Raw genomic sequence first — 1153433 nt, forward strand, 5'->3', positions numbered from 1 at the left:
AGCTGAATTATGGTCACCAGGACAGAATTTGGAGGGTGTTTGGGTTAATTTTTTTGCAAGCTCATATAAGGTCCTCCACCTCTAATCGTCTTTGGACCAGCATGATGATGATTTTTTGCCAGTCACTGGGGATGAATTTGTGAAAAATATTAGTTCTAAGTAACATCACTTGTAATTCATCCATATCTCTTCTGTCTGTCTGTCTGTCTGTCTATGTATATATTTCTCATGTGGTCAACAATATTCAGCCTACTTGGGGAGTAAAAAGAGTTGACATCATTTTCCCAAATACCTAGAAGATAAGTGAGGCAAAGTTAGCTGTGGATAAATAACAGAAATTGTGATAGGTTTCTTAACAGATTGTTGACTGATGACATGTTGATTTTTTCAAAGGGAGATAACAGTCCTTCTTTCTTTCTTTCTTTCTTTCTTTCTTTCTTTCTTTCTTTCTTTCTTTCTTTCTTTCTTTCTTTCTTTCTTTCTCCATAATAAATTGGCTCAGTTGTACAGTTCCTATGCAAAACCTGAAATTAAGAATTGCTTTTTTTAAAAAAAAACTGATTACAGAACAAGTTCATACAAGTAAATACACTTGTTTTCAGGACTTCAAGGGATAATTTTTTGCTTGAAAGAGTCTGCAATTTAATCCCTTGTTACATTCTTAGCAAGTCCATTTTCAAAGATCTTTGTCACTTTGGCTGTAATTTAACTTTTTTGATACTCTTTAAATAGGTGTGAAAGCTTTTCAGAGCTTGCCTTTATTCAAAAAAGTTCATCATTTCTGCCTGTAATTGAGTTCAGACTGGTTTTGTAAGTCTTCATATGATAAACTGTATACATTTTTGTTCTTATCTAACTTCCCAGCTTTTGATCAACAGCAGCTTGTGAAGGTACGTTCAAGGACTAACCGAATTTATTCAACAGATTATACATTAATTTCACTATTAGAACATAATATGAACAGATAATCCACAGAAATACATCAGAATTTTTTTGAAACTGAATTTAATTATAACCAGTAATGTGTGTCTGAGAATTATAATTATGAAGAGTCATGTTCGGTAAATCTGAAATGACAGATTATATTTCAAAGCCTTATTGCAAAGGAATTACAGCAGTAATTTATTAGTTGTAAATGTCTGATTATTGTGGCTTTGCTTTTTTTTAAAAAAATATGATCATAGTGTATTCTTGCTGGATTTAACAAGTTTAATCCTTCTGACATAAAAAGAGAGAGAGAGATTTTTGCAGGAAGTGACACTGTGTTAATTTGTTTATGAGACATTCGTTCAGAACAATCCATCTTTGTTTCAGAGTTTGCAAATATACTTTCTATAATAGAAATATACTTTGTTCAACTTATATTTAGTTTTTCCTGCAAAGTAATTAAGGAATATAGATTAGTCCAATAAATATCAAATTATCACTCAGTATTCCTAATGTTGTTTCCTATTTCTTGTCTTTTCTTGCCTAGCAATAACATATAGATAGAAGGCAGATTCCATTTCATTGACCATGAATCCTCTCCTATAACAGTAAAACAGGAAAAGCATTGGAGATTTTGCTATTTACCAGTCTTGGGCTGAAGTAACCAAGCCAGAAGTTATGAGCAAGTCTAATGAGGTGCAATCTTCAGTGGAGAATGTTTGCATGTTCAACTTAGGTAAGCATTAAAAACAAAAAACTTGCCACTAAGTCTGCTATTCTTTCATTTTCTAGTCATGGTCCCTTAATAGGTAGGCCATATTTTATCACAGAATAGCCCACCAAAGAAGGAAACATTAAAAGAAAGAGAAGTGCAGATCTAGAAGACTACCTGTTATACAAAATATTGCAGTGGATAAAAGATTTTGAAGAGGGTAAGCATTGATCCCAATATGTCCACACAATAGGAGATGGTTTTGCAATTGTCACGTATGTTTCTTCTGTGGTGCCTCACTGAACAGCAAGAAGCAGGAGTAATTGATCATTCCAGCAAGCGATGTATTTGCTTTTCACCTGTAGCACCTTCAAAGATGGGATATTCCTTCCACACTGATCTGTTGCCAAAGCCCACAGGTGCGCACGTCGTAAGCAACTAGGTCTGCCCCAGGTGTCAAAATTACTACAGGTAGTCCTCGACTTACGACCATTCATTTAGTGACTGAAGTTATAATGGGGCCAAAAAAAGTGACTTGTAACTCATCCTCACCCTTATGACCATTGCAGCATCATATGATAAAAATTCCGGTGCTTGGCAACTGGCATGCATTTACAACAGTTGTAGCATCTGGGGGCCACATGATCACCATTTGCAACCTTCCCAGCCAGGTTCCAAGAAGCAAAGTCAATGGGGGAAGCTGGATTCGCTTAACGACCACAGTGATTCACTTAATGAGGCAGCAAAAAAGGTAATAACATCAGATGTGACTCACTTAACAACCACCTCACTTAGCAACAGAAGTTCCAGTCCCGGTTGTGATTATAAGTCGAGGACTACCTGTAGCTATCATCCTATGCTAACTCTGTATTGATGGTGATAATAGAAAGATTGATCTGCAAATACCTAACCTTCCTTCCCTGAACAGGTATCATCTGCCCACCAAAAACTGCACAACCAAACTGATGCTGATTGGTTGGTACATTATAAATTATCCAAAAGGAACCTTTGACACTGCACATCCTCCAACACTTTAAAATTAAAACTAAATTCAATTTAAGAGAGGAGGATTAAACACACACGCACACGGACGTCGCTCCTGCAAACCATTTTTCCCCCTTAAATTAATCTTCAACGAAGTTGCCATTTTGGCCTTTCTGCTGAATGGAGATAATCAATCTTGACGCAAGGAGCAGAAACCTTTGTGAGGAAGTGGAATTAAAAGCAAGAATCCGAAAGCAGACACACAAAAGGAGATATGATCAGTATTTTACAAGGAACAATTAAGCTAATACTCAATTAGTTGCCATCCCCACCACCAAGTGACAGATCACAAAACAAAGAACAAGCCCCGGACAAGGTGTTCATTTTCTAATAAATGGGAGAGGCGAGGAATCATTTATTGGTGTTTTGGCCTCGGTCAGAGACTCGGGGTGACCCACAAAGCACGAGGCAATGGTGTTGGCTGAATGCCAACATTAACTGTACTTATTACACTCATCCCATGCATAACACATCCATCTCTGGCTCACCCCGACATCCCATTTATTCTAAGATCCATTTGTCATGTCTCCGATCACCAAAATGAATAGAAACTTCCTGGCATGATGGATAGTGGTCCTAATTAGGGCTAAAGACAAGATCTACACTCAAGTGTAGCTCTTTCTCCTCCCTCCCTCTCTCTCTCTCTCTCTCTCTCTTTCTCTTTCTTTTTCTCTTTTCATATAGAAGGATTGCCCAACTGAGTTTCTGACTAATGTCCTTCTGAAGTACTTGTACCCTGTAGATCAAACAATCATGAAAGAAAGAGTGTCCTCTGGCAAAGGCTGAAATCTCTCCTGGTTTCTTGAAAGTGTTCTCCTCCTGTGAAAGGGGCTTCTGGTTATGACCTTCTTCTCAGGGAGCTTTCAAACTTCTTTTTCATTTCTCTCACCAGTCTCTTCAAGTTTACTTTGATGGGTGTGATATTATTTTATTAGGGTGCAAACGCAGTAAGGGAAGGTTGGGGAGGAGGAGGAGGATGACAATGGTACAGCATGTGTGAATGTGTGTGTGTGAATGTGTGTGTGATTTAGCATCTTCTTGGAATCCGGCCTGTTGGCTGGTTCAAGATTCAGGATTATTATGAGAATCTAGAAATTAGAGAAGAATTATGGCAAGTGGGGAGGTGGCTCTACTCCTAACATTGCTCCGCATTGCCAGAACATGCACTCCACTTTGATTTAAACTTAGCTCTTAATGCAATCGAATTGCTGGGAACATATATCATGGAAGGGTTTTCTCATTGCTTCTTGAGAAGCAATCTAGTTGTCTTCTTGAAAACACTCAGAATTTTGGAAAGAGACTTCAAGGATAAGCACTATGGAGCCTTTTTTGGTTTCCAATATACAGAAAACTGAGATCCTTAAGAACATTTTGAAAGCAGCCCTGCTGCTTCTGCAAAGATAGATAATTTAATCTCCGTCATTGGCCTGTCTCTGTCAAAGAGAACAATGGATGGTCTATTCACAATTTATGACTATATAGAAATTAATATTAGTAAAAGGTGTCCATTTAGTGTCTCACCTTCAGTGCTAAAGGTGACAAAGATGATGGATGCCTCCCAGACAATGGATTTATCTTTAAAATGGGGTAATTACACACTGGATGCATGGGTGACATAATGACTTTGTGGTTTTATATTAATAAAAGAAAAAAATGTTCCTTCTCATAACTGAAAAAGTGGTCAACCAGGACATAGTACTCCTGATTCTGATTTCTGCTAACCACAGTAAAACAGCAACAGCAACAATGATTTTCTCTCTTCATAAAAGTTCATCTCGTGCTTCATTGCTGCAAGGCTTCTGAGGAACTGTTGTGCTGAGAAGTGGAAACTCAGAAATATTGCATTAAAAACCTACAAGATGGTCCCTTATTGCTGGGGCTATGAAGTATTCATAGGCTTGCAATGGCCCAACCCACCATGGTATGTAAAGCATCTTGAGATCACAATCCAATTACATATTCCAGTACAGTCCACCTCGCCCCAAAATTAAGCTGCCGTTGGATGCTCTGTGCACTCACTGTGGAACAATATTGGTATGTGAAGATGTTCACAAGGGTCAACATTTTCCAAAGGAAGAAATAATTATTCATAATGGGATCTTTAAGTGCTGCCTAAAACTGGGAGTAGTTCTTTCCAAGTGTTATTCTCACCAACTTCTCTTTAGCAAGATTTATTGAGCAGAAAGAGATGGGTTACAAGGATTACAGCAGCTGAAGTATTTGCCATTTTTAACTGATGTTTCCTGATATATATTAGAGTGGATTTTTTTTTTCCTTACAATCTTCCTGAGATTCGGTAAGAAAGCAGAACTTTTCACTATTTACAAAGAAGCTAAAAGTTGGCTGTTGATATAACAGCCCCCTGAACTTCTATCAGTCTGGAAATCAACTACTATAGTTGAGTTGAGTGGCAGAAAAATGCCATGGCTTTAGTACTTGCATCTCCCATTAAAACAGGACCTGGTTACGTCTTATATACATTTGCCAAGTTGGCAGATCCCAAATGATCTCTTTCACAAGATTTCATGCCAGTTTGGCATGATGGTGAAAGTTGCTTTGTCTCTTAAGGGTTCTTGGCCTGTTATGCAAGATTACTCACTGATTCTAGAAAAGATTGCTGATCACGTATGAAATGGATCATGGATTACAGCATTTTCTAGAAAGCCACTGTCAGAACATGATTTATTAAAAAAAAATCTAAATCCCTGGTCATTCAAAAAAATCTTTAAAGAGAAAAATATATAAATATCAATTTCCAAGAAAATTAGAAATCAGTAAAGCAGATCTATCCAACAGATATTAAATGATCAGTTGGTACAAACTTAAGATACTAATGCCATCAGTCTGAACTCAGCCCCCACCCCCAAAAAAGTGAGGTGCTTTTTGACACTCCGGAAAGTAAACCTAAAATGAACAATTTCAGATTGACTGGCAGTAATGCTAAGTTCGAGGAAGTCTGCTCTCAGTTCTGATTGAAGTGATATGTGTCATAAAACTTGTTTTCTTCAACAAAAAATACTAACAATATTGCATGAGGTTTGGTTTGTGCAGGGGGAAAGAAGAGACAGGGAAAAAAAAGATATTGCTAGGAAAAATTCAACCATATTAAGTCAAGAAAACCTATTGATTTAGATGAGACAATGCATACCAAATGAGTTTAAGCCAAATATTAATAGAAAGAGAATGCTGGGAAATAAATCTCTCCCTGTCCCTGACACTTTATGATGTATTTGTCCAATTGCAATCAAGACTCATCTCCACTCATCCCCAATGCACTGGATTTTAGCTCCAATTCCCCGGGAGACAAACCATTTCATTGGATACTGACAGTGATTAGCATGCCAAGGCTGCTCTTTCTATTTGCAGAAAGCTGATACCAAGACAATGTGCCAGTGGTTATAAGAAGTTCCAGAAGGAGAGGCGAGGGGATGTTTTTCCCCTAAAGCCATTACCATCTCATCAATGCCTTGTTGTTGTCCTAGCCACCTTTGAGGAAAGCTAATAAACTGTATTTATTCTGTTGCCATATGCTCCCAATACGTTGACCTACTTAATGGCATGTACCTGAGCTACAAATGAGTTGCCCTTCTTGGTGCCAAAATTAAGCACAAGAACCCACCTTGTGTTCTTTTGAAAAGGACTTAAAGGAAGCTACCTAGACAGGCTGAGCTGTGAACCCAGCTTGTCTTCTCTTTGGGTGGGGTGAGGTTGGGGGAATAATAACACAGATTTCATGTCAACTGATGCCGACACACAACAGGAAGAACCCTGAGCAACTGTAGAAGAACAGTATGACATTTCCGGGTACAAAACACTAGAAGTCCTTATAATACAAGTTGATGTTTATCATGCATAGTTGACCACATCCATAAAAAATGAGGGTGGCTTGGAGAAAGAAATGGGAAATGCTTTTTTTTTTAAATCACACTGGGAGAAAATGGCCAGAAAACAACTTGCAATAGCCAATTGAGGCTTGAATTGTTAGCATGCCCAGGTATAATAGGTTTATATTATATAATTTATATTATAACTCTCAGTTCTTATTTTGCGGAGGGAGGCAAATTGAAGTGGTTCCAGTTCCAGCCATGGATGGCTTGTTGCCTGATCTTTGCACGTCCAACTGTGTTTTTAGTGGCAAGAAAATGGAGCATGTATTCCTTTATTAATTCACTGTTGCTTTATTACAACCCATAGTTGGTAAAGGGAAATGAATGGAGCCTTAATAAGACACACTGTCCCATTTCTTGTCTTTCTTTTTCTTTTTTTGGTTCCAAGTACGGAAATAACCCACCACAGGACTCCAGAGCTCATTGGCAGCTTGGAAGCCAGCAGAGTGCAAATTCTATGCAAAAGGCAAAACATCTGGCATTCTCATTTATGCAGAACATGTACAGGGAGTAGAAATATATCTCCGTATGTGAAAAAGTAAAATGTCCCGACATCCTGTTCTTTGTACATTGTAACACAGGACATAAAGACATATTTATGCATGTACCCAACTTCCCTTCATTCATCAGTTCCCACAGAGATCTGTTGGATGACGGATACCCATTCACTTTCATTTAGACTCCACTGAATATAATAAAGAGACTAAGGAGGAGCTACCCAGTTGAAAGGGAAATTATGATCTTAACTTCCTTTTCGATCCATCTCACCAGAATTTAACTGAGTTGAATTTCTGAAGGCTAGATCAGTTATATGGACTCTTTTAATATTTCACATTACTTCTCACTAGTTGCTTGGAAGGTTTAAATCAGGTAGGATGGAGCTATGACTCCCTGAATTCCCAAGTGGCATAGGGAATTCTGGTGTTTTAGTCTCACCCTAATTGGAAGGCACCAGACTACAGAAAATGGGTTGTTCCACTTGGCAAGGCTGCAAGGGTGAACCAACAAGGCGGAGATGAAGTCTGTAGAATCAATGCTGGAGGAACTCTCAGCATCCAACTTCATGGCTGGTGCACAGATTCAAAGTAAAGCCTCCTTGATAGGCTGCAGTTTAATCTCTGCTGGAAAAGATCTTGCAAAAGGGACCTGCCACCTCCCTATGAAACAGGTTTCATTGTTGGCCTGCTTTTATAGTTAGGATTTTTTTCTTAACATTCAACTGAAATCCGCTTTCCTGTAATGGAAGACCATGATCTCATGTCCTGCACCCAACGTCTTTCATTCTGGATGTTTGGAATCACAGCATATGAGTTTTCAAAGGTTCCATGCTCTCCCATGGTTCAGGAGCTGCTGCCCAGAGCTGTTGGAAGGCAGCATACAGTGATGTTGATGACGGAGGAGGAGGAGGAGGGGGAGGAGGAGGAGATGATTACAAAATACGAAGACCTGCAAATAGAAGTAGAGCAACGGTGGCAAAAGAAAGCAAATATAGTACCAATAGCAATAGGAGCCTAGGGTGCAATTCCAAAACACCTGGAGCACCACTTGGACACCACCAGCATTGACAGGATCACCATCAGTCAATTGCAAAAGGCAGCTTTACTTGGAACAGCTCACATCCTGCAACGATAACTTTAACACCATCAAACAACAACATCTGCCTATCCCAGGTCCTTGGGAATGACTCGATAGGTGAATAAAAATGCCAAATCCAGTCTAAACAACTGACTGACTCTGCAACTAACCATAACAGCAATAATAAACTACTTAGTTTGAAGATGTTCTCTGGAAAGGTTGGTGCTATACCACTGGATTTTTAAAGGGATTTCTGTGCCACATTTCATATACAGATGGGACTTCCCTCCTTCCAGTCTTTCACGTTTTCTTGAATCATGGTATTAGAGCTGAACCCAAAGTTGATTTTTTTATACCAGCTTTAAAATGAAAGGATCAGGGTTTCACAGATAACTCACTCAGGTGTGAATTTGCTCCTGTCCACACCAGACGTTTGCTCCTGTTCCTAACTCCCCTTCCGTTTCTCAGGTGACTTACAAGAAAAGGCAGCATCATTTGGTGGAAAGGAAAACTGTTTCAGATCAGCTTGAAGAATGAGTTTGTGAGTCAGGTATCGTTAAGGTAGGTTCATCTCCTGGTGACTGGAAGGACAGATGGTGGCCAACTTTGCCTATTCCAAATAAAAGGGACAATTAAACGAAGTGAACCTCCCCAAATAGGGAGGCTTTCATGAGCAGCTTGTGGGTGGAACTGGATTGTGTTACTGAACTCAGAGATGACTTCTGAAGACACAAGTATTTATTGGCAAGCATGCTAATGTGGATAAAATCTATTAGATTATTGGAATAACAATCACTTTAGTCTTGTTACTGGAGGGATTACTTTGGGTCAATAGATGCATTTTGGATATGTACCAATTCTTCAGTGATTTAGAACCCTGTTCTGAAAAAAAATAAATGGGGGGGGGGGAGGAGGAAAATAAATCTTAGTGACAAGAATGCTCTCTGTGTCCAATGTCCCATTTCATCTGGCTGCCCACTGTCTCCATCTCTGCCATCATTAAATGTTATAAAATTCATCTTCCATAAACTAAAAGGGATTCTGTTAAACTGCTATAATGTACTGCTCTGGATTATAACTTGATACAAATTCAAGTTATTTGTATGTATTTCCAGCTGAAAACATCCTGTCTGGATTTCCAATATCGCCAGATTAAATCTTGCTAAGACATAATAGTACAGATGGTCAGGCCAAAAAAATTAGGCAAATATGAAAGAAAAGAATTATATTATACTCTTCTTGTGCAATGGAAAAAAAATATGATTTATCTTCCAAGGAGATTATAACCAGAGCTATTAGAACCAAGAAAATCTGATCTTGCAGGAGTGATCATCATTTTAGCTCAATTTTTTGTTTAGCCTTCTAAGCATGTGTCTCACTCAGCTAAAGGTTGAACAAGAAATTTAAAACCAGAGAAACAAGTGTGAACCTCACTTCCACTAAAGTTTAAAGTTTTAATAAGTCAAAGTTCATTGATTCAGATGTGGGAGCACAGACATCATTGTCTCTGTAACCTCCTGCAGGATTAATATAATACTTAGTAGACGGGGATATCCTTAAGAGCAGATGATTTGCTCTGAATGAATTAATCAAAAATCCATATGGATCAACATGGCCCTCTATCAGGATAGGTTCAGTAACTTTAGCAGTCATAAGCAGCATATGGTAGAAACAGACCTTTGCTAATGTTCGACCATACGCTTAGTGTGAAGGTTTTGGTTTCTGGTTACCTGTGTAGATGAATTTGTCCAATTAGTTTTTAAGCCAGCTATGTCCATGATCTTTCCTGCATGTTGAAGTGTGAAGTAACAGTGCTGTTATGTTTTGAAACTCAAAATGTTTTCTTCCACAGTTTATCACCAATTTCAACAGCTGATCTTAAGTCACCAGTAGGCGACGTGGCACCCGTGGGCATGTCTGCTGATGCATGTCCTAATTAAGCTTAGTCCTCTAATTAAAAAAAAAATGAAAATGGGAAACTGTCATGCTATAAAGCAAAATATTTGACTCTGGCACATAGACCTATAGGAACTTTTTTGTGTTGCGGGGAGGCAGATCATGTAATTCAGAGCCAGGGAAAAAAGGGGCAGGCAAATTGAACAGCTTCTGCACCAGGTATTGTTGGGACTTTTCACAATGTCTTTCAATCAGTCAATTAATCATTTAACCCTTTATCACACCTATAAGGTCAGCATTTGGGGGGTAAAAGTAAAACAGGAAAAATGAATGTACAGTATATAAAATTAAAAGAAAAGGAAATAAGTACAAATTTTGAGACCCAAGGAGAGATGGACATCTTTTGGACACAGTCTATCCATAGAAGCAGACAACATTACTGACAGTGTTGATATTGTAGTTACTAACTTCTGGCTCCATTTTTCAAAGATCTCCTTTAATGTTTCCGAAGTTGTAATGTTTTGTGTCATTTTGTAAGTCACCGTATTAATGGACATCAACAGCAGGCTTGTATTTTTTTTCCTTCTGCCTGAAAGCTTTAGTCCCCTCTAGTGTCCTGTTTCTAAAATCATAAAGTAACTTATCTTTGTTATGACTTACAATAGCTAGGATAGACAAAAATTAGTCTGTTTCCCATGAGAAGCTATTTATTTTTTATAGTTAATTCCAAAATCTTATAGTAAAAGTCAATATTCCAAATTTATCTGGATCCTTAATCCATTCATGTATGTTTCTTAGAGCAAAATCTTATTTAGCTTTTTCCTGTTTATTTCAAATTCTTTAAGTTCTTAAGCTTATAATTAATTTTTCTTTTGTTCAGAGTTGAAGATAAAACTCACCCGATTACTTTTCAAAGTTGTCATTCTGAAGGTCTCTAATAACTTTAAGATGGTTAAGAGGCAATTTCTGAAAGTGATTAGAAAGTGAGGTTTTCAAACATAGTGTCCTTTAAAAGGATCTGCCATGATTGCGAGAAAGATGGCTGATCCTGTCATCTCCTGGTGCTCAAACCTGCAAAAAACTGCTGTCTTGTGGTCTCCTTGTGGGGAGCAGCCATCTGGAGCACATGTGGGTGATCTCCTGTCCTCCCCTTATCTGGAGAGGTTCCGAAGAACCAGTCTATTCACCAGTTCCTTGGTCTTTTCTGCAGTCATCAGCTCTGGTTGATTTTTTTACCCCCTACCTGCAAGTCCCTGATAGTGGATACAGACATTCAGAATTGGGCAATGTGGAAGTATATATCCAAACAATGATTAGACAGAAGAAGTGACACATACGAGTTATATCTTCAGAACTTCTTCAGAACAGGATAAATAAAAAGTCATTCAGGATTTTCTGTAGAGGGACCAATGAAGGATCATGTGGCTCAAAGACTGTCCAGTGAGCCATCCCCACAAGGACACGTATCTTGATGAAGGGGAATATTTTTGTAGCACTGCAATAGGACAGCAGAGAAAAATGCATCCCACCTGGCACCTTTTCAGGACTGTGTTAAATGAGAGATAGGAGGTGGGTCCATATACACTGGAAAGACCCCACAGCTGCAACGGTCACATTCCAAAATATTGATGGGACCAAGTACCAGGAAGCAAAAACTGAAATTTGAAGTCATTGCATTATCATCACGAACTAAGAAAAAATAAGGATACTAAACAAAATTAAGCCCCGTGTGTTTAGTAAATGTTATCTTTCAGTTTATAGGAAAAATTGCAATTTGTTGGCAACTCTTTGAAAAGACTCGGGGGACCTGCACCCCAGCTGCATAGGACAACCTTGATTTTTAGACTGTTCAGGGAAAGGATAGCATGAAATACTGGTAGAAATGTAGTGAGTCTAATTAACTGAAACCAACCAGCTACCCAATTTCCCAAGAGGCTAAACGACATTCAGAAAGCACATTCATTTTCTGGAAAGATTAACCTCACCAGAGTCTGTTAGAATGGTATTTATCAACCATGCACTTTGATTTCAAAAGAGAATTGTGTTTGTGTGTGTTTGTTGAAAAGGTGGGGGGGGGGGAGATATTCAGTCCCCTTTGGGTTTGAGAAAAACATCTTTCCAGCTTATTCTCAAAGGCCTCCTGCAATGTCACATTTATATAACACGGATGAATCCCAACTTAATTAAACTGCCCAGGGACTAAGTGTCTGTGTCAATATAATATTTGGACAAGAGCGGGAGGGAGGGCTCCATTTACATGGGGGTGTCATTCTGCCAAGCATCTGCCTCCATCATCTCATCTGATTCGTAGGAACAAGCTACATTTTTGCATTTTGGAATTCAACAAAGATCACCCAGCTGCCAGTGTGCTATCAAAGCTTAAAGACCAAATAAGTGCTTGAATTCCCTCCAACTTCCTTTTTGTAGCCCTTATTGTTACTGACAATGGAGTCAGAGTCACAAAGGCAGCCGGATTGCAAATGTAACCATGCGCCAGGGCTTTGAACATCCTCAGCAGCTGTTGTAACAGGAGTTCTTCAAGCAAAAATGAGGACAGTAACAACAGAGAATATCTTTCCAAGCAGATGCATGCAAAATCTGACCCATTTCAGAGCCGGAGAATACATTTTTCATATTTTTCATGGCCTAATGTGAAAATTATATCCTGATGGGATATAATTTCTCTGAATCTAGAAAAAGAATTTGAATTTTTACCGATAAAGTGCTTCTGTACCTTATCTCTTGGGAGATGAGAAGAAGAATAAGCATAAGTAAGAGACAATGTGATGCAGGATTGTTTTCCATAGCTTTGGAAACAGGGATGGGCTATGCATTTGTTTTGGAACTCATGGGGCACTAGATAGAATTGGTTTATTTAGCTCAACTTCTGTTTAGCTCTGAGTGAAGATAGGAAGATGAATAGGTGGGAATGGGTGGTCTTCCTTCTCTGGTGATAGCATAGGAGAAAGTATTGCTCCTTTACTTGTTTGAAGAATTGATGAACCAGATGATTGATTGATTGATTGATTGATAGATAGATAGATAGATAGATAAAAAGTTTAGGATTGTATGCATAAAATCCTTCTACTCTAAATTGAAGAAGCAAGTCTTTATTATTATTAAGGTCTAATTCATACAAATGCAGTGATTCCCAGCTTTTAAGCAATTTGAAGAACCAAAGAAATTACTTGGATAAGTCTAGTAATTACCCAAACTCAAAATGCACAAATTGATGTTCAATATGACTCTCTAAAGCCTCTGGTTTGGCACTCAGAGCTCCAAGAACTTTTTGAAGAAAACTCTAATCTTTAATATGATAGATACATATTAAAGACTATAGCAGTGCAGTATCTTGAGTCTTATTTCCAAAAAGGTGGCTCAGACTCTACAGGAGTGCAAATAGCGCATCTGTCTGAAACTCCTTAAAGCAACTGCAGCTTCTGCAGATGAATTGCACAGCCCTATTAAGGAGCTGGCTGGGGGGGAATCATACTGACTATATTTAATTGGAATTAGATAAAGAAAATGAAATCCAGTTTATTTATCTATTTAAAGAACTTAAATACGAGGCTGCCTATCTCATGCAGTAATTCTAGGTGGCTCACAGCAACCAGGTCAGAATTTGATTTTTTTAAAATAATCATTTTTTTTTCATTCAGCGTTTTTTGATAGTCACAAATATCCTCCTCAAAGGCTAAGTGTGATTCTCAGCTCTGACTCAGTTATGTCCTTCATGACTAGACCTCTTGTTTTAAGTCAGAATCGCAGCAACCAGTAAATAATATGTATCTACAATGGACTATTCATTCACTGATAAAATACATCTATCATTACCAACTTTGTCTCCTCCTGTCCTTGGAACTAGAGGCTAAATGCTGTTTACACACACACACACACACACACACAACTATTATCCCAGCAGCCTCCTGTCAACTATCAAAATCAATCTCACTTTAGGCTCACCCTCTAGGGAAAACATTACCATCATTTCTCAGCCTTTTGGCTAAGATCAAGTGTGGTGTAAACATTATTGTTCCTGGTATGTTAAACAAATAAATACATAAACAGAAGCCAATGCATTATGTCCTGCCATACTTTTACACCTGTAGAACCATGTCGTCTGGGAGAGGTCAAGGAAAATGAAAATTATATTTTTAAAAATGGAAAGATATTCTTTTCCAGTAAACTTGGCTTCTTGACTTTGGAAATATGGCTTTGGTGAGTATCTGCTTCCCTACCAGGTCTTCCTTTTTTTCTCTTTTTAATATATGCTTTCTTCAAGTTGGGGGAGATCTGTATAGTCTTTCTACCAGGGAAGAGAGAGAATTTAGTCATTGTTAAACTTTGTATCTCAGGACAAGATGGGGACAAGCACAATTTCCAGGATCAGTCAAGGTTGCTTTGGATGCAAGAATGTGAAGGAAAAGTAGCTCCAAAGTATACATTAGGGTACACAATTAACCCATCCTTCACCTTCAATATACACACACTATCTGGGACCAGAGGAAAGCAATTTTTAAAAAATAATAACAAGCATACCGGGTAAGGAGCATGTATGGTGTGCAAATAACTTTTGTTTGCTTGCTTGCTTCTTAAAGGAACCCAACACATCATACCATCTGCCTATTGAACTATGGGAATATATCTAAATCCAGAAGAGAGTTTTCTATCATCAGTGCTTGGCATTAGGGACCACAGAAGCTCACATTATGGATCAGCATCTGACAGGTATAGTCTCCTTTTCTGGCTGTGATGTTCTTTTGTGTTGTCAGCAAGCCACACATATCAGCCAGGTTGAGTCTAACTATGGGTGGTTGGTCTGACTTTAAGAACAGCCCTGCAGTGGCATCCAATTCCGAGCAGGCTGATACCTTCTGGGCCTTTTCCATAGAGTGCTTATCCCCTTCAAACAGATTGTGCCTTAGCTCTATCAGCTTTCCCACATCTTGATTCCCAACAGGCATCCTGCCTTAATAATTTCCATGCCAGAGCATTGAACATCTTGCACTATTACAAAGGACATAGCCAAAATTAGAGCCAAGCCCTTCCAGAGATGACACCAATCCAGTTCCTCCATTGTTTGCACAATTTGGATAGGCCTTCCTGCAAGGCACGGGCTAATCCAATGGCATATCTCCCTAATGTTCTTCTTGCCATCCGTGCAGAAAGATAGAAGCTTGACCAGAGGCTTCTGCTACCCCAGTGGGGAAGACAAACCTTCCTAACTCAGAAGTCACTAAGCCACTCTGGACATGGTTTGGGTATGGGGAGCCAAGGAACAGAAACTATGCAAACAAGCTTCTGTAAAATACTTCTTTCCCCCAAAGAAACTGTGAGATCTGAGCCCCAAAGAAAATGGGATCAAAGCTCGGAAAATAAAGGAAGCATTTCAAAACAGGAAGAAGAACCTGGACTTTGAACGTTGCAGCAGCTATCGTAGCTCAAAATATGTTAATCTTAGAATCAAAGATTTTTGAGGTTGAATGGGATGTTTCTGGTCTCCATAGTGGGACAGACCTTCTGTGAAAAGGAATGTATTCCCAGTTCTCTGCAAAATCCAGAGGACTGCAGATTTGGCTGTATAACTGAGTTTCAATTCGCATCACGGTTTGGAGGTGGATACTGTAAGTTCTCGTTAAAATGTAAACCAAATAAAATTCTCTGTTTGCCCTGTTCCCAAGAAGCTAGTATACTTCCCCCATCCTATTCCATCTTTCCAACAATCCAACAAGGCAGGTAAGAGGGAAAGAAAGGAACCAATCCAAAAGAACCCCAAATGAGTAGGAAAGGAGTTTGAATCTTGGTTTCCCTAGACAGGCAGTTTCATCCTACATTGCACTGGGTATTAATGGTGTTCATCCCCCGCTCAACTCCTCATGCAACATTCAAAGGCAACACCAATTCTATAGGAGAGAATAAGAGACAATGATGAATGGAACAGAATGTTAAATATCTCGGCTATGGGGCTGGTGTAGATTCAACCTCACTTTCCTTACAGCCCTATAGTCATAAGATGCAGGTGGGCAATATATAGCCATGGGTCACAAGCATCTCCCATCCCCCTTCTAGAAGCCCTGGATCACCACCCTCCCCAAGATTTGGCTGTCAACTTTCCACAGCAAACCTGTAAGATCCACCTATCTTGGCATTGGCACCATAGAAGTATGTTACAGAAGGGAGGGAGGGGAAGTCAGAGGGAAGGGACTGAACATTTCAGCCTCATCTCATCTGGTGATGTCACTATTACTCTGCTCTACTATCTTTGGAAGCTGGACATAAACCCTCCCTCACTCCCAGCCAGCCACACACACAAACACACAAGCAACACTGCTTTAAGCTCTGTAATAAGGATCTTGGAAGAGGTTTGTCTTCTTTCCCCCAAATGCTTTTGTTATGAGGTGCTCACAAAAAGCTCCAGCATCTATAGAAGTACGGCTTAGAATAGAGTCTTCTGTGCCTTTTTAACACAGCGCTCATGCTAAATGCTCACTGAAGTAGGAATCATGACATTCCTGCAGGGAAACCAGGAGGATGGCTCAGGGGATGAAACGAAACAAGAGTTCAGATAGTAAAGGTGGACAGCAATGTCTGGCCACTAGATGGAGATATGGAATCATCCTCTTCTTCTTGCATGGTGCTCTTACACACAAACACACAGGCACAGGCACAGAGACATGAAACTATCATTGCCTTGAAAATTTGGGGCATTTCCAAAAGACAAAGGCTTGTATTTGGCTTAATTGAACTATTTCTTGTTTCAGCCTTACAAAATCACTTCTGTTGCAATATGTAAGGCTTGCAAAACTGAGGGATGCTTAAGAATGAGGGAGTACCACAGAAAACATCTAACTCCGCTAATGCTGAGATGACCGTGGAATAATTAAACCCATCACCCCAGACCAAGAAATCTCACTCAGTTATTCTTGTGATTAGCCACTTAAATTTGTGTGCAGCTAAAATAGCTCCCCCTTCCCCGGCAATAGGAACCGTGCGCATATTGGATGATGTGCAGAAATGCATTTCTAAACATTTTCAAGTACAAAGTGACCCAGGGCTGCATAGGCTATCACCAGAAGTTTGACTTCAGCTTGGAAAGAAATAATGAATGCAGCTTCTCTGGAATTAATCTTACATGTGCTTCTAGAATTGAAGGTTACACCAGGGCTAGTTTCCCATTTGTTTTCACAATCACTGTCATTAAGCTATCATTATCCAAAATGCACAATGCAATCACACCCAACACACAAAAACAGTGGGGCTTCAAACTGGGAAGAAAGAAGACTACTTAGGTTTTCATTTTATTTTTAAATTTGTATTTCTCTAGACTGAGCACACGTCCAGGATCTAGGCCTTAAACCCTGAAAGCTATTTGTGCTTTTTTTCCAGAAAGTTAAAATTAACGTTTTTACATCTGAATAAGGTGAAAAGAGATGAATAAGCAGGGAGAATTTGTTTATAAAGTAGGATCTTTAATGTGGCATACTCATTTTCTGCACTGACTGTCCTCACTGCTCACCACACATGGTCATCAGATATTCCAGAAGATTGGAACAAATCCTTGGATCCAAATTCCACTTAAGAAGATCTACCAATACTAATGGAACTTCAGTGATGACTAATTCAAGCTAGACATTTGGGATATGCTTTTTCTTTGTGGTACTAACTTGCTTCCCTCAAGTTAGACTTCTGAATAGTGGGATAAGTCATCTCTCATGCGGCCCATCCAGAACCCCAATCTTTTCTGCATTCCAAACTGAGAGTCATAGCTTTGCAAATGCTTTGACCAGTGAGGTTTATGGAAATTACAGAAATTTCTTTTCTGATTTCCCTTTCATCAGGTTGCTAGCTTAGGAAGCCAAGCAGAAAACTTGATGCACTTCTGTTACATGGTACTGGTAATTCCCTTTGGGACTTGTGCATCAACATTAACAAAAATAGATGAAGGAGATAGTTCATTTCCAGCAGAAAAGTCCCTTGGAAGCATTTTTGAGTTATTCAGGCAGGTTTCTAGAAACTTGACTTTTTGTGGGACGAGGAAGGAAATACATGATGGTCAAGATGGCACCAGACAGTTTCACCTGAGATGCGGTTTGCTTTAAAGAGGAAGGAAGACCCCTGTTAGATCATTCCAAGGTTCCGTCCCATTCAGCATCATGCTTAAACAAGGAAGAATTCTTCCTGATTCTTTGGCTTTGGGAAAAATCATCATGTAATCAGGACTCTCTGTGGATTTGTTCTACAGGAATCTGGTTTGTTTGTTTATTTAAGGGTATTGGCATGCCCTCCTTTACAATAAATATTAAGTAACAGTTGTGCTAATAAAACTTGGGACTGTATCCCTGTGAACGGAATTAGCCCCATTCTATGACTACTAACAATTTCTCAGCTACCACCAGGTGGCGCTTCATATTAATTGATATTTTCAAATTACTTCTGTAAAGAAAGGGAAGGAAATGAGAATCCTTTCCTACATTTCTGGGTTGAGCTTTTTTGTTTTTTTGGCCTTGGGTTGTATTTATTTTTCTTGTTTCTATTTCTTTCTTTCCCTTTCCCTCTTTTTTGGTACATTAAAGAGCCTAAAAATAAAGGAGGAGATTAAAATAAATATTTCTTCTGTGAATAATATATTTTCAGTGACAATGGTGGAGAAAGCATGACCCTGAAAGCCAGCTGTTTGGCCATAAGCCCTGAAAAATGCTACTGATCTCTCCTGCTTGTGGGCTTCCCAGAGGCAAAAGCAGGGGAAAAAAGATTCTAGGTGAGATGGCTATTTAGTCTATCTAGCAGGACTTTCTAACATTTTAATCATCTTACATATGTTCTGATTCTAACTTACGTCATCATGGAGTCCACAGTTTGGGTATGTGGTCATTATGGTCAAATTCTGCACAGTTTCCCCTCTCCTAAAGCTACTGGATCTGGGCTGCAAAAATCAAGAGGATCACTAGATGGCAGCAAAGAATTGTTTGTTACCAACTGGTGGTCACCCAGATTTGGCATAGCTCTGATAACTACCCCAACAACCATGATTCCTCTTCCTCTTCCTCCTTTCTTCTCTTTTTACATCTTCCATAAAATCTTAGAAAACACTGCTGTAACCCATGTATGGTAAACAAGACAGAGTTCCTTGTCAACTTTTATTTTGGTGTGCTACATGACCCACATACTTACTGTATTTCTGCACTTCTGCCAGAAGAAGAGGTTTCAATATTATTTCACCTGGGGATAATTGCAATATATATTCCTTTCATGCCAGGATGTGGTTTCTCATTCCAATGTGCTCATTACAACTTGTGAATACAACCCAGTATATTATTATTATTATTTGCAAGAATAAGCACCAGAAAGGGAACCCCAAGCCATTTTGCCCAATGAATTGTAAACTTCAATATTCCACTAAGAAGTGTTGAGCTGGCTGAGTGCCCAGCATATTACGTTCACTGCTGGTAGTGCCACAACCTCATGAAAATTTGACAGAAAAAAAAAGTTCAAAATAATTTAAGGGTCTCTTCTGCTTTTCCAAAGAAACTGACTACGATTGACATAAAATGTATTTACACATATTCAAGACTTCATAACACCTCTGTTTCCTGGAGCATGTCCCACCATCCAGTTGTTATCAACAAAGGATCACGGAATGTTCTCCCTGGAAAAGAGTATCTGTCACTTTCTTTTCTGATTTCTGCTTCCACATTGCTGAATTCATGGTGCAGATGGGAACAAAGCCTGAGCAAAAATAACTGGTGGCCTGTCATCAACTATCACTTAGAATGGATATCTTGGGGAGTGCTACCCATCAATCCATCATTCTCTATAATGAAACATGCTTCAGATTTTCAGCTTACACCAGAAAACAGAGCCATTGGCAGCTTTATGATATTACATCTTGTTTGGCTTACTAAATACCATCCTCCTGTACATAAGCCAGAACTGTTCCCAGCCTCCTTTTGATGTAATCTTGAAATGAGAACCTTTATTAGATGGGGAGAGTTTAAAACACAACAGGAAGCTGAAGACAGCATATTAGACATTTTAAAATACCTGTTAGCAGCAAGAACTGTGGAATGTACAGTTAAAGTCTGGTCAAGAATTATGAAGCGTTGGTTCTCACAATGACATGCCTTTCTGGTTTCATAATGCATTATGGTCTTAGACCAGTACAAAGATAGTGTTCTGTAAAATATACATAGTCTTTCTTAAAATGATAACAATGTAGGATAAGATAGGAGGGTAAAATTAAAATAAAATTGAAGTACATTTATCTATCTAACTAAACTCTGTAAGTACAATCTAAGATACAGCCTATACTAAATAAGAATATAGACATTAAGAATATATTAAGAATAAATTAAGTATATAATGTAAAACATAGGTATCTAAAATTACCACTATGATAGATAGATAGATAGATAGATAGATAGATAGATAGATAGATAGATAGATAGATAGAAAATTTAAATGGTTTACTATTACATGCAATACATTACAGAAATTAGCCCATCAGGGTCTGACGGATCTTCATTGCTGCAGCATAGAACCTTGCTACCTGCGCTGTGACGATAGAGTTGTCATCTATAAGCAGCAACTGAGTGTAGTCAGAATCTGTACGTCTGGTGTATTTACTAATCAGGGGTTCTATGAGTTTGGTACGAATGTCTTTATAAAAAAACGCAACGCAGAAGAACATTTATTTATCATATTTTTATCACTGCCCATCTCCCCCACATGGGGGACCCTGGGTGGTTCACAGCGGTCTATAGTTTCCACCTCTCCAGAGGCACAAGGACAAAGCCTTGCAGCCAGTGGTAACAATGGCATGCCTTGATAAGAGCAACCATATTGATTCCATAAATGTTGGAGTTTAATACTGAATTTTACAAATACCACCAAAGCAAAGGAAAAGGAGCTACCTGATCTACCTCTTTGAACTAATACGTTCCCTGAATGCTTTTAGATGGCCTTGATTCTTTGCATCCTTAAAGAAGCCAAAGATTTTGCCTCTACCTTGACTTATCGACACTTCTGCATTAGGATTTCTCTACAACTCGGGTATTTGGAATTAGGCATGGCTTTACTTTTCAACAGATACGGCAGACCCTGAGGTCTCAGAGAAGGCAATTTCATTTGTTTTAAAAGAATGAAGTCTTGGAAGGCAACCGCTCAAAACAGGAGCCAAAGGGTAACTTTAGCTATGTCCTACCAGTGGTATGACGTTCCTTCTATCCCAATCCGTTTGACCAATGTAGGTTTTGCATTTTTAAAAAGCACGAACTGTGTCATGCATAAACAATGTTCAGAATCCAAGAAATGATTCCCCCCCCCCATCAGACTTGATTCATACTGTAAGTTCTTACTTCTGCTGCTGCTTCCATTTGTTCCTCAGCTGCTTACCTTGGGGACAAGATAGAAAATGGGCTCATATCTCTGAACCTGGCTTTTCCAACAACATTTGAAGGGGGAAAAAAAACAGATGGGGAGCACATGATCTGGAAAGAGAAGCAGTGACAAAACTTTGCCCTTCCTTCAGCTTTCCCAGTAATGTTTATTGCAGCTGGGATGAAAATCTTACCAGTGGTTCTAATTCAATTTCTAGCCAAAACTGCTGCTATCACTCCTCTTCCTTCTTCCCCGAATCATCTGCATATATACCAGACATGCAGAAAGCCAAATGGTGATATAGATTATATTGATTTCACCTTCACCTCACTTTTTCTAGATGCTTAACGGTAAACGCAAATCAAATGGTGAAAGCAGCTAAAAGAATGGTTCAGCTGTCTCCAAAGACTTGACTCAAAGAGGAAGGTCTTGACTCTTCCCTAAAACTGGTGGGAATGACAGCTAAGCTCAACTCCTGAGTTAATGCATGCCATGGCTTGGGATAAGACTTTCTTGTACATATTTCATAAATGGTCCTTTGCAAAAAGGGTTTTTTTCAAGGGGGCCTCTGCTCTTGAGCTCAATGTCCAAACGAGACATTTGGGGCTTTAAAGGTTAAAACTAATGTCTAGAATTGTGTTCAGGAAACCATTTGTAGTGATGCAGGTCTTTTCACACAGGGATACTATGATCCTGGTCCTGTCCATGAGGGACTGACATCTGGTGGGATCCAGGAAGAGAGCCTTTTCTGACATGGCATCCACCCTCTGGAATGTCATCTTGCAGAAGGTCAGATTTGCCCCAACCCTGATGGCTTTTACAAGTGTCATGTTCGCCGTTTCAATGTCTTTGATACATCGTAACGTTTCGCATGTCATTAGCTGGATGCGTGTTTCATCTTTCATGGGAGGATGGGAGTAGTTATCTCTTGGCTGTGCTTTGGAATGTATTTGCTTTATCTGCTATGTTCAAGGTTACTTTCCCAGGCTAGCAGGTCTGACGATTGCTAGCATCTGGACCGGGCGGGGCTGTTGCCAGGGAGGCGGGATACGTTCGTACCGAGGGTTTTAAGTTTGTATTTGGCGCGCTTTTTGCTCATTCTCAGCTTTCTCTGTATTTGTCCTAAGATCCTTAATAAATCAGATTTCATTTAGCAACCTCTTGTGAGTCTGAGTATTTGGGGCTGGGCAATCATTACAACAAGGCCTTAATGACCTGGTTTTGCTGTCAAGCCTGGGGCCCTGATGGTGTGGGTGAGCCCATTTCTTGGTTGTGTTAACTGGGATGATTATTGGTGGTGTTGTAGGCTGGTTGCTCAGCTGCTACATATTTATGTTATTGATAATTTTATTTTTATTCCCTTTTTAATCGCTAGCCACCCAGAGCCATGTACTTGAGATGGGCAGCCAACAGTAGATTATGGATATTCTTCAAGCATTGTCTGTGCAGAATCAATTGCCATCAGTTGTGATCTGGATGTAACACATGGAAACCCACTGCCAAATTCTACTTTAAACTTACAGTAAGTTTAAAAGAACAAGGAATTGGTAACAGGAAAGTTTGTGCCTGGGCTTCTAGAGAGTTGCTGCCATTCAGAGTAGATAAAACCAAGCTGGAGGAAGTAGTAGCCAGGTTTAGGTGCTCAGAGTGGCTGAGGACAGAAAAGGGATTTGAATCCCCTCTTAACTGCGTGTTCCTCCACCACTTTCCTTTTATACAATCAGCAGACCTACACTTCCCTCCACCAAATGTCCAAGTTTTTGGCATGTGTCTAAACTTACCCATCCTTGCTGAGCATTTCTCTTTGTCTCTCTGTCTGTCTTTTTCCTTTAAGTTCATAATAGTTGGTTTCCTTCAAGCAGTGGAAAGATCCAGCTTGATAAACAGCTATGTCTGACATAGGATTAAATGCAATCTAAGATCTTGGATTTCACTGCTGCATCGTAGGATATCTGCTTGCTAGGGAACAGGCATATTTTGTTTAATTAAAATCACATGTCCAAATTCAAGCCAAGGAGAGAAGAGTTAAGAGAAAGATCTGGTTGTGTGATGCGTTCCGTACTCAACCGGCTTTCCTTAGGAAAACTGTTGGCTGTATTAGCTGACGAAACATGGGACCAAAAATGTAGAGAGGAGAACAAGTTGTTCATGTTTTTGAAGCTGACTTCCTGGCAATTCAAGCCAGGCAGATTGTTAAAGGCTGTATCTCCTTTCTCCAGATTCTTTCCCCTTAAGATGTGCATGGGTTTGAACCCAAACCATGTATCTCTCTCTTGTGCATGATAGTGCTATTTCATCTGCCTAATCAATGACATTTGATCATCTGAATTTGCTATTAGTATACAGGATGTGAAGGAGGAGGAGGAGGAGGAGGAGGAGGAGGAACAGCTGCCATTTGCCCTGGAAAAATGTTTTCAGCAGCATTGGATTTCCCATCTGAACACTTGCCATATTTCTGCCCCTCTTTCCCAGATGCTGACTAAAACCTCTCATAAAGCTGAAAAACTTGCGTGAGCTGGCTTCTGTTCCAGGCAAGTAGATCCAAGGACCAAATCAGAGAGAGTATGCCACTCATAGAAAAAATAGAGAACAGCTGCTTTTCTGAACAAATGAGTGCTTCTACATCTCGTGATCAAACAGTACAAGTTCTGTATGCGTGTGTGTGTTGTAACTAAGCAAGGAAAGAAAGTCCAGATGATGCAGAGTGACAAACCAGCTTTGGGCTTCATGAATAGTTGAGGAGAGCAAGAAGGCAAAATATAACTTCCCGTGGATATAATGATGATACCTTCAGCCATTATTCTGTGGGTCTTGGGTCTTAATAAAACACGTCAGAATTAGCAATATAAAAGCAAATGTTAGTGCTTCATAAAGGATAAGCCGAACCAGTTGCTATCTCACCAAGGTTAAGATGTCAGCATCACCTTAAGGATGGACACCCTGCTCAGGTTCCCAGACTTCTCTATTTCATCTTGTGCTCATCACAATATCTTCAGTTCAGAGACTTAACACACTTATTTTACAAATACAGAAAACATAGGCATGTTTTCTGTAGGTTATCTTGGTTGGGGTAGGGGAGTTTGGATCCTATCATATTTTATAAACCTGGATCATTCCCTCTTCCTCTTTTTTCCTAATTAAGGCATGAAGCATAATTGCACTTTATCTGGGTTTAGAGTGTCCATGTGAATAACAGGGTGCCTGCCTAACCCTAATCTTATTTGCTTCTGAAATCAAACATCGGGGGCATTACCCTCTTCTCATCTGGATCTTGGGTAGTCCATTCTCCTGGAGACCCCATACACATTCACCCATTTGTGCTCTCGTATGACTACAGACTTGCAAAACACACTTTAGCCTTGCAAGGAATGTGAACCTGCCCTGGGGTTGCCTTATGCTCCATGTGTTGTACAGACCTAGAAAGTGAGGATATTTTAATAAACCTTGGTTATTCTAGCCAAGAATAAATGTGTTATACAAACACAACCAACAAGCAGAGAGAGAATTGTCATCTTGCTTCTTGTACATGAGGAAATAGCAGCTGTTAAGGTTGGACCTCAGGGCCATTGTCCAAGACCCACAGCCTGGGAGGGAGTAAGAAGTTGTAGGTGATATGAGCAGCAGTAAACTAACCTGTATCAGTCCCTGATCTGATGTTAGCATATAGCATCCATGAGCACAGTCACTGCTTGTCATAACAACTTTTCCTTATTATTGTCATCATTGTCATCCTAGTAGAGGCAACCAGTTAAACAGAATGTGTGTGTGTGTGTGTGTACCTGGCCCCAATGAAACTATTAAGCCTAGGATTGGAAAGTACTCTGCAGACATATAATTTATAAACAAGAAACTTACATCCCTAATCCATAAATATGTTTATGTTCCTAGCCATTGCTGCCAGCACAAAGTGGGAAGGAGGACGATGAAAATCTTGGACTCAGGTCCTGTCTTTCAAAAAAGAGTTGCTTTCCATATGCAACAGATCCTTCCCTTCAAAATTTGCTCTTGGGTTTAATCAACTTCTATTACAAAAAAAAAAAAAAAGTTATATAATTATCTTCCAGCTGGACTGGATAAATCTCATTCTTTCACCCAAAGTTTGTGCCAAGGGAGTCCTGGAAAAACCCTTGCATTTGGGCTTGTTACCATTATGACTCATTCTGAAAAGCCACAAAGCTCTGTTCATTTCGTAAGTGCCTTGAGCTGGTTTTTATGTGCAAAGCAGGGGACAGTTCTTCCTTTCCTGTTCACTGCTGCATCTTTCAGATAGAGACTAGAACCCTGTCAATTGTGACTTGATAGGTCAAAGAGAACTTCCTTCCTTCCTTCCTTCCTTCCTTCCTTTCCTTCCTTCCTTCCTTCCTGATTTGTCCTTTTGTTCAAAAGCAACACCTCCAGATAGATTCCAAAGCCCCCTCCCCAATTGAAAAGAATAAAGATCTATCAAAATCCAATCTCTCAAGATGTTAATGTCTTTTTTGGGGGTGCAAACCCTGAAATGTTGAGAGATTTGGTGGTGAGAATGCTGAAATCTCAGAACATTTGATGAATTCATGATATGCCAAGCATTTTTTTTTAAGGATGCTTCTAATTTATTTATTTAGGCATCCTTCCTTTATGTAAAATTGTATCCTGGCCCCTGGGGCTTGAAAAATAAATCCTGCCAGTTTCTAATTAGGGCAATTATTATCCTGTTATGAATAAGGCAGCTCTTAGCAACCTTGGGGAAGCTCAAAAAACAAAGCAAATTCAGACCTCGTTAGCACTGGATGGGGGACAACCAGGAATTCACAGGGTCGGCAGCTAGACTGGGAGGTGAAAGAAAAACATCCCAGAAGGCGGCATCAGTGGCAAACTCTTTGCATATTGTTGGCAGTGTGTTGGCAGTACAGATATAAATATGACGTTATCCAGAGTCTCACTCCCTCTAGCTCCTCTGATTTTATGAAACTGGTCGCTGATCTTTTTTTGATGAGATTCTTCACCTGTTGGTGAACCCTTGAAAGAAGAGGACCGATGGTGATTAGCGGAGGTGAACGTTTTGCACCTGCGGAAACGGAGACAAGACGACACCGGTTTGTCAGAGGAGAAGTGCCTCCTCCACTCTAATGAATGGCAATTTGCATGCTGCTAGGAAGCACCACTGGTCAGAGGGAATTAGTTTTCCCATCTAAGACAGAGCACTCTTAAGTCCTTTGCTATTTCAATGGCTATCCGTTTGATTTTAATTAAAGCCCTGCCATGAATTATAAAAGAGCAGATCTTCAAAGTCATTAATTAAAGCCTCCTCCGTGTCTTTGTGCTAACATTATAATGACAGTGGGGACATGCGGGGAACCCATCAACATGGGAGGAGTACCAGCCAGGCCTAACAGAACTGTTTTTCCAACAGGCTCAACATGGTGTTTTTCATGGCTATCAATAAAGGCAGCTCTGCCATCTGGTATCCTGTCACCTAACACCTCTCTGGAATAAAGAGCATCCATGGCTATGAGAAAGAAAAAACTCAAACTTTCCTAGAGAAGCATTGCATTTATTAGGCTAAGTTTTACAAAACAGTTAGGCTTTGAAGCTCTTTATCGAGCAAGATGGTGAGAAGCCAGAAAGAGAGGGCAAGGGAGCAGGGGGTGCAAAATTTGTCTAATCTTGCTTTGCTTTTCATATTTTCACTTCATATTCTGCACTTGGTTATTTGTCTTTTTCTATTTATTATAGGTAAAAAAAGGCAATTTTAAAAAATGACAATACAGGTAGTCCTCGCTTAACTATCACAACTGGGACTGTGGGCATTAAGTGAACCACATGGTCGTTAAGCAAATCATGCGGTTCCCCATTGATTTTGTTTTTCAGAAGCCAGCCAGGAAGGTTGAAAATAGCAATCATGTGATGGTCATAAATGTGAACCAGTTGCCAAGCGCCCAAATTGTGATCACGTGACCATGAGGACGCTGCAATGGTCGTAAGTGTGAGCACTGGTTGTAAGTCAGTTTTTTAAGCAATGTCATAAATCTGAACCATCACTAAATGAATGGTTGTTAAGTGAGGACTACCTGTACATCTACATGGACATATGTATGAAGTCACCAAGAGATGAGTTCAACTCAAAGGAGATTTTGAATAGGCAAAATCTGGAGTTCAAGTATTCTTTAGTGAGAGCACTTCTACCCATTCCAATATGGATTTGAAGCAACCCAAATTAAACCACTGCTTTAATTTCCCAGAATCCTCTGGTGCATGGCACCATTAGAAGCATTGTGGGAAATTAAAATGGCAGCTCCGAGTCTTCCAGCTTCTTTTTAAAAGGGTGCCCTGGGTGACAGGCATATGTTATTTCAAGATAATGTGTCCTGATGGCAGATTACTCAGCCCATAATGCATCACAATTTGTTGTTGATTTAAGCAGATGTGGTCAGCTGGGGAATGTAAAGCATGTAGACTAACACAAAGTGACCCTGAGCATTGCGTGGCCTTTAAATCCAGATGTCAGCTCTTGGGAATAAAAACTATTTTCTATCGCTGATATAATCTTGATTTGCCCTTGCCCTCCTTTCTCCCCTACTGTCAAATGTTGATTGTAAGCTCTAGGGCATGTTCTTTACAAATAGTGAAACAATAATTAAAAAGTAAAATGGAGAGAATGCCAGAGCTTAAGAAGCAAAAAAAATAGAATAGTTTCATCAGCCGTTTTTTCCTCCTGAGAAATCTTCTCTAGCTGGACTTTAAGTTTTGTTGTACTGATGCCACAATAGGGAACACAATTCTATAAAGGTCAGGAGTTTTTCAGCCAGTCCAGTTCAAATGAGATGGTGATCTGGATAGTTTCCTGTGGAAGACACATAACAAACAATTAAATGCTGACTTTGTTAGCTCACTTGCCAAAGTCACACAACATAACTCAAAGATAAGGTGGTGAACTGAATCAACAAGCCACTAGGACAGCTTGACTTTGCAAATTAAGTAGCAGAACTGTAGAAGGAAGGAAGGAAGGAAGGAAGGAAGGAAGGAAGGAAGGAAGGAAGGAAGGAAGGAAGGAAGGAAGGAAGGAAGGAAGGAAGGAAGGAAGGAAGGAAGGAAGGAAGGAAGGAAGGAAGGAAGGAAGGAAGGAAGGAAGGAAGGAAGGAAGGAAGGAAGGAAGGAAGGAATTTCTTATTATAAATCTCAGCTTTGTTTTGCAAATTTCACTGTTCCAAACAAACCTCCCCACAATCTCTCATGAATCACGAATAATTTGAGTCCTGGGATACTAAGATATCCGAAGAAAAAGAAGTAGGTAAAAAAGCAGTGGAAACACTGTGCATGCCCCAGTTAAATATTAGGTGATCAGTATTTATTTAGACTGGAAGAGCACTTTCACCCATCAAGAATCCATGAGATTATTAAAAACAAGCAAAACTAATGGCAATTTCACATCAGATCAGATCCATCATGTTACATGCGTCTGTCTTCCTCCCACAGTCTTTTTCACCAAACGCCAGTTGGATACTCTTTCTTTGTGGAGCTCCAACACAACTGGCCATTATTCCCTGTTTATTGATGGGAGAAAAGAACCTTTCTTTCAGCATCCCATGACTGTTAAACTTAGATCTGTTGTTTCTTGGTGGATGAAATGAGCAAGGCCATGCCTTCTCCCCCAACTAGAAGTTGGTGGATTACGCTGGGGTCTCTCTCAAAACAGCTTCCTACCTTTAGCTAGCACTCATGGAGTTTCCATAGCCAACCAGTCACCAGTTGACAGATTCCATCCCCAAAATATATTAGACTTCTGGGACATGACTGTGATTAATCTCAGTGAAAGTCTTCATGCCATGAGTTTACAATTCATATCAGGGAGATGTGGTGAGGACATAACTCACCTTGTTGAAATACTTCATGTGACCTTTGAGGCCTTCTCTGGGACATCCAATGCTGGAAGTGGCTTCCTGGTTGATACCTCATTGGCATAGGCCACATCTACTATTATCACACATTTGCAAATCCATGGTTTGGTTAGTTGTGGTTTGTTAAATATAAGCTAAAAATGGTGGTGTTCACTCAATAAGACAAACCAGACAAATCACATTTATGGCTTAGCATAATAGGTCAATCCAGCCTTTCTGTTGGACTGCAGCATCTTCAGAGGTAGTCAAAACGGCAAGATGGTGGTCTCAGTACTTCAATCCCACCCATTTTGTACTTGTACACATACCAAGGGATGGGCTTGGATTCCGATGCAACATCTGCCATCTTGCCTTTTTTGACACTTACCCACCACAGATGTCACTGCACTCAGATAACCTCTGTGGGATCCTGAAAAGCAATCTTGATAAACAATACAAGAGCAGAAATACCCTGGATACCATTATACCTCCTGCTAAGTTATAGTGGTTTGCAATAAGAACAGCATCAATCCATACCTGTTGCTGCATAAACACTTGTCAGGGACTATCATCAGTCCCAGCTTCCCAACTTTTATAGCTCTTAAGTATAGCACACGCTAAATAAAAGTATTAATACATGCTATACACATTTGCAATCACGTATTTAGTGCAAAAAAGGTGAAGACTTTTTTCTTTTTGCCAACAAAACTAGGGATCCTTGGGAAATGTCTGTTCTACCCATGCTAGCATAAAATAAAAAAAATAAAAAAATAAAACAAATACTTCGAGCTGTTCATTAGCATGACGGGAAGCATGTAACTGGAAACCAGTTACCAAACAATCAAATGGGCCATTTAACCTGCTATCCCTTACCTTAATGCCTATTTCAAGACATCCAAGAATTTAAGGACACCCGAAACATATAGATCCACCCGCTCACCCAGTGGTTGATCCATTTGGTCTGTGATGGTTTAATGTGATCTGTTTCAAGTAAAAGGGGAAGAAAGGCCCCTCCGTAGTTTGGTGTTAGCCTAAAACTACTTCTAGTAGTTTCTAAGGGCCACAATTGAAAGATCACTTTACTTGATGAGTAGGCTCAGCCAGCTGCCTTATTTAATGTCCAACTTTAGAAACAGCAATTTTCTCCCTGACATTTGTTCATTACTGGTTAATCTTAATTAATGCAGTGCTTCTCTCTCTCGCTTTCTCTCTTGATTGCTGACTTGCCTTTAAGACAAAAGTTTGCGCAAGCTACCTTAAAAGTCCAAAAAAAAAAAAAAAAAAAAACAACCCAGCCAGACTAAGCCCACATCTGGTTTCTTCTTCCCTTCAGACTTCCTCTCGCAGTGGTTTAGGAGCCTCCGCATCTGGATGTTTGAAACATACAAAGAAATTGCTGGAGCAAGCAGAAGTAAAACCCTCTGAAGAAAGTTACAATGTGCTGATAAAAAACAAAGCAAAGGGGTTGTACAACTCCACTCTCTTCCCAAGGTATTCTTGACCACGAAGGACTACAAGGAAAGAATAAAAATTGGAGAAGAATGAAGATGCATATTTCCTTCAGTGTTGTGGACTGCATTTTAAAAATCCTCCTGATGCTGCTCTCCATTTTAAACACAGCTTCTGCACCTCCACCGCCAACGTTCAGGCTCCCAGAAGATGTAGCAGGCAGAGACCTCATTCCATCACCCATAATTAAGTTTCCAGGTGATATTTCCCCCAAAACGGACAAAGAACTGGCATTCGTAAGTTGATCTTGTTGTTGTTGTTGTTGAAATATTCTGCAGTGTCTATGCACAATCTGAGTCCATAGCTCGGTCCAAAGTTACAGACCAGAGAACAAAAATAGTTGGCAGACTGACTGATTTCCCAGTGTTAGGAAAGCAAGCTTTGTTTCTTTTTTGTAAAATATGTAAAGCCGAGTCAGAACACTGTATTTTTGAACAGCCCCACTATAGAGAGCCTACCGGGAGATTCTTCAGATTTCTGAGGCTTGAATAAACAAATCTGAAGCAAACTATACTGTTTTTTCAGCATGATCTGCAATTTCATTGTAAGTTTTTCTTTTTTCTTTTAAGTGTGTATAAAATATCAGCTTTAAAAAAGTTGGGACTTCCACCTGGATGATTTTCCTACTCTGTTTTTGAAGTATATATTACTTAAGCATAGACTGAGGGGCCAACTTACTATTTAAAGCTTCATTTTTTAGCCAACTTAATAACAAGTCTGAAAACAGATCTCAAAAGACAGTAATTGCCCCTTAGAGCTCTCCCAGGTTATGTTTGTAACCAAATCCACTGGGAGGGGGGGTATAAAATGTTATTTATTATAGTTAGGTTTTCTCATATGCCTATTCAGTGATTCTTTAAAGTTGATTTTCTAGAAAAGACGTCAGGAGGAAAACAATCCAGTTAGTTACACTGTGGTAGCCAAGAGAGGTTTACTCTGTGGTAAATCCCTCTGCTTTCCAATGAGCTTCCTCATGACATAACTTTGCAGCCAAGTTGCAGAATTCAAATCCTTGTCCCACTGGGTTAAATGACTCTAGACATAACTTGTAGCTTAAGAGCAGGCTCTATTAATCTGCCCTTGTAATTAAATTGCATTCAGCTGAACAGGATGGATTCTTAAATGTGGTTATAGGCATGTACCACTGGGAGCAGATAATCTGCAACTTTAGGGGCAAAAATGATTACTAAATGCTTTATGTTGAATTCCCCCTGCTTCTAACTGTATCATTGAATTTGGGTCTGTACTATTTTGAGGAGGGCAACCAACAAAAGTTGTCATATAGAAACTATATATTACTGATGTAGTTGAAGACCAACAGTTTCCCCTTGGTATGGTCATACTGGCAGGGAAATTGCAGTCTCAATGTAAGTTGGGCATAAGACTGGAAAAAGTTAAGAATGAAAGAATAAAAAGACAGAGTTGATGGGTGCTTCTGTCCTGCTCCTTCTGTCCTTTTTCCCTGGGTGCAGATTCAAAGCCTTTGACCTAGCTATTATTCCAGCCACAGAACATATCAGGGGGTCCTCAGGCTGTGGTCAAAAAGTCAATATGGCAGCCATGATGGGCTGACTGAAGCTCTGCCTGTTTTTTTTTATTTTTTATGTGCAGCATGTTGGCCACCATCTTAACTTTTTTGACCATACCCTGGGACACCTCTGTACCGTACATTGTTAAATAAAGCAAAAGTTACTTCGCCCATCCTAGTCTTGATACTGAGGTTACCTTCAGAGATGAAAGGATTATGACTTATTTAACATGGAACATATTGACTGCTTCTGGCTTGATTCACCATTCAGCTAATCAGGCCAATGGCAAAGGTAGAGTTAGGCAATTGTAGGGCTGGTCTTTGCTTTTGGACCATTGTTTTGAAACTTGTGTGTTTGTTTTTTCAACAAAAGAGGTAAATAGTTCATTTAGATCTCTTTTTCTTTTCTTTTTTCACAGATCTTTTGGTGTTGTTGTAAATGTTCATAATCTCAATCACCCACCATGCTAACATCTAGGTGGTTTAACCACAATTTGTTGAATAAGTCCAACCTGCTACATGGTGGCTTACTTGTCTTGCTTAAAGACCACCCTATGGAAATTAAATCTTTAATCACTCATTCATTCAGTGTATATGGCCACCCACTCATCAAGTGACTCTGGGTGGCTAACAAGCTAAAAGCACCAGAAAGATACATCCATAAAAAAAAAAGAAAAAGAAAGACAAGTTGTTTCTCATATCAGGTCAAATCTTGAAGCTTTAATTCTCTCTATCATAAGGTCAGTCTGGGGGTGAAAATTTAGGTCCCAAACCAACTTCCAGCAGGCTGGGAGGAGGAGAACCATAGCAAAGAACTGTTTATTTCAGTCTTCTCCAAGCTGGTGCCCTCTAGCTAGGGTGCCTTGGTTTCTAGGTCTTATTATCCTAGTGCATCTGGAAGCATCTTGGCCTAATTTCTTTTCCTGTAAGTCTATAGGAGGTCAAATAATGCAAGGGTAAAACCGCCTTTAGACTTTCTGGCAACAGCTTCAGAAGTTTTTTTAGAAAAAATCCAGGCAGAGAAGATTTTTTCCCCCCCATCTATCCTGTGGTCATTGCAGTATCTTGACCACCATTAGTAATGTTGCTGCAGTGCTGAAAAGGTCAACAGGAGGGATCATAAGTTGGAACTCATTTCCAGCAAAGTCAAAGATCCTGCTTAGAAAACAGTAGGCATGTAAGGTTAATGATAGAGAAGTACGATGAATAAACATGGAGTGGTGTCACTTCACAGACTTTTTTTCTCTTGCACACACTTTCATCCTAACTATAGAAATCAGGTCCCCTCAATGAAAATGATTGGCAGGAAATTCAAAACAAAAGGAATTCCATCATAAGAAATTTATGAAATCCCCTGCCACAAGATGTAATTCCCCTTTTTTGAAAAGTATCACCTTCAAGAAAGATGGCCCCATATTAGGAAAGCAAACATGGCATTTGCCCAGCTTCCAAGCTTAGCTGCTTCTCCTGAAAACAGAAATCCTGAAATATGACCACAAGTTCCAGGCCCCCATGAACAATTTGGCTGCTCATGAACACAACCATCAACCGTTGCTTCTTTACTTCTCTCTCTTCTATGAAATCTTGCCTTTCAGATGAACTAAAAACCTATTCCGTTTTCACTGTCCATCTTTTCTTCTCTCCAAAAGCAATACCTCAACAAGTATTATGGATGTCCCAAGGATAACTGCAACCTACTCGTCCTGAAAGATACTTTGAAGAAAATGCAGAAGTTCTTTGGGCTTCTTGAAACTGGAGAACTGGACCAAAACACTATAGAAACAATGAAAAAGCCCAGGTGTGGTAACCCGGATGTGGCCAATTATAATTTCTTCCCCAGGAAACCAAAATGGGAGAAAAACCTTGTCACATACAGGTAGGTACCAACTGGCACAATGTCTTCTTTAAATGGTTACCCTAAGAAAGGAGACATGTGCGTTCTAGTTGCATGCAACTGCCCAGCTGGAAAGCAATAGAAAAGTAAAGGGTCCTACTCTGACTTTTCACTCTTGTCAGAGTTTTCAGAAGAAGACAGCATCACTCATAGCATCAGGATTTATGTGATAGCCCATAAATCCCATAGGTCAACAGTGGGCCCTATGCAAGGGGTTGCCCTCATCAGGTGCCTAAAAGTAAGTACTCTCATGAAACTTTTCCTGGAATATCACAGCTGGAAAAAACTAGACCTCTTCAGCTTTTGCATGTTACACTGCTGTCATGAAGTGATGGTGATTGTAATGAAGAGAACATGAGATAGGCTTATCATCATCTTATCCTGTAGAGCTAGTCTGGTGTAGTGGTTAAGGCACCACTGGGTGCCTTAACTGGGTGATTGTGAGTTCTAGTCCTGCCTTAGTTATGGAGGTAGCTGGGTGACCTTGGGCCAGTCTCTCTCTCTCTCAGCCCTAGAAAGGAGGCAATGGCACACCACTTCTGAAATATTGCCAAGAAAACTGCAGGGACTTTTCCGGGCCTTGTCCAGGCAGTCACCAGGAGTCAAAAACTGACTTGAAGGCACCATTTTTCTTTCTTTCTTTCTTTCTTTCTTTCTTTCTTTCTTTCTTTCTTTCTTTCTTTCTTTCTTTCTTTCTTTCTTTCTTTCTTTCTGCATTTCATGTTTATTTCAGACCTGCAGGGTAGAAATATAGAAAGAGAGAGCTGTGGGCCTACAGCATGAGGACATAACCAGGGATCTGTGGACCACATTTGTCACTCATCCAAGCATTTTGGGTGGCCTCTAGATACAGCCAGTTTTCACCCAAGCTGAAATAATGTATTCATTATATTTAACCAGGTTTTGCTTATTTGTCTTGTGCCTTCAACTCACTATTGACTCTTGGCAACTGCCTGGATAAATCCTTGCACTTTTCTTGGCAAGATGTTCAGACGTGGTTTGCCATTGCCTTCTTCCTAGGGAAGAGAGAAAGTGACTGGCCCAAAGTGCCCCAGCTGCCTTCATGCCTGAGGCAGGACTAGAACTCACAGTCTCCTGGTTTCGAACCTGGTGCCTTAACACTACCAACTGGCTCTCTGTTTAACCAGTGGATGGAGCTTAATAACAAAAATGTGGTCAAAGAGAAAATAAACATGTCCACATTTTCTTCAGGACTCAACCTTACCTGGCTTTGACCTTATCCATTTGTTTATCATACCCACAAAACAACATGTAGCTCTAATCCAAAACAAGTTGTGCATTCTTGGTCTTAGATGAAACAAGCTGTATAGATGGGCTGTAGGTTTTTCCACTGGAAACTTCAGAGCCAAGGGGTACTCCATGCTTCAGAGAGCCAAGGTAATACTTCTATGAACTGTCCTTCATAAAAAGGGATGTCTTTCCATTTGAAAGACTGCTGCATCATTCCAGAACATCATCATTTTTAAGAGTAGAATGTCTCTTCCTTTTTTTTAAAAAAAAAACCTAAAACTTGCATTCCATTGAACTCCATGGAACAAAACACCACAGGCTCCAATGTGTCTGCCTTTCTCTTCTTAAAACTTTTGATTTGGCACTTCTAGCTGGAGATGATATTAACCCCACAGTCATGTTGTGTCTACAGAAACAAAGCAGAGCAGAAATTACAGTGTGATTAGGGCAGTACGTATTTGAAAAAGCTCTTCATAATCCATTGGTTGCATAAGGTTTAGGCAGAAGAAATATACTTTTTAATAAATTCCATCTCCGTTTCAGCTGCATCAATCATAGTTTAGGCATTTATACTCCTTTTCTGCACCTCGTTCAGATGACTCTGCTGGCCAACAATTATCAGTGGAACAAAAGCAAATCAAACTTATTTGGGAGTAAACCCAATGAAACATAGTTTCAAATAACCATTGAGTGTTAGCTTTACAAGGATTTTCTTTTGCTTTGTTGAAAAGAAGGTTAATTTTTAGGATGCACAAAGTTATTCCATGGTTACTGGTCTAGCTTTGCAGACCCTAGTGAATCCAGGATGATTCAGCAGATAAACTTGCAGGCACAGGCATCAGAGGATTAGAGAGTGAGAATGTTCACAAGAATGCAGGTTCCCCCACTTCCCCCACTGTCCCCCAAAAGAGAGAGATTAGAAGATGATTCGATTCCATTTACCATGTAGTCACCATAAAGACCTTTAAAAAAAAGGGAGGAGTGGGGGAGGAAGAAAAAGGAGAAGGAGAAGCTTTTGAAATTAATTCCCTTTCTGCATCTGCTGGTGCTATCTGCTGACTCTGGCCCAAATAAATTGCACCATTAAAAAAAATGGGTCTGTAGGCAGGATTAAGTGTGTGACTGGCTATGTTAGAAAGAGTTACTGAGAATTGTAATTCTGCAGTAGCAAAGTGGTTCCCCTTCTCTACTTGAACACAGGAGGCCAGATGAAATCATGTCTGCTGCCATCTAGCGGCCGTCCAGCTTTTTTGCAGCCCAGATCAGACAGACTTAGAGCTCTGTGTTATCCTGATGTACAGGCACAGGGCAGAGAAAGAGGAGCTGCATGTGGAGTCTTCACAGTATGTACACATGAAGGGCCGCCTCCTTGCATTCCAGAGGAGTGTTTCAACATGACTTGTACCAGTGTTAACATACAGCATTCCCCCAACACATCCTGAATATTTTGAAAATGGAATGCTTTGGTAATTAAAAGGGAAGAGATGGAAAGTATTAGGTGAACATTAAAACAGCCCATCCAGAGCAGAGCTTTATAAAGAGTGCCTGAGGTCAACTCTATCAGTGGTGGCAGATTTAGTTTATCCGACACTTCCTCTGTTGTGTCAGAGGCACATCGCCTGGACAAGGGGCTAAGTCCTGTATTAGACCCCAGAACATTGTGGAATGGGTCAGTTTAGTGAAATGTGTCAGAGTTAAGATGAGTGAAAGAGGGCTGCTCAAGGGACGGAGCAAAATTTCTCTCTCTGTACAAAATGGGAAAGCCCCCGGTGCAGAGGTGAGGGCTTCCCTGACAGTTCTTCCACATTATACAACTTCCTAATATCGTTGGGGTGATGCTTTGCAGGAATACGGACTAGCAACTCCCTTATCTCAAGGACAATGCCTTCTAATCCCACCTCTGGATCCTACCTGGATATTTTGGGATTGCAGTTTCCTGATTTCCTACTCAGTTTGGCCAACAGAAGAGCATTTTGGAAGGTCTAGCCCCAACATATCTGTCAGGGAGAAGACTAGGGCCAGCATCACAGCCATAACTGTGGATCTGCCAAGGTCAATACATTTGTATGGGGCCTCTTTGGTTTTATTGCTCTTCCCTGACATGGCCTCCTTTGGGGGAGGGGTGAGTTGCTCAATTCAGAAGGAAAAAAATGGAAATGAGCAGTACAAAGGACAAAAAGTTTCTGCTACCATCTTTCTCTGGCAAGTGCAATTACAAAAACAATGATAATGAAAAGCAGTAAAGTGTGTTTAGATTTGGGCCTCACATTGTTTCTTGCTGATGGCCTGTCCACCATCTCCCTGGCTGTTGTACCAGTGTATCATATTGGAAAGGGTAACATCACCAATAAATTGGCATTACTTTCCCCTTTCCATCAAAGCACCAAAGGCATGTAACTGAAATGCAGCTGTAATTAATACAGGCATAAGTATACCATCTTCCTACAATTATTTTCCTCTCTATGTTTGCCCTTGGTATCTTTGCTGATTATAATCATCATCATCAACATCATCTTCATTTTTTTTTTTCTTAAGGATTTTAGGCTATACCCCAGATCTGGATTCTGAAACGGTTGACGATGCATTTGCCCGAGCCTTCAAAGTTTGGAGTGATGTCACACCACTGAAATTCTCCCGAATTCATGATGGAGAAGCAGATATCATGATCAATTTTGGACGATGGGGTATGCAAATAATAATAATAATAATGTCCTTGGGAAGAAATAGGTGAATAAAAATATCAAATCCAGTCTAAACATCTGGTTGACAGTGTGACCAACCATAATAATGATAATAACAACAGCAACATCCTTGCTGCATCATTTCTTCTTTCTTTATAACCTCATGCATGACATTACTTTCCCATTAGTTTAAGGATTGGGCCACTAAATCAAAAAATTTAGGGGGCACTGGCTCCTCCTAACAGCATCCATAAAGTACATGACAACGAGTATTTGAAGCAGTCTGCATCATTTTGATTTTCCTTAGAATGGCCTTCTAAGTCAGTACCATAATATTACTGAAGTTGGATCGCTGGGGTCAAGAGAAATGATGATATAGGAGCCCTAGCAAAACAAAGAGAGAACCAAAAGCAGGAACCAAAAAAAAGGGGGGGGGGATCAGGAAGATGGAGTTCTGTGTAGATCCATGGTAGAAAATGAAATGGAGCTTATTTGGGAGAGATCTGAAAGCTCAGATGTTTAGAATTGACTTAGAACAGCTTACTTCATAATTCATGATTTGAGGAATGATGGAAAGCAACCCTCCTTTTCTTTGAACTGAACTGAAAAATAAAGAAGAGGAAGAGGAGATTAATTGATTTCTTTTCATGGTCAGAATTGTTAATTTTATGTTTAAAAGAGTATCAGTTCCTGACTCTGGTTTCTTGGTTGATTTTTGGCTTGGCTCTACCCCAGCGAATAAGTAACCCAGTGTAAAGCCCAACAGTGTCTGCCTGGTGTTTCTTTCAAATGGCTCCAAATCAAACCCAGGAGCCCTTGGATGATGTCAAAGAAGCCACAGGCAACATCAGGAACCATGCCAGTGGTGGAAAAGTGATGAATAAGAAGGTTATGCCCTTGCCAGGACCTCTCTTTTCAAAGGAAAAAAATCTGTAAAATAAGAGGAGAAAAGTGTTCTATGCCCAAGGAGAAAATGGAGACTTGCAACAAGTGGAGTCAAATGATGCATAGTTTTAATCACTGATGGTCACATGCAGGGATAGTGTTACTCAAACCTGGAAACCAGTAAGATCAAAATAAGGAAATTCCACATCTCTCAAGTGCTGCTCAAGATCTTGTGAAGTTCTCTTGTTTGTTGATTTCAGGACCTGCAGTCTGGATTAAAGGAACTTTTGTTGGATCCTTCAAAATCCAGTTTTTTTAGCCTGCCATTCTGCTAAAGAGCTCAAGAGTGCATGGATGTGTATATTGCTGATGTTTTCATGTACTTTGTGGTAGTAAACTTGAATTCTATTCAGCCCTCACACCAGTGGAATCCTCAGGTTTCACCCAACAGTGGGAATGACTCTTAAATTAGTAAATTAGTACTCCTGCACCAAAGATGTCATGATGCCAGTGTCTGATACCACTTTGCTTGTTTCCTCCTCCTGCAGAGCATGGTGATGGGTATCCTTTTGATGGGAAGGATGGCCTTCTGGCTCATGCCTTTGCTCCTGGACCAGGGGTTGGAGGTGATTCCCATTTTGATGATGATGAACTTTGGACTTTGGGTGAAGGCCAAGGTATGTCAGCCGTTTTAACTTCAGAATATCCTCAAGTATCATTGGTTGCTGCTGTTGTTTTTGTCCTGCTGATGGATCCTCTGTCCTCTCCTTTCAAGTGGTCAGGGTGAAATATGGCAATGCAGATGGAGAATTCTGCAAATTCCCCTTCCTGTTCAATGAGAAAGAGTACAACAGCTGCACTGATGCAGGACGCAACGATGGATTTCTGTGGTGTGCGACCAGCTACAACTTTGATGCAGATGGCAAATATGGATTCTGCCCCCATGAATGTAAGTTGAATGATGGCTGAGGGACCTCAGGTGGGGCTTTAAGAAGGCTGCTTTAATCTGGTATTGCATTGTGGCCCTCATGACAAGGTAGACATGAACCTTTTCATCTTCTCATCATTCATGCTGAAGTTGTTGATGGTCAGCTCATGTTAGTTTCCATAAGTTCATTTGATCTCTTAAAGGACCTGGTCCCAGAGTTTGTTGGGGGTGATTAAAATAAAGAGTAAGCATTGTGAAGAAGAGCTGCAAAACACCATTTAATTTAAAAGCTCAGGGAAATGATGATGTGACACCAGGGTGTCTGAACTGCAACAAAAAGGACAGAAAGTCAAGAAGCCATGAGGTAGCATGAAACAAGAGCTCCTGCCAAGTGGGAACCATCCAACTCCAAGCTCCAGCATTGTTACTGCAGCAATTTCTCCCTACCAGGCATTTATTAGCTCAGCTGTCAAAGAGAAACAATGTATTTATTTATTTATATTTCGAATTTTGTCACCGCTCAAAGAATGACTCTGGGCGGTTTACAATAAAACTGAAATAAATAAAGATTAAAATGCAATAAAAACAGTATTCTTCAATAAAAGCATAAATATAAAATCCAAGATAGAGATGGGCTATTCCAGGATTGGTACCCATGTACGTATTTATTTATTTTAATTTAATTTATATGCCGCCCATCTCACTGTATCAGTGACCCTAGGTGGCTTACAGATAAAAAGAGAATAAAAAAAGATACAAAAAGATACAAAGTTAAAAAGACGGAGAGAACATTCTCAAACCACTAGCCCCACCCTCCCCAAGGGCTGCACACAGCTATTGGATCCCCATGCTAGGTGGCACAGCCAGGTCTTAATGCATTTAACTTGACTGGGTTAAGGTCTTAACTCATACTGAATGTGGGGAATGCCCCATGTGTCTCAGCCTCGCTTACTTAACAGAGATACCATGAAGACAATATCATGGAAAGACTTTCAATTTCTAGGCTGAAGGGCTGGAGCAAAATGTTAACTGATAAACATTCCTAACATCTCTTGTGAAGACCTGAAGTCCTTATAAACCAATTAAATTATTCCTTTTTTTATGCAAGGAAGGAAAGTGGGGAGTGTCCTCTGCTTTTTTTTATTATTATTATTATTAAAAAGAGGGGTTTCCTTTTGATACAAATAGGACCAGGATTACATTTTTGCAATGAGTTCATAAAATTAGAAGATTGCAGACCGACTTGGCAGATATCAAGGGATTTGTGCATTTAACAAAGACCCCATTTCTGGAAACACTGGTGCTGGGATTTTGTAGGCAGACCAAGGGCTTTTGTCTGTGACGCAGTTTTTTGTCAGAATCATTGAATAACAACAAACTCACAGATGGTTCTTGTTAGACAAAGAGTGGCATTGTTCACATTATTATTCCAAAACATTGTTTTCTAAAAGCTGCCTAATAAATGCAGATGCTACAAGAGAAGAGAAGAGCAAGTCTTCTAAATATCAGTGTGTTAGGGTTCATTTCACTCAAAGGTCCCTAATCACCACTGCATTCCTTTTCTCCCAGTTGTATAGATTTATTGAAGCTGCAAAACTAAAAACTACCTTATGAAGTAACCTTTTATATAAAGTATTTCCTTCCTTCCTTTTCCTTCCCTTCCCTTCTTCATCAATTTATTCCCTTCCCTTTCCCTTTCCCTTTCCCTTTCCCTTTCCCTTTCCCTTCCCCTTCCCCTTCCCCTTCCCTTTTTAAAGAAATATCACAGGTAGATGTAACAATAAATCAGCCCCTCAGTCAGATCCTTTGTACTACGACACCCATCAGTCCCAGCTAGCATGGCTAATACTCATGGATGTTGGCATAGATTATTTGTCTTCCCTTGTATTATTGGTTCCATTTCTAGTGTCTCAGCTTTTACCCTTTGATTTGTGTTTTATAGGAAGGCAGGATAAAAGTGCCATCAACTGGTACATATGAAAACCAATAAGTGTGTTAAAATATTCTCCCCATGCTCCCTTTGACTAGGTCTAGAGAAGTGGATGTAAAAGCAGTGGGAACAGCAGCTGTGCTGAATGTAAATGCAGATATAGTGGCGTTATTGGGAGAAAACAACAAACAAGCCCTACCTCTCTATAAATCCCATAGATGCATACATACGGTACATCAGGGCTTCTCAACCTTGGCAACTTTAAGATGATGGCCAGGGAATTCTGGGAGTTGAAGTCCACATATCTTAAAGTTGCCAAGGTTGAGAAGCCCCGATATACGTACTTGAGAAAGTGTTTGTCTTGAAATTCACCAGGAATGATGGACTCTTACTTCATTGCTACTAATGTTTCCTTGCATACAGTATTTAGTTTTACATCTTGCAGCTGTGTGATGATCTACCTTTGAGTGTATTTCTGTGTCCACATACTTTGAAGGCAGAATTCAGCTTGGTAATGCTTGTTAAACAAGGAAAGGAGGAATACAGAAGAGTTTTCTTTCATGCATAAATATGCTGGGGAACATCCTAAAATCTTGCTGCCCTTGGAATGGCTAAACAGGAATATTCTGTGAACAAACCTTAAGACACTCTGTCCTTTTGGAAGTGGAACAACTGCCTTCCAGCATTTCCTCCCATTGAATAGAATAGATTCTCTTTTTAATTACTGTTATTATAGTACTCAAGTTTTCTCTGCTATCAAAGCTGCAGAAGCTGTTAAAGAGGATAGTGGGAAAAGAGAGGATTTGGAAGCTATTGGTGGCTGTGCTTACAAAACAGAAAAACCTTCTTTTGACATTGAGTCAATGATTATTTCCAGCAACACTGCATTAAGTTTCCATCTCCCCCCCCCAACACCCCAAATTGTCTGTGGTTAAGCTAATAAGATACGCTGTTAAAGGCCAAGTTTTCAGCCTGAAGCTGCTTACATAAGCAAGTGAATATGTCTAACTTAGCAGCCTCCAGTTCCCTTTTAGTTCTCCAAAGAAAAGCTGTTGTAAAGCAAGTCCTAGAACACAGGGCACGGTGTTGATACTGGCTACATTCAGACAAGCATTTTAACTAATATTGGTGGGATTGTCTACTGTATGAACAAGAATGTGGGAGGAAGGTGGAGGGAATCCATTCTCAGATCTCTACCCAGCCAGAAGAGTCAGTGAATGACATTTATTCCAACTTAACCAACTGCAAGGGGTTGTTGTAAAGAAAAACATGGGTGAGGGGGGTAGATGCAACACACTTGCTAGCTTCAGCTTTCTGAAGAAACAAGGTACAGGCTGGATGTTGGCTAGAGTAAGCAGACTCAGTGAAATCAGTGGGGCCAATTAGATCACCCAACTCCATCTAGACTCATGCTGCTTTATCCATCATGACCCAACCATCTCAGCTTTCAGATTCTGCCAAAACCACTGTCCTCCCTGCCCCCCCAAATCCCAAATTACCCAACACTGAATTTTGCAGCCCTGACATGATCCACCCTTTTCTCCTGCTTTCTATCAAATCCACATGGTTAGTATTGAATTACTGCTTTGAGGTAGGTTTCAGTACTACTACTAGGAAAAAAAAATCCATTTGAGAGCCATGTTTTGCTGTGAACAACAAGAAGGGTCATTTTATCATGCTTGGTGGATGTGTAAAAATGCTAGAAAATGTTGGGCTCGAATATATACAGTGATTCTGAGGATTGTAAAGAATAATATTCAATTGAAACCAGAACTTTTCTTCTTGGGACTGACAGACAAACTGTTAATAAAGAGCCACGGAACACTGTTTTTGTAGATGATCACTGAAGCGAGATTATTGTATGTACAAAGATGGAAAGATCTGGCAATGCCTACAACGGAGGAATGGATGGTGAAGATGACGGAACTTGTTGAAATGGCTAAATTTATTTGTTTGATTAGAGAAAAGACAATAACTACATTTTCAGTGACTGGAAACTCCTCACAGACTTTTTGCATAAAAAAAATGAACTTGTGATTTATGGTTTTGATGATTAGATAGGATAGATTATAGAAAGAAGGGAGTCATGATGTAACTTTAGAGAGAGAGGTTAAAATATAATTGTACTTATAACTGCTGTGATGAAGATCGGAAGCCACTTTCTTTATATCTCTTTATATAGTTTTTTTTAATTTTTCGCTACTTTTTTCTTTTTGCACTTTTAGCTTTTTCTTTTATTTCTCCCTTTTTATTTCTTCTTTTTCATTCTACTTTAGTTTGTATTAGTTCTTATTATTGTTCTTAACCCTTCAATAAAAATTATATATCTATCTATTTATAATTATGTATATTATATATTTATATTTATATTTAATATTTATATATATATATAATATACAGTATATAATTTTATTGAAGGGTTTAAGAACAATAATAAGAACTAATACAAACTAAAGAAGAATGAAAAAGAAGATACACACACACACATATATATATTTGAGAACCATGATTTGCTTTGCTTGTAAATCATATGTTAATCATGGAATATTCAAAACGAGATGCATTTCACAAAATGTCTCATCTCTAGCATCCGGTTGCAGAGCTGGAAAGGTGTTTACAAGGTTTTAATTGCATGTCTCTTATTCTGTAGCTCTTTTCACCATGGGTGGAAACTCTGATGGACAGCCCTGCAAATTCCCCTTCAGGTTTCAGGGGAAATCCTTTGACAGCTGCACAACAGAGGGAAGACAAGATGGGTATAGATGGTGTGGCACTACTGAAGATTATGACCGGGATAAGAAATTTGGGTTTTGTCCAGAAACAGGTAAGAGGAACTTTGCTACAATTTGCACTGGTTTGTTCTGATGAAATCTGTCTACCACTCCTTTCTTCAGTGGCATTAGATACAAATGACATGGTTCCCGAAATAATAGTAATAATTCATAATAATAGCATTAGCATCTGAGAGCCAGAATTTGATACTCCATACCAGGGTTTCTCCACCAGGGTTCCGTGGCACCCTCAGGTTCCACGAGGGGTCACTAAGGGTTCCCTGGGAGATCATGATTTATTTAAGAAATTATTTCAAATTTGGGCAACTTCACGTGAAAGAGGTAAGTTTCATTCTTTATTTCCAGTTTAAGAACACTGCTAATGCATCTATACAGTCCTACACAGGAAATGAATATAATGATTTTGTAACTTCTGGCCTGTATCTGAGCCTGACTGGGCAGGGGTTCCCCAAGGCCTGAAAAATATTTCAAGGGTTCCTCCAGGGTCAAAAGGTTGAGAAAGGCTGGTCCATACTGTTAACTACTCCTGCTTTTATGTTTTTGTTTTTGTTTTTTTTCTATGCAGCAATGTCTACAGTTGGTGGAAACTCTGAAGGAGAACCGTGTGTTTTTCCTTTTACATTCCTCGGGAATAAATATGATGCCTGTACTACTTCTGGACGTCAAGATGGGAAGATGTGGTGCTCTACCACTAGCAACTATGATGAAGACCGCAAATGGGGATTTTGTCCAGATCAAGGTAGAGATTTTTCTCCTCCTCTTCCCCCTGCTTGTAAATATACAGTATTTATACCACTTCTCCAAGGTATCAAAACATTGATCAGGAACGCACCACAGTTTTAATGGAGCAAAATAGAGCAAAGGACAAAGATTCAAAAACAGCTCTTTCCAAATAATCCACTCTTGCTCCCCTTTCAATGTTTTCTTATGTTTCAAAGCCTGCAAAACAGATTAAAGTTTTAGACTGCATCTCAACATGTCCTTGGTGAATCAAAACATTTCATTTACAAGCTTCCTCCATTCTCAGAACTATAATTCAGGTCATTGAATGTCTAGAGATGATTGCAACAAAACAAAAAAACCCTAAGAAACTCACAAATGAGTCAACCGTGCAGTTAACAGTAAATCATTCCTTCTCATTAAGTTTCCTAACAGCTGGATCTGGGAAGTTTGAATGTGGTTGAAAAGATGAGTTTAGATTCCACATGCCTTTCAACTTTGTAGCTGTTCGTATTTTATTCAGTATACTTTATGAAACCAGCTTTTGTCACTTCTAAACCATAGTTTATGGCTTGGCACAAGTTATGAACAGAGCCAGCTATGGCTTATTCAGCAAAATATGGCTTAACACAGTATTTGGATCAAAAATTGTTTAGTGGTTACAATGTCAGGCTGTATTCAAGAGATTTTTTTTTAGTGGTTCAGGTTGGCTTGGTTGAAAACAAACCAGGAGGAAAGGGTTTGGTCAGGGTGACAAGATCCTGAGGATCTGGCATTCAGTCAAAGATCAGAACTAATTCTATTGATGTACAACCATACACATGCATGATGCTTTCTCCAAGTTTCACATGCAGTTGTATGAATGAGTTCAGTATTTCTTATGGACTTCAATTCAATATGCATAGATCAGAGGCAAGAATAGTCTTAATATTTCTCCTGTACCCTTCATATCTATTGGGGGAAAGATGGCTGAAACCTTAGAAATAGCGAACTGAAATTCTGATACTGATGTATAGTTCCTTCTCTGCTGGATACATCTGCATCATTAGAATATCATGCATTCAATCCTGCAGTGATCTCTGCTGAGCAGATAGAACATTTAGAAATGATCTACAGCCAAACGCCACAGCCAATTGTTCAGAACAGGTTATACCTTCTCTCCCAGATGCCTTCAAGTCCCTAGGGGCTGCTTTGTAAAAGTGGTCAGATTGACTTCCCAGACAGATATTTGGACAATACCATCAAGCAGCCATAAAACCTGACTTACTTTCTTTCAGGCTACAGTCTTTTCTTGGTTGCTGCTCATGAATTTGGCCATGCAATGGGACTAGAACATTCTGAAGATCCTGGCGCACTCATGGCCCCCATCTACACCTATACCAAGCACTTTCGTCTTTCTCATGATGACATTCAAGGAATCCAGGAACTTTATGGTGATGTTTCCAGTTGTTCAAAACATACCTGAAATATTTGATCCCGTAGCGTTACCATTCTTGGCGCTGAAGCTTTTCTAGATGAACCTAAAATGGTAGAATGACACTTATGGCACACTTGACGAAAATTGGGTGCCCTGCCCTCTTTCCTCTCCTTTTCTATGTTATCAGACACTTATTTTTTTGTTCTACCAGGAAAAAAAATAGTGGAATGAAGGATTACTGATTTTGCTTCTCTTTTCTAAGACTTCTAAGCTTACAACAAGAATGTCCATGTTATTATTGACTTTTTCCTGATTTGCAGGTGGTTCTACTGAAGTTGGACCAGGACCAAGTCCAACACTTGGACCAGTCACTCCAGAGCTTTGTGGCCAAGACATTGTCTTTGATGCAGTTGCTCAAGTCAGAGGGGAGATCTTTTTCTTCAAAGACCGGTGAGAAGGGGACAGAGAAGGTTTTATTCAGTAAAATTATTTTAATCCTGAAATTAAAATATCATCTGAGGATTTTGATAGTGTGACATTCACATGCTTAAGTGTGCAAACGTGTTCTAATAGCAGATTTGAGGCTCTGCTCTGAGGACCCCTGATGGTGTGATATTTATCAAGGGTTCTTCATTGAGAAGATCATGACCACAAGACAAATTTCCTTGGAAGCCAGTTTCCACTAGATACAATGTGCATCCTCAGTGATACTGGGGCAAGCTCTGATATATGATGGACCACAGAGATGAAAAGTGCACTTCAACATAGAAAGAATTGTGTTTTTGAATGCTACCTACTTTGTGTGACTTTGTGCCCTGGATCCTCATTTTTCCTCACCATCTGCTGCAGCCACATCAGCCCAATCCCTATCATAGGCTGAATCTATGTATCATACTAAGCCATGATGTGATTGGTTGATTTGTGGCTTGGCATGGTGGCTGAACCTATCTGTTATGTGTAAACACATCCCTCATAGCTTATTCAACCATCCTTGGTTCAAAGCATGCTAGGTTTACAGAATGTGTAAATCAAGCAATGGAACAACCTTTATGAAGGTGTTTGATTTCTTCTTAGCTCCTTCCTCGTACCTGGATATGCAATGGTGTTTATTTAGGGAATCATCTTGGGATACATTTGAATGTCAGAACTACATATGTGAGAACCACAGCATGGTTTAATCAGCACCTTCACTCCTGGCCCAGTGAAAATCTGTGAGATAGACCCACATAGTCACCTCTGCCCACAAGGTTGTCCGTTAGCTAAGACGACAGCAGTGAATGCACAAAGGAGGAGTGTTAGCCCTGTGAGGTAGTCCCAACAAGAAACACCACCAGGAGTACCAGCTCTATTTTTATTGTAAGGTGACATGAACAGAATCTTGCAAGACTGGAAATATTTCTCCCCTCCTCTCCTTTTACTTTCCAGAAAACTAGGGAGGGTCCCTTCTGAAATGCTTCCCATGCCCTCCCCCCTTCTGTGGGCTGAGACATCTTTTATAAACTTTTATAAAGTTGTCCAGTCTGCAGCTCTCCCTCTTGCCTCCCAATGTCATTCCCACAAACCATTACAAGGAGCCATGCTTTGTATGACCACAGCTGGGTTTCACAATGTGTTTAATTCTCTAATGAAAGACCTAGTAGTTGTGTTTGTGCAACAGGCTAAGCTTGTTTACTATTAACCTTGGTTATTTGGGAGAACAGTTTAGTTTCTGATTCAGGGTAGCAGTGTAACATGCACGCTGGGTAACTGGTTACGTTAAACAACCAAGTTCAATGTGTGAATCTGACCGATGTGTTGAAAATGTCAGCTGAGGTCATGTCACTGTTGCCAGCTATAAACCTGCTCCTTTTTCACCCAACTGGAGAGCCAGCTCTCATTTGAAAAGAAAAAAAAAAAGATGCAACTAAAAAGCCTAATCTAACAAGCCATTTGCTCAACTTCTATCAAATTGCAGCCATGTCATATTATACAGCTTTCCCGTACTTGTTGCTTGTGAAACAGGCCAGCTGGTTTTCAGTTATTAGTTTTGGGGTTCTTTAAACAAAATTGACTGCCCATCAAACAGAGATAGAGGGAGAAAAAACACACAGTAACGCTTTTATTAACATCCTGTCCCATCATCTCCTAAATACTGCCACTGAAATCAAACCACAGTCATTTTTTTAATGTTCATAAATCGAAAGAGGATACTGCCTATACAGCTTCTAAATTACTCCTTTCATTCCTCTGATGAACAGTTTTAATGCTCCAAGTTTCATTTACAGCCAAGCTGTTTGATCGATGATTATTAGATCTGATCTTTTTAGTTGCTACAATCATAATCTTCCAGAGTAATGTGTCCAATACAAATGTTGGCATTTGCCAAATGCATATCCATCTGTTCAGTGTACAGCAAAGGAGATGGCTGAAAGAGTTTAAGTGCCTTGTAAATGAGTTTATTTGCTGAGATAATTGAAGCACCCACTATTCTGTCTCCCTCTTTTTGTTCTTTGGTAAGAATTAATGTGAGTACTAGAGAAAATTGTTATAAATGGTTAAGGTCTGGACATAACACATTAAGAAATTCATGGGGCAAAAAAGTTTTAAAAAACACCCAATAAAAGATTGAGTGCATTAAATAATAACAGCAACAACAACAAAACCCTATACTTTAATAATTACATGTTTATGTTACTAGTAGAATGTAAGTACTGTTGCGTATGTGCCTGCATTTGTGTGTGTACACATGAGTGCATTTTGCTCAGTTTGATTAAGAAGCACATCTGCCAATAAAGTTGCTCTTGATTTTTTGGCCTAGATTCATCTGGAGAACAGCAAACCAACAGAGCCGTCCGATGGGACCTCTTCTTGTTGCTACTTTCTGGTCTGATGTTCCAGAAAAAATAGATGCTGTCTACGAGGCCCCTCAGGAAGAGAAGGCAGTATTTTTTTCAGGTAGGGTTGGCCTGAAGTCATTTAAACACACACAAACACACATGCATGCACTTCTGTAAAGCCAGCTGCTCCAGTCAGATGTTCTTCAGAAGGTCCGGCCTACAAGTTTCAGAATTTGCAGCCAGCAAGATGTCCTAACATGGAAAGGCCTATCCAGTGGCACATTGTTGCTTAGTCCATTGTACTTTATATTAGGAATGGGGAAGAAATTCATTTATTTAGTTGTTGTTGTTGTTCAGTCATTAAGTCACTCTCCGTGACCCCACGGACCACAGCACGCCAGGCCTTCCTGTCCTCCACTGTCTCCTGGAGTTTGCTCAAATTCATGTTCATCGCATTGGTGGTGCTATCTAGCCATCTCACTTATTTAGTACTTCAGTACAAATTTGCATTCAACTGCAAATTTCCATTTTTGAAGGAGCTCAAGGACCAGAACGGGGCATATTTTCAGTAAGCAACCCCTCTCCCAAATTTTTGAGAAAAATCTGTATAAAAGGTTGGGTAGGTTTTCTTCATTAAGCAACATGGTGGACAAAAAAGTGAAACAGGCCCAAAATTGCATTCACATTTGAGTGCAAACTTTTTATACGAAAACAGACTTCTTATGTATCTTAGTATGACATGAGATGGACCAAGCTTTCAAACACCCCAAATGACAAATGGAATAAAAATGAAATTTTCATTTCATCTATTCCTAGACTATGTATTTTCATGCAGCTATGCTGGTTGATCTGGGAAATGGTTTTCAGTAGTTGCATCAGCAGAAGAAAAAAAAATAATGAATAGCAAACCCTTTTGCTCCCATCTACTACATGACAACACACAAACAACACAGAAGAGCGAAGAAGAATAAAATGAGTGTGGGTACAGTGAAATTTATTTAAAGGGAAGAAAAAGGTCTGGAAATGAATTCTTCATAGCTGAGTGGCATTTAAATCGTTACCACGTATCGTATTACATGATAAACTGGATATAGCCTAAACACTTCATTTTTCTGAATCCATCCTTTGTAACCTCACGTCCTGGGGTTTTTAGAAGGAACAAAGATTCAAAAATTGTTTGCTAAAGAAATTCAGTTAGTCTTCTGAGGTTCTTCTACTACATTCTCAAATAACGTTCCAGTATTTTTAGCATAACATTCAGCCCGAAGGAAAAATTTGTTGTCTCCCCATCAATTGTTCCAATTCTTTGCCTGCTTATAAAGAATTTTGAATCTGGAAGTTTTGGGGAATGAGCATGTCAGTTAAGAAAGCACAAATTCCTGTCTCAGATACCACAAAATTTAAAACTAAATCATGCATGATCCATAATTAAGTCTTAAAGTTTTCCTCATGCTAACAGGCTTTAAAATGGTTCTCCAAGATCTCAGTCAAAAATACTTTTTTCCTCCACAATGCTTGAATGCTTAACTTTTCAGCAACACAGGTCATATTCCAGGAGTTGGTGCAGGCTATTTATTATTATTTCTATATAATCAGCTCCAGAACAATGGCAAAATATCCTTATTTCTTCATGGCAATGCCTTGTGACAGTGGAGAGCCAATATGAAGCCACATCAGAGTAAAGGCACTGAGAAGTCAATTCAGAGAAAAGGCATTCTGAAGCACAATCTGAACAAGGCTTCCTGTCATCCTTTATTCTGATCCACAGCCACTCTTTGCACAAAAGAGGTAACAACAGGAAGAAACAAACTAAGCAGGAGAATGGTTTCATACGTTATACACAATTTTTCACACACATACACAATTTTTAAGAGGGGGAAAAGTTTTGAAATGGACTTTTTGGTCTGTCCTAATTTACTTCCCCAATTTGCTTAATTTAGCTTAACTGCAAAGAAATTCAAGAACCTCTGAATGAGACAACCCTTTCTCCTTCCTGTTAATCTCAAGGGAGATCGTGAGAACTTGATGCTTTATTTTCCTAGGAAATGAATACTGGGTTTATTCAGCCAGCACCTTGGAAAGAGGTTATCCAAAGAGACTTACCAGTCTTGGTCTGCCTCCTGATGTGCAACGTGTCAATGCTGCATTTAACTGGAGCAAAAACAAGAAGACTTATATTTTTGCAGGGGACAAATTTTGGAGGTAAGGAGTCACTGCAACCCCAATGCCCAGATACCGCAGCACTAGGAAGTTAGGAACATTGGATTTCAGAGTGATTTTTGATGGAAAACACAAGAAGGAATAACATTAGTTGAGATCAGAGATACTTAAAAAAAAATTGGCTACATTTGAAAGCTATTTAGAATATCCATCTGATTCAAACTACAGAGTGTAGGTTACAGAGACTAGCCAAAATGGAACATCTATTGCTTTGTTTTTAACTATTAAATACTTAGGATCTAACATCCTGAAATTTCTACAACCAGAAATTTGGATGCAAGATGATAAGTCCAGTTGGGACCTTTCCCATGTGATTCTTCACTTCTGAAAAGCTTGTTCCAAGCAAGGAGATATACTGATGAGACTTGGCATCACGTTCATCCATAGCTAGTTTGTTTTGGGTTTAGCGTGATGGGTGAGACCAGCCCACTGTTTGTGTAAACCATGGTTAGTAGACTAGCATTATAGTTTAGTTAACAAATAGTGGTTAAACAATCTCTTGGCACAGGTGTGAGCAATTGTAGACTCAGAATCCAAATTTCACATACACACACACCCATAGCACAATTGCTCTGCCAAAATTCAGGGCAAAATGCGACAGAATTTTGATATTGTGACCTTGGACCCTTTTTCAGGCTTTGGAGTGGTTTTAAGGATGGGAAAGGTAGCAGTTTCCCACTCCTACATTCATTAGCCCCCTCCCATAGGCCAGAAAATCTGGCCATATCCTTCTAGTGACATCAAACCTTTCAACCTTGTTTGGAACTCCAGCATTTCTCTGTCCTCTAAAACAGCTTATTCTTTTCATCAAACTCCTATGTCCTGTTGAATCACACCTCTGGAACTTCAAGCTATTATAATTTACTCTGATTGACAGCAATACACAGTGTTTAAATCCCAAACTGGTGCCCTTCGCATGCCTTGGACCATTATTTATTTATGTGCTTGTTTCTTTAATTCATTGATTTCTAGCATTTATACTTCACCACACTTACACATCTCTAGGTGGTTCCCAATCAAATCATAACAAAAGCCATAAACATCATTAAAACTCTCATAAAACATCAGTAACATTTGACGTAGTCCACTGCTGAAGAAAAGGGGGAATGCCTGTCTCCAAGGGTCTGAAAAGCCATGTTTTAACAGCTTTCTGAATGGTGATTTAAGTCATGGCTAGCTGGATCAAAAGTCATAGGTCCCTCCAGAAATGAGAAATGTAGGACTTGCCCGATGCACATCGAAAGCACTGTTTTGGGAAAGGATTGCTTAGATGAACTCTATACAAGACAGATTCATATATTCTTAACACCTTTTTTTTGTGTCCAAGTAAGTGAGGAAGGAACATATGTTTTGGGTTCATATGTATTTTACAGATACAACGAAGTAAAGAAGAAAATGGACCCTGGTTTCCCTAAATTAATTGCAGATGCTTGGAATGGTGTCCCAGACAATTTAGACGCTGTGCTGGATGTGAGCGGAAGTGGTAAGCTGCCATTTTGTTTTCTAAGATTTTTTTTTTGCTGGGGGGAGATTGATTACTTCAGCTTGCTGCTGCATGACTTCTTGGAGACACTGCCTACTGCGGTGGTCACTGAATTGGCCAACAGCTTGGCAATCCGCCTGCCGCCACAGTAAATTTCTCTCTTCGGTTAAAATCTCCCACTGCTCTAAGGAAATTTAGGAAGGATGACCTTTTTTGAACTTTCCTGGGCTGTCTGAATAACTCGTCTCCAGCAGAGTAATCTTAACCCCTTTTTAATGCAGCACAGACTCTGGCTAAGGAATCCTGCATTTCTTGGTAGACCAGTGAGGAAAGACCCTTTGAACTAAATCCTCTAAATGGCTGAGAAGTTTTCATAGTCAAAATTCAAGCTTTTAACCCTAGGCCCATCTCTTCCTTTTAAAAAGGCATGCTTAAAAAGAAGAAGGGAAGGAAAAAATCTTTCCAGTAACATTCTTACAGGCCTTTTAGAAGAATAGCCTTCCTGCGGCCAATGCTATAGAGTTGCAGTGGGCCAATTCTGCCTTAGGCAGGAAAGCCAGCTGGGTGACCTTGGGCCAATCCCTCTGTCTCAGCCCAAGAGCCAATCAGGTGCGATAGGAGAGTTCTAGTCCCACTTTAGGCACAAAAGCAGGCTGGGTGACCTTGGGCCGGTCCCTCCCTCTCAACCCAACTCGGTGCAATGTAGACTAGCCTCCTCGTGGTGCACCCCAGGCAACGTGACTTGTCACGGCTAAAGAGTCTACACATCTGGCTACTGGACCTCACAAGGATTTCCCAGCAAGAAAAAGCAGCATGAACACCGAACTGCTATGCCATACGATTTAAAAAAAAATAAAAATGGGCCAATTCCTCTAAGCCCCCATTTATGGATTAGGCATTGGGTAGGAGACAGCTTAGCCATCAATCATAGGAAAAAAGCTTTCCTCTTTTTCCTGGGGCACAAGTACAAAAGGTACAGCTTATCAATATACCTTTTGTGGCCTCTAAAGCCCATTTTCAGAATGGATTGGGACAAAACCTTGGGCCTTTTTGGTGGGCAAGGGACTTTAGAGGAATTGGGAGTGATGGTTAGAGGGCCAAATGGATATTTTGAACCATGCTGGTGCTCCTGAACAAGATGCCCCAAATAGTCCCACTTGTGAAGAGTGGCTTTCCACAAGCCACGAAAAACTTGATGTAGCCTTTGAAATGATGGTAATTTGCAGCCCATCCTGGAGATAAGAGGTAGAGGTCTGAAAGGAGTGGGGCAGGGATTTTAGGGTGAGGAAAAGAGTGGAGAGTGGAGGAATGGCCTCCTTAAACTTCTTTGGGGAAAATGAAACTCCATGGGCCAGATGGAGATTCAAGAGGATTCACACAGTTCAGACAGCACACTACCTTATATTTCACTTCAGTGGAGTTGGGTAGTTGAAGGTTCAGCATTTTGGGAACCCAGACATCAACTTACCTCAATCTGTGAATCATGGCATCATGGTAAGCCATACCATGGTTTATTTTTGGGGACCTGTAAACACAACAATTACTTATCTGGGTTCCCTATGTTGTATGAACCCAACCACTGAACTGACTCCCAGGTTATGTTGGCACCTGCTCTAGGAGGTCCCAGAACTGTGAGTTTATCTTAGTTCATTAAGACTTGTTTTCTTTTTACAGGCCACAGCTACTTTTTCAAGGACTGGTACTATCTGAAACTGGAAGATCAAAGCTTAAAGATTGTGAAAGTTGGCAATGTGAAATCAGACTGGCTGGGTTGCTGAGCAAAGAGACCTCTTCCTAACCAACCATTTATATATGTCTTGATGTGTAAAAGTCCTATGTCTTACCCACCATTAGAAATAGAGCTATATGCTAATTCAGGGGCTTGTCTGGTACTAGCCCAACTCATTAAATAACACTACTTGATAGAACTGTTTCATCTGATAAAGCACATTGCCTTGGAAGCAAGCTCCATCAAATCAGAGGATTTCCTTCTGAGTTGATGCTTTTAGAACTCAGAGTTCCAAGAACACTAGATCTTAAGTTTCTTCTCCTTTCATTTCATAATTTAAGCTATTTGGACCTGGTATTATTGTTCAGTTTTCCAGGTTTGCAGGCTACTGCTAAGACACAGTAGCAATCTTGTTGTTCCCATTTTTGAAACTAGTCTTTACTAAGAAGAAGGCAGATATCAAAATACATACAAAATCTCACTCAACATAGAAAGCTAGCATGACAGAAAGTTGGTGGCTTCAAAATTGATTCCCAACATGCTACTCTTTTAAATTTAGATAGTAGAAAAGTGGAGGGTTTAGATTCCTACAGCCTGAAGGAATACAGTCTGGCAGCACACAAAAAATCTGTTCTTCAGGGGAACTCAGATTAGACATGAAATGAAATTATACCCGCAACCCCAATCTTAAAATGTTCCAAATACCGTATCAAAAACTCCAAACAGAGTGTTCCGAAAACACTTCACTCCTTGCAACCTGAAACTCAACTTTCAGCATCAGAACCTTATTTTGACTTTGGCCTCTGAACTTTCCACATTTCGTTGGGGGGTCTGATCAGTTTCAGTTCAGATTCGCCCAAAAGGGGCCTGCTTTTTCCAGGAATAGCTTTAAGTTCTGCCATTCCCATTTCTTTGACAGAAAGGCTGACACAGAGGCACAGGCTGCCTGGGGATATTGTGTTAAGCACTGAAACATGGTGGAGTCGTGGGAAGAAACTTGTATAAGTATTGTTTTAAAGTACTCTTTTTTAAATAAATAAATAAATAAAATAAAAGGAATACCTTTACTTAAAACTAGCCATTTGCTTCATGCACTTTAAGATCTACCAGATCTTAAAAGAAACACAGATGGAATGACCCCGACGTTCGAAGTGAACATGCTATAAGAAATGCCAAGTTTGAATGTTTCACATGTTTTATTATTCTCCTCTTTAATGTATCGAGATGGCTTCCTCTTCCTTCCTCTTTCACCCCCTGTTGTCCACCCCCTTTTTCACTGTTAGATTTAAAGCATCAGGCAATGCAAACCTTCCACTGTATGACCTGATGGAAGGATTATGTTCATACAAAGGATTTTTAAGAGAAAAATGAAAAGTGTACATATCAAAAGTCAGTGTTACCAATAAAGAAGGAAAACCAATCTGTGGTGTGTGGCCAGTTTCTTAAATGAGTCGAGACAGACTTGTAAAGGCTAGCTAGTACTCTGAGTGCTAGAATTACGTGTACAAATTCAGGTTGCAGATGAAACAAATAGGAAGGGGGAGAAGAACAGCCTGGACTAATTCTAGAAGACGTCTAGGCTAGTATTTTCCTGTATGGGATTTGGTTCTGCATGTTGGAATGAACAACCTTACAATCCTCACCAGCATTCTGAAGTTTTTCTGAGTGTGTGCCTTTGAGTCCGTGTTGACTCCTGGCAACTGCCTGGACAAGTCCCTGCAGTTTTTTTGGCAGGATTTTGGAAGTAGTTTGCCCTTGCCTCCTTCCTAGGGCTGAGAGAGAGGGACTGGCCCAAGGTCACCCAGCCGGCTTTGTGCCTAAGGCAGGACTAGAAGTCACAGTCTCCCGGTTTCTAGCCTAGTGTCTTCACCTCAACACCAAACTGGCTCTCTTTCTGAAGTTGGGGCCAGTGAATGAATGGTCTACAGCACTGGCAAAACCTTGATCGCATGAGATGTGATTGGCTCAAGGTGGGACAGAATGTCTCAATCAACAGGATAACAAAACAAAACAAAAAAATTGCAACCAGCCAGGAGATGACTAGGAGATGTTTGCTGGTTACTGAATGGATAGCAGCTGCTGGTATGGATGCAGATCCTCATATCAATTGTCTGTAATCATGCACTTCAACAGTGCTGACATGCCTTTCCTCCATTCAGCATCCATAAGGACTGACTTTCCTCTCTTTCATTGTTCTGCAGGAATTGAGGTTGTTCCCAATGAGTTGGCTCACTTGCCATCTCTATTTGTAGCCTAGGTATAGTTTTCCTGCCTCAATGCAAATTTTCCACAGTGCTATTCCTGTGAACCATTGCAGAAATTGAAGTGTGCAATGATGGTGTGGAGGGAGGGTGGACGAGTTGTCACAGCTGTTTATTTAAAGCCGCCTTCCAAGGTGCATACTGGCCATACCTTCTGCTGACTATCAGTGGGATACTGGAATTGCAATGGGTCAATCTGTTTCTTGTTTGATGTCTTGATTTAGAATGGAAGAACGTTCCTCCTCCTCCTCCTCCATCATCATTTATGCGCTGCTATAAGTGTGTAAGAAGATTAGAAATCTTATCTGATTACTTTCATAGCTCATTACTAGAAAACTAACCAGCCCTTCTCCTGTGTGTCTCTCAGTCTCAGCACTCCCAAAGGGTGTAGGTTCAGCTCCCCAGTATTTAGGAAGTTGGTAAAAGCACATCTCTTTTGCCAAGTTTTTAATTGTTAATTATTCTAATGACTGATGTTAACATTGGCTATGATTTTATTTATGTTAATTATCTTTCATTTATAACGTGCATTAATATTTTATTGCTATAAGCTTGAATTTTGGAATAAATCAAAAGGCGAGATATCCATTCAATAATAAATAAAAATAATTAAAAATTGATCCAAATAATCCAATTCATTAATTTGGAAATAGTTGGAGGACTCTTGGTCAGGACCACCCAGACCAAGAGCTGAATGCAGCATAGTTTTCCAGTCCTCGGGCCAAAATTCTTCCCAACGGGTAATACTTCTCTACTTTTTCTTCATGCCAGCCAAGATAAAGCATGCGTATCAGAGCAGGATAGAGAAGCCAAGCCGACAATCAACCTTCCTACCCTCCTCCTCCCAGAAAGTCAATAAAATGGGGCATTGTTTCCAAGAATTCTCTTAACAGCTTGTCATTGTCCAATACCATGCCTCAAGATGTGTCTCCAGAGGGAAGGAAATGGGCTCATTCCAGACGATGACTAACCTGTTTGGCTATAAAGATCCTATTGCTGGAGCCAACACAAACCTCAACTTTGAAAGAGTAATTAATGGTAATAATGCACTGGCCGGGAATTCACATCTTGCTAACTTATGTGGCTCCCTCCTTTAGCAAAGCAGGCATTTTAAATCTCTTGGATTGTCACAGTAGGTACTGTATGTCCTCCAGTTTCCATGCTGTGAGGCTGATTGCATAGCTTTGCCCACACAGAAATTAACAAGGACAAAGGCCACACAGTGCAATGCGCAGTGTCACAAATTCATGAGTCTGACTGCACCCACTTTTACTTACGGTTCACAATTCATCCCATATCTAGCTACAAAAGTATATAAAACTCTGGTAACTTTGCGAAGGCTAAATACGCTAGGCAATTTCAGCTGTGGAATTATGGATTATTTTTCAGATATTTTCTGAACTCTCCCAATCATCACCTACCACTTCTTGGGGATGCTTGAATTTGGATTCCTGCTCTGAGCAATTGTCCCTATCAGTTTTAGGATTCTGCAATTCTATGTGTGTCTTACAATATTTGATATCAAGTATAGAAGGCTTGATGTCATGTTTCCAAACTTGCCTTCCTTAATCTAGGAGCTTGCAGAAGAGAGGAAAACTACAACTCCCAGAATTCTCAAGTTGTTTTTAGACCAGCCTGACATCCTATTATCCCACTGTTTGTGCTCAGCTCACTGCCCAACGAAGTAAAATGAACAAACAGTGTCATCTGCAGGACTGATGAAAGATTGCAGCTTTGCTTTCTGGCAACACATGTGATTTGTTGTCACTATATAGGGCAGTGTTTCTCAACCTTGGGAACTCAAGATATGTGGATTTCAGCTCTCAGAATTTCCCAGCTTGGACTGATGTTTATACAAGATCTCTCTGTGGTTTGAACAGTCACACAGGGATTAGAATGTTGCTCTTTCAAATCCTTGTCCTTCCCACTTTGGAAGTGTGAGTTTCTCATTGCTAGGAAAAATACCAGATATTCATTTGGTGATAGATAGGTAAGGAGATAATATTTTCCCCCAAAATAATACATTGGACTAAAAAAACAATATATTGACTATTTTATAGAGGTATTTTAAACAGTTTTCTAAATAATAATACATAATGTGAGTTAAAATTGTCACAATACTATAATTTACAATTTAATTTAAACGATTTGCAATAAAGCAATTGAAGTAAGTCACTTCTACTCTACAATCTCAACAGAAAATGGTATTTGGCACATTCTATGTCTAAATGTTATTATTTAATTGCTAAGATTGAAGATATTCCCTCTCAAGATTTTCAAATGGCTGTTGCTTTCCCCCCAATCCCTAGTTAGTTGGAAATCTGCTCAAGACTCCCTTTTAATTCTTTAAGCTTCTTTTTTTTCCCCTGTTAAATTGGGATGGGTGGGGGTCTGGGGTCTGGCTATGACTAATTGAGAAAGAAACATTGAGGTTGCAATTGGCAGTTCAATTATGGTATTGAGTCAGAGTGAATCAATGGTGTAAAAAAAAAAAGTAGCCCAAAGAACTTGTGATGTTTCAGTCTACTTATGATAAGATTTTCCATCCACTGCAGTAAATGGGCTTTTGTATATGTTCAGAAATCTGAAGACATGTAACCCTGAGTCTCTCCATCAATTTAACATGATAAAAAGGATACATAATTAAATCTTTGGGAAACAAATACTGAAGGTATTTAGTGAATGGGATGTAGATTAAATGAAATGGAAATTTAGTCAAGTCACATTTAGTTTTTCTGACCTGGTTCCATCCACTTCTTTTCCTGTTCACTCCTCCTTTTTGGAATATGGCCTCCAGAGTATCTGAGGGATGCATGAAACAGGTCATGCCTATGAGGTCTAGATTCTGCCAAAGCAAGGCTTGGGTAGCACCCTGGACAGCACCTCTCATTTTCAGAGGTGGGCTTCCAGGAGCGAAGCTCCACTGTTGCTCCAGCAAGGCAAACTCAGAGCTGAAAGGAATCTTGTCCTACCTCTGTTGGGACAACTGGCCATTTAAGGTCTTTTTCCTTCCCATGTTAAAGGACTTAGAAGGATGAACTTCTTTGGCTATTACTTTCAATGCACCCATCAGGACACTGGGGCATTCGCTAGCACTGTGTATATGGTCTTTTCTAATACATCTAACAATCAAAAGGAACAGTATCCAATGCTTAACACTGAAAGGCAAAGATCTGGTGGGCCAAACTGATTTTGAACTGCCATCTTCAAGCTATTCATCCCTTTGCTTATGAATCAAGATGGCCAGGGAATAGTGGAGGCAGAGTCCCTGCGTTCACAGGCCGGACCAGTTCAGTTATAAGCCCAGTAGCTGCATTCATGCAACCACCTAAATCTGGTTAATTTTGACCTTACTTCATTTTTCTATGGCTTAGTCTGTTGGGTTAAACCGCTGAGCTGTCGATCGGAAGGTCGGCGGTTCGAAACCGCGTGGCGGGTTGAGCTCCCATTGTTAATCCCAGCTCCTGCTCACCTAGCAGTTCGAAAACATGCAAATGTGAGTAGATCAATAGGTACCGCTTCGGCGGGAAGGTAAAGGCGTTCCGAGTCGTCATGCTGGCCACATGACCCGGAAGTGTCTATGACAACGCCGGCTCCAAGGCTTAGAAACGGAGATGAGCACCGACCCCTAGAGTCGGACACGACTGGACTTTACGTCAAGGGAAACCTTTACCTTTACCTTTAGTCTGTTGGGCAGAACCAATGGATTCATTTAGGACTCCATGTAAAGTGCAAAGCTAGATAGAGACACACCCACAGTGGGCTGATGCTGTCATCCAAATGACAAAAGCAGCAGCTCAACATCATAGGACCAGCTTTGCCCTTTCATGACATACATGTCACAATGGTGCAGTGATGCTTTCTTCATGTGCTTCCCCTTGAGCCCACATGGACATCTTTGGCTGGAAACCAATTCATTTCTCTCTCCACCTCATCCTCCTCCCCCCATGCCACCTCTTATCAAAAGCTGGTGACCATCAATACTGTTTGTTCTTCTGATGTTCCTGTACTTGTGGCCTTTGGCGGTTAACTGAGAAAAAACAGTACAGTACAGTAAGTGTCACCTCCGCTGTGGTACATGCCACTTCAACTGTTTGGGGCTGCACACCTCTATTTGCAATCGTAACTGGTGGAGCAGCAACACCAGCAGGATATAATTACAGTATCACGTGGGAATGTTATTGACTTGACAAAAATGCTCCATGTGTCCATAGCTAATACTGTGACCTTGTGAGTAGCACCATGAGTAAAACATTTCCCTTGCACACATTTTCTTGCACCAGTTTTCCTTGCAGGATTGAGGCAAGCTGGCAGCAAAGAGTTACATTTTTACAATCCAGATATAGAGCAGCCCTTAAACAAAGATGAATGGGCTCTAATTTGGTGAGCATTGTTATTTATTACTTACGTTCTTTTGGCTGATTTAATTACTGAGCATTATTTTTTGTTAAAAAAATAACCTTGCTGTTTTATGTTTTATGTTTTTGCTCTTGGGGGGCTTTTTAAAGGTTCTTGTTGTGTGCTGAAATGCAGAAAATAAATGTTATATTAATAACACAGGGGCATTTCTTAGTCCCTGCCACCAGGAATCTTAAGGCGCAGCTGCTGCAATTGCAAACTAATCTTGGGGGGGGGGGGGGGGGGAAGGCCTATGCGGCTGGAACCGCTATTTTTAGCCCTGAAGCATGACCTGCTTGAGTCGGCAGAGAAGCCAGTGCCCTGAGAACGTGGGCAACCTTGTTCCACTTCCTTTTCCGTTCACACCTAAGTTTCAGGTTTCCAGAGTTCCGAGTCGAGTTGTGATCGTTCGCAGCGGCTCAAATCCGAAGAGGAAGCTGTTGCTGTTTTCGGTTGCCATCCTCTCGTTCTCCGCTCCTATAAAGGCCTCCTAGCTGCACTGTAAAACTCCAGAGGAGGGATTGCAGGCAGAGGAATAATGCATTCCTTTGCTCCCATCTCAAAATCCGAAGGAGACTAGCGGCACCTTTCCCGATTAACGCTTTGTCCCCAAAGGCGCAAACGTTGTCGAGCTGCGGCTCCCGGCCTCAGATGCATGGAGTTCATGGCTACATGGGGTTCTAGAGATCATCTAGGCAAGCCCCTTGCTTGGTCTAGGGTTTAAACTGTGGCGAGGAAGGGAAAGGGAAGACCCCTTCGGGGTTCGCATTTTGCAACCCACATTTGCTCGCCCCGCCTTCGATGCGCTCCAAAGATTGACGCCCTTTCTCCCTTTGGTGCCTTCCAGCCATGCCCGCGGATTAAGATCCTCGTCGCCCAGGAAAACCCGCCCGAAAGGCAGAGAAGCGGGGGCCGGACTTCAGCGCTCCTCCACCTTTACCTTTCCGCCCCCACCTCTGGCCTGGGTCAGGTCGAGGTGTGCCGCGCATGCGCCCTGGAGCCAGGGAGGGGCGCTCGCCGCTCTGTCTGCGCCTCTTTCAGCGCCCGATGACTCTGTGCACGGGAGCGGCTTCGGTGGCGACGCTGGAAAGCGCCTCTGTAGCCGGCGACATGGTGCAGCTGCCCTCGCCGCCGGAGCAGCAGCAGCGGCTCTTCCTTCTGCCCAGGCAGCAGTCGCTGGCCTCCCCCTTGGTGCTCAACCCCTTCGTGCAAGAGACGCGTTTGGACGCCAAGGACAAATCCTGGGTAGTGAGAAACGGAGGGACGGGCGGGAAGAGAGCTTGGCCAGCTCCGTAAACAAACCCGGCTGGGTGTGGACGTGAAAAGGGGAAAGGGATCGGGGGGGGGGGGCGGGGGGCGGACGGGAGGAGTTGCAGCCCGTGCCCCACTGGAGCAAGGAGCAAGGACCGAGGGAGGGCCAAAGAAATAAAGGCACTTCCTATTCATTTCATCCCGTTTGATTCCTCCCAGCATTAGAAGTTCCGCTGAAAGGTGGCAGACATGAAATCCGGCCTCTGTAAACGTGTGGGGCGGCCGGGGGGCTTCTCTTCCCAGTTCGTTGATCGTGGCTTGTTTGGGTGCCCTGAAGTCTTGGAGCGCCCCCCCCACGGAGAAAAACCCGGACGGCTCAGCGTCTCCTTTAAGCCCGAACAGCTGTGGGGGTCTTCCTGCGTTCCACCTGCCTTGGCCCTCAGGGGAACTTCCTGGAAACGAAGGGAAACCGGCGTCCCGGGACTTCCAAGAAGTTGATCCGGAGCGCAAGGCGAGGTTCCCTCTCGGGGTTCCGAGCTCCGTAGGTGGGATTTGCACCCCGCGATGTTTTATTGTTGATCTGCATCTGGGCGTGGTGAAATTTTGTTGGGGAAGATGGATGGGAGGGAGTCCTGGGAGAGACAGACATTCGTGGCTTACCGTTCCTTTTTCACCACTTCGAATTGGGATGGTTGGTTCCTTTTCGGGTGGAAAAGCTTTTAATGCTCCAGTACAAGAAATACACAGTGGAAGCTGCGCGGGGCAGCGTTACTCTCTCACTTGGGAGGGCCTCTTCTCTGCATAGAAGAGGCCCTCCCAATTGCTGGGGAGACTTTGCTCTCCAGCCTTCTCTAGAACATAGAGATGGATGGGGTTCTAGAGCTCATGTAGTCTAGCCCCTTGCTTGAGCTAGGGTTTACAGGGGAGAGTGCAGCCCCAGCATCTTTAAAAGAGGAGGCTTTAGTGCACCTGGTGTGGAAAGACAACGATGGTCAAAGACCACAATCAAGTTTACCTTCCGAGTATGATGCCATAACAGTTCCCAAGGCATTTTCAAGGTGTCTGGTTCTTCCCTGTAGAAAATTCTCCTGAAATTTAGCTGAAATTACTTTGTCTGTTTGGTCCCTGGTCTAAGTCTGCTCTGTTGCCCTTGGGCAGAACAACTTTGCAGATATTTACGTATTACATTTGTAGGCTGCCCAGCTCCCAGGGACTCTGGGTGGATAGAGCCTGCTCAGATCTTAGTTGTCTTTTCTCCTGATTTTGTTCAGCCTGCCTTTCTATTTTTCTTTTCAGTCCTGCCTCGCAGGATTTGATTTCCACTTTTGTAGTGGGATATGGCAACTTTCCATTTGCAAGGTGTTTGCATCTTCAGAGACATGGCCCTTATGCAAGAACCTGCCAAGAAGCTTTGCTAGAATTTGGTCAAATATTCTGTTTGTTTATTTATTTTTTAATAAACTCAAAGGCAGAATCTAACAAAGATAGACTGCTTCAGCATGTGGAGGTTCCATATAGTGATTATGATTAATAGCCTTTGATCGGTCTTACTGCTGACTTGCTCCAGTCTCTAAAAATCAAAGAAAACAAGCTGGTTAAGGCAAGTATCCTTTCTGCAGCTTGTTCATGATGGAATTATGAGGAGGGCTGCACCTGTTGGACTTGTGCCTGAGGAATTAGTACAGCCTTTTTATCTCCAAAGAGCATTCCCCTGCTGCCCACTGTTCTTGCAATGCCATTATGCAATAAGCTTCTTTTCATACCATTTTACAGATACGGAAATGAATGTAGGAAATGGTCTTGTTTTGCTGAAGGAAGTGCAGGAGGGGAATGGAATTTGGATGCTTAGAGCAAGCTCTGAATTCAGTATTCATCATCTTCATGTTATTTTTAAAGATTCTGATAGAATAAGCAGATTTATAGTAAACTTAACTGTATAGCCTGCTCAGTGGTTGTCCCTAATCCTAGATCGCGCTCTGTTCTTGATATTTATCTGGGCTTACCTTCCACATCGCTGAATTGCAAGTGTTCTTCAGACTTCCCCTTTTGCAAATATTTATATTCAAGGACAGGATGTTGCTAGTAGCAAACAGAACTCATTAAATGAGAATTGCAGTGGAAACCCCTCTGCCTTTTCTAGCTCCTTTAAAGCAACTCATTCCGTATGCAAGTCACACATCAAACCCTGGATTGTGTTTTAGTTTTAATTAGTTGATATGGATAGTGCTGCGTCAGTTGAGTTGACAGCGGAGATTTACTGGCTTCTAATCTCTGCAGTACAGGATTTCCCATCTCTTGTATTGAGATCATCTTATATGAAGCTATACAAATACTGGCCTTTGCCAGTGTTTCCAGAAGTAGATGTCGTATCTTTTCTTTCATTTCCTTTAAATGTGATTCTAAACTTTGTCGGAATAACAGCTCTGCATAAATTCCAGCAGGGAAGTTGTTGAAAGTAAAGCATGGATGAGAATACAATGAATGCTTAGCAGCGGTTCAGCATTAAGCCAGGAGTTGGATAGTGATGTGTAATGTCCCCTTGGTCGGTCAGTTGATGAAAGTATAAGGAATGCCAATGATGGTGTGAGGCCTGTGTTGGTTGGGGGTGTGAATGTGCTTGTGCTTCTCTATAAGATAACGCCACATTATTAGCCAAGAATGCAAATAATTGTCAGGAAATGGTTCCTAGATTGGAGTACAGCTCTGAAATTTAATTTATCCAAGAATGAGGCAGTTTTGTTTGACAGGGAAAATGGAGCAAATAACTGTAGATTATACATAAAAGGCAAAGAACAAAAACAACCCTAGAGCAATTAGATGGATATGTATACTTATGTAGAAAGCTGTTGGGAAAAGGAAAAATGTTAAGACATATAAATGCTGGTCAAAGGGTGGGGTGGGCAGTATGTGGTGTGTTGTAAGGCATGAAAGCTAGTGGAAAGAAATGAAGATGGCTATACAGGTTTTGTTGTTTATTCGTTTAGTTGCCTCCGACTCTTCGTGACTTCATGGACCAGCCCACGCCAGAGCTTCCTGTCGGTCGTCAACACCCCCAGCTCCCCCAGGGACGAGTCCGTCACCTCTAGAATATCATCCATTCACCTTGCCCTTGGTCGGCCCCTCTTCCTTTTGCCCTCCACTCTCCCTAGCATCAGCATCTTCTCCAGGGTGTCCTGTCTTCTCATTATGCGGCCAAAGTATTTCAGTTTTGCCTTTAATATCATTCCCTCAAGTGAGCAGTCTGGCTTTATTTCCTGGAGGATGGACTGGTCTGATCTTCTTGCAGTCCAAGGCACTCTCAGAATTTTCCTCCAACACCACAGTTCAAAAGCATCGATCTTCCTTCTCTCAGCCTTCCTTATGGTCCAGCTCTCGCAGCCATATGTTACTACGGGGAACACCATTGCTTTAACTATGCGGACCTTTGTTGTCAGTGTGATGTCTCTGCTCTTAACTATTTTATCAAGATTGGTCATTGGTCTTCTCCCAAGGATTAAGCATCTTCTGATTTCCTGACTGCAGTCAACATCTGCAGTAATTTTCGCACCTAGAAATACAAAGTCTTTCACTGCCTCTGTGTTTTCTCCCTCTATTTGCCAGTTATCAATCAAGCTGGTTGCCATAATCTTGGTTTTTTTGAGGTTTAGCTGCAGGCCAGTTTTTGCACTTTCTTCTTTCACCTTCATCATAAAGCTCCTCAGTTCCTCTTCGCTTTCAGCCATCAAAGTGGTATCATCCGCATATCTGAGATTGTTAATGTTTCTTCCAGTGATTTTAACTCCAGCCTTGGATTCCTCAAGCCCAGCTTGTCGCACGATGTGTTCTGTGTACAAGTTGAATAGGTAGGGTGAGAGTATACAGCCCTGCCGTATATACCTTCTATACAGGTAGTCCTCACTTAATGACCACAATTGAGACCAGAATTTTGGTTGCTAAGCGAAGAGGCCATTAAGCAAATCTGATCTGATTTTATGACCTTTTTGCAGTGGTCATTAAGTGAGTCACTGCAGTCATTACGTGAACCACATGGTTGTTAAGCAAATCACATGGTTCCCCATTGATTTTGCTTGCTGGAAGCCAGCTGGGAAGGTCGAAAATGGCAATCATATGACCACAGGATGCTGCGATGGTCATAAATGCAAACTGGTTGCCAAATGCCCAAATCATGATCATGTGACTGTGGAGGTGCTGTGACGGTTATAAGTGTGAGCACTGGTTGTAAGTCAGGTTTTTCAGCACCGTCTTAAGTCTGAACCATCAGTAAACAAATGGTCATTAAGTGAGGACTACCTATATGTAGAAGCATACATCTGCTCATTTTGCAAGACAAACAGAGAGTAAGTTTTCCCACTTTTCATCCACGCCTGCAAAAGGAATAGTTTGTGCTGGAAATAGGATGAGGGACAGCAGACACGGTCTCCTCTAATGCTGGTGCTAATGCTGGGGGTACAGATTGGGATTTAGCCAAAACAACAATTTACAGGTACTGGGGAGAGGTGGGAGGCTTGGAAGGAAACCTGATTTCAACCCTTTGATGTAGGCCAGGTCAGGAAACAGACCACAAGAGATATTAGAACTCTATTATACTGGTATAGCTATAATAACAGAACCTTGAAAGCCTGCCAGAGTTTCTGGTTCCTTCTGTCTTTATACCAAAGAGACTCAAGGCTGGCCAGTCTTGAGTTTCTTTCTTGCTCCCTCCCATCTCTCTGGGCCAGGCTGATGTTCCTGTAATGGCTGCTGCCTGCCTTCTTCAGGGCTACCTCTGTGCTCTTCTATAGCCAGTGTTTGCAAAGACATTCACCCTACCCTATACAAGAGTCTTAGAAGAAAATATGGGGAGTCAACTCCCATCCCTCCAAAAGTCCATGCAAATGCTGCTAGTTTTGTTGGTAAAATTAGCTATGCATTGCTGGGTCAACTCAAAAATACAGTTGGGTAGTTTTAAAGCAGAGATTCAATTCTCCTCTTGAATTTGTAGTTTTCCTTTCCATGTTTCCTGGTTTGTGACTCTTCTTAGAGAGCAAGTATAACCTGATATTCTAAGAAAGGAAGTCCACATTCTTGATTGCTTTAAGATTAGTCTTTGCCGCTTTCTCCCAGAAGGCTTTAAACTCTTAAAATCTTGCCTGCCCCCCCGCCACAAAGTCATTGGACCAAGTTAAATACCTCACATTGAAGAGACAGAGAAGAAAAAATCTGTTTAATAAATAAATCCAAAGGGAGGGGTGGTTCCTCTTGTATTTATTTATTTAACAGTACAGACTGAAAATTGCTAGTGTTTTTTGTCTCCTTGCTTGCTTATAAAGGAGACCTTACTGTAGGCCAAGGATGGACAATTTGTGCCCCTTCATCTTCTTTTTAAGTTTTTTTTTTTTTTTAAATTTTTGGCAGCTCCAGTACCCTGTTTCACTGAATCACTGAAATTTACAAGCACAATTACCCAACATTGGCAGCCTGGTTTTCTTCTATGTTGAGGCAGGAAATTTAGAAAGGCTAAGCCCCAAATGAGACCCAGTTTGGTATACTGTAGTGGTAAAGGCACCAGGCTAGAAACTGGGAGGCTGTGAGTTCTAGTCCTGCCTTAGGCACAAAGCCAGCTGGGTGATCTTAGGCCAGTCACTCTTTCTCAGCCCTAGGAAGCAGGCAATGGCAAACCACTTCCAAAAAACCTTGCCAAGAAAACTGCAGGGACTTGTCCAGGCAGTCTCCAAAAATCAGACATGACTGAACAGATAAAAAAAAAATGTCTCCAATAGGCTTAATACAGGTTTGTTTTTAAGAGGAAAAAGAAAAAAAGAAATCAAACACCCCCATTGACAGTCTGTAATAAAAGGAGAAATTCCAGTCCTTTCCCTAATGGAGCTCATCATCCACACTGGCATCCTCCCTCTCCCCAATTTTAATGCAGCCACCAGGTCTCCAAAGTTGTTCAGCAGTGGCTAAAAATACCACTTGATATGTGAGTTCTAGCTTCTTAGCCTGGCAGATGGAATTTTAAAGAAAACTCCCTGCAGGTGACTGGGTAACAACCAGATGAGTTATCTGATTTACAACCAGGTAACAATGCATAAAGAGCTTTCCAGCACAAGTGTAATGGTATGTGGGAATGACCTTGGGAGACAGGAAGAAGAGCTGCAGGCTAGACAACGGTAAGATAAGAGGCTGCTGAGCCCACAGAAGGAATGGAAATGTGGCAAATGTCTCAGAAGGGACACTCCCTAGTTTCTGGACTGTAAAGGTGATGGGGGAGAAATGTACTTTCAGACTTGCAAGATTCTACTAATGTAACCTTGTAACATAGTTAGAGTTAGTACTCCTGGGTGTGTTACTTGTCTGGACTACCTTGCAAGGCTGACAGCAAGAACCATTTGGCTAGCAGTGTCTTATGACCAATACAGGTAGACCTCACTTAAAGACCACAATTGGGCCCGGAATTTTGGTTGCTAAGCGAAGTGGCCATTCATTAAGTGAATCTGACCTGATTTTACTACCTTTTTTGTGGTGGCCATTAAGTGAATCACCTTGGAGATTAAGCAAACAACATGGTCATTAAGTGAATGACATGGTTCCCCATTGATTTTTGCTTGCCAGAAGCTGGCCGGAAAGGTAGAAAATGGTGACCACGGGATGCTGTGATGGTCATAAATGTGAACCGGTTGCCAAGCACCCAAATCATGATCATGTGACCGTGGCGATGCTGCAACAGTCATAAGTGTGAGTTGGTCATACGTCAGTTTTTCCAGCACCATCGTAAAATCCAAACTGTCACTAAACAAATGGTTGTTAAGTAAGGACTACTTGTAAATGCCACTTCCATTCTACAAGAATTATGCTAGATGTCATGGCTGATCTTATCTCCATCTTTCCTCCAGTTGCAAGGTTTGTTCATTTGTAATTTAGGAATTGCCACATGGCTGATCCTCTGTGGCTTAATTCCTGTAACTCCTTGGATGTTCCTTTTTGCATTGTGGGGACTTGAGCATGATAAGTTCATGTCTTAAAGGAAAGGGAAGGACCTGTTTCAAGAATCCTGTAATCGCTGGGCCGTTGTGAATTGCAAGTTAATATTCATCTGCCTATTGGGGAAGTGCTAGAACTAGATATAAATCTGAGGTTTAAGTTGCATTATGTGCTGATGAATGAAAACCCAATTCCAAGCAGTTTTGCTTCCCCAGTTATAGCAGTGTTTCTCAGGCTCATCAACGTTCAGATGGGTTAGGCTGACCATACCCCCTTGAGACAAAAACGGAACATTGGGATGGCAAACCAGGGCAGGGCTGGGCGACGGGCTGGATCGGCAGGCAGGAACTTCTCCGGTTTTCTCAGGCTGGGAATCTTTGGATTCCTCCGTTTGCAAGAGGCAAGGCTGGGCTGGAGAGTCTAGTGAACAGTTGTCCCCGACCAGCTGTTTCTCCTCTGGCTGTGCTTTTACGTTCTTTTCTTCCCGCCCTTTGATCACCACCTATCAGCTGATCCTGTTTTTTCCTTTTTAGGTTTCCCACCGGGCTGAGCTCTGTGGCTTTTTTCCCTCCGTTTCTGCTGAGCTCCCCTTCCTTCCACTAAAAAGTCAGACTGCATTCTGACCCGTTTGCGGGAACTTTCAAATTTTTAAGTAAGGTTTTTAAGAAAACGGGACAAAATGGACATCTATGTTAAAACGATGGGATGGTCTAGAAATGTTTAAAAAATGGGACTGGCCCATTCAAAACGGGACACATGGTCAGCCTAAGATGGGTGGACTTCAACTGAGTTGAAGTCCACCCATCTGAATGTTGATGAGCTTGAAAAACACTGAGTTATAGGATGCCCATACTTGCTTAAAGGAACGGTGCAGAAAAATATGGCTGGGTCAAAACCAGCCATGAGCAAGTGGGTGTCCTGTTCTGAAAATTCCTTCTGGTCACTGGCAGGAGCGATGCAATTCAAAGACTGTTTCTTTTTTACTCCTCAGAAACGGTACTTTCTTGCAGTGACTTGGTGGTCTTCTCAGTTTTCGAACAAGCCCTTTGGCATCTTTCAGTCCTCCAGCCTTATATCTGAAGTTTGTTTTGTTGGCGTTGGGCAGATCTGAAAGCTTCCCAGGCAGAAGAACATTTCACAACTTCCCTCATGAGCAATCTGCATTCTGCTTAATAGTATAATCAGAGGCATGTCATTTTTGAAGGAAGAAAAAAAACCCTGCTGTTTTAGCTGCAGGTTATAAATAGAGGTAGTAGACCTTGCAAGGGTGCTAATTGTTCTTTTTTGTGATCTGGCACAGAAGTGAAGCTTTAGCCTACCCTTCCCTTTGCAGTGTACCTGTTTTGTGGGAAGAAAACAGTATGATTTAATTTACTATTAAAAAAAAAAGATAACCCTTCCTATCTTGGGTCATCTCCACCCATACCTGATATTTTTCAACCTGAAAGTAAGGAACACCAGGTCCTCTTCTAAATGTTCAAATTGCCATTGTGGCCTCTTCATTTAGCCCAACTTCGAACTTAACTTTTGATATTCAGTCCCCTACGAATCACTGACGACATTTCAGAGAATATTTTCTTTCTTCCCTCCCCTTCCTCCGCCTCCTTAAAAAGATTTGTGATGAATTAGCAGCACATTTCTACAACCTACTGTCTGTCTTAACCATTGCTGAAAAGTCAGGATACTTTAAAATTAATATTTAACTGTTTCTGACATCTGCCAAGTTAAACCCCGTTCTGAAACAAAGCAGCCTGCTATTTAAGAATGAAAGGTTTCTGAAATTTACATTAAACCTGCCCTGCCCCTTTCTGGCAGAAGCATCAAATTACTGTTATCAGGACATTATTTTCTACCTCTCTCTGCAGTTGGTTAATGGATTAAGTCCTAACCCTGAGACATTAAAAGTTACTTAAGTTTTCAAAGTTTTTGCCCAACCTTATTTATTTGTTTATTTGTTTATTCAACAAATTTATATGGCCACCAAACTCATAGCGACTTATTTACTGTATTTAGCATTTATGGATTGGCTGATTGTACAAAGCGCCGTTGCATCTATGATAAATCTCTCCTTCATGAATTCCTGAAATCCCTGGTTTTAAAGCTAGTGACAATCACTGAATCTTGTTGCAAGGAGTTCCATCTGTGCTGAGTTTTGAGTTATAATAATTAACTTTCTTGTGCAAGTCATCTTTTGGTGTTGCATCACCAGCATTCAGATGTGATGTGATCAGAGGACTGTGCATATCACCACTTCCTGAACTTAGTTCTTGTTCTGTCACACCATCACAGGAACATCACTTTTTAGGAAAAACAAACCAGGCCTGTTGCTTTGTATTTGAACTGCTCTTGAGAAAAATATGTGTTTAGAAATACTTGGTGGTCAACGATTTCCTCTTATTCAACTGAATTGACGCCTCTTAGCCCAGAGGCATTGCTTAAAAGATGAGCTTGCACAAAACACTTAACCAGTGGAACGCCCAGAAACTTCATTTGTATAACATGCAAAGCTTGTTAACTTTAACTTTGGCTATTTTATGATTCAGTGTAAATATCAACCTAGAATTCATTTTAATCCACTAGACAAGTTGAAACAAGTTCTGTGAAGACAGAGTATGTCCCAAATGGGATATTAGGAAAATGGCTGGACCTGAGAATCTCTCTTGTGTTTGAACGATGCCTCAACAGACTTTGTAGCCAGTGATGCCATCCTACAGGGACGTGTTGGGTACGGACTCTTTTTCTCTGGGGAACAGATGTCAAGTCTGAGTAAATGTGCTGACTGGATCTTGCTGAAGGAAACAAACGACATGAAAAAGTGAAGCTGCCCTTTTGTCTGAAGAGAAACCAAATCTGGTGGTTTGCCCCAGCCTTGAACTCAGCCTTTGGAAGTACAGAGTACACAGTGTTATTGGAAATATTGACCTTGCTGGGCCAGATGATAGCAAAAAATGGGGCTCTGAGAAGAGAAATCCTTTTCCTGACTTTCTCTGTGCAAGAGAAGACAGAGAACAGCTTATTCCTACATGGACCCCACTGAGAAAGAGTTTCCAGTGTAGGACAACACTTGCCTTGGCCTTAACACACAGCATATTGACTAGTTTTCCCACTCCTGTACTGTGGGTTCTGTCCAAATTTGGCACCCATGCAACTCGGGTGCAGTGTATCCTTCTGAAAATGCCTTAGTCACATCTGGGTCTAAATCTGATACTAAGGCAAACTCAAGTTTCTCCATGTTGCAAAAATCAAGTAACTGAGTTAGTTAACCTGCATCTTATCACTAGATGGGCTGGAAATGATACGATTGAGATTATTCCCTGATGCACATTGTCAAACATAAGTCATGAATCCCAGAAGTTGTCCAGATGTTTTCTTAACTTTGTCACTTCTTTTCCAGGCTTTCTTGTTGGGCCTTATTCTCCTCCCTCTGCGTGGTGTGGGCCTACTGCTGCTTTTGTTAATGGCATGGCCTTTTGCGGTTCTAGCGACATCCTGCATCCCTGAAAAAGGCACGGTGCCACTTCAAGGATGGAAAAGGTAACATGGTTATGGGAACTATCTAAAGACTTCTCTTTTGCTTTTAATGGAGGCATCGCCTAGGTATGAAACAGCACAGAATGTGCAGTGGTTAAGGTAACTGCCACATGGATTATTTATTATCAGCAATATACTCCTTAGTTTTCATTCTGCCTTGAAATGAAATTTGGTTCTACAGAAAACACCTCCTGTTTGTGTTTGTACATATAGCTTAGGAACCAAACAGTGCTCCGTTTGGTTCCTAAGCTATATGTACAAACACAGATAACAAAAGAAATCTGTCCTACAGATAACAAAAGAAATCTGTCCAAATTCCAACAGTGCCTACTCCAGAGTAGAACTGGATTAAAAGCTCTCACAAATTTGCAATGTTGGTCTTAATTTTTTCCTGTTTATAGCAAGCAGAACTCAAAGCTTGCAATGTCCTATTTTTGTCCGTTGGGTTTTGAAAGATGAGTGCATCCATAAGACTCTACACTTTCTTTTTTTAAGATTGAAAGATGTGTGTTTCAATGCTAGCTGACATGCACCATTATGGTACCAAAGTACAATCTTGAGTACAGGACTCAAGTTTCCCTATATAACATTCCTTCCAGGAGGGCTTTCACTGTTGCAAATGGAAAACTAAATGTAGAAAAATGAATCTTCTGCCTGGATAATAAAATTACAGCTGGGAGGAAGAAGCAGAGATATGTCCTAAGCTTGTAAGTTCTTCCTACCTTCTGAGGTTTGAGATTTCCTGCTTCAGCAACCCCCAACATGACTTGAATTGGCCCGACAGGCATAATGAATAGAGAACATAACTTTCTCACTGAGTTTAACAATAGTTATTTTCTACCCAATGCTGCTGGACCATGATTGCCCAATATGTTTATCTGGCTAGCAGAGCATGGCAGCTCCCATCACATAATGGTGAAGAGATTGAGTGACCCATTTGATGCTTCCTCTGTGGGGTGGGCAGACTGAGTCATTGTTCATTGCTTAGCCTCCTGCTGGTTTCTTTGGCTGTGTCAGCTTAAAAAATATATTTTCTTGCCCAGTCTTGTAACAGAAGGCTAATATTGACTTTATTGTTTGCCCTGAATTTTATTGCCTTGTTTTACAGTTGTATTTACAATTGTGCAGTTTTCATAATTGCATAGCTTTATGGGTTTGTTTGGGTTGTGTTTTTTTTTTTGGGAGGGGGGTTTATAGTATGGTAGGCTGTCCCCCCTCCCATTAAAAGGGCCAGAAGTAAATAAATAAACACAAATAAATAATTATGACTAATACTGATTCAACTGGGTGGGGATTGCAATGATGCAAGTCCAGCATATGTAAAGGATTTGCTTTGTACAAATGGAGAGAGGGATCCTGTCTGGAGCCAACTCTTATATATCTGAGAAAATATGCAAATGCTTTGGGTGTGTGTGTACACACACACACACACACTGTATATATATGGGTGTGCATGCATGCATACTTTTGAGTCAGTGTTGACTCCTGGTGACTGCCTGGAATAATCCCTGCAGTTTTCTTGGCAAGGTTTTTTGGAAGTAGTTTGCCATTGCCTCCTTCCTAGGGCTGAGAGAGAGTGACTGGCCCATGGCCACCCAACCAGCTTTCATGCCCAAGGTTGGACTAGAGCTCACAGTCCCCTGGTTTCTAGCTTGATGCTTTAACTATTACACCAAACTGGCTTTGGGTTGCATATGCTCACCTTTAATTATGGACAAAGCTTTGACAGTCTAGTAGTATTTGACCATCCTTGGAAAACATACATTTTCAATCAGGCTTATGAGGCAGGAAGAGATACAAATAGTAGGGATGTGAAAATGTTCACTGGTGGGACCACACTGGTGAGAGTGCAACATTTCTTCTCCTTGGAAGGCTACACTGGCCTCTTCCAAGGCCCTCCTTGGTTGTGTTCACGTACAGTTTGCACCAACAAAGCAAAGCAGCTCTGCAGAAACACACAATGTGCAGAGCTCCATGGACAGCCTTGGAAGTGACCATGCGGCCTTCCGAAGGACGTGGCTGCTTTAGCAGTTTGGGCAGGGTGCTTCACGTAAGCTCAGATGCTTTCTGAAACCCTTCTTCTGCATTGCTTTGCAAGGCCTTATTCAGCTCAGCATCCTGGGGCATGGGGACATAAGGGAGAGCATGAGATATTGGTGTGGTAAAGGGCAGTGGGACTTAGTGCAACGTATCAACAGCTGAGAATGGAGAAAGTCGGTCTTGAAAACCTGATGGGCAAGAATAGTTTATGCTGCAAATTGAGCAATTCAGGATTCTCTGGGACTTCTTTTCTTTTAAGCTGGGGAAGAAATTTTTTGCCTGTTTGATTGCATTACTGCTTACACCACTATTTTGCATGTTTCCCACCTCAGAATTGGTCTGCAAAGCTGTTCTTATTCCAGGAGTTAGAATAACCATAGCTGTCTATCCCTTCAGGTTTACAGTAGCCATTTGTTTCCAAAAAAGACAGTGACAGGGATGGAGGGAGGGAAGGAGAAAGTAGGAAAAGGAAGGAAGGAAGCTGGAGAGAGAGAGGAGAGGAAGGAGAGGAGAAGAGAGGGGAAGGGAAGGGAAGGGAAGGGAAGGGAATGGAGGGAACAAGTTTAGTAACATATGCCATTTTTTTTTGACATTGCCTAAAATTGGGTGTGAGTCTTTCCAAGCGTGGTTCTTGTCAACTTCTCTTTAGCAAGATGTATTGAGCAGAAAAAAATGAGATTACAAGAATTCCACCAACTAAATGACAATATTGGTAGAATTTTTACTTTTCTCTTTTTTACTTTCAATACTTGGAGCTTTTAAAATAATACTATGTTAGCAATTCTTGAATCATATTATAGAAATATGGCTTAGGAACAAGTAAAGCAACACGTGTCTTTTTGTTTCTGTGCAAGGAGAGTATCCAACATCGCCCTCATCATCCTTGGCCGTGCCTTGTTCTTTGTGATGGGCTTCCAAGTCAAAGGCAAAGGCAAAGTCGCCAGTCCTCAAGAGGCACCAATCTTAGTGGCAGCCCCACACTCAAGCTTCTTTGATGGCATCATTTGTGTCCTGGCAGGCTTGCCATCTGTGGTATCCAGGGAAGAAAATCTCCTGGCACCCATTCTTGGCAGTAGGTGTCTTGGCAAAACTCAGACACGTGAACACCTTTTCTACCACCCTTTCTCTTCCCAGCTGATTTATTTGCAACTATCTATTTTCAACAGGGATCCTTGATGCACTCCAGCCTGTTGTGGTCTCCCGAACTGACCCAGATTCACGGAAGCACACTATCCATGAAATCACTAGGCGGGCAACCTCAGGAGAAGAATGGCCTCAGGTTCAGCCTCCCATTTCTTTAGTTCAGCCATTTTTAAAACTCTCGAGACCTTTGGAAAGTTTCAGGGGAAGGAAGGTTCATTTTACTGCTGAAAGGCCGAGCTGCCTTTAGAAGAGATGGTTTGTGAGTTGTTTCAGATCCTCAGTGGCTGGGTTTAGCTGAATCTGCCCATTTGGGTTTCTCCAGTGTTGCATTTCCTTTATGCATTTGGGTTCCTTCCATCCCGTTTGCAAAATAGGACAAGTTTGGCTAAGTCCTTGCATGAAAAAAAGAATTGGACATTGCTGATCATTTGCATTGTCAGCTATCAAGGTAGTGTCATAAGCATAGCCCAGCTTGATGTCTCTTCCTCCAATTCTAAATCCAGCTTCCTTCAATATTTATTCAACAAAAGGTGAAATAAATGAGAATATGCAGCCTTGTCACTCTCCTTGGCCAAGTGAAGCCAGTCTGTTTCACCGTATTCTGTCCAGACTGTGGCTTCATGCCTAGTCTAAGTTGAAGACAGATATTCCTGGAGAGCATCTATCTAAGGAGTCCCTGAGTTGACGCTGACTTGATGGTGCTTAATCAGTTGCTCAACCACCGTCTGTTGAAAAAGCTATGATAAGTTCAGACATTGTGCTAAGCCAAAAACAAACAAATCACTGTATCCTTAGCGTTGTGCACAAATTCAGCCACATTAGTGTAAAGTAAATGGGGCTAATTCTAGTTTATTACCCGAATCACAGATGTGTATAAATTCAGCTGATATGTCTAAGTATGCCCACCAAAGTCAGGACTCTGTTATGCCTGCCAGTTAAAAATGCCATTTCTTTTCAAGAGGGTATAAGATATAATGGGAATTGTAGCTTAATACATTTGGACATTATTAGTTAGGAGAAATTTGGAGTCTTCTTAATGTCTGTAGCTGAAAACAGCCTGATTTTAGAGTGCCCTCTGGTGGTAAAAAAGGATTTTACTGGACTGTCCCAGTGTTTAAACTTTTTGATGGATGGATGGATGGATATAATTAAAAAGGCCCTTTGTATATATTTGCAATAAGAACATAAAACCAATGTTACTATAGTCAACATTAACAGCCTGTTTGAAAACTATGTATTTTAGTATCTTTTTAAAAGCTGCCCCAAAGCTTTTTCTAGAAACTCAGGGCTCCTAGAGAAAAAAATATCTTGACCACTGTGGGTGAATCTCCTTGGATGATCTGAGCAATGGTGGGATGGGTGGGATCAGATGGAATGGGTCACCTCAGGTAACCTAGATCCAAGTGGGCTACCAAGAGTAGAAAATGGGATCAGGATGTTAAAGATCCAGGTTAGATCTTGGCTTATACATGTAAAAGAACCAGATAACAGGTGAGGGCACACACCCTGTTGTCATCTGGTGTTTTCCAATGTCTTTTAAAGGAGAGCAGAGCCTATGTCAATGTTAAAGGGTTTGGTTTGGAGAGAAAGGAAACTTCCATCAAATCTTGGAAGGCAGGCAGGAAACAGAGATGAGTAAACTGCAGGTAGCCAGATCTCAAGGGACTCCAAGTTCCTTCATTCCTAGCAAATATAGCCACTGGCAAGAGATGATATCTCAAGTCCAATCCCTTGATTTGCAGTTGTCCATCTTCTGGAAGATCTAGAAATGTATGACAGCATAGCTAGAACTAAACAAACAAACATTCGAAGTAGGTTATGGTTTAGTCTGTACCAGAAATTCCAGGAATCAAATGTCTTCCCATAGGATTAATCAGGGTATCTTCCTCAATTTGCCATTTCAGAAAGACATTTTCCACTATTTTGTGAAAGAATAGTTCAGGCCTGAAGCAGGAACTGCCAAATTTGCAGAAGAATTGAACATTAATGATATTTCTGTGTTTCTGATTTTCTTCCTTTTTTTTTTTTATCCTGAATTCCAGATACTGATTTTCCCAGAAGGCACCTGTACAAACCGGTCATGTTTGATCACTTTTAAACAAGGTGAGGAAGGCTTTGCTGCATGACTTATTTTTGAAAACCAGAAGGAACAGTTAAGTATGTATGTCAGACATTTCAAAGCGACTCATTATGGATGCCATGGGGGAAATAAAATAAAATGAGGGACTTGGTCAAATCAAAACTGGCATTTTTTGTGAGCTTTTGGGAACTTTTGCCATGTTTCTTCTATTTTGTGGTAGGAAGGTATTATTTACTTTCTGTGAGTACTAGAGTCCCAAACTAGAGATACAGGCACCTTCAAAGAAATTGCTTCTATTTTCAGGAGCTTTTATTCCTGCTGTTCCTGTTCAGCCTGTTCTTCTTCGATACCCCAACAAGTTGGTAAGTTTTGAATTTAGAAAGAAAGAGGTTCGGTCTTGAAACTCCTCTGCATACTTCGGTGCCCAGGAAATTAGCTCAGATGTAAATGAGACAAGATGAAACGTGAAGTTCAGTTGAGAAATTGTGCTTGCCCCTTTCATATGAAAGAATGATTACCCTTCAGTGCTTGTGAGGACATTAGATGGAAGCATTTCTTTCCATCAGGCTGGCTGGGTGGCACAATCCTAGTGCCACTGAAACACCAGGTTCTGATGCAAGGGAGCTGTGGACAGGGACTGCTGTGGCTCAGGGTGTCCTTGAAATGTGTACCGTTTTCCACTAAATTTATTTCAAAGGACAAGAGAATTTCAGAGAAATTCTCTTGGGGAAGTGTGGGGTTGGGTTCTTGACTTACTTAATGATAGGTAAAGGTAAAGGTTTCCCTTGACATTAAGTCCAGTCGTGTCTGACTCTAGGGGGTGGTGCTCATCTCCATTTCAAAGCCGAAGAGCCGGCATTTGTCCATAGACACTTCCTCCATGGTCACGTGGCCGGCATGACTAAACGGAACGCCGTTACCTGCCCGCCGAAGCGGTACCTATTAATCGACTCCCATTTGCATGTTTTCGGACGGCTAGGTCGGCAGGAGCTGGGACTAGCAACGGGAGCTCACCCCATCACACGGATTTGAACCGCCGACCTTCCAATCGGCAAGCTCAGCAGCTCAGCGGTTTAACCTGCAGCGCCACCGCGTTCCTTTTTTTACTTAATGATACATTGGTCAAAAGTGTGTGTGTGCGCGCACACGTGTGTGAGAATATCTTATCTTTCATTCTGCCATTCCTTCCCCAGTGACTTCTAATCTCCCTGACTTCTGACATTAAAATTCAATCACAAATGAATAGAATAGAATAAATTTTTATTGTCATTTCACTATACACCAAAGTGTACATTAAAATGAACTTTAATTGCAATTGGCTCGAGCAATAAAATAAGAATACCATAATTAATGTAATATGTAATATATATTCTTATGTCTGTCTGTATGTATGTATATCCCATTTACCCATTCCACTCCTCTAATCTTGATCCCTAATAAATATCATAATGACCACATCAGGAGGGAACTCCTCCTGGGGAGGTGGGGAGTCAGAAGCAATGCAACTGTTATTGCTAAGAGAGAGTCCTGTCTTTAAAAAGCGGTTAGAGAGTTTCTTTGTCCCCTGGAACAATTCAGCAAAATTGCCCACCCAATCTTTCTGCCCTTAGGTTTGGTGGAGATCTTTAAAAGCTCTTTGTGGCTAGCTTTATTCAAAACAAACAACCACACCTTCCTTCTCTGCACAGCCTCTAGCCTGCTACAGAAGAATCTTTACTTCCCAGTCTTGATTCATTTTGTGAATTCTTATTTTCTAAAACATTATCTCTCTTTTTCCCTTTAATTTAATTCCTCCAGGATACTGTGACATGGACCTGGCAGGGATACAGCTTGTAAGTGAACTCCGATGGACATAAATGTACTTTCTACAGACTTATTTATGTCAGGCTGGGTCAGTTTAATACAACAGTTTTGAGCTTTATTGTCTTTCAAAAATTGTAACTTATACCACATAAAAGGATTTACAGTAGCAGCTGGAGATAATGATGGTGGTGGTGATCACCATCATCACCACCATCATCATCTGGTATAGTTGTTAAAATGCTGGACTAGGAGTTGGGAGACCTTAGGCTATATAGTCCTGGCTCAGGCATGGAAGTTGTTAGAGAGACTACCCCAGTCCTATACTGGGAAATCAAGAAAACCTATATCTCCCAATTGGCAGTGGACCAGCACGGTAGATTATGGGCCATAACCTTAAGAGGTGAGAGCCAGTTTGGTCTACTGGTTAAGCTTTTGGGCTAGAAACCAGGAGTCAGTGAGTTCTAGTTCCTCCTTAGGCACGAAAGCCGGCTGGGTGACCTTGGGCCAGTCCCTCCCTCTCAGCCCAAGAGCAAATCAGGCGTGGTAGGAGAGTTCTAGTTCCTCCTTAGGCACGAAAGCCGGCTGGATGACCTTGGGCCAGTCCCTCTCTCTCAGCCCAACTCAATGCAATGTAGACTAGCCTCCTCGTGGTGCACCCTGGGCAACGTGACTTGTCACGGCTAAAGAGTCTACACATTTGGCTGCTGGACCTCACAAGGATTTCCCAGCAAGAAAAAGCAGCATGAACACCAAACTGCTATGCCATACGACTAAAAAAAAACCCAGAACCTTAATTGGTCTTCATTCTGCAGTGAATTGATTTAGGGGGATGATGGTTACCATCACTATCTCAATTTGCTGAGTTCACTCAACACATACATTCAAAATTATATTGTGATTTGATATATGGAAGGGGGAGGTGTCAGTGTCAACTGTAACTTTGCCCCTGCATATGGATTGGACTACAGCTCCTTTGAGATGAGGAGGTTAGCAGTAACAAAAGTCTACTTCACAGGACAGTTGTACACAGAAATAGATATGGAGATGTCAGTTAAAGATAAAGGAGTTGGGTTACATGTAACTTTTAAAACTATGGGTTAGCTTGATTTCAAAACTGAAGCCTCTGAGGAATTAATCTGAGTGCTGAATGCTTCAGAGCAACCTTTTAAATATTTTAATTCTTTTCCAGCAAACAGGCATTAGTACTGACTTTGTGCCAGGTCTTTACCAAAGTTGAAGTGGAGGTAAGAAGAAAAGAAAGGTGGTTGCTCAGTCTGGTTAAGCAGAATAAATTGTGTCCATTTCTTGCTTGTTGCTTTGCTTTCTTGAAGAAGACCTCTACCTTCTTGCAGGCAGTTCAGTATGAGCTGATTTGCTTTGTAACTAGTGCAGTGCAAAGCTTCAGGCCCAAAATTCTGCTCTGATTTGATATCAGCATGCTAAGACCTCTGGCTACTTTAGGATGTGTGGACTTCAACTCCCAGAATTCCCCAGCCAGCATGTTGCCAAGTTTGAAAAACACTGATCTAGAGTAAGTCCTTAGCCCTCCGCCAAAGTTCAAATGCATTAGAGGAGAGCTGGCTAGCATTTTGCCAACATATTTGGTCTCCTCCAGGGCCTGTATTTCGGATGGCCAAATATTGAGCATGGACAATTGCAAATGGGGAAGATTACTACTTCTGTGCACATCTGGTTTAGCAAACACTTTCATATCAACAGATGGGCTCAGTTGAGAAGAAAACATGGACCTGAACTATTATTAAACAAACATCCTTGGGCATGCTTTTCAACAACAAATGTCTCCCTTGGTACCTCTCAGCTGGTGACTGATTTCATTTTTTTAAAAAGATGATTTTGATTTTTATAAAAGTGAGGGTACCTGGCATCAGCCTCTAGCATCAGCCTGATTTCTGTTTGTAATTTCACAATAGCACCTTTTTCCCCCCTCATAATTTTTATTAAAGATTTTAATTGCAATAGTAAAAGCAAACTATACTCAGAAAATAGAAAAACGTGAGGGAGGGAGGGAGGGAGGAAGGAAGGAAGGAAGGAAGGAAGGAAGGAAGGAAGGAAGGAAGGAAGGAAGGAAGGAAGGAAGGAAGGAAGAAGGAAGCACCTTTTTGGTCTGTTTCAAGCTTCACTAATCAATTAGAAGATATTTTCAGAGCATGGTGCAAAATAAAACATCATTTTTTTTTAAAAAGCAGGTTTTCCTTTATTAAGGATATAGCCCCCTCTAGTGGCAGACTGCTTATCTTTCCTGGCTGAGAAGTTAATTAAAAAGCTGCAAACATTCTTGGCTCATTGTGCACTTTTTCCTGAGGCTGCCCTTATTTTTCAGTTTCTTCCTGTTCATGTCCCATCTGAGGCAGAAAAGAAAGACCCAGTCCTTTTTGCTAACAGAGTCCGTAACAAAATGGCAAGGTCAGTGTTTGTGGGGGAATATTTCTTAATTTGCAATGGGGATGCGTGCATAGGCTGCTTGCATCTTGGCTCCAAATATCTAAAGGCACACTGGGTGGGTGGAAAGACTTTATTTTTGCAGCTTGGATCTGGTAACTTTAACACAGACATTCTCTCTATTTCTCTCTCTCTCTCATTTGCCATGTGCATGTAAAGCATTTTTAGATTGTGGGAAATTACAACTTAATGGACTTTGTTGTCCTTTTGTTTCCAGAAATAATTTTTTCTCCTACTGTCCAAAGCAGTGTTTCTCAACCTTGGCCACTTTCAGCTGTGTGGACTTCAACTCCCAGAATTCCCCAGCCAGCAAGGGGAATTCTGGGAGTTGAAGTCCACACAGCTGAAAGTGGCCAAGGTTGACAAACGCTGGCATAGCCACTTAGCATGCCTTCATCTTTTTAAGCTCAAACTGATAATGCCACAGCTTTCCCAGGAGATGAAAGACAGTTAGAGAAAAGTCAGCCTGCCATTTTCCACCAGGATCCCAGACTCTGCACTGGATCAAGAACAGGCAGCAGAATTAGTGGGTATGGCCAGATATGGTGCCCATTTCCCAGAAGGCAGGTGGTCACTTGAGTCCCCAAGGGAATTTCTTGACACCACATGGATGTCCTTTTTTTCCCCCCTTGGAGCAATTCAGAATATTTCCTGTAAGCTGCAATGTCACTGATTTCTATTTATAGCCAGAGAAAGTTCACCTTTAAACAGTAGATGATAGAAACCAGATCCCAGGCCAGGGATGCATGACCATCAGCTTTTTCTTCGGTCCCTCAGTCTCTGTGATCAAGCAGAAAGATCCTAGGACCACTTCAGGCAACATCCCATTCAAGTCCTCCAGATGCTGAGGAATGACGAGATGCGGGGGTTGGGGTAACCATTTTTCAGTGAGATTAAAAATTGCAACCAGAGTCCTGAATGCAACTATTCCTGTAGAGCAGTGTTTCTCAACCTTGGCAACTTTAAGATATGTGGACTTCAACTCCCAGAATTCCCCAGCCAGCATGGCTGGCTGGGGAATTCTGGGAGTTGAAGGCCACACAACTGAAAGTTGCCAAGGTTGAGAAACAGTGGGCCAAACACTAAGATCGGCAGTCATCCAGCAAAGCTGATTGGAAAGAGATTTAGAACAAACCAAAGAAAGTACTCCATTCACCTACCCTATAATTAACCTATGAACTCTTTACCACAAGATAAGGTTAATTTGGAGATTCAGTGTTACCTGAGGTTGAGGACACCATATGTCAAAACGCCAGTTAGAGAATAGCAGCAGGAAAGGGATTTGTCTCCATCTCCTGCTTGGGAGCTTTCCAGAGACATCTGGTTGGCCTCAGTGAAAAACAAAATGTTGGATTGGGATGAGCCTTGGCCTCATCCAAAAGAATTGAGTTTTATTTCCTTAAGAGGCAAGATATTTCTTGAAAAGACCAAAGTCATGATGACATTTAACACATCTTTAGTACACTCTTTTCCCTGCATAGCCTTGCAATTTCTATATAGGTAGTCCTTGACTTATGACTATTCATTTTATGATGGTCTGAAATGATGACAGCCTTGAAATGGGTGTTTTACAACCTGTAAAGCACTTCCGAGCATCACAAAATGTTGCACTGTCCCCCCACAGTCACATGACTGTATTTTGGGTGCTTGGCAACTAGCTCACATTTACAATTGGTTGCAGCATCCCGTGGTCATGTTATCATGTTTTGCAACTTTTTTGCCATTTTCCAGCAAAAAATGCCCATTGGGGGGAGCTGGATTTGCTTACGACCACCGTGAAAAATGGTCATAAAATCAGGTCTGGTCATGTGGTAACTCAACTTACAAGCTCAATGACTTACAGTGGAAATTCCGGGCCCAATTGTGATTGTAAGTCGAGGACTACCACCTGTTATCCTCATTAAATCTGCTTTTTATTTGGATTTTGTCAAAATATTCCCCGCTGCAGTTTTCCAGGTATTGCTCCATTTTCACCTCCCTTAGTCAGGTTGGCTGGGGCAACTGCGTCCTTTTGGGCAGCTGAGCAGCATCCCTGCCCGTGGCTTAAAACAGCCCCTCCTAAGTTTAGTGTTGAACTGATTTTGTGTATGTGTCTTTTAATCGCAGCGCTTTGGAAGTGCCTGTCACAGATCACACTTACGAAGATTGTCGGCTCATGATTTCAGCAGGGCAGTTAACTCTTCCCATGGAGGCTGGTTTGGTCGAATTCACAAAAATCAGCAAGAAACTGAAGTAAGTGGGGTTCTGAGGCTTTTCCCCTTCTTCTACCAGATACTTATCAGCCCGAAGAGAGTTTGGTTGTACTAAATGCAAGTGTGAAAAGTGGAAGTGCAAAAGAAAGTTCAGGCGGCTTCAGCAGGGCAGGTGCACGTGGCTGCCCACTAAGGTCTCCTTAGCTCAAACAAGGATTTTCCTAAGCTTGTTTGGAATAAGAAAAGGGACAACTCCTTTAAGTGGCTGCTGGCAGATATGGGAAGGACATACACATGAACATCAGAACTTCCTTGCAGGCTTCAGGTGACAGTAGCGCACATCCTGTCATTCCTCAGCATCTGGAGGACTAGAACTGGGGGTTGCCTGCAGTGGTCCTAGCATCTTTCTGCGTGATCATAGAGCGTTGAGGGGCCCAAGGAAGAGCTGATGGTCATGCATCCCCAGCCTGGGATCTGGTTTCTAGTGTCTACTGTTTAAAGGTGAACTTTCTCTGGCTATAAATAGAAATCAGTGACACTGCAGCTTACAGGAAATGTGAGTAGGGTACAGAGAAGACTCCTAGGCAGGCTCAGCTGTGGACTTCTTACAGGGTGTGGTAGGCATCCTCCCCAAATGGTTGCATGGTCATCAAACAGCTTCCAGTGGGCATGGCCAGATTAAGTGCCCATTTCCCACAAGTGGGTGGTCACTTGAGTCCCCAAGGAAATTTCTTGATACCCCATGGATGTCCCTTCCCTCCCCCACCCCACCTGGAGCAAGTGTATACAAAGCTTTGGACAGCAGTGACCCACTTCATCTTTGCTTTTGGCTCTGCTGTCTTTTGCTGTTCCTTTCAATGCCACTGGGGCTTCCGTGGGATCCAGAAGGAGTTTTGGAGACTGGGATGAGGCTGAAGACCAACACTTTGCTTCCAGCAGTTCAGATTCCTATGTAAAAGAAAGACATTAAGATCCAATAAGACAGGGAGTCTGGCAAACATTGAGGGTGGGGTTTCCAGGCACAACAGTTTCAAAGCCACTGAAAATATAAGTCTTTGAAAATAAGTCTGTGCATCATATATATCTGGTCAGAAGCTTTCTTTTGCCCCTTCATGTATGTAACCCATCAAGAGACCCAAGTGTCTGAAGGAGTGTTTCTTATTGTGACAACCCTTAGAACAGTGTTTCTCAACCTTGGCCACTTGAAGAGGTGTGGACTTCAACTCCCAGAATTCCCTAGCCAGCAATTCAATGCTGGCTGGGGAATTCTGGGAGTTGAAGTCCACACCTCTTCAAGTGGCCAAGGTTGAGAAACACTGCCATAGAGCCAGGTCTCCTGATGTGCTGATCCATCACATAAACCTTAATTGCTTCCCAATTAATTAACTGCCTGGCTTCTAGCCCTGAGTTCCCCTTGAAAAGCGGTGGCTGCTCATTTTACCCCTTCCCTTCCCCCCTCCCCCTCCTTTGGATAGTCTCAGATGGGACAGCATCCGTGAGCAGCTGGATCAATTTGCAATGATCGCCAGCGTGTCCAAAGGGGGTCGGATCGGGATCGAGGAGTTTGCGAACTATCTGAAGCTGCCCATCTCCGATGTCCTGCAGGAGCTGTTTACTCTTTTCGACAGAGTAAGTATCATGTTTGTTCCCCCAAGGGCTGGAAAGAATTGTCGTGCTTGCAGAAATGAAGCTTGTGACTTTGAAATCTCCACAGAGGGAGGGATGGAGGGAGGAGAGAGAGAGAGAAAGAGAGAAAGAGAGAGATTGTGTGTGTATAAAGAAAAGGGAATTTTCACATGCAATGTACAACAGATGAGAAATGCTGCTGCAGCGAGTTGGGGGTGAGGGCAAAGATTCGTAGAAGAAAAGCTGACAGAGAGAGAAAAGATTCAGGAGGGAGGAAGGATCAGGGCTGCCCAAAAAGACTCCCCTGGTCCAAGTTTGCAAAAGGAAAATTCCACCCTCGCTCAGCTTGGGCGAGGCCCTGAGCCCACAATAGATTCCAGCTGTGGAAAATGACGTGTGCGGACATGAAGGGCTGCAATTTCCCTTGGCAGCGAATCTGTTCCTGCAGAGCACGCCCAGCTCTGCTCTCTTCAGACACACTCGGAGCTTCTGAAAGACGCTGCAGGTTCTGGGACTCTCCACCATGTTCCTCGCTCAGGCTCTATTAGATGCCGCCACTGGTGGAGGAGGTGGTGGTGGAGGAGGAGGAGGTGGTGGAGGTGGTGGTCCTGGAGGAGCTCTCCTGAAGACCTTGGGAGGTGGTGGAGGTGCTGGAGGTGCCCTTATACGAGGCCTTGGTGGACTCCTGTCAGGAGGAGGAGGTGGTGGTGGAGGAGGAGGAGGAGGAGGAGGAGGAGGTGGAAGAGCTGGTGGTGGCAGCAGTGGCGGCAGCAAAGCCAGCAACGTTATGGGGCTTCTTGGCGGGCTTGTGAATATCATCAGTGAAGCAGCGGCTCAGTACAAACCAGAGCCCCCCCCAGCCCCCCGCAGCCATTTCGCCAACGTGGAAGCCAATGAAAGCGAGGAGCTGCGCCAGTTCCGACGACTCTTTGCCCAACTGGCTGGCGACGATATGGAAGTGTGTCCCTCTGAGCTGATGAATATCCTCAACAAGGTGATGGCCCGGCACCAGGACCTGCAGTCCGAAGGCTTTAGCCTGGACACTTGCCGAAGCATGGTGGCCGTCATGGACAGCGACGCCACAGGCAAGCTGGACTTCTATCAGTTTAGGTACCTGTGGAACAACATCAAGAAGTGGCAGTGTGCCTTCAAGCAGTACGCCAGCTCGGCAGGGAGGATCGAGATGGGGAACCTGCCTGCAGCTTTCAAGGCCGCAGGGTTTAACCTCCATGAGCAACTCTACGCCCTGATGATCCGTCGCTATGCCGACGACGACGGCAGCATGGACTTCAACAACTTCATCAGCTGCCTGGTCCGTCTGGATGGCATGTTCCGTGCCTTCAAATCTCTGGACCGGGGTGGTGATGGGAAAGTCCAGATGAACATCGAAGAGTGGTTACAGCTCACCATGTACTCTTAAAACCGCAAGTGGTGGGAAGACGAAGCAGTGGCTTGCTCCACCTTGGACCATCTCTCCTACCATATAGGGGGTTTGGGGGAGGAGGGACAGATGAGAAGTAAAATTACTTCTGCCAACACTCAAAATAAACTTTCTTGCTAACAGCGAGTGCCTTTTGGCTGATAGCACCTTTGGGATATTGAGGTTAGCCGATGCATGCATTTTCTAGGAGTACGTGCTTATTGCTTGAAGGAAGCTTAGGTTTTGTTTTGCTTTCTGCTTGCCTGAATTGTACAACAGTCTGGGGTTGCAAGCTCATGTTAGGAATGTTGGAAGCACATTGGAAGCTGTGGATTATTTCATAGGAAGCTGGGGGGGGGAGGAGTGGAATTCCAGTATTTTGTTGCAAAACAAAATGTAGCCTGCTGTCTTTAAGCTAATATAATGCCTACACGGTGCAATAGGAAGCAACTGTCGCTCTCATTAACCTAATTTTTTCCCCTTTCTGCTTCACCAGACCATGTTTTGCTCTTCTTCCCTTACTTGATCTCCAACGTTGTTCTCACCTCGTCCTCCTAAATGGACATTTTGGGATTCTAAGCCCTGAATACTCAATGGTCTTGTTAATCTAGTTCTTCTTGTTCTTTTTTTTTTAAAGTCTAATCTGCTTTAGTTTACAGATGTATTTATTGTTGAACATCTCTGGAATCCCAGTTATGCCAGGAACTCTGTTGTCTTCCAGTCATGGAAGGACCCTCAGGATCCTAAACTCATTCCTGAAGTAATAAGATTAGGTTCTCCCATCCTGTTGCCCTCCAGATATGTATATCTGTTACCATCATACTCAGCAATGGTCACATGGGGTGATGGAAGTAGCAATCTGAGAGATTTGGAAAACAGCTAGTTGTGGAAGCATGGAAACACAGCCAGAAGGAGACAGCATCTGTGGCCTCTGGTTTAGCATTTTCTCATTGCTTTTCCTGAGAGCTGGTTTGAAGCAGAAAGGGATAATGACAAAAATAGATCTTTACTAACTAGTTCTTAAACATCTGTCCTTTGTAAAGAGGAGAAAATAAACTTGGATCATAACAAAAGGAGAATACTGTTAATTGTTTGATTGTTTTGTAGGCTGTTTTGCCAAGGGTGGCAGGGAGCGACATACTTTGCGTTGTGGAATGCTATAACTTTCCTTTTTTAAAAGAATGCCAAAGGATTTGCAAAGGAATCCCGCTTTATATCTGTGGGTTGTGCTACATAAGACCCTTTGCTGCAAGTGGAAAAATCTGCTCCTGGACTAAAGCCTATCAGTTGGTTATTTATTTTTTGCCCTGGACAACCACTTCAGATGTGACTGTCCTTACTGTGACCTGAATTGGCCCAAAGATGACATCTCTGCCTCTTCTGGGACACATCCCAACCTTTCCCTGAGTAGATCTTGCAGACCTCCAAAATGTGCTTGTTCCTTCTCAATGATTTTGATTGGTTTTGTGCCTCACATTATGCCATAATGTCGGTTTTGTTTGGGCTATGCCCATTGTGGTTGAGCGTTTTGTGCGAACTGGCCTTGATGGCTTCTTGATTCAGTTCTAGTCTGAAAAAAATTCTAGTTGATGATACGGGAGCCAGCATCTCCAAACCAGCTCAGAGGAAGAGGTCATATTCTCACTGTTTGCTCCATGACAGTGGTTGCAGCTCTGTCCTGTCCTTGGCCAAAAGTCTCAAAGGCTAATTTGCTGTTCCATAAAAGTTCCTTGTCTCAGTTGAGGAACCCAGCTGGGCAACCTTCTAGATTGTGGACAGCCAGATTCTGCAACTGTAGGCCTTGTTAAGACTCTGAGTGCCCAGGATTATTGTTAAAAACCCCTCCTCATCTCCTGGTTCTCCCTATATACTATGACCGTGTCATTCTCTCTGTCATACCTACATACGTAGATACAGTACACATCTTTATTATGGTCACTGACCAGAGTACAGCAGTCAACAGTGGATGAAACAAAGTAAAACAGTTTGGGACTAGATCATGGATGTGACCAAAGTGGGTCGGGTTTTACAAACAGTGTAACAATATTTTGGCCACATGCATAGAAATGGAATCATACTGGATAATAACAACTATATAGAGAATCAATTGATATTCTCTGGGTTCTTTATTTAATGAGAAGTAATAAGATAGGCCCTTGCGTCCTTATAGAAATACAGGGTAGCAGGTGACAGACTATGGTTTTGATTGACCCTTCTCCACAAGGGCAGGTCCTTAGTTCATATGAGTACTTGTTTTTGTAACTGCCCTCAAGAACTGCCATAGGGAGTGTATTAAAGCTTGTTCAGGTTGGGGAGTTTAGGGATAGTGATATGGTATAGATATCTTGCTGGCCTAAAGAAAGGGGCTCAGCTGCCCAGGAAAACATTCCTGGGTGGGGCAGATGGATCCAGTCAGGCTTCTAGATCTCAGACACATTGCTTGAGTGCAATGAATGCTGAGTCATCGTCCATCATTAAAAGGTCTCCCTCAGGCAGCACTTCTCAACCTTGGCAACTGGAAGACGTGTGGACTTCAACTCCCAGAATCCCATGCTGGCTGGGGAATTCTGGGAGTTGAAGTCCACACATCTTCAAGTTGCCAAGGTTGAGAAGCACTGCCCTAAGGACTCTTGAAATTAATGGCACAGCAGCTAGGAGGGTCTGAAGAAACCCAAACTGTTGAGATAGCTGTTTGAGTCCTGTTTTAACTGATCATTTTTACTGCCTTAAATCTGATGGTGTCAAATGTTGACTCTTATGTTGGTTTGGGCCATTTATGTTTCATCCTTTAAAAAAAATAAAGATGATCTTATAAGGGTGGGGCAACCAAAGGGAGGGGGGATAAAGATCACCCAGTGCATTTGCTGCAAATGAAGTTGCCCATTTAGAGGGATGGTTTGGCCAAGGAATAAGTTCAACCTTTCTTTGCCAAGTTTCCCAGGCAGATCTTTCTCAGGGGAAAAAACAATTCAAATACTACTTTGTTATTGCCCATCCCTGATCTAAGTACAGAAATGCACACATATTTTTGTGTTTTTTTTCTCTCTCTCTCCTGCATATTCCTTTGAAAGCAAAACAATGTCTCCCTTGAGTCAAGCTCTACTCTTGATCACTTTATGGACTTGTTTCTTGGCAACGGGAGGAAGATGCCTCCCACTGTTTTTGGCTAAGATGTTTTCTGACTAACCACTCTCCTTTGCAGTTCTGAGACTTCTGAGTGGTATCCTATCCAAGTAATCACCAGGTCTGACCTTATCCTGGCTTTTTGGGATCAGCCGAGGACAGCCAGGTGCTGCTGTCCACTGTGTCAGCAGAGCTGCTGCTGATCTCCGTAGATGAAAATAAGCACCACATGCAAATGTATGCAGCAAAGTCCCAGTGCCCGTCCCTCCCCTTCAAGGCAAGCTTTGGAGAGGAAGGAATGTCACATGGAGCAAAGAAAGTGGGTGGATGGGAACCCTGAACAAGTTGCTTCCTTTCCAAAGGAGAGTCAACAATTTGCCCTGGCAGATTAAGGGACATCAAAAACCCCTGGTTTCCTGGGGATCTTTTTTAAAGAAACATCTTGAAGGCTTTCTGGATATTCATTTAAGCATTATAAACATTTGCCACAACCTCTTTTCCATTCCAGAGACTTTTGGCATTTTTTATTTGTTTTTAACCAAGTCTTTGCAACTGTTCAGAGCAAAAAAAAAACAAAACCTCTTGATTTAGAGTGTAAAGAGAAACGGAGGTTCCCTGGCAGCTCAAGTGTGCATCTGGGGCTCCCTTTTTCTAACTGGTTTGCAGGTCCAGGGAATTGTGACATGCTCATAAATTCTGGATGTTCATGAAAACGGACTTGGGGTTCATTTAAGTTTTAGGAAGGGGGCTTTAGACAGTTGCCCCGAAGAGTTTCTGGGCTTACCTCTCTCCTGTTATTCAAATATGCAGTGCCATTCCCAGGAAAAGGCCTGGCAGTTAAGGTGGGGGGGGGGGTCTCCTCCCTCATTTCTGGTTTGTATAATGGATTGGAATTGCAGGCAGGAAAGAAAGGAGGACCTGGGAGGGTGTCCCAGTCCACATTTTGCCTGGGCAAGATTCCCTAACTTACCAGCACCCTTATAAGGATGTTTCAGGCTGGTGTTTTTGTTTGCATTCTGCGGTTCAGTTCAGAAAAGGAACCAAATCGAACCAAATTCCAGACCTGTGCTGCTGGAAAAGTTAACAAAACTTTATTTTTGTTAAAGCAAAGGTGGTATTGTCTCTTTGCTCCTTTCTTTCTTCCCGCAGAAGTGATTCTTCCTGCGTTCAAGAGGGAAAATAAAAGTTTTCATGTGCTGTTCCCAGTTAGTGCTGCATTCCATTCTCCTTTGCTAGGGCTTAAAGATTGGAATGTGGCCCATCTCCCTAAGGCTGGTATGCAAGAATATAAGCTTAACCCTCTCAGTGCTGCAGCTGGCAGCCTCAGACATGGTGCTATCTCTTGGGCATGAATGCAAAGCCAGGAGGGTTTTTAAATGGGGCCACTCTGAAGTGAAACGCTGTACAAAATCCACAACATCAAATTTCTTCCCCAAAGTTCTCCCAACTAATATTAAGAGGCCGGGGAAGTCGTCAAAGGGAGAAGGCTGGGCTAGCAATACAAACGTATGCATTTCTTTATTATATGTGTCAAAAGTTTATATCTGCTGGGCTTTTGGAAAGTAGGGATCTCAAGGCAGATCCCACAGATCTGGAGCAGAGTGAGGAAGGTAGTTAGAGATGGATTAGGAGAGCCAGATTCAAGCCTCCACAGTATGACAGAGCTTTACTAGATAAGTTTAGGCTCTTATCGGCCTGAAGCAAAACTTCCTAGGGTTGTGGTTTGGGGAATACAAAGAAGGGCAGATATTACATTGTGCGGAGAAAAGAAGTGGCCAATTAAAAGGTGCTGTTAAAAGTTGGCTTAAAAGACAAGTGTTGGCATGTTTTAACATGCCTGGATGCTTAAATTTGATTCCTAGCTAGTTCCTCAAACATTGTGAAGTGCGGGAACTCTCCATTGCTGAGATACGTCTAGGAAGAAAATGTTAGAGTGCTGGAAAGCGTTTGGCCCAAGAGATCAGGAAAAACACCCACCAGGCATTTCTATAAAAATAAATGTATTTACAGAAAGCACAGAAACATATACAGTTTCATATCCAGATATCCTGGATAGGCACAAAAGCTTTACAAGCTCATACACATACACACACAGAGCTGCTGCTGCTGCTGCTGCTGCTGCTGGGCTAAAAAGGAAACTAAAACCTTTCTGGTGGCAAGCTTCCCCTTAGGCAATGAGCAGCTTTATCTTATTTGGTCATTCTTTTCACACCCCAAACTGAGGATACTTAAGTTTGACCTGTTCGCCCTGCCAGAGTGATTTGTTACCATAGTAACTTAATTCCTCTACAGCCTAATTTCTTGCAGAAAAAACAAATACCCACAGAAAACTTGCTTTCTTGTTGGAATGGGTGCTTTGATGGGCATGAACCCTATGGGTGTGGGAAAGAGGCATTGTTGTTGACTTTACTCAACATTCAGATATGATTGGATGTTCTATCAGATTTTCCGCTTGGGGTTGAAGAACATACAAATTTGGTTGGTCGGGGTACACATCCCTCAACTTTGGTCCAAAGAGGAAACTGTTGGGAACTTGCCATGGGAGTTTAGTCATACTCATTGTGCAGACAAGTCAGATGACTCTTTCCTAGGTCCTATAAAATCTCTCAATTCAGACTTTTTGCAGCTACCTAAGGATCTGTTTTCACTGTGTTGTTGTTGTTGTTGTTACTGTTGTTATCATCATCAGCATCTTATATCCCATCTTTATTGTGCACAACTTAGTGCTCTCACCACCTATTTTCTACACAATGATAACTCTGTGAGGTGGTTCTGCCTGGACCTTCTTCAGATGCCCATGAGTCACACTGAATAGTGAATCAGTCAGAATGATACAGTTTATCTTTCCTTAAGTTCTCAGTGTAGAGATATGTATGTTCCATTACATCATGTCTCCATATAAGATCTGACTTGCATATACATCTGCTGAGTCCTGGTAAGGATGACACCAGCCACGTACGGCAAGGAAAATGGATACAGCCTGAATTGGAGAAAGACACTGATTGTATTCAGCCTTCAGCTACACAATTGTTATATTATCATGATATTCTATAACGTATATTGCTATTGTGAGGTTTGAGCCTCCTTCTGACTCTGAAAACAAAACTTATTCAGAGTCAGAAGGGGAAAATGAAACTCATCAGAAGGGACTTGGAGAAGCTGATCCTCAGCAGAGTGGGAGAATTTGCAAACATGGATTGGACAAACTCTGGAGGGGGATTTGAATCCTCCAATCAGCGCTTGAGACAGGAGAGCTGAGAAGCATGCGATTCAGAAGGCAGCTCAATTGGCTGCAGGAGAGAAAAGGCGCGGAAGGGATCTCTTTAAAAGGCAGGTGCGCGAGGAGCAAGCTGCCAGAGACAACCAATCCTCTGAGCTCACAGCACTTTCAGAAGAGTGCTTACCAGCATCAGAAGCCTTGGCTGTAGCCAGTGTGGAACCAGCACCAGCGCCTTCTGCCATCGCGGACCCGTCTTCTGCACAAGCCACTCCAGTTGAGCCTCTCCTTGCTGTCCCTGCTGAGAACAGTCTCGCGTTCAGCTCCAAGCCTCGTTGCATAGCTTCAGTGTGATCCAGGTGTGCTCCCAGATTCAAGCCTTGCTTAGACTCTCCAGTCCAGTCCAGCCTTGCTTCTAGTCCTCAGCTTTGCCTAGACTCTCCAGTCCAGCCCAGCTTAGCCTCCAGAGCCAAGACTTGCCTAGAGGTTCCAGTCCAGTCCTACCTAGCCTCCACGCTTCAGTCTGGTCCTATCTGTGTGCCAGTCCACAGAACTTTGCCTCCAGCTTCTGCCTTGCCATGCACCCTAGCTTCACCAAGTCTGATAGCTTTGATCAGAGAGTTAGCCAAATTCTGCCTTGCTGTTCTGCCACAGCCTGATCCTGCAGCCTTGCCTGTTTATCCATCATAGCCTGGGTGGTCTTGAGTGAAATTGCTTGCCTTATTTATTCACCAGGACTTTACTGTTGTAAATAGTTGCTTTAAATAAAGAGTTTAATAACAATTCTGTCTGGCCACCTCATAGTCTGAACAGGACAATTATGTTTGGAATTTTCTTCGTTGTCCACAGCAGCCTTTCTCAACCTTTTGACCCTGGAGGAACCCTTGAAATATTTTTTCAGGCCTGGGGGAACCCCTGTACATTCAGGCTCAAAGATAGGCCAGAAGTTACAAAAGTATTACATTCGTTTCAGGTGTAGGCCTGTATAGATGCATTAACAGTGTTCTTAAACTAAAAATAAAGAATGAAACTTACATCTTCAATGTGAAGTTGCCCAAATTTGAAATAATTTTTTAAATAAATCGTGATCTCCCAGGGAACTGCGAGTGACCTCTCACAGAACCCGAGGGTCCCATGGAACCCTGATTGAGAAACCCTTGTCCACAGCCTTCAGGATTATTATGGTTAATATATCAATAAGCATTTGAATATTTCAACTGCATGTAGTTTTGCTTAATTGCAGTAGGGTATTTGAAATGGGACTGTTCACAAGCTTGCCTGGAAAAGTAAGGTTGAGTAGTCAGGTGTCATCTCTCTGTTGCAGTTCCAGGAGTCAAGATAAATAGTGGAGGCATTTAAGGCAGCTGGAAACCTTCAGCCAGCTAAAAATGGCTCAACAGGGGAATAGAAGCAAGCCAGGATGCGATGGGATTTAAGTGGAGAGAGTTATTTGTGGGAGGGGTGTACAAACCACACACCTACAGAAATCTACCATGTCAGCATCACTGAGCAACTTCAACAAAACTTGCTGTTGTCTCGTGTTTCTTTCAGAATGGAGATGGTTCCATAGATTTCCGAGAATATGTGATTGGCTTGTCAGTCCTATGTAATCCTGCCAATACGGAGCAGACCATTCAAATGGCATTTCAGGTAAGTCCTCTGATGGAGGACCCAAGAGGCAGCTCAGGTCTGCGATTATAGGTAGAGCATTTCTGTGGGTGGGAAGATGCTGTGCAGAGCCCAGGCACCAGTAATACACTACTGTAATATGCTCTACATGGGGCTGCCCTTGAAGAGCATCTGGAAGCTTCAGCTGGTGCAGAATGCAACGGCGCGGGCAATTAGGTGTGCTTCCAGAACAGCACATGTCACACCTCTGCTCCACGAGCTGCAATTCAAGGTGCTGTTTTTCACCTTTAAAGCCCTTCATGGCATGGGGCCAGGTTGTTTGAGGGACCTCCTCTCCCCAATTATATTTGCCCATCCCATTAGATCTGGCAGAGAAGGTATGCTTCAGGTCATGTCTGCTATGGACATACACTTGGCAGGTCCCAGGAGGCGGGCTTTCTCTGCCATGGTGCCCGCCTTGTGGAACATTCTCTGAAATCAGGTTAGCTCCATCCCTCTTAATGTTTTGGAAGTCCCTCAAGACCTGGCTATGTCATCAGGCTTGGGGCTCCCAAGGGACCAGGGGACCTTCTAAGATGGCCCCATCATTGCAGTTAATATTCACTCTCTCCTGTGCCTTTGGTTTTTTTTATATTTTAACAATGATTGTTTTATATTTTAACAATGATTGTTTTATATTTTAATAATGATTGTTCTATATTTTTAATAATGATTGGTTTTTTAATACATTTATTGCTTTATCTAATTGTTGTACGCTGCCCAGAGTCACTTTTTTGTGAGATGGGCAACCATATAAATTTAATAAATAAATATAAATAAATAAATAAATATAATCCCTGGGAAACATGCTATGAGGACGAGGACAGCCATGTTAGTCTATAGTAGTTAAAACTCAGAAGGGGGTGGTAGTGCCTTTATCAAGTTTTTAGACTAACAAGCACAAGCTTTCATTAGCTAAAGCTCATTATGTGAAAACTTCAAAAAAATGGGTGCCTTTTATATTCCCTTCTCACCCCTATGGGGGGTCTGTGTCTTCCTCAACCTCGGGTCCTCCATCAGAGGCCCGGGAATTTGAGGGTTCTGCGAAGTATTTTGGCTGTTCCTAGCACTGCACTCTTCTGGACGGAGAGTGCAGATGTTGTTCCTGGGATCTGCTGGAGCCCCTCCCAGCTTGGGAGTCACAGCCCCAAGTGCCCCTATCACCACTGGGACCACTTTGGCCTTTGCTTTCCATATAGTCTCTAGTTCCTCCTTCAGGCCCTGGTACTTCTCCATATATACATAATGTCTGAAAAGGAATCATCAGATTCTTTCTGATCTCTGGGAGGGAATGCCATGATTTGGGGTGGCATTAGCTGTTCTTCTGAAAGTGGGATTATTTGGTTCTGAAGTGGCGAGCAGTTCATTTCAGAGAAGGTGTTCCTTGTGGGATCGAAGTCTTCCACCACCCCAAGATGAAGAGCAGAACTTTCAGAAGGGGTGGACAGAATACCATCCATCTGATGGCTTTAAAAGAAACCTGGGAAATGCTCTCCGTGCATTTGAAGATTGACTTAGAGATGTGTCAAAGCTGAGCATTATCCTCCTTGCCAACAGACCAGTCAATCCCTCTTTGTTTTCAGCTTTTTGACATTGATGAAGATGGCAGCATAACAGAAGATGAATTTGCCCTAATTATCCGTTCATCGCTAGGGCTTCCTAACCTTGATGTTTCAAACCTCTTCAAGGAGATTGATGCTGACAACTCTAACAAACTCTCCTATGGTAAGGTAGCCAAGTGGGAATTAAGGAAAACAAGATTCAGGGATATAGCTGGGAGGAGACTTTGGGGCATGATGTAATGGTATGTGGGAAAGACCTTGGGAGACTGGGCAAAGAGATGCTGCCGAGGGAGCGGTCAGATAAGAGGGAGCATAGCCCGCAGCTGGATAGTGGGCAGGGCAAGAGGCTCAGAAGAGACCCTCCCTTGTTTCTCGGGCTGTAAAGGAGATGGGGGGAGAGTTGCACTTTCAGACTTGCAAGATTCTGTCAATGTAGCTTTACAATAAAGTAGAATTAGCTTATCTGGTTGTGTTTCCTGTCTGGTTTACCCCGTGAGGCCAACATGTAAGTTGCCCTCTCCTGGGTTAGTGCGACCTCAGACCAGTCCCTGTGTTTGAAATAATATTGTTTATTCCTTTATTTTTAGAAGAGTTCAAGGATTTTGCTGAGAAACATCCTGAATATGCCAAGCTGTTTACAACGTATCTTGAGCTGCAACGATGCCAGATATTTACAGAGGCAGAATTCAGTTCCGGCGAAGGCACACCTACAACCCCAACTTGTATATCTTCTTCTGAAACAACTCCAGTCCCAAGGAACAAAGTCTGTCCTCTACTAACTGAAGAGGAGCATTCAAATATTTCAGATAAAAAAGAAGACTGAATCTGGAAAGCCTAATAAATATTAATTTAATCTGCAGAAGGATGCATTTTATTAAATCCAAATCTTGGCGGGATTTTTTTAACCATACAGAGTAAAGCAAAACCTTGCTTTAGGGACTTATGTATTCATGTATGTCAAGAACTATTTTTTGGTAAATAAATTGTATTTATTTGTATTGCATTCATGGCAATTCTGTTGCAGAAAAAGAGTTTGTGTTGAGATGAAACTGGAGGAGGAAACCTGTGATAGTTGATGGTACCCCAAATTCAGAAGGGGTCTGACCAACACATTTCATTCAGAGGCATCAACTTTTGTGAGCTGCAACTTATGCTTCTGAACAACATTTGCTAGAAAACATTTTTGCAAGCCCCATTTTCTCAGCCTTCAGCTGAGCTCGATTCCTGTGCAGTTTGCTTGGCCGTGTTATGCAAGTCATTTGCTGCTCCCATCCTCTTATTTATCAATCAATCAATCAACCAATCTTCCTAGTTTAGCCAGCAGCTATGAGATCTCCTGGTGTAAAGTACTAAACCAGGACCTATCCTGCTTATCTTCTGAAACCAGCCAAGATTAGTTCTAGCACCCCTCTAAGACTCTGCAGATTCATTTATCATGCAAAGCTATTTAAAACAAGAAACAATCAATTAGCCAATAAATCTCCACTGGCTGAGTCATAAACCCCTGCTTTCTGCAACTTTCTGCAACCTGCAAAGGGAAAGCAAAGAATGCATGTTGCATCCTGATATTGGTGTAATTAATGTGGCCCAGAAGATTCTCTTCCTTGAGTCAGAAGCTTTTAGCCCCAGTGTCACGATGAGAACGAAGTATTCTGCATCGATCATGAGGGATCTGATTTAATTATCTCAGATCATCAGCCTGAATGCTTAAGAGACGTAAGGCACCATTGCCCCCTCGTGGCCATTTAATGGATATTGTGCTGTCAGTTTCCCAAAGAGAAAAAAAGTATCAGTGGATGTGCACTGTTAGAAGACCTGAAAGACCAGGTCAGGGATACATCATCATGGAGGAAATCTAAGTGGTTGCAAAGAGTCGTAAACGACTTGATGGCACAAAATCAGATGTGCACAGGGCAGACAATCCATCTTGAGATCAATCTTGCCTAAGGAGATTCATTGCTCCACCTCCTCTTCTTTGAGACGGAGAAGGGAGGCTGGACACCTCAGCCATCCCACTCAGCTTCTGCATTTGTGATTGCTCCTGTTACCGAGCAAAATAGCTGCTTGGCTGATTAAAATTGGGACCGTCCGCTCTGCTTTGCAGAGTTGCTTCGAAGCGCCTTTCCAAAGGCCTGTGCTGCTATCAAAAGTTCCCTTGTTTGATTCCAGAAGGGCCCCAAACACTGGACATGCAGCATCTCCAACCCAATCCCATTGAAGACAGCTGCCAGCCTGTTTGGGATTGGAAAGTGGTGTGCCCTTTGCCAAAAAGGTGGCAATTAAGAAGGTAATTCAGCCTGGGACTCCGATTACTGGCACTTTCTTTTCAGCAATCCTAAATCAAGTTCACAATTAGAAGAGACCCCAGGGGGTTGTGTGTCTGTGGGAATTGTCCAGTCCCCCCCATCCCTACCCCCACTGCTTGTAGCAGCTGCAGTTCACTGCAAATACCCTTTCAGTGTGTGATCAGCAAAGATCCTTTTCTTTACCCACTGATGCAAAGCTATGTCTTCCCCATTTTATCCTTGCATCTTTGAGATGTCTGTACGTCAATACAGAACTTCCTTCAATGGCTCATTTCTCGGCCCAGAATTTTAATGTATCAAAATCAGTTTTGAGGCAGGATTTTCACTGAGTTGCCTGAGTAGAAATAGGCAACTGCTGTCTGAGTGACTGCTACAGAAATACAGTATAAGGTACACCTGCCTTCTACACTCTGTTCTATGTTGTTTATTCAGAGATTGAATAGCTTGGGCCTTGTGGGTCTCCAAGCAAGACCTCCATCTAGGATGGTGATGAAGCACAAGTCCTTCAATTGCACCAGCTAAGGAGACCTCAAAGTTCAGTATTGCTTAGGCCATATTATTACCATCAAACCAAAAGGACTGCAAGATCTGCTTGATCAAGTAGGACTATTCCTATATTCTTCTATTACAGGTTAGTTAACAACCCCTAACAAAGGCAAACCACATCTTAACATGATGTCTGAACAAGGAAGACGTTCTCTACTTCATTGTATTGAAACTTCTCATTTCTTAGATTAGCTACATTTGCAAGTAATCTTCCAACTTTTTTTTTGCTTATCAGTCCATCTTAATCTAACGTAAACCAAGATTTCTTTGGCTCAATTGTCCTATCCCCCAATCCTCTGTATTTCAAAAAAAGGATAGTATCTTGGCTCCATGTCAGCCCTAGGGACAGAGTTGTCCACCTGAATCCTATAAACCATCTCAACTCCTTAATTCAATTGCATTCCCATTATTTTGCCACAGCCCCCACCAATGAGCATAAATCTTTGAGGACCAAGGAGTCTGTTTAGAAATAATCCAATAGCGCCTATTAAAATATTGGTCATAGACGGAGTTGCCAAATGACTGACTCATCATAACCTTGGATGGGGACTTCCAGCTTCTTTCTCAGCCTTGATGGGCTTAATTCAATCAACCTGAGAAGACCACTTTACTTGCTGCTCTCCAAGAGACGAATACGACTGGCATGATGACATTTTGAGGAGGAGAGCATCTGGGTGTTGCCAGCCAATACAACAAATCTTTCTGTATTTCAAAGGTGGGCAGCATCTCACCTTCTACTCAATTTTGAAAGCAAGAGTACAGTTCAGACCACTGGAAACAGCATAGGTGCCTTCCCTGTTTCAGAGAAAGAGTGGGTCTGAAAGTGAACATGAGAAAGATGAGGAGCAGGAGATGTCAAAAAGGAGAGGGAAGAGGTGTCCTTGTCCACTTTTGGCTCTGCCTCTTTCCACCTGTTGCTTCATCCACACCCATGACTGGCATAGAGTCCCCAGTGAGTTATCCCAATGGAATGTGGTTCTTGGCCAAAAAGGAGATTTCTTCCACTGTGGACTTTTGTCTTTTCACTTTCATCCAGAACTTTACTACCCAATCAATCATCCCTCTTGTTGCCTTGATTCCAACACAGACACACACAGAGACACCTGAAATTGCCATATCACCCTCAATCTCATATTGTTTGGCTTGGCTTTGTTCCAACTCTCTATATTTTGCATTAATAACTTGATTCTTTCATACTAGTGATTTTTGCTGTTCACCAGCAAAAGATTTTCAAACCCCCAGAAGGTTCCATCTTTCCTTCCTTTTTGCTTTGGGGATTTATAACTGCCTCTCAGTGCCCAGGTCCTGCTCCATCTTGAATGTCCTTCACATTCCTTCACAAAATCCACTGCTTGAAATGGTCTCTGGGACAATATCCTGATCTCTTTTCTCGATTGGAGGAGTAGATAGTAAGTAGACTTGCTGTATCTGAGCTGCAAAATCCCAAGAGACCACAAGATGGCAGTAAAGAGGAGCAGAACATTCTAGCACTTCCAAGGCATCCACCTTGCGTTTGCATCTCAGGTATGGCAACCTTAGTAATAAGGACTGATTGGTAGCACTTGCAATAGACCACCTTGGGCTTTAAAATTTTGTGTGTAGGAATGGAAGAAAACTTGGAGGGAACCAGAAGTGCATTGAACTCCCTCAAAGAGAATATTTGTAGCTCAGGGTTGAACTGTGGAGTTCTTGGTGCTCTCTGAGCCTTGTTGTTTTCTTGCAGACATTTCATTGCCAGACTAGGCAACTTCTTCAGTACGAAAAGGGAGTGGGGTTTGCAAACCCCCAATCTGGCAATGAAACATCTGCAAGAAAACAACAAGGCTCAGAGAGCACCAAGGACTCCACAATTGAAGCCTCTTCCAGTTTTTTTTTAATGGATGTGTATCTCTGACCTGGGTGGGTCAGAAGGAATGTACAAACATAGGTTGGGTGTACATGACATAAGTGACCAGGCAAAATGAGGTTGGACCATTTTTGGGAACCCAACTATTCTCTGAACCAAGCTATCACTGCCCATTGTAACTAGTGTGCATCCACCAGCTGTGTTTTGTAAACCAGGGTTCAGGGGTTAGAAAAGATCTAACCCCAGCCTTTTCTGAATTGACACCTGTCCTCCAATTTCCATTTTATTTTATTTATTTTCTATCCTGCCTTTATTATTTTTATAAATAATTCAAGGTGGTGAACATCCCTAACACTCCCTCCTCCTCCTATTTTCCCCACAACAACATCCCTGTGAGGTGAGTTGGGCTGAGAGAGAATGACTGGCCCAAGGTCACCCAGCTGGCTTTCATGCCTAAGGCGGGACTAGAACTCTCATACCATGACTGATTGGCTCTTGGGCTGAGAGGGAGGGACTGGCCCAAGGTCACCCGGCTGACTTTCATGCCTAAGGCGGGACTAGAACTCTCCTACTATGCCTGATTGGCTCTTGGGCTGAGAGAGAGGGACTGGCCCAAGGTCACCCAGCCGGCTTTCATGCCTAAGGCGGGACTAGAACTCTCCTACTATGCCTGATTGGCTCTTGGGCTGAGAGAGAGGGACTGGCCCAAGGTCACCCAGCTGGCTTTCATGCCTGAGGCAGGACTAGAACTCTCCTACCATGCCTGATTGGCTCTTGGGCTGAGAGAGAGGGACTGGCCCAAGGTCACCCAGCCGGCTTTCATGCCTAAGGCAGGACTAGAACTCTCCTACTATGCCTGATTAGCTCTTGGGCTAAGAGAGAGGGACTGGCCCAAGGTCACCCAGCTGGCTTTCGTGCCTAAGGAGGAACTAGAACTCTCAGTCTCCTGGTTTCTTTTTCTATGAAAAGGGCTTCTTTATATTTCTACCCACTCTTGAAGCTTCTACAGGGGTGTTTTTCAAACTTGGCAACTTTAAGATGTGTGGTCTTCAGTTCTCAGAATTCACCAGCCAGCATTCTGGGAGTCCAAGTCCACACATCTTAAAAGTTGCCAAGTTTGAAAAAGCACTGCTCTAAAATGTCTTTTCCTGAATGTCAATTTATGATTAACCAAATTTACTGTTTGGTTCCTATTTTTCTACTCCACATGATGGAGAACCTATGACAGACTTCTACCTCACTTTTCAGAGTGCCAGGCTGCGCTCTCTGGTTGCTGAGCTGGCCTGAAAAACTCACTCAAGTTTTCCTTTGGCATTTCATGGAAGGGAGGGACACCAAGTGTCCCCAAGAAGATGAGAAGCCAGAGAGACAATCAGCACACAGACAAAACAACAAGAACAAAAGGCCATTTTATTCCCATGAAACGAAAGAACAGCTTTAAAAATGCTGGGGAAACATTCAGTCCAGCTATAAAATGAAGGACAAAGGAACAGAATGTGAGAAATTACCTCAAATGTAGTTTGCCAATGGATGTGCATGTTGAATTTAAAAAAAACAAAAACAGACGATAGGAAACTCAGGGAAGCTATGCAGCATTCTGAGTCTCTCCCATTCGTCCATCAAGAGCCCCGTCATTCAGCTAAGACGTGGATGAGAGCAAACGTCCTCAAGCCACAAACTTCATCATCAGCCAAGGGAAATGTTTTTCATTATGGACACATTTACAAGATGACACCAACTGTTTTAAAGGAAAAGTTATGCCAAAGAGGGTGTGCTGAAAATAACCCATGTTCCCCCATCTTCAAAAACTTGCTGTCATGCCTTAATAGCTCCCTTCTGTTGATTTCTGCAGCACACAAAGGAAAGGGTAACGTTCGTAACTTGCAGCCAACTTGCCTTTTTGCAGATAACTCGGATCTCCGGGATTTGTCAGCACTATATCTCCCCGCTCACCCTAATTCAGGAAAAAGTCAAGCGCTCAACTGCTCCCACTTACATATCTCTGAGTAGGTCTGGAAAAGGCTTAGTTTTAAAAGCACTCATTGACTATTAAACCCAGTTCTGATTAGTGGACTTAAAGAAAGGAATTATGCTGCTTAAAAAGGTGCAAAAAAGAGCATTCAAAGTGATTTGGGGGCTGGAATAGATTCCTTATTAGGTAAGACTGCAGGAATTGGGGATTTTAAATTGGGAATGAAAAGGGGTGATGGGAGAGGCCATAGGAATATGTAACATAATGCACAACATAGATACCAAGGAGAGAGGTTTTTTTCCTTCTCCTCTTACAGGTTTAGAACTCAAGGTGAGACACTGAAATGCAATCCAAAGCTGACAGCATCCGTGTCTTTACTTTACACACCATTTACACACTTATTTACACAATTTTTGTCTTGCCCAATTCCAAAGAATGGTGGAATTTGCTGACAAGGGGGTTGAGATCTTGATGGCTGGTCTGGAGGGGACTGATAAGGGGACTGGATAGATTCATGGAAGATTCTGTAGCTGCTAATACTGATAGATGTTGACTCCCTCCTGAATCATAAGCATGTGTTTTCAATATTGGTCATGGGGAAGCAACCATGGAAAGCTTCTTACTCTCCATTCCATGCTCATGAGCCCCCCAAATGTATCCTGTGGACCTCAGAAGACAGACTAGAAGGCCTACAGAATAATCCAGCAAGGGGCTTCTTAATTTATATAGTGCAACACAGTTTAACCATTACACTTTTTGCCATTTTTGTTCTTCTGCAGGGGTGTCCACAGAGGGCTTAAGGAAGTCAGAACAGTAGCTACAACCATGAGATTGAAGCCCACCCATTAAAAAAGGTGGGTCTTTGGTCGTAACTGCCAGCTTGAATTTTTTAAGCCTCTCCCTGTAGAGACTCTTGATCTTCAGCTAAAGAGTAAAGACTATACCTGATTTAAAACCCTGGACGGGCGATATTGGTTCTCTGTCTACATATGAACCAGTTTTCTATCAATATTTAGGCAAGTCTAATCAGCATTAGTCCACATGCTCAACATCTGATTTATTGTTCCTGAAGTTTCTGTGTCACATAAGTCTATTTCATTATGTATTTTGTTTTTTTTTTCTCATTTTTTATTTCATGGCTTTTTTTCCCCCATTGTTAATATATGTTCAGATATTATGAGTGGGGGGAAAAATGGAAAAAAAAATGTGTTGAACTTTCTTATTCAATTCAGAAAGTCAGTTCAATTTGGAAATTCAATCAAGTTTCAGTCAAATCTCCGAAGTTTTGCATAGCCCATACTCCACTGCAGATGTTTGCAAGGAAGTTCGTATTCCTTGGCACTGATCTCAGTTCTGTCCAGCTCCAAATAATAAATATAATGAATAAATAATAATAATAGTAAATATATTAAATAAATAAATACAATATAAAAATATATTAAATAAATAAATGAATGAATAATGAATAAAATGAATAAAGGAAGGAGTTAAGGAGTATCTGAAAATTCTATTTCTACTGATTTTCGTTTTGGCACAAATGGGAAAAATTCCACCCCAAGGGAACATTATTTCTTATCACGTGCTATTTGTATCAAATGAAGGGGGTCTTGTTCATTTTAAAGCTCCTTCTAACTCTTAAGAATCAGTGTTTGAACAGCTGCCACCTTTCTAGCCAAAAGCTAGTTGATTTTATCACTCATGGCATTTAATGTTTGCGAAGCAAGGCAGCAGGTCTTGTTAGATTAAAATGATTTCTTGGACCTGTTTCCCTGTTGGGATTTTACTTAGTCTTTCAGCCTTCAAGCATCCAAAATTATAGAAGCATTTTCAGTAATTTCAACCTCTTCCATCAGAGTAAGTATGGTGCAGAGTCAGAAAACACAAAGGGAATGTTGCAGATTGATATGGAAATGGTAGTTGTTGAGTTTTGGGATGCTTCTGTAGAGACTTCCAAATATTTCATCAAAATGTTCTTGAGGAGAACAAATAAACCATTTGGGTAGGAAGAGAAAAAAACAAGCTGTGAGTTGGCTAAGAGATTAACAGGGTCTCTCTCTCTCTCTCCCCACCCCCCTTGCAATTGTGTTCTGTTTTGCAGTCATGCCTCTACAGTCTTAAATTATCAATCCCTCCTAGGCAGTTGAAGATGAATCATAATAATCCACATCCAAATTGTGACCAGCCTGAAACACTGAGAACAAAGAGCTAATAATCATTGCTATGCCTTGAGCTTTTATAGGTCCTGGAAAAATAACAACAACAACAACAAAAACATCCCATGGATGTCAATGGAACATAAAATAAATCACTAACACCCCCTGTGGATCACCCAGGTTGGTTTGCTGGAAGTCCAGGGAACCTTTGCAACATCTAGCATTGCCCACCTAGTAAAGCATGGTGACTTAACTTGGTGGACAATGCTAGATGCCACAGATTTGGTGGGGCCTCCCTCCCACCTTCAGTATTGACAGTGAAGCAGGGGATGTAGCAGTCACTGCTGCTATTATCAGAGGGGACAGTAATTCTCACACAAGGTCCTCACAGTTCCAAGAGAGTACCACTTTCCAAAAGCCACTATTACGTTAGCGCTTCAGAGATGGAGTCTTGGTTCCTGTGATGCTTTGTATACAGTACTCCTTAATTAAACCATATGGCTGCGAGAGCTGGACCATAAGGAAGGCTGAGCGAAGGAAGATCGATGCTTTTGAACTGTGGTGTTGGAGGAAAATTCTGAGAGTGCCTTGGACTGCAAGAAGATCCAACCAGTCCATCCTCCAGGAAATAAAGCCAGACTGCTCACTTGAGGGAATGATATTAAAGGCAAAACTGAAATACTTTGGCCACATAATGAGAAGACAGGACACCCTGGAGAAGATGCTGATGCTAGGGAGAGTGGAAGGCAAAAGGAAGAGGGGCCGACCAAGGGCAAGGTGGATGGATGATATTCTAGAGGTGATGGACTCATCCCTGGGGGAGCTGGGGGTGTTGACGACTGACAGGAAGCTCTGGCGTGGGCTGGTCCATGAAGTCACGAAGAGTCGGAAGCGACTAAATGAATAAACATCAACAACAAAGGAGCACTCAGCATCCAACAGGGCTTCCAACCCATGATTGGTGTCACCAACTGGAATTTAGTTTCTGAAATAACAGATACTGATTTGACTGCCTGGAGAGCAGGTAGACAGAGGCATCTGATAGCAATTAGGACATTCCTCCTTCAGCAAAGGATCGTTACCTTGTCGTGGTGCTGGAGCTTGAGCACCTCAATGATGCCATGAGCTAAACCGTGAAGGGCCACCCAAGACGGGAAGGTTATGACAGAGAGGTCAGACTAAATGCGATCCCTGGGGAAGGTAATGGCAACCCACCTCAGTATTCTTGCCGTGAAAACTAAATGGATCAGTACAACCAGAGATATGTCGGTATACCATCGGAAGATGAGACCCCCAGGTCGGAAGATGGTCAAAATGCTACTGGGGAGGAACAGAGGATGAGCTCAACTAGCCCCAGACGTGATGACGCAGCTAGCTCAAAGCCGAAAGGACGGCTAGCGGCCGACGGTGCTGGTGGTGAACGGCGAATCCGATGTTCTAAGGATCAACACACCATCGGAACCTGGAATGTAAGATCTATGAGCCAGGGCAAATTGGATGTGGTTATTGGTGAGATGTCAAGATTAAAGATAGACATTCTGGGCGTCAGTGAACTGAAATGGACTGGAATGGGCCACTTCACATCAAATGACCATCAGATCTACTACTGCGGACAAGAGGACCACAGAAGAAATGGAGTAGCCTTCATAATTAATAGTAAAGTGGCTAAAGCAGTGCTTGGATACAACCCAAAAAACGACAGAATGATCTCAATTCGAATTCAGGGCAAGCCATCTAACATCACAGTGATCCAAATATACGCCCCAACCACAAATGCTGAAGAAGCTGAAGTAGAGCAGTTCTATGAGGATCTGCAGCACCTACTGGACAACACACCTAAAAGAGATGTTATTTTCATCACAGGAGACTGGAATGCTAAGGTGGGCAGTCAAATGACACCTCGAATTACAGGTAAGTATGGCCTGGGAGAACAAAACGAAGCAGGACACAGGCTGATAGAATTTTGCCAAGACAATTCACTCTGCATAACAAACACTCTCTTCCAACAACCTAAGAGACGGCTTTATACATGGACTTCACCAGATGGACAACACCGAAATCAGATTGACTACATCCTTTGCAGCCAAAGGTGGCGGACATCTGTACAGTCGGTAAAAACAAGGCCTGGAGCTGACTGTAGTTCAGATCACGAACTTCTTCTTGCACAATTTAGGATCAGACTAAAGAGATTAGGGAAGACCCACAGATCAGCTAGATATGAGCTCACTAATATTCCTAAGGAATATGCAGTGGAGGTGAAGAATCGATTTAAGGGACTGGACTTAGTAGATAGGGTCCCGGAAGAACTCTGGACAGAAGTTGGCAGCATTGTTCAGGAGGCGGCAACAAAATACATCCCAAAGAAAGAGAAAACCAAGAAGGCAAAATGGCTGTCTGCTGAGACACTAGAAGTAGCCCAAGAAAGAAGGAAAGCAAAAGGCAACAGTGATAAGGGGAGATATGCCCAATTCAATGCAAAATTCCAGAGGTTAGCCAGAAGAGATAAGGAATTATTTTTAAACAAGCAATGCGCGGAAGTGGAAGAAGACAATAGAATAGGAAGGACAAGAGACCTCTTCCAGAAAATTAGAAACATTGGAGGTAAATTCCAGGCAAAAATGGGCATGATCAAAAACAAAGATGGCAAGGACCTAACAGAAGAAGAAGAGATCAAGAAAAGGTGGCAAGAATATACAGAAAACCTGTATAGGAAGGATAACAATATCGGGGATAGCTTTGACGGTGTGGTCGGTGAGCTAGAGCCAGACATCCTGAAGAGTGAGGTTGAGTGGGCCTTAAGAAGCATTGCTAATAACAAGGCAGCAGGAGACGACGGCATCCCAGCTGAACTGTTCAAAATCTTGCAAGATGATGCTGTCAAGGTAATGCATGCTATATGCCAGCAAATTTGGAAAACACAAGAATGGCCATCAGACTGGAAAAAATCAACTTATATCCCCATACCAAAAAAGGGAAACACTAAAGAATGTTCAAACTATCGAACAGTGGCACTGATTTCACATGCCAGTAAGGTAATGCTCAAGATCCTGCAAGGTAGACTTCAGCAGTTCATGGAGCGAGAATTGCCAGATGTACAAGCTGGGTTTAGAAAAGGCAGAGGAACTAGAGACCAAATTGCCAATATCCGCTGGATAATGGAAAAAGCCAGGGAGTTTCAGAAAAACATCTATTTCTGTTTTATTGACTATTCTAAAGCCTTTGACTGTGTGGACCAGAACAAATTGTGGCAAGTTCTTAGTGGTATGGGGATACCAAGTCATCTTGTATGCCTCCTGAAGAATCTGTATAACGACCAAGTAGCAACAGTAAGAACAGACCACGGAACAACAGACTGGTTTAAGATTGGGAAAGGAGTACGGCAGGGCTGTATACTCTCACCCTACCTATTCAACTTGTATGCAGAACACATCATGCGACAAGCTGGCCTTGAGGAATCCAAGGCTGGAGTTAAAATCTCTGGAAGAAACATTAACAATCTCAGATATGCAGATGATACCACTTTGATGGCTGAAAGTGAAGAGGAACTGAGGAGCCTTATGATGAAGGTGAAAGAAGAAAGTGCAAAAGCTGGTTTGCAGCTAAACCTCAAAAAAACCAAGATTATGGCAACCAGCTTGATTGATAACTGGCAAATAGAGGGAGAAAATGTAGAAGCAGTGAAAGACTTTGTATTCCTAGGTGCAAAGATTACTGCAGATGCTGACTGCAGTCAGGAAATCAGAAGACGCTTAATCCTTGGAAGAAGAGCAATGACAAATCTCGATAAAATAGTTAAGAGCAGAGACATCACACTGACAACAAAGGCCCGCATAGTTAAAGCAATGGTGTTCCCTGTAGTAACATATGGCTGCGAGAGCTGGACCATAAGGAAGGCTGAGAGAAGGAAGATCGATGCTTTTGAACTGTGGTGTTGGAGGAAAATTCTGAGAGTGCCTTGGACTGCAAGAAGATCCAACCAGTCCATCCTCCAGGAAATAAAGCCAGACTGCTCACTTGAGGGAATGATATTAAAGGCAAAACTGAAATACTTTGGCCACATAATGAGAAGACAGGACACCCTGGAGAAGATGCTGATGCTAGGGAGAGTGGAAGGCAAAAGGAAGAGGGGCCGACCAAGGGCAAGATGGATGGATGATATTCTAGAGGTGACGGACTCGTCCCTGGGGGAGCTGGGGGTGTTGACAACCGACAGGAAGCTCTGGCGTGGGCTGGTCCATGAAGTCACGAAGAGTCGGAAGCGACTAAACGAATAAACAACAACAGGACATTCCTCTTTAGTGCTTGTTACCCCCTTCCCAAATAGGGGACCAATTCCCTGGGACAAATGCCCCATTATTTCTTGGGCGACCCTTGGAGTCCTTGGGCGTGCCCTGCTTCATCCTGTCTTGAGAGTTTGGAATCCAGGGCCCTTCTTTCCTAGAATGATGGCAATTTCCTTCTGATTTATTCCTGCGGAAGTTTTTAACCTTTCCACCAGGTTTCTTCATTCAGGCTTCTCCTTTTTCCAGAGTTGCGAAGCTGTTTTCCTGCAAATCTTGAAAATTATATGGCTAGAAAGTCTTCTTCAGGTTTGGATGCATGGCACATTCAGCCATGATTTAACTTAAGCATGGTTTGTTGACTAAGCCACAATAGCCTGAGTTCCCACATCACATTAGGCCATGTTTTTATTTGAACCAGGTTTTGTTAAGTAAGCCCTAATAGGCCACTTTCAACATCATCCTAAGCACAGTGGTTGCATTCAGATAACTAAGCTAAAACCATGGGATGAGTAGCAACAAGGTTAACATCTAATCACTGTTGCAAAAATGGAAAAAATGGCCTTCACCCCATGAATGAACTGTTTCAGTGTGCTCTACATGTGGCTGCTCTTGACCATTCAAAAGCTCCAGCTGTTATAGGATGCAGCAGCATAGGCAGTTATGAGCATTATATGGCATGCCCATGTGACACAACTGCTCTGTGAACTGCATTGGTTCCTAGCTGGCTTCCAGGAACAACTCAAGGTCCTGGATGCCACCTATGAAGCCTGATTGCCACCTGACTATTTGAGGGACCACCTATCTCCAGTAATTTTTGCCTGCCCTGTAAGATTGGGGAAAGTGGGGGTTTTCCAGGTCCCCTCAATTAAACAGTGTCATCTGTCAGGACTTAGGACATGCCTTCTCTGTCATGGTCCCTGCCTCTGGAATAGCATAATCCCAGAGATTGGTGTGACTCCCACCCACTTAAAAAGACCTGGCTATTCTCCCAGGCTATGTCTCAGGGTGGGTGCAAAATTTTCTCCTGTAAGATTTTGTCCTGTTTTGTATGATCCCCCCTCCCCACACCCAATGCATATCATCTGTTATTTTATTTTACTGTCCTGGCTTTTTCTTATGTAAAGTGCCCAGAGTTGGTTGAAGTTGGGTGCTCAATAAATAAATGTAAATAAATAAATAAATAAACAAACAAACAGACTGATGTAACTGTTGTCAAACCTGATTAGGTGCAATGTGGTCCTGACAGATTCAAGATTAAGCCTCCTTTGGGGTGGGGGGTGGGGGTGGGGGTGGGAGGAAATCCAATTGAGGACTTTTTTCGTACCTTGAGGGGGCAGCTGATGTTACATTTACCAGCCTGCTCTACTCTCCCATCCAGAAGCTCGGGAAGGAGAACAAGGGAGAGAGGGAGATTCACAACTGAAAGAAAGCGAGGGGAAAAGTCAGTGAAGTTTTCCCTTCTTTCTTCTTTTCATGCCTTGGAAATCAGAAGGACCAGCCTTAGGGGGAAGCAGGGAAGAGAACTGGCTGCTCCAGGCTAAAACCTTCTTTGGAAGAGCTTTGCTGCAGGGCAGGACATCTGTGAAGCTTCTATCAATCCAGTAATTCAATCATGGAGAGAGGTTTAAAACGCTTCTCCAGTGCCTTGCCTACAGTTTCTCCGGTGTCCTGAAGACCAGCACCTTTCAGAAAGGACCTTGACCATCCCTCTCCCTTTTGCCTCTCCCATCTCCAACTGGGGAATGGACCATCTCTCCTTGGGGAGAATCAACATCTCCTGAAAGAGTGGATCAGGCTACTGGTGAGTCTTTCTAAAGACCTCTCTTTGGTGTGGGAAAGGTAAGTGGGGCTGGGACCAGGGTGTGATATTAGGTGTGTGGCTGGTGATGCCAGCAACGATGTGCTCAGTAAGAACAGGCAGAAGAGATCAGACAGTTACAGGGACCACAGACAATGTGTGCATGAGTCTGTGTGTGTTTGCATGGAATTGTGTGCTTCTGATGAACTCTTTTCAGCTCACAGCCAGCTGGACTGTCAACATTTCTACCAAAATGACCTTAGTCATAAAGCATGTTCTGATCCCTTAGACATTTCTGGATTGTACGCATGTTTGCAGTTGCTAGAGACACCTTAGCTCCCCCGTCCCCAACCGATCCACAGGGAAAGAGATTTAAATCAGCTTTAGATGGGTTTGCTTCAAATTGAAACCTGGGAAAGATCCTAAATCACTCTTGGATCACAGCAAAACATAGATATAGGAATGAAAAGATTTATGCACAGCCTGCCATGCCTGGAACTATGTTATGCTTGAGCGCTGAACATAGTAATCGTCCAGTGAGGCAAAATCAGTGCTACTCAGATAACTATTCAGTCTTAAAAAAAAAACATTTTTAGTGGGAGAAAAACATGTTTTACATGCTGTCATTAAATCTGATGATTAAAAACAGAAAAGGAAAAACAGTTCTGATTACTAAACTGACTTTAAGAAATGCAGGAATAGACTCTTTAAAAATGTATCTGTGAAGCTGGTTTTATTATTTTGCTGTTTCTTGTCCCTTGACCCAGGTGAATCTGAGCCATTTGGGTTCAGGTATGCATCCCTTGCATTGTTTTCTCAGCTGTATATATAAAACACACGCAAATGGCAGTTTACAGCTCAGACTGGGCATTAGTGCATTACGGAATTACATTCTAGCTATTTTGTGAATTTCTGCAAGACAGAATTTGTCCAGGAGAGAACGGAATAGCTCCAAAATACATTGCAGGCTGGCATGATTAATTCCAGAAGGTTTAAAACCGTATATTATATAATATCATTGGATATCATTGGATTATGAATCCAATGATATTAATTTTGGTATACAAATATCCCACTGAAAGGGAAATCCCTACTGCTCTTGGGCCAAAGTGGAGTTTTCACCTTCTCCAGTTCTAGAGAAGTTATGTTCTCCAGTTGCCTTCCCAAAGATTCCGGTTCTGGTACTTCTAAAATCTTGGCAGCTTCATTTTCCCTGTTTGTGCACTTCCTCAATTCTCTTTTTATTGCGCCTACGGACGGAAGGCATTCGAGAGCAAACTCCACAGCCCAGAACAGTAAGCATGCCAGTCTGTAGGTCCGTCCTGTAAAGCACGCGCGATTCTGTTGGAAAGGGTGAGTTTTAGAGCGCCAGGAGACGTACATTCAGGATCCAAGAAATAATCGTGGGCTTGGGAGAGCCGCCCCAGAGTTTTACCCTCGGCCGCTGTTCGAAACGGAACCTTTGGGGGGATCCCTTTTTAAGGCCATGCCTCGCTGGCGGGTGCCCAGCGCCTTCTTCTAGGGCCACCGAACCACCGCGCGCCGAAGTTCACCGTCCTGAAGACCCAGCGCCACGGGGACGCGTGGGTGTCGCTTGAGTCCGCCACACTTGCTCCCTCGGCCAGGGGCGCAGGGAGTCCACGGCCGAGGTTGGAGCGCTCGGGGGAGAGCGGCGTGGTCGGGGGGCGGGTTGGCCCAGGAAAGCGGCGCCGCCACCTCCTCCATCCAAGGCGAAGGGACTGTTCCCCGGGAGGCGGCGGCGGCGGCCGTGGAAAGGGTCCGCTGCCCCGGCGAAGAGGAGAAGCGCGGAAGAAGGGTGACCGCCCCCCCCCCCCCCGCCGCTCTTGGCCTTGGGTGGAAAGAAGCGACCGACCTGGGAAGCCCCCCGGGGGCGGGCGGGGGGTCGCGGGCGGGGCGGGCGCTCCTCTGGCCCGAAGGTTCTGCCGGCCGAGCGCCCTCCTCCCCTCCGCGGCGCGTCTTTGCGCTGCGCTCTTGGAGAGCTTCTCCGGCGCGGCAGCTCCGCGCTCCTGGCCCGCCCGCCTCCGCTGAGCTGCTCTCTCTTTTTCTCCCCCTGCGGCCGCCCGCACCTCCACAGCGAGGATGATCAAGCCTCTGGTCCAGCCCGAGGAGCGCAGCGCGGCGGGGGCGCCTTCTCCGCTGCCGCCGCCTGCCAAGAAAGACGTGGAACTCCTCCTGGTGAAGGAGCAGAACGGGGTCCAGTACGCCAGCAGCCACCTCCTGGAGCGCGGCGGTCCCAGGTACAGCCCGGCCGGCGCCCCGCTGCCGGAGCGCGAGACTTGGGGCAAGAAGATCGACTTTCTCCTCTCCGTGGTGGGCTTTTCTGTGGATCTGGCCAACGTCTGGCGGTTCCCTTACCTCTGCTACAAAAACGGAGGAGGTAAGCCAGAGACGACCCCGGGCTGAGCGCCCCCGGGATGGGGACCTGGTTTGCTGCCCCCCCCTCCAAACCCGTCAGTACGCGGGGATTACAGTCCCACCTAGAGGGCACTCAGTGGGGAAGACGGAGGGAAGGATGAATGAAGCCGTCAGGCTTCCCTTTGGCACTTGGCGTTCTTGGTTTAGGGGGAGGGTGGTGGTGTTGGCACACCTGGCTTCAGAACCCACTCTCCTTGGGAGGCCTTGAACAAAGTCACAGTTTCCATCTGTGGCTTCTCTGCTACAGAAAGCTGGGCTGAAGGGCCAGAGATGGCATCCTGGTTTGAAGGAGCCTTGCTGGCAAGAGGAGAAATCCACATGGAATTCTCCTTTTAGTCTGCAAGACCTCTAACTCACTCACCTATCTCACCTGGATAGATTTAAAAGTGGAGGGAGTGGTTACTTCAGATTTCCTTCCTGGCTTCTTTTGCAAATGTGAAAACAAGGCTCACATCAAAGGCAATCTTGTACACTTCCTGGCATGGCCGGCTAGACACCTCCAGGAGGCATTCATGCATTTCCTGTTCAGAGATGCTGACAAACTGCCACTAAGCATGGAAGCTCCAATGGTTGCCTCTCAACCTCTTCCCTCCCATGTAGGTCTCCTAGTACACCTTTTTTTTCCTGTAAAGCTGATGGCAGCTCATGCCACCTTTTCAGTAGTCTTCTCTTCTCCTTTGGTGGCCACAGAAGCAACCAAGTTTTTCTGCATGTTTGCTCCAAAACATTGAGCTGTGTTCAAACTGGTTTTCTCCCAGGGAAGCAGATGGAGGATTGTGACCCTAAATGCTTTCAGATTGCAATCTGGCAACAATTCTGTGAATGTGCTGAACTTTGTGGACTCTGCTTAAAGGCACCTCCTCCCTGTCTCCTGTGGCGAGAATACTGTAGTTATCTTTTCTGGAAGCACAAGGTTAATTGGGGCCATGCCTGGGCATATCCACTCCAGAAAATGAGCTAGAGCAAGTTCCATCCTGTGCCATCCAGATGTGTTACAATTACAATTCTCAGGTTTTCCAGCCAGAAGGGCTAAACATTTGGGACCTTTGGAAATTGTTGAGTTGGGAAATGTTGGGCTACAGCAATGAACTGGGATAACACACACACATCCCCTCGCCCAGTTCTAGGTAGTAGAGCAACCAGTTTTGTTTTCAAGTGCACAACCCTCTTGGACAATAAAGGGTGGCATAAAAAATTAGGGAATGACATTATGGTTAAGAAGAAACTGGACTTAGCTAGTTTTACTACAGCTGTAGTAGAAGAATGAGGGATGTAGTTCACCACAATGCTTTGAGAGAGTCCTATGTTCTCCAGAGAGGGCGTGAAAAACTCCAGTCTGAAATCCTGGAGTTTTAGTAAATTTTATTTACTAGTCTGGCAAATACAGACTAAGTGGACTGGTGGGTTGTAGTACAGCTTCCTATGTTCCTTCCTGTGTTCCCATTGATTATGAATCTCATGTGCACTCACATTACGCCTGGCCCTTCTCAATAGGCTTGTCCCTACCAAGGAGTTCACAAGTTGTTTGCTGCTCCTTGAATTGGCCCAGAACAATGCTGGCATAAAGTCTGCTGTCCCCATTGCTAAATCTGACCTTCCTTCTTCTGCATCTGTTCCCAATCACTGCCAAATGGTCTGGTCTGGGTTTAGGGAGGAACCACTTGTTTATAGACAAGGTGATGGGTTGTTTCCCCTGGCTTTGCAGGCAGCCCCTTTTGTGGTGTCACCAGTAAGTGGGGAGAACATCCACCAATCCAGGTTTGGAAGGAAAAATAGGGTTGGTTTGACTTTGGGATTCTGCCTGGGCTTTTCTGAGTTGGTCCTCCCACACTCTACTTGGGCACCTCCCAATTAAAATAAATTGAAATAGAGGAGCATATGGGAAGACACCAGAACAAAAGTGGCTACAGAGATGAGGGAGGCAGAAGCTGCCATGATTGTGCAACTTGTCAAATCCTGGAGGGAGGGAGGGAGGGAGGGAAACTAACTCCTGAGCAACCAAGTATCTTACTTCAGAGGATGGGAAGAAATGATTGAAACTGATACACCTAGGGGTAAATAAGCACCAATTGTCTTCTTTTCATCTCCTATCCTTTTCTAGATGTAGCAGTGTGGGAAAGTGGGTCTCTGCGTCCAACCATTTCACAGTACTTTTCATAAGGAATTGCATTAATACATTCCATCTTCTCCAAATAAAATAGTGGATGTCTCTCTGCTCTGCTCTGCTCTACCCTGAAACTTGGAGAGAAGTTGGCTGCTAAAATAGGTGGGGAAGGTGATGGGTATGAAAGGAGATCAGGCAACAAAGTGCTAATGGAGAAAGCAGATCCTGAGAGCTCGCAACTAGAAGAAGGTCTGAGTCCATGCCTTCCAATTCACTGAGAGGGGTGCACCCTCTGATCACATTGACTTCTAGTCACTTGACCTCACCTCCAAGATAAGTGTGATAAACCATTATACAGTTTTAAAGTTCTACTGAAATCTTGTCAGCTTGAACAGAGAAATGTATTTGGGGACCGCTTTGTAATAACTCAAGGTTGTTTCAGAAATGGTCTGGAAATGAGAGCAACAGACTCATGCTCAAGGGCAAAGATGAGGTTCCCTGGAAAACCACGAGCAGAGACAGGGCCAATCTCTAGGGGACTGAACCTACTGTTGACAAACTCTCTTCCACAAGCTAACTGGAGGAACTCCATCTGCAGGCCTTGTTGGGCACCTGCCAGGCCCATCTTGGTGGAACAGAGAGTTTGGCAAACAGATGGAGGATTGTCATGTTCCCATTCTAATGTCTGGTTAACATTGTAACGTTTCACATGTCATTCTCTGTTCCGTATCCCTTCACCCGGGATTTTTCCATTCTGTTGCACTCCCTTGTTTTGAGAACTTGGAATGCATGTTTGGGTTTGCGCTCCTGTTCAAGGTTACGTTCCCAGGCGCGTCTAACGGCATTCAGCACCTGGGAGGGGGAGCGCCCTGACGGGCAAAGGGGCGGGACCTGCCCACAAGCAAGGCTTTTAAGTTTGTATTTGGCGCGCTTTTGCTCATTCTCAGCTTTCTCTGTATTTGCATACTATTCCTTTAATAAATCAGTTATCTTTAAGCCCGAGCTTGTGAGACTGAGTATTTGGGTTTAGGCAATCATTACATAAAGCTGAGAATCATTTTTCCATTTTCCGCTGGCCCCATCCAATCCTTGGATAAGAGGGAACGCCAGCGATGACCGAACCTCAACTTCGCGTATGTGAGGGAGGCGAAGAGGAGCGGGAGGTGGCCAAAAGCCGGCCAGCGCTAACCTCGAGAGCGCAAAGAGCAGCACGTCGGGAGTTGCGAGATACCCAATTGGACGAGCTGCTGACATCCATACAGGAGAGTCTCAGGAGTGAACAGAGATCTGTTATGGAAAGAACCACGGGGAGGGGGTCTCCCCAATTGGCCTGGGAGCACGAAGTCCCCTTGTCACCGAAGGTGGTGATAACCAACCAACCCCCGGAGGAGCCGGTCACTCCGGCCCGTATGAGGGCATTGGAAGATAAAATGGATTTAATAGTGACGATCCTCAAGGATCTACCCAGAGAGGATCAGCCCAGAGTGGCAGAGCCCACCCCGGAGGATTGGGAGGAAGAGCCGTCACAGTACCCCAGGCACAGCACCCTGTCGACCCGGGGGAGAAGTAAGACTCGATCAGCCCATCAAAGGGGAGAGCGAGAGGCAAGACCCCCTAGGGATCGACCACTTGTGGGGGCTCGGCGTACGCTGTCATTCGCGGCACCGCCACAGCCAGCTGAGCCGGTAAGAACCTTCCCACCATTTGGAGTGAAGTTTGATGGGGATCCCGCAACGCTCTCCTTCTTTATTACGAATGCCAAGCATTATATAGAAGATTGGGGTCGGAACTTTCAGTCTGAACATGGCAAGGTCAATTTCATTGCCAACAAGCTGAGAGGAAGGGCAGCGGATTGGTATGTGCAACTATGCCAAGCTGAGGCAACTGAGTTAGAGGACTTCGATGAATTCTTGTGGGCACTCAAGGAGCATTTCGAAGACCCCCTAGCCCAAGAAACGGCCAAAAATGACCTGCGCAAACTCTACCAAGGGTCCCTCTCAGTTGCTAAATATGCGTTGGAGTTTAAAGCTTTAGCAGGAAAAGTGGAAGACTGGTCTGAGCCAACAATCATCGAATTGTTCAAGCAGGGGCTAGAACCCGAAATCCTTCGATGGGCGCTAGGCAGAGACGATCCCAAAACGTTATATGGGTGGATTCAGTTGGCGGGAAGCGCAGAAAATGCCCTACGAACCTACGCCCACACCAAAGAGCTTAGACAAACACGTCTTGCTAGAGGAGCGCGCACATCTGGACTTGCCAGCCGCCCCAAACCGAAAACCTGGGAAGAGGAGAGGGAGCAACGGTTCTCCAAGGGTCAGTGCCTCAGATGTGGGAAAGACGGGCATCGAGCCACGTCGTGCCCGAGACGCCGTCCTGAGGAACGACAGACGAAACCCACGGTAAAGATGCCTGCTCCTGCTCCACCGCGAAAACTGAAGGCGGCCCTCGCAGAACTGGACCCCCCCGACCTATCCTTCGGAGAAGAGGAGGAAGAGTTGCAATTCGAGCAGCCGGCGGGAAAAGCCTACCACCTGCCCTGAAGGGCGCCCTAGTTCTTCAGCCGCTTTGACTTCACTCTTAAATTTATACCAGGCAAGAAAAACTTTTTGGCTGATGCACTCTCACGTAGACCCCAAGATGCTGGCCCAGGGCCAACGGTCCAAGGCACCGTCTGGACCGACAAACAATTAAGTCTGGCAGCGGTGACTCGCAGCCAGACCCGAGCACAATCGACTCCGCCTCCAGCCGCTCCGCCGTCCAGCGGCTCGCCTCCCTTGTCAATTCCCTCCGGTTTGCAACAACAGTTGCTCTCCCACCTTAAAACTGATACTTGGTTACAAACCAACAGACACATGTTAACTTTCACCGATGATCTTGCCTGGCGCAACGATCGTCTCTATGTACCCGAAGCAATGCGAAAAACCATACTCCAGCGCTGCCACGATGACAAACTAGCGGGGCATTTCGGCTACGTAAAAACTTTGCACCTCGTTCGCCGCCAATTCTGGTGGCCCACTTTACTCAAGGACTTAAAGGAATATGTCACTGCGTGCCCTGTATGTGCGGCGATCAAGCGCAAACCGGGCAAGCCCCAGGGTCTCCTTCAACCCGTGGCCACTCCGTCTGTCCCTTGGCAAGATATCTCCATGGATTTTATCGTTGATCTACCCCCTAGTCAACGCAAAACTGTCATTTGGGTCGTCAAAGACTTTTTCTCCAAACAAGCCCACTTTATCCCATGCGCTTCTATCCCCACCGCACAACAGCTGGCACGCCTCTTCCTCATCCACGTGTACCGCCTCCACGGTATCCCCGCCCGTTTGGTGAGTGACAGAGGCACACAATTTACGTCACAATTTTGGCGGGCATTTTTAAAACTTTTGGGTACGAAACAATCACTTTCTACTGCTTGGCATCCGGAAACGGACGGATCTACAGAGGCGGTTAATTCTACATTAGAACAATACCTCAGAGCTTTTGTTAACTACCAACAAGACAACTGGGTCGATCTACTCCCATTTGCTGAGGTCGCTTACAACAATTCCATTCATCAAACCACTGGTCAGGTTCCCTTTAAAACAGTTTTTGGACGTGACTTTGTTCCTATTCCTGAACTTCCTCATCCTCAACCACTCCCAGCCACCCTCGCTGGCTGGGCAGACTCTCTCAAAGACTCATGGTCTAATATTCTACTCGCTCTCCACCATGCCCAAGCTACCTATAAACGCCATGCTGATGCCAAGCGTTCCCCAGAACCATCCTTTGCAGTCGGGGATAAAGTCTACTTATCAACTAAATTTATCAAGTCCCCACAACCCTCTAAAAAACTTGGTCCTAAATTTGTCGGTCCTTTTCCAATTGTTGCTCAGCTCAACCCTGTTACGTTTAAACTTGACTTACCTCACAACCTTAAACGTTTACATCCTGTTTTCCATTGTAGCTTACTCAAACCCTGCCTGTCATCGGACCGTTGGCATCCGCAACCCACTCCTCCACCTCCCCTCATGATAGACAACCAGCAGCACTTCGAGGTGGCATCTATTCTCGATTCCAGACGCCAGCGCTCTACTCTACAATACCTCGTTCGCTGGAAACATTTCCCTCATCCTGAATGGGTTGCTGCTCCGGACGTGCATTCTCCTCGTCTCGTAGCCCAATTTCACTCTGCCTATCCTGACAAGCCAGCTCCCTGATTTCTTTTGGAGGGGCAATATGTCATGTTCCCATTCTAATGTCTGGTTAACATTGTAACGTTTCACATGTCATTCTCTGTTCCGTATCCCTTCACCCGGGATTTTTCCATTCTGTTGCACTCCCTTGTTTTGAGAACTTGGAATGCATGTTTGGGTTTGCGCTCCTGTTCAAGGTTACGTTCCCAGGCGCGTCTAACGGCATTCAGCACCTGGGAGGGGGAGCGCCCTGACGGGCAAAGGGGCGGGACCTGCCCACAAGCAAGGCTTTTAAGTTTGTATTTGGCGCGCTTTTGCTCATTCTCAGCTTTCTCTGTATTTGCATACTATTCCTTTAATAAATCAGTTATCTTTAAGCCCGAGCTTGTGAGACTGAGTATTTGGGTTTAGGCAATCATTACAAGGATGCTTGGCAAGACCAGAGAAGGACAGGGGTAGAAGCAGAGTTCCAGAGAAAATTAGGCAGCACAAAATGCTTCTATTTTATGATGCTTGGATGGCCTAGTTGCCTGGTGATAATTGAACATATGCGATAAGGAACATTGATTTCAAATGAAACAGAGCACAGATTTGAGAGATTGGTTGTGGGCTCTGCAAACTTTTGCAAAATGCAGAGGCATAGTGACTGATTATCTGTGCAAACCTTGAAACCAAACCTAAAAATGCAGTTGTTGTTTTTTCCCCCTGTACCCAGAAAAAAATATGTGTGTCCTCAAAAGTGGGTTGGCAGCCTTAGAGCTGTAGAGGTCTCCTGGTGATGGTTCTTGAGAAAACTGGACTTGTCTGTGATGTTTTGCCAGATGCAAAGCATCTGGTGAATCTCCTATTATTTAACTGGTGTCTGTGGATGGACATTGATTGCTGCCTCTGAACATGACTCTCATGTAGTTGAGGTCTGACATGCAGATATATAAATGGACTCTTGTGAAGCAATGTTGCATTTGAAGTCAAACCAGACAGGGAAACTTGCTCCCGGATTCAGCATCAGTAGACAAGGCATAGTGTAATGATGTGATCAAGAAAGCAATTCATGAACCCAGCCTCAAGTGAGTTAGTGAGATACTGAGGCTGCTCCTTTGTGGAGCTAGATATCTAGGAGTAGATCCCTTTGAACTGAAGGTGACTTACTCCTTATTTAAGAATCACCAGGCTGTGTTTTATAAGAATTGCTGGGTAGTCTACTGTGTCCTGAAAGCTTTCCTGGAAAAAAAAAAATCACAGCACCAGAGATAGATAAAACTTTGCCTTCTTACACTCCAGATTACAGGAGAGAGCAGCTCACAATATTCCCACCCAAAGCCTGTTGAAAACGACAGGTTTTGATAGACTTTCTCAACCCCATAATGCAGGGGCCATCTGGTTTTCAGGGGAAATGCTATTCCAAAGAAGGGGGACAGGAGCTGAAAAAGTCTGCCTCCAGTGTCCCTGAAGTTGGCAATCTCTAAGTGAACAGACCTTAAGGGAGTCCTTCCAAATCTTATCAGATGGGCAGAACCTACTGAGATAAGGTGGTCCTGAAGATATTCAGGACTTAGGCCAAGAAGGACTTTAAGGGCTTGATTTGTAAAATACTGATTGTAGGGAAAATAAGTTATCTTTGACTCCTTCCCTCCCTCCCTCCTCTAGTTTACATTCTTAGGCTCTTTTGGTAGTTTCTACTCCAACAACTCATCAGATCAGCCTTTGCATATCGTTTTTTGGACTCAACCAAGGATGCCTAGGTTTCACCATTTGCTGTGATGACAGCTTTGAATAAAATCACTCAACATCATGGTAGCCCTGTTGGGCTCTTCAGAACAAGTAGAGATTAATAGATGACAAAGAAGCACATTAAATGTGTAAGAACTCTGCTTAGCTTCTGAGCCCAGACAAGGTTAAGCAAAAGCCACTCACGGAGACTCTACACTATCTATCTATATCTATATCTATTACTACTACTGTTGTTGTTAGCCTGAATCAATCCACTCCAGGAAGAAGGTCTTTTCATGGACTGTAATCTACTACATTGGTCCAGTTGATGTTTTTTGGGCTTCCCAGGACTGAGAGAGAGTGACTGGCTCAAAGTCATCTAGCTAGCTTCCATGCAAATGGGGGGACTAGAACCTGGATCTCCCCACTTCTAGTTCAGCTTCTTAATTACTATACCACTCAGGTTCTCCTCTATGTCTATTTCTTATACCTGTATCTATATCTATATCATGTATCACACACATCCAATTTTCATAGTATCTGATGCAAATATATTAAGTATGCATAGTCAACACAAATGTTTCCTGCAGCCACCTAATGGTAGTACACACTGCTATAAGCCAAAGGAATGTATGGTGTGAGGAAGAGAAGGAGAATCATCAGCCTCCAATAAGTTTGTTTTGTTTTATTTTATAAAACAGCTTTTTCCTGATCTGGAATCCTTCAGGTGTGGAATCACAACTGCTAGAGAATTTCAGTGGTCTTCTCACTCTCTGTGTGCAAGGTGTATGTAATGGGCTGTGAGAATAACCTTGGGAGTGTATGTGTACATGTATACCTAATGTATGCATGTACATCTTCAGACCACAAGGTGGAGCACTGAAACTTTTGCAAAAATAAATATTTTATAAACCCAACTATTGAAAAGTCCAAGTTAACAGTTGCTGTATTAAAAGAGATGTCGAAGATAATGAAGAGGTTATTTTACAACTAGGAGAGAAAAATGACAGCTTAGAACCAATGCATTTAAACTTCAGCTTCCCAAAATAAACAATGTATAGATCATAATTATAAGCAGGTCCTACATCACTTGTAAACCACTCACTGCTGAGGGTTCAGTCTTGCCTGGAACTGGCTTAATGTACAATATAGAGATAACCACTGTTGTTTGTTTGTGGCTTAGTTTATATATGAACCTTATTCATATTCCTGTGGTTAAAAAAACATGGCTTAGCCAGAAGGTGGGAATCCATAATGTTTCTTAAGAGCTGATTTCTAAGATTTGGGCAGATGTTCAGCCATAGCTGAAGGCTATGAAATCTTGAAAGCTGTCTCTTCTCCCTTGGGGGGGTGGGGGGGTGGAATATGCATTCAAACTGGAGAAGGAACAAATACATTTCTGTGTTCTCTTTTTGGAGGTCCCCAAGCACTCCTCCAAAATGTCGAGGTGGGGGTGAAAACTCTCTCTTCTTGCACAGTTTTGCTTTTTCAGGTTAGACCTCATACATGAATGCTTTGATGTCCAATCACAATCACATGGTTTGGAAAAAACAAGAGGAGGAAGTGCTCCAGGAAAGCATATGAAGGAGATTGTAGGATCAAAGCAAAGCAGCTGGATGTAATTTGCATCTTTGCAAGACCTTTTACTAATGGGGAGAATGGAGGGGGGGAGCTGTTGAGGGAGAATTAAGGAAGGGAAATAGGATATTGAAGTAATTGCGCTTCTCTCTACGCCCTCTAAGAGACATGTAGGCAGATGTCTGAAGATCCCAGTTTGGACACTGAAAGGCACTTTGAAGCTATGAGATATGGAATGACACACATCCATTAGACTCTGGGCTTGCAATGGAACATACTCCAGTTCTCCATCAAATCTAGCTAGGATTGTGCTGAACTTCTTTACTGCACACTGAACTCTACTCTTCCAATTAAAAGAAACTCAACTTTTGAATTTTATCTACTTATGCATTCCTTTTTTTAAAGCAAAAGAAAACATTGGAGAAATCTAATAGATAGAGTATCTTCTTCTTCATATTAGCGAAGAAGGGGCCCAGGACTGCAATTCGTCTTTCATGGAACAATCCTCTTTTCAGCAATTTGCAACCTCCCTGCTTCTTATCCTTCAATTACATCTCAAGAGAAAAGCTTGAAAGAGGCTGCATCCAGGGCCTTTAGAAAAACTTGGAAACATGGGCAGCTTCTTGAGTGGAAGATAATCTATCCAAGAACAAAGACCAAATGAACCCTCTGGAGATCAGCAAATGCAGACGTTTATTTGAAGATCAAGCAAGAGCAGGTGATCTTTTGGGGGTCCATTATTGTTGAGGCTTCCTTCTGTCCCCTGCAAATGCCCTGACTCCTTCAAATTTGATACAAGAGGAATTATTAATTTTTCTTTACTTGATACTTTCCCAAATTGGAAAGCAAATAATAATAATGATAACAACAACAGTAGGGTTGGTGCCTTTGGAAAGGGGTGGGAGTGCTCATATCTGCTCCTTTCCCCTCCAAAAGTATACCCAGAGTATTTTTTGTAGACATTCAGAAGAAATGAGACACGTTTGCCTAAGTCTGCCTCTCTTTCAAGTTGAGCTAATTTCTGGTAACTTCATGAACATGTCTATGTAGTTTCCTTGGCAAAAATATGGAAGTGGTTTGCTACTGACTTCTTTCAGGAAGGTGTTTTGTTTTGGTTTTTTAGTTTCCCAGGCTGGTCCATAGAGTTGGAACATCTTGGGGGTCTCCCATCAAAAGACTAACCTGGTGTGACCCTGCTTAGTTTTGTGAGATCAACCAAGGCCAGCTGAATGCTGCCTCTGAAGATTTAGCCTGTGATTTAGTTTCTTTCTTGAGCTCCAGGTGGAAAAGATGGCTCCCTCTGAATAGAAGGCAGAAAGGAGTTTTAAAAGATAGCAGTTTTCCAACAAATAAATAAAGAAACCATAGTGGCTATCAATTTTCCATTGATATCTCAGAGTGTTCATCTGAGTCTTCCTTCCTTTGACTTTTTTGACCACACCCTGGGAACACCCTCCATCCTTCCCTTCCTTCCTTCCTTCCTTCCTTCCTTCCTTCCACTGTGGGCATATGAACTCCACAGACAAATGAATGAAATCTGCCCACATTTATTTCCTTTGATCTTGAACATCTCCCATTAGCTCCAGTTACACTTTGATATTTAAATTAGCTGGATCCTGATGGGGGAATGCATTTATTTTCCCAGGGAAGCTCCTATTTCTGAGGTGAATTTACTCAGTTCAGTTCTGGAGCTATCACTCCAATGCAGCTGTACAGTTACACACACACACACACACACACACACACAGAGTGTATCAAAATCCATATCCTACAACCTGCCAGTGAAATACTGCTCATTTAATTGAATTTTGTCTGACTGTACAAAGCTTAGCATACATGCCACTAAATAATCAGAAAAAGACAACATTGAGTTTGTACCTGGGGGTGAGGAGAAGTGGGAAACAAGGACAATCTGGGCTGAAACTGGAGCATCTTGGGCTGACTTGTAGCATCCTGAACTTTTGGTGCTATTGCTTAAGGGCATACCTGGGGAAGGTGGCATGTTTTCCATTGACAGTCACATCCAATCCATCTGCAGAGAATGCCTAAAGTCTGCTGATGGCTTGCTCCAGGTCATTGTCCTCAGCCAACCTGGGGGATGTGACCTGCATCCACAAAAAGGGCCACCGTTCGTCCGTTCACCCCCATGTTACTAGTTCCTGCTGCTCTAGTATTTTTGGCAATAAGGCATTTTTGCCTGTCTCCATTGATAAACCAATGGAAATGACAGTTAATGGGCAAGGGGCTTTTTCAGCCCCTCTGATCTGAAGAACAGCAGAAGTTCCTGCTGAGTCCACTACTTGGATGTTCTAACCTCTTTCTTTCTTTCAATAGCACATACTGAAATACTAACAGCAGAAATACCTTGAGAGAGAAGATTGCCAAAGCCTCTCTTTTGGGGATGGGGAATGATGAAGAGCCCAGGTCTAGGAAGAATGAATGGTGGTACTCTAAATTCCCTTCCTTTCTATATTTCTGCACCAGTTGCCTCTTCCTGATCCAAGACTACTTAAAAAACAACCAAAAAACAACAACAACCCCCAACCCCCAACCAAGTTCTTTGATGCAATCCTCCATTGAAAAAGAATTCAACAAATAAGAATGTAAGCCAGCAGTTGTTTCATCTATGTTTCTCTTTCTCTTTCCAGGTGCCTTCTTAATCCCTTACATCCTCTTCCTCATCATTGCAGGAATGCCTTTGTTTTATATGGAACTTGCTTTAGGCCAGTATAATAGAGAAGGGGCTGCCACGGTATGGAAAATCTGTCCATTGTTTAAAGGTAAATCCTAAGTGTTCAACCTATCTGTTGGGTGATCTTGGATACTGAGGATGTTTCATCTATCACTCAGTGGCTCTGTCAGGGTACACGGAACTCTGAGCATTTATTTATGTATCCACACACACATACATACATACATACATACAAACATACATACAATTTATACAGCCACCCATTTCAGAGCAATGACTCAAGGCAGCATACAAGAGGTTAAAACCAGGCCAGGCCACAAAAAAATTGAGCAGTCAGTGATCTGCATGACCAAACTCTGGGTTGAGAAAAGTCATTCTCGATTTACTGTGAAAAGCAGCAATGAAACCAATCCACCAACCAACCAGCAGAGCTCAACTATCATCCCTGCTCAAACCCCTGAGGGAACAGCCAGACTTTTAGCAACTTACAAAAGGCTGGATGGCCATCTGAAACTCTGGAGTAAAGAAGTCCTCTGGAGATCCCCAATTTGTTCCACTACTCACTGTTTACTTTATCTGTCCACTCCCTTTTTCTTCCTCTCCCCCTCCCTCTTTGGAGGAAGATGAGAGTAGGTGCAGAGACCTCTGCCCCCTAGTCATCTGTGAAAGGCACATTGAGCAATGTGGGAAAAAATCCATCGTCCATTGAGTAAGTTTGTCTCCTGATTATATGATAGATGCAGTACATCCCTGTAATTTTCCTGGCACAACATGGACATAGCTTGTCACTGCTTTTTCTGGGATGGTTTTAGACTCCCATCTTAGCCAACAACCTTGATGTTTCCTGGCAGTTTCTCATCTAGGTACTAACCAACTCTGGCCCTGCTGGACTTTTCAAGATCTCCTAAGATCATCTGGGTGCTGTCACCTAGCTAGCTGATCAACACTGAGCCTCATATTAATTTGTATGATGTTATATGAATTTTTTTCTCCAAATTAATACTTTACATCATTGTGGTTTTCAAGGCCCCTGAATTGGCTAATTTTAGTTTGATTTCTAATTCAGTATTATTATTATTATCATCATCATCATCATCATCATCATCATCATCATCAAGTAAAGTGGTATGCATGGGGAGGGTGGAGGGGAGTCAAAATTGGCCAGGTGGTGGATGGAATACTGTGTCATCATGATGCCCCATCCAACCACCTTGCTGATTTTGACACCCCACCCCTCCTCCTATGGCTGCTGCTGAAACAAGTTTCTAAGTGGATTCAGGAAACAAACATGAGGTACCACAATATTGGTTTTAAATGCTAATGTGTGAAATCTGGAACTTGGTGATAAAGATATAGTCATCCTATTTGACACTGAGAAAGGAGTCATCCCACAATCACTATGGAAGTGGTGGTGGTGGTGATGATGATGATGATGATGATTTATTAAATGTATATGCTAGCTGACTCCCAGTGACCACAAATTTGATCTGAGTATCAAATTTAATTCCTTGGATCATTCCCAGCTACCCTAAATAGCAGACTGTGTCCAACATTAATAGGCTAAAACCTTATTTCTGAAAAGGTGACACTGGATCCATTGCTGAATAATTCATACCAAGGGTGTTATCTAAGTCTGTTTGTACACACTCTGATTTATATAGGGACAATTATTATCAAATTTATCACATTTCTTCACCGCGCATCTCGACAAACGACTCTGGGCGATTATTATTTAGCACTTATTAATCACACTTTAATATTGTCAAAAAGTCTACTTTGGTGGTCCCAGTTTAACACTTTGGTTTTATTAAATTACTATTCTTGTTTCTGTTTTGTGTTCATGGTTTGTTTTCTTCTTAATAGAGATGCCTCACAGGATTGGCCCTGGTACTACAGGGTAAATGTCAAATCAAACAGCTGTTGAATCCATTCTTGAGATTTGTAGAAAGTTTGGGAATAGTTATAGTCATTTATAACAGATGTTATTTAAACATTAGTTGAATTGTTTCCTGATCAGAATCAGCTAATTTCTTTCTCATGAGCTATTTGCTCATTTTTGGAGATTCCTACCCCACCTTTTAAAACAAGTCTGGGTGACAAAAATACAGTAGCAACAATGGAATAAATAACTTAAAAAAAAACAGACAGACAAGTAATATGATAAAAGCTGAAACCTATGGAGCAGTAGAGAAGGAACAGATGAGAAGTCCAGGGGGGGAGAAAAGGTAGTTGCTTGGCCCTAACAGGAAATCAAGGTTCAGTCCTTGGACCTTCAGGTAGTTCTGGAAAAATGCTTACCTCATAGCCAAGAAAGTTGTTGGCAAATCAATATCCAAAATTCTAGAATAGATGGATTAATAATTTATTCAGCATAAGATAAATGTCTTACAGCCTACCACCTTCCTCTCCTCTCCTCTCCTCTCCTCTCCTCTCCTCTCCTCTCCTCTCCAATAAAACTAATGCATTCCAAACACTTAAGCATTTGACAATGCTGACTTGTCTCTTCCAGTGTCCCCCTAAATTTTCTCCCTTGCCAAAGAGCCTTCTGCTTTTCTTCTAATGTTTTGGATTCTTTGAAAATTCTCTTGGTGGTATCTCTGAGCTCATTTTATTGCAGGATGATAGGAAGCTTGGTTTTATTTTTTGTTTCACGTCCCTTGGCCATTTTGTAGGCTTGCTTATTTTCTATGCTTCCCAGTTGAAAAAGTCCCCTGACCCACTGATGTCTTCCCTTGAGGCTGAAGTGTGGGAAACCAGAGAGGTAGAAGTCCACCAGAAAGGTTATTGTACAATGAAAGGCAGAGCATTCAGACATACATGCTTGTTGGCCACCTTCTAGTTAAGGTAATGGCTCTTCCACAGCTGCCACATTCGAGAACATCACCAGAATGTTCTTCTGCTTAAAAAAAAGAAAAGAAAATGGAAAATAATTTACTTTCTGTGAAATTTAATAAAATGGTTGTAAATGGATGTAGAAGAAAGCGTTGGCCCAAGTCTTATTGGACCAAGATGTAGCTGGTTAACTTATCAAATCTTTATGGCCCAAACCCACCTACTTAGAATGCCAGATTCTTGACTCTTCCACATTAACAAACACCCTACAACAACTATCCTGTTCCTTACACCAAACTTTGTGTCAGATTTGTGCCTTGTGCCAGAGAGCAGTGATGCCTCTTTCTAACCTTTGTGAATGAGATGATCCCAATGCAGTGCAGTGACCATCTTCATGTGTAATCTGTTTTTCCTTTGTCTTCAGGTGTGGGCTATGCTGTGATCCTCATAGCACTATACGTTGGTTTCTACTACAATGTTATTATTGCCTGGTCTCTGTATTACCTGTTTGCCTCCTTCTCTCTGGGGGAGCTTCCCTGGACTCATTGCAGTAATCCTTGGAATACCCCCAACTGCACAGACCCTAAAGTCAATACCTCCGTATTTGTCAATGTTAGCTCCAAGCTCAAGAATACGCCTGCTGCTGAATTTTACGAGTAAGTGTGGGGCTTCTCAGGGCGTTTCCCTTCTGGGGTGTAATATTTGCAGAGGCTGTGTTTTCTAGCAGAAAGATGTTAGTTCTTTTCTGGAGAATGACTATAAGCTCCCTGGTAGCTTAGGTGAGGAGCTGATCTAGTCCAGCCATCTGTTGATTGTGGTAAACCAGCTATTTCTGGGAAGTCTTGAAGTTGCCCTTCTAGACTGTTGCTGCCCCATCAGAGATACTCTTCAGCATACTTCCGGTGAATTTGGTAAATCTATACCATCATGGCTAATTACAAACTGAGGTTTGGAATACTGATATTGAGGTTTGGAATACTAATAGGAATAGAACCAAAATGATCCCTATGAGAAATGAGACCATGAGACCAGAATACTTGAAGATGTTAGAGAGACTGACTAGAATACCCCTCCCACAAAAACCCTTTTAAGAACCACAGGAGAAGTTCATACCATAAATTGAAAGTTGAGGGTCCATTTGTGATTGAGTCTGTTTCCCCATCCCACCAACCCTCCAAAACATCGTAACATCAGAATACGTAGTCCTTTCTTTCCTTTCATCTTCTGGTCAAAATGAGGTGATACAAGATGATTTGGGATATTGGTTGTTTAAAGGAGTGAGCAATTGCTGCTTCTATCTAATTGAAGTCCATCCATCCATCATCCATCCATTTTATATCCTATTTTATACTCATGTTATTTCCTCCAGGAGCTCAAGGAAGTATTCATAGCACCGCCTCCCCAGTTTGAGAAATTTTTGAGAAGGGTGTCTGTTTTATGATTTTTAAAGATCATAAAAGCAATAGGAAAAATATTACAAAAATGCCTATTACGTGTTCCATATAGTCTGACAACGCCGTAACTATTATCACGGTGCTCTTGAAAGTTTATGGATTTGGGATACAGAGCTCTCTTCCCAGTGTCATGACCATGGCTAAAATAGTCTGCTGATGCATATTAGCATTGTTTGTTTGTTTGTTTATTTCTCACATTTCGACACCGCCCATCCCACAAGCGACACTGGGCTGGTCCTCCCAACACACTGAGATTTCCTCAACTGGAACCGTGTCTCATTCCAAACGAGACAAATGGATTTTTGTTGTTGCTGTTGCTCTTGTATATAAACAGGCCTTCCTGTAACTATTGGTATCACGGTCAGGGAAGGGTTGATCATGCATTTCTGAGATTCAGTAAATGTTTCAGCTTTTTAATGGTTGGATGTCTTCCAGTCTTTTATTAAATAGTCCAGAACACTGCACAGTGCAAAACAGCAAGTTTCTGCCTATTGAAAAAATGAAGCATGAATAAGTAGGTGCTTATTATTTTATCTAGATAGTAATTATGGGAAGGGAGGAGGAGTAAAAGTGGAATGTTTCCTCTTCTTCCCTCTAAAATTGAACAGACATTAATAGAAGAATGAAGTCTGAAGAAGGTTGAGACTGTTCTTATCTAGCACCACTGGAAGATGGATTGATTTGTTTCTTTTTCTTTTCTTTTAATAAGGTCTGTTCGTTTAATTGTATGTTCTGTTTCTTGAATTAATTCTCTTTTCATTAAATAAAGAAACACTTAAATTTCAAAGCTGGCTGTCAGTTCACAACTTTTAGCCCTTTCTTTACTCAGCATTTCAATTACTATAAAGGATAATGTAAATTATCAATGCAAAAAAGCCTGCAGTTAAAAATACCCAGATTTGGGGGACAGTCAAGCTGGTGGATAGCTTCATTTTTTCAGCTGCCTAGTAAAGCAAGAGTGCCCAGCATTTTGGGGGCCAAAGGCTAGCCATGGGCCTTCAGAATTGAGTTCAAATTATAGTTCTGAAATCAAAGCAAAAACTCTTTTTTTGCTTCCATTTCCATTTCCACTTAATTAAAATCAGATATAGCCCTATGAACACCCTTTAATCATGTATTTATGTTATCTTTTTGTCAATTAAAAACTGAACTGCTGAGCTTGCCGATCGGAAGGTCGGCAGTTTGAATCCGTGTGACGGGGTGAGCTCCTGTTGCTAGTCCCAGCTCCTGCCAACCTAGCCGTTCGAAAACATGCCAATGGGAGTAGATTAATAGGTACCACTTCAGCGGGCAGGTAATGGTGTTCTGTTTAGTCATGCCAGCCACATGGCCACGGAAGTGTCTACAGACAAACGCCGGCTCTTCGGCTTTGAAACAGAGATGAGCACCGCCCCTAGAGTCGGACACGACTGGACTTAATGTCAAGGGAAACCTTTACCTTTACCTAACAACTTTTGGGATCTTAATTTGTGACATTGAGGTAGCCTTGGGCCTCATGTTCTGCATTTTACTTTTGGAGATGTTTTCATCAGTGCATAGATTGGGGGGGGCTGGTCAGGTAAAATTGAATATAAAGCTAATCTGTCATGTTCACTGATTCAGTGTAGTTTATACATCATAATGTTTCACATGCCATGGCGCTGACGCGCGTTTCTGTTTGGGAGGGAGCTGCTGTGAGATCTTGTACCAAGTTCTGTTTGTGAAATCAGTACAATGGAATGTGTTTGGGTTATGTTATCTGTTCAAGGCCTTTTCCCGCAGACCATCAGAAACTGTTAGGAGCACCTGGAATTGTGAACTTGAGAAGACTCTGCGGGGGGAGGGATTTCAATTGCACCGAGGGTTTTTAGTTTGAATTTGGTGCGCTTTCATCATTCTCCGCTTTCTCTGTGATCCTGCATACTGTTCTTTAATAAATCAGATATCTTTGAATTCCTGCTCATGAGTCTGATGGTATTTTAGAATAGGCAACCATTACATAATCCAAGCTCCATCTTCCATTCTTGGAGATGGAGGGAGTATTGCAGGAGAGGGATTTCTTAATCACTGTGTCTCTGTATGTATGCGTTGCGACAGAGAATCAGTGTGATGGCAAAGGTTCCTCATCCTACCTAATTTAGCCTCCCTCTGGATTATTATGTTTAGGAAAAGTAAAATATAGTAGGATGCCCAAAGAATCATCACCCACATAACAGACAGCATGGCTCAGATGGTCCTTAGCTAAAAGGGTTATCTTAAGGCAGGAGTGAGCTACCAGAATCCTCTGCAGAATTCCATAGACGTGGTTTGGAAGAGATTTGTTGACCTCATCTACCTAACTCTTGTGACTTCCCGCACTTCCATTAAATCCCAAGGGGAGACATCATAATGAAATGCTCCCGGGTGTAACACAAAGCAACCCCAGAAGTAGCATCTACCATTGCCTGCAGCTGTAAAGTCAGTTCAGATACTCCACCAAGAGATGTCCAAAAGAAGACCTCAACAAAATAGAAAATCTTTCACAGAGGGAAAAAAAAAAGGTTGAGAACCTTCAGAACAAATGTATTTATATCTTCGGATGCATTTGGTGTGTTTACACAGGTTTCTTTGCCCTTACGTCATTACTGGTTTGGTTTCTTTATTTTTTGTTTGCTTTACTTTTTCTTTTTCTTCATGACAATGCTTTGTTTATTTGCAATGCTTTGTTGATCCCTTTTGTAAATAAAAATCTAGAAAATAGGAGAGAGATTGCAAGGAGAGAGAGGAAGCTGCCCTACAGAAGAAGTGGCATATCAGGGAGGAACAGGGGTTGGTCATTCAGCCCTACCCACCTAGTGGTGCTCCATAGATTACTTGGTGCCTAACAGCCCTCAACAAAAGAAGCATTACCCCACACTGTCCTAGGATGAGGATGTTACTCTGAAGTATTTTCACCTCAAGGTCTGACCTTGCTAAGCAGTTGACTGTGATCTGTAGGCCTCTGTCTTCTCTGTTTTGGAGCAGGGTGTCTAGGCTTATTGTTTCTGGCTCCATCCTAAAGACCATGATGAAAAAAACAAAGGAGGCCCAACCCATTAAGGCACGTCATGTTCTTTTAAATTCTGCTTCCTGTTTAGGCTTCATTTCCTTTTAACTGAGCCCTAAAGAGTATGCTTTCAATATTGCTCACAAAGGAGGACTAGAGCCCACAGTGGGGAGCAGGCAAATGACCCTGCCCCTTTTTCCACCTCTAGTAACAAAATATTGCTTATCAAGTCCGCTGAGTCTCAAAACGATTCAGATGCATTCCTGAAGTAACCCTGTTATGTTCCTAGAGATGCTGGAGGATTTTGTCTAACTTTAAGAGATCCTCTTATGCAATACCACCCAAAAAAACCTATTTGGGGTGGAGGGGTCCTCTGCTCAGGTCCCCTCTGAAGGATTTGAGTCATGGTGCACTGGCCAGGAATGGGAGCTTCTCAGTAGCAGTGTCCATATCTGTCTTTTTTTTTTTTTTTTGGCAGTGGTAAGGGAGCAAAATAGGTGGTTTCATTGTTTTTCCTGAAGAATTAGTAAAAAAAAATACTTAATTTTACTACAGTCAGTGTCCAAAGTGAAATGCAATTTTAAACTGTTAGAATAAAATAAACTTTCCAAAAAAAAAAACTTTTAAAACAATAAGACCACAGAAGACATCTAAAAGACATACTTTAGCAAGATACTAAAACTATCAAGCAAATTGCTAACTACTAAAATCCAGAAGCAGTAAAATACTTCACTTTCTACTTCATGGTTACTATATTTTTAAGACACATGCAGTAAGTAATAGCCCTAGGAAGATAAGCATGAATATATGAATGAACATTTGTTTGCTATCATCGATTGTTACTTAGCATTGTAAAATCATAAAATGGCAGTCTTAAAATTCTGCCGAAGGGTCTATAAATTTCTAAACAAGGGAGAATATGTTATCCAGCAGTGAAGAGCAGTAGTGATAGAGTAGAATTTAACTAATCTTCTGGAGGTCATCTCTGAGGTGACTGGTAAGAGGGAAATAATAAAACCAGGATTTAGTTTGCTGTATCTTATGGTTTAAAAAATTGTAACCAATTGAATAAAGGAGATAGCAAAAAAAAAAAAAAAAAGATAGATGCTTTGCTTTGATTTCTTCCAAAAGACAAGGTCATATACATGTCCGGGTGTGCCTTTAAATTGCAATATTGTTTTTTTGTTTTTTCTCTAAACCATTCTGGGTTTCTTCAGGAAGAAGAATGGATGTGATTTAATTTAGGCTTCTCAATCTAATACATAGACTGGAATGATTATCTTCCCAAATGTGTAATTATTCTTCACACGGTTAATCTTCAGGTTGTATATTTGAATTTGGGACTGAAAACAGACAGACTTGGGGTTGGGGGCAGGGCAGGTGCTGACTTTAAATCTGAATGTGAATGCATTTTTTTTAAATTGCAACGTGAAACAAACAGGATGGAAAAAGCCTCTGAGAAACTGACATGGCTGAAATCAGGTCGTATTTGTGTGACAGAACCACCGCTGTCCTATTCAGATCTTAATTAGACAAATCCTTCCTGAGACCAGCAACTATTTTCGAACAGGAGTTCTTGAATATGGAGCCAGCACCATGTTTGAGAGGGATCTTGTTAACATGACCTTTGGTAGGTCATGCTTAACCTCCTTAACTGAAGAGGGTGCCTGTGGCAGAAGGCCACAGAAACTATGCAGTAGTTTTGACTTGTCTTGCCTTAAGAGTTCAGCATCAAGCAAACTGTATAGATATCTTAGTGGGAAAGACCACAATTCATTGGATTTAACACTGATGGTAAACTTCGTAGCTGTCATGAGTAAGGACAGTAGCGTCTAGATAACTGTGTAGCACACCCTGAGCAATTTGGAGAGTGAAACGTTTCTGGGGAGAATTCCTCCTTTCTGGGGACTTTGTGACTAGTTCCCAAAACAATGGAACGATATATTACTTCCTGCTCTCTTGTCTCCTGTTTCTCCCAGATAGTGAAGGCCTGATTCTGAAAGTGAGTTCACTCATCTTAGCAAAAGTAGGTGGTGTTTCCACAGGAGAACAGGGAAAGGCAACCAGGTTCTCCGCCATACAAGATGATCTAACGCTTGCTCGTCTGTCTTTCTTCGGATAGGCAGCGAGTGTTGCAACTTAGCCGTGGGATTCAGGAAATTGGCCAGCCCCGATGGCAGCTTGTGCTGTGCCTCTTGGTGGTAGTGATAGTCCTGTTCTTCAGCCTGTGGAAAGGTGTGAAGACTTCTGGAAAGGTAGGACAATGTTTTTAATTTAAAACTTTAATGTACTGGCTTGATTCCATTTGGATATCCAGAGCGGTATATAACTATGATATTGTATAATACCAATGACTGGTATGTTCCTAATAGAATAATTTTAAGATTACTAGATCAGGGCTGCCGAAGTCCAGATGACCACTCAGTGGTGGTAGAATGTTCTTAACAGCCATGTAGTGGAGATCAGGGCTTTTGTATCCCAGATAGGGTAGCCCTACACCAGATACTATTCAAAGGGTAGAAATGGTGTGTTATATCAGATATAATGCAATATGTTATCAATTATGGAAGATAATTTTTTGAAGCTGTGGAGACTCCCATGTCATCAATATTAGGCAAGATAAAACGAATAATCTGGTTCAAGAGGTAACAGCTTCCTATGTTCCTGATAGATACTTGCATTTTTAATCAACGTTTTACTGTTGACAGATGGATCCTTTTGTTTTAATGTGTTGATCTTATAGGTTGTATGGATAACTGCTACATTGCCTTACGTTGTACTATCTGTGCTATTAATCCATGGGCTCACTTTACCTGGTGCCTATGAAGGAATCAAAGCATATCTCAACATTGATTTTGGAAGACTGAAAGAAGCCACAGTAAGTGCTCCATACTTTCAGTTTTTAAATTCACATTGCAGAGATGATTGCAGTCAAGATCCTCATAAAGAGACAAAATGTTCAAAGGATGTTAACTTATTATTATAAAAATATAGAAAACCCAGCTTGTTTTAAATATACCTTATTTGTATTTCTTTGTTTGATTTCCCAGCAAAGTATGTCAGAAGTAACCAGGACAGTGTGCATTAAAATACGAACCTCTTCAATTCTCCTGTTCAGTTAATAATCTCTCAGCCAACTTATTATCTTCAGTTACTTAATGTTATTAAGAGAATGATGGCCAATAATATCTTGAATGGACAGGTGCCCATTCAATGGGTGGAACAAAGGGGCCAAGTGAAGAAACATACATCGCAATATTGCAATGCAAATTCTGCTCCTTAAGTTCTTGCATGCAATGCTGTAATGCAAGTATGAAAGGGGGGGCTTGCATTGTGACAATGTCACATCTTGTCGTTGTGGCATCATTGTGGTTAGGAATGGACATTTATGCTTGAATGATCTGAACTAAACAATCTGTAATGGATTCTTCCCTCTGAAACCCCCCACCCCCATTGCAAAGAGTTATATTTTTAGTGAATCTCCAGCAGAGAATGAATGATAGCTGAGCAGATGTCTAATGTTTGAAATTAAATGTGTTCTTCACAAAAGGAGGAGCAGTTGCTTCTCAAATAAAGCCTGCAGTGTCAGGAAGAGTGAATGGCTTTGTGCCATTGTTCTCCAGAAGGAGCTTCCTGCAAACATCTTGGTGTCTGTGGATTTTCTCCAATTGTTTTCTCTTCCTTAGACTATAAATCTGTAATTTATTATGTGTAAGCACGAATCATACACCAGGCCTGTGCCAGAGCAACGTTCGTAGCAAGGCGACACTGAAGCTTAGAAGGGAGGCTGACTGGCTGGCTGGCACTTCTTGTAAAAATATTTAGTTAACTAGAAATAGTTTGGGACAGTGACCCTGGGCAGTAAGACTCACTGGTGAAGTCAATACTGCAGAGTAAAGAGTTCAGGATGCATAGTTTTGGTGTAAGTCATCATCAGAGAAGGTTTCTTCACAGGGTTGATCTAAAGATTCAGACTGCATAGGGTAAAGATGAAAAAATAATATGATATTTTTGTTACTGAGAATGGACAAATGTTGTTGTATGGACTACACAAGCATTAGACTTCTCTCTGAATATGGGATAATTAGCCAAATCCAATGTATGTTAAAGCAATCCTGACATTGATTTATGCCTTTGTTAGGCTTATGCCCTGCCATTCTTCAAGAGCTTAAGGGACCTTCCATGGAGTTGAGCTGAGAGAAGATGGCCCAAAGTCATTTAATCAGTTTCACTCCATCAGTGAAAGAAGCTTGACTGTAGCTTTTGAAATTTCTGAATATTGCTACATCCTTGTCCATTTGTCCTGGATCTTAAGGAACGAACACCTTAAAAATACATTCACAATTTTCTTTATGTAGGTATGGATTGATGCTGCTACACAGATATTTTACTCCTTGGGAGCTGGGTTTGGTGTCCTCATTGCCTTTGCAAGCTACAATGAATTTCACAACAACTGTTACAGGTAAGTTGTGCTGACTTGACTTGTCTGTGCATATCTTTCATCTTTTTTATCGTTTTTTTAAAGCTATTTTCATACACGTAGACATTAAATAGGGAATCAGCATGCATCAATCCAGTCGCAAGGTACTCATTTTTGAAATTACAGTGTTTTTATAATTAGCAGGTACTGTAATGATTGCCTATTCAAAATCACCATCAGACTCACACAGGGCTTTCATGGATACCTGATTTAATAATGAAGAGTATGCAGGATCACAAGCAAAGCTGAGGATAGGAAAAGTGCGGGATGTCTCCCAATAAAGCCCCAAGCAACCTCCTCCCAAAGTCAGTACAATTCCATGCCCTGCAGGTGCCCCTAACAGTTCCTGCCGGTCTGCGGGAAACGTCCTTGACCAGGCAAGATAACCCAACGTGTATTCCTCATTCTTCACTCCTCACATTGCATCGCAGCCCGGCACAAGGAACAGGAGCAGCCCCCTCCCGTACAGCAACTCGTGTCAGCCCCGTGGCATGGGAACCCGTTACGAAGTTTTTCAGGAACATTGGAACAGTAACCATGATGGGCTCCTGTTATATGTACAGAGATGCACATAAGTGTATATATATTTATACCACTTTTTGATTTATACAGGCAGATTATAGTTCCAACAATGAGAAAAAGAATCCTAGTACTAACTCACTTAAAATCCAAAGTGATATTAAACAATGGAAAAGTAACAAAAGTAGCTTCACTGGAGTTTAGTTGCCAAGCTAAAAGATTAGAAGGTCAGGATAAATATCAAGGTCTTTCTTTAGCATAGGAGGGGATTAAATCTGGCATCAGGTGAGTCTCTTTGGCGGGAACATTTTAAAATTAAGGCTCAGCATTTGCCTCCAGCCCAGTTTGTGATCATGAGAAGGTCTGGAGAACCTTCATGTATCTTAGAAATCGCCCACTTGCATTAATCATGGAACAGAGTGTCATTGAAGATGAGCAGCTGTGGCCAAGCTGCCCTGTCCAAGGGTGGACTTGTTCTTCATGCATTTTCAAAGTAATACCCTGTTGAACTTGGCCCTCCAATTTCTCAAAGGTTTTTTTCTCCAACAACTCTTCTTCTCTTCTGCCTTATTTAGAGTTGCTTTAGAAGTTCTTTGGCTTTTCTTCTGAACAGACTTAATTGTTGCACAGTGACGGAAGGACTCTTCTTGGTGTTCGTTTATTTGTTTATTTGTTTTCAGTTCCACAACCCTCCATCACTTTTTACCTTTCCTACCCACAGTTTCTGGTCCTAAAAAAACCCTTGGGAGGGTCTGTCTCACAACATCTTTCCTTGGGATTTCATGGAAGTATAGGAAGACAGGAAGACTGCAGACTACCAAAGGATTGATTAGACACATTCCTTTTCACTCATCCCCTAACTATGAGATATAGAAGAACACTTGGTTCCACCAAAACTTTGTACCCCAAAACTCTCTTGGGGGGGGAAGGATCATAAGCCATTTCTTTTCCATCATATTAAAAGAGAATCTGGGGAAAAAGTTTAGACATTTGGGGTGGGGTGGGGATACAGAACTGCCTCAATCATTCATTCAAGTAAGTATTTTCATCATTGTGTCTATTCCCTTGTGTGACCAGCCCCTTCATCTGCTATGCAGAATTTAATTTAAAGAAAACAAAATCCATGTTTTGGTTTTAGCATCCCAGTAGTTTGCTTTTGATCAGAATTTGGTTTAGGGTCACTTTAGATTTGCATCATGTAGTAGGCGTGACACCTCTAATCACACATGCTTATCCAAATGACAATCATCTGCCTTTTGAATTAGATTACCATTAATTGTAGCCAATCGCTAGGAAGCAAGCCTTTGAAAAAAGGAGAGAGAAATGAAACATGTCCAGCATAATTGCTTTTATCCTGTAATCTGAGTAAATTTACCATGGAACATTTTAAAAGGAAAAGAAAACACACGTGCAAAATGAAAAGCCAACTCCACCCTGGATCTGTTGGAGGAAGGATGACTTCCTCCTGAGGCAGTAGCCTCAATTGTGTTAACTTGTTTGGTGATCATTAAATGTGCCTTCTGGCATTTTGCTAGTGTTTCTCTTTCTCTGCCAGACAGAGTAATTTGCTCTTTCTGAAATATTCATTTCTCTTTAACCCTTGAAAACAATGTTTGCTTTTGAAACAAGCCCAAATATTTGGTCTTTATTTATTTAATTAAACAGAACAGGAGAAAAAGAAAAAAATAAAAACAACAACAACAACATATATAGGTTTCTCGTACATGTGTACATGTATATAAAATATTACCCAACAATTTTCTTAAAGGATGGCTGTGTTGCATTATAATCATCCATGCTTAATCTATTTCTGTAAGCAACTAATTTCTAATTTATTTATTTATTTATTTATATTTCAAATTTCCATCACCGCCCATCTCTCCCGAAAAGGGGACTCTGGGCAGTTAGGCAAGTAACATCAGGTCTTCAATCCCCACTGAATAAATGTGGCCATAAATGCTGTATCTTTTTCCAATATCGAAGGACAGGTCTCTTAGCAATAAGAAATGATACTATCCAAATATCAATTTCCATCTACTAAGCAAAGTTGGTGGGATGTTCCCACAGTCACAGTTAGGATTATCAACCAGCCCCCATTTATGTTTCCAATATCGGCACCTGCCATGATTAGTTTGAATCCGATTAAGCGCAGTCCAGTTTTTCCTTGGGAGATCAAAGCCATAGGGGCGTTGTGCTGGATCAGACACTAAATTAAACAGACCTGGGTTAAAAGTTGCCCACTCCTGGCGCCATGCTGTCTCAATGACAGAGTCTTCTCTGACTAATTGCTGTCCAAATTTCCATGGCTGTGATTGTGGGAACGTCCTGCAAACTTCACATCTCATCGCGATGGAATGCCCCCTCAGAAGGTTTCCTGGCTCCCTGCAAGAACTGCATCATTTTGAGGGGACTGCTGTCCAATGGCTAAACAATCTAGATATTCGGCCATAGGCTTAATTACTTTAGTAACTGCTCATACATGACTTAATTTATTCATAATTCTATTCATCGTTTGCACTGTGTATTTTTGAAATAATTTATTGTCCCAATGTCATATATTTTATACACTTTTATATATTGTTTTTGTGATTTTATGCAACAATGCTGCATTCTGCTATGCCATACGAAATAAATAAACAAAATCTACTAAGTAGATTTGTTAAATCAGCCATAATCTAGATCTGTTGAAATGTTTGAGAGAGACATTGATGGTTTCCCTTTGTCTAGACAAAACAGGACTCTCCAATTCCTTCTTCCATTCAGTCTTACAAATTAGCAAATTAACTTCATTTATCTATAACAGCATTTATAAAGATTAATTGTGTGTTTTTTTATCTCATAAGATTTAGTGATCACTTCTAATCATTTAGGTATCTCTGAAGTTGAAGATGCCACTGGTCCAGATCAAGATATTGGTAGATGTAGTTGTAAACTCTGCCAGCAGACAAGTGATATTTATCCTTTAACATAAGAAATGATAAAAAATTAATCATTATTATCCATTAATTCATCTAAAGTATAAATTCCAGCATCCTTTCAAATCTTCCATATAGCAGAGAGAAAGAGTGAGATCAATCTGGATTGCCTGATAGCATCGATTTAGCGAGAAAAAAAGGATCAAAATGCCATTTTCCAAAAATAGAATAGCCCAATTTTCAAATCTATGTAGCAGTAATAGGAGGTGTATACAATCAATTATATTCCGAGCCACAAACGATCCAATGAAGTAAAAGTGGTATATGTGAGTATTTCAAAAGGGCCCAGGAAGGAGAATATATACTAAATGAAGCTGTCCAAAATACGTTACTAATCCAAAGTTGTACATAATGATATAATTCAAGGCTTTTGGAAACCAAAGCCCCCCATCTAAGTGACAGATGCATCTTTTTTCAAAGATACCTTCTTCGGAATTGAAGAACCCCATACAAATTTATGGAACATTGTATTGAAGCAAGTGCAATTTGATTCTTATTTGAAAAGAGAAGAAGAACTTGACTGTTGACACCATGGAAAACCTATTAATAGTATTAAGCAAAGCAATATCCAATGGAGTGTGTAGTAAATGAAGAGCCTTAAGGTAGATCCAGATGCACTTTAAGAATGTATAGGAGTTTAGGGAGAATGTAAACTGGTAGAGCATCTTCTTTCTATGAAGCAGGACCAAGATTCGATCTCTGGTACCCCAAGAAAGAGTGCTTCAGCTTGTCATCATTAAACCAGACTTTCCCCATCTGTTGTTGTGACTGCAATTCTCACAATTCCAATCCTACTTTTATTTCTGATTCCACCCTTCCTCCAAGGAGCTCTGGACTGTCTTCTTCCAGGGCCAGTTCTCACAAACACAGTGAGGTTGTTGTTTCATTCGGAAGATGCAAAGGAGTAGAATGCAATGGCAAATGTTTGGAGAGCAGAGCCCAACCTTTCTCTCTAATGTAGTCCATTTCTCCCCAGTGTAGTGGAAGATGTAGAATTGCTAGTGTATTGAAGTAGAAGACAGCAGCCCATCTGTCAATATCCATATCCAAACTTTGGAAGGCACCATTTATTCAGACAACAAAATATTTTGAGTCAACTCAATTCTAAATTGCTGATGAACCTAGTTAATCCAAGATCACTTTTTTTTAAATGAATCAGTGCTTTGAATTCAGATTTCCTAGGTCTTGGATCAAACATAATATCTTATCTGAGATCTCAGAGCCATTTCTCACTTGACTCGATCACAGCCCTTGCTTCTTCTTCAGCTCAGTGCTTTGAATATTGCTTGACAAACTAATCCAGAACTGAAATCCTATCATATGTGATGTCATAAATATCAAGTTGGTCCCCAAAAGTCTAGATAAAGGTTGGGAGAAAAAGAGAGAAATGTACAGTATACCAGATTGATTTATTTCAGTTTTGCGTCTGGGTCTACAAAAAAATGGCGCTGAGCCCAGCTCTTTTCTTTAAAAATATTAAGAATGCCTTTTCTTTATTATCCTCTTTCTTTTCTCAACTTTTGGTTTCTCTAGGGATGCACTGATGACAAGCACAATCAACTGCGTCACCAGCTTCATCTCTGGCTTTGCAATTTTTTCTATCTTGGGCTACATGGCTCATGTATACAAAGTCAGCATTAAAGATGTGGCCACTGAAGGTAAGACGGTTTCTTTCATACAGCCTCATCTCCCTCAATGAACAGTTTTCCATTTAAAATCCTTAATTATCCATCACTCATCGATTCTTCTCTTCGTATAACAAGAGTGCCTAGTTAAACAAACCAGACGCACCAACAAACATCAAAGAGATGCCTGTCTTCTGATTTAAATTTCTGAGAATCTTGCTTATGGTTCTACTCTGAGTTTCCTTTTTAAAAAAAAATCCTATTCTAAATTGTGTTTAAAGAGATGTTTCAGTGTAGTGATGACTTATGATGGGTGGAGCATAGTGACCCCTATTGACCAATCACAAGTATTACAACAAATGATATGCATATTCAACAAGAGAGATGATGGCAAGGAGAAAAGATGGTGTGGAATGGTTAAGCACCTTGCCTTAAGTTTATAAAATCAGAAAACCCATGTTTTAATTTCCTTGTTTCTTAGGAGCTGGGCTAGTTTTCATTCTTTATCCAGAAGCTATCTCAACACTCAATGGATCAACTTTTTGGGCAGTTGTGTTTTTTATAATGCTACTTACCCTGGGCATAGACAGCTCTGTGAGTATTTTATTTATTTATTTATTTATTTTTCAAACTTCTATTATCGTCCATCTCCCCCAAAAGAGGGGGACTCTGGGCGGTTTACAATAAAAGTATTCCCTGTTCTCTTCCTTTTCCTCTTGGTAACATTTCAATACTAAAAGATTTTAATTCTAGTATGATACTGTATATATCTAAAGAGGCGAGGGGGCAAGGTCTGCAGGGTGTGGCTAAGGTGGTGTGGTTGAAATTCCATCTGTTGTGTGTGTGTGTGTGTGTGTGTGTGTGTGCAATTCACATAAAAAACAGGCAGAGCTTCTATCACACCACTGAGACTGTGATCTTGACTGTTTTGACCACATCCTGCAGACATCCCTGTAAAAAGCAATTATTCCTGCTAACTCATCTCTATTTCCCACTTTCCAGATCTTATTCCTTGCTGCTCCTAAAGGTTCCCTATAAGACTGTGATAACTCCAATAAGTTTTAAAAACTTATTTCACTAGAAAAAAACCCTGAAGATTGCAAAAGTGGAGTTGAAGATTTTGCTGTACCTTCTATAGTGATGCTGCATTAACACCTGATTACTCGGAGTTTTCTTTTTTTAACAAAACACATCTCCCCTCCTCTGCAACAAAAAATAAAATGTTTGAGATTAGCCAGTGATTAGAAAGATCTTCCAGGTCAAGGGAAAGCTATTTTAGAAAAGACGTTACACTTTACAACTGCCTCCTTTAAAATGCAGGGACACAGCCTACACTCAAGGAGGCACGGCTAATCTCTCCTAATCATGGTGCCAGTCCAACTTGGAATGATTAACCACTAAACTGGTCTCTGGGCAGCATACAACCTATAGTCAAAACAATATCACAGCCATCTGAACTCTTTAAAAAAAATAAAAAACAAAATAAATAAGTTAAATAAAAACAAAACCATGGGAGAACTTCCATCTAAACACAATACAACCATCGGGCAGGCTCCCCATGGGATTCCCAAGGTTGCTGGAAGAACCATGTTTTCCGCTTTATACTGACAGGTAAGGTAGGAAATTCCCCAAGTGCACCCAGAATGCCATCCAGATCCACCAAGTGCCTGGACTGACATGTGTACATTGCTTTCTCTTTCATCCTCCAAGATTTTGTTCTTGCTGAAAGTGAATGGTGATCATCTCATGCAAGGATAAACATTGTTCAATCTGTAAAGTTAATGCTCATGGATGATCATTAGCTTTGAAGACATCTTTGTCTTTGAAGAGTAGACAAATTTAGATTGTGTAATTAGGAATGGAAACTTCCATATTTAGAAGAAGAATATGCTAGTCATTTCTCCAACACCTGGTAAATAATTTCCTTTTTGCTGGTTTTGAAATACTCCACAGGCCATCCTTGGTACTCTTACTAGCCAGTGTTAGAACTGAATTACCCACTAGGTGGATGTTGGTTTGTTCCAGCCAACTCTTTCTTAAATGGCCAACTTTTGATGACATGTCTACCTTCTCCTCTTTCTCCCAAACTTAGATGGGTGGCATGGAAGCTGTCATTACTGGTTTGGCAGATGATTTTCAAATCCTGAAGAGAAATAGAAAGATGTTCACACTTTTTGTCTGTATTGGCACTTTTCTGCTTGCTCTCTTCTGCATAACCAATGTAAGTGCACCATTTGGAAGTGGTTCTTTTGCAAATAAAATAAAATGCAATGTAGATGGAGGTGTGTTAGGTATGCAGGCTGGTTTAACTAAAGACCTTTATAGTTTGGGAGCAGATGACTTCAAGAACCGTCTTGTGGAACCATGGGGTTCTAGGGTGAAAGCTGTACAAGAATGGGGTCAAGGTACAGGAAGGCAGATTCCAACTGAATGTTAGGGAAAGCTTCCTAAGACTAAGAGTTTCCTAAGAGTGGAAACAGTGACCCAGAGACATGGTGGGCTCCTTAGATGTGTTCAAGCACAGATTAGACAGCCTTCTGTCAGGGATGCTTTAATTTGGCTGCCTGCACTGAGCAGAGGATTAGACTTGATGCCCTAAGTGGCTCCTTGCAAGTCAAAGATTCAAGGTTTCCACCATTATTTGGCCCCTGTAAAGCTGTGAAGTTCTCTTAAAACTCTGCAGTAAATGGTCTTTTTTAGCCTAATGCATATCTATTCAAGCACTTGCACTGGTTTTCCACTTGGGCTGGTTCATTCAGATGCATCTGTGCTTCACGTACAAATAAGTTACATCATGTAGAAGAATGGCTTCAGTGAAACAGAAAGAAGAAATCAAATAGATATTTGCTTGTTTTTTTAAATACTATATAGAACTATGTTTTAAAAAAAGGGACAGAATCAGAACCACAGGATGAGCATAGAACAGTTTGGCCACTTTATGAAGCTGGTGTGAAGCTGACTCTTCCTACAACATTCTTCTTGCTGATGCTCAAAACGTTCTTATACCATAATGTGGTATGAAAATCATCCCATCATCTAGATTTTCTCCATGGAGCTCTCCAAGAGGGCAGCAAGGGAGGGGAGCAAATAAACACACATGGGTTGCAATGTCTCAGTTCAAGCCACTTGACTTATATGCTTGCATGCAACATCAAGAAGCAAGTATGAAAAGCCAGGGTTTGTCATGCACATTTGTGCCATGGACATTTCATCATTTCAAACCACTGTGAATGCTTATGCCCCTCCCTATGTAAATGTTTTTCTCCTTTCTTCCCCGTCTATCACTGTGGCTATCTATTACCTATCTAGCCTGTGTTTTATGTTGAATGTTCTTACCTTGTAGGAACTGATTTGCTTGTAGCTTAACTATTTTATTTTCATTATGTTTTATGTATATAGCCTCCTTAAGTTTTACCATAGGACTGTGTGATACAAATAGATTGAATGATTCTATAAATAAACCTCTCTTCCTCCTTGTGCATTTGGTAAATGTGGGTACGCAATGGTGGTGGTGGGGTCTCTTTAAACTCACCTCTTGTGTGTTGCTGTCTCTGGATCACTTTCTCAGTTCCTGGCAAAATCTTTCTTGTTCTTGCTGCTTATGTCCTTGTTTTTATAGCAAGGGATAAAGATATATGATATGCAGGTTTAAAAAGTAAACAATTAAAAAGTGAAAAACCCATCTGGGTCACAAAGCTGGGGTGGAATGAGAGGAATAACACAAGACAGAACCACAGTTTGATTTAAAGGTAAGTCCTTCTTGTGCGCTAATGCTCCCATCATGGGAGAAAAAGATCCATAGGGACTGTTTTATATTACATCTGTCTTTACTAATATTCATTCAAACTTTGCTAGTGTTGAAAATGGCCATTTACTCATTTCAGGAGCTGAGCAAATTAAGTTCTAACTCACTCAAGCCTTGAGCATTCAACCATGTTCCTGAAATTATATTTATTTTACAAGCTGTTTCTCTCTCATCCTTTAGGGGGGAATCTACATACTTACCCTGCTGGACACATTTGCTGCTGGAACCTCCATCTTGTTTGCAGTTTTAGTGGAAGCTATTGGTGTTTCCTGGTTTTATGGTGAGTGATTAGAATAGCAAGATTAGTTCTTTTATTTGATGACTGCAGACAGACAGTGAGTATGCCCAAAAGCTGGGTTTAAACTGCACCCAGGGTCTTCATTAAGGGAGGAATCCTGCAGAAAATTTGCCCCAGGACACTCTCCCTCACAGGGAAGCTCCATCTGAAGTGTGGTTGGGGATTTGTAAATTCACATGGATTGATGGATTTCATTTGAAGCAATTGAACAGACCAGTTAAAATATAACTGCACACATTCCCAGTTCCTGTGCCACTGACTTCAATGGAGGAAGAGTAATGGAGGAAAAAAATACATTGAATGAAGGTGAAATGAGGAGAATTTCCTGAAGGGAGATGGGGCTGAAAGGGACTTTCTGCTCTGGAACTTCTCAAAGACCTTCATCTCTGACTGCAGATGTGTGGGTGAAGGCTCATATGAACAAAAACATCTCTTCCCAAACAAAAGCATTTCTGTTTGTAGAAACACATCAAGAAGGGCTCATCTTCACAGCACATTCTTCTTTATTTTACTTTTAGTTTTAGGGAGGTATTACCATTCAACATCTGAGAATAATCTTTTGCCTTCTGCACGGCTCCTATATGTCAACAGCCACTGGACAAAAACATAGACCACTGTTATAAAAGAGACATTGGGAGATTAATCCACACAGAGGCAGACATAACTTTCCTGATGTGTCCATGATCATAACACAAGCCACCCAAGGCCTGGTCTCCTTCTGCAAATTGAAATACATGCACTTGGATAACCTAGACTGTAGAGGTTGTATTCATTATGACTGTGATTTGCAGGGTTTACAAAATGCAGCTAGGCAAACCTGAGGGAAATAGCATCTTAATCACTCATGTCCCTGCCAAGCTGTGAGTGACAAAAGCCTGTGACTAGCAACCTCAGAGGCTGGGAGCACAGATTTCATGAGACCTTCAATTATGCTGTTCCCATCTTGTTGAATAAATGCCTGTAATTGCAGGGCATCAGAGACTCGGCTAGAAAAGGTAGTTTCAGTTCTTTCCCTCAACCAGATGCTTAGCTGACAGCTTGTTTGGAATCTCCAGGGGCACTTCAGATCCTACAACTTAAACCTGACTCACCTAGTGTAGCAAGGAGGCCTTCTGGGAAGTATAATTCCACTGGCTGTGTCCTGTATTGACCATCCAATGCTACCAGGAACCTGTATTTGCACAGCAACAGGTGTAGGTGCCCAACGCTTCCATAAACCTGTACTTGATGAGGCAACTTGGTTCTCTTGCCAGCAACATCCATTTGAAAATGGGGCACCAGAAACAGCAGAAGCCAGACATCTCTGTGAAAGAATTCCAAAATGGTGTGATGGCAATAAATTCTACCTGTGAACATTCATATACAAAGAAAAAACTGGTGCTTTGGCTAGACTGGGAAGTTGAAAAAGACACCCCAGCAGGATGCAGTGACAAACCATTTCCATATTCTCTGTGAAGGCATCAACACTCAAACTCAACTTGAGGGAATCTTTCACTTGTTGGGGGTGTACTTAACAAATTTTGGAAGTTTACTTTTTAAAATCATGCTTGGGCATATTATGTGTCACCTCATCAGGGGTCTGTCAATTTTACTTTTTGGACTTTTTCCCTGGGAAAAATCACATAGGAAGTGGCAGTGATCCTAGGCCCTTAAATTAACAGGATGGCCTTAGGATGATGCATAGTGCTATGTGGTCAACCACATATTTTTACATCACATCATCAATGAGGGCATGCAAAGCCAGTTGATACTGTATGCTGTGTTTTCTTGATGCGACTTGAAATAACCAAGATATGATTTCTGTTTCTTTCTTCACTATTGTGGTCAATCTTCAGGTGTGGACAGATTCAGCGAAGATATCCAGCGAATGATGGGTTTCAAACCAGGCATCTACTGGCGATTGTGCTGGAAATTTGTGAGCCCTGCTTTTTTACTGGTATGACACTTCATTGTTCCTTAGAAATGTTTTTTTCCCCCCCAAATGTCAGGTAAAGTGACTCTGAAGGCAGTCCATATTTGAATGGGAACATTAGGAAAATTACATTGAAATTCAAAGCAGTTTGCCAAGAAAAATTATTTCAGATTCTGTCTTTTGTTGGAAATCCTTAGACCCAGGTTTGGTATTGCACTACTGCTGGATTTCCTACAGAGAACAGAGGCATGGAATAAATCCATGATGTGTGGACTTCAGATGTGCTCCAGATGTGTGGACTTCAGATCCCATAATTATCCACCCACCATAATCATTGCTAAGAATTCTAGGAACTGGAGGTTGCCCAGAGTACAGAAAGCTGGATAGGATGGCTTTCAATCAATTCTATTTTTTTCCATTTTTTAAAGAGGCAATAATTGATGCATAAATGCATCATATATTCATAACTGAAACTTCAGCAGTTATAAATATAGCAATAGAAATGCGCAAAATAGACTGTTCTGGTTTTTTGAGAATTAATTAATTAATTATCATTTTCCTGCTTTCTCCATTTCTAACTTTGGTTTGTCTATTCCTGTCACAGTTTCAGAACTATTCTTTTTAAGCTTGCACTAACATTGTTTTTAGGGACATTCCTTCAAATATTGCATTATTCTTTGTTATATTCTCTAATATACAGTTCTGGCAAAGAACGTCCCATAATACACTGCATTTTTGTACAATATTGTCATGAATGGATACTTTTTTGTTCATATTCTCTAATATAGGTTACTTTTCATTGGGAAATGATGCTGAAATATTCAGGGAAATGCATTCAAATATTGGTCTGAAAATGTGAAATGAAGTAATTTCAGATTTTTCTGTCATCCCAAGATAGCAGCAGTGGTGAAGGGAATTTAGACGTATGGGAATAATTCTAAAGGCCGACTTTGGAAGTCCATAGAAATGTATGATTTAGTAGAGGGTCTGAATTCCCAAACATCTTCATTTTAATGCCTATTTATAGCTGATGGTTCCCTAATTCCAGGTGACCTCAAGATGTTTGTAGGCTTCAACTCCACAGTCCCTTATCCAGCATGGCCACTGCTGAAAATTCTAGAAACTGAAATGTAGATGCCTGGAGAATACCAGGATTCCAAACAGGAGTATTTTTGATAGCCCTTACATCTTTAAAATTATACAAGCATCCTGATCAGATGTCATTTTCAATGCACCTGGTAAGAAGTTGGGGAAGAAGAGTGCACAAAAGATATGCTTACTTCATTGATAAATATGGGGCTGTTCCAAGTCAACCTGTCTCTTCCAATAGCATATTATTTTTACCTCTATTTATATTATTTATTATTGTATTTTACTCTCTGTATTTATGGTCATGGTTGTAATCAATTGTTGTAAACTGCCCAGAGTCCCCCGATGGGAGAGATGGGCAGGGATAAATTAGATAGATAGATAGATAGATAGATAGATAGATAGATAGATAGATAGATAGATAGATAGATAGATAGAGGCAGACAGATGATAGATAGAGAGATAGAGATGAGAGATAGAGAGATGATAGAAAGAAAGAGGATGGATGGATGGATGGATGGATGGATGGATGGATGGATAGATAGATAGATAGAGGCAGACAGATGATAGAGAGATAGAGATGAGAGATAGAGAGATGATAGAAAGAAAGAGAGGATGGATGGATGGATGGATGGATGGATGGATGGATGGATGGATAGATAGATAGATAGATAGATAGATAGAGGCAGACAGATGATAGATAGAGAGATAGAGATGAGAGATAGAGAGATGATAGAAAGAGAGGATGGATGGATGGATGGATGGATGGATGGATGGATGGATGGATAGATAGATAGATAGATAAGATGCTGCATCATTGCATTTGAGGCAACAGTGCATTCAGGAATATTCCCAATGGATGAGAATACTGGAAACATATGGAATCAGGTTTTTGTCTTCACCTTTGCTCATGAACAGTCCATGATGCTCCCAAGAAAAAAGTAGTAGATTCAGCTAAGCTCCTCTTCATATTAATGTAATCCCAGTCCATTGCCTCTCTGGAACAATTCACTAAAAATAAAGTCACATATTCCAGGGTAACCTAATTGAAAATTTCAGTTTTTATCACATTATAATGGAGATGCAAGATGTCATTAAAAAGAGAGAGAGCCTTGCTAGAGAAACGATCAGTTCCTGATAAAACCTTTTCTTCCACAGTTAACATATTTAACTTGATGTTTGAGTGATGGGTCAAATAACTAACATTACAGGCAAATCAAAACCCTTTGGGCCTTTCTGTGCAACATAATTACACTTGGCACTCAATATTAAATGTGAGGGGTTGGTCTCCTGTCCAGTGTTGTGACTTGTTTTCATTTCAAGTAGATGGAAATGCTGTGATAAAGTACAGAAGCTGGGCTTGCTTGCAGAATCCACTAGAGTTCTGAAAGTGAAAAGCTGTTTGAATTTGGGAATAAGATCCAGGTTCTAAAACAATAGGAAGGAGCATGCATTGGGCTGTCTTTGGTATGTCATCATGATATCCATTTGTATGTCAGTTCTGTAAAGGAACATATATTGCACTCTGGCATTTTTAAAGTGGAAGTGTTTAAAGGAAGGATAGTCTGTGTGTGACTTCCAGCCCCATTTTATGTCCCAGTAAAATCCTTTCAAGATTTTGATTGACTATGTATCATAAGTTGCTGTTGACTCCTGGTGACCACATAGATAGATTTTCTCCATGACAATCTGTACCTAACTTGGTCATTCAGGTGCTTTCAAGATTGTGCTGCTGAAATTTGGGGTCAATTTATGAATTTTCAGTGCTGAGTTTTTCAAGGAGAAAGGTTGGTAAGATTAAGGATTAAAATTAAATTTGCCCTTCTGTGATGTCACTGCTTGGCCACTGCTGCCCTCAGAAGTCTTCATACCAATATTAGGGTTGACTACCATCTCTCTCTCTCTCAATCTCTCTCTCTTTCTCTTTCTCTCTCTCTTCTATCATCACCTCAACCATTAAATAGTTCTTCCACCCCATCTAGGCAAAAATGTTGGCTTCTTTCTTACGTGCAACAAGAATTTGATATAAATAGCCTTCTCCTTCCATCTCAGCATAAACCTGTGATTCAAAGGGAGTTACTTTGTTTACCTCCTCCTCCTCCTCCTTTTTTTTCTTATAGTTTGTAGTCTTAGTGAGTGTCATCAATTCCAAACCTTTGACCTACGACCAATATACCTATCCCTCCTGGGCCAATTCTGTTGGATGGGTCATTGCCTCATCTTCCATGATACTTGTGCCTGCATACATCCTCTACAAATTACTGAAGACACCAGGGACCTTTCAACAAGTGAGTGGTCGAGCGATGAAATGTCATGGAAATGTTCTTTGTGAAATGAAAATTGCCAGCGTTAAGCTAAGAGTTTGCTTTCTTTAATTCCACAAATGCTTCATAGATAGGTGACCTTTTGGAAACCGCATTAAAGTAATTTTGCATTTCAAGAAAGGATTTGGAACTCTTCTGTATTTCCTCTTCTGGACATTTGGAAGCTAAGCCACCCCAGGTCTATGAAGGGACAAAGTAGACATGAGGCAGAAAATCAAAATTTGCATTTCCCAATGGCATTCCCTAGCATCCACACAATCGCAGGGGTTCAGATTAAATTAAGGAAGTGGCCTTTGGGGGCATGACACTTCTCATTATCCCAGAGCCTTGCAGCCTACAGGAACCCATATTTATTACCGTGCACAAGAAAGAGGAGGAGGAGGAGGAGGAGGAGGAGGAGGAGGAGGAGGAGGAGGAGGAGGAGGAGGAGGAGGAGGAGGAGGAGTGTCATCTTCTACCCTTCCTCTCCTCTCCTCTCCTCTCCTCTCCAGATTCATTGGGAAAAATAAAGATTTGGGGAGCAACAGCATCCTTGCTCTGAGAATATCCAGACTCTTTTCAAAGTTAAACAAACCACTGAGTGAACACTGCCTGGGGGATGGAGTGAAGTGAAAGAAAGAATGCGGAGAAAGAGAAGCTGAGAGGGAAAGGAACTTGGGGGTAAAGGTGGAGCACCCAGAAATGTTTGTGAACTTTCCTTAAGGACCCTCATCCAGGGTCTTCCCAGCCTTGGGTGCAACATGCATTGCTTCCTTGCACACAGGAACACGTTCCATATACAGTGCCATTGCTCTGGTTTCAAATTGCTGTTCTGAATCTGGCATCTGCTAAACTGATGATAGTGGAATAGAATATAGGTAACTATTATAGTGCCCACACATAACACTCACTAGACTAAAAGAACCTTCAAAAAAATTGTGAGTTTGGGATTCCTTTCAAGGAAACCAGAGGCCAAGATTAAGCCCCACCCTGCTGCTTAATATAGTTGATTAAATTAGCAGTCCTACAAAGCTGGTCTCAACTTTGGAGTGACAGGAGAACTAATTATTTATTTGTCCTTTAGATACATGTTCTGCTTTTCCTTCAGGTCTCAAGTTGGTGTACATGTTGCCCTCTTTTAGTTTATCCTCACCTGTGAGATAATTGAGCTGACTGGCCAAACATCTATGGCTGAATATGGATTTAAACCTCAGTCTGTCCCAAATCCAACCACTTTACCACTATACCACACTGGTATTCTTATTTGGCTGTACAGTTCTGGAGGAGATGGGTTGAACAATCTCCCTAAGAATTGTACAGGTAGTCCTCACTTAACAAGTTTTGTGCTGGTTCAGACTTACGACGGTGCTGAAAACACTGATGACCGGCCATCACACTTATAATCGTTGCAGCATCCCTGTGGTCATGTGATCACAAATTGGGCACTTGGCAACCAGTTTGCATTTATGACCATTGCAGCATCCCATGGTCACCTGATCTCCATTTTCGACCTTCCTGCCTGGCGTCTGGCAAACAAAATCAATGGGGAAACACATGATTCGCTTTAATGACCATGTGGTTCACTTAACAACCACTGCAAATAAGGTTGTAGAATTGGGTTAGATTTGCTTAATGACTGCTTTGCTTAGCAACCAAGCTTCCGGTCCCAATTTCGGTCATTAAGCAAGGACTATCTGCATAGGGTTACCTATCCCAATGTGGCTTCCACCAGATGTGGACTGGTGACAAATCACATAATTTATAGTTTGGAGCTTGTACCCCAAAGGCACCAAGAGGGTGGCAGATTGGAGAAGGTTCTAAATTCACATACTGGCCTTCATTTTTGCAGAACAGTTGTTTCTATGGTAAAAACCTGCATCCCATTGTCCTACATTACAATTGCTCTGCACTCCCCCCACCCCAATTACCAGTTCGAGTTTGCCCAGAATTAAGATTTGTGATGATAATAATTTTCTTGTCACTGCCATTGGAAAATCTGTCTCTCTCAGCATTTAGAAACCCATAAAATGCAAAAGAAAACAGTTCCTGCCTTTTGTTCTGTTTCAAGTTTTCAGTAAGATGTCAAGTCAGCTCCCCTTTTGAGTTTCAGATTCAAACATACTCCATTATAAAACAGATTAAAATTATGGAAGATGTTTTTTTTTTTTTTTTTAATCTGTGACTGTCTCCTGCTATTTCTTGAGCTGCCCTGATGGCCTGGTACATTCATGCTCAGCTCCAAATTCTGTGCAATCTTAAATTGTTTACTCTGATATTATCTAAACTGGGATTTATTGTTTCTTTTAGGAAGTATAGATGTGTGAGGCAGTGGTGTAAATGGCTGGGTGAGAAGACCTACAGGTCTTCTTCCTTTATGCAAATAGATTTGGGGCCAGAAGGGAAACATCAGATTGCATCATAATGGCTGAAAGATTCCTGAGTAGTTATCTTTTTGGGAGGGGGGGAATCATATATTTTCTGGGGTTGTGCTTTATGTGTAAAGCACTTTCCCTCCTTGCTCTCAAGGAAGATGAAAGTTGCTGCCTCCGAATGGAGCTCATCCACCACCAGATATCCCTTAGTCTATATAGCATTCCTTCCATCGTGAATGTGCAGGGTTAAATTTCCTTAAAATGCCTTTTTTGCCCCCTTCTGCTTCCTGTTAGAAACTCGCCTACTGCATCACGCCAGAGAACGAGGAGCACCTAGTTGGTCAAGGAAATGTGAGACAATTTAAGGTTGGTGTCCCCTTGCCTGTTTTCTCGGCTTCTAAATTCTGCAGAGTATAAACCTGGGGTGGTGGTGGTGGTGGTGGAATATTCACGTGATCTTTTGATTTTCAGCCATGTACAATGTACAATGCGAAGCTTATGAGGGCCCCCCAAATTTGCATTCCCCCTGGAGACCACGACCAAACTGTAATGCTTACTATGACAGAAGGGGGATGTTGCTAACCATATGGCTGGAGAGAAACCTCTGTAATTTTTTTAAAAAAATTAAATTCCAATGGAATTGATTTTAGTTTTGGCCTTGGCCTCAGCTATTAATTTTGAGGGCATGGTCTCAGGTGCACTATTCAAACAACTTTGCCCAGACCAAGTTGTGCACCCTTGCTGTAGAGGATGCACCAAGGATTTAATTTAGGGTGGCTTGTATATCCTTGTTGCAAATATTTGTGGATACCTTTTCTCTGCTTCCTTTGGATTGCTGTCGAGAAAGGTAAGCCAATTCCATAAATCTCACCTGTTTGCTGCTCTGCTGTATTGAACTGGGCTGGTATAAAATAAACAAACAAATCAAATACATTCGTTTTAAACTCACAGAAGTATTAGTAACAATGTTTTTCAGCTAAATTCTGATTTTTCCTGCTTCTCCTTGCAGCTTCAACACTGGATATCCATATGATACCTGTGACATTTGACAGAAAGAACCAATACATTGTAAAACACAGTTGGGAACACCGGAGAAATCAATGGTGAAACTCTGGGTCATCCTTGGTTGTAACTGGCTAGCTGTCTGGCTGATTCAGACGATCATTTCCAAATTTCTGTGGGTGAAGATTCACCTTCCTCTCTAACACTTAATGGCTCATGTTCTTTTTCCCAGATGAACTTTCTTGATGGCTTGATTTTTTAATTCTTTTTTTAATTTAATAATAATAATAATAATAATAATGCAAAATTAATTTTCAACAAGCTAAAGTTGCTGCTGGTCAAAAAGGACCACATTTGCTTGTGCCAGCAGCAAAAACTGGAGATGTCTACCTTTACTCAAAGGCCATTTTACTGGGAGCAGAGAGAGAGAACAAGCAAGAAGATGCTTTGGAATTTTCAAAAAAAAAGAAAAGAAGTGGTTTTATTTATTCAAGGGGGAAAACGATAGAAAGGGTTGCTTATGGAGTTGCATGAGGAAGCGCACACAGACATGGTCAACAACTGATTATGCAATCATCAAGCTGGTGGGGCCATCCTGGATGCTAGCCCAATTCTGGTTTGGTAGGGAAATCCAGAGTAAGGTCTCCTATGGACAAACTGTCCCATTGTGCTTCAAAGTCTCTGGCAAGGGCATTGATGTAGGAAGATTTCCAATCCACTCTCAAACTCCATTCAACCATCAAGATATTTCTTCTGTTACTCAAGCAGATGGTGGCTTCCTTGTGTAGATTAGACAACATCGATCAGATACCAGATATGATGCTTTTCTTAACAAAGGCCTGCGATGGAATTCAATTCCAAACTCTTGCAGCTTGCAAGGGCTGAGTGATAAAAACGAATAAATAAAAGGGTTCAGAGCAGTCCGATCCTCTAGCTATGCTTTCTTCATTATTTGTGCCAAATAAAGAATCCACAAAATGGATTTTTTTTTTATAATAGACACATGCTAAGATGCACTGTTCAATCTGGTACCATAACAATATTTTGGTATTTCATGCTATCAAGTAGTATAGCTAAGTTCTAATTAATTTTTAAAGGAGCTGGGAAGACTGATGTTAGCATGTAGCATTTTTCAATGGGTGATAATTAGAGGAAGGGCAAATCTAAAACCAGAGCTTTTTTTTTTAAGTTTAATGAGGAGCATTTTCCACAGTAGCATGTATCTTTCATAGATAATGTTCTCTCTTCCCCCCTCCTCTCCCCTCCCCTCCCCCAAAACCTAGTTGCTAGAGTGCTAGGTGTGAAAGAAGTGGACAGGTTGATGGTTTGCCCATCTCTGGAAGGGTTAAGAAATCTCTGACAGCCACTTTTCAAACTTCAAAAGAGTATTCCAAAGAACAAATGATCTAGACTTATCACAGAAAAGAATTCTAACCCTTTCTTCTATCTGACATAGCTTTTTATACATGGGGGATTTGTTGGTTCCCCTGTTTATCAGATGTGCATTTATGGAAATATTTACTATATAACACCATCACCATCCTGTGTTCAGAAGTGGTACAATCAAGGTACAGTTTTCCCTTCTGCCTCCCCTCCAAGCTAGGTTTTTATCTCTCAGTTTAATCTACCTCACAGGGAAGTTGTGAGGCTAAAACCTCTCTCTAATCTCTTTTGTGGATGGTCTGCATGAAAAACATATTGTATGAAATGAAATCATCCAGAAAGAACCTTCCTAGATTCCTTTTTTGGCACTGCTTCAAAGTACTTTAAGAGACAGGCTGAACTGATGGTTCTCAAATCTCCTCCTTTACAGGTGGAGGATGAAATGTCCATCTCTGAAGTTCTCCCGTTCTTCTGGTTCTATTTGGCAGCTAAGCACGAAGCTGTATTTTTTTATGTAATCCACTTCTTTTTTAATCTGTCAAATTGGCACCTGTATAAAATACTTCTGCTTTTTTGACAATTGCTTTAAGATCATCACCACCCAATTTCACCCCTGTTGTTTACACATCTCATCCTTCTTTGCTGCCTTTCTCATGATCCTTCTTGGCCTACCAGGTACAAGCTCTGAGGAGTCTACCTCGAAAAGTTCCTGCTTCATTTTTCAACTCTTTCAAGTAGGCACTCTTGGGATATATGTATGCTTTAAAGTGAGACCATGCTTTCGGCAATTATATGCCATGGTGGGGGGACCTTTGGCTGTCTGAAGGCCAGGAGAATAGTTTGCTCCACCACTATTATTACTTCTGTATATCTGTTTTGTAAAGTTTTTTTTTTTTAATCAGTCTCTGGATCTTGAATTCAGATGACCCCAATGTGCCTTAACATCATAATAGCCTGCTCAGCATTGGCATGATATCCATATCTAATTAAGCTAAGTATCAATGGTTTCTAATAAAGGGTATGTGTGAAGAACAAAAAGTCACATTCAGAAACACCGAAGATATTGGCCTTCATTTAGGTATATCTACAGTAATGCACTCTTTGCAGAGTTCCTAAAATTTATTACTTTTTATGATAGTCTTTCCCAATTTGGGCTACTCTGCAGTCAACTAACTCCCCACATTCTCAGCAATGGCTGGAGAATTCTGGGAGTTGAAGTCCTCACCTCTGGAGGACCCCTAGATTGAAGAAAGCTGCTTTAGATGAAGGACGAACAAATGTGACCTTCGAATTCTTGTTGGATCACAATTACTATCGTTCCACTAGACTGTGTGTATCAAATTAGAATTCAGTGACATTTGAGGGTCCACTAATTGTCTCTCCCTGCTGAAAGAGCTCTGATTCAAAGGACCATTAAACATTCTTTCACCTAACTACTGTGCAGAAAGAGAAAGGAACTCACATCTACATCACTGAAGTTCAGTGATGGGCTGCTCATAATATAAAAACCACCGTTTCATAAACAATAACATGGCTGTAAGCTGCCATTTTGTTCTCTGGCACCAAGAAATCCCAAAACTCCCAAACCCAAGTCTTTATGGGATACAAAAGATCGTTTTCCATGTTGCAGCATGGAAAGTAAAAAAGGCAGAGGACAGTGACTGAATTCAGATCCATCCTTTCCCAGTCCCAACATGGAGTTGCTTTCAATGAACAATCCCCCTTTTGAAAGCAAGAGGCCTCATCAGTGGGCTGAATTGCCCAACAACGTGTGTCCTCCAACTACTTTGCCTGAAAGTAAAGATTAAGCTCATCAGTGGCTTTAGCTATGAAGAAATATCTAGAGAAGTGTTCTTGCTATGTGAAATCTGCTTCCATGCTTTACATCTGAATTTACAGGAAAGCCTTTTGATTAACTGCTGTGAAAAGCAGGATATAGGATAGATTAAACTTTTGCACAGACCTCCCCCAGCCCTAAGGGTCTTCTTCAAATGGCTTCTTGTGTATCCTTTTCAGCAACAAATGCAAAGCCTTACCCAACCCTTCCCTCCTTTATTTTGTCACAGGACAAAAACTTTCACAAAAATCCTTCCTCTCACTCAAATGTTCTTTCAACACTAAGAAACGTCATAACCACTAGTTGTTTTTAATATACTCTGTTCTTCAGTTCCAAAGTCGGTTGGTAGAAGAAGGGGTGCCCAAATCCTTCTCCAATGGAGGCATGTTGCTAGATGCATTGTTCTTTGGAAGTTTATCAGTGGTAAACCTCTGTATAAAAAGTTGTTTTTCCCACTCTGTCTCAGTAGAAACTTTTTCAAGGTTGCCTTACAGAGAGAGCTTAATCATTAGCATATCTTTGGTTAATGCCAACTATTCCTTTTTGCTTGGTTTGTAATGCCTTTTTTATAACCAAAGGGTAAGTAAGGGTATGTCTCTGTATATCAATCTTTTTAAAGTCTGATTTCTTTTTTTTTATTTTTTCATAAAATGGGGGGAAATGTATATTGTAAAACAAACAAAAATGTGTTTACACTACTCGAGTTCCAATTAAAGTCTGTCCCTTCTTTCTAAATTAATCCTGTTGGGTTAAATTTAGTTTGGATGGATGGGTTGCCTTTTGACTCTCTGCGTAGTGTAACGAAAGGAGAATAACTTGTTTGCATTGACAGCACTGTGCAATGTTCTCCAAAGCTGCCTTAATCAGATAGATAGTCTTGTGTGGTTGTATGCGATAATCTCAAGAAACCCAAGAAGTATTTTTCTGTGTATGTGTATTGTAGAAAATTGTTTGTAGTCATAAAATGGGTGGAGAGAATGCAAGTGCCATTCTGATCTAGTTTTCCATCGACATGCACAAAATACATGGAAGGCTGTGATTCTCCATGAACCAATCCAAAGGAGCTCAATCTGCAGGCAACAAATTGGCAGAGTTTGCTCTTCATTTTAAGTAGAAGGGCATTGTAGATTTTCACCTTGTCGGACAGCGAGATTTGGAACTAGATTCGTTGGAAATAAAAGAGGACCATGAAGATGAAAGTTTGCAGGTGGAACTTGCAAATCAGGGTAAACAAGAGCTTGCAGAACCAGAGATTTTTCTTGCAATAGCCTCTGATTTCTTTTACAAAGCATGGAATAAACCTTAGTTCAAATAGAAGGTGGTTAGGAGCTCACACACCACTAAAAAATGCAATCTTAGCAAGGTGTAGCCACGTGTCTTCAATTCATACTTTCTTCTATTGACTTTGGTTCTCTGCAGATGATGCAGTAACACGTTCCTTTTATAAATCCATCCCTATTCATTTTGGTTGCCTGAAAGTAGCATTTTATTACTTCCCACCATCACCACCACCACCACCACCACAGCCTCTCCCCTCAACACATGGAAACCTCCTTTCCAAAGTATATAACCAGGAATAGCTTCTTTTCTTTGTCATTATGGACATTAAGTGTGATGCTTGCACCGGTTGAGTGTATCCAGGATGTCAGTCATGTTTCTGAGTATCAAAATAGTCTTTTTTCCCCCCACTTTCCCTTGTCCTGTGGATCCTCAGAGATAAATGGGTTTTGTTTTGCTTTGTTTTCAAGCTGTGCTCTGTAAATACTATGTCTCAAAGTCTTCTTTAAGTTTACATAGAAATATGCACTATGAAGAAATATATATATATATAATAATAATAATAAAGAATATCTTCTGTATCAATAAACTCTGCAAGTTGTCCTTTCGTTGGTTTCTTTAAATAGCAATTGATGTTCTTGCATGTACAAGTGAAAGCAAATTGTCACACTCTGGGCTAAAACGATGATTTGTTTGTTATGAGCAGGATAAGAGCAGGTCTCAGGCATACCCATTCTATGCTTTTCCACATGATCCTCCTTTTTCCTTCTGTCCCCATCAAGCAGTGTTCCTAAGGTTGCAATGCTCCCCCACTTATTTGAGAGTAACCTTTTTCCTTCATATCTTTACCTTAGTAGGCATTTCTTAGAAGAGGAAGGAAGGAAGGAAGGAAGGAAGGAAGGAAGGAAGGAAGGAAGGAAGGAAGGAAGGAAGGAAGGAGGTTATATGGGTCTTTTGGATAGATTAGGGAAGTCTGTTGAAGTGGGAATAGCTGTTAATTCATTAAAAAGACTTTTTAATGAATTAACACGCTCACCATTCTCACAAAAATCCTTTGCAGATGATAGCCATGCTTATCTATGCTATCAAAACCTTCCTTGGAATTCCCTAGCTTTCTTCCCTTAAGAAATCCCTTCTGTTTCTCTACCTTATTCTCAGAATATCTGAAGATGTTTTTGAGCTGTTTCATAGCTGGAACTGATAGTTCTTTTTTTTTTTTTTTTCTTTCCCCACTTCTTTCCATCAGCCTTCTTAGCTCTTCATCCTTCCTCCTCTGGGAAAAACAAAGAGCCACAAGAGAGTTTTCTTTCAATTTTTTCTTCCCTGGTGTGATATGGAAGTCATAAAGGCTGCAGGCCACTGGAGAGATTAAAATAAAGACAGGCCATTCACACAAATCTTCACCATTCCATAACGAAATGTATTTTCACAGAATTCCCCATTGCCTTAAAAAAAAACAAAAAAAAAACAGCCCAAAATGAAATTCTCTTTCATCAAATTGAATAACAATTGCTGGAAAGAATGAAGAAAAAATTTTCTATTTAGCACTAATTTTGACGGAACTGGTTAATGACAGCACAAGGCATTCTTAATCTCTCTTGAGCGAATGACTGTAGAATGCTGTACTATAGATTCTAAGGGAGTGGGGAACATAACCAATACATATAGAAGAGAGAGGGAAAAAATTGCAGGCACAAATAACAGCGACTGTCAATAACTTTGTCATTCTAAGCATTGCATTACGTCAATAGTGGCCTCAAAAGGACTTGTTCCAAGCCCCGACAATCTTACCCATCTGTTTTTAACTAATTTTGGAAAACATCAGCAGCAGGGGGGTACAGATTCATACACTGAATGTGATCAGATGGGGTAGGAATATAGTAAATGTTGTTAGAAACCGTACTTAAATTCCAGCTTTCTGTATCACATATATAGATAGTTTTTTTTCATTCTGAAAGTTCAGAATGAGCAGTTTTGATTCACACCGTTCACTGAAATGCTTTGGTTTCTTCAGTGATGCTTTTCTTCCTGGAAATGATTAATGAAAGAAAGCTGAGTATTGCCAGTTTGATGTATGATCCAATGCATGAAAAGGCCCAAAGGTTTGGGGAATAGAAGATAAAATCTCATTCAAATAGAGCTCAACTCCTGGTGACCTGGTGGATGCATCGCTGCAGTTTTCTTGGAAGTGATTGGCTGTTGCCTTTTCCTGTGGCATTTTTCAGCTCTCGTGTGATAAATGCATTCAATAAATAAAGAGATCTGACTTGGCTGACAATGAGCATTTAAACTTCGAATGATGCAATTAATATTTTGCCTTTTCTGCTCTGGGCCATCTGTTATTCTTAAAGGCCTCTGCTGTTTATGCTTCTTCAACAGCTTTACTGTTTTCAGCAATTGGCCTGAGAGCTGCTAAGCGAATTAGCAAGCACAAACTGAACAGACAACCAAGCCATCCCCCACCCACCATCTCACAATCTGGGAACTGCATTTACAACCAGAACCTCATACTACAGTGACAGGGTGGATGACCACATCAACCCATTCATTCTGAGAAAGAGCAAACCACAACTATACCCATCCAGAAAACAAGAACCCCCACAAAGTTAGTAGGTCCCTTCCAACTTCATGGGTACGATAGTCTTGTAGAGTTTTCTTGCAATCTATTACCAAAGCGTCTAATAATCTGGCTGAATTCAAGGAGTTGAGAACTTGGAAAACTTTGTTTGTTTCCAAAGTTTGGAGTAAGAACTCCAAAGGAACAGACCAGTTTTCCAATTACATTAGGAGAAGATCAGGAGAAGTCTGGAAGCAACTATATATTATACACTTATGTATCTACATTCCTAGAACATTATTTTAAACACCAAGTCAGCTCAGGCATTCAAGACAAGGTGTGTAGTTCTTGGACATTCAGCTTTCTTCCAAAGTCTCAAACACAGCAACAGAGGATCAGAGAACTGGGGAGGGGGGGGGGGTAGTAGGAGAGAGGATCAAGTGGATCTTAGTGAGTTAGGTCCTTCCCAGGCAAAATGACATAACTGGCTGATCTTCAAGAACTTCTGAGGAATCCCAACGTCATGATATAATGATATTTGGGAATGACCTTGGGAGAGAGAAAGAAGAGCCTCAGACTGGATAATCAGCATGTAAAATGTTTATCAGTCCACAGAAGGAGATGGGGTATGAGAAGCATTTCAGAAGGGACCCTCCCTAGTTTTGCCCAAATTTGAAATATTTTTTTAAAATAAATCATGATCTCACAGGGAACCCATAGTGACCTCTCGCAGAACCCTAAGGGTCAATGGAACCCTGGTTGAGAAACCCTGCTCTAATACTACATATAGCAGCAGAATGTGCAAGCACTAAAGATCTTTCTGCCAGCCTTTTGAAACTAGACTAGAGTTACTACAAAAGCCCATTGGAATATGCTACGGATTCCTATCCCTATTTCTCAAAATTCGCAATATTTTTTTTTTCTCAGTGGCAACTGAAACCAAAAGACATTTTTGTTGTTGTTGCTGCTGCAAATTACTTTTGACACTTGATACATTGTGGACATCTTCATGAGACCTGGTTTTGAGACACTTTACTTTTCCAGCAAGTTCTACTTAATTTTATTTTTTTAAAAAAGGTGCAGGGTTTCATGACAAGTAGATATATCAGCGAAGAACATTTCAAAATTGAAACCCCAAACTCTCATGTTTTCAAGAAAAGCCTAGATGATACTTTGCTTTAGAGTTCTTTCATTAGTTAATGAATGCAGAATACATGGCCTAAAATATCATTTTTAGCAGTGTGATCCTGTTAAATCATTGGCATGCAGCAATTGCACGAGGCCGTTCTTTTCAATTCTCTATAGTTTAGGGTTGTATCTCCTGGAAATTCATCATCAAAGTGATCTTTCATAGGTTAAGCTGGACTTCCTTTCAAATTGTATGTTTTATTTGGAAAAATGGAGATATAGAAGTCCTCATGCACAACAAACTAGGTAATTAAAATCACATGTTCAGAATGGTCTTAATGTTTAGATTTTGACAGAGATACTTGACAAGTGAGTCAACAGTAAGACACCCTATTAACAACATATGAAACCTCATTTCAACATGTTCTAGCACCCTTGATTCAAGATTTTTCTCATTAAAATCCCAAATGATTCTAATTACTGAGAAGAACAGGATATAAAAGGCTTGTGGTAGGGGAATCAGAGAGTTCAACTGAATAATCTTTTATTACTACCAACAGTTACAACTGTATAGAAATAAACCTTATAAAAGGTTCACTCATCACTTAAAATACATGCCAAGCATATTATTAGTATCATTCTCATCATTTAGAATTTTAATGCTGTTCTTTGGAATTAAAAAAACCTCCCCATTTACAGTGTTGAACAATGAAACAAAATTGGTAATAATAAAGCAATCTTCTTAGGCTCAAAATCTAGAAGATTGAAAAGGAAAGGAAACGGAAGTGGAAAAAGGATTAGGAGAAAAAAGTAAAAATTAAACTCAGACAATAGCAATTAATTACAATGTTTGTGCAATGATTTGTTGGAAAACAAACAGTTCAAAAAGAAGAGCCAACTATTTCCAGATTCTCAGAAGAGCAAACTGGGAAGTGCTGTTTTTCATTTTCCTCCTTAAGCCTGACTAATGGAATAGCTACCAGCAGTTGACCTTGGAAGAAATGTGCTGCCTGATATTGTTGGTGGGGTCTGCTTTCTCCCTTCTTGCAGCTTAATTAAACGACTCTTGCTACTAACAATCCATAAGGTGGGCGGTCATATAAATTATTTTAACAAACATCACTGCAACCATTATTTATATACTTAAATACAGCTTTTCTCAACTTTTTGACCCTGGAGGAACCCTTGAAATATTTTTTCATGGAACCCCTGCACATTCCATATTCCTCAGGGAACCCCTGCACATTCAGGCTGAATTATAGGCCAGAAGTTACAAAATTATTATATTCGTTTCATGTATAGGCCTGTATATATGTCCCTAAACTAAAAATAAAGAAACTTGCCTCTTTAATGTGAAGTTGCCCGAATCTGAAATATTTTTTTAAATAAATTGTGATCTCCTAGGGAACCCCTAGTGACCTCTCATAAAACTCGAAGGTTCCATGGAGCCCTGGTTGAGAAACCTTGCCTAAGTACATTAAACAGTGAAGAAGGTATTACTTGTCACTGTCTCACTCCCTGCTCATTGCTAAGCCATTTACTAAGCTTTCAATTTATTCTTACACATGGTTTCCTTTTGTCCTGCACATTCAGTGACAAAATTTTAACTTCATATTTATGGTAAACAGTCCACAATTCAAGCTGATTTCCTTTAGCATAACCTTCCTCTAAATCAGCCAGTGTAAAGCCAACTGTATCAGCAGACTCTGTCCTTCTGATGGAAGCAGCATCATGGCATCACACCACAACCTGTGGCCTTTGGGAGCATGCTTAGACATTTGAAGAGAAAAATCTGGTCTACACAACACCTGCCTGGCAAAACCCCACCCATACTTCCCAACTGTTGCTCATTGCCACCTCTTTTATCCTTTCAATCAGGCGTAGAAGCAATGGGTGGAAATTATAGGGCAGTAGATTCTTGCTGACCATTAGTGGAAGCAACGTGACTATAATTGCTGCTTAACAAGAGAACAAGCTGCTGCAAGAAATGAAGAGCTCTAATTTGCTTAGTGGATTTAATGAGAAACCCATTGCTCTCAAGAATGCTGCAGCTGAATGCTTCATGCAGATACCGCATTGGCCAGAGATCTGGTCTAAATGATCTTCAGAGTCTTTTCTAACCCCACAATTCTGTGTTGAGCTGCATGCAAGATATGAGTCTCCTCTCCTTCCATTGTGCACAATAGAAGCCCTGGAAATAAAACCCTCTCATGCCCCTCATCTAATGTTTCCCAACTAAGCCTCAATAAGAACACTGGGATGCATAATGTTAAAGAAGGCTTCTGACACCGTCATAACCTCTCGGGCACTGAAGCGGATCTAAGAATACTTTGCTTAAGTTGGTGGCACCAAGTTGGCTGGACCTGACCCCTCTTGCTAAGAGGGCATGCTGGAGTAAAATGACATGGAGTTTCTTAGAATAATAATGTTCAAAGGGGCCATGGAGGTCAACCCCCTGTTCAGCAGAGGAAGCAAAATTAAAGCCTCCTCAAGTGGAAGCTGCCTACCTTCACTTGAGGACATTTAAGGAAAGGGAACTCACCAGCACTCTAGGATCCAGAGAGGTTTCAGAGAATGTGTTTGACCTTGGCTATGGTAAATGCTGAACCAAATACTGAGTTAGAAAGCATTGGTGGTGTGTGTGTTTCAGAAGAAACTGATGGATGGAATTAGTTCCCCGTAACATGCCAAGGTCTACTGCTGAAAAGGCCAGCTAGGTTTTGATAGTCCCTCCACTGCAGCTGTTCTTGTAAAGGCACTACCTTCGTTGCCTCCAGCGTATTTCTCTTATTTAACCAGGCTTTATGGGCACAATGTAAATGTTGATTTTATTATGTGGCCTATTTGTCTTCACAGGAGGTGAATGTCAGGCAAGCTTTATTAATAAAAAAGGACACAAACAAAACACAGGGTGGCATCTTCCTTCCTTCCTTCCTTCCTTCCTTCCTTCCTTCCTTCCTTCCTTCCTTCCTTCCTTCCTTCTTTCTTTCTTTCCACCCAAAAGGAATAGAAAAATAGTATGACACTCCATCATAAGATAAATGCACACTTTCTCTAAAGAATATCTCTTCTTTAACTATATATGTATGTATGTATACACACACACACACACATAGTAATTAAAAAAAAGATTTTAAGAAAATATCAGTAGAACTCTTTTGGGCAAAATGTAGGGTTCTTGTACTTAGTCAGTGGCCAAGGTTCATAGGTGCCTAGAACAACCCACAATGATGTCACATGCATCATGACAACATTGTCCAATAACATCATGATATTCATACTATCACTTGTGTCCCCTCTATAGATTCCCAGGGCAGGAGAGCATGTGAGTGTCCATATTTCTGTAATGATACGTGAGAAAAATCTTGAGAGACGGGGTGAAGAGTTGCTGCCTAGGGAATGGTCAGATAAGAGGGGGCATAGCCTGAAGCTGCATTCTGGGCAGGGCAAGAGGCTCAGAAGGGACCCTCCTGAGCTTCTCAGGCTGTAAAAGAGACGGCGGGAGATTTGTACTTTCAGACTTGCAAGATTCTGTTTATGTAGCCTTACAATAAAGTACAATTAGCTCATCTGGTCATGTTTCCTGTCTGGTCTACCTTGGAAGGCTGACACTTTCATTGTATAATTATCCCTCTAGAGGTTTCCTTCCTCGCTGGCTTCCCACATTTCTGTTAAATCCCATAAAAACCCAGATTTTTCAGATAAAGGACTGGGGGCAGCAAAGGAGGCAGTAGAAAGATGGAAAAAGGGGAACAGAAAAAGACTATACCTTCTAGCCCTCTCATCACCAAAAAAGAGAAGGGGCAGAAAATACTTAAACCATTCTGAAGCCTCCTGAGAATGAGTAGTAAAACCAAAACCAATTTTACAGTGGAAAAAAAAATCAAGAAATTGGACGGCAGATTCCAGCATAGTATTAATTTCAAACCCACATGGATACACACACACACACACACACACACACACAAACACAAATGTGTTTTTTTGCTGCTTGATGGTATCATTAAAGAGTTGGGGGAAGACAAGCCCTATCAAACAGAATGCAACAGCATATTAAGGCCTTCTGGAATCTAAATATAATTTGTCTTTACAGTCGACAAGAGACATGAGAAGACCTGACATTTTGATGTTTTCTCTGTCCAATTTCATTCTTTTTTGGCAATTCCTCTCTCCCGCTGACCAGCCTGCCATTATCAGATGCTAAGAAAGGTCGAGCTCACAAAATTCTTTCAAATTTAGTTAAACAATAAAAGTCAGGAAAGCGATCGCCAACCTCAGCATAATTGTTGTGGCTTTGGAAGAGCTTAATCCAATTCAAGGCAAGAAAGGAGTGTTTGTATCGCAAACTCATTCAGACAATACCGAGGCTAATCTAATTGGCAAGATGTTAATCTGTCTGGTTCCTGAGCTAAAAGCAACTTTGGTCAAAGAAAACCTTACAATCTAATCCAATTTGAATATTTTAAGACTATATAAAAACAGTCTTCAAAGGGCACCTTTGCTGAGAATAGCAATTGTGGCAAATGTAGATTTTCATGAAACACTTTTTCTTCAACTCTGGGTGTTTGATTGAAAATAATGGTACGTCAAGGGAAACCTTTACCTTTACCCTAATACAAGGAGTTTAGAATCCTCCCTCCCTTTCCTGCCTTTACATCAAAAACTACAAAAGTAGAATTACAACAAATTTCACCCAAAGCATAATTTGTTACCACCTTGAAGATTTCACACAGAAGTCTTCTGGTATTTGGACAAGACTGATGGCATTTTTCATGACAGAAGGAAGGTCAAAACTTTGCAAATCCTACCTTCTTCTTAAAGTAACCAAAATGTAGATAGCCAGTTTGGTGCAGTGGTTAATGCACCAGGTTAGAAAGCAGAAGACCCTGAGTTCTAGTCCTGCCTTAGGACTTGGTCAGCTGGGTGACTTTGGGCCAGCCCCTCTCTCTCAGCCTTAGAAAGAGGGCAACGGCAAACCACTTCCAAAAATGTTGCCAAAAAATTTGCAAGTATTTGTCTAGGCAGTTGCCAGAAGTCAAGACTGACTTGAAGTAAACTCCCCACCCCCAGAAAGTACAGGTAGTCCTTGTTTAGAGACTGCCTCATTCAGCAACCATTCACAGTTATGACAGTGATGAAAAAGTACCTTTACAACCAATCCTTACAGCTGAAACCTTGGTGGGTCTATAGAACAAAGGAAAGCTGAACCAAGATCATAAGCACAGTTGTGGTTTCACTTAGCAACCACTTTGCTTAAAGACCAAGTTCCAGTCCCAATTGTGGTTGCTAAATGAGGACTACCTGTAATAATGGTTTGGAGGAATGCCTTTCCCTGAAAAGCTTTAAGGCCCCCTAGAAATGTTGGTAAGATTGCCATTTATCAAGGTCCTGTGGGGTTCCTAAGTTGCAACTCTTTTTGTTTTGTTTTTACTTTCTGGGGAAAAAATTCCCCAATAATTTCAAAACTTCCCACAGAACAATCTCATTGCCTGTCATTTTGCAACTAAAATTTTCTGTCTCATTGCAAGCTACCATGAGATCATGATGGAACCTCAAAAAATGGAATCTTGATGGTAGAGTCTCTGGCACATCCACAGAGGGGAAGGGGGCAATTGCAGCTTTTTGTTTGATTGTTCCATACATTTCTAACCATCCCACCATCTCAGTTCCCTGACCATTACTCATGGGTAAGGCAACCCTCAAAATTTTTGTATGTTTTAGTTTTCACAGTTGGCTCATCCATGGATAATTCACAGATTATCCATTTTTCATGGTATTTTGGTTAAAATTTGAGGGTCATCATATCTGTGGGTGGGCTTATCCGCAAGTATATACAGGATATAAGGATACTTTTTAAAAGGATCACTATATATACTTGTGGATAAGCCCATCCGCGAATAAACTGAACCCAATTTTGGGGGTGCATTTTGGCACCTAAAATTCTCAGCTTATTTGTGAATATGTATGATATATAAACCTGTTACAACTGTTAACGTAAATGGAATAATATATAAAAAGAAACCCACCACCCAATAGCATAATAAAAATAAAACCCAGTAGCAATTACAACAGAAGCAATTACTGTATTAATTATTAAAACTTAGGGGATGGGTTCTAGTCTTCAGGATAAATGTGCTCCATCTTGACCTGCTTCAGGAGAAACCTGTATCTCTTCCCATAATATTTCTCAATCCCTTTATATTGTTCTCCTTTCTTCTACATCCCTTAGCCTTGCCAAGCATAATAGTTTGTTTTTTCCTAGTCCAACAAATAATTATGGCACATGAAATCATAACAAAACAAGCAATAAAACAATTTCCGATATTTGTAAAAAGGTTTCTTAAGACGCCTGGGAAAGTAAGAACTGCCTTTCCCTGATGTAGGTGGTTTTCCTTTCCAGGAACACCAGTGGCTGGCAAGTATTCTGCATCAGCTCCAGGGCTGGAATCTGGCAGGTTGTAGAGTCTCTAAATCTTCTCTCTATCCTGAGAGGCCTCCCCCACACAAAGGAATTTTCCTTGATCCCTTTCCAACATCAGTTTTCCAGCACTGAAGAAACAATGGGCCTTGAATATCTCTATGAAAAAAAAAGTGTTGGTGATCAGACTCTATCTTCTTCATACAGAGGAGGAGGAGGAGGAGGAGGAGGAGGAGGAGGAGAAGTTGTTGTCTGGAAATGCCCACTTCCTTAAACATAAGACTAACCCAAGAGTGACAAGAGAGTCAGAGAATCCTAGATTGGCATTGTTCTGGGTCATGTGACAAAAGGAGAGGGCTTAGAACGGAGGGGTTGGCCATATGCAAAGCCACTGCAAAACTGCATCTCCCATTGGAATGCATTGGGGGAATTTCTCTAAATCTTTTCCTCTGCTGTCCTTGATTTGATCTAGTCCATTTTTCAACTTCATCTGTGTTTTGCCAGCATGTCACCCCACACCAAATTTAATCCCATTCTGCTCATCTTTAGGAGGGTTATGCTGATGGACATTCAAAGTTATAAGCCCCTTTTCAATATGTCTTTCCATTATTCTCCCTCTTTAGAAAGAATAACAGGGAAGGGAAATCATCCAGAGCATAGCGTCTGGAATTCTTTCTAACTCCATTGTCAGAAGAAGCCATTGAGGGATCTGCATTTTCTTAAGTGTAACAAAGTGGCATGTTGCATCCATGTCTGCATGTGTCTTTCTGCTTTTGCCTTGTGTTGTATCTGTGTGCTTTTGTGTGCACTGGCTTCGTACACTCCAGGAGGGAGGATAGGGAGCTACAAGCAGAGAACTTGACAATATGCCAAGTTATTGCCCAACTACCTCTCCTATAGAAATGCATGCAGTGTAGGTATCCACTCAACTCTCGCTGATGGGTGGGCATCCAGTGTCCTGTTCAAAACCTCAAGCCAGGGAGGTTCCATCACTGTTCTTTTAACACTAATGCCATTCTTCACAAAGTTAATGCAATTCACCAGAGGGCATTCACACATCCATTAACCAAAAGTTAACAGAAGGATAAGTAGCTTGATTCAGTCTCTCTATGGCCCCATTCAACCCTTACATTCTGTGATTTATTTTTTAAAGCTTACAGTGGCTTGTATTGGTTGGTTTCTCAGAAATTCCTTAAACATAAAAATATCCATAGCATAATATTTAATGTGGAAGCACAAAAGGTGCTATATATAACATTTTCCTATCTTATTTCATTAATTATAAGTGATACTGTGGGCTAAAAGTAGATGTTAGACAGCATTAAATGCCTGTGGGCCAATATAATCAAGATGTTATTTTCCCCAAGTTGCTTACATGCATGTTTGTATTATGAAAGGCCCTTGCGGTCTTTTTCCAAGCAAGCTGTCCAAAAGATCAGATTAGCTCATTACTTAATAATGAAAAAAAAATATCCATCAGTCTTTGCTTCTGAATCTTCAACCACATATATAGCAAACTATGGAGTTTGTTGAAGGTTTACATTTGTTTACTGCCAAGTGGGAAAATTCCCCTGAAATAGCCAGAATGCATGTGCAAATTTCCTGGCTTCCATCACTAGAAAGGAATCCCAAGAGAGAGAAAACTCCTTCCATGTGGCTTTTGGGGACTGGGTAATCTAACAGCCAAGGAGGCTACAGAGATATGGTAAAAAAACATATTGGACAATTTATTAATTGTGTATTATTTAAAACATTTAAGATGGTATGGGAATGGGAATGGGAATGGGAATAGGTCCAGGTCCAGGTCCAGGTCCAGATCTTTAAAAGAATCAATCTTTAAGAGAGTCTATCTGTCTGTCTGTCTGTCTGTCTATCTATCTATCTATCTATCCCCACCACCCTACCACCCTGAGAGACTAAGTTGTAATAGCAGCTGAGCTAGGTCAAAATGGTCTATCCAGTGCAAGAGTTTAGAACAAAGACTTAACAACTTGCACCTGTGGTCATCTGCTGAAAATCTCTGCATTTTACCCATGAGCCTTTGACTGCCATTTTTTTTTCCTGGAAAGGCAGGGTGGGGAGAAAGGTACGTTTTTTATTAGATTGAATGAGGATGATTTGGAAAAAAAAATGTCCAGAAAAAGATTCATCACATTGCCTGGAACCTGCACACTTCTGGTTAAAGGAGTTTTCCATAAGATATACTTTATCAACTCTTCTTTAGCCTCAGGCAGAAGAATTGGGTTTCCCCCTCTCCCAATCAAATTAGAGACATAATTTTAAAAGCCAGGATCATAATGCTGTATTAACAAATGCAATAAAAGCATACGATAAGATTTACAAAGAGTCATAAAATTGTACAAAACCAGATAGATGGGAAAACAGTAATGAACACCAGATCCTTGGCTTGCCTTTCAATGAAATTCATCTCAAGGTGGCCAAGACAGACAGTTCCCTCATTTATGGGCAATGGTAACAAAGTTGAAAGTTTTTTCTGATGTATTGACCACAGCAACTTTCTTCAACCTGATGTACTCTGAGTTTTCAAGGACTTCAGTTCCCATAATTCCCATAATTGCATTGTGACTATGCCTATAGAGTTGATGGGAGTTGTTGGTCAAGACTTCTAAGGAGCAGCTAATAGGTTGGGAAGATTCATTTGGACTGTTTGGACAGTTGGGAGTTGGGAGATAACTTACCATTGCCCTTTGAGGTCCATGATGAAAGAAGGAAAGGATAGAAATGAATGCAGACGAGAAAAAGAAATATATATGTCTGCATGGTACAGTTTGCTGGTATGAAAGAATCGCAAGATATATCTTTTATATTGTACCTTTTGAGACCCCTGGCTCATGGTCAATGTGAAGACTTCCCAGAGGAACAGAAGAGCTGGTTTAAATGGCTTGATACAGTATTGTCCTTCTGATGCTTTATGTTCCACTAATTTATCACCCACTAGAGAAAAAGTTAGCACCGACATTCATTATCCCTGGACTTAACATATGATCTGATCCAGTTCTGATGCTTCAGATGCACAATGAGTCAAAGGCCATTCATTTCAGAGAATGAGGCCATGGAATGGAAAACAAGACTCCATTCAGTCACTGTCCATGGTCCAGAGGGCCAGGCTACACTGTAAGCAAATTTGCAAAAGTTATCTTAATGTTACCCTCTCAGATCTGATTATATCCTCACTCAAAACATATGGGGCTGCTTTATACCATATCTGACCATTGATCTAGCCAGATCCCTGTTCTACATTCACAGGAGATCGTTTACTCTAGGTCAGCCTTTCTCAACTTTTTGATCCTGGAGGAACCCTTGAAATATTTTCCAGGCCTCAGGGAACCCCTGCACATTCAGGCTCAAAGATAGGCCAGAAGTTACAAAATTATTCTATTTGTTTCATAAGTAGGCCTGTATATACGTATTAGCAGTGCCCTTAAACTGAAAATAACAAATGAAACTTACCTCTTTAATGTGAAGTTGCCCAAATTTGAAATAATTTTTAAATAAATCATGATCTCCCAGGGAACCCCTAGGGACCTCTCACAGAACCCAAGGGTGCCACAGAACCCTGGTGGAGAAACCCTGCTCTAGGTTTTCAGACAATTGTTTTTCTCTGTCCTGCTAGCAATGTAACCTGATGCCTTTTTCATGGCAAGGATATGACCAGCTGTTTTTGTTTTTTTTAAGAAACTTGCTCTGAAATTTAGCAGTCTGTCCCTTACTCCTGACACAACCGTCACTGGTCAGTTTGCACTTTAAGACCAGCTCACCCCATGCTTACTGAAGATGCCACAGTGAAACAGAAGAATTGTATCCTGTTCTTACCCTTGCTCTGATCTGGCTTCACTCTTCGTGCCCTTACTCTGATTTGATTTCAAGATAGTAGCATCAGAGTGAGGGCAGATGAAGGAAGAAAGCTTCTTGTCTGAAGTAGAAGAAAAGAAGGAGAAGGAAAGGAAGATGAGGTTTGCTTGCTTTTGGCTTATCATATGAGAACATTGTGGTTTGTAAACCATGGTTTAAGGCTCAGCATGTCATGTGAACCCAGTCCATTGGTTTTAAAATGAGCTATAGTTAAACAAACCATGGTATAGTACAATGTGTGGACTCAGGCTGTGAGGTTTGTAAACCATAAACTTACTTTAGGGCTAAGTCTTATGTCTGAACCAAATTGTTGTGATTCACTGAACAATTCATGGTTATAAATGCACAGATGAGGGTGGCATGTGAACTGAATCAGTGTTTACGGTGTTAAACGGGTACAGCAGATTTAACATTTTACAGCTAAAGCTGGATGAAATGCAGTTAAATGAAGAGCATCTTGTTCTAGAACTGCAGAGAGACGTGTATAACATAATTATACAGGGCTAGCTCTCTCTACAGCACCTGGTAGTTCTGTTCTTTAAATACAGGTCTGATGCTCTTTCAGGAAAAACAAAACAAAACGCTAAAGCTACATTGCTAAGAAGCCCATGTAAGCCTTGAAAATTGTTTTGGAAAGTCTGAGTCAAATAATATGGAGGGACATGATCCTGTGGAAACCAGGTGTCCTAGCTCTCCTGAAATTCAGGCCAAAATGGCCATAGAGGAGAGGACCCAGCAGCCAGAGAGGAGACCATGTGCCCTCAACAGCCTAAAGGGGCTCATAGAAGCTAGGCAGATCCTTTCCCCTGAGTGTCTACTTTGTTGATGAAGTGTATTAGATGATACCCACACCCAAAACTGTGTCAGGGAAGAGAAAACATACCTATTTTCAAACTAGAAAGGAAAAAAGAATTTTAAAAATCTCGGCTCTGGGGTGGTAATGAGATGAGGGCAAGGTCATGAGGACATGGCATTTAAAAAATGGTTAGAAGGACACCTGGATACCCCCCCCCTCTAGTTTATGATAATGTTAACAGATTATTGTTGACTTTATAGGCCATAAAATGTGATTCATTGTGTTGAATCTCCAGACTTTTCTACATGGGCCTTCAGCTACCCTGTGGATTCATTCTTTCACCAGGCATGGTTTTCTAGGAAGCAACAATAATTAGAATATCATTCCAGTGTCTGATTTGCCCACTCCAATCTTCTGAAGCCATCTCAGGTGTCTCTTTTCACTGAAAAACAACAGCTAAAGACATTGGCAGAAGCCTCCAGGTAACAGAGCATCCATCAGAGAACGCTGTCCAAAAGCAACTAATCAAATTGTGTGAAAGTTAAGCTTCTTGCTGGCCGGTCACGTCTTCCTCCTTTATGGTGTCAGTCCCTTGTTCAGTGCACACTGCAATGCTGTGTTCTTGAAACCTCGTGTGAATGAGGAATTGCATTAGTGGCAACTGCAAAACCCACCTCTGGTGCAATAAAAACTCAGCTAAAGACTTGCAAAGGCTCTTCAAATAACGAGCTCTATGGGATCCACCAGCAGGGCCAACAATAACAAAAATAATGGTGACAAAACCCCAAAAGAAATCTGTCCAGACTAAGCCAAGATCTTCCACAAATAGGTCAGAGAAACCCAAGCTGTGCTCATATATTATGCTGTGATGTCATTTATGTGATTTTGACTTAACCCGTTATCTGAACCTGGCCCCAGTTGTCTATAAACGATGGTTGATGGTTTTGAATATTGTGCAGACTCCACTAGTGGTGGTTCATTTGATCTTGTTGATTTCTTCATCTATGTACAAGCAAAACCCTAGAACAGCACAGTGAATGCAATTGGCCACTTTTTTGGTTTCTGTTTTTCTTTTAAATAGTTTTAATTTTGCGCTGGTTTTAATTATTATTAGCTGTCCTGAGAGATGCACGCAACTAAAAGGTTGCTATATCTATCTACCAGTTCGGGTCATGTTTATTAAAAACAATAGCTGTCATTAAAAAGGAGAAACCTAAATAAGGACCATGATGTTGTATAACAGAATGATGAAGCTATTTTTCCGCAGTGAATGTTTAACACAACACAAACACGCACACGCTACTGTGACACTTATCATGTGAGAAACTTAAAGTTTTCTTCAACAGTCATATACTCTTCCCAACTGCCACAGTGGTCAAAGGGCAGGTGAAAAGAGGTTAGGATCTGGGAAAATGATGCTAAGGAAGAGATCAATATTGTGCCTTCATTTTCAGTAGGGAGAGAGGAACTTTGTGAATTTATCTTTTTGATAAAGATAAATTCTTTGGAAACCCAGCTGTAGCAGGAAGAGAATGACACACAGAAACAAATTTAGCCCTTCTTACTTTCTCCACTGTGACAATGGCAGGGAGAGTGGCATTGTCTGAACAGGATTTAAGAATTATTAGAAATAACTTCCTCCCCAGAAGTGAAGGTTGAATCAACAGATACTGAGTTCTAAGAACGGAGAAGTTTGGATGATGCCTGAATAATAGATTGAATCAAAGGAGTTATAAATTTGGCCATTTTTTCCTGCCTGTTTTTACCCTTTTTTTTTTTTTTCATTTAGTAAAATGTGCTGAAGGAATCCAAAAATATGGAAAGAAAATCCCTACAGCAGACCAGATCAACAAAGGTTTGAGTCCAATCTACAGCTTATACTCTTCAAAATAATACATAAGGGGTGTGAAACGTCTTTGGCTGCACCCGAAGTTGCTAGACAACTTCCACACAGATACAGGTGAGGACCACTCTCAGTAGAGTGGACAGAAAATACAGCAAAGCTGGCATATTAATAGAAGGGAAGTAATGTTACTATCTAAAAAAAATAGGAGAACGAGAATCAGGCAAAATCCGATTCAACGTGTTGGTTTGAGAAGGACTTGTGATCCAGTTTAGTTCAGTTTTCCAGTTTGATTCAGAAAATTCATTGGGTTCAGTGTGGACCTCTGGGACCCATTCAATCACTTCCTTTAGGGCATCTGAACTGAGCTGGAAAATCATTTCTGTTTAAATGCAGATGTCTTCCTTCCAAATCGTCTGAATGGTTTTGGAGGCCTCCAACGTGACCTTGTGATTCTACTCAAGAGCTTTCAAATGCCCCTGTTAAACAAAACACATGCACAAAATAAAATCCTTGCAATCAGAATCTCTAAAACGGATGGGGTGGGTAACCTTTTGGCATCCAGAAGTCACACTAACACATTTTGGGACCCCAAGAACCATGGGAGGATGGCTATATCATGCATGTGAGTGGAGACCAGCTGTAATGATTGCCCCAGCCCCAAATACTCAGACTCACAAGAGGATGCTAAATGAAATCTGATTTATTAGAGTACTAAAAGCAAATACAGAGAAAGCTGAGAATGAGCAAAAGCGCGCCAAATACAAACTTAAACCCTTGCTTCAAACGTATCCCGCCTCCCTCATAACAGCCCCGCCCGGCACAGGTGCTAGCAATCGTCAGAGCTGCTAGCCTGGGAAAGTAACCTTGAGCGCAGTAGATAACACAAACACATTCCAAAGCAAAGCCAAAATATAATCGTTCCCATCCTCCCTAGACAAATGCAACACGCATCCAACTAATGACATGCGAAACGTTACGATGCATCAAATACATTGAAACGGCGCACATGACATACCGCCCTCCCAAAATACCCCTAGGGACCTGGTTTCGAGGGATAAGCGGAGTGGAAATGGGCCACTAGAACCGGGGAAGCTACATCTGATGCAGCGACCCACTCAGGATGAGGGAAATGCTTCCAACGAACTAAATATTGCAAAGTATTGCGAAGGCGTCTAGAGTCCAAAATTTCTTTAACTTCAAAGTGTTGCTGACCATCAATCATGATGGGGGTGGGAGGTGGAGGTTGCCGATGCCAGCGATCAGAAGGAATAGTCGGTTTGAGTAAGCTGCAATGAAAAACAGGGTGTAAGCGTTTCAGGTTATGAGGCAAATCAAGTTTAAAAGTCACAGGGTTGATCTGAGCTACAATTGGGAAAGGACCCACAAACTTAGGTGCAAGTTTCTTGGAAGGTTGCGATGACTTGATAAACTTGGTAGAAAGGTACACTGAGTCCCCCACTTGGAATGCAGGTTGGGGGGCCCGCTTCCGATCAGCATACAATTTATAATCCGCTTGAGCATCAGCCAATGCAGTTTGAATCATTGGCCAAGAGTCAGCCAGTTGTGTTGACCAATCATCTGTAGTGACCGCACCTGCAGGAGGTTGTGGGAGATCAGTGATAGGGACAAAGTCTTTACCCAGAGCCACCCGAAACGGGGTCTGTCCAGTGCTTTGATGCACTGCATTGTTGTAAGCCACTTCAGCAAATGGTAGAAGGTCTACCCAATTGTCCTGCTGATAATTCACAAAAGCGCGCAGGTACTGCTCTAGAGTGGAGTTAACCGCCTCAGTGGCCCCGTCCGTTTGAGGATGCCAAGCCGTGGAGAGGGCTTGCTTCGTGCCTAACAGCTTGAGAAACGCCCGCCAAAACTGAGAGGTAAATTGTGTACCTCTGTCAGAAATTAAGCGGGAGGGACATCCGTGTAGCCTGTACACGTGTACAAGGAATAGGCGGGCTAATTGACGCGCTGACGGAATGGACACGCAGGGAATAAAGTGGGCTTGTTTGGAGAAATAATCTTTGACCACCCAAATGACCGTTTTGCGTTGGCTGGGTGGTAGCTCTACAATAAAATCCATGGAGATTTCTTCCCAAGGGGAAGAGGGGGCTGCTACCGGCTGCAACAGCCCCTGGGGCTTGCCCACCTTGCGCTTGGACATTGCGCAAACAGTGCAGGAAGCAATGTAGTCTTTGACATCTTTACGTAATGTGGGCCACCAGAATTGCCTCCGAACGAGGTGCAAGGTTTTTACAAACCCGAAGTGACCCGCGAGTTTGTCATCGTGTGAACGTGTTAACACGTCTTTTCGGAGGCTTTCAGGAACGTAGAGGCGGTCGGACTTCCAAGCGAAGCCTCTGTCAAAAGTAACATTGTCTTTATTCGCAAGCAACCAAGTATCGGTTTTTAATTCTTTTAAAAACTTTTGTTGCAATTGGGAGGGAATTGACAAAGAGCTTGGCTGAGCAGCGCTTGTGGTGGGCGGTTGTTGCGCGCGCGTTTGGCTACGCGTCACAGCTTGCATGCCCAATTGGGGCGCCGACCATAGGGTGCTCACCACATCTGGCGCCGACCCAGAGTCTTGAGGTTGCCTTGACAAGGCATCAGCCAAGAAGTTCTTTTTCCCTGGAATAAATTTGAACTGAAAATTGAATCGGTTGAAAAATTGAGCCCAACGAACCTGTTTAGGGCTCAGTTTTCGAGGGGTACTAAGTGCCTCCAAGTTTTTATGATCAGTCCATACCTCAAAGGGGTGATTAGCCCCTTCCAACAGATGCCGCCAAGCCTCTAATGCAGCTTTCACTGCAAATGCCTCCTTTTCCCAAACATGCCAACGCCTCTCAGTTTCGGAGAACTTGCGGGATAAATACGCACAGGGCTTGAGGCATCCTGCCTCGTCTTTTTGCATCAACAATGCGCCAATAGAATAATCGGAGGCATCAGCCTGTACAACAAAAGGCTTTGAAGGATCAGGGTGTTGTAAAATGGGCTCTTTGACGAAAGCTGCTTTCAGCCGCTCAAACGCCGTTTGACAAGCAGGCGTCCACCTCAACAACGCTCCGGGATTCTTGACTCGCCTAGTATCTCCCACCCCTTTCGTTCGAAGCAGGTCCGTTAGGGGCAAGGCAATCTCAGCGAACCCCCTTATGAATAATCTGTAATAGTTGCTGAACCCCAAGAAACTTTGAAGTTGCCTGCGGGTACGGGGACTCTCCCAGTCCAGGATAGCCTGTACCTTGGCAGGGTCCATTTCTATACCTTTATCAGAAATCCTATACCCCAAGTAGTCAATTTGGGTCTGATGAAAGGCACATTTGGATAGCTTTGCATACAATTCAGCAGATCTGAGTTTACACAAGACTTTCTTTACCAGAGCTACATGCTCTTTCATGGTTTCCGTATAAATCAATACATCATCCAAATACACCAGTACACCTTTAAACAGATGTTCATGCAAAACTTCATTGATTAATTGCATAAATACCCCAGGGGCCCCAGCCAACCCAAACGGCAACACCTTATACTGGAAGGCTCCCAACGGGCAATTGAATGCAGTTTTCCACTCATCACCCTCCTTGATTCGTACACGATAGTAGGCTTCTCTTAAATCCAGTTTAGAGAAAATCTTGCCCTTGGCCAGATGTGACAACATGTCCTTTATCAATGGCAAGGGATATTTGTTGGAAATTGAGACGGCATTTAATCCGCGGAAATCCGTACAAAGTCTCAATGTCCCATCCTTTTTTGGGCGGAAAAGAACCGGCGCCCCCACGGGTGAATTCGCCGGCTCAATGAATCCGCGCGCCAAATTTTTGTCCACAAATTCCCTCAACAAAGTCAGTTCCTTTTGCGTCATGGAATAAATTTTTGGTTTAGGCAATTGAGTGTTGGGCAGCAGTTCTATGGCACAGTCCGTCTTTCGATGGGGGGGCAACTGGTCAGCTTCCTTTTCACCGAATACATCAGCAAACATCCTGTACTCGGCCGGCAAGCCCTCCAGAGGAGAGGCCGGGTAAGGCGGAGTCGCAGCTGCCGCAACCCCCACCATCTCCTCTGGGGCTTCCTTCCCCTCTGCCGCTTGATAAAACCCATCCCTAAATGTGATGGTCCGGTAGACCCAGTTTATTTGGGGGTTTTGCTGCACCAACCATGGTACCCCCAACACCACCAATGGGCCCCCTACGGGAGCCACGACAAAAGACAACCCTTCCTGGTGACTGCCCAGTTGCAAGGCTACCCGCCCTGTAAAGTGGGTGACCGGTTTGCCCCCTGCCATGGACCCATCCAATTGAGTAAATGCGATGGGTCTTTGTAGGGGAAAAGTGGGGAGCTCCAAAGCCGCCACCACGTCGGGGTGCATCAGACACCGGGAACACCCCGAATCAATCATGGCCCATACTTCCACCGTCTTGACTTGTGAACCCAATTTCAATTTCACCATGAGTATGCGGTAAGTGCCACTCACCGCTGGAGGCTCGCGCCCGTCTTCTACCACCTGCCCAACGGCGCCCTTTAGAGCAGGTGGCTGGCGTTTCCCGCCGGTTGCGGGATTTCGGTCTCCCCTTCAATTTCGTAGAACATCACATCGTCTCCCTCGGTCTCAGCTACCGCAGCTTTCTGTTTCCTCGGCAACGCAGGGGACTTCGCCGGCGGTTTTCCGGGCCGTTCCTCCACCTTTGCCTTCGGGCATGCTGCCACTCAATGCCCCTCCTTACCGCATCTCAGGCACAATCCTTTGGCATACCGCTTCTCACGCTCCTCGTCCCAGGGTCGCTGTCCCGGTTTTCCCCCGGTGGTCGATGTGCGGCTGGGCTTCATCTCCCGCCCCGACTTGACGGTCTTCCGCTGGGCAAAGACCTCTTGGGCATGTTCAGCCCTTCCTGCTAGCAGGATCCACTCATACAGCGTGTATGGGTCGTCCCTCCCCAGGGACCAGCGCAGCACCTCGGTATTCAAGCCATCTTTGAAGAGCTCGATAATGGTTGCTTGGGACCAGTCATCCACCTTCCCAGCTAGCGCTTTAAACTCCAAAGCATAATCGGCCACTGATCGGAACCCCTGCTTGAGTTCCTTCAGGGCTCGCTTTGCTCTCTCCTTTGCTAAGGGGTCCTCGAAGTGTTGCTTCAACGCCCAGAGGAACTCCTCGAGATTTTCCAGTTCAGGCGCTTCCGACTGGCACATCTGGACATACCAGTCTGCCGCCCTCCCCTTCAGTTTGGTGGCAATGGTGATGATTCTTGCCTTCTCCGATTGGAAAACCCCCCCCCCCATTCTTCCATATAAGCTTTCGCATTAGTCAGGAAGAACGAGAGTTTGGTCGGGTCCCCATCGAACTTGACAGGGAAGTCTCGCATACCGCCTCCCGCCGGACTGCGCCCCACCACCGGGGCTGCAGCGGCTGGTGCTTCCCTGACTCGGAGCGGCACGGGGCCCCGGGGCGATCGCCCGGGCGCTGCTGCGATTTCCATCTGGACCGACTGGTCCCCTTCGCGCCTCCGCACCATCCGTCGCCGTTCCGGGGTCAGCCCCTGGGAGGAAGGGGTTGAATGCCTCTGGCTGGATTCTTCCCGGAGCTCTCGCATCGAGGTTACATCCAAGCTCAGCTGTTTCAGAATAGCCTCCAACGAATCCATTTTTGACTCCAGCACTCTGATTCGATCCGGAGTGGGTGAGCCCTCCGTTGGCTGCACCTGCACCACGTTGGGGGATAAAGGGTATCTCTGCCTCCAGGATGGGCCCCCCGCTGCTGTGGCATCTCCTCGGGTCTCATCCCAGGTGAGCAGCTCACCCGGAGAATTCACGGTGGTCTCCGGGGCCGTTTTCAGCCCCCCGGCTTCGCTCTCCGACCCGGAGCTCGCCTCCTCTCTGATGGCGGACAGCTCCCCTCCTTGGGACGGTCGGCCGGACGGCCTCACGGTCGAGTCCGGTTCCCCTTCCTCCATCATCACGATTTCGGGCTCGGTCATCGCGGGCTCTCTCCCTCACAAGTTAGACGCTTGTCTTCCTTGGACAGGGGCCAGCGGAGTTAGGAACTGAGATTCTCAGCTTTATGTAATGATTGCCCCAGCCCCAAATACTCAGACTCACAAGAGGATGCTAAATGAAATCTGATTTATTAGAGTACTAAAAGCAAATACAGAGAAAGCTGAGAATGAGCAAAAGCGCGCCAAATACAAACTTAAACCCTTGCTTCAAACGTATCCCGCCTCCCTCATAACAGCCCCGCCCGGCACAGGTGCTAGCAATCGTCAGAGCTGCTAGCCTGGGAAAGTAACCTTGAGCGCAGTAGATAACACAAACACATTCCAAAGCAAAGCCAAAATATAATCGTTCCCATCCTCCCTAGACAAATGCAACACGCATCCAACTAATGACATGCGAAACGTTACGATGCATCAAATACATTGAAACGGCGCACATGACACCAGCCTTCGGAAGCAATTTGTTTTTCAATATTCGTTTTTCTTTAAACAATGCCGCCACTGATGTTTTGCAGTGATGATCAGCTTCCCGAGACTTCAAATAAGCTGGGGCCACATATAGCTCTTTGTGTGCCAAACTGCTAATTCCAGGTTGATTTAACTACAGCCCTGAATGACTGGAGACTGAACTCAGAACACTTGTAGTTTTTTAACATTGTTTGTGAACCTGAATAATATAGACAGTATTTTACAAGGGATCCTGGAACTAGTGTTAAGTTGGCTTCACTCAGCTACATCTCATCTTTTCTTTTTATGTTAGAAAACTTGAAGGCTGATAGCTCGGCTGGTTTCTTTACCCTTGAGGGACAGACAAACAACTAAAGAACTTTCTTTTTAATACAATGTAATGACATTATAAATGTGTTTACTGCATTACCCTCAAGAGCATTGTAGGAAATTACTTTTTAGTTTCTAATTAGAATTTTAGGCTTCTCTTCAGAGGATAATGTCTGTATCCCAACTTGTTCTCTGGATTGGCACCAAACACCACTTTGGATGGTAGTATTTTTTTTTCTTTCTTTTTCTTTCCTTTGTTATGATTTCTGAGCCTTTAGGAAGAGACCTCTAGTAATAAATACATGCCCAAATATAGGATTGCCATGTTCGCACAAAAGAGTTACTAAAAAGTTGGGTCAAGTATGTTCAGAATAGCCAATCACTTTGGCCATTTTCTCAGCAACTGGATTCCGTCAAGGTGTAATGGTGGAGTCTAGCCATTCCGCCATAACAAAGCTATTCTGAAAAAAATTAGGATGGAGTCTAAAACTTTGCTTGGGGGTGGTTTGGGACTTTACATTGACTGTTGCTTGGAAGCCCCCCTTCCAAAGAATCACTTGACTGAAGCAGCTAAATAAATCTAAAGGATCCCACTGTTAACCAGCAAGCTTTCATTGGTGCCTTCCCAGCAGCATTGATACATATTTATTTTATTCAGTTGGGGTGTCGCCTGACTCCAGAATGACTCTGGATGGCTCACAATATTACCGTGTGTGTGTGTGTTTGTGTGTGCCCCTTCAAGTCGGCCTTGACTCCTGGTAACTGCTTGGACTAGCCTCTGCAGTTTTCTTGGCAAGGTTTTTTGGAAGTAGTTTGATTCCTGGGGCTGAGAAAGAGGGACTGGCCCAAAGTCACCCAACTGGTTTTATGCCTTAGGCAGGACTAGAGCTCATGGTCTCCCAACTTCTAATCTCAGGCCTTTAACCATTACACTGAACTTGCCTTTCCCTCCTTCCTAGGTCTGAGACAGAGTGACTGGCCCAAGGCGGGCTGGCTATGTGCCTAAGGCAAGACTAGAACCTGTGGTTGCCTGATGCCTTATAGAAATACAATATAAATAAGAAGAAGGTAAATAAGAACAACCTAGGAAATAAGAACAAGATGGTGAATCTGGCTGACAATACAGAAAACATATACAGCGGCATCTAACGAGGGGCTCTAAGCCCCATAGCCCAGAATCTGGGAGAACAGCCAGGTCTCTAAAGCCCTCCAGAATGTGATAATGCTGGGAGCCACCCATGTCTCAGGGGGACCTGCATTCCAGAGGGCAGGAACAACATATCCTTCTTTTGAGCATTAACTGGTGCTTGCTTACTTCCCATAAGAAGCTGTCCCATGGAAATTTTAGGTCCTCATAAGACTCCAGATTGGCATCAAGAATATATATCATTTTCAGTCTTTTCACCACTGAAGAATTTTAGAGAAAGACCTGCACCCACCAAACCAAGGGACCTGGAAACCCTTGGGACTTGCCCCCAAGCCCCTTCCTGATTGTCAGGGGAATCTGTGTGGGGGGAGGGGTTCAAAAAGTCAACCATGTTGACTGTTTTTATGTGCATGTGTCACAGATAAAAAAAGGAACAGGGCCACCAACAGTTTTTTTTAACTCCAGCCTGCAGGTGTACCTGATTCTGTGCAGTAAAATTATTTCACTTAAATGCAATGAGCATCATATTTTGTTGTCTATTTAACTGTCAGGCTTTTTCCTGATGATTTTAAAATGAGAGCACAGATCAGTGTGCTGAAAATGAGATGGTCATGCAGGCCAAATTCAGGCAAGGAACTGGGGTAGGCACCAAGCACTACCCTTTTACCAAGGCAAGATAAGTGGATTAACATATTGTGCAACCCTGTGGCTGGGAGGCTGGAGCCCTGGAGAAGCCATTGAATTCATTGTATTCTGTAAATTGTGTTACTCTTGCTGTTTATTGGTATTGGGTGTTGAGTACTCTGTCCACTGTATGTTGCTTAAGGTAAAGGTAAAGGTTTCCCTTGACATTAAGTCCATTCGTGTCCGACTCTAGGGGGCGGTGCTCATCTCCGTTTCAAAGCCGAAGAGCCGGCGTTTGTCCGTAGACACTTCCGTGGTCATGTGGCCGGCATGACTAAATGGAACACCGTTACCTGCCCGCTGAAGCGGTACCTATTGATCTATTCACATTGGCATGTTTTCGAACTGCTAGGTCGGCAGGAGCTGGGACTAGCAACGGGAGTTCACCCCATCACACGGATTCGAACCGCTGACCTTCCGATCGGCAAGCTCAGCAGCTCAGCGGTTTAACCCGCAGCTTAGGGATTATTTATTTATTTATTTGGCTTTATTGGCCGCCCAACTCCAGTTAGAGTTAGACTGAAGTAGAATCAAAGGCTGCTAAAAGAAGTGAATAGCTCACGTTGCATGCTTTTTTGTCACAGAAATTCTTTTGCTGAAGTATCAGCTCAATACTTCCATGACTGTCAGAGTCCTTAGCTTAGGTTTTAATCTGACATTTACCTGCTGCCGGTAAGCTCCCTCAAGTTCAAAAGGAGTTACTTCTGTTTATTATTTATTATTTTATTTATTTTAATTTTATAGGTGATATAGATAGATAGATAGATAGATAGATAGATAGATAGATAGATAGATAGATAGATAGATAGATCTATAGCCATTCAGAGTCCTTATACGTGAGATGGGTGGTAGAGAAATTTAATAATAAATAAAAAAAATAGATGATATAGATAGATATAGATGTTATAGATATAGATATACTGTAGATAGATGTAGATGTGGGCTGGCTTTCAAACAAGGATTATAATCACTTCAAAATAGCCCTTTCTTTGTTATCACAAGAGTTACACAAACTAGTACTTAACAAAGCAAAGCAAAACAAATACAGGCTGAAATGCTGGTAATTGGCTAGAGGAACTTTTAAATGGCACACTTAAACAAATGTTTCTGAAGTGATCATTAAAATGTCAAAACTCTGTAGTAACTGTGGACAAGTATTGACTTTTTTTTTAAATGCCAGGCACTTGTTAGCTAGCATCAGGAAGATGGGAACAGGGGAAGCTAAATGGCTTTTTAAAAAAATAAAGCAGGAATTGTTGATTACTTTAAAACGAGCAAGTTGCTTTCTGCAAAATGATCAAACAGGCAGGCACACCCAAACACAGACACAGAGATGATATACTAAAACCCCAAATCCAGCACTATTTTTACTGAAGCCAGATATTTTTTAAGTAAGGATAAATTTTGGTCATTTGAATGTAGGCTTCTTCAGGCATTCATGCTAGCAACCTGCAAAGGATCATAGGTTCAGAGGCAAAAATGTTCTAGCCTCCGGTCCCTGTGTTGAGCAGAAATTTCAAACTACGTTTTAAAACACTTTTTCTTTCTTTCTTTGGAGCTGAGACCTGTGTTACCCCATGCAGAGAAGCACATCAGGATCTAACTGTCACAGTAGTTGAGATCCAATGCACATTAGTATGAAAAGTGTAAATCAGATCCGTCTGTAACTGAATTCAGATTCCTTAAGCAATTCTGTGTTTTTTTGTGTGTGTGTGTGCTTTGTCATCTATTCATTCAAAAGTGAGAGCTGGAAACTAAACATCCATGGAGAAGAACATTTTCTGATTGGCCCTTTTATAACTGATAAATGATGTGGATATGACTTTACATGTTCGATAACCCTCCTCAGAAAATCCTTGATCCCACAAAGGCAGAGCCCACTATCTGGGTAAACTTTCTCCATGTATTCTGATTATTGATGCCAACAAATTTTCTTTCTGGGGCTAGTAACAAAATTGTCTACCATTTGAGTTCATGGTACAGAATGTCAACAGTGACCAAGCCACCTTCTGGTTCTCTAAAAATAGCTGACCTCTTGAAGCTTTTCCCCAAAGGCAGAGTTAAATCACAGACAGAATAATATTAATCAGGCACATCGTTTCAAGACTCCTTTATATTGTTTCTGGATTTCTTACTATAACCTCATACAGTAAATCACAATAATCATAGTTAAAAAGCAAATGCTTGATATTTTAAATAAATGACACATAAGTCAATAGGAAAGGATTAAATGCCAACATACCCCCAAGGTAGGCAAATGTCATGTAATGTCAGAAAGAAAGAGTTCAGATATGAACCAAAATGGTTAGTATTGTCTGAAAATGCCCTTGGGTTGGTGAGTTGAATGCATTTACGGAAATAAATGTACCTGTTGCAACTTTTCTGCTCCTGAAATAAATGGAAAACAATAGATACGAGATGAAGAAGAAATGAAAATCATATTTAATTTAAGCAGGAATGTTATTTTGATACATTCTAGACAGCACCTTCACTTGCCCCTCCGCCAAACCAGAATTACTCACTGAAAATATTATTTATCACAAATAGCTGGATGCCATGCATTGTACAAAAGCACTGAAAAGATACCATTCTCAGTGTTGGGTGCACAAGAAAACCAACATGATAAGAGTCTTGGCTGATCTTTTACAGGGATGGATGCTTTGAGTTGAGTTATTTAAGAATATGTATGATGCCCCCTTCAGCCTCTGTTGGTTAATCTAGTCGTTTCAAATGGACCATTAAAAATCAGGGTTGAGATCCTTTGAGATTTGGATTAAATCATTGGATTGGCTGTCTCTAAAATGATTGTCAAGTTGATTTTTTTTTCCTCCCAACTGAACTGGTTTTCCAAACTGGAACTGAATTAATCAGTATACTGCTACTTTCTGCTAAAGTAGTAGGTAGGTAGGTAGGTAGGTAGGTAGATAAATTGATTGATTGATTGATTGATTTCTACCATTCTACTTAAAATGATTCTGAATAGCTATGTGCTTTTATTTTCAACTTTGCATTTTTGGGAGCGGGGAGGTGGCACCCTCTTCAAAGATTACAATAATTTTCCAAATGCTTTGCAGCCTTCCCCAAACTGGGATCCTTTAAAGGCATTGCACTCCTTCTCCAGGATCCCAAGCTGGCCTATTTAATGCTTGCTTTTGATATTTCCAGTGCAATAAAGTAAATCTTCCTCTGACACACAGTGCTTTGTGGTAGCCAGACATAAAACTATTGCCTTAAATATGCTGACTAATTATAATTAAGCATCCATTGCTGATTTGTTTTTCAGGGCCACCCAATTGCAACATGGCCTTGTATGCTAGAGAAAAAGCTGACCATTAAAAGGAGGAAGAAATTTGTGTAAAAGTTACGATGCAGTTTCAAGGGTTCAATGGCCTCCATTTTCACAATAAATATGTCAAAAAAGACCTCATGCCTAACTAATTAAAAAGAAGGAAATAACCAGCTGAGTAAGAGAGCAGCTAAGCCAGAGGGGAAGGAATAAAAAGTAGAAATTAAACATAGGCAATAGAAAAGACAGCTAACAAGTTTCAGGAGCACAAAACTCAGTAGTGTGTGTGTGGGTAGATATAAATGAGATAGAGATAGAGATAGAGATAGAAATATGAAACCACATGAAACAAATATCACTTGTGATGTTTTTTACTTATTTTGCACCTTTCCCCAGAAATTTTCATCCCACACAAGCCAACAACATGTATTGCTTTGAAGAAATAGGAATTAAGGATGACCCACATTCCAGCTAAATAACATCTATTCCCAACTGTCTAGCAGTGGCACAAGATGTGGAGAACTGCTGTTGATTTTCAGCATCCATTAGAAAGTAACCAGCTGTCATCTGAGATTTATACTGAGCCTTATACCCCCACAATCCCCATTTGCAACTAAAAAGAGAAACAGGTTTAGGTGGGAGAGACTTTAGAGAGAAATTGTGTTTAAGGTAACAATCCTTAGACCATGGAGGGCAAGGGAGAATGTTGAATGTGACAGATAGTTGATTCTAACTAAGGAGGGTTCCTCATTGATCAGTTGGAAGGCCTACCATGATGCCCATCATACAAATTTGGGGTGGGAGAAAATTGAAGACGGTCTTAGAGTTGGTGGCTCCAATGCTTTAATATCCCATCTAATATCCCATCTAATATTCCATCAACTTTTTGGATGAAAGGACAATCAAATAATAAAACCAAGTGTTGATAGGAAGAGATCACAGTTTACTGTAGCTCATGTCCAGTTTTGAGGGATGCTGGAAGCTGTTGTTCAGCAGCACCTAGAGAGTCACAAGTTGACTTCTGCTGGTAGATCATTACAGGCTGAATGAGACCAGGATCCAAAGAAATTATATAACTAGTTCTACATCTCCAAGATGATGCTATAGTTTTTATGTATCTTATTCCCGTCTCCAAACATTTCCAGAAGAGCTATTCTTTTACACAAGTATTGTACACAGCTTCCTATTGCCCCTTAGAAGAAAGAAAGGGAATGGGATGTAATTTTGAATGTGGTCTGGATAGCATATGTCTCACTCAGTAGGAAGTTGGTATATAATGTTGGATAATGAACCAGCTGTGATCCAGTTTGAATCATTGGTTCAATTCTGATTGTCAATTCAATCCCATATGAGTCATCCATTTGACTTGGAAAATCAAGTTGATTTGATTCATCTTGGAGACTCACACTGTTGAATTGGATTAATTTGTTTTGAAATAATTCAATGATTTGATCCAAATTGTCAATCCAGTTTGGAAAATTTATTTTATTCAGAAATTCAGCCAAACCCTGTTCTAACTGAATCTTCAGATCAAAGTTTCACACTGCCCTAGAACATAAAATGTATTATTACATTTTTCCTGTATTGAATAATATGCAAACAAAATGATCCAGACTTTCATTGTGTACGCTTTATGCTCATGTCACATGCTTTATGGTTCTCAGTAGAAATAACTGGGAAGTGTTATACCAGTTATTCCAACTGGAAATTGGAATTCCAAATCCTGACATGCCTATTAACCCAGAAGATTTCTGTCCAAATTACAAATTTAGTGTCTTTGGTTCACAGAGAGCTCTTGCCCCATTTCAAGTGCTTTCAGTGCAGAGTATATCTTAGATTGCCTTTGGCTGGATTTTGACCTTTTTCAGATTGTTCAGCAAAATAAGAATTTGTTACCAAGAAGTAATCTATTTTGCCTAAAGCATGTCATCCAAACCTGATTCCTTTGAGGCTTTCTGTTTGGCAGCCAGAGAAATGTGCACTTCTGGGGCTCGGTGACCTTTGTTCCAAGGCAGATGAGGTCTTTTAAGCCCATCCTGGTGTTCTACCAGACCGAACAAGTATCATTGTGACCCACTGTGGATAAGCAGCCACTGACTTCTCTTTGATTACAGTAAAGTGACATAATGGGAATCCAAGCAATTTCTTCTAATTTGGGTTCTGGCTGTGCAAAATAAACGCTCTGCCCAAGGAAAAGATAGCATGACTAGGACACTTCTCTCCCCCTCTAATTCTTGAAAATGAAAACCCTGAAGTTTTGTGGATGCTATGCAAACTTCTCCATACCTTATTATAGGAAGATACAGAATGTGTGAAAGACTGCAGGACAAGGAGGGGTGGGGGGAAGCAACTGAGACCCCATCCTCTGCATTTCTGCTTGTTTGCTTGCTTGTGTTGCATCAGGTAACCCAACATGAAGCACTTCAGTCCCCAGAGGCTGAAGTTGCTTTATTTGGGTAGATAGTCAGAGGATTGAGATCAAAAAGTGATCACCAAAGTTTGGTTGACTGGCTTGGAAGACTACACCCTTATGGGCTTCAACAACCTTCTTGTCAACTAAGGCAAAGAATCTTTAATGCACATTGTAGGTTCCCTGATTGTCTGCACCATCTCACCTCTGAATATACCAAGGAACTTTACTGTGGCATGACCATGGTGGAGAATGTTCTGGGCAAAGCTCTCTCTCTCTCTCTCTCTCTCTCTCTCTCTCTCTCTCTCTCTCTCTCTCTCTCTCTCCTATCTACCTATCTTTTATTGGGCACTTGCTTCTGAATAAAAAGGTAGGGGGTAATTTGAAGTGATCTGCTGCTCAGGAAGAGCCCCAGTTTAAATTATAAACTATAAAACGGCTCCCTGTAATAGGGGTTGCATTGTTTGATTGAAATAATGATTTCATGCAGCGATCAGGGAAATCTAAACAGGCAATTTCTTTGTACTAGTGCAACTATTTAGTAACACTCATGAGCTATTTGCCATGTTTTATCATTCCTTGAAGGTAATCCTACATGATTGACTTCTGCCATTCTTTCCTAACAGTACAGGTAGTCCTCATTTAGTGACCACAAGTGGGTCCAGCAACTCCATTGCTAAGGAAAGCAGTTGGTAAGTGGGAAATCAAGTGATCACAATGGTGCTCTTCTTTTCCCCACTCCCCCTGCCCTTTGGAATGCTCACCCTGGCAGTGCTGGGATAATGAACAAGAAGGGAATTATTTACATCCATTGGAGAGGGAGGGATTACAAGAGAGTAAGCAGGCACACAATGGGGAATACATATGAAAAGCAATGTGCTGGCACCTGCAGCCATGAGTGCGCTATGAAAATAGCCCAATATATTCCCCATTACTCTCTTGTAATCCCTTCCTCTCCAATCTCTCTGCTCTGTGGGGAGTGGGGAGAAAGAAACAGGTCAGGCACAGGATGTGTGCTGACTATAATGACAATCACGTGACTGAGGGATGCTGTGAAGGTCATAAATGTGGGCATTGGTCATGAGGTTATTTTTTCAGCACTGTCATAACTTCAAATGGTCGCTGAATCAGGCAGTTGGTAAGCGAGGACTACCTTATTGTTCTCAGGACCCTCTAAATATTAAAACTGAGAGAAGGTGCAAAAAGTAGCAGTGGAGATAGTCAGAGGATGGGAAACTGAGTTTTATCAAGAGACACCGAGATACTGAGCTTGCTTAGCCTTCCCCTCCCCCCAAAAAAAAATGAGTGAGAGAGAATGTGACAGCATATTTGAACTATCTGATAAGTTGTTGAAGAGGTCTTGTGCTATTGTCCCAAAGAGAATGACATGACGTAAATATCTTATGTTACAGGGAAGTTTTTTTTGTTTATTCGTTTAGTCGCTTCCGACTCTTCGTGACTTCATGGACCAGCCCACGCCAGAGCTTCCTGTCGGTCGTCAACACCCCCAGCTCCCCCAGGGACGAGTCCGTCACCTCTAGAATATCATCCATCCATCTTGCCCTTGGTCGGCCCCTCTTCCTTTTGCCTTCCACTCTCCCTACCATCAGCATCTTCTCCAGGGTGTCCTGTCTTCTCATTATGTGGCCAAAGTATTTCAGTTTTGCCTTTAATATCATTCCCTCAAGTGAGCAGTCTGGCTTTATTTCCTGGAGGATGGACTGGTTTGATCTTCTTGCAGTCCAAGGCACTCTCAGAATTTTCCTCCAACACCACAGTTCAAAAGCATCGATCTTCCTTCGCTCAGCCTTCCTTATGGTCCAGCTCTCGCAGCCATATGTTACTACAGGGAACACCATTGCTTTAACTATGCGGGCCTTTGTTGTCAGTGTGATGTCTCTGCTCTTAACTATTTTATCGAGATTTGTCATTGCTCTTCTTCCAAGGATTAAGCGTCTTCTGATTTCCTGACTGCAGTCAGCATCTGCAGTAATCTTTGCACCTAGGAATACAAAGTCTTTCACTGCTTCTACATTTTCTCCCTCTATTTGCCAGTTATCAATCAAGCTGGTTGCCATAATCTTGGTTTTTTTGAGGTTTAGCTGCAAGCCAGCTTTTGCACTTTCTTCTTTCACCTTCATCATAAGGCTCCTCAGTTCCTCTTCACTTTCAGCCATCAAGGTGGTATCATCTGCATATCTGAGATTGTTAATGTTTCTTCCAGAGATTTTAACTCCAGCCTTGGATTCCTCAAGGCCAGCTTGTCGCATGATGTGTTCTGCATACAAGTTGAATAGGTAGGGTGAGAGTATACAGCCCTGCCGTACTCCTTTCCCAATCTTAAACCAGTCTGTTGTTCCGTGGTCTGTTCTTACTGTTGCTACTTGGTCGTTATACAGATTCTTCAGGAGGCAGACAAGATGACTTGGTATCCCCATACCACTAAGAACTTGCCACAATTTGTTATGGTCCACACAGTCAAAGGCTTTAGAATAGTCAATAAAACAGAAATAGATGTTTTTCTGAAACTCCCTGGCTTTTTCCATTATCCAGCGGATATTGGCAATTTGGTCTCTAGTTCCTCTGCCTTTTCTAAAGCCAGCTTGTACATCTGGCAATTCTCGCTCCATGAACTGCTGAAGTCTACCTTGCAGGATCTTGAGCATTACCTTACTGGCATGTGAAATGAGTGCCACTGTTCGATAGTTTGAACATTCTTTAGTGTTTCCCTTTTTTGGTATGGGGATATAAGTAGTTTCTGGTTAAATGTTAAAAAGAACTTCATACTGATATAAGAGATTCAACCGTGGAACCAACTGTGGAGAAAGATGGTAAAATTCCCTACTGTGAATGGTAACGAAGGCTGGACAGTCATCTGCCAGAGATTATTTAATCTTGATTTCTGTATTCATCAGGGGGGTGGACTCAGTTTCCTAAATGATTCTATAACTAACGATCCAGCCCTCAGTTTTCCAATCTTGTATCTCTGCTGCCATCTTGTGACACAAGGACACAGTAAGCACTTGGTTATTCAACAGCTATCTTTGATCAACAGACCCTCCTTTTTCTGAAGTGTGCTTCTGTCTCTTTGTCTTGCCCAGTATGGAAGGATTTTGAGAACCAAAAAGCAGTCTGCATGTCCAATTTCTATTCCAGCTGAATCCAGAATGGGCATAAAGAGTTGCTATAGAGAAATCCCAATGCACACTATTTATCCATTGAAAGACAGTGGCATTATTAGGGCAGGATTTCGATGCAGACATCCATGGACTCATTTAGGAGAAGGGCCTCTAAGATTAGCAGGATTGGCTTCCCATATTTTGAAATAAATGAAATATTGTACATAATTCTCCATCTCCAAGACTCACTGGCCCTGTTGCCCACAACTTATTTAACCCAGTTAGACACTAACCCAGTCATATCTTCTTAGCTGTGATCCCAAGTATGCTTTTTGACCTTTGGGGTTAAAAAAAAAAGTTTTGTGAATCGAAAGCACATTCTAAACACATTCTCCAGGGAGTGCCTAGGCTCCAGAGTAGATGAAGCAGAAATGCTTCTCAAGAGTGCTAGCACATCATTGCATTCCTGTTCATGGAAAAAGCCTGATTTTTGGGGGGTGGGGGCGGGGAGAGACTTACTCACAAACATGAAAAACTTCCTAGCATGGAGGCCAGAATGTTAGTCAAAGCCTGTGATGTGCTTATTGAATGATGTGTTTCATTCAGACTGGTTGGGTTCCTTGGCTGCTATGTATGTTGCTGCTGTCCTGTCCTGTCCTGTCCTGTCCTTCTTTCTCATTTTCTTAAATGTAATTCAACCCCTGCAGTGCTCAGCTTGGCTTTACACATATTAATGATGCTCCAAGTTCAACTGCACTCTCTAATTAGTGTCAGCTTGAAAACCACCAGGGTCTGAAGTGACAAACGAACCAGTACAGAATGCGATTGTGCAAAGCATTCAAAAGAGGTGTCTCACAAAGCATGTGAAAACAAATGGAGCATCTCCCTTCAAAGCATAAAACCTGCCACATCCTTTGAAAGCTTGTCTTGCTCCTTTGAGCCCTGTCCACAGCTGTTTCCATGGGGCATATTCACACACAGCAGCTTTGCTTCACTGGTGGCTCCAGCAGAAGTGTGTGCAGAGCCTGAGGAGTCTGCAAAAACCACAACTGCTTTAGTGCTTCAAAGAAAAGTTCTTCATTTGCACTAATACCCTTTGCAAACCACCTCTTTCTAAGGCTTTGCACAACCTTAGTGCCAGAGTAGTGCTTGGGAGCAGACTGATACAGTCCTGCTCTGAAGGGAGTTTCAGTTAAGACTTACTTCCAAGTAACCAAACATGGGATGATGGTGTTAGTATTCAAATCCTCCATCTATTCCCTTTTGTTCTGTCTCCTCTATTTTACAATTTTGATTTTTTTTTCCATATTGTTTCTTGCTTGTATTTCTTCAGTGGTCTCTCAAGTTGTGCCCAAGCATAAATTTTTCCTGCTCACCTTGGGACTTCATAAATCTTCCTTGCAATTTTTGTTGTTGTTACCACTGCTTCTTTCTTGGTAAAAGCAGCGGCCTCATTTCTGCCCATATATCACGTTAACAATTTCACAGGCATCGAATACGTCTTTTCCCCAAAGAACTGATATACGTTTCGTGTATTCTTTCCATCAGCCCCAAATTGGTTTCCTGTATGGAGTGACAAAGTAAATCTCCAGGGAGGTACATTATTCCTGAAGCATACCATAATTTCCACTCCTCAGCATGGTTCGTCCAAGTCCCAGAACAAGAAAGGTAAAACATAAAACCCTTCTCAAGTTGAACCGCATTCCTGGGGACTTCCTGGGCATAAGCATGTGGTTTTCTTGACAAGAAAAGGAATGATTGAAGAGAAAGCTTTGAATTGGGGCCAAACACCTCCTTTGGCTCTGCATTGTCATATCTTCACCCCAGTTCTAACCTCTATAGCTGCTATCAATTTATCTTTTCTTTGTTTTGCAAGATTCAGTGTCCTTTGAGAAATCCTCATCTCTTACAAGATCTGTCCTTCTCTACTGTCATGTACTGTAATGATATGTGAAAATGGCCTTGGGAGACAGAAGGGAAAACTGAAGACTAGAGAATGGTCAGATAGGAGGTGGCTGAGTCTGCAGAAGGAATGGGAATGTGGCAAATGTCTCAGAAGGGACCCTCCCTAGTTTCTTAGATTGTAAAGGTGAAGGGGGAGAGGGGAAGAGCTTTCAGACTTGCATGATTCTGTTAATGTAACCTTGCAATAAAGATAGACCTAGTACTCCTGGGTGTGCTTCTGTCTGGACTACCTCACAAGGCTGATATGTACAAATATATCCGTTCCTATGACTTAGTTTTTCAAGCTTTGTTCTTCACATTTCCTCCAGTCCTTGTGTGGAAGCCACCTATACATTTAAATGAATGTAGATGTTCTCACTGAAGAAGCTTCAGTCTAGTTTAGGCTTTTATAACGCAGGCGGGCAGATTCTAAATACAATCAATTCTCATTACTTGTGGTAGTCACGTTCTATAAAGTCACTGTGAATATCGAGTTAGTGAATACTGAAACCTCAGCTGGGAACATGCTTGTTGGGTGACTCAAATTTTCCGCCACTCTGCATGTCTGCGGATGACCGCGAAAGCACTGTATTGATTTTGGGGTTACAAATAAATTTTAACAAGTAGCCAAATCCACAAAGACAGAATCCATGAATAATGAGAGTCAACTGTAGATCCCAGATAATCCCAGGGCAGTTAAAGCTCAGTTTGAAAAATATTACACCAGGAAAGCAGGCTTATGGTGCCCATTGTCTCAGCTACATGACGATGAGCTCCATGCCATGTGTGTGCAGCAGCTTCCTGGACTCATTCTATGTCGGGGTTCGAAAAGGAAGGCACGGTGTTTGCTTTTTATACCTCCTCAGCACCTAAGGTATTTCCGTTCTATTTCCCAGCATCTAGCCAGTTGCAGAAGAAACCAGAGCTAAAGCAAATGATGAGAAAGAGAGATCGGTTAGAGTCCTGAAACAGTTCAGTCAGGACTCTAACAGGAGAAGAACAGCCAACTAATGTGAAGGTTCCTACAACATGATTTCTTCATACCATTATTTTCTGCAGCTCCATTACAGTTTTATTTAATGCAAAGGAATCAGTGGCTTTCTTGATATCATTGGACGACAGCTTCCACCTCCCTAAATCATACCTGGGGAATAGGAATCCAGTGGTATCTGGAGGTTCACAGTTTCCCCATTTCAGATTTACCTTTGTTTTTCTGCCTGCTCTTGTATTAGCTTTATACTGAATGCCATCCCAAAATCTGTTGCAAGGAAGGATGGTATAGGTAGCTTTTTAGAAAATAAATCTCCAAATAGGGAATACTTCTGAAATATATATATATATATATATATACACACACACACACACACATACACACACACATACATACACACACACATATATCTCCCTCCCTCCCTCCCTCCCTCCCTCCCTCCCTCTTTCCTTCCTTCCTTCCTTCCTTCCTTCCTTCCTTCCTTCCTTCCTTCCTTCCTTCCTTCCTTCCTAGGTTAGTACTTGGAGGGGAGACATAAGGGAATTCTACAGCTTTGGGTTAGATAAGGAAGTCAAAAAGGCTTTTTGAAAGACAGCAGTGCCAAAGCACTTCTGGACTGCTGCCAAGGAAACTCTACAATGTGTCCAGAGTCACCAAGAGCTGACCCCAAGTTGACAGAGTCTTTACCTTTTTCCAGCCTAAGTTCTATGGAAGCTCCTATTGTAGATAGGCCCATTATTAATGAAAGGAAACCTGGCATTATGTGCTCTTAGAAAAGGTGTTCTAAAAGTTGATTCAGCTTTAAAGCAGTAGATGTCACTCTAGACCTTCCCTTGCTGGAAAGCTAAATCTCTCCCTCTCCCTCTCCCTCTCTTTCTCTCCTAGAATTGCATGACTTGATCTCTCTCTGCTTGCCTTTCTCAAGTTCTCAAATAGTATGGAAATCTTCTCTGAAGACCCCATGGAATAGAGAAATAAGGCGATGGCTTCCTAGCGCCTTCACGTATGCATGCTACTCCTGGGCCGCAGTTCTGTTTAACGACCACGGCTTGAATCCTCTTCAGATCAAATTGCCAAAGTGGTCTTGAATCAGATTTGGTCCTTTTGAATAGATGGAGACCATTAAAGCCAACCCCTAGTCAGCACAGTGGTGCAGATTGAAGTGTCCCAGACAAACAGCTGTGTACCCTCTACTTAAACACATCTGGTGGAGAGGAACCCTCCACCATTTGGGAATTAATCAATGAACTGCTCTTACTTCAAGAATTATGCAGAGAGGGCATGCTACGGGTCCCGTCTGCAAGAGAATTCCATCTGGCGGGGTCCAGGAGGCGGGCTTTCTCAGCAACGGCTCCCGCCCTTTGGAATATCCTTCCCCTGGAAGTGAGGCTGGCCCCCTCCCTCCTGACTTTAGAAAACAATTAAAGAGCTGGTTTTGTCATCATGCCTGGGGCAGGAGGGAGAATAGTCACCTTTGGGGATGGCTAGTTCCCTAGGTTGGCCCTATCCATTGGGTTCCTATCATATTTATATTTTATTAGGTATTATATTTATTCTATTGTTTTATAGGGTTTTTATCTATGTTTTATTGTAAACCACCCAGAGTCCCTTTTCTGGGGAGATGGGCAGTGATAAATTTGATAAACAAATAAATAAAATAAATAAAATTTCACCCCCCCTAATATTTCATTAGAATCTGCCTTCCTGTAGCTTAAGTTCACTGATCTATGTAGTGTTCTGCACTCTGGAAGGAGAGAAAATTGGTCCTGATTTTCTTCTCTGCAGTATTTCAGGTTTTAGAAAAATGTTATTCCACCCTCCCTCAGTCATCTTTTCTCAGAGTTAATCATATCCAGTTCTTCCAATCTTTCCTAAGTTTGAGGCCCCTGATCACCTTGGTAGCTCTTCTCTGAACTTGTTCCAGTTCCTCTGACTCCTTCTAAATGCAAGGGACTCAAAACTGATGATATATATAACCTTCTATTCCTATTGAAGTGATCATCTCCATAAGATAAGTCCTGAAAATAAGTAGGGCTGGAGAAGAGGCAGGGGTGTCTGTTGGGCATGGTCAAAAAAGTCAAGATGACAGCTAAGGCGGTGTGATTGAAGCTCTGCTTCAATGTGACTTCCACTGACTTTTTTAACCATACCTTGCAGGCCCCCTGGGAAGAAGAGAATAAACTATCACTGTAGTTATCAGTTTTGATAATATCCTTCAAACCTGCAAGAAGAACTGAGCCTAAATTTGATAGTCTCCTTTAATAATATATTTGATTTATTACTAGTGACTCTCAGCATGCAAATATATTCAAAGAAAGCAGGCATTGCATGTTGTTTTAGGGTTTTTTTTTTAAAAATTACACTCTTTTAAAGAGAGGGATACTTCTATCCAGCTCTTTGTAAGATGATTGCAATGGCAAATGGGAATTACAGGCTAGACAGAGCTCGACAGGGTTGCATGACAAAACCTTGATAAAACCCAGCATTCAATAGGAATGATTTTGAGTGCGACCTATGTCAGCTTATCAAGGATATGAAAGTGAAGCAAATTACACTAAGAAATTATGCCAAAAAGCAACAAAACAATTAGAAGACCCTGGGAAAGAAACAAAAAGGTGGCATTCTCTCCAGAATGGTGCATTGAAAATCTGTATAAATTAGTGCTTTTGCAAAAAAAAAAATGCAAATTAAAACACCGCCTAGCCCATTCTGCTTCCTGGAACTTGCCCTGCCTGTTCTGAAATGTGTCCTCTGTTCACCTTTTAAAGGAGAGGTGTAGCCCTCAGTGTGAAATTGTTATATACTTTAAGATGTCTGAATGTTATAATCTCATCTAAAATTCAACGAGCTGAAGAAAGTTAAGCAAAGCTAATATATACAGAACTTGAAAAAAAGATGTGCAATTAGAGCTGGGAAAAGTGAAGTAGGTGAAAGCGCTAAGCTATGTGAAATTTAACAAGGGGAAAAATGAAGATGGGGCTAACAGCCCATTCTTTTAGGAGTGGGCTTCCACTGGTTCTCAGACTGAGTATTTTATCTTTTGTAAATTGCATGAAGCAGACTTTCAGTGCCAAATGCAAATGGAAGGTGTTGCCTTTCTCAACTATTGTTTGGCAAGAGAGGCAACATGAAAAGTAGCATATTAGTGCCAAGAAACTGCAGAGGGAAATACTTTGCAAGCAACAGGTTTATGGAAAGGCAACCTCACATCATGAATGTAACACTTTAATGTAAATTAGTTTCCCAAGCTGTAATGGTACAAGGGAAAGACCTTGGGAGACTGGGCAAAGAGTTGCTGCCTAGGGAACAGTCAGATAAGAGGGAGCATAGCCCGCAGCTGCATAATGGACGGAGAAAGAGGCTCAGAAGAGACCCTCCCTAGTTTTTCAGGCTGTAAAGGAGACGGTGGGAAAATTGTACTTTCAGACTTGCAAGATTCTGTCAATGTAGCCTTACAATAAAGTAGAATTAGCTTATATGGCTGTGTTTCCTGTCTGGTCTACCTGGTAAGGTTGACACAAGCACACAGTGAGTGCTAACAGGGAAGGGAAAAAATATGGAGATGTGGAGATATTGTAAACGGGTATGTGATCCACACAATGCATCTATTACTATCAATCGTTCTTTCTTTCTCTCTCATACACACACACAACACAAAAACAGCTCGGTCAGAACCCAGTGTGGCAAGCAAACAATTCTATGCCAGTTCTGAGCTAAGGCTTAGAAGTGATGGCTTTCCTAAAGTCACTGAAGGATCTGTGAATCGTAGCTCCATCATTTCAACAATGTAGCCATGTCATGCTGGCCTCCTAAGCCTATTGCTGGCTTAGGAGGCCAGCAAGCCCATTTGGGCTATTGATCCCAAATGGTAGTTGTGAAGGCTCCAGGCAATTCTCATCAAGTCTAAGTTTTCTAAAGTTTAAAATTTCTAAAGTCTAGCACAGGGGATAATATCTGGATTGGGATGAACTTGTGGCAGTTCAGTGACTGAGAAGTGCCTGTCATTGCCTTTCTAAGGTCAACAAACACTGGGGGGAAGGGAGAGCAGAAAAACTGTCCTTTCAGAATGTTTGCCAAAAAAACCATTGCAAACGTACATTTCTGCAAACTGAGCCTTGACAGATACAAATGAAAAAAAAAAGAAAAAAGTGGTCATTACATTACATTAACCATTCCAGTTAGACAGTTTTGCAGTGGAAGGGCTTTCACGACAATATTTGAAAAATAAATACATAAATCAAAGACTTTTATGAGTCCTTTATTGCTTATAAAGGAAAACGGTATACATTCTGAGCGTGTGTGCGCAAAGAGTTGTTTGCACTGCAATTTGTATGGGCTTCTTCCTAGCCCATCCCATCCCACCCCATTGATCCTGGAGATCCAGTCTGTTTTCTCTTGCAGGTCTAGCTGAACTCAAGAAAGCTAAGCAATCCAGATTTGGTTATACATGGATGAGATCTGACAAGGAAATTCCAGGCTAGTCTGCAAGATGAGGAAGTCAAAAATGCATTGCTGAAGGTAATGACAAACGGCTTCTATCTTATCGTGATGAGAATTACATGAGGGCATTCCTGAAGTCTCCAGGAACTCGATCTGAAGGAGGCTTTGCCTGGGGAACTAAGAGACAACAACAGAACATCTTCTAATTATCACCTCCGTATATGGTGATAATGTATGCGGTCTGTTCAAGTTGGCGATGCTGTCCTTAGAGTGAAATGGCTCAAAAAGAGAATATGGGCTCCCAAGAAATGCTACTGTTCTTTTCATTTTCCTAATTCATCCATTCAGAGGCAGCTATGCACTGAATCTCAGTGCTGCCTTATTCAGCAGCAAGACCTAAAGTGAAGCTCTATTTGGCCAGATCTCAGTCAACCTCTCTGTACAACTGGGGACAAGCCAGAATAAATAGTCTTGGCAACAAGCATTCTGAATGAACTGACACTTCCTGTTTCACAGGACCAGCCCCGCGCTGGATGTGATAATCTACAGGAGATCCGAAAATGAACAGTTGAAATGAGATCTGATTTATTGTGAATAAAGGGAAAGTTTAAAAGTGCAGGGTTAATATCTGGTTGCAAAGCCTTTTTCTCTCATCTTTCCTTCCTTCCTTCCTTCCTTCCTTCCTTCCTTCCTTCCTTCCTTCCTTCCTTCCTTCCTTCCTTCCTTCCTTCCTTCCTTCCTTCCTTCCTTTAAAAAGTTTATTTACAATATATTTGGAGAACAAGCATCAAGCTTTCATTTCTTCCAAAACAGGGGACACTCAGGCCAAAGGGTGCAAAAATGTTATGGAAGAGGATTGCATGTGCCCAAATCCCACATAATACCTACATTTATTTATATCAAATCATGAAAGCCCTTCTAGCTGAGGTAGAAATAAGATTTGCAAAGGGAACTTACTGGTGCTGTTAATAATCTGGGGTTGTTGTTTTTTTTGTTTTTTTTTGGAAAATCAGTTTGTTCTGATGTGTTAGGGAGCACTGAATTTATTGAGGCACTTGTTTAAATGATTTCTACATTTTTATGCAAAAGGAAACATTTTCTTGGGTTTTTCTACTTGTTACGAGCAAAATGCGACATTTTGCAAATGGTCACTTTGTGATTATGACATATATTATAACTTCTGTTGTTGTGATCAAGTTGTAGACATTAGTTCAGCTCACATGGAGCTGACAGGCAATTTATTCAGGCTGCAGAAAACAGTGAAAGAACACAGGGTTCATCAAGGAATCCTTTTGGGTTTATCTGAAACCTACATCTCTACTGCTCATTCATCCATTCAAGACTGAACACTTTAATCCCAAAGAGATTCACAGGCACCTATGAATTTATTCCCACCAACTGTAGCTGGAAGCAATTCATTTAAGTTCTATCTCCACCAACCTTTTGCTGTAGCCAGTTCAAACGTTGGATTTCTTTCCAATAATTAAGCACAGGCACATGACGACTCTGGTCTCCATTGGCTTTGGTAATTCAGCAACTGATTAAACAGCTGCCTATAATTCCCAATAAATCTATCTCCTTATTTAATATTTGAAAATATCAAAGCTTGGGCTTCTAAGGTGTTTGGAGAAAGGAAGAATTATCTTCAAAGGCCAACAATTCCAGTTTTATCCATTACTGTAGCTGTGCACTAATTTCCAGACCACTCTTTCTCCCATTTTCCCTCCCTGAATATTTTTCAAAAGATACTTTTTCCACTGTGATCTGGATAATTTATATTTAGCGCTAAATAGCATGAGGAAATTTGGAAACATTTTGACACAGTACTTTAGTTCAGTTAATGACCTACATCAATTCCCCCAACTGCTTTAAAAAGGTTGTGTGTGTGTGTGTGTGAGAAAAGCACCTACCAAGGCACTTCTGTATTGAAAGGATTTGCCAGGACGTCACCATTGCCTGGGGACGCCCGAGGGGGCTCCTTTCATGTCCCTGTTATTTTCCCACTGAAGGGGTACCTATTCATCTACTTGCATTTGCATGCTTTCAAACTGCTAAGTTAGCAGGAGCTGGAACAAATTGTTGGGAGCTCACTCCATCATGCAGCTCGCACTCTTGGGTTTTGAACTGACGAGCTGCTGACTGTAATGGTCCTCTGACTCAGCGTCTTAACCACTGAGCCACCGCGGCCCCCTATTAAAAAGATGACCAGATAAATAACTATCAGCTTACATCCCATCACTGAGGTGGCTCTCTACTCCTCAGTTCAAAGAAATTTTACCAGATGCATGTATCGAGGACATGAATTTTTGCATCTGTTTTAATTCTTGAACGTGCAATGTTGCAATGTCTTGGATGCTAAGGTAGGATAAGTGTTTATTCCAAATTACTGTACATTGTGCTGTTAACAATAAAGCTAAAATGTGGATCTGGGCTTAATCCCTTCAAATCAAACAAAATCAGTGATGTTGGAAAAGCACATTATTATTATTATTATTATTATTATTATTATTATTATTACTATTACTATTATTATTGTTAGCAGCCTAAAGAGGCCCCCATGAATTACACGAATTTAAATTAAGAATTTTTAATATCTCCACCTTTTATCTTTTATCTTATATTTATATTAAAGAAATACTGTTTTTATTGTATTTTAATCTGTATTTATTTTTAGTTTTATTGTAAACCACCCAGAGTCGCTCTTTGAGTGAGGTGGGCAGTGATGAAATTCGAAATATAAACAAACAAATAAATATTATTTTATTATTATTATATACACAACAACGTGAAATCACAGTTGCCAGTTCTTTAGCTGGTGTTGGCCCTCATTTGCATCGAGGTCTTCCCAAGAACCAAGGAGGTTGTAATGCATTGGCGTAGTATATGTGTGGATCCAAGCGGTGTGGCCTTTTGTAACGGACAGATGGAAATGTTGTCAATGTGCAGATTTTCTAAGTTGTTATTATTATTATTATTATTGAAAATAATAATAGCACAGCTTCCCAAACAGCTAGTGGAAGCAAAATCAAATGCAAGCAACACATGTTCAAAATGCATTAAATGCTCTATAAGTGAGGGAGAATAAGCCTGTCTTTGCCCAGCACAGAAACATTTCATGGTCTTGTTGTTCCAGAAATGGCACCAATGGCTTCCCTCTCTCTGGCCATTACTCATTTTATCTCAGACCACAGTCCTAAGCGAGTATTTGAGGTCCTGCTAAACACATCAGATCTTAAAACCTATAGATAAAGGACCCAGAATTCAAACTGGGCTTGGAAATAAGCTGGAAACTTCCTTGATGGTGGGATGATCTATACCACTACTGACCCGGCTGGAGAATTGGGTTGATTCCAAATTGCAACTATCCTTGAGTGGGTTTGCAAAGAGAATTTTAAAAGCTGCTGTGCATTTAAACCAGCAGCAAACAAGAAACAGCTACGGTACTGTTGAATGCACCACAAGCTACGTTCTCCATTTATCAAGTATCCCAAAGCAAGGTTCAAACATTTCTTTGCCTCAAGGTAAAACTGAAATGGGATGCGGAAGCTATTTAAGGACCTCTAAGTATGGAATTTAATGTATATTAAATGAGTTAAAAGCTCATTCCAAACCTGAAACATGGTTTCCTCAAATCTAACTTTGAAGCATGGTAGCAATTTCCTTTTGGTGCTCTAGAGCCTTGGAAGAGCTCAACATTAAAAATCAAAGTCCCTTTTGGTCCATATAGTGCAGTCCAAATGCTGTTGTATTGTTATTTTCCACTTCAATTGCAGAAAGAACATTAGAAGCAAGGGAATGTAAAATAAGCCAGAAAGTGGATTTGCAAGAATGGTTCCAGGAAGAAACTTTGGAGCTGTCTGTTGAGTGGCTGAATGATTATTAATTGCCCATCCAGCCTCTGTTGTCAGCACTAAGTCCCCCCGTGTGGGGGAGATGGGCGGTGATAACGTTTGATAAATAAATAAATTAATTAACAAACAAGCAGGTGCTTTTTTCATTAAATAGCAACAAACTCGCAATCCTGTCTTTTCCTGGGGGGAAAAAATGGTTCAAGTACAATAGATGTCAGCCCTTTAAGATAGTCCAGACATAAAACCAAAACCATGAGTATTGTCCTGATTACCAGGAAACACACTGAGGCGAGGACTTGGTCTCTAATATTTATTAGTAGTACTTAACAAGAATCCTAACAAACTGAGAAAGCGTGGGAAAACCCAGCCATATAAACCCCAAAGGTTAAGGCGGTCCCGATCTGTGTCTCTTTGAATGGCTGAACAGTTCCTCAGTGCTACGCATGCGCTTGACAGTCTGGGTGAGAGCCCCCTGCTGGCCATCCTCACTCATGACAAGTATTAACACTGTCTTTATTGTAAAGTTACAGTAACAGAACCTTGCAAGTCTGAAAATGCTTCCTCTGTCCCCTGCCTTTACATTCCCAAGAACTAGGGAGCATCCCTTCTGAGATGGTTTCTGAACCTGCTTTGGGCTCAGATATCTCTGATCAGACCGTCGTCTAGGCTGCGGCTCTTCCTCCCGTCTCCCAAGGCTGTTCTCACAGTCCATTACATTGGAGATGTTACTTAACTGCAGAAAATAAAAGCTGAGATTTGATAGAGGATGAAAAGAACCCCATTGGGAGAGCAAAAAGGCCAGCTTTGGGTGGCACCTTGCTTCCAATTCCCTTCCAACTGGAGTCGCAATGAAACTTGGAGTTCTCAGATTTTTTTTTTTAATTTATTTGAGTGGCATCAAAAAAAGCTCCAAGAAAATGTCGGGAACCACAAAAGGATCATCCCTGCCATGAGAAAGACCAGAACTGCATTTCTCATGAAATGTTTTCCCGAGGTCATGCCAAACTTTTGCCCATGACCATGGGCTTGGAACCACTCCACCACTTCCTGCAGGCTGTACTGCTGGGGTTCGTATTCCAGCTCCCTTCTAGCTTTAGCTAAGCTGAAAAAATGGGTCACACCAGTTTTGTAAACCTCAGTGCGAGTGAGCAGGGGCGGAAAGTTGTACAGGCGTCCCACCACAAAATGGACCAGTTCTATAAAAAATGCGAAGTAGTAAACAAGAGACAGAGGGAGGCGGCGAGTGGGAAAGGTATAGCCTAAGCCTTCCACCAAAGGGCGGAAGAATTCAAAATTATTGACTGGCCTTCCATCAGAAATGAAATAAGATTGGCCAGCAGCTATATGCTCTTTGGTGGCATCCAGAGCCTCTGCTGCTAAAATGTGAGCTTGCACCAGGTTATCTACATGCACAAAGTCCACCAGGCTGCTAGGATCCCCATGCACACACCAGAACCATCCCTGTTCAATGTAGTTGACAATCCTCGGAAGATGCCTCTGCTCTCCTGGTCCATAAATGCCAGCAGGTCTTAAGGAACAGGTCCTCAATATTCCCTGACCCTCCCTTAGGACCGTCCCATTGGCCTCCAGAACTTTCATTTCAGCCAAAGCTTTGGTCCTTGAATAATGGTCAGGGTGAAGATGGAGGGGTAGATAAGGCCAAGATTCATCTCCATTTTCAATTACCTGACCCCCAAACACTACATTGTATGTGCTTGTGTAAACCAGTTTTGAGATTCCAGTTTTCCTGCAAGTTTCAATAATGTTCTCTGTTCCCTTGATGTTCACCTCTTCTATACGTTTTTGGTTTAGCTGATCCTGGCCAGACATCCCATAGGAGGCAATATGGAACACACAGGATATGCCTTGGAGTGCTCTTTCCACTTCATTGAGGTCACAGACATCACCCTGCACGAATCTCATGCCTTTAGGCATCTCTTGGGTGGGCTTAAAAACATCAAACAGGATCACATCCACTTTGTTCTTGGCTAGGGCAGAACCAAGCCTGGAATATAACAAGCAGCACAGGTTGAGACAGAAATTATAAAACAAAAGGTACTTTACATCAGGAACTATTTAACTGTGAAGGCTTTCAGACAGCTGAACCATTTGTATTACTCAAGGTGCTGAGGAGAAGAATGAAGGTTGCAACTTTCAGGCAGTAGATCAATCAACTAAAGCTTCAGTTGATTAAATGAGCAGGGCTGGCATGTTACTCTGATAAAGACCAAAATTGTAGATGTAGTTCTCATTTTTCAAATTCCTTCACACACACACACAGACTCATATACATGGAGGGCAGCTCTTGTTTAATTAAATTCCCTCTCCCCTCTTCCTCTCTCTCTCTCTGTAGACTCCTAAGAAACCAGAGATAATGCCAAGAAAACAAATGAGTGGATCATAGAACAAATCAGGGTTCTCACTCAGGGTACAAATGGCCAACTCAAATTACCATATTTTGGACACATGATGTGAAGAACCAGCTCCCTTAAGAAGTCCATATGATGGGACAGGTGGAAGGAGAAAGAAGATGACTAGCAGAAGGTGGACAAAACTGATCACAGTGGTGATGGGTGCACCATTGGGGGCCAGACTGGGGACATAAATAAAAAAACATTGCCCTGAAGGAGGTCTATGTGGTTGCTAAGAAATGTGCGAAGAGCTTACCCAGACGATGGTGCACAACCAATGCCATGTATGTGTATGTCCACATGTATGTCCACATACATTTGTTCGCTGCCCAGAGTCACCTGGAGGAGATGGACGGCCAAGGGAATTAAAATAAATAAATATGTGTGTGCCTGCGTGTGTACAGGACTGTACAAATATGACCCCGTTTTGATGCCTAAATACAATCTTCCAAAGGTTGCAATTACAAATGATGCAATTTGCTCTAAAAAGAGCGGGGGGGTGGGGGGGGAATTCTTCATAGAACAAGTACTAACCGAAACCCAAAATATCCACTTCCACCCGTAATGAGGACAGCTTCCTTGCTGAGATTTGCTCTTTCCATATCTTCGTTTCTTCCACAATCTTAAGCTAACACATTTCTAAATCAAGAGAAAGGTTGATATAACTTATTTCATCACTGGATGTGGTAGCCCACTCATAGTTTACATAGTTTAACGTTGCCTGACTGCACTGGGTAAAAACCCACCAAATGCCTTTCCGAGTTCACGCAACATACCAGCCCTACATTGTGTTTTGCATTTTATTTTATGTTTAAGTTCTTTGAATCCAAAGCACCTCTCCCTCCACAGATTGCAGCTCAGCCTCTTTCTTTATTTCAAACTGTCTCATGGAAGCTTTAGTGGTCTTTCTGTGGCTTTGGATTCTGGATGCTGGCTGGGGAATTCTGGGAGTTGAAATCCACATGGCTTAAAGTTGCCAAGGTTGAGAAACACTGACTTAGAGAGAACAGACCAATCACCACCTCTCTCGTAATGTCCTACCTCACAGGGTTGTTGTGAGATTAAAATGAGTGGGGAGAAAGAACCACATGTATTGCGTTAGCTCTTTCAAGGAAGGCAAGAGATAACTCTAGCAAATAAGAGTTAATAGATGTGTGTGTGTGCATGCGTCCATGCGCCATCCCAACTACATCCACGCACACAGATTTCTTTTATGTTTAATTTCACCCCTACATCACAAGACCTGAAAATCCAAACAAGATAACACAGTAATAAACAGCCAATCCCATAGCAAAAATCTGCAGTGGCTGCAGATAAATCCAGAAATCCAAAGCCACAGCAAGACCATTTTTCATGGTGCTTGAATGAAGCTAAAACAAGTCTTTCCTTTCGGTCATTTGGGGAGAAATTTTACAAAATGGGAGGCCAATGCCAAAACACCTCTTGCCTTAAATTCTGGCTTCAGCTGACCCCTCCAAAATCGTTAAGTGGACTGGGATCCAATTGAGGATCAAATTTAGGTTTACGCAAAATCTGAGATTTTGCGTAAACCTAAATGCATGAATGTATCTCTGGTGCAAGGGAAGGCATTCTGCACAAGCTTCAGAACATTCTTGCTTAATGATTCACATTATAGCCAAACTGTTCTGCCCTTGGCCTCATAATTCAAATTTCATGAAACCAATGAGTCTCTAGAACAAATCAAAACCTGGGAATAGGTATTCAAAGCAGACTTTCCTAAATGTGGAAAGTCTAGCCAGCTTTCTTCAGCTAGATGCTGTCCAGATAGGGCAAGCTGCATCTCCCCTTATTCTCCACAAGCAGGATGTTTTGGGGATGATGGAAGGTGTAGTCCCACACATCTGGGGAAACTGGTTTGGGGGAAACATATTCTAGGCCAGAGGGAGCCAGACTGGTGCCCTGAAAATGTTTTGAAATGACCCCAACCTGGACAATCCTTGCTGGAGCCAAGTCCCGAACATCTGGACAGCATCGGGTTCCTGGCCATCTGCATCAGCCCACCAGACGCCACCCTTATCTCTCCAGCCCACCAATCAGTACCAGCCACAACTTGCTTACCTTTTGGACACCGGGGGTGATGGGACCTGTAGTCCAAGTCCATCTGGAGGTGCGGGGGGTGGGGCTTATCGCTGGCTTTGAAGCCTGCTCCCAGAATACCGACCCGCCTTCTGCTTGTGCAGCAGGCTGGGGATAATAGGTGTTGCAGTCGGCCGCGTTTGGGGAAACCACAGCGCCGGCCAGCAACTCCGCCTCCCGAGCTTCTCTTTAGGCTTCCCGTGGGATGTTCCCGCCCCATCTCCCCATCATCTGAAAGAGGCGGGTCGTTTCGCTCGCCCCATGTTACGCACCTCCAGGCACGCAGGTTGCGTAATGTCCCTCCTGTTTGCGCGGCATCCAAAGCCCGTCCGCCTCCGGCGCCGCGAGTCTGGGGTTAAAGCCGTCGGGGAAAGAAATTTCGCTCCGCGCGCCGGACTCCGTTTCTTCGCGAGTCGGTTTTAGGACCTGGAGGGTTCCGACCAGGCGCCTTCCACCCGCTGAGTTCCGCACAAGATGTCAGAGCGCGCAGAGCAAGCAGCCGTACGGCAGAGGGCTGCGCTCGCGCCCCATCGCGTTCGCCGAGCGTGCTGCGTTTGCTCCGCTCCTGGGTTCAAAGCCCGGGGCGTCCTTTTGCAATCTTGAGTTGCAATCCTAAAGTTGTCTTCCTTCCATCTGCGCCCGTTTCAAACGGGCTGCCCAGCTGGGCTGACTTTCCGAACACCCCCACCCCAGTCTTCCGTTGGCCACTAATTCTGCCGCTGGGCTTACACATTGCACTTAGCTGAGATTAGTTTGAACGTGGTTTATTGGATAGCAGGATTGGATTCGGACCAGTGGAGCCCTAAACTATGGGTTACCAACCCCCCTGTCTGGGTTCACACAGGAAGGTTCTCCAAAGTAGTCAGTGTTGACCATCAAGGGTCAATGGGACTATCCAAGCCGTTGATGTTGTTGTTATTTGTACTACTACTAGTTAGAGTAGTATTTATTAATTTTTTTTCTTACAATAAATGTTGGGGGTCTATGAAACTTCATGAAGGGGTCCATGAGCTGAAGAGTTTGGGGACCCCTGCCTTAAACCCAAACCAATCAAAGCACTTGATAAGTTTAGCACAGTGTGGAAACTCACCCTGTGAATTGCGAAGGCATTTGAAAGGAGCCAGATACATCTCACTGAAATGGTTGCATCATATCTTGCAGGATTTTTTCCCCTCCCCGTTGCCTTAAAAATTCAGGCACCCCAAGTGGCATGGAGCTGAAGACCTATTCCCTGAATTTGGGAAAGAAAACAATGTCACCTTTGCAAAGTTGGCTTTTGGCCTACCCAAAAACACGAATCACAAAGTAATTCAGGCAAAAGTGTTTTTTTCGGGGGGTGGGGGTGGGGAGTCAGTTCTTATAGGCTACAGCAGCCTTTCTCAACTTTTTGACCCTGGGGGAGACCTTGGAATATTTTTCAGGCCTCGGGGAACCCCTGCACATATAGGCCAGAAGTTACAAAATCATTATAATGGCTTTATGTGTAGGCCTGTCTATATGCATTAACAATGTTCTTAAACTAAAAATAAAGAATGAAACTTACCTCTTTAATGTGAAGTTGCCTGAATTTCAAATAATTTTAAAATAAATCATGATCTCCCAGGGAACCCCTAGGGACCTCTCACGGAACCTGAGCGTGCCACGGAACCCTGGTGGAGGAACCCTGGGCTACAGAAACAAATGATGCACACATTCAGTATATGTGATACGTCATAAAGCAATTAAACAACAGAAGACATTGATTACATGTGAGAATTGAACAATAGAAAACATTGATTCTGGATAACATTTCACAAGTGGCAAATTTACAAATGACATCACTCCCTTTCCCAGCCCGGTTTGTATCTTTTAAAACTGGCGAGTGTATTCAAGGATCTTTAGAATACACTCCCTATTGTTTAGTTGCTGAAAAGGCAGGTTCTCATATGCCAAAAGAAATGGGTTTGGCCCAGAAGAAAAACATGTTTTCCTAAAGTTAGAAAAGAGGCCTAGACTGTCAACCTGTTGTTTATTCATTCAGTCGCTTCCGACTCTTCGTGACTTCATGGACCAGCCTACGCCAGAGCTTCCTGTCGGTCGTCAACACCCCCAGCTCCCCCAGGGACGAGTCCGTCACCTCTAGAATACCATCCATCCACCTTGCCCTTGGTCGGCCCCTCTTCCTTTTGCCCTCCACTCTCCCCAGCATCAGCATCTTCTCCAGGGTGTCCTGTCTTCTCATTATGTGGCCAAAGTACTTCAGTTTTGCCTTTAATACCATTCCCTCAAGTGAGCAAGACTGTCATCTTAGAAAGGATAATATCACCTTTCAAAAATGCTAATAATGAATCCTAAAATTCCAGGAAACACCCCCAACCCATCTCCTATTCTGAATCTTCTGCTGATCAGTCTCACCAGGGGCCATCATTCTGGAACCAGGAAAGAAGGAACTGTCTATTTTCCAGTCCCTTTTTTCCTACCTTTGCAAATTCAATAAGTTTGCTTAGGAGTAGATGATTATGATTCTACAGCTCCTCATCGTCTTCAGCTGGCAGAGTCAGGGTCTGGTGGGAGGCAATGAGAAGCCTGGGAGTCAATGACCAAGGTATCTGGAGGACATCAGGTTAAAGGAAGAGGGCTCTATCCCCTGTTCTTTTCCATAACTTCTTGCCATAGATGGCGATATTGCACCAATGAGTTCAACTTGTTATTATTATTTTTTAAATCAGCTACTGTAGAGCAGTGTTTCTCAACCTTGGCAAGCTTAAGGTATGTGAATTTCAACTCCCAGAATTGGCTGGGAAATTCTGGGAGTTGAAGTCCACAAATCGGAATGTCGCCAAGGTTGAGAAACACTGATCTAGAACTCTGTACCTTGAGGACAAAGCACCAAGGAATGAAACGAAACTAGTTCTTTACTTTGTATGCTTAAAGTTACTGTCCTTTGCAATAAATCATAAATAATTTTTCCTGGTCTGAAAGAACCATTCTGCCCCTCAAAGTGGAACAGGCACTGTTTTAAAAGGAGAAGGTGATCTACACTTTGTTTTCTAATGTCATAACTTCATGCTTGTGTTGTATCTTGAGAGCTTCCTCCATTTTTTCCCTCCCTCCACCCCATCCCCTCTCCTGAAACTTCTGTTGATCATCCTCATCAGGGGATACAGCACCTCTGCCACCCAGTTCGGGAACCATGAGAGAAGGAGCAGTTTTTATTTTTCAGTCCCTTTCTTTCTAACTTTGCAAATTTGCACTGGTTTTCCTGAGAAAAGCCGCAGAGTTTATGGACTTTCTGTCATGTTCATCGCTCCAATGTTCTGAATACATCGTAACGTTTCGCATGTCACTTTCCTGATACGTGTTTGCAGAGTGGGGATTTCCAGCCGTGCCAGGCTGTAATCTCCTTACTGTAACTGTGGAATGTATGTTTGGGTTATGGCATGTGTTCAAGGTTACGTTCTCAGGCCGATGTGGTCAACGGTTGCTAACACCTGGGAGGGGGTGGTTGCTAAGCGGGAGCGAGGGCGGAACCGGGTTGGAAGCGAGGGTTTTTAGTTTGTATTTGGCACGCTTTTGCCCATTCTCAGCTTTCTTTGTATTTGCACACTATTCTTTCAGTAAATCAGTTTTCATTAAGAACCCACTTGTGAGGCTGAGTATGTCAGAAGAGGCAACCATTACACTTTCCTTATGGGTAAACCATGTCATACACACACCCCTGCCCATTTTTGTTTGTTTGTTTGTTTACTGTTTTCTGTATTTTCCCAACTTTAGAATATCCTTCTGCAATGTGATGTGATGATTTTGACTTCTAAAACATCTCTTTCAGCTCCACCATTTTTTTTAAAGAAAGGAATCTTTTCCCCCTGATCCCATTTAGCTGTTTTCCTTGGCCTTTTTAATGATCTCTTTTCCAGTCATTCCCTGTCTTACCATCCTTGGCCTACCTGTTGTTCCATAAATCAGTTTAATGTAGGAAGGTGTCATGTTCACTGTTTCAATGTGCACTGTACATCGTACTGTTTCACATGCCATGGCGCTGATGTGCATTTCTGTTTGGGAGGGAGCTGCTGTGAAACCTTGTGCCAAGCTCTGTATCTGTGTTCATTTCAATGGAATGTGTTTGGGTTATGTGCTCTGCTCAAGGACTTTTCCCGCGGACCATCAGAAGCCGTTAGGAGCACCTGGGATTGTGAGCTTGGGAAGATTCTATGGGGGGAGGGATCTCGTTTGTACCGCGGGTTTTTAGTTTGCATTTGGTGCGCTTTTTTCATTCTCAGCTTTCTCTGTGATCCTGCATACTATTCTTTAATAAGTCAAATATCTTTGTGATCCTGCTCATGGGTCTGATGGTGTTTTAGAATAGGCAATCATTACAGAAGGGAGCAAACACATAAAACCAGTTCAGTAGGTTGGTGACTCTCACATTTCAGAACCATTTTATTTCCTTCCTTCCTTCCTTCCTTCCTTCCTTCCTTCCTTCCTTCCTTCCTTCCTTCCTTCCTTCCTTCCTTTTAATGCTCTGTGACCAAGAATTGTACTTCTAGGCTCTAAAACTGGGCCCTTAGCAGCAAGTGTCATGATTTATTTATTTTTTATCAAATTTTGCCAGCGCCCATCTCCCCCCAAAGGGGGGACTCTAAAATGTAGAAAAGTTCTCAGCTTTGTATTTCCTTGAAAACCATCCAGACCTTCTTTCAGGTACCTGAGACAGCCCATAGCCACTACCTCTGTCCTTGATGATTTTTCTTTATAAATTCCTACTTTATGAATAAAAATACTGTTCTTACACATTGGATGGATCACCACATATCCCATCAGCCTTGTTTTGTCACTTCAAGATGATTGACGTTTCTGTGGGATCCAAAGGGAGAACTTCACAGCTTTTGAATTGAGTAGGAACTGAGAAAAAGATGGTGCTGCTAAAATCTGGGAGATGCATACATGACAAGACCCACCCATTAGAACAGGGGAGAAAGAAGCAAATTAATGTTTGGCATTGTATAGGTAGTTGATATTTGGGCATTTTCTGGCAGGAATATACACTTCAGACTTGCAAGATCTTCCTTCTTCTCATTCCATCTCTGAGCCAGCTGCAAAACTGTGCTGAACTAATTAATCTATTGACTTTCACAAGGAATGAAAGGCAGACATCCAAAAGTATTAAACATCTGTTGTGTTACTACATGTAACAGGATTGTAACCATCCAGCATGAGCCTGGAAGTTGCTGTTGTAAACCACTGGGAGTGGGAAACATTTGTTAGCCTCCTGCAAATTACTCAGAAAGCTTCTGGTAAGAATCCAATCAACCTTTCATTTAATCCAGTTTTACACCAGGTTTATGAAAACCCACCTGAACACAGATGTGGTAAATGGAATAGATTCATGCTTTCCTGTGTCATGAAGGTGGAACAACCTAATGATAATGACTTCATTTTGCTCACACTTTTCACTTAATCAAGGTTAGTATAGTAAGAATGGAGGCAGGAAATGAGTGAACTTTCTGGATTGTCCCAAAATAAGACTGGCTCATTCCCCCCACCCATTTTCAAGAAAGGATATTACACAGAGTCTATTTTACAAAATATATGACATATAGACTATATTTTACAAAATATATTAAATGTGGGCACTCACAGTCAATAACATATGGTTTGGATGATTATGTAACATCAAGTCATTGTTGACTTTAGCAACCACATAAATAGATTTTCTCCATGATGATCCATCCCCAACTGGTCTTTCAGGTCTTCCAATGGTGAATAACATATGGGTCACAGATATATTACAGTTTAGTTCCAGTACCAAGAAAAAAAAAAAGGCTAGACGATGTTTATTTATTTATTTGTCAAATTTCTCTGCTGCCCATCTCGTATACGACGACTCTGGGCGGCTTACAGATAATAAAATAACGATCAGTAAAAACACTACAATATAAAATCAATGCAAGTATAAATATACAGTACATAAAAACAAATACAAGTATAAAAATACATAAGCATAAAGTATAAAATTCAACATGGCAGTAGGATCTTCTGCTTGGCACGATCACGGTGCCAGCCACCCCCATGAATGGCTATACTCCATCCCATCCCAAGCAAAGTGGCATAACCAAGTCTTCACCCCCTTCTGGAAGACTGGGAGAGTGGGGGCCTGTCTTACTTCCAGAGGGTAAGCTGTTCCAAAGGATATTTGACACAGCTTACAGGGTGTTTTTTTTTTAAAGAGTCACAAATGACTTTTTTTTTATGTTAGCTGAATTATACTTGTACCCATGCACAACATAGCAAGGTAAATCAAATCAAATCCAAATTTATTTACTGTCCAAGGCCAAAGTTGCAAAGTAAATTTATTGCAAAACAGAAGAAATAGGTGGAGCAAGAGAATAAAAGAGAGAATGTACAGGAGGGAGAATGTAATTCACTATATTTTCTGCATTCCTGAGACAGTAGTAACAGACCTCCATCTGGCAGATTCAGAACCCTGAAAAAAATTTTTAGACCTCATAAAGTATTGCAAAGTTTAAAAGGGGAAAAAAAAAGCTTACTTTCTACACAAGCCTTTGAATCCATGAATGAAGCAAGCTGGGCATAATTTGAGCATTAATGCCTGATATTTGTCAGGTATCTTAAATCGTTGCAGTATTTGCTCTGGGTCCGCATTGGAGACCATTGTTTATCCTGGTGCACCAAGCAATAATAAGTACCTCATAAGAAGGAGGTGGGCCTTCTCTGCAGTGGCACCTGCCCTCTGGAACATTCTGCCCCTGGAGGTGAGATAGACCCCTTTGCTCCCGGCCTTCTGGAAGAACTTGAAAACCTGGTTCTGCTGCCTCTCTTGGGGTGGGAGGAGCACCAGTTCACCTTGGGGGTGGCTAGTGTCATAGATCTCTCCCCAACGAATAAGATCTTCACCGCTTGGATTTTATATCTATCTTATTTTTATTTATAGGTCTATTTATATTGTAATTTATATGTTTTAATTCTGATTTTATTGTAAACCGCCCAGAGTCCCCTTTTGGGAGAGATGGGCGGTGATAGAAATTTGAAGAATAAATAAATAAAACAATATTTCCTTCCTTCCTCCTTTCCATCAGAAAATTTAGAAAGTCACCTTCAGGACAACTCTATAGGTGAATACTCAAAAGTGTAGTGGGGATTATTCTCAACTAATTGGTTATAAATCCAATACTCACTCATCTGAGAGCTTAATACTAGGTAGGTATGGAATTGTACTCTCAAGATTTGATAGGCCTCTGCCTGGGATGTTTTACAGTCTTCAGCTCTTCTGATGATGAATTAGAAAATTCTGGCAGGAATCCTTTAGCTGTTTGAAGGTGGAAGAGGTATTATCTTTGAGCACTTGCAAAGAAATTAATTTCCCCCCATCTCTCTTCCTTGTTGCCGGTCCAGGTTTTTCTGTAACATCAAATCCATATGGAAGTAATTTGTTGAGATGGATAGATTTCTTTGATCTCTGTGCATTGTGGATGTTTAATCCTTTTTGTGTCTCCACCTAGAAATTACCCTACTGGATTTGCTTAAGAGGGCTGTCTAGGCTAGCCGCATGCTGGAGAGGGGGGCAAGCACTGTCTTTGATCTTTGAGTAGCATGTCAGAGGCTTCCCTGTGGAAAAAGAATGGGGTCTTGACAGAAACTAATCTGTTTTATTTTCATTTACATTTAACTAGGGTTCAGTTCAATAAATCAGCTTTGTAGTGCTGTTTCCCATGTACAGTCTTTAATTTCCCTACTTTTGTGGCATTGAAATTATAGTGCAATGGCCATTTCTGGAGGGGCTGTAAGATTTTGTTGCTCTTGTTAACATGAGGATGTGAAGGTAACTAGGCCTTCAACTGTCCATCAGATCTGTATCTTATACTTCTTGTAGACTTACTTTTCATGAGTTTATCTTGCCCCCTTTGAAAGCCATCAGATAACATTCCATGATGGAGAATTCCAGATGTTACTTACGTGCTGGGCAACGGAGGAGTTTCTTTTTCTCCATTATGAACTTCCTGCTAATCAACTTTAGAGGATGACCTATCAAGCTTGCCACATTCTTCCCATATGGAATAAAACTGAAAGCTAAGAATCATGTGGAATATGTGAAATAAAACCTTCTGGACCAATTGAAAGACTACCTTCCAACCTTGACAAGGACAACCAAAGCACTCTTGCCAGCACAACATCATGCATTTCCCACAAGCTGAGAGAACATGAGTTCTTGAATGTTCACATCTTTGATTACAACAGTCCCTTACGCCAAATCTTTAATTTTGCCAAGATAAATATCCTGATTAGGGAGGATAAATAATCATGCCCACTGCTTGAACTTCAGGTAGGTAGACAGGTTTTTAAACATAGTTAATAGGGTGAGGTTCTTACTTATTTTGCGTAGAGTTTTTAAAATATAGAGTGTCAGTGTCATGCTGTTCAAAGAATCTAGCAAAAATCAAACAAATGTAATATGCAGATAACAAATAATTAATGAACAGCAGACTGATGAGAAAAATTAAATTGCTAGTCCAATTATCTAGCTTGCTGGTTATGTAACATTCTTTCCACCCTATGCAGGTTAAAAAAAATCTCCCAGAGGGTTCTTAAGAATGATAAAAGACCCAGAATGGCATTGTCATGCTATGTGGGAAAGCCCTTGGGCGACTGGGGCAGGACACACTCCCAAGGGAATGGTCAGATAAGAGACGGCTTAGCCCACAACTGGATAGTGGGTGGGGCAAGAGGCTCAGAAGGGACCCTCCCTAGTTTCTCAGGCTGTAAAGGAGACTGGGGAGGGTGGGGGGAGAGGACTGTACATTTGCAAGATTGATGTCAGTCTTACTAGTTAGACTAGATAGGAAACACGACCAGGTGAGCTAATTCTATGTTATTGTAAAGTTACATTAACAGAATCTTGCATATTTATGCTACAAGTTAGTACCATGGTTAGATCCAAATACACCTACATTAATCAGACAAAATCCAGTTGATTAGCTGATTTGATTTGGAAACATTGAATCAATTTTGTCACTTGGGTTCTGGACCAATTTGTAAAAAGCCATTTCTGCAGTGTACAGAAGTGTTTGAACCTGCCAAGACTGTTCCATTAAAGCAGTTTTATTAACTAGTCATATATACTGGGTGTTTTTTAGGGCTACCAGATCTGGCCTGCAAATATCTGGTCATTCCAGATTTAGCAGCCCTGATCTGGTAGCCCTAGTTATTTTCTGTTTATTCTACTTCTGTTTATCTTCCCCCCACCTCCCAAGGGGAGTAATGTTATAACCACTGCTTTCAAAATATTTTTGAGCAAAGTGGTCATGCTTCTTTTGTGAGAGGCAATGGTGAAATAAGAAAGGACTTACAATACTGGTCTTCTACCATACCTTCTTTTTTAAAATTAGAAGCTTAATCTTCTGGGAGATCATCTAGTCAAATCTTGTTACTGGTGTAATGGGAAAGGGAGGCAGTGGACAAGCATGTTGATCTACTTTCCAGAAATGTCTCCTCTGTCCTTGTTAGAAGGACTTAAGTCTTGGGGCAAGGGAAAAAAAAAATCTGTGATTAGTATATTGAGTGGAATGCTGCTCAGAATACCAGTTTGGCCAACTTTCTCAATTTTCATTATTGCGTTCTTGCTTGAAAAATGCAAATTCAGAGGATTATTCCATTTACTAGTCAATGCTTCTGGACTGTGCCTATCTTGAAAGTCATGTCTGATCCCATGGACTAGCATCTTTGGCCTTTTGGTCAGCAACAAATGAAGGACATTGAACATTTGTGTCCTATAAGCCCTCTACTATGAGACAATAACATAAAAATGTGTTGATAAATTCATGGATTCAGAAGCTGAATGTATAACTTGTTTGCTAGGGGCTGTACACCTCTATGTCAGCAATCAAATGGCATTTTTTTTTAACTTAGTCTTTTAACTTTAGGACGTAGACTATTTACTACACTTTCAATATATAACATTTTCTGTTTTTTATTGTTATTTCTCCTTTCTTTATACTATGTTTTAAATCTTATGAGTATTCTATATTTGATTGGGTTAAGATCTGTGGTTACTAATTATATGCACTTCTATTTAGGCTAGCATCTAAAATGATGTTATTGTCTCATTAAAAGGAATAGAGTAGGGGAGAACTCAAAAGATATATAGCACATGCACAACGGCTGTCTTTCTCTCTTGTAGCTCTGGTTGAGGAACCCTGGCATGAAGTATGGACACATTGGAAGCAAGGGTGATTTACAAGGACAAAACAGTATGAAAAGGTATAATGAGTGGTATTGGGGTAAAACAGTTTTAGTTCGAATTCCTTTTCTTTGTCTCTTCTCTTCTGCCTTTAATTTCTTTTGCTTTCTACTTCTTACTCTTCTCTGTTTTTTGTCTAACATGGTACATTCTGAAAGGGGATTGCATGATAGATACTGTATGTTTCTGCTTTCTCCAGGTTCCAGCATCTCAGTCAGCCTCTTCCCAGCTTCACCCAAGTCTTCTGACTCCAGATTTGGAGATGGGACTGTAACAATGGTAAAGAAATGGGAGGTATGCACAAATTTAAAATGGTCAAGCCTATGGTGGATTTCAGTAATGCTGCTGGTTCTCGGGAAGCAGGGAGCATATTCCAAGGAGGAGGGCAAGATAAAAGGAGACAGTCCAGAATTGGAATGTGGGAAAACTAAGAGGTTCAGAATAGCCCACCCTAAAGCCTTCCCAGCTTATTTTCCCTGAGGTTAGGTATGGTAGCTTCAGTCTGGCAAGATTCTGTCTATATGGGGCAAGCAAATAAAGAACTGAAGTTTGGCTGATGGATTCTCTGAAGTTCTTGGGCTGGGCCTGACATGCCAAAGCTCAGACCAGTGTTTCTCAACCTCAGCAACTTTGAGATGGATGGAGTTCAACTCCCGGAATTCCCCAGCCATGGCTGGGGAATTCTGGGAGTTGAAATCCACCCATCTTAAATTTGCTGAGGTTGAGAAACATTGGCTTAGATTATTAAATCATAAAAGCTAACTTAACTGGATTTTGTTATTAGAGCAGTTTAGTCTGGGCTGCCTGCTGATTTTTTTTTTAAAAAGCTGTTTTTATTCTTTTTAGTTTTGTGCACTGCCCAAAGTCCAGTGAAGTTGGGCAGCCAATAAATTTAATAACAACAACAACAACAACAACAACAACCATCAGTCAATTGCAAAAGGCAGCTTTGCTTGGAACAGCTCCTGCGACAATACCTTTAATAGTATTAAACAACAACATCTGCCTAACCCAGGTGCTTGGGAAGGACTCAATAGGTGGACAAAAATGCCAAATACAGTTGAAACACCTGGCTGACTGTGCAATCAAACCATCATAAGTGTAAGAATAACAAGGGATGTTTCAACTGTAGCTCAGAAATGCAATTTCCTCTGAGAATAATACAGGAGATATTCTGGACAATTTCACCTTCCAAGTTTCAACACCATTCCCACCTCATTATTTTTTTAAAAAAATATCTCCTCCCTTCATGTATATTTCAGGCAGATTGTGACATTAGGTTTCTAGCCACCAGATCTTGTTGCATGAATACAAAAGACACAGTTCCTGCCATATAACTAAACACAATCTATTAATCTGAGGACCAAAAACCTTCCCTTTAACATGAAAGTATTTTCCTCACTTTCTTAGAGGCCACTCTGAAACACTTTTTTTTAAAACTCTGCTGCAAAAAAGGTTTTCTTGAATGAAGAACTCTAAGGGAAACTTCATGATAAAGCATGACATTAGAAAATGATGGCTAGAATCTTCTAGTCATCAAAGATCTGTGATGAAAAGACATTTTTAAAAGATTTTTTAATCTCGACTTTATTATTTTTATAAATAACTCAAGGCAGGGAACATACCAAATACTCCTTCCTCCTCCTATTTTCCCCATAACAACAACCCTGTGAAGTGAGTTGGACTGAGAGAGAGGGACTGGCCCAAGGTCACACAGCTGGCTTTCATGCCTAAGGCAGGACTAGAACTCTCCTACCACGCCTGATTGGCTCTTGGGCTGAGAGAGAGGGACTGGCCAAAGGTCACCCAGCTGGCTTTCATGCTTAGGGACTAGAACTCACAGTCTCCTGGTTTCTAGCCTGGGGCCTTAACCACTAGACCAAACTGTCTGTCTCCCTCTTTTTTTCCAATAGTATTTTTCCCTCAACAGTTTCTGAAAAAAAGTTAATTCCTATGGCAAAATAGTAGCCAAGAACTAAAACACAAGTATGTTGATGTTCCTGGAAAACCAAAGTCATTCTCCTGTCTTTTTAACATGATGTTCACCAGCTAAGGAAGGGAACAGCCTGTAATTTAGAGTCATTGTTCGGTCATCTACATCAACTAATGGGGATATACCGCAGAGAGTTAAGGCTGCCACGAGAAACCAGATAAGAGATAACAGATTTACTGCTCTGGAAGAATGCCTACATGTTTCCAAATCATGGTGGCTTTTTATTTCCAGATAAAACAGTTATTACAAAGATCTCATCCCAAAGGAAAGAAAACTTGTAGTATTCTGCATGGACTGGTCACCACATGAGAAGGAGCAGAGCATGTAAGACAAGGAAGTGTAACTAGAGCCCCAGAACCACATAGGTCCTCCCTTGAGCTCATCAGAAGTTGTTGCCAAACATTTCATGTGGTTGAATGTAATGTTAATTAATTTTAGGTTTAATTGAAAGCAATTTTATTTTTGCTTGCCCCTGTCTACTTCTTAGCCCTCACCACCCCCACTTTTCTGTAAGTATCCCTTGGCATGTCGTTCAAAGGATTCCCAAAAGGTTGTGCATCTAAGAAATATATCCGTAGGCTTGATTGTTCACAGAAATGAACTTCTGTATTATCTACTGAAAATCGATTGTCCATGCAGATTAAGAGTTCATTTATACTGACCTTCATATATTGTCTGATTTCTGTGTTTCCTCTTCCTTTAGAGAAAGAGCAAGTAGGACTGGCAAAGTAGAGCTGAATGTTATGACCTTATTGTCTGAATGGTTGTCTTTCTGGTGCTGGGGCTGACACCCCTGAAAGAAGCCTATCTGTTCTTTGTGTCCATCATCAGAGGCCTGTACAGCTTTTCCTGCCATCTTATACATGGGAGGTGATCCACAGGTGATGGAGTTTGAGAGAAAGAGGTCAGGATTTTGGGGTTTCGTTAAGAACTAACCACAGTCTGAAATTTCATCATAAACAGGATGAAAGGTGCTTTTGAGAAATCAGATGGTCAAAAAACTGAAAGTGACATGCTCGTCCAGCTTGGAGAAGGCCTTTGGGTATTTAGCTTGTCAAAATCTGGATTTGAATCCATAGGTATATACATCTCATATGATCCTGAGCCATTTCAAATTGCCTTTAGGCTAAGCTAAAGTACTGAGATCGCCATGGTTGGCCTGATGGATAATCTTTGTTATCATGCATGAATTGGGTGCATGAATTGTCTCATTTTTTCTCAGCCTCTCAGCAACTTTCAATACCATCAGTTATGGTAATCTCCTGTTTTGAAGCTGGTTTTGTTTTCATTTTTTTTTTCTGTTTCTCAAGTAGATTCAGATCATGTTGCTTGGAGACAGTCCTTCCTTAGAACAAAAGCTCTTATGTGGTGCCTATCAGAGCTCCATTCTGCCTCCACTGCTTTTAAATATCTGTATATCAAACTGCTAAGAGAAATCATGAGTTGATTTGAAACTGAATGGTATCAGTATATTACCTATATCTATCTCCCAGTAACAATTTTAGGTAAAGGGTATCTCCCCTGAATGCTGGCCTGCAGTTAGCAGTGGCTTCAACTGAATCCAGACAACATGCTATCCACTCAGATAGCAGATCTAGACCTTGTTCGTGGGTTACACTATCCCAGAACATGTGGGTGTGCTTCTGGATTGAGATGTCCCCAATTTCTCCGTCTGAAACAATGGGCAGAGAGCAACTTCAGTTAGCAATTTTGTTTGATGCAACAACTGTATCCTTCTGGAAGAACAACACCTTGTGCAGCGTCACCAGTTTTGGCTCCTTCCACCTGATCTGCCTTCTCTACACTGAATACATGTTCTACCTGGTGGAGCATTGGATGGCTGAAGCCACAGGGGAGATGCCCATGGCCATGATGGGAGAGGTGAAAGCCAGTTATGGCCTGCCTTCAGCCCTGCAAGGAGCCACCCAAAACCCATATGGGGCTTGGTGCCAGGAAACAACGTTCTCTTTCTTGCTCTTGTGGGGCTGCTGCTGGGTGGGTTCCAACTTGAGTAGGAGACATTCCCCGCTGAAATTTCAGCTCATGCAAAATCTTAATCCTAACCTTTCTGTTGCCACTGGGTTGAGTTTTCTTTTTGAGTTGAACCTTCTCAAGTCCGTTTCTCTTTGTTGCCTTTGGAAAAGGTCCTACAAACACACGTTTTATAGAGCCAGGTTGGAAGTATTGATTGCAACTGTTGATTTTAATTATGTTTGGACACAGTCTTCAATTGTTTTTAACACCTCTGGTTTTCATTTTGGCTTTACGCTTTATTGTAAAACCTGAGGGACCTCGATACTTGGTGGTAGGGTTAGCTCAGTAAATGAAGAAAGGGGGAAAAAAATCCTGTGATTGATTTTCATTTACTGGCATGTTTCTCAGATTTGGTGAACAGATACGGTGTAGCATGTTCCATCTTTTTGCAGAGAGTAGCTCAGCTTACTGAATTTATTTTTTACCAGTAAGGCAAGAATTTTGCTCAGTTTCTTTTTCACAAGAATTTTCCAATATTCAGGAAGTTCTTCATAAACATGGTGGGGAAATATCACTGTTGAAATAAAGCGGGGAGTGCTAGCCTCTGTGAAGCCCAAAACTGACCAATTGATAGAATTCCATCTTTACAGCAGGTTTAAGGAGGGGGCTGAAACAAAGTGTTCAGGTGGTACAAATAATGCTTGGCTGGCTTCTTTTTGAGGTTGACATCCAGAGGAGATAAACAACATAGGAATAGGAATAACATATTTACCTAGCACAAGACCAAAAAAACCCATTTTTTTTAAAGTTTTCCTAATGACAGGGAAACAAAAACAAAAACAGGGCTTTTAAATTGCTTTGTTCCTGTTGTATTCTGCCATTTTAATCTAGCTTAATCTAGCTTAATTATTTGATATCTCATTGCAAGATATCCTGATAATGACATTGAAAGGCAGGGTGCAATTTAGGAAAAAAAGGAGTCAATGGCCTTAATATTTGTACTTGCAGACATCTGACATGCATGAAGCTCCTTTCCCGTGCAGGCTTCAGGATGGGCCAATCATTTTGATTGCATCTGTGCTCCAGAAACCCCTTTGGCCTTTGTGAAGGAACACAGATTTAACCCTCCTTCACTTGGTTATCTTCTGTGTGACCTCAGAGCTGGAGTTTTTTTTTTTTTTTCTTGAGCTGGTAAGACAGCGTCAGTCCAATACGTATGACCCATTGTTTTGAATTATCCAAGGTAACTGAAGCTGCCAGTTGCATCATAAAAGCAGAGATCTGAGATGGAGAACCATTATTCTAGCAGTTCACGAAAACAGTAATTCCTCTTTAGAAAGAAGTCAAGCAGCTCCTTGAGGAACACAGATGTCTATCACTGCTCTTGAATGAGTTATTTTCCTGCAAATTCACCCATGTCATTTTTACTGAATAATGATGCACAGCCTTGGAACAAAGATAGGAAGTCCAGCCAAAATTGTGGGGATATGTTATTTATCTCCTCTGGATGTCACCCTTGAAAAGAAGCCAGCCAAGCATTATTTGTACCACCTGAACACTTTGTTTCAGCCCCCTCCTTAAACTTTCTATAAAGATGGAATTCTATCAGTTGGTCAGTTTGGGGCTTCATAGAGGCTAGCAATCCCAGCACTGACACCACTTTTATTCTACATCAGCCCTCTCTATCACAATGTCTTCATGGAGCTTTGGGCAATTCCATTTTCTCTAGCCAGAGAAGCATTTTTTTTACCTCACTTATTCATACACATACTTATCATGAGTACCACACTAAAGACAAGGGTACATCTCAATTGTTCAAAAATAGCAGACTTGCCCACTGAGGTTCAGCATGAATAAGGCATTTCCTGAGCTTCTGTTTGACATAACATTGATTGTTTTGTTAGTGGGCTCAATTTCTTCTTTCTCTAGGATTTGACTTATTACAGGCATTTTTTTTTTTTTTTTTTGGCCATTCAATCATGTCCAGTCCTCGGCAACTACCTGGACTAGTCCCTGCAGTTTTCTTGGCAAGATTTCAGAAGTGGTTTGCCATTGCCTTCCTCCTAGGGTTGAGAGAGAGGGACTGGCCCAAGCTGGCTTTCATGCCTAAGTTGGAACTAGAACTCACAGTCTCCTGGTTTCTAGCCCATTGCCTTAACCACTAGACCAGTACTTGCTAGCAAATGCCTGTCTAGGTCAACATTCTTCCAGTGGTACCCAACAGCTGCTTCTAGGAAACAGCATAGGTGACTATGGATAAAAAGGCATTGTCTCTCCCTATGTCTTCCCATGAATTGGGTACTCAATGGGCTGACTCCCTTTGAACCAGATCATCATTGTAGGTCTAATACTGTTGCCAGAATTAAAATATTGGGGGAAATAGATGATTGGAATTTGAACAGAAAAATGTAGACATGTAGAGGAAGATACAAAACAAGGAAGCCACCTAACCAGGTCTGGATACCAGCTACCAAAGATAAGAATGGCCGTGCAAGAGGTCACAAGGAAACAATCCATCAAGAACAGACTAGGTTTGGAATGACAACTACCAAAGATAAGAAAGGGTCATGCAACAGATCATGTAATAGTCAATGAAAAGCAGAGATGACTTTGAAAGGAAAGCTGGCAAGGGATTAAAAGAAAAGCTTTAAGGGACTTCATTTTGAGAGACCTCACCATTCCTGCAAGTTGCCTTTGGATTTTGGCATCTCATCTGACCCAGCCCTCTTGACCAATTTGCAGTGGGGAAAATGTGAGTAAAGATGTGCATCCACTCTTAAGCCAGCTGAATCCAGTGAAGCTTTTGTAGGTTAAAGAGACTCATTGTGTGCTGTGTGCCTTTCATTTCTACATAAGATCTTGAACTCTCCTATCTCCATTTAAAGTTTATGATTGTATTCACTAAGAAATGCTCCCCCCACCCCGCCCACCCTGCCTGGCTATCTGCTATGAGGGCAGAAGGCATGTGTGCCTCAGTGGGGTGTCTGAAAGTAAAAGGAAATAAATGAAGTGCAAATGGAAGAACTCAACAGAAGTAGCCCACAGTAGACTTAGCCTCCATGGGTGCGTTTAATCCATTTTTCAAACTGTCCAGTGTAGAGACTCGGATTGTATTTCAAGTTAATGCTTAAATTTAGTGCTATGTGAAGGATTCTTTTCCTATTTTTCTCCCTTGTCACCCCCCCAACCCCCCCAACCCCCCATAATCAGCCACTTTCTTGGGATGACCTGGGAATTCTAGAACCATGTGAGATGTGGGAAAAATGAAGTCTGCACATTCTCCATAGCACAGGTACTTTTGCAAAGCCACTTACCCCAGGGCTAAAACGGGATGTTTGGGTATCGCCCATCCAAACGGTTATGCTTTGGAGCATCCTGGTCTGTGCTAATTAAGTTCCTCAGCTACAGCTTGGAACCAGCTGATGAAAGAGAAGCATCTCTACTCATTAAGTCAGCACAGTTGGAAGGCTGAACATCAAAGAGGAGCAGATAAGCTCTGGAGTATAGTGGAAAGCATACAGCATATCTCTCTGTCTCTCTCCTTTTCCTTAAGTGCACTGACTTTAAACATGTAAATTATGTAACCCGTACAATTTCCAGTAGGACAAAACTTGCTGCTTCTCGCTCGGTCTTGGCTCTGTCAAACATTACCCAAGCCTGCTTGCTGACTCTCTCTCTCTTAGTACGTGTGTGTGTGTGTGTCCCTCTGAAGGTGGAGCCTTCTTGCAATAAAGGAAAAAAACAAAACAAAGAATAAGGTGAGAGCAAATATCTAAAGTCCCCCCCACCCCCCCACCGCCCCCGGGTCTGGCAAGCCAGCAGTTCAGATAAAACCACTCCAGACATAGAATCTGAAATCCTTAAGGATTGCTGCCTTGCCGCCTGTCAAGTCCTTCACAAATTCCACCTCCTCCTTTGAGACATAAGACACGCTATGCCTGTGCCGTGAATAGTCCTAGGAAGTTTTTATACCTTTTGTAAGACTGTTCTCTTCTTTCCTTTTCCTTTTTTAGCACCTGCCTGAGCAGCCCTGCCTTTCTTCTACCTGTCACCATGTTCGTGCACTGGGCTGAAGTTGACAATTCCCTTCTCATCTATACTGGAGCCACCATGCTCTGTGGTGGGGCAATATTTTATCGCGCCAAGAAGAACCGAATGGAAAAAGCAACCCCTTTGTGCTGCAGCCTCCTGTTTCTTTTGACTTTGGAAATCCTGTGCTTTTCCACCCTGAGAAGCTCTCTGGCCTTGGCTTTATTCTCCCTGGCGTGCCTCACGTTTTGCTTTTGCACTCCTGCGCGAGCCTTGTTGCCTGTGGATCGTAAAGCCGTGCTCATCACAGGTAAGGGAGAGAAATCCGTTCAGTTTTTGAAATGGTGTATCCACCCAACTTCTTGAGAGAAAATGCGAAGTTTCCATTTACTCAGTTTGCTCTGAAATAACTCTGCCAAGGGCTTGGCTTTCCCTTGGCTGACATCTTTTCCTTTATTAAGGTTAGTTTATCTACTCTACCTGGTTCTGAAATACCGCCCACACACACACATCAAATTGAAATCTTACGATACTTTGGGCTTCCTATGCGTGTGGCAAGGTCCAGATGGACTTCTGTGTAAAGATGCTTTGGGATGTAGGAGTTGTAAACTGTGAAGTAACTTATGATCTCAGGCTGTTACCTGGCCTTTTCTCCTTTTTTCTTTCCATGCTAAAAGGGAACAGGCAGCATATTATTAAGCCTCTCTTTATAAAAGTTAATGAGTGTCGTTTGCCACATCTTAAATGTGGCTTTAAATAGCTAATGATAAATGGTGACAGACTGAGTCCAAGAATGTATGGTGGTGGGTGTGGCTAGCACCTTGACACAAATTGCTTAATTGCTGGCACAGCAGCTTGCCAAGAACAGCATGTCACAATACTTTGGTCCAGGCTGGCTGGAGAGAGAAAGAAAATCCATCAATGGGCTCTGAAAATAATAGTAATTCTCTCTCTCTCTCTCCCCCCACCACCACAGAGAGAGAGAGAGAGAGAGAGAATAAGAGAAAGAGATAAACTAAGACCATAGTAGGCTTGATCATCTCTGCTTATGTACCTTTGTGCTTCATGTTTTCCTTTTGGTGCTGTGCTGAAAGATTGGGCATACGGCTCTCTCTTTAGATTTAAGATTTTGTCCATTTGCCACTAGAAACGGTAAACATGGCTGTTTGGGTGACGAGGGTTGGAGGAGGGCTGACTTGTCCCTAGCAAAAGTCCTCAAGTCCACTTTTTTAAAAAGGAAATGGTCCTGTTCTGCTCCCATGTTCCTGTTGCTGCCTCTCCCTCCAGCAGCTTCTGTGGTGTAGGATAAAAGTCCTGCAGAACTTCATGGATCTGATTTGATGGGGTGATTTGATCAAATCACCTTCAGACTGAATCACTCCAGGAAAGATTTTCACTGCCCAGTTTTCCGTGCAAGGCAGGGTAATCCTCACTATTCCTGTCCTTCCTTTCTTCCACATTTCATTGGAAGGACAGGAATAGTGAGGATTACCCTGCCTTGCACGGAAAACTGGGCAGTGAAAATCTTTCCTGGAGTGATTCAGTCTGAAGGTGATATGATCAAATCACCCCATCAAATCAGATCCATGAAGTTCTGCAGGACTTTTATCCACCAGTCCACAGCAGCCATACTATGTTGGTTTGGCTTATTCTGATCTGATCTATCTATCTATCTATCTATCTATCTATCTATCTATCTATCTATCTATCTATCTATCTATCTCAAAAAGGGACCATTCATTCATTCATTCATTCATTCATTCATTCTCTCTGACTTTTGACTGAAAGCAAATCCTCAAAGCAGCTGTCACTAGGTTTGAAAAACTGAAAAGTGAAAATGGAAATGAAAATCCATTTTAAAAGAGGTATGTTTTGCTGTTTGTTTAAATGCCAAGAATAGAGGGAATGGGGGAAAGATGAGTCAAAAAGCAGGTAGGACTAGATGGTGGACAGGACTTACCTCAACTCTATAGATGTAGAGTGATGTAGCGATCAAGGTTGTGGACTGGAACCAAGGAGGCCAAGGTTCAAGCCTTCATTCACCCAGTCGCTACCTCTCAGCCCAGCCTACGTCAGAGGTTACATAGGAGAATTAAATGATACCTGCCACTTCTGAGCACTCTAAGGAAAAGATATAATTATAATAAATGCATACTCCATAAACAAATGCAGGAAAGAGGCAGTCACAGAAAGCTTTTAGCTTATAGGGAAGTTTATTATGGGAAAAGTATGTATTTTCTGAGGCAAGGGGGAAAAAGGGGATTGCTGTAAGACAAAATTGGAGCACGTTCTATTTATTCCTTCCTTAAAGCTAGCATTATGAATCTATCACATTTCTTTGCAGGTCTCTGATTCCAAACAGTTTGCTCCAACAAGTCGGAAGACTCTTTGAGATAAAAATAGATAGACAGATAAATAGATAGATAGATTTATATTTATATTCTTAATGGCTTCTTTTTAGGAAGTGACACTGGAATCGGCCATGAGCTCGCAAAGTATCTTGACCGTTTAGGATTTACTGTATTTGCCAGCGTTTTAAATGCCGAAGGACCTGGTGCAAAAATGCTGAAGGAAACCTGCTCAGAGAGACTTTCCGTCCTGCAACTGGATATCACTAGTTCAGCGCAAATAAAGGATGCTTATCTTGAAATAAGACCGAAGTTGCAAAATGCAGGTATCTTTGGGTTTGCACATATCCACCCCTTTGTTATCTTCATTCTTGCTGAAGTGACATTTTGCAAAGATCCAGGAATGAGGTGTGTTGATATTGGCCTGAGAATCCAAGTCATCTTTCAAAATCAGAGGCTGACATCAACATTTACCTCTTTTGACTAGCTGATGGAATGAATGAAATTAAGATAAAAGATCTACATTAACTCAGTGGCATGAGATCAACTCAATGATGGTGGTTACAGCTTGGATAATTGCCCGCTGCTGACCGTTGTCCAGTATCTGCAGCTTAGATATTGAGAAACCTTATAGCCACCTGCTGATGTCCAGCAAATATTGTCAAATATCAACACTGCAACATCCTAATGCTGCTATTAAACAACAATGGTCTGCCTAAACATGATCAACCCTAATATTCAGACATGAGGTTTTGGGTAGAGATCTAATTTATGTTTTTCCCTTTCTTCCATCTCAGATACCCTCTGTTGTTTACAAGTATTTTCGTTATGTCTGTTCACACCCCTTTGCGTCCAGTGGGGTTATTGCTTATTAAAGGTGCTTAAGTCTAGCAGACTCATTCCCTTTTCCTTTAATCTACAAATAACCATTAGCCTATTGAAAAATCTGAAATTGCTGCTTCTCAGGAACTCATGTCTTATTTTGTCCTGACATATTTGCTTTAAAAGGTAGGAAAAAGGGAAGAGTTTGGTGAGATATATACTGTATGGAAAGCATAGAAGGAAGGAACTAATCTGGAAGAAGAGCCAGTGTAGTGTTGTGGTGAAGACACCAGGCTAGAAACTGGGGGACTGTGAGTTCTAGTCCTCCCTTAGTCACAAAGCCAGCTGGGTGACCTTGGGCCAGTCACTCTCTCCCAGCCCTAGGAAGGAGGCAATGGCAAACCACTTCTGAAAAAACCTTGCCAAGAAAACTGCAGGGACTTGTCCAGGCAGTATCTGAGAATTGGATACAATTGAATGGTTAAAAAAAAAAAAAAATGGAAGAAGGGTCTGATTCCTTCCTGCAGCAGGAATGCCATTAATTCACTTGTTTGCACTTCCTTTCTTTCTCCCTGCCAGACCTTTGGGGTGTTATCAACAATGCAGGAATATTGGGGTTTGTAGCTGATGGCGAATTGCTTCCCATGAGTTCTTACAAGCAGTGCATGGATGTAAATTTCTTCGGCCCTGTTGAATTATCCAAAACGTTCTTACCGTTGCTTCGGAAATCCAAGGGAAGGCTTATTAACATCTCAAGTATGGCAGGTGAGTTATGCTAGTGTGTTTCTGCAATTTGTAAATTTACAGACTGCCACTTGGGTTTGATTCTTCTCCGTGACCTGCCACATTTCTGACACATTAGGGCTGCCGTATGGGAGGAGGCTTCCAAATTAATCATGAATCTAGGGATAAGACTGCAGAAAATAGCCTATATGTCAACGCTAAACAGTTGAACTATCTAACATTCAGGGAAGATTTAGTTTGGCAAGTTTGGGATAGGGCACTATCTCATTTCTAATCTAGAAGTATTTATAGCCGAGTCAAGGCCAAAAATGCAGGAAAAGGGAGCATGTGGACATACCCATTTGTGTGTGTGTGTGTGTGTTTTGCCACTACATAAACTTTCATTTATCTTTTGAAATTTGTACTTCTCTCAGTATTGCAATGGAGTTTGGCTATGGCAAAAAATAATATTAGAAAAAGGCCTGCATAGTCCTTCACATATCCATGAAAATAATGTGCAAAAAATGCATTTTATTAGAGTAGCATTGCTTGAAAAAACAATTTCCCATGGATTCTAATAGACACAATGCAGCCATTTTACCAAATATATCGATTAAAATGAGACCTCCTCTCCTATGCTTAACAGGAATGTATATTAAATCCCATCTTCAGAAAGTCCCAAATGGAAGATTGGATAATACAATGTAATATAATGTCATATTCTTATTTTATCTATCTATCTATCTATCTATCTATCTATCTATCTATCTATCTATCAAATTTTATTGCTGCCCATCTCCCCCACAGAGGAGGGACTCTGGGTGGTTTGCAACAAAACAAAATTTAAAATTCAATGTTCTTATAAGTACAATAAATGGAAGTGTATAAATATAAATAGACAATAAAATACAATATGCAATAAAATCCATATGGCTAAGGTTGTATCTCAGTCTGTGAGTGTAAAAGGCCCTTCTAGAGCGCTAGCCATCCCCACAAATGGTTGTTCCCCTTCCCACTCCAGGCATGATGACAAAACCAGGTTTTTAGTTCTTTATGGAAGTCCAGGAGTGAGGTGTCCTGTCTCACCTCTGGGGGAAGGATGTTCCAGAGGGCAGGAGCTACTGCAGAGAAGGCCTGCTTCCTAGACCCTGCCAAACAAAGTTCTCTTACAGAGGGGGTCCGCAGCATGCCCTCTCTGCATGATCGGGTGGGACGGGTTGATGTAACGGGGAAGAGGCGGTCTCTCAGGTAGCCTGGCCCCATGCCATGTAGGGCTTTAAAGGTGATAACCATCACCTTGAATTGGACCCGGAAGCAAACTGGCACCCAGTGCAGCTTGTGCAGCAAAGGTGTTACATATGCTGACCTTGGGGCGCCTACAATCACCCGTGCAGCTGCATTTTGTATCAGCTGTAGCTTCCGGATATTCTCCAAGGGTAGCCCCATGTACAGTGCATTACAGTAGTCTATATGGCAGATGACCAGGGCATGAGTGACCATTTGAAGGGCCTCTCAATCGAGGAAAGGTCATAATTGGTGCACAACACAGAGCTGCTCAAAGGCCCTTCCGGCCACGGCTGCCACCTGCTCTTTGAGCAGGAGCCGTGAGTCCAGGAGGACCCCCAAGTTAAGCACCATGTCTGTTTGGGGCAGTGCAACCCCATCCAGAACCAGAGATGTTAATGTCCCGGATATGGAAAAGCCCTTAACCCACAGCCACTCTGTCTTACCAGGGTTCAGCTGAAGCCTGTTGTTTCCTCATCCAGGCCCCCACAGCCCCCAGGCACCTGGAAAGTTATTTTCTGCACTATAAGAGGTATTTCTTACAAGAGGAACATGGATTGCTTTAGGCTCCTTCATCTGGTAGCTAACGAGTTTTTATTCTGCTGGAAGATTTTCAGATTCCCTTTCTGACAGTCAGGGTTTATGAAAATGAGGCAATAGCAAACTTACTTTTTAAAAAAACATCCCCTCCTTTCCACTCCTTTGGGCTCTGCTTCCAACATGGCAGGCATCCAACTGCAATTCAAATGCCACATGCATTTTTCAGTTCCAGCAGATGAAAAAAAAAAATCTGGTTTGTCAGGAGTGTCGACATCACTTAGGGGTTACAAAAAGTGGTGGAGGAAAAGAACAACCATCATAGACAACTGTAAATGATCAGACTGATAAGCTGTAAATCGGCAAAGTCCCCTAGCTGTCCAAAACACTGACTAACTTCTTGAGGCATGAAGCAGCTGATTTCACAATACTATTGTGCCTGATTCACGAAGAGATTCATGGCTGATGTTCACAGTATATAAACGGAGTCACCGTTTCCTCCAGAACCTTCATTCTTGTGTATGGCATCTTCCCTTCTCCATCCCAACCATTTGTTGTAGGACTTAGTTTGTAAGCACTAAGAACACACAAGATGTACACCGCACTAAAACGTAGACAGGACCAGGGAAAGCCCTACATTTGATTTAATAAAGTTAATGTTCATCCGGTAAATTCAAGACAGGTAGTCCTCGCTCAATGACCACAATTAGCACTGGAATTTTGGTTGCTAAGTGAATAGGTCATTAAGCAAATCTGACCCGATCTTACAACCTTTTTTGTGGCGGTCATTAAACGAATCACCACGGGTGTTAAGCAAACCATGTGGTTGTTAAGCAGATCACCTGGTTCCCCATTGGTTTTGCTTGCCAGAAGCCGGCTGGGAAGGTAGAAAATGGCAGTCACGTGACCACGTGACACTGCAACAGTCATAAATGTGAACTGGTTGCCAAGTGCCCAAATCACAATCATGTGACCGTGGGGATTCTGCAATGGTCATAAGTGTGAGGACCAGTCATAAGTTTGAGGACCTGTCAAAAGTCGGTTTTTTCAGCACCGTCGTAAGTTTGAACCATCACTAAACAAATGGTTGTCAAGCAAGGACTACCTGTAATTCCCCATTGGTTGTATATCCACCTCCTTCTATCTCTCTTAAAAAGGCAGCTGGGTGGCCATTTTTTGAGGTGACACCCAAGGCTTGTAGGGACAACATATGGCTCTAGTGTCTCAGCTTAAGCACCCCTGATTTACATTTTGCTCATGTTTGTAGCACTTTTGGTGCCTTTCCTTGTCTATCCTTTCTCATCCTTTCTATGAGGAAATATGTGTTTAGGTAATTGCCCCATTAAACCTATATACAGCTTTTGCAATAACCATTTGGAGATATTGGCTCCACTGGTGATAAAACCCTTATTTTATAGGCAAATAACATTTTGCACACAGCATCATTGCTCTTTGGTCAAACAGAAGCATGGTGCCCAACCTTTTCACTCTTGAGTGCACTTGAGTGCACAGTAATGTCTCCAAATCAGCTTGACCTCAAAACAGATAACCAAGTTAAAGGTGAAGGACCTCAGTTTGACTCCACTCTACAAGGAATAAATCATTGGAAAAACTGGCTGGTAAACATGGACTCCTTCCTTTCACTGGATGTTGCTTTTAGGGAAGGGAGCAACTTTCACCCTGGAAGTTTTGCCTACCTTTTATAAATCAATGTTTCTCACACTTATTTCCAACACTTCAAGAGGTTGAAGCTAATGCCTTTGGCAGATATTCTTCAACTTTCATTCACATTTCCCCCAGTTTAGTGCTAGAATGTGAAAAGGTAAACACAGTCTACGTGCATCACCATTTTGTAGATGCAACTTGTATGGAATAACTCATATTAATATAATGAGTAACTTCAAAGTCTCTTGGAGATTGGAAGTGGTACCCCCATTTATGTAGGTTATGTAAAGAAAGAGCTGATGGAAAAAGGGAATTTCAGAAAAAGTGATACAATACTCAAGGGCTTTTTTTTCCCTCAGTGTCCCAATCAAGGTATCTCAGTAGCTTTACCATCAAGCCGGGAGGAAGGGAGTGAGGGAGGTTTTCCTGGTAAACCAGGGCAAAAACAAGGCCAGAGGTCCTTGGGAACCAGAGTTTTCCTGAGGTTACTTTCCTAGGGCTACTGTAGAAGTTTATTTATTTACTTCTTCAGATTGGTTTATATGTACTTCAGTCACAACCAGCTCTGACTGGCTCACACTTCCAATCAGAGCAACCAAGGTTAAAATAATGACATGATGAAAGATAACCATCAAATTTAATGTGATGCAAAATCACATCGTACCAGGGAAAAAACAAATCCAAGCCAAAGGAAATCAGTGGCCTTTCTTCAGGAGGGAACTCATTGATATCAGCCCCCAAGGGCCTTTGGGAAGAGCCACATTTTAATGGCTTTCCTGAACCTAACAAGGTGGATGCCAGTTTCGGAGCGTGGGGGTAAGAGTCTAGAAAGAGGGAAGGGAATAAAATGCTCAGCCATGGGAATGTAAAGAAATCTTTCAAAGCCAACAAAAATGTGAGAAGGGGAAATCAACTGTAGCAGCTGGTACAATCTGGACTTTGTTGACAGCCTGCATTTGACTGTTAACTCTAATGGCATAAAATGTAAGAGAGGAATCATTTTCCCCAGTGGTGATTTTCTTCTTAAACTCTGTGCTAACACGATGGCTGTTTTTCTTATCCTTTTTCCAATATCCTTTAAGAAGAAGAAGGAAACACCCACACCCACACACACACAAGCATTTCAGAGCTATATTTAGCCAGCAAGAACATAGACCTTTGTCTCGTTTGCTGCTAAGAAACTTGTGTTTAACTTCAGCTTAAGTTTAAGCCTTTAGTTCTCCTTTTGTGAGTCAGTGTTTTGATTTCTCTCACAGGAGGAATACCAATGCCTCGATTTGCTGCCTATGGAGCGTCCAAAGCAGCCTTGTCCATGTTTTCTGGAGTCATAAGGCAGGAGCTATCAAAATGGGGCATTAAAGTTGCTGTTCTTCATCCATCAGCCTTCAAATCATGTAAGTCATGATATTTCACGGCGCATTTCCCCAAATTCACCAGACAAGAAATCTCCATAGAAACCAAGGTTCTCAATGCAAAATCAGACATTGGCCATCAGTCATCTGTTTTATCCCTAGCAAAGGCTAGAACCCGGTTTTGCTTTTTAAGATCCTAGATACAATGTGTCTCAACCATAAGGTGCAAAGTGCACTATTTCTAAGAGTTTGCAAATTGTCTTTTTCAAGGGAAGGCTTTAATTATTTATTCTTTCATGGCCCAGGTTGACCAACAGCTCTGTATCCATAAATGCCTCTGGAAACTTTCTCTGATGAGTTTCCCTGGGAAAGTGTTTTTATAGAGAAGTTAGTTGCCTAATCTGACATCATATAGCTGAGATGACACTTTGTTTTCTCTGGGAAGATGATTTAGGGGCTTTTAACTTGAACCCCAGAATCCTCCTTCACAGATGTGTTCCAATCTGTGGAAGAAGCCTGAATTGAACAGGCTTTTCTGCCACCTTCTTTGTATTTGTTCTTATTGAATTCTTGGAGGAGTAACTTCTGAGGTAAAATCAAAGAGGCTAGACATTCCAAAAACGAATTTGTTGGTTTTCTAGCAATTGGAGGGAATCCTGAAGACTGGATTAAGGAAGAACAGACTCTTCTGGAGACACTAACGCCAGATGTGAAGAAAGATTATGGTGAGGATTACATCCATAACCTGAGGAGTTTCTTTAGTCAGATGAATTCAGTCTGCTCACCAGATCTCTCACCAGTGTTCTCTGATGTTCTACATGCTTTATTGGCTGAGCATCCAAAAGGTTTATACACTCCAGGCAAGAATAGTTACTTATACCTTCTCATGTTCTGCTGTACTCCTCTCTGGTTTTATGATTTTTTCATGAGCAAAATAATAAATATCCCTTGCATGCCTTATGCTCTCAGAACAGCAAAGACCAAAAACAGTTCCTAAGTTGAGCAGGAAGTCCATGTATCCTTTGAAATTGAAGAAAGTAGTCCGCCACATTTTTGATGATTCGTGATCTTTATTTGATAAGTTATTGTTCAGCTAATTATGTGAGATAAGACATGCGTAAATAATACAGAGATCTGGAGATAGATATAAATATAAGCATAGATTTAGGGTGGTACAGAAAGGGAGTTTTAACATTATAATAGCTCTGTACATTTCGTCTTTCTTTTGAGTAGCTTTTCCTGGAATTTTCCATTGTATTTTATGGCAGTGCTGAAGAAAGTCTTCTCTTTCCCAAACATTCATATTAATTTTTCTTACCTTTTGTTTGCCCCAATCAAATCAATACACATTTTGTGGCCATCATGTACACTATATTCTTTTTTCCCATGATCTTGCTCAGGAGTTTATAAAAGAAAAATAAAATCACGCTTACCTGAAGACCTCCTCCTGAAAACTATAGGGGAAGAATTGAACTGTGTCTATGCCTCTAACTCTCTAATTACGTCAAATCTTTCTTACTCAGCAAAATATAGGAATCCCTATTGCTTTTATAGGAGAATGCCTCTAGGCTATGTTTAGGATCTCAGAACCATATGAAGCTTTAAGAAGTGGAATCTGTAGGTTCTATTGTACTGCCTCAACCATATACTGAATGTGATCCCTGATAGGGCGAGACCACCATATTATTAATCCAAGCAGTAAATAGAAGCAACAGCCAAAACACTTTTTAAAAAAAATATATGAAGTTAATTATTTTTAAAAAGAGATCTCCATTGTGCCAAAATGGCCAGTCTGGGAAATGGAGAGACTATCTGGTTCAACCCTATACACGACTGTTAAGTATTTCTACTAGAAATGTATAAAGGAACTCTGAATGCAAAATTTTCAAGTTGAGCTTCTTCATTTGGTTGACATATCCACCACTTGGCTGTCAGTGGGAAGATCTACCTCACCAATTTGGGAATTCCATAGTCTCCTGGTTCATCTTAGGTTAGATTTATCCAGGCCAAGCCAGAAAATGGCTTGGTCAGGTTTGTGACAGTTTCCAGATACAATTTGAAAAATGGATTTGCGACATCCTGTTGCATCCTAGGAAATAACAGTGTGTTTGTCCTTTGTGCCATTTCATGCTTGATGCTGCCGCCCGGGGTCAACTTGACATGAGCTGAACAGAAGGTACAACTGACGTCTGACCAGGTTCTTAAATTACTTGATGGAATGGTCAGACCAGAAACGAGGAAACCTAAGAGATCATAAGTTTGTCATTAACAGTAATAGTCAAAGGTTGCACTGTGCCTGGGTGGGTCCCAAGAGTTCCAAGCCAAGCAGGAGGTAAGAAAAAGACATAAGCACGCCTGTTTTGCAGAAAGTTGCTAGCATAAATTGTCTCCTGCATAGTAGATTTAAGGAGATGCATGCCATTCTTTCTTAAAGTATCATTGTTTTAGACTGCCAATCAGATTTTTGTGAGAAGAGTTAACAGGCCAGCTTGTGATGGCATCCATGTGTTGCTGCCCAACTTGCCTCCACCTCCTCCTGTATTTATTAATCTATTTATTGCAGCCCCTGGAATCCCTGAGGTCATGTGGCTGAAGTCTGGTGGAAATGCTTAAATTTTGGTGATGTGATTTCCCACAGATTTCTGAGCCAAAAAAAAGAGGCAGGATAAACTGTTGGGCATACTTTTCACATCTTATATGAGAGGAAGGAAGGAAGGAAGGAAGGAAGGAAGGAAGGAAGGAAGGAAGGAAGGAAGGAAGGAAGGAAGGAAGGAAGGAAGGAAGGAAGGAAGGAAGGGAGGGAGGGAGGGAGATGAGAGGGAGGGAGGGAGGGAGGGAGGGAGATGAGAGGGAGGGAGATGAGAGGGAGGGAGGGAGATGAGAGGGAGGGAGGGAGATGAAAGGGAGGGAAGGAGGAAGATGGGAGGGAGGGAGGGAGAGAGATGAGAGGAAGGAAGGGAGGGAGGGAGGGATAGCTCAGCCTCTTGTATAATGTTACATCATTAGCCTATCCCATATAATTTCTAGCTGCTGGGCGAAAAAAAAAAAGCAGCATCCCACTCACCCCCATTGAAAAAAAGTTCCCCATTCTATCTTCCTGAGCACTGAGTTTAAGCAAAATTATTGACAGGCTGTGATATTCCAGCATTCATTACTCAAGGATGCTTGGTCAGAGATGACTCATCAGGATTCCACACCCTGCTGGCCAGGTACAGGGAGGAAAAAGATTAGTCATGAAAAGAAGCAAAGAACGAAACAGGACTTTGGAGAAAGGGCAGAGAGAGAATCTGGGAGTGAATATTGACTTTGTAATCTATCTGGGACACTTCCCACTTCAGATACCCATGGGAGTGTGACAGCTGTCAGGTGAAAATTTCTTGTGGGCCCTACTCTGTCCAAATATTGTACAATACATGTAAATAAGTATTATACAGTTTCAAGAGCTTTCCAAACTTGTTCGAAGAATTTCTTGAGATTAATGTGGCTGCTCTGTTAACCCAGAGGGTCAGTTAACCCTCTGTCAACCCAGGTTAATGATTGAGAAGGTTGCGTGCCAGCTAGCTAGATTTGGTGCACCTCTTCTGCCATCCGGCCATTGAGGCACACCCACTTGTTTAGGTTGTGCCAAATATTCTGAAGCTTCTATGGAAACAGAAGATGTAGAAGAAAAGCATAACGCCCCTGTAACAAGTGTTCTCTTGATTCATACGATAATAAACATTTATTTATTACATTTTATCTTGATCTCTAGCTTCTTGAGAGATGAGAGCAAACAATACAGTCCTTTGCCTACCAACCTATGATTTAAACCATGGAACACAAAAGGGAAGAGAAACGGGGAGAGACAAATGGGCATGGAAGAAGGGGAATCAAGTTGGATTTTAAGCAGGGTGGGGCATAGAAAACCGTCCAATTCTCACTGTTGACCATCCTGGATTGGGTTGCTGGGACTTGCAGTTCCATCATCTTTTGGGGCACATTCTCTATACCTGTTCCATAATTTGGAAAGTCCCAAAATCCATAATATCCTACTTTTTCTCCAGGAGCTCATGATGTCGTATGTTGCACCTTCAACAGTCCTATGAAAGAGGTTGGGCTAAGAGAAAATGATTGGTCCAATGCCACCTAGGAAGCTTCCTTGGCTGTGTGGGGACTTGAATTTAGGTCTCCCTGTTCCTAGTCCAACACCTTCACCACCTCAACACCCAGGCTCTTGGGCTGAGCATCTATGGCTAAAGGAGCATTTGAACCTGGCTCTATCCATACCTAGTCCAGTACGTCAACTACTACGTTAACTGAAGTGAATCAAGTTGAGGAAAGCACCAGGTTCAGGAAGGCTGGTCTGGACTTGTCTTCAGCTGAGAAGACGTTAATACAGCTGAGAGATAGGTTGGGTCGTCTAAAATATTTTAATATGCTTTCGACCATCAAAAACAAGAATTATGAATCATAATTAAAGATGTCACATATTTAAGGAAATAAACTCCATAACTTTCATTGAAAGCTGTGGTTTTGGTGAGAAACATCTCTCTTATTAATTTTTAATTAAATAATATCTCAAGGGAGCGTAAACAAAGGAGAGCAGTTACTATATAATTATTGCATTTTTTAAAAAAAATGGATGTAGAAATGTGTGAACCTGCAGTTTACCTTACTTGTGTGCTGTGCTGAGATGTATGAAACAGAAGCACGTAGGGTAAAATTAAATCATCATATTCAGGCATTTTTCTTTTCTTTTTTAAATTCCTGATCACAGGAGATCTTGTTCAGATTCATGCACAATTGATTTTCAAGGATCAGATGCAGCTGAAAATATGAAGGGTAGGTAGCATTTGAAAATGGTTTACATGAACGAGATCAATGAAGTCACAGAAACGGAATGGAGCTAAAGAAAGGGAACTTAGGCCACCTTGACCTGATATGTGATATAGATGAGTATATTAAAATACAGGCCATCGTGTACTTATGGTGCCAGCATGGATCAGCAAAGAAGACTGCCTTCTGATGAAATAAATAACATAAAAATCCACATATTAGCAGGCTTTGGAAAGTTCACCAAGTGTTGCCTATAATAGCTGTGGAGAGATCCATATTTGAAGGAAAACTTCATCTTTTCTTAGGTCACATCCATAGCTGACGTGCAATGATGTGGGTGGGGAAGTGTTGGGTTTAAGTTGTTCCCAACAGATGCTGCTTGCATGCCAACATGCACTCCAAATAACATTCTTCCCTTTTTACCCAGTTTGCAGTCCCATTTTCTATATCTTTCATGCCTTCTTTGGAATCATAAGTTCAGAAACCTTGTTTTGTTTACCATCCAAACATTAAAATGTCCAGATAAAGAGAACTGTGCGTAAGAGGACTAGGAAACATTTCACCAACTCTGTATAACTAAGCGTTCGTTTTCATTTTTATTTTTTTCTTAATTTCCTTGATTTTAACATAGGGTTTCCCCAGTTTGACATGAATTGTGCCACCAGCGCAATTAGAAGCAGGAAAGTTAGATGAGGCAATTGTGACACCGTCCAGGTTGAACAAACCTTGTCACAAACCTTCACTGGTTGAAACACACAACACTCTATGTTAACTGGAAACAAGGCTTTCAAAAATAAGATGGATGAGCGTGGCCTAAAGACATACTTCACGTATACTGTGCAGAGAGGCAAAAGGGACTTATGACAGCCCTCCATTTGGCCTAATGAATGGCCCTATTTAACCCCCCCAGCAGAGGCAATGGAAGAAAAGAGATGTGGTGAATGTGCAATATTGCACATTTAGTGGCACCATTTGTTAGATTGCTCTGCCTGAAGTGAGTGAGCTCATCTCAGAAGACCCTGCAGCAATGAAGCATTTGTTTCAAGGGCATCCTTGGGGAACCTTGTAGTTTTGAGACTACTGCCCCATAAATTAGAGACAACTTAGCTTTCAGGCTAATAAAGAGCAATCTTGGGAGCCAAACATATCTGGTGCTTGTTGGTTCCTTTGGTCAGCCATGAAATGGAAACCTGACTATAGAACAGACCATTAGATGTCAACAATAGACTATCAGTTCAGACATCACTTTCCTGTGGAGAAGCTGTATTTGCCCTCCTGTACAGACATAAAGTTGCCCCCTGTGTCCAGAGAGGGTCATGTTATTAGAGCTAACATTTATTTGAATTTCCAGAATCATCTCCATCAACATCAAACCCTGATTTAGAACAACTTCCTTGGGTGGAGATGAAAAAGAGAGAATTTTGTGATAGGATCATAGTAGTGGCATTGTCACCTAAAGACTCCAGAAATTCCTTAATGTGTAAGGTAAGTTGCACCAGAAGAAATATGGGGAGAGTCCTGATTAAGTGTCAGAGTAGAATTAAGTCCAATCCTCAGCCTGGATTGTGGTTTAAGATACTTTTCTTCCACTGTTTCTCCACTCATTTGCCATTTTTACAACTTGGTTAACAAGAAAAACAGGGTACACTGGATTGGTATGGTGTATAACTTGGCCTGAAGTATCATCTCATTTGATTCTTATGAAACAATATAGTGGATAACCACCTCTGGATTTGCAGAAATCAAGTCAAGGGAGAGGTGCAAAAAGATAGGTTACCTTTTACTAAGGTGAGAATTCTGATGCTACTTTCCAGTAATACTTGCTCTTTGTTGCAGTTCTTGCTGCTGTTATCTAAGAGCCCAACAGAAAATTAATCAATTTTCTAGTCTTGGAACCACCAAGAAAAAAATGTCGCATTTATGCATCTTTGATGCCATATCTGACATTCTGTGCTTTGTTGATCAGGAAATGATACCATTTCATTGTTCCATAGGGATTACCCTAATTTTTGTTCACACCAGCAAGGGAAGAAAAAAAGAAAGTTCTAAGCAGAAGAAACTGTAATGCAGCTCCTACATGATTTAGGATTACTGTGACTAAAGCAGAAGGATAGGAACAGCTACTTAATCTAGACTCATCCAAGATTTGGGTGCTTTCAGAAAAGAACAACCTACCTAAATAATGAGTGTGTAGAATCTCTCCACCACAGGATCCTGAAACTCATAAGAAAAATTCCCAAGATGGGATACTGTACGTTATTATTTCCCTCCATCATCAGGCAGAGGAATGACCAGTATCCAAATAGAAAGTGGAATTCTTTCACAATACCTGCCAATTATAGAAGACTCATGGAAATATCCATTAGGGGACGTGTCTTCCTTCTGTTTCAAATCAGTTCCGGAGCACTTTCTTGTTGCAAAAGCCCCACACAGCCACAAGACATGACCATACCAGGCATCAGGGTCAACCACAGCAGGCCCATCATCTTGAGCATCACCCTAGATGGCTTCCCAGCAATTATTTTGCAAAGGTTGGTGAAACAAAATCACATGAAAAACCAAAGAACTGCTTGAGCAATTCACAAAATGATCAGCTTTTCCCATCAGAGGTAGTTTCACAAATTCACTTTGGAGCCAAATACTCAGCGACTGTTGTTTTCTCCCCATTTTTCATCATATTCCTGAGTGTTAATGCACTTATTTATTTATTTGTTTGTTTGTTAAATTTATATCATTTATTTGCTAAAGCTCACAGGCCTTAGAAGAAGAGAGATAGAGAGGGAGAGGGAGAGGCCCTACTATGAGGTCATTTATTGGCAAACATTTTGGGTTTAGAGCCACACTATGTCTCCCCCACTTTTGTTGTCTCCAGGAGTTGTGTTGGACAAGCCAGATCCCAAAACATTCATTTGCCAGTGAGAAAACCAGAAAATTTCTCCCTACTAATCGTTCTAATAGCTCTTCCTCCCTAGTTATTCTTACCACCCCAATTTACTGTTGATTTCTTTCCAAACAAAGTCCTGGACTGTGGCCCCCCACCATTTTTATATTCTTAAAAGACTGCTGTCATGAGTGCCGTTGAGCTGAAGTCATCAGCGCAATGGCACACATGACAATAGCAAGGAAACAGGAGAAGGGGCTCAAGATAAGTAGCCATCAACTCACAACGACTAACGGCCAACAAACAATAACTAAACGGATCACGGAGCACACCCGAGCCATCAGCGCCAATACAACGGGGATCGCCCAGCTGACAGCAATCACCGGATGAATAGAAAACCCGATGATGGGCGATCCCGGAACGCCAGCGGGGCCTCACAACCCCTCACCCACCGGCAGGGCAACGTATTGGACAAAGGGGGGTGACGTGACCGCGAGTGAGGGGGCGCTGACCGGCGCGGGGTATTTAAACCCCGCACCGGCGCGCTCCTGTCACTCTCAGCTTTTTTCTTCCGACGCTGTAACTGCGCTGTGAATAAACCAGAGCCTGATCCATCGAACCAGTGTCTGAGTATTATTCAGAGGCAGGCAGCGCATGACAACTGCTGGGTCCTATGTTGTCCCAGAAGCATTCCTGGAAATAGAGATGATTCCAGAATCTGATGCTTTGCACCATAATATTCCTTTGGGAATGAAAGGAACTGCAATTTAAGAAAGAGATGGTTGTTTTTTCAGGATCCAGAGGAACCATGTAGGTCTGGCAAGTGCTTCCTGTTCTATGGCCAAAAGGTACTTTGGATCCTGTGGCAATGTGTATGTAGCACCTACTCTGTTTTATTTTTTAATATCTTTAATTTTTGTAACAAAACCATCTTTAATCTTAAAAAACAAAATTTTAAAAAATTAAAAATACAAACTAAAAATACAAACTAAGAAGGAAAAGAAAAAAAAAAGTCTATCTTATATTTTATACTTATCAATAGCCAGTGGTTTACCAATTACTGTAATAAACACAATACAAGATATCATTGCAGGACATCACAAAATCTTGGCCATAATAACACATAGTTCTGCACCCTTTGATTGGTAGAAAAGATTGCCTTTTCCAAAATAGATGGATTACACATTTCTGACAACCATTTCTTGACATCTGGAATAATACCACTTTCCCCATTTCTTTATATAATTCTTTGTGCCTCTTTGCAACTCCTTATCAAATGGATCTCTTCCCAGAATCATTCTGCAGCTGCAGAGGGCACCTTCATGATCCAAGGAAAAGATGCTGCCGCTTTAACTAGATGTAGACATCTACCTTATTGCATCAGAGTGCCTTTGAATCCAAAGTGTTGGAATAACCGTGAATGACCCAGAACTGAAAGAATTGGTGGTCTTAAATCCAGTTGTTCACTCTTCATTTTCACCGTGAAAAGTATTGTAGATAGGGGTTGAGAAGCAGAAAAGGGAGGTTTTTTTTAAAAAAAAGCAACAACAACACACACAAACACAACTTTGATGGCACTTCATTTTCCACTGTACAGAGTAATTACAGTCTCTGTCAGACAAGAGTGAATTTACCAGCTCAGGGAGACATGAAAAGTTAAAGGGGCTCTTGAAAATTACGAAGTGAGCAGCATAGAAATGAGATGCTTTCCTCTCTGACTGATTGTCTCTTCCTATTTGGGAAGATGAGTGGTTAAAAACACTGAAAATGGCACTTGGGAGGGCTTGTAAACAGAAGGCATCTGGGTTTCTTCACACTTCCTGGAGTCTGTACTTCTTCGTCATGGGCAAACTGTCTTCATCTCTGGAGAAGGGGAAAAAAAAATCAGACACATGGGTAATAAGGAGAGCACATATGGTCAGTGGGAAATATATCTTAACTCAGGCTGACATCAAACGTTTCTGCATTCTGATTCAATGTGATGGAAGCAACATCCTTTTTAAAAAAAAAAATGTGTTTTTCAAGAAAGAAAATTGGTTCTCCAAAATTCTCTGGGTGGGTTGCAGAATTCTGCCACTCCCTTTAATTACAAGGTGGATGAAAAGTCAACCCTCTCGCCAGTGGCTTACACCCGCCCCTGGATTCCCTTCAACTGAATCCCAAGGAAAGCCATCAGGGAGGATCTTCTGCTGTGGGACTGTTTCAGAAGTGATGGAGAGATCGGTAACATGTAAACCCCTACAAACCACTCATTACAATACAATGAACTCAAAACCATCAACAAAAGAAACTCTAAGATATCTCCCAAACGAGGTAGAAAACAAGATTCTCTCTCTCTCTCTCTTCCCACAGGAAAGCAATTCTAGAAGGCAACTTTTTTCAACAGACAAGTACTCAGGCTAACAACTAACCATCTCTGCTTCAATGCTTTCCTGTACTGCATGCTTTCTGGTTGCATTTACAGGTAGTCCTCATTTAATGACCACAATTGACCAGAACTTCGACCCAATTTTACAACCTTTCTTGAGGCCATCCTTAAGTGAATCATTGTAGTCGTTAAGCAAACCATATGGTTGTTAAGCGAATCACACAGTTCCCCATTGATTTTGCTTGCCAGAAGCTGGCCAGGAAGGTTGAAAATGGCAATCGTGGGACCACAGGATGCTCCGACAGTCATAAATGCAAATCGGTTTGCCAAGTGCCCAAATCGTGATCATGTGACCGCAGGGATGCTGTGACGGGCCTAAATGTAAGCACCGGTTGTAAGTCGGTTTTTCAGCACTGTCATAAGTCTGAACCATTACTAAATGAATGGTCATTAAGTGAGGACTACCTGTATTGTGACTGTTGTGTGTGCAGAACTCTCCCCCTTAAAAATCTTTGCCTCTGCTCTGCATACAGCCATGGTTCTAGAGTTCCTCCTTGGAATAAAAGGGATGCCTATGAAAACAGTTCAAAGGTGAAAGTTATCTAGAAGGCTACTAGACAAGGATTCTAACCTTTTATTTTTAAATGAGTTAAACGGGAAATGAACCTCTAATTGTGATCTAGAGAAATCATCTAAGCTTATGTAGGTTTGAAAGAATAAAGTCTTAACAGTTTGAAAGAATAAAGCTTAACAGTTTGAAAGAATAAAGTCACAAGTTTGAACAGCAAATACCTGCTGATGAATTTTCTGCGTGCTTTTCAGATACATAAAGCAGCATTTAGGGTCTTCCTAAGAGATTCAACAGGCTTTTCCCCCCTCCATTAAGTCAGGATTTTGTTTTGTCTTGAAACTGTAGGTAGGGAGCCATATGGTTGGTTGAACTGCTTCTTGGATAAGCCAACTCTATTGCTTGGCAGAGAGAGATAAATAAAAGTAAAGACTTGGAAAACAGTGATGTATTTGCTACACAGATCTGCACTGTAGGATTTGTTGCCCTGGCATTGACCTATGGTTCTACCTGGCCTAGATCCATATCCAAGCTAGTTCAATGGCAAACAAGTCCTTTCATTCACAGGAAGACAGCCAAGAACACACAGCAATAATCACCCACCAGAAAGGTACGCAACTGATAAATGTAGCACATAGGCTACTACAACCTAATTAACATGGGGCTGCCTTTGAAGATCACCAATGATGATACCTACCTTGGTAAGCAGATGACCAAGGTCATTCAGTATCTCCTGCCCTCCACCATGCCAGATCAAGGCTCTTTTGTCTTTGAACAACTGTGAAGAAATGTACAGTACACCTGGCCTTGAGAATAGGGCATGAATGAATGAATGAATGAATGAATGAATGAATGAATGAATGAATGAATGAATGAATGAATTGGTAAGGTGGGACTTTCAGAAAAGTTTACTCAGTGCTGAGGAAGACATGAGTGTGGAAAAAAAAAACTCCAAGTAACCCCATTTTGATTTTGTTTGGTATCAGGTGGGGTAGGGAGAAACTCTTAACAGGCTTTCAAAACTCTACTGTTCTACCATGCAACAATGAAGAACATTCCTGGAATCCCGGCCATGTCTGTTTCTTGACCTGGCCTGCCTCAAAGGGCTGGCAACCACAGACGCTGAAATCCTTCCCCTGTTCATCTGGAATCTAACTTGTTCATCTACCCTTAGAGGCACTGCTTTTGGCAATGTTGTCATGAGATTAAACAAGAATAAAATGCATTTCCTTTTGAATCTCAACAGCCAAATGGATGTTAAGATTCAGTGACATCTATGAGGGAGGAAAATAAAGCCTTGTCACTGGTGAGTTCCTCAAGTTGAGTAGTGCATCAGGGCCACCCAGAGGCACTTCTTCCAGCATCATTTGCACTGCCTGAGCCATCATCTCTGCTTGCCCATTAGACTGCAGATAAGCAGGACTGGAAGCCCTGAGCTTTATGCCAGACTTATGAGTAAACACCTGCATGGTTTGGCTTGCAAAACAGATTTGGTCACAAATAATCTCAACAGGAATCCCATGTCATGCAATTCAAGAATTTCATTTGGCAATAATCACAGCCAAGAACTTATCTTCCAAGTCTAGTATTTTTGGGTACTTGGTATAATCATCAGCCACAAGAAGAAATGAATGTTCTCTTAATTCAAAGATATTTGCAGCTACTTTCATCCTGCCTTGACATGCCAGGGGAAACTGCAACATCTCTTTCCTGGGGCCTAAGGGACTATTATTTTATATTACCTAAGCATTAGCCCATTATCTATGCACAGCTGATCCTTAGCCAGCCAGTGTGGTCAAAGCTCAGGTTTCAGTAAGGTCAGCCTGCAAGATGACGTGAGTTTTGAAGGCTTGCAAAACTGGATTTTCATTAGTGCATTACTGCAATCACTTTAGCTGATGTTTAGCTGGTATCAGAGCAGCACAGTAGTCTTCACTTAACGACACTAATTGGGACTGGAAACTCCATCGTTGAGCTATGTGGTCATAATTCCAAAAACCACATGACTGCACTGCTTAGCAACAGCAGTTCTGGCAGCCTCAGTTGCTGTTGTTAAGCGAGGACCTCATGTGACTGCGACTGGCAACTTCCTGCTGGCTTCCCCATTGACCTTGCTTGTTGGAAGCTAGCAGGGAAGGTTGCAAATTGCAATTGCATAACCGTGGGGACACTGCAGCGGCCATAAGTATGAGGACTGTTTGTAACTCCCACTCATTCAGCGCTGTTGTAAGTTCAAATGGTCACTGTATGAATGGTCATTAAACAAGGACCCCCTGTAAAAAGTAAACTATAAATAGCCCTTTGATTTGATGGTACATCCTCTTTCATAGCTAATGCATGGCACAATCATGCATTCTTTGATAGTCCAGCATGCACAAACAAATGTATATCACATAAAACTCCAAATCAGCTTCTCACCTGCCTACTGTACAACCATCTGTAACCACTCTTTCTGGTTTAATACATATCCCAGCAAGCTCTATGAGGTTCACCAAGGGATGCTTCTTTCTAACATCCCTGGTAGTGATTTTGCTGTCTGCCAAGGAAGAACATTAGCCTCATAAACAATTCAGTTCAGAGGTTTGTTCAAAGCATCTTCTAACTACATATTTGAACCGGAGTGTTGGGCAGACTTAACAATTAGGCCAGATGAAGTTATTACTGACTTTCCAATCTGGTAGCCTCCAAATATGTTGGATTAGAAGTCTCACCGACACGACCAAGTCATTAATGGCCAGATATAGGCAGGTGGTTAAGGAAGAGAGAGTTTAAAGGGATAAAGGATGTAAGGAATTAAAATTAATGTAATGAGGGGGCTAAGGGGAGAAAGTAATTTAAATAGGTCCAGTCCTGATCTCTTACCCACTTCACATGCACTAAAATGCTTCTGATATAAAAGAAACTATCATTACATTCTTTCTTTTTCTTTTGATCCAGTCCTAATTTACAGCACACCTGCACACAAACACACAGATAAATGTCACAGTTGCCAAATCTAATAAAACACTGAGGTGTATTGTGAAATTTCTGAACAAAGAACTACCTCCTGCTAATTGCCTTGATTGTGAGACAAGCAGTGCTTGTTCATGAAGAAGAGAATAAAATATGGCATTAATAGCCACCCGTGAAAAATAGCAAGTGATTAATCTTTAACTCAGGTGTGAACTGAAGAAAAGTTCAACCAGGTTGCAATTTATTAAAACTGCATCAGAGTGTGTTTTGTTTCAACACATTAATTGCCTCCATTTGCAGCCAAATTCATTGTTTCTTCTCAGCTATTTGTTGTCACATGGAGGACATGCAGTAGTTGCAAAAATTATGGCACAGTGTGGAGATTATTGAGCACGCTGACCTTTTTTCAGGATGGTCTCATTATGAAGATGGTCTCATTATTGAGTTGACAGAAGATAATGTTTGGCTTTCTGAGCTTCATGATAACTATGGTTGACTCTTTGCCCAATCTACCATTACCCTAACAGGGATGTGTATATATGAGAATCAGTTCTTATATCTTCTTTTTCCAAGAAAACATTTGGGAACAGAGTTTGTGCCAGCACAACGCTGTAGGATACAGATTATGCTTCCTGGTTTTCATTTTTGTTGCTCCCACTCATACCTTTTCTCCAGGAGCTTGAGATGACATGTTTAGTAGTCCAATCTAATCCCCACAGAACAACCCCATGAAGTAACTTGGGAAAAGGGAAAAGGACTGGCTCCAAGCCACCCAGTTTGTTTGCATATCTGACGTGGGTTTGAGGTTAGAACTCTGATCCTAGTCCAGGTCCTTAACCAATATACAACACTAATTCTATAAAGTTTCAGTTTGTTGGCATCCTGAAGCTTTGTGACTCTGAAACCAGTAGAAGGCTAATTTATAGCACACATATGCACAAACACACACACAAATGTCACAGTTGCCCAATCTAATGAAACACTGAGGTGTACTGTGAAATTTCTGAACAAAGAAGTACCTCCTGTTAATTGCTTGCTCCCTGTTTGTGAGACAAGGAGTGCTTGTTCAGGAAGAAGACAATAAAATATGGCATTAATAGCCACCCATGAAAAATAGCAAGTGATTCATTTTAATTTTGTACTCTAGATAACAGCAAGTGATTAATCTGGTACCCTGGGTAACACATATTTGTCCAAGGTGATCCACACTTCAATCATTTCTCACCTAGACTACAGGAATGCCCTCAGCAAGGATCTACCCTTGAAGACTGTCCAGAAACTGCCACTGGTATAAAATGGACCAACAAGATTTCTGTCTAGTGTAAGCATGGTTGACCACGTTACAGTAGTTCTGCTTCAGCTGCAGTAGATTCCAGTTTTGCTTCGGGATCTTGTTTGAGATACTGGTTCTCAGCTACATGCTTCTAACCTTTGTATAAATCTATTAAACAGTTGTACCTAACTCACTATATTGTAAATCATTTTCATCACTATGTTAAATCTTGTTCAGATCCCACCACCCACAGAATAAAAATAAAAGAGAAGAAAATCTATTCAGGAATAAGAGATAAGGTAGTTTTGGTGGTGGAAATGTTCATGTAAATCCTTATTTAAAAACTAAAAAACATTGGGACACCCAGGAGAAACTGTCTTACTTCTTGCAGGGAACGAACCTTCATATCACTAGCAAGAACTGCAATTTTTATATCAACGGCCATTTTGAAGAGGACAGATTACCTAGAACAGATTGGTATCCTCTGTAGGGGTGACAGTTTATTATGAGTACTGTATGTCCTGCTGTTTTCTCTGTATTGGTTTTATAGTTTTTTGATATGGTCAGATGACTAATCAATAACATTTCATGGTGGTGGTGGTGGTGGTGGTGCTATCTGTGGCATCCACTCACTCAGGCTCCAGTTTCATTGGTTTTCAGTGAGCTATAACATGAGATTAAGAACAGGATAGATTCTCCTTAAATGAGGCTTGTTATAGTTTTGTATGGGATTCTATGAGAAGGGCATACAGTACATGCAAATATATGTACTTGTGTGTGTCTCTGTGTGTAAATAAAAACTTAAGAGTAAGATAGTGGTGAGACTTTTGCAGAACAAACGGTTTCTTCATATCTTTGTAAGGAAAAAAGTTATGCAATTGCTTTTATGCGGCATTTCAAACATGAGAAGTCTGTTTGCCAGGCTTTCTCCATACTTCCTCTTGCATGAAAACACAATCTTTAATCATCTGAAGGAAAGATAAACACACTTTATTTATTTGTTTTTAATCTCTTGGCATTATTGTTATGTGAACTGGCGTTCTTCCCAAAGCATGTGAGGAAACCACCCTTGATTTCAGTGATATCGGTCGTAATTTAATCCTTTGTGAGCCCTAAGTAAGTACATACATAAAAACAGGGTAAAGTTCGATCACACAGCCATCACAAGGAACAAATAACTACTGCTTGTCACTATTTCATAGAGGATTATGTTTACTTATAATAACTTAAATACATTTTCTAGTGTTTAAGAAAACAAATATATTAGAAGACCTTTAGGATGAGCATACAAGAGGGCACTATTTTATATTTTATAAACTGGGACAGAATTTCACATAACTGCTCAGAAAGTTTTAAAATGCAGAGTTCATGGCTTTTGAACTTTTATCATAAAATGAAGGTTTAGCATTGTACAAGCTAAAGAATGAGTGAATATTAAAAATAGGGAAGAGGAGAGGAGAGGAGAGGAGACTTGATAAAAGCTGCCATCTTGACAGTAAATCGGCTTTTCTACCTGAAAATATTGTTAAAACAATGATAAGAACAAAAAATAAGGAGAAAACAAGTCAGCTCAGTTGGTTTAAGGGTGATCTTATTAATTCTGACTAAGGTTAAGTATAAAGGACATTTGGATTGCTACCAAAAAAAACAAAAACTCTCTAAACAGCCTTGCTTAAAAGCTCACTCCATGTGCTTCAAGAATGTGTAGAGAAGGGAACCTAACACATGTTCCCAGTCTCTGCTGAAGTTTTTCTCAATCTCAGCAACTTTATGTTGTATGGACTTCTACTCCCAGAATTCCCCAGCCAGCATGGCTGGCTAGGGAATTCTGGGAGTTGAAGTCCATACATTTTAAAATTGCTGAGATTGAGAAACATTGGTTTACTGCTTCCCACTTTGAGGCCTTGGTTGATGACATATAGATTTCCTTTTGCAGAAGCTTGTTCAGCTAACTCTCGCTCAAAATGAAACCACAGCCAGGCTAAGGGACTGCCAATGGGGTGCTTGCTGCCTTTGGGCCCCAGCCTATTGCCTCCCCACTGCCACATTACATTTTCTTTTAATTTTGTAAAGAGCCAAATTTCCAAATCAAGCAAGAAGTGGATTCAGACCACCGAATCAAACATAATGCCTTCAAATGGACTTGGGTGGCTTCTCTGTATGTGCAGAACCCCTTTTCCTTCTAATCCATTTGGAAATTCAAATGGAATCAGTTTAATGATCTGATTTGGACACTGTGTCAAGAGGGAGGAAAGAATGGAAGAGGGACTATACAAGATTTTGAGAGCAAAGTCAGCAAGGAAAGATTTCAGGTCCTCTCTGAGATAGTGAGAAGAAGGATTGATGGAAGGAACCCATAATAATTAACAGTAAGACAATAAATGCTTCCCGTCTAAAACTATTATCATACATTGTGAATTGCAATGGATATATATATATATATATATTTAATCTTATACTCAGCTTTGGATGAAAAGTTAAATAATCTTATGCTTGGAGAACAGACATCCTAAATGGAAATCAACGCTGATAGATTTTTTACTTTTCTCTATTTTCAATGCTTTAGGCTGTTAAAATAATAGAATGTTAATGATTTTTAATCATATTATATAAACGTTACTGCACTGAAATATGCAGTGAAATAATACGATGTATCAAGATTTTAAAGGGTTAAAAAAAAAGAAAATGAATGCTTCCACTCTTCCATTTCCTCTTTCTGGCCTGGAAACCAGAACCAGCCTTCCTTCTTGTTGAACAAAGAATTTAAGCAAAGGATAAGGATGCAAAGGCTGGATTTTACATAGACTCATTTGCCAGGGACTCCCCCAATCATTCAATCTTTTTTAAAAAGTCTCTGTTCATCACCTAGAACCTTGATTAAACCATTCAAGGTTTTAATTGGTCAGTCTGAATTGCCCTCTTTGGAAAGCCACACCCACAACATGATCTCCCCTTAAAATTCCCTAGTTTTAGAAAACTTGCTTTGTATTCAAACAGCCAGCAAAGAGAAAAGGCCTGATTCAGGTGTAGACATCCTCAAAGATTAAGGTTTGCTGACTTTAGTTACCTAAATCTCTCCTTTCTCTTCCTTTAAAACGTAAGTTGAGTTAACGTCATTGTTTTGTTTTCTTTGAAACAATAAGTTTATTTAAGTCTGTATTTAATTCTCGTTTTCAAAAGTAACTTATTGTTTCTCATTAATTATTGTATTTTATATGCAAAAATAAAAGAAAAAGAGGAAAAAGGAAAAAAGGAAAAAAAAACTCATAAAACTTTAAAATTCTGACATGCTAACCAACATTGTGGGGTTATGTGTGTGTAATGTGTGAATATCTAGATCTATCTATATGCATTTTTTAAACATTTAAGACACTTTACTTAACAGTTTGGGGAAAGGGAAATTAAACATATATCTTAGTACGTGAAATTTCTGAAGACTCTTCTAATCAATATTACCTACAATAAAATGCTTGCTCAGATAGAGAAAGGGAGCCAAGTTTTTTCTGTCAATTTCCACACCATTGGTGTATTATGCAAGAGAATATGGGCATCTGCAAAACCAGAGCATCTTCCAGAACACAATTAATATGTGAAATCATTTCTCTCCAAGTGGAGTACTATGGTGCAGGATCACATGATATGAATTAATGGTGCATGTTGATCACCAATGAACCCATCTGTTTAGTCTTTTTGCCCAGCTTGCATGAATGGTTTTAGCCAAGCGTCAGACTGCTGGGTGTACATGCTTATCAGAAGATTAACGGAAAGCTCCAGAAAATGGGTCTGCTGTTGCATTTGCAAAGCCTTATTACCTATGGTTAACTGAACCATAATTTTCCCAGTCAGGCAGTATGAAGATTCAGTCTAACGGCAATTTGACTGACTCTGAATTAGCTCAGTGCTCTGAACAGGCAGTTTGAATTGCTAAATAGAATTAGATGAATTGATTCTGATCAGCTTCTGAATCAATTCAGAGGGCCTTGGACATTTCTGCGCTTGGTACTTTTTCATGAATTGATTTGCAAATCTGAATGAAATCCATCTGATTTGATGAATCTTTTCAAATACCCAGATTTATTAGATCAATTTTTCAAATCAGGGAGACAGTTCTAAGCAGAATTATCCCCATTCCCTGGATTCACAGGATTGCTACCAGGTCAGAGTTTAACAATAAGGGAAGAGTTCACACAAACAGCCAGATTCAAATCTGCTGGGTGAGTCAATATGTAGGCAAACTTTGGACCTGAATTCCCATGGATCCAAACTTAGTTGCATCATTATAATTAGTCCCATGAGTCATGACAGTCCATTTATTTCTAAAATATACCAAAAAAAAAGGGGTGGGGGCTGAAACCTACTTACCTATAGGCAGATAGAGAAACTCTCCGGCTGTCACTCACTCTCAATTGCTCATGGCAGTAGAGAAATGAAGCAAAAAGGATGGGATTGGATGGGGAAAAAATGGATTTTCTGCCCCCTCCCAACAACAGTCTTGCATCCAAAATATTAGTGGGCAAGAAGCATGATTCATGAAATAGTCTAGAAAAACAGGCTCAAATTCCTGGAGGTGGTGAGCAGACTTAACCCGGAATATTATTATTGTGGTCAAAAAGGATCATGAAATAAATAATTTCCCAAACCTTTAAGTAAACTCCAGAAAGGGAATAGCAAAATGAGAGCGCAAATCTAGGTGCTTCAAGGAGTAGAACCTATTATTTGCAAGACGGTTGTTGGATTTGACATCATTTTATATATATTGACTGGGTGATAATAAACTTTAGTCCCGGTTTAATCATTGAGAAAGAATGTCAATAGTGTGATCTAAATTCCAACTCTGTGGTATCAGACTGAAATAATCTCCTTTGTCCAAGGACAGCCATCTGAAATCAGCAACGGAATATCCTGGGGAATATGCTGTTCTACCAATGTCCAAGCAGTGATCAGGTGCTCAGACAATTGGTTCTTTTAGATCCAGAGACAATAAGCACACCAGTGGATAAAGATTTTAAGCTTTACTATTAACTTAAGCAAACGGATTTAAACCGAAACACAGTTTAGGCTGATTAAACAGAAGCATAAAGAGCATAGCATAAAGAAAGAAAAATCATAACATACCAAGCAAGTTGAAACTCCATCTCCCTTAGGCTGTCAGGAGCTCCTTAATAAGGACAGCGGAGATACCCCAGGATGGCTCAATTCCCACAGCACCCAGCACTCAGGTCTGTGCAGCAGCTCCTAAACTCAAAAAACAATCCTAAGAGTTTTATCAAAGTCTGGCCGTAAGACCTCGTGACCCTGTTTCCATGGTACCGAGGCTGCAGGATCTGACCTTGATGGGATAGTTCCCAGGCTCTGAAGCACCTGTTTCCAAGAGCCTGGGAGGCTATACAGATAAGCTAGTGCTTAACAAAAACAGTCTTGGGGTTTTCTCTTATCTCCCCCTCCCCCATTCCAAACAGAAATAAAAAACAGGCCAGCTAAACATTTGTATAACTCAAAATAAACTCTAAGCTTCTTTGTGTGAAGGAGAAAATCAAAATATGTCACTTAAACTCCTTGAAATAACAATGGTCTTCAACACTGCCACTACATACGCTAAGAAAGCATAGTACATTATAACATGCATTCAGCCTGAAGTTTGCTATAAATGTATGTAGACTTAAAATAAGAGCAGATGTCTATTTCATTCTCAGCCTACTTTGATATACTTTTTCCTTGTTCTTTACAAACATAGCATTGAGATAACTTCTCCTTGGTTAAAACATGCCACAATCAATAGCCTTTTCCTACTAATTTTAACATCTTCTTCCATGTGGATTTCCAATTTGTGTGCTTTTTTTTTAAACAAAACAAAACCAAACCATGATGTTAAAAAAAAGAGAAGTAAAGTCACCTTTGAGTTGAGTCCAACTCCTGCATGAACAAATCCATGTAGCTTTCTTGGCAATAATAGAGAAGTATATTTTCTTCTTTTTTTTAACTACCCTTGGAATTTCCTGCCTGTATTTAGAAAAGAGGGAGAGAGACATAAAGAAAGAGAGAGAGGAAAAAGAACAGAAGGTAAATTATGCAGGATAACTGGTTCCTTCTACAGTCCTTTAGGCACATTGTTGTTTCTGGCAGTTATTTCATCAGTCATTAGATCAAGGCAAGGGAATTTGGACAGCCATAACCCATTAAGAGAAAAAAATGCACACAGAATGAAAGAATTAATCGTAACACATGCCTACATACTACCTGAAGCCAAGGTGCTGAATGAGTTCTGTAAATATTTAAAGATTCCCCACCCCCTGCCAAAAAAGTGACAAGAATGGAAATTCTGCATACACCCAAGGATGTGGTGTGTAGAACAGTAAAACTTTGCAGGGCCGGATAAATGTCTAATCTGTTCTGGAAATGAGAGAACATTGGGAAGCCCTTAAGCAGGAATTAGAGAGAAGAACATCACTTCCATGTGCTTGATCTTGGACCATACATAAATTTTGATTGATGGATTGAACACTTCCATGAAACACTTAGTATTCTGAGAGTAATTTTCTCTAAATATGGAATCCATGACCGTAGCCCATTTGCAGAAATCAGTCTGCCATGAATAAGATGATGATGATGATGATGATGATGATGATGATGATGATGATGATGAATCAGTCGTGGTTGGTGTTCTTGGTACCTTACAAAAAAAAATCTGAAAAAGTACTTGGATACAATAGGAATGGACAGAATCTCAACTCATCAATTACAAAAAGTTGTATTACATGAACTTTATGACATATGCATTACAGCACCTATATCCATCTACCTCTGTCTTTGTCTCTGTCTCTATCAATCAACGATGTCTTTAACCATCCTAGATCTTTCGGAAGGTACCAAATCCAGTCAGAACAAACTAGTAGACTGTGATGATGATGATGATGATGATGATGATGATCATCATCATCATCATCATCATCACCATCACCATCATCTGCCAAGTTAAGATGGCAGAGAAATCTCCCAGGATTTATCCATACAGCAACCCTATCCGTTATTTTAAAAATATTTTTATACTGCTTTTCACTACAAATTACCATTTCAAAAACTCAGAACTCAAACTAGACAAAAATTAACGTCTTAATAAAACAAATTAACATACTAGCATGAATATAAAGGGAAAGAAAAAGAAACACAATAACCTTATAAGGTGGGTGAAAGATTCCCTGGCTCCTTGTTGGCTGAGTATGAACGTGAAGCCTCTCCTCAAGCAAGCTATGATTCTACAATACTGATGCCCAACCTTCTTTCCAAGCCATCTTGAACCAAGGACATGCTTTGCAACTCACTTTGGAAGCACTTTCTAACTGCCTGCTTCCTGAGACTTCAAAGCAGGGGTTGCCATTCTGTTGTTCTCTCATTACACAGAGAAAGGAGAACGATGGGTGGGTTCTATACTCCCTGCTCATCTAAAGAGGCTCCTGAGTGTCAGTGTATGACATTTTTGCTGGTTCAAGGGATGCCAGAGTCTATCAATACTTTATTACAGTCACAGACCAGAATTATGAATAAAATACAAATTTGTACAAATACAAATAAAAATGCATTAAAATGAAATAAAACAAAACATGATAATATTAACGGTGGGACCATCAGTGGGCAATCAAAGCCTGCCTAATTTTACAGACAGCATGACAAAATTCAGCCATGTTCAACAAAACTGAATTATACTGATCAGATAGCAACAATTGTACATAAAAAAAGATCAGAATTCCCCGAGTATTTTATCCAATGGGGAGTTATAAAATGGGTCCGTGATCGATCGATTGATTGAGATGCCAGAGTGTTGTTATTTTGAGCATATGTTGAATTGTATTGAGTGAGGCAGCCCATGAACTCTAGCAGTCCCCCAATCCGTTTTGATCAGTCTGTTTACCCTGGAGTGAAGGATCATGTTCCTGGGGTTTTACAGCCCTTTAACAGCAGGAACGCAGTGACATTCAGAAGAACCCCTGGAGACTTTCCCCCTTTCTTCTAGTGATCCTGGTAAACATTGTGGAGAGGAAACAGCTTCCTTGCTTCCTCCTAACAAAGGGGCATATGGGAGGCTATGAATGATTGCATGCTCCTTGATCTCCACATCAGGCCCCCCAAAATGCCCACTTGTACTATGGAAGGAAACGTATAAATATCTACTGTGGTTCCTTGGAGGCCTATGTGCTGTTAACAATATAATTAATATTCATGTTATAGAGCTTTTTTTTAAAAAAAATAGCTGAATTACTAGGAGCATGCAAGTATTATTATCAAGAGTGCAAGAGGAGGAGTGAGACAGTTTAAACCTTCTCTCCCCAGCCACATTCTTTGTACAACCTGGCCTCTCTATGTAGCAATTAAAATTAGGAGGAGGCGGGGGGGCGGGGGAACTTACCTTCCATTGATGCCAATTGGACTTTTCTCCCTTAACTCAAATTGCTGCATTTAATGGGGCACAGCTGTTGATTTTTCCATGTCTGGGGAGAGATGGTTTAATTAAAGCTTCCCTTGCATTGTACAATTCACACACTTGCCTGCACACCTGGTATTTAAATTTTAAAATCCATGCCACAATGGCTGATTATATTAAAGTAATGTGTAGGTAGGCAATTGGAAAATAAACAAAGACATTTTTTTAAAAAATCAAGCATTTATTCATGCAATGGCTACATCCACAAGATCAAGTTGGCTAGGTTGGGCACTATGCTCAGGTGCACCCTTCTCCCAATGGAGTGGCAGTAGATGACCAGGGATGTGCCAGTCAAACAGGAAGCAACTTCCTTGGCCAACTTTAGAAGAAGGCAGAGATAATGTTGGCAAAGGAATGCAACAACTGTTAGCAGATAAAAGAGACAGGAAATGACATCTCAGCCCTGGGAAAGGGGGAACGTGATTCAAAATAATCCCATCTTAATGGTGTAAGAGGGAACAGAGAATAACTCTGGCAGGCTTTGACGAACCTGTTGTTACATCCTACAACAATAAAGTTCCACTGGTCCTTGTAGTGGCTGTTTCCTGACCTGGCCTGCCTTGAGGAATTGACATAGACTGCCACATACCTGTTGGAAGGCTGATGCATTTTTCTTTCATTTGGAAAAAAGAAAAATCTGAGGGGGTGGGGGGTGGTGAATGTAAGTAAGTATATCTCCATTTCTTTTTGGCTGTGGGTCAGTGGAAAGGAAAAGGAAGCAAAGCAGTGCTAATGGTGACCCAGTCCCATGAGTTACTGGGGGGGATTAACTCAACCACAAACCATCCTGATCTGTTTAGGGTTACATTCATCTCTCTCTCTGACTCCACTGCTGATAGAAAATTCTCCTTGGCTGGGAGAAGGAGAAGCTTAACTTGGCAAGGCCAGTGAAGAAAATTCATTGTACACTGGGACTGAAGCTATTTCAAAATGTTGATTCGTTTCTGGCAAGTAAGGCTGCTACCTTCATCTTACATCTGCTGAGATTCAACCCAGCACTTTTCCCTTCTGCCTCTTCCATGGCCTACCTGAAGCCCTGCTTTACCCTTCCCATGGTCTGTGGAAAGTGGTGGCTGGCTATTTACATTTTCAGCATTTTTGTCCTGGGAAACTTGAGTTTCTCATATATCCCTCACTGTTGACTATGTAGCAAGTTTGCCCAAGCCTTAATCCACTTTTAATCCCACTAAGCATATTGTGCAAACATAAATAGCATGCCACTGATTTGCATTTTTCACTGCCAAAAGGAGTGATGCACACCACAAATACTCCCATTTGGCAGATCAGGCCATTTTGCTTAGGAAGAACCTTGTGAGGGATTTCTCTGAGATCTTGGGATAACCAGCTCTGCTGTGGGCCTTCATCTGGTTTCTTGATGCAAGAACATTTTTTTTGTCTATTGCCTTCAGCTTCCTATACAAGATTTTAACCTCACAATCTCTTCCATATCCTCTGAATGGGTTTTCCCACTAAGTAGTTAAATATGAGAAATAAGACTAGTTTGGCTCATCCCTAAAGTAACAACAAATCCTTTGGATTCTTGTGTGTGTGAATATTTATGACTCACTTTCAGAGACATTATAGACTTGATGCTATATACAGTATAAGGGTCTACCATCTTGCAGGGTTTCTTTCAGTTAAGGGTATCTCTGAAGAAGAGAAAGAATAGTCACCAACAGCTGCAAGACAATGTAACAAAATTTATCAGAGCATAACCATCCACAGAAATTATTGCAATGGTTATTTACAAGATTTGTTCAGCCCCATTAAATCCTGTATTACCTTGCTTGCACAAAATACATTATTTTACTATCATTAATGTACAGAAACTGTAGTTGCCATTCTATCAACCCCTTTGCTTCTCTGAGAAACGCTTAAATATCTTACTGAGCTAAATGCAGTAAAGCAAAGTGTCAGTCTGGATTTTGATTCATGTCAGATGCATTTTGTACCACAAGGAGATTGGGTGAGCTGCAGTATATAGATATGCCACTCACACATGTAATGATCCCATAAATCTGGAGGAAAATATCAGAAAGATTAGATTTCACAAATTGATGATGATAAGTCTCAGCAGCAGCCATATTTCCTACAATTATCTCTCATCCTTGCACATCAAGTTGGGAATGAAAATAGTGCTTTCGCTGCCATTTCTTCCTCTCCCCTTTAAGTTGTGTCTCTTTTCATTTGTGGACTTGTGGTTATTTTTATTAAAGGGAGGTAGGATTCCCACTCCACATTCATAGAACCATTTCAGTTTCCCACGAAGAGTGCTGGAGTAAATATTTGCTGTGGAGGGATTTTCTGCCAGCCTTCTGTCCATCTATCTCCCTATCCATCCACTGATCCATACACACACACACACCCACACACCTATAAGGGCTTGTCAAAAACCCACGAATCTGTTGATGCAGATGGGAAGAACCCAAAATGTCAAAATTTGTAAGTAGGAGAAGGCGTTTCCAAAAATCATATCAGCCCAACCTGGAGGCATTTACCTGGTTTGCTCTAGAAGGTCTGAGTGTGCTTCCTAGCATCTTTTGCAGTTGAATGTTAGGCTTGGTACCTTTGTGCCACTGAATTAGATTTGCCACATTTCTTTTCTTTTTGAAAGCAGCCTGGTTTTTATCACTTACAAAGAAGCAATCACAGAATGGTCTCCTCCTTGCTGAGAATAACAAGAAAGCTGAGGATTTGGGGAACTTGTGGTTGGACATCAACTATCAGCCTGGGACAGGTACAGGGTCCAGTGGTTAAGACTAAATGCAAGGAATCTTCCAATAAAATCCTTCACTTGCACCCCATACGTTTGGAGAGTCTCTGAGCTTCAGTCTGGCAGACAAGGTAAGGCTTTCAGGCCCAACATTCCTGATCTCTCCTAGACTTTTGACTTAGCAGTTTTCTAAGAACTCAAATACCTGCCCAGAAAATGTAGGAAGGAAATGCTGAGTGACTATGGCCGCTTCACATCTTTGAACTGCAGATCTAGCAATCTTCACAGTCTAAGATACAGCCATTCTCAACTCCAACTATTTTAAAAGGAGAGAGAGAGAAAGACTGACCTATCTGCTCAAGACAGCAATGATTGTTCTTTTTCGCTTTGGTTTTACTGTGCTGTAGTTTTATGCTAACTTCTAAAGCATCTTGAAGGCTGTGTAACCTGTAGCTCTCAGTCAGCCAGGAAAAGAAAAACCACAAGCGTTAAAAATTGCTAAGAATGAAAGAAACTACCAATCAATCAGTTAAAGGTAGTTGTAGAAACCTAGGTTCTTTGGTTCTGCAGAAATGTACATTTTAACATCCCACTGCAGTAGTGAATCAGTTCATAATCATTTCCATTTAGAACAGAAGATGCAGCTCTTCACCTCTGAACAAAAAGAAGGCTGAAAAGTTGGTCTCTTGCATCAGCTACCATTAAACAATTTGCTGTCCCCAGAAACTGCCCTGTCAAAGGAATTCCTTCCAGAACCAAAGCAGAACATCAATTTGGTGAAGCTGCCAAAATGTAACAAGTGAAATTATGGTGACATCTGCTGGTCATTAATTTTCTTCTCTCATCTTGAGAACAAATTTCACCACCGGTCTATAGGAGCGAGAAGGCAAAGCCAGCAAAGAAAGAAGCCCAAATCACATTTTAGAATTAAAGCATTGCTCTAGTCCAGGGTTCCTCAGCCAGGGTTCTGTGGCACCTTCGGGTTCTGCGAGAGGTCCCTAGGGTTCCCTGGGATATCACGATTTATTTAAAAAATTATTTCAGATTCGGGCAACTTCACATTAAAGAGGTACGTTTCATTCTTTATTTTCAGTTTAAGAACACTGTTGATGCATCTGTACAGGCCTACCCAAGAAACAAATTTTGTAACGTCTGGCCTATCTTTGAGCCTGAATGTGCAGGGGGTCCCCGAGGCCTGAAAAATATCTCAAGGGTTCCTCCAGGGTCAAAGGGTTGAGAAAGGCTGCTCTATGCCTTTTCCTTGTATGCAAGCTTTCATCGCTGACTCCTGCTTCAGCTAGCGCAAGAGAAAATGCTGTTGGACTACCTACTCAGAATGCTGTCCTCCCCTGGCTATGGCCAGATTTACTGTAGATCTTATTTTGAAATAATCCCACCAGCATCTTCTATGGATAGTTTGGTTGTTTGTTTATTTAATTTATCCCTGCCCATCTCCTCCCATCCGGGGACTCTGGGTGGTTTACAATCAAATAGTCAATTAAAACAGAGAACATCCAATACAAACACAATATATAAATATATTATTGCTCTTAAGAAATATAAATATAAAAATAAGAGCAAGATTAAGAATGCAAAAGTTCATACAGGGTGCAATATATTGTACGATTTTGCACTGTTTCTATTCAATGATTTTTTTTTTTTTCCCATGGCAGGTAGGTAGAAGAGATACTCTCAAGCTGTGTTCCTACAGTAGGTTTAACTGGGTTAGTTAAAAATCAAGTCACTGCAGTTGTATGGCTTGCAAAGCTTGGTTAGTATTTGATGGCTCAGCCCATGGTACACACTCAACCTGTTTGGTTATTTAGGTTCAAATCCAGAAAATGAGGTTATTTAGTAGGAGTTTTAGGTTGTCTAAGGGTCAGAGAAAGTACAATTCCATCTTAGAACACTTTCTCATATTACCCTCTGCCGTTTTTGGTAATGTCAACCATGTCTTAATTTTTTATGGTGGTACTGAACTCAAGAAGGTTACAAGCACACACACCCCGCCCCCCCATCAGACTCCAGGCCTTGGCATGTAGCTGACAGTGCTCTCTTCTAATCCTGGACCTGAGAAAGCCAGCACTCACTCCATCCAGGCCTCCTTCTCCTTGGCCAGTATGGAAACAAAACCCATGCAGATAGAAACAACCATTTTAAATGCAATCATTTCTTCCCTTTGAGAAGAAGCAATCCAGGCCCAACAGAAGATGCCAGCTCAAATAATGAGACAGGAAGACATTACTGGACTTTCTGTTGGTGTCCTATGCAACTTATTCAGATCTTCTGTGGTCCCTCCTGTAAACTCCAACTGAATTGTAGTGATATATTATTTGTGAAAGAAGATGAAGAACTGAAAAGTGCATCTTTGATGGATCCAACAGAATGTGCTGCTCCATTTCATCTTCCAGGGATGACTAGAAGGTTTCATTAAGTGTCTAAGCAAAAGAAGGGTTTGTTCCAAAATAAATCCATGAAAATGAAATTTGTTAAAATAACTTAATCTATAGCATTCTATATATACCTGGGGCTCTATTGGAAAATATGTCTAAATCTCAATCTAATTTAGTCGGCGTTTTCACACAACATGCTCAACTGGTCAAACTAAGTTTGGTTCATTTTAATTTGGGTTCATCTGTTGTGCAAAATCAGACTGTTGGGTTAATTTAGAATTCAATGTATTATGTAAATGCAGAAAATAAATTAAGGGAGTAATCAGATTAAGTATATCATGCAGTAAAAAGATAAAAACCTACCTGAGTTAAGCTAAACACGTGGTGACTTTATGGGTACTATCTTCTCCTGTTCCCCACCCCATCAATTTTTCAATCTAGCTGATAGCTCTACAATTTTCTGGTAGTCTCCCAATCCTTCCCACCATTTTAGCTTTTTTTGAGATACCATCTTAGGTGCTGACCCCGCTACTCAACCTTTGCCAAGAGAAAGCCAACCTGCTCAATTCACAGTGTAACTTCCTTTCTGTTTGAAGTCCAAGTTTTAAAGACCATCTCTATTTGACCTGCCCAAATCTTTCTTCTTTCATCTTGTGTATATGCTTCACAGGTTGGGGAAAATGCAGCCTGCTTATTGCTCTTCTGGCCAAAAGATGGGGTTGTTGTTCACAGCACTGTATCTTTGTCCAAAAAGATTCTTTTCAAATATGAAAAGAAGTCCCTCTTGAATGGATACAATTATGGAGGAGGATAATGGAAGGAGGATCAAAAATCAACTTCATCTAGAATCTCCTTGTTTAGAGATGATACAGAAGGGGCATGGGAATGAAGTTGTAATTCTGCCTTTTGGCATAAACACTGCTTCACTTCGCATTAAATCAATTTTTTTTTTTAAAAAAATACAGTTTCGAGGTACATGTAAAAAATTGCCAGGAAACAGAATTTCTCAGTTGTGCTGGAGCATTCATTGACCACCCCAGGGCATTCTGCGTGGAGGTTTTTACCAGCTTTTTGCTCATTCATATAGTAAGGAAGGAATACATTCCAGGCTTCCAGGGCCCACTTTATTTTCTTAAAGAAACAAAACCCTAAAATCTCAAATTCTTCCAGCACTTGGATGCAAACTGTTCAGGGCAAAGGAATACCTGAAGGAATGAAGGGAGACAGAGAGTTGGCAAGTGAATGATAACCAGAGTAAGCCAAAGCTGAACAGCCAAACAAGTATTTTTATTGGGTTTCACTAAGAGGTAAATAAAAGCAAGCTGTGTTTCTACAAAGAGAAAGGAGAATATGCCTGCACGCAAAAATGTGTGTCTTAGTAGAAGTGTGTTTAATAGCGAAAATTATATTCAAAATGCCCTTTATTTAAATGACTTCAAAATATGTATAATATGAGAGATGCATATTAAAAGGTAGCTCGAATAGCCTTTTTTGGCTTGTTTTAAATTGTGAATTGTTCAGAAAATGGGATGAAAACAAAGTTGGGGGTGGGAAAAAACGGTTTCATCTCTGCTTAAATCTTATACAGGTGCAGAAAAAAGAACAAGAGCTGTTGATTGTATAGAATCACAAAGTGGTTTTGCTACCAAGAATTTCCTCTATTAAAGGTAAAGGACACCTATTCTTTTAGGTTCTTTTCATTCTTAAAATCAAGGTAAACTAGACAGAGAAATACTGTTTTAGGCATATAAGCTGTTCTAGGCATGTGTATTTCATCAGCATATTACAATCCATTTATCAGAATTTTGTTTTTCATAGAGTTCTGTTGAGCATTTTAAGAGAAGAAGTTATCTGCAAATTTTGCAAATCCAGAACTATCTTTTGAGGGTGGGAATGATGTAGATCAGTGTTTTTCAAACTTGGCCACTTTAAGATGAGCGGATGTCAACCCCCAGAAATCTGCAGCCAGCTAGCTGTGGAATTCTGGAAGTTGATGTTCACTCATCTTAAAGTTGCCGAGTTTGAAAAATACTGATGTAGACACTAAAAGGCTGAACTAGGATTCTTACTCTGTATGATGTCACAAATTAGAAATATAGAAGATAATGATATGGCTGTATTTTGCAGGGGTTTTGTGTGGATTACAATCAGGTAAAGCATGTATTAACTCTAGAAAAAAATTACACGTATCTGAAACATTTCATGCAACCGTGAAATAAAAGCAAAGGTGGTATGAGATGCATTTATACAATTAGTTTAACTATCTATTTCACTCTGCAGGAAGAAGGGAGGGAAAAAAACCCATCATGAATATTAAGGATTATTTTGGAAGAATTTGTTACAAAGGTCCCCAAGAAAAAATAGACTTAGGGACTTTAACAGAAATCTTTCAGCATCACATCCGCGCTGTGCCCTTTGAAAATCTCAGTCTACACTGTGGTGAAACCATTCAGTTGGATTTAGAACTTACTTATGACAAAATCGTGAAGCACAATCGTGGCGGATGGTGCATGGAGAACAACCAGCTTCTATTCTGGGCCCTCCAGACAATGGGCTACAAAAGTAGTCTTTTAGGAGCATGTGTTTATGACCCTGAGCAAAATGCCTACCATAAAGATTTCACTCATCTCCTGATCAAAGTAGTTCTTGAGGGTAAAATCTATATTGTAGATGGAGGGTTTGGGGTTGCTTATCAGATGTGGCAACCAATGGAACTGATTTCTGGGAAGAACCAGCCTCAGACCCCAGGCGTCTTTTGCTTCACAGAGAAGAATGGAGTGTGGTACTTTCACAAATTAAAGCACAAGAAATTCAAGATGGATTCTGATAACAGAACTCTCTGCTGTGACCCTGTGAAAAACATGGCCTATAAAAATGTTTACTCATTTACCTTGCAACCAAGGACAATAGATGATTTCCGGCCCTCCTGTTTACAACTCCAAATGGATCCAAGTTCTATTTTTTTAAAGAAATCCATCTGTAGTCTCCAGACTCCTGATGGATTTCTAGCTTTGATTGGGTGGATGCTGACTGAAACCAAATATAATTATAAGGACAACAGGGATCTAGTGGAAAGCACCATCCTTACTGATGAAGAAGTGCAGGAAATCCTGAAGGAGCGATTCAAGATTCAGTTGGACAAAAAGTTTGTCCCTTGTAACACGGGCTCAGTATCAATGTTTTAATTCAGATGACAAAGGTTAACTCACTCGACAGATGTCAACCACTCGGTTCATCTTAAAAAGCAACTGAAATGAAATTTCAAAGCAAATTTGGAGAATCCTGCATCGTTAAATGATCCAAGGAAAGTTATGAGAACACTTTAGAGAAGAAGATGCTGTGTTTTCTTGGGCAGACTCAGGGCAATTTAGAGGGCAAGTGAAATATTTCAGAAAGTTGAAGTTGCTTGGTGTAGGGTTTCCCATGGGGAGATAGAAGTCTACCTTAAATAGGAAAAGGGATAAGAAAAGGATTTTGTAAGGCTATCCGTCTGATTTTTGACTGGGTCCTATATATCTCTAGCTTCAGCTTGATGGTAAGACTTTAAATTTGTATCTTTTTAGTCCTTTATATCTCCCTATACATCTTGGAGACTAGGTGGTACCTCTTCCATACCGAATATGGCATTCACTATATGATAATAATGTGATCTCTCGCTTTCTCTCTCTCTCTTTCTCCCCATTCTTAAATGGCATTTCATTCTGCCATAATTATTTGGGACTATCCACAATAGAGGGAAAAATTCCTCCTGCTCTAAACACAGCACCAGGTTTTTCACTTTGGGACAGCCACCAAATGCAGTAGCTGCAAGCCATGATTGAGTGACTAAGCATATTACCTTTCGAAAGAGCAGTCCTGGGAATTTTGGCATTACAAATCCCTAGCTGATGAGAGAGAGAAAGACAAACCATAGCCAGCCAGACAATAAATGAGGTGGACCAGGAGAATTTAGAATGATGGACCAATCTGGTTTACAGCTGGAACACAAAATATACCCCACAGGAACCACAACCAGAGTGTGTGGTTTCAAAAATATGGAGTTCTTCTCTCATTTGGGGGTTTGAAAGGGGCAAAACAGGCATCTTGACATGCAGATATTTTGCATCAAAAATGGAGATACTGTTTGTGGCTAGTGCATCTGTCCGGCTGAGTGATGCCCTGTGGAAGCATGGAGTGCCTTTATCTGCTTTGACTCATTTACCAACTGTGACCTTATCTGGCCAGAGACAGCCTTGAAGCAGTCATTCACACTCTGTTAACTTCCTGGTTGGACTATGGCAATGCACTAGATATGGGACTCCCTTTGGAAATGGTTTAGAAACACCAGGTAGTTCAAAATAGAGGGGCCAAATGGCTCACTGGGATGGGCTGATATAAACATATTGTGACTGTCTGCCAGTCCATTTCTGGACCTAATTCAAAAGGCTGCTTTTGACCTTTAAAGGCCTAAATGCCTAGATCAATTTATCTGAAGATTTCTCCTGTATGTACTGGTAGTCCTTGACTTATGACCATTTGTTTAATGACAGTGCAAAGTTATGACGGTGTTGGAATGGGTGCTTTAGAGCCTGTCAAGCACTTCTGAGTGTCGCAAAGTGTCACACCAAACCCTGGGGTCACATGATTGCATTTTGGGCACTTGGCGACAGGTTCTCATTTATGACCAGTTGTAGCATCCCATGGTCACGTGATCATGTTTTGCAACTTTTTTGCCATGTTCCAGCAAAAAACAGCCATTGTGGAAGCTGGATTTGCCTAACAACCACCATAAAAATGGTCATAAAATTGGGTCCAGACACGTGGTGACTCAACTTATGACTGCAACGACTTACAATGGAAATTCTGGTCCCAATTGTGATCATAAGTCAAGGACTACTTGTAACTACTCAGATCTTTAAGATCTTCTAATGAGGCCCTCCAAAGAAAGTGAAAGTGGACAAGGGGAAGAGCTTTTTCTGTGGTGGCATCCCATTGATGGAATTCCTTCCCCAGAGATGCTCATCTGGCACTCATATTGGCATCATTTCAGCACCAGGTAAAGGCCTTTCTATTTTCCCAGGCTTTTTAATTGACTTGTGATTGTATTTTAATTCTTACTTTCTGAATGATCACGGTGCTGCTGCCTATTTTTTGTGGTGTTATTACAGTGCACCCATCACCACTGTAACTGAGTCCATCCACCCTGCTGCTGGTTGTCCCCTTCTCTTTCCTTCCACCTTTCCCAGCATTAGAGCCTTCTCCAGCAAGCTGGGTCTTCCCATAACATGTCCAAAGTAGGATAATTTGAGCCTGGTCATTTGTGCCTTGAGTGCGAACTCTGGGTTGAAGTAGCCTTGATAGTTCTCCCAATTAAATAGTTTTCTGCCTCTGAGTCTGAATTCAGTATATGTTTTAAAAATCTGACTCCTTTTAAAAGGAATCTGAATGTTTGCTTGCAAGCAATGAAGCTGTTAAGTTTCAAAGGGTCTGGTGCAAAGCTCCTATGAGAATACTGCACACAGCAGGGAACATTGAGAATAGCAGTCCTCAAAGACAGTGACAATTTAAACTGCTAAATAATGCCTTCAAGAGGTACGATTCTCACTATAGTCTTTGCATCAAATGGCAAATTGAAAATCGCTTCTCATTTTCCAATTACCCTGCAAATTCTAATCTTAACTGAGTTAGAGCATATTGGTTTATTGCTTTATATCTTGTCGGGAGCCACCTTGAGACCTCAAAAGGGTCAAAAAGAGTGCTATAAGAAACCAAGAAGTGAAACTACAATCTCTCTCTCTCTCTCTCTCTTTTCCTCTTATTCTCTGTAATCAAGATTTACTTGAATGGATCAAGTCACAAGTCACAGTCTAAAAAGGGGGGGGGGGAATGGTGTGCCTAGTAAGTTTGTACTTCTGTATCTCAAATGCCTCTTGTTACAGGTTGGAGCAATGCTGTAATCGTAAAACTAAATTTCTTTTGGAAACTCTGAAGGATCTTAGTTTCCTGTCTTCAGAGAGAATGAAGTTGCCCTCCTCCCTAACCTTCCTAAAAACCGGGGGTCTCACCCATTTCTTAGTAATGGGTTTGGAGTGGTGTGCCAGGGGCAGCATTCCCCAAAATTCGATAGAATCAGGACAAACCCTAAATAACTGAATTTGAACTTTAATTAAACAGTGTTGCATCTGATCACTGATTAAGTTTACTCTTCTCTCACATTAAACGGTTGTAATTCCATGGCAAGTTTTTTTACCTTTATTTATGTTATTTATGTTGTATTTTATTCTGTGTATTTTATGGTTATTGTTTTTATTCGATCGTTGTAAACCGCCCAGAGTCCCCTGACGGGAGGAGATGGGCGGGGACAAATTGGATAAATGAATAAATAAATAAATAAAAGTTTTGGAGATGGCTTGGGGACACACACAGTGCTCTGAAAGGGCTCCAGGTACTACAGTATATAGAATCTCTGGAGCTTGTATCCAGAGAAAATTGTATCTCTCCAGCTCACTCCATCTTCTTATCTTTGTCTTTCTTTTCTTTTGGCATCAGGCTGTCATGTGGCCGATTGGAGCATTAGCATTCTGAGCTGTTAAGATTCAGTTGCAGTTTTAACCAAACAATAAGTATGAGTTCATTTGAATCTCATTCCCATTTAAACAGTGAAAAATTGGTTTTAGTCCTTCTGTTAATCAGCCTTTCTGTATTATTATGTTTCTTTTCTCATTGTACTGAATTATACTCCTTCCTTCCTTCCTATCTACCTACACAAAGGTCCAAAGACTGTTAATAAACCTGAACTGAACTATACAGCTGGTTGGTTAAGCCACCAATGGTAAGAAAGAATAGGTGGGCAAGAGATCCACAGGAAACTCTTAGATCAAGTTCTTTCACTTCATCTAAGGAACTTAGGCAACTTAAAAAATGGTTGTCCTCAACTCTACGAAGCAGTTCATTCTAAAGAAAAGAAGATTGAGGGGAGGCATAAGTAGCCAGCTACAGAAAAGACTGTCATAGGGAAGATGGTTGGGAACTATTCTCCATTGTCATGGAGAACTAGGACCAGAAATAATGGATTGCAGTTGCAGCTATCTAGATCTTGTTTAAATATAAGGGAAAACATCCAAAGATCTGTACAATAGTGGAACTGTCTACCTTGTGGTCCCTTCTAAATCCACCATTTTAAGGTATTACTTAGGTTCCTGCACAGTGATTCCCCAAATGTCTCCCAGAGATATTCATCAAAAGAATTCAATTCCATGCCATACCACCAACTTTTTGTGATGTGGTCTTAGAAGTAGATGCTGATGCATGTAATGCACTCAACAAGGTATTCAGATCTTGGTCTCGATGTTTTATCTATTCTACTTAGAAGCAACCTACTTCATTGGATTCCTTCCCACTCCTATGTCAATCAAAATATATAACTTTCATTATATAAAGAGAATCCTTTATGAATTTGTCTGAATCCCTCTGAAAGCCACCTGAACCAATGGCTAGTGTTGTGTCTTCCATAAATCGTGATTACAGCCAAGTGGTCTTTGGCGACATGCTTCTGTGCTTCATCTCTGGACTTTTTTAAACTTCTTTCCACTGACACCTTCCAAATCCCTCCTCCTCCAGTTTCCTCTTCTTTCTGGGATATAAACTAGGAGATGCCCTGAATTGCCCTGGTTTGTTTGATACCTCCACCACCCAATCATCCGAGATGGAATTTCCAACACGGGGTAGCAATGAGTTGGAGAAAATTCCCAGAGAGAAATTCAATATAATTTTGGAGGGCAAGCTTGTTCCCATTAACATTAAAGGATTATATAGTATCTGCTGCGCAAATGACATTGTGCAGCACTATAAAATTACAACATGTTTCACCTTCTGCTTAATCTTTCATTTAATCAGTTGCAATAAAATTAAAAAATCTGCTGAAACTGGAAGTATTCCATGAGCACAGGACAACTGCACAATATCATGATATTTATTGGCATTGACCACTAGGGAAAGCATAAAAATAACTAAAACATCTTGGATGGTAAAGTTAGAAGTATTTAAATACTGAACCATGGAAGAACTGACATTTTGAATGTTATGAAATCACAGAATATCAATGCTGGGGAACAGGTAGTTCTCCAGAAAGTTTGAATTAGAGTTCTGAACTTCCTCAGACAGTTTGATCAAAGCTAAGAGGTGTGGGGAATTATATTTCATCCACATTTGACAAGCCACAAGCCCGTAGTGTTATGAAATAAACATGGGGAAACCTCCACTAGACATCTTACAGGATCAGCTTTTGAATTTAAGTTAGCTGCCCAAAGCTTCATTCATACCAAACACCACAGTCCTAAACATTTAGCAGGACCTGTGCACTGAAACATCACATCTTCTTGTTTTCTTCCCATTTTCGGAACGTTATGTAGTTATTGCAAAGGGAATCTCTTAATTATCTCATTTCAATTCAGATTTGCTGGATGCACAGAGTTTATAAAGGCCGTGTTTAATAAAGTGAGCAGGGAGTGAAAATCCCCTGTAAATCCTTAATGTGGGGGGGGGGCAAAGAACAATATGAATTTAATTACGAGTGCCAAATATTTGCAAAAACTTTGTGTCCAATCTCCATTTATTTCTTTTTACACACACACACACACATATATGAGTGTGTGTGTGTGTGTAACACATGTGAGTTAATTGTAACAAAGCCACTTCAAGCAACAGTATAGTGTGTGTGTGTGTGTGTTAATGCTAAGTTGTTAAGGTAATGCTTGAAATTCTCCAAGCTTTTATCCATCCTACTTCAACTGCTGTTTACAGTGTGGCAAGGTTGTAATGCAGAAAGACCATTTCAGTGGCTGTTAAATTGGGCACAGTTGGGGTCAAATTCACTTCCATGGAAACTGAACCTTAAAATCCAGTTTCTGCAATGAAAGTAAGGATCAAGAATGACAAACAGACATAGTTCAATTGTATAAAGGAAATAGAAGAGCATCAATAGAAGAGTCCATTGGAGTTGGGCAGTTTATAAATTCATCTAAACAAACAAACAAAGTGTTATTTCAAAATTTCCATAGGATTGAAACACAAAAGTCTGGAGGTGTTCAAGTTGTGATTTCCAGGATTTATCTAGAAAAAGAAAAATCTGCTTGGTATGGAAGTCCTAATCCCAATAAAAACTCATTTAGCAAAAGTAGATGTTCATACACTTGACAACCAGGCTGCTTACAGATTTGGAATTCGCATGGAATTAATAACAGCAGTGTTATTCATAAGAATAACAACAACAAAAATTTAGGATCTGAGCAACTCTCTCCCACTTCCAATCACTCAATTCCCCATTTTTATTTCATTAAGGCCTTCCAGTGAATTCAAAGCATCCAACAGGGTAACAGCTGACAAATCAGTGTTTTAAAAGGGGGATGGACTATTTCACAGAGGATGGGGCCACCAAAGGCTATTAACCATTATACCTGCTTACTGTACCTTGCCTTGCCAATCCCAGCTCTTGCTTGCAAGCTTGCATCTTCCCCTCCTCTTCCTTCGAAAAGCATGCTTTGGAAGAAAAATCTATTCTCCCAGCAATGAGTAAGAAAAAGGCAATTCAGACCATGCGTTTTCCAGCAATAACCATCAATAAGTCACATTCTAATTGAAAAACTTTGGGGGAGGGGGCTTAGGAGAAAATTATGCCCTATAATCATTAACCTTATTTGGCAATTGGTAATACTCTAGGGTCAGATTCTGAGCAATTGATTCTGTTGCCTTTAATTAGCTCTGGAAAACTCAGGAAGATAATGTATCAAGCTTCTCTGACAGTAATAAGATTTTCCTTCTTGGGTTAGAGTCTTTATCTTTGCATGTGTCATCCATCTTCCTTTTAGAAGGGAAATTCCATCCATGTCACATGAATAGAAGACTGGACATTTTGCTACTTACATTTCATATAATTGAGTTCCATGCCTTATTCCAATGAGCTGTCCAATATTTTATTTGATTTTAACTGACAGCATAGTTACTTGAAACCTAGCATTTTTTAAAAGCAACAATATAGAGAAGATGAGCATGTACATATTTGTTGACAACAATGCAACTGAATTCACAGATTGCTTAACAATGCTAGTTCTAAACCTCTGTTCTGGGGTTTGCCAATGGTCTACAAATGGACTACAAAGTTGTGGGAAAAATTAATATGAACTGTAGCTTAACTTAAAGACAATGGAAAGATGAGTAAATTCTTAGGTAAGATTCCCTTTTTCTTACTTATGTTTATTAAGAGTTTTTCCATCCAATAAAAGAGCTCGTTTGGTCTAGTGGTTAAGGCACCAGGCTAGAAACCAGATCGTGAGTTCTAGTCCCGCCTTAGGCACGAAAGCCGGCTGGGTGACCTTGGGCCAGTCCCTCCCTCTCAGCACAAGAGCCAATCAGGCGTGGTATGAGAGTTCTAGTCCCGCCTTAGGCACGAAAGCCGGCTGGGTGACCTTGGGCCAGTCCCTCCCTCTCAGCACAAGAGCCAATCAGGCGTGGTAGGAGAGTTCTAGTCCCGCCTTAGGCACGAAAGCCAGCTGGGTGACTTTGGGCCAGTCACTCTCTCTCAGCACAAGAGCCAATCAGGTGTGGTATGAGAGTTCTAGTCCCGCCTTAGGCACGAAAGCCGGCTGGGTGACCTTGGGCCAGTCCCTCTCTCTCAGCATAAGAGCCAATCAGGTGTGGTAGGAGAGTTCTAGTCCCGCCTTAGGCATGAAAGCCGGCTGGGTGACTTTGGGCCAGTCACTCTCTCTCAGCACAAGAGCCAATCAGGTGTGGTATGAGAGTTCTAGTCCCGTCTTAGGCATGAAAGCCGACTGGGTGACCTTGGGCCAGTCCCTCTCTCTCAGCCCAAGAGCCAATCAGGTGTGGTATGAGAGTTCTAGTCCCGCCTTAGGCATGAAAGCCGGCTGGGTGACTTTGGGCCAGTCACTCTCTCTCAGCCCAAGAGCCAATCAGGTGTGGTATGAGAGTTCTAGTCCCGCCTTAGGCATGAAAGCCGGCTGGGTGACCTTGGGCCAGTCCCTCCCTCTCAGCCCAACTCATCTCACAGGGTGGTTGTTGTGGGGAAAATAGGAGGAAGGAGTATTTTGTATGTTTGCTGCCTTGAGTTATTGATAAAAATAATAAAAGTGGGACAAAAAATTTAAAAAAAAAGAAAAAAGGAAAGAAAGAAAAAGAAAACAAAACAAAACAGTGCAAGAAATGAAAAAAGAACTTAAGAAATAAGATTCCCAATGTGATTAATTGTAGAAAGGAACACACAAGGAAAATAATGTGTTGGTCCAGATGAAGTTGGGCAGCTTGACTCTGCTCTTCCAAACACCTGGAGCTGCTGTTTGGAAAATTTACTTCTGGAAATTCCTAGAACAGCACGACCCAGCAGGTTCAGCGTCATTTGGATGGAAATTCTCTCTTCCTGAATTAACAGATTTTGCACATTCCTAATTGGACAACCTGTTGTGCTCTGGGAAGTGGGTGGCTTTGGGAGCTGTGGCCACAGCAGATCTGGAGGACAACATGTTGGTGAAGACTGAGCGGGCCCTTTATGGAGGTCCTCTCTGCTACCCTAGTTTACAATCAACTGATGGAGAGACTACTGTGGAAATAATATATATCCCTAATTCTGTGTAGCGAGCCTCTTCTATTTGAGATATACACAAACACACACATCACCTGTAACGGAATATTATTATTATTTATTTGTAAGTCGTAACAGGCCCATTTGGCTGATGCATTAGAAGAACCAATAAAGAAGGGATTTCTTCAGAAAAGAGGCTACAGTGAGTGGGATTTTCTTTCCTTGCCTGTAGCCTCTTCTTTTGGGCGGGCAGGGGCTATAATTTTCCTCAACAAAAATAGTGTTAAGGCACCTGAAAACTTCTTCAGAAATTAAAAATGCCCATCACTTATGAATGCATTGTTCAAGATGAGCCAGATAAACAAATTCTTCCATTCTCTTTCTTAACAAGGAACTACTTCCCTGCTCTTTACTGGCATCTATTTACATCTGCTTTCGTGCTCCTCAAAGTCCATGCACAGGGAACGGAGGATGTATAACATCCATTACGTCTTGAAACAAAGGACCAGTCCCAGAGATTCAGCAATTTAGGAAGTTTACATGGCATTACAAATTTCTGTTCCTTCAGGGATACACAAATTATCTGACATTAATCCTGGGGTTTTAAAAACACTTTCTTCACTTTGCTAGGCCTTCTGTCACTGCTTTCATCCTCCGTAGGATCTTGCAGGACGTGACTTTTTTCTCTCTTCTTTAGGAATTTCTTCCCAATGGTTCCCACTAAGGTTTCATACCTGCAAAAAACATTGTAAACATAAGGGAAACATTCAAGCCTGATTATAGCCTTTGGGAATGCCCCAGAATGAATCTTAAGATCCTCTTCTAAAGCAACTTTCTCCAGTCTGGTACCTCCCAAAATATACTGACTTCAACTCCCAGATTCCATTTTTGTTTTTCATTTTCTTTTACTCTAATGACAGAGAGTGAAGACAAGGCTGGGATCTCCATTTCAGCCTCTCCCAGCCCACCACTGTCCCATCAGTTCAAATGGGCAGATCTTCAATCAGTTTAGTTTTACAAAAGCCTACTTTTTTGCCCTTACATATTTTTAAAAAGCCAACACAGAGAAAAGGGAGGTTTATGAAATGAAAACAGGACACAGAGCAGCAATGAAAGGAGAGCGCAAGTTTCAGCACCTCCAAGGGATAAAAAAGCTTCCTTCCACAATAAAGAACTCTGGAGTATGGCATGCCTTGATAGCCAAAAGGAGATGAGATCAATCTTGCAAGTGCCTATTGAAAACGATTCATCACAATAGCTAAGCCAACCTTTCCTAACTTGGTGTGATTGAACTAGAGCATGGCGTAAAGGGCCTTACAATTTTTCCAACAAATTTGTGAGCAATTCTGGATGGGTAATTTCTCCAACTTTTTCAGAGGAGGGCTGTAAAGTATGTGGGAAAGATCTTGGGAAATGGGGCAAAGACATGCTGACAGGGAATGGTCAGATAAGAGCCAGCTGAGCCCGCAACTGCATAATGGGTGGGGAAAGAGGCTCAGAAGGGAATCCTCCCTAGTTTCTCAGGCTGTAAAGGAGATGGCGGGAGAACTGTACTTTCAGACTTGCAAGATTGACGTCAGCCTTCTCAGGCAGACCAAGCAGGAAGCACGACCAGATAAGCTAATTCTACTTTATTGTAACGCGACATTAACAGAATCTTGCAAATTCCAGAAAATTCACAATTCTAGAGAACATTAAGCTGCTTAATGGAACCTCTGTTTTAAGGAGCAAGACACTACCCAATATTGATGATCAAGTCACTTGATGTGGTACATCTGGCTATCCTCCAAACACCCTCTGAAAATCTTGCCCCACCTACTTCTGCGATACAGCCCTACCATCCCATTAAATGCAGTCCCTGTCAAAACTTGCCTCCCCAATGTAACAGATCTCAGATTTAAGATCAGGTTTCTCTAGTTAGATCTAAGGAAGTTTTCCGAAAGAGTGTGATACTAGTATGCACTAATCAAGAGTAACATTTTTCACCGAAGATATCCAGCTTTTAATTTAAAATCCATCCTTCTGCCTCTGGCTGCAGCATCCTGTTTCGCACACAGCCAGAGCCAAATGCGTTAAAAGATTTTGAAATTATTTCTCTAGGAACACCTATAAATATTTCCTCTAAGGTTTTTGTTGGCTATAAACCCAATTGAAAAAAAGAAAGTATTGGGGCCAATGTCTGACTGAGGTAGCCTGGAGAAAGCAAAGCATTTTTATTCGTTTTTTTTTTAAAAAATAACTCATCAGGTCAAAAGCTTATTTCTGTTATAAAATACTCTCTTTCAAAACAAGTGTTTTGAACATCAAATGCCTGGCCATTTGGGAGTCTTTCATTTTAGAATGGGGAGGGGGGGAACACGTCTTGTCAATGTGATCTGGGTTATAATGGAGAAGAGTTACCTTCTAGCCATTTCTTCGTCTGATACATCAGCTTCCATCGCGTTCTTTTCTTCTTCAGCGTCTTCCATCTTGTACCTTGAGTTCATCTGGATCATTAACTTCTGAAAATGAAAAACCGGAATATCATTTTAAGTTTTTACACTCCTTGAAAAACAGTCAAAGAGACAGATTTGGCAAGAATGAGAGAGATGAATGGACAAGGAACGGTAGACGTTATGTCGCCCAATACTTTCTTTCCAGCTGAAAGACTTGGGGCCAAGTCTGATATCACACTGACCATTACAGAATATTATTATGGCTAAGTGGTTAATTGTAGCATTTTCCTTTGTGGCTTGCGGCCCACTAATGCCACCCACCCCAATAAGGATGCCGCAAAAGTATGATTCAAAGTGTCATAATAAATACGTTAACCTTGATGGATCGAGATGAAAACAGCTCTCAAGAGATTTTTTCATAGAGGAACTAAAGACCAAAGCTTCTTATCACACTCTGTTTGTTAACCAGTCAATCCATGGCGGAATATAATGCACTAACAGTCACTATTCAGAGGTAATGCTGTAATCCAGCTCTCCTATTAAATTCTCACTGGACCAAAGAACAGTTCTGGAGACATCTCATGCAGTGTCCAAACCCAGAAGGTGGTTAATTCAGGAACCGGGTTCAAGCATGTTGTGTGAATGGAGCTGGTCTGGAGGAGCTTCTTCTGAGCCACACATAAGTGTTCCCTCCTCTTATACCTAGTGAATTCATTAGAACCAAAAGGAACATCGATCCATCCACAACCTTGTGAAGGAGTATGGAGATGGCCTTGAAGAAGATGTTCAACAGCCATTAGGTAAACATCCGTTTAGCCCTGGAAGGGAGGAGGGAGTGAGAACAAAACTCAAGATTGTTCCACCTTGATTCTTTTTGGTATGAGAGGGGGAAAGAGAGAATCTCCATCAGGTTTCAAGAGTCTGGCATTATACCCTGCAACAATACAGAGGACCTCCAATACTCTCTGTGGAATCTGTTTCCTGACATGGCCTACCTTGAAGGGCTGACATCTCTCCCTCCAGCCCATTTACAGGTAGTCCTCACTTAACAACCATTTGTTTAGTGACAGATCAGACTTACAGCGGTGCTGAAAAAGCCAACTGATGACTGATCCTCACACGTACAGCCGTTGCCGCATCCCCCAAGTCATGCGATTGCGATTTTGGCGCTTTGCAACTGGTTTGCATTTATGACCGTTGCAGCGTCCCTTGGTCATGTGATCGCCATTTTTGACCTCCCCAGCCAGCTTCTGGCAAGCAAAATCAACGGGGAACCGCATGATTCACTTAACAACCACTTGGTCCACTTAATGCCTGAGACGATTCGCTTAACGACCACCACAAAAGGTCGTAGAATTGGGTCAGATTCCCTTAATGGCTGCTTTGCTTAGCAACTAAAATTGTGGTTGTTAAGCAAGAACTACTTGTATGTCGTGCAAAACATTTCAAATTCAAATCAAGTTGCCCTAACCTTACTAGAACTGTTCAGAGCAAAAACACCTCCAGGACATTGTGAGTGACTCAACACTTCCAGTAAAATTGGAGCAGCTCTTCTGAACTCAGAAGATGCCATTGTAAGAGTCTGTGCACTGATAACACACAACACTTCACGTATATTTTCTCAGCTACCTGTATGAATGCAGGGTCACATCTGTATTTCGGGTTGGGAGAAAGGAACAAGGTTCAGGAAAAGCGTGTCCTGTCTAAGGCTTCTTAACTGGCTGTGAGATCCTGATTACACAATTCCTTTTGCCTGAAAACCAAATACATGCTAAACCTGGTTTTATTTTGTTGGCCTGCAAAGCCCTGGCTGTTGGACCCAAGCTTTGAGTCCGCCTGGGCTAAGCTTTGTTTTCCCAAATTGTTATACTGTGTTTTTCGGGTTTATTGTCCCATACTCAAAATCTAGAAATGAAGGGCCAAGTTATCTGAATCTGGTTTGAACTGAATCAGGGATTTCACAGATCTTTTTGAACCAAGGATGCGATGTTTCTTTACTTAGCCACATTTGTAAGCCAGGTCCCAAGAGGATGAAAGGATGCTCCAGATCAGAATACCTCGACTTCAGGATTGAACCCTTTAAAAGACATCCTTCCATACAGAAGGTCTTCACACATCACAAAGCTTCTCTCCTCTATTATAAGGCTCCTATAAAGAAATCATTGTTTTAAAGAGGGGATCGAACAAGCAAGTCGAGCTTAGCCAACATCTTGGCAGGAAGTAAGAAAGCTACAGCTTGCTCTCCAATTTCAGAGGGCAATTCTGCTTTTTATCTTCCCATCTGCTCCCATTCGGGCAAAGACCACAATGCAGCAAACTTACTCTTTTTCTTTCAGTTCTGGCAGATCCAGAAACCAATGTTCCTCGCTGATTATTTTCTTTTCCTCCTCCTCAAGTTGCTTTTTGGTTTCCGAATCCAAGCCCCTTTGCATGAACTGAAAGACAAGACACAAAGGGACAGTTTTTGTGGGGTTTTATTATTACTGCTCACTGCTATTATGGATCCGTGGAATAGAGAGGTGGCATACAGTGACGTCCTAAAGCTGCCACACTGACTGTCCGTTTTTCCAAAGAAATCCCGGCCCTGTCACACCTGTTTGGAGAAGAAGCAAAAGTCAAAAGGAAGGGGGAACATGCTGTTATGAAGGATGCCAGTTAAAGGCAAGGAATCTCTTACACGTTCAATTGAAATTCTTGGTGGATTTTTTCCCCCCAAAAAAATATCCAGTTAACAGTTGCCGTAATCACCTTTAAAAAAATAAGCATGCAAAATCCTTGCAATAAAAATACATAGCTACTGATTTGAACAGCTGCAAGGCAAGGGAAAATAAATTACAAATGAAGATTTGTCGGTGCTTCCAGGAGTGAGCCTAATCTGGGGCAGGGAGAAGACAGCAGATCAAGCTGTGAAAAAGGAAATGCTGTTTTCCTAACTGCTCCCATCCAGGTGTCATGCAACAGAAGCAGCATGGAGGGCAGTATTTCCTTTTTCACAGTTTGATCTGCTGTCTCCTCCCTGCCCCAGATAAGGTTCGCTCAATCCCAGATTAGGCCCCGGATTAGGCACAATGTGCCATTTCAAGGGAATGGAGCCATGGGTGAGTAATCAGCTTCAGGAGGACTATGCCAGAAATGAGCAGGAGGCTGCTGCTCATTTTCATATCATTTGCATACTGGTTGGAGTGAAAAACAGTCATTTCTGCTGTGCCAAAAGTTACCCTACCAAGGAAAAACAGGGAGTTTGCTCTTGATGCACAGATATATAAGGTGCTGCCTTTCCCAAATCACCAGAGTAATCTGGAAAATATCGACAGTCATGGCATTCAATGTTAGCAAATACCAAAGTTTAACTATTGGCTACGTAAAGTCTTTGCTCTGATTACAGTCCTCAGTCAACGACCACAATAGGGACCAGAAAATTGGCTGTTAAGCAGTGTGGTCATTAAGCGAGCGACCAGACCCGAGTTTACAACCACTTCTGCAATGGTTAAGTGAATCCAGCTTCCCCAATGGACTTTTTTTTGCCAGAAATTGGCAAAAATGGTCACAAATCACGATCAAGTGATTGCAGGATGCTGCAACGGGTCATAAATGCAAGCTGGCTGCCAAGTGCCCAAATTGTGAACACGTGATTGTGGGGGTGGTGTGACAGTTTGTGATGGTCGTGTGAGTACAGGTTGCAAAGCACTTTTCCCAAGGCTGTTGTAACTTTGGACTGTTGTTAAACAAACAGTAGTTAAGTGAGGACTACCTGTAAGCGGAATCTCCCTGAATTTGACCTCCAGTTCTGAGAGAGAGGTGCAATGTCTCCGGGTCCCCTTTTTCCATGCTAGGCAGTTTGATATATCTCCATCTTCTCTCCTCTTACCCATTTTTGCTCCAAGCCAGAAAGCTCAAACATTGCATTTCTCAGGTGTCTTGAACTACAGCTCCCCTGTATTCTTTTCTATACTTGCAGACTTGATGGGAAATACCCCAAAACAGGTAGAAAGAGTTTCTTCCCCACCCTCCATCTTAACCATGCCCATTTTCAGCCTCTGAATTAGTGGCACCAAGAATATAAGGGACATGTCTGAATAAGGGGAGACCCCTTTTGAACACCCTTTCATTGCTTTTGCTAGAAGGATAAAACCCAAACTTGGAGCAACCACAGAATCCGATGGCCACGTGTTGCTAGAATGGTCTTATTTTTTTTTACTTCCCTTTTAGTGAAGGGATGAGCACCGGTTTGGTGTCGTGGTGAAGGCACCAGGCTAGAAACCAGGAGACTGTGAGTTCTAGTCCCGCCTTAGGCATGAAGCCGGCTGGGTGACCTTGGGCCAGACCCTCTCTCTCAGCCCTAGGAAGGAGGCAATGGCAAACCACTTCCGAAAAACCTGGCCAAGGAAACTGCAGGGATTGTCCAGGCAGTCGCCAGGAGTTAACACTGACTCAAAGGCACACACACATACATTTTAGTGAATGTGCTTCACAGGACTGAAGAATTCTGTATCCAGTGTCTCCTAGCAAGCACTTAACCAGAACAGGCTCAAGTGACAGCTGTGCCAAACAAGGTTAAGTTAACACAAATGCATTTTAACTCATGCTGGATTGTAGTGAAATCAATGGTAATAAAAATAAGAAATGAACTGGGATTGCTGAAAAAGGGCTGTGTTTCTGGTTGATGTTCATGACTTAGAAACATCAGTTAGGAAGTACCCTGGGTCTTCAAAGATTGGGCAACTAGGTTTCAGCCTTCCTTGTAGAAACTGCTTGTAGCTTTACACACACACACCACCCGTAAAGAAGTCCCTTCTTCAAAGTGTTGGAATTCGTATTTGCCAGGGATGTCTAGTCTCTCTCTCTCTCTCTCTCAGCAAGCTTTGCAGAGGAGGATTTGGGAAGATAGCAGAATGTAGCCCCAAGTGCAAGCCAGTTTCTTGATCTTGTCTAATGTCCCACAGAGGGACCTGTTTTCCACTTTGATGCAATTCTGGATATGTGTGTGTTTGGGATGGGGTGGGGGCCAGATCATGTAGCTAGCAAATAGGTTGCTGGTTGTTTCTTGTAATACATCTTGCTCAGACAGAAGTCCCACAAGCCTGGAATGAGACAGCTAATCTTTGCTATGTCCAAATAAAATTTTAAAAGGCATGCATAGGAAGAATGTTTCAATGAACTGCAAGTCTCCGAGGGATGCTCTGAAATGTATTTAAATATAGCCATCACTGAGCCTGAGAGAAGAACGTATCAACAGAGGCCCCATATGTCTGGCATACATACAGACATGGGCTGCCATCGCCTTCTTTTGGTATTTATTTAGACATACATTTATTTCACAGATGTCACTGCTTGTTTCAAAAGGCTCAGCACGACTGACAGTGCAACAGAAATAAAACCATCATAAAGAATAATCACATACATACAGACATAGTTACAGAAGCAGCCCAGCTTGTAACCTATGCAGGTTACCCTCAACATACTATTTCTTAAGTAGCTGGGCTGATGCATTCTGAATTAACTTGTAGCTTCCATGTTGCCTTCAAAAGCAGTCCTATTTAAAGCACATTGTGGTACTCTACTGACTAATGAAGTTGGGTGGCCTATAAATCAATGAAACAAACAAACAAAGATGGTGAGGGCATAAGCTGTAAGGGCTTCCTGGTCCAAAAAGGCCAGCAACAAAGCTGGGTGAAGCCCTCCTTGTCACCACCTCCACCTGTTTGTCTAGCAGTAGCCCAGAGTCCAGGAGGATCTCCAAATCACAGAGCTGGTACTTCAGGGGGAGTGTGACTCAGAGTTGAGATCAATCATCTACAACCAGCAACTCCATCTTGTAGGGATTTCATTGGAGCCTGTTTGGACTCATCCAGTCTTGCATAGCCTACACACACACATGCTGGGTCAGGATCTCTACCAGGGTGACATACCACCTTGTGTTTCATCAGCATAGAGATGATTATGTGTCAAGTCAGTGTTGACTCTTAGTAACCACATAGACCTTCTCCAGGATGAACTGCCTCCAATCTGGCCTTCTAGGTCTTCTAACTCTGTACCTACCAGTGCTGTAATTAAGTGCTGGTCATCTTCTTCTCCTCTTTCTATCTTTCCTAGCCTTATAGACTCCCTCAAACTGACAAATGACTTCTCTCAGTGGTGTCACATAGATATTAAATAGCATAGTTGAAAAAGCTGAGTTCTGTGGGATACGCAGTGGAGGGTCCATTTCTTCCGCTGTCTTCCCAAGAGCATTAACAAAAACCGTCTACTCAGGGAAGAGTGACAGCATCTTTGCAATATTTTCAACTTCCCAATCTACTCTATGCCCCTGGAAATCCTTGGGAGACCACCACCCAAGATGCTACCACTTGTTGAGAACCTTAACCTAAATTTCCAGAAATATGCTTATTTGTGAGTCACGCTGAGTGCTCTGATTGCTTTCAGAAAGCCTGCACTTTCTGAACAAAGGCACATTAGCCATTAAACAGAGACTTGTTTGAAGCTTACTGTATTACCCACAGGGGGCTTCTGGGAGCTATGAAGCAGAGTGTCCTCAAGCTTTATTTATAGGAGAGAGCTCCGAACTTGGCATGGGAAGTCAGAGCTAGCTCTTTTCTTTAGCCTCAGAGGACATTTTCCCCTGATCCTTTGAGGAGGGCCAAAAGCAGGGATGGTGGTAGTCACAACGAGGATCTCTTGTACCCAACAGCCCTTCTTGGCCCACTATTGATCGGCGCAGTATCTATTTTGTTTCAGCTGCTGAGATAAAGCACTTCCACCTGGAGACATTGTAGGAGGAGAGCCATGATACCCCGATAGCCCAAAATCAGAAGAGATCTGGCAGCTCCTTTTCCAATTAATGAACTTTATTTAAAGGCATAGGCTTTTGGGAACTACAGGTAGTCCTTGTTTAACGACCACAGTTGGGACTGGAATTTCAGTTGCTAAGTGAAGTGGTCATTAAGCAAATCTGACCTGATTTTATGACCTTTTTTGCAACAGCCATTAAGCAAATCACCATGGTCATTAAGTGAATCATGCAGTTCCCCGTTGATTTTGCTTGCCAGAAGCTGGCTGGGAAGGTAGAAAACGGCAATCACTGGATGCTGCGATGGTCATAAATGTGAACTGGTTGCCAAGCACCCAGATCGTGATCACGTGACTGCGGGGATGCTGTGATGTAAGTGTGAGGGCTGGTCATAAGTCAGTTTTTTCAGCATTGTCGTAAGTCCGAACCATCACTAAACAAATGCTTGTTAAGCGAGGACTACCTGTACAGCTTACTTCATCAGATGTGTGCATCTGTGGTTCCCAAAAGCTTATGCTTATGAATGAAATGTGTTAATCTGAAAAGGTGCTAGCAGATTTCTTCTGATTTTCCCCCTGGGACAGACACTCTTGAGAAACACACACACAGACACAAACAAGCAGGGGATGATGGGAAAGTGCATACGATACTTGGGGGGGGGGGTTCAGAGACCTCAAAGAACAGAAGCAATATTGCCATGCAAGCTTTCAAGTTAAAGCCCCTGATGTCAACAAAATGACAGCATGACTTGGCCTGGGGAAACATTGATCCCAGCTACCCTGAAGACCCATTGATGCAACAGAGTTAAATTCACTTCCATCGAGGAAGGATTAGGGTTGCAATCCCGAGTAAATCCCCCTGAGAGTGCTAATTTTGAGCACTGCTCTGCAGGAGACGGCCTCTCAACCTTTTGTCCACCACCCTCGGAACGTTCTGCAGAAAACCCCTTTTAAATCGCTCTCCGGTATACGGCAAACCTCCAAACAAAGCAACCACTCCGGGGCTGGGAAGGAAGAGCAAGATAAGTAAATGGCAGGCTTTTATTTTTGTTTGTTTTTCTTAAATCCTGCTTGGCCTTTTTTCTCCCCCCCCCCCCTTTTAACTTAACGGCAGCCTCAAAGATGGAGATAAAAAGTAATGGCATCGACATAAACTTGAAGCAAACAAACCGTGAAGGCCCGGCTATATTGCTTTATAAATATTTAACGAATATTTATATTTTTAAAAATTAATGGCAATCCGGCTCAGATGTTCTTCTCTGAAAAACGGAGGAATCATCAATCACCAGCGTTGCGTTCTTCGACTGAATTATGTGTTACATTATAGAACAGGAGCGGAGCTCATTAGGCACTGAGCCAAGACTAATTCTGCTTTGGACTCAACACCAGATTCACCAATTCATGGGTGACTGCTGGGTCAGCCTTTTATTAACACACCCCACTCCCGCTGCCCCCCAATAGCACCACAGCTATATTGATGAGCTGGGAAAGAGGAGAATGACAGGCATATTTACACTGTCACAAGATCCAGCCATTAGCAGCCAATGAAAAATTCCTACCAACGGAAGGATACCCTCCAGTTTGCAGACTGCCAACAAACTAAAAAAAAAAAAAATGCAATTAAGAAAAAAGAAACTGCTTATAATTCTTGGAATGTTGACCCTTTCCTCCTGCTATGGGTCATTCTAAATCCAGAACTAACCTCCTGTTTCCACACATGACTGTGCCATAGATATTCAGAAGGTCTGAGTATGTTGCTGGGAAACCTTCAGAAGGGTTTCTGGATCGTGTCTACCAAGAAGGAAAGGGGAAATTTCCTGGGGCGGAATCAGACTAGGTGAGGTTAGATGAAGAGGGAGGGAAGAAGTGATACAGATCATGACATCACAGCAAAAAAGGTGACTTGCATCATTTCTGCCTTGATGTCATGACACATGTGGCTTATTTGTAATGTCATGGTAGCTTCTCGTGACACCTACACAAATTTCTAGTATTTCCAGTTTAAAGGAAACAGAAAATAGAAAGACACTTCCTGAGACTGCAGGTATGTAGTTCATGTTTCTGCAGATCATATAAAAACAAAAAAAATAATTAGCGCAACATGCTAGGTTAAATTTAAACTGGGGGGAGGGGCTTAAGACATGATGTAAAGCCAGCCTAAAGGTAAAGGTTTCCCTTGACATTAAGTCCAGTCGTGTCCGACTCTAGGGGGCAGTGCTCATCTCCGTTTCAAAGCCGAAGAGCCGGCGTTTGTCCGTAGACACTTCCGTGGTCATGTGGCTGGCATGACTACATGGAACGCCGTTACCTGCCCGCCGAAGCGGTACCTATTAATCTGCTCACATTGGCATGTTTTCAAACTGCTAGGTTGGCAGGAGCTGGGACTAGCAACGGGAGCTCACCCCGTCACGCGGATTCGAACCGCCGACCTTCCGATCGGCAAGCTCAGCAGCTCAGCAGTTTAACCCGCAGCGCCACCGCATCCCTTGGTTGATTTATGGTTGAATGCACAGTCAACTGAACATGAGTCTATTTGCTAACCATATTGTACAAATACCACCTTCCAGTCCAAATCATGAGAACGCGAAGTATAATTCTGCCTCTTCTCCAATGGCTTCCAAGCTGTGGGGCTGGGCATCTAGAAGGGTGTGTTCTGAACTGTCAGGGAGGGACAGGATTTAGAAAGCGGCAATACCTTGTTCCCTCATTGGTCAAACTCTAGGTACATAGATGAATGTAAAGTGGAGGTGGTCTGCAAAAACTAAAAATTGTAGCATGGGACTCTTCTCTTCTGGGTTCCAGCTGGACATACACTCTTCCTGGATGTTCTAATCACCCACATTGCTATGCAGGAAACACCCAGCTTTAAAATATGCTTTTCACCACCTCAACCTTCTACTCTTTGCTCCCATCTACCTTAATATCCCTCCGTCCTGCCATCTTGAGGTCTGTCCCCTTCTTCCAAGTGACTTTACACAACAAAGGACCATCTGAGAAAAACAAAGAGCTTAAAGCTCTAAATGCAAACCCATTTCTTCTGATCTCCTACGAATCCTCAAAAGTGCATTTTATGAAATTCACAGAAGTGGATTCTGGGCCCGTTTGTTTCTTTGGCCTAACTCTGTAACGGAGACTCAAAAGCAAAACGAAACAAAAAACAAACATGAAGACCGTAATAATTCAAGACAGCGGTGTCTTAGCTGGCCCGGCTATGTAATTTTCATGCTTTTTTGAACTGGAAGTCGCCAAAAGCCATTCTGGCAAATTGAAGGACCACGTGAATGTACTACACAAACGAACAAGAAGTGAATGGAAAAGCATGAAGTGTGAGATTTCCAAAGGGACAGAGAAGCGAAGGATTTTCCCAGCAAAAACCTAGCCGAGACAAACAAAAGATCCAATCTAGCAGAGTTTCCAACTACTTTGGGGAAAACAGCTCAGCCCAAATCCCTTTGGATTGTCTGTGCACTTTTTAAAACCAATCTGCAGTGCTTAAGCCAGTGTTTTTCAACCTTGGCTACTTTAAGATGTGTGGACTTCCACTCCCAGAATTCCCCAGCCAGCATGGTTGGCTGAGGAATTCTGGGCGTCCTTTGAGGGTGCAAAGAATAAAAAAGTTAAGCAGGCGGGCTTAAGCACCTGCACCCTCCCTCCTGCAAATGTATGAGACAACTGCAGGCTTGCAAGCATGCACAGAGTGCTCTCCTTTCACCCGTAAGAAACCCAGGCGAGCAGAAGCTGATCTGTGCTGGAAGGGGAAGGTCGCATTCCGGTGGAAACTTTCCTTTTCTACCAGCATTTTTGCCGAGGATCCACGGTCCACTTCCTTAAAGACAAGACAATTAAAAAGCAGCATTTCTAGGTCTGAGCATGCGCAGAGGGCCTGTTTCGCCAAGGCGAAGGACTTCGCCACGCATTCAGCCCGAAGCGCCTCGGCTCCTTTCGAACTGTCTGCGAGGCCCTTCGGCTTTCCTCCCGCCCACGTCCGAAGCTGTTCGGCAGCTTTCGGCTCAACGACTCTCAGCTCCAATTGGGCGGCTCTTCCCCGTTCGTCGCGAGTCGAAGCCACTCGGCTCGCCTTCTCCTACCTCCGGAAACCGTTCGGGAAGAGTCGCGGTGGCCCCCCCCTTTTCCGAACCCCTTCGCCTGATCTCGCATGCACAGGCCCTTCAGAGGTCTCCTACCTTCATGCGGAGAAGGTTCTTGGACAGTTTGCTCTTCACGTCCCGGGCCATGGCGACGCCAAGCCGGAGACTCCCAAACCACAGGGCCTTTTACGGTTTCCGTTGCTTATCGGGCCGCGATCCCACGTCGTGAAACCGCCACCTTGTGGTGGTGGCTGAGCATGCGCGGTGGCACACGCATGCTCAGTGGTACCCGATGAAGCCGCCCCTGGCTCATGCCCTTACTGCTTCCCTCTTTACGTAAAGCGTGAACGAGGCTATTTTTAAAGGCATGTAAAATGCAGAAGAATCAAGTGAAAAATGTTCCTTGAGGGGTTTGCAAGAAAGTTTGCAAGAAGGAGAGGCAGAACAGGCACGTATGGAGCACACTCGGTATCTCCAAGTGATGCTGCCAAATGCATGTCCTTTCTTATTAGCTGTAAACAGAACATAATAAATGCGTTTATGTGTCAGATGAAATTATCTGTTTAATACAATACTCCCTTCCCCGCCCCCCCCCCAAAATATCCACCCGATGCCCACAGGAAGGATCCATGTAGGGTATATAGTCACTGATCTTCTTTCTGTATGTCCCAACCACTTGTCATACTGCTGCTACATATGGAGGATCTATCTAGCTGTCATGGATAATAGTAATTCAGAAACTAAATAAAAAGACTCCCCCCCCCCCTTGGAGTCAGATGCATTAGGAGCGCTCTAGATGGGATGAATGCTATTAAACACTAATAAAGCAGAATTTTATTTCTTTAAACAGCTTGTATAAATTCACAATGCAAGTGCCTGATTATGCCCTTAATAGGAGACAACCTAAGGCACCGCCTTATCTCCAGAGAACTTTCAATTTTATTCAGCTGTTGATTTAGGGAACACATCATAGAAATTGACATGAAATGATCAGAAAAGAAACACCGAAGTACAGTATGTTGATGCATCAAATGTTCTGCAACGTTTCAAAGTTATGTTTGGGATAGAAGGGTGAGTTACTGAATTATCCTTGGAGTAGGTTCCCCCCCACCCCCCCACCCACACAAAAAACCCCCAGCCCTTGCAGGTTTCTTTCTATCTGGGACTGCCCTTGATCCAGGCAAATGACTTTGATACCAGACTTCAACTATTTAGTGATAATAATTAGTAACACATTGAGAACAAATAGTTGCAAAAATCTGAAGAATATCTGATTGGGAAATGATGCTGTGAATAACAAATCAGCATTTAATCAGTCCAGGCTTACCACTGGATGAGCTAATTGCTGTAAGAGAAAGTTAGGCAACTAACCGTAGTACAGATCCAGAAAGGTTCCACTGTCCTTGCAGAAGCTGAATTTAGCAATTCACTCTCAAGTTACAGGGCAATAACCTTGGCCAAAGTTTGGAAGACTGCGGTCCCAGACATCTGGTTTGTCCCCAAAATAGGCTTCACCTGATTCAGAAAAGACCCAGTGGGTCTGCATTTCTAAAGAGATTAGTGGATGGAAGAGGAAGAAGGGGTATTTTGGAATAAATGAATTGTTCACATATTAGCCATAAAGGTGAAGATTTGTAGTGCTTCATCTCAAGATGGGGAAGGGGGTAGCAGTGAGGAAAGGGGGGCACTGCAAAATTCCAGATGCGCCAGACGGTGTTCTGATGCCTATCCCAGACGGGTTATGAATTGTGGTTTCCAAGTTGCCCGCAGCTCACCCATACATACCTTTTCTTCTACGTGAAGCTGCAGACATGAAAAACGATGGCTTGGCGTCCGTTCCTTGCAGGCTAGCGCATCCTCTGTACTGAACGAATGTTCCCTATGGCGAGTCAGACAGCCACACATGTCCAGGGTGCACGCTGCATTTCCATCTGAACTATTAAACACCTGGATCAGTTGCACGTTTCACATCACAGTGACACTGTTTCCCCCGTTAGGGCTTTGGACCTGCTCAAAGCCCATGTCGAGTTACAATCATTTCTCCTGAACAGCTTACAGAGTTCTAAAAAAGGTGTATTGGGGAAAAAGGTCTGGTCTCTTAGTGGAATCTAAAATGTGTTTCTAATTAATAGGTATAGAAACTTGGGGGGAGGGTTCCTCTTAAATTCATGGCTCGTGCTTGAGGAGAAAGTGGCCGCTGTGGCTAGAAAGGCCTTTGCACAAATCCGTCTTGTGTGCCGATTGAACCCATTCCTGGATCGGGGGGCCCTGTTCATGGTCACTCGGATTTAGTCACGTCCTGGTTGGACTCCTGCAATGTGCTCTACATGGGTCTGCCCTTGAAGAGCATTCAGAGGTTGAAACTGGTCCAGAATGCAGTGGCCCAGGCAGTTTGGGGGCCACCACAAAACACCCAGGTGACATCTCTCCTCTGCAAGCTGTTTTGGGTCCCAGTGGTCTTCTAGGGGCAATGCAAGGTACTGATTGTCACCTACAAAGACCCCCATGGCATAGGGCCAGGTTATTTGTGGGACCGCCTGTCTGATCCCACCAGATCCAACAGGGTAGAGATGCTTGGAATGCCTTCCTTGAAGCAATACCACCTAGATCAGGGTTTCTCAACCTTGGCAGCTTGAAGATGTGCGGACTTCAACTCCCAGAATTCCCCAGCCAGCATGAAGAAGACAGGAGCCATGTCTTTCTTGCTGCATCACCAGCCCTATGGAACACCATTCTCACCAAGATTTAAATGGTCCCGACTCTGTTCCAAAAAGCTTTAAAAACTTGGCTATTGCTTCAGGCATTGAGCTGGAATGTTAGGCGAGGCTGGCTGTACAGTTGTAGGATGTAAGTATTTTTGAGGATCTCAGCTGCATTGTAATAGCATTATTTTGGGGGTTATGTTTATTTGAATTTTGGGGTTTGATTGTTATGGCTTTAATTATTGTTAGCTACCCAGAATTAGACATGCAAAAATCACAGTCCTCATCCAGTAACAGGATGGATGGATGGATGGATGGATGGATGGATGGATGGATGGATGGACGGACGGACTTTGTTACATTTCTTTCCTTGTTTCCTCCTCCTTTTTCCCCTTCCTTTCGTCAAACACTCCTTTTCAAATTTAGAGTGTAAATTCCACTTCTTTCTTTCTGTTTTGTTTCAGCCAATCTGGAAGCATTCAGGCCATTTGGGGATATTGTGAAAGTAATAATCCCAAGCAATATGAAAAGAAAAAAAAAATCACAATCTGTTTCAGAGGTTTGCCCTCTCTGGTGCTGTTCCAGCATTTCTAGACATTCTTCTACCTGGGAATCCCAGGCTGGGGGAAAGGCAGCAGATTTCTGACCTTAACATTGAGGACAATCCAGCAATCCAGCCACCAGGTTTGCAATTTCTAAAGTGACTACCCTGCACCTGTCACTTTAATAAACATTGGTGCTGCAGGCTTATTTCAGAGTGATGGAACCTTCTAAAGTTTATGGGTTATTTTAAGTATTTCCCCCCCACCCTTCCCCTGAAGCATAGAGGCTGATTGATTAAATTGTCATTTTTTTCCTGTCTCTCTCTCTTTTTTTAGTGGCTTTTTTTTTAACCATGGTGGCTGAAATATATATCATATCCTGGTATTTTTAACTATGCAATTTGTTTAAAGAGACAGCTTTTGTGAAAGAAAGCCAACTGGGAATATTTAACTGGGGGAATGTAAGGCAAAAAGGCAACCCAATCCAAGCTCTAAATAAAAGAGCTTTCTTTATGTCTTTGCTGTTATCGAATGGTCATCCAGATATGTGCAACCAAGATCTGGTAGTCTTTAACCATCTCAATTATATTCACATTTTCTGATGGAATGTGCGGGTGGCCTTGGGGAACAGAGGGAATAGATGCCACAGTAAAAGGAAAGGGAGTCCAGGGGAGGGTGACAATCTAAAGAAGAAACTTAGGAAAGACCCTCCCTGACCACTCAAGTGATAAATAGGGAGGGTGGGAGATTTGTACTTTCAGACTTGCAAGATTCTGTCAATGTAGCCTTACAATAAAGTAGAATTAGCTCATCTCATCATGTTTCCTGTCTGGTCTACCTAGTAAGGCTGACATCAATCTTGCAAGCCTGAAAGTACAATCCCCCCCACCCTTTACAACCCAAGAAACTAGGGAGGATCCCTTCTGAGCCTCTTTCTCCACCCATTATACAGCTGTGGGCTATGCCCTCTCTTATCTGACCATTCCCAAGGAGCATCTCCTGGGTCTGTCTCCCAAAGTCTTTCTCACATGCCATTACATCTGTCCTGTATCTTCCCTATGTTCTACCTGGTCATTTCACATCATTGAGAAATGAAGAAGCAAAAGGGGAAACCTTCATCTAGTTGTGTTTCCTGTTTGGTTTACCTGGAAGGGCTGACACATCCCTGGCACCCAAAGTGAAGAAGATTATGAATATCTTCTGCAAATGAGAGATACTTGCCTTCAGTGGGCGCATTGTCCACCCAGTGAAATCCAAAATTTCTGGAGTTTGAAGCCCATCTTCCAAATTAAACTATCCCCTACAAATGACCTTCTGTGAAAACTCCTGGAGGAAGATAGGTTCCGTGCCCAATCACTATACAGTGACAAGGGCAATGCATACATTAAATAGATAAACAAATGGGTTTGTGCATGTGAAAGAATTCAAGATGGCAACTTCAGTTGAAAGGTGGCAGCTGCCCTCTTGATTTTTTTGACCCACCTCTGAATTGCACCAACCCTTGGAGTTTTCCTGTCACTAGGGGCAACCACAAGCAACTGAGATGTTGCTGTTTGGTGGGCCAGAACCTAAACTCCCTTTCCATTTAATTTTATCTCTCTTCCACATCACCCTTTCCCCACTTTTGTTTAGTCTGGTTTCCATCAGCATGTTCTCCTAATCCTTTCTGCTTCTAGAGACTGTGTTCCTTTCTTACCATTAGGAGCAGGTTTGAGTTTGTTCTTCCCTAAGGATTATTTTGAAGATGCATAGAAGGAAGTGGGCAAAGAGTATTTCTGTGAGCTGTGTACATCTGTAAATGACTCCCTTGCCCCCCAAACTGGACAAGTCCAGGTTTGGAATGAATGCTGGTTCCTACTGCAAGAGAAACATGTGATACAGACATATAAAGCTAAAATAAATGAGAAATGGAGTTTGTAGAACCTTAGAGTTGGAGGAGACCGAGGAAGTCTTCCAATCTAACTCTCCCTTTAAATGTTGGAAGACTGCTCTCATGTTTCCTTCTAGCCTTCTCTTCTTTAGGCAAAAGAAACCCAATTATTTTAACCCATTCTTCAAAAGATTTAGCCTCCAAACCCCTCATCATCTTGTAATAGATTTACCTTCTATGAATGCTTGTTCATAATGGCTTGTCTGTCATTATAAATGGACATTCTAAATAGATAGATAGATCTGTTTATTATATTTTATAGCCTTTCTTTTTTGGGGGGACAAAGCAACTCAGCATTCAAATCAAATCAAATCACCTTATTTCTTTCAATGACCAAGTCAAACATTCATAGTTCTGTCTGGTTCTCAGTGTTATCCATACAGTAACCCTCATTGAGTTTCATAGCTGTGCTGGGTTTGTTACTGATTTTCCGCAGGGTAAGTCCATAGACCTCTTCAGACATGGGTTCCAAATCTGCCCAGACAGTGTACTGAACCCTGCTGCTTCCTTATATATCCCCTGAAGCTGCCTCAACTAGATCAGTAGCAAGTAGATCAGTAGCAAGTAGTGCCCCAGCCTCACACAGTAGACAACCAGCAACACTGTATGCAATCTGCACTATACAGTATATTTGGCATCATGCCAGCTTCCTGCATTACACATGTTTAAGAAACAGGAAACACCTGTAGAAAAAGACAGATTGTGGCATAATGAAAAGCATTTTTTGTTTATACACACACACACACACACACACATCCTCTTTAAAACTTTTAATTTTATTAAAAGTTTTAAAGAGAACATAAAAACTAATACAAACTAATACAGAATTAGTTTTAAATATTTTAAAATACATATAATTAATATTTAATATCTGTATATTTTAAAATATTTTTAAAATTATTTTTAATATTGTGAGCAGCCCAGAGTCACATATGTGAGATAGATGGCCGTATAAATCTACTAAATAAATACACAAATAAAGCAACACTCTTTGACAGGGACTGCTCAGCTTGGATCTGAAGCCATGTCTGATAATGCCCCCAAACTGTAATTCCTCCATCATCCTGACTGTGTGCAATACCTATTGATGGAACAGTCATCAGTGCATATTCAAAAGCACAGGGAGTACCCCAGAAGGTGTTAAAAGTTTAATTAAGTTGCCTGAGCTATTTTACCAAGGCACAGATTCTTCCTGGTTTCTAAGCTTCTATTGAAAAAAAAAAATGATTGGATGTTGCACTACACAGCTTTACTAAATGTGAAAACTACCACAGCGAGACTGTGTGATGGATCACGGTTTAGATCTGACATGGCAATCCTGTAGCAGCTAACGCTTGGTTAGTAAGCAGGTCTGGAAATTGCAGCCAGAGTCTGTTTTTGGGGGGGAGGGTGTTTACTCTTTAAAAGAGGCAATTTCTAATAACCTTAGTGGGATTTCCTCCTGAACGTATTAGTGATTGAATTGCCATAGAGAACAAAACTAAGTCAAGGTTAGCCTTCATCAAGCAGTGACAAAACACTCCTCTGTTCTTTCTGGATGATAGTAAATATGTTGCTGCAAAAACTGATGGAAAGAGGGGGGAAAAGTATGAATTAATTGATGTTGGAATGTTAGATGCCTATTTATTGCTATTAGGTTTTGGTGGTCTGTTGTCTTGAGTTTTTAACCTTGTTAGCCACCCTGTGTTGCTAAGTTGTGAGATGGATAGCTGTAGAAATTGGTGAAAATAAATAAAAAAATAAAATATTGCATGCTCTCCTTCTCAATAGAACAATGCCCCAGTGATGGTTCCCTGTGCATGCAACTGAGAGCAGATTGTTAGGAGGATGTGCAACAAGACAAAATGAACACAAAAATCCTGCAAGAGCAATCTGTTAAAATGAATATACGGGAAGATATCCAAATAGGTTCCAACAGATTTAATTCACGTGTGATTCTGTAATGGCCAGATAAGAGACATCTCAGCCCACAGAAGGAATGGGGTATAGTAAGCATCTCAGAACAGACCCTCCCTAGTTCCCTGGAAAGTAAAGGCAGAGGGAGAGACATGTGCTTTCAGACTTGCAAGATTCTGTTACTGCAACCTTACAATAAAGGTGGTGTTAGTACTTATGGGTTTGACTTCTTGTCTGGACTAGCTTGAAGGGCTGGCAAACATCACCTAATGTCACTATTGCCATTCATAAAGACATTCTTTGCAGGGCCTCCAACTGGATTTCTTGTATTTAAATATTCAGAGACACGTAGAAACAAATGTGTGTCTCTTGACTTATACAGTTCATCTTCTGAACTAAAATCTTTAGATCCTCCCCTCCCTCTCACTCTGCTTAATTCAAAGTCTAACTGGCGAGGGGGGGGGGATGAATTCCAGAAGAATCAAGATGGGACAGATTGCACCTTATTCTCCAAATTATTACAGTGATTGCAATGAAGTTATTGTTTGTTCCTTGCAGGTTTAAAAAAAACAGAGCGAGAGGACTTAAGAAATTTCTTATGATTAGCAGCAACAAATGGCCATGATAATTAAAAAAGACTCTTCTGCAGTATTGCAATTCATTGTTTAGGCTGTCATATCAGCTTCCAAATCCCAGCGGGAAGTGTGAAAAATGACTCTGCCAATGTCAGACAAATGTAATATACCAGAAAAGAAGACCATTTTGCCTAATACAGAATTTTGACAGAGCCAGGCTGATTAACACTTAATTGGATTATATTAAATGCAACTTAACATGAAAAATAAAATTAAAATAATTGCCTTATGAGTAACAGAGCCTCTCCTACTAATATACATGATTTTTCCCTATTATTATTATTATTATTAGTGCTGTTCTGCTGCTGCTGACTGTGGAGCGAACTTCTATAGACATGAACACACATGGCTTTTGAGGAGTTTCCTCAAAACTTCAGGACAAGGACCAATAAAATCAAACCAATGTTTGATTTACTTACACTTCCATCTCAACTGAAGTTAAATTATTTAAATGCAGTTAAATTAATTCTATCCATAGGTTGATTTTCCTCTTCTACCTCATTAAAAATGAATAGCTTTGCACCCATTTTTGGATGGGCTCTGGAGACCTCAGATGGCCCTGCAATTAAATAGCAAAGAGGTGTTGTGCTCACATGAGGTCCAAGGCATTTCTTCCAAACCACTTTGGAGGTGTGCATGGTCCTAGGTTTTCCTCCTAACTAAACAACAGCCAGATTGGAAGTGAAACAGATATAGAATCTAATCACAGTCCAAGAGTTAGCAAAAGAGTTACACTCATAAGAGGATTCAAGAGATAAACAGAATAAGAGTTCAAAACAGGTTCAGGTTCAAGCAGTTGTGCTAAGAAACTGGGCCAAGGTTCTGGCAGCTGGTCACAAACCAAGTCAATATAAGGGCCATCTCCGCTTGGCTGGCTTATATCCCAAGCTCCTAACTTTGCAATAAACTAGGTGGATTGCATTGCCTCTTTTCATGTCTCTGATCTATTTAAGAATAATATCAATCCCTGAGTTATTCCCAAGGAACCTGGCCCTGCAGACTTAGGCTTTAATGCCCTTTCTCCTTTATCCCTCAACCACTCTTGCAGACTTGTATGAAGTCCTGATTGGGATCTAAGAAGGACTTCATATATGAGAGGCCAGTTCTTCTGTGCTTGTCTTGCTAATTGTTCTCTGGTGGCCCCCAGTCCCTATCCAACTTTGCTGTTCCTTTATTCATTGAAAATCCAGATAACATGCATATGGTTCGTGGATAATGACATTCAAACTTTAGAAGGAACCACATTCAGGAAGGGTATCCATCATTAAAATATAGCAGTTATTGCACTTTATATTCATTAGATTTGTCAATGCAACAAGTCCAAAATTTTAGTTCAGAGGATTGATTTGCCAGTACACATGGAAGGTGTCAACCAAAGCTAATGTGTAAAACTAATCAAGCCAAAGTACTGCAGGACATGGCGGAGTTCCTTGGGAATGATCTACCATCATAAATTCCATATTGCACATCATTTTAAAATAATTGACATGAACAATGCCCATTCTTCATTGCATTAAAATATGTACAGATCCATTGATTTGGCATGGAGCTACGCCATCAGTAGTAGCAAACATTAATTTCCCACTCATTGTAATCTGCCACTCTCAGCCTACTGTTCAATTCCTGTGCAGAAAGTGCACAGTCGTACAGTGAAAAGGAAAGAGACCAAAGAAAGAAGGGATTTCAACAGTCTTTTCAAGATATCCGCAAATGTGTTGGCTCCGTTTTGCAGAAACATTCAGTCTAGGCCTAAATGTACCCAGACTAGTTCATTTTGTCACTCACAGATAATGAAGGTAATTGGGACAAAATCCATTAAGCCAATGGCACAAGTCCCAGTTTTTCAATGGAGGCCAAGTCTGTCCTTTTGCTATACTGTATGGTCACCTTTGTGTTTCTCCCTCCTCAGCTCAAAGAGAGATTTGCACATTGCAACACTGCTAACCCACATGCTCCTAAATTGGAAAAGCAGCAGTAAAGTTTGGGCACATTTGATTAAGAAGAAAAAAAGTAATTAAGGACACTTTTTAATTTTATTCTCAAGAGAGAATAGTAATTCCAAAATGGGTTTAAAAAGATGAGAAAGATTTTATAATATTCCAATAAGTTGGCTCTATTTTCTCTACCCACGCACCCTCAAATCTGTGAACTGCATCAGAAGAAATTTTGGTAGGTGAATATACTGAGAAAGCATCTCACATGTTGGGTTTCTACCTGGGAGACAGGCAGCATACTGTATATGCTTAATAAATTATTATTTAACCATATTAACACAGATACATTGAGATAGGAACCCAGCACAGCAGATGGCAAGGCTGATTTGGCTGATCTTAAAAAAGGGAACTATGAGGGGTCGGACTTGATTAAGATTGGATGAGACAGCATCAGAAACTTCCAGGCTAAACTGGGAAGTTGAAAAAAAAATCCCAGGAGAAATCAATGGAAAATTCTACTGTTATCAAAAAAAGATTGTGTGAACATGGACATATAGTCATCAGGAGGTCAACTTGTATTGAGGGAATATTTACCTTAAGATAGTGGTGTACAAAGTCTTAGATGCTGCCCCTTAATATGCAAAGGACATTGGACATAACATTTTTTAAAACAAATAATGATCTACATATACAAATGTGAACCTTCTGAGATAGACCAGGTCAGGAAACAGACATGGCAAGCACTACTGGAAGTCTTTTATTACAGAGTATAGTAACAGATTCTTGAAAGCCTGCCAGACTTTCCCACTGCCCCCTCTTATACCATACAGAATCAAGATGGGATTATCTTGAGCCTCTTTCCCACACTGCATTCCTTTCCAAGGATGAGATGTTGTCATGTTCCCGTTCCGATGTTTATGGTTCCTCGTAACGTTTCACATGTCATATCTGCAGTTGCGTGCCTGCCTGGCCACGCTGGTAAATTTCCTTTGTGCTGACTTGTGATCTTCTGGAATGTATGTTTGGGTTATCTCTGCTGTTCAAGGTTACTTTCTCAGGCCGATTCTAACGGTTGCTAGCATCTGGGGTGGGTGGTTGCTATGCTAGCCTGAGGGGAGGGTTCGCAACGGGAGCAAGGCTTTTTAAGTTTGTATTTGGCGCGCTTTTGCTCATTCTCAGCTTTCTTCGTACTTTGCATACTATTCATTCAATAAATTAGTTTTCTCTAGTAATTACTGATGAGACTCCTTTTATTGGAATAGGCAATCATTACATAAAGCTGAGAATCTTTAATATCAGTCTGCTAGCATCCATCCAGTTTCCTGTGAGGAGTTTAATTAGCGATGACTGAAACTGCCCCAACCTCAACCACCGGCTCGGAGGAAAGTCAGCTCTCCAGAGGTGGGGAACAAGAGCCCATGGGACCGCGGAGAGAGGGGACTCTCACGCCAGGGTCGGATGACCTCTCCGAGGCAACGGATTCCAGTTGCGATACGGAGAAGGCAGTGAAGTCAGTGGTAGTCAAGAAGACGGAGGGACCCTTGTATGGGTCGCCACAAGCCCCAGCCAAGCCGGTGTATTCCTCGCTGTTTCCGACCGTGCAGATCACCAAAAGGACGAGAGCAGTGACACCAACGGAGATGGAGACGGAGAAATCCCAGCAGCTGGAGGCGAGGATGAAATCCATAGAGGATTTGTTGGCAAAGTTAACCTTTACCAGGGACACTCAGAAAAAGGAAAAGACGGGAGGTGAAGAAGGTAGTGACTCTCCTGACACCTCCGCATCCCCAACCCCCCTCCCCCAGTAGACAAACAGGGAAAGCAACAGAAATATTGGGGGGGAGGGCCCCCGCCGAGCAGGCCTCCAAAGAAAGCCTCCTTACCTTCCCCAAGTAGGGAGCAGAAGGAGAGAGGACGGAGCCAGAAGGGGGGGGGGAGACATGTGAAACTTCGACTGGCAGAGGCTCAAGAAATAGCGCCAGAGGTGCAGGAGGAAGAGCCACCACAGCCACGAAAGGCTAAGCACAAAAAGAGACACGATAGCCCAACCCGGGTCCGATATCGAGACTTTAATGTGAAGTTTAATGGGAATCCTACAAAGCTGTCATTTTTTTTGACTAATGCACACAGCTATATGGAAGAGTTTGGGAGCGTGTTTCATTCTGAGCGGGCTAAGATTAATGCTGTCGCGACCCAACTAGAGGAGAGGGCAGCAGACTGGTTCGTGAGACTGGTTGACATGGACGCTTTGGAGTTGGATTGCTTTGATGATTTCATGTGGGCAATGAAAATGCATTTTGGTGATCCTCTAGCTGAGGAAAAAGCAAAGGTAGCCCTAAGGGAGTTGGTTCAAGGCTCCAGATCAGTCTCGGATTATGCGCTGGAGTTTCAAGCACTCTCCGGCAAAGAGGAGGATTGGTCTGCCACCACCCTTGTAGAGATGTTCAAAGATGGACTAAGACCAGATATCCTACGATGGGCAGTTGTACGGGACGACCCAGCAATGCTGTATGAGTGGATACAATTGGCTGCGAAGGTTGAACAAGCCCAAGCTAAGTATACTCAAACTAAAAGAGGTCCCAAACAACAAGCGATGGGGAAACCTACAAGGCCAGCAGCTACTGCTAGCAAACCAGTGAGACGGTCGTGGCAAGAAGAAAAAGAAAGCCGTTTTGCCAAAGGATTGTGCCTGCGGTGTGGTAAGGAGGGGCACCTGGCAGCTGCATGTCCCCGCAGGAAACCAGAGGAACGGAGAGACAGATTGGGGGGGAAATCACCAGTGGCACCGAGGAAGCTGAAAGCGACAGTAGCAGAGCTGGTGGAGGATGTGGACTTGTTTTATGGTGGGCAAGACGAAAAAGAAGCCTCCCAACCGACGGAAAACTCCAGCCACCTGCTCTAAAAAGCGCCAAAGAGCAGGTGGAAGAAGAGGGGCACGATCATGTCTCGGTGAGTGGAAATTTCCCAACGTTAACCGTGAGACTTAAGCTCGGTTCCCCTACAAAAACTGTGGAACTATGGGCTATGATTGATTCTGGATGCTCACGTTCCTTAATGCATCCTGATGTAGTAGCTGCTTTGGAGTTACCCACCTTCCCGTTGAAACGTCCCATGATTTTCACCCAATTGGATGGATCTATATCGGGGGGAAAACCAGTCACCCAGTCTACAGCGTTAGTGGCTTTGCAACTGGGTAGCCACTGGGAAAAGTTGCCCTTTGTAGTTGCACCGGTGGGTGGTCCCTTGGTCATTCTGGGGATGCCTTGGTTTGTTCAACAGAACCCTAGTATAAACTGGGTACACCGAACTGTTACTTTTGCAGATGGGTTCTATAAAGCCCCTCCTGGGGATGATGAGGAGGAGGATACCAATGTGGGGAGGGCAGCAGTGTCAACGCTGCATACCCTCGCTGTACCATTGGAAGGGCTACCGGACCAATACCAGGACTTTGCTGATGTGTTTGGGGAGAAGGAGGCAGATCGGCTGCCGCCTCATCGGAAAACTGACTGTGCCATTGAAATTCTTCCCAATGCCAAGTTGCCCAGACCAAAGGTATATGCAATGACCCCAAAGGAATTGGCTACTCTTCGTGAATTCATAGACAAAAACTTACAGCGGGGCTTCATAGAACCAGCCAATTCACCAGTGGGTGCTCCAGTACTCTTTAGATCAAAGAAAGACGGAACTTTAAGACTATGCACGGATTTCCGTGGGTTAAACGCAGTCTCCCTATTAAACAAATCTCCCCTCCCGGTCATCAAGGAAATGTTAGCCCACTTGGCGGGGGGGAAAATCTTCTCTAAATTGGACTTAAGGGAGGCGTATTATCGCATTCGCATTCGGGGGGGGGGGGGATGAATGGAAAACAGCTTTTAATTGTGCATTTGGGGCTTTTCAGTATAAAGTGTTACCGTTTGGATTGGCTGGGGCACCTGGGGTTTTTATGCAATTGATAAATGAGGTCTTGCACGACCACTTGTTCAATGGGGTTTTGGTTTATTTAGATGATGTGTTAATATATTCAAAAACCATGAGGGAACATGTGCAATTGGTTAGGCAAGTGTTAACCAAATTGAGAAATGCTGAATTGTATGCCAAGCTATCCAAATGTGCATTTCATCAAACACAAATTGATTATTTGGGGTATAGGATTTCAGATAAAGGCATTGAAATGGATCCTGCCAAAATTGAGGCTATTTTAGTATGGGAGCCCCCACGCACACGCAAACAACTACAATCTTTCCTCGGATTTGCGAATTTCTATTGTCCATTTTTAGAAAAATTTGCTGAGATTGCCTTACCCCTAACTGAATTACTCAAAACAAAGGGTGTGGGAGACACCCTCAAATCAAAGAATCCAGGGGCACTCCTAAAATGGACGCCGGCTTGTCAACAGGCGTTTGACCAACTCAAGCGACTGTTTACCTCTGAACCAATCTTGCAACACCCTGATCCTGACAGACCATTTGTGGTGCAAGTCGATGCCTCAGACTTTTCTATTGGTGCCCTCTTATTGCAAGGCGATGAGCAAGGACAATTAAAGCCTTGTGCTTATCTGTCACGTAAATTCTCTGAGACAGAGAGACACTGGCATGTTTGGGAGAAGGAGGCTTTTGAGGTGAAAGCCACTTTGGAGAATTGGAGGCATCTATTGGAGGGGGCGGCACACCCTTTTGAAGTGTGGACTGATCATAAAAACTTGGAGTCCCTTACTGCCTCTCGTAAGCTCAGCCCTAAGCAAGTGCGATGGGCTCAGTACTTCAGCCGCTTTGATTTTAAACTCAGATTCATTCCGGGAAAGAAAAACTTTTTAGCTGATGCACTGTCACGCCAACCCCAGGATTCAGGAACAGCCCCAGATGTGGTGGGAACCCTCTGGACAGATTCCCAAATGGCACTAGCAGCAGTCACTCGCAGTCAGACGCGAGCGCAGCAACCTGACACTCCTGCCGGTCCTAGCGCGATACATGTATCCGTTCCTGCAGATTTGCAACAAAGGTTTCTGGCAGAGTTGAAATCGGATACTTGGTTGCAAAACAATCAGAGCGAGGTTACTTTGAAGCAAGGTTTGGCATGGAAAGATGATCGCCTCTATGTGCCTGTAACCTTGCACAAAACCGTGCTATTCAGGTCTCATGACGATAAAACAGCTGGGCATTTTGGCTTTACAAAAACTATTCATCTAGTGTGTCGACAGTTCTGGTGGCCAACCCTCCGGCGAGATGTAAAAGCCTATGTCAAGTCTTGCCCTGTCTGTGCTACTGCAAAACAAAAAGGGGGGAAACCCCAGGGCTTTGTGCAGCCAGTGGCCAATCCCTCCCACCCCTGGGAGGAAATCTCTATGGATTTTATTGTGGATCTACCTCCTAGCCAGAGAAAGACTGTCATTTGGGTTGTTAAGGATTTTTTCTCGAAGCAAGCTCATTTCATCCCGTGTGCGTCTCTACCATCTGCACAACAGCTGGCACGCCTCTTTCTAGTTCACGTGTACAGATTACATGGTAGCCCCGCCCGCTTGGTGACCGACAGAGGAACACAATTTACTTCACGCTTTTGGCGGGAATTTATGAAACTATTGGGCACTAAACAGGCGCTATCCATGGCTTTTCATCCCCAAACGGATGGAAATACTGAGGCGGTTAATGCCACGTTGGAGCAATATTTACGTGCTTTTGTTAATTATCAACAAGACAACTGGGTAGACCTCCTGCCATTTGCTGAAGTTGCTTACAATAATGCTGTGCATCAAAGTACTGGGGCGGTGCCCTTTCATAGTGTATTCGGCCATGACTTTGTCCCTATTCCTGAATTGCCTCCACTGTCTACTTTGCCCACCTCCCTGACCGATTGGGCCTCACAACTGGCAGATTCCTGGCCAAAACTACAGCAAGCTTTAGCCGATGCTCAAGCCACTTATCAATGACATGCCAACGAAAAAAGGGCACCACAACCTCTTTTTCAAATAGGGGATAGAGTATACCTTTCCACCAAATACATCAAATCCCCTCAACCATCCAAAAAACTGGCGCCCAAGTTCATAGGTCCATTTCCTATTGTTGCTCAGATTAATCCTGTTACCTTTAAGTTGGACTTACCTCACAATCTCAAGCGCTTACACCCTGTTTTTCATTGCAGTTTGCTTAAACCATTCGTGGAGTCTACCCATTGGCATCCTGAGCCGCCTGCACCTCCCCCCATAATGATTGATGGTCAACAACATTTCGAAGTCAAGGAAATACTAGACTCTAGACGTTTCCATTCCACTCTGCAATATCTCATTCGCTGGAAGCCTTTCTCTCATCCAGAGTGGGTCCCTGCACAACATGTGCGCTCTCCCCACTTGGTTGCTCAGTTTCATGCTGCTTACCCTGATAAACCTGCGCCTTAACAATTAAGTTTTTTTCTTTGTGGGGGGGTGGTATGTCATGTTCCCGTTGCGATGTTTATGGTTCCTCGTAACGTTTCACATGTCATATCTGCAGTTGCGTGCCTGCCTGGCCACGCTGGTAAATTTCCTTTGTGCTGACTTGTGATCTTCTGGAATGTATGTTTGGGTTATCTCTGCCGTTCAAGGTTACTTTCTCAGGCCGATTCTAACGGTTGCTAGCATCTGGGGTGGGTGGTTGCTATGCTAGCCTGAGGGGAGGGTTCGCAACGGGAGCAAGGCTTTTTAAGTTTGTATTTGGCGCGCTTTTGCTCATTCTCAGCTTTCTTCGTACTTTGCATACTATTCATTCAATAAATTAGTTTTCTCTAGTAACTACTGATGAGACTCCTTTTATTGGAATAGGCAATCATTACAGATGTCATGGATTGTCTCTTCTATCTGCTATCATAAGGTCTTGCCAGCTCCATCTCTGTTTTCCTCTACAGTTAACTTCACATAAACCAATGGGATTTATTTTATTTAGAACGATTGCTTCACAAGCCCATACTTTTTCAGCATTACCCTTTACATATGTTTGGACCACAGCTCTTATCACTCAGCCAGCTTGTATTCACAGTCTAACACATCTCATTGAGAAATGCTAGAAATATCAGTAATTTTATAGGACTTTGCCTGAGTGCTCTTTGAGTAACTTTAAACTGGGTTGCTCTAACTATGACTGAGTCTGAAGCAGGATCCTCACTAGTGACTTGTAGTTTCTAGAGTCATCGAATCACTGTGCTATAATAACACTAATTATTATGGTCTTTATATTGCCTCAGCAATGACTGGCTGGTGCCAGGAGGCTCTATAAGTCACTAATGGGAATGTGTCCAACCTCATGGGTATCTGAGAATCCTAATGAATCAATGAGTTGAATGGGAATGTTAATTGTGTTCTTCTTGTATTGTTCCTGGACACTGGGTTAGCAACACCACACTGCTATTGCTCTGGGCTGCATTAAAGAATCCATGGACTGAAGATAAGAGCATTGTCTTACTCCTCAGGGCCATGAGATACAGCTATCTGCCTTGGCTGGTACAGGAGTGCGGTTTAAGTCTGTATTGCAATAAAACTACTTGTCTGCTAGTCCTGATCTGTCCTTGGTCCTGAATACTCAGCTTCCAAACACAACTAGAACTTTTTCTGCTCCTAAAACAATCTGCAGTGAATCTGCACTTTGACAGTGATAAACATCATAAAGTAATTCAGATGGTGATCAGAATACAATAAGAGGGTGAATGAACTGATCAATGAATAAGCAATCTGATAAATATGTTATTGTACATGTTGGCTGGGGATGATGGACACACATATGTAACTTTTGAGATCCTGGCAGCCCTATATAGTAACATTCACAGCACCTGATAGTGTGTTCCCCATAAAGAGCAAAACATGCATCTCTGAATTTTTCATTCCTTTTTACATAACAAATGCATCTCTAACAACATAATGAATTTCCATATAAAAGTTTCTCTCCAGAAGAATAATTTTTACTGGTATGAAATACCTTCCTAGTATTTGTCAGGTTTTAATTTCAGCTTAAATAAATAACATATGGCAGCAGGCTGGAAGAAAGATAAAAGGTGAATTTCATATTCTTAATGGAAATAATAACTGCTTTAGTCAAAACCAAATTTCCAATTAGTTTTGGTGAAACAATATTATGCCTCTTTGTTATAGGCACGATAGCTCATTTTGAAACCTCATTTTGATAATATATAAATATTTCCAGAACTGTTGTCTGCTAAGGAAGAATCACAGTTACTGGTTTTGCTATTATGTGTTGAGGGTTCATCTGGAGTGAAAAAATATATTCTTAAATTATTTGGCTGTATTTTAAACAATAAAAGAAAAGAACGAGGAATCAATTTAAAATCATTGTTCAGTTGAGATGTCTTTCTGGAAACACTTTATATTAAATTATTGGTTAAAGACTATAAGATGCGGTCTGCCAGCAAAACTGCTTTCTAAATTATTACTCTTCATTCTTCAGAAAAATGACAAATCTGTATTGTTTTCTTCTTCAAGATACTCATTTGATTTATTCTGTATAAATATGTGCAAAGAAGAGGAAGGAGAAGTAAAATGGTAAAGTGCTTAAATAGGGTTCAAGGTTATTTATTTATTTATTTTACAGTTTTGAGGGAGGGAGGGAGGGAGGGAGGAAAGATGATCTTTGCTAGACCTTCTTTGTGATTAGTATGTTTGCTTGCATCTGTCACCCATTATCAAAGGGTAAAATATTGATGAGATATTAAAAGGAATCTTATTATGCAGTACATTGTATCATGTATAAAAGGGGAAAATACTTACACCTGTTCGTTCCACACAATAAATTCATTGTTACAAAGCAGCTTAAAGTAACACATGCTAGACCTTGATCAAAGGCCATTCTGCCTCATTCAGTCAAACTCATTGAACACTGGCACCTTTCAGCTTTGGATGGGAAAGAACTCCAAAGGCATTAATAATTACTGTGGGTGAGAATGGTGAGCAATTGTTAACAGAGATCCCAAAATCATCTGGGCCTTTGGAAGTGATTTTTTTTTTAAGTGGCAATTCAGCATGTAGAGTCAGTTGAAGTTTTTGAGATCCCCAAGGAAATGGTCTGCAAGATAACTCCTATTGACTGAGTGGGGTAGGAACTGGGAGTTTTTTGTCAGGGTCATAGCATGGAGAAAACAAGGAAATTCCTTTTCTTTTTCCTGTGATGCTGAAGTTACTTAAACTTCATCTTCTTGCACTGCTGTAGTGTGCATGATATTGGAACCCAACCATCATATCCAATTTGGACTTTGTCAGTTTGTGGAGGGCTCCAATTGCATTTTTATATATTGTTCCTGAGGTTATGAATGCAAAAAGACTTCTACCATGGACTTTCTTGGGATGGATCATTGTTGTCCAAATTCCACTCAATTTTATATCAGCATACAAAAATCTATGTGGCACTCATCTTAAAAATCTGCCAGGCAGGCAGGCAGGCAGGCAGGCAGGCAGGCAGGCAGGCAGGCAGGCAGGCAGGCAGGCAGGCATATCATAGGCAGCAGAGGGAATGGAGTTAATCATGGTAGAACAAGAATTTTAATAAAACTATATAGCAAGGTGATGGGGAACTCAAGTGAATTTAAAGAAGGGAAACAGTGTGATAAATCAAAGGAAAAAAAGAAAATGACATTCATAAATAGATTTATCTGATTAAAAAAACCTACATGCTACAGCTTTTGCTGCCTGTGCATCTGTGTTTTGTACTTGCTGAAAATCAATTCAGATACACAGCTGGGCAAACAGTGAGGAAAGTAAATCTGAATATGTCTACAAATATATTTTAAAAATCACATTTCAGCTTGTCTCTGTTTGCATCTCACTTGTTCTGCCTTTGAATGTTCTTGCAAATAAAACTTCATGGAAAAGTTCCAGGCTGGTAGCCAAGGTTCCTACTGCACTTGCTTGGGATGGGACGATTAAAAAAAAAAAAATACAGTGGAAAAGAAGGAGTAATGGTAGTAGTTTATCCAACAAGCAGAGGACTAAGTCTGTAAGGGTAGAGAGATTTATATAGCAACAAGTCCTGCTGAATCAGATGGTTTGAAAGGCTGTCTAAACAAAGAGCATGCTGAAATGCACTCTCCAATTTTCTGAAAGTTTTCTTGCCTGCAAAGTTGCTCCCCTCCCTCTCTTCCAACACTGGGGAACAACAAAGGACAGTGCAAGACAGAATTGTAGAGTTTGAAGAGACCACAAAGACAATCAAATCTAATCCTTGGCAGTGTGCGGGAAAACCAATTAAACTATCCTCAAGAGGTGGATGTCCAGCCTCTTTAAAAAATTCCAGAGAAGGAGAACCCACAACCTCCATTGTGAAGGAAGATTCTGCTGTTGTACATAAATTTTCTCCTTATATTTAAATAAAATCTAGGTAGCTGCCATGTACATCCATTATTTCTTGTTCTAGTTTCTCCGGCCATGAAAAAGTCAGAATCGGTTGAAGTTGGGTGGCATCCAAATTGAATAAATAAAGAAAAATAAATATAGTTCTTATATTCTTGTAGCTTCCTTTTAGGTACCTGAATATTTCTATCATATCTCCCATAAGTCTTCTTTTCTTCAGACTGAGTATTCCAGGTTTCTCCAGTCTGTCCTCATAAGCCAGGTTCTCAAGTCCCTGTATCATCTTTATTGTCCTCCCCTGAACCCTCTCTAACTCATCAACATCCTTCTGAAGCATGGTGCCCAAAACTGTTCACAATATTCCAGGTACTCACACAGATCCCTTGGCAAGAACTGGATACTACCTATGACACCCAGGGTTTTAGCAAGATGGCCATTTCAAATCCCAAATAACCATCTCCTTGCCTTCTTTCTCCCCCTCTCTCTGGCAACCTTTCCTCCAAGTTCTACCAGCCTTCAACCTGCAGAATGCCTTGGCTGCTCAGATCTGTAAAGCCCCTCCCCCCTTTCAGAACTTATTGTTCCTAAAAGAAATCTCTGAGTTTGGAAAACATTGTGGAATCCTCCCCATCATAGAGAAAAAAAAATATTTTAACTAGCTCTTAGCAAGGGAGAGCATTTCATTCTGTGGTTCTTAACATTTGCCCAGCTTGCTTTGCATTGCATTTGCTTCATTCACACAACCAATCTATCAATGCATGATGCAACAAGGGAGCTTCTTTTCAGAAGCTGGGCTGGCTTGTTCCAGAGCCCGATATTGTTGTTTGTTGTTTATTCGTTCAGTCGCTTCCGACTCTTCGTGAATTCATGGACCAGCCCATGCCAGAGCTTCCTGTTGGTCATCAACACCCCCAGCTCCACCAGGGACGAGTCTGTCACCTCTAGAATATCATCTATCCATCTTGCCCTTGGTTGGCCCCTCTTCCTTTTGCCTTCCACTTTCCCTAGCATCACCATCTTCTCCAGGATGTCCTGTCTTTTCATTATGTGGCCAAAGTATTTCAGTTTTGCCTTTAATATCATTCCCTCAAGTGAGCAGTCTGGCTTTACTTCCTGGAGTATGGACTGGTTTGATCTTCTTGCAGTCCAAGGCACTCTCAGAATTTTCCTCCAACACCACAGTTCAAAAGCACCGATCTTCCTTCTCTCAGCCTTCCTTGTGGTCCAGCTCTCGCAGCCATATGTTACTACAGGGAACACCATTGTTTTAACTATGTGGACCTTTGTTGTCAGTGCGATGTCTCTGCTCTTAACTATTTTATCGAGATTTGTCATTGCTCTTCTCCCAAGGATTAAGCGTCTTCTGATTTCCTGACTGCAGTCAGCATCTGCAGTAATCTTTGCACTAGAAATACAAAGTCTTTCACTGCCTCTACGTTTTCTCCCTCTATTTGCCAGTTATCAATCCAGCTGGTTGCCATAATCTTGGTTTTTTTCAGGTTTAGCTGCAGGCCAGTTTTTGCACTTTCTTCTTTCACCTTCATCATAAGGCTCCTCAGTTCCCCTTCGCTTTCAGCCATCAAAGTGGTATCATCTGCATATCTGAGATTGTTAATGTTTGCCCAATATTGATTAGGGCTAAAAGGGACTGAGTGGTCCAAGGTCACCAAGCTGGCTTCTGTGGCTAAGAGAGGATGAAAATCTGGATCTCCCTGTACCTAGTCATCTTAACTACTACCATTCTGGGTTTCACAGTTCCCATTTATATTATATTAAAATCAATCAATCAATGTGCCACTGTTACCTATTGGTGCAAAGGAGCCTGAAGCCCAGGTCTTAATGTCTACAGTACATGCAGTTTGCACAAAGGTTTTTTTCAGGAATCAAGTTTTATTAACAGAAATGGTAATTTGCATCTTGTACCCTGGTAGCTATGGAGATGGAAGGGGGAAAAAGTGAGTTGTTTGTTTTTGAAGACTGATGAGTATAAAGAAAAGTGGTGCAGGGCTGTTCAGAAGAAGAACTGAATTTAGAGCAACTGTATATTTCAAGACATGTCATTTGCTTTGTGCTTGAGGATCATCCCTCTCGTTGAGTATTTAGGATGGTCATCTTCTCTTTAATCTCCTTTTTGAGCCAGAGTAGCAGCTAATAAATGCTGTTGGTGCCTACAGGATTGCTCACCAGGGAAAAGTAATCACCATGTTGAGAAGTACTTTCTCATTATGGGTAATGGGATGATGAGCTAAAAAAAATTATGTCAGGCACTTGTGTCTAAAAGCTCTCAGCCTGAATACGCTTTTATAATTTAGAGATAATGCCAGCAAAAGAAATAATAAATTTAGCAAAATGGCAGTTACTTCCTAAATGACATCATCAGAGGTGCTTCCATATGGACAGTAGCACAAAAAGCACGGAGAAATCAGATTATCATTATTACTACTACTATTATTAGTTGCATGAAGTTGGTTTCTACCAAAATAGGGAATTTAATTGTTTAATTGGACACATCAATCAATTAAAGCAAACAAGCTAATAAGCAGCACACTTAACAAGGCAAATGATGTTGGTAATCATTTTTCCACAATAAGAGTTACTCTAACTCAGCCCATCATGTCACTTGTGGTAGCTTATGGAGGGAAAACAAAGGTGGATATGAACTGGTGATGTTGCTACAGGCGGCCTGTGTACAAATCTAATTTCTACTGAAAGGCGGACTTCTAGGTTTACTGAATTAATTGACAGATGCAGTTAAAAAAAAAAAAGCTTTGCTCCACTAAAAGGCAACTCAATTAATCAGGCAATGAATTCCCGCCACATTCTCTCCTTGAAGTTCCCATCTGAGGAAAACTGAACAGAACAGCAGTTTTTGTTGCGATAGATTATCTTGAGGGGCTTATGGGAGAAAAAATAATGGCAGCTGCCAATCAGTAGTGTTTGACAGAAAGACCTTTACATGAACTTAGTTTCTACTGAAGTGAGAATGGCCATGATTCATTGCTTAATCAATTCACTTATTAAAAAGATACGACTATGAAGCAGCACCATTCTTTAGTCCCTCAGTGGAACAATTCTACTTCAGATGAGTTCACACATCACACTTAAACTTGAAGCAGTTCCTGACTTATGGATCCAGATCAACAAACCATATTGGGACTAAACTTGTGTGGCTGGTGAGCTGCCATGATGGACCTAGGCTGACGCAGTTAGTCTCAAAGTTAGGATTTCCCAGCTCCATGCTCAGAGTCACATAGACATTGAGAAGCTCCTTGCCTAATTAACATACCTGTGAGCAGGCACATCTGCCTTTAAGTAAAGATATATAATGGGAAATCTATTAGGCAATGGAGGAGTCTGTTGGTGTTGTCTTTGTGCTGTGTAGACTGTAGGGGTTGTGTGAACTCAGGTGCAATCAGAGAGATCCAGATCCCTGGAGGAACGAAGGATCTGCATTTGAGGACCTGGCAAGAACTATCAGGACCAGAAAGGGAGATGTGCAGAGCGGTCTGACCGGTGGAAAGCACTGCAGCATTTGGAAAGGATAGACTGGGAGGCAGTGAGGAAACTCTGGGTGGTGAACAATCATAAAATCAGTTAAAACCAAATACAAACATAATACATACATACATACATACATTCCCTTCTCACCCCCATGGGTGGTGCGTGTCTTCCTCAACCTTGGGTCCTCCATCAGAGGCCTGGGAATTTGAGGGTTCTGCACAGTATTTTGGCTGTTCCCAGCACTGCACTCTTCTGGATGGAGAGCTCTGATGCTGCTCCTGGGATCTGCTGGAGCCACTCTCCCACCTTGGGGGTCACAGCACTGAGTGCCCCTACCACCTCTGGGACCACTTTACTTTCCACGTCCTCTCTAGTTCGAGACAAGAGAGCCTAGAATGAATAAATGAATAAATATGGAGAAAAATGATAACCATAAATATCAATATAACCAGGAAACAGGGCCCTTACCCACTCAGGACCCCAGGCCTGGGCACACAACCAGGTCTTCAAGGCCTTACAAAAGGCCAACAGGATCAGTCTTGGTGTTCTCTGAGCTTGTTTTGTTGCTTGCAAGTAAACAACCAAGCTCAGAGAGCACCAAGGACTCTACAGTTCAACCCTGAGCTCCAGATATTCTCTTCCATGAAGAAAACTTAATCAAGATGTTGGAATTCCAACAGCTCCCTGCTTCGTTCTTCCTCTCCAGGCTAAAAGCAACCCCTGATGTGAAAGTACTACATGTACAGTAGTTGTCAAATGGAGGGAGAGATAAGAATCACTTGCATGATTCAGGGAGAAAGTGAATGAGATAATTAGACTGTAACAATGGAATTGTATAGAAATATATAGCATCTCAAGCTAAGGCCACTGGATGTATTAGAAATCAGCACCAATTATTTACTCAGAAAGCAGTTTAACAATGAACATCACTGTAGGTTGGAGAAGAACCGTGTATGGCCTAGGTAAGGTCCTGTCCCTTTCACTAACCTCCAACAATATGAAGGCTTAGTTTACAAATTATGAGAATTACTGTCCTAACAGTCAGAAATCACGCTGAGACAAGGAGTAGGTCTCTAGTGTTTATTACTGCTACATAAGACAGAAAATCCTAACAAGCTGAAGAAGCGTGGGAAAAACCCAGACAGATAAACCCCAAAGGTTAAGGCGGGTCTGATCTGTGTCTCTTTGAATGGCTGCTTAATTCCTCAGTACTACGCATGCGTTTTCCCCCCTGGATAGGGGCCCCTTCCAGCTCGCCATCAGTACTCATGACAATTACTTTTCTCCAAACTACCCAACTCCATTTTAGCTAGGTGTTACGTGAACCCTGGGAAGACTTGCAATAAAATAAAATAATAAAATTAAAAAAAAAAAAAATGGTGGCAACCAGCTGGTGAGTTCTGGGAGGAGGGTAACTCCTGAATTGCTTTATTTTCAGTCCCCTCCAAACTCATTCTCCCAACTTCTCATTCACAAATGGCATGTGAAATTATGTGATTTCAGCAACATCCAACTCCAAATCAAACGTCATCGTTAAATCTAAGAATAGCAGTACCACATTAGCCAAATGGAGAAGCAGAAATGGGTAATTATTGGGGAGAAAATATCTTCTTCTTTTCAAGTTGGTGTAGAATAACTGTGAGCTATCAGTGATGCCTTATGTTGTTGTTGTTGTTATTATTATAATACTATCCACAGCAAGGACATTTTATAGAGAAGGCACTCTTACAATCAAAACTAGGCAATCCTTCCATAGAAGGGAATCAGAAATATTTTCTGGTAAAAAGCATATGAAATTCTTGCATATGCATATTGTTATCATATACACTGCCCCATTTATAAGGACAACAAACTCTAAGTGGGGCTGTTCTGAGTCTCTTTCTCACATTTTCTACTTTCCCAGGACAGAATAACTCTTTGGCCTCTTCCATTTCTATCTCAAGGGAAGAACTCATTTCCTCTGCATTATGTAAGGCAACAAAAATGTTTGTAAAGGGCCCTTTTATCAATAAGGAGAATAGGAGGATATTGTGTCATTCTCCAGAGTTTGAGCAGTTTGTGGGTGTGAGGGTGTCAATGTTAAGAATAGTTCTGTCTACCCATGGTAAACAGGGGCCATTACCTCTTTCAAGTTTTTGTTTCCTTTAGGATCCTGAAGTATGGAAAGGCTATTTTGATTCTCCTCCTCCCTCTCCAGTGTTATTCAGGCAGACAAATATGGAGACTTGTATAAATTATTGATTGCATGAATTAAAATGTTTAACAAGCACTTGGCTCATAATTCTCTGAGTTCTCGGCAAAATGTTTCCCTCTAAAAAACTTGATCTTAATCAGAGTAAATAGAACTGATAGCATAAACAAAACAATAAGAAATATATAGCCACCCAAGAATGATCAATGAAAAATCATGTGTGTGTTGGGGGCCAGGGGGTTGTAGGAGGTTAAATAACTCACAAAATGGTGCATGGAAAAGAAGGAATCATTGCAAATATGCAGACTTTGCCCACAGTCTCCTAGATGCAATATTGATTTTAAAGATTAACAATATTTCCAGAGCTTGTGGTTGTCAAAAAATTAAGCCAGATGTCCAACTATTCAACTATACAAGTCAAATAAAGCCTCAAATTAACATCCGAGTCAAAATAAATGCCCCCTTTGTTGCTTTTTAATCCCGTTAAAAGCTCTGAGGAGCTTTGCGATGCTCAACACCAATCTGCAGTCAACAGACAAATGAAGCCCAGGTTGGATTAATGGATTTTGTTCCTCCATTAGGAATAGAAAGGTTTGTGTTTATGTAATGGGGGGTGTTCCTCTCTTCTTTTAATAACCCAACAGATCTGGTTATTGGAGTGGAAAGAACAGAAATACAACATATACATTAGGAGTAGGAAAGGGGAAGAGGTTAACCCACCCATTTAATATTCAAGAAGGAATAGATGTGGCAATCAAAATATGAGAAGTTGTTTTCCTGCTAAAAGAAGAGATTTATTAACATGTGGAAGGAGATGATCATTGGAAAACATGGAACGGACGGATGGGAGAGGGAGAAAAAGGAGTTTCTAGGTACAGCTACCTAGCAAAATGTGCAGGCTTATGATACTACCCTGGACATATTTTGGAAGAACTTCTACTGTATTAGAATGCTTTTTTGCCCTCACTTGTTCTCATTGTTTAATTGTGAAAAATGAAAATAAGCTATTGTTATATAGGGGCCTTAATTTTTTAGTAGTTTCTCTACCCATTTTCCTATTAGTTGTGTTAAAAATGTGTTATAATTTGTACTATTCTCCTGGACATTCCAAAATTCACTTTCTGTCCATACTTCTAATTTTTAATATACTGCTTTCATTAATATATACATATTGACCACACACCTTTTCTTAATAGATATACTTCAGTATGTCTTCTACTGGGGAAACGTGTATCACGAATCCAGAGAAGTACACATTTCAGAAGATAACTAAGTTTTAGCTGGTCATGTACTTTGAGAGTGTACAACTAAGTTTGCATTTAGAAGGGAAGTAATTATTTTTCTCCCCATGCCTATGTTCAAGGTCTCATGTAGAACTGAAGCATACTAGAACATTTTTGAAAGAACAGCAGGGAAACTACAAAGGGATCCATGCCACATTCGTTCTAAATGGTAGAACGTAAGCCAGATTCAGAATTAAATTGGGGTGGAAAGATCTGATGACCACTCTCCCAAATAAAGGTTTAGCTCCATCATTAATTAAAGTGGGGGAGCTTTGTTCTGCTTTATCTCTGTTTACTCTTGCTTCATCTAATTCAGCCCACAGATAAATTGTTAGAAGCTGCACAACTGCAATAAACATCCCTGCTGTTCCTCTTAGCGCAGCAAGAGTAATATATTTCAGTGATTGGAGCACTCAGAACTTTGGGGAAATAGAAATTGCCAGGTGTCTTCATGTTTGAAGGATGGGAAGGAGGGAATACAATATAAGCTGGCCACGGATAATGCCCAAACAAAGAAGAACTTGCAACCGGGTCACATTATTACCAACGTCCTTTTGACTGCTTGAAAGCAGTTGCAAAGCTAGACATAAATGAAAGCCAGGAAGCTTTTGACAAGACATAAAAAGAAAAAAAAAATGCAACTGGGAAAAAAAGAAGACATATCAAACATAAGTACTGTCCTCAAAATGCCAGGGGAGAGTCCTAATTGATTTGAATATCCCTTGACTCAAATATTCTAATTGCATGGGTCTGCACTCCTTTGTCTGTGTGCTAATCTAACAGAGCTAGGCTGGCTATTAATCTTCTTAATGGAAGTAGTTCACCTGCTGCAGATTAGGCATTTGGACACAAAATTGTTAGCACGTCCAGGAAATTACTTTTCTGGTCTAGCTAACTTTGAGAAAGCTAGCAAGAGGTGATGTATTCACAGAGTGGAAGAGGTGAAGCAGGTTTAGCTTTTGGCAAACGGAGGCTCTGTCAGGACCCTGGAGAGTTCCCTGTGGTTGAGTCCAGATGACCTCAGTTTAAGTCTACTATGGTTCCAACTTTTGTCTGTGGCCAACCAAAGACTTAACAAAGCTGGAAAGGCTGGGAGATAGTTTAGTTCTGCCCCTAATTCCTGCATCACTGAGTGCAACATTTCTAACCTTGGCAACTTCTGGACGTGTAGACCCTGACTCCCAGAATTCCCAGAAGTGATTATCATGGAGTGAAGGGCTAAGGGATGGCAAGTGATGCTGTGTGTGTCATGATGTGATTACACAAGTGAAACCAATTATGTCATGTGTATCAATCCCTTCCTAATGTTATGACACAAATTATTATAGAGAGCCATAGAGACAAGAACATGGACAAAAAAGATGCTTTAAGCCTGGGAATCAGAAGACATTAGGGAGAAATTAAGTTGGCTCCACCCTAACTCCCTGGATATAATATTCCTGGGGTATATGAGTAAGAGAAGGGAAAATGCAGTCAGGCTTTCAAGATTGATGTCTGCCCTTTGAGGTAGGCCAGACCAGGAAACAGACTGCACAGATTTGACTAGAACTCTCTAGGGCAGCCTTTCTCAACTTTTTGACCTTGGAGGAACCCTTGAAATATTTTCCAGGCCTTGGAGAACCCCTGCCCATTCAGGTTCAAATGTAGGCCAGAAGTTACAAAATCATTATAATGGTTTTATTTGTAGGCCTGTCTATATGCATTAACAATGTTCTTAAACTAAAAATAAAGAATGAAACTTACCTCTTTAATGTGAAGTTGCCTGAATTTAATTTTTTTTTTAAATAAATTGTGATCTCCCAGGGAAACTCCTAGTGACCTCTGGTGGAACCTGAGGGTGCCATGGAACCCTGGTTGAGAAACGCTGGTCTAGGGTATAGTAACAGTACCTTGAAAGCTTGACTATTTATTTCCTTTCTTCCCCCTTATAGCCCACGGAGTTAGGGTGCAGCCAGTTTGAGTTTTCTCCTCCACAGAACACAGCTAACATCTCACTTCAGAAATTAAGTATCTGCAACACCTCCAGCCCCATTCTTCTCCTGATATTTCAGCCTCATAACAAACTTGTAATGTTGGTGGGCATACTACCTCTTTGTCTTCGTCTATGCATGTAACAACTGCAGGACACATAAATTTAACAGATTCTCTCCCCCCCTTTTTTTTGCTCCTCTCCCAGTGAGAAAAATATACAGTATAATCTTACATTACATTCTGTTACATTCAATCTGGAGAATAAATGTAGTTTGGTCAGGGGGTTTAAATTTGTTTTTGGAAGGGGGCAATGAAATCATAATCAAGAAATGACAGATCTTTGCAATTTTATTTCTTTCAACATAGTCATGACCACAGTTGGATTGTGTCAGAATAGTTTGTTTACTCCTTATTTTGGAGACAGTTTAACACCTAATCAGCAAGATGGGATTTCATTGTTTCTTTTTAAAATTTAGAAATGGAAGCTGAACATTGGAGTAACAGGGGTATAACTTTACTGCACTTCTGCACTGCCACTAACACCAAATATGGGAAGCTGTTGACGAACCTTGAATGAAAACAATTAACAAAAAACAAAAAAGGGAAAAAACCTTTACAAAATCTTAATTTTCATGCAAGTCTTTGCTTTGATGGCAGGATCACTTCAGAAAGCCATGGAAATAAATTAACAGTGGGTGGGATTGTTTCTGAAGACTGCTTGGAAGCCAGTGCTGAATGAATCTGAAAGCAAGGCATAGTGAGATACAAAACAGACTTTGAGTGTTTTTAATAAGTCAGCATGAGAGACAGCAAAAGGTTGCAATGTGAAATGCTTTTGTTTAAGCTTCTGGCCACCTTGTTCTATTTCCCTTCCCCACTGCTTTATTTATCCCCATAACGATCCGTGAGCCTTCCATAGCTCTAATGCAGTGTTTCTCAACCTTGGTGAGTTTAAGATGGGTGGATTTCAACTCCCAGATTTCCCTAGCCAGCAGCTGACTGGGGAATTCTGGGAGATGAAGTCCACCCATCTTAACTCGCCAAGGTTGAGAAACACTGCTCTAATGTATGCTAGTGTGTCACTGAATTAGTCTGATTCCTCTCCCATTCATGAACTCCAATCCACTGTTAAATGAAAGATGGCAACATCATTCCTATTCAGTTGATAATCATGCCTACTGTATAATCCATCTACTATGCACTGCACATTAGGCTGAGGACACAAGGAACATTAGGTCCGGTGGTGTCTTCAGGGCAGGTATGTGGGGTCACATCGGCAAAAGCAGTGTCATGCCATTGTGACAAAAGACCCACCACTTTTCTATCTGTGCTGTGATGTCATGTGCATGTCTCCAAGGGGGTGGAACATGCAGAATAATGCTGCTTTCATCATTCTGAAGCTGCTGATTATGTTGCACATCTGAAGCTACGTTCCTCTCACATTCCTCCTGTTGTCCTCCTAGGACAAGAATCTGCACTCATTTTTGAGACAAAGGTTCCACCTGGCTTTGGAGAGGCATCATCCAAACTTCCCTTAGGTTCTTTTCAATTCAATTTCTGCACATACATTTGATTCATACAATTTGTGACAAGTTCAGAAGGGCTGTAGGAACTCTCCTAAAGGTTAGGGAGGCCAGGCAACAGAAGTGTCAGTTTTCTTAGCAACTGGCCATACTAACTGACAATTGTGGCTTCATATAACTGGAGGAAACCTGGTTGGGGAAAGCTGTGGTCCTGGTCCAATATTCCCTCCCCGTTTGCTATCATGAAAAGAAAGAACAATCAGAGTTGCATTCCGATATAGGTTTCATGTTTAGAACATGAGTTAAGGATGCTAATTCCAAATACCCACCCTTGAATGTCTGCAGGTATTAATATGAGATCACAAGATTTGCATGCCATATTTGAACCCAGCCTGTGCCATTCATTCTTTCTTCATTTTGAATGTACATTTTTCTTTTGGCAAACTACTAAGAAGAGGAGGTAGTTGTTCTCCTTAAGCTCTTCAAGCTGTGGGTACTCTGAGGTTACCACCTGCTAACAAGAGGGAATGGATTGTGTTGTGCACAGCCTGTTCATTTGTAAAACCCACCATTAGTCAGATTCAAGATAGGTCCTCACTGGGGAAAACCAGCATCTCCAGCTGACAAGATCCCTCACGTTCCTGGAGAGACTTGAAATGGATGAAACAGTCAATAGTGTCAGTTTCAATTTCCCCACCATCTGACCAAGGCTCAAGCGATTAGCATCTACCACAGTGTCCTCCCTCCCAGAAATGAAAATTATTTTTCTCTTAAATAAAACATTACAGGAAGTTGCTGGTTATCTGATGTTATGCTCCAGGGTTGTAATTTGGAAGCTTTTGCTCTTCCCAGGTGCTGGAAGCCCCCGTGGGTTATAGAGAGATAAATTAGTAGATGTTGAATGCAGGGATTTAGAAATGATTACAGTTAAAGCATGAGTCACTTGTGCTGATATACATTTTTTTCAAAAGTAGCTGAGGGAAAGCCCTGGGATTTGTTTGTTTGTCTGTTTTGCTTGTTTCTCTCCATTGCGATTTAATTAGCCATTGCATAAAACTCTTTTGATCAGCCTTAACTAATTGGATGCCTCTCCCAGCCGACAGTGGGACCTCTTAAACCAAAGAGATTCCCTTCTCCAAAACTGATTCTAAATTAAAGATTGGTTGGGAGAAGTATATTCTCCAGAGCTTGTTGAACTACCAGCGATTTAATTAGCCATTGCATAAATGGGTGAGAGATACTGAGAGTTAGAATTCACCATCCTTTGGTTCCTTCAGAGATTCTCATTCTTGTATTAAGATACGCTGGCTAGGTGAAACTTCAAACAAACTCCTCCTTTGGATTTTCTTACCTGTTATATGGTACAGGAAAAGGCTCTGAGTTGATGCTAAAATTTCATGATTCATCCCCATGTCCAGAAGATAGCACATGCATTAGGTGTACAAGGTGGAAAGGGTCTGCAGCAGACTGAGGAGAACCACACAACGTACTGTACTGCTCTAAAGCCTTTAAATTCCCAACAGCCATTGCTTTAGAAAATGGACTATCTACAGAACTAGGTGTTGATTACAAAGGCAAGAATCCTGCCTTCAAACGAATGCAAATCAAACTCTGTTTTTCCTATAGTAAAATTTCTTAGCCACCCAACTGTCCACTGGATGTCACTATTAAGTCAAGCAAAGACGGGCACTTCTTTTGTCCCCTGCCACACACAGTTTAAGAAGAAAGCCAACTATTTTTCCTGCCTAGATGAGCTGCCTAAATATTATGCTTCTGTGCAGGTGGAAGAGGGGAGCTCCCCAAGAAATTGTAGATATCATTCAACACCTTTTAAAATTAAGCAGGACTGGAATGACTTAAAACAGAACTGCTGGTCCAAGGGACAAAACTGATCTAGATCAACCAAATATGAGACTGAGCAGATGGCAGGGCAACTGATGCAGATTGATTGATTGATGGGGCGACAACTACAACTTCCCACAAATGGGAACTGGCTGCACTGGCTGAGGCTGCTGAGAGCTAAAATCCAATAGATCTGGAGGACAGACACCGAAAAGCAAACCCTCTTTTACCTTGCTCCTTGTTTCTCTTGTTCTTCCAATACTCTCATCTCACATAACCCTGGGACATTATCAGTGTGCCCACATTTTATTGTCACCTAAACAGTGTTGTTAGTGCAGGAAGACCTTCTCATTTATCCACTGATGTCAAGATGTCAATTTCCACTGATTTGTGGAAGGTTACTGCAATCCAAAACGCTCAAGCTTTAGTCATCTTTGGGATTTATTGGTTGGCTCCAAAAGCATTTTCCTGATTATTTGTAACAGATAGAGTTTAAAAGAGAATTTTGTTCATTAAAAGTAAGGTGAGCTTAAGGAAACAAAGCAACCAACTTAGAAGAACTGTGCCTGGGGAAATGTTGAAAAAACCCACAGTGGTCCAGGATGAAGGGAAAACATGGAGAGTTCATGAATAGGTTCAGCTGCTAAAACAAGACTGGTAAGAACTGTTTAAGCTAGGAGCACACAACTGTTGTTGGCTTGAGGTCTCCTCTAACAGACCAGTTTGGGGGGATTTTTAGGATTTTAAGGATGGATTGGTGACTTAAGTCTTCAGGGACCCATTCTACCACTTAGCATCCCTATTCCAAAAACTGGGGGGGGAAAGGGGGGGATTTTTGGTCCCACCCAATTTGGAAGGCTCTGCGGACTACACAAGTGATGCACTTCGTACTTGTTGCACCTCTGATTTAAGCAATCGTCTTTTGTCCTGAAAACCTTCCTTCTTCTGTAAGGATAATCCAGCCTTGTGAGGAAGGAAATTCTATAAAGTTAGTTAAAGGCTTTGGGGTCAGTAACTGAACCTTGAGAAAAGCTAGTGTCTTCATACTTAATTCAGACCCTTGGGATAAGAATAATAATCAGAGCAACCAAAAAGGGAGAGGATTACATGCTTTATTTCACTGAATAAGAATTTCCTCCAAGGTTGAAATCTTTGGCAGAGGAGTTCCTTTGTTATTTCAAATAAGTAACTTAGTTAAATACTGAGCAGGCTTACTAGTTAAAACATTTGTTGGGCTTGCACATTTGTGGTTTTGTTTGCACCCCTACTTAAACCCTAGCCAAATAAAGGTTTAAAAGTGACATAGAAGCAGCGTGCAGCTTGGCAGTTTTGCATTAGAACTCCCGTTAACTGCTTCCCAGTTGCAATTATTGTTACTCAGGCTGTGAACAGATAGTGAACAAATTGTAATGAAAGCTGACTTCAGCTCAGATCTAAAGCCGCCTTCAGTTGTGTGAGTCTTCAGTTAGATGAGAAGAGACATTAGCTCATTATTTTTTAAAATAGCAAAACTTGATTAAAAACATTCAGCCTACTTTCAGGAAAGGAGATTGCTTTCATGCCCCACTAATTTTATGCTTCTGTTAAAACATTACGACCACCAAGATCATCAAGGAAGGAGAGAATAGGAAGTTCTCAACAGTGCTCTCCAGACAGAGATCAGTTCCAAGGTTTATCATCAACATGGTCAAATCCCCCCAATTTCATTTTCAAAATGGTTGCTATTTTGGATGCTACGTACTTACAATGAGTCTGTCATGTTCTGAGGATCTCTTGAAAAAAAGCGTAATACTCTGCTTGTCTGCAGAGTCATCATACGGAGAGTGTAATTACCAAAATCTTAGCAAGTCCTTATAAAATAGATTCACTATGGAGGAGGAATGAAGTGAATAAGAGAGCAAGAGAGAGAATATTAAAAAAAGAAAAGAAAAAATCAGTCAGTTAATAGGCACTGCATTATTATGTTCCTTCTGGGGAAGGTGGCAGCTCCTAGGTGACCTTGGTTGATCTCCAAAAGCTAAGATGTACTCTATATTACATAACAACAACATCCCAAGGGAAATCAGTGGCAAAGTACTTCTGTAATGTTGCCAAGGAGGTCACATGGATGTATCCATGAAATCACCAAGAGCAAGTGCAACTTGAAGAAGACCCTGGATTGCTTGCTGCATTGACATTGGGGAATCTTGGGATTCCAAGAACTTCCATTCTGCAGGCAGGAAGGGAAGCCATTGCTTTTTGATGTCTTTTAGGTGGGCAGACTAAAAACATGACTGGGACTGTCTCGTTGATGGTTCATTGTCTCGTGCCTATAACACAAGCTTTTTTTTTTTTGCATAAGTGCTATTCAGTACTTTAATTTATTGCTTTAGTTAAATTTGATTTTCTGGTTAAATTATGCTTTTATTAACAGTTTTAACCTATTGCTTGGAACTGTAAGTTTTAATTGCAAAGTGCTTCCAGATTTTTTTAATGGGAAATGGCATAGAAATGTGTGTGTGTATGTACAGTATATAAAATAATATGGAAGAATTCTCCACAGTAATGTGTGTGCATAAACTAGGCAGAATTCAACCATATTATTTCTCTATTTTGTCCTGTAGGATAAATAACAGCTTGGAAGAAAGGGAGGATGTAACTCAATTGGAGAAAAGGTGAAAAATAATGGGTTAAGAATGAAATTGCATGGTTTTTAAAGGTCCAAGAAACATCAGTATGGGTTATGTCATCACAAATATCTTGACATCTTGCCTATGCTGATCCTAAAACATCTTAGGATCTTAAAATTACAGAAAGAAGGAAAAGAAAAAAGGAAACAAGATTCAATGATTACTGGGGAAGACACATACTCTCTGAATTTCAGACATGCAAACATGGGTGTCAAAAAGTTAGTGTTAAGTCTTTGGAAATTAAAAACAATGATATTTGCCTTTTATCATCCAATGTGTTTTGATGCTTGCCAGAGGCATCCATGTGGTAGTGTCCTAACTGCCAGGAAACATGCTGAGACAAGGAACTGGTCTCTAATGTTTTATTGCTTGTACATAACAGGAATCCTAACAAACTGAAGAAGCTGGAAAAACCCAGCCATATAAACCCCAAAGGTTAAGGCGGTCCCGATCTGTGTCTCTTTGAATGGCTACCTAATTCCTCAGTGCTACACATGCGCTTAACAGTCTGGATGGGAGCCCCCTGCTCGCCATCCTTACTCATGACAGGTAGGGGATGGGGTCGCAAACTGCAAAATGAACTCTGCCTCTTTTGTACATGCATTGTGACATCATACAGACACACACATGCAAAAGGTGTGGAGCTGTGGACATCATACCATGATGTTTAATTTGTCATTTTGATGAAAATTTTGATCCTGCAGATACTACTGATATCAGCATTGGACAATCACTGGCAAGATTTGGCGAATGTTTGCTAATTTAGAAGATTTTCCTACTCAAGTTTTGACAAAATCAAAGCTGGCAAATGCTATCTCCAAAGAAAGCGTACAGACATGTCCCTTCCTTTTGAGGTTCACAGGTCTCATTAACTCTCAGATGCTTCAGAATTTCAACCTGCAATCTGAAAATCTCACCCCTCTCTGCAAAGCTCTTTCAGCTCCATCATTGCTTTTTCTCATGGGCAGCCTTGAAAAAAATCCCTGCACCCTTTCTTTTGATTCACCCCAATATTGATTCAGCTCTGCTGCTCCAAAAATCAAAATCCTTATTTTCATTTTGGATGGGGGAAAAAAAAATCTGAAGCAAAACAAGGCAAACTGCTTACAAAGTCATCTCATACAACAACACAGCAGGTACAATTTCTTTCCTTGTGCCAATTAACTTGCCTCAACATCTACACTTTGGAAAAAAAGACTGGGGTTATTGGTGAAACTCCTGTTCCCTCTTTGCTAGTACAAAAGTAATTGGCCCCTTCTTCCCAGAAAAGAAAGAAAGAGGAAGGAGACCAGGAATCACATAGATATGCAAAGAAGCACACTTATAATATCTAAACCCAGTCAGGAGCTTTTAAAGAGTTCTTAAATAAGTACTATATATATATATTTACTAGCTTGGCAGCTGACGTGTGTTTGTAAGTGCAGGACGCCACAGGGATAAAATGAGACACAGCAGAGGGCTATTGAACACTATAAATTTTCACAGCAAGCCAACAGAAAATTATTTAGCGCTGGATGGAAGCTCTAATTTCAGCAAGTTCAGAAAATGCAGCATTTTCTTATCCAGTGGATGGGCTTTCCTCTTGGAGTCAAATTCATTCCTGAGTGAGTGCAGAATGGATGTCCCCCAGTGCAAAAAGAAATCACCTTCTCGGCTGCATGCTCTAGCCTAGGAACCAATGTTCTGGTGAGGGAGGAAATGGTTCAAAATCTCTTATCATTGTAACAGAAACTAGGCCACCCTGAGCTTTAGACATCACATGGGGGCTGACATGTATTTTTGCTAGCACTTGGGCCTGGGAAAAGAGAGTTAACCCTTTCTGCAATAGATGTTGTTACATCCCCCAGCACCTGAAGATTACTGCTGATCCTGCACTTCCAATGAAGTAGCTTTGAATTAAGCCTTGGCTAAATCCTCACTCCAAACTATAAACTTGACTCCCTCTTTGATGTATTGTTCACCCTATGAATGTTAATGGAGGTCAGGCTCCCCATTCAGAAAAAAAAAATGATGCTCACTCTTTAAGAATCCCGCTGAACTTTGTGAGATGGAAACATGAAATGAAAGGTTAACGCTGGGCATTTTCCTTTTTGAATCCCAATGAAGAAATGTGTACTTTAGGAAACAAACAAATAGCTTTTTCCATTGCACTGGGAAAATCTTCTGAAAGCCGATTTGTTAACATTAGCAGTGGTTGTTCCCATTAGTCTTCCTATTGCAAAAAATATTGTCCCTCTTTAGGAATAAAGTATTATTTCCTTATCTGACAGGTGAGGAACCCACGGTTCTTCAGATGTTGCTGGGATATGGATGTTGGACACTGTTGTTCAGCAGCTGCTGGAGAATCATGAGTTCTCCTGCTTCTGCCTTAAATGAAGCATTCCCTGCCATCACCACTGTTGTTATGGTCCTTCAAGTCAACCCTGATGCCTGGGTTCTTCCAGGATCAAGTCCTCACAGTTTTCTTGGCAGTATTTTCAGAATTAGCTTGCCAATACCTTCCTCCTAAGACTGGGAGATAGAGTGACTGGCCCAAAGTCACCCAGCTGGCTTCTATGCCTGAGGCAGGGCTAGAACTCACAATCTCCTGGCTTCTAATCCTTGTTTGTTTGTTTGTTTGTTTGTTTGACTTGTATAGCCGCCCATCTCAGCAAGTAACTGAGCAGCTTATAGCAATAAAAACTATAAAATAATTAAAATTCCTTAACAGCTAACCATGCTGGCTCTCACCTCCACCAAACCCATCAACTGGTTTGACCATTAGGTCATCCCTAATCCAATTAGATACTTATTCTTTGCATCAGAATTTACTTTCCCATACACACTGCTCAATAATGACCAGCTAGGTAGCAACATCTAATTGAACTTTTGATCTCAAAAAGTTGATCAAGGCAAGGCTAGGTTGGTACTTAGATGAGAAATCTCAGGGCTGTATTATAGAAAAAAGGTGCTGGAAAACCACTTCTATGTTTTTTGCCAAAGAAAAATTGGATGTGCCCATGTAGTTACCATGAGTTTAGCTCAACTGAGACTACCTTTATTTCCTCAGTAAGAATGATAGATACATCTTTCTTATGCATTTCCAGATATTCTGTTTTATGTCTTTTTACTACACAGATACGAATGCAAAGGATGGGTATGAGTTTTGTCTGATTCTTGCACTGATTAGATCACATTTCTGAATGAGTAGGATGAAAAGAACTTTTATAAAAGCATTTAACTATGGTAAAAAGAAAAAACAATAGATCTATTCATCAAGGCAGAATGCTTTACATGTTTAACTTTTACAGCTCCAGGAACATTGTGCGTTCTAAATGTAGTCTATCTTGTTGATAGTGTTCATTTTCTTCTTGAATTTGGCCAATGTAGTTGGATGAAAATTTCATTTAACTAGTTATTGTGGGGTTTTTTTTCCTTCTAAAAACTGATAAAATGGATAGTTTCTTCATTGGTTAAAAACATTATTTAAAGAATGGCTGCATTTATCTAGCCATTCATCCATCTCTGTGTGTTTATGTTTATGTGTGGGAAATAGAATGCATAGTGGTTTTGCTGAGAAGTTCACAGCATTTAATTCCTCTTTTCGTTACCTATTCTATTAATTCTCAGAATATTCTTTGCAATACTGAAAGTCCAGCTTTCTTACATTCTTCTCAGCTGTCCACAGACTGTAGCTTTCACCACAACAAATACAGTCCCCCAAAGAAATCTGATATAACTGTACGTCCCTTTAATCTTGACTTTCAAGTGCTTCTGGATCTCCAAGTGAGATCCATATCTACAAAGTTGGTGGGCAAAAATACTTGGTTTATTTTAAACTTGGGTATTAACTGGAAGAATAATTATAATTTTGGGTGTGCAGATTCTGATAGATGCCCCTCTTGTCCTTCTATGTTCGTTCATTTGCTATCCAGGAACGAACACAATTGTTACAGAGTTAAACCATGAATTTCTTCATGCCACGTCTGCACTCTGTAAATAGATTAATCTGTTCTTAATAATAGGAACATGTTCTCTCCTATGTCTTATTCCTGATGCCAAGCATTAATAACCCTGCAGTTGTTGTCTCATTAATTAAAGAATTCAGCACCAATTCCCCCTTGCCATGTGCCAATTGCACCCTTATTCTTTTCTGCTGCTTAACAGGGCAGCCTTGTGTAAAAGAAGGCTATTCTCTTGAACCTTTCCCAGCTGTTTGCAAGTAGGAATTTGGGCAGGTGCATCATATTCTGCAGGGAGGAAGAGGAGAAAGGCCAGAAGAAGACAGTAAGAGCATTCCTTTGGAGGAGCCTGTGGTGCATTTTGGAACGGCTCACAGCACCGCTCCTGGCTGCAGGTCCCATTTGCTCCTCTTCTAACCAAGTTCCACAACATGTTGAATTTTCTCTTGGAACTATTTAATTGTTACTTCCAACGTTAGGATAGGATTCTAAGCCTGAAGATTGCCAGAAATTCAGACTGTATAAATTCTGCAGTGAACACTCTATACTGAACAGGCTTTCTAAGTCTTCCCCAAATCCATTTTGCTGCCCCAGCCTCCTGGAAAGAAAGAAAGAAAGGAAGGAAGAAAGGAAGGAAGAAAGGAAGAAAGGAAGGAAGGAAGAAAGGAAGAAAGGAAGAAAGGAAGAAAGGAAGAAAGAAAGAAAGGAAGAAAGAAAAAGTGGGGGGGGATGGTGGCACAATATCTACTGAAATAAAAGCTAAAATAGTTTATTGAGGCTCTTGGCAGGCTGAACGCACCTAAAGTGGCTTTAAACCCTTCTCTCCATTCTCTAATCAAGCAACAACACTTTTTTTTTTAAGGGAGAGCTAATATTTTCTGGCCTGGCTCCTTTGGCATCATTACAATTTCAGCCCCTAGAAGTTTAGAAGAAATGGAGGGGTGGGGGGGACTTTGCAGTCCAACATTGAGAAAAAAAAGCTGCCCATTCATACCCCAATTTGTTTTCCTGATGAAGGACAAGATGGTGCCTCCTACTTCTCCATTCCACATGCAGAAGCCAACCAGGGTGGTGACTAAGTTAGTGCTGGCACCACATCTGAAAACTGTATATACATCAACAATAGTGGAAAGATTTTTTTTCCTTGCTTACGTTGGTGAAGGCCTATTCCCCAATCAGCAATGTATTCAAAACCAGGGCCACAGGCATAGTGCTGTCTGGTTTGCGAGGCCTGAGATGAAGGCCTTTTTGCTTGCTTTCAAAGTCATGGCCCATTGACCACCACAGGTGGGACTACTCAGTGGGACAGTCAGGAAACAAGCAAATGTCCAGCTGGTCCCACAACCAGTTCAGGAGGCTGAAAAGATCAAGCAGGAGATATGAAGCAGAGAGCTTCTTCCATTTCCGTTAAGCAGTCACTGCCTGGATTAGCTGCCTCACACTTCCTAATGAGAAGGCCAGTTCTGAGTCGCTGGGAGGGCTGCAGGAATCATCCCTGTGCCTCAGAAATGTGCTTCAAAATGCATGTCAACTGAAGGTCATCTCCCACATATTCCCTTCTTGCTCTACTGGGCATGCCACTGGTTCAGGACCACTCATATCTACTCTACAGTAGAAAGTTTTGAGCAGCTGTGATTTCATGGTTGGCTCATGGTGGGGGTGACCTGAGTCATTTGTTTATTTATTTTATATTTATTTTGGTGCCCCTTTTTTGTCCATTTTGATTACATGAAATACCTTCAGTCATTTTATAGAACTCAGGGGGGAAATTTTGTTTTAGTAAAGGGACGTTCTTTAGTGTGCAGAGGGAAATCTGAGGGGAAAAAGTTCCATTTATGCTGTTCATTGGTTTAAGCCACAAGAGGATTCTGTTGCAGTTTCTCCTAGTGAGAAACAGCCTTTTCCCCAACTTGATGGAGTGTGTTTTACCAAGGAAATAAGCAGATTCATAAAATCCACTATATGAGTTATGTTTCACCTCGTTTGGCTTAATGGGTTGTGTGAACCTAGACACGCAGTTTGTTCAATAAACCACAAACAAAGTAAAGGAAGGGTTGACCACTCAGGGAGCTGGTGATTCAGTGGAAAATTTCAGTGGGTTCGGATGCATGAAAAGATGAAGTCTGCCAGGGTCACCATACTGCAGGAGAGACTGGTAAATTTGGGATGTTTTGAAATGTCATGTTCTCCATTTCAATGTTCTGTAGACATCGTAACGTTTCACATGTCACTCTTCTAATCCGTGTTTCCCTCTTGGAAATTTCCAGCCCTGCGTGGCTGTAATCTCTGGAATGCATGTTTGGGTTGGTGACTCTATTCAAGGTTACTTTCCCAGGCCGGTGTATGACGATGGATGGCATCTGGGATGGGGTGGTTGCTACGAGGAGGCACGGGGCAGAGTTGGCTTGAAGCAACAGTATTTGATTTGTATTTCACGCGCTTTTGGTTTATTCTCAGCTTTGTCTGTATCTGCATACTATTCCTTAATAAATCAGTTATCTTAAAGCTCGGGCTTGTGAGACTGAGTATATTGGAGTAGGCAACCATTACATGAAATTTGAAACCATGCAGGTCCATCAAAGGCAGTTAAGCATTCCTGACCTCAAAATATCTGATTTCTTCTCTCAAATATGTGATCCTGGGGTACACATCCTGACATTTAGCAACTGTTTTTGGAAAGGTTGTCCTTTCATTTTCATAGCAATGAGACCATGGTGCATAACTCTGCATTTGTAACCAGCGGCAATGAAAAAGCAGTCAGGAAACCAGAAAATGGAAATATAGATCCAAGGGATGAAAGAGAAAGAAATTTAGAGAGAACCTGTGATGTTATTTTGATGCCACCCAACAATCCATTGTTAGGGAAGAAGATATTCTGAGAAGAAAGTTCTTTCGATATATACTGTATGAAAATCTGGGCTCAACATAACTTGAATATGTGTATTAATCAATTTGTTGTTTATTCGTTTAGTCACTTCCGACTCTTCGTGAATTCATGGACCAGCCCACGCCAGAGCTTCCTGTCGGTCGTCAACACCCCCAGCTCCCCCAGGGACGAGTCCGTCACCTCTAGAATATCATCCATCCATCTTGCCCTTGGTCGGCCCCTCTTCCTTTTGCCTTCCACTCTCCCTACCATCAGCATCTTCTCCAGGGTGTCCTGTCTTCTCATTATGTGGCCAAAGTATTTCAGTTTTGCCTTTAATATCATTCCCTCAAGTGAGCAGTCTGGCTTTATTTCCTGGAGGATGGACTGGTTGGATCTTCTTGCAGTCCAAGGCACTCTCAGAATTTTCCTCCAACACCACAGTTCAAAAGCATCTATCTTCCTTCGCTCAGCCTTCCTTATGGTCCAGCTCTCGCAGCCATACGTTACTACAGGGAACACCATTGCTTTAACTATGCGGGCCTTTGTTGTCAGTGTGATGTCTCTGCTCTTAACTATTTTATCGAGATTTGTCATTGCTCTTCTTCCAAGGATTAAGCGTCTTCTGATTTCCTGACTGCAGTCAGCATCTGCAGTAATCTTTGCACCTAGGAATACAAAGTCTTTCACTGCTTCTACATTTTCTCCCTCTATTTGCCAGTTATCAATCAAGCTGGTTGCCATAATCTTGGTTTTTTTGAGGTTTAGCTGCAAACCAGCTTTTGCACTTTCTTCTTTCACCTTCATCATAAGGCTCCTCAGTTCCTCTTCACTTTCAGCCATCAAGGTGGTATCATCTGCATATCTGAGATTGTTAATGTTTCTTCCAGAGATTTTAACTCCAGCCTTGGATTCCTCAAGGCCAGCTTGTCGCATGATGTGTTCTGCATACAAGTTCAATAGGTAGGGTGAGAGTATACAGCCCTGCCGTACTCCTTTCCCAATCTTAAACCAGTCTGTTGTTCCGTGGTCTGTTCTTACTGTTGCTACTTGGTCGTTATACAGATTCTTCAGGAGGCATACAAGATGACTTGGTATCCCCATACCACTAAGAACTTGCCACAATTTGTTATGGTCCACACAGTCAAAGGCTTTAGAATAGTCAATAAAACAGAAATAGATGTTTTTCTGAAACTCCCTGGCTTTTTCCATTATCCAGCGGATATTGGCAATTTGGTCTCTAGTTCCTCTGCCTTTTCTAAACCCAGCTTGTACATCTGGCAATTCTCGCTCCATGAACTGCTGAAGTCTACCTTGCAGGATCTTGAGCATTACCTTACTGGCATGTGAAATGAGTGCCACTGTTCGATAGTTTGAACATTCTTTAGTGTTTCCCTTTTTTGGTATGGGGATATAAGTTGATTTTTTCCAGTCTGATGGCCATTCTTGTGTTTTCCAAATTTGCTGGCATATAGCATGCATTACCTTGACAGCATCATCTTGCAAGATTTTGAACAGTTCAGCTGGGATGCCGTCGTCTCCTGTTGCCTTGTTATTAGCAATGCTTCTTAAGGCCCACTCAACCTCACTCTTCAGGATGTCTGGCTCTAGCTCACCGACCACACCGTCAAAGCTATCCCCAATATTGTTATCCTTCCTATACAGGTTTTCTGTATATTCTTGCCACCTTTTCTTGATCTCTTCTTCTTCTGTTAGGTCCTTGCCATCTTTGTTTTTGATCATACCCATTTTTGCCTGGAATTTACCTCCAATGTTTCTAATTTTCTGGAAGAGGTCTCTTGTCCTTCCTATTCTATCGTCTTCTTCCACTTCCGCGCATTGCTTGTTTAAAAATAATTGCTTATCTCTTCTGGCTAACCTCTGGAATTTTGCATTTAATTGGGCATATCTCCCCCTATCACTGTTGCCTTTGCTTTCCTTCTTTCTTGGGCTACTTCTAGTGTCTCAGCAGACAGCCATTTTGCCTTCTTGGTTTTCTCTTTCTTTGGGATGTATTTTGTTGCCACCTCCTGAACAATGCTGCCAACTTCTGTCCAGAGTTCTTCCGGGACCCTATCTACTAAGTCCAGTCCCTTAAATCTATTCTTCACCTCCACTGCATATTCCTTAGGAATATTAGTGAGCTCATATCTAGCTGATCTGTGGGTCTTCCCTAATCTCTTTAGTCTGATCCTAAATTGTGCAAGAAGAAGTTCGTGATCTGAACTACAGTCAGCTCCAGGCCTTGTTTTTACCGACTGTACAGATGTCCGCCACCTTTGGCTGCAAAGGATGTAATCAATCTGATTTCAGTGTTGTCCATCTGGTGAAGTCCATGTATAAAGCCGTCTCTTAGGTTGTTGGAAGAGAGTGTTTGTTATGCAGAGTGAATTGTCTTGGCAAAATTCTATCAGCCTGTGTCCTGCTTCGTTTTGTTCTCCCAGGCCATACTTACCTGTAATTCGAGGTGTCATTTGACTGCCCACCTTAGCATTCCAGTCTCCTGTGATGAAAATAACATCTCTTTTAGGCGTGTTGTCCAGTAGGCGCTGCAGATCCTCATAGAACTGCTCTACTTCAGCTTCTTCAGCATTTGTGGTTGGGGCGTATATTTGGATCACTGTGATGTTAGATGGCTTGCCCTGAATTCGAATTGAGATCATTCTGTCGTTTTTTGGGTTGTATCCAAGCACTGCTTTAGCCACTTTACTATTAATTATGAAGGCTACTCCATTTCTTCTGTGGTCCTCTTGTCCGCAGTAGTAGATCTGGTGGTCATTTGATGTGAAGTGGCCCATTCCAGTCCATTTCAGTTCACTGATGCCCAGAATGTCTATCTTTAATCTTGACATCTCACCAATAACCACATCCAATTTGCCCTGGCTCATAGATCTTACATTCCAGGTTCCGATGGTGTGTTGATCCTTAGAACATCGGATTCGCCGTTCACCACCAGCACCGTCGGCCGCTAGCCGTCCTTCCGGCTTTGAGCTAGCTGCGTCATCACGTCTGGGGCTAGTTGAGCTCATCCTCTGTTCCTCCCCAGTAGCATTTTGACCATCTTCCGACCTGGGGGTCTCATCTTCCGATGGTATACCGACATATCTCTGGTTGTAGTATTAATCAATAGTTGCATCATTTAGGTTAATCCAGAAGTGTATAATTTTTATTGTCATCAATGATCAGTCATTGTAACAAACAGAAATACAGGGACATTACAATGTGTAATTCAGAAAGGTGTGTCCATATCAACCCTTCCCAGAGCTAAGAATGGAGAGTCCTCAGCTACATGGTTGTGCTTGGAATACGGTGTACACTTTTAGTCAGCAAATCTCAGAATATTATGGAACTGGAAAACTGTGCAGAAGTGAACAAGCAGAGGGCTTGAACTGAAGCCCTTCAAAGATAAATTACAATGCTGGGGGCTTCTTTAACTTAGAAAGAAGGGAGCTTATTTTACTGCACCTTGGCAATAAGTCTAGATGTTGTTGCCCTTACGTAGTTTAACACAGGGTAGTTTCATGGTAGTGACTGGCAGATTCCTTGGAGTCCTTTATACTCCCATCCTACCACAATGTATTGGGGAACTCTAGGTACTCCCTCCAGCTTCATTCCACAACCCTCCTCTACCCCACCAGCCAGTCACCCAGCGTTTTTGGACTGTAGCACCTCCAAGAGATCAATCAAGTTTCCAAGAAGGGATCAAGTTGGGATAGAGTTCACATGAAGATGAGGAATTCTTGTGTGCATCATCTTTTCCTTGCCCCACTTGTCAGATCCTGGGGGGAGATCAATTGTCCTAGAGCACGTAAGCTAAAATAAAATAAAATAATTTATAATTGTCCATTGGGATGGCGTTTTCATAGAGGATGACAAAACTCCTTGGTAGTAGTTTATTCCAGACCGACAAAGATTCAAGAGACAGTTGTGTGAACAACCAGCTGATTAGGCCTTTGACATGATTTGGGTTCCCCTTGATGAGAGGCTTCACACCATGCAGACAAAACAGTTCTCTTGATCATAGCAAAGAGGTAATTTGATTTGCCTTAACAAGGCACTTCTTGTCATGCCCAACACTTTTAACAGCCAGAAAATGCTCCTGAAATAATGTGCTTGCTTCATTTAATGTTTAGATGGGGAAACATATTTTAGCAAATGCACTTCAGGTGTGTCTGGTGGTGGGGGAGGCTTGATCACAAAAACCCCACCTCACAAGAGCATTGGTCAGCTCTGCCATCTATGAATGCCAGTATGTACCAAACCTGAAATGAAGACTCTGAAGTATTTCCAGTCAAAAAGGAGAATGTTGTCTTCATGCACAGTTGGAAGCAATCCCAATAAACTTGATAATTGAGTTATATTTTAGAGCTAAGGGATTGTTTAACTATTATTTGCTGATTGAACTCAACTTGCCAAGTTTAAACATCGTACTGTGAGCTATGGTTTACAAACCACAAAACCGGGGTTCTAACAGGAGGCTCTGCAGTGGTGGCCACCAGCTTCAAAATGGTGGCTGGGAGCAGGCGATCAAAGCCCTGCCCCTTTTTAATGTGCGTCACATGCATTGCAGGCATATGAAAAGGGGCGGGGCTTTCCTCGCCCAGTTGCAGCTTCCATTTTGAAGCCAGTGACTGTCATTGTGGATGTCCCTGATTCTAAAAACCCACCAGACCTATTTCTAATTATATGATGGCTGAGCTTGCTATGGGAACTCAGTAAATGAGGAAACCTCTGTTTTGAAGAGCAGCACAGCAATATTCCAAATACATAAATAAATAAATGTGTCAATAGTAATTGGGTTGTAAATGTGTTTTCCTTGAAGAATGCTCTTTAATGAATTTTAACTGTGCACTAGCTCTGCCTTCAGCAAAGGATCGTCACCTTGTCGTGGTGCTGGAGCTTGAGCACCTCAATGATGCCATGAGCTAAACCGTGAAGGGCCACCCAAGACGGGAAGGTCATGACAGAGAGGTCAGACTAAATGCGATCCCTGGGGAAGGTAATGGCAACCCACCCCAGTATTCTTGCCATGAAAACTAAATGGATCAGTACAACCAGAGATATGTCGGTATACCATCGGAAAATGAGACCCCCAGGTCGGAAGATGGTCAAAATGCTACTGGGGAGGAACAGAGGATGAGTTCAACTAGCCCCAGACGTGATGACACAGCTAGCTCAAAGCCGAAAGGATGGCTAGCAGCCGATGGTGCTGGTGAACGGCGAAACTGATGTTCTAAGGATCAACACACCATTGGAACCTGGAATGTAAGATCTATGAGCCAGGGCAAATTGGATGTGGTTATTGGTGAGATGTCAAGATTAAAGATAGACATTTTGGGCGTCAGTGAACTGAAATGGAGTGGATTGGGCTACTTCACATCAAATGACCACCAGATCTACTACTGTGGACAAGAGGACCCAGAAGAATTGGAGTAGCCTTCATAATTAATAGTAAAGTGGCTAAAGCAGTGCTTGGATACAATCCAAAAAACGATAGAATGATCTCAATTCAAATTCAGGGCAAGCCATCTAACATCACAGTGTTCCAAATATACGCCCCAACCACAGATGCTGAAGAAGCTGAAGTAGAGCAGTTCTATGAGGATCTGCAGCACCTACTGGACAACACGCCTAAAAGAGATGTTATTTTCATCACCGGAGACTGGAATGCTAAGGTGGGCAGTCAAATGACACCTGGAATTACAGGTAAGCATGGCCTGGGAAAACAAAATGAAGCAGGACATAGGCTGATAGAATTTTGCCAAGACAACTCACTCTGCATAACAAACACTCTCTTCCAACAACCTAAGAGACGGCTTTATACATGGACTTCACCAGACGGACAACACCGAAATCAGATTGACTACATCCTTTGCAGCCAAAGGTGGCAGACATCTATACAGTCGGTAAAAACAAGACCTGGAGCTGACTGTAGTTCAGATCATGAACTTCTTCTTGCACAATTTAGGATCAGACTAAAGAGATTAGGGAAGACCCACAGATCAGCTAGATATGAGCTCACTAATATTCCTAAGGAATATGCAGTGGAGGTGAAGAATAGATTTAAGGGACTGGACTTAGTAGATAGGGTCCCGGAAGAACTCTGGACAGAGGTTTGCAACATTGTTCAGGAGGTGGCAACAAAATACATCCCAAAGAAAGAGAAAACCAAGAAGGCAAAATGGCTGTCTGCTGAGACACTAGAAGTAGCCCAAGAAAGAAGGAAAGCAAAAGGCAACAGTGATAGGGGGAGATATGCCCAATTAAATGCAAAATTCCAGAGGTTAGCCAGAAGAGATAAGCAATTATTTTTAAACAAGCAATGCGCGAAAGTGGAAGAAGACAATAGAATAGGAAGGACAAGAGACCTCTTCCAAAAAATTAGAAACATTGGAGGTAAATTCCAGGCCAAAATGGGTATGATCAAAAACAAAGATGGCAAGGACCTAACAGAAGAAGAAGAGATCAAGAAAAGGTGGCAAGAATATACAGAAGACCTGTATAGGAAGGATAACAATATCGGGGATAGCTTTGATGGTGTGATCAGTGAGCTAGAGCCAGACATCCTGAAGAGTGAGGTTGAATGGGCCTTAAGAAGCATCACTAATAACAAGGCAGCAGGAGACGACAGCATCCCAGCTGAACTGTTCAAAATCTTGCGAGATGATGCTGTCAAGGTAATGCATGCTATATGCCAGCAAATTTGGAAAACACAAGAATGGCCATCAGATTGGAAAAAATCAACTTATATCCCCATACCAAAAAAGGGAAACACTAAAGAATGTTCAAACTATCAACCAGTGGCACTCATTTCACATGGCAGTAAGGTAATGCTCAAGATCCTGCAAGGTAGACTTCAGCAATTCATGGAGCAAGAATTGCCAGATGTACAAGCTGGGTTTAGAAAAGGCAGAGGAACTAGGGACCAAATTGCCAATATCCGCTGGGTAATGGAAAAAGCCTGGGAGTTTCAGAAAAAACATCTATTTCTGTTTTATTGACTATTCTAAAGCCTTTGACTGTGTGGACCATAACAAATTGTGGCAAGTTCTTAGTGGTATGGGGATACCAAGTCATCTTGTCTGCCTCCTGAAGAATCTGTATAACGACCAAATAGCAACAGTAAGAACAGACCACAGAACAACGGACTGGTTTAAGATTGGGAAAGGAGTACGGCAGGGCTGTATACCCTCAGCCTACCTATTCAACTTGTACGCAGAACATATCATGCGACGTGCTGGGCTTGAGGAATCCAAGGCTGGAGTTAAAATCACTGGAAGAAACATTAACAATCTCAGATATGCAGATGATACCACTTTGATGGCTGAAAGTGAAGAGGAACTGAGGAGCCTTATGATGAAGGTGAAAGAAGAAAGTGCAAAAGCTGGCTTGCAGCTAAACCTCAAAAAAACCAAGATTATGGCAACCAGCTTGATTGATAACTGGCAAATAGAGGGAGAAAATAGAAGCAGTGAAAGACTTTGTATTTCTAGGTGCAAAGATTACTGCAGATGCTGACTGCAGTCAGGAAATCAGAAGACGCTTAATCCTTGGGAGAAGAGCAATGACAAATCTCGATAAAATAGTTAAGAGCAGAGACATCACACCGACAACAAAGGTCCGCATAGTTAAAGCAATGGTATTCCCAGTAGTAACATATGGCTGCGAGAGCTGGATCATAAGGAAGGCTGAGAGAAGGAAGATCGATGCTTTTGAACTGTGATGTTGGAGGAAAATTCTGAGAGTGCCTTGGACTGCAAGAAGATCAAACCAGTCCATCCTCCAGGAAATAAAGCCAGACTGCTCACTTGAGGGAATGATATTAAAGGCCAAACTGAAATACTTTGGCCACATAATGAGAAGACAGGACACCCTGGAGAAGATGCTGATGCTAGGGAGAGTGGAAGGCAAAAGGAAGAGGGGCCAACCAAGGGCAAGGTGGACGGATGATATTCTAGAGGGGACGGACTCGTCCCTGGGGGAGCTGGGGGTGTTACGACCGACAGGAAGCTCTGGCGTGGGCTGGTCCATGAAGTCACGAAGAGTCGGAAGCGACTGAATGAATAAACAACAACAAAACTAGCTCTGCACTTCTGGAAGAATAAGGGTTTTAAACATGAATGGGACTTCCTTCTGCTTCTTCTGTTCTTTTTAAGCTAAGCCTTAGCAAATAGTGATTAGAAAAAAGAAAAAAAAAGAAAGAATAACCATTCTAGCTAATATATCATCAAACCAAAATGTCTCTGGTGTGTACAGTTATTATTTTGCATGATACAAGGCCGAAGAATCTATGGGATTCCTGGAATGCTATTAAATGCAATATTGTCCTGGAGGTAGTGGGAAAGGATTTAATAATGACTAGCAGAGTAAATTGGCTTAAAACAATACCCTGAAATTATAGGCTGAAAGTCTTTTCTTGAGGGAAAAAAAAGTAAAATAAAAAAAAAACATGGATGATTGCTGTATATGCTGCATTTAAATTAATTTACATGCTCCACTAAAGAATCTGCTCTGAGCAGCTTAAGTGCATGGCATGATTTTGCTTTCCAGCTCAGGGTGGGGGTTAAGCACAGCTTAAACAGAACAGAATTTTATGAAGAGAATATTCCATTTGAAGCATTTTTCTGCAACACCAATGTGGACTTTCTTAGTTTCTGATGAATGGCCAGTTTGAACAGGGCAGAAAGAGACTCTTTTCCTAGGCTTGATGTCTCAGCTATTCAACATCTGCATGAAACATCTGCAGAAGCAACACGGTTACAGGTAGCCCTCAACTTACGACCACAATCGGGACCAGAACTTCCACGGGTAAGCCAGGCAGCTGTTAAGTGAGTCACACCCGATTTCATGACTTTTTTTGCCATGGCCATTAAGTGAATCACCACAGTTGTTAAGTGAACTACGTGGTCATTAAGCAAATCTGGCTTCTCCCATTGACTTTGCTTGTCGGAAGCTGGCTGGGAAGGTTGCAAATGGTGATCGTGTGACCCTGGGACATTGCAACCATTGTAAATACATCCTGGTTGTCAAGCATCTGAATTTTGGTCAAGTAACCACAGGGACACTGCAATGGTCATAAGTGAGAGGTTGCAAGTCACTGTTTTGGGGGCTGTTGTAACTTTGAATGGTCACTAAACAAGGACTACCTGTATATATCCATAGGGAGATGGTTCCAAAAGTGTAAGGCCACCACAGGACTTGATATGTCATCACTTTTGCAGGTAAATGAGAATGAAGAGTTTCAGAAGCTGAGCTTAATGCTCAAGGGACGATTAGGATTACCTGACCCCATAGTGTAATCTGACTGATCACTAGGGGAAGCAGATGCTTTTATAGTCCATTGATACAGTAGGCAACACATTATAATAATCTAAACTGGAGATCAAGCATTTTCTCCCGTGGAGAGGACATTGGATCTTTTCCAAGAACCAGGAAGAAAAGAAGAATATTGCATCCTAGAAATAAACAAATAAAAGTATATCTAATTTTATATCACCATCTCACCATTCATACTTCCATCCCTGTCCCCAGCATCCCCTTGTTCTACATGTCATGTTAAGATGCTGGACAGTGATGATGTACTCTGGCTGGGGACCTTGGCATGAACTCCAACCTTATCCATGAATGCTCCCTGGGGCCTCTGGGACAAAGCACAATCTCTTCGGTTAGTCTATCTCACAGAATATAAACCTTAATACCTACCTACCTACCTACCTACATGCTTCATAAACAGCACTTTAGAATCTAGAACCTGGAGCTATGACACAATATTTAGGCTATCAATCATTCACAAAGAAGAGCTTCAATTCTCTGTGACCATCACGGATTCCTCAAACTCATTGGCTGGACCATATTTGCAGGATGCTTTTATGAAGACAACCGTTCCATGCCAGAGCAGCAACCTACAATTATATGGTGCTCCTACCTGCCAAAGGGAAATTCAAAACCAGCCCATAAGAAATATTGCATTAGTCGCCCATTTCAGCAGTTAGAATGGGCAGCAACTAACCATGGGTTTTTATTTCACATTCATTGACTCATCAGAGAAGGAAATGTAGAGTTACAGTCCAGCCACAGACTTGGCCATTTAATCCAATCTAATGAGATGAGGTTGAGTTGACTGGGGACTTTGATCTAATTCTGATTTCCTTGGCCTAAGTACTGCTTCCTGAACTGTCTTCGGAGAATTCTTTCTCAGTTGGCCAGTAATGGTCTGTACAAACTAGCTTGAAATTAAATTCTTTCCCTTTAATTTTCCACTTCCATTTTCAGATGGTGAATTTGGATATGTCTCATATTTCTCTGGCATATTCTTAGATTGAAAAATGTTTCAAATGAGGTTTTAGGGGTTGGAAGAAGCAGTGAATTAGCTGCATCTACTTTTCAAATGAAGAGAACACTTATCCATAAACAGGAAGTCCCTCTCTCCCTATTTCTGTCTGTTTTATAAAAAAACAGAGCTCGAGTACCACTGTAATAAACACCTCCCTGGACCTCACAGCTCCTCTCTGGAATGCCTGCCCCAATTTGGGGAAGACAGATTAATCCCACTCCAGTTACAATGGTGGGCACTAACTATGTTGGGAATTCACTAACTATACACTATGTGGAAATGTACTCAGGAATTTAATACATCCTTCTAAAAGCAAATGCAGCCATGAATGGCAAAGGTACAGTACTTGTCAGGATAAGGTCTACACCAAATAGTGAAATGAATTAATAGGATTCTTCTTCCTCCTCCTCCTCCTCCTCTCCCTCTCCCTGCCTGCCAAAATTTTTTGCCCACCACTGAGTTTCACAGATCAATCAATTACATCTGCCTATTTTGGCTGTTTCACTTTTTCTTTTCCTGCCAAACGGGTTAGAGTTGGGGTTATCAATTGATGGCTGACAGTAACGTCTGTGAATGTATGTACCCATGTTGGAATTACAACAAGGATATGGCAGCAATCAATGGCATCTGCAGAGATTTTAACCCAAGTTCAAGAGCCATAAATACAGAGACAATACCCTCATCTAACAAAAGGTTGCTCAGTTGGTTGTTTCTTGTTGAGGACTGCATTGAAATAACTCTTCTGACCTCCATAGTGAGGCCAGCCTGAATATTTGCACATACCTGAAGCACACAGTTTAGCATAAGAACCAAAACCAACTCCTGTGATTTCTGCAAATTTAACCTTTCCATGGAAACTTGGGGGCACTGTCTGAAGAATAGTCTATAAAGAGACTTGAATATTTTCCATTTATCAATCAATGAGTTTGATTCCCTTGGCTGCTTCTTGGCCATGAATCATGTTGTTTTACCCTTGTGCGAAGACAGACAGGAACAAGCTCATTCGGCTAACGGCAGCTTTCAAGGGAACTTTTCCATGTTCCTGAAGAAAGACTAAAATGCACACGAGTTTTTAAATGTCACCTAATGTACTGTAAAGCTTAATTTAAAGCAAGACAGCTTAAAAGCTTTATGGATTTGATTGATGAACCACCCCAATCGTATTGATGGCTGATGGCTTTTTTTCAGAACTTGTTATCCCTGCTTGGTATTGTTAACAAAGAAGTTTGGAACAATAATATATTTTACTAAAAAGTGTTTGGCTATTATACTGCTCTGCATGGATGTTAAACAACAATGCACAGGATTTTGCACAAAACACATTCTCAAGGGAATAAATTAATGGTGCTGATGGTTCCCCTTCCCCCAGTGAGATTTATTTTAAATGCACCCAAAATTAAATGCCTTCAATACCCAAAAGGCCATGCCTCTTCAAAGGCCCAGCATTTAACCACAGATATTAGCTAAGTTTAGACTTCACCCTTAGCTGTAATGTGGTTTCTTTGATTCCTGATACATAAGATATGGTTTATGGCTGTAATGGTATGTGGGAATGACCTTGGGAGATAGGGCAACAAGACACAACCAAGGGGACAGTCAGATAAAAGGCAGCTGAGCCCACAGCAGGAATGTGGTTGGGGCAAGAGGTTTCTTGGGCTGTAAAGGGGATGGCGGGGAGGAGATATACTTTCTGACTTGCAAGATTCTGTTAATGTAGCCTTACAATAAAATAGAATGAGCTCATCTGGTTGTGTTTCCTGTCTGGCCTACCTCATAACGTTGACAATGGCTTAGCGTGTAGTGCAAATTCAGACAATTATGGTTGATCCAATAAATAATGGTTAAGAAAACCATGACTTAGCATGATGAACAGGCATTTGTATCTGAAAACACAATCAGCAAATGGGAGATCCTGTTACAGGCATATCAAATAAATGGAATCTTAAGGCATCATGTAAACATTCGGAAAGAGGAGTCCAAAGCATTCAGAAATTCTTCTCTTAATGATCTCACCAATAAAGGAGAAATGTTATCTCAGATTCTGTACTCTAATCCCTAATTCTTGGTATTAAAATCCGTTATAATTTTTGTGAATCTTGCTTTCTTGATCCTGCTCTGCAGTTAAGGGGCATGACACATCTGATGTCCAAAGACTGAAAAAGAAAATATTGTAACTGTAATTATATTGACTGCAGTGACATATAATGTGTACAACAAAACTATGTGCTGCATCAAGAAATGAAAGGAAATAGGAGTTATTGCAGTGGAAAGCAGGTCTTATCTAGTAAATTATCCTGTTTTTCCAACCATTTTGGCTTAGCGACAGTTTTCAGCCCATCAGGGAAAGGTAGTTGCTGCTGCCTTGCTATACTAGATTGAATGGGAGAAAATTATACTTTGAGAATAGGAAAATCAACTACCTTATGCATTGCCCAATAAAATCTTTTGAAAACCCATCATGAGAAGAAACAAGGCCCTCTAAAGTAAAACTGTGGTGACATGAGATACTTAATAGGCATTTTTACATTCAAGAAATTAAATATAATTCACAACCTATATGATTCATTCACTGAAAATTAAATGAATTGCAAATTTGGATATGGCATGAGCTTACCGTTTGTATTAATATAAAGGTTCCACAGAGCATTATGATATCAAAGCTGATTGAGATATTGTACTGTATAAATTAAAACAGATGCTTCAAATCTGGTGCCAATTTTAGATTGGTTTAGACAATGTTGCATTACCACTGATGGTCACATTTCTGAATTTCATGATGGCTGGTAGCCATCATTATATACTAAGGCAGTGTATTTTGTAAGGCAGTGACATGCTGAGTGGAACATATATTATCTGTTTCTAAACCTGTTTCCATTACATTTTTCTAAGTGATCTTATATTTCACTCTTGTCTATTTCTCTTTTTGTCAGAAAAAGTGTCTGCTCACAACTTTTGTGCTCAGCATCCACCAAAACTAGCCGTCTATTTCTTGTCTGACCTTGATATGGTTGATGCTTAGACTAGATTTCTTTTTGTTGACCTAGGTGCAATTTATTCTAAGCTGAACAGTTGCCCAGGACTCAAGCTAGTTAGGATGAAAGGCAAAGAATTCCTTCTAAGAACTAGGCTTACATCAGGGAAGACACTTTGCCATCTTTTCTCAGAGTGCTGGTCCTGATTTGTGAGAAGTTTCTAAGCTCTTAAGCTGAACTTTTCCCATCTTCTGCTACTTGATGACCCAGTTTTAACTGGAGATGGAAAGGATTAAAACATGTTCCTCTGAGATGCAAATTATCCATTTTAGCCTCCTTGACAGTTAGAGATATACAGAAATCTGTCTAATGTTAGATAAATTATCTTGAGTGTCAGAAAATAGACACTATGTCTAAAACTAAGATAAATAACTATAAAGACATAAGTACTAGGATTTATAAAACACTATCAGAATGTAAAGCTTATGCTAACTTATATTGAGTCTAATACTTGCTGAAGCCCTATTAGGGTTTGTTGGGATTATAACAGCTGTGATCCAACCAAGTACAACAAAGAAATAGCAAAATAAAACACAGAAGGGTATGTGTATATTTAAAAGGAAAAATATGTGCAGCTGCTGCTGCATTATGGTCTCCTGGCTCTAAAGTTCATCCAGTTTCTAAGCTGTTTATATGTTTTCCTTTACTGAGGAGAAGCTATTTGTAGAGGTCCATTCCAACGACCAAAAAGATACTGCTTTCTCCAGTGTAGTGTTACTCCCAAATTGTTGAATTCTTTTCCTTTAGATCTGCCATTAGTCCTCTCCTTTTGGTTTTTAGAAAATATGCTGAGACACCTCTCCTTAAATTGGCCTTCTAAAATGCTTTTAGTGTTTTGCTATATTTTCATAGATTTCAGAGATGGTTTTAGTTTGCTGAATGTTGTTTTTTTATGGTTGCCATGAGAGCTCTGTATTAATCTATGACATCCCATGCATCAAATGAATTGGATTGTAACCTGTGAAACCTTTATGCCCTTCTAACCATATATATTTATAACTTTATCAGTTTGTCAAGATGTTACGAGAGCTTTCCATGTTCTTGTTTCTTTCCTCCTTTTCTTTTTTCTGGGTACTGTCTTGGGGTCCCTTTTTCAGAAAGGCTGCATAGCAATGAATCTGGAAAAATAATAAATAAAATTTAAGGTAGGGCAAGTGCCCAGAACTCACCACTACTACTCTTTTATAAGTGTGTTTACCTTTATGCCCATACAAATTAAATGGAGGACGCATTTTCCCCTGCTCCCCAACAAATTAATCATCTAGAAATTTTGAGGAACAGAGTTGGAAATTTAGGATGAAAGAGACTCGAGGGAAGCCATGATCTGAATGCAAGAGGAGATATCAAGTCTTTGCTACTCTTAATGAATAAAGCTTTTTGCTGGCTCCTATATATTCTGCAGAAAAGGAGCTTCTGTGAAAATGTGTCAACTGAATACATCATAATGGTGCCTTTCTACTAACAAATGAGCCATTTTTCAAGGTGTGTGTGATAAATCTATAGACAGGTTGAGCTCATCCTGCCTTGCTAGAGTCAATGAAGCACATGACAAAAGTTAATTAGAGTGTCGTTGCCTGGGACAGAAATGTCTATTGAGAACTTTCCATGGCTCATGGCAGTTCAACCAAACGGTTACCCACAATGGTTTTTATGATTAATAAATGCATTGCACAGTAATTATAGACTTTTTACACACAGCTCAGATTCATCTCCGAAGCTATTTAAAAGATGGCACTGCTCTGAGAAAGACATTGAACAACATCTGCAGTGTTTTAGTGGAAGATGTGGGTACCAATAAAACGATTTGTTAGGCTTATAAATAATGATGTGGCTGATTTGGAATGCCTAGTGGTGCTCATTTTCAGTGGCACATCCTGATGCCAGCCATGCTCAAGGCATTTGGCTAGCTGGAATTTACAAGAAGCAAGTTGTGATTTCGAAATTAAGACATGATACTCTGCATCTTCTGGGTTGCTTTTTGGATTCTTTCCACTCATCTTGCAACCGTTTCATAGTTTGTCTTCCCTAAAAGGATAATACAGGAGACAACCCATTTTATTTCACCCCTCTGTGAGGTGGATCATAGGGAGGGTATCATGATGAGCCCATGACCAGGCAGGCAGCTTTGTGGATTAGTGAGGACATAAATCTTGGACTCTAGAATAATCCAATACTTTCTATTCTTTCAGCAGTGATCATAAAATATTAGAGTACCATACCTTGTTTTGGGTAGGTATTTGCATTTATTGTCCCTCCAAGATATCCATCCCATCTCTTCTTAAATACCTCCAGTGAAGAAAGAACTACCGCTTCATATGGAAGTCTTTTCTGAAAGGTCTCTAAGATTCAGCTGAAATTCTTACCTTCTTTCAACCAGCTTTCGTCCCCTTTTTGTCTCATACAACAGGAGAGCAGAGATAATAACCAACAGATCTCTCTTTCTCTCATAAACCGAGTTCTGACATGATGTTAAGCTGCAGTACAAAAAATGCACCCTGCTGGCATTGCTTTGGTGCCCCTTAGGGCTCCACAAAGTGGCTGGGGCAAACACACCAATCCATTATTTTTAGTATTTGGGGAGTGGGTTACTGGACAGGATGGATGTCTTACGATTTGTAGGCCGTCAAGGCATTATTTATTTATTCATTTTAAAAAATGTATATGGCCACCCAACTCACTCACGGTGAGTCTGTGGGCAGCATACAGAAATAAAACCCAGAATACAAAACCCACTATACCCCCACTCCCCGGCGACAGAAGTACATTCAAACAAACCACTTGATGGGCTCTGCATCAACCTGGGATCCCCAGGCCCACTGGAAAAACCATGTCTTCAGGGCCTTTTGGAAGAGTATTAAGGTGGGGGCCAATCTTATCTCTGCAGGGATGATCTTCCACAGGGAGGGAACCACCACAGAGAAGGACCTTTTTCTCGGTCCCACTAAATGGACCTCCTTAATGGGGGGGACCCGTAACATGCCCTGCCTCCCCGACCTGGTGGGTCAGGTAGATGTAACTGGGGGATGGTGGTCCTTCAAGTAACCAGGCCCCAAGCCATGTAGGGCTTTAAAGGTGATAACCAACACTTTGAATTGGACCCAGAAGCAAATTGGCAACCAATGCAATATCTATTTCATGCCCTCAGACTCCTGGAACCCTCCTCAGAATAGGACCTGGCTTTATCCCCTTTGGGACTGTGGCCCTTGAAATGTGCCTTGCAAAACCTCTGGTGGAAGCTGCAGGCCCATGTGTTAATCCAAGGTCTATCAAACCGTGGTAAGCCAAAATGGCCTGCTATGCACCTAACACAATGAGTAATAATGAGGGACCTTGCATGCCATACTCAGCCAAGCCCCATCAAGCCACAGGACGTTGCAATGCACTGTGTGAGACAGGTTATTGTCTTAGTGCACACAAACACACACACACTCCTTTCTGTAAGCCTCTTTTGTGAGGGAGGGGGTTTAGTTTCCTTTCTGTAAAACAGCTGCTCTCATCTGTACCTGGGTAGAAATAGGCTGTTTGGGGGACCATTTAATTGTTCCCTCTTCTGATTTTTGCCAAGTTGACTACTTTCTCAATCTGCTTTTTTCACTCAGAGGGAGAAAGAAATTTGCCCGCGAAACAAAAGCTTGGAGAAGGATCAGGGATTTTTTTTTTTTCAAAGGACCAAATTTCTCTTCTCCATCTGCCCTTCCTTCAATCAGATGTAGCCTGTTGAAATAGCTGTAGGGTTAAAAACTGCAAAGAAAAAAAGAACATTCTCCGTAGCATGAATGCCATGTCACAAAGATATGTATGGGAACGAAGTATAGCCTGGCACCAATTCATATGTCCCTTGGTTGTTCCAGTCGTATTATCACAAGGAAGCACAATGAGCTTCGAATTTGCTTATTCCAATCACAATTGTTGAGTGAAGTGTGTGTGAAGTGTGTGCATTATGAAGGTTAAGAAAACATTGACAGTCTGAGATGAATACACAAAATAGCCAAACAGGCAATCAGTAAACAAATTAAGCAATAATATAGTCAAATGCTTGTTTGACGCGACCTTCCCCCTTTAAAGAGGATATTCCTGCTGGGAAATATGGGCAATGATTGCCAAGAAACTCTGGCATCAGTGCCACCCACTGTGTCCGTGATATCATGTTGCCAACTCTTTTTTTCTGGCAAGCTCCTCACCCAGTATGAAACAGACCTGTTGAATTTGGACTGATGCAGAGGGATGGAAGGAAAACAAACAGCCCAAACAGAACATCCTTGCACTCTAGAAATAAATGAGCATGGGAAAAAGAGAAATGGATTCATTTATATTTTCCTGTAACGCTTCTCAGTGCATTTGCATTACTTATAAATCCACCAAGCTTTGCAATGAAAAATAACCCATCAGCAAACCCAGTTCGTAAACAGGGAGCAGAAACTGTCAGCTGACACATCCCACCTCAAAATGCCTATGGGAGTTGTAATCTTGGAAGATGAAAATCCAAGTATATTTGCAGGGGATTGCACAGACAATTATGAAAGAGTTTCTGAATTATGTTCCCAACCTGGCATGTACAACATGCAGTGCTTGGCTATGCGAGGGCAATTCTGTTCATGTAATTACTGATGTAAAATCCACGTTCTGTTTTTAAATAGAAGCTTATAATGCAATGAGCTTTACACCACTGGATTTTCTCAGAAAAAAAACAAAACAAAACTCCAGGACAAATTCCAGGTTGCATCCTTTTCATTCTTGCAAAAAAAAAAAAAACATTGTCTCATTGTGTTAAAGTCCAAACCATCTGTTATCTATCGAGCCCCCAAGTCCTTTGTGGTGGAGTGTGGCTGTTGGATAAAAAATGGACAGCAGAAAGGAACAATGTGTCCTTATGCCAAAGGCATTCAGATCTAATCCTCATCTATTCTTAACTATTCTTGACCAATGCTAACCTTGGGACTGGTTCTAAGTAACTCGGAACAACCATTAACATATGCAAGACAGAGATATAAAAATGGTCACCATAAATTCTGCTGGAATCAGATCTGGTTGTTCTGATCCCACAAACACAGTGGCAGGAATATGAACATCACATCAGCTGTCATTTATCTTCCCTTGCTTAAAAATCTGCAAAGCAGTAGGTTTAAAAAAAATACACAGGTGAAAGCTATGCGTAAAAAGTGGCAGCTACGTTTTAAAAGAGAACTTAAATCAAGGGAGTTTGCATCTTAGAAGCCTGCATTTGGGAAATCAAATAATTAAAGCAAGATAATTTATACACACACACACACACACACACACACACACACTTACATACAGTCTATATTGGTCATTTATATTAACTTAAGTTAATTAGGGGAAAATGCATAGAGACTCCATATGTTATCAGATTTTGAAAATGTGAACGGTTACTTAAAAACAATTAAATCTGTAGGGGGAAAAGTAAAACTAGCTGAGTTACTGAACTATGAATATGTCAGCCCCAATAGGTAGACTAGATCGTGAAGTCAACCTCACAGGAAGGGTATAACTGTACATTCTGATCCCTACCTCCACCAATAACATCACTGGAATGATGCAAAGATTCTCACAGTCTTTATGGGTGGAAGGGGCTTAAAACAAGACTTTTAAGGGTTTTTTGAGCAACTGGAAGTTGAAATCTCCCTCTTTTGTAGGAAACCATCCCTAAAGCATTCAGAATATGCTTCCCAAATGTTGTGGTCACATTGCAGAGTACGTGTGGAGAGTCTCAGCAGATGTGCATGGAGTAGAGTCAGAACTGTGAAAGCTTGCTCCCAGACCAGTATTAAAATTTTACAGTCAGTCACCTAACTTTTTTTTCTACCTTTGCTATTAAAACTTGAAAACCTCCTGACTTGATTAATGAACAGATTTTTCAACCATAATAATAATAATAATAATAATAATAATAATAATAATAATAATAATAATTTAAACTTGTATGCCACCTGATATATTCCTTAACTACTTATAAAGAGGCCATGTATGGATTGAAGAAAGTTTTGAATAGGTTCAACAGAATAGCAATCATACTATGGCTGGGAGGTGGACTATTTTCCCCATCCATAGGTTGTTTGTACATTAGCAGCTCTTGGCAAGATCTTCTAATACGTACAATTCAAATACAAGTCTCCAAAAGACAGTTTGCTTGTGTCATAGCAATTTAGGTATAAGGTATTTGATGCATCAGAAAGACTAATGCACCCTGTATGTGTATCAGGGTGTGCAAAGCTTTCAACTGAAGACTTGATTCTAAGGATATTGATTTGAAACTCTGAACTGGATTGTCATTTTCAATTCTAGTATAGTAATAGAATAACTCTATATAATGGCCCAAGACCACCTTGCATATATCTTTATGTAATTGCAACATATTTGAAATGCAACAGAAATATCATGAAATATAATCTCCCATTTATCACAGAGAGAAAGCCCTTTAAAATGTTCTACAAGCCTGAACACAACATTTGCTTACTATCAGGACACTTGTGAGCTAAAAGGAAAGAAATATAGCAAGCTTCTGAGCAGCCAGGAGCAGTAGAAATTTAAAAAAAGTACCACTGAAATGAACCGGAACACTCAAGTGAATAAGTTGTCTTTGAATTGATTCAAACGATTTAGATGTTTCTGCACATACAGTAGGCCCAAATGTTTTTCCCCCTTACTTGAATCAAATCAGCTCCATATGACAATTCTATTTAAATGTTCAAATCAAAGTTGATCAATTTTCCCAATCAAGTGAATGACTGAGATGAGATTAGAGAAGATTCATATATTCCTAATGTGTGTGCACACCTATGTCATTCAAATATTATCTCATGTTGTTATAAACCATTATCAAATAAAGATATTTCTTCTACAGCTATTTCATCTACAAAAGCACAGAAGAAGAGAAAAACAGTCAACATAAGACTAGAAAAAAGCAGAAGGGGTGAAAAAGGAAGGAAGAGGAGACTTTTTACTGAGCTATGATAAGAAAGAGAGCCACTGTGGTGTAGTGGTTAAGGCATCAGGCTAGAAACCAGGAGACTGAGAGTTCTAGTCCTGCCTTAGACACCAAGCCAGCTGGGTGACCTTGGGCCAGTCCCTCTCCTCAGCCCTAGGAAGGAGGCAAGGGCAAACCACTTCTGAAAAACCTTGCCAAGAAAACTGCAGGGATTTGTCCAGGCAGTCTCTGAGAATCAGACACGATTGAACAGATTTTTAAAAATGATAAGAAAGATTAAACGCAGTTGCCCATCCACTGGAATTCTAGCAAACAAGAGATTAAAGAGGTTAGAGAGTGCAAGAAGTGAGCTCATGGCTATTAAACTGGCCAAAAAAAAGGGAAGTAGAAATGAGACAGTTAGCAAAAGATTGGAACTGCCCCTCCTCCCCACTTTTATCATCAATGGAACAGCAAAAGATGAGTTACAGAAGGACTCAATCCATGGACTGACTCTTGATGCTGAAAAAAAGATCCTGATATAGATAAAGCAACAATGCAGAAGAAATATGGACAAGGTTCCACTGGGATTTTAGTCATAGTGTTGTACAGAGACTGTCCCCAATACTGTTTCTTTATCCATCAGTCACTTCAGAGTTTCCCAGCAATACTAATGACCGCCTTCCAAATGCAACCCGAGGGATTATTCATCACTGAATTCTCTGCTTTGTCCAATCCCGGATAATGATGTCCTTCCATCCAATTATTGATACAAGACCAAAAAGCCCCGTAAAGTGCATATCAAGTCTGTTCTTGTGCCTTAACACTTCAGCGACTCCAAAGAAATTTTGCTGGCTTTCATCCATCAGGGCCTGCATATTCACAGCAGTGAGGCCCATTATCAGATTGGGAAGGGGGAGAAACACTCTCAGGGTGATCAGTGGTTTTCAAGATCAATGACTTTCTACCTGAGCAAACTTCTAAGTTTCCCTTTGTGATTGATACGTTCATTGCACTCAGGGCCTAAATCATTCTGGGCTGCAGAAAATAAGGTGATATTAATGGGTTAGATAAATGTATATAATACAAACTTTTGATTGCAGTAAATAACCAATAAGGGGAGTCTTGCACCCTGGATAGTCACTGATAGGGCTAGAAGACACTTTAGGACTCATTACACCCTACCAGAGGCAGAAATTATATTTTTGTTAATAAAAGTCAAAAGAATGTAAGAAAGGTTCTGGAGAATCTGTCTGAACAAGCAGGAAGCACGCCAAGATGAGGAATAGGTCTCTAGTGTTTTATTACTGCTACATTAGACAGGAAATCCTAACAAACTGAAGAAGCGTGGGAAAAATCGAGAAAGATAAACCCCAAAGGTTAAGGCGGGTCTGATCTGTGTCTCTTTGAATGGCTGCTTAACTCCTCAGCACTACGCATGCGTTTTTTCCCCCTGGATAGGGGCCCCCTCCTGCTCACCATCCGTGCTCATGACAGAATCCCTTGAAAAGGCTATTTAGTCTGGTAGGGACCATCCAAATGCCTCCAAGGAAGCCCCACAAAAACATTGCTGAGTAAGAACAATCATGCACCAACGTGTCTCCTTTGCTAGGAATTGGAGTGATCTGAAGGTCAAATTATGGTGATATCCTCACTAACGATGGTTGGCCAGGACAACTAAAACAATGCTAGGCATGCATCTGTCCATCTTGGTTGTATCTGGTAAGAATAAGTCTGCCCTCACCAGGGTATTCCTGGCTGGGATATTTTTGTTCCTGATATTTTATATGTAGAAAACTCATCCACATGTCCTTCAGCAGAAGTCTTGATCTTCTCAGGAGGATTTGAGATGAGGCATGGTTTATTCAACATATTTTTAACTATGTTTATGATAATGACATTGATGATTAAAACTCTCATTTTTATTTGCATTTATTTTCATACCTTTCCTTTATTATTCCACAGAACTTTTAAAATGTTGACTAGAATTCTTGAGTCATTTGAAAAGTTTCACAGGTACTTCCTTACATTCGGAGTCCTTCCTGAAAAGCTGCTAACAGCAGTATAATTGTCAGGCATAAAATGAGTCACAATTAGAATAATCTGCCTTAGCCTTAGTAAGCTCTCTGATTGCATGTTTTTCTCTCTCTTATGAATGAGTGATGAGGCAAGACGTTCATATAGAGCTTGAGGGAACAAAGGAAAGGTCCATAACCTCCTTCTATTGTTGTTCTTCAACAACAGGCTCTCAAAGGTGACCTTCTGATGATTAAGAAAGTTGCATGTAGCTCATATGCACTGATAGTCCTTTCCCCCATGGATTTTGCTTAATGCAATTTTAAAGCAATTCAAATGGTTAGTGTCAAGTTTTGCAACAAAACTTCTGTTTGTGTGTCAGTTGATTCCATTATGTGTGATGTTAGCATTACAAAAGAGAAAGAAAAACTCCTTTTCTTTTCTCCCTACTATCACCATCAACTCTTTGATCATGGAAACCACTGGGTATCCTTCCTCAACTTACTGCTCCTGTAATTCCCAGTCAGCAGGAATATTTCCCCACCTGGCAGTTGCCCAAATAAAATATCAAGAATTCTTCCCTATGCGGCCAAAGTATTGACCCATTAGCTGATTAGCATCAGGAAAGCCTGATGTCAGTATTTTATTGGCTAAACTTTAAAAATAAGTTTCCTAATTTTCTTTAAGGCAATATTAAGTCTTTGGGGGAGAGGGATGGCCTTCCTCCCTCCCTGTCCTTCCTCCTGTCTGTCCTTCCTTCCTCCTGTCCGTCCTTCCTTCCTTCCTTCCTTCCTTCCTTCCTTCCTTCTCATATCAGTCTAGGAATTTGTATGCACCTACCACAATACATCTTCAGCAAAGGATCGTTACCTTGTCGTAGTGCTGGACCTTGAGCACCTCAATGATGCCATGAGCTAAACGGTGAAGGGCCACCCAAGACGGGAAGGTCATGACAGAGAGGTCAGACTAAATGCGATCCCTGGGGAAGGTAATGGCAACCCACCCCAGTATTCTTGCCATGAAAACTAAATGGATCAGTACAACCAGAGATATGTCGGTATACCATCGGAAGATGAGACCCCCAGGTCGGAAGATGGTCAAAATGCTACTGGGGAGGAACAGAGGATGAGTTCAACTAGCCCCAGACGTGATGACGCAGCTATCTCAAAGCCAAAAGGACGGCTAGCGGCCGACGGTGCTGGTGGTGAACGGCGAATCCGATGTTCTAAGGATCAACACACCATTGGAACCTGGAATGTAAGATCTATGAGCCAGGGCAAATTGGATGTGGTTATTGGTGAGATGTCAAGATTAAAGATAGACATTCTGGGCGTCAGTGAACTGAAATGGACTGGAATGGGCCACTTCACATCAAATGACCACCAGATCTACTACTGTGGACAAGAGGACCACAGAAGAAATGGAGTAGCCTTCATAATTAATAGTAAAGTGGCTAAAGCAGTGCTTGGATACAATCCAAAAAACGACAGAATGATCTCAATTCGAATTCAGGGCAAGCCATCTAACATCACAGTGATCCAAATATATGCCCCAACCACAAATGCTGAAGAAGCTGAAGTAGAGCAGTTCTATGAGTATCTGCAGCACCTACTGGACAACACACCTAAAAAAGATGTTATTTTCATCACAGGAGACTGGAATGCTAAGGTGGGCAGTCAAATGACACCTGGAATTACAGGTAAGTATGGCCTGGGAGAACAAAACGAAGCAGGACACAGGCTGATAGAATTTTGCCAAGACAATTCACTCTGCATAACAAACACTCTCTTCCAACAACCTAAGAGACGGCTTTATACATGAACTTCACCAGACGGACAACACCGAAATCAGATTGACTACATCCTTTGCAGCCAAAGGTGGTGGACATCTGTACAGTCGGTAAAAACAAGACCTGGAGCTGACTGTAGTTCAGATCACGAACATCTTCTTGCACAATTTAGGATCAGACTAAAGAGATTAGGGAAGACCCACAGATCAGCTAGATATGAGCTCACTAATATTCCTAAGGAATATGCAGTGGAGGTGAAGAATAGATTTAAGGGACTGGACTTAGTAGATAGGGTCCCGGAAGAACTCTGGACAGAAGTTGGCAGCATTGTTCAGGAGGCGGCAACAAAATACATCCCAAAGAAAGAGAAAACCAAGAAGGCAAAATGGCTGTCTGCTGAGACACTAGAAGTAGCCCAAGAAAGAAGGAAAGCAAAAGGCAACAGTGATAGGGGGAGATATGCCCAATTAAATGCAACATTCCAGAGGTTAGCCAGAAGAGATAAGGAATTATTTTTAAACAAGCAATGCGCGGAAGTGGAAGACGACAATAGAATAGGAAGGACAAGAGACCTCTTCCAGAAAATTAGAAACATTGGAGGTAAATTCCAGGCCAAAATGCGTATGATCAAAAACAAAGATGGCAAGGACCTAACAGAAGAAGAAGAGATCAAGAAAAGGTGGCAAGAATATACAGAAGACCTGTATAGGAAGGATAACAATATCGGGGATAGCTTTGACGGTGTGGTCAGTGAGCTAGAGCCAGACATCCTGAAGAGTGAGGTTGAGTGGGCCTTAAGAAGCATTGCTAATAAGAAGGCAGCAGGAGATGATGGCATCCCAGCTGAACTGTTCAAAATCTTGCAAGATGATGCTGTCAAGGTAATGCATGCTATATGCCAGCAAATTTGGAAAACACAAGAATGGCCATCAGATTGGAAAAAATCAACTTATATCCCCATACCAAAAAAGGGAAACACTAAAGAATGTTCAAACTATCAACCAGTGGCACTCATTTCACATGCCAGTAAGGTAATGCTCAAGATCCTTCAAGGTAGACTTCAGCAGTTCATGGAGCGAGAATTGCCAGATGTACAAGCTGGGTTTAGAAAAGGCAGAGGAACTAGAGACCGAATTGCCAATATCCGCTGGATAATGGAAAAAGCCTGGGAGTTTCAGAAAAACATCTATTTCTGTTTTATTGACTATTCTAAAGCCTTTGACTGTGTGGACCATAACAAATTGTGGCAAGTTCTTAGTGGTATGGGGATACCAAGTCATCTTGTCTGCCTCCTGAAGAATCTGTATAACGACCAAGTAGCAACAGTAAGAACAGACCACAGAACAACGGACTGGTTTAAGATTGGGAAAGGAGTACGGCAGGGCTGTATACTCTCACCCTACCTATTCAACTTGTATGCAGAACACATCATGCGACAAGCTGGCCTTGAGGAATCCAAGGCTGGAGTTAAAATCTCTGGAAGAAACATTAACAATCTCAGATATGCAGATGATACCACTTTGATGGCTGAAAGTGAAGAGGAACTGAGGAGCCTTATGATGGTGAAAGAAGAACGTGCAAAAGCTGGCTTGCAGCTAAACCTCAAAAAAACCAAGATTATGGCAACCAGCTTGATTGATAACTGGCAAATAGATGGAGATAATGTAGAAGCAGTGAAAGACTTTGTATTCCTAGGTGCAAAGATTACTGCAGATGCTGACTGCAGTCAGGAAATCAGAAGACGCTTAATCCTTGGGAGAAGAGCAATGACAAATCTCGATAAAATAGTTAAGAGCAGAGACATCACACTGACAACAAAGGCCCGCATAGTTAAAGCAATGGTGTTCCCCGTAGTAACGTATGGCTGTGAGAGCTGGACCATAAGGAAGGCTGAGAGAAGGAAGATGGATGCTTTTGAACTGTGGTGTTGGAGGAAAATTCTGAGAGTGCCTTGGACTGCAAGAAGATCAAACCAGTCCATCCTCCAGGAAATTAAGCCAGACTGCTCACTTGAGGGAATGATATTAAAGGCAAAATTGAAATACTTTGGCCACATAATGAGAAGACAGGACACCCTGGAGAAGATGCTGATGCTAGGGAGAGTGGAGGGCAAAAGGAAGAGGGGCCGACCAAGGGCAAGATGGATGGATGATATTCTAGAGGTGACGAACTCGTCCCTGGGGGAGCTGGGGGTGTCGACGGCTGACAGGAAGCTCTGGTGTGGGCTGGTCCATGAAGTCACGAAGAGTCGGAAGCGACTAAACGAATAAACAACAACAACAAACACAATACATAACAGCAGAAATGCACTGCTTACCGTTGACTTGATACACAACACTGCAAAACATAAAAATGTCATTAAATGAAAAATTTAAAACTGATACCATAATTGGTTCCTTTTTTTCTTAAGGTGCCATGGGACTCTGATTGTTATTCATTAGAAAAGACATTAAGATAAATTTTTAAAATAAACTTGGCATTCTAAATTGCTTTGTTCAGTATTTTATGGCTGTTTCAATATTTTTAGAATTGTTTTGCTAGTTGTACTAATTGTATCTAAGTTTTTGACAGCGAATTGCCATGGTGGCTTCTTCTCAGAGAGATGATTTAAAATAATAATAAATGGGCATTTGAAGGCTAAAACTAAATAATCATAAGGGTTATGCTAATTTCTGCTTTCATCATGAACTAAAGTTGGAATATAATTATAGATAAGAATTCTCTGTAACTTCATCAGATCCCTGGATCTTTGGCTGGGGGGCTAAACTCATCTCTTGGAACAAGGGAGATCATAAATGCCTGTAGACCAGTTTTATTGGAAAGGGGGAAAACTATACCTGGACCATTGGTCTAATGTAAACCCCATCTGATGATTCTTCCTCATCCTCACTGCCAATGACAGGGTGTTAACTGCCTTTGGTGGCCAAAGTGCAGAAAAGATAAACATGGCAGTGGTTTTATTGTTATTTATTGGTTGGTGGTTGGTTTGTCTTCACTAAAAGCGTTTAGTTTAGCTTTAATTTGTCTTTTAATCTTGTCAGCTGTCAGGGGCTGGGTTGATCCCAGTAGACATTTGAAAAATTAACCAACAAATAAATAATAGAGATGGCAAAATTTATTGCAACTGGAATAAGCCAAGAGAAGCAAGAATGTAAATATGCAACATTGCACATAGTTATCAGAGAGTGAGTTCAGCTGGTCTTCTGGGAAAACCCTTTTATGGAAGATCACATGACATTCATTTGTAGTTCATCAGCATATTTATCTGTCTAGACCAGTACTGTCTACTCTGGAATTAATTACAGTCTCATAAGAGTGATCCTCCCATCATCTGCAATCTGAGACTTTTAACCAGATTAGCTGCCTCTTGAATCTCAGATTTTCTGGAGGCAAAATAGGTTGATACATTGCCTTCCCTTCAGCTGTTATTCCATACTGATGTCCTTCACACAGCAACCACTCTATCTTGGCCAATGTGGATTAGTGTCAGTCTTCCCAGGTGGACCAGACAGGAAACACAACCAGATGAGCTAATTCTATTTTATTGTAAGGCTACATTTAGCAGAATCTTGCAAGTCCGAAAGCACAAATCTCTCACTGTCTCCTTTACAGCCTTGGAAACTAGGTAGAGTCCCTTCTGAATTTCTTTTTATGCCCATTATGCAACTGCAGTCTCCCCCATTCTTTTATCTGATCATTCCCTAGGCAGCATCTCTTTCCCCCAACTCCCAACATCATTTGCAAACACCATTATAACCATGCAGGTCAGCATCACTATTTTGCACAGCTTATTCTTTCTGAGTATAATCCACATGACAGGGTGAGCTCCCGTTGCTAGTCCCTGCTCCTGCCAACCTAGCAGTTCGAAAACATGCAAATGCAAGTAGATTAATAGGCACCGCTTTGGCGGGCAGGTAACGGCGTTCCGTGTAGTCATGCCAGCCACATGGCTGCGGAAGTGTCTACGGACAAATGCCGGCTCTTCGGCTTTGAAACAGAGATGGGCACTGCCCCTAGAGTTGGACAAGACTGGACTTAATGTCAAGGGAAACCTTTACCTTTACCTATTCTTTCTGAACTTGGGTGTTGGAGAAGTTTCCTGAAAATACCATGGAGAGCATCAGTGCATCCTTACCCCTCATTTTGGGGGCTGTATATAGGACAGAAAATGTCAGCCTTCCCAGGTAGACTAGACAGGAAATACGACCAGATGAACTAATTCTCTTTTATTGTAAGGACCACATTAACAGAATCTTGCAAGTCTGAAAGTACAGTTCTCCCACTGTACTTTACAGCACAAGAAACTAGGGACAGTCCCTTCTGAGCCTCTTTCTCCTCTCATTATGCAGCTATGGGCTATGTTCTCTCTTACCTGACCATTCCTTAGGCAGCATCTCTTCACCCATCTCCCAAGGCCTTTCCCACATACCCTTACAATTAGACAATGTTCAGTCTGTTGAACTAAGATGTCACTTCTCCTTTGGAGATGATTCCAGATCATTTGCTACTTTTTTTTCTTTGTAAGCTGATACCTTTTGATGTGCCTTCATTATCCAGAGCAGAGTCATACTGGATGAGATCACATGAAGGAACAGCTTCCATTTATCTGTATTATGGGAAAGTATTCCCTGTAATGGTCTTCCCCCATCATTAAGATGCAAGTTCCCCACAGTAGTGAATGTGAAATTCTTCCCTTCCCCTTCTCCACTTTCCCTTTCCTACCCTACCCTTTTTCTTCCTTTGCTTGAAAAAATGGGAACTATTTCTTGCACACAGAGAGAAATACCACATGTTTCTTCTATCTGAGTATTCTACCTCCAGAAAATCATGTGTTAAAATGATATACAGGTGCTTTTCCAGACTAAGAGTAATACATTAAAAGAATAGTCAAGAAAATGCAGAAGGCTTGGGAAAACACAGAAGCATAGTGGAATTCTATGATCAGTAAGAGTAGTGCAATAGAAAAATATCATATTGACAAGAAAAATAGAAAATGTACAAAATCTCTATGTAATAGCCTTATTCTGAAAAAAAAAAAAAAAAGAAACAGTGCAGTAAGAGATATACTTCCTGAACAGGCTGGAACAAGAAACTGGTTGCAAATATTATCATTGGATTGATTATCCTTTGGATCAGTCTGTGCAGATGTTCGTACATTAAGTCAACATGCCAACAGTAAGAATTCAGCTTTGTCAAGTTCCCTGGGTTTTTAAATGGGGAACCCAGCATGCAATTGTGGGTAAATTGTACATGACATGAAAGCATGATTTTTGGGTCCCACTTTGCAAATATTTGATCATTGTTGTTTTTTGGGGGGGGGGATATTCTGGATATTTGCAGCCAGAACAACCAAGTTGATGTAAAAAAACCACCCAAAAATAAAGTATCAGTTTCCATGTATCTCTCTGAAATACTGAAATGATGGTAGGGGAGACTGTCAAAAGACACTTCATGAATTGAAGATGTAATTTGAAAGCGATTTTGATAACATAAAACAATATAAATGTCAGGGCAATGTTGTTTTTCCTAAAGGTCAAAAGAAGCAACAAACAAACCTATCTGAACGTGATACCTTTCATTGTATCAGTTCAGAAATGTTGCCATTGCACCCAAGTAGCTACCTGTTCCAATTCTGCAATGGACAGGTTAGATTTGCAAGAGGTGGAAAGCAGGAGGATAAGACAGAAGTCAAGATGTACACAACTGCAAGCCAAAAGCCGATGGAAGAAATGCCAGCAATTAAATCCATTTTTGCCATTCTGGTAATTTGAATAAGCAGGTCCTTGGAGGCAAGATGACTATCTGGAACCCCAGCCTGTGGTTCTTCAACCCCATAGTCTCTTGGGACAGAGAGGCTGACACTTTACTGATTGCCTACAAAGAAGTCTATAGTGTGTGTGAGTAAAGGCTTGGAATTAATATCCTCCTCACAAGAGTGGGAGGAGTCTCTTCATATAGTCAAGATGTTGTGTTCCTAGGAAGCAGAAGGATCCTGGGAGGATTACCTTCTACACTTAGGAGGTTCCTGGGAGATTACTTTTGGTTGAAGCAGTCAGTGGTGGAACAATGTTGTGGACCATTCCCTCGGTCCCTTTGGTCTCCATAAAACTTTGATGATTGATCCCTGGTTTGTTTCTTGAGTCTGTCATGGACTCTGTCCCTGATTATAGCCTATTAAGATGTTTAATGCCTGAATCAGGCTATGATTCCTGAATCCTATGCCAACAGATAGACAGATTGCCTCCTAAAAATGTCTGTGTTCTGTGCATTTTTTTTCCTTTCTAAGGAAAAAATATAAACCAATTCAGAAATATCATACAATGTACAGAATTATTATTGTGGATGTATTTCTCCCTCCGAAAAGGATTGCTCTAATTAAACAAGGAGAGATTATCAAACTTTGTCTAGAGCTGATAAAAACCTGCTACAAATTAAAATGGCATGTAAAAGCTAATCTATCACAAACTGGAAAAAAAAAAAAAGCTAATGTATTTTCCATTTAAAATGTTTTTGTCCTTCATGCAACTTCTCCAATTTGCCATCACTACCATCAAATGAAGCATCCTAAATTGATGGGGCTATTTTGAACAAAAGATTTTATGCTGGACCATTGTATTAAAAAATAACTTCTGGAATTGCCTTTATTCAGCTGAGAAGCAATACCCAAGTTATGGCTGGAATCTGTTCCCACTCAGCTTTTTGGGAAAAAGCAATTTTCTAAGGGGCAGCTCAAAGCTAGCTCTACAATTAGGCAGAGGGAGGTGAGGACAGGAGCATCTCTCTTGGCAGGGAACAGAGATGACAAGCCGGAAAACAACATTCTTCATTTTGTAAGCTAGTCTCCTGAACTCCAGTATGAGGAAGGATGCTAGCCTGTTCCAATGCTGGTTTAATTGGACAGAATGGGACTTCATCTTCTCCTTTGCCTCAAGCAACCAAAATTTTTGTGGACATCTAGTTGATCACCTCAGTTGGTCTCAGCAGATATTCTCACACCTTCTCCTTTCTTCCTTTCTCTTTTTTGGATGTTGGTGCATTTAGGCTGGAAGGTGGTCTTCCACTGAACCCTACCTTTCTCAAACAAGGCATTTGTTCAAAACCATCATTTCCTGGGAAGCAAGAATGCTGCAGCCTATTCAGAGAGTGGCGCAAAAGTTTACATTCGCATTAAAAACAAGCAAAAGCTTTGAAAAGCTTTATTTAATGCCCATCCAGGGCCCTAAAGATCTCAAGGACAGCAGGGAGATTTCCAGATTAGGCCATTTCCAGATTCTTTCGCCCAACATCTTTTGCCAAATCGCTCCAATGTCAGCACGATTCAGTCCACGGCAGGATTTATTGAGCAGCAATCACCATTGCAGATGCATTATAGACATTGCTTTCCATGTGCTCTACACATGTTAAATTGTTGGAGCAATCAGGCCCTTGTCAATAGAGTCTAAGAACAGAAATCCTCTAAAGTAAATATTCACTCTTTAAAATAAATTTCAGAGGGGTTAATTGTTGTACTTGTTGGCTTATCAACAGCAAAGAATAAAACCTTAGGGCATATATCCATTTGGTATTTAGGCAAATATTCACTACTGTGTTCAATGTAATAACTCTTGGGAGTTGGGACAGAAGGCACCATTATAAAATACCAACATGGAATTGAAACCTTTCAAAAAAATTTTTTTTTTATCTAGACCACAAATTCACAGTCCTGCTCCCCTCTCACCAAATCTTGAGCGTAGCTGCCCCCAGATATCTTCCAATATATAATTTAATGTGGAAAAAGGAGAGAATGATTAAATACATGACTGGAGAGTCTCTGTTAACTACTTCTTTTTAATTATGTTAACAGTGAATGAAATCAAAACAAATTTAAGCGTTGATAGAATGCAAGGGTGGGCCGCTTGCCAGCCCTAAGTTTCATGAAGCCTATGATGCTCCTTTTTGCAACTCTCAGAACCCCTGCTGATCCCTGATAGTTTAAAACTGAGGGCATTTTGAGGTGAGAAACTTGTGTAAGCACTAAAACAGGCATAAAGTTTCCTTTGAGTGGAAGGAATTCAAGCTCAGCTCTTGAGCGAGTCAGAGGAGGAGATCCTGATCATGTGGATTAGACTGTAAGAGTTCTTTGCTTTCCAAGGACTGGACACACCACAGCATAGCTGAGCTATACACAATATATATGGCAGAAAACATTGCTGCCTACAAGACAGGATACTTGGCAATGGTGATACTTTATTATAGCACGTATCTTCCCCAACAACATGCCCTCCCCAACAACAGACTGTTGCTCTCCACCCTTCTAGAACTTGCAAGGAGATGTTGCCATGTGAACATGTCTTTAACACTCAGTCCTTCAATACTTAGTTCAGGCAAAAGTCTGCAAAGTAGCATACAATTTTTACCTCCTTCCAAAAGTTCTTATGCTAGTTGGGTTGAGGTCCTTCCTCAGGGTGGTTGTTCCTCTTCTAGTTGCTATCAAGCTCCTGGCAGAGCTCCAAGCAGGACTCCCACCAGGCTATGCTGCTCACCATAGCTTGTGGTCCTGGCAGTTGACTGAGAGTCCTGTTGCCTGCTTGTAATAGTTGCCAGTCTCTAGATGTAGCTCTGCTTCCCCATCTGCATGCTGTTTCTTAATCTCCTTTTCCCCTGCACAGCTCCCCACTCTGCCTTAGCATTTGCTTTTGTAAGCTAAGGGCTGGGGTGGGGTGAGGCTGCCTCTGAATGTCAGCATGTCCTTGAAAACACCAGGGTGTGGCTCAATTATTTCAGGCAGCTGGAATGCCAGCTTGGATGCTTGTGAGTGATGCTGTGAGTGAGTGAGTGAATAAATGAATGAATGAATGAGGGAAATGGGGTGGGAAGTGTTTCTGCCTGGCTGTAGCTACTTTTCCCAAGCACAGACAGCAATCCCCACTTCACTCCCTCACACGGACTAGGAAGCTGGAAAAAAAAAAGACATAAGGTAATGGCAAGAAAACTACATGGATACATCCATGAAGTCACCAGGAGGTGAGCTGATCTCAAACAACATTTATTTTTACCTTTTTGTGAAAGTGCCACTGTGTCCACAGCGTATGGCACTTATTCTGTCCTCCCAAAGCAGCTGCTATTTTAACTTCTCATAATGTCCCCATTATGGGACACTCCAGGTCGCTGTAGGAAATTAAAATGATGTCTCTCACACAGTTCTGTTTAGAGCACAGCTGGCCTCTGACTAACTGCTGCCCAAAATCTATCTTGCACTTTCTCAGAAGCATCTTCCTCATCTTCTCAGCAAGCCTGAACATTTCTTTCCAATTTCTCTTTTCAATGTTTCGAGCTGATTTGCTAGTTGGAGATGGTGGAAGGGGTTACTACCGATTTCATAACACGTCTTTCTGTTATGCTCAGTCTTCCCTAGCTGATCACTTCCCAATCTGAATGAGCCCAATAGAAGAATCTTCTTCACAATGTCCTTCTTAAGCTTTAACCAGACTTGGAGGCTACAGTAGGTCTGTAAACCCCCAGACAAATGATCATATGATGAAAAACATGGCATTCACACACCCACCTTCACTACTTCGTAACTCAGTACAGGAACATCACACCACATCCCCAAAGTTAACTTTGTGTTTCAAAGAAATGGCATACACCAAATGTTCTTTCATCTCTTTGCATGACCTTCTTTAAAAAAAATGCAGGAGACTTTTTCTGCGCGGCAGAAAACATAGCTGCCTACAAGACAGGATATTTGGCAATGGGTTTACTCAGCACTGGTGCTGGATGCTTTTTGGAGTCCAGCTGTTAAGAATGGGCGTCTTGTACAGTATAATGGTAGAGAAGTGGATGTAAATGGGAGAAAAGAATAGAGAATTAATGTGTGAACAGTAAGAAATTAATCTGTACAGGAAAAAAAGCCGAGTGTGCCTCTGCTTATATTCCATGTAAACCAATTTCCTGTTGGCAGGTATACAATGGTGTTGTCTGTTTATTTATCAGCCGAATGGGATAGATTTCTTCAATCCTGGCTTCTCAGTGCCAGCAAGATTTTGGCAGACTCTCTTGCTCCAATAAAGGAAGTGTCCATTTGTCTGTGGTTTACTGTAAGAAGACCATTATGAAAAGTGTTCAGTTGATTCACCAGAATATTGCATTCTTGTTAAATTTCCACTTTCAGGAGTAAAGTTGTTGGAGGGGGAGGGGGGAAGACCCACACAGGGAGGTAAAGCTGTACCCTTCCTTAGTAAATAGAGTGCATAGTGTGTGTGTTTATGGTAATTACGTCTTTGTGCTGGCAAGGGAGAGAATGCCATTAATGGAAAAAGGTTTCTCACAGCCTGGTCTTTTGATAGGCTTTGTAGGGTGGTACAATAGTAACAAAACAACACAGTGCAGCAATTGCTGCAGAGGAACATTAACTTTTTTTCCAATGCACTTATCTTAACTGATCCCATTGTATTTGGTTATTACAGCTTATGGTATCCAATATATTAGGCAGCTCCCCTACTGAGATATAAATGACACTAACAATTTCTCCAGTTCTCTGCATCTTTCTACCCATAGGATTAGCCAATGCATATTATTATTATTATTATTATTATTATTATTATTATTATTATTATTATTATTGCTTTTTTCAAGGTCATCGTTTTTTATTCCAGTGTTGCTCACCAAGTGTCATCAAAGCTTTTGATTCATTTGGGAATTCATTATTATATGTTGCCAAGTAGGAGAAGTAACTTCTTATTCCAGCCCAGAGTTAATCAGGGTTCCAAATCCCTCATTCAACCAGGAAGCTCAGTGAGATGTTCTGCCATGCTCCAAGAAGGACATGGGAGAAGCTTTCTGAATATTTCATCAGGGAGGAATGAACAGGGATGAGAGATTATGAGACAGTATTTTCTGGAGAACAAGGAAGGGGAAGCTACCATTCCCTGAAGGAATAATCCCATAAGACAATATCATAGAATGTAATGCTGTGGCTGGCTTTGCTTGGAGCATGCAGCATATAAATGCAATAAATAAAATAATTCCCAGATCTGGTGTCACACCACACATCACCAAGATGTTCTTGAAAAGTGAAGCATGGTGGAAAAACCTTCAGCCCACTTCATTTGAACTGTAAATATAACATAAGCTCTCATTCTCAAACGGCTTTTACCCCATTTTATACTGGCCCCATATTTCCAGGGAGGGAGGAGGACTCTAGATGTGCCTGAGCGCAACAACACATACATACGTACATACTGTATATATACTGTTGTGCTCAACCATGAAATTCTCAATTATTGCTCTCTTCACCACTGTTAAACTGGAAGCATTATTAATTTTTTTGGGACAGGGAAAAGATATTTATTCTTTTTCATGTGGTCCTTAAGCTTACAAATCGTTCACCCCACATATTTTCATTTCTTTCACACAGGTGGTAGAGAAGAGCTTCCCTAGCTGGTTGATTTTGTATGGGCTCAGAAGCTAAGCAGGGTGGAACCTGATTAGTACATGGATGAGAGACCAACAAGAGGCCTGTAGACTGGACTGGGAAAGGGAAAAAAAATATCCTGGAAGAAGGAAATGAAAAACCAGTTCTACACTGTTGGCAGGAACACTGCATAGCTGTATCCATGTAGTCATGAGAAGTTAAGCTCAACTTGGGTGACCTTATCCTTTTAGCAGAAAAAAGGGAATGCAGTAGAACTGTGGATGAAAAACAGTTTGGAGAAGTAAGTTCACTTGAACTGTTAATGCTTCTGTAGGAGAAAGATGTTCAGAGACAGAGAACAGCTATAACATGGATATTTTGTAGACTTGGGAGAAAATTAAATAATTTGCACTACATTGGAATTAACCATTTCAGAAGCCGCCTTATTTGGTTCACTCCTGAATGATCTCATACTCTCTAACGCTGCCATAATGCTTACTGAAAATCAGAATGTATTTTAGGCTAGCTTAACAGTCCAATGAAAGGCCAGATTTAATTAGTTTAATACTCCCCTTTCTCAATTACCATTAAAGGGAAGTGATAGCACAAGCTTTCATCCATTTTTGCTTTTGCAAATGAACTATCCTTCAGCATTTGATAGTCCAGCAGCTCTTTCAGCTTCTCCAGTATTGCGAACCCTATTTTGGAGCATGGGCACGTTTGAGGAACAACCCATACCCCAGACTATAGAAATGCTTTAATGGAAAGGAAAAGGGAAGAAAGAAACTAGCCAAGTAGTTAACTGATACAATTGTTCTTCAGTCACATGAGGAAACAGTATGTAACCTGTTTGTAGCCAGAGATGAATGCCCGACAATCCAATAGATCCAGAACAAATCATTATGTTTTCAAATAAGGAGAGATGGTGATTTGGGGAAAGGAGAAAATGTCTTTGGGCCTTAGAGAATGACACACTCAAGTCCAATTAAGAGGGTTCTTCAATAAAATGTTTCATTGCAGGGCACCCCCTTTGATTTCCCACTCATACAAGTTTTCTAGCCCCTCTTCCCCCACACACACCCAAGTGGCCTTTGGGTGCTTTGCCTTTTAAAATCTTCCTTTTGGGGGATGGGGGGATGGAAATAAAGAGTTTCTTTCCTTTCTCCCCATCTTTCTCCTTCTTCTCTAATACAATATTCTGCTACTAGAGCATGTCATCACTGTATATTTTGTCTGTGTATTTTGCTGCACTAAACATGTGGATGTTACTCAGAATCTACTGGGAATAGAGGAAATAAGGAGAACTCCAGGTCAGCTATGCTCCATTTAGTCACTCCATTCCATGTCTAGAAAGTAGGGCTAGAAAAGGGGTCTGGCCATCACCCTAGACAACTACCCCCTGTTAGTGTAAATAATACTTGATAGGATGGATTAGTTATCTTCCTCATCTGACGTGTCATCTGCTGTGGCTTCTCATCCTTCTCCACCACCACAAGTCTGAATCAGCTACCCTGCTTCTTCAGGCTTCCTTGATTTATATGTTACCTGCATTTTGCTTGTGGATGGCACCCTTAGGCTACAGGAGGATCAACTCAGATACCCAAGGTTACTATCGTGTCTAGGATAACCACCCATATTGTTGGTCAAGTATAATTTTGGTAGCAACTCCTATCATTCACAAACATTGGATTTGGTATCAAATATTTCACAATTAAGGATTTGGAGCCAATGGGTCCTTAAATCTATTCTAAACCCTGAATAAGCAGCTCAGAAGCATCTGAGCAGAATCTGATCATATGGGTGAATTAGTGGCCTTATTTTGCTCAATAGTAGGGCTGATCCTGTGCAGGCAAACAAGTACATAGACAGTTGATTTGCCTCCATTGCAAAGGACCAGTAAGACAACTAGATACTTGGTGGACTATGCTGACATAAATTGCTTAGGCAAAAAAGAGATTGGACATCCCAGATATATTTTTTGAAGCCACCAAATGACACCCATGTGAAGTCACTGAAAACAGAGACAGAGATGTAGAAAGTTGGTTGCAGATATCCTCCCCTGCCATTCCACCCCACCCCAATCCTGTTTATCACAAACATGGTAACCTCCCAGCATGACTCAGGCTACTTCTCCAGAATCTCTAGCGCTCTGTGTTGTGTGTTAGCAGAAGTAGTTTTCTATACAAGGGCAGAAGCAGAAGAAAAATCACAAGCATTTTGCCACTCATCTGCTGCAGCAGTTCTCTTCCCAAGGTATCTGTTGAAGAGCAGGTTGAATCGAAGGTGTTTTCCGTGGTCTTAGCCAAAAAAAGTTCAAAGGCTTGTGCAGTTGGTGGGCAATGCAAAATGCATGGGCAGCTTGATGTTTTATTTATGAAGCTTCCTTTAAAATGGTGCCCATGGCTGTGATAATTGTGCCCAATTGCTATGCATGGCAAATACAGCCATTTGTGATTTCCTTGCCTATTTGTGATGTGATGCTCCCCAGCTGAGCCTCAGGCTGGAGGTACATCATCCAAGTTGTTGTTTTTCCAAGGAAGTGCATCATGGCATATTTCTCTACCTTGACACTCAATCTTATGCAACTCTGGGAGCAGAGTTGTCGGTGGGACAATAATTCTCTCACACAATAACTCTCTCACTCTCACAATATTTGTCTCACTTTCAACTGGAGGTGAGGGGAGCATCCACACTGCCATTTACATCCAACCTAGCCTTTGCCTACATTACATATTCAGGCTAGCCTACTTTTGTGTGTGTTTCAATCTTCACAGCTGCTCTTGTTTTTGCAGCCTGATACCACATATTTATATAATATCATCTTAATGCTATTTTGGGATGCCATTCCATCCAGTGAAAGGGCAGGGGAGAAAGACTGTTTGCTGAATATTTGAAAACTGTCAACAATATCTCCCCTTAATCTTCTTTTCATCAAGCAAATTCATGCAGCCTTTCCCTCATATGACTTGTTTCATTAGCTCCATCAGTATCTTGGGACCCTTTGACACTTGTCAATACCATTCTGGAATTGGGGCACTACCAGGAATAAATCACAGCCAACAAAGGACAAACTTTTTTCCCCCTCTATGAAACATATGTTGAGGTTTTCTCAGAAAAGATTGCCACATAGGTCCTTCTTATCTCTTTTCCCCAAACTGAGTTTTGTTGAACCTTCCTGCCTCCAGCCATGCCAGGGAAAACCTCCTAAAAAAGGAAAAGTTATTTTCCACAAAACCAGTCTGCTAATTTTCCTTTGCTTGTCTTGCAACTGAAGGTGGGTACATATAAAGAAGCAGCTACCATATTTGTTTGCTGAATGGTTTGAAGTATCAGCATGTGTGAGTGAGAGAGAAAGAAAGGCTGAGTTCAAATGGAGAACTAAGCTATCTTGGAGACTGTTTGGTTTCACATTATAAAGTATGATTTATGACTTAGCAGGTTTGTGAACCCAGCCAGTGGTGGCTTATTCAACAAACCAAGGTAAAAATAAAAACAAAAACTTTGGCATAGAATGATAGATGAACCCAGCCAAAGAGAGGGAAAAAAAGAATCTTTGATGAAATTGGTCCATCTAGAATCCTGTAGGCTTATAGCGAACAGGACAAAAAATGGCATGGTTGTTCTCAAAACTTATTTTTTTCCTCCCCTTTAAACTTCTGTAACCAATCAAAGCAAATATTTGCAGCTCAGGGTTGAACTGTGGAGTCCCTGGTGCTCTCCGAGCCTTGTTGTTTTCCTGCAGACATTTCATTGCCAGATGAAGCAACATCTTCAGTGCAAAGGAGAAGCACTGAAGATGTTGCCTAGTCTGGCAATGAAACATCTGCAAGAAAACAACAAGGCTCAGAGAGCACCAGGGACTCCACAAACTTCTGTAAGTGTATATAAAACCACATTTAATCATGGAAAATTTTGTGCAGAAAAATGTGTAGATTAGGAAAGTGGAAAGCCAATTTCTTGTATTGCCCATTACCATGCCATCTTCATCTAGTCTCTTGGCCCACTTACAAAAAGACTGCTTACTTCTGGCCTTCTGGACTTTTGGCCAGGGTTCCTGGGTTTGAGCTAATAGTTTCCCTGGACCCAGGCATTTCATTTTCATCTTGTGGAACCCTCATAGGTAGATAGGAAAGATGTGTCAGGCTCGGAGGAAAGGAATCTAAGAAATGGAAGATTCTTAAGAATGGGTGGCTTTGAAACAATGGAAGTTGGAAGGCTGTGGGTTCACTTTGGAGAAGTCTAAATCAGAAACAGAGGAAAGTGCTAGAAAGAGCCAAGGAAGAAAACAACAGTGGGGAAAGTTCTTCTGAAAAGAAATAAGGAAGAAGAAATCAACAAGGTACATATTGTTAGATAGGATGGGCAAGGATGCAGATCAAGAATTCACCTTGATTTGAAAGAATCAGTCAAGCTTCTGGTTCAAAAAATTCTAGTAGCTGCTCAATTGCCATGGGTCTCTGTAATTGAAACAAACCTGGCCTATGGAGTCCTTAGTGGTCTCTGAGCTTGGTTGTTGGCTTGCAGTTGTTTCATTCTGGTAGATGTTGCCTAGTCAGGCAACAAAATGTCTGCAACCAAACAACCAAGCTCAGAGAACATTAAGGACTCCACAGTTCAACCCTGAGCTACAGATATTCTCTTCCGTTGAAACCTGGCCTAATTTAGATGACAAGTATTTAAGAAGTTTCACCAAACTGATCTCACTCCTGTGTGTTACTGTGCCTGCCTGCAGTTCCACATAACATATTTTAATGGTTTCTTTGTCCCTGTTGCCTGCATCGGTAATCATACACAGCACCCACAGGGTAGATGTGACCCTTTCTTGACCCATCACACAGAGGAGAGGAGCAGGCTCTGATTCTGCCCATAAAGCCAATCTCTCCCACCTAATAGCACACAATTTGCAGCCATCATAAAAAAAAAGGAAATAAAAGAAATATGCCACCAAATGTATTGTGTGGTTATATAATTCAGAGTTCAGAAGGTTTCAGGGTGTGCACACCTCCATCCCATTCAGCTGAATTGCTTGGAGAAGCCAATATTTCATGCCAAATTACCAATAAATGGATTTTAGGGGGAACACCTGCACACACATAAATGCATAAACACAGATCAAAGCAAAAGGAAACATCTCTCATTGTTCTTGGAGAATTATGCGTCATGGGCCCATAAAACACTAGAGGACAAACATTTCAAACTATCCAAAGGGATCTTGATGGGAATGCTTGCTTGCTTTTTTATATGCAATGCTCTCAACCATCTTTATGGGTTTGTGTGTCAAGTCACTTTGGACTCTGCATCTGGCCACCATCCTTGAGTAGTTACAGCCATCCCTATGATATCTTCCTTACTATTAATAAAAGGGATGCATTGTTGGTACCACAGCTGTTGAACAAACCATTTCCAAAAATACCTTTCATGCAGTCCATAAAGAAGCTGTGGGACTCCCATTTTTTGTGGGTGGTTGGGATAGACTCCCCTTTCTGGGATGTCAAATCTTTACAAAACATCTACAATAAACTATAGAGCCTTTGTTGGGGAATAACACATCTCTGAATACATGGACACCATGTTTTTCATCCCCCAAAAGCAGGTAATATGGGAATAAGGGGTGATGCTAGTCAGCCCAATCAAAAACATTGCTTTACCAGCCTAATGTTAAAAACAGTAGGTGCAAAATTATTATAGTACAGCAATGCTCTTGCATATACCTTGGCACTAGTACTGCAGAAATCAGGGAGAGAACAATTATACTGGGGCCTATTAAACCTTCAGTGAAAGAAAAGGAAGAAAATTGAGTCAGAAAGTTCATGGTTTCTTTGCCAGTATGCTGATGCTCAAAGTATGGGAAGTGAACAAGGTGGACCTGAACTTTTATTACAGGAAGGCAAATACAATTTAACAGGTATAATTGGGATGGGATGGGATGGGATGGGATGAATCTTGCGATTGGACTATAGGGCTTGAAGGATAGAATTTGTCCATGAAGTCTTCCAAAAGCAACCTGCAGACCTTCTGAAGTGAAGTTACAGTTATGCGGGACTTTAATTGCACCGATGTCTCTAGGGAGGCAAGCTCTGTCAAGCATGGTCCTTCAAGAACATTCTTGACTTGCCTTGCTAGTAACTTTTTCCTTCTGAAGGAGGCTCAAGAGGATCATTTCTCTTTCACTTGACCCCAACCAATAAGGAAAACTTGTCAGACAAAAGAGAAACAGTCGGAATTATGGTGGACAGTGAGTAGGTACTGCTTTTTTGGGGGGGGGGGGGGATATTAAGGGAAATTAAAAGTGACCATAGTCAAATATGTAGCTTGGAGTTTAAGATAGCTAATTTTAATCCAATTAGAGGAATGATTGGCAGGATTCAGTAACAGGAGAAGCTCATTGTAGAATAGTGGGACTTTCTAAAAAAGGAGACACAGTAAGGACATTCACAATCTCAATGAATAAAAACCAGAAGAGAACAGAAGAAGCCCATGTGGCTGCACAAAATGCTTTGTTGTGACCTGGAAACAAAAAGTGGGGAAGGTCACCAAGGAAGAATAGAGATAGATGACCCAAAACTCTAACGATAGTGTTAGAAAGCCCTGAATGAACTGAGGATGGAAAAGTTGCTCTGAACATTTAAAAGGTTTCTTTTCAGATGCGTTCAGTATAAAAGGAATGGGGGGAAAACAAGAAAAGAAAACTCTTATACTAGCTGCTCAGTGAATGCTGCAAAATAATTATGGGTAACAAAGGAAAGTTGGAATGACTCAACTCCTTTTTCAGCCATCTCTGAAAATTGTGCTGAAGATGAAGGACCAGGATTGAAGCTTGTGACTGAAAGAAACATGGGTGAGGAATGCCTATTAACTCTGAATGAATTTAAATCTCAAGGGCGAGATGAATTTCATTCTGGAGGGCTGAAGAAGCTGCCTGGCTGAAACTTTATATACTATCTCTGAGAAGTATTAGAAAACTGTTCAAGCAGCAGATGATGGAAAGAGATAGGGGTGTCTGCACAACCATCCAACCAAAAGGGTGGGGCTTTGATTGCAGTGTTGTGGCCACCAGTCTGACTCTTTCTCACACACCCTGCAGACCCCCCAGCAGGACAGCAAGGGGAGCCCAAAAGGGTTCTCCTAAATTGCATCAGTTTGCACCCCTAAACTAACAGATTAGGAAGACGTTCAACGGCTCCCTTCCAAGTGTCCTGTGACAGTTGTGACCAGCATATAGACTTTTGGTTAATCAAGTTCAGATCCATGTTAACTGCATCTTGGGAAACTGGAGGAAACCCAGGCCACAAAGGTGAGTTCCATTCTTCAGTGAGTTGTCTAGGATGATTACTAAATGAAGGGAAAGCAGAATATGATCTGTGGTTTCTCTGCCGTTCTGTCTCTTATTTTAACAGCTAGCTGTGATATATATATATATATATATATATATATATATATATATATATATATATATATATATAATCTCCTCTGTGTATTAAAATCAAGGGAGATCAATGCTATTCATGCACAGGCCCTCTGGCAATGTGAAAATGAATGTAAAAATTTCCAACTCTGCACTGACCAGACACATTCAATCTCTCCCTACCTAGTACAAACAATGCCATCCAGCAATTTGCATCTAATTCCAGAAATGGGGTTGGGGGAAGGGAGAGAGCAGCAGCAGCAACAGGCAGCCCATAAGATCAACTCTCAGTGTGGAAGCTGAAGCAGTATGCCTGGTGTTTACAGACATGAAATGTGGAGCAAAGCAGAATCTATAGCCAGCAAGGAGAGGTAAATGGATTAATGTTGGAATTGCACTGGTTGTAAGGAGGACATTCAGATGTGCATTTCTGCAATGGAGTGGCACAACAGAAGGCAATACCTTCTGCTTGGAAATGTAGAATTTAGGAGCATTTCATATCGAAATATGAACAGCTGCATTCCCAAGACACTGTACTTCAGCTTTGGCTTCAGGGGTGTCCTCAGAGTGTGGTCAAAAAAAGTCAAGATGGCAGCCACAATGGTGCAGTTGAAGCTCTGCCACATAAAAAAATAGGCAGAACTTCAGTTGCAGCATCCTGGCCACCATCTTGAATGTTTTGATCATACCTTGTGGACACCACTACAAGACTTTGATTGCTTACAATTTGTTGTAAGGAGTCTGAAGGGCAACCAGATAACATACATGGAGAGACACACTGTGTATAAATAGCTAAGGAGTGTCCTGCAATATTGCTTTTGTTATTTCATTCAAGCAGTACCATCCATGTTCACCAGCAGGCAGGTAACCTTGCTTCTCCAGATGTTGCAAAGCTACAAGTCCTTGCATCCTTTATGTTGGCTGAGGCTGCTGCCAACTGTAATTGATCACCATCTGGAGGGACACAGGTATCCTAAGAATAGGACTGACATGTTCCTACCTCTAGGATTTTATAGCCTAAACTGAAACAATTCCAGTTGCAAAACCTTGGATGTGATTTCTAGAGTCTTTCTCAAAAATCCTGATGAATTTTTATGGGGGAGAGAGGGCACATAATTAAATGTAAGAGAAGTAATCATCTTATGCATATTGAATAAATTTAAATTAAATCAAATTTAGTTTGGGTTCTGACTGTACTCACTTCTTTAAACTTATCCCACCTACTCATACTTTGATTATGGTTCTTGGTCCCCCCTCCATCCTAAATGTATGCACCTTTGATTTTGGGTAAAGAATGTATGTGTCATGAGTACTGATGGTGAGCAGGAGGGGGCCCCCATCTAGGGTGGAAAACGCATGTGTAGTACTGAGGAATTAAGCAGCCATTCAGAGAGACACAGATCAGACCCACCTTAGCTTTCGGGGTTTATCTGTCTGGGTTTTTCCCATGCTTCTTCAGTTTGTTAGGATTCTGTTAATGTAGCAGTAATAAACATTAGAGACCTACTCCTCGTCTCAGCGTGATTTCTGACTGTTAGGACAGTATGTGTGTGTGTGTGGGGGGGGGGAGGTCTTTCCCACTTAAATATCTCCCAGTCTCTCTGATTTTCACCCTACCTGATGCTGAATAGAAAGAAGAAGAGACAGACAGTAGACATGCCACCAGTGACCCCATTGTCCATCTTAGCCCAATTCAACCCCAAGGAAAAGCAATGTCTGCAAAATGAGAAGCAAGAAAACAAGAGAGAGAGAGAAAAGGCAAGATGGAGAGAGAGAGAGAGAGAGAGAGATGATAGATAGATAACAGATAACAGATGGAAATGCAACCTTCTGCAGAAAAAAGAAAACACTGTATTGGTATAAACTCTTCACAATGCATAATGGGACTTTGGACTTTTGTAGGAAGTGGCATTAACTTACAAAGAAATCCCCACTTCCATCTGTATAATATTGGAGGATGATATGTTAGAACACCAGATAGGCTCTATGAAATGGCCCCAAAGCAGAGGAGTGAATGAAAGCTGATAGAGCAGGTATTCAGTGAAACTCACAGTCCTTCCTTGTAAGAGAACAGGACATGTTATTTTCTACAGCAAAACACTGGTTCTCTCCCATTACGATTTTGTACGAAGTGTGAAGAGTTTTGTCATTCCTTGGACTGACAGGATTGTTTTCCATTAGGACAGTGAGGTTGGCATACCTGCCTATTTCTGACACCTTATGAATAAACATATGTTCAAGTTTACAATAAGTCCTTGTGAATCTCTATTCATCTCTATGGAATAACTCACATTTTTATGTGATGGAACAAGCCCATGTTCCAGAAGTCAAATCTGTTGGTTTTCAAAGCCATTTCACTTGACATCACCTAAATTCCCCCACCCCAGAGTTTAAGAAGAGTTAAGCAACCAACGAATGCTTACTCTTCTCTAAAAATCCTTAACAAGTAATTCAAAACTGTCCTCCAAAATAAGAATTGGAGGTTGTTCCTTTGTTTTCTAAAGTCGCAACCCTCTTCCTGCCAGAGGCACTGGTTTAACAGTCATACCATCCAGCTCCTAAATCCCAGGGCACCATGTGACAAAAATAACTGTGGCCAAATATTTTCATCCATACCATTTTCCAAGTTCTGATTGTTTACACTTCCCTCTTTCTCTAGAGATGGCTTAAGGGCAATATTGAGTCTGATGCGATGGAATGGCTACACAGCAGTCACATAATCATGACTGACTCCAATTAATGTAGGCAAAATGGCCGAAGCCTACAAGAAGGATTTGAAAGAAAGGAATTTGGAAAATATATATATATTAGTAGCACTGGAATAATGTGAAGAGCATCCCTGGTTTGAATCTTGTCTCCGCATAATTTTTCTAAATGGCCATAGAAAAGACATCTTGATCTCCCCTGATTTGGGAAGAATACAAAACCTATGCAAAAATGATCAAATTGTTTAGTTCAATACAGGTGCTGTTGTTTCAGAAATGCTGCTATTAAGATCCAGTGTTTATGTACAGCTTCCTTTCAGTCAGTTATTTGCATGTATTTTCCCCTCCTTATGAGTAGATAGCAATCATCTAGTCAGAGACCTTCCAACAGGCATCACCTTCTGTCCATGGGGATGACATACAAGATCCTGAGAGTTGGGTAGGAAACAAGGAACAGTTACAAAGATATCCAGCCCTCTAGCTGTCGTGCCATGATCCAGATATTCTTTTGGAGCACTGAGTCTGCAAAATCTGACCTTTCTGAATGTTCTTTGAGAAGATTCTAGACTCCAGGCCAAGCTGAACACTGGTTTGCATTGGTCAGAAACAAGGAAACCGAGAGTGATGTTAGTACACCAGCTTCAGTTGGATAAAGTCACTTCAGATCAGAGATGATCTTCAGCATTCAGAAGCAAATAGGGGCCCAGAAAGGCTCCCCACATTGCATATCTGATTCTTCAGAGAAGGAGGAGGAGGAGGAGGAGGAGAATATTCCCACCAAGGAGCATTTTTGATATGACTGGACTAAACATCATGTTTTTTGTCCATTTCCAGTCCACTATTGACCTCAGGCCCTGATACTGAACTGAGAGACAAACTGATCAGTCGAATAATTCCCCCTGATTTCAGATATATGTTAAAGAGAAAGAGTGGGATTAGAGGGAACTCTGCACTTTTTGTTAAGCAGGAGTTATACAGCACCACCTTTGGAATCCATCTTGAAGACAAGGGTGCATAACAGAACAATGTTCCCAAGGTGTGTTGCAAAGAAACAGTTCAAAAGCATACCACCACTGGGGACCTGAGAAGCTCTTGAGATGACTAGGAGAACCAATGTGGATAAATGCTTCTTCTGCTCTGTTTAGCAACAAGCAATGGGAGTGCTCTGAATAAGGATGTAGGAGCCCCCCTGTGGGGCCTGAATACCAAGCAAATCTTCATCCTGCTTTTAACACCTTTAGACTTCTGCTTCAGAGAGAATATAGATTCCCCCCCCCTGCTCTAGAAAATATTATCTTTTTAATTTGATTTGTGGGAGGTGGGGAAGGGGGGACAGTGTCACATCCCAATATGCTATAGACAGAGAAACATATTTTGCTTGATAACATATTGACTTTTAAACATTGGCATGCAAAGCTTTTAGCAAGTGCCAAAGTTCAGAGATGGATGCTTACATTAAAAAAAAAAAAAGCCACAACATCAACAACAGTGATCTGAAGGAAACTGTCGATCATCTCAACTGAATAATGAATAGCTGGGGGTGGGGTGGGGGGGTGCTTCCGAGCGGCATCAGAAGCTAGTTGTCTTGCAGAACTCAAGGCAAAGTGTACATGCTAGAGATGGACGAATGGGTCTCTTTCTGCTCTGGGTCAGTTTCATACATATTTAATCATAGCTCCATTCTACCAATCTCCATTTTCAGGGGGGTTGGGGGGAAGACACAGAAATGGGATTTATTTTCACATGAAGGCAATTTCCACTAACATATACATTTGGTCTGCAATTTTCTGAAACATACTAGTTTGAAGGCACTGCTTTCCTGGACATCTGCAGATATATTCTGTGTGCCATCTGCCAGATTCTTTCTGTTTCTCCTTCTCTTGAACAGGGCAGGAGAGCTGCACACCACTATGCCCGAATGAGGGGTTGGGGACGTGCTATGAGAACAGTGGTTACCATGAGAGCATCCATAACAAGCTACAGCGGTGTCAAAATGGTAACACAAGGGCCGTGACGTTGCAGAAAGGCCGTGATTATGCACCTGTCGTCGTTAGCCTCTCCTTATCCATCTGTGGGTGCTGGAGGGGTCAGTAGAGTTTCTCAGTTTATAAATGGGCTGCAGGGTGGTGTGGTCAGCCAAAACCTCAAAAAGTTAGATGGAGCAGAAAATCAACCAGAGGGCACAATGGGAAGTGTCAACAGATGTGGATGTTGTGTTGTGAATCATAAATTTATTCTTTAAAGGGGAAGAATAATTTTAAGGGACTGAATGCTTTTTCTCTTCCCTACCTCCACTTTTTGATAACACGTTGCTTGATGAAAAGTTTTGGGTAACTCAAATACTTCCATACTGTTTTGTCTTTTGGTGAGCCCTAATAACTATGAGTTTTATTTGCATTTTTCCCCCCATGGACCAACATGGCTTATATTGCTTTTTAGATATGTTTTTACAAAAAGGCTAAGATTTTTAATCTCAATAGGGATTTTATTATACAACCTAGTGATTACCGTGGAGGTTATTTTAAAGTAGGGGTGTTTAGAATTACAGCCGATTCTACCTCAGTGAATAGAGTTTCAACAAACAGCTAAACACAATAGCTGACTTTTGAGCCATGCTTTGACCACAGAAGATAGATAGTTCTACCCTATTTATAGCCCACTATTTAAGTCTTTACAGCTTTACCCCTCTGCCAGATGATCCGTTTGTGTAGGATAAAATATCTTGACCTATGATGCGGTTACTGTAAACACTGAGAAAAGAATACAAGACATTATGCCTGCCCTCTTTCCTTTAGGTCTGCAACTAAACTGCTCAATATAATGCCTATTGTAATCAAGGAGGAAAAGGAATGGGTCCAGAGAGATATTTCTAAAATTCTGCCAGTATAAAAAAGAGCAAGCATCAAACACCTGTCAAAATGGATATCCTAGCGAGAGGTAAAATTGCCATATTCCTAGAGGCACCTGCTTTTCTGCCTCTGTACTGTTGCTCTGGGGCAAACATATCCTGCCTTATCCCAACCACCCAAACAGAGTTGGCTACTGTTGCCTACCATAACTGCTGTTGGATTCTGGAGGATTCTGGAGGATGACTGCTGTACATGGCAGCCAAAGGTTAACATTTTTGTGGTTTTTTTGGTGCCCTTTAGTGGTCATCTGGATTTCTGCAGCCCAGATACCCACTGTTATATAACTAACAGTATAGTCCTGACTGCTGGTATAGTCTGCCTTGCTAGGTAGTCCAGACAGGAAGCATGCCCAGATGAACCAATTCTACTTTATTGTAAGGTTACATTAACAGAATCTTGCAGATCTGAAAGTACATTTCTCCCGCATTGCCTTTATGGCCCAAGAAACTAGGGAGGGTCCCTTCTGAGATGTTTACCGTGCCCACATTCCTTCTGCGGGCTCAGCTGCCTCTTATCTGACCATTCCCTGGCTGCGGCTCTTTCCCATGTCTCCCAAGGTCATTCCCACTTATCATTACAGCTATAGGGATGGTAAATAAGAAATAATGAGTATTGAAAGGTATAATTGAGTAATCATTGTGGTATGAATGAATACGTAAGCAGCCATGATAAGAAAACAGAGAGCTGTCAGTCATTGAGTTAATTGTCTGGCTTGAACCCAGACAGAGGAGGCAAGGGGTGGTGGAAGGAGGCTCAGAGGCCATGACCAGAGTGCCCACTTAATCCTGAAATTCACAGCTCAAAATCTCTCCTTTACCCCACCACCTAAGCAGCAAACAACTTTTGAAGGTGGACAGACGCAGAGAGTTAAAGTCTCAGAAAATGGTAAGTAGGTAAAGGGGGAGAAAGAGAGAGAGAGAAAAAACATAAACAACTTAAGTATAAAATATAAAAAAAAAAAAAAACAGGGAACATCTAGTATTCATATTCCCACAGCACATGTTTTGAACACAAATATCTTAATATCCTGACTATACCCATAAGATACTGAGATAAGATATTGATGTCTCTCAACATCGACCCAAACAAATTAACTTTAATCAGTTGCTGTCTTGTAGTGCAGGCACTGACAGCCTCTAGAAAGAAAATGTTACATCTCTCTCTCTCTCTTTTGAGATCTATTAATGATGTTTAGAGATCACTGATTTGTTATTTTATTTAGAGATCTAGTTTTCTCTTGGTGGGCATGATGGAAGTAAAAATGAAGTCCCCTTTGAGCAGAGCTCAGCTCCTTGAAATCAGCAATACTCAGCAACAATACCGAAGTGGTTTGCCATTTCCTTCTTTAGGGACTTTTGGACTTTTCTAAACCTGCCAATCTCATCCAGAATCCTGAGCTTTGTTGATAGTCTCCCATCCAAGTATTAACCAAACCTGGCTTTGCTTAGCTTTTTAGCATTAGCCAACACCAGCTGGTGCTCTCCTCATATAAACTGTTTTGTGTTTTTGTATTAAAATGATGTATGCCACAAAGAGAGGAGGAAATATATCCAGCTGCTGACATGGGAAAAAGGTGGTGGTGGTGGTGGTGGTGGTGGGGAATGCGTGGATTCGGTTGGCAGCAAGGTAAGTCCATGGGTTATACAGCTGTGTGGTGAATTTAGCATGTTGCGTGGAAGACAGAGATAGACAAGGAGGAGAGGAATGCTATTCTTGGAATCCAGCTGAGACTTATGACCCTTTGGGGGTTCAAGCATGTAGCATATTAATTTGCATTGACTCAGAAAGGTGAATCCAGATTCTCTGCTTTCTCTCTTTGGACAAGGCAAACACACATTCCAGCATTTAAAAGCTTAAAAGCGTTGCCTATTCCTATGTAGAACCTGAATTCAGTACTTGGCAAGGAAAACAACTGAGTTCCAATGCAACGCAATGCAACGCAACACACACAAATATACACACACACATGCAGTGTGTGTGTGTATGTATGTGTGTGTGTGTATACACACACACACATCATGCTGTTCACTTTCAAGGTACAGCATGAAAAAAGAATGAAACAGTTAATGTAAAAGAGATAAAAAGAAAAGGAGACATAGCTAAAACTGGTTTACATGACTACTTTTCATTCTTCTTCACCATATCTTCCCTTCCTTACACAACAGCCTTGCTTCTATCACATCCATACATTACTAAACAAAGAAAAAAAAACCTTGATATCATAATAAGCACTTGTGGGTGGGTTCATACGTCACACTAAAGCAAAAGCAAGCAAGCACCACATTATGGCTGAGTCTAATGTAGAGCCTATTTCTTTTTGCAGAGGGCTAGAAGCACTTTTGATATTTTCCTTCTTGAAACAGAAGGGGGCAGATGCATCACTGAGACTGTGGACACAGACCTACAAAAGAAACATGAAGTTGTAGATGCAAACTTAGAAATAATTGAGAACATGAAAATAGGGATCTGCTACTTTTTATCCTAATGAGCATGTCTGTTCTATCTGCCCTCCAGATGTTAATGGTTGATGGGCACCTTCAAGTTCTCACCCTCCCCTCAAATTCTCCCTTCTTTGGGTTCTTGATGCTTCAACCAGATTGGATTTGCCTGCAAATGGAGAAGACAGCTTGAAAGAGAAGAAAGACAGTCCCATTCTCCGAGAGTCCTTCAAACAGAATACGGGGCTTTGCAAAAACATAGACGACATTCACTCAGGGCACTTGACTTAGTTCCTGAAGTAAAATATTTTCTGGATGTGCATGGTAAACTCACTGGGGTTATACACAGAAAAAAACCTTTTTAAATGGCACCTCCTTTTTCCCCATAAGTAGATTGTTCCCCACTTCTCCTGCTCACCTTTGTTGTTGTTTATTCGTTTAGTCGCTTCCGACTCTTCGTGACTTCATGGACCAGCCCACGCCAGAGCTTCCTGTCGGTCGTCAATACCCCCAGCTCCCCCAGGGACGAGTCCGTCACCTCTAGAATATCATCCATCCATCTTGCCCTTGGTCGGCCCCTCTTCCTTTTGCCTTCCACTCTCCCTACCATCAGCATCTTCTCCAGGGTGTCCTGTCTTCTCATTATGTGGCCAAAGTATTTCAGTTTTGCCTTTAATATCATTCCCTCAAGTGAGCAGTCTGGCTTTATTTCCTGGAGGATGGACTGGTTGGATCTTCTTGCAGTCCAAGGCACTCTCAGAATTTTCCTCCAACACCACAGTTCAAAAGCATCGATCTTCCTTCGCTCAGCCTTCCTTATGGTCCAGCTCTCGCAGCCATATGTTACTACAGGGAACACCATTGCTTTAACTATGCGGGCCTTTGTTGTCAGTGTGATGTCTCTGCTCTTAACTATTTTATTGAGATTTGTCATTGCTCTTCTTCCAAGGATTAAGCGTCTTCTGATTTCCTGACTGCAGTCAGCATCTGCAGTAATCTTTGCACCTAGGAATACAAAGTCTTTCACTGCTTCTACATTTTCTCCCTCTATTTGCCAGTTATCAATCAAGCTGGTTGCCATAATCTTGGTTTTTTTGAGGTTTAGCTGCAAACCAGCTTTTGCACTTTCTTCTTTCACCTTCATCATAAGGCTCCTCAGTTCCTCTTCACTTTCAGCCATCAAGGTGGTATCATCTGCATATCTGAGATTGTTAATGTTTCTTCCAGAGATTTTAACTCCAACCTTGGATTCCTCAAGGCCAGCTTGTCGCATGATGTGTTCTGCATACAAGTTGAATAGGTAGGGTGAGAGTATACAGCCCTGCCGTACTCCTTTCCCAATCTTAAACCAGTCTGTTGTTCCGTGGTCTGTTCTTACTGTTGCTACTTGGTCGTTATACAGATTCTTCAGGAGGCAGACAAGATGACTTGGTATCCCCATACCACTAAGAACTTGCCACAATTTGTTATGGTCCACACAGTCAAAGGCTTTAGAATAGTCAATAAAACAGAAATAGATGTTTTTCTGAAACTCCCTGGCTTTTTCCATTATCCAGCGGATATTGGCAATTTGGTCTTTAGTTCCTCTGCCTTTTCTAAACCCAGCTTGTACATCTGGCAATTCTCGCTCCATGAACTGCTGAAGTCTACCTTGCAGGATCTTGAGCATTACCTTACTGGCATGTGAAATGAGTGCCACTGTTCGATAGTTTGAACATTCTTTAGTGTTTCCCTTTTTTGGTATGGGGATATAAGTTGATTTTTTCCAGTCTGATGGCCATTCTTGTGTTTTCCAAATTTGCTGGCATATAGCATGCATTACCTTGACAGCATCATATCGCAAGATTTTGAACAGTTCAGCTGGGATGCCATCATCTCCTGTTGCCTTGTTATTAGCAATGCTTCTTAAGGCCCACTCAACCTCACTCTTCAGGATGTCTGGCTCTAGCTCACCGACCACACCGTCAAAGCTATCCCCGATATTGTTATCCTTCCTATACAGGTTTTCTGTATATTCTTGCCACCTTTTCTTGATCTCTTCTTCTTCTGTTAGGTCCTTGCCATCTTTGTTTTGGATCATACCCATTTTTGCCTGGAATTTACCTCCAATGTTTCTAATTTTCTGGAAGAGGTCTCTTGTCCTTCCTATTCTATTGTCTTCTTCCACTTCCACGCATTGCTTGTTTAAAAATAATTCCTTGTCTCTTCTGGCTAACCTCTGGAATTTTGCATTTAATTGGGCATATCTCCCCCTATCGCCGTTGCCTTTTGCTTTCCTTCTTTCTTGTGCTACTTCTAGTGTCTCAGCAGACAGCCATTTTGCCTTCTTGGTTTTCTCTTTCTTTGGGATGTATTTTGTTGCCGCCTCCTGAACAATGCTGCCAACTTCTGTCCAGAGTTCTTCCGGGACCCTATCTACTAAGTCCAGTCCCTTAAATCTATTCTTCACCTCCACTGCATATTCCTTAGGAATATTAGTGAGCTCATATCTAGCTGATCTGTGGGTCTTCCCTAATCTCTTTAGTCTGATCCTAAATTGTGCAAGAAGAAGTGCGTGATCTGAACTACAGTCAGCTCCAGGCCTTGTTTTTACCGACTGTACAGATGTCCGCCACCTTTGGCTGCAAAGGATGTAATCAATCTGATTTCGGTGTTGTCCATCTGGTGAAGTCCATGTATAAAGCCGTCTCTTAGGTTGTTGGAAGAGAGTGTTTGTTATGCAGAGTGAATTGTCTTGGCAAAATTCTATCAGCCTGTGTCCTGCTTCGTTTTGTTCTCCCAGGCCATACTTACCTGTAATTCGAGGTGTCATTTGACTGCCCACCTTAGCATTCCAGTCTCCTGTGATGAAAATAACATCTCTTTTAGGCGTGTTGTCCAGTAGGTGCTGCAGGTCCTCATAGAACTGCTCTACTTCAGCTTCTTCAGCATTTGTGGTTGGGGCGTATATTTGGATCACTGTGATGTTAGATGGCTTGCCCTGAATTCGAATTGAGATCATTCTGTCATTTTTTGGGTTGTATCCAAGCACTGCTTTAGCCACCTTACTATTAATTATGAAGGCTACTCCATTTCTTCTGTGGTCCTCTTGTCCGCAGTAGTAGATCTGGTGGTCATTTGATGTGAAGTGGCCCATTCCAGTCCATTTCAGTTCACTGATGCCCAGAATGTCTATCTTTAATCTTGACATCTCACCAATAACCACATCCAATTTGCCCTGGCTCATAGATCTTACATTCCAGGTTCCAATGGTGTGTTGATCCTTAGAACATCGGATTCGCCGTTCACCACCAGCACCGTCGGCCGCTAGCCTTCCTTCCGGCTTTGAGCTAGCTGCGTCATCACGTCTGGGGCTAGTTGAGCTCATCCTCTGTTCCTCCCCAGTAGCATTTTGACCATCTTCCGACCTGGGGGTCTCATCTTCCGATGGTATACCGACATATCTCTGGTTGTACTGATCCATTTAGTTTTCACGGCAAGAATACTGGGGTGGGCTGCCATCACCTTCCCCAGGGATCGCATTTAGTCTGACCTCTCTGTCATGACCTTCCCGTCTTGGGTGGCCCTTCACGGTTTAGCTCATGGCATCATTGAGGTGCTCAAGCTCCAGCACCACGACAAGGTAACGATCCTTTGCTGAAGCCTGCTCACCTAATCTAGTCTTATCCAGCTAACATTGTAGTAGAAGCCACCATAACATCATTGTGCAAATGATATGAATTACGTAATTCATCACAACTACTGAAATTATCTAATTTGTATTATTTGTGTAATGAAGTCACAATGTGTGTGATGTCACTCCTTCCTGGGATATATCTTTGCCTACTAACTGTACTTTTAATTGCCTACTAACTGTACTAGATATTGGTGTCCTTTGGATGTTAAAAAGGCCATACAAAGAGCAAGGATATTGTATACCCCAAGAAGGAAAGGAAGACAGAGGTTCAAATCCATGGTATTGTGAGGTATACTACTCCTAAATATCTGGATGAAAAAAAAAAAAATCAAGTCTCCTTTAAACTCAATGCCAGGGGACTTCATAGATATATCCGTGTAGTTTCCTTGACATCAATACTAAAACAATTTTCTGTATTCCCAGTGGGAGACAACGGTGGTGGTGGGGAGTTTGAGATCACGCATGCAAGATCCAATAAGTTTGCTTCTGAAAAGGTTGATGTCCAATGCACTAGGAATTTGCTGACTCTTTCCTTTTCAATTTTGAACACAGCAGTTCTCAGTCTCTGCTAATGCCTATTTTTTTGTGTTGGATGTCCAGTGAATTAATTTTCACAAGCTGCTTTTCATCTGCTATTCCAATGCTTTCTCTGTTTTCTTTCTTGTTAAAAAAAACCAAAAAGGTAAAGGCTGTTTTTTTGACTATGTGGACACAGCCATGGACTTTTATCTGCTGCAGTACTGAAATGATTTGAAATTGCCTTTTTCCAGGATGTATTTCTTTTCAACTTCCCAGTTCAGTTTATGACCATGGCATTCCCTGGAGGTCTCCCATCCAAGAACTAACCAGATCTGATCCTGTTTAGCTTCTGAGCCCAGACAAGATTAGCCAGGGGCTGCTGAGACAAAGCAAATGAAGAGAAGCTTTCTCAGTGATACAGTTCGACATGTGAAATGTTGCAGCAGCATTATGGCGACCATTGCACATAAATCAATCCCTCCATTCTTTCCTTGCAAAAATTCTTCCATACCCACATTATTCCCTTAGCAAAATAAAATTTGGACAATGAAAGTAGCTATGAAAAAAAAAAAAAAACCCAGACATACTGTAAGTCGCTTAACATATTGGGATCATAGATTGACTTTGGTGCCATATTTGGACTATGTACAGCTTCATGGCATGTGTCTAGTACCTCCACAGCATTGACTGTTTCAAATTGCATCCCTGATCCTGCAGGTTTTCCTGGAGCAAAATCTGCTCGCATATTTATTCCCAGCAGCAATTTGGGGCTTGCTGAGCAGGATGCATCCTTGGTGAGTTCACAGAAAGCACATTTCAGCAGAAGGCTTTTATCTCATGGTTTGGATGTGATACTTGTTATAGGCAGCATTCCCCTTCCTGCTGTTTGCTGGGATAATGTCCCATTTTCCCCTATGTCTTCTGTGCATAACCCATGTTTTTTAGAGTCAATTTCTTGTTGCTGGTGCAGGTTTCCCCCTCGACATGAGTGACTCCACCAGATCAGGATTATGTTACAGCGTGTGTATATGTGTGTATATATAGACTCTACCTCTGGAATCTATCGACACAGCTTACTCTATTGCATGTTTGAGGTGCCAAATGATTTGCAATGAGAGCAGCAGAGGTTGAGGCAACACTACCAGCCAGGAACAACTTGTAAAATTACTATTGCGTTCTAAAACAGGAGAGGAAAAACTTTCTAATGGCTTAAACGCAGCTCACATCTTTGCCTACCTTTTTTCTCCCCAAAACCTAGGTCTTAGTCTGAGCCATCTTAAAGCATATGGTGAAATGTCAGCTTCAAAAGTTCGATCTGGATGTTGCATTCAAGCCACAAGACCTTTCAAGGAGAATTAGTAGGAGCAGTTCAGAGAAACTGGGGATGATAAGCTACATTGTGGGAGAGAGAAATCATTCATAGTATTTGGAAACTCATGCAATTTGTTCAGTCTGAACCACAATTGGTGTCAAGGCTCAAGTACAAGAGAGGGCAATGGTGGAGTCCTTGGTGCTCTCTGAGCCTTGTTGTTTTCTTGCAGATGTTTCATAGCAGGCTAGGCAACATCTTCAGGGAGAACAGGGAGTTGGCCTTGCTCTCTGTTTATATACTGTATATATAAACACTGAAGGTGTTGCCTAGCCTGCTATGAAATGTCTGCAAGAAAACAAAAAGGCTCAGAGAGCACCAAGGACTCCACAGTTCAACCCTGAGCTACACATTTTTGCTTAGAGGGTAATGGGTCTTGAGATCCATCCCAGGCTGCAGTGCAACCCTATTACCTTTATAAAAATTGAGGTTAAATTGTAGATAATACTTGAAGCTGTCCAGGAGAACTTACTTCCTTGTATCTACATATCAGATGGTGTTACTTATTGTCAGTAAACATTAGTAACCTCAATCCAAGTAGTTAATTAAGATTGTGCTTCCCCTAAATAATTGGTGTGGGATTTGAGGGTACTCCTGGACTCATGGCAAGCCTTTACCTTAACTAATTTAACTTAACTAAACTAACTAGTTTAACTTAACTAGCTTAAGTAGTGCTAGTCGTGACACCACTTAGATCAGGAGGCTCAAGATGATAGTGATTCCTATCCTGATCACTTCTTGAACAACTGTAATGCACTCTAAATGGGGCTGCCTTTGTAGATAGGGCAGAAACTGCAGCTGATCCAGAATGCAGTGCAGAGATTGCTGGTAACTCCCTGCCTCCCGCAGAATAACACTTCTGGGCCCAATTCAAAGTGCAGATTATCACCTTTGAAGTCCTTTACATTGTAACTCAGGGTTACATCAATCACCATCTTGCCAGAATTGAACCTGTCCATCTAGTTGAAACATCTAGAAAGGGCCTGCTAAGAATCCCATTCGCAGAATCTTGGAGGTGAGCTAAACAGTTGACCTTCTCTATTATATCCCCATGCTTTGGCATGTGCTTCCTCTGGTGTTACCTCTGGCCCTTTCCTTCTTTCCAATTCAGGAGGCCCTTAAAACCACACTATTCCAATGCGTACCTGGCTCGAACAAATGGATTGAGAGTGCTCATCTTGGGTTTGATTTTTTGGTTATGGATTATAGCCTTATTCTGCTTTGTTGTTCCTTGCTCAGAGTCTCAGCTGATTGGGGTGGCTTACAAATTATGTCAATAAATAAATAAATACATAAGTCAGTGTTGTCCAGATGATATGAGATGTAGTGAAACTAATTAGAACCATAATCAATGAGTAAATTCCCTTCTCAAGAGCTAAAAGTTTGTGCTTGTGCAGTTAAATTAGCTGTTGTCATCTGAATAAGAGATTCCCTGTGCTATGTCATTTCTCCAGAACTTTCAAGGAAAGAATTTCCCAAAACTTAGGCAAGACAGAGAGACTGTTGGAAGAAGCAAAACAAGATAACCATTAGGGATATATTTCAAAGATAAAAGGAAAGCTAGTGGAAGTCCACTTTGGCCATCCTAGTTAACAGGATTCTTGAGGAATGTAGGCCCCATTTCTTCACAACTTGTAGTCCTGCCATGGCTAATTATGAACTTAGCAGACTCACAGGAGTGTTTCGTTACTCCTTGGACAATTTGGAGAAATTTGCCCAAGGAAGAGAAATTTAAAAGGCCATTGGCTCACAGGTTTTGGGCTGCAGAACATGCTTTAGGCACAGATAGGAATAAGCTTATGCAGTAATAAGGTAACAGTTCAACTACTCTGTTAGGGTAGCTTTGTCTTTATACTTGGCTAACAAAGCAGTATTTTTTCTGCAATCCAACCTCTCCCAACAAATGTCAGGGCTTTCATTCTGGACCAGACATTCCAACTCAGGTCCTGCTTTTTAAGGTATCAGCCTGATCCTGAGGCTTAGCTATGATTTGAGAATAACCGTTCTAGTGCTTCTGACCTCCAAGCATAATAGTATGTGGGAATGACATTGGGAGATGTGGGGAAGAGATGCTGCTTAGGAACAGTCAGATAAGTGGACAGGAGAGCCCACAGCTATATCATGGGTGGAGCAAGAGGCTCAGGAGGGACCCTCCCGAGCTTCTCAGGCTGTAAAGGAGACCGTGGGAGATCTGTACTTTCAGACTTGCAAGATTCTGTCAATGTAGCCTTACAAAAAAGTAGAATTTGTGCATCTGGTCATGTTTCCTGTCTGGTCTACCTAGGAAGGCTGACGCCAGGCTTTTTGTGAGGAGCTAAAGGCCTTTGCCATGAGGCTGGCTGAAAGATGAAATTAGTAAGCACTGATTTAAGCAAACTCGCCTGAACAAAACAAGGTTATTGACAATGAGCGGAATAGAAATTAATGGATCTTAGACTTCTAAACACTCATCTCTTGTAGGCCTGATGTAATTTCACACTTGTCTAAGATGCATTCGTTTCTCAGTTCTAATCAAAATTATTCTGAGTGGCACGTTATGAACGGTCGTGGAAAAAAGGCAATAATTGCTCTTTAGAGCAGGTGCATTACAAGGTTAGAAGGAGCACCACAACAAACCAACCTTAAGCATCAACTAGCCCACACAGTTACCATCTAACTAAAATTCAGCACCTATCCTCTAAAGCAGCAAACCGCATTATAAAACAACATATGCACTTAGAAAGGCGTTGGCCTTAGTTCCATTCAGCAACTCAATCCCTTATTTTAAAAAATGCCCCACTCCATCCCAACCGTTTGGATCTACTTATGTTGCATTTTTCCCTGATAGAGTTTACAATAATCACCCTTATTTGCAGGAGTGGATTGCCTTGCCCAGGTTGCCATGACAGTTTATTGGTCAATTTCTCAGTGCAAATATTGAGGGCAGCTGCTAAAGTTGGGTGCCTCTATCAGCAACAGGTGTTAAGTGACTAATAGGGTTTCCACTTCTATTTTATAGATGCAGCCTTGAGATCCTAAGTCAGGCAATCATTTTATTTAACACCTTGTAAATAAGCTAGAATGAAATGTGGAATGGAAATGAATACGTATTCTTCCCCTGTTCGGTCCTTTCCTTGTATTCAATCTAGAAATCAAGACTTTCACTGAAAAATCAGCTCGATGATGATGATGAGATTTGCAGAGTTGTGCATTGCTTTTAAAAATTTTTTAAAAGAGATCCCTTGCAAGGCACAAGGGCCTGGAAAAGATGCAGCTGCTTTAATGTGTAGCATTATAGAAACAGTTCCTTTGAAAAGCTGCTATGCCGAAGGATTTCTTCCAACTGAATTTTGAAGTATGCACAGCCCTATTAAAGGACTGAGGAAGACTTCTAGTCCTACCTTGGGCCAAAGCCACCTGGGTGACTTTGGGCCGGTACTGACTCTCTTTCTCAGCCCTAGCAGACTTGTCCAGGTAGTCCCCAGGAGTCAAGACTGACTTGAAGGCCCACAAAAAGTCATGTCAAATTTTTGTGTATTAAAAAAAATAAAAATCTCCAGGTCACTTTGTGAGCACTCAACAGTATCTGACTAACAGTTCCAGCTGGAAACAGATGGTTGAAAGTTGTCATTGTAATATTTCTTAGTTATCTCTTCCAACAAAACCAGAAAGCACTTGAATAATGTATCTAGATGAATGTCAGAACATAGACGGGAACCGTGCTGATTAGACCAATATTCTTCCTTATGGGTAGGAAGCACTCCAGATATTTCTGGACAACTCACAACTTCCCTCCTACAGTGGACCTTGTATTGTGACCTTGCATCATATGCTCTATTGCAACAATACCTACTGCCCTGAAAGCATGCATTTGTACTAATTTGTTTGTTTGTTTGTTTGTTTATTTTAAGATGAGATGATGTCCCAGTCCTATTTTTCTAATTCAGTGTCTAATGACTATGGAATCTAGGAGAAAGGAAAGGTTAGTTTGGACATGGGAAAGAAGCAAGGTTATTTTTAAATGTTAAAAGCCTTTGCTTGCTGAGAAATATAAGTAAATCAATCAGAATGGAGCTGGTGGGTAGAAGGATTAAATGGGCAATAAAATGGATACATGACTGACCTCCCATAGAAGAGTGAGCTGATAATGAGATAAGTAAATCTTATAATGATAATAAGGATATAATTATGGTAAAGTTCAAACTACTAAGCACACACTTTGAACCTCGGCAGATATAAAATTTCAGGATAGTTTGGCAGCAAATGATTATTTTTCATGCCCCTCTCTATGAGCCTTGATTAGTGGAAATGTGTGTGCATGTTAAACTTTATCTCTCATTTATGGTGAAGAATGTAGACAGGTGTTTTTTACAAGGCTTCATTTCAAGGTGGAGGAGGCTGGTGAGGAATGGAGAGACCCTTGACAGGACTTGATTCTTTTCCTGATGTTTAGCCTTGAAAAGTCAAGTGCCCTTCAACTCCTGCTCAACTCCTAATGACTTCATGGATATGCCCATAGAATTCACTGGGCAAGAATAGAGAAGTACATGGTGATTTCCTTCTTCTAGCTAGTTGATTTCCCAAGCTAACCTACAACCCTGGGCTTTCCTAAAGTTCCCCATCTGAGAACACACCTACCTACTCAATACATCTGTCTGACATCTGTCTTACCCAAGATCAGCTAAGTGCTGCTGGTAAAGATGAAAAAGTCTCAAAATAATGTGGTCATAATCAAGTAATCAAATGGCCCCCTCTCTCCTGGTGTTTCAGAAATTGTGATAGAATGTGAGGGTGACCTTGGAAGATGAGGAGAAGAGATGCTGCCTAGGGAAAGATCAGATAAGTGAGAAAGGAGTCCACAACAGTGTAATGGCCAAAAGAAGAAACTTAGGAAGGGCCCACCCTACCAACTCAGATGGTAAATAGGGAGGGAGGGAGATTTGTACTTTCAGACTCGCAAGATTCTGTCAATGTAGCCTTACAATAAAGTAGAATTAGCTCATCTAGTCATGTTTCCTGTCCAGTTGACCTGGGAGGGCTGACAGAAAGTTGGTGAAGATTTGGTGACGGCATCAAGCTTTGGGGATGGGGGCTGCTGTGAACTATCCTCCCAGATGATGAACTGGCTTATTGTATTAAACGTTGAGTCCTGATTTTATATGGGTATTTACAATGAATGGCTTTAGGGTTCAGTTTGATTATTTATCTGTTTCTTTTTCATCCCAAATGATGGATTTGGGCCCCTCGGAGTCCACTGACTGGAGCAGCTTATAAACCCTGCTGATAATTAATTAATGAAATAAATAAATAACTAGACCTTCAACCCTAGTAACAATATTTTCTATTAACCAATATTTGCAGACTGTCTTCCTAGGCAACATCATGTGTAACACATTTCAGTCATTAAGGCAGGAGTCAACAGGACTTCTGTTAGGAGAGAGATTGAAGGCTGGAAATCTCTATTCAGGTAGGATTACATCCAGCTGAGGCCAGAGAGGGTGAAAGCTTGTTTTTCATAATTCTATATTGCTGTTCTTTCTCCCCTTTTCTGTCACCAAATGCAGAAGTTAAAAGAATGAGTTGCTAAATTGAGTTTTCATATTGCAATCAGTTGATGATACTAGTCCTAGAATTGATTTCTCACCACCCACTTCTCCTGTGGCAAAGAGTGAGCCTGCTTTTTGACAGATCCAGACACTTAAGGACTCCCTTTGACTTCAATCCCTACCTGCTATTTATGCTTATAAATCAGAAGGTAGGCTTAATGTTTTAGTGTTTGATAAGTTTCCTGCTACGATTGGTTGCAGCATTAGCAAAATTGTCCTCCTGTTGATTGCCAATGCAGATGTAAAGGCTGTTTTGGAGAAGAAGGCAAAAAAAAAAAGGGGGGGGGGAGGAAAGATGAAAAGTATAGCTTGTGTTTTAAGGAAGGCTAATTTTCAAGAGATAATGGAAGTGTTTAGGAAGGGGAAAACAGCGAATAAAGAATGGGAGTTGTATTTCAGCAAAATGACAGGTACATGATTGAATAAAATAAAAGCAAATGTGGCAGATGACACAAGGTCTGGGTAGATGCAGTTGATTTTTTTTTTCTTTCTTTCCTTTTTTTTTTAAATAACATGCAAACATAGCCCAGAAAATGGGCCATCTAAATAGCTGTCAATCCAAAAGAAGTTTAAAGAGGTAAAAACAATAATAAGTGTAAATGTTATCTTCAAATCAAATTGCTGATTGAGGAGATTCCCCTTTTTTCCTTCACAACCGTCTTACGCAGAATTATGCACATAAACTATGCACATCATTATGGCTAGCTGCATGCAGGTCAGGCTGTAATGTACGCAAATTAATGCTTGGATGAATAATCTTCAATGAAGCAGTGTGACTGGCGTGCACAATCACCTGGAACTTATACGAGCAAATTAGGTCTTGCCTTAATCATGTTGCCATGTCAAGGGAGGCTCATCCATCATGACCAGATTTACCAACTTTTGACTGACTTAAAAAAAAGGGGGGGGTGCTACCTTAAGCTGGAGCATCTCATCTACAATGATGCCTAAAATATGTGAAATATTAATTTGCAGGAGGATGACTAGAACCTGTATGATAGGCATTTCTACAATCATACACTCTAGGATTGGATTATTTATGAACTTTCTGTGACATCACAGAAGATTAGCCAATGGCTGGAGAAGCTAGAGGAAGTAATAGAGCTATATTGTTATCAGCTTATTATGTATCAGTTTGTTGTTGTTCAGCTCATACTAATATTTACTGCCCATGCTTTTCCTTCTAAAATTCTTGCTTTTTATTTTCACAACCTTATGGATTTCTCTCAGTCAGGAAGCTTCCCGTCAAAGGCCCCGCCTATGAACCTCCAGGCCTGCTGCTGACTTTCCCCCATCTTTGTTGTTATACTGCACAGATGTCTCCAAAGAGACAATGTGTGAAGACGCAGATGACAGAGATGTGTTGAAAAGAAACTTAGACAGAAATAAGTCTTCTGCTTAACTTATTTCCACAGAAACAAAAAGGGTTGAGCAGAGAAGTAATGAGTCCCAGTTTTTATCTCTGCTTCTGAACTGAGGGGAGTGGGAGGAATAAATGTCAAAGGGAACAGGTCTGTTTCATTTGTCAGTTGCTCCAGGAGGTGTGACTTTGGACAGGGTTCCTCAACCTTGGCAACTCTAAGCTGTGCGGACTTCAACTCCCAGAATTCTAATGAAGATGCATATGAAAATCATATATGATCTTGTCTTCCTTTGTCTAGGGCAGCCTTTCTCAACCTTTGACCCTGGAGGAGCCCTTGAAATATTTTCCGGGCCTTGGAGAACCCCTTGCCCATTCAGGTTCAAATATAGGCCAGAAGTTACAAAGTTATTATATTTTTTTCATGCATAGGCCTGTATAGATGCACGAACAGTGTTCTTAAACTAAAAATAAAGAATTAAACTTACCTCTTTAATGTGAAGTTGCCTGAATTTGAAATATTTTTTTAAATAAATCACGATCTCCCAGGGAACCCCTAGTGATCTCTCACAGAACCCTAGGGCTCCACAGAACCTTGGTTGAGAAACCCTGGCCTAGGGCATCATTGTCCATTAGTAATAAAGTTTTGTTATATCCTCATAGGACTGTCTTTTGCTAGGAGAAATAAATAGCCTTTTATTCTGATTTAAGTTAATGGTGACCCCAGCCAGTATTAAAAAAAAAAAATCCTAGTCACTGAAATGACCAAAATCCTAAAGTCACCACATATTGCTACTTAGCATCACTGTCACCATCATGGGGTAGAATGATTGTCTGCAGCAGTAAGCATGCTTAGATACGAAAATTGTTGAATGCATAATTATATATCTGATTTTATTTATTATACTGGATTTCCATTCCAAAGCCTTAGTAAAGATTTGATTTGGCTAGAAAATAAATATCCCAAGTTCAGGTTTCCATGGCTTGGTTCTAACACCTTGGAAGACTTTCATTTTAAAGTACATTTGTGACCTTTTCTGATACATTTCCATACATGTATTTATTTTCAGCCCAACTTCATTAAGTACTTGATTTTTTTTTTTTTAAAAACCCTGAACTATACATAAATGAGCCACTCTTTAGACTGTTCTCTGTTTTGCATTTTGCTGGAGGAGATCTCTCCTATGACCTATGAAATATTTATTGGCACACTAATGCATTAGCCTGGCCCTACCTCTTCAAAGGAAATGTTTTTTTGGCTCAGGTCTCAAGAGACTGGTCTGTGAAGCAGGCAAACTAGTAAGTTACTTATTGTGTCATTAATATATTGGCCATGCCACCTTCTCAACTGGAGATCACTTGTATTAAGGAAACATTGAAATCCATGTCAACTTTGGAGCAACCTAGCCTCAAATGATATATGGCTTCCCCCCCTTTCTTCTTCTATTTTTTTTCCCCACTTAGGAGAATGGTGAATTAGGCTACTGATATTATAAAATGAAAAGGTTTGGGACATATATTGAACAAGTACTGTAAAATATCAGCTTTAATAGTTAAAGAGATGATTCAGAGAACAAATAATTCATCAACTGGAATCTGTAATGAAATGTGTTGTTTTAATTGTTACTGATTATAGAAACAATGTTTATCAAGGTTTGGTTTAGAATAAGAGATTAATGTATTAATATTTGTGTTCATATCTGTGTTGGAAAAGGTCAGAAGTCACTTCTTTGTATTTCTTCTTAATTAGTTCTGCACTTTGTCTGTTTTTTAATCTTTCCTAGACTTTGTATTTTATCTGTATTTTGGAACTCAATTTTTTTTTAAAATGTGTTGTCTTATTGGCAGCATTAAAGGGAGGCTTAGAACTCCATTATTAATTCAGTTTTTACTGTTAAAAAGAAAAATAGCAGAACTACTATGGGGTTGTAGTTGAAGAGGGTCACATGCTATTCTAAATCAGAAAAGGCTTTGGGGGATTTATGCCCTCAACCTCCCAGAAAGAAACAGATTAATCCGGTCCCATTTATCATCTAAAAGAAAAAAGAAAAAATGAAGCTTCAGTCTTTGTTTTCCTCTTCCTTTACCATTTCTTCTTCCTTTCATATCCTGTTTGTGCAATGTAGCAGTATTCAGTATTTTTATTCGGTATGTGCGTATATCTATAAGTGAGACTATCTAAGTGAGAGAGACAGTTTGGTCAAGTGGTCAAGGCACCAGCCTTGAAACCAGGAGACCGTGAGTTCTAGTCCTGCCTTGGGCACAAAGCCAGCTGGGTGACCTTGAGCCAGTCACTCCCTCTCAGCCCTGGGAAGGAGGCAATGGCAAACCACTTCTGAGAATCTTTGAGAGTCTAGTGGTTAAGGCTCCTGACTAGAAACCAGGAGACTGAGAGTTCTAGTCCCACTTTAGGCATGAAAGCCGGCTGGGTGACCATGGGCCAGTCCCTCTCTCTCAGCCCATGATGTCAGGCTTGGGTGAGAAGCCAGTTGGTCAGCTCCTGTCACAACCAATGGATCAACATTTGGTTGATCCAAAAAGTGGACCCTGTACCCATGGAAAAACACTAAGAAGAAAAAAAGAAAAGTGTATATCTAAGTGTAGTACAAGACCTATTCTTGTAGGTCTTGTGCAGCGGTGAACAACTGTACAATACTGACAACCAACAGTTTCTTCTTAGATGAGTCTCCCCTTTCCCTTACCTCTAAGTTTCTTTACCAGAATAGGAATGGGTGACCCTAAGCCTTGAGTCACATGCCATGAATGTATGCCTTCTCTGAAGTTATGTGCTGCTAACTACTTGTTGATGTCTTCCAAAACTTCTTCCAACATATACATTCAAATTCTCAGCAGAAGCTTCTCCCATTTTAGGACAGGTTTATGATATTCACCCACTAAAATCAGGAAAATGGCCCAGGGCAGGGGAAGGAGAAAGAGAGAAAAAGGCAGCCTCTCTCGTGGGCATGATGCTGTGGCTCCAGCTGCCATCCTAATGACTAGAGAAGAAATAACTGAGGCACAGCGGCGATGCTCTCCCCGAAGTGTGAAGTCAACGTTCACTTCTACATCTTTAACCATCTCACAGATGGGCAAGAAATCAGAGGGAGTCTGATTGCACATTTTCTGATGAAAGCTAAAGGTTAAAAGAGTAGTGAGGTAGGGTAAAAAGGTAGGCCCTGCCTCAGTTTTGCTGGCCCTGAGCAGTAATTTATGAAAGGTCTTACACTTTATTTGAATTTGAGCAGAAGCTTCCATGTGACCAGAAACCTCCATAATTCCTGACAATGCCAAGAGATGTTCGGATGAACTTAAGTAGACATTACCTTCAGACCTTGGTCCTAAATCCAGAAATAAGCATAGGAGCAAGAGGGGACTGGGAGGGCTCACGTGGTCTTTTTCTGCATGTCTTTGCACCATTTCTCTCTCTCTTGTGTCCTCTAGCTTCAGTGTGAACTATCTTGGGTGTATTTAAAAGGCATTGCAGAACATGATGCTGCTCCTAACACTGAGATCTGGGTTGCAGAACGATATGGGTAATAAAAAAGAGGCAATCCAGTGGTCAAAAGTTATGAGACTATGTAACCCTCCAAAGGTTGGCCTAACTATACATTGTTCATTGTCTGAAAGCCCTTGGGACTATATGGTTCAATGCTCAACTGCATCTTCCTTTCAGAAATACTTTTTAATGATGGAGAGCATAAATTATTTTAAGGTAATTTTTTGTCAGCTCGAACTCATGACAAGGATAAATGTTAGCAATGTCTTTTTAAGTGCAATGAATTAATGATCACATCTCCTCTCGTTCCATTGCCAAGTTTAAGATGTTAAAATAAGTGGATACTTCCTTTGTTGGGTTTTAGGAGTTCCTGTTTAGGGAGTCATGATAATCCCCATGCTGGGCTGAAAAACAATTTGCATTTTTGCAGGCAGTGCATTGAAGTATATATACAAGCTTTACAGCTCTAATGGGTACCCAGAAATAATGCTGGCAAAAGCCCATTTGTTAGAAAAGTTTCAAAAAAGCATTCCACCACCTCATCACCCCTCAAGCAGCAAAAAATAAGCAGTGGAACAGCATGAAACACAGGATTCTATCCTGCCAGCCAGCCTGTTAAAGTGAAAATTACACTGTTGAGCATGCATAAAAATGTAATTTTCTGCAAGAATCATGAAAATTCTCTTAGAAGAAATCATGTTTTTTTCAAATCTTCCCTGCAGCTGAGTTTTAGAAATAAACCAATGGGAAATACACATTCATGGTTTGCAACTTGCTCTGAAGTTGTTCGCAACCTTCTCTGATATACCCAGTATCAAAGTTCCAAAGAATAAATACTTCTTTGTATAAAAGAAATATAGGCTAAGGGACTCCATCCTTTGTTCATTCATGCTATGCCTATTACAGAATAGTTTACAAGATATAGTCTGGAGACCACACAAAAACTGCAAGTGATATTTATTTATTTATTTAAATGTATTGGCTGCCTAACTCTAGTGGACTCTGGGTGGCCCACAAAAGTTTAAAAAGACATAAAAACAGCTAAAGATATTAAATCAAGAGGGAGCCCAGACTAAAAGGCTCTAATAACAAAATCCACAAAACAACACAGGCGCCATTGAACAAATCACAAATATCAACCCCAGTCCTGGGGCCAAAACCAGGTTTTCAAAGCTTTCCAGAACCCTAGGAGAGAGGGCACCATCCTTATCTATGGATATGTGAGAAAATATTCAGATATCACCAAATCTCATGTTTTTGGCACTTGCACCCAAAATCTTAGGAGACTGCATCTGAGAATACCAAAATCTCAAAAGAGGTTAGCAGTTTATTTTTTTATTTTTTATTTTTTTAATGTTTAATGCTGGGGTCCTGGGATTGGTGAACTCCAGGTTCATATTATAAACCACTGGCTTCCATGATGCTTCTCAAAAGTTTTTCATGATGATATAATGATCATGAGAAAGAAAAGGATAGACTATGAAAAAGTTCACATTTCTTTTTGTTTCCATTCTAAACAGCCTGAGCTTGAGTGACATCCCAGATTCCATATAGTCCAGCTTAAGGTGTACCTAAGAAATAAATGCATGGGAGTAGACAAATTTCATTGGGGGGGGGGGAGATGGGTGAATACAGACACACACACCTACACACTCGCAAACCCACACATATATTTGTAACACCTCAAATTGATATCATAACCCAGTTCTGCATCAAGTGAATTTCAGTGTTAATTGGTTGGTTCCTACAGAATATATGTGTTGCCACTGTATCTTTCTGAGAACAAATTGTTTACCTATGTAATGAAACCATAGGAAAATTGGAGCTAATATAATAATAGCTATTATATTATTTCCATATGTTAGTGTGATGGCAAGGTTTAGTTTAGAAAGTGCTGCTGTGATTTTTTCTAAACTGTGCTTCAGATAATATGTATAAATGAATATATGTATGTGTGTGTGTGTGTACATATATATATATACGTATATATGTATATACGTTCATACGTACATACATACATATATAAGACCTTAAAATGACAATAATTTAAGACATTAAAAACCAAGAGGATTAAAAATATAGATTAAAAGTAATAAACCCTTGGGAGATATAGAGGATAAACTGTCTGGGGGCATTAGGAGCTCATAATTAAATCCTTAATAATTAAATTAAGGAACAACTGACAGCAAATAAATTGAAGAGTGGAGGAGGCATTTACATAGAAGGTATCCTCTTTACATTTAGAATTATGGACCACTGAGTTGCTGAATATAAATAGATTGTCTGAACCAAATTCATGTATCTTTTGCACACGAAGAATTCATTGACACATCACATTAAGCCAACTTGTGACCTGTGTGCTATTTGATTTTGGCTTAGCATGCTATTCAGAACCAGCCATTATAGTGAACCATGGTTTATGCCTTAGCATGCTATGAATACACAAGGCATAGCTTAGCATGTTATGTGAAACTAACAAGACTCATGTCTGATTTTATCCCAAGCTTTTGGGCAATCTAAAGCTGTAGAGTGAGAAAGAAAGCTTTTAGCTGTACATGTCCTTAAATCACCAGTCATTCCTATTCTCTCTAACCATCCCTGTTGTGTAGGTGTGTAGCCTTCAACTGCAATCTTTTTATATTTCCTAAAAATGAAACTTAATGGGGCAATGGATTTACTTTTAAGGAGACATTGAACCCAATTGTTCCAGGACCAACTTATGACTTCAAACAATCCAATTGACCCATATTTAAAATGAGAAAGTAAGATGGGGATAGAGGTGTGGTGGGAAGAGCTTATGTTTAGACCGATACCACTGGAAAATACCTAGGACACTGATGAATGAGTTAGATTCTGTTTGGTGGGCAGGCTGCAGTGATAAATCCCCTTGGCTTTTTCAGGGATACTTTTGGTACAATAAACCTCATTGTTCTCGCTAATGCATGGTTCTAAGAATAGGATTAATTAGCTTTCACTGCACCACAGCCAGGAAGGTTGTGTTCATTTTCATTAGTGTTGACCTGAACTCATCTCCAAGCCCACATTGTTATAATCATTAATGATGCACTAGAGAGGTATTACTATTAGCATGATAGAAAAGGCAGTAGCCAGCTTGTTTAGGACTAAGGTTTATTAAACCATCAAGGAACAGAGAGAATTGTTTGGCATTTTTACCTGGCCAGTGACTTATTTTGCTATTTCATATTTCTTCTTGTCTACCTAGCTTAGAATCCTTCCTTCCTTCCTTCCTTCCTTCCTTCCTTCCTTCCTTCCTTCCTTCCTTCCTTCCAGCTGAATAGGTTTTCAATTCAGTTTGTTAATTTGTTTTCAATACCCTCTGAGATTCCGTGGCTGAAGATGAACTTGATTCTGAGGTTCCCCACTCCTGGTCTTAACTACTGTGCCACAGTGGCTCCAGATGTTGAAATCCACTCAAAGTATTCACATTTCTTGCTATCTAGAAGAACTCCACATCTTGGTAATTTATGCCAATGACAGACAGTCAGGATAGACTCAGCTAATGGTATCAGCTTGGGAAGGCCCATTTACAAGACCCGAAAGTGGTGTTAAAGCCCACTTCTGCAATTGCAAATCAGGACTGTGTTGACTGGCCCTTCCCTTCTTCTAATAATTTGACAAGCAAGAGTGTTAGGTCACCTTTAATCAATGGATTGTTTGTTCTCTGACCTTAATTATAAGGGACAATAAGAATGTATACAGTATGTGGCAGATGATAATAGACCAATGGCTTTAAAAAAATCTATTTTTAAAATATGAGCTAATATATCCTTTTGCCCATTTATTGAATTTAGTCCTTAATTATGCCATAGCGAAAGGGCTACTGCATATTAAAAATGCTTTTATCACTCTATTCAGAGTAGCTAATAATTAACAAAGGAAGCATAAGCAAAAATATGATTGGTTTCTTAAAACCAGCCTTGTTTCTCTGGAAACACAGTCCTAAGGGCCTGTTGTTTTTTTCCCCGAATATACATATTAATTAGCTTCACTATGTGAAGTGTTCATCCATTTATATGTTAAGGATACAAGGACAGTTTCCAGGAAGGGAGGGGCTGAAATTATTCCTAAATTCTTAGTGCACTTCTTTGGGGTGGGGGTAGGGGGATGGTATGTTGCTACTGGTCACTCTTATAGCCCCTCCTTTTTACTATTGTTTACATACTCATTTTCCTTGATGAAGATCTCTTTCTCTTTCTGGGCTAGCCAATCAGAGATCAGGTACTAATCAAGATGACATACAACACTACCTGTTGTATCCAGCCTGTTGCATTTGGCAGCCACTGCAAATGAAGAAAGATAGCATCTGAACAGACTGTTTTCCATCTCACTCATATCATTCCAGCCAACTGAATGTGCCACCAAGCCAAAAGAAATGCAATTTCAGGAACTGTTTTAGGTGGTGAGCCTCATGAGAACAAGATGAAGTCAGCCATGCAGAGGGCCAACAAGGCAGGGATGCCTCATTTTGTCTTGCAGGGCAGTAATGAGATGTTCAGACAATTAGGGAACACCAAACTTATACAGTTCTACTGTAAGAATAGCTGCCTCTAAGGGTACAGGAAACCCCACTTACTACTTTGCTTACTCTTCCATTCCTCCCCTCCACCAAATCTACAGTGTCTTCCTTAGAAAATAAAGTTCCTGATTAAACAGAGGTCAATTGTTTTTAAAATGAAGGGCCCATGAGCTTTTATTAACATTTGCAACTGGAGGAATTCAGGCATATGACATATATTATCCAGAGTGGCCAAGATTGTTAGTGTTCTAGTATCTATTGTTTACTAGAAGAAGCATTGATTGATTCATGCTTAGCAAGTTCTTTGAAGAGGCGGAGCATTATGGAAACTCTCAATATCCTTACAGTGGTTGCCTTTTATTAAAAAGTAGTTAAGCGTTCAGTCTGAGGTGGCAATGTTAAACATAAGGCTGTGCATATGTTCTCAGCTCCCAGATGCTTTAAATATGATAGTGTAGTCCTTTGGGAAAAGCCAGTGCTCAATTAATATGTCCTATCTATTGAGGTTTTATTTGGTTTTATTGATGCTCTTTCTTCTTTGTAAATGAACTAAGTTTTACGTTTATGCCTTTTGCTCAAATTAATTCCTAGAAAATGCTTATTGCCAACAGGTTGCAAGGAACATCAGACAAGCCTTGTTGGCTCCTGCATCAAAGCTTTTCTAGAATGTCTCTAGTTTTCTTTGGTGGCAGAAAAAGCTTCTGTTTTTTAATTTCATTCTTGGGGTGCTTAGAATTTTGGTTTCTAAAGCCTGCTTCACTGCAGAGTGCCAGAGATTGCTGCAACTGTTGTTATGTTTAGTTGTTTGTCTCTTCATAACTCTGAAAGCTCTATGGTAGCCCATATTGGTAGCTCCATAGGATACTTTTCCCCAAATGCCTGAAAAGCAATAGAGCTGTGGAGAGAAAGTTGTATAATAAAAGCCAGGTCACCTCACATATATATATATATTTTTTTACTAAGATAAATGAGAAACCTGCATCCCATTTACCAGATTTTCCTTAAAATGTCCTTGTCCTTGGGGGAAAGAAAACATGAAAACAAGTTATTTTCCATCAAATTAAATAAGAATTGTCAGCAAAACTTCAGAAGATTCAGAAGACATCTGAAGCTGAAAAAGCAGGCTATTTTAAATTAAGGGGAATGAAAAATCTTAGCTTGTATGAAGACTGCTCTAAAAAGTAACTCAGTCTTAGTCCTCTCCTTTTCTGAGACATCAAGAATGCTCCATGGAGCAGCTATTGATGTGAAGTAGAAACAACAAGAAACCAACCAAAATATGTGGGGCAGGAAATGAAGTTTCAGGTTGTATCTTCCAGCAGCACCAAACCAGATAGGGGTATATTTGAATGTGTATGTGAGTGTGATGAATGTTATGGAAATAAATGCAGCACATAAACTTTCCAGCTATTTGCATTTCTGTAAAACTAATATAAATCACTGAGGTGGGAAGAGATCTTCAAAGTGTATCTGAAACAAATGGCAAAAGAAAATGGGGTGAAAACTGTGGTCACTGAGGAAAAAAACCCACCTTATTTTCGATTCTAATTATTAAAATTTCTCTCTCTCGACAAGTGAAATGAACATAGTCATTCATGCATAGTGGAAAAGTCAAATTGTCTGTGAATTAAATCAAAATAAAAAAAGGGAAACTATAAAATGAAGTGTTCAGATCCACTACGAAAGGAGCCATCCTTTTGCAGTTGACATTTTGCAGTAGTCCTGGAGACATATGTTTTATCTTTCTGGGTGAATCATGCTCACAAAACAATGTGAAAATAATAGAAATTATTTGTTGCTTTTAAACAAACATGATCAATCCTGGATGGCTGGAACAGTTGGGTGAAGACAAATGAAAATGCAGAAAATTAAAACAGCATGAAAAGTGAATGCAAAATTTCCCAGCTTAAAAACTTCTTGTAATACACAGCCAGTTTTTACAAAGTGTGTTGGTCTTAAAAGCTTTTTATTTTAAAAGTGCATTTAAACCCAGGCATATATTTAAAAAGACATGGAGTATCTCCAAAGGTCCTTTAGATAGTAATATCAACACATCAGGAAAAAAAATGTACTGTAAATAATTGGCATCTGTCTGATGGATTTGGCCTTAACTTGCTAATCAGAAAGTTGCCGAAATTAAAGAAAGGGAAATGGATATGTATTCTCCCCTGCTGTCCTTGAGTAATTTTATTTATCTATCTATCTATCTATCTATCTATCTATCTATCTATCTATCTATCTATCTATCTATCTATCTATCTATCTGATTTCTATAGCCACCCATCTCAACAAGTGACTCTGGCAGCTTATGTAATTGTGCATAAATGTGGTTTTCATGGCCTTTAAGGAGAGAAATACTAATTCTTCCCTTGGGTGGCAAAGTTTTCACATCTGCCCGGAAAGGATAATGATATATTCTAGGCTAGAAAGAGAGACTTAGCAGGATGCATTCATATTTTAAACATTTCATAGATGGAAAAGGAAGAGGCACTAGCATCCTTTGTAGATGTGAACTCACTGACATAGTTCAGTTAGGACAAATCCATAGATCCTCTTATTTCAATACCTTGAAATGAGTCAGTGAGAGGTTAGTGTGTCCTAGGAACTCCAAAAATATGTTAATTAAGTGAGTCAGCTAAACACAAGAGGATTACATTTAGCTCTAAACCCATCCTAGGCTTTGCAAAGGGTTAAGCTAACTTCCCGTTTATCAGCTGGGTTGTGCAAACTGCTGACCATGGTCTTAAATAATCCTGATCACTTTCAAGTTCATTATGAAATTTTAGAGAATTGCTGGGAAAACAGATGCCCTCTAGCCATTTTTGGTTTCCCTTTTTAACCCTCTTCCAGTACAATCTCCCTCCAGTCATACAGGAGGTGAAAAATAAGCATAAAGTATAAGATAGGAGGTAGACAATCCCCTTTGTCCCTGGCTGCAGTGACGACAACCCTGAACATACCACTGTGGATTTTTCATGCATTTTTTGGGGGTGGGGGGGTGGGGAGAGGTGGTGGCTTGGGGAAGGGAAAAAAGGGAACTGTAGAACAGAGAGAACCAACCACCTCCAACTGTATGCTGCCAGCAGACCGGGAGAAGAGCTAACTGGGTCATTCATGTCATAAGAACCAGGTCAGCATCTAGGTATTATTCTTTGCATACAAGCCAGAGTTCAAAAAGAGGTGCTTTGTGTAGAAAGATTCAATGCTGAACTCCAGGAAGGGTCAAACTCATCCTTAAAAGCATGGGGAAATCTTTGTGGACCGTATAGTGTAGGACCACTGCAAAGCCAATTCTTTATGCCAAGATGACAAACTGGTGCAATAATGTCAATGGACAGGTAAATATGAAAAGCTGGGAACAGTTTGTGCCTTCACAGATTTCATAGATTGGACAGCATTTAGGCAAGAATGAAGCAGGTTTTGGTTTCCCCTTATTGCAGACACAAGATTTCTCTCTCTCTTCACCATATGGGAGGAAGTAAAAATGTTCACAAGAAAAGGGAGTCTAGTAGGAGAAATGCACTGCTTTCTGGATAACATCATACAGTGCATTAGGGGCACTTTAGTGTAGCTTATTTCTATGATCTGTTCTGGAACACCCACATATGCCGAACAATCTTGGTAGAGAAAGATACAGTGGCTCAGGCAAATCCCAGTTAATTGGCAATCCTTGAGGTGACATTCCTTTTTTTTCCCCCCACAGACAGTCACTGTTATGAAAATACTTAAAGCCTTTGTGAACTGAAACAGTTTTTCCACCTCCCTACATCTATCAGGTCCCGCTCTAATCCTGTTGACCATTGCAATTACAAAAGGACTTGGAGGTTTTTTTCTTAATTGTAAGTCACATTTAAATGTCATCTTGTCAGCTTCTGGGGTGTGTTCCTTCTGTGGACTCAGAAATCAAGCACTTGCACGCCAAACAGATGGTGTGAAGTCAATCCTTTTGAAAATAACAGAGGCAGCCTCTCCACACAATTCTTATGAACAAAAAAATATATATATACATATTTTTTTCCCAATGAAGCAAACACCAGATGTATTTTGTTTGCAAGAGAATTTATAAAGCAGGTGCTAATCACAGAGAGCATAGCTTGCTACTGATTCTTTTTTATATTAAAAAAAGACTTTATACAAATTGTCCATTAATTGCAACCAGATCTCCAGAGTTAAGCCCTCTTCTTGAAATGAAAGGGATTCACATTAAATATTTTGCAATTATCTGCCAAAACAGACGCTTGCTTGACAGAGCCAAGGACCATATCACTGTCTGTGCCTTCCTCTCTTTCTTTATTTCTCTGGGTTTGTATTTTTGCATTTGAATGTGTATGAGTGTGTGTGTGTGTGTGTGTGTGTGTGAGAGAGAGAGAGAGAGAGAGAAACAGAAGCTTTGCTCATAAAGTTGTAGTTGTGAGTTTGGTGTGAGATTAGTGTCTCTATGATAAAATGCCATTGCTGGATGCTTTGTCACTGAAAGCATTTCCAGTTTGTTTCTTTGAATGGAGAATGGAGTTTCAAAGCAGTTAGCCCACCAGAATAACATGGTATCTGAGGCTTGACACTTTCTTGTTAGGAACCCCCAGCCAATTCACACAACAACTTAGTGATTAGAGATGGGGGGGGGGGGAGAGAGAAAGAAGGTTTCTCTCTCTCTCTCTCTCTCTCTCTCTCTCTCTCTCTCTCTCTCATCTTCTCCTCTATCTCTCCATTCACAGAGATACATCCTGCTGCCTTTGACTCAGCCAGCCTTTCCTGTGTCTTCTTTTGTTTCATTTTCCAACTGCCTTCTTCACACCCAGCCAACTCCATATCCATAGTAGATCAGAAGACAGTCCAGCCTCCTAATCAATTTCAGTTGCCTTTTAAAATGGCTTCCAAAGAGTTGCGAGGCACATAGTCTGAAAGCATCGTTGTCCTTACAGGAAGATGACAACATTCTGAACAGATCTGCTTTACACAGATCTACTCCCATGACTTTGGTCTTCAAACAGCAGTAATAGTGACTTTTGGAGAAGACAAAACAGTCATGCGCTACTGTTGCTTCTCAAGAACTAGTGTTAGTTCCGATGAATCCCAATGGGATGAAACCAGTCACATGGTGCCTCATTAGTTCAATGATTCTCATGGTTACATTTACTCATAATCACAACCATGTCTTTCTTCCTTCATATTTTTATCACCTTGCCCTTCAGAGGCAAGGTGATAAATTAGATTTAGAACCATTTCTTTGCAGCTAAGCTCTCCCCATCAGCAAACTCTCCCAGGTTGTGGAAATCATGTGTCAGATGATTCACTGACCCATTCCAGCACCCGCAATCAAAATTAAGTCTTAGGGAATGAACGGGGTTACCCTTGATATTCGGCCTTTGTGCAGGGGTTGGCTCCCTGGGACCCCCAAAGGAGTGCCACATGTATATGATCTGCTCACTCCTGTTCACAGTGGTATTGACCTGATTGCAGCCCTTAAAAAAAAATTTTTTTGGCTTTTGACTCCATGGTTACGTGCTGCTGAACCTACCCACAAGGAATGCTGACCGAGTTAGTAGCTGCCAATAAAGCATGATATGAGGACCAAAGCAGTAAGTCCATTTGCAAGGAATAGTGGAGATGAACGTGCCCAGCTGTGCTAGGTGTTCAGCTCTGCTTTGTTTATCCATCTCACAAGGAATAGCTTCTCCCTTCTCATTTCTAGGCCAGGATCTACCTTGATTATATGTCTGCATAAAAATGGAAGGTGCTCCCTAAATTCCTGGAGAGAAAATGATAGCTTTATACAGGTATTTATTTCTCCCTCAACAACTACTGATTTAGCAATGCATTCTTCTAAAATCCTCATTTGTGGGGCCCATTTTATATTAACTTTTTAGCATAGATGATTTGAAACCTATGAATATTCATGCTGTCTAATTTGCTTGCTCCTATTAGAATTATATCTCAACTTCTCTCTCTCTCTCTCTCTCCCCCTCTGTGTTTGTTTTATCCCTGTGTTTCTTTATGGTGCACAGTTTCCTCCCTCCCTTTTCTTCATGTAGCTCCTATTTTGAGAGCCTCTACTTTGCAATCCAAAATTGCTGCATCTTTGCTGAGCTGCCTTCATCATGTTTGTAAATGTTTTCTTGGTTCCACAGGCAATTTGTTTGTCCTAGCACCTCTCCAGATAAAGAAAATCTTCTTTTGCAAGATTAACTGATGCTACCTGTGAAGGTATGTGAATATATGACTTGCAGCTGATTTCTATGCATTAAAAATAGGACTGGTTCCCATGGACATGAAAAGCATCCCTATGTGTGTTTACCAGGGATTGAGACTCACCTATGGCACTGACTCCCTCAAAGAAGTGTAAAGGACTATCATTTAGCATGTTTCCTCTCCTTTTAATGAATAAAGAAGCCCAGGCAGTTTCTGCATTTGATGAGCAGATGTATTTATCAACATCTGTAACCATTTTTTGGAAGGAAGGAAGGAAGGAAGGAAGGAAGGAAGGAAGGAAGGAAGGAAGGAAGGAAGGAAGGAAGGAAAGCACTCACAACACACAACACACCCACAACATTTAGTCTGAAACACAGTGCTACCCAGTGTGGATATGTTTTTACTATTTTGAAGGCAGTGAAAAACCACTGATCAAAGAACTCAACAAAAATTTCAGTTCTGCCATAAATATACAAATGGAATGGAGACAAATCTATTGGTACATTTGCACAAAGGCCAGTGTAGGAAGATTTCCTTTTCTTTCCTTCAGATGGCTGTTTTTCTTATTTTCCAGTCTTTAGTCCTTCCCTCCATTGTAAGGAACAGGAAATGGAATAGTGTTTTCTGGCCTGGTCTTTGTCGTTTGCATCCAGGAGCAGCCTACATAATCTCAGTTCCTGAGTTGTGAATGTGTGTGTGTGTGTGTGTTGTTTCATACACATACTGGTCCCTTATCAGCCCTTTGAGATAGTCCTGGCAGGGAACCAAAAGTATGACTATGAACACTATCTTGATGGTTAGGTTACAATAAATGAATCTTGCAAGACTGAAAGTATTTCCCCCCTCCTTTCCTTTTACTTTCCAGAGAACTAGGGAGGATCCCTTCTGAGATGTTTTATATACCCCAATTCCTTCTGTGGGCTGAGATATCTCCTGTCTGACCCTCATCTAGGTTATTCTTACAGCCCATTACATCCCTTTCACATCTGGTGCTGAGAATCAGGATCAACATGGCTTCCTCTTCTGATAATTATGTGCTGGAACAGATATAAGTCAGACTGGTGTGATTGTTCCATTGTAGTCTGTAGGCAGAATCTGATGAAACCCCCAAAGCCACAGCATCATGTTGGGCATTGGCTGTTTATCGGCTTCCCATTGGCCAATGGAAAGGCCCCAGCTAACCCATTGTCCTAACCTGGAGTGCCCAGGAAGAGTAATTAGCAGTGGTTTAACTCCTTGACCATTGTTACTGTGCATTGGAAAAGGCAACCCAACTGCACTTGGAAGCACCAGGAAGAAAAGATGGAGGTTGTTATTGTTTTTTCAAGTGCCTGAATGACAACAGGAGAGATCAGTGTTTCTCAGCCTTGGCAATTTTAAGATGTGTGGACTTCAACTCCCAGAATTCAGTCTGAAGAAGGAATTCATAGGTGATTTAATCCATTCAATGATTCAGTTTGGATTTCCAAACAGAATTGCCACATTCAATCAAAGCTTTGAACTGAATCAGTCTCCTACAAGTCACTGGGATCAAGCCCAGTTCAAAGATCACACAAGTTTTCATTTACGTGCAAGCACTTTTTTCCCCCTCCAAATGAGTTTGAAAGTTTGAGTGGCTTCAGTTTGATTTTCCAAATTGAATCAAGACAGAGGATCAGACTGACTTTGAAAATTGATTCAGAAAATCAAAGTGGAACAGGGTTGATTTTCATTTCCCTAGTAATCAAGTGATAGCAGAGTGCTGAGGAAAGTGCTTACCCATTTCCTAGTAGCAAGCCATTTTTCAGACAATTGGCTTCTTTCCTTGATATGCAAAAGCAGAATTACACAGATGAGAGGAATGCACAGTTTGACTTAGTCACGGAATTTTGCTGTCCTTCATGCAGAATCCAGCTGTCCTGTGAATACAACCTATGAAAAACAAAGCAGGAGGAGCAGAAGATAGGAAAAAGTTTAAAGCACTGCATCACACAGAGTGGAGGTCGAGCTACAGAATCTTCCCTGCCTGATTTCTGGCACTACATTTTCTGAAGATGCAATAGAGTTAAGTATGTATACAATGACTTACATTCTAGGCCAGCAGTAGGCTAGCTCTCACTGCTCAATACAGGAACAATTTACCATTGAAAAAAGCAGACAGACAAAACCTCTTTTCCTTTCTATTAAATGTCCTCCTGAACAGTCAGATTTTGATTAATATCCAACAACAGTAAATCCCTACAGGGCATCAGCTTGGAAATATTGATGCTTGGATTTTTTTAATTTTTAAATAGCACTGACTTGATTCAACCTCTTTAATTAATACAGTATGTACAAGCATGGGAGATTTCATCAAACCTGACTAACTTTATATGCTGCATTATTACAGGGACTGTAAAAGCAGCTGAAGGCTCTTGTAATCAAGAAGAGATCACCCAGTTCTTGGGTGAATCTGGGACCTGAATAATATCCAGCTATTCAAATGCATCACTCTGCATTTTAGGTCTGGTTCAAAATGAAAGCATGCTGCCTAATGGAAATGTTCTTAAGCCATCAGAGACCTGGGGTTCACTGGGCGCTGAGAATAGAAATGCTGTTCTTCCAAGGTGCTTGTCATGGAAGTCTTGGTAAATCAAATGGGGAAGAAGGCATGCAAAAACTGCTTTTGTCACAGGGAGAGAAACCAACATTAGCTTCAGCCTCCATGCAAGAAAGCCTTCCCCCCCCCCACTCTCTCTTTCAAAAACAGAAGAATCTAGTTGATATGATTCATCTACAACTTCTACCCAATGCAATTTCTGTAGACATTTGCAAAGTCTACTTGAAAGAAAACAAACTCTTCATTTCAAATCTGCTCTTTGGAAGGCCTTGCCCCAACCCCCCTTTTTCTGGTTTGTCCTCTTGTCCTCATCCAGCATGATGACAGAAGCTTTGTTTCCCCCCTTCCCCCTTGTATGTGCTTAATCAAATGGTAAGATTTAGGATTGGCTTCAAAATGAAATTCACAAATGAACCGTCACTGAAAAATTGTTCAGCCAAGATGAGTAACCCTTGATTGAAGTCAAAAGACACATTACAGCTCAGTGGGCATTCCAACCCAACAGCTCCATAACTTCCATAACTGCTTAAACCTTTGGGTCTTCTTTTTCCCATACATCAGCAGACTTCATGCACACATGTCCTCATACTATCAGGTGTAGAAATTGAGATAGGTAAACAACCATCCAGCCAGGCTCATCACAATTAGCACTTGCTGCTAATGATGCAGTCCTTCAAGATGGGCTTCCAGAGTGAGTATGGCTGAATCGCTGAATGGCCAGCTGCTCTGTATAAGAGCTCAGATGGTTTTGACTCATTGTTGAAACAACAACTCTTTCTCTTTGTGAATTAGCAACATGTAATATCCGTGATGCAACTCTTTAGTATGCACTTTTCCAGTTAATGAGGAAGGCTCTTACATCCTTCTGCTTTTCCTAATTCTAGTAGCAAGCCTTAGGCCGTTTCCTCCCCAATAACGTATGACGTTCTAGAGTCATCCAACCGTCACTGGGCCAAAATACTAGTAATGAGGACAGGTTTTACATCATTTCAATAATGGAATAACAACAGCTTCAAAAGGAGGACTAGGAGTAGAAGCATTCCAGGAAAAAACAAGAGCCAAAGGTTTAAACAATTATGGAGCCCTCCCCAAATTCTCCAAGGAGTATCCCTCCTCTATTTCTAAAGGAAGAATGATAAAATGGATATGCAGTTCCTTAAGAAGTTGACTTTCAAAGTGAATCCTGTTCTCTTATGGCCAATCACAAAATTTCCCCCTTAACACACAAGTACATTTGTCAGGGCTTCATACTACATATAATTATTAAACTGTCTCTCCCACTTTGTATTCCCAACTGGACACAAGAAGGTAAAACTAATAGATTTAGTGAAGATCATTAGATGGCTGTAGCAAATGAAGTCCTTTATTTAGTCCTGGGTTTAGCAACCCAGAATCCTCTATTCTGTATATGGTAGTCCATGGATTTGAATTTTGAATGGCCTTCTCCTGTCCTTTTGAGTAGCTACAACCATGGAGCTGCTCATTTTCCAGCCCTTAATGTTTTCTGCCATCTGCCCTCACCAGTTTCAAAAGTATACCAAGTGCAAAAGTTGTCTATCCTTTGGTTATACCACAGCTTGGCTTTTGGAATATATTTTAATGGAGGACAACTTTGAAAAGTGCCTGGAAGCCTCTATTTGCTCTAAATGTGGCAGCCAGATGGCTGGTGCTGTCCAGACAGCTTAAAAAGTGAGGGGACAATTTGAAAAGATCCTTGTTTTCCTATTCACTGGACACATCAATGCCGTCAAAACTGCTTTTCCTTATGAATTGCCCCACCGTCTTATTAGGAGAGGCTGCTTAACTGTGTAACTGTTACGAATCATCTTTTTAGACTAGCTAGACCATTACACATTAATGATTTTAGTGTTGCTGGTTTAAATGATCTTATTTGCATCCTTTGTTTTCAGATTGAAAAATGAACTAATAGTCTTGTTAATTATCATACCAGGAATTTAATCAAGTTGGAGCTGAATGAAGATTTCTCACTAGAGAGCCAAACCCAGAGCTGAAAGTGATACAACACAGGAGGTGAATCCCTTGCCTCATTAGCTCATTCAGCTATATGGTCATCTGAATTCAGCGACATAGTTGACCTTTGTGTACAAGGAGGAAGGCCTGGCTAGGAGTTCACATTTCGAACAAGCTGTTAGAAGAACATCTTGCATGTCCTCCACATTTCCTTCTAGATGGTAGTTTCTATCCTCCCTGAAACTGAATAAGACTTACAAAAATATCTAAGATTCATCTGCCCTTGCAAAACGCCAAGCTGCAGTTCATGAATGGGATGTATATTTCCACTGAGAATTCAAGTCATGTATTCTGGAAGAAAATCATTGTCCAACAGACTTCTTTTATATCAACACATTAGCTCCCTCTCAGTATTCTAAAAGGAGCAAAGAGGGTAAGATGAAACAAATAAATAGCTTATTGAAGCAAGAAGCTTTCTGCCCAACTATCCCCCCACCCCAGCTTTTTGTTAACTTTCCGTTTGTACATCCCCAATATCCCTTTACATTAAATTAAAATGGGCATTCATATGGAACAGATTTAAGTTCTTGTTCTCTTGATCGCAGTTACAGGGTGACATTATTTTATTGCCTCTGTCAAACCTTGTCCCTAATTTATACCACTATATGAGGCTGTCTCTTGAGTGCATAGAGGCTAAATTATGGTTTTAATTGTCAAAATAGCTCCTACTCTAAAGTAAACAATTGAAAGCTTACTGCTCAAACACATTTGGAAGCTGGCCAGTAGTCCAATGATTTCATTAGAGAAGCTGATCTTTCATATACTATAACTAGGAACCATGATAAATAGGCCCTTAGGTTTTTCAAATGGATAAAGTAGCTGATTAACCAATGATCCATGGGACCCAATGTTTTGGACACTAATTGGCACTATTCTGTAGATAGATAGATAGATAGATAGATAGATAGATAGATAGATAGATAGATAGATACAGACAGACAGACAGACAGACAGACAGACATAGAAGTATTACGCTTTCCTAACTCGTAACAGGTGAATTAATTCTATCTTATTTCAATCTGGAGTTCTTCCTTCCATCTCAGTGTTTCTCAACGTGGGCAACTTCTAAATATGCAAACTTTCATTCCAGAGCTCCCCAGTCAGCACGGCCATTACGAAAAAGACCTAGGAGTAGAGTTGACCCACATGGAAGTTGTCAGGTTTAGGAGAGACTTTGTTCTACACAAAGCTAAAATACTTTAAAAATGCATTTATTTATGAAACAGGGCACCATTCTTTACTGTTTTGCAGACTATGTGTTCACAATTGCTACAAATGGAGAGTCCTGCTACATGATGGCATATGTTGCCAACCAATGATTATATACAACAATAAGCATCCTTCCAGTAGATGTTTCTGGGGGGAGAGGGGGAGAAATAGGCTTATCCCATGGACCAATGGGTTCAGATAGATTTCATTCCACACCCCAATGCTTTTCAGTCCTGTTATGGGATTCATCCTTTCCCCCTTACTCTTTCTTGTTACCAGCCGTTCCTGCAGCAGAAGGTAAGGAAAAACAAGCTGGACTGCCTTCTTCCCATTTCTTCCTTCCTTATTTTTTTTTAATGTTTTTGATCACCCAGCCATTCTGAGCAATGGACACAATAAAAACAAAAACAGTGAGATGAAGGGGAAACAATAATTCAAAACATAAAAGAAGTCACAATAAAATATAGTGGTAAAACCAGTTAAACTGTTGAAATGCTTGTCCTTTTCAAGCCTTTTCCATTTTATACCATGTTCTTTAGATCATATTCCTGAAGGCAAGGCATGAATCATTTAATGTGAGTACAATGTTAAAACCAGCCATCCCCTATCTGCTGCCCTAAATGTGTCAGATCACAACTCATGTCATCCCCAATCAGCAGGGCCATCGTGACTTTTGGCTAAGAGGGGCAATTAGGTTAGAGCACCACATAAATGATTTCACAGCCCAGACTTTTTAAGAACTCAGTTCTCAAAGCCCTCCACTTGGATGGAAGTCTTCTCCCACATTCACTTGAAACTCACTCTTGCTGTCCTGTTTCAAAAGAAAATTGCAGATTTTGAAGATTTTGTGAAACAAATTCCTTTATCCATATTATCTACCTCCTTTATCAGTAAAATACAGCCTAAATAGACATTACAATTATAGCACTTTCTGGGGACCCGAGGTTGAGGAAGACACAGACCACCCATCGCAGTGAGAAAGAACACACACACACACACACTGAATACACATCTTAGAATAATCTAATTCTCTGTTTCAGTTCCTTCACATCTCTTTCTATGTCTCTTTGTCTGAAAAGAAGTACTCTTCAGGTGGGGTGAGGTGGACCTCTAAACAATATGCTTGATTGTCCCATCAAACAGACTTTATAAAAAGATCTATTTGCATGACTGGGTTGCATGTTTTTCATAAAGACACACACACAAAGACACACACACACATATATTCACACACACGAACACACACACACAGAGTATATATCAATCAATCACACTAAGAGAAAGAAATCCAGATTGTCTCCATATTTAAACAGGGTCCTTGTAAATGCAAAGAATGCAGCTGTGAAAATAAAGCATTATTAAGATTATAAAATCTTTCTTTTTTTCTTTTTATCCCATACAGAACTTGCTGAATCTTTTCTTGCATACTTTAAATTGTTGACTAGCTTGCAAAACAAGCTAACAAGAACTCCAGGAAGTTTTGGGAGATGGTATTAAGCTGTCCCTCCACAAATAAAATCCTTCAAGTGGTCATGTAATCTACCCTTAAGCCCCCAAAGAAAGGTAACTTGGGCCTAAACTGTCACTAACGGATGTTTTTGTATTAATTTTAGTAACTGACCCCATTCCATGCACAATGGAATATTAACAGTATTGCAGAACGTTCTCTTGAGTGGATTCATAACTAATTCATTAAAAAATAAAATAAAAGAGATCAACCTACAATTAATTAACTAGGCATCAGTATAATGTCCTACAATTTCTCTGGCTTTTATTCCAGTAATTGAGGATTGACTTTTCAGTCTTATCATTTGGATGACCAGTTCTTCTGAGGCTGGGATCTGCAGAGAGAGCACCTCAAGACTTTATCTCACTCCGATGGACTCCTAATTCCTTGAACAAAGCCTCTTCTGGAGAAGTAAGGGAGTTACAGTGGAGCAACGGTGGCAACTTTGGGGATGTCCTGCAGGAGAATTGACCTACCAGGCTCCCTTGATCAAGAGAACCTAATCTTCCATCCTTGCAGAATCTAGTTGTTGGAGCTCTTATATCTGGGATCATCATCTCCTCTTTGGTCTGTGGAATAAGTCTATTTTCATTGCGTCCCTTAACTGGGTCAGGTTCATATATCACAGTTCATATATCACCTGATGTCTTTAACTATGTTTTATTGGATAAGTGGGTTCACACATCATGGAAAGCCCTAAATTATGGACTACCAACTAGAAGGTCTAGGTCCAGATGTCACAGTCAGACAAATACTGTGACTGGCAAATCACAATGGCTGAATTTAACAGAAAGCTGAGCCAAAACCAAACAAGCAACATTATGGTAAATGGGTGGTAAATCCATCTAGGAAGAAGAGAACAAGAGATGAAGTAGCTCAGCTGTTCGTTTATATTGGATGGTTTTCTGGATGCAGAACAGTCTTGAATAGTCAAGGTTGGCCATGTGCAATACAGCCAAAGTGGACAAACATCATTGTATACCCTTTTCATCATTCATCACTTATTTTTAAATGTTCATTACTTGTCACACCAACACTCCTTAGTTTTGGTAGGTCTGGAGAGAGGCAAAGCATGATCTAATTAGAATTTGCGAATAATGGACTTATAGAACTAATCCATGCCCTCTTCATCATTGGGCAGTGAGCTGTGTGTCTCCTTTAGAAGAAAGAAAAGCTTGTATTTCACTTTTCCTGTTTGTGGGAACTGTGTCATCCTGTGGGAATAGATCTAAGTTATTTTTCTTCATAGCTGAAAGATTCCTATTTGCTACACTACCGCCTTTGGCTGATCAACGGTTTAAAGGCTGACAAAGCAGATTGTCTATGTTTGCTTGCGCAATTGTGCAGTTGTTTTTAGATATATTGTAATGTGTTTTGCTTGTGGTTCATTGTATTTTATCAGGAGGGACATTAAGGCTTTAACATTTTGGAGTACTAGCTTTAAGATAGATGTATGTGAAGATCCGTCACATTTAATTATCTCCTCCATCAAATTCAGTAAGTGGTCTATTAAGAGAGAAATGACTGGTTGATATACTCATTAGAAAGGGAAGATTTCATGGTACAACAAAGAAGGAAAAAATATCTATTTCTGACTCAGCCTGGACTAAAAAGGCAGGAAGGAGATAAAAACAAAACAAAACAAACAAAAACCCTACCCCCCAAAAAAAAACCCCTCAACACAATGTTTAAATAACAATGCTATTTTTATTATTTTGTTAAGGACAGCCTATGGAGGTCTGAAAATGTTTATATTGACAGAGAAAACCAGGGAAGACTCCCTCTTGTTATGCAAAGGAAACCCAGTTGTGTAAATGATAGGACTGAATAACCCATTTAAGACAAAGGAAGTAAGAATTTCTTCATAGCATCATCCAGTCTGTGGAATTTGTGGCTAAAAACTGTTATGATAGGTATTATACAAGATGTCTGTGACCAATCAGGATGTATCAGCCACTCTCACTCATGCTGTGAGGCCACACTTCAGCGTTATCTAAATAAATAAATAAATATTAAACCCCAGTTTAAGGGGAAGTGTGTCCTAGACAAAATAAAGAATAAGCTAGCATAGCAGGGTAAGGAAGGCGGGTGGGGCAGAGTAGACAAGGAGATGGAGAACCACCTCCCCAGTTTTCCTTCTGCTAAGGCTTGTATGACCATAATGACATCCATCCAAGAGATACACTTTTAAGACTTCAAATTTTGAAAGATGTAGATTAGGAATTGCAGAAGGAGAAGCAGTCAATAATGTTAAATTGCTCAAGATCTGACTCTTAATATAACACAAGTCTAGGAAAAAAAAGTCTCTCCTACCAATACGTTGGGATATTTTTCTTTTTCAACAGAAAGAGGAAGCAGTTACCTTTGGATTTCTTTTCATTATTTCTCATACAACCCTTCAGAACACACACACACACACACACACAGGTCAAAAGGAAGAAGAAAAGCAGCCAAACACTCAAGATGGGATGAGGTCCAATAAAAGTCTTTTAGAGAAGAACTTCAAGCAACACCATTTCTTTCCTCTGATTCTTTCCTCTTATAAATAATGTTCAAAGAACTCTTGCTTGAGGTAGGCAGTGGGAAGCTTCTCTACACATTAAAGGGAAATTAGCATTGATTGAATTAAAGATTAAGACTGTTAGAAGTAAAAGGAAGGAATATAATGTTGGTTTATTTGATCAAGGTTAAAATAAGACTTTTTTTTTTCTCGCAATGTTCTGGCAACCCTTTATGGACTTGTTGCTGACACCAGGATTGAAAAGTTGATGTTTTATGGATTTGCTCATAGGTAAGTGAATGGACCATGGGATGAAGAGATATCTGTTTAACCTTGTAGGGGATGAAAAGTTATTAAATCTGTTTATATTTGTTGTGATGAAGGTTGGAAGTCACTTCTTTATATATTTCTTTTCTTTTCCTTTCTTTTTCTTTTTTCCTGCATTTTTAGTCTTTCTTTCCATTCTCTTCTCTTTCTCTAAGTTTAGTTTGTATTAGTTTTTACTATTGTAATTAGTATAATAGTACTAATCTTAATAAAAATTGGAGGAGGAGGAGGAGGGGGAGGAGATCGGAAGCTGCTTCTTCAGAAACTTTTTCTTTTTCTTTATTTCTTTTTCACTTTCTTATTACTTTTCTTTATTCTTCCTTAATTCATACTTCATACTCTTTTTAATTCTGTTGAACAACTTCTTCAATAAAAAATATTTAAAAAGAAGAAGATGGGTTCTGACTGAATCCGCAGTTACAGTTAGCATCAAAAATGGTGGACTCCCCTTCTTCTTGGGTGTTCAAGGAGAAAGTGGAGAACCATATATCAGAAAAGGTCTAGCCTGGATTTCTGTACTGAGCAGAGAAATGGATTTCATCACCTCAGTTTTGTTGTTTATTCGTTCAGTTGCTTCCGACTCTTCGTGACTTCCTGGACCAGCCCATGCCAGAGCTTCCTGTCGGTCGTCGCCACCCCCAGCTCCCCCAAGGATGAGTCCGTCACTTCTAGAATATCATCCATCCATCTTGCCCTTGGTCGGCCCCTCTTCCTTTTGCCTTCCACTTTCCCCAGCATCATCATCTTCTCCAGGGTGTCCTGTCTTCTCATTATGTGGCCAAAGTATTTTAATTTTGCCTTTAATATTGTTCCCTCAAGTGAGCAGTCTGGCTTTATTTCCTGGAGAATGGACTGGTTTGATCTTCTTGCAGTCCAAGGCACTCTCAGAATTTTCCTCTACCACCACAGTTCAAAAGCATCAATCTTCCTTCTCTCAGCCTTCCTTATGGTCCAGCTCTCACAGCCATATGTTACTACTGGGAATACCATTGCTTTAACTATGCAGACCTTTGTTGTCAGTGTAATGTCTCTGCTCTTAACTATTTTATCAAGATTTGTCATTGCTCTTCTCCCAAGGATTAAATGTCCTCTGATTTCCTGACTGCAGTCAGCATCTGCAGTAATCTTTGCACCTAGAAATAGAAGGTCTTTCACTGCCTCTACATTTTCTCCTTCTAATCACCTCAGTGACCCCTTCCAAATTTTAAGAATCCATGATGGGGTTTAGGCTGCTCATGTCAATAGCATAAAGCAATCATGTTGTATTTGACATCAAGCACAGGGAGCTGTACCCAGTCAATAAGGACCATTTCTTGGTTTAATTTTGGCTAAAACAGTGAGTCTTTGCAAGAAAAGAATTCTACCAGCTTCCTTTTCGTAGCCCAAGTCTCACATGACTTGGGAAGTTTGAGAAAAATCAAAATGGCTGCCTCAAGTACCACTCCATAGATTGGGAGATTATTGTCTTATAGAAAGCTCATTTTACTGGGAGCTTCCACATGGGAACACAAAACCAGTTCAAAGACAGTGATGGATTTCCAGTGATCTTCCCTTCATTTGTCAGATGAATTGATTTATTTCTGGCTCTGTTGAGATGTATTTGAAACCACATTAAACCCATTCTTCTGAGTCGTTCTGCATGAGGGTGTGTATTTTAATTGAAAGTGGCATATTCTGAACTAAACAGATTGAATTAGCAGTGACACAGGAGAACATTTCACAAAACAACTGCTTTGTGAAATTAGTCATCGGTTTCACACAGTTTTGGCTGTATCACTGTTTCTGTGTCAGCCTTCCAACAAGATGGCTTTCTTTCCCCTAAAATTCTTCCTTTCTAGGAATACTACCTTAAGATTACATTTAAATATAAATTTAGGTCTTTTCCCCATCCCCCTCTTCACTTTTGTTTGGGAAAATAGGAATGAATATCTATACACAACAATGCATTTGGCTGTAAATATTTACCCCCATTGAGGCACGGTGTCTTAGATAAGAGAATACAGATTTTGAAATCCCAGCCTGGTTACAGGTGTTGAAACAATCTGTGCAGGAAACTGCAACATGATATGTGCTAGTTATATATAGCTAATCAGTGAGGAAAGAAGGCAAAACAGTGATGCCCTTTCATTGGGCAAGACTTGTTGATGCAGTTTTTCCAGGCTTACTCTCCATACTTATTTCTAATCAACATACAAAATAAGCATTCTTGCTCTTGTTTGTTAATTTCCTGAAAACAAATATTTTGTCTTCCCCCTTAATTCTCTGGGACCTGTTTTGAAGCTGCCTGCAATTAGATTAAGCTATCTGTAAAAGAGAAGATGTCCTGGCATTGACCCATCCAGATGAAGGAAGGGAGATCAAGGAGACTGGCAAATTCACTCCTCCCTCCAGGTATCAAAGCTGTTGGGATCCATGATGTAACATAATGATAATATGAGTAATAATGGTGAGAAAATGTAGGGATTTGCCAGGTGAAAATGCTTCATTGGAAGCATGCATGATCATTATGGAAGATGGTGTTCTCTGCAGATTGGATAATTTTCTTTTCATTTCTTGTCTTAGCATGTATGGAGCTCAGACATGAATTACATGGGTTCTTGGTGTTCTCTGAGCTTGGTTGTTTTCCTGCAGATGTCCTCAACCCAGTTAATGTTTCAGAAAATCAGAAACCCAAGTAAAGAACTCATAGGCAGAAATGCCGAGAGAGAGAGAGAGAGAGAGAGAGAGAGAGACAGACAGACAGACAGACAGACAAACAGACAAACAGACAGACAGACAGATCTTTGGTTAACATTTAAAGAAGGTTGCTTGGTAATTAGATCAAAACAGACCCTGGAGGTACTATCGTTCAGAAGGTTCTGCTCTTGACCACTACACTGTAAGCCAAACTCATCAGTGTTTATGATCATTATCCAACTGTTTGAGCTATGCTGTATCTGGACCATGCATTCCACATTTCCTGTAAGAGTTTCTGTTGCTTTCTTAAGCAGAATGATGGACCTACTAACTCTATGCCAAAAGTTGCATGTCTTGGCCTACTTACTCGAGTGATGCTGCAAAGAGATCCATTCCCTTTTGAAGTGGCAATTGGATGCAACTGGAAAAGGGTGAGAAATAAAATACAGTGCCAACCAGGCACAACAATTTTGACAGATGGCCAGACTGTGCCTACAATAGAAGGCCATGCTAAGTTCATCCAACAGATGCAAAAAGATCAATGTACGTGTGATATGAGAAAGACAGTTTGATATAGTGGTTATGGCATCAGGCTAGAAGCCAGGAGACCATGAGTTCTAGTCCTGCCTTAGGCATGAAGCCAGCTGGGTGACCTTGGGCCAGTCCCTCTCTCTCAGCCCTAGGAAGGAGGCAATGGCAAACCACTTCTGGAAAACCTTGCCAAGAAAACTACAGGGACTAGTCCCGGCAGTCTCTGAGAATCTGACACAAATGAATGGATTAAAAAAAAAGTGTGATATAGAAACAGCATATATGCCTCTCTGTGTATGTAGAGCATCATCATCTCTGTTTGAAAAGCACAATTAAAATAAATTCAGAACACATATGCAGAGAGCTCTGTTCTGCCAAGGAAGAGGTAACAATTATACCTGATTTTTCTGTTGCAGTTTTTGGTTCTGGACCAATTTGTGAGTAGCCAAGCCATTCACTAATAGAAGAGACGGAAAGGCCTCACACTCTGCTTATCTGAAGGGTGCCAGTGCATTGACTAACCCTAATGACATTTTTAGGTACCAGTGCATTGAAATATGGCAACATCCATTTCTATAAACATATCCTGCTAAACTTAAATGTCAGGAACAGTATGTGTCCTTGTAATCAAAACTGGCTCAATTAGAGAATGACTGCAATTTGTTTTGATGAATTAAATATTTGGCCAACTGAATGGCCCCAGGAAGGTTGTGAGATACAACTGAAGAAATCAGAGTAACAGGTGTAGGATAGGGTGAGTTTTCTCTGTTCTAACACACTTGTCTTTCATGCATTCCTCTTTGAAAAAGCACATTGCAATGAATCCAGCTGGATAAGAAATAACTTTTAAGTATGTATATGCACATGTTTGCTAAATTGACAAAGCTGAAAAAAATCCAGGTTTTTTTGACATATAATTGGCATCTTTAAATCTAAAGAGGAAGGGAAAGTATGGTTCAAGATCACATGGAAAATCTAACTAAGTGTCAAAGTTGTTGGAAAGTCTACTAAATAATATAATTACATAATTATTGCTGCTTTCTTGGGCTTGCCTGGCAGATACAGACAGAATGTATGCTTTGAAGAACAGATGGGCCTCATATGAGAAACAAGATTTCTTTCCAGAACTAGCTCATATTCTATAAATTATTCTTCTAGGAAGATCATTAGAACCAAGATATTGAATTAAATGGAATATCAAATGGATCCAATGGATGGTTGGGTGCAAACATCATGGACAACATTGAAATAGTACTGAACTTCAATGCAGTTGATGCACAGCTGTTGGGTTGTTGTTGTTGTTGTTATTGTTATTATTATTGAATGGAAATGATAGGGATCAAATTTCAGCCTGAGTTATTTTACTAATTGAGGGAAGATCCTCTCATTTTACACACAACTAGACTGGATGCTGGTTCTTCATTCAACCATAGAGAGCCACAGAAATGACCGTGGAGAAACTATGAAAAGGCAATTACCAAAGCATGTACAAAAACATGTTTTAAGCCCAGGAAACAAAGAAAACCTTATTTATTACTTATTTATTTCTCAAATTTATACTACCACCCATCTCCCCCTGAAGAGGGACTCTGAGGCGAACTTCACCTTAACTCCCTGGAGTATAAGAGGAAGGGAAGGGAAAACGAAGTCCGACTTTCAAGTTTCTGTTACTATAGCCTGTATCAATAAAATATAGTTCCAGTCAAACATGTGGAATCACTCCCAAGGTCTGGCATACCTCAAAGGCCTGATATCAGCCCTGATAATGGGATAGCATTTCCACTACATGTGAAGGTTGCACATCAGCTTAAGGAAGACAGGATAAGAGATTAAGGGTATAAGGCAAGTCCTGAAATACACTGTGTGGTTTCCTAATCTCATTTGGCCCCCAAAGTTCCAGTGGGAAGAATACATTCTTTGGCTAAATTCAGTTTACCACCTTTATAGCAACTTTTTAAGATACATACATGTATACCTAGATCTAGGAAGCAAGAACTACGTAGTTTTCAGCAAGGTATCTTTAAAGGTAATTGTTTATTTGTTCAGTCGCTTCCGACTCTTCGTGACTTCATGGACCAGCCCACGCCAGAGCTTCCTGTCGGTCATCAACACCCCCAGCTCCCCCAGGGACGAGTCCGTCACCTCTAGAATATCATCCATCCATCTTGCCCTTGGTCGGCCCCTCTTCCTTTTGCCTTCCGCTCTCCCTAGCATCAGCATCTTCTCCAGGGTATCTGGAATGGTAGTCTAGAGTAAAATCAAAATCTTGGAAACTGTAAGAAGAATTTACAGCCCTCAGTGGTGGTGAGTTCATGAAGGCAGAGTCTCTTTGAGTGATTGGAAATTCTTCTTAGGTTTCTTGCAACCCGGGCTAAGCGGCCATTTAGAAGATCAGCTGTGAATGGACTTCGAAGGACTGATTTCTCCACTCTCCCTTTCATCCCCTTTCTCAACCTCCCCACAACCTCTCACCTATATTATGACCCAGTTTCTATGGAACAATCCCATCATACTCATATCAGCATGGAAGATCTGCCTCTTTTTCTTTTATCTCCAATTCCAAAATATCACAAAGAACTACCAGAGTGATGAAGTTCATGGCAGAAAACCAGACAAGCTAAGAGCGCTGAAATCAAGGAACACAGACTTTGATCAACAGAAAGCCATCTGGGTGTGAGCAATTGCATGTTTGAGAACCTTTTTAGAACATTTATCCAACCAGGCATGAAAAGGGCTGTAATGTTGTAGGACATGGATTCTGAGATAGGCAATCTCCAGAACAATCTATGAGCCAGAATATCTCACAGCAGCCAAAACTCTTAAACCTCCCATAGGCTGCTGCTGAAGATCGTGGTGTAAGGACTTATGGCCGATTTAGGAAGCAGCCAACTTCCAAGCGCCAGCTTCAAACTTCATACGCCACGAAATGTTAAATATTGAAGGCAGTTTTTTGGCAAGCTTTTGCCAGTTTGGAACTGTAGCAATTGCTCTTTAGCTGACAGTTTGGAGCTAAGATGATTAACAATTAAGAACAGACATGACAGCTCGTTGCAGTCTGTTGTTTGTTTCTGAGCATTGAGAGCACATATTCCCCCACACAGGCACTTGTTGTAGGACAGTGGAAGTTTGCTACAAATTACCATTATGACTAGCAAAAGACTAGAGCTGGGAGGTTGCTAGAACTGGGAGGAGACAGAGAAAGGGGCTTCCTATCAGAGAAGGCATTATGGCCCTCATGTTTTCATCCATTGTATTCTATCATGCCCTAGCCAGACCTACACTCCTAGAAGTCCAGTTCTGGAGAAGGCAAAGGTCCAAAAAGTCAATGGAAAGATGAGGACAGAATGATTGGGATGGGGAGGAGAACTTCCAGAACTGGCAAGGATTGAAAGAAGCAGAAGACTTAGCAGGAGACATTCCAGGAGTCTCATTCCAGTTCAGAAGACAAAGTCCATTCTAAAAAAACCCCCAATGCAGTTGGAAATCACAGCCTAGCTCTTACACATTTGCACACATGGATGCACACACACACATACACCATCAACTGAAGATCATATTTCGTGCATCCAAGAACTGGACTCTAATCCACCAAAATGCCATGAGATATCAATGACTCTTTAATAGGTCAGAAGACTCTTTCCTGTATTTGGTGTAGCAGATTGAAGAAAGCTCTCTCTCTGAAAACTACGTCAGTATATTATTCCTCCCCTCACCAATATAATTAAGCAAATAGGTTCTGCAACAGAATTAGTAGCATACAACACTCCTCTGTTTATGCCCTCTTGTGCCCTTTTTCAGGAAGCTCCATTCCATTTATTCCATTCCATTCCCCAGTCTTTTTCCTTTTTGTCCTGTCCAATAATAAAGGTGCTTAGGCCTCACCTGGCCTCACTTGTTCTGTTTTCCCCTTGCTCTGTGCAAATGTTGACATTCCTCCTGCTTTTATCTCTTGCTATTACAGGGGTGATGCTTAGCTGGGCAGTGGCACCTAGCTAATCTTGGCTGCAGGCTAGACCCAGAACTTGAAAAAAATATGATGGAAGAAGAAAAGGCCTACCCATGGGTTTTATTACCAAGAAGCTGAATGAAGCTACTAGGAACAGAGTTCCACTGGACAAAGTCTATTGTATAGAGATGATATCAGTGCCCACACCCTGAGAAATAAATTCACTATTACTATAGATGGTCTTAGAGTCAATAGTCCCTAGTTCCTGCGTGAACATACACTTTCACTCAATCATATTAGAGAGAGATTCCCTTCCTTCCTTCTTCTCCCTCTTTATACTCTACTCTCCTTTTTGTCTTTAGAAAGTAAAAACCAGAATTAGACCATAACATGCTTCTCTCTTATAATGAATAGCATGGGATTCCACCTTAATCCTCCCCTCCGTTCAACTGTATGTGCTTTTCTGCATTGTCCCATTGGATCTTTGTGGGATTGGGACATGCATCTTGTTGCTTAGTCCCCGTAATGGTCATCCTCTACCCATTGTCCATATAACATTTGTTTATAGAGTATTCTAATACAACTGATGTAAAGGTTTTGTTAGAGAACGTGGTTAAAGTTAATGAGCTGGGGCTGTAAAGCTGTAGGCCCTTTTTAGGATCACATGGCTAGGTTGGTAATTCAAAAATGACCACTAGCTGCCCAGAGTCATTGTATGTGAGATGGGCGGTAGGGAAATATGACACACACATACATACATACATACATACATTGAAATGTGCTCAGTTCCCCTGGTGGATAGAGATCTGTTAGGAGCAAGGAAGGCTTGGAATAGACTAGCTAAATCTTTGGACTACAAATCTTGCCACAAACCATGGGGTATGCCACATATAAAATGAATCCACTGGTATGAAATTGTCTTTGATCATCCTGCTTTAGTTCTGGAGCCCATTACTCAAGCGATCAGTGGCTTCCCCCCCAAGTGACTGTGTCGTAATTAAGCACCATTAAAACTTAATGCTTGGGCTTTAACTGCTGCTTTCTGGAATTGCTACCTTACAACCATAATGATGTGGGAGGCCATGACACTAAATAAACTATTATTAAGTCCCTGATGTGGAAACTAACTTGCTAACTATCTCTCTCATTCTGTTGTTAGGGAGTGTTTACTAAATAACTTAGACAAGAATATTGCAAGGAAAATTTGGACAGCTTTTCACTTCCTGTACCACCTTTATTCACAAGGCCCTTCACCTTATGTGTGCTGGACTCAAGGAAACAAGTTGGACATCTGTGTGGGGCAACCATCTCTTTTCAATCTTTTTTTTTTAAAAATCTGTTCAATCGAGTCCTATTCTTGGAGACTGCCTGGACAAGTCCCTGAAGTTTTCTTGGCAAGGTTTTTCAGAAGTGGTTTGCCCTTGCCTCCTTCCTAAGGCTGAGAGAGAGTGAGTGGCCCAAGGTCACCCAGCTGGCTTTGTGCCCAAGGCAGGACTAGAACTCACAGTCTCCTGGTTTCTAATCTGATGCCTTAACCACTACACCAAACTCTCCTTTCAATTTATAGTCACATGCTATATTAATCTGCTCCAAGGCCCCTTTTTTCCCCTTCCAATGCTCCAGTGAACACTGGGGAGCTCGGAGACAAGCTCAATTATCATTACCATGAGGACTGTCCCCAGACATTATGTGAAATTTAAAAAGTCTCTCTGTCCCTTCAAAGCACATTAGAATATCACTGCAAAGTGAATTGACTAATATGTCCATGCAGCCCTGTTTTTAACATGTCCTGCAAGTCAAATCTGATACAAGATTTTTAGGAGTTCCAAAGTGATTTGGTTCTCAACTCCGAAGGCCCTCCAAGCCTTCCTGGTTCTCCTCCGTTTGAAGGGCCTCAGACAGAGCAACCACGTACCCAGCCGGTCTTGCCTCATCAAACCCCTGCCTCAAGCCTGCTTTGGAAAATTGGTGATGGGTGGGTAGAATATCCAGCGGAGCTGCTGATCAAGCCCAAAGAATGTAAGGAGCAAGGTTTAATCTGCTATACAAATTGATCTTTAAAAAAAACACCTTATTGCATAAAAATGAGTTTCAAATTGATCAGGCAGTAGATCAGAACAGATAGGGAGAGGAAGAATGAGTGATACAAAGAATATTATCTACCCATTCATCTTATCTACCCCCTTAGCAACCTTCTTACTACCTACAGATACATGGGCGCACACACAGCAGATGGCATCATTTTAAAAGACTCATTCTCCCTGCTGTGAATTATTAAAAAAAAGAAAAAGACGCATTTTCCTTCAGAATGATTGATTTTTCTCCTATGCAAATTTAATCAATTTTTCAGTTAAAACCCATACAACTAATTGATTAAGATTTCACTCAGTGACAGACACGTTAAGGAGTCCCACTTGGCATGCAAAGGCACACAGATGGGTACCTAGCTTAGGTATCAGGAGCATTAGATTGCAACCCTATACACGTTTCCTCTGAAATAAGACAGATTATGCACAATGGTACTTATGCTCAATAATTTCTTTATTAAAAGCATTTTTCCGAGGCTCAAGCAAGTTATTTTCACCCATAAATAAAGCAACTGAATTGATTATATAGTCAATGAACAATACAGCAAAACAGAGAAACGTGTACCTGGTCCTAATTGCAGGAACCTGCTGCACCAGAAGGTTAAAAAAAAAAAAAAGCTGGAGTATTTTATTTTATTGATTTGATTTTTATATCGCTGCAATCATACAACTCTTGGCAAAGTACTGCAATTTTAGCAGTCCTTGTTGTTGTTTATTTGTTTAGTCGCTTCCGACTCTTCGTGACTTCATGGGCCAGCCCACGCCAGAGCTTCCTGTCGGTCGTCAACACCCCCAGCTCCCCCAGGGACGGGTCCGTCACCTCTAGAATATCATCCACCCACCTTGCCCTTGGTCGGACCCTCTTCCTTTTGCCTTCCACTCTCCCTAGCATCAGCATCTTCTCCAGGGTGTCCTGTCTTCTCATTATGTGGCCAAAGTATTTCAGTTTTGTCTTTAATATCTTTCCCTCAAGTGAGCAGTCTGGCTTAATTTCCTGGAGGAAGCAGTCCTTGAGGTTACTATATAAAGGTGATGCTTCTATAGTTCTGTTTGGGACAAAGTGGCTATATATCTTGCACCACAGAAAGCAGTCCTCCATCTAAAGGTTTGTTGGGGAACAGCCACCTGTTTGATGGCACACTCCATTTAAAAAGACATCCAGCTGAATTCTGGGTTGAAGAAAAAGCAACAAAAGAAGGGAGAAGCTTGGAAATTGTCCACCAACATTTAACCGCTGGGTAGCAGACTGGGTGGGATTCAAGTCACCTCATCATACTTTCTGTCCTTTGATGAGATTTCAATATAGTTCAAGAGTAGAGCATGGAATAGGAGACCAAGTAGCAACAGTAAGAACAGACCATGGAACAACGGACTGGTTTAAGATTGGGAAAGGAGTACGGCAGGGCTGTATCCTCTCAGCCTACCTATTCAACTTGTGCGCAGAACACATCATGTGACATGCTGGGCTTGAGGAATCCAAGGCTGGGTTTAAAATCGCTGGAAGAAACATTAACAATCTCAGATATGCAGATGATACCACCTTGATGGCTGAAAGTGAAGAGGAACTGAGGAGCCTTATGATGAAGGTGAAAGAAGAAAGTGCAGAAGCTGGGTTGCAGTTAAGCCTCAAAAAAACCAAGATTATGTTTGATAACTGGCAAATGGATGGAGAAAACGTAGAGGCAGTGACAGACTTCGTATTTCTAGGCACAAAGATTAGGGCAGATGCTGACTGCAGTCAGGAAATCAGAAGACGTTTAATCCTTGGGAGAAGAGCAGTGACAAATCTTGATAAAATAGTTAAGAGCAGAGACATCACACTGACAACAAAGGTCCACATAGTTAAAGCAATGGTATTCCCAGTAGGAACATATGGCTGCAAGAGCTGGACCATAAGGAAGGCTGAGAGAAGGAAGATAGATGCTTTTGAACTGTGGTGTTGGAGGAAAATTCTGAGAGTGCCTTGGACTGCAAGAAGATCAAATCAGTCCATCCTCCAGGAAATAAAGCCAGACTGCTGACTTGAGGGAACGATATTAAAGGCAAAACTGAAATACTTTGGCCACATAATGAGAAGACAGGACACCCTGGAGAAGATGCTGATGCTAGGGAGAGTGGAGGGCAAAAGGAAGAGGGGCCAACCAAGGGCAAAATGGATGGATGATACTCTAGAGGTGACAGACTCTTCCCTGGGGGAGCTGGGGGTGGTGACAACTGACAGGAAGCTCTGGCGTGGGCTGGTCCATGAAGTCACGAAGAGTCAGAAGCAACTGAATGAATAAACAACAAGAGCATGGAAAAGTTTCTGGTTCAGCCCCCGTGTTTCCTAAATCTGAAGAAATACTATACTGAATCTTGGGGAATCTTTTTCAAACCAACAACATCTGGAGTACTGTCAGTCTGGCACATGTCAAAGCAACTGCTGGTGCCTTTTTAATCTAATAATTATAGTTATTTACTGTATATTCCTTGCGTTTAAAACAGGTTAATTTGGAAGACTAATGTGTTTTCTAATGGACATCCTTGGTTACCTCTCCTGGTGGTCATCTCATTTTTGTTAGGCGAAACTGACAGCTTGATGGTGGACTCTTCTTTGCTGGGGTGTCTTTAAACATAGTCCAAACAGCCATCTTTCAAGGCTGTTGCATTTTGCAGGAACAAAGCCGACTAGCCAGCCCGGAGTAAAGGTTAAGATATAAGATAACGGACTAGGACTGTGGGACCTCTGACTCAACTCTATCTTCAGTCACAGAAAATCAATAGGTTACTTTGGGGTAGTTCCTTTCAACCCTTCCTACCTCACATGGGATTGTTGTAGACAGAAAATGAGAAGACCTATTATATTGACCACCTTGATGTTCTGGAAGAGAGGTGGGATCAAAATCTGGCAAACGAACGATTAAAGCTAAATACGTAATATCCAACGTCTTTTCCAACCCTAAAACTTTATGATTCATTTTTATTAAAATTCAACCAATCATTTGGTTCCTCCAGATATCTTGAGTCGGCTTTTCTTTTCCCAACTCATAAAAATAATCCGTGGCTTGACTCATTTCTGCTCGATCATTAAGACATTTTTGTTTCAGAGGCATAACCTCCTTAAAATTGCTTGCTTCGTCTCTACTTGGGGATCACATCCACGAAAAATAGGGAATTGTGATTGCAGTATAGATGCAGCTTTTTAGCATATGCTAATGTACATGTCATTGTTGCTTAAACAGTTCTTCTTGTGCAGCAGTTGTAGTGAACACACACGAGACATCTCCACAGTGACTAACTCTGTGTACAAAGCAAGGCACGCTCAACAGATGATGACAGAACTTTCATTTCAGAGTGTTAGAGACCGTTCCCAGTCAAATGTGCTGCAGTGCTGGAATGAGGCCAGCCAGGCGTGAAAATTTTTTTCATGACAGAAGAAACAGATCTTTAAAGGATTTCCTCATAGAATAAAGCAGGTAGGATCTTGCACATAAGATTTCAGGCACCTTCTTTCTGAGCCCATTTGGCAACCTGAAGGGTGATGAAATTCCAGGAGGTGTCTTTCTGCAATGCCACCCTAACCAGTGGACATAGATTTAATTCCAATTGCCCATTCTTCTTTTGTGTTTATACAGCGAGGATGGACAACAGTTTTTCTGCCAAGGGTCATATTAAAGAGCGGTGCCTGTTAGGGGAGTCTGTACTCAGAAGTGGGCTGTAGGACCATTGAGTCTTTCTGACACATCCCTTTTACTCTTCCTGACAGCCCCTTTCCGCTCTTCGAAGCAACGAAGTTACCAGGAAAGGGATAGCTCTCTTTTTCCTGAGCTGCGATGTGGTCACTAGCAGAGGTTATAATGTGGAAAAAGGGCTTGTCTATGTTACATGACAAACTTTTGTTTCTTGGAACAAGGTGCATAGAAGCCAAGTGTAGGATCTCTTCTGGATGGTCTGCTTGTCTCTCATAGCTGTTAAAAATGAACATTAAACCAATGAAGAGCGATATCTGTACCTCTTTATTATGTCAAAATATGCATTAAAAAAAATTCTACCATTTGCAGGAGATATTTGCATTGAATTCTCCCTCTAAAAAAGGGATACATTCGCCAAGAGATTTTTATGGATGGGCTTATCATTAGCAGCAACACAGTTTCCTTCCTCTTCCTCTTCTTTTTTCACAAGGATTTTTTTCCCTGCTACAACTGCAATTGATTATCACCTGAAATATATTTGAGTGCAGGTGTCTAAGATGTCACTGTAAGGATGCCCATTTTCTCGGGATTAGGTCCTATGAGAATTGCTTCAGAGCAGAAATGCATAAGAGGATCTCATTCTGGCCCAAAAAGGGGGTAGAGGTTTCTTGGGACTTGTATTCAAACCAGGTGATGACCATGTTCCTAAAATGCTTCTGATTTGCATGAATAAACAGCAACACAGGCTAAATTTGTGGCAAAAGTTCTATTGCACTCATGATTTTAAGAGATGTACCCGAACATCCCACTGCATGAAGTATTAAAGCTGGCAAGCTGAAATTATCCCCAAAGGAAATCCCCACCACCGCTTTGGAACTATGCCTCAGATCAAAACTCAAAATACACTTGGCTCTGATCCCTGCTAACTGGTGTCCTCCAAAGACAACTGAGCAGTTACAAATGGTGCTTTACATTCAAGTCACCGAAGGGAAATATTTTACAGTTTTTGTTCCATTATTATACCCAACAATGTTGTGGGATAGGCTAATATGTCATTATTCATATTAGTGTTAGTAATCATCATCATTATCCTGGTTAAACAAAAACAACCTCCTCTCCAATTTTACAGCTGCACTGTCAGCTGCAACAGATATCATTTATTTATTTTTTTGCCTATAAAACTTTTGTGCCATCCCTGCCCACCAAACCGCCCCCTTCCTTCATCTCACCAGCTGAGGACAAATGAAGTCACCAATGTGAATACATGGGAAACCTGGTTGTCCTTCCCCCATACGAAGGGCACATGAAGCTGAGCATGGGAAAACCATGGGCTACCACTGTGCCAGGAATGTCTTCCACAGCATCATATGCAGAATTTCAAAGCAGAGTTGAGAGTAAAGGTATAAAGGAGACAAACTGAACTCAGTCTGACTCACAGTAGGGTGACACCAAAAATGTCTCCTGCAATTTCTTTAACAATTCTCCAAAAAGCATTCCAAAGAGAAGGAAATCCCGGTGGTGAAATAGAGGGTCCTTGGTTGTACATATGAGTATTGACAACAGAGTATATATTTGGATGTCCTATTTTTCTTCTGTATGAGAAATTCTGATGTTGTTTCAATGAATCCCACAAGGGAATCCCAGCTGAAGACAGCATAAAGACTCTTACCAATCAGCTTTTTCAAATCAAGAAGGATGGGCCGTCAGGGCAGCTGCAGTTTTTACCATCTTGCAATGAGAAAGCAAGCTCAGGAGCACCACCTCCCCAAATTCTAAAGCTACCCGAGAAAATGGAAGAAAAACAGAAGGCCCTTTTGCCTGAAATCCAAATATGAAACTTCATTCTCTTTTAGCTAGAAGAGAAGTAAGAGCTGGGATTGCATGGCATGCTAGTTTGTAGTTTAATGTGGTGGACACATCTAACCAGTGTGATCAGCGTGTTGTGTGATTCTAGATAATGGAGCTAATTCAGTCAACTTTGCTTCATTTCTTCCTATGTTACACCACAGTATGAACAAAGCCAATACATTTTTGGCTTGTTCCTTCCTTGGCTGGAAAGAAATGTTCCTACATTTTGAAACACCTGTTTTGTATTAAGTTAGGACCTTCCTGAGCAAAGGCTGATTCTCTGCAGATCTTAATGCATGAATCTCAAAAGTCCATTAATGATTTAGCAGGCCGAGGTGAAGCGACTGAAATATTACGCCAATGTTAGAGGCACAGCATATAACAAGGTTACTTTCCAAAGGGACTAGGTGTGGTAGTCAGAAGAAAAGAAGACTTACTTGCATCCAGGAGTCACATTATGGAGTGGAAGGGAAGATATCTGAGTGATGGCAACCAAGAAGGCAACCAGAGAGAGGTATTTTGGACTGCACCCGGAGCAACACTGGGCTTGGGCATGAAAGATGCACCATTTATTGCTGTTTTGCTTATTTGCAGTTATGTCTGAAGGCAAAAGTTAGACTTTGTATGGACAAGTATAACAAAATATTGGACTCATAATACAGTATTATGGTTATATAAGTATATTAGAAATATATACGTACCTGAGTAATAATTGCAATAGGTAAGTACTGTATATATACTGTAGAATTGTATCTGTGTACTGTTATAATGACATATTATGCTATGTTTTTTTTTTCTTTCTTCCTTTGTTGCATTTTTTTCACTTTTTGGTTGAAGCGCTCTGTTTTTTTCCCCTTTGACAATGTATGTATTTCTATCACCATCAGCTTTGTGTTGTGTCTTTTCTTTTTCTTTTTTTCTTTTTTGTTATTTTAAAAGCAATAAAAATAATAAAAAAAATGTCTGAACGCAAAAGCAACTTGGAGATAAAACATTCTTGAGCTGAGACGTCTTTGGAAATGGAAGAAAAAGGGATGGGAAGTGCAAGGGAGAAAATCCTTTAAAAAAATATTGGATGAGATTAAGTGGCTTATCTATAGAAAGTCATCTCATGGGCTTTTATGGAGCAAAGTATATGACCATGTTTCAGGAGAATGTTTTATTTTTGTCAACATACTCATACATGCATGCTCACATACCCCCTAAGAGATGCGAGCTTAACATAGAAGCTTGGAGGTGATAGATGCTGGCAGATGTTCCATCTAGGTAATCTATTGTTGTGACAATAATGAAACAGTGGGATGATTGCTTACATTTGTTTGCCCTGCCTTGTCTTCCAAGCAGCTCAACAAGTTGTTAGATAGCTCTTTCCCACTGTACCCTAAGAACAACTTGTGAAGTAGGCTAGATCCTTCTCTTCTAAATGTGCCAATTTCCAATACCAGGTTGGCTGATCTGGGAATGGAGTTGAAACATTTAGAAGTTGTCCAAGTTGGGAAGCACCAGGCTGTTTTATTTATTGTAATTCATTAAAAACAATGATTATTTTTCTTTATGAAAAACTGAGCTAGACTGAAAGGCAGCGTGTAGTTCAAGGATATTCTTGGGGACAGAGTTAAGAGCTTTCATGGACTTGCAGTTAGTCTTCACACCCTCCCCAGATAAACTGGGTTTACAGATATGTTAAGACCATCCATTTGGTGCAGCTTTAGCAGAATGTTTCAAACCATGATTAAACAAAGTTTGCCTAAGCTTATATCTCCTACCATGGAATAGGCTCGCATAGTGAGCCAGTAGCATGAAAATATTTCTTTAATCCATTTATAAGCCACCTCAGTCACTGAAGCAACTATAGGCAGCATGCAATAAGTGAATAAACAAGAGAAATGGAATAATAATGGCATCAATATTGGACACCACGGGGGTGGGGGGGAAAACAGCCCCCTCAATAAATCAACCACTGAAGAGCAAAGCTATTTTCCCAGGAAGGGAAAGGCTAACCAAGACTAACAGATCTCTGAAGTTATGTGTGGCATGCTGAAAAGTGCTGATCATTTGCAGCTGAGACTTGGGTGGATCTTGGAATTCAGGTCTGCTGATTCGGAAGCTGATCCCTTTTTTCCAGAGTTCTTTTATATGATTTCACAGGCTGGAATAAGCAGGTCACTGAGTGGGGCTTTCAACAATACAAGAGAGTCACGGTGTAGAGCTATAGTGTTGGATGGAGTTGTGTGATTTAGGGAAGGGACATTGCTAGGACTCCAAAACTAGAACAACAGAATGTTGGACGCTGCAAAGGTTTGTTTGCAAAGACAGAGAAGGTATAAGGAACTAGAAGCACAGATTGGGTCACCTGACCTGGCTGAGCTGAAAAGATACGATTCTGAAGAGCTAATAAACCTTGGTTGGTTGGTTTTAGTCTAATATATGTATCCTTGGCTATTATTTTACTGATTTTAGCTAGATCCGGTAAATTGTACCTCTGCTAGGCATTCCTAGCATAAAGCAAAAAGGAATGCATTTATTGTGTGCTTTCTAACTAATAGTTTCAACATCTTACATTGGTGAACTTTGTGGCATTTCAGTCTCTTGCAAGGCAAGAAAAAAGCAGGCCTAAAGGAATGTTCTAACCCCCCAAATAACCAAGGAGTAGAGAAAAATGACATTACAAAAGATTGTACCCACTGTGTCAGCCATCGTTTCCACATAATAAATTAATAAAAGATGATGTTGGAGCCTAGAGAACGAAGCCAACAGCTTTTACTCTGCCTTGGCTGTTTTGTGTCTGAAAAAAACAACAGCAGATAAGTGGCCCTTGGTTGTTTAAAGGGCAGATAAGTTGGCCCTTCGTTGTTTAATGAGTTTTACTTGGAATAATGAATGTTCACACAAGGCATCCTGAAACATTGACAACAAAACATCCTTTTATTTTGTGCCATCATTATGATTCTGCCTCCCTGTCCTCCCATCTCTTAATTATAAAAGCTCAACTTTTGGCTACAAGTTCATCAGAAAGGGCTATTAATTGTATTTATGTGTGATGGAACGTGAGGGCGACCTTAGAGAACAGGGAAGAGATGCTGCCTAGGGAACGATCAGATGAAAGGAAAGGGAGTCCGAGGAAGGGTGATGGTCTAAAGAAGAAACTTAGGAAAGACCCTCACTGACCATTCCAACAGTAAATAGTGAAGAAGGGAGATTTGTACTTTCAGACTTGCAAGATTCTGTCGATGTAGCCTTACAATAAAGTAGAATTAGCTCATCCAGTCGTGTCGTGTCTGGTCTACCTGGAAGGGTAACATCAATCTTGCAAGTCTGAAAGTACAAATCTCCCTCCTTCCCTATTTATCACTGGAGTGGTCAGGGAGGGTCTTTCCTAAGATTCTTCTTTAGACAGTCACCCTCCCTCGGACTCCCTTTCCTTTCATCTGATCGTTCCTGAGGCGGCATCTCTTCCCTCTGTTCTCCAAGGCCGCCTTCACATTCCATTACCCCAATGGAGAACACCTGGCTGTGATGGCTACAGAAATGCTAAAGTATCCATCACCAAGCTGATATCCTCCAAGGGTTTGGGGACTATCATTCATGACTGTGCCAGCTGTGAACTCTGTGACTTATAACCTAAGTACATCTGGTGAATAGCGGGGTACAAAAGAACCTATAGAGATGCTGCACCTGCACAGAAACACTGGAGTTCAAATGAATCTTTTCTGTTAATTTCCTTTCCTTCTCCTACCAATGGAATAACACAACATACTGTATGCAAAGCAGTCTCTTGAAATTACCTTGTCCTCTTGGGTATTGAACAGAAATGCTACAAAGGAATTGCTTTCATGGTAGGTATACCAAACAAAACATTGCAAGATCCCACTGGAATTAAGTTAATCCTGATTTATTGCTTATTGAGGACTTTGGAGCTGGCATTCAGATTTCTCCCCTTTCCCAAGAGTGTCCTCATAATAATCCTTGCAGGTGGGACAATTAAGATGTTGATTTGGCCTTAGGCTTAGTCACTGAGCTTCACGGTTCCCTTAATAGACTACCACAAAGTTTTGAATGGAAGATAAAGTCTAGATGATACCCACATTATGTCTCAACTTCAGTCACTGATAGACCTTTGCCTCATATTAGATGGAAGACTTCAATAAGCTATTGGACTTACGGGAGTGTGAATCATTTCAGGACCTTTTTGGGACCCTAGAAGGCTGTGATGTGAGCAGAACATTTCTTCTTTCTTTTCACTACCTCAGTGTAAGTTTTGTTTCCATTGGCTTTGATTTGTTAGCATTCATAGCTCAGTAGCTAGGGAAATCTGTAGAGCTAAAATAATTATTGCCATTATATATTAATTGATTAGGTGGTTGTCTTGGAGAAAACATACACCTGATCATTTCAATACTGAAATATACTTTGGGACCCCTCTTCCCACCCCTCCAATATGTAGGGGCCTGGAACAATAGCCTTCACCTCACGTCCCCTTTAAAAAAGGCATGGATTGATTTAATTTAGAAAATTATTTGGATATGATGCTTTCAGTCAAATTACTGAACTGATCCAGTTTAAACTGGAGTTCCAAATCGATAGAAAAAAAAGAACCTTTTTAAAAAAATCAAATCAGGGTAATAATTATGAATTGAATTTGCGAAGCTGCCTTGAACTGGAGTTTCAATCAAATCACTTTTCAGACAAATTTCGAATAAAACTTCAGTCAATTCTACTGTATATACAGTTGTAGTTCCTTCAAGAGGGACCCTCTGATTTTTAGCCTACTGTTGCCCCAAAGAAATCGAGGTAATATGCAGCACTTCTTTCTATAATTTTTTTGATAGGTTGATTAGATTAAAAGATAATGACTGGCTGCATTGAGCCTGACCACTTTGCCTAATCATGGTTTATTAAAAAAGGAAGAAACAATTGGTTGGATTCACATATCACAACAAGACAAAATCAAGATAATCACAGTGTATGTCTTAACACAGTCTATGAACACAACCAGTCATTGATTAACTCATAGTCACCAGTGCATGGATGTTTGAAAGCACAACTTCCCTGCTCCCAATCCATGTGTGCAGACATTATACCACACTTCCTCTTGCACTGTTTGCCCCCTATGAGCAGCAGTCACATTTCTTTCTGTATGACACTATTTCCAGGTTCCTTAAATGCCATTCAATCTAGCAGCGCTTAGGCATGTATTGCCAGACTGGCATTTTCTTTCCTTATGAGAGTTTCTTTGAGTTTCTCCTGAGTCGCCGATACATTTTACTTTTCATTTTATTGCTATAACTTGATTGCTCACACTGATTTGTGAGGCGAACGCGCCTGTGTGATAAAATGTGATTAATATTGTTTTAAATTCAGCTTCTGCAGGAATCGATCCTCTGTTCTGCCTCTCACAATCAATCTTTCTCCTTCTGAGCTAAACTTGGGCATTTATTTATTTATTTATTTACCCACCCACCCACAGGGCCTGGCTTTACATTTGACCAGAGTTTCTCAGACCGGGTTCTGTGGCACCCTCGGGTTCTGCGAGAGGTCAGTAGGGGTTCCCTGGGAGATCACGTTTTATTTTAAAAACATTTTCAAATTCAGGCAACTTCACATTAAAGAGGTAAGTTTCATTCTTTATTTTCAGTTTAAGAACACTGTTAATGCATCTATACAGGCCTACCCATGAAACGAATATAATAATTTTGTAACATCTGGCCTATCTTTGAGCCTGAATGAGCAGGGGTTCCCCGAGGCCAGAAAAATATTTCAAGGGTTCCTCCAGGGTCAAAAGGTTGAAAAAGGTCTTTTGACTGAGAAGTCTGTGATGGGATTGGGGCTGTCTTTATTTAAAGGATTATATAAGGGGGCCCCCAGCCTTCCTCCCACCACTAACATAAATGCTACAGGAGATGTCCTTTCTTGATGCTATTCCACCAATATACATGAGGATTTATCCGTTGCAAGGGGATGTCTTCTCCAAGAGATTTCCAGTCTATAATTTGGTGTAGAGGGAACTGTTCAAGGAGTGAGCGCATGCTTTGCATACAGAAACTGGCTGTTATAAACCCTGGCAATGATTCTTTCCCAGCATTTGCTCTGTATCCGAGTCCATATTTATGAAAGATATGCTGACAGTGGCAGTGGAGAATGCAAATATTGTTGGCCTCCTTTTCCTCCTGAACCTTGGATAAAGAGGTTGATTCTCCCAACTTCCCATGAAGAGACTGGAAAATATGCATGCAGGGAAACTATTAACAACACGGCAGAGTTTATTTCTGCTGAGCTTGCTCTGACTGGCTCTTCATTTTGTCAGTGGGCTCAGCTGCATTGATTTGGCTCAGCAGACCATGCCTCCATGTTTTGTTTTGTTTTTTTAACTTTTGGGGTCCCAGCTTGCCACACAGCTAGTTGGAAAAACTGTGTTTAGAACTCATCCAACTCTTCTGGACTTTTGACAGCCTCCTGAGATAATGCAAAATTATTGAGGAAAGTTTCCCCTTGTTGGTTGCCTGATGTCAGCAACTGGAGAGGCGGCTGGAAACCTAGGCATCTGCATGGTAACAACAGTAATTGAAACGAGAGCAATCCAAGGTCAGGAACAGCAGTAGAAACTTAAAGCCCATGGCTGGAAGAGATTGAAGCCTGGGTATAGCTGCCCCGGGCAGAGTAGATAGTTATTCAAGCAAACTCTGAGACTGAAGCACAGACGTGCTTTTAAATTGGTTCCCCTTCGGACATAAAATCAGGCAATTGCTCCAAAAGTCAAAAAAAGAAAACCAACAACTTCCAAGCAGAAGTATGCCAGCTGGGCCATGAAATGTGGCAGGGCAGAGCTTCGTTAGGCAAGGAAGGTGATTTTGTCACAGTTATGAAATCCTCTGTTTCTACCCATCTTTTCCCCAGTAGTTTCTGATATCTGCTGATATCAAATCTAGTTTATTGCTTTGATCAAAGATTTCCTCTTGGCCTTTTGGCTAAGATCAAGTATAGTACCTGTTGATACCATCTCTCACTCCAGTTCAGGCCAATAAGAACTTGTGAAAGAGTCTCTCTTGCAGCATGGTTGTGTAGCCCTTAGCTTTTGGTATGTCTTCAGCTGCAGCCATATTTAGATGCTTGCCTCCATACTCAAATTTTGGCCAATGGCCATCTCAAAGTTTCTTTAAATTATCAGTAGTTAAGCATGGGATAAGGTTCTCAAAAGCACAAGAAAAGACCAGTTTTGCAAATGTTTGAGGCTGTGCCTTCAGGAAAAAAGATGGATCTAGAATCCCAGGAGCAAATGGTGGTTCTTATTTTGAGACATCCCAGAATAACCAGGATAAGCTCCTTTTAGCTTGAGGCAAATGAATTTGTAGCTCCAGAGGCTTCTTAATCGTTTATCTAACATGAGTAGAGCAAATATTCCCCAGAGCAGAATTAAGTCATCTTGCATATCATTCCAGGATAATTGAATTTCCTTCTTCGACCTAGACCAAAGATAGGTCTCACCAGTCACTGAGGAATGATAGTTCTCTATAATTACAATGGGAAGAGACAAAATAAACAGTTGTTATGTAATACTTTAAAAACTGTTAGATATTGATATATAATCAAGGGTGAAGCTTGCTTTGGCAAGTCCCTTGCTTCCAATTCTCCCTCTTTGGCCTACAACTCTGAAACAGTGGAAATCAGAATGGAACAGAAGCCAATTCTCTGACCTTGACTCTATGGCTTAGGATAACCAGGAGTCCTATTTTACCAAAGACATTCCTCTCAGTCTACTTTGAAGATGAAGCAAAAATGAAGAGTAGAAGCCTTGAGGTTGCTCATCAGAAGTTAATACTGGAATGGTAGGCACCTAGTTCATTAGATCATTGTCTTCTCCATTATGAGGAGAATCTCTTCTTTTCATTGCTACATTTATAAAAAAATGTATAAATTACCCTAGACAGATGTGTAGCCTTGTTCATCATCTTTTATGGCCATGCATATGCGACTATTCTAAATTCCTTCCAACCTCCTGGGCTGCATCCAGTCCCTATCAGTTCATTGTTTTATCAGTTCAGCAGATTGAATCATGTGACACATGTATGTCAGCTGAACAATTGCTGACTCAGGGCATATTCTGGAGACCAGCTCCCATGTGATAGCATCATAATCAAAGATAGTAAACCACCCCAATCTTTCCAGCTGGTAATGAAAACCAGAAATCATGAACAATGTAGAATTGTATCTTAACACAGACCAGCATTTAAACAACAACAGCAACTGAGATGAAAATTGAATAACAAGAAATCAAGTTGGCATACTTGCTGATGTTCTTTACATACAACCGCAACCAACTTTATTACAATCAAGGACCAGAACAGAATTAAAGTGTAATGGAATTAGACATAAAATGACACACTGTATACAATAAAAGTGTGATAATATCCAGAACATTGTCAACTACCTAAGTCAAATCATAATCCTTGAAACTAGAAGACACCATTTAGGAACTATAGACATGACCTGGGGATTTCTAGCAGCTAAACGAATTGGATATAACATTCTTCGGAATACCTAGACTGGTTCATCATAGAACTGGCAATATAGGGCAGAAATAAAGTTTGTTGACGATCTTTACATATATTATAAAAAAGAAACCAACTTCTTCCAAATAGTCTTGTGATATATCTCTATATTCTGTTTTTTTTTTCTCCTGCTACAGCAGCATACCATTCTTTTCCATATCAACTTAAATAAATATAATTCCCTTTTCTACATTGCATCAATGTTTTGTTATATCCATTCTGGTAATAGCATTTGAATGAATTATCTAGGGATAATTATCTAGGGATAATTATCTAGGAATAATTAAGGGTTATCTAGACCCCTTTCAGTCAGGTTTCAGGCCTGGCTATGGGACAGAAACGGCATTGGTCGCACTTATGGATGATCTCTGGTGGGAGCCGGATGGAGGCAGTGCATCCATCCTTGCTCTTCTTGACCTCTCAGCAGCTTTTGATACCATCGACCATGGTATCCTTCTGGACCGGCTCAGGGAGTTGGGGGTGGGTGGCATAGTTCTGCGCTGGTTCACCTCCTTCCTCCAGGGCCAGTCCCAATCAGTGGTGATAGGGAGCGAGAGATCCACTCCGTGGCCCTACTTTGTAGGGTTCCACAGGACTCGGTTCTGTCTCCACTCCTCTTTAACATCTACATGAAACCACTGGGCAAGATCATCCATCACCATGGGATGAGGTATCATCAATATGCAGATAATACTCAATTACACAGTACATCTCCGTCCCAGGTGAAGTAAGTGATGCCGTGACCAACCTCTCTGAGTGTCTGGGGGCTATGGGGGTCTGGATGGGGGACAACAAGCTTTGGCTGAACCCTGGTAAGATGGAGTGGCTGTGGATTAATGGCTCCTTGGCCTCTGGGAAATTGTCATCTTTAGTTCTGGATGGGGTTGCATTGCCCCAGACAGATCTGGTGCATAACTTGGGGGTCCTCCTGGACTTACAGCTCCTGCTCGAAGAGCAGGTGGCAGCTGTGGCCAGGAGGGCCTTTGCACAACTTTGTATTATGTGCCAGTTACACCCCTTCCTGGAACAAGAGGCCCTTCAAACAGTCACTCATGCCCTGGTTATCTCCCATGTAGACTACTGTAATGCGCTCTACATGGGGCTACCCTTGAAGACTATCCGGAAGCTACAGCTGGTCCAGAAGGCAGCTGCGTGGGTAGTTCTAGGTGCCACAAGGGTGGCATGTGTAACACCTTTACTGCACGAGCTGCACGGGGTTCCAGTCTGCTTCTGGGTCCAATTCAAGGTGTTGGTTATCACCTTTAAAGCCCTACATGGCATGGGGCCAGGCTACCTGAGGGACCGTCTCATCCCCATCACATCAACCTGTCCCACCGGGGCATGCAGAGAGGGCATGCTGCGGATCCCATCTGTTAAAGAGTTCCATCTGGCGGGGTCATGGAAGTGTGCCTTCTCTGTGGCAGCGCCTGCCCTCTGGACCATTCTCCCTCCGGAGTTGAGGCAGGCCCCCTCGCTCCTGGACTTCTGCAAAAAATTAAAAATCTGGCTTTGTCATCATGCCTTGGGCAGGAAAGAGAATAGTTCCTCTTGGGGATGGCTAGCTCCTTAGAATGGATGGTCTCTGGTGGGAGCCGGATGGAGGCAGTGCATCCATCCTTGCTCTTCTTGACCTCTCAGCAGCTTTTGATAGCATCGACCATGGTATCCTTCTGGACCGACTCAGGAAGTTGTGGGTGGGTGGCACTGTTTTGCTTGTGGACAAAGAGAGAACTTTAGCCATCTGGATTCTATTAGATTTTAATATATTTATATTTTATTCCTTATTGATATTATTGTATAGTATTTATATTACTGGGACGCGGTGGCGCTGCGGGTTAAACCGCTGAGCTGTCGATCGGAAGGTCGGCGGTTCGAAACCGCGCGGCGGGGTGAGCTCCCGTTGTTAATCCCAGCTCCTGCTCACCTAGCAGTTCGAAAACATGCAAATGTGAGTAGATCAATAGGTACCGCTTCGGCGGGAAGGTAACGGCGTTCCGAGTCGTCATGCTGGCCACATGACCCGGAAGTGTCTACGGACAACGCCGGCTCCAAGGCTTAGAAACGGAGATGAGCACCGCCCCCTAGAGTCGGATTCGACTGGACTTTACGTCAAGGGAAACCTTTACTTTACCTTATTTATATTATATTGTGGTTTTTATTGTGAACTGCCCAGAGTCCCTTCTTGTGGGGCAGATGGGTGGTGATAAATTTAATAAATAGATCAATTAAATAAATAAATAAATAAAATTGTGTGTGTGTGTGTGTGTATTTGAATGGATGAATTATGAGTTGCAGAATCCCACCTCATCTTGCTTTGCAAATATTACATGCCGCTACGTTCACGGAAAAGATGGAGCTGATTCCAGAGTTTGGGTGAACTTCCACAGCATTCATTCATTCCTGAAGGATTATCTTAATAGCTAAGGTTAATGGTGTTTCTAATAAGTTTTCTTCACAAATACCTGCTTGCCCCAGTAAAATCTGCATACTTGGCTGATTTGAAATTATTACTGCCTTTAAACTTGCTAGCAAGTTGCTATTCTTGGAGAAATGTCAATATTAGAGTCTCAAAATAACAGAGGCGAGGGGATTGTAATGTGATTCTTGAGTTAGACACTGACTACAAATGCATTGAGCCACTTGAAGATACTTTTGATGTCCATCCCACCCCTTTTGCTAATTCAGGCAAGAAAAGAAAAGAAATATTCTCAGCGGCTCTGTAAAAGAGCTAAAAAGTGGAATAATTGACCATGTCATATGCAAGCTCACCCAGTTCACAGTACTGACATTTGGGTTTGTGAGTTAAAGGTGAATGAACATTGCTGTTTCCAATCTCTGTCAATCTATTTAATTCTGTTCTATTTGTATCTCTCTCTCTCTCTCTCTCTCTCTCTCTCTCTCTCTCTCTCTCTCTCTTGACATTGTATTATTTAAAGTCTCCTGCAAGTCAAGTCCAATTTGATTCCAGGTTACTTCTTGGACACATCCATACACTCCATGTTGCTTTCTTGGCAACAGTATAGAAATGGTTTTTCACTGGCCTCTTCCAGAATGTTTTCTAGACTTCTTAATCTAGTGGCCTCTCATCAGAGGACTAGCCAAGTCCTTTCCACCCCTTTCAAGATCAACCAAGATCAACTAAATGCTATTATGTTGTGTAGTCAGCATAGCAGTGTTGAGTCTTCAAATGCAATCTTTAATCTAAAAATGCACTTTCAAAATGCATTTTGGTAACTGCATTGCATTTGGAGAAGAAGAGCTCCAGTGAATATTTAAGGTCCATTTTTCACATAACTGCAAGTTGTGAGGACATTAGTATTGTAAGATCCCCTTCCCACAATTAATACTTTGGTGGATGGGGAATTCTTGAAAACTGAATTGCTCAGATTCTTGGATATTGCTTTCCGCTATTTGACAAAGAATCTTTTATTGCAATTCTTTCTAATAAGGTGTGTCATTTTTTACTTTGTTGACTTCTGAATCAGAATCGACTTATAGCCACCACACAGACAAGTCCCCGAAGACTTCTTGGGAACATTTTCAGAAGTGGTTTGCCATTGTCGTCTTCTGATAGCAGCTATCTTCTTTTCTAAACTGTATTATTCTTTAACATTTTTCAATCAATTCTTCCATTGTTTTCAGTAGAGCTAAATTAAATATGGCAATGTTAGATCCAACATACAATCCTCAACAGAAGGGTTCCAGCAATATATAAGAACAATACGATAAAGATACAAGGAACTTCAAAGAAAGAAGGAAAAAAAGAAATAAACACCAGGGAAACCAGATAGTATTGTTTTATGTCAATTGTGGAGGAATATTCAAGCATGTGAGAAAATGCATTAACCCAAAGATGAGGAATCTCCCCCCACCCCCACCCACAATCCTTATGTTGTGTCAGAAGTAACTATTGGAAATTGCATGCTGTAGGTGGAACTAATATAGGCTGAAATAGCCACAGCCTGAAAATTAAGTTCTCAACCCTCTTCTTATGGCAGACCTATGCAAGCACTGTTCTGGTCAGTGCGAACACTTGTCACCAAGCAACAGGAGAAGCATGGGTACAGCCAAACAATGTCATTTCTTGGTGACTTCAGAATCTGCTCTTTGAGGGTTTCCCTATTTCTTTGAGGTGCCGAGTCTCATTTCCTTTCATCATGCAGGTGATAGGAGCATGCTACTACTGCCTATCCCATTGTGGGGATGTGGGTAGGTGTACTTGCCTACACAGAGAATTGAGTTTCATGCACTAGAATAGCAAGTGTGTGGTTCAATGGAATGGATGAATCCACTTGCAGCTTTCACAAGCAGTGAAGAAGGCGGCAAACCTATTTATCATGTGTGGTTCTGTGGATTGGGCATTCGTGGGGCCTGAGCGTTGTAGCTATTCTGGTCATGCACACACAAGCTATATCCAGAAAAACATCTCAGCTGTTTTATGTGCTGGACAGCAGAGGGAATCTTTTCATGCTGTTGGTAGGGCCTGTATATTACATGGACAGTGACTTGAGAAGCATGAAAGCAATTGAACTGGACACCCTGGTTTTGAGCTGTGCTGCTCCAGCTGGGGGCTGTCAATCCAGAACCAAAGAACAAATGCGGGGCTGATAAAGATATTGACTGATGTGGTTGGAACAGGAAGCCCTTATAGTCTTTCCTGCTAATGAAACAATTTATGGCTAAGCAAGGACCCAGTCAAAGTGTGACATGCTTTTGAGTGGCCCAGTGAGCTTTGCAGCTTCATCCAGGCTAGACCAAAATAATTCAGAGCATGCACATTTAGAGCTGATGTGCCTGGTGGTCTTTGTATGGGAGTGGCAAACTCCCTGTGGTTTGCTCCCCAATTCAAAGAATGAACATTTATTCCTGATATCTTGCCTCTTTGTGTCTAGATCACAATCTGCTCACTTGGTTATATTGCATAAGAGGGGCTGACTCTGAGCTGAGAAAGAAATGGGAGTATCTCAAAACTGCAATGATGAGCAGGTGGATATGTCATGGGCCTTCCGATCCAGGAAAAAAAAGGATAGTTAGCCCTTTGATTTTGCATTTGGGGGAGGGGAGGTTCAGATGGCTGTCAGAGACCCTGTCTGAATGAATGCACTAATAAATGAGTGCTAGACAACAACAGAGTTTGGGCTTATTCTGTTTTCAAGATTTTGTATATTAATCTGTTGCCTTTTTGACAAGCAAGCTAATCAATGAGACTCCTTTTCTTCTGGCCTGTATTTTGTTCCTGGGGCTTAACATAATGTAGTAGTTAAGACTACTACAGTCTACAAAATTACTGAGGTCCTGGCTGTGCAGCAATGCAGATTCAAAGAGAAAAGTGAAATTCGCATCACAAGTCAGCACATATGGAGCACCTACAACAGCTGTATCTTTTCCAAGGTGTGCATGGATATTCCTGGAGCTGATGTGCCATCCTAGAAAAAGACATGTTTGGTTTAAAGTATCCCCGGCAGGTGTTATGTGTACCCTGAATCATATTTTGCTTTCCAGATTCACTTTACCCCACAGTTGTTCTAGAGGTCATATTGGCTTGGCATACAGGTAATGCTAAACTAAGGATTTTTAACCATGATTTGCTGATCAGACCATAATACCCTGATTTACATATAATACTTAGTTTCAGTGGACAGATTTGCTCTAAGACATAAAGGGATTGCTTGGGCTAGGCTTAGTGCAATGTGTGAATCCAACAATTCACACTTATTTTGGAATAAATTGTCACAGAGATTGTGATGTGCGGTTGAGTTTAGAAGGGGAATATCACATAGATGGTAGAACCCAGCAATTTTGGCTGGGCTGGGGGGAAAGTAAGCTAAGCAGGTGGGTTCTCATTAGTATTTGGATGGGAGCCCAGCAGAGAATCCCAAGGATACAGGGTTATTGTCACTAAGAAAACAGCATGGTCATGAAATAACTAGGAACTGATTTCAGTTCTAAGAAGTATTTTCCCCTTCTTACCCAACAGCAGTGGGATTGTTGTTGAGTAAGAAAGGGAAAATGTTTGGGGTTGAGGAGGGAAGGGTTAAAATCCATTATACAGAGTGCTCATATTAGAGAAGGGTCTGCAATGATTTTGAAATAAAATATAGTTTTCTCAGCTGCAATTCCTACTTGTTGTAAGATGACATTGGTTTGGTTTGCAGGTTGTGACATATAGGATAGAAATAAATATGTACAAAGCACTGTCTTAACATTCCAGATTCTGTATTCTACATCCCGACCTGCTGCATGGGATTTGGTCCAGTGGGCAAAACATTTCTGTTCTTCAATGAAATGGACTTTTGCAAACTGTCACCCAGGATCACTGCTCTGAAAGACAAAGTCCACCCCTAACTCTGAGCAGTTAATAACTTCTATGGCCCTAGGTTGGATTTTTTTCCCCCATCAAGTCAAATTGATCTGTCCTCCCTTTAATTTGTAAGATGAAGTGCAAGCCCAGTCAGGATTTCTGGTGTCCACGGAAGGTCTTTGATGTGTCAGACTTCCAAACACTTTGGAAGTAACCAAAGACCATGGTGGCCATGGCTTTGATTTATTCAAAATAAAGCACTCCCAATTAACATTTTCGTAAAGAAAATGCGATGTGAGGAGTTACAATGCCCTCAAGTGCAAATCTGGAGCGGGGGAAGAGAACTCTGCCTGCCTTCCCGAAATGTGCGATTTCATAAGCAGCTACTTCTTCCCTTCCAATGGAGCCTTTCTTAAAGCATTGCATTTGGCAAGGGGAACATGCCCAAGATGTGTGATGCAAAAAGCAGGAACACTTGTGAAGAAAGCATCCTTGTAAAGCTATTGGTTCTGGTCATCAGCCTTTATCCAATGCTTTGGTGGTGATGTTTCTCCTCTATTTGGGAAGTTGGCGAGCTCTCAAGACCGTCTCCCTCTCCCTCTCTCTCTCCCTCTCCTCAAAGGCTGTTCCACAGCGAAAATATGCTCAGTGCAGCTGAGTGCATGCAGAAAAAGCCCTCCGATTTCTTCTAGGCTAACACAATGCAGCACAACATTCAACTTACGATTGCCTTCTTCCTGTCCCAGGTAAGGGATCTGCTTCTTGTGATTTGGTCCTTGAAACTGTACATGTATTTCTCTATCATTTCCACTCTTTTTTTGTTTTTTTTTTGGTGGGGGGATTCCTCTCTCTCTTTTTTGCATTTGGCTCTTTGGAAGTGACTGATTTCTCAGAGACTGCACATTGACTAGAAACACTGTGCAGTGGATGTGAGAAAAGAATAACAGGTATAAATGCGCACACACACATTTATATATATATTGCAGCTGTGAGTGTAGATGTGTGTGTATGTGCAGGCAGAGGCGAATTGTATTTTATTCACATATTTACAGGACTGTAGCAGACTCCTGAAGGTGCCTGGGTAGCAGCAGTGAAGATTTTCAGCTGCTCTATATGCTTCAACTTTGATTTGCTCCTTCTTTCCGTGTCTTCTGCCGGGATCTGTTACAAGCAGTTTCTCATCTTGCCCAGCCCTCCCTTTAAAGAAATGAAAAACGGGGAAGATTTAACCGGAAAAGAAAAGAAAAGAAAAGGAATGAGGGCTAGCATTGCTACTGTATTTCTCCTAGTTCTCCCAAATCCTTAGTGGATTTGCAAAATCAAGCTTTAGTCTGTATCCTTCCCCCATTTCTTCTCAACTATAATAAATCCTCCCCCTTTCCAGAAAGGCAACAAAAGGGGTGGGGGGAGACACCCAGCCTTTCAAAACCGAGAGGCTGTGATATCCTGCTGTTGCTGTCTATCAAAAGCAGAGGAACGAGCAAGGCTCCAACTTCTGAATTCCCTGTTGGCTTCTTTCCATCTCCCTTCTCTGAACATTCCTACAGATTTAATTTTTGAAGGTGTTGTGCTGCACTTCAGGGTGATTTGTTGTGGTCTGGCATCATGCTCTTTGAGCTAATTTTCCTCGCCTTGCCTGCTTCTCTTAGGAGGTTAAACTATTCAATTATGGTCTTGTTCCATTCCAGGGGAGGATACTCTGGGTAGAAAAATAAGCTAATTCCTTTTTAGGTTTGGGGATTTGACTTGCTTTTGGTTTAACCCTTGAGGTTAGAATCACCAGAAAAAGCTGCCTCCCACCAATTGGACTGTGTGTCCAACTAGCCCAGCTTTTATGTTGCATTATGCTCCAATGTCCTAAGCTGGGAGAGGGATTTCCCCCCACCCCACCACTGCACCTCTTGCTATCTGATCCTTTTAGCTAGACATGCTAATGTTTAACCTGGAACTTTCAGTATGCAGAGCACATGTTCTCGTGCTACACTACGGTCCCTTCTTGGACAAGGGGATGCCCCTGCCTAACTTCTTTCTGTTCTCTCCATTTATGGTATATCAAAGCAGTCACAAAACACTGTCTGTTCTGTTGCTTTTATTGTACCTGTGCTGCATTCCTGCTTCTAAGGGATTCTAATACATGATCTACAGGCAGAATAATGTGGACGCAAAGTAATGCAGGATCCTCATCAGTCCAGGAGGCAATTTCAAAAGACCCATTCTCTGGAGTTTTCTTGAGGACAGAATTGGGCACGTTTGAGAGACACCATAGCCACGTTGTCAGGCCTGGGATGGGGACTGAAGGCTCAGTTTTCTTAGTTGTATCCAGTATGATGAAGAATTTTCAGAATGGGGTAGACTGGAGTCTTGGCAGATAGTGGAGCAGTCAATGGTTTCAGCAAAACTGCCAACCATTTGTGGTGGGGACTTTACTGCAGTGTCTTCATGTTCAAATGATGGAGTTGTGCAAATTGGCTGTTAGATACATACAGTGATGTTCAGGGCTAGGGAGGCAATATTTCTTCATTCCTTATGCAACCTGATTAGGAATCCTAACCAGAATGACTTGGAGAGCTTCACTGTTAAGATAACCTCAGCTTTTAAAGGTTATGGTCTAATGTAAGGCTAAGCAATAACCTAATTTGCTTAGTTTGGGTTTAGTACATTATTCAAACCCACCTATTGTGATTTCTAAACCATAGCTTACAGTTCAGGACTCCAGCTGTGTTTTATGGAAGAAACTGTGATTAAACAAACCATGACTTAGTGGGATGTGTGCACCGAATGACAGAATGGATTTGCTCTGCCAAGTGGGTACACTTGAAGTCATCTTAAAGCAATGAAACTGCTATTGGTTTGTCACACACTTTTATCTGGAGAATTGTTCCTTTTAGGGTTTTGATAGTTTGACCCTCCAAGATGAAAGAAAAGGAAAAAGGTTTTAATCTAAGATTCTGTATTTCACACTATTCCTTTGGTCCTCTCTGAAACTTCTTCAGTGGCCTTAGGCAAGTCACTACATCTCAGCTTGACCAATCTAGTAGGGTGGTTGTAAAGACCAGTTTGAGTACCTTTGAAGAAGGGTAAGCAGGTTCCACAGGCAGCATTGAAGGGGAAAATCCTGCGCTGAGTCATTTCCTATTTCCTATTGGTTGATTCAAGTTTCTACTCTTGAGCCAACAATTCCTATGGAAAATTAAAATGAAAGAAAGCCCATTCACTTTTTCCTTCCCCATATTTCATGGCATTTATGAAAAGATCCCCATTGTCATCTCTTAAATGTCACTGATTAGGAAATTGAATCATGTGGCTTTATAAGTTCTAACTTCATTTAGGATGTTACCCCCAAAACATATTTTACGGTGGGAAATTAACATGGAACAGCTGAACAAGCGAACTCTGATTATGTGCCAACATGTCTGGGCAGGAAGGAACATGGCTCACACCCTGCAGTAGGAAGTTACTCCCCTTCTGTTAGAAAGCAATGACAGTCTGCTTTCAATGTTGCACTTCAGCAAGTCTTATTATGTGGTAGAAATATTGGGAGAAGGAGTCATTGATGAGAATCTGGGCAACAGCCGCTGAGCTGGAAGGGGAAGGGTGGCTGTTGCAGAAGCTACTCTGATCGATTGTATTAGCTGGCTTTCAATAACTTTCATGCTGCAGGGACTGGAAACTGTAAGGAATGGGTGAAGTTACTTGCACCAAGCTGTCCAGCAAGGATCTTGTTTGTAACATGTTGTGGCAGCAATATTTTTTCCATTCTCAGCAGCATTCACATTTCATGTGAAATGGCAAATATTGGTCTTAATTAATTGATGGATAAGGCTTCAGTTGCCATAATGCCTCCTGGAGGAAAACATCATTCAAGTACCTGTCAACATCTTACATTTGGGGGTTACAGTAATTAAGGGGAAACATAGTATCTTACACATAGGCATGCTCTGTTAGAGGTCTAAATCTAGATCTACAGAGATTAGCTGAATGGTGTAGAAATTTTGTTTTGAGTTTTACTTTTCCCAACCCGCTGCCAGACCCTTCTTTGCTGTTTCTGCTTCTAAGACTGAGACAGTTGAGGCTGATGTGTATTGAAGAGCTCTGTGTCTGGACACCTTCTCACATTACATACATATACAGGTTATAACATGCACACACAGAGGCAACAGTGGCAGATTATGGTTAGGCTGTGTTTCTTCTTGCTGTGGTTTTGGAGTGGCACCCATATCTGGTGTGCACACTCTTTTCAGCGGTGGGTTTTCCCTATTTGCAAAAAAAGAGAGTATATATGGCCGTGCACAAGTTAGGACTCTACCATCCCCACCACCTTCCCTTGTGAGGTCAAATCAGTTCAAACACAACTTTCCACCCCTGCCCTTTTTGCTACATGGCTCTCCTTTCTCAAATCTCCAAGATATGCTTAGTTGGGCTGTCAAGAGGCTTACAAGGTACTGTAGAAATCCCAAAAGCAGAGAAGCAACAGAGGTGGTGTTTCTTTTGGCTAAGAGGCACAGGATGAGAAATGAAGTGGACCCTCCAAATTGCCCAACAGTGTCTGCCCCTGATTCCTGGCATGTCACCATCAGCCTGCAATAAGCTCTGAGCAAACATGTGGAGAAGATAGGATCTACAGCAGCAGACATGGAGAATTTATCTATTTATTTATCTATTTAATTTGTCCCCGCCCATCTCCTCCCATCTGGGGACTCTGGGTGGTTTACAATAAAATAATCAATTAAAACAACGAACATACGATATAAATATGATATATACTGTAAATATATCATTGCTCTTAATAAATAAAGATAAAAGTAAGAGTAAAGATAAGAATAAGAATGAAGTCCAAGTGGCAGAAGAATCCAATACAGCCCATATGTGGGAGGAGAGGTCTGCCAGCCACCCCCATGTGGAGCTACTTCCCTCTCTGCCCCAAGCAAGGCAGCAGAACCAGGTCTTCAGACTCCTCCAAAAGGCCAGGAGTGATGGGGCTAATCTTACCTCCGGGGGCAGCATGTTCCACATGGCAGAAGCTACTGCATAGAAGGCCCGCCTCCTGGACCCCGCCAAATGGAGTTGTCTTAAAGACGGGGTCCGCAGCATGCCCTCTCTGCATGATCGGGTGGGACGGGCTGATGAAGCGGGGAAGAGGCAGTCCCTCAGGTAACCAAGTCCCATGCCATGTAGGGCTTTAAAGGTGATAACCAACACCTTGAATTGGACCTGGAAGCAGACTGGCACCCAATGCAGCTCTCAAAGCAAAGGTTTTATATGGGCCGTCTTTGGGCCCCCCAAAACTGTTTGCGCAGCTGCATTCTGGACCAGCTGAAGCTTCCAGATACTTTTCAAGGGTAGCCCCATGTAAAGCGCATTGCAATAGTCTATGTGGGAGATAACAAGGGCACGAGTGACTGTTCGAAGGGCCTCCCAATCCAGGAAAGGGCGTAACTGGTGCACCGCACGAAGCTGTGCAAAGACCCTCCTGGCCACAGCTGCCACCTGTTCTTCAAGCAGGAGCCGTGAGTCCAGGAGGACCCCCAGATTATGCACTGGGTCTGTCTGGGGCAGTGCAACCCCATCCAGAGCCAAAGATGACAAAGTCCCAGATACGGAAGAGCCATTAATCCACAGCCACTCCATCTTTCCAGGGTTCAGCCAAAGCCTGTTGTTCCCCATCCAGACTCCTTCAGCCTCTAGGCACCAAGAGAGTCACAGCATCACTTACTTCACCTGGGATGAAGATGTACAACCTGTCATAGTTTGGGGGCATGACCAATCCATCATTGGTTGGCAACCATGGCATTTAAGCTTTTGAAGCTCGTTCCCCATGTGAAATCAGTGCCTGGCTTCAAATGTTACATTCAGCCATGGCTGGGTTTTAGCCATGGTTAACTGAGTAGCCATAGCTTGGCTGGGTCCACACATTGCACCAAACCATAATATCATTTGTTTAGGTTTTGTCCAATGTGATATATGGAACCCGACACTGTGGTTTGCAAGCTAGCATTCATAGCTTTCAGGACATTGGGGAAACCCAACCAATTGCCAGTAAATAAAAATGAATAATTATTTAGTTAATAATGCCTTTTAGAATACAGAAATAATATATCGAGCTTTAACTGCAGAGGGGAATAATGCTAAGAATGATGTACTCTGAAGGGTTTTTTTTACAAAGAAATACAATGAATTATAAAACACACATACACAGATATACCTATAAACCACCAACTTTTAAAATATTTCTCCAGAAGAGGGCTCCCTGCACAGCTTGAAAATTAGAAAGCCGTGGAAAGAATGGCTGAAGCTACGTAGGACAAGAGAAGGGAACAGGTATTCCTGCAATCTAAATCACTTGGAAAACTGAACAGAGATTCTCTCCTTCCAGTTTGGCTTCTTCTTGTTCATGCCAGCCTAGGAGATGATTTGTAGCTGTCACAAAGATGTCTGTGCAAGGAACAAGCATGTTAACAGCTTGTAGACATATCCATGTAAAAAATAAAAGGAACAGAAATGGTGAATATCATGGTGAATATCATCTGAATGACCTTTGTGCCCAGGGACTCAGTGGTGTTATTTTTGAATGGGAAAATCTGGATAGAAAAGTTTATTGGGTGGCTGAAAATGAATATCCCCAAACCAGCAGAAAGTCTGTGGATTGTGTTGCTGGGTCTGCCCAGTGAATCTGCATGCAAAGAATCTGCTTTGGAAAACACTTTGATGCCCAAGGCTGCAGTGATCCAACGATGGATCTACCCTTACATGTCCTCACAGTGCTGTGGAGTTTTCAGTGGTCACTGCATGCTGAGAAAATTAACTTCAGAAGCAGTGAAGATGGACTGTGTTGCCTTTGCAGCTGTGGGCCAGATGGTTCCCTTAGAGTGGCATTTCATCACCTCAGCAACTTCAAGAGGTGTGGACTTCAACTCCCAGAATTCCCTGGCCAGCATCCTGGCTGGGGAATTCTGGGAGTTGAAGTCCACACCTCTTAAAGCTGCTGAGGTTGAGAAACACTGCCCTAATTATATGTACTGTAGAACTCCGTGTATCAGTAATGTACCAGAAACTTCATTATATCAGGGATTATTTGATCCTCTCCCTAACTGTCCCTTGAGGCAGTGTGGATGTTGCTAATCACTTCTGTGATAGGAGAAGATTGTGCAGATATTTTAGCCTTGTAATATTTTGCAAACTTCCATTCATTTTCTCAAGCTTTGAAAAATCTGTTATAGGTAATTTTTCTGTACCCTTGAACAGTGGGTGTTTTCCATCTTTACCTCAGCACACAGGCACACAGACACAATTCTGGTGAGGGGATGAACTGTTGGCTAGACTATTTTAGCACTTATTCATTGGTGAGCTGGAGAGAGTGTTGGTTGGCTGAAGGGGGAAGGAGACGATCCTTGAAGAACATGTTCCTGGTGTGAAAATGCTGCAGATAGTTTTGGTGCTGAAACTGGTAGCAATGCAGACAGGGCCACAATTAAGCACTGTTTAGACTAGTATGATTCAGAGCTGCATGTTGAACATCAAACTTTGCCTTTGCTTAAGAATGTTAACACCAAGTAAGCAATATAGTTTCTAGATCTCTAACTCTGGCTGTCTTGGCAGAGATGCCAAGTGTTGATGGACAAGCCTTCTTGGGTTGTGGAATTTTTAAAACATTTAGCATTTTATTTTTTTTAAAAAAAATTAACCTGGATTTGGATAGACAGCCCTTCAGCTTGACAAGGCATTCGAAGAGAAGGCTGTATTTTTTGAAGCGGGATATAACTGTTCTAATCAAGCATCCTGAGATTCCCAACTCTTACATTCTGCAAATTCTTAGGAGTATGAAGATGGACTTGAGAAAAGGGTTTCTGCAAAAACTCCAAACTCAGGGAGGGTGCTAAACTAGCTTCCTAGTGACCTGGTGAGCATTGTGTGCAGAATTGAACCCAGACAGCAGGATTATAAATATTGGGCCCCGACTGATTCTTTTTTTTTAATAGTAAGTTTATTAAACATTACGATTAAAAGGATAAAAACTAAAGCAAACTAAGAAAAAGAAAAAGAAAAAATAGTGCAGAAAACAAAAAAGGAAGAAAAATAGAAAAGGAAGAAAAAATAATATAGTAAAGCGAAGGAATATATAAAGGAATGACTTCCCCCTTCATCACAACAAGTATAAAGTTTTATAGCCCCTGATCAATTCTGTTTAGCTGTTGAAAGAACATATAGCAGACTCACCCAGTGAACCCAAAGGGGCGATGGTGGTATCTTTGTGATGGAATGGTCCTATTTAGAAAGAAACATCTAGACACAATAAGCAATCCATTTCTAAGAGCTTAGCAGCAGCAATGAAATAGTTAAAAATTAAAAAAAAAAAGTTTCAATGTTTGCCAAATTAGTACTGTCTTAAGCAGCAGGCTTTATCCCCCTTATAATTAGTAGAAGCCAAGCCCATTATTAAATAGCAGCTGAATGGAAATGGCCTTAATCTGGGGGTCCTCTCTGTTTTCCCCCACGAATCCTTTTCTCTCCAGCACTCAGACAGGTGTAACTCTGTTCAGGACATGGGGCGTATTGAACAGTAATCTGCTTTGCCCTTCTTTGCAGCCTCTGGGCCAGTCAGAACCCTTTCCTGTGCATCTGTTGTTCCTCATCAGCTGACAGAACAGATCATTTGGCTTCAGATGCTCACAACCGTGTTTTGGTCGGAGTTGGATGTGCTCAACTTCCCATTAGGTCTGAGTTTGGATCCAACAGCTTTACGATGCGTTGGCAGCTTTCCTCCTGACCTTCCCTGCTGCTGTCTCCACTAGGACAAAGCATTAAAACAAGCAAACAAACAAACAAACCAGAACGGTTTCATGCAAAACACGAAGGCAACTCCCAGTAATGCAGCAAAGACTAAGCAAGCTCTCTCCACAGAGTTCACAGGAGTTTGGATTCTGCTTTGATCTTGAAAGCAAGCCTGTGTTTGTGGCTAGTGGTCTGCCAAAAATTACTCCTGTGTTTTTGATTGCTATCCTTCAAAACAAAAGAAAAAGAAACCAATTTCCATGCTTCTCTCTCTCTCGGTGTCTCTGTCTCTTTTAAGCAAAATGTTGCTGAAATTCTCATAGGTCCCATTTGAAATCCGTGCAATTTCCGCAGTGATGAGTCACAGAGATATTATATAGTAGACTCCTCTCTGCCCTAGACTGTAGTCTCCTGGGCTTTCAATGCTTCAGTTTAATCCCAGAAGGAGACATAAGGAGATGCAGGTAGTCCTTGCTTAATGACCATTCATTTAGTGATGGTTCAGACTTACAGTGGTGCTAAAACCCCCACTTATGACCAGTCCTCACACTTACAACCATTGCAGCATCCCACAGTCATGTGACCTCCATTTTTTACCTTCCCAGCCGGCTTCCAGCATGCAAAATCAATGGGGAACCACATGATTCGCTTAACAACCTCATGATTCACTTAGCAACCATGTGATTCACTTAACAACCCCTGCAAAAATGGTCATAAAATCAGGTTGGATTTGCTTAATGACCACATTGCTTAGAGACCTAAATTCTGGTCCCAATTGTGGTTGTTAAGCAAGGACTACCTGTAAGTCCTCCCACATTTTCCCCCTGTTCAGAAGTACAGGCCAAGGAGGCTGCATAGTAATATGTAACAGAACAATATGTATCCTCCATCTCTTGACAATAATCAAGCCATTGAGAAATACCGCCTAACGAAGTTTTAAAGAAATTCTAAAGTATCCTGAAAATGAGCAGAAAAACTGAAGCTTCCTTTGGGACAAATGTAAGATCTATTTGAGCACAACATTGATCACCACAGTTACATCCATGGAATACCACTGAAAACAACACTCTGGGTGAATAAGAAGTGTCCAAGAAGATGGAAGTAGATTGGAGCTATTGGAAAAATGTCAGCCTTGAGAAACCATAGGGTATGGAAAGTGTGAATGTAGGAATTAGCCTCATAGCATGGCAATCAATACCAAATACCAATATTGCCTAACCCAGAGGGAGACAGTCTTTTGGGATCAATAGATTCACTTGAAATGTTGAGATAGTGTCATGGCCAGTGGCATCCATGAGGGAAGGGGGATGTCAAAAAAGGCAAGATGGGTCCTCCCATGAAATGAAGGGTCAGAGTTCCATTTCAAATGGAGGGAGTCACTGCATGAGCAAGGCTTTCTGTGCATATTTGAATGAAGAGCTAAAGCTGGGAACAGGAAGCAACTTATCCCCATCCCTTTCATGTTTGATTTATTCTAGGTCACCCTTCCTTAACTTGGTGCCCTATAGGTATGCTGGGACTTCAACTCCCTCTGTCCATGGTGGGTGGGGATTCTGGGAGCTGGAAACCAAGGGGCACCAGTTTAAGAAACTAGTTGATCAGCTAGTTGATCCCCAGTTAGGGGTTTTGGAATTCAGAAAATTGGAATGTGGGAATCATCTCAGCTCAGGTCTACAAGGGATACAGATCCCTATGGTTGAATATTCCTCCTTTTTTGCTCCTGAACTTTAATAATTATGCTTGGTCCCTTTAAGGCCTTCAAATCTCATCCATTTAGTACAATAGCAAAGTTCTGAAATCAAGTAATCTCACTTTTTCCTTCCAGAAGTTGTAGCAGCTTCCCAGGGGAGAACAGAGCTCTGGAAAACAGCTTTGCTGATCCTGTTTGAATACATGGATGCTTTGCCCTCCAGGCATCTCAGCAGACAAGTTTTCCTGCTTCTGAGTATTTCTACACTCCTGCTTTGTAAGGAGTATTCTACTAATTTCCCCAGAGATGAGCCCTATGTATTCCCCTTGGGAGCAGATTTTACTGAGTAGGGCAATCAAAGCTACGAGAATTAGCAACCTTTAGAATCAAAACAAGTATACTTGGATCTACAGAAGTTGAAGGCACATTGCTTCTGAAAGAATGAAAAGTCATAAGCTAATGGAAATCTAGCATTCTTGCACAGAATTTCATCTGGGTCTGGGACAGGATGTTGTTTCCATGTCTTGTCCCTGGTCAGTCAACCTTCAACAGAAGTTCAGATGGTTCTCCTTCTCCAGGTAGTAGGAAAATAAAGCAAAAAACAGTGACAGGGTCTGTGCAGTCTGCCTTTGTTGACATTCAACATACCTTCCTCCATTGACATTTCTTGCCCAAGAAGAGCCCATCCACCCCCATCCCACAGTCTCAAAATTTGGCTTGATAAATAGGCTTTCAGCTCAGGTTTCTAGCCCTGGTGGCAACAAGATTCAAGGCTGGTGGGTGGGATTCTGTCTCAATATTATCATAGTCATAGTAATTTCTTCTGCATTGTTTTTTTTTCCTGCCTCCACACTGGAAGAACCTACCATCCACGGGATCCTCATTCTTTTCCTGAGTATAGGGCAGAAACCAATGGGTAAAACTTCACAGAGGGAGATCCAAATCTGAAATAATGAGGACTTTCCTGCCCATGAGAGCTATAAAGCAGTCGAGCATCCTGCATCCTGAAGTTGTAGGTGTTCCATCACTGAAGGTTTTCAAGCAAATGTTAGACAGCCATTTGTCTGGGATGATATAAGGATACCTGCCCTCTGTAGAGGTTAGATTAGAAGACTTTCAAGGTCCCTTTCGGTCCTATGATTCTATCTGTCCATGTGACTCATGCATTGGGTATCTGTCCATCTCTTTTATTCCTTTGGAAATTTCTTTGTCCTATGCAGATGTGATGATGTTACATATGGCAGTAGGTCAGGGCATGGCATGTGAGCTTTCAAAGGGGGACTGTGTATATCCTTGGAGCCTAGATATTTTTGAGGGCCCAGAGGTCGCATTATTGGTCTATAATAATCTTCCATCTCCCGGATCTCATGTAGATATTGGAGAACAAGCAAGCTCTAATTTATCTAGCATACTTGCTAGGACTTTCTCCACCATGGAATGATTAAACATACAAGCAGAAGAAGCCTGTAACTGGCTTGAGCTGTGACTCATAGATTACAGCTTGTTTGTTGAAACACCAATTCTTTGCCTGCATGCTCCAAATTCTACTGGTGCATTAGAATGAGCAATGAGTGAGCATTCATGATACATGATCAAACTCTTCCCACCCACAACCTGGCATGTTCCATATTGAACAGTAGCTCTCCAGATTCTCAATATGTGCTCTGGTGCCCTTCTGAGATATGCCATAGATAGAACTTTGCTTCTGAGCCATGGGCATGGCACCTGCAAAACTTAAATGTAGACCTTGTAATATATAGCTTTACTCCCACATACCTCATCACTGGACGCCCAGTTGGAACGATTTGACACCATGCCTACTGGAGGCACTGTGACATCTGCCTGCTTGAAAATATGGTGCGGTGGGGAAAAAAAAAAAAATAAGCTTTTGGAAAGGTGGAAGGAAAGAGTGAAGTGAAATTGCTGTGTGACTAGGGCATGGTTTCCCAGGCTGGCATTTATATCTCTGTGGGGTTAGACTGTTGGATGTGGTGTTTCGAACAGGTGGCATTTTTATCTCTAGAAAGCATGGGCCATAACTGATGAACTGATTTGGACTGGTGGATGATGCTTTGAACTCCATAAATTGTGTCTTGTGCATATGAAGAACCTCATTAACCTGCTGCAGACTGGCTCAGTGTCCTGTATTCCAGCTTGCCCCAAGCTGAGGTCTTATAACTAACAAACATGTTGCTTTTCTTTGGCACGAAAAGAGGTTTCCTATTGTGTGAACAGGACTATTAGCACAGTGTCCAATTAAGATTCGGTTGGCTTTCGGAAGGGGTCTTTTAAGAGACAAATGCTCAGGTGTTTTTCTTTTCCTTTTTTCCAGTAGTGCACTGATGTCAGGACTGTTCACTTGATCGCTTCTGCTGTTTCCTTCCCTGAAAGAAAACAGGAAGCAGTTGATCATGTATTTTTGCTCACTGCATTTTCTGATGTGCAGGTAGAGTTTGGAACATGCAAAAAACTTGTGTTTCAATAAAGAAGCTGTAAGCTATGACGGACTCATCCTTGGGGGAGCTGGGGGTGGTGACGACCGACAGGAAGCTCTGGCGTGGGCTGGTCCATGAAGTCACGAAGAGTCGGAAGCGACTGAACGAATAAACAACAACAAAGCTATGAGTCACAGCCCAAGCCAGTTATAGGCCTCTTGTCCTTGTGAGTGTTACTGATCACCCATGGTGAAGCAAGGCTGTGCCTCACCTTCCCTCCCATTTTGCAAAAGATGGTAACAGGTGGGCCACATCCCTTCTCTATCAGGAAGAAATGGCACAAGCTACAGAACCATATATTTGTACAACGGTGTGATAAAGTTGTTTAACACATGACTTTGTTTCCCAAACTTTGAGAAGCCCCGGCATGTAAACTAGTTGGTGAACTTCTAGAACTGCAAATCAAAGTAGCATGGAGCAGATATTTGCACCTGGGCTTCTCAGTTTTGTTTTTTCAGTGGTAATTAATTAATGCACAAGTATCCAATATTCTAATCATATTTACATAATACAGTGCCCATTAATAAACATTATTTAAGCATTTTTACATAATGCGCCTTTTAATATCCACTAAAATGATCGTCAATGCTCGCTCTCTTTATAGTAAAACATTGAAAATAATGCAAGTTGAGAAATTGATTTTACGTTTTCTTCTTCCTACGCTTCAGAAAGGAATGAAGCTATAAACAAAATTGTTTTGACCTGCTCATTTTAATACTGTATTAAACAAATATTCCTCTTCGTGCAATTTAGAATGGACTCTGTTGTTTTTTTTTCCTTTCTCACAGTTTAAGCTTTTAGCCAATTTTGACAACTTGTTTTATATGCCATATTCCACGGTGGTTTTCCAATTGCTTTTAAAGGGCAAGGTGATAATGTAGGCCCTCTGTATGGGGGGCAGATAGATTTTTCTGATCTTTACAGTATAAGCAAATATGTCTGTGTGTTTGGTCTATTTTCTTCATGTGCAGAGGTAACCAAGATTATGATCACAGTTATCCTTCTAGGAATTTATTGAGAGTTGAGAGTTTTCCCCTCTTTCTTTTTTTGAAATGTGGGAGGACTTGTAACTCCCTCAGAACTTATGCATTCTATGTCCTATCACTCAATCTGGGAAATGTTCTTGCTCTGGGGTGATGGAATGTCATTAGCAGAGTGCATTAACCTAGACAGCTTCCTATATTTGGACTTCTGTTCCCAGAATTCTTAGTTGTAGCTATTTTGTTGTTTATTTGTTTAGTCGCTTCCGACTCTTCGTGACTTCATGGACCAGCCCACGCCAGAGCTTCCTGTCGGTCGTAACACCCCCAGCTCCCCCAGGGACGAGTCCGTCCCCTCTAGAATATCATCCGTCCACCTTGCCCTTGGTTGGCCCCTCTTCCTTTTGCCCTCCACTCTCCCTAGCATCAGCATCTTCTCCAGGGTGTCCTGTCTTCTCATTATGTGGCCAAAGTATTTCAGTTTTGCCTTTAATACCATTCCCTCAAGTGAGCAGTCTGGCTTTATTTCCTGGAGGATGGACTGGTTTGATCTTCTTGCAGTCCAAGGCACTCTCAGAATTTCCCTCCAACACCACAGTTCAAAAGCATCCATCTTCCTTCGCTCAGCCTTCCTTATGGTCCAGCTAGTCGTAGCGATATTGGCTAGGAAATCTAGGAGTTGACATCCACACCTATAGAAGTTCCCCAAGTTGGGGAACACTGGTGTTTAGGAATGACACATATCATCTAGCATCTTCCCAGGTGATTACTGCATAGAGGGAGAAACATTTTTTGATAAGAGAACAAATATGAAGTGGGTTGACTTCATGCGGATTACATTAAGTGTCATCAGCGCAAAAACTCTCTCGCCTACCCCCTTCCAGTCAGCCTTTTGAGGTAGACCAGATCAGGAAAAAGAACCACATGATCAACTAGAACTCACTTTATTGCTATATAATGACAAAGTAACTCACAAATTCTTTCTCCCAGCTTAAAGGGAAACAGGGTACGGCAATCTTGATTTTTTCCTCTCCTGTCTATCTGGGCTACGCTAATGTTTGTGCAAGTGTGAAAGGCCCCCTGTGCGAGTGATTTCTGACCCTTTGGGGGGGACGCCGCTTTCGCAATGTTTTCTTGGCAGACTATGGCGGAGTGGTTTACCATTGCCTTCCCCAGTCATCACCGTCCCCAGCAAGCTGGGTCCTCATTTTACCAGCCTTGGAAGGATGGAAGGCTGAGTCGACCTGAGCCGGCTGCCTGAGAGAGGATCCAGCTTCCGCTGGGATCGAACTCGGGTCGTGGGGAGAGTTTTGGTTGCAATACTGCCACCCACCACTCTGTGCCTCACGAGGCTCACGCTAATGTTTACAGCAAGGCTTTTGTATGTTGGACTTTCAGACCATGCCCGGTAATTATTACTTTCAAGAGGGAGGCTACAATACAGTGGCAGACAACATGCCTTGCATGAAGAAAGTCTGAGGTTCCATCATGGATGACTGAAGATAGGGCTGGAAAAAAATCTGAACCCCTAGATGTTTGTTTACCAGTATGAGTGATCTATCTCACTCTGAGAACCCTTTTATTTTTTAGATTTTTTAAATCCCGCCTTTATTATTTGTATACATAACTCAAGGCGGGGAACATACCCAACACTCCTTCCTCCTATTTTCCCCACAACAGCAACACCCAGCGGGTTTTCATGCCACTTCCTACCTTAATAGAGATAGCTCATGTCCAAGAAGATATTTATCTGCAGTCACTCAGTTCTGAAACTGGGCCCCGTATTAGCAATTGGATGGTATTAGATGGCACCAGACCCCATGTGAGTCAAAGACCTGTTTTTTTTTTAATTGTTTTCTATGTGTCAGAGTTTAAGTCTGTCTAAAGCAGGGGTTTTCAAACTTTTTAAGGCCATGGAACCTGTCTGTCCATCCATCCATCCATCCATCCCAGAACCCCTTTCCACTGTGCCTTGGTGACTAAAGGGGGGAAAAAAAATCTCTGCAAGGGACTAAGAACTTCTCCACAAGGGATTAAGCCTTAGGGACTATCTTATTATTCTTTTTTTTAATCACTTGTGGAGGTTTCTCTGCAAGGAACTAAGGGGAGGGGAAAACACTCTTTCAGAGGACTAAGAGGGAAATACCCCCTCTCTATAAGAGAATAATCCCACTTCGCTGTAATATTTGCACCACAAAGATCTGTTTAAGGTACTGAAAAGGCAACCATCTCATGACAGTAATATATAGAGCTTGGTTCTTGCTGATGTAGCTACTGAACTTAGTATCTCTTTTCATGTGCTGACAGTGGAGCCTGAACAAGGAGATGAAAACTGAATATATTGAAAACTGCAAAACAAATTGAAGAATTAGCTTTTCTTTTTCTTTTTTTCCCTTTCAATCTCCATTTTGTTGTTGTTGTTGACTTGCTATTTAGAGGACAGGGGGAGAAATGTGTCATCTTGTACTTGATGATATATAAAGGGCAGTAAGAATAGTTAATGGTTTCTGACATTTGGGATTAACCCCAATGGCTTAAAATAAAACACTTTGGGATTGCCATGCTGCCGATTCTGATCTAAGGAGCTACCAATGTTTGTTCTTCTTTAGCTTCATGAGTCTCTGTGTTCCTGACCTGAGACCTTCTGTCAGCCACCATAAGGGGCAAGTACCCTTCTGTAAAGTGGGTAGTGTCATCACATAACTGGGGGAAAAACAAGGCAAATGCATTGAGGAGACCTTAAGGTAGATACGGGAACTACAAATATAAGAGAGAAAATCAACCAGGGATGGAGAACCGTCTTCCTTCAGTCTGAGTTGTCCAAGACAAAATATTGGGTTCCCCTGGAAATAAATTTTATGGCAAGGCAGCCAATTAAGCTTACAGAGAAGACAACAGTGAGTTGGTTGGCAGGTGAGTATGGTCATCATTATCATTAGGCAGAATGAAGCTACCACCAGATATGGTTCTCTGGATATATTTAGGAGTCCACCACCCCACCACACCCTAACCTGTCTCATAAAGAACTGAAGAACTGGGTGTGGCATAAAATCTTCCTAACCCAATCTGATCTACCAGCCTTCAGTTGGTAGTCCCATCAGTTTCCTTACAGCTTGTGGAATGAGCAAGCCAGTCTGGAGAACGGTAGAAATGTTCTTGTGGTGGGACCATCTCCCTGCCCCAGAGATGAGAAAGAACATGAAACAGAGTAAAAGAAGTAATGAAAAGTAGAGGACCAAAGACCTGTATGATCAACTCATTCCCCTGAGCAGAAAGAAACTCTTGGATTTAAGGCTTTAAAAGACAGCTCCTGGAGGCCAGTTCTCAGCATTTTGTAATTTTTTTTCCTTTATTTCTAAAAAAGCAGTTAGAAGCACAGGTGGAAGCACAATTTAAAATACTCTAGCAGAGAATCAAAATGTTATTTCTTTCTTTATACAGTATTTATTCTGCTTTTTTTCAATATTGACAACGATCTCCAGCTGCTGTTGCAGCCCCAGTCTCAGTTTTCTGATGGGTTCATATATCACTGTATACAGTATCACTAAACCATAATGTTTGGCTTTGACTTATCATGTGATATGAACAATCTATAAACCATGGTTAATTGGTAGCATGATGTATAAGCCCCCGTGTTGTTGAGTTTTGTAAGGCATCTCCAGCTATTTCCTAGTCACTGTAGTTTATTTTACACATGAAGGAGTTACTTGCTTGCCTTGTTAATGCTATCAAGGCAATCCCCAATATTAGCCTCTTCTCATTAAAACTCCCAGTCTTGTAATAACGCTGTATATCTAAAAATACAATTATAATCCAATAAGAATAAGGCATCCTTTTTGGTTGGATTGTATTAATACATATTAACCAGGTTGATATTTCTATGGTCCTTCCAACACAAAAATTGTGCAAAATTACAAAGGAAGAGACTGGAATGGCATGTGGGAATGACCCTGGCGACAGGAGGAAGATCCACAGACTAGACAATGGTCAGACAAGTAGCAGCTGAGTCTGCAGAAGGAATGGGGGTGTGGCAAACATCTCAGAAGGGACCCTCCCTAGTTTCTTGGACTGCAGATGTGAGGGGGATGTACTTTTAGACTTGCAAGATTGATATCAGCCTTGTGAGGCAGTCCAGACAAGAAGCACACCCATAAGTACTAGCTCTAAATTTATTGTAAGTTTACATTAACAGAATCTTGCAAGTCTGAAAGTATATCTCCACCCCGTCATCCCCTTTAGAGCCCAAGAAATTAGGGAGGGTCCCTTCTGAGATGTTTGCCAGGCCCCTATTAAGTCTGTGGGCTCAGCTGCCACTTGTCTGACTATTGTCTAGTCTGTGGCTCTTCCACCTGTCCCCAAGGTCATTCCCACATACCACTGCAGAAAACCCTATCTGCAGGCTCTTGACCGCAGATTATTTCTGTGACCAATCAACAGAGATGTAATTGTTTTTTGCATGGATGTTCATCCCAACATGGTGGTTCTTTGGCATGCAGAAATAAAAAGGTCCCTGTTGCAGCTGTTTGGAAGGGCTAAGGAAGAAGGGTGAACAGAAACAAGAGAAGATAATTGGAGAATAAGAAGAATAATTATTATCATGCAGCATTAGATCTTAGAATCTGCTTGTCTACCTGCTGGCTATTTGGATGATGCTCTCTCACCTAACTGGCTGCGGAGTGAGGGCTCCTTGGGAGAATACCTAGTGGCCACATTAAGAAGCATCCAGAATCAGCTCTCTGCATCTACATATGTCTGCATTAGTGGCAAATGGTACAATAATTCTGTAAAAATTGACAGGAGCAAGAGCCAGTGTGGTGTAGTAGTTAAGGCACCAGGCTAGAAACTGGGAGATGGTGAGTTCTAGCCCTGCCTTAGGCACAAAGCCAGTTGGGTGACCTTGGGCCAGTCCCTCTCCTCAGCCCTAGGAAGGAGGCAATGGCAAACCACTTCCAAAAAACCTTGCCAAGAAAACTGCAGGGACTTGTCCATGTAGTCTCCAGGGTTCAAAAAGTGACTAGAAATATGCATGAGTATCCAGGCACATTAAGAGAAGAAGTCAGAGCTAAATAGTTGGTCAGAACATAGCTTTGAAAGTTCCTTTGCTTTGAACCAGGCGTTGTTGAAACATCCCTCTGAGGAAGTTTTGCAAAGTAAAGTGACATCCTGCTCTAGGTGCTGCATTGGAACTGCTGCATGACATTGAATTGGCCACCTCCATGACCTTTGATCATCTTCTGTGTGTGTGAAGAAGACATTTCTAGCAAAGAATTTGGGTAAAGCTAAGTGACCATCCCAACTTTTGATGGGCTGTTGAAATTACAGTTGAGGTGGCTTTACAAAATGAAGCAATGCTACTTTGCACTGCCCCATTATATGACAACAGCCACCACTCTGGTGGAACACAAATAGTTCTAGACTGAATCAAGAAAAACATTCCGCAGTAAGCAAACAGAACTTCTGTGGATACCCAGTGGACATCAAATACTAAAAATTGCCTGGCTAAGTTGATAAATTGGGGGGGGGGGGGGAGAGAGAGTCTTGCTTGTGGGAACTAGATCATTCTGCTGCATTTCTCAAGGTTGTTAGTTTTGTCCAGCACTGAGTGGAGTTAAACAAACCTTTGCCATCAAATCTTGTGACTTAAGAAACAATTAATGTACTGTTGCAGCATCTCCACTATTTACTCCTAACTCTCATGATTCATCTGGGACTGCTGGAGTTTAAGTGCCAATAAAGGAATAAGAACACAGAAGAGTTCAAATATCTTCAACTTTATATTGCCAAGAAATATTGGAATATTGCTTAGCTACATTAATTGCTGTTGTGTATCACATAGTTTGCACTACAAAGAGCCATGTTTCTTGGAGTTGCAGAAAACTTCACGTAATTGCTGGAGGGTTTTCTGTTCCCACTATCTAGGTTTTTTTTTCTTTAACCTTCTCAAGGATTTTTGTTTCAAAAAAGTAGGTATTTCTGAGAAATGCCTGCGTTCCATTAGCTGGAGTTGTGTCACTAATCACTCAAGAGCTTCTCAAGACCACCCCCAAGTTGTTTTCCAGACCTGATATTCATCCAACATTTCAGATGAACTTCTGCCTTTTTCAGCTACAATCACATGAAGAATGAAGTTTTGAATGCATGTACTTGCTCCTGAAAATGCTGGTCTCTTTCCTTCCTGTATATATGCTTCCTCAACATTTTCTCCAAAGAATCTGCAGTATAAATAGTAAACAGAATCTAATCAGAAGGCACAGGAATTAAGGAGAAAAGCTAGCTGGATTTCAATATATGAAGGAAGGATCTCACATTTAGTTATTTTTATAATGTAGTAAGAATATAGCACCTCCCCCCCCACAGACTTATATTTAATTAACACAGTGTGATCTTGCTTTCTGGCCCAGTGGATTTATAAGGTGGCTTACACCTGTTTTCATAAACCGCCAGGTATCTGCCATGTTAATTATGACTTACAATAATGTGGATATTTTTGAAATGATTCTCATAATTGGGAAACAGGATGACTGTGGAACCAATTCAAGCTTATGGTACAGAAATGACCAAGGGTATATTTTGAGGATTGGATAAGATTTGCAGTCTACTCATTCATGCTCTTCCTTAGAAACAAGTCTGTTGTGACAAAAGTCTTTGTTTCGTCTCCCCTCTAAGTTTCAGCTAACATTATTTTCTAACTATTAGTGTTCCTCAATTGAATGTGCTGTATTTTGATGCCACCTAGGAGGCATAATTGTATAAGGCCCCATCTTATTTTAACTGGAATGTTCCCCTCTGGCCTTGGGAAAGGATGAGAAATTGTATCTTGGAAACTCAGCAGATTGCGGGTTTTGGTGGCTTTTGTATTCTTTGGTTCCCTCTAGAGTTCTTGTACTTGGCTGCCTGCTCTTAACGCTGTCATTTTGTAATGTTCCTAAATTGCAGCTGGGTGACCAGCTAGGCATTTCAGACACTTCTTCCTCCTTGGACTAATAAACATGAAAGGTTAGTGAACTGGGTCTGATTGGAAAGTTCGAATCCCTTTGGGCATTTGATCTGAGTCCCCTTTCTGGGAGAGATGGGTGGTGATAGAAATTTGAAGAATAAATAAATAAAATGATTCAATCTACATGTTTGAATCAATTAAGAAAATGGATCCAATTTGGATATTTAAATTGAGCCAGTGAAACACAGGTCAGTGAATTGGGTCTGGCTGGAAAGTCTGAATCCCTTTGGACATCTGATTTGATTAAGTTTACATGTTTGAATTAATTGAGAGAATGGATCCAATCTGGATATTCAAATTGAGCCAATGAAACAGGCATGGGTGAGCAGAAAACATCCAAATGGATTGAAAAAAGATTTGAATGCAGTTGATCTGACACTGTGAATCAGTTCAAGTCAACTGGTGCACTGAACAGTCTCACAGACCTGGTAAACATGTTTCTCAGCCCCTGTTAAAACTGGGTCTTGTGGTTCTTTAAAGGTAGCCTTATTGCAGCATGTGTGTTTGTAGAGTGTTACAAGGACTAATGCATTGCAATCTTGACCTCCACTTCATCAGAGACATGAAGTGTTAAATTACAAACACATAGTTGTAGCAGTGCAAAACAGTAGTTCCTGAATTAAAGGTTGCAAGGCATGTTTGAAAGATGTTTAGAAGCTACAGTAAGTATAATTTCAACTCTTATTCATATTGCAAATGTACCCTTTGGGACAAACTTAGTCTGAAAATTGCAGGTAAATAATTGGGGGTGGGGGGGGGAGCCATGCGCAAGCCAGTTAGAGTCCATTTGGTTCTTAGATCTGGCTATGCCCAATTCACAGGTTATGGCCAATCTTATTTTCACACCATTTAAGTTATTGCAAGAGAAATTCTGAGTGCCCAAACTTGTTAAACAATGGCATAGTCAATCAAAATATTTCTCAGTTTCAGTTTAGTCCAGATGCATTAACAGCATCTAAAACCCCCAAACTGGCAGCATTACAACGTGTTTTGGATTATTTGAAGTCTAAAGGTGTTTATGTTTTAAATAAAGAGTATCATTTGAGGAACCACAGGTAACTTTAGGTGTCCCTGTCCACGCTTTACATCTGATTCTGAAAGAGATACAGGCAAGATGCATTTCCATCACTTGGAATGTAACTTCTAGATTCCCTTTAGGGAATGGAAGACTGAAGATCAAGTCTTTGGGCTTATATTAAGCAATTGAACAAGGCAATCCCAAAAGACAAGTACGAGGGTAGCAATTTACCTGTGGCATTTAACCAAAAATAAGAACTGTTGCAGGTAAATTGTGATGGATGGCATGTAGAGCTTGGAAACAGCATCGCTTACAAATTGGGGACTTTCAGCCTGGAAAGGTGGGACAGAGTTATTTCAAAGAAAGAGGTGAAATTAATTAAATAAATCCCAGCCTCCCACTGGGTTTCCTGAAAACCATTTCCATTGCCACTTTCCTTTTCCATTAAATTGGATGAGGAGATGGTGGAGAAAAATCTTGAATTACAACTTGCTGCAATGGATCAATTGCTAATCAGAAGCAACTTTGGAGAAGTTTAAGCCTGATCTGATAAGAAAAGGAGGCTGGTTACAGATGCTGGCTGGGTCCTTATATCCAAATAAGCTATGAAGAGATTTGATTGATTTGGACTTAACATAATATATGAACCCAGCTATTGCAGTTTATCTAACAAGCCATGGTTAGTGATACCATAACTTAGAAGAATGTAACAGTCCCTGTTTTGGGCTCTTCCCATTTTTCTATTCCATATGCTTTATATGGAGCTAGTACAATTCCAAGGAGCATATCTGTGCTTTTAAGGGAAAACGTACATTTCCAGCATTTCCCATAATAGGTTATCCTAAATTGCACCCTTCTGAATTTCTGCCAACAGAACAGGACAGTCTAATGTTTATGGAAGTGGGCATCACACCAAATTGCTTGTGCTCTATTTTTACCCTTGAACATTGTAATGCCAATAATTTTATCAACACATTTTTTTTTCCCAAGGCAAATGCTGCTGCTTTGAAATTGCAATTGATTTCTCAGTTTGTCTTCTCCCCTATTCCTACCCCACCCTAAGATTTCAACAAACATAGTCATCTTTTCCAGTGGGATCCTTCATACTGCCTCAACCCCTGGCAGCATGGATAATTTGAGGCTGATGGTGTCATGTGCAAAAAATGTACCAGGGGTTGTCTGTTTCTCATAACATGGCACAGCAAAATCCCCGAAACTTGCCAGCTAACTAATGTTTGGAATACCAGTTCCAAGGGAGGCGGCCTGCAGTATAAACTAAGAATAGTTTGCAGGGGAACCTGAAGTAGAGTTTATTGTTTGTGTTTGTTCTAAAACAGCAACATTCCCCCAGGCTGTAGGAAACAGCTGCCCATTTAAAACTTTTATGTCTTCTGGTGAGAGAAGATTTTTGACTATGGGGTGTGCATGGGTGTGTATATTTTGTTAATAGAGGCTAGGCTGCACAACGTTTCAAAGGGATGCTTTGTTTTTGTGATTCTTGAGTGAAGCACCCCTTCAAAGAGGCTTTGTGAAAAGGAGCTTGCTTTTAAAGGCTGAAGCAAAACTGTCACTTTCTTCCAAGCCACATTCCTCCAAAGATCTCTGTCTGTTCTTTGGTGTGCAGATGCCTCTTCCAGTTACTGAAAGAGTAGAGTAGGAGGCCATCAGAGGGACAGGCATCACCCCTGGGATGTGGAGCACCTCATCCAAGCAAATCACAGCTACCTTGCCCAGGCCCAATGCAAACCAACTGCCCAGTGGAAGTAGAGGGACCACACTGTGTAGGAGAGAAGTGTAATGGTATGTGGGAAAGGCCATGGGAGACAGGGTGAAGAGATGCTGCCTAGGGAATGGTCACATAAGAGAGGGCATAGCCCACAGCTGGATAGTGGGCGGGACAAGAGGCTCAGAAGGGACCCTCCCTAGTTTCTCAGGCTGTAAAGGAGACAGGGGAGATTTGCACTTTCAGACTTGCAAGATTCTGTCAATGTAGCCTTACAATAAAGTGGAATTAGCTCATCTGTTGTGTTTCCTGTCTGGTCTACCTCCTAAGGCTGACATTAAGTTAGACTTGTACTGGTCTCTACCTTATACAGCTTTGGCAGAATGCTTGCATTTCCCGTCAAACACCGCTCATGAGAAAGCTCTGTTTTTCCACCTCTGGCAGTGGAATCCAGAGGATTCATGTGCTGATAGGTTCTGGAAGATGACTGCGGTTGAGGGACAATGAAATGGATGGTTTCATGCAGAAAGAAGCATCCCACCCATCAAAAATGAAGTGGTTAAAGAAAGCAGATTTGGGATAATGATGCAATTTAGAACCAATGTTTTCTGTGCAGAAGACACTAGGTTTAATTTGGAGTTCTTGGGCACTGAGAAAGGTGTCTATCGGAGTTCGGTGTCAGCCCAAATTTGAGTTCAGTATGGACAGTGGCTCAACATATGATAGCTTCAAAAGCTGATATTAGAGTGTAGAAGATATATAGGAAATATAAATGGCTGTGTATTGTATATATTATCCAAACATTATCTAAAGTTAATTAGATTGTTTTTAAAAATTGGCACTCTTATATTTATCTTTTTCTGCCATTCCATTGTTTCATTGCCAAACTGTATCTCACCCTCTGTCTTTGCTTCCTACTGAAAGTACACTGCTGCTTGTCTTAATCCAGCCAAGATATATCTTTCATGCATCTAGTATAGAGCAGTTAGCAGAATGTCATTACCTGCAGGGAAATTTTTAACATTAACATTTTGTTCTTGCTCAATAAACTGAGTATATTGATGACATTAGCTCATTAATACATGTACAAGAAAATAGGTGTAGAATGAGATTCCAGTGTCCCTTTAAGCTTTCATCTTGTGCATGATTTACTTCAGATTATAGTCATTAAGGCTTACTTATTCTTGGAATGTGCCAGAAATTGTGGTCATGTAAAAGATTGTGAAAGAAAGAAATATTCATGTTTATGTCATATTTTTAGAACAGCAAAGAGAGAGGAAGGAAGGAAGGAAGGAAGGAAGGAAGGAAGGAAGGAAGGAAGGAAGGAAGGAAGGAAGGAAGGAATCCCCTCCACAATGCAGATTGGCAAATGCCATTAATTCTTCCCAGGATCCTTCTTGAAACAAAGATGTTGGGTTTCAGGGCCATTAAAAATTAAGTTGGGTACCAATGGCTGTTCCAAGTTCTCTGCCTCATTTGTGCACAAAGAAATTGATCTCTTCAGGGTAAGAAGAAACTTTCCAACAATTTTTCAAGGGCAGAACTTCTCCTGTGGTGACAGATGAGCAGTATAATCCAGGAAGACCCTGGGAAGAATTCTCTCCAGATGTCAGAAGATGGGGAGGCTGCAAGCCCATTAGAGACAGGATTTTTAAAGGAAGTAAGACACTTGCATCCATCCCTGGTCATCTCGAAGAGGTGCAAAATCTCCATACTCCATCTATGAGAAATTGTCTTCTCCTCTGAAGTCCTTTTGAGCACAATTTTTCTTTCATTAAATTGAATAAGAGCTGGGAGAAAGAAAATGCAAGAGAACTTGTCTACCCAGCACAAAAAGGTCCTTTTTTGTTTTTGCTTTTTTATAAAGCAAAGCAATTACCATTCAATTCAATTAAAGCAGATTTCTTTGGTTCTGTTTACACAAGGCAACCCAAACAGTCAAAGCTTGGCTGATCCAACATTAGGATAGTCAATTCTATTCTAAAGCCAAATCCATTCCAGCCTAGTGGGTGGGCAATAGGCTTCTCGGGGCTCCCATCAGATTCAGTGTGTGAGAAATTATTTAAAATTAGCTTCAGCCAGGCCTAAATGTGAGCTGGCATTGTGAGAATCTCCACAGGCCAGCTGTGGTTCGAATGTGGCATCAGCTTGACTCTTCCTTTGCCCTGTCTTATCTCAGACGCAATTTTGCACTTCTCATAGCAGACCCAAGGTTTAGCAGGCAGAAGGAGGTTTTATCTGGTGGAATACAATTTTAGTCATGGCAAGTGGTCTAGCTTAAAGCTGTGCAAATTACCAAAAAGCCTTCTGCTCTATTGGGTTGAGTTGAGGGTGTGGTAGCATTCCAAAGTGTTTGTGGTATTTAGCTGGCTTCCCTTGAAATTGCTCAAATGTTCCACCTGGGCTGAATCCTCTTGGTTTGGTTTTGCATTCTGCTTTGGTTTTAATTGTTTATTTGCTTATTCTAATAACTTTTTTTTATCCTGTCTTTCTCCACCTAAAAGGTCATCAAAGCAGCTAATGAAATTTAAAATGTCAAGTAAAAAATGATCCAAGCAATTAAAGCAGCAGAGTAAAATGCATGTGGACTACAAATTACTGTTAAGCTGTATTGGGCTCGGTCTTTTAGAAGTTTTGTATGTGTGTCTTCAGTTTTAATTTTTAGGAAGCTGCGCTGGGCATGTGAATGGTCACATTCTTTCTGTGTGTGATGTGAAAAAGAACATGTATAATATGCAAAATAAAACTGAAGCTTGGAGCAGAGGACATCTAAGCAATGGTCAGAGTTATATACTTAATGGCCTTTCCACACTTGCACCTAAATCACAGATCACAAATACGGCCTGGCAACATCTCTTCTTCAGCTGTGTCCCCATGACATTGCCTTCTTCTCATCCTTGGCCTATGAAGGAGACAGCCTTAAGTGGTCCTTAGAAGTACCAACGCTAAAGTCATGTTTCCCCCCTTATTCTGATACTGATTCTGTATAAAATCTATGGAAAGAAACCAAGAGACTGACAGAGACAATAGAGGCAGGAAAGGGAACAGCAGTGGAGACAAGAAGTTTCATGTCAGCATGATGTTCTTCCAGTTCAAGGATGAGCAGAAGTCACATCAATTCTACAGTGGGAAAAGGCCCTTAGGCTGTAAATCAACCCAACTGGCCTTGACTAAGCTTAGAAAACAACCTGGCCTCCTGCTTCTAAAATGTGAAATTCAGGTGCCTCATAGTTTTGCTTCTGAGATGTCCTCCTTGAGCACATTTAGTGGCTATAGAGTTCAGAGATAATGCTAAGTTTTTCAAATCAAGCTGACTTATCTGCCTCACAGAACCTACCTCTCAAACCCACTTGAAGTAAGGACAGTTGAATGGAATAGGGCCTGTTCCTGAAGAGACTCATGTGCAATTGTTTTATTAATGTGCCCATTTTGACCTGTTGGTGACTCTAGAGGCTAAGCCGGTAAGGTTGGTGAAATGGATGATAAAATCAAGTCCTAGATCTTGGGGTAATGCAATAGTTGAAGATTCCCAACTATCACTTTAAGATGTTAATTTCATGAAAGGAGAAAAAATTGGTATGAACTATGTGGAGCTGGGAGGAGAGAGATGGTGTAAAAAGACTGTAATCTCATTTCTGATCCTGAAACAAAACTATGAATTCTATTGACTTTAAGATGCCCTTCCATCAGTTTCTTTTGGCCAATCCCCATCAGCAGATCTTGAAGATCTTCTTAAAAAAAATAAGTCCTCTGAAGGTTTTGGTGGAACACTTTCTGAAAGTATAGTTTGGAAATAGTTTGGGATCCTTACTTTATGACTAAAGTTATAAGTATGTAATACAGCTCTAACAAGCTGTGGATGTGTGTGTTTTTTTTAAAAAAAACACCAAAGTGGCATGTCCTAATTTAGACCTAATTTTAATTCCTGTAACACTACTTATAATAATGTCTAAAGTCCTCAATATTAATTTGACTGGAAAGATTCCAGAAGGACTTTCAATTTTTTTCTCATTAAAAACATTATAGATGTCTTAATTAAGCTCTGTTATTAATAGTAATGTTGCTCAATTTAAGCTTACACATTTGAAGATGCTGTTACCTCCAGCATGATTTGCTAGATGTGCACTGCCACGCAAGGGTGCACACCACAGTTTTGAATGCCGCCAGATCTTCATTGGTCCTATCTCTGTGAAGGACTGGAAGATCATCTAAACTTTCCATTGATTTAATTCAGGAGAAGGGGGGAATTGAGTTGGGCTAACCAATCTTACTATTTATTACTGTGGATGCTTGTTTGCTCTTCATTCAAAGTTGGAATTACCCACTTTGCTATCATTTTCCTAGGGTTTTTGGGGGGTGGGGGACTAGGAGTCATTATAATCACTGGTCTTTCTTCCCACTCCTCTTTCTACTTATCTCATCTCTTTAGGACAAATCTCCCAAATGGTCTAGTTGAGGTTGCTGTTTCTCTCCTTTGACCTCCTCGCCCTTGTCTGTTGTTCCTTGACAAGATCCTGGCATGGGTAAATAGATATCAACAGTAGAAACACAAAGAATTGGCAGATTCACTGGTAGATCCTGTGCTTGAGCATAGCAGCCCTTGTGAATTTTCCAAAATAATTAGGATTCCTTTCCTTTCTTGGAAATACTGCAGTTCCTCAAAAGTTTATTTGCCTCATCCCTATTCCATTCCCCCAAAGTTGCAATTCTGGGGCTGTGACTTCCAGAAATGATTCTCAGTTGCCTCCATAGAAACTTTACCACCATAGCCACACAATGCACACCTTTTAGTATTCCTTGAAGGCCCCACTTCTTTGCTCCTTCACTCAGCTCAACAGTTTCCAGGGCGAGGTTTCTCAAAACAGTGTCGGGGAACAGGAGAACTATATGCCACTTCTTGCTGTTCAGAAAGGCTTGTTGGACTGTGAGTTCCAAATTACTTGTGAAGGAAAATGCTTTGTCTGCTTTGTTTGCACGCTCCTTACAGCATTTTTTTTTGTTTGTTTTTTCCATGTATTTCCTTCATGCATCTCCTGTAGCTTTTTTGTAGTGCTGAAATTTGGAGCTGGGACGGAAGAAAAGGCTTTTAAAGAAACCAGCTGCAGTCATTTGTTGCCCTCACCCACTTGTTCCATTTTACATCAAAAACCAAACCTTTGCACACCTCAGCTGGAGACTCTGGAGGGGCACAGTTGGTCAGAAGGGTCAATTATGGGCTACATGGAGAGTCTGACTTGGCATAATGTAGCCTCCAACATTCCCATCTTTTGAAAATGTTCATGATGTCCGATGCCAACAGAGTCTCAGAAGAGCAACTGAAAGGCAAGCCTTATATTTGTCAAATAAAATAAAATCAATGTTTAATATCCCTTTGGTGCTGGTATTCAGCCTAAAGGCAATTTATTAAACAGATCTACTGGCTGCCCGTATGCAGCAATCAACATTTCTAATTCAGTTGAATATTAAAGTTAGTAATAGTAAGAATGTTTTAACTATCAGACCAATTTCTCACGGAGGGATGTGTAGTGTAAGACTGGGGGAATCCAGGTTCAGGTTCATCTTCAGACATGGAAGCTCACAAGGTGACTTTGGGTCTCTTTCTTTCTCAGCCCAGGCTACTTTACTAAGTTGTTGTAGAGATAAAAATGAATGGACAACCCCATATAGGTTATAGTCAGTGCCTGTAGAAAAGGTGGGATGTAACTCAGACCTAATAATAATGCACTTTATCACAAGTTGGGAATCTTTAGGCAGAACCTGGCTGAACATTTGCTGAGCTTACCTTTGCTTAGCCTTGCCCGACCTCATGTCCTCCAGATGTGTTAGACTTCAACTTCTGCAATCTACCATTCATCATTGGTGACTATGGGCATCAATAGCCATCTATCCACCAACTGAACACTTGCTGATTAGGATGGGGGACTCTGTCACGTTCATTTCAACTAGCTACATGATGGGCCCATTTTCATATCAACTGCATTTTTAAAATTTCTTTATTATTTTAATGATCACACAGTAATCATATGCATTCTTGTCCCTGTCTGTCTTTGCGTCTATCTCATAAATAGGGGTAAAAATCAGCTAGGCAATCTGGGATTGACAGATTAGCAAGCCCTTCCCCCTAAATGAATGTATTTCTGTGTACATTTCCCCTAATATACACATGTTCATATGCACTTTGAAAGTTTGAAATTAAATAGCCTGTTTACATGCTTATTGCAGAATTAAGTACGTTTGCTTCAAGAAACAAACTGAATGAATTTCTCAGCCAAGTCGTTCCATCAGGCTCCATGACATGAGATGTCTGATTCTTTGAAGCCTTTATAGGAATGGATAGACTCCCTCCCTCTTTTCAATTGCCCTTATGTGAAATCTAGCAGTTACTTTGTTCTTCACTGAGCCTTTAAAATAATCATAAAAAGCAAACAATGCCAACCCAAGTTCTGATTATCGGATGCTACTCCCAGTTAATGTTCATCTGCATCAAAGCCTAAGTAGATCAGAAGGAAATGCGCCAGTGCATTTTTATGTGCTACATAAACTGCATGCTATGTAGATGACATCTGTCACATGGACATTCAAGGTGCTTAACCCATGAGAGTGAAGTATGAGGTGCTTTTATGATGGGGAACAGGCAGCTGATTTGTGGAACAGAAGGAACAGTCTAACAAGAATTGATCAGAATGCACCTTTTCATCATGGTAGGTAGCTTAACTGTAAAATGAGTACCCTGTCCCTACGGTACTTAAAAATAGAGACGTGCAGGAAAAGTGGTTTCATAGGAAGAAAAGGCACATTATTGAGCAATTAATGTTTCAGACAGCAAAGCGTTCTTCAAAAGGCACAGGTTTTTGCATGTGTAATAGTACGCTATAGAGAGTAGCTGGGTGTGAAGTTTAAAAGGCACATTATGATTTATTAATAATTGGTTTAGAAGTAGTGCCATCCCTTTATCAGTCTGCAGCTTTGGAAAACAAGGGTGCACTCTTTTTTCTTTTTAATTGAGCATAATGTTGCAGATGATTCCAGAACATCTGGCTGCAATTCTTAGTAGCAGCTGTTTAGTTCCTGAAATATCAGCTGAACATGATTGTGTTCATTGGTGATGGTGGATTATGTTATTTTGGATGTCTCTTTAGGTAAAGGGTGTATGCCAGGCTGATAAACAACAATATTGAGGAGATAAGCATAAATTCATCAAGTATTTTTAAAAATCCTTTGTTATGTAACAGGAAGGGCTAGCTGACCTGAAAGGTCTCCTCATTCTGTGCTTCTAATAGGAATTTCAAACCTCATGATTCAAGAGGACAGTCTGTAAAAAGAAAAAAGAAAAAGAAATCCCATAGCTGAATCATAATCTCTCTGTCTTGCTGCCCTTCCTTCATCCCAAGTGAATACTTTTGATTGGTTGCAATTAGCCAGAGTTACATCTGCAGCCCATTCCCTCAAATTGGTGGGTCAATCAAGCCCGTTCTTGCATCAGAAGCAGGAAATTACATCCCACATGTGTATACCACATTTCTACTTGTGTTCACGAGAGATACAAATCATATCTAGAAAATGCTGAACAGCTGAGTTAAGTCAAGCTCCTACTGGCTTATTCGGTGTGCAAAGGAATTGGCAACAGTGGCAGATTGTATAATGAAATAGAAGTTATTCATACCCATTGAGAAAGACTGTAGCACACTGGTGAATGGCAGAATTCTTCGGTTTGCTCCAACAAATCTACTTAAGTTCCTTCTGATCCCAGCTACTGGGAGAAGGACTTTAGAGGGATGGGCAAAAACTTCAATAACAGGTCAAGAAATGTCCTGTGTTCAAGTAAATGGCATTATACAACTGTTACCTCCTTTGTTGTTCTTTGACTGTACAATTTTCTACTCCTGCAAATGGGTAAGGAAGGGAGAAGAACGTGTTAAGTCAAATCCAAGCTGGTATAAACTTCTACCACTGACTGAAACATGAGCTGAGAACCTCCAGACCCAGCATTCACTTCCCATATAATGTCTGCCATATGTTACAATGGCTCTACCCACCCCTCACAACAAGTGCTGGAATACAGTTCTCAGAATATTGTGCAGAGAGGGAAGCTCCCTCCGTGGTCCTTACTCCAAGTGGGTTTCACCCTGCAAGGAAGGTTTGTCCCTGCCCTGTGTGTGAACACAAATAAGGAGACCCTACAAGCTTAATGAAATACCCAGCCACTCCTGAGATGCATTCTAATGACCATTTTAATTTGCACATTGCCCACTTGGGCATCAATGGTAGAGGATTATTCAGGGAAACAGCAAGAAAGGAGCTCCAAATATCCAACGTTGCTCTAAGGTTGCCGGAAGTTACAGCCATTGCCTGTCCTCAGGCCTGATCTGGTGATGACTTCCTATAGGTTTTGGCAGAGCCAAACTGTAGCGGTTAACGTTCTGGGCTAGAAACTGGGAGACTATGAGTTCTAGTCTTCACACAGACGTTAGCTGGGTGGGTTTGGGCCAGTCATTCTTTCCTAGCCCAACCCACCTCACAGGGCTGTCATTGCAGGGAAAGAGAAGAAGGGAACGTTATATATAGTGCCTTGAGTTGTCCAAAATAAAGGCAGACTATAATTCTAAGGAATATATATTTTATTTTATTTTATTTATTATTCAAATTTTGCTACCACCCATCTCCCCCAAAAGAGGGACTCTGGGCGGTTTACAATAAAATTAAAGCTATAATAATAAACAGTTAAAATCCTATAAGAATAAAACAATTTACAAATATAAAATACAATATAAATCAGTGTAAAATCCGAGAGGCTAGAAAATTCTAATCAGGTGGGAAGGGCTCTAAGGCGCGGCCCATCCCCATGAACAGCTGCCCACCTTCCCGCCCCGCGTGAGACGGCAGAACCAAGGTCAGAAGGGAAGGGGCCTGCCTCACCTCTGGGGGCAAGATGTTCCAAAGGGCGGGGGCCACCGCAGAGAAGGCTTGCCTCCTGGCCCCCACCAGATGAAATTCTCTTACAGATAGGGTCTTTAACATGCCCTGTCTGCCTGATCAGGTGTGAGGGGGGGGTCCATGTTGTGGGAATGAGAGAGTCCCTCAGGTAGCCTGGCCCCATGCCATGTAGGCTTTAAAGGTGATAACCAACACCTTGAATTGGACCGGGAAGCAGACTGGCACCATTTTAATTAGACATCGGATGTAAAATATTTAGCCACAATAAACCCTCTTCGGTCCTGAGGGAATGTGGGTGGTGATCAGCAAAGACAAAGTTCCAATAAGAAAGGAGTTTAACTGCTAGAATAAATTGGGAACAGCCTAATAGATCATGGTGCTCCCCATCAGCCCAGCACCATGGGTGAGGACTCCTTTCACTTGGTTTTACAAGGTAAGGAACGTTTGGGAGGAGAGAACTCAGAGTGAAGGTGACTACTGAAAAGTCACATTTTGCCCATTTCATGTCCCTCTCAAGGAGAAGGGACTCTCAGCAGGCCCTCTCCAAAATGACCAAATCAGATGGTTGGCCTGATTAAAATGTCCTGGATTGCAAATTTGTCCCCCAAAGGAGACAGTTGAACAGTTTGTTTCTCACTGCTAGCTGTCCTTCCATTTTTAGTTAGGAGTGGAAGACTGCCATGTTAATACAGTTCCAAGTGATGTGCACTGTAGCAGGTAGAAGACCAAACCTAATACAGGTAGTCCTCACTTAATGACCATTTGCTTAGTGATGGTTCAGACTTACGATGGGACTGAAAAAAACTACTTACAATCTATTGTTGCTCTTACAACTGTCACAGCATCCCCATGGTCACATGATCGTGACTCAGGCTTTGGCAACTGGTTTGCATTTACAACCATCGCAGCATCCCACGGTCACTTGATCGCCATTTGCAACCTTCCCAGCTGGCTTCTGGCAAGCAAATTCAATGGGGAACCACATGATTTGCTTAATGGCCATGCAATTCACTTAATGGCCATGGTGATTCACTTAATGACTGCTGCACAAAAGATCATAAAATCAGGTAGGATTTGCTTAATGACCACATTGCTTAGTGACTGAAATTCTGGTCCCCATTGTGGTCGTTAAACGAGGACTAGCTGTATATACCACAGCATGTACTGTATAAGCTTAGAGGTTTGATGGAGCTCCATCCCAGCTACCATAGCAGTAAAGGAAGGAGGGCAGGTATCCTAGATTGCAGTTTCCATTCTACAACTGAATGCCCCCCACCCTACAGGGTATCAAGTCCACAATGCACTACAAGCACCAAAAGGTTCATGGACTTGAAAGAAAAGACAGATTGAGGTCTGTGAGTCTTGATAGGTAAAGGTAAAGGTTTCCCTTGACGTAAAGTCCAGTCGAGTCCGACTCTAGGGGGCGGTGCTCATCTCCGTTTCTAAGCCTTGGAGCCAGCGTTGTCCATAGGACACTTCCGGGTCATGTGGCCAGCATGACTCACAGAACGCCGTTACCTTCCCGCCGAAGCGGTACCAATTAATCTACTCACATTTGCATGTTTTCGAACTGCTTGGTGTGCAGGAGCTGGAATTAACAACGGGAGCTCACCCCGCCGCGCGGTTTCGAACCGCCGACCTTCCGATCGACAGCTCAGCGGTTTAACCCGCAGCGCCACCGCGTGAGTCTTGATACATAAACCAAAAAAAAGAGTGTATCTTGTGACTGCACGAACTGGTACAGAAGGCAGGCTATGAACTGCAACATGGTCATGTTTTAGATTTCATGTGAGGTGAGAAGACTCCTACTATGAAAGCATGGATCCAAAGAAGTTAGTTTACAAACCTAGTATCCAAGTACTCTTCTCTCTCTCTCTCTCTCTTTTTTTTTTGAGGTTTCTTTCTGATGATGATTAAAAGTCACTTCCCTGGCACTCAAATCCAAGGACACTGTGCATCTAAACACATTTGTCCTATGGTTCCTTGGATGCACAGATGCATTTTCTTATATATTCTGGACATATTTAACAAAACCTTCTCTCTCTCTCTCTCTCTCTCTCTCTCTCTCTCTCTCTCTCCTGTCTCTCTGTTAATTACTGTGAAATGATGCTTTAATACATTTATCTGGAGCCCCACTCCCAGCAGACTACCTGCCATAGATTTAAAAGCTCTGTGCTGCAGAACGTTGAAGTGTAAATATTTTTTATATGGTGGTGGGTGGCAGAAGGAATATGCAAACCAATATTAAGCAACATTAATTTCACACTATAAATACATTAGGTGTTCATTTTATATAGCAGAGGGGTGAGAACTACAAGAAGGTCACTGGCATCTAATTAACTCTAAAAGAAATCCACACAGGTCCTGTGCAGTCCTTTCTTAGATAACGTAGCAAAAATCAGCTGTCTGGTTCTTAGGGAGGTGGGGAGCTGCTGTTGGGTATTGCTATGCATTGTTCCTAGTTTATAATGACTGCATTCATGCATCATATTACACCATTCTGTGATTTGTTTTATCTTGCCTTAGGGTGAGCCCATTATAGTTTATTCCATAACCATGGTTAGACTAATCATGACTTAACTCATCAGCGAATGACTTGCAGCCCAGGACAATGATGAGCAACTGTACTCTTTTGGTGTTAATATCTCCAGAGCTTCCTCTGACCTCAGTTCTCCTGGGAAACACTCAGAAGCTGTAATGCAAGCCTTCTAATTAGCTTAATGAAGTTAAAACTAAAGAAAACCTTCTTAACCCCATCCAAGGTGTCCTCCTCCAGAAACTTCTTGTTCCACATATTTTGCATCATACATCTTATGCACTTTCCGAAAGATGCTAAATGCAGTAGCTCTTAGTCATTTCCACTGAATACAGCCAATGTGTGCAGGTAGTTTTGTATGGGGAGGGGGATGTTTTTCATTTTATTAAAACAACCAAAATGAAATCCAGTATGTGCCTTCTGAGGAAGTCATGGAAATAAGATGGGGCCTCTTCCTGGTTTGAGTAAATAAGCTAGCAGATTTTGTTAATGTTTCCTACTACAGATTAAGGTTGCTATGGTAACTAATCATTTTGGCCCGGTTAAGAGGTTGAATTTAATTGTCTCCTTTTCACGTGTTAATGGTTGCAGCACCTGGGGGGAGGAACCTGCCCGGACTTGTTTTTGTGTCTGTTTCCTTACTGTGCAGACATGTAGAGAGTCAAGCTGCTCTCACTGAGAGCCCAAGTCTTTTAAATATGTTTTGCTTTCATTTTGCTTTCTGTAAATAAATTATTTTTATAGAAATGCCTGGTGTGTGACTTTTCTGATCTCTCCTGGGCCAAAGGCTTTCCCAGCAATCTGCCAACAGATTTGCAGTGCAATCCTCCAACACTTTAGGTAGAACATCTTTGGACCTACCTGCAGGCAATACAAGGGAAGCCTGAGATCCACAGCTTTGTCTTCAGTCTTCCGCTTTCTGACCCTTTCCTACATCAGGCACTTGAGATGACTACTTCATTCTGCATTAAGAGTAGGACCATCCCTGGCCAGAAATCCAACTCATTCTCCTCTCTTATGGTGATTGCCTATTTTTAAAGCAAGAACTATTTGCCTGATAAACATTTCAATTAACTTGACCTTGTGAGAATTCCAGGTGTAAATAGGGTATGATTGATGTCAAGGATTAGCATGGCCAACATCTGCTCATCAGCAGGTGTCCAGTGCATGTACCTCCATCTGTCTTCTCTTCTGGTCCTTCTTACTTCATGTACCTTTTGCCTGACCTCTCCAAGTATGAAAAGAAAGATGAGAAGAAATGGAAGGTCCACTTCACTCATGGTCTTTCTTTATGCTACTATATGCATCTGTGGGTGTCACATGGGCACAAATACAGCTGGAAGTTGTGCACATAAACATCACAAAATGATGGAAGAAGCAGGTACCTGATCAGTCTGTTGAGGACCAAATGTTTAATCCTTTCTAGCATGCTTGTTGTATAACCCACCTGCATGTTCTCCTTCAAATCATTCACATATTCTTTTTTGTCCTTTTCTTTTCTTCTGTTTGATCTGTATACTGACTTTCTCCACTTCTGGCCAGCAGAAGAAAATGTTCTTCTTTGCCTTTCCTTTGACTAACTGCTGGTTTTACATTTTAATCTCAGTTGCCTTCTGGCCCCCACTTGCTAAGAACTTGTTAAAGTGCCGAAACAAGTGATGTCCTTACCGGTTTGGCTGTTTGATCCAGCTTTTGCAAAATTGTCCATCTATTAGGATTGACTGGATATAAATGGATTTGTCTCAGTAAGATAGTAAATTTACCATCACTCAGCAAATCTAATTTTACTTGCCACAGATGGAAAATAAAAGTAAAGAGGAATTATAGCAAGTGAAGGCTAAATCATGGCTTTCAGCTTGCTCACTCCTCTTCTGAAATGTATAAAACTGAAAGTGTTCATGAGCATGACAGGCTCATTCTAAGGAGATAAACAATTTGGCTGTGTTACTTTGCACAGCTCCAACTGCTTTCTCACTGAAAGAGCCTTCTGTGAATTTTGTATGCATACAAAAAAATCCTCTTCTTGCTATTGGACATGCCAGAAAAGAAGTTGGAGTGACGTGGAACATCTCAATGAGATGATTTGTGTCCCTCCACAGCATCGCCTCAACACAAATCACAACTGCTTTGCAGGGGCCTAGTAAAATCACAAATCAAGTTTGTGAAGCAACTCAGCTTGATCATGTGGAATATTCTTTATGTTATATCATTGATTTTTGATATAACATAAAGAATATTTTGATTTATGTTATATACCATTGATAGGGCATTGAAAAGGCCCTATCTTAATGGTAGAACTCATGCTTTGGATAGAAAAGTTGCCAGCTTTAATTCCTACTATAGACTTTGTGTGAGAGTGGATGTGTTTGTGTGTGTGTGTGTGTGTGTGTGTACGCAGAGATTGCAGTGTGCGACCAAGAACATCAGAGCACAAAGCATAGCATTAATGCATGGATTCTGCTTGTGCCCATCATTCTCCACTCAGATAATTCACACAAACCTATACAACTCTACATTTGAGGACAATGTGTCTAGACAAAGAACATACTGTATATGTATGCATATCTCTAGAGATAGCTGCATTAAGCAAGCCAACTTTATTTATTTAATTGATTCAATTTAGGCATCGCCTAGCTCCAGCTGACTCTGGGTGGTTGACAATAGACTACCATAATGACCAATACAAACTAAAACAAGATGGGATCTGGGTGCACTGCACAGACAAAAACAAAAATGACAGATACATCCGACAAGAGGCCCATCCATCTCAAAGCAGAGAACATTTGGGGCCAGCTTTGTACTTTAGGAGACGTTGAATGCCACTTTCTATGTTCTATGGAGATTTGCAAAAAAAACTAAGTGCATTTAGGGAAAAAATAGTTTTCTTCACTTGTGCATGTATCTGTAATTCATGAAAACTTTGACAAAATAGAACAAAGCAATGACAGCTCCAGATCTTCTCAGATCAGTTGAACAATGGAAGGAATATATATGGAAGGATGGTCCACTGGGTAGGACTTTCTGAAAGAACAGTGAAAGAATAAATAGTATACATGGAGGAGGAACTGGGAAGGAGGAAAAGGGACATGTAATGGCTTATGGACAAAGGAAAATACAGTGGGGGGTAGGAAAGGAAGAATGGAAGAAATAATAGCAGGAACAAAATGGTTGAACTACATTTATATGAAAGAAGCTTATGACGATGTTACTCATAGTTCAATCAGAAACAGTCCTCTATTTTATCCTCAGAACAATTCAATGAGGTTGTTTGGCAGGGATAGGAGGTAGTTGGCATGAAGACATCCAATCAGCTTCATCAATCACCAGTTCTAGACCCAACACTGCATCTGCTTGCTGAGACACGGTAGTTAATCAAGTGACATTCTAAAACCCTTTTTGAAAGGGTCAACTTTGATCTTCTGTCTGCTGTTTCTGTCAATTGGGTCCTATGCCAGGATATCACTCTGAGAATTCTAAGTAGCAGATGTGTACATCTGCAGGTTTTGAGCCCTTGAGAACCGTAACATTTGATACCTTCCTTTTTATGGAATCATTGTTTCAGTTGTGTCTGATAAAAACTAATGGGGTAATTTAAGTGAGATTTTATTACAGAAGGAACTCTAGTCTTACCTGTTGTATCTGCATAAAGGCCCAAGGTAACTTGTGATTTGTCATTTGGGGAGATGGAAATGAAGGCTCTGACAGTTGCTGAGAGCTTAACCCTCTTACCTGAGGGAGGCAAAAAAAATGGAGGACTCTGAGTGTTTTGCCTTTGAAAACTCTGTTTGGCTTGCTGCATTGTTAATCAACTGCACAATTCCTCCTTCCTTCCTTCCTTCCTTCCTTCCTTCCTTCCTTCCTTCCTTCCTTCCTTCCTTCCTTCCTTCCTTCCTTTGTCTGAACCATGGCTATATGGTCTGTCTCTACTTTGAATGGATAACTCCAGAGAGATAGAAAAACAAAATGTGTTTCATGGGATTTCATAGACTTCAAAAACACTGATCGCTTTTAGAAGGGTGGATCCCTAGAAAGTTAATATACAAACAAGATCAGAAAGCTTCAGATTTCTGTGAGGCAAGAGTTATGAACTGTGTGCAAGCTTCAGCTGAAAAGCTGTCTCTTCTCTTGCTGTCTGAGAAAGCTATAAATAAAGAAAAGATGAATGAGTAGTTTCAGCTCTTCCATCTATGTATAAAAGCTAGGAGAACGAATATTTACTGGTCTCTAGTGAATATCCAATTTACTTAGTGATACCAGTGCCATCAAAGCAAATGACAGGAAGAAATTAATTATTTGAAGCAGGAATGGAAATACTGTCTATGGAGGAGTATCAGCATCAAGAGTGTGCATCCATAAACCTACATATGATGTCCTAGGGGGGACTAGGACTCCCCCAGAAGGACAAATGTCCTCAATCGGCAAATATAATATAATATAATTAATATAATATTTCACATACAGTTCTGCAAGCTATGATAGACCATTCCTTCTGGAAATATTGTATAGAAAATAGTATGGCTGCTTTGGAGATTCATGGGGATGGAAATTTGGGAGGGATGATATGACATTGGGTACCCCATCTCCGGAAGGCCATAAAACAGCTCATGTCACAGCAACGATTCCTGGGAGGATCATTCTGAAGATATCTCCAAATCTGATGATCTTCTAGAAATATAAATAGAATGGGATCTGTTAGGGCACAGATTTTTTTTTTTTAAATGCAGATTAAAAACAGGATAGGATAAATTAAATGCAGACCATTCACAAAAGGGAAATGGCAAAGAAATTTGCAAATTAATTCCTATTATCTTCTGTTCTACCCCTGATTTGCCCAGTCCGTTGAGAAGAATACAAGCCAGTTGGCTAAAATAAGCAAATATTCACCATTATACTTAGAAGTCCTTGTTTGTTTTGGCAACTTCAGTGGTCAACACTGAAAGCAAATTTGCAATGTTAAATTTGCACTGCCTTCAAAGGTGCTCTTGCTTATTAAATCAACATACAGAGGCAGGCGTGTCCTGTAAAAATGTATATGTATTTATTCATGAGAAAGTGGCTTCATTCCAGTACTGCCTTAGATTACACCATATAAATGTTTTATTAGTGGCAGATTAATACTGTACATGGTGCCCTGACAAGAATTGTTTCAGGTGATCTGAACAAGTGTATGAAAATGCATGGAAATTACTCAAAGAAGTATGCAGTGAATAATTAAACAGCCAAATGTATGCCAAGTAGAGCATATAAACCGCCCAGAGTCCCCCGATGGGGCGGATGGGCTGTGATATAAATTTAAATAATAATAATAATATAATAATAATAATAATAATAATAAACAGTATCGCAAGTAAATTGTGGCAAGTTCTTAGTGGTATGGGGATACCAAGTCATCTTGTCTGCCTCCTGAAGAATCTGTATAACGACCAAGTAGCAACAGTAAGAACAGACCACGGAACAACGGACTGGTTTAAGATTGGGAAAGGAGTACGGCAGGGCTGTATCCTCTCACCCTACCTATTCAACTTGTACGCAGAACACATCATGCGACATGCTGGGCTTGAGGAATCCAGGGCTGGAGTTAAAATCTCTGGAAGAAACGTTAACAATCTCAGATATGCAGATGATACCACTTTGATGGCTGAAAGCGAAGAGGAACTGAGGAGCCTTATGATCAAGGTGAAAGAAGAAAGTGCAAAAGCTGGCTTGCAGCTAAACCTCAAAAAAACCAAGATTATGGCAACCAGCTTGATTGAGAACTGGCAAATAGAGGGAGAAAATGTAGAAGCAGTGAAAGACTTTGTATTCCTAAGTGCAAAGATTACTGCAGATGCTGACTGCAGTCAGGAAATCAGAAGATGCTTAATCCTTGGGAGAAGAGCAATGACAAATCTCGATAAAAGAGTTAAGAGCAGAGACATCACACTGACAACAAAGGTCCGCATAGTTAAAGCAATGGTGTTCCCCGTAGTAACATATGTCTGCGAGAGCTGGACCATAAGGAAGGCTGAGAGAAGGAAGATCGATGCTTTTGAACTGTGGTGTGGGAGGAAAATTCTGGGAGTGCCTTGGACTGCAAGAAGATCAAACCAGTCCATCCTCCAGGAAATAAAGCCAGACTGCTCACTTGAGGGAATGGTATTAAAGGCAAAACTGAAATACTTTGGCCACATAATGAGAAGACAGGACACCCTGGAGAAGATGCTGATGCTAGGGAGAGTGGAGGGCAAAAGGAAGAGGGGCCGACCAAGGGCAAGATGGATGGATGATATTCTAGAGGTGACGGACTTGTCCCTGGGGGAGCTGGGGGTTTGACGACTGACAGGAAGCTCTGGCGTGGGCTGGTCCATGAAGTCACGAAGAGTCGGAAGAGACTGAATGAATAAACAACAAAATCTCAAGTAAAGCACCAAAAAGAGTGTCTCGCCCAAAAGGCCTTTAAGGACAGATGCAAACAGAAACGCCAAGTGTTGCATGAGAAATGTGAGGGGGTTGGAGAATTACAGTACAAGGGGGAGAAATGGAATTATGGTATATGTAATCTTTCTCTCAAGATAGTGAACATTGAAGGAGAGCTGAAACAGCATCAGCTAACCAGGAAGTGTATCTTTAAAATGACTGGGTTGGCTGTAGATTCAGCCACACAGCAGTGTCATTGAAAGCAATGGACCCTGAGTTCACGTCTAATGTATCATGCTGAATTCTGTGGGAAAGATGAGTAAATCAGGGAGAATTGTCTTTCTGCTCCACTTTCACAGGACAATTCTGAAAAATATATGGCTTAAGCCAGCCTTTCTCAGCCTTTTGACCCTGGAGGAACCCTTGAAATATTTTTCTGGCCTCAGGGAACCCCTGCACATTCTGGCTCAAATAGAGGCCAGAAGTTACAAAATCATTACGTTTGTTTCATGGGTAGGCCTGTATAGATGCATTAACAGTCTTCTTAAACTGAAAATAAAGAATGAAACTTACCTCTTTAATGTGAAGTTGCCCAAATTTGAAATATGTTTTAAAATAAATCGTGATCTCCCAGGGAACCCCTAGTGACCTCTCGTGGAACCCGAGGGTGCCATGGAGCCCTGGTGGAGAAACCCTGGGTTAGGTAGATCTTGGCAACTTTTAAGCAGGCTGTCTGAGAGAGAATTGGGTTAGTTTCTGTTACCAGTAAATAGGTGGATACAGGAATGGGGTTTTTTCCCTTCTTCTTTTCTTTCAGAAATATAAAACCAGCCAAAAAACCCAACTCTGGTGGCATTCCCTTTTCAGACAAAATTGCTCAGTGGGAGCAAGACTATGTCCTGAATTGGGGAGAAGGTGAAATTTGGTCTCTTTCTACATGTGTTCACTGAATTCTGCATGTCTAAATGTTGGTGATCAAAGAAAAGGGAATACAAAATGTGCGCATTAGGGCAAAGCATACGGAAAACGTCAATATTTGAGGATTTTTTTTTAAAAAAAGGCTGCACAAAAGTGCAAGCAACTTTTCCTGCTGGGATGTTCTTGCCAAAAAATTAATGGGGAAATGGGGCTAAGTGGAAATGAGAACAGAGCAAGAAACAAATGGATGGATTAGTCTGTCTATATAGGACTAACAGGGTTAGACCGAAGGCACAAAGTGTGCATGGAATCCATCTGAAAATCCTCACAACTGAGATGGTCTTTCAGAATTCTTGTCACGCTCCATTTCAAGGAAGACACACTAATGATGGTCGGCTACTCTCTGTAGCTGATGCTTTCATAATTATGGGATGTTGAGGTTCTGATACAGCTTTTCATGGAATGCCCACGGAAGTGACCCTGTTAAATGTGGGAAATTCAGAATGGAAAATGTTTATGGGAACATCCATGAGACAGATCATCTCTTGGCATATCCTGAGATGAGTGCATCTTTTGTCGACACCTGACAGCATAGTTATGTGGGTGGGTGTGAATGTGTGCAGGCATGGGGATGGTGTGGGGAAACCATTTTTGCCCTTTGTAGGCATGCTTCCCCAGCTTTTGTCATTGTATGCTAATTAATTCAAGGACAGTGTTTTATAGATGTGGTAGGAAAGACCTAGAGTGTGATATAATTCTAAGCTTGGGGACCTGACATTCTCTGCTCTTGATTTAATTAGTGGGGCCGTAAAATAGAATTAATTAATTGTTTCCTTCCTGCTCTTCCCTCCCTCAGGTTTTGAATTCCTTACGCAAAGCTTTGATACTGAAAGAGATTGAGTTTTCTAAAGGCCTTAATTTGAACATGGGTTCATGTTTTTGAGAAGCCTGAGAATGTTCTAATTAAAGAGGAGCATTTGAGCATGCACAAAGTCTCACTTCTCTTGCACATGTGTAAAGACTTCAGCTTCAAAAATAAAATTTCTGGGAACAGATCCAGGAATAAAAGTAATCCCTTCTTTCTTTACGAACAATCTATTCTGGCTGAAGATAATGTTTGACAGGCAGAACTTTGAGTTTGCATCATACAGCTGTTGCAAACTAAACAGTGGCCATAAGAAAGTTACCTCCAGCCTAGTTTGAACTAAAACATAGTGAATGGCTTCCAAGAGTAACTTACTGTAAATCATAGGATTCCTGTAAGGTACAAATATAATAGAATACTTACATGTTCTTTGTTTGATGTCTGACCTACCTCTTAATCCAGAATGCAACTGCCCAGAGTCCCTCCAGTGGGAGGAGATGGGCAGTGGCAAATCTGACAGATAGATAGATAAATAAATACATAAAATTTGTATTTATTTATGTATTTACATGTTTCTATGCCTCTACAATCATATGACTCTGGGTGGCTCATAAATAAATAATATATTTACACTAAATGAATTCAGAATCCCGCTCCTATCTGCCCCCACCCTTCCCAATCCAGATCTTAGATCACTGAAATTATTATTTTATTTATTTTATTTATCAATCAAATTTATCACCGCCCATCTCCCAAAAGGGACTCTGGGCAGTTGACAATACAACATAAATAAAACTATAAAACTATAAAACACTATAATACATAATACAATAAATATAATAAAAACCTCGATGGCTGAAAGTTCTTCATGATTTGCGGGCAGAGCTGGGTCCTTCTAAGGAACTAACCATCCCCAGGAATGGCTACTCTCCCTCCCGCCCCAGGCATAATTACGGAACCAGGTCTTCAGCTGTTTCCTAAAGTTATCATCAACTGCATCCATTAGTACTAGCAACTGTATAGCCTGCTGTCTTCCTTTAAAGCTTTTCCTTCCTTAAGGGGCAGAGAATGGGAAACGATCAGTCTGGCACTGAACTTTTTTTGCGTAACTAAATCAAACACATGGAGAACACAAAGTGCACAATGCAAGACAGGGTGGTCACAAGTTTGCCAATTTCTCTCCAGTAAAGGACAAGATACATACAAATCAAAAGTGGCTGATGAGTTTAGCATCTCTTTTTCCCCCAAAGGTGGGAATGCAAGCCAACAATTGCATTCTTAATTTTGGCAGGTGGTTTATTGCTGTTCTTCTTTCTACAAATGCACTTTCCTCCAGCAGAATTCTGGATTTATTTAGAGGACTCACTTGCTGATGGAGAGAGAAAGAAAGGTGTCTGTAAGATGGAGAGGCAAAAAAAAAAAGTACATGATCTTACTGGTGTCTGATAATATTCCATTAGTTGCTTGTAGTGGGAGTTAAAGGAACTTTTAGAGGAAACTGCCAATTAGAGCAGCTGCTAGTGAGCTTTTAAATATATAGGAGAGAGAAGGAGAAACTTTGCACTGGGGGCTGTTTCTTAAAATATTTTTTGCAGTTTGCAACAGAGCCAATTTTTAATGGGTTGGTTGGTTGGTGTTAAGGCAATGTGAAAGGTCTTATCCCTAGCTTCAAAGCGGTGGGAATTAGTGATGGAGAAGTTTGTGATCTGGATTACAGGACTGGGTCTGGACAATATGTCAAAAGGATTGACATCACTGCTGTCAATTTTTAATGCAGGAATAGGGATAACTTTGATAGCATTTGTGGTGAAGCAGTAGCCCAATTTTAATTTTATTTTTATATATAGGCAGCCTACTTTTACTGCAGGGGTGTCATTCCTGGAGAGTGCAGTTTATATGAAGAATTCAGAGCACCTCTCTCATATCCCCTTCACCAGTAATCCTGAAGGGGTATATCTTCACTCTGTCAGAATGCCATAGCAGACCTACCTTCCATTTTTTTAATCACACTTGTATGGATCCATCAGAGTTTAATCTAAGGCCAGGGTAGTCTATTCAGGGGTGTAGTCTGTCTGGTATTAGTTTTGACAGGCCTAAAAATAAAAAAATAAAAAATCAGTCACTGAGTATTTCTCTTCCCCATTCCTACACTCATAAATCTGGAGTGAACTGGTGAAGGATCTTCCAGTGTATTGTTTATATCACTGACCTTTTGAGAATCTACTTAAGACCAGTGATGAAGCCCAGACATGGGGATGAGATTTCCTTCCTTCCTTTTTTGCGTCAATTGAGTTGGACACTTTGCACACAGAACTCAAATCCATCAGCAGAATAGATGTTCTCGCACGCTGAGAATGAAAGGAAACTGCCCTTAGCTTCCACAGGAAAATTTTCATGTGAACTCAGTTCTCAATGTCTTTCTGGTTTTGACAGACAGATGCATCTCTGTGATCCCGGTGCTTTTAAGCAGGGACAGAAGCCATTTGTTTCCTGACACAATCCACTTAAAATAACTTTGCCAACATCTGAAGCCATAAACACATTTGTCTGGAAGAGTCCAAAAGATGGATGTCTTTCCAAGCCCCCTGGTAACTTTCACTTGTAAGGCACTTGAAATTGTGAATATAACCAAACCAAACCAAGCAAACAAAAAATAAACACACACACAAAAAAAAAAAAAAAAACCCAAGAAACCATTTACACTAACATTGGCCTTCACTGGCACAACTGGAGGAGGGCAGGAAGAAGATGGGGGGGGGGGGGGAGAATCAGCCACATTTAGGTTTTTCTAGATGAATGACTGCAGTCAGGGTACATTAATTTTGCTGCTAAAATACCTTGACAGCACCCTCTCTTGTGAGCAGGTGGAAATCAAAGTCAACACAATGAATGTTTCTCTGATGGGGAAGATTAGTAGCCTATCACACATGTATTTTGTGTCCTGACCTCAGGAGAATCACCATTGATCTTTGTCTATACAATCCTGGCTCTTAGCAGAGGGATAATGTAGCCAACACCTCCTTGCCTCTTGCATTCACCTCCATTTAGCCTGTTCCTCAAGAAAGAAGCCATGGTATGCGTAATGCCATCAAATCAGAAATGAGAACTCAAATAGTTGAAGGATTGTCCATTAAAAATATCCTATATATTGTAAACTACCCTAGCAAGGGACGCGGTGGCGCTGCGGGTTAAACCGCTGAGCTGTCGATCGGAAGGTCGGCGGTTCGAAACCGCGCAGCGGGGTGAGCTCCCGTTGCTCGTCCCAGCTTCTGCACACCAAGCAGTTCGAAAACATGCAAATGTGAGTAGATTAATTGGTACCGCTTCGGCGGGAAGGTAACGGCGTTCCGTGAGTCATGCTGGCCACATGACCCGGAAGTGTCCTATGGACAACGCCGGCTCCAAGGCTTTGAAACGGAGATGAGCACTGCCCCCTAGAGTCGGACACGACTGGACTTTACGTCAAGGGAAACCTTTACCTTTACCTTTTACCCTAGCAAGGAGAAATCTGGACTACAGTACTTCTTCTTGACAAGTATCTTTAGATATGTAGGCAATTCTATTACTATTCAGAGCACTTAGGCCCATGAATTGCAACTGACAATCTCAATGAAGCAGTCTAGGAAAGATTTACCATCTCAACAACGATTAAGTCTTTCACAGCTTGATTTCTACCCTGCTCACATCAGATTTCTGCATCTTTTCACAAAGCCTCAGTGGTGTCCTGCTCAGATATGAATGGGACTTCTTCCACAATTATAGACTGTTTCTTGGTAGCTATCCAGGACAGTCATAAGAACTGATGAAGATGGATAGGGAGTGACAAGCGTTGCCATTAATATTAATCTTGGAAGCCTGGTCAGAAGAGAAATCCTTAGTGAAATATCTGCCAAACTTTGAGGGAAGCTGCAAAGGTTTTGATATCATAAAGAAGACTTCTCTTTCTTTAGATAGCCATAAGAGCCCACATGACCTGAGGACATGCTCTAAAACGTTTTGATCTAAGTATTTCTGTTCCTCAGCTTTTGAACTCTTCTCTTGATACAGTCAATTTTTTTTTCTCTCTCTCTCTCTGCACCTTTTTAAAAAAATCTTGCCCAGAGCTACTTATATAATTCATAAAAATCAGCTTCCACTAGCAATCCAACCAGTATTGCTTCTGCGTTCCCCTCCCTATGATGTTTTTCTCCAGTAGTCTATGGCCTATTGTTACAGACCTAGATATATTTCATGTGTTTCACTAGACAAGGTATTAGAAACACTGTAAGTCTGCTCATGTAATTGCTTTGATTGCTTCAATGATGGCTTGTGGGAAAATCAGGCAGGTATAATGTACTCTATTCCTTATCTTTATAACAATGGCTATTATTCTCCTGTTTCTCCAGTTCAGAGGACAGCTGACTCAGGATTCTGAAGCTCCAGAGACAATGATAGCCTTGGCAAACTGTATGGTGCTAAGCCTATTGTTACAGTGACTCTCCATTTGACTGTGTCTTCTGAGAAAAGGCAAACAATTGCTTTAAACAAGGTTCAGAGTAGAAAGTCTAGGTGCCAGTCTAAGATGGTGGTATTAATATAGAGTTACCTTCTGCAGTGACCTTTACTGAGTCCATCTAGTCTAGTGTTGTCATCACTGACTCCAGAGCCAGGACTATATTCCCAGCATTACTTGGAGATGTATGGATCTGAAGCTGGGATGGTTGGCATGCACAGCAAGTGTTTCTCCATTGAGCTAGAGCCCTGCATTCTAAGTGGAGGGATTTGTTTTCCACAAATAGAAGGTAACCCTGGTTGTCCATGTGCATTGCGATTGTCCCTCCTGGAGGGATTAAAGTAAAGAAGCAAACACAGATCCACACTCTGCACCAGTCTCAAGGCAGCTTTGGACTCTGCATTGCCATGATGTCAGCAATTTTGGACAGCTAACCTAATGGAGGTCTGGATCAGCTGAACTGTAGTTGACACTGTTTCAAGGTTTGGGCAGTTGGTTTGGTTTTTGGTTTGGTTCGGCTCAGTTTCCAACTGGGGAGAACTCTTGCCTCATCTCCCCTCTGTTCTCCTAGGTTAAGCTGTCATTGCAACTTGGAATTCTAGTTTACCAGCTTTGCAGCTCCTCCTCAGTAGCCCATTCAAAATCAGATGGAGTGAAATTGACACATAGGGTCAATTTCCCCTTCTCCTTGGCAAAGTACCAAAGTACTTGGTTGTTTTTCCTGTCCCTTCTTTTTTCTTTCCTTTTGACATGGAGTGGTGGGGTGGGAAAAGGTTTGATGAGAAATTAGACTTAAGCAGCTAGAGGCAAAGGAATGATTTCCCTCCTTGTTCTCAGCAGTTTATTTATTTATTTTCTATCCTACCTTTATTATTATTTTTTTAATAAATAACTCAAGGTGGAGAACATACCAAATACTCCTTCCTCCTCCTATTTTCCCCACAACAACCACCCTGTGAGGTGAGTTGGGCTGAGATACAGGGACTGGCCCAAGGTCACCCAGCTGGCTTTCATGCCTAAGGCGGGACTAGAACTCACAGACTCCTGGTTTCTAGCCCAGCACCTTAACCACTAGACCAAACTTGCTCTCTGGTTCAAGTCCTCATAAGTGAAGATGACGTGGGATTGCCTTCAAATTTCTTCTGAAGGTTTGGGCGGGGGGGACAGTGGAAGTAACTTTTATCTCAAGTTCTCTGGCTTCCTTCTGACTTTTCTCCAAGTTGTGATGTATATGGAGGCATTGGGATGTGCATGCTAGTTGCACTCCTAATGTCCTTAGGTATACCTAGCCCTGCACCTCAAGATCTGAAAGGAAGCTTTACTCACATGAACAAAATAAAAATTATCCACACCTTCCCTAGAGAATTCATAAATTCTGCTTTATCAGTTCAGGTGCTTAGACACAGTGAAGATGCTTGGGAAATGGCTGGGTCAGGCTTCATTCTCCCTTTTGTTTTTTGTCTCTCATATTTTCCCAGTAGGCCTATGTATCAACCTACCTACTTACTACATAAAATGCTGACATGGGTAGCAGTCCCTGTGTCTGACAGATCATTTTCAGCACAAAGATATGTTCTAATGAATGGGGGTGAGGGAAAAACCCAGCGTGTTTGCTTTCAGTGAGAAATTCCATGAGATTTTCTTTGGCAGACTGTGTCCAGGCTTAAAGGTTAGGGAGAAGAGGTTAATTGAAAAAAAACTGTTTAGCATAATCAGATTTTTTTTATACATATCACCAAGTTCCTGTGTTTGCTTCTGACAAATGCTGTCACTGCTGATTGATTAAATGCAGGGTATGGTGATACATTTCAATCACCACTTATTGGTCCTATGGTTAATGCAAGTAAAGATAGTTCCTTGGCACTTAAACTGCCTATTGAATTCTCTGTAAACATCACTCCATAGTCATCCTGAGCCCCAAGGTTCCTCCTGACATTACACCACCCTAAAGAAGGTATTTGGAGCATATCTGATTATATGGTGAATAGTTACACAAATCTACCTTTGATATGATTTATTACAGCCTGGTTCCAAGATGTGTGTATAAGAGTGCTCAGCTATTTACAAATGACAATTTTCTAGATGTCTGGCTCAGCTGCCAGAGCTACTAATCGGCCAGTAGGCCATGATGAGAGACTAGAATGAGGCAGTGTTTGAACATAAACAATAGTTTGGTCCCATCCAGGTCTAATGCACCCCTTCTAATAATGCGACAGAGAGACTTCTGGAGAACAAATGATGAACTGAACAGTGGAATGAAAAGCCAGCGAGTAGACCAGCTCTTTAATAATTCCTCCTCAGACAAGGAGAGGACTTGAGATCACCCACAAGAGCTCCATACAGTAGCTCCTCATGAGGAAATCACAAGACAGCAGTCTCCAGCCAGTTTATTGCTCTGGGAGACAAGGAAATAGCCATCATTTACTCAAATCTTGGTCAGCGCCTTCAAAAAGGATACTGGGTTTGCATGCTACCTTTTCTAATCACTTTTGGATATTGAATGTTAACTGCTTTTCAGCTTTTAGGAACCTTTGGATCAACAAGTTTTACAGCGCCGGGTGAGTTTCCTTCAATCCTTGGTGAAAGAAGTTTTAAATACAAGTTTAAGGACTTTTAAAAAAATGTCTTTTGGAATAAACAGCAGAAGGGTGATTAGAACTTTGATTTTGGAAACATGCATGGTTTTTTCTGACACTTTCTGAAATAAATCCTGCTGTTAAGCCAACTGTGGTGAGATTCCCAACTGGTAGATCCTGGGATGGAATGGTATTTGAAGTACTAAAAAATAAAACTTTTCCCACCTTCACCCCTTAAGCTGGAGTGCTGCTTCCATATGTAGTGGAGGATATACCTCCATTTTCAATGGATAAGATTTTTATGGCACATTACAAACATCCCTTGAGCAGCGTGTATGTGCGGACAGGTGTGTATATGCAATCTTTAGCTCAGAAGGTAAAAGATTTGTATCACTGTCAATTTATTGGCTGCAGTTTTGGGTTTTTTTTCTTCTGATTTTTGCAATTTTTAAGCTATGGTGTTTTCATTATTTCAACTGTGATTTTTAATTTTGGTTTGATTATTATTTTGTATCATGAATGTTTTCGTGCTGGTTTATGGGATTGGAACCTGCTGAAAGTCTTTTGATTGTGGTTGGGAAGAAATGGAAGAGATGCAAAATAAAATAAAATAACATTTGAGCGATGAAGTGTTTGGAAGGGGCAATGCAAACGCTGCAGAGGAATGTGTGTCCAGTGCTGACTTGTTCTCATTTACTGAAAGGGTTTCACACATCACTTCTGAGAGAGAGAAATTAAAAAGCAAAGGCACTAAGAGTTTATCGGAGAAAAGTAATGGAAAAGCTTACATGTTGCCTGAAACAAATGCTGAACTTTGTTTTAAAAAGTATCAGTAATCAAGGCAATCTTGAGGGAAGGGATAAAGTCGAATTGCTTTCTAGGGCAACTGCCCTATCACAATAGGAACTCTATCTTCACACTTTGTGTGTGTGTGATGTTCACAAAGTATCAATGACATACATTGACTGTACTTGGTGCCTGGTGACAATGTATGTGAAATCCACAACTATAATCCTCTTAAGTCAATTGGATCAGGCATTACAGCTCTTGCATTTGTGCTTAGAATAAAGACAATTTGTTTAATTGCCTCTCCTCACTTGGAGAAACATATGCATGGGGTGTTGTGACTAAAGAAAACAAGGAAGCGTTTTCTGACATCTGCCTTAAGCTCATTGACCTAATTATGAGTCCCTTCCATTCACAAGCGGTCAGAGATTCATCTCTCAAACCTTGTGAACAGCCTAGCTGAGAAAATTCTGGGGGTTGTCCTTGTTAGATTCTACCAAGTTTCTAAAGCTTTACCCACTCATTTCTTTTTCCTCCAAAAACTATCTGTAATCCACTCAGTCATTTTTTTCTTCTTCTTTCTGAATGTTTTATCTCTGTCTCCCTTTAAATTTTGACCCCATGTTTCATTACAGGAGTGTTGCTCTCATACTGGCTAGAGGATCAACTCTTATTAAGACTAGTGGGAGCAACCACATAAATTCGATTAGTACCAATGGGAGTTACTCCTATACAACTTTCATGGATCAATGAGGTCTTTGTAGCAGATTCTGATATACTGTTATTTATGGAGGGTCTTGGGGGAGGGGTTTTTTCTATGTTTAACATTCTTCTTGGAATGGTGAAGAATCTACACCAGAATCTGAAGTTCTATTTCTAAACGCACTGAAGTCTTTCATGATTTTATATTCCAGGGATGGATATTGGGAGTGCAGGGACATTGCTCCTGAGAATACTCACTATTCAGCTATTTAATTGGAGACTGTTTATCTTGGAAAACTGCTTTACCTGCAGTTCTGGGGTGCTGCTCTGGCCTCCTAGAAAAGCCCAATGCTCAGTCATAAATATTGACAAGGGCATTACGGTTCAGTAAAACATCCTACTTATTAGCTAATACACCCATTTAGTTAAAGCATTTATATCCTGCTGGTCCTACAGAGCTCCTAATGTGGATTGAATGAAACATAGTTGACCTGTAGTGTCTACATGTAACAAAGGATTCAGGCAGCCTGTATATCCAGGTAAGAGAACAAAGACAGGCAAAATGAAAGTGGTCAGTAGAATAAAATTTTAGATTTGAAAACTAAAATCCTAGGAGGGAAGGTTGAAGGGACTGGATAGGTTTTGCCCAAAGAAGAAAAGACTGAGATGTAGCAGTGGTATGTGTGAGAGAGAAAGATATAGATAAAAGCCTTTTTAAAAATCAGAAAAAATTAAGTGCTGGGGAATGAAGAATTCTGCCATTCTAAGAAGTAGGACAAGAAATGTCAAGCTATCAGAGAGCAGAATTTTTTTTCTGAACATAGAATGACATTTTTAACAATAAGATGATGAGAATAGTTAACATGTGGGATTATTAAATGTGTGAACTGTATCGAATGGGGAAGAAGTCTAGTTTGTTCTTACTTTGAGACAGGTTTATTTATTTTATTTATTTATCTAATTTATCCCCGCCCATCTCCTCCCGTCGGAGGCCTCTGGGAGGTTTACAACAATCGATTAAAACTCTAAAAGTTAGAGGAGAGCTGTGCCAATCATTGGGGGCCAGAACTCAGAAAGAGTCTGGTAGTTATCTGATGAAGGTTGTTGTAGCTCATGAAAGCTTGTGCCTTTTAATAATTTATGATAGACAGAAAAAGTGCTACCAGTCTGCTCCTGATTTTTAATACAAGTGTGCATGCATACAGGTGTACAAGAAGTATGCATGCATATATGTGTGAGAGAAACATCAGAATACACTTTTTTGGGGGGGAGATACATCTTTTAAAAAATGTCAATTACTTGGGGCAACTTGTTAAGTGGAAAATGATGAAAAGTCATCTGTACTGTAAAACAGTCTTATTTTTCTGTTTCATTCCTAGCTCAGATCAAACAGACTGTTTAATCAGCTTTCTTTGCTGGGGCAATTACCTGTCATTCAAAACAGGTGACAATGGTGGAATTAAAGTTGATGGAGGGAGTGACAAGAATATTTTGGCTGGGAGTCCAAAAGAGAACAATGTGTTATTACTTATCAAAATAGGATAAGTAGTAATATACTGTTCATAGCCCAGTGTTTTTTAGCTGTGTGAAAACAAAGACAAAGAGACTTGGCTTTCAGGAATATCATTCATAACCTCAAGACACCTTAGCTAAAAATATCATGGAACTCAATAATTTCCTTGGATGGGATAAAAGATCAGAAGAGGATTAGGGTTTGCAAATGACAATTTTCTATAGTGGAATGAAAAGCCGGCGAGTAGACCAGCTCTTTAATAATTCCTCCTCAGACAAGGAGAGGACTTGAGATCACCCACAAGAGCTCCATACAGTAGCTCCTCATGAGGAAGTCATGAGAAAAGATTCCTCCTCAGAGGAGGACAATCAGAAATGAGTAGCTCCAGATCAAAGACACGAACTGTAAGGACATCTCTATTAGCATAGAAAACTAACTTAAGCTCTGTATACTGACCGTGTCACTCTGTTGACCCCCTCCAGTTTTAGAATGAGCTTTTCTCAGTCCTTTGTGAAGGTCTAGTTTCAGTGATAGTACCTGATTTACATAGTCCTCCAAGGATCAGCAAAAGAGATCCAGAGTTTAGCCTGTCAGCTTGCATTAATTTTGTTTTACATTGTTTTGCATGTATTGCACTACGGATATAAATTGCCATGTATTAAATTTCGGCATACTATTTTATATTTCAGTAGGGCTGGAGAGAACATCACGGAGTTTGACATTTAGTATGAACCAACCAATTCCGTAGTCCTAAGAAAGCAAACAGTGTGTTTTTATAAGCTATATTTTTTTATATTTATATTTTAACCTCTCTGGTATATACTCTGATTTCTGTTCAGATTGCATAAATCTTCTGAGTTCCGATATCAACAATGGAAATATATGGCTTCCCAAATATAAAGGACCCTTCTTACCCTCTCAATTTTCCATAGCTATTCTCTTGCTGCTGCTGCTGCTGCTGCTGCTGCTAAGGATTTCCCATACTATGCCCTGAGGATTTCACATACTATCTGAGAGAGAACGCCCTCCCCCTCAAAAAAAAAGCACAAAAGAGGCTTCTAAAAGCTTGTTTAGCACATTCAATTCTTACAGGGATAGCTTGCGTCTTCCTCATATGCAATTCTTCCTCCCCAAAGAGAACTTCTTCTGAATCATAATATCAACAAGATGAAACCGAAGAGGACATTTTGCCAAGAATTCTCCTTACTAAGTAAAAAGTTTCAGATAGGACTCCAAGAAGTGCCATCTCGAGGGACTGTTGCAGTGGGCCTTTGAAATTAGAATGGTCCATTAGAGCCATTTTGAACCTAATATGGAACTGTGGTGTTTTCTTGATGCACATTGGAGCAGCCCTGAGTTTCAGAAAAGAGAGACACCTTGTTTTCAAAGCAATGATTATCTGGTTCTATTATATAAAAGATAACACTCCTTATTCCATTCCTTTTCTTGCTGAGATATTAATCAGTACCTAATCTCTCTTTCATTCCTTTTTTTTAAAAAAAAATCTGAAATGAATTTCTGCATGTAATTTAATTTGTCATTACCACTCCCCCCCCACCCAAGCGTGGTTAGGCAGTTGGGCTCTTGGACGCTCACAATCAAGATATAATGATGATAGCCTCATCCCCTTTTGGTTGTTTGTTCCAGAAAATACTAATCACAGGAATTAATCAGACATTAACATACAAATGTGCTTATTCTGTTTCTTCACTGGATGATTAGGCAGCCCTCAAGCCTTGGAGGAACCGCTTCATTTTTTATGAGAATGCAAAGCCTTGTTAATGAGGACAAGATGCAGAAGAGACAGGAACTTGAAAAGAGAGCTTCCAGCTAGTAGAGAACTGGGCACTTATGCTGACCTTTCTCTTATTTTAATCTGCAGTCATTCAGCTGCAATTCAAGTTTAGAACTGGACTTTGATATCCTTAGAGATCTCTACATGAGCTAGGATTCTGCTTTATTAGGATCCTGGATTATACACAGAGATGTTCTCGTGTTCTGGCTAAAACAAGGGTATCTCCTGTATGTACCACCATCTGAATATGTGGACATTGGGGGAAGAAAGGGTGAACCAGTATGGGCATCCTTGTTGTCTTTCTATTTGAGGCCTCCATACAGTATGTTGACCTTAATTCCTGAACAAAGCTAGGTTAGGTTCCAGACTCAGCCATGATGACTGCAATCCACAACTGGGTCCATGCATTACATTAAGCCATACTGTAGTTTGTTTCATTTTGGTTTATCATGTTACGTAAATAACATAAGCCAAAATGAACTATTGAGGTCTCTAAACTACAGTCTATGTTTGGTGTCACAGCTGAACATATGGTTTTTTTTTAACAGATTATGCATAAAGCAAAAATGGCTTAGCACAATATGTGAATCCCCGCTATTGGGTTTAATTTGGCACAGGTGAATAATTTGGGCCTAATTTTGTTAGGGGTTCCCTAACCACTTATGTCTCTGGATTTCACCTATGTGCTTCTAGATTGATCTCTTCCTTGTAAAGTTGGTCAAAGAATCAAGGTTTTTATTTTTATTTTTTTCAGTATCCTTCTGCTGAGAAGAAAATAGTGGAAAAGATAGGGACTCGTGCTACCCCAGAATTAAAATAAGGCTCATCAAGTCACATAGTAAATTATGCTTTGTTTTCCCCACTACTTTTATTAATTTTATATATGTGGGTATTCAATTGTTTACTTATTTATTTATTTGCAGTTTTCTAAATAATCCTCTGAGAGCCAGTTTGGTGTAATGGTTAAGGCATCAGGCTAGAAACCAAGAGACCGTGAGTTCTAGTCCTGCCTTAGGCACAAAGTCAGCTGGGTGACCTTGGGCCAGTCACTCCCTCTCAGCCCTAGGAAAGAGACAATGGAAAACCACTTCTGAAAAACCTTGCCAACAAAACTGCAGGGACTCATCCAGGCAGTTTCTGAGAATCGGACATGATTGAATGGAATCATCATCATCATCATCATCATTGTCATCCTCTCGTTTTATTTTCAGTGTGCCTCTTGTAATGATAAAAATTATTCAAATTTGATACATGGCTAAAAGATGCATTAAGTAAGTTTCTAGGCAAATCCCCATTTGTCATAAGAAGTAGGATATATCAGGTCCAAGGTGGTTCCTTAAGAAGCACTAAGGTTTTTAATTGACAAACAAATATATGTATGTATGTATGTATGCAAGGCATATGCTACCAGGCACTTGATTCCTCACAAGTCTTAAATGACAAGGCTAATGAAGTGCCCCAATATTTCATTAAATTTTGAGTAACACATTTTTAATAATCTGCTACCTGAATGAACGCACTTCCCCATATTTCTTGACAAGCAAGAGTAGCCATGGCAACCTCCACAATTAATTTTCTCCTGCAGGGGAGACTTTGAAGCCCTCCTGAAACCCAAAATCAGAGAGCAAAAGCTGCATAAGAGTGAGTGACATGGACATGGGGTGGGTGAGTGGAGGAAAGACCTTCTCCTCCTTCCTTTGCAGGAAGAGAAACCTCCATGATCAAATGCAAGATTGTGTGTGCATGTGATGTGAATGAATGAATGCATGCATTTGATGGGTTGTCTTTTCCTCAGACAAAAACAGCAAGCAAATCTCACTCATTTCCTCTCTGGGGATCCAGTCAAGAGGCTCAATCTTAAAGCCCTTTTTACTGTTCTCAGTGTACACCCATGAGAACAGAAAGCTTGATCATTGTCCTATGTCCTATCAGTCTCCAAGTTTTTTCCCTTATCATTGATGTCCAACAAAAACAGTTATGAACACAAATGTAGAGAATTAAAGCCAGAGGTGTGGAGGGGGTCAACCAAATAATAGAACAGAGTGGGCTGCCATGAATTTTTCAAATACAGAAAATCCAGATCAAAGATGCTGGTAAGTGAAGGACAGAATTCCCCACAGTGGTGTAAGGCTCTTACCTCAGTATTACTTTTAGAACTGAAATGCAGTTCACTGAGAAAGTATTCATTGGAAAGGCTGAAAGACAGGATGGCTCCAGAATTCTCATTTGAATGCCACCCTGGGTTCAGGAATGTCTGAATCTTACATTAAGTACATCATCCCTTAAAAAAAAATCTGAATATACAGTGTGTTTATCCACATTTTTCTTCCTACCCTATGTTGAACTCTTTATGAAACACTGTGAAAAAAATGAGTAGACATGACTTGAAATATACTTGCATGAGGTAAAGTATCTCTCTGGACAGTGTTGTTGTTATTTTTTTGTTTACCAAACACAGGAATACATGAATTCATCAACAAAACAGTGACAAAGGACGGAGCTGAGACAATACATAGAACAATAGTAAAATTGCCTTCCCCCCCCTTTCTTTTGTCTAAGTCCTCCACATTCCAATCTCCAATTCTTCCTGTAAATGAAAATGGATCGATGACACCATTATTTTTAATTGCTATTGTTAGAATATTATGATCCTCCTATGAATTTGCTGAACACTGTTTTTATCCATGTTAGCTAGTGGCCAGGAAATTCATCTCCTGAAGAGCAAGTAAGGTGATACTTATAAAGAGAAGACTGAAATGAGAAAATTTATAATCTAAATTGGCAATTGCAAAATCCCAGCAACCAGGTTGAGAAAGTTTTAAATCCCTGATCATCATATTGCAGTAACAATAATAATGGTGCAATAAAAAACAGTTTTACTACAATTTAACCCTATCCATGTTTTTGCCCACTCCTTGTGTGTGGGTGGGTGGATGTAGATGTGGGTTAGTTTGTGTGTGTGTGTGTGTGTGTATGTGTGCATGCATAAATTTCTGGCTTAAAATGGTTCATCTCTGTAATATCATTTTCCAGTGATCTATTTTAAGAACAAGCTGAAGAAGTCATCATTACAACTGTGTTTCCAGCTGATTACTCCCCCAGTCTTGTAAAAGGCAAGATCTGTCTCCATTGATTAGATGTTGCTGACATCTGCTCTTACAGATATGTACTGAATGGCCATGGAATATTAAAATGCCTTGGAAATAAAGGAGATCATTTGTGATCTTGACAGGTGAAGCTGAGGGAGAAATTTGAGCAACTGGATAGCCTTTCGCATTATGGAAGTAAGAACCCAGCAGAGAAAAGCAGATTGTGCTTTAGCTAAATAAATTGAAAGCTAGGCAGTCACCCAAGTTCTGTAAAACTTTAAGCATGAAACCAAAGAAGGTATAAGGAACTTTCCAATAAAGTACTTTGAGATAACATGATGGGTCCACCCCCTTGAACTGAGGGGAAAAAAAAGTTTTTCTCAAAAGGTAGCAATACAATTTCTAGGATGCATGGAATATTTTCAGTTTATTGTTTGTTTGCTTGCTTCTGATGAGGGGCGAGGGGAGGTGTATTTTAACAAGGAATCCCATGCCCTGAATAATAGAAATTTTGCCACAATGAAATAGCAGTGGAAATAAGCAATACGTTCAGATGTGCTTATGAAGCAAAGAGAATTTTGTGCTCATACACAGACGTAAAGTCATTTTTTTGCTTGGAGGTGCATCCAGATTAACATTTGAATGGTCCTATTTCTCATGCTGCAGCTTTTAAATAATTTGATCTGCTGCAGTAGGCCTTAAGGAATCCTCTAGAAATGGACTGAATGATAGACTGTTACATAATTATGTAGAGAATTGATATGGATGATGATGATGATGTTGATATCAGTAATAATCCATCCATAGCTTATCTCAGATCACATTAGCATCTGAAAGACAGATGTTGACGATAAACTGAGGGTCAGAATAAGTGGTTTATCATAAACTCCAAAGATTATAACTAAGATCATATTAATAGAAAGATAAACAGTAAGATGTCTCCTCCTTCTTTCTTTCTTTCTTTCTTTCTTTCTTTCTTTCTTTCTTTCTTTCTTTCTTTTCTTTCTTTTTCTCTTTCTTTCTTTCATTTTGAGCCTTATTAGTCCACATCCCTACTTGTTCTTTAAAACTTTCATAGTTAACAAACAGATTCCATTAACAAAGTATTAAAAATATTAGAAAAACAAATATTAGCCCCTTTCTTTGGAGGATAAAAGAGTATAAGATTCAATGGGTAAAACGATAAAATGCCTCAAGAATGTGAGATTTGCCTCCTCTTTCCAACAGTCCTACCATTCCTCTCATATACCTGTGGAATCACTAGATGCCCTGAAGTTGTAAGAGTATTCCTTGGGGAAAAAATACATTGGTTGAAAAATACATTTGCCTCCTTCATCATTACCTGCGTGGAGGATGTTCTTCCCCAAAGATTTGTTCACAATAAAAGTTAAAGCATTGCCATTTTTCTTTATTTCCATTTTTCAAAAGCTAATGTTTGCCATTCCCCCCACCAAAAGTAGAGCCATGTTCCAAAAGAACAATTTAGAGAAAAATACTAAATGGCCCTGAGTAAGTGCTGTTAATGTGTTTTGAATTTATTCTTAGTGCTTAGAATGGTTTTCTCCTTTAAAACCTGTTACTTACTTCTAAGCCATTCCGACTGATAAGTACACCAGAGAGATTTGTGATTTAAATGCTCTAGAATAATGTTTTTAAAGGTCAGTTTCAAGGCAGTACTTCACTACGATAGTAGGCATGTTGGAAAAGAGAGAAAATATACTTTACAAACATTTCAGATCTTTAAAGGGAGATTATGCATGCCTCATAACATATTTAGAGTTGTTCTGGTAAATTAGACCATCTTGTCTATAGTAAAGGTAAAGGTTTCCCTTGACATGAAGTCCAGTCGTGTCTGACTCTAGGGGGCGGTGCTCATCTCCGTTTCAAAGCCAAAGAGCCGGCGTTTGCCCGTAGACACTTCCTCCGTGGTCATGTGGCCGGCATGACTACACGAAACGCCGTTACCTGCCTGCCGAAGCGGTACCTATTAATCTACTCACATTTCCATGTTTTCGAACGGCTAGGTTGGCAGGAGCTGGGACTAGCAATGGGAGCTCACCCCGTCACGTGGATTCGAACCACCAACCTTCCGATCAGCAAGCTCAGCAGTTTAACCCGCAGCGCCACCGCATCCCTATCTTGTCTGTAACACCTCTTAAATTGGAAGCTGGATTTCAAGATGATTCCCTCTAATACTGGACTTGGGAAGCATGTGTGAGATATTTCCGTCTAAAACAATTCCTCCCCTGGATTTTGCAGAACTTAGTAACATTTTAATATGAAAGTCAGGAGACCATCTCCAAATCTATTTCCATAACAAGGGGGGGAAATTAAGATGTGCAAATCCGCAGAGAAAGGGAGAAATAGGAGGCAGCCAAATGTGAGGAAATGAAGGAACTGTTTGATCCAACTATCCACTCTTTTGTTCGCTTCATGAAAAGAGAAGGAAGAAAAAGCATGGCAGGGAAGAAGTGGAGAAGAAGGTGCTATGAAGCTGGAATAGTGACCTGGAGAGAGGACCTCATAGCAATACCTGGATGCAAATAGGAACTCTAAAACTTCTAAGCCAGGATCCAAATCATTGCACTGAATCATTGCGTTAAACTCAGGAAGAGTCTGTAGCAGCACCTTGTCAGAGTAACACATTTTATCAAAATAATAAAGTTCTATATACAAGAGAAGGCACAATAAGCTTTCATGAGCTATGTGCCTTGTAATAACATCTGTTAGTTGGAAAAGGTGCTACCAGACACCTCCTAGTTTTTGGCTACCATAAGCTAACACATTTCTCCTGCTACAATTTCTGTTGTATCACACTCTGAATTTGGAGTTGGGATAGGAGGGAACCTCAGTTTTAAAATCATATGTAAAGTACCTATGATTCAGTTACGTTAGTTAAGAAGTTAATGATCCTCTAAAACTGACCTCAACCCCCAGTTATTAGATGCACATGGACATAGAAGGGGGGCGGGGGAGCAGAGAGAGAATATGAAATGGGTGTTCCATTGCTTTCATCCAGAACATTTTTTTTCTCAATTTCCCAGTTAGCGTATAGCCCTGTAGTCTCCCATCCCATTAGTAAGTATGTCTGATGATGATGACGGTGATTTTAAATCAGTCAAACACATACAAGCATATGCATGAAATACTTTCCAACTGGAGAACAGGAAGCTTAATTAGAGGAAAATTCTGAAAAAGCCTGTTTCAACCTATTCATACCAGCTGTCAGCACTTCCAGGTAGACCAGACAGGAAACACGACTAGATGAGCTAATTCTACTTTATTGTAAGGCTAAATTGACAGAATCTTGCAAGTCAGAAAGTACAAATCTCCCTCCTTCCCTATTTATCGCTGGAGTGGTCAACTTAGAGTCTTTCCTAAGGTTCTTCTTTAGACCGTTACCCCCTCTCTCGGACTCCCTTTCCTTTTATCTGATCATTCCTTAGGCGGCATCTCTTCTTTCTCCTCCCCAAGGTCACCCTCACATTCCATCACACCAGCTTTGCCTCTTAAGTCCTCCATGTTGCTGAAATGGACGAGGAAGGAAGCCTACAGGCAGGTTCTTCTTGAACCCAATAGAAATCTTTACAAGATCTGAGACATAGTTTTATCAGAGTTCTAGATCATGCAGACACTTTAATTGCTACTTAAGGGGCTCACATTGAGGGTGCTGAGGATGGGTATAGTGTGGTGAAGGCCTTCAGAACAAAAACCAGGCCAGCATCACTGTCTTTCTTACATATGCAAAGCATCAGAATAGCCCCATTAAAGGTCTTTAGAAAAAATCTGGCATGTATGTATGTATGTCTGTGTGTATGTATGTATGTGCATGTATGTATATACACACACACAAACACACACACAAACATATATATATATATATATATATATATATATATATATATATATATATATATAATATCCTCTTGTGTATCTCTTTCAAAACATGTTGAAACTGGGAAATGTTAGCTGATGTGGGAAATATTATGTGGATGTTGAAAGCAAGCTTGTTGTTGTTTATTCATTTAGTCGCTTCCGACTCTTCGTGACTTCATGGACCAGCCCACGCCAGAGCTTCCTGTCAGTCGTCAACACCCCCAGCTCCCCAGGGACGAGTCCATCACCTCTAGAATATCATCCATCCACCTTGCCCTTGGTTGGCCCCTCTTCCTTTTGCCCTCCACTCTCCCTAGCATCAGCATCTTCAATGACACTGCTGTGTGGCTGAATCTACAGCCAACCCAGTCATTTTAAAGATAAACTTCCTGGTTAGCTGATGCTGTTTCAGCTCTCCTTCAATGTTCACTATCTTGAGAGAAAGATTACATATACCATAATTCCATTCTCCCCCTTGTACTGTAATTCTCCAACCCCCTCACATTTCTCATGCAACACTTGGCGTTTCTGTTTGCATCTGTCCTTAAAGGCCTTTTGGGCGAGACACTCTTTTTGGTGATTTACTTGAGATTTTGTTGTTTATTCATTCAGTCTCTTCCGACTCTTCGTGACTTCATGGACCAGCCCACGCCAGAACTTCCTGTCAGTCGTCAACACCCCCAGCTCCCCCAGGGACGAGTCCGTCACCTCTAGAATATCATCCATCCACCTTGCCCTTGGTCGGCCCCTCTTCCTTTTGCCCTCCACTCTCCCTAGCATCAGCATCTTCTCCAGGGTGTCCTGTCTTCTCATTATGTGGCCAAAGTATTTCAGTTTTGCCTTTAATACCATTCCCTCAAGTGAGCAGTCTGGCTTTATTTCCTGGAGGATGGACTGATTTGATCTTCTTGCAGTCCAAGGCACTCCCAGAATTTTCCTCCCACACCACAGTTCAAAAGCATCGATCTTCCTTCTCTCAGCCTTCCTTATGGTCCAGCTCTCGCAGCCATATGTTACTACAGGGAACACCATTGCTTTAACTATGCGGACCTTTGTTGTCAGTGTGAGGTCTCTGCTCTTAACTCTTTTATCGAGATTTGTCATTGCTCTTCTCCCAAGGATTAAGCGTCTTCTGATTTCCTGACTGCAGTCAGCATCTGCAGTAATCTTTGCACCTAGGAATACAAAGTCTTTCACTGCTTCTACATTTTCTCCCTCTATTTGCCAGTTCTCAATCAAGCTGGTTGCCATAATCTTGGTTTTTTTGAGGTTTAGCTGCAAGCCAGCTTTTGCACTTTCTTCTTTCACCTTCATCATAAGGCTCCTCAGTTCCTCTTCGCTTTCAGCCATCAAAGTGGTATCATCTGCATATCTGAGATTGTTAATGTTTCTTCCAGAGATTTTAACTCCAGCCTTGGATTCCTCAAGCCCAGCATGTCGCATGATGTGTTCTGCGTACAAGTTGAATAGGTAGGGTGAGAGTATACAGCCCTGCCGTACTCCTTTCCCAATCTTAAACCAGTCCGTTCTTCCGTGGTCTGTTCTTACTGTTGCTACTTGGTCGTTATACAGATTCTTCAGGAGGCAGACAAGATGACTTGGTATCCCCATACCACTAAGAACTTGCCACAATTTGTTATGGTCCACTTGCCACAATTGTTATGAAAGCAAGCTTAGACATTCAAAATTCAATTAGTCCTCTTTTTAAAAAAAGAATGTCGACGTGTATTAATTTTACAAGTACTTTGCTGGGGTGTGAGTGTGTGTGTATATTATGAGTGTGTGTACGTATGTGATTCAGTTTGAGTAGGTATAATGTGATGCACATGGAGACAATTAAAAAAAGAGCAGTTTTGCATAAACACTGACAGAATCTAAACCTACCTTTAACTACCCAGGATAAAGATATTGGAGTTATAGAAGGTAATTCAGTGAAGATGACAATTTAGTGAGCAGCAGCTGTAGGAAAAGGATTGAAAATAAAGCTGCCAACATTAGAATGTCTTTATAGAAATCTGGAATACCTCTGTACCTGGACTATGTTTTCTGTTCTGGTTCTTGCATTTGAAAACAAATGCAATAATGCTCAAAAATGCTCAGAAAAGGGCAATAAAAATGATCAGAAGACCAGGACTTATCCATTCAATCTGATTAGGAGGAAATTAAGACAGAAAGAAAAGAAAAAAGAAAAAAGAAGAAAAATCCTTCTTCTCCTACCCTGTAGAATTCAAGATATGGTAATGGCCAGTAACTTGGATGGTTTAAAAACAGAATTGGACAGATATGTGAAGGTCAGGTCTATTAAGAGCTAAATAGCAGTTTCAGGGGAATATTGATGGAAAAGGTGTATGTCTCCATTTCCTCCTTGCAAGGCATCTGTTGGCCATCACGAGAAATAAAATGTTGGGCTAAAATAGGTCTTGGTTTAGATCCAGCAGTGGATTCTTGGGCATGTGAGAAGCTGAGACTGGGGGGAATGTTAATATTATTAGGAAAGTTAATATTATCAGGAGTAACTGGTATGCTTAATGTACAATTGAAACCAGAGATATTTCTTTTGGGACTAATGGATAAACAATTGGAAAAATCATATAGAACTTTGTTTTCATATGTGATAACTGCATCAAGACTTTTATATGGTCAAAGGTGGAAAGGCTCAATATTACCTATAATGGAAGAAAGGATGGTAAAATTGATGGAGTTGGCTGAGGTGGCGAAATTGACACTTTCATTAGAGAAAAGACACAGACTAATTATATGGCAAACTGGAAGCCCCCTTTGGCCTTTTTGTGTGAAACGGAAAAGAATGAAATTATGATATACGGATTTGATCTTCCTCCTCCTCCTCCTCCTTCGTATTTTCCTGCTATCACAGGGTCTGCTTTTAGGATCCTGAAATGCCACTTTGCCTGATCATCTGCATCCTCAGGGCGCAGACCCTCGATTTGCATGTCCTTATTGATGGTGTCTTGCCATCTCTGTTTTGGTTGCCCACATGGCCACTGGCCATCGATTTTAAGATGGTAAACTATTTTGGCAACAGTGGAAGTTTCCGCTCTAAGGACATGTCCATACCACTGAAGCCAGTAGTATGGACATGTCCTTTCTCTCATCTTCTCTGTAATTAATGACACGCCTAGTCGTTGTCAGATGGCATCATCTGTGATGTGATCGAGCAGGGAGATGCCCAATATCCAACAGAGCATACGCATTTCCATAACATGGAGGCAGCTCTCTATGCCCTTTGTTGTTGCCCAACACTTGGTTCCATACAATGCCACAGGGCAAACAATCGTCTGTTATATGGATTTGATGATGAATAATATTAGTTGACCATAGAAAAAATGGATGCTATTTTGTAACCTTAGAGTAAGAGTTTAATGTACGTTTCACTTACACCTATTGTAAAAGTAGTCAGGAGTTAATCCTTTTTCTATTTCTGTTTTCTCCTCTTTCTTTTTTTTTTCAGCACTTCTCTTTCTCTTTATTAGTTTCTGTTAGATTTTATCTCTTTGTTTTAAAATTTAATAGTTATTTTATATATATATATATGAATGAATGAATGAATGACTGGTATGTACATGAAAGTAGTGGGAGTAGATTTTTTTACCTGAATGAAGAGATCCTCTGAGAACCATTTTGGCAAGTTGTTGCTTTGCTTATTGGAAAGATCAATATTTGGTTCCACAAGGTGATAACAGATGAAACTACACCCCTGCCTCTTCAGAAATACAAATTGAATTACTTTCCATTTGCATATTAAAGGATGTTGTGACTAATGAAAAAGCAGCCTGCCAAAGACTGACTACCTTAAGTAACCAAAAGGAAAATGTGACAATAAACTGATGTGAGTCTCTCCAAGCACAGTTACTTTGTGCAGTTCAATACATTTATGGGGGGGGGAGCATTTTTCATGCTCTGTGAGAGCCAATATGGTATGTGGCACTCTTCCCTAAAACCCCTAGGTGGAAATGGAAATGATGAGAGTTGTAGTCTAATGCATCTGAACAGGAGAAAGCATTTCTCAGCAGAACTTAAGGATTGACCAAATATGTCCTTCTGAACTCAGCTTGAAGGAGTCCAGAATTGTGATAAGTTCCTCTTCCAATCTTCCCCTGCCCCTACAGGCTTCCCAAAATTTGCCATAAGTGTCACCTAACCCTAACCCCTTTGACTTCATGCATATGACTAATTTTATTCCAGTTTGTAGCATAGGCCTAAGACTTGATTCAATAAGGTCTTATTCAGTCCGTATTATTCAATGTGTTAATTCAGTTTTAAATTAATATTTAGTACACAGCTATCAAGTATATTAGAGAAGATGTGTTTTAAGTCCAATGCTACAAAGGGAGCTTTTTAGAGAGAGAGGAAGCAAAAGAGAATGCTAACAGGAACTGGTTTTCTTAGAATTATGGATCAGTAAATTTCTAGTTGCATTCTGTCTTGGCTGTACCATCTGTCAACAGTTAAGGTGACGCAGGGGTCATTTCTCTGAATATGTAAGCTATTTTAAATATTTATTTTTAGAATATAGTCACCTCACTTTCCCAGACAGCTAAAACGCATGTTTTAATGTATTTTATTTACCTGAAAGAAATTCTACTTTTTTCCCCCAAATAATTTAAATTTAAAATGAGACGGGTGTTTCAAATCTGCTGAAAATACATAATGGAGGTGGAGGGCTTTTTCCATCTAAACTTCCTGGTTGGGTTGGTGTTATTTTAAATTCAAGCATGTCTTGAATTCAAGCAGGTTCTGGTTTGTTTTTTGAATCAGTTTGAACTGTTAGATCAAATGAAATCAATTTTCTGAACTGAACTGACAATTCCAACCAGATTTTGCCCAACTTGTACTAGATTGATTAAGGAAAAAGAAAACAGTTTGGTGTCTGCAAGATGAATTAGCTTTACACTGAGTCACTTCAAGTGTTGTTTCTCTTGTTGGAAAGTTGGGGCACCATCATTTTTGTGAATTGGCTGGCTGGCTGGCTGGCTAATTTATCTATTTATTTGCTTCTTTATTATCCAATTTGTATGGTCATCCATCTAGCCAAGAAACTCTGTGGAGTGAACAAACAAACAAAAAGGATTACATTAAAACAAACCCACTAGAACCACATTGAGGTTCAGTAAAAACAAAGGTTAGCCAAAGATTAACATTTAACCCAATATTGTCTACTCTTAATCACAATAGCGATCCAAAATCTGGAAGCCGTTCTTGGCCTTGCTACCTGACGTCTTGTGAGCTGGAGATTCTGGGAACTGAATTTGTGTGTGTCTCTCTGTGTGTGTGTGTGCTTCTATAGGAGCTACAGTCTTTCTTTTGTCATAGCATTCATTGCCTGAAAATTGTCCCCCTCCCCTTGATCAAACACTGGGGAACTCCCACCACAAATATCCAGACTCTGAATGCTGCTTGGTTTGGGAGGCAACCACAGAGATGACCTTGGAGAAAGTACGCAGTGACAGTTACAAAAACTTGCTTTAAACTTGGGAAAAATGGGCTCTGCCCTAACTCCCTGGGGAAGAGGAGGGAAAGGAAAACACAGTCAAGCTTGCAAGATTCTGTTATAGCCATTTTGATTGATTGATTGATTATGTACCATCAAGTCATTTTTGACTCCTAGTGACCACGTAGATAAATTTTCCCCATGACAATCTGTCCCTAACCTGGTCTTTGAGGTCTCCCAATGGTGCCCCCATTGCTGCTGTAACTGAGTCCATCCACCTTGCGGCTGGTCGTCCTCTTCTCTTTCCTTTCCTTCCCCAACTTCAGAGCCTTGTTATAGCCTAGATCAGTAAAATAGAGTTCCACTCAAACTTGTTCAGTCTGTTTCTTGACCTGGACTATTTTGAAGAACTGACAGTTTCACTCTGGAAGATGGAGGCATTCTGAATTGGACCTGGGGTGAAGTTCATGTAACTTCAGAACAAATCTTTCCAAGAGCAGTGAGTAAGGTATAAAACATAGACCTTTTTCTTTTTTCTTTTGGTCAAGTGAGAAGCTTTTAGGCTGTCCTAGAGTCTTAAAAAATATTCCAATGGAAGCGTTTAATGTTTTTTTCCCCCTTCGATACAAAACAGTCTAGAATTACAGCAACTCACCTAAGTATGCTGCCTTAAATGAGGTGGATGGGGATTTTTTCTGGGTTTTTGGCAAAGAGTCTTTATTTGGGAAGCATATTCTACTTGCTTAATTTCCAAGTTTGTTCCTTTTGCTGCTTTGCAAACCTTTGTTTTGCCTGTTAACACAGCCCCCCACCCCTCTAAATTCTTCTTAATAAAATCATGAGATTTGGCTTCCTGTTCACTTAATGGTTCCTGCATGAATTCTAACTGCAACTTGAACTAGAAAAGGAGATAAAGGAATAAAATAATGTACAATTTCCGACCACATTATGGTAACTGAATAACGTATACTTCAGGAAGAAAAGTAATTTAGACTACATTGCAACAAATGCCATATTTCAAAATGGAAACCATCCATCATAGATTCAAAGAATTGTTAGTGTTCTAAGGAATGCACTTAGAAATTCTTGTAAGAAGTACATTAAAACAAACCGATTAACTTAATTTTGGGACAAATTGTAATCAATTGTAAGTGACAGTTACACATAGCTTTTCCTCTTGTTTCCCCGTGTAAAGGATAGGATTCATAATTACAGACAGTATGCTGTCATAACGTAAGATGAAAAGTAACTGTTTTTCAGAAGCGTCTTTTCTTCAAAAGTGTTACCAAATGCATCTGGTTTTGGGTTTTTGGTTTTTTTTTGCCTCTTCTGGGTTGAATTACAGCTTCACCACAATTTTGACAGTCGAAAAATCCAAAGCATGTAAGTGGCAGTAAACAATAAGAGGAAAGGACCCATTTACATCTGCATTTAGCATTCTGGTGCTGAAAAATATGGAAATTTGCTAAGAAAGTTACTGGACATTTTTCTTTGTGAGTTTCCCCCCTCATGGATAATTCAGATAATTTCATGTATATTTCATACTTTCAGATGAAGACTGACTTTTAAAAAGGACTACTGTTTGTCTTCTGTATACTTACAGTTATATCTATGTCTATACATAGACATATCATCTATATCTAATCTACAGTCTATATCAGTGTTTTTCAAACTTGACAACTTCCCCATGCTGACTGGGGAATTCTGGGAGTTGGTCCACAGATCTTAAAGTTGCCAAGGTTGAGAAACAATGGTCTATATCTAGCAATGAAAAAGTGAAGGAAGAATGCAAGTCTCTCCCCTCTTGGGGTGGGGGGAGATGGGCGGTGGCAACATTTGAAAAATAAGTAAATAAAATAAAGTTTGGTGGCATTTCTGAAACTAATGATAAAAGGCATGGAACACAGGTTAAGGTGTTGGACTAGGACAAGAAAGATCCCATGTCAAGTCCATCCTTAGCTCCTTCTTCAGCCATGGAAGTGCCTTAGGTGACTTTGGGCAATCTCTGAATTTTATTTATTTATTTATTTATTTATTTATCTAACTATCTAACTATCTAACTATCTATCTATCTATCTATCTATCTATCTATCTATCTATCCATCTATCTATCTATCTATCCATCCATCCATCCATCCATTGATCCATCCATCCATCTATCCATCCAATTTCTGCCACTGCCCATCTCCCCCCAAAAAGGGGGAATCTTGTTGCTGTGGGAGAAAATTGGAGGAGAGATTGCTCTGTACTCAGTCCTGGAATGGTGGAATGTAATTCTAAAACTTAAATAAATAATTTGAAATCTAATATATCATTTCTTAGATGTTCTTCAGTGGAACTGCCATAGTAGAAGAGATCTTAGAAGATAGAAAAGTTGCATATATCTTAAATGAATCGAGCTACAGTACTTAGAGGAAATATGCTTGGAAGGAAACTTGGGGATAATATTGATGTTGGATGAAGGGCTGAATACTTCCAAGTCCATGAGATGGCAGATGGCAGAAGGTGCAAAAATGTCCACCCAAGAGCTCAGAACAGGAAGATTACCTAAGACTAAAGTTCTCCTTGTAAGCAAAGATTCCTCAAGAGTAAGTTGCATTTGAACATTATGGGTTCTGAAAGTCCAGGTTTCAAATGGCCGTAGTTGCTGGAACAATTTTGTCTTCATTTCACAGGTTTGTGGCTTAACTATGACATTTTTGCTTTGTTGTGATTCAGCCGCAAACTGTCATGTGCTGCCTACCGCTGAGTAAAACACAGACACTGTTTCAGGGAAATCAGGTTCAGGTTTATTTCAGCATAGTGCTGGTTCAGAAAAAAGCTGAGAGTGAAGGGAGCGCGCCGGTGCGGGGTTTAAATACCCCGCGCCGGTCAGCGCCCCCTCACTTTGGGTTGCGTCACCCCCCCCTTTGTCCTGCATGCTTCTGTGCTGGTAGGTGAAGGGTTGCGGGGCCCCTGCTGGTGCCCCGGGATTGCCCATAATCGGTTTCTTCCTTCGGCCAGTGATTGCTGTCAGCTGGGCGATCTCCGTTGCGCTTTGCTGACAGCTTCAGGTGTGCCTCGTGATCCACCCTGTCTTTGTCTTTCCTTCTTCCTCTTTTGTGTCTTGATGGCTGAATCATCCGGCCGGGGTCTGTGTCTGTTGTTGTGCGAGCTTTGCTTATCTTAAGTCCCTTCCCCTGCTTCCTAGGTATTGTCATGTGTGCCGTTGTGCTGATGTCTTCAGCTCAACGGCACTCATGACACAAACTTTAGCTATAAATATTTCAACCAACCAATCCATCAATTGATAGATAGAATTTTCATTTTCCTAACTTTGTTGCATTTGCTTTTGCATCGAAAGCTGACAAGCCTGTTGAAAACTTAGAATGAGCATTTTGACAGTTAAGTCTTGTTCATGTTTATTTAGGATAGATTCAGTGTTTTGAGAGAACTGAACAGCTGAAACACATGTTGCAAGAAGGAATGTAGGTATGGTAGATACAATAGGATAATTTTCTGAATGGGCATTTGAAACTTCATGGATTTCCTACCAGTTGCCATGATTTGCTCTCTTCTGGGGGGAAAAAAGGGTTCTGAAACCTTCAAAGTGATACTATCAATTTTAATACCTGGTGCAAATGCTCCAATTTCATTCCTTGTCAAGATCAGCCCCAGTGATCTGGGGATACAGCTACATGGAAGAATTTTAATTGGAGGCATCCACAGATACAATTGTCATTGTGAATACCAGCTTGACTTATTAGAAATAAAAGATTAGGCAACATTACAGTATATCAATACTTACCTGGTGCCTCTGTGTTTAAAGACAGTATGCCTCTAATTCTACTTTTTTATCTTGCCTTTCTTCTATGGATCTTCATGTGACATATGAAAAATTCCAGCCAGATAGCAACTAAAGCCAATCTTGCTTAAATTTAGCACCACCACTGAACTTTGGATCACCCTCTGAGAACAGAGATATTGGGATGCAACAGGAGGTGTTGTGAGCTTCCAAAAGCTATCCAGCTGAGGATGGTCATTAATAAATACTGAAATCAGTGGTCCTAATGTAAAACACTGAGATGGTTTGGAACACACATTGTGTATTACCCTACTGAAACTATGGGGGCAGTTGTGAAGATCGAAGAGCATGCCAGTTAAGAACCCCACTGTCCGTTACTTTGAAAGAAAGAACTCAGTGAGGATGGGGATAACATTCCTTCATTCATCCTTTTACAACCTGGAGAAAATAGAGGAGCATTTTTTCCCCCTTTCTCTCTCCTCTTTCTCACCTCCTGATGCTATATGGAAATGGATCCTTGCAATGTACTTTGTAATTATGTATGAAGAAGCAAATGGACTCTCTGGCACATCAAACCTTCCTTTTCTAAATATCCCATTCAATTATCACCTATTGTAGGGCTTCTTTTTGTGTATGGAATTGTTCAGAAAAAGAGTAGGTCGAAGGACTGTAGATTAACTGATTCAATTCTATATCAGTGCATGCTGAATTGTAATTCTCCCCATATCTACTTTGTTCATCTTCTGCATTTTACAACACAGCTAAAGAACCATGATGCCATAAATAAATCAGCCCCATTAGTCTCATCCAAGAGATATCCCAAGGGAGATAGTTTAAATTGCTTGCTCAAAGCCCAAATAAATCATAAAATCATTGACATGGAAGAGGCCATTGAGGCCACTGGATCCAGCCTTCTGCTCAGAGCAGGAATCACAATTAAACCATCCCCACCATATGGTTGCACTCTTGACCAATGTCAGGCCCAGCCCAAGAATGACAAAGAATCACTCCAGCCAAACTTCAGTTCTTTATTTGCTCCCACTGTATAGACAGAATCTTGCCAGACTGAAGCTACTCTACCTAATCTGAAGGGAAATAACATGGGTGGGTCTAAGGCAGGGCCTCTGAACCTCTTTGTCTTCCCACATTCCAGCTCCAGACTGTGTTTTCTCTTATCTTGCTCCCTGCCTTGGAATGTGCTCCCTCCTTCTTGAGAACCAGCAGTGTTACTGAAGTCCATCACATCCGATAAGAGTGGGTCTTGTCATCTTCTTTACAAAAGCCACTTAAATGAAAAGTAAAGTTTTTACTCTGTAAACATCTCCATGTCTGGAAGAACTGCTGAAACCACAATTGTACCCATGAAGCCAAGAAACATTCTTCCTGTTGGTTTGGTCAGATCCATCCGGGTTCTTTGGTTTAGAGTTCATAATTAGTGACCAAGGACATTAATAAAAGAGATCAGCCTTGCTATTCTATGCTTTGGAGAGTGTTTAAAAAACCAAATGCCCTTTCTGAGTGAAAATGCAGAGGGTTCAGCTGTACGAAGCTGCAGAGTCACCAAGAAAGTCTGTCTGCAACTACAAACTCATTTGCATTCCCAGAACCATAAGAAACCTTGATGTCAAGCGGCAATCAGAATCATTTGCATAAACAGGGCAATTGTGGGAACAGCTGGCCAGTTGTGCATGGACAATTATCCAAATCACCCATCCTGCAATTGCCATAATAAGCCTTTCATTTGCAGTCCTCCAGCTTAAAAATACCAGCTTCTCATTTTGTGCATCGGAATGCCATTTCTGAGAATAATGGCGAATAACGAGTTGTGGCTCTTTGGGTTATTTTTAAGACATGTTCTGTGGTGGTGTATTCTCTGTGGGAAATTGCCGAGATCGTTGATCTTGTGGAGGCCAATCCATAGGAAGTTCTGTTGGGGCAATTGTTGCCATGTCCCACAAGGAGGTAACTTTCGAAGTATGGCATATTTGAGGACCTCTTTGGAGAGAGACTGAGATGCACAGGACTGTTGGGGGCAATTCATACGATATGCTGGTGGCCCAATTGTCAACACACTCCATAAGTAGGAATGGCGTTTTTGCTTCTATTGTTGCTTTTCAAGAAAAGCTTCCCATTCACAAGTGATGTAGAAAATCTGTAGAGGGAGGTGAGGTCAGAATGCATGGCTCTGCATTACCTACTACGTTCATATGATACGCATATACTGAACACTGAACTTGATCAGGCATCAACATATGACATTACATCACTGTGATTTTTCATCTTAAAGTGTGATCGGCCCTCCTCTATTTCTGCAGAAATGAATGCCTAATATTTAGTGGCTGAGTACAGCCATTTACTTAAATAGCTGGTGTCAGTTGTGTGCTTTGTCCCTGAGATAAATGGAAAAGTCTCATAAGGAGACCAGCTTTTGAGGTTATGAACTGGCCCTTCTGTGCACTTAGAGAGAGAAAATCCCTTGCTAAATAACTCTTCAGAAAATAAAGTCTTTGACTTTTGGCAGGGAAAAGTGAGTCTGAATGGGAATGAAGCGACACAAACAAAGAGGGGGAAATGACAGTGCCTGGTACCTGGAAAGATTACATAATTTTTGCAGACTGCTTTTGACAACTGTCAGACTGCTGAGCAATGGAACAGCTTTTACTGTTATCCTAACAGAACCAGAGCCTGATGGGTGTTCAGACGCTCACTTTTAGTGACAATATTCTTTTAATCTTGTATTAAAATGGAAGGAATATTCACCTACTGATAACAGTTTTGATTTTGTCCCACTTGAAGATAAATTCATAAACAAGGATCCAACACAAAGTTTTGGATGGGGCTCTCAAAGCTGTTTCAAACGTTGTTATGAATTGTAATATGTTTGAATTGTTCCTTACTCAAAGTGTCACTGAAATGATGAATGTCACAGAGCCTTATGATGAAGGTGAAAGAAGAAAGTGCAAAAGCTGGATTGCGGTTAAACCTCAAAAAAACCAAGGTTATGGCAACCAGCTTGATTGATAACTGGCAAATAGAGGGAGAAAACGTAGAGGCAGTGAAAGACTTTGTATTCCTAGGTGCGAAGATTACTGCAGATGCTGACTGCAGTCGGGAAATCAGAAGACGCTTAATCCTTGGGAGAAGAGCAATGACAAATCTTGATAAAAGAGTTAAGAGCAGAGACATCACACTGACAACAAAGGCCCGCATAGTTAAAGCAATGGTGTTCCCCGTAGTAACGTATGGCTGCGAGAGCTGGACCATAAGGAAGGCTGAGCGAAGGAAGATCGATGCTTTTGAACTGTGGTGTTGGAGGAAAATTCTGAGAGTGCCTTGGACTGCAAGAAGATCAAACCAGTCCATCTTCCAGGAAATAAAGCCAGACTGCTCACTTGAGGGAATGATATTAAAGGCAAAACCGAAGTACTTTGGCCACGTAATGAGAAGACAGGACGCCCTGGAGAAGATGCTGATGCTAGGGAAAGTGGAAGGCAGTGACGGACTCGTCCCTGGGGGAGCTGGGGGTGTTGACGACTGACAGGAAGCTCTGGCATGGGCTGGTCCATGAAGTCACGAAGAGTCAGAAGCGACTAAATGAATAAACAACAAAAACCACCACTGACCTCCCATTCCTATGAAGCTGGCTTTGTCTAGATCCTAGACTATGATTTAAACAGACTTACCCACTATAACACTGAAATTGAGGAATGCATCATTAACAATTAATGGGATTTTCTAAAGAACTCTTATCTTCCTCCCACCACCAACTGACATGTTCCAGATAAAGATACCAGTTTACAACAATTTGCAAAGCTATCATCAGATCCCTGCAGGTGGTGTTTTAATGGTGTCAGCCAAGGGCCAGCCAACACTCGTCTGCTCTTAGTAGTAGAGTGCATAGTTTGCCTGCACACAGAACTGAATGAGAGTTATTTATTTAAGCATCACATTATTTTATATGTCATTCCTAAGACTCTAGACAGGTCATAATAAAATCACCAACCACCATCCAAACAAAATACCATTAGAAACATCCAATAAAATAAAAATAAAAGCAATTATGTGGGCCTCTTCAGCAATTCACCCATAATTTGGTAGATTCCACTATATTGCATCCTCTGCCCAAAGGCCCAGGAAAACAGCATAGTCTTAGGTGCCTTTCAAAAGGACAACAAGGAGGGGGCCATACTTAACTTGGAGTCCTGCTTCCTGGCAGTTACTCCTCACGGGAAGACAAATCCTCAGCCTGCTCTCTTGGCCTCCATGAAGCGGATGTTCAGATTCTCCCTGGATCAGACAGTTTCAGAGAAAAGGAACAAAGACCCAAACCATTATTTAGGTGCAAAGTGTATCTCATACTGTGGGTGCCTGGATGGAACAGCCATTTAAACTACTGCTAGCATGAGAATCACAAGAAGACTTCTAGCCGGACATGCCTTTAACTCCCTTGGTTAATTTATTTAGGTGCAAAATGTAAGCAAGCTTATTTGTATCGGAAGCATGAACTAATAAAATTGGGGACCACAACAAAATTGTGGACTCTGCTCTACAATTCCCAGCTTCTGGAGTTTACAACAATTTTCTGTCTCCCTCTTTCATTTTTCTTTCCTCACTTGCAGTTGTGCCTCCTTGTTTCATGTTACAATTTTTTGTCACCAAACCTGTCATTTGCTTCTTATTTCCTCTGAATCCCATCTTGGGGATGGCTTCTCTCCCTCCCACTTACAAACAAACAAACAAACAAATAAATAAATGGGACTAGCCTCTAAAACAGCAAGCCTGTTCTTTAGTCCACCAGCCTAGATATGTACCTGGCAAGAAAAATGGTTAGACATAAACAATAAATTGTTGTCTCTGCATTAATGCTAACCTGAATTCCAGACAAGCCATCTCTTTTTATTATTTATTAGATTGGGAGACCACCTGCCTCCAGAATGACTCTGCGGAGCTTATAATTAAACAATGGAAAGCAATTTTAAAAAGCTTCTTTGTGTGCAGACAAACCACTCACCTATACACAATGGACAGTCTTCCCAAGCATCCCATCCTATTTCATTTTATTTTATTGATTAGTCGAATTGACCTTATCAATACAGGCACCCTACCCTAAGCCTGGGGAAAGAGCCAAGTTTTTAAGGCCTTCTGGAACATCACTGGGGTGAGAGCTACTCTGAACTTTTACCCCCCTCGTGAAGAAGGTGAGTGTGCCACAGAAACTCTGTTAATTGGCTGGAAGAAAAAGCAGCTAGTCCGAGATTTGCAACAACAAAACTCTATCTATTAACTCCAGTGAGTGCCTGTCATGTAGAGCCAGCAGCGAGCGAGCGAGCGAGCAAGATGTGAGGAACTGCATTTGCCTCAAAAGAGTTTATCAGTGAGGCACAGGTAGTGTTTCAAACTTGACAGCAGGTACTTATTAATAATGCTATATTCCCACCCCTTCCTGCCACCATCCGCTTCTCCCGCCCCTGGTAAAATGTTAACTTTTCAAGTCTTTTAAAATGCCATCCAGAGACTTAATGGGTTTTCAGTTTCTGAAAAGGGAAGGGGAGCTTGTTTTTAAATTAGCCAGTTTTGGCACTTTTCTTCTGAGCCCAGGGCGTCTCTTTGCAAATCCAGACTTTTCAAAAAGCCATTTGGGGATATAGTGGTTGGCAGAATTAACACCTTGCTGCCAACGGATTTGTCCTTGGTTAATTTTAATATTGCTTCATGCATACTGCTCAGGTTGATCGAAGGAGCTTTTACAATCCGATGCCATTGTCTGCGAAACTTTCTCCCACTCTTTGAATTGGTTCATTGTCAGTTATGGATGGGGAAACCGCATGCATGAAGTGGCCATGAAGCCCAATTCAGAACAGGATATTGTAGCATCATGCCAGCTTGTAGGTACTAATGACTGGTGTGCTTCCCAGCCATCAGTATAATATGTCACGATGCTTCTCTTTCATGCAATGTATTTCCACAAGTGCATGGAGAACAACCGTGATCAAATCTGCCTGTTTTCCATTTGTAAGCCACCTGGTAGGCACTATCAGCCCCAAGCAGGCCTAGCTATGCCTTTGGATAGTTTGAAAAAGGCATTTCATATGGCAGCTGCTGGGAGGCAGCAGCCAGATTTTGGCAGAAAGATCTGTATGATTTGCTGCCTGCATCTCTACATCTGAACTAACCTGATGCAGAGTGGATAAGGTTCCATAGGAACATTGCGTTTCTGAAGAAAAAGTCAACAAATGGTGCTTGCTCTTGATCTTCAGCGATGAAAATACCTCCAGGCAGCCCTGGCAGAGGACTGTAGTCATCTAATCACATGGGGGCTGCATGATTCCAATATAATAAGTCATAGAACAAGATGAAACATTTCAAGAGACAGATAAGACCAGCAATTGGGAGGGTGAGAAATTAAACCCCTAGGCAAATCACCAACACAGCTATCAATGTGAAATGGAGTTGAAAAATCTTTAGGGAAGTAGTCTAGCTACTGTCCAGGAAAAAGCAGAGTAATGGCAGCCAAAGATGACTCTAAGAAACTTTGGGAAGCTTTGTCCCATTTGTGAGTTGGGTATAGATCCTTTTAATGTTGGGTTCAACCCCATATTTAGTCAACAGAGTTATTAAAGTCAACTATTTTGAGTTATTCTGTCAACTGTTAATGGTAAAGGCATTCTCAAGTCAGGAGAATCTGCTCTCTATTGTCCCTTGACTAGATGGACAGTTTGTTTCTCAATCTATCATTTGATGATCTTTTCTAAGAGGTAGGCTTTTTCCATGCTACTGTCATGGTCACTTTGAATGACCTTAAGCTAAGATCTTTCCCAAAATCTTGTAGAAGACTTTTAAGGGAAGATGACAGAGAAACAAACTGTCCATCTAGTCAAGGGACAATAGAGAGCAGATTCTCCTGACTTGAGAATGCCTTTACCATTAACAGTTGACAGAATAACTCAAAATAGTTGACTTTAATAACTCTGTTGACTAAATATGGGGTTGAACCCAACATTAAAAGGATCTATACCCAACTCACAAATGGGACAAAGCTTCCCAAAGTTTCTTAGAGTCTGCTACTTTCTGAATGAAGGGCACTTGCTGAGCATCTATGTGCTGTGGCCTCTTTTCATGCTCAGGAGCAGCAGTCCCTATTCTCTGCTTAGCATTTCTTTCCAACTATCTCCTGCTCAGGAAGTAAAAACATTATCTCATTCCAAAGTGAGCCAAGAGGAATTCCTATAGGGGCCATTTCTAACCACTACAATCTTTGACAATGCGACGCTCCCCCAGCCTAGACGAGGGCCTGGAGGATCTTCCTCCTCATCTGATGAGTCCCTGAATTGGCTTCTGGTATGAGAGTTGATTCATTTCTGCAGTGACAATGTGCTGAGCTGAAGGTTTAGTAGCCTGAGACAGCTCCTTTCCATTAATTTGGTCCTAAAGAATTTTTTTTGAAAAATTGTGCCTGCTTCCGTAATGGGCTTCTTCCTTCCACAAAGAAATTAATGTAATCTAACCATTTTGAAATGGCTGATAATGAAATTGAACATGGGGTATCATAACTTGGAAGAAGTGATTAAGAGATACAGTTTCATTTTCAGTGATTACCAGGAAAGGGGAAAGATATATTTCATAATGGATTTTGAGTAATTTTCCTGTTAGTTCCAGGATGAATGGAACTTGACAGCTGATGTGATCTTGTTAAGATGCAGGTGACTTGGCATTCTCTTCCTCCTCCTCCCTCTCTGCTCCTTCTCCTTCTCCTTGTAATAGGCTGTGGGTTTTTTTTCCCTTACTACCAGATTTAGTTGATTTAAGAAGTGACCTCTGTTCCACTTTGGCCCCAAACAGTTTTTTAACATTTTAACTTAGTATATTGCTAGCCTTGGGAGAAGGAAGCAGATTGCCAGGGGTTCCGATATAATATTAATTTATTAATGAATGCAAATGAAGTCATGCTGCAAAAGACATAGACAGATGGTTCCTTCTCTTACCTATGCCATGGAGTCAGGAAATGTGATCAGGAGGCAGGATGTGAAATGCCCTTTAAATGATGGAAGGCTTGGAACTAGCTTAAGGGATGTTGAAGTTGTCATAGGTATTTGGACACAGGCAGAATCAATGATTGGTAAAGGCCCACATGCGAATTGTGAGCCCCAAGCTGCTGCCTCCATAAAAAGGCTTGTTTAAAAGCCCCCAAGTTACTTGTCTTTTTTTTTTCTTTTTCTTTTTTGGGTGCTTTGTAAGTCAAATGAGCAAACAGAAGTGAAAATTGGCTTACCCAGTTTAATTCAGTCCCGGAACCATGTATATTTTGGAATAAACCGTTGAGAAGTTCTTTTGAATAACTGCAGTCTGTTTAAGATTTGCTTTGAGGACCAAACTTCTAGCGGTCGTATTATTTTAACGGGCTAGTTCTTACTGTCTGGATAATGCTTCCTTGTCTTACTCATGTTCAATCTGTGCACACCAAAAGAAAAGAAAAAGAAAAGCAATATGATTTTCCATCGATTTTCCTCCAGAGCATATCAGGCATTGGACAGCCATGAAACACTATGCTGAATGTTGGAACTTTTGATCTCTCTCTTTTTTTTCTCCATAGGATGCTATTTCATTTGCCTTGCTGCTGTTTCTCCTCCTCTTGTTTAGTAAAATGAGTTGGAGATGACATTTCTGTCAATAGACTGCAGTGTCCCAGATGATTTAGTGTCTGCTGTTTTACACACACATGAAGTTTTCCTGTCTCGCCCTGAAGAATTAGTAAAGGCAGAGGGAAGGGCTGTTGTTGTCCTTTAAGTAGATCACTATTTGTAGTGAAGCAGCCATCGTCAGTACAAATTAAATGTCTGTGTGGAACATTCCCCCCCACCCCAGCTAGCAAACTAAGCCTAACCCTTGGGTTTTCTGAATGGTGTTTCTTGTTTAAAAGGTGAGGTTTATAGTTTGCAAGTAGTCAACAGCCCATAACATGAGACCATGTGGGTCAGAAAAAAAGCAACGTGCTTGCTTCTCTTCAAGGAAATTAATGCATGCTTGCACATTTCTTGGCTATGCAAAACACCTGAACTGGTGTGCTCAAATGGGTTGAACTCATGGGTCCTGGAGAGTTGCTTTGGTTCAGTTAGTTAACTAGCTTCGGGTGCAAATAGTTTTACTCTGATGGGTGGTACAACAGCAAGAATTGAAAATAGTTTTTAACTGAAACAACATATCTTTGGTTCTGGGATACGCATGCTCCTGAATGAAGTCCTCAGGGAAAAATATGTGTCTGTGTCTGTGTCTGTCTCTATATATGGTTTCCTGATTGGCTGCAGACCACGTTTTGAGAAATGCTGCTGTAAACTCTGAACTGGCTTCACACTAAGCAAAACTAAACAAAAAGAAATACATGTGGGTGATTAGGAAGATCTAAGAATTAGAGTGGCTGTATGAAACCTGTCAGTATAATTTATGAGAGGATGCATCTATGTCTTCTACTGAGAAGCAGTAGGGTGCACAAAAGCAAATGAGATCTGATTTGATAAAAGTGTGGGTGCACTGGGCAAAAGTCTCATTGAAACAGTGCAAAGGCATCCAATTAACTTGGTGGTTGACCTGGAAGATTTGATTTGAAAGAATGGCTTGATCAAATGGCCTTTGAATTGAAACTCTGAAGATCACGTAAACCTAACTGGCACTAAGGGTATGTGTGCCATTTGTTTTAAGTGACATAGAATAGCAGATAAAGCTGAACTCTTGCTGGTTCAGTTCCTAAGGGTGGGTGTGTGTTTGTGTGTGTGTAGCCAGTATAAGGGGAGATGCCCAGCTCTGTGTCCCTATTGCCAATCTCTAGCATTGTTAACCATAATGATAAAGTATTTGAAGACAGGACGAAAAGTTCTTGAAGAACGTAGGAGAGAACTTTAGGTAAAATAAACTATGCTAGGTTATAGAGATAAAGAATTCCATGTTGATGTTGAATAAGGCATTTCTGTACCTTTCCTTATATCCATAAATACTATGTGAGTTTCATAATACTGACACACCCTACAGGGTTGTTCTTAACATATGAGTCTGTAGTTGGATACTTTTTCACTGAGTTTATCATTTTAAGTAGCTCAATATGGGGTAAGTCAGGAAGAAGAGGGAAAAGGAATGCAACCATCAACCTTATCTTCCAAATGCTCAAATAATTTTCTTGAAGGAAACATTTTAGCCAGCCAGCTCTTAAATCTATTTTATCCTTCCTGTCCAGACAGGTTTGGCAAATAGTGTTTTTGTGTTCTTTGCTTCTCTGTATTGGACAGCTTCAAACACATTTTTTTTTTACACTTTTTAGTGGGTGCCATTTTTCACCAGCTTCCTCCTCTCACCCCTCCCTTGATTCTTCTCTTCCTCTTGGGACCTGCTGAAATGGAAACCACTTTCTTCATTAGGGAAAAATTCTAGGATCCTCTCTGTCCCTGTTGTGAAGGTCAAGTTGAACAAATGAAATACTTGAAAAAGCTGTTCTGACTTTAGCGAAAATGAATGTTGGAAGCTCTTAAGTAATTTGGCATGCGTAAGTATTCCTACTTACCTTCCATGGCCATGGGGATGGGAAAAGTATAATAATAAAGACAGCCAATAATCTCTATTAGTTTACTAGAGCTTGATGACCTCATGGATTTGTTCATCTAACTTTCTTGGCAACAGTACAGATGTGGTTTGCCTTTGCGTTCTTCTAAGATATTTTTTTTCTAATCTCCATTCCTCCTTGTTTGGTCTACCATTGACATGCTAATCATATCCAGCCCTGTTTAGCTTTCAAGCTCAAATAAGGTCACCTAGGTGCCACCAGTAAAGGCAACTAAAATAGAAAGGATGGCAGCTGAAGGCATTATTCAGATCCAGGTAGATGGTGGTGGATTTAAGATGGTCTGATAATGAAGTCTTCTGAATACCCAGGACTTAAGCAGCTGCCTAACTCCTGGCATTGAGCTTGAAGTCAGTTCTCTATTGTCATCCATTACAGCTGGGTGAAGAACTTCTGGACCTCCAGATAAGATTGAACTCCAATTCCCATCAGTCCCAGCTGGTCTGGTGGGTGGAAATAACAGGAGTTGGGTTCTCCATCTTTGACATACTGGCTATTCTTATGGACAATTGGTACAAATCAACCCATAACCTATGGGGCATTCCTCAGTGAGATTGCTCTGGCTCAGTCCGGAGGCCATGATCCTAAGGCTGCCTTATCCTGTTCTTCTGCAACCACTGTGAAAACAAAAGACTTCTGGTTGACAAATGTTTCTCCCCGCTTTCCATTTGAAAACCTCAGCATGCAGAGATTGCAGTGTGGTCAAATTTTGGTGGGAATTGAAGCAGAAGGTCTCTGAGTAGCATCCCTATGCCTCAAATGGTTCTTGAAATCAGCCTCAGAGTGCCAGCTTGGGACTAATTCAGGATTTGGGAAGAAGACAAAGCAGATTTGCCTTCCAAAGCCATCTTGCCCCTGCTCCCATCCTTAACAAACACACACACACACACACACACACACTCACCATCCAGACCAAAGGAAGTCTGAAAAATGTCAGCTGCACCCCTTTCCACAATGTCACTGCATAGGTCAACCTGCTCTAAAATCTAATTCTTTTGCTTCAGTCTTCTGCCCTGTCCAAATGATTAGCATTAAGCAAGGTCTGGCGACACTTCCACTGGAAGCTTTGAGGAAGGTTGCATTGTTTAACAATAGCTTCCACCCGTATCCAGATCGGAGAGGTTTTCTGTTAATTCCAAGCAGAAGAGAGAACTTGCAAGGCTTGGTGATGCTGAACAATCAACACAGTTAATTTGAGGGTCCGAGATCCGTTCCATGGCTGCCCAGAGCTGCAGTGCAGACAGTACATTGTAATTCAGACTGGAAGTGCTGTTACTTTTCATCCAAGAGTTTCATCTCGGGGGCAGGGGGAAAAGAAAAACCCAGCAGGTGTTATTCCATTCCTTTTGCCTTCATTGTCATTTTGTCTATGCAACTGGGACACTGGGTGTCTGTGATTCTTGCCTTTGTTAACGTTCCATTCCTGTTTGTCAATCAAAGTGAAGTACATGACAGCCATTTAAAACTCACAGGGAAATCCCATAATGGAAACAAAAGGCAATCAGGAGAAGAACACTGGAATCTGATTCCATTCTTTGTTATATCGGCATCTTGAAGGAAAGAACGCTGGCCAATAAGTAGTTCACGCTCTACTAAAGGAATTAGTAAAAAGCAAAAGTCAGCCTGAAGTGCTTCGCTGCATGTTTGGTTTTTATTGTATCTGTATTCTTCATAAGGGAATGTAAATCAGTCCAGATCTAACTGGAATTCAAGAACTGAGATTCAAAGATGGCAAGGAGTGGAATCTGACCAGCTCTGTTTTCTCAAAGAGTCCAGCTTGCTCAAACACCAAGAAGCAAGGGTAGACATCACTAGGGATTGAGAGTGACACATTTCCTCCTCCTCCTCCTCCTCCTCCTCCTCCTCCTCCTCCTCCTTCCCCTTCCCCTTTTTCTTCTTCCTAGCATTTTGGATCCTGAAATGCCACTTTGCCCAATCATCTGCATCCTCCGGGTGCAGGGCCTTGATTTGCATGTCCTTACTGATGGAGTCTTGCCATCTCTATTTTGGTTGTCCATGTGGTCACCGGCCATTGATTTGACACATTTCCTTATACTAGGCCAATTCACTCATTGACTCATTGTGCTCTTGCTTATTCTGAACAACGTCAAGTAGAAGCTTACCTATCATTTCCTGCTGGATCTTCTTAATTGTAGATGCTGGGGGTTGAACCTAGGAACTTCAGCATCTGGTATATATGAGCAGTCACTGAATTATATGTTTTGACATTAGCTCCCTCAGCAAGCTGGGGACCTCCATTCCCAGATTCCTTAATGTGTTAAATTTATTTTAGTCATTTTTTAAAAAAAAATTGAAATCCAAGTCTCCATCCAGACAATGTCCTGACTCTGACCCTCTTAGCTTCAGCAAAATCGATTGGACCATAAGCTTTAAAATATATTCTCATTCAAGGCTGATTGGTTCCTTGAGCCTTTGGAAATTTATTTCCCTACCACCAAGGCAGCTGGTTCTATCTCTAATATTTTTTCAGCCAGAATTTGTCTCCCCATGCATCAAAGATATAAGAACATTGACTGAAGGTGGCTTGTCCAATCAAAGGATATGACTAAAGTAATAACTTTGATAACTTTTTAGATACGTTAATGTGAACCTAATGTCATCTTTCTTTTTGGTATTGTGAGGGGTTTGGAGAAAGGATGTACTGTAGTTGGAGGCTGACAGTACAGAAGAGATTTTGCATACTTCATCATGTTTTTGAAAGGAATATGAAATGAGAGTCACAGTAATGTCATGGAAACAGATCTCCTTCTCTCCTTCTCTCCTTCTTTCAGAGCTCATGCTATTTCAGTAATGATTTGCCATTCATTCCTTTTCAAATCCACTTCTTTTTACCAGCAAGATGCTAGTTTTCTGACATCCCAGTTCTTCACTTCTGCAGTCATCACAATCCTTCCTGGCTGGAATGCCTTCATAAAGCCAAAGCAGAGGAGGATGGAATGTCCTGGTTTCATGCTGCAATGCTGTGGGTGAAAAGTAACAAAAGCAATTATCTTTGATTAGCAAAGTTGATTTTTGGTGGTTGCTTTGCCAAAATCTTTGCTGGATTCTTATGTATGAAGGTTTCACGTGGGAATGAGTATATGATAAAACCTAATAACTTTATTTCTCTCTCTCTCTCTCTCTCTGGAACTTCTAAAGGAAGCCTTGACTTGGTAGCAAAATGTCAGCCATAACTGCCCTATGCTTCTGAAGTGTGGCTCCTAATTCTATAAGATGACATGGTGCCATCCCTAGGGAGGCTGTACAAGGAGAAAAGAAAAGAAGAAAAAAGATGGCCAATTGTGATTTGACGGAGAACTCTTAGTGAAAAGACATTTTTTTTAAAACCTGAAGTAGTACGAGTCTTTTTTTAAAAAAAAAGATTAAAATTTAAAGACCTTGGCTTCTGTGTTTGTATAACATTGTCTGACTCTATACCACTTAAAGATTGAAGCAGTAGAAAAGCTGCATAAATAAAGTCTAATCCTAGAATGCTAGTAGACAGCATCAAATAAAATCCCAAAGTTACTCGGGGATCTCTCTACTGTTTTCTGAGTGAATGGAGGAGATAAAGTAGGGATCCTGTGTCACCCTTTTTTCTACTTCCTTATCTACAGTCAATGCCAAAACATATGTATTGTATTGAGTTTTAGTTTGCCAGAAGCTTTACTTTTTTTTTTTTTTGTAAGCAGTCAAGGACAGAAATTCTCACCCACAGAGCAGGAGTATAGAGAAGAAGGAAAGGGAGAGCCCTGAATTGTGAGCTACATGATTCTGACCACTCTGTTGTTGCCCCTTAGTAAAGGTAAAGGTTTCCCTTGACGTAAAGTCCAGTCGAATCCGACTCTAGGGGGCGGTGCTCATCTCCGTTTCTAAGCCTTGGAGCCAGCGTTGTCATAGACACTTCCGGGTCATGTGGTCAGCATGACTCGGAACGCCGTTACCTTCCTGCCGAAGCGGTACCTATTAATCTACTCACATTTGCATGTTTTCGAACTGCTAGGTTGGCAGGAGCTGGGACTAGCAACGGGAGCTCACCCCATCACGCGGATTCGAACCGCCGACCTTCCGATCGGCAAGCTCAGCAGCTCAGCGGCTTAACCCGCAGCGCAAGGTTACATTAACAGAATCTTGCAAGTCTTAACACAGCTCCATTCTTTCTGTGGTGTGGGCTGAGATGTCTCTAATCTGACTGTTGCCCTGGCTGCAGATCTTCCCCCTCTCATCTCTAAAGGATATTCTAACAGAACATTATAGCTGCAGGAAAAGCTAAGTTGTGGCATACTTTCTTCAGCTGCATGGATTTTTCTTTTTCTTTCACTCTGTTCTGGCCACCAAGTCGGGAAAAAAAAGTATATTGGTACTTTTCAGCTTCTTCACTATGGAGCAGGGTGTTTCCAGACCCCTCATTTCATATGCTCCTTTATTTATTTAATACAATCTTATTTCCAAGGTAGAAAAGAATGGTTTCCCACATCCAAACAGCTCAGCTGGATCAATGTAATCCCACCAGGATCGTTGTTTTCCAGAGCTGCCAACCAGATATCTCCAGGAAAAGCCACAAGACCACCATCAGGCAATCAGCAACAGTATAGGGTCCTCTGAAGATGGAGGATCCTTTTAAGATCAGGCCTCTCTTTCTCCAAAAAGGGCTACCATCCCCTTCTCAAGTAGTTGTAGAGGAATTAAAATGGTGGCCAGATTACTGACATTTATACTCTGGGTTTTGAAGAGATACCATTCTGGCTGAGTACCAAGTGTCTTTGGTACTACTAACTGAAGACGCCAAATGAGTGGAATAGGCAATTTGGTATCCACCAGGACTTATTAGATTCAATTCCTGTGGTCCAGGCCAGCATACTTAGTGACAAAGGTTGTGATAGTTGTCCAAACTTCAAGAGAACACTAACTTGCTAATCCCTAGCAAAGAACAGTTGGCTGTACTCCAGAACCTCATTTTGTTCAACTTTTCTATACTGTATAGAAATCTTTTCACAGCTACACATCATCTATTCTCCTTTGACTATTATTATTCTCTTTTTCTCACAGTCAGCCAGATGTTTAGACTGGATTTGGCATTTTTATCCACTATCAAGTCCTTCCCAAGGACCTGGGATAGGCAGATGCCGTTTGATGGCATTAAAGGTATCATCGCAGGATGAAAGCTGTTCCAAGTAAAGGTGTCTTTTGCAATTGATTGATGGTGATTTTGTCAATGCCAGCGGTGTTCAAGTGGTGCTCAGATGGTTTGGCATTGCACCCAAGGAACCTATTACTATTGGTACTATCTTTGTTTTCTTTTGCCACAGTCACTGCCGTCGTCGTCGTCATCATCATCATCACCATCATCATCCTAGCTTTCTCCATGCCTAGCAGTTGATGAAGTGGGAACACACGCAGATAACTTTTATCATTAAGCATGATACAGACCAAACGGTGCTGACAACGCTTAAATCTTCAAGTCTCCAAATGTGCCCTGGTTCTAATTCTGGCCACTCATCATGCTATTGTTTTGTTGAAGCAGCAGCTGTGTAGCCACCATCCTGACAAAGTGAACCATCTTCATTTCTATATGTTGTTTTTTCTGCAATATGTGATGAGCCTTTAGCTTAGGAGCACAAGTCCCTCAGACAGAGCAAGATTAACACTATTGTCTGTAATAGAGTGAAATGCCTGAAATTTCCCAAGGCTTAAATGGCAATGCTTAAGAGTAATTAGCTGGTGCAAAAGAGAGAGAGGGAGGGAGGGAGGGAGGGAGGGAGAGAGAGAGAGAGAGAGAGAGAGAGAGAGAGAGATCAGACAGATTGGCCATCTGATTGCGTCTATCTAGTGGCCACTCTGGAATTTGTAGGATTTGTCAGTGTGGCAGAAAACTGTTGACTTTTGTCTTGAAATTATGGCAATCATGAGCGCTGTCTTGGCATACATACATCTTGGTTGTGTTGACAAAGTGTTTTGTGTATATGAGCTACATAAAAACATTCATTTCTATGCCCATTTATCTCCTGCCTTTCTAGCACCGGCACATAAATCCACATATCTGAGCTAGGGGAGTAGTTATATTCTTGTGGAAGAAATCAAAATCTGTGCAATTCAGTTTCTTCCAATCTCTTATTTCTCCAGAATCAAATTTGGGCTGGTCCATTTCTGCATCAGTTTCAGATTCATCTAACAAGAAAAAAAAAACAAGACAGGGCATTTCCACACAACTTGTTTTTTTAAACTGAGAAACTATCAGTTTAGTTTTTCTCTTTGCCTTAACTCAGGAAGAGTCTGGTAGCACCTTTTCTGACTAAGAACTTTTATTAAAAGGCAGAAGTTTCAGAAGTTTTGTGAGCCACAGCTTTGCCTTCTGGCCTTTCAATTACCACTTCTCAGATATTCCCAATCCTGGGACACAGCATCTTCAGCCAGCAGATTAAAAAGAGAGACTGTTCCAAGGTAGCTGTTTTCTCTGGAGTGGACTGTGGGGAGTTTTTCAGTCATTTACCTGCAGCCCCATTGAATTATGAGCTGTTGAATTCCATGGCACATTTTAAACAATCTCTATTTGGTATGCACAATACAATTGTGTAGTCAGTGGCCACAGCAGGCAATGACAACACCAGTGGAGAAGTGAATAGGGAAAACCACTCAAAATAAGTGACTAATTAATCATATTCTTGATTCTAATAACATACTGTCTCTGCTGGCAAATTTGTATGTCTTCAATCTCACAGCCAGTGCTAAAATGCTAGTTGTTTGCCAAACCCCCCATGGTTTACCTATTGACTTTACAACAGAGAAAGGGGGGGGGGAGTTCCATTCTTCCTAGGAAACTTGATTATAGAAGTTATTACTATTGTTCCTGTTGGCACACTGGATTCAGATCAATGTTTTCCTCTTGAAGGGATTGGGAGGGCATGATGATTGACCAATCTTTTTCTGTCCTCATAGATAATTAGCAGTCCAGAAAGCATTATTTTCCCAAGTGGATAATAATAACTTTTTAAAAAACTGCCAGTCCAGCAAGTCATTTCACCTTATTATGCATCTGTTATGATTTTGTGCTTCAGCTTTCAAAAGCTTTTAGGCTCAACCCCCTCCTTTGGTGAAATCAGAGATCCAAACACAGTGAGAGATGCAGAGAGAACATCAGAAAACCCTCTAGGTTCAAGCCAAGGGCTCATCTAAGCAGTTCTGTGGACAACCAGGTACATTGTGGAAACACACATGCATGGACAAAAGAGTGATAGCTCTCCAAATTTCAGTCTTCAGCAGCCACTGTTTCAGATAGGCTGCCTATGATTCATCAGGGTAAAACTAAGACCACCAAGGCCAGTGACATTTGAGAGCCCCATTCTCCATGAATTTGTCCAGTCCCATTTTAAAATCATAAATCTATTGGTTACCATCACTATCTCGGATGGCGATTTGGAGGTGTTGGTCCAGGACCTCCCCACATTTTATTTGAAAAGATGACCCTGAGTTCTGCTGTGGTGAGTCTCTGAGAAAGTCCTACCTTGCAGGAAAGTAGAGATACAACCTCCTTAGTTCATCAACTTTCTGTCCTATGCAAGCCAATGCAAGGAAAAACAAGGCACTTATAAGTCTGAGAGCTTTATTGCCATGTTGTAAATCTTTCAACAGTGACTGGTAATAAGTAATTTGGCAAAGAGCAATTAAGACTTGGTAAGTTCAAAGAGTTTCTTCTTGCCCTGTAGCATGAACAATCCACAAGCTGCTAGCAAGAGATATTCAGAGCAGAGATATGAGAGTAGCCTGGAGCTGTCCAAAAGTCTGGGGTCAAAGAGTTCCATAAACCATCCAAGAGTTAAGCCAAGGGTCCAAATACAGGGCAAGGAACAAGAGGGACTTGGAGCAGGATGCCACAAGAATGGAGGTCTGAAGGACACCAGTTGTTTCCAATGAAGGGGACAGAGCATGGAGGTTGCCCTTACATAGCCTGAGTTGCGGAAATGACTTAATTAGGACAGTAATTGCCCTCTTTTTTGAGGAACCATGCAGATTATTTCTGTACTGCCCTCCTTAGATGTCAACTTGGCATCTGTTGGGACCTGCCCCCTCATTATCTGAGACTGCCCCCATCTGCTGCTATATTCTGTAGGAACTACTTTAGCTGTGTGATTACTTGCCAGCTCTCCAGGTTGACAGTTCATCACATCTACCTCTTCAGCCTCCAAATCTGAGTCAAAAGAGTCCTTAACACAATCTCCAGAGTCAACTTTTCTTCTTTCTCATAAGCATATATGTTATTCATTCTTCCTCAATGCCAATATTCCATTGCTGTGATGGAGCTCGGAGCTGAGGGAGTAGAGAGCGCATTCCAGGCAGATAAGCATTCTCACAGCTTGCACAGCTTGGAGAGTATGGGAGGGCCGAGGAAGAAAGGTAGACTGGCACCGCCCTAGATTCCCAAGGGTATTTTTCCCTGTAGCTCAGTTAAAGAATCTTTAGTCTGGCAAGATTCTGTGTATGGTAGAAGCAATAAAGGACTAGAATTGCAACTTCGACTCAGCATTGTTTCTTCACCAATTATCCTGACAATTGCCAAAGGTTTAATGTTGAAGATTTACTACTACTACTACTACTACTACTACTACTACTACTACTATTGGAAGTTCATCACATTAAGAACAGATTTCATATTGAGTAGCTACTCTAAAAAAGTAACACAGTCCAGTTGAAACCAAAATACTTCTGGGTAATATACCATGTCCATTGATCCATTAGCCCTGCCTCATCTTCCTACCCATATTTATGCTATTTATTATTTCTTCTTTTAGATTGATCAGTTGAGCATGAAAGAACAGCTGTTTTTATTTTTAAAGAATAGAAATATGCCATCCAGTAATGAATCCACATTATTCATGTGGTATTTCAGTACAACATCAAGGTTTGTGTAACCCAACACACAGAAATAATGTGGTGAAAATCTGCTTGGAAGGTGTTTCTGTTATCTTGTATGTGATCCAAACTCTCCTCCAAGTCACAGAAAACTTCTGTGATTCCTGCTTTGGAGCATTGCAGGGGAGGGGTAGATTTTGATTTTGCTAAACCTCACATGCCAGCTTATTTGTACTGGGGAAGGGGGTAACCATGATTTCTTCTGCAACTCAAGTGTTTCAGTCCAGGAATAAAAATCAGTGAATTGCACTTAGTTAAAACCATAATACCACAATTACCATTTGCTTTTAAGGCAAAGAGTGGTTCAATATTCTGGCCAAAGAGACTTTCATACAATGATTTTAGGGAATTTACTTGGGAAGTGGGGAGGAATAAAAGGGGATGAAATTTTTAAAAAATGACTAAAGCAGCCATTTCAGATGTAAAAAGAAGCAAGCAAGCAAGCAAGCAAGCAAGCAAACTCATGAGAAGTAATTGTTAATTCTCCCTACCATCAACTAACAGGAACACTTAACGTTTTTTTGATTAATCCCATCCCTGGGGAGTTGGGTAGAACATTTGCATTAAATTACACCCTCATTTCCCAAGCCTCTCTGGCCCTTCTTATACCCTCTGCTGCCAGTCCTCTTGAGTTTGGCACAAGCTCACTCATCTCACAGCTAATATAGCTGTTGCTTGCCAGGCACATTAGTATAGGGTGCAACATGAGGCTGCATGGCAATAAGGATGAATCCAGCCCCCAGCCACTCTCTTTTCATTCAAATGATTGAGACAAGGTCAAAGAGCTTGAGATGTTTCAGCCAGGAGATCTGGCAGGACATGGGGGTGGGGGGAGAAGAGAGTGGGCAAGTCCAATCTGAAATAGAAACAGCTGCTACCATGGGGAAGAGAATCCAGAATAGAGTTACTGAGTCCTAGGATTTTAATAATGGATTCTGCTGACTTCCACTGCTACTTGGTATGATTACAGCATTGTAACCATCAGTCTAGCCTGCCATCCAGGAGGGTTTTTTTTCAACAGGAATCATAGTTGATTGAATTTTTCTCCTTGGCATATGGCTTGATGCCAGGCTTAGTCTATAGGAGAGTGGCTTTGTAAACCCCATCAACTTCTCCAAAGCAGGAAGGAACAGACATGCAAGTGAAACTACTTTCATAGAGGAGGTTTCAACCAAGCAGAAGGAAGGAGGAGACATCTGGGGAGGAAAGTAAAAGGGTAAAGGTGAGCAGAAGTGAATCTTGTGCATGCCCTCTCCATATCCCAGAGGACCTTGGAGAGGATGATTAAAGTGATATTAAACGTCACATTGCCAGCAGTATCCACTCCTTAAAAATCATGCATGCATGATCTATATCCTCAGGGTTGTGATGTGTTCTACCACAGCTTGGGGCAGCTCCTAGTTTCTTCCTCAGCTTGCGTCTGGTAAACCATGATTATGCGCCGGTTTAATGTGTGAACCCAGAGTATTGTAGTTTATTCAATTAGCCATTGTTAAGTAAGCAATCCTTTAAATCAGTGCATGAAGGCAGTCCCTGATGAATCCAAAGATAAATGGGAACAACTTGAATCTGATCTTCTTATTCCAAATTTATGCTATTTATTATTTCTTCTTTTAGATTGATCAGTTGAGCATGAAAGAACAGCTGTTTATTTATTTATTTTTAAAGAATAGAAATACGCCATCCAGTAATTAATCCACATTATTGATGCAGTATTTCAGTACGACATCAAGGTTTGTGTAACCCAACACACAGTTTATACAAAATCTCCTGTTGCTTCAGGAAGAAAGATTTAGAAAAGAACTTGTCTGATGTATGGGAAGAAAAGGATTAAAATGTTTGTTACTTTTAGTCCTTTTATTAAAAACCTGTTTCTCACTTGAAGTGAACCTTGATGACTGAATGTATTTTTCCTACTGAACCTGCTTCAAGATCATTTTGCACCATTCTTCATTTCTATCTTGCAGGATTCTTTCTTCTCCTGGGCTCAAATGTTCTTGGAACATCAAGTAGATTAAACAATGTGAAGGCACATTTGCCTGCTTGGAATATTTTGTAAAGGAGAAGGCAGGAACTTGCAAAGTTTACCTGGACTGTCTATAAGAAGTGCTTCATATGTGCAAAGGACAGCTCATCTACATTTATTTATTTATTTAATATCCTGCCTTTATTATGTTTAGAAACAACTCAAGGCAGCGAACATACAAAATACTCCTTCCTGTTCCTATTTTCCCCACAACAACCACCCTGTGAGGTGAGTTGGGCTGGGGGAGAGTGGCTGGCCCAAGGTCACCCAGCCGGCTTTCATGCCTGAGGCGGGACTAGAACTCTCCTACTATGCCTGATTGGCTCTTGGGCTGAGAGAGAGTGACTAGCCCAAGGTCACCCAGCTGGCTTTCATGCCTAAGGTAGGACTAGAACTCACAGACTCCTGATTTCTAACCCAGCACCTTAACCACTAGACCAAACTGGTGCTCGCTCGCTCTCTCTCTCCATAAGCAAAAGCCAGTTCAGTTTTTGGCTTCTGATTCATTCTACAGCCCTTCATCTCTGAAATCATACCATGCATTAATATTCAACTGTCAAGGCTTCCTGTGTTTGATCCTTTAAGCTCATTAATCCTTTTGGCCCCTTCCAAGTTTCTACAAGGCAGAAAAACAAAAAAATTTGACACTCATGAGTATAGAAATGGATAAACCTTAACTCCATGTATGTAATTAAATACCACAGAAAAAAACAGGAATGTGAAAAAGTGTGTTTATTACATGCAATTCCCTGTTTATAAAATGAAAAGATTTCAGTGGACTCTAAAGGGATAGATCATCATGGAGAAAATTTACGGTTACTAGGAATCAGAAACCACTTCCTGGCACATAATCAATTAATCAATTTAGAGGGAAGCTATGTAGATTCAGATGGAGCTTTAAGAATTCTGTTTATTTTTTATTATTTTTTATTTTTAAATTATTATTATCATCACATTGTTTGATGCTATCTTGCTTGGAGCAAGTTAATTTAGACATACTGCAATTGACAAAAGCATTAATTTCTGGTAAAGGCTACATTAATAAAAGGATAGTATTCCAAACTGGGTAATTATAGCTTATCTGTGGACTGTGCAGAGAGAGACAGAAGACATCTGACCAGATGTAACTTCTGAGAAGTGACTCAAAATAGATACAAAGGAATCACCTCTAAATTCAAGGTATGCTGAACCACTACTGTGGTTCCTATAGAATTAGATACTTGAGTGTGCTCTTTCAAATGACCCTTTCATGTTTGCTATTGGCCCAAAGCTAATCCTTCTTTTCTGGATCAATTGTGTTTTCCCTTCCCTTTGTAGCATATTATTTGAGGATTCTATTAATAAAGGTAATAAACTGGAGGCAAGCAATTCTATTATTTTCATGATTTATCAGATTAAAACAAGGAATGTTTTCAGTTAAATAAACCAGTGGAAACTGATGGAAGGAAGAAGGCAAGTCATCTGTCTAGAGATTTCTTCAAGTAGCTTCTTTGCCAACTCATGCAATCTTAGAGGAAATGGACTAAGGGGAATCTGCACAAAATGGTGCTGTGTGTCCTTGCCTTAACAGGCCAACAGCTCCTGTGGTCCAACCAGCTACCTCTGTTTTCCTACAAAATGTTTTGAGCTGTTAAATGCTGAAAGAGGGCCTCTTGTTCCTCTTGTTCCTTTTCACACCTCCAAAGGGAGTGGGGCAAGAAGAAGACAAAGAAGTCTTGTATCTCCAAATTTAGTAGGCTTTCTTGGACCTTCTTATCAAGACAAGCTACCTTCTTACCAGGATAAGCTACCTATGCAATCAGTTTAGCTTCCTAAATTCAAAGGGATCTCTCTCTGTCTCCTTTACTACAAGCAGTTCTATTTATGCATCTGCATCTGTATGTATTTATACACTGATTGTAGACTGATCACTTCTACCAAGGACCCAAGTTGGTTTATAATGATTAAAGCTACAGTCAAAATCTAATCTAGATAACCCAGTTGTATGTCCTTGGACAGTCCAGCTTTTTTCATTCTTTTCCTCCCCTCCTCTTAAATTAATGATGTCTCACCGACTTTAAGTTCACTCATGATTTTTTTTACCCCTTCTTGCTCTGTCTCTAAATAGCATAAGTGAGGCCAAGCTGGTGACACTGCAATTTGAGGAAAGGAGTCTTGAAACTGAAAATAGTCTACAATTTTCTTCCTGATTTGATAGATCAGCCCATGATCTTCTCTACTTACTCTTCTTTCAACCAGCAATTCTGTAACAGCTCTCTGTGTGTGTGTGTGTGTGTGTGTGTGTGTGCATGCACAAAATAGCATCATTTCAGGCTGGTAATATACCAAAATAAAACTATAGGAACCGCAGCATCAAACGGTAAACCTCTTCAAGGGAAAAAAAAGCAATCAGTTTCAGATTTCTAATTTTATCTCTGCTTGATTCCTTCCCTTGACCAATTTTATTTCTTGTCCAAAAAGCATGATGGGCACATTTGGGACTTGGCTTTGGGCCATTCACTATATTTGAAAAACCCTTGTCAGGCTGAGCTGAAAGGGTAACATGCAAATGCTTCTTGCTGTTGCTTTGAAAATCTGCGTTTGAACAAACCCTCTAGATGTAACAAGAAGGGTGATTATATGGCTGGTGAAAACATGATTTCATAGAAATCATCTCCAGAGTATTTATTTGTTTGTTTGTTTAATCAAATTTATACACCGCCCATCTCACTATATAAGCGACTATATAAGTGACAAATAGTTGGCAAATCTATTGAAGGATGGTATCTCAATGGCTTTTGATCCCAATAGCTAAATCTTGGGAGGTAGGCTCTCCATGCTGAACCAGATCTATAGTCAACTTCATGATAATATTTTGTCTGGGGTTTGATCCCATGACAGTGCTGGAAAAGTGAGCTCCTAATTTCTATTTGCTGTCAACATCACTCTGTCCTGTTGCCTTCCCATTTGTGGGGGAAAATTGACTTCCAGGTACAAAAGCTAAGCAACCAAGGATGTCCCTCTTCTTCATTGTCTTTTTCAGATTCCTGGTTATGTCCATCTGGGGGGCTAAATCATTGGAATCCAGGATATTGGACTTGCACATACAGGAGCTACAGTGTGAGGATTGTGTTTAACTGAGTCATGTTTGGTAAAGGAGAGATAAGTTAGCAAAAGTCAAAGAACCTTTTCTTAGAAACATAAAACCACCTCTTGCATAGAACTTCATACAAGCCTTCAAACACTTGGAGGAAGGCATATTAGTTATGGACTTCCTAGGCCAGTCTCATGTCATAGAACCACTTATCCTGCACGGCTAAGCCAATCCTTTTTAAAGCCAATGTCCTTCATCTTGTGTCAGTGAATCCCCTTTAATTAGTTGCAAATTCTTCAAAGTACTACTTTTGTCTATTCTGAAACTGCTGCCCATCAGTATGATTGGACAGTATGTGACGTATTTATCATAACTACCATTGTGATTGTTAGTAGCATCTTAAACTTTTCCGTTCAGCTCTTCTATAAATATAAGCAAAGCAGATAGCAAAGGAGGAAAATGTGGAAGAGACAGAAAGGAGAAGTCTTCTCTCAGGTCCTCTCTGTGGGTTGTCTTCTCTTCCTCCAGGATAGTTTAATAAAACCAGTATCAAATCAATGGCAGCCTTTCAAATGTAATATGTCTAGTTTGTTGAGGTTTGGGCTGTTCAAATCCCAGAGTTTTTGAGTAGATATATACACTGCACTAATCCATGCTTGGCTTAATTATAGTTTACTGAATAAATCACAGTTTGCTGGGATTGCATAACCCATTGAGCCATAAATCAAGCTCTACAAATCACAGAGACCGATTGTCACAGCATGTTGAACCAAAACCAAATCATTCCTACTTTAATTATTTGATATACCAAGCATAACATATGAACCTAGTCTTCGAGGTCCCAAACTGTGGGGGAGAAATGCTTATTCTCAATGGCAAAATATGATGATGAAAACTCTTCCTGCTTCAGGAAATACAAGCTCTATTTGATTTATTTGCTGTCCCTCTCTAAAGATTCACTCCCCTTCTCTGGTGTTTTATACTCTACTACCAGTCTACATTAAGGGTATTGGCTTAACTATTTATTCCCTGAGTGCTTCTCATTTGACGTGGCTGAGATCAATTATTCAGCTGAAAGAACTTTCTGCCTGACAAAGTTTTCCCTTGACACTTGTAACCAAAGCATGCCCACACACACACACGCACAAGACCTGTGGAAGATTGATTCCGTCTGCATTCCACAGAGTTTGCATTCCAGCTGCTGGTCCCTAACCAATATTCGAAGTGCATTAATGACTTCCAGCTCCTTTATAAGTAACAATATTCTGGAAAAAGAGACTATGTTGCCTAGAGAACCAGTGTGCGCAATTTGTAATCCTCCAAATAAGAACAGCTGCACAAATCATAGATGGGCATGCAGTCTGGAAACAGGAGAAATAAAACTGTGCTAGAATGAGGCAGATAAAGCAGTAAACAAGTTATAAATCACCAACCCTCTTAATCTGAAAGGAGCATGACCTCAAAAATGTAGCTCTGTTCAGGTGTGTGGCCAGTCAGCACACTGAGGGGCTGATGCCAGCTGGTCCCACCCCAGACTTCCAGAGGTTCTCCGGACTTTTATATAGACTTCCCATACATAGGTTTTGTATGCAGGATTTGTACATGGAATATTCCAGATGCACCCTGTTTATGAAAAAAGCTTCTCCGCATAGAGTTCTGCAGTGTGTGCATTTTATACAGAGCTTGGGATGAGTCATATGAGTCAGGAGGAGACTCATTAGATCAGTGTTTCTCAACCTTGGCAACTTTAAGATGAGCGGACTTCAACTCCCAGAATTCCCCAGCCAGCCATGCTGGCTGGGAATTCCGGGAGTTGAAGTCCGCTCATCTTAAAGTTGCCAAGGTTGAGAAACACTGCATTAGACAACAGTAATCCCCTGCCAAGTTGGTTGATTCAGTAGGGTAAGGTTCTTGATGGTTCATGTTTTCTTCTCCAGGAGATGGATTAATTTTAGGACATTATAGATGTGTGACGCATAATAGCCTGGATTTTAGAGATCCAAGAGAATCTGAAAGCTGCCTTTTCTGGTTTTATGCAACTGCTTTCCCCCACTTGCCTATTAATCTGTTCTGTTTTCTTAAGTTTTCAGTCACATCTGATCGTTTTTTATGACTTGTCCTTTTGCCTTAGTGGCTTGCCTTATTTTGCTTTTTATCACATCAACTCTCCTTAATTGCTTTAATACTGCAGCCCTTATTTTCATTTTATAATCATACTCCTCTGCCTGACTCTCCAATAAGTTGATGTCTGTCGCACCCAGATTTCTCATCCAACCAATAATAGGAAGGTAAATGATCAAATGAAAAACACGGTTCTCTGCCAAGCTATGGGATCTGTTGGGATCCTGGGCCAGAATCTACAACTATTTTGAAAAAATGAAAAGGATTGCTAGATCATAAACAAGATTGTCATTTTTTAGGCCCTAATTTTCTCAGGTACCCCTTCAAAATGTCCAGAAATGTCTTGGGAATCCCTCAGTTCTCAGGAGCTTTCAGTGATAAGGTCAGAACTCTCATAAGATTTATCCTTCTGTAAGATGTTTGCTATATGTTCATGATCTCTTGTGATCTCATCAAAGACAATTAGCTTCTTGTCTTGTGAGGTATCTGTAAAAGTTATTTCATTTTATTTATGAAGCCAATTTAGTGGCCTGCTAGAACCACTAAAATGGAGCAGAGCTTAACACAGCTTAGAAGCTGGACTCAGAAAAAGAAAACTATCTTAGATAGCTTTAATGAGCATGTCAGAGAAACACAGGTTATGGATCTTACACACTCAGCCCTCCCAAGCATAAAGAATCACACACTTAGACGGATTAGGTTAAGAAGTAAAAGAATTTCTTACTGATTTTATTTTTGCTTGTGTTACATCCATCTTGGTGGAAAAGATGAGGTTCATTTGTTCTTCTTTTCTTTCTAAATACTTAGTTTTGCCCTAAACTCTCAGCCCTTTTTTCTGCCAAGAGCTGCGTGGAAGAAAGGGGCATTCCAGGCCCACCACATGGTGCCCAGAATGGAGGAGAGCAGCACACATCCATGTGCTCGCTTCTGGTGGAAAAGAAGGAAGAGGGAAAGAGGAAGTGGGAGTGGTAACAAACAGCTTCCTCAGAGTTGCATTGTGGGACAACTCAATTTACATGCTAATTCACATGCTAATGAGGCATGCTGGATTTGCCAGAACTTCCAACAATTTAGAGGAGATCAGAATCACTTTATCAGAGAACTGATGACTCCTGGTTTAAAGGATATGCCCTATCAGCCAGACAACCATTTCTGTTCCTACCTTTCCTCTGTTTTCTTTTTTTCTCTGTGTTCCCTTCCTCCTTTCTTTCTTTTTCTCTATTACTTCAGTCTTTGCTTCAGTACCAGTCCAAGATCTTGTTAAATGAACCATTAAAAAAATAATAATTATCATCAGGGCTGTTATTTGCCTGAATAACATTTTTGTGTAAAAGATTGGTATGGGTTTTAGTGATGCTCATCATTAGCTCTCTGCAAATCTCACAAATATTTTTCAGACCCAGTCATCACGTCACTTATTTGCATACACCTTTCTTCAGCTGCTCTTTTTCTTCACACATTAGAGGGAGAAAAGAGACATCTCGTATTCAGAAACACGAAGTACAAAGATGAAATTTAACAAATGCATTACACCTTTCTGCAAGCTTCTCACTACCATCAGGAAGAACACTTGATAAATGATAGCTTTCAGTTTCTACCACTCTTGAAGTGCAGCTAAGAAGTCTGTGATTTGCCATGTCATTAACATCTACACTTCTTTTTGGACAGCTAAAGAACATCAGATTAATGCAATTTAAAGTTTCGTTTAAAAAAAATCGATAGAAGGAAAGTCCCTCGGAGGATGAACATTTTCCCCCCCTTTCCTTTTTCAAATTTATTTATCTTACCCAGTGCCTGTCTTTTAAGATATCTTAGTTCCTTTCCTAGACTTGGTGTTCTGAAACTTTTATTGTAGCTACTATTCCCCAAAGAAAGGAACTTTGTGGCAGATTCATATTTCACTGTGTTCAAAATATGCACTTAGCGGGGCCGCTTAAGAATTGTACTGCAGAAGCTCTGGTGTGGCTGGCCATTTAACATTTCTCTGCGCGCCATAAAAATGTCAGGCACAGTTTCTGCCAAGATGGGAGGGTGGAGGAATGTAGACTGCAGTCCATCACTGCAGAATGAAAAAAGACACCTGAAAGGAATATGCAAAGATGTGGTGCTACCCGATTATATGAGCTGGCTTACTGCTTTTGAAATCCTATTGCTGTCAAGAAATTTTATCTCTGGTGTGACGAGATTATTCAGTTTCAACTTTTAGCTACAGCCAATGATGGAATGTTCTGGTAGCTCCAGTTTAGCAACACCTGGTGAGCTGCATGATCTCTGCCCCAGCCGCCAGGATCCTGTGAAATAAGAGGTATTACGTACTCAATTGTATAGAAGATCCTCTAGGCCCAGAACTCCATGCCCTGGTCTTCTACTGAGGTTCTGAGGAATAGCCACATATTGAAGATGGGACAAACCAAATCAATCATACATAGTTGGCTGAATCTGAGGTCAAGTTTCTGTGACTCTCCAGATGTTTCTGACCCTACAGCTGGGGTAATTGTGAAAAATACTAGGAATGTCTTCAGGCCCAATGATTCTTCTGCAGAAGTCAGGAATGGATCACCTGGCCCCCTCAGGGCAGACCTCTCTTTTTCTGTGGTAGTCCCTGGTGGCCATCTCAAGATCATACTGCCTGAAATCAGTGGTCCATTTTCTGCAGGCATCTGAAGGCAGGGCCAGATGATGACAAGGGTATTGTGATGTCATGGTGCAAGTGCCAAGTCTTATATACTTTCATCAGATTTTGGGACTGAAGTATGTAGTGGCAGCATTTGTGTGATGAAGCTGCCATGCATGTCATAATTTTGGCATCATTTGTCTTGTTTTGGATGCTGCTGCCATTTTTTATTTCAGAAATCGCATATCATATGGCCCTTTATTTGAACAAAACAGTTCAGCTGAAATCTGCATATATGAGTCTGATTGGGGTAAACTGTAGGAGTAATACAGAAATATGATTTGCATTTTTAAATTCGTTTTCTTACTTAATTTGTTTCTTTTATTCTATTTTTTTATATGTGGTCTTATTAATGTTCTGTGTTTTATATTCTGTACTTTGATATGGTCTAACAGCTAATCAATAATCATAAACTTCTACTACAGAAAGACAACTAAATAGGTGCATTAAGAAATGCTTTAAACTGCCTCCTTAAATGTGATAAAAATAAACCAAAAATCCAGATCCAGCCCCTCCACAGATGCTGGTACATCACCACCCTATTCGTGGTGGCCTCTGGAAGCTGAGAAATGAAAAAAGGAAAACCAATTCTTGCTTCCCAAATAATTTATATTTAACATGAGAGGATCATCTCAGATGTGTTGAAAACATGGTAGTGGATGCTACTTGAATTTAAATAGTGAGGGAGCGGTCTTAAATAGTCTTATCAGGAGACAACACCTGAGCTGAGAACTTAAACAGTGCCACACCTGCTTATTCCTTGGATGGGAGATCACCAGGGCATTCCAGGCTTTTGGCTAGAATGAGAAGTCAAGACAAACCATAGGAGAAAGCAGTGGCCAACAACTTTTTCATGGCCAACAAAACCACATGACTGCATCTTAGTAGTCGTCAGGAGCTAAGCTTGACATGAAAACATCTTTACCCATTCTATTATTGAATTGAGAATCATCTTCCCTAAGTAATCATAATAATTTTACAGGGATGGACCCCAGCTTCAAAATAGTTACTTACTACTTGTCTAGCTTTTTTTTTTTTTTTTTATCACTACAGCCTTAGCAAGAAGTGCTTGAAAACAATGGCAACTCAAGTCGAAGCTCTGGGCTCTCAACAACCATCCCCTCTTTTCATTTCAAATTTTTGCTTTCAAGTAGAGTCCCTGCTGTGTTTGTAATAATAGACCATGCCTTTCCTGATTTAATATTAGTCAGACCCTTGGTTTAATTGGGGTGCTTTGCAGTGTCTTTGATTGCAATAATATGAAGCTTTGCATAAGCCTAGTTGTTCCGATGATGGCTTGCAACTTAAATTGCATTCAACAAAATGTGGTGCATATGACTATAGGGACAGGGAAAAAAGCCCACATTTTTTTCCTGAACCTGAGGCACATGTTTTCAAATGATAAGCCATGTTCCTTCTTTTGTTTCTGAATCAAACAATATATTTTGGAGGGAGGAAAGGTGGGGGAAAACAGAAAAGAAAAAGGATTTACAGTGACTGCAAATCTCGGGGAGATTCATCCAAGAGAATAGCTGTGCCACAATTAACTCAGGATGAAGAGTGGCTTTATACAGAGCATCTCAGATGTGAAAACACACACACACACAAAACAGAAAGAGAGAGACTTTTACAGTCCTTGACTGGAAAGCAGAGCCATTAAAAATAATACACAGGCTAAATTGACTTGGGTAGTTGCAGAATTCAAGCAAATCCACTACCTCAGCTAGCCAAAAGCCCACTTATATTTTGGCATATTGTGTTAAAATCATGGTTTATTCAATAAAGTATGATTAAACAATTATGTTTAACATTGCATAAACACAATGATGGGCAATATCTGTGGAGCCTTTTATATGTATCTCCTATTCCAATATTCCTCTTACTTCCCATTGGGGCTGGCTTCACAGACCATGCTGAACCCAAGAGTGGCTTGCTTGTGTCCAACTTAGCTTACTGTTGAACTCCTCAAAGCTTTCACGTTTTGTCTCCTGGAAGCCATTGTAGATTGGTAATCTTCATGGCTTACTGTGTTGCATGAATCCAGTGAATTGGGTAAACAACCATGGTATAACTTGTGTAAATATTGTCTGGCTTTCCAATTATTTTGACAACCTAGACTTGGGGCAATATATGCATCCCACCTACCCTGAAGGGGAAATCGGCTATGAAAATTTCCTGGGATGGAATTCCTGACTCTTTCGCAGATGCTGGATTCACAGAACACAGTAAGCTAAAATATGTTTGGATAGCTTATGGTTCAAGGTGCAAACCCAGGGAGTTCAGTAAAGCATGGTTCTCTTAACCCTGGTAAGAGTTGGGTTTGCTTGTTGTATGAATTCAGTCTTGGTGCCCTGTCCTATTTGTGTACAGTTGAGTTCAGCTGTAGATTTCAACTCACTGGGGGTGGGGGGAGAAGAGGAAGAGGAAGAGGAAGAGGAAAAAGAAGGGCCATAGACCAGAGTTACAGATAAAAGCACATTAAAATAAAAATGAATAAAAACAAAGCAGGATAAAAATATATTAGAGAAGAAAGCATAAAAGCTTTGGACAGGATAAGCTCCTATTGAACCAGACTCCCCCAAGCTGGACTCCTGGCCTTTAGGGACTGAATTCCAATTGGCTGGAGCTCTGATTCAATAAGAAACTAAGGTTTCTTCCCAGCCCCTCTCTGTTGGTCATGCTCTAGCCATTTCTCTGATGTGAGGAGCAATTTATAAAGGCCCAGTTATCTTTTTGGCTTCTAGAACAGAATCTTCATATGACCCTTCTCTGGCTTTTAATACTTGCAGGTTGATAGGAGAAACAGAAGGGTTAAAGTTCAATCATTTGCAGGCAAAGAATCTATGTTCTCAGCCCCTGGAACTAGATGAAAAGTCCACGGAGCCTGCTGGGTGGACTCTCCTCTTCCCCCCAGATTATGCTCCTAAATCTATGCAAGGAGGGGCTGAAATGCTGGTCCCCTTCTATTTTATGCCCCACTCACCCTTTTAGCAGGCTTTAGGGGTTGCAAATAGAATTTCAGGGTGCATTCCCCTGTTTGGTACTTGTGGTGCATTTGCAATGCAAAATCATTTTGGTTAGATGGGATTAGCAGCTGTTAAGGTGTGCGAGAGTGGGTGGGGGTGTGCAATTAATGGCTTTCAGCAACAATACATTGGATGGGATAAATACATGTTTTAGCTACGCTTAACTGCATAATGTCATGCCATATACAACCACAAAGGCTTGGTTGTTTTTAAACAAAACTGTTTTATAATAAGGGGTGGGGGGAAGAATAATAAAAAAATACTCATTTCCCACTTTCAAGCAGAGCCTTCTCCTTTTCCAAATTGTTTTGGTGCCGAGGCTGCTGGAGAGCACAAAATGAAAGAAATGCTTCAGTAATTTTAAATTGCTGTCTGCATGTGTGTGTGTAATATATAAACACTTTTTAAATTACTGGATATTCTTGCATTCCAGACGTATTTCAATCCTTTTCTTGGTTATCAGCTAAACTGAACAATCCCCATTCCACCCCCATCCCCACCCCAGTATTATAGAGTGTTAAAATTATCTGATTCATTCACTCACTGGGTAAGAAAAAGGTAATTTAGCTAGAGCAAAAATCACAGACTATCTATTGGAAGCTTCTTCTTTTTCTGCATTTTATCCCAAAAGGCACCCAGTGAAGACTACCAATGAGAAAATTAGAAAGTTTATTTCACCTATTCAGGTAGGCAATCTAAAAAGACATGACACACAGGGAAAGGCTATGGGGGAGGAAGACAAAAAAAAAAGCAAGCTCAAGTAATTATAAATAAAATTAAATAAATAAATAAATAAAATGCATGCTCTTCCTTCATCTCTTCCTTTCTAATGCCATGCTTAACTTGGAATGAAAAAGCCAAATAATAGTGCTCACAACACTAAACTGTAATTAATAATGATAGAATATCTACCTTCTTTTCCGCTTCTTTATATCCAATACTCTAAGGTATCTAAAGAATAGAACATTAAGAATTTAAGTCTCGCTCTGAGTGAGATGGGTGGTGAATAAATTTGATATGTTTAGTCTAGTGGTTAAGGCAACGGGCTAGAAACCAGGAGACTGTGAGTTCTAGTCCCACCTGAGGCATGACAGCCGGCTGGGTGACCTTGAGCCAGTCCCTCTCTCAGCCCAAGAGCCAATCAGGCATAGTAGGAGAGTTCAAGTCCCGCCTTAGGCATGAAAGCCAGCTGGGTGACCTTGGGCCAGTCCCTCTCTCAGCCCAAGAGCCAATCAGGAATGGTATGAGAGTTCTAGTCCCGCCTTAGGCATGAAAGCCAGCTGGGTGACCTTGGGCCAGTCCCTCTTTCTCAGCCCAGCCCACCTCACAGGGTTGTTGTTGTGGGGAAAAGAGGAGGAGGAAGGAATATTTGGTATGTTCCCTGCCTTGAGTTATTTATAAAAATAATAAAGGCAGGATACAAAATAGATTAACATAAATAAATAAATGAAATAAATAAAAATATTATGTAAATATCATTGTACTGAAAACAACTTAACATATCAAGATTTATACTAACACAATAAAAAGGGAAAAAATAATAAAAGGAAGGAAGGAAAAATACAAGCTCAGACACTACATTGTAAAGCTGTAGCTATTATTGCTACTAGCTGGAACCAATAACAATTCAGGGAAGTTGATGAGTGGAATCACTGTTGGCTAGATGATGTTGGGGAAACCCTGAAGCAGCTGGGTTTTCAGCTAACTATGGAATCACCCTCCTTCTCTTGTTCTTCTTTTGGCTTGGGAGTAATTAGAGGAAACCACAAGATTCTTCTCTCCTGCCCCTCAAGTAAACTACAAAACTGGCTTAAGCAACTTCCATTCCCCCCACCCCACCCCACCCCACCCCACCCCAAGCTAACTATACAATCAACTTTTACTTGCCAGGAATCTTGGTAAATGTTTCCATCTTCTCTTGAGAGCCTTTGATGCAATCAGCCCCTTTGAATTCACAGCAGCGAGGCCAGAGAACTGCCTTGAGTCAATGATCTCAACATTCAAGGCAGGCTTCACAATGCTGGCTTGTAAGCGCTATGGCCAGAAGGTGTGGGACTATCAACAGCTTGCCTTTCAGAGTCTGCATCCAGCTAAGCTCTGGACTGAAGCCAGGCTTTATACATGGGGGAAAGAACCCAGAAAGGTCAGTTAATGCAGTGCTACTTTAAACCAGGCAGCAAAATCTTATCATATTGGTTCTTTTCCAAATTTACCAGTTTCTACTCCAGAGTGCTGGTTAGAAGTCTATATGTACTGGATTTTGCTGAGAATGTTACCATTATCCAACCAACATACAGTAATACCAGTGTGGACAAGGTATTTATTTATTTATTTGTTTGTTTGTCACATTTCTGCAATACCCATCTCATAAGTGACTCTGGGCAGTTTACAATTCAGTTAAAATAAGAAGAGATTAAAATCATAGAAACTAGTACATCATAAAAATATAAATATAAAATATAGAAAATATTTAAAATTTATATCAAATATAAATTTATATATATATATATATATATATATATATATATATATATATACACACACACATACATACATACATACATACACATATATACATACATACACATACATACATACATACATACTCTGCTTTTGTGTTAGAAACATCTGGGCATCCTATAATAAGAAGGAGGAAATCCTGAAATGGAGGCTCCAACTGGAAAATGCAAGTCCCTTATTTGTCCTCTTGGCTACTTGTTGTGAGCAAGTTCAGTAATGGCACTGATAAGAAAGTCCTGTCAAATATTGGGGATAGGAGGTGCTTGTTTCATGACTGGAAAACTGCAGTTTTTCTTGCATCTACTTCCCACCCCTGTCGTCCTGGAAACTTCAATTCTTGATCTGGGAAAAAGGACAATTCAGATATTTGTCACCATAAAGATCTCTAGGTGTTTGTGGTTGCTATTTAGGTAGCTGTAACAAGAAAAAATAGATGACTGGCTCCTCTTTTAATGATGGATTTGACGAGTAGAATTAAAGATGGGAAAGAAACCCAGTTTGTTGGTGGCTTGCAATGATATATATATATATCAGGTGACACTTTTAGGTAGTAGCTGTTTCTTCTGGGGAATGCAATTTATTTGGCAAGAAATACGTTTGTGGAGAAAAAATACATCATTATACACTGTACTATAGCTACTGCTTAGTTTCTATGAAATACATGACAAAGGTTTACTGATAGTTAAAACGTGTTTTGATATTTCAGTCATCTTCCAGCAATGGCAGAAATTATATTGGAGTGAGGAATAGCTACCCCCGCCCTCACCCCAGAGGATTTCCAAAGGAAACTGAATTTTCATCTTTTTGATGGACCCCCAGGAGGAATGTCAGAAACTGGTTGTCCTTATTTTTCTCAACCATAGGGAACGGTTGGCATATTTCTGCATCAGCCTATACATTTGAAAAAGAAATCTGAGATAGATAGATAGATAGATAGATAGATAGATAGATAGATAGATAGATAGATAGATATTAGTATTGTGAACATTTTCTCATAAACCAGCAGCCACATTGCTGGTCATGGTTGGGAATGTAGTTCTAATAATCAATTTCCTAATTCTGTATGATGCATATTTTAAAGTAATGTTTTCCTGGGGTGCATGAATTTTATATGAATGTCTCCCTTATTCTCTGTGGTTTTGTGCATCATTACCTTAATATACATATCTAGGTCATTTTTTTTTTTCACTTGCAAACCCCATTGCAGTTTTCTGAACACTGCAGAATTTGGCAAACAAGTACCTAATGGTTCACATATTCACTGAAGAGGAATACTAAAATGCCATTTTAATTTCCCACAAGGATCTAAGGGAATGTTATGGGAGAAGCTCAAATGGCAGCTAAGATCATTACTTGGTCCAGGTAAAAGTGAGGGAGACCTGAACAATGGCCTTGGCATTTTTTCACCTATTCAAAGGTAACTAGCACAGAAAAGGGTTCAGCAATCGAACACCAGCAACAGATCTGATTCCACCCTTCCTTCCAAATTACTATTGTTTTATTGGGTTTTTAATATGGCTGTTTCATTCTCTTGCAGGGCTGCTTTTTTGGGGGGGGGCTGTCTGAAATTTATCATATTATTTTTCTCATCTTCTATAGATTGCTCATCTTCTAAGGACAATTGTGCAAGATGTACCCCTGTTGTTGTTTATTCGTTTAGTCGCTTCCGACTCTTTGTGACTTCATGGACCAGCCCACGCCAGAGCTTCCTGTCGGTCGTCACCACCCCCAGCTCCCCCAGGGACAAGTCTGTCACATCTAGGATATCAACCATCCATCTTGTCCTTGGTTGGCCCCTCTTCCTTTTGCCCTCCACTCTCCCTAGCATCAGCATCTTCTCCAGGGTGTCCTGTCTTCTCATTATGTGGCCAAAGTATTTCAGTTTTGCCTTTAATATCATTCCCTCAAGTGAGCAGTCTGGCTTTATTTCCTGGAGGATGGACTGGTTGGATCTTCTTGCAGTCCAAGGCACTCTCAGAATTTTCCTCCAACACCACAGTTCAAAAGCATAGATGTACCCCTACATTTTTAAATAAGGGCATTAAACTGATTTTGATTTTTAAAGTCCATTTCCAAAGTGTTGGATTCCATCTGAATGTTCTGTGTGCTTTATACAGAATCATTTAAAATTGACAGTTATCCAATTAATGTGAATTATTTAGCTGTTTTCTGAGCCAAGGTAAAGCATTCACAATTAATAAGAATCATTTTTTTCCCCATCAGAGCATCTTTAACATTCTTTCAAATACATAAGCTTTTACTTTTCACTGCAAAATCTTTTGTAAGACTTCTTAATGCCTTTGTGATCGACAGCAATGCTTTTGTGCATAAAAGCTGACTTCAGAGGTGTGGAGATACGTTTTGCAGGGGGGAGTGGGTCCTATTATTCTTATTTTGATAAAATCAAATAATTATACATGATCATGGACTCAGGTCTTGGTACCGCAATATCTGTAATCTAATTAATTTATGGTAGATATAATGTACCATATATAATGTGCTTTTTAAAAAAAATAAAAATAAACCATGCCTGTCAAATGTTCATCTTTACTGGTTAGCTACTTCTAATTCTAAGAAGCTTTATTCCTTCAAAAAGGTCATTTTTGATGTAATGTGTTAGCTGAATTAAGTAGTCCCCATTAAAGATTGTGTTAATCTGTTTAGTTGAACCTCCTCTTCCTCCTTCTGTAAAAAAAAAAGTGCATTGGTTTAAAGGGGAAGAAAGGAAGGGAAAGAAGCATTCTGAAGATGCCCTCAAATGCTAAACTGCTAAAGATCCCTTAATGATTTGTATCCTGTTTTGCCCACCCCAAAGACAAGAATTATTTCATCTTTAGACCAGTGTTTCTCAATCTTGGCAACATTAAGATCTGTGGACCTCAACTCCCAGAATTCCCCAGCCAGCATGGCTGGCTGGAGAATTCTGGGAGTTGAAGTCCACACTTCTGAAAACTGCCAAGATTGAGAAACACTGCTGTAGACTAAGGTTCACAAGAAGAAGTGCATTTCAAGAAGACTGTATGCAAAGAATACGGCTATAAGGTATGTGAAAGTCTTGGGTTTTTCCGTTGTAGCAGCAGGGAGTGCCACTTCAGTAAGTACAGCAGCAAATGTCGCTTAAAGGGGTTGAAATATTTTTTTAGATAGCTAGTTTTTTGTTTCAGGACTGGGATGTTGAAATAAATGAAAGTCCTTGTTTTTTCCAAGGCTGCAATTATATGAATGGTAATAAAATACAGTTAATGTCCTCCTCTGCCATAAAAGAGGAAATGGATAGATAGGCTTCATAAAAGAAGAGTTTGTGTATAGGCATGTGTTTTAGATGCACTGTGTGGAAGGGATGCTTGGATAAATTTCACTCTTTCACTTTTGCAGCTAGGGCAGTGTAACATTAAACAATTGAAACACTTCAGCTGTCCGTTAGTACTTGAGTCTAGTTTTGTTATCCAAATAAGGCCTTAATGGTAATAGACGCCTACAATAGTCTCTTCGTTATGAATATATTTCCAGCAAGGTAATACCAGTAATTTGCATCTAATCATTTTGTGATAGAGTGCAAATTAACTCGTGAGCCAACATAGTTATTTTCAAAGATTATTCAGCATGATTTTTATTCATCTGCAGATTTTTAAAGGCTGAAATTCAGTGACATCTTTATAACATGGTAAATTTTTCTTGAATTTTGATGGTATACAGTGGGAATATATCATTAGAAGATTTATTTTAAGAATCCACACAGACAGTTCAATTTAATCCTTCAGAATGGTCCAAAGACAGGAAAAAAAAACCTTCCTCTGTTTCACAGGAACTAAAACTGCTAACTATATCGTCTTATGACTACAGAAACCATGATGCAGTGATTAAAATATGTGCATTGAAAATGCTTAGGCGATTGCAGGTGAAAAGAGGTGGATCAAAGATAAGGAAGGATAAAGCTGTCCATTTCAAAGGCAGAATGTGAGGCATCTCTGATGGCGGTGGGGTCTATTCCATGGTGCTGTCATTGAACTAAACGATCACGGTCCCACAAGAATCAGAAGTTTTTGGTGGTAGAACCTGAAGCTGAAGCCTATTTGAGACTTTGATCCACACCTATGTCAAATTGTCCCACAGATTAAATTCTAAAGCTAAAAGATCCATAAAAAACATGAGAGTTCCATGTCTCGCAGTGTGTTAGTCTGTTTTCTCCAAGTGGTTTCCTATTTTTCTAATTCCAGAAACAAAACACTGCATCGGTTTCTCCTTTGTACATGACCTCCCTCTGGTGTTTGGCTTTTCTTTAATCATCGCTCAGTGCAATAAGTTTGTGTTGCTTTAAGCCTGGCCAAAAATGTCCTGTTGGCAGATGGTTTTGTGCACTGCTGCAGCGCTGCTTAAGACAATTTGGAGGCCTGAAATGATACTTAAGTCATGAGTAGAAAACCTAATTGCCACCCATATGTGCTGAGAAACTTGAAACTTTGAAATGAAATTAGCAGTCTGGAGCTTATGGCTTTATGATCTAATGCCCCTGAAGGTGATAAATAATTGAGAAGAGTTACAGTGGAACAAGTTGAGAAAATGATTTCTAAACCTGAAATTGCCCAATCTATTTTGATGACATTGAGACCAGCTAGTTGGAAATTAATTTTATGTTCTGCGCAGGAGGTTGTTTTAGAAGCTAAAACTCTACTTTTAAGAAAACCTCAGCACACTTTTGGGGCAGGAGGCAGAGGGGGTGGAGAGACGGGATTAACAGCTTCTCTCCAACTCTCTCCAATTAAGGCTTTTCTGTTTTGACACCTACAAGATGGGAATAAATGAAGTTGTGTATCCTGTTTTGTCAACATGCTTATCTTTGGTGGTAGGAAAGTTGACTTTCTATTACGTCTGCAGCTGTTAAAACTTGTGATTTGGAGGGCAACATTTTGGTCATGCTTAAAGTGATAGAGTGTCAGCACCAGTTTTGGGTTTTGAGAAAGCTTCAGCCATGCTGTAATTGGCTCACCATCTCCTCACTATTGCCTGTTTTCTTCCATCAGCAGGAGGTAGCCTGGAATCCTGAAGATATTTTTTAAGTATCATTCACACTATTCTAAGCACTGACTATGTGTTAGGATGGATATAGGAGTCCATAATGTCAAACACCTACTTGCCTTTGCCCGTCCTATAATTTGTAGAAAGCTAATGATGCAAGATACAGCAACAGTTCAGTATGGAGAACAGAAGGATCCTTATGTGCCTTTGTAGGACCTTCTGTTCCCTGAACTATCTTCCTGTCACTCAGGAATCAGAGGGGCCACCATGAGTTTTGGGAGTCCTGATTTCTGCCAGGAGAAGTTTGACTTGATGGGGTCTGATGGGATTTGAGGTCTTTCATGCACTATGAGCTGAATAGGCTATGAGTTCCCCCTTCCCCACATTAGTTTATTGGTTTGGTTTGGTTTGGTTTGGTTTTAGAGGAGATACAGCAAAACATCTCCCTACCCAGAGCTTCCAGATACATTGGGATCGAAACTCCCACAAGCCCACAGCCAGCATTGCCTTTATGGTGACTCACACTAGTTAGAAATCTGAAGTGTTACTGTTCCAACATATCTGAAAGGTGGCAGGGTGAGGGAGCCTGCAATGAAGAATGTTTTATTGCATTCTATTACATTCACCTCTTGCGCAGGCTGAATCAACTAAGCGAAGGTTATAGATTCAAGAGTATTGTTGCTGCGGTTCTTTGTAAAGACAAGTTTGTGCTTTTTGGGGCCATAAACTTTCCAAAGCAAAGACTTTTAAGGAGACAAGTAGCCATTTAGTTTTAATAAAGCTTTTTTTTTCCCACAAGGAAGAAAAGGAATGAATGAGGAGCTTGGTGTTTTAAAAAGTTAATTAATGTTAATAATAAAAAAGTCCAGTGTGAGACTGAGTATGACAACTGATTTAATTTCTAGGATGGAAGAAAGCATTGAAAATTGCATGGCTAACAGAAAAACTTCAATTTTATCTGAGGGCTGGGCCAGCATCCTGTAATTATTCCCAAGAGAAGTAAAGATATGTTTAGTTGCTGAGCTGAACTTATCATACAGTTCTCCACCTGGGTTCTGTGGCACCCTCGGGTTCCGCGAGAGGTCCCTAGGGGTTCCCTGGGAGATCACAATTTATTTTTTAAAAAAATTCAAATTCAGGGAACTTCTCATTAAAGAGGCAAGTTTCACTCTTTATTTGTAGTTTAAGAACACTGTTCATGCATACAGACAGGCCTACCCATGAAACAAAGATAATAATTTTGTAACTTCTGGCCTATCTTTGAGCCTGAATGTGCAGAGGTTCCCTGAGGCCTAAAAACATTTCTTTTGACCTCCAGGGTCAAAAGGTTGAGAAAGGCTGATCTACAGAGTAATATATGAGCTATTATTTGGGTTTATTTCATCCCTTGATCTCCCCCCTTAGTAACATTTATCTGGCTCTGTGCAAAATATAGTTAAAAAGTTTAGTTTCCTCCAGATGCTCTTCTAGTTTTCCTTTCTAGTACCATGTCTAGATTGTTTCCATTCATAGCATGTGCACACACACACACATGCACACACACAAGTATGCATGCACACACACATGCACACTTGGGCATATATAAACGTGTTGCTTATTAGCATAGTTTTTGTGTAGTGTTTTACCATGTGCAGATAGTCTCATCTTCTCAATAAAATGCTTCATGAGAAAAACAAACAGATAATTCTTTACAGAATTAGGTGTTTAATCACACCAATATTTTTCCCTGTCAGTTTTATCAACACACTGTTGATGTAAGCCTCCAGAATAGGTGCAAATGAATTGAAGGAACCAAAAACCATGTCTGCCTGATGCTTTGTGAAAGCTGGAAAACAGAACAATGGAGAATTCTCAGTCCACTGACTCTTGCCAAGCTCTTTACAGTGGATCACTGTCAAAATAGATTCTCACAGATTCATAGTAGGTGGGTCTATTGAAATGAGCAAAAGACTAGATTACTGAAACTTAGAAACTGGATGTTTGTACCCTGGCCTTAATTTAACAGTGAGTACATTAGGGTGGGATGTCCCCAATGCCCTTGATCTTCTTTCTAACAGAGACCCAGATTAACGGAGAGGATGCTAATTGTTTATTTGATTATACAACATCCTTGCTCTGCAATATTTTGGAAATGTGTCCAATTTCATTCCCAGGGTTAAGAATTCTATCACAGTTCCGCTTCAGAAATCCAACTGGTTGTTCAAGTCATGCAAAACCAAAAACCAAATAAAGACATTTTTTTCCTCAGCTTCCTTGGATTCTTCTCCTCAGTTTCTATTGTGTTATCCACATTTTATGGTAGGTCTTTAAGTGTGGTAGTTATGGATGGAATGTGATGACCTGCAGGATAGGACAGGAAACCAAATTAGTCTGTATAAGCTTAAGTCAGCATTTTATGGAAGGCGTGAAACTTGTGAACTTTCTCCTTTTTTCTAGTTGATCACTAGAACAGAAGGGCAGATTTTGGTTCACACCATTAAGAATGAGAAATGTGTCCATCTGTTAAGTATGAGCTTGCCAAAGTGTCTTCTCATTAACTGCTCTTCGCCTCTGGTTTACATTCCTATTTAGCTGTCTCATCATATCTGCAGCAAAAGCTTCTATAGCCTTCAGTTGTAGACTAGATAACCCCAGACTCAGTTCCAGTGAAAGGAATGGAGTTATGTCAGCCATAGTTTATTGGTATAGTTAACCACAGATGAACTGCAATCGTTGATGATACCTTGTGGAAATTTATGTAGTTCTTGCTTCTTTGGCCTTGACCAACTGAGTGGGGCCTGATGGGGGAACAGACTACTATGTTGGGCTTTTCAGGAAATTCCCTTCCCGGTTTTAGCCTTCTGTCCCTTTGTCAGGCACTCACACCCTGACAAGGCAGACCAGCCATTCCCTACAAACACTGGCCCAAACTGTACTTAACGTTCACCTTCAAATTCACCTCCAGCATAAGGAAAACATTTTATTTTCAGTCCTCTTCAACACAAAGATCTTTTGAATGATGGCAGAAACTGAAGAAATTACAGCTTAAGCCAACAAAATAATACTTTTTTTGTTTCTTCTGAAGCATGCATTTCCTTCTTCCTCTTGAAATCTGAGCAATAAAAGTGATCGAAGTAGAAAACGTTGCTTTCTCCAGTGTTGGATTAGTCACGTTTTATGGTAGTCTGTGGAGTAGGGATTAGGCCCAAATGAGTATTTCTACTACAGTGGATTCCACTGTTTAGTATTTCCTTTGCTGCTAATCTCCAGATACGTTTGTTGGCTGGAAAGGGACAAGCTGTAAGTAAGTAGGAGAGCTTTATGTGTGCATGGCTCAGACTGAAACGGTAGGATCTTCACTGAAACTGAAGTGAAGCTCCCTCTTTTTTCTTACAATAATGTCTGTCTCCAATATTACCAGCCTTCCAGAAGAAGTTGGAGACCAAGCGTCTTCAGAGAACTTTGGGGGATCTGATGCCATGTATTTGCTTTGGGAAGTTTTAATGCATTTGTGTTGTTGCTGTTGCTGTTGTTGTTGTGTTTGGATTGTTATCATGAGCTGCCAAGAGTATGATTGCAGTGGGATAGAAATTTGATTAGCAAATAAATCATTAAATAACTGGAAGTCAGCAAAATAGGAGCCCAACAATAATTACTCCTTTTGTGGGTTTTAAAAAGTGACTCTACAAATTCCAGGAGACCAGGATGACATTATAGTTGCCTGTAGCTTCCAGAATCAAAGACCAAAGGCATCATATGCCAGCTGTTAGGGAGCAACAGTGGTGTTGTATGTATGTATATATTTAAAACCTTTATAACTCATTTACTTAGGTAGTTCATAACTTCAGTAGAAATACCAAAACAGAAAACAGCTCCTTAAAGTGGTGGGTCTCACTAACTTCTTAAGGGCCTCCCTTGGGAGAGGTCTGAAAAGCCTACGAACAGATACTGAAAAGGTCTTCTCCATAATCACACCATATCCAGAGTACATCAATACTCAGCATGTATTTTCTAGCTGGTGGGATGCAGGCCACAGTAAGCTGGTTTGCAAGAAAGTCTCTAGTTTAGCACTCTTAGCCTGCACATTCTTGGGTTGTGCCTCTGGCACATCGGTGAAAATGTATCAGAACTGACCAATACAGTCTTTACTTCAGGAGAGAATACTATAAGAGGCATTGGTGTGACTAAGATTGTTATTCCAGTCTATACATTCTCTATGTTATTAAAAAAGTTTCAAGACCTACTCCAACCAAATGGATTTCACCTTCCTGCCCTTTTACATGCTTCATGCATGTTTCTAATCGCACCACTGTGCAGCTGAGAGTGCTGTAAAAATTAAGCCTTTGGTGTGAGCCAGCAAAGTTGTTCTAATGTTTTTAGTTCCTCCAGTTATTTGCGCTGCAGTGTCTATAACCTCTAGCCCGCCAAGCCAATCATCAGGGATTCTGGAAGATGTCAACCAGAACTTTAACTGCACCAATTCTACACTGACAGGCAACTGCCCTCCAGAGTTTCAGCCATGAATTTCTCTGGCCCTTCATGAAAATCAAATGTTCTTCCATTGAACGACATTGCACAGTACTTGTTCCCACTCAGCTTCATTGGCTAGTGCTGGAGAAAAAGGGAAAGAAATGATAGGGCTGAGTGAGGTACCTCCATTTTGTGCTGCAGAGGTGACCCTGTCTTCTCCATCAAGACATAGTGGTGCATTAGAGGACTAATGTGAAGTTAGGTATCCGAGGAGCTTCACTTTGCTCCTTTGAAGCAAGGGGACCATGTTGCTTTGCAAAGCAGCTTCAGAGGGGTGCTTTGCTTGAAGCATCAACAAACTACCTTTCAAAGCTTTGCAAAGCCTTATGGTGCTAGGTGCTGGCAGCCTATCATGACTAATTTGGGTTATCTTTCTGAGATGTGCATCATCTGCAATTAATCCCATGAACTCAGCTTGGCCTTTTCTGAAAGGTCCCCCCACCCCACCCTGTGCACACCTGTTGTTGTTAAAACTGTATGTCCACAAATTGAAAGTTCATATTCTGGGAAATTAGTGTGGGATCTGAACTCCTCTAACGGTGGCTGACCAAGAAGACATTTCCCCTGCATATTTTGGCCAGTGGAATATCTTCAGAGATACCCATTTGATATAATTTGTCACCTGCCCAGCAGAGGAAATGTCTCTGTCTTTCTTTCTTTCAGTTCATGCGAAATGCATTTTTATGCCCCGAGGCAATACCCTGCAAATTTAAACAGGATGGGACCACTTTTAATCTCCCAAAGGTGGAATCCAACCATTTGCTCAAGCTGGCATCAGAGGTGAACAAGCAGACATGAAAAATCCTCTTTCTTTGTTTTTTCAGGTGCTGCTCCCTGCATTCACAGAAGATTTAGAATGCATTCCTGGATTCCAGCAAAAGGTTTTTCATATTGAACATTTGTCTGCATTCACAGTGGGCCAGCCAATTCTGAATTGTAAGATATCTTTTTTCATCTCTCTCTCTCTCTCTCTCTCTCTCTCTCTTTCTTTCTCTTTCTCTTTCTCTCTCTGTTTTGCTTTCTTGCACACGAAAAATTGTAACAACTGCAGTCTGGGTGTTCCTATCATATCTGGAATGTTTCAACAATTCACTATCCTTGTAACAAGAGCTCCTCTGTGGTTTCTACCTGAATTATATAGTAGAGTGACAGCTTTTTAATTTTTAAGAAACTTTTCCTAATTCTGTATTCATGCAAACATTGACCTGTTCTGTGGCTTCAGCTTTCTGTGTGTATTGAAAAGCGTGTGTACTTCAATCTTTGGCTGCCTTGAATATCAACATGGACTTGGGGAATAAACTTGTGCCCTTCAAGCCGTGGGGTGGCTTGAATTCAATTATCTGTTTCATTCTGGTGGTGCAGAATCATGGCGGAAGATCTTGATTTAGAGTGGGTTGAAATCTGAACATATGCTATTTCTAGTGTGCATTGAACTTTGGAATTTGGCCCCAAATCTTCTCTTTAGAGCTGCAGTGTTTGTAGTATGGACAAAGTGGATAGCCAAAGACTCATTTCAATAAGGCAGGTGTCAAATTAAAATGTTGGCGCTGATGTACTGTGCATTGTGAACTTGGCAGGCAGATGAGTGGAGACCAAATGGTCCATGAAGCCTTAACCCTGCTTTCTGCACTTGTGATGTTTCGTCCAGGTACTAAGGAAATCTGAAAAGGACATTGTGTTTGCTGTTTTGTGAGGGGCTTTCATGGATGAATAAATTCTCAAAGACCAGAAAAGCCTTGGATTTGAGGAGTAGACTTTCTTAACTAGCATGACTTGAAAAACCTTCTCAAGAGGGTCTTGCAACAGAAAGAAGACATCGTTGACAGTGGTTTTCTTTTATTCCCCTAGGTAAACTATGGACTATTAAACATTCTTGAGCCTTAAGTGCTAAAGGGTCTGCGGTCTATTGGAAAAAGCTATGGGTCTGAATTTGTGTCTCTTGTGGTCAACATTTCTGATTCCTAAACTAATCGTTCTCTGTTCTTGAGATGTGTTTAGCAAGCTTTCTGCAACTGTGAGCAGTTGCTAGGGGATGAACTATCTCTCATCTGACATTTTCTCTCTGTATTTCATATACGTCATCTCTAGGACTGAAGCCACAGTGCAAAGCTCACTGAATTTTCTATATTCCCCCGTTGGTGTGATGTAGAGTGCGTATACACTTAAGGATATTGTGGGTTGCAAGTAATACTCCACATATTACATATTACTTGACTTCCCAAAGACAGCTTCCTAATGTGAGTTACAACTTTCCCTGTTTTCTACTGATCTCTGCAAATCCCTTGTTTCCTAAGAGAACAAGTTCTTGGTGTTTGAATATGGCTCATGAAGAATAACACCTTCCGAGTCACACATATTGGAGCCTTCTGCCTGTATTTTATTATACTTGTTTCAGAAAACAAGGTCCCTGCTTTACCAAAATAATGTGTTCCAAAGTGAATTTGTCCTGTCCTCTTCTAAAAAGGCACATTTAGTTTCAAAAAAATGCATCCTTGAAATCCAATATTCCCCAGACCAAGTGTTGGCTGTTATCTTTGGAAAGCAAAATTTCTAAAAAGCATATTATCTAAGTCATGTTTAATTCTGTAGCCCTAAAGCCTGCAAAGGATATCTGATTTCCTTGGAAAGTTTAGGATTTTAATGTCAAAGCCTTAGATCTGCAGTGTTTTGAAACCATAGAAACCACTCAAGAGGGTGCTGAGATGTTTCTATACACTTTTTCTCTTTCTCAGAGAGATTACAAACTTGCAGAGTGGGAAGTGCAAAGGAGAAGCGCTCTAGATGAATTGTCTTCCCAGCCTAGCACTTTTCCATGTGAAGAGTGCCACCAAGGCTTCTAATGAAACCCTGTTTGCATTCTCAAGCAGATCTTAGAAGATTAGATAAGTAGATTTATTGAGCAGGATTAGAAAAATATAGATATGAATAAAATTTCTAACAATACCCAGGAATTCTGCCAGCTATATACTGTATGTTAGTTCCAGTGTTTCAGTCGTGGACCTTTTCCTTCACCTTTTTGAGTCAATATCCATTTAGCTGCTCATTTCCCAGCTTTGCAGTTTTTTGCAATCTGCCTATTTACAAAACAGTCTTCTCTGATATGAGAATCAACAATTCCCACCACAACACTTTCAACCCTTAAAAACCATTTGGACAGAATAATATCTCAATATATGGTTTGAAACTTAGGTTCCAGTTTTTCCAATTTACTATCAAGCTAGTCTTCTGTTATAAGCCAATTTAACAGTTTTGCCTTTCATAGTTTTTTTCAATATTCTGGAGACCTCAAGAGCAAAGATAGGGAATCTCAAAACACTCCAGTTGTTTTTGGATTCCGACATATATCAGTGCCAGGCTGCATGATGGCTCAGAATTATTGTGAGTTGGAGTTCAGCCACATCTTGAAGGCATCAGACCTCAGCTTCCACCCCGAAGGGGGAAATAAATAAATAAAATCAATTAACGTCATGAGAGCATCTTTCAGGTTTTTAATAACCCATCTGTTTGATTGTTAATAGTGTTTTTAGTTTGCCTTTCTCCTTTAGTTTTAGTTTGCTTTTCATTTGCAGTTGGCATGCAAAGAAGCACGGTGTGTTACAATAAAAATGTAAAAGACAATTAAAAAGCAAGGTACATGCTTTTCAATACAATGCTTCGAAATTCCTGGATTTTAAATAAGATTTAATCTGGTATTGAATGTGTGTCTGTGTAGCATTAGCATTCCAGACAGAAGTAGCTATGAAGGCCTCCCTGAAGCTATGCTTGTTGTCTCTCACAGTAGGTGCTGCCCCTGAGGTTCTGCTGAGCTGTGTGTGCTATTGTCTTTATGCAGTCATAACCATGGAACAATTGCCAGTAGTTACTAATGTTTGTTTCTCCTATTCTCTGTTTTCCTGCTTAGCTTGGAAATCAGAATACGGCTGATTCCATCAGTGTCCTCTGAATTCATACTGGTGCTAAGGAAACCCAAGAAAATTATCTGAAATTCACAGCCTGGTGGGTACTTTGGAGATGCTCCTTCAGAATAGGAATAACAAGAGAAAGGACAGTCTAAAAGACCTTAAAAGGAAGAGATGACCATGTTTAGGAAGGAGTAAAAGAAGAATTCACAATAGAAATGCGGTATCTAGTTGAGAGTTCAAATAGGCATTGGTTAAGATTGGATGGTCTGAAAGAAAAGAAATGATGGTGTCAGGAAAGAGACACCACAAGAACCTCAAGAACTCTATTTTATTGTTGCAGGGTATAATAACAGAAGCTTGAAAGAAATTCTCTGTCTCCCCCTTTTACGGTATATGCAACATAATCAAGGTGGGGCAAACTTGACTTTCTTTCTCACACCCTTCCAGGGCTAAGCTGGCATTACCCAAACAGGTGTACCAAGACCACCATCAAGCTCCTCAATAATGTCTTTGGAAAGTCATTATCCCCAGTGTTTGTCTTTTGTCATTGGTCACATCAGAGGACTCTGAAGTTTAAACATCTCTAGCTTGTTGTGCTGATTTTTTTTTCCTTTCTTGCTGTTTTACCAATAGAGAAGGAACCTGCTGTTTCAGCCACATTTGATTATGCAATTTGTGATGACCCAGCAAACTGCACTGGAGTGAAACTGGAACAATAATTAAGGCACAGTTATTGATATTAATTTGAGAGCAAAGGGAGGACAAACTGCTGTTCGTTGCCTCTGTCTAAGAAATGAAATGAGACAGGTACAATCATCATTAGGTGGGAACAAAATGTTCAACGGCAGTGTACTGGCATCCCCAGAATACTGAACTATTGAATCCGATCAGAAGTTGTTGGTCCCACCAAAGATGTTTTGAAGAATGTGGTTGCATGAGGCTCTAGGGGTTCCTTATTTATTTATTTATTATTTATTTATTTACTGTGTTTCATTTATTTCACTCTGTGATTGAAATAACAGTTGCCCTATATTAGGAAGAGAAAATAATTATATCTGCATTTCCACATTTATGAATATTTATCTGAATGGGAAAACAGCTGTCCTCCCTTGTCGATTGATTAACCAAATAGGTTAAGTCCATGCTATAATGATTTGAACCTGATGGGTAGAGTAAGCACTCTGATAAAAAACTAGAACATGGTTCATCGCTGAAGTGCCCCCAAATCTGAGGTTTTTAAGCAGTCTCATCAATATTTTTTTATTGTCTGTTTGACTACCCTGAGCCCTTTTTTTAATGTTGCCATTACTCAAAGACAATGTAATTTAGCAGTTCTATGCAGCCCACCATGATTATGTAAATTAATGGAGCAAATATGCAAAGCAAGTCGAACAGAGATTGCTTTTGTGGTCTTCAGTAAACCATGTACTTTTAATTCTTGGCTGAAAATGAAATAAAAATATCATATTTTGCTGAAGTAAAACTGAGAATCTCTTTCCCCCACCTTGATTATTGAAGATGGTAAGCAGGGCCATGATGCATATTCCGTTGCTCCCGCCAGTAATTAAATGTAGAGAACACAAGGGTTTTTGTTTTCTTTTTTCCTTTTACTTATTTAGCAGTTAGCTGTAAAAGTTGTCTTCATTGTACATGAAACTTGCAAAGGGAAGAAAGCAGACAAAATGAAAAGGCATTTGCATCCCCACCCCCCACAAGCACCTTTATCTCCATTCAGGCTGGGACATAGTCATTCCATCCAGTCAACAAAATTTAAGTGCTTCCTACTGAGAAATTAAAAAACAAAAAATGGGAGAGTGAGGATGGGGTGAGAATAAATATTGCTATGTCTACGTTAGTGATGGAGAAGGCTTGAGTTGCATGACAATTTTTTTTTCATTCTCCAAACCAGGATGGTTCTATTAATGCGACAAGAGTTCAGGGAATACTTGAATCTCTGTTAAATATTGCTGGATTCTTTTTCTAACAACCAAATCAGTGCAGGAATGAAGTACAGTAATGGCCATACAATAAAACGTTGAAACAATCGAGTCTGCTAAAGAGGCAGGGAAAGTCAATTTGGTGTAGGGATTAAAGGTACTGGATTAGAAACTGGGAGTTAATGAGTTCTAGTCCTGCCTTAGGCATGGAAGACATCTGGGTGACCTTGGGCCAGTCTCTCTCAGCCCCAGGAAGAAGGAAAGGGCAAAACACTTCCAAAAATGCTGCCAAGAAAATCGCATGGACGCATCCAGGCAGTTGGCTGGAGTCAAAAGTGACTTGAAGGCACCCTCCACCCCCCACAAAAAAAATATTACATATTAATACTTGGGGTATTAACAAGTCAAAACTAATCCTGTCTTTTGACATTCTTTTGGACTAAGTCAGACAAGAAGCACCACTATGAGTAGTAACTACTGTGAGGTGACATGAACAGAATCTTACAAGACTGAATCAAAATAAATGTGTTTCTCTGAAAGTAACAAAATTCTGCTACATTATGTGTAAGGTTCACCCACAAAATGGTGGCCAACAGCTATTGATATTAGGGGATAATTTTGCTTGTTTTATAGAATGTATTTTATTGGTCAATGACCAAAATAAAGTTTCTGTCTGTCTATGAGACTGAAATTATTTCTCCCCTCCTCTGGAAAACTAGGGAGGGTCCCTTCTGAAATGCTTCCCACATTCTATCTCCTCCTGTGGACTGAGATATCTTTTTACATGCCGGTTGTCCAGTCTGCAACTCTTCCTCCCATCTCCCAAGGTCATTCCCAGGTACCACTACGTGGACAGAGCAGCTGTTGATTTTTCAGTCCAGAAGTACATTTCATGATAGGGGAGTAATATGGAAAAAGGTCTTTTCCAGAATGCTTATGGAGTAGCCTCAGCAAATATGGGAATCATTAGTGCCAAGTGAGAGAGAATTACAACTGAGTCAAGATGGCGTGACCCATTTCTGTATCCCAGCTTTTGACTATGTTACCTTCTTCTCTCCCCCATGAAATTATCCTGCAGTCTTGAGAGAATATCACATGGGAAGAAAAAATAGGGCAGAACAGACAAATATGTGTAACAACAGCTGAAAATGTTGCTGTGCTTAGTTCCACTTGTGTGTGTGTGTGTGTGTGTTTTGCCTCCCAGTTTCTTTCCTCTTTTGTGAATGATGTCTTTATCTTCTGATCAATGTCTCAATAGGCTGTTCTTCTCTCCCTCATTCTCTGTTAGGCAGTTCAGCAGGACTTCATCAAATACATAGGAAAAATCCTTGCAGCCAATTTCTCACTTTTTGACCTGAGCTGAAATCTTTGGCCGTCAGCTAATATCGTTCTTCTCACTTTCATAAAATCACCAAATCTTCATACACAGTATTCTGTTTAGGAGACCAGTGTTTTGAATCATATCCTCTCAAGCTTTTTATGGCTGTTAGTGCAGGGAGATGCAAATCTAGATTGCAAGTCTTCATCCCTTTCTACATTTCAACTAATAATTGGTGGATTTTAAAAATAGATGTTTGAAGTGCATGTTTAAGCAATGTTTACATATCTATTTTATATGTCAATTTGATGAGAGGTGTGAAACCCATCACATATATACCAAGGACTTTGCTTTCATATTTGCAAAAATTGAATTGCTCATACATAGAAAAGAGTTACATCTATCCATTGATTTTCTTTAAATATATCTAAGGTACTTTAAAAGTGAAAATTCTCCTACACGATGCTATGATAACGATCATCACATATTATTACATTACCATAAGTTATAATGACAATAAAAAATTGAAATATTACTGTTTGTTTATCTTTAAAAACACACATGCAATGTGTTGTTAAACGGAATTTGTTTTAAAGACTCCCTTGCAGAAAACAATACTCTGCATTTTTTTCCTATCAAGTCTTATTCACTTGGATGTAAGAATATTTCTTTAAAAGAAAAGAGAAATTTGGGGAAAATTGTCAGGGTGGGAATGTACTGCTCATAAATACATCTTTACTTTTTTTATCAGAGTTCCAACACCATGCTGTTTATTGTTTCTCCCAAATGATAAAGGTCTGTTCTATCAAATATATGGATAGGCATTCAGTTGAAGCCACAGTAATGATGTCATGATTTACATCACGCCAAATGGTGTGATGATGTAAACAATGCAAATTGTGCATGTCAATAAATTTGCATCATTCCACATGCAACGTCACTTGCTCTCTTGGCTCCCAGTAGATACCCATTTACTGATTGATTTGATTTTGGCACTGCCCAGCTCCAGAGTGACTCATGACCATGAGCATTATGGTCCCCAGAGATGCATTTCAGATAAAGCACAAACATTAAATTTAAAAAATAGATAGATGATAGATGATAGATGATACTAGATACTACTATAGATACTAGATACTACTATAGATACTAGATACTATAAGGAGAAATTAATAGCTAACTAATATATCAATAAAAGAACAAATGGTTCTTGTGGCACATCTATAGAGTGTGAAATTTACAAAACGTTTAGTATGAAAGAATCTATTCATCAAAATAAAATGCATGCAGATAGGAAGATGCACAGCACTTTTATAAAAGATGGTAGTGTGTGAAAAGACTTATCTATAACATCAGTATCTTGGAGATAAATTTACATTTTACTTGACAGGTGCCAGCCAGTACCTCTGGATGGGTATGAGCCTCAAACTCGTCGACTAAAATCTAGGAAGAGTTTCATGGCAAGAACAAACACTCTTGAGGGCACACAAGAGCAGAACCGAATTGGAAGATGGAGGAGAGAAATCGCTGACCAAGGAATAGTCCCAGAGGAGAATATGGCTGAGGGATTTGACCTCCTTTATGTCATTTGGAGGACTCTGAATAGGTTGAGGGTTGGAGTGCCTTAGTGTAAGACTAATATGCTCAAGTGGGGGTTGCTGATGGATAATAACATGTTGTGTGAATGTGGAGAGTTACAGAATTTGGCCCACCTGCTGACCTGAAAATGATTGTTTTTGGCCAGTGACAGAGCCAAGAAGGTGGCGTCATACTGGCAGCTTAAGGTTTGATCTGGATACGGAAAAAGAAGAAGGTGCCAGCCATCACTGAGATGGGCAAACTGTGTGCTAACAGTATGCTGACTGGTGAGGCAAATCTTGCCAAGAGGGCTGCTCTGTAGCTAAGCTGGCTATCCTGGGTCCATTGGCTTTCTGGCTTCACCCAGAATGCAAATCCATTATTTGTTTATTTATCTGAAAGATTGATATCCTCCTCACCTGGGAGCTCAAAAGCAGCATGCAGAATAAGTAATCCTTCCTCTAATTTTATCTCCATAACAATAGCCCTTTGAAGGAAGTTGGGCTGAGATAGAGTGACTGGCCAAGTCCAATTAGTGAACTTCCAAGGCTGAGACTGGAATTGAATCTGGGTTCCCCTGGCCCTGTCCAGCTCCATGACCATCATATAATGTTCCTTGTCCAGAAGAAACTGTTATGAGTTAGGTTTAGGTTTGGGATTGGCTTGGAGCATGGAGCCCACCATTGCTGCCTTCTTATGGTATAGCACGTTGGGCAAAGTCAGACAATCATGGTTAATCCTAGTTGAACAAACCATTGCTCAGCACAGTATGTGAATCAACCCAAGTGACTACTTCAGAGTAGATCCTGCAGGATGCTGTTCTGTAGCTTCCAGAACCTCCTCAATCTATATGTTTCAGGAGCACCTCAACAGCCCTTGTTCATGCAGCTTATTATGTGGAAGGAGGATCATGTTACATTAATCAAGTTTTATTTTTAGCATGCCCGAGTTGCAATTTGGGGATTTTTTTTTAAACTGACAATGACTCAAATGCTACACATGAAAAATGAAGGCAATTAAAGAAAAGCATTGGGATGGTGTGTCCTGCATAGTAAGGCAGGAAGTATGTTGCCAGCGATTTAAATATCCAAACAAAGACAGTTGTGACCCTGCCTTGGAAAGCTTTAATTTTGATGTTAATTAATGGCTGGCCCCACCTGTCATTTGCCTGATGGATTGCATTTTCCAACCTTGCAGTTCTTCAGGTTACGGTGGGTGGTTGGGCCTGCTTTGGCTGCCCATCAGCAGCTTCTTGAGTTTGCTGGATATGAATGAAGAATTTCCATCCCTTTGGCTCAGCCTTTCCTAACTGGAAGTAAATTAAATCCTCTACATGAGGATTTATTAACTGATTAATCACAGATGCCAAAAGATGTCTCTGCCACATTCTGACACATAAGATAAAAACTAATACACACTAATATGAAGTGCGAAAAAGAAAAGAAGAAAGAAATCGAAGAGAAAGATAAAAGTGCAAGAAAGGGGAAAAAAAGAAAAGAAAAAGAGAAAAGAAAGAAAAAGGGATATAAAGAAGTGGCTTCCGGTCTTCTTTACAGCAGTTATAAGTACAATTATAAATTTACCTCTTACTCTATCGTTACAACATCGTTCTCTTCTTTCTATAATCTATCCTGTCTAATCATCACATAAATCGTGAGTTCATTTTTTTTCTGTTTCATGCAAAAAGCCCATAAGGGGTTTCCAGTCAGCAATAAACATAGATGTTGTCTTTTCTCTGATCAAAGAAGTCAATTTAGCCATCTCTGCCACATTCTTCCGACAGAGTTGCACTTTCAGTTAGCGTGCCAGTAGGGTCCTCTGAAAGCACCCATTACTAGAGCAACCTGCCTGGGAAAATGCAGATTGAGTAAACAAGGGGAATGCAAAGCTGGCATAGCAAAGCACATTCCCTTATGGCTGCCCATTCGCGCATAACAAATGTTCATAAGACCAAGGCAGAAGCGAAGCTGATCCCTTCTGCTCTGAATGAGATAATAACTTTCCACTGTTCTTCTACCATCCCAAACAGCTTGTTTTATTTACAGTGGGGATCTTCTCTCTTGTAACCAAGGGCCCGAATTTCCACAGGGTCTCGTTGGCTTTGAAACCCAGAGGAGAGAACCTCCCACCCCCAAAACTGGTGGTAAAGTTTCTCTGAAATCTGCAAAAGGGATGCATTATTGAGGAAGCTACAGGCATGTGGTGGCCACAGCCAACTTCCACAAATGTTCAGCAAAACTGATATATTAACTGGGATATATAATGTGGCAGATCTGGCACAATATCCAAGTACCACTATTTAAAAATAACCAAGTGATTGAGCATCTTTAGAAGACAATACCCAAGTAAGGTCACGGTATTCATTCATTCATTCATTCATTCATTCATTCATTCATTCAATTTATATAGCTGTCCATCTCACATATGTGACTCTGGGCAGCTCACACACTTAAAAACAGAAAACAATAAATAGTTGCAAATAAACAACTAAAATGAAAAGCCTTAAAGACCAATTAAAACAGTTAAAACTTAATTAGTGGGAGCATACTGTCAATGCGATGGCTACCAATAAAACCAACTAACAGGCTCCATACCACCACTGGATCCCCAGGCATGTCTTGAGAGCTTTCCAAAAGGCTAGCAGGGCCAGGGCCAGCCTAACCAGTATGACTGGCTCTGATCCTGTATGAAACATGACATATGTCAGTGCTACCCAGAAAGTAGCACTGAGTCCCCCTTTGGGGGAGATGGGCGGTGACAGAAATTTGAAATACAGATAAATAAATAAATAATATTTACAGTAGAGGTTCTCACTGGAGATTTATTTTATGGGATGACTGCTTCAATGCCTGTTTTGATGCCACTTTAATTTTGCTTTTGTCTCTCTTGTTGATTTTAGGCTGCTCGTATTGTAGATTTGTCTTCTTGAATTGATGGGTGTTGTCTGGTCATTAGTGCTTTGTTGCAAATTCATGGGCTGTACGCTGCAGCCAGGTGGTTTTTGAAAGAGCAAGTAGACTTGATTAATATGCATAGGAATGTCAAATCGTAAGGTTAAGGACTGCCCAAGCCATTATAAACCAGCATGAAGAAAAGCAAATTTTAGCATATCTGGCCAATGCTAATTGACACAAGATAGTTTACAAGTTAAAATAGGTACCAAAAAGCAAAATTAATTGAGGCTGTGGGCATTCTCTTTAGTGGCTGATGTTATGAACTCAAAAACTTGAAACTAGTGCCTTTCTTTTGCTTTCCCTAAGGAATCTTGTCTAGTTTTGTCCAAGTGTATTCATTCCATGTGGTGCAACCAGTTTCAACCCGGAACTCATTATTTTTAAATAATTCTTGATGAAACAGAATTGTTAGCTACTTGTTGATCTTGGAAAGGTAGGTTCTAATAGCTTCTAGATGGGTATTTAATCATTCAGAGCAAGTGATTTCTGAAATGGATGCTGAGGGTAATTGCTTGGAAACCCTGCTTGGCCACTGGCAGAATCCAAACCCATCACTTAATGGGTACTTGGCTTAATACAACAGGGCTTTTCTTCCATTCAAATGACCTGCTCCAAGGGAGTTTTTGATGTCATAGAAAAATTAGGGTTTTGAATCTAGTTCTCCTAGAAGAGACTCCTTGTCCAGCTTGTTGTCACTTCTAAGCACAACCAGGTAAAGTCTACAAGACCCTTTTTCCTATAGAAACTTCATGGTTTCACATCTCCAGAAGCCTGGCTGCTGGGCCTTGCATGGTCCACAAAACAAGCTTTTGCGTACGATCAAAGCTGGTGGAGAGTGTGCTTCGTAACCTGCAGGTGTCAAACGGTTGCTTTTCTAGAGGTATGTGTCTGTTATTAAACAGGACCCTGGGGAGAAAATGAATTCGAAGCTCAGCTTTGATCTTTGTGCATATACTTTTAATGTTAACATTTAAAGGACATTTTAGATCAGAGGAGAGCTATTATACTGAACGGGGTGAGAAAATTAATTGGTGGTTCATCTGCAGGACCAAAACTATGTCTAGATGGGAAGCCAGCTGCAAATATTTGCATTTCATAATTTCTAGTGCTGCTGACGGAGCCACCTGCCTTGTGGGGGAGGACAAAACAAAAATCCCCAAAAGCAACTACCCTCACAACTGGTTTCACACATGTAACACTTGCATAGGCACATATTGCCCTGCATTAGCAAATCATTTTATATCTTTCTGTTCCATCTAATGCGTGTTCCCAATTCTTTTATTCGTTTCTGCAAAAATGCTGAATGCTGAATGAACAGGCTTGTCTCCATAACTTGACAATAGCAAGGTAACAATCACAACAACAACAACAACAATTTAACTACCAAAATTAGACTTGCTGTTGTTTATTCGTTTAGTCGCTTCCGACTCTTCGTGACTTCATGGACCAGCCCACGCCAGAGCTTCCTGTCAGTCGTCGACACCCCCAGCTCCCCCAGGGATGAGTCTGTCACCTCTAGAATATCATCCATCCACCTTGCCCTTGGTCGGCCCCTCTTCCTTTTGCCCTCCACTCTCCCCAGCATTATCATCTTCTCCAGGGTGTCCTGTCTTCTCATTATGTGGCCAAAGTACTTCAGTTTTGCCTTTAATACCATTCCCTCAAGTGAGCAGTCTGGCTTTATCTTCTTGCAGTCCAAGGCACTCTCAGGATTCTCCTCCAACACCACAGTTCAAAAGCATCCATCTTCCTTCGCTCAGCCTTCCTTATGGTCCAGCTCTCGCAGCCATATGTTACTACGGGGAACACCATTGCTTTAACTATGCGGACCTTTGTTGTCGGTGTGATGTCTCTGCTCTTAACTATTTTATCGAGATTGGTCATTGCTCTTCTCCCAAGGATTAAGCGTCTTCTGATTTCCTGACTGCAATCAGCATCTGCAGTAATCTTCGCACCTAGAAATACAAAGTCTGTCACTGCTTCTACATTTTCTCCCTCTATTTGCCAATTATCAATCAAGCTGGTTGCCATAATCTTGGTTTTTTTGAGGTTTAGCTGCAAGCCAGCTTTTGCACTTTCTTCTTTTACCTTCATCATAAGGCTCCTCAGTTCCTCTTCGCTTTCAGCCATCAAAGTGGTATCATCTGCATATCTGAGATTGTTAATGTTTCTTCCAGTGATTTTAACTCCAGCCTTGGATTCCTCAAGCCCAGCTTGTCGCATGATGTGTTCTGCATACAAGTTGAATAGGTAGGCTGAGAGTATACAGCCCTGCCATACTCCTTTCCCAATCTTAAACCAGTCCATTGTTCCGTGGTCTGTTCTTACTGTTGCTACTTGGTCGTTATACAGATTCTTCAGGAGGCAGACAAGATGACTTGGTATCCCCATACCACTAAGAACTTGCCACAGTTTGTTATTGTCCACACAGTCAAAGGCTTTAGAATAGTCAATAAAACAGAAATAGATGTTTTTGTGAAACTCCCTGGCTTTTTCCATTATCCAGTGGATATTGGCAATTTGGTCCCACGTTCCTCTGCCTTTTCTAAACCCAGCTTGTACATCTGGCAATTCTCGCTCCATGAATTGCTGAAGTCTACCTTGCAGGATCTTGAGCATTACCTTACTGGCATGTGAAATGAGTGCCACTGTTCGATAGTTTGAACATTCTTTAGTGTTTCCCTTTTTTGGTATGGGGATATAAGTTGATTTTTTCCAATCTGATGGCCATTCTTGTGTTTTCCAAATTTACTGGTATATAGCGTGCATTACCTTGACAGCATCATCTTGCAAGATTTTGAACAGTTCAGCTGGGATGCCATCATCTCCTGCTGCCTTGTTATTAGCAATGCTTCTTAAGGCCGATTCAACTTCACTCTTCAGGATGTCTGGCTCTAGCTCACTGACCACACTGTCAAAGCTATCCCCGATATTGTTATCCTTCCTATAGAAGGTCTTCTGTATATTCTTGCCACCTTTTCTTGATCTCTTCTTCTTCTGTTAGGTCTTTGCCATCTTTGTTTTTGATCATACCCATTTTTGCCTGGAATTTACCTCCAATGTTTCTAATTTTCTGGAAGAGGTCTCTTGTCCTTCCTATTCTATTGTCTTCTTCCACTTCCACGCATTGCTTGTTTAAAAATAATTCCTTATCTCTTCTGGCTAACCTCTGGAATTTTGCATTTAATTGGGCATATCTCCCCCTATCACTGTTGCCTTTTGCTTTCCTTCTTTCTTGGGCTACTTCTAGTGTCTCAGCAGACAGCCATTTTGCCTTCTTGGTTTTCTCTTTCTTTGGGACGTATTTTGTTGCCACCTCCTGAACAATGTTGCGAACTTCTGTCCATAGTTCTTCCGGGACCCTATCTACTAAGTCCAGTCCCTTAAATCTATTCTTCACCTCCACTGCATATTCCTTAGGAATATTAGTGAGCTCATATCTAGCTGATCTGTGGGTCTTCCCTAATCTCTTTAGTCTGATCCTAAATTGTGCAAGGAGAAGTTCCTGATCGGAACTACAGTCAGCTCCAGGTCTTGTTTTTACCGACTGTATAGATGTCTGCCACCTTTGGCTGCAAAGGATGTAGTCAATCTGATTTCGGTGTTGTCCATCTGGTGAAGTCCATGTATAAAGCCGTCTCTTAGGTTGTTGGAAGAGAGTGTTTGTTATGCAGAGTGAGTTGTCTTGGCAAAATTCTATCAGCCTATGTCCTGCTTCGTTTTGTTCTCCCAGGCCATGTTTACCTGTAATTCCAGGTGTCATCTGACTGCCCACCTTAGCATTCCAGTCTCCTGTGATGAAAATAACATCTCTTTTAGGCGTGTTGTCCAGTAGGTGCTGCAGATCCTCATAGAACCGCTCTACTTCAGCTTCTTCAGCATCTGTGGTTGGGCCGTATATTTGGATCACTGTGATGTTAGATGGCTTGCCCTGAATTCGAATTGAGATCATTCTGTCATTTTTTGGATTGTATCCAAGCACTGCTTTAGCCACTTTACTATTAATTAGGAAGGCTACTCCATTTCTTCTGTGGTCCTCTTATCCACAGTAGTAGATCTGGTGGTCATTTGATGTGAAGTGGCCCATTCCAGTCCATTTCAGTTCACTGACGCCCAAATTGTCTATCTTTAATCTTGACCTCTCGCCAATAACCACATCCAATTTGCCCTGGCTCGTAGATCTTACATTCCAGGTTCCAATGGTTGATCCTTAGAACATCGGATTTGCCGTTCACTGCCAGCACTGTCGGCCGCTAGCCGTCCTTTCGGCTTTGAGCTAGCTGCGTCATCACGTCTGGGGCTAGTTGAGCTCATCCTCTGTTCCTCCCCAGTAGCATTTTGACCATCTTCCGACCTGGGGGTCTCATCTTCCGATGGTATACCGACATATCTCTGGTTGTACTGATCCATTTAGTTTTCACGGCAAGAATACTGGGGTGGGTTGCCATTACCTTCCCCAGGGATCACATTTAGTCTGACCTCTCTGTCATGACCTTCCTGTCTTGGGTGATTTGGGGCAATTCAGCTGGCCAGCTTTAGAATTTAGGATTAAAATTCCTGCCTTGTAGATGAAAGGCTTCTGCAGAATTTATACCTGTGTTTAGTCAATGTGAACAGATTTGTAAAATGGGCTTCTTTCCTATATAAATTTGCACGTGCATCAGCAATTTTTCCCATGAGTGCTGCAAGTATCTCGCCCTATCCATCTAGTCCTCATTTTGCATCTGGCTCCAGGTGGTGGATCTTAGACTTAGTGTTCCCAGAAGCTAGTAGTCTTCCCACCCCAACAATAAAATGGTAGCACTATCCTCTAGGTAGTGCTGCAAAGTTTGATTTCCTGACAGCCTTTGGCATAGCCTTCTTTTGTCTGAGAATTATTTAATCACCGTGCAAAAGAATGGGACATAAAAGATTATGCAGCCTCCATTAGCCCCAAGTGAAGGCGTGCTAAGCATAAATAATAAGAATGGTTCTGCCTATCTGCATCAGGTTTTATAATTGTTTGGAGAATGGGGAAATCAAAATATAAAACAAATGTGTCAGCATCATCTGTTACTGTTTTTGTTGGGAGCTTTTTATTTAAGCAAAACATACCCTCTCCAATGTAACCTGTGAGTAAATAAAGGTGATATGTTGGGGAGAACATGCTCTATTAATTCTTGGTTATGAATTTAGTTCACTGAACAGAAGCAAATAGCTTTATTTCAGGTTGTTCTCTGGTGCCAGGGACCAGCCTAGTTTGCCAATCCTGTGAAAGCTTTGGTTGGTGGACATCAGCCAGCTGCTCTTTTCATGCTCTAAATCAATGGCCAACTGCTCACAATTAGGTGTGTCAGGTGCTCGGTGCCCTGCAAAAAAGTTTACACGGAGCCCTGAAAAAAAGTTTACATTAATTATATTTTCGAAAGAGATGTCTGATGGGAATGCGCGCGCACACACACACACACACAGTACATACATACACATACACACACACACAAATCTCCCCCCTTTTTTGTACACAGTCAAAACCTGGAATGTTCTCAATGAGAATAGATGGACAGCTTAAGACCGAGTCCTACCCGAATCGGTTTTGAACCGGCTCATTCTGGTGGTGCCCTGATATCTTCTTCTGAATATTCTCACTCGGTCCGACGGAAAGAAAAGTGACATTTATTTATTTATTTATTTATTTATCAAATTTATCACTGCCCATCTCCCAAAAGGGACTCTGGGCGGTTTACAATAAAAGATAGATAAAAATATAAAACTATAAAACCCTATAATACAGATACAATAAATATAATAAAAACCTCGATGGTTAAAAGTTCTTTATGAAAGTTCTTTATGATTTGCGGGCAGAGCTGGGTCCTTCTAAGGAACTAACCATCCCCAGGAATGGCTACTCTCCCTCCCGCCCCAGGCATAATCGCAGAACCAGGTCTTTAGCTGTTTCCTATAGTCCAGGAGGGAGGGAGCTAATCTCACTTTCGGGGGAAGGATATTCCAAAGGGCGTGTCTTTTCCCCAAAGACATTGCAAAGGAGCACCTTCCTTGGGGTCTGTCAGATGGGAAACATGAAGAGCCAGATGTCTCTGGTGAGAAGTAGGGAAAGGGGGGAAAAATTGCTCTTTCGGTAGCATCTGCTGCTATCTGTCAGCTCAAAGGCATCACCCTGCAAAATTTAAAGCAGTGTGGGAAGAGGCGGTAAAGCAGAACGTCCTTTTATAAGAGAGGAAGACTTTAGAAAAATGAATGATTTTAACACAGAGTAAGTCCATTCACAGGTTTGTTCTCTTCCATTTCCCCATCAGTCCATACCTTTTTAAAGTCAGAAATCTGCACACATAACCTTTAATGCATTTTCTTACAAAATATGCGTTTCAAAACCAACTTTTTCTCAAGCTAAGCATTTCTAATTTTCCCCTTAGCCTGAATGTTTAAATGAACCTTTCTACATTTCTCAAGCAGTTTTGTTCAGCTTGAACAAAAGCGAAGTCCCAATAATAACTGTTCTGATTTGCTTTCAACCCAAAGGTCAGCTCAAGCCACTTAGCTTTGAAGAACATTGGAACCTTTTATGTACTGTACATGGGTGGTGGGCTGGAGGTTTTCAAGCAGAGGCTTGAATGACCATTTATTGAGGATGTTTTATGGTTTAGCTCTAGATATTTTAGTGAAGAATGAGGAAGATGATCTTGGCAGAGATATGCAGGAACCACTACCTAGGAAAAAGTGGTTTCCACTACCTAGGAAAAAGCCTCCCCAATTTACTGTACTGTAAGAAGGAGTACAGCACAATTAGACTTGCAAAGGTCTGCTATTATAGCCAATCTTAATAAAAGTAGGTTTATCCTTCCCATGGAGTGAATTTTCTAGTCTGGCCTATCTGATGCGGCTTTGGATCCCCCAAAAGCAACTTCAACTTTGTGAGTTTCTTTCCAAAGGGCATATAAAAATCTTAGGAAATGGGTTGGTATCTATCTGAGAAAATAACTCTCATTGAAGAAAGAGGATTTAAAAAAAAAGAAAAAAAGAATGAATTCCACTCTACCATTATAATCATAACTGTTCCTGAAACTGAAAAACTATTGCAAGAGATATGATCCTCATAGAACTCATCCTGGAGATCTCTAGATGATTTGGTTTCTATCCTACTGACGTGATTAATATGAAAAAAAAAACATATTTTTTTTCCACAGTGAACTGAATTGAGACTAGGTGGAAGCCTATTTTGATCCCTGTGAAATCAATAGGCTCTTAGATATATTCCACTGGGATATAAGGCAGCTCTAATCCAATCCCATTTCTTGAAAGGATACCTCAGACACATTATGCTCAAGTCTAAGATAATGAACAGCACATCTGTATGCCTAAATTTGTAAGCAGGTTTTACTGATATATTCCCTGTTCTTATCGTATAGTTTTCTTGCAAAGTGTTTTTTCTCTCCATTTTTTTTTCCTTCACAATAATCTCATATTTGATAAAGGGAGATATATTGAGACACATAAAACTTCTTATCATTTCCTGATACCAGTCAAGTGATATATCAAGTTATTATATTCTTCTATTTCACATCATAGGCCTTAGACTAAGACTGCAGACTTACCCAGGAGTAAATGAGTCATACTGAGAAGAACTATTTCGATAGACTATAACACCTCTCCTATTCTCCCTAGGGCTGTCCTGAAATTTCCCAGCCATTTTTGGGTCAAGAACATTTATTTCATTTTCTCAATCTTATAGCAAGACAAACCGACTACTTGGCAGAATTTCCTCTCGCTCCATTTCAGCATTATTTGTAGCATCTGTTGCTTTGCCCCTGCAGTGCCCTGAAACAATGTTAGATATTGGGGATGGTGCAAAATGGTGGCCAAGCCATTTACACAACCATTGCTTGCAGTGGCAGGAAAAACAGCTCCTTAGGGGAGGGAGGGAGATGCATGCTTTTCCCATGTAGAAATGATGATTCCCATCTATGAGAAATTGTTGAATAATTTTTCTTATACCAGGAGCAATAGTGGAAGAAGGCAACTGCCCTCTTGTGTGGTTAGGGAGCTAGGCCTATGCATCTGATTATGCATGGTGTGTTATCAAATGCTGGCCATATTATTTAGGATACTTTCTGCGGAGCTGGTGATGTAGTGATTCAAAAAATGATCTGTGAGCTTAATTCAGACCTCATTTCAGCTACAAATTGACTGGCTGGCTTTAGGCCAGTTTCCATCTTTCCATGTTTAGCTTCTGCAACCATACATTGGGGATAAGATACTGTATTAGTTTCCACCACTTTTCTGAAGTTTACTGATATTTTGCACCTTCAGGATTACAGAATACATTTCTACTTGAGCCCATGTGAAGAAGGACACTTACCTTCCCTCTTCTCCTATCCTCCCAAGGTACAACTATTTAACATTTCTGAAGCATTGTTAAAACAGAAGAGAGCAATCACTTTGATTTACTATTCTTTTTGTGTGAAAATAAATTAAAGTTATAAACAAACCAAGGAGAATAATTTTGGAACTTTATACCTGCCATGAAATTGCAACGTGAATCAGGATTTGTCTCAATGCCAAAATGGTGATAAAAAGGCCCCAAAGATGACAATTTATTGTCCAGTTTAAAGGATAAATGACAAATGCAGTCTGGAGCTAGGTTTAATAGGTTTAATGACACTGTTGTAATTCTGTCTTGGATTTTTGCCCAGAGAACGTGCACTTTTGGAACCTTTTAAATTCTAGTATTAGATTGTAATCTCACTATCATACATCAGTTCCTGTTGCTATCCTGATCCAATCCAAGTGAAGAAATATGGCATGAAGTAGTTCAACCTCATACAGAAAATACAATGAAATCCCAATTTTAAAATGTTAAGCGTTTTTATTTGCCCATGCTTCCTCTCATGTATGGATAAAAGACGTGCAAAAAGGATCAATCTTTGGAGATACTCAGATTTCAGCAGAGGATTCCTTTAAATCTGACAAAATTTCCAACTGTTCCCTGCATACAATGGATAGTTATTCTATACCGTTCCACAAGAAAATTCTGAAATGCCTAACTTTCATGAAGTCATCAGTTGCTACATAGTCTGACACCTGGCTATTCAAGTAACAAAAATATAAAGATTATTTCAGTGTGAGGAACTGCAGAGTTGGACCAGTTGAAGCTTCTCTTGTTTGACCTCATGCCCGAATAAGTAGGGCTGAGACCGCCTTCAAAAGATAGCTTGTATGAATAACTCCTCTGGTTTCTTAAAGGAAATTAGCAGATACATCTTACATTATCAAGAACTGTGGGATACACAGACGGGCTGGACAACTAATGAGGATCAAATGTGTCTTCTGGGAAGGAGGTTTTATAAGCTTTCAAAAAAGAGTCTACAGGCAACACAAGGACTAGTGGAAAATGGTGAATTGCGTGGGCACAAAGGATGAAGTATTCATTCTGTGCCTGCAGAATTCTGAAATATTGTTTGGCTGTTGATCACCATATTAAAAGAAGAAGCTGCTGATTCCAAGGTTATCCATCAAAACCAGTATCTCTAACAGCATTTTTTTTTTCCTGGAATCCAAGTTTTGGTCTTTCCCATAATTCGCTACTTGATCCATTTACTTGGAGATGGCAAGGACTGAACCTGAAAATCTTGCCATGCAATGTGTGAATGAAGAAACATATCTGTCTCCCTTTATCACACATTCGTATTTCTTTTTTATTATTATTCACATATGATACTCATGAAGAACTTTGCAAATGTTGTCTCTGTCAGAAGAGAGAGAACCCAAAACACATTTCTCTTTCAGCCATCTGCACAAAGAAAATTCAGGAAGAACAGCTCTTTTCAGCATAGAAAAGACCATGTTGTACCTGCCAGACAAGTACTTGTTAAAGATGAGGAGCTGTCAGAAAATAAAGAGATGGCAATTTCTACTGTGGTGCCACAAATCCGTAAAACTAGACTTTTAAAAATGAATTACTCCGAGTCCTTTGCATCATTGGAAAACCAGTTTCTTACCTTTTTTTTTTTTTAGAAAAGAAAGCTCACACACCTTCTGTCATGAAGATACAGACGTCTGCAAATTTTAGCAAGTTTTTATAAACAAAAAAACCAACCAACTAGACTGAATAACCATCCAGCCCTAAACGCAGGTGCTCTCTGCTACAATTGCAGAATAGAGTTTTTCAAAAAGATAACATAGGATCAAGCTCACAACCACTGTGTTTTTAATCCGTGTGAGTTCTCTTGCACTCTAAACTGGGGTTTCCAGCACTCTTCTTTCTGTGCTGAAGTCTCTCCTGTCTTTTGTAAATGCTTATGGTCATATAATATTTTCTTTAACATTCTGTGAGATAGACGATAGATAGATAGATAGATAGATAGATAGATAGATAGATAGATAGATAGATAGATTCAGATTAGTATATTATGTTATATAATATAATTTCAATATAGTCAGATTATACACACACACATGCACACACAAATATGCACATGCAATCTATATACATATATTCCGAATGTCAAAGAAAAAGAAGAAAAGAAAACCCCCCTCTGTTTTGACCCCTGTTCTGAAGTTTCTTAGATTTGCTTCTAAATGACACTAACAGTCCCATTTCTTTACACTTTCACCTTTGAAGAATTTGCTACAGTTGCCTATCTTCTAATTAAGCCTGAACTTAATTCCTCTTTTCCTTTTCTTGGTACTTTCCTACACGTAACTACTTATCATTATTGGAAATTCAACAATTCTTCATTTTGATCTTCAAGCAGCTCCTTGAAATGCTGTTATCTACTTGCTCCATCTCATCCCTAACTGGCCTTCTTACTCCTCTTTCTTCCATAATGTAACTTCTTAAATTTCGTCTTCTCTTGCTGGGCATCCAAGAAGACTGCTGGTCCTGGGTCCTTTCTTTGGTCTATATAAAAAGGGAGTCTGTGTTCTGCTTATTTTGTATGCAATGTATTGCAAGGTTAAGCTCTTCAAAAATACATGCAGGCATACATACAGTATGAGAAAGTAGGGAGGGATTCTGGAATGTGTGTGAATTTCTGGACCCGTGAAAGATTACTCTGTTAGGAGGTCTGAGTTTTTCAACTTTGTTGAGGATATTTGCATGGAAGTGACTATAAATAAGCATTTTTTTTTCTCTGTGTGTCACTCTCTCTCTCTTCCCCTCCACCCTTAGAATTTGAACCTCTTGATGTTTGTGTTTAAATATATCCTTTGGCCTAAACTGATAAATTCTAAGCTGCATCTGTTCATACTTAGATTTAACTTTCTTTCTTTAGGTAGCATTCCATCATAATTAAAGAACTGTATCCTTTCCTCAAGAAATTAACCAAGGATCTGTGGTTTTAAAAAAGAGGGAAGGGGGTTAGGGTGCAGGGAAGCAATTGGAGGAAAAAAATGCCAACTATTTGTTTCAATGGGTTACTTCTCTTCAGTTCTTGCAGGAAAATGGGTAATCATCGCACTTTTATGCATTCTGAAAATTCCAAGAGACTAAATTGTAGTGTGACAGGTAAACAAGCTGCTGAGTTCTATTTCACAGAAGACATTTTTGTATAATGAGAGGCTTAGCATAAACCATGTATGTATTTCCATTTAATGTCAGTAACAGTTGAAATATTTAAGTAGTGACAAATTATCAGAACCAGCAGAAATCGCAAGCTATTGTGGTGGAGAATCAATGGATTATTGAGCCCAAATAATATGGCACTTGGCTAGTGGGATAACTCAATATTACAGCAGTACAATGCATGAAATCCAACAGTCAAAAAAAGATGCATCTGTGTAAATGATCTACATAAATCCCTCAAACATGTACTCCACTATTTTGGCACTATTTTGGCACAATCCTAGAATGAGGTCACTGGCCCTCGGGGTCAGTAGGTGTGGCTGAACCTATACAGTCTATTGGTTCTGTTGATTTGTGATTGATGAGTCTGCTTTTACCCTGGCTGCTCTTTCTCTGTGTGTTATTTTTCTGTTTCTATATTCTCTTTTACATTATTAGCTGTTCCGAGTCATGAATTTGAGATGGGCAGCCATATAAATTGAATGAATGAATGAATGAATGAATGAATGAATGAATGAATGAAGTATCTGAAGAACATGTACATTGTTTGAAGACCTGATCAAAGGTCTAATTAATCCAGAAGTGAAAAAAGTACAACCATTCTGATTTTGCTGAAGTGCAACTCTTAATATCTTTCATCATTAGCCATCTGGTTGGATCTGCAGGAAGGTGTATTTCAGCAATATCTGGAGGTCCCTGGCTTCCATAGCTATACATGGATTTGAAGTGTGATTTTGCAGCTCTCCAGGCTATTGTGCCATACATACTTCACCTGGAGCCTAGCTGAGAAAACAGGTGATAAACCTAAAGTCTCCTTCAGGTTGAGTTTGACTATAGGACACTGCATGGGCACGGGCATAAATTATCTTAGCCATAATATAGATGTGGTTCCCCAGGCCATTTTTCAGGATGCTTTTGTCAACTTTCCAGTCCAGCTTACAGCTTTAGAATTCCTTGGAGATCTTCCATCTAACCCTGCTTAGCTTCTGATTCCAGACAAGGGTGACATAGGCATTAAATCTTGAAATGAGAATAATCTTCTCCTGTTGAGGAAGAAATAACAACAATAATATCCTGTTGTTATTATTTGTTGTTATTTGTATCTTCTTCTAAGTGGGTCTACATGAGTAGGTAATGTTCTTTAGATTGAGGTGGAAATACTTGTCCACCACTGACTTCAGGGTTTTGCCAATAATTGTCTCAATTTTTAAAGTAGAAAAGAACTATAAAAATTATTTTTGTCATAAATATAAGTTTGGGATGCCTGTAGCAAGATCATAATTTTTCTGGCTGTTTGGCACTGACTGTAAGCATAAAAATTTCAAATGACCTATAGTTATATTCTCATTATTACTTACTCAGCAGAGAAATTAGAGTCGTAGCTTACTAAAGTTGGCATAATGGTATTTATTATCTCATGCTGCTTTAGAAAGGATTCCTTGTAGCTTAATTGTATCTCTGCTTTTTCCCTCATTTCTTATACTGCAAGAGAGAGATTAAATATCAGGTGAAAAAAAATTTTTTTTTAATTATTCATAAGAAAAAAAATAACTTTTTTTTCTTAAACATGACAAATAGGTTGAGGGGAAAAAATGTTCTTAGGGATGCTAGGATTATTTTAATTGGATTAAAAATAAAATAAAATGCTTACTGTAAACAGATCTTGACAGATGTCATGGCTCAAAACCCTTGTGATTAATTCTCAGTTTAATGCCATTTCTCCAGATTTGCTTTGCAATTCACATGGAACAAGCAAGATGCTCTGCTTTTATTTGTTGTTGTTTTTAATGTCCAAGTTAAATTGGCACTGCACAAAATCATTATCTACTAGTAATACTCATACTAATTAATAAACTGTAAATAATGCCTATGCTATTAATAATACTTTTATTACTACTAGCCTGTCCACCAACTGGCATATGAATAAGCATGGGCAGAATTTAATTCATTTGTGTTTTAAGTATTTATCATAAACTGCTATGGATATGGACTTCAAACAATTCAGTGTGGAAGAAGATGGACAACTTTGACCATCCTAACACATCAGGATGAGGCACAATGCAGATTCAGTTGTGATCCGAGTAGACTCTGGCCATCTTGGGCCTTATTTCTGAGACTGTACATATCATCATAGATTTGGCAAGAATAAGATATAATTATAATAACAAGATATGGCAATAATAAGATAAGGTATAATCATTTGCAAAAATAGAGATTTCCCAAACAGTCCAAGTATCATTGGAAGACATTTTTCCCAATGACTTTCACTTGCATTCAGAAGCTATTAAAAATTAGTTCCCCACCTCACAGGTGGTAGCCCTTCTTAATTAACATAAAGAACATAAGCCATGACCTCCTGCATCTACCCCCTGGACAGTCTGTTCTCACAATGTCTGTTCTCACAATGGCCAACCAGCTGCCCAAGGAAGCCCACCAGACTCCCAACTGATGGTCTTCAGAGGCAGCCCCACTGCCATCAAGGCTAAGACCCACTGATCCCCAGGACTTCCATGAATTGGTCCAACCTTTTTTGGAAGCCAGCTAAACTGGTAGTCAACACCACACCATGTAGTAGCAAATTCCAAAGTTGAATTGTGTGTTGTGTAAAAAAAAAAAATCATTTTGTCTGTTCTGGTTCTTCTGTCCTGATTACCCTAACTTCTGAGCCTTGGGTTATATATCCTATTTCTCCCCCTGCACAAGGACTAAGTCTTTCCTTAGCTAAAGCAGGACCTGTCGCATTAATGCTACCTTGCATCTCCTAACCCAGTGTTTCTCAAACTTGGTAACTTTAAGATGTGTGGACTTCAACTCCCAGAATTCCCCAGCCATTCCCCTTGCTGGCTGGGGAATTCTGGGAGTTGAAGTTCACACGTCTTAAAGCTGCCAAACCTGAAAAACACTGCCCCAACCTATTCTGCTGCCCTCAGTGAACAACCAGTATTAAGATAACATTCAGAAAACTTGGAGGAGAAAAATGTCCTGTTCTGTCTTCCTTCTCCTCCAGTAACAACCTGCTCATAGCCCAAAAACACGTTTAGAAGCCATCTAGGAGTGATCAGCAGGTTGCTTGAGTGAATACAACAATTGGATAATCTTCTGAAGTGAAAAGTGAAATTAACTGCTGGGTTTTGTAATGTCGGCCAATTACAGTGATATGCATGATCTTAACTCTAATAAATATCCACTGGTTATAAAGCGCCAAATCCTGTTAATAATACAGTGACCTTTTTAAAGGAGAGTGAGTGCTTTGTGTTATATTACTCTATTAATGGGCTAATTGCTGACTGTTGCTCTTAGCTAGGCAGCCCCTTCTAGCATTGCAAAGCAGGGGGAAGGAGCTATTTCCCCCTCGGATGGTGTTATCGATTGGTGTTATATTCGGGATCCTCAGGAACTGCATAGACAAGGTAATATGCTGGCTACAATTAACACTGGTGCTGCAGAAAGCGAACATATTAAGGCAGGGTTTCTCAACCAGGGTTCCACGGCAGACTTGGGTTCCGTGAGAGGTCACTATGGGAGATCACGATTTATTTAAAAAAATATTTCAAATCTGGGCAACTTCACCTTCAAGAGGTAAGTTTCATTCTTTATTTTCAGCTTAAGAACCCTGTTAATGCATCTATACAGGCCTACCCATGAAACGAATGTAATAATTTTGTAACTGCTGGCCTCTATTTGAGCCTGAATGTGCAGGGGTTCCCCGAGGGCTGAAAAATATTTCAAGGCTTCCTCCAGGGTCAAAAGGTTGAGAAAGTCTGTATTAAGGAAAGAAGCTAGCCAAATATTAGCCCCCGAGTGACCACAGGGCCTTAAAATCCAAAGTACTCCTTCTGGAGACTCCATTCCAATCCTTCTCAAACTTCTAAAAAAAAAGAAAAATCAGCATTTCAGAACCGTTGCACATGCTATGCTCTTCTTGGGATATTATCTCCCCTTTTATTCCATCATTACCTATAAAAAATTATTTTTTGCCACTTCCAGGCCGTAAACTTGCAGCCTTCTGCAACTTTCTCCTTGTTAAAAATCAGGAGTCTGGTTGCACCTTTTCTGATGAACTTGCTTTAGCAAAAGGTGTAAACATTTGTGAGAGGCAGCTCACAAAAAAGTATGCCTTATAATAAAATTAGTGAGTCAGCAAAGGTTCTTCTAGACTGCTCCTGGTTTTTATTTTTATTTTTTATTAATATTACCATAGAGAAATAGGGCTTTCCCCTTACAACTTCTTTTTGTGAGTGAATGGTCCTGTTTTGAATTCAGACTTGGAGAATGGGTACGGTACTAATAATAGCAAACGGGATACGCCTGTATGCATTTATTCAAGTGTGCTGCCTGCAGAAGGCTCAGAATTCACTGCTACCTCTAATTTAAAAGTTTTGGAATGCAAGGAGTTGGTAAGAAAGGGTGCTGAGAATTTTGTAGAGCAATTGTGGCTTAAGGCTCAGTGCCGTGGATTTTAACTACAGTAATAAATGGATAAGCTTTGTAAGGAATCTTTAGATATTTACCCACTTAGGGATGTCAGAAAACCGCCTTCGGAAATCTTTGTGTCTCTCTTGCAACTGGTAGCCTATGACAGAAGAAATAGCAAGTTGCTGCTTTTTTTTCTTCAGAGTGGTGGGAGAATCTGGCTGCATTTCTGGATTTTTCTTTTCGACTGCCCCCTTTCTCTGGTATTGCTGATTGTACTCCAAAAATATTTATATCTATTTTAGCTGCTGAGAGACAGATGGCCATTTCACTGGCCTTCTCTTCCCTTCACTCTTCTGCCAATTCCAGTCTGGTAGGATTCTCCCCTGCAAATGGTGTGTGAGGGGGTAATATTTGTAGCCATTTCCTTTCCCACGTGGGTGGATGCCAAATGTTGATCATTAAAACTTTTCCTAGCCTCTCTCCAAGGATTCCTACAGTGTAAAACAGATCTGAATATAGGCCTGGGTTTGTACAGCAATTCCCTGGTAAAGAAGCCAAACCCTTTTTGAAATAATTCCTTGGCATAAAAAGGGCTCAGTTCTTGTTCAGAGGTGGGAAGAGGTAGCAGCTGACTGACTTCCAATTCTGAGAAGTGAATTAGAGCTTCCCATCACATTTGAAATGCATTCTTCTTCGTTTTTATAAGGCAGTTCGACTTTTCAATAAATTAGATGCTGGTGTCGTATGCATGGGTATAAGAAAGAGACAGCGAGAGATGGATCCCAGCACACTTAATTTGCAACCTGCCTCCTTTGAATTGCAAATTAAGAAGAGGATCACAGTGTACTTCCATGTCTACTTCAAGTCTACAACTGCTTTTTAAGCTGCTTAGCCAAGTATTTCCCTTTCCATGCTACACCTTCTTAGACATGTGGCAACTATATTATCATGTTGTAACTAGGGCCATCTCAAGGCCAACAAAGCAGAAGATTTCTTGAAGAATTAAGATTTCTTCAGGGCCACTTTCCTTTGTCATTTCCTTCATTAATTCAAAATATCTTTTAAACATTGCTAGGGCTGGAAGGCAGGGTGTGTTCTCTAATCCAAGAGTCTGGTAGTGCTTTTTCCAACTAACACATTTTATTGAAAGGCTTAAGCTTGTATAAGCTGTAGTTCACATCATCAGATGCGTAGAGGGACTGGATTGATGTAGGGTGTACATTAGGGTGAGGTGGATGGGAAAAGAGGGGGAGAGAAGGTGAGAGAAGATAGGTTGGGTATGCAGATGCAAGTTGCTTTTCAGTCTGAAGTCAGTGAAGATGTTCTTCTCTGTCTTTATTTATTTATTTGTTAAATTTATACACCACCCCTCTCACTGTAAAAGTAACTCTGGGAGGCTTACAAATAGAAAATCATAAAAACAATTATAAAAATAATACAAGAAATACAAGAAGGTAAAGGAGAAAAACTAAAAGGTGGAGAGGGCATCATCAAACCTCCAACCACCCCCAGGGCTGCCTACCACTCTTGGATCCCCAAGCTAGTTTGCAGAGCCAGGTCTTGACGCTCTTCCAGAAGGCCAGAAGAGTGGGGGCCAACCTCACCCCGAGGGGCAAGATGCTCCACAGGATGGGGCAATGGCAGAAAAGGCTCTAGTCCTAGACCCCACCAGTCAAAATTCTTTAGCTGATGGGGTACATAACATGCCCTTCCTGCTGGACTGGGTGGGATGGGTTGATGTGATTGGGATGAGATATTCCTCAGGTAACCTGGGCCCATGCCATGAAGGGCTTTAAAGGTGATAACCAACAGCTTGAATTGGACCTGGAAGCACACTATCACCCAATGCAGCTCACACAGCACAGGTGTTACATGTGCAGCCCTAGAGATACCTATAACTGCCCGTGCCACCTCATTGCTCACCGGCTGCAGCTTCCAGATACTTTTCAAGGGTAGCCCCATGTAGAGCTCATTGCAGTAGCCCATACAAGAGATGACCAGAACACCCTTTGTTAGTTTTCCAAGAAAGTATCATAGAAGCTACATAAACATTTTGATTTCTTCCATTTCAGCCCAGTGTTTTTAAACTGTGGCACAACTTGTAAACATTTGCATTTTGCTTTTTATGGAATTGACCATGCATTCATACTTGCCACATTCTATGGTTACAGGATGGGCAACACTAGGTTTGTTTCAAACAAATTGACTTCTATTGTCTCAGCAGGACAGATGGCAACTTAATGCTTACTTTCTCCCAATATGTTCATGCTGAAACTGTATCCTCCATCAGAGCTAATGGTTAAAAAAAAAAAGGAATACCAGCTAAGGTTTTCACCTTAGAAAGTGCAAAAGCTGGCTTGCAGCTAAACCTCAAAAAAACCAAGATTATGGCAACCAGCCTGATTGATAACTGGCAAATAGAGGGAGAAAATGTAGAAGCAGTGAAAGACTTTATATTTCTAGGTGTGAAGATTACTGCAGATGCTGACTGCAGTCAGGAAATCAGAAGACGCTTAATCCTTGGGAGAAGAGCAATGACAAATCTCGATAAAATAGTTAAGAGCAGAGACATCACACTGACAACAAAGGTCCGCATAGTTAAAGCAATGGTATTCCCTATAGTAACATATGGCTGCGAGAGCTGGACCATAAGGAAGGCTGAGAGAAGGAAGATGGATGCTTTTGAACTGTGGTGTTGGAGGAAAATTCTGAGAGTGCCTTGGACTGCAAGAAGATCAAACCAGTCCATCCTCCAGGAAATAAAGCCAGACTGCTCACTTGAGGGAATGATATTAAAGGCAAAACTGAGATACTTTGGCCACATAATGAGAAGACAGGACAGCCTGGAGAAGATGCTGATGCTAGGGAGAGTGGAGGGCAAAAGGAAGAGGGGCCAACCAAGGGCAAGGTGGATGGATGATATTCTAGAGGTGACGGACTCATCCCTGGGGGAGCTGGGGGTGTTGACGACCAACAGGAAGCTCTGGTGCAGGCTGGTCCATGAAGTCACGCAGAGTCGGAAGCGACTGAATGAATAAAGAACAAAACAACAACAATACCAGCTAAACAATGCCTTTTGTGTGGTTTTCTTTTCTGTTTGTTTAACAGACATCTCATTTATAGAATGTTCCCTATTCTTTGTTTGGTTTGACTAATTGGACACAGGGCTAATAACACCAAGCCCTTGCAAATACTTGCTAATTAACTTTGACACAGGCTGTTTATGAATTGCCTTTATATAGCAAATGCAAGATGCCCAACAACTCCAATAATGCATTTCTGTCCTAACCTGAGCATCAAATGCTTGTTTCTGTGCAGGATAGAGCTACAGACTAGTACACATCCCAGCCTTGAGTGGTAGAGGTGCAGTTCCTTAAAGCAGGGTCTTCTGCAAAGTCAAGGCCAAAGGTATGATCTCCTATTGCTAATTTTAATCCCACCCAAAGTCCAGTCAGCCAAGAAACAGGTAGGAGCTACAGAATCTGATCAGATATTTTCAGGTGTTCCCTAAGTCTCTGCAATTTCTATTATCTGGAAGAGTGAGGGCAGGCAATCGTGATCCGTATGTAGACACACTTCCCCCAACATCCCGAGATGTCACTACTGAATTTTGGCATCCAATGATTGGGTGTTAGCGGCATGATTTCTCGGCCACTTTGGATGAGAATGGTTCTCTGTAGGAGGACTTAAAGTCCCCTGGAGGAAAAAAGTTGGCTAAAACACTCTAGCCATGCTCTTTCCATCATGTCAAAGTGGTAGCAGATCTCCTCCTGTAGTCTTCTAGACAGTCAGGAGGGGCTGACTTGTGGTCTCTGCCTCCTCAAATGTTGTCTACACCTGTTTTTACTTTACAGATCCTCTAATATCAGAGGCATGTGCTACTGATTATCAGTTGCATGGAAGCCTATAAAAGATAGCTATCGTTTTCAAATGTATCTCATGAATTTCCTGCTGGTGTCTGCTTTACCACTCCAAGAATCAGGATGCTTTGGTCTAACCAATCAGAGTTCCCCTAAGAATCATGGGTGTTATCAGTAGATCAATTTCAGTAACTTCTTTTTCCCTAAATTACAAGGTCTTCCCCTAGAATTGTTGACTTTTCCCTTAGATGTGTTTAGAGCCTTGGATGGAAACTAAACAAATCTTTTACATGTGTAATTGTATCAGCTGCATTCATTACAGTAATGTCCTCAGTTCCATCTTGGGCATCTCTACTTGAAGATTTTTCATAGCCACATTAGGAAAGACAATTTCAGGAGAGTTCAAGATAAAGGTAATCTGTTCTTGGCTTGATACATCAATGGTATGACTTGCTTTAGTGCAACTTCTTATGCTTTGTTTCAAATCTCCTTGAATTTAGGCTTGCCTCTTCTTATTTGCATCATCCTCAACAGTAATAAAACTTTTGCTGCTGGCACAAGAATTAAGCAATTATGTTAGTACAGCATAAACCAAATCAAGCTCAATCTGCCCCTTGTTGGCTGTTCTCTGTCAGACAGAAGAGGAAGTGGCTTGAAAATAGAACTGAAGTCTCAGGATCAGTTGGAAATAAGCAACTCACCATGGAGAGTTGGAAAGTTGCAGTGAGCTTAGTCACTTCTTCTTTTTCTCCCTGATAGCCTTTCAACTCAATGCTGGAACATCTCTAGTTTTCTCTGTTTGTGACAAAGAAGGAAGTTGTATGCATGGTGAAATCTTTGTTGGCATTGCTAAACCGTAGCTTGTCCTAATGCCTTGTGTTACACTTTCTGAAAACTTGTTGGTTTGGTATTGTGCACAGTGTGCGCACACACACACACATACAGGACTAGATGGAATATGAGTTGGTAGTTTGTGGTTCAGCATCTTTTGGGAACGGAGCTTTTGACTTAGCACATAAGATCTTCATGTTCAACTATAATGTGATGTATTTGTTTGGGCTTGGCATGTTACGGGAACAGAATAATTTTGTTAACCCGAGTTTAGAATTTAGCATGTTGTAGAAAAGCATCCACTTTTTAGTTTATTGTTTTATCCCTGTTACATTATTACTTCCTTAAACCAAAAGTTGTTAGCTATCTAGGTACTGTCTGATGGAAATACAGTATGGCCTTGAATATATCATAAACAAGTAACCAAATGGATTTTGTTGCTACGGTTTTCCCTTTTACTTTGCTGAACTCCAGTGGAATTGGTTCTTTCTATCTTGGCTTTATTGTTTTCTGCTTTTGAAGAATATATTCACAGATCAGTCCGTAATGTTACCCTAATGGTATTCAAGCTTGCCTTCTTCCTTAAAACACATTACTTGGTTGTCATTCACTGTTCAGCTTTGTGAAGCATGTGTCCTGCATTTAGGGGAACAAAAGTAAGAGCCAAATCCTGCTTAATCCTGCTCTCTGACATTGCATAGAGTTCAGTACACACCTCCATTTTAGAAACTGACTAGAATTGGTGCAGTAATTATAACTACTGCCTTTAGATTGCTCATCTCTGGATATTTCACTTTGATCTACTGTTTAAGCAATATGTTTCTTCAAAAGGACAAGTCAAGCTACTCGGTAATTATTTCTACACATAATAAGAGTCACTTAAAACTTCAAAGGCACAGGAAATGTTTCTTTTAGTTACTGAATGCAACAAAGCAAACACTGAAAAATCTATTTTTGTGAGCCTGGAAAAAGCTTTCATATGTAAGCAAGATACAGAAGTCCCCTTAGCTTCAGGCAACTTACCACCTGAGTCAAGCAAGAGAATGTGACCCCCTAATTTCCATGTGCAGAAAATTTATCTTGTTGGCTGCTGCATCTTATACCAAAAGCAATGTGGGGGAGAGGCATCTGATCAAGCACCCAGTCATTGGGAGTGAGGACGCATATGAATTTAATTAATTAATACATCATCATCATCATCATCATCATCATCATCATCTACACATTATTGAAAAAAAGGGAATGACCCCTTCAGTAAAGAAAAGAAATGGTCATGTTGACTTTGTACAAGCCAATATGCCTATTGTGGGTAGTTCTAGAAACAATTGCAAAGATTTAAACAAGCATATGATACATATCACCATAGTGGCAAAGAGAGTGAGCAGGGAATTGGTGGGCCTCCCAACTCATCCTAATAGCTAAAAGCTAACTGTTGGCCCAAAACCTCTTAAGGCTGTTCCTCTTCCATCTCAATACTTTTATTTCTTCAAAGTGACTTTGAATATTCCTTAATTAAAAAAAAAAAGATTTTACTAGGCAGTGTCTTCTTGTAAAGTCGAATCTTGGTTGAACAGAATGCAAGCTTCTCTTCTTTCTTGAAATGCTTGACTTGTTCTTGACCCAGTGTGCAGCTGTATGGAGCTGTCCTTTTAACTAAAAGCAAACTGATTTAAAAAAAAAAATTAATCGTATGGCATAGCAGTTCGGTGTTCATGCTGCTTTTCTTGCTGGGAAATCCTTGTGAAGTCCAGCAGCCAGATGTGTAGACTCTTTAGCTGTGACAAGTCACGTTGCCCAGGGTGCACCACACGGAGGCTAGTCTACATTGCACCGAGTTGGGCTGAGAGAGAGTGACTGGCCCAAGGTCCTCCAGCCGGCTTTCATGTCTAAGATGGGACTAGAACTCACAGACTCCTGGTTTCTAGCCCAGCACCTTAACCACTAGACCAAAGTGGCTCTCAAACTGAAATTGATTGGAGCTTATGGAATAATTAAGAAAACTGTTTCTGGATGACCAAGACTGTAACTAGTAACTCGGTGAGGAAATTGGTCTTTGTCTTGGTGAGGTTCATCATACCATGAAGGCAAGATGATTCTCCTTCATGAGCCTCTTTGTATAATTCCTGGTATCTCATCTAACAATTCCAGTAGCCAGAAGAGGACACATTGCTTCATAGAGAAGGGGTGCTCTGTACAAACCATCTGCACCTCTACCCAAGCTATATCTTGTCCTTATTTGGTCTGTCATATAGTCCTCAATCCTGTATATGCTTATTGAAAGGCAATCCCCCCTACTGCAGGAGCTGTTTCTCCATACTATGAGATGTAGGTTATAAGTAAGTGTAGGACTGATTCCAGAATAAAATATAGATGAGTGATTTTATGATTTGTGACGCATTTATGGTGCTCCATTATTGCTTTGCCTTCTGTAAGAGGTGGCTTGTTGCCAAAAAAGATATAAACTGATCCCACTTTTAGCAACATTTTCTGTCTGCTGCAGGCAGCAACGTTTAAATGTAAAAGAAATAGTAAAGTGATATGTAGGAATATGAGTGCACAGTGGCTTATTAGAAAATATTTTAATTGTAGTGCTGTATAAGCTTAGGAGCCTCAGTGAGGATTCACAGTTAACTGAGGTTAGCTGTTTTCAGAAACTAAGTGGGGTTGGCCTTAGTCTATATATGGATGGGAAACCACCTGAGAATTCCAGGAGATGGTAGGTAGGTAGGTAGATCCCAGAAGAAATCAATTGCAAATCACTTCCATATCAAGAAAACCACATGATTTGTGGTCACTAGGAGTTGGGCTTGTCTTGAGGGGGTCTTTATCCTGTTAAGTCATAAGAAGAGTTTTGCTGGATGAGACCAATGGCTCATCAAATCCAGCTTTCCTCTTCCATTCCAGCCAGATGGTTGTTGGAAGCCTGTAAGGAACTGATGTTGTCCTTTCCCCATCAACTACAACGTACAGTTTATTGTGACAGTCTTTGATGAAATGTATATAATCACTGATATTTCATATAATCATCATGACAAACAGCCCTTAATTGTCATACAATGAAAAAAGCATTGGAAGCAAACTCATGAGATCATTGAGAGGAACTTGACTGTACTGGTCACTTGTAATCTATTGATTGATTTCTTCCTGTGCTTCAATTGTTTTCCCCCTGCCATCCTTCAGAATCGCTACATAAAGTTTGGGGGGGCATAGATTTTCTTTAAATCTCCTTGCCCTTTCTTATACAGAGAAACTGGATTGCATACTAATGTGTAAGAAGGAAAGTCTTGTTTCTCTATGTATTGAAAGAGATACCAATATTTAACAGGCAGTCTTCACCTGCATAAGGTTTGTTTGTACAAGATATCCATCAATTGGAAAATAGCTTCTGCCCCCACTATTCTCTTCCTTCAAGAATTTATACTCATGGGCATTCCGCAGAATTGATGCCTATGCCTGGTTTAAGAATAAAGCTGAAATGAATCTGAGAATGGGTGGGGGGACTTAAATGTTTTATGTTTAAATGTAAGGTTAATGTTTAACTTTAATTTCCTTTTTTGAATGCATCCAAAATTCTCAGTTACGCTTGTTTGCTTGTTTTTTTTTTAATTTTTACTTTTTAAAAAATTTATAAACTTTACGAAGTTTTGAAGTCCTCTCATTCAGCACGACACTGATGTGAATGAGATGTTCATTGGGGAGGGGAGGGTCTCTGTGCCCATGTAGTGAGTTATAACTGCCAAAATGTCTTGGAACTCTCAACTTTTCTACTTGGCCAATTCGAGCTGATGGTGTATCAAATTTGGACTTTTTGCTATTGTTGTATGAGCCATCAACTAGGAAGGCACCACGGAGACCACCAAATTTATCCTTGTGGGCACGAATCCAATTTAACGTTGCTAAACTTTCCTCCTTCCTTCCTTCCTTCCTTCCTTCCTTCCTTCCTTCCTTCCTTCCTTCCTTCCTCAAATTTAATTACTGCCCATCTCCCCCAAAAGAGGGACTCTGGGCAGTTTACAATAAAATCAAACTACGATCATAAACGTTAAATTTATATATTAAAATGAAAGGTTGCATTTCACACTGGTTCCAAGTTTGGTGCCCTCACAGATCTTCCAAGTTTTTATTATACTGTCCACTTCTTTGATCCCAGCCAGCATGATACCTCCCCTTTCCCCAGGAGGTTTCTTCTTCTTGCTTGTTTGAAAAGGATACATGGGTTAGGAAGAATCACCTGGAATGGAGCCAGGTGGCATGTAATTTTATTAAGGTTGGTCACACAGTCAGCCAGATGTTTAGACTGGATTTGGCATTTTTATCCACCTATCAAGTTCTTCCCAAGGCAGATGTTGCTGTTTGATGGTGTTAAAGGTATCATTGCAGGATGTAAGCTGTTCCAAGTAAGCTGCCTACTGTTACTGTTACTGTTACTGTTATTTAGCAGCTTCTGTGAAGACAATGGAAACTGTCTTGGGTTGTCAAGCTTGCTGTATGCCCAAGAGTGACTGTTAGAATGGGATTTATTTAATTGTTCCCCCCTCCTCAAAAGAAAGGTCAGAAATTATTTATAATGATATTAAGAGCAGGTATTTTGATATTCTGGGTGTTTTTTCAGTTAAAAAAAAATTAAAATACATCTGGTCTAGCTTCTGACTGTTTGCCCAAACCTATTAGGGTTTGTTTGCAAAGAATACAATATTTTACTGTATTTCAGTCCTAAGATGTCACAGTTCAGGTACAGGGCTACAAATTTAAACACAGTTCTGAGGAATCTTTCTCCTCTCTCTCCTTCTTCTTCTTCTTCTTCTTCTTCTTCTTCTTCTTCTTCTTCTTCTTCATCATCATCATCAATCATCCTATCTGTTCATCTGTTCACTAGCTGGGAGATACACACACACACATACAGATTTCTGCTCTGTCCTTGTGTTACTTAAAAATGCCAATGTTGAGTACGCTGAAAATATAAGCTTGTTTTAACTTGAGCAAACATCATCCTTTAAGAGAGAGAGAAAGAGGGAGAAAGAAATGGATGGTTAAACTCTTTGATACCCTTCATCATGACAGATTCATTAACAGCTCAAGTCATTGATGCAGATGTTTTCATTCCATCTCATGGTGAAATCTTACGTTAACTAGAAGTGCAGTCTACAGTGCTTTCTTGTGGCTCCTTTAACAGTGTAATTACTGTATAGCTTTTATTCGCTGTATTTATTTTTTTTTAAAGAAAATTCATAATTGCAGATTTGATTTCTGAAGTTTGCCTTTTGGAGTCTGGCAGGGTTTGTTGCCATGTACTGTGCATAACAATAGAAAAAGGGGTTTGCTTTTTGTTTTTAATTGATTCAATAGTCAGATCTGTTCTTTCCATGTGATCTTAAATATGCAGGAAAGAGAATGGTATACAAACATGGAATCCAGAAACTGCCTTCTATCCCAAAATCACTGGCTTATGACTAGATTATGTATTTATTTATTTATATTTCAAATTTCTATCACTGCCCATCTCTCCCAAAACTCCATGCATTGTTGGTACATCTGCAAAGGGAAGGATGTTGCATGCCTACACTCTGGCTTCTCAGTCAAAACAGGAACTTTGTACAGGATTCTCCCCTTTGTATACATTGTCCCCATGGATAGATGGTAAAGACAGCACAAATGGAACAATGGAGCCTAGCTGGTTCAAATCACATGAAGCTTAATAAAATGAATGAGAAATGTGATATTCCCAAAGACAATATTATTCCTACCACTGGAATAATACAAGCATATTGATGCCTGTAAGACTGAAAGCAGTGTTTTTCAAACTTAGCAACTCTAAGATGTGTGGACTTCAACTCCCAGAATTCCCCAGCCAGACTTCTGGTAATTGAAGTCCACACACCTTAAAGTTGCCAAGTTTGAAAAACACTGACTTTAAAGCATCCTGTTCTGTGCCCCTTCTTTTCCTTTGCTTGGAATACAATAAAGGCTGTAGAGTCCTTGGTGCTCTCTGAGCTTGGTTGTTTGCTTGGGGAAGTTTCATTATTTATTTATTTATTTCCTTATTTATTTATTTTCTATCCCACCTTTATTATTTTTATAAATAACTCAAGGCGGCAAACATGCCTAATACTCCTTCCTCCTCCTATTTTCCCCACAACACCAACCCTGTGAGGTGAGTTGGGCTGAGAGAGAGGGACTGGCCCAAGGTCACCCAGCTGGCTTTCATGCCCAAGGCAGGACTAGAACTCACAGCCTCCTGGTTTCTAGCCTGTTGCCTTAACCACTAACCCCACACTCACCAACACTGATGATGTTACCTAGTCGGGTCATGAAACGTCTGCAAGCAAAAACCAAGCTCAGAGAGCACCAAGGATTCCGCAGTTCAACCTTGAGCTACAGATATTCTCTTCTATTGGAACAATAATGGCTGTTTATGGAGATCTGTCCTTCCTTCCCATTGCATTAGTGAATTCTTTACAATAGGGAAAAGAACATTGGGATAGCTGGAAGAAGTAGCTATCCAGTTATTCTCTGCAATGGCAGGCAGAATCTTATTTCTCCCTACATTCATACAACTTTCTCTTTTCCCTACATCTGCACTGCATATAGAGTAGAACTGTATCCACACACACTTGCATACATCTGGGGTATCTGCAGCAGAAGCAAGTGCCATCATATTCATCTTGGCATCAACAGGCAAATGATACCATTTAGGCAATTTGTGACATCAACACAACTTAAACCGGATGCCTCTGAACAGTCATCATGTTAATTATCCCATTGCAGATCAGAGCAGGAGGTTTTTGTTCAAGAGATTCCCACTTCGAAGCATTTTGCACACTTCTAGTTTTATTTTGTTTTATTTATTTTAGAAAAATTATCTGGAAAATAACAAATGTTGGTGGCTTCTTTAGGTATTTTTTTTTTAAATGCAAAGGGGAGCTTGCAATGTTGCCTTCCTTGAATGAGGACAGAAGATATAAATGCATGGGCAGATCTTCCATTTAATAACTGACAATGGACATTTTTTCCTCTCTTCCAAAATATTCTTAGCAACAAAGGTTAAGGAGGGCCAAGTGCTGTGATTTTCATGTTCTTGAAATGCACATGAATTCTAACTATTTCCAGATGGGTTTCAGCAGTTACACAAAATATTGGCCAGACAGATTCCCATCCATTGCATATATTTCCACACATTAGTTGCCACCCCTGGGAATTCAGCACTTTCTTATTTCCAGGAGTGGATATGAAAGCAGAATTGATATGACCTGGCCTTCAAGGTACCCTGATACTTTTTAAATTGCTAAACAGCAAAGGAAAAAAAGCTACTGAGGTGTTGTGCTAGGTGATTCTCTGTCCATTGAATCTTTACTTGCTGTAATCATTGGCATCTCTTGTTACATCAAGAACTGGCATATCTCTGGGACTGATTCAGAGTTAAGCCCCTGTTGCTACATAGATGGTTGGAGAGTTTTTACCCCACAGGACATGATGTAGTTATTCCATTGTTGTAGGGTAAAGGTAAAGGTTTCCCTGGACATTAAGTCCAGTCATGTCCAACTCTAGGGGGCGGTGCCCATCTCCGTTTCAAAGCCGAAGAGCCGGCGTTTGTCCGAAGACACTTCCATGGTCATGTGTCTGGCATGACTAAACAGAAGGCTGTTACCTGCCCGCCGAAGCAGTAACTATTAATCTACTCACATTTGCATGTTTTTGAACTGCTAGGTTGGCAGGAGCTGGGACTAGCAGTGGGAGCTCACCCCGTCACGCGGATTCGAACCGCCGACCTTCCGATCGGCAAGCTCAGCAGCTCAGCGGTTTAACCCGCAGCGCCACCACATCCCTGTGCCATTGTTGTAACCTCCTCAATATACTTTGTGAATCCTCTCTTTTGGCTCCATATGCAGGAAATAGTTGTGCATTACTTAGGTGGAGAGGTGAAAAATCTATTTTCGAATGAGATGAGAGAAAAGAAAGAGGAATAATAAAACAGAGGGACTCTGTTTTCTTCCTGCCTTTAAGTGAGGTCCTAGAGAATCCAAAATTCACTACAGTTCAACACACCTTCTTTCCAAACGAAGATGCCAATTCATGCTCAGCAAGTTGAGCGTGTTCCTCTCAGATAAGTCAATAGAATAATACCAGTGAGGGAGGGGGAAGCACATGCAGACTTGCAAGATTGACGTTAGCCTAACAAGGTAGACCAGACCAAGAAACCAAGGCCATATAGGTCATGACCACTTTGACTGTAACAGCTATAGCAACAAAATCTTGCAAGCCTAGATGTGCTTCCTCCTACCTCACTTCATGTAAACAAGGGAGGGGCTTGTCTGAGACCTTTCTCAAGTTACTTTCTTGGCCTGGGCTTGCTTCTCTGCTGCCTTGGTAGCAGCTCTTCCTCCTGTCCTTCAAGGCCATTCCCTCCTCCCTCTACCGACCTGGAAGATGATAAGGCTTGCAGCTCCTTCAGCCTCTGCACAAAGTCACTGCTATCGTGGTTCTCCTTCCAGACCAACCTGACTTGCCATCAGGTACTTGAAGGTGCTTGGGGCAACTACTCTGGGTCGCCAGCAAAATCCTCATGGTGCCAGCAAAATCCTCATGTGGCTGGGTTGAAATGTGGGATGCAGAGGTCTGAGAGGGCAGTGCTCCAGCCCCTTCATCCCAGCACTTTGGCAGGGGCTTCCTCCATGACGTGGTGGGATGAGGTCCGCGGCAGGTGGATCAGCACAACCAATGCGTGTTTAGCTGCTGTGGACATGCTGGCAATACAGGGCATGCTGCAACAGGGAGAGCAAGTGAGGGACTTCCACAAAGCTGCAGAGGAAAGGAAGGAAACAAAAGACCCCATCCAAAAAAAACCCCTTTGGGAATTTTGCTTGTGGTCATTCACTTGTCTGGGCAAGACAAACAGGAAGGAACCTTCTGGGCAATTTATGAATCCAATTACAGGTAGTCCTTGACTTTCGACCATTAGTTTAGCAACTGTTTGAAGTTACAACAGTGCTGAAAAAAGTGATTTATGACCGGTCCTCACACTTACAACCATTGCAATGTCCCTGCAGTCATGTGATCAAAATCCAGGTACTTGGCAACTGGCATGTATTTACAATGGTTGCAACATCCCAGGGTCACTTGATCGCCATTTGCAACCTTCCCAGTCAGCTTCTGACCTGCAAAGGGGAAGCTGGATTCACTTAATGACCACATGATTCAATTAACAACGGCAATGATTCGTTTAACAGCCACAGCAAAAAAGGTTGTAAAATCGGGCAGGGCTCACATAAAAAGTGCCTCTCTTAGCAACAGAAGTTCTGGTCCCAATTGTGGTCGTAAGTCGAGGATTACCTGTATCTGACTCTCATGCAGCATGGTCACACTGGGTCTGTTAATGATCACATCTTACATAATTCAAACCCCATTCAGGTTACTGAGCCCATGCTTTGCATGCTGAATATTGTATAAGTCTCTTGCATCTCCAGACGTGTGCAATAAGATTTAGGAAAGAGCTATGTTTTCAGTCCTAACATCCATATATATGATTGCATGTATGCATGCAGGTATTTCTTGCAAGTCAGTGCAAAAGGTCTATTTCCTCCTGAATTAATTGGTGATGGCAGAGGAGTCTCAGAAAATGCAAAGCAATAACTGTTTTATCACCCCACCCCCCAGCAGTGAAGTGTTGAACATTGAAAGAGCACATGTGCTTTTTCTTTTTCAAGGGCATGGTGTTGCATTGATGGCATTTTTTTTTTTGGTCCCAATACAGGGCAAAAGTTGAGAGAGAAGTTAGTGCAACATATGATAAAACCATGGCAAATTCTTCTCAGGTCATTCAATTTTCTGGGGTCATTCACTGAAACAGAATGGTTCAGGAATAAGCAAAGCAAAGTTTGATTTTATGCAGTACATCCTAAATGCATGGATGTTTTGGCTTTTCTTTTTATCCCCAGGAGGTGATGAAGGGCATTTGCTTAAAGGAGGTGTAAAAGCAAGAATTAGACAAAACGATCACTGAAGAATAGAGATTGGCTAGATAAAATGAAACCAGATTGCTCCCTGGAAGCATTTCTAAGGAAGCTAAAGCTGAAATAGTTTAAAAATGCAAAGACAAGAATCACTGGAGAAAACCCTGATGCTTTGAAAAACTGAAGGCAATAGAAGAAAAAGGCTGACAAAAGATAAGGTGGCTAGATACTAGGACTGATGATATAAGTCTGAGCTTACAAGAGCTAAAAAAAAAACTATTATTGTTAGAGAATCCCAGTGCAATGATGTCCATTGGGTCATGAAGAGATGGAAGAGTCAGCCACAAATGTTCAGTGCATTCCCTTCTTGAGATATGTTTTCTAGGGAAATTTAATTAAAATATGTATAACGAATTATGCTGAGTCAGATGAAAGATCCACAAACTAAGCCTGGGCAGATATTTGATTCAGGGATCTGCTTTGAAAGTGGTTCAGTCAAACCTCCAAAGTAAATTGGAAAATTGCTTCAGATCATTAGCTGCTTCCTGATCACTCTGGATAACTTGCATGCTTCTGTTACATGCACAGAAATATCTTTTTCTGAATCGGTTTGAGATCTTAATGGAATCAACCTAATTTCAATTCTAAGTCCCAGTCAGATCAGACTGATTTTTCTGAACTGAATCAACAATTTGGAGATGGGGATGCCAGATTGTCACTGGTCTACTACAGTCTATAAGAAGACAGTAGTGTATCATTTTTATTTTAATAGGGATTTCCCCCCCCCTTAAATATAGGCTGCATGGAAAAATGAAGCTAGGACAATCTGGTTTCAAATCTACTTTTCTGCTTAGCATTATCCATGCACAATACTTGGCCTCAGTTGATGCAGAATCTCTGAAGTCCCCATGGCAGCGTATTATCTTTGACTTTGGCCTAAAGCAGAAATTAGACACATCAGTCTTGGATTTAGAAGATTAGCTGGTTGAGTTGTCACATGCTAGAGGATAACAATATCATTAAAAAGAAAAGTTCTATTAAAGCTTTGGCACAGCAGAGCTGATTCCAAAAAAGCACCTATCTATTATGAATAAAGTTGAGCAATCCATTAAATATGGTTTGAAAAAGAATGAAAGTAGCTTCTTCTGGAACAGGACAATCTCTGACTTGTTGGCACTTGCTTGAAATTCTCTTACTTCTTAATTAAAATCATGAATCCTTTCTTTTCTTTGTATCTCTCATGCAAATATGTTTTCCAACTGGAGTATGAAGAATCAAATTAGTTATAGAAAATAAATCCTTCATTTTGAGAAAAGGGAAGGAGTCTTCATTGTGACTGATGAGATACATATGAGGATAAGATTTAAGGAAGAGCTGACAGAATAGGGTGTCCTCAGCGAAGAGGAGAAGGTGAAAGTTTGAAATATTGTAAAGGAATGACTCAATTTGCTTGATCCATTGCCCAACATATTGGCGTTAGATTAGAAGCAGGAAGTTAAACTGAATGGTCCAGTCAGAAGTACTCAAATCTAAGCCCTGCTCTGCTTAATGGGACTTCTTCCAGCTTCAAACTAATGATTAAAATGGATAAGATCTAATGGGAAGAGACATTCTAATATACAGTAGATCTAAGGGTTGCAATTGACACAGATTCTATATTATAAGTTAAATAGATGGAACAAAATGTCTTGAGGATCTTAAAGGTAAAGGTAAAGGTTTCCCTTGACGTAAAGTCCAGTCGTGTCCAACTCTAGGGGGCGGTGCTCATCTCCGTTTCTAAGCCTTGGAGCCGGCGTTGTCATAGACACTTCCGGGTCATGTGGCCAGCATGATGACTCGGAACGCCGTTACCTTCCCGCCGAAGTGGTACCTATTGATCTACTCACATTTGCATGTTTTCGAACTGCTAGGTGAGCAGGAGCTGGGATTAACAACGGGAGCTCACCCCGCCGTGCGGTTTCGAACCGCCGACCTTCCGATCGGCAGCTCAGCGGTTTAACCCGCAGTGCCACCACATCCCTCCTTGAGGATCTTAGATACAGGATAATCCAAAAGTCCCCAGGATAGGCACCTTCCAGATACATGTACTTCCATGTTGTCAACAGTGGCCATGTTCTCATGTTACAACAGAAGTTCCTTCAAGTTATAAACTGATCTCCTGGAATACTCTTCCTGCAGCATCCAGAAAATCAGGTTTGGTATGAAACACAGAGAAGAAAGTCACTTCTAAATCCGCTATGAGACAGTAAGAATCCACCTCATGCAGTTAGTCTCTGATAAAATAGTAACCAGGGCTAGCAAAGTTATCTTCTTCACTATTTAATCTTCTGCATAATGCAAAGTGTACTTCTAATATTGCTTAGACCAAGTGAAGAAATGCTAGTCCAACCTGTTTCCAGAGTACCAAATTCAAGAAGATAGATGCCAAAAGCCCAACAAATAGAAAGGAGGTCCCCCAACATGACTTTGCAATAATTATGTTTGATCTGATGTGTTTTGGAGTTTGCTTATTCTTGCACATGCAACCCCCATTTTTCCACTGTGGCCTTCTGCCCCCCCATTGTAAACTTCATTCAGATGCAAAGTGTAGAGGGGGCAGGGAAGAATTCACATTCTTTTTTCCATGAAGATGATTCAGGTGTGGGTGTTACTCATCCTTTCCTTTTTCAAAAGCCCTATTTCCTGTTCTAGAAAAATATAAAAAGCTACATATGTGATTGCTATAACAGATGGCAGCATTCTTTATCAAACACCTCTATTCTTTTTTTTGGGGGGGGGGTTGGCTTTTGTGTGTGTTTGTTTCATTAATCACCTACAGACTTAGCTCTTGGGTTCTGTCAAAACAACTGTACTGGCATAGCTATTTTAGTGGAACAAGTCTGCAAGCTAACCAGCATCATCCAGGGACTGCTCTGTGGAGGATTTTAAAAAGTCAGTTAAATAACAAGTACAAAGTAGGCTGATTGTGTGTTATGTTGCCCTCTATTTATGAGTTTTAAACAATGCCTTTCACTTTGAATGCCCTCAAGGCAGTTTATGACAATCAATGAGATAAAAATCTGCAGTGCAAAATTATCTAGGAGAAAAAATAGGTGATTCAAAGAAACTCAGATACTTAAAGCATGATGAAATGCACCAATGCTTTTAGACCAGGGTTTCTTAACCAGGATTCTGTGGCACCCTAGGATTCCACAAGAGGTCACTAGAGGTTCCCTGGGAGATCATGATTTATTTATTTTTTTTAAAGAATGTTTAGGCATCTATACAGGCCTACATATGAAACAAATATAATGATTTTGTAACTTCTGGCCTGTATTGGAGCCTGAATGTGAAGGGGTTCCCCCACACCTGAAAATATTTCAAGGGTTCCTCCAGGGTCAAAAGATTGAGAAAGGTTCTCTTAGACCTCAAAAGATAAAAAAGATGTTGCCAGGTGAAGCTTTTCTGGGAAGAGAATGCCACAATTTGGGTAACATGGGTAGGGGAATCCCTCTTTCTCCATTTACTTAAATCTGGGTGGTATTATCAAAAACCTTCATAAGACAGACACAGACCACTGATTCACCTACCTTTGTATTAGCTAATCAGGAGCAAACAACCTAATGCATTCAATAGTATTTTATTATTTTATTTTATTTTATTTTGTTTTGTTTATCACCTTTCAAAGTTAAATGCAGGGAGGAAGCATTTTATCTTGCATAACTAAACTATGGGTGACGGTCTTCTCTGTGGTGATATATTTGAATGGTTTTAAAAGGGGAGCAAGACAATCTCTACAATTTTTCACTAGTGGTTGCTAAAACCAGGATATCAGTGCTGTTCATTTCCCCAGGAGCAGAAGTAAATAAAATGCACATCCCTTATCAACTGAACCTTCCTATAATTTTTCATACACTTTCAAAATATTTTAAAAACGGCACTGAATGTGTGACATATGCGACATATTTTTGTAAAGGGGCCATAAGCTTACAATAATGCCTGTTAAAAGGTTGGTCATCAAATGGTTTGGAAATGGGTTATAAGCATATTGGTTGTCAACAATTAAAAAACCTAATTCCAGTGGCATCTTACCCCCTTTAGCACGTTATTGATTCCCTTAAAAAAAAAAAAGAGTCCATTGACTGAAACATTGAATAATGTTTCATTTGATTTCCAAGTCCTTCTCCTGGAGGACTTTCAGTTTGCCACAAAAGCTGGATTTATAGAGTGAAATAAAATCTGATACAGATTAAATGTTTGGTATTGCTTATATCTTGTCTTCCCTGAAATGCCTGTCTCTTCACACTTCAGAGATTTTCTTGGACTTAAATTCTCTAGAGCAGATTAGGTATTATTTTATCTAGTTCCATAGTATATAAGATTGTATTTCTTTCTTCCAGGAGGGTGGGCTCTACTCTGGGGAAACTTGGAATTTTGATAACTCTTATTCAAGCAAAAAGTGAGCCTCATAGTATATTTCATTTGCTCATTGGTCAAATCCATTTCAGAGGACTATCTCAGCTGGGGTTTTGTTCTGTTTTTCCTTTTGATTGTGTATCAGCAAGATGCCATTGGCTCTTAGCGACCACATAGATAGATTTTCCTTTTGGATATAAGTAACTTCACTTCCCTGCTTTGGAGAGAAACAGTTAGCAATGTGGTTGACTTTTCAAATTGGCTAAATATTTGAAATAGGTAAGGTAAGATTTTATTGTAAACCACCCAGAGTTCTGGGGAGATGGGCGGTGATAAATTTGATTAATAAATAAATAAAATAAAATAAAATAAATAAATCAGAAACATGACGTCCAGCAGATGTGGATGAGACATTATCAGAAAGAGAGAGAGATGATAGATAGATGATCTAGTCCAATTCGATATGGTATTATTGTATTTCAAGAGGAATACAATAATAATAATAATAATAATAATAATAATAATAATAATAATAATACAATCATATATAAGTAACAGTATGTCATTCCTGCATCAGGCAGTGGATAAAATGTTGACCATTGAGACTGAGGCTTCCAGGGGCCACAGCCAAAGCTTTCAGGGCCCACATGAGACACAGGCTGCGTATTCATAGTATAACAAGTAGAAAACTAGTTTTTTAGTAAACAACTTCCAGGACTTTCATCAATAAACACTCCAGACATCTGGTATTTCATCTTTTCTTCCCAGCACCAATTGTTGCTTTAACTCTCATCCAGTGCAGCCTTGCATCAAAGAAGAGTATCTTAAATGTACCTTGATTATAGCCAGGTTTTTATTTCTTCAGTTTCATAATATTTTGAAAGCACCCAGGCCACTTTAAACAAAACAGGGCTTTCGAAGTTGAATATAAATGCTAGAGAAATGCATAATTTGGTGGAAGTAAATGTAGGGGAAATGTTGGCTTTCAAAAGGCACTTGATGTTGCCTGATATCTACTGACAATTTCTATTAATGGGAGATAAAATCAATAAATAGCAAGCATTTATTCCAGGGTGATCTCAGAAATGATTTGTTCAGTTGCATGTCACAAATAGACAAACAGTCATGCTGTGAAACAGCTGCCAACAGCTGAATTTTAAAGTGTTTTCCCTTCTCTGAAAGTCTGTTTTGCTAAGCAGGGATTAAATGTTACATCCAGGTCTTCTTAATTAAGCCTAGGAATTATGTAGAGTCTCAGCATCACAGCATTGGAGCAAATTATTTTAAGAGTACACTCTCCAGATTCCCAATTCACATCCAGCTGTGTGTTTTTTGTTTTTTTTAATCAGTTTCTTTCAACTGTTGGACCTCAGTGAAATGGCAACTTATTGTTGTCTTGGCCCTTCCAAATTGTGGTTTTGTTAATTCTTGTTGAACTGGGTCAGCATATATGACTGTCAAGGCCTTTTGCTAGACTAGCTTGAGGCATAGTTCAGAGATAAAACATACTTTGATGGTCACTCCATTCAGCCATTGTCCATTCCAGGTGCTGGACCAGATTACCTTTCAACTTCTGCTGCTTGAAGCAAGCATCCCTCTGTGTCTAATGGTAGGGCCAGATTGGGCTATAAAGCTGCCTTGAATGTACATATATTGTAATAATATAAAATCACTGCAGTATGAAAGATCAAATGCAGGGATTTGATCATATCTATTGTTACGCTTATAGCCATGCATGGCGATTTACAGTATAACAATCAAATCAAAAATTTTTATTACGATCATAGATCAGAAAAACAGTACAACAATAAACAGCACTAAACTACAGCAAGTAAGAGCAATTAAAACAACATCACTAAAACAGCACAACAATAAATAAGAATAAAAGCAGCCATAAAATCTAGACGAACCATTGTACAAAGTCACAAAAGCTGCACAATTAAGAAGAGAAAGCTTGTTTCAACTGGAGGAATGGATGGTGAAGATGATGGAACTTGCTGAGATGGCCAAACTGACAGCTTTAATTAGAGATAAGACACTGTCTAAGTTTAATGCTGATTGGAATCCTGTTACTGACTTTTTGCATGAAACAGAAAAAAATGAAATTATGATGTATGGGTTTGATGATTAGGAAAAAAACATAGATTATAGTAAGAATGTAAGCAATGGTGTAACCATAGAGTAAGAGGTTAATTTACATATATATACTTATAACTGCTGTAAAAGAAAATCGGAAGTCATTTCTTTATATTGCCTCAATGAAAGTAAGACAAAACGGGTTAAAGAAGTGATTAGCCTTGTTTTAAATATTACTTTTAAGTTGATATATCTTAATAAATTGTTAGGGGACATAAATACTGTGTGTGTCTGTGTGTGTGTGTATGTGTGTGTATAACTTATTAATGGCCATTGACTGAATAAATATTATTGATTGATTGACAGTATTCCCCTTTGTGCATGAACAAAATCATGTAGTATAAATACATGCTATGTGAGAACCGACTGTAGTTACAGCTGGGTCATCCATGGTTAAAGGTGTTGCGCGAACACAGCCACGGTGGCTCAAACAGAAGACCGTCTCAATTCAGAGCTTAAACTTCCTTGTGTCAAACTCGCTCATTCATTTGACAAATGCAACAAAGGAAAAGTCGCATTAAGTACCCCAAAGTGGCCTTTTGCCTGAAGCAGTGCATTTGGAAGGGGTGAGCCAAAAGTTGAAGTGATGGCCATGTCCGCTGGTCCAAATATTTGCACTAGGGGTATAACTCACAGTGCAGACTCTGCACATCTTTAGGATGTTGCCTCATTAATAACGTTATGGGTTTTTAAAAAAAATCTGGATTTAGTTTCATTCTTCACTTCATTGGCTTTAAAGTGTGTTAAATTGGCAGACGATATGTCTGAAAAGATGTGAATAAAATAACATTGCAAACTAGGAGGTTGGTTTTTTTTAGCTTTATTAATAAAGATCAGTAAGATAATGTTCCCGGAATGAAGAAGAAACATAGATGTAATGGGGCTTGCCATACTTTCAAGAGATAAAAAATGAATGTTGAGCAATCATACTTGTATTAAAATATGTTTGTTTTCTTCTCACCTTCAGCAGCATAAATGAATTTGAATCTTAAATGAGCTAATAAACCTTCAGTTCAAGACGCCTTTCCTAAAATTATCATGCATTAATGGTCAACAGCCTTAAATACAAGCTATGAAAAGCTAGAAGGTAATAACTGAAATACATACCAAACCATTATCTAACAGAGCATAAAATTAATTTCATTTTTCCCTACTCCATGTTTTATACTTACAATAAAATCTTTATGTACCCAACAGTCAATAAATTATAACTATTTTCTTTAAAATGTGACATGATAGAAAAGAGAAGGTTAGGATGACACCCCCCCAAAAAAACATTAAAATTTCAGGGATGATGACCATTCAGTTGGCTTCTGAAGATTTAAATCCACCTGGAAGGAACTTTTGGAAAGGGATAGCCATTTTCACTGTTTAGTTGAAATTCTCTGTAGCCTATTTAAACTTGTTTATTTTCAGGATCAAACCACTAGAGGAAGGCATATTTTCTTTGTTAATTTCCTTGTAACGTCTTCATCCAAGAATAGTAGGAAAGAATACTAGTGGGAGGAGGAGGATATGAATTTTTATAAGGATGTCATATAGAACACGGTGCTGATATGAATTTGGGATGCCAAATTCATATGATCAAGGCATCCATGCAGGGGAGGTGCCAATTAATGGAAGTTCAGCCCCTTTTGTAGATGCATTGTGGCATCACATCCAAATTTGAAAGGGGCAGAGCTTGTGGCATGGTGCCACAATGCTCCTTTCATTACTTTAACAAAAGTGTTGGGTCCTGTGGATCTTCTGACTACTGATGCTGAAAACCCCATGACCAATTTGGGATGGGCTTTTATTGTTATTGTTCTGCAGTTGGTTGATATTGGGTTGACAGCTCTATCTGAACAAGAGCAGAATGGCTCTAAGAAGAAAAAAATATATATATTTCTGTTCTACAAATACTGTTAATCAGGGTCTGGATCTGCACATTCCTCTAGCCGTAATCTAATTTGATTTGGGCTGAATGTTATATATCGTGAGAGAATGTGGAAAGGCTGGGAACGAATAGAAGAAAGACATAAGCAAGCCACAGATAAAAGGTGAATCAGTGGACGTAAACAGCAACTCAACCCAAATGGAAAAAGTATCTCAAAATATTCCAAGAGACTCCATCTTGTTTACTTCATTATAAGGGAGTCTTATTATAAGGGAAATTCTTATTATAACTTGCAAGATTCTGCATTTACCTTTGACTAGCATTAAAGATCCCTTACTGAAATCTGTGTAGTTCTTGCTTCCTTGATCTTCCCCAGTTAGGTGGGGCTTGATATATGCAAACCCAGCAATTGTAGCTTATGCAACATACAATTATCAAAACTTTTGTTGTTGTTGTTAATGCAATGCGTGAATCCAGCCAATACACAGAATATGATATGAACTGCTGAAGATCTGGTTTTCTTCGTTCCTGCAGGAATTTTGTTGCCTACTAATTCTGCTGCAGAAGCAAATCCGTGATGATTGCAAAATCTGCTTTTCTGTCTCCAATCGACTGGGTCAGTTAAACCTGACCTAGAATGAGAGGGATGTACAATTGCATTATGGTCTTGATGCTCAAATTACATTGTCATCTTGATTTATGAATGCAATTTGTCTATGCTTATGCAGGTTGTATGCCTAAACCCCTGAACATTTAATTGATGAAGATACATTAGATCATCAGTACTTCTTATTTATTCATTACTTTATATAGCTGCTCTCCCCCTTAAAAATGGAAGAACTTCTTAAAATCACCCCTTTACCATTGTTTAGGCCTCTCCCCACCCCCACCCCCATTATTTCATGCATGCATATTTTCATGCTGCCTTTTTATCTGTAGGTTCTCTGACTATTTATACAATACCTTGTGGAACGATGGGCTGATTTCAAAAAGAACTAGTTAGGACCCTTGGTATCTACAGCTTGGTATCTGCCTCCCTTCTATACAATTTCACTACTAACCTATTTCTATATCATGGGTTTGTTGGAAAAAAACATTTTGTCCAATTCAGGTTGGAAGTTTGAGTTATATGAGACACATGTAGTTTGAACTACCCCCCTCTCGTCTTTATTGTACACCAGCTTTCTTTGATAAACTGATTCACAACTTCCTCCTTCCCCTCTTCCTCAGATAGATATTCATGTTTCAAGATGTGTTAAGGGTTGTGGGATTTAAAATAGGATTTGTTTCAGAGACAAACCTTGAAACTGGGCAAAATATTCCCCAAGCTATTTACTGAACTGTAGGAAGTGATAAGCTATGCTTTTATCCTGATACTTCCTTATCCCACCTGGTTTCCAGTGATCCAGTCACACATTTTCTAGTAATGCTGGATATCTGGATGTCTTAGGCTGATCTACAGTTCCTCAGATGGTTGGTCCATATCACTTGGTTTCATTCTCTCTGGATTCTGGGATTTCCTAGACCCACACATTGTGCCTCTGGAAATGCTGAATATAAACTGCTCCTGCAAAGAAACTGCTTTCAACGTTTCCTTACAGAATTTGATATTTGCAGCTACAAGAAACCAAACAATAATGCCTCAGAACGTGAACTAACAAAATTCAGAATCCTTGACAAGAAATTGTCAGAAGAACCTTTGTTCATCCTTGCGTCTCACCTTTTGGTGCCTATAACTGGTATTGCTCTGTGCTCTGAACCAGCTGTCAGCCCCACTAGCTAGATCAAACCAAGAAAGCAACTCCCCAAGAAGTCTAAAACAACTTTTATTGTGATTGGCTATAATAACAGCATCTTGCAATTCTGATTGTGCTGTACCGCTTCCTCCTCCTTATGCTCCAGTGAATCAGAGAGGCATCTGTCTGAGCTTCTTCCAGATGCGTCTCGTTCAGTCTTGTTGCAGTGGACTGAAAAAATGGTTCCTCCTCTTTTGACTAGTTAATAGCTCTTGCATAGGTTCATCACTGTCATCTTCCTTACTCTCTAGAAGAGTGGTGATAAAGATTAAATAAGGGTTACCATAACTATGATAGAAGGCAAGCGTTTCAGGTGCAAAGGTTCAGACTCAGGTCTAGCATCTCCAAATGGGACCAGTGGCCTGTTGTGGGCTAAGGAAGCTGAGACCGTCCTGAGATGTTGTCCCTCAAGAGCAAACTCATTTATTTACTTGATTGCTTGCTTTAATCTTCATGCTGCAGCTGACATAGGACTTGTGGGTTCTCTAAGAGATCAATGCCTTGCAAATTCCAAGATATGTAACCTTCTAAGAAATAGGGTTTTTTTTAATCTCTCTCATATGCGCGCACACACACACCCCTCCCTATTTCTGAGATTCTTACCAGGTTTTTGTTTCCAGCCAAGCAACACCTTGATAAGGCAAATACCATCACCTCGTTGTGGTGAGGCACAGCTGCCTCCTCTTGGCCACATCATAACTGATCACGCAAATATTCCTCACTCCAGCCATCAGAGCTGCTCTGCAGTTCTCTTTATCTCTGAAATAAATTTCAGAAGCTAATTCCCCTTCATCAAATCCAGGATAAAAAGGCAAGATAGGTTTTATGACTGGTCCCACAGGGGTCATTTTGGGAGAAAGGTGCAACCCTATTTCCTATTCTGTTAATATTAGAACATTAGAAAGCCACCTATGGGATCTAAGTCATTTTTATTTTCCTCAAGGATCCTGACTGGCTGTTCTGCTTGGATTTTCATTTCTTCCCCACTCCCCTTGTCTATATCTGTATAATCGATATTATAAGAAAAAAAAATCCTCATGGTAAGATTTCTGCAAGTGTAAAACAGTCTACCCATGGAGGTTGTGGATTCTCCATCTCTGGAGGTTTTCAGAAGAGGGTGGACAGCAATCTTTTGTGGATGGCTTAACTGGTTTTCCTGCAGGGTGCTGGACTAGGAGGTCTTTTTGTCCGTCCAGCTCAGGAGATTCAGGAGATAGTTCACTATTTAAATTATTCCTGGCAGTATAAGCTGAAGGAGCAAAAGATCTGCCTTACCAGGTAGGCCAGACAGGAAACATGACCAGGTAAGCTAATTCTACTTTATTGTAAAGCTACATTAACAGAATCTTGCAAGTCTGAAAGTACAACTCTCCCACTGTCTCCTTTACAGCCTGAGAAACTAGGGAGGGTCCCTTCTGAGCCTCTTGCCCCGCCCACTATCCAGTTTTGGGCTATGCAATCTCTTATCTGACCATTCCCTTGGCAGTGTCTCCTGGCCCAGTCTCCCAAGCTCTTTCTCACATACCATTACAAGACCACTGCACTCAGCTTGTTGGTTATTCTGAACTGCATGTTTTTGTTTTTGGTGGGGGGTGGTGAGCTCTGACACCATATCCCACTCTTGATGTTTGAGATGTATTGACCCTGCAGCCCATATACATGAAATAGGGCTGAGCATATTTTGTATGCTGTTGTTTTGTGCGATAGGCAAATTCATTTCCATTGTTTTGGCCAAAGTGTGGAAAGAAACCCTTTGAAACCCCTCTAGAACTTTAATAATGCATTATTATAAAATGATGATTAAGTCTGTCCTCAGTAGGCCTTTCACTGGTCTTATCAAAGCTCCTTTGGCATCCATCATAACTGGATGGTTCTTGATTAGAAGGAACCCCCAAACTGTATTTCTCTGTGTGTAATATTTCTTTGGGAACACAGCCTAATGGAGAAAAAGGAATCATGTGTTCAGCTACAAGCAGCATATTTCCCTTTTGTTTCCTCGTTAAATGTGTGTTGATGTGGCTTGAGTGGAACGGAGAGCAGAAACCCTTTAATTTACATGTTCTCCAACATAAATCTTGTTTTACATAACAGTCCTAGCCGGACCTTGCCAAATTAATGTTCCTGTTCCAAAATAATTCACCATGTAATTCAGTTTAACGTAAATTTTGTTTTGTGCAAGGCCTTTTCTGAGTCCAAAAATACTTAACTAAATTAAAATGGTACAAACCAGCTTGTGATGAATGAAGAGAAGTGGTGCTTTAGAAGGAGCTGAAAAGGTAGTTAAATGAAAACATTCAACCCTGCAGGCAGAGGAGAGAAACAAAGCTGAAGCATCAAGTTTTTAAAAAAGCTTGGAGGGGCAGCAGTGACATATTAGACTGGGGGGAGAAATGCTATTCTGCTTGAAGAGAAGGTGGTACTTCTAAAGATGTATCAAATGTTTATTGAATTCCTGGAAAGTATAAGCAGGACTCCAGCCATTCTTCCCACTCACAATGTTAACATGCCTTTTTGAAAATTTAGAAAGCCTTCCTCCCTCCTCCCTCCCCCTCTATCTTCCTTCCTTCCTTCCTTCCTTCCTTCCTTCCTTCCTTCCTCTTCCCTCCCTCCCAACAGCTTTCTGTACTTCATTGCTCTGGGGGCTTTCTCTTCCCACTGGCATTACCCAGTCACCTTTGCTTAAGAATCCATTTTGTTTTGCAAAAAAGCACCAGAACCAGAAGCTTGGGGGATGTCAGCAATGTCATGATTGCAGAGGAATGAAAGTCCAGTTCTTAATAAGTTTCTTTCATTGGTTATGTCTGACTTCACACCAGACGTGGCAAAGGTTTTGTTGCTCCAGAAACTCTACCCTGCACTCAAAGACAGCAGAAGCTTCACAGACTCAACATGGCTGGATAAGTTGCTTTATTGTAGACAAGAAAGATGTCACAATATTTGCAGAAGATCTGCCTGGTGCAGAACACAGGAATGATGTACACACAGACACTCATATACACACCTTCCTACTTATATGCATATGTACAGTCCCAGGATTTAAATTCTAGCCTTTTCATCTTTCCCTTTTTCAGCCAGTGGATTTTCAGCTTTTATCTTTGTCCTTATTTTAAGGAAAGATAGAGGAATTTGGAGGGATTGGACTCACTGATCTATAAGTGAAAATCATCAGAAAGTGGCCACATGAGGGCTGGAGGTCAAAAGAAACTCATGAGAAGATCTTTCAAATGGGCCAAAATGATCTGTCATTATAACTCTAGCGTTTACCCACCACAATCCACAATCTGGGTGGATGGATTTTACTAAGGGAATGAACTCCAGGCACTTAGTAGTCCATTTTCTACAGGGAAATCTTTGTCTCCAACTTTTCATGCATATAAACATAAAAAGGTACTGCTGAGCTCCAGGGGAAATAATTTAATATATATTTGTGGCAGCTCTGAGCCACAGTGGCTCCTGATTCAGGGGAATTCCCTAGTGAAACTTGCCTCCATTCCCCATTTAAACAGCCTTTAAATGACTTTGTCAAGAAACATTGGAAGAGTATTACTAAAAAGTCTTTGAGTATATGATGTTGGTTGTGCAGCCCTCAGAGGCCCTCGCTGGAACCCTTCCAATAGTTGCTGAGAGTCCAAACTGTTTAAAGTCCTTCATTTTCTCATTCTTTCCTCTCCTCTTCCTTGCAAGGTTGCAAAGACTTGTATGATTAGCTCAGCAAACCTTGGAGACCGGCTCATGTGTCAATAAATTCTTCTCTAAAAGAGCTTAGGAATCCATTGGCTTGTTTCTGACCTATTGATTTTCTTCCGCCTTGGATTAGCCTTGCTTGCACCTCTTCCTCTTTCCAGAAATACAATTAATAACTTATCAAGTTATTTTATTATTTGCTTGCTTGCTTGTTTCAATTTATATGGCCACCCATCTCATTTTCTTAGCCAGGATTGGAACACTTGCTGAGCTACAATTCCTAGCATCCCTCACCATTGGGTTTACCAACATCTAGAGGGCTGGGAATCCCATCTCTTTATCAGAGTTACTACCCTAGACAGAGTTTACAGATTGATGGTGGGTAGAGTGGGGTTGCAGATGACTGTTCTTCAGCTCTCACACCTCTGCTCCAATACTTCCCTGGTTCTGGGGAAAAGGAATTAAATTTTATTTTGGAGACATTCTCTTTTTGTCTGCAAGAATTCACTGAGTGCATTTTCTGATATCTGATACTCTTACCTAATTATTCTCAGCTTCCTTTCTGACACTTTTCTGCTCAGAAGTGGGAGGTGTGAATGTATACAGCAGTTGTATCTTAGCCATCAACCACACTCACCATTTCCTGACACTTTTACAGACAGCACTAGCAAGGGGGAATCACAGCTACCTGATTTCCCAGTAGGTGTGATCCTACCATTCTGTAAATCACATGAACTATATCAACAAAGGTATGTAGCTGGATTGACAAACGCAAGCTGTTGACCTCAGGTCTTGGCTTAGTCTTGTTAAGGCACATTGCCTCTGCTTGGATTCTGCTAGAATACTTTTCCATGTCAAAGTATTGGCACAACTGTGTCCGTATCTCAAAAATAAATAAAACAAAATAAAACAATCTTGTACCTGATATATAAGTGGTAAAATACATTTGTTCTGTTATAATGAATGGGAAAAGGTTTGGCCTGCTAGAGCATCACCTTCCTACAAATGATGCAACTTATTACAATCTGTATCAGTTGCCTCCACATATTACATAATTCATGTTATTTGCAAAAGATCTGAATGCATGCCCACCTGTATGTATGATCCCACTTGGAAGGCGGGAAGCTAATTTGAAATCCTCCCTGCCTCACACACTGCTCATACAGATCAGGAATTAGGTAGGTACAAGAGAATGTGGAGAAACAGTATTGACAGAAGAAGGAGGAGGTGGAGGAGCAGAGCAACAGCAGCAGGACTATTGTAAAGTAACTAAGAAAAGCCACGTTCAAATAACTGCTTGATAATGCAGCTCACCTGGTGACTTCAGGATACTTTCTTTCTACCCAACTAACCTCACAGAGTTGTTGTCCGGAAATACAATTAGGCCTTGAACTCAGAGGACAAGAAGGATCAAAGATTTCAAATAATAAAAGAAGAAGCAGGCATACTCGGAAACATCCAAAGGAATGGAGAAATCATCCTGAGAATGCAGTAGTTAAACAAAGGCTTCTGTCGTGGGGAAAGAAAGCTTTCAAGAACCTTGGAGGAAGACCCAATCATGGCATTAGTCTAAATCAGGTCAAAAGCTCCTGCGTCTACCCACCAGTTCTTCCCTTCTGTGGTCTTTCGCAGGCTGTCCTGATTCCTTTGTTAGGAGTCTTTTCCTCCCTTGCATACAGGCTTGCAGATCTCAAGGACAGCCTTTGATCTAATCTTGCTATTTTGGCTTGCAATTCCTAGTGTATTATCCCTGTATGCTTTTCGGTCAGGCATGATTGAGGTTAAAGCCCTCAACACAAATGATAACTAGGAGGCTGATACTAAGAAGTAGCTATTGGCTGTGACATCAAAGGCTGAAGTTCCCCACTGGGTCACAGGGGGAATTGTAGTAAAAGACGATTCTTTCATTTTGCCTGATTCTAATAGCATTTTAAAGAGTTTTGAAAGGTATCCCCATTTTTCATGTCTTAGCACTATTTATTTCTACTTTTCTCTATGTGCCTTGTCTGGGCGTGGAGTCTATTGTGCCCTTCTGTTCAGAAGAAGATCAGTGATACATGAGAAGTTTCGAATAGTTCAATGCTGTATTTTAGGGCCAGAACCGGATATAAAAGATAAGACAGCTTTAAGAGTTGGAGAAAGGTTGTTCTTTCCCCCCATCCCCTCTTTAAAACATTGCAGAGAAATTTAAAAAAAATCTTGCTGTCTTTCCTTGCAGTTAGTGTTATAATATCAGAAGAGAGAAGGGAACTGTGATGTTTGGTTTAGAATGAGGTTTGGCAATGAGATTGCACCAGTGTGCTCATATTAATCTGCAGATTGGCCATTTCACCACACATCTGTTTGCCGTACTGTCTCTTCTGCACCACACAAATAGACGGGCATTCAGAACAGTATATATAGCAAGAATGGGTAATCTGCACCCCCTCAGCTCCATTATGTATATTGCAAACCTCTTTCCTTCCTTCACTACCATGAGATATGGTGCTGGCTGCCAGATTGGCTGGCTTCAAAAAGGGGTTGGACCAATTCATAGAAGGTATGGGAACCAATGATTCTTAGCCTTGACGGCAATGTAACTACTTCTGAAGGTGATCTGCTAGAAGACTAGTGGGCTTCTTTGTTGTCCACTGTGAGAACAGACTGCTGGACTAGATGGGCCAGTGGTCCAAGTCCCTCCCTCCCTCCCTCCCTCCCTCCCTCCCATCCATCCATCCATCCATCCATCCATCCATCCTTGCTTTGTTAAACAAGGCAGTTTTTACAATTCAGAACAAGTGCTTGCATTTTTTCTTTATGTAGGTCCAGTCATAAAGGCAATGGGGTAAAAGTCCTATTGATTAAATAGAGCCTGAAAAGATGCTTATCTGTTTATAGCTGTCTTTGAAAGGTGATTTGGTCTCCCTGGCCTTTATTCTTTAAAGCTAATAAGCAGTTTTTATTCTCTTTAAAAAAATGAACAGAAATGGTACCTTTATGTTCCTCAACATTTTCTTTTGTGTTCCACAGCATCTCTCTTTGATCAATGCTCTTAAAAGTTAAGCATCAGCACTAAAAATAAGGACTCATTCTTGAAGAATAAGGAGGAGGTGGGTAGGTAAAAAAGGACAAACGCTTCTATAGTATTTGGCAAATCATTTATGGCTGATTGATACCATTTTCCCCCTCTTTGCAAGAACACACTGACATTTTATACTTTCCTACAGGCAATATCTTTTATGGGATAATTGCTGTAGGCAGAATGTAATGAGCTGGTAACTTTTTCTGTTGAATTCTCTGTATGTGTGTCTGGCTCTGGGGTAAGCCCCTTTCTGTGTTTGTTTGTTAAAACATGTTCCTTTCCCCACACCCAAGCTCAGAAGTTCAGGAAAGGTGGAAGTTTTGTTTCAAGCCTTCCAAATTGTGTCTGGGTGAAAAAAGAAGAAGGAACATGGACTTACAGAGATCAATTTAAAACCTTCTTAGAAAATGACATAGAGGAGGGTCAGCTCTGCATCGTTGATTGGTTTTAAAAAGAGTACAGATTGAGCACAGTCAGAACTCAGAGCTTTTACTCAAGCAATAAAAGTTTATTTTATTTCTTATTCTCCTGCCTAATGGCTGCTATTACTCTGAAACTATTCTGCTATTTTGTAGTCAATAAAAAGGCCAAAGAGGTGGCTTTCCTCCCTGCATACTGTGTTTAAAAAAATCAAAACAAAACAAAACAGAAGCACTTACTAAATCACTGCAGAAGTAGAACTTTCCAGGTCTCTTTCAGTGGGCAAACAGCTGGACTTCCATTGGAACAAGAGGCAGAATTAGCACAAACTTAACCCAAGGGCACAACTTCTGTGAAATGTCTCCTCTTTGAAAAATGTGTGGGATTTTGCACTAGCTTGGGATTTGCACATGCTTGCTTTTTAACAGTGGGAGTTTGACCTAGAAAGATTGAAGCCAAGTAGAAGGGTTAGCTTGGATCTCAGTAGGTTCTGGGAATAAAACAAGGAGAGTTGAACATCTGGGCAGTGCCAATGAAAGATGGACAAATCTGCCAGTGTTAGTTTCTCTTTGTGTGTGTGTGTGTGTGTGTGTGTGTGTGTAATCTTAAGATCAGCTCATCTTTTTTCTGAACTGCTTGAGAGGTTGGTTGGTTGGTTGGTTGGTTGGTTGGTTGGTTGGTTGGTTAGTTATTTATTTATTTATTTATTTATTTATTTATTTATTTATTTTTGGATGAATATATGATTTTTTAAAGATTTTTTTTTATCCTGCCTTTATTATTTTTATAAATAACTCAAGGCAGGGAACATACCTAATGCTTCTTCCTCCTCCTGTTTTCCCCACAACAACAACCCAGTGAGGTGAGTTGGGCTGAGAGGGAGGGACTGGCCCAAAGCCACCCAGCCAGCTTTTATGCCTCAGGCGGGACTAGAACTCACAGACTCCTGGTTTCTATCCCAGCACCTTAACCACTAGACCAAACTGGCTCTTCAGTATCACACTGCTCCTTTTATAGAAGTCTATATTGAATGGATTCATAAAGCACCAACAATGGTATCTAACTTGCCAGGTCTGGGCAGCTAAAGATCTACTGTACCTTCTCTCATGTGAAGATTCAGGTGAAGGTGGAAGTGGCTTAGATAATCTCAAGAGATACTTATCTTGGTTCTGATACTTATCTTGGTTCCCCACCATTTTCCCAGGCAGATGAGTGGTGAGCAGACATAATCTTTTGTGTTATGGCACCCCGATCCTGGAAAGTTCTCTCTAGTGACATTCTTGAAAAAACAGATTTAGTATCTCTTTCAGTCATCAGCTCAAAAACTAGATCAACAACTCTGTAAAACTTTCACATTTGTTTTTCTGCTGCTATTACACTTGAATGATGCAATTTCATGATGCACACAGTACTTTACTATGTTTCTATAAGGCTACTGTATATTACTTTTAATGTGTTATTGTTTAACTAGGAAGGCCTTATGGACCAAAGAAGAAAACTATATAGTTAACTAAGGACTTAATAATGAACATATACCTGAATGTTATCTGATGGCTATATAGATAACTGGGCATTTTCTGGGCTATGATTAAGAAGCACAACGTAATTGCAAGTGTTTTTAATGCTTGAGAAATCCTCTCCAACCTGTCCAAGACACAGATACATAAAATTGCTGGTTGGAACACAAAATGTTTAGCCAGCAAGTGAACTTCAGTCAACTTTCCGTGTTACAGTTGGAACTATTAAGTGTAGAAAGATCCGCAGAGAGTAACAATTGAGAGACACAATGGAGGCACAGACCGTAATGGAATAAAGCTATAAAGACAATTTAACTATGGATATAATAATAGGCATCTAACTAAATGGCATCATTATCTTTCTCTTCTGTGGTTTCTTTCTCTATGGAGAGTCACCAGGTTGGCAACTAAAAGTTATGCAAATAATAAGCAGAGATAGTTCCCTGCCTGTCTAGTTTTGTACACCTTTTAGAATACGGAAGAGGCAAATAAGCATAGATACATGACTTGAATGGCAAACAAAAGGACCTTAAAAGCAGTTGTCCTCTGTACACTGCTTTTTTTAACTTCAGTAAAGAGAGCATTAATTGCCATTAATCATTCTGAACCCAGAAAAACCAGAGTTAGATGCATTTAATTTCTGTTCTTCAGAAGAAAATGCAAAGCAGAATAACTTTGGATGGAGGAAGGAGAAAACTGTCTTGCTAGAATTCTGCTGATTTTCGTAACAAAAATCCCAGCTAGGCATTTTAATTGCTTCTTATGACAATTCTGTTTTGTGGACTTCCCAGTCTTCCTGAACAATAATCCTCAGGCATCTTAACAAACATAGGCCATAGATCAGGGTGCTTAAAGGTTTAAGGAACTGACATCAGGAGGATCATTGATATATTAGTTGGGATTTGCTTGTATTCTGCAGTCAAAAGGAGAAAGCAACGGGAAGAACAGTCAACTGGTACAGAAGACTTTTAATATCAGCAGGCCCCATACCCAGGTCTATGTATCTGTGACTTGTATAAAAAGATCTTCAAGTCAACTGCACTACTTGAGCAGTTAAAAAGCATCTAGCCCTGGAGCTGTTACAGAATTCCTTCTACTTCTCTTTCCTACTTAAAAGAAGAAAAGCTGGATAAATGTTCTGAAGTTTTGCCCATGCTAAGAAACTTGTATCATTTCAAAGAATCCACATAGTGGAATAGGCTTCATAAGTGCTCCAGGTATGGAGTTGGAGAACAAATCTTACTAGACACCAGATGATCGATGCAGAGGGAAGATGTCCAAGGGTTATTTGAATATGGTGCCAGATCTTTGATCATATATCAAAACCTAAGAGTGAAAATAAGCTACTACCTGGGTAAAGATTCTAATCAGTTCCTCATCCCACAAATGTTTAGAGGTAGTCCTCAAACTTATGACCATCACAGTGTCCCTGCGGTCACGTAATCAAAATTCAGGTGCTTGGCAAGCAGCTCACACTTATGAAGGTTGCAGCATCCCAGGGTCACATGATCGCCATTTGCAACCTTCCCAGCTAGCTTCCGACAAGCAAATTCAATGGGGGAAGCCGGATCCACTTAATGACTGCAGTGATTTGCTTATTGACTGTGGGGATTCACTTAATGACCACAGCATAAAAGGTCATAAAATTGAGCATGGCTCACTTAACAACTGCCTCACTTAGCAATGGAAGTTCCAGTCCCAGTTGTGGTCGTAAGTCAAGGACTATCTGTACAGTTTACTAAAGAGCAACCCCAATTGTAGCTTTAGTTAAATGTGGAGATTATCCTCATTCTGCTACTCTGCCAGCATTTGTCTGTGTGCCATTCTGCTACTACAGTGACTGTTAACAGCTAGTCATCTATGCAAAACCTTAACTTCAGAAATACTCCTTGCCCAATAGAAGTCTGTGACAGATTTAGAGCGCAAAGTACTCACCTCAGAGATAAGTTTGTAGGAATACAAACTTGTCCATCACTGGAGAATAAGGACTAATATTTCTCCAGGTGGCGCTGCGGGTTAAACCGCTGAGCTGTCGATCGGAAGGTCGGCGGTTCGAAACCGCGCGGCGGGGTGAGCTCCCGTTGCTCGTCCCAGCTTCTGCACACCAAGCAGTTCGAAAACATGCAAATGTGAGTAGATTAATTGGTACCGCTTCGGCGGGAAGGTAACGGTGTTCCGTGAGTCATACTGGCCACATGACCCGGAAGTGTCCTATGGACAACGCCGGCTCCAAGGCTTTGAAACGGAGATGAGCACCGCCCCCTAGAGTCGGACACGACTGGACTTTACGTCAAGGGAAACCTTTACCTTTACCTTACCTGACTTCATTTTGTATATTTTTCATCATCATTTTGTAGTAGAAAACTGCAAATCATCAAACTTTTCTCTCTTCTTCTAGGTGCTTGAGGATCCTTCTTTTTTGTAATTCACACATTTTGAAAAAATGTACTGTAGGTGTATCTATCATTGGGGGGAAAAAAATTCAATGAAACCAGAGAATTAAAACTGCAGAATATTGCATGTGCTGCAGTTCTGGTTTTGGCTCTGTTCGCACATAGTGGCTTACTTAACTAGGGTTTATTCAACCCAAGATTCTGGGTTTATAAGGCACAATGAACCATTAACTAACCATGCATTCTGCTTTCACACAATACGTAGACTGAAATTTGCCAGGGTAGTTTTTGCTTTGGTACATTGTGTGAACTCTCTTTTAAAATTGGTGATACTCCTAGCCAACATGTGATTCCAAAGGAGGGGATTCAGGGCAGAATAGGAGTGATAGGTACTTGAAGAAAATCCAATCACCCACCCCTTAGTATAACTTATTCCTTTCTTATCCTACAATACAACTCATTTGGTGTGACCTACTGTATGTATAAACCTGAGCAACTTCTTCATTCCACGCATGCCTGTCTCTGCTCCCTGTTTATTCCATGTTCTGCTGACAGCTTTTAAGAATCTATATGCAGAAGTGTCATGGCATGGAGTAATTATTCCATGTACTGTTTCACACAAAGGACTAGAATTAGAGGCCATGGGCATAAGTGAACGAGCAGGGCTTTGGAGCAAAGTGGGGATTTCCAAGTATCAGAGGGCACCTGCTCAGTCATGTGTACATTTGCAGTGTGGTGTGAATTTTTATTAGAATGTGGTTAAATTGTTCTAATAAGCCATTTATTGGGAGCAACATGTCTTGCTACATTCTACCTTTCACCAAAGTCATCGGTGAAGTCTTAGGAAGGGATGGGTATTGTAGGTTAAGCTGAAGGAGGCAAACCTAGAACACTGCAGCTATTCAGGACCATGGCCAGCAGCCATGGGTACAGGGAGATGCCTGCTTGGAGAGCAGCTGTTGTTAAGGTAGAAGATGCTGTCCTGGTATTCACCTGGCCTTGAGATTCTCCACAGTAGTTTCATCTCCATAGAGCTTGGCTCCTATGGGAGGGTGGTGAGGTATCTTAGTTAAGAATGCTGCTCAGGGTTTTCTAGACTGAAGATGGTCCAACCCACATCTTAGGGGGTGGACATCGTGCATCAGTACTGCTGTCAGAACTCACCAACCATTTCCTGTGTCTTAAGATCATTATTAAAGATCATTATTAAAAATGATCTTAAGATCATTATTAAAAGTATTCCTGACATACACCAAGCAGAAGGCGTTCTTCTCCTGGATCTCCCACCAAACTAGGCAATCTTCTCCAAATCCTTATTTCTTCTTTCATGCTGGAAGATCAAAGTTAGTAAGAAATTCCAATTCATCCTTACCAGCATCCACAACACTCCTTATAATTATGGAATATATCTTTCACTGCCACCCTATGTGGCACAAAAAGATTCTTTGTGTCGCCCTAGCTTGGGACACTGGGTGTGAACTAGTCTGGATATTCTACTTCATTTTCCTTCCTTTCAAGTGATGACCAGGAAAGTAGTTTCAGACATCTTTGATCTAGGGATCTTATAACCAAAATCAAGATCAAGCAAAATGTTGACAATGACTCATTCCAAGCACCTTCCCACAGCTGTTGAATGGAAGGAAAATATTGCCAGGCATTTATGAATAATTAAAAGGGAAGTGATGCCTCTCAAAAAAAGGGGGGGATGGATGGGTAAAATAAATTAACAGTGATCTTATTAATTGATGAAAAAGCAAAACCTAAATGAACTAGCTGAATGCTTGTAAATTATTCATCCAGGCCTGCTGTTTACTAAAAAAAAAACGTATTTAGGGTGAGTTAGTCCAATAGCCATGGAAAGAATAGAATATTTGGGATATCAGTGCTATAAATTCTGGAGGAACTGTGTTATATTTAAGAAGGTCTTGTTAAAGAAAGAAAAATATCACTTTGCAGTGCCCAATTTAAAATGAAATCCATGCAGCTTTAATGAAAAGTGTTAGATGCTTAGTGCAATGTTGAGTTATACATAATTAATTTATTTCAAAAATGCTTTGGGAAAAGTTATGAGAGTTACAAGAGAGGAACCGTTTAGCAAACCTCTGCTTCCCTGAGGTGTCTTTGGGGAATGAGGTCTGCTTGTAATATGCAAGAAACAATTGTACTAAGTAGAAGCTGTTTTACGTTCTACATCAAGTTGATAAAAAGAGATCCTTGCTACGGAGCACAAGATTTGTGAAAAGTGTGCAGTTGCATGCAAGAGTATGGAACTGTGATTTTTTTGCAAGTTAAAAGAGGTGGGCAAAAAGAAGTCAGAATGGACTGGTGAGTAAACATGGGCAAAAATGCCATGGATCAAAATGAAGGAAGATTGTAGCTCCATGGTAGAGACACTGTTCTGTGTATGAAAGACCCCAAGTTGAGTCTCCAAGTAGAGCTGGAATAAGACTTGCCTGTATCTCTTCTACATGAACCTAGGTTAAGCAAAGTGTGGCTCAGTTGTTTGAAAGAAAAATGTTGCTATCCTCATGCAGTGGTTGTTGGAACTGACCAACATATGCCAGATGAGAAGGTGGCAAGGCTAGATAGGCGCTAACTCTTACTTTAGACATAGGCACAAATATGCTTTAATTCAACCCTGTTAATGGCCATTTAACTGGTGATGATCAGCATGGGCTCCTTGTAATATACTGTAATTGTATAAGACAATCTAATCAAATGGAGTCATGCGGTCTATATCAATACTGTATGCCTGCTGGTGTATAGGTGACATGCTAATGAGTTTGGGCCAGCAGGATGCTGTATCTGGTTTACTTAAACACAAATTGGAATTGGCCGTAAGGCATTTATGCTGAAATGATAAATTGCTTGTAGCTCTTCTTTTCCCCTCTTAGAAGAAATATTTGGCAGTTGGGTTGGGCAGTTGTGGTGCAATTTTAAACTAATTTAGTAGCATCTAGCCCAAGGAGCATTTGGGCTCCCACATTTGGAGCCCCAGCACTGAAGATAATGTCCTAACTGGGACTAAATGAGTCTAGACAATCTTATAGTTAGCAGTGATTAATAACTGGAGGTGCCGTCAAAGGTCTGCTTGTTTGCTTATTTGTCTTTGTTTTTCAGTACAACCTTTTCAAAGTTAATTGGACAATTTACCAGGAGCTCTGTAATGTAGATTAATGTTTACATTTAGTAAGCAAGTGGATTCAGAACTGACAAATATATCAAATGCAGAATTTAGTCTGCAGTTCTATTTCATGGCCTAGATTCTCCCATAGTGGGACAGGGACTGATCCTTCTGTAAGCAGATGAGATGTTCGGAGGTATGGAGAAGCAATGCTCCTTTTGTTGGAGAATAGAGCCATGCCTTTCCAGCCTGCTTTGAATCTCTTAAGTTATCTCCTTGACATCAAGGGAGCTAAGGAACCCTGTCCCCTAATCAGTGAAAAAGCAAGATTCAATTGCTAGTGTTCCGTACTTTCTGAAGATGGAAGGAAAAGTTCCACCTTCTCCTTAACCTCAGGTGAGAAGATATTGTGAGTCAGTGCTGCTCTAGGAGTATTTATGACATCTTGTGGAATTTGCTGGCACATTGTATGGATTTAGTTTAGATGGATGGTTATGTGGAATCTGGGTAGTCAGCTGCATATCTCTTACTGGAGAATGATAATAGGAAATGCAATTTAACTCATGCCTTGTTCATGGTTTTCCCAAGGGCATCCAATTGGCCATGCAGAGAAAGTGATGCTATTTGGACCAATTCAGCAGGGCTCTTAGGCAGAGTGCAGATCCATCAGCAGCTTTTAGTCACAATAGTTAAATGGACACTCCATGGCCAGAGGCTGTACACTCCTGAGTTCCAGATGCTGAAGACAGAGGATTGTTAGCTGCATGCTGCTTTTTTATAATGTTTGTAAAGTTAAATGGGCAAAGAAACCTATCACACCAATTGCCTCCTGCCATGCTTTCTCTCCTTGAAGTCATTGGAAGAAGACTAATATCTCACCTTAATTATTTGCTGATACCCCATGTTAGCCAATTTGGGATCTTTTTGATACTAAGTTAAAATGTTCCTGTGAATAATTGACCAGCCTCTTTTGTCAAGCCTAATTAAAAAAAAAGGATATTTGATATATATGTGCATGCATGTACATGCATTAAATTGGAGCTATCCATTGGAGCATTGCCATAACACTTACATGCACATAGACTATGACATATGGACATTGTCATGAAACAATCACCTTTTTATAAGCCTTTTTTTTTTAATCCACTCAGTTGTGTCCAATTCTCAGAGACTGACTGGACAAGTCCCTGCACTTTTCTTGGCAAGGTTTTTCAGAAGTGGTTTGCCATTGCCTCCTTCCTAGGGCTGAGAGAGAGTGACTGGCCCAAGGTCACCCAGCTGGCTTTGTGCCTAAGGCAGGACTAGAACTCACTGTCTCCCATTTGTAGCCTGAAGCCTTAACCACTACACCAAACTGGCTCTCTCATAAGCCTTAGCTTATGCAAGGCTGATTATGTTTCTATGAGCTGTAAGGGAGTTTGCAACAATACCTTAATCCTTTTTTGAGCCTGGCTGAACGTTGAAAGATTGTCAGTATTTCACCAAAGCTGCCAAAAATGCTGCCCAAGACATAACCAATAACCATGTTGTCAATTGTTATTGAAAAGTATGTATCAACGTCATTACTCATTTGGCTTCAGCCTAATGCATACTAGTCAATGAATTGTGGATGTGATGAGCCATCAAATCAACTCAGAGTTGGATATGATAATGTCTGCCTTTATCTTGGTATCATCTTCTAGTACAAAGCTGGTGGGGCGAGGGGAGGAAACCAATCAGCAAGAAGTACAGTTCATCCCTTCTCCCCCCCAAAATATGGAAAGGAACCTATCTATACCTTTATTTGTGACTGAAGTGCTTTAATAACTTTAAGGTTATATTTAAAAATCTGAGAATCATAAAGAAATACTCAGAGAAAATTCTGAAGCAGTTCTGAAATGCAGTGCTCATCATGATTTCAGTTCTTTAATTTTCCTAGTCAGAAGCCAACAGAAGGCAACTCCACAGATTTCAAGCTACCTTTCAGGAAACTATTGTGTTTTGTGCCCACCAATTTTAGAGTGCCTTTTGGTTCAGCCCTACTATTTTTTAAATACAATTCTGGGGGAGGAGGAGGAAGAGAAGGACAGGGAGGGGGGAGAGACACCTTTACTTGTATACATCAAGTTACTTCATATTTACTGAGGATAAAGCTATCCTCTAATCATTGTTCCTTTGAAAGTTCTTGCCCGTTCAAGTCATCTCATTAGCAGGCATTTTTTCAAGTGGTCAAAGGGCAAAGTCATGACTTGTTTTGAGATCACAGATATGAATTAATTATGCATTTCTCCTCCTCCTCCCCCACACCAAATAATTCTCTCTGCAAGTCAACATTTATTATGTGGATACTACTATCATGTACATTTAGCCAGAAGCAAAATGCCGCCCAAATGAGAAATGTAACAGTACAGAGACACACTGTCACTTGCTAATGTTTGGAAAAATGGCAAAAGCTGAGGAAGATGGTAAGAGAGAGGGAGTTCTTGTTATTCATGCTTTACAAAAGGTTTATAACCATGAGCAAAGACAAGCCAAGTCTGATTAGTATCTTATCTTTTTAAGCTACCTGAGGGATGATCATCATTAAGATTGTTCCAATGCAGAAGAAAGAAGCTATTATTCAAACAGCTCTGTGTGATGAAATGCTGGTGGAAGGCAGGTAAAGTCTTACCCATCAACGAGGTCAAAGAAGTTACTTTTAGAGGAGGGCAGGCAGAGTTGCCGTCACCTTTGAGGGCACTTCAGGGTTTAGAAGAGCCTCCTTAGATGAGAATGAAGTGCAAAGAAATAAGTTCCCTATGAAGCTATCTTGGGCCTCCTATCTTCATTATGTTAGTGAGTTAGAGGCAGTAAGATCCAGAAAAAGAAAGAAAAAAGAAATAGTAGTAGTTTGTTGGGGGGTGGAAGGGGACAGGGAAAAAAAAGGATCCCATATTTTAGAAGCATTTCCTTTCCTACCCACCCCTTTCCCCATCCCTTTTCGATCTAGGCTATCACATAGATTCTTGTAATTTGCTCCCTGGAGACTCATCCAGGCTGTCCTTGATAGCAACCTCAGGGTGAAAGTACCATCTCACACATCTTTCTGTCTTCTATTATCAGCTGTCAGCCTTCCCAGGTGGACCAGACACGAAACACAACCAGATGAGCTAGTTCTACTTTATTGTAAAGCTACGTTGATGGAATCTTGCAAGTCTGAAAGTACGATTTATCCTCCCCACCCCCAGCCCCCAATCTCCTTCACAGCTCAGGAAACAAGGGAGGGTCCCTTCTGAGCTTCTTTCTTTCCCATTATGCAGCTGTGAGCTATGCCCCCTCTTATCTGACCATTCCCTAGGCAGCATCTCTTCACCCCATCTCTCAACATCTTTTTCACATACCATTACATCAGCTCACTGAAGTTTTTGACTGAAGTGACTTTGTATTTTGGTCCTCCTGATTGTCACTGACTTTTAAACTCATGATTTTTATTTATTTGGTTGGCTGGCTGGCTGGTTAGTTACAGCATATAATTCAGAGACTGCCTGATTCCACATGACTTTGAGCAGCTTACAACTTACCAGCAAGAAAGAACATAGAAGGAAACCATGTACCAACCTTACTCCAAAGCCAAAGGAGAATAGGCAGACTTTTATTGATTTTCTGAACATCATCATGATTTGAGCCATATGGATCTCTGAGGGGAAGCTGTTCAGATGCAGGCACCACAACAGAGAAGGCATGCTTCCAAGTTCCCAATAGATGATATTGTTTAATCAAGGTGATATGAAATTTATGTTTGGGGTGGGGGGAGAGAGACAAGTAGAAATTGGAGGGCACTGAAATGTTCATTCATCCTTAGAAGTCCATCCTCCTTTTCAGGGTTTTGACATCACATTGCCAAAAGGCTTAATTTAGCAACATTAATCACAGCATTAAAAAAAAAATCCTTGACAACTTCTAGCTTTATTAGTCAGACAATCCTTGTGTGTGTGTGTGTGTGTGTGTGTGTGTGTACATGTGTTGGGTATAGGTAGACACATTTCCATTTCCTTTTCAGTTTTTCTGACTGACAACTCTTCCTTGCCCCCTCAGTGGATCTTTTGTTAGAAATGCAAAAAAAACCTTTTCTTTGTCAGGGACTATCAAAGGCTATGTTTGATGAGAATAGAAGCCTTGTTGGGAATGACTCTGGATGGAAAGATTACATGGCACAGCTATAATGGTATTGTTCTCAGCAGTTGCACTTGTCTGATCCTAGGGTAGGTGTCAATATTCAAACAAAAGTTATACCTTTTAGGAGCTATTAACCGTCATTCCAATAGAGTCAGAACTAGATAGCTACAATGCAGGGGGTGGGGGGGAACACCAACAACTCAGCTTTCTTAGCTTCATGGAAAATATTAGAACAAATGGATGGATGGAATTTGAACCCAAGGAAAAATATGGACTTGCACAGATGGGTGAAAAAAAAGGAAACTGGATACCGGCTACCAGAGATAAGAATGGCCATGCAAGAGGTCACAAGGAAACAATCCATCAAGGTTTAGAACAGCAGCTTCCAAAAATAAGAATGTCCACACAGCAGATTATGTAATGGTTGATGACAGGGAGAGATGATATGGAAGGAAAGTGTTGGCAAGAGGTTAAAAGGAAAATGGTAAGAAACTTCATTCTGGAAGACCCCCAGTTTGGGCATGCAACTATCATCTGCAGCATGGTTTTTCAACCAGGGTTCCATGAGAGGCCACTAGGGGTTCCCTGGGAGATGATGATTTATTTTAAAAATTATTTGAAATTTAGGCAACTTCACATTAAAGAGGTAAGTTTCATTCTTTATTTTTTGTCTAAGAACACTGTTCATGCATAGATACAGGCCTACCCATGAAATGAATAGAATAATTGTGTAACTTCTGGCCTATATTTGAGCCTGAATGTGCAGGGGTTCCCTGAGGCCTGAAAAATATTTCAAGGGTTAAAAAGTTGAGAAAGGCTGATCTACAGAGTGTTCTTCTCTTCCCTAAAGTTTTGTAGTGCAGCAAGTGAGTATGAGTGGTGTGTGTAATGCTTAAGCAATTGTGATTAATGCAGCTTTTGTAGGCTAACTGGGACTCTCTAGGTGTGATGTGTTCCCTTGAGCATTTAATTACTGCATAGATGCTGATCTCCTGCATCTTCATTGAAAGTGTTTGTGAATGTAACTAAGACACACACACACACACACAAACACACTGACCAAGACTGTGCTCCACAAAGCCTCAGCCACTCATATCTAGTCTTTGAATTAAGTAAAATGGCAGAAAGCATATGTGCCTCAGCAAGGTGTCTGACATTGTAACACGGTGACTGTTCTGTGCAAGTCCAGGGATTTAGTTAGTTATTATTAGAAAAAGCATTTTATTAGCCATTGTTGACCTTATTAAATATTAATCAATATTATTTGGCTGATGAAAATTAGCATGATGTATCTGTTAATGAGGAACCAGTGGAATATTAATGATGGGCTAAAGCAGACAGATCTGGAGCTCATAGCAAATGTATGGCTGTATAACCATCTGTTCTATTTATTTGTTTATTTATTTATTCATTCATTCATTCAATTTCTATAGCTGCCCATCTCAACAAGTGACTCTGAGCAGCTTATATGAGCCACCTTCCAAGTTGGTCACTGTAAAATATCAAAAGAACTAATGGCTTAGTCAAGACAGTAGTAATCCCTAAATTAGCTGAGACACATCAGGATAAATTGAAGTAGGCCAACCAAAATGAGTCCTTCTTAAAACTGGGATGGGGGTGGAAGGGGACATCTAGAAGTCACCACAAGTTCTTGATACCCGGTGGCCTGATGTTCCGCGTAATAGACTAAAAAACCAGATCTGAACCAATGTTGGTTCAAACACCTCTCTGAGTTCATAAGACCCTTTTGCATCCCTATAAATCTTCCTGCTCACTGCTATGATGGATCCCAGAGCACTCAAAGAGTTTATGTAACCCTGATTTGCAACTAGTTCCCCACCCCCAAAACCCTGTAGAGCTATGGTTAGTCTAGAGAATGGCATGTTAGCATCCCCCCAAACATGGGCATTTGGGCATTCTTTCCTCTTAAATCCTAGTAGACTATTGATGGGTCATCATTCCTTTGACCCATAAGAGCTATGAATGGTCTGCAATGCTTCAGTTAACCCATTGACTGGTTCACCCAATGCATTTAACCTGGTTACTAAATAAACCCATTTTCTATGTTTTCATGGTACATTGAACAAAAGGATTCATCCAATGATGACCCTAACCCCCACTTACACAGACATACACACAAACTAATTAAAGTAAATGCTACTAAGTCTTATGTAAAAGTACAGCTGCCGGTCCTTATCTGACCAGTCATGTCAACACAACCAGACTGAGGGACAAGCATCTTTTTGTCTTCTTTTTTCCCCAAAGTGTGTGGCTACTTCTCTCCTTTTTTAACATCCAGATCCAGGATCTGCTTGCTTCTTTGATTTCAGTGGATTCCAACAAGTAATGCAGGATTTAAGCCTATAAATGAAGGCTCCTGAACACTTTATGTCCTCAAATCTACCTTTGGTCCTTCTCTGAAACATAATTTCAAACTGAAAGTATGAATGGACACATGTTTTGTTCCCATCTGTTCCATCCTCTTAGAGATAATAGAGCTAAAACAAATAAAATATCCAAGGTAGGAGTAATAGGTACTTTCCTATTAATGGGATGTATATGCATAAAAAAATGACAGTTGTGAACATGTGTTAAATAGAAAATATATGATCCAAACAAATATTCATGCTTCTAAACACAAGCCAAGAAAGCATTTCTTGGCTGAAGGCTGATCTTGAGCATAGATGAAAACTGAATCTTTATGGAAATTCAATCAAGTTTATTTTCAGGGGAACATTTATCTAGCCACAATCCTTTAAATATCTTTATTTCTCCCCTCTTTTGATTTGAAAGGGACAGAAGATATTACAGGCCTGCCTCAGATTATTACTCACTTTCCTTTCTCTGTGATACATAAATGATGAATCATGTTCTATCACCAGAACAAGCAAGTATTTTGGAAATAATATGTTGGTATCATGCAGCAGGTGGGAATTGAAAAAGTCTTTTATTTTTGGTGATGTTTTCTGGATAAATTCCCTCCCGGTTGAATAAATAGCCTTCTCGTAGATTTCATGCCATTTTAAAAGAACATTTCCTGCAAAGAGACACTGAATGCTTTTGTAGGTTGGGGAAGCAATATTAAGAGTCAGAGAGAGGTGGTTTTTCAAAAGGCAGGGTTTGTGCAAAGTATTAAAACAGAAACATCTAGCTTGGACTAATACTAACCAGGCTTAATGTCCTGTACAAACAGAGCCACTTAGCTGTCCTGGAGAAGTTTGTTGTGTGAACAGTCTCAACTGTAGAGGCATGTAAAGCCTTAAACGGGTTAGGAACAGGATATCTGAAGGAAAAACAAACAAACATCATGTCCTACTTCATTGCAAGCTTCAAGTTCTTCCAGAGATACTGTTTCTCAAGTCCAGTCCAGACATTAAGCATCACAGAACAGAAAAAGCACTCAAGAGGCACAGAGACACACATGCTATTCCTTATTCTACGTTTATTAAAGCACAGTGTAATCCCAGCACACTTGTTTTCAGTGGAGCCTTTCCAAATTCCTTCTGATTTATGTTTTACTTAGACTTCCCAAATGTTCATGAACTGCTACAAACTCTTTTTGTAGAAAATCAATATCTTCCATTCATTTTTGCCATCTGCATCATCCCACTGCAGCGATGGATCATGACATATGGACACTGCAGATTCCTTTTGCATCTCTTTTCCCCATATGCAGTTGCCCCTCCTCCCCATCTTCTCTTGGAATATATAGACCTGAAAAATATTTTCAGGAGAAAAACAGCAGAAACAAATAAGAATATGTATGAAAGGATGAATGTCACTAAAATGAAAATGAGCATGCAAAAAGAGGTATGAAGATTGCATAGATGTTAGCAGAAGCCAAGACTACACAATCAAAAGCCTGCACCACTTTTATGTGTATTATGAGTGTGACACATGTAAAAAGTGTGCAGAGTTTGATTGTGTGGTGTTGGCCACCATCTTGGATATTAGGATTGTGCATGCTTCAGAAATGATGTGGAAGAGGTGCTTTGGACCTCATGTGGATGCAATGTCTCCCTGCTATTCATTAAAGCACCATATTTCCTTCAGATTATTCATGAGTCTGAGGAAAAATGCCACTACTTTATGAAGTTGGCTCATTAAAGTTAACCTAGTGCTTAAAGGGGCGCCATCTTTCTTCTGAATGCATTCATTCTGATAACTATTCTTGGAAACCATTTTGAGAGAAATAGAGACATGCCATTTTCTACCTTGTCTGCTACACAGTTACTTCCCAAGAGTGGAATAGCCCTTAGGTTAAAACAACTACAGTCACCAATTGATTCATCCTATTTAATCCCAGAGAGGTTCTTGAACTATCTGTCAAGTCTAACAGCTTAATTTTGTAAAAGAAATTAGCATATATGGTAAAGTATAAATTGTTGTACAGTGACAAGAGCTACTTTTTGGGCGTTTCTCTTCTGCAACACAAACAGAGTAGTTTATGAAAGCGAGTCAGTCCAACTTCACTGTAAATCTGTGTTAAACTGAACTAAGAACCAGAATTTGTCTTTCCCAGGTAAGAATCCTATAAAAAATTGACAATATACCTTGCTTCCTGAAATGACATTTCTGGATTCCACTGCTTGGATTTGCGAATGGTGTTATAACTGGATAACATGCTTATTGCCTCAAACAATTATGTCCAGAAGAGTGATGACTTCAAACCTTTATGGGACTCCATGTTCTGACTGGTCTACAAGACAGTCATATTTCTTTGGCTATCTTGTACCCCAAACAGACAATTTTTCAGCTTCCAAGAAGAGGACATTAAAGACCAGAAAGAATTGGATTTCTCTGGCCCCTTGGACTATCTCTCCAAATCTTGAGTTGAATTTAAGGCTTCTGAGTGCTAAATGCACCACCTCATCTTCCTACTTGTTTGTTTGTTTGTTTGTTTCTGGAGGGAATTTTGTGCAAATGCACACCTACATTTATGCCCATTTTTTTTCTGAATATACACTAAAACACTACTTGAATTTGCTTGAAGATTAGGCTTAGATTCCCAACAGGATGGGATAACTTTCATCCATATCCCAGTTTATGAAGAACTCACATTTATGTTTTCTAGCAATTGATGAGATTAGAACTGATCCTTATGGCTATAGTTGGTAGCCTTCATTTTTTTTTCCTCCCATAATTAACCCCATTTTATTCTCAGGATGATTTGGGAGTGGAAAAAATAATGGCCATTAAGAGGTGCTTTAGGCAAAAGCCAAAACCCCTTTTCAATTTTTTTAGCCCTTGCCCATTCCAATGTCCTAGATGCATTTAACCCCCTAGTCTTTCTTGGCATCACAAAATGTGAGTTAAAAAAACTCCCCTCCCCTCCTTGCTTGGGAGGGGAGAGTAACCGTTCCACCTGGGGGTGGTTGGTGCCAAAGCACCCCTATTGATCGGGATTCCATCTCCCCTTGGATTTAATATTTATTATCTTATTTATGTTTTTTAAACTGTGACTGAGGCTTAGATGTTTTTATTATTATTTTTATTGTAAACCACCCAGAGTCCCCCACTGGGGGAGAGGGGTGGTAATATAAGTCTAATAAATAAATAAAATAAATAAATAAAAACTGTTGCTTTCAATTGCTACTATTGCTGCTACTCCTGTTTTTTTTTTATCAGTTTGGCGTTTTAATGTGCATTTTCGAATGTATTCATTTTTATGCAGTTTTGTTTATATTTGCAAGCAATTTTCTTAATATAATGCATGGGGGGGGGTTAGCTACTGTATGTTTTTGTGATCAGTTCCTCTAATACCACTGTGGTACACATTTTTAACTAGAAATTTGCATCACAGAAGTGTGAATTTTGGAAAATAACCAAGTGTTTGTCTTTATCTTCCTCGAAAAATACAATATTAGGTAATTGTGCCTTTTTTCATATGGTAAATATTCTTCAAATGAAAGGAAACATCAAATTTTTCAGTGTCAGATAATGTCTGTTCTCTACTTTGTGTTTCAGAGTAAAGCTCTCCAATGTTTTGGATCATTTCATGGCTTATAGAAAACAATTTATAGTTCACTTCCATGAGATGGAGTCCAAAAACCCACTAGAGTATTCTATGTCTGGATTCCAAGCTAACAGAATCAAGTTGTGTTGGATTTTAAAAATTGTCCTACCATTTAAATGTGGTTACATAGGTTGGACTTTCAGTGAAGTTAAGTCAGATTTTCTTCTCAAGGGAAAGTAAATAAATCTATAGCACATGAATAATCTGCTGGCAGATAAGCATTATATTTACTTCAGAAGTTTATTGAAGGACCTGACGTTGGGTCTTATGCTAACAAAGTAGGTAATAAGCATCAGGCTTAATAAAATATAGGTTGCTTGGATTTCTTTTTTTCATTAGGATATTTGGCATAGTCTCCATGCTTCTCATCGTACATTCTGGATCTCGTTCTGCAACATACGGCATATTAAACGCAATAAAGATGTTCACTTGGCAGAAACATGATGGGGATTTTCAGAAGAACCATATAGATGTCAATAAATGAATAGCTTGCTTGCATAGAAATAAAACTTTTGGATCCAATATGGTTCTATTTTTAGCATCTGGAAACAGCTGGGAGATAATTGTGTGTGAACTGAATTTTCAGAGGGGAAAATCTTGCAGTAGATTTGTTTGCAGCAAACAGCAATGTTATCTATACTGTGTCTAATGTTTGCTTATGATTTGTGGCTTGTTAGGTGCTCCATAATAGTGGATGGATCTCCCTAGCTACATCTGAAGAACCTGGCCACTAACTGCCCCATTACAACCCCACCCCCCCAAATTCAGAAAGTAGATATGTATTCAGTTCCAAATAACTTAATACTACTGGGTTTCAGTAATGTGGTGGGACAAAGCCCTGGTCAACCTCCTCTTGAATCTTCAGATTCAGTCACACTCTCTCTCTCCTTCCTCAGATTTCATGGGTGTTGCCTTAAAAGCAGCAACATTTCTCTAATGTTATAAGATCTCTGCTTCAACATCACAACTCAAGGTGCCATCTTATTTGCCTAACACTCTGGGAAACATAGTTACACGCCGCCTGAATTCATACCATATTCTCGTGCGCCTTGAATAAGCAAATGTCCTGGGACTTCTTGGGCTGGCTCAGAATGAGGGGAGTTGAAGTCCAAAATGCCTAGAGGCAAGAGGATGGGGAATATGCTGGAGTTTCTTAATGGATTCCATGATGGAGTCTGGCGATGTTGCTCTGCATTCAGTCAAAATGTGGGTCCACCTAGCTTAAATTTCCTGAATAGCATTGATTCACCAGGTTTTAAACAAGAATCTTTCCACCTACCTGAAGATGCCAAGGTCTCAGCAAATTCTCTACTGCTGTGTGTAGCAAATCTTTCATTTCCATATATGTGTCATGCACATAACTTTGGTTTTCATGAATTCTACATCTGTGACTGCTGAAAATCAGCAGCCTATTAGAGATGGTTCTTGAGGCTGTAGATGAGATAAGCTTTCCATAAGGAAAAGCCCATGCTGAACATAATTACAGTAGTCTGCACAATAACAATTATCACACTGTTGAAGTGTGAAAATTCATATATTTAGGGAGGTGCTTTGATTGTGAAACCAATCATCCTACAGTAATTTCCATCAAACTAACAGAATTGGTTCTTAATATGAAGCAAAATTATTATCCAGAACTGCTTTTGTTAGCCTTAAGAATTTTAGATGTCCAGGCCAAGCCCAAAACAATTATTCCATAATTATTTACTGAAAACATTTTGTTCAAGCCTGCTGTTTCTCGCGTTATAAATCTGGGGTAACTGCTCCCAGAGTAGATGCTGTATTTCAAATATGTTTAATCTAGTTGCTGTTAATATTTTTGTGAATAAATTTAAATCTGTGTGCATGCTGGAAGATGCCTCTCATTTTGTCTACATCATGTGCAAAATAGCTCTTAAGCACTTACGGCGGAATGGATTCATACATCCTATGAAGCCATAAAGCTTTGTCTTTTGTTCTGGGGCTAATGTGATGTGTGAACCTAACCATCAAGCCTTGCTTTCTGAATAAACAAGTGACATTGGAATGTGTTTTGTGGCATCTGCTGCTAAATGGTAAAAGATTGTATGGTTTAAAAATGAGATCGTGATGGATATGCAGAACCAGGATGGCCAGAGACGGAATACTATATTATATATTGGCTTAGCATAAAGTGTGAGACCAACCACTGTGGTTTGCAAACCACGATTTACAATTTAGCATGCTATATAGTATGAGCCCAACCAGTTGGAGCTTTTTCCAAAGGTTAAACAAACCATAATTGACAGGAATTCAGTTAATAAGCATTGAGAGGACTCTCTTAGAATATTAAACAGAATACAGTATTCTCTTCTGATTGTTCTGTCTCCAAAATGGCATTGCCAAGTAGGAGATGGGGAAGATGGAGCTTATTCTTGAGATGGAAGACTACCAACCTTGGAAGATGTTTAGTTTCAGGGAGGTGGAAGAAAGAACTCTAACCCAAGGAGGGTTGAGATGGTAGAAATCATAGACATTTATAAAATTCTTGATGGTACCAAGGAAATGAGTATAAAGAAGTCTTCTCCTTCTACATATTACCCAATCTCTACCTCTACCCTGCCCACTTTCCTAAAGATGGGGAGTGAGCTATTTTCTTTTCTTTTGTTTTTACCCTGATCCAATCTTGTTTTCATGATCAAGTATTAATGAAAAGCTGTCAGTATTCACACAGGGGGATACAGGAGTATTTCTGATTCACAAATTGCACTGCCCAGCTGTAGTCCCCAGATTTGTTCTTGTCTCTGAATGTCCAGCTAATGTACTTTTGGAATGGGTGTCACATTAAAGCTGAGGGATCCTGCTGGCTTTTGGGAATGAGAAGAGAAATAGCTTCATGTCCCCAGTAACTGTGATTTTCAAAGAAGGATTACTTAAAACCTATACCTTTCTTGTTTTGCACAAGAAGGAGCTGGGCTCCTGCTATTTCTGTCCTGGAATAAAAACATCTGTCTCTTGCTTTATTCCTTTGATGGTCCATGTTCTTCAACATCTTCATCAATGATCTAGATGAGGGAGTAGAAGGGATACTCATAAAATTTGTCATCGTCACAAAGCTGGAGAGGTGGTTGCTAACACCCCAAAAGATAGGCTCAAGATTCAGAAGGATTTTGATAGACTTGGACACGGGGCCTTCTCCAACAATATGTTGTTCAACTGTTAGACAACTCTTCATAACCTCTCCCAACTCTCGAATATCCCCACCACCACCATACAGTCATAACAGGATCGATGGATATTTGCAAGGTTTATTTTTATTATTATTAAAACTGAAAGTATTTTTTTAAAATTTGGACCAGTAATCCTGCCAACCTAGCAGTTCGAAAACATGCAAATGTGAGTAGATTAATAGGTACCACTTTGGCAGGCAGGTAATGGCATTCTGTGTAGTCATGCCGGCCACATGACCACAGAAGTGTCTACGGACAAACGCCGGCTCTTCGGCTTTGAAACGGAGATGAGCACCGCCCCCTAGAGTCGGACACGACTGGACTTAATGTCAAAGGAAACCTTTACCTTTACCTTAATGTTGGAAGGCCTCTAATATAAGCCAACTCACTATCAATGACGTGATATGTAATGGACACTTTTGACCTTGTTTCTCTCTCTTTCTCTCCCCCCTTAGTGGTATTTGATGACTGTCAAGAAAATCACAAATTGAACTTTGAAGTTTCAAGCCCAGACTTCAAGGTGGAATCCAATGGAGCTTTAGTTGCACTGAGAAATTTATCAGATGCTGGGAGAGCTTTATTCATCCATGCTCAGTCAGCCCTGGCAGAAGATACAGCGGAGGTATTGATTGTTGGCAGAAAAGAAAAATCTGGCTCTTTAAAGGTAAGATGAAAACAAATGTAAATCAAAAGTTGCTGAAGATGTGCATAATTAGTTGAGTATGCAGTGATATGGTAATAGAATTTTTCATTTTAACAGTTGAACAAAACTACGATGTTAACAAAAAGACAGAACTATTTGCAGGAAGTAAGTTACTGAATCACAGAGGAGATTGTTCATTTATTAGGCAGGCAAGGCTATAAACTTATACACCCTTGCGAATATTGAATTAATTGGTTTTACTTCCAATTAAATGTATGGAGTTTTGGAGTGCATAATAAACTGTGCAAATTAATTGGACTTCACTAAACTTCATTTTACCTTTTAACCTTAAAGCCCTGTCTGATTTAAATAAAGGTCTCCAACGTAGTAGTGAGGACCCCAATCTACAGAGGCTTAGTTTTTTTACACTTCAGAAGAAATTAGTTGAATATTCAGTGGAACATACAGTATGCTTTGGTTGAGAAGGACATCCCTCTTTTCATTCCAGTTATCTTATATCACTCTAGGTAGTGTTGGGTGCATGTGTAAGATTGAAAAGAAAAGTCATTACCAACAGGGAAGTTGTAGGAAGATCTCCAGCTCAAACTTTGGGTTATAAAAAGGAAAAGCAAGTGAGGTGGGTCAGACCAACTGGAATCAAAGGTTGACAATTTCGTAGTACTGATTGATGCAGCAGGATTTGGCAAACCCTTTGTCCAACAGTTTAACTTTATTAATTGATGAATACATATATACATACAAAATTTCCTTTCTCCCTCCTATGGGTGGCATGTGTCTTCCTCAACCTCGGGTCCTCTACCAGAGGCCTGGGAGTTTGAGGGTTCTGCACAGTATCTTGGCTGTTCCTAGCACTGCACTCTTCTGGACGGAGAGCTCTGATATTGCTCCTGGGGTCTGTTGGAGCCCCTCTCCCAGCTTGGGAGTCACAGCCCCAAGTGCCCCTACCACCACTGGGACCACTTTGGCCTTCACTTTCCACATCCTCTGTAATTCCTCCTTCAGACCCTGGTACTGGTATGTGAGTGTGTGTGTGCAGACATACACACATGCATGCATACATACACATACAAAAATACACATACATACATACATGGAAGTTCAGTACTCTTAATCAGCATAAGAATCAAAACCCTAGCCTCCAAATAATGCTTACAACTGACCAAAACTTGGTTACATTCCTGGAGATTTTGCTGGAGAAGTCTGCAAGTAAAAAGCAATTAGCTTTATTTTTCAGCCAGCCTACAAAACGGGCAAGAAGTGGGGTTATAAGCTCTGTAATAGAAAGGGCAGTGTAATAAAACAGGCCCCTGTCAGAAAGTACTGTATATGGTGCCATCTGCTATGAACTAGATTCCTGTGTGGCTCAAATCATGACATAAATGTTCTCTCTTTAATAGAGGGAAAGCAACAGGAATGCCAAACTGATTATTCAGATACTGTAGACAGAAGGGAAGGCTTGATTATGATAGCCTGAACTTCAAAACTTGTCACCAAATTATATTTTTTAATATAGCAGAAGGGGGAAATTCTTAAATATATGGTGGAGATGGGGCTGCCTTTGAAGAACATCTCTGAGCTTCAGTTGATCCAGAATATAGTGGCCTTGTTGCTGTTGATTGAAAATGCTGATTTTTAAAGATGTACATGGCTTAGCCCTGAAATACTTTCTCTAACTGGTTTAACCTACCTGACTTAGATGTCTGGGGAAAACCTGCTGAGATCCCCTACTTCTGTGAAATGCAGAGGGTAGAAGTTTGTAGGTGATCTGATGGTGCACCTACACTTCAAAATAGTCTCCTTCCAAAATTATTTTGGAGACGTTTTGGGGAGATGAATTGACACCTTCAGTTTTGACTAATTATATGTAATTATGTTTATTCATTGGTTGCTTTGATATCTATGCTGTGGACATTTTATTTATTTATTTAAAGATATATGTAAACCACGGAGAGTCTTTGCTGACTGTGGTGGGGTCAAGTCAAGTCATGTCAAATAAACAAATAAGGCTGAACAAAGTTTTAATTCAAAATATTCAAATCAAAAGTGATTTGATCCAATTTCTGGCTAATTTGCTGAATTGAATTGATGTTTCAAACTGAACTGGATGCCTCTGGATTTATTTGATCATTCAGAAGTTCTTTTGTGCATTGCAAAAGTTTATTTTTCCTTAATTAATTTTGGTAAACCACTGCAACCAGTTTGGTGTAGTGGTTAAGGCCCAAGGCTAGAAACTGGGGAACTGTGATTTCTAGTCCTGCCTTAGGCACAAAGCCAACTGGGTGACCTGGGGCCAGTCACTCTCTCTCAGCCCTAGGAAGCAGGCAATAGAAAACCACTTCTGAAAAACCTGGCCGAGAAAACTGCAGGGACTTCTCCAGGCAGTTGACAGGAGTCAACACTGACTTGAAGGTACCCAAACAAACAAAAACGCCACTGGATTATCCAATTTTTTTATTATTATTATTATTATTATTATTATTATTATTATTATTATTATTATTAAATCAATTACAACAATTATTCAAAGCAATTATTCAGGCTGAAGTGGGATCTCTCGCCTCACTCCTAGTAATCATATTAATTATGCTGAATGTTAAACTTATCTGAAATGAAATAACATCATTTTGGCCTGGCCCTATTTAGGTGTTTTTGGGTTTTTTGCGTGTTTTTTGGGAGTGTAATTCCTTGTATGCCATTCAAAAGCTAGCCCTGCATGGGGGGTGAGGAGGAGTGCCCTTCTGCTGTAGATGAAAGTGGACTAGCTCTATTAGACAAGGGAAATCTGTGGCAAAGAAATCCAGTGCACCTTTTTTTTTTAATAGCAACTTGCATTCTGATCCAAGCAATGACTCAACTTTCAAATATGTAAGCTAAGCACTGTCTGCCATCCTAACATGTGATCTCCCTGACACACAAGCTGTACTTGTAGCTGATAAGCTCAGTGTGGGAAAATAGAAGGGAATGAAAGAGATAAGATTTTCAGAAGCACAGAGAGTTTCTCAGGCTACAAGTTTTGAGAAAAACGAAGTCCAAATAAGCTGATGAAGTTGGCAGGAAGAGAGAACTCTTACTGGGGTTTTGGAACAAAGAAGATGATGATGGCTGGCAAACTAAGTTGGATTTAGGCAGTTTTGGCTGCTGAAGATCTACATGTTCCAGGTGGAACAAGGGTGTGAAAAGACCACTGGAGATTCAGAGTGAAGGGAAAACCATCGTATTTGTTTGATGTATCATTTCTACTTTGCATGGATGGCCCAAAAGAGAAGAGTATCAGAAGAAAGAAGACCAGCATTACACCAACCCAAGAAATTGCCAGTTAGGAATAATTAATGCCTTTGATTAACTCTAAAGGGGAGGGGGACTTAGGAATAACTACATGCATAGTAAGAGGTTTATGTTGGTCACATTGACTATAGAAAAAACTACCGTTTGCAGGCAAGAGACTGATTAATTGCTGAATGGTAGGAGCAGTTAACCTCACAAAGTGATTGACTATTTTTTACTGCATGCCAGGCTTGACTTTGAAGTCAAACACTGGCAGCAAAGGGAATGTTTGTGTATCTGCTAAAGCTAAATGCTGATTACATTACCCTTGTTGTGATTGCAAGAGAAACCAACACTTTCCTATCTATGTTCAAAAACAAACAAACAAACAAAAACAAAAGAAGGTCATGCTGGAGTGTGTCTGGTTGGGTCCTGAGAACACAAGCCTCTTACCCACAAATTGCAATAAACACACAATCAATTCAGCTTAGAATGAGCTAAACACACTGTTTGCTCTCCTGTTCTTGAAGAAGAAATGTGCACCCCCGTGTTGACTAATATAATCCAGGCTACCTACTTCAAAGTCATCCTCTTAAAGCCAACAAGTCTGCAGAAAGGAAGAAAGAGAGAGAGGGGGGGGGGGAGAGAGGGAGAGGGAGAGAGGAGATATTCTATACATTTTTAAAAGAAATTCAGTCTTATAAATATAAGAAGTAGAAGATTCAAGGGCTTTTTGCAAACTAATTAAAATGTTTCCTGCTGATGATGCAACCAAGTAGCAAAGGAATAACTGAGATAGCCTTCATTTCTCTACTGTGGCATTTAGCAAAAAGGAAGATATGACAGTGACTTAGAAGACAATTAAACGAGGTACCTTCACAGACCTATAATTTAGGATGACAAGGAAGCTATAATGAGGAGATTATAAAGGATGAGTGATCCATTCTTTGACTCTTCCACTTAGTTCCCTTGGCAGGAGGCAGTTCCATTGTTTTTCCAGCAGGAATGATGGTTCCCCTGAAATCTTCCATTTAAGAGCCACGTTAGCTATGAAAGAAAGACTGAACAAACTTTAAAACATTTCCTCTCTCCCTTTGATGTCTTTTGATATAACACTGAGCTCTGGGTGGAATCTTACGCAAACTGTGTGGGCACAGAACTTGTTTTATCTCTCACATTGAGTGAACTTCATTTGAACCATGGCACTGAGAAAACCACAACCTTCTGCCAAATTTGAAAGTCTTTTCTTTCTTTTTTTTAAAGGCCCAATTTAACTTTCACATCAGAAATCTTTCTTTTCTTTTTGGTCTTCCATGGACAGCTGTAAGGCTGTTGCATCCCTGGGGTAGGACCTTTTCTGTGGTGTCCCAACACCTCAGAATTAGTTACCAAAGCAGAGCAAAGGATTAAGAGACAAGATGAGATTCCAGTTCCTTTGTCCCTTTATAATGGTTCTTTACCTATTTAGATCGCTCTCCCCTCTGCAGTATTGAAGGGTAAATATAAAAGAATACCACTGGCCACAAGGCTTTGTCCTTGTGCCTCCGGAGAGGTGGAAACTATAGACCATGTTCTTTTGCATTGCATTTTTTATAAAGACGTTCATACCAAACTCATCATACCCCTGATTAGTAAATACACCAGTTGTACAGATTCTGACTACACTCAATTGCTGCTTATAGATGACAACTCTATCGTCACAGCGCAGGTAGCAAGGTTCTGTGCTGCAGCAATGAAGATCCGTCAGACCCTGATGGGCTAATTTCTGTAATGTATTGCATGTAATAGTAAACCATTTAAATTTTCTATCTATCTATCTATCTATCTATCTATCTATCTATCTATCTATCTATCTATCTATCTATCTATCTGCTTAATGTCTCTATTCTTATTTAGTATAGGCTGTTCATAAAATTGCACTTATAGAGTTTAGTTAGATAGTCTATAAATGTACTTTAACTTTATTTTAATTTTTATCCTCCTATTTTATCCTACATTATTATCATTTTAAGAAAGACTATGTATATTTTACAGAGCACTCTCTTTGTACTGGTCTAAGACTGTAATAAATTATGAATGCCACTCAGATCTTGCCATCGATGACAGTGACCGTTTCTTCTCATTCTGCTCTAAGTATTTCTTTTTCCCCTTCTTTTTTGGGGGTGTAGCCCATCGTGGCTGCCACTTGATTCAGCTTTTCAAGTACCACCACATTTACCACTGAAATGTGTGAGCCTCTTCATCTCAAAAGTAGTAGCGTAGATCTCTTTCCTTGCTGTATAGGACCCAAAAAGGAAATGGTCTGACTGCCACAAATTGGAACTTGTCATTTTCTAATGTGTATTGCTTCCTCTGTGGTCCCATGAACCTCCCTACAACAGCAGGATGCAAGAGAGTGTCTTCTAGACTCAGACTGTCACTGTCCTGAATAATAACAACATTTTTTCTCAGCTACTGTTTCTTCATTCATTATAAGCTTCATCAAAGAGATTTCTGAGAAGTACATCTCTTTTTCTACACTTCTGCCATGCAATGATCAGAGAAAAACTAGCAATTCTAAAGTGAGGAAAAAAAGATTACTGAACCATGTAAGTGAAGAGCATGAATAATTCTCTTTGAAACAATAAAGAATTAGATGCATTTAACTTTCTCTTGAGCTGTCCGAATCTGGATTTCCTGCAGATTTGAGAGTCCTTGGAGACATGTTTACATCTTCCACACAAGTGTGGAAAATTAAGCTGTACCTGGAATGTAGGCTTTTGAATGACATCGTAAATATAAAATAAAACAATTTCAGAAAATAAATTTCAATAACTGCTTTAACAGTATGCATCATTAGGGTAGGAAATGGGAAACATTAAGTACTTTGTTTCAAAACAAAAGTGTTGGCACCATTTTTTTTTTTCTGAAGCTAATGTAAGTTTCTCTCTTTCCTCTCCATTGTCTTTAGCACCAATATCCCTCTGCCAGGCTGCCCATTAGTTTTTTCTGCCACTGAGATGACCTTTCTGTCACCTCTTATGGTAATCATCTTAACATGCTTCTGAAGGGCATCCCTGCAGAGTTTTTCAGGAGAAAAATGATCACAAAGGGCTTGAAATATAATTGATTAAAGATGTGAAGGATTATAGGATCTGGACTAAGCTAGACACAAATTAAGGTCTATTGACTATAGAGATGGATAACTTCTGGATTATTTTAGGGGTCAGTTTTAGCATCCTTTGTACATTGCTCAGCTAGACTGGTGACTTCGAAATCAGGAACCATGCTAGACTTCTTAATCTGTGCATATTCGCATAAAGACAGTTCCAATCTGGTGAGTCTAGTGGTCAAGAACTTAGTCATGACCCAAAATGCAGTGGAGGCTATCTCAGCAGCCATTTGCTTCTTGCCATGGTATGCAGTCTACCCCCAATATGAAATGTATGATGCATGATGCTGGGTTGTCACAAACCTAATGCAAGCATGACAAGCAACATGACTCAGCTTCTTTGGAATAGAAGGTTGCTGATTGACAGCCTGGTCATCTCCCCAGTGCATGTCCAAGTTGCTCAGGTCAGCAGGGGCAACTCTGTCCTTATATGATCAGCAGTAGAAGACCCTTTTGCATGCAATAACTCTGGATCAATCTCTGGTATTTTCAGGTAGGACCAAAGATGATTTTAGTTGGTATCTCTGCAGGGCTTCAATGAAAAATCAACAAACCTGGGCTGGTGTAACTGAAAGTACATCCAAGAATAAGGCAGCTTTCAGATTTCCACCTGATGTGTGTTGCAAACCAGTAGTTTCACCTAGCCAACTAGCTTACCTAGAGTAGGTTACAGGCCTTGAAACGTCCGAAGCTATTTCAGTTACTGCAGAGACCACTTCAAATCTGTCTCCTGTTCTGCACTCATAATTTTGTGGTGAAGGCTTTAAAAGAAAAATGAATTCTGGAATATGGGGTCAGCTTTGGTTTTGACAGACACTTGATATTGTTTCATTGTTTTATGTCTTCCCTCCCTCCACTAGCTAGACCTAGTGGCACATCAGGAGTAAATATGGGATGTAGGTTGTTCAGTTTCAGAAGCCAAATAACCTGGCATGATCTAATCCTTTTTACAAAGTTGCAGTCTTTTTCTTTGTGGCGTAGTTTTCCTCCTTACAGATTGATACTCTCAAGATCTCAGCATGACACTATTGTCCTAGGTGCTTAAAAGGATTGTGGTTTTGCTTCATCAGAGAAACTGGGTTTAAAATGTTTAACTTTCCAGCAACTAATTACAACCTGAGATCAGCTGAATGCTTAGGATGGCTTGTTGTATAATCAATGATTGTTGTCTGTCTGTAGCATGACCTTTGAATCAAGAGTACTGGGATTCTCTGAACTGTGGCCAGATTGAAAATGCCTAGGTCCAAAATATATATGCAATAATCTAAATAGACAGGTTTTGTTAATTAGATATTCCAAAACTGGCTGAGCGTTTGTCGTTTAGCTTTGGAAAAGAATATGGCAGCTTGGAAAATCTCTATGTTTCCTTGCAATTTGTTGGCAGCCTAAAACCTTTGGTTCTATATTAAAAAGGATCAAATTATTAAAAAATTAAATTACCTATTCTGCGCATATATATATATATATAGTTTACATGCAAATAAACAAATAAAACTACTCTGTCTTTCAATGCAGCACACACAAAAAAGTCCTGGTGCATAAAAGAACTGGGCTATCTATTTATTTTAGTAAATACAGCCAAGAGCCCTGGAAACTGAATGTCCACACACACAAAAAGGTGGAACTACTAATGTTTGGTCAAAGATTGATCAGGATGTAAAATGTTAGATCAAATGAATGAAGGTCACATTGATTGTTCTTGCCCATAATAAGATGAGGACATGCAGATGTGCTCCACATACAAAAGAAATTGGAAATTAAATGTGGAGAACCTCCAGTAAAAGTTAGGCTGGACATTTTCACTCTGAACTTTGCTTATAGTCTCTAAACCTTCTCTGCCTGATTTGCAAGTGGTGAAATAGAAGAAAGGGAGCATCTGTTGAATGTTCTGCAAGATCATGTAATTCTCTAACATATCTTTCCACTCCCTTCCCTTATACATAGGCAGGTCAAAAGTTCCTTGCCTGTGGAGATCTAAGCCTATAGAAGAACTTTTCTCATAACAGTCACACTTGCTTACAATCCTTCAAATGTAAAGGAAGTTAAATATATCTAGAAGGTAGCTATTCATTGACTGTGCTTGCCCTTTCCCTTAATGAACTTAATCATGCTTTACTCAATTAGCTCAATGTTTGAAGTTGGTGTGACACACACAGTCTAATAGCACTGGCTGAACTGCTCAGCTAAAATATAGTTGGTGGTTTGTAAGTTGGTCGGTCATGAAGACTCTACCACTGAATCAGAAAAACTAAGCGCTCCTAAAAAGCAAAGTTGCCAGTTGAAATATTTTGGGGTTTCTAGCCAGAATGATGTTTTCTCTTCATTTCCTTTCAAAGCAATATGTATCAATCTCTCTTTTTTAATGATTTTCTAATGTATTAGGTTAATCTAGTTCAATTTATTATTGGTAATTATTATTTGCTCAGCACACAGTACATTAAACTGTGTTTGGAGATCCATTTGTTAATTAAAAAATCACTTCAGGATGATCATGGCATGTAATAAGTATCTTGATTAAGACTTTTTGAAAGCCTGCAATAGTAGAAGGAAGCTATAAATCTTGACCCCTTCATAAGAGGCAGTTACTTAATACTGGCAGAAAACCTGTCCATCATTTGCAGATTACAGAAATCTACAAGAGACAAATCAATCAAGAAATGACATGCTTATCAACAGAAGACTCTTAGGTGGGAATCATAATGAGTCAAGCAAAGCAATCTGTGAGTGATAATCAATCAATAGTAGGAAACTTTAACAATCTTGGGTTTGGTTTTTTAATTATTATTTCATTTCAAGGGATGCACCATAGCTCAGAGATACAACACCTGTTCAGCCTGAAGATCGTTGGCTTTTTTGCCATCTCCAGATGGGCTTGGCAGAATAGAACCACGGAAGGTAGTTTCCAGCGTTATACAGACTGCGCTGAACTGGACTGGCCAATGAGGAATGACATAGCTTTCAGTTTTCTGAAGGGCACATTGGGACTGCAGTAATGGATCTTTCAATATGGCTTTCCTTCTTGATGTCTCTATCTCTATTTTGTACTCCAAAGGTAAAGGAAGAACTATGAAGACAACAGTAAACTATGCATATGGATATATGGAATGATTCCAAACTTACAGATAGTGTTTCTGGGGGTATATCTGTCCATCTTTATGATACTAAGATATTTCAAGGTGGAGGAGTGCCATTTATGTTGCCTTTTGGCTTTTCTCTGTGTTGCCTTTTGGCTCTCTTTGTGCTCTGTGCAGTAAAGGTAAAGGTTTCCCTTGACATTACGTCCAGTCGCGTCCGACTCCAGGGGGCGGTGCTCATCTCTGTTTCAAAACTGAAGAGCTGGCGTTTGTCCGTAGACACTTCCTCTGTGGTCATGTGGCCGGCATGACTACACAGAACGCTGTTACCTGCCCGCCAAAGTGGTACCTATTAATCTACTCACATTGGCATATTTTTGAATGGCTAGGTTGGCAGGAGCTGGGACTAGCCATGGGAGCTCACCCCGTCACGCGGGTTCAAACTGCCGACCTTCCGATCAGCAAGTTCAGCAGCTCAGTGGTTTAACTCGCAGCACCACCGCATCCCTGTAGTGCTCTGTGCACGGGGCTGTAAGTTACCTAGTGATTTTCACAGCCATGTTGGACATTAGCATGCCCTAATTTTCTTCCCTGTTATTTTTACTAGCCATGGTTTCTGGGTTGCAATGGTCTTCAGCTGCAAGAGGGTGACTGGCTTTCCTTGTGCCTTTTTTCACAACAGCTAGCCTTGAGAGTGGAAATCCATATCTTTGCTATTTACAGCCACGATTGTGCACCAATACTCTGTAGTGCTGAGTAGACAATTCCAAACCACGTCTGGATTTTCATTAAAGTGGGCCCATTTAATACATTAACACAAAGCAGTCGAAATCCGTTCACTTTAAAACCACTAAAAGGTGGTTAAATATGATTAAAAGCTAGATTGAAAAAAGGTGGATCTTTGTCTCTCTTGAAAGGCTCCATATACAGTATGATGCTCCTAGAACTTGAGTCCCCGGACTAAGGATTGGGTTTTGAATAAAAGCCATGCTAATAGTGAGCTGTGACGCGGTGGCGCTGCGGGTTAAACCGCTGAGCTGCCGATCGGAAGGTCGGCGGTTCGAAACCGCGCGGCGGGGTGAGCTCCCGTTGCTCGTCCCAGCTCCTGCTCACCTAGCAGTTCGAAAACATGCAAATGTGAGTAGATCAATAGGTACCGCTTCGGCGGGAAGGTAACGGCGTTCCGTGAGTCATGCTGGCCACATGACCATGGAGGAAGTGTCTGCGGACAGACGCCGGCTCTTCGGCTTTGAAACGGAGATGAGCACCACCCCCTAGAGCCGGATTCGACTGGACTTTACGTCAAGGGAAACCTTTACCTTTAATAGTGAGCTACAGCTCAAATGAAGACAAGAACAAAGAAATGAGGAAGATCTGTAGGGGGATTATTGGCTCAAAAGCTCCACAAAATCTGGACCCAGGACTGCCCATAATATCCCTTCCACTACATTAGATGGCTACAGAAGAGGATTATAAAGATCCACCAATATCTGTAGCTTTAATAATTGGTTGGCCCTCTTGCTCACCCTCCCTTTGAATATTAACTGGAACTGGTACCAAGAATTTGGATGAAAAATAGAGTTGTTAAATGCACACCAGTCGTCAGAAATATGTGCAAAATGCCATTTGTATTCTAGGTAGAAATAGTTTCCAGGGCTATAAAATTCTCCTTTATTTGGAATGAAATGTGTGAGCTGCCAAGATGTGTAGTCCTGAGCTAGGAAGTGTGACATTCAGCGACATCACTAGCTGAATATCTTGTTGTTATTTGTATTTATTTACTTTGGCCCCAGTAAAATTGCTGTTCGCTTCCGAGTGAGAAAGCTGCAAAATCTTCTCAAGTTTTGCTGTCGATATTAAATCATCAAGAAACATCACTCCAGCTAACTCTTCCACAGCACCCATCAATAATATCTGCTGAGCTTTGTCCTTCTGAGATTTGAAATTTACAATGAGCTCAAACCTGCTTTTGTGGCCAAATAATTATTGTTATGTTTTGTGGCAGGGCTGGTTGCCAAAAGAGGTTGTCCTAAATCCCAGTGTGACAAAAATCAATTTTGGGATGCCAATTAGAGTATCATAGGTGATATTTTTCATGCCCGATAAACTCCTTGTCTATGGCTTTGGACTAATGGCTGTGTGAACCAGAGATTGGCAGTCAGGCATTGTGGTGTGGTTTTAGCCAAGCTCTACATAACTGACTGATGCTGCACAACACAATGATATATTTGAGGAAGAACTCAGGATGGGGGAGGGTGAGTACTTATTTCTCACTTTCCCCCTCTCATTTTTGTTCATCTCCAACTTCTTATTCCTCTTCCCCAATTAATTCCTCAGTGATGCTGCCTGTCTGATGCAATCCTTCTTGCTCTCTTCCCACCTCACTGGAAACTGTCCAAAACAAATCATAGCTCTTCCAGCAACTTGAGTTGACACATTCTGGAAGGTTTGTTCTTAAAGCCTTGAACAATGAGACAACATCGTTTGAACTCCCTTGAGTGAAACTGAGCTGTCTGCTAAGTAACTTTTGATTAAAGCGTGTAATCTGGACAACAGAATCAGCAGAGAACATGAAAGTAACTTTTCTTTCATTTCTTTGGAATTCAATATTGTAGAAAGCCTGAGTTCTCACATTAAGAGCAGGGTGTCTTTGAAATCCGAGGAGGAGGAGGAGGAGGAGGAGGAAGAACAGACCATAGCTTGACCTTTTATGTGATGCAGAATTCCTTTCATGGCTTCTTTAGAGGATGAACCAGAAATATTGGACGCTGCAAAATTGCATTACTTTATAGTGTATTTGTGATCTTCTTCCAAGCAGGAGGTGTATTTTCCCCTCACACACATATACAGATCTAGTTTAAACCTTTTTATAATTAAGAGGCCATAATAAGCACAAAGGGATAGTTCTTGATTAGTGATCACAGCTGTGTTTCTCTGAATTGCAAATACAACAGCTTGAATAGGAGACTACAGGGAATGGCTTGGGGAGGTGGGGGGCAAGTGGTTAATAATATAACTTTCTTGCCCACATGCCAAAAAGAAATAAGGCTAGTTTTACCTTGACGCTGTTTTTGAACAAGAACAGTAATGCTAGGACAAGAGAAAATTTCTGAACACACCTACAAAAGGTTATGTTGCATCCATACAACAAGTGGTTTGAATTCTGTATCGAGATGTGCTAGACCAGGGATAGACAACTTCTGTCAGCTTTGAAGCCTGCACCTATAAATCAGTCTATCAGTGATTATTGGAAAGTTTTCCAAGGAGATGATGGACAAATGGTTCTGTAAACATTTGAAAACTATATGGTAGTATCTTGAAGTAAGCATGGGTTTCAAAAACAAGTCTTGCCAGTTTATTTGTTTGTTTTGTTGGTTATCTTACTTAGTAGACTATAGGAATGCTGTAGATGTAATATATCTTGATGTCAAGGAAGCATTTGCAGTTGACACATAACTGATGGGATGGAGAGAGAGAGAGAGAGAGAGAGAGAGATCTGGAAAACCAAAATAACATTAAAATCAGTCTTGATGGATTAATGGCCTGAAAATCAATATGAAATTTAAAAATATGGAATGCTACCTTCTAGGAAGTGGGTATAAAATAGGGGATACTTGGTTGTGTAATTAGTGCTTGTGAAAAAACACTTGGATTAGTAAATGATTGTAAACTGAATATGAGTCAGCAGTGGGATGTGCTCACAAAAAGGGCACATTCAGCTTTAGCTTGCATTAACTATAGTATAGTTTATAACTCCACTTTATCCTTCATTAGTCAGATTCCATCTCAACCACTGTGTCCAGTTCTGGGTATCACCCTTTAAGAAGGATTCAGACAAATTGGAACTGGTTCAGAGAAGAGCAACAAGGATGATTGGGAACTGGAAACTAAGTCCTATGAAGAGAGATTAAAGGTCTGTGACATTTTAGCCTTGAGAAGAGAGGACTAGATGGTGATAAAACAGCAGTATTCGAAGACTGAAAGAGTGCAGGTTGCACAATTAAAATGAGAAACAGGATTCCTTTGTATTGTGCATATTATGAAAGGCTGTATACAGTATAAATGCCATAAAAAAGCAAGTGGCTTCCATCCTGTACACGCCAGCTTGATGCATCCTAGACCTCTTTCTAATAAGGTGTCCTTGAGAGAAAAAAAGTTGCTATATTTCTTCCTTAAAACACACAAGTTCTGTTTTGTGTGCACGCCAGTCTCACTGCCTATCCAGTCGTCCTATCTACTCTCTGTCCATTGGCCTGCTTAATCATCTTCTGTCTTGTCTGATCATCAAGACAGCTTAATGCATGAATATTTCTCATAGGATGTGAGCCTATATTTATCTCAGGGCTTTGCATAAGACTTTTTTTGTTTTTATAGTTCTGGACGTTCCTGATTCCTGATCTTTTAGTAGTGATACAATATGGGCTGACCCCTGTTGCTATCTCACCTTTGCCACAGGCACACTGAAAAATAGCAGGTTGCAATGGTGTGCAAGCCAAGTGTCTCAGGGATGTTCTTGCATTACGCTGCTGGCTGCTGTGTTTGCTTACTCTCTGAGATGATTGGAGTTCTTCTTCCCCTGCAAATCCTTTGCAGGGAGTGGCTGATGGAATTCAAGGCAGTACTGATTCCCATCCATCTGGCAAGGGGCATTCAAATCAAGAATAAGAGGAGCTTAGCAAAAATATTCCCCAAGACTGCCCTGCAATCCAGCAGTCTGCTACATAAATAAGTTTAGGTTTATTTGTAGGATTTTAATTTATATGTACACCAATTGGAAAACAAGAGAAGGGAACGATTGGCTGGAAAACCCTGAAGTTCAAGGATAAATGATGGAAATGATGTGGATTTCCTAGTCAGTTCCTAATCATATTAAAAATGGTATGTGTTTTTGCCAGCTTTGGGATATCCTGGGGTGAAGTTGAGAAACTGCTGCTGGAGGTATGAGACATGTCCCTGTTTCTCAAATATTTGTAGTCTTTCCTCCTGAAATATATCTTCTGAACTCCTTAACACATAGATAAGGGTGTGACTGTCAGTCAGAATCTGGTCAGACTGGAATGCAATCAGTTATTGCCACATTGTGATGAGTGTCTGTGAATTAAACAAACAAATCTTCCAATTGTGCATAATGTGCCTGAGCAATCATATTCTGTTCACAATATTCCTGAATAGATTTATTTATTTAAACATAATTAAAAAGTACAAAATACCATATATCTATATGGTCGCCAAGTAAACAATGCATAGATGTTAGTATAGCCAAGAAATGGGGACCTTAACACACGTGGGGCCCCAGGCCCAGCACATAACCAAGTCTTTACGGCCTTATGGAAGGCCAAAAGGGTTGGGGACATCCTGATGTCTGAAGGGATAATATTCCAAAGGGCAAATCCACATCATTTCCATCATTTGTCCTTGAACTTCAGGGTTTTCCAGCCAATCATTCCCTTCTCTTGTTTTCCAATTGGTGTACATATAAATTAAAATCCTACAAATAAACCTAAACTTATTTATGTAGCAGCAGAGAAGGCCCGCCTCCTAGTCCCCACCAGCCAACATTCCTTGGCTGATGGGACCCAGAGCATGCCCAACCTACCAGACCGAATTGGACAGGTAGAAACAACTGGGAGAAGACGGTCCCTCAGGTAACCCGGTCCCAAGCCATGGAGGGTTTTAAAGATGATATCTGCTTATATGTAACTTTCTCTATAATTATAATCTAAACTTCTGTGGATTTTAATTATAATCCATTTTGAGAATAAATCCGGGCTGAAAAGATGTGTATATAAATGAGAAATTGTGCCAGAGGTGCTGCTAAGGAAGCTGATGTATCCTCACATCTGATCTTTATGGAGCAACAACTACATAGAGGGGTTTAAAAAAAATGCAGCCAAGGTAGAAGAGAAAATTCAAAGTCAGGAAAATGAATTCAGACTCAGGCACCTGAATGCTGTTTGAAATATTAAATACAAATTGGAATTTAATGGTCAGGAATAGCAGCTCCACACTGCTCGTGAAGCAAGAAGACGTCCTTTTTTTTTTTGAAAAGGATATTGTTACATCGCATTAACTGTCCTGCACTTTTTTTTTTTTACAAAAAGAAAGGAACTCCTATAATTTCAGGTTGAATTGCTATCCATGTCTAACTCTAAGAGTGAACTAGGATGGGTTCATTCAGAGTCACTCAAAGAATGATATAAGTAGCAGCTGATGCATCTCATTTTAACACTGGCCTTCCCGGCAGATAGTGAAATGGAAAACATACTTCCTTATTTTCTTCTCTGCCACACCAACCCTTACCCTTCCTAGTGATCAAGAAACATTCTCCTAAGCAAGACCTCAAGTGAGTAAGGCACAGCAGGTGCTAAGCTCATCTCCAAGTCATTGCTGCCTTAATAACCAGAGTTGATTAAATTGCCATCCTCAATTCTTCTTGAGCAGCATGGTGAAATGAAAGTGTTGGCTTCATTCATTTCATGCACAAAGAAAAGGATGATGAGTGCATCAATACTGGCTGTTAAGCAAGGCCATTGTCTGAGTCTTTTTTAAATTACTATTATTTATCCATTCAATTGTGTCTGATTCTCGGGGACTGCCTGGTTAAGTCCCTGCAGTTTTCTTGGCAAGGTTTTTCAGAAGTAGTTTACCATTGCCTCCTTCCTAGGGCTGAGAGAAAGTGACTGGCCTAAGGTCACCCAGCTGGCTTTGTGCCTAAAGCTATGCAAATTCAAGCTCAGAATGCAACTTGGCTGTATCATAGGATTGCAACACAGGCCACCAATTGGTAAAGCTGTGAGGTTTCTTGGTAGCAGTTCATAAGAAGATTGGTAATGACTCCTTTAAATGAGTCATAAGTTTCAGCTATCAGTGGTTACTAGAGACAAGCTGAACCCAGATGGATCTTTTAATGTGTAATGTAGATAGTTACTGTAATTGTGGCAATTTTACAGAGCCACTGTGTAACTCTGTCTTTCAATAAAAAGACATAGTTTTATTTCCCCTTCATCTGTTTTAAGTGAGTAAGGACAATCTGTTTAGACAGAAGACCCAGAATGGAAATTCCATTTGCCAAGTTTATGTAAGCTCATCCATAGTTATTTAATTTGGTAGTCTGTGGATGTAAGGGATGGACTGCACAGGGGTTTTTTGTTTGTTTTTGCCATTCTTTTTCAAATGGACTCCAAAGTTGCTGATGAAGTCACTCATATCTTAATTTTGAGTTGATTTTTATTTTTATTTATATTGTATTGTATTTTAAGCTTATGATGATTAATGTTTTTAATGTTTAATGGATTAATTTGTTGTAAACCGCTCAGAGTCTCTCTTTGGGGGGAGATGGGCGGCACTACAAATTTGAGAAATAAATAAACAAACAAATAAATACATAAAATTTCAACTGACTGGGTGAGGGTACAGGTCATCCTCATTTAATGACCAAAATTGGGACCAGAATTTTGGTTGCTAAGCAAAGTGGTCATTAAGCGAACCCAACCTGATTTTATGACCCTTTTGCGTCAATTGTTAAGCAAATCACCACAGGCATTAAGCAAACCATCTGGTCATTAAGTGAACCATGTGGTTCCCTGTTGATTTTGCTTGCCAGAAGCTAGCTGAGAAGGTTGAAATGGCAATCATGGACCACAGGACGCTGTGATGGCCATAAATGTGAAGTGGTTGCTAAGCACCCAAATGGTGATCACATGACCGCGGGGGAACGTGGCAACAGTCATAAGTGTGAGGATTGGCCATAAGTTGGTTTTTCAGCACCATAATAGGTCTGAACCATCACTAAATGAATGTTTGTTAAGTAGGACTACCAGCATCTTCTACATCACAATATTTGTTATTTTTCCCTTTTGGTTTAACCTCTGTCACATTGCCGTTTCCTGAAGGTGACCATGTGAATTGCTTTCACGTTTACTTTTGCACTATGTACATTTTGGGCATTTCAATACCTTGGTGAGAAAGCAAACAAAAAGAACTGCGGGCATAGTTTGCATAATCCATGGCTTGCGTGCTCTGAAGTGCCACCAGTCGTGGGGACAGGCAAGACTGAAGTGTGCAGGGAAAAAAAAGAAGTAAGAAGAGAAACATCTTGTCTTTTCATAAGATTAACAAGAGGCTTTTTCATACATTTCTACTTGGAATAACCATGAAATGAGCTAAACATTTTCTTACTGAGCCCCAGTAATCGCATTTGGTTAGAGTATTAGATGGAACATGTGATAGAAGGTTGCATCTTAAGTGTTTGACCTTATTTGCACCTTTGTGCAGAGAACTGTACAGTTCTTCACACCAAGCCGTTAATGTCTGTTAACTAATTTGGGTGAAGAGCAACTGTGAAAACCAAGCTGTGAAATGGATTAATGCACTTGCGTTTCCTAGTTCTTTGGAACTAGTTTCAGAGTTGACTGAAGTTTTAAAAATGAGTAGCCTGGCCTCCAACTTCTCCTGTAATGATTGCCCTAGCCCCAAATACTCAGACTCACAAGAGGATGCTAAATGAAATCTGATTTATTAGAGTACTAAAGACAAATACAGAGAAAGCTGAGAATGAGCAAAAGCGCGCCAAATACAAACTTAAACCCTTTCTTCAAACGTATCCCGCCTCCCTCGTAACAGCCCCGCCCGGCACAGGTGCTAGCAATCGTCAGAGTTGCTAGCCTGGGAAAGTAACCTTGAGCGCAGTAGATAACACAAATACATTCCAAAGCAAAGCCAAAATATAATCGTTCCCATCCTCCCTAGACAATTGAAACACGCATCCAATTAATGACAGGCGAAACGTTACGATGCATCAAATACATTGAAACGGCGCACATGACATACCGCCCTCCTAAAATACCCTTAAGGACCTGGTTTCGAGGGATAAGCGGAGTGGAAACGGGCCACCAGAACCGGGGAAGCTACATCTGGAGCAGCAACCCACTCAGGATGAGGGAAATGCTTCCAACGAACTAAATATTGCAAAGTATTGCGAAGGCGTCTAGAGTCCAAAATTTCTTTAACTTCAAAGTGTTGCTGACCATCAATCATGATGGGGGTGGGAGGTGGAGGTTGCCGATGCCAGCGATCAGAAGGAATAGTCGGTTTGAGTAAGCTGCAATGAAAAACAGGGTGTAAGCGTTTAAGGTTATGAGGCAAGTCAAGTTTAAAAGTCACAGGGTTAATTTGAGCGACAATTGGGAAAGGACCCACAAATTTAGGCGCCAGTTTCTTTGAAGGTTGTGCAGACTTGATAAACTTGGTAGAAAGGTATACCGAGTCCCCAACTTGGAATGCAGGTTGTGGGGCTCGCTTCCGATCAGCATACAGTTTATAATCTGCCTGTGCATCAGCCAATGCCTTTTGAATCATTGGCCAAGAGTCAGCCAGTTGTGTTGACCAATCATCTGTAGTGACTGCACCTGCAGGAGGTTGTGGGAGATCAGTGATAGGTACAAAGTCTTTACCCTGAGCCACCCGAAACGGGGTCTGCCCAGTGCTTTGATGCACTGCATTGTTGTAAGCCACTTCAGCAAATGGTAGGAGGTCTACCCAATTGTCCTGCTGATAATTCACAAAAGCGCGAAGGTACTGCTCTAGAGTAGAGTTAACCGCCTCAGTGGCCCCGTCCGTCTGAGGATGCCAAGCCGTGGAGAGGGCTTGCTTCGTGCCTAACAGCTTGAGAAACGCCCGCCAAAACTGCGAGGTAAATTGTGGACCTCTGTCCGAAATCAAGCGGGAGGGACATCCGTGTAGTCTGTACACGTGTACAAGGAAAAGGCGGGCCAATTGACGCGCTGACGGAATGGACACGCAGGGGATAAAGTGAGCTTGTTTGGAGAAATAATCTTTGACCACCCAAATGACCGTTTTGCGTTGGCTGGGTGGTAGCTCTACAATAAAATCCATGGAGATTTCTTCCCAAGGGGAAGAGGGGGCTGCTACCGGCTGCAGCAGCCCTTGGGGCTTGCCCACCTTGCGCTTGGACATGGCACAGACAGTGCAGGAAGCAATGTAGTCTTTGACATCTTTACGTAATGTGGGCCACCAGAATTGCCTCCGAACGAGGTGCAAGGTTTTTACAAACCCGAAGTGACCTGCGAGTTTGTCATCGTGTGAACGTGTTAACACATCTTTTCGGAGGTTTTCAGGAACGTAGAGGCGGTCGGATTTCCAAGCGAAGCCTCTGTCAAAAGTAACATTGTCTTTATTCGCAAGCAACCAAGTATCCGTTTTTAATTCTTTTAAAAACTTTTGTTGCAACTGGGAGGGAATTGACAAAGTGCTTGGCTGAGCCGCGCTTGTGGTGGGCGGTTGCTGCGCGCGCGTTTGGCTTCGCGTCACAGCCTGCATGCCCAATTGGGGCGCCGACCATAGGGTGCTTACCACATCTGGCACCGCCCCAGAGTCTTGAGGTTGCCTTGACAAGGCATCAGCCAAGAAGTTCTTTTTCCCTGGAATAAATTTGAACTGAAAATTGAATCGATTGAAAAATTGAGCCCAACGAACTTGTTTAGGGCTCAGTTTTCGCGGGGTACTAAGTGCCTCCAAGTTTTTATGATCAGTCCATACCTCAAAGGGATGATTTGCCCATTCCAACAGATGCCGCCAAGCTTCTAATGCAGCTTTCACTGCAAATGCCTCCTTTTCCCAAACATGCCAACGCCTCTCAGTCTCAGAGAACTTGCGGGATAGATAGGCACAGGGCTTGAGGCATCCTGCCTCGTCTTTTTGCATCAACAATGCGCCAATAGAATAATCGGAGGCATCTGCCTGTACAACAAAAGGCTTTGAAGGATCAGGGTGTTGTAAAATGGGCTCTTTGACGAAAGCTGCTTTCAGCCGCTCAAACGCCGTTTGACAAGCAGGCGTCCACCTCAACAGCGCTCCGGGATTCTTGACTCTCCTAGTATCCCCCACCCCTTTTGTTCGAAGCAGGTCCGTTAGGGGCAAGGCAATCTCAGCGAACCCCCTTATGAATAATCTGTAGTAGTTGCTGAACCCCAAGAAACTTTGAAGTTGCCTGCGGGTACGGGGACTCTCCCAGTCCATGATAGCCTGCACCTTGGCAGGGTCCATTTCTATACCTTTATCAGAAATCCTATACCCCAAGTAGTCAATTTGGGTCTGATGAAAGGCACATTTCGATAGCTTTGCATACAATTCAGCAGATCTGAGTTTACACAAGACTTTCTTTACCAGAGCTACATGCTCTTTCATGGTTTCCGTATAAATCAACACATCATCCAAATACACCAGTACACCTTTAAACAGATGGTCATGCAAAACTTCATTGATTAATTGCATAAATACCCCAGGGGCGCCAGCCAACCCAAACGGCAGCACCTTATACTGGAAGGCTCCCAACGGGCAATTGAATGCAGTTTTCCACTCATCACCCTCCTTGATTCGTACACGATAGTAGGCTTCTCTTAAATCCAGTTTAGAGAAGATCTTGCCTTTGGCCAGATGTGACAACATGTCCTTTATCAATGGCAAGGGATATTTGTTGGAAATTGAGACGGCATTTAATCCGCGGAAATCCGTACAAAGTCTCAATGTCCCATCCTTTTTTGGGCGAAAAAGAACCGGCGCCCCCACGGGTGAATTCGCCGGCTCAATGAATCCGCGCGCCAAATTTTTGTCCACAAATTCCCTCAATAGAGTCAGTTCCTTTTGCGTCATGGAATAAATTTTTGGTTTAGGCAATTGAGTGTTGGGCAGCAGTTCTATGGCACAGTCCGTCTTTCGATGGGGGGGCAACTGGTCAGCTTCCTTTTCACCGAATACATCAGCAAACATCCTGTACTCGGCCGGCAAGCCTTCCAGAGGAGAGGCCGGGTAAGGCGGAGTCGCAGCTGCCGCAACCCCCACCATCTCCTCTGGGGCACCCTTCCCCTCTGCCGCTTGATAAAACCCATCCCTAAATGTGATGGTCCGGTAAACCCAGTTTATTTGGGGGTTTTGCTGCACCAACCATGGTACCCCCAACACCACCAATGGCCCCCCTACGGGAGCCACGACAAAAGACAACCCTTCCTGGTGACTGCCCAGTTGCAAGGCTACCCGCCCTGTAAAATGGGTGACCGGTTTGCCCCCTGCCATGGACCCATCCAATTGAGTAAATGCGATGGGTCTTTGTAGAGGGAAAGTGGGGAGCTCCAAAGCTGCCACCACGTCGGGGTGCATCAGACACCGGGAACACCCCGAATCAATCATGGCCCATACTTCCACCGTCTTGACTTGGGAACCCAATTTCAATTTCACCATGAGTATGCGGTAAGTGCCACTCACCGATGGAGGCTCGCGCCCGTCCTCTACCACCTGCCCAGCGGCGCCCTTTAGAGCAGGTGGCTGGCGTTTCCCGCCGGCTGCGGGATTTCAGTCTCCCCTTCAATTTCGTAGAACATCACATCGTCTCCCTCGGTCTCAGCCACCGCAGCTTTCTGTTTCCTCGGCAACGCAGGGGACTTCGCCGGCGGTTTTCCGGGCCGTTCCTCCACCTTTGCCTTCGGGCATGCTGCCACTCGATGCCCCTCTTTACCACATCTCAGACACAAGCCTTTGACGTACCGCTTCTCCCGCTCCTCGTCCCAGGGTCGTTGTCCCGGTTTCCCCCCGGTGGTCGATGGGCGGCTGGGCTTCACCTCCCGCCCCGACTTGGCGGTCTTCCGCTGGGCAAAGATCTCTTGGGCATGTTCAGCCCTTCCTGCTAGCAGGATCCACTCATACAGCGTGTATGGGTCGTCCCTCCCCAGGGACCAGCGCAGCACCTCTGTATTCAAGCCATCTTTGAAGAGCTCGATAATGGTTGCTTGGGACCAGTCATCCACCTTCCCAGCTAGCGCTTTAAACTCCAAAGCATAATCGGCCACTGATCGGGACCCCTGCTTGAGTTCCTTCAGGGCTCGCTTTGCTCTCTCCTTTGCTAAGGGGTCCTCGAAGTGTTGCTTCAACGCCCAGAGGAACTCCTCAAGATTTTCCAGTTCAGGCGCTTCCGACTGGCACATCTGGACATACCAGTCTGCCGCCCTTCCCTTCAGTTTGGTGGCAATGGTGATGATTCTTGCCTTCTCCGATTGGAAAACCGCCCCCCATTCCTCCATATAGGCTTTCGCATTCGTCAGGAAGAACGAGAGTTTGGTCGGGTCCCCATCAAACTTGACAGGGAAGTCTCGCATGCCGCCTCCCGCCGGGCTGCGCCCCACCACCGGTGCTGCTGCGGCTGGTGCTTCCCTGACTCGGGGCGGCACGGGGCCCCGGGGCGATCGCCCGGGCGATGCTGCGATTTCCATCTGGACCGACTGGTCCGCTTCGCGCCTCCGCACCACCCGTCGCCGTTCCGGGGTCAGCCCCTGGGAGGAAGGGGTTGAATGCCTCTGGCTGGATTCTTCCCGGAGCTCTCGCATCGAGGTTACATCCAAGCTCAGCTGTTTCAGGATAGCCTCCAACGAATCCATTTTCGACTCCAACACTCGGATCCGATCCGGAGTGGGTGAGCCCTCCGTTGGCTGCACCTGCACCACGTTGGGGGATAAGGGGTATCTCTGCCTCCAGGATGGGCCCCCCGCTGCTGTGGCATCTCCTCGGGTCTCATCCCAGGTGAGCAGCTCGCCCGGAGAATTCACGGTGGTCTCCGGGGCCGTTTTCAGCCCCCCGGCTTCGCTCTCCGACCCGGAGCTCGCCTCCTCTCTGATGGCGGACAGCTCCCCACCTTGGGACGGTCGGCCGGACAGCCTCACGGTCGAGTCCGGTTCCCCTTCCTCCATCATCACGATGTCGGGTTCGGTCATCGCGGGCTCTCTCCCTCACAAGTTAGACGCTTGTCTTTCCTGGACAGGGGCCAGCGGAGTTAGGAACTGAGATTCTCAGCTTTATGTAATGATTGCCCTAGCCCCAAATACTCAGACTCACAAGAGGATGCTAAATGAAATCTGATTTATTAGAGTACTAAAGACAAATACAGAGAAAGCTGAGAATGAGCAAAAGCGCGCCAAATACAAACTTAAACCCTTTCTTCAAACGTATCCCGCCTCCCTCGTAACAGCCCCGCCCGGCACAGGTGCTAGCAATCGTCAGAGTTGCTAGCCTGGGAAAGTAACCTTGAGCGCAGTAGATAACACAAATACATTCCAAAGCAAAGCCAAAATATAATCGTTCCCATCCTCCCTAGACAATTGAAACACGCATCCAATTAATGACAGGCGAAACGTTACGATGCATCAAATACATTGAAACGGCGCACATGACATCTCCTAAGTAAGCATGTCATCATTATCATCGACTACTTCATTCGTCCTCAGCTCCAAGTACAAGCAGGCTGACAACAAGTCTAACATCCATCCCTTAGACCTTTCTTTGCACGATGGAGGCTTCGGTGAAGACCTTTTCTCAAAGTTTATTTTATTTGTTTGTTTGTTTGTTTATTTGGTTTCTATAGCCACCCATCTCAGTGAGTGACTCTGGGTGGCTTACAACAATAAAACTATAAAACAATTAAAACAATTACAATTAAAACAGTTAAATATAAAATAAATACGAAATAAATATACATGGCTGCCAAGTGAGCAATGCATGGATGTTAATACAGCCAAGAGACGGGACCATCCACACGCTCGAGGCCCCAGGCCCGGGCACAAAGCCAGGTCTTCACGGCCTTATGAAAGGCCAGCAGGGTCGGGGACATCCTAATTTCTGGAGGGAGGATGTTCCAGAGGGCAGGCGCTACGGAGGAGAAGGCACGCCTTCTAGTTCCCGCCAGCCGACACTCCCTGGCTGAGTTCTCTCTGGATTGCACCTTCATCTTGATAACTCTTCAAGGAAATTGCTGTGTGTTGCTGCATGGAAAACCAGAGGAAGGACTTTTAATCCTTCATCCCCTTCAAATGGTTGTGGTTTCATAAATGTGCTTAAAGGTTCCTTCCCAGAGGAATTGGCTATTTGTGTTTAGCTCAATGACCATTCAAAGAATGCAGAAGTATCTTTCTCATTTGAATGAAATGGATCCTGAACTGATGACTATGGAAACATGATAGCCTTTCCCCCCTCTGTTATTGGTCCAGAAAACATTTTGGGACAACCAAATCAGGTATTATATCTAAAAATACATATTAGTGCAAGGCAAACAGATGTTGTCCAGAATTTTTGGAGTTCAACCTACCATCGGTTCATGGACAATAGCAAAGGATTGGACATACTGTGATTCAGTGTCAAAATGTAATGTAAAGCAGAGCTGTGATCAAATGATATCCCCAGGTTTTTGTCCCCACCTCACTCCGGTTCAGAAATACAAATCTCAGTACTTTTAATGCCTACTACAAGGATGAGATGTATGAATGACCTATGAACTTGTCTTCCACAAAGTCAGAAAACCAAGCCATTCAGTCTAGATTGGTTCTTTCCATGGATGCAGAACCTGTTTGGGTCTCGGGCCACTAGCTGTGGCTTCTGTGGAATGTCATTAGGGCCACATGCAGGCAGGGAGTGTGAGTTCAAAGCAGAGAAAGTGTGTGAGCTACAGTTTAAGTCTTGGGGAGGATGAAAGTCTTACAGGGGCCCAAGTTGTTCACCCATGTTCTAATTTGAAGACACTGAGCTTCCTAACAGTGGTATGTGAACTAGTCAAGATTAGACAGGAAAAGTTGAATCAATCTAAGTTAGAAATTCAAATAATTGAATTGATTTGATTTTGAGATTCCCCTCTATTCAGGAATCTCAAAGCTTCAGATCTGCTTTGGATGCTGGCCACTGAATGTGGGTCTCTGTGTAAGCCAAGCCAGATTTGATTTGATTTATTATTGCATTGCTTTGTTTACAAAAATGGCATGCTGCTTCAATCATAGATTCTAAGGGGTGTAGCTGAATAACCACCAATAATGATCTAACTAGCAGACCAAGTTATCCATGTATAGAAATACATAAAAGGTAATAATATAATACAAACTCTCTAAAAATACTTCATGGATACACCCACAATTACCTTGATATAATTACCTTGATGGACACACCCATAATCAGACATTCATACAGTCCTTCTTCCCTGTCCCTCCCACCGTCACTATCCATTCCTTTTGTCAGGAAAAGCTAAACCTGTTGAACTGATGAGAGAGGAAATGAAGGAAAAATAAAATGAAGCTCAGCTGTTAACGGATAGAAGTTCAAATGTGTCAGAACTAATTTTTCACCAAGGGCAGGGGGTTGGCACGCTGCTGTGATTGTAGGGAGATGATTGTTCACCTTGTTCCACTCATCTATCTTGCAAGTTGATACCACTTTTTATATCTCACTGTGCTCCTTTGTTTATAGAGAGGACTATTGATGGTTACATGCCATCCATCGAACACCAGAAGGAATTTGCAAAGTGCCCCTGCTGTGAGCATGAAGCCCTCTGCTCATTATATTTGTTTAAAGTGGCTTCCCTGTGTAAGGATGCCAGCAGTGTTTCAATAGACTCATATGGATCATTTTTATTTCAGTGCCGACCTACAGCACTGGAGCTGTGGGTTTGCTAGAGCCAATAAAATATCTAAAAGTAATTTTTACACGCCGCACTATTGCTTTAGGGAAACGGGAAATTGTTTTTGTGCTTCATTCCCATAATGGAATGAAATCCATAGTGGATGAGCATCCCAGCATATATTGATATTTTGTGTCGCAGAATATTAGATGCACACACACACTTCCATATTTATTATTTTTGAAGTCACACTTGGAGTGGGGTGTCAGCCACAATGAAATCTTGGCAGGAAGGGTGAAGAAGGACGTTGGGTGGGGAAAGGATATATAACCTGGGCATTTGAACTAGTTGTGGCCAATATCCCACATTTTGGGAGAGAATGATCACCCCAAATGTTATTTAAAACATTAAATGGGTAGGGATTAATTATATGAGCTGTAGTTAAGCAATTCAATGTAATTTTAATTAACTTTACATCAAATGTAATTTTCATCCTGGCCCGTAACAGTGCAGAGCTTGGTCTGAAAAAAAAACTGTTCTACCTTCTCTGGAATGTGCCTTCATTCCTTGTCTGCCAACTTTTTAAAAAAGTGGGGGAAATGCATATTCTCTGAGCTATTTTCTGCAGACTTACAAAAGCTAGGTAGGAAGAGAGTTTAGTTGAAAGCCATTTGCAGTGCAAAAATTCATGGCTGTGGGGTAGACTTTTCAAAAAAAAAAAAAAATGCATACCTCTCATTTTGGTGAATGGCACATGAGTGGAAGGAGGTGTGAGACCGATTAGCAAATTATATTTCTTTATCCAGAGCCTCAGACAATGAGTTTCTTGGGAACTAATGAATTCAGGCTGAAGTTACATTCTGTGAAGACATGCAAGACAATGGTGTTATGACTAATAGTATAGAGTGACAAGATATAAATCATCTTCTGTAACACAAATATGTACTTCTCAAGGGATATGCAGCTTGTTTCCCAGATGTGAATAATTTTTAACTAGACAAGGCAATGCATCCATAAAATATTGCTAAAAGGAGGAAAATCTAGTGGTTTGATTTATCCAAACAATGGACATACCTGCGGTCATTTTCATTGCAAGACCTCACCAGCATATTTCAGCAGCTCGGCTGAGGTTTCTTTCTCAGGACTTTTAGAGAGGATATACCAACTTGCACAGCTTCTAGAAAATAGGGAAGTGCTAAAGGGGGGGGGAGGTCATTTTTCTGTCTAAGTTATTAGAAGATGAAAAGTGTAATCATTTGGGAAGCCAGTCTAATCTCTCACCCTCACAGGGTTTGTGGCCCACCGTGAGCACCAGCTTCCTACTAAGTTAATCTCAGTTGGATTACCAAAATAAATAAATAAAACTAGAATTCTGTGGCATGCTAAGACATGGTTTGTCAAACAGGCTATCTTCACCTAACAGATTCAGCTTATAAACCAGAGGTGACAAACTCCAGTGGCTGAGTTCACTTGTCAGGCTTCCCTGAGCAGAATCCAGCAATTACCACAGATTTTCTTGGCTTAGTTGAGCTCCTCAACTAGACTTGGCAGAGGTCTCACAGATGTGGTTGGGCTAGAGAATAATCTTTATTACAGATAAGAATGAAGTTACCCGGTACAGTTGATTGCCTCTAGGGAGATGGTCTTGAGGGAAATATTCAGAAACTGTTACAAAAAGGAAAAGGGCAGATGCATCCCTTGAGCTCTGAGAAAGGACTCAGTCTTAGGAAGAGATTTGGGCTGGCTCTTCCCTGACTCAATGGGGTGTAAGAGGGAGGGGAGGAAAAACACAAGCAGACTTGCAAGGTTCTGTTGTTATAGGCTATATCAGTAAAGTAAAGTTCTAGCCTTCCTGTGAAGTCAGTTTCCTGATTTGGACAGCCTTGAAGGGCTGATGTTGCCCCACCTCCAGCAAGAAGATGGAAATGACTTTTCACACACAGTAGAGTAATCACCTTTTGTTGTTTGCTTGTTTGTTTCTCTCTCTTGCCCTTCCCATGAATTAATGGACTGTTGGTGAGACACTTGATGCGTCTGAAGCTGAGAGGTGGCTGTGTATTTACACAGCTGCCGACTCGGACCTGAGACCCACCAGCTTCCATCACAACTCTCACAGCTAAGGCAAAACTAAACAAACCACACTTAAAGAGTGAGCGTGCTATGTGAATGCCCAGGCAATGACCAGAAGCAATAAGGTGGTGCGGATCTTCAACGTGGCATTTGACTGCAGTGATGCTTCAAGAGAAACACCCCTTGAAGTGACCACTGTTTAGCAGCTCAATGCTGTCCTTCAATTTGCTCCTCAGAAGTGGCTTCTTCTCTATACTCACCTATCTGGCTTGTTTTATCACTTTAAGCCCCAGAAAAACATTGATAAATATCTAAAATAAACATAGATGTGTGATCCACAGGTAGGTCTTTTTTTTCCTGTTGCAAAAAAATTATTCCCCCCAAAGACCCAGCTGAAGACCAGCTGAATTTCTTTTGGTTAAGCAGTTGCATGCTCTGACATGTGCGGTCACCCAGGATACATTTAGTTGTTGGTGTAGCATTGCATAATCATTCTATTTAATGAGTAGCATGCTATCATCCCAGCCATAGGCAGAATATACAGCTGGCTCAAATGAAAATATGCCTGGTAATGTAAATACTGATTGAAGAAGTAGCTTGCAATGTTGATGCATAAAAACAACAGCCAACCCAAACGTGCTTTTTCCTTCCTTCTGCCAATTGTCCTAGAGAATAATTTCTTCTTAGCCAGTGAGGTGGAAAGAGAGAGCAAGCAGTGCTGGAACTTGAAAAGAGGATGATGATGTTGATGATTATGATTGCTATCAGGTAACAAGGAGAATCCCAGATAAAAAAGAATATATTTAAATGTAAAAAGGTAAAGGTAAAGGTTTCCCTTGACGTAAAGTCCAGTCGTGTCCGACTCTAGGGGGCGGTGCTCATCTCCGTTTCAAAGCCTTGGAGCCGGCGTTGTCCCTAAGAACCCGTCCGTGGTCATGTGGCCAGCATGACTCACGGAACGCCGTTACCTTCCCGCCGAAGCGGTACCAATTAATCTACTCACATTTAAATGTAGGTCACATTTATTTTTCATGCTATATGACACTCATATTGTCTGATCTAAATGGGGCAAATGTTCTGGGGTTTAGAGTTAATTACCTTCAGAATATGCATTGCTAGATAGATTACCCTTCTCAAATGCTATATTTCCCACAGAACTTTATTCAATGCAAGAAAATAAGAAAAATACCCTCATGATTATTGCCCCCCCCCCAGTCATCACAGTCATCTCAGGCTGACTTATATATTTAAAGCCCAACAAACCTGTATACCATTCCTTCTAAAAGAAAATTAATTTGATCAGTACAAAAAGAAATTGATGAACCCCTGGAAAAAGGAGACGAAGGTTTCAATATGCCCAGGAGAATGTCAAGATTTGAAGAAATAGGAATAGTCTTTAAGGAAAGGAAAATAAAGCACAAGATCCTCAAACAGGTGGGAGTAACACAATAAGGACTGAGGGTAAAAAGTCATCATAAAATGCTGAAGGTCATTTGTGTGTGGGGGGGAGAAAATAGGTGGGAGGAAAATTCTTTGATTAGTTCCTTAGAGCTTATAGTTCAGCACCATATTGTAGCTTCTCAAGAGTTAATGCCCAAAGAGGACCAGCAAGGGGGAAATGACAAAAATAGGGGAGAAATCAGGTGAACGTGGTTGGATTGGACCTCCATCTCATGATGTACATCATGAATGTACAATGAGCAACCGATGGTAATGCTAGGTACACCTGCTACTTCTTAGTTACACTCATGTTATATAAAAAAGAGCATAACAATTCAAAGAGAAAGGAGGAGGAGGAGGAGGAGTGGAGGGGGGGGGGTGGCATAGAGAAGAACCCAGGCAACTTCAGAAGGGAATAATCAACAACTTCAGCTATCAAAGGGCATTCCACCAATATTTCCTATGGCTATTTTCATTAGCTTTATCAAGGATAAAGAACCCACGTTGACTGAAGATCAGAATGGCCTCTGCAAGCCAGTAGTGGGTGGCCTAACAGGATGGCCAAAATGAGAGGGGGCTCCCCCCCAGAGGCTGGAATAGCTCCCCCAGACATGCTTGCTCAGCCCTACAGCCCATGTACACACAGTCCTTTCCCTGCTAACCCTGGATTTTGCTCTTTGGCCTAATGGGAAGAGTGCGGTTTGGCTGAAGCATCACAAAAGCACCACTCAAGACAATTCTGAACATCCTGAAGCACCAGCTTCTGCCTGGACTCTGGAGAGGGGTCATAGATGAGGACTGGGTGGGCTGGATGGGAGATTGCTTAGACCAGGGCTCCCCAAAGTGGTCAATATTGCCCCCCACCCAGAGTTGATCCATTGTTTTTGTTGTTGTTATTCATAGTACTATTTATTACATTATTTTCATATACTAAATGTCATGGGGTCAATTCTGAAACTTCAGGTACGAGTTGATGAGCTGAAGAGTTTGGGGACCCCTGGCTTAGACCCACAGCCCAATGGTTCCCGAACTTGAGGGAAGTGTTGAGTGGGAAGCTGTATCTCTCCAGCGTAATTAACCATAATTAGGTTCATTTTGTTCTGATGAAAACTGCTGTCTCTGCTGGGAGATATCAGAGGAAGTGAAGCTGAAAAAGTGAGGTGCCCATTCCCAAACAGGTGTCTATACAGAGTCAGCCTTTAAAAATGGTATTAATTGATCTCTGATTTATTTAAGCAGCTGTTCTTTTGCACAGAATTAAAGCCCCCTGTGTCTGACATGCTGGCTGGGTTTTCAAAAAGGTTGTTAATAACTGCAAGATTTTTTGAATAAAGCAAACAATGATTTAGCAAATATTTGGAAAGCATTAACTATCAATATGCAATCCATGACAACAACCCAGCAGTGCCTGTAATATTTTATACCAGGCATACTTGACAGGTCACAAGTAGGAGCAGCTGGTCAACTTTAGCAGAGCTTCAAAAAATAAAGACCTGGTTATGTGTGAATGGGAATCATCAGGAATCCACCTCTGGATTGTTGCTAAGGAAAAAATATGAATATATTCAGGGCCAGGAGCTGAACTTAATTTAAGGAAGACTTTTCTTTTTATACTGGACAGACATTAATTACATCCAAAGCATCCCTTCGAAGGCAAGAACATATTGCATTGCAGACAAGATCAATTTTCCCATCAATCTGGCATTGTAGCTGCCATGATTGGACATAACTCAACAAATCGCTAAAGATGCCTTGCACCGACTCCAGTCTGTTCCATCTCTTTATTGATCCTTGTCTAAACAAGAGGTCCATAACCTGGTATAGACAAAACACTTCCCCAAAAGTATCATTGTATCTTTTTTTAAAAAAACAGGAAAAAAGGGAGGAATTCTCAAATAAATGGGAAATAATCTACGAGTTGCATTTCATTATTTTTTATTACATGTTTGTGCAAATTAAAACAAGTTAGATAAGTATTATGCTGGCCCTACCAGTTTTTGGAGGGTGACTTTTGGCCTTCTTTCAAAGGCAAATTGCAAATCCCTCATGAATGTTAGTTAGCAGCAGTTCTCCATGGATTTGGACAAGTGTCTCTTCTCCAATTTGAGATCTTCTCCTCAACCATCACTGTAGCTTTGTCTAGTAAACATGCAGGGAGAATGTCTGCAACCAGGGCTGAGAACTCATGAAACTGTACTGTTTTAGAAAAGTTAAATACATCATAATTTGATGAGATGGTTAGATGATGTTCTCCTCTTTCCTTTCCCCCTGTACAAAGTCTTTTGAAGGTCTCCTACAAAACCATCTTTCATGATCTGTGATCTGTTTTAAATAGATTTTTTAATGACCAGCTAAAAAGAAAATGGGGATCAGAAAGACCCCCCTCCTTGCCCAAATAAAGCATCCACCTTGAAAATTTGCTATCCTTTTCCCAAACCTTAACCCTCCACTCTTATACCCCACATAGCTGGGCAAGATCAAGCAAACAAGACTTCAGTAGGGACACTTAATTCCAGTATTGGGGTAGATACAGTCAGTGGAAACTTATGGAGGATCTTCTCAGCCTCACATACAATGAAGGTGGAGTTTCTTTGAAAGATTTGAAATGTTTCCTCCCAATTTTCTCCCCACCTGGGTTAAGTTGTGATTTATGAGATGAACGGCCAACAGCCTCACCTTCTGTCTCTCGGTGGTTTATATCTACTCTCTCATTTCTTTCCCTGCCTTCCGGTTAACTTCTCGTTGTTCCCGATTCCCCAGATTTTTCTCTCAGCTCCCCTTAAATCCTCCATTCTTTAGGGTTTGCCAAGATCAGATCAGATGTAGCATCTCCATTCTGCTTGTTTATCTGTCTATCTATCTGCTGAGAAAGTCCCTTAGGGATCCTAATGTCTTTTACAATTTAAACGAATGGCTTGACTGCCTGCTACTAACAAGCACCATTATTCTTCACAACAAATTCTTCATTAGAAGTTGTCATGGGAATGAGTGAGGGCCTGGACTACTATCTATCACCGTGAGAGCTAGACTTATCCTTGGTGAGACAATCAGTATATATCCCATTATGGCTGACCAAGAGAGCAATGGTTGATTTCTGTCTGATGCCCAGAAATATGTGAGTTCAGCTCAGTTTGATAGAGCAGAAATGAAGCAATAACATTCCAAATTACTAAAATTCAGTTTCCAATCTGGCGGAATCCCAAATGGCATTTCCAAGCCAGATAACTCCAGTTTCCTGATGCAATGAAAAAGCCTGAAGGTGGAACTGGTCCAAATGTTTGGGGCAGTTGACTTTTATGGGATTTAAGGAGAGTTGAGAGATAGTGAAAAATCTGGAGAGTTGGGAACAATGAGAGGTTACGGGAAGGCAACTTAATCATATGTCCGATCCAGGTCTTGAACTAACAATGCTTCTACAGTTAATGAAGGGTGAGAAAGTTTATTGATGTGATGGAATCTGAGGGTGGCCTTAGAAGATGGGAGAAGAGATGTTGCATAGGGAATGATCAGATAAATGAGAAAGAAGTCTACAACAGAGTAATGGTCAGAGGAAGAAACTTAGGAAGGACCCACCCTAACTACTCAGGTGGTAAATAGGGAGGGCAGGAGATTAGTACTTTCAGACTTGCAAGATTCTGTTAACGTAGCCTTACAATAAAGTAGAATTAGCTCATTTCGTCATGTTTCCTCTCTGGTTTACTTGGGAGGGTTGATAAGTACTTGGTCTTAGGCTCATGGATGTTGCTGTTGTTGTTGCTGTTGTTCAGGCATATATAAGGAAAAAAAAGTTCTCAAGAATGACAATGAATTGTGTTGTCCTTGGAAGGCATGGCCTAATTAAACTCATTATTCTATTCCTTCTTAGGAAATCTTTAAAGCAGAAGGTGGCCTTGGAAATGTACGACAGAGAAGGTCTATCGTTGCACCCCCAATCTTAATTCCTGAAAATCAGAGACCCCCATTTCCAAAACTTGTAGGCAAGGTAAGTAGTAAAACCTACTCTGATCTTAAATTTAATGGATTGCTGATAGTTGTTCTTAACTTGCTTTTTGCAAGTTGTCCGTGTTGTCTGTGTTCACCATTAAGCATCACCAAGTATATGTTTAGAACAGGAATGCTTATTCATTTCTTCCCCTCTCAGTTTCATAATGTTCTTTCCTAAATTTGAAACCAGATTCAAGAGGAAGGCAGAATCCTTGTATATGCTTTGGTTCGTGTTGGTTTTTAAAGTTACAGACTTGTGTAAATGTAGCAAAATGATCAGTAATAGTAAGTTACTTTATTGATCAGTCAGTTGACCATATCAAAGCATAGGCATCAACCACAGTAAGATACAATAAAACAAAATAAGTAAGATACAATAAAATGGTTATCGGTGAATATTCACAATTGTCGGTGAATATTTTTCTTATGATAAATAAAAAATGTCTTGCCTTTCAAGTTTTATATAGCAGTAAAATGCTTAGTATCTATTTTACTTCTATATAAAACCTGAAGGGGAAGGCATTTTTATTTATCGATATTCACTGATAAGAAAAATCAAGGAACAGAACATGGGACAGCGTCCTTTTCCAAGTGGCCAACTGAGCTCTTGAATTGCAATATGTAATATAAACCTGGTTTGGGTTACATTATAGACAGAGTTCAGGCCCCAGGAAGACAAGAGAACCTGTGAGTGGGGTAAGGGCTTCCCCATACTGAGCAGCTGATACTTAACAAATTACTAGAAACTAAGGATTCCTTCAAAAGCAGAGACATCACACTGACAACAAAGGTCCGCATAGTCAAAGCAATGGTGTTCCCTGTAGTAACATATGGCTGCGAGAGCTGGACCATAAGGAAGGCTGAGAGAAGGAAGAGAGATGCTTTGGAACTGTGGTGTTGGAGGAAAATTCTGAGAGTGCTTTGGACTGCAAGAAGATCAAACCAGTCCATCCTCCAGGAAATAAAGCCAGACTGCTCACTTGAGGGAATGGTATTCAAGGCAAAACTGAAATACTTTGGCCACATAATGAGAAGACAGGACGCCCTGGAGAAGATGGTGATGCTAGGGAGAATGGAGGGCAAAAAGGAAGAGGGGCCGACCAAGGGCAAGATGGATGGATGATATTCTAGAGGTGACGGACTTGTCCCTGAGGGAGCTGGGGGTGTTGATGACTGACAGGAAGCTCTGGCATGGGCTGGTCCATGAAGTCACGAAGAGTTGGAAGCGAATGAACGAATGAACAACAACAAAACAAGGATTCCTCCAGTGTTTAGTTTTGTCCATACCTCCTCTTGAAATTCTCCACCTAGTCCTGAGAAGAAACTTTGGATAGTGTGGTATTGGGGATGAAGATCATTTCACTGATTATTTAGGCAGGGTATGGAAAACTGCAATATAGACTAATTCAGTGGGATCTTGAAACAAGCATTTTTCATCTTTTCCAGGAAATGTTGGCTCAGCTTCAATTACTGCTATTCATTTTGCACGGAAAAATTACATCCAAATTAGACTGTAGGGGTCTGATTGGATGAACTGAAGCATAGGAAGGTCTGCCATCTACCACATTTCGATAATGAGAGAATTACTGTGGGTGGGGGTGGGGGCTTTTGGGCTGCAGTCTCCAAAGGAAGCCAAAGAACAAAAATTCACAGGTGAAGCAAGCAGCTTGAGTGTAATAAAAATGTAATATTGAGTGTTATTGAACTTGTTCTCTATAAGGGCAAACACAGCAGGGCTGATCAATAAGATGCTCTAATGAGTTATAGTCATCAGGTCAGAGCGGGGAAAATGAATAAGCTGAAACTTGGCCATCATTTTCAGGAAAAGTTATTTGTCTGGAAAAGCTGCTTGCTGCCAATCAGTGTTTAAGAGACCAGGATGCTGTTATAACCATTTGTGTGGCAACAAGGAGTAAAGACAGAACATCCCTTTCTTCCTAGGCAGGTGGCAACATGATGGGAGACTGTGGGTGGTGTTCAATAGTTACGACTAAGGATAGATTGTGAGAGTCCATGACAGTAGGAAGGTGATCTTGCAATTGCCCTAGCCTACAACGATAAGGGACACTGACTGACTGATTGATTATGTGCCATTAAGTTGTTGTCAACTCCTAGTATCCAAATAGATAGATTTTTCCCATGATAATCTGTCCCTAACCTGTTTTTTTAGGTCTCCAACAGTATGGTGATTTAATGAAAAGGTGGCTTAGGGGATATATGTGTGCATGACGATGTTCTGTCTTTCATTTCAGAATCCTTTTTAGATCATCTTTAGCAATCTGAAACTTGCCCAGTTTCCCACCCTTCCATTAAATCCTAGAAGAAGACATCACAAGGGAATTATTCCCATGACGTTTTCTCAGATTGGGAGGGGTAGACAGCTAAGAGCCTTCCCAATGATAGCCAGCTACAGCTACTCTAATCTAGAGCCAGTTTGGAGTAGTGGTTAAAGCGTCAGGCTAGAAACTGGGAGACAGTGAATTCTAGTCCCATTTTAGGCACAAAAGCCAGCTGGGTGACCTTGGGCCAGTCAATCTCTCTCAGCCCTAGGAAGGAAGCAATGGCAAGCCACCTCCGAAAAACGTTGCCAAGAAAACTGCAGGGACTAGTCCAGGCAATCACCAGGAGTCAACACTAACTTGAAAACACACACACACACACACACGGCTCTACAGATGTGTTGGGATAATAACTTCCAGAGCTATCAGCATGAGTCCCATTCTTGGGAGAGATGGGTGGTGATAGAAATTTGAAGAATAAATAAATAAATAAACGATATTTGGCACTGCTGTCTTGGAATTCTGGGATTTGCAGACAGAAGACCCTTGTTGGGAGATTGCCGCTCTAGGACAGTAGGGGACTAACTGGTCATGTAGCTTGGCATGGTAGAAGGCTGTGTTTCTCTTACAAAGTAAAATCCTTCCCCAGATTTGAGTTCCAGGCCAATGTGCATCTCACTTCTTGAACCAGTCATGTCTTAGGCATCCTCCCTATACAGGTAGTCCTCACTAACCGACTGCCTCATTCAGCAACCATTTGAAGTTATGATGTTGTAAAAAAATCACTTTGTGACCAGTCCTTGCATTTATGACTACTGCAGCATCCCAAAGTCACGTGATTGCCATTTTCATGCTTCCCAATCAGCTTGCAACAAGCAGAGTTAATGGGGAACACAGAAGTAAAATTGAGTCACAAGATGCTTTGTTTAATGACTACGGTGACTCGCTTAATGACCAAATGGGGAGTGATGTCATAAGTCCGTCATGGTCATGTGATTTTCCACTTAGTGACCACTCCGCTTAGCAACAGAGTTGCTGGTCCCAATTGTGGTTGCTTAGCGAGGACTGCCTGTATATTTTTAGACCATGCTGATTTGTAAAGGCAATAGTTTCCAGCAGTAACCGTGAACGTGCAAGTCAAATCATGTGTTTTTATGAAACATTAGCAAGCAATGTCTTGAAAACAGATATGCTTGAGTGCTCTGCGAGTCGAGTCTAGTGCGTGCAGTACATTGCATGACTGAATCTTACACGAGAACCTGATTTGTGCCTGCAATTTCCTCACTAATAAAGCCTCACTAATAAACAGATGATATTTCCTGACATAGCTAGGACTAATTTGCTACTGCCTTGATGAACCATATCAGTGCATCAAATCAAGGATCTCTGCCAATACCTACCTTTTTTGAAATGCCACCATCTGGAGAAGAAAAAAAAAATCTTAATCTTTTGTTTGTTTCCTGAGAAGGGAAATAAGAACAGAGAGTCTTTTAACCCCTTCAAGGTCAAAAAGAAAGTTTTTTGGTGTATCCTTTTGTGGTAAAAAATTCACGTTATGGAAGAAAACAGTCAAGCTACAGTAAATGTACTACTTCTACCCACATTGATAGAGATAGATAGACGGTAGGGAGGTAAGTAGGTAGGTAGATTTCTTGTTTGTGAGTGTGTATGTGGTAGGGTGGGTGGCAGAACGTTAGAGGCTGCCCTGAAACTGCTGCAAAGATCACTTCATCTCCCAGTTCCCTACTGAAACAAAGACTATATTATCCTAATGTTAGGATAACAGTTGCATTTTCAATTAATACTGTTTCCTTTCATAATGCTATAGAACAATGCTACATCTGGAATACTGGTGAGGTGTTGTTCCTTTTTTCCAGCAATGCTGAGGAATAGTTATCTGGAGAGTTCTTTAAATAGCGCCAGTCATATTCTCTTATTCAGATTACCGACATCTTGTTGCAGAGGAGAAGAGCTGCAGATGAAGATTGCTAATCTGCAGAAGAATGTACTGTACATCTCCACTCCGGAGACACTCATAGGTGTCTTTTCTTTCAACAAGAAAGGCTCTAGGCCAAAGCATGCATCGTGTTATGCGAATAGGCTTCCAGGCTCAAGTCTCTTCTTAGTTGGCCAACTCACCATGCATTTCCCCATTTGCAGTGGCAGTTCTTGGTAGGAATGTGTGAATTTGGCTTCACAACCCAGCTAGATAACAGAGCTTGTTAAAAAAAAAACTGTGGAAAAATTCCTTTGGTTTAATTATACCCTATTTTTTACTCTTAAACTAACACACAAACCCAAACACAACCTGTTGTGCTTTGGCGTGCATATTAGGTTTCTGGTCTTTCTCTTGCAGTGCTCTAACCCAACCATCTGCGTCCCCCAAGAGTGGGCATTAAGCTCCGCACACTATCAGATACACAGTAGCAGATAGTTTATCGGTATTTTCCTGGTAGAGAAAGGATGCTGGTTAAGAAAATTATGCACGAAAGCCATAGACACATTTTCACGTGGACTTTAATTGAATCAATATATGGCGAACCAAGGTGGAGCAAATATACAAGGAAAACAAGAAGAGCAAGGTATTCGGTGAAAAGCAAACAGACACGCTTTACTGTCTCTAACTTAGCTAGGGTACATGGATCCTGAGGGCTAATGAAAAATCACATCTCTTTTCTCCCATATGGAAGGTCAAATAGCAACTGTCTATGGAAAAACCCCTTCCTGCCTTAATACTACTGCCAACTGCCTTGACTGGGGAATCAGCTTATTGCCCTGAAGATGAAGACCTTCCCCTCTGCCCCCAGATCGAGCCTGGCCATTTAGCAGGCCCTGACTCTCTTTTGAAGGTGACCTGGAGTTTTGGGGGATAAACAATGAGATTCAAATATTTCCATATGCTCTCGGCAGGACAACAATATAACATCCAGATGGTCTAAGTGACCAGCACTGACAGGTTCCACCGATGCATTTTCTCCCTCTTTCACACTGATCTAAGCAGAGGATAGCTTACCTAAACTTGTTTTGCTTTTGCCCATTCTGTATCCAAATGTTAGTCTTCCAATTTATTTGTCCACCTCAAGCGGAATGAGGCCTGGAGCAGTGGAGCACACGATTCTCCTTTAATTATTGGGATGGTTTATTTGTCAGGGCTCCCAATGACAGACATTTCTCCTAGGATTTGATTTTTCTTCCCATTACTCGCTTCCCTGGTGTGATTGCCTCTTGTCAATCTCCTTTCAGAGTCTATTCTGCATAATGCGGATGGGGACAGCTCTTTTAATAAGAATCTCTGCTGCTAGGTTTAAGCCCAAAATACCTTCAGAGTGTTGAACGTTGGGGTTACCCACAGTGTCTGTGTGTGCATGTCTCTGTGTTTCCAGGAAATGTCAGATAGGATTGGGAATCCTTGGTACTGGCGTGTTATCTGCTAGGGACCTGAATCTCCCATTGTTGTTTCTTCTGGAGATTGTATCTTCTAGGGCTGAGTGTGCAACCACATGTCTTTGGATTTTCAGTGAGGGTGATAGGGTAGAAGGTAAAGCAAAGACTCATACAGAGGGAGTTCCATTCCCTCCTGCACATCCTTTTTCTTCTTTCTTGCATTCTTTCTTGCTCCTTTCATGGCTCTCTCCCACAGAAATCTGAACTGTTCTTTGGTAGATGGTTTCTGAAATTAGGCCAACCTGCATGAAAAAGCATCTCCTGTTCAAGGGCAATTAAGTATTTGCAGGTTTTGTACTGTCCTCATTTATGTGTTTGGAGATCAGGATTAGATAAGTCTTCCTGCTTGGGTTAGGATTTGGAAAGAGCATCTGCAGTTGTCCTGATTCTTGTATATTGTGTGTGTCAGATTCTTGACTTCACACCCTTCAAATCTCCTAGGTAAAATCTCTCTTTTCCTTTCTGGAGTTTGCAGTTGATATCTGACAGGGGGAGACAATTCAGTCTAAATGTCACCCATGAAGACAACATTGTGGAAATTATTCTGGGAAGATGGAGAAATGTATTAATCTTATATTCTTACAAACTTATCTGATGTATATTTTCTGAACTTCTTCAGGAACCAAAATGTCATCAGATGCTAAGGGCTACTCTGGGTCATAAATACACTTCATGGAATTCCGGTTTTATATTTTCACTTTCAACAGCTGTTTCCTAGTTCAAGCAGCAGAAATTTGGTCATGAGATCCATTTGGACTACAACTGCTGTGTATAAATAACTATTATAAATCCCTTGTTTTCCCCTTAAATATTCCAGTGCCCTGGAAGTATTTTACAACACCTCTTCATGTTCATGAATGAGTGATTACCCTGACATTTTCATTTTCTAAAAAGATATAAATATGGGATGTCCTTCACATAATTAACCAATCCCATTTATTGACTGATAATGGGTCTACTCACATTTTCTTCCTATCTAAAATATTGATGTAGCCTTTTTTTCCCTTCCTCCTCCCACAGACAAAATGTAAAACAATCCTGACAAAACAGTTCCATTTTCATACGATGCTTTGGGAAATGTTAAACTGGAGACAGGCAAAAGACCTTGGCAAAATAATTATCTTATAAATAATCAGAATTTGTTTCCTCCCCCCTTTTAGCAATAATTTTGGTGGTAATAACTAGAAATGCATTCTGGAATATTTTTAAGGGTGGGGGGAGAATGTCCTTTTGTAGTTGCTATGGCTACAAGTTAGTGGGAAATACATTAGCTCTATAGCAACTGGAGAATTAGATTTTATGCCCAATATTGAAATATCCAGTATCTAATTTCTTGTATCTTCAGAATAAATCACACTAATGACCATAGAGGTAAAGCTGGAGGAATATAATCTATACTCAAGAATTTACTTAGCTAAGAGTAACACAAAGCAATTGTACTCTGTGAGTTGACCTCAGCCTTGACATTTGAAATAAATCTTGATTTTTTTTTGAAAGGAGAGAGACACGTGAGAGACTATGTGAAGATACTAATGAGAAAATATGCCTCTTAGAGCAAAACCAAAGCTTTGTAATTGATGAAACCAATTACAAAAGTATCAAATAAAAGACTTGGGGATATTTTTCCCCAAGATATCCATGTTGAAACTACTGGCTAAGATTTCAATCTAAAACATAGTTATAAAGGAGCAGTGGTTTAATGGAATTCTACTAGAGATCCTATTGGAAGCAAATCCCAGTTGATTTGGGCCAGTCATTTTCTCTCAGCCCTAGGAAGAAGGCAATGGCAAACCACTTCTGAAAAACTTGCCAAGAAAACTGCTGGGTCTTATCCAGGCAGTCTCCAAGAATCGGACACAATTGAACGGATTAAAAAAAACTGGCTTTGAGACCAAACTCCTTAAAAATCCCCCTTCATATCTCACACAAGCTGTCAGCTTGGCTGAGCTGTGGAGGCCCTTGCTTCTGTGTAACTTGTGGGTCTAGGCCACTGTGGGGGACCAGACTTGGTGGTAGCACCTTGTGATTATGGAACTTTCTGGTGCGGGTGGTCTGTAGTATGTCCCATACCTTCTCAAGTTTTAGGCTGCAGTTTTAGGCCTGGTTGTTCACTTGTGCATTTCCAAGACAACTGTTTCAGGACCAAATCCCTACAAATAAATTGTCATTTTAATTAAAATGTTCTGTTTGACTGGATGCATGGCAAAATGCTGCACTTTATTGTTTTAATGGCTTGGTTTTATGGGTACTTTTAGATTGCATAGGACTATGGAAGAGAGGGGAATGGGGAAAGAAGCCAGGACACATATATCTCCTGCTTTGGGCCTAGAACTTTAAAGTGAAAGCAAATACAGAACTTTAATAACTACAAGAGGTCTGAATATTTTAAATCTCAGTTTCCAAATCTGTGGACTATCCACCAGTTCTAGGCAGCAATTCCTGATTTGAAGGGCAAAATACGATTTGAAGCACACATGAGTTACCAGGAATTCTTTAAGCCAAATGTGTCCTTTTTTTTTTTTTTTTGGAATCACCCAACTGTGGGGGGCAGCCCAGGAAAAGACACAGCTACTTTAAATTGTTATTGGCCAGAATTACACATACACTGATTCCCATTCCGAATCTCATGTTGTCTTTCAAATTTAGATCTCTGCAGAGCTCTGATTTTCATATTATTTGATGATCTAGAAACTTTTTAAACTTCTCTCAATAAGCGCCATAAATGTTGCATGAGAAACAAAGAGCGGCATGATGGTTTTAATGTTTAATAAATTTTAATAAAACTAGTTAAGAATCTTCATGCTAAGTTCAGGATGTGCTTAGTGCCTCATTATCATGAGTGGAGCAGTGTTGCTAATGCCATTAAATCATTTGTTCTTTTGATTTGCCTGAAGCACTCATATTTCGGGTGAAAAAAAAAATAGTCAACAAAGAATGATCCTGGGAAAGTAGTTTGCTTCATTAAGCACAAAGTTTGATTTACTCCAATGTTTATCCCCAGAGTCCATTTGTCAGTGAAATGTGCCACACTCTTGAATTATATATAAAAGAATCTTTGGCCTGTTTAAATCTGTTTCTGAAGTCTGTAGGAAAGTGGGTTTATGCACTGGATGCTCCTGCGGTTTTTAGTTTTTTGAAATTGCATTCTTTAATAGATGGATTATGAATAACATTTGATTTTCCTATTCTGGTATTGCTTATCTATGTGGTTGCTAGGAGTCAAAAATGAGTTGATGGGACATAATCAATCAATCAATCAATCAATCTGGTATTTAGCCCTATTCCTTCCCATTTGTTTTTTGGCCCATAGACATTTAACCACTCCAATGGATGGATTGTTGTTGTTTATTCGTTCAGTCGCTTCCGACTCTTCGTGACTTCATGGACCAGCCCATGCCAGAGCTTCCTGTCGGTCGTCAACACCCCCAGCTCCCCCAGGGACGAGTCCGTCACCTCTAGAATGTCATCCATCCACCTTGCCCTTGGTCGGCCCCTCTTCCTTTTGCCCTCCACTCTCCCGAGCATCACCATCTTCTCCAGGGTGTCCTGTCTTCTCATTATGTGGCCAAAGTATTTCAGTTTTGCCTTGAATATCGTTCCCTCAAGTGAGCAGTCTGGCTTTATTTCCTGGAGGATGGACTGGTTTGATCTTCTTGCAGTCCAAGGCACTCTCAGAATTTTCCTCCAACACCACAGTTCCAAAGCATCTCTCTTCCTTCTCTCAGCCTTCCTTATGGTCCAGCTCCCGCAGCCATATATTACTACTGAGAATACCATTGCTTTAACTATGCGGACCTTTGTTGTCAGTGTGATGTCTCTGCTCTTAACTATTTTGTCGAGATTTGTCATTGCTCTTCTCCCAAGGATTAAGCGTCTTCTGATTTCCTGACTGCAGTCAGCATCTGCAGTAATCTGCGCACCTAGAAATACAAAGTCTTTCACTGCCTCTACGTTTTCTCCCTCTATTTGCCAGTTATCAATCAAGCTGGTTGCCATAATCTTGGTTTTTTGAAGTTTAGCTGCAAGCCAGCTTTTGCACTTTCTTCTTTCACCTTCATCATAAGGCTCCTCAGTTCCTCTTCGCTTTCAGCCATCAAAGTGGTATCATCTGCATATCTGAGATTGTTAATGTTTCTTCCAGCAATTTTAACGCCAGCCTTGGACTCCTCAAGCCCAGCATGTTGCATGATGTGTTCTGCATACAAGTTGAATAGGTAGGGTGAGAGTATACAGCCCTGCCGTACTCCTTTCCCAATCTTAAACCAGTCTGTTGTTCTGTGGTCTGTTCTTACTGTTGCTACTTGGTCGTTATACAGATTCATGGATGGATGGCCTAGGACTATTGTTTAATTTGCTGGTTGTTTCATCTAATCAATATTAACAAAATGCAGAACTACTTTTCAAAGGCTGGAATTCAACCAGCATAACATTCTGGTTTCTTTGTGTTAAGAATTAGTTCTCTTTGAGCACGATTCCAATTGATTTTGTATCTGTGAGTTTCAATTCGATGAAGTACCATCATCACCATCATCATCTTTCTCAAAAGATATTTGTTTGGGAAGCAAATACGAACAATGCCTCTGTGGAAAGGGCTGCTGAGCAGATAAAAAGTGCTGATGGATGCACATAAGATAAGGATAAATGACTATTCTTGAACTGGTTGAATCAAGTGAATTGTGCTTCTTTTATGACTATGGTGAGAAATAAGATGTCATTCTGATTACTGATGGGTATTTTGGACAGCTACTTACCTGGGGTTGATAAAAGCTTATTTTAATGTTCACTTCAAAGACTGGCAAACAACAGTTTACATCTTTGCTGCCTGAATTTCATCTCCAATAATTTCTCCTCAAATTGGTTAGGGATGTTTGAGGAATTCAGTCATACAAAACCCAGTACGAGTATTGCAGTCTGAGGCATGTTGAAAGAGGATTATTTGCAAATGGGTTTCTGTGGGATTGCAGCCTTATTTACCTGGTCTACTGTGATTCCCAAACACTCCAACACACTTCCTGGTTCAACAAAAATATGAAATTAAAATTTTAAATACCTAATCGTATTTTCAGAGGAAATATGTTTAGAACTGCATATTTTGAGGAAAGATATGTTTTATAAATACTTTGTAAATGCACAATTTTTTGTAGATTTTTTGTTTTTAATGTGGAAGCAGGTCAATATGAATATGACTGAATAAATGTGCAAATTGCAAAGGTTACTAATCATCTCTCATTTCTTGTGAATAATCAGCAGGATTTTAACAAGCTTATGGTTCCACTAGAATGCAACAGAATTTAACAACTTTATGATCCTTCAATCTCAAAAAATGGACACTATATAGGGATTGTAGGTCCCTTTACTACTGGATAATCTCTCTCCTAAATACAGGCAGACATATAATTTTGTTAAAGAGAAATGAAGTGAAAACTGAAATGCAACAGTCTAAACACTCAGGCATTGGTGGTAACTTAAGAGTTGTTCTTGATTATGTTTTTCCAGCATATTTCAAACACTTTGTTGTACCCCAAGAAATAAACTTTGTTCTGCACCCCCGAAAGTTATAATATGGGGGGAGGGGGCAATGCTTCAAAGAACATCAGAGGCAAAATAGGGAAGCTGTACCTATCATCTCTTCAGGGTTCATCCAGCCATGCAATGATTTCACTGAATAGATACTTTAGCCAATGTGCATTCAAAAATAACAAGAGAGGTGTGATCATCTCCCTTGAAAAAAAAGGAAGGGGGGTTTCCAAATCTTTATAGCAAGGATGTCTATCAAAATCACTGAAACACATCTTGACTTCTGGTGTCAGAGTCCATCATTCCAAAATGATGCTCATTTGCAGAACTCATTAATAGTTCTTCAGTTGGCATGGCTGAAAGATGTGTAAAATAAACAGATTCCTATTTTGGAATTCTATTTTTGCATTTAATTTTAATGAGACAGCTTGCATCAAACAGAGAAGGAAAGACCACCACGCCTTAAGAAGTTGCAAAGAGGATTTAAATAAACTGTCTCTTGGCAGTTATAGCCTGAAGTTGATGGACTTTTAATGAATTTGTGTGTCAGAACCGAAGACAAGTTATCCATCAAAGAAAATAAAGAAAAAATATTTCACAGGAAAAATGAGGCTGTTTTGTGGTCAAATTAAATCAGGCCTGCAACCTGCCAAGCTAAAAACAGCCTTGCTCCAAATTTTACAGGCTGCCCTGCAACCAGTTTAAAATAATCTTTGTTGAAAGAGGAGGGGGAAAAAAATCACAACAGAGTATTTAATGCATCCAAAGTTGTGCTCTGATTATTGGAATTAGTAGATACATCGCTGAATATTTCCCAAGAAGAAATTGTTGGTTTCAGCTGAGCTATCCTTTCATTATTTGAAAAGCCAGACTGAGAGAAAGAGGGACGTTGACTTCTGCAACTGAAGTAAGAGGGTCAACTCCTTGTAGTCTTCTGTTGAATCGGATATTGTCTCTGTGCAGAACATCATAGGAAAATATGAGCTCCCTTGTTTATCCAGGGTTCATATGATCATCTGGTTTGCTTGCACAAAAGAAAGAGGAGACAGGCAAGAAGAAAGGTTCTTTATCTCTTAGGCAGGTGATGGCAAAGAAGTGTTAAAATAACAGCATAGAGTTTGAGTCACCTATTGTACATCTGACATTCTCCCTAAATTTTGAATCAAGCATTTAGATGTGGAAGGTAGATTAAACAAAGATGCTACAGAACCTTGTGTTCCACCTTTCTTTCTTTCTTTCTTTCTTTCTTTCTTTCTTTCTTTCTTTCTTTCTTTCTTTCTTTCTTTCTTTCTCTTTCTTGCTTTCTTGCTTTCTTGCTTTCTTGCTTTCTTGCTTTCTTTTCTCCTTCTCCTTCCTTCCTTCCTGATTTATAACTTCTTTTTTATACAGCCTTTATGGTCCCTTAAACTTCATATTTATTGTTATCATGTCTTGCTACAAATAATCAACTGTTAGCTGTTCCTGTATTTCATAAGAGGTTGTCAGAACATTTCATTTTTCATTCAGCCAAACAACCAAGCAACGGCACCCCAAAGAAAGAGAAATGAGGGATGATGGCTGCATTCTGTTTTTAGAATGCTTCTTCTAATTTCTTGAGGAATCCTCTGGTTCTGCCGGTATGTTTTTTTCCTGCAGGAATTTGGACAGGTACATCAGGTGTGTCTTTGACCACTTTATTACTAGTGAATTATACTGTCTTCTAGAGTCATCCAGCCATCACTGGGCTGATATTACACTAATGAAAAAGGTTTTCTACTGCTTCAGCAATGGTTGGGTGATGTTATGAAGAAGTTAAAAATCCTCCTGAGGAAGAACATTTTGATGGAGGAATTCCATGTGATATAACAGGTAGAGGAGATGGAAGGCAGAAATGCTCGCTGCAAGTTTCCATCTCCATTCATTTCATAACAATTTAAGCAGGGGTGTTAAAATCTAAGCAGAAGGCCTCCAATTCTTGCCTCGCTTCTAAAAACGGAGGGTCATCCTGGAACTGATGTTCAACTGGATCTTATTCACCAAAGGCAATGTATCCTTCTAATACATCTTCATCCCCCTTTCCATGTGTGCTTCAGGATGGTGCATCTGAATTTCGACATTTCAGCCTGGTGGCCTACTTGTGATTGATTGATTTGATTTGTATGGCCGCCCATCTCACCAAGTGACTCTGGGCAGCAAACAAAATTAAAACAATAAAAACAATTAAAATAATACAAACCTTAAATACATAGCAGCCAAGAATAAAGTCATAACCACAAAACAGATAGTTTCCCTGCACACACTCAGGGCCCCAGGCCCAGGCACAGAGCCAGGTCTTTAAGCACTTACAAAAAGCCAGCAGGTCAGGGCCATCCTGATCTCTGGAGGGAGAATGTTCCACAAGGTGGGTGCTGTGGCCGAAAAGGCATGCCTTCTGAGCCCTGCCAACTGGCATTCCTTAGCCCACCCTGTCTGACCAGATTGTATGGGTAGAAACAACTGGGAGAGACAGTCCCTCAAGTAACCCAGTTAACCCAAGCCATGAAGGGCTTTAAAGGTGACAATCAGCCCCTTGAATTGCACCCAGAAGCACACCGGCAATCAATGCAGCTCAGGGAGTAGAGGCACCAAATAACCGGCACCATTTACTACCAGTGATGCTGCATTCTGCACCACTTGAAGCTTCTGAATGGTCTTCAAGGGCAGCCCCATGTAGAGCACATTGTAGTGGTCCAAACGGGAGGTCACGAGGGCATGTGTAACAGTGAGCAGGGCCATCCGATCCAGGAATAGTTGCAACTGTCACACAGTCCAAAGGTGTACGTAGGCCCTCCTGGCCACGGCTGTCACCTGCTCTTCAAGCATGAGCCGTGAGTCCAAGAGGACCCCCAGATTGCACATGGGGTCTGTCTGAAGTAGTGCCACATCATCCAAGACCAATTATGGAAAGTCTCTGGCACCAGAAGGTCCAAAGACCTAAAGCCACACATTCTTGCTTGGCTTGAGCCTGACGCCTGTCCAGGCCACTACAGCCTCCCAACACAGGGACAGGACATCCATGGCATCACTCAAGCAGCCTGGGGTGGAGATACAAAGCTGGGTATCATCAGAATAGGATAGGATAGGATAGGATAGGATAGGATAGGATAGGATAGGATAGGATAGGATAACTTTATTGTCATTCCACCATACACTATACACCAAGAGCATAATAAAATGAAATTTTGTTGCAGTTGGCTCAGCAACACAATCAGATACTAAAATAAAAATACCATAATTACTATAAAACTTACATTCCTTACACATTCCACATTCCACTTGAAAAACTTAGTGAGTATTCAGGAGTCTAATAGCCTGGGGGACAAAGCTATTACCCAATCTGGCTGTTCTACATTGGATGCAGTAAAACCTTTTCCCAAAGGGTAACAAAGGAAACAGGCCATGATGAGGATGGGAGCAGTCCCTGACGATATTTCAAGATCTGGACCGACAGTGTGTATGTGCTATATCCTGGATGGGAGGCAGTGAGATCCCAGTTACCTTCTCCGCTGCCCTCACCACCCTCCGCAGACTTCCTATCTGAAGCACTACAGCCTCCAAACCAGATGGAAATCCAGTTGGTCAACACACTCTCTATAGTGCCTCTATAGAAAGTAAGGAGGATGGGAGATGGAAGATGTGCTTTCCTCATCCGGCACAAAAAATGCAAATGCTGCTGAGCTCGTTTTAACAAAGATGCGGTATTAAGAGACCAAATCAGACTATTCGTTATCTGCTCCCCCAGGAATCTAATGCTACTAACTGACTCCACAGCTGTGTCATTAATAAAGAGTGGGGTGTGGCTAAGCCGGTTCCTCCTAAAGTCAATAACCATCTCCTTAGTTTTTTCCACATTTAGAACGTGGAAAAATATGTTTAGAACATATTTATATTTCACCACTCCACCAAACCCTTCACCTGGGCAGCCTTGACCAGCCAGGAGGGGCATGGATCTAATATAGAGGTGGCCAAACTAACAGCAACAAGAATCCAGTCCACTTCCTCAGGCTCAACAGGATTGAACTCTTCCCAGATAACCTTGCCAGACTTAGCCACCAGAACTTCCACTGGCTCTGCTTAAAGGCTGGAGTGAACCCAAGAGACTTTATCCATTAAATGAAGATAAAGATAAATAAAGAGCAAGTTTGGTCTAGTGGTTAAGGCTCTGGGCTAGAAACCAGGAGACTCTGAAAAGTCATGAAAGCCAGCTGGGTGACCTTGGGCCAGTCCCTCCCTCTCAGCCCAACTCACCTCACAGGGTGGTTGTTGTGGGGAAAATAGGAGGAGGAAGGAGTATGAGGTATGTTTGCCACCTTAAGTAATTAATAAAAATAACAAAGGTGGGATAAAAGTAAAATAAATATAAATAAATAAAAATAAGATGCCTAGCATATCCCTCACAGTGACCCTGTAGGTAAACTTTGGACTTACTGCCTCCAGGAGGGTCCGAATCACAGTGAAGAGCTCACTGGAGTTAAATATTGATCTTTTCCGAGCACGCATGCACACACAGACACATACACATACAAAAAGATATGCCTTCACCCAACACAAGAGTAAAGACCATATTTTTTCCCATCATATCAGGAAGCTAATGATCCTGAGATTTATTGTAGATGCAGAGCTTTTATCCTTGGAGAGAATTGAAAGGAAAAAAAAATAAGAGTAAGGAAGTGTTCCTCCCTGCAGTGAAAAATTATTCCAAGGCCTCCCCTTCAGGTACTAGGAGACTTTGGCTATTTTCAGTCATTCAGAATGCCTCCGAAGGTAAGTCAATCATTTAGATCAATAGTGCCTATTTTCCCCCAAGTGACAGGAAGTTCCAAGGGAAGGTTCTAACCGTGTAACTATATATAGTAAACAGCAGTATCAAGATATCGTTTTTTATTATATGGGGTGGGGGGGACAAGCAAGTAAGGTGTGATTTGTCAGAAATAGCCACAAAGGCTGAGGAGGAACTAAAAGCTTCAGCGTGCAAATGTGTTTAGCATTATGACATATATAAACATTCCTACACACATTGGATTTTAACCAGCTGGCCAAGAAGCCGTTTATCTTTAGAAAAAACTACGTAACTTCTGCGAAAAAAATCAATCTCAGTTCCTTTTTTTCTTTTCTTTTTTAACTTGGTGAAGGCTTCTCTACACTTGGCTGGAGACCCCAATCCATTCACATCATTCCATATTTCAAAGGTGTGTGTGTGTGTGTAGGTAAATATATATTTCAAAGGAGGGGTGTGTGTGTGTGTAGGTAAATATATATTTCAAAGGAGGGGTGTGTGTCTGTGTGTGTGTGTGTAGGTAAATATATATATTTCAAAGGAGGCGTGTGTATGATATGTGAGTGTGTAAGTAAAAGTGAAGAAGAGAAAAGGCATGTGCGAGATATGTGCATGCAAAAACTAAGATAAAATGCCAAGTCCCTCAAAGCGAGAGAAATAAAATGATTTATTAAATATATCATGATAAAGTTGATATAAAATAAACCCCAGTCAGGAGCAGTTGGACATAATCTGAAGGTGGGGGGGTGGAGAAAGTCATATAGCCATGCAATAGCCATAGAGCAAAAACAGGGATTCTTTGACAGGGGGTGAGCTCTGAATTCTTGCAAGAATAGTTTTCTGGGAACACATTTTATGCCAGTGGTGGGTAAGGCAGAAACCAGCAAAATGTGCTCCAAACTCAACGTCTTTCATTCTGACATCTTTTCTTTATCTTTTTTTTTTCCTGATGCTGCCTTTCCTCTGTGTTCTTCCTCTGTTGCTTTTCCAAAGTTTGGAATTCATAATCTTAAGGAACTTCAGAAATAAGCTCAGGACTGCAGAACATAAATTCATTTAGGGTTGCCAGTTGCAGATCTCTTAAGTAGGGAGTGGGAAAAGGAAGACTTTCAGCCTTACAATTTTCTCTGAAATAAGGATTGGCTGCCTCTGAATCCAACTGTTTATGTTATTAAGCAAGGGAAACATTGGATATTATGATTGCCAAATGACAGCATTAGCCAACGTTGGTTTCCTGTTATAGGATCTTTTTGGAGGATCGACAGATATAATATAAACCCCCAATTTTGCATAGTCAAAAGCTTACATTTTCTTGCCCGCTTAATATTCTATAGTACAGAGATTCCTGTTAGTGACTGTAAGTAATGGCATTAAAATCAGGCAGCTTTTTTTTTTTCAGAGAATATCTGTGTAAAATTTATATTTACTTATTTATTTGTTTATTTATAGTTCAAATTTCTGTCACCACCCATCTCCCCCCAAAGGGGACTCTGGGTGGTTTACAACAAAATAAACAATTTATAACCATAAAACCTAATTTACAATGCAAACTATCATTATAAATAGATAGATAAAAGATCCATTGTGGCAAAAAGCTCTCATTCAACGGGGAGGGCAGTAAGGCGCCAACCACCCCCAGGAAGAGCTGTTGCCCTTCCCATCCCAGGTGAGGCAGCAGATCCAGGTTTTCAAATTCTTCCGGAAGGCTGGGAGCAAAGGTGCCTGCCTCACCTTCGGGGGCAGAATATTCCAAAGGGATATTGCCTTTTAATATTCACTAAAGCCAAGTTTATGCAGATAAATTTATTGATTTAATGTTTTTAGCCAGCTAATGTTTATTTAGTATGTTTCTGTGACATGAATTAAATAGTGGTTTTGAGCAGCAAAAAGGAACATTAATTTAAATTCACAGTGTTTTGAAAATGAGAAGGAATATGATGTTGAAAGAGGTGGAAAAATTGTTTAATTTAAAGTAGATACAAAATTACTATTATAAATTTGCCACTGAGTTGGGTCTTTTCCCATACAACGTGTTCTCATTATATTTTGGCACCGAAGTGAAATTTGATCAACCTCAGGTGCAGGAAATAAACAAGAAGCATCACTTTCTGGGATTCCAACATCACTGTTGGTGGATTCAAGTTCTGGAGAAGGATAATGCCCACAAAGAATGATGTTGCCTGTTACTCTCTGGCTTTAAATGGTCTCTTATCAGTTTACCCTTTACCAAAATAATAATGTGGTTGCCATGCTACTGGTGTTTCCTCTCTGGTCTTCTCCCTCCCCAAACCTCAGCCTGGCCAGTCCTTTAAAGGGTGCAGCACAATGAGACTTGCAAGACTGATGTCAGACTAGATCAGGAAATCAACTCCACAGGAAAGCTTAAACTACCGTTACTGAGATTGGCTATAACAACATAGTCTTGCAAGTCTGATTGTACTATATATACACCCCCTTCTTATACTCCTGTGAATTAGGAAGGCATCTGTCTGAGTGTCTTCCAAATACTGTCTGTTGTGGACCTAAGTTACGTTTTACCCTGATTGCTTTGGTAACGGAGTCTGCATATCAAGGTCAGATGACCATGTCAAGGTCATCTTCCTTACTCTCTGCAAGACCAAAATGTTGGTACATTTTCACACTGAAAATGGAAGAAATCATATCTGGATTTTCAGACGAAGTTTGAAAGTGATAGATTGGCCCATTCCAACACAGGGTAATTTGGATGGTTCAGTGTTCCACTTCACACAGAAGATGGAAAAACAGCCTAGAGTACAAAAGGCTGGTGAAATAAATGATAGCTTTTTTACACCCCCGTAATGAAACGTTTCTTTCTAGACCTTTACAGACACTGTCTAATGGAACTGGGCCACTAATCTAATCTCTCTGTGTTGGGCTTCTGTCTATATGTATCTGAAAACAATGGATAGCCTCCTAAATAACTGTGGCTACAGATTTGGTGAACTGGGTCTATTCGTAGAGAGGAAATATAAATTCTGCAGATGATCCAGTCAAATCAGGATTAGAAAAGACAGATCATCTATTTGTACCCTCTACACACCAATTTCTCTTTTGGATTTTCTGTAATCACAGAATTTATACACTGTTGGTTGCTTGTCTTATTATTCAATTATCCACTGCTTAATATCAGTGGCTGTTTTGTGTTGAGCTGTTTTCACCCTAGAGAAATGCTAAATACATTTCAAGCTTTGTGCCTGTTTGTGCATTTTTTCCATTCAAGGAGGTCTCCAACCCTCTGTTGATTCAATTGTGGGGATCAGTTTATATAGTCTCATCTTAAACTGAAGATATGATTTCTAAACAGCTATTCATAATTTCTCCTTCATGTTTTTCCTTTTTTAGATCATCATTCAGTTCCATGTTTTGCCAGGTTACTGGTGGGGTTGGAGGGGGAACAATATTGTTTCAAAATCGTTAGAATTGTTTCTTTATAGAATACTGTATGCACAAGTGGATGATTAATGAATAATGTAAGTGTTAAAGGATGACATATTAAAATGTTCATAAAATTGCTGCAGAGGAATAGTCTGGCATTCTTGATAGTAGTGTCTCCACTCTGCTGGGATCTCGATTTGTAACCTCTAGATGAATTACTTCTATGGAGGAAAACAAATAAATAAAAAATTTCCTCCATGACCTTGTGTGTATGAGTCATGGATTTGATTCCTAATGGAACTAGTAACTGAAGGAAATCTGTAATTAGATCTTTGGGCTATATGCTGCATGTGGGAACTAGGTGCTCAGCAAGTGTCTTTACATATAAAGCAACTAGAAGTTTGCAAATAGTTTCAGGTAATTCACTATAAGGATGACATTAGAGAAATGGTAGAAAACAGTCTGCACCTGAAGCTGGGTCTCTCAGCTGCATAAATTTCTCATGGATGGTTTCCCTTTGAAAAAGAAGGTTGGGAACAATCCAGACTGCCATTAAAGAAATTATGATGGCCAATAATGTTGATCATTAAAGTTTTGATCCTTCATGATTCATCTAAAGGACTTGGGGTGGGATGTGGTCCTCTTTTTATAATGTTACCTTGCTTGGAAATACAAGAACAGGAATTTTCAGAGCCATAAACATGTCAGCCAACTGCAGCAAAAGCAATATGTCATCTTTATATTTAGGAGGCTGCAAAAATATTTGGCATACGGTTGGGAATGTTAAAGTAATGTTATGCATGTTTACATCTCTAAATTCATGTTCCTCTTGGATTATCCTTTTGTTGTTTATTCGTTTAGTCGCTTCCGACTCTTCGTGACTTCATGGACCAGCCCACGCCAGAGCTTCCTGTCGGTCGTCAACACCCCCAGGTCCCTCAGGGACGAGTCCGTCACCTCTAGAATATCATCCATCCACCTTGCCCTTGGTCGGCCCCTCTTCCTTTTGCCCTCCACTCTCCCGAGCATCAGCATCTTCTCCAGGGTGTCCTGTCTTCTCATTATGTGGCCAAAGTATTTCAGTTTGGCCTTTAATATCATTCCCTCAAGTGAGCAGTCTGGCTTTATTTCCTGGAGGATGGACTGGTTTGATCTTCGTGCAGTCCAAGGCACTCTCAGAATTTTCCTCCAACACCACAGTTCAAAAGCATCGATCTTCCTTCGCTCAGCCTTCCTTATGGTCCAGCTCTCGCAGCCATATGTTACTACGGGGAACACCATTGCTTTAACTATGCGGGCCTTTGTTGTCAGTGTGATGTCTCTGCTCTTAACTATTTTATCGAGATTTGTCATTGCTCTTCTCCCAAGGATTAAGCGTCTTCTGATTTCCTGACTGCAGTCAGCATCTGCAGTAATCTTTGCACCTAGGAATACAAAGTCTTTCACTGCCTCTGTGTTTTCTCCCTCTATTTGCCAGTTATCAATCCAGCTGGTTGCCATAATCTTGGTTTTTTTGAGGTTTAGCTGCAAGCCAGCTTTTGCACTTTCTTCTTTCACCTTCATCATAAGGCTCCTCAGTTCCTCTTCGCTTTCAGCCATCAAAGTGGTATCATCTGCATATCTGAGATTGTTAATGTTTCTTCCAGAGATTTTAACTCCAGCCTTGGATTCCTCAAGGCCAGCTTGTCGCATGATGTGTTCTGCATACAAGTTGAATAGGTAGGGTGAGAGGATACAGCCCTGCCGTACTCCTTTCCCAATCATAAACCAGTCTGTTGTTCCGTGATCTGTTCTTACTGTTGCTACTTGGTCGTTATACAGATTCTTCAGGAGGCAGACAAGATGACTTGGTATCCCCATACCACTAAGAACTTGCCACAATTTGTTATGGTCCACACAGTCAAAGGCTTTAGAATAGTCAATAAAACAGAAATAGATGTTTTTCTGAAACTCCCTGGCTTTTTCCATTATCCAGCGGATATTGGCAATTTGGTCTCTAGTTCCTCTGCCTTTTCTAAACCCAGCTTGTACATCTGGCAATTCTCGCTCCATGAACTGCTGAAGTCTACCTTGCAGGATCTTGAGCATTACCTTACTGGCATGTGAAATGAGTGCCACTGTTCGATAGTTTGAACATTCTTTAGTGTTTCCCTTTTTTGGTATGGGGATATAAGTTGATTTTTTCCAGTCTGATGGCCATTCTTGTGTTTTCCAAATTTGCTGGCATATAGCATGCATTACCTTGACAGCATCATCTTGCAAGATTTTGAACAGTTCAGCTGGGATGCCGTCGTCTCCTGTTGCCTTGTTATTAGCAATGCTTCTTAAGGCCCACTCAACCTCACTCTTCAGGATGTCTGGCTCTAGCTCACTGACCACACCGTCAAAGCTATCCCCGATATTGTTATCCTTCCTATACAGGTCTTCTGTATATTCTTGCCACCTTTTCTTGATCTCTTCTTCTTCTGTTAGGTCCTTGCCATCTTTGTTTTTGATCATACCCATTTTTGCCTGGAATTTACCTCCAGTGTTTCTAATTTTCTGGAAGAGGTCTCTTGTCCTTCCTATTCTATTGTCTTCTTCCACTTCCGCGCATTGCTTGTTTAAAAATAATTCCTTATCTCTTCTGGCTAACCTCTGGAATTTTGCATTTAATTGGGCATATCTCCCCCTATCACTGTTGCCTTTTGCTTTCCTTCTTTCTTGGGCTACTTCTAGTGTCTCAGCAGACAGCCATTTTGCCTTCTTGGTTTTCTCTTTCTTTGGGATGTATTTTGTTGCTGCCTCCTGAACAATACTGCCAACTTCTGTCCAGAGTTCTTCCGGGACCCTATCTACTAAGTCCAGTCCCTTAAATCTATTCTTCACCTCCACTGCATATTCCTTAGGAATATTAGTGAGCTCATATCTAGCTGATCTGTGGGTCTTCCCTAATCTCTTTAGTCTGATCCTAAATTGTGCAAGAAGAAGTTCATGATCTGAACTACAGTCCGCTCCAGGCCTTGTTTTTACCGACTGTACAGATGTCCGCCACCTTTGGCTGCAAAGGATGTAATCAATCTGATTTCGGTGTTGTCCATCTGGTGAAGTCCATGTATAAAGCCGTCTCTTAGGTTGTTGGAAGAGAGTGTTTGTTATGCAGAGTGAATTGTCTTGGCAAAATTCTATCAGCCTATGTCCTGCTTCATTTTGTTCTCCCAGGCCATACTTACCTGTAATTCGAGGTGTCATTTGACTACCCACCTTAGCATTCCAGTCTCCTGTGATGAAAATAACATCTCTTTTAGGCGTGTTGTCCAGTAGGTGCTGCAGATCCTCATAGAACTGCTCTACTTCAGCTTCTTCAGCATTTGTGGTTGGGGCGTATATTTGGATCACTGTGATGTTAGATGGCTTGCCCTGAATTCGAATTGAGATCATTCTGTCGTTTTTTGGGTTGTATCCAAGCACTGCTTTAGCCACTTTACTATTAATTATGAAGGCTACTCCATTTCTTCTGTGGTCCTCTTGTCCACAGTAGTAGATCTGGTGGTCATTTGATGTGAAGTGGCCCATTCCAGTCCATTTCAGTTCACTGACGCCCAGAATGTCTATCTTTAATCTTGACATCTCACCAATAACCACATCCAATTTGCCCTGGCTCATAGATCTTACATTCCAGGCTCCAATGGCGTGTTGATCCTTAGAACATCGGATTCGCCGTTCACCACCAGCACCGTCGGCCGCTAGCCGTCCTTTCGGCTTTGAGCTAGCTGCGTCATCACGTCTGGGGCTAGTTGAGCTCATCCTCTGTTCCTCCCCAGTAGCATTTTGACCATCTTCCGACCTGGGGGTCTCACCTTCCGATGGTATACCGACATATCTCTGGTTGTACTGATCCATTTAGTTTTCACGGCAAGAATACTGGGGTGGGTTGCCATTACCTTCCCCAGGGATCGCATTTAGTCTGACCTCTCTGTCATGACCTTCCCGTCTTGGGTGGCCCTTCACGGTTTAGCTCATGGCATCATTGAGGTGCTCAAGCTCCAGCACCACGACAAGGTAACGATCCTTTGCTGAAGTGGATTATCCTACTTCAAGGATTTTCTCTGGGTCTGGTCATGTGACACCTCCAGGCACCATGGTTTTAGTACTTGTTTCATTTTTTTTAAAAAAAAGCTTTTTTTAAAAAAAATTGTATAGTTTTATTTTAATTTTATTAGCCAGCATAGATGCTTCTCTGACTCACACATACACACAGAGAGAGAAGAAGAAATATAAGCAAGGCAATTCCCTTTATTCTGGTCCTCATTTCATCAAATGCACCAAATACTTTAGAAATGAAGGATGGAGTGAATGGTGTAGAAACCACGATTTCTTTTTAAAAAGAACTGCATTTCTAAGAAGCCAAAATTATGATGCAACATGGCTTAGCAGCCTTAGTAAAAAAGGTTGGATGTAAATCCAGCAAAGTAGGTAGGCAGGTAGGTAGGTAGGTAGATATACTTTAGATATGCATCACGGTACACACTTTTCTGAAGGATGGATGGATGGATGGATGGATAGTTACTGTAGATTGACCATCCAACAGGAAACAGCAAAGCACGTAGGATAGACAATAGAGCAATAAAATGACAATATTCTGACATTAGCTCATTAATCTCTGCTGAATTTTACAGACTATAAAACAAAATTTTACACCATTTCAGGAAATGGATGTATTCCCTTTGGAGAATAAATAAGCAAAATGAATTTGAGTACCCTGAGAATTTTGCTGTTAAAGACGTTATGAGGCAAAAGCAGATGTCTCTTTACAATTGACAGAACAAAACAACATGGACTGTGGTTTTAATAGCTCCAGCACTGGAAGAAATAACAACAACAACACATTTCAGCATGTACCAACACGCCCCACTCCAGCCCGTGTGCTTTCCGATGATGGGTATGGAAATCAGGTAAAACTGGAAGTAAAAGGAAAAATGTAGGATAATTGGCCACAGTGGTAGAGCTGTCACGACTGGATTACACAGAGAATCAATTAGATTGTTGGGGCACCTCCTAATTTCCCCTCGATTATATATTCTTCATGGTAATATCCAGGCTTCTCCTGCCATTGGACAGGATGAGATGGATTTCAGGGGACTAATAACAGGCAGCAAGTTGTCAATTATTTTGTTTATTGTCCCGATGGTGGCTTCATTTGGCTTCCCTGCCTCAGGCACCAACTTGACTTGCTCTGCCTCAGCTGGGTTATAGAGTTCAAGAGCCTGTCGGAAGCCATGGCAAAAAATTTAAGAAGCTGCTTTGCCCAGCAGTTATTCCATTTTTTTTTATTATTCTGCACTTAAAAGAGTAAAATTAGAACAGCCTCTTCAGTCACATGTATCTCCCAATTAAAACTGACCCTTGGGGATGTGACATCGAACGTAAGCTGGGGAGGAAAAAAAATCTAATTAAATTTGCAGAAGAGAATATACCACACACACACACGAAAAAAGTTTCAGAAACGGAGTTACACTTTTACTTGCCGTGTTAAATTTCCCCTACTTACTCTGTTTGTGCTACTTTTTTACTTGTCAACATAAAAGAGAAGCATTTATTTATTTATTTTAAGGAAACCCACAAAGACATAAGGAGATGTAAGGGAAATATTTAGAGCTTCTTCAAAGCAAACAATAAGAAAAATGTCAACAAGAAATTTTCCCTATTTTTCCTTAGTAATCCAGTCTCTTTGGGCTACTAAAAATAGTCTTCAGTTAAAGAGGAAGGTAGCCTAAACCTCTGGGAATATTCAGTTTGGCCAGGCAAGAAGGAAACTTATAGTGAAAACACAGATGATCAGACATGTCCACTTTCAATGTTCCCAGCAGTTGCTCCTTGGCATCTGGAGGTAGGAAAGGAGATGTGATGGAGCTTCCCCTCCCTTGTGGATTTAAGAGGTTAATAACGACACCTTTGCACATTATTCCACATGCTCAAAATGTGGACATTTCCTATGCCCCGCAAACAATTCAGCTTTCAGGGCTCAACCATTAGCTAAATCAAGGAGAGCCACCATGGGCCAAGGAGACTGCTTGGAAGCTGCACACCACGTTGAACATCTTTTGAATTTGGAAATTTGAGAGTGGGGATAGAACAGGTTAGATTTAAGCAACACTGAGAATGCTCTGCAAATGTGTTATGTCAGATCTCAGTACAATGACTATTTGTCATGGGTACCAAAGTCTTTGGGGCTACAGCCGATATTATGTCAATTTTCCTGTATTTCCATATGGAAGGAATTACAGCTGATCTCCATCTTCCACCACTTCCCAAAGTTGACCAATGCCCTCTCTGATCTAATGGAGAGGACACAACAGGTTCTATCCTCCCCGTCTTCAGTTGTGTGAACGCATCCCTCCACAAGGACCTGAGAGATGCTTCCAGTTGATTGAATACCTATTGGATAGCAGTTTTGATCAGTCTGCTTGAAGTCTATAGTGACTGTCCTCTAAAACCCAAACCTTCTGTTTGTAGGAAGTTGAAAATAATTTGAACCTATCCAGTATCTGGTTCAGAAGCTCTAGGAGGAAACAAAGGCCCTGCCAGCCTTTAGGAGGGCAATGAGGATTAGGCTCTTCCCTTGGGCACAAGAACAGGAACTTGTATAAGCTGTCAGTATGTGTTGATTTATGAGAGGTGAAAACTATCTGTTTTTGGTGGTGGTTGTTGTTTGGATTTTCATTATTTGTTTTATTGGGTTGTTTTTTAAAGTTGTCAGCCACCCTGGGTCACTTGGTGAGTGGGTGGCCATATAAATGGAATGTATAAAATAGAAGTATGCGTGGTTGTTAGGTAAGTAATAGTTATTAATCAGAACCACCTCGATAACGTTGTTAAAGCAGAATGATTGTGCTTGTAAAACTAAAAAAAAAAAAAAACAGCAACCAAAAGCTCCTGAAGATATGGTTGGCTTCATTTTTCTCCCCTTGTATCTATACTTACCTATTTCTCTTTCTGGAACGCATTCTGATTTACTTCAGTGATAAGATCAGAAGAATGACATTGTTGAAATAATAAGCTTAGCTGAAAGGGACATAGTAATTCTAGGTGAAATACCACGTTGGTAAATCTCCTTTGTCCAGAATTCAGTGGATGAGTTCAGTGAGAGAAGGTGAAATGTCAACTTACATATTTGTTTGATGCCACTTAGAGGAGTTTTATGTGCTTTGGAATGGCATTTCCCACAGCTTTATGATATTTGGTACGAACATCAGAGATACGAGTCCCTTTCTGCTTCAGGAATCATGTCTTCCTTGAAGGAGCACCAGGCCTGATGAGAACTTTTGGCTAAACTTTTGAGTTGTTGGTCTGGGCAAAATGGGATCCATTGAGCCCTCAGATTTTCTTTGACTAAGGGATTTGTGATAAAAATTGTGTTCTTCTTCATTAGGCACACCACCTCTCCCCTGACTCACTCTGCTCCCACAAATATCATGGACAGTACTTCAGTTCTCCAAATTCTTATGTGTACCTAATGTGGCACTGAGGAGAGAGACAGATCTGTCTAAAGTAGAAACAGGTTATGGACCTGTATTATTGGCCAGTGTTTAAAGTTTTAGTTTTCCTTCAGGAGGTTTAGGGTCTTTGCTCACTGCAGACAATTATAAATTAACATGGAAAGGTCAACCTTGCAAGTATGCTATGGATTCTCAAGAGAGGCCAGACGACAGCTACAATCAAGCACCCACCACACTCAAACAATGTGCTAAAGATTTGGAAGCCCAACTGGATCAATCTGTCCTACCTGGGAACTTGTTCTTCAGTCAAGCCCCTTTCTATAGGCCACCAATATATCTGAACCAAATAACTGTCACAAAGAACCATGCCTTCTCTGTTGCTCTGCTTGCCCTATGGAACAGCCTCCCCCTGAGATTTGGAGAGCCCAACCCTCTGGGTCTTCCAAAAGGCTGTTTCCCCAGGCATTACAGCTGGAATGTTAGGGGAGCCCAATATACAGTATGTGTGTTTGTTTTCTCTGAAATTGTAATATTGTCCTTCAGTTTTCCTTCTTTGTACTGGGTTATTTTTAATTTGGGTTATGGAGCTGCTGCTGCTGCTGCTGCTGCTGCTGCTGCTGCTGCTGCTGCTGCTGCTGCTGCTGCTGCTCCTCCTCCTCCTCCTCCTCCTCCTCCTCCTCCTCCTCCTCCTCCTCCTCCTTCTTCTTCTTCTTCTTCTTCTTCTTCTTCTTCTTCTTCTTCTTCTTCTTCTTCTTCTTCTTCTTCTTCTTCTTCTTCTTCTTCTTCTTCTTCTTCCCTACCAGCTGGGTCACTCCCTTTCAGCCCAATGCTACTCATAAGGTTGTTGTGGGGAAAATAAGAAATGGAAGCATTACATACACCTCTTTGAATTGTATAACATAAAGGTGGGATACTAACAATAAAAATCAGGAGGAGGAGATCAATAGGAGAGTGGATTTTACAAACCTATGGAGGTAGAGAGTTGTAGGATGTGGAGTCTACCATACAGAAGCCCTATTATCTCATCCATGTCCTCCTAACTTCAGGCTGAGAGAGGAGAAGACTCTTCACAGGTCTTCTTGAGATGTTCTCACTAGATGGATAGATTTAAGCCCAGCAAGGTATTGTCTGACATGACCAAGTGCTACCCTGTATAGGGCTTGGTATCCAGTGCATCAACTTCTCTAGAGGTGTCACACTGCAGTATAATTCATCAATAGTCTTTCTGCCACATTGTGAACCAGTTGCAGTTTCCAGGTCATCTCCAAAGGAAGCCCCAAGTAGAGCACGTTACAGTAATCCAATCAAGTCATGAGTTACCAATGCCAGAATGTCTTCATCCAGTCGGGTCATAACTGGACACCTGCGAAAGCTGGCCAAGCCACCCTCCCACACCCCCCAGGATGCAACCTCCACTTGCTGTTGATTCTGAAGGCAGAATCCCATCTAGGGTAGCCATGGACACTATGTGTTCCCCTTGCACTGCGGAGAAGAGAGTAACGCAGCAAGAACTCTTCTAAGATGGTGCCCCTGTCTTCATAAGTGTTGGAATTACTTACATTGAAGAATAATTAATTCTTTAATTGGGAGTGCCTTTTAATTATTTAAAAGGGGCTTAATTAGTTAAGGATATAAAATTTGCCAACTTAATTTGATTCCATCTGACAGTATTAATCTTTTATTCAATAATAACAATGATAGGGATAATAATAATAGCTTTATTCATATATTGCCCTTCTCTGTAAAAGATCCCGAGGTGACGAGGAAAGGAATTAAATTAAAATGTTATTGAACAGCAGTTAAAAGCATCGATTAAAACATGATCCACTTGCATGAACCAAGGAACTAAGGAACAATAAGCCAATGGGCAAACAGACTATTCATAATGGTGGGGAAAGAGAATAGGAGAATAGGTCATATTTAGGAAAGAAGGCTTAAGTCCCTGGAGTCACTGGTATGATTTTTACATGCCTACTTAGAAGCAACATCCATAGAGTTCTAGCAAATGTGTATATGATTTTGGTCTTAAACTTGCTGGCTCTACGCAGAACCAAAGTCCTTCTTGTGTCTCATGGGCAATATCCTGAGTACAGTAATAAGAAAGGCAAAAATGCCTCTGGGGTTGTCCCTTCCTTGTTACCATTTCGAGCAGAAATTTTAAGTCTAATTTCTGCTAAGACCTATTCCTTCTGGCAGCTGTACATGTTTAATGCAGGCATAAAAGCACAGGTCCTTTGAACTTCTCTGGCCATAACCTATGCATCCTAATTAGAAAGCATCCACATTTCTCTTACTTCTGGCAGCACGTAGCTCCCTCTTGCGGCTAATTAAAGTATCTCTTTTCCCCATCGTCCTTTGAAATGATCAACGCTGTCATTCATGGCTTCCAGCAGTAGGTGCAAAGTTACTAACCCCGGCTTGGATGGACAGAGTGACCTCTTGACTCTCTTGCTTCGGATGAGAAGCACGTTCATGTGCAAGTTAATTTGCCATGTAGGTTTTGCTCCCAACTCTGTCTATAAGGATTGTTAATTTGTTTTGCAGATGTTGAAGGAAAAAACGGCAAGAAGCAAAAGAGCTTTAGCAGGAAAGGAAGTAGATAAGGAGATATTTTTGCTGTGTTTGAACAGGGCTATCAGTAAAATCTGCTTTCTTTGAATGCCAACACTTGTTTTGTGTAAGTTTTTGTTGTTGCTGTTGTTGTCCTGTGAACCTCTTATCGGTCTCTTGCCTTGAAGAACTGCCCAGTGTATGTTGGCCAAGGTTTGCAGAGCTTCAGCTGCTGAATGTAAAGAGGGTACATAGATCACTGTTTCCAATGGAGCAGAACTGTAATGAGAAGTAGAAATTGGCTAGCAACTGAAAGGTAGAGGGTTCCCATCAATAACCGAGCAAGAGCCGCTAGATTATTGTAGACAGATACATCCAGTCAAACAACAGAGATTTATAAAAGGATAAGCTTCCTTGGAATGCATCAGGTACCTGGAGAATTTTTAGGAGTGTGCAAATCAGCCTTGATGTGATTCAAACCATCCATTCAATTCAGAACTTTGATTCAATTTGAGAGTTTGAACTGATTCATAAAACCATTCATCAAACTGGCCTGATTCAATTCAGACTTCTGAATCAATTTGGAATTGGGGGAAAAAATTTGCATCCGGGCCAAAGTATTTGAATTGGTTTAAAGGCATCTGATTTGATTTGATGATTCAGTTCAACTTTCTGATTCAGTTTGGAAACTCTGTTCAGAAATGCTGCCAAATTGCCTTTGAATTAAATCTCTAAAAGGAAGCTTCCGGGCACGCTGCTCATGACAGGTAAATAAAATGTAGGAGAAATTACTTAGAAGTATAATGAGACACAGACATTATATAGATTAATTGCTTAACATTTTCTGTCTGATAAGAAACCTCAGTCTCTGTTTAATCCTTGTGAAACTGTGTTAAGCCTCTTAATATATTGCTTCTCTGCTATTTCATGATGTAATTCCTTCATTTGCAGATAACTACTCTGAAATCAAGTTAGTACTGAATTTCTATTTATACTTAACAGGGTAGTTGTAAGAATGAAATGGGGATGGGAGAAAACTATATAGGTTGTTTACTTCCTAGGAGAAAGGCAGGACATAATTTTAATAATTATATCCTCAAACTATGAGTGTTTTTTTTTTAATAAAAGGTTGTATATTTCAATAATCTGCAACCTGGCTTAATTTTAACAGAACTTGTAGACTTTATTTAAAAAAAAAAGAATGACTTTTCATTTCACAGCTATGGGCTTTCTTAAGGATATTGGGAACTGTGGTTTGTTGAGACATTAAAAAGTACAGATAGTCCTTGTTGAATGACCACCTGTTCAGCAACTGAAGTTATGACAGCGCTGAAGAAGGGAGACTTACAATGGATCCTTGTAGTTGTGGCCTTCACAGCATCCCCGTGGTCACATGATGGCAATTTGAGTGCTTGGCAACCAGCTCACAATTATGAAGTTGCAGCAACCTACGGCCATGTGATTGCCATTTGCAACCTTTGCTGCCAGCTTCCGACAAGCAAAGTCAATGGGGAAGCCTTCAGGAAGTCGGTGGATCCCACTCCTAGTGTTGCTTACCCTAAAATTATCTGTTAACCTTTGCTTGGAACCTCAACTTTGTCCTTAATTTTCACAGGTGATAGATATTGACCGGCCAGAAGGTTCAAAGTTCCGAATTTTGGGGAAAGGAGTAGAACAGGAGCCAAAAGGAGTTTTTAAAATCATTGAGGGCACAGGAGAAGTCTTTGTAACACAACAACTTGATAGAGAAGCCATTGCTACATATGCGGTGAGTAATCCTGGACTGTGTTTATAGATGTTCTTCTTTCTCTCTTTCTCTCCTTCCAGTCTTCATTTTTATTGAGTTAATGATCTGTGGGTATGTTACTCTGGTGTATCAGTATACTGGTATACTGTAACACGTTGGACAAAGTTGAGATAAGAAATGCATAACATTGGATGCAATGAGGACTAAATTAAGCAGATCTCAGATCTCTTTTCTTCTCTTAACACCTGTCAAATTCCAGAATAGAGTTGTGACTTCCACCAGCTCAAGGGTGGCTTGGGTGTGGCTCTGTGTTGAAGCCTACACTTCAGAAGTAGGTGGGGCCAAGGCTGTTTTGAGAATGGGATCCTAAGGGGTGAAATGGGTATCTGAAGCATCTTGTCCTACGTTCCCAGAAAAAAACAACACAATTTTTTTATTTCCTGACTAAGATACATTGACTGTAGTTCCTCCCTTTAGGCCAGATCTTTGAGGATCCTTCACTGAATATCTGCCACAGAAGTCACTATGCTGTTTCTATAATGGGCTCAAGCCCTTGATCCCATAGTCTTCCTGCTGAGCCTATACTGAGGTCTTCAGCATCATGGACAGGTCACTGTGGAATTACTTACAAGGCATACTTCCTAAGAAACAATCTAAGAAACAAAATGCTTGAAGTGTTGTCCCCGTAATGTTCTGGAAGCAGCAGGGATTATAAATATAGTTCTGCAGCAAGGCAGGTGTCATGTCTACTTGGGCTTAAAGGAAATTGGCAAATGTTCTGAAAGCTCAGTGCTTCCTGGATGGTGTGCTACTACCCCAACCTGTGATAACATATGGAGAATCTCCAACTGGTTGGTGTTCTACAGACAAGTGCCTTGTGTCAGTAGAATGGAATAGAGTAGTTTCCTTAGAAAGGAAGGATGACAATCCCTGGAGCTTGTCTTGTGTAGCAAACAGGACTTTTCGGGGCTGGCCCTTAAATTCTCTCTTCCCACCCCACATCCCATCTCCAATATCAATGGACCACATTTAAGATTCAGATTATAGAAATGTCCATCTGGCAACCATATGTCTGTCATGTGAACTGAGCTCAATCGGTATTTGATATAATTTCCCTCCCTGCCCTTTTCCCAAACTCTATTTAATATCCCAATTAATCTGCTCTGGAGAAACAGTGCTACTTCCTGACTTCTTTTATAGAGCTGCCAACGCAATTGAGTTGAATGTTTCCTGTTGGTGTCATTATCAAAAGCACTGGATTCATGTATAGGGAGACGGCATGTCACTGCCGGGGAAGGGAATAAGAACAGAAGGAAAGAAGCATGAAAGGCCTTAACAATTGATTTCACAGCTGCCTCATGTTGAACATGTTCTAAGTTTTGTTTTAAATCTACACCTTTCATAGGAGAAAAAAAAATCATGATCAAAGAAGAATGTTTCTGTTCATCAAAATAAGGGCTCTGTGTTTAATTTTGTCAGTGCTGTGGGTTTTTTTTTCTTTTTTGTGACATGTGGCAAAGGTTTATGGAGGGTCAAGGAGGGAGGAAATGGTGAAAGCTGTGTCATGATGCATGTTGTGACATTGCATGCACACATAAAAGGGGTGGGGCTTGTATTGCAATAGCACAACATTACTTTGTCTGATGATGGCATCCAACTGCCTTTTAAATGTACTCCATTCAGGCTCTCCAGCTGACTGGCAGCCTCCGTTTAACCTTTGCTATTTTCCTATTTTCTTTATATACTCAATCTATTTTCCTTTATGACTGCTCTGTATTTTCCTCTGATTGCCTGTATGTTGTGTCAGAGTTTTAAAGCCCCTGTCTCTGGCCCAAGTCCATTAGTTGTGGCAGCAGCCAGATTCAACACTCCTTGCTTTGCCATCAGGCTTAGACATGAATAGATCCTTCTCCTTCGAGCAAGGTGGGTAAGCACTGACTTCCCAGAGCGAGGGAAGAGATAACTTTTCTGGAACAAATCTATAAAGCAGGATGGCAAGCTTTCAAATTCACAGAGACCTTTTTTTATCTCCAGGTAGAATGCAAAAGATCTCTCTTCTCCCTTCAGCAGATGAGGAAACAGCAGGAGGATTTATTATATTATATAATCAAATTTGACAGGAAACATGAAAGCACATTAAGAGTCAGTTAATGGCCTAGGAACATTTGATGCTCTTTCAAAGCTAAGCGGAGTTGAACCTGTTCTGTCCCTGTCTAAAGACTATAGGTAGCTTTTCCAAAGAAAGAAGTGAACTGTAATTATAATAAATACAAAGATGATGATGATGTTGATGATGATGATGATAACAGGGTTGTTGTGGTTAGATAAAATTCCAGTGGTTGCTTAGATATTACTTTTCTCCTTCCAGCATTCTTACTCTGGAGTATGATGCAATTTCAGGTAGACATGCAGATGGATTTCGGAGGACACAAGCATGAAAATTGAGATATATGAGAAGCAGATGTTTGCAGATGGGTACATTTTGCACAGATGTGTATACAACTTTAGCATTTGGCATAGACCCACTATTCAAATAAAAAGGCTGAATGAGGGTCAGGGGTGTGGGTCACTTTCAGGTTGGGTCACTTTAGGAAGGTGACACAACCCAAAGCAACTCGTCTTGCAGAATTGCTGCCTACTCAGTGACATCAACCAGATGGCCCTCTGTGAAGGACGTGCTTCTAGACAGAATATAATAATGGGTAGGACAGAGGCATATTCTGAGAGCATAGAGAAATATCCTAATATAAGTATAACCTCACTTGCTCCAAAAATGCACCCCAAGGGGTTCAAATAAGCATTGCTTTTGAGGTGTACTGGAATAATTAAGAATCTGATGACCCAATACCCATGGAGGACATCCGGTTGAGGGAAATTGTTGTGTCTGCTTCTGAAGAGGCACCAGTTGAGTGACAGTGACATCTCAGCCAACTGCTGGGAAAAAGCTGAAGATGATCGCTTCTTCTGAAGTCTCCACCCTCATGTACTCATGGTTATAATGGTTCTAAACTGGCACTAGTTTATTGCTGGAATTCCTGTAGCCCCATTCCTTTCTTCTTGGTAAAGTTAGCTAAAGAGTCACTGTGAAAATTGTGTTTGGAATGAATAACTTTCAGGTTTAGGCAGCTGTCGAAGAGAGTGACAACACAGCTAGAAGTGATGCATTTCTGGAATCAGTTTGTCCTCTGGGTCTGAGAAAGCAAAGAGGATTGACATTTCTGGAGCAAAGACATAGTAAGCACCTGAAATTAAGAACTGACAGGATCAGGACTTCTCCAGCAGAGGAACAGGCCATTCTGAAGGAAACGTCCTCCTTTGCAGATTTATCCGTCCCCTTCCTCTTCTCTTGAAACTGCTTGCAACTGAGAACGTTCTCCGAGAATCGTGTGGATCTCTCATCTGTATCTTAGACTTTATACCAGGACTCGTGGACTGATTCATGACCTCTTCTTGAACTTCCCTTTAGACTGCTGCCTGAATCCTGAGAATAATCCTGCTATGTTCTATTGATTATGCTGTCAATAAGCAGCAATTAATCATGGACACTTTAACTAGTTTCCCTTCACTTTTCCTTGACCTTAGACCTACTATGCTATTCCACCAAAACAAATGATAACATTAGTGGTTGTAAACAGGAAAAGAAGTAATACAGCTATGCGTCGGGCAAATAGAATGTCAGTGACACACGTGGGATCCTCCTCCTAGAGTGGCATGGGTTATTTAGGTGTTGTCCTATCTGGATCATGCTACAGCCAATTATAAGCCAAAAATAACATTAAGCAGGGAAGAGAAATCTCCATAGTGGAGAATTCTCGTAAAGTAAAATCAGGTTCTCAGAACTGAAACAGAGAATATCTTTCAGTTATCTTACAGTTTATGCCAATGTTTCTCAACCTTGGCAACTTTAAGCTGTATGGACTTCAACTCCCAGCATTCCCCAGCCAGCATTCCCCAGCCAGGGAATTCTGGGAGTTGAAGTTCATACAGCTTAAAATTGCTAAGGCTGAGAAACATTGTTCAGGGCAACAGACGTTGCCAGCGGACAGATAAGGCTTACACCCCTTTTAAATATATGAATCTTACATAGAGGAGTAATTTTGCATAAAGACCTTAGTTTTGCACATCTTTCTTTTACAATAAGTAGCTTTCAGCTACTGATTAAATGTTTTTGAATTCAGCAGAGGCTTTCAGCTGCTTATTTCCAGCTTCTTCCAATATATTTCCACTGACATACCACCACTCTTGTTTTGACTGCCAAGTGCATTTAATCAATCCATCTGGTGCTGTAGTGTGAACCCACATCCTGCTGATCTCCTTGGAGTATTTTTGTCCAATGTTGCATCACCTTTACACTCAAAAGAGAGATAAGTATTATTCATATGAAAAAACAACATTGCTTCACTTTTAGTTTATCAAGGTAAAAAGTGGGCAGGAATCTCTAATCTTTGTACTAGCTTGAAAAAGATGAATGGGGAAAAGGAATCATTAAATGTTTTCCCTTATCTCCATTGAACTGTACAATGAAAGGAGGAAAAAAAATCATCTTGTTAAAATGAAAAACAGCACTGCTGACTTCCAAAAAAATATATAGATACTTTCATCATAAATTTATGCTTTCTTTAAAAAAATGCAGGCCTGTGGGTTTGATGGAAAGGGTTGGTGGAAAGGATTGTGAATAAATACACAGTCCCCAAACTGAATTAGAGGTCATATTTTATCCCTCCATACTAAGCTATTTTTATGACTCTAAATTAAAAGAGCCAACTTCCATTCTGGGGAGGTCTGGAAAGCAATGGAAAGAGATAATTCTGTTTTACCAAATTGCTTGAGTGGGTTGTGGAAGTCAGAAGAGTTTCTGCAATTCTCCATGGGTAGCCATCAATTTTTGAACATATGCATTAAGATTAATAAAAATATAATCTGGGTTCACCTGCTGGATTAAGCAGTGGTTGGTTTATCTATGGATTTCTAGATAAAACACAATTGGGTTCACACAACATGCTCAACCACACATCATGGTTTATAACCACAGTGATTAGGTTCAGAAAAAACACTGAGCCAAAATAAAATAACCTGTATTATGGCTGACTGCACTGGGGGATCTAACAATTCCTCCCCCTCATAGATCTTAACAAGTCCTTTTACATCCTATTTCCCGAAGCAAAGTTCTCCAATAAAGTGAGGCACAGATCAATAAAAAAGAACCCCTGATCCAAGTGGCTGTAGATAAACAAATCTTCAAGCATCACCAATCCAACAGCATGCTTCCCTTGCAAGCTACAGAATTTACCAAGCCGGGAAGAAAAGATCAAAACAGTTGACCTTCTTAAATATGATGCATTTGTGTCTAGACTGTGCCTATCAAATGCCTCCATCCTCAAGGGAAGGACAGTTCTGGCCAGGGTATCAGTAGGGCTACCAACATTTTGGACTTAAATTCACAGAATGATTTGGTTGGCCAACATTATCAATGTACATTTCCTAGAATTTCTCATTGGTATGTTTTTTTTAAAAAATACAGTATATATAGTAATGAAGTAGTGATAGCCAGTTTGGTGTAGTGGTTAAGACATCAGACTAGAAGCCAGGAGACCATGAGTTCTAGTCCTGCTTCAGGCACAAAGCCAGCTGGATGACCTTGGGCCAGTCCCTCCCTCTCAACCCTAAGAAGAAGACAAGGACAAACCACTTCCAAAAAACCTTGCCAAGAAACCTGCAGGGACTAGTGCAGGTAGTCGCCAGGAGTCAAAAAACTGACTTGAAGGAATAATAATAATAATAATAATAATAATAATAATAATGATAATAACACCTTGTTCATATCTTTCTTTTCACCATGTGCAAAAGATTGGACTATTTCTATACGTCAGACACTTGATGACCTGACTAATTCTTTGAATTGTTGCCTGAAAATTAAACCATAATCTGTTTTGCATAGAGATTTTCACCATCCAGCATACCACTAATCCAAATGCTAATTCTAAGAGATGGGCAAACCAGCCCAATCTGATTCAGATCACTGATTAAATATTAAAACATTGATTCATTTTGGTACAAAGGGTCAAAATGATTTGAAACATCAGAACCATTTGATCTGGAACATCGATTCACATAACTGAATTTGAATTATTGATTTAGTCGGGGAAATGTCCTTCTGCAGATGCACAAAAGCCATCAAACAATTCTGACAGCTTAAATTGATTCAACAACTCAATTTGGCTAATCAGAGATTTCATCAAATCACCTTCTAATTGAATCTTTGCATCAAATATTTGCACAGTCCAATTGGTTCTTAGACTAACTTCTTTGCACAATAAATTGCACTGACACTTCAACCTAGTAAAAAGGCATGATGAGCATAATCTTCTAAATCCTAAAGAGTGTATCAGTGTACCGAGGGATAAAGAAGCAGGAGTGAAGTATGACCGTTTTCTTTGATACTGAGAGTTTATTTTGATACTGAAAACACATTAGTTGCAAAAGTAAACAACATCACCTTCTGTCTTTCATTAGCTCTGAAAGATTGAGAATATTAGAAAATAACATACTGCGGTAAATTAGAAGAAAACACTAGGAGAAATTAAGACATTGAAGGACATATTTCTACATCTCATTGTTTGCTTTTTCCCCCTTTCCATTGGTTGTAACTATTGATAAATATGGTGCTTCAAATGTGCAAAAAATACTTTGAAGTTCTAGATGCAAGTGTGTGTCTAATGTCCCTCACCTTTTCTGGGCTGAGCCAGCTGAACTGAGTACTTAACAGCAAACTTGATTCTTAAATTCAGATTGCTAAATTAATGTATGCAAGGAAGATGAAGCAACTGAAATGGCCACTATCTGCAATGTATAATTTGTCTTAAAAGCAAAGAGATATCTTTTGCAAGGGGGGTGAGAGGAGGAGAAAAGCTGCCGTTGGTAACATTTAATTCTTCCAAGGAATTAAAATGGAAAAACCATTTGTTGTGTTGCTGTTGTCCTATGGATAAATGAAATGCAAGCATACCAAGATTTGTTTATTTATTTACATATTTATCAATATCTTGTATATCGTCTTAATTCCCAAGACTTGTGACAATTAACAACACAACAAAATACAAGAAGAAATGAGAAAATTAATTAGTTAATACACCCATAGTAATTAATAACAATTAGCATAATTCATAACATAAATAGAGCCATTATATCACAAGTGAAAACAGGTAGCCTCAGGTAACGAACACTGAAAGAGTTCCATCTTTACCCACTTTCAGAAAACAGTCAACGGTGGACAAATCTTGTTTCTGGGGGCTTGTGAAAATACTGATATAAACTGATGTAACATAGCATTTGTGCTAGTAGAATGTTAGCTTCTTCTGAAGATGCAAAGATTGTCTATATTACCCTGTACCTATCTCTTTCTTCAGATATTTTTGAAGGAAATTAAATTATGTAACCACCCCCCTGAAAAAAAATGATAGCAACATTCATAGGAATAATGATACATGTTTGGCTGCTATCAGAACATGGGCTGCAAGCCCATCATATCACTCACACACATGATAGATAGATGATAGATAGATAGATAGATAGATAGATAGATAGATAGATAGATAGATAGATAGATAATGCAAAATCAATGCATTGATTGATTGATTGATTGATTGATTATGTGCCATCAGGTTGGTGTGGACTCTTCACAACTACACAGATTTTCTCCATGACACTCTGTCCCTAACCTGGTCCTTCAGCACTTCCAACAGTGCTCCCATCACCACTGGAACTGTGGTCATTCTCTTCTCTTTCTTTCCACCTTTCCCAGCATTAGAGCCTTCCCTAGAGATGAAGTCAGTTATCAACCATACAATGCTCTCATTTTATTTCTGAAGTTGCTCTACCAAGGGGGTGTGGTGGTATTTATTTAAGGAAACAGAATCTGGAGAGCTTATACCCAATCTATTACATTATGATATAATTATTATGACAATATTGTTCGTATGGAGTGCATCAAATTTTAAAAGACCCGACGTTTATATCATATCTTGAAAGAGTAATTAAAAATGGCTTTCCTGAGAGGCCATTTTCTGTTTGCATTTTCATAATATTGGTTTTGTGTCTTTCTACTGCTTAAGTAATGTATGCCTCTCAAAGGGTTTTAACATTGGTTAAAAGCTGTAAGAGGGAGGGCATTAAAGGCACTAAAGCAAAGCAAAGCATATTTGGGAAACTAAAGAAGATCATAACACGTGCTTAATGTCTTGAATCTTATCCTGTGATTAAAAGGAACTCCATTGACAGAGCTGGGGAAAATCCAGTTAAAACAGAAAATTATAAGCCAAATAGGCTAATGGTATGACTGAAACTTACAAAACAAAACTAGACCATGATCTATCCTTGGTAACCTGAGTGTCAGTCAAAATTCTTGCCTCTTACAGAAGCACACAGAATTTATACTGGTACTTAGTTTAACTTCATGCGTAGTCCTCCAAAATCCCATGTCATTACAAATTAACTTTGGGAAACCAACCATTCATCTTAATGGATATTGTATATCTTCATTCCAGAAGATGGAAGGAAGGTAGAACACTGATTCCATTGCCAAATGGTTTTATCTTGCATGTGGTCTATTTCATCAAACTTGCTATTAATCCAGGTAGTACCAGGAGTGTTAATTTCTGAAATGTAACTGAGATTAGGGCTGTGCAGCCCTTCAAAAATATTTTGGAAAAGGTGCTCAGAGCATGCTGGAATGTGTACATAACACCTGTCTGTGACTTTTTAAAGCAGCCAGGTTTTTTCCCACAGTTGTATGGCTTTTTCTTTTACAGCTATATATGATCCCAGGAAAAGATGATGCTCCACATTCCGAAACTTCTGTTTGGAATTGAATCCAAGGCATTCCACAGTATAAGAGAGGCATTTCCAAATATATAACACTGTCACCCTGTAGAACAATCATTATGTTTGAAGTCACCTTTGGCTTCACTAATCTAGTTCTCGGTGACAATTGGGTACATTGATCAAGCACTGTCTGATTTGGGAGCCATGTGCTAGAGCTGTTTCAGCCTGTGCTTCAAGTTGTCCTTTAATTGCATTGAATTATGTGGATATTGTAAAATATTTACAAGGGAATACAAATTGTGGTCTTCCTCCGAGCTTAAGTTGCGGTTCTTCTTCCTTTCCATGGAATAAAATAGAAACCATCTTGGAATTTAGTCCACCTCAGGTTCAAAGTAGGAAATCCAGATGTATACCTGTAGGAGTGGCCTACAAGCCACAGAAAATATATGAATCTTCAGCAGATAGTCAAACGCTCCATGAAGAGAAGTGGTGGGAATAAATCCACTATTCTTCTGGAAAATTGATTGCATTCTCAAACTGTTCTTCCTGGGCAGTGTCTTACAACATATGAATAGATTTCCACACACTCAGAGGGATATACAGTATCTCCTTCTTCCTCCTCTGTAACATTTCCCCTTGCTTCTCAAATCTAAATAACCCACTGTTCAGAGGTTTCTCCTAATTTTCCACAAAAATCTACTTACTTGTAATTTAAGTTCTCTAGGGCAGTACCTCTAACCAGTTTTTGCCTTTTTCTCCCAAAGACTCCTCCCAGTATTTGAAGAGTGTTCGCATTATCTTCTTCAGAGACAGTATCTCTCTGTTCAGAATTAGTAAGCATTTAACTGCTGGAAAGTGAACAGCATCAGATGGTATCAACCTTCAATTCTGCTTGTTGATTTTCTAGAAATGTCTGATTGGTCATTATGGAAACAGAAACTTGGATCAGGTAGAACTTTGGTCTGATCCAGCAGAATTCTTCTTATAGAAGAGGACATCATCTTTAGGCAGTCAAACATTGCAAAGACCTGTGGATTTAGAGAAGGAAATGTAATGGGAGTTTACCCATTTGTGCCTTTTTAATGTCACTTTTTAAAATGCTATGAATAAAAATAGCTTTCAGAGAAATGACATAAGGTGCCACGAAAGACCAGAAAAGGCACAAAGGTCATCATTTTTATTGTTCAAGAAAAATGAGGAAATTATTAATGTGTTCTGCCACGGAGCAGTGCTATAAAGAAATAAAAATGGACATGAAATGCATTGGAAAGGGTCTCTTGAATGTCGTGTCCCCCCCCCCCCGTTTTCTCTCTGGGAATTGCTTGACCAGTATTGCTCATTTTCTAGTATTACACAAAAATTCTCTAATAAATTCTTGGTGAAAATTAACTGTCATTCAGTTCCACCAAGAACTATAGCTTTTTATTAGCACCATTAAATAGCATGCAGTAATTCATAATATCATGTTTTACCTACCCCTGTAGATTTTTTGCTTCATTCTTTGCTGCTGTTTGGTATGGATATGGTGTGTAAGGTATGTTTTCAAAATATATTAGATACTGCAACTTTATTGTACATTATGGTTTTGGGTAATAAATGCTATATTTGTTTCTATTTTTCTCTAACCATTCTGCTCTAATAGTTTCAAAAAGTAAAATGGTCCCTGCATTCAGTTTGTTTTGACTCATAGTTTCTCTTTCCAGCCTTTATATAAATGAGTTTCACATAGTAAAGACCAGCTGAATTTCTATTAAGGTAAAGTTTGAAACCAAACCAACCTAATTCCCATTTCCTGGACTAATGCACAGATTGGAATTCAATTGCCCCTTTTTGGTTTGTTTATTTATTTTTGAGTTTTCAATTTTGGTTGGTTGAAACCCTCACCCAGTGCTTATAGAAACACGAGTTTTAGATTAAAATGTGGATAAACATTTCAGGCAATTCTGTATAAAGATGTGCATTTTAGCAAGACATGCTTAAAACCCTTGCCAGAGTCTTCACATTACATGTGCAATAACTGAAAGCATACTTTCTTTCCAGATATTATACATTGTGGAAGTTGACAGCTCTTCTTTGAATTTGCCCCTTTCCCTTCAGAAGACACCCAAGATATGTGCAGGGAATTCTATGCCTTAATTGTTACTCGGCTGTTTTTGGAATCAATCGACTTATCTACATTTCTAAAGTCTTGCTCTGCTAGAATCCATTTCTGAGGGCTGTAAAGTAACCCATGTTTTCTTGAACTCCATTCCACTCCTCTATCAGCTGTCTTGCTTTTCACCTGATATATGATGCAGATAGGGATAGCCAACATGTGACACTTCAGATTTTGTTACCATGACCCTTCCCTGTTGACCATGTAGGCCAGGGCTGAGCAAATTTAGAGCAAATTTAGTTTCCAAATTCTGGAGGGCTGAACAAATGAGTAGAAAAACCAAAGAGCTTTATTGTGCCATAAGCCAGAGGCTCAGTTTGTATACTGTACATATTCACCAGAGAATGCAGCTCTCCTTTTGTCCTGTAACACAATACCAGTTCTTAGTTGTGTTTTCACTTGTTTGAACTTGCCTCTTAGAACCCCCCTTTTTTCCTACAGCAACACTTTTCTCTACTAAAAGCAAATCTGGCCATGTGGCCATGAATTTGAAGAGCAAAGGAAGACCCAGAAGTGCCTCAACTAGTCTCTCCATTTACAGCAATATTATGTCTGCAGGAAATGTGAGCAGGTTGCTATTTTCCCAGAAAAAGAAACGAGCTGAGCAGGGTCAGAACTGATCAGTATTTGGATGGGACCATAAGGAATTCCCAAGGCTATAGGCTAGATTGGGAAGTCTAAAAGGACCCAAGAAGACAGCGGTGGTGAATCACATCAATTGAGTTTAACTTGAAGGAGACTGCATCTATTGAACAATATAAAGCTTTGTCAATCAATCTCATTAATATGCTGAGTTTCCTCCACCCTCACCCCCATCCAGTTTCGAATACCAAAGAGAATGACTAAAGGTACCCTGATCTTCCTGGGTTAAGGAAGTGGTGGCGGGGGGAAGTAAGTAGAAAGAAAGCTTTCTGGCAAGATAGATTAAAAGCTTGAGTCAAGCGCTCCTGTATTTTTAATCATTCACAGATCCAGACTCCCAGGCTACTGACTTTAATGTTGCCATGCTGGGAAGTTTCCAGCTACAAATGTTGCTCCTTTACTTCCCTGTTGTGAAGAAATGTTAAGGCTTGCCTTAAATCAAACACTGAATGGTTTACCTTTTGAGTCAGATATGATTTTATCAAGTCTGCTTTTCAATAATCAACAAACTGTGCTTCTTTCTTGTCTAAATAAGTCCAGAAAAGATTGTACAGCTTCAGGTACAAAATGTGTTCCTATATTTCTCTTCCTGAAACACTGGTATTAGCATAGGACCAGGCCCTAACCATGCAACCAACAAAGAAATGGGTTTACATTGTAAGTTGCTTCCTATAGCATGAATGTTATAGGTATGCTGTCACTTATGGGGATGAAGAGGTGGTAACAAGAATATCTGGTAGAGGGCAGGTTGAAAATTGCAAGATGGCAGGTGCAGCACAACATGCATTTACAAAAGGGACAACACTTTGATTTCAACACTGTACTCTACACTTTGAACCTACCCAAACACCAATGAATGGTAAGTTGCACCAAGACATCACTCATTGTCCTTCTGGTCTACTGCATGGAGAAATCTAAAATGCTTTGCTTGCTGTATGGGCTAGTTCTCCTACCTAATTCTGAAGAAATCCTCACAGGTACGCAAGTGAAGGGATTCCTATTTTATTTATTAGATTTACATGGCCACCTATCTCAAATACATGACAATTGAACAGGCAGTTGGCCACAAGGAACTGCTCTGAGGACCTCTTCTGAGTATTGCTTGGTGGTGGTAGCTGACCAACCAGCCATGGAATAAATGTTGGATGTATGGAAGGAACCTGAGCAGTGGGGAGAGTCCTCCTCCCCACTCATGTAGTGATCTTCTATGGGCATCCATGAATCCTAAAAAGGAGAGAGAGGTCAGCTTAAATTCCACTCCTCATCCAGAAAGCCAAATGGCATGGCCCTATTTGCTAGATTCTTTTTATTCTTCTCCCTTGCTGGGTTGACTCTCAAGTTTTTATGGCCAGTGCTTTTCCTGAGTAATAACAATATATTAAAAATAAGTACTCTTTCTTTTGGCTTTTTTCACTGTGCTATCAGTAGCAGGTTTTGTTTAGCTTTACTCAGCTATGCCTCAATCTGTCCTTGATTCAATCAGAAATTAATTTCCCACTGATTTAGAGTGACAAGAATTGGCCAACAGTACAAAAACAAAACAAGACATCCCTAAAATGTTTTAATAGCCCTCCATTGCACCAGCTTTCTTCTCCTGAGTGTTCCTTGTATGCTAAGACTTAAGAGGTTCCTTGGTTGGATGAAACACATAAGTACTAATACATGCAGGAGTTGTTCTCCAAACACACTTTATTAGATTCATACTGTTATATATTTATTGAAGACTTGGGTCAATAAGCTCTAGTTGTTATATTGTTTTTCCTGCCACTCCTAAAAACTGAAGAATTCTTAGGAGGGGAATGATTACTTCCAAAGAAGGGGAAAATAGTTATTTCAGACAGTACATTCCATTGGAAGCTGGCTTATGTCCTCAGAAACTATTGGGTTACTAAATTTAGCATAGACGTCTCTGACTGATAGTATTTGTCCAATATTGTGGCATTTCCCATCAACTTTTTTTTTTACTGAGAAACATTAAGGATTGGATCTATATCTTTATTCTGCATAGCAAGACAGCACATAACAAACAGAATAGAATAGAATAGAATAGAATAGAATAGAATAGAATAGAATAGAATAGAATAGAATAGAATAGAATAGAATAGAATAGAATAGAATAGAAGTAACTTTTATTGTCATTTCACTATACACCAAAGTGTACGTTAAAATGAAATTTCGTTACAATTGGCTCAGCAATAAAATAAAAATACCCTAATTACTATAATATGTATATACATTCTTTACCCATTCCACTCCTCTAATTTTGATCCCTAATAAATATCAGTCCTACACACAGCATGTGTATCCATGGAGTGAGAAGGATTTCAGTTATGCAGTTGTATCTGCCATCTTGATTTTTATGAACCTCCTACTGATACCTAATCCTTCCTTCCTTCCTTCCTTCCTTCCTTCCTTCCTTCCTTCCTTCCTTCCTCTTTTAAATACAATAAAAGAGGACCAACAAAACACACACAATGGGCTTGGGAGCTTTTGATGTTGCACACACTCAGTCTGTGCTTTTTTCCCCCTTTCCTTTCTTTCTTTCTTTCAAGTTTAAAAGCAGGTAACTCAACTCCCCCCTGAAATAAAAGAATATTGAAAATCACTTCCCCACTCTGAAAGGGACAGAATTGTCTTTCCTTTCAGGTAAGATTAGTGGTCTCCTCCACAGTCCCAGGCACCAAACTATGAGGCCAGATATTTAAGCCTGTTTCAATGAAAATTGTTTGCAGAGTATCAAATAAATGAAAATTTAATGTAGAACATTCCTCCTGTGTTTAGGTAAGGTGAAACAATTTGCATTGGAATCTATTAATGTGCAAGAGAGTTGTAAGTGACTCTATCTGTGCTGTGTGCATTAGATTTAAAATGAAGGGCTTTTAAAGCAGTTAAGATGTTGAAAAAGAAATTACGCCAATTCTTTCTTAATCTAAGGCTGATCATGCCATTTGCACATGTGATAAATGGCTGGTCACCTTGGTTCTTGTCTCTAACCAGTGATGACTCAAAGAATTAGATATGAACTACTTTCCAACAGAACCTAACAAATTGTCGTGCTGGGGCACTGTGCTGCTCACAACATTGAATGGAAGATTTGGAAGTGTTTTAGAAATGTCATGACAATAGCAGCACTTTACATCATGGTAAGTCCTTGTGGTTATATTTCTCCCTTTACTCGAGACAGTAGAAAGCCGCTTTTCAGTTCCAGTGATTAGAGGTAATATACCCCAGATTGCTTAGATTTGGAAAGATTTCTCCTAAATGCCAGTTGTTGAGGAAATATTGCAGTGCAGGCAAATTGTGATTTGTTGACCTATCAGCTTTTATTACAGCCAAAAGAACAGACTATCTCACTCCACAGGAAGCTTGGAGACACTTAAAGACAATCATGCATTGTTCTGGGTTATTTCTCAATGGTGTTATAATGAAAGGTATTCTAGTTTAGTGGAATCTCAGAATGTGTTTTTCCTCTCCTTAAAGCAACTGAGTTCTTTATCCAATGATATTAAAACCACTCAACAGGCAATATAAGGTGTGCAAAATGCATGTCTGTAGAAATCTATTTGTGGAATGCAAAATGTCCAAGGGCAGTGTTTTATAGCTTGTGCAGGAAGTAAGAAAGGGGTAGCTACCCCCAGTTTTCAGGAAAGAAAGCCAATAATCAACAATTGTTGATAATGCATTAACCCCTGTCCCAGTTTTCCTGTATGTCATTTCAACATCCTTGCTTTCAAGACTATAAACTAATATCTGCTTGTTTTGCAAAAAGAAGAATTGTTAGCTATGGCTTTGATTTATCTGGTACTTCAGCACCATCACTGGCTTTTTGCTTAAATCCTCTTGTTTGCCAGTAAATTCCACCAAATTCAAAAACAATTATGAAGTAGTAGCTTTGGGATAGAGGATATGAACACGTCTACCATTATTACATTCTGCTGCATCTACTTATAGTAGCAAAATTCAGTTATGTATAGTTTAGTAGAATGAAACTGGTAGTTAGATAATGCATTATGAAACTATTGTAAACATGACTTTTCATATCAAATGTATGTTAAATGTGTACCTCCTTAAACTGAACTATAACCACATGAAGAGAACACGAATGCATTTAGGAAAAATCAGGTCCTCAGTGCTTATTGTAATTGGAAAATTTCTCTCTCGTAGCAAATACTTCAGCAAATCTCCCATTCCTCCATATTATAGTAAAATGAGGCCAGGTTGGGAAACACATGAAAGATGTTCTCCTTTTGTTCATTAGAAGCACAGCAGCTTACCCAACTATCCACCTTGGGGTGCAGGGTGGGGGTTAGGAACCGATGTCCCTGAACAACTTTTGAGTTTCATTGTCTCTGCTTACCCCATCATGCTTACAAATCAGGTGTGATATGTTCATAATTTAATTCCTAGGAGACCCACTGTCATCCAACAAAGACTAGACTAAGTAGCTCAAATGGACTGATGCTCTTCCATGTATCTGATACTTATGGGTATGACAAGTCTTATGGGTAACTGCTTCACTTTTAGAAAACAAGGACGATGAAAAAGCACCCTAGAATTCATAATAATTTTAGTGAAAGCAAGTAGTTCTTCTTAGTAACAGGGGCAAAGGAGTAGGTGACCTAAACAAATGACCTTGGGACAGAGGTGAGCTGCTGACCAGTGTTCAGGGACAGGAAGACTTCATTAACAGGCATTTTGTGTCTTGCAAAGGGAAAAAAAAACAAGACATTTTGATAACACTGTAGTATGATTGGTCTCTCCATTGAGACCAAAGGGTGATGGAAGCTGTTTGTCTGCCCTTTGCAGACATGCTTCCTTGAGAGAAAAGCATAAGATACATTTCTTTTTGTGAATGGGATCAGTTTGTGGAAATAGGCCAAGAAAGCAGAGTGGGTGGAAGAATGGAGTTAACAAGTCATTCCAGAAATAGATCCTGAGGAAGTAATCACCTGCGCCTTCTTGGATGGGTACAGTATGCTTCTGTTCAGGGGGAAATGAACAAATCGGGCAAACGTTTTGGGGGCAGGCTGTGGCTTTGCATAGGAAAAGCAAACATCGTAAGCTATTGCGAAGTGAACTTGGATATTTCTTGAGCTTTGGGGTGGTGTCCTCTGAGACAAGGACAGACCATTTATATGTGCAAATAGAGAAACTCATTATCTCCTGTGGTTTGTGTGACAACTAATAATAATCATACTATTATTCATTCTGAAATACACTTGGTTGTATTTAGGCTCCACATCTGTGCACTGCAATCATTGGGAGTTATTAATAATTATAAGGCACCACAGCATATGCTATAACATAATGCATGGTATATAATGAATCACACAGCATGAATAGAAAATTGATTTAGAACTGCCTTAGGGCATTGTGATTATTAGTGATAATTCATCGATTTCAGTCCCCAATTATTAACAAGTTATACTGACTATTCATTTACAACAAGTTCTAATGATGTATTTATCCTGCATCCTGGTAGTAACCTAGTGTGGTTGTCTGCTGGTAACAGACAAGGTAACCATTTTTAAGGTAACAATTTTATATTCGCTTACTTGGAAGTGTGACCATTACAACCAGTGAGACCAATGGCTCAGTAAATGATCCTAAGATTTATTCCGTGGGTTGTAATGGAAGAGACAAATAACAGTAAAATATCTCAGTAATTAAAAATAGAAGAGTCAGTCTGTATCGTGTCTTTCTTTTCCACACGTATTTAATCCACTGTCTTCAGTTTCTGCATCACTGAATGTACAGTGCTTAACAATGACAGTTAGGACTGGAGTTTCATTCACCAAGTGATGCAGTTGTTAAGAGAACCATACAACCATTTTGTGGTGGTCGTTAAATGAATTGCATCATTAAGTGAACCACGTGGTTGTTAAGTGAAACATGCAGTTCCCCATTGATTTTTCTTGCCAGAAGTCGGCTGGGAAGGTGGAAAATGGCAGTCATGTGACCGTGAGACACTGCAAAGATTGTAAATACAAACCTGTTGCTGAGTCCCTGAATCCATATGTTTGTGTGGGCTGGGCTCTATGTGTCCAGTGTATGTAAATGCATATGTGTGTATATGTCTATACAACCACACACACACACAAACACACAGACACTCCCTCTGCTGGTTCTCCACTCTTCTAGTTGATTTAAAATGATGATGATGTTGATGATAATGATAATGATAAATGAATAAATAATAATAATTTCAAATTGGCTCAGTTTTGATTTGTTGCCCTCTTCTAACAAAGCTTTTAAATAGTGGGAGACTTTTGAAATGTCTGAGAACATTGTGTCTCAGGTTTAAAACACGATTAATACTCCCTTTCTCCTGACACAGAGTGGATTGAATCTCTTCCTTTATCAAAGGAACTTTTAATCTGCATGTGCAATGCTAAATTAGACTGCTGTTGACATGCCTTTATAAATCTTTGAAATCCTTCATGGATAGAACTGAATTGAGGGAAGAATAACAGGTGGGCATAAGTCTTAGATTTCAGCCCCAATGGCTACTAACTTCAATGAATTCTGAATATATTTTCATTGAAAATCCTGGCATTTGCTATCTTGAATACTCATTCGGTTTATAGTAACACAACAGTTGTAGAAGTGATCTTTCTCTCCCTTTGAGAATAATACTTCTATAAATAAATTGGCATTTTCCAGGAAGTGTTGTTTACAATACAACGTTGTTGTGTTTGCTCTAATCCCATGGAAGCCCAAAAGTTTAAGGACCACATTGTCTACTGTGTTGGTTTCCTCTAGATGATGACATCTCCTTGGACTTCTGGTGTTCTATAATATTTCAATTTCTTTACCATGATTCAGGTTGAAAGTAGGTGAAAGCAAGTTGTTTGAATGAGATGTGTTAATCTTTATGAAGATTAACAAATGGAGACTCTATATAGAGTCTCTTTCTTTTTCATATAAAAAGAAAATATCTTTAAAAGAAGAAAGAAAGGAAAAGATTATGTTTGCCCATAATCTTTAGTGTGGCAGGGAAGGTCTGTGCATACTAATTGGAAGCAGGGGGATAAGTCGTTCTTTATTTCATTTCCAAGACTCCTTGAGAAGACAAATTATTTTATACATCAGCTATGTGTTGGAAATGACAGATGAGATTAATATGCTTCTTAAATTACCATTACCAGGGGTCAATTAATAAGTGAACCAACCTTGTGAATGTCATTCCAAGAGACCAGTTACGGGTCCATAATGGTCCCTGTCAAATTATGTAAATGTGAGAAAATGAGAAAGCTGTCAAATAAATGGTAAGCCAGGATATACTTACTAATTGCATTCTCCATAAGGTAAATGAGTTGTTGGTCTGAGGGATATGCTGTGAACACTGGAAATGCTGAACTGATACAGTGATGAAACAGATAGGAACCTTGGAGAGATGGATTTGTGGGAATAAATCTTTTGAACTCTCTTTGGGTATACTGGAATCTTCCAGTGGAAGGTTATTTCTAACTGTGCTCAGAAATGTCAATCTGTTTTACTTGTAGTAAAATGCTGTGGTAAAATTGGAAATTCCCATTTGAGAACATCTGAAGAAACTGCATTTGATTTATCAATACTTCTTGTTTTTTGGAGGTGGGGGTTCTCTCAGAGTTATATACACATTTTGTCCAAGGAAGAAGCTCCAACTTTCTTTCAAAATTTTGTTTAGGAAAAGTCTAATTTCAGCTTGGAGATTCTACCTCTATCTCTATCCCATCCCATCCCATCCCATCCCTGAATCCATCAAACCACCCAACCAACCTAAGCAAGAATTTCCAATTTAACCTAACTTTTCCATTACACATTTTAAACCTCCAACTATATTTTTAATTTCCTAAAACCTTCTTAAAAATATCTCCAATAAAAAGGAAATTCTTCTCAACTTGATGGTTCTTCATAATTTCCTTCCACTTCAGAACCTTTGATGCTCTATTAGGGACATTTCTGCCTCATATTTTTTTTTTTCAATCATATATTCTTTTAGCTTCCAGCTCAAATCTGGCTTCTTCTCAATTCAAGCTGATTTATGTTCTTTGGTGACTTCCTAGAAGTTGCCATGGTATTTATTCACCCCTCAAATAATCTCAGATTCTGTGGCCAGTTTTCCTCTTGGTTATTTCAGTCAGCTGTTTTTGAGCCTTCTGCCAATTTTTCCTCAAAAAATTAACAGCAACAGGAATTAATGTATTTACATATCTTCTGGATATTTTAAATTGTAGGAGCTGTAGCATAACGATACAAGATGCTACTACTTTCCAATTCTTGTCCCAGCTTCCCCTCTTCAAATGTATATGGTTGTTCCAGGTGATGTCAAACACCCAATGTTCCCTCTCCTTTTTATGTTTAGTTCATACTTTGCGGTTAGTTATTATAATTGTGTATCTTGCTGACAAATTGATTTATCCTTAAAAGATCCATTTAAAGACCATCTCCTTGTAACACAACCAGCGGATGGAAGTTTGGACATCAGGAGAAAATATAATGGTAGAGTCCATGCTTTACCTGAAGAAATGCTTCAGTTCTCAATCTCCATGTAAAGCGGGCAAAAATTCTGCCTGAAACTTGGGTGAACTGGTACAGTGCGTCATGGCATTTTGCTATTCTGACAGCATGAAGTAAGACTATCATACTCTTCATTCGAGGGTGGACATAGAAAGTTGTAGCAAGAATTAATTTCCCCCATGCCAATTAGTCAGCTGATTATCTGGCTGTCAGAGGTAGCTCATTAATGTGATCAGCAGGGAACAGATCACCATCTTCCCATTGCAACAGCAGCAGGGAGCGAATGATCAGTTTCCCATTGACTATCTGATCAGCTGGCTCATAAGAAAGCAGCATGGCTAATGGGCTGTCACCCATATTTTGTGCCATGTTACTGCAGGTCACAAAGGCTGATAGCTTTTCCAGGTGATGTGTTAATATGACATTTGGGAGAATTTCAGACACCTCTCTTTTCCTCTATGTGAAAGACTCAGATTGAAAACAAACAACCTTTCACCCTGTCTGACACAGCCTTCTGAGAATTTTGGGTTAAGAAAGTCCTTGAAATCTCCCAAGTGGTGTCCATTTAAGCATTCATTTTGCTACTTTGGGACCATTGGCAAAAACATTATTTCTTTGCCAATGAATGCACAAAAGCATTCCAGGGTTGCTCCAAATTCCCACAATTAATTTTTTTTAGATAGAAAATAGTTAATTAGAAAGCAGTACTTCCTGTTTAGCTACTTTGCTTTCAGACCATCTAGAAATCAGGTGTAGAAATCAGTGTAACTTTGGTTTCAGGGAAATTTTCTTCAAAGCTATCACTCTACCAATGAATTTGCCACTATGGGGGGAAGAAGAAGAAAAGAGAAAAGTCTCACATAGATCTATTTTATTTTGCCTTATTTTGCCTTAATTTGTTTGAATTAAATTATCTCTTGCTATCTGTTGGTAGAAGTGTGAAAATATGTCACATGAATGTTGCATCAGCAAAAAGCCAGGCATAATAGGAAATTCAATTCAGCTGACTGAATCAGTAAAATCCTATTCCAAGGAAGTTATGATTGTTTATTGCCACACTAACTTTCATATATCACCATAAGCATGAAGACTGGAGAAAGAACAATGGGGAAATTGAAACTAGCAGTTTCAGTTGTGCTAAATTTTGTGGAAATACCAGAAATGGGAAAATAAATACTGAGATAATGAAAATGGTGGTGATAAATACGTTTTCATATTAAGTTATTGGAGTTTAGAACAACTTTGGTTTGAAGCTCCACAGAAATGAACTGGAAAGATTTTTGTTGTGGTTGACCATAACTAGATAATGAAAGAGGTTCTATTGCAACCTGTGAAGGCAAGACTAAGAGGCAGATGACTTTATATGGGGATGATATTTTAGTTCTGGTGGTCCACAAGGAGAGGCTTCCTACCTCCTGTAGGATGGGACAATCACAGTGCTGCCACATCCCTGTCTCATCCGCCATATCATATGGTAGAAGAAGCAAAATACCCAGGAGCAAAGCAAGCGATAATATGTCCCTTCCAAAATGATCCATGGAAGATTCCAAAGCCAACATGCTCATGGTAGACCTAGAATCCACAGGAGAGTCTTTCCTCACCTAAAAACCACAACTTTGTATGTGCTTAAACTGATACTCTCAAGGCTATCATCCCTTCCTTCCCCCTTCAGTTCAATCTTCTTTCTCATCTGTCTCTGTGCTCTGTAGTTCAGGTAAGGATCTGTCTTATTCCCTATCCATTATGGAGAACATAATATGGGCTTTTAGCTGTAGATAGATTGATGTAACTCAGACTTTCCTATAACCATGCTATTTTCTTATACTGCATCTGCATTTCTCTTTCATGCAAGTTGCAGCCTGAGGCATGCCTCCTTACAGAAATTATACTCCTAACATAGGGCTCCTCTCCACATGTTCTTTCTGGTGTTAACACCCAATTGTTAACAGTAATTTTAAACATTAAATATGGAAACTCATTTCCATTTCCTGGGGAACATATGAGGGTGCTACTTTGCTCAAGCCCCAATTGTGAGCTTCATATAGGTATTAGCTGGAATTAATATTGAGTGCTACTGTGTGTGTTATATGACTTCTATCAAGGAAACGTTATTCCGTTCCTCCTCTTCCTCCTGTTCCATCCTCATAATCACCTTCATCATCTGATTTGGTTCTTATTTCTAGCTCCTATTTTTAAAGCACTGATCAGAATACTCAAAACTTCTGGTGGGAAATGAAAGAGAAAAGCAACAATATGAATAATAAATTGGAAATGCGTTCCTAGATGCAATGCTTGCATGAAGTATGTAGCAGATAGGAGCTCCATTGACAATGGCTATGCAAGTTATATACTGTATAAGCCAGAGAATCATTGTATATAGTTGATTCAATTAGTTTTTCATAATTCTGCAGGAAAAAGGAAAAACATATCTTTTGAAACTCTTTGGAGATTTCCTAAAAAAAATACAGAGATCTCTAAAATACCTCCCCTATAACAGAGGAAGCACAAGCACTTTTTTTAAAAAAAATGTTTGAATGGAAAAGGCACTCATAAGTAAGTGAGAGAAACATACAAACAGATACAATGGGAAAGACAGGATTTATATTTGCCCTGGATATTTTGTGAAGAAGTTGTTGTTTTTCTCTGGTTTTGTAGCAATGTCAAATTTATTAAATAATGCTACCTGGCTGTATTTTGGATCCACAATCCAAATAACTTTGCAACTGATTCCATTCACTGGTATTTATGAAACAGCAGGATTTTTTCCAACCAAATAGTTTTCTGCAAGTTAGAGTTAATTCTTCCATAATTCAGTTTTCTCTGAATCTAGTTATCCTTGGTGAATCAAGCTTTAAATTATCCTTTCCATTAATATCAATAGATATTCAGAATTCTGAAAAAGACCCCAGGGCTCTGGAAATTAGGGCATCAAATGAAGGCATGAACCAAATGTGTCACAGCACCCAGTGGTGCAAAACCAATGAAGAACAGTGTGGATTAAAAAGCAATGGATGGAAGAAGGAGCAGATGATGAAAACCAAATTTTGGAGTTTCCATTCAGGCTGATTTAATCAAACCTCAAACCTCCAAGTCATATTTTCAGACTGAATTGATATTTCAGATCAAATTGGAAAGTTGGATCAAATTGTCAAAATCGTATCAGGTTCCCCAGAACAGGCTGACTGATTCAAAAACGGGTTCTATGAATTGGCCCTAAGTGATGTATTTGGGTATCAAACCAAATTGACTTTGCTTTCCAAATTGACTTGAATCATGAGATCAGCTCAATAAATGAAAGTATGCCTGTTTGTGCTTTTTCATTTCATTTCATTTCATTTCAGTTGCGTTGAGTTGAGTTGAGTTGAATTGAATTGAATTGAATTGAGTTGTGAACTACCCTGCACTGTTCAGAAGAGCATGGACTTTGATATATAATTGCATCATAATTGCAATTTGGGCCTGAAAGTGCTCCAATTCATATTTTAAAATGCAGTTAATCTATTCCTTTGCAGTATGCCTGATATTTATGCATATTTATAGGTTTTCCAAGACCTTTACTGGGAGAGAATTAGGTCAGAATTCAAATTCCTTTGTTAAGATGAACAGCTTATTTTTACAGTCCCTTGTGATCCATTTCACCAGTGTGGATATGCTCAGTATGGAAGATTTGAAGACATTATTGGATCTACAGCAATTCTTGATGTTGTTATGAATCATTTTCATGCTGGGTAACATTTGTACCCTATGATGTAGGTCATGTGTCCATTCATTCATTCATTCATTCATTCAATTTTTATAGCTGCCCATCTCAACAAGTGACTCTGGGTGGTGAACAAAATTAAAATAAAATAAAAACAATTACAAGACAAATTGCTAAACTGGTTCACTTCTAACTGGCTTAGTACAAAGTTATTCTCCCCCCACCCTTTTTGTATAGCAGTGGTGGAGGCTGCAGGAAGTTGTGATTCAAAACAATTTGTTTGTATTTATTTATTTATTTATTTATTTATCAAATTTATCACCGCCCATCTCCCCCCACAACACACATAAAAAATAGAAGGATCTTTGTGGCTGCCATCTTGACTGTTTTTAACCTCACCCTGCAAAAACCTCTGGTAGGGTTCAAGGAGAGTAAACCATGCAACAAAATGCTAGATTCCTTAAAACTAGATGCAGTAAAGCAGCTAAGTCCATATTTGGACACATTATTTGAAGACCCAGCTCTCTGGAAAAGGCTCTAATGCTGGGAAAGGTGGAAAGGAAGAGAAGAAGAGGATGACCAGCAGCAAGGTGGATGGACTCAGTTATGGTGGCGATGGGTGCCTGTTGGAAGACATGAAGTGGCAGGCTGGAGACTGGAGAAGGTCTATGTATGTGGTTGCTAAGAATCAACAATGACTTCATGGCACATAATCAATCAGTGCAAAGACCCAGCTCCCTTGAGAAGTCTATAATGCCAGGAAAGCTAGAAGGAAGGAGAAGAAGAGGAAAACCAAGAGCAATTGGATGGGTTCAGTTCCAGTGGTGATGAGTGCATCATTGAAAGACTTGGAGGACCAGGTTAGGGACAGAACATCACGGAGAAAATCTATGTGGTTGCTAAGAGTTGACGCCATCTTGATGGCACATAATCGATCAATTAATCAAAGGTTTCTTTGGCAGCCATTTTGTGTTTGTTGTTCTTGTTTTTTTCTTACTTATTGTGTTGTTTTTATTTTTTCTCAGCCATCCAGAGTTGCACTGGTAGTCATATAAAGTGATACAAATAAATGAAATTCAAATCGTCAGGCAAGGAACTTCTAGACCACTTTTGAGTTCTGTTATTCTGTTAATCTCTGTTAAACTCAGTGTGTAACTTCCATTTAGACAAGATAAGATTGAAGATTTGTGATGTATAGAACACATACTGTTTTCTTTCATGAAGAATATACTGCATCGGCTTTCCATTAAACTCCTTATTTCCCCCCCCCCCTTCTCTTTTAATCCCAACGTTTATGGATCACTTCACTTGACTATTTCTTCTTGCATCATAAAATCAAATTACTGAAAAATATTCTAATGACTTCTTTTCAAAGACACAATCTATTCAGGAGAAAAAGAAACTGTTGTGACACACAATGCTCACCTCATCATTTTTCCACCTCAAAAGTCATGTATTCTGTTTGAATTAAGATATTACTCTGCCAAAGCAGACTAATTACAGGTTGAATTTACGTGGAAGTAAAATTAGACTTGCTTCCATAAAGTTACTTAGAACTGATGGAAAGTGTTTTTGGTAAGGTCCTTATGGATGCTGACCCATAGCTGCTGTTGTGGAAATATCTCAAAGGGGTAAATTAGATCAGACATTGCAATATAAAACAATTATATTTGAATCAACTATCTCCTTTTCTTTATACCCTGCTAACAATCTTCTTTCTGCTTCCTAGCGTGCAGGGTTGGCCTATCTTGCAATTTATTTTGTGGTTCAGAATGTTCCCCTTCAGTATAATTATGCTTGAAGGAGAAAAGGAGGAAAAATACTTATTCTAAGCAAATATTCACTTCATTAGCATCAAATTGTGTTTCTCCCCCTGCCCCCCCGACAGTAAATATGGCAATTCAGTTGCAATGTGCCCAAAGGGGATCTCAGCATGAATGTGTTTCGATTGCTTATGTTCACTACCATCCTGCCTTTATCCCCACCGTCTCAAGTGCTAACATGGCTAGGGACTCCTAATGACAAAAATGCTGATGTCAACTCTCCTTGCTGGGATAACAATGTGACTCAGATTTCTTTTATGTTTCTTCTATGTTTCTTCTATTTATACAGCTGCAGGTAGAGATCACTGATGTCTCTGGCAAGATCATAGAAGGTCCAGTCCCTTTTGATATTATCATCATTGATCAGAATGACAACAGGCCTATCTTCCGGGAAGGACCATACATTGGGCACGTCATGGAAGGGTCTCCAACAGGTAACTAATCCAGCTTCTAGAATCTCTCTTACAAGCCTTTATAGTTTGGTTGACTGTGATGGAGAAAGTACATTGAGCAGGAGTATCCAGTTAGACAACATCTCAATTGAACTTGACATTCAATGAGTGAATTCAGTTCAAATTCTCTAATTCAGTTGAATTGGAAGAATCAAGTTGACTTGGTGATGTGAGTCCTTGATTTGAATCAATTAAGTTAAAATAACTGATTTGATAGAAGTGTAGGTGTGCATGTATAAATGTTCTTTGAAATGATCGAAAGGCCCTGGACTAGACTTGATGCATCAAATCAGTGAGACAATTCAGTTCAAATATGTTCCAACTGAATCTTTCTCCAAATTGAAGCTTCAGGCAGCCCATAAACATAATACGAATAACCTGGCATGAATTCTTCAACTCAATAAAGAGGGCCTTACTTGTTCTGTATCTTCACCAAATACAGGACATATAATAATATTCTTATATTAAAAGAAGGTCAATTCCAACTGAATGTTTTAAAAAAAACATTATTAACGGTCTGACACCAAAGCCAATTTTCTAGGGAAATTGTGAGTTCTGTTTACCAAATGTGTTCAAACAAAGGTTGGATAGCCATCTGTTGGGGATGCCTTAATTTGGACCTTCTGCACAGAGATCTTTTTTAACTTCATAGAAATGAGAGGACAGGATTTGATATAGATAAAAAGGTAGTTTGGAAATATTAAAACGTACTGTGTAAAATCAAAATGCTAGCTACTTTTACTTATATCAACAGAGATATACGGTAAAGAAAGTCTTTCTTTCTTTCTTTCTTTCTTTCTTTCTTTCTTTCTTTCTTTCTTTCTTATTGATTGATTATAGGGGATAAAGTTTACTGAAAGAATTCAGATTATTTTTTTGACTCTTTGAAGTTGAATTATGTCCTGGTGGTGATGTGCATGTTTTCACCTGCACACAAAAACATGTTTCTTGCCCAGTCACTCAGAAATGAATTTTAGAGGTGTGTTCAAAAAGGTAAATGTGTTTTATTTCAAGCTTGGAAAGAAAAAAACCCACTCGAAACATCTGTTGAAACCACTGAGTTGGGTTCTATCCGAACAGAACAAATTGCTGATAGTTGCTCTCAAAATACAACTCCCAGAACATTTAAGCTTTATTTTGAGATAGGAACAGTCAGTTAAGCTGTTTTTTGTGTTTGAACTGTCTTGCATCCTCTGGTATGTTTTAACGGTAAGGAAGTTCCAGTAATAATGATCTCACAAGACTGCACCACTTTCAATTTCTTCAGATAGCTCATTTTTTCCGATGCTTTGCAATGTTTTATCTGCAGGAGTTCTGTTCTGTTTTTAATGTTAGAGCTTCCCAACCCCGCTGTGTCTTCTTCTATTGTTGTCTATTTGCCTGCCCTTTCTGAGTCTGCAAGCAAGGAATTGAACAACAGGAAACACAATGCTTTATCTTTTCCTTCTGGGGGATGCTAAAGATTGGGTTTATAGTACGGGACCAGGAAAGTCAGCAGAAACATTTGGAGAGACAACTTGGAAGAAGGTGTAGTTACAGACTGAAGTGGCACCAGTTGTGACAGCTTCCTTGCAAAGCCTTGGTTTTTTGCAGACTGCAATAAATCACTAATATAGAAAGTAATATCAGTATATCATGCTGGACAATCAACCATCCTGCAGATTAAAATCCCCCTTTTTTTCACAGCAAGTGGATGTGTTCTAGGAAGTAAATTTGGGCAGGACAGATGTTCTGACACTTTCCTTCCCTTCTGAAATGGCTCTTTGTCCTTTGCGATCAGATGTTTGTTTTCCTTAATTAGGGAAGAAGCCATAAATATTGGAGTAATATCAAACTTTTCCCTTAAGTAAACTTAGAAATGGCTGAAACCTCCAACCTTCCCATACAAAGGGAAGCAGTTCCCTTTATTCAAGTGGTGGTGAAGGTGAAAGGTCCCCTGTGCAAGCACCAAGTCATGTCTGACCCTTTGGGGGGATGCCTCTTTCGCTACGTTTTCTTGGCAGACAATAGCAGGGCGGTTTGCCACTGCCTTCCCCAGTCCCCAGCTGGGTGCTCATTTTACCAGCCTCGGAAGGATGGAAGGTTGAGTCGACCTGAGCCGGCTGCCTGAGAGAGGATCCAGCTTCCGCTGGGATCGAACTCGGGTCGTGGGGAGAGTTTCGGTTGCAATACTGCCACCCACCACTCTGCGCCATACGAGGCCCTTATTATTTATTATTATTATTCAAGTGGCACCAACCAATTAAAATGGATAGTATTACACCTACTTATCTACCAAACTAGATGGAAAGAAAGTGAGATTAAAGCAACGAGCAGAAACAAAGTCGTTGTCTATCCCTAAATATCAGGTCATCCTACAGATCTGTTGTCTTACTACTACATAAGGCAATTTCAAAAAGAGCCAAAGCAGTCTAGTTTGAGTTTCAACATTGTTACATCCCAATTTGTAGTGTTTTTTGCACATCAAATGTTTGGGCAATTTTGGGCCAATTCCTTTCTCAGACCAATTTGATGTCACTGGAATAAAATGAGGAAAAAGCTTTATAGACCTTTGGGATTCCAGGAGACAAAAATGCAATGTATTAAGTAAACCACCAAGCAACCAACCAAGTGAGAGACAAACTTTCCATGAATGAACCAAGAATGTAATTGAATGGGTGTCCTCTGGAGCCTTGAAGGCTGAAGCAAGCCGTATTTTTTTCTTCTGGTCTAAAACTGTACCACAAATAAATTAAATTAATTCAGCCCTTATTTCTCTTCCTCTCTTATTTAGGATTGCTTCAACAATTACACTGGACAGAGACAGAGTTGTCTCTGGCAACCACAATCACTTCTTTTTTCCCATGTGTCATATGCATGATGTCTAGAAAAAGAAAACGCTGGTTTTTTTTTTATTTCTTGGGAGAAAAAAGAGCTGTTGGTGTGAATGAGAATTGTCAGGAATGCAAAAAAAAAAAAAAAGGTCAGCACAGAATACACTCCTCCCATGATCACATGCAAATGAAGAAAGCTGAACTATAGTTCAAAGGGGTAGGTTTAATGCCACACAGAAAAGCAACGGAAATTTACTTTTTCCCCTCCTGTTGCTGCATTCACTTGACGTGTGTCAGCAAATTTCGACTGTTTTTACTGTGTGGGGGTGTGCATAGGTACATCTGTGTGTTTAAACTGGGTTTTGATTCTTTTTCTACACTTCCTCCCCCCCCCCTTTTTTTTTTTGCATGGACAATTGCATTTTCCTTGTGATTGCCACCAGTGCGTAGGCTGTGAAAAAACAGGGCCACTTAAATGACTAAAATTGCATTCAATTTGCTGAGCCCAGCAGGATCTCTTCTTGTCTGTGACCTGTGATTCTAACAACCTCCTGGAAACTACAGGGGGTTTTCTTAAGAGCTTTCTGTAGCCAGCAGATAGAATAGGCACAGTTGTTTTCCCCTGCCCCCCATGCAGTGCTCTTCCAGCAACACAGAGATTAGCAAACCATTTTGTTTCTCTGCTACCAAGTACATACGTAAATATGTCCTTGAATAAATATCTATTATTTCTCCAACACAGAAAACATTGACCCCTTTCTCATCTTGTGGTATGGTATGTACATAGTGCATGTGGGTAAGAAAATATAATCCACTGCTGGATCAAGGATTTGGTGGGGCTGGACTCGCAGGCTCCTGTTGGTAGAGTCTCATGTGCACCTGATGAAATTGTGATCCTCTGTTCCAGGAGCTGCATACCAAGGACGGCACATATCCCCTTTTAAGACAGAAAGGCTGCACTGTGCAGATGCATAATTTCCACACTTTTAGGGAGATCTTTATTAAGTCTACTTTAGTGGTCACACTGCAGTTCTACGGGTTCCCTGTTTCCCAAGGAAGGAAACCATACACCTGGGCAGCTGTTGACAGAAGGGAGTTACAGTTTTCCATTCCATTCAGTTGCTTCATTCCACCTTGAGCAGGACAATCATGCAGGGAAGGTTGGAGAAATAAATCTCTTCAAATTTCCTTCTTCCCCAACCTAGATGGCACCTCTATCAAAATGCCTGCAAGTATTATTTTGTAATTTGTCAGATTTCTGGCAGCTCTGGCTCATGAAACAATAGAGAAGGTAATGGAATCTTGATTTTTAAAAGCCCTGAATTAGAAAACTTCCCTCAGCCTCAAAGCATCTGCCCTTAAGTCTTATACGCTTTGCCAACTTTTATTCCCAGAAAGCCAAAAATGCAGCATCTGTTAAACCTGTCCCCTAAGGAGAGTCACAGCCCTGTAAATATATATAACATTTCTAATGTATCAGAATTGATTCTCTGAGCAGATATACAGTTGATTCTCATTATTTGCAGATTCCATATTTGCAAATTTGCCTACTCCATAAAATTTATTTGTAACCCCAAGGTCAATGCTTTCAGCCCTTTCACAGTCATTCATGGACATGCAGACCACTGAAAAATTTGAGTCACCCAACATGCACATTCCCAGCTGAGGTTTCAGTATTCACTAATTCAGTGTTCACGGTGACTTTATAGAATGTTAACTACCGTGAATGACGAGAATTGACTGTACATACTGTATTTTTAAAGTTTTCATGCAGAAATTTTTAAACACATTTGCAAAGGGATGAAGATGGTGGATGAAATGCATTTAACATCAAGGGAACCTAGAATCCAGCAAAGTTAGATTTGTCATGTTCATTCACCCCTACTTTTTCAAAGTATTCTAAATTCAAATAAATTTAGTATCCAGAAAGTCTCCAAAATTTGGATTAATGAGTTACTCTAGATTAGTTAATTTTACCTTTGTTGCAATTTCTCAAAATGTACCTTATCTCTAAGTATTAGAGTTTAAACACTCAAAGTAATGGTATTTATAATATTTTGCCTGTAGAGTTTTCTGAAAATAAGCAACACCCTGATTGATCAGAAGAGAAAACCTTATAATGATAGTTACAAGTAAATTACAGGCATGCAATTAGACTATTGCTAATTCTAATGATCTTAAATTAAAAATATGAATAAATACATTCTGGGTAACATCAAAAACAATTTTGTTTGTGTGCTGTATACTTCAGTGAGAATTGAATCGCTAGAAGCTCTTTTGATGTTTCCTCATAAAGACAGCAAGTGAGGAGCTGTTGCAAAATATTTATATAAAATCAAAGGCTGGTTTTGATATGACGTGTGAAAAGGAAATGCTCCAAATTAAATCTGAGCTGGGAATACTTTGGAGTTTGGTATTTGATTTGGCACTAGTTCCAATGGTTTGACTGTGGAGTAGGCTGACTTGGAAATGTCCATTTTTTTTAAATTAGAGTTCTTTTAAGGAGACGGTGCTGTAGCATTAGCAAAATTTGGACTAGTTGATATGGAAGCTCTATCCATGATGGGGATGTCCTCATTATATCCAACTGGCTCAGTTTAGTTGTTTCATTTATTCAGTTTTGTGGGTATACAAAGCAGATTTGTGCAGAGCACTTGGGCCGCTCAAACTCAACAAATATTCAAGGTATCAGGAAGCCAACTTTGTTAACATAATTATTTGATATCTTATTATCTAATGATAGCTAAGAGAAAATCCTTTATGTTCTATGTGAAAAATAGGTACTGTTCTTCTGAACTGTGGTCTCTTCTCCAACTGGGTATTCTCCTAATGTTTTGGACTTCCCTAATTCCTTGACCATATTTGGCTAAACATCCAAAATATCTAGATACACTTGATCTCATCTGACCAGCAGCAAATTTTCAAAGACTTTGACAACTCCATTGTGTGAGAATCTCTTATTTAGAGAAAGCAAGGTCTGCATCCAAAATTTCCAACTTTCTCCATGAAAAGCTGGTTATGAAGTTGTATAAAGTTAGATGATTCATACTATTGGCAACAATATTAAGGACAATGGATTACAGATATTAAGAAAAACTTCTTAATGATCAGAGCAGTTTTTCCATAATAGATAACAAAATTTTCCCTGCCCATCAAATCCAAAAATATTTATTTATAACCAGAAAAGTTTTTCAGTGCTTCCCTGAAAAGCACACCAACAGTCTAATTTAATAAACTGTATTTGGATAATGGGCTGAGTGCTCCCCCGCTGAAAGTCTTGAAAGAACAGGGACAGCCATCTCTCAGGGTTGTCCTACTGGTTGAGTAGATGGACTCCAAAGCCCACCAACTGGGAAATTTTGGATGGGCAGATTAAGGGCAGTTGCCTAGTAGGAGCAAAGTGGAGGAAATCTTCAAAAGCTAACCAAGTAGCGATGGCCAGAAATGGGTGCTAGCTGCACACACACCCCAAAGCACATCTCCTTTACCCTCTGGGTGCTTAAAAATAATTAGCATGAGGCTTAATTGAAATTACCAACTATAACAACCAAAGTGGAAATGATATTGCAACTTTTCATTGCTGAATTTCCTGTGTTTCCCATTCAACCTATTTCCTGAGCATAGAAATGATGAAAACAACAATGTTTGGGGATCTATTTTTATTAGACTGTTGGTGTGTTAATTAGGGATGGGAAGGAAGCATGTTCCTTAATTAAAGTACAAATGAATTTTTAAGGAAGCTTGGAAGATCCCTACTGGGTACTAAAGATTGCTTAGCTTCAACAAGCAAGCATAATTCTGCACTGGTTTGCAGAGAGATGCTAATTTATGCCATGTCATACCAGAAGGGCTTTTATTGTTGTTTCTGAAGCATCTCTTGATGTGGCTTCTAAGGGACAGTGTAGGCTTCAAGCATGTTGAGGAGGGGTCAGGGACAAAATGTTTGCCCGTGTAATAAGTAGATTCAAAGGTGAAGTTGAAAATGACAGATATTCCGTTTGTGATGGGATGGAATGCAATGCCGGGCACAGCCCCAGCATTCACATGCTACTAGGTTGCCTTGAAGAAAAGCTCCCTTCTTTTATCACTGAAGCTGGAGGTGCTTTTGTTCAAAAAGCAAATGAAAAATATAAACCAAATAGCAACCCTTCAATTTTGGAAAAACTGTTATTGACCTCCCTGTAGCTACCAAGACCAAAGAAGCAAGAATTTCAGTACAGGATTTTTAATGTTAATCTGGGATAAATCTAGAATCTTGGAAATGGTCATAGGAACTTCCTCAACTCCATTTTGATTGATGATGTGAAATCAACTCGGTGTCAACTCTTAGCGATCACATAGATAGACCTTCTCCAGGATGATATCTCACTAACTGGCCTTTCAGGTCTTCCAGTGGTACGCCCATTGCTGCTGTAACTGAGTCCATCCATCTTGCTGTTGGTTGTCCTCTTCTTCTCTTCCTTCCACCTTTCCATCATTATAGACTTCTCAAGGGAGTTGTGTCTTCACATAAAGTGTCCAAAATATGATAATTTGAGCCTGGTCATTTGGGTCTCAAGTGAAAAGTCCGGATTCCTTTATTTTATAATCTGTTTGTTTCCTTGGCTGTCCATGGAATTCTCAGGAGTCTTCTCCAACTTCACAGTTCAAAAGCATCAATCCTTTTTCTATCCTGCATCTTCAGAGTCCACTTCAAAGTTCAAAAGCATCAATCCTTTTTCTATCCTGCATCTTCAAAGTCCAACTTTCACTTCCACAGATGGTCACAGGAGACCATTGCCTGCACAATTCAGACTTTTATAGGTATATACTAATTAGTTAATTACAGCAGAATTTCTTTGAGGCACTTTTTCACAGATCTCCGAGCACTTAGACTGAGTTGCTGTTGCTGATATAATATTTCAGGCTGACTCACCTTAAAAGCCAATTTTCCCACCATCTCTCACATCTAACCATTTCTACATCCTACAACATTGCATATTTTGACAAAGTTCAGCCTGTCTGAATGCATGCTTGACCACCTTTGAACTGCAGCAAAATTTGGTCACAAGAAATTTTAGAATTTTACATTTTACTTTCCAGATATAAGATTGTATACATTTTGCAATAAAATACATTTTAAAAACAACCATCACCACTACCCTGGCCATTGTACAAAACAGAACTTGTGAAATACATATATACAATATTCTGCTTTTGAAGAGGGAATCAATCATAATTCCTTGGATGGATGGATGGATGGATGGATGGATGGATAGATAGATAGATAGATAGATAGATAGATAGATAGCCTCAGCAGTGCACCTATAGCAATTTCCTTTCATTTATTTTTTTCAGATAGTATTCATAACCTTGCATTTGATTGTATTGTGTACATTATTTGTGTCATAGGTACATACACATTCAAAATGCATATCCTCCAATACCGTATGGCTCTTGTATATCTAATAATGTCCCCTGCCTAATTTTATGTGACCCTTGGCATGTCTTGGTAACCTATTATCATTCACATTGCATGGAAAATGCTTGCTGGGAATTATGAGCAGTCCAGCACATTTGGAAGGCCATGTGTTAGGGGAAATTTAGTTTATATATGTCTTCAGTATTTAGCTGGATGAATGGATATATGAGGGAAATCAATATGTGTACACTTTGGAGAAAGAGTATACACCTATGTCTCTAGCTCACTCTTACAAATGTATATTAACCTATACATACTGTATCCCCTGTTTACCACATATCCAGCATTTTCAAACCAGACAGTGCCATGTACAAATGAATGAATGAATGAATTAATTAATTAATTAATGAACAAATGAATAGGATTTTGAGTCCAAGACTTTAACCTGGGCCATAATCCCAGTATCAATCAATAAAGGGATTTGCTATACTTTTTGTCACCCAAAAATGAAGGGAAAAATCTAGTTATTTTACTTACAGGTTCTCTGTTATTTTTTTTTCTAAAACAAAAATGTTTTAGAATATCATGCAGTTTTTTAAAACATTTTCTATAACAAAGAATGTGATCTATAACATTCTGCAGTTTAAGCAGATCTGGGTAAAGCATGCATCAACGTATAGCTATCAACCGGAATTCTCACTTTTCTACTTTGTACTCAACTTAACAGGAAAATATTTAAGAGCTTTTAAAATTCATACCTCTACTTATTTGTTCTACTTTTAATCTATCAGTAATTAATGACCTCTGTGTACCTTATTCAAACAATTTAAAGCATAATTGCAAGGGTAACCATGAGATATCTATTAAAGTACATTTAGAAATGTATATATTCAGAAGTGGGAGAGAACAAGCAAAAACACTGTGGAGGGAAAGGGTAATTAAAAAGTAGCAATTATTCTTAATTCATACATTTTTTATTTTACCTTTTTTTCTAAGGAATTCATAGTGGAATATACAGCAACTCTTCAGTTTATCCACAGACATTTCCCTATGATGTTATAAGAAATAACAGGTGTCTTAATGCCAGCCAGCCAAGTCTGTGAGAAGTGAAATGAACTCGTTCCAGTTTCAAGACATGTGTGCCAAATTTACCTATGAAATAGAAAGTAACAGATAATTCTAGGAAGGAAATGGAATTAACTCAAGTCATTTTTAGCTAGAACAGTCTTTGAAGCCCAATCACAGAAGATAGAGTATGTTGGGAAAACTAAGCAAGAAAACAATGTCTTTGCTGATGCAACCACCAAACCATGATAATTCCTGGTAATGTAATGGAAGTCAATCCATCAGTCCATACTAGAGGCTTACAAAAGGAGATGCCCAGATTGTGGCATGTCATGTGTGGCATTCCATTAATATAGATTGTCTTTTTATTGTTGTTATAGATGTTGGTTAACCAGCCCCAGTGAGGTCTGCACATCATAATGTCATTGCACAAGTTACTAAATGATGCCATTTGTGTGATATCATCGTGATGTACTGTATGTGGTACCAGTTGCCCCAGAGATGCCAATGACTGCTGTGCAATCAGTAATCAATATATATTATAGTAGTTTTCTGTAGGAGGGCTCTTTGGGATTGGCATTGGAATCATGCTTGTGTGTGCAATGATATGTGGTTCATGAGCATCACATTTATTTGTTCATCACTACTGGAGTGCTATGTGAAGCCCACTTTTCATCTCCAAAAGGATGGAGGCTTAAAGGCTAAAACCCACATATTGCAGGTCCAGTCATTCATCCATCAGGTGAGTACCTCTGCTACAAGCCCCCTTCCCCACACCAAATGCAAGCTCATAGGAGACTGTTTCTTTAAAAATAACACAAGAGCATTTATTTTGATAAAAGTCTTCATTAAAAGAAATGCTTGTTCAACAGAATTTGGAAACCTAATGCTGCAAAATTCGCAGTTAAAAACATAATAAAAGCCCTCCAGCAATTCTCCCATCGCTTATGGGAGATGTTGGGTGTAACAGATGATAGATTACTTCTTGATGTAGCAAATCAATACATCTTATTTGAAGAAAGTTTTAAAATGTAATCAAGAAGCTTAAGCAAACAGGATTTACAGTTTTCTTTGCTCTGTAAATATCAACCTATCTCTTGGCAGTTATGTGGACTTTGAAAATCTAAATCAGTGGACCGACAATGCACTTTTTTCACTGGTGCATCTTATAACTTGATTGTCATGCAGATAATATATAATGGATTGCCAGGGAAAGGTTAGACATCAGACCCTATGGGTAAATTGCTAGCTAGCTAGCTGTTTTCGATGAACTCATATTTAAGCTTGGCCTTCAAAAAGAGAGGTGACCTGCTTCAGAAATTCATAAATAGCAATAGTGCCCTGGGTATCGGAAGAAGGCATGAAAAATAAATGCATTTTTTTCCCCACGTTGAAAGAAAATTTCATTTTGCATTTCCCTGGGTTTAGACAAAGACTGCTTGTAGATCTTGTTTAGTCTACCTTTTTAAGTGTACTGCTTTGATTCATTCTTTCTTGGTTAATATGTTGACTAGTGCACAATTGTCATTTAGCCTTTCCCTTTTCTAATCTTTCTATACCATTCTTGGTGGGTTTTTTAAAAAAGCCCTAATATTTATAAAGAATATTTTAGGCTAGCATACATATCAAGTGCTTATTTTATAATGAAGTACATACAGATATGGATAGCCTATGGGGAAATGTGTCTTTTTTTCCTGTTTCAAAAAATGCACACCTATGCAGAAACAGGATGCAGTGGGCTTAAGAGTAAAGACATTGGGAAACGATGCAAGTCAGAAATTGATTGGTGCAATCTGAATTCATTTGGATAGGTTCAGTTTTAATTTTCAACAGATATGATAAAGACATACTGTACTCATTTGCACAATATTGAGTAACCATAAAGTAAGAGAAGATTTGTTAAGTAGGGCCTAAGAAAATCCAAATAAATCTATTTATAATGTGTGTGTGTGTGTGTGTGCATGAATTATAATTAAATGCAATAAATGTGGTTACAACTGCTATTGGAATGGGCTGTTCAGGAATTGCTGCATTAACTCACACAGTGTGGACCTGCTATATAATTACAATATTTGGGGCTGAAATCCACATGATTAAAAACATGACTTTAGGATGATCATTGTTGTCAAAGATGCAGATGTTCTTCTTGAATATAGCAGAAGCATGCTTCCTTTTGACCAGGGCTTGTGCAAGTAACCCCTAGAAGCTGCTTCTAGAAAGCAGTACAGCTGCTTGGTTCTAGGTGCAAACTGGAGCGAAGTGAATATTGCTTTGTATTGTCTCTTTTTAAAAGCGTCCTCTGGTAGATTGAATTTCTGGAAGGAGCTTCTCCAAATGTGCAGCACACGCACCAAAGTGTATTTATTTATTTATTTGTTGCTCACATTGATATGGCCACCCATCTCGCACAAGGTGACTCTGGGAGTCTTATGGGATTGGAACCACTGGAAGAGACTGAGATGATGTAGACATGTCCCATGTTATAGCATAAAATAAGACAGTCGGACAGTTCGGACAGTCACTCATGCCCTTGTTATCTCCCATATAGACTACTGCAATGCGCTTTACATGGGGCTACCCTTGAAGAGTATCCGGAAGCTTCAGCTGGTCCAGAATGCGGCCGTGTGAGCAGTTTTAGGGGCCCCTAGAAGGGCACATGTAACACCTTTGCTGCGTGAGCTGCACTGGGTGCCAGTTTGCTTCCGGTCCAATTCAAGGTGTTGGTTATCACTTTTAAAGCCCTACATGGCATGGGACCGGGCTAGCTGAGGGACCGCCTCTTCCCCGTTACATCTACCCGCCCCACCCAATCTTTCAGAGGAGGCATGCTGAGGACCCCGTCGGTAAGAGAATTCCATCTGGCGAGTCCAGGAGGCAGGCCTTCTCAGCAGTAGCGCCCGCCCTCTGGAACATCTTGCCCCCATCGCTCCTAGCCTTCCAGAGGAAGTTGAAGACCTGGCTCTGCCACCGGGCTTGGGGCAGGGAGGAGAATCGCCATACTTGGGGCTGGCTAGTGCCTTGAAGTGCTCCAAGTGCCGTTTCGGGCCAAGTGGAAGCTAAAAACTACACCAATTTCTTCTTTCCATCCAGAAGAAATACCTTTTCTTCCTTCTTCATGCTTTTCACATAGCTGGTAAAATACAGTATATGTTATCATCCTAGTTATTAGTAGCTGATCAGGTACTAATCTTGCATCAGCAAGGATGAATCGCTGAACACACAGCTGTCAATGTGCTTGTTTCACAGCACTTACCCTGTGACTTCCATCCAGAATGGTTGCTGCCTTCAATTTCCTACCTTAATTTGTCTTTTTCTCTCTCTCTAAAAAAGCATGAAGATCATGGCAATATTTCACATTATTCTAATCAGGTTTTAATTGCATGGTCCCCACACCCATTCCCCCGCTTTATGCTGGAGAGAGGATTTACAAATAAAATGAATGTGTGGTGGAGCTATTCTTTCACCATCACCTTCAGTGGAAAATACATTTTTTGTCCTCCGTCCTCCATCCTCCCCCCTCTTCCTTGGCTTCATCAAAGCTGCTTGTGGTCCTGTACTAATGATTAAAGCATAACTGCTGTAATTATGTAGCATTGATTTAAGCAACAACAAAGTCTAGTGCAATATCAGATGTCTATCAAAGCTCTCAAATTTAATTGTCCTCTGGTCTAGATCTAGCAGCGCTTTCTCTTTTAATCCTACAGATACTGGGCATGTAACATCCATGAACGAACTCCTGTAGCCATTAGGAAGTCTCAGGAAAAGGCTAAAATATGATCTTGATTAAACCAAGCCCATATTACAGGTTGGTTCCCACCCACTCCCACTCCAGGCTTGGTTTGTCATGCAAAGGAAATGTAGCCCACCTGGAACAAATGGGAAACCAACCATTGCTTCAAAGACTTGGAAGGATATAGGTGTGTGCACGCCAAACCTAAGCTAATGGAAGGCTTGCTCCGTTTACCTTAAACCATCATTTGGCATGTGTTCTTAATTAAGATAAAAGGAGTGCACGAACTCGGCTTTGTTTATTCCTACAACTTTATAGGAACGTTGATGTTGATTTTAATCATGGTTGTCCAAATCCAATATGGTTTGGGTGTTATCTTTTTCTTCCCCACCCCCACCGCTCTTCTTTCACTGCATCTAAGGGCAGATCCACGGACCTACTAATGGAACCTGTTCTAGCAGACAGCCAGTCCTTTTTAGTTAGAGCTTCTCCCCACCCCCCCACCCCCTGTTTTTCTGGCCACGACTTGAGTGAAGACACTCTTCTTTTCAAAGGCTTTTTGCTGGCAGATGCCACTTCTGCAGAACAGGTTAAGTTGAAGGGCCTTGGCACCCCCATTGCGTTCTGAAACGAATGGCTGCTTTATTGTTCACTTAACGTCTTACTCACCGTGTAGTTCTGATTTTTGTTGTCCTTCACATGGTTTTTTTTTTTAAGAAAAAAGATTTTTTTTTCCTCCAGGGACATGTTTTATATCTTTTAGTTCTAATAAATTCTGTTTAATTAATTGCATTATTGGTTGTAGTACTGTATGTCAACCACAGGGCCTTGCTTCCGCATGACTATTATAAATAAATAAGTGCTGTTATAAATAAATAAGTATAGAATTAAGTTGAATATGAGCCGGGGCTCTCCAGGGTCCTCCACTAAGGCAAAGCCCTGTCTGCTTATTATCCAGGATAGTAGTTAACTACTGGCAGTCCCCAGGCAGAATCCAGTACTTAAGAGGGTAATACAGGGCTTACCATACTTCTCTTTTAAAAAATTTAAGCTAGTGAGAAAGGCAAGGAGGATGCATGTGAGGAGAGCATGTTGTGGATTATGGAGGAATCAGGTAAGGGTATACCTCATGCTATTTTTTTTTCCTTCTTTCTTCCCTCATAATGCTGTGGTATCAAATGCAGGACCCAAAACAAACAATCAAGGCAGAGCTTCAGTATTTATTAAACAGTGCGCACTGGAGGTGTTCTCACCAAGATGGGGGTGCCTTTCCTGCAGACAAAAGAGCTGCACTGATATTTATACATTACAGAAAAGGAAATGATGTAAGCATACATATTCCTACGGTGATGCAGGGATACATAGATATTCATGAGCAATAGATCTCAAGTTACTTTCTGCCCTACTTATCTATTCTGAAGAAAGCCACTGTCTTAGTGGGAAGAAGGGAGGGAAAACTTCTTGAATGCAAAGATTTGTGGGTTGCTATGGGAATGTCCTGGTAAGACTGGTGTGAGAAGCCTTCTTCAAGGCAACAGCCCATTCCTTATGTTGCAGTTTGGTTTAAGCAAGACCATTCTCTGAAAACTTACTATCCTCACCATGCTAACTAATATATGAATAACTTTATCGATTAGTCAAATGACCATATCAGAAAGTTGGGCATCAGCTGCTGTAAGATATAAAATGATACCATAAAACAACTAAAATACAGTAAAATTAGCTAAAATATACTACGGTGAGATAAAATATGATAAAATACAGTAGGGTAAAATAGAGATAAAATTGTAAGATAAAAATGCAAAATGTAATAAAACAAGTAATAAAATACAGAAACAATGTGAGTTTAAATGAATTCATCACCTTTACATGCCACCCCAATGCGTTCTATAAATTGTGTTCTCAGTTGGACAGCCCTAACTATAAACTTAACAGTTCTATTGACCACATATCGATTTGTGCCCTGGAGGAAGTAACATAGTCTTTTGTTACGGTCCCAGTATGTGGTTCTGTCAATTAATGTCTGAAGGTACTGAGCCCTTGCTGGGGCATATAGTTGGCAGTTAAATAGGACATGTACAATGTCTTCTACTTCAGGTGCTCCACAAACACATGTCCTCCATGCTAACTAATTTCAGGTGGATTCTCCTCCCCACACACAAGGAAATGAAGTATCAGTTTCTGCTGGGAGATAGAATATGGGAGCATGATACAACTTTGTAGGGTTCTACAGTACTTGGAATGGGATGTGGTGGCGCTGCGGGTTAAACTGCTGAGCTGCTGAGCTTGTCGATCGGAAGGTCAGCGGTTCGAATCCGTGTGACGGGGTGAGCTCCCGTTGCTAGTCCCAGCTCCTGCCAACCTAGCAGTTCGAAAACATGCAAATGTGAGTAGATTAATAGGTACTGCTTCGGCGGGCAGGTAACGGCGTTCCGTGTAGTCATGCCAGCCACATGACCACGGAAGTGTCTATGGACAAATACCAGCTGTTTGGCTTTGAAACAGAGATGAGCACCGCCCCCTAGAGTCGGACACGTCTGGACTTAAAGTCAAGGGAAACCTTTACCTTTACCTACAGTACTTGGAAGAGTTAAGGAATTGAGGATCTGGCTATCTAAAATCAGTTGTCACCTTTTCAGTTCATTTGTGTTGACTTCAACACCATCCCTGTATCATTTGGCACAGGGTGAGACATTTGAGGTTGCCCAACTTTCTGAATTTCTTGAAAGTTCCACACAAGCTTAGGCCCTGAGAGATGTTCACCTACTTTGCACGTATCCAGAGTGCAGTGTATCAGGTAGATAACTGAATAGAAGTAGGTTTGGGAGAAAGTAAACCAGAGAGCAACTTACAGTGTCTTTAGAAAAGGTAAACAGCAGATCTTCCACCAAGGCCATGAAGTGGAAGTTTATTTGAGGCCAGTCAATGCCTTCTTTTAAGCTGGAGTAGTTATGGCCTGAATGGAACATTCTTGATACAGTAAAATAGAGTTGAGTAGATATCACTCCTTCAAGGTGGCAAGGTCAGGAAACAGAGATGCTCTTTATTGTTGTAGGATGTAATATGCATTGCTTGGTGAGGAAGACTGGATGAGTGGAATGATGCTTAGCATCCTTATTAAAGGGCTTTCAATCACTTAGCTGCGAGGAAAGGAAGGATAGAAATCTTACTTGTGTTTTAACAAGTTGTCTTCGCTCCAGAAGCCATGAAAAGTATTCTAAAAGGGATTAATTAAAAGAGAGGCAATTGGTTTGATTTCTTTCTTTATTGATTATTATCCTTTGAAAAATTAGTAAACATATCTTGCAGGCTTTAGCTTTTGAGATGATCTGAAAAATGGCTGCTAGTGGCATGCTAAGTTGACTGTTGACAATAGTGCTTTGTTACAACAAAGCTCTTCTGGGCATTTTCTTTATTGGAGTGAAGGGTATAAAAAACAGCATCTTATGCTGTCCTGGGACTTCTTGAAATTTGCATGTAGACTAAAACTGCTTATCAGTGTCTATTTCCAGTGTCATTACAGCATAAAGAAAAGCTTGAATGTTCAGGGATCTTGAAAAGAAAAAAAGGAGAACAAACTTAGTTACCAAACAGTGGATGAGACAGACAATAAAGTGGGTCATCAGTGATCTAGCACCAGGTCCTGTCAAAGGATTAGTACTAGAGTGACTTACTGCTATCGACTAAGCTATTATTTTAATATCCTATACTCTGTTAAGGGAGCACGATGGCTCAGCAGTTAAGAAGCCAGGCTTGTCAACCGAAAGGTCACAAGTTCAGCAGTTCAAGACCTGAGCACCACGTGATGGAGTGAGCTCCCACGCTCGCCCCAGCTCTTGCCAACCTAGCAATTTGAAAGCATGCAAATGCGAGTAGATAAATAGGTACCACTTTGGTGGGATGGTAGCAGTGTTCCATGACCGACATGGTAGCCACATGACCACCGAAGTGTCTTCGGACAACACTGGCTCTTCGGCCATGAAATGGAGATGAACACCACCCCCTAGTGTCGGACACAACTGTGCAGGGGAACCTTTACCTGTACTCTGTATCTTTATGCCCTACTTTAATTGTATGATAGCAAAGGCAGGCTTTCAGCTCTCAGATTTACAAGGAGTAATGCATTGTTAAGACAATCCAGGTTTTGACAGGTCAAGGATTCTTCAGGACCTTGGAGAGGGCAAAGCAAGACTTCTTATGTTGGGATTTATATGACAGCTGTTCCAGCAAAAGACTACAGAAGGTTGAGACCTTACATAGAGTGGCGGCAAGGTCTAATTCTGTAGCATCTCTGTATTGGCAGCATGGTGACTCTGGTTCCGAAGGCTTAGACTCCCACACAGCCATAGGGGATTCATTCTGAATTTGAGATTAGGACTATGTCTCTACCTGGGAAGGCATAGGAGACCAAACTGAAGAGGACTACCCTGTGGGTCATTGGGCTTCAAGTCGTCTTCAGAGCATTTCTCATCTCCTGGCCCTGGGAACCTGAAATTCTTAAACTGATAGAATTCAATCAGGTGCTAAAACCTTGCACATATTTCTATGGGGTGTTTACACATCTAAACAACAGAGATGAATACACAGGTTATCTTCTTTTCATATTTACAAACATGTGCATGTATTAAGAATTAGGTTATTAATATTATTACCTCTATAAAAGTTCCTGTGTGGCATTGCTGGAGATATTGAAAAGGTCACATGTTATACATTTGCTGTTTAATGTAATAACAGAGAAGTCTGGATGACAAATGATGATCCATATAAGCTAAATGGGAAGTGGTCAAGGTGTGCTCAGGTCCCATATAAATTAGAAGTTATGCCCTGTCAAATAGCACGTGCATTTTTTTTTTCCCCTTGTGGCATTTATGTAGGGAGTTTTGGGGATCTTTCTTATTCATTTCTTTCATTTCCAACTTCAGGTAAAGGGAAGTTAAAATACTATTATTAAATAAAGAGCAGAAGAAGGGAAAGTAACATGGAAAATAGGCCATTATTTGGTGGCATTTGGGCGCAATGTATCAATTAAAAATCAACATAAATCTAAGGTACTCCTCTAATTTCATACCATGTTGAGTCAGCTGTATTATATTTAAAGGCTTGTGGTCATCCTTCTGAATAGGGCCATGTGACTTCTGCTCCTAAATCTATCCTTAGAACAGCACTGGGCCTCAGCTTGTCTAGCTCCATTTCCAAAAAATATCCCATTGCCCCACGTTCGTCAAATGGACACCAAGCAGAGTCCATAGGTAAGAGCATCATCAAGGTCTGGTCCAGAAGGCAAGACATAACTATAGCAAGACTTAGAAGTTTAGGCAGAAAGCATTTTCAAAATTTTGGCTATTGGACTATTTGAAAAGTCACATCAAATGGTACTTTAAGGTACAGAATGGTCTGGTCTATTGTTCCACCATATAAACGAACCCAAGCAAAGTCATTTATCCTAGAAGCTCCAGGCTACCACTGAACCAGGGTTATTCTGAAGTCACTCTTCCAGAAATTTAGCATTTTTCCATCTCTCAGCTATCTGGTGCTCAACTTAAAGGATTTTGGGACTCCATTCCTGTTTTCAGGACTGAGTCTAGGGCTGCAGCAGTGGTGAAAGATAATTCTGTGATGACTAAACGCTAGACCAGATTCCTTTCAACAATCTCTTTATTCTCATCCAGTTCTTCCTCCTTGTTGGTCTGGGACCTGTCTAAAGTGGGGTCATTAAGCCTGTTAAGTCATCTTCTGCCCATGAGTATTCACGCTACAAAAAGGCAGCACTGATCTGCATTGCCCTAGGATATTTTTTTTCTTAGTGTCTTGCAAACAAGGGAAGATTTTTTTTAATCTGACAGTAATCTAAAACCAGATGTGAAATAGAATGAAGTTACTCCCCCTGAAGCACAACAAGGGAAACAAATGTGATGAGGAATCCAGGATGGGATAACAGAAAAATCCACTGGCTAATTTTTTGCAAAGGATTAAGTTTCCTTATTTTCTTCTAAAAATGCAAACAAAGATGATTCTCAAAGAATGACTGGAAGAAAATGCATGGGACTTCTGGCATGCATTATTTATTTATTCTATCAGTCACCTGATACAAACAATTCTCTGGGAGATGGGCAAAAACAAATTTAAAACCACAAGATGCGGTTACAGCCACTGATATATATCTCTTTCAAATGGAATGTGAAAAAAGATCAAATCAAACCAAATCTTTATTGTGGTAAAAAAAAGAAGAAGACTGGCTCCCAGTCATAACCATGCAATGCTTCTATCAGTACAGAGGACAATGCCTGCCATTAACAGCCTTGGAACCTGAATGGAAGGATTCTGTACATGGGTGTATACATGGATACATGAGGTGTTTATGCCCAGCTAGTGGCCTTCCCTGAAATTGTGCAGTAGACCACCACAAGAAACAAAATCCTGATCTAAAGAGATCTTTGGTCTGGTGGAAGTCTTCTTAGGATAACTCTTAAATGCAGATTGATGGTGTACTATAGGAGATAACAGAGATATCTTTTTAGATTTGCACAGTGATGCAAGACAAGTAAATCAAGAAACAAAATCTGTTTGCCTTGTGCTTCCTAATAGGAATCCTATTTCATCAATGATCTCCTCCACAAAAGGAATTTGGATTTTGCATTTCTTGCCAATTCTAGGTCTATCCCTCCAGAAAACTAGCAGATGCCTACAGTCACATTCTACTTGGGTGAAGCAGAACTAAAGAACCTGGGCTGAGACATAAAATAGCACACCAGGGACAATGAAGTTCCTACATAGCAGAAAACTCAAGCAGACATTAATTTGGAAAGCAGGAGTCTGGTTATTGGTTGTTAAACCAGGAATATTCTGGTTTGTATGTTCCATTTCTAATTGGTGGGAATTATTGCCTGACCTCCTGGATTCCTATTTTGAGTCGCCCAACACCCAATCATTTAAATCCCATTGGCTATCTTAATATTGCCTGGATAAATAGTAAGCTTTGGTGTTTTTTTTTTTTGGCCTGGACTTTCAGTGTCAATTATATCCTCTTCATTTGTTAATAATGCCCTAGACATTGTTCAAAATCAAGAATGAGAAATGCTTACTAAAAAGACAAAACAATTGCAGGGGCTGTAGCTAAGTGATAGAGGACATGCTTTGTGTGCCAGAGGTCTTTGTTTCAATTCCTGGTATCCCATGTCTGAAACCCATGGACACTGCTGCCAGTCAAGGGTTAAAATTACTGAGACAGACAGATCAAAGTACCCATTTTAATTTCAGCAGAACAGGAAAGCAAGCAAGCTGGGATTTTCTTGGTTTCTGTCTTCTTCCTTCCTCCCACTTCCTCTGCCTAAAATCCTCTGCTTTTAGCGAGAAGCCAACATAGATCCAGATGGAAGAAAGATTTGGATTTCTCCCAGGGGGGTACCAACTGCTGACCCCTGCCCTCTAGCTGCCATACTAGCATTTATCTATCAACAAAGCTATTTGCACATCCTAAATCCAGCTAACTAGAGGAATATGGCAGTTTTCCACATTTTCATATGGTAAACAAATGACTGCATTATTCAGAATAATAAACTGCTGAATGCTCAGACTCTGCTCTTAATAAAATGTGAAGGGCCTAATGGCTGTTTACCAAATATAATTTATATGTATATTGTTATATGCTAAATACCCTTGAGCTAAATTCTTCTTTTCAGAAGAATTCATGCTGCAAATGAGAAGAATAAAACCATGCCTCGCCCCTGTCAGTGTCAGTTATGGCTTTTGTCTAAAGATTTGCCATTGGGGAGGGGGGAATAGATTTGGCTTAAAATAAAGTTAAACTTGGGTCAGACTTAGAGCTCGAAGAGGAGGAGAGGGAGTAAAGTATGATAGGTCAATAAAGAAATACATGCTTTGGAAACACCCCTTCAAACAGAATATTGAGAAGCTAGGGAGAATGTGTATGTTTAACAGAGTTTGGGATGGTTAAATTTATTTTACAAACTTTAATTGGCAGCTTCTTTCCTTCATATTTAAAAATCTCAGCTCTGGCAGAACAGTCCAAAGAGCAGCCAAGTCCAGCATCATGTTTTCCTGAAGCAGCCAGTGAACTCTTACAAGAAGTCATAATCCGTGTTGTGATTAATCTACAAATGAGATTCAGTTATTGATATATGAAAGTTAAAACACAGAATTGCATTAAAGTTGTTCTTTTCAACTTCCCTAATCAACTTGTACTTTTTCAACCCAGAAATCCAACTACAAGTTTCAAGCACAAACTATAAGTTATACCTGGCCTTTCATTTTAACCAATAATTTCTCAGCAGTGTGATAACTAGAAGTTAACTATAAGCTAATGTGTTTCTTCAGCTTCTTCCCTGAACATTAAACTTATATAAAAGAATCCAGTGATGTGGAACATTTTTCCTTCAAATGCCTATTAACCAGACTTACACAGAGTCCATCTTGGGAGAACTATAGAGAAGTGTATTTAAAATGTAGGATTGCTTAATGCTGGCATATAGTTGTCCAGGTATTGCTTCGCTCCTTCCTTCCTTCCATCGATTCAATGTTCAGAGTCTGGGCATTTGACAAATTAAATTAGATAAGCCACTGGGTATATTTTTTAAAAAATAATACTCAGATTTCTTCCCCGCCCCCGTTGGCTCATCAGATTGGGATTAGCCACTTTGACCTGTGTGTCTCTGATCCATCTTATTTTAAAATTGCACCACTCATGATTGGATTGCTCTAAATGGAAGCCCAGTACATCTGGGATTATTACATCTCCTATATAATTTATCATTAAAGGGAAAAAGCAGCTGGGGAGGGGGTCTGTGAGCTGGCAAGCAAAGGCTTAAACAGTATCCTTTCCTATCCTCCCTGCACCCTTGCCTGCCCTTCTACCTGTGGTTTTGTATAGAAAGTTACTGATTGCTGCTTGGTGTGGAAAACAATAGAAGGTTCTTGGCTAGTGGAGGGAAATATGAATCTCTGCAAGGGAGACAAGTAATACTATTCATGTCATAAAGTCACTGCGCAAATGACCATATAGGTTATTTGCATCATGACATCATGGTTAGTATGACATCATTGTAACTTCTACCTAACATGTCTGGGGAAGAGAAGAATCAGATGACACATATCTTGTGTCCTGCTTCAGGTTTCAAACACTGACTCACACACAGTTGCTCTGTTAGCTCACAGTTTACTCAAGGTCAAGAGATAACAGTCAAAGCATGCAAACCAGAACAGAGCCTCAGACACTTGCCTGAATGATTTGTCTTCTAATAGGAATGCACAGAAAAAAAGTCCAAAATCAGTCTAAGGTTCAGAGAGCCCTGGTTCAGGGTTGTCAGCCAATCCAAAGATCAGAATTTCACAGGCAGAATCCACACAAGAGTGTCACGCAAGAGCCAGAGATCAGACAGTTGTTTCCAGCAAAGGGAACAATGGGTCAGGGCTGCCTCTTAAATCAGGCTGCAGCCAGCTGTCACTGATCAAGAGATTTACTCCCTTGTTTGGCAAGGAGCCTCACAGACCATCTCTGCTCTGCTCTCTTTGTTATGCAACTCATACAGGGGCTGGGAGGCCTTACATCATCCTCATCTAACTTCTCCAGCTGCTCAGGTGGTACCTGGGTTTGATCATCCTCATGTGATTCCTGGCTTTGTCTCTCTTGAGGTTGATATTCCACAGGCTCAGCTAGAGCAGCTTCTTCAGGATCAGATTCAGAATCTGAGTCCGGGCCATGACATCTTGGACCTCGTTGCAAGGGTCCACAAGACCCAGCTCAACTTTAACTCAACAGTGAATCAATTTTTTATTCCCTAAGATGGCTGTCCAGATGAAACTTTTCAGATTGCTGCTGATAGTGAGGCTGGGCTTGCAATCCATTGTTCATTCTCATTGCATATGAAAAGTAACCACACAAGGGAAAATATTATATTGGGGGAGGGACAAGCAATCATCTCCCTATTTCCGTTTGCAGAATGTTGGAAGGGAAGGGACATGAATCTGCTGTGCAAATGTGAATTTTATCTTTACAGAAATAAGAAAAGGACGCCACTGTCATTTTCTGTTGGGTTATCTTTTAAAACTAGCTCATTCACTTGCACTGAGAACTCACAAAGAGAGTTAAAGATCTATACCAAGCCATTCTTAGCATTATCCACCACCATCACCACCCAAAAAAACCATGATGTTGAAACACTGTCCATTGACTCTGGAAAGTTCAGAGCTTGGTTCTTAGCTAACACATCAGTCTCACTGCTTTTGAATTGAAACAAATGCACCTCGCAGAGATCAATCTGTATATCACTGAAACTATAAAGGTCCCTTTAACTCTTCCTTAATTGAATGTTCAGTGCTCTTGTTTATCTGTTTTTCTCCCTTTTTGTTTCTCCGTGTCCTCTTTTTATGTTATAATCCCCTGTGGATTTACAGAGGATTGCACTTTTACGTTTGCAAACATATTGGTGTTAAACCTGTTATACAAAGCAATGCCTCTGCTTCTATTTTTCCCCCCACTGTTTTTTTATTGCTTACTGTATTAATTCCTTTCAAAGTTTAAATCAGAAAATCTTATTAACATTTCCTCTGGTTGAAAATGGAAGAGGAGGAGAACAAGTAATGTTCTCTTATTGATGATGAGATCCTACAGGAACAATGAGTAGGGGCTGCAAAATTTGGAACAGCAGATGTCATAGATTTAGGAAAGCTGGAATAACGGAATAGTCTGCAAGATGTGTATCTGAATTTCAATCAATAACATTCCAGTTTTTTGTCAAACTGAAAGTGAACATACAGTAGAGGATTGATTCCTTGTTGGAGACCATGAGTTCTAGTCCTCTCTTAGGCACAAAAGCTGGCTTGATGGCTTTGGGCCAGTCACTCTCTTTCAACTTTGGACAGAGAAGTTGAAAAACTACCTGTCAACCTGTACTGGACCAGCATGGCAGAGTGCTGTCCATAACTTCAGTGAAGAGGCCTTTATCCTGCAGTGGATTGATTCAGACTGATTTTATATTTTATAAACAAACATATACTGTATACCACCAAATCCCATAGGTCTCCCAGCAGCTTACTGTATATATAAAGCATCCATGGTAAGTAACAATGATAATAAAAACATCCATGGTAAGGATAGTACAAATAAAAATAAACATAGCAATCAATCCAACACAAAAGTCTTTTTTTTATTATTGTACGGCATAGCAGTTCAGTGTTCATGCTGCTTTTTCTTGCTGGGAAATCCTTGTGAGGTCCAGCAGCCAGATTTGTAGACTCTTTAGCTGTGACAAGTCACGTTGCCTGGGGTGCATCACGAGGAGGCTAGTCTACATTGCACCCAGTTGGGCTGAGAGAGAGAGACTGGCCCAAGGTCACCCAGCCGGCTTTTGTGCCTAAGGCGGGACTAGAACTCACAGACTCCCAGTTTCTAGCCTAGAACCTACAACCAGAAATGGCATCAGATGCATTAAGCATCTTCTAGGGTGGGGGCAAGCCTGATCTTCAAAAAGTAGAGATACTGCTCCTGAAAAGCATTGCCTCCAAGCCTCCCCCATTTCATTTATACTAAAATTGACCATTGGTTCTTCTAACTTAGTTTTCTTATTTTCAGTAGTTCTTTGAACCTCAGGCAGAGATTTCTTTTCAACCCTGTTAACTGAGCACATTTAAAGATGCCAAGGATCAAACAGAAGAAATGCTCTGCGGGATCAAATCAAAGCTGATCTAACCCAGCATACTGTGCTTACAGTGACTAGCCAGATGTCTCTGGGAAACCCACAAGCCAAATACTGGCTTAGATGGACTTTGTTGTCTCTGCTCAGGGATGTCCTTCAAAATCTTTGGGATGGAGTTTTATATTAAAAATAATTTGGGGGGGGGGGAGTCTTTTATGTCCTGTTACTCTCAGAGCTAGTAAGAGAGAGGTATAATAGATTTCTTTGACAAAATACAAGGTGATCTATAACAAGGAACTATTGTAAAGTGAGACCCTGACATTTTCAAGCTAATGAACCAAACCTCCACTGAAGGTGCTTAGACTGAGTAGTTTACCAGGCTCATCTTAAATACCTAAAATTTGGAAAGCTTATGCAAGCTCAGAAGCTCTCCCCACCACCAATGGTTAGAAGTAGAAAAAGCTGCCTTATACCATGCCCGATCATCTAATTTAATATGATTGACAACTGCTGTTTAGAATTTCAAACAAGAGTCTTCTCTAGCTCTCCTGGATAATGCCTTCTACATCTGTCTGTCTGTCTGTCTGTCTGTCTATCTATCTATCATATTTAAAGCCTGCCTGCTCCTGAAATAACCAGCCCATGGTGGATAAGTACTTTTTAAAAAAATTCTTCAGTTAAGTCACAAGAATGCAAGATGCAGACCACCCAAAAAAGTCAATATAGGTCAATAAATAACGAAGCATCCAACTAAGAGCAGGCAATTGGTTCATCCAGATCAAATGATTTACATTGGCTGATACCAGTATTCCAAGCTCTATCTGGAGAAGCTAAAGATCGTACCTGAAATCCGATGCATACAAATCATGATTTCTACTATTAAAAGACATTGCTTCATTTACTGTTTAAGCAATTCTGGCCACCTGAAATCAACCAGAAGTGTCTGAAAACTATAAAACTGTCAGACAATTGTACATTCCCTAAGCATGAAAGATTACTACATTTATGACTACTTCTGTTTACTTGTGTGAATGATGCAGGAAATGCCTGGGAATGTAGCTAAGCAGATTCAGTTCAGGAATCTTTGCATTTCCTTTTCAGTTCAGCAATTTAGGCCACTAGGCACAGTGATCCTAACCTAAAGCTACACCTGGTTCTAATCATGTTCAAACTCCGTCCTGAATGGATTTGACAATCCCCTCCCGCCCATTCACTTCCCTGTGATTTATCTTTTCTGCTTATCTTGGGCTTTTTAGTTTTTCTTCCTTTGTTTGTTTCCAACAGCTCAGATGTTTCAGCCAAGCAAGATTGTGTGGGAGTTTGTCTCCCTGCCTTGATTTTCAGCCCACCTCCCCTCAGAAAAAGCATTCTGCTTAACAACTCTGGGTTTCTTCTGGGAATTAGTTGCATGGAAAATAATTGGAAAGCAACTCAAAAGAAGTGACAAATCAGGTTCATTACAGCCACATTTTAATGAAGTTCTTAATGACATATTAAATGTAGGCTGTTCAGGCTTTGAGAGAAGCAGTCATGAATTCATTACGAAGGATTGTATGGTCCATTATCTGTAAGGCTTAACCCATTTTATCTCCCCGTGAATCACACTCCCATTGTTTTGGGAGAAAGACGACCTATTTATAATAAGGGTAGGAAATGTTGCCCACTCTGCTTGGCTATATTGCCAGGAAACCTATTCAGAGCTTCTGAGATTTGAGATATTAGTTTTACATTTAAATTGGAGTAAGCCTTTCAATTTATTTGAAAAGGTAAATATATTCATTAAGATCAAAATGAAGACCTTGAGACCCAAATTAATTTCAAAATGCCCTTTAGTTAGAACATCAACAACAACGAAACGTCATGATACCTCTGTGGAATGCTGCTTTGTCACAATTTAATTTTGTGATTTTGCCGCATGGCACCAGATTCTGTCTTTGCTAATTGTTTGAGAGCACTTCAGGAAAAAAAAACACACCATTTAAACTATAAACTATAAAGAAGATTCCTTACACATATGCTCTCAGTTGTTAAGCACCATAACTTGCATTTGTCTAAGCAACCTCCAGGGTCTTTTGATGCCTATAAACAATAGATCAGAGGCATCAGGTGGAAGCAAGCTTTTATTTCTATATTTCAGAGCAGAGTGGCAAGTTCTGATCTTGCTTGTCTGGAAATGGAGCTTCCTGCCTGCTCACCTCCACCACCTTTCTTGAATGCTTCGAGTGGAACCTTTGCAAATCAATCCCAAGGCAATCTCTGCACAAAACTTGGTAATACTAAATGGGATTTTGTGGACTTAATTCCAGCACAACCACTTTTCTTTTCTGGGGTTGAAATGACACCTCCAACTGCCAAATCATTAATGGAATTCAGTGTGTCTGTCTTTCAGGGATTTGTAAACAGGCAAAGTTCACCAATATCCAAATTATCTTTAAAGACTAAAGCTGAGTGACATTTTATTCATTGCTTTCACTGCTGGGAAGCCTCAATAGCTTCTAAGTCCTGAGAAAGGTATTTCAGGGTGTGAGATTACCCTTCCAGTCTTCTTCAACTAGCCTGGAATCCTGCAGAGGACTCAAGCATGTCCTCATAATATGAACACACAAGCAAGTTTCTTGGAAGGTTTCTTCCCATATTGCCTTTGAAGATGATCACCTAGGACAGGGGAAAACAGCTAGCAAGTCAGCAACATCTGGTGGGCCACAAGTCCCAGCATCTCTTCCACTGGAGCCATATTGTCTAAGGATGCCGGGGACTGCAGTTCAACAGCATCTGGAGGCCCATAGGATGCCTACCCTAACCATGAAGATCTAATTTTTTGTGTACATTTTATAAAGAACAGCAGCATCTTGGGTATAACGTACTCTATGTCACTGTGTCATGGTTCCTGTTCCAATGTTCCTGTGAACATCGTAACCAGTTCCCATGCCATGCTGGTGCTGACTGGGAGGGCGCTGCTCTTGTTCTTTTGTACCAGGCACTGATGTAGAGGCTTTGGAATGTCTGTTTGGGTTATCTCGCCTGTTCAAGGACACTTTCCCGAAGACTGGCAGGAACCGTTAGGAACACCTGCAGGCTGCGGGGAGTGGACTCTTACTGACTCTGGGGGGAGGGATTGGACCTGTCTAAGCTTTAATTGTTTGAAAGACCCACGCTTTTGCCATTCTCAGCTTTGCTCTTGAACCTGCATACTATCCAGTAATAAATCAGATATCCATAAGCTTCTTGTGTGAGTCTGGTTAGAAACTTGGGTAGGCATTCATCACACACTGGGTGACGGATTGACTCAAAAGCTTGTACTGGCTTTCTCAAAAGCTGAGATAGTTGATCTTGTTATCAAGGGGAAAATATCTCCAGAATGGAAGACTTTTCCCACATTGCACACAGAATGCACATAAGGAAGGACAAAGGCTGCATCTATTAGACTCAGCCACCCCATCCTACTCCTCTCCATATTTTTAGCACAACCTTTGAAATAGCTAATATACATGGAAAACATCAAGGCTGTACACCACGCACATCTATAAAAAATCTCACCCATACACACAGCTCTGTATTTCTAAGTAGAGGCAAGAAGGTTGGAGAAATAATTCCTTGTAAAGAATTAGGAAGCTATATCTATGACATTCTGCATTCAGCAGCCCATGAGAAACCTGCATTGTGTATAGGCCAGTCCCAATGTTCAGATGCTGGATTTTTTTTTCCCTCCTGCCCTTTCAAGTCAGTGAATTTTAGCCTGTTCTTTTCTTGGGCATGGCGATGTCTAACCTCTGTCTCTTGTTTACTAAACAGCTTTCTCTTGCAGAAAATGCACATGTGATCAGGGCCCTGCCCATTGAAGAGTTCCTGGTTGTGGGGGTGGGGGTCCTTTTTATCCTTTATAGGTATAGCACAGGTTATTCTAAAACTATGTAAGGAAAGAAGACAGTGGAACTAATTCTGTTCCCCTAGATATTCATGTTCCATGCAATGCGTTAAAGAACAGTAATAATGGAGCCTGGATTTGATTAGATTGCAAAATATTTGTCCGTTTTTGCTTAGCTTATTTAGCATCTCCATAGAATTATTTCTGAACATCTGCTCTGTGCAAGGTTATCCGAATTTCTTGTATTATATTACAGCTACGGTTTTTTTTCAATGGTTAGAAACTTTTAATAGCCTCTTTCCTCCCCTGCTATAATAATTTCTTCCATCAAGATTTTATGACAAAGGAGATGGTTTTTCTTATTACTCTATATGATGAAAATGCATTTTCAGGAGCTCAATAGCATCTCCCCCCTCTAAATAAATACGCAGGTGGATACCAGTGCCAATTCTAAATAATTGAGTAGTTTATATTCTAATCCATTGTTTGTTTCAGAAAAAGGCTTGAGAATTATGATTCACAAGGGATATAAATGTGTTAGCTTGCCTTTTTTACCTTATTTTTGCTGTGTGCCTTTTTAGCACAACACCTATTAGTTGTTCCATTAAGCCATATCCAATTTTTGCTTATTTTTTTTCAAAAATATTCTGTTGTTTCCAGGATAGATAGATGGATGGATGATAGATAACCTCTGTGTGTAAAACTGCTACTTTAAAAAAAAAAAATCTAAACCAAGAATTGCTAACCCTTATGTTGTGGGCTGTATTATAATCAAGCTCCTGAATAGAGAACATCCCAGTTAGCGGTAAGGATCTGGCCATTGTAAAAGCAGAAACATAGCCCCTGATATTGTAGTGTTGCACAAAGTAAACTCTCAAGAACTCCAAAACATCCAGACTGGGACGTTATCTAGGCAGTTGGGCCTTGATCAGAAGGACCAGCTTTTTGTTTTGTTTTGTTTTTTTCCTGGAACAGGGCATATCTCTGCTCAGCCTTGGGCAGAATGTGGCAAGCTCAGAACAGCAGAGACAAAGTAAAGAAGCACTGATGAAGTGTGGCAATGCCAGCCCAGAGACTAAGCATGAGGCAGGGCTCCAATCCACCCCCCACCAACATACAGAAAGCTCAGTGGAGTAGTGACAACCCCTGCTTTGGCATCTCACTGGTCCCCTTAGCCATACCTTCTGCTGCTCAGATTTTAGTTTTTGCTTAATTTAGAGACCACTGCCACCACTCTGCCCCTAGAATAGGAAAAGGTCATTGACAACTCAGAACTCAGGATGCATCTATGTATGGCAAACTTCATCAGCCTGGTTCCTCCAGTTGGGTTAAGACCTTGAGTTCCAGAATTCTAGGAGTTAAGGTCTTTAGGCCTTTGGAAGGCACTGAGTGAGGGAGAGCTGATGAAGGGTTTTCAACAAGGCTGATGAAGGGTTTTCAAACAGGGCTTGGATGGGACATCTGCAGACTGATCTTAAATGTTCCAACACGTTGAATCCAACTCGTTCTCTGACTGCCTGGGCAACTTCATTTCTGCCAGATTTGTCCCACTGATATCCTGCATAAAATCCTGAAGTTCCCTCTGATACTGGACCTTGATAACTCAAACAATAGACTAGACCTCAACCTTATTGTATAGATTGACTCTATCATAAATGATTTCTCTTGGTACTGCAGTACTCCCCTAGTCTATGAGAACCATCAGGGAAGTTGTCCAGTTTTCTTTTGCCTGTCCTTCTTCAGCTTTTTAGCTTAAATTTTCCAACTCCACCCCATCTAATCTATTCTCCCTGTTCTTGCTTATACTTTACAGCTGGTCCCTTCATCCTTTTTCAGATAAGACCCCTTTTGGCTTTCAATACAAAATGGGTTTCTCTCCTCTCTACCTCCACATCTTCAGAGGTTGAACCCAAACATGATTTATACTGGCTGAGAAACTTTAGCTTGTATTGCAAAGGAGTACTTTCTTGTGCTGGCCAGCTAGCTAAGTTATTCACAGTTGTCATGGACATTTGCCTTTTCATGGCTGTATCTATTCTTCTGAGCAGCTCTGAAAGGGGGGAAGCATCCGAAAGTTGTGCATCTTGCTCATTTCACTGAGAGCTTCTGCCCTTCACTTAAAGTCCAGCTTCTTCTTGGTTCATACAGAAAAAGCCTGACTGACTTCTAGTCACTTACATCCTGCTGTTTGAAAAGGCTGTATTTTTGTGATGGAGCCCCTCCTTTCTATCCAAAAGGCCCCTGTTTCAATCATGGTATCTATATAATACTGGGGGGAGGGGAGGACTTGGTTGAAACCAGCTGGAGTAAATATTGAATATAGGACAGCTTTAAGCATTCATTCGCTTCATCTAGAACTCAGCAACAAAGCATTTGCCTTGCGTGAACATGGTCCATCAGTGCAGCCAAGGGATGGGAAATCCCTGTTTTTGGGCTTATGGGTTCCCAGAACAAGCTTTCCTGCTGTTTCCTTTCCATTGTTGATTTCCTCCTATGTTTTTGTGCCCACACGATTTATCTCTAAAGACTTCTTCTTCCACCTCTGCCTATAAATGGGTGTGAGAGGTAATACTTCAGAGATGATTGGCGTGGTAGCAAATTTCAAGGAGGAAACACTAGTCTTGTCTCTTCCTGTATGAATTTTCAGCTTGACACTGAGGCAACCTAAGCACAACTCCACACTCACGAGAATTCCTTGCAGAGGAGGATTTCATTCTTTTGGGGAACTCTACAAAAACTCCATCCTTCAGGCAGAAGAATGACCTGGACTGGACTGTGTGATTCTTTTAATCCAAGAAAACTGCAGTCTTTGCTCTTTGACCCCTTTATTGGCTGCAGGCAAACAACACATTTAATCTGGTCACTCAACTGAGATGTGTTTAGCAATACACGCTAAGCCATGTAAAACCCAATCAAGGTTCAAAGTCTAGCCTGTTGTGCAGATGTTAGTGATGTGGTTTTTCACTGATCTGGTTAAACAAGCTGGGTGAATAGAGACTCTGGAAGCTCACACATCCCAGTGGAGACAGTTATGGTAGGGGACTGTCCAAGACCTTTAATCATGGGGATTATTTCATTCTCACCCTAAGTGAACCTGTTGATTCTGTTCTTCAGAGTTTGTGTGACATTGTTGCATCACATTTTCTCAATAAGCTTTTACGTTGCAAGATTTAAAAGTTCTTTAAATACTTGTTTCTAGAATGCAATAAATGACAAGGAAGCAACACGTCTCTGCCCCTGGAAGAGATACTTATGAGTCCCATATGTATGCTATGTAAGGATGGAGGGGCAATTATTCAGTCTGAATATTTATATCAAGTTCTGCAGTTCGTTTCTCCCAACCAGAATATATTTACATATTATTTTCACAATTTAGTTTGCAAAAATGCATGTGTTAAGAAAAAGACATGTATAAAACAGCAATACTGATGAAAATCTTAGGGGCAGAATAGTTTGTGAAATATATGTTCAGTAGGAACAAGATCTACAGCTATTTGTAGAAATGATCCTGAAAATGCATCTTGTTTTTCTGCCGATGGGTGAAAATGGACTTTGCCAAAGAAAAAAGGGACAAAATCAAAACCAAGAATGTAGTGTTTAGTGTTTAATGTTTAGTTTTCTACTACAGCCTATAGGGTGGTGACCAGCATCTGGAAAAAAAAAAAATAGGAAGGTTTGGCCAACTTTAACTTTTTTTAAGGAACAGAATCCCCAAAGGGGACACAGGATTTTGCTTTTTACTGTATCAAGTAGTTATTGGCCCATCTGACCCAAAGCTGAGGAATATGTGAGCCTCCTGATGTTTTTGCATTCCTTCAAGTTGTTATTCAGCAAACTTTCGGCAAACAGAGGTTCCTTCCCCATTTTTTCTTATAAATATGATACAGAAGAGCACCAGGACATTTTTTTTTTCCATAGGTGACAACTGAGAAGTGGCTACAAGTGTAGTAGCTGATGGGCAATAAGTTGATAAAGCTGATATTTGCTAGATTTTGAAAATAAATACACACTGATCGAACTTCATGCTTTATGAAAATATGATCAAGGGCAATGAGACAATTTTATTATAGGAGAGCTAATTTCTAATATGTCCAGCTGCTAAAGCTAATGTGGAGCAATTATTGCTTTACCTTCTCTTGGGGCCCAATCAGGGGTACTTCATTCTATTTAGCAAGGCTGTACGTTCTCTCACCGACACTGACAACATACATTGGTTCCTCTCAACTGCAATCAGCACTTTCTGATTGCAAGAGGAAACAGGGTAATATGACATAGAACATAATTGAGGAAGAGGGTCTGGCGGCAATAGTGGCTTTATTTCAGTTTGTGAGAACTCTGGGTGAGATGGGCCAATTTGTCTTGCAGTGGGAAGTGGCAGGCAGTATGCTAAGAGGGGCAGGGGACAGGGCCCCAGCCTTGTCAAAAAGTCTGGTGTTGCCAACGCAGAAACATTGGGGACCTGCACAAGGTAGATGCCACCTCCAGGGAAGTGGGAGATCCCTGGTTTTGATATTCTGTCTGTACCAAGATGTCTATCCTATCTCTTTGATCTAGGCTTTCCCATGGATTTGTGCTATCAAGATTTTAAGGCATCTCTCATATCATTTTTGCATGAGGCATTTCTTAGGTGCCAATTTGAAATCAGCGGACTTGAATCAAGTTTATGCTAATTTATACAGCCAAAGATCTCTGAGCACCAAGCAACCCTTCAGAAAGTCAACTGGAATCTTCAGAAAGTGTAACATAATCATTTTATAGTAGTAGTGATAGTGGTGGTAGTAATAGCTTCCGATTTGTCATTGTAGGTTACAGCTTTTCACACAGTTCACAGTTGCAACGTTTTTAGTAGACAGTTTAATAAGCAGAAGACAGACAGACAGCAGATAGACTGATGCATGCATGCATGCATTCATACATACATACATACGGAGAGTGAGCTAGTTTGGTATAGTGGTTAAGATGCTAGACTAGAAGGCAGGACACAGGGAGTTCTAGTCCTGCCTTAGGTACAAAGCTGGCTGGGTCACACACTCTCTCTCTCTCTCAGCCCTAGGAAGAAGGTGAGGGCAAACCATTTCTGAAAAATGTTGCAAAGGAAACTGTGTGTACTTCTCCCTATACTTGCAAGGAGTCAAGACTAACTTGAAGGCACACACAAAAATATGGATGGATGGATGGATGGATGGATGGATGGATGACAGATGTAGATAGATAACAAAAAGCTCATGAATAAATTAGAACAGAAATGGTGAGCTAAAGAGAAAGTAAAGATAATGATATGAAATATGGGAAGGGATGAGTGAATACAAGGGGAGGGAGCTGGGGAGAAAGTCTTGCTGGGCAATGAAGAAAGAACCATCCATTGAAGCATCTACTGTGGAAGTGGAAAAGAAAAAGAGAGAAAAGTGCCAGGGGGGCGTACTATGGCAAAGTGACATAAGCCACAATCTCTGTCAACTCTTCACAAAGGGGGGCTGACTCTTCCCCTCTTTGCTTAAGCTGCAGCTTTATCAAGATTTAATACTCCAGAGGAGCTGGCGGTTTTTTAAAAGTAATTGGACAGCACCATCGCACCAGATGTTGTCACTCTTGCTCAAGAGCATTATGATTAAAAAAAAATGGTGTAGCCAAGATGTAAGTGTATATAACAGCATATATTGACTGGAAATGTTTGCTGGCCCCTTGGTTAGATAGTTGAGACATCTATAGTAGAACTTCCTTGGGAGGGCCCAAAGTATCTGACGCTTATGGATAAAAGCAGAAGCACTCTGTAGATGTTGGCTTAAAAGCCCACTGACATCCTTGTAACCTCTTTTCAGTTTTGGAAAGAAGACTCTGCCATAAAACTTGTGATCAACTGATTTTCCCTGGGATGAATTTGGAGGAACAGCAATAAATCACACCCTTTTCCTTTGGCGTTCAGAGTGCTCCTTGGAGATTCTCTCTGCAAAGTTTAAGAGAATTTAGAAGCATTGCTCATAGCAAGGTTGCATTTTAAAAACACAATTACATTTCTGGGTCTATAGAATATTGATTCTTTCTTCCCCCACCCCACCCCCCTTCCCCACTCCTTTCTTCTATAAGTTATAAGTGGCTTTTTTTTTTCTTGTTAAAAAAAAAAAAGGAACTATATGAATCCACAATGAAAATATCTTAGCTGTATTTCCAGATTCATTCCAAGGCTGGTTTTCTGTTTAGAAATACAGCTTTTCTCTGTGGAGAGGCCTGTCTTATTTTGCAAAACTTCTTTTCCTCCAAATGTGATCAAGGACAAAGCATTGTCAGGACTGTGTTAGATACAAATTGAAAAGGCCTTCTAGCAAAGGCAGAAAACTGCCACTGAGCTGTTTTCAATAGCAAGCACCTTGCAAGTTTCACTATTATGATGATTGGATTCCCAAACTGTCTGCTGGTGTACCCATTTTAAAAAAATGAGGATGGGGGCAAGATATTTCCTCTCATCAACATCTTTTCATGTGCTGTTTCTCACTGCAGAGTTTTAATCAGCCCTTTGCGAACAATGGAGAACGGCCGAAAATGAGGAATTGCTATTTTCCAGTTTGCATATTAACTTGGGGAAAGTGAATTAGGTTAACTTTCCTAAACTCCAGGGTGGATCATAAAATTTAGGAGACTCATCTGAGAAGCAATGGATGCTCTTCTAGATGGAGCATCTATTTGTTCCTTTTGCTGCTTATTTTAATTTCACTATACAGGTAGTCCTCACTTAACAACCATTCATTTAGTGACAGTTCAGACTTATGACGATACTGAAAAAACTGACTTACAACCAGTTCTCACACTTATGACTGTTGCAGCATCCCTGTGATCACGTTATCATGATTTGGGCACTTGGCAACCGGTTTGCATTTATGACCGTTACAGTGTCCCGTGGTCACATGATCACCTTTTTTACCTTCCCAGCTGGCTTCTGGCAAGCAAAATCAATGGGGAACTGCATGATTAACTTAATGACTATGTGGTTTGCTTAATGCCTGCAATGATTTGCTTAACAACTGCCCCCCAAAAGGTCATAAAATCAGGTCAGATTCGCTTAATGGCTGCTTTGCTTAGCAACCAAAATGCCAGTCTCAATTGTGGTTGTTAAGTGAGGACTACCTGTAAGAGGTCCTTCAGTCTTTATCAGCAGAGAAGAAAACAGGGCTAAAAAGCTATAGCCATTTGGAAATGGAGCGTTTTAGACTTTGCTTTTTTCTTCTTCTTTTGTTCATCTGCATCCACCATTAATTTAAAAGTGCAAGACCCTCTTTGTGGCAAAGGGAAAACCTGTGAACATTATTGCAAGTGGGCTTTTTGGAACTTTTCCCTTTTCGGGGGACAGGAGGGAAACAGGATAGAAGACCGTGTGATATTCCTAGGTCTTCTTCCCCATACCCGCTCTTTCTTTGCTATGCTGTAGTAGAAGTGATTGGAAGGTGCTAAATGAGGAGCTTCTTCCTTGCAAGGCCACACAGCTGAGGAAGCAGAATTTAAGCTATGTGAAAATAGGACAGTTTTACAGCCCAGTATGCAAAATGGGGATAATAGATGAGCGTGTTAATTAGGACGGCTAACATCTGTTTCTCTGATGTTTTCTTAAAGTGTACATGTCTGTAACATTTTTGTGTGAGTGTGCCATTTTCCCTTAGGTTTTTAATTCTTTGGTTCGAATAATGTCATTAGTAGGGGACGCTTGAATCATTAGATTTCTTTTGCAAATTCTTCTTTCCTAAGTTAAGGTGTGGATCATACCTTAGTAATCTACAGTAATAGCTCTTGAGTCTCCTGATGTCTTAATACAGTTCTTAGGGACCAAAACACTTCATCGCATCAAAACGTATTGGATTTTTTTTTTTAGCACTAAAAAGAAATATTTATTAAGGAATGAATATTTTGAGTTGCTTAAAAGCTTGTAGCTTGAGAGCAAATGCAGCAACCTTGAGTATTTCAGTAACTAATGAATTATGGATTTTTATGGAGATTGAAACAAAAGCATGCACAGATTGATGCACTTGCAGGCCTGAGTGAACTCATGAGAAAGTGAACTCAATAACCAACCCTTAAGGTAAAGGTAAAGGTTTCCCTTGACGTAAAGTCCAGTCGTGTCCGACTCTAGGGGGCGGTGCTCATCTCCGTTTCAAAGCCTTGGAGCCGGCGTTGTCCATAGGACACTTCCGGGTCATGTGGCCAGCATGACTCACGGAACACCAACCATTAATAATCCATTAATTTACAGAAAAGTAGGGAAGAATAAGAGCCAGTCTGGTGTAGTGGAGAAGGCGCCAGGCTAGAAACCGGGAGTCCGTGAGTTCTAGTCCTGCCTTAGGCATGAAGCCAGCTGGGTGATCTTGGGCCAGTCACTCTCTCTCTGCCCTAGGAAGGAGGCAATGGCAAACCACTTCCAAAAAACCTGGCCAAGAAAACTGCAGGGACTTGTCCAGGCAGTCTCCGAGAATTGGACACGATTGAACAGAATAAAAAAAAAAGAAAATGCAAAGGCTCAAACTGTGCTTCCTAACAGGATCAGTCCTTGCATCCCTGCTTAAAAGACTCACCACTGATCATGGCCTTTGACATTTCAGGGCACAGCAAAAGATCTAATGAGGATGCGGGGAGGAGGCAGAGAACACAGACTGAGCATCACCACCAGAGTCAGTCTGGCCCCACGTGTCCACATGTGAGATGTGTTCTGCTGGATCTTCTTTGGAAAGAACCCAGATGTGAGGGTGACTTCAAAGAACCTGCCTGTCTGTTTATCATGGAAAGAGTCTCCCCAAGGAGCTGCTTTCCTAAGATAATCAAGGCTTTGGTTTGAAAAACAGAATTGGTCTGTTATGAGGAAGGGGAAAAGATGAAATTAGGCATTGGAGGGAGGAACTTCTCACATCTTTAGTGCAGCTCAAGTACTCTTCAGCACATTATTAAGTAATTTCTTTGCTGTTTTCCCCTCAATTATGGTTATTTTATGTGCGTATTAGATGAGGGCATTTTAGCAGCCAGGGGCCAATTTTCATCAGAAGGCTGATTAGACATTTAGCTTCATTCTGCTTCTGAATGTCTTTTTTTTCCCCTTTTGTTATTGTTGTTTTAGCTTTGTTTTTGCTGCCCTCTTCTCCCCTTTATTGATTCATACACCAGGAAGGATTTCTGGTTCTTCTCGTTCCACCAGCTGGTTCCTTTCGTGAAAACTTAGCTGCTGGTAATAGAAAAAGATAAGCCATTCTAATCACAGTGCTTTAATTGTCTGAGCTTTATTTGTTATTCCTCAGTGACCTGATGTACATTCTAGGAAACAGCCCTGTTTGTCCCAAAATTCCACAAAATAATACCTGAGAAAGAGCATTGTGGGAAGAAAACCAAGATGGCGGCCATATGTTTCTGCACATGCCAAGATCTCATATCCAAAATACCGCTCTTCATGAAGGCATTAAGAAATGCAGCGGGTTCCAGCATCTTCCCATATCAGCCTTTCTCAACCTTTTGACCCTGGAGGAACCCTTGAAATATTTTTCAGGCCTTGGGGAACCCCTGCACATTCAGGCTCAAAGATAGGCCAGAAGTTACAAAACCATTATATTCATTTCATGGTAGGCCTGTATATACATGCATTAACAGTGTTCTTAAACTAAAAATAAAGAATGAAACTTACCCCTTTAATGTGAAGTTGTCCAAATCTGAAATTATTTTTTAAATAAATCGTGATCTCCCAGGGAACCCCTAGGGACCTCTCATGGAACCCTAGGGTGCCACACAACCCTGGTGGAGAAACCCTGTCTTAGATGGTAGGGAATGATATCAAGCTATTTATTATGTCCAGCTCTGCTGACCCTTCAGAAGTTAAATGTGTTCTGTTCACTAGTTGTCGAATTGTTCTTAGGATTTTAAACACTTAAGTGGGATCTGCAGAGGGATTCAGAAAGGACAAAAAAATGGCCTTGGCCACACAATTGAAGCCCTGTCCTGTTTTTGCATGACTTGTACATGTAACATGTGTAAAAAGAGGCAGAGTGTCAATCACTGTACATGGCCCCCATCTTTTGAGCCACCTTCCCTCCCCTGCAGATGAGTGAGGGTAGGTTTTTGATTTTCTGCAAACCCTGCTGGTCTTTCTCAAATTTGCCAAGGGGACACGTCTAAGAAACTTACAAACATCTGGAAAGGTTACTGCAATTCTGGGAGGAAACTGAAACATTAATATTTGAAGAAAATGGCAACATGTGGTTATCCCTGAGAATGACTTCCAGCTTCCCCCTGCAGAGTGTGGGCTGTCGTAAACCTAGTGCTTCTTCCATTCGCTCCTACTTTTCCCTTTGGAGTGCCCTGGCAGTTGAAATAGCCACCTTTCTATATTGTTGAAGAGTTCTAAATCAGAAAGGCCAATAACCATTTGGAGCATATATCTGAGAGTAACCTCTGCACACCTTATGGGCTGATCACATAAACGCTTCATTCATTCCATGGTTCTAGCAAGAAAAAACAACCTCTAAAAAATAAGGGACAGAAAGGAATGCATTCCCAGAAGGAACATTGCCATTGGACTTGACTTCCAGTAATCCCAGAGCAAGGCATCTTTAACTCACCTGTAGGAGGTTTTTTGGGAAGGGGGGAATATCCTGTGATCCTGAATGTACCCCACACACTTTTTCTTAGCAGCTTCCCACCCCATCTTTCGACACAGGTTCCCTTCACCTGAGGGAAGGGAAGGAGCATTGCTTGTTTCTGAGCATTGCAAGAAACAATTCAATTTTCAAAACAAAGGGAATCATGAAGCAAAGCCCCGGATGCTTGACTGAGAAATTCACTGACTGTGAAGCTTGTGGCTTGCACGAAGTAGCTGAAGGAGTATTGTCAGATATGCTTCATTAGAATGCATTGGGAATTGATGACTGGCTGGGGCTTATGAGGATTGTACTGCAATTTGGAAGGCACCACATTGCTGCCCTTGGGATACACTACAGCTGGGTTCACACAAGACATTTTACCGAGTTACTAAATCATCCTGTTTCCTTGCTCCATATAATACATTGAGTCATGAGTAACCAGACAGGCTGCTGTGTTAACATGCTGAGTCCTGCCCCCCCCCCCACCCCCTGTCTCTCTCTTACACACTCTAAGACTAACACTAACCAAGCTTAGCACACACGTTGGATGAATGGATCCTCTAATTCTAGCAGGTTGCTGTGTGCCGGCTGTGCAGACAGGTATAATGTGCAAAAGCTTGAGTATGTTGTGCCCATCTTCGTGGCAGACGGGGAGAGCAAAAGAAGGGGAGTTTTGTTAACAGGCTAGAAAAGATCCAAAGAAAATAATGCAAGGAAAAATGATAAGGAGATGTGATGAAGCCCCATCAGACAAACCCAAAGCAAAAGAGTAGGGGAGGTGACCATTTGTAAGGAATTGCTTGTGGCAAAAAAAAAAGTTGCCACGAACCCTGGAAAATTGAGAATGATGCCACTTTTAGATATATGTTCCAGGAGGTTTCTAAGACATGTTATTTGGAGGTCCAGGAATGCCAATTTGACTTTATAGCTCAGTCTGTTGTCATTTATCCTTTGGGTGTGCTTAATGCTGTATGGCATGTAAGCCCGGAAAACTGAGCGACTGGCAGAAGACAAGGTTCCTGCAGAATTGCAACCTGGTTGCCCATGGGGTAATTTTTAGTCTGCCACTTCAACCAAGAGGCATAAACAACATATTACGGTAGTAAAACAAATGTCAGAGTCATAGCTTTCACTTCTGAAGTGTTTGCACTTATGCCATTATCAAAGTATATGAGCTGAGTGATGGAATCTGGAGCCACTGGTGGCAGATATTCTGACGCAGTTGCAGGACTGAACCCAGCACATGTTTAAAAGATCCATTTCTGCTTGCCAATCTATCAGTTCACCTTGGATATTAGGATTTCTGCTGCTCCGTAGTACAACAGAACCTCCTTCTCCTCCTTCTCCTTCTCCTTCTCCTTCTCCTTCTCCTTCTCCTTCTCCTTCTCCTTCTCCTTCTCCTTCTCTTCTCCTTCTCCTTCTCCCTTCTCCATTCTCTTCCTCAAATAACTTTTAAAAGAAATTCTCAGAGTATGGGGAAATTGCAGTTACCCAAGCACAGGGGAATGTGGTGTGTGAAAGTGGCCTGTCTTCCATTGCACCATCACTTCTGCAGCCTCCTTGGCTACTCTTACCGTGAATTAATCTCAAGCCAAAAATCAGGAGGCTGGTCTTCCCATCTGGCTTTTTCAAATCATGAAACAGGAGCAGGCAGAGACACAGGAGAATGAAAGAGAACAATAAGAGACAGCAACAATAGTGTTCTGTAATATTAAACCCAAGTAATAATTACAACCCAAAGAGATTGGAAAATATCTAGTGAGTAAGGTAGACAAATGTAAATCTCTTTTAAAAGGGGGGAAATTTTTCAGAAACAAGAAGAGACAAGTGTTACCTTTAATAGCAGTTTCACATACCAAAATGTAGCAGGTGTTTTTTTTTCTCCAAGCATGCACATAAGGACTGATAAACACTTTTCTCTTTAATTTATCTGTGTGAAGTATTGAAGACAGAGAAGTGAGATCTCTCCAAAAGTGGCAGTCACTAGATGCAATTATTCAGTGCAAGTAGGAGACACTTTCCATGTACTGAAGTTGTTTTCCACATCAGTTACACAAATACAGAAAAAGAGGGATGGGAGGAGGAAACAATTCCAGGCCAATCCAAGTATTGGAGAAACATGTTCAAGGGGCAGCTACCAGCTCTTGTAGTTGCCCAGATCAAGGTGAAATCAAGGGGAGACATAAAACCATGCCTGGTGTACATGACATGGCAAGAGAGAGATTGGATAACAGTGATTCTATTCTTTGCCTATCAGGCTCTTTGGCATCTGTCTAAAATTGAAAATGATTTTTTTTCCCTCCAAGCATGATATACAGAGTTGCTTTAGCGAGATTTATTGGGAAGAAAGGGATGGGGGTTGCAAGAATTCCAGGAGCTTCACTATTTCCCACCTGAACCCAACATATCTCTGATAGACGTTAGAGTGGAGACTTTTTTATTTTCTTTGGACTTGCCTCGAGTCTTTTCCTGAATCTTTATCAGGTGGGGAACCAACCATTACATGCTTTAAAACACTGATTTAAATACTGGCTGGGGAATTCTGGGAGTTGAAGTCAACACATCTTAAAGTTGCCAAATTTGAAAAACACTGATTTAAATACTGAGAAGTAACAATGGAAGGAAGGGGCTCTCACATCAGCTGGCCTGTTTGCACATGGAAAAAGAGAGTGAGCGGCTGGCCAGTTTGCAAATGCATTTTTTTTCCTTGCACAAAAGGGTGAACACTAAGTTCTATTTTTAATCTGGAGTGAGTAGATTCTGCTTCATGCCCATTGTATATGCTAGTGTAACCAACTTCTAGACTGCTGCCCCAGTGACAACACGGATAGAGGCCTCCAAGGCATTCTAGCTTTGCAGCAACAGCACAGTGGCCTTTTCTGTCCTTCCCAAACCTATCATTTTATCATCCGCAGCAGAATTAAGGCAGCTCTTAGAATTTATGCAAACTATATTATTTACAGCATTTTCCACAGGGAAATGGGAAGGAAGCGGTGTTTTGTTGTTGTGCATGAAATAATATGAAACGTGACTGCCTAACCTGTAAACAGCTGTGAATTCTAGCTTTGCTTTCTGGAGATGTATTTCCATTTTAGTGAGTTTAGAATTGGAAGGCAAATAGCTGAATCCCCAATTGTTTTGAATCATGCTAGCATGGAGGTATCCAATGTCTCGGCCATTATTATGACTGTTACGAATATGGCTACAATGCATGTACATACCTATGCCTTCAGCAAAGGATCGTTACCTTGTCGTGGTGCTGGAGCTTGAGCACCTCAATGATGCCATGAGCTAAACCGTGAAGGGCCACCCAAGACGGGAAGGTCATGACAGAGAGGTCAGACTAAATGCGATCCCTGGGGAAGGTAATGGCAACCCACCTCAGTATTCTTGCCGTGAAAACTAAATGGATCAGTACAACCAGAGATATGTCGGTATACCATCGGAAGATGAGACCCCCAGGTCAGAAGATGGTCAAAATGCTACTGGGGAGGAACAGAGGATGAGCTCAACTAGCCCCAGACGTGATGACGCAGCTAGCTCAAAGCCGAAAGGACGGCTAGCGGCCGACGGTGCTGGTGGTGAACGGCGAATCCGATGTTCTAAGGATCAACACACCATCGGAACCTGGAATGTAAGATCTATGAGCCAGGGCAAATTGGATGTGGTTATTGATGAGATGTCAAGATTAAAGATAGACATTCTGGGCGTCAGTGAACTGAAATGGACTGGAATGGGCCACTTCACATCAAATGACCACCAGATCTACTACTGCGGACAAGAGGACCACAGAAGAAATGGAGTAGCCTTCATAATTAATAGTAAAGTGGCTAAAGCAGTGCTTGGATACAACCCAAAAAACGACAGAATGATCTCAATTCGAATTCAGGGCAAGCCATCTAACATCACAGTGATCCAAATATACGCCCCAACCACAAATGCTGAAGAAGCTGAAGTAGAGCAGTTCTATGAGGATCTGCAGCACCTACTGGACAACACGCCTAAAAGAGATGTTATTTTCATCACAGGAGACTGGAATGCTAAGGTGGGCAGTCAAATGACACCTCGAATTACAGGTAAGTATGGCCTGGGAGAACAAAACGAAGCAGGACACAGGCTGATAGAATTTTGCCAAGACAATTCACTCTGCATAACAAACACTCTCTTCCAACAACCTAAGAGACGGCTTTATACATGGACTTCACCAGATGGACAACACCGAAATCAGATTGATTACATCCTTTGCAGCCAAAGGTGGCGGACATCTGTACAGTCGGTAAAAACAAGGCCTGGAGCTGACTGTAGTTCAGATCACGAACTTCTTCTTGCACAATTTAGGATCAGACTAAAGAGATTAGGGAAGACCCACAGATCAGCTAGATATGAGCTCACTAATATTCCTAAAGAATATGCAGTGGAGGTGAAGAATAGATTTAAGGGACTGGACTTAGTAGATAGGGTCCCGGAAGAACTCTGGACAGAAGTTGGCAGCATTGTTCAGGAGGCGGCAACAAAATACATCCCAAAGAAAGAGAAAACCAAGAAGGCAAAATGGCTGTCTGCTGAGACACTAGAAGTAGCCCAAGAAAGAAGGAAAGCAAAAGGCAACAGTGATAGGGGCAGATATGCCCAATTAAATGCAAAATTCCAGAGGTTAGCCAGAAGAGATAAGGAATTATTTTTAAACAAGCAATGCACGGAAGTGGAAGAAGACAATAGAATAGGAAGGACAAGAGACCTCTTCCAGAAAATTAGAAACATTGGAGGTAAATTCCAGGCAAAAATGGGTATGATCAAAAACAAAGATGGCAAGGACCTAACAGAAGAAGAAGAGATCAAGAAAAGGTGGCAAGAATATACAGAAAACCTGTATAGGAAAGATAACAATATCGGGGATAGCTTTGACGGTGTGGTCGGTGAGCTAGAGCCAGACATCCTGAAGAGTGAGGTTGAGTGGGCCTTAAGAAGCATTGCTAATAACAAGGCAACAGGAGACGACGGCATCCCAGCTGAACTGTTCAAAATCTTGCAAGATGATGCTGTCAAGGTAATGCATGCTATATGCCAGCAAATTTGGAAAACACAAGAATGGCCATCAGACTGGAAAAAATCAACTTATATCCCCATACCAAAAAAGGGAAACACTAAAGAATGTTCAAACTATCGAACAGTGGCACTCATTTCGCATGCCAGTAAGGTAATGCTCAAGATCCTGCAAGGTAGACTTCAGCAGTTCATGGAGCGAGAATTGCCAGATGTACAAGCTGGGTTTAGAAAAGGCAGAGGAACTAGAGATCAAATTGCCAATATCCGCTGGATAATGGAAAAAGCCAGGGAGTTTCAGAAAAACATCTATTTCTGTTTTATTGACTATTCTAAAGCCTTTGACTGTGTGGACCATAACAAATTGTGGCAAGTTCTTAGTGGTATGGGGATACCAAGTCATCTTGTATGCCTCCTGAAGAAGCTGTATAACGACCAAGTAGCAACAGTAAGAACAGACCACGGAACAACAGACTGGTTTAAGATTGGGAAAGGAGTACGGCAGGGCTGTATACTCTCACCCTACCTATTCAACTTGTATGCAGAACACATCATGCGACAAGCTGGCCTTGAGGAATCCAAGGCTGGAGTTAAAATCTCTGGAAGAAACATTAACAATCTCAGATATGCAGATGATACCACTTTGATGGCTGAAAGTGAAGAGGAACTGAGGAGCCTTATGATGAAGGTGAAAGAAGAAAGTGCAAAAGCTGGTTTGCAGCTAAACCTCAAAAAAACCAAGATTATGGCAACCAGCTTGATTGATAACTGGCAAATAGAGGGAGAAAATGTAGAAGCAGTGAAAGACTTTGTATTCCTAGGTGCAAAGATTACTGCAGATGCTGACTGCAGTCAGGAAATCAGAAGACGCTTAATCCTTGGAAGAAGAGCAATGACAAATCTCGATAAAATAGTTAAGAGCAGAGACATCACACTGACAACAAAGGCCCGCATAGTTAAAGCAATGGTGTTCCCTGTAGTAACATATGGCTGCGAGAGCTGGACCATAAGGAAGGCTGAGCGAAGGAAGATCGATGCTTTTGAACTGTGGTGTTGGAGGAAAATTCTGAGAGTGCCTTGGACTGCAAGAAGATCCAACCAGTCCATCCTCCAGGAAATAAAGCCAGACTGCTCACTTGAGGGAATGATATTAAAGGCAAAACTGAAATACTTTGGCCACATAATGAGAAGACAGGACACCCTGGAGAAGATGCTGATGCTAGGGAGAGTGGAAGGCAAAAGGAAGAGGGGCCGACCAAGGGCAAGATGGATGGATGATATTCTAGAGGTGACGGACTCGTCCCTGGGGGAGCTGGGGGTGTTGATGACCGACAGGAAGCTCTGGCGTGGGCTGGTCCATGAAGTCACGAAGAGTCGGAAGCGACTAAACGAATAAACAACAACAACCTATGCCTAATGTAAACATCCCTTATTTCTCAGAAAATCAGTGTGCCATTGTTGGTGCCATTGTTGTTGAAAAAGAAAAGCAATGGCGAAATTTCTCCCATTTGGTTGGACCAACTTCCATCTTCTGACGATCATGTGTATCATCTGCCCATATTTTCAGTTCTGTTAGTTTTATATCTTTCATGCCCTTTGCCAATGATAGTGTAGTTTACAGCAAGGTCTGGTTCTTCTAGACAACAGACAGACACATACATTCTCTAATTTCCTTCCAGCACAGTATAACATGAAGAAGAGAGTCACTAAATAGGCCCTGAACATTATTTTGATTGGATAATATTTCTCGTTGCACCCCACTTCTCTTTCTGTGCTCTTAATATTAAGGGTTTATTGGATCGAGGGAGGAATGATCTAGGACTGGGCCAGTCACAGAAATTATCCTGCATTTTATTCCACCAGTTCCATTAGATGAAGGGGCATTTGCTTTCACATTTCTTTCGAACTGAATTTCCAAAGTGTCCCATGTGAAATATCTTCTCTTTCACTGCATCATTTTTTTAATATATTGTGGATTATTAATTTTGTAAGCCACCCAGGGTCCCTGTGCGTGAGTTGGATGGCCCTATAAATTTAAAATAAAAATAAAATAAAATAAAATAAAATAAAATAAAATAAAATAAAATAAAATAAAATAAAATAAAATAAAATAAATCTTCTCTCAAAAGACCTGCAGCCTCCCTGGCTTCTCCTGATTCAATTCAGTTGAGCTTCCCAGAATCTTACCAAGGATAGTTCGGATCAAGAGGTTTTAAGGAAATAAATCAAGTGGCTGTCCTTACCAAGGTGGTTATGCTTCCATGACTTTCTACATCATTTCCCCAACACCTAGTAGTAAACATGGATGAGCACTTTCGAGGACTGAGAATTCACCCGTGAAAGCACCCAAACCAGACTCCATTCAGGAGAAGCTTCTGGAAATGATCCCAAGTGTTTAAATGTATTACAAACAGTGAACATTCACTGTGCTTCAGCTTATGAGCTGAAAGGATATAGCACATTACTAATATTGGGAATGGAGGCAGACAGACATTCATGACTTTTTTTAATTGCAAAATAAATGAAAAGAGAGCAGGGTGACATTCTGAAGATAAAGCTTACCCCCAGTGATAACAACAGCAGGTCATTTGGAAATTCAAATATATGGGAGAACTCTGGAAAACTACATTTTAGAATCATGTTTGTTTCTAAAATGTAAGAATAACTTCATTTGACTTTGATTCATATAGCTGGAATGTACTCTAGCTGGTTTTCCAAGGGCTCAGAGATTTTAACCATTATTTTTCAAATCTGACATATAATCCATAGCGATAAATCATGGGGCATAATATTAGATCACAAGCTGTCATTGGCATTTTTTTTGCAGATAACCAGACATAAAATAATAACATTTAAAAGTCTATCAGAGTCAATAAGTGACTTATTGTAGGTTTGCCTCCCCTTCTAAAACAAATGAAATAAAGTTGTTGGGGGCTAAAGAAGATTTTTGAAGACAGATAAATTATTAGCCTCCTTATGAGACAGAGAATCTATAAGGAGAAATAATTATTTGTGCAACCGCCTGTATTTCTGAACATGTCTTCAGCACCTGTCGAAAGGAACTTTATACAGTGACTTTCTGCTGAGATGACTAGTCTGGAGCCTCACAGTTCAAATTCTCAGACAATACAATTTGAAATAAGCCAGTGAAAAAGGAAAGTAATAAACAAAAACAAATAATGCTCTAAGCAAGGAATCTCTCCCTCCCTCCTTCCCTCCCATCACGCTAAAGTTCTGTTTCAGTGAAGAAATACCTATATTTGGTTATAACATTGATCCTGTAATACGAAAAAAATCTAGGTGATTGTGGGGTGGGTGGGTGGGTGGCTTGTTTTATGGCGAAGAACCAGCAAAGAAGAAAACTAGAGTCACCTTCCCAATGCTGGCTGGAGCTTGTAAAGGTTATATAGTTGAACATATCCAAAGGAAACCAAGTTGGGAGAAGTTGATTTAAAATTCTTCTCTTTAGGGAAACTCTTACTCCGCTATGTGTTTACTGGGTGACCTCTGGGGGGTTCAGTGGAATTCTCTCACTCAATGGCTTTATTTATTTGTTCATTTGTTTGTTTATCTGATCTATATAGCCACCCATCTCACAAGCAGTGAATCTGGGCAGCATACAATAATCAATTAAAAAATAATACTTATATAAAAACAGGTATTTAGGAGTATAAAAATCAACATCAAGAATAGAGATGAATTAAAAATAAAATATATACAAACCCTAAGCAGAGAGGGAATGAGTACATCCACCTCAATAATGGAGCCATCTAGACAGGTTTCTTCCTTTTGCTGCTTCCATCTTCCCTTTCCTTCTCCTTTGGACCAGCTAAGTATTGCCTCCCAGATTCTAGGACCTAAAGAGACTATAGACAAGGTGCATACACTATCTAGCCCTCTGTCCTTTTGTTACTTGCTCAGAAAGGCAGATTAGTTCAGGCAGAAGATGCCAGGAAAAGAAACAGTGGTGTCAGAAAACCCCAGGGGTTGGCAATAAACACCCTGTGTTAGGTGTAGACATAGGCAGGTGCCCAACAGTTCCAATGCCAGCTCTGATGCCATGAAACAAACTGCAGGATTAACTGCATAATGCAGGGTTCCGTGGTACCCTCAGGTTCCTCCAGAGATCACTAGGGTTTCCCTGGGAGATCCCGATTTATTTAAAAAATTATTTCAAATTCAGGCAACTTCACATTAAAGAGATAAGCTTCATTCTTTATTTTTAGTTTAAGAACACTGTTAATGCATATATACAGGCCTACCCATGAAACGAATATAATTTCTTTTTCCATGTCAGAAGCACCTACTAAGGCGCTTCTGTATTGAAAGGATTTGCTGGTGACATCACCATTGCCCAGGGGACGCCCAAGGGGGCTCCTTTCATGTCCCTGTTATTTTCCCACCAAAGTGGGACCTATTTATCTACTTGCATTTGCATGCTTTTGAACTGCTAGGTTAGCAGGAGCTGGGACAAGTTGACGGGAGCTCTTTCCATCATGTGGCTCACGCTCTTGGGTTTCGAACTGCTGAGCTGCTGACCTTAACCACTGAGCCATTGCAGCCCCCTTAAAACAAATATAATAATTTCATTAACTTCTGGCTTCTATCTGAACCTGAATGTGCAGGGGTTCCCTGAGGCCTGAAAAATATTTCAAGGGTTCCTCCAGGATCAAAAGGTTGAGAAAGGCTGGTATAATATGTTCTCTCATAGCTTCTTCTGACAGACAGCTGATATCATATACATTTCTTGGGGCTTACATTCTTTCAAATCATGGCTAGAAACCAGATCCATGAGGTTTTGCTAAGAGCATAAGCCTCCCTGACCACCCCTGCTGTATCAGAAGCAGACCTGTCCACTTGAGCATCTGGTTTCCAACAAAGCCAGCTGGATACCAGTGGGAGTATTGTAAGCTGAGCTGGGGGAAGAAGTACCACAGATGTTGCATTGCCACTGACTATCTCCCACAATGATGAAAAGCAAGTCTTCCTGGATGTTCTGCTTTATGAAGAACTAGGCCAGGGCATTTGAAAAGTCAAGCCACCATATCAGATATCTGGCTGGATGTGTTGGCTTCCAGGAATTCTGTATGCCAGAAAAATGAGCCACATCTTTTCCCCCCTCTCTAATCTCAAACTTGTCTTTATTTCATTCTGCCTCCAACTGGGTGTGGAGTCCAACAGAGGGAAGGTTTTCAAACACCTTGTGATTCAGGGTCTTGTTTTGGGACAAAGATCAGACATACCATCTTACTTCAGATTTGCTTCAGGCTTTTAGTGTGGCTGTATGCATAAAAATACAAGCTGGGCTGGAGCATTTTAGTGTTGGCTTTTGAAATATGCATTTAAATCCTGCATTTCAAGCTTCCAATTTGAAAGGGTTATTTTGCAGAAAGCTGGTAGCATTTGAATTATTTAGGGATGCTAACCAGCACTTCTCCTAAACAAAAGAGAGAAAGAAAATATTAAAAGCAACTGTAATAGTTGCAAGTTTTCAGTAAGCATCTCTCCTACCAAACATAACTACAGCATTATAGCCCTATCATCTGTTCTGAACAGGAAAAAAATGCTAAGAGAATGGATTGAACCTTTGTGAATCTGAATGATGGTTTAACTGTATCAGAAAAAGACAAAGATGGCAATAACACTAGCTTTGGACTTTCCTAATCTGCATCCTTTAGGGAGATAAATATCGTATAGACCTTGCAAGGAACACTCTAGAGCTATATAGGCGATTTCCTAAGTGAAGGTTGCTCAAAGACCAATCCCATTAGAAATATCTTTCCATGAGACATAAAAAATAAGGAAATAAAAGTTCCTTATGGCAGATGACAGAAGTATAATCATGATGGACAACCAGTATATAGAGGAGAACATAAATACGGTCATGGTTTGAGGGATGGTAAACAATTGAGAAGGGACCAATCTTGCTCAAAGCACTGGATGTCATGCCTTAAGTCACAGGAGTCTTCCATCCCCATCAGTCCAGCTAGCATTGCCAGTGGCAAGGAATTATGTAGTCCAAAAATATTTAAACAGCAGCAAGTTGTTTTCCCAAGAATGAAAGAATTTTTGTCTGGTAGACTTTCAATCTTCTGTTCAAACCGATGAGTGTCTGTGTGTGTGTGAAAGAGAGAGAGAGAGAGAGATTTCCCCTTAATATATTTGGTCTGACTTTTCCTTCTTTTTAAAAAATTCAAAATATTCATTAGGTCTTCCCTTTCATTCTTTTTTTTTTTTTACAAATCTAAGTCAGTGTTTCTGAGAAAGTAGCGCTGAGAAACCATATGTTTAGACCAGCGTTTCTTAACTTCAGCAACTTTAAGATGTGTGGACTTCAACTCCCAGAATTCCTTCAGACAGCATGCTGGCTGGGGAATTCTGGGAGTTGAAGTCCACACTTCTTAAAGTTGCCAAGGTTGAGAAATACTGATCTAACTCAATGAACACAGGTTCCTTCACTGTGTTAGTTTACACTTCCATGTAAACTTTTTTTTTTAATATATCACGACCGTGTCTGTTTTGGGGGGCCTTTGAAGTTTGCTGACACCCATCTTGAAATTTGCCTATAGCAGAAGGACCCCCTCCTATTTTGAATAGACCTGTTGTGATGTAGAACACAGTGAAGAACATCTAATTTCTGGTATTTAAGGGATCTGGGAAAAGCTTACGTGATCCCAAGGTACTTGAAAGAATAAAAATGTAGTCCATAAATAATGACATTTTTCACTGCAGCCCCAAAACAAAAACATTCACCCAATTATTTGAGGGAACAATTCTTCTTGGAAGTTTGTTCTCACTTTGGGGAAAGCCTTCATGAAGTGATCAGAAAGTTGAATCTCACTTGATATGCAGCCACATGACATCACCATCCTTACAATACAATCCTTTGTTGTCTTAAAAAAAGATAGAGAGAGCCAGTTTGGTCTAGTGGTTAAGGCACCAGGCTAGAAACCAGGAGACTGTGAGTTCTAGTTCCGTCTTAGGTGTGAAAGCCGGCTGGGTGACCTTTGGCCAGTCCCTCTCTCTCAGCCCAAGAGCCAATCAGGCATGGTATGAGAGTTCTAGTCCTGCCTTAGGCACAAAAGCTGGCTGGGTGACCTTGGGCCAGTCCCTCTCTCTCAGCCCAAGAGCCAATCAGGCATGGTATGAGAGTTCTAGTCCTGCCTTAGGCACAAAAGCTGGCTGGGTGACCTTTGGCCAGTCCCTCTCTCTCAGCCCAAGAGCCAATCAGGTGTGGTATGAGAGTTCTAGTCCTGCCTTAGGCACAAAAGCTGGCTGGGTGACCTTGGGCCAGTCCCTCTCTCTCAGCCCAAGAGCCAATCAGGCATGGTATGAGAGTTCTAGTCCTGCCTTAGGCACAAAAGCTGGCTGGGTGACCTTGGGCCAGTCCCTCTCTCTCAGCCCAAGAGCCAATCAGGCATGGTATGAGAGTTCTAGTCCTGCCTTAGGCACAAAAGCTGGCTGGGTGACCTTGGGCCAGTCCCTCTCTCTCAGCCCAAGAGCCAATCAGGCGTGGTATGAGAGTTCTAGTCCTGCCTTAGGCACAAAAGCTGGCTGGGTGACCTTGGGCCAGTCCCTCTCTCTCAGCCCAAGAGCCAATCAGGCGTGGTATGAGAGTTCTAGTCCCACCTTAGGCACAAAAGCCAGCTGGGTGACCTTTGGCCAGTCCCTCTAACTCAGCCCAGCTCACCTCACAGGGTTGTTGTTGTGGGGAAAATAGGAGGAAGGAGTATTAGGTATGATCGTCTCCTTGAGTTATTTAGAAAAAATAATAAAGGCGGGATAGTAACTAAATAAATAAATAAATGTTGGCACAGCAACTCCTAACTGAGTTCTGAATACCAGAAATATAGAAAAACAGGAGTCATGGAAATATTTCAGATTTCCTAAAACACCATTTTCTTTTCTATGTATATTTGTGGGAGAAGATTAATTACAGCTCCACTGTAATAATAAAGGTGAAATAAGCAGAACCCTTTCTATGTTTGCCTCACATTTAAGAATGCAAGTGGCCTTATTGATTAGAGCATTGCCAACATAAATGGTTTCTCAGAATATTTGCATGCCCCATTAAAATGACAGAAACAAAGCTGGGAAAAGATCTCTCAGCTATTGGCATGCAGTTTTTAAATCACATCATTCAGGAGAGCAGAAAGAGGATAAAAATGGAAGCTATAATGACATGTATAATGGACTGTTGTTGCTGTTCCTAGCACTTGCCCTGATTAGTCGCAGGACTGTTTTGCAATGCGCTTGCCTCAGTTCACACAGCAAAGCTATGAATGCATGATGTGACAAGCAGGGTTGTTCTTCAGCCAGCTTTTTCAGCCTAGCACTGACTTGCACTGAGGAGGAGGTGCAAGGTCACCCAGCTATCTTCCGTGCCTAAAGGAGGACTAGAACCTGGATCTCTGTGATTCTAGTCCAGCAACTTAGCCACCGTATTATAATGGCTCTCAATATACAGAAAGGAATATTATAAACTATGATAAATCAGTGCAGCAGGGAAAAAAATAAATGGAAAGGGGGGGAAATAACAGGAAAGGGGATTTTACTCATTTCAGTTAATTTGCAGAAGATTAGTTTTGGGATAATCAATAAACCACTTTACTTTTCTCAAAAGCAAGTCATGACAAATCCTAGTCATTGGCCACATGTTGGGCTTGAAGATATTTAGTAGTTCAAATTCACAGGATCTGACTCTGAAATCAACATTGGGATGAAATGCTAAATTGTGTCTAAAAGATAGCATAAAGTCACTCAGTTGTATGTGCCTGTGAGTGGGAAAATATTTTAGGAATATGAAGAAAAGAACTTATTCATCTAGTTCTTTGAACAGGGATATATGTGGCTTAGAACGTCTTTGGATCAGCCCCTAACCTTCATGTATACATAAGGTAAAGGTAAAGGTTTCCCTTGACGTAAAGTCCAGTCGTGTCCGACTCTAGGGGGCGGTGCTCATCTCCGCTTCTAAGCCTTGGAGCCAGCGTTGTCCATAGGACACTTCCGGGTCATGTGGTCAGCATGATGACTCGGAATGCCGTTACCTTCCTGCCGAAGCGGTACCTATTGATCTACTCACATTTGCATGTTTTCGAACTGCTAGGTGAGCAGGAGCTGGGATTAACAACGGGAGCTCACCCTGCCGCGCGGTTTCGAACCGCCGACCTTCCGATCGACAGCTCAGTGGTTTAACCCACAGCGCCACCACGTCCCTCATGTATACATAGAACCACTTCATTATTATGCTTATTTAATCAACTCCAAGTTGGCTGGGAATTGCTGTCCCAGCATCTACTGAGAGCACCAGGTTGGAGAAGGTGCCTCTACACTGTACAGAGAGATAAACCAGTTCCAGATCTGCATGTGCTTCTTTCCCAGAAAGACTCAGGTGTGAACCCAAGATCTCCTTTAAAGATTGCATGAAGATTCCATCTTTTAATAAGATAGAAAATGGAAACTATTAATTATACAGGGAAAGAGTAAGTGTATTAAAATGTAATTTAATACAGTCTGCATCCAATTTGAATCCAGTTTAGCTTTGGACCTGTCTCTTCCTACTTTTGAGGCCTTGGCCCCTCCTGGGTCACCTAAGGACCTATCCTACTGGTTTACCAACCTGGATCACTTTCAAAACTATGGATATCAATTCCCCAAATTCCCTAGCTAGCATGGCCATTTCTGGAAATTGAAGAGGAGCATTTAAATATCGTCTCTGAAAACAGGACGTATTATTTTTTAATTTATTTATTTTTCTATCCCACCCTGATTATTTTTATGTGACTGTAATGGTTATTATTCTGTTAAAATAATAATTCATATGATTAACTCCCTTGATGGCCCCTCTGCAAACATCAGCAAATGCAAACCTAGGGGCTGGATAGGAGCAATGGTGATGTGAGACCTCTTTGCTTTGATGACAAATTTAATAATAGAGGATTAGCATGCGGCCTATTAAGCATCCCATTCAAAGGGAAAAAACAAAGTGCAGATAGATGGAGTCATAAAATATCTAATATCCCCAATTCATCATCCTCAAAATGCAATGTTCTCTGTACTGTTGGAATTGAATAATGATGAATAATATTGCAGTGCAAAGGGGGTGATTAATTTCTCTTAAAAGAACTTACGAGCCAGGAATGAAGACAGCGATGGTAATGTCCAGCTGTAAAGAACGTGACGTTCTTCAGAAAGGGAACATTATCCAACATTTTAGTCAAATTTATGGCTAACCAGATTATTCTTGCCAGGAAGACATGGATGGCTTTGTTCTGGGGGTGACAGTTTGTTTCTTAATTTAAGCCCCACTTCCCACATTGCCACAATTTTGTGGAAATCAGTACCTACCCTCATAGAGAGTAAACTCCATTGTCCTACACAGAGAAACTGTTACAAAGGTCTTCAAAATTTAAGTGTAGTTTGCTAAAATGACCCGGCGTATTATGGGTTATTTTTCTGAAGCATATAGCAAAAGGGCATCTAATTAGCAAAAGGATGTGATTAGAATACTAAATGTTACAGACAAGACAAGTCTCACGCATGAAGCAGAAAAAGACATCTGTTCGATTAGTAACTTTGCTACAGTTGCCAGAGTATTAAAGGATATTGAATTAACACCAGTTTCTATATGAACGGAATCAGCTTGTTGGTGTTAATTTGAGGAAGCACCACTTAAACCAAAACAACAACGAGTGTATTATCTGAAGAGCAAATCCTTGTACATGCAGATTTGCCCAAATGAATTTTAGCCCGGGCTATGTACACTTAGTTCAATCAAACAGCAGGCTTATTCATGACCGAATTAATGGAACTTGATTTATTTAAAGAATTTATATGGCTGCTCAACTCAAACAATGTGACTCTGGGCAGCATATAAGAAACATCCAACATCCAACAACAAATAGTAATAATCAATAATAGGTTGACCTGGCTCCATTCAGTTTTAGGATAGTTGATGGTTACACTACTCTGCTTTAGGAAAGCACTATTGTAAGGCAACCACCAGTTTCACTGTGCTTAGATAACTTGATTCTATTCATTGGTTTGTCTATAAAGGGCCCATAAAGTTAAGATGGGGCATAATGTGGTGCTGTACCATAGAAGCTCTATGTACCAATAGCAGGAGAGATCAATGATAGAAGATGACGTTATTAGAGATTGAGCCATGTGAATGGACCTAACTCTATAGCCTTATAGTAAAGGGGAGTGCCTAGCTGAACTTGGTTAATCTGAACAAGGAAACTAGTCAGCATGGTCAGATCGGGTTAAGGCTTTGAGAGAACACCACTCAGGAAATCCTAGGGCTGTAGATTGAGTCGGAAATTAAACAACAACAACAACAACCCGAAGAGGGGTGACCGCAAGGTGTGGTCCAAAAGTTCAATGTGGCAGACACAACAGTGTGACTGAAGCATCACCTATTATCTGGGTGTGTCAGCCAGCGTGAACTTACAACCTTGCGTACCCATGATGTGCTCTTCTGATGTGTTTCTTATGAATTTGCATGCATTTCCAAGAACAATGTCTTTAATACTTAAGAATCAGAAGGGGATTCAAGATCACATGGATGATTTTTCAGTGTTTGAGAATACTCCTGAACAACATATATACAAAATTGGAGTTCGTATATTAGATTGTGTTACATTTTGAAGTTTCATCTGGACAAACACTAATTTAAAGAACCCAGATTTTCTTTTCTGGGACGTACCTTTCTCCTCACATGGCTTAAAATCTGATTCTGATTATATATTGACAATTTAGGAGGACTCCTCCAAGCTGTGGCCTAATTTCATGTTTCTTTGTGGGAGCTGATGTCATAGCATGGAAAATTCATCCCAAATCAGGCATATGCACAAAGTAGCAAGCTGTACAAAATAGTTCTGGGAATATGAAAGATGGATAATTATCCAGAATTTACATTATTTAATCCTGGATTATCTATCTTTATGACAGCAGAATTTTGGCTGCTTCTAACAGAGGAATTACTATCTATATTTATCTACCTACCACATTGTATAAATCCAGAGAGGGCTAGAATACCGCAGTTTTATATCAAGATTGCAGTGGGGAGAGAGAGAAGTCTTGATTAAAACAACTATAAATAACATGGCACCTTCCAGCTACTTAATAATACAATACAATCATTACGCCTTCCCAAGTTGTATCAGGAAAAGTTTGCCATTGATAGCAGAGCAGCTTTTTATGGTGCTCCAATTGACCACTCTGATGTTATGCTACTGCATTAATTGATTATTACAACAGTAGCTTGAAGTAATTTCAACATTAAAAGCCTCTGATTTGCTTCTCTTTCTAATATGTATTTATTTATGTACTTATTTATTTATAATCCATTCAATCGTTTCTGATTCTCAGAGACTGCCTGGACAAGTCCCTGCAGATTTCTTGGCAAGGTTTTTCAGAAGTGGTTTGCCATTGCCTCCTTTCTAGGGCTGAGAGAGAGGGACTGGCCCAAAGTCACTCAGCTGGCTTCATGCCCAAGGCAGGACTAAAACTCATGGTCTTCCAATTCCTAGCCTGATGCCTTAACCACTACACCACACTGGCTTTCTAATACACTATGGATTTATATTATATGCTAATATGCATTTATACTATGTGTAATGGTTGCTTACTCCAAAATACTCAGTCTCACAAGCCCAAGCTTAAAGATAACTGATTTATTAAAGGAATAGTATGCAAATACAGAGAAAGCTGAGAATGAGCAAAAGCGCGTGAAATACAAACCAAATACTCTCGCTTCACCCCCAATCCCGCCCCTCGCCCCAGCATAGCAACCACCCCCTCCCAGGTGTTAGCAACCGACCCACATCGGCCTGGGAAAGTAACCTTGAATACATGTCATAACCCAAACACACATTCCTGCCTAGCAGCATGGAGATTACAGCCCGGCACGGCTGAAAGTCCCCTCCCTGCCGATGACAGACACGGAACATGAAAGTGACATGGGAAACGTTACGATGGATTCAAACCATTGAAGCGAGGAACATGACACTATGCTAATATGTATACACACACACGAACACACACACACACATCCTATATTCATATATATTTATATTACCATTAGCTGGGCATCATACACGGTTCTTTTATTCTTCCCTTTAATTTTCCCTTAATACATAGGGGTTTTTTTCCCTCTAAATTAGGAAGAGGCTGACAGATACTCTTGGTTCACCCGTTAGCCATATTCTGACTTGTTTTAATTTTGGCATAAACAACAAGGCTGTGGTTTACTTATAACCACGGTTCATTGTTCAGAATGGTTAACAGGCTAATCTGGGGCCAAGCAAAGCACATGATGGCTTAGAGTGAGGGGTGAACACTTCCATTGTTCTTGGCCCATGACTTTCATGGCCAGGTACACATTTGAACCTATGACTTCCCCATTCTTTCTTGCTCCCTCTCCACTTTACTGGACCATCTTTCCTTCAACTCAACAGCAAATGCAAGATGAAAATCAGGGAAAGCGGAAGAGCAGGAGCTTGAGGGATGTTTTTTATAGAAAGAAAGATAAGGCAGAAGCCTTTAGGATTTATTTCTTTTACTAAGCTCTGTGCTTAGCCGTTCTAGACTATAAAGTCTGCATCTGCATTTAAACAGCCTGTAAAGTCTGAAATCAAATTTGAATCATGGCAAGCAATCCTGGCTCGCTTTCGGGGAAACGAAGAGTCTGCCCAGCGTAATCCTATAGTTAAGTGCACTTCTGTGATGGAATAGGTTAACTATAAAAAGGCTCAGATTGAAAGCTGCCAGGTGAAGTAGCAAAGCCATGAAGACAGAGAAAAAAATACAGCATTCAGTACTAGGCATATTTTGCCCACTTGGCCTCATGAGGATACAGAAGGATATCAGAAGCAGAAAGGGTGATCTCCACATAGGTTTACAGTTGTAGTCCACACTGAAATGACCTTATCTTAAGTCAGATCGTTGGTCCATCAAGTCCAGAACCAGTAGTTGACCATGCTAGTTATCAATCCAGATACCTATGCCAGTAGGTATCTGTCTGTCTACCTATGTCATGATAGCTACATTTGCTCAGAAGTCTTCACTGGAGAACTTTATCAAGGAAGCTGCTTCTTGGTTCTCCCCATCAACAGGTTTATCAAACTTTCAAAGAATTCTGAAAAGATGGTTAGATTTTTCAAAAACTTTATTGATGTCTCTTTAGCAAAGAAGAATAAATTGGAGATATTCTCTATCAATTTATCTGTAACAGATATTAAGCTAGCCAACTCAAATTTCGCAGTCCCCATTGGTTATTTTTCTATCATCTCATTCAAAGATCAGTCTTACTAACTTTTAGCAGAGGATCAGCAATTTCCTATCTGAGTTATTTGGGAACTCTTTGATAGATACCATATGGCTGTAGGAATCTGTTTTGTTTTTTTTAAATGTCAGTAGGCTGTGGAGGAATTGTACCTCATCATGACAACCTGTAAAAGTTTGCAAGCCTTATTTTGGTGAAGCTTCCATTTTCTAGAGATTTTTTCCCCCATAATTTTAACCTGCTGCTGCTTGTTAACCATGTTGGTATTCTCTTGTGCTTGCTGATACTTTTTCTAACCTGCAGATACATTCCAAGCTTCTGTTGTAGTTTTTGAGAACTTCTGAATAGGCTTTGAGAAAGTTGACCCAGCCACACATCACAAACAGATCTTCCTGAGCAGGGAGATTAAATTCTGAGTGTAGCTACCAAGACAACCACTTCCTTTTTATCTAACCAAATACAATGCAGTGTATTTGGGACATTCAAGGGCTTTCATCAGTGTAATTAGCAGTTTGGTCCACCCTTTAGAACAGGAGCAGGAACCTATAGATCACCTAATGTCACTGAATTCCAGGGCTGATGGGAATTGAAGTTCAACATGGTCTACAGGATGGATTGCACTTTTAAGCTATCCTTGAATTTTTCTTGCAAACAAGTTAAAAAAACAAAACTGGTGTTGCTGTTTTAGCAAAAAAGTCTCAAGTTTCCAATATACAGCTCAAATTTGCCTGATGCACTTTGGACAGAATAAGACCACATTTGAAAGGAACATAAAGCATCCTGTTTCTGGCAAGGCCAGAGTTAACTAAATCAACAGTGTGAAGGCTGCGTGGCTGCTCCTGTTGCAGTTGTTTTTGAAGATTGTGCTATCATTAATCAGATACTATTACAACTGGTTTGTTTTGATGATGATGATGATGATGATGATGATGATGATGATGAAGATAGTAATAATAATAATATCCTGATGACCGTCCCCCCAATGTCATACAGTACATTGCATTAGTATTAATATTGTTAATATTAGTAGACTTCACTGGCAGAAAACAATGAAAGATATAAAAATAAAAGTTCTGCTGCTTGCTGCTTCCTCATTGAATTTAGTCAGTCTGATTAGGTCCAGATCATCCTGTCTCCCACCTGTTTCTTTTTCCCTTCACAATGGCACCTTCGCATCCTGACTTCAAGGCATCCGTACATCACAGCCCTTCCAGGACCGCCAGCCTCTTAAAGAATGCTCTTAAACAAATGTTCATGTTCAGTATATGACATGCTATTTCTACAAATGAGAGCGGATATAACTCATTCTAAGTAACCTTAGCACAAGAATACTTCCTTAAATCCAAACACCTATAAAATTCCCTGGGGTGAGGAAATGGAGGAGGGGTGGAGAGAGAATGGGTAAGGTTAAACATTGGAATTGCTAGAATTTGACCTGGCCATAAATCTCCACTTCAGCTCATGTTTTATGAGAACATTCAATGGGAAAGCAATTCTCATGTACAATTGCTTTGCCTTTCTAAGTCATTTCTGACTGATTGCTGTCATACCTGAGATTTTAGCCCCTTTCTCTTGGCTTCAGCAATATTTTAACATTTCACTGAGTTACAGTGGAATTGTCTGTGTTTAAACCAAGGAAGTGAGTCCAGAGATTGTAATGTGCTAGAAATATTCAGCATTCAAGATGTGGGCAGAGCCAAATGCTTTTACATAGATGATGTCATCCATGGAAAAAAATTATTCTAAACATACTGCTGAAAATAGAACTGTTAGGAGACACTAAGGTTAGGACCTTCTATTTGTGGTTGCTCCATATGGCAAGTTATGAGGACTGTAGCTTGGGAAAGCTTCCTTTTTGACGAAAGGGAATATTTTATGAGTGTGAGTATTCCTGACAGCAGTTTTATAACTTTAACAGAAAGAAGGTTGAAGGAGATACATGGAGCACATCTCCCCACTAGATCAACCTGACCTTTTGATTGTGCTGGGAAAACTTCCCCCATTTTCAGAAGGTTGGGGGAGGGGGGTGGAGCGCAGAAGTGTTTTCCTGTTTAGCTGTTACTTGGCCTCAGCCATAAATGTGTTCTGACTTGGTCTGATGCTAAGCATTCTTTCAGTACATGGTTCAAGTCTATCAGCTGTTTACTGCTTAGTCTTCACAAGAGAAATGTTTCTTTTGTGCTAATCCATGTTAGCCATCAATATCTTTTTAGGAAGCTCTCAAATAAGAAAACAATACTCCCATTTTTTGCTAGTTTCTAACAGCTAAAGCTAGAGCCAGTTTGGAGTAGTGGTTAAGGCATCAGGCTAGAAACAGGGAGACTGTGAGTTCTAGTCCAACCTTAGGCACAAAGACAGCTGGGTGATCTTGGGCCAGTCCCTCTCTCTCAGCCCTAGGAAGGAGGCAATGGCAAACCACTTCTGAAAAACCTTTCCAAGAAAACTGCAGGGATTTGTCCAGGCAGTCTCCAAGAATCTGACACAATTGAATGGATTGGAAAAAAAAAAAAAAGCTAAGAAGTTGCTTTTATGGAAATTAAAGGAATTTGTTTGGATTCAAGGACGGATTTTAGATCATCTACCAGATGAATTTGTGGATCAGAATCTAGCTGTCCATTGTATCTCTAATTGATCTGTCAGTGGTGCTATGAGCTTTATTACTGGCATCTTTTAGAATTTATTGGGCAGAAAAACTACTAGAAAGAGAAAATGTGAAGCTATAAATTCAGGGTTACACCGGCTTGACCAAAGTCTCTAAGATGAATGAGTTCTGAAAGGGCAGCTTGAACCTTAGAATATCTTGCATTGAATAGCCATGTGCATTGGGAGAAACAAAATTCTTGCGATTATAGGAAAATTTGGCCCTGCAGTTCATTAATTCTCACTAAACAGACTACCGACTGAGTGAAGCCTCCAAGTTTAACAACAGCCATAAGTTAATATTTGCAGCTGCAATTCAAACATACTTGACTGGAGACATAATAGATCTTTCTTCTTATATTTGTTTTGGCTTCCCTGGGGCTTGTTTTTCTTTAAAATACAAATTGACAGTCAAACATGTAATTAGTTGTGATGAGTGTCACAGCCAGCCATTTCCCCTTCACCATCCCACTTCTCCAAAAGTTGATTTATTTTGATCACAATGAATTAGACATGCTTTTCATAACCCTTGAGGGAATCTCGTTTTCTTCTCCTTCCCACTGCATTCACCCAATCATCAAATTAAAAAGCAAAGGTGGCATATCAATAACGGCTTCCTGTTTCCATGGATATGATTCATTTAGTTGGTAGATTTATATCATGCTTTTAATCTGAGACCTTTCTCCTGTAGCAACAGCCCTGTGCAGTAACTGGGCTAGAGAGAGAGAGTGAATTGCCCAAAGTCACCTACTGAGCTTCCATGGATAAGGGTGGACCTGTACCTGGGTCTTCCTGTTTCTAGTCTACCATTTTAATCACTATGTCACCACACTGGATGTTGAATGATATAAAAGAAAAATGGATCAATAAAGAGAAATAAGTTCTCATAATCTGTTATGACTAGTAAATTGTCATCCCTTTACAAGATATTGTGTTTTACCACTGTTTTAGTTCTGCATAGTAAAGCAACAAAAAACTAAAAAAAAAAGGAATTGTCTGGAAATATTTAGCAAGTTGATGATGGGTCCTCTAATTGTGTTGATACAGTAACTTGATATAACACACACAAACCTTTCTGTGATATAATAATTTGTAGGCTGTTGTTTGGTGCTTCAGCAGCCACTGCATTTGATTAATGTCTGGAATAGAAGCATTTATAAAATGACACAAAATTAGATGTAGGCAATTTATGAGCCTCAGGAAATGAATCTTTTAAGAATAGAACTTCATGATGGAACAATGCCAGGGATCTTCTGTTTGATACATCTGGATGAATTCTAAATTATACAGCCTTTTGTAATATGAATGTGGGTACACAGCATGGTTATATATTGTAAAAGCGCTTTTCATTCATTTCCTTTGGCTGGGCAAATGAGCTGCAATAACTAGGGTGCTGGTTCACAATTTTGGCAATTTTGGCAACTTCGATTCTCAGAAAGTCCCAGGAAGCATCACTATTGCTGAGAATTCCAGAATTCAAGAAGTTGCCAAGGTGGGGGACACTAATCTAGCTCATATCACTGCCCAGCAAAGATTAGCTGTACCTAAGAATGAGAATGGACCTTGTAATTTGTTTGGTCCCATTGCAAATTTCCCTGTTGAACTCCATGGACTAGTATAGCAATATTATACAATCTAAGATTTGGGGGATATATGTGGTCCCCCACCAGCAAATCCCCTCCAGAAACTGCTGCCAAACTATAGTTTGTAATGTGGGAAAGGGAGAAAGGATTAAATAAATGGGGAATGATTCCATTAACTCTGTTTAACTTGCTTTTATTTATATATATATATATATATAATTTTGATTACAATAGTGAAAACTAATACAAACTAAACTTGGAGAAAGAAAACAGAATAGAAAAAAAAAGAATAACGATTGCAGGAAAGAAGAGAAAAAGAAATATATAAAGAAGTGACTTCCAACCTCCATCACAACAAGTATAAAAAAATCAATAACTTGTCACCCCCTCTAAGGTTAAACAGATATCTCTTCCTCCCATATCCCATCCCTTATCAATAAGCAAATCCATAAAACATCAACTTTTCAAAAAAGTCCATAAAGGGTTGCCAGGACATTCCAAACAAACAAACAAACAAGCAATCTTATTTTAACCTTGATCAAATAAACCTTTCTTTTACTTCTAACAGTCTTAATCTTTAATTCAATCAAATATTGCCATAGGATTTGATTTCTCTTCCATTCTTCTTTATCCCATCACACAGATTTCTTCAAGGCTTTAGCAAGCCTCTTTTGTAGTTCCAATAAGAAAACATTATCCAGGTCATTCTTTGGGTTTATCATTCGTGTTTCCCTTTTAATTTTTAAAACTTCAGGCAGTTTCTTTTGTATATCCAGTAAAGTGTCTTTTTTCCAAATCATTCTCTTGGCCTGTCATTTGTACTTCCACTTTTGGTACTTTCTCTGTCTTGTCAGATAAAATTTGTTCCACATCTGTCATTCCTTCATTAACATCTTTTGGACACAGGCTATCCATAGAAGCAGACACCATTACTGACAGTGCTGATATTGTAGCTACTAACTTCTGGCTCCATTCTTCAAAGATCGCCTTTAATGTTTCCGATGTTGTGATTTTTGTGTCATTTTGTAAGTCACCATATTAACAGACATGAAGAGCAGGCTTGTATTTTTTTTCCTTCTGCCTGAAATCTTTAGTCCCCTCTAGTGTCCAGTTTCTAAAATCATAAAGTAATTTATCTTTGTTATGACTTGCAATAACTAGGATAGCCAAAATAAGTCTGTTTCCCACAAGAAGCAATTTATTTTTTATAGTTAATTCCAAAATCTTATAGTAAAAGTCAATATTCCAAATTTATCTGGACCCTTAATCCATTTATAACTTTCTTCGATCAAAATTTTATTTAGCTTTTTGCTGTTTATTTCGCATTCTTTAATGTCTGAAGCTTATAATTAATTTTTCTTTTGTTCAGAGTTGAAGATAAACTCACCCAATTACCTTTCAAATGTGTCATTCCGAAGGTCTCTAATAGCGTTGAAATGGTTAATAAGCAATTTCCTAAAGTGATTAGAAAGTGAGGCTTGTGAATTTAGTGTCTTTTAAAAGGCTCTGCCACAGTTGCAGACAAGATGGTTGATCCCGTCATCTCCTGGTGCTCAAGCCCGTGGAAAACCACTGTCAAAGCATATCACTCAAGGTCAACTGTGGTCCTTCTCTGAAGAGAAGTTGGTAGAGCCCAGTCCTTTAGTAGAAATGGGGGAGATATTTGTCCGGTTGCATTGTAAGGGGGACTAACTCTCTCATGAACTTTTTAAATAAACTGGTAGCCCAAAATCAGTCATCCCTACATTTCTCTTTTCTTTGTTTTTTGTTTTGCTTTTGGTTTCTGATGCTGTTCACCAATTAGAAAATGTTTTTATTAAAGTATAGTCCTCTTTATGAAAATGACACAGCTTTGCAAATATGTGTACATTAAATAAAATGGCATGTGCAAATGTTCATATTAGACACAGCATGCGCAAATAAATGTGAACTTTTGCTCCTGCCCCTGGTGGCCTCCCATCCAATTACTAATCAGGCCCAACCCTGCTTAGCTTCCGAGCCCAATCAAGGTCAGCTAGATGTTGAAGCTTAAAACCAAAACTGCTTAATTCCTTTGCCTGAATTTTAGAGATGATACAAATATTCTTAAAAGCCTTGTGTTCATAGAAATATTACTTTCTGTTTAAGAGAGGACAGGGAGAAGGGGAAGACGGTATTTGTATCCTCTTTAAAAACAAAAGAAATTTACTTTTTGCTGCAGAATTGCTTACATTACTTGTATGAACATTTAATTAACTAATTGATTGAGTAATTGACTAAATCTTATATTGTTAATCAGCAGAGATTTATTTAATTAGATCACAGTTCTATTCATAACTTAGTACTAATTCTACTGTGTTACGAATATAAACACATACAGTACATGCCTGAGAGGCAAAGTAATTTTCCAAGTTCAGTTTCAAAAATACATCACGTTCTGAGGTTCAGACCAATTTCATAACCCAGCAATGGTTTGGACTTCCACGGGTAAACCCTGCCTTGATACTCTTGAACAGTTCCTGATTCATTCTTTGTAAAACTTGCAGAGGGACATCTTCTGGCTATTTTTCCCCAAAACAAAGAAGGAAGCTATAAGACAATTCCAAGTTTTCCTACTGAGGCCTTCTTGAACATAAATATGTTAGTGAGTAGTGATTTATTTTTGGAGGATGTCAGCTTGCCACTTTGGGTTTTTTACTAAAATATTAAAACAAAACAAAAATGAAATCAAGTGAACAGGGAACTTGATGGGCACTGTGGGAACCGAGACATTTACAGCTAGCCCCAATGCTTCCAAAATGACGAAACCAGTATCTGTGGGGTCACTCTGCAAGCTTCACCCCTTAGTTCCTTGTGTGTAACATCACAAGTAAAAAAGGGTTGGGATTTAATGTGTATTTTGTTACTTGGCCCCTCCTGGGGTGCCCATTTATGGAAATCCATGTGGCCCACCCTGTTCTAGAGCTAAGCTTGGAATCCTAAAATCCTAAAGTTGAAAGGAGGCAGGAGGTCTAATGTCCACTGGGTATGGAAATCCATATTACAGCACCCCTGACAGTTAGCTCTACTTTACCTTCCTGTATCCAGAAATTTTAACTCTCTGTAAAGGGGGTTTTAAGCCTCTGTAAAATATTCTGCTGTTGTTGGCTAATAAACAGGGATTTTTCCATGTCAAAATATTGCTTGATTTACTTTTCTGGATAAAAATGATGAACCAAATGGGCAAAGTACTCAGATTAGAATGATGGGGAAAGGAAATAGTGTTGGTACAGAAGAGCATATAAAATGGGTATCTGATGGTGCAGGTTGCAAATTGCAGTGATCAAACCATGGATACTGTCAGAACTTGGTTAAATTTCTCAAGAGTGGAACTCTGGCTGAAGTGGCAATTGAAGCAAAGTGTAATGATTGCCTATTCAAAATCACTATCAGACTTACACAAGGCTTTCATAGATATCTGATTTAATAATGAATAGTATGCAGGATCACAAGCAAAGCTGAGAATAGTAAAAGCGCGGGATGTCTCCCAATAAAACCCCAAACGACTTCCAGTCCCTCCCCGCAGAGTCAGTACATTCCATGCCCTGCAGGTGCCCCTAACGCTTCCTGCCAGTCTGCGGGAAACGTCCTTGACCAGGCAAGATAACCCAAACATGCATTCTTCACTCCTCGCATTGCAGCCTGGAACAAGGAACAGGAGCATCCCCCTCCCGTACAGCAACCTGTGTCAGCACCAGCATGGCATGGGAACACTTTACGATGTTTTTCAGGAGCATTGGAACAGGGACCATGACACAAAGGCTTAAGAATCTAATTTTTCAAGGTTAATGCACCAAGAAAAAAGAACCTTCAGGAGAGGAGATATAAGATAAACTATTGCACCGCTGATGTTACCTAGTTGGGTAATGAAACATCTGCAAGCAAACAGCCAAGCTCAGAGAGCACCAAGGACTCCACAAAGATATACTATATTGGCAGGTTGGGAAGAAAGATGTTTATTTTAACATCTATATGTTTGTGAAATGAGGAGGTAGCTCGGAATTTGGACTGAGCCCTCAGCATTCTTGTCAACTGTTGGTTGGCTGGTTGGTTTTTGGCTGGTGTGTCCCTCACAGTTGGAAGTCAATAAAAGGAAGCATCCAAATCTCTTCCCACATTTAGAAACCTAGATCACATTACCTAGTTTAAAAACAGAATTAATGGCACAGAACTCTTCTGGGGTTTTGTTTGTTGTGTTTTGTTTTTAACCTGTTGACACGCAGTTTGCAGCAGTCTCAGTTCCTTTGTGTCTCTTCCATTTTTAGGTAGCATTTTGTTGATACTCAGCAGTGCATAAAAAAAGAAAAGAAAAGCATTGCACAGAATTTTACCTTTGTTTAAAACAAAATAATGTAAATGTTTTATCAGTGCCTAGAGAGGGTGAGTGGGAAAAGATGCAGAGCAAATGGAACAGCTGCCATTAAACTAGGGTACAAGGGGAAAATACTGTAAGGCAGAACAAAGAGAAAAGAAAAGAGGAAGGCTCTCATCCACATTTGATTTTGCAGAAGCAAAGGGACTCAGTACCACAAACCTATGCTGAGCTTTCTGGCAGATGTAAAGTAAGGACCTAATTTCCGAAGTTTGACTGCAGGTGAAGGAAAGATAAGTAGAGATTGAAATGCAAGTGAAAGAAGCTACTTAAGCAAATTGGACTGCTAGATCTGGAAAAGTATGCGTGGCCTTAGGACTTCAGGGTTAATAATCCCCTGCTTTTTCTAATTACAACTTGCTCACAGCAGGGGAGATGACTAGGCTGCAGAAGAATATGCTTAATGAGGTGGGCATGGAAAATTCATTAAAGGCTTCTAATTGAATTTACAGTCATATAGTTAACTGAGGATAAGTTCTCCACCAGGAAATTTTGGATGATATGTCCTGCTAAATGCCCTATCATCCATTCCTTGCAAGGAAATAACCTTCAATATACCCCTTTGATGAGATCTTAAGAACGAACCTTCAGATGGTTTGGAGAGTAGGATGGGCCATTCAGAATAAAGGACGGTAACTTGGGTACATTATAATAAACCAGGGGCCCTTTGGATCTATATGATTCTAAATTCAAAAATCCCATCATTGTATCTGGTACAGCAGTAATCAAGTGTGGTTTAAGTTGGAGCTATCAGAAAAATCTAATGTATAATGTCTATATAGTTAGGTGGAAAAATGATAATGAAATGATGTAACGGAGAATGTTTCAATTCTGAGACATCTCATTTTCTCTTCTCTTAAATCCTCAGAACCTTATTTTCTAAACAAGGAGCACTGGACCTTACAAACAAGATGCAAAATGGAAAGCAATAAATTGTTCAATCTGCTTTAATGCTTTTTTTCTGCTGGAAATAAAACTTGATCTCCTTCGCCTTCTCCAGGAAGTACCGTCATGCGTGTGATAGCGTTTGATGCTGATGATCCATCAACGGATAACGCTGTGCTGAGATACAACATTCTTAAGCAGGCCCCAGACAAGCCATCTCCAAACATGTTCTATATTGACCCAGAGAAAGGAGACATCGTCACAGTTGTGTCTCCAGCCATGTTGGACCGTGAAGTAAGTGGCAAGTGGTTTTCATTATCTGTTGACAAAACAGACTCAAACAAAGTAACGCTTATTGTTGGCTATATACTGCATTCTTCATCTTGTTACCTGATGTGGAACTTAATAGGCAGGTTGTTGATGTGATATTCGAATGGCTTGTTTAGAAAAATATTATGTTGTACCCACAGGAGGAAAAAAATAAGTGTTTAGATAGTTGAATAATATCAGGATTTTCTAATAGATCTCCTGGTGATTTGTACTAGATCAGAAAGTGTTTCCAATTCTAAAATAGAGGTGGTTTCTCTCTCTCTCTCTCCCTCTCTCAGTGAAGGATACAGTTGCTAGGATGTGGAAAGAACTTAGAATATATTTTATCTGCAGTTGTGATGGTCAAAGAAACTAGCTGAGCCTCAAGAAACAAATACGTTGAAATGAATGATTCTGCAGTCCTATACGTGCCTATTCTAAAGACCACTGAGATCATTGGGGCTTATCCACAAACAGTTTCACTCTGGAAATTCAGCCAGAGAAAACAAAATAAGCTTTAGCTCCTCTGCTCCAAAGCAGCAGTTTCTAACAACTGCATTCATTCAAGGACCTCCTTCTGAGTTCTTTTAAAATAACTTTTAGCCGTCACTTCAGATGAAGATGTATACAGTAGCATTCTACTTAATTTAACCTAAAGGAATGATGCAAATTGTAAAAGTAAGATATTAGGGCTATGTAGCACTTTGGATTTGGAGGGAAATCCCCTGGGCATGGAAATGTACCCCCTCTTTAACCAAACATGTCTTTCTCTGGGATCTTTCTGGAAGGAAACAGGGAGAAAACTTCTTAAGAGGAAATGTTGAGATATATGGCATCCATTAGCTTATTTCCTCTTTGAACAAGGCCATAAATGATTTTTTTTTAGTGTTTCCTATTTATGATGAAAAGCTCTTGTGAGATAGAAGTTTCTTATTCCTCCAAGGCAATTTGAGCCCTACCATTTAGTAGCTCATTTATCAAAACATATGAAAGTAGCTCTGAGTCCAAAGATGGAGGGTGAAAACTTGTTGTTCACTACTAGATTATTGTTGTTGTTGTTGTTGTTGTTTTAAATGGCTTCTTTGTCCATAAGAATCATAACCTTCCCAAGCACTTTCTAAAATCCTTTTGGATGTTTGTTACCATTTGCACAACGGCTGTGGGGCATTTGATCAGAAGGAAAACTGCCAAGTCAGGAAGATTATTTGCACCTTGCTGTGAGCTGGCCTTTGAAACCCTGCTCAAGAACTGGGAAACAACTGAAGTTCTGGCAGATCTTGTGCGATGATTTGCAGTGTAAGGGGATTGTGTGTGATAGTTGCCTTAATTCCAATGAAACACTCAGACTCAAAGTGACAATTCAGGCTCTGAGTTTATTTAGAAAAGGGTGCAAACAGGTAAAAAGCTGAGAATGAGAAAAGCGGGCCTAAACTCAAACTAAATAGCGTCTTACACACAGCAGCCCAGCCCCCCCCTCACATACAGTTCACCCCACATTCCCAGGTGCTCCTAACGAGCTCTGCTGCTCAACAGGCAAAGAGACCTTGACATGTCAGAGATAGTCTAAACACATTCCCCCTGGCACAGATCAGCACATTTTCAGTACAAGGCTCGCAGCAGCACCCTCCCAGCCAGGACATGTATCAGCACCATGGCAAGCGAACCTTACGATGCAGAAACACCGGAACGGTGAACATGACATTGTGTCAAAGCCTAATGAAAAGCAAAAAAGATACACACAGGTCTCCCCTGAAATAACAGCTGATGGAGAGCAAGGGTGGAACAAATGTGATTGCTGGCCTATTAGTTGTTGAGGGTTAGTGTTCGAGCTTTTCATCCACTAGTGTTCCTGTTTGTATATCTCTTCGAGGCAAATATTTTCATTCCTCCTCTCTCTCAATGCCTTTCCTATCATCATTTCCAAAGACCAGCCTTATGAACAACTCAAGGATGGAAAGATCACTGTGAGGGGATTGTCTTTCCACCTTCCCGATATGAAAATTGATTTCTGGCAGTGATCCTTCTTCTTGTGCAAAATGCACATTCCTGATTTCACTGGGGATGATTTCAAATAGTCCCTTCCCATAATAGGCATATGCAGAAGGTGCCATAGTCAGCCAGAGTTACTGTACATTTTGTTTGTTTGTTTATTTATTTGTTTATTTATTTGATTTCTATAGCCGCCCATCTCAGCAAGTGACTCTGGGCGGCTTACAACAATAAAACTATAAAACAAAAAAAAAATTACAATTAAAACAGTTAAGATATAAAATAAATACAAAATAAATATACATGGCTGCCAAGTGAGTAATGTATGGATGTTAATACAGCCAAGAGACGGGACCATCCGCACGCTTGAGGCCCCAGGCCCGGGCTCAAAGCCAGGTCTTCACGGCCTTATGAAAGGCCAGCAGGGTCAGGGACATCCTAATTTCTGGAGGGAGGATGTTCCAGAGGGCAGACGCTACGGAGGAGAAGGCACGCCTTCTAGTTCCCGCCAACCAACACTCCCTGGCTGACGGGACCCGCAGCATACCCAACCCAATACCCAATCTGTCAATGTCTGCATGTTGCTTATGAAATCTGTGTAATGGAGAAATTGATGATATCCTGAATTATGTGATTAGAAAAGGATAACCTCTTAATTCTCATCCCTGTATCCCACTATATGCAGAATTTAATCTTGCTAAGAAACAGTGTGATAATAGTTAAACATTCTTTTTCGTGCCTGGATATTGTTCTGAAAATCCATTCCTATCCTTCTCTTGCATAAACCATGTTTTGTTTTGTTTATGTATTTATGGATTTTCTGCTGAAAAAAAAATGCATACTCTTCAGGGCACACTCCAGTAATTTACAAGAATAATCGCTGTTATTGCAGTATAGCACAAATGAACATTTAAGGGGAGGGAAAAATGCTTTGCATACATTTGATCTACCTCTTGGAGCTTAGCAACTTTTGACAGTATCAGAAATAAAGACTTCAGAGAGATAGCAGCAAATTATAATGTTGGATTTTCACTAGAGGACACAAGAATGTAAGAGGGTGATTCATGAATTTTAAGTGCACTTATATGGTTTAACAGATCTAAAGTTTGATCATTGTAAATAATCTGAATTCTTTAAGTCCACAATGCAAAACTTTGCTTTGTTTTCATTTATTAGGGGAAACTCTTGTTTTTAAGTCAACATAAATGAAAAAAGTTAAGTTCTACATATATATATGTAGAAGATGATCATGCACTTAGACATGAAGTTTTAAGGATCATCTCAGCCATTCTCCTTACCAAGAATATTAACCATTCCAACTATTATCTGCATTTTTTTTCCCAAAAGCAGGACAAGGTAATAATGGGAACTGCATACTGTGTGCAAGGAATTGCTCTTTTCAGGTAAAACAGTAATGTATATTCCCTAATTATTCTGCAAGTTGCTTTTTCACCTCAGTCAAAATTGCCGTGCATCTAATGATAAATATTGCAGGGCTGTTTAAGTCAACATGTATGTATTTATTTATTTATTTTAAAAAGAACTTTATTGATTTTCAAAGTATAGTTAAAATCCAAAATATACTGTATAATACAGAGCTAAAGAAAAAACTATAAAGGTGCAAAGTTAGGTAGAAAACAGAAAGTGACTTCTGGCCTTCTCCAATACAGATATAAATGCATATGATACAGATGTAATCTCTTACCATTAATTAAACCTTAGTAACATTATTTCTATAAAATCAAACCATTTAATCATCAAAACCTCAAATCAAAACTTTGTTTTTTCAGACACAAGCAAATAATCCAAAAGTGGTTGCCAAGTACAGAAAAATCCAGGCACGGTATTTTCTCTTATCAACACTGTTAACTTCACCATTTGAGCCAATTCCATTAATTTGATCATCCATTCTTCCACTGTGGGGATTTTGTTTATTATACACACACACACACACACACACACACATATATACATACACACATACATACACATACACAAATGCATACACACAGACTGTACATACATACACAGTATAAATCCTTAAACTAGTATTTAAAACTTCTTTCGCTAAGGATTGAAGGAAACTCATCTGGTGTTTACAGACTTCTCAATCCACAGGTTCCTAATAGCTAAAAAGCAGTTAACAAGCAGATCTTGTGGTCTCCTCATGAGAAGCAACTGTCTGGAGAACTTGTAGGTGATCTGAAGTCCTCTCCTTGTCCAGAGAGGAATTATGAACAGCCAATCTACTTGCCAGCTGTTCATTCTACCACAGTCATTGGCCATTTCTTCCCCAGAAGTCCGTGAGGGTTGAGTTTCAAGAGCACCTGGTTGTTGTGAATGTGGAGTAAAGCATCTTGCAAAATAAGCTGGAATTAGTGGTTTGTTCACATTCTAAGTGGCGGATGAGGCTCACTGTTTATCTGATGCTAGTTTAGCAGCATACGTAATACAGATTCTACCTCTGTGTCAGAGCATACACAAGGATGGTTTCATAAGGAAGGCTCTTACATTTCCCCATTGTCACCCTGATGGCTAATACATCCATTTGAGCCACACAGAGCTCCTGTGTGGGGCATGTAAAATATTGGAAAAATATCTGGGGACAGTCCAGAAAAAGTGGGGAAGTTGCACTGTAGCAGAGATGGGAAACTTGTTTGAATGTCTTGGACCCGACTCCTTTATTTAAATCCAGCCAAGGTTTTGTCAAGGCTAAGGGTGGATATTGCCGGAAAGCAAGGCCATGGTATGTCAGCTCATGACTGATTTGCCTCCTTAGAGAAGAGACAAACTTATCCAATAAGGTAAGGTAGAAAAAGGAAGTTCCCCCAAGGATTTGCTTCAACCAGAATCAAAGCTGACAAAGCCTCAGACAAACTCCTAAGGAGATTTATTTATTTATTTATTCACCAAAGTTCTATCCTGAATTCAGCATCTTTGAGGAAGGAAGGAAGGAAGGAAGGAAGGAAGGAAGGAAGGAAGGAAGGAAGGAAGGAAGGAAGGAAGGAAGGAAGGAAGGAAGGATTATCTTAGAAAGTATGCTGCTTAGCTTTAGGCACTCAATGGTTAAAATACCCCTAAGAAATGGAAATATACTGTAGATATAATGGGTGGTCAATCACAAAGTCATCCAGAGAGCTTTATGGCCAGGTGGGGATATGAACTCAGACTTAATGAGCTACTTCAGTGATTACTAGCTCACAACCAGCTAAGAACTGAGGTAAGAAGCTTTTTCCCACATTTATCCACCCACAGTCAGTGGACAAAACCTTACAGCTGTCCCATTTTTACAGCGATGAAGGCATCTTTGTTCCCATAAAGTTGGTGTTCAGACCCGATGTATGACTAATAAGGCAGTTATGTATTGTGCCTAATTATGCTCTTTAAATGTTAAGTTAGTGCAATTAAAACAGAGCGAAATATTGATAGACATCTGTGACATAAATGCCATTGCCTTGAAAAGAGCTAGCTGTAGATAAATTGTTGAATTATACCCTAAAGAATGGAGGGGGGGGGGGGAATCCCTAGGCTGTCAATCAAATCTTCCTTTAATTCTCACTCTCTTTCTCTTCAAAATGCATTGAGTCAACTGGAGAATCATTTATAAAACATGAATGTCTATGAGCTTTTGCTGACTAGAGTGGTGTTTTTTTTTTTGCTGTTATGGGAAAAAGAACAACTAAATAGCTTTGGAATCCTAATTAAAATGTTGCTGTGAAATTGGGAAGGAACTAATGGAAGCTACCACTACCACATCTTTACCATTGTTTCTATGTTTTGAAGCACTGCTCCAATACGAACTCCAGTTTTCTCAGTTTAAGAATGTTAAATGTAGATAAGTGCAAACATCCAGACGGCTTGGTTTCATTGAGAATTTCCCTCCAGTGAATATGTTAGATTCATACAGGACATTTCTCAGGACCTCAGCAGGAGATTAAAGTCTTCCCTTGCTTTCATCCTCTAAATGATCCCCCATCAATTTATTTCCTGTTTTTTTTTAATAATTTTTAATTACAAAAAGAGAAGGAAAAAAATACGTAAGTGCTTTAACAAAAAAGTGAAAGAAATACAACAAAGAAAAGAAACCTGTTAATATGTTATTATAAGAGTAAACAATTATTTATTTTTATTTACTTATTTACTTATCTAACTTGTCACGGCCCATCTCCTCCCACCAGAGGGACTCTGGACGGTCACTTAAGTACTTAAGAGTACTTGATAAGTATATATAGAATTACTTAAGTACTTAAGTGTGTGTGTGTGTGTGTGTGTGTGTGTAGAATTACTTAAGTACTTAAGATAAGTATATATAGAATTACTTAAGTACTTGAGTATATATATATATAGAATTACTTAAGTACTTAAGATAAGTATATATAGAATTACAATTCTATATATACTTATCTAATGCAAATATTACTCAAGTACATATATATTTCTCATAGAATTATATGACTATGTATATGTACATTTATATGTATTTTGTACAAATGAGTTCCATATTTCATTATACTTGTCCATGCAAAGTCTACGTCTATGGGCAAGCCACTCATAAGTAGCAAGTGCAGTCAGGTCTTCAGTCCGTTGAGTAAATGGGGCCATAGATTTATCTTTCCAGTGCTGCAATATCAGCCTTTTGGCCGTGGTAAGGGCAGGGAGAATCCATTTACATTGTCCAGTTCCCTGCTTCTATATTTAAAAAAACCTTGCAGGTTAGAGAAAAATGTCCATTTTATATTGCATTTAGATTGGATTCCTTCACTGTGCTGCCCATAGTTTGTTGAATAAGCCACAGTTACCTGGGTTTGTATAGCATGCTATGCCATAACCATCATTTACAAACCATAATAGCTCGTTCATGTAACAACTAACCCAAAATTAAGCTAGCCGTACTATAACTTAACCCTTGTATAAACCTGGTCATAGTGGGCCTGCATTTTTTGAGCAGAGTAAAAGCAGCTGTTCTTGCAATAAAGATCCAAATCTACTTCTAGACATAGTCTTTGGGTTGGTTATGAAGATTAACATTAATGTATCTGGTTCAGGGAGCGCTATACAGTAATATGAGTATTCTAGAGAAGATCCACAGGATCATTGCTCTCAGACATATAGTAAATATCATTGGGGTGGTTTGACTGGAGGTGTTCAGACATCTAGGTTTTAAAGACTGGAGCTAAGGAGAACTGTCTTCTACTTCTTGGACTAGAGCTTTAATAACTGGATCCTTATTTGTGTCTAGGAGTTTTCAATCTGGCATTATGTTTACATCTAATGGGGTATGTTGACAGGACAATAGAGACCAAACATCTCTTTGAGTTTCCTCATGGCTTTTTGAGAAATGGTCTGGAAGCACTTTGGTCACCTGAGCTTTATATAAGACCAAACTTTACTGCTTCCGCAGGCTATATTACCAGACATTATTTTGGTGGATTTGAAGGAGAACTCTGATCTTCCAGGTTGGATAGCAACCAATTGCTGAATTAGCGCCCTGTTGTTAACATGACAGGATGACAGGATTGGGGATTGAGAAGAGGAATTCTGGGAACATGATCCACTGTAATTCCATCTTTTTCATTTGGCCTGGATACCATTTCTGGAAAGAAATGCTATGGAATTTACCAATCTTTTCATTTACTTATTTTCAAAACTATGGATCTACAATTAGTTGAGCACTACCTGATGAACCTCATTTTCATTAGTAGCATCATCCTCTGGTGTCCCCTTCACCCAGAAACTTTTAAAAACTGTGTGTGTGTGTGTATGTGTGTATGTATGGGTATGTATGTGTGTGTATGTGTGTGTGTATTTGTGTGTGTGTATATATATATATATATATATATATGCTAATTCCTTTCATTTAATTAAAACTCCTTTCTTTTTCGTTGTCAAACACATTTACTGATTCACCCTTCATTCAGAAAAAAAGCCTTGGAGGGTTAAAATAATTTTCTATCAGAAGTTACTTCGCCAGCCATTTAAATATGAGGAGAAGCATCATGCAAGCACAAGAGGGCATAAATAATATCAAGAACACACTATAGCTCAGCCAAAAGAAAATAGACTTTTTTAAAAAAGAGGGGAAAAAGCAACAACTGGTTGTGTATCAGTATAATAAACAACTGCCACGTATGTTTAAAACTGTCATTCCAATATTTTAATTACGTCATCTTCAAATAACTTCTCCTCAAAGGAAAGCTGAAGTGACAGCTTGTGGTCTGAAGGAAATGAAACATGACGTAGCTAATTTTCTTTCTCTCTTAGAGCAAAAATTTAATTTTCTTCATCTTGACAAGGAAGTATTTTAATTAGAAATTACTTCTGACTCTGCCGTTCTTCCCCATTTCAACCCTGACACACACAATGCAGCAAGACTTTGGATTGTTTCGTAAATACATGTGTATTACTCTGTCTAAAAAGATTCTCCAGAACTAGAAATATTGTCCAAAACTTTCCCCATTACTACTGTGAGCTAAGGCAGTAAGCAACTCATATCAGAAATAAATTGTCCAGATTGAAGAGCAATCAGTGCATCTAAAGCTGGAGTTAGTTCACCCAGGTTTTGGGGCCACTGAGCAAAATTTGGGGCTCTGTGATTATGTCGTGGTCACCTGCACACAATAAACCACTAGCTGCATTTAGAAAGCTCATGGACGTATCCAGAAGAGAGATACTTTTGCTTGCCAGTAGCTAGAATTTAAAGTATTCATGAGTAGCAATCACAGATGCCCCAATCTTTCATGAATTGATCCAGCCGCCATTTCAACCATTTAATTGTTCTCCATCACCATAACTGGTGGCAGCAAATTCCATTATCTAACTTTGCATGTGAACTTCCTAGGCTATAGTCATTCTTCGCTCTTAAGGGAGGGAAAATAAGTAATGTACAGATGCATTTACAAAGCATCTATCCACCTCCTCACTTCCCATTGATCTTAGCCTTATCCTTTAAGATGACCTTTAAAATGTAGGAATTCATTTATCCCTCCCCTTTTTTCTCATTTGAGCAAAAGAAAAAAAAATTGGAAACCTGCTTCTCATTTCTGAACTCTTTCTGTTCATATGCATATTTAAATGTGGGTTGAAATTTGCATTTTTTTTAACTGAAGGAGCACCATCTTTTTAACTTGAAGCAATGACGGAAGGTTATATTGCCTTATATAGCATCTGTCAGAAATTCTATGAGCACCTCAATGCCAAAAGGGCTATTACATCTGAGTCAGTCGATTCAATTAAACAGGCTTTCAGCAAGACAGTTCCAAAGGGGTGAGAGAGTGGGCAGGGAACATGTACAGCTTAATGGTGGGGGGGCATAATTATTTTAAAATGAAGTAAACATTTCAAACTTTTCAAATCAGTGGGCCCAGTCTGTTAAACTTGGCCATCTGCCTTCCAGACAGAAGTGATATCGGTAATGGAATGCTAAGAAGGATGTCCCAAAAATGTTTCACTTTCAACCTGCTCAGTCTTCCCTGCTCTCTGAAGTTAGCATTTTCTGTTGACTGGCAGGTAAAAACAACAAAAAAAAGAAAAATATTATTGCTCCTTTGGCTTCTGCAGCTGTGTGAGCAGGCTCATGCTGAGGTCTGGAATAGGGTGTATGGGGTAAGCAGGACCCTTTGCAGAAAGGAGAAAGAACTCTGCCCTGGTAAAATTGCAGTCCAGACCCAGGATAAATAATCAGTGAAAGGAAGAGGAGGGAAATAAATTAGGAAGCTGTTTATTTGGGGGAGGGGGGAAATTGCCTCCTTTTTAGCAAAAGGAATCCCAAAGCTGGTTACAAGAAAACAAAGACCATCTATCGTGAAATTCAGAAGATCAGACTATCCCAGATTCCAAAAATTGATGTCATGAATAAGGATGGCGAGCAGGGGGCTCCCATCCAGGCTGTAAAGCGCATGCGTAGTACTGAGGAATTAAGCAGTCATTCAAAGAGACACAGATCAGGCCTGCCTTAGCCTTTGTGGTTTATATGTCTGAGTTTTTCCCATGCTTCTTCAGTTTGTTAGGATTCTGTTTATGTAGCAGTAATAAACATTAGAGAACTACTCCTCATCTCAGTGTGTGTCTCACTGTTAGGACAATTAAACCTCTAAATTTCAAAAATAAAATGGGGAATAAACAACTCCTGATGTAGTTGATACATCTTTTTGGCTCCTCATGCATCTTCTCTCTCTCTCCTATACTTTATGTGCTCCACATGGGCTCACTTTCCCACACCTTTGCATCAAATAGAAGCCAGAGGTCTGTCATAGTGAAGGTGTTGGACGTGAACCAGACAGGCCCACATTCAACTCTCTATTCTACCACCAAGGTCACTGAGTGACTTTGGGCCATGCATTCTCAAGATTATTTCACAAGTTTATTCTTTTGAGGAGAGGGGGAAATAGAGGAAAACGATGTAAGCTACTTTTGAGAAAGAAGGATTAGGTATGGGGAGATAATTAATTAAATAAAGGTTAAACCAGAATAAAAGCTAAATCCAGCATAATTAACTGGATAGGGAGAGAAAAATTGTCTTTCTGTAGCCATTAGGATTTCAGTTACGTCTAAGCTAAAGCTGCTCAGACAGGTCTTCAGCTTTTCTGAAGACCACCCTTGACCTGTGAGTGGCTTGTCAGAGGCTGCATTCCCAAAAGTACAGTAGGTGGGTCCAGGACACAAATTCAACTTGGTTTAGCTGAGTGTAGATTTAAATTTTAGATTTCATCTGAAGTAACATTAAAACAGATTAACTGAATTCATGTAAGAGTTAATAATACCCCTTCTGTGTAGTTGCATTAAAAATGTTATGTTTTGGAAGGCTGTACTCAAGAGTTTGAGGGATGGAAAAATGTGTTCTTATTAAATCAATACACAAGGCGAAGTGAGAAATGCTTTCTTGCAGGAACTATGTAATCTTACTAAGTTGCCTATCTAGACAGAAATGGGAAAATAGATGAAAGTGGGTTGATTTGTTATTAGTACTCAGAGCCAAATAAGGATTCATATTCCACATCTCCAAGGAAAAGATGTAATTTTTGTAGTTTTTCTTGCTCAGTCCCAGATAGAAAGCCAAAATGGATTCAGACATTTACATTTGGGCTGTAAATGATATTTTGGGAGAATCCTAGATTTGGAATTAGGCTGACCATATGTCCCGTTTTGAACGGGACAGTCCTGTTTTTTTTAACATTTCCAGACTGTCCTGTCAGTTTAATATAAATGTCCATTTTGTCCCGTTTTCTAAAAAACCTTACTTAAAAAATTGAAAGTTCCCGCGAACCTGTCAGAAGGCAGTCTGACTTTGGGTGGAAGGAGGGGGAGCTCAGCAGAAACGGCGGGAAAAAAGCCACAGAGCTCAACCCGGTGGGAAGCCTAAAAAGGAAGAAACAGGATCGGCTGATAGGCGGTGAGCAAAGGGCAAACTGATTGTCTCCTGCCTTGAAATGGCGGGAAGAAAAGAACGTAAAAGCACAGCCGGAGGAGGAATGGCTTGTTGGGGACAACCGTTCACTAGGCTCTCCAGCCCAGCCTCGCCTCTCACAAAGGAAGGAATCCAAAGATTCCCAGCCCAAGAAAACCGGAGACGTTCCTGCCTTTCGATCCAGCCCATCGCCCAGCCCTGCCCCATTTTGCCATCCCAATGTCCCGTTTTTGTCTCAAGGAAATATTGTCAGCCTATCTGGAATGGACCTTGGAGATCTTCTAATCCGACTCCTGCACAGGGCAGGAATCCCTAGACCAACCCAGACAAATGGTTGTCCAGTCTTTGCTTGAAAACATCCAGTGATGGAGCGTCCATGATTCCAGGAGCCAGGCTGTTCCACTGCTTAATAGCTCTCACAGTCAGGAAATTCCTCTGATTTTTCCTCTGGACCTCTCTGTGCAACTCTTCCGCCCATTGGTTCTTGTCCTACCCATAGGCCCTACAGGGAATAAATCCATACCTTCTTCCCTGTGACAGCCCAGAGACGCTTCCCTCTTCTCAGCCAAGCTGTGCATTTTATTTTCCCTTAATCCCTTTTCAGGAGAGATGGATTACATTTGGAGGGATATTATACTGTGGTAGATAAACAGAATGGAATCAATATTTACTGTAAATATTGCAGTAAACAGTGGCAATATGAGTGACATGTTTAAGAAGTCAAGCTTTTTGAATCTCCGGCACCTCCCAAAAGGACTGCACCATCTCAGAAAGAATCTGGTGATGCATTGTAAAAATGTGAGCTCTGCAAGGTGGTCCAGACAAGAAGCACAACCAGGAATACTAGCTCTGCCCTTATTGTACAGTTTCATGAACAGAACCTTGCAAGGCTGAAAGTATTTTCCCCTTCCTTTCCTTTTACTGTCTGGAAAACTAGGGAGGGTCCCTTCTGAAATGCTTCCCACGCCTCCTCTCCTTCTGTGGGCTGAGATACTTTTACAAGCTGGTTGTCCAGTCTGCGGCTGTCCCTCCTGTCTCCCAAGGTCATGCCCACATACCACTGCAGAAAAAAATATTGAAATATTTCTGTATATCTGCTTTATGAACAAAATGGCTAAGGCAACCCCCTTTTTTCCTGCTGTTGCCAAATCAAAGCACTTTATCAAGAAAGCGAGCGGAATAGATCAATCGGCTTTGCCTGAAAATAAGAACTGTATACAGCTATCGACGGAAGCCAGCATCTGATAGCTGTTTTGAAATGAACACGGAGAAATATCTGGTGATGAGGAGGAAAATAAAGCAGAGAATATAGGTATTCACTGAAGGACAATGATGAAAATGTGTCCAATAGTGATGCACATTGAGCTAGATTCCAAGCCCCCACAGTAATTTATCTAAGAATTAGGCAAAATTATTGAGAAAGCTGTGTTTATACTATCATGCTCACATGCAACAAAGATATGGATGCTCAGTAGTTGCTTGCACCAATTATTATGATACCATCAAACCAAATATTATGATCCTCAAACCAGGTTTGTGGGTTTCTTAATGGTATGTGGTTGTTAAATGTGAGATGGAAGGTTGTGGACAAAATGGGTTTTTGGATCCAACCTGGTTCTTTTTATTTATCTATTTTTCTTTTTACAATTCAGGACAGGTTAAAACATTCTGAAGCAGGAAACTTTGCCAACTCCAAGTTAACTGGGCTTCCGCCATGAAATTTTCCCTTGAGGGGAAAAAAAATTCAAATAGGTAGATTGGATATGTGGCACCCATGATTTTTGGTTCGAAATGCCTTGAAAAAAGAGAATAAAACTGATCTGCAGTCAAAAGTCCAAATCAATATGAGGGAAATTAAGAGCTGAACAATATGTTCATTTCAATAAAAGGCTGTAATTTATCAAGTTTTATATATAAACAATCCCAGTCATTTTGTTCAGCCTGCCCAGATGTTTGGATATAGCATTCTCATTTTAAAACTAATGCAGTCATGAGAAACCTCTCTGTAAAGCTTTTCTGCAAATTTTCTTTCATGTTTTTCCTGTTTTTTAAAACTGTTTCTTTTATCTTCTTCGGGGAAGAAAAAAAAAGGTAAGTGACAAAACAAATACATGGCTGTGCCAAGAAAAAAAGAAGAAAAAGATGCAAATACAGCATGGGAATGTTTATTTGGAGGTTTTTCTGTTCTGTGACTTGTGCAACTTTTCTACTTTACTGTAGAAAATTGCTTTACAAATTGCTCCAGGCGTTAAGCTCAAAAAACATGTTTCCAAATTTGTTCCCTCATCTAATACTTCCCCCGGCCCACATCTGTCTACTTTAAAGAGTCTTTAAGAAGGAGTTTAGCTGTAGACATTTTGTTTTCTTCGCTTTTCTTCATAAGAACAAAGAAAAGCTTCCCCATTGTAAGCATCTATGACAATATGATGTCTTTGAAGGACATGATAAATATTTACTCTGTTTCCAAACTCCATGAAGAACTTAAATTTGGATTTTGGATTCAGATTTGAGGGTAGGTGGTAGAGACCTAAATTCAGGTGGTTTTTCTTCCTGTTGTTGCTGTTGTTTAATCATGGCTGCCCTTTCACAAGCCCTATCCTGTTAGAGCATCAGTGATGTAATTGGCTGCTAATTTATATGCAAAACATCCTTCTGTTTTGTTAGGCAACAGCCTGGTGGCCTAACCTAAGCACCCGTCAGGAAACCACAAATGATTGGTTTGATTAACTTTTCAGAAATACTGCTCGGCGAAGGAATTTCTCGGTAGTTTTTCTTCTCAGTTCTCATTTAATTTATGAAAGAGAATGAAACTGTAGAATTTCACTCAAAGGACTTGAACATTTGGGAGAAATGTTGATGGGTGGAGAATGGTAGCCTTGCATTTGCTTAGTGATAAGGTGTCAGCCCTATAAGGTAGATCAGACCAAGAAACAGATACCATGTAGGCCTAAAACTACTTTTTAAGAATGGCTATAGTAACAGAAACTTGCAAGTCTGAATGTGTTTCCCCCCCTTCCTCTTTTATCTTCTTTGGAACTGGGGGGGGGGGCTGTCTGAGATGTTTTCATAAACTTCTTTCATCCTATGGGCTTAAGCCACATTCATTGCCTTGGTAATGGATCTTTCCTCTCTCCATCAAGGTCATCCTTCATACCTTCTATATAAAGTGACCAAAAGCTGTGTCATTTGTTGGACAATCTTCTCCCCAAGATATTACAGATTCCCTGGCTTCCTACATTTCATTACTATTCCAAGAGAACATAGCAAGGACAATTCACTCATGGGGTAGTTTTAGTAGTTACATTTCTGCCTGTCAAAGGGTTTCTCTTTTTCCCCGGGGGAAAAAAAAATAGTTTCTCTGCCTACAGATTGGGTGGAGAATTTTGAAAAGGCATGTTCTTTTTCTTGGTTGAGTGGAAGTGATAACAGTCCAGCTTGTATCTTTGCTTTGCATCATTAGAATGCTTAAGGTGGCAGCACAGAGAAAGCAAAGTATTAAAGCCCAACTGAAACTGCAGGTGGAACTGGCATTGATCGGTCGTTTATAAAATGTATAACTGCCACAATCCAGTTGGACTCTTGGTGGTTTACAATTATCTACAGTAAAATATAATAATCATAATGCAGTAACAGAAAAAGAGAAAACAGCATATCAGTAAGATAAAACCTCACAGCTAAAGCCATCATCCTTAGTCCAAGCCAAAAGGACTAAGGATGAAGATCTGAACACTGAAGGCCTAAGATGGAAGGTGAATCATCTCCTCAATGAACAAGATAGCATCCTGTTCATTTCATAAAACCCTGGGAAGCTCCCTGGTTCCTGAAACCTCTTAGTCCAACTTGTTTGCAGCTGCCTCAAACTCTTTCCAGCTGGAATTCCCCACTTAGTTTTCTTCAGCAACATGTATTGAGACAAAAGAGATGGGGGGGTTACAAGAATTCCAGCAACTGAACTATTTGCGGTATAGAACCTATAGACTTCCAGATCGATTAGTGCATTCTTTCATTTCTTTCTTACAATCTTCCTGCAATGCAACAAGGTGGGGAGTCCTTTCACTGATGATGGAGATGCTTACAGGTGGCTGTTCACGAGACAACCTTCTGGATTTCTACCAGCCTGAGAATGTACCACTACACAGGTCCTGTCTGTTCTCAGTTCTCCAGGAAATCAGGCAAGGTTCTTCCCTCACCTGTTCCCCGATCCATTTAACTGGAAATGCTAAACTTTCTACAGTAGCCGTATTCGTCTTTACGTAAAAGCCACAGTGAGTCTTAGGGCACCTTAAAGACAAATTAATTTATTGTTATGTAAGCTTTGGGGGCTCACAGGACACATTAGTAGCCTGGAATAAAGTATTCTGTCTCTTATTGAGTTACAGTTCTTCCCTTGTGGAAGGGCCAATCAAGTGTGTAGATTTTCATCTTTCCAGAGATGCAGAGCACCCTCCCTAAAACATGGGTGCTTAATGCCTTTGTTTAAGCAGTGACAGTTTCACATCTGCAGTCTCTCAATTCAGTTTTGCTACAGCTGTGGTCCCAAAACAGAAGAAGCCTATCTGTCATCTATAAGACAATGTGTTTAGAAGATAACTCAGCATTTTTCAAGTGAGGAGTCTTCAGATTAATTTATAGAATGAAAGCGTCAGCCCATTTTTAATAAATTCCTCTTAAATCACAGCAAAATCCATTTACAATACATCAACCCTTTGATCTGTGGCATGATGAGATATTGTGAACTGAAAAGTATTCTTTTGAAGTCTTTAAGTGAAGAATGCAAGCAGTTGTTACATATCCCCTAAAATATGGCTATATTGGATAGGTCTGCAGTGCTTTTGAACCTAACAAGCACTTTTCACAGAGTATTAGATTAAAGGACTTATAACAGAAGTAGGAAACTTTTTTGTGTGGGGGGAGTAGATGGCACATCTGGAATTTTGAGCTTAGGCTGTGGAATTGTCACAGAATTGTGGTCATATTCAAAACATTATGCCATCATGGGCATGGCCAGTCACAAAATACTCATTGATCATACACTGAGGGATCTCCTCACCAATCACCTAGCTATTTTTAGATTGTTCTCTGTTACCCCAGATTCCCTTTGGCTTCTGAGGGGACAGCTGAATAGCTTTGGGGTATCCTTTGAGCTTAAGTGCTGGATGGCAGCATCATTTTTTATTTTTTATGTAAGGCTCTGAGACAGTTCAACATCTTCATCCATGATCTGGATGTAGAGGTAGCAGGACAGTTTATCGGATTAGTGGATGTCATAAAATTGGGTGGAACAGCTTATGCTCAGAAGGGAAAAACAATTCAAAATGATAATACAGACAAAAACAAAGTCCTTCACTTGGGAAAAAGAAATGAAATGCTGGGGATGTCTGGCTTGGTCCATGTGAAACAGATCCTGGAGCTGTAATGGATCAGAAGATGAGTCTTTACTATTTATATTTCAAATTTCGTCACCGCCCATCTCACTTGAAGCGACTTTGGAGAGTTGCATATGTGGACGATCAGGAATCTAGAAACTAAATCCTATGAAGAAAGCTTAAAGAAACTGGGAATGTTGAACCTTGAGAGAAGAGCAGAGGGATGTGACAGCATTTTTGAAGTATGGATTTGAAGTACTGAAGGGGAGTCATACAGAAGAAGGCTAAGACTTGTTCTCTGTCATCCCAGAGGGAATAATGGCCTTGATACAGATGGACAGATTCCTGTTGTTATTAGCAAATCTTCCTAACAATAAAAAGCAGATTGAGAACGGAACCAGTGATCCAGAAAGATACTGAAACCAATGGAACCAACGGCTTTTAATTTAAGTGTTCAAGCAGACCCTGGACACCAACTCTGCTGAGGATCCTTTAATTTGGTTTCCTGACCTATGCAGGGATCGGAGGTCTAAAAGGCCCTTTCTAACTCTATGATGTTGAAAGCAAGGTGTTTATTATGTATTTAATACAATCCCTTCTTTAAAAATAAAATGATTTACTCAGATAGGATGTCATGAGCACTGATGGTGAGCAGGAGGGGGCCCTTATCCAGGGGGGAAAACGCACCCGTAGTAGCGAGAATTTGAGCAGTCATTCAAAGAGACACAGAACAGACCCGCCTTGAGTTTTGGGGTTTATCTGTACGCTTCTTCAGTTTGGTAGGATTTTCTGTCTACTGTAGCAGTAATAAAACACTAGAGACCAATAAGAGACAGGCGTGCTTGTCAGGACATAGGGTAAGAATAACTGTACTATAATCCTACTATATTAAAAAGCTGGGTACTGTTTTGTTTACTCCCATCAGCAAGTAGCGGTAATTCTTCTAGTCTTCAGGCAAGGATCATTGAAATCTTCTGTTCCTTGCGATTTTCAACTGGAAATATCAAGGGTGAATTTACAGTTTTCTCTGTGTAAATCCCATTTTTCCAGTGGGGTTCCCAAACACCCCCAATATCCAGGAAGGCATTCCTATTTTTAGCCATAGGTATGAGCTGTCCTCCTCATGTGGCATCATGACATGACCCTCTGACCGTCAAAAGATGGCCCATTCCATTCTATATCAGTGTTGCTACTTGGATGAATATTAAGCTATGGTGATTAATGAGGAGACAACACTCCGAAGCCCAGGCCACTTCTTGAATTGCTGTGACACCAAGCATCAAGATGTCAAGACTTCCTCCCAGAATTTCTAAATGGTGTGGTGCCTCCCAACCCCACCTTCTCATGCAAGTATTTTTAGCAGACATCAGTGGCTGTTAGACTATCTGGCAAGTTATTCTCCATTGTCAAGGGAAGAAAAGGTCATCTATCAGTGGTTCTGATAATGAGCTGGAACACAAGGGCCAGGTCTGTGTTTGCTGTAGACTGAAATGGCAGAAGGTTGGAATGAGTAAGAAATTCCATCACCACTTTTCCATAAATGGCAAAGCAGTAAGGAAGAGGGTTTACCTGGTTCATGTAATATTGTCAATACAGTCTTGCCCTGGCACTGAACACACTCATTTACTACATAAGGGACAACCATAATTTTGTTCCCTTTGCTTTCCTTGATGCTTAGTGCTTGGCTCTGCTGGATGTTCTCATTATTTTAACATGGTGCTTCTCTGTGTGGTGCATTTCTTTCTGTGAAGCTCGCCCTAGGGACCATTCTACTGTGAGCCTCAAACAAAAACCTTTTGGATAGCAGCCCAGTTAGCTGCACCACTCAGATCTCCCTCTATTGTCTGGAAGCATCAATTGAAATGTGCTGGTTCAAGAGAGTTTGCAAACAGGACATCTGCCTCCACTTCTACCCCCATATCAGAAGGCTATTCATGGAATGCTTGCTTATATTGCTGTAGGCATCCCAAAATAATGTTTAATAAAATCATCCGTGAATTAATGCAAATGCCAAAATCTCAAGTTTTTGAGATGTAAGAATTAGACCATCTCATTCCTGAGATCCCCAAGTTGCCGTAACTGTTTAAGCTAGACCTGGGCACAGATGTTCTCTCCATCAAATTCCTGGGCAGCTTTCTCCAATGAGAAATACTCCAGGACCAGCTACTACAAGCTCCAGGGAGAAGTTCTCTCTTGATGTCTACTCTTGGGATTTAGCAAGCCATGGAGGCTCGAGACCTCCAGTGAGAAATACTCCAGGACCAGCTACTACAAGCTCCAGGGAGAAGTTCTCTCATGATGTCTACTCTTGGGATTTAGCAAGCCATGGAGGCTCGAGACCTCCAGTGAGAAATACTCCAGGACCAGCTACTACAAGCTCCAGTGAGAAGTTCTCTCTTGATGTCTACTCTTGGGATTTAGCAAGCCATGGAGGCTCGAGACCTCCAGTGAGAAATACTCCAGGACCAGCTACTACAAGCTCCAGGGAGAAGTTCTCTGATGATGTCTACTCTTGGGATTTAGCAAGCCATGGAGGCTCGAGACCTCTGGGGAGATGATTGCACAATGAAGGCAGGACATGTTTTTGGCCTCTTAAAATGAAATAAGCAGAAGAGCACCATTCTCTTAAAATTCCTCTGAAATTCTCTTCTATTTGAAAGAAATTTGTTAAGCAAGTTCTCTTTCAACAAATTAAATGAGAACAATTATGGAAGAACAGCAGGATAATTTCTTGCCAAGCACTAATATTAAGCCACACTTTTAAATTATGTTGATAGAGTTGTTCTCCCTCTCTCCCTCTTTCTCTCCCTCTTTCTCTCTTTCCCCTGATGAAGGATACGTACAAAGTGATGGGATCTACAAATGCTTCCTGCTCTTTCTGTAAAAAAGGAAAATAAAAACTATCTCCTTTAAAGGCAATAACAATATTGTAAGACTGCGAATAACAGTGGAAGTTATTGCCCCAATAAGAGAATCAGTAGATTTTGCACTTGGCACTGAATGTTTCCTATACCAAATGTTAAGCTGTATCTATATATTCCTATGGAATCCATCCTGCAGGAATAAGTTAATAAAGATGGAGTCACTCCATGCATTAATTCCCACCTAAAACAGTCTTGGGGCTTTCTCACCAAGCATTTTTGACTTCTACCAAAGGGAAACTCAGATTAAGGGATTCTACTGCTATTGATATCAAGAGCCAGTGGTGTGTAGTAGTCAAGGCATCAGGCTAGAAACTGGGAGACTCTGAGTTCTAGTCCCAGCTTAGTGACAAAGCCATCTGGATGACCTTGGGCCAGTCCCTCTCTCTCAGCCCTAGGAAGGAGGCAATGGCAAACCACTTCTGAAAAACCTTGCCAAGAAAACTGCAGGGACTTGTCCAGGCAGTTGCCAGGAGTCAGCATTGTCTTGAAGGAACAAAAACAAAACAAAACTATCATGAATGGACATTACAACTTATAAATTGATCCAAACTCTCCTCAAGACTGAATTCAGCCTCTATTCTGAGCATCATTCATTCTTAAAAGGCTTCAGCATCCTTCTTCACCAATGGTACTTTATTCAGATCTGAAAAACACTATTATAGTTGAGAATTAGGCTTAATGAATTTCATCTCTTTGTCTGTGAACATCTAAATCTGTCAGCAACAGGCTGGAATTCCAGTCTAGAAAACATGGTATGAACAATACATTAGGGCTGTGGAAATCTTCAAAGGAATAGTTTGATTTGATGAAGATTCAGTTGAAGCATGCCTTCAAAGCATCATTGTGCACCGCTTCATTCCTAACTAACAGTACTTCACTTGCATACATGATCAAGCCCACAAAATGTGTTTTGGATATGTGACCTGCAAAGAGGTTATTAAGATTAGAGAAAAAGAGAGGGGAACACTATCATTAATTCCAAATCTGTTTTTCACACTTGAATCTTATCCGAGGATAGTCATGACTTGTTTACTGAAGATACTCCTGTGGATGTATGATGTGTGTTGTCAGGAGATGGATAGGGGAACAGTCAGATGCTCCCCCATACACGCTGATTTTAAAATGTAACAGCTGCTGAATTATATTTAAATATTAACAAGAGGGTAAAAGGCCAAGTCAATACAGTATAAATAAAAATAAATGCAAAATGCAAAATGCAAAATAAATCATTAAATATGAATTACTTGGGATTTTAAAATGAAGCACATTGAAAAATTGCTTTCTTCTTTTCTTTAAAGAACAATTCTGCTGGAATATCAGCATGCCAGGAATAAATCTGCATTTGGAACTGTTCTCTCTCATATATTATTGTGGGAAGCGTGTTTGCCCTTCCTCCCTCCCTCCTCCCAAGAGAAGGGGTCCTGAATGAATTTGTTCAACAAATACTATAGCTGCAATTTAACATGCAACTTCTGCTTAATCTTCTCAAGAAGAAAGATAGTGGTGGTCTGGCCTAGGATTTCAGCCTGATTCGGTTGTCAGTTCCATGCCATTGAGATGGTGGTGGAGCACAAGACATACTTCAGACAGTGTTTTGTGTGAACGGATAAGATCAGAATAAGAAATAGTTGCAGACAAAATATGTAGTAAATTTACTGGAGTTATTAATGAGCTTCGGGTAGACTTACTTCTATAGTTGTTACTTCCTTTTCTTCTGAAGTATTTGCAGCCAGCATTCAAAAAGTTGTGGTTTCTGGAGATAGATGTTCTTCATCCCTCCAACCAATTTCTTCTAATGGTTTGAGTGCATCTGATGGAAACTGGCCATCAAACTTCCAGACTCTCTAGGGCAGCCTTTCTCAACCTTCTGACCCTGGAGGAACCCTTGAAATATTTTTCAGGACTTGGGGAACCCCTGCACATTCAGGCTCAGAGATAGGCCAGAAGTTACAAAATTATTATATTCATTTCATGTGTAGGCCTGTATAGATGCATTAACAGTGTTCTTAAACTGAAAATAAAGAATGAAACGTACCTCTTTAATGTGAAGTTGCCTGAATTTGAAAGAAAAATTAAATAAATTGTGATCTCCCAGGGAACTCCTGGTGACCTCTCCTGGAACTCTAGGGTTCCATGGAACCCTGGATGAAAAACCCTGCTCTAGGGAGTTCTCCAGCTATTCTTGATCTCACATCTTTTCTCCTTCCTGCTGTTTTCATCTTTGTCTTGATCATCTTTCTTCTTGCACCCCTTCCTGAGGCTTGAAGGACAGCGATCATGCCACAGTTTATCATGCCTCAGTCTGAACCTTGTTTGGCCTTTTGCTTTCACCCAGTTGATCACTTGCTGATTTTGTACTCCACTTTAACCTTCCTTTGAATATAGCTCAGCTTTCCTCCCATCTCTCATTTTTGTTTCTTTCTTTTCTTGTGATGGACTTCAGTGTACCTGTTAAAATATAAAAGGAAGTGGCTCACTCACTCAGTTCATCAAGGCATTTCAAAGTCTTGAGAGCATTGCAGAGGGGCAAAGAGATTCAGTTGCACTGCTAATATTGATAAACATTCATCAGTCTTTTGGCGACACAAACCTTATTCCTCTTTACCAGACATTTCCCAATCAGTGGACTACTGAATTTTTCCAAAGTTGCACCGATTAATAGAAGACCAGTGACATCCTCAGAATTCATCTATCTCTGCTTTTATTCAGCTCCCAGTTTTGCTTTCATTTTGGGACAAATGTTGATGTTTAATGTCCACTTTGAAAGACAGCAAGAGATGCTGAATGGCTCAATTAAGTAGTACTGAACGTAGCAATTTTTTAACCTTATGACTTCTTGTTCTCCCTTATTTGAGGTCTTGGTAAGTCAGTTTTCATCACATGACAGGGAGTTGCAGCTGCCTCATTGTGCAGAGAAAAGACACCCTTGTACACCTTCCTTTATCACCACAAGTGGTAAAGGGATCTCCAAGGTCCTTTCCAACCCTATGATTCTAGGATTCTAGGATTAGTGCCACTTGAAGTATGTGTTAAGGGGAATTTTGTTTGGTGCTTCTTTTTCTTTTTGTAGGCACTTTAATTAATTTGAACACTGCTTTTGGTTTTTCCATTATTTCAGTGGAAGATGTAGCTAGTGTTCTCCTGCTTACGACATTGATCTTTTTTCCCCCCATCCAAATGGACTGACATTTGGAGCCATGCTGGAATTCCCCCTCCAGAATCCAAACTGCCACATTTCAAACAGATTGGACAAACTGCCTTTTTTTTAGAGGTGAAAGAATACTAAAACAAAGGCAAAAACAAAACAAATGGTCAGTTTTTCAATATTGCTTTTCTTCTGACTTCTGTTTTATGTTTTAGCAAACATACAAAGAGGTTCTCTTGAGCACAGCTCAATTCAGATGGTTTCTTTCAAGTTGGTTGAAACTGTGGAGTGCCTTCAGAACTCCACCTGACCCCCCCCCCCCACCTTGATTCTTAGAAAAGGTTTCTGGCACATGTATTTTTAATGGCCTTTTAAATTCCTTTCAATTTCTTATTATTCCGTTAAGATGGGTTGGCTGTTGTTCTTTATGGTTTTACATCCTGATTTGTTCTGCCCAGCTTTTTAGCAGCCAACCAGTGTAAAAATATTAATAATAAATTATATATAAATAATAAAGCAAAGCTGGGTGCGTTTCAACCCACTTTCAATCTTTTTTTTAATGCATCTGCTTTTGTGGCTCTTCTATGTGAACTAAAGCCCTAACTTTATCAAACATAATTGGATAAATTAAAGATTTTTCCCCCCTCCTGATAAAACAGTAGGAGCAGTTTAAAGTTGTATTACTGATTTATGTGTTTAAAATAGGTTATCTCACTTTTCAGTGTAAAAATATCAGCATTTTTTAAAGTATCAATTTAAAAGCAATCAAAGCTGCAAAGAGGGGCTGTGAGTGGGCCTTTAAATTGCGTGTTGCTTCTGTGAATGTTTAAGTGAAGTCCCCCCTCCTTAACTTAAAACGAAGACTATGAAGTTGTTCCCCATGCCACCCCAACTGGCAGAGATAGAGAAGCTAATTTCTTTGACTCTACTGATCAAAATGAATCCCATCCTCTAATGCTTCACAGGGCAATTATCTGTTGCAGCAAAGCATCAATGGGGGATTTGCAGCTTTAGACATCTGTAAGGAAGTAGTAAGGCAGAATTAAAATGTCTTTCATTCAAAGTTGCAAAGAATAAAAACATTTTTATCTGGCTTAGAAATAATAAAGGTGCAGGCCCTGCAATTTTATGGAGACCATTTCACTAAGGAGGCATCACAGACAAGGCCCTTTCTCCAGTTTCTACTTTTCTACTCAATAAAGATTGTGCAACAGATTGCGCAGGCTCTCATAGACAGACAGACAGACAGAGCAGGCAGGTATGAATGAAAACAGTATCTTTCAGGTTCCTTTGCCCAAGTCTTATAGGATTTAATAGCCAGTTCTTTGAATACATCCTGAAAATAAATGTGATTGAAACTTTTTTAAAGATAAAAACTTCTGGTGCTGATGTACTGTTTTCTCCTGGCTAAGCATCTGGCTGAACAGATTTTGAATCAACAAAAGTTTCTGAAAAGTCTTCAAGGGCAGCCCCGTGCCAAACACATTGCAGCAATGGTACCTGGAATTCTATTTGTAAGGTTCAGGAGAGACTTGCTTGATAGAAAAGTCTTAACTACTTTGTGACTTGCCTGTGGAAAGGATGGGAAAAATAACTGCCAGAGGGGTGGGTTTTTCACTCATGGCTCCTTTGCCATTCGTGATGTCTTGAGGACCATGGAGATTAAGCACCCCATCCCCAAACTCAAAAGAAGAACAAAGCAACTCATTCCAGAAATAAGCAGAGATATGGGCTAAATGAAAAACCGATGATTCATTTTAGAAATCACCTTGGTAGTGACCACTGCCAGAAGACATTTGGCAGCTTCCCACATAGATGAGCACATTGAGTGCTATTATTTTTAAATTAAAACTGAAAATGCAATAAAATTGAACAGAAGCATTTCTTATTTTTATGCAAAAAGCTGTAACAGTTCATGGCTTCTGTTAAATGTAAGAAATTTAATTTTGATTACCACAGAGTTTTGAATTTCAGGCAAAGTGATATGCTTATTGTTGTTGTTGTTGTTGACTTGTGCAGTTGCTTCTGACTCTTCGTGACTTCACGACTCTGGCGTGACAAGCCCACACCAGAGCTTCCTGTCAGTCATCGCCACCCCCAGCTCCCCCAGGGACGAATCCGTCACCTCTAGAATGTCATCCATCCACCTTGCCCTTGGTCGGCCCCTCTTCCTTTTGCCCTCCACTCTCCCCAGCATCAGCATCTTCTCCAGGGTGTCCTGTCTTCTCATTATGTGGCCAAACTATTTCAGTTTTGCCTTTAATATCATTCCCTCAAGTGAGCAGTCTGGCGTTATTTCCTGGAGGATGGACTGGTTTGATCTTCTTGCAGTCCAAGGCACTCTCAGAATCTTCCTCCAACACCACAGTTGTTGTTGTTGTTGTTGTTGTTATTGTTGCTATATGAATCCATTTCCTCCTTTGGAAATAGAGATGAATATGCCTGAGTTTCAGGTATTTATTTATCATCCCCACCATAAGTTACTTAATAAATTGGTTTATGGTTTCCCCCACTTTTTAATCTGTCACCTTTTTTCTGGTTCCACAGGATGTTCCATGAAAGAATCTTGCCTCTAGACCTCAATATCTCTGTGCAATACAGCTGTTAGTCTTGAACATATGATAGTTTCAGCTTTCATGGACATCATGGCATGGACATTTTAAAGGCTGCTTTTTTAAAAAGGGCACAAACTGGCACCTCAAAAGAAATAATATATGTGTCCTGACTAAGCAAGGACCACGCTGAGATGAGGAGAAAGTCTCTAGTGTTTTATTAACTGCTATTGTAGACAGAAAATCCTACCAAACTGAAGACCATGGGAAAACCCAGACAGATAAACCCCAAAACTCAAGGTGGGTCTGTTCTGGGTTTCTTTGAATGACAGCTCAAAGTTTCTAAACTACGCATGCGTTTCTCCCTCTGGATAGGGGTCTCCTCCTGCTCACCATCCATACTCATGATGGTATGTTTGCATTTGTTCTTTCAGGAATGTTCTCTGTATTATATTTGGTTGTTTCAGAGCATGTGAGATGTTCATCCTGTCCAAAGAGGCTAAGCCTCATGCTCGTAAATCAAAACAAACTTATCTATGTATTACTCAAGACCTGCTTAGACTGCTCTCCAATGTGGAGAGTGATCTGTAAAAGGGAAGAAAGGTCTCCTAATGCCTCATTAGATGCTTACATGGGGAGAACTTTGTCACCACTCATTTGTTTATCCCATTCGATAATGGAGTGACCTATATCAAATGCATTAACAAATTGAAGTTCCTGGTCTTCTAAGAGTTTAAAGTGCTGAGAGTTTAAAATATAACATTTCCATATAAACAAAAAATGGAAGCTGAGGAAACATCATCTATAGGCCTCCACGTATCTGTTGTCCCAAGGCATTCTATGAAATGCTGTCTGTGACCCACCAGTTCACCAAAAGCAGGCCTTATTGTAGAGGAGTAGAGGCCTCATTGAATTATCTGATGTTGATTGAATTTATTTCCCTTCTTGTTGTGTTTGTGTCGTGTTTGATGCTTGCAACTTATTTCCATATTTGCTTGGCCTCTGCGTGTAGAGCCGGCATGTTGTAGTTATTAAGGTGCTGGACTAGGAGCATCTGTCTATCATTCTGCAGCGGAATGCTAAACTATTCATTCCATATTTATCACCTCGGATGAGTAAAACAAGCAAATGGTCCTTCCTTTAACCCCTAGCATCACCAGGTAAGGCTGGAAATTACTGTTTTGTTGGAACCTGTTGCAGGCAGTAGCTGGCTGATGGAGCTCTAAGCCACAACGTGGTTGGCTTCAGTTTGGCTTCGTATGTTGCATGAACTCATCTGCTTGGTTTGCAAGCCATAGTTTAGGGTTCTATACTCTGTGAAGCTAGCCAGTTGTGGACTCTGGAATAAGCTATGGGGTGCGTGATGTTTGAACCCAGCCAGTGAAGACAGTGCTAGATGATCCAGAGGATGATTCAGTAAAAATTAGGATCCTAGCTTTCCAGGATCCAAGAATAAGCCATAGAGGGAATGCCAAGCACTGGAGATGTTTAGTCAAAACACACATGAATGTGCAGGCATCTTGTCGAGTCCTGCAAGTCTGGCAAAATCAAGACTCAAGAACCACTTGGAGCTCTGAAAGTATCTTTATTGCTAGTACAGTAATGTACCAAATCTTGAAAGCCTGTCAAAGCAGTGCTCCCCTTCAACTTAGTTTAATTAAAGCAGAGTTTCTTTGTGGCTCTTTCTCATGTTTTTGCCTTTCCTGGGGCAACAGTCCTTTGAATCTGGATTTCCAACTCCTCAGCATCTATACCCCATTGCTAAAATAGAACTCCTTGAAAGTGATCTGCAAAAAAATTCTTCTTAGCACAAAAATGGTGTAAAAGGCACTGTGTGCAATGTCATGTCTGCAAGCAAGCAAGCAATCTTCTTGTCAGTCCCAGCTTATGTTCTTCAACCATATGAATGACCTGCAGCACAATCTGTTTTCCTAACCCACATCCCATTGGTGAATATAAGCAATCAACTTTGAACATGTGAACATGATGTAATATTTGTACCCATTAGGTCAGCAAAGATGATTCTTTGGTGCAGTTAATAAAACTGGCAGTGACTAAAACCTGCTTCTCATTACAAGGAACAGTAATAACATTGTTATTATTATTATTATTAATAATAATAATAATAATATGCTAATACTGAATCCCAGCATATTGCCTCTTTCTTTCCTTGTGCTCAGTAAGACATTTGAGTCAGCATACTGCTTATCTGGATGGTAGAGAAAAAATACTAATGCTAGTTATGGCAGTGAAATGCTCCAATTTCTCTCTTTCTTTTCTTTTTTTTAAGCTTCCCACCTATAGAGATGTAGCTAGAGATAGCTACATGCAATGGCAAGTCTCCCGCTGTGCCTATACATATTCAGAGGACTATAACAGAGATTTGTGACAGCAGTACCCAGCAGCATGTCTTCCAAATGGAAAGAAAAGAAAAGAAATAAAAAGCATTATGATACATATATAAAAGCAGGCATGCATGCCAAAACTTGGTGCATAATATTTTCAGAATTAACCATGTATTGCAGATAGATCTTTTTAGGATTATTTTATGCAAATGATTTTGTTCCGCTTGCACGTCTTGTGTGAATGGTAGGTGTCTTCCATACCAAGGTCTCCTGTAGGAGGGCAGTTGTTGGACTGCAGTTTGAAAAGGCAGTCAGATCCTTCAACTTTCCTTGTGAGACTTTACCAGTTGCGGGGCCAAGCGGGGGAGGCAAGACCCCCTGCTTCACACACCAGAGAAAGCCATTTGATAAACAAAAGACAGATGGCATTGAGATTCAGGACCAAGAGTGGTCAAAAGTCTGGTGTCTCAGAATGGCCAGAAGAACAGGATGATGATGATTTGAAACATCTGACTGACTTATGTAGCAGGCAGATTTCCTGCATGCTCCTGTATGAAGAATTAGTCTGTATGCATGGTTTCCTAATTCCCTGTACTAAAGCTACTTAGGTAACTTATTGTGTTGCGGGCCTGAGAGAGGAAGATTTTTATAGCCATATCTGGCAAGAACCCTTGACAATTACGGGGCAATTTCATTGTAAGGCAGTACAGTATTTTGACTGCACCCAGTACCCTAAATTCAGGACATTGCAGGATGACTCAGTGGCAAAGCAGAACTTTTACACATACATGCATACATACTGCACATACACACATGTTTTACTGTCTTTATAGCCAACATTTTCTCTTGAAAGCTTTTTTTCATTTTCTGTTTTTTCACTCTTTTTTCTTTTTCTCTTTTTCTTTTTTTTGTAGTTTTTTGCTTTATTGTAGTTTTTATCTTTGCTTTAAACTTAATAAAATTAGGTTTAAATTAAAAATTAAGTTTAAATTTAAAAGGAAGGAAGGAAGGAAGGAAGGAAGGAAGGAAGGAAGGAAGGAAGGAAGGAAGGAAGGAAGGAAGGAAGGAAGGAAGGAAGGAAGGAGGTAGACATAAGGGTTGAGAAAGAGCAATTAACTCCAAATATCTCAGTGAGTTTTGTACCTGAGTGGTACTCAATCCACAATCCAATATTAATCAAAACACTGCATTGGTTCTTTAATATTCTTTCTATTTGTGAAAAAAGCCATGAGGTATATTTTACAGTCAATCAATCAATACTCTGTTTTCTATGTTTAACAAACAAACAAAAATATCTATGGAAATGTAATGGATGCTGTCCTAATCCAGTGAAACACTAATATTATATTGAATACAAAAGTAAGTCTGTGGAGTTCTTGGTGCTCTCTGAGCTTGGTTGTTTGCTTGCAGACATTTCATCACCTGACTAGGTAACATCACCTTTCAAAACTTTTTCAAGTTTTTTGAAACTCAGCTTCCTCCCTATATTCAGAGGAAATTCCCTCTATTTTAGCCTCATAGTTTGCCACTCTGTGAAATGGTATGTTGTATAGTGAAGTGCTGTGTTGTGTTGTGTAGAATCACATTCACCCCAGTGGCCACTGTGTGAATGGACCCATATTTTTTAACAGGACTTATGAGTATTTCTGAAATTTTCAACATTTTCAATAGTTGAGGTATCTGCTTGAGGACATTATAATTTGCCCATGGTCTACTCATTTCCAATATTCTGGCATTACAAGGGGAATCTCAAGAAATGGCAGAAATGAAATAAAATTGGTAAAATTGCATGTAAGAAAGGAAGGGAGGGAAATACTCATGTTAGAAGAAACATGGAGTTTTTGTTTTGTTTTGTTTTTTTGCAAAGTTCTTCATTCAGGGATAAATCCATAAACTGCTTCCTGATTCTGAAACAGGAAATGTATAATGTTTTCAACCTAAATGATAGTCCTATCTTGCAACTGAAAAATAATAGGATTTGTAACTCGTGCTTATCCGCCCGCCAGGGATGTTGGCATGGTATGATCAACAAAATTGAGAAGACGGCCATGACAGTGTGTTCAAAGCTCTATGATACACATAAGAAACAGCTTCAATCACACCTCACATCTCCTCCTTCCCTTCTCCAAGCTCCATCATACCACCTCCCTCCTCAGGGAGAATTCCATAACACGTGTGGCCACCATCTTGGACTTTTTTAAAGCATTTCCTGTAGACACCCATGTGCAAGCACATAGGCTTCTCAGTCTTCCCTGGAAATCGGTTACCACAGAAAAAGGATATCCATTCCCCATTTGTGATCCTAGCAAACACTTCTGGCCTCTTTCTGCTCTCCATTTAAACATCTGTTTGTTCATAAAAAGGCCATGCATTTGAATGCTACAAAACATGACTTAAAACACACCTCCTTTCATTCTCTGTCTTGTAATGCTTTTTTGGGAAAACCTCCCTTTGATTTCAGCATGGAATAGTCCAAGCATTTGGTTTGCATCTTTAGGCTTCCTGAAACTCCCCTGGTCCATAATGATAGATTCTATTATTTTATTTTCACTGTAGTACCTTTAAGTCTCTGGAGAATAATGTATCTTTCTGCAACGATCAGCCAGATGAAAAATGCTTCCACTTTCAGAGCAGTGTTCCATTACTTTGGTACCTATAGTCAGATGTTTACATTCCCCTCATGTTCGCTTTGTCTGCAGCGACCGCACAAATAGACTAGTGTCCGATGCTATTATGGAACATGCACTTACAGCCTATATGATCTTGGTTGGCTTATAAATAAATCATGCTGAGAATGGCAAAATACATCAGACCTTCGGGGAGGCGAATAGCAACCCTCCTCTTCTAGCCAAGCTTCTCATTCCAGGCCCACAGCAGTTTCAGGGCTGGCGTTCCTTGTGTAACATATCAGCATCCAGTGAAACAAATGAGATTGTGGTGGATGAAGATCAACCAAATTAATAAAATTAAACTGTAATTGCTGTCGAGCAATTGCAAGTTGTGTGATTCGGGAGCTAATTTGAATCTAAAATGATGTTAATTAAGTTCAGCAATTGCAGTGCTTGGGGGTTTACAAAGGCAGGCAGCTCTGTTTGGCAAACAGGAGATAGAATTCCACAGGAAGGTCATTCCCGTGCAAAGATGCCCTTCCCAGTATAGAGATGTTTGTGCAGATCATTCTTTAATTTGGGTCAGAAAGTTGGGTGTCTCAATTTCTGCCATTTGCAGTTGGGTATCTCCAAGAAAGGTCCCCAAACTGGATTCTCATTCTTTCTGGTTTTGCATTTTAGTTCATTGTAGATTTACTCCAACCTGCCTTCTTGCTGGAGCTTGCAAAAGAATAGGACAGGAAAGGACAGAATTTAAGGGAACCTGGAAATGTCTTCCATTTCTTACTAATTTATCTGGCTGTTTCTTGATTTGGGGGGGCAAGATTTATCTTCCTCCTAATACAATAGACTGGGAAGAAGGTTTCATTCATTCATTCATTCATTCCCTGGCTTGCTTGCTTGCTTGCTTACTCACTTACTTCTTTAAGCAGTCTTACCTTCTTTTCTTGCCTTTTTGTGATTGGGGAGGCTGTTTTAATATGTTCTTGATGGTGGAAAAAGAAGTTATTACTACCTTCCTTAAAGAAACTAATTTTTGCATGCAAATTTACAGGTTGCTAGAGAAATTTTCAGGAACTCATTGGCTGGTTTTGGTTTTAGTGCCTTTAATAGGACATTCTCATTTTGTGACAATTCTAGATATTTCTGCAGCCAAATGTCAATACTGCAAATTGCTGTATGTCCATCAAGCCACTCATTAATATCTTGGTCAGAATGTCCAAATGGAAAAGCTTATCTCTCTGTCTTTCCACTTCATTTCTTTGTCCCCTGCCATCCCCCTAAACTCTTTTATTTGGCCAACTCTTTCTCATCAGAGATAATTTGAAAAAGTCTTCAGATTATTTGATTGCTCAGACACAAGATCAAACAGAACCAGAACAAGCGGCCATAAAATGGGTTGAGCAAACGAGCTGGAATTAAATAAATAAGGCCAACATCTGAGACAAAATCTATCTGTATTTCAGAAGCTGTCAGAATGAAAAATGAGGCTGCAAGTTTGGCCTTTAAAAAAATTAATTTATTTTAAAGAACTATATACACACACATTTCTGGGAAAGGAGGGTTGACTTATCTTCAAGGACAAAGGTGCAAGGCCAACACTTATTGTTTTCCCTAGATCTTGAATGTCACTTTTCTGATGCCTTTATATCTCAAAAGAATGGCAAAGGTGTGCTTGTCATTCTCTTAAACATAATAAATTCCCAAGAGTTTCAATTAGTATTACTAAACCTGCCTTGAAGTATACAAGCCAGGTTTTTAAAATACCGTATTTTCTAAGTGCCTTCCTTGTTATTTCAACTGAATAAAAAAAAATAATACTCAGGATATTCAAAGTTGATTTGGGGAAGAAGCTTTTCTTTCAACAGGAAACTAATTTGGTGATCATTTAAATGCCTGTACTTCTTATTTCAGGAATTGAGATACCCAATAACTCTCACCATTTCCCAGACAAAATTCTAAGATCTTACTGGTTTTAATGAAATCAGGTAGAACTTAATAAAAGTCTTACTTGGAGTAGTATTGTGTCCAGTTCTGGACATCCCACATAAAGAAGGATTCAGAGAAATTGGAACAGATTCAGAAAATAGCAATAAGAAGTACAATGAAACTACAATGAAACTTAGTCATGTGAAGTCCACCTGGCCCTGAATTTGATTTTATTGATAGGTAGAATCACAATGTTTCCTAAACTTAAACGAAGAATTAAATCAGTTTATTGGATTTGCGCTTTGGTAAAAGCAGTTGTTCTGAGGCAAGAAACATTCATTATTGTTGTCTGCTTGTACATCATTTAGAAGAGGCATTCCCTCTTGTTCTGGAAATCTACCGTTTCATAATGGTGGAACACACTGGGCATTCAGATAAACTTGTTCTCCAAGATCTTGTTCCATTTCTAGTAAATTAGAATGGTGGAGAAAAAAAAAATGTTGCCTACAAAAACAAAATCTTTGTAATTCAGGTAGCTGAATTTACTACACAGATAATAGAGTTCCAGGAGGTAAGCTCCAAGAGAATAGATAAATATTAGAAGATTAAAGATTAGCCAAAACTCTTTCCTCTGTGTACAAGTTTTTCAAACTCACTTGGAAGGTGAAGAGACCTTTTCCAGGACAGATTTTTTAAGCAGAAAGGTGAGGGTAGGCTTTTGGGACCTATTTCAATTCTACAGTTTGGTCATTCTTCATCCTAGTAGGCATTTGCTTCAAAGTTGCATGTCCTCTACTTTGGGAAATAAATATCATCTTTTCTAAGATGAATCCCTTGACAATGAATGAATCAATGAATCAATGAATCAATGTATGTATGTATGTATGTGTGTGTGCGTGTGTATGTATGTATGTATATATATATATATATGCGTGTGTGTGTGTGTGTGTGTGTGTGTGTATATATATATAGGGAGGGGAGGGGAGAGAGGAAGGAAGGAAGGAAAGGAAGGAAGGAAGGAAGGAAGGAAGGAAGGAAGGAAGGAAGGAAGGAAGGAAGGAAGGAAGGAAGGAAGGAGGAAAGAAGATTGTTCTGATTGCAGCAACCTGGCCCAGGAAATACAGTAGTTGTTAATGGACAGTGGGTCAGATTCTGGTAATTGAAAATGGAGCTTACAGATCTTTGTCTTGTTCCAGTCTGGGCAGTGCCAGTCATTCTTCTGCTCTCAATACCATCAGTGCTTTCATGGAGTGGGTCTACATCTCTACCTGCATATCCTTATGTCTTCCATTTTGCTTTGTGTTCAACCAGACCTCTCCTTTTTTAATCCAAATTACCAAAGTCCTAAAACACACAGTGAGAAAGCTTTCTGACTTCCACAGTAATAATATTGGCAGAAGGGAGAGATAATCATAGTAGAGCCAGGATATTGGGAAGGAAACATTTGGTAAAAATTTAGGCCAAAACTACTTGGGATTTGACTTCCATCAAGGATTGGTGCTTTCTCTCCAGAAGGTGGCTTGGAACCACTTAAACTATTGACATATCAAGCTGAATATCAATATTGGCGTGTTGCATTTATACCTCTTCCTTTTTCTCTGAGAACAAAAAGTAGGAAGCACCACCCACCATTTCCAATCTTAACCTCAAAACAATACTGTGAGATAGCATAAGCTAAGAGATCATCTCCCAGGGAGTTTCCTGGCTGAATTGGAATTTGCAACCTGGATCCCCCCAATCCCTTTAAAGTCATTATGTCTCCCTGTTTTTATCAGTGCCACCCAGTCTAACTGCTATCACTCAGGGCTCCAGAAGAAGGCATTTCACCTTATCTGCTATCTGGTCTTTTAAACTCGAGATGCCAGAGACTGAGCTCAGCTTGCAAAGCACTGATGTAACACTCAGTTGTGCCTTCCCTACTTCTCTGCCCCCTAGACTCATATTAGTCTGCTGTTCTTCTGTCACACTGTTTGTATAATGCAAACCTGATCCCGATGATCCATGGATTTCCTTCTGCCACCAGCCCATCCTTTCACCACAGCTCCAGGCCGAAGAAAGGTCTAAGCTTCTACAATAGTTCTGGCCACATTCTTACAGTCAAAAGGAGCTGAGTGGAGCTTATTGGCTTTCATTTTCTGGATTGATGTTGCAGTTGCTATGAACTGATAAACCAAGCCAGAAAACAAAAGATGGCATCCAGGAATTCACCATCTGCTTCTCCTAAACATATCGGCTGCCCTTGACATTTTACAGAAGGGATTTCTTTGTGTTGTTCATCTTAAAAGCTTCACTGCCTTTGAAATTTAAATACAGCAATGCTTTATAACCAGTACTTCCCACTGTATTATTTGTTGGTGCCTTGACCAATGAGGCAGATAATCCAAGGCCATTAAGGTTTCCATATGAAGAATTGAAATATACTTACAAGGCCAGGAATGGTAGAACTCATGTTTTGTTTCCTCAAGAACCCATAGTGGCCCCTTCCACTCCATATGTTTGATACTAACATAAGTTGAAGGACTTCTTTATAGATCCACCATGCATTGCTCAACCATATTGACATTTACGTTGACTTAAACTTTTGCCTTGGAGTATAATGTTATATAGGGGGACACGGTGGCGCTACGGGTTAAACTGCTGAGCTGCTGAGCTTGCCGATCGGAAGGTCGGCAGTTCGAATCTGTGTGATGGGGTGAACTCCCGTTGCTAGTCCCAGCTCCTGCCGACCTAGCAGTTCGAAAACATGCAAATGTGAGTAGATTAATAGGTACCGCTTCGGCGGGCAGGTAACGGCGTTCCGTGTAGTCATGCCAGCCACATGACCATGGAAGTGTCTATGGACAAACGCCGGCTCTTCGGCTTTGAAATGGAGATGAGCACCGCCCCCTAGAGTCGGACACATCTGGACTTAATGTCAAGGGAAACCTTTACCTATAATGTTATATACATTATGTGCTTGAGAATCTATATCCATTCTTTTTTAAAAAAATGAACTGCTTTGATCTCACTTCCAAAAGAATGCCTTGGATTGCCATACAGTCATCCTTTGGTTTTAATTCTTTGCCAATTGTGATTGGCTTTTTAAAAATGCATCTTTTAGAGTTAAAATGCACACAGCATGCTTAGCCAAGTTAGTTGAAGATGTAGCTGCTGTCATGAGTACTGATGGCGAGCAGGAGGGGGCCTCTATCCAGGGGGGAAAACGCATGCGTAGTACTGAGGAATTAAGCAGCCATTCAAAGAGACACAGATCAGACCTGCCTTAACTTTTGGGGTTTATCTGTCTGGGTTTTTCCCACACTTCTTCAGTTTGTTAGGATTCTGTTTAATGTAGCAGTAATAAACACTAGAGACCTACTCCTCGTCTCAGTGTGATTTCTGACTGTTAGGACAGCTGCTGCATTTTAAGACTATGTTAAGATTGGATAAGATAAAGCGTGGTTAGTTTTTGCAACCCAGTTTACGGCTGCAAATGAATCAATTCAACAATCAAGTTAAATGTTGCATGGGACCCCAGCCACTATTTTAGAATAAACGGCATCAAAAATGCATATTTTAGGGAGAAATGTGCACCAAAGCATGTAATTTATAATGAGAATATATTGAGAAGTCTGCAGTTTTTCATATGTTTTATAACTGAAAATTGATGCATAAATGGGATGGAAACAGACTTCAGAATGAATGAATATATACAGCAATAATAAAGACTACTAATAGACCAATTTCTTCATTCCTATTAAGGTTGCTGAGTTCCCCATTTTTATGAGCAAATCAGCGTCCATTCTGTCTTGCTTACTTGTTATGAGGACTGTACAACATTCCATTAGCAAAAGATATTTCCAAATGTATAGGATTCTCAGCTTGTTTGCTAAACTAAGTTCTAAGGCAATACATTCAGAAGCAAACTGGCCCAGTGACATACAGAAAAATGTATGATAATATGAACTTTGGCAAAAATCAGTGGACATTAATGGAGAACAAATGCTGTGTCTTTTGGACCCCAGATGTTTTGTGATAGTGGTAGATTTCAGCCTCCTTTGGTGATTCCCATGCAACTTCAAGCAGATGGTTTATCTTATCTGCATGCCAATTAACTCATCAATTAATCTGTTAAATGGGTATAATCATATTTATCTGTGCTGCATGATGTTGCCCAGTTCAATTAATTAATCTTCTCAACAGGCTTTGGGATCAGGAGATGAAAGCACAGGATAACAAAAAATAATTAATAATATTAATAAGCCAAAGATCCATATCAAGACACACACCAACATATTTTCAGCTTCTAATTGCTGTTGAATTCTGGAGCAGATGGTGCTGCAAAAGCCATTACTGTGGCATATTAAGGAAGAGTCTATAACTCAGGATGGTGAAACTATGACTTCTAAGTGTCAAGGTAGTCTCTTGGTAACTGAAGAAGTTAATAACTGTGGAATTTTTAGGAAAAAAAATATTATTTTTAAAGGACACTCAGAGCACCAATTTTTATGTAGCAGAGATCTTCTTCTTTACTTTTCACAGGATTTTTCATCTGATGTTGATTTCTGTCCAAACGGTGAGTTGGTCCCCTTTGATAATGTCTCTGAGAAGTCATAGGGTGATATATTGGCTGGTTTAGATCTCAGGGAAAGCCACATTTGTTTTAACATTGCTTTATTAAACCAGGCATGATAGCTGGGTTCATACATAATACTAAGTCAAAATCAAAGTCACACAAAAAGCAGAAAATATAGCTGGTATGTTATGCAAACCTGCTCATTGTGATTCATTTTTGGCAAGTCATCAACCACGCAAGTCATTGCTTGAACCAGTAACAAATAGGTGGTGAATATGCATGTGAATATGCAGAAATATACCAGTAGATCAAAGGAACACCCACGGGATCACCGATTTCAGGACTGAGAGCAGAGATTGTAATGCAGCATCTGGAAAGGATAGCACTCCCACACATACAATCCAAAGTATGGATCTGGTATGTAGATGACACTTTTGTCATAATACAAAAGAAACAACTGGAAGAAACCCACACAACCATCAATAACATCTTTAATGGAATAAAATTCACAAGGGAGGAAGAAAACAACAACTCACTACCATTCCTGGGCATCCTCATCAGTAGAGGAAATGATGGTAAGTTAGAAGCACAAGTCTACAGGAAAGCTACCCACACCAACCAAGTGCTCCATTACCAAAGTAACAATCCAACCTCCCACAAGAGAAGCTGTAACATTGTCTTTATTCGCAAGCAACCAAGTATCCGTTTTCAGTTCTTTTAGAAACTTTTGTTGCAACTGGGAGGGAATTGACAAAGTACTTGGCTGAACAGCGCTTGTGGTGGGCGGCTGCTGCGCGCGCGTTTGGCTTCGCGTCACAGCCTGCATGCCCAATTGGGGCGCCGTCCATAGGGTGCTTACCACATCTGGCGCTGCCCCAGAGTCCTGAGGTTGCCTTGACAAGGCATCAGCCAAGAAGTTCTTTTTCCCTGGAATAAATTTGAACTGAAAATTGAATCGATTGAAAAATTGAGCCCAACGAACCTGTTTGGGGCTCAGTTTTCGAGGGGTACTAAGAGCCTCCAAGTTTTTATGGTCAGTCCATACTTCAAAGGGATGATTTGCCCTTTCCAACAGATGCCGCCAAGCTTCTAATGCAGCTTTTACTGCGAATGCCTCCTTCTCCCAAACATGCCAACGCCTCTCAGTCTCGGAGAATTTGCGGGATAAGTAGGCACAGGGCTTGAGGCATCCTGCCTCGTCTTTTTGCATCAACAATGCCCCAATAGAATAATCGGAGGCATCTGCCTGTACAACAAACGGCTTTGAAGGATCAGGATGCTGTAAAATGGGCTCTTTGACGAAAGCTGCTTTCAGCCGCTCAAACGCCGTCTGACAAGCAGGCGTCCACCTCAACAGCGCTCCGGGATTCTTGACTCTCCTAGTATCTCCCACCCCTTTGGTTCGCAGCAGCTCAGTTAGGGGCAAGGCAATCTCAGCAAACCCCCTTATGAACAATCTGTAGTAGTTGCTGAACCCCAGGAAACTTTGAAGTTGCCTGCGGGTGCGGGGACTCTCCCAGTCCATGATAGCCTGCACCTTGGCAGGGTCCATTTCTATGCCTTTATCTGAAATCCTATACCCCAAGTAGTCAATTTGGGTCTGATGAAAGGCACATTTCGACAGCTTGGCATACAATTCAGCAGATCTGAGTTTACACAATACTTGCTTTACCAGAGCTACATGCTCTTTCATGGTTTCAGTATAAATCAACACATCATCCAAATACACCAGTACACCTTTGAACAGATGTTCATGCAAAACTTCATTGATTAATTGCATAAATACCCCAGGGGCCCCAGCCAACCCAAACGGCAACACCTTATACTGGAAAGCTCCCAATGGGCAATTGAATGCAGTTTTCCACTCATCCCCCTCCTTGATTCGTACACGATAGTAGGCTTCTCTTAAATCAAGCTTAGAGAAGATCTTTCCCTTGGCCAGATGTGATAACATGTCCTTTATCAATGGCAAGGGATATTTGTTGGAAATTGAGACGGCATTTAATCCGCGGAAATCCGTACAAAGCAGCCATCAACAGACACATAGAGGTAAACAACATTTACATGCCACTCAAAAGAGACAGTACAAAAGCCAAAAGACCAGCACACTCCCTTGCCAGCAATCAACACCCAGATATGCAAAAATCAACACTAGGATTAACACCAGATGAACCAGCAAACAGCACAATACACCTTAATCAAGGAACTGTTAACTCTGGCAATCAACCAAGCAGCAAACAACAGCCCAATCAAAGAACTCCCAAGGAGAGAACAACACCCCTACCAACACAAGCAGGGCAAGCCACGGTATATAAACTGAGAGCAAGGCCCACTCCCTCTTCGCACTGAAGATGTTGCCTAGTCTGGCAATGAAACGTCGGCAAGAAGACAACAAAGCTCAGAGAGCACCAAGGACTCCATATACATGTGTCTTGCTTGTGAACTGGGTGTGAAATCCAGGACAGTCATAGTTCAGTGGTAGTGCATAAAATGTTTCTTTTAGAGGCAGTCCAGAACATCTCCAAGATCTTAACTTACAAAACGTGAGAAAAACTTGCAGGATAAAGTTTTTGTATATCAACATTTGATGTGCATTTCTTTTCTAATATCTTAGCTTAGTGGAGTTCGATTCAGAAAGTATGAATGAGTGCAAGAAAGTTGGTGAGAAATGATCTTTTACCATAGACTCTTTATTTATGTATTTATGAATAGAATAGAATAGAATAGAATAGAATAGAATAGAATAGAATAGAATAGAATAGAATAGAATAGAATAGCATAGCATAGAATAGCATAGCATAGCATAGCATAGCATAGCATAGCATAGCATAGCATAGCTTTATTGGCCAAGTATGATTAGACATACAAGGAATTTGACTTTGGTGCAAGAGCTCTCAATATATTCACATAACATCAAAAATAAACTATAGTAAAGTAATAATGTTATTTACTAAAACTATACAATCAGGAAAAGAACTGAAGGAAAATAATACTATGGCTATTAACTAACACACTCATATTTAAAGGGAGAATTAAGGGACAATATACTGCATCTGTTGTCTAATATATATTCACATTTAACAGAGCATTACCGGTCACATCTCAGCAGTCATGTCTTACCATACATTATCAATCATATCATGCTACATTAATTAGGAGTTCAACAGAGCAATGGCACGAGGGAAAAAACTGTTTCGATGTCTAGGTGTTTTGACATACGGTACTCTGTAGCGCCGTCCTGATGGCAGAAGTTGAAACAGTTTATGTCCAGGATGCGAAGGGTCTGCAGATACCTTCTCTGCCCCCCTTTTGACCCTTGCAGTATACAGGTCTTCTATAGAAGGCAGGCGGATTATTATTTATGTATTTAATTTTATTTGTATTTCAAATTTAGTTACTGCCCATCTCACGCAAACATTTTGGGATAGCCTTGTCATGAGTAAGGATGGCGAGCAGGGGGCTCCCATCCAGACGGTCAAGCGCATGCGTAGCACTGATGAATTGTTCAGCCATTCAAAGAGACACAGATCGGGACTGCCTTAACCCTTGGGGGTTATATGTCTGGGTTTTCCCACACTTCTTCAGTTTGTTAGGATTCCTGTTAAGTACTAGCAATAAATAGTAGAGACCAGTTCCTTGTCTCAGTGTGTTTCCTGGTTGTTAGGACAAGCCTTCAGAATTTTCTGTGGCCTTCCACAAAATAAAGAAAAAAGAAGAATGCCTTTGATGCTGTCTCCTCAAACTCCTCTGCCTTAGTCTGTACCCTATTGTCTTATTTTAATAAGTTAATACGTATCTGATAGAAATGCTACGTGCAGTCTTTTCAGTAATTATGTTCTCATATTGATGAGCAGGACTGAACTGACTGATTAAACATTTCATGAAAGCAATAATTTTCAGAGGTTCCTGTGCTGTATTTAGTAAACTGATTATTTTGCCCCATGCCTTCCAGTCACTTTTCCTTTTGAGCTCAAGTTGAGAATGTGAACTCAGCAATTATGTTCACGCCAGAGGTTTGCTTTACTTGAAATGACCTAAATAGAGGGCCTCCAAGCGTCTTCAAAATAGAAGTCTGTGTTAAACAGGTTTCTCATTTTTAAGTACTATTCAGAAATGGGATTTGTAAATAAATTACAATCCTGCACAGTACTTTTTGGGGAATTAAAAAAGAATGATGGTTGAAATGTATTTCCCATATTTCTTATTGGACAGTTCAAAATAAAACCAATATCCTAATGATTAATAATCAATATTAATTGTATTTAAATCACATTAGAGAAACAAATGGCCAAGGTGTTAGAAATGTTTTTCTTGAAAGGTATTTCATGGGATTCCAACTAAGCTGCAAACTTTTTTTCTTCAATCAGCTGCATGACTGTCACTCATTTTGGAGAAGAAGCAATGTTGTGCTGTATGATCATGAGTTATATCTATTTTTAAAAAGCCACACACAAACTTAACCTGAAATCAGTCATTTCTTGAACGCCTATGAATGTTTCTTACAAAGGTCAGATGGAAAGTACTTATTTATGGATGTATTTATTTATTTATATTTCAAACTTAGTCACCACCCATCTCACTCAAAAAGCAACTCTGGGTGGTTTACAATAAAGCAAGAATAAATAATCATTAAAATACAATAAAATAATATTCTTAATAAAAAATATAGTCCAAGACATATATGTTAAAAATATCTTAATTTCTGGGAGCATCTTCAGGGAGCTAACCATGCCCAGGGTTGGTTATCCCTCCTCACGCCCCACGCGAGATGGCAGAGCCAGGCCTTCACCCCTTTCTGGAAGGTTGGGAGAGAGGGGGCCTGCCTCACCTCTGGGGACAGAGTGTTCCATAGGCTGGGGACAACAGCAGAGAAGGCTCTCTTCCTGGGACCTGCCAATCTACATTCTTTCATGGATGGGGTCCATAACATGGCTTCTCTGCCTGCCTGGGTGGGACAGGTTGCTGTAATGGGAGTGAGGCAGTCTTGTAATTCGTAATGCCAACTTGCATTTTGAATCAGGCTTATTTCTTTTCAGTTCTGGATCTGGAACAAAATGTGGGGCATGTTCTCAACAATAAAATTTGGTAACAGAAAAAGCCACCTGGTTAGTTGATGTAGAAAGCAAGTTGCTAGAGTAGGTAGGTAGGTAGGTAGGTAGGTAGATAGATAGATAGATAGATAGATAGATAGATAGATAGATAGATAGATGTTTGTTTCTTTGTTTGCTTGTTCTGGTCCACCAGGGTGGTTGTTATATTCTGTCTGTTTCCTTAACTTGAGGTACATTCATGAGCATGAAGAAATTGCAATGTAATTTTACATATTAGATTTATATTCTGCTTTTCCTCCAAAAACTTACAGCAACTTTCATGGGAGCTCCATTTTACCCCCACAGCAACAGTCCTTGAGGTGGGGTGGGTTGAGAGAGATTGACTGCTCCAAAGTCAGCCAGTGCATTTTCATAGTTGAGGATGAACTGAACCTGGGTCTCCCTAGTCAGAGTCCAACTCCCTAAACACATTGGCTAAGAACTATACATCTTGTTATGGATTTATAGCTGAAGATCACCATATAGTTTCCTTTCTCATTAGTGTAACTGTTGAGTGTATGTGACATTTGTGTTGGTGAAGATTGAAAATACATTGCAATCATGGAATGCCATGTGGGCTTTACTTCCAAACAGCAGGGAGCTACCAGCAACAGCTTGGCTGGAAAGGGACAACGCTAACTCGAAGTGTTTCTTTGAGCTATCACTTTGGCGCTGCAGAAAATTTGTTCTCTCAAGTTGGGAATTTAAATTGAATAATATATGCTGAATATATATTAAGGGAAGTTGGATTGGAAGAAGAAGATGAGCATGGATTTAAAATTGGAGGAAGAAACATGAATAACCTGTGCTATGCTGATGACACTCCCCTATAGCCAAAAATGCAAAGGATCTGCAAGCTCCATCATCATCATCATCATCATCATCATCACCAATCACCATCATGGAGTCCAGTGAAAAAATGGGACTAAGATTTAATATAAACAAAACCAAACTAATGAAAACAGGTACAACAGCCAGCCTTGGAACTGACAGTGAAGATATTGGAGTGGTGGATAGCTTCTGCCTTTTAGGATCAACCATCAACAGTAAAGGAACAAGCAGTCAAGAAATACACCACAGATGAGCACTTGGCAGAGCAAGATATTCAGTTGCTGTGGTGTGTCTATACCTACAAAGATCAAACTGATACAAGCCATGGTATTCCCTGTGATGTGCTATGGAAGTGAAAGTTGAACTTTCAAGAAGCAGGATAGGAAGATTATTAATGCTTTTGAATGCTGATGTTACACTCAGCCAGAATCACTTGGTGGAGATGGGCAGCTATAGAAATTAATTAAATAAATATATATATAAATATACCATGGACAGCCAATTGATCCTACTTTGGACACATTATGCAAAGACCTAGCTCTCTAGAGAAGGCTCTCTTGCTGGGAAAGGTGGAAGGAAAGAGAAGGAGAGGATGATCCACAACAAGGTGGATTCATTGCCACACAAATGAAAGCAAATGATTAAAGTGTGGAAAATTCCATAAATGTTCCCATAAATGAAAGATCATTGGTATAAAAGTGATGCCTTTATTCCCACTAACCCCATAATTTTCTAAGTATGCATGTGTATACATCAGCAGTGTAATTGAAAATCCATTTTATGTGATCTTTCATCTGATTTGGAATTAGATCAGTTTAAGTTCCCAGGGAAGGACCCAGCAAATACTGTACATAAATGCATCCACTAGAATTATATTTTGTTTATAGGCAAAGATGATATCATTTACTGATTCATTACATGCTCAGAAGGGTGCTTGATTTTAGAAAGCTACCTGAAATTATTACTGTCAGTTGAACAGTAAATAAAGATAAGCTTTAAAAAAAATAAAAGGGAATGAGACATGAAGAAATAACAGAAAAATTGATCGCAACCTTAGATGGCTTGGTTTGCTCAGAATATTTGATCCAGAACTGTAAATTCAATGGATGCTTCAAAGAGAATCTCAGACAATGGAACCCAGTGCTGCATTTTTTTTTCTTTTAATTTACTTAGTTATCTCTTTTAATTACATTCCTGTTCTGGAAGATGAGATTCAAGCTGATAAATGTGTAGATTATGCATTGGATTCAGAGGAATCCTGAATTAAATCAGAGTGATTTAAGATTTGTCCAGTGTTGCAATGCAAATCAAATCCTTGCAAAGATCAGTGAGCAGTTTGGTGGAAAAAGCTTTCACAAAAAATGACAACCCCTCTCCCCACATTCATTTTCCTGTTAATTCTGTGCCATCTTTCTTGTGGAAACCATCAAGGCAATGCACACAACAAGCTAGTGCTTTTGTGCATTGCCAAAATTGAATCTGTCCATACAGTGAAAGACTGTCCATCTCAGGAGAGCCTGTTAAGTCTCTCTTCTGCCTTTGAATTGAGGAGGACATGGTGAGATGACAAGTCTTCTCTGTGATGTCCCTACACTTTGGAAGTCTGTTTACCCACAGAGTACAGCTCCCTCCCCCATGGTGTTTAGAAGTTCTCCAAACACTTCAACCTTAACTAAGCTTTATTGGTGTTCACCCCTTAAGTGGAGGATTGATTTATGATTGTGGATTGATTGTTCCCGTTGTCAGTGAAGATTCTCAGTCATCCAGGTGGAATAGTCTGTAGGTTGACTCATGGCAACTGGATCCAGTTGCCATGACTCAACCTACAGACTATTGTTCCTGTTGTTTATCTAATTTGGATTTATCATTGCATTTATATAATTTTAACTTGTGATAATCCATCCAAAGTCCTTGGAGCTGGACAGGCCCTAAGAACTATACAAAACGAACAAACAAAATAAAGAACAACACTATAATGGGAAGATCATTGTTAAACACCAGAAACAAATTTAAAGACAGGTTATAGAAATGGGGTCTTCATACTCCTCCAGAAAGAGAGAAGGGTGGCCAATCATTGTTTTGGGCAGGGATTCCATCACGTTGGAGCAACACCAGGTCTTTTTCTACCAGTCTGACACATTGTTCTCTGAAAGGGAGGGGAGTCCTCCCTTACGGATCTTTTTAAAAAGTTAGAAAGTTGGTATCTCAGATTCCTTGGATCTTAGCCAGCTTTCCCAATCCTTGGCTGCCCAGGAGTGTATGGAATGGAACTTCCAGCATTCTTAGCAAATCATGCTGGCTGGAGAATTCTGGAAATCATCTGTAAACCAATTCGCAGACTGCTGAGATTCTTAGCAGGTTGCCCTGAAGTATGTAGGACATTAAAGGCTCCACAGATACTCCACCAAAACACTTCCTTCTAAACTTCTCTCCTCCTCCCCCCTCCCCCCAATCATAATGTTTAAAGTAGCATAAGATATGAAAACTTGCAATCGTTTGCAACTTGCAACTTCCAGTCAGCATGGAAAAGAAAACACTTTGAAGTTACACTGCCCTGTGCCGTTAATCTTTAAGGATAGAAAGACCCCACCAAAAATGTAAAAGTGGAATTGCAAAATATTTTACAGCTTACAGCACTAATTTTCAAAATAACCTCTGTGATTTTATCCACTAAAGATGGAGGTGCCAGGAAATTTCAGTAATTGCGTTTTCTGGGCATTCTGACCACCGGTGCTAATTTGCAAAGCAATTCAGGCATGGAGCAATACATTTTCTACCTCGACCTTTATAACATTACTTTCTTGTGTGGCTGTAAAAAGTTTTCCCCTTGAAGGAGAAGAAATCTGAGTGTTCCTCATCTCTAAACATTTTTGCATGCGTGCGTGTATTTTTAACTACTGTTTTGATTCTTCTAATAAACAGCCAAGTTCAATTTGGCACATGAAAGTTTTCCTACAAGATGTTGCATTTTACTAAGTAGTGTAGGATTGAAGAGCCTGCAGCCTGTCCCACTGTGAGGAATAATGGGAGTTGTAGTACAGCAAAAGCTGAAGGTCAATGGGTTCTCCACTTGTGGCCTAGCGGGAAACATCTTTCTAATCAATTATAAATATTCAGGCAAGAAAAAAATACCTCTTGATTTGCTCATTTGTATCAAGAGATTGTCCTTTACATTATATTCTTACATCAATATGCCCTGATTCACAGACAGCAAAGGGATTTGGGGAAAATATCCAGATGTTTGTTTGTTATTGTTGTTTGTTTTTAAGTCTTGAACAATTCCACTGCTGTATTTTAAAGATTATTTATGACCATAACGAAGCTGATTGGAATTCTTTGCAGATTGTAGGAGAGGAATTGCATGCCTATACAGTATGGAAAGCAGCCAACATTGAGAGATTACTGATTTTCATGATAAACATCCATGATTTGCCATGGGGATAAAGTGGTTACATTTGTTAAATAAAACTGGGCAAGGAGTTTGGATCCAGTGGAACTGCTCCAAGTGAAACTGGCTTATGGTGATCCATTTATATATTCTGCCTATTTCTCAAAAACAGAATCAGGACCCAAGTTTCAATTGCATTATTCAAATGTGTTCCCATCTGAAATGTAATATGTGCAATATCCTACCTAAGAAGCTTCAGAAAAGTCCTTTAGTGAACTTGTACTGGGACAAACTCTGGAAGAGTGTTCTCCTTTCTATGGTAGATGCTTCCCAGAACCATGAGGACAAATGTGGCCCACAGGAAGGAGGGGAAACCCAACATCTACTCAAGCTTCTGTCCTCTCTCTCTTCTGTTTCTGGCAGACCTCAATTCTCCATTAGCCAAACCCTCTATTCAAACCTGTGATAGATATATTCAACCCAGCTATTGAGGTATCAGTGCTTTAATATGGAGCATTATGGAGTTATTGCAACCCACTTCTTTATATATTGGAAAGCTGACATTTTCCTTCCTGGAACTGTAGTGAAAACATTAGAGATTAAACTCAGTGCAAACCATCTCTTGTGCTGTTTCTCCTTGCATTAAAAAGAATCATTTCATTTATTTAAAGTGCAATGAGCTGGTCCCTCCCCCTCTGTGATCTACAATTTTGTTAGCTGTTGAAACATATAGAAAAATGACTGTTTCCTGTATTTCCTCTCCTGTCCTACTACATAAACCTGCTAGACTATGAGGGACTGGTCCAGTCCAGCATTCTCTTCAACAGTGGCTAAACTTATCCCAGAGAAGTAGATATAGGAGAACCATAGCTCCATTAAATATGGGGGTGCTGCCCTCCATATGAGTCAGGCCAAGACAAAACCTAAATTTGACTTCACTGATGTCTGAATTTAATTAAAAGTAATGATAAACTAATATAAATGCTCTCAAGTCATGTACTGAATAATGTTCCTCTTTCTGAAATTAAAAATTACAGCTCAGGCACGGGCTGACTTGGCCAAGCTAAACAAGGCCATGTGTCATTAGTGCTAAGTAAAGAGATCACCAAGGAATCAAAGACTAGACTGGGAAGATGAAGTTGATCCTGGAAAAAAAGCAATGGCAAACCCCTTTCATGCTCTTCCCAAGAAAGCTAGAGGAGTGGGTCCATTAAGTCACCAGAAATTGGGCTTAACTCAGAGGAGACCAACTGTTACCACACTGGGAGTCTTCCTTTTGCATCTCTGCTTTAAATCATGAAGATCTGTCATCACCACAGTCAGTCAAATTCTATAGGATTTCTCAAACTGGAGGAAGGGAGGAATCTGCAAGCCAGCTCTTCAGCAACACAACCATGAACGTTGGTTTCAAATTGCAGAAATTAAACATAATAGAGTACAAATTCTTGACTGCCGAAAGTTTTAGCACAGGAAAATGTTGCAAATAGGTTATAGATTTGCCTACCTTTTTTGTTTGGTTGGTTGGTTGGTTTTGTTGAGATCGCCGATAATTCCAGCCATGCAGCCAGCTAAATGACAAAGTGCAAATTTATGGGATAATGAAAGGTTTCTCTGTTGTAATTATACTAGTTCTTTTGTCAGTGCTGTGTTTGGACATAGCTGGAGCTGATAAATGGGACACCAGATGAATCATGATTTAATGCCTAATCATTAAGATTATTATCCCTCCTCTTAGCATGATATCAGCTTTGTTTAAAGTGGGTATGTTCTCTAGGATATTGGGACATAGCCAGCTTAATCTTTGTACTTGATGATGTCATCAAAAGCAAAATAAATTAAATCCGAAAGATGTCAATACTTGCTCAGAAAGTAGCAGCTTCATTCTGAATTGATTTCTCTTCCTTTATGTGATATTACCACATCACCAAATCTGACGTCTGTTGTTCCTGGAGACTGGGGCATTGATCTTCTTTACCTACTATTTTAGGACTATTTTATTTTTTCAGTTGGTGCTGCAAAACTCACAATATAGCTATGGGTAAGGTAGCTATTGAGAGATGTCATAACATTTCAGGCTTAGTAGAACTGTTGGAGATGAACAAATATGACCACCTCAATCTTAATCTTTGCAAAATTTCCCCTCCAAAATTATCAAGACACTTCACAGTTGAAATTAAATGTTCCTAGTAAGCAGTCATCATCTGTTATCCATTGAGAGCCAGTCTGGTCTAGTGGTTAAGGTTCTGGGCTAGAAACCAGGAGTCTGTGAGTTCTAATCCCATTTTAGGCATGAAAGCCAACTGGATGACCTTGGGCCGGTCCCTCCCTCTCAGCCCAACTCGGTGCAATGTAGACTAGCCTCCTCATGGTGCACCCCGGGCAACGTGACTTGTCACAGCTAAAGAGTCTACACATCTGGCTGCTGGACCTCACAAGGATTTCCCATCAAGAAAAAGCAGCATGAACACCGAACTGCTATGCCATATGATTTTTTAAAAAAAATCTGTTATCCCATTGGCATAATCCACTGTCACAAACAGGCAATGCTAATAAAAATATTTTCATAAATTACATGGCAAACCACCTCTGAAAAATGTTACAAAAAGCAGCTTAGACTTGTACATATGGTTGCTAGAAGTTAAGACTGACTGGAAAGCAATAGACAGATGATAGGCAGGCAGGCAGGCAGGCAATAGATAGGACATAGTTTTAATGAAATTTCTTTGGATATGCCCTTTTTAAGCTGTTTTGTTTTTTATGTCTTTGAATCAGTCTTCATTCATGGCAGCTGTCTGGATTAGTCCCTGCAGTTTTTGTGACAAGAGAATGGTTTGCCATTGCTTCCTTCCTAGGGCTGAGAGAGAGTGACTGGCCCAAGATCACCCAGCTGGCTTCGTGCCTAAGGCAGGACTAGAACCAATGGTCTCCCAGTTTCTAGCCTGGGTCCTTAACCAATCCACCAGACTGATTCTCTTGCTGTTCTAAAATCTTTGCAATAAATATTGCTGTGGATATAATGGTTTAGCACCCAGCTTTAAGAAAACTGGAAATGGTAGCCTGATCTTTGCTATCTGTGTTCTCCATTTAGCAATACAGTTGATGAGGCCTCCCTAAAGATTGGTCTTCAGCAGCCACACTCAACAAACAGGGGCATTGTCCCCCTTAATTATTTTTAGCACAGTTTCTTAAACAGTTAAAATATTGCTATATTTCTTATACTTCTCTCTTCCAGAAGACATCATCATTCTCACTAGCCTCCTTCACATCATACCTCTTCTTACTAGGACTTGTACAAACTGGCCCTGGTCATAGGCTATAGATGGTTTTTTCTAACACATCACATATTTTTGTTACCCCCAATACAAAACATACTTTTTTTTTTTTTTAATATGTGATGCCTGTACTGCTGCAGGTTGAAAGTATATATGGGTTCCATCATGAGTTAAGCCAAATGATTGGTGTTTATATTGTTGAGATCTGTCATTTTGGTAACAAGCATGTTGTTTCCCATTTTCTCAAAGACTGTTTGTGTGGCTGCACCTTACCTGGAAACAGATCCCATAGATTAGTTCTATCTAAGAGCCCTTCTATGATAATAATGGGGATATCTCAAATAGATGAATGTATCATTCCTGGAGTAAATTGTCTTCTTTCTTCATCTCTGCAGACGATGGAAAATCCAAAATATGAGCTAATCATAGAAGCAAAGGACATGGCTGGACAGGAAGTTGGGTTGACTGGGACCACTACCGCAACAATTGTCATTGATGATAAAAATGATCATGCACCAGAATTCACCAAGAAAGAGGTAAATGTTTATTTCAAAATGCATAAGATTTCAGAGGTGATTGGCTTAAACATGAATCAAAACTACAGCAGGGATAATGTTAATGCTAGCCTTATAAAAGAGTTCAATTTCTCACCCTGATGAGTATCCTATTTGCTTTTTTCAAAAGTCATTAGGTATTATTAAGTAAACATCAGTTAAATAAGTCTGTATATATTAGCTAGACATTCCTAACACTATACATTTCTGAAATACTAATTACCAAGGACTAGGAAATGACATCAATATGTATTGAGAATTTCAGTTATGGCTCTCTGCCCACGTGGGTGGGACAAGGCAGGATTGTAGGACAGACATGGGAAATAGAAAACTCACCTCTAAATAAATAACAGCAGTGGTTAATACTGACCAAACTAATTGAAATTATTTAATTTTCCCTGAAATGCGTGAATGTTTCAAGCTGATAGGTATTGTTTTGCACAGTCCAAATTTATTTCCCTGGTTTTTGTTTTTTTTGTTTTAAGTTGGAGTACACCTTCATTTGAGTCAAAAGCTGCAGCGTGAAACCTGATGGAAATCATCACCTTTTGTCAGCAGCCCAGCAAACAAATTCACTTTGAGAGTGGCTCATTTTGACAGTACCATAATGACTTTTCCAATATCAGAGCCTCTAAATTTAGTGTCCATTTTCTTCCTTAAAGGATAGATTCTGTGGTACCAGCTCTGTTTTCCCTAATGGGAAATGAGTGGGAGAGGGAAAAAAATGTTTTGTTGTATAAAACTGGATACAATATAAACTTAAACATGAAATGCCTTCTATGTGAGAATTTTTAGCCATCCTTCATTACTAAATAATAATTAAATAATATATTTGCTGTGGAAATGGCCAGTAGTTTAGATGTCTTTAGAATAGTGGAATCTTTCTAGGTTCTTTATAAAGAGATTAAATGAACACTATCTCCCATTAAATCCCATCTATTGGTTTTAGGCTTTCCTCTAGAAGAACAGAAAACAAATCTGCTTCAAAATTAAGTCCTAGTTTCATAGGTATTACTTTTGTTGTTTATTCGTTTAGCCGCTTCCGACTCTTCGTGACTTCATGGACCAGCCCACGCCAGAGCTTCCTGTCGGTCATCACCACCCCCAGCTCCCCCAGGGACGAGTCCGTCACTTCTAGAATATCATCCATCCACCTTGCCCTTGGTCGGCCCCTCTTCCTTTTGCCCTCCACTCTCCCTAGCATCAGCACCTTCTCCAGGCTGTCCTGTCTTCTCATTATGTGGCCAAAGTATTTCAGTTTTTCCTTTAATATCGTTCCCTCAAGTGAGCAGTCTGGCTTCATTTCCTGGAGAATGGACTGGTTTGATCTTCTTGCAGTCCAAGGCACTCTCAGAATTTTCCTCCAACACCACAGTTCAAAAGCATCGATCTTCCTTCTCTCAGCCTTCCTTATGGTCCAGCTCTCGCAGCCATATGTTACTACAGGGAACACCATTGCTTTAACTATGTGGACCTTTGTTGTCAGTGTGATGTCTCTGCTCTTAACTAATTTATCGAGATTTGTCACTGCTCTTCTCCCAAGGATTAAACATCTTCTGATTTCCTGACTGCAGTCAGCATCTGCCCTAATCTTTGCACCTAGAAATACAAAGTCTTTCACTGCCTCTACGTTTTCTCCCTCTATTTGCCAGTTATCAATCAAGCTGGTTGCCATAATCTTGGTTTTTTTCAGGTTTAGCTGCAAGCCAGCTTTTGCACTTTCTTCTTTCTCCTTCATCATAAGGCTCCTCAGTTCCTCTTCGCTTTCAGCCATCAAAGTGGTATCATCTGCATATCTGAGATTGTTAATGTTTCTTCCAGGGATTTTAACTCCAGCCTTGGACTCCTCAAGCCCAGCATGTTGCATGATGTGTTCTGCATACAAGTTGAATAGGTAGGGTGAGAGTATACAGCCCTGCCATACTCCTTTCCCAATCTTAAACCAGTCTGTTGTTCCATGGTCTGTTCTTACTGTTGCTACTTGGTCGTTATACAGATTCCTCAGGAGGCAGACAAGATGACTTGGTATCCCCATACCACTAAGAACTTGCCACAATTTGTTATGGTCCACACAGTCAAAGCCTTTAGAATAGTCAATAAAGGTATTACTACAAACCACAATAACATCACAGACATCATTTTGTATCGTTTGCACAATAGCATCATGATACACTGTACCTCAGTTGCTTCCCTTTACATCACCTGTGGATGCACATGGCCATCCCTGAGTTTGTGGGAATCTTAGATACTGTCCTTTTGGTCAATTCCCACCTCCATCAGTTACCCTTGGCAATGACATGGTTGGGCAGTTCAGGCTAACCATGCAGGTTTCTCACAAAGTCCCTAATATTCAGTCAAGGTCAATATCCAAGATCCATTTCATGCAACATCTGTGTATAAACTATGGTTTGTGGTAACCAGAGTTTGTCCAGTCTGGATATCTGGCAAGTTACAGTTAATTTTTATGGAAAATGGAAGGAGCTAAGTCCATGAGAAGGGAAACAGAACATGATTGCATTTATTTATTTAATTCAACCTATATGACTGCCCACTGAAAGCAAGTGATTTTGGGCAACCACTTAAATTGATTCTGATAATAATACAAAATTATTCTTGAGCTGGGACATGATGGTCAAATCTTGATCCATGCCCTTACATCTGGCCAAGGCTACTCTTTCTCTCCTCTTATTTTCCCCCAACAATTCTGTAAGGCAGATCAATCCCAACATTTATTACTACCAGCTTGCAGTTGTATTGATTTATTACCATTTCCATATTGCTGACTCCAGAAGGAGGGAGGACATTGGGACTGTGAGTTTTCCTTCCTAAATCAGCAATCAGACCCCATGCCATGGTTTTAAGAAAGCTTCTTCTAAAGTCTTAAATTGCATTGCAGTGAGCCAATCCCATTTTGAGAACCTTCAGTGCCAGCTTTCCAAGGAGATAAGAATGTGTATGCCCGCATGCCTAGCCCATAGGAACATTGTTACAAGCAGATGGTACTTAACACAGGCTGTTGATTGGTGTGGAATGAGGGCCGGTGCTAGGAAGTGAATTAATTAACCAAAAGGAAATTAAATCATGACATGAAATGTATGCAGCATCAGCCATTAATTGAATTTGCCTCCAGGTGTGGCCACTGTTTCCAGTCAAAGTGTGAGAATTGAGAAAAGAATCAAGCCTAAAAATAGCCTGTGAAAGAAAATTAGTCTCATTAACTAAAGAAACAGAGGTTTAACCTTTTCAGTTGTAATTACAGGCACTAGGAAATACATTTCTAGAATGTTAGCAGGCAACAGGTGAGCACTTTCTCCTGCTCTTAGATTCCCTTGGCCCTTCTCCCCAGTAGCAAAAACCGAGGATTTTGCATTGTTTCATGATTGGTTGTTCTTGATGTCTAATCCATCCCAGAAGTTCAGGATACAGGGCAACTTGGAAGAAGAACCACTTCCTCTAATGAAACCTAAGTAAAATTCCATTAAAATGGGATCGTAGTTTGCAAGCTGAGGTTCTGACAACCTGAGAAGGGAGAGGGTGATCAGGGAGTTGACAAGGGGCACCAAAATACAGATATGTTTTCTTGGAAGAAAATATTAGAGGTCCAACTCCCATGAAACTCCCAGTATATTTATGGTTGTGCTTCCACACAGCAAAATGGGGCTCTGTCATCAAAGCTAAAATAGCCAACACTGGTTCGCTCCCTTGCATAGTCCCATTACATAGATCTCTTTCCCTTTTGGTTGTTTGTCTTTTGATACAGATGGAGTAAAGGAGTCTCTGATTTTCTCTGCCTTTCATTTCTGTTTTTTGCACTTCTTTACTTTTCTTTCAAGATATTCGTTCCAGCTCCCTCTGCTCATCTGACCTACATTGTCAACAGACAACACAGTTCTGCCTGAAAGTAGCTTTGGATTCCTCCCCACCTCTTTTTTTTTGGGGGGGGGGGGGCAGTTGCTTTAAGTTTCTTGGAAAGGCTGAAAACTTCTGTGTTTGGAAAGTCAGATGTGTTACACCAGGAATGCAGCTGGCTTGGAAAACATTAGGCAGAGCAATACTGCAGGAGTGTGTTTTGTTTTGTTCTGTTCTGTTCTGTTCTGTTCTGTTTTGACTCAACCCAAAAGGTGAGGTTGAGAGAACTTTCTCCTGATTCGTTTCTCAGCTTCTTTTCTTTTTCCATGGGATTCGCATAGCGGCTTGGCTATATGAATTGTGTATAAGCTATAAGAGCTTTCAGTATCTTTTCTTGCTCCTGCTGAACACTGAAAGAAGATTGACAGTCTGTACATGAAGACAGATATAATATCAAAGGTGATATTCTGCACATTTATTTATTTATTTGATTTCTATAGCCGTCTATCTCAGCAAGTGACTCTGGGCAGCTTACAACAATAAAACTATAAAACAATTAAAGCAATTACAATTAAAACAGTTAAAATATAAAATAAATACAAAATAAATATACATGGCTGCTAAGTGAGCAATGTATGGATGTTAATACAGCCAAGAGATGGGACCATTCACACGCTCGAGGCCCCAGGCCCGGGCACAAAGCCAGGTCTTCATGGCCTTACGAAAGGCCAACAGGGTTGGGGACATCCTAATTTCTGGAGGGAGGATGTTCCAGAGGTCTGGCGCTATGGAGGAGAAGGCATGCCTTCTAGTTCCTGCAAGCCGACATGCCCTGGCTGACGGGACACGCAGCATACCCAACCTACTGATCGAATTGTACAGGCAGAAACAACTGGGAGAAGGCAGTCCCTTAGGTAACCTGGCCCTAAGCCATGAAGGGCTTTAAAGGTGACAACCAGCACCTTGAATTGTACCTGGAAGCACACCGGCAACCAATGCAGCTCATGTAGCAGTGGTGTTACATGTGTCGAGTACCCGACACCATTTACAATCCCTGTGGCTGCATTCTGCACCAGTGGAAGCTTCTGAATGCTCTTCAAGGGCAGCCCCAATCCTTGGCACTCACAAAATTCTGAATTCCAGGATCCCAAGCACCGTGGCTCAATTTTGCCCATCATCCCATGCCTGGAATTCTCAAAATAGTGTGGCTTTGCTTTTTCAAATAAATGCTTCAATAAAATATTATAGTTGGTATGTGGATGCATTAAGGCTGCACTGTGCAATAGATGAAACAAGATTTTCAGAGTCTTTTACTTTTTTGGCCTGGTTTCCTCTAGTTTAAAGCCTTTTGTATATTTCCAACCCCAAGTGGTAAGGAGCTGTGATGCCTATTTTGTTTACTTTGCTTATTCAATTCTGATGCTTCCCAACTCCAACCAAGTCTGGGCAGTTCACAGAATTTTCTGCTCTAATTCAGCAGGATAGTTAGCCAGGTCTTTGGGACCTGAGAAAGGATGGGTGATCTGGGAGCCATGAAGAGCAGGCCAGCAAATATCAAATATTTCTATCCTTTTTGGAAGGAAGGAAGGAAGGAAGGAAGGAAGGAAGGAAGGAAGGAAGGAAGGAAGGAAGGAAGGAAGATGAGAGAGGAAGGAAGGAAGGAAGGAAGGAAGGAAGGAAGGAAGGAAGGAAGGAAGGAAGGAAGGAAGGAAGGAAGGAAGGAAGGAATCTTTAAAACAAAAATAAAAACAAGGAAACTGCACCAGAGACTGAAGAAGGAAGATGGGTTAATGGTAACTTCAGGATAAGCCAATCAGTGCTTCTCTCTGAGGGACAATATTGCAGCAATCTTCAGGGTGGGATGGGAGGACAAGAAATGAAGTAAAACTTCATTTTGGGGGGATGCTGATGCAACCACATTCTGCATCTAACAGTTCTTTTAAAAAATATTCTGGTAGAAAGAGATAGGAAAAAAATATTTTCTGAAAAATATTGCATTTCAAAGAAGAGACCATTGTACTAGGTTATTTTCTACTTTTGATAGATAGTTCCAAATTGCTCATGTCTCCTTATGTGACAAATGGAACCATTAAGGTCCCATCATTAATTTGTTTCCTTTCATCTGGAAGCCTGGGTCATAATCCTGGAGGCAGAAGTGTAGCATCTGGAATCCACTTACAAAGCATCTATTTAATGTCACTGACAAAATGTCTATTAGTGAAATTGACAGCTATTAATGCAAAACCACCAGAAGAAAGTCTGCATTCAAACTGGAATTATCAGTTCCTCTCTCTGTAAATTAAATATGCATGTATTTTAATTGTTCTGGGGTGGGAAAGAATAATAATAATAATAATAAAGGCAAATCTGATGAAACCTTACTTTAAAAAAATAAAGAATATAATGATCTGGGTGAAGCAAGAGACTTTTTTTTTCAGGATAGATTATTATCTACATCTATTTAGCTGGATCATAGTATGTAAGGATGGAGCACGCTTCTTCATTTGCATAGCTGTTTGAATTGAAACTGAACAGGCAATTTTCAATAATCATATTCTTTGAGAAACTAATAGAACAATGGTCAGCATACTGAGTAAAATTATATCTAATTTTTCCTTCTGGGTTTTAATCAATCATCTTGATTACTCATCCCTTCACCAAGCATTGAAGCATTCACCGCTTAATTTCAAGTTCCATACAGCAAGCCTTTCATCCTGGGGCTTCATATCCACAGTAAAGGAAGGAATTTAGGAGCATCCTATGAGAAAAGGAGGAAATGGTGACTACTTTCACAGGATGCATGAGTCCAGAAATAAGTTCTGAACGCAATGGAGAGTTAGACCACCGCCTCTCAGATTAGCCACCTAAGAGGCAGGGAAATGGCTTGCGAAGAAGGTATTGTACATCGCAGTCATGCAAATAGGTATGAAAAGCAATAGATGGAGATGGAGTTTTAGATTTCAACTAAACATTAGTAGGAACTTCTAATAGTAGGAGATGTGGAATGGGAGAAATGAATGCATTACTGGAAGCATTGAGGCTGGGGATATTGTAATTGTGCGAAACAGAGAGTTGAGCCAGATGGCCCTCAAAGGCCCCTTTTGATGCCGATTCTAACAGCACGTATTTGGAGATCTATTTTAATTTGTGACAAGTACCTTCCCTTCCAGTTTTAGAATGCTGTAAATATAAGGTGAAGTGTTCCCTGCCCTCAAAGCCATTTTAGCTCCTCCTGGGACATCAGGAACAAATTGTCCCTCAAAATCATCTAAACAATATCAAATCACAAAAATGAGAGCGATGTTCTTGGGGAGAATACATTTTCTGCAAAGGAGGAGAGCAAAATTTCTTAAAATAACAAAGCGCCGATGTATCCACTTGAAAAGAGGAGAGAAAATAAGTGTTAACAATAGGATTTGAAGAGAGCTTTTTTGCGGTCCCTTTTTTTACTTCTCCAGATGTATTCCATCTGCATATTAATTTGGTTTCTTTAGACAACTGCTTACTCAATAGAACAGCGTATTGCAAGGCAATGGGATGGATGGCTGTTTATCAATCCTCCTTCTACTTATCCCATCATTAAACCTGGATATACAACAAAACAGTCTTGGAAATCTATCTCGTCTTTGCTGGGGTCATCTGCAATGCTTTTGTTCCAGTCTCAGCCAAGGTCACCAATTCTGTAAAGTTGTCTCTGTAATCTCCCGATAAACATTTTAGCAGGCTGCAAAAATGACACTGCATCTGCCTTGATGGGAAGCCTTCATTTCTGTGTTTTTAAAGGAAGTTTTGATAGATGAGGAAGGTCAGTAAAACGGTGAACAATCGGCAGTGATGCTCAAAAAGGCTTGGAGGTCAGCCCTGCTCTCCCACCCCACCCAGGTACAAACCTTTGCATCAGATTTTTTTTTTTCCTGAATTGAAATGTTTTACTAGGAATATATATTTCCTATTTAGATGTAGCACCAGAGAGAGAAATGCTCATGGGTAGAGTATGCTGGTCCTGTGCATATTTACTGATGAGACAGTGAAAGAGTGTGGAGGAATATCTTGTCCTTCAATGTATCTGATTTTCTTCAGCAGTTCGGATCCTGCATGGATTCCCACATTCCCATTAAACCCCACCTTGAAGGAACCTCCTGGTAGGACTTTTCAGTAGCAGACCCTCTGTCTTTGCCAAAAGGAAATCCATTCGTGACATTAAGAAATTCTTGGGAAGTTTCTCTTCCAGTGGAGAAATTCCGTAATGCTATCTTCCCAGAACTTCTGCCCACCAATTGGATCAAGACTTGTGTCCATATTGATTTAGATGTTTTGAGTAGCTGTTTATTCTAGTACTATGACACATCTCACACAATCAGATTCTTGAAATATATGGTTTTACCTGTTAATCCATGACTTTCCCAAATACTCAAATAGTTACCATCTTTCTGCTGGCTCTTGATACAGCATAGGTATCTGAGATAGGCAGATACTTGACTCTGTTGGCTTGTGTTCCTAACATAAGCTTAGATATCTCTCTGTTTACCAGGAACCAATTAAAGTTCCTCAGCATAGTGAAGCTGTTCTTCATTAGCCTCTCACTTCATAAGTCTTCTTACTATAGATGCATCAACAAAGAAAAAGTCTCAGATTCCCGTTTCTGGTACAGACTTCTGGCCAAGAATGGAGTAGCTGTTAGCAATTAGAGTGCATGAGATGTCACAAGATGGACTTCTGGTCCTTCTCAAGAGGAGGCACCTTTAGATGTTCAGGACTATCCAGTCAGAGCTCAAATCACAACATAGAGGGACAGATTTTTTTTTTCCCATCTGACATAGAAAAATGCAGGTTAATTAGACCTGTATCATGAAAAATCCTTAGCAATAGAAGTTCCTGATATGGTGAGGGGGGAAAAAATGACTTTTTAGGCCAAGTGGCATGTCTGGAATCTTTTCTGTCTCAATTTTGGCTTGGTTCCTCATCTTGTTTTGCTTTGCAGCCCAGATGCTTGTTTGCTTCAAGGGTAGCTGAATCCTGAGCTCTCCATCTTGACAGTCACTTAATATTTATTTGTTGCTATGAATGCTTTCTCCTCAATTCCCAGCCCATCTGCTGCTTGGACAGGAAATGGGATACACATGCACAATCGTGGCAAAAAAATAAAAACACACACAGAGAATAATGGCTTATAGTAATAGTGACATAATCTGCTCTGTATTTAGTGAAGTCTTACATAATTTCAGTGCAAGATTTCAATTACCGTTACAGCCATCCTGTAGAGTATTTATTATGCCCATAGTGCAACATGGAACTGAGACCAACTCAGGAGCTACAATTCAGTGTTCTCCCCCTATTTCACAGCTCACAAAATCTGAATTCAGTTATTGTTCCTAGGATTCTGATCTCAGGCATAGTTATTCTTATTGAAAATCAGCTGGGCTTTACCTCTGGGGAAGAGATCAAATCAAGGCCCTTTGGGGTCTCTAATGCAACCAGGCCAGCTCTAATGTGAGGCAGAGCAGAGGGGGAAGCTGAGGAAAACAAATAAACAATGATCAAACAAACACAGCCTAAGCAGGTTTTATATTTTGTGAAAGGATAGCAATGCATTAGTTCTTTCAACCTGTTTCATACCCTCTGTTTGCAAGAAGGATGAAAAGAGAGGCTGTGAGATTTAATTTGGCTGCCTTTAGATTTGATGCGTCTGACCTTAACTTGGCTGAATGAAAGGTGATGATCTTTGATATTCGGGGTCAAGCACCTAAACACCAGGTTCTGCACCATCTTTGCTGACCTGGCTGAGATCTGAGACTTCCGAAGATTAACCAAATCCTTCCTTGGCCATTAAGAGACCCATACTATCTCGTTTTTGCCCAAGGACTTTTGCATGTACCACCTTCACTTTTTAATATCCAGCACTATGAGAAATGCAGGCTGCTTGCTTTTGGAAAGCAAAACAAATAAACAGTGATCCCATGAATCAGAAAAAGCATGCTAGGATTAATCCAGCATTCTCTCTCTCATTCTCTCTCTCTCTCATCCATACCCACACCCACAATTTTAAATACAACTTGACTTATGTAATAAACAAGTGTTTGCAGGTAAATCATAGCACCGAGGAGTTTCTCTGAATCTTTCCCAGTGTTATCAACCCTTCATGTTTCAGAGCTCTTCTGAAATGTGCAAGCCAGTCCTGCTATTGATGTTGTCTGCAGCATACTTTTGTGTCACTTTCATACCTATTGTTCTCTCCCTCCATTACCTGCATCTGGACTCACCAAAGATAAATAGGAATTGTCTGCCTTCTTTGACTCAGAGGTACCTTTGATCTTTTCTTTTCTTTCCTTATTGATGTCCAGGTTATCATCCTAAATTTGCTCCCTGGAATAACTAGACTGCTTTTCTGCACTGAACCTTTGCACATCAATACTTCCCTTTCTATATTTGCCTCTTTCAGTATAACTTCATCTGCAAACAAATGTAGTAGGCTTGTTCCTAAAAACCTCTTCTGCTCCTCTGTCAAATTCTTCATCTTTGAAGCTCCAGATCCCACACCACCATCAATCTGCTTTAATAGATGGAGGAATCCTTCCATGTTATTCAGTCTTGGTTGATCTACCATTGCCAACAAATTGATAAAAATTAACGCGCAAGACAGATGGGAAGAATGCCAAGGAGCTGATAAAATTCATATGCATCTCTGGCCTTCAGCCATTCCTCAGTCAGCATGAAAATTACAGCAGCTGAATGCACTTCCTCCCACCCACAACAAAACAAATACAAAACATTACCAAAGTTATACTTGGCTCCCACTTGTGTCTTAGAATGAAAACTTTCAGAAAACCCATTGATGCCCATATCAGAAAATCTGAAAATTATCTATCTCAACAGGATGATTAAACCAAGCATGACCAAGCAGAAACCCTTCAGCGAAGAAGGCAATTTAATAACTACAATTATCTACAATTATTTTCTTAATGACTTAAGAAAATCAATGTGGCACTAACAGAATAAGAATATTTGTGGGACGGTCTCTCCCTGGTTGTTTCTACCCATCCCACATCCAACAGGAGAGGCACACTCCTGGTCCCTTCAATTGTCATCTTATGGGACCCTGGAAGCATGGCTTTTCTGTTGCCACACCTGCCTTCTGGAACACCATACCCCTCCCCCCAATATTAGATGGACCCCTAGCTGCCTTTTGTAAAGTGCTGAAGACCCAAATGTGCTCCAGGGCCTGGAGCTTGGGAGGCTAGTTGGCCCACTGAGTGGTCTTTGTCAACTGTTTTGCCTGGGTTTATTCTCATCGACCATTATAGGCTTTACCCTTTGCTAATAATGCTTTTATTGTTTTAATATATTGTCAACTGCCCTGGGTCACATTCACAAGATGGGCAGCAGAAATGGCAAAAGAGGCATCCTATTTAACTAAGTATTCAGCCCTGTTTGTCTCATGTTGTTGTTGGTTAAAAGACTTCAGTTGTTCATCTCATCCCTTGAAGTACCTCATGCTCACTTTGAACCAAAATATACTGTATAAAGAAGCTACTTTTGAGGGGCTAAAGCACATCTGGGCTTTTTTGGCAAAGAAAAGATTGTGCTGAATTTCCTGGCTCTGCTTTCTCATCAAATTGTGTTTTTGTGTTTGTTTTTGTTTTGCTGGTTTGGCACAAGCAATGTCCACTTCAGTTGTTTGGCCTAAAGCAAAGGTGAACCTTCAAAGATCTGCAGAACTTCCAGATTATTGTTGCTGCTGTTGTCATTATTATTTATTTAGACATTCTAAAATTACAGGCAATTTCTTCCTTTAGCACTTGGACAGTGGTGGCTTTAAATCTCTAAAGTAAATAGGAAGGCTCAAGAAAGATCTAAAAAACCATCATAAGGACCTATTCAAGATTCCATCATGAGATGCTGCTAGTCTTTGCTTTCATTGTTGGTGCTTTCTGGTTTTTTGTTTTTTGTTTTTGCAGTTACTGTAACCACAAATCTTGTAGCATCTGACTAATGGATTCAATATTATACATCAATGCTGGAGGGAAATTTGTATTGCAAGACATAGGAAAGGACATGTTTTCTTCACCTTCTGCTTCTGACCTTCTCAAGATTTCTGCCTTTAAATAATGATTTAATTCACAAGTTAATAAGCCTCATGATGCTCTGGGAATGTTGAACCTCGTCTCTTTCTTGTTTAACATTCTCTCCGCTTCCTAAAATAATTTGCAAGCCCTTCAATCAGATTTCCTACCAGGGATGGCTAGATAATAGTTTCAAGATTAAGCTTGTTGTTTAACACTGGATTAAAAAGGATTTGAGGTACCCTTAAGATGGAAAGAGAGGACACATGCTAACAGGGGAGGCATGTTCTAGGGAGCCATGGCAAAACAGGCTTATCCACTAATATCCCTAACTGTTCTCTTGCAAAAATAAAACAAAACAAAGCACCTGTAGTCCTAGTCTAATTCTCATACACACACACCACTGCTTTCCCCTCAAAGAAAATGCAGTTTGGATCGTTTCCTGTTATCTCATTTAGTCTGGTTCAGAGCCTAACTTAATACATGGCCAGCATGTGAAACAATGTTCTTTCTAGACCCATGATTAAATTCAGTAAATCTGTGCTGTTTCAACCAACAGTAAATATTCACCCAGAATCATTTGGTGTCTCAACGGATTTCCCCTATATGCTCTACCCACTTAGCAAGCAGATTCTTACAACTCTCTTGCCTGAGCTTTCCATACTGTATGAGATTTCTCAGAATCCCACCTCTGATTCCCTCTGTGTTGCTGGAACAAAAGACTGGCCCAGCAGAAGCATAATTTGCCACTGGATAGAACAGATCTAGTTATGATAAAGTTGTTCACCTAGAGAAAGATGAGGGGGAAGTGCTTACATATATGACACATCTGGACACATTAGCTGTTGATGAGATCTTAGTGCAACCAAACAGGGATGTTCTCCTGTTTTATGATTTTGATTGATTGATTGATTGATTGATTATGTGCCATCAAGTTGTTGTTGAATCTTAGCAACCACATAGGTAGATTTTCTCCATGCGTTTTAATTGATCAAACAAAGGAATTTAGATAAAAATCTTGGAGAGCTATTGACATTAAAAAAAAAAAAGTCGTCTTCATGGAGATTTCATGCTATGTTGAATTGCTTCAGCCAACTTTCATGGAAGCCTCAAAAAGTAGGTGTAATAAATCTCAGCATTGGCCCCGAAGTCCCAACAAGTGGTATTAGGCAGTTACTTTATTAAAACTTTCAAAAAGGAAGATAAAAACTAATACAAACTAATACAAAGTAAGGAAGAAAAAGAAAGAAAGAAATCAAAGGGAAAGCTAAAAATGCAAGAAAAGAAAAATAGAAGACAAAGAAAAAAGATACAAAGAAGTGGCTTGCAATATTCTTCACAGCAGTTATAAGTACAATTATATTATAACCTGTCTCTCTAAGTTACGTCATGGTTCTCTTCTTTCTACAATGTATCCTATCTAATCATCAAAGCCATAAATCACAACTTCATTTTTTTCATGTTTACCCAAAAACTCCATAAGGGGTTTCCAATCACCAATAAATGTAGATATTGTCCTTTCTGTACAGAAGTAGCATTAGTGATGTCCACAATGAAAGGGGCTGTGTGTGTCCATGTGTGAAAAATATTTGCTCTTTAGCCCAAATTTGGCACAAGCTTCTTGTGTCAAAAGGAATGAATCAATGAAGAGTGAAGTTATCACTTGCTGTGATGGTTTAGTTTTCTTCACTTTAGGAAAGCTATATTGCTTCTCAAGAGCAATGTTTAGGAATATGAGAGCCAGTAATGTGTCAACCAGCAGTCTATCCCTAAAATGCCCATTTCGTTCTCCCAAGAACATTACAAGTAGTGCCTGCTGTCCTGCTGGTAGCATTCTTGAGGGAGCTAAGGTGGCACCTATGGGCAGAATGCTGATCTAGATGGTACCTACAGTTGAAATTCAATGCAACCACTCCTAAGTTGGAGGCCCCAAAGGTCTTAACAAGAAAGGAACTGGTTGGTATTTTTCTCTGTGCAAGATAGTCCTTTATTTCCTTTCTCCTGCTCAGCACATGGCCAACAGCTAATTGCAGCCCAGAGATTCCATTAGCAAAGCTGTAGAGAGAAGATTGCAAGGTGCCTTTTCCAAATGCATCCATCAAGCCTTGGTTAATAATAACCTTTGTGTTTCCTTGGGCAGCCATGCCTGTCACATGCAAAGCATACGGGACCACACACAAATGTAACATTAAGGAAAGGCCATGATCTCTTTTTTATGAAATAACAACCTTTCTGTGTGTGTGTACATGTGTGTGTGTGTGTGGGTACACATCACAGTGGCCTTTATTCAAGCCATTTTTGCTTCTTGCTGAGAGCTGCCTAATAAAGGCTGAAGGAAGCCACCCAGGCTGAAAGTCTCAATAGTCTTCTCCCCAACCCACCCCCAACTGGGAAAAAAAAATTACAGGGACATAAAGTTCCATTCAATTTGTGTTCATTCAACTCTGAATTTCCAGAGGGTACCACTAGTCCTGCACTTCAAGGGGCAGTGTGGAGTTCTAATGTTCCCTCCTGTGCTTGAGCTTTCCTTGTTGAGTATAACTGATATGTGGCAATAAACCCAAGAACCAAGCACCGCTTGAACAAGAAAAAAGAAAGTAAATTAAAAACATTGTGATCATGGCCAGCAGGCTAAATGAAAGCCAGATCTGATGTGGCTAGCTCACCAACCCAAAACAGTTGATGCAATCCCATTCCAAACAACTGGAATATGTCAGTAAATTTGAAGAGAGTTGAGTGTTTCAGAGATCTTTATTACAATACGAAATGAGCTGATTAAGTGATGGGGACAAAGGAACTAGAAAGGGATACAATAAAATTTTGCAAGTAACCCTGCATCCTATTTAAGAAACCCAAGGCAAGGTTACTTCAACACTAGAAGATCATTAAGCTAGTACACCACAGCCATTTACTACCTGAGAATCTGTAGAGAATTGGGGAGTGGGGAAGATCATGTGGATCACAGAGAAAATTTCCATTTTAGAAATAGGAGTTGAATGAACAAAAAATGTCCCAGGGCTGAGAAGCTTGACAGTAACTTTAAGTCCACATCACATCCCGGGAGCACTCTTGCGAAACATTTATGGTGGGAAATATTGCTACAGCCCAGCAGGACACAGTTCAGCATAATGGAAGTTATATAAAGCAACCATATTCAAGGCAACAGATCTTGCCCCAAATAGTTCTGAATGAAGATGTATGAGTCAGAATCTTAATGCAGGATTTTCCCAAAGGCGAGGTGATTTTCAAAAATCATTTTAAGCCTCTTTTGATGCTGACATTTTGCCATCTCTGCACTGCAAAGCTTTGGCAAAGCACATGAAGTGCTTGTGGCAGGTTGTTCTTCCATAAATAAAATGTCCTTCCATAAAGAAAATATCTTTTGCTTTTCCTTCCAGCCTTCTCTTGGCCCTGTGAAAGAATAACAAATCTCACTATGAAGCTTGAGTTACCATCTAATTAAGTGTATTTTTTTTCAACCTTGGCCACTTTAAGATGTGTGGACTTCAACTCCCAGAATACTGGCTGGGGAATTCTGGGAGTTGAAGTCCACACATCTTAAAGTGGCCAAGGTTGAAAAACACCAATCTTCATCCTCTCCTGAAAACATCCTTGTTTTTCCCCTGGTTTCCCACACACAACACCATACACATTTGCTAGTAATTGCACCAGGCTTTTTTCAATGTGTGATGTCAAATTAATTGGGCATCGTTTGATGACCCAGGTCATTCCATTGACAAGGTTGGGTGCCCGACTTCATGGGAAATATCTTCCACCCTTTCAGGAGAGATCATAGGAAGTTTCAGAGCATTGATTTTTGCTGAACAGGTTTGAAAAGAAACATTTAAATCATGCCAGGGTTATTAAGTTAAAGAGAATGAAGTGCTACATCTTTCTTTTATGTCCCCAGAGTGATGGATGGGAGCGACTACATTTCTATCTTTTTTCTCCTAAAAAAATATAAATTAAATTGGGATATGAACACAGATTTCACCTTATCAGTTTGGGTGGTGCTTTGACAAGAGTGAGGGAAGACAGTACAGCTATTCATTTATTTTAATAAAGCCAGCATACAGGATATGTAGCAATCACTTTTGAAGAACACAGCAAGTTGTGCTTTTATTTAATACAATTCTATAATAGCATCATTATAACCTAAAATACAATTCCTGCTATTAAAAAATGTAGAATCAATCAATTTGCTCCCTAACATCAACTATTAAAGAGAGACAGTTCGGAGCAAGAATGAGATTGCAAGATAGATTGACAGTTTCTGTCAAATTAGTCTTGGATGGATTTAAATATGTCCCAACATTTCTAAGCAGCAGCTCAGATTTGTTCCATGAAGTCGCACAACCCAGGGACCGTGTTATTGTCAACAAAAATGTGTGAAGGAAAGTCTGTTTGATGTTCTCTCTACATCAGCCACAGGAATGAGGTTTTTGTAGCTCCACATCCCCTGTCAAACAAAGTGTTTTTAATATGGAAGTAGAGATCATTGGTATTGCCAGATGTGTAAATTCACAATAGGACTCAAGGGTGTCCTCAAGGTATGGTGAAAAAAAAGTCAAGGTGCAGCCACCATGGTACAATTAAAGCTGTGCCCATTCTTTTTTTTTTTTAATGTGTTGCACATGCATCACACATAAAAAGAACAGGCAGAGCTTCAATCACACTCTTGTGGCTGACATCTTGATGTATGTTTGTTTTTTTAACCATACCTTATGGACATCTCTGGTAGGAACATAGAAGATATCCACCATGAAGACCAATGGGAACAAATGAGGGAGAAATTAGAATACTCGGGAAAGATGCATCTGAAAAGGAAGCTGTAGCTTAGAAACATACCTCCCAAACAGCTATCATAATTTAGGTTCACCTACCTCTTTAATATTCACAGTATTGCACAAGATTGCAAATTAAACTCCGTATATGGGGAAAAGTTGTTCATGAGAGGAGCAGACTTTTCAGTGGCTTAAAAATGCAAACAAAACAAAACTCTGATAGAAAACGATAATGTGTGATAACTTATGACACTGACTTTACAATGGTTCACTTACCCCCTACGACCCTGACTTTATTTGCCACACTGTATTTTATATTTTGGCAGAGAAGTAAGTTGGTGATGCTCAAAACCAGTATTCTGATTTGCGTTAAACAAAATATGTGTTTGCCTTTTGAAGCGTTCATCATAGGATAACTGTCAAATGAACTTAGCCTAGATGCCCACAAGAGCTTTCCTCCGATTTAAGTTTCCTGACAAACATTTCCAACAATACTTTCATCCCTGGGGAGGAGAAAAAAGGCAGGTGTGCAGAATACAGCTGGCTGAATTAATTTCTGCTGACTACAGTATAGCCTTTGAATGTGAGTGTACTAGCAGATAATGGCAAATTACTGCTGTTGTTGGGAGCTTAAATCCACCCCTCCCTGCTCCCATCTTTCTCATGAGCTTTGTGGGGAGAAGAAACCCAATAATGCAATAGCATGCTAGGAAAGTGGGGATAAAACATTTCATAGCATCTGTTCTTAACTGAAGAAAATGTACAGAAGGAGGACTATTGAAGATCTGGTTGTTCACCCTGGAGATAGGGTGACTATGGAGCCTCTTTGGTCGTTTTGCCTGATTTGTTTTGGTCAGTGTATATGTTCACATATATATACAGTGTATATGTGTGTGTGTGTGTGTGTGTGTGTATGTATATATATATACACACACACACACACACACACACACACACACACAATATATATATATGTGCAGAGAGGCCTCAGAGACAGTCCAACACATAGTGGCAGGATGTAAGATGCAGGCAGGAACAGCAGACACTGAACAGCACAACCAAGTAGCTGGCATTGTGTACAGGAACATCTGCACAGTGTCTGGATGGGAGATTCCACAGAAGGTTGTGGAGAATGATAGGGCTAAGAGCCTGTGGGACTTCCAGATCCAGACAGACAGGCAGGTACTGGGCAATCAACCAGACATTGTGGGAGTAGACAAGGACCAGAAGTCAGTGGTGGTGATAGATGTAGCAGTGCCAAGTGACAGCAACATCAGGAAGAAGGAGTATGAGAAGCTGGAGAAGTACCAGGGCCTGAAGGAGGAACTAGAGACGATGTGGAAAGTGAAGGCCAAAGTGGTCCCAGTAGTGGCAGGAGCCCTCAAGGCCATGATTCCTAAGCTGGGAGGGTGGCTCCAACAGATCCCAGGAACAACATCAGAGTTCTCCATCCAGAAGAGTGCAGTGCTAGGAACAGCCAAGATACTGTGCAGAACCCTCAAACTCCCAGGCCTCTGGTAGAGGACCTGAGGTTGAGGAAGTCACGTACCACCCATAGGGGTGAGAAGGGATATATACAGTATATTTATACTCTGTGTGTGTGTGTGTGTGTGTGTATACATACATACATACAGTAAAATTCCCTGTGTCTCCCACTCCTAATCCACTGACCCAGTCCAGAAGATTACTATGATCAATGGTATCAAAATTCACCAAGAGACCAAGGTGATAGTAGATACCCTACCCCCATCCTAGTCTCTCCAGAGATCATCCACAAGTGTCATCAATGTAATCAGCATACTATGTAATCAGCGGGGTCCCGGAAGCGTGCCTTCTCTGCAGTAGCTACCACCCTTTGGAACATCCTTCCCCCAGAGGTGAGACAGGCCCCCTTGCTCCTGGACTTTCGAAGAAAACTAAAGACCTGGTTTTGCCAGCAGGCTTGGAATGGAAGGAGGAATAGCCATACTTGGGGATGGCTGGAGCCCTAGAGTGATTTTTGATGGACCTATTACACTCATGGGCTGATAAGAACTTTCAACCATCTAGATTCCATCATATCTTAGTTCCGTATTTATTGTATTTGTAACTGTTCTGATTTCAACTTCGTTTTTATTGTAAACCGCCCAGAGTCCCTCCTTGGGAGGGAGATGGATTTATTGATAAAATAAATAAATAAATACTATATCCAGGTCTGAAGACCAGGAGAAAGGGGTCCAGGTAATTCACTTCCTCCAAGGCCCTCTGAAGCTGTAGCCTGACCATATTCTCAGCACCTGGAGTCTAACTCCGAGCCAATGTAAATATCCGTACCCAAGAGATGCCTTGAATAGTCCTCACAGTAACCCTGCAGAATATGAATATGAACTGAATATGAACGATATTCATCAAAAGATGGCCAAGGAATCAACAGAACTTCCTTTTCGTTGGTTATGTAAGCATAAGATACAATGAAACCAATAAAATGTAAACTAAAAATATATTGAATGGCAGAAAGATGCAGCTTAAAGTATCTAGGCTGACAGAAAAAGTGTGCTTTGGCTCTGAGAAGATAGCAATATTGATATCAGACTTCTACGGGGAATGTGTTTCACACGAAGGTTATCATAACAGGAGGTTTGGCTTGAGGTTATAATGAAAAACAGCAGTTCAGAATTTCCTGGTGGAGAAAACAGGGCAGGTTCTGATAAGCTCAACTGAGTCCTGATTTCAAGACCTACTGGAGCTACATAAACATTAAGTCATGACTTGATGCTTCAGTTATAAGAAGCAAAATTCTGGATAGGGGAGAAGTTACCCATAGCTGCGAAGGTTGAAAGATTACTAGCTGAAGGACTCTCTTGTCCCCTCAAACAGATCATTTTGGAGGACCAACCTGTGATCTCCATATCACCATCTGAGTGTGTATGAGTAAATGGAGTTGGACCTTCTCCATTGTGGCCATCCTGCAAGACATATTTGGCTTATGTCTTTCTCTGTAAACAGGACATCAGAGTTCTGAGGGTTTTTAGACCAGTAAGTGCCTTGGTTTTAAAAAAGTCACCAATAGTTTGTCAAACTTAAAAAATATATATTTAAGGGAGTGAGAAAGAGAAATTAGGAGGCCATTTTGAAAATTGAATGCTTGGACTTTATATTTCTTTTTTCATCTTCAACCCACTCCATGTCAGGCAGGAAGGCCAAAAGGCCACTGAAGAAAGAAGAGGTGGGTAGGGGCTCTGCCTCTTCAAAATAAAGCCTTGTTCAACCATTTGGAAGAAAGAAGGCAATCACAGCAGTGTGTTATGTCTTGTGTGTGTGTGTGTGTGTGATCTTGTGTGTTGAAATGAATTCTAAGGTCTATTGCTAGCAGGCCAAGATCACTTTGTCATGAAAAGGGGGTTGCTTGATTTTATTTTTATTTCTGCCTCACACATCACTGACTCCCTTTTCCTTCTTCCTGACCACCTCCCGCCCAAGTCCTTGAGCTCCTGAGTGAAAGGATCACAAGTAATTAAGCAGACTACTCCATTGGAATAGTAAATTAGAAATTAAGCTAAAACGTTCATCTGCCACAGCTCCAGAATTCTGAGCAGATCACCTCAATTCGGTGACGTTATCAGAATACATTTCTTGAACTGCATCGCTAGCTAAATTGATTGAATTAAATATGCTTCGTGATGCTGGCTAACCTTTGACCCATCCAGTTACTTGGAATAATCAAGAGGCTAATTACCCTAGCATGAACTGTACTTTGAAGGCTCAGGGACATGACTGGGTTCAGACAACCTACACTGGTATTAATCAGGATGTCATGGAAAGGCCGAAGTACCAGAGGACCATTACAGTGCAGTTATACAAGTTAGATGATCCGCAAATCCCCTGTCTATCCAGAAGCAGGTAGCCTACTCACCCAATGTACAGGTTTAAAAGATAGGCAATTTAAAGCGCAGGCAGAGGAATGAATGCATGAGATACACCTTCAACTGCACTTGTATGGGTGGGATCTGTACCGTTTTTTGAAACCAAGGCGCAACACCTTTAAAGCATAAGCAAACATTTCATAGTTGCAGCTTTTCTTTTTCTTTTAATGATCATTTCCTTATTCTTTTTTCTTCCTTGCTGTTTTTGTAGTGCTTTAAAGAAAAGGAATCACATCCCCTTCCCTCCATTGGGTAATGGGCACAATGTTTTGGTTATGAACCAGTCACTAGAAGTTTTATTAAATGTAATTGTTTCCTAACTCTTGATACCCTCTGGCACAGGACTGGGAGACATCAGTGCATATATTATTTGAAGGCGTGTATAATTCTGGGCTATATGTGGGAAATTAACCTCTACAAAAATGTATGAAATATATATTGATGTCCACTGAACATAATCTTAAAAAATCAAACTGGTACAGAAATGGAGTAAACTAAATTGAAGATAAGGAAACAGTGAGAATGACAAAGAAACTAAAAATTTCACCCATCCCTAGTTACCATGAAGACCCAGCTGAGGATAGTTTAATCACCTTGCCAGCAGCCTTGACCTTCATGCTTTTGAAAGGGATGCTGGGAGACAATGAAGTTGGGGTTTCCAAAGTAGAGTGGCTGCATCCCTAATGTGAAATAAGTTCTTAAAAATTTACAACTCATAGATCTTGAAGTTTGCAAACTTCCTAGGAAATTTCTGTTCTCCATCAACTGTCAAGGTCACCAAGATCCTTACATTTATTATTTTTCCTCCAGTCTGAACCTCCCTTGGCTTGATGGGGTTGCAAGACCTCCAGATGTTCTGCTTTGTTAAATAAATGAAATTGTTTCTGTTTTGAAATGGATGATAACGTTAAAAGTCACCCTCTTCCAACAAGAAAAAGATAAAAGAAGATGGAGAAGGGAAATGTCGATGATAAAAAACATCAGTGGTTAAGGTTGATGATAGAATATCCTCAATGACCTACTTAGAATCTCTCCCTTCTGACTACCAAGCTGTTCATGTGAGAGAAGAAGTATTCTAAGGGGGTTTGATTGAATTTCTAATTTATCAGACAGCAGTCTCTAACAAATTGAACTCACTATCTGAGGAAAAGAAGTAGACTTTCCTCACCGGAAACACACACACACACACACACAGGAACAGACATGTATGATCTCATATATTTATCAGTTGAAATCTCTTGAGAGTATAGGGCAAATTATTATTAGTGATGAAAAATCCATAAAATATACAATTTCCTTTAAGATGAATTTGATTCCTGATGAGGATATGGACATGGAGATGTTAGAAAAAAACAAGGCGGGTCCCTCCTAATCCAATTTGTTCCAGTGTGTTCTGCAACAGCATTATGTACTTCATGGAAAGTACTTAGACCCAGCCTTACTGATCACAAATTTGCTGGGACAAATCAATTTGGAAGTAGAAATTACCTTCTGGGTGTGCTGAAAAAGAAATTGCTTCACGAATCTACTTATTTTCATGGCGGATAGTCTAGTTTGTTTCCTTCTTTTTGCGTCTATTTCATTGTGATTCTTCTACCCCATTCTGATGAAAATATAGAGCAACAGAAACAGTTCATTAGATTTCCTATTTGCCCTATGTTGGAGTAGAACCCTGATTTGTTATTGTCTTGAAAAGTCGAAGATGGTGTGATAAAGCTATTGTTGTCCATGATGTGTATGCTAAGCATTTCCTCCCTGCAAAATACATTTGATCAAAGAACTCTGAAGAAATAAATGTGCAGCCATGAGCGATTATTTCTCAACTGTATCAATCTCAGCTCTGAACCCCACCCCCACCCTTCACCCCCAAAACATCCTATTGTCTGCAAATGACTCTGAGAGATCACTGGGCTCAGTTAATAATAGGATCTAAATGAGGGAGGATCCTTGAATGAAAAATGAAGCAACATGCATCAAATATCTGCATTTGGATAAGGCTGATCAACTGCAGGCAATAGGCTTACACAGATGGGGGCACACCAGCATCCTCCTGCTCCCAGGAGGCTAACTGATTGCCTCCCCAAACAATTATTTTGTTTTATTTTATTTATTATTTATCTGACATAATTCATAACCTGCCCTAATCAAAAGACTCAGGCATCATACATCAGTTTTAGAACCAATGTCTTTTTTGTCTTGACAATCAAAACAATTCTGATTCCAGCTGAAAGTCTTCTATCTAGAATCCACCCATCACTACAAGAATGTTTGTGCTCAACCCACCCTTTTGGGAAATGGCCTGCATAGAAATTCGCATGTCATTCAGATGAATCCCGTAAGAAGAATGCTAGACAATTCACCATACCATATAAGAGCAGCCATAGAGTTGCTGTTTCCACGATCCTTCCCCCGGTTGAATGTAATGGTAGGCTGATCATTAACAGCAGAAATCAAACAAGAGGGAAAGAGCCTTTGATAGTGAGCAGAAGTTCCAGCAGAGAAAACTTCAGGAACTGAGTTGAGCAACGACAAGAGAAATGACAGTATCATGGAGTTAGCATCAAGGAAACACTATGAATCCTTCAAGATGGAACACGGAAGAGATAACAAGCAATGACACAAAATTATCCTTCCATCAGCCAGCAGTGTTGATGTCAGCTATGAGTGGGATCTCTGGAAAGATGTCCTTGTTCTCTATCAGCGAGAATTTTGCAAGAATCACTTGCTTTGCATTATATTTTTCTGTTTATCATACAAGAGTGTAAGAGCCATGGTCTTCTTCATCCTTCCAAAGATGGATTTAACAGATGCTGGATGCAAACCATGGGAGGGGGGTTTGCCAAGGTATGTTGCTTCTGAGTTTCCCAGAGACATCATATCTGAGCACAGCTGGAGACATATCAAGGACATTTGGCTTAAGCCCACAAAGCAAAGAACTGGGTTGGTCTTTCTGCTAAATATTGTGCTAAAATCTTCCTCCAGTTTCTCCATTTTTTTCCTCACCCTCTTCCAAATGAGATTTCCCCCTATTTCTGCTTCATCTTGAACACTCTTCAGAATTCCTTTTGATGATGGTTTTGAGCTTATGACCCTATGCCAAAATGGTAAAAAGTTGCTATGTATTTTCCCCACACTACATGTTTTTCCATCACTGCAGCCTCTTCTGTTTGCCCAGCTTACAAACCTGAAAAGGCTTCATGGGGAAAGATATTGTATGCCATTAGCCTAGGGCTTTAATTGAAGCACTGACAGCTCTGGAGGCTGCAGAGATTATTGTATAATGAAAGATAAGATATTCACAGAATCTCATGCTGAATTACTAAAGTAAATATAGGAACCTCTGGCCCATCAATGGAATTTCACCAACTTTTTCTTCCCTTTTGAATTTTCCACCTTAAGCGAATTCTTTTTCTCATCATCATCATCATCATCATCATCATCAAATGAGAATGGTTAAGAGACTTCTTAAGAAATGTTTGGCACAACCTTCTTACGATGAACCATGGAGGCAGTTCTTCCATTTTGAAATACGTCCTCATCGCATTGTGTCACAGTTAGAAGACCTTCTTTGATGGGCACTCTAAAAGCAATGCTGTGCTACTTGTGAATGCCTCCTATCTGGGCTTGGGGCTGTGTAGCAGTAAATCTAAACACCCAACCTATGGAAAGGAGAAATACTAGCAGCAAGGACAGTAGAGGAGAAACTTATTTCAATGTATAAATGGTTAGCTGGCTGGGAGCTAGACCCTTGTTGTTCAAGGTCATGCTTCATGTAGCATTGTTCTAGCTCTATAATGAATTTGGGTAACTTAAATTAGGCGGTTCCAAGCCACCATCTGAGCACAAACAGCATTGCAGTCCCAGTGCCAGTGCCAGACTACTCCCAAGAAATCCTGTAGTCCTGGACCCCTCCGCCTGCCTGTTGTCTGCCTCTCCACCAAATATGACAGCATTTTTATGGGCTGGATGGTACCTCTGGTTCAAAGTCTGAGCCAACCAGGCTAGGAGCAGGGATGGTGGGGCCTGAGACACTTTCCACTGTTGCTTCACTTGGGGCATTCTGTGTCCAGCTTCTAGCACATTGCATTGTGGTCCTCTTCCTCATTCGAGGATGTCTCCTCAGCCAGGGATATGGGATTATGTAGTCCCAAAGCCTTGGATGTAAAGAAACAGGAGACTTTTGCTCAAGGGCAAAGACGATCCTTCTCAGGAGGAACCATTGTTTGGGCTAATCTGTTGCATTATCAACTACGAACAGTGAGATTCTGTACTCCGCTGATTCTCTGCACAGTGGCCTTAATTTTGAAAGGTGATAAGCAACCCTACTTTCCGGAAGGTGCTTGGTTCTGGAGAATGTGTTTGCTGCACAGCATGGCTCACCTTCAATATTTCCTTAAGGAAGGAAGAATGCTTCCCTCCATCCTTATTTATATAAGCCTGTAATCTTCAGTCGTTCAGCCAAATACATAGTTGTATATCAACTGTGCAAGCGCTCAAAGGCTTAAAGAAACGCAGTAAATGTTGGCTTCTACAGATAAAGGCATGCATTTGAAAGGAAAATGTGGGAACAGGGATGAGGGAGAGCACTTGTTTTTTGCCCAGTTCCATTAGCAGTAAATCACTGGTGTATTGATAACTGGGGGAATGGACTTAGCAATGTTACCTCCCCTCCCAAAAAAAGAGGTATTACAGCCTTTGTGTTGGTTTCTCCCTCCCCTCCCCTGCCCCATGTTTGACCAAAATTACTCAGCATTTCCAAAACCTCTAAGGCAGAGGGAGGATCAAAGGTTTTCAAATAGCCATGATTTCTGAACAAAACAATGCAGCTCAGCTGCAGCACTTTGCCAGGGGAGCACTAAGAAGACACAGATTAGACAAAACCCATCTTGGTTTTGGCTAGTGAATTTATGCAAACCTTCCCAGGAATCAAAGGGAGGAATCAGAAGGCCAATAAGAGATTATACATTGAACAGATATGGGAAGGGATTTCATAAGAACTTATAGGATCCACAGATTTCTTTACAAATAGGGAGGAAAACCTGAGGTTTTATTCTTCTCCATTTTTTAAAGAACAAGAGAATGTAAAGGATATTTGATCTTAAAAGTAAAGCTTTCTCTGTAAAATGCCCACATGCACACACTTTACTTAGAGAAACTGTATTTTTGCAGGCTTAGTTGGATCTGGATGAACTAAAGCATGCCCACAAATCTACACCATTCAGTGTCTGACTTCTGACTTGCATGGCTCCTGAGAAAGAGATCTGGGGACTTCTAGTCCATGGTAGTAGGAGTATGACTCTATTGTCATGGTTTAGTGGGGGGAACAGTGGTCTGGTGGGCCACAGTCTTGTTTTGCCCATCATCAGGTTGCTGATGTTGAAGTTGAAAGCTGTCCTGGCCCCCCACTATGGTATTGCCCTGGGAAAGGGTGGAAAATTAAAATAGCAGCTGTCATCAAAAGGCCTTGTGCCCTTCTGATTTTTGCCTTGTGGCCCTCTGAAGCAATTGCCCCATTTAAGAGAGGGGCCCATTCACACATTAGTCTAAATGTTAAATCAATTTGCTTGATTTTGGCAGCATATATCACATAAACTCTGTCATTGCAGGGCAAATGGCAACCCAGACCACTGTGGCTTAACCGACAAGTACGGTTAAGGAGATCAAAGCTCAGCATCTCATGATGAGCGAACATTGCCTGGATGTGAGTTAGGACCTTATTTCTGAGCATACAGTATTTTTTAAATCAGATGATTTTAAATCATAGGAGAAAAATGACATCTTAAATCTTTAGAGAGAAGCTTTTTCATGTGGAAATGTCGAACACTCATGTAGGCAATGAAAGGTATGGGCCATTAGCCCTTCTGTCTTTTCCTTCCCCATCGACAAGTTTCATTATTCAAGAAGAAGCCCATGCTTCTACTCCAATGAACATTTTCTGGCATGAGTATCGAGCTGGCATCCTTCCACGTAAAACGAGATGAAAGGAAAGATTCGGCATAAGTCTGTGTTTGCAGAAATAAATACCAAACTGATTTAGGAATTGCTTTCTTTTTTGGAAAAAGAATCCCCTTGTAGAAAAAGAAAGACAAATAGCAATTGTGTTGATTTGTGTAACAGCACTGAGGCCTTCTGGAGGCTGATACAGCATATTATGAGATCAAAACTCCATTTGGTCTAGCATTCTGTCTCCAATGATGACAACCCATAGCTCTGGAAATTAGCTGTGCAGATTAGTATCTCATCCCACTTGGAATTCCAGGCCAAGAGTTGGGTCAATATGCTAGCCTGTGACCAATCACTGGCTTCTTTATATATTTTTCTTTCTTTTCTATTTGAATTCTACCTTTTCTCTTTTTCTCTTTTTTTTCTTTTGCATTTCAGCTTTCTCCTTTATTTCTTCCTTTTTCCTTTTTTCCTTCTTGCTCTACTTTAGTTTGTGTTAATTTTTACTCTTGTTTTTGAAACTTTCAATAAAATTATATTAAGGTAAATGGAGACAGAGTTATTTCTTACACTTTTCCAATGCAAACAGAACTCTTGTTACGGTTGCGCAATGACTTCAAGAAAGGAATAATCATGGGCAACCATGAGTGACCAGGGAGGGGGGCAAAGAGCGAAAACCTGAGTCACATTATTGCTTGCAACTACATAAAGGGCAAAGTTTGCATCATGACATCGTGACACACAACTTGTCACTTGCGTAGAATGTTGGCTTGCAACTAATTCTTTTGCACTGTGATTTAACCAACGAATTTTGTTCAAATCTCAATTACTAATGTAGGCTGATTAAATCACAGCAAAAAAAAAAAAAGTGATCATATCGCCAACCCATTTTCTGCTGCTGTTTGACTAAAACACAGGTAATTGTTCAGGGGAAATCAAAGAAGAGTGTGAATATATAGCATAGATACAATCTCATAATTCCTTTGGTAGAACCTAAGTAACTGATAGGATACGGCAAAACTTCTCCCAGCTGCCACTTTGCTTCCAAATATAGATCAGAACCATTTGGGGGAACAACGCATTAAACTATGGTAATTTAATTAATTTAATTAAATATTTTTCCTAGAATCCAAAGAGCTAATCCACTTGGTAATACTCAAACTGGCATGGCTTTACTTAATTCCCTGATCATTCCTTGTATGAACTGGTTTCAAAGCCGCATTTCTTTAGTTAGGGAGAAAGTGAGTACGCCAGTAGCCCAAAGTGGAAGGCATAATATTTCTTGGCACTTTGAATGCTTCCTCTTAGGAGCTGAATTTATTCTTATTTGCATTGCCAGTTCTCATCATCTGTAAGCCCACTGAGAGGAAACAAATACTGTGACAGGACACACCAAACCCTTCAGCTGAAACAACAAAAGCAACCGATTCCCAGATTTATGCAAAGTGAGGAGGTGTTTTAAGTTCTGTGGTTCAACAAGCACTTTCAGCAGGTGGAACGCTAATGCATGAATGGGTTTGGCTCTCATCAATCCAAACCGTGTTTCCTCTTGTGCTACATTAGGGACTGTTTACTTTTGCCTTCATAGGTAACAAAGTCTGAGGCAGAAATTAAATCCTTCAGAGATGGGTAGAACTGTTTCTCTAATCTCATGCCACAAGTGCAGATTAGGAAAGTATCTAAAATGGCCGACTTCGGTTGCCATAAAGTTAGGTTTTTAACTGATTGATGTACTGTTTGGCTTAGAAGGCTGCAAAAAGGCACGTAAAGGAGGTAATGGTGGAGCAATGCACCTTCTTTTTCTTGTTGGTCCTGCCATTCCAGTGTTTGAATAGTACCAAACTAAGTGTAGGACTGGAGGAGACTCAACAGAAGAAGACTTGGAATGGTGCCTAGTTGCAGTTGGGCTTCATTGCAGTTCTCCTTCAAAAAGGTTCCAGAGTCAGATTTGCTGTGAGAAGCTGAGTTGACCTTTTGGGAACATTTCCTTGACTTGTAGCTGTCTATTTCTGGTCAGAAACAATTGGAACATGTTTTGTGGCAACACAGTCACTTTAAATGGATGCAAACCCACTTCTCTCCCATTAGATGGGCTGAAGGAGGCATCTGTCCTCTGTCTAGGGAATGGGCCCAAAGCAGTCTGTCACCTCAGGAGACAGGTAGAGAGCATTCACTGGTGTGAATAGCTGAATATAAATACATACATACATACATACATACATACATACATACATACATAATATAGCTGAATATATATTTTGCTCTTTATTCGTTCAGTTGCTTCCGACTCTTCGTGACTTCATGGACCAGCCCATGCCAGAGCTTCCTGTCAGTTGTTGCCACCCCCAGCTCCCCCAAGGTTGAGTCCGTCACCTCTAGAATATCATCCATCCACCTTGCCCTTGGTCGGCCCCTCTTCCTTTTGCCCTCCACTCTCCCCAGCATCATCATCTTCTCCAGGGTGTCCTGTCTTCTCATTATGTGGCCAAAGTATTTCAGTTTTGCCTTTAATATCATTCCCTCAAGTGAGCAGTCCAGCTTTATTTCCTGGAGGATGGACTGGTTTGATCTTCTTGCAGTCCAAGGCACTCTCTGAATGAATGAATGAATGAATGAATGAATGAATGAAGATAGATAGATAGATAGATAGATTAGCTGAATACATATATATAATAGTATTAACATCCAACCTTCATCTCTGTATGCAATAAGTCTCAATATATTAAGGCTTATTGCATACAAAGATGGAGGTTGGATGTAAAGGAAGGGGCACTCTATTTCCATTTTGGCATGTGCCTATCTTAACTCAGGCCACTGTTCTCAAAATGCAGATTCAGATGAGCAATTCTTAAATTTAGTTGCACTTGTGAATTTGACTCAGATGTGAAATTTTTGCTCGCAGCTGGTTGCTTGCTGTGAAATAAATAGTTCTGTTTAAGTGGCACAACTTGATAGAAAGAGTTTCTTAGTTGACAAGTGGACAAGTATGTATTAAGTGACCCAGTTAAAGTCTTCTGAGGGTTGGACCTGAGGTGTTCTGTGGCTGAATGACAGATTTTAAATGGATCTTGATGACAAGGGCTTAAATACACATCTGGCCTCATCTATTTTGTTCTCCCTAGTTTGTGGTGCTTTGGGACATGTAGACATTAAAGATGAATACGACCAATTAAAGCATAATCTAATCATCTCTAATATCACTAGAGATTGGTCTCAGTTCAGTCTAACTCCTTTTTGCAACTTGTGTACTAGAAAGAGGGTGTTGTACCTGTTCCACACTGACAGTTGTATGGTACTTTGAGGCATGGAGTTCATGTGATCCAATACTATATAAACAGACACAGCTGTATTAACAAATGACACTACTTTAATGACTTGACTTTTTAAAGCAACCACACCTTTTTTCAAGCTCATCTAGAAGCCTGGGAAACGACGCAGCTGCTTTAAAGAGGTGTTTTGCTCACTCTCTTACGCATTCCAAATACCTGTTAAAAATCATTTTCAAAGCATGCCCAGCCTTAATATATATGTAGTAATAAGAATCAGGAGCTCCTTTCCCTTTTGGATGTTCTAGATCCACATCTGGTCCAAGGAAAAGCCCACAATTCTACTGGTAGAACACAGTTGTTAAAATGTATTTGTAATGAAAAAAGACTTGGTACCAATTGATAGTAAAGATTCTGAAAAGCACTCGAGGTGATGGTGTTGAGGCTGGGTGGTTATAAGCCACCTTTCAGCAAATGAAATCCCCCAAGGAAGTTGCAACAAAACTTCAAATCACAAAACGCAATTAAAAACAGGAACAAGATCAAACAATTCAGGCTATTTTTAAACTCTATTTTTCAATTGTTTATATTTTCAGGTAGGAATAGGATACTACTTTCTACATTAGTTTAGCTCTATTTCTTTATAGATTTTTTCTTGACAGTTCAGATCTGTTGTGCTATCCTTTTCTCATCTCTTCTCCCCTCTGCCTGAAAGAAGATGCAGGGGAGATATTGCAAAACTATATTGCTGTGAAACCCTTCAAACCACCTGGCTGAAACTGTGCAGGTTTTAATATCTTCTAAAGGGTAGACCATTCCTGTTATTTTCATCTCATTCAGCTTGAAGATGAAGTAGTTGCATTCACTTTGATTCTTTTACATAGCCAATGGTCAAATCATTTATTGAACTGAATCTCAAATTTAGATGTTGCCACCTCCAGATCTTGAATTCACATTGAATCTTGGTTGATTCATTCACCCTTACTAGCTATCCCTTAAATTAGTGTTTCTCAACCTTGGCAACTTAAAGATGTGTGGACTTCAACTCCCAGAATTCCCCAGCAAGCATGCTGGCTAGGGAATTCTGGGAATTGAAGTCCACATATCTTTAAAATGCCAAGGATGAGAAACACTGCTTAATTAATTCCAGCATTAACTTTCTCCCATAAGATTTTACTGTAACCTGATGGAGTATTTTAAATAGGAAGCGAAATGGAAAGTGAATGCAATAACATAGGAAATAAACATCAGGATAATTTCCCATTATTTCATTACAGAAGACACCCTCATCCACACAGATCAAAAAGAACGAAGAGATATTATGATTTAGAAGATAGACACACATACACAAAATAGATGAACGAAGATCACCTTTAAAACACCCTATTTTCAAATGCATCTGAATGTATTTTCATTCCTAACCATTGCATTCCCAAGTACTGTACCTTTATATTCTGGATATTGAATTTCCTATATTCACAGATGACAGAAAGAGAGACCAATTGCTTACTGGAGTTTACAAAGCCAGTTTCAATGACAGTTTTCTTTCTCTGTAATCTTTCAAAAGCAGGGATGTGTTTATTAGCTTTAGAATTTCAGTTTTACTCTGGAATTTCATTTCATTGATTTACTTATTTACTTATTTAATTAATTAATTCAGTATCCTACCCCACTTTTGGGTGCACTGAATAATTAATAGCACCTTATACAAATTTATTGTTATGGTGGTGGTGATTTGAGTAATGGTAGTAATATTCATTATTTGTTTATTAATTTTGAGTTCCAAGCCACAGTGAAAGAAGGCAGCACCGGTGTGATTGTGAATTTAACGGTTGAAGATCGAGATGATCCAGCGACAGCAGCATGGAAGGCAGTTTACACCATCATCAATGGCAATCCAGCCCAGAGCTTCAAAATCCACACAAATGCAAAGAATAATGAAGGGATGTTGTCAGTTGTCAAGGTGAGGGGGATGAAAATTAACAAGGCACCAACTTTTAGCAGCTAGACTGTGGACTTAATTTCATATGTTGTTCCTCATTCTTCTGGGCCAGAGTTCTCCAAGCTGGTGTCCTGTTAGATATCTTGAGTTCCAGCTTCCATCAACCCAGCCAACAGGTGTCACTGTGGAAAGTTGCTTTGAACAATGCCCAGTATTCACATCCTTTTGATTTTCACCATTGCTCAGTTTTCTCCTTCTACCACAACCAAGGACCATACATAAAAAGTCTCTTTCTTTGTGATTTCATTCCATGTATCTGAAATGGATTAGGATCCATAAAAGCTTATATGAAAATAAATGGGATAGTCTCTAGGTAGCCACAAGTAAATAAGAATAAAAGAGTTTCCTTATCTGAAGGAATTTGTGTTGCAAGCATTTAATATATATGAATGTGGACGTTGTTATATGTTCATGTCTTTCAGCCTTTGGATTATGAGATTTCAGCTTTCCACACACTCCTGATCAAAGTAGAAAATGAAGATCTGTTGGTTCCTGATGTATTGTATGATACCAGTTCCACAGCAACTGTTCAGATCACAGTTCTAGATGTTAATGAAGGGCCCATTTTCCACCCTAATCCAATGACTGTCACCAAACAAGAAAATATTCCTGTTGGCAGTGTTGTATTAACAGTTAATGCTACCGATCCAGACACTTTGCAGCATCAAACTATAAGGTGAGTAGAATATTTTGCAATCTCATTTTACTATTTCTTAAACTTATTTTCAAAAAAAGTAAAAGTCATCCCAAATATCAAAGATCTTGTGTTTCATGCAGTTCAAAAAGCGAAATGTTTTAGGATAGATATCTAGAGATACAGATAATAACACAAGAGACAGAAATATGGATATTGCTGAAATATGCACCTTGACTCTGTGATTTGCAAATCAACAGATGAAAATTGACTGAGAATTTAAGTTTGAAAAAACCAGTTTCAACATCCGGGTTCTGGTTTTTAAACAGTGCAGAGTCTTTATTTTCCTGTTCCTTACAATTCTCATTTTTCCCCCTTTGGTACAGTGCTTCTTCATTTGTTGAAATAGATCTGTTGTTTGTATTAAAATATCTGTAATACTTTCCACATCTCGTTTATGAAGGACAGTAAGTCCCAAACTTGTGTGGTATACATTAGAATACTTACATGAAAATATATGAAGAAATTGAGATAAAGAAAATTGGTTCTTCTGTTGAATTGCTTTGATTCCATTCACCATTGCTATGACCAGCACTGGGGTTTTTCATCAGCATGAAGTGGGAAACCCCAAGAACATGAACATAAATGCTATTTAATTTTAGTTCTCACTTGTAAAACAATTATAACCTGCTCCAATTTTTCAGCACTCCATGGAAATAAGTTGCTATTAATCAAGATTTCTTTTGTGAGGAGGCGTTTGGAGGTGTGCGGAGGGAATTGGGTGACCTAGGCACATCCCAGTAGAAAGATGTCTCTCTTGTAGTATCAGAATGGTTTTCTGAATGTTGGTCATTACTCCAAGGGTACTTCAAACTTAAATTCATGGGCTGTGGCATGTTTAAAGAATAGGGAATCCTTTTAACTGCCATTTCAGGTCAAACCAGTATAGATTCCTGTTCAACATCTTCTCAGAATGTAGCATTATGAATCTATTGGATTATTCTTACCTAGTTGCAGAGAGAGAAATTGTGTGAGTTTATGCACGCAAGTGTATTATGAATCAACTGGCTATTTGAAATGGAGATAGCATGAGGATGTCATAAATAGGAAATCCTACAGTGACACCAAAGGCATTTTGTACTGAAATTGGTGCTAATGACAGGCACTGCATGGAAGGAGAGGACACATAAGGCAATCACAATCTTTGAGAAGTTCCGTTTGGGCAAATCTGACCTTCATCCTTGTTTCTAGTCAAAAAAGAAAGGCAAATGAGATAAACAGAAAAAGAGGGCTATGTTTCTCTTTAATATTAGCCAGTGCATCTTTACACAGCTTTGGGGCCTGATGTTTCTCAGCGGTTAAAAAGAAATTCTCCCTATCCCCTCTTTTCTGTAATACTTTGCCCAATGAAGAACAATGGGGATCTTGAAATTTGTACACCATACACCTGGGTTGCTCATCAGTGAGTCAAGTGATTTTTGTCTGTATCCATATGTCTCACTGGTCTACTCAGGAGCTTTATGTTCCATCCTTCCTTCTACCTTCAAAATATTCTCAGTGAAGCCCTGCAAGATTCAGTCTGCATAAGTCTTCTGTGTTTATAACACATGTAACCAATGGATGTCCGTAACGCTCATTTCTTTCAGCCTTTAGGCCTCATTTCCATGTTGTACTGGAAGGTCCATAGGGGGAGTAGAACTTGACCATCATAGATCTGTCATTAGCTTGTTTGACTGGAGTTCTCTGGATCATTCTGAGCCCTTGCAATTTTTCAGCCCAGCTTATTTTACAACATTTTTGCTGGGAGAAAATTATCCCACCTTGAAGTGCCTCAAGCAAATTTGGATAGAAATGTAATACTAAATAATAGGGTAGGGAAGTAGGAACAAATGTTTGGAGAGTCTATGAGTCCCCTAAATGTTTTCGGTCATGATCAGTTGGACATGCAACAGACGCCATTGCCACATTGCTTCCTTTTCTGAGCTGGGGGAATTAGTTCTCATTCACATGGGCATAGAATAGCAATACTTCACCTCTCAATGTAACTCTACTTTCGGTTTCATCAAAAGACCATAGGAGGACAGATCATGCTGCCCTTTAAGCCTAAGATTGCCCATCTCCTAAAGATGGGCAAGGTGTTTCCAGAACAGGATTAGAAACCTATGAGCCATCTGAGAGCACAAACATTCCTAGTATTCCTTAAAACAAACAAACAAAAAACAATAGTCCAGTCATTTTATCAAATGGGTAAAGCAGGAGAACAGATGCAAATGACGACATAAGTAAGCTGGAACATTCAGACTTCAAGAGGAAAAAGGTTAGCGGTGCTAATTAGAGTCCATTTCTCCTACTTAAAGCCAAATATGAATATTTGAATCTCCAGTGTCAGGAAGAGCTCTGCTCTTAATTGGTGTCATTCCCCTGAAGGGGGAGAGCAGTGGGGAGCAGGGGTTGTGTGCACATTTATGTGTATATGTGAACACACACCATATCACACAGATGTGTGTGTGTTTATATATATGTATTACATACATACATACATGTACACCACGTATACTCTGCCTAGGTGAATTACTTAAGGCCTGGATTTTATGGAAAAAGAATATTTTATCTCCCACTGTTCCTGGTCTTTTGATTAGGAAATATGGTGGTAACGTTATTGGCAGGTGCACCTATCTTCAGGGGAGCTACTTTGATAAGGCTCATTAATTATTTGCAGTGTTTGATCTTTTGCACTGGAAGAGATGTGAAATGGGTTAAGGAGAAGGTGTGGGGAAAGGAATATTATCTGTTGGCCCTGATTATCATTCTAAACCTGTCACAAATTTCAGATCTTCATTTCTTTCTCTTTTTTTCCCCCAGCCAGGGCCAATAATTTTTAATGATTATGTTGCAGATGCAAATTAGTGGAATGTCAGGGGCGCTCATGTGCTTCGCAAATAACATAGCCCAGTCAGAGAGAAAGGCAGAAATCCCCTTGGCTGCGTACCATGAGTTGAGTTCTGCACAGGGTTAGCAGTCTTGAACAACAATGGGATGGAAGCTGAAAGAAACGTTCTCAGGGATCGTGACGCTGCTTAGACCAGCTTGTACCACCAAAATTGGAATGATTTTTTTTTCCCCATTCCTTCCCCAGAGATGATGTTTTGCTTCTCTCGGGCTGAACATCTAGAAAGGGGCAATGATTGTAACATGAAAAACAAGTTCATGAGGTTTGGGCAGACAGCACTTCCAAGGGAATGAAGTTGCTAAGGCAAAGAGCACAATCAGAGAGGACAGAAGTAGTGGGAATATGAAAGAAATCAAGAAAACTATACATGGTGTTGGACTGCGCTGGAGCCTTAAGCCAACATCACAAGAACATGCTGTTCTGTTCTGCTCTAATTAATCATAGTAGGTGTAGCCTTTACCTGAGTATGTTGTTTGCATGAAGAAGTCATAGGTTTGATGTCTGTTATCTCCTGTTAAAAGGATCAGGTCACAGGAGATTGGAAAGATGTCTACCAAACACCTGGAGGGCTGTTGCCACTCAAAGCTTGTGGTTCAATCATCTTAGCCACCATAAAGTAGCTTCAGGTTGTTGCATGTACCCCATTTTCCCATGTAGAGGAAATTCCTGGTGAGAATTTGATTTATTTTGGAAAAAGAGCTCATCAGAAAATGTTGATACTTCTGAAAAGTGAGCCTTATTTACAAATCTCAAGGTTGATCATAAATAAAACGAAACCCCTTCAACAACAGTACATCTGTTGACTCACTTCATTTCCAGATATTCCCAGCAAATTTCCCATTCCAACCTCTCAGTTCAACTCAAATAAACAAACAAACAATAAACAAACTCATTTCTACCCCTATTTGCTATGGGGACTCCTTCCAGATAATAGATTTTTTTCCCAGCATTGGCATGGTCCCTGTTCCTGTGGTTCTCAATAAGCTAAAATCAGGAGACTGGGAAGAAATTCATTCCAAAATTTCTTTGCTCTATTTTTTTTTTAATCTACACCTCAGAAAGTGTGTGATCTCTTTCCCCTAAAAAGCCACGCAATTATTCAAAAGTCAGGACTTTGCACAGCAATTGGAAGAGGACTTTCGGTGACTTTTTTCCAGGAGAGAATAACATTTCCACTTCAAACTGATTCCATAGACTTGGTCACTTATTCAAGCATGCAGTTAGTAACTCTCCAAAGTGTTCTGCTCTCGGTAGCCATAACAGATGAACCAAGAGAGGAGGTTTGAAAAGCAAACTCTTAAATATTCTTCTGTTGTCTGTCTGTAGAAGGTGGAGGAGGGAGTTTTTGATCAGTTCAGAAGCTGTTAATATTTAGATGTAATGGGGAAGGACCTGTGGAAAAATTTGAGGATGATAATTAATCAGCCAGCTTGGAAAACAGCAATGATAATCTTTCTCTGGTCAGCAAAGGCTCAATGAAACAAGTAGCTAGCACCAAATGTTTTGAAGGTAATTATAAAGGTAATTTGTACTTACTTGGCTAATTAGTTCTTGGGCAAAATAACTAATTTGATTAAAGAAAGTCAATCTTCCAATTAGTATGGAAGCCCCACGATTTGGCCATGGAAACCTATAGATCTTAAGAAAGAAAAAAAGGGAGGGAGGGAGGGAGGGAGGCCCAGTCACTATGCCTTCTATTTTTTTTCCCCCACAACTACTGAAAATTTGTGATTATTGCCATGATGAGAATTTAATTCTTCTGAGCACTAGCGAGTTAAAGGAAATATTTACTTGATTACGGAGATGCTGGATCAGGCTGTTACTGGAAAGCCCAGTGGTCAGGAGCACCAGCAGGTATGTCTAAAAAGGCAAGATGGCAGCCGCAACTACACAACTGAAGTCTTACCCTTTTTTTAGACTGTGATACATATAAAAAGGCATGGGGATTCAATTGTGTGGTTGCAACCATTATCTTGACTCCCCCTCCCCCATGGATGCCTCAGATCGTGGTTGTAGTAGAAGGTTATCTCATCCAAAAGAAGAATATTCAGACACTTTTAATAACCAGGAGATTCTGTGTGTTGCTGTCATGGCACTTTACTCTGATATTTAAAATTTAAGACTAAAATATGCACATTTTCTAAGCATATCTGCTTGCATTAGATTGAAATTAAATACCTGAAGCTGAAATTGGAGGGTGGGAGATGTCCCTGGCTTTGAAAAGATTTCAATAAAACGTGAATATAAATTAATTTGTTCATGCATATTCACTTATAGAGTTGTGTTTCTAGCTTAACTGTAAAATAAATTTGATTCCAAGGTCAGGGTGAATTGTCCTAAAGAACATGGCCAACAGTCTGCTTCAAGTTTCAAATTTATCCCAGCTTCCTGAGCTAGAATAAGGGGTTTCCATCTGCTGTTGAAATGGAGGTTAAATTAATCTTAAAATTCCAATTTATTGTGTAGTTGCTATGTTTTCTTAGAACTAGGCAAAACAAGGCAAAACAAGACAAAACTAGTATGTCACAATTTATAATCTAACCATTAATCCAGACTAACAATTAATAGGTCATGGTGAACTCTGATTGCTTAATCTGAGATTGCATCAGATTTAAGAGTTTAAATCTGCCTGCCTCTTCATCAGCCCTGAAATTTTAATCAGAACTTTTTGGTATTTGATTGTGTGTGTGTGTGTGTCAGTGAGAACTTCAAGGCCAAATGCAATAACATTTTCTATCATGGGAAATTAAAGAACAGCCTAATTCTCAAAAATCCATTATTAACAGTAAGTCTTGATTAAACATATTTGCTGGCTCCAAAATTTATCTCAGTGGAAAGATCCTTCAAGGTATGCCGTTCCACTTCAGGCTCAAACAAGTTCAGAGATTAGAACAGTTTGACTTCAGAACTAAGTATAAATAAGTTGTTTACTGCACTACAGTGGTAATTTTTAATTAAAGCAATGCTCTTTGCTTTCATATTTTATTGTGGTAATATATTTTTATTACCTACTGTGTGTCTGGAGTTTTAATTATTTATGTAAATATATGACTGCAACTTTGATTCTTGGAAACCAATGTGACTGGCTCTTTCTCCAGCAAAAGGGGGGAAAGGCTGATTATGGCTTTGAAGCATGCCTAATTGGTTAAATAACCAAATTGGCAGCAGAAACTTGGAGGTATTTATCTATCTCTATGTGTCATCTATCATCTCTATCTATCTATCTTTCTATCTATCATCTCCAACTAAGTGTTATGGGACTGCTATGGGTGATTTGAAAATATAGAAGAAACTGTTAAGTCTGGTGTCTCTCAAATTCTCACTTTTCCACATTCATCTCATTTTCCCATTAAACTGAATATTTTTTAAAAAAAAAATAACCTGATACATTTTTGAAAGCTCTTTTCTGTAATGCCCCAGAGTTTTCACCAAGGGTTTTTTTTTTTTTTTTTCATTCTGTCTTATCTTTTGACTGGAAAAGCTGCAATGCAGAATTTGGAGCACGTGGTTTAGAAGTCCAAAGCAAGTTGATTTTAATATGTGAAGCAAACATGTTTCACGCCATCACTTTTTAAAAGTTAAAAACATCCCTAAAAAGTGATTTGATGAGAAATATCAGTTATGAGTTAAAGTGTAGTAATACATTAAACCAATCTTACCCAATCTAAGTATACTGGCATTTCAACTTCTAGAGTTGAACTTCTAGAAAGCATTTAATAGTCCATTATTTCTTTGTTCTAAAAAGCAATAGCAATCCTCTGGTGAAGTTCCAAACATCTACTGTACATCAGGGGTGGAAGGTGCCAAGTGATGCAACACACACCATGACATCATCCCTGACTGACACAATTAAGTAATCTGTATCTTTTGTGCAATGATGCACATGCCATGCATGCCATGACATCACTGTAGCTTCTACTAGATGACTATGATCAATTCATCAAGAAGACACTAGGTTGGAAAAAGTTTAACTTGGGTCTTCGTTATGACTTAAACCATAATAGATGAAAGTCTAGCTAATCCTATGTCTGTCATCTTGAAATAAATAAATAAATAAATCAGCCATGTTGCTTCAAACCCACGTTGCTTTATAGGCAAGCTTTAAAGCAGAAGCGGTTCTCAGATAGAAAGGCAAAGGTATTTCAGGGTGATAAAAGGCTCCTCTTTATATAATAATGCCAAAATATTTCTTCTGAATCTGTGATTTTGTCCACTGGAATGACCTGTCTTATGGAATCACCAGTGGTAGCAGGAAGAAAGTCAAGGTGAAGCCAACATTAAAAAGGAAAACAATATTGGGGTATATAATTCACAAACGCAATGAGGCAAACATTTCCTGAAAGCATTTTCAGGAGACCTTGATGGGCTGAAGTTATGTTTGAGAAATGATTCCTCATTCTGGTTCCCAAGTATTTCTGAAACTATACTGAAGTCAGGGGCGCCGAGCAAGAAGTTGCTCGCTCTTCTTGTCCTTATTTTTTCTGCCAGTCACCAGCTGCCTGTCTGCAGCACCAGCATAAGCTGTGAATCATGAAACTAATTCTCAAAATGTATTTCATACTCTGCTGCCAGCTTCATCAAGCAGAGCTGAGCACCCTCTGTCAAAACGTGATGGGAACCAAAAGCTATCATTTGTTGGCATAACGGCAGAGGAATTAATTTTGCCCTATTTTTATTACAGGCATGGCTCAATAAATTGGCTGCTGAACTACTCAGCAGTCTTGTTTAAAACATGTGAATGTGTGTGTGTGTGTGTGTGTGTGTGTGTGTGTTCAGTTTTTTTAACATATATATAATGAGAAATCTCTAATGAGTCATGAGTCAAGACTGCCTGCTTTTATGTTGTTAGCCATTTGGTCTTTATTAATAGTCCTTTCAGAACTGAAAGGGTTGTTTCCAGATTCTGAAGCAAATACAGAGTGGTCTATAGGACCAAATTAAGAGCCCACCCACTTCTCTTTTTTCCCTCCTCCCCTTCTCTCACATACATGCACAGACACACATACAGACAAGCACACTTTCTAATATGAAATAAGGCTTTTGATTACTGATGACATCTAATATGCTGTGAGTTGAGAGTCAAAACTACATCTGGAGACTTTTGAGGGGAAAATGATTGGAGAGAGATCCCTACTGTGGAAGAATATGTGTATATGGGATTATTTTCCTCAGCACAGGAATATTTTATTGTCCACATTGTTTATTTTTGTTCTTTTACCCTTGTTTTCTGCAGGGTAGGGATGTAAGCCACTAGGAGTTGGTTGAAGACTGGTGTGGCATGTACGCCTAGTAAAATTAGTAAATAGGTTGGCATGCAACCAGCTCCTTGAAAAATTAGTCAAGAATCTCTAAATTTGACATTCTAAATTTGAAAATTTCTTCTTCTTCCTTCTTTGAAAATTCTTGGGGAAGAAGAAAGAAGTCTCCATAGCTGTCTTCAGAATAAGTAAGCAAGAAAAGAGCCAAAAGCCAATGAGAGAAGGAAACGGGAGGGAAACTGCACTTTGCAGAATTATCCAAGCAGCAGGGAATTTATGGGAAGCTGCTTCAGGTAGAGCTCAAATGAGTCAGCCATTCCCAATACCCTTTTTATGTCCTTTCCCCACTGATTCCTAGTCTTCCTTTGAGAATTGCTTTGTAGCAGTTGCTATTAGAATTGTATTTAAGTCCAGTTAGGAAACTGCTGGAATATGTGGCTAAATCTTTCCCATCCCACTGCTTTCTATAACGTGATAGTGATAGAAGAAATATCTCAAGAAGCTCAATTGGTGTGGGTGGGTTGATGTGTTTGCTTATTAACTTTTTAATAAGAAGCCCAATTTCTGGGAAATAGCTTCTGAGTGTCAGTGCAATCACACATTTTGTTAGGCATCAGAAAGACCATAAATTACTACCAAATGCCTTTCTTCAGAGCTGATAATCCACAGTGGAGTTATGAAGAAAGTCTTGATATAGAAGGTGATAGGAAACCCAGCACATAAAACTTAATCACTTGGGGAGAAGCCATGAGCTCAGCTCCTTCTTGGAGGAATCAAGAGATCAAGAAGAGGGTTCAATGGGGGTTGATGCTCAGGGATGAGATCCAGGCCCTATTACAAAGAGGATGCGAATCAGCATCTAGAAGCAGCAAATGTATAGGGACAACAGCCAAAAAGCTTGAAGATCTATCCCTGGAATTATATGGTCATACTAAAGAGCAAGGAGAGTTAACACTACTTACCTTTCTTCTTAATCTTGAAAGCTTTTAATAGTCCATTATTTCTTTGTTCTAAAAAGCAATCGCAATCCTCTGGTGAAGTTCAGTTAAAAGTACACCTCAAAAAATAACTTTAAAAAATCTTAAAATGCTAAAACAACAGGAAGAGAGGGCCAGTTTGGTCTAGTTGGTAAGGCAACAGGCTAGAAGCCAGGAGACAGAGAGTTCCAGTCCCGCCTTGGGCATGAAAGCCTGCTGTGTGACCTTAGGCCAGTCACTGACCTCTGAAGTAGAGCTTCCAAAGAAGATCTGATGCTGAGAAAATATGGGAAAGCACAAACATGGTCAATCCTAAACAGTATGGGTTTGCCCATGAAGTTGAGTGCTCACTTCGTTTTTTTAGGTAAAACATTTCAAAAAATTATTTTCAATGGTGCTTATTCTCTAGTAAAGATGTTTGGATGAAGTCAGCACAAACTAGCTCCTGAATCCCTCTGGAGATCCTAGGGAGGGGACTCTGACCCCATCAGGCAGGTCATTTTTTGCCCACAGAGGTAGCCATGGGATTGTATGATAATAGGGGAGGTATTTTAGGCATGTGTGGGGTGGCTACTCTTTCTACTATGGAAGCAGCATGCCTTTCCTCTCAGAAACATGGGCCTCCCCACACTAAAACTGCCAGCTGAGGACCTATTGATCCAAGGAAACGGAGAACTCCTATTCATTGCGTGTCTTCAAGCAAAGTCTGGACACTGGGTGAAAGGGTTGCTTTCATTTGAGTTCAGTGAATTTGTTTGAGTTTAAAGGATTGCATCTATTTTGGATAACAGATTTATAATGAAATTGCATATGGTTATTACAGCTTCTATACTATGAAGGTGGTAGGAGTAATTTTATCCTCTATATCCACTATAGGATCCCCACTGAAATAGAGCAACACAGTGTTAGGATTGACTTCCTCCCTCCAAGGCAAAGTGGGAAATGCATTGATTTGCTTCCCATTCAAATGATTCATATATGAAGAAGGGTAATCTTAGAAAAGTTTACATATCTCAACAGGCCAACATTTAATTCTGCCTGTAGCTTTTAAGCATCATTGGAAGCCTGCAGTGTCGCATACCCACTGGGAATTTCCCACCTGACTGATCCTGCTGAGTTCTTTATCACACATGATGTTGTAATTCAAAGAAATGCACATTCCTCTGCGACATGAAACCATGACCATTTCTTCTCCTTTCCCCACAATGTCTCCCTTCTGGTTTTTCTTTAAAAAAAGAGCAAATTGGAGAAACAAGATAATCTTTCAAGAATGCCTCCTCAGGCTGTTAGAAGCTGGAGGTGCCACTGGCAAATCTGGAGAGAGAACGTGGTTGCTAAGGATAAAACTGGTGCCATTTAATGTAAGCAGTCACACAAATCCACCCCTTTTTAATTGCCTCTAGGTGATATCACACTCATAGTTGAAGGTGCTGAGATGTGTATTGTGCTATCCCCGCACAATCCCTCTTTCGAATGTTTGAATCTCTCCCACAAAAAGAAATTAGGCTGAATCTTAATCCATCTTTCAATACATGTCTGGACAGAGTCTTACCATACCTGAAAGCAGATGATCACAAGTGGTGATAAGTCCCCTTGACTCCAATGTGTTTTCCATTAAGTGTGGCAAAATCACAAAACTATTATTTGTATTACATGTCCCTGTGGCATAAATCTTCTGTTTCTTCCTTAAACACATTCTTCTGCACTAACTGTTCTTCTTCATAATGAAGAGTAGTCCGTTAAATGACAGAAAAAGGCTTGCAGACTTGTGGCTTCCGTTAAATAAGGCCGTTGCATGTGGAGAGAACAAACTTGTGGTTCTAGCATTGATTCAATGGCCAGGAACTATGTGCAGGAGACAAACCCCATGGCAATAAGAGCACCTCTGCATGGCCACCTGTTAGAACAATGAAACATTGCATTCACGCAGAGCTCACTTAATACAACCATCAACCAGTTTTATGGCACCTGGTGCTTTTGAGCTTTTGTGACCACTTCAAAAATCACCCCTCTTGTACCTGTTTGGATCAATTGTGGCCAATATTTAAGGCATCTTTTCTTTGTCAAGCTCTAGCTTAGCTGAGCTTCCAACCTGATCTAAGTTTAATCATTTTTAGCTCTTGGTTACCCATTGTTTTTCCACATTTAACCTGACAGACTGCATAATTTCCTATAAGGTTATTTTGGGTAACTATAACCCACTTTCTCCTCCGTAGATGTGTTGGTGCATTAGGGATGGGAGAGCACTTCATTTAATTCATGGCTGGAGGTAAACTCAGCTCATTTTGAATTTTAAGCAAACTGAAACATGACTGTTCAGATGTTTCGGGATTTCTTGCAGCACAATTTGTCAAAAGAAAGTTTATGAAGGGGAAAAAACCTGCATAAAAAGATGTATATTCATGAAAATAATGACAAAAATGTAATCCCCCATAGAAATCTGTTTGCAAATAGCAAATACATTAGGGGGAAAATCCAACAGAAATGTGGATGTTTGGAGAAATGTGCACCAAAATATAAAGAATGCTTAGTGGATTAAAAAAGAAAATAAGTTCAATGAACTGCATTAGACAGATTTGCAAAAATGAGAAATAACTACTGTACATGTGCATGCTTGCATTTAGATCACAGGAAAAAAGCGTAGATAATTTCTTTCAATACTCCTGGGTTACAAGTGTTCTAATGCAACAGAGCCAAGTCCTTGCAGCCTCTCTAATTAGCTTTATGGTGTTGATTCTACAATCACAGTAACTATCTAATACCTCTGTGTCATCAAGTAAAATAAAGCATACCGGTTCAGTTTATTTATTATGGTTGTAGACCAGTACAAGCAGAGTGCTTAGTGAATATATATAAATCTATCTTAATAGATAATAAACAAAATAAAATTTAAGACAAAATTAAAATACGTTTATAAAACAGCCTAACTAACATCTATGAGTGAGGTCCAGAGTGCAGTCTATATTTGAATGATAAAATAGACACTAAAAAAGACATAAGTATAATAACATCTAAAATTACAAAGAAGTGATAATATCTAAAATTCAAATGGATTCTAGTTTCATAAAATGTGTTTGGCTAGTGGGAAATTGGCCCATCAGGGTTTGGCAGATCTTGGTGCTGCTGCACTGTAGCAGAAGGCAGTTTGTCTATCAGCAGCATGTGGGCATAGGCTGAGTCTGATTGACCAGGATGTCTAATCAGAGGTAGGATGAATCTGTTTCAAATCTCTCCATAAAAGGGGGAATGAAGAAGAACATGTTCTGTAGTTTCCACCTCTCCAGAATCAAAGGGGCAAAGCCTTTCAGCCAACGGTACTTTTTTATATTTACCATCCACTACTGTAGAGGTGAGTGCATGACATTGGCCATGACAGAAAGCTCTCCAATGGCTGGGTGTTTCTAGCTGTGTAGGGTACTGTAGCTGGCAGCAATGACAATATATCTGTCATTGACAATATACTCTGTTTTCTCTTCAGATCATATAAAGCATATCTAAAATGCAAGAAACATTCATATGAAATACAATGAACAGCTTTTAAAATGCTCTAAGCGGGGAGGGGGACTCACAATAGAACTTAAGCATAAGGCAACAGTGACTTACCAAGTGGATAAAAATGCCTTCATCTGCCAATGAAAGACAAACAGACAATTGTGCATCTTGGGACAAGTTGTAGCTACCCTACCAAGAAACCTGCATATGGCTTGTCTCACCAGTTGCATCTTAGCCATGAGTTAAGAACAGAGACACACCCTCACACAGCCTTGAGAGGCAAGTTGTTGTGTGAAGAGTTGGTCTTCCGGCTATCCTGGACCAACTCCTTAACCATCAAGATGTTGAAGGAAATACGTTCATGGTTATGCACCCACAAGGGGTGGGGGGATTTTTGGTATGTCTATAATCATATTTCCTTCTTTCTGTCCTGGGTCATTTTTTGAATGTGAACCAAGGAGCTGTTCTCTTATTTTTCTGTACAGTGCCTGTTCTGTGGGTGATACCATATAAATAGATCCATCACCATCATTACCATCTCCACTTCATATGGATTCATGTGTTAAACAGTTGATCAATGTTTTCTTTGTACTGGATGCAGCCCAATTATAGCCAAGACTACAGTTCCGTTGCAAAGCTTACAGTTTGCACTTCTGCAGTTTGAGATTAGATTCTTCTCACTGACTGTCACATTAGCAACTAAGCAGTAGCAGCTAAGTAGACGCCCCTACTTAGGGCTAACTAGGTGTATCAGACAACTGTTATGATCAGGAATAGTATACATATCCAGATCAATTTCTCAGGACAAATAGCAGATTTGAAGCTTTTTGGCATGCATTTAAGAATATGAGAGTGCTTCTGGGCAGGGCTGGGAAGGGTCTTGTATTCAAAAGCAATTAACTGCTTTGGAGTATGTGGGAACATGCACATAGCACCCGTCTGCAACTCTTTAAACCGAAAGCTTATTTTCCCAGGATCATGCTAGAGTGGTGGGCAGCAGCCACACGATCTTGGGAAACGATGTAGTTCATTTAAACAGTTGCAGAGAGGTGATAGACATTAATGTTCCTGCACCCTCTGAAGCACCATTTTGCCTTTGAAACTGAAATGGCGCAAGCCCTACCATGCCCTCTGTGTTGATTAGTTACTGCCTCTTGGTGGTCTTCTTCCCCTTCTGAGTTTCAGCATTTTGTTTCAGTTTCCCAACTAACATGCTTTAGTAATGGTAACAAGGATGGTACGTGGTTACACAAGGCAAAGTCATCTCTCTCTTGCGTCACCTCTACTTCAACTTGACCTGCAAAGAACATGGCATCCTTGCTACAGGAGCTCCACAGTGTTCAACAGATGGATCTGGAAAGTCCACACGAATGGCCAAGTCCTCTCTTTTTCCAAAGCACTGGCATAGCAGTGTTCAATCTAGAATGAGTGTACCATATTCAGAAGTACTAGCCAGTGATGGCTATCTGTGTTGCAGTAAGCTACTGGAAGCAAAACGCTGGAAGAGGTTAACATAGGTCTGATGGAAAAGATCATTTCTTGAGCCACTAAAATAGATTTCTCCATCAAAAGGAGATCATTTCTTTGGTCGCTAAACTATTTTGTACACCTGCATCTCTCTCTGCATGATCTTGAACATTCAACAATGGACTTTGTGTAAGCGGAAATGAACTCTTGGATGCAACTGCTGTAACTCAAATTCATATTATTTGAATCTAGTTTCACTCATTCTTTTAGTACGTCTCATATTATTTTCTTTTCTCTTTCTGAAGAAAAACCCAGGTTAATTGTCCAAGTGATGCTCAATTAAGCCAAATGACTCCAATTATCATCTCAGGAAGCTGTTTGAGTACTTCCCCAGGAAATGTTTCAATAAGGTTGTTCTCAATGTGATTTGCCCCTCCAGGTTGAGAAAGAAAATGCTGTAATAGCCCTGAAGCTAGCTTGCTTTTTTTTTTCCTCCCAAGAATGTCAATTAGTTGTTCAGACAGATCTCTCAAATTAGTCCTTGTCCTTTGCAGGTAGGATGGAGCACAATTCCTCTGCAGGAGCAATTTGCAAGAAACCAAGTTTTAAATAAAAAAAAAGTTTGAGCTCTAAAAAACAGAGGAGTAGAAATGCAAGCTTTGATCCTTTGAAAAGGACCGAACAAAAAACAGTCTCCAAAAGTTTTCGGCTTTATTTATGGATAAATTCAAATATTGTTGGACGGCAGAAATTTGCTTTGATTGGTTGAATTGGTCAATATGCAATATCCACACACGATGAAAATATTATAGTGTAATAAAATAAAGCACTCAAGAGGATTTACGTTTAAAAAAACCATGATTAAATAATAGGCATTTATTAAAACACAGGCACACAGCCATACAACAACCCTTAAAAAATATACTGAAGAGAAAAGTCTTTAGGAGATATTGAAAATAGACAAATGAATGTCTAGGGAAATTCACCAGCAGTTCAGAGAGGACCTACCACCACCATCAAAAAACCAAAATTCTCCTGAGAAATTTTGATTAATGTTCAGTGAGACTTAGTTACAAGGTTGTGTGGGTAGTAAAGGAAACAATTTCTACATGTATTGGTACCTTCAGTTAGTATATGATTCAGTATGCACTCTCTGCTAGCCTCTGGGAGGACTTGAAGAGATAAGGTAAAGATATTGCACTGTTTGCCTATTAATTTCCTAGTGATATTCAAAGTGGTATTTGATACCTTTAAAGTGTTACACAGTTTTCACCTTGGTTATTTGGCCACATCCTGGTCTGCCACTGAGGCCAAATATCTACATACATAGCTTCTTCATGCCATGTATGAATCTCTACTATAAACCATCCTAAGTAGAAAAGTGATCTTCAACTTTCTATTATCTGACCTGGGAGAATCCTTAGCTCAGGGATGGGGAATGTGCTATGTGCTCTAGTGGTGACATGTTTTATTCCTGGTGGGGCCACTCTAGTGAAAAAGGCCCCCTTTGGAATATGGTACTCCCTATTAGAGGAGGTGAGCCGGTTTGGTATAGTGGTGAAGGCACCAGGCTAGAAACCAGGCGACTGTGAGTTCTAGCCCTGCCTTAGGCACAAAGCCAGCTGGGTGACCTTGGGCCAGTCACTCTCTCTCAGCCCTAGAAAGGAGGCAATGGCAAACCACTTCTGAAAAATCTTGCCAAGAAAACTGCAGGGACTTGGCCAGGCAGTCTCCAAGAATCGGACATGACTGAACAGATTAAAAAATAATAATTAGAGGAGGCACTATGTAAAGGAGTAGTCTAGCAGCATTTATGTGCCTCTTGTGACTTTGCTGAGAGTAGGATAGATTTTAATAATCATCACCTCATATATCAGCATTTCACTTTCTTGAAGAACATTTTGAATCTAGTCAGCCTCCAGACAACTGTGAAGGATGCAACATGAGGCGTCATGCTTTAGGACTCATTGTTGTAGCCATTTTTACTCAGAGCAGTCAAAAATGATAATAGTATTGCTTTCTGGCAGTTTCAAGCACCTGGAAAACAGTGACGCAGGGAAAGACAGAAGGATATAAATCTTTCCCTTTGATTTGTTATTGTAGCTATCAGCCCTGTGATTAATACTTGGCCGTTTTTAATTTGATAAGGGAATGTTTACATTTGGTTTCACATCTCGCTTCACAGCAAAGCCACAGGTTCGAGGTATGTTGTGCCCCCTTCCCCACACACACATTCCTTTCATTTCTGCACATACAATTAATGTCTTTTTTGATTTTCCTCAAAATGTATCCTCCAGTGATAACGAATGTGCATAATTGCCAGTTTTCCTATCTTCCATTCCTTCTTGTATTTAAAAAATGTTCCGGAATAATATGGTTAAGGACAGCTTGCTAAATATCTTGACTGATATGTGTGATAAATTGAGACAGAACACCAAACATGTTTTTCTATAGATGTAGAATGGTTTCAGAAATACTAAAACGTACACAGAGAATTTTTATAGAAGAAACCTTATTTTTCAAGCTTCTGACTAGGGAAAAGTGTCCTATTTTCAAGATTTGGGGGTGGGGGTGGTGGTAAAAATGTCCAGAGTGTTCTGCTATTCTGTTGCCTCTCCAGTTCCCATTCTGGGGAGATCATTTCATAGCGGTCAAAGGCCCAACCACCCCACCTTTTGGAGAAAGGTGTAGGTAGATGTTGAAGCCACAGCTGGCTTCAGCCACCAACACTCAGGTACTGATTCAGATTCTCAAAACCAATTTTAACTCACCCCGTACCTATCCAAATCTCAGCAGATGCCAGACCCTGGCTGATCTTGTGTGGACTTGGAAGGTGAGCAGAGTAAGGCTTGGTTTATCCCTTAGGAGATGAATTTCTGGGCTGTAGGCTGGACTGGAAAGTCAAAAAAGTATATGAGAAGAAAGCTAAGGGAAACCAACTTGTAATCTCAACAAGATGACTACATGGGTGTTGAGCTGAATTTAACTCTAAAGCAACTTCATATTGATCTTGTAAGCTACTGAGCTGGAGGTTTCTATGTAGCAAATCCTGATAAGAGCCTAAGATGATAAAATCCCCAGGAAACTCCCTAGTCATGCAGTAATGAAAGGACAGAGACATTATCTGTTTGTTTGTTTGTTTATGTATTTGCTCAATTTATATAGCCACCCATCTCACTTTTATGTGACTCTAGGCGGCTTACAATAAAACAAATAAAAACACAAAATGCATAGTAGAAAACAAAAATAAAATTGTTACCTTGGTGTTTTCCAAAAAAGGGTTGCTGGGAATTACTTTAAGCCCCTTGGAGGCTGTGGTAAGGCTCTGTCCCATTCAGATACACTTATACTGTTATCTTAATCTTTGTGGTATGGTTTGTGCGCTGAATATATTTGTGAGCTGCCTATCAAGACTAATAGTTTTCCCCAGGCATCTTACAATGTAAAATCAGCCCAAATTGATATTAAACAACCAAGCATGTTACATTTTAAAATAAGTCCATAGCAATAAAATGTCATTTTAAGGATCCACCAGTAACAAAAAGCCCAAACATCTGATGTTTAGGTATTGCTGACCTTACTTTAAATGAATGTGTATAGTGACAATTGGCAATCCAGTTTCCTTGTGGTCTGAAAGGAGAGTTTAAATTGGAACGTTATGAGATTTTTTTCCTGCTTTGTAAAAGAATAGCATACTTAAGTTTTGTTATTTATTATAGTTCACATCTCAGTACAGCGTTCACCTGGATCCTGAGGGCAGAGGGAAAAAAGAAAAAAGAAAAAACTCATTTGATATCTTCTGAAACCTCTCCGCATTCCAGGAAGTGTTTTTATGGCCCATTGCACATTTCACATATTATCATGGCTTTGCTAACACATGCAGACTCCTGCATTCTCTATCATCAAATATTTAATGGAAAAAACTAGTCAGCAGCTTATGGCTTCCCATTTGAAAAGTCAAACGTAGGCAGGAGATTAGGTGCAGGGCAAACAGAGCAGAGCCAAGACTTCAGGGCCCGCCTATACCTTTCTGGAGCACAAACCTTTGTCCAGTTAAAGACAAGAGCTTTACCATTCATTGTGTCCTTTTTCCAAGAACAAGAAAGAGAGAACAAGGCAGAAAATGCAGGTTTTTCAGGGCAATTCCATTTGGGTTTGGAACTTTTCTGTATTTGTAAGCCTTGACTCAGGTAGTTAAGTCGAAAGGATATTCCCATCTGCGTCAAAAGATGTACTCGGGATGCAGGGAATTGCATAAAGCCGCAAAACACCACTAGGTAAAGCAAGAATTCTTAGAAATGTAGAAAGCTGCCTTGAACTGACCCAGGACATGTATCTCAGTTCCATCCATTCATTAGATGGGAAACCTGTAGTCCTCAGATACTACTGATGAACTTTTGAGGGATGCCAAGAGCTGGTGCTCAGCAACAGCTGGAAGGCCACAGGTTATCCATCAGTGGTCCAGACCAGAGTTTCTCAACCTCAGCAACTTTAAGTTGTGTGGACCTAAATGCTGGCTGGGGAAATTCTGGGAGTTGAAGTCCACCCATCTTCAAGTTGCTGAGGTTGAGAAACACTGGTCTAGACTGACTGACAGAGACTCCTCAGGTTTCAGACGGTACAGTATCCCAGTCCTACCAGCAATGTCAAAAATAAAACCAGGGGCATTTGCTTGCAAAGCATGAGAGTTAATTTTGGCTTCTTTCCCATGGACTAGTACTCACATGGCATCAATATGATTTCTTTGTGTGGAATGGTTCAACTGTTTGCAGAAGCAGGTCAGAAAGTGGTGCTCCCTGTTCCTGATGGTTACTGAAAGCATAGAAAGGTGTGTGTGTTGGGGGAGGGGGATACACTCTGGGGCAGTGGGAGAGAAAATGGGGGAAGGGACAGTTTTTTGTTCAGTCCTAAAAAGGAATTTTTAATGTAAATTCATGTAAAACCACCATTCTCGATTAATGCCTCTAGATGACTTGGGTTTCATCTCTCAGCAATTACAAGGAGGGACAATATCCATTCCAAGCACCACGTATCATGCAATGGACAACTGATGAGTTTACAGAAAGTAACTCTCATGATAACACATCTGCACATGTGCAGGGAAAGTGAATTCAGCGAAAGAAAGAAAAAATCAATTAAAATGGCATTAAAATTAAATAAGAACTTGCCTTCTTTTTGTTGCTTGAGGGTGCCTTAAGCTTTAATAAGCTTTAATAAGAAATCCCAAGAGTCTGGCAGTGCCCCTATTCAACCACAGAAAGAAAATTAAATTAGGTATCTCTGACAACTAGCACATAGTGTAAGTGAATGCTTATTGTATCAGCAAGTGTATTAGAATGTAAGAATTATCTTCGTCTTAATGGCAAAGAAGGGAACCGTATGTGTTGTCATCTCCCCTTTCTTTCTGGGACATTAGAATTAAGATTCAACATGAAGGTACCATATTTACAATTCATTGAACCTTTGAAATAGCATTCAAAGGTTGCAGGAATTCCCCAGGTTTTGGAAAACTTTAAACACCTCTTTAAAAACATTTCAAGGATCGTTACTGTGGAGTAAAACACACCATTTGTGTGTCAAGCTCCTTTTCCAGTATTTCTACTCCAAAGAATCTCAGGTAGGACCCATAACTCCAGCCCCATCTCTAAAGCCCTAAAGAGACTCCCACATTACTTTGGCAGAATAGTTGAGTAATGGTGGTGCAACTTCACCTGTCTGAAAGAGGTTGAAAGAAGGGCAGCAAGGTTGATGAAGAGAGTTTGAAGGAACTGCATTTTTTTTTAATCATACGGCATAGCAGTTCGGTATTCATGCTGCTTTTTCTTGCTGGGAAATCCTTGTGAGGTCCAGCAGCCAGATGTGTAGACTATTTAGCCGTGATAAGTCATGTTGCCCAGGGTGCACCACAAGGAGGCTAGTATACATTGCACCCTGTTGGGCTGAGAGAGGGCGACTGGCCCAAGGTCACCCAGCCGGCTTTCGTGCCTAAGGCGGGACCAGAACTCTCCTACTACGTCTGATTGGCTCTTGGGCTGAGAGGGCCTGGCCCAAGGTCACCCAGCCGGCTTTCGTGCCTAAGGCGGGACCAGAACTCTCCTACTACGTCTGATTGGCTCTTGGGCTGAGAGGGCCTGGCCCAAGGTCACCCAGCTGGCTTTCTTGCCTAAGGCGGGACTAGAACTCACAGCACCTTAACCACTAGACCAAACTGGCTCTCAAGGAACTGCACGTGTTTAGCCTTGAGAAGAGACTAATGGGAGGGGAATGTGATAGCCCATTTTCAAATGTCTGAAAGAAGGTCGAAGAGAAGAACTTCAGGAATTGTCCTCTCTTGCAGAACATAGAATAATGGATTTAAGTTACAGGAGGGCAGATTTCAACTGAATGTGAGGGAAAAAAAAATACTAAGAGCAGCTCAACAATGAGCCAGCAATCCAAATAAATAGTGGGCTTTCCTTGCTGGATGTGCCTTAGTAGAGTCTAGACAACTGTCATTCTGGGATGCAATATGCAGTATTTCACTGAGCACAAGTTGGGTTGATAGACTAAACATGCCTTCCCAACTCAATGATTCTATGTTCCTGTGGACAAAATAAGAGGTTGAGATGGGAATTAACACACTCATTTTGCTTTCTGTTGTAGTGGCCATATAAATGTTGGGTCTGATTCTGCTGGGTCCTGCAGCTTCTGGTTCCCCTAAATTGCCCACTTCTCTTTTGCATGGAATCTAGCATTATCCTTAGTAGATGTAAACCAATTTGGACCTATCCATTCCACAACTGAGAACTAACCCTTATTACCAGAAAGATATCTGTGTATAGATTGGAAAGTAGAGAGGACTACAAACGGGAAAAAAAATATATCTGCTTGAATCACTCCCTACTCCACCCTCTAAAACATTAGCCTATGTTGCTATGATTTTATTTTTCATATATATTTATTTTTATTCTTTGGGTGGTAGAAACCCACATTTGCATATTCAAAGAATCTCAGCAAGGAACAATCACCTTAGTTAAGGGGTATTATGTACTTACAATAGGTAAAATTTTAGAGAAGATTTAATTTTGGGGAAAGAGAAAGACTATTCTCTGTCAAATTATGTTTTGTGTAATTTATCTCTGCAGCACAATCGGACCAGATTGTCTAAAACTGCCCACTTCTCAGATGTAGTGCCATTTGTAAAATGAGGAGTTTTAGTTAATCTTTTCTGATTGTTTTGCAAAGCTGAGCATTGTGTGTGTGGGAGGGGGTTGTGCGTGTAGGATACATACCCACACGGGCATCACACAAGCACATTGTTTTGGATTAATGGAATATTCTTCACCTAGGAATAAGTTCAGCTACCTTTTCTCATGTTTTGATGTGTATCTTTGTTTCAGAATTATCTTTTTAAAGGAATAAAGGAATGGCATGGAATAACTAAGAGCAGTGTTATTGTGGCACAATGTATTCATCATTATGGATTATAAGCTTCTCTGTGGATCTATGCTTTAATGGGTATGAAAAAGAGGCACAGGCAGAGTTGACAGACTGTGTCATTCTGCTAATCATAACAGCTTGTATCGGCTATGTTCTTTGTTTCTTTCTAATCATTCCTGATATGCCAATAGCATCATTGTCGTTTGGTGTGAATGAGACACTTTGGGGAATGGGATGCTGTCATACAGTCACAAACATCTCCGTGGGATCATCGACAAGGATTCTGCCTTTGTTTAACAAAGAGGCATCTTTTAAGTCAGGATCTAAGGAGTACAGCACAGAATGCCAAGTGGGAAGGTAGCACTTGGTGATTTAAGCTGAAACCCAACATAGCTTCTATCTTTCCCCTCCCAACATGAAAGTATAGATCCCTGTCACAGTTGGGTATTCCTAGTCTGAAAACACATGCTAAGCAAATTTAGGAATCTGGGTGAAAAGATAGTGTCCCTTTCAAGGAAGCGAAATGCTTTAAATATATTCTGATGACATCTCCCCATACTTTCTCCTGTTCCTCATTTTCTCTCCTCTTTGTTACTACGTGATATAGATTTAAAGAGTATATGCAGATCATGTCCTGTCTTTTCAGGGATTAAGACAGCAGGTGTATATGTGTATACCAAGACAAATACTACTTTGCTATCAAAATGGAGGGATAAAGTCCTTTTTGGTTTGAAACCAATGTGCAGGATACACTCAATCATCCTGATTGCTATGATCAGTGTTCTGTTAGAATGACAACTGGATATCAAGATTTTACCTGATAGATTGAGCTGAAAGTCTGAATTGTTTTGTATAGCAAGAACAAAATCTAGACCTCTGGAGTTGGTGTCAGAAATGAAGCACGGGCAATTTGGAAGATTGTGGCTGTTAGTGGAAATGGAATCTTCACAGGGGAAGTGGATGATTCAGCTTTATGAGAATGTGGATATTCCACATAACAAGCCCATCTGCTTAGAATCCTCTTGTTTGACATTTATTAAGGGTTTTGGGGGGGGAATGGGGGGACCCTGGCTCAAAGGACAAAGCTATGGTAGGAAAATGAAAGAACAAGGGAAAGCTTCTATAATATACGATGTTATTTCTTTTGTTAGCTGCCAAGAATCCAAGTGTGATGTGGAGGGATATAAATTTGATCAATCAATCAATCAATCTAAATAAATAAATAAATATGTCCATAGGTAAGCTTCACTGAATGAGACACCTGAGTCAACATCTATAAGATTGTACAGGACCATCCCTTATTTTCACATTATGGAACATCTTTGCATCAACAGAAGCATTTCTGCAGTTGATCTTCCATAATGCACATTGCAAATTATGATGGTAATGTGTTTAAATTATACAAAACACTGTTGACAATGGAAGGTAACAAAAACACTGGGAAATGAAAAGCAAGTATGTCAGAAGACATGCCATTTCTCACACATGCCCAAAATATATCAATCATCAAAGGTGACAATGCTGGTGAAGAATTGTATTGTGTGCTCCATTTTCAACAATAGATGAGCTGATAGATTATTCCCATGTCAGCTGATGGCCTGACTGTTTCTTAGCCGACCTTCAGCTGAAACCATCACTGTAAAATGTTTACTATCATCCCTCTGCTTATTGTTTATTGATTGATTTTTAATTTCTGTCTTGCTTAATGGCTAGTTAATGGATTAATTGCCCATCTTCTTTTGGGAAAATGCTCATTGCTGGACAGTCAGTAGGAACTGTGTAGTTCAGAATGACATCTCTGGCAAACCACAGGACTATTCCATCCAGGAAATCAAAAACTGGGATTGAGCTTCTCAATCTTCATGGTGCCTGTGCCAAAGTCTCTTTTAGTTCCATGCTCATTGATTATTATCTGTGCGTTTTGGCAGATACTCCATTGACAGAGATCCAGCAGACTGGTTGGAAATTAACCCTACAAATGGGACCATTCGCACCAAGGGCATTCTTGATCGCGAATCCCCGTCCGTCTTGAACAATGTCTACACTGCATCTTTTTTGGCAATAGATAGTGGTGAGTAATGGCCGCCGGCATAGGCCTTTTTCACATCTTCCTTACCTCCATGAGCAAAGAATACACACAGCTTTTTCCCAGAGCAGCTTTCCCAAGTCCTGGTAGTGCCTTCCAGATTTGTTGGATTTCAAATTCCTAGGCAGCATGGCCTTTGAAGACCTCTTAGAAACATCCAGTTGGTCCCTATAGGAAGGAGAATCTTGCTGGTTGGTGCTTTGCTCTTCTTGTGTTCAACTCCCAATCAATCAAGCAAATGACCCTAGCCAGTGATATCATACAAAACCCACCATTACGAACAGCAGTGGAGGAAAGATTCCTTTTCAGTGTAAACAGACCAAGTGGCTAAATGCTGAGCACATGCAAAATAGGCCGGGAATTTTGGATTTCGCATTTGATAGAATCTATGCTATTTACAAGTGCTAGAACTAGAGTGATGCAAAATGTATGGAAGCCTAGGTAGCACCTTTGCAGTGGCCAACTCACCCCTTGTGCTTAGCCATAATGCCATTTGGTTCTTGATCAGTGCATTTTGTAAACCCAGCCATCTTGTGTTGACCCGGTCAACTGTGGTTTATTCAACAAATTATGGACAATGACAATACAGACCTTGGCTTAAGCCAATGTGTGAACTCAGCTGATGACATGACTGAGATTATTATTATGACGATATATTGACAAGAGTGTCCGGAAGTGGCTCTCCAGTGTTTTAAAGGGGGGTCTTCTTCAATCCCAGAGAAACTGGATATTGAATATGGGACCTTCTGCATTTGAAGGACATGTTCTTTCATTGAGCTCTAGTTCTTTTCTTTTGGTTAGACGTTGCCTCCCAATTGTGAAGTTATCTTCCTAGTAAGAAATCAAAGCCTGCATTCATATTTTCAGGAAGGTGAATAGATCAATGTGAGCAGCATTAATTTTGCTTTCCCCTTTGCAAATATCTAAGCTGGTTATTAAACTATTGGTGTCACTATACAAATAAGTCATCTTCAACCTTCCAGAACCCTCTATTCTATTTAACATGTAAATGGCAAATAAGATCACAATTAAAAACGGCTACTTAAAAAGCAATATCTTTAATGTATTATGTGTATTAAAGCTCCTTCTGCTGCACATAATCTAAATTAGAAGGATGTTATGAAGACTCATTGCAAGTAACTTTTTGTAGCACATTAAAAATAGAGACGTGGAGAATGGAGAGAAATGTTGAATTTATCTTGCACAGCTGAAAGGCACAAAATAAATAAGAGCTTTGTATGTAATGTTCAAAAAGCTAATATGCTTACATTTCTCAGAGATGCAGCTGGTTTAGCTGCAGCGATGAATTGTAAAATGCTCTTTTTAAGAGGGTGATTTTATATTTCTTTCCTCTGCTTTCTGCACAGGGAACGTTTGCAAGGGTTTGACAAGAACATGGCTTTAAAATGCAAAGTAGAAAAGAAGGTCCCCTTTGCTGCTGTGGCTTATTTGGATAGTCATAAATCTATTTCTCTTGAAAAGCCACTTTTGCAGAAAATACCGGTTTTCATGTGCGTATACACACACACACACACACACACGTACATACTCATTCCTTTCATCCCATGTTTCTGTGAGTTTTGATAATGCCACTTTTATATACTATGTGTGTTCACTATAATCGGATTATAAGGATAAATTTATTATTGCAAAGCAATGCATATAATGCTTGTATTACTAAGAAGAGGAATTTTCAGGTATTCGGGGCAACATATAGTTCATACCCTAACTCAATAATCTCCAAATCCATTGGATTTCAGCTTTTACAGTATAATCTCCAGCCAGTATGAAGTATGCCAGTATCCCATGCATCAATTTAAGGATTAATAGCTTTGCTTTCCATTTGCTCAACTCCCTTGTGTCACTTGGGTTTTGTGAACAGGGAACGGGCCAAGTCGATTCCCCACAGTCTAGGGCCAGCACAAGTCACCTTTAGGCAGCAGGACTGGCCGATTTTGGTTCTTCCACTTACCCCATCTCTGTCTAACCAAGAGGCCACAATGGCCAGATGGGCAATCAACCTTTGAAATGATCCACAATGCTGTATAAATGTGTGTGGTCCACACTTTGCAGTATTACTGCTGATAACTCAGCTGAATGGTGTGGGACTTGGAGCAAGTCGCCTAGAATCCCCTCAAACTTCGAGCTCTATGACTGTGTCCATATGACATGCCACCACATTTACATTCCTTGGTCCACTGTTCAGCAATAAACAAAGTTGGTTATTCTTTGATCCGATCCTTTTTTCCTTCTTGGTTAATTTGTTAAGTGTTAGCTCCCTCCATGCACTGGCTGAAGGCTCAAGCAAAGGGGCTTACATAAAACATAAGGGATTATTGGTGCCACTGTCCATCTTAAAAATGAAACAAAACAAAAAACTATAAATAAAGAATAGAGACGGATTATTTTTTTTTAATTCATGATGACTGAGAAGACACTATGTGATGTACTGTTTGGTTGTCAACCCGTGCTGAGTGTATGCAGTTGGAGGAACCTACTCTAAGCTAAAATCATTGTCACACAATTCCTTGCCATCATTCTCCATCAGAGAGAGACCTTGTCCGTCTTTGCAATTTTATCTCCTGTATGAGAGTGGTGATATACACACTGTCAGGAATGAACAACCAAGTGTCAGCTATTTAATTCAAGTTACAGCTTGTACTATATAAAATAATTACAGTGTTATACATTAAATTAGGTTTCATTGACATCTGGAGCAAGCTGGTGCCCTGTAAAAAGTTCCCTCAGCCTTCAATATCTGACGAACCCAAGATCTATTACGGTGTGCTTCAACTGCTCCCTCAGTTTTGTTCCTAGGAGTCTGTTGGAAAGTGGTGTATGTAATTTCATGGCAAACCCCATGTGCTAATGTGATTAAATCGATTCCACCAGACTTTTCCAACCCAACCAACACTAATGCTTAATTTTCTCAAGACTATTATGTTCCCAGTGGGCCACAGGATGCACATAATGCTATATAAAGCCGCAATTGGAAAGCTAGCCAAAAGCTGATGGAAAGGCTGCTGGAAGGGGGGAATCTTCCACTGGATGTCAGACTTCACCCCAGGCATGGTGATAAATCTCTTTTCTCCAGATACTTAACCATATTCAAGAACTTGCTTACAGCAGAAGCTCACAGTCAAAACACAGCTGGATAAGTTGCTTTACTGCACACACAATAAGAAGAACCTGTGTGCAGACATTCTGCCTTCTGCAGAACCCAGGAATCAAACCCTGTTTATCAGTCTGTTCCAGCAGTTAAATTCTAGATCTTTTTCACCCACCTTTTTGAGTCAATAAAAAATTGGCTATTCTTCTCCTGGTCTTGAGAATGGGAGATACTTGCTCAGTGTTGACATAGATTGAGATATACTGGTTTTCACCTCAGGTTCAGCCCTCTGATGGTGGAAACAACTGGCATCACAAAGAAATAGAAACAGGATAACGTGGTGTCTTGTTAATGCTTTAAAATTATTACTATTATTATTATTATGACTACTACTTTGAAGTATGATCTAACTCTGTACAATAAACCGTCCAAGCCATTTGCTTTTTCAGATATGCGGTCTCCTGCTTAAGATATTTGGCAAATTGACAGACAGTGCCATGAATTTAAGTTTAATCACAGCTAAGATACAGTCTAGTTCATATGGATCTCCAGATGTTGCTGAACAACAGCTCACATTATCCCTCACCAACAATGGTGTTATGTGGGACGGCTGGGCTTTGCAGCTCAACAACATCTAGAGGGCCACCAGTTATAAATAATTCCCCAGGGTTTCTTCAGTGGCTTGAAGCAGATCCCCAGGAAGTTCACGAAGAACGTTTGTCCAAGTCTAAGATGTCAGAGTTGGAACCTAAATCTACCCCAAGGGTGGTGACATTTAATGGCACTCACAGGATCTTGCTGCTGATGGAAAGTGTTGTGCCACAAGCTTCACCCCTTGGACAGTGGCTTGCTTCATGATGGTGCAATGCTGCTTTTGTCCATATGATCCCCTTTCTTCCACCTGGGGAAGCTGGTACTGACATCACAAGAAGGAGCAGGGTGATTTTTCATCATTGGCTGTGCTTTTCTGGATGTTTAGGGATCAGAATGGAACAGGAAACATCTAGGAAGAAAATCATTCCTGTTTCCCCATCTGGTAAAACCCTACACAAACCTCCTCCCAAAACGGCACCCTAAAATGACCTCCCACTCCCATTGCCACCATTTATTTTGAAATATCTCATCATAAAAAATTAGCCATGTTGCCATGAAATTTCAGCATCACTGCTCCATGGAGCTGGAGAGGTTTACACGCATAAAACGTAGAGCTGTATAGACCGTTCCAAAGCCTCCACCATTATTAAGTAATCCATTTAGCCTTCCTTCATTGATGGTATACAGGTGGAGATTTTAAAAAATGCATTTGGCATTCCCTAACATTCGAAGCCTTTTTGGAAACAATCTTGCTCTTGAAGATCACGCTGTTTAATTTCATAAATAATAAAATATGACCTTTCCTGTGGATAGACCCCCTCCCTCCCTCCCTCCCTCCCTCCCTTCTTAAACAAATGTCCTAATTTGCTTAGTATTCTTTTGCTTTGTCCAAAGGTCAAGGCTACTGGTACTTTTTTATTTTTATTTCAGTTTATTAAGGGCTTATATGGACACAGAGGCTCTCTAATCCTATAAGCAAAAATGAAATGCTGTGAAAAATTCTGTAAAGCAGTGTTAGGCCACAAAAGTGGATCAAACCATGTTTTTTTTTTTTTTTCTGGGAATTGGCTGAAAACTGGAGCGCTAGAAGCAAAAAACTCTAAGAAGGTTAGAGGTTTCAGGCAGTTGAAGCTGAAGATTTTCTTAAGTCAATTGAATGGAAGTGGTTTGCCATTGTTTTCTTCCAGAATGATTTTTCAACTTCCTAATCTAACTTACAGCCATTGTATTTCCTTTTTTAATAGTAATTTTATTAAAATTACTATTAAATAAATAATATTAAAAAAGAATAAAAAGAAGAAGTAGAAGGTGCAGAAAGGAAGAGAAAAAAAGGGAAAAAAGAGAAAGAGAAGAGAAAGAAAAAATAAGAATATAGCAAATATATAAAGAAATGACTTTCACCTTCATCACAATTTCTAAACAATTTTATAAACAATTTTAGTTGCTTATTACCTTTTCTTAAAATACAACAAATGACCTCTTCTTCCCATATCCCATCTCTTATCTATAAACAAATCCTTAAAGCCTCATCATTTCAGTCCTGATGTCAGCAAAAGTCAATTAAGGGTTACCAGAGACAGTAACATATCTATTTTAACTTTGATCAAATAAGCCAACCTTATATTCCTTCCTTTTACTTCTAACAATCTTGAATCCCTTCAAATAATGTCCTAGAACTTGATTTCTTTTCTTTTTCTTTTTTGTCCCTTCTCACAAAATTCTTCAAAACTTTAACAAGCCTCTTTTGTAAATCCAATATAGGAAAAATACCCAGGTCACTCTCTTGGTTTGTTGTTTGTATATCCCTTTTGATTATTAAGACATCTGCCAGTTTCTTTTGTATGTCCAGTGTAGCATCTTTTTCCATATCATTCTTGTAGCTTCTCATTTTTAAATCCACTTTCAAGTCAGTTTCGATCTTGTCAGGTAGAACTGATCTTCCATAACATCTTTTAGACACAGTCTATCTATAGAGGCAGACACTCTTAAAATTAGCTTCTGGGTCCATTGTTCAAAAATATCTTTCTAAATGTCCAATGTTAAAATATTTTGCTTCATTCTGTAATTGTAAGTCAAGTTTGAGTGTTCTACTCCTTTAATTGTAATATTTAATTCCCTCTAGTTCCCTCTAGTGTCCAATTTTTAAAGTCTTATGTTTTTTAAAAAAAAAAAATCAAAACCAAAGCATTTTCCCATGGGACAGGTTCTTTATATTAATTCCTAAGTCTTACTTCAAGTTTATCTGGACCCTTAGTCATTTGTAACTTTCTAAAATCAAGGTTTTAATCATCCTTTTGCTGTTTATCCCAAAACAAAACAAAACAAAAATTAAGTCCTTAAACTTGTATTTAAAACTTCTTTCACTAAGGATTGAAGGATACTCAACTGGTGCTCTAAAATTTGTCCATTCTAAGGTTCCTAATAGCTGGAATTTGACCCCACTTAGATTTTACAAAGTTTAATCAAGGTCACCTTGCAGATGATAGGTTCATGCCTCTTCCATCAACTAGGTATTCTCTAGATATATTGAATCTGAAATACCAGAATCTAGAGTGGTCACACTAACTAGAAACCAAGAGCATTACTGTAGTCTAAAATGTCTGGAAGGAACTAGGCTGGGATAGGCTAAGTTCTGACATCTAAAAACTTCATACCTTTTCAAAACATTTATTTCTATATGAGACAACTTTGATACACACACACAACTGGACATGAATTCACCATATGTGATAAAAGGACACAAATTCAGCTAGGGAGCCTGTGGCTTGGTGGTCAAGCATATAATTTGCATGCAAAGGATACCAGTTCAATCTGTGAGATGTCTAGGTAGAGTAAGGAAATGTCCTTCCCCAAAACCTGGATGCTTTTGTTCTTGTTCAATAATACTGAATTCAACAGACCAAAGATCTGATTCCATGGTATATAGAAACTTCTTCCATTCTAGGATCAGTATGGCAAGGTAGCAATGAAAACCTTCAGATGGAGAGAAATACTCCATGCTGAGTAGCTGGCTGGCTGGCTGGCTTTCTTTTTATTTGTTTTGTAATTCATGATCTCATAAAATCATCATGCTTGGCTTTTATTCTTGCTAAAAAAGATTGAATCAGCTGATCATCACAAGTACATTTTTTTCAATATACTGTACATATATAGAAAAGTGGATTAAAATGCTCTAAAGAAAGATACTGAGCTCATAAATCTTTGTCTCACTTTTCGACATCAGGAAAATTAATGGAAAATAAAAAGACCTGTGCTATGGAGACAGAACAAGTAGAATGAAAATTGTCTAAAAGTTCAGTTAAAAACGATCTTGCCATATGCCTTAACCTGTTTATAGACATCATGGTGCCTGAAATTAAATTATCTCAGATTGATTCCACCTAAAACACACAGTTTGAAAAGAAATCAGGTAATTAGTAGCCATAGCAACCCAATTAAGCTCTTTTACACCCTTTATTTTAATTGCTGTATTAATTGAAGAAAGAAAAATAAATGGAATGTTCATCCTTTACATATCATTTTGAGGTTTAGTAAAAATATAAATTACAGAGAAAATATTGTTTGAATTAATCACTATAAACTGCAGATCCAGGGAGAAAAATTAATTTGCAGCAAACTGTGCTTAAGATGGATGCCACCCATTCACAGCTCTGAGATAAGAGCCTGGCTTTTTGAAATATAATTACTCAAATGTAGGAGGAGAGAGAGGGAGAGACTGTGATTTTAAAGAGCAGCTTGGTCTTTTATACAGTTTAGAATAAAATATTTGTTGACAAGGGGAGGATAGAGAAAACGAGTTAACATGGCTTAATTTTATGGTTCTGTTTCTTGCAAAAGAAACAAAAATACATTTCAGTTCGATGATTTTCAGTGAAACGGAAAGACATCAGTGGAATCTGGAATGTGAAATCAACTCTTAAACCTGATGAATTCATTGAGATCAAGAATTGATAGGCACATGAATATGTCTATATGTCAGCTCCCACTTAACCCAGTTCTGAGGCTTTCTAGCCTATTTCACCATTTTTCCACATTTTACTTGAAAGTTTACTTTGAATTAATATTATGAAAGCAGGTATATTATTACAAAACATGGGTGTCACTTTGTTTTGGGCTCACTGAAATCTGTATGTTCAGTTTGAGACACTGCCTCAAAATAATGAGTAGTAGTGTAATATTGCTGCTTCCTCTGTGAAGTTTGAACAGACCCTTAAATCTCTACTCAGAAGATAGGCATCAAATGAATCAGAGCTGGATACCATCAGTACAGTTATAGAACCCAAGATCATTAGCAGTCCTTAGAGGATTAACCATAAATGAGCGTAACCTTGCAAATGAAATCTGACATTTATACCCCGATCAAGGCCATTTTTTGCAAGAAGACACCATTGTTTTTAGATAGACAGGCTACCAGGACTCAGACACCACTTAATTCCTTCCCTACTGTTTCATTCTTTTATACAATTTTCACCTTTCCAACACTTTGAGATTCTGCCCATCATCAAACACAGATGGGGTACTTGTATGAATATTCTTTTTATCAGTTATTTTTAGAAGAAGTATCATCTTTTTGCTCTGTCCAATGAGTAGGCTGAATATTTGTGTATCAAGCTCAGAAACTGTCTCAAGGTCCCCTTCAAGTCTTCCTTGATCCTTCCTTTCTCAACTCTGTCTCTGGGTATATGTGTGTGTAATAAAGAACGTTCAAATACCATCCAAGAAACAGATGGTACAGGCATCATCTCTCTAAGACAAGGGAAGTGGGGGAGAGGGGGGAATAGAGAAGCTGGGGAGAAAAATCCAAGTCAGGGCTGAGGTTTGCCCAGGCCATTGAAGAAATCTATTGTGCTCTTAGATACAAACCAGTTAATTCATAATAAAATCTTTTGTCACCAACAGAGGAACAGCATACACGATCAGATATACAAAACACTGGTAAAAGTGTGTGAGAGAGAGATGTTTAAGTCCTCCATCACTCTTTTTAAGAATGTACAAAAACAACACTTCCTGAATTTTCATGGATTTTAGCTGGACTTCCATGATATGGAAAGTTGTATGTGGTTCACAAATTTAAATTTTAGTGGGGGAAGACAGTCCAAGCCAAGACTTGGGGCAGTGTTGAAGTTAAGGAGTTGCACACAGCCTCCTCAAAGAAGTGACAAGAGATCATAACAGCTAGGATATACACAATCTACAGGGAGCTCAGAACCAAACTCTTCCTTAAAAAGTGTGGGGTCAATCCACATTAGGCTCAACAACCATCAACCTGCATCCAACTTCAAACAGAAGTCCTCTGTTAGCTAACTTCAGAATTGTCCCGAATGGGAACAATTACTTTAGAAAACATGCTTTGCCATGTGCCCCCTCTAAGGCCAATTGCCAAACGTAAGTATTTTTCTACTCATTTTTATACATATAGATGCACACACAACTTCCTTCAGTCAATGCACTTAGGGATGCAACTTTTGAGCTGATACATATACTTCAACATGGACAAGAGGAACACATGAGTTACCTACAAGCTTTTGCAAAAAATAAAAAATAAAAAAAAATCTCCTCCTCCTCCTCTCCTCCTCCTCCAACATTTTGCTTGTGGATTTTTCTGACACCGATAAGTTGGAGAAAGTCAAGTGACAGCATTTGGCCCTTGGTCTCTCCCTTAACAACATTACTATTCTCCATTCATAACACAAGATCTTTGCATATCTGCCAGAGAGAACAACTTCTACTTTAAACATTGTCTCTTTCCCACAGTTTTCCATCATGAGCAATGACAACACAATGCTTAGCAATTGCTTGATTGTACTAATTCAGCTGCTACATCCATAACTGACCTGTGTAAGCATATTCTGAGCACACCCAGTCTCTTTCACCTTGTTTTTTTTCACTTCATTTAATCTAAACCAAATATGCAACAGTCCCAACATTTGGGCTAATGTGATGGATGGTTCTGGCCAGGAGCTCCAGAGAACTCAAAAGTGTGCCTTTTGTCTCTGACATTTTGGTTTGCCCTAACCAAACCCTGATTGCTACCTCTGGATTTTGGATTGAGAATCCAATGATTTCACAAGACCTACTCAAAGCCTGACCAAGTCTGGTTTAACCCAAGTTCTGTTTTGTGGCTCTGCTGAATTGCTCATATTTGGATTACTGAGGCTTGAGGCCTTAGTCAGTCACTGTGAAGACAAAAAGTTTGTTTTATGAGTGCTCAGAAAAGTTCATTATCAACACTGCCAGCTCTGTGTTGTTGGAGTGAAGCATGGGTTAACATTTGCATGTATCTGGAACTCCCCAGGGGGCTTGAATTTAGGTTAGGGTTAGCTTTCAAAGGGCACGAAATTTTGTAAAATGGTTAAATCTCATGAGATCTCCATGTTTCTCTCCCTTGCCATCTTTCCCTGCATAGGGAGTTCCTCAAGAGATTTGATTTTAATCAGGAGGTGAGAGAAACAAGTAATTGATTCATGTAACCTATCAATTGGGGCTCTTTCCCGCTTATCAAAGTCTGATACTTCCTACTTTTCTTGATTGTCTCAGAAGAAATGAGTGTGTTTGTCAAGGTCCTATACTGACATCAGAAAAACCAAAGCATAAACAATGCATGTGCAGAGAGCCATCATGCCTGAGTTCTCTAACAAACAGGTTGATTTCTTCAATAGGGTGGCAGCCTTTCCTTCCTTAAGAAGATAACACACTGGCTCCATGCAGTCTTTCCTTTTGTCAATTTGATTAATCTGTTGTCTGTGTATTTAACAAATCCTCATAGGAAAGCTACTCAGATAGACACTATTGAGCCCATCTATTTTTGCACCCTGAGAAGAGATGAATAATATAACTCTGAATGCTTCTCTTGGGGGTAAATTCAGCCTTGATCGTGTCTGTCTTTGTCTGTCTTTCTCTTCTGGTGCTTTTTCTACAGTGAAGTTGTTAACCAGTTTCAGTTTACAACCTTGGCACTTGTTTGTTTTCTTCTTTTGAAATTCTGGTGCATTCTGTGTAATTAGTTATAAATAATACACATGTATAAATAATACAAGTCACTTGAATGGGCAAGAGGCAATTTTCTGTTCCTCATTGTGTTTGTAATAGCTGAGAGATCCCTCAAGCATGGGGAAGGAGAGACCAAATTAATGGTACTGCATGTACCATGGGGCAAGTCCGTTCCCATTTCCAACACTGCCAGTTCTTAATTTTGGAGGATCAGAAAGTGGAATCAGAAACAGCAACTTACTGTAAGATAATCATGTGGAAATAATATACTCCAATGTAAAGATGGTGTTTTAATTAAGAGCCCCAGAAGCTGATTTTTATGCTCATATTTCAAATATTCAGTTGGCCTTTCATCCATTTCTCCTTCCTGACTCAGCTTAATCATATATCAAGAAAAAAGAGGAACGCATAAAGCCTTTTCAAAATTCAATTAGCCTAGCCTTAACTGAATCATAATTTCCTTTTTTATTAATAAGAATGTAGCCTGTTATCCCTTAAGATCAGATACAAGGGCAGAAACAGGCAGATAGACCCCAGAATTCAGACGACTCCACTTTGGTTGTGCATTTATGTGTCGGAAATGGATGAAATATTACTTTTAGGATAATTTATCACTCCACAGCCATGAATACATTTCTGTTAGGGTTTTTTTTTTACTTTTTTATATGTTAATTTTTCTTTCCTTCCAGCCTGCCAGAGCCATTCTAGGGTTGTCATTTGAGAGAGTTTGAATCTGTTGGAATTGATAATTCCATCCCCTTTTCCACCATTATGAATAGCTTTGCAGTACTCCCAGACAGGAGTGCTTCAAATGACACAAAAAGCCATCAACCACAGTCCATTAAGCCATGATGCATTGTTTGGTTCTGATTTACCTTGAAAGGCAGACCCAGTCCCTGTGCCTTTTAGACTATGGTTGATGGCTTGGTGTGATACTTGAACAGCCAGTTCTGCTTTATTCAACAAATTATGGTTAACAGTCAATGACTTAGCACAGGGGTGAGCAAATGTTTAATGACCAAGAGCCACATTTAATGTGGGGAGGTTGGAATTAAAGGTTACACTATGGGTAGCCCCACAACATCCATATGAACAAAACCATGGTTGATGGATTTTTTTTTCTTTTTACACTCTGAGATGTCTATTTATTACTACATTCATGAGATCAACACCTCAAAACAGCAAGAAAATTTGCTATTGTTTTTCAGCAATCATGGTATGAGGTCTAGAAAAAAGAGACTTGGGTGTTGCACATGGTCCATTCCTGGACTTGCATGTTTCGTGGACCCAAAATATGGCTTAATGAAACATCATTAAAATAAATCATGACTCAAGGTGATCTTAGCTGAATCAGAACCAAAGCCTTTGTCTTCAACTTCATATTCTACAGTCGGTTTATCCTCCAAATCTCCACAAAGAATGACAATCAGTCCATCTTTTTATTAAGATAGAATCACAAATTGTGGTTGAAATCACTGCTTTTTTACATGTTTGCAAGGCAGGGCTTCAATCACCACAGTCACAGACACATACACACCGACACCCCCAATGTCAATTCTTCCCCAGGCATGACACTTCCTAGTACTGTTTTTATTTCTCCTTAAGATCCCACAGAAATCTGGATTCCATACTGTTAGCAGTCATTATGTGCTTCAGGAGGTTCTTGAGAGAATCACAAAATGAGAATTCCTGCATATTCCCCAGAGTAATACAAAATAATGATTCCCCCCTATTTCCTTTTTTGGAATGGAAGCATTATTACAAATACTAGTAATTACTAGAAGCAAATATGTGGTTTGTTGTTGCTGGTTTTATATTTTCATTTTGGGAGCAGAAGCTATCGAAAACACAGATGGTGAAAGAGAAAAAAAATATGGCGAAATCACATTTTCACCTGTATAGAGGTAGCTGGGTCAACTTTGGAAAGTGACAAGAAGTTATTACCACTTGTCAATCTAAATGGAGTAAGTGCTGGCCTTGGTTCTGCTCTCAAAAGATAAATGCCTACCTTAGAAAGGTTTCAAGCAGTACCTTGAGGATATCTCTCTAAAAATAAAGCTAACAGCGAAACCAACTGGGTATCAGCTAATTCTCTGCAACATAGATGACAGGAAAAAACTTGTTCAGTCCCTTGATCTGAATTCTAACATGATGCTCTCTAGAAGGACCCAGCTTCCAGCATACATAGTGGGGTAAGCATGAGAGAACAAAATGGAAGGGGTAGGATCATAATGCACAGCTTTATCATTTTCCACATTTGCCATGTTATGTTTGAAAGAGAGCCAATTTGGTGTAGTGGCTAAGGCATCAGGCTAGAAACCAGGAGACCGGGAGATCTAGCCCTGCCATGGGCACAAAGCCAGCTGGGTAACCTTGGGCCAGTTCCTCTGTCTCAGCCGTAGGAAGGAAGCAATGGCAAACCACTTCTGAAAAACCTTGCCAAGGAAACTGCAAGGACTTGTCCAGGCAATCTCCGAGAATCAGACACGATTGAACGGATTAAAAATGTTTGAAAAGGGTCCTGTCTACTACTGAACTTGATTATGATTCCAGCTTTATACAAAATAAAGCCAGTTTTTAGAGTCACCCTAGCAGGCTAGTTTGGGGTCAGCTACAGAAAATGGGCATTTGTTTGAATTCACTGCTTACATCCTGGGAAATAAGACTTGTGTCAGAGCAAGCGTGCATCAGACTACTTGGTCAACTTCTGACTCACAGGATGGTCCCTTTCCATTTTATTTATTTATTTATCTGGACATTGGTCATCAAAGAAGGAATACTCTGGTGTTGAAAAAAGGGCACCCAATGGAGTTGTGTTTTTTTTTGGAGGGGGGCTTCATCTCTTTTATGAAATATTAATACATCTATTGCCTTGATGTATGACTGCCTTAACAATACCCTACAGGGGAATGTATTATACATAAATGGACCATTTGTAAATGTCTGCTATCTTTTCTATAGGTAGCCCTCCAGCAACAGGTACAGGAACATTGCAGATTATCTTGGAGGATGTGAATGACAATGCCCCTTCTCTTTATCCAACGGTAGCAAGTGTCTGTGAAGATGCAAAGGATGTGAAAGTTGTCTTTGGTGCCTTAGATAAGGATATTCACCCAAATAAAGAGCCATTCAAATTTGAGTTGAGCAAGCTATCAGGTCAAGATAAAGTATGGAAGCTCACCAGAATCAACAGTAAGTCCATCAGCAACACTTTCAGCCTTCTGTTCTCATTCTCCTACAGTCTCTCTTCTCCCTGCATGTATAAACCGGGCTGTGTCCTGTCTGTGTGAGTACCACATTCAAGGATGTCCACATGGTGTGGTCCAAAAAGTCAAGATGGTAGCCATGAGCGTGCGATAGAAGCTTCACCTGTGTGTGACACACACAAAAAACAGGTGGAGCTTCAATCACACCATCATGGCCATCATCTTGACATTTTTTGGCCATACTCTGCAGACATCCCTGACCACATATATTTGGTTGTTAGCCCAGTCCACCTAAGTTCTACCTCATTCCATTTTTATTAAAAAACCAAGAACATTTCCATCTGTTTTCCTATTCATCCTGCATTATATGACAATTTTACACGTACCTTAGAATCTTATTAGTCTAATGCAGTGTTTCTTAACCTCAGCAATTTTAAGAGGGGTGGACTTCAACTCCCAGAATTCTTTTGAGTTGAAGTCCGCCCCTCTTAAAGTTGCCAAGGTTGAGAGGCACTGCTCCAACCCTTAACTACCTCTTCCATTTGCCTTGTCACCAAAATAGCTCATCACTGCCAAGAGATGCTAGATGCTGCAATCACCATCAGTTCTGGAAGGTCTCTGCACCGCACTGGTCCATATTCTTTGTCATTTCCTCTACAGAAAATGAGTGCTGCAGGAGATCGAACTGCACAACGCATTGCGATCATTCCAAACACTGGATCACACCTACTGGTTGCTCCCCACAAAAAAATTACAAAAGTTTTTTGGCATCCATTTCCTGCCATTGGATCTTATCCGCAATAGACCGTTTTTCTACTAGCTCAGTTGCCTAAAAATATACCTCTTCTGGCCTGATAAAGTTTTAGGGAAAAAAACAAACACAAAAAACAAAGGAAAGCCTTTGTTGCGTGCCGTGTTGAAAGCATGCTGTAATGAGAGAGAGAGAGAAAAAAAACACATGGCTAGGACTCAGATTTCTGCAAATTCTTAAATGTCCTGGTCTGAAACTCGTAGACGATTTTCATGGACCTTGGAGATAAGCATATCCTTCCATTTGCCTCTTTCTGAATGCTGTGCAAAGTCCTTAGAAGTCTAAATGTATACGAAAAGACAGATGGAGAATATTGTTCCCAGTGGGCATTTTCATGGTTCTGTCAAGCACTCAAAGTGTTTGGTGGGTCCTATCTAGTTATAAACCCTAAACTAACATTTTATGATAAGGCAATATTATTATCCTCATATTGCAAATAAAGGAGGGGTAAGCAGTAAGGGACTTGTTGAAAATTGTCTTGGCTGGGGCAAGGTTTGAATTCTGGACCACCTGTCTTATAGCTTAGTCTGATCATCCCCTTTTTCTACTGTTACTTTACAACAGTTGCTGAGGTTAAGAAACTCTGGTCTAATGTATGGTTTCTCAGTGCCACTTTCTCAAATCTATGAGCTTTGTTCTCAACATACTCAGTTGAGATTCTCCTGTTACTCTTCAGCAGTGTTTTTCAAACTTGGCAGCTTTAAGATGTGTGAACTTCAACTCCCAGAATTCCCCAGCCAGCATAGCTGGCTGGGGAATTCTGGGAGTTGAAGTCCACACATCTTAAAGTTGCTGAGGTTGAGAAATACTGCACTACAGGGTATTCTATGATATTAAAATAATCACCTTAATTATAACTTCCTTATTTCCCACAGATACCCACAGCCAAGTTGCCGTGCCACCCAATTTGAAGAAGGCCAATTATATCATCCCCATCTTGGTGACGGATCCTGGGAAACCTCCCCTAACTAATAATACAGAACTGAAAATCCAAGTGTGTTCCTGTACAAAGTATAAAGTTGACTGTAGTGGATCCCCTTCTTTTAACACCAGCACAGTTCTGATCTTTCTCTTGCTCCTCAGTTTATCCTGTAAGTTTTCTGACAGCTTCAAACTTTATGATGAGGTTACCCTTAGTCAACTTAGCTTGATCTGAAAGGGATGGGGGGAAAACTTGGCTTCAGATGTTGTCTCCTGGGCATGGACAGCTGCTGAGCAAAGCCTGGGCCTCCTTTAGATATGGTTGGGTTGCTGAGAACCAACATGAGCTTGAGTTTTAGATTTCAAGCAGTGCTTTACAGCACCATGTCTGCTTCCTGATGGACAGCTGAGAATGCCACTAATCAAAAACCATTGCACAGCTATTCCACCTTCTTGTGTATGTGTGAAGAGAGAGAAAAAAAGTGAAGAAAGTGATGGAACTGGAAGGAAGAGATGGGATTGCAACTGGGAATGTTGTCAGAGATAATTAGATATTCTTTATTTGCCTTTTTATGTCGTAACGTCTTTACTTGGCCCTCTTGAAGCAGGGTAATTCCACCAATGCCTCACTTGGAACTCCTAGGGCCTTGCAGTTTTCTCAAAAGTTTTCTTCCCCTGTAAAAGAGGCTTCTGTTTTTCAACTTTATTCTCAGAGTGCTTGAGAATGTCTTTTTCACGTTTCTTGGATGGGGAAGGGGGAAGCCAGCTTACTTGTTTTCTGTTACCCAATTTTCCACTACTCTGAAATTTATCTGGGTGTCTATAGTTCCCAAAATGAAATAGTCCCAGTGGGTTGGTCTGTCTGTCTGTCTGTCTGTCTATCTGTCTATCATTTATCTAATCTATCTTCAATCTATTTATCTATCCTACAAGGAAAATCAGGACATTCAGAACCTTCCATCCCCTAAGTAATTAAATATAAGAAATCTGAACTGAATCCGTGAGAATTCTTGGACTTTATTTTCTTCTGCAAAAGAAATTTTGAAAGCAGATTGCCCTTTATCAAACCAAATAAAGTCTGGCAGAAAAATAAGCAAGGAAGTTTTTTTTGCCTAGCATCAGGAAGTCCCAGAAACACTAACATAAGTACTAAAAAACTGGCTGAGCTCTTAGCAGGTACTCCAAAGAGTTGGATTTTTGTGCCAGATCTGACTATGAACAAAAACTGCTCTCTTGGAGGTTCAGACAGTGATTCATTCCTAAGTTAAGTAGCAGAAAAAGCAAGACTTTAACCACAATGTTTTGGATAAAGTCTCATTCCAAGAGGGCATCAAATAAAGTCAGTTAGTAACAAAATAATAGCCTTGACATTTACTGGGTGAGACCTTGCTAGAAATTCTGGTAGTCACAGTGAGAATTGATTGCTGTTAGACTGGTACCTGTAAGCATCAGAAAGTTTATTGCGGGCTGGTAATTGTGGTTAACCTGATCAGAATGTGGAACACTCTGGAAAAAGTCTTCACAGATTGCCCATATTTAAGTAAATGTTAGGTAACAGTTGATAGGGACGCGGTGGCGCTGCGGGTTAAACCACTGAGCTGCCGATCGGAAGGTCGGCGGTTCGAAACCGCGCGGCGGGGTGAGCTCCCGTTGCTCGTCCCAGCTCCTGCTCACCTAGCAGTTCGAAAACATGCAAATGTGAGTAGATCAATAGGTACCGCTTCGGCGGGAAGGTAACGGCGTTCCGAGTCGTCATGCTGGCCACATGACCCGGAAGTGTCTATGACAACGCCGGCTCCAAGGCTTAGAAACGGAGATGAGCACCGCCCCCTAGAGTCGGACTCGACTGGACTTTACGTCAAGGGAAACCTTTACCTTTACTTAGGTAACAGTTGAGAGCCAGTTTAGTGTAGTGGAGAAGGCATCAGGCTAGAAACCAGGAGACCGTGAGTTCTAGTCCTACCTTGGGCACAAAGCCAGCTGGGTGACCTTGGGCCAGTCCCTTTCTCTCAGCCCTAGGAAGGAGGCAATGGCAAACCACTTCTGAAAACCTTGCCAAGGAAATTGCAGGGACTTGTCCAGGCAGTCTCCAAGAATCGGACACGATTGAATGGATTAAAAAAAAAAAGGTAACAAGAGTTAATGGAACTAATAATCCTACTGCCAACACAAGTCATTGCAACTTTCTGCTGAGAGGAGAAGGAGGAGAACTTTCTGCTCGATATTCATCTAATGGGGCCCATTAGCCCAAAGATCTGTCAGTGCTGAGTCCACTGGAAAAGCAGAAGCAATAACAGCTAAAGATAGCTGTAATGTCTGCAGATTTTCTGCAGATATAATTAGCGAGTTCCAGAAGAAAGCGTTAGAGATTCAAGCCAGGGAACTAGCTAAGCAATTTAGCATTGGGTTTTGCTACCCTGCCAAAAGTTGCCAACTTCACATCTGGAGTTTTTTTATTCCACATGCTGAACTGTTCTTTTTACAACCACCATTAACTTCACAGCAATATCTTTTGCAGACCAAATATTCCTAGGAATAATCAAAGATTATGATGCCATTAAAAAAGAAAAAAGAAACTACTACAAGACCTTTCATGTGTATGGAACAGATGAGCTGTCCCCATTGCTGTGAGCAAAGTTATGGGCTTAATTTTGGTGCACCAACAATTTAGTGAAATCCTTTTAGTTGTCTGCCTTTGCTTTTGGAGATTAGATTTCATAAGTGCACTTCTGTGTGGGAGGGAAAGTAAGTCAAGTAAAGGAGGGGGGGGTATTTTTGCTTGTTCTCACTCCAAAATTTGTATGTGCACATTTTACAATCTGGAGCTGAGGACAGAGCCATGAGAAAACACTTCAAGAAGACTGTAGCTTCCCTGTGAACCTCCTGCCAGAACAAAACATCTTAGTATTATCATTTAAATGGAGCAATTATCATCTAAGCTTGGAATATGTGCCTGTTCAGGAAGTCACTGAAATGATCTGTAGTTGGATCTTTTTCTCCTTCCTTCCTTCCTTCCTTCCTTCCTTCCTTCCTTCCTTCCTTCCTTCCTTCCTTCCTTCCTTCCTTCCTTCCTTCCTTCCTTTTTGAGTTTTGTTGCTTTGACAAAGTGCAGTGGGAGAATGAAGGTAGAATTACATAGGCAGCTAGTTTACATAGCAAGAGAAAAAGATCACAAAAGCCAATTACAGGTAGTCCTCATTTAGCAACCACAATTGGGACCAGCAACTTGGTCATTAGGCAAAGCAGTGGCTAAGTGAAAATCACATGACCACAACTGTGTTTACAATTTTGCTTTGGCTTTTTCTTTGCTTTAGAGCACCAGAAGGATATGACGCCAAACAGCTGGGTGAGCCCAAATGGTGGGGAAACTTAATGCACAAGGAAGCCTGATAAAAGGGCAAATCTTATAGCCCTTTTCCCCCACTGCCCTGCCCTTTGGAATGCTCACCCCAGTGCTGGGATAATTAGCAAGAAGATAATTAATGTTTGCATTTACACTGATTGGAGAGGAAGGGATTACAAGACAGTAAGCAGGCACACAGTGGGGAATACACATCGGAAGGAATGTGCTAGCACAGCTGTTTGCCTAGTGCGCTCACAGATCTGAGCCCTGACCTGCTTAGGAGACAAACAAAAGCTGGGGGTGTGAAACAGATTGGGGTCTTGTCAGTGTCAGGCAGCAGCACCAGCGAGCAAAGGGTTCTAATCTACTAATTAAAGCCACAGAGCTGAACGTGTTAACTTGCAGTTTCCACTTCTTAGGGAAGCTCCACACTGTGAGAAAAACAGCTCAGGAAGAGATAGCTTGTTTAGGCAATCTCTCTGCTCTGTGGGGGAAGAAACGGGTCAGGCACAGAACAATACATAATGGCCAACATGTGACTGGGAGATGCTGAGAAGGTCGTAAATGCAAGGATTGTTTTGTGTGTGTGTGTGTCAGAAGCACCTATCAAGGTGCTTCTGTATTGAAAGGTGACATCACCATTGCCCAGGGAATGCCCGAGGGGGCTCCCTTCATGTCCCTGTTATTTTCCCACGGAAGTGACACCTATTTATCTACTTCCATTTGCATGCTTTCGAACTGCTAGGTTAGCAGGAGCTGGGACAAGTTGATGGGAGCTCACTCCGTCAGGCAGCTTGTACCCTTATACCAAGGCTTCATTATATCACTTCTTTCTTTCATTGTATCATTGGCCAGACTGGCAGCAGGGGATGTACCTTGAGAGCTGCAGCCAATCATTAAGTGGGAAGTATCTTCTGTGCTGCTAGGCCACAACTATGCACCCTACATTAGAGGCACTTACTTTTTCAGTTGTCCTCTTTCCAGTCTTATTTTCTTGGAGAACCGTTCCCATGACCCGGTTCACTTGGGAGAATTCATTGATCTCTGTCCATAATGTGCCTGGTTTGGCTAACCAACTGGAGTTAGTGGACCAGTTCAATTGACCTTGGCTGGAGTTCTCAAGATAGACTTAACACACCACCCTTCTTGCATTTATGTCTCCCTACTCTCAAACCGGGACGTGGTGGCGCTGTGGGTTAAACCGCTGAGCTGCTGAGCTTGCCGATTGGACGGTTGGCGGTTCGAATCCGCATGACGGGGTGAGCTCCCGTTGCTAGTCCCAGCTCCTGCCAACCTAGCAGTTCGAAAACATGCAAATGTGAGTAGATTAATAGGTACCGCCTCAGCGGGCAGGTAATGGTGTTCCACATGACCACGGAAGTGTCTACGGACAAACACCGGCTCTTCGGCTTTGAAACGGAGATGAGCACCGCCCACTAGAGTCGGACACGACTGGACTTAATGTCAAGGAAAACCTTTACCTTACCTTACTCTCAAACCACAATGGATTCTGTGTTGTTGGACAGCACAGGGTATGTTCAGAGCTACTGCACATGAATGACTGAAAAATATTTGTGTAGCTGCAGTCGACAGCAGATTATCTGCCATCTGTTAGGTTGCCCAAGGAGATATGGACCATCGTCCATTTGCAGCCTGTTCTAGATAGAGGGAAGGGACATGCCATTTTGAAATGAGCTGGATCACTTGCATTTGATTAATCTTTTTGATCTCGGTGTGAATCATTATGGAAGCATGTTGGGATCCTGCAGCAAGCGAGAGGCCACTTTCACCTGTAAACTGTAAAGGCTGATTTCAGCCACATCCCAATGAAAGCAGCAAACAGCATCTGCTGTCCCCAGAAAGAGCTGAGGCAAAACATACACTTGCTGTGTAGAGATGAAATAAGTTGTGCAGAGCCTGCACTGAAATTAATTTGTCAAACTAAGTGTGAAAGGCCTCAGGTGTGCAGGGGAGCTGCACAGCACAGAGATCTCAGGATTTTATCTACAAATAGGCCTCAAAGATGTCCAGGTATTTAAGCATCTATTATTTGCCATCAGTCTTCCAGATAAAATGGCCATTCGCAATAGCATTTTGCCCCTTGTGGCAGCCTGCCCCCCACCCCATTCCAGCAATGAACTTAAAATCCTAAGATATCGCAGCATTTAATTTTTATTCTAGGCTGCCTATCCACAAAACAGAAACCATTGACTGTTTTATTAATTAGAGGATTGGATTCTTTAAGTGCAAGGACCTGTAGCATTATGCAGGAATGTGCTATGCTAGAAAAGCTATATTGGATCATTGCCACATTTGATCAATCTTATTGAACTGCCAACTCCCAATAACCCTTGCCACTGACCTTCTGGAAAGAGCTTCTGGAAGTACCACCATATCTGGAGGCCACAGGTTTTCAAGTGCATTTTATGTTGTGTGAAAGGAAAACATTGCATGTCTCTGAGCTTCAAAGGGGCCATGCCATGCACCAGCAGGAAGGAAAGTTCTGATGTTCTCACATAGCAACATTTCAGTGGAATTTCACTAGGAGGCCTACATAACAGACCACATCCCATCTTAATCAAGTTTTGAGCTCAGTCCATAATGCTAGATGGAAAAGGGCAAGTGTGCTTCCCAGATTAATTAACCTAGGGGAGAGGAAATCAGGGTCTGATTTCAGGTATCAAGATCTGTTGCCATCTGCTTGCAGAGAGTATTTGTGGAGGGCTGTGTTGGAGATGGGGGTGATGGTTGAGAGAGACAGTAGTCAAATATGAAATGTCCATTTCCCAATTTGGCCAAATTGAGCCATTTGGAACCTTCAGCGTGTTTACTATAGATTGGCTCTAGACTTACTCACATTTGCAGTAGACCTAATGAGAGCCAGCAGATAAATTAATCATGACTAAGTCTCGCTGATGCTATTAGGACTACTCTAAATGCAACTAGTCTCTCTTGATGGATTCTGAAGATGAAACTGTTGAGACAGGGGGGTGATCTCCAACTGCTTGATGTCTGCTCATTTCAGGGTTCACCTTCCCATGCTGAGCAGGTCTGAAGATGAGTTAGTCTTCCGGTTGCTAGAAAATTACTTCATAACTTACATAACTAGGGAACTGTTTCCCTGGTTCTAGTCCAAAGGTGGGAAACTTGTTGGACTACAGATGAAGCCAAATTACAGCTCAACGTTCCTCAGTTCCTCACCCCAACATTAATCTGACAACCTAAGCATCTCCCAGACTGGGTCTGGTTGAAGTTAATATCTGAGTACATTTAAAGTGCAACTAATTCATCTAAAATGAAGTGTGTGTGTGTGTGTGTGTGTGTTGTATATACAAGGTAAATAAGCTTTCATTTAAGCATTCTATTCCTCTGTGGGCATTCCATTGAAATTTATGAATGAAACCAAGGGGTTTCGTTTGCTTTATTGTGTACAAGAAACACGTACATGCAAGCACACACATGTGTATGTATGGCTATATATGTATGCATGTATGTATGTATACGTACAGTATATTCCACACAGAGGTAGAAACACAGCGATAAATATATGGGGAAGATGAGTGTTTCTATGAGGCATAAATACTTGATCATTCAGAAATATTAATAGTCTTTTGTAGTCCTGTTTTATCAGCTGATCCTCAGTGGTGAAAGCTGTGCTTGAAAAGATTAAACTTAGGTACTTTCTATACTATATATTTAGGGGCAAATGTTTAATATTCCCTAATTTTGCAGAACTAAATTATGGTTTGTGACAGACTGTACTTCTCAGTAGCTTATTATGACAGACTTATGACTGTACAGCCATTTTCTGAATTGTTTTAAAACAGTCTACAGCTAAAATCAGCCAATAATTCACAGAAGACAATTTACTTGACAGATTTTGGCTGTTTCTTTGCTGGCAGGGAGGGCAGAGAAAATCACAATTCTGTCCTCTCAACTTTTCCTTTTCTTTTTTATCTAACCCAGTTTATCTCTTTGTCTTCTGAAGTGAAGCTATCTTGGTTGGTTTTCAATTTGGTACAAAGGTCACGTTATTTTTCTTTCTCGCTCTGGTAGCATTGCTAACTTTTGTTTTTATGGATGTTTGGCCATGTGGTAGAACAGTCCTGTAAGTCCTCAAGGAAGGGTGCAGAAATATCAGCCTCCAGGTTTTTCTTGGCGGAAGACTAGCAGGGAATCTGTCTATCCTCTTTTCTCCCTGTCCTAACACATGCACATTAATTTACATCAGCCTCTGAGCTGTGTGGTGTCCATGTGACTGTTTGTGTGCATGCCCTGTGTATGTGAGTTTGATGGACAGCTGCAGGAATATCCATAGAGTAGTGTTTAAAAACTCAAGATGGTAGCCATGATGGTGCGTTCAAAGCTCTGGCTGTTTTTTATGCAGGTCAAAAGCACGCAAGTAGCATATCATTTACAAGAGCAACTTACTGAAAGAGCCAGAGAAAAGAGACAGATCCTTACCTGATTATCAGCCTACAAAGCTCAAAAGGCAATTCAAAGGAAAAAGGAAAATCAGATCTTAATATCTATAGATCTTACAGCAATGAGTCACAATGCAGATTTGTACAATATAGCCAGACAGTCTGAGCACAGCCAAGTGGCATGGAAAAACTCAGTGGGAGGAACCCTAAATTCCTAGTTTATTGTCTAAGGTGATGGCACAACCTTGATTCTTTTTCTTCCTCTGCTGCAGCCTGTAGAGTGGTGCAGGAAGGGTGATGATGGTCCTCCTTTCCTTCTTTATAATATGTTGATATGGAAGGTGTGAAGTGACTACATTGGTTCAACCATGGCTACAATCCTCTGTACTGCTCAGGTCCTTGATTGTAGGAAAACTAACTGGGGTCATCTGTACATTCCATCTATCCATAAGCTTGTCATCAACAAGGAAGTTCATCTCCCTTCTGCACATTATTTTTCCTAACTCCCAAAGAGGATTCCCACAATTGTTTATTTTGGATCTTCCTCCTTAAATCTCACTATTGGTCCTTTAAAAAAAATATGTTCAGCCAAGCAAACTTTTGTGGTAGAAAACAGTTGGATGTTACTGTGCATTTGCAAACCACTTAATCCCTCAGTTAGAGAAGCAGAACATCGTGTTTGACTTGAGTCATAGTCCAGCAGTGTTAACAAACAAGTACTTTATCTACTTCACCAAATTCCATATGAACCAAATAAGCCTGGAAGGGAAACAAGTAAATTATGTAAAGCAAACAGACATAACCATCTAGCAAACAAGTAGCAACCAGTTTATGCCTCTCCTCAGTGCTAAAGAGCTGGGGCCATTGATAAATGAACAATGGAGAGTCAGCCTTTTATTGGCTTGCTTTTTTTTTTTAATCGTATGGCATACCAGTTCGGTGTTCATGCTGCTTTTTCTTGCTGGGAAATCCTTGCGAGGTCCAGCAGCCAGATGTGTAGACTATTTAGCCGTGACAAGTCACGTTGCCCAGGGTGCACCACACGGAGGCTAGTCTACATTGCAGCGAGTTGGGCTGAGAGAAAGTGACTGGCCCAAGGTCCTCCAGCCAGCTTTCATGTCTAAGGTGGGACTAGAACTCACAGACTCCTGGTTTCTAGCCCAGCACCTTAACCACTAGACCAAACTGGCTCTCTATTGGCTTGCTAATAAGAGCTTGGATGATAAGCTTAGTGTGACTGGTACAATAGCCAGAGTAGCCTCACCAGCCCAGAAGGAATCTAATGACTTTCTGGCAACAGCTTTATAGAGAGTGAGAATGGGGAATATTATTTTTTTCTTTCTCTATCCCCTCCTGTCAGCCCTACAAGGTCTAGGAAACTGACTCTACAGGAATATCAGAATGGTACATTATTGAGCTAGGCTATAGTGACAGAATCTTGCAAGTCTGCTTGTGTTTTATCTTCCTTCCCACTTAGATCCTCTTGAGTCAGGGAGGAATCAGCCTGAGCTTCTTCCTGACTTCTTTTCCAGAGCTTTAGGAATGCTTCTGCCCTTGTTGTTTCTGGAACAGTGTCTGAATCTTCCCTTCAAGGCAGTCTCTGTTGCTCTGTATACTCCTACACCCCATTTCCTCACCCTCAATTTGAGAGTGACAAGAGGAGATGTATTTAGGCCAGCTTTCCTGGACTTATCTGGGGCAGGCAAGGATAGTCAAGGACAACCAATGTGTTGAAATACTGTGATGCAAACTCCACCTCTTATGTAGCTGCATGTGACATCAGACTGCAAATACAAAAGGGAGGGTTTTCATTGGGACATCAAAGCACCTGTTTCATCATTTTGGCTTCATTGATGTGGAACAGATGTCTCTGCAAGCTTCAGAGCTACCCTAACTATTCCCATGGTTTGAAGGGATCCAAGAATACGGGAAATCCTCAACTTACGACCATTCACTTAGTGTTTAGTGACCATTCGAAGTTACGGTGGCACTGAAAAAAACGATTTGTGACCGGTCCTCGCACTTATGACTGCCACAGCTTCCCCGTGGTCACGTGGTCAAAATTCAAGTGCTTGGCAACCGGCATGTATTTTTGATGGTTGCAGAGTCCCGGGGTCATGTGATCACCATTTGTGACCTTCTCAACCAGCTTCCAACAAACGAAGTCAATGGGGGAAGCCACATTCATTTAACAACCATGTGATTCACTTAACAACCACAGCAAAAAGGCCATAAAATTGGTTGTTACTGACTTAGCAACCAACTCACTTAGTGACAGAAGTTCCAGTCCCAATTGTGGTTGTAAGTAGAAGACTAGAATTCAAATCCTTTGCTGTCATATTTTTTTCTTCTTTTCTAGACTTTTTTTTTACTTAAATGGCCAATATAATTATGGCTGTTTTCTTCTCTAGCATTAAATCTTTATGAATAATTGCTTTGGAGCATGGATAATTTAATGTAAATTGCTCAGTCATAAGTGAGCAACCAAATAAATATGCCGTTCAGATTAGAGGAGGAATAAAAAATGTTATTATCTTTGAACTTGCCATATGCTTCCTAATAAACACCTGTTATTGCCCATCACTTAGGTCTGTAAGAACTCCTGACATTTAAAGCTGGTCTATCGTTTTGCCATGGTGACAAGCAAAGAATATACTATCCCGAACAGAAGATCACCGTTGACTCTTATGATTCCTTCTTCTCCAAAGGCCCAGTTGCTTCGGAATTGGCACCTGCGACTTCACCTCGTTGTCCTCCCAGCTGCACAACTGCATTTGACAAGAGCGCTCCAGCCACACTCTGGCTTAGGGATGGATTCCTTCCTCGAGATCGTTGAATGAAAGGACCTCTTGTTGAAAAAGAGAGCAGAAATAAAATAAAATAAAGCAAAATAAAATAAAAGGCCACACAATCAGAACTTGATCTTCTGGGAGCCAAACTATACGATGACTCTGTTTCCCCCACCTCTCTGTCGACTTGTTGCTATTGAACTGTTTTAAAAAAATTGTCTGTGGGTTAGTATTTGTATATGTATGAGTGTATGTATATGTATATATATATATTTATAGAGAGAAAAGAGATATACCATAGGATTAGCTTTTGTATGGCATTCTCATTAGGCTTGGGGTCAATGGGGCAGAGAAACATGGAAGCGTGGCAAGCTGTGACCACCAGTAGCTGCGCACAGCATTGACGCTGCATATACAGTAGAACAACCCAAAGGACAGAGCGTAAGCCAAGAGGATTGCGTGAAGCAGCTGATTGCATAGCATCTCTTAAAGAAAAAGAGAAAAAAATCCCCTTATGGTTTATAGTGTAGGATACCATAACTTCCTTTAACTTTCCATTTCATTCACAAGGATTAATCATTTTCCCCAGCTTGATATGCTCAGCCAGTACGGGGAAACATCTTCTATCAGGTGGCATGCTGTTAAGATAAACTTTTACAGGAAAATAATTTTTTTAAAATTCTGCCCTGCTCACCCTTTAGAGACCTCCTCCTCCTCCTCCTCCTCCTCCTCCTCCTCCTCCTCCTTCTTCCTCCTGCTCTTCCTTTTCCTCTTCCTCTTCTTCTTCCTCTTCCTCTTCCTCTCTGATGTTTTCACTGGATAGAGCTACTTCCTGTTAATTGCTGGGGCAATTTGCAAGCTTTTTACCATTTGGAGATGGTAGGGAGGGGTTTGGGGAAAGGCAGTGAAGAAGCTATTTTAATGTTAAAGAAGCTTACTGGTGAACCAATCTTCCTTGAAACACATGACCACAAAGAGTAAATACCATACCATCAATTCTTGACATTTCACCATTGCATTTTAGAAGTGAATTTCAACAGGAGTACAAACGTACCTGCTAAATTAATTTGAAAGTCTATGCCTTAAGATATTCAAAGGACCAGCCTTACCCTGAAACCACAAAATAATAGAATTTTTGAGTCATCTTAGATCAGGTTGGGTGTAGGAAAAGAAGAGTTCATGTAAGCAATTATTCCTACATTGACAGAGGGGAATCCCTCCATCGAAAAAAGTTGCATGCCAAGGAGGAAAGTTCTGCTTTCACCTTCTCACCTGCAGTTTTAAGTAAATACTGCCATTTCCCTGAGAACGGGAAAGCATTTTTCACTGTTTATTTTGGGACAAGGTGGGAAGCTGCTGGCTTCCAGCTATTGTTGGACTCCAGTACCTTTCAACTCCAGCATGGGTGTCTGCAGGTGTGGTCAAAAAAGTTAAGATGCTGGCCACAACGGTGTGATCAAAGCTCTGTCCATTTTTTTATGTGCCTCACACATTAAAAAATGGGTGGAGTCTTGATTGCACCATCACGGCTGCCATCTTGACTTTTTTGACCACACCTTGCAGATTCTCCTGAACCCAACCTGGTCAACAGTTAGGAACCAGTAATGGTCACTGGATGGGATTTAGAAAACACTGGTTTTCCCTTCCTCGTATTATGCAGAGATATGCTGAAAGTCACCAGTGAAAGTAAGCTAAATTTTTCTTCCATAAAACAGTTTTGGTAGAAGAAGTTCAAGAGCTCATTATTATATCATCCAGCTCCCATCAGCTCAGATGTATGGCCACCATGAACTGGAGGCTTAAAGATTTTCATTTATTTGGCTTCCCAATTCTCTTCCTTTTTTTTTTTTAATTCAATTTCTAATCACCAACCCGTTCTCTCTCAATGCCTAGAGAAGCTAGCTCTCATTACTCAAGCACATCTAAACTGAAAAAGTTATTATATAAATATATACATATAATTTGTTTTGAATATATTATATATACATACATACTCACACAGGTACACACATACACACAAGCACACACAAAGAGTTTTACTTAAAAACTAACCAGAGCTTTTTGTTTTCAGTGTGTATGAAATAACCACACTGGTTTGCAAAAGACAGAAACAGAGGATGTTCATTATGTATGAAATGGAAGCCTTTTTTAAATATATATATATATATATATAAATATATATATATATTAATTGGTGAGCATGTAAGGTAATGGAAAACCTCTAACTGTATCATCAAAATGATCATCTTGTTAATAAATTGTAAATGATCCACACAGCTCACAACAATTTTTTTTAATAACAAAGGAAAAAAATTAGCAAAGGATAATAAGTGACAGACAGTGGCTTTTAATAGAACATGACAGTAACTAGGGGTCAGGTAAGTGTCTTAGACTCTTTTAATAAAGTTGCTTATTTAAAGTCTGAATTGAAGAACTTTCTTACGTAATAGAATGTTATAGCTCTATATCTGAGTTGGGTTTTAACAAAACTTACATATCATGCTGTATATGTCAGCATTTATTTCTCTGTCACACCTCTCTTTCAACAGGACCTTCCCTCACCACCAAATCATTAAAGAAATCCAACCCTACTTTTATCTTTTTCATACTGTTGCACTAGATAGCAAATGCATTGGGGTCTAAAATGCCCAGTTTCAGCTTCCTGGTTGTACCATATATTTTACAAGCAACAGCTGGTGGGGAACTATTAGCTCCTCAGAAGTTGATGGATTACAACTCTCAAAAACCCTCAGCACTGGTCATTGAGCTGCTGGGACCTATGGTTCTGTGAACATCTGGCTGGTCTTGCTTTCCCATGCTATCTTCATGAGGATCACCATCTTCAATGGTAGTGCAGTTTATTTCATCATCTTAGGACCTCAGCTGAAGAAGTCACCAAACTATATTTATAAGGAACGCCAGATCTGCTTCAGCATAGATGCAGAATTGTCCACAACGAGTTGTTCCTGTCAGCACAAAGTGACTTATGCAGTGTGTCAAACAAGCCTATTAATTTCTCCACCAACACACTAAGGACAGATCCCAACCTCTGAAGAAGATATTGCATGTAGCTGACATCTCTACAGAGCATCCCAACTGTTGAACATCTGAAGGACTTGGAAGACGTTAGGAACCATCCTTTGGAATCTTCTTACAGCACAGTGAAATTAACAGATAGTTTTCCTTGGTGCCTTTGCTATAGTCCAATACACAGTCAAGGAGAACTGTATCCACCAATGGGAATCAGGTCAAGCCTTCTGCCTGTCATTTCCCAGATTACATATGTGATCTACATAGTTTAAATCCAAACTGAAGTGGAATAAATTATTGATTCATCAGCCCATTTCTCATATCTTCAGTCTTGGATAGTCAGATCTTGGGACAGGTCATTTATTCACCATCCACCATTGTCAAAAGTCAGGGATGAAGAAGTCTTTAAGAGTAAGAATCATAGCTTTCAATGGCAGTATATTCTATGGCCCTAAGCAGCAGGAAAAACACATATTTTTAACTCATCACTGTTTTTTTACACTCAGATAACAAAACATTGACAGATTCTTGCAATGGCAGAAAAAAGCAAACCAACACAATTGTTTATATTTAGAGTGCAACATTTGTTAAATCTGATTTTTTTTTTTTTGATAGCACCTCATCCCCTTCAGGTTAGCTCTTTGAATGGTCTGCTATTTCATTCACTAGCAATCAAGATATGTTTGCAAAAGTTCTGCATTTAGAGACTTGTACAAAAATTAATCATTTTCATTTTTAAGCAGATATTAAGAACAACTAATAAATCATTTCATCTCTAAAGCAGGGGCTTTTTTTAGAAAAAGATACAGACTCAATATAATTACTGTTAAGTTAATCAGAAAAATGGTGCTGGGGAAAATGTATCATTTGCTGTAAAAGTCATAAGCAGAAAAAAAATTAGGCTTCGGGAGATTTTTTTATGCTTTATTGTATGCCTTTCATCTTGTTCACTGTTTAACAAAGTCAATGCAAAACAATGTCAGCTGAACTTCCCAATTATATCCAACAAGATTTTAGAGACTCTCAAAACCATATTTGGCTAAAAGAGATATTCAATTCTCCTTTGAACATTCAAATTAAGCAGGGACAATTAGGAGGACTGTATATATATTATATTATATTATATTATATTATATTATATTATATTATATTATATTATATTATATTATATTATATTATATTATATTATATTATATTATATTATATTATATTATATTATACACACACACAGTATATATATATTGACTTATAACAATGCTGAATGAGGGTGATGGGAGAGAGGGTGGCTTGTTCTATCTAGGCCATTCTTTTTTCTTTTCTATTTTTAGATTATTTCATTTAAAATGGATCTGCCCAATTCTTCCTTAGATTTTCTGTCAGAAATAGGCCGGGAAGGAAAACCGTATACTCTTGACCAAAAAGTTCAGCAAGAATAGTCCTAAGTCCCGAGTCCTAAGCACTGAATGGAAGAGTGAGAAGGGACCGCCTGGATCACCTAATTCAACCCTCTGCAATAGGCAGGAAAACCAATTAAATCCTCCCTTGGCGGTGTCCCCCCTCTTCTTAAAAACCTGCAGCGATGGAGAACCCACAACCTCCATAGGTAGACCGTTCTTCTGTTGTGCGTGTCTTCTCATCAGAAAGCTTTTTCCATATATTTAAATGGAATCTCTGTAGCTACAGCTTATACCCCTTTATTGCTGGTCCTAGTTTCTATGGTCATGAAAAATTAAATCTGCTCGGGTTTCACACAGATAGATAGGTGCACTGTCTTCTGAGTTCTCTGATGCCAATCCTTAGGAATCTGCAATGCATGCCTGATATCGTATGAACAAAGGCTCTGAGCTGTCGTGTCCGCCCATCAGAGAATATGCTAGGCTCTGAAACTCTCTTTCACATATCGAACATTTTTAAGACACTCATGAAAAGGCTGAAGTTTCTTGGGCATGTGCTAGTGCTCGTGAATCAGGGTAAAGGAAGGAGAATGTCTTTTATCCAGCATAGTGGATTAAACATTATTGCCTTCTATAGCACCAGAAGATGGCGTTGCTATGTATTCATCAGCGCAATATTAGAGCACATGCTTTGCACGCAAAAGATTTCTAAGTTCAGTTGTCAGCATCCCCAAAGCTAGACTGACAAAACCTGGTTTCAGTTCCAGAAGAACCCCTAGCTGGTGTGGACAGTATGTAAGTAGATAAGTCTGTGGTCTGACTTAACACAAGGCAACCTTCCATGTTGGCTTCTTTGATGTATATATACAAGGCAACACTGTATACCAGTTTAACCCCATTCATTTTTTTTTTCCTGAAGCTATAGGACTTGTGAAACTCTCACACCTCAGTTTAACTTGCCGGCTTAGAAGAATATCTAAAGTAGTCTAAAGAGCTTCCACTCTTTTATATAGGATATATGCAAGTACATGTATCAGTATTACGAAGGCTCTTCCCACATATTTATATGCAGTGCATTCACAAGAGTCCGGAACAGTCTGTTTCAAAGTGGAAGGTTGGAACAGAATATTGGAGTAATTTAGTTCCAAAGTCAGCGCCTGTTTTAACCTTGGAGTTAGAACGAGGCATGTTTTTGGAAATGTTTTGCACTCTCCTGACTATGCTAACCAACAAGGCTGGGGCAAGATTCCAAATTCCTAGGCACTAAAGTCCATTTCTGGAAAAGCCATTTCCAAAATTGGGACTGGGAATCTGCAGAACACCCTTTCCCTGCTGAGGATCACAGACATTCACACTGAATGCTAGTCATCATTATAGATTTCATATCTATATAACATAAATACACGATATATATGCAGAGGTAGACAAAGCCAATGTTTTAGTGGGGATCTGGAATAAATTAAAATCTGTGAATTATGAACCCACACATCACAAGTAGAAGAATGGACAACAGCAATCCAAATTAACAGAAAGACATTGTTTATATTCCCCACATCTCATGTTGTATTTGCATCAGAGTTGGCTCTCTCAACCCAAAATGACTTAATCTGAAGGTGTGTGTAATTAATGGATTTAGTTACTCCTTTTCTTTTTTAATTGTGTGACCATGGTGCAAGAGAGTAGAAAGTTAGGAAATAATTCTAAAACTTACGACTTTACGAAGGAGGGGAAGAAGCCGGGAGGGAGCTGCTATCGCTCACCTTTTCTTTTATTATTATTTTTAAGAGGCATTGGCTTCTTAATCTATTAATAATTCAGCCATGTTCATTCAAGTGGAGGACACTGAGCACTCTTCTGCCAGAATAAACAGGGCTACGGTGTTGTTTGTTGGACCAAGACACACTGAAATAATGGAAGGCATACATGTAAAGGGATGAATCCGTAGTGCATGTGAGAAGCACTACATGAGCCCTCGCTACAGGAGCATGCCTAGTACATGCATACTACTTTCCCCTTTCCCCTTTCATTGCTGATACAAAGCAGGAAGATAAGAATATAGGAAGAGCTCTGTTGGATCATTCCCTCAGGCATCTACGGGTAGTCCTCACTTAACAACTATTCATTTAGTGATGATTCGGACATATGACAGTGCTGAAAAAAACAGCTTCCAGCTGGGCCTCACACTTATGGCTGTCACAGTGTCCCCATGGTCACATGATCACAATCTGGGCACTTGGCAACGGGTTTGCATTTATGACCATTGCAGCATCCCATGGTCACAAGATAGCCATTTTCGACCTTCCTAGCTGGCTTCTGGCAAGTAAAATCAAAGGGGAACCGCGTGATTCACTTAATGAGCATGTGGTTCATTTAACACTCATGGTGATTTGCTTAACAGCCATGACAAAAAAAGGTCATAAAATGGGGTCACGTTCACTTAATGACCGCTTTGCTTAGCAACCGAAATTCCGGTCCCAATTGGACTACCTGTAGTCCCATATTCTGTAGTTTACAGGATGCATTTTGGAAGCTCACAACCCTGGAGTGAACAGCAACAGCACATTCTACTGTGGCTTCCCAGCCATTGAGACCTTGATCTTCAGTCACCCGGTGGTTTTCTGTAGGGTTGAGAAACTATAACAATCTGAGTCTTCAATCACACCTAATGCAACCATCTATCCACATAAGATGGATGTTGTGGGAATAGCAAGCTCATATGCGTGCATGCTCACACTTCCCTCCAGCCCCCATATATGTAGAGTTTGCTCCTTTCCAAAACAACCTAAGAACATGTGATGGGATGATGCAGTTTCATTCTCTTGTCAAAGCTGCCAATCACCTTACTTTCTGACTCTTTGTTTCTACATGAGTAACTTGTGCTCATTTGCATTGTTCTAAAAGCATTATGAATCTCTCCACACATCCCAATTATTAGCCTAACAAGGCTTCATTATCAACAAGGAAGTCAACAGGAAAAAAAATCGCTTGGCTATTTTTTCCCCCTTCTAATCTTGGCTATTTTTCCCCCTCTGATCTTTTGGGGTACAAGTTGCTGAGATGCTCACTGGTTTAGAGGGGCAAATATATTGACTTCTGACTTGCAAAAAAAAAAAAAGCCTTGTAATTGTGAAATATTCAAATAAAGGATGGTTTATGCCATACTATTCTCTCTTTCACTCTGTCTCTCTTTCCAATGATCTGGGTTTTTGAAATCATGCAAGAATATTAAGGTCCCATGTGGATTGTAATGTTTGGGAAAATAAATTGCAGTGGGGCATACTTGACATTAGTAGTGTGAGGGTTCTGAAGTGAATCATAGGTCTTGTAGCTTTCAAGGAACAACAACAAAAAAGACTTCACTGGTTTCAACTCCTTGCTAGGGAACCCCAGTGCAAAAATTTTCTACAAGCTTCCAAAACAGAAGATCAAAGAAAGTCTAACCTAAGCAGGATAATAATTTGAGGGCTTCTGTCATTTGCCCTCTCTTTTAAGATAATATAAGCAGTGGCCTGCATGACTGGACCTCTGGCCCATCTAGTCCCTCAGTCTGTTCTCAGAGTGGCCAGCTAACCACCAAGGAAGCCCACTAGCTTCTCAGAAGATGGCCTTCAAAGTCACTGCCACTCCCATCAAAGCTAATCTCCACTGATTGCCATGAATTGGTCCAACCCTTTTTGGAAGCCAGTCAAGCTGGTAGCCAGCACCATACCTTGTGCTCCTGAATGCCAAAGTTCCATTACATGTTGTGTAAAAACAATATTTCCTTTAGACTGTCCTGATTCTTTCAGGAGTTATTTCCATGGGATGACTTCTGGTATTTGGGGGAGAGGACAATCGTTTCTCCTGGTCCACTTTATTCACACCATGCATAATTTTGTACACCTCCATCATGTCCTCTCTCATTTGCCTCCTGACTGGACTAAAAAGCCCCAAATGTCACCACCTTTCCTCACAGAGTTGCTGGACCCTCTTATTCATTCTCCTCTGAACCTTCTTTAGCTCCACTATATCCTTTTTCAGGTCCTGCAACCAGAACTGCACACAATATTCCAGATGCAGTGCCCTTATTTATATAAGGGAATTACGATGTTGGCATCCCTATTTTCAGGACCATTTCTTATTGTCCCTAACATGCGGTTGGCCGTTTTTGCAGTGGATGCATACTGTCGCCAAACAAGCATCAATGAACCCAGAGATCCAGCAATCTTGAATACGATTTCGGTTGCAGCTCTGGGTCAAAATTCAAACAGCACAAAGCTGACTCATCAACTAGTCACAGATCTGCAGTCTGATTTTAGTGTAGGCCTCTTAGAACGTGCCAGAAAAAGTTCAATGGACTTCCAGCAATATGTAATGTGATGCAACGTGTAATTATTTTTTTCTTCTTCCCCTGATACCCCAAAGGTTGAGCTTCTGGCTTACAACAGACACCTTTTCAGCAGACACCAAACAGGGACGTGGTTCCTGCTGCTATAGTAAGAGGAGCATTTTTCTCTCTGTCATAAGTTGGATGAAAGTCAACATTTCCCTTCCTTCTTCTTGCAGAGCCCCACTAATTAGAGCCAGGGAAGATTCTCCATGTCTGGAGCAGTTCACATTACACCAAAGCTCTGTTTTATTATTTAGAATCTCAAGAGGCTATCCTCGCTGCTACAGGCCTTATCACAGTAGGAAGCTTTGCTATTAGGGAGCTGGTGTGCTGGATTACAAGGAGAAAACCTTCCCAATCTATTCTGGCATCTCACATGATTCAATCCCCCCCCCCCTTAGGCCATTAAAGGGCGATGAATTTTTAAAAAGCCAAATGCAGCGAGAAATCAAAGCTTAGCATTTCATGATGGATGTTATGCAGTGATTCCCCCCCCCCATCTTATTTTGGAAAAATGAGACGTAATTTCTTGCTGTCTGTCAGATTCAAATCTCAGGTGCATCGTAAGCATGGTGGAAGCCACAATAAGCGTTACAAACAAACAAATAAATAAGCTGTATTTAAATGTAACCCTTGCTACTTTCCCAAAGTAGCAAGCAGCAAAAGGGATGAGATATGTACAAGATGATCAGATGTAAGTAACAAAACCCAGAAAGAAATTATACGAATTGTAATATGGGGAATCAGAAATTCCTGCAAACAATGGATAAGGCAAGAAAAATTGATCTTGCACCACCTGGCTGGAAAACATGCCTGTCCTCATGTAAGGGGATGAACTAATTTGTTCACCATTACTAATTTACTAATTAGTAATGGTGGACAAGTAAGGGGATGAACTAATTTATAAATTACTAAAACTAACTTGTTCACCATTACATTTATTGACATGCCATATTTACCTGAATAACCAGTTATTTCCCCCCCAGGTAATTTACACTGAAAATGGGGAGAACCTCTTCTGGCATGTCCAAGGACCACCATTAATCCTGCTGCCTTTATCCTCCTTCTAATAATGGCATTTTGCTGGCAAGATAAGAGGCATGGTTGTCAAAGAGGGAAATTTGATTTCTTCTAAATCACTGGTATTGGCCCTTTAAGGCAGGTCAGGATTTCCCCTTCCACTGAATTTCACCCTATATATGCTTATTCAGATGTAAATCCTACAACCTTTAAATTAAGCTACTTTCAGGTTTCTCCATAGGATGGCAATGTAATGCTAAATCATGCTACTGATCTATACAAACACGCACACACACACGCAGGAGAGGAGGAGGAGGAGGACAGTGGAAAGAGGAAGAGGTCCTGGGATTATAATCTGGGAAGTGCAATGCACCTTAAATGCCAGTACAGTTCTGAAGAGCCTCTGTTGCTTTAATTAAAATACCTCTCGCTACATTTGTCAAGTGATGAAAAACATTTCTTCACAACAAGCAATACGGTGATCTAGCCATTAATGGCAGCATAAGCTTTCAACTTCCTAATCACATCCAGGGTTCACTTGGTTTCATTTTAATGGCTGACACCTAAATGGAACAATTCCATAACATAAAGCTTGATTAAGGTGGTAATTAAAAAGGAATTGATCTGATACATCCAATTCTCAACATTAGAAGGCTATGTAAAATTTAAATCTTCATCTCTTTCAGAGATGCCTTCCAGATTCCCACAGTTACTGGGAAAATATTTGAGAACAATGATCATTTTTCACTAAAGTAAACCCTTAATATAGAGCACAAGAGGGGAGGAGTGGGCAAGCATTGGGGAGAACTCAATGTGGTTATTCCATTTTCCACAGAAGAGTGCCTTTCACATTAGTGTTTGCTATTAGCATATTTCATGTCACTCCATCATACTGCCTTTCAGTCAAAACCTTACATTTGTCAGAGCAGATGGAAAGTTAGTTTAAATTAATTGAGAGCATGCTGTGCACAGCTTGTGGTCCCCAGAACATGCAAAGAAAAATGTCAGATACATCATTCTCTTTTCTCAGCTACCTATAAATTCAAGATGAAGATCTCTTAAGGAGCTATCAGGAAATTATATCCCACCACAATCATTGCACTCTTTTCTTGTTTTTTAAAACTACTAACTTTGATTTCAACAACAGGCGGCAGTAATAGTTAAATTGGTTGGATGCACATCATTTGAAAAGATGAGGGGCCTTAATATGAAAACACACCACTTACTGCTCTGTTCTTGATGCTGCCTTGTAAGTCACTTTTTCCTCCAGGTAGTTCAGCTCAAGACTCAGCTATTCTCAAAAGAATTTAATTAGCAATTTATTTTCCTCTCTTTCATTGAGAGGAGAAGGCCAAGCCTCAAACAAAAAGGAATGTGCCACTCATCATCTGTCATAACCTCTTTCTTCTGATAGCCACTATTCTACATAACCTTTGGGGCCCTCATTTCAATTAGCATCCACACAAAGCCTCTACATTAAATTACATAGGTATTCATCAAGTGAATGTGCCCACTGCTCAGGATTTTTTGAGATCTGTAAGACTTTTTCCTGAATCCTTTCACAACCACTGTGCCCTGAAAGAACTGTTGCCATTCTCCACTTGGGCTGGGATGCCAATCAAACCCTATAATTGATTCTCTAAGAAGTTCACAATGCAAGAGAACAATTTTGTGGAATGTGTCAGAATGCCATATAAACCATCATATACATAGACCCTTTCCAGGATGGTCTGTCTCCAGTCTGGCCCTTCTCGTGTGCCCATCACTTCTATAATTGAGCCCATCCACCTTACTGCTGGTTGTCTTCTTCTTCTCTTTCCTGTTGCGCAGAACAATTCTATCACACACTTGTCTGGCACATATATATTAATAGCCATTTAATGTGTACCAACGTTTATCATGATATAGCTGTAGGGCACCAGAAGAGGGTAATACATCACAGACTGTATAACTTGATATACTTTTTTGTATGTGAGCACATACATTATGCAAATCAAACTGAATCTTGGAATCAAATTGGTTGGATGACTCAAATCATATTGACACTCTGAAGCAAATTGCAAGTTCAGATTGGATCCTGGCTTTTTTGCACAACCCTAATAAATCATACTGTGAATGAGGGACATAAAGGTGTAAAGATATATGCTCAACAACAGACAGATCAGGCAGATAGTTACCATAATTGATTTGGCAGAATCACAAGCTCCATTCCCTTGAACTACTTATTTTGACCTTTGCTCACAAATCCACAAATCACAATTCAAAAATGGGCAAAAGACCAGTTCTCCATTATGGTTTCTTCTTAATTGAAAGTAAATGTTTTTTTATGTTTGAACATCAGCTAAACCAGGGTGTATTCTTACAATCATATACTATAGAAGATGCTGTAATTTTCTTTCACTGAAATTCTCTTGGGATTATAAACAACATGTTTAAACTGAGAAATGAGTCTTCTGTTATTAAGAGCTGCTGTTTCTCTCCCATATGTTCCTTCCCATACATTGAATTTAATATTGGAGGCTTACGGTGGGCGGGAATGAAGATCAGCACTTCTCTTTCACAGTACCAAAACTTTGGAGCGCATCCCAGCTTTGAATACCTTCTGCCACTTGGTGAAAACTAAGCTCTTGAGAGGATTGATGAGCCTCTGGAGTTCACACATTTTGACAAAGTTGGCAAAAAAAAAAGATTTATTTGATTGATAGTTTCCTGCTAGATTATTACAGTATATTTATTTCACCATTTCAGTTGTGTTTCCACCCAGACTAATCAACCATCTCTTTCTCTGGTCACCAACAGCAATTTTTTAAGGAGGTGAAGGGGCTTTCCTCTCCCTTTCTTCTCTCTGCCTTTTAATTCTGTTCTCCCTTTGGAGATACAAAATAATAATAGTAATGTTAAACTCTCCAATGGCATGATTTACATTGATGTCATCCTAGAAAGATGGGGTCAGGAAGCTTAGCCCACCATTTTCTAATCCCTTCTTATCCAGGTGGCCACAGGAGTTGAAAATGGCTGATAAATGTGGGAATTCTTAGGGAGCCCTATACCTCTAGAGCCTTTCTGAGATGCTCTCTAAGCTCAGGATCAGAAAAAAATCAGCCAACTTCCCAGCAAGTATTTTGCATGGTTTAAGGGGGTTGGAAATATATTTGGAACAAAATAACTGTTTGGATTAATTAATTGAGTTCTCAAGGGGTTAGAGTTGGTTAGACAATTCCTCCGCAACCTGATTACATGCATTGTACAGACAGGATCACTAAGTTCCTACACAAAAGAAATTTTAGATAAGGGGAAGAACCCCAACCATACATTATTTATTTGAGGAATCATTTAGTCTAAATCTAGCTGTATTAAGCAGACATTCACAAGATACTTCAGTGGAGAGGAAGAATGGAAAGGCACCATGTCACGGGGTTTTACTGAGACATAAATTAGGGTAGAAGCTGACTCTTTCGATGATGTATCTATATAAAATATTTACAATCCTTGTTTTGGTCCCTGGGGCAGTTGGCAACCAATGATACTAAACATACATTCTCAATTATGATAAAAGCTATCACAAACATCAGCTGACATAAGATATAAATGATTTTAAAAAAGAATGAGAAATATTGTTCAAAGCTGGGGAAAATTTATATTCTGCTGATTCCTAGAGAATAGTAATAAAGGTTTGGAAAGGAACACTCCATACCTTGAAGGTTTTAGCATTTCTCTAGCACAGCAAATAGCAGATCCCAGGCAGATGCAAACGGGGGGGGGGGGGGGACACAGCAGGGGAGGATTAAATTATTTTTGCAATTCCATGATCTGCAGCTAGAATCTGGTCTTCTAAAAAGATCATGCAGAAGATTCAGCTACACATTTAGTGTGACCCTGCAACATCAATGGGTTAAGAAATGAAACAGGTCTTTCTTAACATTACGGGCCTCTTTTAACATTAAGCAAATGAATAAAAACTTAAACAAATGTGTTACCTTCTACTGTACATAGAAGGAGAAAGAAGGTGTTAGGGGGAAAGCCCTAACATTAAACACACCTCACTTCCAAACAAATAGGTTTCAGCTCAACAGATGCTTGTAACACATAAAGTCCATCATGAAGACCAGGTAATTTCACCCTGTTTGGATGCAATCTTGTCAGTCAGCAAAGGGAAATGGATGTATTTAGGTCTTTCACTGTCTGTTTGACAGACACTTATTTCTTTGAAGCTGCGACAGGCAGTCTTCTGGCTGTCAAGTTTGATTTAGCATTTTTAAACACTTGTTTCAGAAGATCGTAGATGGATTGGCCTCCAGTGTTCCTCCACATCCATAACACACACACACACACACACACACACACATCTGAAGAGACATGGAAAATCACATTAGAAAGGTATATTCATGGCCACTTCGTTTCGAAGAAATGCACTCAAATAGCTTTCAGAATACTGACAAACCACTAGGAAGATACACATCATTCCTGATAGACATTTCCATGGGTCTTTTAGTTATAACTGAGAAAGTGAGGTGGGGTGTCATGTCCCTGACTTAATTCTAGCATCACCAGGATAAGTGACATAAGGAATACAGGAAAGTGGACTTACGTTACATGATTACTCAAGTACGAAGATATTGGTAGAGACTTAAATGTCAGGATGGACAAATCAGATTATTTCCAAAGCCTGATGCTTTGGGATGTATTCATCTATCATTCCACTGATCCCACTTCTGAATGAATTTGCTTTTTTTTTCTTTCTTTTGGTCCACACAAAAACTTAGATGCATATTTTAAAATTCATTTCTCACAAAATGGGCATGTTAGGTTCAATTTCATATATATATATATATATATATATATATATATATATATTGATTTTTCAAAAGACAAGAATTGAATCAGACTATGCAGGAAGTGTGAAAACTGGTGTATAATTAAGTATGAATCCACACATTAGTTGGGGAGGTGCAGAATGGGTCATTTCATCTCAGAATTCACAAATGTCACACTCTTGAAATGTTTCTATTTATAGAGGAGGATGTGAAACAAGCTGGGAGGAAAGCAATTCACACATTTTCATCCATAGAGACCAGCAGTTTGCCTGAGAGTGATCCAGCTGTCCCAGTGAAAAAATCTTGATGAGTGCAGATTTAATAAATGTACTTTGGGTCCTATCCATTAACTTTCCTGTTTCTTTTAATTGGTAGAAACTTCAGCATGGAATTTTGTCTTCCATTGAAATTAATGGGAAGATCCTGTTTCAAAGGAGTCCAAAGTATTTTGGAACACCGGAACCCGTATGGAGCTTTTCGAACAGGATGAATTAAATGTTTTTCCTATTAGAAGAATATTCAAAAGAACCAGAAGACAAGAGACTAATGTCTTGCATTAAGCAACAAAAACTGATAGATGAAAAATGGCTAAATACTAAGAATTCTGAACAAACTTAAGAACAAAGCTTATAGTACATAACTACAAGGATATTCCAAGGAAAGACAGTCCAGAAATCCATGGTTTTCACCAGTTCTTTTCTACTGTATACTTTAATGTACATTTTTCTTCTAATGTACATCATAGCTATGGCATTTGAGAAGACCTTCCTCATCACTGAAATTGCCCAGATCCTGAATATTTTTAAGTTTTTGAGATTTCATCGTTTTGAGAAATGGCATTGGATTCATCAGTCTTATGTATTCATTCATTCATTCATTCATTCATTCATTCATTCATTCTAGCTGCCCAGATTCTGTTAGAGTAGGCAGCTATAATAAATTTAATGAAATAATCAATAAATAATAACAAAATTATTAAAGTCTCTAGGCTAACCACCCATTGTCTGTCAAGATCCTGGTGCAGAGGAAACTCGAAAGATAAGTAAATAAATGCCAGCTCTTTCCAAAATTGTAATATTATCAGAGAAGATGCTGAACAACAACAAAAATCCAGTCCAGAGGAATATGACACTTTCCAGTAACTTCAGCAGTTCAAATAAAGAAGAAAAAAAATGCAAAACTTTGACCCAGTGCAATGGGTATCAAATGAAGACACCTTTTGCCCTTATCTTACCCATTTTCCCCCAAAACTCACCATCTCCTTTCAAACGGCTAAGACGAAGTTCTGCAAAAGGCAGTCAAAGAGTTCACAAATAATTCGAGGTTTATAGAGAAACTGGGAATGGGAAAAATTAACGTCTTACCTCCTAGTTTTACAGGAAGATTAATTTGCCCAAAATCCTAATTGGCTGGCACTCCACAAGCACTTAACCTCAAGTAAGAAAGTTAAGAACAAAATAAATGTGCATGTTGATGGAGGACAAGGAATGCTGCTGGCAAGTATATACATGGATCTGTGAAATAATGGGTTCAAAGGAACATTTTGGAAACATTTAGATTCAAGAAAACGTTTCTAGGGCCTAAATGGAATCTTAACAAGAGAGAGAGACTCTGTCTTGTTAGTGCTATCCATGACAGCTGACTTGCTCTTGTTATTCCACTAACTTAAGGGACTGTAAGATTGTCCCTCAGATAGATATCTCCACCCTAGTTTATCCCTCAAATTACAGGAATTTAGACACTGCACCACAGGGAAACAGCTGGTTTTTGTTTTGTTTTTTGACGTAAGAATGTCTATAAAAGAACACTGTAAAAATTTTGTATTTATTGATATTGATATTGATGGATTAATGATATCGTTTATTATTTTATTGAATTTTAAACTGTTTTATTGTGAACTGCCCAGAGTCCCCCATATGAGGGAGATGGGCGGTGATAAAAACATGATAAATAAATAAATAAATAAATAAATCACATAGACAATGTATTTGAGTTGCATATTTTCCCAGTTTTTGTTGTTGTTGTTGTTTATTCGTTCAGTCACTTCCGACTCTTCGTGACTTCATGGATCAGCCCACGCCAGAGCTTCCTGTTGGTCATCACCACCCCCAGCTCCCCCAGGGATGAATCCATCACCTCTAGAATGTCATCTGTCCATCTTTCCCTTGGTCGGCCCCTCTTCCTTTTGCCCTCCACTTTCCCTAGCATCATCATCATCTCCAGGGTGTCCTGTCTTCTCATTATGTGGCCAAAGTATTTCAGTTTGGCCTTTAATATCATTCCCTCAAGTGAGCAGTCCGGCTTTATTTCCTGGAATATGGATTGATCTTCTTGCAGTCCAAGGCACTCTCAGAATTTTACTTCCCAGTAAAATCCAATCTCAACTGGCTTAGGATCTGAGAAATGTATGGGGAATTAAAGCATCATCAGGAGATGTTCTACAACAGAGATGGATGCAAGAAGTTGGGGGAAAATGTACTTGTGATGCAGTTGCATTTGAAATAAAATGCACAAAAAAACATGTTCTGTGTGATTATCTTTAGGCCACAGGGAGCAGCATAGGGATGGAGAAGCAAGGGGATTGTGGCCTTACTGCTTTCAAGCTTCAAAGCTTCCAGGTATGAAATGATGGAGCAACCTTACTGAAAATAAATTGTCATAGGTAAGTTCTTGGATGAGAAGCTGTAAGGAGAACCTGAGATAATTGTCAAGGAAGACAGGTGGTATACAAATAAAGATTAATTTGGCAGACATAGAGATTTGTAGCAACATGTTACACTGACTTTTTAAAAATAAAAAATCTGGCCCATCTTTAAAATGAGCATCATGTTCTCTCCTCTGCATGTGCATTTCCATGCAGGCTTTTGGGGTGGGGAGACACTGTTTTCACAAAGTGACATAACAGTGAATGGACTTATGATCTGAAAAATGATAGACCTCAGTTTGAAACCTCAGTGAACAGAGTTACCCATTCTGAGGCATCCACAGGCTATATTCCAGTCATCTGCCCTTTGATCCTCTAACATACAAAAACCAAAGATGTGAGCCATAGAAAGGATAGTATTCCTCTGCAGAGTTCAGTGGGAGCCAAAGGACTCCCAAAATTAAAGATGCAACAGTGAGCAGAGGAAGTGGTCCTCATAACACTTCTTAACATTTGCCTCCAGGTGTGTTAGCAGGAAAAAGTCCCTCCGGCAAACTTCTCCCAAAAACAAAAGAAGAAGAAAGGAGGTACAGGAACTCAAAGCAAACATGATCTCTCACCACCGCTGACGATTTGAGACATCTGCTTGCTACTGCTCTGCCTTCTTGAGACATTAGACCTTATTCTACTGATGTTCTCTCTTCTTTGTTCTCTTTCAATTACAAGGCCTATAAGCCTGGACATCTCTGTCTCCTTGTTGCCATTTGACTCACAGGTTGAATACTAGCTGTGAAAGGAGGCTAGGCATGTCCTAGGGTAAGTATTATTTGTTCCTTCATGCTTCTTTACAGCTAAGAAAAGAGGATGGAACAAAGCTGTTTTGCTCCCAGTCAAGTAGGATTTTTGCCCCCATAGACTTTTCTTTTTTGGAAGTGTAGCATCTGAAAAGATACATGGGTAGATCAAAGGAAAATGGAGGAGAAAATAAGGTTTCATCACACTTAACCTTCTATGGTCCTTGGCTGCTGAATTTTGTGTTTTTTGTTATGTGTGGCTCTAGGCCACCAAAACATGTTCTTCCTAATAATAATAATGTCTCTGTTCACAGAGGCAGCTGTTTCCTATTGGGACTAGCGAAGTAGAGAAGAAAGCAGGGCTGTCCATGCTTAGAGCAAGTTACCAAAGTCTGAGTAGTTAAAACAGATGGATAAACTTTTGAGAGGCAGGAAACTTCAAAAAAGAGAGAGATCAGAATCATGAAGGCAATGGTTTCCCCTTTGACGCTCTGTGGAAGCAAAACATGGACTTTGAAGAAGCAGGGTAGAAAGAATATTGATGCCTTTGAACCTTTGTGTTGAAGAGACTCCTGAGAATACCATGGATAGCCAAGAAAACAAACAAATGGATTATAGAACAAATCAATCCACAGCTGTTACTTGAGGCACAAATGACCAGGCTCAAATTGTCATACTTCAGACACATTATGCAAACACCTAGTTCTCTGGAGAAGGCTCTAAAGCTGGAAAAGGGCAGGGGGTGGCAGGAGAAGAAGAGGACAACCAGAACTAAGGTGGATGGGCTCAGTTACAGTGGCAATGGTGCACCATTAAAAGACTTGAAGGGCTAAAGTGGGGACAGAACTTCCTGGAGAAAAGCCATCTATGTGGTCACTAAGACTCAACACTGACTTGGTGGCACATAATCAGTCAATATTTACATTGCATTGCAATGGAATGCTCCCTCAGAAGGTTGCCTGGCTCCCTGCAAGAACTGCATCATCTTGAGGGCACTGTTGTCCAATCGCTAAACAATCTAGATATCCAGCCATAGGCTTAGCCACTCTAGTAACTGCTCATACATAACTTAACATTATTTATAATTTTACTCATCACTCGTATTGTGTTTTTAAAATAGCCTACTGTCCCAATGTTTTATATTTTATACACATTTTATATATTGTTCTGTGAACTTTTATGCAATAATACTGTTATTCTGCTATGCCATATGAAATAATAATAATAATAATAATAATAAAAGTCAATCAAGAGCCAAGGATCCATGAAATCAAAATTATTTGCTATCCCATGTTGAAAAATAATACATAATAATAAATAATAATAATCCCATCAAACAATCATGAAGAGCAGTATCAGCCACTTAAGTTTAATGTTTTTTAATATGTAAATATCAATAAATACCTCCCCTACAATCAAAAGCTCTTTTGGGGTCCTCCATAATTTTTAAAAATGGGAATGGGCCCTGAGAGAAAAGAGTTTAAGAAACATTACTATAGCAGTATCTCCAAGGGTAGCTACATCACTCAAATAAGGAGAAAGAAACATCTCCAGATGTTTCACACAAAGTTTTTGGTTATCATTCCAGCTACAACAGTAATTGAATCAATGCCTAATTCCTTATTCACTGAATTTTAACACAGCTGGGCATCCAGCTAAATTGTAAACTGTTTCAGTGACTTCAATTGGATTTTTTTTTTTTTTAAATGTAGGGTTCTGCCTAAGATTAGATGAACTGGTGGCCCACTGGGTCTGCCATGATCAGTTCTTTTGTTCTTTAATCCAATCACATAACTGAGTATGTAACAATGAGTGGTAGTTTTATGTTGTTTTTTGAGCAATGTGCTTCTATGTGTGATTAATATTCTTAAGGAACTACAGTTGGCTTGAGACAATTAACCAGCAATGCTGGTGGCAAAATGTCAGGGGGGGAAAAGCTATTTTTCATTTTTGCTTTATCATTAAAAAAAAAAACCTTTTAAAAGGCAATTGCAACAGTTAACATGGGATGGGAAGGGCAACAGCTCTTCCTGGGGGTGGCTGGTGATGTAGAGTTCTCCCTACCGAATGGAAATTTCCCACTTGGATTCCATATTTATATTTATTTATTGTTTTAGTATTGTAGGTGTTGACTCAGTGATTTTATGATGTTGAGGTTTTAAGGAGAATTTTATTGTAAACCGCCCAGAGTCCCCCTTTTGGGGTGAGATGGGCGATAATAGAAACGTGAATAATAAATGAATAAAATAAATAAATACAGGTATGACATACCCAGAGAAGCTATTTAATGAAAACCTACATATCAGGCAGAAGAAAATACGCGCTATGGAGTAATGCAATAATTAGGTGATTTAGTAGAAATTATGTTGTTGTTGTTGTTGTTGTTGTTACTATTATTTGCACTAAATCATTTACAGACCCCTCTTTGGGGGTCATCTTTTGGAAGTTTGGTTAAAAAAGTGTTGCATTCAATTAGAAATACTGTTTTCTTCTCAGACCCTAGAAATAGGTTTCTGGAAGAATGAAAGCAAAACCAGACCACTATAAATGTATTTCAGGGTCAACGATAATCCCATGAAAATTGGCATGACTATGCATTAAGGTTGACAAAAATCACAGCAATATGCCAGCCTGACAAGGCTTTGATTGCCAAATTCAGCATGAAAACAGTCCCCCCACCAGCAATAACAGAATTAAAAGGAACGATCTCAACGCCATGTGCTGTGTGGCAAGTCTGTCTTCCTACTGCGATGTGAACTTGCTCATTACAGTAAGGACAGGGACAGGACATCTAATTCATAACGATTTTTGATTTGTGGAAAGAGAGTTTAATCAGCAGTGACATTTTGATAAAGCGTGGGGGAAACATTAATACTACAGAAATAAATTTAACGCAGAAATAACACCGAAACACTTGAGATGCAGGAAAAATCAGAAACCCTTTCTGCTCTAAAATAGCCATTGCAAACTGGGACACCCTCCAAAACATGGACTTCTGCTCCCAGAATTCTCAGCAACAGCCAGACTATCCACACATCTGGGGGACACCCAGATTGGGGAAGACTAGTCTAAGGTGGAGATTACCAACAAAATTCCATTTTTCCTAATCTAACAAGTCCTAACTACCTCAGATTCTCCTTCATTAGGATGCTACATTTCATCCTTCATACAATCACAATTTGGGAACATGTTTGCATGGATGTCCACCACCAGCCCAGGACATATGAGATAAGTAGATGTCACTTTGGCTCTCCTAGGACTAGTTCTTTAGCTTATTTATTTATTCATTTATTTATATTTTTATTTACTGAAGAGACTTTTATAGCCTCTCAGTTGCATTTGACCCAGACAATTCTCAAGTCCAGTGGGATATTTAAAAATAACGTAAAACAACAATGCACTAATATCATGCAACATTTGATCATGGCACCACATCTCTTGCAAGAGTCCAAAGGCCCCTTAGAATAGGGAAGAGAATATCATGACATAAAAACTAATTCGCCCAGCTGTGTTTGATTCCCTTAGGACATGCAAGAGTTGAAATGTACAAATCCAACTCACTTTGGTCTATTCCAACTTTGAACATTCCTAGTCAGAGTTCAGCCTGGCAGTTATGGGCTACCATCCTTCTGCTGAAAAAGGAAAGACCTATATTTGTATGCAACTGTCTTGAATATTCACATCCATACATAAGGCTTAGCAAACAGAACTGCATTGCTGAATTCAGAAGAGGAACAGTACAACCATTAACTGTGTTCTGATCCAAAGAGCAGCCCCAAATGAAAAAGATAAAACAAATGGTTTCAAAATGACAATCAAATGAAATTCTTCATCATCACCAAGTGCCAAGTCTGAAGGAGGAGACCTTTCGTGGATAGGTTTCAAACTGCCAAGCTAGATGAGTTTGCATGAAAATATGATCCAAACCAGTTTTTCTCTCTTCCCTACTGCTTAACTTATCCTTGAATGTGCCTTCCCATTCAGTTCAACTCTCTTGGAGATTAGACTTATCTGATCCACTTTTCATTTGCTTGGATCTCCCAACAGCTTTTCAAAAAGAAAAGGGTTTCCCTTTTGACCCTTTCATATATCCTGGTTTATTTCCTGGCTGAGCCAAGACTGACATTCATTAGTCTCAGAATGCTAATAACTCCCACAAGCCTGGAGTCTTCCCTTGCAAGAAGGCATCCCAAATCCATCATTAAATGCAGTTCAGAAGTGGTCTACCAGTAGCCTTGGCTCACCGACCTTCTTGTGTTCTTTGTGATGCTTCTTCATAGATTTTTTTTTTCCAACAAACCAAAGATGATTTAAAATCAACTTGGAGGAACTAAACTTATAAAGCTGTGCCTCCCAACAAAATGCCATTTTTTTTTACTTTTTTACAATATGCCTAGACTGGAAAAATGTTTTGACTGGCCTTGACAAGGTGTGTAGATGTATATGTGCATGCGTGCACACACACACACAAACACTATTACTTCAACCCTGATTGGAATCCAAAAAAATATGATGAGTTTCTGAAAGTTGAAGGAGAAATAATATTTTAGCCAGCTGCTACAGCCATCGCTCTTTCAATAATTGCAGTACCAAAATGGGTAGTTTCCCCTCCTTCTCCTTCTCAGAGCTGGGTTGCAATTGTTGAGCTTGACAACCTGCCACTTGAATAGTTTTTTTTCTGGATGGCTAAGGTGAACAAATAGTCATTTGCAAAACATAATGAGCTGAAGCCACCCTGAAAAATGGAAATGTTGTGGATAGAATCTGACTGTACTGATTTTGGAGGGGGGAGTGATCATTTTAACTACTTTTGTTAAATAGAAAGTTAAATTCTGAAGTCTATGAAAGTGCAAGATTGTTCCAGATACAGGACATCCCAAAATCTATGAAAACCCTCAAGAACAATAATATCAACAATGTCAACCACAATTTGGGCAATGAGGATGAAAACTGGACTTAGTCTAATTAAGTCTTTCAAGGAGAGGTGGAAGGAACTGGATAGGTTTAGCCTTGAGAAGAAGATTAAGACAAGGTATCACTCTTCAAGTGCCTGAAGGGATGCTATAAAGGAGAAGACTTTGTCTTCCATCATCACAGAATGCAGAATATAGTATAATGGCTTTAAGTTGTAGGACACAGGGTAGTGGATTTAAGTGACCAAAAGGCAGATTCTTGTTTCCAAAGTAAAGACCAGTTCCAAAGAAGAATAAACCAAGTTGGTCCCCCCAAAGTGTGTGTGCCTGTAGTAATAAAATCCAACACCAGCCTAGGGTCATTGATTTGCCTTCACTAACATCCTCTTACTGTGTTGTTCCTTCTCTATTTAAAATTAGTTTAAAGATCTATATGCCAGCTGTAAACTGCCCAGAGTCTCAACTGATTGGGATGGTCAACAAATATTGTTAAACAAATAAATAAGCATTCATCAAAAGATGGGTTGCAGTGAAAAGTCTTAAAATAAACACACTTCTTTAGTAAATAATCAGTATGGAGGGAAAACCAACTATCATACAATCTCTGCTGATGTCCCTTGGCCTGCTATGAACTGTGTACGTACCTAAGGCCAGATAATTAAACTCTAAATTAAAAAGTTACATATGGCAGCCAATTTTGTTCCAGAATGACAGAGAAAATGTCAGGGATATGATTTTTTTTTTTTTTTGATGAGAGAGGATGAATGCAGGAAATTATAAATGGAGAAGAAACAACACTCTTTCTACTCAATTCCATCCATTTTGCTTTAAATAACACCACACTAGTGGTCAAACAATAGTATAAATTGCTCTGCCTGCAAATTGCACATTCACCCAGTGCTTCTAAGAACTTTCATGCACCATCTCTGAGCCTGGAAACCATTAAGGCTACCATATCTTGGCTGCAAATAATGTCTCTTGGTTGCCTTCAGTGGTTGTTGCAATTCTTGCAGTCTAGATACAGTAGCTCTAGCATACATAGAAATCAGATGATATAAAGAGTCCTTGATCTAAAAGTGTAAGGAAAGCTCTGCTTGATCATAACAAAGGCCTTCTCAGAACCTCCAGAATAACTGCTTGAGTTTGACTGAGCTAACATGTAGCAATTGCCCCAAAGTCACCCAAGCAGCTTCCATGGCTGAAGGTGGACCTGAACTTGAGTCACTCCAGTCCCAGACCAATGCCTTTACACAATGACCTTGGTTTCTACTTTGGTCTGATCCCGTGGTCCCAGATCTCTTTGTCTGACCGTGAGCAAGAGAAGAAGAGCCACCCAAACAAATAAAAACTCAACACCACCCACTCTTGTAATATGCTACGTATGACCAGTCTGGTCAGGGGAAGAAATGAGGAAAGACGTTTTTGAAAGACTGGATATCTTGTATGGAAATTTTGTTGGAAAGAAGAAAAGACTGAACTGATTATTTATGGGTGTGGGGATTAAAAAGAGTTAGAAGGGAGGGGAAAGGGAATTATAAAGTAAAGAAGGGGAAAAAGAGGAAGGGGAAAGAGTAAGATGATAACTACTTGATGGAACGAAGGGCGGAAGACCTAAGTCTATATTTTCTTTTCTTTCTTTTCTTTTTCTTATTTTTCCACTGAATTTTCATACTTTTATTGTATTTTAAAATTCTAATAAAAACAATAATTTAAAAAAGAAATAAGCTACATACCACATATGCTTTCATTTTTTAAAAAAATGTAATTTTATTAGTAGATTTGAGAGACCAGTTGACTGAAGTGTATGGAGAAAGGTTTACAATGACTAACAAATAATTAATAGGTCTTTTGGAGTGTTTAACATTATATTAATATCTCATTATGTTGTTGCTTTTGCTTTCATTCTACTGGTATGTTTTACTGATTTCATTTTCTTTAATTGTGACGTGTCTAATTTTGTAGACATTCGGTTTGGGGAGAAAGTCAGGATATATATCAAAATAAATAAATGAAGCATACACACACACACAAACACACAAATCCCCAAACTTTCACAACAGAGAAACCCCAGTATATGCTGTTCAGCAAAATTCTTACAAGAGCATCTAAACAAAATTAAGCCCTTCTACATAAGACATGATTCCTCTTAGACCTTTATATCATAAGAAATACAATTCTGCTAAGAGCTGATTAATTTATTTTTAATGAAAATATTTTAACATTGCACATTGGCATCAAATTCCCTAAAGGTTAATAGTTCCAGTGAATTTCTGTAACCCACATAAAACTCAAGAGCGTTTGCAATGAAGGCTACTGAGATCTGATTCGCATATTGATGGTGCCCTTAAGTTTCCACTGTTAAATATTCATCCATCCTGAAAGATAGACTTGCTGCCAATTTCTTGCAGGCTAAACTAGGATGTGGGGGAAGGATGATAGTGACTCCTGTCAAGCTGTGGAAGCATTGCAAATCAATGTTGCATTTGCAAACTACCTTCTCTTTTGTAGGCATGTTTTCAAACACAAATGTTTTCATTAACTGCTGTCGTATTGAAGAGGGATATAACCCAGTGTGTATCTTTAACAAATTTGACCTGTCATGACAATTAAATGGGGGGGGGGGTCTTGATGAAGTTTCTTTCCCCAAAAGTTACACAGTCCTTAAAAAAACAAAAAAAGCGTATGGATTACCTGTAGAGCTTATATTCACAATTGTGGCAAGATTTTGGAATGCAAATGCTGTGCATATTTAAGAGATGCAGGAGAAGGTCAGGTCCAGGAGATGCAACTTCTTAATTTTATTACCCTGGTTTTCAATGGATGGCTAATAAAACCATGTAGAACACCTTTGCTCATTCAGTTTGGCCTGTTCCCCATTTTTGCCCATTTTCCTCCATTTCCTTAAGCTGTGAATTGCATTGATTTTTCAAGTAAAGTACCTTTTCTGCTTTAGCTGACTGGTTAATTAATTGATTAATTAATTACAGGAGAAAAAAGAGCAAACTCAGTTTTACAGAATCAATACAGGTAGAGAAAATGCCACACATAGATTGTACATGCCAGAAAATGTACTTTTTTTCATTGTGCCATGAAAAATAGTTATTATCCTGAAATAGGGGCCCCACAGATCAGTCTTTGTGCCCTTTGAATACACTGGACTACGTCTCCTGGCATGCTGGCTGGGAATTCTAGGAGATGAAGTGGAAGATTTCTCACTGGGGGACATCAGATGGTGGAAGGTCACCCTGTTGGTGAAGCCAGAGGAGGCCAAGCTCAGCTGCTCTAGCAGAAATCCATTGGATGGAAAAGCAAATAAAAATTTGACCAAAATCTGAAATGCAAATGATTGGAATAGGCTGAACATCGCAATATGCAAAAGTATTCCTCCGAACCCAGGTATTAACTCACAAATATTGTAATCAACTGATGTAAAGCACAATAAAGAAGTAGAGGAGGGAAACCACAGTTAGAAGGGTTAATTAGAGTTATAACTACAACTATATATTACATTTTTTAATAGCATGTATAGAAGTTGTCAAGAAACAGCTAAGACCTTGCTAGGCTAACTAATATATCTACATCATTTACTCTACATCAACCTTTTCTGAATGTGCCAAATCAATATATTACAGTACAATCCCAACATCACCAATCAGATGGTACTGAGTTTTGAGCCCACGCATCTGATGGATGCATGGCTGAAGAAGACTGATCTATCTTCCACAGCCTTGCAACTTTTTCCAAATCCTTTCTCTATGGCTGATCATTACCTTCACAAGGCATGCTCGATCATTCCCCAACTACAGAATGTTGCACAATGAACAACCCCTAATGGACCTTTGTAAATCAGAACAGTGGTCCTGAATCTGGCAATTACCTCCACGGTTATTTTTATAAGTCCTAATCACTTACAGTACTGAAGAGTCAGTATTATTAAATGGACAGCCAGTATGGTGTAACAATTAAGATGGTGGAATAGCAGTGGGGAGAGCGATGTTCTGGTCCACTCTCAGCCACAAAAGTTGACTTTAAGATGGTATTCTCTCTCAACCCAACCTATTTTACAGTGTTGTTGACCTGGGGGGGGGGGGAAATGGAGTGGTGTGTACACTGGCTTGAGCTCCTGAATGATGGAGGAGGAAGACTGGGAAGAAGAAGAAGAAACACAGATGCTTCTATTTTCCAAATTTTCCAAATACTTATTTAATGCTATACTGTACTTACCAACATAACTGTTAAATACTTCTTCTTCTTTTAGATACATTTCTAGAATGGTTTGAAACAAATTGGAGATCTTGTGCAACAAAATTCATCTCCTATGCAATCTTTATGAATCTAGGGCTTTGGGTGTGTTTAAGCAAACTTCTGCAAGCTTGCAGGCCTTCTGAAGTTTATCAGAAGCAAACAGAGCCAGCCTTAAGCATTTGTAGACAGATTTCAATGCTTGTGTGCAGCTCTTTGACTATCAGACTGGATTCCTTTGCCACATTAACTGAGCTCATAATGTATTATATTTCCTAACCATTTTTTTTTCTCCTGTAATCTTATGCAACAAATTTTATAATCAAATCATATTGGTGAATTTGGCCAGAGAGAACACTGAGCCCTTGACATATTATCACAACATAAGTGAAGGGATTTTTTTTCTGAGAAAAGCTAAATAATGTTAATTTTTGGAAGCAGATCCAACCTTTACACCCAACAGCTCAGCACTGCAGGCAACACATTAGTTAGTCCTGCAAAGAACTTGGTTTGGAGAAGGACTTGGCACCACTACTCAGATGCTCAGCTGGAAGCTTTGAAACTGATGTTTCACTTGATGTGGTAAACCACAGGGGTCCCAAGACTGTTGTAAAGTCTGAAACATCATGTTTCATATAATAATTAAAAAAAACCTCACGCATTTCACTTCTCTTCCATCTGAAAAACACTAAATTAATGTAGGTGAGGGACAGATCAGACTTAAAAGAAAAAAAGAAAAGGACAATCTTTAAAGGTGAACTAACTTTGCAAGCAGCTAAGGCTCTGAAAGGCAGCCCACAAAGGCAAATCAAAGAAGGTTGGTGACCCTGCCATTAGCAAATTAAGTTCTTGGCATTATTAGCAGAATATTAATAGGCAAATAAATTAGCACTGGTTATCTAAGAGACCACAGAAAGGCCCTCATTGCAAGGAAAAGCCAATTTATGCTTGAATTGTGTTTGAAAAGTCTGGAAAGTGCAGAAATAGCTAACTCTACCATGGACCATTTACTGTGTACCACCTGCAAGGTCTTTCAAGACTAATGAAAGTCAATGGTGACCAAGTTCCTAGACTTCCTTTCCCTCACCCCCAATGCTATTTGCTTTACAAGGCCAGGACACAAGGTACTGGAAGTTTGGTTTACTTTATAACTTACATTGCTTAGGCATAAGTCATATGAATACCACCAAGCATTTTATATTTTCCTCTGCAATCTAATCCACAGACCTGGTTCTGTACTTTGCAACTATTTCTTTTCCCCAATACGTGTTATGAATTCTCTGTAGCCAACTCCAAAAATTGGATGATTCCAACAATCGATTCCCCATTAAAATTCACTAACATTCCCAAACTACACTATAATGAAAAGTCAGGAGTAGAAGAAACCTGAATATGTTTTATGATATCTAAATAAATTGGCTGATGCTTAGCTCCAGCAAAATGGAATCTCTATCTGTGACGGATTAATTAACACACAGCAAGCTTTTCCATTCCACAGGGAACATGTCTGTCCTTTGTCTGCACTCACAGGAGCATACAGAACTGAATGAGCATTACAGACACACTCTCAGGAAAAAATTACCATTTGCCCCCTGCCAAAAATGTCTCCATACTATTACTGGGAGAGGCCAGATGTTTCAAGATATATGGATGTGTTCCACTGAAATTCCCAAACATGCCATCTTGCTACTAATATATTTGCTTCCAAGCTTGCAGTGGTATTTCAAACATGGTAATTCACATGATTAAAGAGGAGGATTTGACAACCACAATATGTCTGAGGTTAGGTAGGGATGCTCGATTCTAATGTGTTCTAACTTCCCAGCGACAAGGTGAACAAGACATGTGTTATTTACTTGTGTTTACATTGTCCAGATGTTCCAAATACATTATGCTTCTCAATATGCATTTCCCTTTGGGAAGCTCAGGAAGACATCTATGACAGTGCTTTCTCTTGTTCTTCTTCCTCAGCAACTGCCATTCACAAATGTATGCTTCTGTCCATGGAACCATAGATAGACCTCACCTCCTCCATGCTTCTTCCTATATTTCTAAGTTAGTGGACATTCCCACATTTTATGGTGGAAAATTCCATGAATGCATTGATGCTCTGTGTCTGTCCTGAATCTCCTCAATTTTACTGGGTGATATACCAAGCAGTAGACTTGCCAAAGGTGGAATGAAATGCTGCAGCCAAAGGGATGCTCTAGAAAGATTTCACGCTTACTGCTGACAGCACATGGTAAAGTTGCTACTGGAACCCAACAGCTTCTGCAGAGAGCTGACATTTGCTGCAAAACAGCAGCTACCACAGTAATAGTGTGGCATTAAAGGCACCCCATGCCCTCTCCCAAACCTCAATAGGTCAGGACATTGAACATTACAGCTGAATGGAAGAATAAACTGTCTCTCAGCATGCAACTTGGAAACCCCTCTTTCTCATAAAGACAGTCGCCCTGAGCAAGCTATCTCAATAACTTCTGCTTCTCTTGGAGCTGAGTCAAATGATCCAGGGAGTGCGAGACAAAAGCAGTCTTTCTGCTTGAGTGAAAATGAAAGAAGATGTGCCACTAAACAAAAACAGGGAGCACTTGCATCAACCCACAGCCCTTTTCAGAAGCTAATCAGTGTGAAATGAACATGTTCTACTGAGAGGCATTATGCACCAGGGATGTTCCTATACCACAAGAAATGCCAACAGTTATCTGGCATAGTAGGCATTATGAATCAGGGAACTTTCAAGACAATACTGGGAAAACTGACAGCTCTCTGCAGCATAAAGCAGTGGTAGAGAAAAAAGCAGGAACAAAAGAATTGTTTCAGGAAATAGGCAGCCACCAGCAAGATCTGCCAGAGCTTCCAAGAGTAACTGATGGAGCTTCTTATTCCAGCAAATGCAGGATAGGACAAGTGTTTGCAAGTGTGGCTCTTGTACATGACATCTGCAAAATGGAAAGCAGAGAATATAGCCAAATCACACACTCACACACACACATGCTATGAATGGTTAGAGATGCTTAATTCAGACTTGATGGACTCAGCAGCCTCTTCTAAGTCTAAATTCTAAGTTTTGGACCTTTAAAGTGGAATTCATGCTTCCCTGCAGCATCTGCAGCCAAACGGCGATGTCCCCAAGATAAGGATGGTTGGGTGATCATATAATCTTGTAAACACTGCCATTGTAGACTTGCATCTTGACATCTGATGGTTGTTTGTAAGTCACAGCATGTGTGTGATGATGTCGTCACTCACATGTTGTCATCTGCCCCTTCTTGCCCTTCTGCTGATGTCCATAGTGATTACCCATAGCACAGAGAGTATGTGAGAAAATATGTGTATATGATATGGTATGGTAGAGTCCTATTGGGCAGGAAGGGAGAATCTGTGGCTTCCCTCTTTTTAATACAACTTAGAGCATCCTTCACTGTTGGTCATGCAGGCTGAAGCTGCTGGAATTTGTGTTTCATCATCTCAGCTTTCCTAATCCCAACTGTACAATTTGATTCTTGGGCAACTACAGACAGTCCTTTGGGTATCTTACAGAAGCAGAGAATGTGATGGTTCCTCTACTGCGTCTCTTCAAAGTCATCAGAGAAGGCCAATGTTTTCATTAGTGAATCCACAGAGAGCTAATCGTAACTTGCCATCAAGGGGTCTTGTTACAGTGATATAAATACAACGTCCCAGGAACTGATGAAGGAAAATGTCTCTGCGTGTCGTTCCACTGAAGAATTTAATTCCCATGTGCTTCCTGTGTTTCCTTTTTTTGCAGAAGTCACGGTAGGAAAAGTGAGATCTTTAGCTGCCTGCTCAAGATTTCTCGTCTCAGGAAGAAAACATTCTAAAGCCCTGGATTTGGGACCAGATTTAATTCTCAAGAAAGAGGATCTAAAAGAACTTTTATCTATGCCACAAATCGGACCAAGTCAAGGCTGACCTTGCCATTTATAAAGGTAACAATCATGGTGAAAAAATGGTAAGACGTTTTGTAAAAGGGGGAAATGACAGTTTCATTTTCTTCTTCAGGAAACTGCAAGATCATCCACAATGCTGAAGTTTAATGGGCAATTCCATCCCATTTCTTTTATACCTACACACACACACACACACACACACAAAGAGAGAGAGAGAGAGAGAGAGAGAGAGAGAGAGAGAGAGAGAAGAAAGAAAGAAAGAAAGAAAGAAAGAAAGAAAGAAAGAAAGAAAGAAAGAAAGAAAGAAAGAAAGAAAGAAAAAGAGAAGCAAGCAAGCTATGGTTTTGACAGCTTCAGAGAATAACGCACGCCAAAAAGCAAGGGATAAGGCTGAGCCAATCGATAGAAAAGACACAAAGCTTTCAGGAAGCTTTTGATGAGGTCACTTCAAGGGCCTTTCTTAAAAGTTAGTCACAGAAAAAGTGGAAATGTCCTTTTTTTCTCAGGTAAGAATCCCTTGAAAAAAGGGGTTCAGAAGTTAAGCATAAAAAGTTGTTGATCATTGACCGATCAGCACAGTCCTACTTCAAGTGCAATTGTGTGCTGTGGAATGCACCTTTGGAGGGCTGTTATTGGCAGTTCCTCTGGGCTCCTTCTTCAGGGACCATAGTGTAATGTTCTGTGGGAATGACCTTGGGAGACAGGAAAAAGAGCTTCAGCCTAGATAACTGCCATGCAAAAGGTGTCTCAGCCCACAGAGAAGCAGTCTTGCTTATATCTGCCATCATGAAACTCCTTTGCCAGAATCTCCATGCCACACCATTCCATTTTCTAGCCACCAGATGACCTTTATTCAGAAATAAAACCAAACCCAACACTGGCAAAACACCTTTAAATATCTGTATATGATCTCAGTCTGGTTACAGATGCATTTAAAAAAAAAAGTGTCCTTATTTCAAATCTATTTCCAGTGCTACTCCTGGAACTGCCAGATTTTGATAGCTTTCCAAAACCCCAATTTGGTGGGACCTGGTCTAATTGTGGAAGAAAATCATTCCAGAAAGGAGGGAAGGGGAGGCTGTGGCCATGAGGGTTTGTGCCCATGTGTCAGCCTTTCGAGGTAGTCCAGACAAGATGCACCAACCATGAGTACTGACACTACCTTTATTGTACGGTCACAGTAACAGAACTTTGCAAGTCTGAAAGCACTTCCCTCCACCTTTACTTTTACACTCCTGGAAACTGGGGAGGGTCCCTTCTGAGGTGCTTCCCACGCCCTTTTGATTCAGTGGGCTGAGACACCTTTTGCATGACAGTTGTCTAGGGTCCAGCTCTTTGTCCTGCCTCCCAAGGTCATTCCCACAGACCATTACACCATGGTCCCTGAAGATGGCGTTCTTTAAAAGAAGGAGTCCAGAGAAAGCCCACCCTCCCCTATCTTTTTGAATGGGCTGAAGGCCTTAGGAGAATGCAATCCCATAGAAATCCAGATCCGAAGTCATGTAGCACTTGAAAGATGGCAAAACAGTACCTTCATTTGCATGCAGGAGGAAGCTGATACAGGTAGTCCTCGCTTAACACTCATTCGCTTAGTGATGGTTCAGATTTACAATGGTGCTGGAAAAACTGACTTATGACCGGTCCTCACACTTACAGCACAGTGTCCCCATGGTCACGTGGTCATGATTTGGGTGCTTAGCAACCAGTTTGCATTTACTGTATGACCATAGCAGCATCCCATGGTCACGTGATCGCCATTTTCAACCTTCCCACCTGGCTTCTTGCAAGCAAAATCAATGGGGAGCCATGTGATTCACTTAATGACCACATGGTTTGCTTAATGCCTGCAATGATTCAATTAATGACCGCCACAAAAAGGTCTTAAAATTGGGTCAGATTCACTTAATGACTGCTTCACTTAGCAACCAAAACTCCAGTCCCAATTGTGGTCATTAAGCAAGGACTACCTGTAACTAGTGTAACACATGCAGCAGAGCTGCTACATGAAAGAACCTAGATATCCCCATTCCTACACAAGCAATTGCATTGTGAACCTCCTGAAGCTTTTCAGCAGCCTTCAAGGGCAGCCCCATGTAGGCAGTTCTGGACAATTCTAACAAAGTTTTGTTAGAGGAAAATAAAGAACTTCATGTGGCCACTACTGGACAACGGGTTGGCAAAAAAATCCAGATGCCAGGCTCTGCAGCTTTTCCCTCTCTTGTTTTCTTTTGCCCCGAATTCAGACAATTCCAATGCTTTATATGTTACAAATAGGTTTCCCCATGCAGCTGGTCTACACCAGCCTTTTGGTGCTTGACATCACGGCTTGCTTTTTTGCATTCTCCTCCACAGAAATGAAGACAGCATTCTGCATTATGGCGGGAGGGGGAGTGCATAACTAGTGACATCTCCGAATGAGCACCATCTCCATAATGACTGCACACAGATGTTCCCATAGTAAATTTCCAAAATGTGATTAAGACTGAACAGTCTCCCATCCCCTGACAAGCAGAGAGGATACTCTAAGTAGCTGGCTGAGTGGGAACATGTGCGAGATGAATGAATCATGGATGGGCCCCAGATGTGTAAACAGCAACATCTGGGATGATGAACACAGATTTGCATATCCAGACTGATGCTATTATGCTTCTTTGTATAAGTCACCTGTGTTCACAGGGCACAGATTGAAGCATCATCAGCTTTGCAAAGAAAGTTCATTATTCAGTTACGGCTCTTTTCTTTTTCTAAGTGAAAAATGGTTACCTTCAACACCACCAATAACGCAGTCTTCTGAGAGCTCCAGGGATTGTCTTAATGCAAACACCTGAACCTTGTGATACTCTCTTGCCTTAAAATGCTACACATAATACAACAGTCTGGTATATTTCATCTGATCTGATCCAATTCTCAAAGACCCCATTTGGGGTAGTGGTTAAGGGGCAGGACCGGAACATGGGGGACCATGAGCTCTGGTCCCCCCTTAGGCACAGAAGCCAGCTGGAGGACTTTGGGCCAGTTACTCTTGCTTAGCCCAACCCAACTGACAGGGTTCTGGCTGGGGGGTGGGCAGGGGGGAGGAGAAGAATGCATTGGGTCCACTGTCTTGAGTTATAAAAAATAAAGGTGTGATATAAATCAAAGAAACTATCAATTTAATTGAGGAAGGTGAAGGTAGTCAAACAAGAAGCTTCACCCCATATTTCTCAGCTACCAGCTTTCCCTTTGACAAGCTTTCTAGATCTCATGAATGTAGACACCATCTTTCTTTCTTTCTTTCTTTCTTTCTTTCTTTCTTTCTTTCTTTCTTTCTTTTTGAATACTAATACTACTTTTATTATAAGCTTACAGTAACAGAATTGTACAAGTCTGAATGTGCTTCCCCCTCCCCCTTCCCCCCTCCCTCTATTTTCATGAGAACTAGGGAGGGTCCTGTCTGAGACCTGCATTATGTGCCTTAATTACATCTTGAACAATTAATAATTTAAAAAAACAGGGGAAAAATAGACACCAGCTTTCTTAAGTGACACATAAAGCTGCTACATGAGAGGGGAGGAGGGATCCAATAACATCCTGACCAGCAGCATGCAATTGTGCAAAATCTTGAGATAGCACCCTTGTTCCTCTGGAGAACAACTGCCTTTGTTTCAAGGAAGTTGCTGTCTCTGCAACTCAAAAGCTTCTTCATTCTAACACTTTGGGAAAATAACAGATGTTCCACCTGTAACTCTGGTTAATTCCCATGAAGTTTCATTCCCCTGAATTACTCCATGAGCCAGAGCAGAGGAAGAGACCAAATGCAGAGTCAAAACAATCTGGATCAATCTCCGATTCACATCATGCTAGAAGCAGAAAGGTTGAGAGATGGAAAAGCTATTTGCCTGGAAGTGCACGCCAGTAAGTCAGCGGAGGATTACAAATGAAGTGTCCCGAGGTCATTACGGCAATATAGCACTCAGCTCTACTGCTGCCCTGCTCCAGGCTTTATTGGGTGACAGAACTAATGCACTGAAGTTCCGTTCTGACAATCATGGGTAGATGGTATTTGGCGCAACTTCTTTTGAAAATCGGGAGCACCTTGTTATGGAGACTATTGCACTTCTTTGGAAAGAACAGGCTCACAGTTTTGCCACTGTAGGTCCAGAAGTCTTGATGACAAAGAACACTTACTTATTTTGTTTATTTATTTTTCAAATTTCTATTACCGCCCATCTCCCCCAAAAGGGAGACTCTGGGCCATTTACAGTAAAATCGAGAATTAAAACCATAAAAATATAAATTACAATATAGCAAACCAATAAATAAGAATAAAATAGATACAAAATCCAAGGGGTGAAGATCTTATTCGTTGGGGAGAGATCTACGGTGCTAGCCACCCCCAAGAAGAACTGTTGCCCCTCCCACCCCAGGTGAGGCAGCAGAACCAGGTTTTCAAGTTCTTCTGGAAGGCTGGGAGCAAAACCATGCTTATCCATGCACTGATAACCTCCAAGTTCTTCTTGTTTCGTGCTGTTATTCTTGTCCTTGCCCTCACCATCATCATTACATTTCTGGCTCATCTTTCCTCTAGGTTCTCAAGGCGTTGTAATACAATAGTATCACCTAGTGGTATCTTCCTTCAGCAAAGGATCGTTACCTTGTCGTGGTGCTGGAGCTTGAGCACCTCAATGATGCCATGAGCTAAACCGTGAAGGGCCACCCAAGACGGGAAGGTCATGACAGAGAGGTCAGACTAAATGCGATCCCTGGGGAAGGTAATGGCAACCCACCTCAGTATTCTTGCCGTGAAAACTAAATGGATCAGTACAACCAGAGATATGTCGGTATACCATCGGAAGATGAGACCCCCAGGTCGGAAGATGGTCAAAATGCTACTGGGGAGGAACAGAGGATGAGTTCAACTAGCCCCAGACGTGATGACGCAGCTAGCTCAAAGCCGAAAGGACGGCTAGCGGCCGACGGTGCTGGTGGTGAACGGCGAATCCGATGTTCTAAGGATCAACACACCATCGGAACCTGGAATGTAAGATCTATGAGCCAGGGCAAATTGGATGTGGTTATTGGTGAGATGTCAAGATTAAAGATAGACATTCTGGGCGTCAGTGAACTGAAATGGACTGGAATGGGCCACTTCACATCAAATGACCACCAGATCTACTACTGCGGACAAGAGGACCACAGAAGAAATGGAGTAGCCTTCATAATTAATAGTAAAGTGGCTAAAGCAGTGCTTGGATACAACCCAAAAAATGATAGAATGATCTCAATTCGAATTCAGGGCAAGCCATCTAACATCACAGTGATCCAAATATACGGCCCAACCACAAATGCTGAAGAAGCTGAAGTAGAGCAGTTCTATGAGGATCTGCAGCACCTACTGGACAACACGCCTAAAAGAGATGTTATTTTCATCACAGGAGACTGGAATGCTAAGGTGGGCAGTCAAATGACACCTCGAATTACAGGTAAGTATGGCCTGGGAGAACAAAACGAAGCAGGACACAGGCTGATAGAATTTTGCCAAGACAATTCACTCTGCATAACAAACACTCTCTTCCAACAACCTAAGAGACGGCTTTATACATGGACTTCACCAGATGGACAACACCGAAATCAGATTGATTACATCCTTTGCAGCCAAAGGTGGCGGACATCTGTACAGTCGGTAAAAACAAGGCCTGGAGCTGACTGTAGTTCAGATCACGAACTTCTTCTTGCACAATTTAGGATCAGACTAAAGAGATTAGGGAAGACCCACAGATCAGCTAGATATGAGCTCACTAATATTCCTAAGGAATATGCAGTGGAGGTGAAGAATCGATTTAAGGGACTGGACTTAGTAGATAGGGTCCCGGAAGAACTCTGGACAGAAGTTGGCAGCATTGTTCAGGAGGCGGCAACAAAATACATCCCAAAGAAAGAGAAAACCAAGAAGGCAAAATGGCTGTCTGCTGCGACACTAGAAGTAGCCCAAGAAAGAAGGAAAGCAAAAGGCAACAGAGATAGGGGGAGATATGCCCAATTAAATGCAAAATTCCAGAGGTTAGCCAGAAGAGATAAGGAATTATTTTTAAACAAGCAATGCGCGGAAGTGGAAGAAGACAATAGAATAGGAAGGACAAGAGACCTCTTCTAGAAAATTAGAAACATCGGAGGTAAATTCCAGGCAAAAATGGGTATGATCAAAAACAAAGATGGCAAGGACCTAACAGAAGAAGAAGAGATCAAGAAAAGGTGGCAAGAATATACAGAAAACCTGTATAGGAAGGATAACAATATCGGGGATAGCTTTGACAGTGTGGTCGGTGAGCTAGAGCCAGACATCCTGAAGAGTGAGGTTGAGTGGGCCTTAAGAAGCATTGCTAATAACAAGGCAACAGGAAACGACGGCATCCCAGCTGAACTGTTCAAAATCTTGCAAGATGATGCTGTCAAGGTAATGCATGCTATATGCCAGCAAATTTGGAAAACACAAGAATGGCCATCAGACTGGAAAAAATCAACTTATATCCCCATACCAAAAAAGGGAAACACTAAAGAATGTTCAAACTATCGAACAGTGGCACTCATTTCACATGCCAGTAAGGTAATGCTCAAGATCCTGCAAGGTAGACTTCAGCAGTTCATGGAGCGAGAATTGCCAGACGTACAAGCTGGGTTTAGAAAAGGCAGAGGAACTAGAGACCAAATTGCCAATATCCGCTGGATAATGGAAAAAGCCAGGGAGTTTCAGAAAAACATCTATTTCTGTTTTATTGACTATTCTAAAGCCTTTGACTGTGTGGACCATAACAAATTGTGGCAAGTTCTTAGTGGTATGGGGATACCAAGTCATCTTGTATGCCTCCTGAAGAATCTGTATAACGACCAAGTAGCAACAGTAAGAACAGACCACGGAACAACAGACTGGTTTAAGATTGGGAAAGGAGTACGGCAGGGCTGTATACTCTCACCCTACCTATTCAACTTGTATGCAGAATACATCATGCGACAAGCTGGCCTTGAGGAATCCAAGGCTGGAGTTAAAATCTCTGGAAGAAACATTAACAATCTCAGATATGCAGATGATACCACTTTGATGGCTGAAAGTGAAGAGGAACTGAGGAGCCTTATGATGAAGGTGAAAGAAGAAAGTGCAAAAGCTGGTTTGCAGCTAAACCTCAAAAAAACCAAGATTATGGCAACCAGCTTGATTGATAACTGGCAAATAGAGGGAGAAAATGTAGAAGCAGTGAAAGACTTTGTATTCCTAGGTGCAAAGATTACTGCAGATGCTGACTGCAGTCAGGAAATCAGAAGACGCTTAATCCTTGGAAGAAGAGCAATGACAAATCTCGATAAAATAGTTAAGAGCAGAGACATCACACTGACAACAAAGGCCCGCATAGTTAAAGCAATGGTGTTCCCTGTAGTAACATATGGCTGCGAGAGCTGGACCATAAGGAAGGCTGAGCGAAGGAAGATCGATGCTTTTGAACTGTGGTGTTGGAGGAAAATTCTGAGAGTGCCTTGGACTGCAAGAAGATCCAACCAGTCCATCCTCCAGGAAATAAAGCCAGACTGCTCACTTGAGGGAATGATATTAAAGGCAAAACTGAAATACTTTGGCCACATCATGAGAAGACAGGACACCCTGGAGAAGATGCTGATGCTAGGGAGAGTGGAGGGCAAAAGGAAGAGGGGCCGACCAAGGGCAAGATGGATGGATGATATTCTAGAGGTGACGGACTCGTCCCTGGGGGAGCTGGGGGTGTTGACGACCGACAGGAAGCTCTGGCGTGGGCTGGTCCATGAAGTCACGAAGAGTCGGAAGCGACTAAACGAATAAACAACAAAGTGGTATCTTCAGAATAATAACTATATGAATCATATATATGAACTATGCTGGGCTGAGAAACAGTGACTGGTTCAAACCCATCTAATGAGTTCCATAGCACATTAGGGATTTGAATCTGGGTTTTCCTATTCCAAGTCAAGCAGCTTAACCATTACACCACACTGCCCAAAGTTTATTAGATACGAAGGCAGCTTTCAAGACTGAGAGTGCCATTTGGCATGAATCTGCAGCCAGGTTTTTAACTGGTACTGCTAAATTAGTTCACAGTCATCCTGGATTTTCCTACATTATCTCCATCTTGAAGGAACTACGCTGGTTGCTTTTGAATCAACCAGCTGTAAGGGTGGTATAAAAAAACATTTTAACCACTGAAACATTTAAATAAAAAAAAAAAGTATATGATGCATGAGACCCCAAGGTAAAGGTATAAATATTATTAACTTATGTCATATAACAGTTCATTGCATATTTAATCTGCTGCTCACTGATGCAACTCAGCAAATTTTATACTTCCATGGCTCTGACAGCACAGCCCTAATGCTTTTATTGCACAGAGATTAACTCTTTTTTTTAAATTTCATTTCTTTAAAAAAAAAAGTGGAGTCTTATATTTGTCCACATAGCTCCAGAAATTCCTAAATGAAAGTTACAGAAACCCCTCCTTCTTCCTCTTCCTCTTCCTCTTTTTCCTGGGTTATGAACAAGATCCATTCCTAAGTCTTTAAACCAGCCTTTTTCAACCTTTTGACCCTGGAGGAACCCTTGAAATATTTTCCAGGCCTGGGGGAACCCCTGTACATTCAGGCTCAAAGATAGGCCAGAAGTTACAAAATTATTATATTCGTTTCATGGGTAGGCCTCTATAGATGCATTAGCAGTGTTCTTAAACTAAAAATAATGAAACAGTTTATGAATGAAACTTTAAAGTGAAGTTGCCCGAATTTGAAATAATTTTTTATATAAATTATGATCTCCCAGGGAACCCTTAGTGACATCTCACAGAACCCCAGGGTGCCATGGAACCCTGGTGGACAAACCCTGCTTTAAAGTATAAACTATAAAGCAGTTTGTTTAGTTTTGAGTTAACGCAGTGTGCAAACTCAGCCATACTTGTTTGCAAAATATAATTCGAACTGGGCCACTGTAACTTGCTCAGTAAACCACAGCTAAAACTAACCATTGCTTAGTCTGAAATGTGAACTCAACCATGAAAAAGTGACTTCCTTTTTTTTCAGGTGAGCTGCTAGGCAGCAGTTCTCAACAGCTCATCTCAGTCAATGACAGCTAATTTATCTACACTTCTGATCGACATTCCCTATCTCAACCTGAATGTACTTTGCACAGAAGGCATTACGCAAGGTGGCAGGACACATCTCACTTTTCCACATACATCCGTGACTCTGCAAATGAAACTAAATGATAAATAAGATGAAACCATTCAGAATAATTAGAAAGATGATCTCTCTCTCTCTCTCTCTCTCTTTTTTTTTTTTTTACAGCAATTCTTCTCTGTGGCATATTCCACTTCCTTCCCTCCTTTAAATCAATGCTGGCACACAGAAGATAGCTTGTGTGTGTGTGTGTGCGCGCGCGCATGTATGCCAGAACAGGAAAGTTGGAGAAGAGAAGAAAAATTGCCTGTGTCCTGGCTGTGAACGCTCAGAAGAAAACCTTTGTGTTGCCTTTGTCCCCTGAGAGAAGATGCTCTTCTAATGAAGAAGATCTTTTGGCTAAGATCAAGTGTAGTATCTGATGAAATCAACTTAGATCTCACTTTAAACATGTCCGGTGAATTGGGAAAAGGTCCAAGGGAATGGAAAGGCATCCTGTCAGTTCACATCCATGCGTCTACTCCTGTAGTGTGCATTTTACATGACACAGAATTCTCCTACCCCTGCAATTCAAGAGCTGTTGTTTGCTTGCTAGAAGGTTCAGCTTCCCACCAGAAACCTTGACAGTCAGGATGTTTTATAACCTAAAGGCTACTCTGTCTTACTCAGCAGACTAGGCAGTATTTGGGACCTGGTTGTTTTCTAACACAGCATCCAGGGTTTGTGGGTTTGATGTAAATTCTCTCTGTGGAGGTTCACCTGATGATGATGATGATGATGATGATGATGATGATGATGATGATGATGATTGCACAGTAGGCTGAGTTATGTATACCACCAGGGGTTCATGCTTAATTGGGGTCATCCTAGTGACCAAAGGGAATCCAGTCCCAATGTATGGTGAGCAGTGTGTGGATATTTTGCTATTTATAGTTTTAAGCAGATTACTTTGAGAATTCCTCCAGGAAATAAAGCCAGACTGCTCACTTGAGGGAATGATATTCAAGGCAAAACTGAAATACTTTGGCCACATAATGAGAAGACAGGACACCTTGGAGAAGATGCTGATGCTAGGAAGAGTGGAGGACAAAAGGAAGAGGGGCCGACCAAGGGCAAGGTGGATGGATGATATTCTAGAGGTGATGGACTCATCCCTGGGGGAGCTGGGGGTGTTGATGACCGACAGGAAGCTCTGGCGTGGGCTGGTCCATGAAGTCACAAAGAGTCGGAAGCGACTGAATGAATAAACAACAACGACTTTGAGAATATTTTTTTTACTGAAGCAGTCTTTAATTGTTTTTAATTAATTGCAAGTGGTTTGAAGAATAAATTAAGATACTCAATGGTCATTAAAATATTATTGTAAAACAGAGATCCCCGCTTTTAATCAAGATTGCATTGCTGGCAGGGGTGTCTGCAAGGCATGGTCAAAAGCGTCAAGACGGCAGCCACAGCAATGCAGTTGAAGCTCTGCCCATTTTTTATGTGACGCGCACATGAAAAACAGACAGAGCTTTGATCACACCATCAGGGCTACTATTTTGAGTTTTTTCACCATACCTTGTGGATACCCCTTTTTCTACTGAAATGCCCTCCACCAAAATGCCATTTGGCCATTTAAGAAAATCAACCCAAAGTGATGTCCTCACACGGTTGTGGTCAACCATGTCCCATGAAACCACTTTGGCTGATCATATCCCAAGGCAGTCGACTGTCACTGGTGAAACCTGTGCCAGCTAATTTGCCATGGCACTGAATGCCATTTTTCCCCATTCCAAAAGGTTCTTGTATCTATATCAGTATTTCTCAACCTTAGCGATTTTAAGATATGTGGACTTCAACTCCCAGAATTCATGGCTGGCTGGGGAAGTCTGGGAGTTGAAGTCCACATATCTTAGAATCGCTAAGGTTGGGAAACACTGATCTATATCCTCAAGAAGTTTGGGGAAAGGTGTTGGAATTTTCCCTAGCCCTGGGTTCTTGTAACCCTGACAATTGGAAGATAATGAACACACATGACATTAAGCTACCATGGGAAAAACCCAACTTTTCTGCCCAGAGAAGGAGAAAAATGTTTAATCTAAAAATTAAGCCTATTAAGATAGCTCCATTATCCTTCTTTTTCTGCTGCAAAGTGTGCCTCTCAGCAATCCTGCATATGCCTCACCATCCCATAGGATTTTCCTAGTTTCATAAAGAGCGGTTTCTTATTTGGGCTCTTCTAAAACTTAGAGCAAGGCTGTTGAGGATATGGGTTCAGAATCAACTGCCCCAAAAGGCCATCCAAGAGACTTAGATTCCTCCCCCCTTTTGCTCCCTGCACATGGACCTTTCCATCTCTTTTGAAGAGCAATTAGAAAGCCAAGCTTTGTAGATGGAGGCAAAAGCATTCACATGGACAAGGACCCTGATTTGAACATAAATTGCTTCCTTTTTTTTTTCCCCCAAGAACATTGGAAGGCTACTTGGAATACAGATGCTTGCTGTATTGCACCCCTAATTGTTTCCTGAGATAGTTAAAGCCCTCCCGAGTTCTTAGAAACACACTCTACTTGTTAAATTTCTTTCTTGGCCCCCTTTCTTTCCCCCATTTCCTGCTTAATAGTGGGCAGGTTAATGTTGTTTTTACTCACCCTTTTCTCCCCCAGCCCATCCTCTTTTTTCCAGCACAGTGACTTCCACTTAATAACAGCCAAGCTTTTATCTCTCCTGTTCTTAACGCTGCCCTTTCTCTCTATGTATTTCTCAAAATTACCAACCCTACACACAATCTGTCACCTTTACACCCCACCACAAATTGAATTTCAGGCTTTCTCCAAAGCCTTGCCAAGATGTTGTGCTACAACTTTGATGGGATATTTATTCTGCATTATTTATATATATGGCACAGTAATTGTGAATGCTTCTCCCTCCGTTGGAAGATAGGAGGTCGCAGGATGGCTGCGGCAACACCCTTCTAGAGGGAAGAATTGAAATTAGTGATCAACCCTCTTAATTAAACGCAAACAAGACAGAAGTATAGGATGATGGGGAAAGGGAAGAGCAAAACTACACACACAAATGGACAGTTTCATTCATATTAAAGAAGCTGAGAATGCTCTGAAAACTAAACATTTTGCTTTTCATTGCTAATATTTCTGGCTTTGTTCATCTCTCTCATATATACCTGTGTATGAAAGAGAGAGTGGTGTGCATATATTTACATGCATTAGAAGTCCCAACAACATTTAAGAAAATGATTTTTAAAATAAAGTGGCCCTCGTGTTTAAAAACTTGACACTTCTCATTTGGATTGTGAGCTTCAACCCAGTTTGCATTGGAATTAGCAAATAGCTAGGGCCCATGTATTCCTAAGCAGTAGCTTGCGCAACAGTGTTATACCTAAAAATATGTTGCAGCAAACGCCAGACCAAAGTTGGCCTCCCTGTGGTCTCAACCAACTCCAGAAAGCTTTTACATCTCAAAGGGGCTTCCTTGATACAGTTTTGGCAGATGGAGATTCAAGACTTTGGTACTGGTCTTTAAAATCCTGATTGGCTTGGAATTAAAGACCTCAAGGAATGACTCTTCCCTTACATAATGGCTGAACTGTTTGGCATTTCTCCACTGGGTGGCCCCACCAAGAGAAGGGAAGTGAAGCATCAAGGAACAGTTCTGAAACTCCATGTATAGAACGTCTTCTCCAGAAAATCCTGCAAGACACCATCTGCAGGCTTTTCTATAGTTTTGTAATCTGTTTAATTTCAAATCTTTGCCTCATAATGGAACTGCATAAAGTTTTACATATTTCCTATACTATTCATTGCATTACAATTATTATGCTGCTGTTGGTAAGTGTTGTTAAAATCATTTTCAGGAACTTCTGAAATATTCAGTAGCTTTGGAAGCTTCCTACACAGACTGACACATATTCCCAGCCTGTAGGGTCTCATCTGTAGCTCATCCAAGATGAAATCATAAATTTAGATACATGTTGGCTCTTAGTTTCGCACTTAACTTCAGAGTTGTCCTATGTTGAATTTACCTTTGATTGTTCAGGGTATGTGTCCCATTTGATGGGGAGGGGGAAAATGTCCCAATTATGTTTCAAAACACAGCAGAGTTTATGAATATATGTAGCTGCCACATTCATTAGAAGCTGAAGGGCATTTTTCCCAATTAATTGTTCCATGCAAAATATTTTCTAAAGGTTGCATTCTTTGTCTGGATTGGTGGTATAATCAACACAAGTATAACTAATTGTTTTTGTTAGAGAACCAGATGAGTAGCTTCTACTTTTCTGACATCTCTGCAAAGAAGTACTATTTCCTCTTTCCATCTAGGTTATTTGCTTGGCGATAATTGAGGAAGAGGGAAATTTGAGTCATCTGTTCGCCTGCCCTTATCAGAATTATGCATTTAAAGTTATTCTTAGGCAACTTTCCATTTTTATCTCTTATCACCTTTCCATTCTGGCAAACCTTATCACCTCTTTCTAAGCTAAAGGTATGATAATTGGAGCTTTGCAATTATAGGTAGAGCATGCAAAGATTTAATAGGCCAATCTGACAGGGTAAACGAGGAGTGAAAAGGAATTGGAGCTGCCTTATCTATTAACACTTTAATAGTAACATTTTTTTCCCTAATTAATCCAAAGTTGCCAAAGTAATTGCTGGGAGCTATAATTATAAATAAAAGATAGGCAGCTCTGTAGCAAGCAACTCTGATGGAAAGGAGGGGGTAGCAAAGGATTTCGGAAGTAGAATTTCTGGAAAGGGTCATCTTTAGGGCCTGTTCTTCACTTTTGAAATGAATTAAGCTACAGACTTAATGAATGAAAAAAAAAAAAAAAACACTTTCCCGCCCCTAGGAAACCCGGTTCATCTAAAATCCTGTTCCACGGTGCAACCCATCCATTTTGCACCTGTTGCTTTTCAATTATGTTAAAAAACATAGTCTACTCCATTGCCTGGCTGAACACATCCACAGTTATACAGTCCCATTGCATCTCTTTTCATTTCAAATATATCATCCATTTCTGCAATAAAATGTTCCTTACTCTGAAGCAAAGAGGTCCTTGTTACTAAGTTAAGAGCTTCACAGCTAAAGTAAAACACGCAGGTATCTCAAGGTTGGTCTGTAAGAACATGCAGCCTTGATCCTGCTCTGATGCAACTGATTTAAATCTAAAAGACAGAAATAAAAACCAGTTTTGATTTAAGAAACAAAAATAAAAACCAGATTTGTTGGCCAGAGTGTCTCCTTCACTCCATCCACGAAGGTAGACATAATTCAAATACATTGGCTCCCTACCTTCTAACCATTTGGCCTGATTAAAAGTTCTTGGGAACTTTTAACATGGAATGGAAGAATTGGAAGGTTCTTTGAGATCATTTACTCCATGATCTTGTCCAGTGCAGGAATCCACTACTCTAATATCTCAGAGGCCTCCAAGGTCCCTTCCAATCCCATGATTCTATGCTTCTAACACCTCCAACCATGGACAGTCCACCACCACCCAAGGCAGCGTGTTGAACAGTTCTTACCCTTAGGAATTTTCTCCGGGTCTCCAAACAATATCTGCTTCCTTGATTTTTGTCCTGTCTTCTGAAATAACTCTGCCTCATCTTCTCTATGAAAGCTCTTCAGATACTTGAAGACAGCTATTATATCTGCCTGCTGTCTCCTCTCTCCAGGTTAAATGTAACTAATGCCTTTTTTTTCCTTCCAGACTCCTTATCACCTTGGCTGCTCTTCTCTGGACATCCTCAAGTTTCCCTGTGTTCTTCCTAAAATGAGGTACCCAGAATTGGAGACCACATTTAAGATGCAACCTGTTCAGTACAGAGAAAGATAAATGATGAATTTGAAGGCTTGTAGGTATTTTGTGAAGCATCAACTGCCCTATTTCAAAATATTGTTTCTATCTATCTAGGCTTTGACTTTGGTTTTGGGTTGGGAGCTTCATGACCAACCCCACTATTTTTTAAAACTCAAAAATAAAATATAATTGACCATAGGAAGCTGCCACTAGCAGGCCAAGCTTTGGGTCCAACTCACCACTGCCCATTCTCCTCTAGCTATATTCTTCAAACTCTTCAAGGTCTCCCCTACTTTTTAAATTTGAAGTGTTTGAAGGTGATCTTGAGTCTCCCAGCATGAAATGTTGTCCTCTGTCTTTGAGTGATGAGCACTTCCCTGTGTTTTGTTCACAACAAAGGCAGTAAGACTGGTTTTCAGGAGAAGAGATAAGCTTTAAAAATCAAGGGAAAGAGTTTCTCAGTTTGGGGGCACACCCTTAGTGCAAAGGATCACTGTTGAGGAAATCAATGGAGAAGAAAAGTTGTTTCTAGAGAGTTGTGTGGCTTTCAGACTCCACACAGCCACTCCCTTTGTTTAAGCCCCACTGACCTTTCTGAATGCCAGCAGTCCATCAGACATGGTTAGAGGCATAAGAAGTATTAGGAAAAGCAACAGAGTGTAACCAAGGTCACCCATCTGTGTTTGCTGCTTCAGAAGGGAAGCAAAAGGAAAATAATAATATCCCTAGAGTGACGCCTGTTTTCTTACAGCCAGCTTTAATTGCAGCAAAGTCTGGGGTCGGTTTCTTTCAAACAGCTCCAAAGTGCAATGTGGCTTGCACAAATCTGTCATGGTTCTATGGATTTAGCTAGCCCTCTATGAAGTGCTGGATGTTGTGCAGCCAGAAAGGATTATGCCTTCCTCTATGGCAAACATGTGTGACCTTTCTCCAAAGAATGGCTGGCTGGAGAATTCTGGGAGTTGAAGTCCACCATCTTAAACTTGCCAATGTTGAGAAACACTGTTTTAAAGGAAGCTAAAGTCCAACAGTTACACTGAAAACAAAAGTGGCTCTCTCCTTCGTCTTTCTTGGCTCCAGATAATCCATGAAAACGTGGAACAAAGGAAGTGGGCCTGATGTACTTTCATCCTCACAAGTTAAGATACTGGAAAACAACCTATGACATCACATCAGCTGAAGCAATAGCTGGGGAAGAGAAGATCCTTGAGTGATAGAGCTGGGTTAAACAATTGTCTGCTATTGCATTGCATGCAGAAATAACCATTTAGCAAAACACAGCCACCAGGATGCTGGCTTGGATTGGATACTATATATAGGATAAATATAGCACACAGGAGTTATTATTAAGTATGGCTAAGCACTTTAAGCTACTTCCTGAAAGGTATGATCAACTGTTTACACTCCACAAGTATGCTTTCATATCCCATGGATAGACAAGATTAATCAGATGCAGCAGAGCTTAAGCAGAGGAACCTATAATTTCTAGCCTGCCTTCTCTCATTTTGTCTTAGTCTATCTTGCAATTATCACATGCGGCACAAAATATAGCCCCTTCTTCATACTTGAGGGGCTTGCTGGCAATTCCAGAAAAGCCCTAACTGCACTGATAGTCCAGGTCTGAGTGTAACTGTTGGCTCTTTTTATGAAAGCTGTGGTGATCTGAATGTGCTTGGGTAGTGTCCCTACTTGTCCAAACCTTGTCCAAATCAAGCCATTCTGCACCTGTGGCACCATCCTTGCTATGTGTATGGAAGCTCTCAGTACAACCAAAGGTTTCCTCCCATTTGATTGATGTGGTTATCCCTTGCCAGTTTTCCTATCCTTGATGAAATATCTGTATTCAAGTTGGTGGAGTCAAGCTTAACTTGGCAATTTGGCATTGTCTTGGAAAGAGTGGGTGTGATGACAAGATCACTTAGCTATTGGAATGAAATCTGTATAGTCTTTGGAGGATGGATGGAGATAGATAGCTATAGCTATAGCTATATCTATAGCTATATATCTATATAGATATAGATATAGATATAGATATAGATATAGATATAGATATAGATATAGATATAGATATAGATTCCATTCAATCATGTCCGATTCTCAGAGACTGCCTGGACAAGTCCCTGCAGTTTTCTTGGCCAGGTTTTTCAGAAGTGGTTTGCCATTGCCTCCTTCCTAGGGCTGGGAGAGAGGGACTGGCCCAAGGTCACCCAGCTGGCTTTGTGCCTAAGGTGGGACTAGAACTCACAGTCTCCCAGCGTCTAGCCTAGTGCCTTAATCACTACACCAAACTGGCTCTCTCTATAAACACAAAGAAAAGAAAATAATAAAATAAAATAAAATAAAATAAAATAAAATAAAATAAAATAAAATAAAATAAAATAAAATAAAATAAAATAAAATAAAATAATACACATATATAGGGCATCTTTTCCAGCATGCAGGTAGAAAATAGACATTGGGTTCTATTCCTTGGGCATAAACGAGGGTGAAATTTTTTGCAAAAGAATTTGTTCCAGAATTTTATTTTCTCCTGCTTCCTCAGGCTAGGAGCAACATGCTCCTGTACAATTTTTTCCCACACTTGAAAAGAGTGAAAAAATTCAATCACAGCCAAACTACTAGTCCAACATTTGGGATAGAGAAGCTATTGTCTTAGTTTTTCTTGGTCCAGTTCTGTTTCCTTGGCTCACAGGTGATCCTTCACACACCAAGGACAAAGATCAGCAGAACCTCGTCTGGGTGAGAAGGCCTCCGTAGTGCTTTTGAGTGGTATGTCAAGGGCCATACTCCAAAAAGTAAAAAATGCAAGATCAAAACAAAATTTGGCTTCATTTCTTTTATTTCCATATTTAATTATAATTAACTCTAGTTAATGTTTATATATTTAATCTTTTCCCCTTTCTGTCACCCTGGGAATTATAATGTGGTGAATAAGAATGGATCCGGAGCCAGACCCGAAGACATCCTGGGCTATGTGCAGCCCATGAACCTCAGGGGGTACAGCTCTTTTGTTAAGTTCAATTCTGCTCAGTTTATTTTCCAACATGAAGTTCACTTAAATATTCTTCTGCCTCAGCTTGCATTAAAAATCAAACCTACCCCTGCACATATAACACCATTTGGCTGACTTGTGCAACTGTTATTTCAACTAATAGAAACACACGAGAGCATTTAGTCCTAACATGGAATAGTTGTATGCATGTATGATTACTATTGTTGATATCAACACAATACATATTTCATGTGATATGTGCATGTGTGTGGGGAGTTATTAACATGTAAATGTATTTTTGTTCATATACTTATGGTGTGGTTTTTTTAATGTTTTCATTTTTTTTAATAATTTTCTCCCTCCTGCTACCTGAACTGGTGAAGAATGCTTCTTCATCAACAGGAATGTTGGGGAACTTTCCCCTCTATGTCAAACCAGTAAAGAAGAGGAGAATTCAAGGAAGGTAATTTTTGTTTGGTCATTCCTGCAAACTTGACTCTTGATTAATTTCTATTATGTCCCTGTGGAATGTTTCTTGACACCACTCATGTGATAGTTAGATCTCAAGGGCTTCAGTAGGCAGGAGATAAAGCCACCAATGCCTTTCTTGCTGTCTCGGGTTTCAGTCCTAGACACTGAATAAATCTGTGTTCATCTCCTTCCAACCTTCTGTGTATTTTTCTATCTTTTCAGCCTGCTGAAGTGTCTTGTTATTCTATGTTCCTTACTGCTTGTGTTTCCAAAACTACTGAAGGGCTTGGGCAAACCTGTCTATTTAGTAGAGAACAATCTACAGTAGCTCAGATTATTTAAATGGAAGCTCACTGTATAATTTTGACCATCAAAATAATAAGCCTGATGCTACAGCACAAAATTGTAAGGCTAATGTTCATTTTGTCACACTTGGTTCTACAAAAGTGAGAGAAAAACAAAAAAATTATGTGACCCAGCATGGTACACTGAACAGAGAATTTGGGACTTAGATGTACATACATTCAGTTCTATCCACAGCAATGAAACTTACTCCTTGGCTTTAAATAAGTCACAGGCTAGGTTTACACATCATCCTAAACCATGGTTTATGGACTACTGATTATTCTACAGTTGGTTGGATTGACCCAACATGCTAAGACATAAAGTATGGTTGATAAAATTCTATGGTTCAGAAAATACAAGTCAAAATCCTGCCAACCCATGGTGGCTTAGTGCAACATAGCAAACTTTCATTTGGCTAAGAATTAGTAGGCTAAAAGTAAAGGAAACAGAATACCAGATATACAGTATAATGACACTGAGTCTGATCCAGAATGTATGGAGATCTCTTGATACAATCTCAGTGTAATCAATATTTCTATTGCTTCATTATCTCCAACAGCTATTGATCTGAGGCATTTCTGCTTCAATTTTCCCTCTGTCTCAATCACTTTGATCACTTAGTCACAGCACTAGCTCTCTGTCATATTTTACATCTGGCCAATTCATGATGACTTGAGCTCCTACGAATGTCACCAACTGTCGATCTCATCTTGTTAAATACTCTGGTGATTTACTTACAGAGATATCTATTCATTCATCTCTGAGATGGCCTTCTTTTATTTAGGGATCAGATGTATTTTCTGTATATGGGGTGGGGGAAGTCCCTCAGCATTACTTTCTTTGTAAGAAATGCAAAATGTTGCCCTCCTTCTTCTGTTCCTTCACCATGTTTCATATTCATAAGATAGATGAAAAGCAGAAATCAAGTCCTTCCTTTCCACCAGCAGCAGTATTTTTTTAATAAAATACTTATACTATAAAGCTATCTATTCAATGAATCTCCAGGTTTCAGAAAGGGCAGGAATTAAGGAATCTCAGAACTCAATACAATCTGTTGTTTGAGTGTGTTTGTAGCTACAAGGGAAAGGGTTATCACCTTCAAGGTTTTCTGCTTTGACGACACCAGACCAAAACAGATTTATCTTTGCTCTTTCAGTCTCTGCTGGAAGTACTGAATCAGTGACCTATGAGAAATGGACTCAGCAAATCCCTTCTTGAATTATTTTGCTCAGCTTTTTACCCAGCCGTCTCTTCTCTTAGAGTGAAATGTGCTTTGCCCAGGAAGATAGCTCATAGACACAACATCCTTGGCCCCGAATCTTGAAGAACTGATGGCAGTCAGAGTGGGCAATATTTGAGGCAGCTCACCTGTTATAAGGCAGTTACTTATCTTCAGAACCCAACAGCTGATCCTGATAAGACCATGACAACCAGCTTCAGTTTCCTTTGGCCGTTGTCTATGTAGCTAGATTGACTTGAAGCAATCTGGGTAATAGCTAAGTGAAACTTCAACTTACTTGACTCAATTTCCCCTGCTCTGCTAATCACCTTGCAATACAGCAATTACAGAGTATCTCCTACCAGACAGTCATTAAACATTGTTCTCCAAGGGAATTAGACCTTCTTCCTTTCCTTTCTGAACCAGCTAATCTTAGGATGATGATAATGTTCAGGAACTGCCATTCTGGGGGACGGTGGTGATGTAAAGTAATCACCCAGATTCTTGAGAAATCAGCTGCAAGCGAAAAAGAGAAAGAGCTGTTCTTCTGAACAGCCACTCTATCATTACTGCCATTAGTTGTTCAGCATGGTGTTCTGTTTCTTTTGCTTTTTCACTCTTTCCCTGGTTAGGATCTACTTTTTTTCCCAAAGAAGGAGGAGGTAGAGGGTGCTATCTACCAAAACTTGAGCCAGTAATAAAATACATTGGCATAAAATGCACTGCCTTCATTTCTGAGCTCTCTTCTGCCTAGGAGTAAAGGTAAAGGTTTTCCTTGACATTAAGTCCAGTCGTGTCTGACTCTAGGGGGTGATGCTCATCTCCGTTTCAAAGCCGAAGAGCCGGCGTTTGTCCATAGACACTTCCTCCATAGTCATGTGGCCGGCATGACTAAACAGAACGCCATTACCTGCCTGCCGAAGCGTACCTATTAATCTACTCACATTTGCATGTTTTCGAACTGCTAAGTTGGCAGGAGCTGGGACTAGCAACGGGAGCTCACCCCGTCACGTAGATTCGAACCGCTGACCTTCCGATCGGCAAGCTCAGCAGCTCAGAATGGGTGATGTCCATACATGCTGTAACTTTTAGAAGCCATATGTGGACAGTGGAAAATAATATGAAGGAAAAGAATGGAAAATGACAGTGCATAGTGTGTGTAGATGCAGTTTGTCTACATCAGCCTTTGTAGGACAGAGGGCAGGAAGGACATTCATTCTCAGTGAACTCTGAACTATTAGAAAGCATTTACTGGCAATGGCCAAGAATCAACCAATGCGCCTCATTGAATCCAAACAGTCCACCAGGACTGAAACCACTTTAGAATGAACCAGTTCACCACATGCTGAAGAAAACAATCCAAGAAACACACTCTACTTAAAACTTCTGCTTTCTCTGTGAGACTACAAATATTATGTAGATATTAAACACTTGGTGGATATAATTAACTTCCCATTTAGCTATATCCTTCTAACACAACTACAGATAAGAATAGCAGGCTACCATTTAAGTTTAATGAACATTTTAAATGCATACCAGGACTAGCTTTTGAGGCATATCTGTATGTGTGTCTCTTCTGAGACTCCTTCTTCCTTCTGGAAAATATATTGAATTCATTGTGTTTGCTTGAAGATGGCTTCTTCCATAGTCCTCCATCACACTAGCTCCATGGACAAGCCCATCAGGTTTGTTTTTACTGACTTTGGAAGAGAGGGAGGGAGGAAACCACAATGGTTTTTTGCTCATTTTTTAATGATGTGATAACATGACTGTAGAACTCAAAATTTCTACAGTAGTATCTTCCTCTGATCAGTTCAGGCCCTGTATTCACAAGATGGCAAATACAACATAGGCCATGGATTAAATGTATGAACCACAACATATCCTGAAAGGAGAAAAACACATTTCATTTGATTTGCATGCTGATAACCTTGACGCTACAGCAATTCTTCTTTGAAATAGCCATCGTTCAACACCATCCAGATGAGGATCATCCTATACAAATGTTCACATCATTCAGCAAGGCATTCCTTTCTTGCTACCTACCAGACAAAGTGAGTTAAGATTCCTGGTAAATCTTCCATTATGGAGAGACAGCCAAGGGCCTGAATCTGAAAGGTCCCTGAAGAAATAAGAATCTGCCTGTGCTGAGACTAAGGAAATGCTTAAGAATTTTGTACACAACAACATAATACAGAAAGCTACTGCTTCATTATTTTTGTGCAATACTTAATTATTGCACTTCATTATTTTTGGCCAAGGTAGGACAAGAAACAGAGTTCATTTATGTCAAACGAAACTTTTTCCAAACATTGAGATATGTTGTAATGTTACATAAAATTCTTTGAACACATGACAGGTAAGACAGAAATGCTGAACATCATAGTTATTATAAAAGCTACTTCTATTCAACCTTTGGGACAATGAAATCCTTACTACTGGAATATCATATGAAATGTATTTATTAAGAAGCAATGCGGTACAAGGGATTTGATGATTCCCTCCCAAGCATTCTTGCGGGTGAAAGTCAGGAATTGTACCAAGGGCCTTCTACAAATATTGTAAAGTTTGTAATGAACATGTGAAGGTCAGAGGTTGCTTCAGCCCCACCCAGATTTCTGTATTTTATTCATTTAATTCAGTTGCATGCTGCTTGATGAATCAGAGTATGCTATCACAAAGCAAAGGGCTTACTGAAAGTTGAGATGATCTCCTGCAATATACAGAAAAACAGGCTGATTAGAAAAGATGGGGGGCCTGAAGAACAATATACCCACCTTTGTGTTGGTGGAGGTTAACTTATAAAACAAATGGCTCTGGCAATTCCATTATACAGTTCTGGTCATTAAAGTCTCCAATAGGTTCTTCCTTGAAATGCGTTTGCCTGTTCCAAAGGGACCGTGTCAAGGTGAAATGAGGAATGAGCCTCCTCTTAAAAGTTTCAGTGTTCCTGTCTATATATTTTAGGGTGAGTGTAGCTCCAAGAGGAAGAAAAGATGTCCTAAGCAGTCGCCAACCTGCCCTAGGTGGCAATATAATACTCTAACAGCTGCACTATCAATCCAACTCTCTCTGGGACGACTTCCTGGCACTCAATCTGGCGCAGGTTGTCAAGAGGGAGGCAAAACAAGGTTAAGGCAGAATTTTTAGATCCATCCTCCAGATGTTGCTGGGAGAAAATGAAGGAGAAAATATACAATGAAGTAATGGCATCAGGTCAGCACTTCCAAACACATAAAGCTTCTAGACAGGCATCAGAGGCAAAACATCTGTTTGAAGTAGCTTCTGTCCCCTTTCCCCCAAGGGGTCTGTAAGCAAAAAGATGTAGTAGCTCCCCACGTTAAGCTATTACATTTGCATATCTATCTCACAGACTTAATCCTATGATAATATCATTTGGAAGATGTGAAGCAGAACTGATCCTCAAACTTTTCACCTTCTCAGAGTATCGCTTCCTGTTCCATGCAATGCAGGACTGATTCTTCTGGCATTGCAGCTCCCCCATTCTTCCCTTTTTATTGCCATTATTTTAAGCAACTAGAGCCCGTTATTGGCATGGTGGTTACTTCTCAATTAGATCTAGACCAGGGTTTCTCAACCAGGGTTCTGTGGCATCCTCAGGTTCCACGAGAGGTCAGTAGGGGTTCCCTGGGAGATCACAATTTATTTTAAAAATTATTTCAAATTCGGGCAACTTCACAGTAAAGAGGTAAGTTTCTTTCTTTATTTTTAGTTTAAGAACACCGTTAGTGCATCTCTACAGGCCTACCCATGAAACAAATATAACAATTTTGTAACTTCCAGCCTATATTTGAGCCTGAATGTGCAGGGGTTCCCTGAGATCTGAAAAATATTTCAAGGGTTCCTCCAGGGTCAAAAGTTTCAGAAAGGTTGATCTAGACAATGTATGTTGAAGTTCCAGCAAATACAGGCTTTTCTTGGACAACTGGGGCACATGAGAACTAAGTGAAAAACTTCACTTGGAAGGCAGAGTTGTGCTCTTCTTTGGAACCTGGTCAATAGCATCTTTGGTTTCGGTTAGATGACCATCTTAATTTCTCTATTTCTCTTAGAGGATTTGCCTCCTGCCCTGAGGTTTATCCTGGCCCTGCCTTTCTGTCAAACGTACGCTCCACCATAAGTATTTATTTACTTCTCAGCCACAACCTACACTCAGATTTGATCCAACTACTTTTCCTCGCTATACAATATTTAAGCTGCACACATTCCCCTGTGGAAATATCGTGTTCCTCCTAATGAGAGATTCAGACATGTCTTTCCATATTTACTGTGGTGGAAAAAAGAAACTTCTCACAAAACTGAAGCAGTGGTTCTCTTCCATGCCCAAGGAAGAAAAGCAATCAAAGAAGTTTTGTTTTAATGATAATTTCACTTAAATGGAGCTTCTGCCTTAGCAATCTAGAAATTAGTACTATTGTGCCATGCGAATTTTATCTCTAAGGGACTAAAATAAGAAAGAGTCTCACTCCAATTTAAGGTGCAAGACCATTTCAGCAAATGTTCTCCAAGGAGAAGATGAGGAAGAAGAGAGCAATTTGCTGGAGAGGAGATGGGCAGAGGAAAGGCTCTCAGTAAATGTTCCTATATATATTACTGCAATATTATTTCATCGTGGTAGATGAAGGAAGTAATGGGCAAAATGAAAGGCTGGACAAAGAATCAACCACAGAACTACATTTTACTATTAAATACAGTAAGGCATCTTCAAGTTTTGAGTTCTTCTTTTCCTCAAACTTCATCAGATGGAAGACAAATGTCTCCAGAACAAGTTGCTGGAATTCACTTCTTTCCTTTTTTTTTCTCCGTCTCTTCCATCTTTCTTCACTAATAGCCTCTTTTTTTTTTAACCAGAAGCACTGAAATATGATGAGTTTTTTTTTAAAAAAACCACCACATCCTCCTTGATGTCATTTTAACAACAGTTGGTAGACTGCAATTGTATGCACTTTTTAACTGCAAATAAAATAGCCGTTATACTTGTAAAGATTTTATGGGCAGCGTTATTGGAGAGAAAATGGTTTTGACAATATAGATTTGAAAAACTGTTACTTCTATTTGGCATTCATGGGCAAAACATGCTTGCAATATATCACTTCCATAACTAGGTTCCCATCACTATCTTCCTTTCTTTTAGGTGTTTGTTAAATGGATACTAACCTGAGAAATTCTGTGTGTGTGTGTGTGTGTGTGTGTGTTAAGCAAGAAAAAAGGTTGCTTAGTTTAGGGATGAATAAGAAATGATATAGTCAAAGATTTACAAGGAATAGAAGAATTGTAAATTGGGCTCTAATGTTACTGTTACTGAATCTTCCTGTCCCTGAATATTGTAGCAAGCAATATATTTAAAACTTATTCACAACGTGCTTAAAAGAGCTTCTTGAACTGAAAAAAAATATGCAGCTTAAGGTATCAGGCTAGCAACTGGTAGGCCATGAGTTCTAGTCCCGCCTTGGGCACAAAGCCAGCTGGGTGACCTTGGGCAAGTCACTCTCTCTCTCAGTCCTAGGAAGGAGGCAAGGGCAAACCACTTCTGAAACACCTTGCCAGGAAAACTGCAGGGACAAAAACTGACTCAAAGGCACACAAACACACAGTCTCCAGCAGCGACCCAGCCAGCAGCTATCTATATCACCCACCCCATATTCAGATGTAGTACTCCTGACCTTGGAAGCTTCACTTGGCTGATAAATTCAGTTCCTCTGAAACTTACCACAGTCCAGCAATCACAGATCAAGCAGTTCATCGTATCAGGGAGTGAAAGGAGTGGGCAGTCTAAGATAACACGTTTTGAAATAAAATGTTAAAGAGAGGTGATGGGCCCAGCTTTTCATGTAAAAAACTGTTAACCCTGTGCCCTGCCTGCTGAATGAATACAGTGTCACAGTGATATCTAATATATAAGAGCTACCAGCAGTGCTTCCAAATTAACAACTATATTCTGTGAAATAAACCATGTGTACCAAAAGGGCCGCGGTGGCGCTGCGGGTTAAACTGCTGAGCTGCTGAGCTTGCTGATTGGAAGGTTGGCGGTTTGAACCCACGTGACGGGGTGAGCTCCCATTGCTCGTCCCAGCTCCTGCCAACCTAGCAGTTCGAAAACATGCCAATGTGAGTAGATTAATAGGTACCGCTTCGGCAGGCAGGTAACGGCGTTTCGTGTAGTCATGCTGGCCACATGACCACGGAAGTGTCTACGGACAAACGCCGGCTCTTCGGCTTTGAAACGGAGATGAGCACCGCCCCCTAGAGTCGGACACGAATGGACTTAATGTCAAGGGAAACCTTTACCTTTACCTACCAAAAGAGCTTGCAATGTTTTTACTGAGATCCAAGCTTACTACTGAGTAAGTTTTTTTACATTCAATAGGACTGATTCCCAAGTAATGGGATTGCCATCATAATCAATTAATTGGCCAAGTTATCCATTATTCTCCTTCTTTTTAATTATCAGAAAAGGTTATCCCTGCTTTAAGCATTACAACACATTTTTTAAAGGAAAAAAAATGAAATGAAGCATTTATAACACAAATTTATGCTCTCTGAGCATAATGGCTTTGTGAGAATTGATACCACCAACCTATGCTTTTCTTTCAAGTGTTACTTTAATTACCTGCTAATCTAAACCATTCACACTCTTCAAATTAATTGACTAAAAATTGTTTAAGACATATAACAGTCCTACGATTCATAATTTGAAGATGATATTGGAAAGAACCAAAGAAATGCTTCTGTATTTACTTAAGATTTATGGGACCAAGATTAGTTTATAAGAAAGTCAATTCTTTTTTCAGATGGAGCTTGGGTGCCATTAACAATAGTTGGAAAGCCATAGATCTAGCCTGGGGAGATTACCCTAACATGGAGATGATCTATTGAGAGATTTGTCACTTTCTAAATTTATGGAGATGCTACAGCAGATAAAAAAAGGCAAAAACTATCCATGTTGAAAAGCATTTGGCGGTGTTATCTAGATATCTATGTTCTGTTTTTTCTTTCATCCTGTTTTTTAACCCTTACATAGAGAAATCCCTTAGTAATGTCTACTTTGATTTGCAGAGTCCTATTTTTTATAATTCACCTTCAGAACTAAGTGTTCCTCATTATCTTGTCCAAACCTGGCCACTTTTTGAATGTTAAAATTTGAAGTCAGTGTGCTTTGTCTGGTTCATTCACCTGTTAAAATAAGCACGTTTATCTTTTTTATAGTGAGAAAAGTATATTGCAAGCAGAAGAAGGGGGAAAAGCAGTCCAGTATCTAACTATGGAAATTTCCTCTCACTGAATGCACCAATATAAAAAAGTGTGTCAGGAATCTGAAGCCACGCTGTTTATCTAAGAGAGGAAGGGAGAGAAGCTGTCAATCACTTTGCAAAATACTTCAGTGCAGATGAAAAAAAAATCAATTTCTTGAAACAATCTGGTCACATCTGGTCTTCTAAGGGTGACTGCTGATGCATCCAATGAATCCTTCCATACTTTGTGGCTACTGCTGGGGTATAAAAAAGTTAGCTAGGGAGGCCAGCTGGATATTCTTGCTATTGTTAGCTCCCCCATCTATTTTGGGGCCAAACACACATCTCTTCCTGTGCCCCTAAGATAAAATGTGTAAATTCTAAGCTGCTCAGCTTCCCACTGTGTTGCCATTGCCTTCTTCCACAATGGTAGGACCCATTTATATGCAGGTACTGTAGTCCTCACTTAGTGACCACAATTAGGACTAGAATCTTGGTTGCCAAGAGACACAGTCACTAAGCAAAAAATCACATGGCCACGCTGGACTTACTAAGTCATTTCCACTTCTATCGTTAAGTGAATCACCGCAGTTGTTAAGTGAGACATCAAGTGACCATGACGGGCTTGTGACCTCACTTCTGCTGCAGTTGTTAAGTGAGACATCACGTGACCACAACTTGTGATTTTACTGCTGGCTTCTCCATTGACTTTGCTTGTTGGAAACTGGCTGTGAAGTGTGCAGGTGGAGATCACATGTCCAAGGGATGCTGCAATGGCCGTAAATGCCCACTGGATGCAAACCACCAGATTTTGATCATGTGACCATGGGGATGCTGCAACAGTCATAAATGCGAGGACCTTATTGTTTTAATGTCTCTGTTTTACTTCTAGATAGATACAGGCAGTGGTAATCAAACCCTTGAGTTTACTCTCAGAAGTACTGGCCAGATCAATCAACGAAGTATGCAAATATTGCGATGCATCCTTAGCAATCAAACAGCTCCACAGCTTCCATCTTCCAGCAGTTGGCCCATCTCCTCTTTTCTCCTCCAGACCACACTGGCATCAGGGTCTTCCTTCCATGTATGCATATTTTGAATCACTTCTTGCATGGCATACTGGGTTTTGTTTCGGTAAACAACAAACTATCTAGAGGGCTTAAATCAAATGTGATGGTGACAGTAAATTATCTCCTCCCACTGCCTTTCTTTTTACTTCCCAAAGTTTCAGAACATGGGCTCCATAAATAAAATATACAAGGGGAAGCTGTGAGTACAGTATTGATCCCAGTTGTAAGTAGAGATGTAGAAAACTGCAGTGCTGGCATTCACAGTCTCATGAAACAACGATAAATCTCCCCCCCTAACCCCCCCCCCATCTTGCAAGGACCCAGATTACTATTCTGAACCTCTCCAATTGAAGGGAGACCGTTAATTAGCCAGCCTGCCAGCTTTCCCGGGGTGGTGGGGTGGGGGGTAGATTTATCTGACAATTCCTGTATGTTATTTTCTTTTTGCTGCAGATTTCCCTAGAACTGTCTGCAAATAGAGGGATAAAAGTAAGCTTATAAAGTATCTGCATTGGACATTAAAAACACAGAAGGAGACCGAGGAGGGCACCGCACCTCCCAATGAGCATGTATGGGATCAGGAACAGCTAGACAAATAACACACACATTCTAGAACATAAGCTCAGATCCCATCCTTGGTTTATTTTTTTCCCCCCCAGTTAATTAAGATTCTGGTAGGAGACGTGAAGCATCTTTCCCTGAAATTTGAAAAGCTGCTGCCATTCAGAACCAACATTATGGAACAAAATGGCTTTCCACCTTGGATCTTGGTCCAGACATCTTGGTCTGGAAAGACTGTTATCTGAGATCCCATAAAACTATAGTCTTCAGAGAAGACAGTTCTGGATAACCTGGGCCAATGGTCATAGGCAACTTGGGATGGCTTCTTTGAAGAAGAAAAGGCACTTGATTGCGCATTTGGGCATTTCTGCTCTGATTAGGCATTGCTTTGTTCAGTTTCTGTCCCTACCCTGGACTGCACAGTTTCATGAGAGTTCAGACAAATGGGAATAGGTTCAGAAAAGGGTGGTGGAATGAAAGTCCTACATGAAAAGAATAAGGGAACTAGAGTATGTTAGAACATTGAGAGAGATCTTATAGCATTGTACAGATATATGAAGGGATATGAAGTTATGCCAAAAAAGATCATGACACATTTTCCATCATCTCAGAATACAGGACACAGAAAAATGTTCTTAACTTACAGGAAAGAAGATTTTGGTTGAAAATCAGGAAAAACTCCTTAATTGTAAGAGCAGCTTGACACTGGGCCCAAGGAATGTCATGAGCCTCCTACTGTTAAATGTTCAAGCAGAGGATGAACAGTCATTTATTCAGGATGCTTTAATTGTATGAAGCTAAAAATAATTTGGGAGCTTTTCCGGGCTACTGACTAAAGAGATATAAAAAGGCTAAGGAATAAAACTGGATGGTGATACAGAAAAATAGAAATAAACTTAAATATCTCTAAGAATCTGAAAACCTATTGTTGATTCATAATAGTTTACAACTTGCGTATGCATACAATGCTCAGCTCCCTAATGTAAGTTCAAGTTGAGGTAAATCAATTTAATCATTTTTTAATGTATTTTAGAAGACTTCTATCGCTGCCCATATTGTAACAACCTTGGGAGGTGCCCCAAACAATAAAAACATCAAAAAAACCCAAACGGTCAGAATAAAACTCAATTAAAACTTTATAAAACTCTATAAAAACTCACGGCATCCCAGGGCAATACTCTCCCATCCTTCCACATGCCATCTTAATCACAAATACCAGCAATTTCTCTTGAAAATCATTAATAGAGTAAAAAGATGTCATTAGTGAGAAAGAAAAAAATAGGAAGAAAAAATATAGAAAGAAAATGAAGTACAAACACATACATGGCATGGGAAAAATATTTTAAAAATACACTCACCCAATATCTTAACTACCTGTTCAGTTCATTAAATGATTAGCAAAATTTAAACCTGTAACCAGCAACTTCTACAGTTGGAGGCTTTTTATGAATTAATCATGAATATCTGTGTAATTTCTGCTATGGAGAGAAACCAAAAAAAGATCGTTGTAAAGCATGGACCAAGAAATTCACTGCTGAATCAAATACAATTACTAGTTCTGATAATGCAATCCTTGTATGTTTATACAATGAAGCCATAAAAAGGGGAGGGGAGGGGTGTGATTTTTTTTTCAAGGCTCATGGATGCTTCACTTCCATCTGACTTTTGAGAACATCTAAAACAGTTCTCCTGAAATCATTGGGTTAAATATAAGCTCATGAATCACACAAGGTCGAAAATGGGAATCTGAGCACAGGGGATGAATGGTTGGTACCTATTTCTCTCCTTTATTACACAGAGGCACACAAACTGTTTCTTCACATACTCCCTTTGTCACACATCTGCAAGGTGGAAAATATCATTTACTGCTTTTGCATGTCTCCAATTCGTCGAACGAAAGGGCTAGAGATACACCCAACGCATTCATACTCTTACTGAAGCAATCTAAGCCATTTTCATAAATGCAGACCTTGGCAGTCTTGTATCCCTGGTGATACTTTATTGAACCATGTTAATAACTGTCTTTGAGCTATTAAAGTGTAATTTGATTCCCTGGGAGATTTTGCTTGAAGAGCTGTTTTGCCCAAGAGACCTTCCATCAAAATGCACAGTAATTCAGTAATCCCTTGAGCCCGAGGTTTTCTTTTCTGCCTCTCCACCTATCCATCCAGATACAAATACAAATAAAACAAATACAAATAAAACAAAAACAAATACAGAGAGAGAGAGAGAGAGATCTAATTGTTTTGCTATAAATCTATGCAATGCCTTTCACTTCTTTAGTACCTCTTGATTTTTAACTTAGGGTCCACTTAAGAAGAAGCTTAGATAATTCAGTTTTTGTTAGGGTTGCCTTTCTGTTGTTGCTGTTCCTTTGAGTCAGTCTTGACATCTGCCTGGAGAAGTCCTTAAGTTTTGGCAAGGTTTCTGGTTTGCCCTTGTCTTCTTCCTAGGGCTAAGAGAAAGTGACTGGCCCAAAGTCCCCCAATTGGTTTCATGTCTAATGCTCACAGTCTCCCAGTTCCCAGCCTTCTGCTTTCAGCCACTACACCAAACTGGGTCTTAGGATTACATTGGTATTATAGTAATACCTTTTCACAATGTCATAATGGATTGACCAGTCCTCTCCATTTCACCTAGCTTGGAGTGGGTGGAATGGCAGATACCATTGGACAATAACTCCCACCATACAGGATCTTATGGGTGATAACTAGCGCCTTGAATTGCACCCAGAAGCTTATAGGAAGCCAATATGGGGGTGTTACATGGGCATACAGAGGGATGAGTGGCCCATGGTTTAGATTGCTTTAGCAGCCCAATTCTTGTCTTTGGAAATTGTGTGAATCAGCTATTTATTTGTTTGGGCATACCATGAACATTAGAAGCGAGCTTTGTTGACCTAGGTTTGGGATTAGTGCCTTCTGTGAATTTAACTATCACAAATCAGTGTGAATTCCTATCACACTGAAAAAGGTTTTATTGAACAACTTTGACTCTTTGGATATCCTGCTTTACCTTATGCTCTTGGCCCATTTTGACCCTGTTTGGTGAATCAAAGATATTTCCCTTTTTCTTCCAGGAGCAAAAGAGAGAAAGACATGAATAGCAACTTTTTTTTTTTTTTGTCTTCATAGTGTGGACACCTGAAAACCAGACTTAATTGTCTCTGGTCAAATTATAAACAAAACCTTAGATGTCCTAGGCTCACATCTCAGTATCTGAAGAAGATTGGAGTCTTCTGTGCTGAGCAGTAGGCCAATCTCATCCTGTAATTCCTACTCCTTAAACTTTATTTAAAGTAGCATATACACCTAACTAAAGCAGGATGCTGTTTCATTTGAACCTCTGCAAAAGAAAACCTTACTTTTTTTCCTCTATTGATAAGATCCCCAAATCCTTTGCAGTTGAAAAATTACAGGGATTTAAGGAAGCTTTATCTTCTAGGTTATAAACCGACATGGAGCCTGTCATTGTCAGGGGCTTTTCCTTGCACAGCGTCTGTGTAGCCATTTTACGTTCCCTACAAACCTAAGCTGTGATAGATGATAGCAAGAGGAAGCAATAATTATATAACTTTTCCTTTCTCCCAACTTCTGCCACCTTAACTTTTTCTTATTTCCCTTGGTGTATCCCGTGTTTTTCTGGAAGAATAAGTACAGGATTTTGTTCTTTGTATGTTACATGATTTGGAATGGCCAACCTCAAGAACCTCAGTATTAGTTTTGGGATTGGTATTAGATCTTAGACATGACATCACTTTGATGGCTGAAAGTGAAGAGGAACTGAGGAGCTTTATGATGAAGGTGAAAGAAGAAAGTGCAAAAGCTGGGTTGCAGTTAAACCTCAAAAAAACCAAGATTATGACAACCAGCTTGATTGATAACTGGCAAATGGAGGGAGAAAACATAGAGGTAGTGAGAGACTTTGTATTTCTAGGTGCAAAGATTAGGGCAGATGCTGACTACAGTCAGGAAATCAGAAGACGTTCAATCGTTGGGAGAAGAGCAATGACAAATCTCGCTAAAATAGTTAAGAGCAGAGACATCACATTGACAACAAAGGCCCGCATAGTCAAAGCAATGGTGTTCCCCGTAGTGACATATGGCTGCAAGAGCAGGACCATAAGGAAGGCTGAGGGAAGGAAGATAGATGCTTTTGAACTGTGGTGTTGGAGGAAAAGTCTGAGAGTGCCTTGGACTGCAAGAAGATCAAACCAGTCCATACTCTAGGAAATAAAGCCAGACTGCTCCCTTGAGGGAATGATATTAAAGGCAAAACTGAAATACTTTGGCCACATAATGAGAAGACAGGACACCCTGGAGAAGATGCTGATGCTAGGGAGAGTGGAAGGCAAAAGGAAGAGGGGCCGACCAAGGGCAAGGTGGATGGATGGTATTCTAGAGGTGACGGACTCGTCCCTGGGGGAGCTGGGGGTCGTGACAACCGACAGGAAGCTCTGGCGTGGGCTGGTCCATGAAGTCACGAAGAGTCGGAAGCGACTGAACGAATAAACAACAACAACATTAGATCTTAGATGCTGAGTGATTTACAGTTGTACCAAACTTGGGTGCTTCCCTACTGCTGTACGTGGAACACTAAAATTCAACACAATCATAGTCCAAGGAGATCAAATTATTAGACAAGATTAAAACGGGGTCATGTTTACATCTCTTTCTTGAAAGAGGGGACATGAAGTGTGCCTCTAACTGATTAAAGTACTTCCATGTTAGCTGGAAACCTAAACTTTTAATATTTTCAATTATTCAAAAAACAAAAATAGGGAAAATTAACATCAGTTGATCAATATCAAGTGCATTAACTGGATGGTCCTGGACAACATATTATTCCAGGGTAATCTATCTCATATGGTTGGTATAGGGAAACAAAAGAGGCAGTTCCTCAACTACAAAGGGTAAAAGGTATTCAGTGATGAATACTGAACACCTAACAGAGAAAATAGAAGGGACGCAGTGGCGCTGCGGGTTAAACCGCTGAGCTGCTGATCGGAAGGTCGGCGGTTCGAAACCGCGTGGCGGGGTGAGCTCCCGTTGCTCGTCCCAGCTCCTGCTCACCTAGCAGTTCGAAAACATGCAAATGTGAGTAGATCAATAGGTACCGCTTCGGCGGAAAGGTAACGGCGTTCCGAGTCGTCATGCTGGCCACATGACCCGGAAGTGTCTATGACAACGCCGGCTCCAAGGCTTAGAAACGGAGATGAGCACCGCCCCCTAGAGTCGGATTCGACTGGACTTTACGTCAAGGGAAACCTTTACCTTTTTTAACAGAGAAAATACAGGGAAAGAAATTGACAAAGGATTGCTTTAAGCATGGAATCAGCCTGCTCACAAGCTGGGAAGAAGATACGAACCCATAAACAATGTCAAACGTTAATGATTCTGACCCTCCCTTTATTACATTGTAGGGAAATATCTGAGTGGAGTTTCCGTCTGCATTTGCTTAAATGCCAGCAGAAACTTCCAAACACTATTCCTGCACCACTTCCCCCCCCCCCAAATCCCTTTTAGGAATACATTACGAAGCTGCCTCCAGCCAGAATGGAGAATGAAGCTTGGGCAGGTCAGAGATCTGGCACCCTGAATAGCAACCTTGAGCGGCAAAGAAGCCACTCATACTGTAGAGTTTGATGTCGATGACTGGGCAGGAAAAAAGGGAGACCAGATTTCACCTCAGGCCAACTATACACCAGCTGAAATCTGTAGTAGAGATAGAACCACCGTCTGTTCCATCATGTCATGGAAGAAGGACTTCTTTGGTTCCCTCACCCAACATTTACCCAGTGCAGCATCCTCCAATAATCACAGCCAGTGGGAGCTGCACCTCCATGGGGCATCCATCCTTTTTAAAAAAAATTGAAAATCAAAAACATGATTGCATGAAAGGGGTTAGAGAAGCTCAAGCAGGTGCAGTCCCTTCAGAAAAGCTCAAGAAGTTACCCTCCAGACACAGAGAAGAATCAAATGCTAAGCACACCTCAGCAAGGGGAAAAGGTTATTATTAAATGTTTTCAATATATTTAATCTCGGCCTGGATTGAAAGTATTAATCAAAGCCATATATTCCATGAGCTGCCTAGCTCTGTTGGCTGCTGCAATTTTATTCTTGATATGCACGTTGGGAGAACACAAAAGGTCTTGGCATTTCAGAGTCTGAGAAAGTTTAATTTGTCTGTTTGTCTGACAGACAACTTGGATGCATCAAATATGTAGGGAATATTAAAGCCTATTATAAGACAGGGCAGACGCCTGTATCGAGAACCAGGGATAGCACATCAGAAGAATCTAAGGGCAGCAGCATCTAGAGACTGTGCAAAATCCTTCTGCATCTGTCAGCTTCTTGGTTCAAATCATATTCGCAACAATCCATGCTTCCCAAAGCAACGCCGAAGTCATCCACTTTTTGAGCATGCATTACAAGGGAAATAGGCATGAGTCCCACAGTAATAAGATAAGCCATGAATTGAGCCATGAATCAGAGTCGACTCAGCCCAAACCCAAAAGTTTTGAAACAAGCCAATAGCCAGGAATTGAGAATAGGTCAAAATTGAAAAGCCAGTCAGGAAGACATGCTCAGAAAGCAAGCCAGAAGTCGGGGCAGAAGGACAAAGAAGGGTGAGAGACTGTGGGGAGGATGAGAAAGTGTTAGGAGGAATGTTAGACTTAAATAACATCTTGAAGTTGCTCTTGGACTACTTGCTTGTAACGCAAAAGAATGAAGTCTTGATTTTAGGTTTTGATGATTGAATGGTTTGATTTTAGAGATAAAATGTTACTCAATGTTTAATTAATAGTAAGAGGTTAACTTTTAGGTACTTTTATACCTGTGCTGGAAAAGGTCAGAAGCCACTGGTCTGATGTGCTTTTTTGCTTACTCCTGCACCGGTTTAACTTTTTCTGTTTCTTTATTAGATTTGTATTCTGTTGGCCTTATATTCTGCATTATGTGTCTCTATTATATTTTGAACAATTACTAACTAATAAAAATTTTAAAAACAACCACCACCAACAGATAGGAGAGGAGCTTGTGAGTAGCTTATCTTACAAACAGCTCAGTCCTGGGGTCAAAAAACAGGGAAGAAGAGATTCAAAACTTTCAAAGAGACTCCAGCTTCAAGAACTGATGAACAGAAGAAGACTGGAGATTCTATTGCAATTTCCATAATTTTTTAATGTTTGCTCCTAATCCTTTCATTCAAATGTCTTACTGATATCTATGTAATTTTTGCGTCCTTGATTATACCCTGTTGCAGTTTTTCTCAACCGTGGCAACTTTAAGATGTGTGGACTTCAACTCCCAGAACTCCCCAGCCAGCAATCCATTCTCAGAAAGCCCCATTTTCTTAAGCAAGGCTCAAATAAAATAGCAAGATCCTTATAGAGCTGCACAGATTTGGTTTCAAAAAGTGTGAATGCACCTTTTTGGAAATTAATCAGAAGCGTTGCACCACCTTATTGTCTTATATTACTTGCTCTTCAGAAGATGAATGGAGTCCCTGGGTGGACTTCAGGGACTGGAGGATGTTTCCTCCACATGGATGTAAATTTTTCAGCTAAGGTACCAGTGAGTGGCATCCAAAACAGAGAAGGAACCACGCTTTATAGAAATACAACTGATGGTTACCATTGTGATTCCATTAATCAGAGCTGAGGTGCCACAACTTTTCAAAGAGCTGAAGTGGGGAGAAAACTGCAGTGTAGTATTAATGGTAGCCTAATTAGTCCAGCTAATTAGGAAATCTACATTGCAGTTATTTAAGAGAGACCAGCAAATGCAGCAATATTAACAGGATATAATTGACAGGCAGCTGCTAGTTTGATGCAAACAAGAGATGGAAAATGCAAGTCATCATGGGAACACACAATAGGAAGACAGGCTGATCTCTGAAGTTATTTTTAAAAAGAATGGAATCTATTCGTTCTCTGAAATCTGGATTCAGCCAGGCTCTGGAAATATAGCTTTGCTAAAGTCAGCATTTTAAAAGCTGAACAATGTTAATAGGCTCTTTGGCAAATAGAAAAAAAATGACCAATGTTTCTATTTCCTGATGCCACATTTGAACCTAATGATATTTCCATACAATTGGCTTCCCAATCTGCTTCCATCCTCAAGGTCATCCACTCAACATAAATTCTGCAACCAAGCCAGTGAGGTCTCTTTAAAGTAGTCTTCCCCAATGCTACCCTCCAGATCAGGGTTTCTTGACCTTTGCAACTTTAAGATGTATGGACTTCAACTCCCAGAATTCCCCAGGAGTTGAAGTCCACAGTCTTAAAGTTGCAAGGGTTGAGAAACACTGCTCCAGATGGATTGAACTGCAGCTGCTCAGCAGGGCTGAAGTTCAACCTCTCTCCAAGGCACCAGTGGGGGATGGCAGGCCAGGAGTAAAACAGTGAGCTGACACTTCGAGATGCACCCTGTTCTGGAGAGGGGTCCCTGGTAAAATTCCAACAAGATTCTGGGAGCTTCTGTTAGCTCTGATAGACTTTACCAAGGCCTCTTGGCAGAAGCCCAGACTCCAGATAATAAAGATGTTCCTCAAAGCCTCTTTGTTATTTTAGGCATAATGCTCATTTCTTTATTACTAGCAAGTTCAGGCTGGATGTACTGCTTGCAAACTGTCTGGGTTTGCACATTGTACTAAGCCATGGCTAGCAAAATAAAATAGAATTAGCTAGGACTACAAACCAATGTAGGGGTCAATGTCAGTGCATCTGATGCCACCACAAGGGCCACACAAGACTTTGCAGGCCTGTCAATGGCCATACTCCAAAAGTGAAAGGGGTTCAGAACTTGGGTGAACTGGCTGCCTGAAGCATCTGCAGAGATGGAGATGCACATTTTGTCCCTTAATCCACCTTTAAACTGCCAAATACAAAACAGAGCTCTCTTATTTCTGACCCAATCCACTCTGCCAGAGGCCTTCAGGGGCCATGAAAGAGATGCTGGTGAGCCACATGTGGCCTTATTTTTTGTCCCCCTGCCCTGGACTATAAACCTCTAAATACAATCTACAATGGCTTGGTTCTCTCATCACACTACATTGTGGCTTAGTGCATAGGGTGAGCCAAGCCACTGTCTTCATGGACTATGAAGCTCTCTGCAGCGGTATGTGGGAAAGGCCTTGGGAGACTGGGCCAAGAGATGCTGCCGAGGGAACGGTCAGAGAAGAGACAGCTGAGCCTGCACCTGGATAATGGGCGGGGCAAGAGGCTCAGGAGGGACCCTCCCTAGTTTCTCAGGCTGTAAAGGAGATGGCGGGAGATCTGTACTTTCAGACTGGCAAGATTCTGTTAAGGTAGCCTTACAATAAAGTAGAAGTAGCTCATCTGGTTGTGTTTCCTGTCTGGTCTACCTGGTAAGGCTGACACTCTCTGAGATGGAAGTACTAGCAGCTGCACCAAGACAGCATGGGGGTGGTCCAGACTGAAGACCTCTAGCTCAGTATCTTAAGCTCTGCAGTTTCCAAGAATGTTTGGTTCAGGTGCTTTCTACATTGACAGCAACAAGTAATCTTCTACAGATGTTGTACTGAGGCCCAGACACATAAGAACAGTAAGCTCTCTACTGTAGTCTGAGCGTGTATAAGGAAGGAGATCCATCTTGGCGTCTATAGATTTACCTTCTATATCTGACTCCATGTCACTGCTAGGCCCTGGGTGATGACACCCAGGCACTTTTTGTACTAACTTCAGATTTCTAAAGTAGACTTCTGTGAACATATCTCCCATGGCAGAGAAGAGGTTCAGCATCATAAAAGTTTGTGAAGCTCAAGTTTGCCGTCTAACTTTGCCTGTAGTCCTATGGGAGTTAAACATCTTAAAGTTGCTGAAGTGAAGACTCTAAATTGTATTCCTGAGTTCCATAGATTTGCAGTGCTTACCTTCGGCTAAGTAGCTATGTTTAAACATCAGCATTTCTACCACCACTACCCCATCTTTGAATAAATGCCAGACTAAAATATTCCATTCACACTCAACACACCTCCAGAAAGCTGAAGATTTTCACCATTTACTTTTCAAAATCCCTCTAAAGGAAAAAATCCGCTTCATATATTTGCAGAGAGAAGCAGCTGGAAAAAAAAAGTGTTTGTCCTTCCATTTCTTTCATTCTTTCTCTCCCTCTCTCTTTTTCTTTCTCCTTCCAATGGGAAAAAAAAGAGCTTGCATGGTAAAGAGGATGAAGGCGAAAGGCCATAGAAACTGAAACTCAAAAAAGCCCCTAGAAATTAAGGGCATCAAGGAAATTTGTCCAGTTATCTCTTGGAAGAATTGGAAATGTATAAACCAGAAAGACACGGCGGGAAGTCTGTCCTGCTCATTTCCCTAAGACTTGTTCTAAGAAATAAGTGACTTTCTTACCATTTGCTCGCTGTTCCCCACCCACAGAAAATTGCCCTCTGAGTGAATTCAATAGGAAAAAAAAAGGTGTGGGGAATCTTATCAGTCTGGGGAAGAACAAGTTTGGTGGTTTAGATCTACTGATGGGTTTCAGTAAGGTAAGAGGCAGGTTATTTGGAAACTATTTAAGAACTATCCAACTCAAGGTCTTCAGTGGCAATGAAATATGCTGGACAATGGAGCTAACTAATCACCGCATCTCAGAACTACAGGTAGTCCTCGCTTAATGACCACAATTGGGATGGGAATTTCAGTTGCTAAGCAAAGTGGTCATTAAGTGAATCTGACCTGATTTTATGACCTTTTTTGTGGCAGTTGTTAAGCAAATCATGTGGTTCCTCAATGATTTTGCTTGCCGGAAGCTGGCCAGCAAGGTTGAAAATGGCAATCACGTGACCATGGGATGCTGCGACAGTCATACATGCAAACTTTATATTTTATACTTATATGTATACGTCATGCAATTCATCTTGTTTTTATTGTATTTTGATTTTTTTAGCTTCATTGTAAACCGCCCAGAGTCCCTCTTTTGGGGGAGATGGGTGGTGATGAAATTTGATAAATAAATGAATGAATGAATAAATAAACTGGTTGCCAAGTGCCCAAATCATGATCATGTGACCACAGGGATGCTGTGATGGTCATAAGTGTGAGAACCAATCGTAAGTCATTTTTTCCAACACCATTGTAAGTCTGAACCATCATTAAATGAATGGTTGTTAAGTGAGGACTACCTGTAGTCCTCCACAATTCTAAAAAAGGAGATCATCTGTACCTCCCTACATCGTAAAAGCAAATCCTTACACATCCCTATGGCATGGTTTTTAATAGATCATGGGAGGAAATGAAATGAAATGAAATGAAATGAAATGAAATGAAATGCTGTTTATTTGGTCAATTACAAGCAAATCTGACAATATACAACCCAAAAGTAAAATCAAATGGGTGAGATGAAATACTAGCAACACAAGGAGTCTCTATAATAAAAATGTAACATACACTACTGTAATGGTGGGTTAATTACCTGTGCAGGTGTAAACCTAAAATATTGCAATCTATGAGTTAAAAATACCTATCACCTAAAACAAGACAGCTAACATGTAATCAACCCAAAGTAATGAATAAAACAGAAGTGGTTATTTCTGTGACCAGTTATGCCTTATTTTCATTGCAGCAGCACAGAATTTGGCTACTGCACACATAATAAAGGATTCTGAATCTTCCAGAAGATGGTTCACATACAAATGTTCTGGCCTTCCTGGAAATTTATATATTATGGGCAGATATAAGCAGACCTGATATCCCTGTAGAACTTACAATGTGAAATGGTTTTCGATCTCCTTGTCACCTCATGGGCAGGTACTCTTGGTTAATGGGGTTTGAGAGTATCTGCAACCGTGGGAGAAATCTGCTGCATATGTCCATCTCAAAATACTTCTCAACTCAAAATGAGTGTCTTTGGATGATATTCAGAAATACGAGTCCAGGAACATGATTGTATGTGGGCTTTGAGCCTATAAAAAATGTGTAGATGAGGAGTAGCCGCATTGAAAATGTGCATTAGGGTAAGAAGCATACCAAATCTGACATTTAGGGAAAGTTATGTCTTTCAATTACAGTTTGTATGTATACGTGTGTGTTTTTAAATAAGTTGCAAATAATTTGATGGAACAGGAATACTCAGACACATGCCACATGGGCACAGGTTGTATTTGGAATGATCCTTTCAGAGACAGTGGGCTATAGTATCTCTTACCAGATTGGGTTCTATTTCTTATTTTATTAATACTGAATAACCTTAAATATAGTAAACTGTTCACACTTTGTATTCTGATTTACATTCTTTTCTTATACATCCTTAGCACAATACATCTCATTGGTTCTAATTTTGAACATGATTAGGTATATGGAGAAATAGGATTCTCCTGCCTTGTTTAGCACTTCTACTAATATGCTTTTAATGCCTGCATGATGCAGAAATAGAGATAATAAGCCTCAGCATTTGTCTCCTTATCTCCAGAGTCAGGAAAGGTTTCACTCACCAAAAATGGGCAACAACAAGTTAGTTTTTAAGGGCTCAGGAACAGGAGGAGCAAAAAAAAGAAGAGGCAGAAAATCTTGAATCTTTAAATGGTATATCTGCATTGGGAATGTGAAATTCCTTTGGCTTTGATTCTTATCAGAAATTATGGAGGGGCATTTTATGTTTGTTTCACAACCAATGGAGAAGGTAAACACCATTGTTTGATGAGCTGCACTGGCTCCCAGTGGGCTTCTGAATTTAATTCAAGGTTCTGGTTGTCCCTTTGAAGCCCTACATGACATGGGGCCAGGTAATTCGTGAATTTTGAGAACCATCTATTCTCAATGGTTTCTGTTTGTCGCACTAGATCTGGCAAAGTGGGTATCCTCCAAGTCACACTGGTGAACCAGTGTCACTTGATGGACCCCAAAAGCATGCCTTCTCTGTCATGGTGCCTGTCTTGTGGAACAGCCTCTCCTATTAGGTATGGACAACCCTGACCCTGTTGCCCTTCCAGAAGGCTGTGAAGACCTGGCTCTTTGCCCCAAGCACTGGGGTCAGGATGTTGATGGAGCTCTGACGTGTGCATGGTTTTGTTTGATAGGTTCATAATGTAATTTTTAGGGGCCTTGACTCAGTTTCTTTTGAACTGGATTTATATATTTGGATTGCTGTCCAGAGTTCCTTAGGTACATGGGTGGCTATATAAATTTTTAAACTAACTAATTGAAGCATAGGAAAATAATGGCTGAAACCATTGTGCTTAGAAAACATTTCATTGCCCAATAAAACATGTTTTGCTTCATAGAAATCTTGGCCTAACCTTGTAACAATTTCCAAGGAATTCAGAATCCATTTATTTCAAGCATCTTTTAGCTAAAAGAGCTAAACTTCTCTCTCTCTCTCTGTCTCTCTATCATCTCTATCTATATATCTTACTTTTGGTTGCCAATCTTTTAAACTGCTGTTCTACCAGAATGGAATGTGAGCTTTTGAAATGTGTTGACTGCTGCTTGAAAGTAATTAGATTTCATTGGGAATATACAGTATTTTTCTCCTTTTGCATCAGCTACCAGAAGGCCTTTGCCCTAAAATGCAAGCTAAATAGCTCTCAAATAAATAAATAAGTAGCTCTGTTTAAGTAGAAAGTTAGCCAGGAAAAGACCTTTGTCTTCAGCTGCCTATATGGTGTTCCAGTTCATGAACATAATTCTATTTTCTTGAGCCCAGCTTGCATATTGGGGTTGCTAGATAGTTCCTTGTAAAGCTAGTCCTCACTTAACAACCAGTCGTATAGTGACAGTTCAGACTTATGACAGTGCTGAAAAAAGGGACTTATGACTGGTCCCTCACACTTATGACTGTTGCAGCATCCCCGTGGTCACATGATCACAATTTGGGTGCTTGACAACCAGTTCGCATTTTTGACCATCACAGTGTCCTGTGATTGCCATTTTCTACCTTCCTGGCCATTTTCCACTTTCCTGGCCAGCTTCTATCAAGCAAAATCAAGGGGAACTGCATGATTTGCTTAATTACCATGTGGTTCATTTAACACCCATGGTGATTCACTTAACGACAGCCACAAAAAATGTCATAAAATCAGGTTGGATTCGCTTAATGACCATTTCACTTAGCAACTGAAATTCCAGGCCCAATTGTGGTCATTAAGTGAAGGCTACCTGTACCTCATTTATTTGAGGTGCCAATAATATTAATATTCATTCTCTCATGTACAGTGAATGATTTAGGAACCCAAAATGAGTTTATTCCATGTCATGTTTTATCCCACCATCTTTTCTAGGTGATTTCTCTGATGAGCATATTTTCACAGGAAAAGAGTCCTGGGGACAGGACAATATCTTTGAGGAAGAAAAATGAACTTTTATCAGAAAAGCATTAAAACACTGTAAAGGTAATAATAATAATAATAATAATATAGCTTTTTCAAAAAAACCTAACATTTTTGAAAGATAAATTTCACATTGGACAGGTTCTTTAAAAATCAATTTGCACTTGCTTCTGCCTGTAAAGATTTATTCCTAGGGGGGAAAAGCCATTAGTATTAAAGTGCTTAAAAAGTTGGCAGACTACCTCTAAAGGCATCAATTTCTAGTGCTAATTATAACTAATTATTCACTCTGCTGTTGTAAGTCGCATTTGGTTCCTGCGGGTGAAAGAGAGATTTGTCTTTCTCCATTATAACATGCTTGGTGTGTTTGTTTTAAGAGGGGTGGATTTTTTTTTTCAAGACAAACATCAAAACAAAGAGAAGATCATGCTGGCAGATTCTCAAGATTTCTCTGATACTCATCAAGAAGAGTTCAAAGTGTACATAAATGCATATCTTGTGGTATAAATAAGATTGGTGATTATCCAGTAGTCATTTACTCTTGCAGAATGTACTTTTCTTCTATGACTGTGAAGTTATGGTATTTTCCTTTAACAGGTTTGTGACAACCTCTTAATAAATTGGATTCAACAGAAATTTATTTATTTTATTATTCAAATTTCCCATCACCCCCCAAAGAGGGGGACTTTCTTTAATAGATTTGGGGACAGGGTAGCAAAATATGGTTATGTAGTACTTACCGACACTTGGCAAACTGCCTTCTTTGTCGCTGATATAGCCATGCAGAGATTAGAAATATCTTCTTCTAAGGTTTGAATCATTTATGGTTACAACTGACGAAGGATGAACGGTGGTTAGGTTTAGCTTGTCTAAAAAAAAAACCAAATCCTGGTCTAATGCACACATCACACTAAGCCATTGGCTTGAGCTCAACACAATGTGAGAGCTCTTAGACAGTCTGTCAACCAGTTTATAGTGAAATAAACCAAACTCCTTGGGCTTGTTCAATGAATAGTTAAAACAAGTTAATATAACATCATGTAAAGCTGTCTCCTGATTGCTTATTTAAAGGAAGTGTCTGTTCATGTCAGATAGAAAGAAAAAAGGCAATAAAGGGCCAATAATGAAGAAATACATCATTTGTATAGCTTGCTGGGCTTGATTTGAGATTTATAGACCATTCAAAGTGAAATAATGCAAGAAGCAGAGAGATAAATTGGCTCCTTAGTTATGGTTTTCATAGGGTACCACCTACAAATAAAATGGAGGAATTTCATATTTGGGTTTTACCTGAGAAGAAATCTACATTTTTCCCAGCACTTTAAAATGGGAGGGTCACCTTTGATTCAGTGGTTTGACAACAGAAGCAAATGAATGTTTTTGTTCCATCTGCCCTTTCAGGGACAGAACTGTGTTAATTTCAGGTCATTTCCTTTTTGGATGAGACAGCAATTTAGAATTAAAACCAGCCAGATCTCATTGCTTTATGTTACATACAAATAACTGTTTCCCCCATGGCATGACACAAGTCCCAACTGTATTCTCATTTTTAAACCACTTTCAAAAGTAAAGTAATTGTCAGTTTGTCCCTAGGTCCATGAAGTCTAAAATAGGTTGAGTTTTGATTATTAGAGATACATGGAAGGTATAACCTTAGACAGAGATTACTTTTCTTAGCATTGTGGTGCAGAGGCAGGAGAAGAGCTTCTCCTTCTCAGCTCTTCAGCTTTCTCAGAATCTGGGTCTAGCTGCCTTATTAAGGTGCCATCATGTTGGACTTCTGTCTCAGCTATTGCTCTATAAACCTTGGACTTTCATCATGCCTGATTTAATATGTTTAAGTTTACTTCAGGGTAAAAATTAATAATTGCTGAGAAAAATCATTAGGTGTTCAAAAGCAACAAACATCATCAACATACCAGTGAAGGCTGTTAAACCAGCAGATCTTCTCTTCCTTCCATATTGCCATATTGTGGTATCAGGAATGTAAAGTAGAAAGCAAATTATCCATCCACAATAATACAACATGGACATTAATGCTCTCCGGGAAGAGCTTATACCAGCTTTCTCCAATCAAGTGCCTTCCAAAGGTTCTGGGCTTCAACTCTTACAAACTCTAGCCAGTACAACCACATTGACTTACAGAATGCCTTCAGAAAGAAGTTAAAATAAGTTGAAATAAGTTCAACATTCGTCAGAAGGAAGCTCTGTCTTGGAGCTTCATCAGGCTTCACTGTTGTCCTCCATTTGTTCAAAAATAGAACAAGGACCACTAGATTAGAGCCAGCAGGAGGACAGTCAGGAGTTCATCAGAAGTGACAGCCCAAATGCCAGCACTGACAATATTTCTGTCAGGACTGATGACAAACTCAGATGCGCCTAATGGATGGTTATGGGGCACCAGCAGAAGGTAGCAGCTGATTAGTAGAAACCATTTTTCACTGGCTGAAACCAAAGACTTACTCTTTCTCTTACGCGCCCATTATTTCCTTTTCTTTTAAGAAATGTTTTAAGAACAAACTGCTGTGAATTATTTATTCCCTACCAGTTCTCAAATGTTGGGAACGATCGTTTCCTTTGCAAGGCTGCTAAATATTTTAGGAAGCTTTCATGAGTGTCTGGAAGTTGGCAGTAAATTACTGAAAGGCAACATATGCACAGATATTTCAGCCAGAAATTGGTGAGGGGATAACTGAATATCAGTGATGCTAAAAGGTCTATCACAAGAGAAGAATGAACATCAAGCAATCATGCTCCACTTTGCTTGCATCCAGTGTATTCGAGCATTGGTTGAGTTGTGTTTGCTAAGTTCATCGATATTAATAACGCCCTTCAGCAATTACTGAAATTTGGGGCTTCTCAACTTTGCCCTTCATTCACTCACCTCCAGAGACCGGTTATGTGGGCCACTTCAAATGCTTACTATTTTCAGCTAGGAAAGGCTGCTCCCTCACATTTGTATTTTAATCTGAATTCCCTGTTGCCCTTTTGCCAGTTCCCCCGCCCCCTCCACCCCAGCATCAACTTACGAATAATGCTGACCTTACTCTACCATGATAGAGTTTGTGCAATTTAATTAAATCTACTTATTCCCCATTCTGAGGGTTTTCTTTTTCTTGTCTTGGTCCTTTCTCTCTGTTAAGGGTTTTTGGCCTTGTCTTCAAAGCTATTTCTGCTAAAAACTTCATCCCTTAAGAACTGCATCTGGGTAGCCTTTGAGAGTTTGACTCCGCCTAAACCCACTGCTGAAATGTTTCACTCAGTGCCGTAGAAGAAATTGGGGTAACCCAAGGAAGCCTTCAGGAACTCTTTCCACTATTTTGGCAAGGGTCGGGAGCAGCCCCTTCAAAGTCTGATCTCAAAGACATGAGAGGTTCCTAATCTGAAGAGGTATTATTGTAGCCACTGCAGAAGATTCATTGGGAAGAACTTCTGAAGCCTGAAAACCTCCAGCACCCCAATTTCAGCCCCCAGAGCTGCCCAAGAGTAGGTGTAACTTGCAGATTCACACCTGTTTTATTCCCCTTTGGTTTCTGCTTTGGGTGTGGATTCCATCAAACCTATATTAAGCAAGACTTTCTCCAGTGTTATTAGACCCTTAGTGGTTTCTAAGTGATGCCAAGACAAAAGAATATCCCTTCTTATATGCACTTTCCAAAAGATGCCATCACAATAAATTCCATAATGACGGGTCAGAAGAACCAAGCCCCCAAGCATTTTTTTTTTAATTTAGTAGATTTGAAAAGAAGGAGGGCAGAAGAAAACCTTTCCCTGATAAATCATCCAATTTATCTTCTATTATTTAACTTGCTCCAGTGCTTGCATCCTATTTTGGAGAAAAGGAATAAGCACTTATTATATTAAATCCTTCAACCTCTTTTGTCCTTTTTACAGCCATCTTCCAATTAATATTTTTCTTTCAATATTTGTAGAGAAATAATGCTGCTATAAAAGGGAATGATGCTTATTATTTTTATAAATAACTCAAGGCGGGGAACATGCCTAATACTCCTTCCTCCTCCTATTTTCCCCACAGCAACAACTTTGTGAGGTGAGCTGGGCTGAGAGAGAGGGACTGGTCCAAGGTCAACCAGCCAGCTTTGTGCCTAAGGCGGGACTAGAACTCTCCTACCACGCCTGATTGGCTCTTGGGCTGAGAGGGAGGGACTGGCCCAAGGTCACCCAGCCGGCTTTCATGCCTCAGGAGGGACTAGAACTCGCAGAGTCCTGTTTTCTAGCCTGGCACCTTAACCACTATGCCAAACTGGCTCACTATTTCCTGACTATTTCAGTATCATCATCCCATCCCTTTCCTTCTAGGTGAGAGGCATTTCTTGTTCTCATCTCCTTCCTTTCAGAGGAGATGGGCGGTGACAAATTCGATAGATAGATAGATAGATAGATAGATAGATAGATAGATAGATAGATAGATAAAATAGTCTTCCCCATCCTGAAGGATGTCCAATTGATTGATGTTTGTTGTAATCTGCAGTTAGACAATTAACTAAGCACTCTGAATCACAAAGCTGCAATGGTGGAAATACCATCCATCCTACCAGACACAATTTATCTAACCTTCCCCTCTGGAAACAGGCTATGGGGGCATAGGATTTTTCAGATCCAGAGTTTTCTTCCTGCCCCTGCTTCACCATGTCCATTTGAGAGTTCCTGAGATTGGGATTTCCCCAAAAACCAATCATTCAGGAAGTCTGTGGGCAGTCAGAACTGCTGCCACCACTACCGTGTTCCAAGGCTTCAGCTCAGCTACCCACGTTGGGGATGCCCATGGCTCTTGAGACGTTATACCAGCAATTCTTGATCAACGTACCTGGGTAAAATACAGCATGTTCCCAACAATCTTCCATGGACAAATCACAATGACAACGTTCATCATAGGCATCCATAAGAAGCTACAATGATGTCACACATTGCATGACATCATCATGGAAATGACACAAATTAATGCAAAAGGTATCATTTGTATCATTTGTGCACAAGCTCTCAATGAATAAGACATCACTTGCCACCCTCCCCATGGATATTCATGCACACCATGCTAAACCACCAGCAGATAAACCAGATGGTGACTTAGTGCTTGTGTCATCCATTTCATTGCTGTTCATATATTTGCAAGTCTCCTTGTCTAACTGTAGTGTGGAGGTAACAGTAACAACAATGACAAAAGTTGCTGCTGTTGCAAAAGGAGGTTCACCTTTTGCATTCTCTCTTGCAACCTTTAGAATTGGCATATTTTCTCATCCATAGCTAAGGTGGCTTCCTAAGATTTGCCACTAGATGCATTGTGACTTTGCTAGAAAATAGACCAATCTAAGCTTAACTTACTTATGGATTTGACATTTCAAAGAAGTTGGGAAGAGCTAACTTAGGAAGCAAATGAATCTTCCCTCTCATCGTGAATGTAGAAATAAAGAAGAACATGCAAGAAACACAAGAGGCATATGCACCTAGAGTGGAACTCTCATGACTTCCAACTGAACTTGGAGAATTCCTGGGAAGTTATGCCCTTTAGTTTACCTATTGATTAACAGTTGAAAGTTGTTGACTAACAGAGTGAAAATAATACTCATGGTTAACATACATCATATGGAATCAGTGGTTTCAAAAATGGCAATATACTGCTGGTACAGGAATGGAGCAGGACTATGACAGGCTTCCCAATATTCCCAAAATATATAGCACTGACATGCGAAAAATGGTATTGAAGAAATCAGTCCTGCAGTAGGATATAGCTTTGCAAGATATCCATTTGGTCTCAGGATTCCAAATGTTCAGTATTTATGACATTGCAATTTATGCAACAGATCATTATGGGGTTGGACAAAGAAATGCTCTATTTAATTTCCCTTCTCTAGGCTGATTCTTAAACAGAGGAATATGAATATGAACTTACCAGGGGATTCTGGTGATAGTTTAACAGTGTGCATTGTGCACTGAAACAGACAGGAAAACAGCTTATCATGATGCCAGTTCTTTTAAAAAGGGTACTTGCTCGCACTAGGAAGAGCTTTACTGTACATTGTCCCTAAATCTGTGAGAAGCATTGCATTTGGGAACGGCCACCATTTTTGTTTCCAAGTGTGCTTTTCTCATATTTATGCATTCAAAGCAAAGCTGGATGACTCTTCAATTTAGATGTGCTCAAATCCTCCCACAATGTTCTGGTTTCTAACAAAAGAGATAGTTCTGAAGCACCCTCCAGGCACATCTGTGGCCTGTGAAAGGGTGCATGGCACAGTATCACTCCTGGACTGGCATGCAATGTCTCTGCATTCCCAGCTCTGTGATGTCTCTGGATTAAGACAAAAGATGTATAAGTGCTCAGCTGGAGGGGGGGGTGTATGTGTGCTGTCCTTATGCTAGGGAGAGAGAAGCACTGAGATTGGGGGGGGCGGGGTTCTGCATGAATTATGACCTTGTTGAATTTCTGCTTGCATCATAGTTTGTAGCGGCAGGAATTTCAGAATGCCAGGCAGAAATGCATCACAGGTATCCATGGATGTTTATAGATGGACAGTGGATTTATCTTCTCTGAGCTGCCCAGAGATGTTGAGAGTCAGATGGCAAACAGGATCACCATCATCATCATCACGGTTGGTCGCACAGTCAGCCAGATGTTTAGACTGGATTTGGCATTTTTGTCCATCTATCGAGTCCTTCCCAAGGACCTGGGATAGGCAGATGTTGTTTAATAATATTAAAGATATTGTTGCAGGATGTGAGCTGTTCCAAGCAAACCTGCGTTTTGCAGTTGGGTGGTGGTGGTGGTGGTGATGATAATGATGATGATTGCCCACTCAATTATTACACATGGAATTTCATTTGACAGAATGCTCCTGGACTGCCACTGCTCCAGGATAACCACTCATCTTAGACGACCAGGGAAGCCCCTTTCAAACAACAGAATCACTTTAAAAAATGATTTAGAAGGAAAAATAGAGGCCAATCAGGGTGGCAGATTTATTCATCCCCATACCTGTTTATGTTCAATCCCACCTTGTGGTTGTGGGAGAACAGTAAGGTAGAAATAACACAGAGAGGGAATGCCTAGAACAGCCCCATTTTACAGGGCCACTCTGGGTAACTTTCTCTATGCCAGCATTAGGAGGAATAGACTAATCCATTTACCTTTTTTTCCATATTCACAGGACACAGCAAACAGGAGAAGAGTAATTTAATGTGAAAACTAACCTTCTCAAGACCAGTGCTGACTGGATAGGATGTTCACACTGCATACAACTGCCAGTTAAGTGTGTCATGCACCAAGCCGTCTGAACTTAAGACTCTCTATTTCTGACTCTGGTGTGCTTTTATAGATTGGCAGCCAAGGCTGAGAAATGGTGATTACTCAAGTGACACTACCGCTAAGCCATGATTTCCACACCATTTCCCCAAATGTAGCCTTCCATCCCACTGAGTCCTTTGAAAGAGTCATGTCATGTTTTCAGGTATTGAAAGTGTCTCTGTTCCCTTTCTTCTGAGAAGTCATTCATTCTTTTGACCACTTGGCATTCTGGCTGTATTTCACTCTAGATGGGAAATATGTGACATAGCCTTTATGTCATCTCCAATCTTGATGGGGGCCCACTAGAGACAATAGCACTGGATCCATCTTTCAGTATGTTAAACCAAGCAAGGTAGAGCGAGGAACCTCCATCAGAGACCCCCAAACCACCATGTGAATTGAAAGTTGTTAGTGGTTTTTTTTTATTGTTTGTTAATTATTTCAAAGACTTGTAAACCATCTAGCTAGCTTGGAGGTAAGCAGTGGAAGGATGTATGCCACAAAGTTATAAAAATGGAGTCTTGAGAGATTCTTCTTTTCCACTTTAAGCGCACCAGTGAATATCTATTGCAGCTGTTTTGTTTTGTTTGCTCTCCTGTTTTTTAATTTATTTTTTATAATAATTGTATTGAGGATTATATTATACAGATAAAACTAATAGAGTCTGCATGGTATAAGATATATAAAAAAGGAAAAAGAAAACAGAAAAAAGTTTAACAAGTGCAGAAAAAAGAAAAGAGAGAAGGAGAAGGAGAAGGAGAAGGAGAAGGAGAAGGAGAAGGAGAAGGAGAAGGAGAAGGAGAAGGAGAAGAGGAAGGAGAAATCTTCCCCTTCATCTCAAGCAAGTATAATCAACATTAACAACTTATTACTATCTCTTGAAATAATAATTGCAGCTATTTTGGTCCATAATGATAAAAGGCATACATGCTTAAGAATCTGGATACATCCTTTTGGCTTCGGATAGCAGCTTTGGAAAGATTTGATTCCTATCTGATACTTGGTTAATAAAATAAAAAATCAAAATCGAAGACACAAGCAAACAGGACAAATGGGGAAGCAAAAGAGAGAGAAATCAATTGCTTTTAGTTCTCAGTGGGAAGCCGTTATTAAAAAAACACTTGAATCTGATGTGGCATCTCATATGATGGATGATGCTAATGGGAATTATTTCAGTGTCAACAACAACTAAGTTACCTTACTGTCGCTGAGGTCTGTTTGCATGTGCTCATCAGCATCCTCCTGTATTGGGCCCCCCAAAGTGCAACGCAAAATCACTGGACTTCTTCTGTGCCAGGCCACAGGTCCCTAGACTTCAGCTTGGTGTACGTTCTTTAGGAGAGACTCCGCATTTTCAGACAAGAAGCTGAATCCAGGGACTCCTGCCTGCAGGGATTTCCCATATGCCCTGGTATTCCTGTGCCTGAATGGAACTGCTGGGTCCACTTTTCCAAATTGGGGTTTACAGGAAACTAAAATGGACAGAAGATGTTGGGTAATGGTGTGGAAAGCAAGAAAGCCAGGAAAAAGTGGGAGAGAATGCAGGCAGCCCAACTTCTCTTCTTAGAAGTAAAATCTAAGAGTTCTCTGGAATTCATCCCTTTGTCTATCACTTTCTTTTCCCTGTTTTAGTTCTGCTTTTATAGTTTTTATGCTTTTTAATAATTATTTTATAACTGTTTTAGGTAATGCCTGTTTTATATAGCTACTGCTTAATTCGATGGCTGTACACCGCCTAGAGTCCCTTTTCGTGAGATGGGCGACCATATAAATTAGATAGATACTGTAGATGGATAGATGGATAGATGGATGAGAGAGAGAGAGAGAGAGAGATTCCAGAAAGGCATAAAACAATCCTATGCAAGGATGCTCAATAGTAAGATCTATTTTCCTCCAAGGGATTTTAGTCACCAGCTATAAAAGGAACCCCACACAACTGTCTGAGGTTGATAATGAGTTTCATCGACAGCAACAGTGATCTAAGATGTCACTCCTGGAACTATGGGCTGTTAATTTGCAAAATTAAAGGAGTTGAGTGTATAAAAACCTCTTGGCCCCCTGGAGTCACATGCAAGTGTGAAGGAGTATCTGGAGACCAGGAGGTTGACAAGAGCTGTTGTGAAGTGTTTCTCGCAAAACAAAGCCCGAAGCAGCTGTTAAATGTGAAGTGTGGCATGTTTCTGAGGTGCACGGTCATCCCCCCTCCTCGTTTGTGACAGAAGTAATGCAAGGCCGACATATTACTTCCTGATCTCTGAAAAAAACACGCCGTCTTTGAACAATTTTCCATAATGGGAATAATGAAATTGGTATTCACTCCCTTCGGTGCTAAAAACCAATTTACAATGCTTTACATATCCTTCCCTTTTCCTCTTTTTAAGAAGCTTTACAGCTCAGTCCAAAGCTAAGAAGGAACAATTCCACACACACACACACACACACCATGGAAAATTCCTATTCCCAGGTTTAAACTTTGTTTGCTACAAAAAGAAGGCTCTCCTTAATTCCCACAGTTTAACAATGTTTCTCAACATCGTTCCCCATGCTGGCTGGGGAATTCTGGGAGTTCAAGTCCACCCATCTTAAAGTTGCTGAGGTTGAGAAACACTGGTTGAGAAAATTATTTCAATTTTAAAAATCCATATCAATCCACTTCAAATGCTGCAGTAGACAATCTGGTGTAGTGGTTAAAGGCACCAGGCTAGAAACCAGGAGACCACGAGTTCTAGTCCTACCACAGGAGCAGATGGGCTGCTCAACTTTGGGCCTGTCACTCTTTCTCAGCCCTAGGAAGAAGGCAATGGCAAGCCACTTCTGAAATCTTGCCAAGAATCTTGCCAAAACTGCCAGTTTAGAGGACTTTTGGTAAAGGATTAGATGAAGCCATGGGAATGGGATGAAGCTATTGAGAGTTGCCAATCCAAAAGGCCATATGTGGGGAGCAACTGCACAGTCTCATAAAAAGTTGCCAACAGGTGCTCCATTCATGCCCTTGCCTGCTCCAAAGCCCCTTTTTAGAACTGAGTCCGAAGCACGGCACACCCCTTATAAAGAAGGAATACCCCAAGTTTCCAGAATTCTGGCATATCATGCAATATAAACTGAAAGGGCAGCTCAGCTAGATTAGGTAACAGTTTTGTCCCCTGGGCTATTAGACTCCTGAACTCTTAATAATCCCCTCTTACTTCATGGTGGCACACGTTGTATGTAGGACCATGATATTTATTAGGGATATGGTTAGGGGAGTGGAATGGTAAAGAATATGTATTATATATTATAGTAATTCATTTTTGTGAGCCAATTGCAATGAAATTTCATTTTAATGTGCCCTTTGGTGTATAGTGGAATGACAATAAAAGTTTATTCTATTCTATTCTATTCTAAAGCCTTTGACTGTGTGGACCATAACAAATTGTGGCAAGTTCTTAGTGGTATGGGGATACCAAGTCATCTTGTATGCCTCCTGAAGAATCTGTATAACGACCAAGTAGCAACAGTAAGAACAGACCACGGAACAACGGACTGGTTTAAGATTGGGAAAGGAGTACGGCAGGGCTGTATCCTCTCACCCTACCTATTCAACTTGTATGCAGAACACATCATGCGACAAGCTGGCCTTGAGGAATCCAAGGCTGGAGTTAAAATCTCTGGAAGAAACATTAACAATCTCAGATATGCAGATGATACCACTTTGATGGCTGAAAGTGAAGAGGAACTGAGGAGCCTTATGATGAAGGTGAAAGAAGAAAGTGCAAAAGCTGGCTTGCAGCTAAACCTCAAAAAAACCAAGATTATGGCAACCAGCTTGATTGATAACTGGCAAATAGAGGGAGAAAATGTAGAAGCAGTGAAAGACTTTGTATTCCTAGGTGCAAAGATTACTGCAGATGCTGACTGCAGTCAGGAAATCAGAAGACGCTTAATCCTTGGGAGAAGAGCAATGACAAATCTCGATAAAATAGTTAAGAGCAGAGACATCACACTGACAACAAAGGCCCGCATAGTTAAAGCAATGGTGTTCCCTGTAGTAACATATGGCTGTGAGAGCTGGACCATAAGGAAGGCTGAGCGAAGGAAGATAGATGCTTTTGAACTGTGGTGTTGGAGGAAAATTCTGAGAGTGCCTTGGACTGCAAGAAGATCAAACCAGTCCATTCTCCAGGAAATAAAGCCAGACTGCTCACTTGAGGGAATGATATTAAAGGCAAAACTGAAATACTTTGGCCACATAATGAGAAGACAGGACACCCTGGAGAAGATGCTGATGCTGGGGAGAGTGGAAGGCAAAAGGAAGAGGGGCCGACCAAGGGCAAGATGGATGGATGATATTCTAGAGGTGACGGAGTCGTCCCTGGGGGAGCTGGGGGTGTTGACGACCGACAGGAAGCTCTGGCGTGGGCTGGTCCATGAAGTCACGAAGAGTCGGAAGCGACTAAACGAATAAACAACAAAATTCTATTCTATTCTATTCTATTCTATTCTATTCTATTCTATTCTATTCTATTCTATTCTATTCCATTCCATTCCATTCCATTCCATTCCATTCCATTCCATTCCATTCCAGCAACAATATGAACCAGTGCTATTTCTTTTTGTCTGATTCACCTCTGATTGGCATTCATCTTTTTTGCAAAAGAAGGAGAGATTATATTCCACCACGGCCCCATATTAAAAGCGATTAGCATGCTGCCCACACAAGCTGTCTTTAAAGACTCAACTGCAATGCACAGAGGTTCTTGGTGCCTGATCAAGCCCATCTACAGAGAAATGCTCTGCAATGCAGCATATATCAATTCAATCAGAGATAATGCAACTTTTTGACCTCCAATTATTCTCTCTCTTCTGAGATCCCTCTCATTAAGGCACCAGCACTCCACAAATTTAAACAGGTAATATTTTACACAAGGAGTGCCTGTCAAAGGCATGGTGGGGGGAGCGATGCAGAGGCCCCCCAAATGCATCAGTCTGAACCAGTTGGGCTCCTCTGTTTGCCACCCTTCAATCACCCAAAGACTCACTGCTTTTAAAAAAAAAAAAAATGAAGAGCAACTGATTTGGAAGGAGAAGCAAAGAATATCCAGAGTTGAGTTTTATCTCTGCAAGACTGTGGATTGGATTTAATACTTCTTCTGCCAGTTCAGTAATACACCCCTGGGACACCAAGGTAACTAGCATGAAATACCAGCACAAAGTCAAGGAGGGCAAGAAGTGTGATCTCCCATTGAATGGTTTATAGGGGAAAACACATTTTTAATGATGAGATGTTTCACATTGCTTAAGAAATGCATTTCGCCTCACTGCATTCCTGTTACTGGAGCCATATAAAAAGCACTGGAGAAAGGATATATTGCACATCAGGATTGCTACCATAGGATAATAAACCAATAGACCAGTGTTTCTCAACCTTGGCAACTTTAAAATGTGTGGACTTCAACTCCCAGAATTCCCCAGCCAGCCATGCTGGTTAGTTATGCTGGCTGGGGAATTCTGCAAGTTGAAGTCCACGTATCTTAAAAGTTGCCAAGGCTGAGAAACACTTCAATAAGAGCTAATGACTCAATACAAAATAATAAGAACAGCAACAACATGGACATGTGCAAGCTTGCTATGCAACAACAACTTTATTTATTTATTTGATTGATTGATTGATTGATTGATTTCTATAGCCACCCATCTCAGCAAGTGACTCTGGGTGGCTTACAACAATAAAACTATAAAACAATTAAAACAGTTAAAGTATAAAATAAATACAAAATAAATATACATGGCTGCCAAGTGAGCAATGCATGGATGTTAATACAGCCAACAGACGGTCCACACGCTCGAGGGCCCAGGCCCAGGCACAAAGCCCGGTCTTTTCGGCCTTATGAAAGGCCAACAGGGTCAGGGACATCCTAATTTCTGGGGGGATGATGTTCCAGAGGGCAGGCTCTACGGAAGAGAAGGCACACCTTCTAGTCCCCGCCAACCGACACTCCCTGGATGACGGAACCCACAGCATACCCAACCTACTAGATCGAATTGGACAGGCAGAAACAACTGGGAGAAGGGGGTCCCTTAGGTAACTTTGGATTGCAGATGAGAATTTTACAAACTGTAAGAAGGATTTGGGGAAACCTTCATTCCCAGAGTGAATATATGACTAAAACATGGACCAAATTCATCTGCAGGTTCATGCCTGCAAGCCACATGGATGGCATCTAAGCCATCTTCAGAGTTGGGGTGGTCCCAGAAAGGAGTGCTGGGCAAGCATCCATCATACGTTTACCTCCAACAAGTTTATAGAACCTTGTTGTGTCTCAGCAGACTGTCGTCTCTCAACTGTAAAGAATGGCATTTCTCCCATGAGTGGCCACACTGGAACATCCACCGCCATCATATGTTACAGCAGTCTAGGTCATTGTAGGGAAGCAGAATAGCAATCATAAACCGACCAGCAACCATTAGCTATTAAGGCAATGGGCAGGCATTTTGGCTTGACCTGGAGAGATGCAGGCTTACCCTTTCTGTGAAGCATTCTCTTTGGACAGGTCCTTTCTGTCAAGATCATTTCCACTGCCTTTGGGAAGCAGAAAAAAGAACCCCAAGAGATAATCAAATGTAGCTGTTTTTCCCGGCTGGCTGGTTCCATTCACTAGCATGGAACTTGGTCAACGAAACACCCAGAGCGTTAATCTGGCTTATGCTGAGATCTTTTATAGGACATAAAGGTTTGTCTTCTTCTGGGTCCCCAAAGCCCAGGATCCAGAAAAGGCTGACACTAATTTTGTTTCCCCATCATAATAGAAGGCTAGCCTGGCTTTTAACCAGTGGCCTTGGAGTTTCTGCAGATCTCACCATCATTTTCTCTGCCCTGTGCACTTGTGAATGAGGGTAGGGTCCTGAGATTTTTTTTAACCCACCTTTATTATTTCTTCTATCTATCTATCTATCTATCTATCTATCTATCTATCTCAAGGCAATGAACAGACCTAATACTCCTTCCTCCTCCTATTTTCCCCACAACAACCCTGTGAGGTGAGCTGGACTGAGAGAGAGTGACTGGCCCAAGGTCACCCAGCCAGCTTTCATGCCTAAGGAGGAACTAGAACTCTCAGTCTCCTGGTTTCTAGCCCAGCACCTTAACCACTAGACCAAACTGGCTCTCAGATAATTTGGAACTGCTCTGGAGAGATATCTTTTCAGGGATGAGAAGGGCCCTGAATATACCATAGCAAAAGTAGATTCTTTGGGATCCTGAGGACCCTCTTGGTTTTCTAAGGAGAAGTCAGGTTCCATGCCTAGCTTGTATCAAATAATTCTTTCTACATTGCTATCTATCCTATGAATGCTGAGGAATCTCTTAAAGGACAAGGTCACATCATTCCCTACCAAAACATTTAACAAGGAGGGGTCTTCTTGCACCATTTCTGCATTCCTTGAGGTAATAAATTCTCCTTAACAGGATGGAATGTCTTTATTAGGAAAAGACAACCTCTTCTGCTTCATTATGCACTTAGTCCCATTTCAGGCCCAGCAGCAAAATATTCATATGTTAATAGCAGCCCAAGATGTCACACTGTGAAGCATGACATCCATTCCAACAACAACAACAAAAAAGTGGAATATTTCTGGCTCCCAATAATGACAGATAAAACCAGGCCTCAGAATTTCTTTCCATACAACTTTTTTTTCCCCAGAACTAGAAATAGTGTTCTAAGAGGAGCCTGTCTTTTAAAAAATAATGAAACAATGCATGGGCATGAGTTATTCATGAAAAGTTCAAAATTCACAAGGTGCTGTGCCATTTGCCTGATAGAAAATGCTGTTATCTGAGCTTCAGAAAATAATTTTCTGTTTCAAGTTCACTGTACAGGGTATTAAATAAATTATAATTATGTTATCATATAGTTGGAGGGGTCCAATAGGCAACCTAATCCAGCTTCCTCTTCAAAGTAAGAAGTTGAACATCCTCCACAAAAGGATGTGCAGCCTCTGCTTGAAAAAGAACAATGTGGGTGAACCTACTAAAGCTTAGGCAAATGGTTCCATGAATACATAATTCTTACCCTCCAGAAATTTAACTTTACCTTCTACACAACTTCTTCCTTCCAGCTAAGAGATCAAAATGTCATTGCTTTCTCAGAGCTGTCCATGGTCCTGAAGGATGAATTTCTAATCTCTCCTGTGCCTTGACCCCAGTTCCTGTCACACTATTTGCTTCTTGATCTCCAACTCTTCTGGTGTCTTTAGAACCACTGTCCGACGTGATTCCTTCAGATTCCACCACGTCCACATCAGCAGTTGTGTGCTGTGAAGGATAACGCTGTGTCCTACTGTATACAGCACCTTGGAATTTACACACTAGAATCAAGATGTCAAGTTCTTGGCAACAGAAAGCAAGATTCTAATAAAGTCTTATTTAAACAGATGACTTGAAAGAGAAAAGGCATTAGGATACAGAAATCTCAGCAACTGGATTCTTCTCAGTTAACACCTACGGTGTTTCTAAGTTTGCTAGGGCAGGGACTTCCTAGTTTTCTTGCAAAGTCCTCTTTGATGGACAGACGATGGGGCTGTTTTCCTGATAATGAAGGAATGTGCATATGTTTTGACCCACCAATGTTTTACAAGTTATTATCTACTTTTTCAGACTTGGAAACGCCCATAACTCAAGGCATATGCATCTCTCATAAGCAATGCCTTAAAAGCAAGTGTGATGGGAGAGAACTGAAATGGGTACCATGGCAATGTTAGCATCTTACTGTAATGAAATAAGACTGGGTTCTTCAAGATCAAAATGTGAGTGAGTGAAGTAAAGAATTCGGCAACTGTGTCAGATCCCACGTGGCTTCTGGATCAGGAGAAAAATGACATTAAAACTGGAGCTCATATTGGTTATTATCTAAGCACTGTTAATATTTTATCTTTTATTGTTGTGCACTCTGAATTCCCTCCAGTGAAAAATATTATTAATATTTCCTGGTGTATATTTTCCTCCAATTCATTAAATACATCTTCTAAAATTTGGAAATATAAGCAGAACTCTTTTTTCTTTTCATGTATATTTTATGAATCTGCTTCAGATATGGCCTTTGACAAAAAATTGTTGAGGATGTGGGGAAAGAGTGGAACGTATGGCATGTGCTGCTGGTGTCTCATGAAGTTACATTGAAGCCCTCTGTTAGAGAATGCTTTAGCAAAATCCAGGGCATACCTGTTTGGAGATAAGTGACAGCCAAGTTACCACATGGACTTTAGGTGTATTAAATGAGAAAATAAGCTTCTTTTCAGGTCAGCTCCTCAAGCCTGTCCGGCTCATGGTATTGGCCTTGTCACATTTGCAAAGATAAAAGAAAGATGTTTTGGTTGTTACTAAACTGCTCTAAGTAATCTCAGCAAGGGACTGTCCTTTGGTGCAGCTGAACAGTATGAGCAAAGAAAGCGGATGAACAATAGAAAAGCAAAGTTGAAAAGTCTGCTCTCCATGATTTAGCACAGGGTTTCTCAAACAGGGTTCCGTGGCACCCTGGGGTTCTGCAACAGGTCACTAGGGGTTCCCTGGGAGATCATGATTTATTTTAAAAAATATTTCAGATTCAGGAAACTTCACATTAAAGAGGTAAGTTTCATTCTTTATTTTTAGTTTAACAACACTGTTCATGCAGAGATACAGGCCTACCCATGAAACAAAGATAATAATTTTGTAACTTCTGGACTATATTTGAGCCTGAGTGTGCAGGGGTTCCCCGAGGCCTGAAAAATATTTCATGGGTTTCTCCAGAGTCAAAAGGTTGAGAAAGGCTGGTTTAGCTGGTAACAGTAGCAGCAAGTCTATAGTACTGACTATAGAATCAATACTGACTAATTTCTTCCCAATTTCAATGAGTCCATGCTATGCAGAATGATGAATAGGCTTGGCTATTTCTTCCCACAATTTTGTCTTTTCAAATTGCAATTTGCTCTTGCTTAAATTAATTGGCTTTGTGCCATGTTAAATGAGCACTTTCCCGGTTTGGGGCAAACAGCTATGTGTATTTCCAAATCCAATCAGATACAGACCAAGAAGGCTTAGTTTTAGTGGATGGGCATCAGTGATGCTGAAAACTAGTTTTATACAGGATTTCTTATGAAGGCAGTCAGCCCTTGATGTCCTGTGTCAAAATGTTGATGATGCCTTTTTAGTTTTTCAATGGTTAGGGAAAGGATATCCAAAGACTTGACAGACCTTTGCTCACCCATTGAGATCATCACCAGAAGTTTTCTCTCATGTCCCAACAAGCCCAGAATTATGTCTCCTTGGAAGCAGAATTGGACCGTTTGAAATGGTGGTGCTCAGTGTGTGAATCTTCCCTCCAAACATGCTAAATTTCCCCCCTCTTCAGCAGCCATGCATGAGTTGTTAGGCACCCAGACTGAGAATGGTTACTCATGGTATTATTGCTATTGTCATTCTTTAAGAGAAGACATAGGATACTTGGTTATCCAGCTTGGTCTTCAAATCGACATGGTCAGAGGGCAAAAACACTTTGCAAGAGAAGAAGAGGAAACAGATGCACAAATACAGAATGTGAGTTTTAAGAGAACTCTCCACCCAAAAAAGAATGCTATGACCCTTTTCAGAACCAGTGACATCTTTCTCCAGTTGGTTTCATTGGCTGTTCAACTGTGGCAAAACATTGATTTAACACTACCTGTTATTTATTATGCTTCATTCAAGAGAAAGATATCATTAGTTCTGTTAAAGGAACTTTGTTCAGCTGTAAAAACAAAACAAAAAAACCCCAGGTTGTGAGTTAGAGAACAATATTTTCTTTAGGCTCCAAAGAAAGCATGCAAAGTTAATAAATCTTCTAGCTATAAGCAACCTTGAAACTCTCTTTCAGCTCACAGAGTGAGCAGTTGAGCTTATATACTTCTGGTGAATTAAACTAATTGAATTAGGAAAAAATCTTTTCATCTAGATTAACTTGTCACTATTAAAACTATCAATGACAACATTCCAGTAAAAGCAGCATAGTTCCAGAAGAAGATCGAGCCAGCAGGCATCTTGTACACCATGAGCTACTTACATCATTGGTTGACCATTGCATAAACTGCTGGATAGTCATTATATCTTATCCTGAAACATCTCATTTATTTCAGGGAACACGGACATTCATGAAATATTTGTATTACCTTTGAAGATATATTTTTGAGGTTTGGGCCAAACACCCAAACCAGCCAAAAGCAAATGATCATAAAATATCAACTGGTCTCTAGAGCAGTGTTTCTCAACGTTAGACATGTTAAGATGTGTGGACTTCAACTCTCAGAATTCCCCAGCCAGCTAATAATGTGTGTGTGTGTGTGTGCATGTGTGTGTGTAACTGGAAGAAAAGAGAAGAAGAGGACAACCAGCAGCAGGGTGGATGGACTCAGTTACAGTGGTGATGGGGCACCGTTGGAAGACCTGAGAGACCAGGTTAGGGACAGATCATCATAGAGAACATCTATATGGTTGCTAGGCGTCAAAAATTGACTTGATGGCACATGATCCATCAATCACTATTTGTAACAGTTCTTGAATTATGTCTTCCTACCTGCTTCAATAAATATTGTGTATCAGAAGATTCTGGATACCTGCCTGGGAGGTCAGGCCTGGCAGCCGTAACAGGCAATGCTCTGTCTCTTGTACAGGCCAGCTTGACCTCCATATATGACATTTTCATAGGGCTTCAGTGAAAAAGCTTAATTATAAAGTGAGTTCATAAGACAGGTGTTCATCTATGACATTCAGGGCCCACACCGTGGAGAAGTCCAGTTATTGTCATGTCCCAGTCTGGTCAGCTTTCCCATTTATTTTATTCTATCTCAGCAGGTGACAGCTGCCTGTCACAGATGCCCTTGTCTGAGCTTGGAAGCTAAGTAGCAGCAACCCTGGTTAGTAATTAAGGATTTGCACGGCTATAGGCTAGAATGGAAAGTTGCAAAAAGCAGAAGGCAATGACAAATGGTTTGCACCTCAAGCCTGCACGGATGTGTCTGTGTGGTCTCCAGGAGTCAGGTTCAAGACAAGGGCATCTTAATGATTTGAAAGGAAAAAAGTCCTTCATACTAGAACAAAGGAGCAGACAGCACCCTGACAACATAAAGTAGCTTTACGCAGGTAGCTTAGCTTAGCTATAAACCAAAATACAATATGGCTTACTGCAAAACATAATGCAGCATAGTGCAGGGCCATCCTTGCCCATTAACTGTTACTCTTTAATGGATGTAGTCAAGACGATATTCCAACCTGATCTGCAGATATCAGGAACTGAATCTGGGGCGTTTTGCACACAAGAATGCCACCAACCAAAACAGAGTCATCTTCAAGTTCCTCTCTCTCTCCCTCTCCACTTTTCACTGTAACTCGGAAGGGAAAAATAGCTCTCCACCTCTGAGGTAGCATTTTTTGCTAATTTTCAGCGTCAGGCTAGAGAGAGCTACATTCATTCCATTCAGTGCTTTGACTGATATTGTGATGGCTTAATTGGGTTGATTTTCTAATTAAGAAACTACTTAAGGGTTGTCAGCAGCAGGCAGCACAGTTTGATTTTGGTTTCAGCTGCATGGCTATAAAGATGGTCACCTCCAAAACACCACAGCAAAATCCATTAATATAATTGCACATTTTCTGCTAAGTGTCTTCCCCCAACTTTCTTCCAGCCCAGACAAAAACATAGCAGAGTCATTTTATCGCAAGTCAGCACAATTCAGCCTTAAATAAATATAATAATAATAATAATAATAATAATAATAATAATAATAATAATAATAATATGATGCTGGGGGCAGGGAGAAGTAACAGGGAATTAAGAAATGGAGAAACTGTTTGTAAAACATCATTCTTGCACCCGTAGGGACTTATCATTTTCATATTTTAAATCTAAATGCATTTTAGTTATTTTGTATTTTTGTAGCAATCAGTTCACATTATGAGAATAGGGGAGCATAATTATGGAAATTAAGTACAGATTTCATTTGAATGAACTCATCAGATGGAATTACAGCCTTCCTAGATGGGTCGTCTGGCTTTATGTCAGATGATTTGCATAAAACATTTAGCTTAATGAGAAGTAAACAACAAGACTGTGGAATGTATTAACCCAACTGGGTCAGGGCTGACACGTAAGAAATATGATTGTTGTGGATCATCCTTTCTTTCTCCCTCTGGTAGTGTTGGGGACACAAGAGATCAAACCTCTGAGCAAGTTACAAGCATAAAATTACTCTGACCTTAGTTGTAATTCTTCACCACCTATTAAAATCAAAGACCCTTCCTTCCTTCCTTCCTTCCTTCCTTCCTTCCTTCCTTCCTTCCTTCCTTCTCCACCTGTAGCTGCCTAGAAGCAAAATGTCTGACCACCTTGACTGATGGTCAGAGAGATGCAAAAGCCAATTTTCAGTCTCCAGGCTTGGATTTCCTTTGGTTTAACTTTCTCAAAGTGGGCACATTTCTTTACCCCTAAAACCTAGACATTTATCCCAAACCTCAGAGGATCTGATTCAGAAGATGGTATCTTCAATCATTATTTGTTGGAACTTTTTTTAAAAAGTGGCTGTTCCAAAAGCAGATCCATCACTAACCTCAACCCAGACTTACAAACAAAATATTTACTTGTAGCGAAGAATCAGGACCTAAATTTAGTGACAGAGCTCAATCAGTGGAGGGCAATGTAAAAATATGTGTAATGGTGGCAGCCATGTTTACCTAGTTCCTTGATGAACAAGAGGTTTGGGAAGGCCATGATGACATTGAATGACCAGTGGGGTCCATGAAATCCATATGGGTCAACAAAGATGAAGGGTAAAGTTGCATTATTTGGGACTATCAGAGCGTGCTGGAAAGTGTTTGGCCCGAGAGATCAGAAAAATCACACACCAGGCATTTCTATAAAAATAAATTTATTTACAGAAAGCACAAAAACAGATTCTCAAGCTGTGCATTCACACACACTCAGAGAGGACTGGGAAGAGATGCTGTGCTGGAAAGCTACAAAAGCAAAACTAAAACAAGTCCAGGCAGGTTCCTCCCCCAGGCAATGCAGCTTTTTAACACCCAAAGTGAGGTCAATTAAGTTCGACCTCTTCACCCTGCCGATACTTAAGAAAGTACTCAATTACCATGGTAACCTAGTGGCTTGGTCCATGCAAAAAACCCCAAAGAAATGCCAACAGGGACAACTCCAAGTAGTTATCAGCAACACCTTAAACTACTCTTGAACAATACACTGGATTTTTAACTTCTGTATTTTTTAGACTGCCTATGCTGCATGATTTGGACTGCATAATCTGATTGTTTAGCAGATTACCACATTAATATCCTCTACTTATTCTTTAAATCACTAAATCTCAGACTTTAGTGAATATAAAATTTCACTTACTGTACTGGTTCTTGATTGCCTCACTTGCTGACTGTAGCTACATCATGTCTAGGCAATACAAACCATGGGACGGAGAGAAACATATGGGGTCAGGGGAACAAGGAGATTTAACTTCTCAAGAGTAGCTGATCTGGGGCTGATAGATTCTACTTTCATCTTGGAATGAGAGCTTATGATAAATCCACATCTTTCATAGTTTGTGCCCTTGACTTTCCTAATCTAACCAACTTGTCCTCTTTTGTGTCAATTTTCCCTCCTGTTCTGGACCAGGGCCATGAATCAAGGCTGAAAATCATCACAATAGTGGAGGAGGACCTACCAATCCCCATCTAGGATAGATTACGAGCAAAGCAAAAGGAACATGACATACTTGAACTATGATCTCCCTTCATTAAAAATGATCTAGAAGTCAATTCATTTTATAATTTATTTTATCATGTTTGCAAATCCCTGCTCCCCCACCATCTAAAGGCTCCGAGTGACAGACAGCAAAGCATATATAGAAAGAAAATGCAGTACAAATCAACCACCTTAGATGAATACCACAGTTATCTAGGTTTAAAGGTTCAATGGAATAAAGTTGTTTTTAACACTTTATGCAACAAAAAAAGGAACAGAGGCAAATATACTTTGGAGAGGCATGATTTCCAGTTCAGGCAGATCCTGATAAACAACAGAAAATTCAAAGTCAAAATGATAGGTGAGAAAAAGTAAATGTAGATAAAAGCAAGCAGAAGATAAATGAGGAAGCAGTTTGGATCCAGGACTCCGATATTAAGTTCCTCTTATTTAAAGAATCCTCTCTAAAGGTCTTTTAAACTGAATCTCTGCCTGGTTAGATCGAATGGGTATTACAGCAGTAAAGAAGATAGATGTTGGTGTTCTCAGCAAGCTAATAGGCATAATATGCACACACACTTGAGCCACAAGGAAACACAAGTGCATTGCACAACTGAAATATTAGAGGAAGCATAAGAACATTCTCTTTTGTCTTTTGAAATGCAATATACATATAAATAGCACTAACAGACAGATATTTGGAGCCCTGCATTCACGAAGGGAGTTTTGATCTTTACCATCAACATTAGTATTAGGGAAAAGGAAGCTGTAAGAAAAGGGGAGATGGGTGAAGCGTCCTTTTCGCACACTTGTGCAACTGGTTTCCAGAGAAAAGAGAAAGGAATGTGGGCATAACTCTGCCAAGCTCACAGAGAGCTGAATTCCCTGCCTACCCACTCCCACCAAGCAACTTTACAGGCCCTCCATGCAGCAGAGTTTGAAAACATCGGGCCAGAAGGCTTCCTCTCTGGAGTAGCTCATCCGTTATTGTAATACGATTGGGTAATGTGTCTGCTTTTTCAAAGAGGAATTCGATGGATGAAGCATGGTTTTCGAAAAGTACCTTGTGATACAAATTTGATGGCCTGCTTAATTCCCCAGGGGAAATCCTCGCAGGGAACAAATTAAGTAGGGGAACTACTTCCTTATCTGGAGGTGAGGTTTATTGCTATCAGCTGTCCTGTGATTGCTGATGACGAGTGGAACAAAACGCAGGTTGCTAATTCAGTGGCTTGGAAGAGCTTGGAATCTCATGACAATAGGAAATCATGAAAGCAAGAAAGGAGATGCCAGCTTCGTCATCCCCCCCACCCCAATCCTATGCTCTTTGGAAGAGAGGAAAAAGGGGCTGCTCAGAGACCAATGTTCCAAACATCAGATGGGGAGAGTCTCCAGGCTTACTAGCATGGAAAATAAGGAGCATTAATGTCAGAAAGGCATGAAGCCACGTATTAATAGCATTATTTAGCCGGCAATATAACTTGAACAGGATACAATGCATCCAAACAGTGATAGTCAAAATCAGCCAAAGAGCAAACATGTTTGGCAGGATCAGGATTTTCAATAACAACATGAAGTTACTTAACAACACCCCAAAGCTATTGGGAATCTGCAGTGCCAGTAGTTCACCATCCCCACCTTATGTTCCCATCTGAATGTGGGCATACGGTGGCTTCTTGAGATTTAATGGTCTGTAATGGCTGGAGGAGAACCAGTCATTTGAGAGTGAATTCTGGTAAGATGGCCTCATTGCAGATTGGTACCTCACAGGTCTCGGCATTGGGGAGGTCTCTGAGTCTGGATGGAATTGTGCTCCCCCCAAGGAGGAAGCATGAAGCCTTGATCTTCTCCTAGGTCCACCTTTGTCATTGAATTCCTGGGCTGCATTTGCTAGCCCTGACTGGCCCATCCACTTCCGTGGATAATGTTGGTTTGGCCACCATAGTCTACAGCTTGGCTACTTCCTTGTTAAATCTGGAACATCTTCAGGAGACCATGTAACATTTCTTTAAGGTGACTGTACGGTCTACCTATGTTACTGGCCAGGCATCAAAGCTTTAGCAATGATGCTTAAGGCTCTAGATAATTTACAACGCTAATATTTGAAGGAACAATGCTTCCAGTATGTGCCTGACCAAACATTGATATCTACAAATAGAGGTGCAATATCAGTGCCCCCAACTGGGAGAACTGCATAATTTGGAGATATAGGGAAGGATCTTCTCTGTCATGCTAACACAACTTCGTAATGTCCTTCTCCAAAGAGGTCAGTCAAGTAGCCACATTATTCATCTTTCAATAGCAGATAATAGCTGATTTTTTTACTCTGATATTCAAGACTTAGCAAATGCAGTATGGCCATGCCCTGTTGTTGTTTGCAAAAATTAAAGGACTATTTTTATCTATCCTCATCGTTTTACCACTAACACCCTGAGGTCATTACAACAGTGGACCAGTTATACATATTTTAATAATAAATAAATGATTCTCCAATCAACAATACTTCAGAATATCCTACAAAGTATAGCACAGTAAGAACACCTGCTTGGATAAACATCATCGTTGTTTAATTTAAAAAAATAACTCTGGTTTCCTATGTTAGATTTATAGTTAGGTGACCATTCTTTATTTGCCAATACTGATCATAGATGTGCCAAGCCACTTAACCACAGAGCATGACCAAGGTCCCAAAATTTACATGGCCTTTCTTTAAAAAGTTTTAATGCCAAGAACCAGGGGTTAGAAGACACAATCTTGAGGACTGAGATAAGAACCCTCCAGCCATTCTTTATTAATGAGTTCATTAAGATGGGGTCTCTTTGAAGCTTTTGCGTTTCCCTTTCCAGAGCTGTTTACATGATGGGATGAGAATCCATTTCTCTGATAAGTTTGTCATGACTTCCCCATCTGCTGATTGTTTGTGCCTATAGATACTATACTTCTCTTTTCTTCTCAGCCTCAGCACAGATGGGAGCCGTCTTCATTTCCAGTTTCTTTCATACCATGGGCATCACATGTTGAGAAAGGTCACAAGTTCTTTCCCTCATTACTCTGTTTGCTTAGAGTGAAGATTGGCTCAACCAAAGCAATTCAGAGGCTTGTGGTTCTTCCCTGCAATCACAGAGATTAGATTGGTTCTGTGTTGGGCATTTAACTGACTGCCAGGTTCTTTCAATGAGTAAACTTACACAGAGACCAGGGCAGCTTAGCAAATACCAGCTGCAACCTAGGCTAACTCAGAGGGAGCAGCCTGCAACGAAGAACAACATTTTGATACTTGGTGGGAGAACACCAGGATTTCATTTCAACTAGAGGTTATGCCCAGACCAGTAAAGTAAGCAACAGCATCTACTCCAGATCCCATATTTTGACCCCTGCCTCTTACCTTCACTAAATGCAATCTATTGCTTACATCCACTATTAAGAGGCAGTACTGGTAGAGTGGATTTCTGTATTTCTCTAACTTAGAAATTAAGCCTTTGGAAAGCTCAAGGAAATATTCAGATTATGATAGCCATAGACCAACCTCATGAAATGAGTGAAGTGTTCAAATAAGTATATAAATACAGAGCATAGAACATAAAGAACTTAAAAGATGTAAACATGCGCAAATCAGAGATAACAAGGTCAGGTTTTTCAATGGTGAGGGAGGATACTTGCATATTTGAGGCTTGGGAAACCCAAGCATTCTTGAACGAATGATGGCAATGCCACAGCACTGAGCTACTTTTCTAAAGATTTCATGTGCTTGTCGGCCAAAAGGAAGAGCACTTTCTCTTCATCTGATCCAGCAGAACAATTTAGCAGGACAGGGGACTTAGGTCTGAATGACAGGCCAACTAGAAAGGGCAGCATAAGAACATGTGTGGGAACATCTCAGTGTCACCCAGCTGGCAGGTGCATAAAAATTCAAGGAGACTCCTGGAATGAGATTTTTACACTGTACATATAGGATCAATATGGTCCTTCTTCCATCTTCTGTTATTTTACTGAGAACCAAGAATGCAGTTAGAAATATTTTGCTATGTAGGGACAGAGCATAATGGAGAAAATCTATCTACGTGGTCAGTCAACAATGACTTCATGGCATGTAATCGTCATCATCATCATCAACTATCAAGTAATAAATCTACCTGCAATAGTTTGTCAGATATGCTTGGCTTCCCACTTTGTCAACAACTTGGCATCTCTGAAGCAATGCAGTCCATCTGGAGCAGGACCATTTAGGTAAATAATAATAATAACAACAACAACAATAATAATACAGAACCCTAACTCTTTTTATCATTTGCATTATTTTCATGCTTGTCTGAAAAATAGTATTATTTCAGCATAATTTCCTTCCTTTTCACTACAAGATTGCAACCAATTTCAAGGTGGAAATAGTAAGACGTGCCAGACTCAATTATTTTGTGACAATATAATAAAGAGACAAATAAAAGCTGAAGCAATCAGATTGATGCTCCTCTTTCTTGACTTTTGCTACAGAATACTCTTTGTTACCACACAGCAAAACATCTCAGCCTGCTCACTTTGAACATGGAGACTCTTCCCTGAACATTTTTCAGCTTTCAAGAGATGCCTCTTGAAAAGTCACAAGTAATGAACTCCCAATTCCTGCATGTCATACATTTTATTCTTCTAATTATTCCTGATGTCACCTCTAGACCTTTTCCATTTCAGCTCTCTCAAAAAACAGTAATAAAAAGGGAGCATAATTAGAGAAATGAAGGACATGTGGGTGTACCTTTGAATTAGTTTGCATCTAAAGTTCTTCTGCTGTTGATAGAGACTTTCAAAAGAACCTATTGATTGCTCCCCTTGATAATTACCACTTGTGGAAATAGCAGCCAGTATTTATTGAATTACAAAAACCCTGAATTATAGAAATACAGAGACATGTTGTCTGCATGGAACACGCGAGGAGAGACTAGAAATGCTATCCCTATGCAGAAAAATAGGTCACTTATTTAAAAAGTCAAATGACTGTTTTGTCATCCATTTAAACCAGTGTTTCTCCACCTGAGCAACTTTAAGATGTGTGGATATCAGCTTCCAGAATTCCCCAGCCAGCATGAATGTAAGAAGCTAAGTGTCCTGCTGGATCAAGCCATTGGCCAATCTAGTCCAGCATTCTGAGTCACACCATGTCAGCCTTACCAGGTAAACCAGACAGGAAACACAGCCATATAAGCTAATTCTACTTTATTGTAAGGCTACATTGACAGAATCTTGCAAGTCTGAAAGTACAAATCTCCCACTGGTCCTTTACAGCCTGGGAAGCTAGGGAGGGTCCCTTCTGAGCTTCTTTCTCCATCCATTATGCAGCTGTGGGCTATGCTCCCTCTTATCTGACTGTTCCCTAGGCAGAATCTCTTCACCCGGTCTCCCAAGGTCATTCCCACATACCATTACACACCAGCTGCACTTGGGAAACTCACAAGCCTAGTGTGGAAGACAACAGCTCTTGTAGATTTGCTTCAAGGGACAACAAAACCCATCAATACTGTATTAGTAGCCACCAATCCTCCCTGAACTTGTCAACTTCCCTTTTACAGCCATCCAAATTAGCTTCTATTATCACAACTGTTGGCCAATAATTCCACAGCAATATGTAAAGGGCTGATGAAGCTGTGAAGGCGTTGGGCCAGGAGTGGGGTGACATGGGTTCTAGTCCACCCTTAGTGAAAGACACAGGTGACTTTAAGCCAAATAGGGTGGGATGAGGGTGGGGAGCAGGATCAGGGAACACCATGTGTGCTACGTTGAGCTCCTAAAGTAAAAGAGGGAGAGAAACCAAATAATGAAAATAAATATTTGCTCTGAATTTCCTTGCCTTTAGTGAGACTTGTAAGAAATCCTGAAGATGATCCCTTTGAAGAAATAGTTTAAAAAGAGAATATATCCTTGATAAAATGAAAACGTTCCCATGAGATTTTTTTTTTTAATTTTCTATCCCACCTTTTTTATTTTTTATAAATAACTCAAGGCAGGGAACATACCAAATACTCCTTCATCCTCCTCTTTTCCCCACAACAACAATCCTGTGAGGTGAGTTGGGCTGAGAGAGTGGCTGGCCCAAGGTCACCCAGCCGGCTTTCGTGCCTAAGGCGGGACTAGAACTCTCAGACTCCTGAGTCTCAACTGGAAATTGTTCAGCAGAAGGGTGTGGTCAGCAAAGGAGCAAAAGTAAATTAGAATATATAAGAATAAAGTGAAAGCTAAAAAGAACTTTGTTAGCATGCATAAACACATAGGCAATTTAAGTTCCTGATAAGCAAACACATTATAGTAATAAGGAAGAAAATAAATAAGTAAAACCAACGGATTATTTAGTCCCATAGGAGTGGAGAAATAGAAACTGATGTGAGGGGTAGATTTTGCTCCTGATATATTCCACTGATCTAGATGATGTCAAGAGGAGGGAAGCCTTGTCTCAGGGAAGCCGCTGGGGAGAAGTCTGGCTCATGAGGTTATTAATGTAATGGTATGTGGGAATGACCTTGGGAGACGGGGGGAAGAGATGCTGCCTAGGGAATGGTCAGGGGAGCCTGCAGCTGCATAACTGGCAGAGAAAGAAACTCAGAAGGGCCCCTACCTAGCTTCCAAGGCTGTAATGGAGACAGCGGGAGATGTGTGTTTTCAGACTTGCAAGATTCTCTTAATGTAGCCTTACAATAAAGTAGAATTAGCTCATCTGGTCATGTTTCCTCTCTGGTCTACCTGGGAAGGCTGTCAATTAATTATTTGTATGTAGAATGAGACAAATTTCTTCCTGGTTTATCCTACATATCTCTAGGCCCCTTTCTTATCCCTGCGCTGGTAAACTTCCACCCAATTCATCCTGAAGGGAAATTCGGAAACAGTCCTTGAAGTCAGCATTCCAGTACCGTGGGCTGAAATGTAACAAAGGTTGCGTCAAACATGCAACATTTTTTTTTCAGGTAGGACAGTGTGAGATATGCTTTGAAGGTGCTCTGGAGCTGAAAGTTCATGCAATGGCTGAGAAGATATTAATGTTTCTTTTTCTTGCACGTTATCAAGAAAAGTGTGTTCCGTGGCCCACATGAGCACAGATATTCCTCATAGGTGTGAGATGGCTTGGCACAGGCATCCATCTGGCAGCTTAAAAGATCTCAAGTGCCACCTGTTTGCTCATAGATAAAGTTGCAAGCCTAGCAAAGCTTACTGAGGGCGTCTCTCAAGCTATACTTCAAAACCCATCTCTCCTGCCAAGCACACTGTTGGTAGAATTCCAAACAGCACGTAATTATTCTAAGTCCCTGATCACCGTAATTGCCCTGACATGTTTTTTTTCATGTGAATGTTAAGTTCTGCTTTGCAATTACTGAGAAATGGTCAGAATTTATAACTTTTTTCAACTTGATCTAGTTTGCTTTTCTTTCATTTTCCTTTTGGCAGCCTTGGGTGTTAGCTGTGTCCTCAAACCTCCTAAGGCTCCCTGCTGAAGAAAAGTTTTTTGTTTTTTTTTTAAGAGGAGGAGATGATGGCAGTAGTACTTTTTTCCAGCGCTTTCCATCTCCTTTTGCCTTTTTGGAGTTGGTTTTTGAAAAACAGTGCTTGGTAGCTACTGAATGTAGAAGGAAGTAGTGGGATTTTTTTTTTTAAGTATATGAAAAAGTAATTAAGGGACTGGATTCAGATTTGGGGGTCAGAAAAGGTAGTACCATCTTCTCTCCGGTCTAGATTCAACGATCTTTATTTTATGCTTTATACGACATATTTTTATCTGCTGGTTCCCAGTTATATCTTAATAGCTGAATTGATATTATCATTATTTTATTACTGTAAAGCTGTCTTATAGGAATGGATGACTGTCGAGCTTGCTTAATTTCTCATTTTTTCCAAGTTTCAGCTTATTTCCTCCCATTTCCAAATCAGTTTATAAATCTTCAGAAACTGTGTATGCATTTCTACTACGATATATACGGGTCTGTACACACCTTTCCTGGAAAACAAAAGCTATGTTTTAATCAATTCTCTCCAATACAAAGTATATTTATACATTCGTGTCAGCAAAATACGCATTTTGTGTATGCTTTGCCCTACCATACACATTTTCATTCACAGACTGCATTACAAAATCCAGAAAAGTGTAAATACCAGTCAAAAATATGCTCAGGAACTGCAAATGCATTCACATTAGTATCAGAACAATGGCTTTTCTTCCATGTCCACATAGTCTTGGATAATCCCACATATGGAAGGCCTTACCATTGGAATACAGGGGCAGATAAATATCAACCCAATTACAAGGGTAGTGGAAAAGGACATAGGTAGAATCTAGTCACTGTTTCAGGTGGGACTATTGACCTATAAACCTAGAAGTATCTTGGTGGGATAAATCCACAAAGTAATACTGGTGGTAGATCTCCAAATCTGGGTTGCTCAAAACCATTGTGCTTCTAAGCCAAAACGGCTTCTTCGTGTGGCTTAAGTTTGAAATGAAGAAAGGGAAGGAATTTTTGGAAACTACTGTATTCATCCTGCACCCATCTTTACCCTTGCCAATCCCTGGTGGCATATATTGCTCCTCTTGCTACTGATGGGTGATTCCCCTACTCCATAGTTCCTGCTATACTTTTTCCATAGAGAGAAGATGGCTTCCTATTCCGGACTTTGCTTTGTTTCAGCTGCAGGACTAGAAATGAATGGTGGCAGAAGCAGGAAAGCCTTATTAACAATGGAGAGAACTGTTGGTGGGCATGGTGCACTGGGACAGGAAGAGTGAACATGTCACCAATAAGTTGTATGAACATGCAGCCAAAAAATTAGGACAAATATTAAATCTCATTTGTATTATCTCCCCCATCCCAATACTCCCTCTTCCAATTTCACAGACTGGAAAAAAAACTCCAGGAGTTGCTTCAATTCATCTCCATTCCAATGCTTTTCCAACAGACTTGCTTTTTAAATAGCATGTGTGTGACCTGCCCCAAATTTGCAGTCAACGATGTACCAACAACAATGGCTGTGAGATTGCTGTCAAGCCCAATGACTTATTAGTTTAATCCTTCCAATTCTAACAAAGTTAATGAACATCCCTTCTAAAAGGCTTCTATTGTTGCTGTTGTTTTCATAATGTACAATCCGTTGTTTGTCTTGTTATATCTAAATTAACAGCACCCCTTCCTAAAAGTAGGTGCTGTGATTGGAAAGCAACATACTATAAGCAATTAGAAAATTGTATGTAAATATATAATTTGTCTGAAGAAGCTCTTTAGTGTGATTACATCTCATTTAAAACTTCACTGTCAAAGGTAAACAATTCCCCAAAACATTGAGACACATTTAGGAATCATCAGAATTGGTGGGGGTGTAGAGGGGGGTGATATTTGTAGAAAGCAGCTCAGATATTTATTTTTGAGTGAAGCTTCAAGGTCAAAAAGGTTGCATGAATTTAAGCGAGCACTGAAAACTGAACCAGATGCTCAAAAAGGCAGCAGCATACTTAAGGATGCAGCCAATGACTTCTCCATTGTTACAGCGAAGAAATATTACAAATTTCAGTCGACAAGCATTCGGTAGACAAGCGCACTTTCAGTGTTTTCCCTGATGGCTAAAGACATATACATGGCCACACAAACATTCATCTCAAACAACATTTTAGCGTGTTAAGCCATGGGAACCTGGTTTGAAGTTGATGGCTTTTAATCAGTGGTGTCACATCCAATTTAGAAGCTGCTTTTCATGGGAAAATTTTAGAAAGGTTTGACGAGGTGTCACCACGGTGAGCTATCTTCCAATACTGCACTCCACACTGGGATCTAAGATGGAGCTAATGGCCTGCACAGAGCCTCCATCACCCTGCAGTGCCTCCGCCATGTGGAGTTTGTGGTGAGATCAAGTCCTTGCTCGTTAAGTCCAAGAGCAAAATCTGGGAACCAAATCCCACTCACCGTGTCTGCTTAAAATATTTACACACCATCCACACAAACTGATCTGGGGCAGTTTTACAAAAACCAGCATAAAAAGGAATCCTTTAGCAAGCCACTAAAAATAGCAATTGAAATGTCTGAGTGAAGAGCCTTGCTCCCCCCCCCCCCTGCCCATCACCTAAAAGATGATAATGTAGGTAATTCTTCTAAGGACATTCATACATATCTGGGGTGACACAGATGAGAAAGAGAAAGGGGAGGAGGAGGAGGAGGAGGAAGCAGCTCCCTTTGATTGTCTGATGGAGATGATATTAAGGCACTGGTGTCAGCAAAAGGCATCTGCATATAAGCGTTCCTCAAGGTATTTGTTTAGGCTTTGAAAGGATGCAGACTCCCTGAATGAAGCAAACAGATAAACTCTTTGAAGATTGAATGAGGCAATAAAGCTGTACCAGTAAAATGTTGGCACTGTATTTTGAAGCAACTGATGCTTTCAGCTTTCAAAAGTAGTCCCATGCATAATGCACTGAAGCTATCCAACCAGAAGATTATAGAAATGTGGGAAACAGTAGTCCAACCCAAATGACTTCATCTAGCTGGTGTAAATAAGTATATGGTCACGTCTGAACCTTCCAGGACCCCATAATATAACTGTCAGTAGCTAAGAACCTTTTCTCCAAAACTATTCCTTAAAGCTGACCTTGGAAGTGGTACCAGAACCACTCTGCCATTATGAACCAGAAGGACGCCATGAGGAATGGGCATTAAAACTGCTAAAAGCTCATGGAGAATCAACAGGCTTGAAACCCTGATGTTTCTTTCCCCAGAGGTCATCCATCAAGACACAAATGCTGTCTGTGTCCACAACTAAGCTTAAAGCTGGACTGAAACTATCTTGTTAGCTGATCTCCCCTGACTCAAATATCTTATCCAAGAATGCAGGAACTCAGCTTTCTAAGATCCACATAGTTGCTTCCTAGGAAATGGAAAGGCTCTCATCATCTTTACGGAAGTATTAATTATACCATGAGTTGCCTCACTGATCTTTCCTGCTAGAGGTCGTAAGTAAAAAAAAAGGGATGGGTTGAACCCTCTGTGCCTCAGTTACTGAGAATGCATCTTGCAAAACTGAATCAGAGAAGCTCTGCCCACATGGTTTTCTGATCATACCAGAGATGGTAGAAACCAAATATTACCAGTGAGATATCGGTGCTTTGATCTCTGATCAGCAAGTGCGACATTATTGCTGTGGGGCTGGGGGGTGGCAAGGGGAAATATGTCCTTATACGTTCTAGGACTGAGCCTTGAAATTGAAAAGAAATTCTACATGTGAGCTAGGAGGATGTAGTCAATGCCACCATGAGCTTCCTGGAGCAAGGTTAAGATCAAATGTTAATACTCCTCCTCCCCTTCTTGTTGTCCATAGCTTGCCAGGAATGTTATCTTTAATTCTTAGACCAATCAGCCTCCTGGGAACACAGGTTCACTGCAAGTGGCTCGTGCACACACACGCACACACACAAACTCCAGCAAATATTTAAGAAATAGCTATTTGCTCCTCCAGCCATCTTCCTGAAATAGCACATTCCCCTTCAGTGAACCCCTTTACTGTCACCATCCTTTTGACATGATGTAGTATGGTCAAGATGTATGTGGAGAGGGGGAAATTCCACATATTTGCAGTGGACTCCACAAGGAAAGAGTAACATAAAGCCAGAAAGAGCATAGCTGCAACTGGAAGAAAGATTTAATATTGGATCTGTGTGTCTAACAGAGACATCTGCTGGTCATCTCCAGCACGGCTAAAACATTTTGTAGAGATTATTTCAGGCTGGGGATAACCTCAGTTCAAACTGATTGCCTTTGATATCATATATCAGTGGCTAAACATAGGCAGATACCAAGTTCCATCCATTACCAGCTCCTGTATACATCAGAATCATTCTGGATCAGGCCAAAGACACATCTAGACAGACATCCCATTCCTAGAGCAGCTAACCAGATGCTAGCCCAGAAAGAAGACAACTTTACAGGAACTATCTCAGATCGAGAAGATAATTCCGTACCATCAGGACTAAATGCCTTTTAATAGCCTAATCATCCAAGCAATTACCTTTCTCAGACTAATTCATACGTTCCAGGAAATGCTAACATGACTGAACATGATACGAAAACAAGCTTAGAGCAGGGCAATGGAGGAGTGGAACTAACTAATAATTCGGTTCTTAATGGTCCTTTTGAATTCTGTGGAGCAAAACAAACAGATTTATACTATGAAATGAACTTAGGAGTGAGCAAAACGTTTTCATCCCTTCTATACCAAAACCGATCAGGGTGGGGACAGGAATTTGAGGGGGGGGTTGAAAACCAGAAAAAAACAGAGCAGTACAATGGAGAAAATGCACCCTCTTCCCCATCTACTGTGCAGTTCTTCCTGGGTCCCAATTATTCTGTCCTCCAATTCCACCTGGACTGAAAACATCTGAGCTTCTTCTAGAAATACATACTGTTACTGCAGACCCTCTTCACACAGCTACGTATAATGCATGGTATATTTGATCTTCCTATGATAAAGGCTTCTTTGAGTGACATTTGACCCCTGGACATCTCCATGTGGGTTCTTGGCCACAGTAAGTTTCTTGCCATTCCCTCTTCTAGCGCATTTTCCCCCCACTTCCCAATTCCCCAGTCTAATACCCTGGACTTTGTTGGTGGGGTGTCTTCAAATGCTAAGACCAACCTCGCTTAGGCTTTTCAGACCAGCCAAGATCAGGTGGGTGCTGCATTAATGATTTAGATGGGTATTTCTCCATGAATGGAGATTCATCGGTCCTAAACATATTCTTTCTGGTCACAGATTATATGTATACAGAGTTACCCCATTCATTCATGTTTTTCTCACCCTTTCGGTCACACACACAAAGACACAGAATGGGGTGCGGGGTGGGGGGAGAAATGCAACAAAGCACATTTGTGCTTGGTTTTGTGTGTGTGTGTGTGTGTAATATATAAAAAATCAGCACAGACCTCAATTCTCTTTTGGAGGACAAGGAGAAAAAAGTTGTGCGCAATCAAAGCCAAATTGAATAGTAAATTAGTATCCAAATTATGAAAGTACCTGAATCATATAAATAACTTTTTTAAAAAAACAAACCCACTTTGTATTCAAGCCAGGGATGTTTACAGCTGCAGTTCTCACCAAATCAAAGAAACCAAGAGGCTCATAACAATCAGCCAGGCCAATAAAAAAATAAACGTTGCTAAATTGCCAAGACAAGACATTAATTTCTACAGAGAGGGAAAAATTCCTTGCAAATATGTTTGCAGCATATTAGGAAAAAGGCTGCCAATAATTTGTTCTAATAGTGCCTTTCCCCCTCTTGAACTAAGGCCCCAATTCTGTACTGAGGCTTCAGAACAAGTAGACAAAGAAAACAACCTCCTCCCTTCCAAAAACTATCTCAAGGGAATTCTGGGTAATGTTTTAGGCTCCCTCTTTGCCAGCTCTTAACATGTTCTGGTAATTAGAATGGACAGCCAGATGTTAGATTAATATAGCACTCTCCAATCACTATTTTCAAAAGATGTATCAAGTGGTCTCCTTGAATGTTTGTGTCTGCTTGAAAAAAATAGAGACACCATTCCTGAAATGAAGCTCCTCTAAGAAGGGATTACTTGCACCAAGGGAGCAAATCTTCTCCAATCTCTTTTGATGGGAACAGAATTTCATTTCCAACTTCACCATGCCGTCAGCCATTCATTCATAATCTTTCCACACAATTTGGAAGGAAGGGCTAGATTTACCTGGAGATAGAGTACATAGGGGGGGACGCGGTGGCGCTGCGGGTTAAACCTCTGAGCTGCCGATCAGAAGGTCGGCGGTTCAAAACCGCGTGGCAGGGTGAGCTCCCGTTGCTAGTCCCAGCTCCTGCTCACCTAGCAGTTCGAAAACATGCGAATGTGAGTAGATCAATAGGTACCGCTTCGGCGGGAAGGTAATGGCGTTCCGAGTCGTCATGCTGGCCACATGACCCGGAAGTGTCTACGGACAACACTGGCTCCAAGGCTTAGAAACGGAGATGAGCACCGCCCCCTAGAGTCGGACACGACTGGACTTTACGTCAAGGGAAACCTTTACCTTTACCTAGAGTACATAGAGCATGTGGTGCAGGCTTACTCAGATGTTCCTACTGCTTAAAACACTGGCAAAAATACTACAGGTAGTCCTCACTTAATGACCACAATTGAGACCAGAATTTTGGTTGCTAAGCAAAGCAGTCATTAAGCGAATCCAACCCAATTTTACAGCCTTTTTTTGTGGCAGTCTAAGTGAATCACCATGGTCAAGTGGACCACATGGTTATTAAGTGAATCACGTGGTTCCCCATTAATTTTGCTTGCCAGAAACAGGCCAGGAAGGTTGAAAATGGTGATCACATGACCACAGGATGCTGTGACAGTCATAAATGAGAACTGGTTGCCCAGTGCCCAAATTGTGATCATGTGACTGCGGGGACGCTGCAACGGTCATAAGTGTGAGCACCAGTTGTAAGTTTTTTCAGCACCGTTGTAAATCTGAACTGTCATTAAACAAACGGTCATTAATTGAGGACTACCTGTACTTGTAGTCTAAAATACATTAACTTGGAAGGGAACATTATTGAACTCAGTGGAACAATTGCTGCTTTTGTTCACCATTCCAGACTTATGTATAGAAAGCAGTTAGTAAAAATACAAACAGCATGCACTGAAGAGCAAACTGGCCAAGAATCTGATTTTTCTGGCCACCTTGTGGGCTACTTAGAGGTATATAAGCCACCCAGAGTCACTTGCTGAGATGGGCAGCTATAGAAATCGAATAAATAAACAAAATAAATTAATCTCAGAGAAGATGGATTTTTTGTTCTCTTCCAGCAGGGCTCTTGTTCTTTTCCCTGAACAGGTCTACTTTTTAATTTATTATTATTGGCTTGTTCTTCCAACCAAGACAAACAAACAAAACACACCTTCATGTCGCCAGAGTAAAAATGCAATTAACTTGGTAGCACAAACTGGTCAACATTTAAATGAGCTGAGAGGGACACCCTTTCTGGTGAGTCTTAAGAACTCAAAAACCACACAAAAGAAATCAGAGGCAGCTGGAATGGGGTGTTGGCAATGGGGGAGGTGGGGGAGAGAGAGAATTGTCGGTTAACATAATCAAAATGTGGCCTGCAAACACTTATTTAAAAGGAAAAGCTCCAAGTGACTCAGAAACTGAAAGCTGAAACTCAAGAAGGTCATTACGTTTCATATGTCACTGTTGATAGATTATACATGGAAGCAGAAGAAATAATAGAGGAATCAAAGTACAGGTGCTGGTTTAGAATACTCAATTCTACAGTGATTTCTGCGTATGCAGTACACAAAAAAAGGACCCCCTCAATTCTGCTTTAAATGGTTATTCTACAGAAAATGGGAAAGTGACTAAGTACCTTGTAAACCATTAAAACCTAGAAGATTGTATAGCCAATAAACTGCTCATTGGGGCTCAGCCAATTTGAGCATTGTAAGATAAGATAAAAGATCTGGCTGCTATTGGAGGTTGAAAGAGCTGCTAATAAGTCACTTCAGGACACACTAAAAATCGGCTCAAAGTGTTCTGTAGAAGCAACGACAGCAAAGCTGTTGTGTGTGTATTTTCCCAGACACAGTTTTCCATGATTAGAGAATTTGCTAGCAACGTTGCCGTTTCGAAAAGTAACCCACTTGCAATAATTCACACATAATTGGAATATTATGCCAATGCTGAGATGTAATTTGTGTCTCTGTTTTTATCTTTTAGCACATCCACCAAAACAGGTGATGAAATATTAATAGAAACTGGTCTTTGATTCTAACTTTAGTGAGAAAAAAATGATTAAAAAAAAATTACAGGGGTGAATGCCCGATCTGAAGAAGCTGAGCAGTGCTCACCGTCACAGTGAAGACATCTGGGCTTTCTTGCCCATCTCTTCCCATTTCCCAGTTTTAAGAAGCACATATTTTTAGGAATTCGGTGAAGTTAGAATGCATAGGTTTGCCTCAAGCACTTCTAGTAATTTAACTTGTTTCCTTACTGTCAAGATTTCCATCATCATTTCATAGTTGTGCTGGATTAATAAATGTTGTACTGCGCAATTTAGCTCATGGTGCAGCTTGGCCCTGAGGACTCTGTAACAGAAATGTACATATTATTGTTCTTGTTTTGGGGGTGAATGCAAAAGGGGGAGAAAAGGTGCAAAATGCCTTCTTGGCAGCACCTTATGCCATCAGATGCCAGCAACTATGAGTTGTCTACAACTCCCTGGACTTGCATGATCAGAAATTCAAAAGAGGGGCCTGGCAGACTTCAAGATCAGCTTGGGGATCAGCTGTTGCATGAGCTTGCTATGTGTTTGGAGAAAGGATCATAACCTTGTCAAAGGGAAAGGTCTTGCAGCTGTCAAAGACATGTCCTGCCCTTACTAAATGTAGGTTGGCTGGTTGGTTGAATAGCAATAGTTTTGTATCTCCCGTGTCTTATACATCTCATATCACCAGACACTGTGCAATATATAAAAACATAAGAACAACCCCTACAGCAAAACATTATAAACCCAAAACCGCAAAATCCCCACACACAAAAAAGAAACGAGAGCTCAGACTTTGAAAGTCCTTCCGAAAAGAATTTCTTCAGTCTTACGAATTGTCAACACAGAGGAATCAAGGCACACCTCTGGGCTCAAGGGGTCCAAAGCGCAGATTTCCCACACTATCCCATGAGAAATGCCCGTAACTCATACTCAGAGTATTCAGGAGTTTATCAAAAGTTTGGTGTCTTAGATACAAGCTTCATTATTAACCTAGAGGAAAAGGTGACTATTGAAGAGAAAAGAGAATGTGATGTGTAATTAATTGCATGCATTTACTCAGAAGTAAATTTAAATGGGTTTATTGCTAAGTAAACAGATTATAGCCCTAATCATGTTCCCTTTCATAATTGGGAAAGAAAGCTCAGTTGGGCTGGAAAGAAAGGGACTATTCTTTGCTTAGTTCTAACCCAGGGAGGGGATCATCCAGATCACTTTGTGAAAACTTGCAGTAGGTTTGAGACTTTGAAAAGAAGGAGGGGAGACAAAAAGGAAAAAATAATACAAAAAGATGCTATGAAGCTGTGAAGACATACTAAAGCAATAGGAAGGACATGGAGAATCACAATAGTCATACAGTATAAATGACACACTTATTTACACTGTAAAATATAGTAGTTAAACATATAAAGAAAAATAATAGGAAGAAAGGGATCCAGCCACTCACTTTCTGGAATATTTTGCAGACAACAGGCATGGAATTTTATTTATTTGTTTTATTTTTGAAATATATGCGTCACCATCAAAATAAAGTTGCCGTGCATTGTCCCATTCATCTCCTAGGGATTAGGAGATCTCCTAGGGATTTTTCAACGTACGTAACTATATTAAATTGAACCTCTACTGTAGGAAAAAAGAAGTTGCAACCTATTTCTCCAGTACATCTAAGCAATTTCATGCCATCTACATTTTTGAACAGAAAGTTGCCTTATGCAAAATCAAATGGAGAGTCTAAAGGTGAGGAACCATGAATGAACTTCTGTACAACTCCCAGAAGCCTCAGCCAGCATGGCCAATGGAGACAGATGATAATAGAATAGTAGCCACATGTGAAGAACCACAGGTTACTCATCCTGAAATAGACTATATAGCTATGCGATGTCTACAATGACAGAGAGGTGGCAACATCTGGAGTAAGAATTCTGAAACCTAATGTCACGCTTCCTGATCAAACATCCCCAGAACATTTTATCGGACTCACATCCATCTTCAGTCAACCTGTGTCAACCTGCGAGTCGACAGTTGGGAGGGGAACTGGAGTGTGAATCATGTTGTTTAGACTAGATACTCTTTGCCCCAAGGTCACCACAGAAGAAACCGTTCAGGCCATCTGCTGGCAAGGGAAAAGGAGGGGCGCATACCTTAGCGGGTAGTGGGGGAGAATTAGAAGATTTCTCATGTTAAACTGTGAGATGAGCAGGAAATGCCATTCGCAACTTCGCCTTTGTAATAAACACTACGCTTCATTAAATAGATTTGTAAGCCATCGCTTATGAGTCGTAATTGAGTGAAAGCTCAAACGTGCCAATCCTTACACCTAACAAAAGCCCCAAATAGTCAAAAAATTGTAAGAGGTCGCACTCTTGAAAGATTTTGGGCATTTTTAAGATATCTATCTATCTATCTATCTATCTATCTATCTAATTTCTGGGAGAGTGGGTGCCCTTCCTTGGCGCAATGGATATCTTGGCACCCACCGATAGCATATTGCCAACCCTTGAGGTTGAGGGATCAACCAGCATCCAAGATAAATAAATAAAGTCGCCTTCAAGTCAAGGGAAGATCCTGCGGAGTTCAAGGACACAACATAACAGTTTTCTTGGGAACAGTGCAGAAGCTGAGTAAAGGTTACTATTAGTATACGTTTGGGCCCAGCAGAAGCCCTCTTAAAACTATCATGCAGCATTCTCAGTATACACTACTAGAAAGATACTTCTAATTTACTTCCCAGCTAGTTCATCCACCATTCCATTGTGGCTCTCTAACCTGCTAGTTGCAAATTTCATTCTACTTTGGTTAGATGAAGTTCAACAAACACCCGTTTATCTGCATGCCATTCTGGATATAAAAGTGAACTGTCAAAGGCGTTGCGAGGAAAGGTCTACAATTATAATGCCGCATAATCAAGAGACAGCACCTACCTGGGAATTCATTACCTTGGGCTGAGCAGACAGCCGTATATTCTCTGCCTCCTGACAGAGGGGTGCAGACACCCCCAAAGTGACAGGTGATGGCTCCCACTCAGATCTAAAGGGACACCGACCAGATTATTTTTAGACAAAAAAATTAATGTTCATTTGTTATTTACTCTCCAGGGTTTCCAAAACAGACTCTGAAAAACACTGAGCCATTTTTATCTTCCTCTCAATTCTTTTTTCTTCTCCCTTGAAAAATTAGATACTAATGCTACCACTGCAGCCAGTTCCAGACTATGGAAAATAGACAGAATTCTTTTTTAGAGAAGGCAATGATGTGATCATTTCTACAAGTGGGTGAGCCCTCACACAGCATGTGTCGTAAGTATTAGAAGCAACTGAATGGTTGGAAAGAATGGTGGCTTTGAGGAAGACTCAAGTTCATATCTTCACTTCTCCAGGTAATAGAGTGATCTTGACTTAATTCTCAATTTAATCCTCCTGTGCCTTTTTAGAAGTGGTGCCTGCCCTTTGGATGATTTCTTCTTGATGTTTAATTGGCCCCGACTTTCCAGCCTTCAGAAAGGCCTTAAAAAGCATTGGGGATGGGATGAGTAAAGTCCCATCAGGAGAGGGCATAAATGTGATCCAGGTCACCTATTGTTGTTGTTGTTGTTGTTGTTGATGATTGCTGTCTTTTTTTATATTAGTTTCTTTGAAACCCCCCCCCCCCCGAGTCACATTGTTTCAGTTGGGCAGCCATATACATCCTGTAAATAAATAAAAGACTGTTAAGAATTTGAAAATAAGGTAGTGAATCATCTATTTGTTATAAAGTTCATGTCATTGTGTTGAATGAGTGTCATTAGACACTCATTCAACACAAGAGGTGTCCACAGATTCCAACAAGAACATCAAAAGGATGATACAAGTGTTTTGATTGCTTTCACCAGTAGTCCTTGGAGATATTATTTCAATGTGCTGAAAGGGGGTTGAAGCTGGTCTTTCAAGTAAGCTTATACTGGCCAGATGGGCAAAGCACAGCTTTCTATCTAAACAAGTTGGATTTGCTTCCACGTGAGCACGGATACAATTTGGTTACATGACTCATCTTAACAAAGACAACCAAGGGGCATATGTCCCAGTTTTTTATTTCATTTTGCTGGGGGGGAAGAGACCCTCTTTCCAAACACATATTCTAAAGATTAGAAGAAGCCACTAAATGGGAAGACAAACTGCTAAGATGGGAAGACAAATCAGCATCCTTAAAATAAGTTAAATATGGCAACAAATAAGAAAAAACACCAAAAGCTATTTTAGCTGCCTGCTTCAGGCCTCGCAAGTTATGTTGGCCATTATTCCTTATTATAGCCCTGGGAAAGACATGTGCACTGAAAACAGGAAACAAAGTTAGCAATGATTTTTCAGTCAGGAAGCTTTCTCGAGGGATGAGTTAGAAAAGAAGAAATGCAACTTGCGAGAAAGGAGGCAGAAGGCAAAATTGTCTAATTGTATCTGTTGAGACAAAACATGCTCACGGATATGTATGGGGCGAGAAAGCTTAAAGCAAAGACACTTTTAGAGTGCAACATTAAACCAAGACTCTTGGCACTCTCAAATCTTGGTTGCAGGCACAAAGAATCGTCCTTCATACTGCCTTGACCTTCAGAATGTAATTTGGCCCATAGGAATCCATTCGAGAAGCCACAGTGATGTCACTTGCATCACTGCATGCAATGACGTAATGATGCAAGGGCACCATCATATGTAAATGAAGCACTTTGGATGCAGTTGTATGCAAAAGATGCAAATGACATCATCTGGGTTATTTGTGTAATGACAATGCGATGCACAGGAGGTCCCCTTCCCTCCTCCCTGCCACGTTCATGTTTTGGTCTTCTGTTTTCCTTTTTTAAAAATTTAGGTACCAGAATTAAAAAAATATTTTTCTCTTGCCAGGCTGCTGATGAAAACCCTGTTTCTCCTCTAACATAGCTAATCATGTGTGGTAGAAAGGTACTATTAGTGCCTACAAATGAGATCTGCCACAAAGTATTGCAAGATGCTCATGTTCAGGATTCTGGGCAGCCAGCCATGGTGTTCTTCAGGATACTCCATTCCACAAGCCATCCAAGTTCAGCCTTTCCTTCCAACAGTGCATGGCTACTGAGTATCCCATTTCTCATGTGGCTATTCTTTGAGAATTTGTATGCCAGGCTATGGCATTCTCTCTCTCTCCCCCCGGGTCCATGCTAGGCTATGGCATTACAACGACTAAATAAAAAATGTGGTTGTGGGCCCACTCTAGAGACCACAGAGACAAGTCATGCCTGAATTTGCACCAGCCAAATATACTGGGCTCCAGGCAAAGCCTTGGGTGTAAATGGGCCAAGATTCAGAAAACAGCATTGTGTTTTGAAATGTCAGAACAATGCATATGAAAGATGGAAAAGGAACCATGTATCCACAAAGAATGCAGATAATTACTCACAAGGGGCCATGGACAAAAGGTTACAGTAAAAAAAAAATTAAAGGCAATTTTAAAGTAACCCAGAAATGTCATAATGTTAAAAGGGGAGAAAAACAATACAGCTTAGGGTGGATCATGCCATTCAATCAAAGGCAGAAGTGGATCAAACAATGCATTTAACAATCCTGGAGCCATGCTGTTCACTCAGCTGGAGATTCAGAAGGCAAATAAGTGGTGGAAAGGTCAGAAGAAATGGGAAAAGTCATAAATAAGACTTGGGAGGGGGAGTAGGTGAGTCAGCAAGAGGGAGGAAGCCAAAATAAACTCTTGGTCATCTTGGAAAAATAGATGTATGTCTTCAAAAGGAAGGGGTATGAAATTTCATCACATGATTATGGTGGCACCAGTGTATAAAGCTTCCATGAAAATTAGGAGAAAGTGTGGCAAAGTCACCTACTCGTCAATATTTTGAAAAGGCTTATGGAGATGGTTGCAGAGTTTTGCTGGTGGTTCTTCCCTCCCAATAGTGCCTCTATTAGCTGCACGTTCAAAATCAGGAGAAGGAGACCCAACTGATGTTCCATTAGAGGAGCCAAACCAGATGCCCCCCCCCAATCATTTAAGCGGTCCACCATATACCAAATGCACAAAGCCCCCTCACTGGGTCAATGGGCCCATGTGTAATGTAAGGGATGAAGTGTGGGTATCAAGGGCAGAGATGGTGTTACCTTAAACCGTTCTGTTCCTCCCTCCTCACCTGTGTTTTCAATAACGAGGTAGGGAGGTGAACCTCCTCCTGACTCAGCCCACCAATTTGTTTAATCTTCCCTAGAAAGGAGAAGGAACACAGGTTCTCAAGCAAAGCTTTTCTACGTCATCCACTCATCCATTAGGATCTGTTTAATTGGAAATGCTAGAGTGCTCAATTTTTTAAAAAAATGATAGATGATTGCGTGAGCAAGTAAATAAATAAATAAGAACAATAGGGCCAAGTACTCACATTAGACCAGATAATTCAAAGATCAGCAGCAACTGAATTTTATATGGAACGCATTTCCAGAGCTGTACGTAGACCTCTGGCTGGAAGCAGATGTCCAAGCTGTATAGCACAAGGGAGCAAGGCGGCCTTTGCCAGATATTTACCCTCCTCCTTCTCTTCGCCCTCCAAAATTATGAGAAACTAATCCCCTGTAATCCAATTAGAAAGGATGAGCAAAATACTGAACTCCTGAGTATGGCTGTTGAAAGGAATGAGCAGCGCTCATGTTCAAAATTTGGCAATGACACTGCATCATTGGGGCTTTCCAGCATGCAGAGGCACTTTATGCCTGCATGCTATTCGAATGGACATTATTGTTTTGAACCTTGCCCGGATGTGAACCCAGGCTTTGGCAAATGGAAGAACCAGAAAGGATGGTCTTTCAAGGGATGTTGTAGCCATGTTGAACTCCAACCACAAGGGAGTTAATAAGCAGAGGCACGAATGATGCAGCTAACTGGACTCAGGAACATCTTTCCAACTCTGCTCTTCTGCAACGTCACCATAAACAACAGTTTCACTCAGGGTTCCATCAGTAAAGTCTACCACAGTTCACCATCTTCTTGTACTCCCTTTGCACTCTACCTATATGCATGCCAAATGATCAAAAGCGAGACATCTGCAAAATCCAGAAAGCTATAGAGATTCCTTCCAGCTGTTTCCCCTGCAGAACTTGGCTGTCCTGAAACTTCAGGGTAACTTGATGTGCTCCATAAATACACGCTCCTCTTTCTTTTCTGTGTTTATGATGCTGATCAGTGATGGCAGCAAATAAATTCCTTACCCTTCACACAAGGTAAGGGTAGATACTTCTAAAAAGGATGCTGAAAATAATGGGCCAGAGGGTGAGGAGTTGAGCCCCAGCCCATCTTGGTATGGAGAAGGTCCTTGGTTCAAGGACAGTATCCCAAAGCTTGGCTGAGACCAGAAAACCTGCCATTTCTTAGCATAAAGCCACATTTGGTGGAAAATAAAGCCCTGCCAAAAAACAAATATGAGGTTCCCCCAAAGAGGGAGAAGGAATTGATTGATTAAATAGTTTGAGAAGATTGCCTTGATTTCCTTTCACACTTCCCAGAATTTGACAGTTTTAAGAACACGGAAGGCAGCTACATTACGGCACCTTATGTTTTACAAATTCCAAGATGGCACAGCATCACAAACTAGAAAGGACAGTATTAATATGCCATTTAAATCCTTTAAGTAGATTAAGAGGAATTATATCCCCCCACTCCCCCTGAGAATAGAAAACATGAACAGGTGGTAGAATTTTATTTTTTTTTTACTCGTAGATACAGATTAAAACCTAAACAAATAGGAAAGGGAGAAAAAGAGAGACGCAAGCCTCAAACATATGCTGATCAGCCTGAAAAAGTGTGGAAGCAAAATCAGCGATAAGAGGAAAATAAGGACTTCATAAATTCCCCAGCTTAAGGGATCTTTTTTTGTTGACTCTCCTGCCATAGTTAATTTTATTAATGGAGCAAAACAGCAAATTTCAAGGTTTTTTCGGTTTGCTGGGAAAGGGCTTAGGAAGGAATTAAGCCTTTCCCAGGGCTCTTTTTTTCATTGCTCTCATCCCCAAAGGGCTGAACTAGGTGGAGGCAGTAAAATACCTATCAAAGACCAAAACGTTTGGTAAGAACAGGCCACTGTTTGGCCGAAGACCCGTGTCGCATTTTGAACAAATGCATGGACACTCTCTCTAAAAGGGTGATGAGAGAAAGAGGAGATGATGATGATGATGATGATGATGATGATGATGATGATAAATTCAATGGCATGGTAAGAATACATCTGTTGCCCAGTTGGGGCCCAGAGGAATTGTGCTGTCCAGTCCAATCTGGATTAAACATCAATACAAAGGAGAAGGGAGAAGTATTCATAAATACGTAACTTCTTTAGACATTTTCAAGGGTCAGTTATCTACTTTCCAGCCCCCCAGATAAAGGCACTTTATATCATTACATTGAGAGAAGTGCTATAAAAAAAGAGGTGAGTTTAGGGGCAATGTAGTCCTTTAGTGAACTCCATAGAAAATTGCAGGTAGGATGAGATACAAACACAGCCATGACTCCATTAACTTCTGCACATGGCAGACTCATGTGCAACATCAAGTGCAACATCAAGCTCTGTTTCCATGGATATTTTCCAATTGTAGGAGAGGTGTGTTAGTGTACGGTAGCCCAAAATCAGAAGTCTAATAGTACCTTTTCCAACTAAACATGGTCATCAAGAGACATATGCTTTCATGGATCCATGGATCCATCAAATATACAAGCGAGCTACACAGTTCACAAGTGTATGCGTATTATTGCAAGAAAGCTATTGTTTTACTTTCAACTGTACAGAGCGATTATTTCAATTCAGTAGCAAATATCTGTTAAAAGTTTTTTTTAATGCATAAAATATCAAAGGGATCTAGAATGTTACTGCTCATTAGATTTCTTGTCTTAGTATCTGCCTTGACTACCAGCCAGGATCCTGCTGTGACTTTTCCACAGATACCTATCCTTGGCAAGGCTCCCTCGCTTCCCCATTTTGCTGACAAAAATCCCCACCTTACACTTCGATAAATGCACATGGTTCTGCCTGTTTTTAAAATTTATTCTAGTCACCATCTTCAAATTTTATGGTTATTTAAAAAGTTTAATATACAGAATTATTTCTGGAATCTAGAACAAGATGAACAGCTTCCTTTTGGGAGTTTGGAGTTATCTACATGGCCCAAATTGTCCTGCTGGCAATGATACTGGAAGGCCCCAGAGAGCAGAGAAAAGAAAGATCTCACCTACTCCAAACTTGAACCAGAAAAAAAATCTTGGGCTAACTTACATTATATGAGGTCTTGTGTGTCTATATTTTGGATCATTCTCCCATATGAAATAAGATGGTTTTCCTTCATTGTGTGCACTAAACTTGGATCCAAGTATGTCCAGATTGTGTTTGTGCTACTTAGGCATCCAAAATCCCATCTGAAATCTTGAGGAACTGTTACGTGGGATGACAAAACTGAGCTAGAGGACCCAATTGGCCAACTCAGTGAATGGCAGACTCCCATGTTCTTAAGAAGCCATCATGGTTGAGTTTCTCAGTAACATTGGAACTATGCACGGTCCCTCTCTTGTAAAGCTTTTTTATAGTGTCATTTATCTCTGATTGGACGCGGTGGCGCTGTGGGTTAAACCGCTGAGCTGCCGATCGGAAGGTCGGCGGTTCGAAACCGCGCGGCAGGGTGAGCTCCCGTTGCTAGTTCCAGCTCCTGCCAACCTAGCAGTTCGAAAACATGCAAATGTGAGTAGATTAATTGGTACCGCTTCGGCGGGAAGGTAACGGCGTTCCGTGAGTCATGCCGGCCACATGACCGTGGAGGAAGTGTCTATGGACAAACGCCGGCTCTTCGGCTTTGAAACGGAGATGAGCACCGCCCCCTAGAGTCGGACACGACTGGACTTTACGTCAAGGGAAACCTTTACCTTTACTATCTCTGATTATTGCACCTATCATGCTAAGCCATCCAACAGTTGGTTTGGATTTGACTCACTGTATTGTGCAAAATTTGCCAGTTGTGGTTTATGTGATAAATGATGATTCGATAAGCCTTGGTTTGGCTTCCTTACCTTACCATATTTTATGGTCTGATGTCTCATGCATACCTTAATACGTTTTATGTCACTGTTTTACACCTCCTTGTATGATGGCTTGTAAATACAAAACTAAGACTCACAATGAAATAAAGTCAAAACCTCTACCAAGTATGACATGGTTGAAGCAGCTCTTTCAATCCCAGTTCCAATTATTATTCTTTCACTAATTCTCTTACTCCTGCCTTCCATGGGGATTTCCAGGTGCTGCAATTTCTTCTCTATGGCACTGAGCTGCAGCATGGAGAAAATTTTTCAGCTCATCAAGTTCCTGATATGCACTGATCATACAGAGACAGGGCCTATTAAGAGCAAGCAAGCAGCTGCTAAGTTTTGCAGGTAAAGTCCCTGGGAATTTGCAGCCATATAGCGTAAAGGGCATTTATTTCTTGAATGAAATGGAGAGACAGACACCAGCTGCACATTCAGGGGGGGGGGTTGCCTTCTTTTATGTTAGCATTTGGGAAAGCAGGAAGCTTTCTGCCCCAGTAAAGCACGAGAAAGGTATACTAAATCTGAGAATTTAAAGAAGAGTTGTTGTCACCTCTCGCATGTGAAACCGTTGATTGAAGAAATGCTTGGGATTCCTTCTCCTCCACCCCCCAATATCTCTATCAGTATTTCTGGAATGATTAGCAGCAATTTGCAGCCTTGATCATTTACAGCCTTCTTTTCATTGCTTAACACCATGAATTGATCATTTGTAGCTGTGGGTCAATTTGCTAATGGTTTTGTGCTGACAAGCAGCTTTCTACTGTATATATTTTCCCCACCCACCCATTTACACATGCCTGGTGGTACCCCAATATAGCCAGCATTCCTTACAAATTTAAGTGAACTCAAACTACTTCAAGCAGGGATGGACAATTTAGTAATTGACAAGTATCACATGAGAGAGAGAGGGGAGGAGGGAGTCTACAGGTATATATTTTACTTAGTATTCCATCAGTGCCGTTTGCTGCATCATCTCAGTAACGCTTCTTGCAATTCATTGCCTCATTTAAGTTCAATACTTTCAGATTTTTAATTAGAAGGTAAAAGGAAAGCTAACATGCTATAAAGCAAAGCACCAGCCTCCCACAGTCCTCTGTTGTTTCCAAAAATGTCTGTGGGCCCAATGTTGTTTTTACTCTTGCTAAATAATATGCAAAAACCTGTCCCAAGTTAGCTGCATGATCATATACACCTTTCCTCAGAAATCCAAATTTGTTAGTGTAATCTGCACTCCAGTAAGCATGCAAGTTTACAATCCCAAGCATTCCACAAATGTATACAGGTAGTCCTCACTTAATGACCATTCGTTTAGTGATGGTTCAGACTTATGACGGTGCTGAAAAAACTGACCTCACACTTATGACCGTCACAGCATCCCCAGAGCCACATGATCACGATTTGGGTGCTTGACAACTGGTTTGCATTTATGACCGTGACAGCATCTCATGGTCACATGATTGCCATTTTCTACCTTCCTGGCTGGTTTTTGGCAAGCGAAATTAATGGGGAACATGATTTGCTGGACGACCACATGGTTTTCTTAACAACTGCCGTAAAAAGGTTGTAAAACTGGGTCAGATTCACTTAATGACCGCTTTGCTTAGCAACTGAAATTCTAGTCTCAATTGTGGTTGTTAAGCGAGGACCACCTGTAGTGCAATGATCTGCAGCCTGATTTAGAGACTGGTGATGTAGAAAGGAGAGATACACCATTCTTAAAAGAAAGGGATGAATGAGGTTTGCCATTAATTTGGGGGACTGCTAAAGTGACACATAATTAGAAAAAAGTAAGGTTCTGCAGTAGCATAGCAAATAGTCCAGCCGGGCTTCACAAAATGCAAATTGCCCAAGTGATCTTCACTTTGTTGTTTGCTCCCCTTTTTCTTTTAAAGAAGGAAATGACTTTGCTTTTACTCAAAGCAAGTGTCCCCACTGGCTACCAGATGGAGCACAGAAGAGCTTTCAGAAGCAGAAGACCCATACTGATCAGACCAAGGGCCTGTATGGTCCAACGCTTTCTCACGACAGCTAACCAGAAAGGTATGGAAGGAAACCAGTAGCCTGAGGCCATACGGCTACCCATTTTTGACCCAACAAAAATAGTCCCTTGCCAGGCTTGTAGAAGAAGCATATGGCGGTGCTTATTGAAGGACTGTAGGTCTCCTCCTGTCCCAAAATGAAATGATGTGCCAAGAATCATTTTTCCACTCCCAATTGAACAATACAGCTCTCTGGGTATTTTGAAACAATCCATGCTACAGAATTTATCCAGGAGGACATCTTGACTTGAACTTAATGGGGCTGGACTCCTTACTTCATTGGATCCTTAGACCTCAATCTGTGAAACACTTACCTGCTCTTGAAAGCATGTCCCATTCAACTCACTCTGCAGAACTAATATGTATGTAAACACACACCGATTTCTCCTTTTCTATGGAAAGAGCCAGTGGGGGAGGGAGACAAAGTTGACTTTCCCATTAAAAATTACAAATGACTTCTTCCTTTTATCACCTTGGCTCATAATGCCTAATTAAATACACATTTAGATATTCAGTTCAGAAGGCTAACCGTTTTTTCCGTTCTTCAAAATGTCCACATTTCCCTTTCCTGTTGCTCATTGGAAGGTGGGAAGAGCAATGGGTCGTTTTAATTCTGTCTTCCCACATCAAACCATTGTTAAGGTTCATTTAGCATTTGTAGAGTAATCTTTAGCAATTAAGAGCCTGCAGTTTACTGAAATGAAACACCTGCAAAGTGGGTATTTCAGCATTAAATGTAATGGGTGCTAAATTCTTCCTAGACACAAAGTGGTTTCTGAAACTGGACAATTTGAAAGGGTCAAGAAGTCTCGACAATTCTTTTTATCGAGAAGAATTTTACCATGTTTCCAAGGGCACTAATTTCAGGTTTATTTGTTGCTATGAGCCTTCCACCCTCTGCTATATGTATATAGGCAGTCCTCGCTTAATGAATATTGTTGCAACCAGAATTTTGGTTGCTAAGCAAAGAGGTCATTAAGTGAATCTGACCCGATTTTACAGCCTTTTTTGCAGTAGTTATTAAGCAAACCACTGCGATCATTAAGCAAACCAAGTGGTCATTAAGCAAATCACATGGTTTCCCAATGATTTGGCTTGCCAGAAGCTGGCTGGGAAGGTAGAAAATGGCAATCATGTGACCACAGGATGCGTGATGGTTGTAAATGCGAACTGGTTGCCAAGCACCCAAATCGTGATCACGTGACTTCAGGGAAACTGCAGTTGTCGTTAAGCGTGCGGACTGGTTGCAAGTTGCTTTTTCAGCACTGTTGTAAGTCCGAACCGTCACTAAACAAATGGTCTTTAATCAAGACCACTACCTGTATGGGCCTAAAGTTGATATGAATAGCCTGAATCTCATCAAAGATAGAAGCACTTGGACCAATCAGGCCCATCTAATCTGGCCTCCTCCCTCGTGCAATTGCCAGCCAGAATAGGTGGCATACAGTATACATTACCTGATTACGGCAGTTAAAACCTCAACTTTGTCATGCTGCCCTTGTGTTTAGGGCATCGTTGTTGCAGTATGCCTATCTGAGACAGACGAATATCAACTGGTGGCATTTACTGCTTTGATCACACGGCAGATGCCAAAAACCTTTCGATCGCTATTTCTCAACCTTGGCAACTTTTGGATGTGTGGACTTCAACTCCCAGAATTCCCCAGCCAGCCTTGCTGGCTGGGGAATTCTGGGAGTTGAAGTCCACACATCCAAAAGTTGCCAAGGTTGAGAAACACTGCTTTAGATGATCTGTCCTTGGTATAGGCAGCTTTCTATTGCTTAGGTACTGATATGGAAGGTAGGAATACCAGTATCCTAAGAGATCTGTTATTTAATCACAGCTCACTGGCAAATGAGCTCTGTGAAAAGCCAGCAAGCTTTTTGCATCTGCTTAGCACAGCTTCTCTGTGGCAAACTCCAGATTGGAACTCTGACAATGTGGAAAGATGATTATGCTTAAGCCAGGCTTAACTTAAAAAGCGGGGAGATGAGGTGAGGCAGGCAGACAGATGCAAAAGGTCCAAACCTGTAACTTGATTCTATTTAATGTACATGCTATGACCTCTAGCCACACTTTTGCTCACTGCACACGTTCAAAGATTGGTGGGGAAGATACAGCTTTAAATAAGCCTGAACACAATGCACTTTTTTTTTGTCTTCCTAAAATTTCTGTGCATGTCCTTTTCCAAAGGTGATTTTTTTTTGTTTTAAGAAAAAGGACCACTTTTCTGCCTGTTTCCCACCGTAGTACAGACAGGCAGAATGAGAAGTTACTAAGAGACACAATTCAAGAGACAAAAAGGAGAGATTGGAGGGCAAACCCAGCATTTGGAGAATTCTGCTCTTTACAGGATACGGCCAAAATAAGCAACCGATTTCCACCCAGCTGAGCAAAATATTACTTCTATGACCATCAGGGGAGGAGGGTGTCTTGATTGGCAAATATCCGATTTGCAAGCAGCTTTCCATTTTCCTTCACAGGGGAAGCTCACCTCTCATATGCTGAAGCTCAGGCATGAAAAGGGAAGTTGCTCCTAAGGAAACTTGCAAACCTCTCTACAACCTTTCTAGTACAGGAAACAGCTTCAACCTGAAGCGTTTTCTCCCTCCCCCTGTCATAAAGGCTTTTTGCTCACAAACAGTTAGATATACAAAGAACTTTACAACTTAACCTTGCTAGGAAGGCCAGAGGGGCTTTTAAAACAGGGACGATACACGACGTCTCAGGCTGGTAAACAGAGGTGCCAATGAACTGTGGGTGTCATGAGTACTGATGGTGAGCAGGAGGGGGCCCCTATCCAGGGTGGAAAACGTATGCGTAGTACTGAGGAATTAAGCAGCCATTCAAAGAGACACAGATCAGACCCGCCTTAACTTTTGGGGTTTATCTGTCTGGATTCTTCCCACGCTTCTTCAGCTTGTTAGGATTTTCTGTCTTATGTAGCAGTAATAAACACTAGAGACCTATTCCTTGTCTCAGCGTGGTTCCTGACTGTTAGGACAGTTGGCACATCTAGCATCGGTTCGCTTTTGAAGAGCAACAGCGTTTTAGGGGCAATTAGCTGAGAACAACTGAGAGCGGCGGCTTAAGGGCAGGTTATAAAGATTATTTTTACGCCCCTCCTATGAAAGTACAAATGCAATGGCACGCAGATGTAGTAAGTGAAGCCTACAGTAGTGTGCAGAAGAGCATATTGTGCCCAATTTCAGGTCCCTTCCACACATTTTATTCAGATTCTATCTTCTGCCCTGCAATCTTAAGGTGGGTGAGGTGCGATCAGATGTTTTTTTAGTTTATTTATTTTTCAAATTTCTATCACCACCCGTCTCTCCCGAAAAGGGGACTCTGGGTGGTTGCACGCTGCCCATCAATTTCCTCCCCTTGTCAGCTTTTGCAAACCGGGATGAGAGCAGTTTGATTATCTGTATCCTGTACAGTTAGCTTCCTTGCTTTTTTTTCCTTTGGGGGGAGGTGCCTGAACTCCCCATATTATATGTAGAGTTACCTATAGTAAGAAATCACTGTCAGTGCTCAGTGTCAAGAAAGGAAGATATTCCAACTCTGGAACATTTTTTTTCCAGCAACTGTCTGAACTCTTTCAAGCTCTACTACTCAATTCACGTAGCATGGATCTGCTATTGATTCCAAGCAGTTTCCTGGCAGAGACAGGAAACTTAAAATTTAAGCCGCGAAGTTAAGCCATAAAGTGAAGACCCACAAAAACCCTGCAACCCTTAAGGCAGAAGACAAAATGGTGAATTGAAGTGTCCTGTGAAGTGTCCTGGTCCACACTGCATTTCAGGGCAACCATAATAAGGAGATGGTTTTATTTTGGAGATATATTGTTTCACGTAAGCACGTTTTAGCTTCATTGTTCCTGGACAGAGACTACCTGTCTAATAATTATACATTTAATTAGAGTTCCTATTGTACGGGGGGTGGGGGGAAACACTTCAGGACTTCACTCTTGAAACCTGTAATAATTTTTGAAACTCTTAACTAGATGGTTAAAAACCTCACGGAATACAAGTATCACTTTTTTTGTTTTTTTTATCAATCTGTAGCATAATCACTCTGCAGATAGGTGAACATTAAGAAGCTTCACCGCGAAGCCTTCATTAAGGCAGTAAAGGTCACACTTAGCCCAAGGAGAGAGACTGCATTCACATACCTCTTCCAGACTGGTCCAATGCCAGACTTGGATCAAATATTCATCCCATCACCAGATACTCTTGGTCCATTTAAGCCGTCCAGCAAGGACCGAGAAACTCTTCTTTTATGAAAAGGGCAAAGAGTTTAGTTCGGCAGCCGCCACATTATAAAGACATACTGTATGTAAGAGGGCACAAAAACATTGAGCAAATGCACTGAAGACGTGCACTGTGTAATTCCAAGGAAGCAAAATCAAAAGACTCAGTGGGGTCACTTACGCTGCGGCTGTTAACCATTATTTTTGAGGTTGGGTATTTTCAGCAAAAAGCAAGAGTACAATATACAAATTTAGTGTACTAGATTTCCTAGGGGAGAGGAAAATTACTTCTATTATCTGCAGGAAGACTGTTTTGATGTTGGTGTGCAGCGGGTATTGGAGAAAAGAAAACCGCTGGGTGTTTTATTCTGACGCTCTTTATTCAGTCTTTACCAGACACTTCTTCCTTCTCTGAGAAGGGAAAAAAAGGCACTTAGAGTGTGATTATGCAATTTTAGTAACCAGCTAAGATGCCAACCCAGCTAAACGTTATAAACTTTGCAAATTCCATTCCTTCAGTAATTCAATTTCAGACTATCCTTCTATGAACAAGGAAGAAGACGGGGCTGCAAATAGTCCCAGTCCTGTTCTGGGACTTCACACGGGGTTTTCTTTTTCAGTTTTCCCTTATCCTTCCATGGCCAAGCATCGAGACTTCCATGTGCTGACAAACTACCAGGTGCGGTGTTGCCTTTTGGCATCTTTTAAAAGATCACACCCTGAGTTGGGCAACAGAACTCATTTATTAATTTCCCTTTAATGCTTCTCCTTAGAGATGCTTTTAGTCCCCAACAGGAATAGGTACGTGTAATTTTAATTAGGGTATTACCAGTCCCCTGCATGTTTGTTTGCTAATGAATGTCAGATGTCTCCTGGTTAAACTTCATAAATCCAATTTGCAATTACTCCTGAAAAGAACTAGAGGACCTCCAGAATTTAAGCTAATGACTCAGGAACACTCTCATTTCCCAAGCCAAAACACTAATGCATTCACCTCAAAGGGACAGATCTCAGACCCTCCTCACTTTGGGCCTAATCTCAGCAAATCACTTGGCAATCTGTAATCCATAGTCGTGATATGCCCATCTAAGAGAACGGACTGCTTTTCCCAAAAATGTAAAGGACAAAACTGTCAAATAATTATACCACATACAAGACAAAGGTTGTGTTTATATGGCGAACCTTATGTTTTAATGGTGTGTGTTTCTTGTTTCCTTATTTTAATGAAAGAAGTTTTAAAATACTGTGTTTCCAAAACTTCTGTAACAAACCACATCACTGGATTGTTATCATTTGTAAATCATTTCAGAGCAGCAGACACTTCATTCCAGGCAACTGCTGCCTGCAGAGCCCTCAAGATGGAGCCACACAACACAACAAGATGTTTCAATGCTTTCTCCAACCAAAGCAGGAACAGTGGTGGCATTCTGTGCAGTGCTGAAGTAGATGATCTGATCCAGGAATTTCGCACAGAACAGCAGAGAAAGGGTGGATAAAAACGGTTCTCGGAGAAGAGTTAAAATGTGCCGTTTTGTTTCCCCAACTGGACAAAAATGTGTTCCTTACTTGTCCCTTTTTACTTAGTAACCCTCATATTGATCCACCCCTCCCTTTAATGTGCAAGAGCACTCAGTTGTTCATTAGTGCTTTCAAAGATGCGGATTAAACAAGACTATTGATCTGTGAGAAGGGCAAGGGACAACTCACTGTTCACAGAAACTACCCCCAGCATCCCACTTCTCTAAGGCGAGTTCAACAAGCCTGAAATTCAGGCTGCTGGAGGAATCAATCACTAGAAATCATGCAGTCCTCCTCTCTGGTGAGACAAGGCAGCAGTGAGAACCCGTGACAACTCAACAGCAGATCCTGGTAAGATTCAGCAGAGAGCATACTGGCTCATCAGCAACCCACCTCTTTCTAAGCAGGAGCGTGTCGAGATTCCCATTTAGCCAGAACGGTATTCGCTCGTTCAAGCTGCCTCGTTTATTTAAAGTTTGCTGTTCTGCTGAAACTGAGATACCAAGGAGAGAACTTGCTCTGAAGCTTTGATCTGCTTAGTCCCAAGATAGGTGGCGCTGTTGGCCATCGTGTCCTCCAGGAAGTAACGATAGTTGACCATCAGGCCGCAGGAGGCCGCCATGCCGCGGGGACTGGTGTCTGCCATCCAGTTCAGGCGCCACAGCACTGCACCGTTCTGAAGGTGGAAGTTCGCCACTGGGTTGAGCGCATAGCCACGGTGCTTCTCTCCATAGAGATACCAGGCGCAAAGCCTCATAAGGGGCTGCTGTAAGACGCAAACCAGCCTTTCGGATTTCACCCACCCGTTGTTCGTGAAAAGGCGTTTTAAAGTTTCAATGGCCGGGTCTCCCGTGACCTCAGAGATTTCTTGGAACTCGGGATCTGTGAATGGATTGCTCCTGCCCAGTTCACCGGATTGTGAGGAAAGCAGTGCAATGAGCCATTTGGTGAATCCCGGAATGGGGGACAGAGTCGAGAAGTCTTGGATCTGAGGAAATTCGACCTGCGGATTTTCAATGTGTTCAAAACAAAACACAGATTTTGGGTAGGCTGACTTAGGATCGAAATCACAACAGCACTGATTTGAGACGAGGCTGTTTTCATTAGCAGGCTATTGTCATATGCAGTTCATAACTTTATTTCAGAACCTGGTGAGATACACCTATTGTAGAAGTAAAACATTTAAGCTTGGAATTCTTCATTTCTGCCTAATAAAATACCGTCTGCCCAAATACTACGCTCACAAGTTTGAGAGGCAGTAAACTACCTACAGAGCATCTCTAAAGCCTTGATTAATCATTTTTTCACAGATACTACATGTATTTTCAAGGATTTTTAATTCTTGTTAGGCCCTGGAAAATCTGTAGAGACAAATGTGTTCAGCAGACAAAAACCCCTTTTTCCCCCCTTCTAGCACTTCAAATTTAGCAGCTGAGTAGCAGAACAGCTGTAATACTCAGCTATCTTTCCAGCAACAGACAGATGTTGTCCTTATTTTGCCCTTTTTTTCTTTTAATTTAGGGAAACAAAAGATGTTGCACTGTAACATGGGTCTTGAATTTGAGGAATCTAAGCTCCAGGTCCATGAAAAGAATTATATGCCAAACAAACAAGTAACTCTCAATTTGCGAAATTTCAAAGATCCAACAATTTGAACTAGGACTTGAAGTCTTTTTATATATTTTTTTTTTAATGGACACTAAATACACAGGCAGTATTCATATTTCTTTGACAATAAACATTGTGCACCTCAAAAACTATGTCTTTAAGACAGACTTCTCTGTGTTAAGCAGCGTATTTGTTTGATAAGCACAGTCAATGTCAATGTAAGTGGGCTTCAAATGCCCCAGCCCACAACTGCAAATACACAAGCTAATGAAGTGATTAAATAGTTGATATTGATTTTAGGCCTATTTCCCCTCCAGTGTTAACTACAATGGCAAACAGAGCAAAAGAAATACACTTCCTTGCTCCACTTAAGTCTTTTCTCCAGCCTTTTCCAGCAATGAGAGAGGCTTAAGAAAATAAAAGAGACACAACCACTACTGTATAGACATCTTAAAAATGTGAGGGATTCAACTACTAAATCGCACTTTCTGCCATCTGAAACAAGACAGTTTACATAAAAATGCAGATACCAATAGATGGGCCTGGAGGAGCAAGGGTACATTAGGCCCAAATCCCTATTCTTCACAAAATATGTCATCCATAACCTGCTGGGAGAATAACTTAGTACTGTGTAAAATCAACACATTGGTTACATATCATCCTAAGCTATTATGTGGTTTCTTTGCTTTTAGCTTCTGGGATACGTGCACTCACTCATTATGGTTTGGTCTCGTGCATGAACCAATCCATTATAGCTTGTTTAACAAATGATGTAAAAAAAAATCCTGGCTTTGTGTATATGTGAACTTAGCTTATCTGTTATGTACAGTGTGGCTGGCAATGAAGGTGGCTTTTGTTTTATTCATGAAATATAGAGACAAAATATACTTCCATTTTTAAAAGGGTAGACAAAACGTGTCTTTCCCCATTCAGTTTCCAAGGGTCACCAGCAGCTCAATTCTAAAATTGTTAAGATCTGAATCACTGCAGTTCAAAAACCCAAAGCATGTCTCCTTGCATTCTGATATATCCGTGACAGCAATAATGTAACATGTTCTTTTTCTTGGGAAATTAAAAGTTACAGAAGCTTGAAATTAAGTGATTTGGAATTAATCAAATAGATGAGAGAAAACAAAGCAAATAATGATATATCTTATTTTCCCCACATTGTTTATTCCCCAAAGGATGTTTGAGATTCAGCCATGAGAAATGTATTACAATACATTAATATCTAAGGGAATGAACCTCAGCAAATGGAGCAGTACCAAGTAATTTAGCTTGGTATTTAAATGAGTAGGCTGCACTTTTAATAAAACGAATTCTAAAGAGTCTGCCTTAAAACTAGAGTTTAACAAAATGTGTTCTCTCTTTGGACTCCTGTTAAGTAACCAACCCACAGTACTCAGCAGCATCTGTCAGATGTTTAGTTCAAGACCTCATAGGTAAGGTACAAAAGTCACACACACCCCGCGCAAAGATTTTCACATACAATGTTCACGTGGTAAGTTTCTGGGCAGGAAGTTCCTATGCTGTAAAACAGCAAACTGCATTACCGTTTCCCCACCCCAGGGGTTCGCATCTTGTGCACAAGTCTTTAATGTTGCCCAATTCCTTTTAATTAAGGAGTTGGATAATATTAATGAATTGCCTTTTACTCTGATGTTTCACGGGACTGGACGATTGTCTGAAACCTGGGATTCTGCTGCCAGCCCAACGAGCTAGATGGACCAAGTGTCTGACTAGTTAAAGGAAACTCTGCATTCCTATATGTTGTGTTTGAAATGCACGAGTACTGAAAGGAATTAATGTACAAATTAAATTCCAGTACAACATCCATTTTTGCACATACCTGCAGTTCTTTAACAACTCGCTTGATAAGATATGTCCCAAGCTCCACACCCTGCAGGCCCTGCTGAGTCAAGCTGATTGAGTAGAAAATTGCTGTGGTAATTTTGTCCAAATCTTCTGCCTCTAGCGAGGGAGCCTCTTTTACTATGGCCTAGAGAAGGATTAAGATAATGAGTCATGGCAATCGTGGTCTGAATTCAAACAGCTTCACATTCCACCATCCAACAAGCACAGCACAGGGCACCATTCTGCAAGCGAAAGTTTCTGCACACTCAGCTTGACTCGGACTGTCCAATGAAGCTGCACCCATGACTCTTTCAACACATACTGTAATTTCAAAGGGTTGTGGAAAAGCATTACAGAAATAGAACATTTGCCTGAATACAGGCGAGACCTTAAATTCACCCTACAGCAAGTCTGAGATTACGGCCAATGGTGCTTTCCGGCCAAGAGTTTCACCCAGGAACTATTATTAAGAATGAACTGCATTCTAACAGTTTGCTCTGCCAAAGTGTCAAGTATTTAAGGCTCTGCTACACTGCCTCAATTCCAAAACTGTAACAACCGACCGTATGTACAAACCATAGCTTAGAATCCTAACAATGGCATCGTATGTTCTTCCTTCTACTTTTCTCAGCATTCTCTTCCATACACACAAGTGGAGTGGTTCCAGAAGCAGACCAATATAATTATGATGTGCTGACTGAAATATACGCATGAAGACCAGCAGATCTTTTAATAAATAAACCTAACCCAAACTCTAACTTGCAAATACGTAATTTCTGAAATGGGTAATTTACCCAACGCAGCTATTGTGCAAAACTACAGGGCTTCCTTAACCACGTATCTGGAGTTCTGCCTGCCTCCATGAGTTGGACAACATTAACATTTTCACCACAAAATTATCCCTATAAAGATAACATATACATAAATATTATCTTGCAATAGATTTTTAAAAAAATTAGGAAACAGAACAGAAGGAGGACCAACTCGACCTTGGCAATGCCATGAGGTTCTAGTGAAATAGTAACCCACTCAGCAGCCCTCGGATAGCAACAATCGCTTCCTATCAGCTAAGCATTATTATTTTCTTAGTTTAGAAATTACTGGTAGAGGTCTATGTGGGCCACTCAGCATTTTAAGGGCAACTAAAACAACTTTTATGGAGCTCACAGACATAGTCTGAGGGGGAAAAAACTGTTTTATTATGCAGAGGTACTTTTTTCTTTCTTGTCCTCTTAATATTAACTTGCAACTCAAATTTGAGAATATGTTTGGTCCCAGGTAAAGCCAAACAACAGTACCTGGATATTGCTGGATATTTCATCAGTAAGTGCAACATGCAAAACTATCAGTGGCTCTCCAGGTATTGCACAATGGGCAAAATAATAACACCTTCGGTAGGAGCCAACGCGGCGCTTCATATCCATCCAATTTCGGACAGGATGCACAGCTTCACTGCTAAAAAATAAAAATACAGAGGATAGAAAGTTGCAGGTGTTAAAACTCTTTCAAATTAAAGTTATCTGTGGACCAACAACAAAGCAACGTAACCTTGATAATGTACAGGTATCAGGTGACACTGCGATTGCTTAAACTTGGGGAAGCACCACATACCTCAGCAATTTTTGGCACTTACTCACTAATCTTCTGAAGAATCTCACAGGGAGACTGCCATGTAACTCGTTCCAAGTTTAAGAATCCAGCGGAAAACCACTCTGACATCATGTTCTTTAGTACTCCATTCATCTCCTACAAACAGAGAAGTTCTTAAGACTTCAGCAGCAGGACAGGTCTGTTCCTGGATATCTGAGAGGTCTCCTCCATCAATATCAAGCTCTCCATAGACTGAAAGCTGTCAGGGGAGGCTTGCAGATCATCCCATCTAAATAAACATTTTCCTCCATAGCAGCACCATACCTCAGGAATATAATTCCAATAGATCTGAGGCAGGCCCACTCTCTTTGGGTTTTTAGAAAACAGCCAAAGACTTTTCTGTTTACTCTAGCATTCCCTGAAAGTTGAATATTAACTTTGGAGATAGATAGATAGATAGATAGATAGATAGATAGATAGATAGATAGATAGATAGATAATTTTTAATGATCATATGTTAATGTTTTAAGATTATTTAATGGTGGAAATTCTAATGTTTGTGGGAAGCCACTCAGTGCTGAGGTGACACGGCAATATGTCAATCTAATAAGCAAATAAATAAATATAACTGTATAGTCTCATGCCAGAAAAAGAGTAGTCAGCAAAACCTTTTCATGTTATTTAAAAAGCTGGTAATTTTTAATGAGGAGTTAAAACTCAAGACCTAAAAAAAAAAAAGAAAAAGAAAAAGACACCCCAAAGAGAGCCAAGTCACAAGGTGGCTCAGCTTCTCTGAGAAGTGAATTCTGTTACTGAGCAATTGCATATTTCCCAAATAAGCTCTTCTCAAATGAATTCACAAGCTGCCTATCTGTACTCATGCATACTTTCCATAGCAATCTGGAAGACGGGCAGGATGGAAATAACCTGCACAATCTGTTTCAACTTCAGTAATGATATTCCCCCCCCCCCTTTTCCCCACCCCAAAGTACAAGTATTTTTCTTCAAATGCCATTCAGCAAATGTTCTGTTCTATTACAGCCACCAACTGCTGTCTCCACTATGCAACTCAAGGTCAAAGCATAAAGAATCAGGTGTGGAAGAAAAAAAACAAAACAGTATTTCCCACTTCTACGCATCTGAGAATTATGGGGTCTTCCAGAAATGGGATTTTAAAAATCCTACAGTTGTGGCCCTGTTCACTCTGCTGAGACTGTAACGCGTACTGTAATGGGCGGACTTGGAAGATAGCTGACGTATTTTTCTGTTGTGCTGTACAGGTTTCAGATGAAATATTTAAAACCTACAAGAGGAACTTCACATGTTGAAAGGTTAACGTCAGCGTGGTTCAAGCAAGAGGGAAGCAGCGAACAAAAGCTCCCCTAGCTTTTTTTAGTACCTGGATTTGCTGCAATTTATGGCTGGACTCTCCCTGGAAGCACTTCCTACTGCAGCTACCGTTTCAAAAGAATGCCAGAGTTTCATTCTGTAGCACCACCTTGTCATATGCATTACGTTATTTTAAAAAAACTGAGTTTGGTGTATGTACAAAGATGTGGGAGACATGACTGTAAGATCAAATGTATGTAAAACATGCATCTAATCTGAATAGTCTAAGCCATCTGACGAACAAAGAATAATTAAAAGGCCTTGTTGCTAAGATTTCACAAGTTACACTTCCTTATTCCAATGACTGTATTGCTAGCTTTATAGTTATGAATTTCTGAAAACCACGAGAGGCTGAACTAAATGTTTGCGAATTGGTTGGGGGCAGAATGAAATAAACTGCTGTTGCATTCATCTGCCAGTCAACTCAGTTTCAGCAAGTAAACATAAAAAGACTTGTTACTGTTGTTTTAGAGAACAGCAGCTTCTCTAGGAGGCATTAGACTGACAAATGTTCCATAGAAGAAAAGTAACTCAAGTCAACCTCCCCTTTTAAGAGGTTTATTGGAAAAGAAAAGAAAAAACACGTTAACATTTTCATGAACTGTGATCTCAGAACAATCTGAGCCAAGCAGAAAGGTCCGTTGCAATGCTTTTACTAAAATAAATAGAAGTACTTAAGAAAATACACTAGAGAGTTCCCTTAGCCAAAAGGGTTGTCTCAAAAAATCCAAAACGGAAGATTTGATATCATAAAACATGCTATCTTTTAATTTGCCATACTAGATTTGTACACTAGCTCCCAACAATTTATGGTATATCATGGACTAGGGATGTGCAAACCTCCTGTGTTAGAAGAGTTGGTTTAAGGGTGGTTCGTGCCTGAATGGAATCATATGCGTGTTTCTGATGTTCTGGTGCGTGAACAGAAGGAAACAGGACTGTTTGGACATACCACGTACATATATTATTCCAGAATAAACCACCCAAATCATTAGTCTAATCCCTTATTTTTTAAAAAAATGCAGTCACAAAAACCCATTGTTTTGTCTCTAAAAGCTTCATTGACAGATCCACAACCGTTTGGCTTTTGTATTTAAAACCTGCTACTTTATTTTAAAATAGCTCTCTCTTGTAGTCTTTGCTAACCTCCACATTTGAAAATTCAAAGGTTCTTATTTTCCAACATGAGCGACTCAAAAACCAACTTATATCTAAATTAATAAAATCTAACGCAAAAATAATGTCTTATCTCCTAAACTAAGCATACAGATATAACATCACAACTTTTCTTCTTAATTTCAGATAGGAATGATGCAGGGTTAAAAAAAAAAAAAAAAAGAAGCCATCACTTGAAATCCAAAATGCATCAGACGGAATCCTCAATGAGAAATATTCAACCCAGCCAATTTCCTCCTGGTTGGAAGCAAGCTGGGGGGGATTATAGGGTGGCGGGGAGTAGGAGAAGAAAGAAAACACTGTTTATCTTTGAATCGTACCCTTCTCAGAAAATGTGCAATACCTGAAGATTCCCCCCTCTCTTGACAAGGGAGGGAAGAATTTCTTAAGTCTTTCTTTATAAAAGTCAGTATTTTGTAGTGAAAGCTGCCATTCATTCTGATATTAAAAATGACAACAAATTTTCACTCTCTTTCTCCCTAATTTCATTCAGAAAAAGAAGGAAATTTAAGCAGTTACGTGTTTACTCTGGCAGCTCTGAAACAATACGGTATGCTACATAGGTTTTCAAGGCATATATTCCTCGATGGGTCGTTCACAAAATCAAAATTTCTGACTGTTGACTTTGTAACATTATTTCCAAAGAACTGCTGCTCCACAGAAATATGTTAGCAATGAAAAGTTCTCTTGGTGGTTTCTCAGTTAACTATTCCCTAGAATTTCCAAAATCTTGCTTGTCTCACAAAGCCATGGCTGGTTAGTTAAATGTGGGGGGCTGAGACCATGTTGTAAAACCATATTCGTGTGCGGTCCACGTTTTATTATTGCTTTAACTACACAGACACTTAAAAGCTTTATAGGCAATGAGACTTTAAAAAGAGCTTAGAGGGAGATCAAGCCTAGGATCAAAAGCATTATCTCATTGACACATAAAATCAGATTGTCCTCCGTGCTACCCAAATGCTCTTCTCATCTTCTTAGGAAAATTCTTTTTACTACCCATTTCATAGCTGAACTCTGCCAGTAGACATGCCTAAACAGAAACCCTGCACCTAGGTCGCAAGTATCTATCATCCCACAAATTCAGCAGGAAGACATTTACTGTTTCTTAGCAACTAGTCACTAAGGAGCTAAGTCATTTTCCTGCACCGCTGCTCTTGATCCCACTGGCTATTTAACCTTAGAATGCTAACCTTCAATGCAGACACATTCCAGTTTGAGGGATATGCTCCCTCTCTGAATATAAACCCATTATTCATATTACATGTTCCTGCCTAAATGCTCAGAGCTTAAAAAAAACCCTAGCTTTGATGGCCTTAACCTCCTCATCCTGCAAAGAGGAAGGCTGCAAATCATGTCTAAAACTATACAGTTTGGTCATTTCTCAACACTTCTGGTACCTTGATGACCAAACCAATCTTATTTAGGACCGCAACATACTCAGCTACACGTTGCTTAGAAGGGTAGCCATTACGAAAGGGAATAAAGAAATCACACATGGGTGGGGAAACGGCTACAGCTCATGGCCTCATCCGATGCACAGATGCATTGCCAGAGCAGCTCACAGGATCCCTCAAGATCCTCAAATGTGGCACAAGCATTACAAACTCTGCAGCACCCTTCTTTGCTGCCCGGCCAGCTGCACGCACACGCCACACGTTGGAAGCTCGGAAAGGTATCTCAAAACAACTTCAGCAAAAATTAATTGGTCTTCTCTTCTGGAATATCCTGTAGTTTACCTTATCTCTAAGCAAACCACAGGGTGTTATTCAGATTACACCGAATAAAACAGGTTTACATGATGAGGCTTCTGGAGGTGTCAGTGATATACAAAGCTGCCTTCACTGATAACACAATGCTAAGTAGCTTGTACACCAGTTGCCCTTTTTAAAGTGACACTGTGGGATTATACAAGAGATAGAAAGCATGCTTAATGCTGTCTGCTTCTGGAACCACCGTTATTGGGTTGTTGTGAGGTGCTTCGAAGAAAACAGGCAGAGTTTAAAAAGAAAAAAGCAGAATTAAACTTAAGTCGATAGGTGTCAGTTCCACATAAATACTGAACAGAAATATTATACTATCAGATCCGTGCAAGAACTTTCTCTAGCCATAAAAACCAGTGTTCCTCTCTAGGACACAGTCACCAAAGAACAACACAAGAAAAGGGCCACAAACAGAACAGAAAACTGAGAGATTCGATCGTCCTCTGCGTTCGGTAAGTAAAACTACTAGTCTCAAACTGCTTCTTAAAAATGCCAACTCTTCTTGATGATACACAGAACAGAAATAATTTTCTTCCACCCAATGGCCAAGTGTACGCCTTCTGGAAGCGCAGGATCTGTTCTCTTGTTTGAGTTTTCCTGCTTTTAAAGTTGTAAGCCACCCAGAGCCTTGTGGAGTCAGGCAGCCCCTAAATTGTATAACTAAGTAACTTTGACTACAAATCCTATTGAAGAACAAAACAAAAAAACAAAACACTTGAAGGACACAACTTGCATAATTATGCAGATTTTGTTTTAAAAAAATCTTTCCTCACTGAAGCACAATGCTCCTTGCCAAGGCCAAATTTTATTCTTAGTATTGCTATGCCCCGTCTACCACATCAACAAGATGTGTTCTGATACAGCTGAAAACAGAAACTTGGCAGCAACGCATGAACTTTGCTCTAGTTCTGCCAGTCTTTTTCGGGAGTATCAAACATTGCACATGTCACCACACGTATTTTCCTCCAGTTACAGCATGAACTGCCCTGTTCCCCAATGTATCTTATTCCAAAACAAACTAGGAATAAATACCATTTTGAAACATTTGCCCTCTGGGGAAAAAAAAGACCTTTAGAAACTGCAATCCAGCCTATTACTAAATATCACCTAAACTCTATTTCATATATAAATCCCAAATTCCCATTCCCTTCCTCAGTTCCCACTTTTATACGCAATCCCAATTCCTTTGTCATCCACATTTGTGAAGACTCAAATCCGGTTTGTTTTTAGGAAGCCGAGAAATAAACTAAGAAGTGTAACTATGCTTGTAATGTTTATAATTAAACCTAACTAATTCAGCTGGTTGTCAGCCCTTAACTAACTACAGTATATTAATAACAGCCTAAATGCAAGTATGTCATGTTCTTCCTAACTAAGAACACCCTCCCCCCCCAAAGTGCTGATTAAAAGCAGAAAGATTTGAAAGTTGTGCAGGTCCAGACTACGCTAAGGTACCAGTTACCTAAATTCCCACAGAAAGAAAACGGGGGCTATTACAAACCAGCTTTTGCCCCCTTAAAACAGAATTTGGGGTTGTCTGAACAATCCGATGTGCAAGACATTCAGGCAGATGAGAAATGTGTCTTCACATTTATGGATTCCGTTACTGCAAGATCCGAGAATCAGTTCTGGTTTTCTTGGCTATAAAAGGGAATCAGATAAATTAACACAGAAGTCCAAACAGGCCCAGGACGCTGCCAATTATGGAATTTCATTGTGGTTTAATAAAATTTGTGGATAAGAGGACAGCTTAAGGGCTTTAATACATGCAAGTTCGCTTTCCCCTCCACCTCTCCTAAGCACCTTGTGGCTTTGGATCAGAAGAATTTAGCGGCAAATCACACACCTCTGAGCTCATCTGGATGACTAGAAAGAAATGAGGTTTACAGTAAGGTAGAAAAGAGAAAAAAAACATAATCTGGGAATGTTGATCTGGGGAAAAATATTGTTTGGAGGGGGGGGAAATATAATCATATACTGACAGCAAAAGACGGGCAGAAATTTTTGGAATTTATTTCAAAAATAAAGCAACATAAAAACGCATGATGAAAAAAGCAAAATACCGTATGCCAAAGGAGAATACTAATATCAACAGGAAAAAAAAAGGAAATAGCCCAACGCCGCATCGTAAGAAAATTTACGTTTGTTGGAGACGCAAAATATACTAGAAGGTCCAAGAAACAACCTATCAGCTGAAAGAAAATAAAAAAAGAACATTCTCCAAATGAAGAAACAGCCCATGGAGGAAAAGGAAGTTTTAAAGGGCTGTAGCCAGAACACCCCAGCCCTGTTGGATGTCTGCCTGGCACCGGGGCGGGAACAGCACCTTCCTGTTGAACTTCTACCTGGCAGCGCTGCGGGAACACACGCCTGGCACCGCCGCCAGCCCAGCCCACCCGTTGAACGTCTGCCCGGCGGGAGGGGCGGGGCCTCCGGCTCCCCACAATGCCCCGCGAGAGGGAGGGGGAGGCGGCGAGGCCCCCGCAGGCCTCTCGACCGAGCGCCCCCGTCCCGCAGGGCGGCTCACCCGGACGTGCGGGCCCTGGGCCTCCCGCGCCGTCAGCGCCTCGAGCAGGTCCCCGCGGAGCTCCACCAGGAAGCGCAGGCCGCCCTCCTGCCGCCCCAGGTGCTGGAACAGGCCGCGGTAGCGCGGCGTGAGCTGGTGGCGGAGGCGGTCCTCGGCCTGGAGCAGCGCGCCCGCCTCGCCGCCCCTCGCCGCCGCCTCCTGCAGCCGCAGCACCCGGGCGCAGCCCTCGGCCGCCCGCCCGTGCTCCACGCCGAAGTCGCCCGCCAGGCGGCTCAGCAGCTCGGCCCGCGCCCCGCCGCTGCCCAGGGCCCGGTAGTAGCGCATGAACTCGGCGCCTCGCTGCTCCAGCGCCGCCCCGGCCGGCGCCGCCGCCTTCTCGCGGGTCTCGTAGGGCGGCAGCGGCGGGACGGCGCGCCGGAGGGCCTCGTCCAGGCCCGCGGGGGCTTCGGTTGCCATGGCGACGGCGCTAGGCCGCGGCCGGCCGGGAGGGCCGCGCGCGAGGAGGCGGAGGAGCTGCGGCGGGGTCGCCCGGCAGCGGCCCCAGGGGCGCATGCTACCCCCTCGCGCCGCCGGCCGTGCCTCGCCTCGGCCGCCCCGCCTCGAAATCCTCTCTTCGGGCGAGGCCGGAGGGAGAAATACTGTAATAATTAGGCGGGGGGGTAAGGCCCCCCGCCGCCCTCCTTCACAGATCGGGTTAAAAGCGAAGACGATTGGGCGTTTCCAATGGAAACAGAAGGGGCGGGAGAAGGCAAAGAGTGATGACGCCACCTGCCGGCCATGCTGGGAGTGGCTGCATCCGTGTCGCCGCCATGTTGAGAGTGGCAAAGGAGATTCCCTCCGTGCTCTACCCCCTGCCCAACGCTGCCCAGATTTAAAGGAGCCTTGGAGGAATACAGCGCCAATAGTGGCTGCGGATGATGGGAGTTGCCCTTCAAACGCCTGGAGGGGGCAACGTTGGGGAAGGGATAAACGGCAATCTTGAGCTAATAGAGCCTGCTTCCCTTCAGATGTGTGCCTGCAGGGTCCTAAATAGTTGGAAAAACGGTAGAAAATCTCTTGCTATGAACAGAGCCAAACACCCACTCAGGGAAAAAGGGGAAAAAAAGTATTGCACCCTCCAGTTTAGTGGGCTCCCGGCTGTCCGATCAGATGCACAAAGTTAAGGGTTGCCTGTTTCCCCATGTTGCAGCCAAAAACTGGCTCGCTTAAACCAAATCACTTTGAAGAAGCAACATGAATTCATAAATCTGTTCAATAAATTCATAAACCCGTTAAGTGTGCAAACAACTACAAGAGTGTTTTTCAAACTTGGGCACTTTTAAGATGTGTGGACTTGCCCTCCCAGAATTCCCCAGCCAGCATGTACAGCTGGCATTGGTGGCTTGCTGAGCAGCCCTGAGCAAAAGCAGAACCACAACCTATTTTAGTGCACTACGTTACAAAGACACGACAAAAGGGCAGACACAGTAGAAATTATAGCATGACATTGGAATGTCTTTGATAAACTCACCTGGGTGACCTTAACTATTACTCATCGCTTCCTCCTAGCTCAGCATGCTGGCTATACTATCTTGGAGATTTGGTCAGTAAATATAAACTGTGGTTTATTGGGCCTCTGGTTCCTGTCTGGTTCCTCCCCCTGTCGCTACTCAGGGTCAATTCAGCACGTTGTGAATGTTTTATTAGAAGGGATTTTAATAGATCACATGTAGTTGGGGGTGGCATCTTACCTGGTTGGTAGCAAACATAGCTCACATGTGTGTTGGGGGGGTTACTTTATGCCTGCCTATCCAATTAAGCCTCAATAGAAGGGAAGATGTGCAGGCAACACAGCAAAAGGCCTTTAAGATGCAAGAGGCCCAGAATGTGATGCCCTTCGGCCAAGGCTCAAATGCATGATACGTGAAACCGGTCCCTACAGCTTGGGGTCAAGTGTTCACATCACCTTCCTCTTCTTTCATCCCGGCATAAAACCAAACGTGGCTATTTTTGAAGCCTCTGAATGTGGTCCCACAGAAGTCAACCCGCGTGGACCCACTGCCCCCGCAGGTCAAACCTTGGCTGTGAGTTCCGCCCGCTACAGAAACGCCTGCTCAGAAAGAGCACCCAAGACGGGCTGAAACCTTTGCTGGAACCCCGCCATTGGCTGCTGGGTGACATCTCTCTCGGCCCCGTGAAATGTCTTTCTCTCTCCCTTTCCAATGGTCCTCCCGTCTTCCTTCAAATTAAAGTTCTCTCTGTAGATTCAGGATCAAATTAATTTCCCCCGGAACCCTGGTCATGGGAGTCAGATTTCCCAAGAGTTCGACAGTTCAGCCGTGTGCGATTTCTCTGCTTCTGAATGTAACGGCAGAGGAGCAAAATTAACTGCTCAGTACAATGCGGACAAAATCCTGTTGGAACATTAGCCCCCTTGGAGAATAAATGACCTGAAGCCCCTGGAAATCAAAGTCTTTTATTACAAGAGGCCTGACATGAAGTAATCGGTTTTGCATTGGGGCTCTTACATTGTGTATCCGCGACCTTAATATTGACCTTTCTGGGCCAATCTCTCTCCTCTTGACTCCACCAAATTGCACTGTCATAACTAAATTAGGCTGCATTGAAAACCTCTCGCAGGCGAGCCACAGAAGTCAACTCCAAAAACGAAAGTTCCTTCGGGAACAGCTTAAGGGGAAACTGGCATCTGATAGAAATTGTGCGTAGGTTCACAAAAAGCCACCAGGAGCATTGATTCATTTTATCTTGGCACAATGGGTGAACCAAGTCACTTTGTTTGTAAAGCCAGGTTTAAGGCTTAGTGTTAAAGCTTGAGGATCCTGCCCTACAGTACAATCATCTAGAGGATCTGCAAAGACCTCAGCTCTACTAACACAGGCTGGAATCAGAGTGTCTTGGTAACTGGGGGGAGTGTGTGTGTGTGTCTGTGTGTGTATTAATTGTATGGCATAGCAATTCGGTGTTCATGCTGCTTTTGTTTTTTCCTTGCTGGGAAATCCTTGTGAGGTCCCGCAGCTGGATGTGCAGACTATTTAGCCGTGACAAGTCACGTTGCCCGGGGTGCACCACGAGGTGGCTAGTCTACATTGCACCAAGTTGGGCTGCGAGAGAGGGACTGGCCCAAGGTCACCCAGCCGGCTTTTGTGCCTAAGGCGGGACTAGAACTCACAGCCTCCTGGTTTCTAGCCCAGCACCTTAACCACTAGACTAAGCTGGCTCTCCAGTGTATAAATGAATGTCATAAATTGGCCTAAGGCATGATTTTCTTAATCATGCTGATGGTTCCCACAATATACCATGTCATAAACCTGGTGTACCTACCCAATTGGCAGAGTTCACACAACATACCAGGACAAAACAACCCAACGCTTATGGCTCACCCTGGTAAACATACAAATTCAATGTTGACGTCGTCTAGACTTCATACAACTTCTGACCTGACCTGTATTGACCCCTCAGCCATCTACAAAGCTAAAACAGCTGCTACTGATGGTGTGATAGATGCATCTGAAGAAGACCGACATCTGTCCAGGAAGGACCAAGGTAAATACGTTTGGCCATGTGACCCATGCAGACACACAATAAAAGATCTCTTTGCTTAGTCTCAAGGTGAAGCCAAGTCTGTCTGGATTCAAAAGCTAGACAAGTCTTAGTCCATGGATGGGAGCCCTCCAGAGAATTTGAGGGGTGTAAATTGTTGGGTGCCCAGCACCTGTTACCTAAGCACCTATACACTGCTAAGTCAATGCTACAGAGGTCTGGGGTTTTTGCTTTGCTTGTGAGTTTGCTTACAGCATTAAATAATAAAAAGGCATTATTATTACAAAGAGACAAACAGCAACTACATTAGAGGCTGGAGCTGTTAACACATCTTTTTGACACCTAATTGCTCTTCTGCTTCGTTCTCAAAATCAAAGGCTTTTATTTTCCCCGACAGTTTCTTTGCGCGTCTGTGTATATTAATGAAGGTTTTCCTAGTTACACTGAGGTAGACAAATGCTATTGTCAGGAAGACAGTATTTTGTGCTCCTTCCTTTCATCCAGGATGGCAAAGCGCTTTATAAAGATGATTTAATACGCTGCGAGGCTAGGTAACTGCCGCATTAATCCTTATGAGTCTGCTGGCGACGTGTCTTGGAGGCCATTTTTACAGATGGCTATCGAAGGAGCCCAGGCTGGCATCCCCTTGTCTGCACCCGTTTCTGATTCAGCAAACCACATCAGGAAAAAATCTTCCTAATTCCACAGTCAAGGTTTGTTTGAATCAGCCATCATAGTCTAGTGCACACAGTGCACAAGCCCAGACCGCTGGGTTTTCCCTGTTGGGAGGTTCCTTGAGGGTGTGCTAAAGGACAGCCTCTCTCTTCTGCAAATCTATGGAACAGTCTCCCCACGGAGATACCCGCAGCCCCCCACCCCTATTTTTCATAGCTCATAAGCAAGCCTAGGCTGAATCGGCCAGGGAGCCTTTGGCCCTTCGTGGTTTTGAGGGAGGGTGTTCATCTTGCATGTTTAATTTTGGGCTTCTGGTTATGGGTTTTTTAAAAAAATATATTTTATTGCTGTGTGCTACCCTGAGTTCTCAGATAGGAGGAGGCAGAAACAGTGTAAAATAAATAAATCTGATTCTGTGGTCGATGAACCAAAAAAGCTGGCTTCACTCATCACATAAGACAAGAACCAGTAAATCGTACACAGTATGTTTTTCTAGCCATGCGTGACGCATGCTTTGGGGGGGATTGTTCCCCCCACACACAAATAAAATCATCTGCACGCTCTCCCTGTTTCTTTCATGCCAGGCCTTCCCTTGGCATTCCCCTCCAGACATCTATTCAAAATGTATTTGGTCTGCCTTTTAATTGTTCCGCAAATTAAGATGTTCTAAATGAGCACATCTCGGTGGCTTAAATTGAGCTGGTTTTGTTTTCAGCCTTTCTTTCAATTGTTCCGGTAATTAAAGCTTCTTGGAAGCAAAATGGGGAGCATGAGGGTGCAGAAAACAGACATGGTGATTTCTTCACCAACTTATTTTTATTATTATTATTATACCTAAATGTTTGATCCTGAGAGCCATTTTGGTATTAAGCAGTACAGTGAGAATGGGAAGTTTTGTGTGGTTTTGAAAAAGAAGAAAAGATTTATTTTTCGAAATAGCAGCTTCCCCTCTGAGTGTGTGTGTGTGTGTGTGTGTGTGTGTAAAAAACACTGTGAAGACTGTCTGGAGAATACCTAATTATGCAAATCTGGTCTTAGCAGAAACTTCTAAAAATGCAAAACCTCCGTTTTCCCATTTGAAGCAAAATGTTTTAATCAAGTCAACTTGTTTTGTCTTGCCAGCTGATGTCAGGTTAGGTTTTTAAATATTTTATTAGGACTGAGATGTTCATCTGAGCTACATCGTGGGAACCAAAACTGAAAGAAGTAGATCTTTCATCTGGGAAGCTTCAAGAAGCTTCAGTGTAGACATTTATCCAGAAGGTGAGTTGTGGGAAACAAAGAAAGCTGGGAAAACATTGGGCTGCTAATGGTGAAGGATTTACAGTCTTTTTTTCTAATGAAAGAGAAAGGAAAAAACTTCTTCAGGTAAGATGTTTGCTCCAGATCATCTCCTGATATAGACTGGATGCTACATCATGGGAGCCCATGAGCTTTTGAAGCATGCCTTGTTGAATAAGCTATAATGGGTTAGATTTAGCCCACTCGCTAAGCCAGAACTAACATCCCATCTAATGGCATGGTGCAATAGATGAACCCAGATGTTATGTCATCAGTGAAGCTTCAAACCGTATGACTGTAACCATCAATATAGGCCTCCCTTTCATCTCTGAGATGTCATGGTCATGATACCTGAACTCTGTAACCCTCTTTCAGGAAGCTGATTCTATTTATTTTTTTCTTCTTTATTTTAAGCAGTTTCATATCACTCTTCAGGGAATCTAAGGTTCCAGGATGTTGCATGATTTGAAACAAAGCCAAACAACAACATAACCTTAGACTGCTCCAGACTAGAGTTCTAGAACCCATCCGTGGAAGAGAAAAGGAGAACAATGGGCAGTTCTCTATCAATGCTAATGGTCTTCTTCTGTCCAACACACATTAACTAGATCCTGGGGATGATAATAAGCATGTTTTGCAAATGTCACACAAGCTAGGTTAATTCTCCTAGCCAATTAACCAAGAGGGGGGAACCTGTTCCAGTTTGGGGCTTAATTAATTTCTCAGGTAACAAGTTATCTCAGGGTTTGCACACTCACAAGTCCCTTCAGATGTCTATGAGTAGAGATGAAAATAAGTGAGTGGGTTAAAATCTTACCCAGTTAAATAAATCTTCATCATGGAGCCTTAATTCACAAGTGAATAAGCCTCAGTGAATTTATTTTACTTCGGAATAGACCTCTGCACACCTGTTGAATAGAATTATCTCCTTTAAGTGGATGCCCGCTTCCTACATGGAACGTTATTTGCTTCAATGCCTACATGTCCACAGCCCTAGCAAACCAATGCAGCTTTTAATGCTGTTAAAGGTTTTTGACAACTTGATTTGGGCACTTGTCACAAGCGAGAGCGGTTGGCTGTTTCTTAGAAAGGTGTTGCCTTTTTGCCCTCCCTGTGGTGTGATGGATCAGACAGCAAAGTCAACAGCAGGAGCGAGCTAACGAAAATAGAATCCAAATTTAATGAAGAGTCGGACAAATAACTCTTAGCAGGGTCTTCAGAGAAACTGACAGCTCAATTATAGTCCTTGCTGGGAATATGGCATGACATACATTAACTTCTAGGAAGGAATCACTGCATACCAAAACAGGCAAAGTGTGTTTCAAAAGTGCAAAAGAGGTGATGCAAAGTTAACGGGCAGAATGCTTAGCTTTCCCTAGTTCAGACTTCTGTCTTTGGGAGGCAATGAAATGTTCAAGAGGCACATATTACAACACTGAAATATTATCCATGTGGAAGCAAGGCAGCCCACACTTTAATGGCCCAGCCTCTTTAACTTGCACTTAATTTGCCGACAATCACATGAGTTGACCCTCTTTAGAGATACATGGACATTGAAGTGGGGGATGGGGGGACACCTTGCATTTCATTTGCATTTTAATTTTAAACCTACCTATTTCCAGACCCCAAAGCAGACAAATGTCTGGAGTCAATTGGCAGTGAGAGCATGTTGTGGGCAATCTTGCAACATGGTGCACAACAGGGAGACCATAAACAGCCACCATGATGAGAATGGCCAATCATGAAATAGACATTTAAAAGAGATCCCCAGAATTCCCAGTAGCACAGCAAAATACAGTACACCACTAGTGATGGAAGGGCAGGTGTTGGTCATGGTTGGGAAAACCTTGCTCAGCTGCTATTGATGTGCCAGTTGTGTTCCTAGCTGGAGGAGGAGGACCTCACAACGATGACTCACACCTTGCCACTACTCATTTGGACTGCTGCAATGGGGCTGAAAAGGGATGGAACCTACAAATTGGTCGAGACTGTGCCGTCAATTTTTGGCTGGTATATGTCAACAAGAGCCATGTCTTTCCACACTGCTCCTTATCGTCTTTGGTGTGCCATTCAAAGCACTGGTTTGAACCAACAAACCTCTTCAAGGTTTGGCATCAAATACCTATAGGAATTCAACCCAAAGAAAACACAAAGAAAGAGGTTCGTATGATCATGCATGGTGGTCTTACAAAGTTGTTCAATCTTTCTGGACTGCAATATTTATTACAATAGGACAAATTACCACTCAGCCCATTATATTATATTCTAAGTTGGTCTTGCTAAGGTGGTTTTTTTTTAAAAAAACTAATCCAAACGATTCTCTGAAACATACGTGGTTTTCTTATTAGTTGCAGCTGGACAACGAGTAACAGGACTCTGGAAAACAGGAAAGGATTTGTATGTCTCCATATTATGGCCAACATGCTGGAAAATTGCTCTAATAGAAGACTTGACCAAAACCCCCAACAGTATTACAACACAGAAGATGATTTTTGCTTCACCTGATTTAAACCTATTAATTCTGAGCAACAAAAATATATATAATGATTGTCGACTACCCAGGTTCTTTGAAACTGAAGAAAGCATCATGGGGATGTCTTGATGGCTTGGTAGGACATTCACACCTTCCAGATCTGAAAGGCTACCTTCTCTCTCAGCAGGTAGCTCTGCTAAAGGAACCATTGCAAACACTTAAACAGTGATGCACCTAACAAAAGGTGAGGAGGGTGCCAGTATCCATTCTAACCATTTTTGGAATAAAACTGGAAGTGCCATCCTGGCTAGTAATGATGCAATTGCATTGTGTTGGTTGCCAAGCCAAATTCAAGAACCTTTGCTAGAATTTCAACAAAACTGCTCCCTTGATGGAAAGAGTCCAATTTGCTAAGCTCTGTGCCATTTGTCTTGTCCTGGCATGGGTTCCTGAATGCTCATCAAGTTTCTTTTGGCAATTAGCTGAACTAATGCTGGGGATACATTAGCAGATCTGTAGCATTAACCCCAGGAGAAATACTGTGTTTCCTTCACTGGCTGTTTGAGCTACAATCATCCAGGTACTGAGGAGAAGAGAAGAAATCTCTTGGTTTGCAAGTATAATTGGATCAGTGAAGCATGATGATGCCAACAGCTTCCTAGGGAATCCACTACAACTATCTAATTAAAGGGGAGGAGATCTGTAGATCTGGCAAAAGCTGCGTGCAGAGGCTGGAAAGCAATTTTTCAACAATGGACAGACTTGGAAATGGATGGTTGGCTTTCTATAGTAAATATTTCTCACATTCTTTAAAGGTGAGGAGATGTCCATGTGTTGGAGATCTGGAGCTATGCCAGAAGCTAGGGAGATGTAAGGGGATATTGGTAGTATTGACTTTCAGTGGCAGGATAGGCTGTTGAGTAGTTGCTCCAGAGGAAATGGCAATATGTGCAAAGGAATTTGGCCACCATGATGTTTACACAACACACGGTGCTAAAATATGGATTGGATAGATGGTGGTAACTTAGCCAGTGTCTTCATTTATGGCTTGGTGTATTGTGGAACCCAGCTAGTTGGGTTAAACAAATGATGGATCATTTAACCACAGGTCAGACAAAAGCTTCTTAATCTTTACTGAGGCACAAACTAGCCTGTTCAGAAATACCTTGCATTAAAATATATTTAGATGTGAAGTTTCATATGGGAAAAAAAAACTACGGGGTTGTGGAAAGGCAACAAAGCTATGGACAATTATATGTGAAAACATAACTCAGTTCAACCAATAGTAACCAAGATCTCTTTTCTTTAGGAGTATCCAGGGTGTTTTTCATATCACTTGGATTGCTCGTCATCTGGGATGTATATTAGCTATACTGTCTGCCCTTTCTTTTTCTTTCCTAATATTCTGCTTTATTTGAATTAGAGTTTCAGCTGGTTTGTTTGTATGTGCGTGTATTTTAATCACAGTTCTGTTCATCATCTTAAACATTTCTTGGAAAGGCACAACCCAAGCTCTTTAATCAATCAATCAATCAGTGTGAGTGTGTGTGTGTGTATTTTTTCTTGGTGCAATTATTACTGGTTCTCAAATGAGCTGGTTCTCAGACAGGATCCATCCACACTCCCCCCAAAATGCTTAAACCAAGGAAGATGGCTATCAACTTTGAGAAGTATTACAGGGGGCTAGAAAACAAGATACAAGGCAGTAACAAAGATACTTTCTTGTTAACCTCTGTTTCCTACCAATCGATTTGTGGTTATGGATCTCGCTTGAGGCAGGGGCTGATCATTAAGGCAAGGTCAAAAGGAGGAAGGAAATGTGTACAAAGAATGGTTATGTGCATGCATCTTGAAATATGCATGGCTGAGACAGGGCCTTGTTGCTGCCATCAATCAACAAAGGGGAATTAGCAGAGGAGAATACCCTAAAAATGTATTTGAGATCTCTGTTACATTGCTATTGCTATCTTCCTTGGGATGAAGAATGCATGAATGATCCCCTCCAAATAGCCTTCTTTCAGCTGTCCTTAAGGTGTGGGGGGGGGTGCAATTTAGAAAAGGATGCACATGAACAGTGTTGCTGGCTATTTAAAAAAAGGACCATACCTGCTAGGTCATCACTACTGCTAATGGTGAAGAACATAACTGTGTGGACTGCCTTATATAGCACAGCTAGTAAGCAAATGTACATAGGCAATCTGGGTCTTACTAAACTTGGAAGGGTCTTGCCAAGTGGGAAGATTGAGCCCAATCTCTTTATAGGTGGGATTAAACCAGCTGGATTAATGGAAAATCCAAAGCAACGTTCTCATCATATAGACCTGGGAATTGCACAGAAGGCTGGAGAATGCAGAAGAACGCAGATTCCAGAACAGTGGTGTGTAGACCAAGAGGAATAGCTGGTATCAGCCAGGAGCCTGTGGAATAGGAGGCATCCAATAAAGAGATAATTGTGCTCAATTTGGTGCCAGGTTACACATTGCCCCTTTCTTCCCAAAGAGAAGCCTAACTGGAGAGGCACATCCATGCATTCTAGGTCACCTTTAATAAACCTTTGAGAAGAGTAGCAATGTCCAGCTATGTGGACACTGCCTTAAATCAACTTTACCCCTCCCTCCTCCAGAACTAAAACACACGGTGTCACATTTAAAATTAATTTGCCACCCCTCCATTCATCTTTGCCAGGGGAGCTTAAATCAGTTGCATAGTGCCATGATTTGTCCATAGTTCCTTCACTTCTTGACAGCGATGGCCACAGTGAGTTGTCAAAGAATCGATAATTCCCCAGTAGGTTCAAAGTATGCACCTGGATGTAATTGAGATACTGTACATGACTAAGATGAAGTACAATTCTACCTCATTCCCTGCTTATTAGCATCTAAAATTAAAGTAGTTGAATAGAACAACTCAGTTTGGGATTGAAATGGTCATGGCCACCTGCTGAGTTTTAAATCTCAGTGTTGCTATCTGAAAGCAACTATTCTCTTTGTTCTTGCAGTCCCAGATCTCAAAATCTCTTAGGAAATTAACCTCTTATTCTATTTTCCTACCAATTTCCTTTTGCACTTCACACTTCTGGACCAATGCCATGTGTCCTAATAATTTTTGAAAGAAGCTCTGGAGTCTCTGAGGAATCAAGATTAGATTAGACGGGGGTTGGGGGAGGACTTCCCTGGAGCTCTTTAAGTTCCTTTCTCTTGCTGTCTCCACTTCCGTTCCTTTTTAATGTCTTTTAAAGAATCCCAAAGTTGCAAAGTCTGCTGATCAGCAGAATTAAAGTTCTCCATGACCTTGCTTGCTTTCTTATTAACCTGCTAATGAAGAGTCTCATCCACTTTTCATTATAGAATGATGCCATCAAGATCATCATGATGGGCTATCCACGGCATTGTGACCGTTTATTATAATTGTATTTTTAAAATATTAGTAGTATGCCTGCAGTGTGTCTGAGATTTTTGGAAAGACATGTCCTATTCAGAGGCTTTTATTCTGCAATTCAACCCAGTAATACAGATGGACAAGAAGTAGTAGATATGGGTAAAACAGAGAGACAATTCATGTATGTAAGTGGTACATATTTAGGTTGAATTATGCTAAAACGGCCTTTTCTAACTTAGAGGCTGTTCTAGGTGGGGTGGGAATTGTAGTACAGTGCACCCATTGAGCACTCGATTGGGGAAGTCTGTGAATGACAAAGTGGAAGGCAGGACTCTAAGAATCCTTGTTGCTTAGGCATGATTAAAATGGCTCAGGCAGTCATTCCGTGCTCTTCCATCCAGGAAGATCCAGGGACCAGACTGAGCAGGGAAAATCAATCCAGGGCTTGAGCAAACCACTAGGAAACCTGGATCTGCCAGTGGTTTACAAGGTATTTACAGGTGTGAAGATCCTGCTCCAAAGGTTTCACAGAAAAGGTAAATACTGAGAAGAGATCTGGAAAAAAAAAGTAAGAGAAGGTCCTGGAGGGAAGCAATGTTGGTATTTGTTTTGTTTCTGCCTGGAGTAAGACTCACCATGGTAACAAATCACTTTGGCATGGTGAGAAGGTCAGACTTAATTGTCCTCTGGTTGGGGTGTGGAAAGGATGACCAAATAAGAAAAATCTGCTGATTGCTTGGAGGGATTTGCCTGGACTTGCCACAAGAAGTTTCAGTTTCGTTTTTGCAGCCTCCCTTCCAGCAGCAGCAGCAGCAGCTCATTCTGCTCAAAACATGTGTCCGTGTGTATGAGCTTGTAAAACATGTTTATGTAAAAAAGCTTTTGTGCCTATCCAGGGCTCTGGATATGGAACTGTTTATGTTTTATGCTTTTTATAAATTTGTTGTTTATTCGTTTAGTCGCTTCCGACTCTTCGTGACTTCATGGACCAGCCCACGCCAGAGCTTCCTGTCGGTTGTCAACACACCCAGCTCCCCCAGGGACAAGTCCGTCACCTCTAGAATGTCATCCATCCACCTTGCCCTTGGTCGGACCCTCTTCCTTTTGCCCTCCACTCTCCCTAGCATCAGCATCTTCTCCAGGGTGTCCTGTCTTCTCATTATGTGGCCAAAGTATTTCAGTTTTGCCTTTAATATCATTCCCTCAAGTGAGCAGTCTGGCTTCATTTCCTGGAGGATGGACTGATTTGATCTTCTTGCAGCCCAAGGCACTCTCAGAATTTTCCTCCAACACCACAGTTCAAAAGCATCTATCTTCCTTCGCTCAGCCTTCCTTATGGTCCAGCTCTCGCAGCCATATGTTACTACGGGGAACACCATTGCTTTAACTATGCGGGCCTTTGTTGTCAGTGTGATGTCTCTGCTCTTAACTATTTTATCGAGATTTGTCATTGTTCTTCTCCCAAGGATTAAGCGTCTTCTGATTTCCTGGCTGCAGTCAGCATCTGCAGTAATCTTTGCACCTAGGAATACAAAGTCTTTCACTGCTTCTACATTTTCTCCTTCTATTTGCCAGTTATCAATCAAGCTGGTTGCCATAATCTTGGTTTTTTTGAGGTTTAGCTGCAAACCAGCTTTTGCACTTTCTTCTTTCACCTTCATCATAAGGCTCCTCAGTTCCTCTTCACTTTCAGCCATCAAAGTGGTATCATCTGCATATCTGAGATTGTTAATGTTTCTTCCAGAGATTTTAACTCCAGCCTTGGATTCCTCAAGCCCAGCTTGTCGCATGATGTGTTCTGCATACAAGTTGAATAGGTTGAGTGAGAGTATACAGCCCTGCCATACTCCTTTCCCAATCTTAAACCAGTCCGTTGTTCCGTGGTCTGTTCTTACTGTTGCTACTTGGTCGTTATACAGATTCCTCAGGAGGCAGACAAGATGACTTGGTATCCCCATACCACTAAGAACTTGCCACAATTTGTTATGGTCCACACAGTCAAAGGCTTTAGAATGGTCAATAAAACAGAAATAGATGTTTTTCTGAAACTCCCTGGCTTTTTCCATTATCCAGCGGATATTGGCAATTTGGTGTCTAGTTCCTCTGCCTTTTCTAAACCCAGCTTGTACATCTGGCAATTCTCGCTCCATGAACTGCTGAAGTCTACCTTGCAGGATCTTGAGCATTACCTTATTGGCATGTGAAATGAGTGCCACTGTTCGATAGTTTGAACATTCTTTAGTGTTTCCCTTTTTTGGTATGGGGATGTAAGTTGATTTTTTCCAATCTGATGGCCATTCTTGTGTTTTCCAAATTTGCTGGCATATAGCATGCATTACCTTGTCAGCATCATCTTGCAAGATTTTGAGCAGTTCAGCTGGGATGCCATCGTCTCCTGCTGCCTTGTTATTAGCAATGCTTCTTAAGGCCCACTCAACCTCACTCTTCAGGATGTCTGGCTCTAGCTCACTGACCACACCGTCAAAGCTATCCCCGATATTGTTATCCTTCCTATACAGGTCTTCTGTATATTCTTGCCACCTTTTCTTGATCTCTTCTTCTTCTGTTAGGTCCTTGCCATCTTTGTTTTTGATCATACCCATTTTTGCCTGGAATTTACCTCCAATGTTTCTAATTTTCTGGAAGAGGTCTCTTGTCCTTCCTATTCTATTGTCTTCTTCCACTTCCACGCATTGCTTGTTTAAAAATAATTCCTTATCTCTTCTGGCTAACCTCTGGAATTTTGCATTTAATTGGGCATATCTCCCCCTATCACTGTTGCCTTTTGCTTTCCTTCTTTCTTGGGCTACTTCTTGTGTCTCAGCAGACAGCCATTTTGCCTTCTTGGTTTTCTCTTTCTTTGGGATGTATTTTGTTGCCGCCTCCTGAACAATGCTGCCAACTTCTGTCCAGAGTTCTTCCGGGACCCTATCTACTAAGTCCAGTCCCTTAAATCTATTCTTCACCTCTACTGCATATTCCTTAGGAATATTAGTGAGCTCATATCTAGCTGATCTGTGGGTCTTCCCTAATCTCTTTAGTCTGATCCTAAATTGTGCAAGAAGAAGTTCGTGATCTGAACTACAGTCAGCTCCAGGCCTTGTTTTTACCGACTGTACAGATGTCCGCCACCTTTGGCTGCAAAGGATGTAATCAATCTGATTTCGGTGTTGTCCATCTGGTGAAGTCCATGTATAAAGCCGTCTCTTAGGTTGTTGGAAGAGAGTGTTTGTTATGCAGAGTGAGTTGTCTTGGCAAAATTCTATCAGCCTATGTCCTGCTTCGTTTTGTTCTCCCAGGCCATACTTACCTGTAATTCGAGGTGTCATTTGACTGCCCACCTTAGCATTCCAGTCTCCCGTGATGAAAATAACGTCTCTTTTAGGCGTGTTGTCCAGTAGGCGCTGCAGATCCTCATAGAACTGCTCTACTTCAGCTTCTTCAGCATTTGTGGTTGGGGCGTATATTTGGATCACTGTGATGTTAGATGGCTTGCCCTGAATTCGAATTGAGATCATTCTGTCATTTTTGGGGTTGTATCCAAGCACTGCTTTAGCCACTTTACTATTAATTATGAAGGCTACTCCATTTCTTCTGTGGTCCTCTTGTCCACAGTAGTAGATCTGGTGGTCATTTGATGTGAAGTGGCCCATTCCAGTCCATTTCAGTTCACTGACGCCCAAAATGTCTATCTTTAATCTTGACATCTCACCAATAACCACATCCAATTTGCCCTGGCTCATAGATCTTACATTCCAGGTTCCAATGGCGTGTTGATCCTGAGAACATCGGATTCGCCGTTCACCACCAGCACCGTCGGCCGCTAGCCGTCCTTTCGGCTTTGAGCTAGCTGCGTCATCACGTCTGGGGCTAGTTGAGCTCATCCTCTGTTCCTCCCCAGTAGCATTTTGACCATCTTCCGACCCGGGGGTCTCATCTTCCGATGGTATACCGACATATCTCTGGTTGTACTGATCCATTTAGTTTTCACAGCAAGAATATTGGGGTGGGTTGCCATTACCTTCCCCAGGGATCGCATTTAGTCTGACCTCTCTGTCATGACCTTCCCGTCTTGGGTGGCCCTTCACGGTTTAGCTCATGGCATCATTGAGGTGCTCAAGCTCCAGCACCACGACAAGGTAACGATCCTTTGCTGAAGTTTTTATAAATACACTTATCTTTATAGAAATGCCTGGTGTGTGTTTTTTCTGATCTCTTGGGCCAAACACTTTCCAGCACTCTGAACAAGCAATTCTAGGCCCAGGAAGGGGGGAAATAGCAGGAAGATGTGATTAGCCAATGGTGACAAAGTTAAAACTGGAGAGATAAGGGGAGAACAAGTCTCTGTAAGGAAGAAAGTGAGGCAGGAACCAGCCTGGAGAGCCATTATGTCAACATAGATCAAGCTCTTTCAAAATCCATGAAGGTAACAGTCAAGTAAGTATCCATTACTTGGAAAGACAAGAAGCAGCAGCCTTGAATTTAAACTTTGGAAAACAGACCTATCTCCAGGCTTTGACTTTTGTGCACTAGAGTAGGCAAATCTTCTCTGGTGTCTAGCTTCATTCCTGTCTGCAATAAAGAAACTAATCTCTGGGTGTCATGACTGTGAGCTTTCTGGATAAGGAAACAAGGAACTAGAGGGCTGAGATTTACCACCATGCCTGCCGTGAACCCAGACAGGCATTCCTTTGCACAGCCCTGCTTATTATGCACCTTAAAAGGATTCCCACCCTCTTCTAACTAGATAATTAGCAGTTTGAAATCCAATAATGCACATAACAGGTTGTTTCCAGGTGAAAGGTGCTGCTTTTTTTAGATATTGACAGAGTTGATGAAATACTGCAATAATAATAATAATATAATAATAATTAGCTCGGTGACCTTATGAGATTAAGGGATTTGAAAAAGCATTTAAAAAATCACAATATTTTTTTCCAGTGATTGCCATCATTTTTTTTTCCCTGTTTCCAATGAAATAGCCTGAGAACATCACGTTTTCAGTTAATTGCCAGAGTTACTACATGAAAATGGATAGCCTTGTTCCACAGAGCCCCATCCATCCATCAAAGCTTGCTTTGATTGCACAAATCAATTGTTCGTGTACAAATATCAGGGTTGTCTGCTGGGTTAGTAGTTATTGTACTTGCACTGCAAAATTACTGATCTCCTCTGTAAATGTTGCTGATGTACATCAATTACAGTCAGTCAACTGCAGAAGGACCCAATGCGCTGCAGTCACCTGCCTCTGAATCATGTCAGCATATTTATATTTTATTATGTATTATATTTTTCTATAGTTTTCTATGGCTTTTTATCTATGTTTTATTGTAAACTGCCCAGAGCTCCTTTCCCAGGGAGATGGGCGGTGATAAATTTGATTAATAAATTAAATAACTAAATCATAGCCAGAGTGTGATAACCTCACTTCTAATTCATGTGGTTTGGGGCATTCCTGAATTCAAATCTACCTAGTCAGTTGTGTGTTTTAGATCTTAAACAAGCAATAAGTGTGCACACTCAGGATCTCCCAACAATTATTCAGAGGTAGACTGGCTCTGTATCTATCATGCTTAGAGATGATTCCTTGATCTATCCTCTGCTGAACATGATTAACAGCAATCCCAAAGAGCTAATGTAGGGTTCCTCTCAAATGGCAATGAAGGAAAATTTATTCATGTCAGGAAATAGATCAGTTTGAATTGGATTTGTAGCCCAGCCAATAGAATACATGTCTTGCATGAAGAATGTGGTCCTGGATTAAGCCCACAGTCTCTCCATAGAAGAAGGGAAAGACTTCAGTCCTGCTTGAAATCTTGGAGAGCCACCATATTTTAAGGAAGGACCTCTGCGGTGGATCTCCTTCATTATGGACAATTTCTCCCCATGATGTTCAATCAGGCCAAGGGCTCATCTATTCCAGCACTCCATTTCATTCAGTAGGCAAGCATGTATATCTGCAAAGCTTACAAGCATCAATACAAGAGTGATGGTCTTCTTCCATTCTTGTTCTCTAACACTTGGCATTTAAGATCAGCTCCCTGTGACTCAGGAGGCAATTTTCAGTTTTTGAGACAATTCACCTTTTAAAATAATCTAAATTGGTGGCCATCACCAGCTCTGGTAGCAGCAGATTCCAACTATCCTATCCAGTGGTCCCTAGGATGCAGTTTAAGGGAACACAGGACACAGCCCCTAGTGTTTTAGTGGATGGGGAATATTAAAAGGCTGGTTAAAATGTTCATTAAACAATCAAATTGACAGTACAGGAATTGTCAGAAAAGCCATGCACAAATAGGAAAAGTGGGAAATGGCTTAAGGATTGTTATTCTTTAAAATCAGCCCCCTATATCCCAAGAGAATATCCAGAATCTTATTTTTGACAGCAATGCACAGTCTGTTTGCTGCCTGCCAAAGGGTGAGTGTTCCCACCCTTTGCTTTCAGAGATAAGCAGAGAAGTATGTTTAAATGAAGTGGCCACATCGTTCTCTTTTCAACACCTGGACGTTTTTAAGGGGGGAAAAGTTGAAGTAATGTGTACGCGGCTATATGAAAAACCCAAGAGTCAGCTGTATTTGGGGAGATAAGTTGCCATCCTTTGATGTCCTCTGAACCCCAGATTTTATACAGAAAACTCTCTAAGAATACTAATGGCATTGCAAAAGGCTTTAACTTCCTGGACATCAAAACCACTCATTTCACAAGTGAAGATTAACATTTAGTTGCTTTCAAGTGGGCAAATTATTTTCCAAGGGGGTGTCTGAGGCAAGTTGTATATTAAGATTTCTTACCTTTATCTCCATAATATTTGTTCCCCATCCAACTTTTCCTCCCTTCAAAGCTTGTAGGGAGATTGCAAAATGAGATCTGAGCCAAGGTTTTCCAGATATCTGGATTCCCTGCCCCTATGATTTTGATTTTACCTATCCATCTCCCTCAGCTAAATTAAATGAATAAAATAAAAGGTGCCACCTCATTCTAGATGTCCAGAGAAGCCTTGATGTTTCCTGCATCAAAGTGTTACTGACCTGAGAAAGGGGCTGGTAGTTTAGGAGAAAGAATGGAAAGACCTGACATTGGCTATTCAGCTGTCAATCAGCATCTGCAAAAATATTCACTCATCCAACCAAGCAGACCACAGGACCAGGACTCTATGTTCTTAATGACTCGGGTTGGCACCTATGGAATGCCCCATTCCCCACCATTTCTTTTAAACCATTCTTTCCACTCCTAGTTGCTAAGCAATAATAAGTTCTCAACTTTGTGAAGGACGCAATATCATCATCAGGGCCCTGATCTAGTCAAAGCCCCATCTCTTGCACATAAATCTTTCTTGGTGGGGAGAACCAGCATGGCAAAATCCCATCCCTAAGAAATTGTTGGAGAGTTGAGGGGGTTTTTTTTCTGTCCAGAAAAAGAGATGATGTGAAAAGAAAAGAAAAAAAAACAGTCTACTTGGCTTTCTAGATGACTTCATGGACACCTCCATGTAGTTTCCTTGGCATCAGTATGGAGGTGGCTTTCCATTGCCTTCTTCTGGATTGTTTTTCCAGCTCCTCAGTCCAAGTTCTTTGTTGGTCTCTCATGCAAATATTGACCATGCTCAACCCTACTTAGCTTCCAGGTCATATAGAAGAAGTTGGGTAAGCTTCTTTTTTTAACTTTGTCAGGATTTTATTTATGGCTCCAAAATCATGGTTTTCACTCCTGATACTGAAAGTGCAAGTTATTCTTGGCACCCCTGATTGGAAGCTCTAGGCAGACCACAGTTGGAGAGCCTTATTATCCAAAGGTCAGAGCCAGGTTGATACAGTGGCTTAAGGCAACAGGCTAGAAACCAGGACACCAAGTTCTAGTCCAGCCTTAGGCACAGAAGCCAACTGGGTGACTTTGGGCCAGTCTGTCACTCTCAGCTCCAGGAAGGAGGCAAAGGCAAACTACTTCTGAAAACTGTGCCAAGAAAACTGCACCAGGAGCCAACACTGATTTGAAGCCCCCCCACCAAAAAAATTGTCCAAAGTTATCCACAGGCACCAGTGATACTTTTTCTCCTCCTCTGGACTATCCCAGTCCTTTATAATCATCATTAGAGACAAGTAACTTCTTTATCCTCTGTTTCCATCACCTGCATATCCATACTTCCCTTCCAACTGCTATCTTAGTCCTTGAAAATAAATTATGGAGATATTTTATCACAGCACATAAACCCTAGAGTCCTGGGAATTTTTGGTGATTCCCCCCACACACCACCTACAAGCTCTCTGGAGTGATACATGCAGAGGCATTTTTGATTAAAGAAGGCAAGGCAGAGAGAAGCAGGAATGAGAATGATTACTGAGTCTAAAATTAGGAACAAAGTTATACTATCAGCTGAACACCAGATTGAAACGCATTCCTGAGATATCAAAACTTAGAATTTCCTCTCTGCTTCCCGACATATTGTTTGGTTGTTGAAATGAGCCTACACACTTGCGCTATTCCATCCAGAGCCTTCGTTGTGGACTTTGGAGCACCCCAAGAAACAGAAATTCAGGTTTTTGAGGGCATGCCTGGCCTACAGAAAAGACAGCGGAGGGCAGAGAATATAGCAGTCTTCAAATATTTGAAGGGTTATCCGACAGAAGGGGGAGTGGGTGTGTTTCCTATTACCCCAGAGGAAAGGATTATAACTGATGGGTTGCATCTACAAGGGAAGAGGTTCAAGCTAGACATCAGGAGGAACTTCCTGACTTTATGAGCTGTCAGCCAATGGAACAGGCCGCAACATGATGTGGTGAATTCTCCTTTGCTCGGGGTCTTTAAATACTGGCTATTTCAACTATTCCCTTCCAACTCTATGATTCCATGATAGAGGAATCCAACTCTATGATTCCATGATAGAGGAATCCAACTCTATGATTCCATGATAGAGGAATCCAACTCTATGATTCCATGATAGAGGAATCCAACTCTATGATTCCATGATAGAGGAATCCAACTCTATGATTCCATGACACTCTGGCCTAAAAAGAGAGTGATGCCCTGTCTATGGGATCAGTGGCTTATCATCGTCAGTCGGTATGACTGGCCTTCTTTGCATTTTTCTTTTGCTTGCCTTTGTATGGAAATCCTCCCCAAACAGGTATTTCTGTCCCTAATTTTTAAGATTATATTATTGGTTCCAATAGATGTTCTAGAAACGAGGATAACTGCGACTAAATCTCTCACCCACCTTCTTTGCTAATGTGATAATTACACTAATGTAAAATCACAGTGATTAATTATATCGTAAACAGTTGTCCCAAACTGACTTGACAATTAATGTTCAAATGTCCATGGAAATAATAAATAGCTTGGTAGAATGTGCTTACAGCGAAAGGTGTTAATGGTTTTTTTTCTGTTGTCTATAAGGTACAGAAAAAGAGGACAAACTAGCATGTTTTTTAGATCTCTCTAGGAATACTGTCAAATTTCTGGATAGGACAACCAAGTTATTTGCCATTTTTTCATTTGTTTCCTTATGATGTTTGCTGCGCTGTTTCTACAGGAAAATTGACACAATGCTTTGAAAGCTTGAAGGCTTTGAGCTTCTCCGCTCTTTGCATTATGAAGTTGATTAGATGACCTTGAGCCCATCCTTAACTATTAGGGGAAATACAGGTTTTGGGTTAACCTGAGCTACTTGGAGGAAGGATGGGGACCATAAAAAGCAAAAAAAAAAGAGAGAGAGAGAGAGAGAGAGAAAGGAAAAGCAAAAGAGTGAAAGAAAGGAAGTAGTAGTAGGATGTAGTAGGTAAGTAAAGTTGGACTTGTCATACAAATAGGAAAACCACACTCCTGTGTATGTGCATGCTGCATAAGAGAGGGAACAAATAATTCATATTAATACTAAATAATAAATACTCAGCCAAAAGTAAAATCCAGCAGCTCCTGTGTTAAAGTATTGTCTAATATTTAAAATAAGTCAACCCTTTGCTAGAAGGTATCATAAGGGGAACAGGATGTTGTTTGCCCAACTTCAGAAATGTATTTGTCTTGCAAATGACACCCAGTGGAGGCATGTGAAATGTTTACCACTCCTATTATGATTTGCAAGGCAGAGAGGGAAGGAAATTTGAAAAGTACACCTAGCAGATTTTGAGACTCTGATGAATGTTCTTGATCTACCTTCTATTGACTTACATTGCAGAGTTTAAGTTAAGAATATCACTTACCTTGATAATCAGGTATTTTTATGACAGGGACAGGCTGTAGAAGCATTGTTCCCATATTAAGTCTTTCCTCTGTTCTAATTCATCAGGTCCATCTAAGAAAGACATGATGCCCGATTTGATAGACTTGGGGTGATCTAGGATGAAGCTTGGAGTCAGGGTAGAATGAAAGGGGGTGCTTATTCAAATTATTTTGATAAAACATGAAATCCTACTGTAGCAATTAAGAGTCCATGGATGGACAGAAAAAAGGTGAGGACAGCAGTTATAGATCAGGGGTTAAACACCTTATTTCCATCCAGAAAGTCCCAAAATTCAACCTGACGGGGCTGAGAATCACACTCATTGACAGAGCCAGTGGGTGTAGATAAAATATGGAGAGAAATAAAAACTGACATTTATTCTTCTGAGGGCTCCTACCAAAAGATGGAAGCACAAAACATCACCCATGTGATTCTAAACTATGGCTTTTATTGAATTAAGCCAGTTGCCACAACACAGTAAACAATAAACTAACCATACTGGCCAGGTTTACACATTGGATGATAACCAGCCACAGTTTAATCTTTCATGTTGGGAGGATCTAGCCATCATCACTTGCCATGATGATGGCTTTTACCTGTCTCGTGAAGCCAAGCAATGGAGAATGGTCATAACCATCATGTGCCTACAGTCAGGACCCAGCAGGTCCCCAATGAAGATTCAGAGTATAAAGAACCCAGATTAACCTAATTCATGAGACACTTCCCAACATCCCCTTTTCTGCCTTCCAGTCCTGCAGATGTAACCTCCCATCATCAGAAGCTCTGATTCAAAATCTTCCATAGTTTCTGCATCTTCCTGGTCATCCAGGTGTTTCAGGACTTAGAGGTTCTTTAAATCCAGAATCAGCAAAGGTGGAGCTAAGCAAATTTGGCTTCAGTTCAGTGTGGACTGGAACAACCACCGATAGATCAAAAGTCCGATCCAGTGGTAGTTTTCTTCACAGAGCTCTCCAAGGTCCTAAAAGTGTCTTATCTGGGGTTGATCTTCTTACACTTCTCAGATAAGCCAGAACTGTACATTCAGGCCTATTCCCTATACCCCTGTAGGGAGAAGTGAACATCATTAATTTTGGGGAATTCTAGCCTCTTTGCTTGGACACAAATAGAAGTCTCAGCATGACCAGGGAACCTCTCACGGCAAGGAGTTGATCCTGGGATGCTGAAGTCTGAATCTTTGCCTGCAATCTGTTGCTTGATTTTGCAAAGTTTAGCTAATGATTATGATGGCTTATCCACAGATAATATCAGTCAGCAACTTGTTATGGCCTTGGACATTGAGCTAGGATGCTTTGATTGTTTTGATAGTAGGGGATTCCACCACTGGACTAGATGATTTCCAAGGTAATTTCCAAAGTTTACATTTGATAATTCTATGATATGCATCTTTTCCCTACTTCCTGGATGAGAACTATATTGACCCAGATGTGGATTTTATGAGTTTGAAGTAAGATTTAGGAAGGATGCCAACAGATTGGGAAAGATTATGGGGCAGTTGGGCAAAATTTTGTAAATAGAGATGGGTGTATCAAGATGTGGGATAAATAAAATTAGAGAGATCCAGATGTCTGGTTTCTCTCACAAAATACTCAAAAGTAAACCGAAGGCCTCATTCTGAATACGACGGTAAAATAATACACATCTGCAACTCTATATATATGGCATATGAAAAATGAATAGGACCTATCCTCAGATTATTTCAGTTCTAATAAAGCATATATTTAGTGCATGCCCCAAGAGCATGTATATTTTAAGCACTCAACAAAACATATTGTCAACTTAATAAGACTTTCCGCAAATTTGCCATGCACACAATACGCACACACAGAGGGGGGGGGGACTTTACATAAGAACAAAAGCAGTCATACTCCACCCTTTTGAATTTCACCAAAATTCTCTCCTCTGCTGAAAAATTTCCAAATCCAGAGCCAATTCATCAAATTTAATGAGAACTGATGGGGGGGGGGATGCAGAAGTGTTTCTTTGCATGGCATTAAAATGTACAATTATTTCTGGCACTTTTAAGTTCCACTGATTTAAGAGGAAAAATCGTTTATGGCATCCTTGAATATATATCTATGCAGAAGTGAGTCTCACTAATTTTAAAGGAAGATTTAAATGTGTCTTAAATCAAATCGTATCCCTGGTTGATAGAATGTACTGTGTGTGTGTGTGTGTGTGTGTGTGTGTGAGAACCCCCTATCTCCACATAAATTCTTTATTACCTCCTTGATTCCAGAGAACGTGATCTGCAAAGTTTTCCCATTTTTCTTAAAGTTAAATAAAATAAAAAGTGTTCTCTGAAATCAGATTGACTATATCTAACCCTGCCAAGCCTAATATTTTTCTCTCCCTCTTCTTATAGCAAACTACAATATACATGGACGTTTTTTTAATTAAAAAGCACACACATTTTATATCTTCATATAAATATGCAATTCACATGAAAAATATCCCCGGAACCTAGAGACTCAGATAACGTAATGGGGGGAAAACGGTGAACGGCGGATGTTACCAGCTTAAATTGCAGCAAGGGTTTTGAATGCAACTCCCTGTAATTTATATAAATCACTGCTTTCTGAAATGTAATGAAGTTAATACCTTAAAAGTGTCAGAGAAAAATGGGCTTGTTTTTCAGTTTGGGGGAGAATAGTAGTAAAATATCAATTTGAGAAAGAAGAAAGGGAAAACACTTTGCACTAATAAACTAAGCCAGTGTGAACTGCGGACATCTCTTTGGTAGCAGGCTCATTAAATAGGTACAAATTAGCTCCAGTCTAGGGGGAAAAAATAGTTACATGTATATCCTAATGAAATCAAAGGTAGGAAATATTCACCGCTGACTTGTGTCCTATTAATTTCAGCACAGAGATTTTGACTACAGTAGATACTGCTGAGAGGCTCTCCAGGTTCAGAATTATCTCTGGGATCTGTTTTCACAGATAGATCAGGAGGCTTCTTGTATTTCGTTGTCAGGAAGAGCTGCACCTGTATATTTCTGCAAATCAGACTTCTGTTAAAGGAACAGAAGAACAGGCATTTAGATGTTTCCTAGCTGGCTGCTGCTGGGTTAAAGCATTAGTAATGCTAATTCTCAATGCTCCCATTCCTAGGCCAAATTCTAGAACAGGGTTTCCCCCCACCCCCAACATGGAAAAAATGTTTTGGGAATACCGTTGCCAAAATTCCTAGCCAGCATGGGCAACATACAGAAGCTTCAGCCCTGCTCCAGAGCTTCTGTCCTTCACAGACAAACAGTGTGTGTCTCCTGTGCAAATTTATGTAAATTAGAAGAACACATTCTCAGCTTCAAAAGCTTGTCCCAGTAATTTCTGCTCAATTTGCCATTTTAATGCAAAAGATGGGCACTTCGGTCTGGGTTGACTCTGAAGCCAAACATGCTGAGCTTAAAAACTTTGATGGAACTTCCTACTCAGTTGCGGTTTCGGGTATGATGAATGCCTTCTCTGATCCTGTTTTTTTTCTGATTAATTTGGGTGCATTTACCACAAAAAGGTTTGCCTCACCCCAATTTAAAACTGTATGTTTAGGCCCGCAGTTGTGCCTCTGTTCCTACAGAATGCATGTGCCAATGGCATATCTGACTTTCTGCAGAATATTGCCTTTTCTTTCAATGAACCAGCAGTAACAGGCAGTTGTTTGTTCTAAAAGGACATTCTGTTGTTCAACACACCTCCTTTCCTTGAACCGAGTGGCTTTTTCTTTTGCAAGGGATGTAGTGACTGAAACCATGATGTTGGCACAGCAGTATTGATTTTCTCTGGGTAAGCTGGGAAGGCAAAGCCAAGCCTTTTCCAGGGACAAATTCTCCAAGGTCTTGTCTTCCTCCCAATATTCAGAAATACCTGTAGGCCTCTTGCTCCAGGAACCCTCACCCATGTATAAAGCACTTTCTGAAGTTCAGGTTCACTGCAGAAACCTGAGTGGGAAGGCAAGTGAAATGCCAGGCATCTCTCAAACGGGAGGAATCTAGTTTTCTTCAAACACGTGTCCTCTTTTTTATCATTTCTGGAAGTGAAACAAATTCATGGCACTGATTACACCAACTTCCACAGCTGTCAAGCTCTCTGCTTCTGACCACGGTTTCTAAGATCTGACGATAAGGAAAGCAGTCCCATCTTCGAATGGATGAGTGTGCTTCTCATCAGGTTCCAAAATCAACTAGACCTGCATTTAAAGGCCGTTGCAATTTCTCCACCAGAGTCAGAGGAGTGTTTCCCTTTGTTTATAATGCTGAAACACTGCTCCTTCTACTATCTGGAGTTTTTCTCTAGCCTCAGAAGGGGAAGAATCTGTAATCTGGCTTAGAAAAAGCCATACTTCATCAACTAGCATGCGGGTGCTTTGTCAAGTTAGGATGTTTGTTTGCTTGTTCAATTTGTACAGCCTCCCATCTCAAACCAGTGACTCTGGGCAGCGAACAATCATAGAAGCAATTAAAACAGTTAAAACACAGTACAAAAATAAAATTAAACTCAACAGCAGCCAAGAGATATTATAATCCGTCGGTGTCACTATAGCCAGGAAACGGGGCCCTTCACGCACTTGGGACCCCAGGCCCAGTCACGTAGCCAGGTCTTCAAGGCCTTCCGAAAGGCCAACAGGGTCGGGGCCATCCTAATCTCTGAAAGGAGGATGTTCCAGAGGGCAGGGGCTACAGCAGAGAAGGGCATGAGTGAAAGTGAGCAGAGCCTCCCAGTCCAGGAATGGGAGCAAGTGGTGCACAACCTGAAGGTTGCAAAGGGCCTCTTAGGCACAGCTGCCGCCTGTCTCCTGCACAGAATTATCCCAGCACTGGCATCGGATTGACAGTCCCAAGGACTTACCTTGCACAATGCTATTCTTGGAATATATATTATATATATATATATATATATATATATATATATATATATATAGAGAGAGAGAGAGAGAGAGAGAGAGAGAACCATTTTGGTGTAGTGGTTAAGGCATCAGGCTAGCAACCAGGAGACCATGAGTTCTAGTCCCATCTTAGGCACAAAGCCAGCTGGGTGACCTTGGGCCAGTCACCTTCTCTCAGCCCTAGGAAGCAGGCAATGGCAAACTACTTCTGAAAAACCTGCCAAGAAAACTTCAAGGACTTGTCTAGGCAGCCTCCAAGAATTGGACACAATTGAAATACACACACACACACACACACACAGACATTCAGTACAGAGCACTTACTTGCTTTAGAGCAAATATTAGATGAACCCCTGTCATCAGAGGACACCAGCACCCATGACTTGCTTTAAGGCTTTTATGTCTAGCAAGGCAATAGCCGTGCCCGCATAATACACTAGGCTAAAACGTGTTTGGCAACTTTGCATTTCAGCAAGTGGCGCAAACTCAGGCAGTTGGGTTAATTTAGCACCCGTGGCTTGATGGCAGTACAGTAAGGGCAAATACACCCAATACTTAGCAGCGCAGCGCACAGGAATTACACACCAGCAGTAATAAGGTCAGTCTCCCTTTGGGGGAAGGGAGGAGGAAAGAAACGATCAAGAGGAAGTGAAATTGGGCTCCGTCAAGGCTACTTGCTGCCCAGATCCACCCCTTCCCACTCTGCTTACCTTTGGTTACAGGTTCTGAAGAGCCTTCAGGGGACAGCCCGAGAGAGCACTTATTGCGGCAGTCAATCTTGAGCATGAGATAGTCCAAAGGACTCAAGGTGAGATGCTAAAATTAGTCACTCCCCAGGGGGAAAAAAAAGTATCCCCAAACAATTTTAGAGCAATATTGCCTCTCATTAACAGTCTATTCATTATTAATCCTGTACTGCTGAAAATAACTTAATTGATTTCATCTGTCATGGGGTAACAGAAGAAGCTGAATGCATAATTTTCTTCGGTGATTTTGCTTGCTAATTATTTCAAAGAAAACCAAACCGTGGTTTAAAGAAAACATGGGTGGGTGGTAGCCCACGTGACCATTTCTTGCACTGCCAGACAGAACTGAGTATTGATTTTCTCAGGGCTAATTTATTATTTCATTTTTTAAAAGATCACAGGGTGCTGATGTGTTCTGATTGCACTTCCATTTAACTGCTGAGACTTTCCATACTTCTCATATTATATTTACTTTTCTTTCTCCAAAGGAGCGTCTGAGATCTGTTTTCTTACAACTTTTGGAAAAGTAATTCTGAATTGGAATAGTCTTCAGAATTGCTGAAAATGGACAAAATGAATTGATGATCTTGGGATTTACTGATTAAAAAGGGTTGTTTATGGGGAGAAGGGAACCATGATAGGTAATTTGGGAGGGTGGAAACTGTAATAATTATGTCTGTAATTGCTGCAAAGAAGATCAGAAGTTGCCTCTTTATTTTTTTCTTTTTCTTCCTTTCTTCCTTTTCTTAATCTTCACTGTCTCCCACTTTTTCCTTTCTCTTCTCATATCTTTTTCTATTTTAAAAAACTTTTTTATCTTTCTGTAGTTTTTAATCCTGTAAAAATATTAATAAAAATTATATATGAAAAAATGATTCTCTAATTTAGAGGTGCACAATTTTGGATCCCCCCCGCCCGGTAATGTTTTGTCCTCTTAGAGTGACAGAGAACATGCTGGTAGTGACATCAACAGAGGGCAAAGCTTGCTTTTCATTGTTGTTGTTTATTCGTTCAGTCGCTTCTGACTCTTCGTGACTTCATGGACCAGCCCACGCCAGAGCTTCCTGTCGGTCGTCAACACCCCCAGCTCCCCCAGGGACGAGTCCGTCACCTCTAGAATATCATCCATCCACCTTGCCCTTGGTCAGCCCCTCTTCCTTTTGCCCTCCACTCTCCCTAGCATCAGCATCTTCTCCAGGGTGTCCTGTCTTCTCATTGCTTTTCATATATATGTGTGTGTGTGTGTGTGTGTGTGTCTGTGTGTAATAAATACATACATACATATATATGTACATATATACATACACACACACACATATATATAAATGTATGTATGTGTGTGTATATAGTGTGTGTATTCTTTATATATAATATTGCTTTAAGCTTTTTTTAATAGGTTTATGCTTCTTCGTGAGGTTATGTATTGCTCTAAGCCATGATTTTTAAATCATGGTTTGTTGAACAACCTATAGCTAGGTTCAGTCAGCATACTAAGCAGTAATTCCCTGAATTATTGGGCCTCTCCATTGAAAAAGTTGGTTTGAAGATTCAAAGGCGGCTTGATGGAATCACCCCTTGGAATTGTATCCCTGCACTGCCCAACTGATCGGATGGGTTGAACGGAATCTGGTGAAAGACGTCTGAATCAGTGTGGTGACTGCATGTGACTCCTAGAGATTTCCAAAAACAGTTTACAACAGATTGTTTTGAATGGGACAGAAAGAGAAAACAGTTAAATGACAAGAAAATGGGGCTGATGCATATGCCCCTGTCTGCAGCTGTTCAAAGCAGCTGTGTCCTTTTGGGAAAATAGACATCTGCAGCCACAATCCCAAAAAAAGACACAGCTGCTTTAAACAGTTGCAGACTACAGCTAATTTCATACCTCTTTTTGGAACTGAACCTCAAATATTGAATAGCCTTCCTGGAGAGTAATCATATTCATTAAAAAAAAAAGTCATTGTAAATGAAATCACATGTAGGTCTTGCCCAGTCTTAACGCTACATTAACAAAAACTGGATTGAGTCCTCCGCCTGAAAAAAGAATTGCAGTCCTGGCCATTGGCAAAAAAAAAAAAACCTACGTTTTTCTTGGCTGTCCTTGGTAACACTACTGAATGTACCTACATTTTACAGCAGGATCAAGATACAAAGCACTTTGAAAATGGAAGATTTACTCTATTACTGTGCATTATGCTTTATCTGTCAGAGTGTGAACGAATCTAGCTATCTGTTTAATGAATACATTCTGAAAGCATTTGGATCCCACTGAAGTGCATATTTTTATACAGCTATCTGACTATGATAAATTGAAATGATACAGCTTATTATTAATTAAAATCAAGGATCAGCAAAGCCAGAGATGGCTCTTTCAGCACACTGTTCATCACTCCAAGCCCCACTGTTTCTTTTTCTGCTTTGGGAGTAAATTGCTAGAATTTCTGCATATCCATTTTATTGTTGTTATTCACTAGCCAATACATTTGAATTGATCCATCCTAAACATGCATGCAGGAAAATGTTTTATTAAGATGGAAGAGGAGGAGGTCAAGCAATTAATCTGAAATACTCCATAGCAGAAACCACTAATTCATTAGGCTTTGGATCAGTCCATGTTTGTAGAAAAATTAAAATTATTTTCCTTTATTTAGGTGAAGAAAATTAACATACTGCTCAAGGATGATAACAGATTGTGTAAGCTTCACTTACATACAGCTTTGCAACATTTTTATTGGAGCAGGGGATTGGATTCTGCACTCAATACCCCTGCCATTTAAAGGTAAAGGCCATCTAGTTGAGCTCAACTCTTTTTTTCTATCCTTACAGCTTTCTGGCCAATATTATCACCATGCTTTGGCAGTGCCTTCTAACCATCTCAGTCTAGACCAGTGTTTCTCAACCTTGGCAACTTTAAGATGTCTGGACTTCGACTCCCAGAATTCTACTGGCTGGGGAACTCTGGGAGTCAAAGTCCAGACATCTTAAAGTTGTCAAGGTTGAGAAACGCTAATCAAAATAACAACCTTGGAATCTCCATCCAAATTCTAATTAATACTACTTAGCTTCTGAGGTCAACCGAGTTTGGCTCAAGACTGCCACCTGGTGCCAGATGGGCCCCTTTACCTTGCCTTAAAATGGGGTGGGAAAAGGGAAAACACTAAGAAAAAATTTGCTTTACAAACACCAGCCAAATGAAAAAAGACATCTCTTTTTTTAACATGAACATCACATCTTTACAGTCATCTGTTCTCTCAGTATTTCTCTTAGGGGAAAAATTATTCTTTGTACATTGAATGACAAACAAAAACCATATGCAAAGATGTTGACTTTGGGTGCCAAATTCATAATCTTTCACGGATTGTACTGAAAGAAAAGTCCCTATTTTCAAAACACCTGATCAAAGACAGGGGTGGAGATTATATTCAGTTCATTCCATCTGCTTGCTATGGACATTTTATAGTCATTTATTTACTACCTTTGCAGCACACTGTTCATTTTTGGAGCTCAAAGGGGTACAGGTTTCTTCTCCAATCCAATCCATCTCATCCTTGTAAGCATCCGGCAACACATATACGATGGAGAACTGGTGACTGACCCAAGATCATTCAGACAGCTATGTGATGCAGGGACAATTTGAACCCAGGTTCATCTGCTTTTAATCTGGCCCTCTAATCACTGCATCCCATAATGCTCACAGGTGGTGGTCTTGACAAGCCAAGCCTGGGACCAGATTTAGCAACTTCAGGCAATGCAAGCCAATTTTAGCTACAGAGAAGGTATCTCAGGACTGCATTCTAAGAGCGAGTTGGTAGGTATAACATGGACCTTTCTGAAACCTGGGCATGAGAGCTGACAGATCAGGTACAAATATCTTGGGACAGCTGCTCTGATCGGCACAATTGTAAAGTTTCCTTATTTTTGAAAATGACTTTCCTCCTGTAATGACTTTTTTCCTCCCCTCCCACAGTCCCAAATTCTATTGTGTCCTGGAGCAAAATTTGTTTCTCATTTTCCTTCCACACGCCAAGGACTTCATTTGATTTTCTTTAATTGAGGATGACTAATTGGCTTGCATTTTGGGAAAAGGGGTCACCGGAACCTGCTGGGTTTTTAATTTCTGGAAATTAAAACCTCTTTCCCTTTTTTTCCATGTATACTGTAAGTATGTGTGTGTGTGTGTGTGTATACACATATACACACAGGAAAAGATATAAATATATATCTTTTTAGTAACTTATTAACTTCCTCTCATATTTTACCTTTTGCTTCAAAGGTATCATTTAATCATTAAAGTAGCTATTTTATGCAGCCTGGCAGAGCAGGTGTTTTTTTTTTTTAACTAGGCAAGAGTATCTGGTGCTGGAAAGGATTGTTTGCTCCTGGCTGAAGTCCTTAAAGTCCTTTGCTGTGAATCTGCCCACCCTGCTCCAAAGTTTGCTCTTCTGCCTGCAAAAAGTGAGGTGGGTGGCAAGTATATTATTCCTCTGATCCATGTATAGCCTGCCTCTGGCTGCTCAAGGTCACTCCATGGAGATCTCCCTTCATGTTACCCCCACCAAGAAACCCTGAAAGAGGGGCTGCGTTTTGCAGCTGAGAGTGGACTTGACCCTCACTTTCTTCAGTTATAATCCAACAGCTGAATTTTGGCTCTTGGGGACGGTCTTTCAAGGGTTACATCCCAGTTGTAAAATGTGATTCAGAAATGCTCAGCTGTGGCTTCTTCATTGCTTCACACAGGCTCTGTAATCCTTACTGGACACCAAGGGTATCTGCAGGGTATGATTTAAAAAAACCAGGATGGTGGCTATGACAATGCAATTGAAACTCCGTGTGTTTTTTAAATGCTTCGTACGTGCAACACATAGAAAAAAACAGGCAGAGCTTCACTCGCCCTGCCGTAGCCACCATGATTATTTTGAATGTATCCTGTGGGCATCTCTGCCAGCAGCATCCCTTTGCCATTCTTGGATGGAAGAGGTTGATTTCACACGAAACAAAAGCAACGATGTCAGGTGCTCACAAGGCCAGGCCACTGCACTGCCTGAGTAAGGTGGCTTAGAAAGGGAAGAAAACTATTTTTCCTACTGTATCATCCCACAGAAGAGGCGCCTAAAAAAGATGTGCTTGTAAGAGTGCCAAAAACAAAACCAAAGAAAGCAAATGGTTTTTTCCAAAAACTGGAGGGGCCTTTGGAGCAGAGTCAAAACAACTCACGATGGTGGCCACGACGTGTGGGGTGGCGCTTTTGATTGCACAGCTACAGCTTCCATCTTGGCTTTTTTACCCTGCCACCCTGAGTTGGCATCCCTGTTAGCTCCCCCTAAACAGCAAATGTCCAGCTTCAGAAAGTACCAGGACATCAATGTGCATAAAAAACATCCAGAGCTTCAACTGCACCATCGCAGCCACCATCTTGAATTTTTGACCATACCCTGCAAGACACTCCTGGAAGGGTTAAGTTTACTATTTCTAATCACTGGACAACTCCTCTGTCCCTTTCACCCACTGCTTTTAGCATAAAAGATACCTTCATGTTCCCTTTCAAAAATCTTTTTTCTTAATCATTCTTGGTTCATCTCCATCCAAGAACTATTTACCTATTACATTTCAAGTCAGATAAATATTTACCTATTACGTTTCAAGTCAAATAACTGAAGCTCTCAGAACCCAAGTTTAATAAAAGTTCATTAAAAATGTGTTTTTTTTCCTCACTTCTGTTGACAAATTGTACGTCATTCTATCCAAATATATGCCTACTTTCTGCAGTGGCTCAGTGAATCTGTGAATTAGGAGTAAACAAAGGCGCACTCCTTAAGGTGGCAAAGCTCCCACAATTTAGTTCCTCAAACTGAACGTATCTCTCTGATCAGATCATAGCGCCTGGTGCTTCTTGTGAGCACTTCTGCTGCTAATCTGTCTGTCTAGGTACATCAGGGTTTTTCAAGCTGTGTGGCTTTGATAGGGTTTTGTGACGAACTAAGACGACCACAACAAAAAAGCAAAAGTTGGATCAAATGCAGCCGATCAGAGCTTTGCCTCTTGATCAGGAGTCCCCGGCATTTATGTTTTAACTATCAGGTTCTGTGACCTGAAAAAGTTTGAAAACTCCTAGCATACATGATAATGGTCCCATCACAACCTCCCACCCAAAAAATGTTAGCAGGATCCTGAAATACGAAATGATGGCCCCACCTGTACTTGGTCCTTGGTGTCGAAATATTGACTTGACTTCATCTCAGCAATGTTTATTCCTAAATATCTCCTCTCCTTGAATCTAACCAGCTGTTTTAACCCTTGGAATGATACAGTTGGCTCACAGTCCAGAATTCAATTTCCTCTCTTTAGAAGCTGTGAACTTCTAGATGTTGTGAACCACAGTGTCCAGAAGCTTCTACCAGGATGGCCATGACCACCCAGGAAGTATACAGGGAATTGGACTTCCAGGGGAGGTCTGGCGAATTGAAGACGGCTCTGCTTCAGCAGCAAAGACCAAGGAACTGGTGGTGAGACGGCAGGACAGTGGTCTTCCATGAGTTTGGGTGCTGGGAGACAACAGGATCAGCCATCTTCCTTGCAACTGCAGCAGAGACTTTTAAAGAACACTTAATTCACAAAACTCTAATCACTTTTGGAAATTGCTCATTAACTACTTCTAAGCTATTAGAGACCTTTGGAATGAGAAATTTGAACACTGCTCTAGAGGACCACATCTCGCTCACTTTGTAAAACACCACTACCCTGCTCCTTGCAAAGAATAGCCTTCTCCCACACATGGGCTGTACAATGAAGACCATGACATCCTTCTTCCGCCCTTCCCTTTTAATATGGCCCTGAATCCATCACTGACTCCATAATGCTTGCCAGAGGAAAGGGGAGGACACTCTTCCACGCAAATGAATTGCTGAAATCAGTAATCCTAATGTTTTCCCCAGCAGGATCTCCATAGGCTATGGCTAGAAGATATTTACATCCTTGGAAAAAGGAGCCTTGCAGATGAAAGTGTTACAGTAACTGCTGCAATGTGGTTAGCTCTCTTTTCAGCGGCCCCATGGACTGTTCAGTATGGTAAGAGATTAGAGTCTTTACCTGAAGAGCATGACTCTGTGTGTTGGCTGTGTTGATGTGTTTCTAACGTATTATCATCCTTGATACAAGCCTGGGCCACGTTTCTGTTTTAAGGCAATACAGTTGCTTTACAACAGGCTCCAAATGGCAACATCGCCATCTACTGGCCGGTCTGTGCTGCTCATTTGAGGTTGCATAATTACCTACAACTCATTTCTTTCAAAGTTGATCACAAATACTCTCCCTGTTCTGAAAGGTGCCTTGAAAGGGCCATATTTACTCAATGCCTACCTCAAACGTATTTTTTCAACTGTTTGCTTTTAGAAGCAGAAGTGAAAAGAGATTAGAAGTAATCAAGATTTAACAGCAGCTCCAAAACGCTGACATTAATTACTCTTAGGAATTAGTCTTTTACTGTACAGTGTTTTTCAACCTCAGCAAGATATGTGGACTCCAACTCCCAGAATTCCCCCAGCCCTGACTGGGGGAATTCTGGGAGTTGAAGTCCGCACTTCTTAAAGTTGCTGAGGCTGAGAAATACTGGGCTATTAAAACAAAAACATACGTATCTCAGTGGGATTGCCAATACTCATAGCCATCCCTTGACATGTGAAAAGGAACATTGTGTCTGTCGGAAATTCTAAATCATAACAGCGCAAACCTATGGGGATAGAAAGTGTATAAAGGAACCCTTGCCAATTGTTTGCTAGCCTCTGTGAAAAAAATGCAGAAAAAGAAAACTTTTTAAGCCAGGTATTACTTGATTTGATGATAGGGAATTCACTTTTGAAATGTATTACAAAAGAGAATTTGAGACCATGTGACTTCGTACAAATACATTCAAAATAAACTCTCAAGCTTCCTGAAAGTAAGAAAGAAAAGAGGTTCCCAAACTTTTGGGGGCTAGTGCTAGAGACAGACATGCACACCATTCTCTAAACCTTCTGTTCTTTTGATGCACAAGAGGAGATCACCTCTTCATCCACTTGCCTTCAAGAACTGATCTTAGAGACCCTGTTTGGATGATGGACATCAACAGACATGATGTCTGGGGTAGCATCTCAAAGCTATACAATTTGCTAGATGCAGACATTTCTGTTGCCATTAGAGGTAGATTAAAGCTAACAGGAAGAAGAAAACCTCTTAAAATCAGGAATCAAACAGGGAAGCTATGCATTCTTCTCTCCTCATGAAGACTGAGTGGACCTTTAATCATCTAGTCACCTGTTCTGCAGGATCCATCTACTCATCCATCTGGATGAGACTTATATCAATTGGATGGCGCTGAACTGCAGACTCAAAACACTGCTAGTTTTTTGTTCTCCAGAACTCTTCAACAAGATGTTATCAAAACGGAAGGAAGGAAGGAAGGAAGGAAGGAAGGAAGGAAGGAAGGAAGGAAGGAAGGAAGGCGGGCAGGGCAGGGCGGGCAGGGCAGGGCAGGGCAGGGCGGGCAGGGCAGGGCGGGCAGGGCGGGCAGGGCAGGGCGGGCAGGGCAGGGCAGGGCAGGGCGGGCAGGGCAGGGCGGGCAGGGCAGGGCGGGCAGGGCAGGGCAGGGCGGGAAGGAAGGAAGGAAGGAAGGAAGGCGGGCAGGGCAGGGCGGGCAGGGCGGGCAGGGCAGGGCAGGGCAGGGCAGGGCAGGGCGGGAAGGAAGGAAGGAAGGAAGGAAGGAAGGCAGGGCGGGCAGGGCAGGGCAGGGCAGGGCAGGGCGGGCAGGGCAGGGCGGGCAGGGCAGGGCAGGGCAGGGCAGGGCAGGAATCAGGCCAGTTATTTCAGCCATGAAGTGTGCAGCTCTAAGTCAGATGTATGATGGAGATTATGGACTAACTCCAAAATTACTGTAAGTGATGTTGGTATCAAATTATCTCAAAGTTTAGGAAAGAAGAAATAGTTACACCCCATGAATTCTGAAAAGATAAAAGCATACTCTGTTACCATTATTAGGAAATCTACACTAGCACGTTGGCAGATAAGAAAACAAAGAAACATCAACCTTTAGATCTGAATGAGAGTCTTGGACAACTTAAAAGCCACTTTGTATCATTGGTCCTAACAGAGGTTTGTTATGGATGATTGAGAACAAGCCACCTATTACTTTCTCTTCTGCTCTGGGCTTGGACAATATGGAAAACTCTGGTTTAGGTAAGCCAATCTAAAATAAGACAATGCTTCAGACTGTGGTTAAAGTTAACCAACATTGCAACCACTGTATGGTCTCAACTCACACAACATGCCAAGATAAACTACTAATATGGCTTAGCATGACAAGAACACCCAGTGAATGTTCAGTAGAGGCAGCCTTCAGCAGGAAAATATGGCCTTGATCCCACCCCAGACAAGCTGCCTTTGTTCTTTCAATTAATTTAGCTTCCACTTAGAGTGTGGCAAATATATAATTAGCCCTGAAATGAGACAAAAATGTTATTCTCGAATAAACGAATGAAATACCCCAAAGAGATGTTCCAGCTGGCTTTGTCAAGGCACTTTCCGTTGTATCAGTTCCCATTTAATTACTCCTGAGCTGTCTTGTTTAAAGCTACAGTATTCAATGAACCTGGCATTCCGCACTGGGGTAGGAAAGCACTGGGGTAGAAAACTTGGTGGAAGAAGTATTTCTGCAGAGGGAATGGATGCAAAACTGCCATAAAGTTGGAAGTTTAAGCCGCATCTCATGGGTTTTAACATTTGGAGAAAATGGCAGTAGAAATAACAGAAACATCTTTAAAAGAGTGTAACACTATGAACAATTAAAATGCATCAATACACATTTACCTTCCCAACTTCTGAATTTTTTTAAAACCTATAGAAGGTAAATATTAAACCAAGTGGAAAGAGGCCATCCATAGGAGCCAACCTTCAGATATCAAAGTCTTCCCAAATTCACACTTTTCTTCTATTCGCCTCCTCTTGGGACCTTTTTAAACCTTCTTCTAGGGAAAGGGAAGGGACAGAAAATCCCAACACCTCTTTTAGACCTTGTTACTGTACCCTACTAAGCTATGGTTTATCCTGGCTGGAATATGCGATTTACTTCACCCAACACACTAACCAATAAACAGCAGTTTGCTAGCCACTTTGTTGGGTTTATGCAACCTTAGCCAAAAATAAATCAGGAAAATTAAAGTTTAACCTAATGTCTGCCAATCCAACCAAGTGACCACTTCAGAAGTGAATGTGCTTCCCCATGTCCTTCATTCAAAGAAAGGATCGACCATTGTTCATTTTAGCACTTTATTTATATGATTCTGCTTGCACAGGCTCTAGAGAGGTGTGACTTTTTTGCAAAATGAATTGTGTAGAGTTGTATACAGGAAGAACTGTGCACAGGAAACAAAGTTCTCCTTTCCTGTGTCATAGTATAAGAGTAACCTTAGCAAAGTTTTCTTCTTCTTGTAGAACAGATAACAATTTGCAAAAAAATGGTACAAAAGTCAGTTGTGGAAGATTTTATTGGGCATTAAAGAAGCCTCAGGGAACATAAAGGAGAGCAATATGATTTCTTCATAGAGCGCTGTTTCCCAAAAGGGTCTCTTAAGTACTTCCTAGCTCTTTCCACTTCCTTAAAATGCAACCACCATTGAGACTAAGCCCCATTGTCCAAATTCCCAAATCATTTACAATATGTCTATGCGTCTTTAGCTTGCTCCTGGGAATGTATAGTACATATACAAGTTAGAGCTAGGATGCTGGATGAGCTGATAATTAATCCCTGATACCTGATGGATGAGGAGCTGGTAATCAAAAGTCAAGTAAAGGATGTTCACCAGTACCAAACTGTCCATTGCTGAAAACCAGGACGATAGCCTGTAGCATTGATACTGCAGAGTGGAGGCCAGCCTAGCAGAGCTGGGAGTTTCAGCTGTGACAAACAGCTGGTGTAATATTTATAAGGCAACTGTGGGTTGATGCCCTGATTTTCAGGAAGTGTTTCAGCACCATGGATAGCAGTCTGGTTAGTAGAGGTGCTGCTCCACTGGATCACAAATGAACCTTTACAATTTATATTGTTGTTGTGGTTGTTGTTGTTGTACTTTGTACTGTGGGGCATGGATTCCCTGTCTGACAGCAAAGGCAAGATTCTCCAGCTTCTCAGAGAGCCAATGTGAAGCCAAGTTGCTGTCAGGAAAGTAACAGCATACGAATTTAGTATAAATAAGATACTAAAGTAAGATTAAATCCAGGACCTGCATTCTGCGTTCTCTAATTGTAGACACTGTGCACTAGAGGGCGGTATCTGCTCTAAAACTGGATTTAGATTTAAATTCCCAAAAGCTGAGAAGCATCAAGCAAGGGAAGATCAAACAAGGAGAAAGAAGTTGATCCTTTCCGCCAACCAAGTAAATATCTTAATTCATGGATAGAGAAAGGAGGGCAGGACAGAACTGGTTAAACTTAAAAAAAAAAAAATAGACAACCTCATCGTACTTTATTGACACACAATCCAGCAGGGTGGAGATGACAAAAAAGAGACACTTAGGAAGGGGCTGAGGGGATGGGAATGCTGAAGTCCCAAATCCCTCTCTTTTTATCATCTGAATTTCCCGGTCTTGGAAAGAGGCAGTCATGGAGGTTACCAGGGAGGCAAGATCCAAAATGGTTCCCACCTCTGAGATCAACTCCATCTCCAATACTGAAGAGGAACCCAAGAAATCCTATAGCTCTGGAATACTGTCTCAGGAGTTAGAGGACTGTAGCTTGGGCGTTGGAAGCGTCCTCATTCTTCACTGGATGGATGTTTAAATTGCCCAATAACTGACCCAACTAACCAAGGCTCCCCAGCCAGGTGACCACCAGCTGTGTTGGACAAGTGCCTCTCAGCCACCATAGCCTTTGGCAACATTGGTTAGGATGATGGCAACTGCAGGAAAACTGTTGTGAACAGCCAACAGAAATAGTCCTCTTCCAGATGAAGCAAGATGAAACAAAAGCATGCAAAACATCTAAACCTGGTAAGCCTGTACAACAGATCAATTTGATTGGGGAAGGTTTTATTTTTCATCCAGTATGGTATTCATTGCAAAAAAGATGACACGTGATTGTCATGAGGTTTTTCTGCAATATTCAAGCCCAAAAATACTCTGGAAGCCACCTGTTCATTATTGCGCATTCCTTTCTACAAACTTCTGACAGTTCCTCTTCAGTTGATGACACAAGAAAAAGCAAGAGACATGAACGCCTAATGGGCAGTCCAGACCAAACTACAATTGATTCAGGAAATAATTTCCTGACATCTTTTACTTTGCCTAATTTAGGGTTGGGCAACCAGAAACCATCCAGGTATTATTGAATGCCACTCTGAACACTCTTCACAGTTTCTTAGGCCCCAGAGCTACATGGCTGTGGAATCAATCCCTAAAGATTCATTGATTTAAAATGCTACTTGTGGTATTATCCATAAAGGGAAAGAGGAAGAAAAAACCCTGTGGAGCTAGGAATCCATGTGGAGGAGAGGTTAAACTGAGGACATAATGCTGAGGACATGCTGAGGACATGATGCAAACCAGTCTATCTCTACAGATGGATGCGTAATTGCCTCTCGGGCGTGGCAACATGATGGGAATCCATGGCGGGATTTCATTGGACAAGTAAATCTGTCTTCCTCTTTGCTCTACAGTGTCCATGAGATGAACCAAGCTGAATGCTAATGTAGCTGTTAGTTTGCTGACATTTAAAAATGAAATTGAAAAGGACGAAACTCCAAGTGCCTTAGACACGAAATGCTGTACTCTCTCTGCAAGGGAAGGGCAAAGGAACACATTCCAGGGTTGCATTAACCATAGGACTTGCATCCACTTTCCTGGAGTGAGTGGGCCCGGGGAATGGGAGATGGGGGACGAATCCGTGAGAATATTTCACAAATGAAGAGGCTGAAGTGGCATGCTGTCTGCCGTGAATTCTCTATCACTGATCTGTGCAGGTTTGTAAAAAATGTAAAACTGCATCTATATCCCTAGGACACCGCAGATATCAACTGGTTGCCACTGGACACAGCCAGCTTTTTGCTGAAAATTGTAAAAAAACCATGCCCCACTATCCCTCATGCCCCCCTGGTTTCAAACAGAAAACCTATACATTTAAGACTTTAGCTCCACACAGATTGAACAATGCTGGTTTTTACCCTTGGGGGGAAAAGTCTCTTTTAACAACATCTTTTCTTTGGAGAAAACACCTTTCCATTCACCGAATAAATCATTTTTTGCAGCAGAGCATTTGCAATAAAGTGCTTGGGATATGCAAAATATCCATTAGGAACAAATAAATGATTAATTGGGCAGCCTTTGAACGCAAATCCCTATTCATGCAGCACTTTATCTTTGTACGTGTTTCTAAAGCACCTAAAATATACTATAATATTTCATCTTGTCATACTATACCCGTAGAAGGTCATTTTGGGGCTTAAGAAGGATTCTCTAAACCCCTTGTGTTTTGATATAAAAAGGAGGTTCAGGCTAAATTGCAGCTGTGGCTTTTGCACTTGTATCTGATCTATCAATAAACCTTTCTGTGCATCAGCTGTTTAACTTAAAGGCTTGAGATTCTGCTGACAAAAAAGTCTATTAGGGTTTTTACCCCTGGTTGGGAGAAAATTCTGGATAACTGTATAAACACTGATGGAACAAACTAGTTTATTTTGAGCAATTTGGTATTTATATTTCCAGCTTTCCAAGAAAAGATTGAAATTGGTCGTAAATCCTCCGCTGTTTCTGAAAACACTCTTAAGAAGGAAGCAATCCAGTTTACTGTCACGTTTTAATGGCAAGCCCCCTTCTTGAGAAGCGACTGGAGATCTTCTCCCCCAGACTCACCTCCTGGCAAATTGTAGTGGTGCTCTCCAATTTCTCAGCAGAGCTTTTAGCAAGGCTATTTGCAGAGAACCCCAGTGGCGACAGGACAGTGAATAACTGCCATATATTCCAATGCCATACATTGACATAAAGGAATGCTCATCCACCCCCCCCCCCACAAAAAAACAACACACCCTCCACAAGTATCTCAATGGAAAGCCTACTTTGCAAGTCAACATTAGCCAGCCAGATGATTCAGGGAAGCTCAGAAGCAGATGGAAAAGCAAAATCCTCCCGTCGTTAGTCCAGAGCAAGTAGCATCAAGTGCCTCTAAACTTTTGATAGGCCTGCTTCCCTCCTGAATGCATCAATTCCCCTTTTACAGCCCTCAAAGCCTGCAGCGATTAGCCCTGAGAGAAACAGAACTTAACCATGCAGTAAATAAAGTGCTTTAGTTTCTCAGCCAAAACCTCCTGCCAAACCACCACTGTGCATCAAGCAAACTGGAAAAGATGCTCAAACTACATATTCTACATAGAGATAATATTTAGTGCCAGTTCAGCATTTTATTTAGACATGTTTAACAGCAGGACCAGAACGATCTAAGGCTGGTGATACAGGATATATTTGAAACCGTCTTCCTCCCATCCTCCTTAGGATGACTTCACTGTTAGGTTGAGAAATGATCATTCAGATATTACCAACCCACCACCACCATTGCAAATGCCATGATTGTTCAAAAAAATAAATGGGTATTACAGGTGAAGTGTTGTTTTTCAGCTGGGACTGAATGGGACCATTTCCATCAACTTTAGTAACACCAGAGAACTGTCTTTCTCTTTTCTTTTTTTATTCTGCTCCATCAAAAAATATTCAGTGGAATAAAGGAAATCTTCCAATGAGAAAAAAAGACGGCTTTCCATACAGCTGCTCCCATCCACAGGTAGCGTGCCTTCTTAAAAGCCAAAGTGTCGCATGGTATTTGCCAATTACTCCTGTAACCTCCTTCCCATGCAACCCAGGGAATTTGCTATTCACATTTTCCTTAGAGCAGACCCACAAACACCAGTTAAAAGAACAGGCTGGACTTTAGGGACGTGATTTCCATATTTTTGTGGAATTCGGCTCAATCCACAGCAAACTCTTTTGTTCAGCTGCTGCCAGTGTGCGAGGGAACACACAAACATGTGCGTGCGCACGCACACACCCCAGAGGGCATGAAAGAACTAAAGACCCAACACTGGAGGAAAGAGCAGAGCCCTGAATCAGGTGGAATTTCCCCTTCCACCCTACCAAATCTACAAAACCCAGCAAAGGGCCCACCGTTCATTTTTCATGGAACTTCCATGCCCCCAGTACAATCCCAGCCTATTTCTGAAACAAACAAACCCAGGAGGAGCTCCTTCTGGGCTGTGGCAAGTTTATTCTGCAGCTTTAGGAGCTGGGCAGAAGTGCTCTAGCCCTCTATTGTCCCCAACAGCTTAGTACTCCAAACACAGACCCGTCCTCCATAAGAAGGCTGCACAGAATAACTTAAGAGAATTTTAGCACGTTTACAGCGTTACCCACTTTTACCTTTGTCTAAAGCTGTACATATTCCTGAGGTTTAGGACTGCAACCCCAGCAGGATCGCCCTCAATTGCTGGACGCTCTTGCCACGATTTCATCAAACTCTGGAATAAAGTACGAGCCTTTCTCCGCAGCAATTCAAAGCCACCTGAGGGAGACTTATTTGTATACCGCAGAGCCTGACGCGCATTTTCAGCAGTGATTGTACAAAGTAGCATGTAGGGCATTGTAACAGCTCCAACACTGGATCTGTCCATTTGCAACTCACAAGATATAAAGGCAAACTGGCAGTCCAGGGACAGAGGTCTACTGGGTCATCCTTCAAAGAAAGTGTGCATTTTATAACAAATCCAAAGAGCTCATCTCCATAACTAGAACTATCAACTATCTCGCTTAAGGGATACCTCCCAAAAACAAAATCCTGTTTCCACACCACCGTTAGCCACTACTTACTTCCATAGATCAACTCTCCCCTTTCTGAAATCACGGGAGTGCCCAGATCGCTAATAGAAAATGTAGAAGACTTACAGCTCAAGAGCTCCAAAGCAGATTGTTTCCTGCTTTAAACTTATTACTAACAGAGTAACAGATCTGTACAATGACTCAGAACACATTTTCATCCTTGTGCACAAAATAGGCTGATAGAAAGCACAGCACTTGTTACCCACTCAGTAAAAGGAATTACAAAAAGGCAGCCGGGAAAAGGAACGTTTCTACATTCAGATTCACAAAAGTCCACTTATAGAGCATTAACGTTTTAGTTGACCCATCAAGCTATCAAATTATGTTTTAATAACTGAAATTAGTACAGAACATGGTAATCCCAAAAAGTGTGTGAAACTCACAACGCACAAGAAGTCAGAATAGAAACTGTTCCAAATCTGGTTATACAAGGTACATTAAGAAAGCAGGTTCTACAGCTGTAGAAAAACGCTTTTACACACTAGTAGTTGGAAAAAGGAAAAAAGAAAACAAAAATGGTGTCGGGAAACCCCTGTAGGCTTGTAAAAATGTATCTTTTCTGTGACCATCATAGATTATTGGCAGGCTGTTGAGAGAAAAGTAGGACAATTAGTGAAGAATGTCAGAAGAAAAAACAGTCACATTCCTAAGTGGAACTTTAAAAGGCTGTACACCCCTAATTGAAAATACAGGCAAGTGAACAGCCAACCAGGTCACATGTTGGGACAGTCACTTTCACACCTTCACTCAGCCATAAGCAAAACAGACGGCTTTAGATCAGTCCCCTGGTATTCAGAAGCGAAGATACTGTGTGCCCTCACCCACCTCTGGGAGCACTTCCAAAAATGTCCGCCAAACTCTAATTAGTATTTTCCCCCTCATGTTACATTATTATTAAATACCTAGGGTGTAATATTAATTGCAATCAAATACATGTTAATTTGATTTACTGATGTATATCAAATAGTTGTACGCCGTATGGCCTTTGCGGTTTTTATTATTAAGTGCGCCTATCAAGAGGGCTATTGCAGATATATCATGCCATTTCTTGGGACGCTTCCTCCCATATAAAGAGGTCTTTTCTTCTAGCCTTCCACATGAATCATGGCCAGTGGACTTCAAGAAGCATCACAAAGCTTCTTATATTTTGCCTCTTAAGCAGTTCTACCAGTGAGGCATTTAACTCATCCAGGCATTTAAACAGCAAGCTCTGCTGGAACAGCGTTTAAAGTACTGGGCAGACAGGAGTCCCCTGTTCCAGCCAAAAAAGGGGATTATACCTGCCAGGTGTGGAGGGTGGGTGGGTGAAAGTTGAGTACCTCTTGATCCTTCTAGACCAGTGTTTCTCAACCTTGGCAACTTTCAGATGGGTGGACTTCAACTCCCAGAATTCCCCAGCCAGCATGGGTATTCTGGGAGTTGAAGTCCACCCATCTTAGTTACCAAGGTTGAGAGAAACTGATCTAGACCAATTTTTTTTTTTTACCTTTAAGTGGGCACAACTGTCTACTTTTCCCTCCCCTTGTAAGCAAATAAATAAAATGAACTAATGCTGCACCACACACAGGCCTATGGCCTTTTTATGATCCCAGTCCAGCAGCTGAGAGCTATCCCTGACATCCCACCCAATTTAATCTGCAGACACACTGAACCGTTCCAGGGTAAAGCTCACTTGAAGCCTTGGTGGCCGGCGCCTTGTTTTCTCCTTCCAGCTCCTCCACTCCAGCCTGGGTCATGAGATCTGCTATGTTCTTCTCCAGGTCGTCGATGCGGCAGCTCATGTCATCAAGTGGATCTGAGTTAAGCAAAACCAACTGGGGAAACTCAACTTAATGGAACTACCTGTTGACCCGAAATAGTTTGAGGTTCTTTAAATGTGCAACAGGACCTCTTCAGCAGCTCCAAATGGGATACATAAATAATGGTTTAATACAACGGATTAAAAGGCAACTGCTTGTGTCACGGATGTCATTCTCTGCAAGAGAAAACGGCAGAATGCTGTGCAAATGTTAAATACTGAACATCTAATGGGGAATGCCCAATGCTCAGCAAGAGACCACTTGCATTCAAAGTCTTAGGTCCAACCTTTAAGTAAAAGGATGCCAGAAACCAAGGCTGGGGAATTTCTCTCTCTGCCAAAGATCCTGGAGAACTCCTGGTAGTCAGTCTACTATTTGCACCACTGACAAGGATCAAGACTGACCAGAATTACAGTCCAAAACAGCTTCCCTGATACCCTCCAGATGTTTTGGGAATGGGCATGGAAGCCCAAATATTTTGGGACGTCAGGTTGGAAAATTACGTTCCATTCCTATGACTTTGGAGACTGAAGGAAATCACTTATACAGGTAGTCTTCACTTACTGACCATCCATTCACCACCCATTCAAATGTACAACGGTGCTGAAGAGAGAGATTTGTGACTAATCCTCGAAGTTGCAGCCGTCGCAGCATCCCCATCATTACATGATTGTGATCTGGGCACTTGGCAACTGGCTCACAATTACAACGGCCACAGTGTCCCCCAATCACGTGATTGCCATTTGCGACTTTCGCAGCCGGCTTCCGGCAAGCAAAGTCAGTGGGGAAGCCGGCAGGATGTTGCACGTCACCGTCACGTGATGTTACGCTTAATGACCCACGGCGATCCACTTAACGACTGCAACTGGAACTGACATTGTAAGTTGGGGCGGTCATGTGACGTCATGCTTCACGACTGCGCCACTTAGCAATGGAGTTCCCATTTCACACTGTGGTCGGTGAGGACTACATGTACATACACAGCAAATTTTATTTAGTCTACGTGTAATATCTAAGTGGAGAAAGTGTCAGACATTTGCACACTGAAGTCTGCAGGGGAATTCTTTGGCCTGAGTATGCTTACAGACTGTGATTGGGAACACTGGCTAGACATTTTCTCCTAATGCTGGAGAGTGCTTTTAAACACAGACAGATGAAAACAGAAGCACAGCATGACATTATTCCCATTTAATTGCCACATATACGTGAGACCTTTCTTCAGTGGATTCTTTCCATATATGGAGGTCTAGCACCATTTGGGGAAATCTTAGGTGAATTGCTTCTTTGCAGGAGAGAATTCTTCATTACTTCCCTACTCAAAGGATATTCCTACCAATTATTTGATCAGACATGGTTTGGAACTTGTCCTGCATTTGTTGCAGGAGGGTCTGCACCTGATGAGAAAGGGAGAATTTCGTTTTAAACAAGAATACTGCTTAAAGCCCGATTACAAAACTCCATCAGAGAAATATTTGCCTCCCACATTTCCAAAAGCAAAAGCTGTGTGAATGGGGTTATAATACATTAAAAGCAAAGCAATAAAAGTTAGCATGGTAACTATTTGGGCCTGGCCACCTATGGGCAGAGGGGAGCGACATCATCACACAAACCAGGCCAGTAATTTAATTTATATCCTGCATCGTTTGTGAAAGGTCTTTGTGACCCACGCAACACTGCTGTGGCTTTTACGGGATGCCTGTGTGTTTAAGGCAGTTCCCCAAAGCTACCCTAAAGCCGGTCAATGGATTTAGGAGCAGCAGCATCATTACATGGGACATAATGAGATGGAAGTTTCTAATGCCTTCGGGAGTGGGCGGCTCTAAGAAATTGAATTAATAGTAACAGTAAGCATAATCAAAGCTTTGCAACAGGGTAATATTCAGAGGATCTTTGGTCTGCTTGGTTCAATACGGATACGATTCTGTTCCAGTTAGCGGTTTACTGTACAGCATAAGCCGGTATTTAAATAAACGTTTAAATAACTAAATGATTGTTCAAATAAGCCGTATTTAAACCTCTTGGTGCCCAGACAGTATTCTGAAATGGGGGGACGCACCCAGGACAGGGGCAACGTCGAAGGCAAGGGTTGTGCAGCCCAGCACCCCTGACTGGATGCAACTGGGTACACTGGGCACAACTGGTTCCAGCGCCAATGGCTTCCCTGGTAGATGAGAGACTTTGCCCAAACTCTGGGGGCAAAAAATCATTTTAAACCCCCTTACCTGCCCCCCTCCCCAGGTGCAGGATAACCTTGGAGAAAGGCAGGGGCCATATTCCCACAGCACACCCACCCTGGGTTCGTAGGATCCATTGCAAAGGTGGGGTTAAGCCCCCCATTAACCCAGGTTGCTCTTAACCCGAGTTGGTCGTGTGAACGCAGCCCCTGGGCCCTGCACGGAGGTCTAAATCTGCCTCTTTGACCAGCACCGCCCAGGCAGTCCCCCGTCTCCATGACAACCAAGGCCGCCCGCCCCCGAAGCGCATCGACTCCCACTATCTCCACAGCAACCCCAACGGCCCCGCCCGACTCCCTAGCAACGCTGCCACCGCCCTCTCCCGTCTCCATAGCAACCCCGACAGCCCTCCCCCAGGCTCCGCGGCAACGTCGCCGACCGGGTGGGCCGCTTCCCCGCCCCCGCAAAGGCCGCTCACCACGGCGGTGAGGTCCTGAACGGTCTTGGGGTCCGTCTCCGCCATATCGGTCCGCTGTGGCTGCCGCACCTCCCCGTCGCCCGTCCAGGCCCGACTCCCAGGCGCTTCTGGCCTTCTCCGCGAGAACGCTGGCCCGTCTGCGACCTCTCCCCAAGTCTCGCGAGACGAGGCGCGAAAGTGGCATTGTGGGAAATGAAGTGCTTCTTGCTCGGGGACGCCCGCAGGCCCTTCTGCTTTCCTCATTTAACGGGGAGGCATAAAGAAGGACCTGAACACCAGACCGCTTTGTCTGGGAGTAGTGTGAGCGGTAATTCCGGCGAGGAGTTCCTCCTTCAACGAAGCGGCAATGGCGCTCTAGCCCTTATGTCTCCCTTGCCCTTGCCCAGAGACCGGAAGTGTCCTTTCAGAACGTTACGACCGCGGTTGGGCCGTTCAGCGAAGTTGTCACATGACTAGGCAGGAAGATTGCAGGAACATTCTGGGAAATGTAGTTCCGGTTTAGACAGACAGCCTCAAGAAGGTTCTTCGGTCCTTAAGGACTTTCATCAAGTCTGCAAAGGGGGGGGAAGGAATGTTGGACTGCAATGACCATCATGCTCTGCCAGGAGCAGTCTTTCCCTTGTCTGTCATCTTGACCCTGCACCCCCAGAAATCCCAGAGGAACACTTGTTTTGGACCACAGCTCCCGCTAGCCTCAGCCAACATGGTCGAAGTGTATGGGAATTGTAGTCTAAAACATTTTCCCTTCCAGACTATATAACCCTCCTTGAGGCTGCAGTTCTGCATATCAAAGAGATTGCCCTGGCAATAAATTTAAAGACAAAGGCACCCAACTATCTATCTATCTATCTATCTATCTATCTATCTATCTATCTATCTATCTATCTATCTATCTGTTTTTATCCTATATATATATGATTAGATTTTTATCATATATATATATGTATATGTATATGTGTATATATATATATATATATATATATATATATATATATATATATATAAATAAAAAAAATAGATTTTTATCATATATATATATATATATATATGTTTTTATCATATATGTGTATGTATGTATGTGTGTATATATGTAGGCAGGATAAAAACTAATAAAAAACTACGGTTCTAGCTGCATGCAAGTCTGGGCAGATTAATATGTTTGTGGAAAGATACTAATGTAGTTGACAACACTTCCAATCTGAGGGATACGTTAAAGCTCACCTAGTAAAAATAAACTTTGCATGGATATGTTGAAAGCACTCCATGTTTATTAGACTACATCACACGAAGTTTAAACACATCATTCTGTTGTATATTTTGAGGCCAAAAATGGACTCAAGAAGAAACAATTGCAGTGGAAGAATCTGGGGAAAATATTATACAGAGACTGGCATAAAACTACTTTATATACTCTGTTTCTTAAACTTTTTTCTCTTGGGACCCCTTCTTACTTTTAAAACTAATGGATGGCCCCTAAAGAGCTTCTGTTTGCATGGGTTATATTTATTGATATTTATTCTATTAAAAATTAAAATTGACGCATTCGCCACCGCTACTGCTTCCCACGATTGTTTGATGGGATTTTAATATTGTATTATTTTTCAACATAGGCTTGCAAATCATTTTGGTTTTGTGGACCCCTGAGAGGGTCTTGGAGGACCCCCAGAGGTCCTAGGACCATATTTTAAGAAACACTGCTGTAAGATAGATGGGTGGGTGGATGGGTGGGTGGGTGGATGGATGGATATCAATGTATCTAGCTAAAATGCAATAATTATTGGAACGCCATCCAGTTAGTGTCAACTCTTAGCAACCACATAGATTTTCTCCAAAATGATTTCTCCTCAACCTGGTCCTTCAGGTCTCCCAACACTGCACTCATTGCCACTGTAACTGTCCATCCACCTTGCTGGACCTTGTTGTCCTCTTCTTCTCCTTCCTTCCATGTTTCCAAGCACTACAGACTTCTCAGGAGAGCTGGGTCCTGATATACAGTAATGAAATGCAAAGATAATGGAAATTTGAGCCTGATCATTTGGCCAGAAATTTTGGCAGCTGCAAAAGAGTTGTATGGATTCTGACACCCTTCACTAAGACCCTCCCTACAGCCATTTGTTGAAAAACCAATGTAAAAAGCTAAAATGTAATCGCTTCTTGTTTTCCAATACTTCCATTTCCTTTGGCGTGGTGTAATGCTCAAAGACAACTTTGCTTTGCTTTAAGACTATTATGGGCTTTGTTTCCCCATTACTTCATCTTGGAAGTAATAAACCGGAGAAACAATTGGTCAAAAATTGCATTCAATTCACATAAAGGAACTCACTGGAACAATATCCCTTTCAGCTTGAGACAGCAGTAAAATCTCCTTCAAATCTTGTATGTTTTGCATGGTGGAGCCAAGACTAAGAAAAGTTTTAAGTTCTTTGTCACCATTCTTGGAATGCGCCCTAGGTTCTCACATTGCTCTAAGTTTTATGGCTTCTTTAATTCTGGCGTGTGTCTGCTGTACTGACCTGTAAGCCATGACTTCTGGACAAGCTTGGGTGGGCCAAGCCAACTGTGGTTCATTCACTAAACTGTGGTCAGGAACATCGCAGCTTTGATAAATGTGAAGCCAGTCATTTTCTAAGCTTAGCACCCTCCAGCAGCTCTTTCATTTACTCTGTGCTAGACCAAGGTATCGGAAGACCGAGTGAAGGCTTTCATAGAGGTTTTTTTTAAAGATTGCAAATAGAAAATGGCCATTAGCTGCACTCTGCAGATGTTATATCACTGCTTCCCTAATAGCTAGGGCTCTGCAAAAGATGATAAAGGACAAAGCACGAAGACTGCGTTAGATCACCAGCTAATACATTCACACGCTAGTTCCTTCAAATGCCACCTAGCTTTGCCCTGTTCATTTAAGACATTTGAGCAAGGCACATCATTCATATGTATGACTTCCAAGCATGCTGCAATGTCATAAACTAGGAAAGATAGAGGGGGGGGCTGTACCTGCTCACTGTTACCCCCTTCCTGTTCTTCTTTTAAAAATTACCCAAGGAGGGATTAACCTGGACTGACATGACATTAAATAATTCATTTCTTATTTTATCACTTTATCGCTTTAATTAATTGGGTAAAAGGTGCTGCAGCCGCAAGAGACTTTGAAGCTTTGCTGTTGACTCGTGCATCAAAGGGCACCCCGAAGAAATAGGGCTGTGTTCACACAACATGTTTCATCCGATCAGTTGAAAGCTGGGAGGGGTCCATTTGCGCAGCAGATCACGCTTGTTTTCACAAGCGTGATTTCATGTACTGGCCCGCTCAGTCCATCTGGAAAATTCAGGGATTTGTTGTGTTATGCAGACCCAGAAAATGGGTCTATTCCACAGTCAGGTTAAATGTGTACTGTATCTGAATGCAGCTACACGAACGCAAAAACGTACAGAGTCCAGCAGACTTATTCATTTCTGTATCAGGTATCTGAGGTCATCTCCAGCTGTGATCACATCAAAGAAAGGAAGGAGCCTGGCTATTTATTCACCATGAGCAGCTCAAAGGGGAAATTACATTCTTCTTTTCTAAACTAGAGAAGCTGTACTTTGCTAATGACTTTGAGTCATTAAGTACCATGGCCCTGCTCTAGACCTACCCTTTTCTTTAGCTGATGCTGAAGTTTTTTGTTAGCAACTGCTGCAGACAAGACAGAAAGGGAACCTATTAAGAATAGCCTCCAGCGTTTTGAACAGTAATATATGTATTTTTTTTCTCCCCATTTGCTTTGATGTGAGCACCATGCTGTGAAATTATGTTTTCCGGAGGAACCAATTTAAAGAGACAGACTCAAATGCTGGGAGCTTAGTACAAACCTATTTGTAGGGTTAGCAACTTCTAATTATGCTATATTTATATATTATTCCCTATTATCTCTATTTATTAGCCACCTCTAGCCTTGTCCTGTCTTTATTTCTAGGTGAATTACTTTACTATCAATGAATACCCTGGGAAACGTTCCAAAAAGTTCAAGATGGCCCAAGTTGTGTGAAATTGGTGTGTGTGTGAGTGTGTGTGCGTGCGTGCGTGCTATTTTGAGAATTTGTTCAGAAACGTGTCTCATTTTAAAATATTTCTTCTAAAGCCTTGTTGTGTGCATGTGTGTGTGTGTGTGCATTCCTTCTCTCTTCTTTTTTGGATCATGCTGTCAACCACCTAGCAGGCATTCAAATCACACACTGTTCCTGCTTGAAATGAAGGAATTCAGAACCTCAAATTGGAATTAGAAACATAGACATTTTTCTTCTTCTTCTTCCTTTTAATATTTTGGTTACTACGGGACGGGAGGTGGTAGTCAAGGGTGGAGATGGTTAGGAAAAGAGTGAGTAGAACCCATCTGCATGCCTGGAGACCGAGGGATGTTCCACGCAGACTTTCAAATATAGATGAAATGGAGGAACATTAACCAAGGGAAATAATTACGAATCAATAGGCACAGCTCACAACAATCTGGACTTGGGTCTTTCGTGAATATATAGCATCAAAATGAGAAGGAAAAAAAAAAGATTGGAGGCAGGAGATTGGACGGGACTGAAGCCCAAGATAATTAATTGGCAATGTGTAACAGACTGGGAAACAGCCTGCTTGCCCTATGGATAATGTGTTTGGAAACCAAGTGACTGAATTTTTGTTCTAGGCCTGCTGAGTGTGCTAAAACTAATGAATACGGAAAATCTACTTGCTTCATTATAGCTTTGCCTTCATCCTCCCTCCCGCATGTTGATGAACAGCAAGGTTAGAGAATGTCAGGAAAAGTTATTGGAGCAGAGAAAGTTTTCTCATGCTTAATGACATCAAGCAGAATGTGGAGCGTGGAACGGGGACTAATTAAAGATAGGCAAATTCTTCGGTGAAGGGAAGTCTTCCAGATGAGTTCATCCAGGGCACTGAAAAGCAAAGAGTCATCCAAAACCTGTCCCCAGGTTCTTTTCAACCACAAGGTGGTGATTTTTGTGAGAATGGAGCTGATCACAACACAAAAAGACACATAAGGGGTCAACTGGAAGGGTGTGGGGGAGATCTCTCTCCAAACACTGCTCCTCTGAAAAATGGCTCCAGAAATGTGCATATTTTGGAAAGTTGCATGGGGGAGAGGAAGCATACATTTGGGAGAGATGTACAGAAAATACATGGATGTTACGTATTTTTAGCCGCCTGGATCACTAGGCTGAGATGGGCAGCCTTTTCAATTTTACCTCTACCTCTCTACCTCTCTACCTCTCTCTGTCTATCATCTATCTATCTATCTTTGTCCAATAATGTCTTCATCTACAGTTTGGCATTTGATGGTGGTTCTTACTCTTCTAAAAATGGGGTGGTATGCTCCAAATTAAATTTCTTTTAAATCAGAGATACGACTGAATCAATGCATTTCAAAGTGAATTTCAGCGGCATCTTGCTCCCAAAACTGCTGGCTGCAAGGTGAGAGAACTTTGGGACATGCCAAAATAATTCTAAAGCCTGAATCTCTTGTCTCCCGTCTCCGACAGCAATTAGCCCTGCTGAAAAGTTTCTCCCCTATGCTTAACATTTATAATAGGGTTTCATTCTTGTGTTCCTGCTGCCGATCTGATTCTGTGGCTTTCTTCCTGACTCTCTGAAGGTCAAGCAAGTCAGGAGTTAGGAAGGAACCACCCAACATTGTCATCCTGTTAGACTACATTGCAAAACAAAGGATTTAAGCAAGGCTGTAGCTGGATGCACGTAATTATTAAGCAAACTTTCCAGTAGCAAAGAACTTAGGAAGATGAAGGATTCTGACTAGATTCACACATCACAAGAAGCCATAATGTCTGTCAAAAGTTGGATATTGACAAGATCAAGAGAGAAAACTAGGCTGTTCAAATGATGGAGTTGGAGATGGTTACTAAGAACATCATGGACCTCAAGAAGAATCAGTCAGTCCTGGATCAAATAAGGGTTGGCTGTTCCTCTGAGGCTATGAGGAACCAGCAGAACTCACACACTGTGGGCTTGTGGTGCAAGTGGATGATGGATGAGGAAATAAAAACCAATTACGCTTGCTGAAGTTGAGGGAAGTATCAGAAGGGGGAAGACAATCGATAACATGGAGGGATTGGATCAAAGAGAAGATTGGGAAGTTCATGGAAGAGTGACACATTATTATTTAAGACAGGTTGAGATGGTGACCATGCAGTCACCAGGAACAGAACCTGACTTGAAGGCATCCAACTAACTACTGTGAGAACTTGGCCACTAGTGTTTGTAGTTTATAGTGTGCTAGGTAAACTGGCCAATTCTTGTTTATTTAATAAACCTTAATTAAACAAACCACAGTTTAATGTGATGTGCTATAGTGACTGAAGAGACCTTTCCACTTGAGGCAGGAGGAAAATCCACTTCCTCCCCCACTACTCTCATCTATTTATTTATGTATGTATGTATGTACTTATTTCTTCTAGCCGTCCTCATCTTGTACCAGTGCAGATGCCATGGCTACTTTACCCCATGCCATTCTGAGGACCTCCTCAGCATTATGCATATAGTATGGCTGGTCACAGTTGCAGGTGGCTATCGAGAACCCTGAGTTTTAGGTGTGATTGCTGTGGGTGACGGTCTCAACATCAATGCGATCTGACTCCAATTTTCTACCTGTCCTGATCCAGAAAGCTTCATGTTGACTAATGGTAGGACTAAGGTTACTGATGTTTAAGTCCACACTGGGGAGTAGCGATTACAAACACTGTTGTGAGATGTTGATGGTCATCTGTGTCTCACCACCTTCCTGTATGGTTCACCTTGGAACTGGAAAAGACCTCCTTGGACATGGACCTTTGCTTCTACAGTGGTCAGGAGAAGTGATGTGACCTAGCCAGTTTTCTGAAACTAACATCCAGGAAGATGGCCCTGCCTAATGCTTCTCTCATGGAGAATTTTCAGTAGCATTTTAAGGAAGGCCAGAGTTTCCAGAATGATGAAAGCCTGCTTCCAAAACAGAAATAAGAATGGATTTTTGTCATTAAAAGTCACAAACCGTCTTTCTGGCCCAAGGGAAAGAGTGGCAGCAGAGAAGTCATGCTGTTCCCTCATCTGCAAGTGAGCATGTAGCAAGACTTTTTGTTTTACTGCGCCATCTGTGATGCTGGAATAAAACAAAGAATCGGAAGCACTGATCAAACACTACAAAAATAGTCAAGCGCAAGCCAGTCAGTGATGGGGGTGGGGGAGCAGTCTAGTCCTAGACCCCTCTTTGGTGGAGTGCCTCAAGACTCACCCCTGTCATCTGTCAGGGTAGAGTGCAGTATCATCAATATATATTGCATATATTGGGTTATTTTCAATGATGTATTATTGTTTATTTTTGTGGTATCTCACAATGTCACATTGGGAAGGAAGGAAGGAAGGAAGTTCAGCATCATTCTTCTCAATGCTTTTGAAACACATTAAGAAAGGAAAGAGGAGAGCAATGAAAGACTCCTGGAAATTTCATGAAAAAGATCTTGTGGCTCCATCTTCAATACAAATCCAAAATTACAAAGGAGTCCCTGCTTACAGCACAGAAGGCTAATTTCTGCTTTCTCCCTGAGCACGTCAAGCCAGCTTAGCTTTAGGGTTCTTCAAAGAGGAATGTAAAACTCTCTTTTAGATGTAAAATGTCTCAGGGTGCTAATATCTCTTAGGCTTTGTCACCTTGGAGGAAAGTCAAGGAACTTGGTTTTTATTGTAAACCACCCAGAGTCCCTCCTTTTGGGGGGAGATGGGTGGTGATAAAAAAATGATAAATAAAATAAATAAACTGCAGTGGCTCAGGACAGAGGAGGGGGGACAGGATGGGGATTGACACAGTTGTCACACCAGCATAGTTTCTGCCATGTTAAGGATGGACAGATGAGAAATGTTCACCTCAGCAGTGGGGAAAAACCCCTAACACCAAACTATTTTGGTTTGTAGATCTGGTCAACTGGTGGCTGAGGCCCCATTTAACATGCAAGTGGAGGGACGGAGCCATCACAGAAACGGCAAAGACACAAAGGCAGTTCGTTTTGTGGGCTTACTTTGCTTCTCAAATCATGTTAAGACTGCTTTAAGGATTGCATAATTGTTTCCATGTGTTGCCTGTTTAGGATGGTGGGAAAACACATCACCAGTTTTCAGCAGTTTTAGAAGCTCTGAAAACTCTCCAAAGAAAAAGCAGGGCTACAGGGCATATGAAGCTTGGGGCCCCTGGTTGAGGGTGTCCACCCTGCCTCCATCCTTGTTTGAGCAATTACTAATTACAAATTCTAAATGATAATTTGTCCATTGGTTTAATGACCGGTTTCTTTCCCTTTGTTTCTTGTGATATTTTTCCAAAGCAAGATTGGGTGTTTTGCTGCTCGAGATGAATGAAACAAAAACTGTCGGAGAGGATTCAAAGTGCTGAAGCTTCTCCCCACCCTGGGAACCAAAAGAGGGACCAGACCAATTTAGAAAGGCTATTCAAAGAGCAATTAATAGGAAATGTTGGTCTCTAGCCCCCAGCTGTGCTTGACAGGAAAGCAATAAAGCCAGCAGAACCTGCCGGGTGGCAGGGTCTCGTTAGCACTTAGCCTTACACTCCAAATGCCAGGACTGCAAGTGTGTTTTATTACTCAGTCATCCCCGAACGCCACAAAATCAAGCCTGCAGGAAATGTGAGATTATATCACAGAAGCAACAACGTCCATGGCATTAAAAAAAAAATGAATGAATGAATGAGCCAAACCTAAGGATTCTAGAGGAAAGAGTAGCAGTGATTCCAGTTAAAGTGGAATCCTTCCAGAGCAGTGATTTTCCACCGTTGGCTACTTTAAGTATGCTGGCTGGGGAATTCTGGGACTTGAAGGCCACACAGCTTAAAGTTGCCAAGGTTGAGAAACACCTTTCCAAGGGATCCACAAGGGGGGAGGTCAAAAAGTCCAAGATGGCAAACCCCCTTGCTCAGTCAAGCCCCACCCCTTTCCATGGGTGTTGCGCAACACCCATAAAAAGGGGTGGAGCTTCATCACATGGGTACAGCTGCCAACTTGACTTTTTTGACACCCCCACTCCTTTCAGATGCCCCTTGGCCCTTTATCTGGAACAACCCTAACCCTTTTTTTTTTTGCAAAAGAAAACCCTTAGCTGTTCCTACTTCCCCTGGCCTGGCTTTTGGGCTTATAGCTGCTGTTTGCGACTAATATTTGGCACAGCATCTACTGTCCCAAACAATGTTCTAAAGAATTACATGGGTTTGTAGCCACCTTCCATCTGCATTTCCATTTCAGTAATGCTTAAAAGCACAGCCCATGGTCCAGCTTTTAGAAGTAGTCCTGAACTCAGCCAGTTCCTTGATATGACAGTTATATTGCTGTTTGTTTGGGGTTTTTCTTCACCTAATGTTTTTGTGTTCAACCCTTTGAGACAATAGGAATGTCAAAATGTCATTGGCTGGAAATACCCTTGCGTCTCAATAATAAAAAGCAAGAAAGACTCAAATCATGAACTTTCCTTTCCCTCATCTGCTAATTGGAGTGAATACTTCAAAAGCTTTAAGAGGATTCAGTGGCATCTCCTCCTCCTCCTCCTCCATTATCTGACCACTTTACTGTATTCCTCAAGATCCCAGAAATGTGTCTTTTGAGATAAAATACAGTTGGGAGAAAAGTGTGCTCCACACTACTTATCTAAATGAAAACATTGCCTATTTGTCATGGTCCCTGTTCCAACGTTCCTGGAAAACATCGTAACAGGTTCCCATGCCATGGGACTGACACGACTTGCTGTACGGGAGGGGGATGCTCCTGTTCCTTGTACCAGGCTGTGATGTGAGGAGTGAAGAATGCATGTTTGGGTTATCTTGCCTGGTCAAGGACGTTTCCCGCAGACTGGCAGGAAGCGTTAGGGGCACCTGCAGGGCATGGAATTGTACTGACTCTGGGGGGAGGGACTGGAAGCCATTTGGAGTTTTACTGGGAGACATCCCGCGCTTTTACTATTCTCAGCTTTGCTTGTGATCCTGCATACCATTCATTATTAAATCAGGTATCCATGAAAGCCCTGTGTGAGTCTGATAGTGATTTTGAATAGGCAATCATTACACTATTAATGTGGAAACTGGGTGGAATGCATTTATGAATGAATACCCAGAAAAGTAGAGAGAAAGGGACTCATCTATCCATTTCTACTAATTTCTCACCTTTATGGAAAAAGCCTGACTGCATAGACCCTGGACCATGACAAGACTTCACAAAATGGTCCCCCCAAATCAACCAAAAAGATTCAAAAGAAATCCTACCCTGCTCCACCCACATAGGGTGCTTAAATAAATATTCCTACCAGTTCATCCGATTCTTCTTTGGGGTGGATTTCCAAGGATACCACTTCTAAAGGTTGCCTTCTTCATATCCAGCATCTAATTGAGATGCAAGCAATGCTTTGTAAATTACGATTGTCTGTCACTTGCAGCAGCCAGGTCCAAAAGAGTCATCTCCATCAGGAACCTCTTTAAAGAATTATGGCCGTCAGAACCTATTGCCAACTGAAAGCAAATGATTTGTCTTTGGAAGAGCAGAAAGGCTGTTTATCCTTTTGCCTTCCTCTCTCTTTCAATGGACCAGTATTTATGCTTATCAAGGATGCTGCTAGATTGGTAAGTGCCACTGAAGAATTCCAAGACCCCTTGTACAGTTTGAACAGCTGGAGGAACAGCTGGAAAGACACCCAATCCCACTGTCAGGATGTAACATCCTGCCAACATATAAGATGGGCTTTGTAGTAATTACTTTGTATGCTTGCAGGGCCATTTGGAATGTTGATGAGGATTGTTGAGTCAAACAGCATGACTCCAAGGTCAGTTCAGCCTGGGCTATCAAATTGCTGAGTGAAGTATTTACAACTGGGGTATTGGAACTGTGAGAAAGGAAGCAGCCTGGAGGGAGGGGCTGGTATGAAGTGGGTGATGGTATTGCAATTGGCATGAGCTTTTGTCCAGTCTGATCTTTAGCTTGGAACTTGTCACTTGTATTAATAAAGAGCTTTTTCATATCCTATGATGGCTTGTAGTAGAAGTCTCTGAGTTAATAACTAAAGGACCAGGACCATCATACCCGCCCTTTAAATCCTAACTCCCCCACTCTTGTTCCCAAAACTTCAAGATGGAAGGATGGCTTGTAAAAATATTTACTACTCTTTTTTCTAGAAAACAAACTCTTCCCTGCAGCTGCACTGAGAATTTCATGGTAGATCTTTGGAACTCCCTGATCAATACTGGCAAATACAGGAAGAGGAGAAAACATTGCATGTTTTTCATCTCCCAAGTGGGACCTATTTAATCTTGATGTGATCGTTCAAAACTTACAGGAATCAGAAGGATGAATGTGTCTTCAGATGAGATGAACAAGGCTTTTTGGATGGTGTGTCCTTCTCCATAGAAATAATTGCCCAAAGACAACCTCTGTTGCCTTCCAAATCCTATGACTATACAGTTATCCTGGGTCAGTTCTTCAGGGTGGGCCAGGTTAAGAAACAGAAATTGCCAGGATTCCAGGAATGCTACTTTATTGTTGTAGGGCATGTAACAGAGACTTGAAAGCTTCCTCAGACCTTCACTGCCTCCTTTTTAAGGACAAGTTCAAGGCAGAACTGTTCTGAGGCTCTTTCTCATGCTCATTACTTTCCTAGGCTGAGTAACCATGTCACCTCTCCCACTTCCTCCTCAAGATCAGAGCTAAATTCTTCTACAGGCTGGCATACCATCAATTCTGCATCTGGACATCTCATCCAGGAAGAAGAAGGCAGAGCAGGGCAAGAATCTCATAAGCAGGTGAAAAGAGACAGACAGACAGACAGACATATTTTTGGATTTGAAACAACTTCCAGCTGGGAGATTTGGGGGATTTGGAGGATTTGGGGGATTAAATTTTGACCTTCCGTCCTGAAGCTTATGTGATTTTCACTTTCTCCTTGACCAGATTCATAGGATGTTTTTCAGGAGAAAGAAGAGTTTTGTTTTGTTTTGTTTTCACAATTTCAAAAGAGATTCCACACCCACCACCCATGAAAGACACAAAATGATTAGAGAACTTCATGATTTTCACACCCCCTCAGCTTAGTCCTCCCTCTTGGATACATCTGGAAATGAAGCAGGAGGATCAGTGCAGGAAGCAGGCTGAAGACTGAGGGGAAGCACATACCCACCAGAAACACTGTGCTGGAAGACTCCATGAACTGATCATGCCACATGTTTCACAACCTGAGAAGACCCACTCGACCACATACTCAGATTTTGATGAGCCTATTTTGAAGCCTACAAAAAAGCCAGTTCCTCCTACCCGCAAGATTGCTTGACACAATACATAAAGACTAGGTGGACTTCTTCAGATTTCCAAAGTCTTCCTTCTAGGATGTGGAATTTTGCATTTAAAGTGAGCTTCTGCCTCCATCAGCCTTCCATGAGCTCCAGGTTACTGCTGGAGAAACATCTGCCTTCCTTTACTTGAATGTTCCAGTCTAGCCTGGATCTTGGCCTGTTTCCACTGAGTTTCTGGCAGTCCAGATCCTTGTCTGAAATGCTACCTTACCCATTGATTCCACTGCAACTGGAAACCAGGCTTTGTTACAAGACAGCAGGAGTCTGACATTTCTTCTAGCATGGGGACAAAGCCAGAGGAGTCACAGTAATTCAACCCACCTGCTTTGGTTGTTTCTTTTTTTTAAATTCCCAGTAGCGCACAATAAATGTAAGTAATCAAGCGTAGGTAATGATTGTGTGCACTGCCATTTTACAGACCAGCCCAATTGAGTGCTGCACTTTAATCAAGTTTTTATGCCTACCCTGTTTCTGATCTGAAAGGGTGACCATTTGGGACATCTGAAAACCAGGATTTGTTACCCAATATTTCTTACCCCAAAATTGTCCCAATTTTGGAAAACCCCAGAACATGATTGATTTGCACCTGGCTTAGTGCATTGAGTAAATCCATTCTGGTTTGTAAATTATGAATACTGGCTTAGTGCCATGTGTGAGCCTGGCCTAATTGTTGTTAACAGAATTGAGCACTTAGGATTCGTGCAAAGAGTGAACCAGGTTTAAAAAGTAAGAGGTGATAAACTCTTTTAGGAATGTATTGTGGTTTCTTTAAAAAATCCATGTTAATATGTGAAGTCTCTTTGAAGCTGATGCAACAACACAAGCTATGGCAGATTGCCAAGACACCAAAACTGCTCTTTTAATTAAGCCTGGTTATGAAATTATGTGAGCAATGGTCCTTTGCTGACCCAATAGCTGCTGACTATGACTGCCTGTACCAGGCAGAATTAAATTACATAAGTACAAAATGTTCTTTTCAACATATTGCTTCTTTTTGGAAAGGAAAAAAAAATAGAGAGAGTGACAGAGAGAGCACACAGAAGATGAAATCAAAAGAAGGAACAAGCCAGGACTCATCTCGAGGAGGTGGCTGGAATAAACTATGCAAGAAGAAGCCTCAATCAGCTTTAAATTGCTTTTGTCCAGTTGTTTATCTTTAATCTTCCTTTTTGATTTCAGTGAAAGGTGATCGCTTGGGTCAAATTACTTGCAATTCCCATGCAAGTTTGGTTTTACATCAGCAACAAGGTGTGGGAACAAGCAGGCTTAGGACTCTGCTCCTGCCTCAAGAAATGGATAGAATATGAATAAAAATGGAGGTATATTTGTAACAAGGAACACAATGTTAAGGACCTTAACTCTGCTGCTTCCTGTGTTTGTCCTTTGCTGCTAAGTTGTGTATTAGTTTCTTCCATGGCTGAATTTTCTTTCTACCCTCTTCACTCCCCAGCGTAGAACCTAAGATACAATTTGTTCTTCAGATAAAGATCTGGAGAACCTCATATTGAACTCCTGTTTATTACAGATTGTGGGTTGATGTTAATGTTCCTTCAGGCACATCTGAAGATATATATCCATCCCATAATTTCTATGGAGTTAGGTTGGAGTCGGCCTGACATGGGAAAAATGGCTTATCAGGCACCAAAAACATTTCAACCACGCATTCCCAGAAGGGAAATAAATAAGTTAATACGCCAACAGGTCTTTTTTTCCATGATGAGGACCACAAAAGTTATTTGGTCTGTTCCATACATTACATTAAGGCAGGGTTTCTCAACCTCAGTAATTTTAAGGTGTGTGGACTTCAACTCCCAGAATTCCCCAGCCAGCTATCTGTGGAAGTCCACACATCTTAAAGTGGCTGAGGTTGAGAAACACTGAACTAAGCCATAGTTTGATCACTGTGGATTACTCAATAAACTCCAATTGCTCGGCTTCACAATTTGAACTAAGCCATAATTCATGGTTTCTAAAACACGAATCCCATTATGCGTTAGCATGAGATGTCCCAGCTTTCCCTTTACCAAAGCAAGCTGGCCATCTAGAAGCTCTTTGGGTTCACTTCAAGAGCATCTCCAAGGGGCACCCAGAAAGTTGAGGTAACAGCTGCCAATACGTGATTGAAGCCCCACCTCTTATTTATATATGTAGCACATGCAATGCACATTAAAAGAAGTGTGGCTCAGATCATGGTGTCACAGACACTATCCAAACTTTTTCTACTTCCCTCCTGCAGGTGCCCCCAGTTGACTTGGTGGTGGTTTATTGTCCATCTCTGCTTTTCCTTTATAATCTAAGGGAGGATAAAACTATTTTCCATCAGCCTTCTCTAATTTGATGCTTTCCAGATGTATGGGACTACAATTCCCATTATCCCAAGCTGGAGAATCCAAAGTGAAGAAGTTTACAATAAGGATTATAAATATGTACAGTGTCTCCTTGAAAATTGTTGACCACAAACCTGGTTATCACAAAACGTGCTTTGGATAATACAGTTAGGTTGTAATTAGCACGTGTTCAAATAATGCAATATTTGATTTAGTGTGAATTGTAAGTTGATACCAGGTCACATTTAATGCAACCCAAAATTCAGTTAATATGAGGTTAGCACATGTGCAGTTGGGGTTAGGGTTTTAGATGCTTCTAATCTTCGTGTGTGCAAAATGGAGAAAAGGAAGATTTCGTCAGAGGAAAAAAGTACAAGTTTGAAAAAAGACGTTTTCATCAGTGTAAGTTTACCTTTAGGAATGATATTTAGAAATGTTTTGATTTTATTTTACTTTCTATAACTACTCTGTGACTTTGTTAGCCATAAATTTCAATGATAAGTAAATTCCTTTTATCCTTTATTGTAGTATTTCATTACTATACATATAAAAATGTTGGTTTACCATTTTTCATTGCCTATTTCCGTCGAGCTGGAACCTATTACCCTATTTTCCATAGAAATATCACTTCAAATAGTGCAAATTCAAATAATGCAACCAATTCATGGGACTGTAAACCATCCAGAGTCCCGCTCTTGGGGGAGATGGGCGGTAATTAAATTTGAATAATAAATAAAATAAAATAAATTCATTAACTGCACTAATTGAGACCCACCCGAATAAGGTTTCCCAATTGCCTTCCCCCCCACCACTCGCTTGTGTTGCACGTTGCTAATACTGGGTTTGAAATAATACACTGCACTCTCTTTTGCTCACTTTTTTATTACTTGTTTCTTATCTCAGTAAAGAAGATGTGAAAAAAATTGGTTAGTTCGGGTGCAACGTTCACAGAGGGCAGGCTGCATTTTCAAACACACGGTAGTCATTCTTTCTCTTTCAGTCTCTCCTGTAGGAAGTCCTAAGTGCTAAGGCTAGTCATGTATTGTGCAAATCTCATACAGCTACAGATCAAACAGTTGGAGGAGGACTAAAAAGCATCAGGAGGGCTTTTGCACTTTTGGCTTTGGGGATATGAGGATGCATGATCAAGAGAGCCTTGATGCGCAGCATGTTACAAATGGCCAAGAAAATATAAGAGCCGGATGCGTCCATTCCTATGCTTTGAAGTCAGAGATAGCAATAAAGTTGTCTTGAAGCTCAAAAAACTCTACAAAACCTGTACTGTTGCTGCCCTTTCAAAACTGGGAGCAGGGGGACAACAGTCCAGATTGCTACTACTTTAATCAACCTGATGCAAGAGCTGGCAGAACATGCAGGATGCAGCTGCCAGATATTAGTATCAATTGACCTTCGGTTAGGTGGAACAGGACTCATGGGCACCCAACAACAGGACTGGATTGGTGATGGGATCCAGTGCCAGCTAGCACAGCACAGTCAAGAACTGGGAACAGGCCATCTTCCATGGATTTGTGAGAGAGATCCCCGGAGTAGAGATTCACGCTTTGCAGGCACATGGTCAACCTTTGGCATCTCCGCCGGAAAGACATCTTCTGGTTGGGCTAGCAAGGACCTCTGATATTCGTTGGGTAAAATAAGTCTACATTAGAGAGAACGGCTTTCCACAGGCCTTTCCCCACTGCAGAGTTTAAGCCTTGAGTCACCAGACAATAACATGGGCATAACATTTGCTGGCCTTGGGGCTGTACCGTTGCTTCTGTTCCCTCTGTTTTTCATCCCTGCAATTCCCTCGCCCCACAAGGAAAGGAGGGACAAAGCCTAATAGGTTTTGTACATCTTAAGGTGGCCCATGGAATAAAAGTGCAACATTAGCATGGGTATAGCTAGGGATGATCCGAGCATGACTCAAGGGGAGGGGAGGGGAGGAGACGGGGGAAAGAAGGAAGGAAGGAAGGAAGGAAGGAAGGAAGGAAGGAAGGAAGGAAGGAAGGGAGGGAGGGAGGGAGGGAGGGAGGGAGGGAGGGAGGGAGGAAAAAGAGAGAGGGAGGGAGGAGCTAGGAGAAGGGAAGGGAAGATACAAATGGCCAATTTTGTAAAGAGGTACCTTAAGATTTGCATGCAACTGAATAAGACCTAAGATGAACTATGATTAGGAGGGCTACTCTATTTCTTCACCTTCTGGTTTATGCCTTGTCTAAGAGGTATCCGGTTGGATCTGAGGTTGATTTTGCACAATTTGGTTACTAAATTGGGAATTCATACAATAGACTGGATTCTAAAGGGGCTGTGTCTGCACACCACTGAGCCACAAAAATAAATAAATAAATAAATAAACAAAGCTCAGTCTAACCAAGTGTAGCATATTTAGCAAAAGTAGCTACTAAATTTTTCACTGAGCTGGGTAGGCGTGTGGTATGATTGCAGAGTTGAATAGAGGAACTGGCTTTGACTAACTACCTTTGGTTGGGTCTCATCAGAGCCCTTTCCCACCTTCCCCTTCTGACTCTGGGGTGCTCAAACAACTCTGAAAAGGGGCATATTTTTCAAAGTAAGAATCATCACTCTATTTACTGATTTTTTTCACACTGTAGTATGAAACACTGCCTCTGGTTGGTTCTGTCTTGTGCCCTTGAAGACATATTGCTTATTTTCCATGATGCTGACCTTTCCTTTCTCTGTGTTAATTTAAAGATGTTTGCTTATACTGTAGTTCCCTTGGTCAAATATCTGTATGCTTTTGCATCCCAACCAACCTTTCTCTAGTTTTGCAACCTCACTTTCTCCCTCCTTTGCTATGCCTTCGATTCAAAGTGCCTTCCTGGATATGGTAGCTTCATTCTTGCTTTCTTGACCAACAGTGATATTTGTCTTATAGTTGGAAATTAATCTGTGATAGTTTAGTACAGCCTTTTTTCTCTAGCAAACTCTGGAGGCCCAGAACTAAAACTTCTATCTCTGCAACCAGTCAAATAGAGACGATGGGACTTATAGTCCTACACTCTGGAATTTCCCAAATTACAGAAGGCTACCTTAGGACCACAACTTGATAGGCCCATCAGTCAGATTTTGATTAGGTGTTTAACCCAGCAGCAGCATTTTATAGTTCCATTCCACTCTTTGGACTACAATCTTGTCTATTTCTGCCTGGTCTCACTCAAGTATCCATGGTTTCACCTCAGCAAAAAGCTTTTTAAGCTGTTGATTTCAGTGGTGGATTGCAAGGCCTGGACTATCTACTGTATTGTCTTTGGGAGGCCTGGCAAATTGATGGTGGTGGTTGTTAAAGCCCACATTCTGCAGCAAGGAGGGCCTTATCCTTTGTAAATGTACTTGATGGGAGATCCACTTTCATCCGAAGCAAAGCTTTCGCTCTCGTTCAAGGTATCTCTTTCGATGGCCATGTTGGCACTTTTTATTCTTGTGATTTGGGAATGCAGTCGTTTGTGCTGTTTCCTCAGCTCCGCGTAGGAATGGGAGAAAGTGTGGAATATGGAGGTAGCTGGAAAAGCCATAATTAGGATCCCACTCAGAATGCTACTCAGAGCCACCATCTGGCCTGGAACACTCCTTGGGACCATGTCCCCATACCCCACTGTAGTCATGGAGATGATGGCCCACCAATAGGAGGCCGGGATGCTGGTAAACTCCAGGACCTTCCCAGATTCATTCTCTGCAAGGTAGACCAGGGGAGAAAACAGAGTAACGGCAACGCACAGAAAGAGGATCAGGAGGCCAAATTCACGAGCGCACCTCCGCACTGTGAGACCTAATGTTTGCAAGCCCAAAGAGTGTCTTGCGAGGCGCATGACGTACAGTATCCTCAGTGCCCGTAAGACCCGGAGCACCAAACCCACCTTCTCAAGATACAGATTCCCACTTGGCCGGTGGTCATTGTCCGTGGGTTCGTCATCCAGCACAATGAGGGAGACATAATAGGGAGAAATGGCCATGAAGTCGATAATGTTCAAGGGCCCTTTGAAAAATTGACACTTGCTCTTGGCTTGGATGAATCGAAGGCAAAACTCCAGGGAGAACCAGGCTACGCAGACAGTCTCTATGATGAAGATGTAGTAGCACTTTTGGGAACATTCACCCTAGATGCAGAAAAGGGGCAGGGAGAAAAGCCAAAAAAATGTATGTATCCTGCAGTTTTATTATACACCAACACACACACACACACCCCAACCATACCACAGAGGCTGAAATGCACAACTCACTGAATATTCTTCAAGGAACAAAAAACCATTCCAGCAGCAACGAAAATACGGCTCTATCTTACAAAGAAAACGATTAATGGACATTAGCTCATCACTTTTCAGTAAGCCACTCTTTTAGCTGAAGGATTTCTGTCACAGTAAAATACAGTATACGATATCCTTTCTAAAGGAGTTCAGGGCACGAAGAGTAATGAACTTGATGTTGTCCTTGGGAAGAGTCACCACTACTTGGAAGCAAAGTATGTTCTTTGCTCACAGATAGTCCCTTGTTTCACCCAGCTGAAGAACGATGAGGTATCAGTGGCAATAGTACTGGGAGTGTGCAGTGCCAGGTGAACCATCTGGTTCAATATAAGCAGAAAACAAATTGGCAGCTTTCCATTAGAGGTTCTGTACCAGTGTATCTGTTTGGATGGCCCCCAAAGCATCCTGACCCTTTTAGAACCTGAGATCAGCTCTGCAAAATCAAATCAAGAGCTTCTCTAGTTCAAGATCTTATTTCCAGCAGCATCCAAGGAAGACCATCAGCTGAGCAGAAGGCCATATGGTGTTGATAGTGGGGATTCCTGTGAAACATCTCCCTTGCTCCTAACAGAATGTCACATCCCAGGATTCCCTGGGGGACAACCCCATATGGGTGAGTATCATGATTTTATCTCATGGTTTAGCCTCCTACCAACCAGCTGCTACATTTAGAACTCTTCCTGTGAAAATAACTGCTCACTATCCATCATCTATCCATCCATCCATCCATCCATCTTCATTAAAATGATGATGGTTGATTTGATTAGATCACCAGTAAAACAATCCTCTCACCTGCGGTAAAGCTTGCCAGTGTCCAAAGCAAAGTTATGCACTTTCCTGCAAGCCCTGTAAATTTACTGTAAACAATTAATTAATATTCATCACATTCACAGCAGAAAAAAAAATGGAAATGAAATGGATAAAGCTGTACAAATTAGCTAGCTCTACTCAATTGACAAGAGAGACACCAAATTCGTAAGAAGTGATCACTGCAATGCAGGGATGATAGCTGTGTGAGAATTTTATTGCAAGGATGTAGGCTGGGCTTTGCTGGCATTTTTTAATTGTGCAATTTTAGGAAATGTATTCCCTGGAAGAAGAGCTGCAGTGCAGGAGAAGGTTAGCTGAAAGTCTTAGATGGGCCAGTGGCTCATATATTTTACCTTCCTCAGACTGACACTTTCCAGAATTGATGGAACTGTTGTGTAGTCTGTGAATGACAGGATTTCTAATCTAACACATCTGGAAAAGATTTTTTCAAAGAAAGTTATGAAGTATGACAAATAAGGTGATGAATGAGCCAACATTGTTTTTCCGTGTGTGTTCCCCTTGTTCTCAGCAGAGAAATCTCCAACCCTATAAGGCATGCTAGTAAGAAACTCTTGACCTCAAATCATATTTTACCCAACAACATGCAAAGTTGGTAACTTCCCCACTCTGGTTTCACAACTGGATGTTGCATTTGTTCCACTACTTTGTCCTTATTGTTATTCCAATCAGTTTTAATAAATACATACAGTAAGTGGACCAGAAAACAGCACGTTATGCCCAGTACCAAATGCCACTGATTGACAGAGATCTGGTCCCTTTCAACCTGGATCTGTGTAGACTTAAGCATCAATGTATGGTGCACAATAGAATTCTTTCCCTGAAACTGGCACATCAAGGGAAATTCCTTGGTGATGTGATGTCTGCCCAGTGATACAGTGTAAGAGAGGGGCAGCTTCATACTGCCCACCCTGGTAGGAGAATATAGCCCCCATTTGTGCATCTGCAAAAAGTTCTGAAAAGCACACCATCATGAGACATTTATGGCTTTGTTACAGAATGGAGAGTTTATTTTATCTGCATTCAATCTGTAAAAGAGGTACTGGCGACACTGATAAAATAGTTGCCTATTTGGATCCAGGTATGAAGAAAGGTAAGGTCTCCTTTGAGTTAAATTCAATTCCTGTTGACTTATGGAAACAAGCATGCAGTTTTCTTGCCAACCATACAAAATGGTTTGTCACTGCTTTCTTCCAGATTTCCTGGTCTATCTACAACCCTATCCATCTTTGGCAGTCTTCCAACCAAGGATTAACCTAGGTTGTCCCTCCTTAGCGTTTTCAAGATCAGTCAAGGAATCTGGATATATATGATATTTGGAGAGATAAATACAGTTGTAGATGTCCACGATAAAGAGAGAGAGAGTATTTCTGAGTGTGATGGTTTTAGGCCAAAGCGTAAAATGCATATGAGTCAGAATGAATTTTGAGTTCAAATCTTCTGACTGGTTAACTAGGGAATAATCTGATCGATCAAAATCCAATGGATTGGCTATACATTGAGGGTGATATCCTCCTTCCTTAAAATTGCAAGAAATTTTGCCTAAATAAATAAATGGTTGGGCATTTGACATCAGAATTCTCCCCACTATTTTACCAGCTGGAATAGCTGAAGCTTCTCATAGCTGCATCCATATTACAAGGACTGCTGAGTCACATTTTTCTGCATTGCTGGTTATATTTGAATAATTAATCCAGGCTAAATCAAGTCGTGCAAGGTGAGAACTGGACAATTTTTTTAAAAAAAATCCTATTAGTAAGAAGCTACAGTATGTAGCAGTACCAAATGTAAACCTACATTTCTTGTCTTTCTTGAGTGATAAACCCATAAGCCCCGGCAAGAGCCGTTCTTTATGGATCGCTGAAAAGGTTTTATTTAGTAATGCCATTTAACAGTAAAGGTTATACAACTGCCTCTCACCAAAAAAAAGCAGGGATCTGATTTTAAAGGCATTAGAAAGTTTTAAAAAGGGAGATAGACTTAAGAAGAAAAGGTCTTTTAAGCTCATTTCTGTTGCAGGGGGAAAAAAAAGATTAGGCTGCAAAAGTTTTGATAGGATATGATTGGCAATGTGATATAATAGCTAGCACATTGAACTATGAAAAGAAAGACTGGGTTTAAATGCACACTCAGCCATTAAGTTTAATTTCCTTTAGCCTAGACTGTGTCATACAACTATTTTAAGTTGAATAGGTGCATAAACCTTCAGCAGATACAGTATGGTGGGATAAAACCAGGAAAAGTGTAAACCATTTTTTAAAAAACGGTATATCCATCTTTAAAAGGTGTACTAAGTCCATCTCCTGCCTTCTCATAACTGTTTTGGGAGATGATTCCAGAATTGAATCACATTTTTCACACCAGCACATTGAGATCCACAGATTGGACACACCAAGCTTTTGGCTTGGCCCTAGACATGCTACTAAATCTTGATTTAGTTACAAGATGAAACTGCAGCTGCAAGAACAAATCTGGTGCAATTCTGGAAAAGAGTATTGATAATATTAGATTAGGAGACCAAACTTGGAGAGTATGGAGCAACGGCAAAACTGACAGTATATATCCATAATAGAAGCCTAACCAAATTTAAGTAGGAATGGTTCCCTTATACGTTACACAGCAAGGCAAATTTGAGCATTTGGAATATGGTTTCTAGGAAGAAAAAAGTTATGAGACCAATCAAAAATAAGAGATGAAAGGACATAAAGAGATACTAGCAGTAATCCTCAATGTTCAGCATAATGTATAAACACCTAGGTTGTGGTTGATGGTTAATGGTTAGAGAGAGAAATGGAAGAGGAGAATGTGTCATCAGAAAGTTTTCCCGTAATGTTTTAATTTATTCTTAGTAGCTATTTGTTTTATTCTACTGCCACTATCTACTGTAGATATTTTTTCCTTTGGACTTCACTATTCTAACTAGATAGATACTGTAGATAGATACTGTAGATTAGGCTGACCATACATCCTGTTTTGAATGGGACGGTCCCGTTTTTTTAACATTTCCAGACCATCTCGTCGTTTTAATATAAATGTCCATTTTGTCCCGTTTTCTTAAAAACCTTACTTAAAAATTTGAAAGTTCCCATGAACCTGTCAGAATGCAGTCTGACTTTGAGTGGAAGGAGGGGGAGCTCAGCAGAAATGGTGGGGGAAAAGCCGCAGAGCTCAACCTGGCAGGATACCTAAAAAGGAAAAAACAGGATCGGCTGATAGGCGGTGATCAAAGGGCGAGCTGATTGGCTCCTGCCTTGAAAGGGCGGGAAGAAAAGAACGTAAAAACACGGCCAGAGGAGGAACGGCTTGTCAGGGACAACCGTTCACTGGACTCTCCAGCCCAACCTTGCCTCTCGCAAATGAAGGAATCCAAAGATTCCCAGCCTGAGAAAACTGGAGAAGTTCCTGCCTGCCGATCCAGCCCATCACCCAGCCCTGCCCCATTTTGCCATCCCAATGTCCCGTTTTTGTCTCAAGGAAATATGGTCAGCCTACTGTAGATAGATGATGGATGGAGGGATGGAGGGATGGAGGGATGGATGGAGATAGACAGACAGACAGACAGACAGACAGATAGATAGATATGGTTTCACCATCTCAGACCCAAACCATAGTTTGGACCATGGTATAGGGCTGAACCACCTTTTCACCCATCTTCTAGTCTCTCTCTGTTTATTGTTAATAGGAGCTTGATCTGTAAGCATTGGGCAATGAAACTGTTTATCGCCTCGTGGTCAAAAGATCCAGCTGCTGATTTGTGCAGATCAGCTCCTTGCTAAAAGCACGGAAAAGTCAGGTTATTTCTGCTTGGATTTTTTTGTTTCAGGTCAGCTGGCAATCTTAAAGAAAGGACAACCCTTTTCTCCATCATAATTCCCTATGAAAATCTCCCACCCCCGCCACCCCTTTCCTGCCTGCATCTTGTCTTCTGAGAAAACAAAGAACAAAGGTTAGATATAAAAAATAAGCAGCATCTTCCCGATACATTATTGTCCATTTCACCCACTCTCTTTTTCATCCTTTCTGTCTCTTTTAACACCCCAGGCATTTAGGGATTTCAATCCATAATACATGCCTGGTATTGAAGCATCCAAAAAAAAAAAGCTAAAGTTATATACATCCATACATCTATACATCCTATCTATCTATCTATCTATCTATCCATCTATCTCCTGATTTACCAGAGGCCAAAATATGTAAAAATGCAAACATTCTGTTTGTAAAACTCAGAGCCAACAACATTTATATTTGGAAGCTGTTTAATTATTCCCTCTATATATCATTAAAATTTGCCTACACATGCATGCACTTCACCAAGGTTAGGATGTTTCAAATGAAACAGCATCATCCCAGAGATAATGGGAGATTGATAGCACAACATTCAGAAACAAGTCTCATTGAGTTCAGCTAAATTGATTCCAAGGTAAGTGGTGTGTGGAATTGCAGGGTGCTCATCTATAGCACATCCAGAATTTTCCCTCCATGGCCAGCCATTGACATGGTAGCCTTCAGCATCTCTTTGGACGCTTGATCATTCAACTCAAAGCCTCGTGGCTTTTTCAATTTCACACCTCCCATGGTGTGCAAAAATGTGCAAAACAGTGGGGCTGCATAATGCACAGAAATGAGAACGGAAGGACTCTCTAATAATCCCTGCAGCCAAGGTGTGCTCTCTGTGACTGCGTTCCTGCTTATGGATTCCGCCTCCCCGAGTATAAATCTTGATCGTAGGCAACTTTACTCAGATATAAGTATTGCTGTATGAAGTCTACAAGGCTAGCCACCTTGGATTAAGATATTCCATCTATGATGCCCAATGACTAACCAGTAACATAAATCAAATCAAAACTTTATTATGGGCATTGACCAGAATTTTTTTTTTAATCCGTTCAATCATGTCCAATTCTAGGAGACTGCCTGGACAAGTCCCTGCAGCTTTCTTGGCGAGGTTTCTCAGAAGTGGTTCACCATTGCCTCCTTCCTAAGGCTGAGAGAGAGCGACTGGCCCAAGGTCACCCAGCCGGCTTTCATGCCTAAGGCACAACTAGAACTCACAGGATCCCGTTTTTTTAGCCTGGTGCCTTAACCTCTACACCACACTGGGTCTCGCATATTTTCACTTATTTTAAATTAACACCACTTAACCCTTACAAGGGAATCCCCCAACCTATCTTAGAACAGATTGGATGGTGACATTCTAGTCCTTTGGGCAACACTTGTAATCCTATCCCATTTGTAGGACACCAGATCAGGGGAGTTTGCCTTAAGAGGCCCCAAGTTGGTTGAGCTTTCCTGAAGCTTCTCCCCACCCCACCCTGCCCCACTCCCTCTCTCTCTTCCAGATCATGGTTCTCACCATCTTTTGAACATTCCGGGCAGTTAGAGTGTAGTCAGAGGTCTTTGTGTTCACAGGATGTTGCCTTAGGCAGAGTTGGATTTAGCTCAGGGCTGTCTAAGGCTGTTGCTACTATGCCCATTTTCCCACCACCCCCTACTAAACTGGCAGGAGATCTTAGTAGGTACTACACAGCATCTGTGTTGGCTGATAGATTGGGAATGGCTGGTTTGGTCTTAATGATAGCAACTTTCAAGGTCTTTTTCTAGCAAAGAAGCCAGCCTGAAAAAAAAGTAACAACAGAGTTTTTTGGGGGATGGGGTGTGATTTATATGTAAAGAGCATTTACCAGGTTTCAAAACTG

General features: G+C 40.7%; 12 protein-coding genes across 15 annotated transcripts in view; 7 read left to right on the forward strand and 5 right to left on the reverse strand.

Moving 5' to 3' along the window:
* Window positions 1–30596: 30596 nt before the first annotated feature.
* MMP2 (matrix metallopeptidase 2) lies at window positions 30597–56474 on the forward strand. The gene is made up of 13 exons (XM_063312659.1): window positions 30597–31018; window positions 33960–34186; window positions 37991–38139; window positions 39570–39698; window positions 39797–39970; window positions 44530–44703; window positions 45237–45410; window positions 46669–46824; window positions 47129–47258; window positions 49606–49742; window positions 51667–51826; window positions 53218–53327; window positions 55002–56474. Exons 1-13 carry the CDS (start codon window positions 30815–30817, stop codon window positions 55103–55105), a joined length of 2028 nt encoding a protein of 675 aa, XP_063168729.1. The 5' UTR covers window positions 30597–30814; the 3' UTR covers window positions 55106–56474.
* Window positions 56475–62724: 6250 nt separating this feature from the next.
* Window positions 62725–98737, forward strand: LPCAT2 (lysophosphatidylcholine acyltransferase 2). Its single transcript, XM_063312692.1, has 14 exons — window positions 62725–62960; window positions 73324–73463; window positions 76355–76572; window positions 76667–76779; window positions 78686–78746; window positions 79027–79085; window positions 80521–80555; window positions 81716–81770; window positions 82868–82950; window positions 85093–85218; window positions 86654–86807; window positions 96116–96214; window positions 97816–97957; window positions 98382–98737. The coding sequence occupies exons 1-14, from the start codon at window positions 62763–62765 to the stop codon at window positions 98615–98617; spliced, it is 1719 nt and encodes a 572-aa protein (XP_063168762.1). The 5' UTR covers window positions 62725–62762; the 3' UTR covers window positions 98618–98737.
* Window positions 87313–96205, forward strand: CAPNS2 (calpain small subunit 2). The gene is made up of 2 exons (XM_063312693.1): window positions 87313–88407; window positions 96116–96205. Exon 1 carries the CDS (start codon window positions 87328–87330, stop codon window positions 88222–88224), a length of 897 nt encoding a protein of 298 aa, XP_063168763.1. The 5' UTR covers window positions 87313–87327; the 3' UTR covers window positions 88225–88407; window positions 96116–96205.
* A 16061-nt stretch (window positions 98738–114798) lies between the features above and the next one.
* SLC6A2 (solute carrier family 6 member 2) lies at window positions 114799–157088 on the forward strand. Its single transcript, XM_063313110.1, has 14 exons — window positions 114799–115096; window positions 127344–127475; window positions 130644–130875; window positions 136800–136932; window positions 137421–137555; window positions 139036–139139; window positions 144185–144309; window positions 144758–144870; window positions 146369–146497; window positions 148262–148361; window positions 150215–150315; window positions 153501–153668; window positions 156350–156421; window positions 157065–157088. The coding sequence occupies exons 1-14, from the start codon at window positions 114799–114801 to the stop codon at window positions 157086–157088; spliced, it is 1866 nt and encodes a 621-aa protein (XP_063169180.1).
* A 50324-nt stretch (window positions 157089–207412) lies between these two features.
* SDR42E1 (short chain dehydrogenase/reductase family 42E, member 1) lies at window positions 207413–211737 on the reverse strand. Of its 2 annotated transcripts, none has more exons than XM_063312966.1 (3): window positions 211162–211266; window positions 209749–209853; window positions 207413–208808 (listed from the first exon to the last, which is right to left on the reverse strand). In XM_063312966.1, exons 2-3 carry the CDS (start codon window positions 209814–209816, stop codon window positions 207701–207703), a joined length of 1176 nt encoding a protein of 391 aa, XP_063169036.1. In that variant the 5' UTR covers window positions 209817–209853; window positions 211162–211266; the 3' UTR covers window positions 207413–207700. The 2 variants fall into 2 exon arrangements, with proteins under 2 accessions (XP_063169036.1, XP_063169035.1); XM_063312965.1 differs by lacking the exon at window positions 211162–211266 and adding an exon at window positions 211294–211737 and having other exon boundaries at window positions 207414–208808.
* Window positions 211738–228105: 16368 nt separating this feature from the next.
* Window positions 228106–239747, forward strand: HSD17B2 (hydroxysteroid 17-beta dehydrogenase 2). Of its 3 annotated transcripts, XM_063312661.1 has the most exons (6): window positions 228106–228264; window positions 229526–229851; window positions 232003–232215; window positions 233291–233476; window positions 238177–238314; window positions 238914–239747. In XM_063312661.1, exons 2-6 carry the CDS (start codon window positions 229566–229568, stop codon window positions 239267–239269), a joined length of 1179 nt encoding a protein of 392 aa, XP_063168731.1. In that variant the 5' UTR covers window positions 228106–228264; window positions 229526–229565; the 3' UTR covers window positions 239270–239747. The 3 variants fall into 3 exon arrangements, with proteins under 3 accessions (XP_063168731.1, XP_063168730.1, XP_063168732.1); XM_063312660.1 differs by lacking the exon at window positions 228106–228264 and having other exon boundaries at window positions 229279–229851; XM_063312662.1 differs by lacking the exons at window positions 228106–228264; window positions 232003–232215 and having other exon boundaries at window positions 229281–229851.
* A 29264-nt stretch (window positions 239748–269011) lies between these two features.
* On the forward strand, window positions 269012–272887 carry LOC134503894 (arylamine N-acetyltransferase, pineal gland isozyme NAT-3-like). Its single transcript, XM_063312835.1, has one exon. The coding sequence runs from the start codon at window positions 269018–269020 to the stop codon at window positions 269894–269896; it is 879 nt and encodes a 292-aa protein (XP_063168905.1). The 5' UTR covers window positions 269012–269017; the 3' UTR covers window positions 269897–272887.
* A 5911-nt stretch (window positions 272888–278798) lies between these two features.
* Window positions 278799–291859, reverse strand: MPHOSPH6 (M-phase phosphoprotein 6). The gene is made up of 5 exons (XM_063312898.1): window positions 291686–291859; window positions 283038–283150; window positions 282773–282863; window positions 280681–280781; window positions 278799–279014 (listed from the first exon to the last, which is right to left on the reverse strand). The coding sequence occupies exons 1-5, from the start codon at window positions 291734–291736 to the stop codon at window positions 278870–278872; spliced, it is 501 nt and encodes a 166-aa protein (XP_063168968.1). The 5' UTR covers window positions 291737–291859; the 3' UTR covers window positions 278799–278869.
* A 159480-nt stretch (window positions 291860–451339) lies between these two features.
* Window positions 451340–940388, forward strand: CDH13 (cadherin 13). The gene is made up of 14 exons (XM_063312654.1): window positions 451340–451512; window positions 567449–567560; window positions 647120–647328; window positions 680634–680750; window positions 711827–711979; window positions 737890–738034; window positions 806122–806300; window positions 856109–856249; window positions 887852–888034; window positions 888496–888749; window positions 912199–912341; window positions 926011–926241; window positions 927942–928157; window positions 938343–940388. Exons 1-14 carry the CDS (start codon window positions 451468–451470, stop codon window positions 938348–938350), a joined length of 2136 nt encoding a protein of 711 aa, XP_063168724.1. The 5' UTR covers window positions 451340–451467; the 3' UTR covers window positions 938351–940388.
* Window positions 940389–1068156: 127768 nt separating this feature from the next.
* Window positions 1068157–1081051, reverse strand: MLYCD (malonyl-CoA decarboxylase). Its single transcript, XM_063312682.1, has 5 exons — window positions 1080419–1081051; window positions 1073607–1073719; window positions 1073272–1073428; window positions 1071969–1072118; window positions 1068157–1069514 (listed from the first exon to the last, which is right to left on the reverse strand). Exons 1-5 carry the CDS (start codon window positions 1080968–1080970, stop codon window positions 1068981–1068983), a joined length of 1506 nt encoding a protein of 501 aa, XP_063168752.1. The 5' UTR covers window positions 1080971–1081051; the 3' UTR covers window positions 1068157–1068980.
* A 42770-nt stretch (window positions 1081052–1123821) lies between these two features.
* On the reverse strand, window positions 1123822–1128120 carry HSBP1 (heat shock factor binding protein 1). The gene is made up of 4 exons (XM_063312720.1): window positions 1127960–1128120; window positions 1126641–1126701; window positions 1125181–1125303; window positions 1123822–1124094 (listed from the first exon to the last, which is right to left on the reverse strand). Exons 1-4 carry the CDS (start codon window positions 1128002–1128004, stop codon window positions 1124084–1124086), a joined length of 240 nt encoding a protein of 79 aa, XP_063168790.1. The 5' UTR covers window positions 1128005–1128120; the 3' UTR covers window positions 1123822–1124083.
* A 17859-nt stretch (window positions 1128121–1145979) lies between these two features.
* The window catches only part of KCNG4 (potassium voltage-gated channel modifier subfamily G member 4), a 9129-nt gene continuing 1675 nt past the window's right edge, over window positions 1145980–1153433 (reverse strand). The window contains exon 2 of the mRNA XM_063313001.1: window positions 1145980–1146762. Coding sequence (XP_063169071.1) covers window positions 1145980–1146762 — 783 coding nt within the window. The remainder of the gene's footprint in view (window positions 1146763–1153433) is intronic.

Source organism: Candoia aspera, chromosome 11 (genome assembly GCF_035149785.1).
Source record: "Candoia aspera isolate rCanAsp1 chromosome 11, rCanAsp1.hap2, whole genome shotgun sequence".
NCBI classification, from domain to species: Eukaryota; Metazoa; Chordata; class Lepidosauria; order Squamata; family Boidae; genus Candoia; species Candoia aspera.

Bases quoted from the DNA above. Each gene is read 5' to 3' on its own strand.
- MMP2 (XM_063312659.1), top strand. From the start codon at position 30,815: ATGAAGATGCATATTTCCTTCAGTGTTGTGGACTGCATTTTAAAAATC. The intron at 38,140-39,569 runs GTATGCAAATAA...CTCCTCCTGCAG, and splicing joins GATCAATTTTGGACGATGGG to AGCATGGTGATGGGTATCCT. The intron at 46,825-47,128 runs GTGATGTTTCCA...CCTGATTTGCAG, and splicing joins AGGAATCCAGGAACTTTATG to GTGGTTCTACTGAAGTTGGA.
- LPCAT2 (XM_063312692.1), top strand. From the start codon at position 62,763: ATGACTCTGTGCACGGGAGCGGCTTCGGTGGCGACGCTGGAAAGCGCC. The intron at 79,086-80,520 runs GTAAGTTTTGAA...TAATTCCTCCAG, and splicing joins TTCGATACCCCAACAAGTTG to GATACTGTGACATGGACCTG. The intron at 80,556-81,715 runs GTAAGTGAACTC...ATTCTTTTCCAG, and splicing joins ACCTGGCAGGGATACAGCTT to CAAACAGGCATTAGTACTGA.
- CAPNS2 (XM_063312693.1), top strand. From the start codon at position 87,328: ATGTTCCTCGCTCAGGCTCTATTAGATGCCGCCACTGGTGGAGGAGGT.
- SLC6A2 (XM_063313110.1), top strand. From the start codon at position 114,799: ATGATCAAGCCTCTGGTCCAGCCCGAGGAGCGCAGCGCGGCGGGGGCG. The intron at 136,933-137,420 runs GTAGGACAATGT...TTGATCTTATAG, and splicing joins GTGTGAAGACTTCTGGAAAG to GTTGTATGGATAACTGCTAC. The intron at 156,422-157,064 runs GTTGGTGTCCCC...TTCTCCTTGCAG, and splicing joins GAAATGTGAGACAATTTAAG to CTTCAACACTGGATATCCAT.
- SDR42E1 (XM_063312966.1), bottom strand. From the start codon at position 209,816: ATGGAAAGAGCAAATCTCAGCAAGGAAGCTGTCCTCATTACGGGTGGA. The intron at 208,809-209,748 runs GTTAGTACTTGT...GTTATATTCCAG, and splicing joins AGTGGATATTTTGGGTTTCG to GCTTGGTTCTGCCCTAGCCA.
- HSD17B2 (XM_063312661.1), top strand. From the start codon at position 229,566: ATGTTCGTGCACTGGGCTGAAGTTGACAATTCCCTTCTCATCTATACT. The intron at 229,852-232,002 runs GTAAGGGAGAGA...GCTTCTTTTTAG, and splicing joins TAAAGCCGTGCTCATCACAG to GAAGTGACACTGGAATCGGC. The intron at 238,315-238,913 runs GTAAGTCATGAT...TTGGTTTTCTAG, and splicing joins TCCATCAGCCTTCAAATCAT to CAATTGGAGGGAATCCTGAA.
- LOC134503894 (XM_063312835.1), top strand. From the start codon at position 269,018: ATGAATATTAAGGATTATTTTGGAAGAATTTGTTACAAAGGTCCCCAA.
- MPHOSPH6 (XM_063312898.1), bottom strand. From the start codon at position 291,736: ATGGCCCGGGACGTGAAGAGCAAACTGTCCAAGAACCTTCTCCGCATG. The intron at 280,782-282,772 runs GTATTCTGATCT...TTTCATTTTCAG, and splicing joins GGTTCAATCCTGAAGTCGAG to AAGTTAATGATCCAGATGAA. The intron at 279,015-280,680 runs GTAACTCTTCTC...TGTTTTTTGCAG, and splicing joins GACGAAGAAATGGCTAGAAG to GTATGAAACCTTAGTGGGAA.
- CDH13 (XM_063312654.1), top strand. From the start codon at position 451,468: ATGCAGCACAACATTCAACTTACGATTGCCTTCTTCCTGTCCCAG. The intron at 567,561-647,119 runs GTAAGATATCTT...CTCCCCCCTTAG, and splicing joins GGGCCAGCCAATTCTGAATT to TGGTATTTGATGACTGTCAA. The intron at 647,329-680,633 runs GTAAGATGAAAA...ATTCCTTCTTAG, and splicing joins AAAAATCTGGCTCTTTAAAG to GAAATCTTTAAAGCAGAAGG.
- MLYCD (XM_063312682.1), bottom strand. From the start codon at position 1,080,970: ATGCGCCCCTGGGGCCGCTGCCGGGCGACCCCGCCGCAGCTCCTCCGC. The intron at 1,073,720-1,080,418 runs GTGAGCCGCCCT...CTCTGTTTGTAG, and splicing joins CCCAGGGCCCGCACGTCCGG to GAGATGAATGGAGTACTAAA. The intron at 1,072,119-1,073,271 runs GTACTGTTGTTT...ATCCTTCTCTAG, and splicing joins AAATATCCAGCAATATCCAG to GCCATAGTAAAAGAGGCTCC.
- HSBP1 (XM_063312720.1), bottom strand. From the start codon at position 1,128,004: ATGGCGGAGACGGACCCCAAGACCGTTCAGGACCTCACCGCCGTG. The intron at 1,126,702-1,127,959 runs GTGAGCGGCCTT...CTTTCTCATCAG, and splicing joins TTCAGGACCTCACCGCCGTG to GTGCAGACCCTCCTGCAACA. The intron at 1,125,304-1,126,640 runs GTAGGAATATCC...TGCTTAACTCAG, and splicing joins CATGTCTGATCAAATAATTG to ATCCACTTGATGACATGAGC.